General features: G+C 52.8%; 294 protein-coding genes and 3 non-coding genes across 297 annotated transcripts; 141 read left to right on the forward strand and 156 right to left on the reverse strand.

Moving 5' to 3' along the window:
• Nucleotides 1-6,936: 6,936 nt before the first annotated feature.
• Nucleotides 6,937-8,386, forward strand: INS49_000635 (uncharacterized protein; the record flags this gene model as incomplete). The annotated part of the gene is made up of 4 exons (XM_043161472.1): nt 6,937-7,263; nt 7,329-7,714; nt 7,781-7,934; nt 8,093-8,386. 4 exons carry the CDS (start codon nt 6,937-6,939, stop codon nt 8,384-8,386), a joined length of 1,161 nt encoding a protein of 386 aa, XP_043029978.1.
• A 950-nt stretch (nt 8,387-9,336) lies between these two features.
• INS49_000636 (uncharacterized protein) lies at nt 9,337-10,281 on the forward strand (the record flags this gene model as incomplete). The annotated part of the gene is made up of 1 exon (XM_043161473.1): nt 9,337-10,281. The coding sequence occupies one exon, from the start codon at nt 9,337-9,339 to the stop codon at nt 10,279-10,281; it is 945 nt and encodes a 314-aa protein (XP_043029979.1).
• A 248-nt stretch (nt 10,282-10,529) lies between these two features.
• On the reverse strand, nt 10,530-11,633 carry INS49_000637 (uncharacterized protein; the record flags this gene model as incomplete). The annotated part of the gene is made up of 3 exons (XM_043161474.1): nt 10,530-11,104; nt 11,253-11,344; nt 11,422-11,633. 3 exons carry the CDS (start codon nt 11,631-11,633, stop codon nt 10,530-10,532), a joined length of 879 nt encoding a protein of 292 aa, XP_043029980.1.
• Nucleotides 11,634-12,058: 425 nt separating this feature from the next.
• INS49_000638 (uncharacterized protein) lies at nt 12,059-12,444 on the forward strand (the record flags this gene model as incomplete). Its single annotated transcript, XM_043161475.1, has 3 exons — nt 12,059-12,106; nt 12,213-12,337; nt 12,393-12,444. The coding sequence occupies 3 exons, from the start codon at nt 12,059-12,061 to the stop codon at nt 12,442-12,444; spliced, it is 225 nt and encodes a 74-aa protein (XP_043029981.1).
• Nucleotides 12,445-12,699: 255 nt separating this feature from the next.
• On the reverse strand, nt 12,700-13,559 carry INS49_000639 (uncharacterized protein; the record flags this gene model as incomplete). Its single annotated transcript, XM_043161476.1, has 3 exons — nt 12,700-12,990; nt 13,040-13,251; nt 13,307-13,559. The coding sequence occupies 3 exons, from the start codon at nt 13,557-13,559 to the stop codon at nt 12,700-12,702; spliced, it is 756 nt and encodes a 251-aa protein (XP_043029982.1).
• Nucleotides 13,560-13,987: 428 nt separating this feature from the next.
• Nucleotides 13,988-15,815, forward strand: INS49_000640 (uncharacterized protein; the record flags this gene model as incomplete). The annotated part of the gene is made up of 5 exons (XM_043161477.1): nt 13,988-14,038; nt 14,101-14,108; nt 14,205-15,026; nt 15,084-15,286; nt 15,796-15,815. 5 exons carry the CDS (start codon nt 13,988-13,990, stop codon nt 15,813-15,815), a joined length of 1,104 nt encoding a protein of 367 aa, XP_043029983.1.
• A 414-nt stretch (nt 15,816-16,229) lies between these two features.
• On the reverse strand, nt 16,230-18,236 carry INS49_000641 (uncharacterized protein; the record flags this gene model as incomplete). Its single annotated transcript, XM_043161478.1, has 13 exons — nt 16,230-16,337; nt 16,404-16,507; nt 16,568-16,759; nt 16,818-16,937; nt 16,989-17,115; nt 17,177-17,230; nt 17,299-17,459; nt 17,530-17,557; nt 17,620-17,722; nt 17,773-17,789; nt 17,855-17,899; nt 17,962-18,063; nt 18,171-18,236. The coding sequence occupies 13 exons, from the start codon at nt 18,234-18,236 to the stop codon at nt 16,230-16,232; spliced, it is 1,227 nt and encodes a 408-aa protein (XP_043029984.1).
• A 9,607-nt stretch (nt 18,237-27,843) lies between these two features.
• INS49_000642 (uncharacterized protein) lies at nt 27,844-29,972 on the forward strand (the record flags this gene model as incomplete). The annotated part of the gene is made up of 3 exons (XM_043161479.1): nt 27,844-27,978; nt 28,232-29,002; nt 29,067-29,972. The coding sequence occupies 3 exons, from the start codon at nt 27,844-27,846 to the stop codon at nt 29,970-29,972; spliced, it is 1,812 nt and encodes a 603-aa protein (XP_043029985.1).
• A 4,138-nt stretch (nt 29,973-34,110) lies between these two features.
• On the reverse strand, nt 34,111-35,795 carry INS49_000643 (uncharacterized protein; the record flags this gene model as incomplete). Its single annotated transcript, XM_043161480.1, has 3 exons — nt 34,111-34,324; nt 34,394-35,648; nt 35,705-35,795. The coding sequence occupies 3 exons, from the start codon at nt 35,793-35,795 to the stop codon at nt 34,111-34,113; spliced, it is 1,560 nt and encodes a 519-aa protein (XP_043029986.1).
• A 491-nt stretch (nt 35,796-36,286) lies between these two features.
• Nucleotides 36,287-38,624, forward strand: INS49_000644 (uncharacterized protein; the record flags this gene model as incomplete). Its single annotated transcript, XM_043161481.1, has 4 exons — nt 36,287-36,387; nt 36,535-36,670; nt 36,738-38,400; nt 38,590-38,624. The coding sequence occupies 4 exons, from the start codon at nt 36,287-36,289 to the stop codon at nt 38,622-38,624; spliced, it is 1,935 nt and encodes a 644-aa protein (XP_043029987.1).
• Nucleotides 38,625-38,969: 345 nt separating this feature from the next.
• Nucleotides 38,970-39,994, reverse strand: INS49_000645 (uncharacterized protein; the record flags this gene model as incomplete). Its single annotated transcript, XM_043161482.1, has 2 exons — nt 38,970-39,678; nt 39,771-39,994. 2 exons carry the CDS (start codon nt 39,992-39,994, stop codon nt 38,970-38,972), a joined length of 933 nt encoding a protein of 310 aa, XP_043029988.1.
• A 1,052-nt stretch (nt 39,995-41,046) lies between these two features.
• Nucleotides 41,047-42,568, reverse strand: INS49_000646 (uncharacterized protein; the record flags this gene model as incomplete). The annotated part of the gene is made up of 2 exons (XM_043161483.1): nt 41,047-41,322; nt 41,519-42,568. 2 exons carry the CDS (start codon nt 42,566-42,568, stop codon nt 41,047-41,049), a joined length of 1,326 nt encoding a protein of 441 aa, XP_043029989.1.
• A 472-nt stretch (nt 42,569-43,040) lies between these two features.
• On the reverse strand, nt 43,041-45,156 carry INS49_000647 (uncharacterized protein; the record flags this gene model as incomplete). Its single annotated transcript, XM_043161484.1, has 2 exons — nt 43,041-44,786; nt 44,899-45,156. 2 exons carry the CDS (start codon nt 45,154-45,156, stop codon nt 43,041-43,043), a joined length of 2,004 nt encoding a protein of 667 aa, XP_043029990.1.
• Nucleotides 45,157-45,552: 396 nt separating this feature from the next.
• INS49_000648 (uncharacterized protein) lies at nt 45,553-47,655 on the forward strand (the record flags this gene model as incomplete). Its single annotated transcript, XM_043161485.1, has 1 exon — nt 45,553-47,655. One exon carries the CDS (start codon nt 45,553-45,555, stop codon nt 47,653-47,655), a length of 2,103 nt encoding a protein of 700 aa, XP_043029991.1.
• A 1,129-nt stretch (nt 47,656-48,784) lies between these two features.
• Nucleotides 48,785-49,156, forward strand: INS49_000649 (uncharacterized protein; the record flags this gene model as incomplete). Its single annotated transcript, XM_043161486.1, has 1 exon — nt 48,785-49,156. The coding sequence occupies one exon, from the start codon at nt 48,785-48,787 to the stop codon at nt 49,154-49,156; it is 372 nt and encodes a 123-aa protein (XP_043029992.1).
• A 1,138-nt stretch (nt 49,157-50,294) lies between these two features.
• INS49_000650 (uncharacterized protein) lies at nt 50,295-54,251 on the reverse strand (the record flags this gene model as incomplete). The annotated part of the gene is made up of 5 exons (XM_043161487.1): nt 50,295-51,443; nt 51,500-51,699; nt 51,751-53,389; nt 53,441-53,981; nt 54,046-54,251. 5 exons carry the CDS (start codon nt 54,249-54,251, stop codon nt 50,295-50,297), a joined length of 3,735 nt encoding a protein of 1,244 aa, XP_043029993.1.
• A 3,429-nt stretch (nt 54,252-57,680) lies between these two features.
• Nucleotides 57,681-59,264, forward strand: INS49_000651 (uncharacterized protein; the record flags this gene model as incomplete). Its single annotated transcript, XM_043161488.1, has 3 exons — nt 57,681-57,738; nt 57,837-58,037; nt 58,117-59,264. 3 exons carry the CDS (start codon nt 57,681-57,683, stop codon nt 59,262-59,264), a joined length of 1,407 nt encoding a protein of 468 aa, XP_043029994.1.
• Nucleotides 59,265-60,361: 1,097 nt separating this feature from the next.
• On the reverse strand, nt 60,362-62,698 carry INS49_000652 (uncharacterized protein; the record flags this gene model as incomplete). The annotated part of the gene is made up of 8 exons (XM_043161489.1): nt 60,362-60,971; nt 61,051-61,161; nt 61,221-61,439; nt 61,505-61,762; nt 61,964-62,041; nt 62,109-62,203; nt 62,266-62,425; nt 62,496-62,698. The coding sequence occupies 8 exons, from the start codon at nt 62,696-62,698 to the stop codon at nt 60,362-60,364; spliced, it is 1,734 nt and encodes a 577-aa protein (XP_043029995.1).
• Nucleotides 62,699-65,392: 2,694 nt separating this feature from the next.
• INS49_000653 (uncharacterized protein) lies at nt 65,393-66,691 on the reverse strand (the record flags this gene model as incomplete). Its single annotated transcript, XM_043161490.1, has 4 exons — nt 65,393-66,187; nt 66,294-66,407; nt 66,467-66,616; nt 66,671-66,691. The coding sequence occupies 4 exons, from the start codon at nt 66,689-66,691 to the stop codon at nt 65,393-65,395; spliced, it is 1,080 nt and encodes a 359-aa protein (XP_043029996.1).
• Nucleotides 66,692-67,027: 336 nt separating this feature from the next.
• INS49_000654 (uncharacterized protein) lies at nt 67,028-68,807 on the forward strand (the record flags this gene model as incomplete). Its single annotated transcript, XM_043161491.1, has 4 exons — nt 67,028-67,632; nt 67,695-67,934; nt 68,033-68,507; nt 68,658-68,807. The coding sequence occupies 4 exons, from the start codon at nt 67,028-67,030 to the stop codon at nt 68,805-68,807; spliced, it is 1,470 nt and encodes a 489-aa protein (XP_043029997.1).
• Nucleotides 68,808-69,797: 990 nt separating this feature from the next.
• INS49_000655 (uncharacterized protein) lies at nt 69,798-71,795 on the forward strand (the record flags this gene model as incomplete). The annotated part of the gene is made up of 1 exon (XM_043161492.1): nt 69,798-71,795. The coding sequence occupies one exon, from the start codon at nt 69,798-69,800 to the stop codon at nt 71,793-71,795; it is 1,998 nt and encodes a 665-aa protein (XP_043029998.1).
• A 2,096-nt stretch (nt 71,796-73,891) lies between these two features.
• INS49_000656 (uncharacterized protein) lies at nt 73,892-74,494 on the reverse strand (the record flags this gene model as incomplete). The annotated part of the gene is made up of 1 exon (XM_043161493.1): nt 73,892-74,494. One exon carries the CDS (start codon nt 74,492-74,494, stop codon nt 73,892-73,894), a length of 603 nt encoding a protein of 200 aa, XP_043029999.1.
• Nucleotides 74,495-87,990: 13,496 nt separating this feature from the next.
• Nucleotides 87,991-89,748, forward strand: INS49_000657 (uncharacterized protein; the record flags this gene model as incomplete). The annotated part of the gene is made up of 3 exons (XM_043161494.1): nt 87,991-88,050; nt 88,200-89,537; nt 89,599-89,748. 3 exons carry the CDS (start codon nt 87,991-87,993, stop codon nt 89,746-89,748), a joined length of 1,548 nt encoding a protein of 515 aa, XP_043030000.1.
• A 1,526-nt stretch (nt 89,749-91,274) lies between these two features.
• INS49_000658 (uncharacterized protein) lies at nt 91,275-91,986 on the forward strand (the record flags this gene model as incomplete). The annotated part of the gene is made up of 2 exons (XM_043161495.1): nt 91,275-91,502; nt 91,642-91,986. 2 exons carry the CDS (start codon nt 91,275-91,277, stop codon nt 91,984-91,986), a joined length of 573 nt encoding a protein of 190 aa, XP_043030001.1.
• Nucleotides 91,987-92,988: 1,002 nt separating this feature from the next.
• Nucleotides 92,989-94,410, reverse strand: INS49_000659 (uncharacterized protein; the record flags this gene model as incomplete). Its single annotated transcript, XM_043161496.1, has 1 exon — nt 92,989-94,410. One exon carries the CDS (start codon nt 94,408-94,410, stop codon nt 92,989-92,991), a length of 1,422 nt encoding a protein of 473 aa, XP_043030002.1.
• Nucleotides 94,411-95,762: 1,352 nt separating this feature from the next.
• On the reverse strand, nt 95,763-96,983 carry INS49_000660 (uncharacterized protein; the record flags this gene model as incomplete). Its single annotated transcript, XM_043161497.1, has 1 exon — nt 95,763-96,983. The coding sequence occupies one exon, from the start codon at nt 96,981-96,983 to the stop codon at nt 95,763-95,765; it is 1,221 nt and encodes a 406-aa protein (XP_043030003.1).
• A 759-nt stretch (nt 96,984-97,742) lies between these two features.
• Nucleotides 97,743-99,347, reverse strand: INS49_000661 (uncharacterized protein; the record flags this gene model as incomplete). Its single annotated transcript, XM_043161498.1, has 5 exons — nt 97,743-97,823; nt 97,886-98,215; nt 98,272-98,303; nt 98,390-98,678; nt 98,739-99,347. 5 exons carry the CDS (start codon nt 99,345-99,347, stop codon nt 97,743-97,745), a joined length of 1,341 nt encoding a protein of 446 aa, XP_043030004.1.
• Nucleotides 99,348-100,206: 859 nt separating this feature from the next.
• INS49_000662 (uncharacterized protein) lies at nt 100,207-101,422 on the reverse strand (the record flags this gene model as incomplete). The annotated part of the gene is made up of 2 exons (XM_043161499.1): nt 100,207-101,166; nt 101,240-101,422. The coding sequence occupies 2 exons, from the start codon at nt 101,420-101,422 to the stop codon at nt 100,207-100,209; spliced, it is 1,143 nt and encodes a 380-aa protein (XP_043030005.1).
• Nucleotides 101,423-102,159: 737 nt separating this feature from the next.
• On the forward strand, nt 102,160-103,191 carry INS49_000663 (uncharacterized protein; the record flags this gene model as incomplete). Its single annotated transcript, XM_043161500.1, has 1 exon — nt 102,160-103,191. The coding sequence occupies one exon, from the start codon at nt 102,160-102,162 to the stop codon at nt 103,189-103,191; it is 1,032 nt and encodes a 343-aa protein (XP_043030006.1).
• A 156-nt stretch (nt 103,192-103,347) lies between these two features.
• Nucleotides 103,348-104,137, reverse strand: INS49_000664 (uncharacterized protein; the record flags this gene model as incomplete). The annotated part of the gene is made up of 2 exons (XM_043161501.1): nt 103,348-103,915; nt 104,055-104,137. 2 exons carry the CDS (start codon nt 104,135-104,137, stop codon nt 103,348-103,350), a joined length of 651 nt encoding a protein of 216 aa, XP_043030007.1.
• A 443-nt stretch (nt 104,138-104,580) lies between these two features.
• On the reverse strand, nt 104,581-105,685 carry INS49_000665 (uncharacterized protein; the record flags this gene model as incomplete). The annotated part of the gene is made up of 4 exons (XM_043161502.1): nt 104,581-104,815; nt 104,880-105,149; nt 105,231-105,462; nt 105,547-105,685. 4 exons carry the CDS (start codon nt 105,683-105,685, stop codon nt 104,581-104,583), a joined length of 876 nt encoding a protein of 291 aa, XP_043030008.1.
• A 1,093-nt stretch (nt 105,686-106,778) lies between these two features.
• Nucleotides 106,779-110,405, forward strand: INS49_000666 (uncharacterized protein; the record flags this gene model as incomplete). Its single annotated transcript, XM_043161503.1, has 4 exons — nt 106,779-106,837; nt 107,127-107,655; nt 107,946-110,196; nt 110,326-110,405. 4 exons carry the CDS (start codon nt 106,779-106,781, stop codon nt 110,403-110,405), a joined length of 2,919 nt encoding a protein of 972 aa, XP_043030009.1.
• A 2,055-nt stretch (nt 110,406-112,460) lies between these two features.
• On the forward strand, nt 112,461-115,091 carry INS49_000667 (uncharacterized protein; the record flags this gene model as incomplete). Its single annotated transcript, XM_043161504.1, has 3 exons — nt 112,461-112,661; nt 114,131-114,341; nt 114,427-115,091. 3 exons carry the CDS (start codon nt 112,461-112,463, stop codon nt 115,089-115,091), a joined length of 1,077 nt encoding a protein of 358 aa, XP_043030010.1.
• Nucleotides 115,092-115,546: 455 nt separating this feature from the next.
• INS49_000668 (uncharacterized protein) lies at nt 115,547-116,784 on the reverse strand (the record flags this gene model as incomplete). The annotated part of the gene is made up of 3 exons (XM_043161505.1): nt 115,547-116,233; nt 116,311-116,536; nt 116,612-116,784. The coding sequence occupies 3 exons, from the start codon at nt 116,782-116,784 to the stop codon at nt 115,547-115,549; spliced, it is 1,086 nt and encodes a 361-aa protein (XP_043030011.1).
• A 658-nt stretch (nt 116,785-117,442) lies between these two features.
• INS49_000669 (uncharacterized protein) lies at nt 117,443-118,889 on the forward strand (the record flags this gene model as incomplete). Its single annotated transcript, XM_043161506.1, has 2 exons — nt 117,443-118,051; nt 118,188-118,889. The coding sequence occupies 2 exons, from the start codon at nt 117,443-117,445 to the stop codon at nt 118,887-118,889; spliced, it is 1,311 nt and encodes a 436-aa protein (XP_043030012.1).
• A 539-nt stretch (nt 118,890-119,428) lies between these two features.
• INS49_000670 (uncharacterized protein) lies at nt 119,429-119,743 on the reverse strand (the record flags this gene model as incomplete). The annotated part of the gene is made up of 1 exon (XM_043161507.1): nt 119,429-119,743. The coding sequence occupies one exon, from the start codon at nt 119,741-119,743 to the stop codon at nt 119,429-119,431; it is 315 nt and encodes a 104-aa protein (XP_043030013.1).
• Nucleotides 119,744-119,836: 93 nt separating this feature from the next.
• Nucleotides 119,837-121,095, reverse strand: INS49_000671 (uncharacterized protein; the record flags this gene model as incomplete). The annotated part of the gene is made up of 2 exons (XM_043161508.1): nt 119,837-120,717; nt 120,768-121,095. 2 exons carry the CDS (start codon nt 121,093-121,095, stop codon nt 119,837-119,839), a joined length of 1,209 nt encoding a protein of 402 aa, XP_043030014.1.
• Nucleotides 121,096-121,567: 472 nt separating this feature from the next.
• On the reverse strand, nt 121,568-125,642 carry INS49_000672 (uncharacterized protein; the record flags this gene model as incomplete). The annotated part of the gene is made up of 5 exons (XM_043161509.1): nt 121,568-121,684; nt 121,761-122,464; nt 122,513-122,607; nt 123,794-124,100; nt 125,279-125,642. The coding sequence occupies 5 exons, from the start codon at nt 125,640-125,642 to the stop codon at nt 121,568-121,570; spliced, it is 1,587 nt and encodes a 528-aa protein (XP_043030015.1).
• A 977-nt stretch (nt 125,643-126,619) lies between these two features.
• On the reverse strand, nt 126,620-127,620 carry INS49_000673 (uncharacterized protein; the record flags this gene model as incomplete). Its single annotated transcript, XM_043161510.1, has 2 exons — nt 126,620-127,154; nt 127,457-127,620. 2 exons carry the CDS (start codon nt 127,618-127,620, stop codon nt 126,620-126,622), a joined length of 699 nt encoding a protein of 232 aa, XP_043030016.1.
• A 9,659-nt stretch (nt 127,621-137,279) lies between these two features.
• INS49_000674 (uncharacterized protein) lies at nt 137,280-137,702 on the reverse strand (the record flags this gene model as incomplete). The annotated part of the gene is made up of 1 exon (XM_043161511.1): nt 137,280-137,702. One exon carries the CDS (start codon nt 137,700-137,702, stop codon nt 137,280-137,282), a length of 423 nt encoding a protein of 140 aa, XP_043030017.1.
• Nucleotides 137,703-140,824: 3,122 nt separating this feature from the next.
• On the forward strand, nt 140,825-142,773 carry INS49_000675 (uncharacterized protein; the record flags this gene model as incomplete). The annotated part of the gene is made up of 5 exons (XM_043161512.1): nt 140,825-140,837; nt 140,942-141,245; nt 141,301-141,359; nt 141,422-141,983; nt 142,041-142,773. The coding sequence occupies 5 exons, from the start codon at nt 140,825-140,827 to the stop codon at nt 142,771-142,773; spliced, it is 1,671 nt and encodes a 556-aa protein (XP_043030018.1).
• A 3,908-nt stretch (nt 142,774-146,681) lies between these two features.
• On the forward strand, nt 146,682-149,962 carry INS49_000676 (uncharacterized protein; the record flags this gene model as incomplete). The annotated part of the gene is made up of 3 exons (XM_043161513.1): nt 146,682-147,034; nt 147,108-148,926; nt 148,982-149,962. The coding sequence occupies 3 exons, from the start codon at nt 146,682-146,684 to the stop codon at nt 149,960-149,962; spliced, it is 3,153 nt and encodes a 1,050-aa protein (XP_043030019.1).
• A 1,274-nt stretch (nt 149,963-151,236) lies between these two features.
• Nucleotides 151,237-153,215, reverse strand: INS49_000677 (uncharacterized protein; the record flags this gene model as incomplete). The annotated part of the gene is made up of 2 exons (XM_043161514.1): nt 151,237-152,779; nt 152,857-153,215. The coding sequence occupies 2 exons, from the start codon at nt 153,213-153,215 to the stop codon at nt 151,237-151,239; spliced, it is 1,902 nt and encodes a 633-aa protein (XP_043030020.1).
• An 8,970-nt stretch (nt 153,216-162,185) lies between these two features.
• INS49_000678 (uncharacterized protein) lies at nt 162,186-162,610 on the forward strand (the record flags this gene model as incomplete). Its single annotated transcript, XM_043161515.1, has 2 exons — nt 162,186-162,382; nt 162,451-162,610. The coding sequence occupies 2 exons, from the start codon at nt 162,186-162,188 to the stop codon at nt 162,608-162,610; spliced, it is 357 nt and encodes a 118-aa protein (XP_043030021.1).
• Nucleotides 162,611-162,878: 268 nt separating this feature from the next.
• Nucleotides 162,879-164,142, reverse strand: INS49_000679 (uncharacterized protein; the record flags this gene model as incomplete). Its single annotated transcript, XM_043161516.1, has 3 exons — nt 162,879-162,996; nt 163,058-163,541; nt 163,614-164,142. 3 exons carry the CDS (start codon nt 164,140-164,142, stop codon nt 162,879-162,881), a joined length of 1,131 nt encoding a protein of 376 aa, XP_043030022.1.
• A 1,538-nt stretch (nt 164,143-165,680) lies between these two features.
• On the reverse strand, nt 165,681-166,350 carry INS49_000680 (uncharacterized protein; the record flags this gene model as incomplete). The annotated part of the gene is made up of 2 exons (XM_043161517.1): nt 165,681-166,010; nt 166,081-166,350. 2 exons carry the CDS (start codon nt 166,348-166,350, stop codon nt 165,681-165,683), a joined length of 600 nt encoding a protein of 199 aa, XP_043030023.1.
• A 924-nt stretch (nt 166,351-167,274) lies between these two features.
• INS49_000681 (uncharacterized protein) lies at nt 167,275-169,061 on the reverse strand (the record flags this gene model as incomplete). Its single annotated transcript, XM_043161518.1, has 6 exons — nt 167,275-167,343; nt 167,393-167,534; nt 167,587-167,790; nt 167,852-168,206; nt 168,263-168,702; nt 168,868-169,061. 6 exons carry the CDS (start codon nt 169,059-169,061, stop codon nt 167,275-167,277), a joined length of 1,404 nt encoding a protein of 467 aa, XP_043030024.1.
• A 1,464-nt stretch (nt 169,062-170,525) lies between these two features.
• On the reverse strand, nt 170,526-171,990 carry INS49_000682 (uncharacterized protein; the record flags this gene model as incomplete). Its single annotated transcript, XM_043161519.1, has 6 exons — nt 170,526-170,867; nt 170,953-171,448; nt 171,504-171,600; nt 171,654-171,665; nt 171,734-171,817; nt 171,891-171,990. The coding sequence occupies 6 exons, from the start codon at nt 171,988-171,990 to the stop codon at nt 170,526-170,528; spliced, it is 1,131 nt and encodes a 376-aa protein (XP_043030025.1).
• Nucleotides 171,991-172,657: 667 nt separating this feature from the next.
• INS49_000683 (uncharacterized protein) lies at nt 172,658-174,208 on the forward strand (the record flags this gene model as incomplete). The annotated part of the gene is made up of 1 exon (XM_043161520.1): nt 172,658-174,208. The coding sequence occupies one exon, from the start codon at nt 172,658-172,660 to the stop codon at nt 174,206-174,208; it is 1,551 nt and encodes a 516-aa protein (XP_043030026.1).
• Nucleotides 174,209-175,840: 1,632 nt separating this feature from the next.
• INS49_000684 (uncharacterized protein) lies at nt 175,841-177,460 on the forward strand (the record flags this gene model as incomplete). Its single annotated transcript, XM_043161521.1, has 2 exons — nt 175,841-176,133; nt 176,194-177,460. The coding sequence occupies 2 exons, from the start codon at nt 175,841-175,843 to the stop codon at nt 177,458-177,460; spliced, it is 1,560 nt and encodes a 519-aa protein (XP_043030027.1).
• A 204-nt stretch (nt 177,461-177,664) lies between these two features.
• INS49_000685 (uncharacterized protein) lies at nt 177,665-179,062 on the reverse strand (the record flags this gene model as incomplete). Its single annotated transcript, XM_043161522.1, has 1 exon — nt 177,665-179,062. The coding sequence occupies one exon, from the start codon at nt 179,060-179,062 to the stop codon at nt 177,665-177,667; it is 1,398 nt and encodes a 465-aa protein (XP_043030028.1).
• Nucleotides 179,063-179,731: 669 nt separating this feature from the next.
• INS49_000686 (uncharacterized protein) lies at nt 179,732-183,406 on the reverse strand (the record flags this gene model as incomplete). Its single annotated transcript, XM_043161523.1, has 1 exon — nt 179,732-183,406. One exon carries the CDS (start codon nt 183,404-183,406, stop codon nt 179,732-179,734), a length of 3,675 nt encoding a protein of 1,224 aa, XP_043030029.1.
• Nucleotides 183,407-190,631: 7,225 nt separating this feature from the next.
• INS49_000687 (uncharacterized protein) lies at nt 190,632-191,504 on the reverse strand (the record flags this gene model as incomplete). Its single annotated transcript, XM_043161524.1, has 3 exons — nt 190,632-191,028; nt 191,072-191,323; nt 191,428-191,504. 3 exons carry the CDS (start codon nt 191,502-191,504, stop codon nt 190,632-190,634), a joined length of 726 nt encoding a protein of 241 aa, XP_043030030.1.
• Nucleotides 191,505-193,078: 1,574 nt separating this feature from the next.
• INS49_000688 (uncharacterized protein) lies at nt 193,079-196,693 on the forward strand (the record flags this gene model as incomplete). The annotated part of the gene is made up of 11 exons (XM_043161525.1): nt 193,079-193,594; nt 193,650-193,810; nt 193,864-193,978; nt 194,046-194,216; nt 194,356-195,117; nt 195,202-195,563; nt 195,617-195,726; nt 195,789-195,824; nt 196,014-196,238; nt 196,342-196,522; nt 196,579-196,693. 11 exons carry the CDS (start codon nt 193,079-193,081, stop codon nt 196,691-196,693), a joined length of 2,754 nt encoding a protein of 917 aa, XP_043030031.1.
• A 708-nt stretch (nt 196,694-197,401) lies between these two features.
• INS49_000689 (uncharacterized protein) lies at nt 197,402-197,809 on the forward strand (the record flags this gene model as incomplete). Its single annotated transcript, XM_043161526.1, has 1 exon — nt 197,402-197,809. The coding sequence occupies one exon, from the start codon at nt 197,402-197,404 to the stop codon at nt 197,807-197,809; it is 408 nt and encodes a 135-aa protein (XP_043030032.1).
• Nucleotides 197,810-198,356: 547 nt separating this feature from the next.
• On the reverse strand, nt 198,357-200,003 carry INS49_000690 (uncharacterized protein; the record flags this gene model as incomplete). Its single annotated transcript, XM_043161527.1, has 8 exons — nt 198,357-198,728; nt 198,789-199,103; nt 199,168-199,313; nt 199,375-199,455; nt 199,506-199,653; nt 199,713-199,751; nt 199,810-199,859; nt 199,922-200,003. The coding sequence occupies 8 exons, from the start codon at nt 200,001-200,003 to the stop codon at nt 198,357-198,359; spliced, it is 1,233 nt and encodes a 410-aa protein (XP_043030033.1).
• Nucleotides 200,004-202,462: 2,459 nt separating this feature from the next.
• INS49_000691 (uncharacterized protein) lies at nt 202,463-203,377 on the reverse strand (the record flags this gene model as incomplete). The annotated part of the gene is made up of 1 exon (XM_043161528.1): nt 202,463-203,377. One exon carries the CDS (start codon nt 203,375-203,377, stop codon nt 202,463-202,465), a length of 915 nt encoding a protein of 304 aa, XP_043030034.1.
• An 843-nt stretch (nt 203,378-204,220) lies between these two features.
• INS49_000692 (uncharacterized protein) lies at nt 204,221-206,316 on the reverse strand (the record flags this gene model as incomplete). The annotated part of the gene is made up of 4 exons (XM_043161529.1): nt 204,221-204,428; nt 204,485-205,374; nt 205,428-205,492; nt 205,548-206,316. The coding sequence occupies 4 exons, from the start codon at nt 206,314-206,316 to the stop codon at nt 204,221-204,223; spliced, it is 1,932 nt and encodes a 643-aa protein (XP_043030035.1).
• A 1,011-nt stretch (nt 206,317-207,327) lies between these two features.
• Nucleotides 207,328-208,470, forward strand: INS49_000693 (uncharacterized protein; the record flags this gene model as incomplete). Its single annotated transcript, XM_043161530.1, has 1 exon — nt 207,328-208,470. One exon carries the CDS (start codon nt 207,328-207,330, stop codon nt 208,468-208,470), a length of 1,143 nt encoding a protein of 380 aa, XP_043030036.1.
• Nucleotides 208,471-209,708: 1,238 nt separating this feature from the next.
• Nucleotides 209,709-211,141, forward strand: INS49_000694 (uncharacterized protein; the record flags this gene model as incomplete). Its single annotated transcript, XM_043161531.1, has 2 exons — nt 209,709-210,474; nt 210,534-211,141. 2 exons carry the CDS (start codon nt 209,709-209,711, stop codon nt 211,139-211,141), a joined length of 1,374 nt encoding a protein of 457 aa, XP_043030037.1.
• Nucleotides 211,142-211,688: 547 nt separating this feature from the next.
• On the forward strand, nt 211,689-218,920 carry INS49_000695 (uncharacterized protein; the record flags this gene model as incomplete). Its single annotated transcript, XM_043161532.1, has 3 exons — nt 211,689-217,018; nt 217,069-217,329; nt 218,617-218,920. The coding sequence occupies 3 exons, from the start codon at nt 211,689-211,691 to the stop codon at nt 218,918-218,920; spliced, it is 5,895 nt and encodes a 1,964-aa protein (XP_043030038.1).
• Nucleotides 218,921-220,923: 2,003 nt separating this feature from the next.
• INS49_000696 (uncharacterized protein) lies at nt 220,924-223,611 on the forward strand (the record flags this gene model as incomplete). The annotated part of the gene is made up of 4 exons (XM_043161533.1): nt 220,924-220,939; nt 221,753-222,473; nt 222,523-223,510; nt 223,588-223,611. The coding sequence occupies 4 exons, from the start codon at nt 220,924-220,926 to the stop codon at nt 223,609-223,611; spliced, it is 1,749 nt and encodes a 582-aa protein (XP_043030039.1).
• Nucleotides 223,612-225,513: 1,902 nt separating this feature from the next.
• INS49_000697 (uncharacterized protein) lies at nt 225,514-228,326 on the reverse strand (the record flags this gene model as incomplete). Its single annotated transcript, XM_043161534.1, has 2 exons — nt 225,514-228,023; nt 228,083-228,326. The coding sequence occupies 2 exons, from the start codon at nt 228,324-228,326 to the stop codon at nt 225,514-225,516; spliced, it is 2,754 nt and encodes a 917-aa protein (XP_043030040.1).
• A 310-nt stretch (nt 228,327-228,636) lies between these two features.
• INS49_000698 (uncharacterized protein) lies at nt 228,637-229,376 on the forward strand (the record flags this gene model as incomplete). Its single annotated transcript, XM_043161535.1, has 2 exons — nt 228,637-228,741; nt 228,789-229,376. 2 exons carry the CDS (start codon nt 228,637-228,639, stop codon nt 229,374-229,376), a joined length of 693 nt encoding a protein of 230 aa, XP_043030041.1.
• Nucleotides 229,377-229,802: 426 nt separating this feature from the next.
• On the reverse strand, nt 229,803-231,892 carry INS49_000699 (uncharacterized protein; the record flags this gene model as incomplete). Its single annotated transcript, XM_043161536.1, has 2 exons — nt 229,803-231,415; nt 231,487-231,892. The coding sequence occupies 2 exons, from the start codon at nt 231,890-231,892 to the stop codon at nt 229,803-229,805; spliced, it is 2,019 nt and encodes a 672-aa protein (XP_043030042.1).
• An 845-nt stretch (nt 231,893-232,737) lies between these two features.
• On the forward strand, nt 232,738-234,800 carry INS49_000700 (uncharacterized protein; the record flags this gene model as incomplete). Its single annotated transcript, XM_043161537.1, has 2 exons — nt 232,738-233,341; nt 233,398-234,800. The coding sequence occupies 2 exons, from the start codon at nt 232,738-232,740 to the stop codon at nt 234,798-234,800; spliced, it is 2,007 nt and encodes a 668-aa protein (XP_043030043.1).
• Nucleotides 234,801-235,014: 214 nt separating this feature from the next.
• INS49_000701 (uncharacterized protein) lies at nt 235,015-235,925 on the reverse strand (the record flags this gene model as incomplete). The annotated part of the gene is made up of 4 exons (XM_043161538.1): nt 235,015-235,104; nt 235,185-235,246; nt 235,387-235,688; nt 235,807-235,925. 4 exons carry the CDS (start codon nt 235,923-235,925, stop codon nt 235,015-235,017), a joined length of 573 nt encoding a protein of 190 aa, XP_043030044.1.
• Nucleotides 235,926-238,211: 2,286 nt separating this feature from the next.
• INS49_000702 (uncharacterized protein) lies at nt 238,212-240,280 on the forward strand (the record flags this gene model as incomplete). Its single annotated transcript, XM_043161539.1, has 3 exons — nt 238,212-238,965; nt 239,019-239,558; nt 239,619-240,280. 3 exons carry the CDS (start codon nt 238,212-238,214, stop codon nt 240,278-240,280), a joined length of 1,956 nt encoding a protein of 651 aa, XP_043030045.1.
• A 653-nt stretch (nt 240,281-240,933) lies between these two features.
• On the reverse strand, nt 240,934-242,227 carry INS49_000703 (uncharacterized protein; the record flags this gene model as incomplete). The annotated part of the gene is made up of 2 exons (XM_043161540.1): nt 240,934-242,089; nt 242,157-242,227. 2 exons carry the CDS (start codon nt 242,225-242,227, stop codon nt 240,934-240,936), a joined length of 1,227 nt encoding a protein of 408 aa, XP_043030046.1.
• A 1,081-nt stretch (nt 242,228-243,308) lies between these two features.
• INS49_000704 (uncharacterized protein) lies at nt 243,309-248,397 on the reverse strand (the record flags this gene model as incomplete). The annotated part of the gene is made up of 8 exons (XM_043161541.1): nt 243,309-243,802; nt 243,903-244,041; nt 244,064-244,137; nt 244,205-244,411; nt 244,664-245,068; nt 246,016-246,792; nt 247,075-247,860; nt 247,917-248,397. 8 exons carry the CDS (start codon nt 248,395-248,397, stop codon nt 243,309-243,311), a joined length of 3,363 nt encoding a protein of 1,120 aa, XP_043030047.1.
• Nucleotides 248,398-250,710: 2,313 nt separating this feature from the next.
• On the forward strand, nt 250,711-252,873 carry INS49_000705 (uncharacterized protein; the record flags this gene model as incomplete). The annotated part of the gene is made up of 2 exons (XM_043161542.1): nt 250,711-251,505; nt 252,391-252,873. The coding sequence occupies 2 exons, from the start codon at nt 250,711-250,713 to the stop codon at nt 252,871-252,873; spliced, it is 1,278 nt and encodes a 425-aa protein (XP_043030048.1).
• A 277-nt stretch (nt 252,874-253,150) lies between these two features.
• On the reverse strand, nt 253,151-254,320 carry INS49_000706 (uncharacterized protein; the record flags this gene model as incomplete). Its single annotated transcript, XM_043161543.1, has 2 exons — nt 253,151-254,024; nt 254,085-254,320. The coding sequence occupies 2 exons, from the start codon at nt 254,318-254,320 to the stop codon at nt 253,151-253,153; spliced, it is 1,110 nt and encodes a 369-aa protein (XP_043030049.1).
• A 1,546-nt stretch (nt 254,321-255,866) lies between these two features.
• On the reverse strand, nt 255,867-256,706 carry INS49_000707 (uncharacterized protein; the record flags this gene model as incomplete). The annotated part of the gene is made up of 1 exon (XM_043161544.1): nt 255,867-256,706. One exon carries the CDS (start codon nt 256,704-256,706, stop codon nt 255,867-255,869), a length of 840 nt encoding a protein of 279 aa, XP_043030050.1.
• A 1,046-nt stretch (nt 256,707-257,752) lies between these two features.
• INS49_000708 (uncharacterized protein) lies at nt 257,753-259,092 on the forward strand (the record flags this gene model as incomplete). The annotated part of the gene is made up of 3 exons (XM_043161545.1): nt 257,753-257,950; nt 258,029-258,973; nt 259,033-259,092. 3 exons carry the CDS (start codon nt 257,753-257,755, stop codon nt 259,090-259,092), a joined length of 1,203 nt encoding a protein of 400 aa, XP_043030051.1.
• A 356-nt stretch (nt 259,093-259,448) lies between these two features.
• INS49_000709 (uncharacterized protein) lies at nt 259,449-260,719 on the reverse strand (the record flags this gene model as incomplete). Its single annotated transcript, XM_043161546.1, has 2 exons — nt 259,449-260,590; nt 260,650-260,719. The coding sequence occupies 2 exons, from the start codon at nt 260,717-260,719 to the stop codon at nt 259,449-259,451; spliced, it is 1,212 nt and encodes a 403-aa protein (XP_043030052.1).
• Nucleotides 260,720-263,960: 3,241 nt separating this feature from the next.
• INS49_000710 (uncharacterized protein) lies at nt 263,961-268,038 on the reverse strand (the record flags this gene model as incomplete). The annotated part of the gene is made up of 8 exons (XM_043161547.1): nt 263,961-264,290; nt 264,360-264,415; nt 264,478-264,601; nt 264,660-264,704; nt 266,575-266,723; nt 266,777-267,119; nt 267,183-267,832; nt 267,900-268,038. 8 exons carry the CDS (start codon nt 268,036-268,038, stop codon nt 263,961-263,963), a joined length of 1,836 nt encoding a protein of 611 aa, XP_043030053.1.
• Nucleotides 268,039-269,077: 1,039 nt separating this feature from the next.
• Nucleotides 269,078-270,613, forward strand: INS49_000711 (uncharacterized protein; the record flags this gene model as incomplete). The annotated part of the gene is made up of 3 exons (XM_043161548.1): nt 269,078-269,437; nt 269,510-269,679; nt 269,749-270,613. The coding sequence occupies 3 exons, from the start codon at nt 269,078-269,080 to the stop codon at nt 270,611-270,613; spliced, it is 1,395 nt and encodes a 464-aa protein (XP_043030054.1).
• Nucleotides 270,614-270,987: 374 nt separating this feature from the next.
• Nucleotides 270,988-272,901, reverse strand: INS49_000712 (uncharacterized protein; the record flags this gene model as incomplete). The annotated part of the gene is made up of 4 exons (XM_043161549.1): nt 270,988-270,991; nt 271,048-272,563; nt 272,648-272,698; nt 272,769-272,901. The coding sequence occupies 4 exons, from the start codon at nt 272,899-272,901 to the stop codon at nt 270,988-270,990; spliced, it is 1,704 nt and encodes a 567-aa protein (XP_043030055.1).
• Nucleotides 272,902-279,401: 6,500 nt separating this feature from the next.
• On the reverse strand, nt 279,402-280,373 carry INS49_000713 (uncharacterized protein; the record flags this gene model as incomplete). Its single annotated transcript, XM_043161550.1, has 1 exon — nt 279,402-280,373. One exon carries the CDS (start codon nt 280,371-280,373, stop codon nt 279,402-279,404), a length of 972 nt encoding a protein of 323 aa, XP_043030056.1.
• Nucleotides 280,374-282,398: 2,025 nt separating this feature from the next.
• INS49_000714 (uncharacterized protein) lies at nt 282,399-283,351 on the forward strand (the record flags this gene model as incomplete). The annotated part of the gene is made up of 2 exons (XM_043161551.1): nt 282,399-282,435; nt 282,570-283,351. The coding sequence occupies 2 exons, from the start codon at nt 282,399-282,401 to the stop codon at nt 283,349-283,351; spliced, it is 819 nt and encodes a 272-aa protein (XP_043030057.1).
• Nucleotides 283,352-283,691: 340 nt separating this feature from the next.
• Nucleotides 283,692-285,163, reverse strand: INS49_000715 (uncharacterized protein; the record flags this gene model as incomplete). The annotated part of the gene is made up of 4 exons (XM_043161552.1): nt 283,692-284,734; nt 284,814-284,904; nt 284,962-285,085; nt 285,147-285,163. 4 exons carry the CDS (start codon nt 285,161-285,163, stop codon nt 283,692-283,694), a joined length of 1,275 nt encoding a protein of 424 aa, XP_043030058.1.
• A 583-nt stretch (nt 285,164-285,746) lies between these two features.
• On the forward strand, nt 285,747-286,133 carry INS49_000716 (uncharacterized protein; the record flags this gene model as incomplete). Its single annotated transcript, XM_043161553.1, has 1 exon — nt 285,747-286,133. The coding sequence occupies one exon, from the start codon at nt 285,747-285,749 to the stop codon at nt 286,131-286,133; it is 387 nt and encodes a 128-aa protein (XP_043030059.1).
• Nucleotides 286,134-288,124: 1,991 nt separating this feature from the next.
• INS49_000717 (uncharacterized protein) lies at nt 288,125-289,272 on the forward strand (the record flags this gene model as incomplete). Its single annotated transcript, XM_043161554.1, has 3 exons — nt 288,125-288,367; nt 288,476-288,767; nt 288,851-289,272. The coding sequence occupies 3 exons, from the start codon at nt 288,125-288,127 to the stop codon at nt 289,270-289,272; spliced, it is 957 nt and encodes a 318-aa protein (XP_043030060.1).
• A 2,632-nt stretch (nt 289,273-291,904) lies between these two features.
• INS49_000718 (uncharacterized protein) lies at nt 291,905-292,428 on the forward strand (the record flags this gene model as incomplete). Its single annotated transcript, XM_043161555.1, has 2 exons — nt 291,905-292,346; nt 292,409-292,428. The coding sequence occupies 2 exons, from the start codon at nt 291,905-291,907 to the stop codon at nt 292,426-292,428; spliced, it is 462 nt and encodes a 153-aa protein (XP_043030061.1).
• A 1,761-nt stretch (nt 292,429-294,189) lies between these two features.
• INS49_000719 (uncharacterized protein) lies at nt 294,190-296,956 on the reverse strand (the record flags this gene model as incomplete). The annotated part of the gene is made up of 6 exons (XM_043161556.1): nt 294,190-294,638; nt 294,742-294,883; nt 294,952-295,293; nt 295,349-295,454; nt 295,511-296,462; nt 296,878-296,956. The coding sequence occupies 6 exons, from the start codon at nt 296,954-296,956 to the stop codon at nt 294,190-294,192; spliced, it is 2,070 nt and encodes a 689-aa protein (XP_043030062.1).
• A 2,545-nt stretch (nt 296,957-299,501) lies between these two features.
• Nucleotides 299,502-302,464, forward strand: INS49_000720 (uncharacterized protein; the record flags this gene model as incomplete). The annotated part of the gene is made up of 3 exons (XM_043161557.1): nt 299,502-300,140; nt 301,486-301,807; nt 301,872-302,464. 3 exons carry the CDS (start codon nt 299,502-299,504, stop codon nt 302,462-302,464), a joined length of 1,554 nt encoding a protein of 517 aa, XP_043030063.1.
• Nucleotides 302,465-302,537: 73 nt separating this feature from the next.
• On the forward strand, nt 302,538-302,873 carry INS49_000721 (uncharacterized protein; the record flags this gene model as incomplete). The annotated part of the gene is made up of 1 exon (XM_043161558.1): nt 302,538-302,873. The coding sequence occupies one exon, from the start codon at nt 302,538-302,540 to the stop codon at nt 302,871-302,873; it is 336 nt and encodes a 111-aa protein (XP_043030064.1).
• Nucleotides 302,874-302,930: 57 nt separating this feature from the next.
• Nucleotides 302,931-304,465, reverse strand: INS49_000722 (uncharacterized protein; the record flags this gene model as incomplete). The annotated part of the gene is made up of 3 exons (XM_043161559.1): nt 302,931-303,873; nt 303,947-304,098; nt 304,340-304,465. The coding sequence occupies 3 exons, from the start codon at nt 304,463-304,465 to the stop codon at nt 302,931-302,933; spliced, it is 1,221 nt and encodes a 406-aa protein (XP_043030065.1).
• Nucleotides 304,466-304,556: 91 nt separating this feature from the next.
• On the reverse strand, nt 304,557-305,192 carry INS49_000723 (uncharacterized protein; the record flags this gene model as incomplete). Its single annotated transcript, XM_043161560.1, has 2 exons — nt 304,557-304,597; nt 304,679-305,192. The coding sequence occupies 2 exons, from the start codon at nt 305,190-305,192 to the stop codon at nt 304,557-304,559; spliced, it is 555 nt and encodes a 184-aa protein (XP_043030066.1).
• Nucleotides 305,193-307,682: 2,490 nt separating this feature from the next.
• INS49_000724 (uncharacterized protein) lies at nt 307,683-311,371 on the forward strand (the record flags this gene model as incomplete). The annotated part of the gene is made up of 4 exons (XM_043161561.1): nt 307,683-308,181; nt 308,244-308,539; nt 309,817-310,289; nt 310,840-311,371. 4 exons carry the CDS (start codon nt 307,683-307,685, stop codon nt 311,369-311,371), a joined length of 1,800 nt encoding a protein of 599 aa, XP_043030067.1.
• A 158-nt stretch (nt 311,372-311,529) lies between these two features.
• Nucleotides 311,530-311,601, forward strand: INS49_000725. Its single transcript has one exon. It is a non-coding gene; the product is annotated as a tRNA-Glu (tRNA).
• A 4,712-nt stretch (nt 311,602-316,313) lies between these two features.
• Nucleotides 316,314-317,254, forward strand: INS49_000726 (uncharacterized protein; the record flags this gene model as incomplete). Its single annotated transcript, XM_043161562.1, has 2 exons — nt 316,314-316,506; nt 316,584-317,254. The coding sequence occupies 2 exons, from the start codon at nt 316,314-316,316 to the stop codon at nt 317,252-317,254; spliced, it is 864 nt and encodes a 287-aa protein (XP_043030068.1).
• Nucleotides 317,255-317,689: 435 nt separating this feature from the next.
• INS49_000727 (uncharacterized protein) lies at nt 317,690-322,248 on the reverse strand (the record flags this gene model as incomplete). Its single annotated transcript, XM_043161563.1, has 6 exons — nt 317,690-318,268; nt 318,367-319,118; nt 319,318-319,360; nt 319,597-319,970; nt 320,047-320,450; nt 321,632-322,248. 6 exons carry the CDS (start codon nt 322,246-322,248, stop codon nt 317,690-317,692), a joined length of 2,769 nt encoding a protein of 922 aa, XP_043030069.1.
• Nucleotides 322,249-323,095: 847 nt separating this feature from the next.
• Nucleotides 323,096-324,429, forward strand: INS49_000728 (uncharacterized protein; the record flags this gene model as incomplete). Its single annotated transcript, XM_043161564.1, has 2 exons — nt 323,096-323,371; nt 323,524-324,429. 2 exons carry the CDS (start codon nt 323,096-323,098, stop codon nt 324,427-324,429), a joined length of 1,182 nt encoding a protein of 393 aa, XP_043030070.1.
• Nucleotides 324,430-325,127: 698 nt separating this feature from the next.
• Nucleotides 325,128-326,009, reverse strand: INS49_000729 (uncharacterized protein; the record flags this gene model as incomplete). Its single annotated transcript, XM_043161565.1, has 1 exon — nt 325,128-326,009. One exon carries the CDS (start codon nt 326,007-326,009, stop codon nt 325,128-325,130), a length of 882 nt encoding a protein of 293 aa, XP_043030071.1.
• Nucleotides 326,010-326,496: 487 nt separating this feature from the next.
• On the forward strand, nt 326,497-329,215 carry INS49_000730 (uncharacterized protein; the record flags this gene model as incomplete). The annotated part of the gene is made up of 3 exons (XM_043161566.1): nt 326,497-326,823; nt 326,903-328,892; nt 328,950-329,215. The coding sequence occupies 3 exons, from the start codon at nt 326,497-326,499 to the stop codon at nt 329,213-329,215; spliced, it is 2,583 nt and encodes an 860-aa protein (XP_043030072.1).
• Nucleotides 329,216-329,900: 685 nt separating this feature from the next.
• Nucleotides 329,901-331,064, reverse strand: INS49_000731 (uncharacterized protein; the record flags this gene model as incomplete). The annotated part of the gene is made up of 1 exon (XM_043161567.1): nt 329,901-331,064. One exon carries the CDS (start codon nt 331,062-331,064, stop codon nt 329,901-329,903), a length of 1,164 nt encoding a protein of 387 aa, XP_043030073.1.
• Nucleotides 331,065-332,507: 1,443 nt separating this feature from the next.
• Nucleotides 332,508-333,089, forward strand: INS49_000732 (uncharacterized protein; the record flags this gene model as incomplete). Its single annotated transcript, XM_043161568.1, has 3 exons — nt 332,508-332,619; nt 332,687-332,810; nt 332,915-333,089. 3 exons carry the CDS (start codon nt 332,508-332,510, stop codon nt 333,087-333,089), a joined length of 411 nt encoding a protein of 136 aa, XP_043030074.1.
• Nucleotides 333,090-333,429: 340 nt separating this feature from the next.
• On the reverse strand, nt 333,430-333,900 carry INS49_000733 (uncharacterized protein; the record flags this gene model as incomplete). Its single annotated transcript, XM_043161569.1, has 1 exon — nt 333,430-333,900. One exon carries the CDS (start codon nt 333,898-333,900, stop codon nt 333,430-333,432), a length of 471 nt encoding a protein of 156 aa, XP_043030075.1.
• A 1,118-nt stretch (nt 333,901-335,018) lies between these two features.
• Nucleotides 335,019-336,019, reverse strand: INS49_000734 (uncharacterized protein; the record flags this gene model as incomplete). Its single annotated transcript, XM_043161570.1, has 4 exons — nt 335,019-335,056; nt 335,254-335,727; nt 335,790-335,818; nt 335,877-336,019. 4 exons carry the CDS (start codon nt 336,017-336,019, stop codon nt 335,019-335,021), a joined length of 684 nt encoding a protein of 227 aa, XP_043030076.1.
• Nucleotides 336,020-336,736: 717 nt separating this feature from the next.
• On the reverse strand, nt 336,737-337,796 carry INS49_000735 (uncharacterized protein; the record flags this gene model as incomplete). Its single annotated transcript, XM_043161571.1, has 3 exons — nt 336,737-337,637; nt 337,705-337,711; nt 337,787-337,796. The coding sequence occupies 3 exons, from the start codon at nt 337,794-337,796 to the stop codon at nt 336,737-336,739; spliced, it is 918 nt and encodes a 305-aa protein (XP_043030077.1).
• Nucleotides 337,797-338,677: 881 nt separating this feature from the next.
• Nucleotides 338,678-340,183, reverse strand: INS49_000736 (uncharacterized protein; the record flags this gene model as incomplete). Its single annotated transcript, XM_043161572.1, has 3 exons — nt 338,678-339,036; nt 339,116-339,367; nt 339,430-340,183. 3 exons carry the CDS (start codon nt 340,181-340,183, stop codon nt 338,678-338,680), a joined length of 1,365 nt encoding a protein of 454 aa, XP_043030078.1.
• Nucleotides 340,184-343,112: 2,929 nt separating this feature from the next.
• Nucleotides 343,113-344,129, reverse strand: INS49_000737 (uncharacterized protein; the record flags this gene model as incomplete). The annotated part of the gene is made up of 4 exons (XM_043161573.1): nt 343,113-343,294; nt 343,405-343,555; nt 343,621-343,709; nt 343,865-344,129. The coding sequence occupies 4 exons, from the start codon at nt 344,127-344,129 to the stop codon at nt 343,113-343,115; spliced, it is 687 nt and encodes a 228-aa protein (XP_043030079.1).
• A 595-nt stretch (nt 344,130-344,724) lies between these two features.
• On the reverse strand, nt 344,725-346,486 carry INS49_000738 (uncharacterized protein; the record flags this gene model as incomplete). Its single annotated transcript, XM_043161574.1, has 2 exons — nt 344,725-346,307; nt 346,396-346,486. The coding sequence occupies 2 exons, from the start codon at nt 346,484-346,486 to the stop codon at nt 344,725-344,727; spliced, it is 1,674 nt and encodes a 557-aa protein (XP_043030080.1).
• Nucleotides 346,487-347,490: 1,004 nt separating this feature from the next.
• INS49_000739 (uncharacterized protein) lies at nt 347,491-351,063 on the reverse strand (the record flags this gene model as incomplete). The annotated part of the gene is made up of 3 exons (XM_043161575.1): nt 347,491-347,790; nt 347,849-350,909; nt 350,972-351,063. 3 exons carry the CDS (start codon nt 351,061-351,063, stop codon nt 347,491-347,493), a joined length of 3,453 nt encoding a protein of 1,150 aa, XP_043030081.1.
• Nucleotides 351,064-352,737: 1,674 nt separating this feature from the next.
• Nucleotides 352,738-353,940, forward strand: INS49_000740 (uncharacterized protein; the record flags this gene model as incomplete). The annotated part of the gene is made up of 5 exons (XM_043161576.1): nt 352,738-353,096; nt 353,168-353,350; nt 353,414-353,489; nt 353,545-353,582; nt 353,649-353,940. The coding sequence occupies 5 exons, from the start codon at nt 352,738-352,740 to the stop codon at nt 353,938-353,940; spliced, it is 948 nt and encodes a 315-aa protein (XP_043030082.1).
• Nucleotides 353,941-354,186: 246 nt separating this feature from the next.
• INS49_000741 (uncharacterized protein) lies at nt 354,187-356,689 on the reverse strand (the record flags this gene model as incomplete). Its single annotated transcript, XM_043161577.1, has 2 exons — nt 354,187-355,985; nt 356,368-356,689. The coding sequence occupies 2 exons, from the start codon at nt 356,687-356,689 to the stop codon at nt 354,187-354,189; spliced, it is 2,121 nt and encodes a 706-aa protein (XP_043030083.1).
• A 3,745-nt stretch (nt 356,690-360,434) lies between these two features.
• INS49_000742 (uncharacterized protein) lies at nt 360,435-361,351 on the forward strand (the record flags this gene model as incomplete). The annotated part of the gene is made up of 2 exons (XM_043161578.1): nt 360,435-360,824; nt 360,890-361,351. The coding sequence occupies 2 exons, from the start codon at nt 360,435-360,437 to the stop codon at nt 361,349-361,351; spliced, it is 852 nt and encodes a 283-aa protein (XP_043030084.1).
• Nucleotides 361,352-367,299: 5,948 nt separating this feature from the next.
• On the reverse strand, nt 367,300-367,830 carry INS49_000743 (uncharacterized protein; the record flags this gene model as incomplete). The annotated part of the gene is made up of 1 exon (XM_043161579.1): nt 367,300-367,830. The coding sequence occupies one exon, from the start codon at nt 367,828-367,830 to the stop codon at nt 367,300-367,302; it is 531 nt and encodes a 176-aa protein (XP_043030085.1).
• A 379-nt stretch (nt 367,831-368,209) lies between these two features.
• INS49_000744 (uncharacterized protein) lies at nt 368,210-368,560 on the forward strand (the record flags this gene model as incomplete). The annotated part of the gene is made up of 1 exon (XM_043161580.1): nt 368,210-368,560. The coding sequence occupies one exon, from the start codon at nt 368,210-368,212 to the stop codon at nt 368,558-368,560; it is 351 nt and encodes a 116-aa protein (XP_043030086.1).
• Nucleotides 368,561-369,266: 706 nt separating this feature from the next.
• On the reverse strand, nt 369,267-376,093 carry INS49_000745 (uncharacterized protein; the record flags this gene model as incomplete). The annotated part of the gene is made up of 3 exons (XM_043161581.1): nt 369,267-369,323; nt 369,375-375,406; nt 375,460-376,093. The coding sequence occupies 3 exons, from the start codon at nt 376,091-376,093 to the stop codon at nt 369,267-369,269; spliced, it is 6,723 nt and encodes a 2,240-aa protein (XP_043030087.1).
• A 3,328-nt stretch (nt 376,094-379,421) lies between these two features.
• INS49_000746 (uncharacterized protein) lies at nt 379,422-383,242 on the forward strand (the record flags this gene model as incomplete). Its single annotated transcript, XM_043161582.1, has 4 exons — nt 379,422-380,998; nt 381,093-381,164; nt 381,217-381,285; nt 381,343-383,242. The coding sequence occupies 4 exons, from the start codon at nt 379,422-379,424 to the stop codon at nt 383,240-383,242; spliced, it is 3,618 nt and encodes a 1,205-aa protein (XP_043030088.1).
• Nucleotides 383,243-384,074: 832 nt separating this feature from the next.
• On the reverse strand, nt 384,075-384,401 carry INS49_000747 (uncharacterized protein; the record flags this gene model as incomplete). Its single annotated transcript, XM_043161583.1, has 2 exons — nt 384,075-384,237; nt 384,352-384,401. 2 exons carry the CDS (start codon nt 384,399-384,401, stop codon nt 384,075-384,077), a joined length of 213 nt encoding a protein of 70 aa, XP_043030089.1.
• Nucleotides 384,402-386,715: 2,314 nt separating this feature from the next.
• Nucleotides 386,716-389,277, forward strand: INS49_000748 (uncharacterized protein; the record flags this gene model as incomplete). Its single annotated transcript, XM_043161584.1, has 4 exons — nt 386,716-386,718; nt 386,785-387,547; nt 387,613-387,668; nt 387,721-389,277. The coding sequence occupies 4 exons, from the start codon at nt 386,716-386,718 to the stop codon at nt 389,275-389,277; spliced, it is 2,379 nt and encodes a 792-aa protein (XP_043030090.1).
• Nucleotides 389,278-390,228: 951 nt separating this feature from the next.
• On the reverse strand, nt 390,229-390,615 carry INS49_000749 (uncharacterized protein; the record flags this gene model as incomplete). The annotated part of the gene is made up of 1 exon (XM_043161585.1): nt 390,229-390,615. One exon carries the CDS (start codon nt 390,613-390,615, stop codon nt 390,229-390,231), a length of 387 nt encoding a protein of 128 aa, XP_043030091.1.
• A 622-nt stretch (nt 390,616-391,237) lies between these two features.
• Nucleotides 391,238-392,338, reverse strand: INS49_000750 (uncharacterized protein; the record flags this gene model as incomplete). The annotated part of the gene is made up of 1 exon (XM_043161586.1): nt 391,238-392,338. One exon carries the CDS (start codon nt 392,336-392,338, stop codon nt 391,238-391,240), a length of 1,101 nt encoding a protein of 366 aa, XP_043030092.1.
• A 1,086-nt stretch (nt 392,339-393,424) lies between these two features.
• On the forward strand, nt 393,425-398,342 carry INS49_000751 (uncharacterized protein; the record flags this gene model as incomplete). The annotated part of the gene is made up of 3 exons (XM_043161587.1): nt 393,425-393,935; nt 394,004-396,669; nt 396,717-398,342. 3 exons carry the CDS (start codon nt 393,425-393,427, stop codon nt 398,340-398,342), a joined length of 4,803 nt encoding a protein of 1,600 aa, XP_043030093.1.
• A 689-nt stretch (nt 398,343-399,031) lies between these two features.
• On the reverse strand, nt 399,032-401,620 carry INS49_000752 (uncharacterized protein; the record flags this gene model as incomplete). Its single annotated transcript, XM_043161588.1, has 4 exons — nt 399,032-399,745; nt 399,823-400,873; nt 401,025-401,490; nt 401,554-401,620. 4 exons carry the CDS (start codon nt 401,618-401,620, stop codon nt 399,032-399,034), a joined length of 2,298 nt encoding a protein of 765 aa, XP_043030094.1.
• A 1,734-nt stretch (nt 401,621-403,354) lies between these two features.
• On the forward strand, nt 403,355-404,557 carry INS49_000753 (uncharacterized protein; the record flags this gene model as incomplete). Its single annotated transcript, XM_043161589.1, has 5 exons — nt 403,355-403,382; nt 403,448-403,497; nt 403,570-403,616; nt 403,681-404,172; nt 404,236-404,557. The coding sequence occupies 5 exons, from the start codon at nt 403,355-403,357 to the stop codon at nt 404,555-404,557; spliced, it is 939 nt and encodes a 312-aa protein (XP_043030095.1).
• A 1,268-nt stretch (nt 404,558-405,825) lies between these two features.
• Nucleotides 405,826-407,695, forward strand: INS49_000754 (uncharacterized protein; the record flags this gene model as incomplete). Its single annotated transcript, XM_043161590.1, has 4 exons — nt 405,826-406,359; nt 406,421-407,060; nt 407,113-407,522; nt 407,597-407,695. The coding sequence occupies 4 exons, from the start codon at nt 405,826-405,828 to the stop codon at nt 407,693-407,695; spliced, it is 1,683 nt and encodes a 560-aa protein (XP_043030096.1).
• Nucleotides 407,696-408,419: 724 nt separating this feature from the next.
• On the forward strand, nt 408,420-411,974 carry INS49_000755 (uncharacterized protein; the record flags this gene model as incomplete). The annotated part of the gene is made up of 1 exon (XM_043161591.1): nt 408,420-411,974. One exon carries the CDS (start codon nt 408,420-408,422, stop codon nt 411,972-411,974), a length of 3,555 nt encoding a protein of 1,184 aa, XP_043030097.1.
• Nucleotides 411,975-414,292: 2,318 nt separating this feature from the next.
• On the reverse strand, nt 414,293-415,881 carry INS49_000756 (uncharacterized protein; the record flags this gene model as incomplete). The annotated part of the gene is made up of 3 exons (XM_043161592.1): nt 414,293-414,299; nt 414,437-415,223; nt 415,842-415,881. 3 exons carry the CDS (start codon nt 415,879-415,881, stop codon nt 414,293-414,295), a joined length of 834 nt encoding a protein of 277 aa, XP_043030098.1.
• Nucleotides 415,882-416,137: 256 nt separating this feature from the next.
• On the forward strand, nt 416,138-417,946 carry INS49_000757 (uncharacterized protein; the record flags this gene model as incomplete). The annotated part of the gene is made up of 7 exons (XM_043161593.1): nt 416,138-416,247; nt 416,310-416,644; nt 416,719-416,783; nt 416,855-416,945; nt 417,002-417,344; nt 417,412-417,572; nt 417,750-417,946. The coding sequence occupies 7 exons, from the start codon at nt 416,138-416,140 to the stop codon at nt 417,944-417,946; spliced, it is 1,302 nt and encodes a 433-aa protein (XP_043030099.1).
• A 310-nt stretch (nt 417,947-418,256) lies between these two features.
• Nucleotides 418,257-420,129, reverse strand: INS49_000758 (uncharacterized protein; the record flags this gene model as incomplete). The annotated part of the gene is made up of 4 exons (XM_043161594.1): nt 418,257-419,325; nt 419,390-419,557; nt 419,612-419,666; nt 419,748-420,129. 4 exons carry the CDS (start codon nt 420,127-420,129, stop codon nt 418,257-418,259), a joined length of 1,674 nt encoding a protein of 557 aa, XP_043030100.1.
• A 504-nt stretch (nt 420,130-420,633) lies between these two features.
• INS49_000759 (uncharacterized protein) lies at nt 420,634-422,370 on the reverse strand (the record flags this gene model as incomplete). The annotated part of the gene is made up of 4 exons (XM_043161595.1): nt 420,634-421,293; nt 421,415-421,585; nt 421,828-422,178; nt 422,254-422,370. The coding sequence occupies 4 exons, from the start codon at nt 422,368-422,370 to the stop codon at nt 420,634-420,636; spliced, it is 1,299 nt and encodes a 432-aa protein (XP_043030101.1).
• A 6,822-nt stretch (nt 422,371-429,192) lies between these two features.
• INS49_000760 (uncharacterized protein) lies at nt 429,193-429,771 on the reverse strand (the record flags this gene model as incomplete). Its single annotated transcript, XM_043161596.1, has 1 exon — nt 429,193-429,771. One exon carries the CDS (start codon nt 429,769-429,771, stop codon nt 429,193-429,195), a length of 579 nt encoding a protein of 192 aa, XP_043030102.1.
• A 1,052-nt stretch (nt 429,772-430,823) lies between these two features.
• On the reverse strand, nt 430,824-431,663 carry INS49_000761 (uncharacterized protein; the record flags this gene model as incomplete). The annotated part of the gene is made up of 2 exons (XM_043161597.1): nt 430,824-431,376; nt 431,440-431,663. 2 exons carry the CDS (start codon nt 431,661-431,663, stop codon nt 430,824-430,826), a joined length of 777 nt encoding a protein of 258 aa, XP_043030103.1.
• Nucleotides 431,664-433,026: 1,363 nt separating this feature from the next.
• Nucleotides 433,027-434,046, reverse strand: INS49_000762 (uncharacterized protein; the record flags this gene model as incomplete). The annotated part of the gene is made up of 1 exon (XM_043161598.1): nt 433,027-434,046. The coding sequence occupies one exon, from the start codon at nt 434,044-434,046 to the stop codon at nt 433,027-433,029; it is 1,020 nt and encodes a 339-aa protein (XP_043030104.1).
• An 896-nt stretch (nt 434,047-434,942) lies between these two features.
• Nucleotides 434,943-435,946, reverse strand: INS49_000763 (uncharacterized protein; the record flags this gene model as incomplete). The annotated part of the gene is made up of 2 exons (XM_043161599.1): nt 434,943-435,598; nt 435,658-435,946. The coding sequence occupies 2 exons, from the start codon at nt 435,944-435,946 to the stop codon at nt 434,943-434,945; spliced, it is 945 nt and encodes a 314-aa protein (XP_043030105.1).
• Nucleotides 435,947-436,873: 927 nt separating this feature from the next.
• On the forward strand, nt 436,874-438,108 carry INS49_000764 (uncharacterized protein; the record flags this gene model as incomplete). The annotated part of the gene is made up of 3 exons (XM_043161600.1): nt 436,874-436,942; nt 437,013-437,130; nt 437,270-438,108. 3 exons carry the CDS (start codon nt 436,874-436,876, stop codon nt 438,106-438,108), a joined length of 1,026 nt encoding a protein of 341 aa, XP_043030106.1.
• Nucleotides 438,109-438,832: 724 nt separating this feature from the next.
• On the reverse strand, nt 438,833-442,936 carry INS49_000765 (uncharacterized protein; the record flags this gene model as incomplete). Its single annotated transcript, XM_043161601.1, has 4 exons — nt 438,833-439,370; nt 439,427-440,343; nt 440,405-442,498; nt 442,568-442,936. The coding sequence occupies 4 exons, from the start codon at nt 442,934-442,936 to the stop codon at nt 438,833-438,835; spliced, it is 3,918 nt and encodes a 1,305-aa protein (XP_043030107.1).
• Nucleotides 442,937-443,515: 579 nt separating this feature from the next.
• On the reverse strand, nt 443,516-444,691 carry INS49_000766 (uncharacterized protein; the record flags this gene model as incomplete). The annotated part of the gene is made up of 3 exons (XM_043161602.1): nt 443,516-443,536; nt 443,674-444,621; nt 444,677-444,691. 3 exons carry the CDS (start codon nt 444,689-444,691, stop codon nt 443,516-443,518), a joined length of 984 nt encoding a protein of 327 aa, XP_043030108.1.
• Nucleotides 444,692-445,969: 1,278 nt separating this feature from the next.
• Nucleotides 445,970-447,496, reverse strand: INS49_000767 (uncharacterized protein; the record flags this gene model as incomplete). The annotated part of the gene is made up of 2 exons (XM_043161603.1): nt 445,970-446,362; nt 446,432-447,496. The coding sequence occupies 2 exons, from the start codon at nt 447,494-447,496 to the stop codon at nt 445,970-445,972; spliced, it is 1,458 nt and encodes a 485-aa protein (XP_043030109.1).
• Nucleotides 447,497-448,856: 1,360 nt separating this feature from the next.
• On the forward strand, nt 448,857-450,355 carry INS49_000768 (uncharacterized protein; the record flags this gene model as incomplete). Its single annotated transcript, XM_043161604.1, has 3 exons — nt 448,857-449,126; nt 449,187-449,289; nt 449,427-450,355. 3 exons carry the CDS (start codon nt 448,857-448,859, stop codon nt 450,353-450,355), a joined length of 1,302 nt encoding a protein of 433 aa, XP_043030110.1.
• Nucleotides 450,356-451,113: 758 nt separating this feature from the next.
• Nucleotides 451,114-451,840, forward strand: INS49_000769 (uncharacterized protein; the record flags this gene model as incomplete). The annotated part of the gene is made up of 2 exons (XM_043161605.1): nt 451,114-451,121; nt 451,240-451,840. 2 exons carry the CDS (start codon nt 451,114-451,116, stop codon nt 451,838-451,840), a joined length of 609 nt encoding a protein of 202 aa, XP_043030111.1.
• A 396-nt stretch (nt 451,841-452,236) lies between these two features.
• INS49_000770 (uncharacterized protein) lies at nt 452,237-454,666 on the forward strand (the record flags this gene model as incomplete). The annotated part of the gene is made up of 3 exons (XM_043161606.1): nt 452,237-453,807; nt 453,963-454,334; nt 454,435-454,666. The coding sequence occupies 3 exons, from the start codon at nt 452,237-452,239 to the stop codon at nt 454,664-454,666; spliced, it is 2,175 nt and encodes a 724-aa protein (XP_043030112.1).
• An 84-nt stretch (nt 454,667-454,750) lies between these two features.
• Nucleotides 454,751-456,039, reverse strand: INS49_000771 (uncharacterized protein; the record flags this gene model as incomplete). The annotated part of the gene is made up of 4 exons (XM_043161607.1): nt 454,751-455,101; nt 455,156-455,646; nt 455,719-455,923; nt 455,983-456,039. The coding sequence occupies 4 exons, from the start codon at nt 456,037-456,039 to the stop codon at nt 454,751-454,753; spliced, it is 1,104 nt and encodes a 367-aa protein (XP_043030113.1).
• A 1,469-nt stretch (nt 456,040-457,508) lies between these two features.
• INS49_000772 (uncharacterized protein) lies at nt 457,509-459,200 on the forward strand (the record flags this gene model as incomplete). The annotated part of the gene is made up of 8 exons (XM_043161608.1): nt 457,509-457,754; nt 457,827-458,011; nt 458,068-458,109; nt 458,170-458,236; nt 458,293-458,333; nt 458,390-458,479; nt 458,547-458,889; nt 458,967-459,200. The coding sequence occupies 8 exons, from the start codon at nt 457,509-457,511 to the stop codon at nt 459,198-459,200; spliced, it is 1,248 nt and encodes a 415-aa protein (XP_043030114.1).
• Nucleotides 459,201-459,528: 328 nt separating this feature from the next.
• On the reverse strand, nt 459,529-460,251 carry INS49_000773 (uncharacterized protein; the record flags this gene model as incomplete). The annotated part of the gene is made up of 2 exons (XM_043161609.1): nt 459,529-459,610; nt 459,668-460,251. The coding sequence occupies 2 exons, from the start codon at nt 460,249-460,251 to the stop codon at nt 459,529-459,531; spliced, it is 666 nt and encodes a 221-aa protein (XP_043030115.1).
• Nucleotides 460,252-461,236: 985 nt separating this feature from the next.
• On the forward strand, nt 461,237-461,746 carry INS49_000774 (uncharacterized protein; the record flags this gene model as incomplete). Its single annotated transcript, XM_043161610.1, has 2 exons — nt 461,237-461,393; nt 461,481-461,746. 2 exons carry the CDS (start codon nt 461,237-461,239, stop codon nt 461,744-461,746), a joined length of 423 nt encoding a protein of 140 aa, XP_043030116.1.
• A 2,605-nt stretch (nt 461,747-464,351) lies between these two features.
• On the forward strand, nt 464,352-466,715 carry INS49_000775 (uncharacterized protein; the record flags this gene model as incomplete). The annotated part of the gene is made up of 3 exons (XM_043161611.1): nt 464,352-464,370; nt 464,436-464,831; nt 464,911-466,715. The coding sequence occupies 3 exons, from the start codon at nt 464,352-464,354 to the stop codon at nt 466,713-466,715; spliced, it is 2,220 nt and encodes a 739-aa protein (XP_043030117.1).
• Nucleotides 466,716-469,371: 2,656 nt separating this feature from the next.
• On the forward strand, nt 469,372-471,229 carry INS49_000776 (uncharacterized protein; the record flags this gene model as incomplete). The annotated part of the gene is made up of 4 exons (XM_043161612.1): nt 469,372-470,136; nt 470,242-470,254; nt 470,323-470,873; nt 470,951-471,229. 4 exons carry the CDS (start codon nt 469,372-469,374, stop codon nt 471,227-471,229), a joined length of 1,608 nt encoding a protein of 535 aa, XP_043030118.1.
• A 2,001-nt stretch (nt 471,230-473,230) lies between these two features.
• On the forward strand, nt 473,231-475,132 carry INS49_000777 (uncharacterized protein; the record flags this gene model as incomplete). Its single annotated transcript, XM_043161613.1, has 7 exons — nt 473,231-473,371; nt 473,430-473,573; nt 473,640-473,798; nt 473,878-474,344; nt 474,406-474,523; nt 474,622-474,773; nt 474,871-475,132. The coding sequence occupies 7 exons, from the start codon at nt 473,231-473,233 to the stop codon at nt 475,130-475,132; spliced, it is 1,443 nt and encodes a 480-aa protein (XP_043030119.1).
• A 952-nt stretch (nt 475,133-476,084) lies between these two features.
• Nucleotides 476,085-480,532, forward strand: INS49_000778 (uncharacterized protein; the record flags this gene model as incomplete). Its single annotated transcript, XM_043161614.1, has 7 exons — nt 476,085-476,430; nt 476,496-477,355; nt 478,026-478,568; nt 478,642-479,076; nt 479,130-479,663; nt 479,735-479,799; nt 480,322-480,532. 7 exons carry the CDS (start codon nt 476,085-476,087, stop codon nt 480,530-480,532), a joined length of 2,994 nt encoding a protein of 997 aa, XP_043030120.1.
• A 417-nt stretch (nt 480,533-480,949) lies between these two features.
• On the forward strand, nt 480,950-482,014 carry INS49_000779 (uncharacterized protein; the record flags this gene model as incomplete). Its single annotated transcript, XM_043161615.1, has 2 exons — nt 480,950-481,236; nt 481,321-482,014. 2 exons carry the CDS (start codon nt 480,950-480,952, stop codon nt 482,012-482,014), a joined length of 981 nt encoding a protein of 326 aa, XP_043030121.1.
• A 214-nt stretch (nt 482,015-482,228) lies between these two features.
• On the reverse strand, nt 482,229-483,870 carry INS49_000780 (uncharacterized protein; the record flags this gene model as incomplete). Its single annotated transcript, XM_043161616.1, has 3 exons — nt 482,229-482,260; nt 482,380-482,872; nt 482,929-483,870. The coding sequence occupies 3 exons, from the start codon at nt 483,868-483,870 to the stop codon at nt 482,229-482,231; spliced, it is 1,467 nt and encodes a 488-aa protein (XP_043030122.1).
• Nucleotides 483,871-484,321: 451 nt separating this feature from the next.
• Nucleotides 484,322-485,890, reverse strand: INS49_000781 (uncharacterized protein; the record flags this gene model as incomplete). The annotated part of the gene is made up of 5 exons (XM_043161617.1): nt 484,322-484,827; nt 484,881-485,385; nt 485,440-485,566; nt 485,624-485,655; nt 485,711-485,890. 5 exons carry the CDS (start codon nt 485,888-485,890, stop codon nt 484,322-484,324), a joined length of 1,350 nt encoding a protein of 449 aa, XP_043030123.1.
• Nucleotides 485,891-486,448: 558 nt separating this feature from the next.
• On the reverse strand, nt 486,449-487,429 carry INS49_000782 (uncharacterized protein; the record flags this gene model as incomplete). The annotated part of the gene is made up of 3 exons (XM_043161618.1): nt 486,449-486,824; nt 486,890-487,023; nt 487,127-487,429. 3 exons carry the CDS (start codon nt 487,427-487,429, stop codon nt 486,449-486,451), a joined length of 813 nt encoding a protein of 270 aa, XP_043030124.1.
• Nucleotides 487,430-493,407: 5,978 nt separating this feature from the next.
• INS49_000783 (uncharacterized protein) lies at nt 493,408-495,570 on the forward strand (the record flags this gene model as incomplete). Its single annotated transcript, XM_043161619.1, has 9 exons — nt 493,408-493,572; nt 493,660-493,731; nt 493,823-493,875; nt 493,933-494,000; nt 494,072-494,176; nt 494,234-494,560; nt 494,678-494,692; nt 494,752-495,191; nt 495,253-495,570. 9 exons carry the CDS (start codon nt 493,408-493,410, stop codon nt 495,568-495,570), a joined length of 1,563 nt encoding a protein of 520 aa, XP_043030125.1.
• Nucleotides 495,571-495,837: 267 nt separating this feature from the next.
• On the reverse strand, nt 495,838-497,628 carry INS49_000784 (uncharacterized protein; the record flags this gene model as incomplete). Its single annotated transcript, XM_043161620.1, has 8 exons — nt 495,838-495,969; nt 496,025-496,118; nt 496,216-496,420; nt 496,489-496,508; nt 496,671-496,859; nt 496,925-496,992; nt 497,067-497,470; nt 497,526-497,628. The coding sequence occupies 8 exons, from the start codon at nt 497,626-497,628 to the stop codon at nt 495,838-495,840; spliced, it is 1,215 nt and encodes a 404-aa protein (XP_043030126.1).
• A 1,146-nt stretch (nt 497,629-498,774) lies between these two features.
• INS49_000785 (uncharacterized protein) lies at nt 498,775-501,725 on the reverse strand (the record flags this gene model as incomplete). The annotated part of the gene is made up of 4 exons (XM_043161621.1): nt 498,775-500,980; nt 501,034-501,143; nt 501,198-501,491; nt 501,567-501,725. 4 exons carry the CDS (start codon nt 501,723-501,725, stop codon nt 498,775-498,777), a joined length of 2,769 nt encoding a protein of 922 aa, XP_043030127.1.
• A 699-nt stretch (nt 501,726-502,424) lies between these two features.
• On the reverse strand, nt 502,425-504,590 carry INS49_000786 (uncharacterized protein; the record flags this gene model as incomplete). The annotated part of the gene is made up of 2 exons (XM_043161622.1): nt 502,425-502,695; nt 502,756-504,590. 2 exons carry the CDS (start codon nt 504,588-504,590, stop codon nt 502,425-502,427), a joined length of 2,106 nt encoding a protein of 701 aa, XP_043030128.1.
• Nucleotides 504,591-505,732: 1,142 nt separating this feature from the next.
• Nucleotides 505,733-506,414, reverse strand: INS49_000787 (uncharacterized protein; the record flags this gene model as incomplete). The annotated part of the gene is made up of 3 exons (XM_043161623.1): nt 505,733-505,761; nt 505,836-506,069; nt 506,234-506,414. 3 exons carry the CDS (start codon nt 506,412-506,414, stop codon nt 505,733-505,735), a joined length of 444 nt encoding a protein of 147 aa, XP_043030129.1.
• A 1,780-nt stretch (nt 506,415-508,194) lies between these two features.
• INS49_000788 (uncharacterized protein) lies at nt 508,195-508,924 on the forward strand (the record flags this gene model as incomplete). Its single annotated transcript, XM_043161624.1, has 3 exons — nt 508,195-508,288; nt 508,430-508,651; nt 508,728-508,924. The coding sequence occupies 3 exons, from the start codon at nt 508,195-508,197 to the stop codon at nt 508,922-508,924; spliced, it is 513 nt and encodes a 170-aa protein (XP_043030130.1).
• A 420-nt stretch (nt 508,925-509,344) lies between these two features.
• On the reverse strand, nt 509,345-511,753 carry INS49_000789 (uncharacterized protein; the record flags this gene model as incomplete). Its single annotated transcript, XM_043161625.1, has 1 exon — nt 509,345-511,753. One exon carries the CDS (start codon nt 511,751-511,753, stop codon nt 509,345-509,347), a length of 2,409 nt encoding a protein of 802 aa, XP_043030131.1.
• A 1,269-nt stretch (nt 511,754-513,022) lies between these two features.
• INS49_000790 (uncharacterized protein) lies at nt 513,023-514,112 on the forward strand (the record flags this gene model as incomplete). The annotated part of the gene is made up of 3 exons (XM_043161626.1): nt 513,023-513,249; nt 513,326-513,845; nt 513,921-514,112. The coding sequence occupies 3 exons, from the start codon at nt 513,023-513,025 to the stop codon at nt 514,110-514,112; spliced, it is 939 nt and encodes a 312-aa protein (XP_043030132.1).
• A 753-nt stretch (nt 514,113-514,865) lies between these two features.
• On the reverse strand, nt 514,866-516,635 carry INS49_000791 (uncharacterized protein; the record flags this gene model as incomplete). Its single annotated transcript, XM_043161627.1, has 1 exon — nt 514,866-516,635. The coding sequence occupies one exon, from the start codon at nt 516,633-516,635 to the stop codon at nt 514,866-514,868; it is 1,770 nt and encodes a 589-aa protein (XP_043030133.1).
• Nucleotides 516,636-516,697: 62 nt separating this feature from the next.
• Nucleotides 516,698-518,242, reverse strand: INS49_000792 (uncharacterized protein; the record flags this gene model as incomplete). Its single annotated transcript, XM_043161628.1, has 4 exons — nt 516,698-517,300; nt 517,546-517,656; nt 517,721-517,782; nt 517,873-518,242. The coding sequence occupies 4 exons, from the start codon at nt 518,240-518,242 to the stop codon at nt 516,698-516,700; spliced, it is 1,146 nt and encodes a 381-aa protein (XP_043030134.1).
• A 1,360-nt stretch (nt 518,243-519,602) lies between these two features.
• Nucleotides 519,603-520,900, reverse strand: INS49_000793 (uncharacterized protein; the record flags this gene model as incomplete). The annotated part of the gene is made up of 3 exons (XM_043161629.1): nt 519,603-520,448; nt 520,505-520,763; nt 520,869-520,900. The coding sequence occupies 3 exons, from the start codon at nt 520,898-520,900 to the stop codon at nt 519,603-519,605; spliced, it is 1,137 nt and encodes a 378-aa protein (XP_043030135.1).
• A 1,719-nt stretch (nt 520,901-522,619) lies between these two features.
• Nucleotides 522,620-528,286, reverse strand: INS49_000794 (uncharacterized protein; the record flags this gene model as incomplete). Its single annotated transcript, XM_043161630.1, has 2 exons — nt 522,620-526,137; nt 526,192-528,286. The coding sequence occupies 2 exons, from the start codon at nt 528,284-528,286 to the stop codon at nt 522,620-522,622; spliced, it is 5,613 nt and encodes a 1,870-aa protein (XP_043030136.1).
• A 2,921-nt stretch (nt 528,287-531,207) lies between these two features.
• INS49_000795 (uncharacterized protein) lies at nt 531,208-532,964 on the forward strand (the record flags this gene model as incomplete). The annotated part of the gene is made up of 2 exons (XM_043161631.1): nt 531,208-531,318; nt 531,390-532,964. The coding sequence occupies 2 exons, from the start codon at nt 531,208-531,210 to the stop codon at nt 532,962-532,964; spliced, it is 1,686 nt and encodes a 561-aa protein (XP_043030137.1).
• A 378-nt stretch (nt 532,965-533,342) lies between these two features.
• Nucleotides 533,343-534,595, forward strand: INS49_000796 (uncharacterized protein; the record flags this gene model as incomplete). The annotated part of the gene is made up of 2 exons (XM_043161632.1): nt 533,343-533,881; nt 533,950-534,595. 2 exons carry the CDS (start codon nt 533,343-533,345, stop codon nt 534,593-534,595), a joined length of 1,185 nt encoding a protein of 394 aa, XP_043030138.1.
• A 497-nt stretch (nt 534,596-535,092) lies between these two features.
• Nucleotides 535,093-538,278, forward strand: INS49_000797 (uncharacterized protein; the record flags this gene model as incomplete). The annotated part of the gene is made up of 5 exons (XM_043161633.1): nt 535,093-535,107; nt 535,166-536,344; nt 536,394-537,586; nt 537,640-538,000; nt 538,258-538,278. The coding sequence occupies 5 exons, from the start codon at nt 535,093-535,095 to the stop codon at nt 538,276-538,278; spliced, it is 2,769 nt and encodes a 922-aa protein (XP_043030139.1).
• A 17-nt stretch (nt 538,279-538,295) lies between these two features.
• Nucleotides 538,296-539,415, reverse strand: INS49_000798 (uncharacterized protein; the record flags this gene model as incomplete). Its single annotated transcript, XM_043161634.1, has 2 exons — nt 538,296-538,966; nt 539,052-539,415. 2 exons carry the CDS (start codon nt 539,413-539,415, stop codon nt 538,296-538,298), a joined length of 1,035 nt encoding a protein of 344 aa, XP_043030140.1.
• Nucleotides 539,416-541,901: 2,486 nt separating this feature from the next.
• Nucleotides 541,902-542,580, forward strand: INS49_000799 (uncharacterized protein; the record flags this gene model as incomplete). The annotated part of the gene is made up of 2 exons (XM_043161635.1): nt 541,902-542,070; nt 542,213-542,580. The coding sequence occupies 2 exons, from the start codon at nt 541,902-541,904 to the stop codon at nt 542,578-542,580; spliced, it is 537 nt and encodes a 178-aa protein (XP_043030141.1).
• Nucleotides 542,581-543,027: 447 nt separating this feature from the next.
• INS49_000800 (uncharacterized protein) lies at nt 543,028-544,529 on the reverse strand (the record flags this gene model as incomplete). The annotated part of the gene is made up of 3 exons (XM_043161636.1): nt 543,028-543,978; nt 544,045-544,238; nt 544,295-544,529. 3 exons carry the CDS (start codon nt 544,527-544,529, stop codon nt 543,028-543,030), a joined length of 1,380 nt encoding a protein of 459 aa, XP_043030142.1.
• A 1,385-nt stretch (nt 544,530-545,914) lies between these two features.
• INS49_000801 (uncharacterized protein) lies at nt 545,915-547,389 on the forward strand (the record flags this gene model as incomplete). Its single annotated transcript, XM_043161637.1, has 3 exons — nt 545,915-546,189; nt 546,249-546,586; nt 546,983-547,389. The coding sequence occupies 3 exons, from the start codon at nt 545,915-545,917 to the stop codon at nt 547,387-547,389; spliced, it is 1,020 nt and encodes a 339-aa protein (XP_043030143.1).
• A 750-nt stretch (nt 547,390-548,139) lies between these two features.
• INS49_000802 (uncharacterized protein) lies at nt 548,140-548,772 on the reverse strand (the record flags this gene model as incomplete). Its single annotated transcript, XM_043161638.1, has 1 exon — nt 548,140-548,772. One exon carries the CDS (start codon nt 548,770-548,772, stop codon nt 548,140-548,142), a length of 633 nt encoding a protein of 210 aa, XP_043030144.1.
• Nucleotides 548,773-549,141: 369 nt separating this feature from the next.
• Nucleotides 549,142-550,082, forward strand: INS49_000803 (uncharacterized protein; the record flags this gene model as incomplete). The annotated part of the gene is made up of 2 exons (XM_043161639.1): nt 549,142-549,276; nt 549,354-550,082. The coding sequence occupies 2 exons, from the start codon at nt 549,142-549,144 to the stop codon at nt 550,080-550,082; spliced, it is 864 nt and encodes a 287-aa protein (XP_043030145.1).
• An 800-nt stretch (nt 550,083-550,882) lies between these two features.
• INS49_000804 (uncharacterized protein) lies at nt 550,883-551,500 on the forward strand (the record flags this gene model as incomplete). The annotated part of the gene is made up of 1 exon (XM_043161640.1): nt 550,883-551,500. One exon carries the CDS (start codon nt 550,883-550,885, stop codon nt 551,498-551,500), a length of 618 nt encoding a protein of 205 aa, XP_043030146.1.
• A 768-nt stretch (nt 551,501-552,268) lies between these two features.
• INS49_000805 (uncharacterized protein) lies at nt 552,269-553,226 on the reverse strand (the record flags this gene model as incomplete). The annotated part of the gene is made up of 2 exons (XM_043161641.1): nt 552,269-553,142; nt 553,204-553,226. The coding sequence occupies 2 exons, from the start codon at nt 553,224-553,226 to the stop codon at nt 552,269-552,271; spliced, it is 897 nt and encodes a 298-aa protein (XP_043030147.1).
• A 1,410-nt stretch (nt 553,227-554,636) lies between these two features.
• On the forward strand, nt 554,637-556,168 carry INS49_000806 (uncharacterized protein; the record flags this gene model as incomplete). Its single annotated transcript, XM_043161642.1, has 4 exons — nt 554,637-554,651; nt 554,703-555,136; nt 555,190-555,700; nt 555,752-556,168. The coding sequence occupies 4 exons, from the start codon at nt 554,637-554,639 to the stop codon at nt 556,166-556,168; spliced, it is 1,377 nt and encodes a 458-aa protein (XP_043030148.1).
• A 1,384-nt stretch (nt 556,169-557,552) lies between these two features.
• Nucleotides 557,553-560,814, reverse strand: INS49_000807 (uncharacterized protein; the record flags this gene model as incomplete). The annotated part of the gene is made up of 3 exons (XM_043161643.1): nt 557,553-557,888; nt 557,956-558,045; nt 558,106-560,814. The coding sequence occupies 3 exons, from the start codon at nt 560,812-560,814 to the stop codon at nt 557,553-557,555; spliced, it is 3,135 nt and encodes a 1,044-aa protein (XP_043030149.1).
• A 1,813-nt stretch (nt 560,815-562,627) lies between these two features.
• On the reverse strand, nt 562,628-563,026 carry INS49_000808 (uncharacterized protein; the record flags this gene model as incomplete). The annotated part of the gene is made up of 1 exon (XM_043161644.1): nt 562,628-563,026. The coding sequence occupies one exon, from the start codon at nt 563,024-563,026 to the stop codon at nt 562,628-562,630; it is 399 nt and encodes a 132-aa protein (XP_043030150.1).
• A 36-nt stretch (nt 563,027-563,062) lies between these two features.
• On the reverse strand, nt 563,063-564,389 carry INS49_000809 (uncharacterized protein; the record flags this gene model as incomplete). The annotated part of the gene is made up of 2 exons (XM_043161645.1): nt 563,063-563,781; nt 564,266-564,389. The coding sequence occupies 2 exons, from the start codon at nt 564,387-564,389 to the stop codon at nt 563,063-563,065; spliced, it is 843 nt and encodes a 280-aa protein (XP_043030151.1).
• Nucleotides 564,390-565,120: 731 nt separating this feature from the next.
• INS49_000810 (uncharacterized protein) lies at nt 565,121-565,678 on the reverse strand (the record flags this gene model as incomplete). Its single annotated transcript, XM_043161646.1, has 1 exon — nt 565,121-565,678. One exon carries the CDS (start codon nt 565,676-565,678, stop codon nt 565,121-565,123), a length of 558 nt encoding a protein of 185 aa, XP_043030152.1.
• A 201-nt stretch (nt 565,679-565,879) lies between these two features.
• INS49_000811 (uncharacterized protein) lies at nt 565,880-568,715 on the forward strand (the record flags this gene model as incomplete). The annotated part of the gene is made up of 5 exons (XM_043161647.1): nt 565,880-566,063; nt 566,217-566,924; nt 567,042-567,858; nt 567,961-568,077; nt 568,334-568,715. 5 exons carry the CDS (start codon nt 565,880-565,882, stop codon nt 568,713-568,715), a joined length of 2,208 nt encoding a protein of 735 aa, XP_043030153.1.
• A 1,898-nt stretch (nt 568,716-570,613) lies between these two features.
• On the forward strand, nt 570,614-572,860 carry INS49_000812 (uncharacterized protein; the record flags this gene model as incomplete). Its single annotated transcript, XM_043161648.1, has 3 exons — nt 570,614-570,648; nt 570,814-571,926; nt 572,398-572,860. The coding sequence occupies 3 exons, from the start codon at nt 570,614-570,616 to the stop codon at nt 572,858-572,860; spliced, it is 1,611 nt and encodes a 536-aa protein (XP_043030154.1).
• Nucleotides 572,861-576,034: 3,174 nt separating this feature from the next.
• Nucleotides 576,035-577,813, forward strand: INS49_000813 (uncharacterized protein; the record flags this gene model as incomplete). Its single annotated transcript, XM_043161649.1, has 3 exons — nt 576,035-576,514; nt 576,573-577,468; nt 577,540-577,813. 3 exons carry the CDS (start codon nt 576,035-576,037, stop codon nt 577,811-577,813), a joined length of 1,650 nt encoding a protein of 549 aa, XP_043030155.1.
• Nucleotides 577,814-578,270: 457 nt separating this feature from the next.
• Nucleotides 578,271-580,738, reverse strand: INS49_000814 (uncharacterized protein; the record flags this gene model as incomplete). The annotated part of the gene is made up of 3 exons (XM_043161650.1): nt 578,271-578,979; nt 579,042-579,095; nt 580,479-580,738. The coding sequence occupies 3 exons, from the start codon at nt 580,736-580,738 to the stop codon at nt 578,271-578,273; spliced, it is 1,023 nt and encodes a 340-aa protein (XP_043030156.1).
• A 1,714-nt stretch (nt 580,739-582,452) lies between these two features.
• Nucleotides 582,453-584,205, forward strand: INS49_000815 (uncharacterized protein; the record flags this gene model as incomplete). Its single annotated transcript, XM_043161651.1, has 3 exons — nt 582,453-582,707; nt 582,769-583,272; nt 583,363-584,205. The coding sequence occupies 3 exons, from the start codon at nt 582,453-582,455 to the stop codon at nt 584,203-584,205; spliced, it is 1,602 nt and encodes a 533-aa protein (XP_043030157.1).
• A 339-nt stretch (nt 584,206-584,544) lies between these two features.
• Nucleotides 584,545-584,616, forward strand: INS49_000816. The gene has a single exon. It is a non-coding gene; the product is annotated as a tRNA-Thr (tRNA).
• Nucleotides 584,617-584,958: 342 nt separating this feature from the next.
• Nucleotides 584,959-587,587, reverse strand: INS49_000817 (uncharacterized protein; the record flags this gene model as incomplete). The annotated part of the gene is made up of 5 exons (XM_043161652.1): nt 584,959-585,001; nt 585,061-585,692; nt 585,746-585,918; nt 585,972-586,049; nt 586,099-587,587. 5 exons carry the CDS (start codon nt 587,585-587,587, stop codon nt 584,959-584,961), a joined length of 2,415 nt encoding a protein of 804 aa, XP_043030158.1.
• A 1,177-nt stretch (nt 587,588-588,764) lies between these two features.
• On the forward strand, nt 588,765-589,970 carry INS49_000818 (uncharacterized protein; the record flags this gene model as incomplete). The annotated part of the gene is made up of 2 exons (XM_043161653.1): nt 588,765-588,951; nt 589,018-589,970. The coding sequence occupies 2 exons, from the start codon at nt 588,765-588,767 to the stop codon at nt 589,968-589,970; spliced, it is 1,140 nt and encodes a 379-aa protein (XP_043030159.1).
• Nucleotides 589,971-590,672: 702 nt separating this feature from the next.
• Nucleotides 590,673-594,014, reverse strand: INS49_000819 (uncharacterized protein; the record flags this gene model as incomplete). The annotated part of the gene is made up of 4 exons (XM_043161654.1): nt 590,673-592,300; nt 592,352-592,604; nt 592,744-593,593; nt 593,677-594,014. The coding sequence occupies 4 exons, from the start codon at nt 594,012-594,014 to the stop codon at nt 590,673-590,675; spliced, it is 3,069 nt and encodes a 1,022-aa protein (XP_043030160.1).
• A 1,070-nt stretch (nt 594,015-595,084) lies between these two features.
• INS49_000820 (uncharacterized protein) lies at nt 595,085-596,038 on the forward strand (the record flags this gene model as incomplete). Its single annotated transcript, XM_043161655.1, has 1 exon — nt 595,085-596,038. The coding sequence occupies one exon, from the start codon at nt 595,085-595,087 to the stop codon at nt 596,036-596,038; it is 954 nt and encodes a 317-aa protein (XP_043030161.1).
• Nucleotides 596,039-598,115: 2,077 nt separating this feature from the next.
• On the forward strand, nt 598,116-598,914 carry INS49_000821 (uncharacterized protein; the record flags this gene model as incomplete). Its single annotated transcript, XM_043161656.1, has 3 exons — nt 598,116-598,280; nt 598,364-598,494; nt 598,566-598,914. 3 exons carry the CDS (start codon nt 598,116-598,118, stop codon nt 598,912-598,914), a joined length of 645 nt encoding a protein of 214 aa, XP_043030162.1.
• Nucleotides 598,915-600,132: 1,218 nt separating this feature from the next.
• On the forward strand, nt 600,133-601,850 carry INS49_000822 (uncharacterized protein; the record flags this gene model as incomplete). Its single annotated transcript, XM_043161657.1, has 3 exons — nt 600,133-600,238; nt 600,298-600,365; nt 600,600-601,850. 3 exons carry the CDS (start codon nt 600,133-600,135, stop codon nt 601,848-601,850), a joined length of 1,425 nt encoding a protein of 474 aa, XP_043030163.1.
• Nucleotides 601,851-602,194: 344 nt separating this feature from the next.
• INS49_000823 (uncharacterized protein) lies at nt 602,195-603,530 on the reverse strand (the record flags this gene model as incomplete). Its single annotated transcript, XM_043161658.1, has 3 exons — nt 602,195-602,998; nt 603,066-603,393; nt 603,457-603,530. The coding sequence occupies 3 exons, from the start codon at nt 603,528-603,530 to the stop codon at nt 602,195-602,197; spliced, it is 1,206 nt and encodes a 401-aa protein (XP_043030164.1).
• Nucleotides 603,531-604,982: 1,452 nt separating this feature from the next.
• INS49_000824 (uncharacterized protein) lies at nt 604,983-606,488 on the forward strand (the record flags this gene model as incomplete). Its single annotated transcript, XM_043161659.1, has 6 exons — nt 604,983-605,087; nt 605,267-605,273; nt 605,352-605,644; nt 605,705-605,852; nt 606,000-606,332; nt 606,415-606,488. The coding sequence occupies 6 exons, from the start codon at nt 604,983-604,985 to the stop codon at nt 606,486-606,488; spliced, it is 960 nt and encodes a 319-aa protein (XP_043030165.1).
• A 2,041-nt stretch (nt 606,489-608,529) lies between these two features.
• Nucleotides 608,530-609,042, forward strand: INS49_000825 (uncharacterized protein; the record flags this gene model as incomplete). The annotated part of the gene is made up of 1 exon (XM_043161660.1): nt 608,530-609,042. The coding sequence occupies one exon, from the start codon at nt 608,530-608,532 to the stop codon at nt 609,040-609,042; it is 513 nt and encodes a 170-aa protein (XP_043030166.1).
• Nucleotides 609,043-609,450: 408 nt separating this feature from the next.
• INS49_000826 (uncharacterized protein) lies at nt 609,451-610,185 on the forward strand (the record flags this gene model as incomplete). The annotated part of the gene is made up of 2 exons (XM_043161661.1): nt 609,451-609,686; nt 609,747-610,185. 2 exons carry the CDS (start codon nt 609,451-609,453, stop codon nt 610,183-610,185), a joined length of 675 nt encoding a protein of 224 aa, XP_043030167.1.
• A 2,984-nt stretch (nt 610,186-613,169) lies between these two features.
• INS49_000827 (uncharacterized protein) lies at nt 613,170-616,399 on the forward strand (the record flags this gene model as incomplete). Its single annotated transcript, XM_043161662.1, has 3 exons — nt 613,170-613,652; nt 613,766-614,382; nt 614,473-616,399. 3 exons carry the CDS (start codon nt 613,170-613,172, stop codon nt 616,397-616,399), a joined length of 3,027 nt encoding a protein of 1,008 aa, XP_043030168.1.
• Nucleotides 616,400-619,257: 2,858 nt separating this feature from the next.
• Nucleotides 619,258-620,555, forward strand: INS49_000828 (uncharacterized protein; the record flags this gene model as incomplete). Its single annotated transcript, XM_043161663.1, has 4 exons — nt 619,258-619,300; nt 619,453-619,614; nt 619,706-620,007; nt 620,085-620,555. The coding sequence occupies 4 exons, from the start codon at nt 619,258-619,260 to the stop codon at nt 620,553-620,555; spliced, it is 978 nt and encodes a 325-aa protein (XP_043030169.1).
• A 1,500-nt stretch (nt 620,556-622,055) lies between these two features.
• On the reverse strand, nt 622,056-627,732 carry INS49_000829 (uncharacterized protein; the record flags this gene model as incomplete). Its single annotated transcript, XM_043161664.1, has 4 exons — nt 622,056-623,792; nt 623,844-624,122; nt 624,196-627,582; nt 627,661-627,732. The coding sequence occupies 4 exons, from the start codon at nt 627,730-627,732 to the stop codon at nt 622,056-622,058; spliced, it is 5,475 nt and encodes a 1,824-aa protein (XP_043030170.1).
• Nucleotides 627,733-632,555: 4,823 nt separating this feature from the next.
• Nucleotides 632,556-634,329, forward strand: INS49_000830 (uncharacterized protein; the record flags this gene model as incomplete). Its single annotated transcript, XM_043161665.1, has 5 exons — nt 632,556-632,766; nt 632,840-632,913; nt 633,014-633,098; nt 633,171-633,554; nt 633,614-634,329. The coding sequence occupies 5 exons, from the start codon at nt 632,556-632,558 to the stop codon at nt 634,327-634,329; spliced, it is 1,470 nt and encodes a 489-aa protein (XP_043030171.1).
• Nucleotides 634,330-634,766: 437 nt separating this feature from the next.
• Nucleotides 634,767-636,086, reverse strand: INS49_000831 (uncharacterized protein; the record flags this gene model as incomplete). The annotated part of the gene is made up of 1 exon (XM_043161666.1): nt 634,767-636,086. The coding sequence occupies one exon, from the start codon at nt 636,084-636,086 to the stop codon at nt 634,767-634,769; it is 1,320 nt and encodes a 439-aa protein (XP_043030172.1).
• A 1,305-nt stretch (nt 636,087-637,391) lies between these two features.
• Nucleotides 637,392-639,344, reverse strand: INS49_000832 (uncharacterized protein; the record flags this gene model as incomplete). Its single annotated transcript, XM_043161667.1, has 6 exons — nt 637,392-637,936; nt 638,060-638,210; nt 638,264-638,720; nt 638,783-638,790; nt 638,843-639,204; nt 639,275-639,344. 6 exons carry the CDS (start codon nt 639,342-639,344, stop codon nt 637,392-637,394), a joined length of 1,593 nt encoding a protein of 530 aa, XP_043030173.1.
• Nucleotides 639,345-653,206: 13,862 nt separating this feature from the next.
• On the reverse strand, nt 653,207-654,238 carry INS49_000833 (uncharacterized protein; the record flags this gene model as incomplete). The annotated part of the gene is made up of 3 exons (XM_043161668.1): nt 653,207-653,977; nt 654,027-654,037; nt 654,121-654,238. 3 exons carry the CDS (start codon nt 654,236-654,238, stop codon nt 653,207-653,209), a joined length of 900 nt encoding a protein of 299 aa, XP_043030174.1.
• A 793-nt stretch (nt 654,239-655,031) lies between these two features.
• Nucleotides 655,032-655,819, reverse strand: INS49_000834 (uncharacterized protein; the record flags this gene model as incomplete). Its single annotated transcript, XM_043161669.1, has 2 exons — nt 655,032-655,610; nt 655,715-655,819. 2 exons carry the CDS (start codon nt 655,817-655,819, stop codon nt 655,032-655,034), a joined length of 684 nt encoding a protein of 227 aa, XP_043030175.1.
• A 1,264-nt stretch (nt 655,820-657,083) lies between these two features.
• Nucleotides 657,084-657,722, reverse strand: INS49_000835 (uncharacterized protein; the record flags this gene model as incomplete). The annotated part of the gene is made up of 1 exon (XM_043161670.1): nt 657,084-657,722. The coding sequence occupies one exon, from the start codon at nt 657,720-657,722 to the stop codon at nt 657,084-657,086; it is 639 nt and encodes a 212-aa protein (XP_043030176.1).
• A 32-nt stretch (nt 657,723-657,754) lies between these two features.
• On the reverse strand, nt 657,755-661,583 carry INS49_000836 (uncharacterized protein; the record flags this gene model as incomplete). Its single annotated transcript, XM_043161671.1, has 6 exons — nt 657,755-658,427; nt 658,502-658,714; nt 659,250-659,295; nt 660,014-660,245; nt 660,385-660,671; nt 660,737-661,583. The coding sequence occupies 6 exons, from the start codon at nt 661,581-661,583 to the stop codon at nt 657,755-657,757; spliced, it is 2,298 nt and encodes a 765-aa protein (XP_043030177.1).
• A 3,036-nt stretch (nt 661,584-664,619) lies between these two features.
• On the forward strand, nt 664,620-666,012 carry INS49_000837 (uncharacterized protein; the record flags this gene model as incomplete). Its single annotated transcript, XM_043161672.1, has 3 exons — nt 664,620-665,124; nt 665,184-665,740; nt 665,800-666,012. The coding sequence occupies 3 exons, from the start codon at nt 664,620-664,622 to the stop codon at nt 666,010-666,012; spliced, it is 1,275 nt and encodes a 424-aa protein (XP_043030178.1).
• Nucleotides 666,013-666,362: 350 nt separating this feature from the next.
• Nucleotides 666,363-667,486, reverse strand: INS49_000838 (uncharacterized protein; the record flags this gene model as incomplete). The annotated part of the gene is made up of 3 exons (XM_043161673.1): nt 666,363-666,502; nt 666,572-667,300; nt 667,363-667,486. 3 exons carry the CDS (start codon nt 667,484-667,486, stop codon nt 666,363-666,365), a joined length of 993 nt encoding a protein of 330 aa, XP_043030179.1.
• Nucleotides 667,487-669,286: 1,800 nt separating this feature from the next.
• On the reverse strand, nt 669,287-669,919 carry INS49_000839 (uncharacterized protein; the record flags this gene model as incomplete). The annotated part of the gene is made up of 2 exons (XM_043161674.1): nt 669,287-669,433; nt 669,497-669,919. The coding sequence occupies 2 exons, from the start codon at nt 669,917-669,919 to the stop codon at nt 669,287-669,289; spliced, it is 570 nt and encodes a 189-aa protein (XP_043030180.1).
• Nucleotides 669,920-674,963: 5,044 nt separating this feature from the next.
• Nucleotides 674,964-677,828, forward strand: INS49_000840 (uncharacterized protein; the record flags this gene model as incomplete). Its single annotated transcript, XM_043161675.1, has 4 exons — nt 674,964-675,186; nt 675,268-675,641; nt 675,805-676,311; nt 676,383-677,828. 4 exons carry the CDS (start codon nt 674,964-674,966, stop codon nt 677,826-677,828), a joined length of 2,550 nt encoding a protein of 849 aa, XP_043030181.1.
• A 593-nt stretch (nt 677,829-678,421) lies between these two features.
• On the reverse strand, nt 678,422-680,718 carry INS49_000841 (uncharacterized protein; the record flags this gene model as incomplete). The annotated part of the gene is made up of 3 exons (XM_043161676.1): nt 678,422-678,748; nt 678,804-680,442; nt 680,504-680,718. 3 exons carry the CDS (start codon nt 680,716-680,718, stop codon nt 678,422-678,424), a joined length of 2,181 nt encoding a protein of 726 aa, XP_043030182.1.
• Nucleotides 680,719-682,497: 1,779 nt separating this feature from the next.
• On the forward strand, nt 682,498-683,589 carry INS49_000842 (uncharacterized protein; the record flags this gene model as incomplete). The annotated part of the gene is made up of 1 exon (XM_043161677.1): nt 682,498-683,589. One exon carries the CDS (start codon nt 682,498-682,500, stop codon nt 683,587-683,589), a length of 1,092 nt encoding a protein of 363 aa, XP_043030183.1.
• Nucleotides 683,590-683,872: 283 nt separating this feature from the next.
• INS49_000843 (uncharacterized protein) lies at nt 683,873-684,371 on the reverse strand (the record flags this gene model as incomplete). Its single annotated transcript, XM_043161678.1, has 3 exons — nt 683,873-684,022; nt 684,167-684,234; nt 684,293-684,371. The coding sequence occupies 3 exons, from the start codon at nt 684,369-684,371 to the stop codon at nt 683,873-683,875; spliced, it is 297 nt and encodes a 98-aa protein (XP_043030184.1).
• A 1,932-nt stretch (nt 684,372-686,303) lies between these two features.
• INS49_000844 (uncharacterized protein) lies at nt 686,304-687,616 on the forward strand (the record flags this gene model as incomplete). The annotated part of the gene is made up of 3 exons (XM_043161679.1): nt 686,304-686,411; nt 686,543-687,328; nt 687,395-687,616. 3 exons carry the CDS (start codon nt 686,304-686,306, stop codon nt 687,614-687,616), a joined length of 1,116 nt encoding a protein of 371 aa, XP_043030185.1.
• A 222-nt stretch (nt 687,617-687,838) lies between these two features.
• Nucleotides 687,839-689,179, reverse strand: INS49_000845 (uncharacterized protein; the record flags this gene model as incomplete). The annotated part of the gene is made up of 3 exons (XM_043161680.1): nt 687,839-688,563; nt 688,639-688,873; nt 688,943-689,179. The coding sequence occupies 3 exons, from the start codon at nt 689,177-689,179 to the stop codon at nt 687,839-687,841; spliced, it is 1,197 nt and encodes a 398-aa protein (XP_043030186.1).
• Nucleotides 689,180-690,410: 1,231 nt separating this feature from the next.
• INS49_000846 (uncharacterized protein) lies at nt 690,411-694,913 on the reverse strand (the record flags this gene model as incomplete). Its single annotated transcript, XM_043161681.1, has 3 exons — nt 690,411-690,824; nt 691,815-694,235; nt 694,362-694,913. The coding sequence occupies 3 exons, from the start codon at nt 694,911-694,913 to the stop codon at nt 690,411-690,413; spliced, it is 3,387 nt and encodes a 1,128-aa protein (XP_043030187.1).
• Nucleotides 694,914-696,353: 1,440 nt separating this feature from the next.
• INS49_000847 (uncharacterized protein) lies at nt 696,354-697,301 on the reverse strand (the record flags this gene model as incomplete). The annotated part of the gene is made up of 1 exon (XM_043161682.1): nt 696,354-697,301. One exon carries the CDS (start codon nt 697,299-697,301, stop codon nt 696,354-696,356), a length of 948 nt encoding a protein of 315 aa, XP_043030188.1.
• Nucleotides 697,302-698,077: 776 nt separating this feature from the next.
• INS49_000848 (uncharacterized protein) lies at nt 698,078-699,379 on the reverse strand (the record flags this gene model as incomplete). Its single annotated transcript, XM_043161683.1, has 1 exon — nt 698,078-699,379. The coding sequence occupies one exon, from the start codon at nt 699,377-699,379 to the stop codon at nt 698,078-698,080; it is 1,302 nt and encodes a 433-aa protein (XP_043030189.1).
• Nucleotides 699,380-700,447: 1,068 nt separating this feature from the next.
• On the forward strand, nt 700,448-702,112 carry INS49_000849 (uncharacterized protein; the record flags this gene model as incomplete). Its single annotated transcript, XM_043161684.1, has 2 exons — nt 700,448-700,669; nt 700,769-702,112. 2 exons carry the CDS (start codon nt 700,448-700,450, stop codon nt 702,110-702,112), a joined length of 1,566 nt encoding a protein of 521 aa, XP_043030190.1.
• Nucleotides 702,113-703,213: 1,101 nt separating this feature from the next.
• On the reverse strand, nt 703,214-706,053 carry INS49_000850 (uncharacterized protein; the record flags this gene model as incomplete). Its single annotated transcript, XM_043161685.1, has 5 exons — nt 703,214-704,004; nt 704,068-705,076; nt 705,133-705,785; nt 705,841-705,936; nt 705,984-706,053. The coding sequence occupies 5 exons, from the start codon at nt 706,051-706,053 to the stop codon at nt 703,214-703,216; spliced, it is 2,619 nt and encodes an 872-aa protein (XP_043030191.1).
• Nucleotides 706,054-716,296: 10,243 nt separating this feature from the next.
• INS49_000851 (uncharacterized protein) lies at nt 716,297-716,952 on the reverse strand (the record flags this gene model as incomplete). The annotated part of the gene is made up of 2 exons (XM_043161686.1): nt 716,297-716,550; nt 716,898-716,952. The coding sequence occupies 2 exons, from the start codon at nt 716,950-716,952 to the stop codon at nt 716,297-716,299; spliced, it is 309 nt and encodes a 102-aa protein (XP_043030192.1).
• Nucleotides 716,953-717,799: 847 nt separating this feature from the next.
• INS49_000852 (uncharacterized protein) lies at nt 717,800-719,899 on the forward strand (the record flags this gene model as incomplete). Its single annotated transcript, XM_043161687.1, has 1 exon — nt 717,800-719,899. One exon carries the CDS (start codon nt 717,800-717,802, stop codon nt 719,897-719,899), a length of 2,100 nt encoding a protein of 699 aa, XP_043030193.1.
• Nucleotides 719,900-720,192: 293 nt separating this feature from the next.
• INS49_000853 (uncharacterized protein) lies at nt 720,193-720,671 on the forward strand (the record flags this gene model as incomplete). Its single annotated transcript, XM_043161688.1, has 2 exons — nt 720,193-720,398; nt 720,488-720,671. The coding sequence occupies 2 exons, from the start codon at nt 720,193-720,195 to the stop codon at nt 720,669-720,671; spliced, it is 390 nt and encodes a 129-aa protein (XP_043030194.1).
• Nucleotides 720,672-720,815: 144 nt separating this feature from the next.
• INS49_000854 (uncharacterized protein) lies at nt 720,816-721,914 on the reverse strand (the record flags this gene model as incomplete). The annotated part of the gene is made up of 3 exons (XM_043161689.1): nt 720,816-721,702; nt 721,768-721,816; nt 721,867-721,914. The coding sequence occupies 3 exons, from the start codon at nt 721,912-721,914 to the stop codon at nt 720,816-720,818; spliced, it is 984 nt and encodes a 327-aa protein (XP_043030195.1).
• A 2,749-nt stretch (nt 721,915-724,663) lies between these two features.
• Nucleotides 724,664-726,708, forward strand: INS49_000855 (uncharacterized protein; the record flags this gene model as incomplete). The annotated part of the gene is made up of 3 exons (XM_043161690.1): nt 724,664-725,163; nt 725,230-725,927; nt 725,984-726,708. The coding sequence occupies 3 exons, from the start codon at nt 724,664-724,666 to the stop codon at nt 726,706-726,708; spliced, it is 1,923 nt and encodes a 640-aa protein (XP_043030196.1).
• Nucleotides 726,709-727,677: 969 nt separating this feature from the next.
• On the forward strand, nt 727,678-728,380 carry INS49_000856 (uncharacterized protein; the record flags this gene model as incomplete). Its single annotated transcript, XM_043161691.1, has 4 exons — nt 727,678-727,835; nt 727,954-728,030; nt 728,106-728,218; nt 728,330-728,380. The coding sequence occupies 4 exons, from the start codon at nt 727,678-727,680 to the stop codon at nt 728,378-728,380; spliced, it is 399 nt and encodes a 132-aa protein (XP_043030197.1).
• Nucleotides 728,381-730,714: 2,334 nt separating this feature from the next.
• On the forward strand, nt 730,715-731,326 carry INS49_000857 (uncharacterized protein; the record flags this gene model as incomplete). Its single annotated transcript, XM_043161692.1, has 1 exon — nt 730,715-731,326. One exon carries the CDS (start codon nt 730,715-730,717, stop codon nt 731,324-731,326), a length of 612 nt encoding a protein of 203 aa, XP_043030198.1.
• Nucleotides 731,327-732,619: 1,293 nt separating this feature from the next.
• On the reverse strand, nt 732,620-737,366 carry INS49_000858 (uncharacterized protein; the record flags this gene model as incomplete). The annotated part of the gene is made up of 7 exons (XM_043161693.1): nt 732,620-734,009; nt 734,066-734,240; nt 734,488-734,872; nt 734,936-735,269; nt 735,362-736,018; nt 736,146-736,787; nt 736,849-737,366. 7 exons carry the CDS (start codon nt 737,364-737,366, stop codon nt 732,620-732,622), a joined length of 4,101 nt encoding a protein of 1,366 aa, XP_043030199.1.
• A 613-nt stretch (nt 737,367-737,979) lies between these two features.
• On the reverse strand, nt 737,980-739,075 carry INS49_000859 (uncharacterized protein; the record flags this gene model as incomplete). The annotated part of the gene is made up of 2 exons (XM_043161694.1): nt 737,980-738,631; nt 738,708-739,075. The coding sequence occupies 2 exons, from the start codon at nt 739,073-739,075 to the stop codon at nt 737,980-737,982; spliced, it is 1,020 nt and encodes a 339-aa protein (XP_043030200.1).
• Nucleotides 739,076-744,302: 5,227 nt separating this feature from the next.
• Nucleotides 744,303-745,922, forward strand: INS49_000860 (uncharacterized protein; the record flags this gene model as incomplete). The annotated part of the gene is made up of 1 exon (XM_043161695.1): nt 744,303-745,922. The coding sequence occupies one exon, from the start codon at nt 744,303-744,305 to the stop codon at nt 745,920-745,922; it is 1,620 nt and encodes a 539-aa protein (XP_043030201.1).
• Nucleotides 745,923-747,526: 1,604 nt separating this feature from the next.
• Nucleotides 747,527-748,175, reverse strand: INS49_000861 (uncharacterized protein; the record flags this gene model as incomplete). Its single annotated transcript, XM_043161696.1, has 3 exons — nt 747,527-747,612; nt 747,699-747,896; nt 748,058-748,175. 3 exons carry the CDS (start codon nt 748,173-748,175, stop codon nt 747,527-747,529), a joined length of 402 nt encoding a protein of 133 aa, XP_043030202.1.
• A 2,708-nt stretch (nt 748,176-750,883) lies between these two features.
• INS49_000862 (uncharacterized protein) lies at nt 750,884-751,841 on the forward strand (the record flags this gene model as incomplete). Its single annotated transcript, XM_043161697.1, has 2 exons — nt 750,884-751,649; nt 751,837-751,841. 2 exons carry the CDS (start codon nt 750,884-750,886, stop codon nt 751,839-751,841), a joined length of 771 nt encoding a protein of 256 aa, XP_043030203.1.
• Nucleotides 751,842-753,116: 1,275 nt separating this feature from the next.
• On the forward strand, nt 753,117-757,943 carry INS49_000863 (uncharacterized protein; the record flags this gene model as incomplete). The annotated part of the gene is made up of 9 exons (XM_043161698.1): nt 753,117-753,188; nt 753,243-753,767; nt 753,864-754,205; nt 754,273-754,324; nt 754,408-754,478; nt 754,543-754,678; nt 757,140-757,171; nt 757,305-757,558; nt 757,700-757,943. The coding sequence occupies 9 exons, from the start codon at nt 753,117-753,119 to the stop codon at nt 757,941-757,943; spliced, it is 1,728 nt and encodes a 575-aa protein (XP_043030204.1).
• Nucleotides 757,944-759,071: 1,128 nt separating this feature from the next.
• On the reverse strand, nt 759,072-760,612 carry INS49_000864 (uncharacterized protein; the record flags this gene model as incomplete). Its single annotated transcript, XM_043161699.1, has 3 exons — nt 759,072-759,106; nt 759,170-759,804; nt 760,587-760,612. 3 exons carry the CDS (start codon nt 760,610-760,612, stop codon nt 759,072-759,074), a joined length of 696 nt encoding a protein of 231 aa, XP_043030205.1.
• A 91-nt stretch (nt 760,613-760,703) lies between these two features.
• Nucleotides 760,704-763,160, forward strand: INS49_000865 (uncharacterized protein; the record flags this gene model as incomplete). Its single annotated transcript, XM_043161700.1, has 4 exons — nt 760,704-760,710; nt 761,671-762,137; nt 762,192-762,519; nt 762,562-763,160. 4 exons carry the CDS (start codon nt 760,704-760,706, stop codon nt 763,158-763,160), a joined length of 1,401 nt encoding a protein of 466 aa, XP_043030206.1.
• Nucleotides 763,161-764,497: 1,337 nt separating this feature from the next.
• On the forward strand, nt 764,498-766,069 carry INS49_000866 (uncharacterized protein; the record flags this gene model as incomplete). The annotated part of the gene is made up of 3 exons (XM_043161701.1): nt 764,498-765,513; nt 765,570-765,627; nt 765,686-766,069. 3 exons carry the CDS (start codon nt 764,498-764,500, stop codon nt 766,067-766,069), a joined length of 1,458 nt encoding a protein of 485 aa, XP_043030207.1.
• Nucleotides 766,070-773,116: 7,047 nt separating this feature from the next.
• INS49_000867 (uncharacterized protein) lies at nt 773,117-773,532 on the forward strand (the record flags this gene model as incomplete). The annotated part of the gene is made up of 2 exons (XM_043161702.1): nt 773,117-773,137; nt 773,197-773,532. 2 exons carry the CDS (start codon nt 773,117-773,119, stop codon nt 773,530-773,532), a joined length of 357 nt encoding a protein of 118 aa, XP_043030208.1.
• Nucleotides 773,533-776,882: 3,350 nt separating this feature from the next.
• Nucleotides 776,883-777,920, forward strand: INS49_000868 (uncharacterized protein; the record flags this gene model as incomplete). Its single annotated transcript, XM_043161703.1, has 1 exon — nt 776,883-777,920. One exon carries the CDS (start codon nt 776,883-776,885, stop codon nt 777,918-777,920), a length of 1,038 nt encoding a protein of 345 aa, XP_043030209.1.
• A 2,062-nt stretch (nt 777,921-779,982) lies between these two features.
• Nucleotides 779,983-780,753, forward strand: INS49_000869 (uncharacterized protein; the record flags this gene model as incomplete). Its single annotated transcript, XM_043161704.1, has 1 exon — nt 779,983-780,753. One exon carries the CDS (start codon nt 779,983-779,985, stop codon nt 780,751-780,753), a length of 771 nt encoding a protein of 256 aa, XP_043030210.1.
• Nucleotides 780,754-781,266: 513 nt separating this feature from the next.
• Nucleotides 781,267-782,732, reverse strand: INS49_000870 (uncharacterized protein; the record flags this gene model as incomplete). Its single annotated transcript, XM_043161705.1, has 3 exons — nt 781,267-781,272; nt 781,337-782,251; nt 782,283-782,732. The coding sequence occupies 3 exons, from the start codon at nt 782,730-782,732 to the stop codon at nt 781,267-781,269; spliced, it is 1,371 nt and encodes a 456-aa protein (XP_043030211.1).
• Nucleotides 782,733-784,814: 2,082 nt separating this feature from the next.
• INS49_000871 (uncharacterized protein) lies at nt 784,815-787,032 on the forward strand (the record flags this gene model as incomplete). Its single annotated transcript, XM_043161706.1, has 4 exons — nt 784,815-785,506; nt 785,625-786,125; nt 786,186-786,659; nt 786,723-787,032. 4 exons carry the CDS (start codon nt 784,815-784,817, stop codon nt 787,030-787,032), a joined length of 1,977 nt encoding a protein of 658 aa, XP_043030212.1.
• A 908-nt stretch (nt 787,033-787,940) lies between these two features.
• INS49_000872 (uncharacterized protein) lies at nt 787,941-788,698 on the reverse strand (the record flags this gene model as incomplete). Its single annotated transcript, XM_043161707.1, has 2 exons — nt 787,941-788,270; nt 788,321-788,698. 2 exons carry the CDS (start codon nt 788,696-788,698, stop codon nt 787,941-787,943), a joined length of 708 nt encoding a protein of 235 aa, XP_043030213.1.
• Nucleotides 788,699-789,397: 699 nt separating this feature from the next.
• On the reverse strand, nt 789,398-789,941 carry INS49_000873 (uncharacterized protein; the record flags this gene model as incomplete). Its single annotated transcript, XM_043161708.1, has 3 exons — nt 789,398-789,433; nt 789,487-789,713; nt 789,761-789,941. The coding sequence occupies 3 exons, from the start codon at nt 789,939-789,941 to the stop codon at nt 789,398-789,400; spliced, it is 444 nt and encodes a 147-aa protein (XP_043030214.1).
• Nucleotides 789,942-790,807: 866 nt separating this feature from the next.
• INS49_000874 (uncharacterized protein) lies at nt 790,808-791,914 on the reverse strand (the record flags this gene model as incomplete). The annotated part of the gene is made up of 3 exons (XM_043161709.1): nt 790,808-791,613; nt 791,669-791,682; nt 791,736-791,914. The coding sequence occupies 3 exons, from the start codon at nt 791,912-791,914 to the stop codon at nt 790,808-790,810; spliced, it is 999 nt and encodes a 332-aa protein (XP_043030215.1).
• Nucleotides 791,915-793,311: 1,397 nt separating this feature from the next.
• Nucleotides 793,312-793,662, reverse strand: INS49_000875 (uncharacterized protein; the record flags this gene model as incomplete). The annotated part of the gene is made up of 2 exons (XM_043161710.1): nt 793,312-793,487; nt 793,557-793,662. 2 exons carry the CDS (start codon nt 793,660-793,662, stop codon nt 793,312-793,314), a joined length of 282 nt encoding a protein of 93 aa, XP_043030216.1.
• A 1,501-nt stretch (nt 793,663-795,163) lies between these two features.
• Nucleotides 795,164-796,052, forward strand: INS49_000876 (uncharacterized protein; the record flags this gene model as incomplete). Its single annotated transcript, XM_043161711.1, has 2 exons — nt 795,164-795,429; nt 795,527-796,052. 2 exons carry the CDS (start codon nt 795,164-795,166, stop codon nt 796,050-796,052), a joined length of 792 nt encoding a protein of 263 aa, XP_043030217.1.
• Nucleotides 796,053-810,970: 14,918 nt separating this feature from the next.
• On the forward strand, nt 810,971-812,180 carry INS49_000877 (uncharacterized protein; the record flags this gene model as incomplete). The annotated part of the gene is made up of 6 exons (XM_043161712.1): nt 810,971-811,324; nt 811,395-811,451; nt 811,518-811,529; nt 811,592-811,778; nt 811,853-812,081; nt 812,141-812,180. The coding sequence occupies 6 exons, from the start codon at nt 810,971-810,973 to the stop codon at nt 812,178-812,180; spliced, it is 879 nt and encodes a 292-aa protein (XP_043030218.1).
• Nucleotides 812,181-812,578: 398 nt separating this feature from the next.
• On the reverse strand, nt 812,579-813,884 carry INS49_000878 (uncharacterized protein; the record flags this gene model as incomplete). Its single annotated transcript, XM_043161713.1, has 2 exons — nt 812,579-813,687; nt 813,770-813,884. 2 exons carry the CDS (start codon nt 813,882-813,884, stop codon nt 812,579-812,581), a joined length of 1,224 nt encoding a protein of 407 aa, XP_043030219.1.
• Nucleotides 813,885-815,119: 1,235 nt separating this feature from the next.
• Nucleotides 815,120-816,638, forward strand: INS49_000879 (uncharacterized protein; the record flags this gene model as incomplete). Its single annotated transcript, XM_043161714.1, has 2 exons — nt 815,120-815,750; nt 815,800-816,638. The coding sequence occupies 2 exons, from the start codon at nt 815,120-815,122 to the stop codon at nt 816,636-816,638; spliced, it is 1,470 nt and encodes a 489-aa protein (XP_043030220.1).
• A 407-nt stretch (nt 816,639-817,045) lies between these two features.
• Nucleotides 817,046-818,930, reverse strand: INS49_000880 (uncharacterized protein; the record flags this gene model as incomplete). The annotated part of the gene is made up of 6 exons (XM_043161715.1): nt 817,046-817,237; nt 817,307-817,500; nt 817,566-818,096; nt 818,196-818,475; nt 818,534-818,619; nt 818,693-818,930. 6 exons carry the CDS (start codon nt 818,928-818,930, stop codon nt 817,046-817,048), a joined length of 1,521 nt encoding a protein of 506 aa, XP_043030221.1.
• A 2,028-nt stretch (nt 818,931-820,958) lies between these two features.
• INS49_000881 (uncharacterized protein) lies at nt 820,959-822,288 on the forward strand (the record flags this gene model as incomplete). The annotated part of the gene is made up of 4 exons (XM_043161716.1): nt 820,959-821,009; nt 821,065-821,101; nt 821,697-821,796; nt 821,859-822,288. The coding sequence occupies 4 exons, from the start codon at nt 820,959-820,961 to the stop codon at nt 822,286-822,288; spliced, it is 618 nt and encodes a 205-aa protein (XP_043030222.1).
• A 715-nt stretch (nt 822,289-823,003) lies between these two features.
• INS49_000882 (uncharacterized protein) lies at nt 823,004-825,258 on the reverse strand (the record flags this gene model as incomplete). Its single annotated transcript, XM_043161717.1, has 2 exons — nt 823,004-824,448; nt 824,502-825,258. 2 exons carry the CDS (start codon nt 825,256-825,258, stop codon nt 823,004-823,006), a joined length of 2,202 nt encoding a protein of 733 aa, XP_043030223.1.
• A 1,062-nt stretch (nt 825,259-826,320) lies between these two features.
• INS49_000883 (uncharacterized protein) lies at nt 826,321-827,163 on the forward strand (the record flags this gene model as incomplete). Its single annotated transcript, XM_043161718.1, has 2 exons — nt 826,321-826,820; nt 826,977-827,163. The coding sequence occupies 2 exons, from the start codon at nt 826,321-826,323 to the stop codon at nt 827,161-827,163; spliced, it is 687 nt and encodes a 228-aa protein (XP_043030224.1).
• A 361-nt stretch (nt 827,164-827,524) lies between these two features.
• INS49_000884 (uncharacterized protein) lies at nt 827,525-829,069 on the reverse strand (the record flags this gene model as incomplete). The annotated part of the gene is made up of 1 exon (XM_043161719.1): nt 827,525-829,069. The coding sequence occupies one exon, from the start codon at nt 829,067-829,069 to the stop codon at nt 827,525-827,527; it is 1,545 nt and encodes a 514-aa protein (XP_043030225.1).
• A 934-nt stretch (nt 829,070-830,003) lies between these two features.
• INS49_000885 (uncharacterized protein) lies at nt 830,004-831,166 on the forward strand (the record flags this gene model as incomplete). The annotated part of the gene is made up of 4 exons (XM_043161720.1): nt 830,004-830,058; nt 830,122-830,315; nt 830,387-830,451; nt 830,521-831,166. The coding sequence occupies 4 exons, from the start codon at nt 830,004-830,006 to the stop codon at nt 831,164-831,166; spliced, it is 960 nt and encodes a 319-aa protein (XP_043030226.1).
• Nucleotides 831,167-831,592: 426 nt separating this feature from the next.
• On the reverse strand, nt 831,593-832,674 carry INS49_000886 (uncharacterized protein; the record flags this gene model as incomplete). Its single annotated transcript, XM_043161721.1, has 4 exons — nt 831,593-831,788; nt 831,823-832,304; nt 832,369-832,469; nt 832,659-832,674. The coding sequence occupies 4 exons, from the start codon at nt 832,672-832,674 to the stop codon at nt 831,593-831,595; spliced, it is 795 nt and encodes a 264-aa protein (XP_043030227.1).
• Nucleotides 832,675-835,019: 2,345 nt separating this feature from the next.
• On the forward strand, nt 835,020-836,171 carry INS49_000887 (uncharacterized protein; the record flags this gene model as incomplete). The annotated part of the gene is made up of 2 exons (XM_043161722.1): nt 835,020-835,643; nt 835,719-836,171. 2 exons carry the CDS (start codon nt 835,020-835,022, stop codon nt 836,169-836,171), a joined length of 1,077 nt encoding a protein of 358 aa, XP_043030228.1.
• A 5,002-nt stretch (nt 836,172-841,173) lies between these two features.
• On the forward strand, nt 841,174-843,373 carry INS49_000888 (uncharacterized protein; the record flags this gene model as incomplete). Its single annotated transcript, XM_043161723.1, has 2 exons — nt 841,174-842,332; nt 842,583-843,373. The coding sequence occupies 2 exons, from the start codon at nt 841,174-841,176 to the stop codon at nt 843,371-843,373; spliced, it is 1,950 nt and encodes a 649-aa protein (XP_043030229.1).
• Nucleotides 843,374-843,990: 617 nt separating this feature from the next.
• INS49_000889 (uncharacterized protein) lies at nt 843,991-846,352 on the reverse strand (the record flags this gene model as incomplete). Its single annotated transcript, XM_043161724.1, has 3 exons — nt 843,991-845,903; nt 845,972-846,081; nt 846,147-846,352. 3 exons carry the CDS (start codon nt 846,350-846,352, stop codon nt 843,991-843,993), a joined length of 2,229 nt encoding a protein of 742 aa, XP_043030230.1.
• Nucleotides 846,353-847,038: 686 nt separating this feature from the next.
• INS49_000890 (uncharacterized protein) lies at nt 847,039-849,565 on the forward strand (the record flags this gene model as incomplete). The annotated part of the gene is made up of 7 exons (XM_043161725.1): nt 847,039-847,172; nt 847,426-847,477; nt 847,533-848,163; nt 848,206-848,324; nt 848,396-848,645; nt 848,709-848,828; nt 848,901-849,565. The coding sequence occupies 7 exons, from the start codon at nt 847,039-847,041 to the stop codon at nt 849,563-849,565; spliced, it is 1,971 nt and encodes a 656-aa protein (XP_043030231.1).
• Nucleotides 849,566-849,614: 49 nt separating this feature from the next.
• INS49_000891 (uncharacterized protein) lies at nt 849,615-850,561 on the reverse strand (the record flags this gene model as incomplete). The annotated part of the gene is made up of 2 exons (XM_043161726.1): nt 849,615-849,929; nt 850,001-850,561. 2 exons carry the CDS (start codon nt 850,559-850,561, stop codon nt 849,615-849,617), a joined length of 876 nt encoding a protein of 291 aa, XP_043030232.1.
• A 1,017-nt stretch (nt 850,562-851,578) lies between these two features.
• On the forward strand, nt 851,579-853,999 carry INS49_000892 (uncharacterized protein; the record flags this gene model as incomplete). Its single annotated transcript, XM_043161727.1, has 10 exons — nt 851,579-851,648; nt 851,797-852,123; nt 852,200-852,246; nt 852,314-852,371; nt 852,530-852,645; nt 852,714-852,949; nt 853,031-853,068; nt 853,232-853,510; nt 853,587-853,733; nt 853,803-853,999. 10 exons carry the CDS (start codon nt 851,579-851,581, stop codon nt 853,997-853,999), a joined length of 1,515 nt encoding a protein of 504 aa, XP_043030233.1.
• A 437-nt stretch (nt 854,000-854,436) lies between these two features.
• INS49_000893 (uncharacterized protein) lies at nt 854,437-855,724 on the forward strand (the record flags this gene model as incomplete). The annotated part of the gene is made up of 2 exons (XM_043161728.1): nt 854,437-855,306; nt 855,386-855,724. The coding sequence occupies 2 exons, from the start codon at nt 854,437-854,439 to the stop codon at nt 855,722-855,724; spliced, it is 1,209 nt and encodes a 402-aa protein (XP_043030234.1).
• A 259-nt stretch (nt 855,725-855,983) lies between these two features.
• On the reverse strand, nt 855,984-858,513 carry INS49_000894 (uncharacterized protein; the record flags this gene model as incomplete). Its single annotated transcript, XM_043161729.1, has 6 exons — nt 855,984-856,040; nt 856,091-857,380; nt 857,458-857,489; nt 857,538-857,760; nt 857,972-858,326; nt 858,407-858,513. The coding sequence occupies 6 exons, from the start codon at nt 858,511-858,513 to the stop codon at nt 855,984-855,986; spliced, it is 2,064 nt and encodes a 687-aa protein (XP_043030235.1).
• Nucleotides 858,514-858,817: 304 nt separating this feature from the next.
• INS49_000895 (uncharacterized protein) lies at nt 858,818-859,851 on the forward strand (the record flags this gene model as incomplete). Its single annotated transcript, XM_043161730.1, has 2 exons — nt 858,818-859,410; nt 859,476-859,851. The coding sequence occupies 2 exons, from the start codon at nt 858,818-858,820 to the stop codon at nt 859,849-859,851; spliced, it is 969 nt and encodes a 322-aa protein (XP_043030236.1).
• A 964-nt stretch (nt 859,852-860,815) lies between these two features.
• Nucleotides 860,816-862,140, forward strand: INS49_000896 (uncharacterized protein; the record flags this gene model as incomplete). Its single annotated transcript, XM_043161731.1, has 3 exons — nt 860,816-860,992; nt 861,087-861,178; nt 861,351-862,140. 3 exons carry the CDS (start codon nt 860,816-860,818, stop codon nt 862,138-862,140), a joined length of 1,059 nt encoding a protein of 352 aa, XP_043030237.1.
• A 761-nt stretch (nt 862,141-862,901) lies between these two features.
• On the reverse strand, nt 862,902-863,582 carry INS49_000897 (uncharacterized protein; the record flags this gene model as incomplete). Its single annotated transcript, XM_043161732.1, has 1 exon — nt 862,902-863,582. The coding sequence occupies one exon, from the start codon at nt 863,580-863,582 to the stop codon at nt 862,902-862,904; it is 681 nt and encodes a 226-aa protein (XP_043030238.1).
• A 4,484-nt stretch (nt 863,583-868,066) lies between these two features.
• Nucleotides 868,067-875,100, forward strand: INS49_000898 (uncharacterized protein; the record flags this gene model as incomplete). The annotated part of the gene is made up of 6 exons (XM_043161733.1): nt 868,067-869,110; nt 869,191-871,561; nt 871,657-872,475; nt 872,733-873,455; nt 873,518-873,894; nt 873,958-875,100. 6 exons carry the CDS (start codon nt 868,067-868,069, stop codon nt 875,098-875,100), a joined length of 6,477 nt encoding a protein of 2,158 aa, XP_043030239.1.
• Nucleotides 875,101-875,762: 662 nt separating this feature from the next.
• INS49_000899 (uncharacterized protein) lies at nt 875,763-876,540 on the reverse strand (the record flags this gene model as incomplete). The annotated part of the gene is made up of 2 exons (XM_043161734.1): nt 875,763-875,995; nt 876,102-876,540. 2 exons carry the CDS (start codon nt 876,538-876,540, stop codon nt 875,763-875,765), a joined length of 672 nt encoding a protein of 223 aa, XP_043030240.1.
• A 909-nt stretch (nt 876,541-877,449) lies between these two features.
• Nucleotides 877,450-877,557, forward strand: INS49_000900. Its single transcript has one exon. It is a non-coding gene; the product is annotated as a tRNA-Gly (tRNA).
• Nucleotides 877,558-878,005: 448 nt separating this feature from the next.
• Nucleotides 878,006-878,856, reverse strand: INS49_000901 (uncharacterized protein; the record flags this gene model as incomplete). The annotated part of the gene is made up of 2 exons (XM_043161735.1): nt 878,006-878,617; nt 878,794-878,856. 2 exons carry the CDS (start codon nt 878,854-878,856, stop codon nt 878,006-878,008), a joined length of 675 nt encoding a protein of 224 aa, XP_043030241.1.
• Nucleotides 878,857-879,354: 498 nt separating this feature from the next.
• On the reverse strand, nt 879,355-883,916 carry INS49_000902 (uncharacterized protein; the record flags this gene model as incomplete). Its single annotated transcript, XM_043161736.1, has 7 exons — nt 879,355-879,548; nt 879,624-879,763; nt 879,821-879,927; nt 879,979-880,164; nt 880,228-880,448; nt 880,513-880,795; nt 881,979-883,916. 7 exons carry the CDS (start codon nt 883,914-883,916, stop codon nt 879,355-879,357), a joined length of 3,069 nt encoding a protein of 1,022 aa, XP_043030242.1.
• Nucleotides 883,917-884,803: 887 nt separating this feature from the next.
• Nucleotides 884,804-887,020, reverse strand: INS49_000903 (uncharacterized protein; the record flags this gene model as incomplete). Its single annotated transcript, XM_043161737.1, has 4 exons — nt 884,804-885,976; nt 886,264-886,411; nt 886,635-886,699; nt 886,781-887,020. The coding sequence occupies 4 exons, from the start codon at nt 887,018-887,020 to the stop codon at nt 884,804-884,806; spliced, it is 1,626 nt and encodes a 541-aa protein (XP_043030243.1).
• Nucleotides 887,021-889,483: 2,463 nt separating this feature from the next.
• Nucleotides 889,484-891,303, forward strand: INS49_000904 (uncharacterized protein; the record flags this gene model as incomplete). The annotated part of the gene is made up of 4 exons (XM_043161738.1): nt 889,484-889,645; nt 889,732-890,844; nt 890,949-891,013; nt 891,090-891,303. The coding sequence occupies 4 exons, from the start codon at nt 889,484-889,486 to the stop codon at nt 891,301-891,303; spliced, it is 1,554 nt and encodes a 517-aa protein (XP_043030244.1).
• Nucleotides 891,304-892,450: 1,147 nt separating this feature from the next.
• INS49_000905 (uncharacterized protein) lies at nt 892,451-894,662 on the reverse strand (the record flags this gene model as incomplete). The annotated part of the gene is made up of 2 exons (XM_043161739.1): nt 892,451-892,672; nt 892,710-894,662. The coding sequence occupies 2 exons, from the start codon at nt 894,660-894,662 to the stop codon at nt 892,451-892,453; spliced, it is 2,175 nt and encodes a 724-aa protein (XP_043030245.1).
• Nucleotides 894,663-895,583: 921 nt separating this feature from the next.
• On the forward strand, nt 895,584-898,291 carry INS49_000906 (uncharacterized protein; the record flags this gene model as incomplete). Its single annotated transcript, XM_043161740.1, has 3 exons — nt 895,584-895,806; nt 895,870-897,077; nt 897,773-898,291. The coding sequence occupies 3 exons, from the start codon at nt 895,584-895,586 to the stop codon at nt 898,289-898,291; spliced, it is 1,950 nt and encodes a 649-aa protein (XP_043030246.1).
• A 1,452-nt stretch (nt 898,292-899,743) lies between these two features.
• On the forward strand, nt 899,744-900,058 carry INS49_000907 (uncharacterized protein; the record flags this gene model as incomplete). Its single annotated transcript, XM_043161741.1, has 1 exon — nt 899,744-900,058. The coding sequence occupies one exon, from the start codon at nt 899,744-899,746 to the stop codon at nt 900,056-900,058; it is 315 nt and encodes a 104-aa protein (XP_043030247.1).
• A 1,171-nt stretch (nt 900,059-901,229) lies between these two features.
• INS49_000908 (uncharacterized protein) lies at nt 901,230-901,899 on the forward strand (the record flags this gene model as incomplete). Its single annotated transcript, XM_043161742.1, has 3 exons — nt 901,230-901,305; nt 901,375-901,761; nt 901,820-901,899. 3 exons carry the CDS (start codon nt 901,230-901,232, stop codon nt 901,897-901,899), a joined length of 543 nt encoding a protein of 180 aa, XP_043030248.1.
• Nucleotides 901,900-902,066: 167 nt separating this feature from the next.
• On the reverse strand, nt 902,067-903,152 carry INS49_000909 (uncharacterized protein; the record flags this gene model as incomplete). The annotated part of the gene is made up of 2 exons (XM_043161743.1): nt 902,067-902,826; nt 902,995-903,152. 2 exons carry the CDS (start codon nt 903,150-903,152, stop codon nt 902,067-902,069), a joined length of 918 nt encoding a protein of 305 aa, XP_043030249.1.
• A 1,120-nt stretch (nt 903,153-904,272) lies between these two features.
• Nucleotides 904,273-904,635, reverse strand: INS49_000910 (uncharacterized protein; the record flags this gene model as incomplete). Its single annotated transcript, XM_043161744.1, has 1 exon — nt 904,273-904,635. One exon carries the CDS (start codon nt 904,633-904,635, stop codon nt 904,273-904,275), a length of 363 nt encoding a protein of 120 aa, XP_043030250.1.
• Nucleotides 904,636-905,551: 916 nt separating this feature from the next.
• Nucleotides 905,552-908,149, forward strand: INS49_000911 (uncharacterized protein; the record flags this gene model as incomplete). Its single annotated transcript, XM_043161745.1, has 1 exon — nt 905,552-908,149. The coding sequence occupies one exon, from the start codon at nt 905,552-905,554 to the stop codon at nt 908,147-908,149; it is 2,598 nt and encodes an 865-aa protein (XP_043030251.1).
• Nucleotides 908,150-908,560: 411 nt separating this feature from the next.
• INS49_000912 (uncharacterized protein) lies at nt 908,561-909,444 on the reverse strand (the record flags this gene model as incomplete). The annotated part of the gene is made up of 3 exons (XM_043161746.1): nt 908,561-908,833; nt 908,907-909,101; nt 909,187-909,444. 3 exons carry the CDS (start codon nt 909,442-909,444, stop codon nt 908,561-908,563), a joined length of 726 nt encoding a protein of 241 aa, XP_043030252.1.
• A 1,557-nt stretch (nt 909,445-911,001) lies between these two features.
• INS49_000913 (uncharacterized protein) lies at nt 911,002-911,712 on the reverse strand (the record flags this gene model as incomplete). Its single annotated transcript, XM_043161747.1, has 1 exon — nt 911,002-911,712. The coding sequence occupies one exon, from the start codon at nt 911,710-911,712 to the stop codon at nt 911,002-911,004; it is 711 nt and encodes a 236-aa protein (XP_043030253.1).
• Nucleotides 911,713-912,789: 1,077 nt separating this feature from the next.
• INS49_000914 (uncharacterized protein) lies at nt 912,790-913,590 on the forward strand (the record flags this gene model as incomplete). The annotated part of the gene is made up of 1 exon (XM_043161748.1): nt 912,790-913,590. The coding sequence occupies one exon, from the start codon at nt 912,790-912,792 to the stop codon at nt 913,588-913,590; it is 801 nt and encodes a 266-aa protein (XP_043030254.1).
• Nucleotides 913,591-914,729: 1,139 nt separating this feature from the next.
• Nucleotides 914,730-916,091, forward strand: INS49_000915 (uncharacterized protein; the record flags this gene model as incomplete). Its single annotated transcript, XM_043161749.1, has 2 exons — nt 914,730-914,941; nt 915,023-916,091. The coding sequence occupies 2 exons, from the start codon at nt 914,730-914,732 to the stop codon at nt 916,089-916,091; spliced, it is 1,281 nt and encodes a 426-aa protein (XP_043030255.1).
• A 509-nt stretch (nt 916,092-916,600) lies between these two features.
• INS49_000916 (uncharacterized protein) lies at nt 916,601-917,239 on the reverse strand (the record flags this gene model as incomplete). Its single annotated transcript, XM_043161750.1, has 1 exon — nt 916,601-917,239. One exon carries the CDS (start codon nt 917,237-917,239, stop codon nt 916,601-916,603), a length of 639 nt encoding a protein of 212 aa, XP_043030256.1.
• Nucleotides 917,240-917,998: 759 nt separating this feature from the next.
• Nucleotides 917,999-918,956, reverse strand: INS49_000917 (uncharacterized protein; the record flags this gene model as incomplete). The annotated part of the gene is made up of 2 exons (XM_043161751.1): nt 917,999-918,699; nt 918,923-918,956. 2 exons carry the CDS (start codon nt 918,954-918,956, stop codon nt 917,999-918,001), a joined length of 735 nt encoding a protein of 244 aa, XP_043030257.1.
• Nucleotides 918,957-920,191: 1,235 nt separating this feature from the next.
• Nucleotides 920,192-920,849, forward strand: INS49_000918 (uncharacterized protein; the record flags this gene model as incomplete). Its single annotated transcript, XM_043161752.1, has 2 exons — nt 920,192-920,350; nt 920,409-920,849. 2 exons carry the CDS (start codon nt 920,192-920,194, stop codon nt 920,847-920,849), a joined length of 600 nt encoding a protein of 199 aa, XP_043030258.1.
• An 8,204-nt stretch (nt 920,850-929,053) lies between these two features.
• On the forward strand, nt 929,054-930,231 carry INS49_000919 (uncharacterized protein; the record flags this gene model as incomplete). Its single annotated transcript, XM_043161753.1, has 3 exons — nt 929,054-929,097; nt 929,158-930,057; nt 930,111-930,231. 3 exons carry the CDS (start codon nt 929,054-929,056, stop codon nt 930,229-930,231), a joined length of 1,065 nt encoding a protein of 354 aa, XP_043030259.1.
• A 344-nt stretch (nt 930,232-930,575) lies between these two features.
• On the reverse strand, nt 930,576-931,029 carry INS49_000920 (uncharacterized protein; the record flags this gene model as incomplete). Its single annotated transcript, XM_043161754.1, has 3 exons — nt 930,576-930,580; nt 930,633-930,765; nt 930,826-931,029. The coding sequence occupies 3 exons, from the start codon at nt 931,027-931,029 to the stop codon at nt 930,576-930,578; spliced, it is 342 nt and encodes a 113-aa protein (XP_043030260.1).
• A 1,791-nt stretch (nt 931,030-932,820) lies between these two features.
• On the forward strand, nt 932,821-933,864 carry INS49_000921 (uncharacterized protein; the record flags this gene model as incomplete). The annotated part of the gene is made up of 1 exon (XM_043161755.1): nt 932,821-933,864. The coding sequence occupies one exon, from the start codon at nt 932,821-932,823 to the stop codon at nt 933,862-933,864; it is 1,044 nt and encodes a 347-aa protein (XP_043030261.1).
• Nucleotides 933,865-933,999: 135 nt separating this feature from the next.
• Nucleotides 934,000-934,824, reverse strand: INS49_000922 (uncharacterized protein; the record flags this gene model as incomplete). Its single annotated transcript, XM_043161756.1, has 1 exon — nt 934,000-934,824. The coding sequence occupies one exon, from the start codon at nt 934,822-934,824 to the stop codon at nt 934,000-934,002; it is 825 nt and encodes a 274-aa protein (XP_043030262.1).
• Nucleotides 934,825-939,250: 4,426 nt separating this feature from the next.
• Nucleotides 939,251-941,113, reverse strand: INS49_000923 (uncharacterized protein; the record flags this gene model as incomplete). Its single annotated transcript, XM_043161757.1, has 3 exons — nt 939,251-940,508; nt 940,583-940,783; nt 940,842-941,113. 3 exons carry the CDS (start codon nt 941,111-941,113, stop codon nt 939,251-939,253), a joined length of 1,731 nt encoding a protein of 576 aa, XP_043030263.1.
• Nucleotides 941,114-943,498: 2,385 nt separating this feature from the next.
• On the forward strand, nt 943,499-944,493 carry INS49_000924 (uncharacterized protein; the record flags this gene model as incomplete). The annotated part of the gene is made up of 5 exons (XM_043161758.1): nt 943,499-943,556; nt 943,670-943,881; nt 943,929-944,037; nt 944,142-944,308; nt 944,374-944,493. 5 exons carry the CDS (start codon nt 943,499-943,501, stop codon nt 944,491-944,493), a joined length of 666 nt encoding a protein of 221 aa, XP_043030264.1.
• A 784-nt stretch (nt 944,494-945,277) lies between these two features.
• Nucleotides 945,278-946,832, forward strand: INS49_000925 (uncharacterized protein; the record flags this gene model as incomplete). The annotated part of the gene is made up of 3 exons (XM_043161759.1): nt 945,278-945,343; nt 945,589-946,009; nt 946,066-946,832. 3 exons carry the CDS (start codon nt 945,278-945,280, stop codon nt 946,830-946,832), a joined length of 1,254 nt encoding a protein of 417 aa, XP_043030265.1.
• A 536-nt stretch (nt 946,833-947,368) lies between these two features.
• On the reverse strand, nt 947,369-947,856 carry INS49_000926 (uncharacterized protein; the record flags this gene model as incomplete). The annotated part of the gene is made up of 3 exons (XM_043161760.1): nt 947,369-947,411; nt 947,548-947,656; nt 947,727-947,856. 3 exons carry the CDS (start codon nt 947,854-947,856, stop codon nt 947,369-947,371), a joined length of 282 nt encoding a protein of 93 aa, XP_043030266.1.
• A 1,239-nt stretch (nt 947,857-949,095) lies between these two features.
• Nucleotides 949,096-951,467, forward strand: INS49_000927 (uncharacterized protein; the record flags this gene model as incomplete). The annotated part of the gene is made up of 2 exons (XM_043161761.1): nt 949,096-951,131; nt 951,188-951,467. The coding sequence occupies 2 exons, from the start codon at nt 949,096-949,098 to the stop codon at nt 951,465-951,467; spliced, it is 2,316 nt and encodes a 771-aa protein (XP_043030267.1).
• Nucleotides 951,468-951,807: 340 nt separating this feature from the next.
• Nucleotides 951,808-952,867, reverse strand: INS49_000928 (uncharacterized protein; the record flags this gene model as incomplete). Its single annotated transcript, XM_043161762.1, has 2 exons — nt 951,808-952,623; nt 952,730-952,867. 2 exons carry the CDS (start codon nt 952,865-952,867, stop codon nt 951,808-951,810), a joined length of 954 nt encoding a protein of 317 aa, XP_043030268.1.
• Nucleotides 952,868-956,574: 3,707 nt separating this feature from the next.
• On the forward strand, nt 956,575-959,533 carry INS49_000929 (uncharacterized protein; the record flags this gene model as incomplete). Its single annotated transcript, XM_043161763.1, has 3 exons — nt 956,575-956,653; nt 956,740-958,401; nt 958,497-959,533. 3 exons carry the CDS (start codon nt 956,575-956,577, stop codon nt 959,531-959,533), a joined length of 2,778 nt encoding a protein of 925 aa, XP_043030269.1.
• Nucleotides 959,534-960,187: 654 nt separating this feature from the next.
• On the reverse strand, nt 960,188-962,241 carry INS49_000930 (uncharacterized protein; the record flags this gene model as incomplete). The annotated part of the gene is made up of 4 exons (XM_043161764.1): nt 960,188-961,085; nt 961,296-961,472; nt 961,515-961,581; nt 961,686-962,241. 4 exons carry the CDS (start codon nt 962,239-962,241, stop codon nt 960,188-960,190), a joined length of 1,698 nt encoding a protein of 565 aa, XP_043030270.1.
• A 494-nt stretch (nt 962,242-962,735) lies between these two features.
• INS49_000931 (uncharacterized protein) lies at nt 962,736-964,866 on the reverse strand (the record flags this gene model as incomplete). Its single annotated transcript, XM_043161765.1, has 5 exons — nt 962,736-963,325; nt 963,526-963,937; nt 964,322-964,371; nt 964,422-964,647; nt 964,720-964,866. The coding sequence occupies 5 exons, from the start codon at nt 964,864-964,866 to the stop codon at nt 962,736-962,738; spliced, it is 1,425 nt and encodes a 474-aa protein (XP_043030271.1).
• Between the last annotated feature and the right edge of the window lie 5,226 nt (nt 964,867-970,092).

Consider the following 970,092-nt stretch of genomic DNA (forward strand, 5'->3'; position numbering starts at 1 on the left):
ATAAGGTAAATTAAATCTTTTTTTTTAAATAAAAACTTTAATTAATTATAAATATATCTTTTTAAATTATAGTTATTTTAATTACAATATAATTAAATATAAGTAGGGTTTAAATACTTTAAAAGGTTAGTTTAAGTATTTTTAGGTAAGCTAAGAAATATTAATAATTCCTTTAGCTTAAAAGCTATTAATAAGTTATTTAAGGAAAGTTACTTAAGCTTATTGCATTAATATATATTATAATCTTAAAAAATATAGCTATAATAAACTTTAAGTAATTTATTCTTTTTAAAGAAAAGCGTTAAAATTATAGCTTATGCCTTATTATTATTAAGGTTACTTTAATTAAGTTTTATTAAAGGCTGTTAAATAAAATTTATAATTCTTAGCTTAATTATTTTAAAATTACTTTGCTATTTATTATAAAAAAAAGCTTTAATATTTTATTAAAATAATTTAAATTTATCTTTAAACTTAATTAAGTTAAGTTTTAACTTTATAAACCTTTTAATAAGTTTATTTATATTTTATAAATCTTAATTATATCTTTTAATAATATTAATATAATTAAATTTAAATAAAGATTATTAAGTTTATAAGTTTTTATTTTAAAGGTAATTTAAAAAATTAAAATTATTTTAACTTTTTTAAAGAAAATTTAACCTTTTTAAATTAAGTAGATTTTAATTAAAATTATTTTATATAAATAAATACTTATCTTACTTAAAATACTTAAATTCTTAATTAATAACTTTTAACAAGATATGCTTAAAATTTAATTAAAAAATATTTTTTGCTAACTTATAAATAATCCCTTTTCTTGCTAATTACTTTTTTAAATATAATAAAAGCGCTTTATAAAAGGGCTAAATTATAATAAAAGAAATATTATTTACATTATTAAGTTTTTAATTATATTTTACAATTTTTCCTTTTCATGCTTTTAAATTATTATAAGGGTTATTATAAATAATATCTTTAATAATTATAATTAAATTTGCATAATAAATTTAATTATTAAATTTATAAAAGGTAAAAAGCTTTTCCTTTTAATTTTTTTAAATAAATTATTTAATAATAATGTTTTTAATTACTATTATTAAATTTAAAGTAATATAGCATTGCTTAAGTAATTTTAAAATTTAATTATTTAAGTAAGAGAATTAATAAGCAATAATCTTAAGGCTATTTAAAACCTTAATAATATTAATTTTATTAAACTTTAAGGTATTTAAATTATAAATTATAAATAAAGCTACTTATAGCAAAACTATTACATTAGCAAAAAGTAAGACTTTTAAAATATTAATTTAAGTCCTTAATTTACTGCTAGCAATGGATTATAAAGTTTAATTAAAGCAAGGCTAGTGCTTTAATTAATGGTAAGCAGGATTAAATTTCCCTTTTTTTTAATAGGTTTCTTAAGATTTCTTTTTTAGCTTTAAATAAAAAAGAATAAATAGTTTTTAAGGTTTTAAGGTACTTTTAAAATAAAAGTAAATTTAAAAAAACTTTAAGCTTAAGAATATAATATATATATTATAATAGTTTTTATTAAGATAATAGCAAAATAAAGAAACTTAAAAGCAATAATGTTTTTAATTAAAGCAATTGCTTTTAAGGAATTTATTTTTAATATTATTATAAAATACTTAAATTAAAGTTTAAAAAATAAAAGTATTAATAAATATAATAAATAAAATAAACTTAATAAAAGGATATTTTATTAAAAAATAAGAATTATAAGGCTATAATAAAGAAAATCCTTTAAATTTATATTTAATGCTTTGCTTATTAATATTATATTAAACCCTTAGCAAATTAAATTTAAGTTTAATTAAAGCCTAAGCAAGGTTATACTTTAAGTTTAAGTCTTTTATATAATTTAATTAATATAAAAACGCATAATATAATGCTATTTATTAAACCTATAAGTAAGTAAGGTAGGCATTTTAATTCCATATTACAGCCCTTTTTACTTTAAGCTTAAGGTTGCAATAATAATAATAAATATTAATTAAGAATTTAAAGCATTTTTAATTAATATTAAGTAATATTTATAAAGTTTAAATCCACTATTTTAGTCTTAAGTTTATATTACCGCTATATTTTAAGCATAATCTTTAATAAGAAACTTAAAATAAATTTAAAGCTTAATAATGTATTAATATATAATTAAGATAGTATTTTATTTAAATATTAAAAGCATAAAAAGTATCCTAAGATTAAAAAATAATCTTAAGGTATTTATAATATTATTACAAGTTTAATTATACTTAACTCTTTTTTATAATAAATTAAAGATAAATACAAGCTTTAATTAAAGCTTTAAGCTAATATATAAAATAATTTAGCAATATTTAATATAAAAATAAGAAAAAAAATAAAATTACTAAATAATTAACTTATAGCCAACTTTTTATTTTTCTTATTACTAATTAAAGATATATAAAATTAAAATTAGCCCAAGTTAAATTACTAGTAAAAACAAGCTACTTAAATAATAAGAGATAGGTTTTGCTAAATCCTCTTAAGAATAACTTAAAAAAAAGCTTTAACGCAATAAAAAGGAAAGATAAGAATAAAAGGGAATTAAAAAAAGGGAAAAGATAAATATTTTAAAAATTCTTAAAAATAAAAAAAGCTTAATTAAAGCACTAAATATATAAGAAAAGAGAAGAATTAATTTCTTAAAAGAATGTTTAGAATGAGCGTAAAAGCTAGCTTTTTATAGCTAGCTAAAATTCAGCGCGGTATCATTTCTCACGTAATTCCCTGCACCCGCCAACACTAGCATTTTTCCTTTTTATAAATATAATATCTTTTCTTTTAAGATTATTCTTTTCCTTCTTTATAAGTATTATTATTTTAAGCTTTACGATTAATATTATAAAATCTTAGCTGCTTAAAGCTTAAATGGCTTAGGTTTAGTTAATTAAATCTTTAATTTCCTTAAAATGCTTAAAATTGCAATTATTATCCTTTTCTTAGCTTTTAACCATTATATTTATAATTAATATAATATTAATTTAAGACTTTATTTATAATGTAAATTATAATTATATAACTAAGCTATGTTTTTATTATAAATCTTAGGTTTAAAAATAACTCTTTATATAGTTAAGCTAACTTAAAAAGAGCTATTTTTAGCTTAAGAACTTCTTTATAAGCTTTAATTATTATTATTTTTAAGTTATCTTTCTTAATATAATTTTAGCTTAATGCTTATTAATAAAGTTATAGCTTATTAAGCATTAAATATAAAACCTTATATAAGTCTTTATTTAAGTTTTATGCTTTTATCTTTATAAATATTATTATTATTTAATTTATATAATAATATTAATAATTAAGGTTTATATTAAAATATATTTTAATTTTAAGGTATATTATTATAAATATATTAATTTAATTTATAAAATAAAGATAATATACCTTAGCTTAATTTTTAAGTATTTAAGAAAAAACCGCATAAAATTAACTTAATTAAATTTTAATATAATAATAAATATTAAAAAATATTTTTATTTTATTATTTAGTAAATTATATAAGTTTTTAATATACTTATAAAAGTTATTAAAAGTTTTTATAAATTATATTAACTTTGCTAAATTTAAGTATTTATTAAAAATATATTATAAGGAAAGAGTTTTATATAGGTTATACTTTTTATTTAATAAAGGTATTTTTAAGGCAGCTTAAGGTTATGTTAAGTATAAAGTATATCTTTAATATAAGCTTTATTTCCATCTTTTTACTAATAATAATAAGCCTTGCTAGCCATATTAGTTTTTAATGAATTGCATTATTAAGTTTAGGTTTTATAATTATATGCTTAAAGCTAATAATAGCAATAAAAGTTATTTTAAGGATTATTCTCTTGGCAATTATTATTATTTAAAGCCTACTTATAATGCTTATAAGGGCTATGCTTATAATTGCTATTTTTAAAGTTATATATAATATTTATTTATGCTTAATTTTAAGGCTAATAAGGCATTATAAAGCTTATTATTAATTTATTTTAATCTTTCCTTAGCTTAAGTTATAGCAATTAATTATAATGCTATAAGTTAATTATTGCGTTTTATATAAATGCTTTATATTTAAAGGAAGACTTTTAAGTATTATTAGCAAAGATTTAATAGTATTTTAAATATTACTTATATTTATATTGCATAATTTTTATAGTAAGTAATAAAAAGGTTGTTATTATAAAGGTTTTATTATATATAGCTTATTAAAGTACTTGCTAAATAGGTAATTAAGTGTTTTATTAATGCTTTTTATATAGGGGTTATAAACCATAGTTTTAAGTTAATATATTTATAGTAAGCTAGGTTAATTAAAGTTTAAGCAAGCATTTTATTAATTATATACTCTTTAATAAAAGCTAATAACTTTTTAGTATTATTAGCTATATTTATAAGTTTTTATAGTGAATATTATAAAGAGTAAGATTAATAAAATAAAGAGATATTAATGAAATAAGTAATATTTAAAAATAAGTTAATAATAATAGTTTAATAAGGAGCAAGTTATAGTTATTAGGAAGAAAAAGTTATTAATTTCTTTAAGCTTTAAAAATTAAGGCTTTTTTTTATTATTAAGTTTTTTTATATTAGCTAAAAGTATAATGCATAACTTACGCTTACTTATAATATAATATTGCATTAGCTTTAGTAATTATAATAATTATAAGCTTTATTTATTTAGTAATTATAATAATTATAAGCTTTATTTATTTAGTAAAATAAAGCTTTATTAAGTTTTATTAAGTTTTAAAAAAAATTTAAAAATAAGTTTATTTTTAATAAAGTCTTATATATAATAAATATATATTTCTTAAATAGTAATAAATATATATATAAATATTATAGGAAATGCTACTTAATTTATTTAATCTTTATAATATTTGCTTAAGGAGTTTAATAATGCAAGGAGGTTTAAAGAAGTAATTATTGTTATATAGTGTTTATTAATAAGGAGGATATAATTTTTAAATTAAGGAAATCCTTATAAGGTTGCCTTTTTTACCTTATTAATTTATAGTACTTATAATTATTAATTAGTATTAATAGGTCTTTTGTATATATAATAATTATATAAGAAGCAATTATGTATTGATATTGTTTTATTTAAGTTTTAAGAGGCTACGTGCCCTGGAGGGGATAACTAAAGTAGCCTTCCAAGTGCAAGGGTTGTACTTGCCAACAGGTTTCAAGATTTATTCATGCTCTGATCAAATAGCTTATTGCATCTTATACACATGCAGACGAATCTCGCAAATAAAATTCACTCCACTTTTTTGTCGCTCATCTAGTGAAGTATTCCAGGTATGTGAATTATTTGGATCTACCCGCATGTGTGTGAAGGAAAGAAGCTACCTAGTAGGTAGGTATGCTTTGGCTGCAAGGCGCCTGCAGAGACGGTTTGTATCAACAAACAACCATCACAAAACAGTGTCGTTTATCGCCAACTGAGGCTGATCATCACACTATACTATACTCCTTTAGATTGTGGTCGCCTCTACATGTGTTACTTACCTAGGCGTATCCCATATCCCTGTCTCTCTCTATTCCTTTACTAGCCATGTCTTATAGCCCACTGTCACGAGACGGTTTCTGAGACATAAGCAGCTGGCCTTATGAATTAATTAAACTCAAGTCTGCACCATCTTCTAGCCACAAGAAAACAACTCAGAGGGGCTGGCAGGCGAAGTAAATAAAGCCCCGTAGAGGTGGATAAAGTGTGCTTAGTAAGCCGCTAAGCATAAGTCGGCTGCATTGCACCCACCGGGCACCCACATAGCTTCTAAGTCAGCGCTGTATACATCTGCACCCTAGGTTTATGTGTGCATAAAAGCTGCACCATGGTCTTCACAGTTTCCAACACCCACGGAGCGGCACTCGTTTGAATGGGTATGTCGTGTGAGACTGCCCAAACCCAATGCTGGTTCAACGTTTGAGTCGGTCCGGATCCATTGGACGTCTGCCTCAGGACAGGAGCGTGTCCAGGTGAACTTGGATATACTTTCTCATTGCACTCGGACGCGTCATCCTCTTTCGATCATCTCATGGCCGCAACCACCGACGCGATAAGTCTCTGAGCTCGCAAGGGGTTTTAACCAGGCTACCCTGGAGACGCGAAATCCTCTGACAGGTGACAGGTTCTGGAATCCCTCCGAAGCAACGGAGCCCGTTTCGGAAGTGTAGATACGCCCGAGGACGGGGGCTGAGACTTCGGGCAGAAGATCCTAGGAGTGTGGGCTCGCCCTCACCTCGGACCACACGGAGCACGTGGCGGCGGGGACACCGCCATTCCCACAGCGCAGCCTTGCTGGTCGCCCCGCAGACCACGGACGTCGACCATCATCGCGATGAACATGGCCTTATGAAAGGGCTGGCTTGACACCCTGGATCCTGCGACACTCACATGCCAGCACCGCTTACCCGGCCAGAGGATCTGTCTGGTCCATCGAGTTGTGCCGGTACCGAGAAGATCTGCCGTGGGTTTACGGTGAGTCTGGTCGCTGCGCTGACTCGTAGAAGCGGGCTCTGGAGATTGAGAGCAGACCAACAAGGTCAATGAATAAGGTGGGAATCGTCAGCACCAAGCTCGGCAAAGAAATTTTGGGGCTTGGGGACGCCCGAAACGAGATGATCTGCTTCGTTTTACGACACAGAGCAGCTGTTTCCGGCAATGAAGCCCAGGAGGAATGTCGCGGAGGCGGCAGGAACCGAGCTCTGTCCAGACGTCTGCAGGAGGAATCTGTTGGGCGGTATTTGTACAATAACCACTGTAATCGAGGCGGGCTGAGATTCTCCGGGGCTGGGTTTGTCGGTGCTCCTGGACTCGGAACATAACGCCTCGAGCTCTTTCTTGTTTGCCAATATTGGTTGACGCTCAACAGCTGCGATCCGACACGAATCGGGATGAGGGAAATGCATGCGGCCAGGAATATATCGTCGATATCCGTGCCTCCGGCGGTCGAGGCGACCGTCTCTACCGAAGGGCATGTGTCGCTCGGGCTGTCATACTTCCTCACGGTGTTCTCTACTCTGATGGTAATTCTACGGTTTTGGTCACGGAAATTAAGCCGCTTTGGTATTGGCTTGGACGACTGGCTTGCTCTGGCTACGCTTGTCTTGTTATACTTTGTCCTGGCACTCAGCGTGGTGTTAGTCTACGAAGGTGGTGTAGGAAAACCCATGTCTCAGGCTGTGAGAGAGCAGCCAATGGCTCCCGTCACATCCTTAAAGGTGAGTCAAGACTAGATACTCTGTTTTAAGGAAGCCATAACGGCATATGGCTAACGACGACTCAGCTTTTATATGCGCTTGAGTGGGCGTACCTTTTCGCGTCTCCGATAATGAAGCTATCGGTGCTTTCGTATTACTGGAGAATATTTCCGACAAAAACCATGAAGAAGTACATCTGGATATTAACAGCTGTATGTGGGATCTGGTTCATCGGCGTCCTGATCGGCAATCTGGTCGAGTGCCAGCCGATCTCTTTCTTCTGGAACAAGTTGTCAGCACCTGGCACTGGTGTCTGCCATTTCAGAGTCGAGGTTTACTTGATTATCGTTGCAGCACCGAATATCATCATCGACACATTGACTGTGATCCTTCCAGTGTACGAAGTTTGGCACCTTCAGCTGGAGCGATGGAAAAGAATCGCAGTCTCGGGTATCTTTGTGGTTGGAGGAATGTGAGTCGTGCCCATCCGGAGATAGCATGTGTCTCTTCCCTTTCTGACAATGGCTCCCCGGACTAGGGTTGTCATCGCGAGTATCGTTCGCTTGATACTACTGGTTGCTTTTTACTTCAAGCATAGTGTCGACCTGACCAACAATTTATTGCTACCTTGGTTTGTGACGGTTGCGGAGATCGGTGTGGGCATCGTCGGCGCATGCCTGCCATGCCTTATGGTCAGTGCCTCTCCCCCCCCCCCTTCTCCTTTTCTGCTCTCGGGGTTTCGGGAAATACAAAACCAGTCTTGAGAACTTCACCCGAGAGAAACATCGACAAAAAGCACCCCCGAGTCCTCACTTTCTTGACATGATAGTAGCTAACCAAAAAAACACAGCCCCTTTACCGTCGGTTCTGGCATGATGCATCAGGAAGCAAGCGTTCTGGCTACGGGGCCCAGTCGTCTCTGAGGTCTCACGTTCATGGACGGACTACCATCATCGCCGGCCATTCTGGTGGCAAGACATCTGTCGCTGGACCAGATACTGCCGGACATCCATTCGAGAGACTGTCTACGCGGGGTAACACACCCGAAGATGATGTTCAAGTTCCCTTGCACGGTATACACATCCGACACGAAGTAACCATTCAACGCTCGACGATGACTTGGTACGATGAGGGCAAAATGTGAAGGAGCATTGCAAATTGCGCTGTTCTCGGTGGGGATTTTGGGGAAACATCAACATCCTTCCGAGATGGATTGTACCAACGAACCTGGAACACCGTGACGTCGTCCTCCGTGTCCTGAAGAACAGAGACAGAGGCTTCTGACGACGGTCTTGCTAAAGTCATGAAGGCAACCGGAAAAGACTCTGAGGCCAAGAGACGTCGTCAGGATATTTCCCGGATTGCCATACAACTACTCAAACCGAGTGCCGAGATGCCAGGTAGGCTGTGCTGAACGGGATGCAGCTTGGCCTGTAAGCCCGCTCAAGTCCTTCCTTAATGCCCCTTCTGACTTACGCTTCGGGCGACATTCCACATTCCAACCGTTCAATCGATGGTTGTCCGGTTCTGATGGTGTTATCCGAGGAAGCATCCTGCAGACAGCCTTTGCAAGTCGATCGAGGCCGGATGGAAGGGGGGCCGGTGGATGAAGAGGACCATGTTGCGCTCGATTCACGGATGCATGATTGAATGACGGCGGTGCCGAGGAGTTTGAGTTTGGGAAACATGAGTACTTGAATAAGAGTAATTTATCTACAAACGAATGCCCTCAGGGGGGGGGTCATAAAGAGGAAAACGCAGTGAAGTGACCTACAGCTCGAACTAAGCCGTCTGTCGTTCAAAGTGAAGCCAGCCCACTAGTCGCCCATCAATCAGCCCTATAGCTTACTAAACCTACCCCATAGGGGGTCCTTCCCCGCTGGATGTCCGGCTACTTCCAGGCCATTCCAGGGTGACCGATCGTCAGGGTCCTCTTCCTTGCCACGACCTCACATTTGGCCACCTGCTACCTTGACCAAAGGTGCCGTGCCGTGCCGCATTGGTCATCCACCTGACGTGGCGCGTCTGCCTTCCGCCCATTCCAATTCCTATTTAAGAGACAACCACGACGCCCTCGTCCGCCCGTCGCCCGCCATGGCAAAGCGATCGTCATCCTCCGAGGGCCAGGAAACCTCATACGTGAACATGACCGAGGTCGACCGCTCCCGATACGCCGACGCCACCCTCGTCGGCAAGCACTGCGAGGCCGAGTACTGCAACCAGCTCGACTTCCTCCCCTTCTACTGCCAGTCATGCGAGAAGACCTTCTGCCTGGACCACCGGACCGAGTCGGCCCACAAGTGCGCCAACGAGGGCGCCTGGGCGGAGCGCAAGCGCCTCGCCCAGCTGGCGCGGCCGAGCGCGGGGGACGGCAAGCAGCTGCGCGACCACGTGTCGCAGAAGCCCTGCGCGTCGCCCGACTGCAAGACGACCATCGGCACGAGCCTCGTCCCCGGCGTGCACTGCCAGGGGTGCAACCGGGACTACTGCCTCAAGCACCGGCTCAAGGAGGAGCACGACTGCGACAACCTCGTGCCCCTCGGCGCGCGGCCGGGCCTGCAGGCCGCCGACAAGGCGCGCTCGGCCCTGCAGAAGCTGAGGCTGTGGGGCGCGGCGAAGCGGGAGGCGGCCGGGCGCGCTCTTCCTAAGGCGAAGCCCACGTCCGCCTCACAGCGCATCGTCGCCGTCAACAACCTGAAGAAGACCGCCAAGGGCGACGAGAAGCTGGCGCCGGAGAAGAGGGTGTACCTGTTTGTGGAGGCCGAGGCAGCGACGACGACGGCTAAGATACCCAAGGGCCAGTTCTTCTACTCCAAGGACTGGGTGGTAGGACGGGTCCTGGACGCTGCCGCGCGGAGCCTGCAGGTCGAGAACGTCAACAACCAGTCCAGCAACGAGCAGGACAAGCTGAGGGTGTTCCACGTCGAGGGCGGACGAGTACTGGAGTTCAGCGAGAAGGTCGGGGCCGCGCTTGTCTCAGGCAATACGATTGTGCTTTTACGCGGCGTTGGACCCGCGCCGGATTTGATTGAGATGTAGAGTGATTGGCAAACGGGACGGTTTCATAGCGTCGGCGTTGGGTTCCGGTCGGACAATAGGGGACAAGTGTTTAAGCATGTTCAGAGGCGACTTTTGCCAGACAGAAGCAAATACATAATACGACTATATGAGCTCTTCTTCTACTTGATATTTTAATACATGCGCTAGAGTAGTAATGAGATGTGGCGAGGCACACCTCACGTCGTGAAGGAGCAGCGTGGTTTATTTCGAAGCCCTCTCCCAATCTTCTACAGTTCCTTTTCCTTTGGTTTTGTGGACAAGGCCTTTTCCCTGCCCATTGTAGGCGCCGCGCCCACTGCGTCCTGCCCACCCATAGTTGAAAAGCCCTTGTGGAATATCCACTCGACAGCATTCTCCACGGGCTTATCGAACAAGGTTGGGAGGAATGGAACGACAGCAAGGCCCAAGCCGATCGGACCGTACGTCCTGATGGTCTTGTTCTTGGCATCTTTGAGAGCTCTCCCGCTGTACCTGACTACGCTGTGGATTGTGAAGGCAGGAAGACCCATACTCGCCACGCTCTGGAAGATAGCTCTTTGAGCCATGACCGTCTTGTAGTTCTCGAGGGGAGGCACCGGCTTCGGCTGGGCATCCGGAGCTCCTGCTGCCTCCAGGCCTGAGATCTTCAGCTGGCTCTCTGACAACTCTACCTGCGGGTTCAGCGCACGTTGGTTGTGCAGGTATGCTTTGTAGCCTTCATACGACACGTCGCCCAAGATATAGGCCCAACTGACCCCGTATGCGCCGCGGACGAGCCAGGGATGTGCGACCGGCCGGAATGATTCTCCTATGTCAGAGGTATCTGAGAAGTTTTGAGTTAGCCATCAGCTGCGCGTCAGTTGATGAGAGACGACTTCAGAAGCATTGGTCATTGATATCGCGGATCGCATGTTGTATGAGCCATTGGACTGCATCCCGGGAGGTCGCTGATAATATGGGTCTAGACGTACAAGCTACGTAGCGATGGGCAGAAAGCAGTATTGTCCGAACTCGTGCAGCATAAGCGGCGAATCGTACGTTCGACTCGGTCGACTCTGGCGCACTTCAAGTAATGAAGTGGATGTCAGCCGTCCAAGTCCTTCAAAAACAGGGGCGATCGCAAGAGAAGGGGAGGCATACTAGCCGTCCACAAGCTCGTCATACCAGTTTTCATCCTTGTCTTGCTTGTCCACTATCTTCTGCAGCGCAGGTGGCAGCTTCTCGCGATTTGGGAGCTTGTTCGGGTCGAATGGGGCAGGCTGTGGAGCACTGCTCTTGCCTGGCTCTGCAGCTGAGGCGTCGTCCTTGGGCGGCGCCTTTGAATCTTTGTCTGAGCCCTTTTCCCACCACATTCTGAGAGATGATGGCTTGGTATTGCGACAGGAATGCTGGGTCTACTTGGGATCCGGATTGACGTTGCTTAGATTTCGCTCGTGTTGGTGGCGTTTGAAGCTGCAGCTTTCAATTCTCAGAAGACGATGGAAGGTACATGACGTCGCTTTCTCCATGCTGCAACCCCCAGAAAGCGCGGGTGGGACTCTGCGCGCTTAGATCTTGTCTCTCCCCAGGTATCCAGGCACGGGCCAGGTACCCGATCTTTCGCGGCTATTTACCCGATATTCCTGCCTGAGGCACCCGCAAATTCAGCAACCGCAGGGAAGCTTGTCCATTGAGTCGTTGCGTCGTTTCTCAACGCCGAGCACGAATAGCTTCCCCTCGACAACACCTCTCACAACCCCGACCCATCGCGAAGTCCGGCCTCAATCCCACAGTCAAGATGGTCCAATACTACAACGTTCTCGGCGCCAGAGTCGGCTCTCACTACGTCAGTGCCCGCGCCTGCCCCTCCGATTTCCTCCGGTCTCGCGACAGCAGCCAATTCATCCCCGAACCCAATTGACAACGTCGGAACTGACTGTGATGCATTACAGCTCGCCATGGGTGTCCTGGGCGCCCTCTTCGGCGGTAGCAAGCTCGCTCTCGGCGGCGGCAGCAAGGCCGCGACCCAGACTCCTCCCATCAACGCATCAAGCAACGAAGAGGCCGACTTCATCAAGTACTTGAGCCCACGAACCCGACGTCTTGACTCTCAACCACTGACCACCTTTCAGGCAATTCATTGACCAGGCAGAGGCGGACTCCAAGGCGAAAGACAAGCACTAGACTGCAGCGGACGCACGACGCGGGGATTATGAATCACCCAAGCCTGGTTCTGGGTCAACTGTACACTTATAGACGGGACAGGTACTAGGCAATTGAAAGACACTCGTGCCGAGCTGCTGTTGCGGCTTTCTGCAGGGTTTGCACCATCACGTCAATGTGCAAGCTCAGGGTTGTTGCCACGACGTGCTTTAGCAAGGCCGACGATGCGAATACATTTCTCGATTACGAACTGCGTACAGATGCATCTTTCCAGATCTACCATGGCACAGCTCTAAACTGTCCTTCCTCGAACTCCCAAAACGTGCCTGGCGGAACCACGCCCTTTTTGACTTGCAGCAGCCTCAAGAACGCTTCAGCAGAGTCCAGGGGATCTTTGGCTCCCATGAAGTTGTTGAAGCCAGTTTTGGTGTGTCCTGGGCTGACTGCCCAGAAGCAAATCCTTTCTTCCTCAACGGCATTCGATTCGTCAAGCAATTGCAGCAGCAATGTCAACATGTTCAAGCCGGCCTTCGCTATGTTGTAATCCACGGATTTCGGTGGTGGGAGCTAAATCTCGTTCAGTGTGGAACAATTGAAGGGGATGCCTGATTCTCACATTTCTGCTTGCTGTTCTCTCCAGGCTTCCTCGAGCGCTTGAATTCATGATCACTCTGGGGTAGTCGCTCTTCCGCAGCAAGGGCAGGAATGCCCTGGTGACCATTGCAGGTGATGCGACGGCATTGTTGAAGACGTTGTTGAGATTGGCCCGAGCATCTTGGAGGTCTTGAGACTTTGGATGGCTGACCCCGGCAGCGTTATTGATGAGGACTTCACGGGTCACTATCAGCCTTGGGCAAAGTCGTTGAGCACGGGGCAAACTGACCGTCTAGCTTCCCATACTTTTCAGTGATGTACTTCACCGCTGTGAGGATGCTTTCATCATTCTCGATGTCAATTTTGACAACGTCGAATACGGCCTTTGAATTCAAGCCGCGAAGCTTTTCGGCAGCCTCCTGCCCCGCTTCCAAGGAACGACAGCCGAGGATGAAGGTTGCTTCGAGGATTCTGCCCGCCGCTGCTTGTACAATGGCAAACCCGATACCACGGTTAGCTCCTGTCACGAGAATAATAGTCATATTGCCAAGTATATTGATGTAACGAAATTGAGAGCAGTGCCTGCAGGGTGTCTGTTCCCGTACCTAGGTAGTAGGACATCTGCGAATAAATGTTTGAGACATTGTAATCTGAGCTCTGAAGATGACCCCAAATCCCTTGCGAACCTTCTCGGACATAAGCATTCGCTTCTGTTGTCTCAATTCACTCATCTAAACCCCGTCTCCCATTTCGCCAACGTGTGGAAAGGAAGGGCCGTCGCTAGCGTGATTCAGGTCCGGTCTCACGGCGCCGTTCGCTCCACCAAGTTATCTCCGGGGCCGAGTCTGCTCGGCCCCTGCCAGCTGAACACGCCGGACTTGCGAACTCCAACTTGCTGTTTAGACAGTGAGCCCCTTTTAGCTTTCAGCCACTCACTCGATTCCGGACGCCTTGTCTAGGCTAATCAGCAATGACGTCCATCACTATTTCAGACATCGAGGTTGCTGCAACACCGGCCCAGGTGCGTCTCTCGTCCGAGACAAACAGTCAGACGCGGAGAGTCGTGTCTAACACCGCCAAAAGCTAGTCAAGTACAGACCATCCGGCCGGCTCGCAACACCACTGTTTGTCCGACCAAGCTGCATCAGAGTGGTCACCAAGCCTCCAATTGCTAACCATGACCGCAGGGCCACATCGGTCTCCGGGTCAACCCCCGCTTCACCCAAGGAGGGCGACCCGGTCATCTCACTCTATCAGCCGACCTCAGGGACCGCGTTCGACCCCCGCTGCCGGCACGCCCTTCTGCTCTCTACAGCCGAAACGTCCCGCAATCCCCTCTTCCACCAGGCCTGCATCTACAACTCGGAGCATGACGAGCTGTATGTCACCTCCGACCTGCTGCAGACCACCAGCACCAGCTCCCTGCCCGTCGTGCTCATCTCGCGCGTGAACCTCCGCCGCAGGAGCAGGCCCCACGGCGGCGGCCATGCCGGCACCACGGACGAGGATGACGACGACCCGGTCGGCGGCAGCGACGACGATGTCGTCGCGGTCGAGTGGCAGAAGCTGCGGCCCCCGCACAGCATGACGATGCCGGCCGGCGGCGCGCGGTACCCCGGGTACCCCGGCGGGATGGTGTTCTGCTCGCAGGGCAGCCTGGCCGAGGGGAGCACGGGCGGGCTGTACTTCATGCCGAGGGGCAAGCCGCCCGAGGCGCTAGTGACGGGCTTCTACGGGCGCGACTTCAACTCGCCGCACGACGTCGCCGTGGCCGCGCGGGACGGGGCGCTGTGGTTTACGGACCCGTGCCGCGGCTTTGAGCGGGGGTTTCGCCCGAGGCCGGTGCTGCCCTGCCGCGTGTACAGGTTCCACCCGGAGTCTGAGGACCTTAGGGTCGTGGCGGATGGGTTGGTCCGGCCTATGGGGATTGCTTTCAGCCCGGATGAGAGTACGGTGTACATCACTGATGCGGATGCCATCAGGGGCGAGGGCGACATGGAACCCCCGAGGTAAGAGCTTCCTCAAAGGCTTAGGGAGCTTGCAGATGTATATCTGACATGACACAGGGCTTCGACCATATTTGCCTTTGATGTGGTGATGAGGGCCGATTCGCCATTCCTCGCCAACAAGCGCGTCTTCGCCGTGCCAACTACAGGGATACCGGCCAGCATAAAATGTGACCCAAACGGGTTTGTATACGCTGGTTGTTCTGGCGGCATAGAGATCTGGAACTCGGGCGGTATGCTCCAGGCTGTTGTCGAAATACCCGGTGAGTCCAACGTAGTAATGACACTAATAGATGTGCATCCATGGCGAGATACTATATCACCACCACGCCTTCTTCCACTTCCGAGTCTCTCCTCGGGTGATCTCCGAATATTCCTTGTGAAACTGGACCACGGTAGGCTGACGTATTTTGGGTTTATTCAGGTGGTGTGACCAGTTTCTGCTTCGGCCGGCAGGACGAGACTCGAAGAGAGATGTTCGTCTGCGCCGAACAGAGACTGTGGAGGCTACGATTCGGCTGTCGGGGCAAGTCGATCTTGCCAGTCGAACGAGCCGGATGGTTTGAGTGGAACGAGCGAACCGCGATGGTGACGGCGATGGATCGATGAGAGTTACCGCTCTAATGAGCTTGTTCACTTCGGCGCGGTCTTCTTACTGACGGCTTCATCTTGGGAGTTATGCCGGCTACGGGCAACTGAGTGGGATTACAGCCACGCCGTCGCGGCCGGGACAGACTGCGTGTACTGATCGCCACCGATGACCATTTTTCAGCCCCCGACGAGCGGCCGTAAAGGGAGAAGGCGCGTGGTGGCACCTCCTAGGAAAAAAGAACAATGCGGGCAGTGTCCAGGAAGCTCATGCAGAACTTCTAGCTGGCGCCGCCGGCCAATATCGGCCGTCCTCTAGTGTAGACAAGAAAGTCCGCAACTACCAATCTACTGGAAAAAATACGAGGGTTACTACGACAGACATTTCAGTCATGAAGAAGATGCTACGACCATGATCGAAATAGGGCGGAGACCGTGGCTATGTTCCCGCAGGACGACGGCAATGCATCGAAATCATAGAGTAGCTGCCCCATAGACTCGGTTGCTATTCCTACTGAAGGGATATTACTCTAGCGCAGTTAATTGCAATCTTAAGCATTGCATGACAATTTCAGTTAGGAGACAAGTAGATGCTTTTATTGGATACCGGAGGCCATTCTAGTCAAAATTACCACTGGGCAATCCGAACTTGCTGCTGGCGCTGCGTGGATGGAACATACATGGCAGACCCATAAGATAGCTCATGATCTTCTGCTGGTGGCCATTCTACATTCAATCTGCCAGTCTTGGTGGTTGACGTGCCGGAAATGTTGCCTCCCATGCACTCATCACCTTGACCAGTAGAGCTTCTTGGTTCTTCCGCGCAATAGCAGCCACGCCCAGAGGTCGACCATTGAAACGCAGATATGATAGTGGCATGGCTGCGATGGGATACCCTGAATTTGGGTCAACTGAGAAATATCTTTAGGGACACACAGATGTAACTTTATACGCACCAGAACCCGTGGCGAAGCTGGTAATGAATGAATCAGCAGGGCCAATTATGACATCGAGACCGTATTCATCGAGGATATGGTCAATACCGTCAATAGTAGCAGCACGGCGCAGATGTGCTAAGTGTTCTTCGTAATCCTTTGGTGAAGTCTGTTGCTCTTGCGCTTTCAAGAACTCGTCTTGCCTCGGGTGATCTGGAGGAATGTGAGCCTTTGATGATACAGACAAACCCATCATGGAACAATGGCCTACGCGTTGGAAGCTCCTCGGTGGCGTGCTCTGTGTTGAAGTCAATGATGTCTTGCAGGGTCCGAACTTGGCTCTCCTCGAGGTCTTGTAGGTAGGCGTTGAGCTCCTTCTTCAGGTCGGCTCCTGTCGAGTGATCAGTAGGAATCGAAGAGGGTCAACCTGTAATAAAAGTACTCGCAGCCACCACATCACTGTATGTGCCGTTCAATTTGAAGCCCTCGATGCTGGGGAGCGGTACGTTCGCAGCGAAGCTCTTCGCCTTGCCTTTGACAACCTCGTGTGCGTTGGTGATGTCCTCGCACTGAGATACGACGTCAGCATCAAGTGCTGTTGGTTACGCCACCAAGCCTTGTAGCTCTCACTATTTGTTCAGAAGCCATCGGCACGGGCTTGATGGAGCTGACCGGGAACATCCACTTTGATGGGTCTAAGGTTTCCACCGATATGTCGTCCCAAGAACAGTCAGACTCGACGTGAAAGAAACCGTGGGGTCTTTTTCGGATATCGCGTCCAGGAGAATCGCCAGATCGTAAACCGATTTTGTCATGGGACCCGCCGAATCAAAGTGGCTCGACATGGGCACTATACCAGCCTGCGGCACCAGGCCAATGGAGGGCTTGATGGTGTATAAGGCAGCCCTTCCAGCTGGGACGATCAGTGAGCCATCCGTTTCTGTCCCAATCGAGACAGGGGCGTAGCCAGCTGACACAGCTACTGCTGAACCAGAAGACGATCCAGAAGGACTGTGGGATGCATTTCAGTCATCAGCACTGATCAAGGTACAATGAAGCAGCGCTTGACTCACGCTGTGCCCATCCTTAGTGTCATTTGGGTCCAAGCCCCCGCGAACATACGCGGATTGCGTTTGTCCGCCGACTGCAGACCAACCGCTCGGCATCATTGAACCACTGCTAGGTCAACATGACGAACACGAAAATCAGGTTATGCGAATACATACCGAGAGTTGGAGAATTCCTGCGTCATGTAATGTTAAATCTCAGTCGGTAACTTGTAAACACGTTCGGGGGTGACAAACTCACGCTGAGGTTTGCTTTGCCCAGAATGACGGCACCCGAAGCGAGCAGCTAAGGCAGTGAGTGAGTGTCGATGATTCAAGACGCTGGCATCTATGGAAAGGTGATCACACCATTTCAACAACTCTGCTGTTTTTCCGAGGCTTGGAACCCATGAGTGACAAGCTGCCGGCTGTGGTTCCCAGCCCGAGGGACGGATGGGTAGCCAGTGTATCCTGGAACGATTAGCTAAGGGATTTAGGAAATGACATGTTATTCCATTTTCAGAGCATACTTTGACTATGATCGGAATTCCACAAAGTGGTCCACACTGCTTACCAACCTTGCTCCCCTCGTCAAGGCTATCGGCTTTTTCGATGAGGAACTCCCTCGGAGTTACCTGGATCATGGCATGCAGATAGTCATCATGTTTCTCGATCTAGGCAAGGTAAGTAAGCCTCCACAAGGCATCAACTTGTGGTTTGGCCATGCCTGAGCAGCGCCTCAAGCGTCTTAATGTCGCTCGTAAGAATGTCGATGCTTGCAGTCTGTTCCACATTGGTTGGAGGCTCTACAGTCATGGCGTGGGAAGGTAGTCTGATGTAGGTGAAAGCGGCCAAATAAACGACGTCGCCCAGACTTCTCAACTGAGAAAGGCAAGGACGATTCGACCACTGCATGAAAAGAAATCAGTTGACACAGAGATCAAACCTCAAAGTGGTAAAATGATGAGGGTTTTCTGATGTGCCGGTCGCAGCGAAACTCTGTGGGGTCTTGTCTGAGCTTCAACGTGGGCTGATGAATAGAGAATGGCCGGCCGTGTGTGATGCTGTGTGGTCCCGATGGAGGCTTTTTCGGTAAGGGACGTTGTCGTCGCCAGGTAGGGTAAGAACCATGGACCTTGGCCAGGTGGGCCAGAGGGAAAGCGCAGCTGTCTGCATGTATGATTGGCTTGTGCGTGCCTTCTGTATCGCACAATCAAACAAGGAACAAGCAATGATACACGCACACATTTCAATTGAGTTAGTTCCACCTGCACTGTGAATCAGATATGCTGAAAGTGAGAACCGACCCTTAAGACTTGGGACTGGAAAACACAAACGGTCAGACTAATAGGCTGGTAGCAGACGCACTGATCAGCAACGCTGGTCTTGTCGGTGTCATCATGAGAGACGAAATCAGACGCCAAGCAATGCCGAGTTGTCACTACAGAGCATCGGCGATAATCCATGGAGAAGCCTGGTCAACGTGACGGGAGATGATTGTGACAAGGCGGATGAGGTCAGACGACTTCTCAAGACACCGATGATCAGAATTGTAGATGCAGAGACTCGTGCCATGGTCCTTACAAATATCAAGGCCGCTTTCACCCACAAAAATGTGAACTTGATCAAAAAGTTTGTTTGTCTTTGATTGTGGCTTCATATCTGCGGGAGTATCCAAGGGCACATATGTCCAACATTGTATGAAGACTGCTATAAGCAGCTTTCGCAGAATTCGCTTCCGCGGATACGGGGTGCTACACGATGTGCAAAATTCTGTTTGCTTTAGATAACTGATCTTTGCGTTCCTGACTTGCAAGAAGACAACAGAGATCTTAGGAGTAACACCGAGGGAGCAACTTATTCGCTTCCGCTACCTTGGAAATCGACAATGAGATTGATTTCAGTTCCGTGACCCAAATCCTTTGAGAAGTAGGGCAGACGTTGCCAATATTAGACAGAGATCTTGGGTCGTTTCCACGCTATGTGGCAGCATCAGATGCTCTGAATGTGGCTAGTTTAAACATCACTACTCATATACAAGCCAGGCAAGTCAAACCGACTGGAATGAATCCCTGAGAAGTCATCTTTACTTTGAACAGCGCATTTGAACCCCAAGACGGGGACGGTCACTACGGTACTAAAATTATTTCGACACCTGAGCCGTTGCTACCAACATGCGCACGAGTCTACGCTGCTGACGAGCTCAATGCAACTTCCTCACCTCTCTTCTTGTTCACAATCACTTTAGACTGCCAAGAAGAAGTTTTGCTCGATTGATGATATGAAGATAAGAGCTCAACCAAATTACGGACAAAAGGCCCCATGCAGGAAATACTGCTTTCATACAAACCACTGATTCAATTCGTCAGCAGAACGCGCAAGACTTTTCCGAAGATCTCGGGGCCAATGCTTGAATATGGTGATTTTGACGGGGAATTGGACGTGTTGTGTCTCGGAATGCCGAGGCAGAAGCTTAAAAGATCATTCTGATACTGACCAGCTGGCCTGAGAAAGACCCTTTATGCGAAAGAGGACTTCCCAATCCTCTGCGGAAGACTGATCAAGACCACACGGCTCATCGACGGTATCCAACCCCAACCGAGTATCATATGTATGGAAGGACCGCCGTGATATTGTTCCACGCTGGAACCCCTCCTGGGCTACATTTATCCTTCAGTGGATGAACTTGGTTGTCACACTCGTACACGCCAATCTTCCAGCGGAGCAGTTGCAGAGCAGGTCAGACTAGCGAGAGTTTCACTTGGTTCTATTTCGAATCTTCAAGTGACAATTAAGCTTAATTTGCCTCTCATGGCAAGAGACTATGCGCGAGCTGAATTCGGGCCGACCTCGCGCTACTCGACAATGTAAGAGCTCTCAGATCCCCCTACAACTGTGAACAGCTGATGGGGACAGCCCAGTATTGTCCGCTGGACGATGAGGGAGAGAAATGGGATTACCTTGTTTGTTTGAAGTTTCGATAAGATAATTCAACAGGATTGATTTGCCATGGTTAGAATTGAGACCCAATGGACACGCTCACGCCTGAGGCAAGCCAATCGCTCACAATATCGACTAGCAACACAAGAGGTGAGATCATACCGACGTCACCAGGTAAGCTCACCCAGGGCCGATGGAAATGCGACCTCATCAGATGCGTGCCCGGCTCGCAGGCGGAATGTTCGATCAGAGCAGGCAAAAGTCTCCGTGGCTGGTCGACATGGGGAGGGGAGTGCTGTCAGGTACAGATCGAGCAAGGGCTCCGCGCACTAAGCACGAAGGGTGGGGAGTTCCCATTGATCGGCGCGCAGAGCCGCAAGAAAGAAAGAAACCAGAAGCCAGGCAAAGCACAGGCAAGCAAAGCAGGCATGCTAGACCCCCCCCCGGGCAGCCGTCACTGTTTCATGATTCCGGGGGCGGGCCCTTGGGTTCGCGGGTTTCATGTTTGCGCGGGCCAGCTTGGATCCGACCGTGCCACTGCTCACGATTTGCTGCATCGGGCAATATTCCTAACCAGCAGCATAAATCACCAGGCCTGGGCCCGTGATGCGCCGCGGCCTGGGAGGGCTGGGTGCGGTGTATGTCGTGCATGAGGGAATGGGGGAGGGTTCGCAGTTGGGAATTTGTCATGGTGTCTTCCACCCCCGTTGCACGAGTCCACGTAATCGCCTATGCCTTGACGATGAGAAACGCGCTGGGGAATCCCGCGACTGGACAGGACATTGCTGCAAAGGCGGGAATGATGGTGCGCAAACCGGAAATTCTGACTTTCAGTGTGCTGTCTCATCGTGAAGGAGGGACCAGCCGGCCTGCTACATCGGGAAGACGTGACGGCGCGCCACTCATGAGAGAGGCCAAGAAAATGCGCCTGTGAGCTTAATCCGACCATGAGCAATGGGGACGGCCGTGAAAAGCATCACGCATGGCGGGCCACTGGGGCTCGATGACACCGGGAGCTGGAGCTTATCGCCGAGTGCGCCCGGGAGGATCCTGTTGGTGGCCAGAGAGCCCTGCCTGCTGCCCGCCAATTGCCCTTTCCCATGTTGCACCACTGCACCCGCCATCACAGGCCAACGGCCCTGTCGCCGTGATGCTGTGATGCCCGCCTGCCCAGCACTGACACATTGGATACGGGAATCTGTAGAGCCAAAATGGTCTCGAGATTGTCCGGATCCTGCCAGCGTCTGTGTGTTGCTTCCGCACGTGCCGGCATTGCCCAAAGTGGGGACGCCGCGGCATGGGCGACCTGATGCCCAGGGTGCGTGCGATGCGCGTCCGGATGTCTCCTCGTGGCATTGACTTCCATTGCTCAGGCATGTCAGTCGAGGGGTCCATAGGGAAATCAATGGATGGCGGGGCAGAGCACAGGCTCCCAGCCAACTATTGGAAACCGACGGGGCCGGAGGATGATTGCGAGGCACCACCAGATGGTTCGAGAACAGCAGCAATTTCTCGCCCGAGAATTTGTCAAGTGTTACTCTCGATCTTTTTGGATATGTTTTGTGACTGGTCATACCCACAGACGTGATCCCAACGTGGGGGGAAGCAAGGTACAATTAAAAAAGTACGAGCAAAAACCATTTTGGGATGTGAAAAAAAAAAAAAGCTTGGTTGACGTGGGCCTTGGCTCCGGATCGCGGGCGACATCGAGGCCAGGGACCGGGAGCTGGTCCCCGCCGACGGCACAGGGGCAGTTGCATCCCAGCTGGGTCCCTGGCAGCCCGATGGCCAGACCGGGGCTACCGGGGGCCCAGTGGGTTAATCTATTCCAGACGGCATCCAACGCCCTGTGAGATGACGAGGAAAACTTCCATGCAGCATCGTGTGCATGGCGACGGGGATCAGACCGGGCCCGCCTGCATGTTCGACGACAGGCATTGGGGTCGGGACCTGAGTCGGGCGTCCCTCTGGAAAAGGGTCACCACATACGTATAGTACTTGACGAGACAATGCTGACATGCGTTTTCGTAGACGGAGGGTCCGCACTTTAGTACCTTGATGTCATTCATCGTCCCCCACGCTGCAGGGCCGAGCACGATAATGGCATTCTCGTGTGGTTAGCTGGTGTAGCGAAGGGACAGGTTGGCCCCCAAAGCTGCATGCAGATGAATCACGCAGCAGTCGCCATCAGCTGCAAGATGCAGGATCAGAGTCGGGTGCTCTTTGATTAACCAAGCAAAAGGAAATGGGAAAAATAGAGAAGCAGGAAAAAAAAAAAAAAAAAAAAAAAAAAGGCCGTCCCGCCAGAAGCGACGACGCGCGCCCCAACCCGCCGCGTTCCGCGCATAATAATAGGACGACGGCTCCGCGAATGATCGGCCGGGCCCGCCGTTCGTTCCATCCCACCGTGTGCAGCAGACCACCATGCAGGCATACCGGATTGGACACCAGGATCTCTCTCCGCATGAGTCGTTGTGCCTCTTTTTTCGGTCGACCGTTTGGTAAGGCTGGATGGGGTGGACGGGGGCTAGAATGATACCTCTCGCCCCGTTCCCTTCTTTTCTTCGTATCCGGACTGGACACGCGAATTAACGCGGCTGTGACAGTGGTCCGAGTAGACTGCCTACATGCAGTAGCAGCTAGCTGCGGGCGTTTTTTTGTCGCTGCCCCGGACCTGCATTTTGATGTGCATATTCTAGGCTTCCTGTCGCCGTCGTGCAGCAGCAGCCATGCGGCGCTAGTCTGCAGGGGAACCGACTGGCACGTACATACAGTAGCTTGGAAGGTTCGGCATTCTAACTTGAGGGGCAGCTGGCACGCCAAGTTAGATACTGCGATACGTGTATTGCTTGTTCTTGTCGCAGAGGCTGATGTCCGTCTGAGGAGACCCAAGTGCGTACCTTAGACGTGGAAGAATAGGATTTCGTGTCGTCACATGTGCAGGGAAACCAGCAATACATGCAGGTCCGATGGCATATGCTTGCGATCCGAGGCCGAAATTGGGACACCGGAGGACCGCCTTGTTGATCTCTTGTCTCCACGAGCCTCGCCCTCGCTCGGGCAAGTGAGAAGAAGCAGGGTTCAGTACGATCCCCGATCTCTAGTTGACTTTCCTTGGTGCTTACCAACCTGTCGTCACAAGCTCGGCCAAGCCAGCAGTTCGCTTGGTTGTGGCGAGCCCACCTTCGTTTCACACTGCCAAAGGCTAATCAACTGATAAGATTCCGCAATCGCTCTGATATCGCTGGCTTCCGTGGCAGGAACAGCTCCTCATCCGCCTAGTGCCGGACCCAGGTCCTGACAAGGGACAGCCTCGTGGCAGAGCGACAATCCGGCTCGCAAGCGACCTTGTGCGTGACCGATCAGGTAGGCAGGTCCCCTTGTCTCCCGCGCTGTTCCCGCTCGCTCGTTCGAGGCTAGCTGCCACCCTGGGGACGAGGGGCATGAATGCGATGGTGCAGTCCAAGAGGTGTGGTGCGCTGGTGATTGGGTACTGGCATGGGGGCCTTTGTTTCGAAGATGGTGAGGCGTGGCTGCGTGGGCGTTGTCCGATGGAACAGCGGCCATCCGAGGCAAGAGGCCGAGACAAACTGACTGTCAGTGACTGACAGACGCCCGCGATCACGGCGAGTCACCGGCGGGTGCTGCGTGTGCGCTGTCTGATCTAATAACTCGCATGATGGTCATTGGGGGCCCTTTACCAGCCTGTTGGGATGCGACTGGTGGGTTAACCCCGAGGTTTTGGTAATGATTATATTTATTCAACTCCGAAGTTACGGACGCACTGTCGTACGATTCTTTGTTTGGATGGGAGGAGACGCACCTTGAAATATCTCTCGTCTCTTACACCCACCATCTCCAAGCTTGGGACGAGCGGTACCTGGTGCAGCCCAGACCGTGTAGGCTAATAGCAGATGATAGCTGTCATGGATTGCCTCCAATTGGTTTCCACCCAAGTACCACGGTAGCGGCACAATAGAGCAACGGAATGCACAGACCGTCCAGGTGATCAATGATCAGCGGCCCCCTGGCACATGCACAGCACTTGATGCCGTTTCGACCAGAAATCGAGGAAACCCCTGCAGACTTGGGTGGTGTGGGCCAGCCATGCCAGGCCAGACCAAGCCAATTCCACTGCAGCATCGTGCGAAACTCTTTGCCCATCACATACCTCCCAAGACTAGCATCAATCTACACAGTGGATCGATCACAGCAGAGGGCCATTGGCGGTGATGCTCTCACCAGAACCCCATTGCTTAGATGCTGAGGAGGCCACAGCACCTGGCGGGTCGATCACAGCCAGGAGGAGCTTGGACTTCCCTCGTGGGAGTTGGGACCAGCTGGTGGGGAGCGGGCCGGATTGAAGGATTCGGTTTCTGTTACCCACCCCACCCTGCCCAGGCCCAACTCTGGGTCTCCGGAATTCTTCACCAGTGCGGCATCGTAGCATGATCAGAGGGAATGCGACGGGAAATTGCAACCACCGGTCAGGTGTTGCGGGCGTCATCGCTATTATACTTTTGGGACCTTGGAGGATTGAGGACTCTCTCTCGAGAGAGGCGCCGTTGCAACGCCCTCTGGCCGGGCTGTGTATGTCTGTCTGTGTCTGTGTGGCCGCCACAACAGGCCGCCGACTGTCTCGGCCCCCTTCCTGGAAATAGAAGCAGGAGAGGGTGCTACCACCTGACACTGGCATGGTGTCTGTATTCCCAACTGCCTCCCAAGCTACCGCGCCAGAGCTCAGAGTCTCAAACACGAGACGGGAGGAGGTCGTGGCCGGACAGGCAGAAGAGATGGGGCAGCAGCAGAGCAGCGCAGCGCAGGCCGGAGGAGACCAGAGGCTTGAGACCAGCGGCCACAGACTAGAGCGGCACAGAGGGCGGCGGGCACGGCCGTGGCCGTGATGACATTCCAATACCGGCATCAAACCCACCTACATCACGACAGGCGCATGTTATTCTCCGCCGGGGCCCTGCCCAGGCTGGTGTCATTCCGCCCGGGTCGCTGGTGAGAGATGGAGAGGCTGGACATTGGAATTCTGGGTTGCGGTGGGGCCTGTGACGAGGTCGGTGCTGCGTGCTGCGCGTGCTTGCATAGGCAGCTGTCAGGTACCGAGCAGGGCGCCGCTGATGGCTGATGCCCAGGCGGGCCGGGCGATTCTCGAGTTGGGGACAAGAGAGAACCGGAGCACATCACAGGCCCGCTTGTCTTGGATGATCCCTGCCTGCCACCACTCGCAGATTTCCCATCCCATCAACTCAACCTTGACGAGGGGACCGAGAAGAGAAGAGAGAAGCAAAAGAAAAGAAAGAAAAAAAGCGCCCCTCCAGCTGGGGCCCCTGGCGAGTCCTGGGCCCTGGCTGGCCCGGCTGGTTGGTTGGCTGGGTGGTCTTCTCGGTGGCCTGGGCAGAGCAAAGCAGCAAGTTGCAAGTCGGAAAGATGCAAGCTGCTGCAACTGGGCCCTGGCCATGCGGCCCTGGCCCATCCACCACCCTTCCCTGCTCCCCTCCCCTCCCTCCACATTGTTGGCGCGGCCACGGCGACTCACTGACTCTGCTGCAGATCGGTCTGGTCCATTTCATCTGGCTGCTGCTGGGCTGTTGGCTGCTGGCCGCTGCCGCGGGCTGCCAGTGTACAGCACAAAGTCACAAAGTCACCGCGGGCGAAGGAGCCGACAGTCTCACTGGCCTGGTCTGGTATGGCCTCCCATGCACAAAACTGGGCGCCAATCTCTCCCACTCTTCCCATTTTGCAAGTCCTGCGACCTTGCAGCCCCCTTTTTGCTGCTCTGCTCAGTTCTGCCCTGCTCTGCACTGTCGTATCCATCCCCGTCCTACCCGCACGTACAGGACAGGACTCATCGTCGCCTCGCCTCGTCGCCCGGGCCCGCCAGGCTGTCTGTCTGCCGTCCCCGCGCCCATTCCTAAACTATACTTTGCATTGCGCACGCCATCTTGTCGGATCCTGTCGGCAAAACACAACCACCCAACCCAACCCAACCCAACTCGACTCAGGCGTGCACACACGCACACTCTTATTGCCAACCTACCTACCTTGATCCCAAGTAGAACCTGCAATCCATACCCTACCCTCCGAGGAGGGACGCGCGACACATTGACTTGCCTGCTTCGCCTGCTGCGCCCCCCTCTCTCTAGATTTTTCTCTCCTTCATTTTCTCGCCCTCCCCCTCTCATATTCTTTAAACTTGTCTCCGCCCGCTTCGTCACTCGCTCCCTCCTCCACCCGCCCGCCCACTCACTGCCACAACCCACTCCCAACCGCAGAACCGCCGATAGCACGGGCCAACGGCGACTCAGTGGGCTCTTCTGACTAACGCGAAGGAGCCGCCGGACAAAGAGGGAGGATCGCACGCCGCCAGCCTGAATAAAGAAGCACAAGCAAACCTACCCAAGGACCGAATCCTCACCATCCGAGGGACGCCCTTCGTGTGAGAAATCGCTTTGATCTCCGTTTCTACGCCGTCCTAGCCATCGCAACCTCGGCGCGATCTGCGACCAGAACCCACGCATATCCTCAGTTCGGTACTGGACCAGTGGCACGGGCTTTTCCCCCATGACTCTTGTTCTCCTCTGCCTGAAGTGACGACATCGTTTTCTTATTTGGGATCCCTCGAACTGCGCCCAAATTATCCGAACAACCATATCCACCACCCGACCTTGCTCCCCTCAACGCCGGGGCTGCGAGCTGCGTGTCTTGGATTGCCACCCGAACCCGACCGACCGTTGCATAAATCCCCTCCGCGACGCTTCTGCCATCGCCAGGCCTCATCTCGTCGGGCCCGTCTATTTGCAACCAGCAGGCGCCTGCACCACGGACGTTATCGTCGCACTGACTCACAGGCTCCCGACGGCAAGAGCGTGTGAGCGGACCTGGCGTAACGTCCTTTCCTGATTATCTGGGATTCATTGGCTGGAGAACCCGTCTTGCCAGAGAAGGAGAGGCAACAAGTGTGAAAGACAACAGAAGGTGGGACGGTCTTCTCTGACTGCACCCGCTCCGAGATACGTTCATCGTCCTGGTCACGGAAAGACGGACATTACGGCAACACCATGAAGGTTCGTACACCCAGCCAAGCCGTTGCACTCCCCTTTTTCGTATCATTCCTTGCGCATTTCTAGTCGCTTTGCCTGTATGTGAACAGTCGGCTGGAGGCCGCATGACATCTCGACGTCGCTCTTCACGCTTGCGCTGCAACCCTGACCATAAACTACCCTACCTTCACCCCATCGTCCTGTTTCGACGTTTTCGAATCCGAAGCGCATGGCTCGTTCATTCAGCAACACGTCACACATGTCGTCGAGCAAACAAACTGACATTTTACGCGCCATCAAGGCCCTCCGCAGATCGATCAAGGGAGAGGAGAAGGCGAAGGCTCATGTCTCAATCGGCCCCAAATCTGCTGTCGCAATAGTGCCGCCGAAAAAGGTATGTTCATTGCAGTCGAGTCCAAAACCCATTGTGTGGCCTTGAAGCGCTGTCGGCAACCTGCTCCTCCATGCATTCCACCCGTGCCTTCTGGATCCTTGGAACAATGAGTTAGAGCGGGCCTCGCGGGTGGGTCAAGGGCGGTCGAGTCTCTTCTCCAACCATGCCCCCGCTTTGAGCCCGATTCGCGGCACATTTCTCCTGGGCCTCGGTGGAGAATCAAATCAAATTGCTGACCCCGTGGACTTGACAGGTAATTCGAGCGCTCTATGACTACGAAGCCCGAACCAGCCAAGAACTCAGCTTTTCGCGCGGCGACTTTTTCCACGTTATCGGTCGAGAGAATGACCCCGACTGGTACGAGGCCTGCAATCCCGCTTTACCTGACGCTCGTGGCCTTGTTCCAGTGAGCTTCTTCAAGGCTCTGGGCCGTACAGAACGCGACAGCGCAAGCTCGGACACAAGTCGACCGTCTCCCGGTGCCACCAACAACCCCGATCACGATTCCGGGTATGCCGAAACATCTGCCTCGAGCGTAACACCCACGCAAACGGCAAGTCAACGAAGTTCCAAGATGTCTGCTGCGGGGAAGAACGGGGCTATGGTGTACGGCATAGTCATGTACGACTTCCAGGCCGAAAGAGCGGACGAGCTGGAGGCCAAGGCTGGAGAGGCGATTATCGTAATCGCGCAATCAAATCCCGAGTGGTTTGTGGCGAAACCAATAGGGCGACTAGGCGGTCCCGGTCTGATTCCAGTCTCTTTTATCGAGATTCGCGACATGGCAACAAACACCCCAGTCCCCGATCCTCAAGGTGCAATCAGGAGAGCGGGAATACCGAGGGTAGAAGAATGGAAGAAAATGGCCGCCGAGTACAAGAACAGCAGCATTACGTTGGGCAAGTTCGAGGCAGGAGGGGCCCCAGGCCAGCAGCAGGCTCTTGAGCAAGGCATGGAGCGCATGAGCCTTCAGCAGGGTACCGGTCGTATGAGCCAAGGCAATGCACAGCAGCCTCAAAGCAACGTGAGTCTAGATCTTCATTGCCTCCATCGCGGCATTGCATTGCTGACCTAGGAACTGCTATCAGCGAAACACACAGAGCCAGCAACCCACCATGGCCAATCCTCAGGTTTCAAGCCCTGGAGGACAGTTACACGCCCCTATCTCCGCACGCATCCCCCGCTACTGCTTTGCCGAAGACAAATACTGGTTTGTGATCGAGGCCGCGCTAGAGGATGGTCGACATTGGGAGCTGTCGCGATACTACGAAGACTTTTACGACTTCCAGATTGCACTTCTGACCGAATTCCCGGCCGAGGCAGGAAACACTGGCACACAAAAGCGGACATTGCCCTATATGCCAGGTCCTGTCAACTACGTCACCGATGCTATCACGGAAGGTCGGCTTCACAACTTGGATGCCTACGTGAAAAATCTCTTGAGCCAGCCACCTTACATCTCGAGGTGTAACCTGGTCAAGCAATTCTTCGCGCCTAGGGAAGGAGACTACGAGATTGATCCGACCCCGACAGGCGAGGAGGACTACCGACTGTCCGGCGGCTCCCACCATTCGTCTCAAGGCACACCACCGGACGTCGTGTCAGAACAATCATCGAGGAACAATCTTAATGGAAATGGATACGTTGCAGCACCTGGTTCAAGAGGACCCAACGGCGTCCCACGCCAGTCGTCATCTCTCTCTCAACCGTCTCAGAATTCACTCTCCCCCGGTCTGAACCAGCAAGCAGCAGCGATGAAGATCAAGTTGAGCTTCAACGGCGACCTCATCGCCATCCGGGTGCCGACGGATATCCAGTTCCGAGACCTGTACGAGAAGATCCGAGACAGGCTCAAGATCCCGGCGGGAGACCCCATCGACATTTCCTACAAGGATGAGAGCACACAGGACAAGCTCCCGATGATTAGCAACAACGACCTCGACGTTGCGTTGGAACGCAATGAGAAGCTACTGATTTACGTGGAGCAAGTATGAAGTGCTCTGTGAACGGTCCTGAAGCCTCCGATCATGCGCGCCGGATCTCGAGACTCCACAATGGGACTCCGCGATCGCCCAGCGCATCGACCAGGTGTTTTCTGACAAGTTCTCTCATGCAACCAAATCATTCGCTCATGTCTGCAAACGAAATTTCCCCAAACAATGGTCCGGGGAGAGATGCGACACGTCTTGTCATTTCTGTTGTACCAAAACCTTTGACGGGAATATTGCTTAGTAGCTGGGCTCCCAGTGCACCCACGGTCGTTAAAAGAAAACCTGTCGGCAGACCCTTTTTGCACACTTCCGGCCGAACGCTCAAGGACCACCCAGCATTTGGCTTCTTATTCACCGTTACATAAAATCTGTCACCTTACGTCGACGAAGCGCAAGCAACTCATGATGATGGAATATGTCTATATGGGAGCTTTTCCAGTTGGTGGAAAAGCAATGGCGTTCATGGCTGGCTTCTTTTTTGGTCAACCTTTTTTTTTTCCACTTCTATGAGATATCTAGGCCTCGGTCTCTTATTTTTCTTTCTTTTTTTCCTGCTCGTTTTCCTCCTTTGGTTTTCTCCTGCTCAGTCCTTATTATTACCCATTTCTTTCGATGCTCCAGAGGGGCGGCCAATCTCGGGTGAGATTGGAGGATGCAAGAAGATGAGTGCCAGCGTGAGGGGACACAAGATACCAACTAGCTGGTTGGTCCGCGAGGCTCGGGCTCCACGGTGGACAAAATTGGACCGTGACGTGTGTTTGGGGAAGGGGAGGGGATGTTGTTTGAACCGACGGACCAGTGGGAGCCGAAGCACGATTGCGAGATACAGATGACGGGGAGGTCGAGGTTGATTCCTGGTTCTGAGGAGGCCAGTTTCTGGCGCTGGAGCCGTATCCCCCTTGAGAAAGAAAGCTTTAGTCGTTGAGAAGGGAATGAACAGAGAGAGTGATGAGCGAGAGATTCTTGACCTTGTCCGTGCAAATCCGAGTGAAACACCAGGCGCGTTTGCCGAGACCAAACCCGTACGAAATCGAGATCTTGCGTAGAGCCTGCACTCAGAAATCCTCTGAATGGTTTATCCTTGTTTGTTTACATGAGAGCTTACACTAGACGGACTTTCTGGTCCGGCCGGCGGATCAGGCCGATCCTGCCCATGAGAGGATGTCTCACTCTCGTAGCATTCCAATCACTGGCGTGAGGGGGGAAAAGGCGAGATGTTCATGATATAAGCATAAAGTCATCGTTATGTTTGTCTGTGGGAGTTTACGTCATGCCTGCCGTCAGATCAACGCCCAAAAACGCCCGACAAACTCCTTTACCTGTGCATCCTCATCCCTAACGACGACCGAGGGGCTGTGGTGTCTTCGTTGTGAATAGAGAAAAGAAAAACGAAAACCAGAGAAGTGAACCGAGTGGTACAATATGTACATCATGAATGGGAAATCATCTGGGCTGGCACTCGTGCTCCAATGATCAACCAGCCCAGCCCAGCCCAGCCGTGTCTTTTGTTGTGTTCTCTTCTGAGATTTTGTCTCCCGAGCCGCGGTGACCAGAGCGCCTGATCTATGTCTCAAGTCGGTATGTGGGTGCGTGTATGGACGTTGTGTGTGTGTGCGTGTATGTATCGTGAGTAACTGACACCCCCGTCGCCTCCAAAACAGACAACGGCGAAACAAACTCTTGTTTGCCCCAAACTCAGACGACGACGTGCGTGGCCATGTGCTCCACCGCCTCCTTAATAGTCCTCAACATCCGCTGGTTGATGCAGAACGGGCAGCGCATGGGCCGGTCCGTCGTCGAGATGGGTCCGTTGGCCGGTATGGGCGTCAGGTTCAGGTCGTCGCCCACAGAGTACCGCGGCTGGGCCAGCACGGGGGTCCCGTTCGCGCCCGGTGGCGGCGCGGACCCGACGCCCCCGCCGACGGCTCCGGGCTGCGCGACCCCGTTCCTAACCGGCGTCGCCAGCGCGGCCCCCGCGGCCTGCTGCGCGTACGACTGGCTGGCCCCCATTCCCGTGAGCGGTTGGGGTGGGGGAGGTGGCGGTTGTGGTTGCGGCGGTGGTGCCTGCAGGCCCCTCTCGGCCATCTCGCGCTCCTCCCTTGCGGCGGCTGCCTCGGCCTCCGCGTCCGCCTCCTCTTGCTGCAGGGCGTGCAGCGCGTTCTGCAGGACGATCTCCGGGTCCTCGTCGCCGTACGTGTCGCCGGGCCCTGCGCTATGGGTTCCGCCGGCGCTGCCAGGGGGCGGGTGTCCCATGCCGCCACCGCCGTTGTTGTTTCCCCCGGTGTCGAGAACGTGGTTGGGCTGGCCATTGTGGTTGAGCTGGGGGTTCTCGAGCCTGCGGACGACCTCGTCCCTGACGCGGGCGCAGGTAGCCAGCGAGGGCTCGACGCCGACTATGCGCTGGACCGAGTCGCGGATGGCGGCGGGGCTGGTGTCCGGGCCGACGGACATGAAGCGCGGGATGGCGTCGACGAGGTAGGGGATGTCGTCCTGGGGCGGGGGCGCGGTGCCGTGCCTGCGCTGGCGGCGGATCAGGAGGCCGTAGCGCTTCTTGAAGCGATGGATCCAGCCCGGGCTGAACTCGGGGGGCTGCTCGTCCTTGTAGCGCGGCAGCTGCTGGAAGATGGACTTTGCCTTGTCGGCGAGCTCCTCGTTGGTGGGCTGGCGGCCGCTGCTGACCATGCTGTGGTGCCACATGAGCACCAGCTTCTCGACGTCGGGCCAGTTGCCGAAGCGCAGGCGCGACCCCGACAGCTGGGGGTCGCCATCGAGGCGGGCATATTTGGGCGACAGCGAGTGCGAGACGGTCGACTGGCTGATGGTGTTGCCGTACTGGCTGGCGAACCACTCGATGCAGGCCTTGTGGGAGGGGCGCACCGTCTGCGAGTTGGCCCAGCGCCGCAGGGCGCGCCGCTGGTCCAGCGACAGCGAGTGACGCTCCTTCTGCGACGACGGTGTGGCGGTCAGGGCATCCGAGGGCGAGGCGTCCATGGCGCTCGAGACAGACGACGTGGCCGGCGCCGTGGCCGTGGCCGTCGGAGCCGACATGGTTCGCTTCGGCGAGGGTTCCAGTTTTTTTGGGTATTCAAATATGGCCTTTGTGTTTACATACGATATTCAAATGCGTTGTCGAGGCGTTTCGAGGCGAGGCCGTCCTTGCGACATGCAATCGATGCAACGGATGCAATTTGCGATGAAGTGGAGACAAAGCAAAGTGGCTTAAAGAGGTGGTTGGCCTTGCTACAATCGGGCAGACTTGCCAGGCTGCGGGGTTGGCGGGTCAAAAGGGGCGGGCACGAGCTCAAGCCTGGGCTCAAACTTGGGATGCGGCTGCTGGGAGGGGTTACATAAGCAGACCTGGGCCAGTACGGATAACTGGAGGCAGAGCGATGTCGGTCCTGCCTCCACCACAAGTGCCTGAGGACAGATGTACAACGAGGCTCGTATCACGGACTTGTAGGGTCCAGGAGCATCAAGGGTTGGTGGGATGATTATTTTTGAGAGTTAGCAATACAAACAACCACAACGCCTGTGCAGGAACGCCCTTTGTCTGGGGCGGGACATCTTGTGCCGCCCAGAAGTCTACTTGTCCCATATACCGCCAACATCAAAATGGTATCTCGAAACGAGGCGGCCGTGACCACCCAACAAATTTCCAAATACACACACAGAACACCCTCCCTCGCATTCAACAACCATGTGCAGAATCATTCATGCCACTCCTCTCCCTTCCAATCTCTCACACCTGTCTCCAGCTCGAGCCGGGCATATCGACAGATTAGGCAGAGCTGGGGGAGGTCAGGATGCCGGCTATCGGAACTCCACTGGCATTATTGGATATCGAGGCACAATCCGCATCGTCGACAGCCGTGCTTGCCAACTCGATCGCACACGCTCTGCGCTGCGCCGTCCTCGTTGGCCACATGACTGGACTGCAGGGTGCATAATCGGCCGGGGTTCGGTCAAACGTGGGCTTGTTGGTATGCAGGCAGGTAGGTGATGCTAGTTCGGGGACGGGAAATGCGAAAATAGATGAAATGCGGCCATGGCAACAATGTGTATGCCATGTGTGCCACGCTATGCTGGCTGCGCCATGAAACACTCGGGTAACAATGAAGGGAAACGAAGAACGAAGCCAGAATCAAATCTGGCCTTTGATGTCAACCCGGCCGAAGGCTTGGGTTCTTGCAGCCTCGAAGTGACCCTTGGCTTTGCCCATTTGGAAGTAGACGACGGAGTCACGCTCTTCTAGGAGTCCCTGAGCATCGTAGTCGACAAGGAACTTGTACGTGTCGCCGTCGGCATCAAAACCGAGTTCCTCGGTGATGAAACGAAGAGGAACATCTGTCTTGTAACTGCGCCAAGAACCACGTCAGTACTATTCGCTCAGAGCTGGTGCTGCAGGATAGGGAATAGGAACTTACGCTCTGCACATGTTGCACAGTGCAGCGAGGCGCTCACGACCGACAAACATGTCCATCAGGTACGCACCCATCTTGATATGAGAGGGGTCAATGTAGAGCTGGAAGAAACGGTGGTAATTGCCTAGGGCCAGGGCCGAACGGACATCCAGCGCGTGCTTGATGGCGGGCTCCGATTTCTCTGCTGTGGTTAGATCCGCCAGGGCATCATTAAGGTCCGAGCGGTTGGCGGTGTGGATGAAATACAAAATACGGTATGCCTTGAACTCATCGGGATGGCCTTTCAGACCCAGCTTGTACAGGGCCATCAGCTGGGTCTGGCACTGATTATACTCACCAAGGTCGGCCATCTCCAATGCGATCCGGGCATGGATCTCGTAGACCTCGACAGTGAAGTCGTTCTTGATCCGCTGCACGGTAAGGTCTTGACGCAAGGACTTGAACTGGTCGCAGATGTAAGAGTACTTCCTCTCCTTCTTCCACTTCTTCTTGAGGAGGTCCAGGGTCTGCCGCAACACACTCTCTGGGCGGACAACTTCAGGCTTTGGTGGCGCGGTCAACCGCAGGTAGTTCTTCTCCAGTTTTTGGCACGTTCCGATCACTGGACCAGCGGGAGGCTCAGGCGTAGGAGACCTCTGGGGCGATGGCTGGGGGGCACCGAAGCGCTCTGCGCGTTTTTGTCGCTTTTCGTTGGCCTTTGTGTACTTACTCTTGGCCAACGGCAGGTCCATGATTTGACGCCTATCATCGGCAGCGTAGCTGATACGGTTTTCGAGTTTACGTTCCTGCGGGGATAGGGTGGCAGGGCTGCTGTCATAGTCGCCGTCCTGTTCAAATGACTTTCTCTTCCTGGCTGAGCCGGGACTGCTGCCAAAGGCGGACTTCTGTGACTCTAGCAGCTTGGTGCGCTCTTGTACGACCAAGTCCTGGGGTAAAGGCATGTGTTCCCAGTCTATTGTGTGCAACTTGCCAGAGTCGGTGGCGCCGGAGATGACTTCCCTCAACTTCTGTTCCATGTCGGACCGCGAGACCGAGGGATTCAGGTTGTCAGGGATGAATGATCGCTGGACGTATTGGCGAACCGACAGAGGCCATTCAATTTTCTTTTTGGCGGGCTCGGGTTGATTAGCTGGGGGCGGAGGGGGCACCTGTGGTGCACCGTACGGAGATGGTGGAACAGGAGCACCAGGGTAGACTGGTGGAGGGACGGAGTAGGGCTGACTGAAGTTCTGGCGAACTTGGACCTGAGTGTATGCAGCTGGCACGCATGTTAGCGGCTTGTTTCAAGGGCACTCGAGGCCGGGAAGCACTTACGGTTTGGATAGGCATAGGGTCCTGGAGGCGGAGGTGGGACTGCTCCTTGGGTGCCGGGCGCAGCGGCCCAGCCCATCATGTTTGCTGACATGTTTGGCGACGCGACAGGTTACGTGGGGTCAGGAGACAGAGTCACACATAAGTCAGAAGAGGGCTGTAAAGATCAGTAAATGGCCGTCGAAGGGATGTGGATGTCGTCGCTCGCTGATGGTGGCGATGGCGACGATGATGTGGGTGGTGTGGACGGGTGACGAAGACGGTCGTTGTCTCAAATGAGAATGGAAATTGAGGAAAGCGGTGGGAGGCGAGAGAGGGTGGGGGGCGGGCAGCAGGGGCATTTGTGAGACTTCCGCCTGCCGTGCACGGCGCTAGTGGCATGCTCTGGCTTACCTAAGTCCAGGTTAACCGTGCCTTCACTTCTCGTTTGGGCTCTAAGCCGGCTAGATGCATCGGACCTGACACCACTGATTGCTGGATACATCGCATCTTGCTGTCTGGACAAAGTCAGGACCGCCAGGCAGCCTTTCCATGCCCCTCTCTCCCTTTCACATTTGGGATTGTCTCCCAGAACAGATATGACGAATGTTTTTAAAGCAGCTAGACCTCACAACTGCCCTCCGGCCAGCCTATCTCCCAGACGAAGTCCTTCTCTTTGTCCAAGATAATGTGGGGTTGTACGAGGGGTTAGTTGATGCATCCATGTGCCGTCCGTCATTGGCTTGCGCCGCCCTTCCTTTGCTGCCCATCCGACTCCCTCTCCTCGATGATGCTGCCGTTGATCGCCGTCGCGTGGTGGAGACGTAGAGGCTAACCGTCGCACCTCGCTGCAGGAAGTACAAGCTACAGAACCACCAGAATGGGCAGGTCTATTTGACGTCGCATCGCATCTGCTATGTAGATAAGACCGACCCCAGGAAGAACTCGGTCGCCCTGGACCTCAAGGACGTCGAGCGATATGAATACTACGTAAGATCAAGCATGCATGCCCACGATGCATCCCTGGGAACCACCTTGCTGAGTATATGTGCTACAGGCGGGCTTCCTCAAATCTTCGGCCAAGATCACCTTGATCCCCAAGCCAACCAAGCGCTCCTCGATTCAGTCAAGATCCCCAGCGGCAGGGACCGGCTCCCCGAGGGACAACAACAACAACTCTCCTGTCCCGCGGTCAGACAGCCCTCTGAGGCCAGCACCCGTGGACCCTTCCCCTGCGAGCTCGGCGACATGGGTGTGCACCATCTGCAGCTTCTCGAACCCGGTGCCTTCAAATTTCGACCCGGCCACCGCCAGTGCTTTGACTCCGCTTCCGCCATGCCTGGCGTGTGGGATCAAGCCAGCCTTGACCCATGTGCTCAAAGCGGCCATAAACAATGCGACGAGCAGGCAGTCCGTGGTGTCACCCCTGCCGCTGCGTCCTCGAGGGATGTCGGCAGGTGATGGGCTGGTCGCAGGGAACGAGTCGCCAGGGGCGCGCGACAGTCCTCCCAAGAGCTCTGACCCGGATGCCTCCTTTCAGTGCCCTCGGTGTACCTTTCTGAACCATCCGTCTTTGCTATCATGCGAGATGTGCGGCGCGCCGCTAATCTCGCACGACGTCCCGACGGAACTGAGCCAGCCGGCCCAATCCCCACAGCTTCAGGATAGGACAGATTCTCCGGGTCCGGTTCTCAGCTATGGCGCACTACCCGGTATGGAGAACCCTGAGTGTATCAAGGTCTCGTTCCGGGCTGGCGGTGACAAGATCCTGTATGAACGGCTGAAGGGCGCGATCACGCAGCGCAAGTGGCTCCTGCAAGGCGCTCCTCGTGTCCCCAACCAGAACCCGCTCGCCGTGGACGGGAACTCTGGGGACGGGTCCACACGCGAGCAAGTGAGGAAGAAGACGGTGGGTATCGCAGGTCTCGAGCAGCGAGGGCTAGACATGCGGAAGAACAATGAGCTGGTCATCGGCACTGCTTTCGAGGACCTCGAGGCACTGATGGCATCTGCCAAGGAGATCGTCGCCCTGGCTGAGGGCTTCTCCAGGCAAGGCAATGTAGGCCCTGGCTCGTCCGAGGCGAACGCGCTGCTGGCCGAGTCGGCAAGCCAGCTGGGGCTGGTGACGACTAAGGATATTGTCGGCGGCGGAAGCAGCAATGAGTCGCTCTACCTGTCTGAGCTGGCACGAAACCTCGCGGAATTCCTCACTGACGATGCGAGGGGTATACTGAGAAAAGTAGGAGGCATCATCAGCCTGGTCGACCTCTGGGCCATGTTCAACAGGGCCCGGGGCGGGGTGGAGCTTGTCAGCCCCATGGACTTCGAGAAGGCGGCGCGGCTGTGGGAGAAGCTGAAGCTGCCCGTGCGGCTGCGGACCTTCAAGAGCGGCGTCATGGTGGTGCAGAGCATGGACAGGACGGACGAGATGACCATCAAGACCCTGCTCGCGTGGATGCGGGACCTGCACGACGTGCCGCCCGAGAGGGAGGTCCCGTGGGACTGGCAGGAGTTTGGCCGGGGCGTCACGGCGCGTGACGCGGCGGACAGGTTCGGGTGGAGCATCGGCGTCGCTGAGGAGGAGCTGGAGATGGCCGAGGAGCGTGGTGTGCTCTGCCGTGAGGAGGGCATTGAGGGTCTCAAGTTCTGGGAGAACTACATCGACACGGGCGAGGGCCGTCTGCGCAAGCGCACGGAGGCGCAGGAGGCCGAGGCGAAGAGTAAGCAGCTTCCGGATACAATTTTTACCCTCTCTGGAAAATCGATTTCCTATCTGTAGCCTGTACCTTCAAGGTAATGTTAGGCTGCAGGTTTCGAAACAAGCCCTGGCCATACTGTGGCCTGGTCCTCCCTACATCCAGATGAAACTTCTTCCTTAGTTCTTTGATAGCTGACTCCTTTTGCTGCAGTCTACAAGGCGTTGAGGGAGAGCGGGTTCTTGTAGTTGCACAGCGTGACATCCCCATAGATAGAATGCACGAGATCGATCGACTTTCTTTCTCTTCGAGATCGTAATCTGCCTGGCGCCTTACTGAGGCCCTGATGCAGACCATGTCTATCGTCATCTAATCTATCGTCTAGGGGGGTCTATACTCGATCATGTAGATGAGATCATCTGTCCATGGGTATCGAAAGAGAAAACAAATTACAATATGTGAAGAATTCAATGCCGGAACGCCATGCCGGAAGTCATACGCCTATAGTGCAAATATGAAGCATCACGCGCACCTGAACATACTTCAAGCAAAACCTAGACTACACACTCTCTCGAGCATGCAGAGAAGACGGCCTAGAGCTTCTCCATAAGGCTGCGGCGGACCTTGGAGTTGACCACGCCGCCGATGCCGTACGCGGGGATGATGCGGCACAGCCGGGCGACGACGCTGATGCCCCAGTTCTTGTAGACTTGGGCCCAGCGCTCGCCCGGGGTGGGCAGGCCCGACCTCTCGCAGCGGGGCCGGTTGTACAGGTCCAGCCCGAGCAGGTGCACGGGGGTGGAGAATATCTGGACGAAGGCGGGCGCCGCGAACTGCACGAGGGTCTGGCCGCTGACCTGCTTCGAGAGGGCTTCGCCCATGGCGGCGTGCACCCCCGGGCCCAGCATCATGGGCAGGTTGAAGCTCGCGAAGATGGTCAGGCAGTCGCGCAGGGTGAAGAGCAGGTACGAGGGCGGCGGGACGGCGCGGGCGACCTTGCCCACGGGTCCGAACATGCGCGCGTACACCTGGTCCTTGTAGACGCCCAGGCCGATGTTGGCGGCGGACGAGGTGGCGAACTTGGCCGTGCCCGAGGTGACGAGGGTGGCGGGCTCGTTGCGCGCGGTCGAGTAGGCCGTGTCGACCGTGTTGGCGCTCAGGTAGGTGCCGCCGTAGGCCATGAAGATGAGGGCGACGGGCTTGGAGAGGATCATGGCGTGCGGCCGGAGGACGAGCTCCCGCAGCGAGCCCTTGACCGAGTCGAGGAGCGTGGCGCGGCCCGATGCATTCTCCATGATGGACCTGGGGAGACGGAGACTTGTCAGCGGTTGTTCTGGTCGCGGTAGGAGCTCCCGGCGGCCGGGAAGACCCGGGGGACAGAGCCCGTTACGTACCGGTCGATGATGGAGATCAGGGGCGCAACGAGACCCGCGGCACAGGACGCGCTCGCGATGTCTGCTGCCCACCTGAATGCGAGATTTTTCGTGTTCCACTTGGTCTTGACCGTGGATGCCACGTCTTTCCCCTCGAGTTGGGGCTTGGTGAGCGATATTTGCTTGTGCTCAAGCCTCATCTGGCCGGCCGGGTCGCCCGGCTTGCCATTGTCTCGGTCGGCCATGGTGAGTCGGTCTTTATTTCAGAGACGGACGAGTACCTCGCCAACGTTCCCAGGTGTCTCCTGCACAGGTTCAAGCTGAGTGGCGACGTCGACGGCGACGCATTTAGAGAAACGGCAAGAGGAGAAAAGAGTGGGGTTTCCAGAGTGACGGAAGGAAAAGGAAGAAGGACGGCTTGGTTCACTTGACGAGCTCTGTTTTCTTGTCCATGCTGTGCCAGGTCCTCAGGGGGTTGGGCAGGCGAGTTATACGAGAGAAGACAGCAAGGAAGAAGGCCGAGGGTAGCCAGCTCTGCAGGGTGACTGACTAGTTTCTGCGAGGGAGTGAGCAGAGAGAATTATGGATGGCCTCATCGTCAGTCGGTCGAGCTTTGCCCGACGCCTGTGAAATTTCGAATACCCTTGGTTGGTGACACTGCGGGCGACCGAGATCGGAGATAGGCCCCTTGTGGTTGGGCAGTTCGGGGTGCTGCTTGGCCCTGAGGCCGCTGGCGGCCCACCGCGGTCTGGGGCAAGATCTTCAGGGTGCAGCAGTCAGCTTGTTTTGCTACTCGTCCATTCGTTGGTGCGCACACCTCTTCTCTCACATGAAGTCCACAACTGAAATGATAATCAACGGAGGCCGTTTCTAACCCGTGGGGGATTACTTGATGCATTGACTTCAGCCTTCCTACTTACTCAAACTTAGCCAACAGCTAAATAAGCTCTGGCTCGCTCCCCCCCAAGCCAAGCTGTGCGAAGAGACATTTCCCTGTTCCGCAACGGATGCACGTCATGACATGTCACATATGACTGTGACCATAATGTGGATGCCCATCCGGTATGAGTCAACAACTCCCTGGAGTCTCGGTTCGACAGCAAGCACGCAATCACTGTCTTCACGAGGCATCACGTAGCATGCGAGCAAAGCCTCAAGAAGGGCAAACCTCAAACTCCATTCCCCGTCCCCAGCTAGTTGTACATGGTATCAAAACAGACAAAACATAGCGTGGTCCTCTCATCAGGACGCCCCAAAGGGCCACAACGCACAACCCCCCACCCCCTTTTCCCCCAGCTTAAACACCACCCAGCAACTCCTCCGCCGCCGCCAGCGCGGCGCTCGTCATCTCGTCCACCGCCTCCCACTGGCCGGCCGCGGCAGCAGCCCAGAGGGCCCGCAGCCGATCCCGCTTCTCCCCCATGATGCCGCTGAGGGAGAAGTCCCACTGAAGGGGCAGGACGGGAGCGAGCACCTCCTCCGCCTGACCCAATGGGTCGGCAGGACCCGGGGGAGGACGGTGGGTGAGCTCTGGGAAGAGCGACGGGAGGTAGCTCAAGGGGCTACAGGCCCTCTGTTTTGTCTTCACGTTAGCAACTCTCCTTACGGACTGATAGGGGGGCAGATGATGTTGACGTCAGGACGAGGAGAAGTGAAAAGGTAAAGTATCTAGATCATGAGGCGCCGCCGTGGACATCCGCGAAAGCAGTCCCGTTTGATCCAGGCGCGAAGAGGAAATCAGTGATAGGGTATCCAGCAGCAGCACGTACCTCGTCGAACTCCCCGAAGCTGCAGCCCGGGAAGGCAGCAAGGTCGACGGCCTTGCCGAGCGCGAACATGGTGCCGATGGCGCCGACGACAGGCCGCAGCTCGGCGGCGGTGACCCTGCCGCGCATCTTCTCGGCCTTGTCGGCGAGCGCGAACTGCACCTTGGTCCAACGCGTGCGGAACGCGTCGAACTTCTCGATGTACTCGCGCTTGGCGAGCACGGCGGCCTCCAGCTCAGGGCTCAGGCCAGCGAGGTCCTCGGTTGTCTTCGCCTCGCTCTTGTGGCGCGCCTCGGCGACGCCCTCGAGCTTGGGAGGGAAGCTCCGCTTCATCGCGTTGCCAAGGAAGTTGTCGGCTCCCTGGTCTTCGCGGGTGACACCCTGGACTTGGGTGTTGCCGGTGGCAGTGGTGATGTTGTCCTTGGGGTCGCCGTTTGGTGGCGTACCCTTGAAGTCGTTGCGCTGGACGATACGCGCAGGTGGGGCTGGGGGCATCATGTTTGGATCACGGCTGGTGTCGCGACCGATGCGCAGGCGAAGGTGAACGGAGTTGAGGATTCCAAACGGGTGCTGCTCCTCGTAGTTGTCGAGAGCAGGAAGGATGGTTGGAGGAAGATGGTCAGTTCTTTGACGGCGAGCTGGCTGCGCAGGTAGGTCGGAGTTGTGAGCAATGTCAATGCGATCAGTGATCGCAGGAAGAGTGGCAGAAGCAGGGTTCTGAGGTGGCTGGCTGCTTTCAGACTGCGCAGGTCCAGCAAAGTCGTGAGGAATGACAGTGTGATCAGTGATCGCAGGAGAGGCTTCACGAGAAAGTTCGAGAGATGGCACCTCGACAGACTGCGCAAGTGCACTGAAGTCGTAGGGAGCGTCAATTTGAACAAGATGGTCTGAAAAAGAGGAGGCCAAGGGAGAGACTGCAGTAGGAAGATCGTGAGATGGCTGGTTGACAGGCTGCGCAATTGCATCGCCTGTGTGATAGTCGATGGTCTCAATCAACAAGGAGGCCGGGGGAGAGCTGGGAGGGGACGGAAGGGATGGAGAGTGAGATGCCATTTTGAAAGCGAAGACCTTTTTGGATCCAAACGAGAGATGCTTAGCTCGGCGGCGCAGGGCTATCGTGAACCGTGATTCGCAGGGACGAGGTTCACGATGCTTAGTCGGCGATGCTTAGTCGGCGGCGAGGTCTGCAGGCAGCTGGTCCCTGGCGCCCTGGGGTGGGGGAGGGCAAAGAGCTCATCTGAACCTCACTCCTATCGACCGTGACATGCTGGCAAGCAGATTGTCCCAGGACACCAGATGAATCACTGGTTTTTGGTCCTATGTATCTGCTGTCAGTCAGCATCTTACGTTGTGTCTTTGAGCTATGGGATTCCTTTTATTTGCCAGGAGAGCCTTATAAACCCTGGATGGAAGACACTGCCGCCAGCTGCAAAATGTCTATATATAGAAGACAGTGACGGAAAAATGGCTTTGTATGCTTTTCACAAGTAGAGGAGCACTTTATGACTTACCAGTGGCACGCCACTCAAGCTGCGACAGGTCCAACGGTCACACGCTCCCTCCGTTTCCTTTCCTTCTCCTGTTCCTCTTGGGCCACCTGCCTCTCCTTCTTCCGCCTGCTGGTTTGCAGATCCGCAAACCGGCCCCTGGCGCCATGCTTGATCTTGGTTATCATGTCGGCAGCCTTTCCCTTCTTGATGTCGTTCATAGTGAGCTTGTCATCCTCGGCCCTGAGCTTGTTCAGAAACTTGAGCTGCCCCTCGGTCGGTGGGCCTTCCCGCCACCGCTGCTTCCGAGATATCATCACGTGTAGAAAGAACCTCTGCGCGTAGTTGTCGGCGCCATGCACGGCATCAGTGAAGTTGGGTGCCTTCAGGATCTCGTGTGGTGGCGCATACGGCGCCTTGGAGAGGCTGGCTGGTAGAGCGCGGACGACGAAGGCCCTCCAGAAAACAGAATCCACGTCCTGGGCGTCGTCCTTCACAAGTCTCAAATAGGTACCGGAGCCGCTGGTCAGAACGAATTTGTCTGGTCCTACTTGCACCCAGGCGTACTGGCTTATGGCGTGGATATGCCTCTCCCCAGAGGTATCGGAGATCAGGTCGAACACGGAGTCGTACTCTGTGAAAGTGATCTTCTGGGGGACGCCCGGGGACATGGTGGGGGGTATTCTATCATAAGCTTGTTCTTGTCTGGTTTTCTCGGCTTCTTTCCGCTCTTTCGTGCTCTTCATGTCATCGAGTGTCGCGTTGCTGACCAGCTCGCCGGGATCCAGACCAAAGAGCGTCGGGACCGTGACGATCCCCGTTTCGAGGCTGGCAACCATGTCCATGACGTGGCAGTTCTCCTTCCCCTTGTGCAGTCTCATGCCTCTGCCTATCATCTGCACGAGGAGGTTGCGTGACCGTGTGGGCCGCGCAAGAATCACACAGTCGATGTTGGGGATATCAGTTCCCTCCGTGAAGACGCCGCAGTTCAAAAGCACAGGGAACTCGCCCCGTTTGAAGGCATCCAGGATCTCGCCTCTTGTGACCTTGTGTGTGTCACCGGTCACAAACCGAGCATCCAGTCCGTACTGCCTAAACTTTTGGGTGAGTCCGGCCACGTGAGCCAGATCGACGCAGAACACCAAGGTCGACTTCCTGTCGCCTGCTTTGGCAAGCCAGCTTCTGACAGTAACATCGTTGACTTGGTCTGTGTTGACGGCACTTGAAAGCTCGGATGTGACGAAGTCGCCACCCCCAGATTGTTTCTTCACCTTGCTGATGTCGGCCGTGGACTTGACTGTTGTGAAGACGACGCCGGACAGCCACTTCTCGTCTATCATGTCGACATAGTCCTTGTGGTACACAATCTCATCGATCGCTGTTCCCAGCCTCAGCCCGTCGAACCTCGAGAATGTTGCGGACACGCCGACCAGGTTTGGTGAGTCCGTTCTCTTGGTGGAGAGCCCGAAGTGTTCGAGAATCTTCATGTAGCCCGGGGCCACGATGTGGTGGGCCTCATCAACGAGTACAAGCTTGAAGTTTTTGGGGTTGTATTTTTCAAGCCGTTCATCCCTCTGGAGGCTCATCACACTGGCAATGGTGATATCTGATATACCACTGGCATGAGACTTGGCCATGTCGATCTCGACAGTCTTATCAGGGTATGCGTTGACGCAGTGCCTAGCAGCTTGCTCGACGAGTTCTCGTCGATGAGCCAAAATCAGAGTTTGGGTAGCTCTTTCTGCAGGAGGCTCAATGTGTTGAATGAGTTGTGTGAAGATGACCTTATATTGCAGTCAGTCAGATATACGAGATACATAGAGCAAGACTTGTAGTGAGTCCAGAAAAGGCCAGATAGAGGAGCGTAAGACAGCTATAAGACAAAGAAGCACTCACAGTCTTGCCTCCTCCAGTAGCAAGAGAAATGCCAACTCTCTTGTGTCCATTCTTGAGAGCAGATACGACGGACTGAATGCATTCCAGTTGATAATCTCGAAGCTGCAATTGCTGAGTCGCATAATCTCTCGAGTACTTGCACAATATTCTTGGACCACGGAGGACACGCCGAGGGGCGGCGCCGATCATCCTCCACGGCCCTGGTATTGTGAGGAGTGTTGTGGAAGCTCCCAAGCCCCTCAACACTGGTCGCAACATGTTGTGCTCAGCCTTGCCGGTTGACGGACGTTGGGAAAAAAGCTGTGAGGCTGAGGAGGCGGCCTGCTGAATGGGCAAGGCGGCTGCATCGATCCCCCACGCGCTTCACGGGTACCCCTGAACTTGGAGCCCAGAACGGGCCGCGCTAAAGTTTCCACCCCTGCAACTCCAAGTCCATCTTCTGTAAAAGTTTCCTGCAACACCAACAGCCCAGTGTGACTTGAGGAACCGTTGTTCTCAAAGGCACTGTGATGTTATTTGACGGAATGCTGAGAATCGGACAATCATCGAAATGTGCATTGCCCGACCATCTTTAGCGCGATTCTAGTCGCGCACTATTGATGGAATCGCAAGCACAAAATGCCGTCTGACGGACAAACGAGCAACCATGTCGAAATGGACGTCCTTCATCCCAACGGTGAACTGTCGCGCGACCACGAAGGTGGTGAGATCAGGAAGGCCAGCCCTCAAAAAAGACGGAAACGCCCCAAGAAAGAGCGTGCCAGAGCATACGACAATACCCATGTGAACGACCGTCATCACCAGCCCACTGAGGATCGTGATGCGGAGATCGGCGGGCATTATGACGGTCAGAGCCAGGAGCTGCGCAACTTTTCAAGCGGTCAGGGCAAGCGCAACCGTACGGCGCGGAACAGGGACACTGATTCGGATGGTGGCGCTGCTCTCAACAGCAGACCTGAGTCACCAGGACACCAGTCCTCAGAAAATTCCAGTGACTCTGGGAAGGGAGGCACCGCTGTCGAAAAAAACGACTCGGAAAGGCTCGGACTAAGAGACGCTTCAGACAGTGAAGGACTCATGCCTGCACAACGCCAACCGCCATCTCATCAAATCTCATCTGGCGAAAGCGAGTACTCGCCTGATGAAGCTGAGAGCAGCGACTCGCCCGTGAGCCAACTGGTGAAGGGGCCGATGTCGAGAGGAGATGGCTCCAGCCAAGAATCAAGCTCGAGAAAGCGGAAGTCACCAGCAGAGGCACAGAGTGATGCAAGTTTCCGACCACTGAAGAAAGCCAAGGGTTCCTTCAACCGCGCCTATCTGGACATCTTGAACGAGGACATTGAGCACGCAGCCGCTCAGTATGTACCGCTTGGCCGTGAGACCAAGGACGAGAGAATCAGTCTACCATCATCGCAGATCGGCATGGTGACCTGGACATCCATGGAAAAGGAGCGCTTCTTCGAGGCCCTCGGTCGCCTCGGCCGGGATGACACGCCAGGGATTGCTCGCCGGATCCGCACTAAGGGCGAGATGGAGGTCAGGCAGTACCTGAAGCTGCTCCAAGACGGGCTCGCCCAGCGGCGGCGACTGAATGAGCTCGACCCCCTGGAGCTGGCAGACTTCCCGGCAGCCGTCGAGCTGAGCCACGAATGTTGCGAGGCCTTGGATGAGGCGGCCGACAGCCTCGCCCTGAGGCAGGAGAACTTTGAGCAGACTACCGAACAGCACAAGCATGGGACCGACTGGCTGGTCACGCAGAAGTGCAAGGATGATGCCCAGGACGAGGCAGCGGACGGTGACCTAATACCATCATCCGTGTTGAACGTACCGAATTGGTTGCAAATTTCGGGGCGACTCTTCATGAACGGCACATCAGAAGAGAGAAATTGGCAGTCTGTGGACGGCGACTACCCTTCAATTCGGCATGCGACGCTAGAGGACTTCTACTCACTTGCGCTGACGCTGACGAGACGACTGGTGGCGGCAACAATCTACATGGCGAGCTCACGTATACGAGCTCAGAGTAGATACAATGCAGGCAATCAAAGCGAAGTGCGCCGGAGGGACGTCCATGCCGCCGCCCTGTCCGTGGGAATGAGGGCGGAGAAGCAGTCCGTGTTGGCCGGATCTGCCAGACGCTTGGGATTGCATGTTTACGAGCACCCACCGAGACCCAGTGAAGAGGAGGACGCGGCTACAATGATGCCATACGATGCTGTTGAACATGCCCTGGGAATGCATGGGCATCGCAATATTAGCAGCATCAGGCATAAGATACAACGAATCGAGTTGTCTTCAGACCAGGGAGCTGTCTCACGCCATGCACCGGCATACAGCGAGGCTGAGACGGACTCTATGGACTCAGACGACGGGTATCCGTCGGACACAGAGTATGAAGAGAGCGAGGATGAAGACGAAGACGTCAAGGCCGAGGCAGACGAGATCATGCTGTACTCAACAGTTGACCGGCCGCAGACGAAGAGGGACCGCGAGACACTATTTCGCAGGATCAAAGCCGAGAGGGAACAGGAGGTCTATTCCGATGCCGTGGACGCCCAGGCGACATACCAAGAGGAGAGGCGGATGTGGGAAGTGCTGGGGAGGCACCCTCCGCAGCCTCTGATCGACCCTGGGCTGCCTCCGACCGGGCGGCGGCTCAAAGTGTCGGTAGGCGCTGCGTATTCAGTGGGGAAGGACTGGAGGGCCCATACGAAGGTGGTCAGCGAGTGGGAATTTCTAACCCGACTACATGGGTGAGAAATTACCAAGTGGCTTGAGCAGAAATCAAATCTCGGACATGGCTTGGTATACGCGTATCACCATCTTGCCGACCTTGTACTACTGTTCACGTACAAGGCGTTTCGGGGCCGGCACAGAGACATGGGATGGCGGAATGATCGATACCCCATGATGGCATATCACTTGCGACAATACCAACTGGAGAATCTCTATGAAAAGGACAGTCAACACATTTGTGCTTCCGTGCACATGGACAACCCCCCTCCCCCCAGTAATGAGGGGGTCGCCCCCGTGAGATTGCGGACAGGGCAAGGGTTACGGGTCTACTTCACACAAGGTTAAGAGCGTGCATGCTAAACGAGCACCCGAGGCACTGGGAGCTGGGGAGTGGAGCACCAACTTCTTTGATGTGGCTGTGCTGCAGGATAGGCACGCCATCGTGCTGCGCTGCAAAGGCAGTAGCCGCGGCCCCGTTCGGGGGTCCAGATGCAGCGTCGGTAACATGAGGTGAGACGTTGCGAGTTTGACAAAAACCAAATTGCTGCAGCTGCAGCAACAACCTACGGCTGCCTCTCCTTCTCCGTCGCTCCCTTACTTTCTGCTGTTCCATTGCCTGGGTCTTGTCCAACTCACACTTTCACATTCATTCTTCGTCGACCAACCGCTGCCACGTCACTTGTTGCCCGCCGTCAACCCTGCAAGCCCCAAGTATCACCGGCCGAGTCGCCTTCTGGTCGCTGCGACAGCTCCTAAGTCCGCATAGCACATCCCCTAGCCCGCCAGAGAACCAAGGAGAGAGAGAGAGAGCTTGGTGCAAATCATCAGACCTTCGCGCCACCCATTCCAGCCATTCTATCTAGCCTACCGATTGACCTGGCACACTAAAACGCCGGGCCGGGAGCTAGTGCTTCGCCACACACCCCAACGCAAGACAAGCCCATCCATCACCTGCGAGCCATCTGTCACCCGCGCATCCGAAGATTTCCCCCCTTTGGAATACAACCTCCTCCTCTCAACTACCAACACGCCACCTCAACCTCACGACGACTTCACAAGCCATCTTGAGAAGCCCGCCCATCAGCAGCGCCTGCTGTTTCCATCAGATACTCTCTCCTAATTCCACCACCAAGGACACACACCAGTCAACATGTCCGGCAAGCCAGCAGACGCCCCACCGGCCTACTACGCAGGCCAGGGCCCCGAGGCCCCCAAGCCCACCTACGACGGCCAGCAGCAGTACCCGCCGCAGCAGGGCTACTACCCCCCTCAGGACGGCGGCTACTACCAGCAACAGAACATGGGATACGGCCCGCCACCACAGGGACCCTACGGCCCGCAAGGACCCTACGGCCCTCAGGGCCCATACGACCAGCAGCAGTACCCGCCCCCGGGCGCCTACTACCAGCAAGGCCCGCCGTACGGCCAGTACCAGGACCAGCGCGGCCAGAGGGGGCCCGGCATGCTCGAGGGCATCATGGCGGCGCTGTGCTGCTGCTGCTGTCTCGACATCCTCATCTAAGCCGGCCGATGCGATACGATACGACGCGGACACGATGCGCTCGTAGCCCCACAGCGAACGGAGGAATCAGATGGGTCAAACGTGGAACAGACTGGCCAGGGCCGTCGCTTGAAATACGAGGGGATATCTGGCCGTGGGGGGCGTCGACGGATGTCAGCTGACGACGACGCGCAACGGGGGGTGACGAGTGAAATCCATCCGACCTGATTCACCACCCGGTCTTTACGGGGCAGGAACACAGCGCGGGTCAGGGAACAGCAGGAGCAGTCTTTGGTCATATTGTGTGCGTCGCGTCTTTTGTTCTTGCAGCAACCGTCATTTCCCAGTCGACCAGGCCGTTCGAAGAGAAAGCCGCCCCAGCCGGAAATACACCAGAGATCGATAGAAATGTGGACGGATGGATGGACGGACGGATTGGGAGCAGCGGATTTAATGGGGGCGTTTGCATTCTCGCACGGCGTTCAAGGTACTCAGTCAATTTGGGATGCCTCGGAGGAGGCAAGGAATGGACAGGAAAGGGAAGTGGAAAGGGGGCACAGTCTGGGGGGAACAATCATCTTCTCTAATACCACCTAACCGTCCGGCACGTTCTATGATTCTACATTACTTTTTTACCCTCGCACAGAGATAGAGGAATGGAGCAACATGAACTTTGTATCAGTTGATGACTCTGTCCTCGGTGCATGTGAATGTGAAAGGCAGTTAGCCTCCAGGTTTTGGACGGTCGAGTGCTCCAAGTATCATGAGCCAGCTACCTCTGCCGAACATTGTAGGGCGATCCATCGAACATCAAACATAATGGCGCAGTTGGAACAAGTGCTCGTTAAAAAAGTATGCATAGGATGAGGTAGGGACCCTCTATCTTGTAATCGTTTCTAATGCCTGTGAAAATGCACTCTCTTCAACGCTTATATATGCAATGAATCACCCCTGTGCCGTGTTCCGATGCTGTCTGTTATGCTCCGTGACCGATAATACACCCACCCCTCTTGGGAACCAAACACCACCCTGAAGACTCCTTGAACGGGCCACTGAACAGGTATAAAAAAATCAAATGTAAAAACGCCATCGCCTGATGCAAAAATGCAAGAATGCACAAGAAGGGAATCCGTTGAGCCTTTGCCGTCAAAGACGTCAATCACAGCTGGATGAGGTCGAGCTCGGAGAAGTCGGGCGGGGCGCGCCCATAGACGGCGCGGCACTTGGAGTCGAGCGCCGTGCCCTCGTTGCTAATCCAGATGTGCTCGCTGTAGTCGTTGGTGCGGCGCACCTCGTCGTCCGACACGCCGAGATCGTCACGCGGGATCCAGACGACGGGCCGCCGCGCGCGCACCGCCGAGTGCGTGAAGGCCTTCTGAACGAGCTGGTTGCGCTCCTCGGGCGTGAGGTCCTCGATTTCGTCCGCGAACCCCCCGTACAGCGCCTCGCCGATCGCCCGCTGCGCCTCAAGCTCCTTGCCTCGCCGCTGCCGCCTGTACTCGGCCGCCGTCTTGAGGTTCTCCTCTGCCCGCCCGAGCGTGGCGTTCTTCATGGTGTTTCCACTCTGTACCGCCCAGGTGCCGGCATGCTTGAGTGTCGAGACAGGGTTGACGAGCTTCGACCGGAGACTGCCTCCTCCGGAAGACAGGTTCTTGCGATGGGTTTTCGCTGCGGACTCCTGGCGGAGCTGCCCGCTAGGTGCCCTATCGAGGTCCTGCATCTCGATGTCCTTATCATCATCGTAGGTTTTGACACTGCGGAGAGTAGTTGTCTCGTCATCATCGGTAATTATCCCCAGACGCCGATCTTGTGCTTTCTGGAAAGCTTGGTCCCTCAAGATGGCCTCGTCTTCGAAGGTGATTGGGAGGTATCGCGTCAGCGGGCCGAACTCGCGGTTCAAAAATATTTGGTAGAGCGCCGTGAATGCGAAAGCAATGACCATGATTATGGCCTGCGGGTAACAAGTCGAGGATTGAATCAAGAAGAGACCGAGCAGACAAATTTCCATGACATAGAGCCCTGTAAAAGTCTGGTTGAGCGCCCTGGGGTACAGCACTCCACCTGTGTCTGTCCTGAAGCGGGTCACAAAAAGCATGTTGTATCGATGCGCAAACCAGAGCATGCTGAAGTTGATAATGGCGAACACCGTCATGAGGGGTGCGATAACAGAGAAAATGATGGCGATGCAGGCGAAGTTGGTGTAGACTGGGAAGAATGAACCCCAGCTGACTTGGGGCAGCGAAATCTGGCGCTTGAATTTGGCCCTCACAGTGTTGTCGAAGATCTTCGAGAGAAAATACCACATGGCCTGTAACTTCATTAGCTTCCACTTTTGACCGCCGGGAGTACTGAGAGCCGACTCACCAATCCTGCGACTTGCAGGAGAGTTCCGGAGCTCACAGAGGCACCTTGGAGTACCAAATAGGAGAAGAAATAATTGGCCGAGTCTGGCAGGTTTTTAGCGAGGATGGTCGGCAGCTCCTCAACGTGTTGCGCAACGGCGATCAGCGTATTGATGGCTGAAGTCGAAATGCTAACGACGAGGAAGACTTGCACAAAGAGGACTGCGATTGTTAGCGAGGGAGTTTGCTTGCCGTGCTCCAGGAAACACTTACAGAAGAAATAATAGGTTTGCACCCACTCCGACCTCGACGACCCAGTCTTAACGCCTTGAAACTCTGCGACGAAATTGAGGACCACAGGCACAAGTGCCAAGAGAATTGCCAAAAGAACGGGAGGCAAGACACCCGCGGCCAGTTTCACGAAATCGTGTACCTTCTCGTTCACCTTGAGGAAGCTCAGCCAGTCATACTTAGAGATGAGATCATCAATGGAGGCGAGACCTGCTGAGAACGCAACAGGAAACGTCCACAGAAGGATCATGCCGAAGACGAAACCACAGGCGAGGAGAACCCGTGTCCATTGCATCCACCAGGTCATTGCCATGTTGTCCCAGATGACATCTTCCGGTGAGATTTCAACGACCCTCGGGGCCATGGTCTTGGGTATATGGTGGATGGCGCTCTGACAGGCCATGTGGGCTGCCACCTGGTTGTTGAATTGGATAAAGGCTGATGCCATGATGGGGAAGCGCTCCGAGTGTTTCTGGTCTTCCTCGATTTCCACGTTCCAGCGAGCAAGCTCCTTCCGGCACCAGTAGATCGTGTCGACTTTCTTGTTCAGCATAGGCAGTCCCGGCAGCCAACCCGGCGTCCACTCGAATATAGCAAGTCGATGATGAGGGCGGTCCTTGGGCTTGATCCATTTCTCCCACTCGGCGCCTTCTCTCTCCTGGTAGTCCTCCTCCTGCCCGTCGTTGACAAACGGGGGATACTCGATTTTTTCCTCTTCATCGCCCATGAAAGGGATGTTCTGCTTGATCTTGGTCCATAGCGATCTTTTGTCGGTGAATGGGTACTCGTTGTTCTCGGCACCTTGAGGGACAGGTGAGGCGTAACCTCCAGAAGGCGGCTTCCAGAACTGCCACCACCGCGTCTCCTCATTGTCATACAGGTCTTCGACGTTTTCTAATTTGCGGACAGTGTTGCCGAAGTGCTTGGGTTGAAGCTCTTGCTGCATGGACTCCTTGCCGTAAGGCTCAGAAGGGGTCTGGCTGCGTTCCGAGGCAAACGATTCCTTTGGTTCCTCAACCAGTATCTGCACACGTCTGTCTGTCGGTGCGTTGGGGCGGTCGTCGGCTCGTGCTTGTGAGTTTGCTGAGGGCCCGGGCTCGGTCGTGACGAAATGGAAACCGCCACTTCTCTCCAGCTCATTGTCGACACCCTGGCCAATAGCCGAAATGCCGCCTACTATGCCAGCACCAGCTCGGCCAAGCTTGTTCGCGCCGCCCTTGAGGCCTTGCCCAACTTTCAATATCCCACCATCCAGGACAGCGAAGGGGTTCAGCGTCTGTCCACCATTCCCGTGAGGCTCGATCTCGTTAGTCTCGGTGCCTTCCGCGGCAACCTGCTCCGCATTATGAGGGGTTTCTTCGTGATCGCCGTAGCTGATGCCTTGTTCAGTCTCGGCTCTACGTTTGGCCTCGTCATCCTCATCCTTCTGCCTTTGCAGTCTCTCGGCCTTGGTAGGCTTGTTCGTCCTGAGCTGCTTCCGCCTTTTCTTCTCTTCCTGGTCGCGCTTCTTCAGCTGGTTCTTCTTGCACTTGCGTATCAGGTCGCTCTCTGCGCTCTCGAGCATGAGATGGATCTCTTCTCTCTTTTTAATCTTCTCAAGCAGTGGGGAAAAGTCGCGTGTCTACACATTTATGTAAGCCAGGAGACAGCAACTGGAGCGGACAGCCCTTACCAGCCAGATGTTCCTAATTCCGCCTGGGAAAACGTCGAACAGTCCCCGCAATGCCTCTTCAGATAACCACTTCTCCGGGATGGAGGAGACGAGCACGGTGTTTGCAGAAGCCCTCAACCGATGCTCCGCGCTCGTCAGCCAGTCCTGCCGCACCTTGATGTAGACTCTCATCTCGGAAAATATGACAGCACAGACCCAGACGATGACCAAGAGTGCCAGCATGAGATGTGCCCAGCGACGGTCGGCGTTCTCGGGCCTGACATTGGCCCATGACAGGGTGCTGAGACCGACGACGGTGGTGTTACTGGTGGGGTCGTCGTCGGTGGTGTTAGTCCACAGGTTGTTGCCGTAGCCGCCTATGAAGTTGACGGGCAACAGGATGGGCAGGATGACGCAGGCGAGAGGGATGAACATGACCAAGAGGGTCTTGAGGTACCTCATGAAGAAGTAGGCGTCCAGGCCACATTTCTTGATGACCTCTCTGTCGCTAAAGTTCATTATGGTCTTGATGAGCGACCAGGGACTGACAGGCGGAGGGTCGCTGCGGGGGAGGAGGTCAGTAAACAGAGGCACAACTCTACCACAACGGCAAGGGGTCAACTTACGTCCGCTCCCTCTCGGGCACCAAGAAGGACTTTGGTTTGTAGATTCTGGCGATCTTGTTCCTGAGTAGCAGGAACAAGGAGACCTGGACAAAGGCCACAGCAACGGAGACGCCCACAGATGCGAGGAAGGTCTCGAGGCCCTGGCCGGAAACCGACTGGGCGGCCCCCTGGTTGGGGTCGGTGAGATTGGCCAAGGGGTCCGACATTTTGCGGGACGGTTACAAACTGCACCCAGTAGTCTACAAGAGCGATAGGATGTTTTTCGGGATGTAGAGATGGTGATGCTGGAGGCTTAGGATCGGGGTGACGAATCGTGGGAGTAATGGTCAGGCGAGTAGCAACATTGTCGTCGGGCGTTGGTCAAGCTGGTGGAGGAGGTGGAGCGTTGACGAGTATTTAGTGGTCAGTCACGGCGGTGTTGTCGACAGACAATGTGCAAGCACTCCCCAAGAGAACAAAAGCCCCGTGTGCGTTTGTCGTGTGTCGTGCCGTACCGTGTCCTGGCCCGGACTGTAGAGCGTGGGACGCGATTTCGAAGGAGGGCGAATTTACAGGAATAGGTCGAGAACAATGGGCTGGCGTGTGGGAGGAGGAGAGGGCCAGCTCTGCTCTAGCGCCAACTATAACAGGGAAGTTATGGACGGGAAGGAAGCAGGGAGGGGACAGGTACCAAGGGGAGAACAGGACGCGGGCGAACTAGTCATAGAGTTGGGTTGAAGATGAGTTGATAGCGATTGTCGCCTTAGGTGAAACAAAACTGGATTTTGGCGACTATCTTGGGGCTTAGCCAGAGGCTCGCCAGCAGCCCATGGACGCGGCGATTGGTGAATGCAGGCCGGCGTGGGCGCTGGCAAGGGACACGCCTGGACCTTTGTGACATCAGTGGCTGCAGGTCCATTGCCCCCTTTGAGACGGTCAGAATGCTCGCCGCGGCCGATCCAGGCCTCCCAAATTTGTGCAGCTGGCTGTGATTGGGCGGCGCGGCTAGAACGTTAATGACGGGCCCACTGCGAATCGAACGGCAGAGCCCGTCTGGTCCAACCGTTGTGCGACCAGGTGCTCCTGTGTGCTCTGTCTGTGACACGGCGACACCTGGCCCTCTGTCAAGACCAGTCGAGACCAGCCAACCGTCCGCGGCTCACATTCACAACCCTCTGCTCGCGTCTGCAGGCCGCGCCATCGTTTGGCCACAAGCGATGCTCAGGCGCAGGATCTGTGCATGTCTGCATCTCACAGACCACAAGGTGGAGATAAGGTTCTGAGATGAGATGGATCCTACATTGGGCCTGAGGATGAATAAGCTCCGTCACCACGCCCTGCACGCCCGGCCTGAGCGAAAGGGGGTTCGCAGCTTGCATAACAAAGGCAGCGCGCCGTGCCGCCCACGTGCACTGCCCATCGCTCATTCTCGATTGCGTATCGCGTCCATCCTTCTTGTCCGTATTCACGCTCGTGTTGGCAACTTCGCATACACGCGCGCTTAAGGCTTGGGGTCGGGCTTGGATTGACTGATGATTCGTTGAATGTCCAGTGAGCAGTGGATCTGGTGTGGATGGATGGTCGCATCATCATTCGCTGACGACACGCGATTTGCATTGGGTGACCTTTGGGATGAAATCATCCCGTTGTCAGAGGGCTATCTCGAGACGAGTACACGAGAGGTGTTGCTGCTTGCACACAAGGACATGGTCGTGCCAAGTCACCAGATGCTCTCGGCAGGCTGTGAGGTCGTCTCTTCTCTGTCCGCACGGCAGCACGGCAGACACGGCACCACGGCGTGTTCACCGCGTCAGATGCATCGGAGGTGGAGATGATTACCCCATTGATATACCATGCAGTAGCACCTATAGTGCGTGGCACAGGAGACTAGATTAGCAGATCGCCAGCATGGCAGTCCACACAGGATACCTTACACAGCGGGGTGTGTTGCCGAATGAAACTTGTAGTGGGGCACACACACGGCTACAATCCAGCAGACTGAGCCGTGTTGCTTGGTGGTGCTGCTGTGGACTGGCTGACAGTGGTTGCCCGTGATTTGTGCTCTCTGTGCCGCGCAAGTCCCTCCGTCGTAGCATCGAGAGATCCAATCTGGGTCATTTGCAGTGCTACCACACAGCCGGGAGCGCGACCCGGAGGTGGTGCCTGAGGGTGCAGAACCCAGAGATCGGGTGCCGGCGAGGCCGGTCAGGTGGGCCCCATGTGCCTATCTATCCTCGGCCGCTGCGGCCCTGTTGCCCTGTTTGCCGAAAGGTGTCTAGCCTCCCAGAGTGTCGGGCTGCAATGCTGTACGTGCTCTGCTATTACATGTGCTGCTATATTCCACCGAGGATGATTCAGCCGTGGGGAGGGCGAGGCCCGGCTGTCACGTCATGCAGATGCTGCGAGGTCTGACTGGTCTATCCAGGTAGGTACTAATGTACACTGATAACTGCTGCGCTGGACGAGCAGACACGGCAGATAACACGAGGCATGGATGACTGCGCTGGGCACATGACAGCGGGCCGATGCTTGCGTCCCAAGGCCACCAGAAGTGTGGCCTTCTGGTGTTTCTGGTCTGCTGCAAAAGAAAGCGCCGAGGCGGTACAACTAATTCTCCTGGCCCCAGCAGCGATGGATGACTGCCCCAATCTGGAACACATTGATCGCTAGCACACGTATATAGTCTGCACATCGGATCATGGACCGTGGGGCCAGCATGCTAGTATCAACTCTGTCGGCTCTTCTTTTTCTGCCCCCCCCCCCTCTGCCTGGATACTGTGGTAGACACCCCAGAAGGCGCGCGCCCTTCCACAGAGCCCTGGCTACGGCCCGCCCAGCGCCTGTCCATCTTGTCCACCTTGCCCACCGAGGGGCATTCTTTGGGGGGCCACTCCCCGCATCATTCCCAGGCGGTCGGCCCCGAGATGTAGCTGCCGAGATATTACGCAACGCCCTGCCAGCGCCTGCTGGGCATGACGTCCGCTTCCACCTGCACTTCCACTTCCCTCTCTGCCCACCATTCCCGGCGCACGCAGTCTGCAGTCGAGTCAATTGGGAGGCGCGAAGGGACGAAGGCGCAGGGTGCAGGGTGCGAGGCGCCCGCCTGCCAGCCCAGTATGTACAGCACCAGTGCAGATGCAGATGCCCATCCCGAGCGCCCACAGATCTGGGGGGAATAATAATATGGACGACCAGCGGGCCACGCTGGTCGGCCACGCTGGTCGGCCACGCTGGTCGGCCACGCTGGTCGGCTGCTCGTTGCTCTTATTATTAGGCCCGGCAGTCCACGTCCTCTTTGGGATCACGTCCGGTCCAGCTGCTGCTGATTTACCCGCCCCCCAACCCGAGAGGCTGCACTTTATTCTTATTCTCCCTGCCTTCCTGTGACCTGTGACCGGGTGGACAATAGGCCATATGTATATCTACTCCTCCTGTACCTGTCTACCTCCCCGCAGCCCACGCTCCTCCCAAGGGCCTGCCCCCTTCCCGCTCTATTACGCCACATAAGATCTTGGATCTCCCAGATCGCCCAGCTTTCCACTTCCATGCGCCTATCAAGTGGCTTATCTCCTTCCTCCTGGGCAAACCGACTTCCTTTCCTTCGCGTCTCCCGTCTTGTTCCCTTTTCTCTCTCGTTCACTCCCGACACTAGCAGGATGGGTTCATATAGTATGGGGGACAGATTCGACCTCAAAATAGCCGTTTTCGGCGCTGGTAGGTTGCCAATCTTCGACCTGGTGTGATGGGCGGCCCTGCACACACTCACCCTGGGCACTTCGAAAAATGTGTACTGACACTGGTGTCGACTTAAGGCATGGGCGGCCTGGGATGCGCTCTGGCCCTCGCCAAGAAAGGCTTCCAGGACATCACTGTTTATGAGAATGCTTCAAACCTGGGATTTGTCGGGGCCGGAATCCAGCTAGCCCCCAACATGAACCGCATCCTCGACCGGTTAGGCTGCTGGCAGGAGATCTACGCAGAGGCCACGAATGTCAAGGAGACAAGCATAAGGCGTGAGTGTACAGCGCATGGCTGGGATGCTCATCCTGGAGACGGTGGGGTCGTCCGCTGACGAGAGATGTGATCCCACAGAGGGCAGCACAGATCAAGAACTAGCCCACGTCGAGATGCCCGATGTCGAGGAGAAGTACGGATACCCACATTGCACGGGTCATAGGTCGTCCCTCGCCGGTGGCATGTACAACGGCTGCAAGAAGGAGCCCGCCATCCGCTTCAGGTTCTCGTCACAGATCGCCAGCATCGACTCGTTCGGCCCGCGGCCCACCTTCACGGTCCAGCCGCGCGAGGGGGACGCCTACCAGGCCGAGGCGGACATCATCCTGGCCGCCGACGGCATCAAGTCCACCACGCGGCGCGCCATCCTGTCGCATCTGGGCGAGGAGTTTGGCGAGGCCGACACGGGCCAGGCGGCCTACCGCATCATGCTAAAGCGCGAGGATATGCAGCACGACCCAGAGATGATGGAACTGCTCGAGAGCGACTGCGTGGTGAGGTGGATCGGCGAGAAGCGCCACATCATCGCCTACCCTGTCGCCAACAAGACCATCTACAACCTGTCCAGTGCCCAGCCCGACGACAACTTCGCGAAGGGCATCTCGGCCACCTACACCACCAAGGGCTCCAAGCCCGAGATGGTCAAGGTCTTTGAGACCTTCTGCCCACTCGTGCACCGCATGCTAGACCTCGTGCCCGACGGCGAGGTCTGCGAGTGGAAGCTGCGGCAGCACCGGCCGCTGTCGACGTGGAGCCTGGGGTCCGTGGCGCTGCTGGGCGACGCCTGCCACCCGACGCTGCCGCACCTGTCGCAGGGGGCCGCCATGGCCATCGAGGACGGCGCCGTGCTGGCCGAGGTACTGAGCCGCGTGCCGGACACACGGCCCCGCACAATTAGCCGCACCCTCAAGGCCTACGAGGTCCTGCGCAAGGACCGCTGCACCACCCTCGTCGACATGGCCGCCTATTCGGGCCGCCAGCTGCACCTCGGCGAGGGCGCCGCCCGCGAGGAGCGAGACCGCCAGTTCCGCGAGCACCGCGACAAGAAGGGCGCCGTCCCGGACAAGTGGGCCAGCCCGGACGTGCAGAAGATGATCTACGGCCACGACTGCGTGCGGGATGCGGCCGAGAAATTTGACGAGATATTCGCGGGTCTTGTTGATGTCAACGGGGTGAACGGGGTAAACGGCGTCAACGGTGTCAATGGCTTAAATGGCGCCCTATGATGGGCCAGGTCATGATAGTTTTTTTATCACCCCCTTTTCTGCAAACCTGTATATCTAGACTACTTGGAGGGGTTTTTCCAGCGATGCCACCACCGGCAGGGATGAATGATGAAATCCTCTCATACCACCATTCAAAACAAGGTCGCCAAACATAGGATTTCATGAGCTGGCGATTCAGCCCGCAACTGTGCGATGTGGGTGATACAAGAATCTCACTACCGACCATCCGACCTATCCGCACGCGCCTCATCTGTCTAAACGAGAGTCAACGAGTCAAAGAAAAGACAAATTGATACTTTACACCGTCGTCACGACAGCTGGGCGTAGAAAGCTTCCCGGGCTCAATTTCTGCCCCCCGAGGGCTCACAGAGCGAGCAGAGAACAGTGCCAGACTCGATCTCCCGTGTCTCCATCCTCTTGGTCCCTACTACCGTAGTGAAGGAAGCAGCAGCTGAGCTGAGCAGGCTGTGTCGTCCCAATCCGCCGGTGGGCTGATGACCAGGGTGCTGGTCTTGGGACGTCGGATCGATACCACCTCAACACGTATATAAAACCCAGCTGCGATAACTGGGCTGACGTGGAGAAGGTTGGAGGGCCGAGGATTGGTTAATCCAGCCCGGCTCTGACTTGCTTGCTCACCGACCGATCACTGCAACCCGCAAACCCCGACAGGCGTGGGTATTTGCTTTCCCGGTCAGCCGAAAGTGCCGGCGACCAGGGGGGGGCCGGGGTGGGAACTCATCATGCCGGTTGGCAACCCGGTTTTCCAGCGCGCGGCAGCGGGCGGCCCAGGCAATTGGTACTAGCCTGGCAGCCTGGGCGAGGTCAATCGATGTTTGAACGGCTGTTGTTACTTGCATGGATGCAAGCCATAGGCGACACACATGTGGCGGACGGGCGGGCCTGGAGCTTGGATGATACGGCAGTCAAAGCCATCTCGCAATCTATTATATGCAAATATGCCGCATTGACAAACAAAACAGGGTATTTTTGAGAGAAAGATTACATCACCACCGCCAGTGCACATGGTCTATCCGCGTATCTCCACCACCAAAGGAAATCAGAGAAACGTCCCGCCTTTTCTTATATCTATCTGCCTAGACGCTCTCCTCGGGGGTCCGCGCGTCCCTGTCCTTCTCTAGGACCCCCTCCCCGGAGCCGGCATGCGACGGCAAGCCGCGCGTGGCGTAGTCGTCCTCCTCGGCGAGCTCCTCGAGGGTCTTGCGCTTGGTCTCCTTGATCATCAGCGTTGAGAAGACGCCGCAGAGCATGAAGAGCGCGAAGATCTCGAGCACGTGGTTGAGCCACGGGTTGGCGTTGTCCTTGGTGGCGCCGCGGGTCCGCAGCGGCGCGATGGCGCCCTGGCCGATGATGGAGCCGATCTTGCCCGATGCCGCGGAGATGCCGTGCGACGTGGAGCGGTATCGCGTCGGGAAGCACTCGCCGGGGACGATGAAGGTCGTCGAGTTGGGCCCGAAGTTGAAGAAGAATTGGGCCAGCACGTAGATGGCGAGCAGGCCGTTTTGGCCGAGTTTCTCGTACGCGAAACCCATGATGATGAACAGGATCGTGAGGATGATGAAGCCACCAAGCTGGATGGGCTTGCGGCCGAGGGTGTCGACGGTCGCCACTGTAACCCAGTAGCCGGGAACGGCGCCAGCGAGGACGATGATCAGGTTGCCAATAGCGGTGTTGTACAGGATCTCACTGCCGGGTGTTAGTAAAGCAATTTGAGGGAGTGACAGCCCTTGAACCACTGTAGAGGTCGCAGGAAGACGGGACTTACTAAGTGGTCTTAGCATGTGAGGTCGAGTAGCCGATGGCGGTGAGGATGGTGGCATTGTTCAAAGAAAGGCCGTAGTAGGCAACATCGAGGAAGAACCAGGAGAGGGCACAGCTGTGGACAGTTAGTCGGGAGTTCTGAGTGGACTACAAGTCAGGAAGCGAAGGGCTTACCCAGCGAGGAGCATCCCATTCTTTGGGATGGAGTAGTGACGCATGAAGTCCTTGAAGCTGGCCTTCTCGACCTTCATGTTCTCATTGGCATTCTTCTGAGCAGCCAGCCGGGCGACCTCGTCGACAGATGCCTCACCCCTCTTGCCGCTGACGTACAGCTTGGCGTCCTCGTCGGCCTTCTCCACGTCCATCTTGACGTCGAAAGTATATCGAGGAGTCCTAGATACCACAACGTCTTAGCCACAAATCATAAATCAAGACAAATCAAAAGCAGCTGGACTTACTCAGGGATAGTCAACCGGAAGTAGAGAGCGATACAACCGGGGACAGCTCCAAACCCGATGAGAACTCTCCACATCTTATCCACGGCAACAGCGCAGTCTCCAGTACAGTTTGCCAGCTTGGTGGAGGTCTCGAGAGAGTCCTTGAAGCCGAGGGTAACGAACAGCATCACAAAGGCGGCCGCGAGCTGGCCAATTCCTTGCATAGCGAAGACCGCGCCCATCATTGCTCCTCGCCACTTGGTTGTCGCAAACTCGGATCTAAGCGTTTAATTTAGAGTCAGCTATCGAAGAACCAAGGAAGAAGTATCATCCGGAGCAACATAGAAGTCGGTCATCATAGGCCCATAGCCTGTTTCGAGAGCTGCAGCCTTCCAAGAGGCTTCAACGCGAAGAGTGAAATAGGCCATAGATTACAGAGGTTTCTTCTTAAAATGATGGAAATATCCGGAATTTACTTACGTGATAATGGACGACAAGGGGTAGTCACCACCGATGCCGACTCCCATGAGCACTCTCCAGAAGATGATGAGTCCGATGCTGCGCCGAAGATGTGTAAGTTAGAGATGAGAAAGTCATTGGGCCGGAGAGCATTTTAAAGACGTACACATCCATGGAGGGAGAGTTGCTGGTAAGGGCCTGAGCAACCGTCGAGAAGATGATGATGATGAGCTCCAGACCATACATTTTCTTACGACCGACCTGCGAAGCAAACCGTAAGCACGAGCCGTCACAAGCAACAGGGATGGATCCATTGGACGTACGATATCAGCGAGAGTGCCGAAGCCGAACTGGCCTATGACAGTGCCAGCACTAGTAGCCAGCTTGATCGCGGTGTCAGAGCTGACAGGCATCTTGCCCACACCGGGATAGTAGACAACACCGAGCATCAGAGTGAGGAGTGAAGCTGCGAAGATATCATAGCTAGAGAGAGAAAAAACGTGGTTGGCTTCTTCATCGGTCATCAGGTAGCAAAGGGGAGGTATTATCGTACGAGTCTGTGAAGAAGCCCACGCCTGCGACCAGGATAGCCCTCACATGGTACCATCCGAAAGGGGCCTTGTCGATCTCTGCAAGGGCAAGACGACGACGCTCGTTGGGGTCCTGGACATGGAGGAAGTCGTTGTGGAAATTGTGGTAGGCCGCATTTCCACCCGACGTCTTATCGACGGCTCGGGACTGCACGGTCTCGGCCATGGTGTGCGAAGGTTCGTGTCTTTGCCGACTGATTCGTGTGAATGAACAACACCACTTGGGATTGTGGTGTATGGTGAGAGCCGAATTGAGATGCAGATGAGACGGTTGATCTGCAAGGTGCCCTCAGGGAAAAAGACGACAGCCTTATGAGGTTGGAAGGTTAAAGACAGAGAGAGAGGGCGCGCAAGGCGTGCTGGCTGCAGCTGAGGTGGACAAGGTTCGCAATTTAATATTCAGATGCGCAGGTCCCTGGGGAAAAGGTACGTGTCTGCATGTAACGAGGAACATTCCATCCCTTGTAAAGTACGTACCCCTCCGTAGTCCTGGTAGTCTAGTCTCTCTAGGCTACCAGATATGCTGGTGAAAGAGAGACTACCCTACCCTGCCAACATGACTGGACCGGATACCCAAGGCTGATCTCGTGCGTATGGGAGCGTCCGTCAACAGGTCAGCAAATCAGAAGCAAACGGCTGACCCAGCACGATTCACATTGTCGTCCACTAGGCGTTCAATGGCGCTGGCTTTGCTATGGAGTCTGTTCGCCTGACTCACCGTCCACGACTGAAAAGCCTAACTTGAGGCACATGTAGCTTCGGCGCAATCCCTGGTCGAGGAAAAGGCTGATACAGGTCCATGCTCTGCAGTTCGGCCCAGCTTCGGTCTGAAGTGAAGGGATGCCTGTTGAGAAATGGCGCGGTTGGTTCCAGCTCTAGAAGCTTTCGGTCGGTGGTCGCAATAGGGAAGGACGGGGACGGCCCATCCTCACTGGTGCCCTGGATCGGTTGCCCGAGATTGATACGCTTTCCTCTCGGTGTCTCTGACAGGCCGTGGTACCGTTTGTGTGCGGTGATTGGCGGGTATTAGACATTGAGCAACATCCGCGATGTTCCAGCCCAATCCTTCCACAATAATACGGGAGTCTTCTTGCCACACTAGGAACCACACATGCATACCTATGTAGCATTTTTACACATTCGATCCACTGACCAGAGGTGGTTCGCATTGTGCCGTCCTGGTCGATGGAGTGAAGCTGTGGCCGTCACTCTCACCTGTCATAACTGCCCAGATGGTCAAGACGAACGACCCGTCCAGGCTGACAGAACGCCTTTCGTCAATCATCTGGTCTCACCATCGAGCGGCCAATCCGTAGGGGGCTGGGATGCTGTGCATGGGTCGCTTCCAATCATTCAGAGCATGTGTCTCTCGTGGGACAGTCCCGACAGGCAAACACTCCTATCGCGGGTAGCCACCAACGGCACGAGTGTCCTGACCCTGTGTAAGCCAGGTTCTGAAGGTCAGCCAGACTGGCGGCAAGGAGTTCAACATGCGCCAAGGACGCCGCCGTCGGTGGGCCCTTCCATCGATTTAGCCCAAGGCGGCGGGGCGTCGTCAAGCTTCGATGGAATCGGGGACGCGAGGCTCAAAGAAGAGTTGGGACCGTTGTGTGAACTGGCAGGGGTCCAGTCTGGGGGCCGCCCTCCGCACGAATTGGCATGTGTAAGTGGCCCACGTTCTGCGATCGGCGGCTGTTATTGGCCAATGCAGGGAGCTCTTCCCGCTCGATGATAGGACGGCACAAGACCCCCACTATTTGTTCCGACGACATGTCTTTCAGCTCCCTCCAGCAACGATTTGAGATTCTTCGAGTCTCGAGTCCTTCGGCTCGAAATTAGGAGGGTGGCCAGGCCGGCTGTCCTTCCTGCCAAGAGCCAACTGCCAAGACGCATCGGGCGCACACACCCTGTCACATCTGTATTAGTCGCCCACAGCCAGCTGTAAGCTGCCGGCTTGGTGGAAGAAACAAGCATCGACAAGCATCGACAAGCATCGACAAGCATCGACAAGACTTACTTCCAAGACTGCCCAAGACATTGGCAATGGATCTGCCATGGTATGAAGACACCACTAGAGCCACGTGTTCGCAGAGCCGCATGTCTATCTATATGCACGAGCATGACATAGACGCGGCAGAGACCACGAGGCAGCTGCAGGGCTCGAATCTTAAAAGACTACCTTCTTCTCCACCGCGACCGTCTCGTAACTGCAGTGGGATGGATCTTCGAGACGGGGATCAGTACTGTAACAACAGGGTTCAGAGCAAATTCTGCTCGACCAACCGCAGCGACGGACAGCGTCACGTTTCCCCTGTGGTCCCAAGCTGCCGGATCGAGCCAGTCGTCCAAGGGTACCCTCTCTCGTGCGCTGCCCCACGCACTAGTTCATGCTTTGGCGATCATGGATCTTGTACTTTGTGGCTTCATTGCTTCTATAGCGTGGTACCTCGGCCTCTTATGTCACCTGTCACGATCTGCCAGTGCGACAAAGTGTACCGGGTAATGGGAAGACCAGCTACCACGCCGTCCGACCCTCTCGTGACGGGAGAAGCAGTGGTGTCACTTCCAGAACGAGCCCCAAATTGCCGCTAATCAAGCGTCGGACCGCATTCATCACGTTGTCGGTCTGGGTCCCAGTCCATGGCACGGAGTCGCGAATGTCGGCCAGGGCTGAAGTCAACGCAAGCGCGGTCGATATTATCCGCGGCAATGGCGTTCATTCGTTTGTGATGAATTCATGGCCACGTCTCTCCCGCGCCTCAGGTCGTGCATGACAGTCGGTGTACTATTGCAGACACCGGGTCTCAAGGCTCCCACACTATCCGAAGCTTGCGTGAGCCCGTCTGGCTTAATTTGATGATTATACCTCGACGATCTTCCCGTCTTCGTCGTCTTCGTCGTCGTCCAGCTCTACGACACGTGCGCTATCATCCTCGACCTCATCATCCAGCATTAAGACCTGGACTAGTCGCTCGCAGGCCATCTTCACGCTCTCTTCCTTGGCGCGCAGATGTGTTTCTCGGACGATGGGATAGACCTTGATCTCTCTCATCAGGTCCCGCCCCTGCCGAGTCGTAGTGAAGAGCATCAAGGTCTCCACGTGTGTCTGAATGATGCTGCTATCGTGATCGCGCTCCTTGTCAGGTGGCAACAATGACAGCTCGGGTAGCATCGCCATCATGTCGTCTTCATCGTACTCTTCGCTGCCCATGATCGGCAGCAGGATATACGGGAAAATGTGAATCTCATCCTCGGAGAAGAATAGAGGATGTGACGGGACGTCGAAAGCCACGTTCTTGATGGTACTTGCCACTCCTTTGCGTCTGATGTCAGACTTGTGCTCGGTGAAGACCTTGAGTTTCGTCAAAGGGATCACAGAATCGTACTCTTGCCGCTTGACGAAATACTGCCTGACTTCTTGGTGTTTGGCGAGGTCAGCGAACAGATATGCAAGGTAGTCGTAGTCGGCATCCTTGTTGTAAGAACCATCGGCGCCCTTGACGAAGAGATCGACCAGCTGGTTCAGAACCAGATCGTCAGATGCCAGGCCCTCGGGCGCCTTCTGCTTCCGGTTGACAATATTTTTCAGCCCGTCCCACTTGGCCAGATTCGCGAGCAGCATTGCCAAAAGATTTGCACCAGGCTCCGAAGGGTTCTAGGCAGCTTCTTGCATTAGAACGTGGCGACCAGGGAGTCCCTCAGCCGGCGCATTCACAGTGTTCAGCCCGCGCGGCTTGACATAGACTGAGTAAGTGGCGTACCGTTATTCGAGAGAAAATGACATCCAGAAATTTGTCATCCGACGCCAAGTAGTTGAGGACCTCGGAATCGGCAGCAATGTTCACTAATATCGTCAGGGCATGTTGGGCGATTTGCTGGCAGCCGGTCAGTACACTGGGTGGTTCCTTAGTGACCCACAGAGCACATCACGTACTGGGCGGTCTTGGATCAGAACCTTGAGGTTCTTGACTGGGACCAGTTGGTTGATTTTGAAAATTGAGGGTTGCGCTGTTGAGTATCCAACGAGGTTCTCTACGGCGACCGCCCTAATTTGTGGGTTCGGGCTGGCGATGAAGCCGACAAGCTTGATGAAAAATCAGTGTGGTTCTCCTGCTTAGGCTCATAGGGTCACACACACCTCTTCAAGCTCTGTGGGCATGTTCAAGCAATTCAGGATGTCGACTTTTTGTTTTTGTGTACCTAGAAAAGCTTTGAATAGAACTCGCCCACTTACAACCTTGAAAGTTGGCAAGGGATACCTACATGTGATGGCGGGGCAGGTAGGGAAAACGCCCAGCTTGGTCCCAAGGTGGACTTGGTGGGGGCGGTTGATAGCCTTATCGATAGCGCGATAGTGGCAGAACTAAATCAGGAAAGGAAGTCGGTCAAGTTTTTGCTAGAAATTCCTCATCCAACCCAATTCTTCGTTATATGCCACAACTCCCCGCCTTGAACTTCGAGGAATCTTATGAGATCACAAAACACTCCGTTCGAAATGCCTAAAGCCACGACACCTGTGGCCGAGCGCCAAGGCCGTCGCCACAACCCTCTCGAGGCCGATATCCTCGGAGGCAGCGGGATTCTGAGATCCGGGAAGACGGCAAAGAAGACGAAGGAGGAGAAGAGCGAGGACCACTTCGTCAACTCGAAACAATCAGCACGGATTCTACAACTGGGTCGAGAGCTTGCCGACGAGGACGATGAGCAAGCCAAGCCTGCCGGGGAGGCGCGGAAGAGCGCCTTCGATGTCGACTCGCGATTTGCGCAAGAGGACGACAAGGACGAGAACAAGTTCGAGGATGAGGAAGCATGGGGAGAAGAGGAAGAGGAGATCGATCTCGAAGGAGCCGAGATCGCACCCGAAGACTTGGCCATGTTCAACAAGTTCCTCACGGCAGACGAGGACCCGCTGTTGAAGCACGGCTGGGATCGCAAACCCGCCGATGGCGAGGAGCAACAAGGAGGGACAAACCTGGCGGACCTGATCATGGAGAAAATCCAGGCGTTCGAATCTGGCGGAGGCGACCAACAGGATATGGGTGGCGTGGAAGACTTTGCCGAGGAAGATCTACACCCCAAAGTCATTGAGGTCTATGCGAAGTGCGTCTTCAATCTGTCATTACAGAATGCGAGAGAAAGCCATCATACTGACGATTACACAGGTGTGGCATGATCCTGAGCCGCTGGAAGAGCGGCCCCCTTCCGAAACCTATGAAGATTCTGCCGACAGTGCCTGACTGGGAGAGGATCATTGAGGTCGCTCAACCTGAGAACTGGACTCCGAATGCGATTTATGGGTTGACTCGAATCTTCGCCTCTGCGAAGCCAGCCGTCGTCCAACGATGGCTCGAGATAGTGGTGCTGCCTCGGGTGCGAGATGAAATCTACGAAACTAAGAAGCTGTCAGTGCATACTTGAGGCGTTGTTTGCCCCATTACACCGAAATCCTTCTGGATTGTTTCGGTTCCAAACTCGCCATTGCTGACGCCTGATGCCGCAGGAACGTCCATCTTTATAACTCGCTCAAGAAGAGTTTATACAAGCCATCCGCCTTCTTCAAAGGCATCCTGTTCCCCCTTGTCGGTTCGGGGACATGCACATTGCGCGAGGCTCACATTGTTTCCTCCGTCATGGCCCGCGTATCCATTCCTATCCTGCACTCCGCAGCAGGACTCAAGGGACTTTGCGACTTGGCGGCGCAGCAAGCTTCCAACGGCGAGAATGCCGCCAGCACAAACGTGTTCATCAAGGTCCTGCTCGACAAGGGACTAGCATTGCCGTACCAGGTCATCGACGCGCTGGTGTTTTTCTTCCTGCGGTTTAGGTCAGTTGATCCTGCGGCCGTGAAGGAGGCCGAGGCCATGGAGAGGCCATCAGAAGCCAAGATGATGCGGCAACTGCCTGTCTTGTGGCATCAGTGCCTGCTGAGTTTCGCTCAGAGATACCGGAATGATATAAATGAGGACCAACGAGAGGTACGTACGGTGCAGCCTTTGAAGCATTTGTACAGGATGCGGCTTCCCGACCCCCCCTTCCCCCCCCCCACACCTCTGGAAAACGGCTTTACAACCCGACTCAGCATGAGTCTTTGACTTCCCACTGAATACTGACTTGTCACTCTGCAGGCCCTACTAGATTTGCTGCTCACCCACGGCCACTCCGCGATTGGGCCCGAGATTAGGAGGGAGCTGGTTGCAGGCCGTGGCAGAGGCGTCCCAGTTGAACCACAGGGACAGGCTTTTGATGGAGACGATACGATGCAGATTGATTCGTGATCCCGATAGAGGAGCTATCTGCATTTCGAAGTCGAATGAATACCCGCATGACGTTTGGCTTTTTACCAAATGTCAGAGCATGGAAAATGAATCGTTGGGGAACGGCGTAGCGGAGTTAAGGCGGGCATTGCGTCCATGTGGCTGCTGCGATGGCGAGGAATGATGAGAGCATAACTTTTGCTCGTTTGGAAATGCTGTACCAGAAGGCCATCTGTTTTATAGGCAACTTCTGCGTCAATATGGACATCTTAACATAGTTCCGCCCTTTGGGATTTTGCGTATGTCTCTCTTTTTGCTTGCCACTCATGAGTACCAGACTCTGATCAGCACACCATAGTCTGCAATGAGCGGCTATCAATGTAGAATTTATGGAGTAATTAGTCGTTGCCTTGGGAAGCGGACGAAGGGGCCCTGAAAGCGACGGGGAAGCGCTTCGACTGGTCCGGAAATGGGAAATCAATTCTTGGCTCCTCTGTTTCTGCTTCCTGTCTAATTCACTGTCGAGATCCAGAAATGGAGTATTCTCCCTGCAAGTATCTTGTAAGTCGTCTTTGTAAATGGTCAGCGACATTGAACTTCATACATGGGCTTACACTGAATTGATGGTTCAGGGGTGCGACTGCGCCACAGTGCGTCACGGTGGCTGAAAATCAATTTATTCCCTGTCGGGTCGCGTCTTTTCAATCACGTCTCAGCGACAGCTCGATACGCGCGGGTACCTAGACCGGCTACCAACCTGCACCCTAGGAACAGGCAGCATACTGGAGTTCGCATAACCAAGGCATTGGTGTTTCTCATTCGCTGCTGTTGCCTTGGCTTTTGGGACAGCACCTGCTGACCTCATTCATCGGCCTCTGTCTCTCAACATCCAACCGCTTTTCCTCCTTCCATGGGCCCGCCCGAAGTCTTCCACACAGGCTAAGAGGCCCACAACGTTATATGTGGCCTTGCCTGTCATCTCCGTGAATTAACACATCCTCACACTTAACCATGCCGCCAAAAGCAGCACCAAGCAAGAAGCGCGGTCGCCCGCGCAAAGAAGACTCCGACGTCTCATCCAAGAAGCCCCGGCTCGCTGGCAGGCAACCTCTCACCAAATCGCAAGATGTACCGAATCCGGACGAAAATCGGCAGAATGGCAAGGAAAAGGGCAAGGACGATGTGTATGACTTCCATGACCCGGATGAAACGCCGGCCACACGAACTCCATCGAAGGCCCAGCCCAAGTTGAAGGGCATCCTCACTCCTAGCAGGAGGCATAGTGAGCGAGCCCCCAAGAGTGTGGCCTTTGACAAACCCAAAAATGGAGAGGTCTTCTTCGAGGACAAATCAGCAAAGACAGCCAAATCGGCTCGCAAGGTCCCCACGAAAGCTCCAGAGGAGCCCGATGATGAACCAGCCGAGGAACCAGTCGAAGAGTCAGATGATGAAGACGATGAGGTTTGCGCTCTCTGCAGCAAGCCGGATTCTAAAACCGGAAACCAGATACTCTTTTGCGACGGCTGTGATCTAGCTGTACATCAAAAGTGCGGTGTACCCAGAATCCCACGAGGAGATTGGCTGTGCAAAGACTGCTCCCAAGCCCCGCCCAGCACAGCAGAGAGCGGCTCGAAGGTCAAGGACCAGAGAACCCCGGAAGCAACCGTTGAGGCCGCGCCCGAGATTCCGAACTTTGAGCAGCATTTGAGTTCTTTGAAGCGCGTTCTGTTGGATCGATGCACCGGGAGGCGCCGGATGAAGCTGCAGGACCAGGATGAGGCATACGAGAAGACGTTTCAGCTTGTCCAGCAGACCGTCCTGGCTGGCGAGGGCAACTCGATGCTCGTCATCGGTGCTAGAGGATGCGGGAAAACAACGATGGTCGAATCGGTCCTGTCCGACCTTGGCCTGGAGCATCGCGATCAGTTTCACGTCGTGCGGCTCAATGGGTTCATCCACACGGACGACAAATTGGCATTGAAAGACATATGGCGGCAGCTGGGCAAGGAAATGGAAGTCGAGGACGACCTCATCGGCAAGACAAACAACTACGCGGACACGCTAGCATCGTTGCTCGCACTTCTATCTCATCCTTCCGAGATTGCAGAATCTCAAGAAGGGGTCACATCAAAATCCGTGGTCTTCATAATCGACGAATTCGACCTCTTCGCTACTCACGCCCGTCAAACACTACTTTACAACCTTTTTGATATAGCTCAGGCGAGGAAAGCACCCATTGCTGTACTAGGCCTCACCAACAGAATTGACGTGGTGGAGAGCCTCGAGAAGCGTGTCAAGAGTCGGTTCAGCCATCGCTACGTCTATCTGTCACTTCCGAAGACACTGCCTTCGTACTGGGCGGTGTGCAAACAAGGCCTCATGGTCGAGGACGAGGATGCCAAGGCAGAGGGATTACCGGTGACTCTGCAGGGTTTCACCAAATTCCAGGAATACTGGACCAAAAGCATCGAGGCACTCTATAAGGACCAGGCATTCAAGGATCACCTCGAGTACCACTACTATAGCACCAAGTCTGTGCCGGCCTTCCTCAATAGTTGCGTGCTCCCTTTGGCAGCACTCACGCCGTCCAGCCCCTCCCTGCGATTCACGCCTGGATCGGGCTCGTCTGTCGACCCGCCTGACTCCAAGCTCTACCTCCTGGAGTCTCTCTCAGACCTTGACTTGTCCCTCCTCATATCGGCGGCACGTCTCGACATTGTCGCTCACACAGACACGGTGAACTTCGCAATGGCCTACGATGAGTATACGACGTTGATAGGAAGGCAGCGGGTGCAGAGCGCCACCTCGGGCATGTTGGCGCTCGGGGGAGGAGTGCGTGTCTGGGGCCGAGGCGTCGCCGAGATATGTTGGGAACGACTTGTATCACTAGGACTGCTCCTGCCAACCGGCATCGGCGGCCGGATGTGCAAGGTTGACGTGACCCTGGAGGAGATTCCCACGGCCGTCAAGCTGAATGCGATACTCTCTAGGTGGTGCAAGGAATTGTAACATCAGACATTCATCCTTACTACCTACCTCCCAGCCCGACCTATTTCCGTGTCACCGACTTGCTCTGGTCGGATGTAAATCGTTGTGGCTTGATCGCCCCCCAAGCCACACCGTTCACTCACTCTCCCCTGGAAGATCTTGACCTGGACTCACTCAGGGACGGGACGCCGGTGGATACCTTTAGGTATCAAGCAATACAACCGTTCCGGGATCCAGGCTCCCAGCAGGTGTCCCGATATTTGCCTGATATATTTAGTTTCCTACGTCATTGCAATGATGTATACCAATTGAACATCGGGAGGAAGCGCCTCAGCTAATATCTCGATCCATATCTCGCCGACCCTGTTCGGTGGTACCCCTACACACCGCCGAACACCGTGCCAGCTCAGCAGAGCTCCGGACAAGGGAAGCTCAGTTCGGTAATTCCATGGGCGAGCACTCACACGCGCACTCTCTCTCTCTCTGTGGAAGAACTGGGTCCCGTCCTTTCCTTGCGCCCTCACGACACCGCCGCTTTGACGTCGTGGGCCACTCGCTCACTTCCTTGCGCGCATCAGTGGCCATCGTCATTTCCCTCTCCCCCCCTTCCCTGCGCTCCCCCAGCCCTATCTATCCTCACCCCTCCCCCCGTCCCCCTCCCATAGCCCTCTCCAAGGCGGCGGCGAGTCACGAGCCTTTTTTGTCTCTCCCGTCAAGCGTTCGCTACCCAGTTCACTGTCTGTATTTAGGCAGCGAGATTTGGCTGGGGGGGGGGAGCTACAGAGGGGGGACCGGGGATTTCCGTATGTGTCAATTTTTGGGCACGCACCAGACCCGCAGGCGCACCTGAGTCGCCAGCGACGACAACGACTCCCGACCAGGCCAGAGCTGCCATGTGCCCACCACCGCCCGAAGCGGGTACTGTGGGAGGGCTCGAGGCTTGGTTGTCCCCCTCGCGTGCTTGCCCGGCATGTATTGTGGGGAGCGCGCGTCTGTGGTATATCTATGTATGTGTGTATATATATGTGTATGTACGGGGATTAGAGTTGTGCGGTAAAATGCGGATCATCCCCAAGCGTGCAATAATGCGACTACGTGACGTGACGCAGAGGTCTGGTGAGAATAACGGGAGCACTACGTCCGTTTCTGGCCTGTACAGAAGGGAAAGATACTGTCCTAGGCCAGGCATGAATGACCGGACTTGAGGCGCAGGCAGACATAGCCCCATGATATTCGCAAAGTCAAGAATATATCTCTAGCTTCGGGCCAAACAGCGATAGTGAGGACACTCATAAAGTGTTGTATGATAGATGCAGTGCGATCGTTCGGCTCAGAGGACAATTCGAAACCAATATCCCATCAGACAGACGGCTGGTGGGTTGAGGAGGCAGTCGGAGGCATTGGACACAACTTTCTCACCATCTCTGGCGGGACAGGCGTTGTCCTGATCACCTCCCAGACAGGAAACCCCCCTCCACATGTGCAGCCCATGACCTTCCAACATCATCGACTCCTCAGCCGCCAACACTCCCCTGTGCGAATCCCACGTGGCGTGCCACATGGCCCCCATCCATGGTGTCTCGCACGCCATCCACCTGAATCAGGCCCCGTACCTCGCTGACAATCCGAGCCAGCTGAAGAAGATCACTCTCTCAGCGCGGTCACAGTGCACAAGGAGTCGTCCAGCCCGCCCGCCTTCCCGTTCCAGCCCCAGCCGCGGCGCCAAAACCAAGCGGGCCTCGTATCTAGCTCGGGCTTGTAAGGAACCAACGGCGTGTCAGGATCTCCACCTCGCGTGGCCATCCGCATTAAAGTCCAGGCCGTCGACGAGACCGTCAAGGGGTAGACGGACCGCTTGCGGATGGGAGAGACCCGGGCGTAACTGCGCTCCACAGGCCGTGGGCGTCCATGCCCACTTACCCAAGGGAGTTGGTGGGCGGCGACCGGGAGAAGAGGGGAAGGGGTCAGGAGATATCTACACCACCTCGCATTGGCAGACCACACAGGGTCACCGGAGCGCGTGCAGATATCCCATTCATCACCTCCCCCCAACCAACCCCCCCCCTTTTATTCGCTCTTTGAATAAAGCATCTGGCACCCCCTGACCCCCACCCCCCTCAGTCATTATCCGCCTCGCCGCAGCAAATGATCAACGAGACGGCTAGCGCCGCGGCAGCCATGAAGAAGCCCTTGTCCGCGTCGCTGGCCTGCTGGGCCCGCGCCCCGCCGCGACCGCCGGCGCTACTAACGCCCGCGTGGCTGTGGCCGCGGTGCGAGAGCGGCTTGGGCCGGTGGTCGTAGACCTCCTCCCCGTCGTCCGAATCGTCGCCACGGTGGTGTGCGCGCGGGACCGTCTGCACCTGGTAGTCCTCCCGGACCGCGAGGGCCATTCCGCCGTCGTGCGCCTTCTCGCCATCCTCGGCCGGGCCCAGCAGCTTCTGGCGGCGGTGGTGGTGGTGGCTGTGCCGGTGGGACCGCTGGTGGTGCCTGTGGGAGTGGCTGCGGTGCGAGGAGCGGGAGTGGTCGCGGTGGTGGTGTGAATGGTGATGGGACCGCGAGCTGGACCGCCTCCGCGACGAGGCCGTGCTGGCTGGGGCGTAGCTCCCGCCGCTGTCGCTGTCGCCGCCCTTCTCGGAGCAGATTGCTGAGTGGCCGTCGTCTGAGCTTGATTCGTACCGGGACTTCTTCCTCGGGTTGCGCCGGGTGCTGCGGTCGCTCATCTTAAAAATGTATCCAGCTCGGCTTCTGGTGTGGTGGAGGGTTGACTCGATTGTGGAATCACGCTCTTGTTGCCCGCGTCATCGGGCGATCTGGACGGGTAAAGCCTGGTAGGTGTCCCGATAAGGCTGTGGGAGCCTTGCGTGAGGCGGAGGCGATGGGCGTACGCATCTGGCCTTGGGTGCCGTTGGAAAGCGGAGATCCTGGTCGGCGGTGGCATAACTTGTTTCGTGTTCATCAAGCTCGCCCCCTCCAAGCTGTGCGTATGATGTAGCAAACCCTGCTTGATGCTCCTCTTGCTTCACACCGAATTGCTGATCAGGCCGCCTTGCAGCTCGAATGATTAGAGAGGCAAGTCAGAATCCCGGCAAGCTGTGGTATGTTGCTTCCCACAAGGCGGGCCCAGTCCTGGTCTCCGAAGCCTTGCAATGGAAGGCTGGAAGTGGGCGTGTAAGTGCCCAAAGCGGAATGTGGAGGAGTGCGGTATAAGGCTTGGTAGGTGCCTGAAGGTGGCCCAATGTGTCACTCACGCCCCCAGAGCTGGCAGAGCAAGGGGAAGATGGGACGACGGTCAAGGTGAGACGGCGTAGCTGAGGCTATACTCCGGAGACAGGCCCTGGCTACCTTGTCGCGCGAGGAGTGAGGAGAAGGCGTACGCAGCGCAGCATCTTGTTCCCAGCAGTCACTTGACATAGGCGCGCCCCTCCAAAGCTTGTGGCCCTCCATCGTCGGCACTTCGCATGTGGGCGGTAGACTTTCCCATCTGGGTTGACATCCTGATGATAGGCTCCGAGAGCTTTGTAAGCGTCGGGGTTGGGAATCTTGGTCTTCGAATCGGGCCCATCCCATCCAGCCAGATCGTTGTCTGCCGGAAACCATCGTGAACCTAGGCAAAGATGCTGGACTGGGGCTGCCCCACAATTGGACCAGACAGGTTCTGGCGAGACGTGCCAACCACGCAAAATGGACAGTTGCTGCATCAGCTTTTACTCAAAACTCCATCCTTGGTCGACGTCTGTGTCTCCACGCACTGTCCTGGTTGAGAGTGCTGTACTGGAGGTAAGCAGTAATATCGCCCACGGCCAGTTGCTATAGAGCTGCGGTTGTGGCCCCCCCCCCCCCTCGAGGCCGGCTCCTGGTCGCCGCAAGCCACTGCCCCCCTTTGGCCGTGGATTATGTCCCACTTATAAGAGTGTCTGCTCATACGATGATCCCACCTGGCATCATCTATTGGCAAAGACTTCGGGGCTCTAGTCTCAGCTTTTGCTGAAGCGGATATAGATGCGCTAATTGCCTGCTCGGACGGTGGCCGAAAAGGGTGCACCGTCTTGACTCTGGACCACGGAACGGTGCGGCGTGCCAATCCCAGGGTGGGAACAACCTGCTGCTCCCCCAAAAGGCCTGCCCGGGCTCGTCGACACCGGCTGTCCGTACGGTATAGTATCGGACGTACAGGCTGGTTCGGTCAGCCCCGTCCGCGGAAAGCCGTGCATGGAGCAGTTGGGGGACAGGCCGGCCGGGCGTCAGAAGTCCAGAACGGTCAAGGGAACCCCATGATATCAGTCAAACTCTGACCGTCGAGAACGCCGTGCCCGACAGCTTCGGCCTTAGACGGTAGACCCTCCTCTAGCCGGACTGCAGCAGCGCCAAGACGTCGTCGGATGAGGGCACGTCGTCTGCCTGACTCGCGGGGCTGCCGGCTGCCCATGAAAGCATGACTAAGTCCTGCCATCTGGGAGGAACGGCCCCCCCTGTCATGCGCACAGTAATGCGATCCTCGACAGAGGTCGAGGCCGTCGTTGTCCAGACCGTGCTTTGGTGCGGGCAAACATTTACCACCGCAGGGGTCTGTGCGCTGGCGTCGCGAGATCCACCCACAGCTTCAGGCCGAGTGCAACGTCAGGACGAGCGGGAGCACAGCCGAGCCCAGAGAGAATCAGCCGGGCAGTTAACCGCGGGCCCGGCGATGGAAACCACCGCTCACACTCACAAGCCGGGCAACGCTCTTGCGACGTCAGCCTCGCTCACAGCCTTCCCACCACACAGACACACCACCCAGCGAGGCATTACTACTTACGGCCGCTGGGGACAACAAGGAAGAGAGGATCTGGAGGCAACCACCCAGCCACTTCGCCAGCTGCTGCAAACACATACACGCGCGCGCGCGCGCACACACGAGCACACAAGAACGGTTATCACGCGTTCGGTAGACGGTGTGACCCGTCACACGCAGCACAGGGTGCAAGGACGACAGGCTGCCCACGTTTTTGATATTGGCCTGCGACACACACAGTTGGGAACCCCCCGGACAACCCAGGCTGCCTGCGCCAGATCACATCGCACGACCTCCACCTCCCCTCTCACCGTGCAGGCGTACGGCAGCAGTGAAAACCTTGCGCCTGCCGTGCGACCTCGCGTCCGCAGACCGGCTCGCGGATGTGAGCCGGCAAGCAACGCTGCGGCTGGTTTGGGGGGGGGGGATGTTGGTCTCCTGTGCCCTGGGCCGCAATTAATCAGAGAGGGCAGCAACGAGGCAGCTCGCTCGCTCTGTGGAGCAGCCAGGTCTCGGGCTGGCGCGTTTCGCATGTCTCTTGCATGCAGCAAGCAGCAATGCAGCAACTGGCGGGAGTTCCGAAAGCGGCAAGCCGTGGAGCTGTGGTAGGATGTATGTGTGGTTTTGCTGTCCGTTGGGACTGGGATTGGAGGCGTGTGTGCGCGCGTGTGTATGGGAGGAGCGGAAGAGGGGACGGGGGGAGGGGCGGGTGGACTGCTGCTGCTACCGTAGACCATGCGACCATGTGGGATATCACGAATGAGAGGGAGGGCCGCAAGGCTGCAGCTGAAGGAGTCGAGATATGCTTTGGCGATCGGCTGGGGGGATCCGAGACATCTGAGATGGACACCCCAGGGGTCCTCTTCTCGACATTGCCGGACCGACCAGATCATCAACGCGGCCCGCCCGCCTGGGCAAGCACTGGACTGAGTGTGACTGCGTGTGCGCGCGTTCGCCCTGTCGCATTTTTGTTGGTGGATTTTGTTGTTGGTCCCCGTCAGGTCTGATCCCCTGGAGGGGTGCTTGCGGGCCCAGTTGCACGGTATGCGACCGTCCTGCCAATCCTGCTGCGACGCGTCCGATGCAGCATATGCTGGTTTGTGCCACCTCAAACCATGTGCGGTGAAGAGGATCTGCATAAGCAATACTGGCGAGGCGTTTTTCCCGTTCTGCCCCGGCGGGTGTGTTCCTTGTATGTGCATTAGGGAGCCGCTGTCGGCAGGTAGGAAAGGCAGCGTGGCAGCCAGGCAGGCCTGCATGCATGCACGCCATGATGAAGGGAACGGAGAGACTGCGGCGTCTCACCCGCGACACCCGGGTCAGTCAGCACGACTGCTTCTTCTGCTGCCCTGTTGATGAGGAGAGGCGGGCAGGTAGGTAGGTGAGCGCCTCACCCACCACGGTCGGTGGCGAGGTGACTCTCGGCGTCCCATGTGCGGACTGAACCCCGCGATGGTAGTAGCTTGGCTGATGGTGCCTCTCTCGGACCAGGCCAAACCCTGTGGGCGATGCCGTCAAAAGAGCATTTCAGGCACCCCAGGCTAAAACAGCGAGTGTCAAAGACAGCTAGCAGGCTGATAGCTCCAGATATGCAGGTCTGATTCGCAGCGACCCCGGCCGATATGGAACAGCATTTATTATCATATGGGCTCATGCCCTTGCCGCCTGGGGCCAGTGAGCTCGTCGGACGGGAGACATGGGCAGTGGTCCGGCGTTCCGGGACTTGATCGGCCCACGACTATCGGCGCGCCGTCGATTTGACAGTGCTCCAGAGGGGCAGGGCCTAGCCATTCACCCACAGATACGAGTCCCGCACGCTGATCTGATTACTATTCCCCCAACCAGCGTCGCAGCGCGCATTTCCTTGGGGGAAGGGGGAGGCCGGACGAAGCGGGAGCTTGGCCGACTGGACTGGCTGGTCTGCCACGTGAGATGCAAGACTTCAGTCCACCGCCAAGTCACCGGCGCCCAGCCACGACGCGGAAGGGAGAGGGACCAGGCGTGCAAGGCTTGCCATTCTGCCAGGCTAGTCCACAGTAGCGGACAGAGCAGAACAAGGTGTTTGGCAGGTAGATGAAGAAAAAAAGCGAAGTGAAACAGCGGAACGTGGCTTCGAATCTACCACGTGGCAGCCCCACTTTGCCATGCTTCCTTCGCGCACGTTCCTCTCCTCTTTCTTTTCCCCCGAGTCAGTGGAGATTGGGCAATCGAGGGGGGGGGGGCAGATCTGCCACAGTCAAGCCAGACCAGCCTGCAGCCTACCGCATGTGCTGTAGCCTGTAGTGTAGCAGAGGGTGCCTGCCTGCCTGTGAATGCAAAGCGGAGTAGGGGGGAGTTTGGGGGGTTGGGGGGGGGGTTATCGCTGTCAGCACTAGCTCTGCACAGTCCCTTTTCCCACCCGGTCTCCGCAGCTGTACTGTGTACCGTGCTTCGCGAGTGCGAGAAGGAGGGGGGTCGGCCATGGTGAGTGCGGAACACGCCGTCCGCCCTTGGTCGAGATTGATGCGAAAAGGGTATTGATCCTTCGAGGAACACGTGTCGATCCCGTTTCGGCCATCGTATCTCCTGCGTGCGAGCTCCGCACTGACGCGCCCCCGAGGTGGCTGGCTGGAATCCGGCAGCGGCGTCGGTGAGGTGGCCGTCGGTCTCGGTTGTCTATTTCGAACACGCCCGTGTCCCGCCCGCCCTCTGATGAGGTGGTCCCTGGGTGAAGGTCCTGAAGGGGGCCAAAACGGACACTGGACGGACCAGGGGCTGGAGCAGGGTGTGGCGTGGTCCTCCCTCTCCGCATGATCTATGTGGGCGTCATTTCGGGATTTGTGGCCTCCTCTGCCACAGATTGGCTCCCTGCGCCGATGAATTACAGCCTTGTGGGTTTTGCTTCTTGCTGTTTGACGCTGTCGTGACGGAGGCTCAGCAGGCAGGCTGCCGGCGTCCGGGGTCCTTCAGCTGAAGCCTGAGGGCGAGTTCATCTCTCTGAGTGGAGGCTCGTCAGATTCAAGGTTCAATCTTGGCAGAGGCGGTGGGCGGGAAGCTCCAGTGCACCTATTGCACACTTGTACAGCTGTACAGTATCACAGTATGATTAGATGCCCTGCTAGGCCGTCTTAAAGCCGGCTTCAAAAAAAAAAAAAAAAAAAAAAAAAAAAAACACAGTGAAGCGGCCGGAAGCCCTGTCAGCCCTGAAATACACCTCCCTGCTCCGGTAATGAGTAGGTGGCTGTGGCGAGATCCGACCCTCATGACTGTATTTGGCGTCGACTATGTCCGTCTGCGTCTGTGTGCCTTCTAGACTTGGAGCGATATAATTGATCTGTGTCTTCATCCACCCAATCATAGCATCTTTGGCAAGTAGCTGTATACTTGTAATACGTACTTGTGCAGCGTCTGGCTTGACTGTCACAGATCTTGTCCTCCACGCGACAAGCCACACACCAACAAGGGCGGTCCCGTTCAGGATCAGGATCAGGATCAGGATCAGATCGATGTCAGTATTAGTGGATTCGCCTCACGGGTCTCTCGGGACTTAAAAACCCACGTGGGAAAAGGAGATTGGGATGCCAACATGGGCTCGGCTAGGTGCGCGCGAGAGGCGCTGAGGGCAGACATGCCTCCGGCGTGAACAGGCCCCTTCCCTGGCTTGACGCAGTGTCAAACTGGACTAGAGGGTGAAACATGATCCTGCTCATTCATGTGAGGGCTGAGAATTCAGTTGCGCTCAATTTCCCACGACGACAACCTGGACGGGCGAAGGGACAGGTGATGCCCCGGGGCTATGATTTTTGAGTTGGACACGGATACTACGGGCTGGACAGGCGTTATCCTCGTGTGTGTGTTTCCGGATTTACACAACACAAGCTGCACAGTGTCGGCCCCGCTGCGACACAGGTAATTTAATCACCCATGTGGCAGATATCGGTCGACAGACATGGCAAACACAGATAGACAGCACATCCATGATGGTCTTTTTACCCGGCAATGAAAACACAACACTCCATCCAGGCTGACAGGGCATCATATCTACACGTGCAGTCCCTTTTTTTCCTCAACAATACGGGGTCGCCGAGTGTGGGTCCCCGGGCTGCAACGCAGATTCGGGGTATCTCACCATGATAATCTGATGACAGCTTGGGTTCTCGGCCCTACGAAGCTAGACGGGCAACCATGCGCGTACGCGATATGTCGTCAGTTTCGCGGACCCTTCGTCTCCTGACCCTGTTCGTGCCCGATGTTCCTGCAAATCTTGTTGTGCGACATAGATACATACACACCGGACCCAGGCCCCAGGCACGGAGAGCATGGCATAACCGAGCCCACAGGGCTGGCACGCGAAAACTTTAACCGGTAGAGCTAATAATATCGCCACATGGGGAAGATTCGAAGGAGGCTTGTTGGTTGACGCCACCACCAGATCGGTTTTAAATCCCAGATCTAAGTGCGTAGTCTGCTGTCAGTTGTAGAGCTCTCGCCGTGTCTCCGTCGCCAAAAGCGCGACACGCCCGAGGCATGCCGAACCTCGGCCGGCGGCAACGGTAGCATCGTCAAATAGCAGAATGTCTGCTTACACATACGCGTACCTAGTCTAATAACTTGACTAGTTGTGTCAGATGTAACAATACGAACCACACGTTATATTAGCTGGCGTACCACTTTTGCGCAGCACCGTATTAGTTCCCCTAGGATCCGGCTGCACCAGTCTTTTGGGCAACTCAAGCCCGGTGCGCTCTGCAACCATCCAAGACATAAACTTTCCTAGCGAGCACTGGACATTGTCTGATGATTTCAAACCCGGTTGAAAAATGAAAAATAAAAATATTTTAAAAACACGCCCCCTATGATCCGGGGTCGCCTGCCACATCATCGCCCGGCGTCACCAGGTCACGTCCAAAGCGAGTCAGCGCGGGCCCCGAACCTGCGTCATCGCCCAGTTCGCACATCACTCCAGAAAATGCGACACAGAGGGACCCACGGCTCGCCGGCGCGAACGTCGTTCGGGTGTTCGTGTCCCGTGGGCTGGCCCCAGTTTCTTCGAAAAGAGCCCCTTCCAGACGCCTTCTAGAAGGGGCCTTGGAACATTCACTGGAGCTTCCTTCCATGTCAGAGGGGGGCATGAAGGGGGGGGGGGTTCCTAGTGTAGTGCCGGATGTTTTGCCTCACATCACACGTGAGCAGCACGGTTGGCGTTCCTTGATGCTTGGGTGGCTGGAGAGCGGGTCTTTCGTGTGTCGCGTGTGAGATTTTGACACGGTGTCGGCGCGCCCAGGCACAAAACCAAAACCCCCCCCCTTGTCCCGTGAACATATGGCCAGAGAACCCACAGAAGGCCACAGTGCGGGCGGTGGCGCGCCCTCACGCGCCCAGGCCCACGCGTTGCTGCTGCTGCTGGAGCGCGCCGTCTCGGTGAAGTCCTGCTGTTGTGGGCTTATCGGTCAAGGCGACGGGAGAAGTAGATTGACGGGTGACGAGGAGATGGGAGATCGCCAGCCTTGCCTTGCCGAATGCAAGGAACAGGCGTCTAATGCCCTAGAGATTCCAGAACGCTTTCGCCGAATCCCGTTGGCCCCAGGGCAGGCGTTCGATCGTTCGTTCGCTGGTGTCGTTCTGCCGCCCGTTTGTGCGCACAGAGACTTTTGAACGACTGGGCTTGGGCTAGGCTGGCTGGCTGGCTGGCTGGCTGGACGGCCCATGCAGGGACGATGCCAACGGGTTCACCGCCACTGCGGCTCTTGGTGAGCCTGCCGCTGATCTGCGGAGAGGTGCGCATCCACACGTGGTTTTCCGCCGGTTGCTGCTGGTCTTGTGTCACTCCAGGTTCGCATCTGCCGTTCTTTCTGATGAAAAGGAACCCAGGGACCAATGGACCCAAGGCCAAGGGGGGAGATACCCCGGGAGGAAATGTTCAGCCAGGCCTGTGTCGCTGCTTGCGGCTGGGCCTCTACACACCGTGCAGCACGCGCCTCTTGCCGCGCGATGCTGCCGAGCTCGTTACTATTGTCGTCTAGCGCTACAGCACTGTGGCCATGTGTATACGGAGCAGTTTCCCACAACCCAGCGTCTCCTCCTTGCCGGTCCAGACGTGCCCGCGTTTTGACATGTGGCCGGACATAACGGGAGCCTCTTTTATTCCCATCTCGGACGCGGTGCTGCACTTCCTGGGCACACCGCTCCAAGGATCCATTTCCGGCTAGATTGCCATGGGGCGAAAAAATATCCCAGTACAGTAAATGCTGTTACGTGCTGCGCACTCTGTAATTTTTCAACAGCCGCCGTGCACGCCTCACGAGGGAAAAAATAGAACCGCCACCATGTATGTCATTTCCCATCCCACAGGCTGGGCACGTAAAAAAAGGAAGCGCGTGCAAGCCGGCGCTGACCGATTCCTGACTAAGCCGAGGATTTGATGTGAATCAGGGAAATACCGAACATCGGCCCAGCAGATTACGGTAGCACGGGGACAAGCTGCATTATTCAGGCAGTCAGCTATGCCCGAGATCCGGCTGCGATTCCTCGATTGTCACCAGCGCGCCGGGCACCAAGTATCATCTTGGACGGGCCCAAGATGTCTGCCCGAGGCAACAGTATTTGCCGGGGGTGGCACGCGTTAGGGAGTCAGCAGCCTTGACAGCAGGCAACCAACATGACTTGAGGGCACGAGGTGGGGCAGCATCATGCGAAGGCGCCACGCCAAGCCAGGGCCATGTGTTGGAGCGTTTTGCTGAAACCGGAGGATAAAAAAAAAGGGGATGAGACGGGCGGCCACAGGACGGAGTTCGGATTGACGATGATTGGGGCGGCAGCAGCAGCCGCAACATCAACAACAGCGGGAAGAAGCAACGAGAATTAAAGATAAAGAGAAAAATAAAGGCGCAAAAAAAAGGAAAAAGAGGAGACGAAGCGTTTCTCCCACCACGCACAGTAGCACCAGCAGCAATGCACAGCTGCAGGGGCTGGGCCCTCAAGGCCAACGAGCTCGCACAAGCAAATCCGTGTCGCGGCTTGCCTCGTGGACGAGATCCCTGAGGCCATGTGCAGATCCTGCCGACCCTGTCGTGCTGCCACCTACCCACCACACCCATCCAAAAGAGAAGGGCGACCAATCAACCACCCCCCCGTCTCTGGAAGTACACACACGTACTGTGGTAGTCTTCACAGGGAGGACTTTTTCGTTACAGTAGCGCAGGCAGCTAGCTACCTAGGTGGCTTGCTTGCCTTGCCCACCCTCCCCCCTCCGCCAACACCGCATCCCGCATCATCGTGCCATTGGCGAAGGGCGCACCCGGCAAACACATGGCACACCCGGCAGGATCTCACCCCCTCCGACACGCCTTGCTGTCCTGCACCTTGGCCCACGTCTCGTTTGTACACATTGCGCCAGCCAGCCCTGGCAAACTGGCCACGACCGTGAGGTCCGTCAGAAACTATACCAGCCAGGCCAGCCCGGCGAAGCAGTATTTTTTTTTTTTTTTTTTTTTCCTTTTTTCTCTCTTCTTCTTCTTAACTCCGGTGTTGTTGCCGGCAGCTGAACAAACACGTGCTTTCAGACGCCTGTTTCAGACGCTCCCTGAGATGGGATCAAAAGACTGGTCGTCCGGGCTTTGCTCACGATGATCTGCGCCCGCTGTTATTTTTTCTCTTCGTCATTTTTTCCTTGCTTGCAAGGAACCCGCATACAGATGATGTTGGGTTGGTTACTCGCATGCAACCCGGTCGCGCGTGGCTTTCGCCTCCCCGGCCCCCAATGCTCCGTTGGCCGGAGCGAGGTTGCTGACCAAAGGGACCGCGCAGGGCGGAACTTGTGGCTGTTGTTGTTGCTACTTGGTCTGCTTCTGGGCTGTGCTGATCGGCAAGGCAAGGCAGAGGGCCTGATCATGGGCCCCATGTGGCAAAGGCAGGTGGAAGGCGTTTCGGGAGCATGCGCGCTCCAATGAACCTCGTCCCGCCCTATGATGCGATGTGCTTGCACAGACGCATCTCGACCAGTTGGCTCTTCTCTTCCCTATTTTGTTTCAGCCCGCCAACAAGAATCCCACGTGGTCTCAGAGCCGGGGGGTTGGTGGTGGGGAGATCTTGCCCGTTGGTGGTGGTGCCCGCTCCGTCAGCAGCAAGCAAGCAAGCAAGCAAGCAGCAGTAGCAGTTGCACCAGGTGTGGTTTTGCGGCTGTGGATGGGAAAGTACAGTACAGGGAAAACCGGGGGGCCAACAGCCCGGGTTGACAGGTCGTCGCCCCCTCGGCCGGCCGAGCTGAACGCAGTGACGGTCCAATGGACTGGCGGGGTTGAGACGTGTTTATTTTGGACGCCGATAAAAATAACGATTTGGAAGAGGCCGTGTTTCTGTTCTGTTTGCGGCGAGGCGTCTTTGCTGTGCTGGATGTCTCAGGTTCTCTCCTTGATCGGGACCCGAGAGGAGAAGAACCGCCCATGAATGGACGGGCCAGGGTACCACAGCTCGTGGGTTGGGGGATCATGTTACTCCGCCCTCCCGCTGCCCTCCGAAGGCGTTCGAGCCCAGAGCTGGTGATGGCTGGATGGCCTGCTTTCCTTTCTGGGCAATGTCGTGGCCGGTCGTGGCCCAATGCGTACGGACGGCATACGCGGGGGTCTTTGTCTAGGAGGAGCTTGATAGTTCATCACCCACTCACCCACTCACTCTCTCATTCATTGATCAGTCATGCAAGGGACCAACACCTTGCCGGCAATAGCGACGCTCACCATGTTGTTATGTGGAATCCGTTTCATCGCCGGTTCGTCTTGACTGAGCATATCCTGTACTGCAGGGCGGACTTCGTGATCCACAGCCTGCCTGCCTTTGCCTCCTCTGCCTGGATCTATCTGGTTGACGTCCTGCAAGTCTTAGCAAAAAGAGCTGTGCCGAGGGCCGATCTTGTGCTTCTGGGAGCCTAGCCGGGGGTTGCCTGGGGTGTAGTAGCCCTGCTGGCCCGAACGGGTTTAGATGGGTGACAGCCTGGGGGGGGGTGTTCTTTCTCGCCCCCCTCCCCTTCCCCCTCTCTCTCGTACCGAGCAAAAGAACTGCAACTGTGTCGTACCTTTTAGATGTCGCAGCTGCCCTGGTGCGAGTATAGACGGTGTGTGCAACACTGTGCAACCTGTACAGTACCAGATACCCCGCCCGAATGGCCCCATGTGCCATGCGATGCGGCACCCTGATGCAATGACGCCCCATGTCCTGGTCCTCCTTTTTTCCTGCCCTCCCTTGAGTGGGACCGGCAGCTCGCTTTTTATTTTTTTTTCTCACCCACACCATCAGCAAACCCACCCCCCCCTTCCATCACATTGCCCATCCTCCGCAGCTTCTAGCACATGGCTCCCGGGAGTCTCCCCTGTCGTGCCGATTTTTCCTCTCCATACTGTACACACAGTACGTAGATACGTAGCGTAGTGTACCCAACCCCGCGGCCCACCGTCTCTCGCGCTCTGTCTACCGTTGCTCTTGATCGCATGCTGCTGCTGCTGGCTTCTTTCTGCTTTGCCTTCATTGATGAGCATGGGCATGGCATGGTGTTGTGAGCGTGTGTGAGACCCTCTCTCTCTCTCTCTCGCTGCCTGTTCCCGCGTGGTTCGCCTCGTCACTCGTCACCCCCGTCACCCGCCCGTCAACTCGTCACTTGTCATTTTCTGCCATTGTCGCTCCAATCTACAATTGCTACTCGGTCTCGTTGCTACCTACCGTACGCACCTCGAATTCAGCCAGCGTCCAGTCCAGCCCAGTCCAATCCGCCATCCCATCCCCATCCGCCGGACGCTTTCGGTTTAATTGCCTGGCAATTGACAATCTGAGAGGGAGACATTGGGTGCGTAAACTGCCTGCTTTGCCTTCCTACCACACCACCCACCTTCGTGTGTTGCTTCTGCTCCGTCGCCCCCTGGCCCAGTCAGTCTCATCATTCCACGCCCGTTTCTTCCAGTCATCACCACCACCACCACTGCCACTCGCTTCTTCACCGTTCAGTTTTCCCCATTCCACATCTCTCTCGTCGCACTCCCCCCCCCCCGTCTGCGAGTCTGTCCCAGGGCTGTGCGTACCCTGTTGTGGTTCTGCTGTCTCGTGGTTCGATTTTTTCCCTTCTTTTATCGGCCTGGGATAGTGGCCCAAAGCCCACAGCAGCTCCCAGCACAGCCCGGCTCTCCCAGCACAGTGCAGTGCCGTGCGGTAGTATAGGTACGTGCTTTCTCACTCACTCTCGCCCTCTCCCTCTCGCCTGGCCCATTCCTTGGCCGGTTCCCACCCGCCAATGGAGCTGCAAGTGCTCTCGGTCGAGTCGACGGTTCCTCTTTTCCCACCCCTTCTCGTCGCTCAATCAACCCTCGCCGAGCACCAGTCGGACAGACCAGAGCAGAGGAGCCACCAGGAACCACAGGAACCACAACGGTGCAGAGCGCAAGAAGTGGTTGATGCTCACGGCCCAGCCTGGCACCGCCAAATGACCCCCAATCTGTGGCATCCATCATCCTCGCTGCCCTGACCCTGCCCACGGCCTTGTTCTCATCATCCTTACCACCTGAGTCCGTTCGTACTGTACTGTCCTGTCCTGTCCTGTCCTGCCCGCCGTCTCCTGCGCTCTTACCCAAGCACCAGCAGTCCCAGCTCCATCCACGCCGGGACCAAGACAAGACAAGACAAGACCCAGGCCCAACCCGCTCTTACTAACTTCCTTCCTGCCTTTGTTAGATGGCTGCCGGCGTATCATCTCCTGCCCGCCCAAGCCCAGTCTATCTTCACGATCCATTGTCCCACACAAACAATAATTCCTCAAACTTCAACTCTGCCTCACCTCAACACTCTGTTTCCACCTCCTCATCCTGCCCCAGCCTGAGCTCCCTCACCTGCCCACCTCCAGCGGCACCACCACCACACCTGTCCTTGTCCTCTCCCACCAACCAAGGCAATCCGCGTCGCCCTCCTCCTGCCGTCAGTCCTAACAGCACCACCGCCAGCACTCCAACGACGCTTGCTTCTTCTCCTCTTTCATCCTCGCCGCTCGAGCCTGCCCCAGACTCCGTCGTGCTCACGCGATCCCGACCACAGCAGTCGCCCGTCAACTCTGCCCGAGGAGACCCGAGGCTCCAGAAACCAGGCGGCTTTTTCGCATTCGCTGCCTCTGCCATTGACCGCACCCAGAGTGCCATTGCAACCATCTCTGACCAGACCGTCCGCCACCAGCGATCCCTCAGTCGGCTCTCAATCACCGGCGACTCTGCTGCACACCACCTTAGCGCCGAGCCCTCACCCGACAGGATCTCGAGATACCGCCCCGCCTCGACATTGTCGTCGGCGTCGTCCTCGAACCTGCTGAGTCCTCAGCCGGGGTCCAAGTCTCCAATCAGCCAGGCCTTTTCGGCTCAGGATCCCCCTTACTCGCGACCCTATTCTGAGACCGATCCCTCTCACCCCCCGCCAATTCTCCTGCCGAGAATTGACAACAAGATGCATCAAACATCGTCAAGGCTACTGCGCATGACGGATGACGACAGGCCGTTCACCAAGGTGAGTTATCTTCAATCTGATTCGTTTTTACCCGCCGCCAGCCGTGCCCCAAATAGCCCAGTAATCAGCAACGGCACTGCTGCTGCTGTACTGCGCGGGGCAGCGGCACGCCCCGGCCTGCGCATTCGGCGACTGACAGCAGCCTGCAGGACTTCAAGGATCTCTTTGCAACACTGATCGTCAGTCTGCTGCCGCTTTCAGCCCATCGCGTGCGCTTGACCAAGGTCGAGCACACCTTCCTGTCAGAAGATGCCATCAACAATCTGGGCTCCCTCAAGTTCTCCCAATCCAACCGCATGCCCGACCCCAAAGATCCTTCCCGAATCGTAACGACGACAACCACCACCACATTCTCCATGGCCAAAGATATGGCCCGCTCGATATGCCAGCGATTCCTGGAAGCACGTTTCATTGAGTCCGCCGACGGCAAGTACCAGCAGGTATACACCATGAAGGGCTCCGTCTGGCAATTGACACCCAAGGGCATTTCTATATTGGATCGCTTCTGTTCGAGGAACGGTATCCAGCAGAAGCAGGTGGCAGAGCTGATCGGCAACTCATTACCCCAGCTCGTCATCTTGGAAAGAGAAGGCCAGACGGATAAGCTGACTACTGACCGTGGCACCATCGAGGTGCTCTTCCGGAGGTTTGTCGGCATTGGGGGATTTAACATCAAGAGCAACGTGAACTCCGCCGACTCGGATTCCCTCAGCGATTACCGCGATGGTCTGACTGGCGTCAAGATGGCTGCCGAGCGGAAAGTAGGAGGCAAGACTTTTAAGCACACCTTTACCGGCAAGGCGGCCACCGACTGGCTGATGGACTGTTCCACCACCGTAGATCGACGGGAGACCATCGAGGTCGCCGGTTTGTTTGTCGAGTACGAGCTCATGGAGGCTATCCAACAGGATCGGGCCTACATGTCGCAGTATCCTGGCAGCCATCTGTTCCAACCCACAAAGCATGCCATCTACACGCTCACGCCAAGAGCTCACGACCTGGTCAACGGCGCATTGTCTCGGGGGAGGAGCTCGGAGGGCGAGGTGCAATCCGGCGGGATCAGGCCGGGCATTGCTCGCGACTCCAACACCCAGAGGCTGGATAAGATCTTGGGCGATCCCGCGCTTCGATTGCTCTTCCGCGAGAACCTGAGGGAGACGCACTGCGAGGAAAATCTGTCATTCTACATCGACGTGGACGAGTTCGTGCGCAGCTGCAAGCAGGCCATCCGACAAGCCCAGAAGAACCCAACGTCGACATCTATGGATGGTATCAAGGAGATCATGGCTCAGGCCTACGGCATCTACAACGCGTTCCTCGCCCCCGGCTCGCCTTGTGAGCTCAACATCGACCATCAGCTGCGCAGCAACCTTGCCACCCGCATGACTAAGGCAGTGGGCCAAGATGTTGCCATGATTGACACGCTGCACGAGGTCACGGCCCTGTTTGAGGATGCGCAGAACGCTGTGTTCAAGCTTATGGCTAGTGTAAGTCGGATATCGCACCCCAACGAGTTCCATGCGTCGCCGATGCTAACTTGTACACAAGGACTCTGTGCCCAAGTTCCTGCGGAGCCCAAAATACGAGCAGGTCTTGAAGAACTACGACTTCGATACGATAACGCACCCCGTCGGCAAAGATTCCGCAGCACCTGGTCGATTGCTCGAGCGAAGCCAAAGTCGATCGAACCGCAAGTGAGAAATGACAGAATTCGAGCACTCGTTTCTCCCCGAAGATCAGCCCGACGCTATGCAACCGCGGCCATGCGGCGCAAGCAGCAACGTCTCTTCCATGACCGCACTAGACCGCCACAGATGCGGGCTTGCCAATAGTCACAGCAGAGACTGTTTGGCTCCGAACTTCGTCAATGGCTCGCTGGGTCTGACATCACGGCATAGACCCGCCACTTGTTGGAGCGATGATTCACGGCCTACAGCTTGAAATGGCTTGGGATCAGTGTTGTGCATTTTCATTCTGCCCTCGTTCCTGGTGTGGGCCTTGGACGATGAGATGATCGACAAGATTCGTCGCACGATTGGGTAGTCTCGGTACCAGTGAAATCCCTCGATCACATTCGCCTAAGTGGTCTCCACTTTTCTTGCCCATCGCATCGCATACAAATCGGATGTACCTCCACCTCTGTGGCCCGCCGCATGTTCGAGGAAGCGTTGGGCCAGCTTTTCATTTTTCTCTGCGTGATTCGGAAGTCAAGGCGTTGGGCTCGTTTTCGGCATAGACATGGCCCAGGCAGTCCATATTGAAGAAAGGGCGGACGACGGGTGCTCGGTCTTTACGACGGATTCTTCCTTGCGGGAGCATCCAAGACTAGCGTTTTGATGGAGCGCATTTGGGTGACCGACTCGCTGTGTCATCATTGCATTTCATTTTTTTCTCTGTTGGTGGAATGGAGGGGAGGGGGAAGGATTGTGCGAGTCCCTGGCTCGGAGTGGCCAAGGACTCTAATTCTCTACGGGACAGGATCTATGATGTAAAAGGCAAGGGCCGGTACGATTCAGCACGTCGAACAGCTCGGTGTCAGGGGGATGGACCGTATAACCGAGGGGCTTGTTACATTATGATATGGCCCTGAGCTATTTCGGCACAAGAGTGTACATAACGACGGACCATTATACGATACCAGTCGATGAGATCGACCGCTTCTTAGATGACCATTAACACACTACGAAAAAAGGATCGCCGCTTTTGGCTTCGCCCACAGTTTGAACGGTGCTCTTGGACGATGGTGATGGAATGTGTGACGGGTGTGAGTGGTGTGTGTGGGCCGTCGCGTGCTGGTGGCCAGCTGGGCAGGCTGACTGGAATGTGCCGCCACGGAAGCATTTCTCGAGACCAACAACACGGTTTGTTTGTTTGTCATACCAGCAATGTGTCATTAGACAACTCCTGTCGGCGAGTTTAATTGCAGATTCTTGTGACGGGTTCGTCCATGGGCCTGGACTAGTCGTCCGCATCCATATAAGACTGCCTCGCCTCTTGAGTCTGTTGATGTGACACCTTCTTCCGCATCGCAATTGTTTGGTCTCGACCACAGTCTCACTCGTTCGACTTGACGTTCTTCACACTCGTTAAATTCTACGTTGCCACTTGTTGAGAAAAACCTCTGCGCCACCGGTCAACCTTCTTTTTCGTTCCGCAACCCCGACATCGTAGACACAACAACACACACAACACACAAAACAGAGGAAAACAGAAGGACAGACAAGATGCAGATGCGAAACCTCCTCACCCTCCTGGCGGCCTCTGTGGCTACCGCCCAGCGAACGGGCATCCCGCCGCCCGCCATGAACGGCACCATCACCACGACCATCGTGGTGAACTCGTTCGTGACCTACTGCCCCGTGCCCACCGTCATCACCTGGAAGGACGTGTGCTACACGGCCAAGACCCCCGGGCCCGTGACCATCACCAACTGCCCATGCACCATCACCACCGTAAGTAACATATTCCATGTGTGACGGAGTGTATATATATATATATATGTGTGTGTGTGTGTGTGTGTGTGTGTGTGTGTACACATCTATACACACACCACCCATCAACCTCACCCAGGCTAACAACAAACCCATCCAGACCGTCCCCAAGGTCACTGTCGGGCCTCCCCCGGTCCAGACCAAGGAGGGCATCCCGCCCCCGCCGCCCAAGAACGACTACCCGCCCCCTCCTCCTCCCCCCCCAGCTCCCCCAGTCAAGGGCGACTCCCCCGTTGCTCCTCCCCCACCTGCTCCCCCCGTCAAGGGCGACTCCCCCGTCGCCCCTCCGGCCGCGCCCGTCCCGGCGCCGCCCCAGAACGGCCAGCAGACCGGCGCGTACCAGCCCGTCGCGCCCAAGCCGACTTACGTCACTGCCGGAGCCGCGGGCCTCAAGGCCTCGGCGCTCGTGCTGGCTGGCGCGCTCGCCGGTGTGGCGGCTCTGTGAGAAAGCCAATGATGAAGTGGACGCCGAAGGGGAAAAGAGAGAGAGAGAGTTTTTCCAGGGGGCTGGCATGTTTTGGTGTTAATTCCACACAAGGCATCAATCATCTTTTTCGCTTCAGGGTTTCGGGACGTCTCATGTAAATCGTTTCTTCCCCCCACCACCTAGGGTTTTTTGGGTTCCAATTTTTACTTATTTTTATTTTTGAAGTGGGCGTGGGAATGAAGGAGTGAGAAGAAAGGTGGTTGCGAGGAGGCTTGTCTCTCTTGCCTTGCCTCTTCTATTTTCAGGTCTGCTACTCACGAAGTCGACGTTAATATGGCTTTCGGGATGGAGAAAACATGCGATCGGGGATGGGGAGTTGAGGGGAGGTGCGTGGCAATGAAACGAAGCATGAACAACGTCTTTTATTTTTCTACTGTGGTTTGCATTGTGCTTTTCCCGGCTCTATAAACAGATTTTACTCTGGCGCAGAGGACATCAGAACAATGGCACTGCATCACCTAGAAGACTTGTTTTTTGCGTTGTATAATGTGAAATTGCTCCTGGCACAACTTGCCAATTTACGCCCTGCCAGTATTGAAAGCGAGCGAAGGGGTATTCTGAAAAGGGGGGGGGGTATCCTAAAACGATCAAATATCGGGGATAGCATCTCAACGCCATGATTCCACAATCCAACACTTCGCCTGTCCAGAAAATCGCCACAGGCGGCACAAGTCAGAAATGAGGTACAGATAAAGGGCACATACCAGAGCACGACCCGTCACCGCAGTACGACCGATCACCGAGGCAACGTAATATGAGCCTGAGACAATACCCCCGAGTAAACAGTGCCAAGCAGATATGGGAGGCTGCCGGTTGCGGATCCAAATCACTACTCGCCCGCCGATTCCCCTCTGGCACGCAGCCGATATCATCAACACCCGCCACTAGCGCCGGGCCGCCCGAAGTGGAAGAAAACAATCGGACTGCCAGGCTTCCAGGCCGGCAGGCAAGAGGGATCGTTCATTCCAGCTCCGCGATAAAAGGCGAGTCCAGCCGCGCGCCCATTCCAGCGCGACCCCCAGGCCTTAGCACCGACGGGTGGTGCGCGCCGCGGCGCGCCTGCTCCTCGCCCTTCCCCTTCCTGAGCCCCTCCGACCCGGCCAGCTCGGCGAACAGCAGCGGCTTGCGCGGCGGCAGCGGCTCATCAAGCGAGGGACTGCCGCAGTCACCACCTGCGTCCGAGTACGGATTCAGGGACGGGTACTCCGGGTGGTCGTCGCCGCTGCTGCTGGTCCTGGGCTCCGAGACGGACGGCCGGCTGGTCGCTGCTGTCAGCGTGGATCCGGCGGACGAGTCCGAGCTCCGGTACGAGGCTGAGCGGCCGCCGCCGCCGTTGCTCGTCGTCATCGTCGTGCCTGGTAGGGGCTGTGTCACGTGGGCTGAGCCGACGGACAGGTTCCGCACGCGGAGGGGCTGAGGGTAGAGTGCGTTGTCGTGGTGGGCCGGTGGAGGGAGGGAGTAGTGCTCCGGGTGTTGTGGCCGCGTGGGAGGGAGCGCGTGTGCTGCTGAGGGGGGCCAGGCTGCTGGGCGGTGTTGGTCGAACTGGCTGGGAGGGTTGGCGTGTTGTGAGTGCGATCTTTGATGTGCGACGGCTGGTGCGACGGCTGGTGCGATGGGACGCTGCTCGCCCGTGTGTGGGCTGGGGTATCGCATGGACGGCGGCCGTCCGGGCTGGTATCCAGGAACAAACGGGCTCCCGAGTTGCGGAGGCGGGCTCCGTCTCGTCCCCGCCGTCGTTGCCTGGCCGCTGTAGCGTTGAGCCTGTTTCTGTGATGATTGCGACGGTGAGAACAGAACTGGCTTCTCCTCCGCTGCGCTCGAGGGCGATCGTCCGGTGTAGACGCTGTCTCTGTCTCCAGACATCACCAGTCTTGCCTTCTCGACCAGGTGGTCCACGAGCGTGGCGTGCGATTTCTTCAGGTTCTTCTTGACGAAGCCGGTCATGAGGAGGTTGCAGCGGAGATCGACATCTTCCCGGATATACAGCCCCGTCGCCGGCGCGCCGATGCCCAGCTCCACGGGCTCGGAGGGCTCACCAGGCAACGTGCCGCACAGCGTCCATTTATCCCTGATGTCGACATTGAGCGGGGCGCGACAGTGGGTCTGGATGCCGTCCGGGAGGTCATGGAACGCGCATGTGTATGAGATGTCTCCGCTCGCCAGGCCCCCGGGCAGATACGTGATGCGGTCGGTCAGGGAGTACCAGATGCAATTCATCTCATCGGCTGGGGCGTCAGCAGGCGGCTTGATGGGATGCCTCTCCTTCACCAGGGGATTCAGGTCAATCATCTCCAAGTGGTTGTGTAGGAATTCGAGGACGACATGGCGCGGGATGCCCGCAGGCAGCGGGCTGATTGTTGTGAACACCGATCTCTTAGACATGGTCGTCTTAGTTGCGCTTGGTGACAGACGGTGCCGATGTGTCCTGACGATGAGATTCAACCGAGACGGAAGCAGACAAGCGAACGATGCTGCCCGTTTTCTCTGGGTCTGGGACCCAACCTCCGCGCCGTCGACAACCAACGGGATGAGGATTAGCGGCAAAGGCCGGTCAGCCAACAGCGTCAACTGATCCTCTTGCGTTGGGGGGACAATGGGGCGTCTAGAGACTGCACATGGACAAAAGGAGTGAGAGCAGGAGGCACTAGCCACAGGTGATAAGGTAGTGACTGAGACAGTTGAGTCCGTGATCCAAGTTCGATGTCGAGACAAGTGGACGAGTGAAGAGCAGAGAGACCCTGCAGGTAGGCGTTCCAAGCCCAAAGTCAAGCTTGCAGGTCCAATATGAGACGACCAAAAGCTTGTTGCTTTTGGGACAGGACCAGAACGGTAACATTCTGGTAGCCTGCAATGGAGGCAAAGCTCATCTTGCCGATCCTGAGCTCCCCTCCGGATGTTGGAGAAGCCAGGTGCCGCGCCACCACGGCAGCACGGATGGCAGCAGTAGGAGGGGTGTGTGTGCAGGCTGTGCATCCGAAAATAGTGCTGACAGGCGTGCTAGGGCGGCCTACTGCGCGGGAGGATCTCGCTCGGCAGCAGGGCGAATTAACGAACCACCAGCATCAGACGTCAGCCGCAGCAGGCGTGCATTTGATGAGCCTTTTGCTCAGAAACGCCTCTCCCGGGAGACTGCGCTTCCGCGAAAAAAGGTGGCCCGGCCGGCCGGTTTTGTGAAATAACCCTTCACCAACACCCTACCCCCTGTGGCGCAGACTTGTTTATTTCCACATCTACTAAGCCGTGACAAAACATGGCCGGCCTGCAGGTGAGGTGAGGCGAGAATTGCTGCTCGACCAAAACAGCCAGAAACACCGGCCGTAAACCATGACCTGTGGGCTAAAACAGGGCGAGTAGATCGTGTGAATGGTATCATTTCATCTATGGAGAAACCTCCTGGCCGATACCACCATAATGCCAATTTTCGCAATCCCTTGGAACGCCGTTTCATGCCCGCTTTTTCCTGTCTCCATACTGTCACTACGGCTCACCCTCCTCGTCGTGGCCTGTCTCCTTGATGATGACCATAAGCCAGCCTCGCCTGTGGTGATGACTAGCCGCCCGATTAGAGCCCGACAATCTCAGCTTGACTGATCCCCCGAGTCAAGAATCTGACCCGAACGACGATTATTCGGCGTCCTCGTGCTGGATTTGGCCCGGTTGACACGCTGTCTGTTGTCGTAGTCTGGTGATCTCTCAACGTAATGTGCGTCCGACCTCGCTCAACGACGCCCCAATCAGATAGACGCCGGGGCCGCATCCTTCCTCCAGCCCTTGGACCTCATGTTGTTCTCAATTTGCTTCCAGATGCTCTCGACCACCTCCCTGTCGCGGAAGCGGCTGGCCTCGGCGCCGGGGAGGCCCGGGTCCCTCCACTTGTCGACGGTGAAGCACTGGACGCGGTGGCCCCAGTTCCGGACGTTATCCGGGACCTGGTCCCCGCGCCAGCCGACGTGGCAGCCCAGGACGTGCCTGAAGAGCTCGTTGGGGTTGCTCCACTTGTAGTTCTTGAACTGCCACGGCTGGCCCGTCGTGAACACGGCCACCACGCGGTTCCAGTACTCGGGCTTGAAGTTCTCGGGGCCCTCGACCAGGATGAAGCGCATCGCGCGGTTCGGGTCGATCTCGCGCATCACCCGCATGATGTTGAGCATCGTCGCCGTCGACCCGCTCTCGGGGAGCTCGTACCGGCCCGTCTCGAGGAACGCCCGCACGTTGGAGATGCGCAGCAGCGACGACGCAGACGGCGACAGCAGGATGATGGGGTCCGGCCGCTTGGCCGGCTTCTGGTTGATCGGGAGCGCCGCGCCTCCTCCCGCCGCGGCAGCAGGCGCCGGCGGCTGCCCAGGCTTCCGCGTGGTGAACAGCGCCGCGTGCTTGCGGACGCCCGAGAAGTCGATGGGCTTGACGCCCCTCAGCGCTGTGTTGCGGTCCCCCATCTTGCGCTCCCCGGCGTAGATCTGCTGCAGCCTCGGGTCCAGCGACCCCTTGCCCGCCCGCGCGGATGCCGCCGGCTGGGACGAGCTCTTAAGCGCCTCCGCCGCCGCCGGTGCCGCGTCGCCCGGCAGCTTCTTTATGTACTCGCTCTCGCCGCCGCCCTCGAGCCAGGTGATGAGGTCGACGCGCTCGACAAAGGCGAGCTTGTGCACGGTGGCGCCCAGGCCCTTGGCGGCCAGCTCCTCGTTCAGCGCCGTCGCGGCGGCATTGTAGTCCGGGATGGCGAGGTCTCGGTTGACCCAGGCGAAGTAGATGGAGCGCAGGTCTATTGTGGTCGACTCATCGGGCTGGAACCGTGTCGGCGAGTCGATGGGGAGGGCTGTGGAGTCTGCGAATCGGATTTGTGTAGCTTGTGACAGAGGCGCCTCGTCGGCCGAATCGCCAGCCACGGGGGTGACGGGCTGGCCTGATGCGATTGCCTGTCGAAACAGGAGGAGAGGGTCCTGTGCTGCTGCTGCCATGGTCGCGTTCGAGTCTTCTCGAGGACGGTCGCCCGAGGGGGTATCCGATTGGGTCGCGAGAGGGACGCAAAGCTGGAGATGGTAATGTCAGTTGCGACGACAAAAAGTAGAGCTTCAGAACAAGGCTGCCGATGGGTGCAGGCCGTAGCTACATGGCTAAGTAGCACTACGGTCTAGGCGCACGGCCGGTCCCCTGTCGCTCAGTGGCAGGGGTGTAAAGTAAGTGACAGGGGTATGATATGTTAACGATCCTCGTTGACACCAACTTCGAAATCTTGTGTCTGTAGCAATGCATCAAATCAAATATTCTGGGCCTAGACGAAATTCTCGATAAAACGCCTTGTTTATCAATTGTGTGTATCTCTGTGTTTGTTCGCTTCACTGCACAGAGATGTGGTGCTCGCTTCAGGACACACTCCAGGAGGCTCGAGTTGGTTACTGCCTCGATACCTGTTACAGACCACACAGAGGAAGGTGGCCAACGGCGCGAAACGTATGAGGACATGCCCAGAATGTGAGATAGCGAATCCTGCGGCAAGGAGATATAGAGGGGCTAGTAGATTGCTCACAGTTGGCTCAAGCGGATTTTGTCTTACGACACGATGTGACAAGATCTCGATGGTCGATACTCGGCGGATCGCAACCTCAACAAACACCTTTGAAACTACAACAGGGCTTAGCTATAGTTGCTCATAGGGAGGTTATAGGTCAGAATGAGGAATCTTGTCAGCTAGACAACTTTCGGTGATTACCGATCGTCTATCGGGGGCTCTCCATCAACTCCTCCTCGGCAATTCCATCCTCATCATCCATGGATGCCTGCTTTGATCTCCCATGAAACTGCAGAGTGAGGATTATCAGCTCAACCAAGACTTACGACGAGTGGCGCCGGTATTACTCACCACGCAGACTCCCTTTCCTTCGAGCCTGTGCATTGGGTTGGCTGGGCACATGGGGCTGGAGGGAAGGTGCTCCGGCATGTCGAATTCGAAAAAGGAGACGCCTTTCACCGGGTCTCTGCGGACCAAAGCCTGGGTTGGGTCCCACCACTCCCGCCTCTCGGTGTCGACCCCATTGCGGTATGATAACACCTTTGGTGCTGCCCGTGCGGAGCTTGCGGAAGATGATACCGAGTCGTCCGCGGGCCGAGGGTGTGTGATATCCATGAAGAGGCTCCTTTGGGGGCCACCCGCTGATTGCTTGATAGGGGCCGTGGGTAAAGATTTAGATTCCTGGCGGTCTTCAGCATGAGCTCTGTACACTTTTAAAGTAGACTTGAACAACGTACATCGGCAGGATATGATCTCATGGCGCCGCGCGCTGGTTCATCACTTGGGTCAGTTTACACCTGTCACTGGTGAGAAGAATATTCTTGCCTTGGCGTTTTCTGTAGCCATCAATATCACAAGCTGGGGTGGCTGGGGAGTTCGGTCCAATCCACTGAAGAGTGCTTGGGATCGAGTTGCTCGCATGGCTTGATCGAGACGACGGCATTGTGTCTTTGCGATTCTGAGGGGCCTTGCTGAACCATTTCTGCAGGCTTCTGAGCGGCCAACCGGCGACGTACTCTTCCTTCTCTTCCGGTGGTGTAAGAGGGTGGGGAGGATCGACTGGCTTCTGGGTGAAGTAACTAGGCGCTGTGTCCACGGCTGTATCCTTGGCTGCTCCTGGGAGTACTTCCGCAGGGTTCTCAATCTAATGCTTTCAATTTTTGACCCATTCGCGGAACACTTCTGGGGGAAGCCACTCACTCACTTTCGATCGTTGGAAAAGGTTCCAGGAAGACTTGGACCTGGGTGCCTTGTTTTTCCCTTGATGAAGTGCCGATGTAGCACTGGACTTGCCGCTCGATCTTCTGCGAGAACGGAAAGACTGCTCATCCATTGTATTGGTGCCGACAAAATCCATCTGCTGGTCAGCAGGACGCTGCAAGGCTTGTACCTGGGCAGCCTCCGAGAGCCATGGGCTCTGTGGAAGAGTCCTGGGAGGGCTGAACGACCCAGAGTTCTTGTCAGGCAGGTAGAGTTGCGGAAGAGTCCGGGGAGGGGTTGATTGAACTGTCTTTGGAGAGAGATCTCGCAGCTCTTGATCCTGAGAAGGCGCTGGGCCTCCATTTGCCCTCGATGTCCATTTGAATATCTTGCCCGCTGAGCCCGCCGAAATTGTACCCGGGTTCTTCGAACTAGTCCGGCGTGGGGCCGGCCTCTCTGCCCAGTATCCATCTGGAAACCACACCCACTCAAACCCTTCTTTTGCTGGACGTGGGGGATCATGACCGCCTGTGTTTCTGGAGTTGCGTGCAGAGTCTCGGGCACTTCCGTTCCAGAAACCCTGCGGCGATAATGAAGGGGAACCACGGCTCATTTGAGGTATTGACAAATTGGCCGAGCCTATGCTCGAGAGAGTTCAGGTGTCAGAGGATTGTCTGTTGTTCCGAATGACAGCGCCTTGGTAGATGCTGCGCTGTCCGTGCCTGTGTCTGCGTGTGGACCAGAAGGTACGTTGTCGAAAGACAGATCGCCGAGTCTAGTCGAGCTATTATTGATTCTCTAACACACAGGGCCGAGAGTTATCGTGTCCGACTGTTATTGCGTGCTGCTAACCTAAGTATGAGAAGTTCGTTGAGACTGAGGATATGGCAAGAGACTTGGCGATATCAAGGTACGGTAGGTGGTCTAGGTAGCAGCGTGGAAGGGTCGATATCAAGGATCGAGGTTGAGGTAATAATGTACTGGCAGTATGTTGTGAGTGTTGTGACACTATTTTGGTCCACACTGATTCTTCGTTTTCTTGGAGTATTGGAAAGTCAACACTGTCAAGAATTGGCAGGCACGACCAGTAGGAACGGGAAGCAACGGACTGGAAGAGCAACTTGACAGACTGGGCCAGGAACGCGGCCGCCAGGAGAACGGTAGGTAGTTGCAAAGTCAGCCGCGGCCTCTATTAGAGGCTATGTGCTCTGACAGAACAGATGGTTTTCCCTCGGAAGTGATCAGGAAGTTCCAAGGAGGTATAGAGTCGATCTTCTCTTGGGCATCATTTGCCTTCAGAAGGAATGCACTCCCGATGTGTGACAAGTCAGTCAGTCTCTTATTTGTTCTGTATCCACGAGTATAATACCCTCTCTCTATCCCTATGCTACCTCCATTCCGGTATCAAATTCATTGCTGTGCCGTCATCCAAAGTACGCCAGAGCGCCGCGTTCTCCCAGGAAAGCCCCTTTCTAAATTCCGAACACCGACTTCAGCCGCTCGTATGTAAAGAAGCTGACCGCACTCATGGGCACAATCTTCACGTATCCGATCGTGAGACCGACGAAGAGGCCCCGTATCCCCCGCTCCTTCATGATCAGCGCCGCCGTCTCGGCGATGCGCAACCGGTGGCCATCACCCACTGCCCCTGCCACCTGCATCCGCCGCCGCACGACCTCGAGCGGGTACGAACATGTCTGCGAGACCAACCCCGCCACGCCGCCCGCCAGCAGTTCCGCCCAGGATTGTAAAGGTGGCGGCTTTCCTTCTGGCGCGTTCCTGCGCTGCGGTAATGTCGTCCACTCCGCGATCAGATGGTGTCGCAGCAAGTCCCCCATTGTGTCGTGGGTGAGGAAGGACACGCCGGCGTAGGGAAGCATTCCAAGTATTGTCGGCGAGAAACCGCGGTAGAAGTTGATCATGCCTCTCTGCGGTACAACAGCCTCCACAGTCGAGGCCGCCGCTGTCGCTAATTTGACGGGAGCCGGGCCATGTGTCCCGGCGGCAGGTGTAGCGCCTGGGTGCTCGTTGTAGATTTGCCGGCATATGGAAGATAATGACGAGCGGTCGTGTTGTTTTGTCTCGAAGGCCAGTCGGACCCGTATTACCTCCAGCGGGTAGGTGAAGAAGACCGAGGTTGCTCCGGCGAGAGAGCCGCTCAGGAGCCGCCTCAGGGGAGTCTCGTGGTCTTTGGTCGGGATAACGGCTGATCGTATTTGCTCGTATGCGAGAAACTTGATCCCAGCGTACGGGAACACTCTTAACAAGGTGGCTGAGTGACCCCTGAACAGTCCTGCGGTGCCCTGCTGGCGGTATATCTCGTTCATAGCTGCGACTGTACCAACCCAGGACCCGGAGTACTTGACGAACTGCGGATTCCTCGCCTGGAAGAGGATTTTGACCCGGTCAAGCGGCGCAACGACGGTTTTTGCCTGTCGACCAACCGGTGAGCGACGATTCCACACCCGCTACTAGAAACCATGTATAGAAATCGTTTGTACTTACAGCGCATCCTGCAACACCGCCCGCCGTGCCAGAGCGCCATAGATAGTCCAGGCTCTGCTTGTCCACCTTCCTCGGTACTACCGCCTCGTCGTCTGTCGGGCACACGGCGACATTTCCCTCCCGAAGGCGACGGCCTGGCCGGTCGCTATCCTTTCGTAATTCGTGATGTGGAAGCGCCGGCATTGAGGCATCCTCCCTCAGGGCCGATGGCATTCCCCCGCCAGCGGTCAGCGCCGCGTGAGAAGTGAGTTGGTCGTGAAATTGTCAGAGCGAGGGTATGGTCATTGCGACAGATTCGGTGAACAGTTTGGGGTTCCGAGGTCAGCCAAGGAGCAGGTAAGAAGGGTCGGAGGAGAAGGGTCGGAGGAGAAGGGCCGGAGAAGAAGGGCGAATTCTTTATGCAGCGTGCCTAGGTAGGTAAGATGCGGGTGGATCGTGAAAGGCACGGGTCCAGGTCGCGGCCACGGTTCGCACGGGCAGAACGGGCAGGGGACGTCATTAACCCCAAAGTCCGGAAACGCCTGTAGCCAGGGGCCATTTTGTAAGCGGCCCACCTTCTAAAGCCGCCTGCCTGAGCCACGGTCTTATTACGGGCGGGTTAGGCTTTACTGTGGTTGCTAACCGAGAATAGCCGACTCGGAATCGACATCTGGGGTCTTGTTCAACCCAGACAGTCGGAATACCGATATCCTGGCCCAACAACTGCATGTAAGCTTAATCTGTTTACTGGGCCCTCACTACCCGTCTGGTCTGCAGCACACTCGCCAGAAATTGAGTTTTTGCTCTGGCTTTCAGATGTCAATTCACTAACCACGTCACTCTACAGTCATGGCCACATAGGAAATCCCACGTTCTTGTCAGAGGCAACTCGAGCGTGCTGGATCACATGAAGAGACCAGCAACAAGAGAAGACGGGGGCAATGTCGGAGTCAATCTTGTTCCGCAATGAAGACCGCAGCGTCATTCTCATCGACGGTCCCAAGTCTATTGAGGACGCTCAATTCCTGAACCCTGCGGAAGCATCTCAGCGTGGCAGGAGACGGAGGCTCGATTCATCAAACCCGCCTGAGCAGCCGTTCAAGACTCCGGAGCCCAAGCAATCCCTTCCCCACCCAAGCGCGGCAGCAGCTTTGGCGGAGCTTTCCGCTGCGGCAGCGGTTGAGGATGCTTTGCAAGTGCTGAACGACTTGTACTCGGGGCCGTGGTGCCTGCCCCGGATCCATGCTGTCAAGGAGACGGATGTGAAGGGAGATGAGCGAGACAAGAAGAGAAAAGCCGAGGATGTCGATGCCCCGGAGGATGTTCTCAGCGACCCAGTGATTGCTGAAGAGTCAGTCTACCTCCAAGGGACAATCTCCTCGGAAAGGTCTCGCTTCCTAAAAGAGGCCCCCATGTTCGACCTCATAGTCATGGACCCCAATTGGCCGAATCGCTCAGTGCGTCGCAAGAGAGGCAGCTACCAAACAGCCAATGATCTCGACGAGATCCGTGAGACTCTGTCACTGATACCCATTATGTCTCACCTAGCACCCGGGGGCCTTGTCGCCGTTTGGATCACCAACAAAGCAAGCGTGCTGGAGCTACTGACATCACCTAGAGGCCTCTTCGCGGAATGGGGGCTGGAACTTGTAGGCGAGTGGACGTGGCTCAAGGTCACAACGGCTGGCGAGCCGATGGTGGACGTAAACTCTACGTGGAGGAAGCCATGGGAGCGGCTCCTGATTGCGAGGAAGCGAGGGGCCGAGACGAGGCTGCCTTGTCGGAGCAGAGTAATTGTTTCCGTGCCGGATCTCCATTCGCGCAAACCCAATCTGCGACCTCTACTCGAGGATGTCTTGCCTCCTGGATACAGGGGCCTCGAGATATTTGCCAGAAACCTCACGGCAGGGTGGTGGAGCTGGGGAGACGAGGTCCTCAAGTTCCAGCAGCCAGAACACTGGGTAGAGCCGTAGCCTTTCGAATATTGCCTTCAACCGTATGCGCCACCATATGATGTGATCTTCTTTAGACAGTGATGCCCGTATCATACAACTTTATACATGCCGCTCTCTCTCTCTCACTCTCTTTGTGTGTGTGTGTGTGTGTGTGTGTTCCCCTCGTTACAACCATCAAGGTTTTGCATCCCCTTCCGCCGCATGAGCCGTTTGGGACCCCTCGACCTCCTCGGCCTCATCAATTTCAACCCACGCCGGCCCCAGCGGCTGGCCGGGCTTCCACTTGCCCTTCCCAGCCAGCAGCTTCTCAGCCTGCGTCCGCAGCTTCCTCCTGTCCGGGCTAACCCCCATCTCGTCCCTCAGCCCTGGGATGCCCTTCGCGCGGGCGAACTGCGCCTCCATGCCCTTCATGTGCTCGGCCTCGACGGCGTCGAACATGAGCTTGTCCCAGGGGGAAAAGTCCTCGGGCGCCTCGGGCCACACGAAGGGGCGCGCCAGGTCCGCGATCATCATCTTCTGGCTCCGGGGCCGGTACCACTTGCCGCCCTGGGTGTTGCCGTACTGCCGCTGCCGCGGCCGCATCTGGTTGACGAAGGACCGCACCGACCGCACCTCGACGTTGTACACGTTCCACAGGTAGTCCCGGAAGTCGAGCTTGTTGAAGGATAGTGGCACGTTGAACGTCGCCATCGTGGGCGGCTGGCCCTCTTTGGGGCGGACGAAGGCTACGACATGGTTTGGTCTGTCGGCGTTGGAGGATTTCCAAGTCAGCTGGGTGCAGGCCAATTGGGGCAGGGGTTGTGCATCGGAGGGCTGTGTGTCTTGCAGCTGTCGCGATCATGTCGCGGAAGTGGCCTGTGGTGCAGACAAGTTCTACTCACAGGTAGACTGCTTTCTCGCCGAGACGGAAGGGCGCTGCCCGCGCGAGGCCTTCCGCTGCCCCCACAGCTGCTTTCGAAGTCATTTTGGAGTGATCGAGTTGACGGTCGCAAGTTCGCTGGTCAACCGCAGGTCGCGACGGACGGATCGCACGAGCGCATGTCGAACCGAGAGGTCAACTCTCCAGACTTTTTGGCCGGCGCACGGACCCCCGGGCACTCCTGATGGAGCCGCTGTCGGCCCCGAAGTGGGAGAAGTGGGACTCGCGGCTGTAGCCGGTCACTTATACAGGATCAATCCACAATCACGCTCGAATCAGGAATAAGGGTTCTTGTCATGAACATTTTACTTTTTTGGGTTTCAGTGTTGCTTGAAGAAGACACCACAGCTGATCCTATCCTAGCTACAGGGCACCATATGCGGCAAAAAGGCCAGCTTCCTACTGTGGAGCCCACACTTTGGCTCCAGTTCGGCTATTGCCTCAACATCGCCACAAATGTTGTGGCGGCAAGCCCCTCGGGCTCGCATTCAGACATCAAGTCCATCAACCACGGTGCCCTTGGTCCAGTTCCAGCAAATCTTCCGAGCAGCCTCGTTGGCAGACTCCTCCGAGACCATCACGCTGACAAGATACAAGGCTGCATCTATGCCAGCGCTGACTCCCCCCGCCGTGATCACACGAAGACCACCGAGGCGCATGGCGGCGCGGCGGGTGATGGACTCGCGACGGGAGTTGGAGCTCTTGAAGGACATGCTTCCCTTCCTGCACGGGCTGGGTTAGCGCTCGAACTCGGAATAGATGATCCAGTGTGGATATAAACACTCACCGAGCATTGGAAGGTCGTCGGCCGTCGGGCCTGGTGCTTCGGACGTAGGGGTTCTCGTCCTCGTCACCGAGCTCGAAGCGCAGGTTGTTGACAACGTATCGCGTGTCCTCCACAACATCGGTGCGCTCACCAAGATCTCTCTGGACGGCCAGACTGCAAATGTTCTCGAACGTGACAATGTAATCGGGGTGGGTAGTGGCCGAGAGCCCAGCTAGGATTCCCTGCTGAGCGAGCAGGAGAGATCCGGTGCAGACGGAGAAGAGAGTGCGCCTGCAGATTGGAGAAGGAAGAAAAGATCAGCCGAATGTGTCCCTCGGTATGGAATAGTACTCCAGTAGAATATATGCTTACTCTCGCTCGGGGCTCTTCTTCTGGATCTCGCTGTAGGCCGTGATGAGGGCGAGAGGCTCGGCCTTGGCCTTGATGATGGGCTCTGCATTTCCGCCCAGGATGACGACGATGTCGAAATCCTCAATGCGCTCATGGGCCTCTTTGAATGAGATTTGAGAGCCAACGATGACACCGGCGGCAGAGAGCGCCTTGGGCTCGTCTGAAGCGATGGTGATGTCGAAAGCTTTGGTGGCTGAAGAAGGAGAATCAACTCAGCGGGCTGTCCAGAGGGCAGACACATGAGGACGGGGGGATCTGGGCGGGGTTGGGTGCTTACAAGGGTCGTTAATATCGTGGAGGGCAGTGGTCAGGACCTCGAGGGGGCCAGCAAAGTCCAGGAAGTCGAACTTGTCGTGCAGGGCGAAGAGCACATCAACTGGCTCGTTGTCGGCCACTGCACTCGTCTTGGAGGCCATCTTGGGCAACTTGGGCGGGGGGATGGGTGGAAGAGGCTGGTCACGTTGTCTGTGTCAGAGACGGGGGCAAGTCGATTGAGCAGCAAGAGATAATCCGCGGATGATCTCAATGTGGTCAATTGGTATGTTGACGGCGATGTCGATGATGATTGAGGTTGTGCTTTGGACGGGCAAGTCAATTCAAGAGGAGCGTAGATCCGAGAGAGGATGCAGAGGATGGATTAATTCGTGTGTGAGCTGGATGAGGTGTCCGTTTTCCCGACCGACCCCTCCTTCTGAACGTGACCAGCTCTCCCTCTTAAATGAGTGCACCTGCAGCTGGACCAAGCATTGAAGGCATGGCCTGACTGGTGGAGGGGCTCGCAGCAGGCCATCTTAGTGGTACGATGCTCCTGGGACCCCTACCTGGAGCCGTGCGCCGACATCCCTCCGTGGGGCAGCCTCAAGCTGCAAATGCGGGAGTGGGACCTGTTAGACTGTGGGGTAAGCTTCGGCCTGCAGGGATCACAGATCAATGCTTGTGCGGACTGAAAGCCTGCCTCTGTCAAGTCAGCCAGCCAGTGGCCTGGTGCGCTGGGTGGGTCTGCCCGGCCATTCCCTGGGTTGCTGCTCCCCCGACGTCGTCTGACTTCTCAGATTGAGACTATCGCACCACCCATCGGCCACTGTCAGAGGGCAGCCCACAACCCATCCTGCGCGCTTAAACACCCCTTCGCCGACATATAATCGCGGGTGGATATCTTCGGAGAGCTCGACACACCCTGGATGAGCAAAGCGTCGTGGGGAGCCTCGCGCTTAGATCCACTCCTCAACTCACTCACCCGTCCGAACACCCGACTCTGCGTCACTTGACGAGGCTCGCCCTGCCTTGCTGTCGACGGCCTGCACGAGCATGATCGTGTCACTCTGACGGCCACTGCAAACATGTCTTCCGCGTAGGCAACCCCTGCTTCATATTTTGACTTTTCACTCCATGCCACCGCTTTGCATCGCCCATTTATGTCCTGATTCTCAACCACAAGCCGACTATCTATCTCTCCATTGCAATTGCCAAGTGGATTTTGCAGGGACTCTCCTTCAACCGCGGCAGGCCATGCACATGGGCGTGGTCCCCACGCAGAACCTCTATCCTCAGATGCGTGTCCGGGAGATGTCATAAAGAGAAAACTTCCCAGGATACAATTTTCCAGCGGGGAACGCTTTTGCAGGTTGTAATCTATGGGGGCGACCAACTCTCTTGAGGCACGGGCAACACACCTGAATCTAGGATAGCCTCGCATGGGACGTGCTTGTTTGAGACGATCAACCCAGCCAGGTCGTCTCGGCCGTTCTTACACGTGCAGCAGCAAAATCAGCCTCTGCGAGGTGTTCTGACCTTTGCAACGGGTTTTCACCTTCTACAACCGCTGTTATCGCGCTCCAGCTTCTGACCTTGTCGCAGCTCCACCAAGGATCTCACCAAGGCCATCAATGCATTCCTACCTACCGCCGGCCTGCCTCTTCCGGATGAGCTAACCCAAGTCATTGACGCCTACCTCGAGAAGCACAATGAGGAAGGCGCCTCAGAGCGCCTCCAGGAGGACCTGCTGTCCATATGGGAGAAGACAGTCAAGGAGAATGTGGGCTCCTACGCTCCTTGGCTTGCCATCCTGCGCCGGCTCTTGCCTGCGCTTAGAAATCCCACATATCTCGTCCAATGGTGGGATCAAATGACGGAGCCGGTCCTCGACCACATGGCACAAGACAAAAATCTAGCCAAAGAGGCCTGGGCAAACACTTTGGCCGTGCTGACCTACGACAACGGCGTCGAGGCCGCAGAGGGTCAAGGGGCGAACCAGATTGCTATTAAGCTGATGAAGACTTGGATGCAGAGCTTCCAGTTCTCCAACAATGATGGTAACTCGTCAGGGGCTCTCAAGGCGACCCTGATACGTAGTGGCTTGCTCAGCTATGGCAAGAAAAGGCCCAAGGTTCGTTCATGTCCACTTCAATCATCTCCGAACCTACTCACGCGGCCCTTCCGGTGACCGTCATAATGCCGTGCTCAGACCAAGGCCAATCACGTCGCATTCAATCGGCACTCCACAAGCTGAAAGTGGTTGATGTGACACGAGCCACATTTGATGATTGTATATGTCGGTCGCCGGTGGGGCTGCTGGTGTTTTGGGTACGAGAATCATTAGCATTATTGGCTAACAATCTATAGGGTCTTTTGACCGCGTTAAACTCTTTCATCGTTCAAAAAGAGTTTCGTGCCCAGGCTTTGACCCTTCTCTGCGAGTTCGTTCAGAGCGAGCCGCCTCATCTGCACGTTGTCCTCGAGACGCCGCTCTTCGACAACATCCTGCGGAGTCTGCAAAGTGATACCTCGACCACGGTGGTCACGCTAGCTATCACTGCTTTGACGATGCTGCTACCAAATGTGCCAAGTTCTCTGGTGCCGTACCTCCCAAAGCTGTTCAATATTTATGCCCGTCTGTTGTTCTGGGATAGAGAGAGATCTTTGGCAGCCGACAACCCAGAAATAGAAGTCGATGACGAGAAAGTCTTGCCTACTGATTGGGAAGTTTGCACCTTCGCGCCAGATGCTGACAACATGTCAATTCCAAATCTCCTGAGTTTCTTCACAATTCTCTACGGGTTGTATCCCCTCAATTTCGTGGATTATATCAGGAAACCGCAACGGTATCTGCGTCACGCAAACATGCCAAATGCCGACGATATCGAAGTTCAGCCTTCAGAAATCCGCCAGAAGTCAGAAAGGTTCAGGCAGTACCACATACTTCATCCAAACTTCTACAACTTGACTTTGGAGTCTGAGAAGACCGATTTCAGCAGATGGATCAAGAGCGAGTCTTCCGAGGTGGTCACGGAATGCACTGCGCTGTGCTTGGCCACAGAACTTGGAGTTGGTGCCGAACTTGGACCTGCGCAAGAGCTCGGGCTGTCCGAGATGGACGACAACCCTAGGAACGGAGCAGACCAGCCGTTCCTTACCGGCCAGGCTATTCTTGCAAGGACTTCATCTCGGGATCTGGCGAGCGCCGGGAGAAATTCAGGTGCAGGATCAGTGTCGGAAGAGGCGCGAACCGTCGCGGGAGTAATACGGCGCGCTTCTCAATCAAGTCACGCTCCTTCTCTCCGCGATGCATTCCAGACTCGCACCCGCGACGGGCCAGGAGACAGTCCTACATTGCCGCCATCGCTGGGCCTCTCAGCCTCGCACACCAACTTGCAGGATATGATCACTTCAAACAAAGCTATCAAGACCGGATTGCACCAGTCACTGGCCAACGACAGCGTACCGTCTCTCGCCTTGAGTCACCAGGATTCCATGCCTGATAAGACATCAAGCAAGCTGTCTGCGCAAGCGGCCCCCGTTGCTGCTCCTCCATCGACCGATAGTGACGGTGAAATCCAGCGGCTATACAAGAAGATCCTCCTCCTGAGCAACGATCTCAGTTTCGAACGCTACATGAAACAACAGCACATGATCCACATCGGAGAGTTGAAGAGACGGCAATTGAAGGAAGCTGCAACAGAAGCGGAAACACAGAATCTCATCATGATCAATCGAAACCTGCGGAACCGCATCGATGAGGCAAAACGGTCGGAGTTGCGGGCGAAGAAGGAATCTGAGAATCGGCGCAATATAGCCAAGAAATGGGAGACTGACCTGTCCGCGAAGCTGAAGGTCCTGAGAGAGGAGCAAAAGAAATGGAGCAGTGAAGGAGCTGGCCTCAAGCGAGAGCTGGAGGCGAAGACGGAGGAGTGCGAAAAGCTGACGAGAATGGTCTGTGAGTATGAAACCACGGAACTAAACTCGAAACAAAACCTGCAGGCGATCAACGATCATGTTGAAGAAATCGTGCGGCTCAAAGCGGAAGTGAGCCGGCTCATCGAGGTGGAACAAACGTACCAGGCCAAGGAAAGGGAGACAGAAGAGCGCCTGGCTGAAGCCGCCGAATCGATTGGCCGAGCTGAAGTGCTGAGTATGAAGCTGGAAGCGCGTGATGCTGAGGTGGTAGAGGCGAGGAAGTTGTACGAATCACAGATTTCCGACCTCAACACGAAACTTCAGGATGCCTTAAAGCACGGTGCCAGACGGCCCAGACGAGAAGAGGACCCTAATAAAGCCATCGAGAGTGCACTAGCAGCAAGCCGAGCGAAAATGTCAGATCTACAGAGAAGACACAACCTCCTGGTGAACAAGTGCACCGTCCTGCAGGCGTCACTTCTCGAAAAGGCATCCAGCAGCTCGAGATCACCGGCGTTTTCCAGCACGCCAAGGATGGGTGTCCCTTCAGACTCGTCAGACGCAGAACTCTCTGCGATCGTGCAGAGTGGGGATCCACCCAGCCCTGTGCGAAGGAGATCACGTCGCGGGCGAGGATTCTCAGACCCTGAGCTCTTTGTCGAGGGAGCAAAATACAATGTGACACCGCCCCTGGACACGATAACGGGGTCATCGTTTGGCACAGTGTTGCAACGGCCTTCGACGCCGTCCGGAAGTGCGGACACGCTGCAGGGAGGGGACAGAAGCCCTGCTGATAGGTTTCACGGGAGAGGCAAGTCACCCTTCTTTCGGCGGAACGACAGGTGACGAAGTCCTAAGTACTGACTTTCTGGTTTCGATTCAGGTGGCGTCCAGAACACTGGTCGAAAGGACAAGCGCGACAAGAAGTCGTCGGGGATCAGAGGGATTCGAGGTTTCGTCTAAGTCGCGAAACTAACAGGACGAAGGGCCAGCTCAGTGTCGTTGTCTTCCCTTTATAGCGGCATCAGTGTCCGCCACCGCGAAGTCAAGAAAACTATCTTCACTTCACATGGGCAATTGCCGCCGGGCTGGCAATTGGCTTGGCTTTGACCGCGAATATAGCGATGCGGCACTTGTCAGCAGAGCTGACGAGTTCGGACGAAATCAAGAAATGCCACCCTGAGACTCATCAAGTAAAACGCAACTTCTGACACTAGTAAGAGGATCTACATGCACTCGAGTGGTGTTGGCCGTTGAAGTTTCTTGTCCAGGGCCTCTGCGCGTCATCCTTGGCGGCCAAAGAAAGGAACCACTCAATTGCCGTGAGACAACCCTGAAAGAATAAATCGAGTTGAGAAGGTGTTAAAATTGTTCCGGGGGAGCCGACGACGACGACGACGATTCCGAGGGTCCGGCGTGGTCGAGAGTGGACTGGCTGCACGTCGCGTGCTAATAAAAGTACCTAGGCCGCTTAATATTAGTAAAAGCGGTGGTTGGTGAAGGATGTTGATTCCTTGGAAGGAGATGGTTGGAGGAGCAACTCCTCCTGGTAAACCCAGGTGCAAGTGCAGGGTGCATCGCAACCGCCATCCTGCCCAACCCCAACCCCACCACCTCCCACTTCCCAGTCCCAGAGGGAAGGTACTTCTGTTTGGTAATACAATACCGCCCGCCTCCATGTAGATTTGAGTGACCGGTTGCGCTCATCTCCCCTGCCTTTCCCTCCTCCAGCCTACTGCACATCATTCCCATTCATCATTCGAACCGGAGAGCTGGGCGGCGCATGCATTCTGGTTCCTCGTCGCTCCGCTCCTTCTATTCTCGGCAGCGTCGCTTGGCGTGGCCGTAAACTGCGCACCACCAACCCGCCGTCTCTCTCTCAGCCTCTCCAGTCCACCTCGCACTTACAGCTCGAGTCTCCACGCCACGCCTCGAGTCGCCTACATCTTCAACAAGTGCCTTCAAGCACTGTATCTTCGCGATTCGCGTTCAACGCGCCAGACGACCTAGAGCCAACCCCTTTGTGCAAGCCGGACCAATCTATCAATCTGATCACAACAATTGCCCCGAGCAACTCTCTTGGTGCTGACGGTACTGTCACGACAGCCCAAACTAGCAGCGCATTAGAAGTGAAAGCCTCTAGGAACAAGAGTAGCTACCGATCACCCTCAGATAGACTAGCCCACTCCAGCAGCCGATTATCCCAGAGTTGGTTATTCCAGAGCGCGACCCCAGCGGCCCACTGCGCCAACCGTCGAGTGCGAACCCTCGCCCATGTTTTGCACCAAGAATTCTGCACGGCAATGCGAAACACCCAAGCAAGCAACCTACCCTGATCAAGTCAGCATCGTCAGATTTTGACCGTTGCGACCGCCGCGCGCACATAGCCTCGATCCTGGATCAAACTCCACTCGAGGTCATCGAGTTACATTCACGTCCGCGATGGCTCCCATGTCATTACCGGCGCGCCTCCCGGCCGCTCTTGTCGACTACCTGGCACCGCGCGAACTACAGCCTCAGCTGCGAGATTTACCGCCCCAATCAGTCCCAGAAATATCAGGGCGCTTTCACTCCCTAGACAGCTTTCCCTCCCGAACGGTCAAGACAGCCTTAGATGCGCCAAGTCGCGTACTGCTTAGTCAACGAGATACCACTACGTCCACGATCCCCGGCGCCTACCCTGGCTTAAATGACGGCCCCGACGCAGGCGAGGTTGTCGGAATCACGCTCGGTGCTGTGGGCGGCTTCCTGTTGCTTTTGTGGCTTGTATATACCTGCCTGTCCATTGGGAACCGACCAGACACCATAAGCTCGTACGGAACCGCGAGTGTCGTCACGCGTAAGTCGCGCCGGCGCCACTCAAAACACCATCACCGGTCGCCATCGCGACGTCGCGAGACAGTCGAGGTCCATACCAGCCGTACGAACCCCGTTGTCGACCCGCCGCCCGAGAGGATTGTGATGGAGGAGACGATCCGCAGAGCAAGTGGCCCCCCGCCCGGGCCTCCACAACCCCCGATGGCCGCGCCACCGCCGCCGAGGTTCGTGCCGCACGATGATACGGAGGACGAGGTTGTTGTGATTGAGGAGCACAGCCCGCCGCCGAGGAGGCACAAGTCCAAGAGCCACCGGAGACGGAGCTCGAGCGCGAGGAGGGAGAGTGGGTTTCGCGAGGTCGACCCCGATCGATTCGCCGGGGGTGATGCGCCGCTAAGAGACGTGAGGAGGTCGAGCAGGCACGGAAGGTAATTAAGGTCGACCTCGGCATGACTGGAATGGGGGAACGACGGGGATTAATAATAATCTAGGAATGGGAGCCGGCATGGGTAAGGAAGAGATGGAATGGCATTTGTTGTTCATTGTTTACGAGATTATGTGTTGGGATTGGGTTACGAAACACACAGGATTGGGCCGATGATACCACACAGGAATTGCGGTGAGCGCGGATGAGACCTGTACGAGCACGAGGGAGAGGGAGAGGCAAGGGCAAGGATGTTGCTCGCAGAACTGGGAAGCATTAAAGCGAGGATCGCGTTGCTTGTGATTCGGGGTTACGGGGAGAAGGCTCGCGGACAAGGAAAGCTCACGATGGCATTTCCTGGGGCGGCTTCTACTGACCTTGATCCTTGCCCTCTGCATACGGAGCGATTGGGTTTTTGACGTTGGCGGTGCAAGACATCGTTGCTCTACTTATATCTTTGCGCTTTGAAATACCACCTCAAGTATTTTCTCTGGTAGATAGAAATATATGTATACACGTTTTGGCGCGAAGATGTCTCAGATTATTTGGTACACGCTAGTCCGCGGAGTGATCCGAGCAGGTTGCATTTCATGCTGAAAGGCAATTGAAAGGCAAGCCGAAGCACCGAGCATGAAAAGAGGCGAATCCCAGCCATATCGAATACGAAGATCAAATCATCATCAGCATGGAGCCGGGGAGCAAAACTTGAGCCTCAAGACGCGACTCTGGGAGATGAGACGAAATGCTGCACTCCTTGCCACAACGATGGGCATGTGGCAGCCCCCAGTACCTAGTGTCATATGTGGCATGCCAGTCGAGAATGGTACGACCAGGGAAGAGAAGTCGGCGCTCGCAAAGAATGTCCTACTTGAACCACCAGCAACACCTTCAGCGCTGTAGCTAGCTCCAACCAAACCCACAGGGCAGGGAAGGAGCTTTCTCGGGCTGCTGCAGATCCCGCTGGTGGCTGAGGAGGCGCCCCCTGGCCTTTTCACATGCCTGGAGTACAAGTGTGTAGAGCCCCAGTGGGCCATGACATCACACTGGTCAAAGCAGAGCCCCCAAGTGCGTCTCGTACACAGCACATTCGCATTCGAGCTGCTGGTGCAGCGATGCGCTTTGAGGCCCTTCCCATGTGATACTGTCTGCAGAACTACCTGGTCTTCCTGTGTAATTCAGTTGGAATTGGCTCCTGTCCTGCCCCTCCCCTAACTCGACACTGACCATCGAGACGGACCTCTAACAACCGCCCCCCCCCCCCAGCGCATTGGCTACTCTCAACCGAGGACATCGTAACTGTGTAAAATAATGGAAAATCCCGGTAAGGCCTCCTTGCCCCGTGCAGCTCCAGCCGAAGTCTACTCTGATTACTTTCGTCTAACTCGGCGTCTTTGCGCGCGTGGTGCCAGAGCAGGAGATAAGGCATGTGGTCCGCTCCCTGTGCCAGGGCACGCCGGATGAGCAGCGCCGGACCATCGACCGCTTCTTCACGCCCGACGCTGAGTTCGTGCACCCCTTCTGCATCGCGCCGCGCTTCAGCGAGGGCGACCTCGTCCTCCCCGGCCTGCGCCGCCTGAGCTCCCGCGATGCACTCAGGGGGATCTTCCAGTGGTATCGGATGTTGTCGCCCAAAATAGTCATTGACATCGACACGGCTTGTAAGTTATAGTTCCCCCGTTTACGAGTAGATTGAGGCGTAGTCGGTTAATTTGTGCATGCATGTAGTACATGACAAAGAAAGAGACAAGATGTACCTGGACATGCGGCAGGTATTCTCGATCTGGTTCGCGCCGGGCTACCACGCCCGCGTGCGGCTCGTCACGGTCCTCGACCTGGTCCCCTGCGACCTGGGAGCGCACCGCAACGGCGAGCCGCAGGTGATCGCGAGGCGGGAGGACACCGACGGCGGCGAGAAGGCGCCCCAGCAGCCGGGGTCTACCGCCACGGGCGGCCGGAGCCAGCAGGTCTGGAGGATATCTCGCCAGGAGGACCTGTACCAGGTCAACGAGTTCCTCAAGTTCACAGGGCCCTACTGGTGGTGCGTGTGGCGGCCCCTCTGGTTCCTCTTCCAGCTGTTCGCGACCGCCATATCCGTATTCCTGAGCCTGTTTGTCGCGCTGTCGCCCTGGGCTTTCCAGCAGAACCCCGCGCCCGGTGGGGTGGAGTCCACGGTCCAGCAGGTGGAGACGTATCACGACGACAAGGACGACGAAGTGAAGCCCGACAAACCGGACGGGAAGACTGCCTCGCACAGCGCGCCGGCCTCCGGAGAGGACAGTAGCAGCGGCAGCGGTGGCAGCGGCGCGGCGGGCAGAACGAACGGGAACAGTCAGGCGGCCAACAGTAAGGCACATCCGTCCACCCCTCCGCGGAAGTCTTGGAAGGGAGGGAAGAAAGACGGCCGCTAGAAGACGCCCGCGCCCATCCCCGATCTGCAGCGGCTGCGCGGCTCGCGGTCCGGGCTGGAGCTCACGCCACTGCGCTGCGTGGCTTGCGTTGTCGACGACAAGGGCTGACGTGCGCCGTTCGTGACAGTTCGTCCGCTGCCCCTGCCCCTGTACGCAATGGTCTGGAACTGACGCTGGACGATGGACCACGCGGGACGGAGGGAGAGATCGATCCTTGAGCACAAAAGAAGAACAAAAGCAAATGAGAAAGGAGTAAATGCTTTCTCGTTCCTGTCTATGCCTTGCTTCTTGTACCTATTTGAGCCAAAATCAGTGCGTCCTCCCCACAGTACTGCGAATGCCGTAAGCCTAGCTTCCTTACCGGGTATCAATATAAATAAATCGTCATCAACACGTTCCATCGGGTTTCTTATATATATACTACATTCCCCAAAAAGAGATGAACCGCAAAATGCCTATCTTCTTATGAGCGAGTTCGCATCCCAGAGCAGAACCCTCTCGTCCCACCCGGCAGAAGCCACCCAGCCGCCCGCCCCAAACAGGCACCAGTCGACACCCGTCGCGAACTCGGTGTGGCGGTTCATCAGCCCGAGCTGCACGCCCGGACGCACGGGGGCGCCACCCAGATCTCCCGCGGGGCCCGGGTCGGCGGGCGGCGCCATGGTGGAGCCGTCGGTCCAGACGCGCACCGACATGTCGTAGCTGGCGCTGACGAGGACGTCGCTGGCGTGCGGGCTCCAGGCGAGCCGGCGCACCGCGTAGCCGTGGCCCTCGAGGACGGCGACGGGCCCCGCGTAGGGGGCGCGCAGGTCGAAGGTGCGGATGGCGCGGTCCACGCCCGCCGTCGCGATCACCCCCGTGGGGCTGTACTTGTTCCAGTCGTGCGTCAGCACCTCGGCGGGCTGGCCCGGCCCCAGGCCTGGCGGCGCCCCTGCGATGCGGGCCGCGGGCGTCTGGTGCACCGGCACGTCGTGCACCAGGTGGTACTTGGCCGAGGGCGGGGTGCGCAGGTCGAAGACGCGGAGGCGCGAGTCTGAGGAGACGGCGGAGATGAGGGCCGGGTTGTGCGGGGAGAAGGACACGCTGTAGGTGCAGCTGCCGATGGGGAGGGTCTTGAGGGACTGTGGGCGGGTTGGCGACCACTGAGGGGACATGGTATGTGAGCAAGGCTTTCTTGGGAGAGGTGGGGGGGGGAGGGTGTGGGAGGAAAAGGACTGACTATCTTGACGGTGCCGTCCCATGAGCTTGAGACGAAGGTGTCTTTTGTCGTCTGGTTCCAGAACACCGAGAATGTCTCCCTCTTGTGCTCGTGGTAGTTCATGACTGGGTAGGTGTCGACGCCGAGGTCGAACAGCTTGATGGAGCCATCACCGCATGCGGCGAGCAGTTGGTTCTCGTTTATCTCGGACCACGCTAGGTCGTACAGTGCGTCGTTCGTATCGAAGCTGAAGAGGGCTTGTCAGCGATCGCGGACAACAATAAGAAGCCAATGCTTGTATCGAAAGACGGATCAAACGCACGTCTTCTCCACCTGGATGCCAGCAGCCGTCAGACCAAGCGCAAAGAGACGGCCATTGCCCACGATGCCAAAGTTGGCGGCCGAGGCCACGGCCACTCGGTTGTCATAGTAAGGAGAGTACTTGACGGCGTATGGATTGAAGCCCCTCGTTCGGAACTCAAGCATAGCAGCCATGTTGAGTGAGATGGGTTGTGCCGGCCATGCGACAGGCTCGTTGGCTTCTGACAGGACAACTTCTATGGTGGGCGATTGGCTTGCCGGAGAAAGTCGAGTGATGTCAATCGCTGCTATGAGCCTCGGCTGTCCCGCGCCGCCTGCCGATCTCGGCCCGATGCGAGACTGTCTGGGGAGAGCAGGACAGGGAATGGATCATCCGTGATCCACCATTGAGGCTCGTAACACTCAAACGATTCACTTAGAATACATGGGAAGCGGCCAAATTGACTTGTATAGTTATGAGAGTGTCATATCCTACCAGATGTCACAACAATACATAGGAAACCATAGAACCAGAGGCTGGCCCAGGGTAGTTGGCCTGCTTACACACCAATATTGAACCCCTGCAAAGTGCCCAACACCCAGACCACGTGCCGTCGTGGCGACTTCGCGAGCCCATCAATTCAGGCCGTTCACGTCTCATCAAGTACACACGCCCTTCGTGTGACAAGCGAGTCACCGCCGGCATATTTTGGTGCTTGACGGCCAAACCACAGCCACGCCAGATACTTCCACACGATCGTTGTCTCAGGGTTCTCTCCTGTCTCAGCCCAGATTAAGCACGTCACCATCTACCTGCGGGTTCTAATGCCAATTCGTCGTTCCACAATGAGCCATGGAGTCGTTCATCAAGAGAAAGCGGAAGGCGACCCCTGCGGATGATCCAAAGACAGTCCCACATGGCCACATCGAAGTCGCAGACGACGAGGCCACAGAGGTGAAGCTTGCCATTCTCTCGTCTTTGTACCCCGGTGTCTCACAAGAGGCCCTCCTCGATATCTTGCTAGAGCATGATGGCTCCGTCGCCGCAGCTTCTGTGTCCCTCTCTGTGCCGAGCGCCAGCAGGTCTCTTCTATCGTCGTCATCATCATCATCATCAAACAAAACTGCAAGTTCAGCAGTGTCGCAGACATCGCTGAAAAACTTCGCCGCGCCTCAATCTGTGGATGGAACTCCAGCGCCCAAGAAGACGAAGCTACTGTCCCGGAAAGGCGCCACGCTGCATCTCTTTGATCCTGATGATATAGCAGAGCATACGCCTTGTTCTATAATCCATAATTTTCTTCCTTCTGACCTCGCAAATGGCCTTCTGATAGAAATGCTTGAAGAGTCAAAGACGTTCGAGAAAATCACCTTCAAGCTTTTCGACAATGTCGTCTCAAGCCCGCACACCTCCTCGTTCTACGTTGACAGCCATGACGAGATGCGGAAACAGAAAATCGAGGTAGACTAGCCCACTCACTATATCTCTGCAAGACGCCTGCTTACCATAATCCGCATAGTACTTATATAATGGCGCACGTCTCACCGATGTCCGCAAAATCACGCCGTACTTAGACAAGGCCAAGCCTCTAGTCCAGAAAGCCGTGAACGCAGAGATCCAGGAACGCATCAGGACCCGCTGCCCGGGCGGCCTCAAGCTCAAGCACCAATCCCCAGAGCCCTGGACCCCAAACGCGGCCTTCGTCAACTGCTACAACGGCCCCGGCGAGTCGGTAGGCTGGCACTCGGACCAGCTCACCTACCTTGGTCCCCGCGCTGTGATCGGGTCGCTCTCGCTCGGTGTGGCGCGCGAGTTCCGTGTGCGGCGAGTCGTGCCCAAGGACGAGGACAGCGGCAGCAGCACCAGCAACGCGAAGAAGGATGCAGACGGCGACGCCGGGGGCCAGATCGCCATCCATCTCCCGCACAACTCGCTGCTCGTAATGCACGCCGAGATGCAGGAGGAGTGGAAGCACAGCATCGCGCCCGCGCAGGCTATCGACCCGCACCCCCTCGCCGGCAACAGGCGGATCAACGTCACCTACCGCGACTACAAGGCAAGCCTGCACCCCAGCCACACGCCAAAGTGCAGGTGCGGTGTTCCGACTGTATTACGGGTCGTTCAGAAGAAGAAGGAGAACTGGGGCAGGTATTTCTGGATGTGCCATGCTGGGAACGTACCCGGGAAGGACGGGTGCACCTTTTTCCAGTGGGCTGAGTTCGATGATGATGGGAATCCTATTTGGCGTGGCAAGGGTGCCGCCAGCCCTCAACGTCCAAATGACCAGACGGAGAAATGAAGTACTCAGGCTTTTCCGCATATATCTAAATGTCCACTGATATCGCTCAATCTCAGCGTGCGGGACAGGCTGCCAGTTTTCCGCATTGCCTGTATCAATCCCGGATCGATTCCCAAATACGTGTGACGCAGTTATTTGGCAGCCTTATAATTGCTTATACACAAAGCATATCGTCAAGGATTCCAAGTCCTTCTCAATACGAGCCCACCAAACTACGAGGCGTAGGAAGCTAGACGAGAATTATCACCAGCTTTCCACACAACCCTTGACAGCATGAGCATGGCACCAGAACATTTTGACCGAGAATCTGGTCTGCAGAAATCCTTGGTAGCTTGTACTTCTCATTCATTCGTTTCATGGGCACCGCACTCAAATGATGACTCGCAGCACAGGCTCAGCCAAATGCAGTGTGCTGCCAGTAAAGCAGCGAGCATATCATTGCCCAACAATTGTGTACCTGCCCATGAGCCTACAAGTCCCCAACACCCAGCTTTACGCACATAATAATAATCAACCAACCGCCACTCTTAGAAGCCTAGTCAAGCCCACCAATTCCCAAAACCCCAACGACCCGAGCCTCTCCTCGTCTTCCCACCCATCTTTGGTACCCCCCGCTTCGCAGCAAGGCCCTGCTCCTCGACCATGCTCATGTTCGTCCTGTCTGCGAGGCTGATCCCCGAGCACCGCCGGATCTTGGCCCAGATCCTCGAGGCCTGCTCCATGCCGTCGTCCCCGTCGTACTGTCCGCTCCCGCGGCGCCCCCGCTCATTCTTATCGGCGGCAGGAGGCACCGCCGGCGCAGGTCGCGTCGGCATCGGCACCGCCCCGTGACGACCGCCACGCCGCGAAGGCATGCTCGGGTGCGGCGGGCCAAGGTACGTCGTTTTCCGCGGCGTGGGCCTCCTAGTGAGCTTTGTCTGCAGGAGCTCGTCCGCGGCGTCCACGCTCTAGTGGGCCGCGATGATTCCCAGGAGGCGGTGGTTCGGCGCGGGCGCGGGAGGTGGCGACCAAGGCGAGGCAGCGTTGTGCCGGCTCACAGTGGCCGTGTACGCGGTGCGGATCTTGGTCTGCGCCCTGGTGACCCCGCTGTTGGCGTCTCTGATGCCGGGCGCGAAGGCAGAGTGCTGGTAGATGAGGCTGACCGTCAGGTACTCGCATTGCGCGCTGCCCAGTTGGTCCTCGAGGTCCTCTATCAGGTCGTCCGAGTTTGAACGGATGTGGCCTCTGATTCTGGGGTAGTTGGCTAGATTGAGCTCGACGTTTACAAGTACCAGGATTGCAGACCCGGGCGAGAGACTGGTAGGCGCAGAGAAGTTCTCAATCACCTCCAACACGGCACTGTTGGCGGTAGGCTCAATATCGACCGTGATATCACAGAGGCACCCGTTGCCTTTTGTTGTCGTGATCTCGACGGCAACCCAGAAGTTGTGGTAGCCATGGTCCACGACCCGACTGTCTGGGGTGACAACTACTTCAGGAGCGACAATAGAAAGAGAGCCTGGCTCATCATCAGACGGCTGAGACGAGAATGGGTCGTCTGAGTCGCCGCAAGGCAGAGTGTGCGAAGTCCTCGACCTCTGGATGATGTCGCCCAGAAGACCAGGGAAGGGACGGTACGGTGGTGATGCACCACTGCGAGGGCTCAGAAATGAGAATTGATCCCGGAACCCAACTGCAGACTTGGCAAATCCTTTTCCCCTGAGCTTTGGTAACCCGCGAGAAGAACATGAACCAATCGATTGCAAGTCCCCGGTGTCGATATTGTAGTACTGGTTCGACGGCATTCTTTGCCCTGTTCGGACGAGCTGATGATCAGGGGCCGCATGGTCTGCCCACTCTGTCAGCAATGTATGCCAGGAGAGTATTCTAGAAACTAACCGTTTCGTAAATATGCCTCACGACCTAGCGGCACGGGGCTCTCGTCGACGCCTTCCAGGCTGTCAAAGACCTGAATGGTCCTGCTGCCCCGGACCTTGGGCACCGCCAGTTGTGGTTCGCCCCCAGCGGACTCAGGGGCGCTGCCACGACTCTCAGTTGTGGCCTGGCTACATCTTCGACAAGGTCGGTCGTCGGCATCATCACCGCAAGTGCTGTCTGAGCGCTTGACGATGCGCAGCGGCAAGACACGCTTCATTTCAGGCGATATGCCGGACTGTTTCGAATCGTGAAGCCCCAGTTGAGTCGAGTCCGGCGCGTGGGATTCCATACTGGTGCCGGAGCTTCAATGCCCAACTTGTCCTTGGTTCCGTTACGTGGCGCTTGTGCTAAAGGCTGAGCTCTATGCAGAGTGCAAGATTCGAGGTCTGGCCAGGAGTCTGTACGGGTGAAGACAGGCGCTGCTCTGCGAACCAGTCGCGCGGATGCTCCTCTGCGGCGTGATATCGACTGAACAGGGGGAGGTAGCTTGATGAAGAAATAAGCGACAAGAGCCACAAGTGCAACTGGAACAACAATGAATAGCACGGTGATACCAACGTGATCACTCATAGTCGAAAGCGATGCAGCTGTTTGGATAACAGGCGAGGTAATCCGATGCGGATGTAAAAGCGATCATTGGGTATCAATTCTAAGCATTGCTGATCATTTGTCAAGGAAAAGAAACCTCCGGAGTTTGTTGTTGTCGACTCCTCTACGTCTTGTGATGCGCGCTTTCCTCATGACCGTGACAACTCGCACGCTCAAGGATTGACGGAAGGAACAGCCAGCGGATCAGCCCTGGCTGATTCGCCTAAAGTCTTGTAAAGGTTGTCCTTTACCGTCTCGACTGCGCCCTCTTCCATGCTGAGGAATCGAATCTATCGAGGTGTCAGCGAGAGAAATAATTTAGAGGTTTTCGGGGTGAAGGTGCCTCACAGTGTCATCGCCACCAACATCCCCATACAGAACAGGCTCCGACAATGATGCCTGTATGTTCCTCTGCACCCTCTCCTCCCACACACCCTCCCAATTCCAGTCCCCCGGCTTCCTGACGGCTGGTTCGCCCTCAGGAATGGTGGTATGTCCGCGGTATGCAGCCCAAGCGTGCCAAGCACCCGGGTTTCCAGCCGCTTCAAGTGGGATCGAGTCCATCACTGCCTGGTCATCAAAGGTGCTGCGAATGTAACTTAGCACCTCGCCAGTCGAGATGTCCCTCTTGTGCACGTCCATGAAAGACTGTTTGCTGCCGGTGCTGCCGCCAGTCCCAGCATTGCCAGCATGACCGCCGCCTGCGCTCGGCGGCGTCGCAGCGATCTTGGAGTTGGGCGTGCTCGAGTTGCTGTCACCGCCGGCGGCAAGGGCTCTGGAGGACCTAGGGGTCTCCGGAGGGTATTGTCCCGGTGCCGGCCGGCCCCTGCTGCCGCGGCCGAACCAGTCCGGGAAACCGTGCCGCAGGCTGAAGCCGCCTGGTGGGAGACGCTCCTCGTCCGTTGCGCTGACGGTGCCGCCCTCCTGGATGTCGGTCGTGTACATGTAGGTCGTGAGGGGCGTGATCAAGGGATGGAACATGTCTGTCGAAAACGTCACGAGCGGCGGCAGTGCGGGATAGGTATCCGGGAAGGAGATGTAGAATCGGAGGATCGCGGTAGCATAGGGTCCTAGGTGATCGTCAGTATGGCCCTGGAACATTCGAGCTACTTGCATACCTTTGCGCACAAACATAACGCCTGACCAGAGAGAAGGGTCACCTGGCGTCAAACTGACGAACACGCCCTGGGGGCAGGACTGCTTGAGCCCAGCACTGGAGACAAGAGAGCCAGGTCAGCAATCACATGTCGAGGCTCGAGGAAGCAACGGAGCAATGGACGCACAACTCTGCGAGGAGGTTCTGCCGTCGTAAAGACGGCAACATTGCCATCTTCAGCGACGCCATTTTGGTGGTCTGTCATATCATGGCGAGCATAAACATGAGGTGCGCTGAAACGACTGTAGTGTACGGTATGTGGTCAACCAAAGCGGTTATGTAAGGCGTACCAAGCTGTTTGCTGGCAGGGTTATGTATTCTGGGGTTACGACGTCCCCACTTCCAAAACAAGGCAACCCCAACGTCGACTGGCACGAGTTGCGATTCTCAACCGCGACCTTGCTTTGATTTTGGCAACTTCATCGTGGTCATGATACACTTGAGTACTCGATTGCGGCCTCTCTGCCTGATGAAGATGTCAAAAATGAGAGAACCTGGCCCTACCCCTGGAAATGTTACCTGAAGCATCATTTTCCCGGCTCACGGCTCCGTTCCTGGACTCCCTCATGCTGTCCATTTCCATCCATGCTTTTATCTGTTGTTCTCCACTACGCAGATTCCTTCACTTTCGATTCTATCACCAATGTGCTACTAAACAATGATGAGATTCCAAGTATATGCGTGTTCGGGGAACCACAAGTGATCGCTCTCTTCCCCCCAATCCGCCCAATCTTCAGGCTTGCGCATCGACAAATATTGGAGTGGGTCGCCCTGTTCGGATACGAAGGTACCGACTCTCTTGAGCACAACTTTTCCAGAGCACTTGCTACAGGACGTCATATCTCCCTTCTCGTCCTCCAGGACCCGGGTCAGAACCAATCCCCTGAGTCTCGGCTTGTCACGGTCTAGTTCTTCTCGCAATGGCAGACAATAGTAAGCCGGGGCTTCTGGTGTCTCCTTCATATCAGGAATGAAATTTCCAAAGTGGTTTGCTTCGTTGTAAAATTCTGGTTTGCGGCGAGTTAGAATGAGAATACCCCTGACATGCAGGCAGGCGTGTCTTAATTCTCCTGTGGGATCGTTGCCTTTGGGCTCAACGTGGACGTCTGAGACGTCAACATATTCGCCGGCCAATTGACTTTCCCAATAATGATACACTTCCATGGAGGGGGTATCAAGAGAAGCCCAGCTCCATGATGGTGCTCGGTACCGATCAGGTCGGACAGCTGGCGACACGTCCCACTCATAGTTACTCTCTGGTCTGGCAGTCCAGAGAAGGCCGTTGACGAAGTTTCGCCGCCATAGACCAGCTAAGTATTCGTCGTCGATAGCTCTCGCGAAGTCTTTGACCACGCCAGATATAGCCACAAATTTGTCGTCCGGATTGGTGAGGGCACACCTAAGGTAAGACTCCAGAACGTCCGCCCATACCTGGTAAACAGTCTCGTATTGCTGCGGCCCGTCGCCGCTTCCTTGAGAATCAGCGTCATTGAGACGCATTACCGACTTCTCGAACCCTTTGACGGAGAAGATTTCTTCGGCGTAAGGCTCTTTGATCTCGGTCACGAATATGTGAGGAATTCCGAGAGGAAACCACTCGCATGCATGTTGCTCTCGGCACTCCCAGAAAAGTTGACTCTCGCAAAAGTATAGACTCCTCGGAGTCAGGATGCGTTCCTGTACAACCCAACCCCTTTTACTCATTGGGGCCTGCCTGACGTGGCTATGCCAGAAATCAGACTTGATCAACAAGCACTCGACAACCTCATTTTCTTTAGTTCTGATATTGACCGGTATTGGGCTTGCCATGCCTGGGTCCCGCTTCCGGAACAGGCCACCATGGGCGTCAGGAGATGCCATCGCGCCAAGCGTAAGGAATGCATTCCTATACACCTGGTTCATTTGCGGCGCCTCTCTTTCCCAGTCGTCCCGCGAACTTTGAATGATACAAAGCGAGTCAATCCAAATGTACCGAAATCCAAGTCGTCGAGTGGTCAATATCGCATCCTGAAAATTCAGAGGAAGGAACGAGACGAGAACGCCCTTTTCAAACTCTTTCTTGTTGCTTTCATTCATCACCAAGAAAGGTTTCCGACCCCAACAGTGGCTGAGTGCCAGGTAAGGCTCAATGGATGTATGAAGCATAGTGGACGATTCCACAACGCGAACATATCTATTGTCGTATCCATCCACTTCAATAAGTCTAGTCGGTTTCCATGTTTCATCTCGCGATTCACGACATGCTGGATGGTTGGTGGAGCAGCGGGCCACCCACTTCGAAACAGTTGCCCAACATAAAGGGTCATTTGTGGTCTCTGCCAATCTTGGGGAATTTTCTACAGGAAAGACTGTCCACGACGTTAGTATGAGCAGCTTCTGAATGTTCTTGCTGGAACCTCCAGGACTCTCAAAGCAGACTCTTGAAGGGTTTCCAAGCCACCTTCCGCTGAGTCTGGATGCGCAGAAGAGATCACCCTCATCCTACGGCAGACGCCGTCCGCAGTCTCCTTGAGTACAGTGTGACCCGGTCTGAGACCTGTGGTCTTTCTTAAAGCCGAGCTTCTCGAGTGCATCCCATGAGATACTGGCAGGACAGACAGCCACACTCGCGGCGCCATGGACAAACCTGGTCAGATCACAAGGCCCGACTGGCTGCTGCGTTCCCAACCCCAGTCACCCTTCATTCATCACTGGAACGGGCAGAGAATTAGTGAATGGACAAACATACTGGCAGGGTTGAGAGCTGTAAAAGTTCCTTCTCCTACGTCAAACCCCCCGGGCTCGTCATAATCCTCACAGTCAAAGAGGTCATCATCCCACTTGAACGTGAGTGAAGCCACAGTAAGCGTCGGATCCCCGTCCGAGTCGATCGCCCTCCTTGGTCTGAAGTGGTACTCAATGCCCATGAATTCAGGCCGGCTGGCCACCTCCTTTTGTTCCTCCGTGAGGCTCTCCCAGACGCGGCAGCAAATATAGCACTTGCTCTCAAAAACAGCCTTTCGGAAGCTGTCGTAGCCGTGGCGGAACAGCTTGGTTTCGTCACCTTCAAATGTCCTTGTCGACATCGACTTGCATTCTGTACATAAACTCATGGCAGGGCGGTCGGTGACTTGAAGGAGAAAATGTTATGAAGAATGAAAAACCACACCCACATTCTCAGAGATGAAGTTGGCGCCCATTCGGTCTCGAGATGTGCATCTCATCAGAGCAGGCTCCACCTCGGCGCTTAGGTGCAGGCCTCTCAAACAGGCCGCCAAACAGGCACCAGGAGGGTCAAGAGAGCCATTCAAATGCTCAGCATTGAAAGCTTGCACAAATCAACCATGACCATGACAATTGAAATGCCCCTTGCCGGCGTGCAATCAATCGCAGAAATTGCCATGCGGGAAGTGTGCCTGGACAACGTCGAGTCTGCATTCTGCGATCCTCCAGTCTCTCTTACAACCGGATTGTCGAATATTTACCCAAAAATAAAGAGGACGGATATTCGCAACCGCAAAGTGGGAGGGTACACCCGTACATCGCCAGCAGTAAACCAACACCCACGCTCAATTCACATACCCAACTCGCACACTTAAGTTGCACACCGGACACCTATATACCTAGTTGGCATACTTAATTTATATGCCTAGGAATAATTAGGTTACTAATTAAATTGGCAAGTTAGATGTGCAAATTGGGTGTATGAGTTGGGTATGGGGATTGGGTGTGTAGGTGTTGGGTGCGTGGGTATGTGGGTGTGCGAAAAGGCCTGGGTGATGCGCTCTGATGAGCTGCGGCTGTGGTGCGAGTGATGTACGGGTGTACCCTCCGTTTCCGCGGTTGCGAATATCCGCTCTCAAAAAAAAATTTCCTATGGAATCTGAGACTCGTGGCATATATATATGCCCGCGTCATAAGCTGTGTTTCCAACCGTATAGACCTGCTTGACTTGTGCAATAAAGTGTGAATAGACTTCTGCGGACCCATACGCATTCCCACGTGTGATAACAGCGAATGCCACTTGGGAGTCAACTTTGACTCTAGCGTACCGCTGCAGCACCGCAACTTGGACAACAATCTTGACTGTTTAAGCCTCGGCAAGCCTCTTCTCAGTCTTGCTCTTCTCCTGTGCTCGGATCTCTGCGAGCTCCTCCTGTGTCATATTGTAGGTAGCGTGGACTTGGTTCATGGGGTTCTCAGGCGACTTTTGAAACTCCTTCCAGATCTTAGGCCTGACAGACATGAGGTCGTTCCCTCCGAGTGCCAGGAAACCTTCAGCCTTGAGCTCCTTCTGCCTACGCACCCAGTATTTTTCCCACGCTGCTGGTACGCGCTTCTCGGGGTGCCGATCAATCTTGGCTTTGTTGTTGGTGTTAGTGATCTCGAGCGCGTCCAGAGCATTGTCAAGGCCAGACGCGTTCAGGGTTGCCAGCTTGCGGTCACCAGGCTCCCCAGAGTCAAGCGAGTCCAGAGCGCTGTCAAGGCCCCTCGTCTTCTTCTGAGCCGATTTGGCATTCTTGGGCGCCGATCTACCGGGCGTGTTCTTCTCCTCCTCGGCGAGCAGCGCATCTCTCTCTGCCTTCTTGCGCGCGGCCTCGGCCTTCTTGGCTGCCTCCTCCTCCCTGATCACAAAGGCGTGGCACAGTCAGCACCGAACTGCAACGTCGGGAACAGGGTGCCGTGGTGGTGGCATAGGAATCATGGGGGTGGGCTGTTCCCTCGTGATCGAGTGGAAAGTGGGGGTGAGGGTGTAGGCCGGGCCCGAAGGGATGGGTCGGATGTGACACGTCTCTCCTGTGAGACAGCGACCAACAGGCCTCTGGTCGGGCGGAATAGACCCGTAAGAGAAGACGCGGATGGGTGGGACGGGCCGAGCACCGTTCTGGGTGGTCGGATGGAAGGGCGGCATGGTTGGGCAACTCACTTTTTGGCGTTGGCCTTCTTCGAACCCTTTGACCATTCGGCGTCTTCTACTGCAGCCTTCTTGGAGTCCTCGGCCGCCTTCTTGTTGGCTGCAGCCTCGGCCTTTCTGGCTTGCCCAGCAGCCTTCTTGCTGTTCTCCCCGGCGCCGCCGCCCTTCTTGGCCATCTTTGTGTGTGTTGGTTGGTCTGGCGCGGGTCCGGTTTGCGATGGGTTGGCTCGGTGTAGACAGCCCCGTCCGGATGAGTAGGATCTGCAGCTTTTCGTCTGAAAAGGACTTGTGCACGTCTGCTGTGCCACCGGTTGGCGTCGGCAATATTGTTCAGCGTTGGTGGGTTGCAGTGCGTGGACAGATATCGGTGGATTGGAAAAGTTTGGATGAGTGAGGCTTCGACCGATGCGTGAGCAACGCCGTGTCGACGTCAGCGGGGTCATTTTCTCACGCGTCGCTCCGGTATCCGGGGGAGGAGAGCTCGGGGTACTTCGGTACCGACTCTACGGATCCATTGAAGGGGGGGGGGTGGTCTCCATGCAAGACTTGCCAACCAGTAAAGGGTTAGGACTCACAACTCGGTGAGCGCCTTCCCCAAGCATTAGGCTAGATATATTGCGGTCCTGATGGAGTTGCATATGCACTACGACGGCGCCACACCCTGGCCATTGTGCTGATTTGTACGAAGCTTGCATGGTCTCTCACCATCTCAGCCTCCATCGACTAGCGCAAGATATGTGGCCGTTCGATTAAACCCTGCTGCTGCTGCAGCACAGAGCTCAACACGGCGGTGAGGCTACTAGCTCCTGATGAGCTGTTCCATGAGAATGATAAACTTTCCAAGCGAGCCGAATCGATGACTAGGAGTTGTAGAGGGGATTCTCATTCGTCAGAACCCCATGGTCAATCCATTGTACACGTATTGCTACATCATGTCGACAACACGAGCTTCATCCCTGCCGGTTGTCAACGATGTCGAGAGGAAGTAGAGTCTCTGCCTCACACGGACTGAGACGCGAGCATTGAAAGTACATGACGCTGGAGACGGCCATGATACTTTGCTTTCGGGATTGGCCCCAAGATAGGTAGAGTACTCCGAGTACTTTTGGCGTCCGAGGAGATGGGTTGGGTGACATGGGATGCGGGAAGACAGCCCCGGCTTTGTCTGCTATGGAAATGAGACCTTAGAAACTCCACAACAGGGCTGAAGGATTCATTGATCCAAGGTCACTTGGCAGCCGCTTGCGAGATGGGGTCTCGATCTGCTTTCCGAAGGCCCACAAGTGCTGATGTGACCTGACGCGACGGACCGACTCCATCGTCACCCATAGTAGCAGGGTTGCCAATCCCGGCAACTTGACAGCCCTTGTTCTGACTCTGCATACTGGGTAGTCGGTGTGTTTTGCTATTGCGTGCAAACAATGCGAGGGTCGCATTTCCTCATGTCCATCTGAGACATTTCTGGGGAATGGAGAAGGAGGCATCACAACGTATGCAACCTTTGGCGCTCCAGAGGTGGGTGACCAGACTAGCCCAGCGAGTACGATGCTGCCCCGTGTGGTCATCTCCATGGCCTTCGTATGATGCCTCAACGCCGGTGAGAGGAAATTGCGCCTCGCGACAGTAAGACAGCCCTCTTAAACCCTGGTGAAACAAGACTGATGAGCCGACAAGGATATTCGGATTCCAGGCCTGTAGCTCTTCGGGTGAGCACTCTCGAGACTCCCTGGTACAGCTCGTTGGCACAACAATTTTGACAAGCATGGCCAACGGCGCAACAGGCTCAGGTTTGAAGCGGTACTCGGCGTTGGTATGCGCCACCTGTAAATGATGACAAACTTCTCATGCCGCCCTCATTTTCTGCGTGCTATTGTAGGTAGCAAGTAAAGCTCGGAATGCCACGAGATCGCCTCTTCAGCATCGTTCGAGATATGTGTATGTCTGTCAACCACAGGGAGGGGTGGAAGATGTCAGGCCGCGGATGGTCGTAGGCCAATCCTGTGACGTCACGGGCGGTGTGTACAATCACAGGACGCATTTCGGTCATGGGACAGGACGCACTCTCCCCTGGCGGTTCTATTCCGAAGTTAGGATCACAAAAGCTAGCTGCTGGAGTGTGATGACGGAAACTAACCTGGAGGTGGTCGCCTTCTTTTTCTTCCCCGACCCTGGTCGTTGCGCGAAGTATTCCGGGCTTTGTGATTGAATTTCGGAAGACAAGTAGTGCGATGTCCTACGTAGCACCATCAGACCATTGGCGAGGATCATTGATCCAGGTACGAAATTATAATGCTCGCTTGCAGCAGTTCTGGCCTTCTGATAGTCATCAAATGATCGACATGCGAGTGGTACGATTATCTGACTAGGCCGGCCTGTTCCAACGCTTCATCATTCGAAGGTCTCGGGCGTAGGCTGTATGTAGCCTTGCATAGCAAAACCGGTCAAGATCGTCGAACGGCCTACATGTTGCTCTTCAGAGAATGCTGCAACCTTGCCACACAGGACGTGCAAGTGATTGCGATGGATGGCCGGAGCGAGTTTTATGATCGGTGAGGCGGCACTTGTCCAACTGCTATGATTAGCAAGGAAGTATTGGGGTGGCGTGCAACTCATCGACGAAGTTCGGATCGTCCAATTCCTCGTACTCCCTCGGCCTCAAATGCAAACGCCGATGAGTTGAGAGACCGCCCACAATGAAATGGAATATCACAGGTCCCATTAAGGTTTGGTACATGGCTGGCTTGATCAGCGTGCCTCCCAGAAGATTTGAGGCCTCTACTGAACCGAAGGTCAGGATCGGACCTCACAGATACTCCCCTTATATCCTCTGTCACCTTTGTCTGACATTGCGAGGACAGGGCTCGACCCTCTGAGACCACTTTTGGCCCTCGGCTCGACGCTGTGGGATGGACCGGGGACTGTTCTGATAGACTGCCATCAGGAAGTCTTTTGTAAGGGCTCAACAGCGATTTCCGAATCTCTGACCATGACCGTAGGGGTCTCAGACATTGGGTTCGGCTTCTGATACGCAGCGTTGTAGTAGATCGCACAGCTTGGGTGTTGAGATCGGGGCTGGTGCTTGGAAGAGTTGGGCAGGGACCATGGTATCTGATCGTGGTACACGCGTGAAGAAAGTCCGGTACAACCCACAGTATATTGCCCGGTTGTGACCGGGCCTCCAGATCCTGCGCTGATGGAGGCACCGCGGACTGAGGCAATTTGCGGATGACGACCATGTACAGAGAGACATAGGGCCTCATGACCTAATTCTGGTGACCTGGACCGCCACGCCAAGACGATGACAGCAGACTGTACGAGCTCCAATGGGCTGGGGTGACGTTACCGCAAGACTTGTAGTCCTCGGCTCGTAGCGGGAGAACCCTCATAGGCAGTTGCAGCGGTACGCAGTGCGACCTATTTCCACGATGTGCAATCTTTGGGCGATTTTCTCCCTGACGCGTTCGCGAACCATGGGTTGAAAGGCCAAAAGAAATCGACAATGGCTTGTCACAATAGGTCGACGGGGCCCTCCGAATGAGCACCACGGCTCATGCGCAGTTGGACGAGGCAAGGTGCATTCCGAGATGCGGACATGAGCCTTCTTGAGGATGATCATGATGCAGACGGCTGAGATAGGGCACAGCGGCGTGTGCGATAGAAAACAACAATGGTTTGTACGCCCGTACCGCATGAAAATGACCCAACTGACACGTCGTTTTTCGGAAGGGAGCTGCGGCGATCCGAACCTGTCATTTCCAAAGCGCCGGGCGGCATGAAGAGAGAGGTATTCAGATTGCCGCGAGATGCGTGGTGTGGCACAACATTAAGGCCCGACCTTGGGGGTTGTAGGACAAGATTCGCCATGACATCTAACTATTGGTAAGATTTGCGATTCGGCTCAGCAGAAGATGCCTGAAGACGGCCCATGACTTGATGCAGGCGGTCCAACCCGATAAGGACTGCGGGTAGTGTACCCGAGATGTCACCTCGACGTTGGCCGGCTGGAAGGATGGATGTAAGACTCTGGCAGAGGATGGTGTGGTGAAGATGTGCGCCCTCGTATGACACTGTGTACACCCGTGGTCCGCCATCCTGCGAGGCCGCAACCGAGCCGAGCGGAGGATGGCAAACTCCGCGGGAGGCCTGAGAAGAAGCACGCTGCTTTGTGCCGTCCTGTTGTTGGCGACGGTTCTGGTTGCTTTTTCTTGCTGCTGATGGTGTGAACGTTGATGGTAGGCGACGAGGGGAAGACGTACGGAGGTGTGATGATTGGCGATGTGTGTCTCGCCCTGGAAACCGGTCAGGACGGTTTCTGGTTCTCTGGGGGAACGGTGGACGGTGGACCAGATGTGCATGCAGTTTGCGAGAAGGCACGAGGGGTACTTGACCAGAACATGAATGCATCGGCTGCATATGTATGCGAATGTGGACGCCGTCAGTCTGCGTGACCCTGATGCGGTGGTGTTGGCGCTGCCGCTTCTGCTGCTTCTGCTGAGGCCCAATCCCATGTTGGAAGCCAAGCCCCTCTTTTCCCGCCGCAGAAGGTCATGGCTTCCAGAACAATCACATCAGTTGATGACGATAGCAAAATGAATGCCCAGGTGCATACTGATCACACCTGCACTACCGCTGCCTGCCTGCCTACGGGGGCAGTACCTTCACAGATGGTGGGTAGGTCTACAGAGTAGATGGCTAGCTTCTCGCGAGTGCGGGCGTGTTCGCGTAGCTGGGCGTGTGAATAGTGCGAACGCGCACACACACACATGCACACACAACTGGCGCGTAGTCTAACATGCCATTGTGTTAAGTGAGTGATAATAAGAGGCTTGGGATGCCACGTTCCTGAGGTGGCATTCGGCTCTTCTCTTTGCCCACGTCGGAACCCCCAAGAGCAGTCAGTTGGTTGACCTGGCAGCCTGGGCGCCCAAGATCGCATTGGAACATGGCTAGTTGTATGGTGAAACGCAATCCTGGGCGTCGGAACGGCTCCCCGATACCGGCAGTCCTGAACGTACGGCTTACCGAAGTGTATTGTATTGCAATGCAGCGCAGCGCATTATTTTTGGTGTTCGTGTCGTGCGGAAAACCTTGTGCTGTAGCCATGATGATGCCCGTAGCACTTTACTCCGCACCCACTAACAGTATGACAAGCTCAAGCCGGCTGCCATCCCCGGCGGTGCGCAGGTACGGTTGGTAATTAACACACCTCCCACGCCGTGCTCCGTACAGTACTGCCTCCTCTCCCCTACCCTCTCAGCCCTCTCCGCTTCCCCAAGGCCCCATTCCCATGTCAGTTGCTGCAGAACATTCTTGGGCCCCACCGACTGACCAGGACCTGATGGGTCGAGAAATGGCCTTCGCTTCGAACTGTGCCTGGATCTGGATGCGACCATGGGCCGTGGACCCGGTCTTGTGGCGGGTACCTGGCAGATATGTATGATGTGATACACAGCTGAGAGCCTCGCCCGCCCCGGGCCTGAGTCCGAATCTGAGCCCTACATGGCATCTACTTACTGTATGGGCTCCTGTGGCGCTCATGCAGGTGATTTGGTGCACTGTAGATCGCGTTCATCAATCCACAGCACGGCACGGATGGAGTACCCAGGGCGGACTGCGTGTGGACCGCTGCGTACGGACCGGCGCACTAGGAAAGCAAGCAACTGGCACCTCCCATGTAGACATCGTTGCATTGGGCATGAGGTGACAGGTAACGGAGGCGACCAGCACCAGGAACCGCCGTGACGTTGAAACTTTTTGAGGCACAAATCTAATTTGGCCACACTCTAACCCCCCCTGCCAGCCTGCCCACCTCCCAGCTCCCCCGGGTTTCCTGGAGGAAGGAAAGGGGTTGGTTGATGATGATGGTTATGGTAATGGCGGTGGCGGCGGCGGTAGTGGTGGTGATAGCGAAGCTGGGGTGTGATTGCTTTGCCTATTCTGTGGTTCCTCTCCCGTGCCGTGGCTGTCATGACACCGTCACCTTGACAACATTTACAGGCCGGCCTGCACGGCAAGATGGGGGGTTTCTCCTCTCAAGCAGACATGATACGATGCGATACGGACAAGGCAAAAAGAAAGTCGTGCAGCAGATACGGTAGGTGCGACTTGAAACAGGAGACGGGACCAGGAAGGGGGATCCGAGCCCCCCTCACCGAGATGTTGACAGGCTGCTTCGTCCGATTGGGTGGGCCCACAGGCTGGCCCAACAGCCCATGAGACCCTGCTGGCCGCAAATGGCAAGAGCACTGGAGCACAGGAAAGCACGGGCGCTCCTGGACCAGAGCACGAGCACGAGCGCGAGGGAGACCCACCCCCTTTTAGGGAAGGGGGCAGTTCGCGCGCCACCTGCCCTGCTGCCCTGCCACCTGCCCGCCCAGGTTCCCAGGTACTCAGGTACTCGGAGCACCCTGGCCGCCACATTTGCCCCCCCGTCGACCTCCCCCTCCCCCCCCCTCCGCCTCCCCAGACCGCCGTACCTTGCACGATGCAACAGTGGGCAGGCGACAGGCGACTTCCGTAGGGCGGGCTGCAGCTGCAGCTGCCAGAGTAGCGTGGGCGGGGAACCTCCCAGACGTCCCGGCCATTCGGCTCTTTCCCTGACGAAAACGTGGCCAACGGCTGCTTTCTGCCGTGTGGAGATCCCGTTATCTGCATATCGTCTGCCTAACTGCCTAAATACCTATACCTGCAACCAGGTAATTCAAAGTCTGCCCCAGGGTACGGTAGCACTCGCCCGCCTATCCTGCCATCCTCTCAGCTCCCTGGCCGGGCTGGGCTGGGCTGGGCCCCCGGCCTCGCCTGGCCTCCTGCTTCTCGGCAGGAACCTTCAACGGCGAAGTTGTCGCTACTGGAAAGGCTGGAGAAAAGTCAGCCCCATCAGACTGCCTTGAACAACTGCCGCGCCTACCCTACCGCATTGTGCCGTACTGCATCGTAATATTGCAGAGTCAATAATTGATACGCGCGTGCACATGTGTGCGTTTACCCACCTGCCTATGAAGCTAGTAGGGACGTGGACTGCAGTGCAATGTATACTGCATACGTTCCATGTGCAGGCAAACACCATATAGTACTCTACGCAGTAATCAGGCAGAGAGACACGTTCGTATGCGGCGCCGTGGAGCCGGTGGCCACCGCTGCCCATTGGCCAATTGGACACCCACGCGGCCAATGATAATAATAACATCAAGGCCACCTGGGAGCTCTCCCTGTCCGGGCTCTCGGCCCTCAGCCCTCAGCTGCAAGTCATACATACGCCTACATGGTACATGATACGTTTCCCCATCTCGACTCTCAGCCTGGTTCCCCAGACTTGAAACTGGCTCTGTCAGTGGCACCTCGGGCCTCAGATCTCACAGACTCGGACCGGCCAACGTCTCGGAATAAACTTCGAAGAGGCGCCTGGCTGAGTTTCCACAGTCGCCATCGTGACCAGAAATAGCTAGGAACATGTCTCTGGCCGTCCTCCAGGGCAGCCGGACGCACTCGCTCCCACGGCCAAACTTTTGATCAGTCGTACGATGCGTGCGGTACTGTGTGCCGTACTTATGTTAAGTTACGTGTGTGGCAGAAGCAAGCTTCGACAGACTGCCGCTTGATCTGGGATCGAGCACCCAGGCACCACATGACATGATGCGGCCGGTCAGCACAACCGACCAAGTACCGTCCAGGGATTCGCAATGCTGGGTCGGCCTCTGTTCCGCCGCAGGCTGGGTATGGGCGGCGGGTTCTGGTTGTCGTCTGTCGGCGCCGAGATGCGACCCGGAACGGTACGTACATCGATTCATTCATTCATTCATTCATTCGAACATGCGGTAAAAGTACATGGCAGGGCACGCAGGACACACGCATCGCATCGCATCGCATCGATCGAGCCAGGGCGCCTGTCGTCCCGGAATACCTACCCACGAAACCAAAAGCCAGCCTTATCGCCCTGGCTGCGGTGGGCATAACGTTGGGCCCTGCAACTCAGCTCGGGGAACCACGACCAAAACTCTACACGTGTATGGGACCCTCCCCTTCCAAGGCGCACAAGGTTCACAGGGGTCCGAGGATCCAAGGTGACCAGGTGGGCTTGACGGTGACGGGCGGCAGGTACCTGCCAAGTACCTTCCATCCGACAAGCGCTGTTGCGCCCTCGGCTTCCCTTCCGGGTCCCGGCAGTCGCCTGACAAAGGCCTCGCGGAGCCAACCAGCGAGCATGGAAGGCGCTGCACGGGGAGGGCGCTTGTCTCGAGTGGCGACAGGGGTCTTCCATGGGCCAGGGACAACTTTCGAGACCTGATTGACTGATTCCGAATTGCCTTTTCAACACCGCCATTTGTGCCTCCTGTGACGCTGGCACCTGTTGGGGTCTCCTTTTCGTCCTCTCAACGCGCTCCCTCCACCTGGATGGGCAGGCTTGACATCATCCGGCCCGTGATGCTTCACCCACGCCGGCGCCCCGCGATACTGAGGCTGCCTGACCGCTCAATCCCACCTCCGGGGCGCTGTCGGCCGGCGACGATCAGAGAATGCTTTCCCCAGTGCCCACGGGATCGATGCCTGAGACGGGACACGCAGCCAACGAGCAAGCAGCAACCCTCGTCTCGGGCGAGACGTGGTCCGCAGCGCCGTCGCTGTCATGCTCACATTGGGTCTGCAGGCGCGCGGAGCCACCCTGAAATCTAACTCTGGAGGATCAAAAAAGATTGAGACACGAATCCTCATCTCCGCCCGAGCCATATGGCTTCGTGCAGGGACCAGCCCCCAAAGAATCCTTCGACGCGTTCCACAGCTTCCATTGCTTCCATTTTGTTTCCAGCCTGGGGCCGCTCCACTTCGACAAACTCCACATAAAGTGCCCTGCCAGCCTGCCCACCCTGCCCAGGATGCCTCTCGCTTCGCTGCCCTGCCCTGCCCGGCCCTGCCCTGCGTGGCCTGCGCTGCACTCGCCGCCGGGGCTTCTCCGGGCGGGTCCTCCTCACTCTGGTCCCCTGCCGTGCTGTGAGCACTGTGGCCTTTCCTGACAGCCTCCTGGGCCCAACGGCTTCTCCGATTCCCCAGAAATCAGTGCCCTCATCGAGACGGGGCGCGTAACGAGCCCACTTCGTAAATTTGGAAGACTGGATGACGCCAATAGCGCCAATGCGGGCACGATGCGGCTCATCAATATCTGACGTCGATTCTCGTCGCCCTCGGAATTACCGCCGCCTCACCTCTCTTCCTACGGGCGTGGCTGTGTCCTGTCCTGCGTGTTCTGTACGCCCTCGCGATTGGTGGGCGCGCGCCCAGACTCGGAGCACGCTGCCGAGCGATGAGGACAAGGGCAGCAAAACACCAGACCAGATTCTGACAGGGCCACAAGGCAGCTGCGACCAGCCACCGCATATGGGTGTTATCCGCCTCGGTGAGGGTTTCCGAGGCAGACAAGATTCTCCGACCCGGTTTTTATGTACCACGGGCCTGCATGGATCAACTACGGACTCGTCGGACGAAGTTGTGACCGCGTCGGCGGCTCCTGTTTCGCCTGTTGTAGGGTCTGCCAAGCTTCTATTGGTCACTCCGCGGTGGCTCAACGCTGTTGCAGCCGGCTGATGAGCCGGAATACAGATACCACTCTGTAACTCCAGATAACCTCGATGTATGATTTATTTGTGATGCCAGGCAAGACGGACCGCGAATGCTCGCCCACGGCCACCGCTTACGGCTTGCACAGGCCTGTGCAAAGTCACGAGCGGCCGGACTTCCCAGCCGAGGGCACAATCTTCCTGCTTTGAGACAATGCCGAGCCCATGAGTCCCACGACGGAGCTTGATCGAGCAAGAGTGTCAAAGAGTCGTACTAGGTTCTGAGCTTACCACCAGGGTCGCGCCCGCAGGCGCATTTTAACAGCGCCGGCGCATTTGCGGTCAGGCAAGCCAGGTGCAGACACAACTCCCATCAAATCGTCGTCATCGTACCACATCAAACTCTCCTCGGAGCGGCTGTCTACTGTACTGTTGCGTCGTGCGCCGGTGAAATCACACTGATAGCCAGTGATCTTCATAATTGAAAGTAGCAGGCCGGGAACATCACGCCACGAACTGCGCACGGCACGGGACGCGATTCGACAATCGCGCTGCCCGGCTGACGTGAGCAGAACCCAGGAAGTGCTGTAGCGAACGAAATACCTCACTTTCTCCAGGTGTACAACCTGAGGTCGCGGCTCCCTGCGCACCACGGCGAGCACGGAAGACGGCTCGGCATGAATTGCAAACGACACAGGTACTTCTGACATCGCACAGCAGGATGTAGGCTGCAACATGCAGCTCAGATACACGAGTACCTGCCGCGTTATCGTCGTGCTTGTGCAAAAGGATCAAACCCGCCCAATACCTCATTCGCTATGCAAGTCACCTTCCTTCTTGATCTCGTTGCCACCGGTTACGGAGGATCGGTGAAGGTACAATTTGTGCTGTGTATTACAATCTGCACGCGGGCTATCCCAGTCCGGACAGAGTGCACTCATCGAGACTGTTCTGGCATCGAGCTCGGTGAAGTCGGCCGGGCCCTGGCTAAAGTTCGGCATGCAAAACGAGGACAGGGCTGAGGCGGTCGTTCCGACATGTCGATGCCCCGTGTTCCGACGACCCCCATCAGTCCAATCTAAAGAAGCATACCGCACCATTGGAACGACAGACCCGATAGCCTTTGTCCGTTTCTTCAATAAGCTTCGCCCTTGATGGGCAAGATTCCGCTTGGCCACACATGCATCGCGCATTAACTATCGCATTGCCTCACCGCTCTACGCCTGAGGAGCCGACAAGGACTTGACCGAGATGCAAATGGGTACGGTTCAGGTCAGCTTCGTTCGCTCACCTTGCTCCCTCCCCTGTCCAAGCCTGAGCCCGGTCTCAGTGCAGTGGTCATCTAACAAGGTCCACTTTTGCTTCGTAAGGCCAGGACCCACCTCAGCTGTCAGACTCATCACTTTGACGGGGCGATTTTTTACAACCCGGGGCAAGGAGCACAGGTTTTATTACCGGAAGGATCGAGAGATGAGCCTCATGCCGCCCACCGGGAAGGGGACGCATACTGTGTGCCCATCTGGCCGCAGCACATACTGCACGCAGAGGAGCTGTATATGCTTCTCCTGGCCCTGGGCTCCGGCCTGCCTGCTTGTGGCCATCCGTTCATGTCCGCATGTCGCAGAATCCCAGATTGGTAGACGTATCACCATTTCTAGGTGTCATGCCAACGCCTTGTGGTACAAACCAGACTAGCGCGACGCTGTCAACCTGCAGCCCCCATCCTACGTATCCGCATCTGTACCTGCGCCCACCTATCGATCTCCTTTAAACCCATGCACGGGTCGATCGCCGGGCAGGTGTTATCCTCTTCGCAACGCCCGCCTGGTTCCGTTCCGTGGCAGGACAATACGCGCGAGGTTATCACCGCCAGTCCACGTCACCAGCCAAGTCAGTCAGCCTGACTGACTGACCTTGAACCCTTGCAAGCCTGCGGCTCCGGTTTGCTGGCGCTGGCCAAGGTGGACGGGATTGACTCCACGCCTCGCCCGGTCGTGGCCAGCCGTGGTTGCCGTGTCATGTCAGCATGCGCGCCTATCCCCAACCAGACGCTGCCGTGGACCGTTGGACAGTCTCACCGGTCTGTGATGTGGTGGGCAGAAGGGGCAGAAGCAAAGACAAGAAAAATAAAGCAGCAACTCCTTGATGGGCTGACAATGCGAACTAATGGAATCGGGGTGGATCGGAAACTTACCTGCCTTGCAGAGCATTCCAATCAGGAGAATTGCTTCCAGAGTAGCAGCGCTAGAAGCTGCCTCGTGATGAATGGGCATCTCGCAGCTCGAGGGTTGGGTAGCCACGGCCCGGCTCTTCTCCATACTGCATCAAACCGTCCCGTGATGCCTGGCGGTGAATGTCACGGCCGGTACTTTCGAGGTACCTGCTCCTGGGGCCTTGTCAACGTCACCTTGGTAGCGCTATGCAGCGAAAGGGATGATGACGGACTGGGTATCCCAGCAGCCTGCATCACGTTTTGGACAGGGGAGAGGGTTCTTGGGGATCCAGATCCTCTTGATTAGAAACGACATGGGCCCACCCATCCCAAAAGTCAATCCAAAGTCCAGTCCCACCATAGGGCAGCAAACGCAAATTTTCCCTGAGAGAACAGCACGGCGCAACGCACGCACGCACGTACGCTACTCTGCGCGCCTGCGCCCGTCTCCATTGTCCGACCTTCGCTCCCGCTCCCCCCCGCGGAGGAGGTCATGGAGCTCTGGCGAAGCCCATGTGCCACCATCCCGGCCCTGGTCTTGGTGCTGGACTGGCAGTGGCATGGCAGTCTGCCCGTCTGTCTGTCTGTCTGTCCGTCCGTCTGTATGTCCGTCCGTCCGTCTGCCCGTCTGTCTGTCGGCAGGGAACAAGCTCATGAGCTGAACAGGTACGAAACCACGGCTATGGGAATGGTCCCACACTATCCACACTGCTTTTTTCTGCCCTGGTCGCTCACAGTCCCTTCACCGTGTCCACGCCATGTCCCAGCCTTCCCTGTCAATGTCCATCATCCCGGAGCGTTCCCCCATCGCCAACCTGCTGGCTCCCTGGCTGTGCCAGGCCTCGCAAATGTAAAGCCTGTTCCCCGGGAGGATGATCGCTCGCCGCGTTGTCCGTCATGCTGAGCCCTCTCAGTCACCGCCTGTTTCATTTCCTTCTGGATATTTCCCGAGAAGATAAAGTGTTTCCTGCTACGTATCCCTGTCCTGTTCGTCGGGTCTGACGGTTCGATGTACTATGTACCGCCGCCCGGCCTCCCTCCCCTTGTGTCATACATATCTCGACCCTCTCCCTCCGCATACTTATTACGCTGTCTCTTCTTCTGTCTTGCGTTATCACTGTTCCAAGACCCTCCTTTCATAATTCTTGTGTGTCCGAGTTCGAAAACCACCATACAGCGTCCCGCTCCCGCTGTTCTGTGTTGGCATTGCATCACCCCGTGCCAGTGTTGGAGCATTTAGAATCATCCACAACCGCTTCCTATTGCATAGACCTGCGGCTCCACAGCCACCACATCTCACTTATCCCACGACCCGTGTTCGTGATTTCACCCTGTCCCGTTACACGAGACTCGCCCTGTTTCTCACGGACGAGGCGGACTAGCACCCTTTCCCGAGCTCTGAGAAACATTATATGTTCCCGTCACTCAGTAGCATCCGCATCCTACAGCTCCTCCTCGATATCTCAAGATAGACACCACCCTTGAGAACACATCCTGACGGATGACCCACAAACAATAACCCCCACAAGCGCAGTGAGAAGTGCAACAATGGCCTCAATGCGTCGAAACGTCCCAGGCCGACGGGCCGTGAAGCCCAAGCCTGCTTTCCCCTCTAGACAAATGCTCGTCCTCGGTACGTTCCATGCCTACCAAGTCCGCGCCAGTCTCCGCGCGTGGAGGCGGGAGCAGCCCTGCCTGCTCGCCGTTGACCACTCTGTACTGACGAGGGAAAAATAGCCATGTGCCGGATTTGTGAACCAATAGCCTTTATGTCGATATTTCCGTATATCTACTACATGGTACGGGATTTCGGCGTCAACGAGAAGGACATCTCCTTTTACGCTGGAATGGTGACCTCGGCTTTCACTTTTGCCGAGTTCTCGACGGGCATGCTATGGGGACGACTGAGCGACAAGATTGGCCGTAAGCCTGTGCTGCTTACCGGCTTGGCCGGCACGGCCATCAGCGTCCTGGTCTTTGGATTCGCGCCCAACATCTGGGTTGCACTCATCGCGAGGGCCCTGGGCGGTCTGTTGAACGGGTAAGTTCAGCCAGCGCGCCCTGTGCTAAAAACAAGAGACTGACTCGCTCTGAAGCAACATTGGCGTCCTGCAAACGACCGTGGCCGAGCTTGTCACTGTCAAGGAACATCAGCGTAAGTTGGCAATGAATCTTACTCTGCCATCGATGAGCGGACTCCAAACTGATATCGAGCAGCCCGTGCGTATACGATCATGCCGCTGGTCTGGTGCCTAGGATCTATCGCAGGACCGATGATTGGCGGGAACCTCGCGCGGCCTTGCATAAACATGCCAAACATCTTTCCGGCGGGGACCATCTGGGAGAAATACCCCTACCTGCTACCGAACCTCTTCAGTGCGGCAACGTGCGTCTTTGGCGTCATCATTGGAATCCTGTTTCTCGAGGAAACCCACGCCGACAAGAAGAGCCGCCACGACCCGGGACTCGCCCTTGGCAAATGCATTGCGCGCTACTTCTCGCGGGAGCGCGAGGAACTGAAGTCAGACGATGCTTCCGAAACGTCGTCGCTGCTCAGCCGCCATGAGAGCCTGCCGGATTACCGAACCACCGAGAACTCGCCCCTGCTCTCCTCGACGCCCGCGGCCGACATGGAGGCGCAACCCCTTCTCGACACGGACGTGGTCGACAACCGCCTGCGAGCGTCGACCGAGAGGACGGAGAAGGTCACCATCCCCGCCAGAGAGGCCTTCACGAGGCCGGTCATCATGAACATTGTGTCATACGGAATATTGGCATTGTAGGTGATCCCGGAGCACCTCGGGGTGTTCGTTTTCAAGCTAACAGTATTTCCTAGTCACACCATGGCGTTCGACCAGCTTTTCCCCGTATTCCTCAGCTCGCCCACGCCGAAGGAAGCGCAACCGATGTCCCTGCCGTTCAAGTTTGTGGATGGGTTCGATATGGACCAGAAGACAATCGGCATAATCCTGTCCGTCCAGGGAATCTACCAACTCTTCGCCACCGTCTTCCTCTTCCCGTTCGTCGTCAAGCGCATCGGGACTCTCCACCTCTTCCGACTCCTCGCCATGACCTACTTCTTCCTGTACTTCTTCACGCCGTACCTCGTCCTCCTGCCCGACAACCTGCGCATGGTGGGCGTCTACATCGTAGTGGTCTGGCGCTGCACGTTCTCGTCGATGGCCTACCCCAGCAACGCCATCCTGCTCACGAACTCGGCGCCGACGCTGCAGACCCTGGGGACGATCAACGGAGTGGCGGCCTCGACGGCGAGCCTGTGCCGCGCCTTCGGACCGACCATCACCGGCGCCCTGTACGCCGTGGGCCTCTCGACCGGGTACTCGGGCCTCGCGTGGTGGTGCAACGGGCTGGTGACCATCGCGGGAGCCCTGTTCAGCTTCCAGATCACGGAGCCCAAGGGCCGCATGGATGCCGAGAAGGTCGACGAGGACGAGGAGGCGGCCAACGAGGCGGCCACCGTGGCAGCCGCCAGCGAGCTGCAGCCCGAGGTCGTGCCCGGGCGACTCAGCATCGACATGGTGCGCCGCGCCAGCCAGGTCGACCTGTGAGCCAGCGCACGCGCGCCCCATGCAACCACCGACAAACACCTCACCGACCAACTTTCCCGGGGGCAGCAGGAATTGCAAGGCGAACCGAAATGTCGCCAACTGACGACTGGTCAGGAGCTGCAGAGCCCCTGCGGGACTAATGCCGACTCACGAATTCTCTACTTTTCCAACATTTTTACTTTTGCCTTCCTACGGGCGAAACGGCTTGCGTTTAATGGAGTGGTAGACTGGGTCACGGGGTCTCTTACCCCCATGCTGTTCACTGGGCTTTTCTCAGTTTTCTGCTCCTTTATCACATTTTCATTTTTCATTTTTTCCTTCCCAGAAGGATGGAGCACGGAGCAACAACAAAAGACGGTTCGCCGGGTCCGATCCCCATATGAACTTTTCCGATTCCCCATCGCCGCTTTGCTTTTTTTTTTTCCTGCTGCTTTAGCCGGAAACCCCCCCCCCCTGTCGGACAGAGGAAGAGGGATTCGGCCCTTCCTTCTCTTCTCTTCTCTGACCAGCGCGAGAACAAGACTAAGACTTTTTGGACAACGCAAAAAAAAAAGGAGGGTTTCTTTTTCGGATGGGTCAAGAGGGATTTTTTTCGGGCAAAGAGAAAATTGGGAACATTGGGAAAAAGTAGGGGATTTTGTTTTCTCGAGACGGTGTATTTTTCGGATCTTGTTTCTTTTTCTTTTTATCTTGTCCTTTTGCACTTTTCTTGTATTTTCGAGCACGGCGCCCAGGGGGGAAAACCAACAGACATCACAGCCAACAACTGGGAAAACGGCTAGGGTGCAGGGAGGGATGGATTCGGAACCAGTAATCAGGGAATTTTTCTTTTCTTTGGACGGGGATCGGTTTTGGGTTTCGGTTGGGATGGGCTTTGATCTGGGCAACATGGGACGGGGAAGGGGGGAGACTGCTACGTGAACCGTAGCAACAGCAGACAGATCTTTTTCCTTTTCGGCATTGGATATGGACAGGTTTCATTTCCTCGTTTCTTTCATGGTTTTTTCTTCACCCCCTCCATCTCCTCAGCCTCATGGCAAACGCATATTGGGTTGCTTTTTTCACCGAGTCTGCATGTCGTCTTACCGTTTCCATAGAAGTCATTGTTCATGATACCAGGGCCCCCAACAAAGGAGGATCTCCCAAGCATTATTTTTAAACTTTGCCAATGATATTGCATACCTCGAGTCTCTTGTCTACTCTCTCTTGCATACTCTGTGTCTGCCTTCTACTACGCATTGTGCATGGCGCGGCCCTTTGTTATTTTTGAGCCGGGCCGAATCAGCGTGACATTCCGCCGGCGACTTTCTTTGGAGCTGCGCCGCCCAACCCCACAGGCCCTTCGGATGCCCTTTGGGGGGGGGGGTGGATTGGGTTTTTGTCCTGGGTTGGGTTTTTGGACCTGGGGCCGGCCTGTGGTCTGGGCGAGGGGGAGACTAGGCCCAGCGCAGGGGGGAGAGGCCGACAAGCTTTTGGTTGAAACGCGATTGATTGCGGCTGTTGTTATTCCTTCGGCCGGTGGTTTGTGCCCGGGGGCTCTCGGGAGAAGCGACTTGTTGGTTGGGGGCCAGAGATTTGCCAGGCGGTCGCGAAATCGGATCCGGGGCCCCTGTGGGTGCAGATGCAGCGTAATATTTCCGGAAGGAATGTAACTCCGGCGCACGTCGTGTCGTCATGGGCTGGTCCCTGGAAAGAGTGATAATAATACATACCATAAGTAGGTGTTATGTACTGTACTGTACTGTCACAGCAATGTTCATCCCCCTCCCCTTGGCCGCATGCTTCCGTGACGAGCGCAGTGCGTCTAGACCGTGGCAGATACGGACGGGTCATGCGGGATGGACGGGATGGGCGGGGCAAGCCAGCTCTTGTTGGTGTTTTCTAAACGCGTGGAGTATTGGCATGGTGGTAATGACCAGTCCATCGTCGGGCGGTGGGCTGGTGGACTGGTCCAGACCGAACCTTGTTCGCAGGCGAGATGTACCGGACGCGTGGGTTCGGGACCGGTGAGGGCTGAGCATGGCACGTATTGCAGTTGATCGGACATATCGATGAGATGTGCCGGCATTGCCAGTTGTTGAAGTGACGTTGGAGTCTGTATGCCGTAGTATCCACATGTGACTATAATTCCATAGTCTGGACTACTAGGTATGCACTCCGTAGTCTACACCGTAGCTGCTGCGCATGTAGTCGACGCGCCCCTAGCCCCTAGCGTGCATCTAGCCAGGCGCGCAGAGCAGGGAGGGGGAGCGCCCCTGAGGGCTAAGCTGAGGAGCCGTCTCCCCAAGCAGGGCGGAAAGAGAGAGGGGAAGTCCTCACCGGCACCACGCTGCCCCCTACCGCCTCCGCGTGCGAGCGTCAATTGCAATTGACCGACCTCGAGCCCGACCTTGAGCCCCGGCCATGCTGCATAGGTAGTGTATCGACCTAGTGCACGCGAGCTGAGATGACGACGATGGCAGTGGGCTGCCCAAGGCGGACGGGGTGAAGACGAGGCAAGCTCGACGGCCAATGAGGTATAAGCCATTGCTTATCTCGAATTGCGGATTTCCTGATAGAGGAAGAGGGAAAGAGGGCTCTTTTTTGCCCCTTGATGTGGGAAAGGGCTGACATGGGGTGCTCCCCCTCTTTTGGGCCCTTGTCCCTTTGTGCATGCATATAATGTAGATTACACTACTCGAGGGGGCCGAGGCGAGATGCCAGGCGAGGCGTGGCTTTCTCTGTGGCCTCTGCCGTCTCGCATTGTGTCGCGGCTAGCCGTGTGTCGATATGGTCGTGATCTGCTGGCGTTTAGAGGCGCAAGGGGAAGGGGCCTAGGAGAGAGTTCGTGCGCGCCAGCTTGACCAGATCCCCATCTTATCTTATCGCAGATGGTTGAAGAAAAAAAAAAAAAAAAAAAAAAAAAAAAAGCTCCGACTTGCTAATTGCTTGTTGCTTGTGGTGCTGTACTGTCCTGTCCTGTAGTGTAGTCAAGGCCAAGTCCAATCGATCCACTGTGGCACCTGTTCTCCTCTATTGTACGGTAGGCCTGCGCTGGTAGTCTATCGTCCTCTATCTGCTCCTATCCTGGTCTGCCCTGTGTGCTGCACATGCTCTGCCTGGCCTTGCGCAACCGCCCGCCGCGAATCCGCTCGACGACGAACAAGCAACCCTCCCACTGTGTAACCTTGCCCGCCCAACCCTCCTCACGTCGAGCTGTTGCGGCCCATCGGATCCCTTCCAGAACTTCCAGAAGCTATCGTTCGAGTCGTTGGCTCTCAGTCGCGCCGCCTACGCCGTGCTCCTGCTCCTGCTCCGCCTACCCGCCCGGGCCTCAGTCAATTCCTGATGAGACAAGACGCCACAAGCTTATCGCCGGGTTAACATCTGGGCGCCTGAACCAACCTAAACGGTCCCTGGATTGGAGCTGCAAATGATGGCCCGTTCAGCCTTGATTGCGACCACTTGAGAATCCATCCGCCACCTACCACCGACCACCGACCACCGTCCACCAGCCACCGGAAGAGCCAGTCCAGACCGGCTCCCTTTGCCCACTCAACCAGCCGACACAGGTCGGACCGGACGACACACGACTCGACTCGAGACGAGACGAACCCAGACGAGACGAGACGACCTATTGAACAACGGCGCAGACTGTCGGTCTGTCTTCCTTCGGGCTGCACCCAGCCGACCAAAGACCGTCATTACGTAACCCATCGAAATCGACACCATCCTCGCCCAAGCCCAAGCCCGAGCCCGAATTCAGGTCGAAGCCGGGTGGTGACAGGGAATGGACGCCGGCCGAAAGAGGAGGATCAAGAACTAGCTTTGAGTAGAACCCATCTGCCTCAGCTCCGTCCACGGCCTTACCGGGGAACCTCCCGTCGCGCCGGAAGAGGATGCCGGAAAACTCCCTGCCTTCTCCGCAGATGCATCCAGCTAAGCGGTTGAGGCAGTCCTCGCCCGAGCGGCGCTCTGACAAGGACTCGCCCCCGTCTCTCAACGTCGCGACCTCCGGGCCGTCCCCCGCCACCAGCGAGCAGCACGGCGATGGGCCTCCGCTAAGCGCGGGCCTCGCCGGCGGCACCAAGCAGGATGGGGGTGCCGGCGCCAGTGCAAAGGTCGGCCAGAGCAGCAACTTCCGCAACGTCAGTGCCTGCAACCGCTGCCGCCTCCGCAAGAACAGGTGCGACCAGAAGTTGCCGAGCTGTGCCAGCTGCGAGAAGGCCAATGTTGCGTGCGTCGGGTACGACCCCATAACCAAGAAGGAAATACCTCGCAGGTGAGTGGTTCTGTAGCTTGGCCCGTCTCCCTTCTCACGCCGAGGAGCCTGAAGGTTGACCTCGTGTGTACAGCTATGTTTTCTATCTTGAGACTAGAGTAGATCAGCTCGAGGCGCTCCTGCGCGCAAACAGCATCCCCTTCCCCCCAGCCAACGACCTGGAGCATTGCTCGCGGATGGGCGTCGATTCCGTGTCCGTGAGATCTCCAACTGAGGCCGCGGCGGCAGCTCCTTCAGACACCATGGACAGCATCACCGCGGTGGGCAGTACCGGTGAAAGAAGCGACGAGGCCAGGCTGCAGAGGCTGGTGTCCAAGTCGGATATTACACACGGCAAGGAAGGTACGGCAAACCCGCGGTACCTTGGATCTACATCCGGCGTCTCTTTTGCGCGGGTCGTCTTCGCCGCCGTCCAGTCATCCGTCAATGAGAACAAGTCTACTTCCGACAAGGCCGGAGTGCGCCCTTATAAGCCCGTCGGCGGAAACTCAAATTCCGGCATTGGTACTACGATGCGAGATTCCTTCTTCGGCCTGCACACAAAACCAACTATCCACCCTGCGCCCTTCCCGGACAGGGAGGTCGGAATGGCATTGGTCAACCTCTATTTCGAGCATGCGAACCCGCAGATACCCATCCTCCACAAGGTTGAGTTCATGAGGCTGTTCGAACAGGCCTACGATTCTGAAAGTCCCCAGCGTGGGCCCAAGGAACTATACATGTTGAACATGGTTTTCGCTATCGGCGGCGGCATCATAATGGGGGCCATGGCTAAGAATGAGACGCAGAACAGCCAGGCGAAACCGGGGGAGGGCAAGATGTCCTCGAGGCAAGCACAGCCCGAGGAGTACCACGCCAGTGCTATCGTCCACCTGGAAGCCTGTCTCAACAACAGCGGAGGCGGGCTGGAGGAGCTGCAAGCGGTATTGCTCCTGGCAAACTTCGCATTGCTCAGGCCCGTTCCACCAGGCCTGTGGTACATAGTCGGCGTTGCAGTCAGGCTCGCGGTCGACCTTGGTCTACATTATGAGGACGGCAAAGACGTCGACACCGGCCTTAAGGAGGTCTCAGGGCCACAACAAGAGATGCAGCAGCGCGAGCGGGGGAGGAGAGAGTTCATCCGGGATGTTAGGAGACGTCTCTGGTGGGCTACTTACTCCTTTGACCGTCTAGTGAGTATTTGCGTCGGAAGACCGTTCGGTATCTCAGACCAAGTCATCACGACCGAGTTCCCGTCTATTTTGGAGGACGTTTATGTCACCCCCGAGGGGTTCAAAGAACCACCTCCAGATCTCGCCGCTCAACCCACATACAAACTTGTCGCCCACCACTACTTCCGCCTGCGCTTGTTGCAGTCAGAAATTCTCCAGGTACTACAGTACCAACAGGCCCAAGCTGCAAGGGCTTCAGGACAAAATGTCAAGAACCCTTACATGCACACGAGCCTCCCTTCCCCTTTCCTCTCAAAGTATGAATCCTTCAGAGCATGGAGAATAGACATCGACAAGAGGTTATACCACTGGAAGGAATCCGCGCCAACAAAGCAGCGCACGGGGGTCGGGTTCTCAACTGAATTTCTCGACCTCAACTATTGGCAAGCTGTTGTCATGCTGTACAGACAGAGTCTCAGCGTGCCTGCGATGTTCGAGGGCGAGTACAACACGTCGATGGAAGTCAACAGCCCCAACGTTCACAATGCCGAGCTTAGGGAAGATGAGGACAGAATATACCTGAAGGTTGCGGAGGCTGGGCAGAAGATCATGCGGCTATACAGGCAATTGCACATTGCCGGTGTTATCAACTACACTTACCTGGCCACACATCACATATTTATGGCGGGTATATCGTACCTGTACGCGATATGGCACTCGCCGATTGTGCGAAGCCGTCTTGTGAGTATTTGCCCCTGAAAGTTACATGGGAAGCCCTACTGACAGCATGACCAAGTCGATGGATGAAGTAGATTTCACGATTCTTGCTGCCACATCTGTCTTTACAGACCTCAGCGAAAAGTGTCCTCCGGCAGAGGCGTGCCGTGACGCCATTGACCGCACGGCAAGGGCGACGATAAGAATGGCGAACTCTACCGGTGGTTTCGGCCAGGTTCTCCCACGAAAACGGGCAGGGTCAAGAGGCAGCGTGGACCAGCGTGACTGGGCGGCCAGGAGCGACACGGCCTCCAGCAAAGGCCAAAGGCATCCTCACCACCAGGGAGGAGACGAACGCAACCTCATGGGGGCGTCGCAGTACGGCCTGCCGGGCATCACGGACGCTTATGCCAACGCGTCATCGAGCTCCCACCTGCCACCGATACAATCAGCGCTGCAGCGCATGAACTCGCTCCCGAATCTCAAGGCGGAATCGGACGGGTTCTCCATGATGCGGTCCGTTCCGGGCCAGCCGCGCAGCAGCATCACCGCACCCGAGGCCGGCAACAGCCCCGACACGTCCGCAATAGACCCGTCCCTGCTGCCGTCCCCGACCGCGGTGCGCACGCCCCCGGGCGTGGGGTCGCCCTCGTCCAACGCCGCCGGCCCCGCAGCCCGCCGCGGCAACATGTCCCAGCTGCCAGCGGCCACTACCGCCGCGCAGATGGCGGCGTTCCTCGCGCACTCGCAGGCGCCGCACCAGCAGCAGCAGCAACAACAGCAGCAGCAGCAGCAGCAGCAACAGGCAGGCGGCTTCTCGCCCGCCCGGCAGCTCAACTTCGGGGACCTGCAGGGTATGGACTTCCTCAACCAGGTCACCGGCAACAGCAACGGGAACCTGCCCGAAGGCGTCGAGGAACCCCAAAACGGGGACTTCGGGTTCGGCCTCGGCTGGGAGGGCTTGCACCACGACTTCAGCGACGGCCAGCAGTACGACCTGTTCGACGGGTTCTTCTTTGGGGGCCAGCAGGGCGGCGCTGGGTCGAACGGGGTGCTGTGATTGGTTTGGTTACGATAGGTCGGTGATGATGACAAGTGAAGCGAGGGAGAGGAGATAGAAACCGGAGCACAAGAACAAGAACAACGACGACGAAGAGGTACGGTGAGTGGCTGAAGAGAGTAATGATGATATCCTGACGCGTGTGCGGCAGAGCTGGCACATGCCTTTCTATTTTCCCGACCATGTTCATCAGACAGACAGACTACGAGGTCTCTCAGTGTGTATATGGGAAAGCCGGAAGTGGGGGACGGAGGGTGCGGAGGTTGGCCATTGTCCTTTATTTTCTACTTCCTTCCTTCCCTCTCTATCTCTCATCTCTCTCTCGCGATCCTTTTCCCTTGCGCTGCCCATTTATACCCTCCTGCCCTCCGTGGTGGACGTCTCTTGGGCTTTGACTTTTTCCCCATCTCATCTTCAACTTTTGTTCCTCGCATCGTTTTTCATTTTATCATCCATCCACCTTCACACATCATCATCACCATTATCGTCATCATCATCATCATCATCATCATCATATTTATCAGCGAAGATATCTTGGTCGGCCGTTGAAACGGATGAGGAAATGAACAAAACGACTTGGTGTTGGCTGCACACAGGGGCCGGGAAAAGGGGGCATGGGGCGTGTGGGAGAGGATGGGAGTTTATCCTCGAGCATGAGCTAGACGGGGTCGGGATTTGATGAATGCACACACACGTTGAGGTGATCAGTAGCAGGTGATTTCGACGACCGGTCAACTGTCACATACATACACACATAGCTAGCTGGTGGGGGAGGGGGTTTGTTACTGTGTGGACAACGTGAAAATCGTGATTACGAGCATTCTATGAGAGCACCTCCAAATTTCTCCCCCCTAGATCATGATACAGTGAAATCCCGGTCGCCAAGGTCAAAATAAAAGAAGAGGAGATTCTTGTTTTCTGTTTCTGCCCAGCTGAAAACCCGGGCAACGCAGGGCAGGTAGGTGACCAACCCAACGCCGGTAAGATGCAAGAAACAGTTGGTTCGTGTATGCCGAGGGCCTCCCGACATCATCAAAAGGCTGCGCCCTGAACACACGGCTGTTTAATAACACAGTCCAGCCCCAAGGTATCCCGTGATCATGACCCGAAAAGCACTCCTGTCGTGTGATCTGCTTTCCGTGGTCGTGCTTTTGTACAACGTCAGCGCCCAAGACGCCTCGACACCAGCTTGCGCAGCAGCGAGCTTCGACAACTCGCGGGTCTGTCGGTATTTCTTCCTGAATTCTTAGTCCGTTTTGCCCCTCCAGCTTCGACTAGAACGCCGCTTGCTGCCTCCGGGCGGGGCGATCTTGCACTCGGTTGTACGACATCTGCGAGAAGGGATCACCATTGTCCCTCGGGCCACGGCCACGGCCACGGCCCCCAAAGTCACGGCCGCCCCTGCCTCCGAACCCTCCACGGCCATCCCTATCATTGCGTCCTCTGTCGCTTTCGACAGTGACGCCATCCAAACGCCGCAGGGTGGGAATGGAGTTCATTACTTTTTGAGAGACCGAAGGTGGCTCGCGCTGGCCGCCCTGAGTCGTCACCCACCAGTTCACTGCGTCGACCGTCGACTGAGAAACGCGCTTGCTACTCATGATGAACTTCTCATATGCTTCCCTCATGATTCCAAACCGCACACGACGCATGGCATTCGCGACTTCGCTGAAGTTCCGCGGCTCCGCACCTCGCTCCGCGTTGCGGGTGTCGAACGAGGCGGCTTCAAGGCCATCGTGGCGCTTTATGGGGAGCCCCGGCAGTGTCCTTCTAGCATCCGAGATGTCATCTTTCCTCAGGAGAAGCCAACCTTGTCCTGACTTGTTCGCTCGTCCTGTGCGACCAAGTCTGTGGATGTACTGGTCACGGGTCGGCGGTACGCCGATCTGGATGACGTGGGTGACATTTGGGAAATCCATGCCTCTGGCGGTCACATCTGACGAGATGAGGATAGCAGAACTGGCCCTCCTGAAGTTTTCGGCGACTCTCGAACGCTGCCTCTGATCGAGGCCTGAGTGGATAGCATATGCAGGCGGCAGGGACCTGAGGGAACGGCTAAGATACTGGAATGTCTCGTCCATAAGATTGACAACAGCCGTGTTGTTGAAGAAGACCATGGCCTTGACGGGTTCAGACCCGTGCTCGCCATTCTGGGCTTTCTCGATGATCTCCAGGATTGTGGGGACCAACTGCTCGAAGCCGTCGACAGGGACTATGTGCTGCGGTACCTTCTCGTGTGTAGGAGCCTCGTCGGCCTTGATAGTCTGTACGAACTGGAAGTTGCTTGCATCGACGTAGACGCGCGCAATCTGCACGACGTCCTTGGGAATTGTGGCGGAGAACAGGAGGGTCTGGCGGGGCTTCTCTTTGCGGCTGGGCAGCAGACGCACTATCTGCTGCAGTTCCTTGTCGAAACCCACATCGAGCATCCGGTCCGCCTCGTCGAGGACCAGCGCCCCCAGGTTTGGCGCGTCAATGCCGCTGTACTCATCGCTGAGAAGGTCCAGAAGCCGGCCGGGCGTGCCGACCAGGAGATGGCAACCCTCAGACTTTGTCTTTCGCAGCATCATAGCCTTGTTCATGCCGCCAACGGCGGTCTGCACCTTGACATTTGTGTGGCGGCAAAGCTTCTGGGCTTCGGCGCTAATCTGCTCTGCGAGCTCTCTAGTCGGGGAGACGATGATGGCTCGGATGTTGGTCGCGTCCACCCTGTCGTGGTTACGGGATGCAAGCGAGGGGTCATTTTGGATGATTTTCTGGATAGTGGGGACAAGGAAACCAATGGTCTTGCCAGTACCGGTCCTGGCCTGGGCGACACTGTGCGATGCGGGTGGTCAGTCTTAGTTGCGATGTAGCGGATCGACCATGTGATTGTCGTTTCGGGCGAAACTTACATGTCTTTGCCTTGCAGGGCAGGGTTAATACTCATGGACTGGACATCTGTCATGGACTCGTAGCCCATGTCCTCGACAATGGACTTGAGGATGTTGGGGTGGACGCCGAGCGAGGAGAGACCGGCGAATCGGGTGATGAGGCCGGACTGGTTGCTGCCATCTTGTGCCTCGGCGGCGGCGGCGGCGCTGGAGTAATTTCTCGAGATGATCTGACGACTGATCGAGGTTGCGAGAACAGCCGGCTTATAGGATGTCGATGGCTTGGGGGAGGCGTTAAAGATCAGGCCCGACAGCGAGGAGGGAGGTGCGCGCAGGGCGCGACAAGTTCGGGCCTGCCGCAGCAGCTGTCTCTTCAACATTTTGGAGGTGGAAGAAAAGGTCGAGTGAGAGAGTTGATTGAACTGCACTGGCCGGCGAATGAACAGACCCTCGAAGTTCAAGAAGTAGAACTTGATTGAGGTTGGAAGGCCGTGGCGAGGGGTGAAGGTTCGGGAATCTTGACTGCACGAAAGATTTGCGCAGATGAGAAGCACGCTTGGGAAAGTTCAGGTGCGGGAGCAGGGGACTTGACGGAAAAAGTCGTTATCGATTACGAGGCGGTAATGCAGTCAAGACCCCTGTCGCCCATCCCACCCCTGTCACTTTCGACGACCCACCCCAGCAACCTCGGAACCTTCACTACCTCCAGCTGCCCACTATGACACTTCAACTTCTCTCACATTCAAAACCACATCTACATTCATCTGCTGGCTGCCGTGTCTCTTCGTGTACTCTTGAATGTACTCGCGAAGGCCCAGCCACGGTCGTTGCCCGAGCCCTTGAGCACGCGCTACCATTTGTAGACAATGTTAATCTAGCAACATGCTACCGCCGAAATGCTGGCGGCGAGGGCGAGGAGAGAAACGGTGAGCTTCATTTTGAAAGAGGGGGTTGGGAAGTATCCTGAATGGGGGAAAGAGACAAGGGATGAGGTTATGCTTTGTCTGGAGTCTGTAGTGTTCAAGTTGAGGATGACCAGGAAAAGAATCTTATGGAAAAGCAATGCTCTATGGTCTGTTTACTCGTGCTGCTGTCCCCGGATCATGTACGCCCAGCCGACAGATTTCTTTAAAGAAAGAAGATGCAACTAACTTACAAGCTTGTACACCTCATCTAAAGCTCACGTTGGCTTCCCTTTCAGTCCGAGAAGGCTGGCCTCGAGCCCAAAGGCCGCCGTTACGAGACTGTTTTGCGTGGACACTTTAAGCGCACTGATGTGGAAGGCTACAAGTGTTGTGAGGGGTTTGAAAGCATAATTGTAAAAGCGTTTATCTCCTAAGAGTAGTTTAAAAGGAGGAAATAAAAGAAATCTAGCTATTTAAGCATTCCAAAAAGTGGTTGTAAACCAGGGTTAGGGATATATATGTAATACACCCCTTAATTAAAAGGCGGTTTTTACCTTATTAATTACCCTACTTTTTTAAGTAGCTAATCTATACTTAAAAACATTAGCTATAACCTGCTAAGCCGTTAATTATTTAACCTTTCCTATAATATATATACTTTATTACTTAAACTTTAGCTACTTATAGCTTTATAACGCGGCCTATAATTAATAATTAAACCTTTTTTTTAAACTTTTTAATTAAATTTATATTTAAAAATACTTATTTTTATTAATTTTAAGCACTTTTTTAATTATATTAAAGATAGCTAAAAGCAATAAAAAATAAGCTTTTAAGCCTTAAGTTATTTTACCTCCTTATACCTTTAAAGTTTAAAAAAAGAAATATAAGCGCATTTAAATTAATAAAAAGCTTATTAATAAAAATAGCAAAAGCTTTAATGCTTTTATTAAAATATTGCTAAATAATATACTTAAAAATAAATTTCCTAATTAATTTAAAAACTAATTTTAAAGTATATATTAATTCTTAATATAACTTTAAAAAACCTTTAAGCATATATAAATAACTTAAAGCTTAAAATAAAACTCCTTTTTAAAAAAAAAGCTAAAATAAAGCATAAAAAGAAGAAAGAAAATATAAAGAAGCTTAAGAAGATTAATAAGCATTATATTCCTTATTTCCCCTGCATTAAGAGTTTTATATATAATTATAATAATAATTTTTATATAAATTATAATAATAAAGATAATTATTGCTATTATTATATTTAAAGCAATTCCTATAAGCTGCTTTTAATATTTTTTTTATTATTTACGCTTTATCTTTACCATGCTTAATTTAGCAATTTCTTAGCATTTAAAAAGTCTTGGTATACTTAAAAGGAGGCCTTAAATATATATAAGTATAAGAAGTTTAATCCTGCTTATATTAATTACATTTTTACAATTCCTTTTAATACTTAAAAGCTTTTTATCTTATAATAATAGCTTATAAAAGCTATAAAAAATAAATATAAGGATATAATAAAGCACCTTAAAGCTTAAATTATAATTACTTTAAAGCAATATAATAAGGCTAATATAAAGGCTTAAAAGCTTTAAAATTAAGTTATTAATAATATAAAAACTATAAAAAAGTATAAGAATTATATTATTATTATAATTAAGCGCTTTAATTTTAAGGGTAATATTAAAGAATAAATATAATTAAATCTTAATTTAAAATTATAATTAAGAATTTAATTAAAAATTAAAAAAGTTTTTTAAAAAAGTTAAAAGGTTATTATAATAATTAAAAGAAAGTTTTAAATTAATTAATATATTATTGCAAAGATTAAAAGATAGTTTTTAATTATAAAAGAGTTTTTATGTAAGGGTTGCATTATAATTTTTAGGAAGTATAATTTTTAAAATTTTTAATAAAAACCTAATAGCAAAAATAACTAATAAATAAATTAATTCCCTTTTATTACTTCCCTTATATCCTAAAGATTTAAGAAAGCTTTAAAATATTTAAATTAAGCGCATAATAAAACTTTAATAAGTTTATTTATAAGCATTTTTTTAATTTTTAAATATATAATATTAAAGGTACCCTTTTTAAATTCTTATTTTAATTATATTTATTAAATATTTATATGCCTAAGCCTTATTTTTAATTATTTATGCTTATTAATAATTAGGCATATAATTATTTAATTATTGCAATAAATAATCCAAGGCTTGCTTAAATTTAAGGTTATATTTTTAAATAAGTATTTTAAAGCCATTATTTCTTTAGCCATAAGCTTTAAAGCTAATAATTTAGCCTTAATAATTAAAGTGGAAATAATTACTTATTTATATGCTTTTTAATATATAAAGCCCTTAAAAAGGATTATTATATACCCCTAGGAAAATCTCCAGTCCTCCTTATTATTAGTAAATAAAGCATCTTTAGCTATTAAAAACGCTTAAGCTTCTTAATTTCCTTTAAATTATAATTTAAGGAATTAAATAGCATATAAATATTAAATTACGCGGTTTATTACCTTAAAATAACTTAAACCTAAGTTTATAAGGAATCTTAATAATATAAAGCAAGGGAATGCTATATTTAAATATATTATAATTATTATATAAAGGATGGAATTAACTTTTTCCTAAAACTTTTAAATCTTTTATTTTAAGGCTTATTTAAAAAAAGGCTTAAGCTCCTTTTTAAGCATTAAAGTAAATAGTAAAAAGTTTTCACTCCCTAATAAGTTATATTTATTTATTATCTTTTTAATATATAAGTTATAAAGGAGCGTTATAATGTACTTTTCCTGGTCTTTAAGAATTTATACGCTTAGGAATTATTAAGCCTTTTCTTAATTCTTTATTTTATATATAAACTTAATCCCGTTTTTAATTCTTATAAAGGATTTGCATTTATTCTTAGGATATATAATTAAAATATTATTTATATAAAAAAAGATTGCTACCTTATAAGTTGGGTTAATAAAAAGGCATGGCTCTTTTAATAAGGGTTTTAAGCTTAAATTTTATAATATATAGCTAAAATCCTTATATTAAAGAAATAAGGAGTCTTTAAATTTATAAAATACCCTTAAAAATACTTTACATTTCCTTAACTCCTTAAATTTATTAAGTAGTTTGCAATAAATTTAATTTAACCCTTTTTAGCTAGCGTTTAGGAACGCAATTATAATATTAAATTATTAAATCTTTAAATTAAAGTGCGCAGTAATTGCCATTATTATACGGAATAATTTTATAGCTAAAGTTGCAATATATATGCTTTTTATAATAAAATAAAGTTGCAAGTCTTTTTAAATATAAATTTATATCTTAAAAGATTTAATTATTCCATCCTTATTAAGCTTATATTTATATACTTATTTTAAGAATAGTAGCGTTAATTTTGCTTTTTAGCGCTTAATGATCCTTTAAATATTAAGCTTAATAAGGCTTTATATTTCTTAATATATTGCTTTAAGCCATTTATCTTAAAAAGGGCTTTTTTAAGTTTCTCTTTATATAGTTAGTTTTAAAGGTAGATTTTTATAATATTGCCGCTATAAGTAAGGCCTAAACTTAATCTTAAAGGCTTAAATAATAGCTGCTATTATATTATTTAAGGTTAAAAAATATAAGTTTTTAAATATTCTTTATTTTTATTTTTTAAATTAATTAAGTAAAAAAGTAATTATAAAGTTACTTTAAAAGGTTATATTAAAGTAAAACGTAATTATATTTATTAAATATAATAATTAATTAAAGGATTCTTAAGGATACTTATTTTAATTATGTATTTAAGAAAATCTTTTTATAAATTTAAACCCTTAAATTTATTCCTATATCCTCCTTATTTATATTAATTAAAAGAATTCTTAATTTCTCATAGCTTTAAGCATATATAATTTTTAAAAGAAAGGTTTAAATTTATTAGCCTTTGCTTTATTAATAAAAGTATATTTCCCTTTATAAGAGCTTTATTTTAATATATTTAAGGTTTTCTTAAGGGTTGAAAGTTCTTATTCTTAATCTTCTAAGCTTTTTAAAAAAGCAGTGCATAGTAAACTTTGCTTTTTAAATTTAAGAATCCTTACCCCTAAATTTTAACTAAAAGTATTAATTTTATCTTTTCTTAATATAAAATAAGTATTAAATTTATTATTTAAATTAATTAAGTTATCTTTTACATAAGATATTAAGGGTATAATATAAATACAATCTTAAATTTTCTTAGCATTAGCAATTTTAATATTTAATAATTTTACTTTAAGAATTAAAAGGCTGCTTTTTACTTTATTTATTACTAATTTATAAAATATATCCTTATTAAATTATATATTTCTTATAAAGATTATTTGCTTAAGCAAAGGAATTTAAATTTAAAAGATATTAAATGCTATATAATTAATTAAATACTTAATATAAGCCTTTAGTTCCCCCTTTATAAGGCATCTCTTTATATTATTTTTATATTTCTTTTTAAGCATATATGCTTTGCATTTATAAATATAAATATTACCTTAATAGGGTAATAAATAAGTTATAAAATAATAAATCTATGCTAATTTAAACTATTAAAAATAGTAAAAAAACCATGCATATAAAAAAATATTTAAGGCATGCCTTTTTTTTCTTAAAGCAGGTAATATATTATGTAATTAAGCTACAGCTTATATTACCTTTAGCTAAAAGTTAAAAGATAAATTAGCTTTTAATAAGATAGCTAAAGTATATTTAATTATTACTTTACTAGCCCTTTTTATAGCGTTATTTGCTTTTAAGGTTTAAAGGAGAATAAGTTTTAAATTAATATCCTTTTATTTTGCTTATTTAATATATTTAGTATTTATAAATTAGCTAATTATTATTGCCTTAACATTTTGTTTAATTTTGCAAATATTTAAACTATATTGCTATTTTACCTAGCTTTCATAAGCTTAAAAAATGCTAAATACTTATTCTTAAGTTTTTAATATAAAAGGGAAGATGCAAATAAATCCTAAGAACTTATTTATTATTATAAGCCCATAATTTAACTCATTTAATGCTTATAAATAGTAAAAAAGGTTTTATAAAATTTAAAAAAAGGGTTTTAAATTCTTACCTTTTAATAACTTACATTAAATTATCTTTTTAGCAAAGGCTTTAAAGCAATTCTTATAATTAATTTATTTAATCCCCTTAAATTTTACGCCTTAAGTATATTAAACTAATAATTTAAGAATATTAGCCCTTAAATATTTAAATTAAAAATGCTAAAGAATTAATAAGTTTTTTTAATCCTTATTTAAATATTAAAAGGGCTTAAAAAATTTTATTAAGTTTATTAAAAAAATTACAAGCCTATATATACTTATAATATTTATAAGTATTTATAATAAAAGATAAAAATAAGGAAATTATAATAATATATATTTAAGAAAAATTAAATTATATTATTAAATAAGTTTAAGAAGAATAACGCTTTATTTAAGTAATTTAAAGCATAGCATTAAATTAATTCCATAATATTAAACGCTTAATTTCTATAAAAGCGCTTTTAATATTATATTAATATAAAATTTATTTATAATTATTATATTTTTCAAGATTAAATTTTTAATTCTTTTTTTATTTACTTTATATAATATATTTTTAAAGCACCTTATTTTATAGCTTAAAACCTTTAAAGATAAAATCTTTATTTTAATAATATTTATCTTAATAGCTTTTTTAAAGGTATTTAAAACTAAATAATTAATAAAGTTAATAAAATAAATAGCGCTATAATTATTTAAGATTATACTTAAAGATAAAAGATATAGCATAAAATTTAAGGTTATATATATTCCTAGGAAATTAATTATAATTAATAATTATAATAAATTAATTAAAGCATAAATAAATTAATAAAGAATTAATAAAAATATAGTAAAGGTATTATTAATTAATTAATTTTTTAAAATTAAAGTTTAAAAAAGCATAAGTTTGCTTTATAAGGAAAAATAAAATAAAAAAAAGAAATTAAGATATTATTCCTTAATAGCTTTTAAAAATACGCTTAAAGAGGTTTTTAATATTTTTAATAAGCTTTGCATTTAATCTTTAAGCAAGAAGTTTTTTTAAGTAAGCTTTTAAATTAAGTTTTTATAGCGATTTTTTTATAATTATATTTTAATCTTATTATATTTAAATTTCTTTAAAGGTATTTTTAACTTTAAAATTTATTTCCTTAAAAGCGTAAAATAAAGGTAATAATAATTAATAAAAAGCTAGGTATATTTCTTTTATTAATTAATTCTTTAGCAAAGGTACTTATATATTTTATTTTATTAATATAATTAAAATAACGTATTTTCATTCCTTAATTACTCCCTTAATTAATTACTTTTCATTTTAAAAGATACTTTTAATCCTAATATAATAAATATTATAATATTTTTAAAAGTTAATGCAAGCTTATTATAATGCAAGAGTATTATTAATTTTTTAAATAGGGTTTTTAAGAAATAAATGGATTTTTTAAGTATATTTTATTTAATAAATTCTTAGCACTTAGAAATTGCTTAATTAAGAGTAATATATATTATAATTATTTATAGAAAGTTATTTAAATTAATAAATTCCTTAATCTTAAGTAACTTATAAATATAAGCTTATAAATATAAGTTTATAAAGTCTTAATATTATTATTATAATTTAATACTTAATTTCTTTGCTTTTTTTAAGTATTATTAATATTAAATTCAAAGAGTATTTATTATACTTAACTTAAAGGGTATAAGGTTATTTTTAATATTTTAAATTATTTATTAAATGGAGAACTATTTTATATTTACCATTTTAACTAAATATAAGGAGAAAATTAAGCTAAACACTATTTTTTATATTTATTCTTAAATTTTTTATTTTTTATTAAATTTAATTGCTTTATTAAAAGCTAAGGCAACTTATTATTAAAAATATTAATTATATTTCTTTTCCAATTTATTAAAGAATAAGGGAGAAAATAAAGTAAGTGCTATTTTATCTTTTAAAAGCTTATTATTACTTAAATACTCTTAATATTCATTATATAAAGCCTTTTAAATATTTTTTCTTTTCTTTTTATACTATATAAATTAAAAATCTAATTTTAAGATTATATTTAATTACTTAATAAAGGCTACGTTTAATACATTAAGGTTTATAAATTTTTAATACTTTTTAATTTAGTAATAAGATTATAATATAATAAACTAAGTAGAAAAAGAATAAATATTTAAATAAATTACTTAATTAATAAGGTTTAAAAAAGCATTTATAGCTATTATATAAATATATACTTAAAAATAAAAGGAAATAAATAATATAAAATAAATATAATTAAAACACGCTTTATATAACTTATTTACAGCTTATAAAAAGGAAAGATCATTTTATATAAACTAAGCTTATAATTATAAAAGGCTATAAGTATTATAAGGGGTTTAAAAGTATAATTATAAAAGCATTTATCTCCTAAGAGTAGTTTAAAAGGAGGAAATAAAAGAAATTTAGCTATTTAAGCATTCTAGAAAGTAGTTGCAAACCAGGGTTAGGGATGTGCGTGTAACAACTGAGGTGCCTTTAGACCTACGGAAATCGCTACCATGAGTTAAATACAGTCTAGTTGATATTTCATTTTCTGAACTGACCACTTAATAGCATGTGAAATGTCGTAGCACTATAATATGCTGCGTGTTCATGTATGAAAGGATCCATCCGCATAGAAATACCCCAGCCGAATTGATACATAGAAGCAAGAACACTCGATATTTGATGTGAAGCAGCACTGGCATGCAACTGGCCGAGGATGCCAGCTCTAGCGGTTTTCATAACGATACCAATTCCTTGTGAAACCTAATTTACAACCGATGAAAGCAACTGAGTTGTGTCTAGTAGTACTCTTCAGTCCTCTCAAGGTCCCAATGGACCACAATTGGTCCTGGGGCTCAAATTTATCTGGTGCGAGGCGCAATTCTACATGTTTTTGGCTCAAGTTGGAGGCTTTGTACTATTTTATCTTTCTGCATTGCCCAAAAACAATCACTGAACAGAAGCCTTCATGAGTGAGCTTCATCATAGGTTTCAATGCTTCTAGACTCTGCCAATATAATTATCGGCAACGGCAGCATTGTACGTTCCTTGAATCTCTAGCTCATCAGGACTTACAGGAACACAATCCTTGATCATGGAGTATCGAGAACTCATTGAATTACCATGGACCAGAGGCTTCCGTGAGCAATTCTGTATGATGGAGATCAACTCAGAAGGGGCCTTCTCAACGACTGAGTTCTGGTTGCGGAGTTACGGATGGCCAGACAGGTTGACATGAAGTCGTTGCGGAAAGAAGACTTTGCACAGTCCAGAAAAACCTAACGGACACCAAGTTGACATAATCGTTTCCACAGACAGTGGACACGAGCGAAAGAGCGCATTCAAGATGCTGCATGGCCCACTCTCCCCGGGGAAAATGTGTGACCCCTATATGAGGCACGCCATCCCCATCTCCATCTCCACGGCTATCGGCCTCGACCAAGCCCTGCCGATCGAGTTCGCGCACGCCTCGTCGGCACACGCGTTCAGGGACTGCGTCAAACGGCAGCGAGCACCACGGCTGGGCCAAGACGGAACGCGCGGGTGATCGAGAACAACGCTCCCGACTATTGGCAGGCCGTGAGCCTGCGGCTGCCTATGAGTCTCCGCAGGGCCAAGGTCAAGGAGGCAGACGCCTCGTCCCTGGACAAGTTCTTCTTCGTCTTCAGGGAGGACGACCCGGCGCGTCGGTGGTGCGAGAACTCGGTGCTGTGGAGGGCGACGTGCAACCCGTCGAGCGTTATCTGCCCGTGTACTGGGAGCACAGGGTGATTGACCAGAAGCTGAAGATCCAGTCGAGCGTACAGCCCGCGCCGGGTCTCGGCATTGGCCTGGCTAACGGCTCTTTCTGACAGAGGATGAGACACAATTTGGGGAGGGTGTGGAATTACTTCTCTCCGTGAAACGGCCTCTTCGCTTCTATGCGGAATTCTATTAAGTATGAAGCAAAATATATCAACGCAGATAGAAAAGCAAGCAGCCCACCCGCCTCTATGCAAACCGAACCCAGAACTTCCCCGCAAGAAAGAGGAGAGGGGGCTTAGTCCTCCCCATCAACCCGTCTCCTCTCCGTCCTCGCCTCGCGTATCCCATCACTGATCCCCTTGACGAGTCCGTCGGCGGTGTAAGCCACGACGTTGGTGACAAGGTGTCCGACCCTGGCCGCCGTGGTTATATATCACACCGGATAGCTTGACCCCTCCCCGCCCCACACCGTACCCTAGCTCGCCCGAGTGCTTCACAACCTGCTCCGCGACCTTGTACTCGCGCTCGAGCTGGACCGCCCGGCCCAGCAGGAGTACTACGTACGCCCACAGCATGTGCAGAGGCACCAGCAGCTGCACGACGATCGCGCGCGCGAACCTCTGCGCGAGCGCCAACCCCGCGTCGCCCACGCCGCCGACGCCACCGGCGCTGCCGCCTCCGAAATACCCATAGACTGAAGACGACGAGGGCGGGTAGGGCGGCCTCGGGGTCGCTGGCTGCTGGGACACCGGCGTCCTGTGGGCCTCCTCCAGCAGGGCCGGCGGCATGGCCCGTATCAGCTCCGTCCTCTCGTGCTTGTCGAGGTCGTCCGGCAAGCCGTGGACCAGCCAGGCGACGCCCTGGACGTACGCCTTGCGGTCGATCCTGCCGGCGGCCGGGTGGCCGTGTACCGTCGATGGCCTGCCCTCCGACAGAGCGTTGTTGACCAGCAGCTGGCCTATATTTCGCAAGTCAGCCTCCCTCATGCATAATGCTGTTGAGGTGAGTGGAAAGAAAATAGAGTTCTTACCCTGTAGGCCGCAGAACCGATTTATGCCAAAGTTCTGGTCTGGCTCCTCGTAGATCGGCGGTTCCGGCTGCCGCCTATGTGTGTGTGCCTGCGCATGCGCCGGGACGGCCACGCGCTTCTCGCCGCGGTTGCTGTGCTGCTGCATCTCGACTGCGGTGGTACTAGTGGTCCTGGACACGACGGTGGTGCGGTGCGAGGCGGCGCCGGCGGAGGGCCCCTCGAGGTGGGACGCGGTGGCACCCATTGTGTTTGACGAGATCTCATAAAAGTACGAGGCCCAGCCGCGGATGCTCACAGAGCGGCGTATGGTGTTGAGGGGCCCGAGGCTGCTCTTGACGGCGGATGGCAGGTTGTCGATGATGTCTGACAGGGAGGTGAGAGAGGTGGCCTCGGGGTCTGAGGACTCGAAGGCCATGGGAGCAAAGTTGCGGTGGTGGTGTGTGGTGATGGTGGGCGCCGCCTGCTGGGCACGGTCAAATTCGAGGTCGTCCCTGCCGGAGACAGGAACAGGTTGCGGTAGTCGATGCATGGTGTCACTGCAGCTCGAGACACTAGATAGATATAATCAAGGTTTGCGGGTGTTGTGGACCAATCCGTCGACCATCAAGGTCACTTTGAGGCGCCGCGTGGGAGTAACGTCTATGGCTCGGGAGGCGGACCCAACATGGTCACTGACCGGCAAGAACGGGCCCCTGACTTCAATTAGATGGCCGGAATAATCTCGACCAGGCCCTGGGGGTGTCTCGTATCACCAGCCAACATGTGACACGGCATCAAGGGGATCACCAGAGAAGAGAGCGGAATAGAAGGAGGAGGCAGATGAGAAGTGAGGACGGATTCGGCGGGATGAGATGAGGCAGAGAAAACCGTTGAGACGAAGGTAGTGCCTCACTAGCTGCGGCCCGGACTGGGCAATCCCCAACCTAGGCGGACCTTGTTAGCAGGCGTGCAGAGTAGCTATGTAAGTGCAGCGCAGCGCAGTGCACCTGCATGTGCGTGCGTGTGTCCGTGGGACGTCAGACAAATGGTGAATGCAGTTGCGTGAGAGGGACTGCAGAGTCTCTGGAAATTAACGCATGATTGGTGCCGGCCTGTGCCCATGTCAGGCCCTTGAGACTCTTTTTTTTTTTTTTTTTTTTTTTTTGTCTTCTCTCCCTGTCCAGTCTATTTTGTCTTTTGTTTGCGTGGTCGAACTGGTGTCAGATGTCTACAAGCCAGACCCCTGCGCGGGCAGTGGCGGGCGAGCAGCACGCAAGCTGAGTACAGGAAGCATGTGAAAATGGGGGTCCCCCGGGCATGGGATTGGGATGGAATGCAGCCTCCTAAAAAGCTATCCACCTGTTTTCGCTGTTGCTGTGACCCAGTTTTCCTTATCTCGGCTGCAGCATCATAGCGGGGCACCATCGTATTTCGGCGGGCCGCTGGGCTCGAGGCTCAAAGAGCCCCCTGACGGCCAAGGGGGCACGTGGGTCTGCCTCTTCGGACGACATGGACGGGATTTTGACTTTAATGTTGACGATATTTTCCTTTCTTCTTCTGATGAGGCCTTGGGACTAGGTCATGCACCCACCACAGACCACCTGCACTCGCGCACATTTTCTGCGTGAGATCGGCTTCCGTTTGCAGTGTCCACCACCAGCTGGCGCGATGAGGTGGGCTGGTTGCTGTTACTAGTCTAGTTCTGTTGACAAGCTGAGAGGTTCCATGTACTGTGCAGACTACTAGAGAGTTGACCCAACCACCGCCAGTCAGTTGCCCAGGTGACTCCGATAACAGCTAAGCAGATCCGAGTGTTCAGGAATGCATCTCGACGTAGCCTGTCCCCCCCCCTTCGCCCCCGTAGTGATACAGACGACAGAGACATATGACCCTGTCCCCGCCCAATGCCGCAAGGTACAACGAATGTCCAGAACAGAATCCATTCGCCCTGCAAACCTGTTTGTCGATCCTAGTAACCGTTACGCCTCGCCGCGCGATCAGTGTAGCAAAATGCGTGACGTTTTCGAGTTGGAAATACCGCACATCCCACGCACCCATGCCCCGTCCCATCACTACCGTTTTCTCCCCCTACTGGGACCCGGTCGCCGACGCGGCCTTCTCGGCCGCGATCTTGGCCTCCATCTTCCGTCTCGCAGCCAGGATCATCTCGTCCCGTCTCTTCTGCAGCAGCGACTGCCGCTCGTCCTTGCTATTGCTCCATGCCTTCTTGCCGGCTGCGTCCCCAGATGACTCATCCCCCCCCTGCTGCTGCTGCTTGACCTTGTCTTCCAGGTTGTACCTCTGGATCAAATTCGGTTGCGCCGGCTTTTCCGCTGGTTTCCGGGAGCCTGGCTGCGATGCTGACGACGACGCTCCGTTGGAGCCCGGTGGGGGCGGGGGCTGGAAGGTGATCGGTGGCTGGACAAGGGGTCAGATTTGTTCGCAATTTAAATCCCTCCGTCAGGGAAACGGAGTCCATAGCACTTACCGTCTCCATCCTCCCGGAGAGTATCTTCTCCGTCGTAGCCGCGATGCTGCCCCCGTTGCGCTGTAGGTCCCATAGGATGGTCCTCCGGTCCACCTGCGGGAACATCTGCTGTATCCTCTCGACGGCGGCCTCGCGCTGCCTCATCTGCGAGAGAGAGTCGCGCGGCTGCTGGTTCCCGGGCGGCGACGAGAAGAATAGGTACCGTACGATCAGACCCGACAGGACGAGTATCACCACCAGCGATGGCAGGTTGATCTGATCGTTGGCCATGTTTGCTTTGCAATTGCTTTGGTCCTTGGACCCCTCGACAACCCGAACGGGGAATTAACGCCGACTTCGATCGCTTGGTCACCTTTCGAGGAGACACCTGGTTCTGGTCGGGTGCACACACGTGGCCCAGGTTGCCCGTGCTCGTTCCGATACGCGGCCGCTGCGAGTCGTTGGTACTCTCTGTGGGATCTAGTTCATAGATCGAGTAGGATATCACTGGCTACCCAGTGACCTTCCGGTGGTGGTATCGACACGAGGAAGGATGCTGAGCTCGAAGCCTTCGGTTCCGTGAGACGGCAATGATGGTGGAGATGACGCTGGAGCCAGGCGCGACAGAACAGCTTTCGGGCCCGATAGCTTGGTGGAGGTGCATACCTAGGTACTTTAGCTCTGTGGGGCCGTCCCCATGTCATACCATGCTTGGCAGGGTTCGGGTTCAAGGAGAACGGAGTTCCAACTTGGATGCGAATCCGCCTGTCATCACACATCTGCACAAAGCATCAACTCAATTTCAGTCAAAGTGATCGGCAAAGGACTTGTTCATGTCCACGAGAAATACTCTCTTCGTTTCATTATTTCCTGCCAGAGAACCCTGTTGGCAAGAGCATTTTCAAGACCCAAATTCCTTAAAGCCTGTTCGTCCTAGCCTGGGGACCGACCCTCCGAAGACACATATCGTAGCCCCCTACGAGATACGCCTTTGCAAATGCAGGTTACCAGAACATGAAATCATCCGTCAGCCCTTCTGCCTGCTTTTGAGAAGATGTCCAGTTGGCCAGAAAGAATACCCTGTAGAACTGCCATCATGTGGCACTGGTCTGAAGCATAAGTAGGTACAGTGCGTGAAACAAAGTCGTTCGTTGTGCATCGCACTCAGGACCGCGAGGACATTCCGGGAACACCGTTAGGCCCACATTTTGGCCCCTAGGAATGAGGCCCTGGAGGGAGTTCGGGGAAGGTCTCGAGGTCCGCGTAATAGAGGGTGAGCTCTTGCTGCGATGGGGTCAGCACAAGATCACAGCACGTATGCGACAGAACTTACCCTCATCCTCGCCCAAGTCTCGGCGTTCCAGATCACGTAATATCCTCGCTCAGCTTCTGGGCTGACCGCTACTGGCTGCATCTCCACATCCTTTGTCAGCCACACACGAAGATCTTTGTGCCAACGCCAACCGCGCTGGTACCTGCACACACGTTAGCGAAGATGACGAGAAGGCAGACTCAAGGCAGGTTTACAGTTGCTGTGCCGCCAGGTACTGGTGCTTGTCCTGCGGGCTAGAGTAGAACATGTAAAGCAGGGTCTCCTCGGTGAAGTTTGGCATTTTCTGCTCAATGGGCTGCGTGTTCCGGACAGTATAGCACTCTGGAAGGCTGAACTTTGGCTGTGGTGGCTTTGGTGGTTCGTGGCTGGTGAGCGAGAAAGTCTGTTCGGTAATGCGACTGTCATGGTATCATGTTAGTCCACAGAGTCTCCTGGAACCAAGGAGATGGTGATACTCACGCCTCGCTGCTCAGATCAAGACCCAATTCCGCAGGATTCAGACCGTGGACTAGGGCGTGGTAGGAAGGGTATTTCGCCATCAGCGTCAATAGGCCCTTTATGCCCCATTTGTCTGCTTCTGACATGCCAGCAAGAGGCTCTTGAGCTGTGGAGGTCGAAGTTTCAGCGGGTGGCTCAACACCCTTGCCGCTTGAGGCGTCGTTGCCAATAGCACGGAGAGGGTTCCGGGATTCAGTAGATTGACTGGGTCCGTCCGAGAGGGGCGGTTGGGGGGCAGCGCCATCCTCACGGAATGCGGACTTCTGTCGCGCATCATCCTCAGTGATCGAGGACCGTCCTTCTGATGGTCGAGTACCTGCAGGGAGTTCAGTGAGATGTGGAAGGGAAGTCGGAGTTCGGAATCAACCGTACCAACTGGCGATCGGGCCTCAGAGGCACGAGTGTTTGCCGTAACCGCATTGAGAAGTCCGTTGCCAGAGCCCCTGGCCTGTGTCGACGCGACTTGCCCCTGAGAGCCCAGATTCAGCCCCGACATGAGACTTGCAACTCGATCTTGACCAATTTCACCGTTGCCGTTCCTATTCAGTGGTGGAAACTCGTCACCGCCACTGGGCTGGGGTTGTTGCGCCTGGCCGATACTAGCCTGGCTACCAAATCGAAATGAGTTCTGACTAGACGGAAGTCTAGACGAGGGAGAAAACAGGTCGTCTTGTTGGGCTTGAGGCATAGCAGAAGCCGGGGTTCTGGGGCCGTTTCCAGGCCCTCCAAGGTTCCTGGCAGCTTGTCCTGCCCAAAGACCCTGATTTGCGGCTCCCGCGAACGGTGCATTGTTGCTCAGTTGCGGAAATTCCCTGTGATGGGAATGTCAGTATTTCCTGTAGCAAACCTGATCGCGTTTGTGCTCGCGTGAGTGAGAAGAAGCAAGATGGCAGGTTATGGGTTGGTACATGTGCGCGCATGTGTGTGTTTGTGCGTTGTTTTGTTTGTGGGGATGAGTTTGAGGAGTTCAATGGTACCCTTGGTCGCCGCCTGAGCTGAGATCTCCAGAAGCTCGTTGAGACCAGACGTTGCCATCCTGCTTCGATTTGCCTTTTCCCTTGGCTTCGCTCTTCTCCTTGGCCTCGATCTTCTTGGCATCACCCGAAACAATGCGAGACCACATCGTGTCAGGCGGGCCTGATGTTGCTGGTGCTGGTGGAGGGGCTGACATCTTCAACCTTGTCACCAACTTTGGCTTGAAGGTAGATGGGAGCGTCATTATGCGAGGGGGGAAGAAAAGCAGGGACCCCGGCAAGTGAAGCGACACTAGTAAAGGAAAGAACAGCCATGGACTGAGAGCCCTACAGCTGGTACAGAAGGAAAGGCGGTGGGGCGTTGGTGGTTGCACCTACGACAGGTCGAGTGGTGTGGCAGGTGTCGAGCCGCTTAAGCTTTGGGCAAAAGTTGCACTCCCTCCCAGCTGCCTTGTGGGATTTTGGATGCCTCCTGAACTCATAGGACCAACTCCTCCGAAAGCCCAGCCAGACGCGTTATTCACTGGTATTGCTGCAGACATCAGCACCACTGTGAGGCACAACCTGAGGGCCTTTGTCCCTTACCCAGCTTTCCATTCGGTAACCTGTTTCCACCAGCCCTTCCTGCATGTTGTGATTGTTGACCTCCACCAAAGCCGCCTGGCATCCCTCTCATCGATTGAGGAACTGTACCTAACCAACACGACCTTTGTTAGCTGTCTGTTTGACCATTGACGCACGCAATGCGACACGACGCGGTTGGATGCGATGCAGTGCGCAGACAGATGTAGTCTCATCCCAGGGGTCAGAACATCTGGAGCAACATTTCCATGATCCATGGGTTCCAAAGCCAACGAGATAAAGCTGACTGGAAACGGCCATGGACCAAGGATATCGCAGCTTCTCCATTTGGGCGCAACACCAGAGGCCAGCTGTCTCCCAACGACCAGAACAGGTGAACGTAGTTCCTGACAGGGTCAAGCACATAGCAGCGGCGTCCCAATGGGACGGGATGCTCCTGACTTGGTCCAAGTTCCAGATTTTGTTGAGCACAGGGACAGAGGGTCCGGCACCGAGTGGGTGCAAAGGCAGTTCGCTATCATCGTACCTGTCCTATTCATGGTTGCCAGCTCTTTCCTAATGTCCTCCCAACGGCTTATGTGGAAATAGATGCTTGTAGGGATCGCAGTGTGTGTCTATTGTCGGGGAATGTGTGTTTCGGATATCGCGCTGGGGCTGGTGTGGGATGGGTGAGGTTCGTCGCGGAGTTGGTAGAGTGCAGTTGAGGTTGCCTCTACCAGGAGGCCCAGGACGAACTCCAGCAAAGAAGTTCCCGCCGCAGACCATGCAGAGCAAGCGCACGGACTCTTCACTCAGTGCCCGGGTATCCAGTCACCCCCCACCAGGGAAGGCACCTTCAGGCCTTTAGATTGGGGAAACAAGGGTGCTGGTGATGCGCTAGGCTCTTTGAGTGATGGCTCCGCAGATCCGCTCAGGTGGACTGCAGCCTCACCTCCACGGCATCTTCTCGACTCATTACTGCCTTTCTCATAAATTCTTCAGTTGCACAAATTTCATGACTTCCAACATTTGCGGAAGCAGGGAAATTATCACGTATCTCAATATGTTTGAATTAATCATTGGCACCCAGAAAGCTCTTTTCATTCAGGTTGGGCAATAGCTGCCAGGAGACTCGTCTGGAAATTGAAGTCTGTTACATGGCGGCCGATGAGGACTACCTTGCCTGACTCACTCGCGCCTTCATGGTCCCCAGACGGACCATCGAAGATCTCAAATAGCTCTCTGACACCTTGTATTATCTTTGTCCCACCGTTTTGTATCACCAGGCGTCCCTTGAGACGGTGTATCTCGAAAGGCTCCTTGTGCTCATCGCTGTCATTCGGCAGTACGCTTTCCCAGAGAACTGACCGCAGCCACGCATCTACCCTGCCCACCTGCTGTGTATCGAGCACCGGGAGTGGTATGGATATTGTTGATATGGTCTTCAAGGTATCAGCGAGGGTTTCAGACAAATATCGTGGTGTGCAGCAGCAAAGTCGTTGGGGAAAATGGTGAGAAATGACTGACTGAATCGAGATGACTATGTCCCTTGGAGTTGTCAAGCTCCACGACGTTTTCGTAAGCGTGGAGATCGAGCAGGAATCCCTCCAGCCGAGGGACAGCGCTCTCCTTGGTGATATGGATCTTTGCGAGCCCATTTATGGACCTGATCCTGTCCTGGACAGCTTGAAGCTCCTGCTCACTCACAAGGTCCGTCTTGTTGATCACGATGACGTCGGCATGGGAGATTTGGACATGAGCCGTCGTCATGACAGGGCCGTGATGGTCGCTCTCGTCGTGGCCGTCGACCTTGCCCGCAGGGTCATCGAGGCTCTTGAGAATGTTCTTGGCATCGACCAGGGTGACGATGCCGTCGAGGTAGATTGTGCTGGCGAGTCCTTCGTCGACCCAGAACAGGGGCGCCAAGTTCCCGGGATCTGCTAGACCAGTCGTCTCGAGCAGGATGTAGTCGAACTTTCCTTGCTTCGCCATCAAGCTCTCAATCGCATTGACCCCGGTGTCCCTGTTCGCCTTGTGAGATGGGACCACTCTCATCTATGCTGTAACTGCTGACTTACTTGACCGAGCAGCAGATGCAGCCATTTCCAACCTCTAGCCACTCCTCTACAGACTCGCCATCTTTGTTGACAGTGAGTGACTTCTCAATGTCCAACGCTAGACGACTGGTCAATATGAGTTCAACAACACGCGATTTGGTGAGCACATACAGTCTCCGAATTCTACACTTCGTGTCAGCAACTTGTTCACAAATAGGATATATCGGCACGGCGCCGTGAATCTCTCAGACCATTCATTATGACGGCAATTTTCTTGCCATGTTGAGCTGTCAAGATATAGTTCAGGAGTGTTGTCTTGCCCGCTCCCAAATATCCTACGGCCGATGAGGTCAGCCGATGCTATCCAGTCCCGCCGGCGAAAAGGTCTTGTGGCCCATCAGTGAATACCGGTGACTATTGTTATGGGAACTTTGACAGTGACCTCTTCCTCTATCAAAGCATGAGCAGTTTCAACAAGGTCGGGAGGCGCGTCATCGTCCCAGTCCATGATATCTGTTGCGTTGAAGAAAGAGGGTTAAGGGCAAATTTCCTGGACGAGAAAGTGTCGTGCAAGGAGAGGTTACTGTTGACTCGTAAGTGTGAGAGGCTCTCAAATTTGGTCGGTATTTACCGGGTTTTGCAGCGCCCTGCTCTTGACAGGTACAAATCCGCAAAGGCTTGGTCGTAAAGCAGTGACAAAATGCCCACTGTCATGTTATGTCATGGCAACCCCACTGTAGCCAGCCCGGAGCCCAAAGCTTAGCCGGCCCACGCGACATTATCGATAAAGCTTGCGTCAGGGGTAAGCGCGCTTAGCTAAGGCGAATCCAGCGTGCCAGACCTTCCGCGCTGTGAGACCCGAGAACTCGAAGCTCCAAAAAGGCCTGGGCCCACCTTCGCTTGATTGAGCCGCAGGCAGTCTGCAGCTCTGTCTTCGATCGACAACAACTTCACATTCGCATCTGTGGAGCCTCACCTCTGACAGTTGACAACTCCCGTATCTGCTGCAGACGGCCCAGGTATCCATCGATCGTGGTGCATTTGAGGTCAGGGAGAACGGCCAAAACAAATCTCGGTTTCCCATCGGCTGACGTCTCGCGATCGGTTGTCTTCAAGCCACCTTTCTCTTATTCGGTCGCGTCTTGTTGCTTCACCCAGCCGGGAGCCGTGTCAAGATGGCTACCATGTCGCCTCGTCTCCCTAGCCCTCCTCCCCCGGCCGAGATCCAGATCGGGCCCAAATCTCCAGGCTTACCCGCAGATCAAGAGTCGCAGCAGATGGAGCAGACAATCCTCAACGCCAACTCGCGAAGACGCATACATCCTGGCACCAAGAGCGCCGACATGGCCGCCGGCCCACCACTTGTGCCCTTGAACGAGCTCGATTCCGCGTTCCAGCTCCAAGAGCATCTGGCCGCCCTCCACTACTATCACACCGCCAACAACACGCGACCCATCACCCGAGAGATCGCCACTCTGCTGGCGACACCCCCACAATCGACTGACAAGACGCTGTGGCTGTACGAGCTGTGTCGATTCCTCGTCGCACAATGCAACAGCCTGATCGTCGGCTTCCTCTTTGACACTCCTCCTTGCAGCTTCAACACGTGCCCGGAGATGCGCGCTTCGGAATGGCAGTTCCTGTGCGCAGTGCATGAGCAACCCAAGTCGTGCTGCGCCATAGATTACTGTTGCCACACCCTCGACTGGGCAGCCAACGTCGTGACGAACCCCAAGGTGTTTCCCTCGCGCTTTGTAGCGTTGTCTGGTGGAGACGGCTCTGGGCACGACAAGAACACCGCGGTCAAGAACCTCGTCAACGTTTTCCGACGCCTCCACCGTATCTTTGCCCACGCGTGGTTCCAACACAGGGGCGTCTTCTGGTCTGTAGAGGGGCAGACCGGCTTATATGTCTTCTTCAAGACAGTTTGCGACATGTTTGATACATTACCAGCTGAGAACTACAAACTGCCCCCTGAGGCAGAAGGCCTGGAGAGCGCCGCGGCTGCTGCCGAGTCTACGGATAGGGGAACCAAGAAGGAGCAGTCACAGCTGCAAACACCTACAATCCAGCAGCATTCTGACGAGGACAACTTTCTACCAGCGGGAAGAACCAACACTCGACGGCACATAAGAAGTAGCCCGTCGACGGGGAGCGCTGTGACGACAGTGATGGAGGCAGATGAGGACGACAGCGCAGATGTCTCCGGCAGGCTCAGGGAAATGCGCATCTCGACACCTGAGACTGTGGTAGAAGAGTCTGAGGGGACAGAGGTACCCGTCATTGTCGAGCATGGCATGATGGAGGGGCTAAATGAGAAGGCTGCGGAGGAAGAAGAAACTCCAGCGTCCCAGGATGAACCCAAGTCTGACGCGGAGCCGAGCCTCTCTGCAGCCGACCCAAAGGCCGATGAACCTTCTGAGCCTGCGCAACAAGAAGAGGCATCGAGTAACACCGATGACGCAGAGGCCGCGGATGCTGCGGCTCAAAGTAGTGCTCAAGATGAGGAAGAGGTCCAGGCTAGCGCGCCTGAAGAATCGGAGGAGCCAAGCTCTACCGAGAGCGCGGGCGATCTCGCAACAACCAGCAGACAAGATTTTGCTACGGAGCAGGCTGCGGATCAAAATCATGAGCCATCCCCGACCAAGCCTGAGGAGGACGCTCAGCAAGAAGCGACCGACAAAGAGGCCGAAAAGGCTGATGAGTCCCAAGACAAGGATTCGTAACGGCCGTTATCTTGACCACCGAGCATTTAGAGTTGGGACCGCCCAGGTGTTAGTACGTCGAACACCTCGAGCGTGCTGGAAGGGTAATCTGTCTGATCATGAGTCAAGGCATTCGGTGGAATGGGCAGTGCCTGCACCGCAATTGCGCAGTATGTGTAATGTGAGTCCAGATGGCCATGCCCAAGATACGAGCATGCGCAATTTGAAGCCTTTGCAAGGCTTCTAGGGCGTATTATTGTTCAACGCGAAACGATCAGTTGCAGGATCTATACTGCAGTAAATTCATTAATACTACCACATTCGGTGCGACAAGACAGAACGGTGTCTAGGTGGATTCTAGTCCCATCGTTGTCTGTTGAGACATGCGAAAAGCGGTAGACTAATATAAACCTGCGGTCGCGCCAGTCACACGCCACCCGTCATTCTTCTAGAACAGCTGCAGAACAAATTTAAACTTCGAATCGTGCCCAGTCACCGCCCGCACCACAGGCCCAGCTGCGACCTAGGCACCTAGGACGACCTGTAAAGATGCACCTGGGCAGATCGGTGAAAGCCAATTGGACCGGACACCCATTTGGGATCGTTTGAATTTAGGACCGGCAGTTTGGACCCCAAACTGACATCAGCCTGTTCCAACACGACATGACTGACTGCCTCCCCCGGGGACTTCTGGTGTTCATCAGGATGCTACCCCGACGAGAAAGTCTTGGTGGTCTCCCCCCTTGGCCCAGACATCGGCGAGTAAAGATTGAGGAGCTTCATACAGCTAGACAGGGAGGCGATACAGCTGACTAGAGCTGCCGAATAGCGCGAGGGCCACGACTCGGATATGTCTGGATTGAATCGTGGTGTTGCAATACTAACGTGGCTGATATTGGTCATGGCTTAGCAAACGGTGAAGTGACTGTATCTGGTGTCGTTTCCGCGCTGCTCAAAGCCACGGCTGGCGCCAAAAAGAGAGCAAGAGGGAACCATGGCACTTAGCAGTCCCGCTTCGTCCCCTTCTGTCTGGAAGTGTAGTCTCGGCTTCTCCCGTCGCCGTTGTTCAAGCTTTAGCCCTCCATCCATCCCTTGCGCTTCCAGGGATAGCGAACCTTTTCATGGAGTGCTTACCTAGAAATTACACTTTTACTACACAACACTGGCTGCCGCCTCAGCGAATCCTCGACGAGACAGAAGAGCCGGACCGTCGACTCCGACTTACGGCATCACTAGGGGCGACTATCCACCTTGACACTACCGTACACCGAGAGCCGATTGGCGCCACTGCGGCTCGCAAGAGATGGTCAGACACGTCCTGACAGTTCAGTAATCCTATGCATATGCCATTGGATTTCTATTTCTACTTTCGGACGCCCAGAACCCAGCGGATGAGGCTCCATTGGCCCGATAAAGCAGACATTGGTCCACGAGGCCCGTCTTTCCGCGGTGTGGCCAGCTTCGAGATCTACCCGAAAATTTCGACACTGCTCGGGGTCTGCTTGCTCACTCGCCACGCAGTCTGGTGGGGACCCACAACCACGCACGTACATGTATCTATCTAGTCTAGCTGGGCGCTCACTTATGGGCTTCGCTCCTGTGACTCAGACTTACTTACTCCCTCCCACCCTCAAGACAGGGAAGAGAAAGAAAATGTCGTCCGCAGTGGCCGGCGTCCCAGGGGACGCCAGCGACGTCGAGAAGCATGGCACGGTCGAGGGGCACGGCCAGTACCAGCGCCACGGGAAGCTGGTCTCGATGCTCAAGGTCGACGATGGCGAGGTCTACGAGAGCCATCCGGAGAAGAACCCAAAGTGGTACCAGAGGATCCTCGACGTCGGCGTCGAGGAGAACGGCATCAAGCCGGTGCCGATCGAGAAGAGGACGGACCGGCGGTTCTACAACCTCTTCACCGTCATGTTCACCGCGCTGATGTGTCTTCTACCGTAATATACGCACCTTACAAATCATGAAAGCTATGAGCCTTAGCTAATTACTTTCCCCAGGCTACCCACCGGCATGTTGGCGACCCTCTCCTTCGGGATGAGCCTCCGCGACGCGGCGCTGGTGATCCTCTTCTTCTCGGTCGTCACCGTGATCCCGCCTTCGTTCCTCGGCATAGGCGGCACGCAGACGGGGCTGCGGCAGCAGGTGCAGGCGCGGTACTCGTTCGGGCTGTACCTGGCGACGGTGCCGCTGCTGCTCAACGCGGCGACGGTGATCGGGTTCTCCCTCGTGGCGGCCATCGTGGGCGGGCAGGCGCTGGCGGCCGTCAACCCGTCGGCCGTCAGCGACAACGTGGGCATCGTGGTGGTGTGCCTCTGCAGCTTCGCCGCCTCGCTCATGGGCTACCGCGCCCTGCACGTCTTCAACGCCTGGACGTGGATCCCCAACCTCGTCTCCATCGTCATCGCCGTCGGCTGCGGCGGGGCCAAGCTCCGCCTGCAGTCGGACGTCCCGCCCGCCACGGTCCAGCAGGTGCTCTCGTACGGCGGGCTCATCGCCGGCTACTTCCTCACCTTCGGCGGCACCGTCTCCGACTACTCCATCTACCACGACCCGCGCGCCATCAGGAAGCCCGTCGTCTTCGCGAGCTACTACCTGGGGATATTCACCCCGTCGGTGCCGCTGCTGATCCTGGGCGCCGCGATCGGCGGCGCGGTGCCCAACGTGCCCGAGTGGAGCGCCGCGTACGAGTCCCTGGGGATCGGCGGCGTGGTGGCCGAGATGCTGTCCCCGGCGGGCGGGTTCGGCAAGTTCGTGCTGGTGCTGCTGGCGCTCAGCGTTATTGGTAACATCGCCATCTCCATGTACTCGGTGGCGCTCAACCTGCAGATGCTGGTGCCCTTCTTTGCGCGCGTGCACCGCTTCTTCTTCATCGTCGCCACCTTCGCCGTCATGATCCCCTGCTCCATCGAGGCCGCCCGCGAGTGGGAGGAGAGCCTCGAGAACTTCCTCGCCCTCATCGGGTACTGGGCCGGCTGCTTTGACGCGGTGCTCATCGGGGAGCTCGTCGTGTTCCGGAGGATGAAATACTCCTCGTACGACCACGCCATCTGGAATGTGGGCAGGGAGCTGCCCACCGGCATTCCCGCGCTGCTCGCGAGCATCATCAGCTTCGGGCTGGTGGTCCCCGGGATGGCGGAGGCGTGGTACACGGGGCCGATTGCCGAGAAGACGGGGGACATCGGGTTCGAATCGGCGTTTGTGGTCACGGCGTTGTGCTATTTCCCTCTTCGGTGGCTTGAGATCAGGTGGAGGGGACGGTTGTGAATGGGCAGGAGCATTGTGCATGGAATGGACAACCCCCCCCCCCCACACCTCCCTTGGGGGGCTCTGAATGATGTGATGATGAATAATGACAACACCAACCAACGTAAGCATAGACAGCATTGGCGGCATAGGCTGCATCCCTACCGGGTATTCATAGACACGCAGCCAGCACACGACCAATGTATCATTTTGATTCTTCCCCAGTTACCGCATAATCCTCCCGCAGAGCACCATGTCGTCGCCCATCTGGCTCCACATGACGTCCGTGAGCCTCGGGCCCGGCACCCGCCGCATGTGCGCGTCGACGGGCCTCTCCGGCGCGACCGTGACGCCCCCGGCGCCCAGCCACACGGGGGCGATGGTGACGATGACCGAGTCCACCACGTCAAGACCCTCGTTCGCCAGCAGCAGCAGGTCGTTGATGACGGTTGCCCCTCCCTCGACCATGACGCTGTTGATGCCCTCCTCCCACAGCAGGCCGAAGATGCTGTCCCACGTTAACACCGGTCTTGACCCGTCCTCATCCTCATCCTCCTCCTCCTCCTCTCCCTCATCCCCTCCTACTTCCTTCCCCTCCCCTTCCTTCCCCCCACCCCTCCCAGCCCTTTTCGCCCCCTCAACAGCAATATACCTCCCCCCAACGCCCTCCAACACCGCCACCCTCGCCGGGTCAGGCACAACCCCCTCAGCACAGAGCACCCAAGGCCCAAGGCCCCTCCCCTCCCTCGCAAGCTGCACGACCTTGCTCCCCTCTCCCACCTCCCACCGCGCCGCCGGGTCCACCACCACGGGCCGCGGCTGGTGGCCCCCGCTCATCTCGACCTCGAGCCGGCAGTTGAGCCCCGGGTCGTCGGCGGCGGCGGTCCCCACGCCCACGAGGATCGCGTCGTGCCGGCTGCGCAGGAAGTGCGTCATGGCCTTTGTCGCGGGGCCGGACAGCGCGGTGCGGGCGCCCGGGGAGGACGCTATGGCCGAGTCCAGGGACTGCGCGTAGGTTAGGGTTATGAAGGGGCGGGGCTTCCAGTCGAGGTCTTCTTCTTCTTCTTCTTCTTCTTCTTCTTCTTCTTCTTCGTCGTCGTCGTGCTCCTCCTCACCCTCGTCGTGGTCCGAGTGGTCTCCCTCATGGTGGTGATGGGGGTGGTGGTGGCGTTGTTGTTGTTGTTGTTCCTCCTCGTCGTCGTCGTGGGCTGAGGGTGCTGGGGACTCTGGGGACGAGGCTTGCTGTTGCGCTGCCCCTGCGTGATGCTGGTGGTGGTGATGCTGATGCTGGTGTTGATGCCCGGGAGGTGGGGGTGGGGGGTGCGCAAAGTTGTGGGTGAGTGTGAGCGAGGGTGGGGGGTGGTGCTCGTCCACGGGCGGCGGCAGGTAGGGCTCTAGTTTCCGGGAGCGGAGGTAGGAGAAGGAGAGCTGGTCCGGCGGCGGCGGTTCCGACCTTGACGTTTTCCCGCCATGCTGCTGCTGCTGCTGCTGCTCCGAGGCCGAAGGCGGCTGTGGCGCCGTTGGTGGAGTTGGTGCCGGTGCTGCCGTGTCAAAGGTCGCATGCGAGGCTATGGGGTGAAGGATCGGTTGGGGTACGTCGTCTCTGCCCCGGCGAGGCATCATGGCGATCCCGGAAAGTCGGTTTGCCCTGTACGAAAGTCTCCCTGCTGCCGGGAAAAGTGTGATAAGCTTGCTTTCAGTGAGGCACGGCCGTGGTCTCCGGTCAAGAAATTGGAATTCGTGAACAATAATGTCTGGATACTACTGTGGTGGAGAAAGGACCGCAGCCGAGTGAGCGCCACCGGGTCCGCCTTGGGCCATGAGATGGCCCCCAAGTCGGGGATCGGGGTTTAACCCGCCGCGTGTGGGCGGAGCCAAGGCAGCCCGTCACCCAGAGCCCGACAGCTTTCCCAGCCCGTGCATGATGTGTCATATCAGAGATCACCGAATCTGTGGCTGAGATGGTGTCTTGTCATATTATTCAGGTTTGCCAGGCATGCTGTCATCCTCCTATCGAGCCAGTTGCCTGGGTCCGCGTGTTTCTGCCGCAGAGTATTGCGGAGTTCTCCCTCCGTCTCACACAGGCACACAGACACACACACACACACACATACTCTCTCACAGTCTTCTCCTAAACATGGCTATCTGCCTGTCCCTCTTGAAATGCAATGTTGAACAGCTCACGCTCATCCAACCTCTGGGTATCATTAAACCATCCTCAAACATCAACCCCGATCCAGCCACAACTAACATGCCGTTCGCTCTTCACTTCTGACCCTCGCCGTCTCGTATCTACTGGCCGGCCTCTATGCTGGCCTCCACGCCTTCAACCCACGAGCGCACCGCTTCTCTCAGCACGCTCTCCTTCTCCCGGCTGCGCGGGCCACCGCTAGTGGCCCGCCCCAGGTCTTCCCCCTCGCTCTTCTTCTGCGTGACATCCCTCGCGATGTTCTCCAGGGCAGACAGAACCACAGTCTTGCATTCTCCCCGCGGCACCTCGCCCTGCTGAGGGGAGCCCTTCCGCGGCTGGGTGCCCTCGAGCACTTCCGACTCGGGGGCAGCCAGGCCGGCAGTTGACGTTGCCGTGCTCGCGGCGGCCGCGGCGAGGAGATCAGCAAAGCTTTCCCTTCTCTTGCTCGTCGACCGCGAGGAGCACTGCGAGCTGTCCTTGCTGACGTCGCTGCCGTGGGCAATCACCCGTTCGACTGCCTCGATCAGGGTGTCATCTAGCGTGACGATTGGCTCCTCGACGAAGTCCTCCTGCAGGTGCTGCTCATATGGCGAGATCAGTGGTGTCATGTTGGTCGAGCTCATCGTGTTGACAGAAGAGGACAGCAGCGGTGTTGTCCTCTCGGCGCCGCTCTTGGGCTTGATGAGGCGCCGGTAGCGTATGCGCCGGATCGAGAAGTCGGTGCTGTCTGCGATGAGGGCCGAGCTGACATCCACCCACTTCTCTTCGTTGCCTTCAGCCAGCATGGCCGAGCATGGGGTTGGCTCGGCCCGGAGTGACGCTTTCACCTGCTCCAGTAGGTCGTTCTGGGGTGGGATGGCCTGCAATATGAAATCCGGGTGGTACCGCTGTAGCCATCCTGCCACATTCATCGGCACATCTCCGTCGAAAGCGACTCGACATGCTTGCTCGAACAACTCCAGGCCGTTGAGGCCCGGCGTCGACAGATAGCCGCTGCTCGACGGCGAGCTTACCGCGGTTTCGAAGGAGGCGATAAAGTCCGGGAACGGGACATCAACGTCGATGACGCCGTCCTCGGGGTTGATCGTCGTCTTGACCGGCGACTCGAAAGCCCCACTTGGATCTGGCTTCCTCTCCATTGGGATCGGTGCACGGGACCTCTGTCCGGTCTCCGCTTCAGCGTCCGGAGTCTGCGGCGATCCAGCGTCTTTTCCCCTGGGAGAGTCTCTGGTCCTGGCTTGCGACATGGGATCCAAAGCAGCGGCTTCCTCCACCATCCTCCCGAGAGAGTTCCTTCGATTCGATGCTGGCTTCCTCGGCGACACGGGTATGCTGTCCCGACTGCCTGGCGAATCTCGGTTCGGTGCCGTGCTGAGCGAAGACTCCCTCCGCCGCGTAGTCCAAAGTCCGCTGATCACGCTTCCCCAGCGCGAGCTCGTCTGGGTGTCAGAACTGCACACGCTGTCCCCTCGCTTCAGAGAGCGCTTCAGATCGTTTGCTGCCATGCTGCTGTCAGCATGACCATAGACTTGCGATTCCGTGTTCTGAGTCGCGAAATGAGGGATGATGGTGCTGTTCTCCTGCGTGACGGTCGCCGTTGTGGCGGCGCTGGCCTTCCGGCTGTCAGTGTCACTGCCGTGGAGAGGCAAGCTTGTTCTGATGGACGCGGCATCAGACGCCCTGCGTCCGTGCTGACTGTCCATGCTGAGATGGGCTAGATGAGCCGGCACGGAACCTTTCGTACTGGTTGTGTATGTGCTTGTGGTGCGCGAGTGCGAAGCATGTCTCGAGGCGCCACGGCGATTGATCTTGCGGCGCAAGGATTCCTCCTTGGTCAGCGGAATAATGAATGATGGTGGGGATTGTGAAAAGCCCCCAAAAGAAGCCGACGTCTGCGGCCGCTGTGTCCGCATCGACGACATTTGCTGGTTGGCGGGCAGAAAAGCGGAAAGCAGGAAGATGAGCCTTCGCGCGGCTACCCGATCCTGCGAGATGACGATAGTTCGAGCCGGCAGCGAAAGGTCATCGTCGCCCTTGAGCTTTTGCAGGGCCGAGAATTGCCTGCGGTATCTGGAGGGACTTAGAGCCTGCAACCAGTCCGTGTGCACCGAGAGGAACCCCGTGAGCAGGTTGAAGAAGAAGAAGCCCTGGTCTCGCCCACCAGCCCACCTCTCCACCCAGCGAGCCTCTTCGCGCCAGATTCCCCACCGGTTCTGCCCGGTGACGACTCTGGTGGCCCGTAGACCGGACACGATCCGAGCTCTCGCAGCATCCACCTCTGACTTGACCAGCCTGTCAGCTGCCAGACAGTTGGGGAGAAGAGAGATGAACTTGGTGTTTGTTTTGGGCGGCTTCTGGCTGGCGTTCGAGGGCACGCGGGAGATGTGGCTTGAGACCGAGTTTGGCACAGGGTTCGGCGACGAGATGTCTGCTTGCTTCAGCAACGAGAACAGCTCAGTGGCGACGGTAGACTGTAGAGACGTGAGGCTGCGCATAATGACATCCCAATGCCGTGTGATGGCGTCAATGCGTTCCTCCGAGTCCATATTGAAGCCCGCCTCAAACGCATCGAAGCCACCAAAGCCTGGCCCCACAGTCGCCCAGCCGGACCGCCGTGCAGAGTTGTAAGACGACGGGAATGAATCCTGTTGCTCGTTGTAGGAGCTCGGACCGCGGAAAGCCGACCGAGATGCGCTGGCCGGCGCAGTTTGAGGCACGCCTGGCGGCAGGCTGATGATGAGAGCCACCGCATACATTGGTGTCCTCTTCTGCTTCAGCTGTGCCTTCTTGGCTTTCGCCTTTGCCTCGTCACTCGACTGCGGGAACGGGAATCCTGAACTGTCCTCGGCAAAGCGCCCCTTGGGAGTGCCTGTCAGGGTATCGTCGGCAGGAATACTGACTGGGAAGAGCCGCGTGATGAGCACTCTCTTCCGATCCGAGGACCGAGGCAATGGCGAAGAAACCGATGGCTTGAACGGAGGCACTGACTCGGAAGAAAACGACTGGGACAGCTTGCTTGTCCTCGTCGCAGACCTGCCGATGGAGCCTCTGCCGTCCCCGAAACCCGAGCTCGGCACGTCGTTCCGTATGTCCGAGGGGACCACATGGACTTTGGTTGAAGTCCCCTTGTAGGCTAGAAATTCGTTGTTGCCAAAGATGCATCCGGCGAACGTGTCGATTTCCTGTTTGTACTCCCGTAAGGCCTTCTGTGCCTCCGTCTCGGCCTTGCTCTGGGTCCGGCTATGCATGGAAGCCCTTCTGTCGAACGCGCTCTGGCGCGGCTGCGGGCTCCCGGGCTGGATGACAAGAGGCTTGGAAGACTGGCCGGTGCTCGTCTTGCGCTGTGAAGATGGGAACCGGCGGGGATCCTGTGGGAGGGCCTGAGACATGCCTGCCATGGTCTGGGGCCGTTCGGTGGGTGAAGGCTCCTGGGGCATCTGGGGGCGCTGGCTGTCATAAAGCAGGGAGGCCGGAGACGAGCTCGAGGTGTCCTGCATGATGATGACGCGGACGTCACGGCCCTCGATCTCGAGGTCCCCGTCGAGGTCGTAGGGGTTGGCGACCGAGGTCGACATGGGCAGCGCAGAGGCGCTGGACATAGGGAAGACCTGGTCATTCTGGTGCTGGTACAGAGTCTGGGCGTCTGGGAACAGGAGAGAGCGGGTGTGGATGTCTTCCTGCACGGACTCGAGCGACGAGACCTGTCTGGAAGCAGGAGGCTGAGCTTGGTTGGAAGCACCCGGGGCAGCACCCAGGTTGAACAGCTTGCCCAGCATGGTGAGGTGTGTTGAGATTGGTAGTGTTGGAGTGTGCAGTTTCGGTAGACGGTATGCCTCGCTCCAGCGCCGAGAGGAAGGGCGTGTCCTATCGCGGAGCGCACTGCGGCCGAACCATCTTTTGGCGGCAATTGGTGTCAAGATGGTGGCGATACGATCTGGACATGGCCACGACCTATATCAGGCCTGGATGGTTGACAATGGAACAGCTTGGTGGGGGCAGGACGTCGACCCGGCGTGTGGTGTTGGGTGCTGTTGTCGAGGTTGCTGCCGGTGCCGGTGCTGTTGGACGGTCTGAACCCGGACGGCGACCGTGGGAGTCTCCGTGCTAGATATAGGGTTGGCGGCAACCGCACAGCTGGGCGAGGAAAGTAAGAGTAAACGGGTCACGATGTTTTGGGGGCCTGGCTGGGAGTTCGAGTTGTATGTACCATGGCGGGGTGGAGCCAAGGGTAGCGCAGATGCTGTGTGGACGAGGGGCAGCAGGGGGAACGCGGTGGGATGGCACGAGGGGCGGCTGGTCACGATGCTGGCAGCAGGGCGGAATTGCTGTGTATAGCCAGGCCTGGGCTTTTCCAATTCAAGAGTGCAGAGAGGACAGCAGCAAGGTGGGTCAGCCCACAAAACCCAGGCACATCTGTTCGCGTCGATTCGGCCGTCGGTCAAATGAGGATGTTTCGCCCACGTAATAGATGGGCGGACGTACAGGACGTACAGGACTGCACGCACAGGGAAGAGCAGGAGGCACGGGGCGAGGATCGGAGTGGGCGGGGCACTACGTGATGTATCAGGTGTGCGCCTGGGCAGAGGGATCGTCGTCGACGTTGTAATTTGTGGTAGTGCCTTGTTGTGTTGTTGTTGTTGTTGTTGTTGTTGTTGCTGTTGCTGCCGGTGCCGGTGCTGGTGCCGGTGCTGGAGCTATTGCTGTTGCTGTTGCCGTTGCCGTTGCCGAGCCGAGCCGTGTTGTTGCGGCGGAAATGAGGATGACGATGGGTGACAACTGGGTGTATGCTGCGCCTCGAGGTTTTGACGGAGCCGAGTGAGACGGGATTGATTGGCCTGCAGCTTGGGGCTTGGGGCCTGGGAAGCAAGTGGCTGTCGTGTGATGGCAGTATGAGCAGAACGTTGAACAATATGATGTCGGCGTCGTGGTCAAAGTCAAAACGTCAAAGCAGAGAGCGGCTAGCCCTGTGGAGGAATTGTTTGTCGAGCACCAAAGTTAGACCCCTAAGCCCGGACGTCGTTGTTTGCTAATGCTGGCGCTGGTACTCGCTCGTCGTGCTAATAGGGGACCGGGACCGGCGTGGGCTGGGCCGCGAGTAAGTCCACACTGGAAATGCAATAAATCCGCCGGCGCTACGGGGATTTGCGACGGCCACCGACGCGTGACATCACAAAAAAAAAAAAAGAAAGAGGAAACGCGGAGACTGAGGAGACCAGACGGGGAGCCCAGCTGTCGGAGGATGGCCGACCACGTAAAACGGCAGGGCGAAGTCCAGGGCGAACCCAAGGGAGAGATCAAAGTCGTGGTTCGTGGTGGTGGTGGTGGTGCTCGTGGTCGGAATCCCAGCCGAGGTTGAGGTTCAAGATGAGATGGAGGGCCAGATGGGAGAGGGAGGAAGAGGAGGGAGAGGTTTGGAGAGGCACAGAGACAAAGGCAGTTTAGAAAAGAGCAGCGTCGTCATAGGAATGTATCTATCGATGCTACTGGCACTCGTAGAAGCACTGCTAAATGCTGCTGCGCTGGTGTGCTGCCGGTGCCAATCAGGGTGATATCGAGAGCAACGCCCGCTCCGATCCCCCCTCGAGATGCGACGACCAGACAGCACGGCCAGGGCGGCCAGACGGCCAAGTTGCGGTGTACAAACAGCCATGACGAGCTCCTCCATGTCACTGTTACCGTCACCGTTACCTGCTACTCGTGCTGCCGCCGCCTGCAGGGAGCTTGAAAACGTGGGAGCGCAAGGATATCCCAGCGTCGCCCTCGCATCCTGGCGATATCTGCTGTGGTATTCCGCCTTCTCAGGCTTCTCTCGGCCCCATTTCGCGCTTCCAAAGTAGCAGTCCTAGCCGCGCCTTTACCTGTCACGGGGTAGACCAGCACGCCAGCACGCCACCTAACATGCTGTGCTGTAGAGAAATCCCTCACTCGTCTATCTGTTGGTCGGTCCCATACTTCTCGAGATGGATCCCGCCATGTATCGTGGATGACAAAAACCCGGCTGGAGTGAGGATGAGCTCAGAGTGAGCAAGGTGGTCCGTCTGGCTCGTGTTGTACACCATGTCATGTGTGTCTGGGTACATCGGTTTCAATCTGTACCAGAATAGTAATGATTTGAGGGAGCACTGAGGGAGCACCGCCAATAAATGACCAATCCTGTGTTGTGCAATTTGGCCTGCTGCCCACAAGTACATGTTGCTTTGCTGGGCACCACATGCTGCCATACTGCAATTAGATACCTGCTCGTCTAGGCGGTACTGGGAATAGACCAGCGGGACACGGCATTGTGTAGGGCAGCATCCAGATGCCATTGGGCTGCACCGTCTCTGCTGGGGTTGTCATGCAAGCAACCCCGCGCTCCCAGGGCCGGCCTGCCTGCCTCCTCCCTTCCCCCACCCCCACCTCACCCCCTTTCCTTCCTTCCTCGTCTCCTCCTCCCACACCTACACATTAGACTAACTAACCTAGGCTTGCCAGGCTAACCACCTGCTAGTCTGGTAGTCGACCTGACCATGGACCCCTTCCCGAGCAAGCACCGCCAGCCCAGCCAGCACCAAACCATATATGCCTGCCCGCCCTGCCACCCCGTCGTTGAGCACGAGGGAGATTCATTTCCGGAAGGCCTGTCCTTTCCGCGGTCGCAATTGATTTCCCGGGCCAACACAAGGTTTGATCCGCCCTGGGCTGGGTTCGTGACAGGCACTCTCCCCATCGAACAGCCTCAATCTGGCTCGACCTGATGAGTCTCAACCTCAACGTCAACCTCCCCCCCCCCTCATGCTCAAACAGCCCCTGTCCCACCTGTCACCACCGTCCTGGAGCTTGATCATGGTAATCCGTGCTAGTCTGCTGTGGTGACAAGTGCCTTAGGCCCGGAGCAGGTGGTGGAGGGAGGCGATCCACGGTGATGGGCTGTCAGCCGTCCCGACTTGTTTTCACCGGCCTCCCCTTCGAGGCTAGTCATCCCGGAGCGGGAGGCACCTTGCTACATCCCAGACCGAACAAGGCCCCCAGGCCAGCCTGCCAGCCCAGCCATCTCACGCAGGTGATTCCTTGCACCCACTCACAGGTCGGCCTGCCGCCGTCCAGCGCGGACGGGGGGGATGAACTCATCTCGGAACCGGATGAGCCTAGTCTCTGATTGTTCATCAAGCCATGCTCCCGGGTCCTACTGAGTGCAACGTAGCCATGCCATCTTGCTATGCATGCCATGGCCTGTCTCGTCCTCTGACGGGAACATCAGTCACATCACACACAGCACACAGCGGGGATCTGAGCCACGATCGCGCTCGATATCCCTCGGAAGAGCCCGTCATAATAAACCATAACACCCGTTTTAATTTTACCTACCAACCAACCTCCCCATGGTCTAGCTACCTAAACCAGGACCGTGCTCCAGGACCGTCCTTGCTGCCGCCATCAGGAACACAAGCGCACACACACACGTACACGCAGCCACGCATCTAGGCAGTTACAGCACACTGACCTGCCCCTGAAAAGCCCTGAAAAGCCCTGATCGCCGGCTGCACATCTCACGAGACAGAGGAAGAAGCATGCTGCGCGGGGCAGCAGGCAGACAGGCGCCGCATCATGCCAACGCTCGGGTTACACGGTCATCGTATTCCCAGCTCCAGACGGGCTGTTCTTGGCAACGCCTGGCAACCCGCGAAATGGGTGCCGGCATGACGGAGTGGCACCAGTTACCGCAGTTCCCTCCCTGGGAGGCGCGCTACAAGTGTGCCACGGGCCAAACAGTGACTCTGGATCGCCAGATAGCCAAATCTGCCCACAGTAGTCTATCTACCGACCGGAAGACGAAGCGGCAGCTCTTGATCCACGGCTTTTGCTACCGTATTAGCGAGCAGAGAGCTGCAGCGCCCGGCTCGCCCCAGGCCGGCCGACGTTCGTTGGCTTGCAGTGTGCAGCTGCATGATGTTGCTGTCCCCCCAGACCGCTACTGCACCGAATCATCGGCGCAGGCATCTGCCAGCTTGGGATCGGTTTTAATTTCGTCCCTCTTTCTTTGGTAGACTATCTGCCCTATTCTCTGGCTATGTGGGCTCGAGCGCCTGCTGTGTCTTGTCCACGGCCATGGCGAGGAATGGAATGGGGAACAGACATGTGTCTCGTTGTCTGCGGCTGTCGCGGCGCGGCGGAGACTGACGACTGACTTGACTATCTCACCGCATCCCCGACCAGCTCGCGGAACTGGCTGGCTGATGGGACCCGGCTAATCCTGTCGTAGTATCTCGGCAGTGCCGCTCAGGCACAAACACGACAGCTCCTATCATTAACATCAGTGCTGGGGACGTTGGTCGGGGACAGCCTTGAAGTTCCCCATAGATACTTTCTGCAAGCCCTGCCCGGCTGGCCCGCGGGCCCCCCTAACCCTGACCGATGGGCGACGCGACCGCCTCACTTTCAGGGCGGTCGGCCTCAGCGCCCAGGGATGCGATGGGACGGCCAGCATGGCTGCATGGGATGGGGTGGATGGATTTCCTCGGCCATGTCAGAAGAAACGTCCTCAACGGTTTAGTCGGAATGTCAAATGTCAAGTTCGATAGGTGTGGTGAGCTGAGCCGAGCCGAGCGCCCATCCTTGCCCGGCCTTGTCAGACAAATGATGGACCAAACGTCCAGCGCCTTACCCCCCCCCCTTCCCAAGCCAACAAGGTGGTAATACACAGTAATAATAAGTGATGACCAGATAGATCGTCCCAGGTGTTCGTTCGTGTTCACGCACTATCTCGCGTCGCACCGCGGGACACGGCGAACCTGTTCGTCGCTGGCTGCCGGCCGGCCGGCTAGACTTGTCATTCTCGAGAAAGGGGGGGGGGGTTGATCCCCAAGACGCCGGGAGGAGTATCAGAGTAGAACTATTAGACACACGCAGATGCACACATGTACACACACAAAACACATCAGCACGTGCAACCCGTCCCTGCACACACACGCACGCACGCACGCACGCACACATGCACACATGCACATGTGAACCCCAGAACGGCATGACGTCTCACTTATTTCGTCTCGGTGGTACAGTACCCAGGCGCGCGAGGCGTCGTCGGCGCCCTGCGGTTGCAGATCTTCTCCCCCGGGCTCTGCCCTCTGGTAGGGATATAGCGCAGGCACGCGCCGTCTGAAACAAGCTGTGGTGGAGGGACGAGATAGGACTAATAAGGTTGAAGCAGCAGCAGCCTCCGAGCCGTATGCAGACTGGATACATGAACTTGGTCCTTTGGCTGGGGCCCCGCCTTTCTTTTTTTTTCCCCCTTTGTCTTCTTTCCCGGAAAGAGGGTGAGGGGGTGGCCAGGCTGGCAGGTGGCAGGTGGCGCGCTTGACAGACGTGCCACAGAAGCCAGCGCAGCGGCAGCGCAGCTTCAGTTCAGCTCAATCTGATCTTCGCTTTACCCCCCCCCCTTTCTTCCCAGAGGGCCGCCCAGAGAGATGGGCAATGACCTCACACGGTACGCGGTGGGCGCACCGCGCTAGCCCCTGTGTGACCGAAGCTGACGCTGCATTCTGGCGTGCTTACTTTATTGCTTGCCGCTGTGCTCGATTAGGCAAGGAAATACCATTGGGAAATCAGCCAGCACCACGCCCTCCCAGCTCGTCGAGCGGCTCGGGCCTGCCCGCACCCACGGCGTCAGCTTCGTCATGCGCGGAGGCGTCCTGCCTTCTGGGGGTGTGGCTGGCACCGCACAAAAAATCTACCGGTGCCCTCCTTTTGGGAAGGTCTCAGCAGCGCCAGCTCTCACCTTGTGTGGGTATATTGGTGCGCAGGTCGACTAGTCTGGACTGTTGACTTTCGGGGCCATCCGTGAGACAAAAGTCTCCGAGGCCGTGAGGTTCAGTGGCAACGAGGGTCGCGCGGCTTAGTTACGCCCACATGGTGTTTCCATGTCTTATACATACGCCGGGCCGAGCTCTGAGTCGGCGAGGTCGAACAATTGTTTCTTGTTCTACTTTTTCTCGTCCTCCTGACCGAGTCACCCTCTTCCTCGTGCTATCTGGCACATCGACCGGAGCCCGCGACGCGCCGCTCGATTCATGGCAGGTCAACGCCTTCCAAGACATGGCTGTAAGGACATGGCTGGAAGCACTCTGGGCCAGCATGGCAGTATTTGTTGTTCTATTTTTCTGCTTTTCATTGGAAAAGAAACTAAAAACATCAAAGGCTGCGGCGTTATTCCTTTGTTTGTATATGCCAGCTGGCTGCCATATGATTTACAAATTGCGCGAGCACTTGAGCAGTGGACCTCTGGATCTCATCTTCGAACGTGCCCTGGTCATCGAGATATGTCTCCCTCGGGAGCAATACCTCTGATAATAATCAGCCTCTGAGTCTAGTCTTAGGGTAATAGGCGCTCTAGAAATAGCACGTCCGAGGTTTCACCCGCACATGACGCAAGAACGCATTTCCTTCTCTTCACAGTCATCAAATTTATCGACACGTATACTTGTCCTTCAATGTCCATGGATTCGTGACATTCACTACATCCCAATTTGTAATGGTCGCTCTATGCTAATTGCAGAGTCTGAAGCGACCGAAATTACATAGAATCAGAACACATGCCTTGCAATTGAAAAGCCGCTTACTTATCGAACGTTATCCATGCGTATGTTTTTCCCTTCAAAGAAAAGCGCATTCAACACAATACGTTGGCGTGTGGATGTTACATTTTGAGATCTGGTAGAAATGTAGCGAAAAGAACAAGTGCTAGATACCCATTCGTCACGCAAACTCAGAGTGGGTGGTACAATACACCAACGTATCACATATGATGCTCCCTGTTTTCCCCTCTGACTCTACACTACTACTTCAGGCAAGATATATACATAGAGAACATCAATCGATCTGGGTCCAACCTGCAGACTCCTCATGCCGCTGAATGCCGTCACGGGAAGGGCCTGCATCGCTCTGCCCCACCAAATAGGTATCAATTTCCTTGATGAACGAGAACCGCATGCCTGAGCAATTCGGTAGAGGCAGGCCCTCAAGGGCTTATGGCATAGCAGGAATGTACCATACGCAAAGGCCCTCCTCCGCGCCGGCTAGCCAATCGATCTCTGTCCCAGGATCATCCTCGTCGCCACTGAAATACGTGAATGGACCCGGGACCGGAGCATCCCCCGGCCCATCAGGCACACCGGGCGGCGGCACCGGCTCACCCGTCTCTGCTAGGGTCGGCTGGACCGTCGTTGGCTGGACCGCCGTTGGCTGGACTATCGGTGGTCGTAGGCGCAGGACTGGCTGATCCATCTCTCGTACCATGTCGAGAAGCGCCGGCCACGCCTCCCAGAACGCAGGGAGCAGCGGGAAGAACCGCCCACCCCTCACCCCGACCTGGTCGATCGGCACCCACTCGACCGACAGGCTCTCGAAGTCCCCCGGCGGCCTCCTGGGCTGGAAGGGCCACCACGTCGGCGATCAGGGTCACGTACTTCCAGACCCCGTGGTCGAGGAGCGTCTCCTCGCGCCGCACCACGACCAGCGGGTTGGGGCCCTCGGTGCAGTTGCGAGGCAGCGATATCTCCTCCTCTGCCTCCCGGAGCGCCGTCTGCCTGAACGACTCCCCGTAGTCCCGCACCCCGCCCGGGATGGCCCAGGACCTGTTGTCGGCGCGGTGCTGCATCACGATGTGGGTGGCTGGGTTTCCCGGGCGGGCGTTGTCGCGCCGGACGAGCAGAATTCCGCTGTTTGTGCGCAGGGATTGTCAGTGGCCTCGCAAGTCTCCGGGAAGTGTATCATTTGATGGAGAGCGGGCTGCAAACGCAGCAGGTTGATGGGGGACACTTACGCCGCACCCCCGGCTCCGAAGTGCGAGCCACCGCACACGAGACATGAGAATGTTCTCGCCCAGCTGCCTCCCACCATGGCCGACGCAGGTGAAATGCAGCCGGGTGCTTCCTTATTGGCTGTCTCGTAAAGCGATTGGAGGATAAGCTGCGATGATGATCACTATATAATCTGGAGGGAAGCCTTGTTTTCACTGAGAGGAGCGGTTCACGGGTGATAAAAGCGGATGGATCGGAGAATTCCGATGCGGTTCCATGTGTTGCGGGAGGACCAGTAGTTATAAAAGCCCAAATAGTGTTGTCTTCTATTGATCTCAGTCGGGTAGAAGCGAAATCGCGTTGCTGGGCCGCTTCCGGACTCAGCATTGTTAGTCCAGCCCGCTTTGTCCCTTGGTTCGCAAAAGGAACTCTTCTCGCAGAGAAAGAATTATCTGAGAGAGAAACATCCCAAGGAGTAGACCCAGACATATGTTTTCATCAATACTTTTAAGTAGTTCCCTTACTAATAAATTCGAGGGGAAAGACAACCATCTGCCACAAGTCCTTTCCAGGACCTAGTCTGGACTGTTCTCAGCTTGAAAGTGCCACAACGTCTTCTCTTGTTTTGAACCTGACCCTCCTTCTCAGCTAGATGAACTCAGGTCTGAAACACCTGGACCGCTCAAATGCGAAAGAGGAATTGAATTGGTAGAAGACAATTATCCCATCCCGTGCTCGAGTGTCACTCTTCATCTACCTTCGTCCGAAAAGCATCCATGTTCTTGGCAACCTTAAGTTCTCCAGATGGCCATTTCATCAAATAATTCATGAATAGCAGGTATTCTAGTAGAGCCGAGACAAGGTCTCAAAATGATCGCCAACCAAATTAATTGATACATTCACAGCTGTGGAACAATAACTATGTACTGATATCATTTCGGCTTGCCCTCCCCCCCCCTCCCTGCTGCAGTAGATTGCTAGGCCAGAAAAGTAAGCAGACGATGTCACAAAGTATACTTTGCTTGTCGTATCCTTCAAGGTCAAGAAATGGCGGAGAAGGCCTCCTCTTATTGAGGAGTCATGCTCGGACTTTTTTGGGTCACTATCAAGTGGTTTGGGGAACACAATCGATAACTCTTTTTTTCCATGTAATTAGGTCGTCTCGGGACTACTTACCAAAAGAACAATCTTTGGAAAGGTTTTGCAGCCCTGCATTTTTTTCGGAAGCAGTCCGATCGTCTTGTCAGAAGAATTGAGATTGTCGTTCCATTTGACGTCTTGAAGCCCAGGGTTACCGTTGGTAAAGGTCCATCGTGGGGTTCTTGGCTTCGTATTTGCCGAATCACCCGATGCCGCACCCAATGCAAACCCGGTCTCAGCGCTGGAACAGGAAGGCCATATGCAGTAGACAGGGGATCGCGATGCGGGTTCAGGGGTCTGTACGGGTTTAATCCTACACAACTACTCTAAGCTCATTTGACACGCGATGCCGCCATCAGATACGAGGAACAGCTCGCTTGGCATTGAAACAGTGCGACGTGAAATGTGAGTTGTAGCAGACACAGCAATATTATTATATGTCTGTCCCCTCTGCCCCCCGAGGATGATACCGCGTCTCAGAAGCATGCCACGGAGTTCAAGCTCCACGAGACTTTCCCCTCCCAGCCCGTGAAGATGCGCGCGACACGAACCCTCCTGGCCCTGCTCGGCGCGACGAGCAGCGCCTGGGCGACCGTCGACTTCCCCTCGCGCCGCGACCTCAACGAGACTTCATCATCTCCCAGCGACGCCGTGCCGAGGAGGTACATCGTGGAGCTCAAGTCCCGCGCCCAGTGCACCCGGTTCTTCGACAAGGTCGCAGGCACAGCCGGGCTCAAGGTCGTCAAGCAGTTCGACTCGGACCTGTTTCCCGGCGTGAGCGTCGAGTGCGACCATGCCTGCACCGAGGACTCGCTCAGGGCGGCGCTCGACGACGCCAGCGGCGATGCTGCTGTGGCCACGGTCTACAAGTCGACGCGCGTCAGGATCCTGGACACGGTCAAGGGCGAGTCTTTCAGTGACGATGCTGCCGCATCTAATTATTCGGTGCATGGCATCACCGGTGTCGAGAAGCTGCATAAGGATGGTATCTTGGGAACTGGGGCCACTGTTGCGATCGTCGACAGCGGTGTCCAATACACTCACCCTGCTGTAAGACCCCTTCGCTGACCTGTTCTTGGTTGTTCACTGACTTGATGTGTGATAGCTGGGCGGAGGTATCGGCCCTGGCTTCAAAGTCCTTGGTGGTTATGACCTTGTCGGAGATGGAGATTGGCCAGACTCTCCTCCCAATCCCGACAACGACCCTATGGACAATTTTGGCCACGGGACGCATGTGGCTGGCATTGTCGCTGGGAAAAGTGATCAGTGAGTTTCTACACGCCGTGGCTCCAATTCCTTTTTTGCGCTGACCATTTCAGGTTCGTTGGCGTTGCGCCCGAGGCAAACTTGTTGTCTTTCAAGGTGTTTGGCACTGACGGATACTCCAACGAAGAGACAGTTATTGAGGGATTCCTCAAAGCTTTTGAATCCGGTGTAAGTGATGGAACCCCCCAAGCGGTTGTGTGTAATACGTGAAATTCTGAATCAGGATTGAAACTAGGCGGATATTATCAGTGCTAGTGTCGGGGAAGAGAGCGGGTTCACTACGAATGCCTGGGCTGTAGTTGCCTCCAGGATGGTTGACCAGGGCGTTGTGGTAGTCGTTGCAGCTGGTAACGCTGGTGAAGATGGACCATTCTCCGCCAGCAACGGCGCGTCAGGCGAGCATGTGGTAAGTACTTGCTGAGCCGCTTTCAACCTCTTCGTCTTTGTGCCTTGCCTTGGGGCTCCGAAAATTCGGGCCCGATACCCTTGCGGAGAACTAGTCTGCAGGACATTATGCAGATCATTGCTGACCAGGCCTTGAACAGCTGACCATCGCTTCGTCTGAACCGGGCCAATTCCCAGCCCAGTCCTTCTCGGTCGACTTCAACTTGGAAGGACAGTCCAACAACACCAATGTCGCCTACGTTGCAGGAACGGGTGTCTTCCCGGATAGCGTAGTCGACCTGCCTATTTCACCACTCACACTGAATACTTCCGTTGTGGACGACGCGTGTAGCCCCCTACCAAACAACACGGGGAGCCTAGCGGACAAGATCGTTCTCGTTCGATCTGGGGGATGCTACCTGACTGACAAGCACAGGAATCTCGTGCCTTTTAACCCGCAGTATATCTTGTTCTACAATAACGATGGCCCGTTTGAGGACCCAAACACGAGGACGACCCCTGGCGTCACTGGCATGATCGAAGCACGAGCTGGTGAAGCAATCATGGAAACGATCCTGGCCGGAGGCAACGTCACAGCCTCCTTCAACGTCAACAACACGGGCCATTACGTCGGCCTCTTCAACGCCGGAAGTGGGCGCCCGGCCAGGTATTCCTCTTGGGGTGCAACCTTTGACCTCGCTCTCAAGCCTGATGTCTCCGCACCGGGCACCAAGATCCTCAGCACGTACCTGAACAGCGGCTACCAGGTCCTGAGTGGTACCAGCATGGCTACACCCTACATTGCCGGTGTTGCGGCCTTGTGGGTTGGCCAGTTCGGAGGCCGGAAAGCACACGCGGATGACCCTGCCTGGGCTCAACGTCTAGTCTCTCGCATCACAGCGACTGGCCGTGCCGTTCCTTGGGTAGGTTTCTTAGATTCTCTCGAACGCTTAGTTCCCGCTGTTTCATTGGAGTGCCATGCCAGAATAACTTACTGACCAGATCAGGCCGATTGGTCGACTTCTGCCAAAGACTACGGGTTCTGGACACCCACAGTCCAAATTGGATCAGGACTAGTCGATGCGGCAGCCGTGCTGAATTACACAACAGAGCTCAGCTTCGATGGCCGCAAGTTCGAAATGAACGATACGGCCAACTTCGTGGGAACACATACGGTTGATATCTTTAACAACGGCAAAGAGGCTGTTACATACAAGTTCAGCCTGCAGGGCGCTGGCGGCTTCGAATCCTACAATCCTGACGCGCCAGATGTGATGCGCTACGATGAGGTTGTGCTTGTAGAGTTCGACCCGACAGTCGATCTTCCAGGCGAGCTTACCGTTGAGCCAGGGCAGAAAGCGACGGCAGAGTAAGCATTTGGTGTCGAGCCCTGAACTTTAACCTCACTGACAGCCACCACAGAGTTACCTTCACCGCGCCGGCTGGACTGGATGCTACCAAGCTGCCAGTATACAGCGGCAAAGTCCTCATCAGCGGCAGCAACGGCGAGGAGTTGGGTATCCCATACTTTGGTGAGTTCCTTTCTTTTGACGGGTCTCGTACCGACAACACCAAGGCTAACGAAAATACAAAGGCGTGGCGTCGGACTTGAAGAAGACCGTGACGGGCAGTAAGCAGCTTCCGGATACAATTTTTACCCTATCTGGAAAATCGATTTCCTATCTGTAGCCTGTACCTCAGAGGTGTTTTAAGGCTGCAGGTTTTGAAACAAGCCATGGCCATACCATGACCTGGTTCTCCCCATATCCAGACGAACCTCCTTCCTCAGTTCTTTGTTAGCTGACTCCTTTTGCTGTAGTGTATAATACCTTCCTGGGCTTCCCTCATCTCCAGTCCGGCCCCAACAGCGTCGAGTTGACTATCAAGCCGAACATGACTTTCAATCTTACCCCCACAGCGCAAGACTTCCCTCGGTTTAACAACTGGCTCACATGGGGCTCAAGGGAGTTGCGCTGGGACATTTTCGACGCCGGGTACACCGAGGCAGACTGGAAATACCCACCTGTCGTCGGTGAAAACCACTGTACGTATATACCTATCTCTGATACCTTGCACCTGTGCCATATCTCTCGGGTCCGGACAGGACTACAGATTTGGTCTCCGTCATGCGTAGCTAACAATGGTAGTCATCGGTTCTGCCACGAGCTGGAACGGCACCGACAATGCGTCCTACTTCGACCCCAGCAGGCACAGCCAGGATGATATCTTCTCGTTTCCTCTGTATAACCTACCCCGTAATGCGTGGGAGAGATACTGGTGGCTTGGTAGATATGCCAATGGGTCAACGATCGTACCTGGCGAATACCAGTAAGCTGCATCTTTCAACACACTGAGCATGGCCGCTGTACTGACATCCTCTCTAGCTTCCGCGCTGCGGCTCTCAGGGCATTTGGTGATCCTGCTGTAGCGGACGACTGGGACGTCATTCAAGTCCCGAAGATCACTGTACTTCCTGGAGGTACCATTGGCCAATCTTGACATTCTTGTACATGACGCGTATCTGTGTAAATATTCAACTTCTTCGGGGTTCCATTAAACGGGATGTTCCTCCCAACACAACTTTGAACAACAATTCATTGGGGATTGCCAGGGAAAGGAGAACTACCTGGCAAGCAGGAAGTACCCCGTAACAGTATTGCAAGGAATTTTAAAGAACAACATCCCCACAATTTATGCTACCGAAAGAAAATCACCAGACACCTTCCAGCATTGCCCTCGTACCAGGCTGGTGGAGCCGTTCGGGCTAATTGCGAAGAAGATGAGCCTTTAGGATCATGTAATAAAAGTTGCCCCAGGAATGTCTTGGTATCCGAATAGATCCATCGTCTCATTTAATTGTCGTGTCTCCCATCCCTAATGGCGACATAACCCTCCACTTCCCAAGCACGGGCCGTGCTCAAACGGTAACAACAAAGCTGATACCGAACTGAATCGTTCTGAGTTTTATGTGGATATATGATACCACTGCTTTGGCCAAGAAGGTAGAAGCATGATGCTGCCGTCTCCACCGATAAGGTTGGCCACTCCACAGGACTGAGTCGCGGTCTTATATACCTAGACACGCTTAAAAAGGGTTCAGCCCGTCTCAGAAGCGATAACATCCGTCACCTGTGTATTTTCTACGACCACATTATACTACCTTAGCTTCGTTCTTCTGGGTCTACTTCCCTACTCAGTCTCATCACAATGAAGCACTTCCTTGTTGCAGCGACGCTTTGCGCCATCGCCAGCGCAGCTCTTGCTCAACCTCCTGTCGTTGCTCGCGACCCAGACCCATCGGAAACCATCGCCGCTCGAAACCAAGACCCGTCGGAGACTCTTGCCGGCCGTAACCCTGATCCAACACCAGACCTCTTCGGACGGGACCCCGATCCATCAGAGACACTCGTCGGCCGGAACCCGGATCCATCAGAGACTCTCGTGGGTCGCAGCCCCGATCCGTCAGAGACACTCGTCGGCCGGAACCCGGATCCATCAGAGACTCTCGTGGGTCGCAGCCCCGATCCGTCAGAGACACTCGTCGGCCGGAACCCGGATCCATCAGAGACTCTCGTGGGTCGCAGCCCAGATCCATCAGAGACCGGTGTCTTTTAAGGCAGGCGATATTCGACTATCCATCTGCTACTAGTTTGTGAAATGTTGACACGAACAAGGGGGAGGCTTGGAAGGCTGGCTACTGGCGGATGAACTGCGTGTAATCATCCGGCTTCGAACATCAGCGGCAATAAGTGTCATAATTCGAGGGACTTGTATACGAGGCTGGTTCTCGAGCGAAATCCCACTAGCCAATGTGAAGGACTTGTTTCCGCAAATCCAACATATTCTGATTTTCTCGGTCCTTCGAAATGAAATCTAATGTAATCGTGGACACACGCACGCAGATTGATATCCAGACTTTTCAGGCCCATGTGACAGCCTCTTCCGTTCCTGACCTTTCCGCAGCACCGTGGCCGCCCGTATCGCGCTCCCCTTTTTTTGAGCAAATTGTGCGGTTGAGGCCAAAGATGGCAACCTTGGGTTAACGCAAGAAATCACCCGACAACACAGCTACATGGCATTCGATCAGAGTGGGTAACCATCATCGGGCAGAACCCGGAGCCCGAGGGGTGAACCGCCGCCCGTCACGCAGGCCCGAGCCTGATCAGGTCTCGATCTTGGTGCAGCACATCAAGTTGTGACACAGGTTGCTGCAAATCATCTGGCAGGCCGCGGGGTCGAGCCTCCTCCTTCTAAGAGCAGCGCCGACGCCCTCGGAGACACTGCCAGAAGAAGCAGTGGCGGTCACAGCAGTGGCGGCAGCATCCTGGGGTGCCTGCGCCGCGTCTTCAGCCGTCTCCGGCTGCAGGGTGGACGAGTGGATGCCGTAGGCGTGGAGGCACTCGTTGACGGTGCGGGCCTTCTCGATGAAGTTCGACATGGACTGGTCCGAGACGACGACGTGGGCGGACGCGATGGCCTTTTGCTGGTCGAGCCGCCAGATGTGCAGCTCGTGGACTGATTCGATTCCGGGGATCTGGGTGACATGGTGTCAGTAATCTGGGGCAGTTGCCGTCTTTCCAAAGCGCGGACATACCTGTTCAAGATCATGCTTCACGTCATCGATCTCAACACCTCGAGGAGCACTCTCGAGCAGGATGGCCCCGGAGTTCTTGGTCAGCGGGATGGAGCTGATGAAGATCATGATCGCGATGAACATGCTCGCCGCCGGGTCGGCATAGAAACGGGCCTCGGAACGCGTCTGCCAGATGATGACGGCGGCGATGATGACGCCGATGTTGTTGATGGCGTCGCCGATGACGTGGATGAGGACGCCGAGCATGCCGAGGTCGCGGCCGGGCTTCTTCATCTGGGCCACGTTGTGACGGTGCTCTGCGTGGGTTCGAACGGGCTGTGGTGTTGATTAGTTCTATGAAATGTTCCACGTCGTAACGCAATACCCCTGTGACGCTTACATTCGCCCTGCTCGAGCTGCTGTTCCTGACAGGCTCAAGGTTCACCACGGCCGCCTCGCCGTGGTCATGCGCATGCTCATGGTCGTGGCTATGGGCCTCGCCATGTTCGTGGCCGTGTCCGTGAGAGTGATCGTGGCCGTGGTGTTCTGTGGAGAACGTCAGTGTGTCTTTCTCTCGGGTGTGACGTTGGGTCGCTGGAGCTCTGACCATGTGCAAATGCCGCGCTGATGATGTTCAAACCTAGGCCGATACAGCCTACGATCATGACCAGCCTCGGATCTTCGATACCTGCAGGGTGTCAGGTGAGAGTAGTGCTTTAGATGGCTAGAGCGACTCACGCTCAATTGAGACGAACCTCTCAATAGACTGCAAGAAGATGCTGATTCCTAAAGCCAGGAGAAAGACGCCATTGAAGAAGGCACCGAGCAGCCGGGCTCGTTGCCAGCCGAACGAGAGCTCAGCGGGGGAGCGCGCCCGCTCTGATATCTGGGCACACGGTGAGTTGGAGTCAGACGGCGTAAATGAGGCCCGAGACTCACAATGACAGCTGTTAAGGCGACGATGAAGCCGATCAGATCATTCATCTATGAGGAGTTAGCTTCCTGGGCATGTCTGGTGAGATGATCAGCCCAGCGATCTTACGTAGTGGAATGCATCGGCAAGAAGCGCGAGGGAGCGGGTCTTGAAGGCCACTACGGATCAAGTCAGTCCCAAGACAAGTTCAGTTGTACCTTCGCACACGGTGTTGACGAACCTGTGATCTCGGCCACGAAGAAGGCGAAGGAGATGGAGATTGTGATGATGAGCCGCGTCTTGGGGCTCAGACTGAACGCCATGTTGGTGGAAGGGTGACTTCGAAAAATGATGGACGCTGCTGGGACACGCTCCGAATGACGAGTGCAACAGGCTTCGGTCGATTTTATATTCTTCGGGTACTGTGGTACGTAAAAATATATCTCGAAAGGACGAGGACATAGGGTTTGTTCAAGAATCTGTCCTAAACTTGCCGGTTGTCGGACAGGAAACCCATGAGGAATCTGCAACCGACCTGCGGAGAATCGAAATAGGACATGAGACGTATTGCGCTAATCATCCCCAGGTCCGTTTGGACGGTGTCGTGTAGCAGCACAGGGATGGTGCGAAGGGTATAAAGGAAGCTTCTCGCATGGGCAGGGTAGCCCCCTTGAGCTAGCCCACCGTGTCATGCAAGAGAAAGGCTAGCTGGCGTAGCTAGTATCCGTCAGAAAGTGGCTCCCCTCCTCGGGACGGTAGGAGAAGCTTTGCACCGAGGGAACCGGGTAAGTTTGGCAAAGAACATGCAGATCTCCAGCGTTGCACAGACGGTTTATGACACCCGCTCGCCCTGCACCGGCGAGGTGCAGTCGCCTGCATCTCCCGATCCCGACAACCCAATGATATCTGAACAAAGTGCAAGATCTTGTGTTTCCCGGGTACAAGATGATGTTGCGCACTGGGATTCTCCCGTGTCCCTTGTCACGTCCTGCGCCAAAGCTGCCTGCTGCACAATAATACACGGGCTCGACAGCGACGGATCACAAAGCCTGGGGATGAATACCACATATTGGCCTCGAGTTTCACAACGGTAGGAGGTGACGTGACAACGCACCGATCCATCCCGAAATGGATAATTCCAATGCTGCCATCATTGTGACCAGAATAGATCTTGACGGACTGCATCGACCGGAATGAAAAAGGAATGTTGCACTCAGCTTTGTAGTGGATACAGTACCATGAAGGTCGTATTTCAGGGTTGCTTTAACATAGACCGCGTAATATATTTGGCAGCGAGTTGAATGAGAGCGTAGTATTGACAATAAGACTTGGGACAGGGGAACCTCCGTTGTCACGCTGAGGTCAAAGGGACCTGCCAAGTTGAGCAGGTGAAGCGATATATTAATCAGATAGGGGCACCTTTCACAGGTTGCAAATATAACGCCAATGATTTGATATGATAGAAGTAAAAGTGTTGGAATCTAATGGAATTCTTCAATCAACTTTGTGAGGTAAGGCTGTCACACCTCCATTTGGCAACTGGAGACGAGGATCGCGAAGGCCGACTTCGCTTCTTTCCTGGGTAATTACTAACTGAGCCTTACAAGCCTGAATTTGATGCAACAGCTGACAATTAGAACCCAGCCGTCAAAGTCTTGGGGAAGAAGTGGCTCGGGATTCGTATCCGCGTCTCAGTAACTACTGTCAATGCCGCTATCCGTCTGCTGGGGATGGTATGCAAGGTCCAAGCACCCGAACCAGCTTCAGCGCGTTTGCTTCAACGCAAACGCGCAGCGGGTGGATGAGGCGTGAAACATTCTCAGCCGGCTGCTTTGTCCATCACAGAACCATCCACCATCAAACACGCGGTGAGCTAGTGCGAACTTGGCGCATGTTCCATCGCTGGCGTAGCATAGATGAATCACTTGGATCAGGAGAGTCTTCGATTGCGAAGTGTGCATTGCAATTACGAGGTGTTGACATTCTAAGTCTTTCCATTGGATTGCCTGGATTTGTTTCTACATGAAAGATATTTCCAACCGGCCAGCCAGAGACCGCATATGTCGCTCATCAACTTGGGGTTGTGACATTCAAGCATGGTGAACTGCGGGCAGCAGCGTAAGTGGAATCAGCAGGCACAGGTCAAGGCTGTTACCTTTTCTCATGAAACAGACAGATCACTCTTGTCGGACGCGCTCCGAATATTGCAAGATATCGATGCCACTTCGCTTCCTACGGCTCGCTCCGCGCGGCAGCTGGAGCTAGTCTTTGAGTCTTTGGGGGATGCCGCTGAAGCTGCAAAGATGCGGAAGATCGTCGACGAGTGCCTGGAAAATCATGGTCTTCTGCTCGCGGCTCGTGATAGCGCATACTCAGAGGATTTCTTTACCAAGCTCGTTCTATTTAAATTCAGCTAGGACTCAGTGGAACTCTACCGGTTCAACAAGACATATCAGTGCTTTCCCCTTTGTTACTCAGACATAGGTATTCATACATTGTTCAAAATCAACTTCTGGGCGTATAACTTACCTCCAACCACACGTGCACCCAGGGCAACTTAACATAGCGCCCATAACAAGAAAAACCAAATTTTAACACAATGCTTCGAATGAGTCGTCCCTGAAACGTACAGTCTAGCACAAGACTCCTATCAATAGCCTTATTCCGGCCTCCATTCCCTAAGAGCAGACTTCTGGCCGCATAATTTCTGTCTAATTCAGACGAACCTTGCAGCAGGAAGCTTCGTTGGGCTCGGGCGTGTACAATAGCGCCCTCCTTTCCATCACGAAGGCAGCTGATTCACTACCAACCAAAGCGTCTTCGCACCCAATTCCAACGTCTCTGTCTGGCCAACCTTCAACTCACAGAAATATCTTCCCAGCCTCTGGAGCTTACCAGCCGCGTTATCATCCTTGCCCTGCCCAGCTTCCTCAAGCAGCGCTCGGGAGTCTGCGATCCCAGCGACGTGACACAATTCCTGCGTTTCCAGAATCGACGCACTCAGCCCTCTCGCATTCAGCCAGTCCTTGTTCGCAACAGCCACATATGCCGCCGCCCGTTCCCTCGGCGTCTTGGGCTTCTTCGCAACAGCCCCTATCGCCGTAATCGGCATCGCCGTGGCAGCGCCGACAGCCCCCAACACGGTGCCGAGCGTCAGCGAGATCGCGCCGCCCACGACGCCAAAGGCTGCGCCGACGACGTGCCCGCGCTTGGCCTCGTCGCGGATGTGGCTGCCCACGGACCTCGCGCTCCTCGCGACGCTCTTGCCGAACGAGGCGGGCGTCGAGCCTAGGTGCCGCGCTACGTCGCCTGCGTGGGCGAGGGCCTTGGCGGAGACGGTGGCGGTCAGGAAGGCGGAGACGGTGGTGACGAAGGCGTGCCACGTTTCTGGCGTGACGCCGCGGGCGAGCAGGGCCGGTGCGTAAGCTGTTATGAAGGCGGCTGCCGCGTCCGGACGCGACTGCGGGACGGCCACGGGCTTGCTGGATGGTGACATTTCTGCGTATGATGGGAGATCCTCGCTTGGCGGGAAGTTGAAGGGGTTCTCTGGTGTTGGCCCCGCAGGTTGCTGAGACGGGGTGGCTGATGGGCGAGACGAGGGGCCTGGCGTCGAGTCGCCGTAGGAAGGCAGCGGTTCTTCGCCTCTGTCGGCTGGGTCCTCAGTGGGACTTGGTTTGGTTGGTTTTGCGTCTGCCATGGCTAGGCTTTATTCACAAGACTTTGGGTTTGGACAACGGATATACAATTGATTCTGACCCAAGTTCGAGGTTTGAAGTTGCAGAAAGCTGATGTTTCAGACCGACGGGCATGAGGCTAATTGTGAAAGCGTCGATGATCCTCGAAGCCGACCGCGGAGCCGCTTGCTAGTTAGCTTCTGGCCTACTTCCTTATTGACGTGGTCTGAAAGGAGTCTATATGGGACTGCGAGCCCCTGGAGTTGGGAATGAGTACACTCACCAACGACGGGCAGGATTCTCGATGAGATCAGACGATGAGAAATTGGTCAGCTATTCCACTTTTTGTCTGACAGTCTGGGCGTGCAGGCGCTGCTATATGCTCGCACGCTGCTCCGCTTCTTTACTTCGCCCCTCCTAGAATATCAATTGGTCTGACGCATAGCCGTCTATTCGCATCCCTCGGAACGATCCTTGTTGTTCGCCAACGCGGCTGACCAAGTAGCCTTGCCCTGAAATGCCCGACTCGAGATCTCACCTTCCTGCCTCCTGCAGAACACTATTCGAATTTTAGCTGGTCGGAACATCTATCTGGATTTATACAAGCACCAAGTGAACACCCAGCCTCACAAAAGCATAATGATATGCTGTGTGGCCAGCCTGTGGCTAGAAATAGTGTTATGGTGATTGGGTTTTTTTCTTCGTGGGGGTGGATGAGCTGCTAGGTAGCTGGCATGTAGAACTTTAGTCTCGATTAACAACAACTGGGAACTGGTCGCGAAAGGCCGTGGAGGGCAAATTCTTCGGTAAGAGTATGTCTCATTTCTGATTCAGCAACCAATATTGAATTCACCCTGAGCAGCCGTCTAAGCCAGCTCCAGCCGCAAGGCATCATATTGCAAATAAGTGCTCTCAGGAAGAACTGCATCTTCAGGCGCTGTAGCTCGTGCAGGAAGAGAAAGCACAATAGTATTAAGACCCGCCTTCAATATGCTAGCATCAAATGTCCACTTGTTACCGGTGACATAGCACGAATCTGACGACCGAGCACCGCACGAACTGCTCTGCTTCGATCTTTTCTGCGATTAGTGACGTGATCGTGTTTGGAAAGTCATGAGGTCCGCACTTACGAGATAGTCCAAACAGGAAGAGCCTTGCCGTTGAAGACCACAGTATACGGCAGATTGCCAAAGGGCTTACTGTCGCTATCGGTGTTGCCAGCGGACGTCTTGACGCCGGCAAGCTGGATCGTGAAGGTAGCCTTTGTCTTGCCCGCAAGGGCCTCGGCGGTCGTGTCAAAAGTGACGGTCCAGTTGTTAACATTGGTGTAGTACGGATCGGGGCGGATGGTGTTGGCCTTGCCGCCAAACACGCTCCAGTGCATGTAATTGAAGTCGGTGGCGATGTTGCTCCTGCCCACGTGGAAGTTGACGCCGTCGGGGAAGTCCTTCGGGAAATCGTGAACTGCCCAGTAGAGGCGGTACTGGTTCGGCGCGTTGGTGCGCGTCGTGTCCCTCGCGCTGCCGTGCCGGAACTCGCCGCAGCTCCGGTCGGGCGTGCCGATGCGCCACAGCTCGGTGCCGGCGGACTCGGGGACCCAGGTTGCGGACGTTTTTGTTGTTCCGCCTGCTTGCACGACCACGCCGTCCTGTGTGTACTGCCCGAAGACTCCGTCTCCGTAGACTGTCAAGCGGTATGTTCCAGCCTTGACACGAGGTAGTGTTATGGCACCGTTGGATCCGATATAACCCCAGTACTGGTATGATTTCGTGTCGAAGTTGTTGTCTTGAAAGTTGAGTCCGTTGCTGGCAAGGACGGCAACGGCCTTGGAGACACCGGCTGGGAGTGTAATTTGACCTTGCCAAGTACCACGGCCAGAAGTTGGGACGTAGCCCGGGACGTATTGAGCAATGGAGTCATAAAACTGCGCATTCCAGGACGGGTCCGCGAATTTTCCTGCGTCAGCACGGAGGCTCTGAATCGATGTGCCCTTGGCAGCTTTGTTGAAATAGTAATAGGACTGTAATCTTGCGTTAACAGTTTTAAATGGTGAAACAAGAGTGTCAAACTTACCGGACCAAAGGTGCGATCGAACCCTCCTGTAAGATCGGGATTTCCGTTACCATGGTGGTTCGAGACTAGAAAGTCAGCATACTTGTGAGACTTGAGGGCCCAAGTAAAATTTTGACACACCGACATAATTGTACACAATGCCGTCGACAGTCAGATCGGACCACTTGGGCCCATTGTAGAAGGTGTCTTTGGTGTTCATGACAAGCCAAGCCCCATACACACTCCCATCTCGTGTACCCGTCCCATCAGCAAACATGCCGTGGTGGGTGTGGTTCTCCCAGTCCTCCGAGAACATGTACTTGGAGAAATAGTCCGACATTTGCTTGCGGTATACCTCGTTCACACCACTGCCCGGGACGTAGTAGGTTGTATCCTGCACCGTCTCGCGGGTGCCGGTAGGGATAACGGACCACATGTCGTTACTCGACGAGAGTTGGTTCCAGATGGTTGAGGTCGGACGGAAGAGGAACCGCATCTCTCCGAGAGCACCACCGTTGGGATAGGCAGCACGGCCAAACGAGTGGAGACCGGTCTCACCGTCTCGGAGGAAGAAGTACGTCTCCATGATGTGTTTGTCGGCGAAGTTGCTGCCCAGCTTCACGCCAGCCCAGGCCGTGCCGGCGCTGTCGGTCCCCTTGTAGAGGGTACCTGTCCCTGAGCTCCAATACCCGCCATCGCAGTGGCAGTCGAGGTAGAGCCTTCCGCCGGAGCCAAGCAGGTCCTGGCCGTCGAGGGTGATGCCACTGACTGTCCCGGCGCTTTTCGACACTACAATGGAGAGCTTGCCATTGGAGATGTTGATGGTGCTCGACGACTCTGTGGCAGTAATAGCAGCAAGGATAGCGTTAGCCCATAGGGCAAGGCCGAAGAGGGTATGGAATACACCCATGCTGGCGTCCGTCAATAGCCGAAGTCAATAGTGGTCTGATTCTATTGAAAAATGGACGCAAATCGTGTGGACATAAGCTTGAGGTTTATGCACTCGATGTCTGTTAGTTTTGAGGTGTCAGGGGCAAAGGAAGACATTATTCCGAGGCGAGGCAAGCCTCGCGAGAGAAGGGACCGAGAAGCAATTGAAGTCCCAAGTCTACAGGCTTTCGATTCCAAAAAGGAGCGGAACTCAATCTCTTGGAAATAGACAATACAAATAGCCTTGTCAAATGTCATCTTGGTGGCTGCTAGCAGTATACTCTAGAGCAGAGCAACCACTCTCTGGGCCTCATTCTGATACCTAGGTATGTTACAACTCCTAACATCGGGGCCAGATGGTGAGGTGGGGCTGGACCCACGATCAACACGGTGGCATGCGGATGAAGCCTTCCGTGGTCAATAATATGTCTGGTGCTCCATCAGATGAACCTTTGCTTCGTGGAACTCAATTGCATAGGAGTGGATTGGTTAGCTTTGGAGTTCTTTTCGCTAGACTTGAGTCACTTTTTGAATGATTTCACCAGGCTCTGGGCTCCGGGTTAATTGCTGCCGAGGTTTTGAACATACAAGTATGCTGAGGTTGGAGGATGCCGTCCCTTCAATACTTTGGGTGTGTATAGTGAGTACATGATGGCGTCGATGATTCGATATTGTGCACGCAGGGATGATCGCTGCAAATGCTGACCCAATCGATTGATATTTGCTCTGTGAGCCAAGCTCTCAGCAGCAACCACTACAACGCAAGAGGGCATGCTGCGGAGGCGCGTTTCCGTGCATTGCATCTTACGGCGGGATCGACCTTTTGTATCGCATCTGCAAAGTATCAGAGGCGGGGTTGCGTGATCGGGATTTCGGTCGAAACAGACGTGAAATCGCCTTTTGATTACTTTCAATGTACAACTTGAATATGTTGTGGAAGAACCGCAATACTTGTCAATTAACACGCGACGGCACTCCACAGCCATCCACAATGAAGAATCTCGTATCTGCCATCTTGTCGGTGTCTCCTCTCTTGGCAAGCCACGTTGGCGCCTTGGTACTCGGTCAGTCGGCTGCAGCGTCCCCACGGAGCCTGAACTTGACACAGCTCAATGTCGCTGCAAAGAGCGCCATCGGGAGTCTCACCAGAATGCCAGCCTGGACCACGGGTTGGGACTGGGACCAGGGTACTGGGCTCTACGGTATCTGGAAGCACTATGAGGCGACCAAGGATGCCCAGTCGCTCGAAGAGCTGGAGACCTGGTTCGACAGGGCCCTCCCCCGAGGCGTGCGGAAGCACGTCAACAGCATGGCCGCCATCACTGCCCTGGTCGAGACATACAATATCACCCGCAACCCGTCCTACCTGCCCGTGATTGAGGACTGGGGATATTGGGCCATGTACAACCTGACCAGGACCCCGGACGGCGGCTGGCACCTCACGACCGAGCCCCATGACGGGGAAATGTGGATTGACACCCTGATGATGGCGGCTCTGCCATTGGCCAAGATTGGTGTGTTGACCAACAAGCCCGAGTACAAGACGGAGGCCATTTTCCAGTTTCGAAACCACGTCAAGTGGATCTTCGACTCTCCGAACAATTTGTACTTCCATGCGTACACTTTCAACGACAAGAACAACTTCGGAGCTATCCACTGGGCGCGCGGAAATGCCTGGGGCCTGATCGCCGCCGTGGAATTGCCCGACTACTTGGGCCTGCCCCCGACGGATCCTGATGCCATTTACTTCCGCAGCATATTGACACGACAGCTGGCAGCTCTAGCTGACCTACAGGACCCCTCCGGCCTTTGGCGTACAGTCCTGGACAAACCCATCAGCGACGGTTCGTACCTCGAGACCTCGGCTGCAGCGGGCTTTGCCTTCTCGTACTTGAAGGCTCAGCGTCTGGGGTATATCGGGGCAGAGTATCAGCCCTTGGCATACAAGTCTCTGCAAGCTGTACTGTCGCAGATAGCACCAGATGGGCTTGTACGAAATGTCAGCGCCGGGACTGGTGTGGGAGAAGATGCCCAGCATTATTATGACATCTCGAGGATCCAAACAATGTGGGGACAGTCACTAGCTATCTCAGCACTTAGCGAGGCCCTTCAGCTCTATAGCGAAGATTGTTAATTTGGACTTTGCCAAGCTATGGGACAATTGAAACTCAGAGTGGTTCATTGATGAATTAGATTTTTACGTCTCTTCCAAGCAGTCTCCTCATTATCGTCACAGCCTTAATGCGCTGGGATAAGGCATGGGGAAAGGCTAGGTTACTACATGTGTTGCGGAAACTAATAACACTTGAATGAGCAGGCGGGAACACTGGAGGATAAGGTAGTCGCCGGGGCAATGTAGGACCAGCAAGGTGCTGGCTGTATAGTAATTTATAATTGGAGCTGTAGCAGAGTTAGTTTTGCAGTTCGGTGGCGAGTGGGTGCAGCATGGAGAACACACACACTTCCAAGGTTGTCACCGAGCTCTTGCGTAGAAGATCGGCGAGCTGGCAGCCCGGTCGAACTTTAGCAAGGGGTCATACGCAACTCATTTGCTGGCAAGTATCTTGTCTGTCAGTGGGTTATTTTGACTCTGTGGGGCCCATTCAGAAGTCCTGTCAGACGAAGTGGGGTCCACGAATATTTTACAGCGTGCTCGTCAAGAGCACTCATGAAATCTTCTTCACAGCCGTCTGCTAATCAGCTCCTTCAACTCTTACCACAAATCGACCATGATGAGAGCTTTTAAAAAGGCCCAGAGTCATCATGCCTCGCCACTTCAGTCTGGTGCGAGCCAGGACACAAATGATGGCCCCACTCGCGCATCTGCGAACTCGGTGGAGGGAGATTTCGAGACCTCGAACGTGTCACGGTCTGAAGAAGACGAGGAAATGAGCGGAGCCTCCCTTCTAGGAAACCAAACAGACCAGCACCCAGTGTCTGAACATACCACCATCCGAAAGGCCAACGTGGAAGTCTGCGCCGAGAAATCGAACCCGATTGTTGAACAACCAGGAAGGTCTCATACATGTTACAAAACGGATGGTTGGGCTTCGGAAGTGCTTTTCGCCATTTTTTTCAATGGGCTGTCTGATTGCTATCGTGGGTGTCCTCATGGCCTTTGATGGCCGGCGCAACCCGAGGCTTTCGTTCGGCATCACGCTGAACTCAATCATATCCATCCTCTCGACCGCTGCGAAGTCGAGCCTTATGTTTGGTATAGCCTCTGCCATTGGCCAGTGCAAGTGGGATTGGTTCACCGACGAAACTCGCTACCGTGCCTTGCGGGATCTTGAGCACATTGACGAAGCAAGTCGGGGGCCGCTCGGTGCATTGCGAATGTGATTCACGCCAACGAGGTCGTCTATCGCGTCTATGGGAGCCATTGTCACCTTGCTCATGCTGGCTGTGGACCCTTTTGTCCAGCAGATTCTGCGTTACCAGGAAGAGCCGAATGCTGTGGCAGCAGAATTCGCTTGGACGGAGCAAGTACTTGCCCCTACATTTTTCTCCAACAATAGCGATCCTCCTTATTACGGGGAAATCAACAGGGCGTTGTGGAATGATGATCTCTCTTATGAGAGACAGGCTCGCTGCCCGACTGGGAACTGCACGTACCCTGTGTTCCCATCGATGGGACTCTGTATGAGCACCCGCGAGGTTCCGCTGGATCAAATTGCCTTCGGTGGAAGTGCTTGCACCACGGAATACACAGACATTGCGGCAGGGCAGGTTGTCTTTGGGAATCTGACCGATGTTATGGTCACGGTTCAGAACATGCCAGGGGGCCCTGAGGCGTGTAAAGCTTCCTTCTGGGGCGACAATACGACATCTCTCCCGTGGGAAATACAATGGGGTCGAGGCGTGTCGACCCGTTGGAGTGTTCCTCTGGTTTTCATCAGCTCTATGGAGCCTGTCTTGGGCGGGGAAGAGTCAATTCTGGGCATACGCAGCCCATTGCTTGCGCTGGGTCGGATCCGATTGTCGTCACCGTCACTAACAAGCAACACGTCGATGACGTTGCAATTCGATAAAGCTGAACAGGTCGTGTTTGCATTCTGTGCGGACGATTACGAGGTCACCGTAGACCATGGAGTTCCTCAACTTCAAGAAGTAATCTCTCGTCCCCAAGCGGCTTCTCGTATTCTGACAACACTACCGTTCTCGGCGGAAATGCCACGTGTTGGACATCCGGATCAGACCAGGAGTCTTTTCCAGCAGCGGAGATCAAGCATGCCAGCGGCGGAAACTACATTGCCAGCACCTCACCGCTGTCATTCTGTACTGAAAACTGGGGCTGGGCCGTCGACATCGTGTCTCGGCTGACCAGCAGGAGCTACTTCGGCCTAGACTGGAAATCTACATGGTACATCACTGGCGACTCTGGCATTAACAACAAGGACGTGCTCCAACAAATCCAACCGCGCAGCCTGCCTGATATATCGAAGTCTATAACCGCTTCCTTAAACGCCTTGTTCAGGAAACACAGTACAGATCGTGCGACCGGTTCCTACATAAAGTACAAGACAGTGGTGCGCGTGCAATGGGCTTGGCTGGCTCTACCTGTGGCAGTTGAGATACTCGGATTTGTGTTCCTACTCTTGATTGTTTTCCGGGATCAGAGGCGCGGGAACCCGTGGAAGGACAGCATCTTGGCCGCTCTGTTCCACGGCCTGAACCCGAACGGTCTCGACGCTGGCAACCTGGACACTATCACTTCCATGAAGCGGGAAGCAATGAAGATCCAGGTCAAGCTGGATACTTCGGATGGAGGAAAAAGATTTCTTCTTACGAGTTTCGACCAATGATTTTGATGTGATACATAAGTACCTATGAGTAGCAAAATATACATAAAACAGTACCCTTTATGATGAATCTAAATAGAACCTTCCGTAGCTGACAACAGTCCAACAAAGACAAGTGACATTGATATAATTCCAGGTTTTTGCAGGGAAGAATGTGTCGAACAGCAAGTCGTTGCTCCTGTCGAGGTTAACATGGCGCTCTCCACGGCTAAACTCAATCGGTCCAGGCGGTCAAGTAGCTGGCGAATCTGCCGACGATGGGCGCCAAGCCCTGATCCTGGGAAGTCGCGAGAGCCATCCATCGTCAAGCTACCCTGGGACGTATCATTGATAACAGGAGAGGACAATGCCACCGACTCGGCGCGATTCTCAGGAACAGCGAACTCTGCGATGAAGACGCGTCGTCCAAGATGATGATTTGGCCGTGTCACCTCCCAACCACGATCCACCCATGCCCCGCAATGTTGGAGGAATGCCGTCGTCCTCGGCGCCGCGACGGCCGCACTGGTCGTCGCATCTCCGCCAGCTCTCTCGGACGAGCCTAGACAAGATGTCGACCGAGGCGCCTCGATCCCCCGATACCGTCTCGAGCAACTCGACACTGCGCGGAGACCACAGGGAAAGAGATAGAGACAGGGACCACCGGGACCGTCAGGATGGCAGTCTTGAGCGCAAGTGCACCGTCACCATCAACGAGTCCTTCGCCCGCGATGAGATCCTCGTCAACCTCGACCTGTTCGGCAGCCACATAAGACCTGGCACTCTGGTGTCTATCGACATACTGAAGCCCGAGTTCTCCAAGCAGCTGTCGACTGCGGCCAAGAGATTGGCCACTCAGGACGCAGGCAAGAACGCCGCGTGCGAACCCGGCCAGCCGACCAAGCGATACATCTTCGTGGTCAAGGATATGCCAAGAGAACTGAAGGCTAGGTACCCTCACGTCGAGCTGTACGTCGCAAAGCAGATCGCAGATGTCTTTGGCATAAAAAAGGGTTCGCAGGTCATCCTGGCTCCGGTCGACGAGAACAATCCGGCAACCGAGGCGTCTCATGTCGAGTTGACCTTCAAGGACCAGTACCTATCGCGCGCCGACATGTGGAGAATCACCGTTGGAGAGCTTGCTGGCCGCACCGTCTACAAGGGCCAGATGATGCTCTTTATGGGAACCGTCAAGGCCCAGATCTCGGCCGTATTTGTTGATGGACGGAAGGTCCACTCAGCCTTCTTCGGGAAGAACACGAAACCGATCTTCCGAAGTGAATCCGGCCGTTACGTGCTCTTCATCCAGATGGCCAAGGAGATGTGGGACTTCGACCCTGACGACTCTGGGGAGATCATGTTTAACAAGGTCGTCAACGGGTTCTTGCCCGCCCTGCTCAAGAAATGGGCGGATCTCAACGTCAAGCACCTCGTCACTATCGTATTGTTTGCACGTGTTGAATATGATACCGGTATCACGGCCGAGCTTGGCAATGCCACCTTCCAGAATGACTACTACACAGGTGTTCAGGATTGCGGTGACAAGCGGCCCTACAAGGACTTTTACCGGGTCGTAGTAAGCGAGATGGCCAGCGGCGAATGGACCAAAATACTCTACCAGCTCAAGAAGGAGTTCAACCACTTCCGGCGGGACATTAGCATACACCACCTGGACGCCCTCAGCTCGGCCCCCAGTCTCGCTGAAGAACCGGGCGCGAAGGCTCCTGCGACCCGTATCAAGGCTGAAGCGTCAAGAGCTTTGTATGGGAATGTGCTCGAAGCCATTAACCTTGCATCCTCTTTATTTGCACATGACTACATCGACAGAGACCTAAGGAGGACCGGAATCTCCGTCGTTGTGATATCTCCCGGCCCAGGTGTATTCGAGGTCGAGTACGAGACCTTGAGACGTACAACCGAGGCCCTTGTCGGCAACGGGATTGGAATCGATCTTATTTGTGTACCAAAAATACCTCTCCATTCTGTACCACTGTTTCGCTACCGCAACCCCGCCAGATCAGATGGACACACAGCCAAATCAAAGCTGAGCTTCAGTCACGGCAGCACACCAAAGCCTTCAACGCCACTGGGTAGCAGCTACCAGAGTCTGACGGGCTCTCTCTCCCCGAACAGGGCCAGCGATCTCTCCCATCGATTCGAGTCAATGGCCATGCGCCAAGGGGAGGATTGGTGTTTTGTCCTCCCCCAGTGGCTGCACGTGTCCTACTGGACTGGCAACTCTGACGACGCCTTGTCCTTTGAAGGCATTGCTCTGTCTGTGGCCGACCAATCGAAGCACTCACAAGACCAGTTTCCCATTCGATGTCGCATGTATGATTTGCAAATGAGGAGCGTGCTGGAGACGAACGAAATCGAGACACTGCCCCTGCACAGCGATCCTTTCTTTCCACAGAGCATTTTGCAAGGTAATGCTGTGCAGCAGACTCGCCTTCGTGACCTGCGAGAACTTGCTGTGATACCCGCTGAGAAGGTCCACGACCCGCTGCATGACTACGTCTATGGCTTTCAGAAATTTGCGCCTGACAGGCATGCCAAACCAGGCGAAAAGTCACTTTGGAAGCAGCTGCATGAGTTTGACGACGCGAGAGCAAGAGTTGTGGCAAAGAGGCGACAACGTCGGACGCCGAGGTTCGCCAGGGAATTGGAAGACGGAGCGAGGAAGCACCATCCTGAGGACACAAGTCTTCTTGGTACGTCCGCAGGTGAGCGGATGGGGTCAATCAGCACTCCCGCAGTGCCCACAATTGCCGGCCCGTCTAATCGCCCAGTGCGCGACGGATCGGACCATCGAACACACTCGAGGAAGAGCTCCAACGGCACGGTTGCGAGCACACAGGTGTCCTCCTTCAAGGCGCCGAAATTCCTCAGGCAGATTAGTCTTGGTCACAGAGGCTTCGGCATCGCTGCCCCAAAAGCTGCTACGGCAGAAGTCCATGTTGAAAATGCCGTCCCAACCATGGGCCCTGTCACAGTGACGTCGCCGGCGTTGTCGGCCTCAAAGATCTCGATGAAGCCGCGCCGTCCTACTACCCCACAGAGCATGTCGAGTGGTAGTTCTGGGCCTGGGCCGAAAGAGATTCCCCGAAGCGTTGCCTTCGAGTCCACCAAGGATCTTCGCGCGCAGACACCGAGCCGTCCGATGTTGATTAAAAGTGCACAACCGTCGACAGATGTAGTGCCACGAACATTTGTGAACGAGTCGCTCATTTCCACCCTCAGACCCTCGAATTTCCTTCGCGACGACAATCCTGAGCTCAAGCTTTCCAATTTACTCAGGAAGAAAGAGAGGACCGAGGATGTCGAGGATGCTGCCCAAATCAATAAGCTCCTCGCGGGAGACGTACCGGAACTGCCTGCCATGCTCTCGCCAAAGACTGCCATGTCGCCTTGGTTGACAATGATCAACCCATCAAATCCGGACACGGACAAGGTTGACATGGCCCGGCTGTACAGCCGATGGCAACACGTCTTTGTTCGTCCTTCAGAAATGAGAGTTATGAAGTGGAAGTCACTATGCTCTCCAGCAGCAGTGCCTCTGACGACGGAGTACTTCCCGACGAAGGAGCAATTTGACCGTGAATACCAGCGGCAACCATACAACATCGCTCAGGATTTCGATGATGATGAACTCGCCGAGGAACCAAGGAGCCGAGAAGAATTCTTGCGGGAACTCATTAGTCTGCGATTTTCGCAAGGATTCCAGGTTGTCATTGGGCCAGCTGTTGCGAAAGCGTTCGGTCAAAAGCACGTCAAAATCGGGGACGTGTTTTCGAGAGACCGTGAGATAGAGGACGGAACCAGCGTCTTCATGACAGTCGGGAACACAATCCATGAACTTTCTTGTGTCAATGAGACTGAAGTGGAAGTTACCATTTACGTCCGCAAGCCAACTGAGCCCACCAAACATTCTGATGGCTTAGCAGCGATGTACAGGCCGGCGATCCGTACCTTGTTGGATCAAGACTACCAAACAGCCGAGATCGACATAATCACGCCGAAAATGGAGAGGAACTGGAATTACATCGACTCTTTCATAGCTGGGCACTATGACGAGATGTCTGAGAGCCTGAGGTTCTGGCGAGCCCGATACGTGCTAATTCCCGTGACCTCTTCAAAAGATATGTCGAACCCTCAGTATGCGGACAATGAAGAAGAGGTCCGCCTTGAAGGCATCAGATACCTGGCACAACAGTGGTTGAGGCACAGGTATGTGCCGCCGGGCGAGCGTCGGTTCCAACCGCAGGGCCCACGGAATCGAAAGGACCCAAATCCGCTTGATATCGTCTACAAGACCGAAGATCCCTCTGTTGTGATTGCCGCAGAGCTGGAAACCTTGCCACTGCTTGAAAGCTTGGAACCTGGCAATAGGAAGGGGCATCTTGTTACAAACAATGAGCAGTTCAAGAAGTCGAACTTTACGATTGCAGCTTTGGCAGAAGCAATGCAGAAGCCTGTGGAAGAGGGCGGCGTCAGGCTTCAGAATCGGCGATGGCATTTCCGTCTACATTACAACTGCTTCATCGGATCCGACATGACCAACTGGCTGCTTGACAACTTTGAGGACCTCGAGAGTCGGGAGGAGGCCGAGGCTTTGGGCGACAGTCTCATGGTGGACAAGAGCAAAGAGGATGAGAAAGATGGGTCAAAGGAGCCCGGCTTGTTCGTCCACGTTGAAAAACGCCACACATTCAGGGACGGGCAATATTTCTATCAGATCAGCAATGAATATGCCAAGCCCCACCCACCAAGCTGGTTCAACAGCGCGAGGCGAAACCTTGCGTCTGTTCCGTCAACACCGATAGCTGAGAATCTCCCTCGTGACTCGCCCCGGCCGTTGGCTTTTCAGAGGCCGAGTTCAATCCACGAGGAGGATTCATCAACGTCGAGCGGGACTACTCCTACCATACCGGCTGCTGAAGGCAGCAGGAGGCGGCCAAGGGTTGCGTTGAGCAAAGTTATGAAGTACGACGTGGACCCGCGGAAAAGGTCGTATCGCCCCGAAAGGATCGACTTACATTATGACCGTTTACACAACCCGGATAATTGCTACCACATCCGGATCGAGTGGATGAATACGACAGCCAAGTTGATCGAGGATGCCGTGGAGCAGTGGACCCGCGACATGGCGAGATTCGGTCTGCGGCTGGTCGAAGTCCCCATCGCGGAAGCTTGCACCATCAGTGACATCAACCCTTTCCGCAGGCCATATATCGTGAAGCTGGCGGTGCCAACTCCGAACCAGCAACCTATTACCTATTACGACCCGACATCCTTCACACCGCAGGCAAAGATGGAAGATCACTTCTACCAGAAGGCGATCCTGAGGAAGCTCGACTTTGTGCTTGACATGGAGGCAGCGTCAAACTTCCCGAGCAACGTCGAGGTGACCTTCTCGTGGGGCAAGCCCGACTTCAGGTACACGCAGTACATCCACCGCTCGGGCACGGTCATCGCACAGATCACGGAGGAAGGCGACTTCCTGCTCGTCGCCAACAGGATGTACACCAACCGGGCGGCCATGGCGGCGCGCGAACGGGAGCTGCGCAGCGAGCAGCAGGCGGCCATCGACCGCGGGGCCGCTGGGACCGGGTCGGTGCGCGGTCCGCTGGGCGGGGCGTTCACGCCGATGGGGTTGGCGGGGGCGACGCCGACGTCGTCGCCAATGATCCGGCCGGTGGGGGCGTACAGCAGCCCCGTGATCCGGGCGACGAGCACGGCGTCCAACGTGGACCACCCGTTTGCGGTGCCGCCGGCGTCAGCGCCACGAGGCGCGCCAACGGCGAATGTGACGGCGTCGATAGGCACGGAGCCGTCCGGGCTCAAGGCCGAGATCGAGCGGTTCTGCGGCGACGCGGCCGGGCTGGAGGCGTTCACCGCGAGGTGCTGGAGCAGCAGCAACACCACAACCTGCAAGCCGCGGTGCCCGGCAGCAGCCGGCTGCGGCCGACCACCAACGCGTCGTCGGTCACGCCCGGGATGGGCCCTGTCGTTGCCGACAGCAACATCCCCACGCTAGGCCTGCCGCCCGCGGTCCTGGCCGCGCAGCAGTCTGGCGACGGGGCCAGGGGAGCAGGGGCAGGAGGAGCCGCGGGGCCAGGGAGCCCCAGCTCTGTCGCCGGGCCGAGGACGAGCAGCCCAGGGAGCAGCATCATGGGGGCTGCCAGCCAGCTGCTCAGAAGGGGCAGTGTGCAGTATGGCTGAAGAACGGCGGCTTTCGGGACAAGCCGTGTTTATGGTGTTTTGTGTGTGTGACAGGTGAAGGATAATATGATTATGTTTATGAACTGCAATATCTATATCTACCATGGTCGTCCCAGAATGGCGGCCTCCCATTATGGTTCCTTTTCCCTGAACCACCACCCACGATCGTGAATTACTGACCCCGTTGACTGTTTCCGACGCATTTCCGCCGAGCAGTGGGAGGAGGGAACCTGTGCGAGAGCGCGGTGAAACCTGTGCAGCTTCATCAGGTGTCGGTAAAGAGGGCCGTCCGGGAAAATGCGTGGGTTGATCTGATCCGCGTGTCGGTGACGGTGACAGGTGTGGCTCTGCATTAACGCTTGGCGGCCTGCGCGGAAGTCTCGCTGGGCTGGTACTGAATAATGTGGTTGTCTTATTACTATATTACTATTACTATATTCCGTGCTATACACATAAGATTTGTGTGAATCAGCAACCTGGCCGTTGAAACTGGTTCTGTGTTGTGCTGAGCCACATTCTACGACGTGTGTTGGCGGCGAGACTTCACGGTGGTGGGTTGTCTCGGCTCGGTTGGAACGAGGGCGGTCCTGTTCATTGAGAGGACGTGGTGGTGTAGGATGACACGACCTGGAGATGTGTGCTGGCAAGCGTGGGCATGTCTGGTGCGATCCGGATGGAAACAAGTGTTTCCAGCCAACCGAACGTGGCGCCCACATGCGAGAGTGGGATGAGCAGGATGAGTGGACGGATCGGTGGTGGGTGGTGGGGGATGTTTCAATGAGGTCGCAGGTGATGAGGCCTCCCGGGGAGTCTACCTGATGCCTTGTGGCGCCGTAACTTTGTGGCACGTTGGGCAGATCGGATAAGCACGCGTGCATGTATGCCATCTACAAGTGTTTTGAAACTCTACTTGAGCTCTCGGTCAGCATGTTGGAGCTGCGTGTGTGTGGGTGGCGTGCTGACGCTGCGGCCTGCGGGCCTGACAGGCGGCGGGTGGCTGAAGATGCAGACAGATGCAGGGGTGTCGCGGGGCCGCGAGGTCCTGATGATGGGCCGAGATGGGATGATGTGTGCGGCGGTCAGCAGCTTAGCAGCAGCCGTCGGGGACAGTCTTGTTTGTACTCCGATAATGCATAGTGCTGGACACCTTGTGCTGCGCGACGGTGATGACATTTTTGTGCTGTTGTGCTGTGCTACTTATTACTGGGCGACAAATCTACTGTTGCACATCGGGACCGACTGCGGGGCTCTGCTGAGAAGACCCGAGTCGTGACCAGCTCCCAGATCTGCTTGGCCAGCTTGGCAGGACAGAGGCCAAGATTTCCAAGAGCTCCCAAGAGCCCCCAAGAGCCGTCCAAGACGGCCAAGCAGGCCAAGCAGGCCAAGCAGGCCAAGCAACTGATCAAGCTTCGGGCCCAAGACCCCAAGACCTCCCAAGACAATCCGGCTCGCCCATCACATGGGGTCGAAAAGCTTGACTCTGACTGCGGCGGCGCAGCAACGACGACAGTGGATGTCGCCCTCATCAATCGCCCCATCGTCTGCGGATCTTCACTCACCGTCCTCGATGGCCATGGCTGATGGAGCGCGACAGGGCGTCAATGGTGCCAGCGTCGAAAACAAGGAAACGGGTCCGAGGTGGTCGACTGACTTAAAATCCTGGGTTAGCAGAGTCGCTTTTGTGGCTGCCGCGACGGCCAGTCATTGGTGTCCGGACTGCCCAGCAACGTCATCCTCGCGCTCTAGCGTCACGGTGTTGTTGCTGACAGGACGTCGAGAATCGGCATGTTCTCGAGTCTACAGGCGGACTAGACTATTTATTCCTTGGAATCGGTGCAGACAAAAACGGTGGACTTGCAAGGCCAGATGCAAAATTACGTGCGGCATGCACGGTAATTCTCCGTCCAGGGGTGACAGAGGGAGGAAAGCAGCAGATCAGGATCAACAGCAAGGACGGGACGGCTCTATGCTGACCTAGTGTTGCAGTGCAGGTGCAGCTCGAGATGACCTGGAGCTATTATTTCCACTCTTGTGCAGCTGTATAGGTAGACCCCAAGACCGACCTAGGCCCCCGTGGACAGAATTAGAGCCGTGCAGCCAGACGAGAGGCCATCATGGCTCGCCAACAGGCCGCGGCACAGCATCACTTAATTTGGAACACGGTACGCCGAAGGAGAGGGAATGCTGCAAATGGAAGGGGGCGGTCATCATTCCGTAGGGCCATCGCCCCTCCACGGTGCCTGGGTCTAAGGCCGGGAGGCAAGGCATACTCTGAACCCTATCTGTCGGCGATGGGCAGTGCAGTGGTGGGCGTTGATGTTGATGATACTGTGATGTGGCCAAGTTCTGATATGCGCCTTCGCTAGTCTACTCGACCGGAGGGGGGGGCTCATCCGTTTGCATTCGTCGGGCGTTACGCACACCGTCAGAATCGTCCAAGGGGCTCCGTTCTGGCCACTCGTGCCCTTTGGCGCCGCCCCAGGCGATCCCCAAAACCCACAGGTGAGTTCCCTGCAACTCTGAGTCGCCGCCAATCTTAACTCTCAGGCACTAAGTCTCGGTCGATACCTGTGACGCCACGTCAAATGTATGGGCCGGACAAGTCACTCCAGCCTCCCCTGGCGGGAGGCCCATTCTCGAACCCACCCCGGCTTTGATTGAGGTGGCAGTCGAGGTACGCAGTGCACGCCAATACGCAGGGCCAAACTTGGAGGGATACGCAGGGTCGACCGCTCAGGAACCGTCAAAAGAAACGCCAGCCAGCCTCTCGGTGATCGCCTCTGCCCTTCTGTTTCCCTTTTTCCCATCCTTTCTCTCCACATCTCTGTCTTGGCTTCCCACCTGTCATCCACCACCAGGACTGACCGATCGAGTTGACTATCTCACTACTGCCAGCCAGTCAGCCAACTCGTGGTGTTTGCGCCGTGACTCCTCCGGGCCTACAGGATACAGTCATTCTCCGTATCGATCGGGCAATACGACGCTCTTCATCAAATACCGTTGAATACCAGACGACGGCCACCCGAAACAGCCACGTCCAGCCCGAGCAGCAAGCTTCCGCGGCAACAGCCTGAACTCTAAAATAATCCTCACACGGGCGAATATTGACCACGACCAGTCGACCAAGCAGGCAATAATAACATAGACAACGTCTTCCATCACGGCCAGAGCACCCGACGGACACGATTGATACCGGTTTGACGGTCGATTTCCCCACCACTCAGCCCCCAACGCATCGCCCGCAGCGACAGCAGCAGCATCTCCAGGTCCAACAAGCCGCCAAGAGAACGCCTTGCCCTTTGACCTCGCCCTGGTGCTTGATTCTCACCGTCACCCGCATCGAGGGCCACTTGTTCCTTTACTGGTTGTGACGGGGCACCTCAAGCGAACAATCCAGGCGACCGAAGCGAAATTCCAGTTCGCTGCTCCGAGATTCAAATTACGGCATCCGAACATACGCGGCTGGATTGCTCGAAAGGGGCAACTTCCGTAGCGCACGGCACCCTCCAGTACGACGACACCTGCGGCACAACCCAACACCATCAAGGCCGCCTTCACGACAGCCCGTCGTCATCGTCGCCGTCATGAGTGACTTCAAGTGTAAGTGCAACCTTGCTTCTTTTCCCGGCATCTTGAGACATCACACCCCATAGAGCACAGCACACCACAAGCACACCACAGCAAGTCGCCGTGCCTTTCAAACAGGGAGACGGAACGGTCACAAAGTGCCAAGCGGAAAAGTGGCCCGCCAGAGTCCCCAAGTTCACGGCCTGTCCTGTGCACGGCACCACCTGCACGGTTGGGCCATCGCCTCCCTCTCCTTCTGTCCCCACCAAGCAACAACCGCAAGGAACATAACAAATCTGACCACCCACCCCTGCTTCATCTGTTCGCTCGTCCACTGGCCTTGCATTGCGTTGCGCCAAACTCTCTCACGCCGCGCTATTTTTCAAATCTCTGCACTGCACTGCACCGCGCTTGGAATCACCTCGCTTTCCGCTTCGCAATTCTGCCTTTTCGGGGTTGCATTCCTGTCCTGCCCCCTTCCTTTACCGACCAGACAGACCCCATTGGCCGCTTTTCACCTTACACCACATTGCCTTATTCGTACACATCTGTGCAAGCCCATCCATCGTCGATCGGCGTCATCTTCCTTCGTGTCCCTCTTTCGCTTACCTTTCCGAGCCGATTGATTGCCTTTTCAATAATACCATGCCCAATTGAATCAGTCCTCCGCCTGTCCCTAGAAACCACCCACCACCATCACCACCACTGTCATTTCTGCTGCCGTCCTCTGCACCTGTTGTAACACAGCGTGACACCCGCTCCTTGTACTCTTGCAGCACACCGCCGTCCACGAGGCCCACCGGCGGGGTATACGACACTGACTCGGCGCTAACATGGAACGTCCAGTCAATGCCTTCCAAATCAAACGACAGGCGCATGCAGTGAGCCGCAGTGACGCTGGTTTCAACCCTTTCGGTCACATCTGGAACAACAAGGATCGCCGCCAAACGTGGGACGGCGAGGCCCAGCGACGTATCAATCCTGAGGATGATGACGTCGAGGCAGGCTCGCCCATAGAACACTCGCAGACCGCGCCGACAGGGGCATACGGGGCCTTCGGCCACGGTGCAGATGGGAGGACAAGCAAGGATGGCGGGGCAGATCTTGCCGGCCCGGGTCGAGAACGGGAAAGGCCCGACAGCTCTGGCGATACTGTCGTCAACTCCCAGGCCCCGGGCTCTGATTTCACCGCCGTCGACACCGGAGCCCAAATGCGCAACCGGGCGAGACTCGAGAAGGAGCCCGTCGACTCACCCGACGACGAGCCCGCCGACGAGCCGAAGAAGAAGAAGGAGCACCGCATGTTCAAGAACGTCCAGCCCAAGGAGCCCTTCACCGTGGGGAACCAGATCCAGCGCACCTTGTTGAGCTCATGGATCAACGTTCTGCTGATAGCCGCGCCAGTGGGCATCGTCCTGGGTGCCCTTCCCAATATGAACCCGATCGCAATCTTCGTCGTTAACTTCATCGCCATCATCCCCCTTGCCGCCCTCCTGGGCTTTGCTACCGAGGAGATTGCTCTGCGTACTGGTGAGACCCTGGGTGGCCTCCTGAACGCTTCTTTCGGGTATGTCTTCCAGATCGCCGCTGCCACGTATGAATACTGACCTGGGCAGAAACGCTGTCGAGCTTATTGTGGCCATCATGGCGCTGGTCAAGGATGAGGTCGTCATTGTGCAGACCTCACTCATCGGCAGTATCTTGTCCAATTTGCTGCTCGTCATGGGCATGTGCTTCTTCTTCGGTGGTCTCCGCAGGCAAGAGCAGTTCTTCAACATGACAGTCGCCCAGACCGCCGCCAGTCTCCTGGCTCTCGCCATCGCGGGTATCATCATCCCTACAGTCTTCGACAAGGAAACCGACCTCCCGACCGCATCGACAGCCGCGCTTTCCCGAGGCACAGCAGTCATTCTGCTGTTTGTTTACGCGGGTTACTTGTACTTCCAGCTCAAGACCCACCATTCAGTCTTCTCTGAGGAGAGCCAGAAGGTGCCCATGCGGCCTAAGAAGAACGACCTGGGCCCTGCGGCTATCAAGAAGGGACTGATTGGTCCGGCAGGACTCGTTGGGATGCCCGGCCACAACGAGGAGAGTGGCAGCAACAACAAGAAACTCCAGCAGATGCTCAACGCGGACCCAAGTATCGACGAGGAGGAAGGTGACGAGGAGGAGCCCCAGCTCTCTTTCGGCGTCGCCATGGGCACTCTGATTGGGTCCACGGTCCTCATTGCCTTCTGTGCCGAGTTCTTGGTCGACAGCATTAACTACGTGACGACCCAGGGTGGCATCAGCGAGGAGTTCCTAGGTCTGATCCTGCTTCCCATTGTCGGAAACGCAGCCGAGCACGCCACTGCTGTCACGGTCGCTATCAAGGACAAGATGGACCTCGCCATCGGAGTTGCTGTCGGCTCGAGCATGCAGGTTGCGCTCTTCCTGATCCCGCTCCTCGTTATTATCGGATGGGGCATGGGAATCGAGGAAATGGGGTTGAGCTTCGACGTCTTCCAGGTCGCAGTGCTGTTCGTGTCGGTACTCTTGGTCAACTACCTGATCGGCGACGGCAAGAGCCACTGGCTGGAAGGCATGCTCCTGATGTGCCTTTACGTAATCATCGCAGTCTGCTCGTGGTGTAAGTCTCAGGCTATCTCTCTACGAAAGACCTCCATACTGATTTTCGTTAGACTACCCCGCACGATGCCGCGTAGACGTTCTCTCGCGAACAAGTTGCCTGTCTGACCAGCAAGTGCAAACGATCCAATAGAAAAAAAGTCAAAAAAGGTCAAAATAAAAATACCTGTACATGTGTCGATATAAAATGTATACAATAATGCACTCAGCACCCAGCTTTGCACTTTTAACGACCTCGAAAACCACAAACTTCCAGAGCTTGCGGCACGTTTCGGTAGCGGAGTCTATACCCCTAGGGCGGAGAGCGACAGTTGAGCAATCGCAATGAACTACCACATATCGGGCGTTGGAGGCAGCAATGATCCTTTCTATCTTAACGACAATACGTTCCGTTCGATTTTCCCCCGTGGTATTGGGGTCCGAGAGCCCTTTACCTATGACATTCTACTTCTCACTGTTCATTCAGCGGTTTCTTTTATATCTTGTTCTTCTAACACACTTTTTTGATTCAATTCTTCTAGAGGGGTGAGAGTTTGAGCCCGATGGCCTTGATTTTTGTGGTGTTGATCAGAGCGAGGACTTTCAGTCCAGGAAACGGAGATAGGATAAGGATCGAGGGCTTTTGTGCCCTGAGGGAGGAGAGACGGAGGGACATCGAGTGTCTGTCGATGGAAGAGAGAATAAAAGACAGATTCCTGACGAAACACTACTTCAAGATTGCCAAGTGTGACTGTGCAACCATGACCTCTGTGATAACCCTATGAAGTGATAGAGAAATGTAGCGTAGGAAGGTCTGGACCACACCTCGCGCGGATACCGAATGTGTGCCAAAACCTAGAAGTATAAGAAGGGGCTGAGAGGACTCTACCTACAGTGTCTTGCTTAGATTGTCTGCAAGAGACAAGAGGTTATTTACCAGTAGAATATTCTGACATAATCTGTCATTTCATCGTTACTAGCCCATTATATTGCCTCCGTAGATATGTCAAGGTGATCCATATTGTGACCCCAGATGCCTGACCAAGAGAATATACACTAGTTTCGATGTGGAAGACGCGGATTGTTGTGTGAACATTGTTTCGCAACTGAAAGCCGCCCTCGAGATTTTCTGGTCAAGCCATTTTCTCCAGGGAAAAAAAAAAGAGAAAGAAAGTTTGGGAGGGGGGGGGGGAGAAAGGGGCCATCTTGTTGAACGACGGGATGGGTTTTCCTTTCCCAAAACCTTTCCCAAAACCTTTCCCAACCTTCCGCCTACCTCAACAGCCTTTGGCATTTGCCGCCTTGAGCTGTCATCACGAGAGATTACCATGATTCAGAGGCCTGTGGGCTGATATCAGATGCGAGAGCCCCGAGGCCTCTCCAATCCAAACACGCCACTTAGTTGTAAACGGTAGCTGTGCCTAATATGTCACGTACGATCATACCCATTGGAATACACGGGATCCCGTCCGCTCTCCCATAGGTAAGCCAGTGACATCTAAGGATATTCTTTAGATATGTGAGGGCCGGATTAGTAGTTGAGTCGGTGACGATCAGCGAATACCCGGTGTTGCACGTTTTTTTGTTGATGCCTTTTTGGACCCGCCGGCCCACTACTTGGTTGATAACTCTAGAATTTCCTCAATATGTACTTGCCAGCGGATTACCGGCAGGAGACCGAAAACCACAGCTTTCAGGTCCCTAGGTGTAACTCCATAGTTATTGGGTGACAAGGTCAGTTGTCTTGATCTCCAACATTGCAAAACATCTTTCAGGCATATGCGAGGATGGGGTTTCGGTGTTTGTGCTACTATGTTTTTGAGTTCCGTCGGACAGCATTACTGCCTGTCGGCCTTGATTACATTGTAGTTGACCGCCTAAGTTGGCCAGGGAATCTGGACTAATACACGTTTGTCTCTTATGGAGAACACTGACATGATGAAGAACGACTTGGTCCCCGCTGATCACGCGTCTACAGTAACAGTAGCAGCCACCGTCCATTACCTCTTGCCACCCTTCGACGGCCGGGCGTTCTTGGCCTTCTTGAGCGCCTCGACCTTGCGCGACTTCTTGATGTCGTCCCTGCTCTTGATCTCGCGCCTGCTGCCCGCGCCGTCCTTGAACTTGCCGATCCTCTTCTCCCTGGCCTCGGCGACCCTCTTCTTGCGCTCGAGGTAGTCGTCGCGGTACTTGTCCGCCTCCTTCGGCGCCTTCTCCTGCTTGTGCTTGAAGTGGCGCTGCCCGCCGCCGGGCCCGTCGCCGCCGGGCCCGCTGTCGTTCGCCAGCCGCGCCAGCCCGCTCTTCTCCATCTCGCCCACGCCGGGCAGCCGGCCCAGGCGGTGCTCGCGGCGCCAGCGGTCGAAGCGGCCCGACTGGAACGACGCGGCGATCTTGACGCCCGATTCGCCGCGAATCATGCGCGTCTTGGCGCCCTTGGACCCGTCCGCGTCGTTGGCCGTCGACACGTACTTGCTCTGCTTCTTGTCCCAGCGCATCTTGGCCCGCGCCGGCTCGCCGAACGACTTGGCCCCGTCGTCGTTGGTCAGGTCCATCGTCACGTCACGCGCTGCCTGCACGAACGACGCCCCGCCGTTGTTGACGCTGTATCCCTTTTCTTCGTTTGCGTTGATCGTGCGTGGCGTGTACGACATGAAGAACTCCGAGTCCTTGTAGGACTTCTTCTTGTCGTTGTTAGGTGCGTTGTTGTTGTTGTTGTTGTCAGTGGGGTAAACCACGTCGTGGTTGAAGGCGCCATCCTCCTCATCTTCGGATTGAGAATCGTCGCCATCTTCGCTCGCCACAGACTCCTCGTCCTCATCGCTCTCTCGTGCCCGTGCTGATGGTGCGTCGGCCATGTCAACATCTTCAGTCGCTTCCTCCGCTTCGCCCTTCTTCTCCACTCGATTCTTTGGTACGATTGTGGCCCGGATTTTCCTCATGACTTCCGCTCCGGGGTTGGTTGCGGTCTTTTTGCCCATATTGATCTCAAAAATAGTCTCCTTTGGGGTCCATTTGCTGATCCTAGCCAGCATATCATTACGCGCATTTTCAACCTCATCATCAAACTCTCCAAACAACGGGTGCAGTTGGTTCCATCCATCTGATACGACAACCTCTTTTGCTCTCTTTGCGCTCTGACTTGATGCCGGGTTTTTGGTCCTCGTGTAGAGCTTCTCTGCTTTTGCGGCAACACTCCGCAGTGCTTTGACGTCCTCGTTTTGTTTCAAGAGCTTATTGAGCCACTCGACTTGCGCCTCGATCTCTGAGCGCTGCAGAGTACCGACCACCATATCGGTCTTGTACGATGGCGAGCTGCCGCCTTCTCGACCCAGTATAAGCTTCCTGCCCAGGAATAGTTGCAAGTCGATCAGATAGGGAGCATCAGAGTCTTGCATAATGCTGTAACTCCAACCCTCCTTGTCCGCTCGAGCAGTTCTTCCAACTCGATGAACAAACACCTTCGGCTGAGGAGGGAAGTCGTAGTTGATTACGTTTGCCAGCACCGGAATATCGACACCGCGCGCCGCCACATCTGTGACCACAAGTATGTTGGTCCTTCCACGGCGGAAATTGTCGACGTGGACTTTTCGCGCAGTCTGGTCCAAGGATCCATACACGTATGACACTGCGAATCCCTGCTCGCGCAGAAGGGCGGCCACATACTCGACGTGATGCTTGGTGGCCACAAATACGATCGTTGAGTGCTCCGTCGGCTTCTCCGGGTTGGACTCATCCTGCCCTCGCTTCCTCTTCTTTGAATCTCGATCCGAGTCTTGCGGAGGGCCTTCCGGCTCACCTGTCGGCACCTTGATAACGTCGTGTAGAATGTGAAGAAGGGCAGCCTCCTTCTCCGCAGCCTTCACAGAGAAAAATGCGCTTTCCAGCTTCGGCGAAATCTTGGTCTCCGCGTCCAGTCTCACCAAGCTCGGATCTTGTAGGCCAGCGCGGGCGAATTCCACGAGCGATGCAGGGAGTGTTGCGGAGAACAGCAGGGTCTGCCTCGACGGTGGCAGGGCATGTAGAATCTCTGCGAGCTGTGTCCCGAAACCCATCTCGAACAGCCGATCTGCTTCGTCGAAGACAACGTACTTTATCGAGGACAGGTTCAGCGACATCTCCACCTTCAGATGCAGGAATCGACCGGGCGTCGCGATTACGATATCCGGGTTCGTCGTCATGGAAGCGAATTGCTCTTCCAAGCTGTCACCACCCACAAGCAAGACACACTTCAAATCTGTGCCTTTCCCAAACTCTTTCACCACCTTGAGTGTCTGCAGTGCAAGTTCTCGAGAAGGCGACATGATCAGGGCTCGGGCGCCGACTTGAGCACTGTGCGCTTTCAGTCTCTCAATCATGGGTATGACGAAAGCCGCGGTCTTGCCGGATCCCGTCCTTGCCATGCCCACCACATCTCTCCGTTGAAGTATAAGAGGTATTGATTTTCGCTGAATTGGAGTCGCCTGTTTGAAACCTTTGCGAAGGATAGCCGAGAGAAGTTTTGCATTCAATCCTGCTTCTTGTCAGTAGAGCTCGACGTGCTCTAATATCTCCTGCGGAAGCTGTGCATACCCATGGACTGGAAACCGCCTCCTTTTTGGCCGGTTCCCTTGGTCTGGTGTGCGGCTTTCCGATATGAGGCTGCTTGCTTGAGGGCGATGAAGGCCTCGTCGCCGTCGTCTTGGTTCGCATCGTCAAGGAAATCGAAGTCGGTGTCTGCCGGCGCCTGGGTTTTTTGGTTTACTTCGTCGGTGTATAGCGAATCGAAGATGTCGACCTCGCCATCTGAAGGCGTTGGTGACGCGGCGCGAGGCATGCTGAAAGATTGCGCCAAAAATGTACCTGAAGGTTGTTACTTACGACGAAACTCTTCCTTCCTCTTCCCAAGCCTCAAGGATTCCGAAATTTTGGGAGAGATGGGCTTATCGATAAAGACCCTGGAAGTCCTAGTCCCCTGGTGGGGGCTTACCCACTTTAAGGTAGCTAGGTATCGCGCTTTCCTGCAGCAGACCCCTGTTGGCTGTGGCACTCGACAACCGCTTTCGAGACGAATTCAGCTTGCCTTGCGACAACCTTTCCATTTGTCCAATTCAACCCGGTAAGAAGCTCAAAAGCCAGCAGCCAAAATGGCATCCACAGATGAACAGCCTGTTGATGACAGAGATGCCTTGGACATCCTCGATGCCGAGGGCAAGGAGTGGGAGAAGGCAAGTGGCCCCGAGATCTTACCCGTCGCCCAGACAGACTGACTAACGCCCACGTCTTCCCACCCCTATAGGATGCCGAGATCGATCGCATCCTCAAAGCCTTCCGGCTCGACGCCTACGCCGTGCTGGACCTCAAGCCAGGCGTGCCGGAGTCGGACATCAAGATCACGTACCGCAAGAAGTCGCTGCTCATCCACCCGGACAAGACCAAGAACCCGCGGGCGCCGGACGCCTTCGACCGGCTGAAGAAGGCGCAGACGGAGCTGATGGACGAGAAGCACCGGGCGCAGCTGGACGAGGCGATCGCGGACGCGCGCATGCTGCTGATCCGCGAGAACAAGTGGACGGTGGACTCGCCCGAGGTGAAGGAGCCGGACGAGGCGTTCCACCGCAAGTGGGCCGAGAAGACGGTGCGGGTGCTCGTCGACAACGAGCAGCGGCGGCGGCGCCAGATGAAGGGCCAGATGCAGGAGGAGGGCCGGCAGCAGCGCCGCGAGGACGAGGAGCTGGACGAGCGCAAGCGCAAGAGGCAGCACGAGCAGGACTGGGAGGCCACCAGGGAGGTGCGCATCGACTCGTGGAGGCAGTTCCAGAAGGGCAAGACGGGCGCCGGCGGCGAGCCATCCAAGAAGAAGAAGAAGATGAAGCCTATCGGGTAAAAGGGTTTCATCAAGGTCTTGTGGCGTTATGGTGTATTGCTTACGGGACAGACTCCACGGCTTGACTTCCATCTTGAGAGGCACAGATACAGATGCGGTTCCCTTTTACAACTTTCTTCTTTTGGGAGCCTCCAGACCTGCGGGTTTCGACACAGCCAGATTTACTGGAACTCTGCCAAAGACTTGTCTATCCTTTTACTATTTACTCATGAATCACATCGTTTCAAACGAGGTTTGCACGATCCGTCCTCAGTGCCTAGAGAGGCACAGCTTGCGTCTTGCTGACCAATATGGGACAGTTCGCCTCGTCGGCTCCCGCACAAGTCTCCAGCACACGTTGAGAACGCAGGTGAGCGATCAGCAAGATCGTCCTGAATCATGCCCCCACGTGTCACATCTCCACCGTGAATGCTACCTTCTATCCTCTCAAGGTTTCGGCGGGTTTTTCTTTTTATACTGGATGAAGCGGCCCAGGTTTAGAACGGCCTCATCTGCACGGAATCTCAGCTCAGCTGTTGCGCCCCTCTTGTCAATCGTCTTTGCCACAGCCTTGGCCTTGGGAAGGATGTCCTCGAGGTGCTTCAGGAAGTTGTCGTTCCAGAACACCTCCTTGTCGCACGCGTGGGTTTCATTGCCGTAGACATCCATGACCTGGTTCAGAGCCTCCACCGCATCCGCGGCTGGCGTGTCCGGCAGCGCGTTGAGGATGGTGACCAGGAAGATGCCCACCTCGCGGTTGAGGCTGATGGGTGCAGGATCCTGGGCAAGCTGACCCAGCACGCCGACGCACTTGACTCCGAGGGCTTGGAATGGGTCGGCTTCTTCTTGGCTGGCCTGGTCTTCCGCTTTCGCGGGCAAGCCCTTAGAGGCTTTGTAGAGAGCGATGAATTTCCGGTGCTCGTCGCCTACGAGAGGCGTCGACCCTTGTAGAGTGCGGGAGACGGCCCATGCGATGCTGGTGACAAGGGAAGCTAAGGAGATATCTGCTGTGTCCGTCGCGAGTACGGGAGCGATGACGTTGGACCAGACTCGCTTGGCTGCAGGCGTCCAAGCCTTCAGAATGCCGGCATTGCCAGTCTCCGAATAGTCGAAACAAGATAATGTCCACGATATGTTGTTGAGAGCGGAGAATGCCTCACTCTGAATCGCCACGGCTTCGTCGGACGCAGGTGCCAGGTTGGCCATGCGGATGATGTGTGGTACCGCTTTCGTCATAAACTCCTTGAGCGTCGGTAAGTCATCGATCCCGCTGTCGTCCTCGGCATCGTCGTCTCCCCCCGTGACGAGGTCCAGGTCTGCTTCCATCGCGTCGTCATCCATCTCGTCGTCTTCTCCACCCTCGACTCCGTCAGCCTCCATGGGATCTGCAGCGTCTCCATTTTCATCTTCGCCTTCTTGCTTCACTTTGTCGTCGTCGTCCTCTTCCATTGCCTCGTCGTCCTCGATCCCATTCCACTCCTCCTTGTCCTTGTTGCCCTTAGCCACAGTCCCCTGCAGATCCGTTGCGATAGAGGCCAGAATTTCCAGTGCAAGTGACACAGCCTCAGGAGAGACTCCACCAATTTGGTTTGTCTTAGGGTCCTGCCTCGTCCGTTCCAGCACACGAGACAAACTCGGTATTAGTTGTGCATCTGTGGCACCATCCTGACCAGGGCTTGCGTCGTGCCACTCGAGTGATGAGAAGATGTTGTGCAGGACACCGCAGGAATACACTGACTTGATGTCGATACCCTCTTTGAACTTCGTCAGGGTCCTGAAACAACCCGATGGATCAGCGAGCACGAGCTGCGATACTTTGAGGTTGTCCTCGGACAGCGACATCAGACAGCTGAGAGCTTCGGTAGAGGTCTCATATGGCGTTGAAGTATGAGTGACAAGGAAGCATAGGAATGGTAGGATCTGTGGATTAGAGGCTATGGCGTCCAGAATCTCGTCCCGAGCTGTAGCCAGGGCGTTGATCAAGGCAATAAGGGCTGTCGTGATATTCCACACGACCTGTTGCTGAGCCTTGGGTGCCTTGGCGAAAGATGACTCTGTAACTGTTTGGACCACCTGGAAACCTGTCAGATAACAGCTTGGGCAAGAAGGGAATTTTTGTAAAGTGGGATACTTGCATTCTTGCCAGCATGCTCTATGGCAGACAGCACATCAAGACGGAACAGGTGAACGCAGAAATCGCTCTCTTCCTCTGAAGCGATCACACGCAATATCTCCCATCCAGCAGCCCTGCTGTCCAGGCTTGCATCTGTGAGGGTCTCGGTGAGGACGATGGGAACGATCTGCTCCCGCAGGAGGAGCTTGCGGCACTTTGCATCCTGGACAATGTTGGCGACAGCGCCAGCAGCTGCTGATCGAGCGCTGGGGTCAACGCTGCGGAGATCATTTATGACGGGGAGAATTCGCTTCTCTCTGAGGGCAGCAAGCTCAGGATCGGTTGGGGCCTTGACTGGCTTTATGGCGGCAGATATGGGGTCTGCGCGATGAGCATGAGCTCTGTTTCTCCGTGATTTGCCCATATTTTTCTGGCTGTTGCTTCCTCTGTGTCAGGCAAGGAGTGTGGTCACTTGAACCAGCTTATTCCAATTAAGCTGCTGGGCGAATAGCCAACATGCAGGATTGATTGATTTATTAGATGGGACTGATGGGCGTCGATAAACTTTTGTCGAGCTCCAAATTTTCTCGACATCCAGTTCTGAATCCGATTGGAGATTTTACCATCTGGCTGGGTCAGGCAAGCAAGCTCTTCTGAGGGACCCCACACCGGGACTGATCTGCAGTGAGCATGCAGGGTAGAGGTCTAAGGGCCCGTGGGGCAGGTGGTTAGTCGGCACCCACGACAGGGGTGCAGGGACAGGCTGTCTTGAGTCCGGCTAGCCTGGCCCTCGATCATCTCGGGCGGAATATGCCATTGAATTAGTCTGTCAGCTACCCATGCATTGCCTTCCCACCCCCTCTGCCCCCCTCCCAATTCATCCCATCTCCGTCCGCCCCAAATGGCAACGTGGTTACAATTCAGATCTCCATAACCTTCGAACGCCTGGAGAAATCAAGCCGTGCACTTGCGTTCTCCAAGGCTGACTTCTCCGATTCCCATTTGTGGTGGTATCTTCTCGTTGATGTGCCGTCGTGCCCCTTCTGCCTCGTCCATCCTCCGATCGAACGACTCGGCCGCGTCCACATCAGCCCGCTCTCTACCCAACCCAGACAGTGACGTGTCCCCCGAGACTGGGCAAGCAGACGCCTCACGCCAGACATGACGTGAAGTCCCAGCCTACGTCCCCAAGGCAAGACACTGTCGTACACTCCCGGGCCCGCGCACACCCAGTCGCATCCCGCCCGTGCTCCTCGAGCGGCTGGGGCAATGCCAGCCACCGCCGACCCGGAGCTTGGGGTCCACAAGAAAGACGATGACTTGTTTGTCAAGGGCGGCAAGAAGAGGACCTCGTCAATCGGGTGGAAATCCGCGCCTCGTGTAGCTCCCCGGAAGACGTTCAAACGCCTTGGCCTCCTGGTCTTGATCGCCGCTGCCGCCTACCTCTTCATCCACAACATCCCCACCGACGTGGGCCCACGACGTACCGGCCGCCCCAACTATCCGATCGCGAAAGCCCCATCTGAGGCTGCTCCGAAGCCTCAAGCCCCCAGCGCAATCGACACGGTCGACGAGGACGAAAGCGAGGCCGGGCCTCCTGACCGCGATTATGATGGACCGGTCAGGTTTATGGAGCTCGCAGAGACTCTGCACGCAATAAGTGGGACTCATGGAAGCTCGACGCTTAACAAGAATGTCTTGTTTGCCGCGTCAAGCCTGAGAAGCGCCGGCTCACTACTACCCCTGGCTTGCAAGATGGGCAGGGAGTTGAGAGCTTATGTCCATTTCGCGTTGCTGAGCAGAAACGACATAAAAATTGAGGAGCTGCGGGCTGTCAACGGTATCGGCAAGAGCTGTGAGATCATATTTCACGGTAGGAGCACTCTGTCTATCACCAGGAACTGGGCTGGGTTTTTGACATGACCGCAGATGCGCGCGCTGAATTCCCCAGCATTTCTTCTGACGAGAGATTCGCAAAGTCCGTCGAACGAGCACTGTACCACATCAACAACTACATGCACCCTCAAGCAATTATTGTCGATTCTTCTGAGGCGGAAGAACCGCTGCTACTCAAGTCATTGCAGAAACAAGCGAAAAAGATGGAAATAGGTCAAGCTATTGTGGAGCTGCCCGGGCGCGCAGTAGATCGCCTCTCTTGGATGTCGAAACTAGACGCGCAATCGCTGTCGCATTGGAACCGGTTCAGCGTAGATATTTTAGTCCATGCGCATGCAGGAGCATCGGGGAGTCTTATCAGACTGCTGAAGTCTCTGCGAGCGGCCGACTACACTGCGAGCGCCGTGCCCCATCTGACTATCGAACTTCCGGAGGAGATCGACCCGCCGACCGCTCAGTTCCTACAGACATTCCACTGGCCACCTCGCAGAGCCTCCAATCCCGCGATTGCAAACCAGCTGACTCTCAGACATCGGATAACAAGGCGCGGTGACACGGAAGAGGAGAGCTCGGTCCGGTTTCTCGAGGGGTTCTGGCCTTTGAACACAGGCCTCTCCCATGTCCTGGTTCTATCTCCCCAAGTCGAGCTATCTCCCAACTACTTCCATTATCTGAAGTTGGCCCTCTTAGAATACCGGTACTCGGGCCCTGCAATCTATCAAGCGTGGGACAAGAGAGTGTTTAGCTTAAGTCTTGACCTTCCCAGCAAGATCCTCGATGGTAGAGCACCGTTTGTGCCGCCGACGGGACAGGTTGGCAGACCTGACGGACCCGAGCTCGGTGCCGCGAGTTCCAGCCATACGACTTCATTCCTCTGGCAGGCGCCAAACAGCAACGCGGCACTCTTTCTGGGGGAGAGGTGGGCTGAGCTGCACGGATTCGTCTCGCAGCTGTTGGAAGCGCAACACGGTTTCCAAAGCACACCAGCTCTCCTGGCCGAGAAGTCAGTCAGCAAGGACTATCCATCGTGGCTGGAGCATGCCCTCCGTCTTTGTCGCGCTCGCGGGTACATGACTGTCTACCCGGGGGCAGATCTCGCAGCGAGCCTGGCGACCACTCATGGCGAGTTGTACCAGAAACCCGAGGAGTACGAGAACGATAAGTCGAGGACGAAACACGGTGACGAGGATGAAGTCATTCTTCGACACGGTACCTTACTGGATGGTCTCCCGAATGGTGAGGGGCTGCCGCGGTTCAACGAGATGACGCTCCTCTCCTGGGACGACAACCGGATATCGCTCGAGGACCTTAACGAGGAGTCGATCAAGTACGCAGCCGGGTTCAGGCGCACTGTCGGTGGTTGTAGGACAGGTCAGGCGGCGGAGCCAGACCCGTCTGCGAAGGACTTGTACTGCATGGGCGACGATGGGGTGTAGATATTTATAGCGAGGCGCTTCTGGATTCGCCGGCCTTGGAGTTCAGGGGGAATCGAGGACATAATGGATGTGTTTTATTTGGCAAGTTGTATATACCTCTCGGGATCCGCGTGTTTCACTGTACACGAGTGTGGGATGATGAGCAGGGTCGGCTTCGGGGTTCTCAAGGTTTTGCTTGACTGGATTTCGAAAGGGCTATTTGGAGAACCCAGACCTAGCTGCTGCCTAATTCCTGGCTCATCTTGTTCACGACCAGCAGCGTTACACAGGTGGCGATGATGCTTAGGGACACGATACCCATGGTCTGGCAGCAGTTTCTGGTGTCAGGGCCACGTCGATGATTTCATTTTTTGGAGGAAGGGAAGAGCTCTGGGCGAGACTCACCAGCTGTGTTTTGATACCACTCTGTACTATCGCAGCTTTCCGGCTGTACTTATTCACCGTTTCTGCCAAGCAAACATCAGCATGTCAACGCCGTCCACTCTAACCCACCGCCTCGTGATAACAGGGAATGCAACCAAGAAAAAAAAAAGGATAAAAAAAAAGGGAAGGTGATGTGTGGTCTAGGAAGAGGGGCAGAACTCACGTATATAATTCCCCAGCCCGACGAGCAGGCAGGCGACGCTCAGGCCCCAGAAAACGAGCCCGAGGGGCTTCGCCATGCGCAGTTCGGCGGGCGAGGGCCTGGTCTTGAGGTGGAAGGACAGGACGATGGCGACGGCGACGACGGCCATGTAGACGGACAGGCGCAGGTAGCTGAGGAAGGTGCGCTCGTTGGCGCAGTGGTCGCGGGCGTCCGAGGTCTGGTTCTCGAAGAGCAAGGGGCCCAGGAAGGGCCACGCGAAGAAGGAGGCTGACGAGGACGAGCCGCCGCCTGGACTGGAGTCGCTGTGTGGGGTGGTTAACTTGGTGTCGTGTGTGTATGAAACAGTATGGGTATATAGGTATGGGTCCTTGTGTGGGACAATGTGTGAATGAGTGGGCAGCTGTTGATGTGGCAACTTACTAGTAATAGCCCGAGTCAAACAGGTCGTCGACGTCGACAGGCCGCCTGAGCTCCTTGAGGGGCGCGCAGCAGCTCACTGCGCAGAAGGTGCCGTCTTCCTCGTCGCGGATATCAGCCATGTTGAGGGTCCCAAGGAACTCGTAACTGATGGGAGTGGATATTCGATGAGATGAGGGGTCCTCCAGAGAGAGCTGGGGCGTTTAAAAATGGTCGGCTGGATAATCAAGGTTCACATGAGTGGGGATGGGGCACGTCCGGACGGCAGAGCCGCATTCTGGGGAAAAGGGTTCCTCTGAGGACGGGACTTGAGCCAGGATGGGCTTGTTCTTCCAACGACCGTTATACTTGGGTCGTCATTTGTTCAACTGGCAGGTTGATTGCGCTGTGCGTCGAGGTTATCGCGTGCTAGTGACGTCCTGGTTGGTGGGCTAAGAGGAGCCTTTCGAGGGCCTTGATAGCCGTTCCCGATAGCGGATGTCGCTCGGGTCGGCACATGCAGGCCGGTCGGTATGCGTGTGATGTGTCGCATCTACCCTTCTGACTTATTATCTTAACATCCCCATGCTCTGGATCTAGACGTCTTTCAGCCTGGGTTTCTATCTTCATTGCATGGACCATATCAGAGCTGGCTGTTGACCTCGGCGAGGCTGAGGGCGAGGAGGGGATGATGTCACCCAGCCTGCCTGTAAGTTATGAAATCCACATTTTCCCTCCCTTTTAGGACAAACAGTCCGTCGTGATAGGCCAATGGCTCTTGCCCATGGATTGCGTGATTGTGTTCCTGAGAACTGGGGCCATCAAAGTGGGAAGGGACGCGGGGGACTGGCGCAGGCGCAGGTCGGAGCGGCTGAGGGGCTGGGAGGGATTTGGCCGCCTGAGACGCGCAACATCAACCTTATTGACCTCTTCCCTGAGGACTCTGATTAGACCACTTGCTTATTGAGATCATTGGAAGCTCTTCGGTCTGTACTGCACTGTAGCCTAGGACGTCGTCGACTACGCACCACGTTCATTGCAGGCTTTCTGATTCGACACACCGACACCCCTTAGATCCTGGCCAGGTTGCTTTTCCAGTGTGCATACCGGGCTCGGCCGGGGCCGGCTTCCGATCTCTGTGCCATCTCTGTGCCATCTCTGTGCGCATCTCTACCTTCACCTTCTCATGCAGCTCAGCCTTGGACTGTTCTCACCTCGTCACCACTTCACGCGCGGCAGTCCACTGAGAGCAAGCGAGAGACGAGTGTCGCCAGAGAGAGCCCTGATACCGGGACAGATCCATGCCGTCCATGGCTAGCCGTGCGAACCGTCTTGTCGTACAGATTGCTGCCGTGCAATCGCACCTCTCCTCAAATGGCCGGCACCGGCAAGATACGGCGCCTGTCTCGTTGGTCCGTGGTCTGAACAGCCCAGACAGTGCGGTGAGATGGCAGGACAAATGACCTCACTTGGGCGGCGCATCATTGACCTTGGACAAGAGCTAACCATCTAGCGCTGCCTATGCGCTAGTTCTCACGCTGCCTATCTATCCTGATTCCCGGATTCTCAGACGACTGGACGGCGCCAGACCCCGCGGGCAAGCAAGGCAAGCCACGGCTTGCTGCGATTGCCTGGGGAGCCCCACTGCGGAAGCGAGGCGACCATGGATCTTTGTTATCCATGAATCCATGGCATTCATGGATTACGGTGTGGAGAATGGATCTTGGGTCGCCCGCTCAGTGCACGCCGATGTTTCCCAAACCGGTCCGCCCAGCTCGTGGCCCTCGTGCCCTGGGTGGCTCGAGGCGGGCCCCATGTGCTAGCCCAAGCCGCGCTTGTGTTGCTCACTGCTGTTGCTCATCCGTCTTCCGCGTCGCATTTGCGCATTCGCATTGCATTGCATTTTCCCTGCGTGCATGTGGATCTTCGTACCACAAGTCCCATTCTGCAACCCGCCTCCGATATCTTGCCTTAGCTCCTACTTTGTTGCGGGCTGTGACTTATTCTTCTCCATGTGTCATACCATGATCACCACCACCACCACCACCACCGTCCACTCCACCCTTCACGACTCATTCTCGTGCTTCCTTGACATATCGTGACCTTGGCCACTCCAATGCTGTTTGTCTGTCAGCCCTACTGGCTGTGTCAGAATCTACTTTGCCCTTTTTAGTCTTTCTGTTACCTCACCCGCTTGTTGCTCGCTGTGACTCTGACTCTGGCGCTGGTTGGCACTCATCCCACCGCTTTCTTGATTTTCAAACTACCGCCCGAGTCCTTGTTAGTGGCGAACGACCCCTCGGCGGCATAGACCTGGGCACCCCCGGTTTTTAATTTCCCACCCAAAAACAGAGATCCTTTGAGTGTCCCGTCAACTACATATCACAGATAGTACGCGACGGAGTTTCGAGGCTCAGCAGGCAGGCAAAATGGCCGGCAGCAAGCCCATTCCGACCGGCAATGATAGCAACCGGTCGAACCCACCATCCCACGCTCATGCTCATGACTTTGCGTCATCCTTGGCAGCCTCATTTCAGGCCGGCTCACCTATCGCCCATGAGGCTCTGAGGCGGGATCTCGAGGAGGACTCTGAATGCGAGGATGATCTGAACTCAACCTTCGACGATGATCTTTCAGACGAGGAGGCTCATGGCCCTGCCATGTACCGCAAGCCCAGCGCGATCGCGTATGGTACCACTCGGCCTGCTCTGGGGCCTAGGGGCGCGTCGACTATGCTCACTCATGAGGAGTGGGAGCAATCCAGGAATGAGGAACTCAGTCTCCTGAGGGATAACCACATCCTCCCGCCCAAGCATCCGGTGCCGGAGAAGGAGACGCTCTTGCGTCGAATTTACAAGAAGTTGTTCTCGACCAAGGTCCCTCTCACAGCTGAGGATGAGGAGGAGGCGCCTCTGTCGCGGGTGGTGTCTGAGACAGCGCCCTTACTGGCACAGATAAGTCAGAATGGTGAGGTCCCTCCGGCGGCGGGTGGACTGCTGAATGAGCAGTGGGAGGCCGCCGTGGCCTCGGGAAAGCTCAAGACGACATGGCAGAGAGAGGCCAAGACAATCGCAATTTACTCGAGATCTTTGATCGTAACGTTTCTCCTACAATATTCCATCAACGTCGCCAGTATCTTCGCAGTCGGCCGTATCGGTACAATCGAGCTTGGTGCAATCAGTTGTAAGTTGACATTAGTCGATCCATCCCCGGAACAGCGGCTTACACATACGCAGTGGCAACAATGACTGCCAACATCACTTGCTCCGCTCCTTTCCAGGGGTTGGCCACGAGCTTGGACACGCTCTGCGCTCAAGCCTACGGCTCGGGGCACAAGCATCTCGTAGGATTGCAGATCCAGCGGATGATCTGCTTTCTGATGCTCCTCTTCCTGCCGCTCATCATCCTCTGGATGTACTCGACGGAGTTGTTGGCCATGATGATTCCGGAATACCGCTCTGCGGAGCTAGCCGGAATGTACCTGAAGATCTACCTCCTCGGAGTCCCAGCGTTCATCGTCTTCGAAGGAGGCAAGCGTTTTGTGCAAGCCCAGGGTCTCTTCCAGGCCACTACCTACGTACTGCTACTCGCCGCGCCTCTCAACGTCTTTTTCAACTGGTTCTTCGTGTGGCATCTTGGCCTGGGCTTCGTCGGAGCGCCTATCTCGGTAGTGATTACCCAGAACCTGCTTCCGACGCTCCTTTTCCTGTATGTCTACTTCGTAGACGGAAAACAATGCTGGGGAGGGTTCAGCAAGCGCGCGTTGACAAATTGGGGTGAGTCTTCTTATTCCGTACTGGCAATCCTGTGTATGACATTATGCTAACCTCAATTAGGTCCGATGATTCGCCTCTCGATTCCCGGCATGATCATGGTCGAAGCAGAATGGTTCGCCTTCGAGATCCTGACTCTCGCAACCGGCCAGTTCGGCTCCACATACCTAGCCGCTCAGTCTATCCTCATGACGATCACTTCCACGACGTTCCAGATTCCCTTCCCCATCGCCATTGCTTCATCGACTCGAGTGGCCAACCTCATCGGCGCAGGCCTGGTCGACGCCTCAAAGACATGTGCAAAGGTGGCCTTCTGGGCCGGCTGCATTGTCGGCGTTTTCAACGTCACTATCTTATCGACCCTGCGCTACCAGCTGCCCCTGCTCTTCACTCCGGACAGCGAGGTCGTGGACCTTGTTGCGAGGACCATGCCCGTCTGCGCGGTGATGCAGTTCTTCGACTGCCTTGCCGCCATCTCGCACGGCCTGCTGCGCGGCACGGGAAAGCAGGAGTTTGGAGGCTATGCCAACCTCGTGTCGTACTACGTCGTCGCCCTGCCTCTCGCCTTTGGCACCGCCTTCGGCCTGGGGTGGAAGCTCGAGGGCCTCTGGTTCGGCGTCACCGTCGGGCTCGCCCTCGTCAGCAGCGTCGAGCTCTGGTACCTCGCCCGCTCTGACTGGGAGAAGTCGGCCAAGGAGGCCGAGCACAGGAACGCGAACGCTTGATGGAAATTCAGCGAGTGCCACGATACCCAGGGTGAAACTGCATTATTGTTGCTTCCAAAGCGGGTTTTGCTCTGTTCTCTTCCTGTCGTTAATTTTGGAAAAGGCATTATTACATTCGCTTCGGAGCAGGATCGGTGTCAGTATTACAGCGGGAAAGTATTGGCATCAGAAATTTATTGGAGTGACCACGGACAAAGAATGCATATCAGACTTATAGCTAGATTATGGGACATCTTAGACAACACACGAAGTCATTAATTATTCCTCATCTCTTCTCAGTTGGCCGGAGTTGGTCTGTGACATATCGGGATGCATATGCTCTGCCGGATCGACGTAGTCAGGTTACACGTCATACGGGTTATAAAGCGCAGATATGTCAAAAGCACTCGGTTATAAGGGAGAGACTGATTGTATGATATGCTGTTTATCAAGCGAGCGACATATCTAGATGCCTTCGGCCGACGAACAATTCCCGTACGTATGCCCACAAACTCCTCTGCAATAAGGATGACATCCGTGTGTTGGGCCCTCTTCGCAGCCAATCGTCAGGCCCTAGCCAACCATCAATAATCATTCATCCATACAAAACTTAGAAAGCCAAACTGGGAATTCAAAAAGCTGAAACTCGGTGATTGAAATCGGACACGTCTCCCTTAGTCAAGCTCCATGGGGTCCTCGCCTCCCTTCGGGACGTAGTCGTGGAACGAGCCGTCCGGCTGTCGTCGAAGCTTTCGGGCCCTCTTTCTCGGAGGACCGAAGCTGCTGTCCGTATCCGCCTCCATCTCTTGAGGCGAGGGCGGGTCCGGGAACTGCTCGACGAAGGGCTTGAAGTACTCGGCAAACGATGGAGAGCGATCCTCCTCCTCCCGGCGCATCCCAGAAGAGGCGCCCCGCGCTTGACGGAACCGGTTGTTCCGGAAGCGGTTCGGGTTCTGGTGGGGGACAGACTCGTCGTCGGCCTCCTCTGCGGCTTCGTGCGGGTCGTGTTTCTCATCTCGGGGAGAACGGTGAAAGCTGTTTCCGTTGGTCATTGGCAGCGCCACGAAAGGACGCACGAAGCGGTCCGACTGCTCCCAGTTCTTGAGCTCCTCGAGGTCCAGGATCAGTTCGTCCGTCACCCGCTGGAGGTGACCGGGGATATGGCTGTAGTATTCGTACGGGTTCACCACGTCGTCCATGTTGCGGCCCTGGACGTGGCGCATGGCCCTGACACGGTCGCGGACGGCCTCCCTCACATCGTACAGGCCGTGGGAGACGATGTGCGGTCCGAGTGTCGTGCGGCTGTAGCCGTCTCCTGACTCTGTTTGGCCGACTGGGTGTTCGCAGCCCTCGTGCGGGCAGGTGTAGTGGCCGGAGGGAAGTTTGCGCGGACCCGTGGGCCAGTATGCTGGGACGTAGCCCACCGGTCGGTCGGCCCAGAAATCGTGAAACCTGGACCCGGGCGATCTCATCCCGGCCTCGAGGATGTAATCTGCACGCCCATCTTCTGTCTCGGATGTGTAGCCGCTGTGATAAGATTCCATGGTCTCACCTGCCATGATGCCGGCAGAACCAAGGCTTGGGGGACGACCCATCTTGTCCACACGCTGTGTCGTGAAATGCAACGGAACAGGGTCGCTTCGGCTGTGAGTCGTGTCGAAGCCTGTGAATGGTGATGACAACTCAGAAGAAGGACCGTCTCCAAAATTTGCGCGCATCTTGGAGAAGGGTTGGTCGTGGTGCCTGGCGCGGGTCGGAGAAGGGGACGAGGCTGCGTTTTCGAAAGTTGTCGAGTCCTGAGGTTTCGAAGTGATTTCAGTATCACTGGGACTATTCAGTTTAGTTATCGCTAGTGCCTGAAAACTGTCCAGGCGACCAAAAGTATCGGCAGACTCACTTGCTTATCTCAGCTGTGGTGGGAGTGTCTTGGTCGGGCACCGTGATGATCTCAAAGTCACCACGGGCCATGTCGGTGCTGATTCTCGCCATGGGTTAATAGCCATGATCAACTGCAGCGGTGCCTACAGGTTGTGGTATCTTACCGAGATGGATTGTCCTCTCGAGAAATTCTCGGCGGTGTAGATGATCCAAGGGATGCTTCTGCCGCTCGTCTCATACTTCTTGTTGTCCGTCTGGCTGCGGGAGTGTCTCGAGGAAGCCAACCGGCCGTAAATGGCTGCTTCAACTTTCTGGGATTGTCCGAACAGGGCCTTTGGAGTCAGAAAAGCATACACGACATCTTCTCACAGTTTTCGGACGCCTTACTGGAGAACACGACATTGCCCATGCAAGGGACTTGTCCCCTTCCTGTTCTGAATTGACGGCATCGTGACAATACTGACTTGGTGCGCTGTGATATCTGAGGGAGAGAGTCTCGGGGACGAAGAGGGTTGTGTTCATGCTTAAGATGTAGCATGTGTCTGTGCACAGACTGGTGGACCATGGTTCAATGTTATTGATGACGAAGTTTGGGACTCTTACGAGCAGTCTTCCAGGAAGGTGGTGCCTTCCACCATCGAGACTGCAGGGACTGAGTCGCTCTTGCTCTGGGGTTGGTTCGCCCTCGTCAGGCCAATCTGAAAATATGACATCAACATGGACAACTCTGTATTGCTTCAGTAACGACCTGCTGGTCTCACATGATGCCTGGTATCCGGGAATCAATGAACTCAGACCACCCTAAGTAAGGTGGCTTCTTCGACTGTATTAGAAATTACTGTATCAAGAGCGACAGAAAAAACGCTATCTATGCCCGCGACAGTTCATCTATAATGCAACACCATACTCCGACCAAATGCCGCTAAGGGACATGTAATGAGATCCTCCAGAGCATCGGAATCATCCATCGACTCGAAGCCACTTGTTCCCATTCTACAGGCAGGTTTCTGAAGTCATCAAGCATCCCTGGGCCTCTTTCTCCTTTTCAAAGTCCAAATTCGCTGAAGTCCTTGTGCCTGTCCTTCAATCTCGCTTTGTGTACTTCCAATTTGCACCATAGCTCGTCTGACACTTGGGATCCCGCGTTCCGTGGGATGGACCACTTCCCGCTTCAGGACTCGCTGTTTGGGGAGTCACGATGGCGATGCCGGTTTGTTGCTCTGTTGAAGCCAGAGGCATCTTCTGCGCGCTTCCTTCTCTCCGCGATCATCTCCTTCATTTTCTCGTAGACCCATTCACTGGCCACGTGTAAGCAGGGAGGAGACACGGGAACCGAGACGACTTTGCCAAATAGAGACGTGGCAAGGTTTTCTACGTCTCTGGCATTGCCCCAGCCCGGCACATGTGACAGTGTTTGAAAGGAGGCCTTAGTCCTTGCCGCAACCGATGGAAAACGCAAACTGCTCACACCTAACTTTCTGTCTTCCAAGAGTCGCACAAGCAACTCTTGACAACGGCTGGGAGAAAGATTCGAGAACTCGACGACTTCTGAGAAACGGCTTCCGAAGCCGGGATTAGTGGCCAGTAGATGGTTGATATCCTGGTCATATCCGGCCAGGACAACAACCATTCTATTCTTGTACTTGGGCAAAGTGACAAGGTTGACTTCGTACCTGTTAGTAACCTGCTATGGAGCCTTAAGTGTTGCATTCTGGAACACTCCACAACAAGATGGAGATCCGTAAAGGGACAAGAATGTGCTTACTAATCTCATCCACGGCCTCCTTTCCGAACCGCTTCTCTGCAAGCCGGTATGCCTCGTCGATGAAGAGAACCCTGCCCAGAGCCTTCTGGAACATTTCCTGCGTCTTGGGATCTGTTTGGCCGACATACTCGGCGATGAGCTAGCTCACTAGCAGAGCAGACTTCGACCTCTCTTGTGGCTAGAAAGCCCATGTCGAAGAATATCTGGCCCAGCTTCCGGGCAGTTGTTGTTTTCCCTGTACCTTTTTGCAAAATTGTTAACTTGTCCCTTTTTTATTTTCAAAAGCGATCCATTTGACTCACCTGGAGGGCCACGGAAGACGAAGTTGAAGGGTATCTGATCTCTAGGATCGAGTCCAATATCCTTTGATTTTTGTGCGATGCGCTGGTATGCTTGGAACTTGGCGACCAGTGCGTCAGCACCAACAAAGTCCGTAAAGTCTTCTTGGATATTGGACTGAGCCCGGTCTTGTCGATCATAATCGGGATCGAAGTCCATCTCTTTGAACTCTGTAATTAGAGACGTGCTGCTGTTGCCTTCAAGCTCATTGAGGCGGATCTGTTGGGCGGGCTTTGGCCCGGTCCAGCAAGATATCTATTTCACCCGCGTTCCCAAAGTTCTGATGGTTGCGAGAGCGACCGAGAACTTCCATGGCGACTTTCTTCGCCTCTTCAGAAGCGGTGAATCCTTGGGCCTGGAGTTTCTGATCTAGAATGCTGCGGAGCTCTTCATCCGAGAAATCTTGGAATTCGAATGCTGACGAGAGCGGGAATCTTCTTCCGAGACCAGGATTGACCCGCCGAAGCATTCTTCCATTTCGTCCTTGTAACCCAGCAGCAGTACGGCTCGATCTTCAGTGGAGGTGGCCTGAACCTCGGAAACCATGGTGTCGATCACGGCACGCGAGAAGTTGTTATGTCTGTTAGGTCGCCCGAGACCATAGGCCTCATCTATGATGAGAACCTTGCCTTGGGCAGAGTCGAGGATTTCCTTGGTCAGATTTTCTGAGTGGCCCCGCCACATCCCGATGAAGTCGTGAAAGCTTTTCACTATGACCTCCCCGTTGCTCAGTAGACCGAGCTCCGTTAGAATTCGAGCGTAGTGTTTCGCAACTGTTGTCTTGCCAGTACCAGGGTTCCCGAGGAAAACTTTGTTGAGCGAAGTCTCTACAAGAGGCTCCTCAGCCAGTTCTCGTTCATAATTCGTTTGAATACGGGCGATCAGAGCATGGACCGATTTCTTCACGGACGCAAGGTCTGTCAGATCCTGCAGGCTTCGGCCACACTGTTTTTTTTTTAAGAAAGAAATCAACTGTTTATTAGTCTGTCTGCTATTTTCTTAGCTTTCCTATTATTCCTTAGCACTAAGCTGATGCATAAATTTGCGTATGGCTTGATATATTTATTTATATTTCAGTAATAAAGAAACCTTAAAACCTGTGACGGTACGGCACTTATATACTGCTGGGTATTTCCAATTGCGATTGGAAATTACTGGTCTTTTGGCCGAGCGGTTTATTTCGCCAGCAGCAAATAGCATTCCGTCTCAAAACCCCCCCTTTCGCCCTTTATTCTTAATTACTTTTTAATGCTTTAAAGCATTTTCTAATTACTTATAATGAATAAGTAAATTTAAAGTAATATAACTTAATATAATTATACTTTTATAATGGTACGGCGCTTACATACTGCTAGGTGTATTTCCAAGGGATTGGAAATTGCTGGTCTTTTAGCCAAGCGGTTTATTTCGCCAGCAGTTTAATAAATTCATCTTAACTTCTTTATAAAGATCACTTTAATCTTTGCTATATAATTAATTACTTAATTATTAATTTAACATTATTTATATTAATAACTTTAATTTATAGCGTTATTAAAAGTAATTTTTATTAGCTTTATTTATATAATTATTATAAGGCTATTATTATTTTCTCAGCTATAAGCTATAATTATATTTAAAACCTATTATTATTATTATCATATTGTTTTTAACACTAGGTGTTTAAGCGTTTATTATTACATAAAGGGACTGGATGCATATTGCTTAAGAAGCATATATGTACAGATTAAAAACGAGACCACACTCATATCCTGCAGCTCCTTCCAGGCTGTACTGTTCTCCAATGTGGATATTGGCGGAGGTCCGAGGAGGTCGATGTGCGTCAAAAGCAGATCGTCGGCATCTTCTTGCAGCCTTCTGCTGTGGCTCAAACGATTGGCCTGGCGAAGAAGCACGCGGAGAAGCGCGTTCTGGACGTCTCGAGCGTTGGCGAAGCAGCCCCCGCCGCGGCCGCGGCCAATCCGTCTGGTGAGAATCCGCATGAAAATACCGTTGACACCTCCTTCTACGCGCATCTTGCCCTGAAACTTGGGTTGCAATTGTTGGACCAGAATCTGATGAAGCTCGCCGTCGGTGAAGTCATCTAACTTGAAAGTGAACGGAACGTGGCTCCGTAGTGACGGTGACAAGCCCATGAATGATTGCATCTGTTGGAGTGATCCCGCGAAGAGAAAGACCACCTGCCCCTGGAGCCGCTGGACCTCGTCCATGAGATAGTTGAAGGGTTTATTCGCCCCATCAGGCACCATTTTATGCGCCCCGTCGATGAAGATTACCCCTAGCATCTTTTCGCAACGCGAATCCGTGTCGCTGTCGCCGGTACTCATTTTCTTGAGTCTTCTGATGATTGCTTTACGTTCAGAAACTCCTCCGTCGGCCAGCCTTGCGCCAGTCGTTTGCTCGAATCTGAGATTGGGGACAACTCCTAGGACTGATAGAAACTGGGCATACAGCCTCGCGACAGTGGATTTGCCTGACCCCGAGCTGCCCGTGAAGACTGCGCTGAATATTTCTTGAGCTAAATTGGCGTCCTGCCGGCGAGCAGTGTCAACTAGATTCTAATCGTCATGAACTGGAATTTAGCCTCTTCCAACCCCACCAGACTCATGAGTGAATCCAGGGCAGCATTATTTTGTTGGTGCTTGGTTTTCTGTTGCTCCCATTCTTGAAAGGCGAGAAAGACAAAGACGGGCCAGGCACTTGGTTCGACGTCAAATTAGAAGCTTTTGTCTAGCGTGACGGAGTCATCATCATGAGGATTGTTATCTGTATGCGTGACTGCGTGCATTAGAAGCGTTTGCAAACTTTGGGCTGCTGGAGGTGTGGAACTCACTGATGTCTCCCGTCTCCTTCATCTCCTCCGTCGCTTGACTCTTGCAATCTGATTCAGCCTGGTGGAAAAGATTCAAACGTTCGAGTACATGACATGGGTCCGTGAAGCTCATTTGGGACCTGGCCTTGCTGATTCTCCAGCCTCGTCCCATAAGAATGGTAATGGACTTTTCCACGTCACCCGATGACCACAGTTTCTTCCCAAACGACTTGTAGGTCTGAGCCCGATTTGTGGAGGTCCAATCTGAACAGAACTTCAGAAGCTCAGAACAAAACAGGTTTGAGGGGAGGTGGTGTCTCATGACCCGGCGCAGACGTTGGGTGTTGACGATGCCTGTACGCACCTCATTCCGCTGTTCCCAATCGAGAATCTTGTCTCTGGACGCAGCCACAGTCGAGTCTCTTGTAGCTCCAATTTTTTTGAACTCTTCCTCGCTGTGTCGGTACCAGGGATAATTGGTGGACAAGAGGATCGCCACAGCTTCACCCTGCTCGCGTCTTGCCCGCACCATTTCAGAGATGCGCATCAGAACTGCTTGCTTCACCTTAGATGCAAGTGTTTGGTTCACCAAATTGCAGTCCATAATGTGGATTATCAAGGCACCGGAGTCATCTCCTTCCTTCATCTTGGGGCACTCGGCTGTTTGTTTCACTTTGACCGGATCAAGGTGTGCGGACAACACCTCCTGGTTGCGCTGCCACGCCTTTTCGCCAGCTTTGGCCTTGGAGCGGATGGCGAAGAAGTGCTCCAGAAACGTTGTAAACGATTCCCTGTTCGGCTCCCAGCCTTCGGTCGTCAGGTGCCCTCTCCAGCTCTTTCTTTATACTGCTGGTGGAATTCACAGCCGAGCTCCTCCAGTGTTTCGAGATCGAAGAAGATCATGGAGATGCCCCTCGTTGCTTTAACCGCGTTTTCAACTACCCGACTCATCCAGGCCGGCTCCAGCAAGCCAGTGCTTTCCTCTTGCATACAGAAGACTATGGTTGAGTCCTGCTTGAGCCTTGTGTTGCAGAAAGGCATGAACGATGCGCAAATGACATCACGAAGCTCTGAACAGGTCTTGTAATGCATTTCGTCCATTGGCTGTCCTGGCTCACTCTTCTTGTTTGCCCCGTTTGTTTTATCACCTGGCTGCTCAGCACCTTCAAATTCATCGTCAGCGAGCTTCGTCCCTTCGCAATCCTTGCAGTTGCAGAAGACCACTTGGTCGGGGATCGTAGCGAGGTCCCGACTGGTTTTGACATTTTGTTCCAGGAACCAATCAGGAAGCGCGTATGATTTGTGGGATGAGCTTATGGTTGAGGCTGCATCCTTGAGAGCCATTGTAGCTTCTTCGCTTCCCATGCCGCCGTTTTTGCAAAACCAATTGTCTGGTGTGCGCTGTCGATGATCGGCAAGGTAGTCGTTGAGGCTGAATGTTGACTTAGAAGGGGCAAAATCTTCGTTGTCAGATCAGGAGGCGGTGTTTGTGTTGGGTAGCCTTGGGCAGAAGCAACTTGATGGGCAAAACACGGAGGAGTGCAGTAAACGAGTGTTCGGTGCTCGTATGGCTGAAAAGAGTTGGCGTTCAAGTGTTTACTGTTCGCGGGGCCAACTAATATGCTGCAGTGTGACTCGGGCATGCATAAACAATCTGTACTGTGGCTGCCGAAAATCAGATGAAAAGAAGTGGCCCAACAGGCTGCAATTTACGCTGTAAACACTCAACAGAGTAGGCAGTAGCTGAAAGGCCCAGTGAATGCCACTTCCACTGTCCAACAGCTTTGCTTGTGCACCATCTGGCCCCGCGATGATATGTCACAGACAGGGCTAGTAGCTTTGAGGCTGCCTAAACCGTTGTGGACCCTCCCTTTGCCTGGTGCAGCTAATACGCATCCTGCAATCAATGGGCGACTTTGATGAAGTGCCGCATAACCGCGGATGGTCTGACTTAGCCTGAGTAACCTAGGTACTTGGCCGTGGAACCAGTTCTTCTTCAGATATCGTCGTTTACCCAATGGACTCAAAATTACCAAGCATTACGCTTTTCCATTTCTTCCAGAACAGTCCTTCCAATGGGATCCCCAAGAAAGACTATCTGGCACTCCCTCATCTGATATGCTCGTGACTAGCCACCCTCTCGATCCCATATATCACTACTGAGAGCTCATCCGTAGCGACGGTATCGACGTTCTCCGTCTACGCGCCGTTGCTGCAACTCATTAGCAAAGCTCCGACGTTTCGCCAACAACAACAACAACATCATCATCATCATCATCCTCCATTACGCCAACTTCGAGCGGCAATGAAACGGACTCATCGGGATGCCGGGGGCTGTCGACGGGTGCGTCGGCAGGCATTGGTGTCGGCTTGGGATTGGGCGTCGTCATCCTGGCCGCCGCCACTTTTTGGTTCTGGCGGGTGAGGCGGAAGGACATAAAGATAGTGGCGGCAGACCATCTGTCAAATGCCTACAACACTCGGGACAGTAGACCCGGCGACTCGGAGGCGAAGAGCCCCCAGGAGCTTCAAGGGCACAGTACGATACCAGAGATCGATTCGCATGCGAGGTTGCAGGAAGTCCAGTGCGGAAAAGTGGATAGAACGCAATTAGATACAGCAGACATGCTGTCAAATCCACCGGTAGAGTTAGAATAGTGAGTGATATGGATCTGTTGGGGTAAGATATCTCGGGTTAGAGTTGACAGCACTGTTGGAAAGATGGATACCTATGGACCTGGCGATCTTCGGGTATTGCAGATTATTCAATGCAGGCGAATTTTGCGAACACTCGGGAATAATGAAGACTTTCAGACTAGATTTAACACCTGTGCTTGATAAGGGCCCAAGACCATTAGTTTTTAAAAATAACATTTGAACCTGTCGCCGGTGGCAATGCTATTCAAGGACCATTGAACGTGCGAGGGCATCATCCATCTTTCACATCATGTTTCCTGCCTAGGTGATTACAGACGCACCTTGACATCATAGAACGAAAATTTTATCTTACCTACATGCATAAAACAGACTTCAGAGAAGGTTGTGATACCTATGATAGCAATTTGATTTGGTGGGATATTCTGGCTCGGACGGCTGAGCTTCGAATGAGTGTGCACTCGACATGTTATTGGCACTGGCTGCATCCGCATTTGGGGTCTCTTTGGGGTCCTGTCACATCAAAGCAAATACCCCCCCCCCCACCATTTACCACATTGTGCTGAAAGTCACTGTGGGGGAACACAGGTTCTGGAATAAACTATAAATCATCATCTGCCTGACATCTGGGTAGACACTTTGTGTTCACCCATTATATCATCCACATACCCTGAATCAATTATAATTTTCATTCAAAGTATTCTAGTCCAAGACATGGCGGAGTCAGCAAGGCTCTCAGTGACACTGTCCATGGACAAACTGAACAACTCATCTCAGCACTCATCTTTCACGTTCACAAACAACACAAATGATGGGCTGCACAGACCAGGGTCTTCTAGCCATGATACCTGGCCAATTCCTAGCCAAGTTGCATGTCAACATACCTCAAATTGCCAAGCACCCGCCTCCAGTGATTCGGGGTCGCCAGCATTGTCCCATGAAAACAGCGACATTGAAGAGTCACCAAGACGTGATCCCATCCAAAGCCCAGTCATCGGCACCATGAAGGGTCCGAGGAAGATTAGCCGTGAGAAGTTTGGCTCCGCTCAAGGATACTCTCGCGTCACAAAACTGCCACAACAGTCGAGAAACTATCAGTCTAGGAAGCTCCTCCACAAATTTCGGAATCACCCACACTTCCGATTCGAGACCGTATTTACTCGATTCGCAAGCGCCAACATGTTCAAGCTCTGGACATGGGAGATAATCAACTGCGTTCTTGCTATCGGAATGCTTGGATCAATGTACGGCATCCTCCAACGCTATGACGGCCAACGCATACCAGACTGGGGCAGCGCTATCAATCTGAGCACCTTGATTGCCTTGATGGCTACTCTGCTCCGAACGATGCTAGTCTTTGTGGTAGCGGAGATCATTGGCCAGGCAAAGTGGCAATACTTCGCTTGTAACGGACGACTTACGAAAGACCCACCTATGCGCCGGCTGATGGAGGCAAGTCGTTTTAACGATGCTAGCCAGGGCTCGCTAGGTGCTGTGAAGCTTATACCAACCATCACCCGGGATCCTGCAATATTACTGGCGGTCACGGTCATGGTTATCTCGCTAGGAACGGGCTCCTTTGCACAACAGGCCATCCAGACGCAGTCTTGTTATTTTCCGGTGGACAGCGCCCATGCATCTCTCCCAGTCTCTTATTTTATCGACCCTTACGCAGTTGGAACAAACAAAGCCGGAGACAGCAATACTATTCAGTCCCTTGACGAATCCAACCTGGCCGCCGCCCTAACATCTGCCCTCAGCCCGGACAGTGAGGAAATAGGGTCGCCCATTTCTGTGGTATGCCCTACTGGGAACTGTACTTTTCAAAATCCAATTGGCGGGGTGTATAGCACGCTAGGAGTGTGCAGTTCATGTGCTGATACTTCATCCCTGATTACATCGACTGAATGGACATTGATCCCGGACAATTGCGACCCCGGTGGCCTTTGTGATAGATTCACAACCAAACTTGAATATGCCCTGCCCAATGGAATGGCTGGTGTAGCCTTGCTCGACAACATCACCTTTCACTATACTCAAGGCGCCAGCCTGTTGGTGTCGCCTGAACTGAGACTGGATTGGGCCGGTGATCTAGTCAGCCCGGATATGAAAGCCTTGTCCCAATGGGCCTTCGCAAACATCACCGTTCTCACGCCCAACTGGATTTCAACAAGCTCCGGCTATACAGACTACGTCGCGGTTACGTGCACACTATACCTCTGTCTTCGTTCGTACACTGGCTCGGTGGCATCAGGGAAACTAACCGAGGTTCTCATCAGCACGGATCCTGCGGTGCTGGAGGTCAGCCCCCAGTTTGAGCCAAACATCACAACCGAGGCTGTTCAGGAAGCGCTTTCTGTTTTTTCCTGGGCAGAATTCAAGAGCGGAGATGCAGGGCTCCTAGCAGTCCAGTCTCCCTGCCTCGTGAATGACACAGTCTGGACTAAGGAGAATAAATCCTCCACTCTCAACCAGGATCTGCTTTTTTTCGTTCATGCTGATCCAGACCCCGATGGGGCGTTTGGTTTCAGAGTCGAATCCACCGCAGCTCCAGAAGAATGCATGTATGGTGTAACCAAGGACGCGGTAGTCGAACTTTCGAAGGCAGCAGACTCATTCAACGGAAGCTGCTTCATTACTGGGTTCATATTTGATAGCTCTACAAATACTTCACACTGGCAGAGCGATTGCGGCGAGGCATACTGGCTCGCAAGTTTCTTGGCCGATGACTTGAACGGAACGACGGCCGCAAGTATCATCGAGCGAATCGAGGCGCTCACAGATCGACTGTCAAACAAGATGAGAATGGGCCTCTTTAACAACCCCGAGGCCGTGTTTGGTCAAGTACTCCAGGCAACTGTATGCTCAAGGATCGACTACAGCTGGTTGACCTTCCCAGCGGTACTCGTGGCTGTCACCAGCGGTCTACTCGTATGGACCATGTTGCGGAGTTCGCGGTGTCGAGGCCGTGAGATGGTTTGGAAGACATCACTCCTGCCTTTTCTGTTCTACGGCGAGCGATTCGTCGTGCAGAATGGTGACGATGTGTCGGATTACTCTGCCGAAGCGTCGCGGAGAGATGGACCCAACGAGCCGCTTCTAAATCTGGGCCAGATGGAAGCGGAGGCAAAGCAACGAGTGGTGCGGTTTGATGTGTTTGACTAATTTGTGGGCGGTCTTCGGCACAAGCAGTAATTGCTCGTGGCCGTTGTTGGGCGTCACTATCCGGGGCGAGGCGGCGGCGCATGACATGGACAAATGCTCCAAAAACCAGGTTCTATGAAATAGATGGTTAATGTTTGGACCAGAAGCCATTGCAAAACATGCTTCATGTCTATGCCAAAATTGCTATTCCGACCAATGCTTCGCTATGCTGCCACTGAAGACAGAGGTCCCCGTAGACGTAGTCGTCCACCCCGTAGATGTAGTCGTCCAACCCGACCTACATGCTGTCCTCCATCTGCCTCGAACGGGCCTTCATAAAGCCATCCCGTTCAGATTTCCCGCCTCTGCTCTCGAGACCCATGCCCCGCTCCACCCATTCCACGCTTCCCATCTCAGTCAGCCGGGACAGCGCGCGGAAGAAGGCAAACGCCTCCTCATCGTTGGCAAACAGCGCGGATCCCTTGAGCTTGTCCGCCTGCTTATCCGGGTCCTCCATTATGTCCTTCATCACCTGGCTTACCTCGTGGCCGCCGCTGCCGTCATGGTCGGACCCCTTCAGGAGGGACTCGGCGATCTCGTCCTTGGAGGTGAACAGCTCCGTCAGGGGCTTTTCCGTGGTGAGGACGAGTTTCGCATGTGACTCATACACCGCATCGATGAATGTGATAAGTCGGCGAGCCAGATCTCGCTCCCTGATGGTCATCCCCGGAACGTCCGTGACGATGAAAGCGTCATAGGAACGCGTCAGCTCGATGAAGTCGGCGGCTGATTTCGGCTCTTTGATCAACTCGTCAAATGTGAACCACGCGCAGCGACCGCTGACACGGGGCACGAAGATCTCGCGGCCCCAAACGTGCTGGACTTCGGAGTGCGGCTCGGTAGCTTCGGGGTCGCCTAGGAAGCGGAACCACTTTTCCGCGTGGTCTGCAGCGTGAGCGTCAAGCGGTGTGTGATAGACTCCGGACGGAGGTCGGGGTATCTTTCGGTAGTCTGTTGGCGAGTCGAGGTTGATAACATGTAATCGGCTCTTGAGGAGGTGAATTGCGGGAACAAAGGATTCGCGCTGGATGCCGTTTTTATACAGCTCATCAGGATGCCTGTTGGAAGTCGTGACAAGAACCACACCATGTGACATGAGCGCCTCCAAAAGCCTGGATTCAAGGTGTCAGAGTGGCGGACTAGCAGTGCTGGGCTGTGAGAGGTATTCTTACCTCCGCAAAATCATGGCGTCTGCCACGTCGGTGACCTGGAACTCGTCGAAGCACAGAACATTTCCGTGCTCTGCAATATCCGCAGCAACGAAGGGCACAGCATCTATGTCGTTCCCGTGCTCCATCTTCATGCGGTGCAACCGCCTGTGTACGTCCTGCATGAAGTTGTGGTAGTGTATCCTCGTTTTTGACCGGACGGCGCTCGGCAGGGTATCGTAAAAGAGGTCCATCAACATCGTCTTGCCACTTCCTACATCGCCGAAAAGATACAACCCTCGGGGCAAATCTGCTGGTATGTCTTGCAGCGCAGCTTTTGCCTTGCCTCCTCCGAAAAAGGAAAACAGTCCTTTCGAGGGTTTCAACGACTCGAGGGTTGGGTGGACGACGGGCCGGGCTTGGTAATGCCGGAGTTCATCGTGCAGGTGCTGTAAACTCTGTATGATGCCTGTTTCGTCACATGTCAGTGCATGCGCCAAGTCGACAACTGTTTCGTGGGGAAATTGCCTCGCTGGTGCTCGTCGTTCTTCAGGCGGCCTTCGGCCACGCGGCGATCGTATTCTTGAATAGGACCGAAGTCGTCGTGGTTGACTGTAGGATGTCAGCAGGTATTACCAAAACATAGATCCCATCCTGTGATCGAAGCGCACCATTTTCCTGCGTCGCAGTGGCCACCGACGCCGGCCTCCTCTGCCCAACTGGGACGAGCGCCGGGAGAACGGTGCGTGCTGGCTGCGCTTCCGACCTTTGCGCTGATGGTAACGCGGGTCTCTCTCCAGGTCGACAGCTTGTCCGTAGCAGCCTCGTAGATATTGAGCGTTGCCTGTGGCTTCTAAAAGCGAGATATGTCCGAGGAGTCGAGGCGACAGGGCATCGTGGGGTCGTTCGGGCGGCGCATGCGCGCATTGTCGAAGAGGCGGCGAGGATGCCGCGGTGGGGGTCTATGGTGTTGACTCTAAGTCTATTCGACGCGCAAAAAGCATCGCAGGCAAACAGGAGATGGCGCCGTGCGGGTATCGAAATTCAGTAACGAGTTCAAAGGTGTGTTTGCTCAAAGGAAAGTTCGCGGTTTCGGTATTCAATTCAGAAGGAAACAGGGCTGGACCCGCGCTGACCCACCGCTCTCGGGGCCAAATGATGGATCCTAGCCCGCTGATCACGACCGACCGACAGGGGACTTTGAGCAGCCTGACGTAGGTTTGTGCAACGGCAAATCACATGCAGCGGGTTTATCTTAGCGGGATCAGTTGACAGCGACCCCTGCTGGGCTTCCGAGCGCCATTCTCGGTCTTCAACACTTCGGCAATCAATTCGGGATAAGACTGACGAAGAATGCTACGCACTTTTATAAAGTGCAGTTACCGTTGTTCAGGACCGCAGAGGAGGTCATACCGAAGAGCTTGTCCCACGAACGTATCCCACAGAAAAGCACCCTACAGAGAAAGTGTGTTACCCAGACCAGACACAGGTATGCGGGGCCCCGGCGATTTGTACCTTTCACGACCAACCCGAAAGGCTGGAGTGCCAGTGACACAGAATTTCTATTATTGATCATGCTATTTATTCCTTGCGTTGGACCTAGTGGCAATTACTCTCCCCTTCACTCTGCCAAAATCAATCTCTGACCCTCAAACCCCATTCTCAATCATGGGTTGCTTCTCAAGGCTGAGCAGCCATCCTTTACCAGTAACGCCGTTTTGACCACCATGATGCAGATGCGGTTGCCCAAAATACATGCCACTACCAAAACTGAAATCCACACAAAGGTGATGGCTCACCACCAGCTCAGTAGAGGCCAGGCACAAGCTTCCACTTGACGTCCTCCTTGTAGCGGCCCCACTGGTCCTTGTACCGGCGGCTCATGTAGTAGTCGAGCGAGACGATGCCGTTGCCGATAAAGCTATGCACGTGGAACGAGACCACCGCAGCACCGGCCACCCAGCCGCCTGCTGCGAGGGCATACCCTCCTCTCCACAGGGTGTATCCGGTATAGTTGATGTGCCGGGCCCAGCTCCAAAGGCCCTCTCTGCAGAGCCTGCCCTTGTGCTCCGGGTTGTCCTTGAACCTCTTGCGCTGCAGCTCTGAGCCGGTCTCAAGCAGGATACCAAGAATATACAAGACGGTGCCCACGGCGACCGGCAGCGACAGCTTAGCGCGAGTGCCAGGCACGGGAACCGTCAATGGCTTTGTCGAGAGCGCGGCAGAGGTGGCGGTTGTCAGAAGTAGCAGGGAGTTTGCGCTGTTGCAGAAGGAGTTGAACGCGGAGACGATGACGGCCGGTTTTGGCTGGAATTCCTCTTGCGATATGTACGTGAGCCAGAAGATCTGCTTCGCCGCAGAGCCGACAGCCATTCCGAGTAAGATGAGACGTTCGAGGGGGAGGCCGAGCTGGTCGATTATCTTGAAGCCCGTTCGTGTAACTACAGTTGCGCTGAGAGGTATCGTTGATATGCCAAGCTTGGCGAGGAATCCCGTTCCGAGTCCATGGGCGAGAATGCGATACTGGAGCAACGGATCGAGCGCGCGCAACCCGATAAAGGTTGAAGTGCCAAGAGGACTTGGTCGCTTGACGCCTCTGGCGATGAGGTCGGCCTTAGGCCGGTATGGTGGTGGTGATCCAGGCATTGTGTGCTGCTCGAGGCTTCATGTGGCCAGAGAGTACGAGTGAAGGAAAGGCGCAAGTGCAACCCAGACAAGAGAACAAAAGGAGGCTGCTATCTATGATGCGTCAAGTGAGACAACTCATCAATTTGTATGAAAACGGACGCTAGGCTTGTCGGGCTGTCTGAGCTCAGACTGAGCCTCGACAATCAGACCACATGTGAGAGCGCAGCTGAGTCGCAGAATCCCCCCTCCATTCCTTCCGCACCAACCCCCACTAGGAGACTCCCAGTCCGGCCGTTTCCTATTCCCTGTGCAAGGCCATCGAACTCCAGGAAACCAACAGGTACCCCGTGGGGCTATCCACGTACCTAGGCACCAAATGGACCACCTGATGATGGGCTTGGTTACCCGGCTTCCTTTCGTGATGGATGATCGTGGCACCACCGCCCCCGACCTGTCATTTCACTAGGCCAAGACTATGCGGCCCCGCCCGCGATCCTGAGGCCCAACGCTCGATATTTCTGGCACTCTGCTTCGGGCGGAGGGAGGGTTTTGACCCGAAGTTGTGGTTCCAGCCTTCTTCCAAGAAGGCTGAGAACAGACCGAATTGGCGACTCTTGAACGGAGTCTCCTTAGACTGGATCCGTCACAGTGGAAGCTCCGAACGTTGTTTCAGCTTGCGTCATGACGCAGGCACACTCCGTATTGGATCTCGCGTTGAGTATAAACCCATTCGCGGGAATGGATGTTGCCTGCTGAAGTATGGGTTGTGTGTAGAGAGACTTGATGTCTTCGTAACTGCACTCAGCTTGTACAGAAGCAGGGCAAGCCGTCTAATAAGTACCAAGGTACCTGGGTACGCACAATGGTGCCTCGGTATCTGGACTCGAGCCATTCGGTGCCGAGATCGGCGGATAAGGAGCTCGTTTCAGGATGTTGCGTCATTGGTTGCCTGCCGACCGACCGACTGACTGGTGACCGTCAGATAGGAGATTACCCCAAGTGACCGTTGCCTCGTGAGCAACGAACGTCTCTCTTTCATCAATACATCATTCCAAACATTCACTATGAGACTTAGCACATCCTCCCTCGTCGCGCTGCTGGCTCCGGCCGTCACTGCTCGCTTCATCGAGCGGACCGAGGGCAACAACGTACAGCTGTATCCCCAGGGCGTATACGAGGAGTCCAGCGAGAAGTTCCTGGTTGAACTGGCGCCTGGCGACACCAAGTGGATTACAGAGGAGGAGAAATGGGAGCTCCGACGAGTAAGCTCTCGCGCCTCATCCTCTCCCCAGCCGTCAACCCAGGCCTGGCTTGCATACTGATAACTACGCGATACACAGAATGGCCAACAGTTCATGGACATCACCGAGACCCAAGACCTCGGCGCATCCCGGCTCCACGCTTTCGCCAACGTAGTCTTCCCAGCCAAGGCCTCGTTCCAGGACAAGGTCAAGCCGCTGCTCAAGAACCTGTCCAAAACAGAGATGCATGAGAACCTCGAGAAGTTCTCCAGCTTCCACACCCGCTACTTCAAGTCCGACTACGGCAAGCAGTCCTCCGAGTGGCTCCTGAAACAGATCAAGGACATCATCAAGGAGTCCGGTGCCGATGATGTCTACGCCGAGGCTTTCCCACACTCGTGGCAGCAGAGTTCTATAATCGCGACGATCCCTGGGCAGACAAACTCCACGGTTGTTGTTGGCGCCCACCAGGATTCGATCAACCTCTGGTTGCCCTCGATCCTTGCTGCACCGGGCGCGGACGATGACGGAAGTGGCACCGTTACAATCCTCGAAGCTTTCCGCGTCCTCCTGAGCTCCGACGCCGTCAAGAAGGGCAAGCTGGAGAACACCATCGAGTTCCACTGGTACTCGGCCGAGGAGGGTGGCCTGCTGGGGAGCCAAGCAATCTTCTCCGAATACGAGAAGCAGGGCCGGGACGTCAAGGCCATGCTCCAGCAGGACATGACCGGATACGTTGAGAAGACCATCAAGGCTGGAAAGCCTGAGAGCGTCGGCGTCATCGTTGACTACGTCGATTTGAAGCTGACCGAGTTCATCAAGAAGATCGTCGTTGAGTACTGCGATATTCCCTACGTGGAAACAAAGTGCGGCTACGCCTGCTCGGACCACGCCTCTGCCTCCAAGGCTGGCTACCCATCCGCATTCGTCATCGAGTCTGCGTTCGAGGACAGCGACGGCCATATCCACTCTACCGACGACACCATCAAGTACCTGTCATTTGACCACATGCTTCAGCATGCCCGCATGACTCTTGCTTTTGCTGTATGTGATGCGCTCCCACCTCTCTTTTGAAGATTAGGTGCTAACTTTGGTGACTGCAGTACGAACTCGGGTTCACCAACTTTGCTAAGCTCAAGAGCGGTGTTGAGGACGAGCTGTAAAGAGGAGGTTATCACATACTTGGTATAGATCCCAGTAGGAAAGATCGAGTGATTTCCGGTCGGCAGGGCCACATAGATTCAGAGCGGGCGGGCCAGGATAAGCGCCACAGTGTATGGTGTACATTGACGGAGGAAGGCTCCCAGGCGCTCATGCCAACACTTTCCGGTCATTTCTTTACCTCTCCTAGACATTGGAAGTTTTAGGGACAGCGCTATATAATTTTCCCATGGAATGCTTTCTGCATCGAGAATCTGAACGGAATGTTCGCATCAGGGCCGCAATTGGTCTTGTTGGAGCTTTCGTGTTATCCGAGCCCTCACAGGCCTTAGAGCCCTGGCAGGAGATTTGTTTTCCATCAGTACGGCAGTTGACTCGTCAGCAGATCATAGACATCATTCGCAGAGCCACTCCCGAAAGCCTCAAATATCAAGTCACCAGAGAACTCATAACTGAAGCTGGGTGTTCCGGTATTTCCTGGACCCCATTCCGCGTTCGAGAAAGCCACGTGATGCCCATCAGTCGGGAACCTTTGGTCAAACTGGCCGTTGTCACGACCTGAGATGCCTGTGTTGAGGGCTGCATGTCTCGAGCCCTGCACTGTTGCCGCACCTGAGGTTGCGCTGAACTTCGCCAACATCTTCTCCAGTCCAAATGCGATATGGTGCAGGACATGTCGATCGGAAGTCACCGACGTCTTCAGCAACGAGACCACGCGCTCGAGTAAATTGGTAACGTAACCCGCCTCGATGTTCAGTCCCATGACGCGGCTCCACATGGTCGTGCCCTTCATCAGAAAGGCAGATGCGAACGTGATCATAGTGTGCACATAGAGCGGTGTCCCGACCAGCGCCCTCCTCATGTCCCCCTCCTCTAGCACGAACGTGAGGATACTAGCAGCCGCCGAGATGGCTAGGTTCACGAATTCCTTGCGCTGCGTCGACAGTTGGCCGCTGGACAGGCTCACGCCACGGATCGCGAGCGAGTTGAGCTGCAGCTTGGCAAAATAGGAGTATAGTATGATTCCCTTTGGCGGGAAGGACCCGATAAAAGGGTTATTCTCCTGGCGCGCGTGCCACAGCATCCGCCAGCGGTCTATCTCGCCGTTGAACGCGCGCAGGTCATCAAAATCGCCCTCCTCGTCGGCGAGCATCGCGCTTGCCGTGTTTTCCTGAGGGAATCCCTTGCTCCCTTCGATGAACCGGTCGTATATGCGCGTCAGGATCTGCATCAAGGAGACCTGCGAGAGGATCCGCCGGTCGAGGGCATCGGCGAAGGGCGACTGCAGGAACAGCTCGTGGTCTCGGATCTGTAGGGATTCGGCGATCATGGGTGGGCGGCCGTACGCTATGCTGAAGTGTTTGTCGCAGACATAGAGCATGTACCAGAGCCTGGCTCGGAGAAAGTGCTCTCGGTCGCCTTCCATTGCCCGGGAGAAGGACTGATGGATGTTGAGCTCCGTGGCTATCCGGATAGCATGGCCGGAGAGCTTCCACGATACTGTTGAGGTTAGTTAACGAATCTATATGAAAAATATCTGAAACCGTAGCTCTTCTCACCTTCTGATAGCCAGAATGCGGCAATACACAGGGCTCGCACATCATCGACGCTGTGATATCGACTAAACATTGAGCTCGATAACGTCCCCGGCCCGGATTCCGGCCGCCCCCCGATTCCGGCCGCCTTTCCCACACAAACTCACACTTTTCAAACCCATATAATAAATCCAAATTAAATCCAAAACCCCTAACCCTAGGCTTAAACGATATTATTTTAAAAGGAAATTATAATGAGAATACTTAAAAAAATCTATTATAGTTTTATTATTTTTAAAATATTTTTTAAAAGTTAAAGGCTTTAAATGTTAAGGATTCCTAATATTTTATATGGAAATATTAACGTTTACTTTTAAGCAAACATTTCTTTAATATAATTAAGTAAAATTTTATTTTTTAAAATATAAGTTAAGAAATTAATATATTATATAATATTAAAAGATATTATATTAAAAGTTATAAATTTATTAATATATTTTATAAATTTATATTTTCTTATATTTTTTTATATAAGGAAAAGATAAATTTATTAATATTTCTTTATTAAAATTTTTAATATAAGAGAAAATTATATTATTTTATAATAATAAATTTATTATATATAATAAAACTTAATTATATTTATTTTATTAAAAGATTAAGTATAAAATTAAGAAATATAAGTTATTAAAAACTCCTTATATTATATATATAAATCTTAATATTTTTAATAATTTAACTTTAAAAATTATTTTAAAATTATTAAAGTAAATTTATATTTTTAAATATATCTTTATGTAAAAGTATATTTAAAATCCTTTATTTTGAATTTAGGGTTAGGGTTTTGGGATTTAATTTGGATTTATTATAGAAGGTTGAAAAGTGGGTATCTTATAGTGCCAGTGCACCAGAAAACGGCTGGCCGGAATCAGGGGGGGGGCCGGAATCTGGGCCGGGGACGTTATGAGGGATAGGAACTCTTTATAGCATTTGTCGAAGGTTTCAGCGCTCGTTGGAATATGGAGCGCCGTGACTGTCAGAATCGTGGCTGTGAGCAGCTCCGACGATTCCCTAACCAACTTGAAGTCTGGATGGGTCTGCTCAAGGCCAACCCAGAGGTAGTGATTCAGGGATGTGTGGAAGCTGTTCCATTTCTATTTAGCAACACGACGAATCGTACTCAATTACAGACTAGGAGCATGTGTATACCTTGTGTGTAGAGACTTTCTGCTTCAAAAAGAGGTATGATACCCCTCGATATAAGGTCTTGCACTTGGCCTCGCTCAGTCGCAGGACGTACGGTCTTGGCCCTATTAGACCTTATATTCCTCAGTCGCGTTACTTCGTATAGACTACTCATTGGCTCCTCTACCGTTACTGAATTGTCATTGTGCTCGGTATTCCCGTTTGCTTCCGGTGAGTTTTCCCTCGTCATCGCCATACGCAGATTGGACTCTCTTGCCGACAAGGCCTCTCCCGCGGCTATCGTCGTGTTTGGGGAGCTCTCGTGATGTGAGGTCGGTTGGGGTTGGAGCATCTTCTGCCCTGCCAAGACGTCCAGTGATGCTTTTATTTGCCTGACATCTTCTCGAATTAAAGCCACATCGTGGGTGCAGTTACACTCTGGGCTGGCAGCTGGACGCGGCCGCCCGTTGCTTGCAGCATGAGGAACTACGAGTCGATCAAAGATGCAGTCTGTGCCTCTGCGCCTGCAATTCCTGCATTTGTGGCCTCCAAAGGGCACTTCACATTTCATCTTCTGTTTCTTGCATTCCGCACCTGAGTTGGCGTCAATACTATTGCTCGCTGGACCGTGCCAAGAACTCGGAAACAGGATGTAGTCTATTACTTACACGCCCTCGGCTTTCGCCCCGGCACACCAATCTTTCGAGGGTTGCTTTTGTCATTCTCCATGATATGGACTGCATTTTGCGACGACTTGACGGGAAATCGGGAATTTCAACCTCGACGTGACAACTGGGGAGGTCGAGTAGAAAGCCCAACCGGCAATTCGGTTTTTAAAAGCCGAAGGAGCGTTTACTTTTCCCCGCGCAGTCGTGGCCGATCCATGGTTCCTCGTTCGCGCACGCCTGGGTCGGTCGCTTAGGTGCGGGGTGCAGTGCGTGGTTCCTGGGTGAGACCCGTATGCACAAGGAGTTCTTTTTGTGGAGAACGAGCAGAGTCTGCTTGACCACCCTTACCAGTGTAAGTAAAACTGAGGTGATCGTGTAAAATAGTGAAGGCTCAGTCCAAGCAAAGCTCTCTGGGGCAGGAGCAAAATAATATCCAGTTTCCATACCCAGATTTGAGGAGCAATGACACCCTCTGGAACTAGTGCTGGATGTGCTACTTGGTAAGAATCTCCTGATGATTACGTGGGTACTAAACGTGTTAAGCAACAATCCCTTCAAAGGCCCTTCCGCAAAGCCTTTAGAAAGTTATGCTTATGGGTATCTTTAGGGCATATAAAGAGAAGATGCAAGGAAGGTCTCAATTATAATACCAATAAGTTTAAAATCAACCTCATCTAAATCGTAATAATGCTTAGCACTAATTTTTCATGCAAAGTTAACATCATGCTTGTTAGGGATCTTTATGCAGGGAAGGGGTTGGCTTAGAAAAAAGCCTTTAATGTCACGAGAGGGAATATAGAGACAAGGCAGCTATCCTTAATACATTAATTTAGATTAAGACGGCGCTACCTTTTATGTAAGGAAGAAGTCTTATGGAAATTGCAAGGCAAGGGTTTTATGCCTAAGGGGTATGGGGCCCAGAGCCCTAGTGAATGCCTGCAGTCAATGGGGTCCTTCACCCATACACCCACTTACATTTAACGCTTATTTATCTTGGAAAATAATGCTTTATTTTTAATGCTTAAAAGCATTATAAAAGCTGCTTCCTTTATATAAGGAAGAAATTTAAAAGTAAAGAAAAGAAGAAAAAAAAGGGAAAATAAACTTAATTTTACTTTATTTTATAAATTTATTCTTTAATACTTTTTATATATTATTTATAAATTATATATTTTATTAATTTAATATTTTTATATAAGACATTTATTATTAAATAAGGGGGTTAAATAAAGTATATTAAATTTAATTATAATTATTAAAAGAAAGGTTATAATTAAAAGCTATAATTAAAGTTATATATATATATATATATAGTTACAACAAACAAAAGCATGAAGTATTAACATAAAGGAAGATAAGAATCACAATGACGCGAGAAAGCGTCGTGGGCACAGCGGGGGCGCGCAGGGCGCGCAACTTGTTTAATTCTTAAAAAAAATGAGGGTTTATTTTAGTCGGGGTCCCCCCAGGCGCAGGCACCCGTTACTCGTCCTCCTCATCCTCCTCCTCGTCCGCCTCGACGGCCTTCTTCTTGGCGGCCTCGGCGGCGTCGGTCTCGCGACGTTCGCGCGCCGCGAACGAGCGGCACAGGGCGGCCAGGGACTGGTCGATGCCCTCGAGGGCGTCGACGGCGCGCCGGCCGAGCGACAGCAGCTCGTCGAAGTCGGCGGCGCCGGCGGCGAGCGGCGCGGGTGCGGCGGCGGCGACGGCCTTGCCCTTGCCCTTGGGCAGAGCCCGGATGGCGGCGGCGATGGCGGCGGCGCTCTTGGTCTCGAGGGCGGCCTCGAGGGCGGTGGCGGCGGCGAAGGGGATCTGGAGCGTCGTTAGCCAAAATCACGAGCAGCGCGCAAGCCGCGCACACGATTTGGGGAATAATCTTACCTTGTCGCACTCGCCCTTGCCGGCCTTGTGGCAGCGCCAGCAGCGGCGGCCGGTTCCTAAATTGCTGTCAGCCACTGCCAAGCGTCGGGCGCGCTGCGCGAGCGCGTCGGGTACGAACCGCTCTGGTTGGAGCAAACAAGCTCCGGGTCGGCCTCCAAGGCGCGCACGCAGCGCGCACACCACTTGTGCGCGGCGCGGGGGCCGCCCTCCACCGCCGGACCCTTGGTCTTCTTCTTGGGGCGCTATACCTTCGTCAGCGACGCTCGCGCGCCCCGCGAACGATGGGGGACTGATACTTACGGGGGGCGAACCCGGGTTGTTGGGGGTGGAGGTGGAGTCGGCCATCTGAAAACCTTTTGTCAGCCAGCGCGGCCCAGGAGGGAGGTACTCACTTTGTTGTTGTTGTTGCTGTTACTATTGCTATTGCTGTTATTGCTGCTGCTGCTTTGCGGCTTATCAGCGCCTGCTTAACGCGGGCGTAGCGCATATGTAGCTATGTAGTAATAAGATAGAGGTTATAACTTATAATGTTAATATAAGTGCAGGTATTGCGCTTTATTAGCACTGTCTTTAAGTAAGTTTTGTTAATAAGGGTATATTTATAAAAAAATTAATATATATTAAATTAAAAAAGGAAAAAAAGAAAAATTATTAAAAAAATAAGGTTTAAATATAATATAAGGGTAAAATAAATGTATTATTATTATATTATTTATATAATAAAAATTATTTAATTATTATTTAAATAATTATAATTAAATAAAAAGTATAATAATAATTTATAATATTTTTTATTATATATTATATAATATTTATAAATTATAATTTTTATATATATATTATTTATTATAATTATATTTTTTTTATTTATTATAAGTAAAATAAAATATTTTTTTATTATTTTTAATTTATAATTATTAAAGCTTTATTTTTTAATAATATTTTATATATACTTTTTTTATTTATTATATATATTTTATTTTTAAAATAAAAGCTTAAAAAAAAGGGTAATTTATTAAGGATTTTTATATAAAAAAGGGTTAACTTAAAAAAAAGATTTTAATATTTATTTATTTTAAAAAATAATGCTTTACTTTTAATATTTAAAAAACTTAAAAAAAATTACTTTTTTTATTAAAGGGAAAAACTTAAAAGTAAAAAAAAAGTTAAAAAAAAGGAATAAGTTTAATTATACTTTACTTTATAAATATATTACTTAAAAGAAAAGTAATTACTTTATTATTATTATTATTATTATTATTATTATTATTATTATTATTATTATTATTATTATTACTTTATAATTTATTAATGCTTATTTAATATAAATATAAGTATTATATTTTATTAATAAGGGTATATTTATAAAAAAAAGTTAATATATATTAAATTAAAAAAAGAAAGAAAAAGAAATTATTAAAAAAATAAAGTTTAAATATAATATAAAGGTAAAATAAATATATTATTATTATATTATTTATATAATAAAAATTATATAATTATTATTTAAATAATTATAATTAAATAAAAGGTATAATAAAAATTAATAGTTAATATTTTTTATTATATATTATATAATGCTTATAAATTATAATCTTTATATATATATTATTTATTATAATTATACTTTTTTTTATTTGTTATAAGTAAAATAAGATTTTTTTTATTATTTTTTATTTATAATTATTAAAGCTTTATTTTTTAATAATATTTTATATATACTTTTCTTACTTATTATATATGCTTTTGCTCTTAAAATAAAAGCTTAAAAGAAAAGGTAGTTTATTAAGAATCTTTATATAGGGAAGGGGTTAGCTTAGAAAAAAGCCTTTAGCGCTTATTTATCTTAGAAAATAATGCTTTGCTTTTAACGCTTAAAAGACTTACGGGAGTTGCTCTCTTTATTAAAGGGGGAAACCTAAGAGCGAAGGAAAGGCAAGAAGGAGAGGGATAAGTTTAGTTATACTCTACTTTATGAATATATTGCTTTTATGCTTTTTAGACGCTGCTTATACGCTACATATCCCTAGTCACTCTGCTTGTATTCCACCACCCTTACAGTGCTATTTCAGGTGATCCTATAGAAATGACCGTTCTGGCTTCCAAGAAACTAGGAAGAGCCCAGTTTCTACGTTTGATACCTGGTTAATCTGCCAGAGATAGTGCCTCCAGTCGGTCTACCAGCGGTAGGGTGCTCGTTATGGTGAGAGATCACTTGCTGCTTCTGGTGGCCGTCGGCGCTTTCAAGGCTGGATCCCAGTAGCTCAAGCTCGTCAACCATCTTGTTGTCTCTTTTCAGAATGAAGGACAGAGCTAGTACCGAAGCCAACGTGACGCCGCTCAAGCCCAGATTGACACTCCAAGCTGAGGCATCCAAAGTCAGTCAGTGCGACGGTTGCCAGGCTGGAGATGCTTACCAGTGGTGTACCTCGGGCCATCGCGATCCGGATACAAGTATGGAGTCCAGACCAGGGCCAGGTTGCCAATCGAATTGCTCATGGCAAGACTGATTGCTCGCTTCTTCTGAGGCCGTGCGGCGATGTTCGCCACCCAAGCGTTGGATATTTGGAAGCCCCCATAGGTCCCTGGAAGCATGAGGAACAATGCGAAGTATCGAGCGCCTGTATTCGTTGTCGCAAGCGTTATTATGATTCCGGAAATAGCAACGATCGTCGGATACACAATATATGGGGAGCGTCTGCTCGTTTTGTCGCTGTGCCAAGTGTTGAACAGGCTGAAAAGGGCCGTAAACACGTACGGCTTCGCATTTGTATGAGTCAGTATCCGAAATATATACTCAATGAGGAGTTAAATAAAACTTACAGGTGCAGTCAGCAAAAGAGTATTGATGTTGCTGTATCCAAAGTCTTTTACTAACGTGGGCAAAAAGTTGGTTAGAGAGGCTACCGCCTGAAGGCACATCTGATTGAGTACGCAAAGCCAGACACGATGGTCTTTGACCGCCATTTTCAATGCGTCAAAAGTCCGTATCTCTGACTCTTCATCGCCAGCGTCTTCGATGAGTCGGACAACACCCAAAGCTTTCTCTTCTTCAGTGAGCCATTTCGTAGTCGCTGGCCAGTCCGGGATAATGAACGTGGTGGCCATCGCACAGACGACAGTGGCAGCTCCCTCAATGATAAAAAGCCACCGCCAGCTAGGCATTTTGTTGTTCTCGAAGGCCGCCGCGATACCGGCCGCAAAGAGACCCCCGAAAGCACCGCTGATCATGGCAGCGCAGAAGAAGAGCCCCAGTCGAAATCCAAGTTCTGACCGGGTGTACCAGCCCGAGAACAAGAAAGCAACGCCGGCGAAAAAGGGTGCCTCGGCGATTCCTAGAAAGAAGCGGCATGCTGCGATTCCTGCAAAATTCTGAACAGCCCCTGAGCACCCACTGACGACCCCCCATGCTACCATGACGGTTGGGAGATAAAGACTAGGTCTAGTCAGGCCCAATATCATGTTGCTCGGGACTAGTAGAAATCAGTACGGGCATCGGAACAGTATAAACGTCCAAAGAATTTTGTGTGTTCTGCTGACCTTGCATCAGGATGTATCCGATAAACGTAAGACTTAGCACGACGTTGTATTCCATACCAGCTAGACCAATGTCTTCGGATATTCCCTGGACCTTGGCTTGTGGAAGCGCGTTGCGATCAACATAATTGAGTATGTACATAAGGCTCTGCTCAGGCGCAAATAATAATACGTTAACAGCGGCTGCGTGATATTTTTCAGACAGAGGTGCGTTACTGACGAGAATGGGGAGAAGGCGAAGGTCAATTTTTCGTTTCAGTGTCTTTTCCCTGGCAGCTCGCTCCTCTGGTGACCATGAGGCCACAATCGTGTGGTAATTAAAAGTTGTTCTAGCATCAGTTGTACCTCGAGGCGGTGCCATTATTGCGATTGTGGAACAAGAATATCAGTTTCCTGGTCAGCAAACGTGAGGTCAAAACAGAACTAGACTTTCCAGAGAGACAAAATACTGTCAAGCAGATATCTCAGGCTGTGACATCCGTGGCTGCCTCCAACTTATTATATTCGATCATCCCCGCCCAAATACACACCTAGGCACCCCATTCCCCAATGTGTCCCATGCCCAGGCAGTCATTGCTGACCCTCAAATGCTTTCTCTCCTTTCGACCGCCAATCTCTCTTATTGCCCTTCCGAACGCGCCCCATCACCTGTACCCCTCACCACGGATCTCTTTTTGCTTACTAGATCCGATCAGCTCCATTGACACCTGGAAATGTATTTCCCGATTTCCCGGTGGCAGTTTTCCGGACCAGTGCTCACGTCCATGCGTGAATGACTGCAGACTGCTTCACCCCTGCATGTGATACTGGTCTGAAATTCTAAGTGGACGACATCCCCCTCAAACGACATCTAGCAATCGGGCCACCGCAGCCAGGATTCGGCGGATCGCGGTGACGCCTCTGCATCTGCGCATGTACCTACGTTGGAGGTGATGAGCTCCCTCCGCAGAACAGAACTAATTCCCGTGGATTTGCGGGGGCGAAAACGCTGATCGCGGCCTGTAAAGAACTTGTTATAAGCCTTCTCAATCCCCTCATTGCTACTCCAACCAATTGTAGCCTGTAGTGCCCTCAGGATATAAAAGGTTTGTTGCTTGAAATTCTTATTCTCATCAAACAACCTGAAAACGTCCATCCTCAAGTGTACATCACCATCCACTGCACCGTTTCATCCACCCAAAATGACCAGCCTTTCGACTAAGCTCGCCGAGCTGGAGGCTGCTGGCAGACCTATCCAAGTCGGTCTTATCGGCGCTGGCAAATTCGGCTCTATGTTCATCGCGCAGTCTCACAGAACGGTCGGGATGAGACTAGCTGGCATTGCGGACCTGTCCTCCGACAGGGCCTTTGCGGCGCTGAAGCGGACCAATTACCCAGCTGAGAAGTACGATACCACTGTCAATGCATCCATTTCTGAGGGAGTCCGGTCGGGAAAGACGATAGTCACGACAGACTCTTCTGCTCTCATTGCCACACCGGAGATCGACGTGATCCTCGAGGTGACTGGAAACCCGGCCGCTGGTATCAAGCACGCACTTCTTGTGAGTTCCCACAGTCTCATCTTTACTCTGAACACTTTGATTGTAATTATCGGCTTACCAAGCCCTGAGTAGTGCTGCGAGCATAAGAAACACATTGTCATGATCAATGTCGAGGCCGATGTACTTGCCGGTCCTCTGCTCGCTCGCAAAGCGAAGGAGGCGGACATTATCTACAGCATGGCCTACGGCGACCAACCTGCCCTTATCGCCGAGATGGTTGACTGGGCTCGGACAGCTGGATTGTAAGTGGGAATAAAGAGTCCTCGCCCCATCACAAAGGCTTTGACTGGGCGAGACTGACTGGACACTAGCGATGTCGTCTGCGCTGGCAAGGGAACGAAGCACCTCCCCCAATATCACTACTCAAACCCGGAAACCGTCTGGGACCATTATGGCTTCACGAAGGAGCAGCTCGCTTCTGGCGATTTCAATCCTCAAATGTTCAATAGCTTCCTCGACGGCACCAAGTCCGCACTGGAGATGGCCGCCGTTGCCAACGGCTGCAACCTAACTCCTCCATCCGGCCTCAAGTTCCCACCCTGCGGGAAGCACGATCTGCCCGAGGTGCTCAAGCCCGAGAGCGACGGCGGCCAACTTCCGAGCAAGGGTACCGTGGAGGTGGTATCTTGCATGGAAAAGGACGGCCGCTGGGTGTTTGACGACCTGAGGTGGGGCGTGTACGTAGTCATCGAGGCGGCGTCGCAGTACCAACAGGATTGCTTCCGGCAGTATGGACTCAAGACAGACAGCAGCGGCAAATACGCCGCCCAGTACAAGCCATATCACCTGATCGGACTGGAGCTAGGCATCTCGGTAGCTACGATCATGTGCCGCGGCGAGCCTACCGGGCAGACGAAGACTTGGGCCGGCGACGTCGTGGCGACTGCGAAGCGCGACCTCAAAGCGGGCGAGAAGCTTGACGGCGAGGGCGGATTCACCGTCTTCGGGAAGTTGATGAAAGCCGAAGACTCAATCGCGATCTCGGGGTTGCCAATCGGGCTTGCACATGGATTCGTCCTCAAACACGACATCAGGAAGGATCAAGGACTGAGTTGGGATGATATCGAATATGACGCTCAAAGCTCTCAGGCCGTTGCTGTGAGGAGGGAGATGGAGGCCCTATTCAGGAAAGATTTCGAGAAAAGGAAGGCCGGGATTGTAAATGGGGGACAATAGAACCAAGAGAATCGGTAATTATCCAAACAACTTAGCACCAAGGATGTTTCAGAAATCTGCCAATTATACACGTTATCGTCAGTCTTGATATCCTTGAGACTCTCAGCTTGGATCAGGACGTTTATCCCCCCACTGCCTACGATCATGATCTGTTCTTTTGATATTATGCTCAAGATTTAGCATTGAATAGGTCGACAAGGGAGACCGCTGCACGAACGTATCAAACGTTGAATGAAGAAGTGAAAGCACTGTTTAGATGATACCAAGCGTTGAACTAGAGGAGAGTAATGGGTCCCTCACTGCACCTGTCGAATAGAGGCAGTCCACCCCCATTGCTAGGTAGAGAGAAAAAGATGCCTACCCGGAAATATGTATCAACTGTCTCTGGGACGGGATAAACAACCAGACCATATGCAACCCTGTCGGATGCTGACCACTCCCCAAGTCCCTGGGCACTGCCCAGCAAAACTAGTGACATGTACTTCCACTGCTCGGACGGATCATGAGTCGCGAGCCAGTCCACAGCACAATTTACCAGCGGCGTTCTACTGGCTCCAATCCACGTATCTATCAGATCGTCAGAGATCTCAACAGGGCCAGGCAGAGGACACGTCCTCGTCGTGACCAGCAAAGAGCCGCCCTCAACCTCACCCGTGAGGTAGCGCTCCGGCCCACCGCATGCAGCCCTGCCCTCAATACTCTTGCATTCACAGCGGAAGTCCTCGACATAATCTGAAGATCCATACGGAAAGACGCCGCGGTCATGACAGGCCTCACCGAAACTTGCCATGCGGTCGCGGCTGGCCCAGCTCCATGACGGTGCTCTATACACGTTCGGCCTCGAGAGCTGCTCTAGCAACGCGACCCAGCTGGCAGCGAAGTTCACGCCGACGCCCCAGTATAGCCCTCGCCAAAGGTCTTTTTGCCACAGGCCCGCAAGGTATTCATCTCCAAGAATGTCGCCAAAATATCCAGCCAGACCCGAGATTGCTGGGAAGCGGTCCCCAGGGTAGGTGAGGAGCCTGCGGGAAAAGTCCGCTGCGACGTTACACCACTCGTTGTAGGCCTCATCCGGCGTCATGCCGGCTTCCAAGTGATCCACTTGGAAAAAGTCAACGCCGTCGTCTTCCTCGTCAGCTATGTGTCCAAGTGTCTGGGATCCGCTCGGGCAGATGAAGTGGACAGCGTTGTGACTGAACACAACCAATCTCTTTGACAGTGCGTACTCCTGGTAAGTCCAGCCGCGCTGGGCCCAACTGCTGGCGGTAAAGTCCTCATAGACCGCGCTGTATCTGATGCTCTCGAGAGATCTCGCCTGGCTGGACACGATGCCCCTGAAACGAAGGCTGTACTCCCCAGTGATACTCGGGTCCAGCTTAGAGCTGAAAGGAATGCTCAGCAGAGCCGGTCGTAGCTGCAGGAACCCTTCAAGGCACGATTTGGACGAGATGGCGCACAGAGTGCAGTATGCCTCGTTGTAAATCTTGCCCATCATCTTGGACTCCCTTTCCCAATCTCCCGTGTCGCCTTGAACTATACATAGTGCGTCTATCCATAGAAATGGAATCCCGAGGGCTCTCGTTGCTTGGATGGCTTCTTTGAGAAGTCTGGTCATCTTTGGCTGTGGTATACCTTCCAGCATGACGTGTATGGTTGTATTTTCGGTCTTCAGTTGCATCTTTGCCTCATCTGGCTTTCCCCAGCAGTAGCTAAGGGCGGCGTATTTCTCAAGCCCACCTGAGGGGGCCCAGTTTCTGGTCTCAACCAGTCGAGGTGGATCGCAGTCAACACGGACCAGGCGAGACGGTAAGAATTTCGTCTCTGTCATGGGGTGACACACCCTTGAGCACGAGTCCAGCCTGTCTCTGATCCATGCTGCGGCCTTGGAACTCAAGGAGTCGCCAGGTACAGCAGCGAAGTTATCGATTCGTAGCCACCTCTGACATGGATCTGGCTCGCCGTCAACACAAAGACAAGTCGCTAACCACCGGTAGAATGAAAGAAGGATAGAGCAGCGTTATGTGGTAGGCGTACCGTCTGGAGCCGACTCGATCATGAACCTGAGCCAATGGTCTGAATCGACAACTACAAAATTTCAATCAGCGTCGGCAGATCCTTGGTACCACAATCGAGCGACCATCCAGCCCTGACTCACTATTATTCCTCTTCATGTTTAAGTTCACAATCAACATCGACAGACCGAATGGGCAGACCATGGCCCTCCAGACATATTCCATCGTCAGTGTAAGCTCGGTGTTTCCGGTGCCGTCGAATCCAGCCCGCGCCATCGCGTCCTCTGATGAAGCAATGAAGTAAACGATAGTTAATTGTTATGTGTTGAGGAGAGAAATCTCCCCGCTATTGAATGCTTAAAAGGAGCCTATTTATAGGTTAGCGCTAATGTATGGGCATATAACCCTTGCACCTTTTAATATACCTCTTATTATAAGTATTATTATTTTAATAATAATAAGAAATGTTTTGTTTTAATAGCTAAAAATATAATTTAAATATTTTGCTATAATTTATATTAAAATTATTATATAAATATTATTTAATGTTTATATATTCTGCTTATATTATTTTTAGTTAATTATTTAAATACTCTTTTAATAATATAAACCTTATACTTATCTTAGTTTTAATTTTATATAAGCCTTTTTAAGGGTAGGATAAGGTAATGCTTTTATATAAATATTAGTAAGATTGTTTTTAAATGTAATATAATAAATATTATATATTTCTTTAATTCCTTTATAAATAAAGTAATAATAAATAATAATATATTTTAATTAAGCATTAACTTTATAATTTTAAATAAGGTTTAATATTAATTAATTATTAATATATAAAATAAGTAAATATTTAATATACTTAATATTTAAATTTTTTAATGCTTAAATTATTTAATAAAGATATAATAATATTAATAAATATATTATATATTTTGTTTTATAAGTATATTTTATAATAATAAATTAATGCTTTAATAATTAAGTAATTAAGCTGCTATTAAGGAGTTATATATATTTATTAAATACTTTTAAATTATTTAAATTAATATTATAGGAAGCATTAATATATATATTAAGTATGGTAAATTAAAATAATAATGTTTATTTTGGAAATTATAAGGTATAATTTAGTATATGCTAAATATATTAAAGCATTCTTTTTATAATATTTAAATAATAAATTATAGGCTTTGCATTAAATATTAAAAGCATTATATATAAAAATGTAAAATTAAGTTTTATTTTAATAATAAGAAAATGAATGGATTTAGTAAGTAATTAATATATTATTATATTTATTATAATATTATTAGGTTCCTTTTATTATAAAAATGAATTTAAATTTATAAGAGTTTGTTTTTAATTATAATTAAATATATTAAAGTATTTTAAAATTTATTAAGTATATTCCTTTTAAAAAATATAAATCTTATTATTAATTTATATAATTTTTAATTTAAGTAAGTATTTATAAAGATTAAGATCCTTATATTTAAAATATTATATAAGTTTAATGCGAAATTTATTAATTTAAGAGGGATTTTTAATAATAAAAATATTATTAATATAAATAGTAATAATGATTTAATTTTTAATAAAAATGCAAGGGTTAAATATTGTTTTTATTAAATATTTAATTAATTCCTTTTTAAAAGTATTAAACTATTTATAGCTTAATTATTTAAGTTTATATAAAGTATTAAGAAGTTTTAAAATAACTTATTAATTATTAAATAATGTTTAATACTTTTATAATAATTATATATAAATATTATATTTTAAATGGCTATATAAGTATATTATTTTAATATTAAATTATTAAAGTTATTAGCTTATTATAGCGGTGATAATAATAATTAGTTTTAAATTATTATAGCGTATTATAGGGCTATAAGTATTATTATAATTTATGCTATGGATTTATATATATTTATAAGTAATAAGTTAAGCTTTATAATAAATAAGCTTATTAAAAGCATTAAACTTCTTTGCATATACTTAGCAAGAATTAATAATATATTAATTTATAATAGCAAATACTTTAATTTATATACTTATATTTAAGAGTGATTTAAGTTTTCTTTTAATAGCTTATTGCTAAGCATTCCTTTTACTGCTCTTTATAGCTTATATATATATATTAAGAATATTATTGGTATTTATTATATTAATAAGCAATGCTTAAATAAAGATTTAATTAAAGTAGTTAGCATTAATTAATACTGGTTAAGTAGGATTTAGTATAAAGTTTATATTAATTAATGCTAAGTTATTAAAATCTTTAAAATATTTTATAATAATGTTTGCATTTTCTTTTGCTTTTTATAAAAGCTAAATTTATTATCCTTAAGAATTATATAATTATATAAGTTTTATAAGTTTAAGTAATTTATTAATAAGTTTTGCAAGTTTAAGTAATTTATTTATAGGTTTATTTATAGGTTTTATATTATTAATAAGTTTTATTAACTAAAATGCTAATAATACCTTTATTTTAAGTAATATGTTTTTATTTAGCTAGTTAATTATTTATATAATCTTTATTGCTAAATTAAATTAAGTAATATAGCTTAATATTATAATTATAATAACTTTTTAAATTAATATAAATAAATAAAAAATAGTTTTGCTTTTAACCTTAAATCTTATAAAGTATACCTTTTTAGCTTTATTTAATAATTTTATTCTTAATTTGCAAGCTTTAATAAGAATATAAAGATATATAAGGTGAAAGTATAGTTGAAAATATTTAATATTAAGCTTTTATTTATAAAGTACCTTAAATAGCGTTATTTAGCATAATAAGGCTAAGTATAGTTTTTAATTTTATAAGTATATTATATAGGAAATTACTTTAAGTTATAAGAATAAATAGTTTTTATTATAAATTATTATATAAGCATTAATAATAATGGTATATATAAATTTTTTAAGTATGCCGTTTAACTTATAATAATAAAGGAGTGATTTCTTATAAATAATTTTATGTTTTTAAAATATTATAATAATTATTTTATTTATATATTTACTTTTATTATTTAAATTAAATGTTTTAACTTTTATATTAAATTAAGTTTTAATTATGTTTAAAAATCCCTTAATAATATTTAAGATATTATCCTTTTAAGTAATAAAGTAAACTTAATAAAATTAAGTATAGTTATTAATAAATGAAATAAAGTATTAAGAACTTTTTAGTAATTTTATTAAGAATTTACTTAATAAATTAAATTAAATTAAATATACTTAAATGGCTATGTAAATTATTATTTTAGCAATAAATATAAATATTTTTTAATAAACTTTGCAAGTTAGCATGGTTTATAATAAAAATCCATTGATTTGTTTAATATAATATCTTTATTTTTATATAGGCATTAAGTAATTAATTTTAATAAATTGCTATGGTTAAAAGCTTTATAAAATTTACTATATATTATGAATATTATAAAGTTGTTTTTTGCTATTTAGATTTTAAAATTTTTATATTAAAACTTTGCTTATAATATTTTGCGAAATTTATTATCTTTTAATAATAAGAAGATATTATTTCCTTATGCATTTAATTAAAAAAATTTTAAATTGTGGTTTAGCTAAATAAATAAGTATTTCTTAGCGCGTGATTATATAAAATGTTAATAAAGATGCTTTTAATAATTAATTTATTTAATAGTTATAGGAAGATCTTTATAAAGTTAATGTTTTTTATGGTAAGTTAATTACCGCTTATAATAATAATTATATTTAAATATAGTTATAAAGAGTTAAAGTTTTTTATGCATTTTATTATATACTTTAAAGTATTAAAATTAAAAATTTATAATATTAAAGTATTTATAGTTATTAATAGCTTTATTGCATATATTAAAATGTTAATATATAGCATTATTATATCTTTCTTATTATTATTAAAACTTTTAATAATTTCTTTATTTATAGCTTAATTTATAATAACTTATTTCTTACCTTTTTTTTATTTTTAATTAGCTTTATATTTAATAAGCTTTATATAATTAATATATAAATAATTAATAAATATAAAGTTTTATATATAGTATTAAGTGCATTCTTTATTACTTAATGTAAAGTTAATACTTATTAATGCAAACTTTATAGCCTTTTTTATACCTTTTAATACTAACTTTTTTTAAGTAAAGATAAAGTAAGCTTTAAATTATTTAATCTTTATATAAAAAATAATATTTATTATTTTAGGTTTAATTTTGGAAAATATTATAAGGTTTTGGCTGCTTAGGTTATTAATAATATTATTTATAGTATTTAATAGCGTTATTAAGAAAAAGAAGCTTTTAACCTTATTGCTTTTAAAAAGTAACTTTATTAACCTTTTAATTAATTATTTTAATATTAAGGTTTTAATATAAAGTTTTATTTAAAGGTTTTAAAAGATATTTAAATGGCTTTATAAGTTAAAGCTATTCTTATATTATAAGTTTATTAATTAATAAAAAAAGTATATAATTAAGTTGCTAATGTTATAATTAAATTAATTAGCTAGTATTTTTTAAGTATTAAAAGATTTTTTATATAATATAATAAATATTATAAGGCTTAAATATATTAAGCTTAAAAGTATAATAAAGGCTTAATTATTAAGCTTTTCTTATTTTATAAGAGCTATATTTTTATTTAATTATTTTTTAATGCTTATAATATATTTATTAAGGCTAGTAAATTAAAAGCCGCGACTTTATACTGCCCTTTAATTTAAAAAGTTTTTTCCTTTTAAGTTTAACTTTAAGAAAAATAATGAATTAAGCTTAAAGTTAAGTATGTTTAATATCTTTTAAATAGTATTTATATATTTTTAAGTATATTTTAAATAATATTTATATATTTATTTATTTATAATAATTAGCATTAATTAATATAAATAAATAAATAAAAAAGAGTAAGTAGTTAAAATATTAAATAAGGCAAGAATATTGAATTATTATAAGTTATTATTAATTATAGCAGTTATTATAGGGTATAATAATGATATATAAGTAAAAACTAGTAATATTAGAATTTTAATAATTTAAGTATAAAAATAATTATAAAAATAAGGGTATTAATATTTCTTAACATTTTAAGATATCTTAAGCAATGCTAGGCTTATAACTTAATAAAGTAATAAAGCAAATAATAGTTAATTATTATGTATTAAGGAGAGAAATCTCCTCGCTATTAAATGCTTAAAAGGAGCCTATTTGTAGGCTAGCGCTAGCGTATGGGCATACGACCCTCGCACCTTCCAACATCCTCGACATCTGCGGATAGGATCATATCCCTCAGCGTTCTGCATAGCCCGCAACCCTTACTCGCAGAGAGGGAGAGCCGGAGAAGATCCGGATAGGCGTCATTGACCTGATATTCCACCGGCAGCCTGCGGGGTCTGTCATCTTGATCCAGCATGAGAAAGGATTCAGTATCTTCGTCAGCTACAAAGCCTCCTGCGGCTTTGTCGTCAAATATGACGGCTCTACAGTCGTCGCAAAACATATCGCTCTAGCACACGGGTGATTATATATCCTAGAGATCAAGTAGAAGCTGTGCAGAATCAGATGGAGACATCTTCATTCGTTATTCGTTGTTATCAGCACACATAATTACCATCGAGAGGGTGCCTGTGGCATTGCAGCCTGGATACAGAAGCGGCTGACTAAGCCCCCACCACACACCCTCTGGGCCTTCTTCCATAACGCCCGTCGGCCCTCTGGGAATAGCTTCCTTTTTCTTAGAGAGATAGCGTTCACTTGGATTGAGTTGACGTATTTGAGACCAGCTGCTATTAATCTATTACCCTATAGTGTGATAAACCCTTGCTTTATTCAGCGCTGCTGGTGTAGTAACCCTAATGCCGCTAATTAGACTTCATTCTCCTTTAAGACTCTCCCATTCCCATCTGCGGCTCAAGGCTGCCTGTCTGCCCGATCTCTCGAGCACTTAAAGATGCTCCCACTCGTCCAACAAAAGGTCGCTGACGCCGGAAGAGCTGTGGGCCGTGCGTTTCGGGATCGCCGAACCAAGATGTCCACAGCGTCTTGTGTCCAGCTGACCCAGCGACGTGCTCCACGGCTTCCGCCTGCGTCGAGTCGTCCCGTCCCGACTGGTCGAGCACATTTATTACCGCAGTTCCCGTGAAACCCATGTCGAGCGCGGCGGCCACTGCCCAACACAATTCTTCTCCAGCCCTGTTGAACATATTAAATATCTTGCCATCCTGGGCCACCGGCCATGCAGTACCAATTCAGTACGTGAGGCGCGATCAAAACGGCTGGCAGTGCAAGGCAGGCCTTGGCAGCGACATTTCATTTCCCAAACCATCTCCTTAGGGTCCAAAATTGTCCAGTGTCTGTCCAGACTCGACTGTGCGAAGGCGATGTGCGTCGCCAGTCGGGCTCGGCTTCGTTCTCGAGGCATCAGCTCACGAGATAGTTCGAGCCGACGTATTGCCTTCATGAGATATTATCCGCTGGCGAGAGGGGCATCTCGATGGAGCGGCTGTCCAGAAGCTAGTGTGTGGCAGCCTCGTCCCATTATGTCGAGGGCGCGCATAAAAGGTCCGCTGCTGTGGAGGTTGCTGCATTTTCGTCTGCGCCTCGAGGTGTAGACTTCCTGGAGAGATGGACGGTGTCTTCCGTGCCTAGGCGGCTCAGAGTGCGTCCCATTTCGCCTCTGGGATCCGCAGTCCGCGCCACCCGCCTTTCCAAGAAACAGCAAGTTGAAGTCCGTTCCATACCATATTATATCGGGATGCGCAGTGCCCTTCAGCGTTCCGGGTACTGGTAGTCCTGATAGTGTGTCCCTGGCTCTTGGGAAGGGTACTCGTGCTCCTCGATGTCCTGTCCGTCCCAACCACGGTAGCCGTAGTCCCCGCCGTAGCCATAGCCCCTATCCCCTGGGCCATACGAATAGCTCCTGTCACCCCCTCCACCGTGATAACGCCCGTCCCAGGACGGCTGTGAACGCAGGGACATGCGGGGCATCGGGCTGCGGGCGTATATTCTGCCCGGGTCCGAGCGCATCGAGTAGGCCCTGCTCTCCCCATACGAAGAAGAGTTGGGTGGGTAGTAGCCCTGTGTCGGCGGCCTCCGGCTGGTCCGCGTCGTGATGGTACTCCTCATGCTGTTCGCGCGTGAGCCTCCATCGTACACGGACTCGGGCCTCGCCTCAGGTATGTCGAAGGGTCCGCCTCCGGGGACGTAGTACTCCGGCGCCTTGGCGGGCTGCCGCGGCGGGACGCGGTCGTAGTAGCCGGGCCCGTACCCGGAGTCGCTGCTCGCTGCTCCTCCCCATCCGGCGACTGAGTGCGCGTCCTGGTACCCGCCGTAGTCGTCCCCGTACTCGTCGTAGTACTGACCCCGCGACGCCTGTGAAACAACCGTCGACCTCTTGGTGGTGGACGACATGGTGGGAAGCCTGTCCGCCGCGGCAGCCCCGCCGCCGCCCCCGTCATCCTGGCGCTGCCACAGCTCGTCGGCGGTCGGCGGTTGGATGGCAGGCTCGACGGCGCGGAAGGTGCCGGTGCGCATCTCGGCTGCGATCTGTTTCTCCAGCTCCTTGACCTCCCCGTCACTCATCTGCTTCCAGCGCCCGCCGAAGAGCCGCCTCATGGTGCGTCGGAACCTGCGCAGGACCATCCTTTTCACCGTGTCGTCATGTCTTGTGGATGGTGTGATGATGTCGATCCCAGCAACGCCCGAAGAGCTGCGGCGGCCTTGCTGGGTTTGAGGTGGCATCACCGGGTGAGTCGGAGTGCGGGATGAGCAAAGGAGTGAGTGAGCGGGATGGATGGGTGAGTGAGTCGGCAGGCGGACGGATGAATGAGTGCGAGGTGTAGTGGTGAGTGGGCTCAGCTGGAGAGTTTGACTTTCGGACCAGCCAAGGGGGCTGTGTGGGAGCACCAATCAAGGGGGTGGGTGCTTGGTTGATGGAGGGAGAGTGGGAGGGCCGTATAATGGCACTTGTGAGACGTTGTTAAGGACCGGGTGGCCCCAGGAGTGTGGAGGCTCAGAGGGGCACGCTTGGAGAATGGCCAAGGCCCATCTGCCTGTTGTGATTTGGTCAAGATTTTGGCCGGACGGCCGGCCAGTCAGTCTTTGCACGACCTTGGGAGATGCCGCGTCACGTCGGCTGCAAAGCGTTGGATGTTGGACGTGGTTTGGTGGCGGTGGTGGTGGCAGCAGCAGTGTGGAGGTGATGTTGGGGGTGGTTTGTGCTTCGCAGCTTCAACTTATGACAAGGGTTGACTCGAACCTGGAGAGTGAGAAATATCGATCAACATCAAGATGCAAGCATCCTGCAAATTGAAGTACAGATTGAGTAGTTGCACTGGCTTGTCGTCGTCGTCGTCGTCGTTCAATTCAACAGAACATTCCTGAAGTGAGCAGAGCAACCATCAACCTCGGTGGTGTCTGGGAGTTTCAAAAATGGGAGCTAAAAGCGTTTCAGCGACCATGGCCGTAAACGTCCACACCAGGGCATCGCTGTCTTGGGCGGGCTAACGTTAGACTATGTATCTCGCATACCCTGTACTGTGTAGCCGGACACCGAACAAGGGAACATTGTTCAGGGAGATAGTCGGTATACTTACTGAACAGTATGGCCATCATGACTGGCGAACAAATCCCCACCAAGACTTACTCAGTGGTGGCTGGTCGTCAGCACATCTCTCTCTCGACAGCACACCCAGCAACTGATTGGAGTTCATCTCCCATCTCCCACCTCTCACTTCCTTCCGACCAGCCCCTTTCTCCAGTTTGCATAACCGGATTCTGCACGCTCATGCATCGTCATGTTGTGGTGCTCCCTGCCCCATGCGAGCGCGCACAAGCTCCCTCGTGTCACCGCCACACCAACCCAGCTCTCCCTTTGCGGTCTAGGCCCAGACCTTGCGCAATGCCGCTGCTGGAGATCGGACGGACCCCAATCATCGATAAGCTAACGTGTCTGCGGTTACGCGGTCTCATGCTCTCCACTCTGGGCCATTCGACCCAGGGCTGCCGATTGGGTCGGTGTCGATGTAGTCAGCATGTCCGGGAGCTTGAAGACGACGTGAGTAGAGCTAGCTGCTCGTGATGAAGAGCCCGATAGACGATAGATCCAGGCAGGGTAACATTCCGAGAAGCCACAGAGGTCCCTGAGTTCCGTACTTGGCCCTGAACGACATGGGTGTTCAGGGTTTCCAGGGTCTCTCTCGGTTCTAACCTACCCTCCCCCTCTTGACCATTACAACGACGAATCAGCCATCCATCGCTCATAGATTGTCACATGGATCAGCAGAGTTCGATGCATGCATATCAAGGGCAGCATGAAATTCCTTCACAGCATTTTGGGTTTTCACGCCATAATGATTGAAACGATGCTGGGAAACTGTGACTGACGTGGGTTTGTTTGGCAGGACCCAAACTCCCGGGTGCACTGAGCGTGGGGACCATTGTTCCCCCTGCCCTATTTGGTCGACGTCATGAGATGCTTCTGACTTTTGCCCTCATTAATCTCCTGACTGAGCTGGCAAAACCACTTTACCATAACCAAAATAAGCCAATTGCTGAGAAGTCGCACTGGATTGAAGTGTCAGAACGCATAGAGACTCGTAGAATCGGGACATCAGGAGACTCTTGTTGAGGTGGAGTCATCTCTGCGGCGTATATCACGAAGAGCCCCGTCCAAGATCCCACCTCTGTTCTGCCTCAACCTCTCCCATGCGCTTTATTACCCCGAGATCTCACCTCCTAAGTGGTTTCACACCTACAGTAAGCAGGATGGCACTTCACCAAGCAAAATCAGACAAGCTGATCTGTAAGTAATCCCGTCAACATATCTCCCAGCCCCTCTTGCAACGAATCACCAATGAGTCATCACCATCCCACTGCTGCACATCTTTGTCCCTCTTGGTAGTCAACGCCACAGAATGTTAACTGACACACACCCAGTCGCACCCGCCGGCGGCGCTCAAAACGCCCGCGCCGACCAATTCCTCCAGCACGAGTCTCAGGGCGGCCTGCACCGGCGCGACCTGGACCCAGCCAGCCCCATCACCCAGTTCCACTCATGGTTCTCAGCCGCGCAGTCCCACGCCGCCCCGGCGACAGGGCCCAGCAGCCAGCAGCAGGAAAAGCAGCAGCCGGCCATCCCTCACCCGGAGACCTGCACCCTCTCGACGGCCTCGCTCCCCTCTGGCCGCGTGTCCGCCCGCGTCGTGTACATGAAGGAGCTGGACGCCCGCGGGTTCGTCGTCTACTCCAACTTCGGCACGAGCCGTAAGGCGCGCGACCTCGAGTCCAACCCCTGGGCGAGCCTGGTGTTCTGGTGGGAGGCCCTCGAACGCCAGGTCCGCGTCGAGGGCCGAGCCGAGCGCCTGCCCCGCGAGGAGAGCCAGAAGTACTTTGACACGCGCGTGCGCGGGAGCCGCGTCGGGGCGTGGGCGAGCCGGCAGAGCGCGGTGCTGAGTTCCGAGGTGGGCGGGGCTGGTGGGGATGGCGCCGGGGAGGGCGACGACGGGCGCGCACAGCTGCAGCGGTGGGTCGACGAGGCGGAGGGGCGGTTCAGGGGCTCCGAGGACATCCCTGTGCCTGAGTTCTGGGGCGGGCTGAGGATCGTGCCCGAGCGGGTTGAGTTCTGGCAGGGCAGGGAGAACAGGCTGCACGACCGGTTTGTGTATGAGAAGGTGGAGGGGCAGGAGGACAAGTGGACGCTGGAGCGTCTGAGCCCGTGAGTGTGAGTAGATGGTACACTTGACGATGGCATCATGAGGAGACAGGGCCACAGCACTGTCGCTTTGGGTTGCTTCCATATCTTTGCTAAACGGGGCTCAAGTAGAGTTGGTTCAACGGGAATCTTATCAATAATCCTGTCACCTTTTCGTCGCACCCTTCTATGGGTCATACATTATCCAAGCAACAGACAGTCTCATACTCAGAATAAAAGTCCACGTCTATCGAACATGCAATGCATTGCTCCATGAACACATTGACCCTTGGTCGCGACAAACGCCTTACGCAAATCCACCAGTCCAGAAACACCGACAAACCATCTGGATCTTTTCTCTGAACACTCTACAAGAAGTAGTCAGCCACTGGCTTCTTGGCCGGCATGCCTCTTGAATCCTGCGGTGCTGCTTGAAACACTCGGTACCGCCTCGCCGGTCCGACGGTCGGCGGTGCTATCTGACCCTCCATCAGCGGCGCCCTGCCCGCCGCCCCGCCGTCGCTCCTGTTCACATCGCCATTGCTGCGGGAGAACGTGCCGAGCCCGGACTCGTCCTCCGACAGCTCCAGTAGAGCTGCCACATTGCCACAGCGGTAGCAGTAGTTGGGCGCCGACCAGACTGTGACGATGCTCGTGTCAAACATCTCCTTGAATCCTTCCATAACCAGCTGGTGCGCACGCGCGATCAGCGACAAGTTGTTCTTGTTGTTGAACTGCCTGACAATATCCGCGCCGAACAGAAACCCTGCGCCGCGCGGCGAAAGACCCCAGCCGTCGATGTCGTCCGGGTCGGACCAAAGCAGGTCGCACATCGCTCCTTCATGGGGGACCTCCTGTTTCCGATCAAGAAGACGGATTTTATCCACCGTGTCTATCAACGGACTGAGGCCACCGTGGACACACAGCACTGCGCCTGCGGGGTTGCCGATCGACCCGCCGCTCGACCCCGACGCACCTGATCCCGGAGGGCCTGTCTTGTCTCCAGTGGCTGCCGCCGCGCCGTTCGGGCTCTTATTCTGCTCCTCGCCCTCCAGGTTCCGGCGTGGGAACCTGCTGATGACATCCCGATCCGCGTTACAGACTTCGATCTCAGTGTTCTGCTCCAAGTACTCCTGCGCCGAGGGGCTTTCGCTGGCGGGATATAGGGTGTTCGAGGCACCAAGAACGATCGCGCCCAAGGCGAGATAGTCGAAGACATCACAGCAGTATCTCCACACATTCGCGCTCCCGTATTTTCTCAAGCATTCGTCGTAAAACCCATAGACGGTCGTGATCTGTCGGGACTCGTGGTTGCCCCTGATGAGGGTCATGCGATCGGGGTAGCGAACTTTGAGGCAGAGGAGGAGGAGGAACGATTCGAGAGAGTAGAAGCCACGGTCGACAAAATCACCTGGAGAGGTATTCGATCAGCTTACATGTCTGGGCGGTGGCCATTGCGACGGAAGGAGGGGAGGGGAAGGGGTTCATACCCATGAACAGGTAGTTGGTGTCCGGCACATCGCCACCCACTCGAAAGAGTTCCATTAGATCATGGAACTGCCCGTGTATGTCGCCGCATATCTACTGCATGTCAGCGCAATCCGGTGAGGCAAGATACCAGGTATGAGATTCCCATACTGTGACCGGCGCGCAGACTGTGACGACATTTCCCTCTTCTATTAGTAGCTCGCGTGCCTTATGACATATCTCGCGGACTTGGGCTTCTGGTATGGGACGACAGGCTCGAAGCTGTGCGATGGCTCTATGCACAGTTGTTAGTATTGTCCAAGGCGGTTTTGGATCAGCGGCCGGGGTTCGCTCACTTGTCCAGGTCGCTCATTTTAACGGCGGCTGCAGCTGCGCAGCCTCAGCAAAAGGCTGGGATGCAGCTTTGGAAAAAGGTCAATGGTACGCTCGCATAGCACATGCACGAGTCGAGAAGGAGGGCAGGATGTCGGAAATAGTCGGTTGACCAGGACGTTATCAGAAGTCGATGGTGGAGAGGGTTGTTATCGAAGATGGGATATCCGATGGAACTGTGATTGAAGCTGTCGCGATTTCGGCGGAGTTCCTACCCCAGACTTTCCTTTTAGGGCCGATCAGCAGCTCTCCTGCAGGGATTATCAGCCTCAAGCAGGCGCTAACGATGCCCGCCGCCAGTCCCGGGTGTGTGGCCCGCCAGCACTTTGCCTGCCGGAAGGAGTCCAATGAGATGGCAGTCATTTGAGCTTCTCTCACGATTTTCTGATGAGCGCATTGATCTACGCCAAAGGCTGTCGCTGCTTCACGGTCTTTCGATTTGAGCCCACATGCCATGACCACGACACTGGTGGCTCTGTGTGAGCACAATTGGTGATCTCAAAAACTTTGTGTCAAAGCTAATCGACTTGCAGAGTACCCGGCTCTCCACCACCCTCGCCATCATGCCACCACATCTCCACCCGAGGTCCCGAATGACCTCGTCCTTGTTCGCGACCACCATGCTTGCCAGCTTCTTTGTGGTAGCTCTCCCACACGTACTCCCGTGTCCTGCTCCGAGGATCACATACGCCGATGGGGAAATAGTGGAAGACGAAAACGGCAGGAGGAGGCGGAGGCGGAGGGTACAGCAGCAAAGCCAAGTCGTACAGGGAGGAGTTGTGCAATTCAACAACATAACGCAGGAAGATCTGGTCGACCATGAAGGAAACAGGAGCAAACGCGAATGCCCTGTACCGAAGCCGGGCGGAAAGGTCGGGGAGCTTCTGGGCTTCAAGCAGTCGAGCAAGTCTCCAACCACCGACAACAGCACTCAGAGCCGTTCATTATAGCGAATCGAGGCCACTCGACTGTGCCATTGGGCACACCATCATATTCTGGCCATGGACGACATTGATCGTTCCGCATACCTTGGCCATCCAATCTGTGAGGACTTTCGGGAACGTTTCCGGTACAACATCTTCACTCCTCGGACACGATGCGTTGTCGATCGCCCGACACATCGAATTGTATATACGGTTATAGGATCGGTGGGAAATCTCCCCAAATCGGTACCGCAAATATGAAACTGGGTTAAGATGCAGATGGGAAACATTGGACCCGACAAAGAGTCGGACCAGCATCCACCGGAGCAATATGAAGTGGCGATACCACGATATAGAAAATGCAATACGAAACCAGCTCAACACAGCCCTCATGTGTGATTCGGCTTGCAAGAGGTCAGGTGCCTCAAGAGAGGCCTTGTCGCGGGTTGTCGTCCGTGTCCAATTGGTTTTGCTCAGTCCACGCATGGCAAGCAGGCGGAAGCGTCGGACCACGCCGAAGGACAAGCAGAGCGAAGATGAGATCCCATCACGTTTGCTTTCAGACGAACATGGAGATTCGCACCTGCAGAAACGGAGGGTATACCGGTACATCACTCGTGCCATAGCCACAGGGAAGCAGAGCGCGTCACCCGGCCTGATTTGCACACCCACACCCAATACCCACACTCAATTTTCACACCCAACACCCATGTACCCTAGTTGTGCACCTAATACTATATGCCTAATTCATATGCATAATTTACATGCTCAATCTGCAGGTCTACTTAGCCTTAGGTGTGTGAAGTGGGCATTTGGATTGGACGTGTAAACTAGGTATAGGTGTTGGTTTAGTACTGGTGATGTACTGGTATACCCTCCGTTTTTGTCGGTGAGAGTCTCTGATTTCTTTCAGACAGGATAATGACCATACAATGCGTGTTATTCACTCGGCATTACCCAAACGCATCCTCACGATCCCCGTCATTGCCCAATCCAAGGCGTGACGCCTGCCCAGCGCGTAACGAGGAGTTTGACTCGGGTTTGGGCCAAGCTCTCCTTTGGCAGTCACTCAGGTGATCAGTGCATCACTCTGCAGCAATTTGAATTCCACATCCTCACGGTGGCAGAGTCGCATGGGCGGGCAGCGCCCGCGAGATGAGACGGGTTGTTCTTGGCCGTGGCTCCGCGTCGATCTGGGGTTGCTGAGTGTCGCAGAACGCGGATCCTTCACCGACGAACCTGCTCGAGTACTCCAGACGATGGAAAATCGAGATGTCAAGCTTCACGGTGGGGATCCCAAAAATTGTGGATGAACTCTGTCGATATCATGTGCGGTCGATCTTCTTTATTTTGGCTGTCAGACTCCAGATGAATTGGTTGCTGATTTTGGTGCAGAGCTGACTGCTGGGGCGAAACTCCGTCATGTGGAATACACTCCAGAGAATTTCAACACTGAGCTCTCACAGATATTAGTCTACCAAATCTCTTCATGGGATGAAAATGCACAGCTGTCATCTCATCCTCCTGAGCGGTGACAGACAGGGCGTAGACAACTGCTTGATTGTGTTTGGACCATAAGCGAGGACGAGGGGTCCGGGAATGCACTTGCCGCTCTGCATGTGCGGCTCTAGTATACTCCTGGCTCAACACCATGAAGGGCCGTCCAACTCGATGCTTGAAGGCTTCGGGCGGGTTTCATCGACAAAGTCGCCGTGATCCGACATGATCGCCAGAAGTCGCGCAGGGTGCCTTCTCACGGCTTGGCGAAATATGCACCATCAGCTCTGGCTTATAAGTGTTGCCTATGCGCACGTCGGTCCATGCCGTCCTCCTTCCCAGGTGAAGCCATATCTGGTTCTCTTGTAATATTCATTTTTTTTTCTTAGTCACTCATTCAAGAGGTACGTCGCTGGTGCAACTTTACTACCTGCAGATTGTGTGGACTGACCAGCATATCCAGCTGTGCTCTCAAACTCCAATCTTTACACAACACTATCACTTAATCGGACTCACCAATCATGAAGTCAATCACAGTCCTTCTCCTAGCCGGGCTCGCCGTGGCCACCCAAGAAGGCGGTGCCCAGGTGGCAGCAGGCAACGCAACCGACATCCAGCAAGGCAACTCGACCGGAGTCAACCAAGGCGCCGACGCCAACGCACAGGCAGGCAAAGACAACAACAATAACAACAACAATGATGAGAACAATGCAGCGAATGCTTCGGATGTCATTCAGGTCCAAAACGGCCAGCAATGCATCAACGTCGAAAGCCCTGAATGACCCAAAGTGCGTGTTATATATTGTTCTCCGAAGATTGTCCCATACTATACCAAACTGACACATCCTTTCCACAGCTTCGACGCTGCGCAGCTTGATTTGCAGAACATGAACCAGGGTGGCCTGAACCTCGGCAGCATCAACCTGGCCGACCCAATCTCGCTGGCCTTCGGAATCGACAGCCTGATGAACAGCTTCTGCCTCGGCGGGATCGTCGATCTGAACACCCTCCTCGCCCTCGGGGTCCAGCAGCAGCAGCAGATGTTCCTCGAGCTCGCCCAGCTGGCCCAGCTACAGCAGCTTGGCGTCCTGAACGTCTTCGGCGCGCAGAACCTGATCCAGTCCAACCTGCTCTTCGGCGGGGCGTTCAACGTTTTCAACGCCGGTGAGTCTCCCGTTGCTGCTGCATTCCCCCTTCCCCTGGCGACGCGGATGAGTTGAGCACACCAAGCTAATACTTTGGACTAGGAATTATCAAGCGTGAGCCTGGTGCAAAGCTGCCCACACTCAGGGAGCGCCGGGATGACATGATCAAGAGGCAATGCAATGTTGGGCAATCCGCCAACATCCAGAACCTGCCGCCTTGCCAGGCCGAGAACAATGATCAGCAGAACCAAGATCAGCAGAATGCGGACGAGAACGCTGACCAGAATGCTGATCAAAATGCGGACGAGAACGCGGATCAGAATGCGGATGAGAATGCTGATCAGAACGCGGACGAGAACGCTGATCAGAATGCTGATCAGAATGCGGATGAAAATGCTGACGCGCAAGCTGGTGAAGAGGCCAAGGCCGGCGAGGAAGCTCAAGCTGGCGAGGAAGCCCAAGCCGGTGAGGAGGCGAAGGCTGGCGAGCGAGCTCAAGCTGCCGAGCAGGCCCAAGCTAGCTAGAAGGCTCAATAGAATGCCGACGCAAACGCGGAGGAGTGTAGGGCGTGATATGCCGCGCTGGACTCGCGGTAGTAGGGCATTCGATATTCAGTCACGAGCATTCAATTTGATACCAGTAGTTTTGCAAAAGCGGAGCCATTGCCATATTGATGCACAAAACATTAGGCTTGACCCTAGGATAGGCTTTCCAGACGTATTGAAGGGTTTCCTTGCCTTGGATGCTTCTACGTAGTAATGAGCATTCACTGGTTTGGTGAGGAAATTTGACCATGTATTCAACTTATGACTGTACTCGATGTCTTGCAGAAACAAAATCTAAATTGTCTATACATTCCAATCATAGAAAACTTCAACCTCAAGGTGAACATATCAAAGTGTTACTGCTGTCTACAAGGGGTTTCTTGCCCAAGTCGGCCTTTGTTGCTATCAAGGGTCGATTCTCTTGCGCCTCTGGCTGAATAGAGGTCACCACTTGACTCGGAAGAAAAATGTCTGCTTAGTCCCAAGCCTTGAGCCAACGTCTGATGTCAACTCCCGTCCGATCCCTCCGCCAGACTCATCTCTGCCGATCGCCGTTTTCGCCATGGTGCGATGGGATGAGCATCAGCCACACCGCACCGGACGGGTCGGGCACAACCTCCTGAACGGCCTCGTCGTCTCAAAAAAGCTCGGATGAGAGGCGATTCCGGATGGCAACTGTCACTGCATGGCTGGGCTGAAGGGAAAAGCATGGACGGCGATGACACCATTGAATACTATGCCATATTATTCACCTAGTCACCTGCATCAAGTTTTCTGACTGCGACAGTTTGAGATGGGGATCACGGCCCAAAGCAGCATGGTGCGACTCTGGCGGGCGCGAGCGACGTGGGATTGGGACTGGGGGACTGGCCCGCCTGGCTGGGGTGCCCCCCTGCTGGGAGGGCATAGCTTAATGGGCTCTGGGCCAGTGAGAACGGCCCGGCAGCCCCTGGGGACCACTAAATAGGCAAAGGGCGTCCGTGCCCTCCCATGCGGGTTCGCCTGACGCCTGTCAGCCGGTCCTGAACTCAATCCGGATTGAATTCGGACCAGTCCAAACCCAACTTCAACCTCACCTCTTCCCCACCAGACAAGCTCATGCCCAGCGACTGCCCGCTCCCTTTCATCTGACCACCTGGGCGGTGTCTGCTTGGCCTCCCCTGACCGCCATTGGCAGGGCAATGCCAACTGTCGTCCGAGCACCTTGGCCCTGCCCTATGGGGCACTCGACTGACAGACGACAGCAGTTGGCGCCAATGACCGGATGACAGAACTCTGAATGTCATGTCCTGTTCTTTGCTAGTCTAGCAACCAAACTGATGTTGCCCGCCACCCAGTTGTTGCGGCGGGCGGAAGATGAAATGACTTGTGTGACTGCATACTTGTTCTCTAAAGGGATCATCGCCAACTGCTTCACTTCATCCCAGTCTCCTCGCCCACAGCTTGCCATTTGGGCAGAAGCGGGACATGGAAGAGTCTCTGCCACCCCATCCGAGCATGGCCACATGGCATGCCGAGCTGGACAGGCTTGGCTTAGTCAAAAGCCGGCGAGGCGGTCGGATTCTCAACACTCAAACAGAATCCCCACCCACCCATGGCGGCGATCAAGTAAACTAATTGACTGGCTTCCTTGATCCTGCCAAGCTGGAAGCTCGGTATATGTTTCTGCCAGCCATCCTGCCCAATGCAAGGCCCTGTCACCGGCGTCAAAGCTGCACACCAAGTCTTGACCAGGCGGTAGCATTCTGCGATTAAGGTTATTTCGCCACCCTGGACTCTGCGCCCATGTTTCTGCAGGATCCCTACGGTGAACAACACAGAGAGAGGGTCCCGTAAGTCCTTGGCTCGTCGAGTCCCCGGCCACGATGGCTTCCGCGTGTGTCAACTTGATAGTCCCAACCCACGATGGGGCTCTGGGAGCACACGTCGGCTGGAGCAGTCATGTCTTGGGACGATGGGCATCCGAGCTAGGGGCTCCTGCTCTACCTTGCAAAGTCGTCCCGTCGCCGTCGTCCCGTCTCTCAGCCCGCTCCATGCCACCAGGGCAGAGCATTGCAACATGTCTCTTGTTTACCACAAATCCCCCCATGATCATGCACCCTGGCCTAGCCATATAGTCTCATCCCTGCCGTTTATCTGTCTATCCATGCAGTCTGATACGCAACGGAAGACTCCTTCACTACACATCCGGATATGCTTTGTCGTTTGATCAATCTTGGCAGACGGTTCATCGCTCATCCGTCCCAAGACCCCAGGTTCATCATACTCGTCCCCATCTGTATATAATATCCTGTGTGGTCTTGTTCCAATGGCCACTATCTTGTTGTCATCATCCACCAAAGCATCATCGGTCTTCAAGCCTCTTCCATTCACTCTACAGTCGTTCCTTTTGAGGTAAGCACATCCTCCTCCAGCCTCTCCACCTCCTACTCCGGGGTAGACATTGGTCACTAACTTACTCATCAGCTGTGCTCATTGTTCTATTCCACATTCCTTCGATACCCATTTACCTGAACTTGAGGTGAGCAACCCCACTCCAGATCGCAGGGCCCAGGCATCATGACTAACAAATATCCCCAGCTGTGCTCCTAATCCACTTTTAATTTCAAAAATGAAGTTCTCTACCATCTTCGCCGGTGCCCTCGCCGCTGTCGCCTCCGCCGCTCCCACTGAGAAGCGCGGTCAGCTGGACATCTCCCAGCTCAACAACCTCGAGCGGTTCAACTCCCTGGACGTCAACTACCTGAACCGCATCAACTCCCTGGACCTGCAGCTCCTCAACACCCTGGCTGTCCAGAACAACTTCAACGCCCTCGCCTTCCAAGGTCTCTTCCAGGGTCAGGCCTTCGACGTCAACGCCCTCCTGCAGCTCCAGCAGCTCCAGACCCTCCTCCAGCTCGGCCAGCTCGGCGTCTTCAACGCCTTCGACCTCTCCAGCCTGAACCTCCAGGCCCTGCAGCTCGGCCTCATCAACAACGTCGGCGCCTTTGACCTGTCTTCGCTTGTCGATGCCTCGCTGATCCCCCAGATCACTGCCATCTCTGAGCAGACCAGTACGTACCATTCTCCATCCTACACAGCATCATGAGATCAAACATATCTAACAAGTACACAGTTGTCGTCGGCAAGGAGTAATTTCACATCATGGGTATTTACATTGGGCATAAGAGGGGGGCAGGGGAAGGAGGCACTCGGGGACCCGAGCAGATCATCTTTGTCCGTCACATGAAGGAACACTCCATTCAGGGTAAATAATAATACGATCACTGTCGAGGCTCGGTGTCCTACGAGAGAGGCTGGGGCTTGGGTTTGACTACTACTACTATTCATTACTACTACTGTCTCGTGTGCTAGTTTTAACCCTGCGGATGGTGGTTTAGACCAAACAAGTTTTGGAATTATTTTTATATATATAGGAGGCACAGAAGAGGAAATGCAGATGCTGGCTTGGCTTTGAGGCTTCTCAGTCATCTTAGCCTTTGCTGCTTACTCTCGGAAAATATACTGGACATTTTCCAACTTTGCTCTGCGTGTCCCCTACTGACCAACTCTTTCCTGCATTGATCTCCATGTGGGACTTACGATGAGCCACAGAAAAATCCTGGAAATACGTTACCGGCGATTAACACACCCGGCAGTGGGGATGGCACCAAGATCTCCGAGCCCCAGACCCGCCGCTCCTGAGGACCCACCACACCCGCGAAGGAGGCCTCGACAGTCCAGGCCTACGGGGACTAACACCCAGGCAAAGCAAAGAGCCAAGCTTTTCCCAGCCCTGCCAGGCCCTGTCTCCCAACTGACGTCTGCTGTCAACAGGGAACCAACTTACAAGAGAGAAAAGAAATACCCGATGCCAAGACCACAGGAAAGCTTGGCGTCGCATTGGCGTCTGATGGGCATATTCATCGACAGCTGCCATCCGAAACTGAAACGCGCGAAAACGCGGGGAGAGGAACAGGGCCACTCGTCGGAGCTTTTGGCTTCCGCGCCCAAGAGGGGAGGGGAGGGAACAAGGGTCGTCAGGAGGCCCGGTGCTATGGGGGAGGTCAGGTTCTTGGTCTCTGCAGCGTGGCACTTTTTGCGGAGCTACATACCTGGGGTGTTCCAAATCCAGCATAGGGAAGTTGACGACTAGGAAGTGATTGTGCCCTCAAAAGTTTATTCTTCAGAATGTCTCCCGTTCACGTGTCCAAACTGAGTAACTGGGCCCTCAGCTACATGGGGCGAACATAAGTGTGAGAGGAACACTTCACACCTGTGAGCAGAAGCACAAAGTCTGGGATAAATTCAACAGCTTCTTTGTAACATTCTGATACGCCGATCTTTACAGTCGGTATCTGGATTCGTTGCTACAGCTTTTCAGCAGCGGACCAATGCTTGCTCAAGTAAAATTTGGAAGGCATCGTCGGTCGGGCTGTCAAATTTGCGTTGATTTCGAGCCAACTTTGTCCTCAGATATGTTGGTGGGTCATATAAACTTGCCCCATTTTGTCCCAATGAGTCTGTGATCATTGTTGGTCATGCCCTTGCCAACCGTACCCCCGTCTCTATCCCTACGACTTTTCCTCCCATAAGTGATGCCCGGCCGGTGTAAGGTATTTGACAAAAATAGAAAAGTGATGGAAAACGTTTAATGGCGAGACTGTCCCTCTCACAGAATTCCTTTCCCAGAATCGCAGCGCACCCTCCCTCCCCTATGGAACCCTTTCTGCTCTCCTTGGTTCCCTGCCACCCACCATCAATACTGCTCCACAACCGCGTGGAACTCCGGTCTCACCAGCTCCGAAGACCCGAGTGATGAAGTGCTGTTGAAATAAAATCCGTCAAAACTCCGAATACCAGGAAGAGGGAAGACGCCGCCTGAGACGAGAAGCTCAACCGCCCCGGTCTAGCAACTCACCTGCTGTGGCTCACGAGGTCACTGGGCCGGCCACTGACGCCCGAAACCGACCCTACGGGGCTACTTCCGCTCGCACTGCCCGTGTCAGCCACCGCCGCGGCCCGGCCGTGTGCAGTCGAGTCGGGGACCACTCCTCCCCCTTCTCCTCCTAGTACCACCGCCCCTTCATATTGTCCTCCTTGCCCTGCTGGGGCCGCGGTACCCTCGTCGTCCCATGTGACCCTGATCGGTGCGTGGTTCTTGGAGAAGCGCTGCTCGTTGAACCAAAGCTCGAAAGTCAAGTCCGCGGCGCCGACCACTGCCCTGACTTCGTATGTGCAGTTGTACCAGCGCGCGCTGCGCGAGAACAGGGCCCGATGACTCCTCTTCTGCTTCACAAGCTCGAGGTCGCTATCCCGCACACCCGAGAGGTCTGACCTGACCGTGCAGAGCTGTTTCGCGCCGGCTATTGATTTTCGTGTCTCGTTAGTCGACTTTGTCTTCTTTTTGTTCCTTCTTTAATCTGCTGTATGCGTGGGTGGGTCAGAGCCCTGGTCGGGGTGCCTTACAGTCTTTCATGCTGACTGGGAGAAACTCCTTTTCGCTGTGAGATATCACTATGACGGAGTCCCAGTGCCGTATTGTGCTCCCCTTTGCTATTTTCTGGTTAAAGATTGATATTATTGGCACGTTTGGATCTATATCGTCGCCCTGTGGGTGTACATGTCGAGTCAGCGAGATCAACTCCCATCCGAGATTCTTCTGCTTTGGTTACATACTTTCCTGATAAGCCAGTCTATTTGGCTCATGGCGTAGACCTGACCGTCCAAGGGATCTGTTTTCAGCTCCTCCTGGAAGTGTATTACTGGGTTATACTTCATTTTGCACATCACGCCGTAGCTCGCCCTCGCCTTTCGCATGGCAAGCACGGGCTTGTCGCCGCTTTCGAGCTTTTGTAGTCGGTCAAGAATCAAGCCCTTGACCACGACTAGTTGAGGATCATGTGCCTGTACGATGTTGATGTGAACTGCATTCGGATGGGGATTGAGCGACAGATCTTGCTGCAGCCGGTCTCGTACGTATGCGGAGCTGCCGAGCCCACCCGAGAGTATCAAAAATCGCTGTTGCTGATGTCAGTAACGACATAAACGGTGCTAGCAGAGACTCTGCGCTTACAACTTGGGGATTTCCAAATGCTTTGACTCGGACAAAGTCGAGCTGCTCCCTGATCTTCTTGAGCATGCTGTTGATGTGTGGGTCGAATATCGACTGCATGTCTTCCCTGCTCGAACATTAACATCAGCTGTCACCGTGGTTGAGAATGCGCATGCCACTCACCTCGTCAACAAAAATCTACCGGATTCGATGCCGGCTCCCTCGTGATAAAAGTTATAGCCAACACCCTCCATCGGCAGCTTATACACTGCTGAGTTGTACACGCGCTCCCCGAACTTGTGCTTGGCCGTCCTGAATTTGTCGCTACGGACCAGCTTCTCGATGCAGTCCGGTGGCAGCTGGTCGACCAGTTCGGAGAATGGAAACACCCTGTCCTCGACCAGGTCAAGAAAAGCGCGGTCTATCAGGGTCGAGCCGATCCCCACGCCGTCGACCTGCGTCAGCTGCTTCAGCGTCGGGAACGGCTCCCTGGTCTCAACCACCTGCATCAGGGCGAAGTCTGTTGTTCCCCCACCCGCGTCCACCGATAGGAAGATGTCGTCCTTCTCAAAATTGATCGCCGTCGACTTAATCGTTGCCACTGCGGCGGCCTCGGACTCTGTCAGGTCCACGGTGGCCGCGTGCCTGGGGCCTTCGGCGCCGAATCCCGCGTTCTTGATGGCCTCCTTGAAAGTGTTGATTATCTCGAAGCTGCGCCATGTTGTCGGCACGCTGAAGAGGAACTCGACGGCGAGGTCCTTCCACCCTGTAAAAGGCCCGATGCCGGTCTGGTGCTCTATCGTCGACTTGACGTGGACGTAGACCTCGCTGAGGTAGTCCGTGACAAACTTCTGGGCTTGGGCGACAGACTCCGGGGCACCTTGAAGGCCCTTTATCTGTGCCTCCAGGAGATTCATTTTGTCGAGGAATATCTTGAAGAACTCCCGACGCTTCATTTCAAACTCATCATCGTCCTCGCAGATGAAGCCCCAAGAGGTCGGCCTCTCATCCCGGCCATAGACCAGGCACGTGTGGACCTTCTGCTCGTTCCTTGTTGAGCACCCTGGCCAGTTGTAGATGACTTGTATTGGGCTCTGAAGAGCATTAGTAGCCTGCGGCCGGGCCCAGGCCACGCCTTCTTGTGTGTCAGCCGGGGAAGAGTTGTCCGAGGGAGGATGGAGACCCGCCTGTAAATGTCGACCCCAAGTCCACCGCCACAATGATATCTGGCCTCGTGCTGTGCTCCATCTTTGCTCCTTATGCATACGGGGGTATCAAGGGTATCTACCGGACATGCGAAATGGCACACTTTGAGAAGATGAAATCAAGGAAGGCAGGCAGGCAGGCAAGCAGGCAAACAGAAGCAGTGTGACCAATGTGCACGTCTCGGCAGAGCAGTCCTCGGAGGACAGGACTCGGGAGGTAAAACAGCAAAGTCGGCAGTATATAAACGTCGGTGCAACACGATTCGCTGTGCTACCGCTCCGGGCGCAGGTGTTTGGGTACGTAGACGCCGGGGCACCGGGTGCGGTGAGGCGCCAATCACTCACACCCCTTGGATGTCGGAATCGAGATGAAGTTCGCCAGGGTATGGAGACGTTGGAGCAGGGCCAGCTCAGCCGCAGGCATGGCGATTCTAGCGATTCTAGCGGCGGGTGCCAGAGGAAGCCAGGGGTCAGAACTCTAATATTAAACAGCCGCGAAGGAGGTGGTCCTGGACCCTCAGCCCGATGGGGAACCGGCGCCTCGCTCGACTGCCGGCGACAAAGGGACGGACGGTCTGGCTTCAGCTGGACGGCAAGAGTCGGAGTCAAAGGCGCCCACAAGCCCTTGGAGTGACGTGTCTGTCAATGTAAGCAGCCCGCGAGGATCGTGTGTCGTCGGAGCTGAGGAGGGGGTTTGAGGTGAGACCCAATGCCAATGGAGGTAAGACGTCAAATCCTACCGTTTCCACACGCACGTTTGTGGCACAGCCGGGCTGGCTGCCGTGGGGGGGGGGAAGGAGCGCTGGGGGGGGGGGCGGGACACCCCATGCAGCTGAAAACGCGCATGCTGATCACTTGGGACTTTCGTTGAGGATATTAACCCAGGCTCGCCAGAGCTGCAACGATGCTCGAATCGCATGACATGTCAGCAGGTGGTCCCCCCTCCCCATCACTCCATCAGACATGACTGCCGTTGGCTACGGAGGGAAGTTGGTGATGGTCGAAGGATTGGCGGTATGTGATTGGACTGTGGGGCAGGCGAAGTGCGGGCCACGGGCAAGCAATCCTACCCTCGCTCTGGAGGAAAGAGCCACCCGTGGATTGGCCGGGGAAGAGGGAAAGGGGCGCTTCTGTCAGCCCTGAAAGACAACAGGACCCTTGAACCTCGAGGAATAAGTGTCACTGCAATTCTTCTGCCTGCTCGGCCCACTGGTTGCTATTCCGGGTGGCACAGCCCTTCTGTATTTATCCCATTCTTAAGATGCCAAACTGCACCCACCAATTGAGCACCCCCACATATAAAACTCGTGACGACCTTAGCATCTTGTTTAGTATCTCCTATGGGGCAAAATTACACTGCTGAAAGCGACGATCCAGCGTACAGGGAGAAACACGTGTACTAACTAACGTGCAGTCCACGTTTCCAGGACGCAAACGTGTCCATCACTGCGGTAATGATCTGCACCAAGCGGATGCCTTCCACAACGGCATGTTCACAGTGAGCGCAGAACCGCCTTGTGACTATCGAGCCCTGCCTGGTTCCCTTGCATCTGATTGCACATCGTCGCCTTCGTAGAGGGACCTGTCCAGCAGCTTTTGCGGAAGGACCACACCTTCCACTTGACCAATAGATAAATCGCATGGTCTCTCTGACAAGCACATGGAGTAAATTCTGAGATTGTCTTCGTCACGCACTCTGCGCCCATGGGCCGATCCCAAAAGTACTTTGCTACAGATCAGGTCAACGCGGTGGAGACTTATTTTCCACAACGCGCTCGGCTCTTGCTCCATATTCTCGGTCCTTCAACACTAGAGCTACGGTAGTTCTTGCGGAGGAGCAACTTCAATCATAGTTGAAGGTCATTATTAGCCAGTGTTTGCAAGTGCTCTACAGCACGAGAGAATATGCAGCATGGCATGTAGATAGTACCGTGGGTTGCGTTTCTGCCCTCGTGTCCTCCATAGCGCCCTGAACTTGAAAAGTACAGACGAATCATCTCCGTCGCCAACAAAGCAGTCCATCAGCTGGAATTCGTCCAGGCACCACTTGAGCACTCCCGGCCCTCTTCAAGTTTTGGCGTTTCCTCTTCCACCACCAAGGTTATTGTCAAAGAGCCAAATGAGACGAGTCAGAATGAGGGCCACTTTTTGCTTGGTCAGGCGCGGCCCAGACAAGCAAAGCGACCCTGTCCAAATGGTGTAAATGCCGCCGCCTTTCCAATGCCCACTTGGAGCCCATCGCCACTTTGGCGCGAAGACAAAAGCTAGGAATACGTGTCAAGCCATTCCTACCCATGCAGATCCATTGAGGTTGGTCGAAGAGAAGTACAGTTCAAGTGTCACCCATGCACTTCAAGTTCCTGCGCAGGCAGTGCGGACAAGCCAATTGCACAACATAGAAAACGTGCTGTAGTTGTGTGTCGACTGCCCTGTTTGTTCTTACCCAGTTGCTATATATTTGGCAAACGCCAGTCCTTCATCAGGAAATCCTACCCAAGTGTCAGATTGAGAGACGGGCCAAAACAGGTACTCTGACTGCGTCCTTGACTCGGTATCAGGTACAATGCTGCGACAAAGTTAGGAGCTTCTACACACTTCTCCTGCAGTCTCATATGACTTTCGCCAGACAACCATTCTGGATAAACGCAATAAAAGCCGATTACTTCAGTGCCTTAGGATACTTAACAAACATTGCTATCAGGCAAACGGGACACAATTGATGCCCGATTGCTTACCTAAACAAACGCCCAACAAGGGATCAAACAAACTTGAACAAGTTCCATGCCCTCTCCTCACTCTTTACTTTTAAGATGGAAGGAACAACCTACCCACGCTGTGTTCGCCAATCTTATATTGCGTCTCAAACTCATTGAGAACTACGACAGTCAGTCATACGTCCTGTTGACGCACCACAACTGCAGCGCCCAGGAAGCACTCGTTTGCCGCGGAATACTTCACCCTTGAGCAAGATGGCAACATCCACAAAGCCCGTCATCCTCATTCTCTCCATCGGCGAGAAATGGATGCAAGACATGTGCGACGATCCCACCAGCTTCGGCGCCGGCCTTGACCACCTCTCGAACTACGCCGACCTCAAGCGCGCCCGCACAGCCAAAGGGGCCCTCAGCTACCTCGACAAGAACGCCGCGTCCCCGCCCGACGGGATCCTCGTCACCGATCCCGGCGTATCACAGCCCGGCAACAAGGCGCTCCTGGACCGCGTGGTGGCGTACGCGCGGGCTGGCGGCACCGTCGTCATGAGCTACTGCTTCTCCAGCAACATCCGCATGGACGATCTGGAGGACTTCTTCAAGCAGGCGTGGGGCCTGCCCTGGCAGCCGGGCTCCTACCACCGGACGGACCTCACGCTCAACGAGTCTGCTTCGACCCTGAAGGGGCAGGTGGCGGCGCTGCAAAAGATGTACAGCCAGAAGGCGGTGTTCCTGAAGAGGGTGCAGCGCGAGCACGCCTGGTATCTGCCCACTGAGGACTCGCTTACACAGTCGTTGGTATTTGCCCCCGAGCCCGTCAATCAGAACGAGACTGCTGTGGCCTTTGCACCTTTTGGTCAGGGCATGGTCGGCTACACGGGAGACGTGAACATGGAGGTGGGAACCCAGAAGGTTGTGATGCGAATGTTTGGTGGGCTTTGAGAAAAGAGGGCTGGGATGATGAGATCGACATAGATGTGCATTTGATTGCAGAGTAATCAGACTGGCTCTGCCCGGGATTTCCAATAGCACCATGCTCAAGTGTGTGTTCGACGATGACCAGAGTGGTGTGACCGTACTAGTGCGCCTCACTGGCATTCAACGGCCAGCCACTGGGAGATAATTTGCTTCAATGTCGCAAACGCGCCCTGGCCTACCGAGGAGAACAATAAATTTAGTCTGCGCCGTGGCGAACCATCATCTGTTCGTTTATTGGTGCGCTTTCTCTTGAATTAACTCTAAAGTGCAGTCTGGTAAATTCCTGTACGACAAATTCCACCAACTCTGCAGAGCTAATAGTGCCTACCGAGAGGGAAAAAGCACTCTTTACAGAATTGTGAACACTAGCGAAATCAAGCAGTAGTACTTACGTCAACTATACAGGAAATCCTGATACTGTGACAGTCAAGTCTAGATACAGCTCGGCTATACCGCTATCTGCAGTAGCTCCTAAGCATTTGAAATGTGCATTCCATCAGCGCTTGAGCGTCAGCAGCGGCTTACAAGCTATATATAAAGTTTAATCTGTGTTTTAAGCATAATACTATAGGTGCTCTTATAACGGGTCTGTGGGCTGCAGTGCCGCTGCGTAGCCGAGAGCATATGCAAAGCTGCGGGACCGAAGAACACCACCACGTCCGGGTGGGAGGAATTAGTGGCCAAACCGGCCGAGAGATCATGTAAACAACAAAACCCGGTTGAGGCTCCTCAAGAAAACACGCCGTGGCCACCATTCGGACAATGCGAAGAGACGTCTGTGTTGTACATCAAGCAGATCTGCCGTATCCCGGATGGAGCTGCCCTAGAACCCGAAGTCTGTGCGTCGGGTCTTCAGGTCGTGGTCCAATCGCCTATCCAACGGGTTCTGCTTTACAAACTTTAAAAAGTAAACAACTTGGCATCCTAACCTTTGTTCTGATCTTTTTTATACCTTTTTATCATTCATCGGGTTCTTGGCCTAAGTATGAGCGCCGAACATGCTGAAAGTTGCATCGTCTAACAATGCCGACGGATGCAACTTTCATAACTATGAGTTGCGAGGCTGATGGGTAGTATTAATCTCGAAATTGGTGTTCGGTATCAACGCCGAAGAGAGTAGCTATGACATCGTCTAACTTTACGACGCCGGGGCATGGCGATAGATTTACATGATCATGAGTTGCGACGGCACCTTTTACTACTTGATGCTTCAGCCTCCGCCAAGTTTTGCTCATCCACTCTTGACTGTTGAACCACTGTGTAGGCTCAACAAGTGTTCTCGTTTCGGCTCAAGGCTCTTTTCTTGGCCGCCGTATTCTTGGCATCATCCGTCGTCTTAGGAATCCCCAGTTTACCAGATGTGACTGAGACGGAGGCCAATTTGTTCGATCCCTGCGAGGAACCCTCAACTCGCCACTTTGATTTCACCGTCACATGGGCCCAGAACGCACCGGATGGCGTCGAGCGTAACATGTTTATGGTCAATGGCCAGTTTCCAGGCCCCAAATTGGAACTCATCCAGGGAGACAACGTGGTCGTCAAGCTAAGGAATTCCTCACCCTTCAACACGACCATTCACTACCATGGTGCATACCCAGACCCAAGAACTCATCATAATGGAAGACGGTTTGGCTGACTGGCGATGACTAGGTATTGAGATGTTCCAGAACCCCTGGTCCGATGGCACACCTGGCATATCTCAAGGGGAGTCGTCACAACAATCAGGCGTCGACACGCCCTGCTTGGATTCCATCTTGGTTAATGGGAAGGGCAAAGTCAATTGTTTGTCCAGGGAGCAGCAGGCAGCCCTCATCACTCCTAATCGGCAGATGCTTCTGAGCCTTGTGCCGGGAACAGTATTGACAGACAAGTCGTGTGCTCCTCCTTCAGTGATTACGAAACTGGCTGCCCCGGGTGCGCCACCGCCAAATTACGCCGCTATCCCTCCTGAATTCTTCAACGGTTGCAGCGCGACAGAAGGCTCCATCGAAGTCATCAACGCCTCTCAAAAGTCCGCAAGTGATGAAACTTGGGTCATGTTCGATTTGATTAGTTCCTTGTCTCTTCAACAGATCCAGTTCTCGCTTGACGAACTGACCATGTACGTGATTGCTGCTGACGGTAACTACACCGAGCCTGAGGCGGTGCAGTCACTCGAAATCTACAACGGGCAACGGTACACGCTTCTTGCCAAGCTCGAGCAGCCTAAAAAGTACATGATGCGGATCTCGGGTACCACCTGACACCCAGATGATCTTTGCCAACGCGCTCCTTGATTTTCAGATCCTCGGGGAAATCCAATCGACACAACCGACTATGCCATACATCAACGAGGTTGGTCAAAACACCACGGCCAACGTCAAGGTCCTCAATCCCAACGCGATCAAGCCATACCTCCCAGATACCATTCCGAAGGCTGCGGATGTGACTTACAAGTTGACCACGGTCGTCGGCGGCCAGGTCATCTACTGGGCGTTCAACCAGACAATCCTACCTCTGGAGACGGAGGACCTCAGCCCCCTCCTGTTGAGCCCTCAGCCAGGCCGCCAGGACAACCACACCATCACGAACCCCCCGGGGGGCGTGTGGGTGGACTACGTCCAATCACGATTACAGAACCATGTTTGCGCCGCCGAAACACGAAAAGCCTGAACTGATCACCAACGGCTTGTATGACAGAGCCAACCATTTATTGAAACTACTTAGTCATTAATCAGCATACCATGGCTTATTTGTGGATGACATTTTGTCCTCCCCTGAAGCCTCAACCACACTCTCGAGGTACGATCTGAAACTTGAAAACACAGCCGAGGTGGCTGCTCCTCCGGAAGAATTCTTGACACAGCACCACTCCAGTTCCGTGAATCGCTCCATACTCCCCGCAAAGTCTTTCATGGCTCTCTGGAGGATCTTCTTCTGCATCTCGTCCCCGTTTTCCAGCATCTCGAGGTACGCCCTTTTCGCCTTCTGTACCAAGTCCGGATGCACCAGCCACAAGTCGTCTATGTCTCTGTTGCCAATATGAACAACTCGATTCAACAGCGGCATGGCTGTATCCCAAGCTTCCGAAGGTTTCCTATACGGATCTTCAATTTCCCGCGGGATCTTCAGCATTTCGAAGGGGAGCGCGATCCAATCCTCGGATAGCCACGCCACTTTGTCCGTGGCAAACAATTCGGGGTCGAGAAAGTATCCGTTGTACACTCCCTCTTGCATGTCGTCGCCACTACCAAAGCCATTGGTGATGCTCAGAAACCCTTTGTAGTCTTGTGTCAGATGAGTTTCCAGACGGCTCTCCAGCTCGGATATTTGTTCTCTTGTTGCCGGTTTCTTAAACATTGTCTCTGGGATACCGCCGCCCATTTCTTTCCAGCGCCGTAAGCCGGGGCCAGTGAGGGTGTTCTTCTCGCCAATATCGAGCAATTCCTTCAAAGTCTTCGATTCGAGTCGGTTCTCCACGTATCCACGGCTGAGGCGAGCAGAAAATGCCCTGACCAGGTTTTCGCCCTTTGACCTGAGCTCTTCGGCACCAATTCCAACGGTGTCCGCGAGCAAGCCACAAATGTAATACGGCCAGAGCTGTTCGGCTACCACAAGAGCATCGATCAGCCTGCGACTCCATCCAGCGGCAACCATCTTGACCAAATCCATGCTGGTCGCATCAAGGTCAGAGACGCTGAGACGGCGGCCCAAGTCTTCAGTAGTCTTGGGCACTTGAGCGCCACTTCGCAAAGACATTGTTCCTGGCTGGGCCTGAATTGAGAGTCAAAGAAATAGCGAGAGCTTTGACAATTGTGCCAACTGGGTATGGAGTACCGGCGTTCCCACGAATGGTGGCCAGGCACTTCTCCAGGTAGTTGGCATCGAACGTGATTTCCTGCGTATCCTTAGCATCACAATTGACAGTGAACATCTTCGAGAGCAAGACTTGGGGAAAATAAATAACTTTCTCAGAATCATCCTCGTAGCTCTCTTTCACTTCGTCTGCTGCCTGCCGTACTTTCTGACCACTGAGCCCTTGGGGGACTTTTCCAGATGCTTTCCAGGCCACCATAAGTCGCCGGTCCGCCCAACCAAATTGTCCAGTCGGTGCTCCCTCCTGCATACAGAACGCCTACCAGATCACGCGCAGACTCAACCTCCCCCAGGACAGCGAGTTCGGCTGCAGACCTGTATAGGTCGTACTCGACCGTTTCCAGGTCTCGCTCCCGCAGGACGTTGGCCGGATCAATGTCGAGAACCATGGCACGAACTGTTTGCACAATTGACTTGTCTCAAAGCGAAGATGACAACAGTGACTTGTGTCTTCAAAGTAGAGAACTTGGCCTTCGTTCTTTATACGTAATGCCTCTGGATCTGCGACTGGTGCCTGATCTCTGCAGGTAGTAAGCAGCGAGATGGTTAAGCAGGGTTAGGAATTAAATCTGGGTCGCCCCGATACCATTTCAAGTACGTACCCATAACTTGCTTCACGAAATCCTCCTCGTAGTATGCCGTATTGAACACGGCCGCCGGGGTCATCTGGTCCCTCCACGTCCAGACATGGTTGCAGAGCGCCGGCGTGATCGTCTCGCCGCCCAGCCAGACGCCCTCCACCGTTATCTTGGACCCTTTCTCACCATCAACCACATACTCCCTCTTCAGCCACTTTTCGATGACACCGATGCTACTCAAAGGTGGCGCATTCTGCGGCGGCATGCCCTCTGGCCGCGGCATCATCTGGAGCAGCGGCACGATGCGCCTCGCAAACGGCGCCGTGGCCTGGGCGACGCTGACCGCCTCGCCGTTGCCGGCGCCGTACGTGGCATCGAACTCGCGCGTGATGGCGTCGGAGCCCCTGACGCCGCCCGCGGCCGTAACGGGCTCCTCGATGAACACCAGGCCCGGCAAGATGAACATGCCTGCGCCCAGCTCAGGCCCGTCCCCCTTGCGGCCGCCAGCTACTGGTCTCGCGGTCGGTGGGAGTCCCATTGTTCCGCTCCTGGACGTCAGATGGAGTCCGTGATGGAGCCAGAACCGGTGAACTGTTCAGATCAGTTGTGGCTGTACATGTTGGGCTTGCACTGCGTTCTATTGACGGAAAGGGAGTCTGCCAGCCTTCATCATTCTCTTCAGAAACAACTGGATTGGATGGGTTACTGTTGGTCTCGGCAGGTCCGTCGGAGATCGCGTCGGAGGAAGCCACTCGGGGAGCACTGTGGTAGAAGGCGTGATACCTCTCGATGGACCGGATGTGGATCGGGATAGCCTCGACCTGACTGGGAGTGTCTACAATTCAATTAGGAGACGAAAGAGCCAAAGGTAGGTCAATTGGAGATCCTCATCACGCGGGTCATTTCTCGGAAGCAAACCGTCAAGGAAGTTAGGATAAATGAGTTCCTTCTAAGCAAGTTCTTCACGTTCAGAGGGGGAACTAAAGGAAAGGGCCGAAGGATATAGTTGTGAGCTGAATCAAATTCTGGGATCCAGATGAGCCTCGGACTTCTGGGCGCGATGCCTTTCAGTACCAATTCTTGGGATAATAACTTTGAATTACGACGCAGGCTGACTATATACTTGAGGTAGACTGCAGGATAATAGCATTGATTGGAGCGGTGGCCTAGAGGCCGCGTCAGGAGGTGACTCCAAACATTGCAACGGTGGCCAGCGCCAGCTCACACCATCTCACGCAGAGTTCTGCCTTGCCAGCCTTCCCACACACGCAGCTATACGGCCAGTATTCCCACTTCGGGCAGATCCAGACAGCTTGCGACGTATCAAGGTGAAGCCCCTGCAGCACAGCCCGGGCTCGGCCTGCTTCCTGGAGGGCTTCACTCACCAACTGCATATGACTCCTTGCTCCAATTGGTCTACTTGAGCCCCTCAAGTTGAAGATGGCCAGCGGCACAGCACAAGCGCCAGAACCGTCCAGTACTACTCTCGACTGAATTGACAGTTCAGATGGAAGGGGGCAGAAGAGGGGTGGTGACCCTTGGAGCTCGTGATATTTGAATGATACTCCCTGGTCTGTGATTGGCATTTCAGTTACTCATGATGTGTTCAGGTAATTCTGGAATTCATCAAGCTTACAAGTCAAAAACGTAGGCCTTGCTGTTCAACTCAAAGTTCTAAATTTTTGCCTTACCTTCCGATTGTTTGCCAAATATGCCCAACATCAAGGCGAATCAATCATTTGAACAGGTTGCGTCACAGAATCTTGAACCCCCCCCCCCCTTTGGTCAGGCCTCAGCTGTACCATCCTGAGGAAAACATCGCTTCATGACAACCTTGGTTCTCTCATTATTTAGGGCCTCTGTAGCTGTGGCCCAGGGGCGGTCCATCTACTTCTAGTCCCTCGGAGACTGCTACACCTGACACATCATGCGTACAAGCTCCGAGAAGGCCGAAAACGCCCGCCGCTGGACATGTGGTCCTTGATCACGGATGGACCGATCACCTTGCACGTGCGCACCAACAGCGGCGTTCATATCTACACCTAGGTAACCTTATAAACGCGACAGGTCACGAGATACGCAGATGCACGCTATCTTCCTTTCCCTTTTCGAAGCGCACTTCTGTACACAGCAAAGGCGGCCAGTGCAGTGTTGGCCGCGATCACAGCCCGGTACTTCAACTGAAAAGAGACCAGCAAGAATGACCAGTCGCAATTGTTCTTTCCTACGGTCGATTCCGCAGATCGCACCGTTGTCGGTCTGTCAAAAGGGGAGAGTGCGGGTGGGGCAAAGTCAACAGCTGAAAGCCCACCCTGGTTGTTCAGCCAGGTCTTGCATATCGCTTGCATCTTGCATATTTGCACCTGACCTGTCACTTCCCTTTCCAGTCCTTGTTTACCCTTGAGATATGTATCGATATCAAGTCAGCAACTGCCGTTACTTGGCGTTAAGATGTTCTGACCGCTCAATTCCCAGTCAGAACTCCGGCCGATTCCTTCCGTGAAGCACAACTGCTCGAAACGCCACGGACGGCATGACCTCATTATCTACTACCGCAGCGCCGAACGCTCCTGCTGCTGCCCCTGCTGGGGACGCGGCTGCTTCGATGATGGCGGCGGACGCACCTGTCGAAATTACGACGACCGACGTCGGTCTCGTGGCAGCGTCGTCAAGTGCAAGTGCCGTGGTATAAACAGGTCTGGTATCTAGTCCGCCTGCTCCATCCCCACCGAACACTTCTGTCTTTCTTAGCTTGACATCCTTCTCGGATCCGGCGCCGAGCACATTCAGCAGTTCAGCCTTACAACTTTCTTCGTGTTAAATAGTATCTGCCTCAAGTATACTCCAAAGTCCCACAACGCCCGGTACTTCCGCCACTATCATACCAGACACCCGGATCACCAACGCCTCGTTCCCTGCAGCCCCGGCCTCTATCCCAGGCAATAGGCTCAGCAACGGTGCCGTATTAGGGATCGCGGTAGGGTGTCCCATTGCAGGGCTGATCATCGGCCTGCTAGCCTCCGTCTTCATGCCCGGAAAGCGCAAGAGACCCGCCGCGGGAGAGGAGGTCGAGCCACCCGCCGGGGTCAGGAGCCCCGATTCCCGAGCCGCCATGGCCACGCCCATCGAGCCGGTCGCGGGTGTCTCAGACCTGGACCAGTTCCTGTCGGTGCCCAAGTCGGACAAGGAGTTGGAGACTGAGCTGGAGCGCCTGGGCCGTCTGATCCTGCAGCACGTCGAGGAAAACTATGTCACGGGTGTGAGGCATCCCAGAGAGCCGCTGGACCTGGTGCTATGGAATCTGGGCCTTCGCAGCGGGGAAAGCACGGTGCCCACGACCGGTCAGCTGGAGGCCATGGCCATGGATCCAAATAAGCGGGTTACAGCTCTGCAGCATATCATCGCGAGGGTTATATTCGGGAGCCTGTCGGTCAAGTGGGCTGGTAAAATATCAATGCTACCGCCCTCGGTTTCAAGCTTGGTGCAAGAGATGCCGCCATGCGAAAAGGACGTGGGCGACCCTGAAGGTATTTCCCGGGACACCTCCACTCTTGAGACGCAGACGCAGGTCAACTGACAAGTTCGCCAGCCATCTCCGTTGCCCTCACACGCTGGCGCCAGCTCACAGCTTTTCTGCTCCAGTCAAGCGTCCCCTACTACGCAGTAATAGACCTGCGGGCAAGACAGCTCGTCAAGGAGATGAATCGATTTCTATGGGTCTTCGTCGACGAGAAGAACCGCAAAGACCAGGAACATAATCTGAAGAACGTTGTAACCGAGTGCGCACTAATCGGCCATACCATCTTCTCCCAGCCGGAAGATTTCACATGGGAGTTCGGGTCAGGGGATGGCAGATACGTCGTGGTGTGCCCGGGATTGGTGAAAGTAAGCGACAGTCAGGGCGTCAGGTGTCAGCCGGAAATGACGATCCCTCCCGAGTTGGATCGCGTGTAACCCGTTGATGGGACCGGTGTGGCAGGGGGGAAATACCCAACGAAACGCAGTATTACAGTATTAGACAAGGAAATCGATAGGCATGGAGAGGGGGAGGGAAAATCATGAGAATTAGGATCGGGGTCCACATAAATTTGATCCTCGCCTTTGTAGACCGCCGTCTCGGGTCCGGGTGTGGACTGAAGCCTGCCGTGATATCCACTTGTTCTCGCGAAGGAATGAATCCTAAGGACCCGCAGGGACCGGGGCCACGGGACCGCGTGGGAAAGCAAAGAACTTGCTGCCCAACCCCACGAACGGTGCGGTGGCGGTGATGAGGAATTGGAAGCCTCGGGTTACAGCGTGGCCGCAACAAGAAACAGCGAGAAAGCAGGCAGCCGAGCCACCAGTGTCCCGTTTGAGCCCGCCAGCATATCGTTAGTCCGCCTTTTGGGGAACCACTGCGCCTACCTTTGGTAACATGCAGGAGGACCTGTCACCTGAGTGGGCCGCGCGCCGGCAAACAAGCGCAAGCGCAGCCCGATTGCTTGCTAGTGCTGTTGTCTTTTGCGCGCGTTTCTCCCTCCCTTGCATTTGCGTGCGCTGGCTGACCTGCATGGCGTGCCGGGCTGGTTTGTGCTGACTTTCTCCATGCGTAGACAATGCTGCTCGCTCTGCATGCCAAGTGGCCAATGGCCTGCGAGCCTGCCCGCGTGCATGGCCGCAATATATGGCCTGCCTGCCTCCTGCGGCCGGAGCCCCTCCATGCAAGCCCACACACCAATGGAGAAATGATTCGCCCTTGTTTTTCTTGGGATCAAAAAGGTCGGCTTGTGAGAGGGCGTGGCTTTCCTCGGGCCCGACCCAGCCACGGGCATCGAAAGACAGATGACAGAACAAAAAAAAAGTTGGCACCCGGGTCTTAAAGTCTTACCACCGGGTGTTCTGTCTCAATAAGCGGTCCCCCGCTCCGTGCTGACTGTTTTCCTCCTTGTCACGTTGGCGGCGACAAGAGAGAGCTGAAAAGATTAGGAGTTCCTCTTGCATTTGAAAGGATGGGCGAGGGAGATTGTTGGAATTCCATCGTACAGAGAGTTTACCCGAAGATGCTGTTGGGGAGGGCCAGCACATTTCCGCCCGCGAGCGACCACCAGCCGCAAACCCCCCGTGCCTCCTCCGAGCATGAGGCCAGATCCGAACCTCGGACTTCGACTTCTGACGAGGCTCAGGCCTGTTTCAATCTCGTGTTGATCCTGCGGAATGACACCCAGTATCTCATTTCACTACGAAACGACAATCTTCAGGCCTTCGAGGAGATTGACACCGCCCGGCCGGTGCTTAGCCAGATCAATGGTGCAATCACAGCCGCCACGCGCAGCATTTACGAGCTCGGCCCGTTCCTGGAGCGGCATCGGTGGCCGCCGTGCGAGCCGCCACGGACTTCAATAATACGGCTGAAGAACCTGAGGAAAAGGAGTAGCCTTTCTTCGCCGGTGTCAGGGGCAGCCGCAGCCGCAAGACCGGGCCTGTCTCCAGACGAGTTGTTCTCCTGGACGCTGGCCTTGACCGCGCAGCATACCGCCGTTCTGTCTGCCCTCGACCAGCTGGAAAAGTTCCTCGTCTACGGCTCGGCAGACATCAGCGAGGATGATAGGAGGAGGCATGATGCAACCGGGTCGTGGTGGCAGCAGCGGCACAGCGAGTTCGAGAATGTCAGCCTGATACAGTCAATCCTGCAGAGGCCGAGGAGGTGTTTGCAAGCGGTGCCCTGCGCGTCTGTGACGACACCAGCTGTCAACACAGCAGAGAACGCACAGATTGGTGTTGCTATCACATCATCATCACCATCTGGAGCTATAATGATGCCGTTTATCAACGAGCACGACGACGGCAAGTCGGAGACACTTACCTTTTCCGAGCAATCCGTCGGATCATGGCCTGGCGAGATGATGAGTGGGCTTACCGCTCGTCCAAGGACTCGAAACGAAGGAACCCCTCGAACTCACCCTCACTTGACATACAAACCTTTGGATCTGCGCATCATGGGCCCTGGGCAACCAACTTACCCGCAACCGAACCAAGCGGCAGCAGTGCAGACAGAACGGTGTCCCCGGACCACCATGCCACTCCACTTCAGAGCAGGTAAAAGAAGCCGGACACGGCGCACGAGACACTGAGCACCCGACGGCGCGTGGTATGGTCACGCGCGAACTTCCGCTTTCTCGCTTCAACAGCAGCTCCCGACGTCCCAGGATCACCACTACCCCTCTGCCTCCGCTTGTTGGTCTCCAGGCCTTGATCCCAGAGGTCTCGCAACGGGCGCGATCGGCGACTCTCGACCCGAGCAACTCTGCGCATGCTGTATCACCGCTCTCGCCGTATTCGCCCTTGCTCTCGCCACCGGGCCTCAGCCGACACTCGAGCCAGGTGAGCCTGCCCAGCCCGGTGCAGGCGTCGCCCACCGTAGACACACCCTTCACGCCTCTGAACCAGCAAGTCGCAACCATGTTCGAGCAGAAGACCCTGCCCAGCAAGACCATCCAGCCCGTCATTCACGAACTCGATAACATGATCGCGTCCCCCGCGGATTCGATGCAGCCTGTGTTCGAGCTGGATGTCTCCCCTGTGGGAAACAGCCATTACACCCAGTCACCTTCGCAGCAAGAGGACGATAAGCATTGGCCGTATCTAGCATATATGGCGCGGAAGCAGGCTGTTACCATGTCGAGGTGGTCGGTCCGGCGTTCAAAGTCGACCAAGTCCAAGACAGGGAGTGATAGTTGATCGAAAATGGGCAACCTTGTTGGGTTCAGGGCTGGTGGGTGGTGGGTCACTCCGACTTGTCAAAACTGAAGACGGCTCCACACAGCCAAGCCGCCTTGCCCTTGATTCATGTAGCCCACGAAAATCCATGAAAATATCAACAGGTCCTCACACCGTAGTCGGATATGGTGTAATGGTTAACATCGGTGACTCTCACTCACCAGCTCGGGGTTCGATTCCCCGTATCCGAGGACATTCGTTTTGCCCTCTTTTTGCCTCGCCCATTGTCGCCGTCTTGTGTTCCGTAGGACTCTGGGAAGGGCAGCCCGCCCCAGAGCAACGTCTAGCAGCGTAGCGTGTATGACCGAATCGCTGGCAACACCTTCCCTTGCCAGGCTGTCATCGGCTGCCGCGTTGCCGAAAGACCGTGTGGTCGGTAGGTTTCCATGCGCAGTCATGCAGTGCAGATATTGCCTGACGATGGGTGAATCAGGCGTCGGATTCAGGGGAGTCCAGCATGTGAACCACGGCTGATGTACTACCGGTGTTGTTTAGTCAGTCCGCGAGTGAGTCGAGATCTCCAGGGTGAACCGAGCAGAGTACCAGGTAGGCTAGAGCAGCAAACAGTGTTACCTACCAGCTCGCCCGTGCTGACTCGTGAGTTACGCTCGGAATAGAATACCGCTCAGACGCACAGCCATAGTAGGGGGCCACCACGACGGCGCGTTGGCGTCTCCGAGGGCAGGATGGTTGTGGGGTGGATAAAGAGAGTTGGTACGGAAGAACGCCAATAGAGCGATGCACGGAAAGATCCAGAACGCATCGTGAAACCCGTAGTAAGCAGACCAAGCATGCAGAGTTTGGACGTGCTTCTTCAGCTCCTGCAGCCCGAGATTGCTAGCACGCGGAGTTGGCTGTCCACGACAACGAGTCTGACCACGTTCGTGCCCGGAGCGGACCGATTAGCGAATGCTGCGGCGGCGTCGTTGGGGGCCGTTGCAACTATGCGGGACAGACTCTGCACTGGTAGTTGCGTGTGTGTGTGTGTCCTCATACCTGCATCCAGCACGCCTCACCAACACGAGCATGGCGTTAGGTAACGGAAAACACCGTACCCAACTACTCGGAGCAAACTATCGACTTGGCGCACTGAGGCTCGAGGATGGCCTGAGAGCAGGAGGGGTCCGGCGGCCGCATTGCACGGCCCGCTGCACATGGTAGTCCACATACTATCGCAAAAGCATTGATTGTTTTTTCTGCAGCGGGAGAAGTGTCGGGTGTTCACTGCGGGCCGCAATGCTGCAATGTGACACGCCGCAATGCACGGCGGTTCCTCCGGGAGGCGATTCCTGGACCCAAAAAACTCGAATTGAACTAACAAGAGGCCCTTTGTCGCCAATGTTTCTCGGAGGAGACGGCGAAAAAGGAGGTTGGCGCGGGATGGCATCTGACGTCTGCCTCAATCAGGGCTGGAAAGTTTCACGGAACATTGACGCAACTGTCGAGCTAGTGGTGAGCAGTGATGCCATGAGGCATTGGATCATGCATGATGTTTAGACTGGGCCTGCCAAAACGAGCAGGCATTGGTGTTGGAACCCATCAGCATGACATTGGGTGACGTGCCGCTGTGCTTGCCAAGGACTGTCAGCGCAAACCGCCAGAGGGTCTGACGAAAGGGAATCCCAGGGTCCTTTTGGGGGGAAACCTGCAAATGCAGATCTGCACTGGGCTGGGCTGGGCCGGGGTGTCGTGTGCGGTGTCTTCAGGGTTGCCTCCAGGCATACCGTAGATCATGGACCGGTATGATGGGTCCTTGGATGCAAGCAAGCGCGTCGGGAGTGGAAAAGTGCTGCAAGGCACAGGTGAGCCCCAGGAGCCCTGGAGATCGTGATGATGATCGCATGCCCCCAGGGTCAGGGGGCTCCACGCCAGCCAAAAATAGGACGAGGGGACGGACAAGAGAGAGACAGACGGTGCATGCCGCATAGTCAAGACCCGGAGGCCTGGACGATTCCGTCGATGAATGAGGTCCCCACATGGCCGGTGGCTCTGTTGATTCGCGGGTGTGGGACGGACGCGAGGACGGGAATTAATTCACGCGTGGACAGGCTCGGGAGCAGACCTCGGAGTTACTGTACGTGCAGTGTAGTTCAATCAAAGGACTCAGTGGCAGGGGTAAAGGGGGGGGGGGGGACAGGGCAGGGAGACGGAGCAAATTCTGATTGCCGACGACGGTGCCGAAATGCCATGCTGTTGTTGCTGTGTGTGCTGCCCGTTGTGCCCGTCCAGGAAGCAGCGATCGACAGGGGCCGACGCGATTAACTCGTATGCTGCACCACAAAAAAAGAATGTGTTCAAGGACCTTCAACCAGGCAGTCCAGGTAGTGTGCAGGTCTGGGCAGCAAGAAAGAATACGAGCAGGGAAGAATGTTTCCCTCGGCTGGACGGACACCAGGAACACACGCGCAAGTTCCGAGAGCGGTCGCGAAGATGACAAGAAGCGCATGGCTGCTCCGGTCTTGTTCCGCTGTCCTTCCAAGCTTCGCCACGAAATTGAAGTTGTATAGCTCTCCATAGTATTGTCATGTATGGCATGATTGCTCGGGAGCATCGCCAATCCCAGCGTTGCACCCAGCCAGCTGCACCCACCCCAAATCTGGTTTAACCATGCACACGCAATCGCTGGAGCGACTGGAGCGACTGCAGCGACTGGAGCGAGCTGCTCCGTCAGAGAAACGCAATCCGGGCAGGTGGATGGGTGGTGGGAACCTTCCTGCCCTCCTCTTTGTGGGTTCCAAGAGACCAAGTGCTTCCGGGCAGGGGGGTTACGGCCCCAGCGAGGCACCTACCTGCCTTCTCAGGTACCTGCCCCAGGTACATGCACGCACTACCTAGGTACCTATGTACACATAGTACAGCAGGCCAATGTGGAAGCATTTGCCCATCCCGGAAGGACCACACTTCTCCAGACTCCAGAATCTCCAGACTCGGTCGACTGCCAGACCTGTCGGGCCTTTGTCTGTCTGCAGAGAGCTGCAGGCTGCGGGCTGCAGGCTGGTGGTCAGATGGATACTTGGCCTGGTCTCCAATTCGGCTTGAAACTGCTCTGTTGGGTTTGGTTTCCAAAGAACACAGCAGACTGCTTACGCTTCTCACAACACGCCCTGGTTAGCTAACTCGAGCACGCTCTCTTTCTCTCCCTCCATTGCTTCATGCAACACAAAGAGCCGTACCTGGTGGTGAGGCCACAAGCCGAGGAGATCGGATCAGATCTGGTGGGCTCGGGTGTCTGTTCGCGCGTCCAGCCCAGCAGCCCAGGCCTACCTGTGCAATCTATTCCCAAGCCCATCCAGGGTTCCGGTAAATAGTGATGCACCGGATCCAACCGCCAGAACGAGCGCCTAGTAAATAGGTCTACATAGTAGCCTGGGACAACCGGCCCCATCCATTTCCCCGTGGACTAGTCGACGCATTGGGTACAAACAAGTCTGGCCTGTGGCACACGCCTTGGCGTCCTCCTTTGTCCAGCACCGCTCCAGCTGAGCCTAGCATCCCGTCTGGGCTGAAGATCAAGTCTCGGTGGTCGAGCCGACAGTCCAGCAGCACGCCTTCGACCTCTGCAGCCCCTGGAGCTTATGACTTGGTCGCGACGACAACAACACAAAGCAGAAAGGGCACCATGAAAGAATCAACAGGGGGGGCCCCAGAGCCAGTCCGAGACCCCGCCGGACCCTTGAGCCAGGCCGCTTTGCCTTGGCTCAGGGCGGCATGGGCGGTAGCCAGGGGAGCCCTTCTCCATCCCATGTCTGGTCTGGTCCGGTCTGATATCGCCATCTTGATGTGACATACTATGCGCTGCGGCACCGTCATGGTTGAGCAGACCTCGGATTATTTCTCCATCAATGCCACTACACCACACCAGGCCCTGCAGATTTCAGGAGCCTCCGTCATCGTGCCAGGATTGGGGATCCCGAAAGATGGTGCCAGTCCATGCCTTTTACCTTGGGCCAACCTTGGAAGACGCTTCCCAAACCCCCCTGACTGGCCGCGGCTGTCATGGCCCGTCTGGGCCATGCTACGGCAGACCTGGGGAACAGACTCGGACCACCATTGAATCGATTCATTTATTTATTAAAGTCGGCCGCGACTGCCGTCGACTCCCCAAGCATGCGCAACTCTCTTGCCTCGTTCTATCGCTCTTTGGCCCTGTGCATCCGTTCTTTGCTCGTCCTCACCCACCGTTGAGCCCACTCGCCCGCCTGCAGGCCTGCACTTGCAGACTCGCACTCTTTGTCGCGTGATACTCGCAGGGGCCTCGTGCAAATCCTTACTTGAATCGCAACCTGCACCTCGGCAAGGCACAGCCGTGGAGAAGAGCTGCAGAGACCCTCTCGCGATCTCGACCCTTTCCCCAAGCCACCCACCACCCGAGATTCACTCGCTCGTCGACATTTGCCCCTTTTGCTGGCTGCCTTTACGACCCGGCCGGAACCCTGTCTCAGCCGTGTGCGGTCCGCCGGAACCTCGACAGCCTCTTTTTGTGGCTTGAGACGCGCTGTCAAGACGTCAGCTTGTCGGAGAGCTGCAGGAACGGTGCCACAAGAGTCCCCAGGGCTGAGAGGCGGTAGATCCGTCCTTGTGCAGCACCCCCAGGGCCGGTTCAGGGCACGTACATCGTATTCCGATTGTGGATACTTGACAGCGATTCCCCACTCACCGCAGTATCCACATATTGCCTGAGAATCGAACTTGGCGGTGAATTCCTGATCCCTACCTCAGCTTCGCCTCTCTTTAATAAAAAGGGGACAAGGTCCTGGAGGGCGGGCTTCTGGCTCTGGCTCTGGCTCTGGCCCTGGCATACCCTTTACACGAAAACATCCAACAAACCTCACACGACCACGTTCGTTTCCGTAGCTTTTGGTAGACTTTACTCGAGGGGGTAATGCATACACACGCAGCAGCAATGGCACCGTACAGCGCAAAGGTTGACACGCCTCGTGATGTCGAGGACGATGACTTCGATTTCGAGTACTTCTCCCGTACTTATAAGCCGCTTTCAAACCTCCCGACCCCTCCTCCGTCATCGAGGAATTCGGCTTCCCCAAGCCCCGTCCTTGGGTTGGACAACGACGAGTTTACCGACTCGACTCTGTTAGGTACGTTTTCAGTCACTGGGGGGCGTGTGTGTTACGTCTATCGTGATCGCGCATGACTAATCAAGATCGCCCTGCAGGACCAGCAGTACATCTCGTCAACCTTCACCCACCATCAGCATCCATCGCCTCGCCGTCCATCTCCCGCGTCCAAGCCATTATAACCCGCGCCGCCCTCCCTCTCGAAACGATTGCGTTGGCCGTGTGCATTCTCGACTCGCTGGACTCCAAGTTCTCCCGCAAATGGCGCATGGAGTTGCCCTTGGGGGCAGCCTCGTCTAGCAAGCGACACACGATCTCGGCCGCCTCCAGTCTCGCCACGCACATCGACTTGGTCAAACCCGAGCTCATCATCCTCACAGCACTTGTCATCGCATTCAAGTTCACCGAGGACTGCCAGGAGCCAACCCAGTACTACGCCTCGGACTGGGGCAATGATCAGTGGACCTGCGACCAGATAAATGCCACGGAGCGTAACATCATGGAGCACCTGGGGTACCGCATCCTGCCGCTATTCGAGAAGACCATCATCGAGGACGCCCTGGACGACATGAGGAGGGCCGGCGAGATGGCATTGAGGGAGATGGAAATCAACAGGCAGAGGGTGAAGCTGGATGTTGGCCACTCGAGGTCCATCAGCGTGCCTGTGGGACCTGGACGCGGCGATGCCATTTTCGGCCTGGGCTTCCAATTGACACCACTCGACACGCCCACTGAAGAGCGGTCGGTGGAACTGGGGGCGCCACAGTAGTACAAGGCGTGGGGGCCTCCATCCTTGGCAACGCCAGGGGATATCGGGGTCAGCAGCATGTCAGCAGCAACACCGCGGCCCCAGGGCTAGATGTTGTTCTTGCACGCATGCACTACCATCATTGCACGCCAGCATCGAATTTTGCATTGTTTGCAACTAGCGAGTTTTGTTTCATCACAGCGAGGCGTTGGGATTATCGGGAATTCTTTGGGCATCAGTATATTGTGGCACTGCAGAAGAAGCAGGGAAAAGGCGTCTGCCACCAGTACCAGGACGTCCCGAGGGGCCGGCCACTGTCGACTGAGATATCGCAAAAGCGTTATAATACCCGTGCAGTAGTAGTTTCTAATATTAAACCCTTGTGCTCCGGCATACATTCAAGAACATAATTTTGTCTCCCCAAAAGAAGGATGAAAATTCACTCGGCCGTGCAGACTAAGTCATCAACTTCCAAAGTCCGTCAAGCAGCCTTATGTGCTCCTGCTGTCTCTCGTATACCTCGTCCTGCGGTCGCTTCACAGGCACGAGGCCTATATCAGACCTCTTCTGATTGATCTCCCACTTATACCGCCGCACATCCGCCTGCGCCTCCTCATCCACGTACAGCATATCCTTCTCGACCCGGCCGGGCCTCCAGCCCAGCGCCCACTCACCCATCACGTCCTCACACCACCCGAGCCACTCCTCGGCCGCCTCCAGCTCCTCCCGCAGGGCCCCGGCCTCGTCGTCCTCCCCGCTCAGGTACTCGAGCCTCTCGCGGTCGCGCGCCCGGAACTGGCCCGCGAACTCCCGCCGCCTCCTCTTGCCCCCCGGGTACGCCATGACGTACCTGGACCGCTCGGCGACGTACTCGAAGCACCGCCGCGCCGCGGACAGCTTGGCCTCCTCGGCGTCCTGGAGCGCCGCCCGCAGGTCCCCGAACTGCGCGGCCATGGCGATGGGGAACTGGCGCGTGCGCTTGAGGTGGTCCACCATCAGGCGCCGGCGGTGGGCGCACACCTCGGTGTATACCTCCTATAAAAATGTGAGGTCAGCTACCATAGCATCTACTAAGGATGGCGGGTGAGGACAGAATCGTATTTGCCCTGAACATATAGGAGGAGGCCACTTACAAGCTCGCGAAGCACCTTGTCCATCCGCCCCAGGTCACTGGGCAGGGGCTGCTCGCCAACAAGCCCCCCAAAGAGCCGCAGCGCGTCCTCGTTGTACAGGAACGCAAGCAGCGTGAGTTCCCGCCGCGGCCGGAGGTGCTCGAGGTTCTCGAGCGCCGCATCGCGGTAGGCTTCCGGGTCAAAAGGCCGCCGCGAGCGCCTCCTGGGCGGCGGCAGATCAGGCAGGCCCAGGGGCGTGAAGATGCCCCTCCGGAGGCCGGTGGTGGCGCGTATGCTGCTTGGGGACAGGGGCACCTTTCCCTCCCGCTCGGCCCACTTGAGGATGGCCCGGAGCCGGGTGTGGCCCTCGATCCTCTCCTCCCGCTTGGCCTTCGCCACCCCGGCCCAGTGGAGCAGGGCGGTGCCACTGACATCGTGGGCCGTATTTTGGCGGGCCGTGTGGCTCAGCTGGAGGTGGGCAGCGCAAGCCTCGTCATCGTGGGGTACGTCCTCGGCGTCATCCCCAGCTTCGGTGTTGTCGTCCTCGTCCCCAGCTTCCGTGACGTCCTCGTCTTCGACGAAGTCAGTGTCTGGGTCGGCCGCCAGCGCGAGGCCGTACTCGTCGTGCCTTCGGCCGAGGTAGGCGCGCACGCTCACGGCGACCTCACGATCGACTTTTACTGGTGTCCGGGCCAGGGGCCTTCCCTCGCTTTTGTCTGACCGAGAGGACGTTGACGATGCGGAAGTGTGTTCATCATCTGATGAGTTGGACGCTGTAGTACTTTCGTCTCCGTCCTCCGTCGTAGAGGGTGGCAGGGTTGGACTTAGTGAGCCTACGGATGGCAGTGAAGAAGAAGATGAGGATGACGAGGAACCTGCAGAAGATGGATCATCATCACCAGTGTTTGTACCCTCCAAAACGCCGACGAAACCGAACAGATCCACCGGGGAAATGGAGGCCTTCTTAGTGACGCGTTCCACTGGAATCGGGGGAGAAGTCCGGGGCGGCGTTGGGCTGTCGGGTGAGGGGGGAGATGATGGGCGTGAAGACGGAGACGAAGGATCACTTGGAGTCGGTGATGAAATAGCAATCCGAGGCGGTTCTGAAGGGGCAGTCGGAGGCGGAGCTAGAAATACAATCGTGGATGGTTCTGAGACCTTGTGCCTTGTGCCCAGGTGAATGGCTGGTGGAGAGCCATCGTGTACGTTGTCGGATGGCAACGGGGGTTCCACGTAAGGTCCAAACCGTACATTTTTCTTGGGCCTATCCCGTGGTTCGTTTGGGTCTTTGAGAATTCCCTTCTTCCTCTTCAGGTATTTAGATTTAGGTCGTGTCAGGGGGCCAATCTTCTTGCTAGGCCCTGGGTTATCTCTGTCACCGCTGTTGTCGTCCTCGACAGGAGGCAGGTCGATGTTGGGATTCCTCAGATTGCTGGGAAGTAGTCTCTGTACGTCCGGCCTGCTGATGAAATTTTTCAGCTGCGTCTGCTCTTCTCCGGTCAAGACTCTGATGCTGTCTTCGTCAGGCTCTCGCCAGTCGTGCCTGGTGAATCTAAAGTTGTCGAAGCCCGCGGGGTGGGGCTGCAAAACTAGGTTGGCTATATATGATCGCGCGGTCTGACCCTCTGTGTGGGTCGATTTGGTGTAAGTGGAAGTCATGTTGGAATTTCCACAAGGCGGCTTTGGCCCTCTCGTGCTCACCATATGCGTCGTTTTGGCTCATGTGGACCTTGATATCCTCCCGTATCAACTCCCTCTCAGACTCTGCGTAGAGCTCGAGAGCGTCTCGAAGACATCGTTCAAGCACCGAATATAGTCGAGTCAGGCCAATTTTCCCTCTAAGGGTAAGGTCAGGATTTCTGGCCCACGTCTTCAAGTCCCGTCCAATCAAAGTGACATTTCGGGAGTAGTCGTCTTCAAGGCGCACAGCGTTGATGAGCTTTTGATGCTGGTCAAATATGAACAGCCCGTAATAGTTTGCGAGCCCATTTACCGCTAATTTGACCAAATCAATGGTTCTTGAGAACTCCTGGTGCTTCTCCCCCAACAGCTTGACTACGGGGACGTATTTCTTCAAGTTTTCGAAAACCCTAGTGGCAACGGGCCTGTTCATTGTGTTGATTCTTGACGATCGGTGGCCGACGGTGGGGGATTGGAAGGTTTGTAGAATTGTTGACAAGCTTTTAGAAAAGGTTATTCTCGAACTAGAAATCTCGAATATTCCCATGTGTCAGCTATGCAGTGGGAAGAGGTCTATTCTTAGCAGCAACAGGCTCAAAGAAGCGGCTTGGGCCCACGAACGGTGAGTTTTCTATACCCAAGACAATGAAACCCAAGTTGCATGATCAACCAGATGCGGAAGAGTGATACGAGTGGAAGTTGGTCTTCTGGTAACTTCTCTTTGTTTACAACTAAAGCAGTGGTCTGAAGGTATTTAATACGCTTAATAATAATCAACGTCGGCCTGACCCAATCAAGCATACTTGGCGCGGTGCAGCTGGCAAGGCATTGTCCCCCCCCCCCCCCCCCCCCCCACCCAGCCTGGCCCAAAACAGAAAAGCAAAAGGAACAAAAACAATAGCGAAAATTTGTCCCCTTCAAAACAAATTCTGAGAATAAAGCTTTGTGTCTGGGTAGTTGTGTAAAAGGGTCCTGGTTCACATTGAGACAGCCAAGATACAATAGGTAGGCTGACCGTTTGTAACATCTGTTACGGCAGCCATTTTCAATTAAAGCCAGATGTACCTTTCCAACTGCAATATAGACTTTGACATAACATGCTCAAAAATGGATACTTCACAGTATTTGTACCGATTGGCTTCCAATTTCACTCACCTTCAACAATGCTCATTTGAATACGTGTTTACGAGGCCGGCTCAATTGGTGTTTCTGATACATGCTTGTGAGTACTTTGGAGATCGCTGAAACCACCCAAACGTATCCAGCGCCCCATGCTTTTTTCAATTGACCAGGAATAGTAAATGGTTCTCAACAGCAAAGTAGTCACTGGGCTAACTATTACCGAACTAAAATCTACGGGTCAACAAAGCCAATGTGCGGAGCCGAAGCTCTTCCATCACATCAATGTTGAATTACATAGATTCTCATGGCTCTGCACTGTAATTACTGCAAAAGATTGCATACGGGCTTTTCAGTAGCGAACTCACCTACATATTGAATAAATTACTTTTGTACAGAACTTACCGGGACCTCTGGAGGTCATCCATAATCCGCTTGAGAAAAGCAATGAAACCTGCCGCAATGAATTACGACATGCTTGACTCACCATCGTGTGCGCGCAAGAGTTGGATATGCAGCCAGTTCTTCAATGGCTTTGTCAATCCGCTTCTTACAAGTCAGTACCTGAAGTTTGACTTCGAGCTTCTTGCGCGCGTCCGTCTCCTCGTGGTACTCAGTCCGGAGGGCCTTGAATTTATCAAGCATCGCATCCAGCAGGTACTTGTTCACGCTTGCGTTGGTGGCAACGCTGCATTCGACGCACTGCGGCGGCACGACGCCCCCGACGGGGAGCGTATCCGGCGTGCTGAGGAGGTTTTCCCTGGTCAGTGGACGGATGAGGCGGGACGTGTGGTTGCAGAGCTGGTACCGGAGAGGCGTACGGCAGAATGGGCAGGCCGGTGACTCGTTGAGCGAAAACCAGTTTCGCAGACATTTATAGCCCGCGACGTGCCCACACGGCAAGATGGCCAAGGTGGAGTCGTCGAGGCCTCTTTTCTCGCTCCGCAGGAGAAGCTGGCTCTCCTGGCAAATCCCGCATTGCCCAAGTTTCTTTGCATCTACTGAGAGAGAGATTTTTGGGCAGGGGACGAAGTTTGGGTTCTCGACCTCGACCAGGAGAGCCTCGAGCTCGATGCGTTTGTTAGCGACGCGTTGGTTAGCCATGACGGAGAACTCGGAGTGAGTGGCTCAGAAAAGTGACCTGGTGTTAGTGGTAGAGAGCTGATGATTTGATTGATCAGTGTTGAGCTCTAGGTGCCATGTTGGCTGCACACGGTGGATTTATATGCATGTTGTCCAACACATCAGTTCAGACAATGCTGCTATAATAGCCTTTGAATCATCTTTGTCTGTCTGTCTGTCCCCTTGACCATTGTTATGCTTGAAGAGACAAACGCTGAGGGATGCATTGTGAAATAATGTTATTGTCCCTTTGTTGACTTATTCCGCGGTTCTTAGTGTCCACAGTTGAGTTGGTACAGACGTGGAAAGCGGGACGTCATGACGACAGTGGGTCTGGTCTGCAAGCCAATGTCAAACTCGTCATTGTCAGTCTGAGGCAAAATGGCGCTGGATCTGGTGTCGTCGATGGACCGGACCCATTAAACTTAAACTACGGCTGTGCGTGCCCGCAGAGCCGCTCCTCAACAGTTTGGTCTGACTCGGTATGAAACCAGCCAATGGGGAGGTAGCTATTTCTGCTTGGCGTCTGTATCGCCAGTGAGATGATTGTATGCAAGATCCCTTGCCAAGGGGGGGTTAAGGTTCCAGTTACCTCGGTTTTCAGCGGTTGAGATGCGCCTGTCCAGCCAGCCCGCACCGCGCAAAGAAGTCTGATAGCTGAGGCAAGCCCTCATTAGGGGGCCGCATGCAGGCGCATGGGTGCGGGGATCTTCGACTCACACCAGCGACTGTAAAAGCGACCGAGTGCTTTTCCCGTACGAGCTGGGTGACATGTTGCCAGATGTGACACAGTTCCACTCACTTTCCTACCCAAGGACCAGTTGACAAGATGCTGACTCCTGCCGGATCGGCCCTGCGCCTGACGCTGTCCCGAGCTCAGGCACCCGGACAAAGGGTCGCCTTTGCTTCTCTGCTCTCCCGCCGGCCGAACGGAGCGGCACGCATCCACAGTGGTGCTGCTATCCCCGGCCGCCGCATGTCGACAGTAGTCGAGGACCGCGTCATCGAGAATGCACATGTTCCCCCGCCTCCTCCTCGGCCACAGGGTCCTGCTACGGTTCCTGTCGAGGCAGAGCGCCCGGCGAGTGACATCCTCAAGCAGGCCGTCAAGGCCAGTGGTCTTCGCAATGACTGGACAAAGCAGGAGATCGCGGCTATCTACAACCACCCGCTGATGGACCTGGCTTTTCAGGCGGCAAGTCCTCGAGCCCTACCCAAACCTGAACACCATGAGCTGACCTGCCACCTCAACACCAGGGGACTGTTCATCGCCGGTTCCACGACCCGGCCGAGGTGCAGCTGTGCACCCTGATGAACATCAAGACGGGCGGGTGCAGCGAGGACTGCAGCTACTGCGCCCAGTCGACGCGCTACCAGACGGGCGTCAAGGCACAGCGCGTCGAGCCCGTCCAGGCCGTCCTCGAGGCCGCCCGCACGGCCAAGGCCAACGGCAGCACGCGCTTCTGCATGGGCGCCGCGTGGCGGGACATGCGCGGGCGCAAGAACTCGCTCAAGAACATCAAGGCCATGGTCGAGGGCGTGCGCGCCCTCGACATGGAGGTCTGCGTCACCCTCGGCATGATCGACGACCAGCAGGCCAAGGAGCTCAAGGAGGCCGGCCTGACCGCCTACAACCACAACGTCGACACCAGCCGCGAGTTCTACCCCTCGGTCATCACCACGCGCACCTACGACGAGCGGCTCAAGACGCTCTCGCACGTGCGCGACGCGGGCCTCAACGTCTGCTCGGGCGGCATCCTGGGCCTGGGCGAGAGGGCCGAGGACCACATCGGGCTCCTGCACACCGTGTCCACGCTGCCCTCGCACCCGGAGAGCTTCCCCGTCAACGCCCTCGTGCCCATCAAGGGGACGCCGCTGGGCGACAAGAACCCCATCGAGTTCATGGCCATCCTGCGCACCATCTCCACCGCCCGCATCCTGATGCCCAGCACCATCATCCGCATCGCCGCCGGCAGGAAGACCATGAGCGAGGAGAAGCAGGCCCTGTGCTTCATGGCCGGCGCCAACGCCATCTTCACCGGCGAGAAGATGCTTACTACGGAGTGTAATGGCTGGGATGAGGACGGCGAGATGTTCAAGCGGTGGGGTCTCGTGCCCATGAAGAGCTTCGAGAAGAGCGAAAAGCCGCAGCCGGAGCTCTAGTAGGGGTGCGCCATGAGTACATGAAGATAGAATGTCAAGCAACAAATCAAAATAGACGCAGATTTTATTTCTTCGCGTCCAGAACTAGAGCCTCGCTTTCTCTAATGCATCCGCTCCATTGGTATTTCCCAAAATGGCCTGAACCGGACGAGGCTGCCAGTGGTGCTTTTCCTTTACCTGCAGATCGACCCACTCACCAATCGACATGGCTAACTTTTCGACTTCCCATTCCGTGTTCCCGGCATGCAGACATACTCTCACCCTTTCGGTCCCGTGCGGTACGGTAGGTGCTACTATCGGACGTACCATCAAGCCCTGCGCTTGGCAGTGACTGGCTAAGCTGCGCGGTTGCGGCGTAAAAACAGGAATGATTGGCGATATGCTGTTGCCAAGGGGGCTCAGGGCGAGTATTGCCGGGGCTGAAGGGTCCTGGGCAAGGGCCGAGACGATGCCTGAAAGCAGGCGATGGGCGAGGCGGATGAGATGCTGGAGATGCCCGACCAATGCTTCAGTCCTGCCTGAGATCATGAAGTCGTATGAGGCTCTGATGCTGGCAAGTGACGGGAATGACATGGCAGTGGTGTATATCAAGGTCCGGGCGTAATTTATGAGATATTCCCGGGCAACCTTTGAGCATAGAACGGCCGCTGTAGGTGTCACATTCCAGCCTGTCAGTACTCTTCACAGCGAAACGAGGCTCACTTGAGATGCTGGGGCATTGAAGAAACGGTAACGTGAAAAAACACGAGTGACTCACCACCTTGGCTCCCAACAGCCTTACCGAACGTCACGACCCGAGCAAAGACCTTGTCTTCGACACCCAGCTCGCAACACAAACCCCTGCCTCGCTGGCCGAAGACACCCGTGGCATGTGCCTCATCAACAATTAGATATCCATTTTCCCGCGGGAGCACACCTTGGACGACATCCACCATCTCCCGTAATGGTGCCAAGTCCCCGTCCATGCTGTAGACAGCCTCCACAGCAACAAAGACATTGGCCTTGCCCTCACCCACCCCGTCCTCCCTTTCAGCCAGCTCACCCAGCACCTCCCGGAGCCCATTGACACTATTGTGCCTGAAGGGGAGCCGCCGTGCGGCCGGCACGCGCGAGAGCCTCATGCCATCGTGGACGCTGGCGTGGATCAGCTCATCGTAGACGATGAAGTCCCCCGGCTGCGGGGCGCACGAGAACAGCCCGACGTTGGCGTCGAATCCAGAGGTGAAGAGCAGGGCACTAGGCGAGTTGTGGTGCGCGGCGATCACGGCCTCGAGCGAGTCCGCGAAGGGGTGGTTGCCGTCCAGCAGGCGGGACCCGCGCGATCCGAGCTGAGGTAGTGGTGGAGACGTCGAGGGCTCCTCCTGTCCGGGGCGGGAGCTGTACCCCTCCTGCCTCAGGAGGTTGAGGAATACCTCGCGGATGTCGGGGTTGGTGGAGAGGGACAGGTAGTCGTTGGAGGAGAAGTCGACGGTCCCTGGTGGGACTGTGGTGAGCCGGCGGAGCAGTGACCTGGAGCGACGGCGTGAGATCAAGGAGGAGAATGTCGACTCGAGCGCTGTGGGTGATTTCTGGAGGGGCATGATCACCGACGTCCCTGGTTGAGATGCTGGCCAGAGGTATTCTGCTGGTGTCTCATCTGGCCGGGGCGTCTTTTGGTCTTGGTGACTGCGAGCTCAAATTCGCTCACTCCACGGCCACGACACTGGACTTCTCCGTAGCCCGATACCGCACCCAGCCGAGGTATCTTAAAATTGATATTCAGCAAGTAAGCTTTAGCTTCGGATGTGCATTTGGATCCTTGTGTCCTGGGCCTCAACAAAAATCAATCGAAGGGACTACTAGGTACATAGTCCAAGTACGTACCATGGTCTTGGTCAAGACACCCCCGGCAACAAGTGAACCCTGACCCTGGCCACCTGCATGGTGGGGTATTGAAGAATTCGAGGTCAGTCATCAAGGTCCTGAAGCTTCATGACTCCATCTTCTCAGTCACGTTGAGGCCTTGGATGCTGCACTCTCATTTCACCTGGTGCAGACGCGAACAACGCCAGCCTTGCTTCCGTGCCCATGGGCGTACGCACCACCCCCGTTGGCGGGCTGCTATGGCCGACACTGCGCGCCCTGCAAATCTGGGGCGCCAACACTGACGTCGGCAAGACGGTCTTGTCGACCATCCTCTGCGTCGGCGCTGCACACAGGCGCCCCAAAGAGGGCGTGCATTATCTCAAGCCCGTGTCCACTGGCGCCGACCGCGATGCCGATACCATCCATGTCCGCACCGCGTATTCGAGGATACACACCAATTCTTCGAAACCATACTGGTTCGACAGCCAACACATCGTCCGGTACGACGACCCCGTCAGCCCTCACATTGCCGCACCCAACTCCGGACGCGTAAGTCAAGACCATCTCCTCCACGGCTCCTCACCCGTACCTATGTTAGGAGTGCTGCTTACTCGCGTTGTTGGGAAAGGCCGTCATCTCTGACAAGGACTTGCTCGCTGCCATCTATTCCCGTGCCTCGACGCACGCTGCCGCCCTGCCGTCGCGCCATGCCGAGCGCAGCTGGCTGTTCTGCGAGACCGCTGGAGGTGTGCATTCTCCCGGCCCGTCTGGCACCTCCCAGGCCGACCTGTACCGGCCCTTGAGGCTGCCCGCTATCCTGATCGGCGACCCCAAACTAGGGGGCATCTCAGCAACCATCAGCTCGTTTGAGTCCCTGCGCCTGCGTGGCTATGATGTTGAGTCTGTGCTCATCCTCGAGAATGAGGAATACCGAAACCACGAGTACCTCAAATCATACTTTCAGGAGCAGCAAATTTCTTGCACTGCCATTCGCCCTCCGCCCACGCGTCATCAAGACCCCGAAAAGGACCACAAGTCATTGCACAACTATTATGACTCCATGGGCAGATCTAATCCTATCAAGAACGTCTTGCGAAGCCTAAACGACCGTCACGAGAGGCGCATCAAGAACCTCGATAGTATGGCAGAGGATGCTCAGAAGACAATATGGTACCCGTTCACCCAGCAGAAGCTGCTGACGACCGACAAGATCACCGCCATCGACTCTGCGTACGGTGACTACTTCCAGACGTTCTCCCCAAGCCCCAAGGCTCCCACGGGGTTGAAACGCAACCCGCTCGCAGAATTCAAATCGAAAACACAGTCAACGCCCTTGCTTCGCCCTTCTTTTGATGGATCCGCCTCCTGGTGGACTCAAGGTCTCGGCCATGCCAACCCGCAACTCACGCTTGCCGCCGCGTATGCCGCCGGTCGCTACGGGCACGTCATGTTTGCTGAGGCCATCCACGAACCAGCGCTGAAGCTTGCGAAGCTCCTGCTCCGCCAACTGGAAAATCCACGCCTTTCTCGTGTCTTCTACTCGGACAACGGGTCTACCGGTACCGAAGTGGCTATCAAAATGGCCCTCCGTGCAGCTCGGCTGAGGTATGGCTGGGGGTCGAGAGAGAACCTGAGCATTCTTGGTCTGAAGGGAAGTTACCACGGAGACACTATTGGTGCGATGGACTGCTCGGAGCCCGGAACGTACAACGAGAAGGTTGAGTGGTATAAGGGCAAAGGCTACTGGTTCGACTTCCCGACTGTCAAAATGACCAATGGGAAATGGCAAATCGAAGTCCCAGCTGAACTTCGCGTTGACGGGAGCCCAACAGCCGCGACAGAGTTTTTGGGACTCGATGCTATATTCGACTTGAAGGCGCGTGAGGATACTGAATTGTACCGAGACTACACCCGCTACATCTCTTGTACGCTTGAGGGCCTCCGAGACCAAGGCTACAAGTTTGGTGCGCTCATGCTTGAGCCGATCGTGCTAGGAGCCGGTGGCATGATGCTGGCCGACCCTCTCTTCCAGCAAGCTCTCGTGGATGTGGTCAGGAGCGACCCCAAGCTGTTTTCTGAGTCTGCCCCTGCCCTGGATCTCGAGGACGCAAGCAACTGGAAAGGACTCCCTGTTGTCTTCGATGAGGTCTTCACCGGTCTCTACCGCCTTGGCAGCCCCAGCTCTGCCAAGTTCCTCGGGGTCCACCCCGACATAACTGTCCACGCCAAGCTGCTGACAGGCGGCCTCCTCCCTCTTGCTGCTACTGTCGCCTCGGAGTCCATCTTCCGCTGTTTCGATAGCGACGACAAGAGCGACGCCTTGCTGCATGGGCACAGTTACACTGCTCACGCCGTTGGCTGCCAGGTCGCCGTCGAGAGCCTGGCAACCATGAAGCGCATGGAGAGCAGGGGCGCATGGCGAGAGTTCCAGGACGACTGGGCGGAGGGTGCTGAAACCCCACTGCTTGGACAGAACAACGGCCAGCATAAGCCGGCCGTGTGGAGTGTCTGGAGCCGGAACTTCGTACAGGAGCTGTCCACCAGGACGGATCAGGTGGAGGGTCTCTGGGCCCTGGGAAGCGTGCTGGCTATTCACGTCAAGGACGCCGCAGGCTCTGGTACGTCCAACTCATACTACAGAATGCTTTTCCAGATATGTCTAACATTGGCGACAGGTTACAAGTCAAACGCCTCTCGTGCTCTGCAGGCTGAGCTCATGGGAAGCGCCAAGGATATTATGGGATCCAACGTGCACTCGAGGGTCTTGGGCAACGTCCTGTACCTGATGACGTCGCAGACAACAGGTGTCGACACGGTTAGGCACCTCGAGCAGCGGCTGCTGCGTGCCGAGGCGCTTGGAGGCACCCCAGAAGAACCAGAGCCGGAGCCGGAGGCAGAGGCAGAGCCTGCTGAAACCTCAGACCGGGGTTCTGAACCTTGATGTTCTTGAACAACCATATGCATTGATCTCTTTGTACATGATTCGAACTGATCTGCTCAAAGCTGTGTATGAGATGGAGCAGGTCTTCCCTGGTCCCGCCACTTTTTATGCCTACTGAATAGCTCCGGGTCAAAGGGTCGTAAAGCTTCTCAATAAACACAATATAAGTCACCATTGTGCCCAAACAAGCACATGCGACCATATCCACAAGAAAATATCGGATCCCGTTCGCTCTCCTGTAATCAAGCTTGTGAGAGGCAGAGTAGTTGGGTTGGTGACGACCAGCGAATCCCTGCTGTTGCATGTTTTCTTTTCTCTTTTGCCATTTTGTGTATTTTTGATCATTTATCGACGTGTGGTCCACTCGTCACTCCATTCCGGCGGAAATTACTGATGAAAATGCCTGAACGGACTGTGTGGGGGATCTCTTGGTGGGGAGTTCCAGCAGGAGCCCAATGCATGCAAGACGATTGGCCGGGCTCCCTGGCGTCCACCATGGACCTGGCTTTCCCTTAGGGGAGTCTCTGCAGTACAGCGGTCTTACTTCGTGGCTCAGTCATCAGCGGGAATATCCATCCATCTCTCGGCCTACACATCTCGGACTATTTAAGCTTGGAAACAGGTCTCAAGCGCTCCGAATACTGAACGCACCCGAGTGAGCTGCAGTAGTGCTACAAATCCCACCTTATGCAATGCGATGAAGAAGTTCACGCCCATCAAGCCACCGCTCTACGTTCTCGGCGGTCTCGGCGTACCAAGCATTCATAAGGTCCTCGTTGACATAGCCCATATGGGGCGTCGTCAACACCCTTGACCGCCCGTCCCTGCCCCAATAATCAGCCCTTCTCCAGGGACTGTCGCGCGGCAGCGGCTCGACGTCAAATACATCCATCGCCGCCCCGTGGATGCTCCCCCTCTCCAGCGCGTCCACCAGCGCAGCTTGGTCAACCAGCGGCCCCCGCGACGTGTTAACCAGCAGCGCCGAGGGCTTCATCAGCCCGAGCTCCCGCGCGCCCACGATGCCGCGAGACCGCCCGCTCAGCACATAGTGAAGGCTCACTGCGTCTGCTCCCGCAAAGAGCTCGTCCTTGGACACGGCCCGGAACGTCTTGGTCCCCCCCGGCCCCTCGTCCGGAGAAAGCCCCACCTGCGCCGCCATGGCGTCCGCCCGCTCCTGCGTCAGGTTCTCGCTCCAGCACGTCACGCGCATCCCCCACGCCAGGTGTCCGATGCGCGCCACCGCGGCCCCGAGCCGGCCCAGCCCCACGACGCCGAGGGTGAGGCCCGTCAGCCCCGTCGCCAGGCCGCTCTGCCACGCGAGCTGGTCCGCATCCTCGGCCGCGGGGGACCCGGAGGCCTTGATCGCCGCGTCGTCGGCGGCGACGTTGCGCGCCAGCGCCAGAAGGAGGGTCCACGCGTGCTGCGTGGTGGGGTGCCCGCCTCCGCGGCGGATATCCGGCCGCCGATGGCCCGAGGCGTCGTCGGTGCGCCCGAGCCCCGGGGCCGCGACGACGGCGATGCCGAGATCCCGCGCGGCGGCGAGGTCGAACTCCTCGAACTGCGTGCCCGTGGCGAGGAGCAGCTTCAGGTTCGGCAGCCTGCGGAGCAGGTCGCCGGGGAAGGCGGTGCGCTCGCGCATGCTCGAGACGAGGGCGTAGGGCTTTAGGCGCTCGACCAGCCGGGCTGTCTCGGCCTCATTGTGTGGTATGATTGTGTCCTTGTATGTGCTTATCTGCAGGCGGGAGGGCGGGACGTGGGGGGAGGGCGGGACGTGGGAGAAGTGCGGGGCTGAGGTGTCGAGGTAGTCGTTGATGATGGCCAGCTTCTGGGGGCTGGACAGGTTGGCCATGGTGCGCCTGTTGCTGCGGGGTAGTGGTCGCAGGGCGGGTGGCCTAGTCAGTGACAGGGCCTTCATCTCTTCGTCATGGGATGGATATCACGTTGGTGGTGAAGCAGTTCAGAACGAGCAACAGCTTGGGGGCACCCGGAATTTGCGGTGGGTGGCACCGCTTGGGCAGTGAACAGTGTTTAAGAGCATTTATTGCCACTTCCTGCTCACGACGTTGTGAGCCTAGGCATTACCAAACTCGCAGAAGGCCTTGTTTAGATGGGCTTATTTGAATGAGAGGAAGGTCCGAGGTTGATATTAATTCCGAGCGGCGCCGGCTTTGTCAAGACCAAGGGCGTGAGAGGAGACATTGGTGGCTGGGATGGACTCCCAAATGCTGACTAATTAGCTACACTTCCTATATGAAACTCTGTCGGGCACACTGGCAGTATGCAACCCTTGTGAGCTGGATAATGCAGAGAGAGTATGTTAGGCTTTATGAGTAATTCGCCTTAAAATGAGGGCTGAGCCTATGAATGTCTATACTGGAGGTTAAATTCCCAGTCAGCTTTTCCAGAGCCGGTATAATTTCCTAGGTAGGATTAGAGCAGCGATGGACTTGCGGGCCGCAGTCCCCAAATGGCCAGAATCTTCCACCGGCAAGACCATTCTTGAAACGTACAGCACTCTATAGTCTTGCTTTGTTGATAAATGCTCTCCAGTTCTATACCTCATGTTCCTCGTGTAACAATTCTCCATTCTATTCCCAGCTTTCTCACTGGTAGCACACCTTGGTCTGGAACGGTATACCCCAAGACCAACTGCCAGAAATCCTTAAATAATAGGTTATTTGTTAATCAGACCCCAAACAAAGACCCCGCAGTAATCTACCAGAGAACTGGCCAGTCGAGGAGGATTCATCAGTCCATATGCAGGCTCTACAGCAGCCTAGTCCTGCATGTAAGACCGCTTGATGAGATGCATTTCTTGCCTCCCAGGATGAAGCGAGACCGAAGATAAGTCTCCGTCAGAACCTGTTACACAAACCTGATTAACTACTTTTAAGAGTATTGACATCACTTTTTCCCTGCCTACAGGTGTCCGACGGAGGGAAGTGGGATCTGTTACCCGTCGTATGTGTAAGTGTGGTTCAATGTTGATCCATCACAAGCATTGGAGCTTACTCAGGACAAGATTAGGCTGCATATGGGCTTCGGAAAAACAGAGGTGCCAGACTTGCAGTCCCAGAGCCGCTCTGGTATTGTTAGGTATGCGTAATCAACCCTGGTTGCTGTGTATTGATAATGCACACCTGGGTTGTCTTGTTACCTCCAGATTTCGAGGCCCAGAATATGGATATAAAGAGCTCTTCCTCTCTCGGGTAGACAATGAGCTGAGATTCACAAACTCACAGCTTCATTTCCATAAATTGATATCACAGAATCAAAAACAACCAATTCGACAATGGCGACTGATAAGACCAAGTCCAACTTTCCGTCAACCGTTGCTGAAGACGGCTGGTCAACGGAGGAAGAAGCAACGGCGACCTGTCTGCGGTGCTGTCCAACTAGCATTCGTGAGTTTGGTCTCCTCGATTTACAACACTTTCTAGTCCGCGCAACGCATGTCTAACACCGCCACAGCCAACTCAAGGCCCAGGCCTCATCAACACGGCCAGGAGAACCTCAGCAGCTGGGGCCAGGCCAAGACGGTCTCCTCGGGCAACAAGATGACCAACTTCTTCTGCTCGACCTGCGGCACCCTCATGTCAGTATCATTCATCTCCTGCTACACTTCCCCGATCTTTTTGCTTTAGAATGTTCTAGAATGTATCACTTTGGGATCCGTAGCAGGTGACTAACAGGTACTAGGTACCGCGTGTCGTCCGGATACCCAGGAACCAGCATTTTGCGTATTGGCACCGTCGACGACTTCAATCTGGCTGAGAACAAGCTGAAGCCCCGGACCGAGTGCTTCATCGAGCGGAGGGTGGGGTGGCTGTCGGGTGTCGAGGGGGCGAGGCATGCGGAGGGGTTCGACCCGTGATCGCTGGATGTCAAAATGCAAGGTGAGGGTGGAATGGGGTGTAGCATTGATGAGGCTAGCAACTATGAGAGGTCTGTCGTCGTTGTGTAGCGCGAATCGAGCTTGTTCTGTGTGATGCTCTCAGAAACAATAACATCACCTTCTGGCTCAGATTCTTGATGTGTTCCAAAATTTTCGGTTCTGCATAACCTTTACCCGGACTCCAGAGCATCTCAAAGCCAACAAGTAGGGGTTGACTTAGTCCTCGCATCAGGAGAGCATCGCTGAGTTCCACCCTGATGAAATCGTTGATTTCGTTTGCACCTGGCAATGGCTCGTGCTTGTGCTGTTTTCCTGTATGCTACCACTGATCATTCTTGTCGCGCGTCTTGAAGGACTTGACGAGGGTGGCACCGGAAACCTTTCCATCAACCCAGACAAACAACCAATGATCGCACTCCGTCTTATTTCTGATCTCGACAAGCTCAGGCCAGCTGACCTCGCCGACCTGGACCTCCTCGGGCTTGCCATATGCCTGCAGATGAGCATCGTCTCGGTCGCCGTTCAAGGTAGTGTAGGTGGTGTTGATGATTTTGGGTGGTGCAGTCATTCCGGCGATGTCCTGCAATTTCTCCGGCGTTGAGATCAGGCTGTTGGGGGAGACTACGACCTGGTAGCGAGGCCTCGGCATCCTCCAGCCATTTGCGCACGCCTCAAGGGCCTTGTTCCAGTTCTTGAAGTTTTGGTTTGTCGTTGGGCGGTCATTGTCGAGGCGCTGTAACTCCTCAACCTTGGGCTTGGCAAGGCTCTTGCGCAGATCTTCAGTAGGCATTGCAGATGTTGGGGCGACAGGCCGCTACGAGGTAGTAAAGAGATTCAGATGGATCGCTGCGGGAGTGCACGTTTGTGTGTACTCAGGTTGTTGATTATGATGGGTTGGAAGGGGGTTGGGGTTGTGTAGGTGCGGTGGTTGTGGTTCGTGTTCGATGAGCTTGAGGAAAGGCACCCTTGAACGGGAGAGTGACTCCAATACTGATTTAGTGGCCTTGTGAAAACTGGCCTCGATTCATCAGGAACAGTGAATCAAAATGGGGCTCACGTGCCAGGGAGCTCTCAAGATCCTGAAAGAGGCCACCAGTCAAGTCAGGTCTGGTCGGTCGAGGAAACGAAAAAGATCCTGGAGAAGAAGGCTGCTTTGGAAGGTCATACCAGCCCTGTGTCGTACCACAAGAAAGTGAGTTTCTGGGATAAATCCCCGTGATCTATACATATACATAGCGCATGCAGTTTGACAGAACCCCGGAAGGCACTCCAACGGGCAGTCCTCAGGATCTCCCAAATGCTGAAGAACGAAAAGGAGTAGTATGCATGTCACCGAAATAAACATACGAAGTGGGCTCTTTTATGGTACTTCATCACTGAATGGCACTGTTGAATTACACACCAGACTTGTCATGCGCTCAAATGGCTTCGCCGTATACAATCCTTCCTGGTATCCAACCCCCCCCCCCAGGCTCGTCACTCTGGGCACCAAGGTCTAGGCGAACAGCGGACACCAGGAATTCAGGCGGACAATTAATCAACGTCAAAAGCCCGCACTCACTCCTTAAGACAACGCTTCAGGAACACTTCAGTTCGTACACGTGTAGATCCAGTGACCACCACATTTATGACTGCAAGGATGGATCAATCTATGGATGCCAGCACGACTCAGAAGATATCATGCGAGTTAAGATACTTGTTTCTCAGTCCATGACATCCTTGGAGAAGAGGACGGCGGTCCCCAAATACCAATTCAATATCAAAACAGGTCTCTGTACACCAGAGTGCAGCCACGCCACGGTCTATCCTATGGAGCCGAACACATGGACAACGGGAGCAAATTTTCATCAAGCGGCGCGTTGGAATCGGAAACGATCCATTCAGTAGACCCAGGCACCAGAATTGCCATCACTGCTTCTTGTTCTGAGAGTATACGAAGTTTGCGGCTGCGAGAGTCAGCTAAACCATCCATAAGAAGCATACTTGAACTTGGCACAGAAACATGTGCCACGAACTGAAGAAAAAAAGGGAGTAAAAGAAGATGATAGACAATACATAGAAATCAGAGACACCCAAGAGATGAACATACCCACTGGGACCAAACCATTCTCGAGAGACCACCTGCGCACACCAACCCGCTCACCGTCGTACTCATACCCCCAGTGTCGGCGGTCCTCGGGCTTCTTCAGGTCGAGCGGGTCCGTCGTCCCGTTGGCGGGCGCAAAGACGAACAGCACATATCTGTGCTTCCCTGTCTTCTCAGGTGGGCCTGGCGGGTAGTAGGGCATGAGTTCATCGAGACCCGTCAAGGACAGCCTGAGCGACGAGGAGCAGGACGAGTCTGCATCGTCTGAGATTGCAAGTTCGGTCGCGATCCAGTGGCACATCTCAGACCATTTCGGGTCGTCGCGGGAGGGGGCGTCGGGATCGGTCAGCGTGACTGTGTACGTGATATTGGCGATCGAGCTGCAGGCCCCTGCTGTGGATTTGGGCCGGGTGAGGGTGATGGTTGGCTCGTCCTGTAGCTTCTTGGGCTTGATGGTGTTTCCTAGCTCGGCATGCTTTCTTGAAGGCCATTCTGCGCTGACGAGTAGAGATGGCAGGAAGTCATCGATGACTTGAGCCAAGGGAAGTCAGTAACCAAATTGTGTGCATTGTATGCCTGCTGGGAGGACCAACCGGTGGGTATGATCTCGGCCTTCTTCAACCTGGACAGATGTTAGTGTTGTTCGAAATGGAATATTATCCCTTAGAATAGTTACTTACTCATCCTTGACTGCATAAACGTCTTTCGCAGAGTGTCCCTGAGGATCAAGCAGAACATGCTGTGCATCGTCTGCTGGCAGCGCCACAGCGCTTCGGAGAAGCTGCGCAACCGCCAACGCCAGCACTGGTATGATCTGCACCATATTGAGTTTTGCCGATGGAATAGTGATTTTATGATTTCACAGAAATGGAGAGAGTTTGCAAGGAACAATGAGCTTTTGTTGTTCATAAGCTGTTCTCTACTCCGAGGTGAAGCAAGGGGAAATGATGAGTTGTTGACCCCCTCGCCGAGGTTTGTGATGTCATCTCCACGACACCTGCCGCAAGTACAGTACATGGGGTGGACACTTACTTCAGCCTCTGCAACGAACCTCAATAACCTTCGCTCCTGCCACAGACCTGCAGTGCTATTCTCCAACAAGCACGGACACACTGCTCCAAAGATTTGTGACCTTCGACGTGAAGTTTCATCACAGCACACCGACCTTCCTTGACCCTAAAACCAGCGTCTCAATCACCAGAATACTACAGCGAATACACCAGATTCCCCAAGATCCCGTGAGAAAAGGACCTCCCTTTACCCATATGCAGAAAATCCACTGAGTACAGAGAATACCCCTCGAAATTGCCATCTGCTTTTGATTGGGGACGATGCAGGGCCACGTCCACCGCAGAGCACTACAGCGACATCTTCCCGTCAACACGAGCTGCATCATGCTGTAGCCGGATCGGGGGACGGTGCTTTTTGATGAGATACGATGGTAGGCACGCAATGCCAGTCGGAGAAACCCCCCCCCCCCCCCCCTTCCCCCGAATCCACCTCACACCTTATCCTTTGGTGGCACAACCGACGCCGCCGTCTAGATCTGTTTGAGCCTGCGATACGCGCTGCTGGTCTTCTGCAAGGTGTCCTGCAGCGTGGAAATCCTCTCTAGCTGCTCCGCCTCCCGGTCCCTCAGCGTGTTGATCTCCTTGAACTGCTCCTCTACCTGCTCGTCTAGCGCGTCGCGCTCCTTCTCCACCGTCTCGAGCTCGCCTCTGGCCCTCTTGTACTCCCTGGCCGCCGCGTCCCTCTTCTCGACGAGCGAGTCCTTCTGCTCCCGGAGCTTCTTGTTCTGGTCTCGGAGCTGATGGTTCTGCAGCGTCAGGCTCTGGAACGTCCTCATGAGGTCACCGAGCGCGGCCTGGTCGAAGGTCGCCCCGTAGCTGGGAGGTGCGTCCTGTGCCACGGGGGAGACATCGAGGGCTGTCTTCTGAATTCGAGGTTGTACCCGAGGAACAGCGGCTGTTGGCTCCGGGAGTGCGTCGTAGCGTCGGCCTCGTTGACCATCGGTGGGCTGGTAGTCGACTGTCGGAGCTTTCGTATTGACATTGAGTGGTCGCAACTGGGCTTGCTGGCGCAGCGAAGTCTTGATATGATTCTTCCACTGCGCCACGACTCCCTTGACTTTTTCTCTGCTCTCCGCGTCCCGGGAGTGAAGAGGGCAAAGCATGGTTTCGGCCAAGTCCGTCAACTCTCTGTTGTGATCTCTCGCGATCACTCCAGCGTCCTCCACCGACATCGTGTCGAGCATGAAGGTGACCTTCATACTCCGTTGTTGGCTCACGACGTTCTCACAACGTCGGTTTCTTTTCGTGACGGTGGGGCAAGACCATTTACCCGTGATAGGGTTCACGAGCTGGAGGACATCGGCGGCATCCCAGCCCTCCGGCTCCGGGGTGGACGGGACGGTTGGGAAGTATGGCAGCATGATGAGAAACCTGGCCGGAGAAGACTTTAGACGAGAGATGGTGATGATTGTCGTATTCTTCCGTAGTGATGGCTCACAAATCGTCTGTGGAGAAGAGAGTAATAACTGCCCTCAGCGCAATACCCTTCGCATCTCGGGGCCCAGATAAAGTCGACGTACGGAGTGTCATTCTTGGCCTCACCAAGCGGCACATCTGTTGTAGTGCCTGTTGCTGTCTAAGGCCCAATTCGAGACTGGTGATGCACTCCATACTCTATGGTAAAATGGTATCAAGCCACACCGCTCATTATCTTGACATATCTTGAGACCGTGTCTCAATTTGAAGTTTTTTGTCTCAAGGGGTATTCAAACCGATGAGGACTTTCTTTGTTCTACGTCTCAGGAAGACATTTGATTCTGGTGGGTCGTTAGCCCAGAGTACCGGGAAGGGAATATTTAGTCTTTGCACAGGGTCCTTCACTGCGGTCTGTCCAAATGTGCATAACATACAGTCTTATGCCGATGTGAACACGGTAAGAGAGATAGCACGTGTATTCTGTCCAATCCGTCACGCTCTGAGCTGTTTGCAATGACAACGTCTACTTGGTGTTGACCAGTGTCGTCACGCGATGATCACAAAGAACATTTGTGTCAAAGCGATTCAATGCAAGGCAATTACTTCAGAAGTCGTATTGTGCTGGCCTGTCGCTCATACCGTCCACGGACGTCAAACTGATTCATGGGGTGGCAGTTGTCTCAGGGGGTAGTAGGAGACAAAGAAAGCGTCAACGGTGCAGGGGCAGTCACATGCAGAACAAGGTTACAATGTCTCACACACACAACGCAACATATCAATTAGAACTCCACGAAAACACGAGATATGCGAGAAGCAGAGTAATATGGGGCGTCAAGTCATTTCCACATTTTCCTCACTGTCCACCGCGCCTTGCTCACCATCAAGCGACATCACCACACGAGCCCAAGCCGTATCATAAGTAGTGTACACAATAAGAAACTGAAAAACAATGGAAACACATCCACCCCAAAGAATAACCCTAGCCCACAACCCGCCTAGGCGGAAACACCCAGGGCAGAGTTGAAAGCATCAGCAGCAGCCTGGCCCGTCGCGGCGTCGGCGGCGGTAGCCGCGTCGTCGCAGGCGCTGACCGTGTCGGCCGAGGCCTTGCACTTGGACTGCAGCTGCCCGCAGATGAAGCCGGAGATGACCTTGATGTTGAGCGCGCTGCCGTGGTTGAAGTCGGCCGCGTCGGCGGGCGCGAACGACTCCTCCTTGCGGCCGTCGAGACCAGCCGCGAACTCGATGGCTGGGTTGCTGCAGGAGCCGAAGTCCAGGTTGTTGGCCTGGCGGGCGCGGAGCTTCCTCAGCTTGCGGAGCTTCTTGGCGCTGGCGGCGGCGTTGCACTCGTCCTCTGTTATGATGATGAAAGTTAGTCAATGAGCTGGGACGGGTCATGTTTGATGCTGGACTGGGAGTGTGACACGACGTACCTTGAGTACCACAGTCAGAGACGCTGAAGTCACCGGAGCCAGAGTTAGCGGCGTTGGCGCAGGCGTTGTGCTGGACGGCGCAGCTGCGCTGGATAGCGGCGCCCTCGTTCACGAATGTGGCCCCGTTGACAGAGAAAGGACGCTTCGCATCGCCGGAGTCAGTGACAGCCGGGGCGGCTCCTCCGAGGTTGCCAGTGAAGGTCTGGGCGTTGTTGCCCTGGGCCTGGCGGCGGACGCGGCGCCTGGTGCAGCCTTGCAGATAGTCAGTACACTTTAGTCCTCGGCGCTGAGGCGGGTTTGAGATGATTACATACCGCTTGCAGCATCTGTAGAGTTGGACACTGCCGCATCCGCGGTGGCGTTGGAGGCGGCACCTGCGCCGGCGGCAGCACCACCACCACCAGCAACGGCGGCCTTGATCTCATCCTCTGTGACATCTGCAACAAGCAGGTTCTGGGAGATGATACATCCAACGGCGTCATTGGCGTCGTCGCAGGTGTTACCAGCGCCGGTGTTGTCACCCTTGTCACCAGGCGCGAACGTGCCGGTCTGGATGGCCAGGTTCGGGTCGGCACCGATGGAGGCCAGCTGGGTCGCGACGTCCAGGGCGATCTGCTTGTTGCCCGAGGCCTCGGCGGAGGCAGGGTCCTGGTGCTGGGTGATGGCAGCGATCTCGGGGTTCTTTGCGGTCTCGTTGCAGAGGACAGAGGCCAGGCCGACAGAGCCGGTGTTCCTCTCGAGGGCCCGGAACATGATAGCATTGGCCTGACCGTCAACATCGCCAGCTGCCTTGGCGTTGGTGAAAGCCTGGTCGGCGACGATCTGCTGCAGACAATCGAGGTTGGCGACGTTGGGGGCTCCCTTGGCAGCGGCAGCGTTGCCGAGAAGGGAGAAGACAGCGTCCTGGATCTGGTCAGGGTTGTCCAGCTGAAGGTTGGTATTGGTGACACGGAGGATGGCCTCGTGGGAGTGCTCCTGCGGAACCTCACGCTTGGTCATGCGCGAGTAGGGCAACTCGCGAGCAGCAGCGAGGCCCGCGAGGGCGACAACAGTAGCTTGGTACTTCATCTTGGCGTCGAAGGCGAACGTAAAAGAGAGTTGGTGAACATATAAAAGGCCCGGCCTGTTGTATTATGTAAAGAGCGTCAAGCTGTAATGTTCGCAGAACTAAAGAATGAGGTCTCAAGTGAGTGTGAATGTGGGATGAACGAGATGGGACAAAAGAATGACAACCTCGAGACTTCTCGAAGGATATATAGGATGGAAAAAAACAAACGAGAGACATGATCGCACCCGGGTCTCTCGTCCCATGGCATCGGACTACCATCAGACGCAGGACCCTGCCCGGCGTTGTGGCATCACGGGCCTGAATTCCACCTAGCGGCAGGTGCCTGACGCCAATGACGAGTCCACATGTGCCCCCTTGGACGAATCCTCACCATCGCCGGCAAGACTGACGCCCGGAATGAAACCATCACCAGAGGGGCCAGTATGGGGGCCCCTGCAAGATAGCTGTGGACAGGGGCAGTTCGGCTAGGAGGCACAGAGATCTACCGCCAAGTCTGAGGGAGGACGTCCAGGGCTGCATGGGCAGGGAAAGGTCCGGAGACAGAGTTGCGGGAGCAAACTCTCTCATTAGAGTTTGAGATTCGACAGGCTGCCCAGACCTTGTCATTCTCAGCCCACAGCAGTTTGAAGCGAGGACATTTTGGTGTGATGGCGGACCCGCGAAAACCTCACTGCGCCGTTTCATTTTGGGTACACCGGAACGCTCACTGAAGAAGATGTCTCCGACTTCCTGAGTCTTGGTGCCAAAGGGCTCAAACCTACGAGGTGCACAGGGCTGTAATGAGATCTGTCTGATCGTTTGGCCGACATGGGCGCCGGGCGAGATGGGGACGTGCGACTGGGCAGACGGAAGAACAGCCTAGGCTCGTCGCGTTGTACGTCACTCATGGGCGAGGTAGTCAGCCTGCCTCCATCGTGGCATTTGCTCGGCCGTTCTCAAGGGGCAAATCACTCGGCAACACAGCGGCAGGCGCACGCTGGGTTGGTGTTCGTCCGGTCCGGCTGAATTGGATGGGACAAGAGCAAGAATGCGCTCTCGTCCGAGGTCAAGACATCAGACGTCGATCGTGCACCCGACGTCTCATCTTGCCAGGGGTTGGAAGACTGAGGTCAAGCGGCTGATTAAGCGAGGGCTTGGCTTGTGCAAGGGTACCCCAGAAAGCCTCTTTGAGCCGCAATTCTCCTACGTAGACTAACCCAAGGCCAGCCTTTGCCGGCGCCTGCTCCTACGCAGTGGCTATTTCGCAACGCTCGGAGCATTCTTCTGACAAGCATTGCCTCGTAGCATTATCCCAACCCCTCAAAGCGTGTGCGATCCACTTGACTGCGTCGGATTTCGGCCCCGTCACTCATCATCGTACCTTTCAAGTTTGTCGTACCTCGGTCATGACTAAGTCTAGCGAACCCATGAACACTGCGCGTGATCGCCGGAACGTCCGTTTTGCAAATCATCAATGCTAGCGATCGCGTAGGCGACATCGGATGGAATGGGACCACCAGGGTGACGAGGCCACTGCCGCAGGAGAAAGACAAGCTCAAAATCCCAACGTGATCAAACGTGGAAAGCCCACATCAGGTAGTTTGCGCGTGATGTGTATCTGCTGCTTCGAGACCCCTAACATCCCACCCGAGGATCTTGTATGGTTCTCCAACAAGGATCGCCTCATGCGCCGCCCAGTCACCAAAACGAGTTTCTGAAAGAGCATTGCGGTGCCGCATGGCTGAGTCGTCCAAACTACCGTCGGTGCTTCCACGTGCATGCTTCATGACCTTCACAGCGCCATATGCAGTTCCTTAGTCTCCAAGAGTAAGCCAAGCTAATCCAGTCAGCGTTTCAACAGCGAATATATATAGACAATCGTCGCCTTCAGCCGCCCCGATTTGATCCAAGTTCACCTGGTGAGTCTGGCCTCGGCGCGTCCAAGGCCCTGCAAGCGCGCTGGGTCAAACGCCCGATAGCGAGGCCGCCTTGGCGAGGACACCGTGCAATAGTCCCCCACCACGCAACTGTCAAGAGGCTCAAAATCCGGTTCGAAGGAGTAGCCAAACGTCAGCCGAAGCATCAATAATTGCAAATTCGCCGGCGCAAGCCAGCGGCCAACAGCATGAACAAGGTTGCGGCAACATCTGTCACCTCAGCCCTGCCAACCTGCCAGAACAGACTTGATAATGACAAAATCATGCGCGTTATCCTGTCGTGCAACATGTCATCCCCAAGAACCCGCGATCTGTCGCCCCCCTAGGCGCCGCATGAACAGGGAGGTTGGCGCTCAAACGGCGGCCAGAGGCGCGCATTGGCAGGCAGGTTGGCTGGATATTTCGGGGCGGGTGGCTTCGGCCAGACTTGCCGAGTCGACGATCTTGCCTAGGGCACCAATGCAGACGAGTGTGCTTGGCCGCCGCCGAATCGAGGTCGATGGCGGCCGGTGTAAAGCTTGGGTCGGGATCTGCGTTAAGGAGTAGCCGCCGGCGAGAGAGGATAGTCAGCGGCCCTTTCTGAAACCGACCCTACCAGAAGGCGCCAACGGAAACTCTAATACTGGGCCGCCGCCTAGCCCAGAATTTGTTTACTTCCATCTTGCTTCTCGGAGTTCTGTCAAAGATAGGCTCCTGTCATCTGTAAATATGGTCGTTGGCACGGTCAGGGTATTTCTCAGAATATCCCGTCACACACGTGTGGCTGCCGGGCGGCGGCTAACATAGAAAAGGTCTTTTGAATTTCTCACTGCTCGGATGCTTTTGTACAATGGCATTGCAGCGAGCCAGTCTAGAAAATGCCCGCCCCGGTATCTCTCTCTCCACGTCTTCCCTCTGTCTGTTGCCGTCTATATGAGTGACGACGTCGCCCCCGCCGATTGTGGTCAGGAGTGGCGACGACCGTCACCATCCGTCTCGTCATACTCATACACCCGCTCTTTGCGAGCCCCATTTAACCGATGATCAGCTTGTCGTCTTCGGGGAAGTCGTATTCGGGAATCTCGAGGTTGAGAGGAGCAGGGCCCTTGCGTATACGTCCGGAGATATCGTAGTGGGAACCGTGGCAGGGGCAGAACCATCCGCCGAAGTCGCCAGCCTCGCCGATTGGCACACAACCCAGATGTGTGCAGACGCCTGTTACGTGTCAGTTCAAGTTGTTTCCGATGCCCGTGTGATGTCACCATTGCCAGCCTTGGGGCTGGGCTCAGCGAACGATGGTGGAATTGTTCAGGTTATATCCTTACCCAGCATGACCAGCCACTCAGGCTTCTTCACACGGTCCTCGTCCTGCTGAGGGTCCCGTAGGGACGCAACGTTGACCTTGTTTGCCTCGGCGATCTCGCCCTCGGTACGGTGTCGGATGAAGACGGGCTTGCCTCGCCACTTGATGATGACCTGTATGGCGCCCACGTATCAGACATCCAGTCTCCTGAAGTTGTGCCCGTGCCGGCTGTACTCACGTTCTTGCCCTCTGGGATTGATGCGAGGTCAACCTCGACCTTGGCCATGGCCAAGACATCGGCAGATGCGGACATGTTCTTCAGGAATTCTGCCCGTCGCGTCCGTCAGCATCAAGACACGTATCGCATCGAAAATTCAATCCAGCGCAGTGTGGCGTGTTCCGTAGTTTCCTCTGCTCCAATTGACTTTTTTGCTGCCCTCATCCAACACCCTCTGCTCCGGAACCTGCTTGTCTCGGCTCACCTTGGATCGTGGACTTGGCTCCGGCCGCGGTGATCGTGCCCAGGGCGCCGACCATGAAGTACTGGTACATGAGGTTCTTGTTGGCACCATTCTTGGCGGCGTAGTGGCTGAAGTCGGGGACCTTGGTGGTGGACTGCGAGCCGCGGAAGGGGCTCTCGTAGGTGCTGTCGGACGGGCGGACGGCGGTCGCGGACATGCATCGGACTGCGGTTCGTGGTGCTGCAGAGCGCGCGAGGGCGCGAGCCGCGGTTGTGAGGGGTGCCATGGCGACGATACGGTAAGGAAAGGAAAGGGTGTGGGGTGTGGGTTGGGATTGACGTCGACGACGATGAGCTCTTTTTGCGAAAGCTTGAAAGGCCGGGCGACAGCTAAGAAATTCGAGTGCCTGAGAAAACAGGCCTTGCCAATTGGAATCGGTCTGCTTCTGATTGGGCTGACGGCCGTGGCCAAGCCGACCCACTCTGGCATCCGGTAAGACCCGAGGCTGACACTCCCTTCCTCCCCTTTCAGTCGCCCCCGGCGAGGAGAGGGTTAGGCGAAGGCATTATACCATCACAGTTGGTTCATTCACAATGACATTGCCTGTGTTGCATTTGGCATCACGAGCCCGCGTGTCAGGGAACTGAAGTTAATGCATCGAGCCGCTGTCTATGATTCTACGCAGGACCAGGACTTCCGGCCTAACGTCCGCCTTGGGCCTGAAAGCTAGCAACCAGACGCCCTTGGGATACATCTACTCGTGGAGGGAACTCAGAAAACTATTCTTTTAAATGCATTTGCTACGTATGAACAACCGCGGCTAACCACACCTTGAAGCGATCTAACTTGGCATCTTTAAACCCGAAGAGCTGCCTGTCTTTTCAATGATGGCCGTTCACATTGCCCGCGAGGATACACTTGCGAATCTCACAGTCCTTGTCGATAGCCTGGCCCTCTGAATCCAGCGTGCCCAGCGACTCGGGCGTGACCCGAGGCGCGTATGCATTCCACCACTTCCGGACCTGCTGCACCCCGGCAGAAGCCAGGATCTCCTTCGGGGTGGGGACGGGGAGGTCCTCGTGGATGACCCGGGCGTCGCCGTCGATGCCGCCGTCGAGGGGCCTGATCGACTGCATGTTCCAGAAGAAGTTCGTGGGGTCCCACACGGTCTTGACCCTCTGCAGGCGCGGGTAGTTGTTCCCGTAGTACGCCTCCTGCCAGTCCAGGACGGTCCCGTCGATGTAGTTGAGGTAGGCGGCCTTCTGCTGGATCGCGTACGGCAGCAGCTCGGCCTTGCACTTGGCGATGAACTCCATGACCTTGTCCCTCTTGCTGACGTCCGTCCACTGCAGCTTGATCGTGGAGACGTAGTGGCCCTCTCGCCAGAAGAAGGCTGTGTCCTCGGGCGCGACCTGGGTCGTCTGGCCGCCGATATGATCCCAGAGGACGTGGCACTTTGGCGTGTCCTTGTCGTTGCTGCCCGTGATCCCAAGCAGCCCGGCAGCCTCGCTGACCAGCTGGTATATCTTGGTGGTGACCTCTCGGGTGATCGCCTTCTCAGCGAAGATAAACGATGCATGGTGGTGGTAGACCTGGCTCCGGGTGTCCCAGCCCTCGGAGTGCTCAACCCAGTCGATCCACTTCATCTCCTCGAGTGAAATCTTGGAGGGCTCCAGTGCGAGGTAATCAGCCAGAACCTCACGCGCCTTGGTCATTCCCCCGTTATAGATAACAGTCATCCCCCCTGTGAACTGCTTCCTCTTCCCGTGCGTCCAGAGGGCGTCGACAGTGAGCTCGTTTGGGCACTCCTTGGAGTTGAAAGCGTCCATCGCTTTCTGGAAGAGCTCCTGCTGCTGGGGCAACTTCCAGGTCAAGTCACCACACACCACGTTCCCATCCTCGTCGCTCAGCTTGTGGATCTTGCAGGTCATCTCGACGGTCACCCCGAAGTTCCCGCCCCCGCCTCCAGTCAGCGCCCAGAACAGGTCGCGGCGCGCCTCGTCCTCGTCGTCGCGGCTGACGGTGACCACCTCGCTGTCGGCGGTGACGACCGTCATGGACAGGAGGTTGTCGCAGCCCAGGCCGTAGCTGCGCGAGAAGGGGCTCAGGCCGCCGCCGAGCGTGAAGCCGCTGGCCCCAACGTCCGGGCACTGCCCGCCGATGATGATGTACTGATCGTTCTCCTTGAGCAGCGCCTTGTAGACGGTCTTCCAGATGGCGCCGCCTTGGATGGTGACCGTCATGGCCGCGGTGTCGATGGAGCAGTCGTTCATCAGGCTCATGTCCAGGACGATGCCGCCCTCGTTGAGACAGTAGCCCATGTAAGAGTGCCCGCCGTTCTTGACAGTCAAGCGAGTACCGCTCTGCCGGGCGATGGCGACGATTTCTTGAACCTCATGCACGCTGCGTGCTTGGACCACGGCGGCTGGCATTGTCATGCGGTAGTTCAGATTGCCGATGAACACTGGCCTCGATCGTCAGTAGAGTGTTTACGAAATATGATAACTGGGCGTTTTTCTCGCCAGCTGCGCAATCAGTGAAGTGTGGCGTACCTGCATCTGAGTATTCCCGAGTGCCGGGCTGAAGAATTCTTTGCGGGGCGAACCTTTTCTTGAGAGTCGAGACCAGGTCGTTTGATGCCATGTTGCCGAGCTGAGCAGGTCTATACTTTAGGTGCGATGTAGTGTAATTATTGCAAGGAGACCAAGTTATCCAACAGTCTACTTAAACAGGTGCTCCAACACATAGCAACGAACCAGCAGAAAACTGGGAGAGACTGCCAATAAATATATCAACATTCCTCAAGTGACAAAGAATACAGCCGCACCACAAGTATCAGCCTTGAGCCTCAAAAAGCAGGCTCTGAGACATCTGCGCCGCCGGGCTGAATATGCCCCAGGCTAAGGAGTGTGACCGGCTCAATTTGGCAGTGTTTCTCATGCCATCGATCCCCAGGGAGCGTCCCGAGCCGTGCGGGGAGGGTGAGCTGAAGGTATGTGGCTTGAATGGCCGCTGTCTAGATCACATCTTCAAAGGCAGCTTGTGTTGCGTTTCTTTGTTGCCCGAGCTTGGCCCGGGTCACCCTCTGGGATTGGGAGATAGGTCGGCGGTAGACTAGCCCACTGGCTCATCTGTCACAAACGCACAGATGGTCCGCTCGAGCTACGACGAGGATGGCCTTGCCGATAACGCTGTAGCTGGTACGAAGACCAAAGATCTCAAAGCTCAGGTAGGTCCAAAGTGGTAGAAAGGTGTCTCAAGGGCGAAGACTTCGCTCAAGGAACACTGATTTCCAAGATATCAAAGTTTTGTAAGCCGTATATGACAGTTCGAAGACTTACAATGTATATGTAGGCTTGCTGCCGTCCTTGCTGCTGGATCTCAAGTCTCCTACCTTATGTAGGCCCTTAAAAACTTTGGAAACTCTCGCGTATAAACGTGCCCGAAATCAGGTAGTCGGCTGCAAGCTTGCTCTCTCCGCTCCGTTTTGCGAGAGCAGAAGATCGTCCTTCGCTCCTTGCGGAAGATCAGCTCCCATGAATCAGGCAATCCAACAACGAGACTGACTTGATTTCTTTGTTGAATTTTCCCCTCTATCACATCTACATGAGCCTATAGAGTGCAACCGACGACTTATGTCCTGGAATCTAATGCATACGCTTCAGCTCCTCCACCACATTCCGCAAGTCCTCCACGCTCGGCCCGAGCCCGTGACAAACCTCCTGCTGCGTCTCCTCGTCCATATCCAGGAACCTCTCCAGGACCTCGCCATCGAGGAACCGGAACGGGCCCTCGCCCTCTCGCTCAGCGTTCCTAAAAGACCTGTACTTATCAAGCGGGATATCACCCGGCGTCCTTATCCTGTCCGCAAGCCTGGACTGAAATCTCATTAGGAGATCCTGCGCGTGCGATGCTACCGTTCCGAAAAGATAGATGGAACCCTCGACCTGTGATAATGTCAATGTTACGAGTATCATTGTTGTTCAGGAAAAGAACGTGACTTACCGTCCCAAGGAATGCCTGCGGCACGATCATGGCACTGGAGCTGGTCTCGACAGCTACCTTCCTGATGCAGTTCACCATCTCACCCAAGTTCATCTCACTGATGGTTTCCATGCGCCTCTGATCATCCAGCGTAGGGCCGTCTGGGTTCCTCCTGAGTACCATAAGATTCCCCTGGGCATCTGCCTCTAGCCATGACTGGTCTTCGATGTGGGAAACGGCGGTAGCCCATGCCGACTGGTAGTGGCGTGCGCGCTCCGTCAACAGCGCAGAGTTGCCATCTTTCGCCGGTACAAACTCGACCAGACTAACAGACTTCATCATATCTGCCACAGCGATGATGTTTCCATGGACAGCAAGATCCACAGGATATGTGGATGTCCGGTGCGATGCCACTCGCTCGAGCCTGCCCGAAGTAGAGGACTCTTCGAAGTATTTGCCAACTATCACCGTCTTGGTCAAGGAAACCACAATCATGTCGTCCATCACGGCCAGGCATCGACAAGCGCCCTTGAACTTGTGGCTGAGGAGCAGGTAGGGATTCCTATCGCTGTCGACTCCCAGCACTAAAAGTCGGCCCTTGTCATTGTCCGTTGGCGACGGAACATCGTCTGCCGGGAGAAAGCCTGTGCCCACGAGGAATCTCTCGGCTGGGTTTCCATATGAGTCTGGAAGTGTTGCCCGGATGACGCATTCGACTATCTCGCCGGCCGACTGATCCAGCAAGAATGGCTTGCCAACATTCCCAAACACGACCTCATCGACGAGTTTGAAGGAGCTTGTTACCACTTCTTCGCCACTCTTGAGCTCGCGCTTGATACACCCGAGACCGAAAACCTGCTCTTTCGGGGAGTATGCAATGCGGCGCACTGTTTCGCCCATTTCCAGCGTCTTGACATGTGTCCTCCTCTCGGTATCTATTTTGGAAATTCTGATAGTGGACTCGGTTGCCACAACCACTGAATCGGGGTAGGCATCCGTATCAAAGGAACAGACATATGTCGCATCCTCGGCTGTCACCGCCGAGTAGACGATTCTGCCTTCTGCTCCGTAAATGAGGCTGGGGTTCTCCGTGGTTGCGAAAATGTTTGCGACGTCGCCTGGTTGAGGGAGTAAATGGAGACGGGCTTGTCGTGTGCCCAGAATCACGCTCTTGCGCCCGCTGAGGGAGAGATCTGTCGCTACGTTATAGGTGACAACGTTCCCGTCTTCCATGGCTACGAAGAGTGTCGGGCCTCCCACTGTGCGCGGCAGAACTTGTACTAGGGCGATATCTCGAGGAATCGAGGCATTGTCCTCCGACCTACGGAGTGACTCACCCTTTTGGGGTTCCAACGTCGCCAAGTCCACGAGTGAGAAGTTGCCTGATGTGAAGAAGCCAACGACTCCAACATCAAGCATGTGAGGTGAGGCGTGAACGCACGCCACCTGGTCTTGGTCACTGTTATGACTTTGCCCGGAGACCGCGAGATCCTTCTCTACATTGAGAGAAATCAGTGATTTGCCGTCCACACATACCAACAGCCATCTTGAATTCGCCGAGGCTGCTGTGATTGTCGTGCCGTGAGTCGAGGGGTCCCAGGATGCGATTTTCATCCCACCATCCCTGTCGGAGAGCACAGCAGCTTTCGTTGTCACCTGTAGTCGTCGTCCGTTTTCAAGGTCTACCGCCACGAGTGTGTGGTCGTCCAGCGTCAAGCCTTGAAAGCTTTCCACCTCTTCAACATCTCCGGCCGATTCAAACCTGAAGACGCGCGTTTCTGTTATAAACGAAGCGACCAGTGTATCGACCTTGCCAGAGCTGCTGGATCGCAGGGAGAACAACCCTCTGACATCTTCAAGATCTCCCAAAATTCCGATGTCTTCGAGGCCAACACCACTCCGCACGCTACGCAGGCTACCATCCTTATGGACACCACTTCCCGTGACGACGCGAGCCTGACCAGAGGAGTAGGCATTGCCAAGTTGGCTGTCGCCTTCGCGATTACCCATATCCATGATGGCGAAGTCGAGTATGGGCGCATTGTTCGGAAATACCTGGGCCAGTTGCAGGAAGCGTCTCGAGTCCTGTTCGAAATCGACCCGCCACAATTGAGAGTCACCGTAGTGCGAGCCGACAAAGAGGAAGTTGTTCATGTACACAAGGCAGCTTGCCCGGGATGTTTTACCAATGACCGTCATCTGCAGCCGGTCAACCTCGACGCCCTGGGTGAGGATTGTGAGCAGATACATCCTGCCGTAGTCGTCCGCAACCAAGTAGTGTCTCTCGTCGTACTGGGCCCAAGCGACGAATATCGAGGCTTCTTTCAACGGCTCCGTGACCTCTGCTCGAGTCGTGTCGTCGATATAAGTGATGCGAGTCTCGCCGACTACAAGCACACCGCCAAGATACGCCTTGGCATTATTCGTTTCAGTGAGCCGGAAGTTATGTCTCTTCTCTTCTTCCACCTTTGGGACTGGTATTAGTATGGCGGCACCTGGATCCGCCACGTCTTTTGATATTTCTCGGTCTTTCAGAGGGTCAAAATTGGACGCTTTGGTATCCTTGTCGTCGGATGTGAAGCGGTATGTAGCAAGCTTGGCGTCGGGGGCGTCGACCTGTGACTGGTAGAGGAAGGCGATCTTGGGGTGGCCCGTCTCGGAATAGAGGAAGGTGCTCGACCTGATGAAGAGCTCAGAAAGACGTGGCTGCTCCATCCAATCGATGTGGTTCAGATTTCTTCCTCTCGACTGTAATCGCGCCACAGTCAGAACCCCCTCCCATAGGTGCAGGGCCATGAAGCGGCCCGTCGGGTCCACCACACACTTGTCCTGGCTCTGCGAGTCGCGCATGAACTTCTCGCCGGCATCTTGATTGAACTGTATTGTCTCGAGCTGCCTTGTCTCTGCGTTCCAGGCCAGGGTGAAGTGCTGGAACCTATCGGTGCCGACGAAGAGCAGGTCTGTCGTGTTGTCCTTGGGCGACAATTTCTGGAGCATGGAAATGGTGCCGTTGATGACATTGGAGTGGCGGAGGACTAGCTGGTTCTCGACGAGGCCGTATATCTCGAGTCGATTCGTCTTGCTGCGCGAGCATTAGCATTAGCATTCGCCGAGGTGGACAGACACGGCGCGCTGGGTGCTTACGCTATCACCAAGCTCTCTTCATCGTCGAAGAGCCTCGCCCGCACAGCATGGCGAATGCTGCTAGGCCGGTGGATGGGTGCAATGTATGCCATGGTCCAGCTGTGTGGTCTTGGCGGAGAACAGGTTTGGGGGGGGGGAGGGTTGGGTTAGGCGGCCATGGAAATGTTTCAATCTGGTGACGTTGGAGACTCCATGGCCGTCTGAAGAGTGCAGTCAAGGCTTATGATGCAGATCACGGAGATAAAGTGCTTAAGCTCGGGGCGCGTGGGGAGCTCCCGAGGCCCTGGCTCTCCCACTGCACCAAGCCCCACAGGCTTCCCCGCTACGCGCTCGAGCGCGTCACCACCGCCCTCTGGATTAAACTTAACAGGCCCACAGCAGCAGCGTGCGTTTCTTACCACAACCCCGTTACTACTCTGCTGTGATAGCTGTCGCCTTTCGGATCTTGTTTCAAGGCTCCACCTCCCATCTCTCGCCCAACAGTAAAAGGTCATCGTTCAGAATTGTGCAGTCTTATCTTTATGTCACCACACTCCCCGACTACTTATAAGCCAGCTGTCAGCCACCTCTTGGGCTGGTCAGCTTCGCAGATGGGGTTGACAACCATGCCTGATCAGCGGGTATTAGAATGACAGTCCCCCTACACTGGTCTGTCGCGTCAGGAAGTGTGGTGATGATTCCCATCTTGAGATTGACTGGCATCGCAAGCCGCTTGCAAGTCGTTCCCCAATCCACAACTCAGTACGCGTCAAGCGACGGCACATCATGACACTGGAGCCTTTTTCCACTTTTCTTTTCTCTTCTTTCGCAGCTTTGGAAAACATCCTCTCAAGTCTGAGAACAGGGTAGCGGTCCTTACGCTTGAGTCAGCATGTGGTACAGCTGAGGCGCGATCGTGACAATTCTTTGGTCGGTAGAACTTTATGAGTAATTCTCCGTGGCCATACATACGGGTACCCATTCTGGTCTGGTTTTGATGGACACAAACAAGGGTACACATCCTCCACTACCATGTTTCAACCCACTTTACCCATTGTCTTCCGCCTGCTCTGAACCTCGCCCCGCGCAAAAATGGCAAGTGTCTAGTCAACTGATAACAAGCAGGAGGAGATGCCTTTTTTGAGTGGCTTAGAGTTCATTTCAGATTTCAGGAGGCTAGGTAAATGACCTGGTTTCTCTTCTGATGGCGACTGCTTCGCGCTGCTTCTCGGGCCAGGAGCCGGCCTAGCGCTCGGTGCAAGTCGCAGGTGATCCCATCAAGCATCTGCACAAGCCACGAGTTGGACTGCTTTCCCTGCTCAAAACACCCTTCAATCAAGCTTCTCGGGGAGTCTGGACCAAGCAACGTGAGCTGAGGGCGGCGACCCGCCCGCGTGGGGAAGAAATGCCCGCACACCCTCGCCAAGAACTAGCGACGGGGGGAGACCTTCCGATTAGGAAACGAGTTTCTCTCCGTGGCCGCCTTTGGATCGACTCGCGAGATTCTCCGGTAGCGCGGACACACCACCGTGCTGTGAATGGCATGGCTCCTGCTGGATAAATTAAATCGACTGCAACGGCGACCGTACTGGCCCGGACCGCCGCATGATATCTGCCAACGATACAGGGCACGTCGCGCTTTGGCCTTGCCATAATGGCATTTATATACGACTGCTCCTGGCCACCTGCACGATAGATGAGGTCAGGAGCGTCTCGATATTACACAGGTTCTACAATCCATCAATTCTCAACCTCAAAAGACGAGAGATTCACCAGTGACAGGCAGGATGAAGGCGTTTTGCCTCCTCCTCGGCGCCTCTGTGGCGTCCGCCCATACCATCTTTGTCCAGCTTGCGGCCGGTGGCACGACGAACCCTGTCAGCTATGGCATAAGGACGCCGACCTATGACGGCCCTATCCAAGATGTTACCTCGAACAGTCTCGCTTGCAATGGGCCGCCCAATGACCCGAAGTCTGCCAGCAACGTTATCACCGTCCAAGCTGGATCGACTGTCAACGCTATCTGGAGGCATACCCTGGACTCGGGGGCCGACGATGTGATGGATGCGTCCCACAAGGGGCCCACGTTGGCGTATCTGAAGAAGGTTGACAACGCCTTGACCGATACTGGGATCGGTGGTGGATGGTGGGTGCTGTCAAACAAGAGATGATACCCGGCAAGTGTTTATCCGTCGAGCTGACATGTATACCCCACAGGTTCAAGATTCAGCAAGATGGTTACAATGGAGGTGACTGGGGCACATCTAAGGTCATCAACAACGGCGGCATACACGCAATTACCATCCCGTCCTGCATTGCCCCAGGACAATACTTGCTGAGGGCCGAGATGATTGCGCTCCATGCTGCGAGCTCTTCTGGTGGTGCCCAGCTTTACATGGAGTAAGTCGCCCCTGGTCGACACAGCCGCTCTGCCCTCAGAAACTGACAGCATGGCTCTCTCAGATGCGCTCAGATCAACGTTGTGGGAGGAACAGGAGCATCCACGCCGGCCACTTACAGCATCCCTGGCATTTACAAGGTTCGTAGGCATCAGAGCTCAACTGCAAGTGCCACAACACTGACGTGTGTGTTAGGCCGATGACCCTGGACTGCTGGTCAACATCTATTCCATGTAAGTGAACATACCTGATCATCCATCTCATCATCATAATCTCAGGTAGTACTGACACCCGTCTAGGACCTCTTCATCCACCTACACGATCCCAGGCCCCAACCCCTTCACGTGCGGTGCCTCGGGCGGCGGGAGCCCCCAGACATCCACCACATCCAAGCCCGTCACCTCCTCCACGACGCTCGCCACGTCGACAAAGACCTCGTCCGCCGCGTCGACGACCACCAGCGCTGCGTCCGGTGGCGCCTGTGCTGCCAAGTATGCGCAGTGTGGCGGGACAGGGTGGACCGGCGCTACGTGCTGCGCGTCGGGAAGCACCTGCTCTGTTTCGAGCCAGTACTACTCGCAGTGTCTATGATCTTGGGTTGCGGATTACTGGTGGCAAGGGGCCAAGTACCTATTTCGATCTTTTTGAAGGGTGCCCACGGGTAACTTGTTCAAGTGTAGTCTGTGTCGGTGGTGCGGACGGTTGTCTCCACGGGCGCATGTTTATACAATTCCGAGCCTTTGACTATTTTACTTAGAAGCCACATAAAGAACTACTCCAAATTTACATGTCCTGTTCCATCAGCATATTACATCGCCGGGATATAAAGACCACCCCCTAAAACCCACCCGTGCCCTGAAGCCGCTTCACAGCCCCCACCACCCCCCTCGCCCATGCAAACCTCCCCGGGTCGACACCGATAGCCCCCTCGGCCTGCTTTCCCTCCGCATCGGTCCAGATACCAGCCTCCTTGTCGAGCGCACCATAAAGGTGCGTGTTCTGGTTCCTGCGCAGCCCATCGATCCACGCGCGGCACACCGCCTTGCTGTCGAGCATCACATTAATCTCCTGGCTGTGGAACCAGCTTTGCGTGTCCTGGTTGCCGTTCCCCATTATACCGATGTGCTCGTCCGCGATCATCAGCTTGATGTGGCAGCTGCGCTTCTTGCGCTCCTGCACGATGGGGCGGGTCTGGTCCTTGGCCACGTACCAGAAGTAGTGCAGCCGCTGCTTGCCCGCCGGCGATAAGGACGTGTACAGCTGGTGCGCGACCATGTCGTTGTGCCCGCCCTGCATGGGCAGCAGCTCGCCAGCGTCGTTGTACCCGAGGCAGATGTAGCAGTACACGTCGACCCCTCGCTCGCACGCCTCGGCGATGGCGGGCACGAGTGGCGCGGCATTGAGCGTCGGCGACTGGATGAGGACGTTCTTCTTTGCGTTTCGTAGCGCCGACATCCAGGCTGCGTTCTGCGGCATCACGACGGACTTGTGGTTGGGCGGGCCGTAGGGCGCGCGGTTGACCATCGCCATGGGGAAGGGCTCGTGGGAGGGATGCGGGACGTACGGTGTCATCTCGTCCTCGGGGGCGCATTCTGGGGCGTCGGGTGGGAAGCCGACGTTGATTGTGTTGTTGAGGTGGCGGTTCACTGCTTGCATTGTCGTTTCACCGTCCTTGGCTGATACTGCTGCTTGGACTCGCAGGACCTCACCGGCAATGTCCAGGTCCCAGTGTGAGTTGTCAGTCGTGGATTCCGGTAGGTTTTCAGCAGTGGTAGGCGGCACTGGTACTCGATGATTTGCTTGTTGGCCGTCTTTGAGCAAGGCCGCTGTTTTTGGATCCGTCCCATTGTGATTACTCTGGCCCAGAACTTTTCCATCACCATTTGATTGACTCTCTGGTATCGATATACCTTGAGTCTCTGGAATGACGCTAGAAGTTGTACTCGGACCAGTTGCAACGTCTGCACGGTTTGGGTCGCTGCTATCGGCCGCGGTCTTCTGCCCGTCTACCACGCCTGGCTGTGGCACAGTCCGATCGTAGGCATATGCATCCCGTGGCTGCATCTTCCCGGGATCAACCACGGCATGATGCCCACGAATCGATCCATTCGCCCCAAAGACCCCGGTATGCGATTCGGTAAAGGACGATATACCGCCCTGCGCTGCCGGGGAATTGTAGCTCGGCAGTGGAGGCTCAAGGCGTTTGTGCCAAGACAGCAGCGCCATGTCGTACATCGAATCCACAATCGGGCCCTCGAGATGGATCATCATCTCCAAGTTGTCGTTGCTCTGGATGTTGTTGCTTTGGATGACTGCCATCTTCCTGTCGACGACCATGTACTTGGCATGGAAAGTCCCCAGAAGAGGATGATGGTAGTTCATAACCTGCAGGTCGATGTTCGGGATTTCTTCCGGCGCCGGAATGCCCACCTTTGGCCCGGTGTATTCCTTCACTGGGACAACGTAGTGTGGCTCGACCAGCTGCTTTGGGCTTCCTCTGTCGTAGATTAACTTCATAACAATCTTGGTACCCCTCTCGCCGGCACGACGGGAGAGTTCCTTTATTGCATCCGTTATAAATCTGGAGGCGTCACTGTTCTGCCAGAAGTTTGTGGCAAGGAATACCTCCCTCTCGGCTCGGACAATGCAATTAGACATGTGGCGCACAATATCCGGAACACTGATGCGGTGTCAGATCACAGGAAAAGTACCGGTGGCGTCTTGGCTACTCACGTGGAAATAATTGACAATGGCACTACACCACAGCTTCCCATGAGCGACGGGCTGACCATGGCATTACCAGGATCATCATGCAGTGTGCTTATGGCATCGTGGTAGATCTATCCATGTTAGTCTCGGGAGATGTCCTGTCGAACGTGTGAGACTCACTCTCAAGAATAACTCGCTTGGTTGAGTTGGACCCCAGTGCCCTGCTTCCGCGGCTTTGTGAAGTGCTTCCTCAGAAGCCAAATGCTTCCCAGCATCATTGATTGAAGGAGGATCTCCGAGCTTCCCGACATGGTGGCCGTAGAGTTTCTTCCACGCCCTCGCCTGGGGTCAAGGAAGGATCCTGTGCCAGCAAAGTTGAGACACTCTCCGGAGAGGTGAGCAGCTTGAGCAATTCATCGCTGATTGGGCTTGTGAACTGCTTGTCTTGCACATGGCGCTCTGCCTTGTCGACAGAATTTCGCATATCCCTCTCGTCCTTTGCAGGCAGTTCTGCTAGGCGCGGGGTGGTGAGTGCTCTGTAAGGGAACTCAACAAAGGTCTGGTATGCAGCGTCGCCAACAGATCCGATGTTCTGGAGTGTGGTATTTTGTGTGGTGTTTTGGTCCGACATGATGAAGACCGGAGACGCCGAATATCCTACGAGTTAGCTGTGGGGAGCAGTGATATAAGCCAAGCAAGCAGTTGATGAAGAATGTCAACCCTCCACTCCGCCACGACTGGACCTCGAGGCCCACCTCGACCAAGACGACGGGGCCGGACCTGCAGGGGCCTGGGAGGCCAAGCTTTTGCCAAGATTTGCGGCTCGGCAAGATCGGGGACGATCGCAACGTCAGTGGCACATGGCCTGGGCTTCTCTGGGTCTGGGGTAATGCGCCGGCCAGGTAAATGTCTCACATCAAGAAGGTTCGGAACAAGCAGACGAGTTGGAGAATTCAACACTCCCAGAGCTGGCAATGTTAGCACCCTCGGGCAGACCTCATCAGAGCTGCATCATCGCGGGCCTGGGCGCTGACGTCACGCCCTGGGGTTGACTTGTTTTCTGAGGCTGTGCCTGGTTCTCCACGCAAGCCCTCTCTCTCTTGTGCCGCACTGCCGGGACTTCACTGGGCAACACGCCGCTTGATCGGAAGCTGGGCAAACCTTCGGACGGGGCCAGGCGCGCCTAGTGTTGAGAAAAACCAGGATTTGCGCCACTCCTCGCAGCAGCTAGTGCTGTCACCATGCAAGGATGTGTGTGTCACTTCTGCGCGAGGGGTGCGGTGCTCGGCCACGGTTTTCGGGCTCGGTGCCCCCGTTGCCTCTTCGCCTGTTCAATGCTTGATCGGTTTGTTCCGCCCAGGCCAGCTGCAACTCTCGAGTGTCACAGAATATCAGCATTTACTAAATCAGAAGTCTTCTAGAATGGCACAGCTTACAGTAACAGGAGTGCTGATAATACTTGTATAATAGTTGAAGATAAAAATGTCAGTATGATAACATAAAGAAAAGCAATAGTGTCCAAGCGCACTCGGCAAATCTACAGTTGCAAAAGGGATATCTGCATCCATGTGTACGTGGTCCTCAGGCTGCCGTTCGTGGTCATGTTTTCAGTCAAGGGAATCGAAGTGCTCCAGTGTGGCGTTGATTTCAACCCTCACAACTGAATGCGTTAGGTCTTCGCGGCAGCAAACAATACCCGCAGGTATTCAGCTTCGGGACAGGTGGGGCACAGCATGACTACTGCATGGTAAACGTTCGAGCCACGAAGATGCCACTTTTGGAACATGTTCCAGGCAGTGTTTGTCTGATACTGACCTTTTCATGGGCTGGATGTGAGGACTGTGACTGGTTATATTGTTTACATCATACATCGAGAAGGTAGCACTTAACTTTGATACGGGTCGACTCGGAAGGCTCGTCTTGGAACAAAGACGGAGCAACATCAAGGGACTAGTTCAAACATTCCGCTTCCTCGCGTGTCTCAGTGAATCAACTTCAAGGCAGCCATAGAAAGACACGACTTTACCACTAACTTGACTGACTCTGTAGAGCCACTTGCGCCTCTTGATGCCAATTCTCTTGCTAAGGGCTCTGTATCAACAGCTCTCGGGCTACTCAACGTTTTTCTTCTTGGCTCCCAGGTCTCATACAAGACCACAGGCAATGAATGGTTTGATATCCCTACTGTTGGGTCAAGAAGCGCGCTCGAAAAGCGAGATGGGGACTCTTTCGCAGTGCCCCAACGCTCCTTGAGCAGAGATACTCGAAGGCATAACGTTCGTAGTCTTGAACTATGCCAAGGTATAAAACTGACGGCTATATACGCTACAAAGACGAGACCTCCAAGCCTTCAGCACAGGAAATCCTTGTCGCTTCGAACCGATACATCTCCGAGCTACGAAATGTGCCAAATGAGCAGATCAGCTCGATCCAAGCAAATATTGATGTATGTACATATGTAGCCAGTCCAAGAAGTATAGGGTCTGTGGCTGACTCAGCTAACGCTGTCAACACTGCGGAATCTCGAGGGAAAATACTCTTTGTTGAGCGTCGGGCAAATCTATGTCTGTCGAAGAGGTCCGCGAATATCCACCCACACAAGTAAGTCTTCCCAAACCCATACGCTCGTGTGGAGCTTCGTCCGCGGGATGCCGAGGAGACCACTCTGGGAATTGAGTTAGTATACTAGCATGGGAATCTTAGAAAGAGAACAGATATTCGCACAGAAAGAAACGGATGGTATACAAGTACATTACACGTCTAGTACACCCAACGCACCCACACCCAACGCACCCACACCCAACACCTCCACAACCAACACACCGACACCCAATTCATATACCCAAACCTGTAGGTGTGTAAATTAGGTGTGGGTTTGGGAATTGGGTGTGGGTGTTATGCTCTGGTTAGCTGCAGGAATATTATTTAAGAGGAATCTGTGTACCATCCTTTTTCTTTTGTGCAATCATCCGTTCTCATTAGAAATAGCATTTAGTACCTTCGCTATTCCGGAAGAATGAGGCTACCTAAGCATTCCGCAGGCTTCAAACACAGAGGTCAACATTCTTATTGACCAAGTTGAAGCCAGGCTGTGTTGTAACAGCCGCAACCCACTTTGTGTAGCGCCCTCTTCAGCCTTAGAGTGCACGTATACTTTCCACAACAAGCGAGACGCGGCCTGGTTTCCCGGCCGAAAAAAAGGAACAGCCTTCCATTTCTCATCCTCCCCCGATGCCCTCTTCCACAGCAGAGCGTTTGTGGACATCCTCCTTTTCCCCCTGCTACTCGCGCCTCCTTTGCTGGCAGATCTACCGTGGCGTCTTGTGACCTGCATTCGACTGGTCCATGAGAGCATCGGCTTTAGTCCCGGACATACCGTGCAGCAGGACACTCATCTTTCTCGTCCTGCGCCCCCACCCCGTTCTCCAGCGTGACCGGCCTCTCCTGGGGCGAGGCGAAGCCCACATCCACCATCGAATTCACCCATTTGTCTTCAAGTTTTCGCGGAAATCGCAAGTGGCGCTTGTTTAGTCAAGTGCATGACTTCTTTTCTGTGTCATGTGCCCAAGTGAGCAGATACGGCAATGTGGACAGTATTGCGGACTTTATTACCACGCTGAATCTTGACACCGCAACTGCGCTTCACCTCACCGCGATCCCCGCCGACTTGGTGGATAACAGCCTCGGCATGTCGGTGTTGTGTTGGAATGCGGAAACGGCGATTTGTAGTTATTTCCTAGACGTTCACCCTTCTTAAGTATGTACGAGACCAAGGACGATGGAACTTGACCATGCCGGTGTGTCAGACTCAACGCTCTCTTGACGAGAGGGGAACCCCACGGCAGAGGATGCGCCTGGATGACAGAGGATTGCGAGGGTCATTTAGGTGAGCAAGGTATATGTGCTGAACCTTGTCTCCGCCGCAGCACAAAATGGAGAATGGCGGTGCGCGCAGCTGGCCGGTCAACGGGCTGGCCTTGCCTTTTGTCAGTATTCTTTACCCAGTAGGGCCCCACGGCCGCACCATTGATGAAACTCGGTTCGCTAGAGCTCGCCAGCATTTGTATGAAATGTCCAAAGGATGCATGGGTCGGGGCTTAGTTTGGCGGAATCGTGGCGGGTCATTGGATTAGCAGTCAGTCCATGACGAGACGAAGGATCGGCGGTAAGCACACTTCCTGGTCTGCACAGCAGCGGTGGTCCCCTGTTATAATTTTAGGCTGCGAGCTGAAGATGTTGACCAATCCGTTTAAGCAGGGATCTCGGCTTTTTTCCCTCCTTTTTTCTGAAGGCTCCTCGCCGTCTCCAGTTTCCTTGAGGCCTGGCAAGTTCAATTGGGAATCTTGCAAAAGCCAGTGGCGGGCGCAACTGCGAGAATGTCGCGACCCTGCCAGTTCACGACCACGGCGCTGTTGTTGGTACTCTGCAGCACAAGGGGCGCTCTAGCTGACGATCCACTTCGGTTCCTCTACCCGGACAAGGAAGGGCTGGAATTTCACTACCTCGACCGAGTCGATGTCTCGTACGAGAGCAATTTCTCCGCGCCTTTCCTGTTCACTTGGTGCGGCCAAGGCAATGCTCAACAAGCACAGCAAGACCGCCCGGATCCAGGCAATGCGACAACGCAGATCACACTGCAATTCACCAGCGACGGAAATTTAGATTGCTGGTTTAACCTCCGCATTCACGACCTGGGCGACTCGTCTCCACTGGGGACGAATTCGCCGGGGTTCACTTATGTCTACACTACCAGACAAGGAGGGCCGGTAAGCATATGAACCCGGATGACTGCTTCACCACGGATGACGGCTGACTTGAAAATGTCTTAAAGGCGACATTAGGCCTCCCAACAGCCACACAGACGTCTGTCTCGACGCCGACCGCTTCGAGCGTCATCACAGCAACGGTCACCAGTTCTTCAACACCTCCTCCAAGTGGCCTCTCGACCGGAGCAAAAGCGGGCATCGGAGTCGGCGTTGCCGTTGGGGCCATAGCCATCGCGGCCGCGGCCGGGGCCTTCATCTTCCGGCGGAGAAGGAGAGCAAAGAGTGGGCTGAGAAGAACGGACGCCAGGGATGTTAGCGACGGGACATCGCCAGGCCTGTACCCGGAATTGCATGGCGATCAACAGGCGGCGGAGCTGGGAGGGATGGGGGCTTCCAAGGGAAAATATGCCCCTGTCGCGCCGGGAAGCCCTCAGGAGATGCCCGCTGACCATCACAGCCCAGAGATTGAGCGGCATGAGCTCCCGGCCGGTCTCGACGGGAGGGATGAGGGGAATTTTCGGCAGTGACCGAACAGGGTGAGAGCATGGCGTGGCATGGATCGAGATGATGTTTATGAGACGAGGAGATGTGATGATAGATCAGTCATACGCATATTTTGGATATTTTGGGATGATACCACGGCGTTTGGTCGCAGCATGTATCTAATGAGACGGCATACTGGAGAGAAAATGGAACAACCAACGATTGATTATAAGCCGGGAGCTGAAGTCGTGAAACCCCAGAGAACTCGGTAACCGAGGCCAGGTTCTTATACCAGAAGTCTTTTTGGTCCTGTATTATATCCCTGGGGAAGCGGTTCTTGCTAGCCTTGTCTGTGCGGCTGTCACAAGGCTATCATTGTTTTCTCAGCCACAAGCTATAATTGTGTTCGAAACCTATTGTTATCGACATTGTATTGTTTTTTTTAACGCTGGGCGTTTAAGCGTTCATCACTATATAAAGGGACTGGATGCATATTACTTAAGAAGCATATGTGTACAGATTAAAAACTATTGGAAGGTGCGAGGGTTGTATGCCCATATGTTAGCGCTAGCCTATAAATAGGCTTCTTTTAAGCGTTTAATAGCAGGGAGATTTCTCTCCTTAATAATAATAATTAATTATTATTTACTTAATTGCTTTATTAAATTATAAGCTTAGCATTGCTTAAAACATTTTAAAATATTGGAAAATATTAATACCCTTATTTTTATAATTATTTTTATACTTAAATTATTAAGATTTTAATATCGCTAGCTTTTGCTTATATATTATTATTATACCTTATAATAACTATTATAGCTAATAATAACTTATAATAATTCAGCATTTTTACCTTATTTAATATTTTAATTACTTACTTTTTTTTATTTATTTATTTATATTAATTAATGCTAATTATTATAAATAAATAAAAATATATAAATATTATTTAAAATATACTTAAAAATATATAAATATTATTTAAAAAATATTAAATATACTTAACTTTAAGCTTAACTTATTATTTTTCTTAAAGTTAAACTTAAAAGGGGAAAACTTTTTAAATTAATGGGCGATATAAAATTATAACTTTTAATTTATTAGCCTTAATAAATATATTATAGGCATTAAGGAATAATTAAATAAAAATATAGCCCTTATAAAATGAAAAAAGCTTAATAATTAAGCCTTTATTATGCTTTTAAGCTTAATATATTTAAGCCTTATAATATTTATTATATTATATAAAAAATCTTTTAATGCTTAAAAAATATTAATTAATTAATTTAATTATAATATTAATAACTTAACTATTTACTTCTTTTATTAATTAATAAACTTATAATATAAAAATAGCTTTAACTTATAAGGCTATTTAAATATTTTTTAAAACCTTTAAATAAAACTTTATATTAAAACCTTAATATTAAGATAATTAATTAAGAAATTAATAAAATTACTTTTTAAAAATAATAAAGTTAAAGGCTTCTTTTTCTTAATAATGTTATTAAATATTATAAATAATATTATTAATAACTTAAATAATTAAAACTTTATAATGTTTTTTAAAATTAAACTTAAGATAATAAATATTATTTTTATATAAAGGTTAAATAATTTAAAGCTTATTTTATCTTTATTTAAAAAAGGTTAGCATTAAAGAATATAAAAAAGGTTATAAAGTTTATATTAATAAGTATTAACTTTATATTAAGTAATAAAAAATATACTTAATATTATATATAAAACTTTATATTTATTAATTATTTATATATTAATTATATAAAGCTTATTAAATATAAAGCTAATTAAGAATAAAAAAAGGGTAAGAAATAAATTGCTATAAATTAAGCTATAAATAAAAAAATTATTAAAATTTTTAATAATAATAAGGAAGATATAATAACATTATATATTAATATTTTAATATATATAATAAAGTTATTAATAATTATAAGTACTTTAATATTATAAATTTTTAATTTTAATGCTTTAAAGCATATAATAAAATATATAAAAAACTTTAATTTTTTATAATTATATTTAAGTATAATTATTATTATAAGCAATAATTAATTTATTATAAAAGATATTAACTTTATAAAGATTTTTTTATAATTATTAAATAAATTAATTATTAAAAGTATTTTTATTAATATTTTATATAATTATATATTAAAAAATATTTATTTATTTAATTAAATTATAATTTAAAAAAGGTTTTAATTAAATATATAAGGAAATAATATTTTTTTATTATTAAAAGATAATAAATCTTATAAAATATTATAAGTAAAGTTTTAATATAAAAATTTTAAAATTTAAATAATAAAAAGTAACTTTATAATATTTATAATATATAATAATTTTATAAAGCTTTTAATTATAATAATTTATTAAAATTAATTACTTAATATTTATATAAAAATAAAGATATTATATTAAATAAATTAATAAATTTTTATTATAAATTATATTAATTTATAAAGTTTATTAAAAAATGCTTATAATTATTATTAAAATAATAATTTATATAGCTATTTAAATATATTTAATTTAATTTATTAAGTAAATTTTTAATAATATTATTAAAAAGTTTTTAATATTTTATTTTATTTATTAATAATTATATTTAATTTTATTAAATTTACTTTATTATTTAAAAGAATAATATTTTAAATATTATTAAGAAATTTTTAAATATAATTAAAACTTAATTTAATATAAAAGTTAAAATATTTAATTTAAATAATAAAAGTAAATATATAAATAAAATAATTATTATAATATTTTAAAAATATAAAATTATTTATAAGAAATTTTTTTTTTATTATTATAAATTAAATAATATACTTAAAAAATTTATATATATTATTATTATTCATATTTATATAATAATTTATAATAAAAATTACTTATTTTTATAATTTAAAATAATTTCTTATATAATATATTTATAAAATTAAAAATTATATTTAACTTTATTATATTAAATAATATTATTTAAAGTATTTTATAAATAAAAGCTTAATATTAAATATTTTTAATTATATTTTTACTTTATATATTTTTATATACTTATTAAAACTTATAAATTAAAAATAAAATTATTAAATAAAGTTAAAAAGATATATTTTATAAAATTTAAGATTAAAGGTAAGATTATTTTTTATTTATTTATATTACTTTAAAAAGTTATTATAATTATAATATTAAGCTATATTATTTAATTTAATTTAATAATAAAGATTATATAAATAATTAATTAATTAAATAAAAATATATTATTTAAGATAAAAATATTATTAATATTTTAATTAATAAAATTTATTAATAATATAAAATTTATAAATAAATTTATAAATAAATTATTTAAACTTATAAAACTTATTAATAAATTACTTAAATTTATAAAATTTATAAATAAATTATTTAAATTTATAAAACTTATATAATTATATAATTTTTAAGAATAATAAGTTTAGCTTTTATAAAAAGTAAAAGAAAATATAAATATTATTATAAAATATTTTAAAAATTTTAATAACTTAATATTAATTAATATAAACCTTATATTAAATTTTATTTAATTAATATTAATTAATATTAATTACTTTAATTAAATTTTTATTTAAATATTACTTATTAATATAATAAATATTAATAATATTTTTAATATATATATATAAGTTATAAAAAGTAATAAAAGGGATGCTTAATAATAAGTTATTAAAAGGAAATTTAAATTACTTTTAAATATAAACATATAAATTAAAGTATTTATTATTATAAATTAATATATTATTAATTTTTATTAAATATATATAAAAAAGTTTAATGCCTTTAATAAGCTTATTTATTATAAGGCTTAATTTATTATTTATAAATATATATAAATTTATAATATAAATTATAATAATATTTATAGCTTTATAATATATTATAATAATTTAAGATTAATTATTATTATTATTATTATAATAAGCTAATAGCTTTAATAATTTAATATTAAAATAATATACTTATATAATTATTTAAAATATAATATTTATATATAATTATTATAAAGATATTAAATATTATTTAATAATTAATAAGTTATTTTAAAATTTCTTAATGCCTTATATAAATTTAAATAATTAAGCTATAAATAATTTAATACTTTTAAAAAGGAATTAATTAAATATTTAATAAAAATAATATTTAATTCTTATATTTTTATTAAAAATTAAATTATTATTATTATTTATATTAATAATATTTTTATTATTAAGAGTTTCTTTTAAATTAATAAATTTTATATTAAGCTTATATAATATTTTAAATATAAGAATTTTAATTTTTATAAATATTTATTTAAATTAAAAATTATATAAATTAATAATAAAATTTGTATTTCTTAAAAGAAATATGCTTAATAAATTTTAAAATGCTTTAATATATTTAATTATAATTAAAAATAAACTTTTATAAATTTAAATTTATTTTTATAATAAAATAAACTTAATAATATTATAATAAATATAATAATATATTAATTATTTATTAAATTTATTAATTTTTTTATTATTAAAATAAAACTTAATTTTATATTTTCATATATAATGCTTTTAATATTTAATATAAAGCTTATAATTTATTATTTAAATATTATAAAGAAAGTGTTTTAATATATTTAATATATATTAAATTATATCTTATAATTTTTAAAATAAATATTATTATTTTAATTTATTATATTTAATATATATATTAATACTTTTTATAATATTAATTTAAATAATTTAAAAGTATTTAATAAATATATATAACTTTTTAATAGCGGCTTAATTACTTAATTATTAAAGCATTAATTTATTATTATAAAATTTACTTATAAGGTAAAATATATAATATATTTATTAATATTATTATATCTTTATTAAATAATTTAAGTATTAAAAGATTTAAATATTAATTATATTAAATATTTATTTATTTTATATATTAATAATTAGCTAATATTAAACCTTATTTAAAATTATATAATATTTATTATATTATATTTAAAGATAATTTTATTAATATTTATATAAAAGCGTTATTTTGCCTTATTTTTAAAGAGGCTTATATAAAATTAAGATTAAGATAAGTATAAAGTTTATATTATTAAAAAGATATTTAAATAATTAATTAAAAATAATATAAGTAAAATATATAAATATTAAATAATATTTATATAATGGTTTTAATATAAATTATAGCGGAATATTTAAATTATATTTTTAGCTATTAAAACGGAATATTTCTTATTATTATTAAGATAATGATATTTGCAATAAGGGGTATATTAAAAGGTATAAGGGTTGTATACCCATATGCTAGCGCTAGCCTATAAATAGGCTCCTTCTGAGCGTTTAATAGCGGGGAGATTTCTCTCCTTAACAACAACAATCAACTATCGTTTGCTTAATTGCTTCATCAAAAACGAGACCACTTATATTCCTGGCTGCCAAAGATCTGCCGTCACTTACATAATAAGACACAATGTTCACTTAAATATAATCTTCGTCGTAGGACTCGGTATGTAGCTTGGCATTGGCCACATGGATGCTCAATGCAGTAGGTAGTAAGTAGAAGGGCTGGCAAATACTACTATTCACTATCCAACATGATGGGACTGTCGTTTGTCAGTATCCTATCGAGACTCTCTTTATCCTCAAGCAACATACATGCATAATGGTTGGTCCTCGTCGCTTCTGATAACTAGATATCGCCCAGAACCCATCTTAAACCCGATCCCATGCTCTTTCGTTGAGACAGGGCCAGACCCTGGATTCAATGCCTCGGGCTCAGACCAGAGGTTTTCAGGTATTGTCAGTAAACGAAAAATGAATCTGTGGCTTCCGATTTCAGGGGTTTTACATTTCCAGGCTCGAATTCGCTCGGAGGATGGATTTCACCGCCTAGCGAAATAGCTATCAGCATCCGTCACATATACTCGAGTATTCCCTCATCGCCAAATCTTCGGCATTTGGCTATCGTAGATGTGGATCGGCTCACCAAGAACGTATGGGACACGTTTGTCCACTGTAGTATGCGAGTCTTGTGCTGTCTCGTGTGAGGTCAACATGTTTTCCTGCTCATTTTCCCGTGAGCGTAGTCGCGGGATGTTGCTTCCGATGGCTTCTGGCGGATTCAGAGGAACCGTGAGCTCTTCCGGATCTTCCCACAGGTCCGAAGAGCTAGTGGACATAGACAATCCGCCCTGTACATTCTGCATGTTCCACCGCGAGATCTCGACAGCCAGGGATCGTGGCTCGACTTTCAGGGTCGGAAGCTTCCCGAAGGCTGCAACGATTCCGGTGAAGGTATCAATCGAGGGAACCATGTATGCTATCGTGTCAGGTGCGGATCCCAGCGTGATGTGGCCGTACAGACATCCTGTATTGGCATCGAGAACAGCCGACCCCGAGTCGCCTGGCTTGATAGAGGACGAGAGGCGCACTGCCATTAGGTTTTGGAAGCCGTAGAATCCGTGCATTTTGACTCTTGTGTTCCCCGGCAGGACGAACCCAGTTAAAGGACTGTAAGGCATGGCCACAACCACTTCGGTGCCCGGCTTTGGCGATGCAGCAATGTCTGTAACCTCAAGATTACTGTAATTTCCGACCTCTCCGATGACGTTACTTGCTTTCTCCGCTTCCCCGGCTGGAAGCTTCACCAGAAAGTAGTCAACTTAACTGGGCTTCAGAAGGGTCTGATCCACACCTGTTGTGTCTTGTGCGCTCCAGATATCGTGTCGATAACGTCTCTCCAGTGAAACTTCCTTGTCAGAATCTATGATGTGAGACATGAATCCGGTTTCCAGTGGTGTGTTGCGAATTTCTTGGAGATTTCCTTGCATTCCTGTCTCTATTCCAATGTGGCCATCATCATCCTCTTCTGTTGTCTCTTCCTCCTCATCTGTATCTGTGTCAGACTGGCCATCATATTCACAGTCGCCATCCGAGTCGAAATGCACCTCCGGCGAGCGCCAGATCGAAAAGTTCAGGTTCTGGCGGGATAGGCTGGGGGTGTTGAAGCAGGCCTTCGACGAGACGACCCCAGGCTCGATGTCGCAGTGGTGGCACGATCGTCGCAACGGGCCGCGGTGGTTTACCTTCTGGGTCGCCGGTGTTGCGCTGATATTTGCCCTACCAGCACTGTTCCCGACAATGGTGCAGGCAGTCGAAGGTGCTCTTCAGGTGTACCTGGCCTACCACCCTAAATGACCATGGTGCGGATTTATTCCATTTCTGTTCTCCCACAGAGGCTTTAGAGAAACATAAATTACCTCGCATTCCGGGTATGAGATCTGGAGGAAACGAGCCAGCCCTCGAGTTTCTGAGAAGATTGTGCCGGTATAAGCGGCCTTCCAGAGGGCCGTGCGAAGGCACAAGCTGAAATTCTCACGCCTGCCAGTCAGTCTGTGTGTCTGCCTCAGAGGCACACAAGGAGGACAGTGTCTCAAATCAATCCAATGACCAACCGAGAGGGCAAGTATTGAAGAAGTATAATGGAGGGTATCATTTAAAACACAAGACACGCTATATACATAAAACGAGCTACCTATTCCAAATAAACACCCAAACGCAAAACACACGCCCAAACACCTAACATACACACAACGTACAGAACGTACATACATACATAAATAACGTATACGCCCAGCGCATTCCCAAATCATTCACTCATAAAACCTAACCGAGTCGAGCGCGAGCTCATTTACGTCTACTTGATGCGTTTGTATACGTGGTCTGCGCGTGACCTTTTACGGGTCTACTTTCTAGTAAGAAGAAAGAAAAGAAGGAAAATTGAAACCATTGCAAACCCTCGAGTACTTTTCTTCTTCTTCCTCTGGTACCAAATCTACCCATCCGATATTTTCGTTCGTACGCTCATACGCAAGCAAGTCTAGATACACAACAGCAAAGATTCTCAGTTGGACATGACAAGAGCCAAGAGAGCCATGCGGGTGTAGAGACCATACTTCATCTGTGTGACCGTCAGCAAAGAATCATTTCACAGTGCGGGGGTTTGACTTACCTGTCTGAAGTACGCCGCCCTAGGGTCAAAGTCCACTTCCTCCGCGATCTCCTCGTTCCTGGGGAGCGGGTGCATGACGATCATGCTGCCCTTGGCGTGCTGCAGCGTCGCGTTGTCGATGCGGTACGCACCGCGCACCTTCTCGTACTCCTCCTTGCTGGGGAAGCGCTCCTGCTGCACGCGCGTGCAGTACAGGACGTCGCTGCGGGCCAGTATCTCGGGCGTCAGCGTCTCCGACACGGTGAGGAGCTGGCCGGACTTGACGAGCTGCTCGTGCACCTGCGGCGGCAGCGACAGGCTCTTGGGCGCGACGAGCTGCACCTTGACTTGGTAGTGCTGGAGCAGGTAGACGAGCGAGTGCACGGGGCGGCCGTAGAGCAGGTCACCGACGAAGGTGATGGTCAGGCCCTGCACGGTGCCCAGCTCCTCGCGGATGGTGAAGAGGTCCAGGAAGGCCTGGGTGGGGTGTTCCTTGGACCCGTTACCACCGTTGATAACTGGTACCGGCGAGTACTTCCTCGCGACCTTGACTGAGCTCTCTTCGGGGTGGCGCAGGACAACGGCGTCTCCGTAGCAGGCAAGAGTCCGCAGTGTGTCCTGCAGGGTCTCACCCTTCTTGACCGAAGAGGTCGATGTGGAAATGGCGATAGTCCGTCCACCAAGGCGCTGCATTGCGGCGTCGAACGAGGCTGATGTACGAGTCGAGGGCTCGTAGAACATCGTGCAGAGCAGGCGGCCCTTGAGCAGGTTCAAGACACCCTCACGCTGAACCCCAGTCCGCATCTCCTGCGCGACGGTGAACAAGAGATGGAGGTCGGCTCGAGTGTACTGGGTGACCGACAGGACGTGAGACATCTTGAATGAGTGCGGCTGGGTCAGCAGCGATTGCAGAGGACTCTCATGCGAGGGCTGGAGAGGCAGTGATGGGCCGAAATCCTCAAAGACGGAGTTCTTGAAAGACTGGCCCAGCGCACTGTCCAAGCCGCGAGGCTTCACAATCGGCCGCGCCGAACCGATCATTGAGGAGCGTCGATCTGTCCCCCGTGGAGTTTCGGCGGCTTGCGAAAGCGGCTTCATCAGCGGTGACATGGGTGGCGGCAGGGCACCGTGTCTCGACATGTCCTTTCCGATGGCGGGTCCATCAAGAATTTGTCCATCAAGGCACACAAGTCTGTCCTGGAAAGTGATGCGTTGAACGGCTCCCCTCATGACACGTCCAGCAAATGGAGACCAGCCAGCAGCGGCGGGGACGGTAGAAGGACGCTCGATCTCGACCTCCACGAAAGTGCCGGTCTGGTCGTGCAGCTCGAAGATCTCAACAGGGTTGTCATGCAGGCGCTTCTTGATATCGTCAATGGTGAGCTTGCCCTCGCTGACGGAGGTGAGCAGGAGGGGAAGAGCATCTGCGATTCCAACTGTGGCATCAACCTTGGCACCAGCAGCGGCAGCCAGCTGATAAGGCAGACTGCCGATGGAGAAGATATCGATGTCGCTCAAATGCTCCCACAGGGCGCGTTGGTCCTCAACGGTTGGCAGGAACTCGCATTCAGGGTAGTCCTTCTGTGTCAAGTAAAGCGAGTAAATGGAAACGTCGCATGTTATCTTGAGCCCCTTCTGCTTGCTGAGACCGATGAGCTTAATGTCATCCTTGGTCGTGACGGATGTGACATGGATCTTTCTGTTGTGAAGACTGGCCAAGAGGAGAATCGATGCCAGGTCGGTGAGCTTGGCATCTGTCAAGATTGGCTTGTGGGAAGGCCAGGCATCGAAGTGAGCGGTGACGGCGGCAACCTTGCTGATATTGTCGGACAGGTGGTTGAAGGGGATGAACAGGGCCCCTACGTCTCCGGCGACGTGGCTGATCTGGTTGGCGTTCGAGGAGGTGGCAGCAACTGACACGTTGAAGTCACAGTAGATACCAGACTTGCCGTTCTGCTGAGCGGCAGCCAAAGAGCGCGCATCTGTGATTGCGCCCTCCCGACCAACGGCCATGGTCCGAATCATGGTGAAACCTGCAGCGAGGGAGGCCTTGGTCACAACCTCCAAGTCGCGACTCTTCTCCGAGACAATCCCAGGCACGAAAGCTGCAATGTTGACGAGGCCAGGCAAGAGAACAGTGCGGTGGCTGGTCTGGTAGTCCACGATGCTCACGTCAAGAGCCATGTGCTTGGCAATGGCCTCGACGAGGATCTTGGCGTTCTTCACATTCGTAACCAAGGGGATCTGGTAATCGACGGCCATTCTTCGCGTCCTATAACCCTTGCTCATGTAGTTGGCGGGACGACGGTACTTGTTGTTGGAGGGCAGGTTGATGTACAGGTCGATCATATTGTTTGCCAAGTGCTGCGTAAGAGAGAACTCGGATTTCTGGTCGTCCTCTTGCAGGGCCTCCAGGAACTGGACGGGGATGTCGTGATTCTGCAGGAAGTCGGCCGTACCTGCTGTGGCGAAGAGCTTGTATCCGAGCTCCTGCAGCTTCTTGATGGACGGAAGCATCTCCATCTTGTCCTTGTAAGATCCCAGCGAGAGCAGGATGTTGTTCTTGGGAATCTTGAAACCAGTGGACATCAAACCCTTCAAGTATGCCTCGTACTTGTCAACGCCGAAGCAAGCAACCTCACCGGTGGAAGCCATCTCGACACCCAGTACAGGGTCAGCCCCCGACAGACGCGAGAAGCTGAACTGCGGGACCTTGACACCCACAGCACCAGCAGGCCTCTCAACCACTGGGTATGGCTCGAAAGGCACCTCCATGATAGCCTTGGTAGCCATCTCGATCAGGTCGACACCCATGACCTTTGAGACGAAGGGGAATGAACGAGAAGCTCGAACGTTGCATTCAATGACCTTGATATCGTTGTCCTTTGCGATGAACTGAATGTTCATCGGTCCAGTAACGTTCAGCGCGACGGCGATCTTGCGAGTTGCCTCCTCGATACGCTCGATGGTGGTCTTCTGGAGATCTTGAGGAGGAAGGATAAGAGTGGCATCGCCCGAGTGCACACCGGCATTCTCGACGTGCTCAGAGATGAAGTGGCCAACAAGCTCACCGTCATGGGCGACAGCGTCCATCTCAATCTCCTTGGCATTCTCGATATACTTTGTAATAACGACTGGGTGTTCGGGTGACACATCAGTAGCCTGCTTGAGGTAGTTCTCAAGATCTGCCTCGGAGTAGACTGTGTTCATAGCGGCGCCGGAAAGCACGTAGGAAGGCCTAACCAGGACAGGGTAGGAAACAGTGTTGCAAAATTCCTTGGCCTTGTCGAAGCTAGTCAACTCCTTCCAAGTCGGCTGGTCGACGCCGATGCGGTCAAGCATACGAGAGAACTTGTATCGATTCTCTGCGGAGTCGATCATCTCAGGGGACGTTCCCAGCATCTTGGCTCCAGCTCGGTGAAGCTGCAGAGCGATGTTGTTGGGAGTTTGACCACCCATAGCGCCGAGGATGCCCTTTGCGGCCTCCAGCTGGTAGATGTCAAGCACCGTCTCGATATTGATATTCTCGAAGTAGAGCTTGTCGGCTTCATCATAATCTGTGCTCACCGTTTCCGGGTTGTAATTCACCATGATGGTCTTGAAGCCGGCATCGCGGAGTGTGCGAATAGCCCGGACGGAGCACCAGTCGAACTCGACCGAGGAGCCGATTCTGTAGACACCCGAGCCTAGGACCATGACACCATGCTCGTCAAAGTTGACATCGTGTTGCGTGGCATTGTAGGTGAGGTACAGGTAGTTCGTCATAGCTGGGAACTCGGCGGCTACCGTGTCGATCTGCTTCACGAAGGGCATGATGCCGGCTTCGTCTCTCAAGCGACGCACTGCCAACTCGTTTGAGTTCCAGAACTTGGCCAGCTGACGATCTGAGAACCCGAGCCTCTTGGCCTGTAGCAGGATGTTGGGGTTTTGAGCGATGTCGCCGGTGTTATACTGTGCCATGTCTTTGCCGAAGTTGCTCAAGCCCTTAAGCTTGTGAAGGAACCACTTGTCAATCTTGGTCAGCTCCCAGATCTTGTCGACAGTGTAGCCGGCGTGCATGGCGTTGGCGATGGCGAAAAGACGCTGGTCCGATGGTGTCTGCAGCTCATCGTCGATCGACATGAGAGCATTCGAGGTGTCGTTAAAGCCCAGGTTCTGGAAGTCGATCGCGCGGATCGCTTTCTGGATGGCCTCTTCGAAGCTTCTGCCAATGCTCATGACTTCACCAACACTCTTCATGGAAGAGCCCAATTGCGTCGACACCCGAGTGAACTTCTTGAGATCCCAACGAGGCATTTTCACAACGACGTAATCGAGAGAGGGCTCAAAGCACGCGCAAGTTGACCGCGTAACCGTGTTTGTGATGTCCTTCAAGGGAATGTTCAAACCCAGCTTGGCTGCGATAAAAGCCAAGGGGTAGCCAGTTGCCTTGGAGGCGAGTGCTGAGGATCGTGAAAGTCTCGCGTTGACTTCAATGATGCAGTACTCCTTAGAGAAAGGGTTGAGCGCATACTGGATGTTGCACTCTCCGACCACGCCGAGGTGACGGATGACGTTGACCGCAGTGGTGCGAAGCATATTGTAGTCCTCGTCAGACAACGTCTGAGAGGGAGCCACGACGATCGAATCACCAGTGTGAATGCCCAAGGGGTCGAAGTTCTCCATGTTACAGACGGTGATACAGTTGTCCTGAGCGTCTCGGACGACTTCGTACTCGATTTCCTTCCAGCCCTTCATACTGCGCTCGATGAGTACTTGGGGACTGGCAGCCAGAGCCTTGTTGCAGAGATCGAGAAGCTCGGCCTCATCGTTTGCGAAGCCACTGCCCAGTCCGCCAAGAGCATAGGCGGCTCTCACGATAACGGGAAAGCCGATATCCTTGACTGCGTTCATGGCATCTTCGACGCTGCTCGCCGAAGCGGACTTGGCACACTTCTCGCCAATCGATTCCATGCTGCGAGCAAAGAGCTCACGATCCTCGGTGGTGATGATGGTATCGATAGGTGTACCGAGCACTTGGACTCCAAGTTCCTCAAACTCATCCTTCAGCTGGATACCAACTTGCAGAGCGGTCTGGCCACCAAATGTGACGTAAATTGCATCGGGCCGCTCATATTGGATGACCTTACGGACAAACTCGGCGTTCACCGGCAGGAAGTAGACCTTGTCCGCCAAACCCTTGGACGTCTGGATAGTGGCAATGTTGGGGTTGATGAGTACGGTGTAGATACCCTCCTCCTTCAAGGCTTTGATAGCCTGACTACCAGAGTAGTCGAATTCACCGGCCTGACCGATGCTGAGACCACCACTACCAAGCACAAGGACCTTCTTCGGCTTGACGCGAGGGTGCGCTGACTCGTTCTCGGCCGCTGTGCCACCGGGGAAGCTGACAGGCTTTGAAAGGAGGCTGCTGTCCGAAGCGCAGTTGGTGATGGTCTTGATGAAGACATCAAACAGGAACTCGGTGTCACGTGGACCGGGCGTGCTCTCGGGGTGGAATTGAACACTGAAGTAGGGTTTGTTGACATGTGCTATACCCTCGTTGGTCCCATCGTTCGCATTCACGAAAAGCTCCTGCCAGTCTGAGGGAAGTGTCTTGCTGTCAACGGCGAAACCGTGATTCTGAGACGTGATGTGGCACTTTCCAGTAATCAAACTTGTGCAAGGGATGTTGTGGCCTCTGTTACCGAACTTCAGCTTGGTCGTGCCGGCTCCGGCAGCTCTGGCGAGCAGCTGGTGGCCCAAGCAGATACCGAATACTGGGGTGCGGTTCTTGGCCATGGCCGTTGCGATGTTCTTTACGGTGACATCCAGGACAGAAGGGTCGCCCGGACCGTTGGAGATAAACAGACCATCGTACTCGTCACCCGCCTGTGCCACGATATCGTGGTCCCAGGGGCAAACGAGGACCTCGACACCTCGCTTGAGGAAGCATCGAAGCTGGTTGAACTTCATGCCAACGTCGAGGCAGAGAACACGGATGGTCCTGCCCGACGGGTGCTTCAAGGCAATGTCTGCAGGGGGCGTGTACAGTTTTGGCGCCTTGATGGACACTAAAGAGTAGTGAGCAGAAAGTCGACACAAGGCCCATTTCGCTTTCACTCACCCTCTGCTACGAGGTTTTTCTCATTGGGGTTGACCCAATCGACGGCGTCAAAATACGGCTTCCAGTCTTTCATGGCCTGCGGGACACCGTTCGTTTGGCCAATGGTGCCATTGGGAAGGCCATTAGCTGCTTGTGGATTTTGCAGAAGCATGCGGCCAAGCATGCTGCCCTTCTCACGGATGTGCTTGGTCAATGCCCGGGTGTCGACCCCGTGCATTGCCGGTATGCCCTGCTCCTTCAACCAGGTTCCGAGCGAAGAAGTTGCCAGGAAATGCGAGTAGTCCTCGCCTGAGTAGGAGGCGGTGACGAGACCGGCGATGTGGATCTGGGACGACTCGAAATGGGCGGGCAGGTCCCGCAGCAGCTCGTCCATTGTCTCCCGCGACGGAACGCCGTAGTTGCCGACCAGGGGGAATGTGATGACGAGTATTTGCCCCCGGTATGAGGGGTCTGTGACGGACTCAGGGTAGCCAACCATGCCGGTCTGGAAGACCAGCTCGCCGGCGATGCTCTTGGGAGCACCGAAGCTGTAGCCCTGGTAGGCGGAGCCATCCTCGAGCTCCAAGCAGAAGAGGTCCTCGTTTTCGGGCCCGCTGAGGCGAGCCGAAGCCGGCGGGAAAGCCTTGGAAGCCATGGTCAAGAGGAGGAAGGGGTATCGAGATGTGTCTCCCTAGACGCACGGGCAGATGGAGAAGCTGAACGAGTCGGTGCCAAAGATGGCAGCAAGCTCGGCGAGGCTTGCTCGAGTATGGATGGTAGTTCCTTAGACAAGACGGCTCAATTAGCTCAAGACAGGACCATGATATGGTAGTAAAGCCAACGACAGCCTCGTCTCACCAGCAAGGGGCTATTGAGTATAGAAGAATAGCGTCAGGAGCCTCGACTGGTGGGATGAGGAGAGAAAAAAAAAAGGAAGACAAGACAAGGTACAGAGACAGCAATGGTGGGATGTCAGAAGGCTGTGACCAGACCCCAATTCTCCCCACCAAAGCTTTGGTCCAAACCACTAAAATTTTCTGCCCTTAGAGGCTTATCGATAGGTAGTTCGACCGAAAATTGTGGACTGTGGTTGGACGACGCGTGGGTGGGTCGGCCGGAATGAATCGCGTATCCCTGCTTGTCAAGACTCGAGATCCTGGGGCACCTAGCCCGGATCGGGATTTTGGCCAAATAGCCGTGTCGAGTGAATATTTATTATTGTGTTATTCCTAACCAAAACCAACGTGGCGCTCCAAGATCATGTGAGTCACGAGAGATGGGAAGTTCCGTTCAGCGCACACAGACCATTGACCTGATATCTTGCATTCACCGGCCTTGTGATGGGAAAGAAGATGCCCCTGGCCCTTGTCTTTGCAATAGCGTGTGCTGGTATCGGAGTACCCATGTGACATGAATCCAAGATGGCGGATCTTGACAGGTCGGAAGGGTGTGATTGCTCGATACGTGTATATACAATACCATGAGTGTCAACTGTCGTTAGAGGATCGAATTGCCCAGGCCTTGCTATTCGACATGTTGACGGGTGCCGAGTCTCGATGTGTGGAGGATTCCAAGCATACCGGACACCCAAGAGATGATGACATAGGTACACTTCCGGCTCACGCTCCGACCCGTCCGGCCCAGAGCTTCGGATCCGGAGCTGATGGTGCCCATGCAAGGCAGTGTTACACCTGCCATCTGTTGCTTGAGTCTCCAGCATGAGATCGAGAACCGCACGTCGGGACCTGTCCTCTCTCTGCCTCCAACTGACAACTTATACCAAGTCCCTGCTGGGCGATTGGGCTTGGATGATTGGCCCAGCAAGCATTCTCACATGTGCATGACATGACCGCCTGGACCCCCACGGTTTGGGATTAGCACAAACAAACACACACACACCCCCCTCTGCACACACCACATCAGAAAATTTGTTCACCGCCTATGCAGACTACAGTCAGACTAGTTCGCCTCAGCAATCAATCCTCTGATTCTTACTGATTTCGCTTGACTTTGCTGTGGCAAGCCAGAATTTGTGTGGCAATTGTTAGTCAGAACACTGGTATCCCACTAGACTTTAGATGGCCCACTGGAGGTCATCTTGTGGGAGGTTATCCTCCTATCCTCTTGGCGAGTGTCCCAAAGCAGAGTGTCCCATAGGAGTGTGTCCCGTTACGAGGTTATTCCATAAGATGTTTTCGCATAGGGCGTTGTTCTGCACGGGCTTTCCCCATAGGAGGTTTCCCATGGGAGGTTATGCCACAGAGGTCATTGTGGCTCACCTGCCAGTGACTTGGGCAACGTTTGTAATTGCCTGGCAATGAAGCACGTTGTCAGACCTTGGAAATTGGAGTGCGCTCGCCCGGTCCATCCAACAATTGCCGTGGTGTCGAGATGTGGGAGAAAACATGCAGGTGTCATCAGTCTTGCCATGCCAGGGCGGGCCTCACCTCGTCTTGACCGACGACGTTTCGTAACTCTACTCCCAGCTAATGGACGAGACCAATCTACAAGCGATAGCGGCGCATGTGATGCAACATGATGCGGGCGGCCTGTCGGTGTGGAGCTAAGGGGTTGCAATGTCGCAAGCCGCTGCAGGAAGGGGGTGCGGAGCAACGAGCCCGGCAGAGCGATTAGCCCATGGATGATCCTGTGGGATGTGCGAACATGGCGCGATGTGATGGGGAGAGTGAACAATAAGGTTACCTCGATTGATCTGGCAAAGATGCACTGTTGAAGCACAAAGGCTCGTTCGAGACCCGCCTGGAACACAGCGCTCTGAGAAACCTACACAGGGCTCGGTCGTTGCCCAGAGGTATGAAGTTGGGACGGACAGCAATTTCCAGGACTTCTCTCGGGCGCGCAGGCAGGCCGGGCAGGTCGACTGAGAACCTGACCTATCAGCTGCAGTGTCCATCCTCAGATTAGCGAAGGACCACTCAGGCCGTTTGCAAGGTTGCAGTTGCAGCGGCTGACCGTCCACCATTTGACGCCGTCGACTCGGCTCACCGCCGCCCCAGCCAGTGGCACGGCCGTCATTAATGGTGTGGTCAACATGATGCTGTTCCAGGGCGCCTGTCCAATGAGGGGGCGGTCGAGAAACAGCTACTCATCCCATCTCGCAGCGTATCGGCCCACTCGAGGTCATGCGGATCTGGGGAATGCGGCAAATATGTGGATAGATAAGGGACAGTCGAGGGCTGCATGGGACTTGCAGACGGCAGAAACGGTGCGGTGGGCTGCATCATTGCACATCGTCCAAGCCCAGGCAAGGCACATCGGCAGGGAGCCGTCTCATTCCATTAGACATGCCACTGTTCGATTGACCAATACTATCCACATCGCGCAAGCCAAAAAAGAGATTTCACCCGGTCTGGGCGTGTTGGTGTCGTTGAAACCTTGGAACTGGGCTGCACATCAGCACCAAGTGGGACTCGACACTCTGCTGAGCCGCATCGGATCCCACTCTTGCGCCTGCCTGCACGGCCTTTTGCTCCTGAATCAGCTGGTCTGGGAAAGTGCTACCCAGGTATGCAATCATCCTGGCAACCTTCCCTGGCATCATTACGACAGCTACTTGCTGGGGCTGGGGCTCCCCGTCCAGCTTTTGAACCTCCCAGTCCTGGGCATCGCGCTGCTGCTGCGCGCGCATTCCTTCCTGTCAACAATATCACCTCCTCCTCTTGCTGCTGCTGTTGCTGGTGCTGCAACTGCCGCGAACTCATAATTCTCCCATTGCTTCACTGATAAGCTCGATGCTGTTCTAGCAATCGCGCCCCCAAGACATACATAGCTTGTATGACCGACCTGCACCCGGCTTGAAGCTGTGAATCCTACGCGTTTCTCTGCGCCCCCAAACCCCAAAAATTCTAGCCGGCTACGGAACATTCCCATAACCAGTACCACGAGGCAGCCGACGACCCCATACCCGTGACTGAGGCATACGATATTTTCATGGAGGACTGATGGATAGAGCGGGCCACAACATGCCCGCCAGGAGGAGGATGCTGCCATTCACGAACCTGTTCCAGTCACTCAGGAGCAGTCGCCGTGGTGGGGACGATGAGACCGAGGACGAGCGCCGACCCTACTCCCGGACGAGACACGCCACCGCCGATTTCACAGAAGCCGACGATGATGACGAAGACGAAGAAGACGACGACGACGCAAACGATAATGACGACTCCCCAAATGATGAGGATCGCGGTGGGAGACGCCCATCCGGCACGGTGCTACCTCTCTTCTCCGAGTCTCACCTCGATTCCCTGCCGGTCTACAATGTCACCCACACAATCCGGATGATAGTCCAGTCTAGGACCGAGACAGCCCTGACTTGGGACCAGCTGAGGTCACCCCAGGTCTCACAGTTCCTGGTCAAGCCCATGCAGCAGCAGATCCGGACCCAACATTTTTCGAGGGCTACCATCTACGCGCTCATGGCCAATTGCCTGCAGTTTGCCAAGGAGGGCCAACTCAACCCAGGGAACGCGGGGACCAGTAGCACCAGGGCGAAGGTCTGCGAGCTTCTCGCCATAAAGCTCCTCAAAGACTACACCACCAGGGAGCTTATCGATGCTCTGTCTTATGATTTCTACCCTTTGCAGGGGATGCCCGGAGCGCCAGGTGTACAGACGCCCCTTACCCCTCGAGATGGAAAGCCAAAGCAGGCTGCAGCGAGGACCTCAACCCTCGAGGTTGCCATACGTGCTTCTGCCAAGCACTTTCTGGCGCATCCGCTTGTCGTGCAACAACTTGAAGCGATATGGAACGGCGCGATCAGTTTCTACTCCTCAGCAGACAATCTGCACCGACAGAATCTGAGGGAGTCAATCGCTTCCTACCGAGGGCGCAGTCCACAGCGGCGAGAAAATGAGAGGACACCACTTCTCCGATTTCAAAAGGGACTGGAGCCTCCGAAACCCGCCGGCACGGATCTACTGCCAGCCAGGCGGACGGTGTCTCTATATGACCCGCGCAACGCGTCTTTGCTCAAACTTTCCAGACTTCGTGTGCCGCGCTACAGGCAGTTCTTCTCCACCTGCTCTCTGGCCATCTTGATCTGTCTCTTCTTGGCAGTTCTTGTTCAGAGGTCCGACCGCATCACCAGCCTAGAGTTGGTGTTCTGGTTCTGGAGTGCTGGCTTCATGATGGACGAGCTTGTCGGCTTCACCGAGCAAGGCTTCTCATTGTACATCATGAGCTTCTGGAACATTTTCGACTTGGGCATTCTCGTGCTGTTGATTATATACTACTGCATGCGCATTTACACGGTGTTTCTGGTCGACTCACATCACGGCGTAGATGCCTACGATGTGCTAGCTGCGAATGCGGTCCTACTGCTGCCACGGATATTTTCGGTCCTCGATCACTACCCCTACTTCTCTCAAATTCTTCTGGCAATGAGAATCATGAGCGTTGATCTGGCGGCAATCTTCGTGTTAATCTTCATTTCGTGCAGTGGCTTCTTCGTTTTCTTCCTCACAAACACCAAAGCAGACGCTGCTGAGGTGGCATACAAGATATTCCAAATCCTCATGGGCTTCACTCCGGCGGCTTGGGACGTGTGAGTCTACCTTCCTCCTGAGATACACACCTAGGGCTCTGCTTAAAGCACGCCGTGAATCATTCGAGCCTCAATGCTGACAGTGAACATTTAGCTGGCCCTCGTACAGTTGGCTTGACAGAACGCTGATGGTACTATTCCTGATTATTTGTCATTTTGTGGTGGTGTAAGTCTTGCCTAGACCCTGACTGCCTGGTACTCGCTGACCAGATTGATAGTACCATCCTCATTACTGTATTGACCAACTCGTTCATGTCGATTGCTTCGAACGCGAAAGAGGAGCATCAGTAAGCTGCCACAAGACAAGGAGAAGTGTGGACGTAGAGCTAACGAAGGTACACTAGGTTTCTCTTCGCCATCAATACAATTGCCATGGTGAAGGATCAGTCCCTCTTCTCCTATGTTGCTCCTGGCAACATCTTTGCGTGGATGTTGATGCCGTTCCGGTACTTCATGCCTCTGCGTCACTTCGTGTGGCTGAACCGAACCATCATCAAGATCACACACTTCCCACTCTTGTTCTGCATATTCTTGTACGAGAAATACATTCTCTCCCCTTCGATGTTCGAACCGACCGATTTCGTCGAGCACCCGGAAAGGAGTCGGGCCCGGGCACTGTCCATGAACCCCGTGGGCAGGTCGTCACTGTTCAGCCCCACCATCCGCATCCGAGAGGGTTCGGTTGCCGGGTTTCAACAGGATCGTGCTTTGGAGGAAGTTTTCCGAAGAACGCCTGACTTTGCCTCCCTGCGCACCCAGAGGATGCACGAGCGCAAGAGGACTCAAAACGCCGTCAGGAATTGGATGGACAGGAATGAGACCATACCTGAATCGCCAAACAACTTGTCGACTATTGACGGTCGTGCACAACAGGATTGGCAACGAAAGCTCAACGGAAGCAAAGAAAGAACGCCGGTGAGACTCCGGCATCTTTCCGAAGTCAGGTCGATTATGAGCGACCCGGCAGAACTCATGTCGACGGTGGACGGAGCCCTGGATGGCATGGATCGGAGGGATCACGTGGAGCGCAGAATATTGAAGGATCAAGATGCGGATGATGAGCTTGTCACCAATGACGAAGATGAAGATGAGGCGCCAACTGTTCCCAGTCGACGAAGCATCACGAGATCCCGGGTCGAGGACGATGATGACTATTTCACAACCCCCCTCGCCACTCGATTCAACAACCGCATCATCTCAACTTCGCTTGGCTCTTCGAACCGGTCACCTGCACACCAGCTAGCACCGCCTCCCCCGAAACGGTCAGGCATGCATAACCGCACTTTGTCCTCGAATACGATTCTCTTCAACCCACCCAAAAGTGGCCGCCTGCCGCCCAAAGACGATGATTCGTCTTCAAGCCCACATACGAAGTCTCGTTCCCGGCCTCTAAGCGGTCGTCCAACGCCAGCCGAGAGCCCCAGGCACAAGTCGCCGCGGCGCCCTGCCAATCTTGGCTCTACCCGTCCCAGGCCAATCATGCCGCCTCGCGACAATATGCACACAGCTCCCCTCATCAGCCGCTTCACTGGCATGACCGCTGATCCGCAACCACGCCGACCAGGGAAGACCCGTCGCATGTCTTCCTCTGATCTCCTCGAAATCCAGTCAGATCTCGCCGGCGTTGGCGCAGACGACGCATTCGGAGGCGTCCCGTCCAGCTTTGTCACGCAGATGGCCATGGCAACCGGTATGATCACGCCTGGCGGTCCCCGCGTCACCGACAAAGCGCAGCGGGAACGTGACAACGATCGAGACCGGATGAGTCGGTTGGTATTGGCGAGGATGAAAACGCTGGAAGAAGGTTTCTCAGATATGGTTAAAGAGATGAGAGGACTGCAGCGATCGAGCGCCATGCCGTCCACCGCGCGCAACTCAGCGAGTGAAGGCGGCTCAATCGTCTGGGATGGTGAGGGCGACGGCGTTAGGACACACACGATATTCGAGACTGCGGGCAGGAATGGCGCCGCCACTGGTGGCGCTCGAACTAGCGGGAGAGGCTCCAAAGCCAACTCGGTCGGCAAGGCCAGCGGATCGCGGCCTGGAAGCCGACGGGGAGGGAACAAGTCCAACCGCAACAGTGTGATACTGAGGTCACCCGTTGAGTCGACTTTTGGCGGTGACTACAAGGGGAAGGGCAAAGAGGTTGAGACGAGGCGGGACAATGAGGACTCTGAGTCCGACGGCGATGCCGAGGCCGACGTGCGGCGGCCGAGCATCACCCGGAAAGGGAGCTCCTATTGAGAGGTAATGCCGGAGACAATGTTTATCAAGAGACGCTGGCCCATTTTGGAGCAACTGTACAGGAGGGCTTGCATACGAATCGGCGTTCTACAGTGTGTTTCCGTTTGCTCTTATTCACGCAACGCGCATGCTAATGGCTATTTTGGTTTCGAGACATCGTCCGTGTGCATAGAACCGGTGCTGTTCGGTATGGCCAGGGGAGATAGTGACATGGCGTTTTTTTCTTCCTTATTTCTTCATTTTGCATTTTTTAGTACTGGCATGTTTGAACCGGGCCTCTTTCTTTTCTGGTCTGAGTTGAGCTCATCGTGTATGATTTGACCTGTTTGGCATTTGAGAGGGTAGCATTCAGCAGCGCAGAGAAACGAGGAAATGTGATGCATTCTGCTTGTCTTGCTACCACATGACGTGCACAACAATATGCATCACGAGTCTCGTGACATGCTAAGTGCTGTTGATATACTTTAATTATTCTGTAATTTTACAGCAAACCCGTTTCCCTCCTTGGACCAGTTCAAACGCCCATCCCGGTCAATGATCGTGAGTAAATGTATGTGACACGCCAATGCTGTCTTGGAGTTGCTTGAACAATGTCTCTTCGGCTCGTTATACAACGCCAACCCCCCCCCCCCTTGTGGCTTATGCTGCTACACCTTGCATAGGCGCCGCTGCCGTTGTGGAAGGTATCTAGGTATAATATCCTTGCGCCGTACCCTGCGGATGGATTTCTTTATCCCGATTTATGCTCTCCGCTCGCTCTCTTCTTAAATGCGCTCACATGATTCTTTTCTTATTTTCTGTTTGTCTTTAAAATCCTCAGTGCCCTGGTCCTCTAGACGCCACCGCCGGACCTGTCGACAGAGACGTAGTAGTTGGGGTCGTTCGTCGACCTCTGCGCCCTCTCGTTCTTGGCCAGGTTGTCGGACTGGTACTTGATGCCCAGGGCCACGCCGGCAGCTGTCAGGGCGAAGAGTGCGAGGCGGGGGTGGCGCGACCTTGGGGAGCGGGTCTTGTTAGTTCTTCGTGCTTTTTCTCTTCCTTTGGGTGTGGGTTTTGTGGATTCTGGGGACCTGTGTAGTGGTGAGAGGGCCGCTACGGGTTGTACTCACGGAAATGCCCGGGGAGCGCCGCGGTGCAGGTTGTTCCTGGCGTGATCCATGGTATTCGTATTGGGTTGGAGCGAGAGGGGCAAGGGATGCGAAGAGTGGTAGTTGCGGTGATGGTCGAGCGTGTTGAACGTCCGGCCTTGTACCTGCTGGCTATAGTTGGTAACTAGGTAGCAAGCTGATACGAGAATATGTTCAGAGGCAAATGTCAAAGGTGTGGTATGCAAGAGACAAGATCTAAGCGGTCTGTCCCGATGCCTGCGAGGGGCGGCACGGTCTGGGGTCTAAATAATCACAACGGGTACGATTTTGTTGGGGAAGTGGGGACTGGGAAGGCAGCTTGACGTTAGACACGCGACATATTTCCATTCTGGGGACCCATCGTTGTCGTAATGACTCTGCTGATTCCTTGGATGGCACTGATATGCGGGGAGAAACTGGAGAGAAATGGAGCTGCCCGGACTATCGAAGGCTGTCCCTGCGATGGATCCCTGTCGTAAACATCGTTCGAGGTTTGTGGCGTATGGCCTGTCTACCTGGCTGCTCCTGATGCCTTGTAAGAGCATATCCCCCTTCTTTCCGTTATGCCTTCATTACCCTATTAACTCCCATGACTGGGTCGTCTCTCGTTGATGGTGAAGACTGAGAGCACTACTACTAACGTGCTGACAGCAACTAGCCTGAGAATGGTGGCGAGACTGATGTCAATATCCCCAGAAGGACTGTTGATCTGTGAGTAACGCATGTCCATGCCTCTGGCCGGGAAGAACTGTGGGGAACTAAGTTTGGAGCACCTGGAGCTTAGCTGCCTCTGCATAAACTCGGGCAGGCTGTCAGGGTGAGACATCGGTAGGCCTCCTGCTGCGATCCCCTGGAGGACATAGCTAGGATAGATTGCAGTAGTTGCATTCCCTCTTCTTGAGCATCTGTCCTATTATTGAGTAGCTGTGGAGGTTGTACACCCAGGAATCTCAACCACTTGCCACCCCAGGGGTCCTATACAAGTACAACTTTAAGGAGGGTGTCACTGTGCTTCGGTATGTGCCTAGGGCGTCATGGAGGGTGGGCTCGCAGTGGGGCTCGCATCCGATAGGACCCGATAAGTTGCCGAGTCTAACCCCGTTTTCCCGGTCATGTCCCCTTTCCCAGCCGAGCGGTTGCCGTCTAAGTAAATCATTCAATTCATACACGTACCCTTACTCAAGCTTCATATTACCTGCCTTTTTTTTTTTTTTTTTTTTTCCTTTAGCATATCCATGCTAGTAATCATTCACAAAATGAAGAGCTTACTGTTTTGTCATAAAATCTGAATGGATTCTCTAATTGAAACCCATCATGTTCAATATGAGAGCCAAGGTCTGGGGGTACAGCACTGGGGCATATGGTTTGGCCAGAGGAGGATGCCTGCCTCTGATGCTCCCGTTGATTGGGACGTCTCGACCTCATGTGATGCCCCTCCGTCCATCTGCTTGGTAGCACCAATCTGCGCTGCTGCGGCACGGCTCACCACCCTGGTTTGCCTCTGGTCCTGCCTCTGCAAAAGCACCTACACTGCACCATCCACCGTTCCCGTGCGGCTCTAGCGTGGGGCAGTGTGAGCTGCTGCCTTGGGTGCCACAGTCAGCCTCACCGACCACCTCGCGTCACTGCCTTTGTTCTGTGTCTGGAGGCCTTTCAAAGTTGACTGTGCTTGATGGACAATTAGTTCTGAACGTTGATACAGTCTCGAACATTCATTAATCTCATCCACACTCTTCTTGTTAGCTGGGCTTGAAGCCTCTAAAACACCTGGCGCAATCTCCTGGAGGTACCCAGTTGTTGTTTGCGAAACTGTACGAATGACCAGATGCCTTGAAAAAGGCAAGAAGTATTAACCTGAACACGTAAGGTTCTGTCACTGCCAGTAAGCCTCATACAAGCCAGCACAAAGCACCAACCATGGAATGGGAGCAGTGGAAGCAGGTGAGAATTGCTCCCAGGCTGCTGTTTAACCTGACCGTGTCCCTCAACCCCTCCCCTGGGAGTGTCAGGCTCCGTCGCTAGGCGACGTCCATTGTCTTTGTGAACGCGCAAGCCCAACGCTGGTTGCTGCATCAGGATGGTCTGGGCCTCAAGTATGTGTCGAAACAGGAAACTGATGCCTGCGGCCTTGGAGAAAGCTCTCCCAGCATTTTTGTTCCGCTCAATTGATACAGCCCTGGCACCGTACAGCTTTCCCTCCAGCTGCACACAGACTGGACCGCATTTTGCTCACTCCCTAGTCACCCACCCGATACTGTGCCCATCGCAGTTAACTAACTCTTGTAGTCACCGTTGACTGAATTAATTCTGCAAGCTCGACCCAATAAGTGCGTGGCAGAAACCAATATGGTCTGTAAACGCCTTGCCCTCGATTCGCTCTGTTGGTGCTCAAGGTTGCTGATGCCATGACAACAGGACCAGTCTTCAAGACTCTCTAGGTCGGTGAATCCGCAGCAGCTGGACGAAGCGCTCCAGAACTCACACCTCAGCTTCGTGAACGACGAGCTCGAGCGCAACCTCGTTGCCAAGCAGGCCCACAACAGTGACCTGTACAAAACGCAGCAGTCGTTGCAGGGCAACGAGGCCGGCGACGTGCTCGTGCTGGTGTCCTTCCCCGCCTTCATATCTAAGCAGAGCTGTCAGAAGTCCACTTTCAACACAGCCCGTGTCATCTTGACGCGTGATCAGGTGCTCAACACAGGGTCTTCCAAGCTAGAGGACCGCCTGAACAGCGAATCACACCAGCGCCGGGCCAAGAGAGAGGCTGGAACTCTACCCAATGGTGTCACTCACGTTCTGGACCTGTCACCTTCGGGCGAGGAGGATGACTACACTATTGCCTTGCAACTTCTCTCACTGACTCCGGGCATCAAGCTCTGGTATCGGGCCTCAGCTTTTGGTGCTTCTCTTGAGGCTGTTGCAGGACATGATGATGCTTGCCATTGCAACGAGGGATACGACACTGCATATCCAATCCCATCACCACCTCTCGAGATACAGTGTCAGCAGCATCTTGATGGATTGAACTTTTCCGCGTTTCTGCTCGACACCGAGACCTGGTCCCTCGAGGATCACCGCGGTATCGACGATTTCTGTCAGGTCCGCCAGGGTGCGAACGTCTTGAGGCTGTTTCGGTCGCTTGCGAATGGTGACCTCCAGATCGACTCTGCGCCTCGAAGTAAGTGTGCCCATCGATGGACGCGGCCCTCTCCCTGGTGGACAGATGCTAATGCACATCAACAGTGTGGACGCTGGTGGGACTCTTCAGCATGTTTGAAATGACAAACTACGACCTCATCGTAAGTACAACAACACTCTGCGCTTATGAAGTAATGCCTAACGATGATGCAGCGCGATCATGTTGTGACATGGTTCAACGCCGGAAACAACTACATTTTCGTTGAGATCCTACCAGAAGAGACACTGCGTATCGCCAGCATCATCAGGGCACCTGTCCTCGCTTTTGCCGCTTTCCGAATCCTGGTCAACGAGCACGCGCTTGTTATTGCCGGCGACCACGTTCGTGGTGAACAGGCTCGGAAGAATACCACCATATTCGGTCGGCGCAGCTCAGGCTGTATCTCCGGTACTGAGCAGACAGACATGGTCATGCAGATGGTGGAGCATGCCGGCGTTGCCATGGCGGAGAGGTACAGGCAAGCGATTGATGACATCTGCGGCCCCGATGCTTTGGCTATCCTGGATGTTCCCGAGTGGAACCAGCTCACTCTGCTTGACCAGGTGATTCCCAGTGATTTGTCACTGCCCCATCGCAGGACTTACAACGCGCTCTTGGACAGCATTCGGGCTGTCATTCTCAGGGTGGTCACAAAATGTGTCGACAAGGCTTCCACCAAGCCACCAAACATGGTCACGCGAGAGAAGTTCTTCAGTCATGCGGCAAAGTCGAGGTGGGATATGAGCGAGATGGGGCTGTCCTACCTGGTTTCCAAGAGAGACTTGGCAACTTCCCACTCCTTTTCTGCTGTCTACACCGGCCTGAACAAGTATCAACGCGCATTGTGCCCTTTCGTGTGGCTTGAAATGCGCGATCTGTTCATCACAGACCTCTTCGGCACGCAGGAAGCCTACGACGCCGCGTCGGCCTTCTCCATAGCGTTTGAGGATGCCAAGAAGAGAAATCTGATTCTCCGCGGCCGCCCTTACCCAGATGTCTTTGACGAGTATGACCAGGGTTTCTACAAACGCCTTTTCGAGCACGCCGTCAGTAACCTGTCAGCATACGCTGCGTCCTTTGCCCAGCGGCCCGACAACGAGTTCGGCTACAGCATCACGCAGCACATGGTCCTGAGCCTCAGCGAGAAAGAGATGGACTACCTCAGGTTCGAGGACGAGACCGTGTACGAGTCCGAAATCCCGGAGGCCGAGCTCGGCCCCACCGGCCCTGGCCCGAGTTACCACACCGGCATCACCGTGCCCAGCGTGTCCGACTCCGTCGTCGGGGGGATGGATGATATGGCCATCCAGTCCGACGACGGCACGAGCACCGTCGTGGGGTCGGTCGTCGTTCAGGACGGCATCTCGACCGTCTTCGACCGCAACCGCGTCTTGACGCCCTCCGAATCGCTCGCCTCGGAGCGCTTCACGGACGACGCCATGAGTGCCGACGTTGCCGAGGCCGAATTCGCCCTCCCTGCCGCGCATCAGTCGCGAGGCCAGGCCCTGGCGGACTACGTCGAGAGCTCTCAGGATGGCGCCGACGACGGCTTGGCGGGTTGTGGTGGTCTCCAAGACGACGATGACGACGACGACGACAGCGAGGATTTTGTGGAGTCTGACTTGTCGGTTGAGGACGGCGGCGACGATGATGAGGATGAGGACCACATGGAGATCATCTCGCGTGCTGAAGTTGCTGAGGCGGCGGGCCAGCGGCCACGGGATGGCTGAGCTGTCGGCTAGATCGCATTCTATGTACAAGACGGACGAATAAGGAGCTCGCAGGAGTTACCACAGGAGGGCACGAGCGTCGGCAGAATGAACGAAGCATGCTTTCCGGGGTACACGAACAGTACTATCACGATACTGTCTGCGGCGCTTTTACGAGGGACCGATGTCACGACGGCGGCTCCCAACCTCGGAGTGGCTAGCTGGGTCCAAGGGCAATAAGCCCCCTACACACGACTTACGCTTTTTCGTTCGGGAAAGATGGCACGATCTGATGATTTGGTGGGACGCCAAAGTGTGCACGCATGATACCAAAAGGCCGGAAGGGGGCCATGAAACCGCTGGGAAATATTGTGATGGTAGATCAGGGACGGAGAGGCTTTCTCGTTATGTGATGTTGTCTCTAGGAGAACATAAGAGAACGAATGATATTGATGTCTTGATGAGAACAAGTCTGGTGACCGTATTTTTGTCGAGCAAGAACAAGTTGACGGCTCGAGGCCTAAGAGGGGGGGTCCTAGAGGAGGTACCCCTTTTGCGAATCTCTACCGCTCATACCACAGTGTATAGAACTATGTTATCGTAGTTGCATCCTATGAGAACATACTGTCAAGTCTTAAGTGTTTAAGACTCCAGCATGTCATACCGAACTCAGAATCACTGGGACAAATTGGGCGCACACAATATTCCACAAACGCATAGTACTCCGCACCTGATATCGTCAAGAATGTGCCTGGATTGACTGAAGCTATGGACTGGGACACGGCAACAGTTGTATCCCTCCCTAGTGTCCTCAAGCAATCCTCCTTCCCGGCACCTGTCGTGGATGCTGCATGAACCGTTTCCAACCACCAAACCCCTTTTTATGTTTGGTTCTGCATAACCACATTTTCAAGTGCTTGACAACCTCGGAGAGGGCCGAATGCAGATGGGTCCACATTATCCCATCCGCACCTACACAGAGCGTCTCCGTCCGGCATCCTGGCCCAGGGGCATACCGGACTGGGCCTGGGCCTGGCCACCCTTGTCAGCGGGAGCGTCAGTGGCAGAGGCACAGGCTGAGGAGTCCGTCTCGGTCTGCAGAGCGCCGCTCATCATGTACTCAGACTGGACGTCCTTGCGGTCGCACTTGACGGTCTCGTGCTGGACGGAGCCACAGGTGGAGCAGCCACCAATGACGACATCATCGAGGCCGTCGCTGGCGCTGTAGTAGAGCATGTCCTGGATCTTTGTGCCCATGGTGGGCTTGGGCGGCTTCGAGTTGCTGGTGGCGCTGGTGGTGGAGGTGCCAGCAGCGGGACCGCCGAGGGAGCTGGGGTTGTTCTCCTTGTTGTCAGGCATGATGGGTGTCTGGAAATTTCAAGGTTTGTGATGATGAGTTGGATGTGGGTTTTCTTGTTGTCGTTTGGCCTCCTGCAGAATGGCTTGTCTGTGAGGGAGTGATAACGGGGAGCTTTGTCAACAACGCGACGCGTCGTGGTCTGTTCACTGAGAGACGCATTAGCGATAATAAATAAAACATGGCTTTGAATGATGTCTGTCTTTTGTACTTACCAGTGAGTCAACAGTGATGCACTGTAGCGCGTGTCTCTGTAGGTGCTTGACTGAGGATGCTTCACTGGCACAGACGAGCTGGTATGCTTTAGTACTTTCTGAAAGATAGATCTGGCGTCATGGGGACTTGTTTTATATCGCAAGTGAAATGGGCCCTAATCAGATACGTCCCAGTCGATACCAGTCGATAACGATAGAGAGCTTCCGTCCGATGAAGACTGGACCAGTCCAGCTGAAATTGTGGTTGGTGTATCTCACGCTTGTCTGAGAGATTGGCGCTCCCAGGCAGATTGTAAGCCCCAATGGACTCTTCATGAATGGCTTCTCAGGCTGCACCGTTCCTTCGTTGAATGGTTGTGGATGCATTGAGAGCGATTCGTCCCATGTGTTCTTTGGCATGACAGAACGTCTACCCCCTATTCAACGTGTTGCCACTGCCTTTTGGATTTGCCTCCACATATTCGTCCCATGCCCGTGCCTTCATGGTTTCCGCATCCGCTTTCTCATAGTTGTCTTCGTCTGGCTCCGGCTGCCTCCCACTGGCCTCACCGCCTCCCTCAATGATTCCTCCTCGCCGCTTTTCCTCTTCCAGGTACTCGTCGATACTCATCGTCGGCAAGTTATGTCCCGGCCTGAACACCTGTTTGGCCAGATCCTGCCTCGTCCCCACGATCGTGAATGGTTGCACGGGCTTGCCTTCCTTGCTCAACAGTGGCCCGTTGAAACTCTGTAACCTCTTGAATGGCCTGTCAAGTCTGTCGGAATAGCCCTCATGCCTGAGGTCCTCACGCCGCCGCCGCTCGTCATCCTCGACTGTAGTGGCCTGGGGAAGTAAAGGTGTGGGTGCTTGGGCCAAGATATCGGCCTCGCGGTTCAGAGACTCCAGGGCCTGGAATGCTAGGTGGATGCAGAGGCCGAGGTTTGCAAGATGTACCTGTCGCACAATCTCCTCGTCTCCACCCAGGCCGTCCTCTTCATCTGGGTCGCCGTAGGAAGGGTTCCTCCTCAGGTATGCAAGCTTCTGCTTGAGGGCCTGCTCGGCTTTGAAGTTTGCGATCTTGGAGTTGCGGCGGGCTGCTGGGTCGGACGAGGGCGTTGTGGAGAATGAGGACGGGTCTTCGCTGTAGGCTTCTAGCATTTTGGAGTACTGTGGCTCCAGAAGGCTGTAGCTGTCGATGATGTAGAGGAAGCGCTCATAGCAGTGGCGAGACTTTTCGAGGACTGTCTTGCGGCCCACTGGCGAAGTGGTGTGGACCTTTTGTATGAGCTCGGCGAGGTGGTAGTGCACCAGCAGATAGGGAAGATCGGATGTTGACAGGTCCTCCAGGGTCTCGTTGGGACTGAACATGCGCAACTGGCTGATGAGCTCCAAGCACTCGGTGTACTCGTCTATTGCGTTGGAGAGGACATCGCGGTAGCTGGGGTCTGTCACCTCGAAGGCGCCCTCGAGAGCCAGTCGCCGTTCTTCGGCCTGGGCAAAGACAGACTTGAGAGATTTCGGGTCTTCCATCTTGGCGGCACGCTGCAGCCTGGCTAGGAGGGTAGAGATTGTATAAGCTCCGGGGTCGGACTTACAGATGGGGGTGTTGGACAAGTGCAAGGAGACTTCGAGACAGTGCCTAGCTTGGGGGATGTTGTGTCTGAGCTGGGTACTTATATGCAGATGCCTGTGGCTCCCTTGGGGTTGGGCTTTTGGGGGGCAAGTCTCGCAGAAGCTTCCCTGAACATCCTTATCTTATCATCTCACGGTGAGGGAGCCAGGGCACTCAAGGTAGAGGGGCGGTGGTCAGCTGGGCCCAGGGAGCCCAGGCCCTGCGGGGTAGCTGCGAGATCTTGGACGGGGAAGGTGGGTTGCCCTGAGAGGTGGAGCTCTGGACCCTGAAAGCCGAGACCACCCCCTGCACGTCAGAAAGCTTGGGTGACCATCCGAGTATTACAATAGCTTGTAGCTCGAGCCTGTCTCAAAGCCACGGATCGTGCCTTCCAGACCGGGAAATCCAACGTTGATTCCCCTCCCAGGGCTGAGGAAGGCAAGTGGCAGGCGCGTGACCGCGAGAAAGAGCGGTCCATGAGAGTCTCGAATCGGGCCCCTGCATACTGAGAGGTAGGAATTTGGAACCTTGGGGGCAGTCATCAATTGCCTCTGGTTTGACCCTGCATCAACCTGCAGCTGAATTGTTGTGTTTGCTGGCCAACCCAGCCATCCCATCTCTGGCCTTCCAAGCGAAAAAAGTTGAGATGAGGAACATTTTTCTGATTCTACCACGAACAACCAATTCCAAGTCTCTTTTCTGATTGTTCTGTCCACTCTGCTACAGTCTCTGACCTTTTCTCTCCCTCGCTTTCTCTCTTTCCTTAACTCCACATACACCCTCTCCCTCTTTTCTACCACCACTTCTACCACTCATACTTGCCAACCCGTTTAACCCATCCACATCATCCAATCTGTGTTGCTCTCAGACCGATTTTCAGATCTCGTTCACTGACCTGATCTCGCAACGACCGCACTTCAAATCATTCACAGCCGCACTACTTCATTTCAACGAAGAGCGCCTTGATTTTGCGTTTGCGGACCGTCATTGGCGGGAAGCCCAAGATGGCCTCAGATAAATCTACTCACATCGCTCACTTGCCGCGCAGAAACTTGACTGCGCTGCAGAATGGAGGCCCTACTGCCAGCAAAGCTGACTCTGATGAAACAATTGCCCCGATGCCTGGCAAGCAGGCTCCTGTCATCCTCAGCATCGAAATTTCTGCCACGGACCAACCCATGGTTGATGCTGGCATAGAAGATGACAGTGACGATGAAAGGGCCAACCGAAGTGATGACGAGGACGCCAGCCGCCTGGTACAGAACGAGCCCCGCAAGCCTCATAAGATCAGTCAGAAGAAGAAGATCGAACAAGCAAGTTTCGGCGTTTGGCTGGAAGAGAACAGGAGCAGGCTGTCGAAGAAGCCAGAGAACCGTGTCACTGAAAACGATCAATCCATCGGATATCTGGTCAAGACCTGGGAGGGCCAAAAGATCATCAACAATCCTCGTGACTACCAGATGGAGCTGTTTGAGCGAGCCAAAGAGAAAAACACAATTGCTGTCCTAGACACCGGTAAGGCCTCAACGGTCCGGGCATCGCAGTCGTCTGAACACGAAGCATGGCTGACAACCTTGACAAAGGATCTGGGAAGACTCTCATAGCGGTGCTCCTCCTCCAGCACATCATCGAAAAGGAGCTCGGGGACCGAGAGCGAGGCCTTCCCCGGCGGCTGTCGTTCTTCCTCGTTGACAAGGTTGCTCTCGTCTACCAGCAGCATGCAGTCCTCGACTGCAATCTTGGCCATTCGGTGGCTGCCTTCTCTGGAGATTCAGTCCGATCCTTGTGGAACAAGTCGTTCTGGGATCAGCAATTTGCAAAACACGAAGTCATTGTGTGCACGGCCGAGATATTAAACAAATGCCTGCAGTCTGCCTACATCCGGATCGACCAGATCAACCTGCTCATTTTCGACGAGGCTCACCACACCAAGAAGAATCACCCCTACGCCCGTATAATCAAAGATTATTATGCTAAGCAAGAGGGGAATGGTGCTCGGCTACCCCGTATCTTCGGCATGACCGCCTCGCCTGTCGATGCCCAGATCGACGTCCGACTAGCAGCTGTGGAGCTCGAAGGTCTCTTGCACAGCCAGATTGCGACGACTGCAGACCCAAAGGCCCTACAAACAACTGTTTCAAAGCCCAAGAAAGAAGTTCTGGCCACATATTCTCATTTGATCCAGCCTCCTGAAACAGGACTCACCGCAAAACTGAGGGTTGCGGTTGGAAGCAACAAATACCTCTCGAAGGCCTTCGCCTTCTCGAAGTTCGCCTCTAGAGAGCTTGGAGCTTGGTTCGTGGACAGAAACTGGCAGCTCATTTTCCAGGAAGATGAGCTCTTCAAGCTTGAGGCCAAGACAGAGAAAGGTTTCGCCAACAACATGGCTTCGGTTGACGCAGTGGACAAGCAGAAGAAAGGCATCCATTCTGCTCGACAGCTGATCCAAAACCACCAATTCATGGAACCGGAGGAATTTCTGCTTTCATCGAAAGTGCACCTTCTTCTAAGGCTTTTGACGGAGCACTTCAACAATGACAAAGACAGGGTCCGATGTATCGTCTTCGTCGAACAGCGTTGGACTGCCAAGCTTTTGGCAGACCTACTTCAGCAAGAAGGCGTAATCAGAATCCCTGGGCTTAAAGTTGGAGTTCTCATGGGCGCGAACCAAGACGACAACTGTTCGTCGACATCCTTCCGCCAACAACTTATGACAATTATCAAGTTCAAGGACGGCGAGCTGAACTGCATTTTTGCGACTTCAGTCGCCGAGGAGGGCCTCGACATTCCGGACTGCAACCTGATTATTCGCTTTGATCTCTACAAGACCATGATACAGTACATACAATCACGAGGTCGAGCTAGACAGGCCCAATCTACTTATATCCACATGATTGAGGAGGGCAACGGTGATCATCGTCGTAGGATCTACCAGAACACCGCCAACGAGAACCTTTTGCGGGAGTTCTGCAGCTCGCTTCCTGAGGACAGGCAACTCAAAGGGAGCGACTTTGACATGGACTATCATCTCCGAAAAGAACGAACTCAACGAAGGTATACAGTCGAATCCAGCGGAGCAACGATCACGTACAAGAACAGCTTGTCCATCCTTGGAGACTATCTCAATTCGCTTCGAAACCAAGACGACTTCACCGAGGACATGGGACTGGTCGCTGATTACCACATCATGCCCACCCAAGGAGGTTTCATCTGTGAGTTGGTGATGCCTATCGCCTCTCCAGTGTCCGGCGCAACAGGAAAGGCCCACTTGACGAAGCAGGCCGCCAAGTGTTCTGCGGCATTTGAGGTTTGCCTGAAGCTACACTACAGGAAATTTCTCGACGAGAACTTGCGTTCGACCCTTGTTGAGAGACGCAATAAGATGGCCAATGCCCGCCTAGCGGTGTCATCGAAGAAGAAGGCAAAGTACGACATGCGCCTGAAACCAAAATTATGGGATGAGCTCGGTCCAGTCCAGGAGCTATATGCGACTGTTCTAATCCTCTCGAAGCCTACTGCCCTGGAACGACCATCCCGGCCTCTTCTGGTCCTGACGAGGACCAAGCTCCCTCAAATGAAGCCATTTCCCCTCTACTTTGGGCCGCCTGGATCGAAGGGAATGTCTTCAAATGCTGCCTGTCAGGTTTTGAATGCTCATATCGCACCATCAGAGGAAGACCTTCAGCTCCTCACCAGATTTACTCTGAAGATCTTCCTGGACCTTTTCAACAAGAAGTACGTGGCAAGCACAGAGGACATGCCGTACCTTTTTGCGCCAACAATTGGAGATCACAGGTTCTCCTTCTCGGAACTCTCTGATCTACGCCAGGCGATCGACTGGTGCGTTTTGCGCCAAGTCTCAGGCACTGATGCCATACCCTACACGGGCCAAGAGCCAGATGACTTCTACGTGGACAAATTCATTGTCGATCCCCACGACGGTTCACGCAGATTCTGGCTACGTGGTGTTCGAAAGGATCTCACATCCCGAAGCCCAGTTCCCAGTGATGTTGATCATGTTCCAGGGTATCGACAGTGGAAGCGTGGCGAAGTTGCGCACGATATTCTGAATTGGACTGTGACTTCCTGGAAGGCCACCCGCGAGGCTCGAGAAATGACGTGGAAGGAGGACCAGCCAGTCGTCGTGGGCAAATTTGCGTCTTTGCGCCGGGACTTTCTCTCCGAAATGGAGGATGACCGCAAGAACCCGTTCTGCTACTTCGTTCTCGAACCGCTGAGGATTTCGCCAGTGAGTACCCAATCCTTCCATCAGACACGGCTTCTAACATCCAATAGATTCCTGTGCATGTGGTCACCATGGCTTATCTCATCCCGTCCATTATTCATCGGATTGAGCAGAATCTTATTGCGTTAGACGCGTGCAAAATGCTTGACCTTACCATCCAGCCGGACCTGGCCCTCGAGGCACTCACTAAAGACAGTGAGAACCAGTCTGAAGATGATGGGAGAGAATCACTGGAGAAGTTTGAGCCAATCAACTTCCAACCAGGAATGGGCAACAATTATGAACGACTGGAATTCTTAGGTGATTCCTTCTTGAAGCTGGCGACCACCATATCTGTCTTCACGCTCATACCCAACAAAGACGAATTCGACTATCATGTTGAGCGGATGGTCATGATCTGCAACCAGAACCTCTTTGGAAATGCACGCAGTGACTGGCTGAAGTTGGAAGAATACATTCGGTCCAAGGCCTTTTCGCGCGCAACATGGTATCCCAACTTGAGCCTGGAATTCGGAAAGAAGCACCAGAGGACCTTGAAGAACATGGACTCCCACCAGCTTGCCGACAAATCTATTGCCGATGTCTGTGAGGCCCTCATTGGCGCCGCATACATGAGCACTCGAAAGGAGAACGACTATACCATGGCAATTCAAGCAGTGACTCGACTCACCGGCCACAAACATCATCCAATGATGAAGTGGGAAGATTATTACGCCGCATACCACAAACCGACGTGGCAAATCACCGCCGCCAGTGCTGCCGAGCTGGATATGGCCAAGAAAATCGAAGCAGTCACGCATTACAAGTTCAATTACCCCCGTTTGCTCCGGTCTGCGTTTGTGCATCCTTCGCGCCCCTACTCCTTTACTAAAGTACCAAACTACCAGCGTTTGGAGTTCCTAGGCGATGCCCTGCTCGACATGGTTTGCGTTGATTTTCTCTTCCACATCGCGCCCGACAAGGGTCCACAGTGGTTGACAGAACACAAGATGGCCATGGTCTCGAACCAGTTTCTCGGTTGTCTTGCAGTCGAGCTGGGCTTCCACAAGTATCTGCTTCATAACGGCGTACTTGGCCAATCAATCATGGAGTATGTCGCGGCCATAAACGATGCACGCCGCACGGCCGAGGATGCAGCCGAGGCAGCGGGCAGACCTCGCTCGCACTTTTCACGCGACTACTGGATCGAGGCTCGACAGCCCCCAAAATGCATTCCGGATGTTTTAGAGGCATATGTCGGCGCAATGTTCGTCGACTCTGAGTATGACTACACTACGGTCCAGCGGTTTTTCAGAAACTATTTTCAGCCATACTTCGCAGACATGCGGATCTACGACACCTTCGCCAACAAGCATCCTGTGACCTTTTGCACACAGTTCATTTACGAAAAGTATGGCTGCCATGCTTACGGGTTGCGTTCGGAGGAGATTCAGGTCACTGATGACGAGGGTGTTTGGACCGGCTCGACCAAAGTTGCGGCCGGTATTCTTATTCATGGCAAAGTTGTGGACGGCGCGGTCCGAGAGAGCGGGGGATATGCAAAGGTGGCCGCCGCAAGGCTGGCATTGCAAAAGCTGACGAAGATGACCAAGGAGCAGTTCTTGCAGGAGTACAGGTGTGACTGCAAGCCTGGCGAGGCGATCACGAATATTGCTGAGAGTGCAACGGCGATTTGACGCGCAAACCTCCGGAGAGATCGGCAACGACCACCCACGTTGGAGAGATTCTGAAGATTCAAGGGCGTTGATTTTTTTTTTTTTTTTTTTTTTTTTTGAAACGATTCCGAAAGAAAGGGGGGAAAGGAAAGCATCCCACCTAGACGTTGGCAACAGAGACCCATGACACAGGGGCTCATACTTTCCGAGGAGTGGCTCGGCCCGCCCATGGCGGACTGGTGACCATAAACTCCAAATTCCGGGCAAAAGGCTCGATTTGGGCATGGAAAATACAGCGGCTTTGGAAGACAGAAATGTATCAACTATATTGTAACTCTAGCAGTCCCTACACGATGTAAAGTGAGCCGAATCATCACATAGTTACATTAATCAATGACATTCCACTTTCATTGCCATCCCACCGACAGCACAGACTAGACAGGGGCCACAGTAGGTCAAGTAAGCATGCGTGGCAAATGCTTGGTAATTTCATGCGCGCTGGTCAATATCGTACAGTAATAAGTCGGCTATGGTACATACTATCCAGAAGTGTGTGACAGGGACATAAGGAAGAAAGAGATGTGAGCCAAGTAGAGGTCTGCTTGCAATGAATGCCAATGTAAAGGTAAATAAGAAATTAATAGACCGACGGGTATCTCGTAGTTGTGGCTTCATCCTCCTCTGATTTGTATATACACACATGTATACATCTAGTTCTTCGTATCACCGAGTATATCACCAGCCCCTTGCGACCCACACTCGCTCGGCGTGTACGACGAGCCGGAGCAGCCGGGCCTGTACCCGTCCGTCACCATGCTGGACGCGAACTCGGACTCGTCGCTCTCGCTCTGCCTGTCGGCCTCCTGGTAGGCTGGCAGCTCCTCGCCTGGCACCTCGCCGACGCCGCCTCCATGGCGGTGGCCCAGGCCCATGTCAAGATCTTGCGCTAGGTCAGGGAACATGGCGGCCATGGCGGCCATGGTGGCTGGGTCGGGGCTCAGTTGGCCTGTGGGCATTGGCAATGGCATTGGGATGCTGCTGGTGGGCATGAGGTGGGTGGGTATGTAGGGGTGCATGTGCTGCTGCTGCATATGTTGTTGCGGTACTGGGACGGGTGCTGGCACCGGCGCAGGGGCCGGAGAGAAGGACGGCTGGCGCGAGTGTGCCACCATGCGTGCCTCCTCGACGGCTACCATCTCGCCGACTACGTCGGCCGCCGTCCTGAACTGGGAGATATCCCTGGCGACGACGTCGCTGTCATCCTCAGAGTCAGAGTCAGAGTCGCCACAGTTGCGGAGCATGGCCTCCTTCTCCTCATCCTCGGAAAGCTCGGAGTAGTTGGGCCCGAAGCAGAGCCTCTTGTACCATGGGGCGCTGGAGTTCCGGCGGACGCGGGGCGACTTGATGGATTTGCGGACGTAGCGCTGATACAGGACGCTGCCAAAGACGACGACCAGGATTAGTGAAGCGATCGCTGAGGCGATGTGAATGAAAATCGGACCGTGAGGTGGTGGGCCATGGGGGTGATGTCCAGGAGGCGGAGGAGGTCCAGGTGGAGGGGGACCAGGGGGCGGAGGCCCAGGAGGGGGAGGGTGGTGACCGTGGAACTCATCGTGATCATGTGGACCGTCATGCGGTGGGGGCCTGTGGTCGTGATCCCGTCGGAGCTCAGCCTCCCAGGGCAGGTCGGAGTGATGATGCTCGTCGGGGCGTCCGGGCCTGGACTCTTCAGGCTTCTCAGAGTGCGCCACAGGCAGATGCCCGTCTTTGCTGCCAGTTTCTTGCTCCTCGGCCTTGGTCTCAGGTCCTTTGAAATCGTCGGAAGGCTTGTGATCGTCATGGTCCAGGTTGTCGGGCTTGCCTTTGGGTTCGTCGAGTCGTTCAGGCTCATTGGAATGCTGGTGACCTTCGTGGTGACCGTGCTTTTCCTCGCGATCTTCATCAGGAGGGCCGTGGTGATCCTCATGTCCCATGCGAGGTGGTCCTCCCTCGTGTCCGTGGCCGTGGCCGTGATGCGAATGACCGTCCGGAGACGGGTGCTCCGAGTCTGGCCGTTCCCAAGGCATTGGCGGTGGGGGTCCATGTGGATGGACGAATCCGAACAGGCTCTCCCAAAACCCAGGACCGCCGTGGTGAGGTGGAGGAGGGCCGAAGCCGGGACCAGGAGGCGGCGGGAAATCGCCATGTGGTGGCGGTGGCGGTGGCGGCGGAGCAGGCCAAAACCCGTGAGGAGGCGGCGGAGGAGGAGGCGGGTGATCACCGTGATGTGGTGGTGGAGGTGGGTGCTCACCATGGTGCGGCGGCGGCGGCGGCGGCGGCAGCCCACACTTGCAGAAGGGTGGAGGGTGAGGGAAGTGAGGCTTCTTTCCGTGAGGAGGAGGCGGGTAAGGATGTGTGCCATTCTCGGTGTGGTTCCCATGGCCGGGCTTTCCAAAGCAGTGATGAGGGCCGCCACAGTGCTCGTCACCTGGACGGTGAGGATGAGGACCCGGCCCGTGAGGCCCATGAGGCCCTGGTCCCCCTCCGCCTCCATAGATTGACGACGCCGCACCCTTGACGGTGTGGGCAATTGCTTCGATGACGCACTTCAGGCTGTCACATTCGTGAATCCGCGCTGGCCCGTGGTGCCTTTCCCATCCAAAGACCCCGGCTAGACGGTGCTCCTTCGTATGGAGTAGGTGCGCCAGCTCGGCCATTTGCCACCTCAAGTAGTCCAACTCTGCCAATTCAGCGTCGAGATCGAGCTCCTTGTCGTCGCAGTCAGGCTCGGGTTGGCCCTGCCGGTTTGAGTGGACACGGGTCATCGAAGCACTTCCTTCGACATCTGATATCCAGACGGGTGCGACTTGCTGGAAACGTATGGTAAAGCCAGCATCATCGACAGTCTGGCCATTGACATGGTCGACATTAAGACTTAGCAACTGCTCCTGGGGCTTGTCGTTCCAGGTCACACAGGTGAAGTTCCAAGAGGCGTCAACCACGCGATCCCCGTCCAAGGTTAAGGGGCCCTTGCCATCCTCTGATAGTTTCTGCCCGTTGATAGTGACGTTCCCATATCCACATGCATCCTGAGACTCGTTGATGTCGAATCGGAAAACCAAATCCCGACTCGGGGCCGAGTCGACGGCTTCGGGAAGAGGAACAGATATGAAGGCTCGAGGAATTGAGTCTAGACTTGTGTCAGTCATGATCGCGCCATGAAATTGTATGTTTGATATGCCTATCGACTGACCCTCGGCAGAAATAGCTCCTGCCAGAGCCGGTGTCAGTAAGACACCGGCCGTGTGGAGACCACGCATGGCGCTCTTAGAACGAGACAACAACAAAACGTATTACACGCAGCACAAGACCAATCAATGAGATGAAAAGTGCTACTAGTTGCCCTTGGCAAAGGAACAAAATAAGCGAGTGAATAAACAAGTGAAATCATTAAAGAGAGGGCAGAGGCTTGCGAGGCCCAGGGTCACTCGATATAATACAAAAGAAGGCGAGGAGACAGGCCCCAAGTGGGTCAAGAGTCAAGACGCTTCGGGTGGTGGGGGGAGGCGGATGGCCCACTCAGGCCGGTGTCTTTTTGAGGCTCAGCCCAGTGCCGTGGTGCTGGCGTGCAAGGCGGGCTTTCCGTGACTGGGATCTTCGGCATCAACACATAAAGTCTACAATAAGAACAAACCAGGCAGGATATTTCCGCGTCGAATTGTAGGCTCGGAGTAGGTAAACAATGCAATGAAAGAGAGGTCCCAAGAGACTTTTAGCATTCTTGAAGACTTGAGCAAAAAAGAGGGACAGGATCAACGCAGCGACGACGCTCAAACGTGATGGCTCTGGCGCTGCGCAAGCATCTCATGGCCGTCCAGGGGTTGCAGCCAATCAGCCGGGACCAGCTTACGAGGCCTTGCGCCGCCCCGGAGATGGGATCGATCAAGAGCCCCACGAGCCTTACGACTGCCAGCAACCAGACGAAACCAGAGACCATTGCGTCTGAAATGAGATGGTGACCCTGGCCGGGCCCATCGTGGCGCTGCGTGACAAGCTTTCGGACCCCGTCGTGTTGACGTGCAGATCCAAGCCAGGGCGTGGACGGTGGGTACGCTGGCACGCTGGCACGCATGACGACTTTCGCGGTAGACACTGGTCTTGCGTGCGTTGCGTGCATGGGTGCTTGGGCGCTGGGACCTAAGTGCGAAGATGTCCGGTCCGTGGCCGAGCAGCGTGCTGTTACTTGAAGTAGTAGTGAAGAGGAGGATTTGAGCTGCACCACGCAGTCTTACGGTCATGCAGTCCAGATGCGACCTCGCTGAGGGCACAGGCAAGTCTTGTCAGTTTTTTGGGTGTACTTTAGGAAGCCAATCCGGGTATTCAAGATACATAGGCCTTGGTCAAAGCAGAGTGAGCGGATAGCTGGAGCAAATATGCGTCGAGGTGGTTGGTGTGGTTTGGTGTGGGCGGGTGATGTTTATCGAGGCTGTCACGACGAGCCAGTCGTCACTATCCGTTCCTCACGGATGAATGGGAGCAGGCAATGGTCGGGCAGGAGGGACCGTCAGAAAGCTACAGCCACAGGCCGTCCCTCACCAGCCCCAAGAGCGCCACACGGTCGAAACTTTTTTTTGAGAGGGGCACCAGACTTGCAGCAGTATGTAAGCGGACAAGCGGGGCCGGGCAGGCAGGCCAAGGATGCCAGTCAGGCAGGACCTTCGTTGCTGCTTTGGCCCCTCCAAAAGCTGGCTTTGGCTGGCTCCGACCAAAAATCAACCCGGCCTTAAAGTGACTCAAAGAACCGTCGCCGCCTTCACGCCTCGATACAGCGACCGCAACTTGCACCCTCGCACTTCCGAATCCTCGACTCCACTGCAACGCATTGTTGTCGCCGATCCGAGCACTGCACATTCGACTGTCCAAATCTCCACTCCGCAGCCTGCCTCCCGACGAAAACGCGGCTTTAAGACTGCCCTCTCAGCAGCATCCTTCCCGCCTTCCCAACCAAACCCAACCCGACCCGACCCAGCATCTCGTGAGAAACAGCCGACAAGATGTCGCTGACGAATTGTCGATTTTACGGTGAGCTGGAGACGACCTGAACCAACAAATCTGGGTCAAGTCGGGTCTAACGCAGCATCATACAGAGGAGAAGTATCCCGAAGTGGATAGCTTCGTGATGGTCAACGTGAAGCAGGTGCGTCACCCAAGGAGCACCGGCCACACCACCCACCACTTCGCAGAGCAAAACTGACCATGGAACCGATAGATCGCGGATATGGGAGCATACGTAAAGCTCCTGGAATACGACAACATGTTTGTGACCGCCCTTTCGCCGCGTCCACATCCACAGAGACCCGTGACCACTGACAGGCACCAGCGATGGCATGATCCTGCTCTCCGAACTTTCCCGAAGACGTATTCGATCGATCCAGAAGCTCATCCGCGTCGGAAGGAACGAGGTTGTCGTCGTTCTCAGGGTAGACAAGGAGAAGGGGTACATTGATCTGTCCAAGCGTCGAGTTTCTCCCGAGGACATCGTCAAGTGCGATGAGCGGTACAACAAGAGCAAGGTTGTCCACTCGATAATGCGCCACGTCGCCGAGAAGGTCCAGACCCCCATCGAGCAGCTCTACGAGACCATCACATGGCCCCTCAACAGGAAATACGGTCACGCCATCGACGCCTTCAAGCTCAGCATCACCAACCCCGACGTCTGGCAGGACATCCAGTTCCCCAACGAGGCCATCGCCGAGGAGCTCAAGAGCTACATCTCAAAGAGGCTGACCCCCCAGCCTACGAAGCTCCGGGCCGATATCGAGGTGACGTGCTTCGGCTACGAGGGCATTGACGCCATCAAGACCGCCCTGAGGTAAGGCGCCCGGGTACCCTGCGTACACCTGCCCCCCTACTGACACGAGGTCCTCTTTTACAGGCGCGCCGAGGCTGGCAACACCGAAGAGAACCAGATCAAGGTCAGGCTGGTGTCCCCTCCCTTGTACGTCCTCACCAGCCAGTGCCTGGACAAGACAGTGGGCATCGCGAGGCTGGAACAGGCCATCATCGACGTCCGCACGAGCATCGAGGGCGCCGGTGGTAAGCTCACCGTCAAGATGGAGCCCAAGGCGGTCACGGAGAGCGACGACGCCGAGCTTCAGGCCCTCATGGAGAAGCGCGAGCGGGAGAACGCCGAAGTCAGCGGCGACGAGAGCATGAGCGAGTCCGACGAAGGCGTCCCCGCCCCGCGCGAGGTCTAGACGTCTGCTTTGCATTTTCGGCGCTGGGACCTAGAGAAGGTTAACAAAAGTTGTGTGTGGGCTGGCACTTCCTGGCCAAAAGTGAGGGGGGGGGCGTCCCCCGTAAGCGGGAGAGAGTTGGACTGCTTGGTTTGATGAGGACGACCGTGTGGCTTGCTGGTCCATGTGATCGCAGGCATCTTGGTGAGCCGGCAAGGCCCAATAAAACACGGGAGCGTTGTGGTTTGTCGCCAGACCTCCCTGGTGGTTCAGATAATGGCAGAAAATCAGTACCAAGAAGCGAATAACAGAAGAACATAAACGACAAGTGCCATTCTAGCTTATGATGAGTATGCCGGGCGTACAGTAGGCCGGCCAGGTACTTTAGACATGATGTCTCGCCAGACAGCTTGCCTACACGGTACGATGGACGGGCGACTTCACTGTGGAGCGCAAACCACGATTTAGTCTCCTGTACACTGCGTAGCAGGCTGGAGGTGTTGGTCGTTTGATCCAGCAGGGCCATCTCGACGTTTGAATTGGCTCGGATCCCTGCTCTTGCCCCACCTGTGCCGTGCCCGCTCACAGTGCCTACAGGTAGGCCGGTCCAGTCAGCCAGTCCTCCACCTCACCGGCTGCTTCTGCAACCCAGACCCAGGGCCAGCAAGACCAAAACCAAGCCAGACAGATAGACTGTCACAGACCACAGACCACAGACGGTACACCGCAGAAGACAATTCCAGACTAACAAGGCAGCGTTTTCCCACACGAGGCTTGCTTCCTCTCGTGCCCTTTCTCATTCGGTGGCGCCAGTGCCCGTGCCTTCATCTGCCTGGTCTGCTTGCCGGTTGTCTTCTCTGTCCTCTGCCTTCTGCCCTCTGCCTTCTGCCCCGGCTCTGCACTGGCCGGCTGCGCTACTAACACGGCGACTAAAAGCCAAGATAGACGTTGTTGGACCCCGCCGCGGCTCTATCATCTGAACAATAGGCACGCCCCTCCTCTTGCCTGAGAACCGACTCGTCCGAATTTCAAGCCCTCCACTCTGCCGTTCAACCCTTTTGGCGACTATTGTGAAGCAGCCAAATTCTGCACAATAATCATTTCGCTATTGTGCAACACCCATTCTACTTGAAGAACACCCCTTTTCCCGCGCATTTGACCACGCCTTGTCTATTCAACACAAAGGACCGTAGCACAGCAGCTTTGCTTTGATTGTCCGGAACTGTTCTTGCCCACAAGCGCATAGCAACACGCCCCTACAAAACCCTTGCGGGGACAAAGACGACGACATGGCCGACGACCCACCCTCCTCCGGCAATGTCAACCCCGATGACCAGCGTTGCCAGCCCGAAGCCAAAGTGGAAGACGCCGACACGAGAGCTGCCAGGGAAGAACTCAGGCACAGTCACATTTCCGACAGCGGTAACGGCGACCCGCAGGCTGCCGGGTCGGGTCATTCCAGCACAGACAAGCAGAACGAGCAAGGTCAAGACGACGAGATGAAGCTGCGATCCGGGAGGGAATACAACATTCCTGTGCCGGCCTCCGCGCGCAGAAATGAGACACCTGATCTTGCGCCGCCCGAAAGCCTGTCCCGAGACGATAATGGCGAGAGGAAGGTCTCGTCACCCAAAAAGAAGCGCGCGCATGACGAGGTGGAAGCACACAGGGACTCTGAAGGACACGCAAGCAACGGTACCGATTCTGACGGATGGGTTATGGTCGACGAGGGGGGCACGAACAAGGGCCGGTCCGAGCCCCAGAAGAAGCGAGCACGCGACGAGACGAGCCCCCCTGCGGACATACATCAGGCCGCCGCAACAGTGAGTCCACGGGCGGCAGTGGACTTCATAGCAAGGATGCGTGTTAACTTGTTGCCTCCAGACTACTTCAGATGCCTCCAAGCCCGAATTCCCAGGCAAGGATAGCCAACCACCACAGACCTCCCCCTCCAAGTTCGCCGATTCGGGCTTCGCTAAGCTGGCCTCGTCGTCTGCCTCGCCCTTCGCCACGGTCGGAGCGACCAAGAGTGTGTTCGGCGGTGGAGCCACGGCCTCTCCATCACCCTTCGCAAGCTTCGGCGCACCACCAGCCACGGCAGCCTCGACGTCGACGCCGCTCAACCCACCAAAGCTCAGCTTCGGAAGCAAGGACGCCTCGGCACCATCGCCATTCGCTGCTATAAACGGCGCCAAACCGGTTTCAGGCGGCTTCGGAAGTGGCTTTGGTGGTGGCAGCCCGTTCTCGAGTGCGCTCGGTGGGGCAGGGCCAAGGACCGGCAACTTCGCCTCGCCTGGGCAACCGCCTATCATCAAGAGTGATAAGCCTGCGAAGCCGTTTGGTGCCCCGGAAAGTGATGCTGAAGATGACAGCGATGACGACGGCGAGGACGGCGACGAGGAGGAGGGTGGTGTGAGTGGTGGAGCCGATGCGGACAAGGAGAAGGAGAAGGACGAGACTGCCAGCACTCACGAGTCAACGCCTACCGTCGGAGAGGATGAGAAGAAGGGCAAGTTCAAGCGAGGTGAGTCTGTTCCGTACTTTTGCGCTTGTACGTATTCTGACCAGTTGTCCAGTTGCCGTCGACGATGGGGAGGCTGGCGAAACCACCATTGTTCAAGTACGGGCACGCATGTATTACCTTGACAAGAGTCCCAACGCGGACAACACAGGGCAAGTCGGCTGGCGTGAGCGCGGTGTTGGAAATCTCAGGATCAACGTGCCAGAAGACTCGGTGACAACTGATCCCGAGACGGGCGCCGTGGACGCGAAATCTTTCGACCCCTCGGTCCTAAAAGAAAGCACCCCCGAGAATCCGAAGCTTGTTCGGCTAGTCATGCGGCAAGACTCGACGCTGAGGGTCATCCTGAACACGGTGATGGTAGCAGGCATGGACTTTCAACTCAAGGAGGGCTTCAAGACGTGGAGCGTGCTGTTCACGGCCATCGAAGGCGACGACGGCCAATATGTGCCGATAACTATGAAGGTACGTTTCCTGACGCACTTCACCTTTCCTTCGTAGACTCAGACGAGCCGCATTTACTAATCAAGTCCCCACAGATGAGCGCACAGAACGCGGGAGCCTTCTGTGATAAGGTGGAGTTGATCAAGAAAAAATTGAAAGAGCAAGCCGTCAAGGACGAGAAAGCCAAGGCATAAATCGGCCTTGATCTGTATGTGTCGAAGCGAATTCCGCCTCGAGCAGCGCAAAGTTTCACATGTTCCTTGTCGAGGAATTGCATTGACCCTCGGAGACACATGGTCGGCCCAAAATACACACGAGAAAAAAGACGCTGGTTTGGTTTTGAGTACAAAGGCGGTGTTGCTTGGGGGCCCAAGCATTGAATACCCGAGATCCCCCCTACTTTCCTATGTCCTTTACGATCAAGGGGGTTTCTTGACGTTGGTGGCATCGGGACTTAACTGCGTGTGCACCCTGGTATGCGAGCAGCGCGTTGAGCCTTCAATGTATATACCACAAAATCATTTGGTCTGCAGTGATCGGGAGGGCGCTCAGTGGCACACAGCACCAGGAGATAGAGACGGGGCATAACAAGACCAACTAGATGGCCATCAGACAGGGGCAAATGACCAATAAAATACGTCAAGCATTCGCGTGTGCCATCACCACCATCAAGTGATTTATTGCGGCACCTGTAGAGAAAGATGAGACAAACAGGAACATGTTGCGTACAAGTCAGACCTTCCGTTCCGTCTTTGTCCTGGGCTCACGTGGGTGCGCGCCAGCCCCGCGTCTAGAGACTACCCGGCTCGCCACCCCTTGGCAGCACTTCACGTCTCCTTTATGCGTCCTCGGGGCTTGAAATTCAGGACAGCCCCTCTGCGTGCGGCTGCCTACTCCTTTCAATCATAATGTGGCACCATGCCATCCACTCAAGGACCTCCGCTACACGCCCGGAAAGGCAGGCCAGGCAGAAGCAACAAGAGGAAGCGACCAGTCGAGATCCCAGAAGCGACTGATCCGTCAGTCATCCCACCTATCGTGCCTGCTGAGGAGGATGCTGCTACTGCAGCATCAGACATTCCCGTCGTGAAGGTAGAGGAAGAAGACGAGCCCTCGCCCTCAGCACCTCCCAAGCCTCTTCGTGGGCCAAAAGCAGGCAAGAAGCCAAAACTACAAAAGTCAACGTCCACAGCCGAGCAAGTCAAGTGCGTCATCGATTGGCCGCCCTACTTCAAGTCTCTGGAAACCACCCACCGCGCCCTCAACCTGGTGTTCACATTCTGCTGCACGCGCAAGCACCTGGTAACGACCTTTGGCACGATCCAGTCGGCCGTCGAGAGTCATACCAAGCGCACGCTGCAGATCGCTGATGTCGCCGCCATCTCGGCCCTGCGGCCGGACGGCATCAACTTTGGCTATGTCGACGAGGTGATGCTGCAGATCGATGTCAAAGGCTCAGAGAGGAATGATACCTTCCTGACTGGCAAGGGCGGCCGGGGATACAAGAATCAGGGGTTCGCCGCCGATGCCAGCGTGGGTGGGATCACCGGCACGGAGGAACTGGGCGCCAGAGGCCACCCTGACGATGACAATGGCATCGTGGGCGGCAAGGAGGTGCTGTACTTCGAGTTCATCGACGGGGACCTCAAGAGGCAGGTCCAGTGCCGCAAGACGGGCGAGCCGACCAAGCCGACGAGGAAGCTGCGCGAGGAGGACCTCAAGATGCCCGTGTACAGCCAGAAGCAGATGACGGCGCTGATCGAGAAGCGCAACGCCAAGTTCACCAGCTCCGTGAACGAGTTCATCAATAGGTGCGTCGTGCAGAGCCTGGACCCGGAGGTGGCACTGAGGAGCGAGGCGGAGGGTTTTGTGCCCGTCTCGAGCGAGGCCACGCGGGAGAGCACGCCACGGCCGGACCTGAGCAGTACCCTGCCGGAGACGATACCCAAGGAGAGGAAGAGCATACCCGAGATCGTGCAGGAGCTGAAGAACAGCCTCTGGTATACGGGCCAGGTCGTACCTGATGGTCACAGGGTATTTGAAGCGCAGGAGCCGGTGTTTGGCGACCTCAATTTCCTGCTCAGCCAGGACCTCGTGAACGCGCTCTACAACGCGAAGGGAATCACTCAGTTTTTTGCGCACCAGGCCGAGGCCATCAATAACCTACACGACGGCCACCACGTCGTCATATCCACGTCGACGAGCTCTGGCAAGTCGCTCATTTACCAGCTGCCAGTCTTACACGCCTTGGAGCAGGACCCAAACACCAGGGCAATGTACATTTTCCCCACCAAAGCCCTGGCACAGGACCAGAAGCGCAGCCTGAAGGACATGCTTTCGTACCTGCCCGGCCTAGAGAACACGCTGGTCGACACCTTCGACGGCGACACGCCCTGGAAGGAGCGCAACACGATCCGGGACGAGGCGCGCATCATCTTCACCAACCCGGACATGCTGCACATCTCCATCCTGCCGCAGGAGGAGCGCTGGCGGGCGTTCCTCCAGAACCTCAAGTACGTCGTCGTCGACGAGCTGCACTACTACAACGGCCTGATGGGCAGCCACGTCGCCTTCGTCATGCGGCGGCTGCGCCGGATCTGCGCCGCCGTGGGCAACAGGAGGGTCAAGTTCGTGAGCTGCTCCGCCACCGTGGCGAACCCGCGGGAGCACTTTGGCACCATATTCGGCATCGATGACGTCCACCTGGTGGACTTCGACGGCAGTCCTTCGGGTAGGAAGGAGTTCCTGTGCTGGAACACGCCTTTCAAGGACCCCGGAGATCCGACGAGCGGGAGGGGCAGCGCCAAGTTTGAATGTGCGAGGCTGTTCTGTCAGCTTATACTCCGGGGTGTGAGGGTCATCGCTTTCTGCAGAGTACGAGAGCAGTGTGAGAAGCTCGTGGGGGCGGTCAAGTATGAGCTAGAGAGGTTAGGCCGCAGTGATTGTATCAACCGCGTGATGGGCTACCGGGGAGGGTATACGGCCCAGGACCGGCGCCGGATAGAGACCGAAATGTTTGAGGGGAAGCTCATTGGGATCATTGCCACCACGGCCCTGGAACTAGGGGTTGATATTGGGAGCCTCGATGCCGTCTTGACCTGGGGCTTCCCGTACACCATTTCGAACCTCCGACAGCAGAGTGGCCGAGCCGGGAGGAGGAATAAGGACTCACTGTCCATCCTTGTAGGTGATTGCTTCCCGACGGACCAGCACTTTATGCAGAATCCAGACGAGCTGTTTACCAGGCCCAACGCCGAGCTGCAGGTGGACTTGGATAACATGATGGTTCGGGAAGGACATATCCAGTGTGCGGCTTATGAGATGCCGATACGACCGAAAGAAGACGCGAAATACTTCGGTGAGGATATTGAGAAACTCTGCCGAGAACGCCTCGTCAAGGACGATTCAGGCTTCTACCATTCGCATGAGCGGTTCCGGCCGCAGCCTTCGAAGTTTGTTTCCATCCGAGACACGGAGGAGGACCATTTCGCCATCATCGACATCACTCACGGACGGAATGTGGTTCTCGAAGAGCTCGAGGCATCCCGTGCAACCTTCACAGTCTACGATGGCGCCATCTTCCTACACCAGGGAGTCACGTACCTGGTCCGGGAGGTCAACCCGGAAAAGCAACTGGCCCGCGTCGAGAAGGTCAAGGTGGACTGGACCACGACGCAGCGCGACTACACCGACGTCGACCCGATCGAGACGGAGGCCATCCGCAGGATCAAGGGGTCGCAGTCGCGGGCCTTCTTCGGCACCATCAAGATCAAGCAGGTCGTCTTCGGCTACTTCAAGGTGGACCGGCAGAACCGCGTCCTGGACGCGGTGCACGTCGACAACCCGCCCGTGGTGCGCTTCAGCAAGGGCATGTGGATCGACCTGCCCCGGGGGGCGCTCGAGATCCTCGAGTCGCGGCGGCTGCACGTCGCGGGCGCCATCCACGCCGCCGAGCACGCCATGATGAGCCTCGTGCCCAACTTCGTCGTGAGCATGCCCGGGGACGTGAGGACCGAGTGCAAGAACAGCCTCAAGGAGTTTGCCGCGCAGAATTCCAGCCGCAAGAGGCCCGCGCGCCTGACATTCTACGATGCGAAGGGCGGAGCCGGCGGCAGCGGGATCAACACCAAGGCGTTCGAGTTCGTCGACGTGCTCCTGCGGCAGGCCCTCGACCGCGTCGAGGAGTGTCGCTGCTCGTCCGGCTGCCCTGAGTGCGTCGCCAGCGAGTTCTGCAAGCATGCCAACGAGGTCATGAGCAAGGCCGGCGCCGAGGTCGTGCTCCGCTGCCTGCTTGACCTCGAGATTGATATTGATGCGCTGCCTATGGGACCCGAGGAGGGGTGGAATGGCCCCGTCGAGCTGGTTGAGACGGTTGTACTTGCTACGCCGGTGCGTCCAAGGGATCGTGGGGCTTTGAGGCTTGTTGATGTTAAGGAGGAGGAGGTTGATGAGCCTGTTGTCTTGCCGGAGTGATCATCTTTCGCCCTGTGGCGGAACGTGTGTATGTCTGCTGTCCCACAGTTGCTGTGTGAGGGCAGTTTGAGCACAGTGAGCTCCTATAGCGCCCGAGGGTCCAGTGGGTACCTGATAGCAAACATAAAGACCAGACGAGACTTGCTTTTAGATATGAGAGAGGTTACACTTTCCAAAATACCAAGACTTTTCAAAAAGAATCATCCCGCCGTTGGTCTTCCTACTAGAATGCCAGACTAGTGATGTTCCATCCAGATCCTTTGGTTTCGGCGAGATCCAGAGGGCGAGTGGCAAGCCGCTCCCGGTGGTAATTATACATGAGGAGGTTTATCAAACTTCCAACAGATATTAAAATTTGACTTGCCAGACACGCAGGGCGTTTTGGGGAGGATGCTGCTTTTCACCGGAACAATGTGGCTCGAAATGGCACGTACACGCAGACACAAACAAGCTGTGAGGGGTTCATGTTGCTCCAAGAGGATTTCAATGCATCATCTCGATTGGATCTACATGCCTAGGTATCCAGCACCTCCCATGATTCTCGATACCATCCAGCCCAGAGGCCAGCTGCTAGGCACACATCAGGGAGGGGCCCCACTGCACAGATCTCAGTCATATTCGACCCACCACCACTTTGTAGCCTGGGTACCGCAGCAAATCATCTTGCCCTTGATGTCACAGAAATAATACTTGCCGCGGTTGTGGCATGGATCTCCCTGGCAGGTCGCTTGGTATGCCATTGATGTGGGTGGCTGAGAGGTGTGTGAAGATTGGTCGAGCTGCTGGTGTGTGAGTAGATCTTTCCAGAGGCGGATTCTTCAATTTAAGCTCACATTGAGTTAGTAAATTTCGACTTGGTGTTCTGAGCGTGGTTGAGTCAACCGTCTCAGCTGTGGGTGTGATTCGGATGTGATGGTTGACTGTAGAAAGGCCCGCGAGAATGGTCTTCTGCTTGGTTGTAGCTTTTGTGTTTTAAATGTTGAATCTGGTTGATTTGAAACTGTTGTTCTTGTGTTGATGGTTGCCATGAGAATGTCGAAGGAGAGAAAGAGGGCAGTTTAATAGGGTTCCTTTTATAGAACTATGGAATACCTCGTGATTCATTCATCTTGCGCAGTGGCATGTTCCGGTTGTGTAACACAATTACTGGAACTCTGATGTGACAAAATACGTCCAGCGGTTCACTCATGTTGGTCTGAGTCTGGGTGGGAGATATAGTCACAAATCAAGATGTTGTGAATCAAAGTCAAAGTCAGTGGTAATTGGGCAACTCCAGGCTCAATGCAGTGTGTCACTGTGTCCACAAAGTCATCGTTGAAAGCGCTGGTGGCCATGTCATTCAGAAGAAGCAAGATTCAAAAAGTTTAGCTGATTCATTCCTCACTGTAGAATCATCAGCTGAGGCTGCCTTGCGTGGCATGCTCGAGTCTGTGAGTCTCCAGCTCAAAACATTCATAAGCAGCAGAAGATGTTACGTGACTGAACAGTTCTGTCTGACCCAATACATACGAAAGTCACAGGACTCCGTGTCTCGCAACTTCTCGTGATAGGATTGGGGACAAGTTACGATTCTTTTGGCTCAGGGCTCCGTTCGATGTTCATTATCTGGCCAGTATGCTCGGCAGCTAATACTGTGCAGCCAAAGACAACAAACACGCACAGCCGATACGCTCTAAGCCCTTCGGTACACACGAGTTTGTGTTTATCCATGCATCAGTTCGAAAATGCCCTCAATCGTCGCTAAGATCGATAACTTGGCTCAAGCTGTGGCCGGCGCATGAACTTCGATTGGGATGTTGATCTGCAGATGCAGCCATGTTGGACGACAATGTCGGATTCTCCCAAAAGTGGTCGGCTTTCCTTACAGTATCATGCAGGCTTGCATGTCCAGCCGCAGTATTGGAGTCAAAAGCGCTATTCTGCGTGTGGTTGGTGTTCTGAAGTGCGATGTCGGCCAGATCATTGCTCGTTGCCTCGTGAGTGGTTGAGTCTTCTTGGCGCACTTCGTACGTCTCTGTTGACCGAGCTAAGAGATATCAGGAAACTCGTCATCTGCTAAGTTTCCAGACTGTTCTGTTTGTGGCGATAGCAGTGGAGCCTCGCTGCCTTGAAGGTATGGCGAGGTAGAGAAAGTTCTCTCAGATAGAGCTGTCTCCAAGTGACGCCCAATGCTTCTCTCCAAACCACCGGATTGTCGACCTGCCCGTTTCTCTTTCGAATTCCCATGATCAGGGTCTTTGAGTGGGGTCCTTGTGACGACAGTGTTGTTCGCATCTTTTCTGGGTCTACCACGCTTTCTCTTCCCGACTGCCGCTTGCTTATATCCTTGTCCTGTGGGCTGAGCAGGCACTTTCGCTGAAATTCTTGGTGTCGGACTCTTCTGAAGATCCCCAAAGCCAGGAAAATCCAGCCTTGTAATGCTGTCTGGGATATCGCATTCGATTCGATCCACGTGTTCGTACGATCTGATGCGGGAGGCTGCCTTTGTGATCTTCATGGGCCAGCTCTCCAGAAGATGTCTCGGCATGATGGCGGGAAGTAGGAACGAGACCTTTGACATTGGAATGTTTCCCGAGTCCTTGGATGAGACTTTCCTCACGAACTCCAGTGCCAGCTCGTCAAGTCTGTCGCGGAGGAGCAATCTCCTCGCGAGAAGCATGCAGACCACCCAGCTGATATTCTCTTGTACGCTGAAATTGTAGGGGGAAGTAATGACGTTCCGAATAGCCACGTTGTTCACTCGTGAGTTCCAAGACAGGCCAGATCGAAGCTCCTGCTCACTAGAGACCTTTGGTTTGATGTAGTTCCGAAGCAAATCCGTGCTGGGAAAACCAATAGGGGGAAGGACGTGGGTCCCTTGGTGCTCGAGGAATTGCTTGAACTTTTGCCGCCAGGCGGTCATATCTCCTTTTTCGAATGCTCTCGCTAGTTTCAAACCGTGAACCTGTCGGATTGCTTCCAGTGCAAGTTTCGGTCCACATTGCACAAGTCCTTTGGGGTCGTAGTCACCACCAACGATGATGGCATAGAGCACCAGGTTTCTCCAGTCCATACCCTTAGCCTTCTCGGCGATCTTGTCCATTTGGTGTAATCGGGCATGCGTGTTACTCTTTGAGCCATCCGCCTCGATGTGGAATCGGAGCATGGCGGTGCCTTTAAACAGGAACGTGTCGCTGTCCTCGGACCACACAGCGTCCACCAGCCCCAACCGCCGCATCTCGGCGCATTCGGCCTCGGCCTCCCCAGGGGCTTGCCACCAGGGAATTCCAAGTGCATCAGAAGTCTATTTCAAATGGTGCAGACTCTCTGTGATGAAGGAATACCCTTTGGTAGTGATCTTGTTCTTTTTCGGTGGTCTTCTTGGCCCATCAACGACGAGCACGACTTGAATGCCATGGATAGCGAGGCGCATCATTCGGTAAAGGACGGCTTTCTCGATTGGTTGGGAGGCTCTTTGGGATACCTGTCTGATTTTCTGTACTGAAATATCATCGAGATTGTGGAACATCCAGTATGGTAGGTCCACTGCGATTCAGTATGGTCTTCCGGTGTCTTGAATATGCTTTGACGCAAGGTCGAAGAGATTGACGACCTCTCCTCCACCAAACCTTGGCCAGAATCTGTATGACAGGGAGTTAGAAGCGCAACCCAGGAGATCGTTTGCGAAGAAATAGACTGACTCTTTGATTCCCATTTTGATGTAATGTCACTCGATGCTGGCTGGTGTATAAAGGAAGTAGGTACGAGGTAACTAAGCTGTTAAAAGGACTGACCCATTCTGTGTTTATAGTTAATATATGGTATAGCTATATGTTCATATCGCTGTATGTGCTCGTTGAATGAGAAGCAATGCCTCAATCGGCATACCTTTGAGGCAAATGATAGAGTTTCTTTTGACCAGGCTCATAAGATGGTTGATGGAATGCTAATATGCATGAATGTGGCACTGTTGTTGGCCAGCCCCAGTCTTATATTCGTTGTTCTCCAATGAGCCAAAACCAACAGGCCAAGGCTTTGCATGTCTGCGAAAATGTTGTTAGCCAAGGAAGCTCTTCCGCTACCATATTAGTTCTCTGAGATACCCCTCAATCATCATCTCCTGCTAGGAGGTCCACGGTGTACAAAACAAACTCCAGAAACGCTTGCATCAGTAATCAGCCACCATGTCTTCTGCTGCTATACAAGCTCGCGAGCTGCTAGAAAATGCCTTCCCCGGCCGTATCACAACTCCAGACTCGAAGAAGAGCTTCGAAACTGAGCGAGAGAGACCATGGTCAGTCTCAATCCCCAGACTCTCAGCCCAGCATCGTTTACCATGCTCTAACTCGCCCCAAGGTCCCAGTCCTGCTGGCTCCCAGCCGCCGCTTACGTCGTTCTGAGCACCACCCGGGAGGTCGTCTCGGCCCTTGCCGTCGTAAGGAAGACGGGATGCAAATTTGCCATCCGCACGAGCGGGCACAACCCCAACGTTGGTTTCAGCAGCGTTGACGGGAGCGGTGTCGTCCTCGACCTGCGGGGACTCAAGGGCAGGACCCTGGGCGATAACAACGTCCTGCACGCTGGGGGCGGGTGTGTCTGGGGTGATATTTACCCCTTCCTGGAAGAGCACGGGCGATCCCCCATCGGAGGTCGCGAAACACAAGTTGGCCTCGGAGGATTCCTGACCGGTGGTAAGCTCGTACCCTATCATCATTGACCACAGTGTGTAGCTATTTCAGCGACATGGCTAATCCTATCATCACAGGCGGCTATCCGGCTTTCTCCAGCTTTTATGGTATCGGCCCAGATAGTGTGAAGGGCTGCGAGGTAGTAAGTATCATCAAGACGAAAGTTCATTGTAACACGTCGGTTTTGCAGATCCCTTGCTGATAGCAATATAGGTTGTTCTGGCGGATGGGTCCATCTTCGAGGCCAACGCTCACAACCACGCGGAGCTCTGGCGTGCTCTCAAGGGCGGCACTTCGAACTTTGGTAGGTGGAAAGGAAGCTTTAATTCTAAACGTGAGTCTGGCTAAAACATTTCGCAGCAATCGTCACGCGCTTCGACATTGAAGTACACCCTCTGATCAAGGCCAAGTTCATAATCAAGCTCTATGATCCATCTGATTTTGCCAACATCAACGCAGCGACTATTTCCGTGCAGGAGGCCATTGAGAAAGACCCCAAGCTCAACCTGTTCACCAATTGCAACAAGCAATTCGTGGCGGTCATCATGATTTATGCGGACTCCCCTGCGGGCTTTCCGAAGGCTTTTCAGCCCTTCGACAAGCTGAGTAGCCACCTGAACACAGTGGTCCCGCCCACGGACGGGACAGTCTTCACGGTCGTCAAGACCTTGTCTACGATGGGCCACGTTGCCCAGTCGTTGAGGTGAGTCTCTTTGCATTCATTGATAAACCCGAGGACGAGTGCCGTTCGTTGACAGATATGTTCACAGCCGAAAAATCGGCTGTGTCACCACTAAGATCTCGGTGGACCTCTATGACGAGGTGAACAAGTGCTGGCAGGAGGCAATCAAGAAGGTTCCGGAAGGAGGGACACTTCATTATACTGTCCAGCCTGTGGCCACGGCCGCTGTCCAAGCCGGCAAGGACCGAGGTGGCAACTCGATGGGGCTTAAGAAGGTGCCTCAATGCTGTATGCTTCCCCATTCCTCCCCTCCTGGTGTCGAGCATCAAACTGATGGAAGTTTCAGGGTGGGTCTTCACCGCAGAGTGGCCCCAAGATCTCCCAGGCGGCTCGGCCATCGAGCAGGCGCACGAGGAGCTGGTGCAGGGGCGGAGAAGATAGCCAAAGACAAGGACTTGCACTTGGACTTCATCTGTCCGAGCTTCGCGGGTGCCAAGCAGAATGTCCTCCGCGGCTTCGGGCAGAAGAACCTCCAAGACCTGAAGGAGGTCGCTGCAAAGTACGATCCGGAGGGTGTTTTTCAAAAACAACAGAGTGGTGGCTTCCTGCTCCGTGATGCTTGAGCCAGGGAAGTACACGGGATATTGCGTTCGCCACGTCGGCGTCGGATGCGCAAGGCTGAGTCGACGGGCATCGGACACGACCATGTAGGCGCAAAGTGAAGCGAACACCTGAGAATATTATTCCGCGAACTGGAAGCACAGCAGGTGGCCGATGCCTGGGAACAAATGCAATGAGAAGTAACTGTCAGAGAAGTTGTCTCGTATTATGTAGAGCCCGGATGGCAAGCCACAAAACTTGACCAGACGCGCTCATACTTTTTTGTCGTCAACACCAGTAAGGGAAAACTATTTACAGTGAATGGGGAGATATTCAAGCGATCTCGTAAACCTCAAACCCAACCAAATCCGGCGCCCACGTTTGAGCAGTTCCAGACGCGGTGAATATCACCTGGTTCGAGCCGCCAGCCTGGAACCCGTCAACGTAGACATACAAGCGCCCGGAGTCGTACCAGTCACCACCCGAGAGGGGGAAGGCGAAGCGCGTGCCGCTCGTGGCGGCCTTGTTGACCGCAATCGTCATGTTGCGGGTGTTGTCCCCGAGCTCCCACGCCGACGCCAGGGCGGCGTCGTAGTTGATAAAATCCACGCCCAGCAGCTTCCTCCCGGCGGACTTGGCGCTGACGTTGGCGAAGGTCACGGCGGCTGCGGCTTGACCTTGGCCGATGTTGCCGACCTTGCTGCCCGCGGGGAGGCATTGTCCCGAGGGGCAGGCCACAACAGCAGCGGCACCAGAGCGCGTTGAGCCTGTTGCAGCTGTGTAGTAGCCAGATGAAGCCTGGATGCCGGAGGTGGCGTTGGCGATGTTGGAGAGGACGATAAGGCGGAGCTCGTGCCCAGCAAGCGTGGTCGTGTACGAGCCGCTGAGGGTTCCGAGGTCTTTGGCCGCCCAGACATCCCGCCCCGTCGCGGAGGCGATCCCCAGGTCGGCGGGCAGGCTGACGGTGACGCTCTGGCTGGCGTTGTTCCAGTTGGCAAGGCCCAACACCTTGCGCGACCCCGAGAGCTCGCCCGCCCAGACGTCGTACTGCTCGTTGGTGTACCGGCGGACGAGCTGGGCCTGCTTGCCGAGGGAGTCCTGGTTGATAGCCAGGACCTCTGCGTTCTTGAGCAGGTCCAACGATGCTGCGGGTGCCAATTTGGTATCCATGGGGGCTCCGACGACGAGGGGCGACTTGTTGATCGCCCACATGCCGAAGTGAAATTTCTCCTCCTGGAGTGAGAGAGCCTTCAGGCCAACGATGAGCATATCCATGTCCGCGTACTTTCCAACTCCTGTGTGCTTGTAGTATGGCACAACCTGGTTCGTGATACGCCAGACGCTTCGCCATGCGTTGTAGATGTCATTGCTGATTCTCCACGAGTTTCCAAGCTCAGAAGCCCTTTCAGATTCAATGTTAGCAACTCTGGTCTCTGGGCTGTCTCGACATGTGCCGGCGTCCTCACCAAGTTCCGATGTCAGTTCCCACGCCCCACTGGCAGATTTGGTACACCATGGCACGAGACGTGGCTTCAAGAGCATCCTTCATGACACGAAATTTCGTTGGACTCTGCGTGACAGGATTGTCATAGTCTGCTGCCTCTGTTGTCGAGTTGGCGAAGCAGTTGTCATACCTATTTTGGAATTAGTGCTACTTCCCAATTCTTTGAGATAGCCAAGGGACTCACTTGAGAGAATCCGCACCCCAAGCAGCGAAAGACTTGGCATCCGTCGTCTCGTGGCCTAAGATGAGAAACCGACAGGCGTTAGATCAGTGTCAAATAAGTCAATACCCAACAATAACACACATCATATTGCACTCACCCAAGGAAGCGGGCTGGTCGGTCGATCCGCATTGAAAGATACCGCCGCCGGAATACACGCCAAACTTCAGACCAAGGCCATGGATGTATTCACCCAGCGCCGGGCCGCCACCTGGGAACAGGGTCGGGTTCCACACCAACTGGCCCGAGGAGTCCCGGTAGTTGGCATTCCAACCGCAGTCTACCGTCACGTAATTGTAGCCTGCTTTGTCGAATCCCAGGTTGACCAGGCCTTGAGCGTTGGTCTTGATGATGGTCTCGTTCGGGTAGCAATTGTAGTAGTTATACGAATTCCATCCCAACACCGGCGTGGAAGTACGCACGGTCGTAGAGGAGACAAGGGTGCTTGTCAGGAACAAGCCCAGGAGGATAGTTGACGGCATATTGACAGTTCAGATCGACAACTGGCACTGGGATCCGGGCGGTTGAGGTCGGGCGGATGCTGTCGTTCATCCCATCGCGCACACGATCATATATATATATGTGCGTGTTCTTATTCTGCAGGAAGCCGAATTGACATCACACGGCCCCATGTTGCTAGGCATGGTGCCATAGGAGGCTGTTCGTGTAGACTATTCCCGTCCCACGTCGTATTCTGCAGGTCACTTCCCCACAAAAAGTGTCCCCGGATTCGGGAGAAAAGGCCTTGATCCCCGCATGTTAGTGCAGGGGCATAAGCGCACCGATCACAGTCAATTGCGACGGCGAGTCGACAACCGCTAATAGTAACACCAGGGGCGGGCTGCCAGGACGCGTGCTTTGGGACAATTTGCCCGTCGTGACTCGTACATTGTTGCGACATCGTTGTGAACGTTCGTGTGGCCCACAACCACCCCCTCCCCCCTCCCCCAAATCGCCTAGGCTAAAGACACGAGGTTGTCGCTCCATCAGACAGCGAACTTCTGTGACGAGACTAGGCCGCAAGATCGCTTGGGAAACTCCAGCAAGCGCTCCAAATACGGGGTGTCGTGGTGATGGCGCTGGAGGAAGATGCAGATGGCCTGGCACTCGAGAACGGCCCTCTTGCAGGTCCACCATTGCTGATATGGGATCGTCTTGGCATACCAGTAGGAAATCAAAAGCAGTGCGCCAGGGTCCTTTTTGACCCATAGCTCCCTGAACTCCGGTGCCATCAGGTAGAGGAAGGTTGTGAACTTCAAGAGGTTGCTCTGGTTGTACTGGATGGGTATGAGCTGCGAGATGATATTCGCGGCGCGATAATAGGGGCTCGATTGCCAGACCAGCGGGTCTGTAAGCTCGAGAAAGTCCAGCAGCGGGCCTGGGAGGTTGTGGAAGCCCCCGTCCTTGAGCTGGTAGGGCGTGAAATTCGCATCTCCGCCCTCGATGTTGCACTTGACGAGCAGATTTCTGAAGCAACTCTCTGGCCTGGACGGGTCGCAAAAGTCCCATATATCATTCTTGCCCTGGCTGAGAGTCAACCAGTCCGGCTCTCCGGGGTCCAGGTCTTTCAATGGCCAGGCCGCTTCGGGTGACTTGGCTTCGATCTTACTCCATTCTATCGCCCCGATCAATGTTGATGTTATCCACTGAGGAGATGCAAGTCAGTACTTTCCAAGACTCAAAGTCTTAGCAGCAAATTGAGCACCTTCATGCCCGACCTATAACCAAATTGAACAAGTACAGACTATGGGACGACTTATGACTTACTATGGCGTCGCGCTCTGACGGGGTGACATCTCCGTTTAGCCTGTAATTGAAGAGAGCAGCTCCTTTGTAGTTGTGAAATAGCTCAGCCGCACCAGCCTTTTCTGGTACTGGCTTGAGGAGACGATCGTGAGAATATGTGAAGGCCAGCACGGCATGCATGAGAAACGGGTGCTGACTTTTGTCAGCTTCCGGAACAGGTAAGGAAAGGTTGAGGTTGGGATAGAGAATGAGAGACTGTGATGACAGAAGTCGGGACCGAACTTCAGAACATCATGTATATCCCAGATTCGTGGCTGGGGAAGGAAACGGTGTATAGAGATGGCCCCGAATTCTCAAGAAATCAGTATTCCGGCCCGTACTGGCCAGGTACACGATGAGGACGAAGCGAAACATGTGGCCATCATTTGACTTACAAGACAGGCAAGCCTTGGAGTCTCAGCTTGAAGGATCCATTTGGTAACATCCGTCCCAAGTGTCAGGATAGTCCTCTTGCTGAATCTATCGAGAACCTCTAGGTCCTGGGCATTGAGTTTATATGTTTGGTCACCTAGTAGTTTGCCAGTCGGAGAGTGGCGCAAATTGTGATTGATCAAGTCAAGCATAGTCTGGTTCATCGAGATGGGGGCCTTTGACGGTGCCTCGATGCAAGAGGTGCCCTCAAAGGAGAGAACCAGCTCTCCCACGCCTGTGCTTCCCGTGGCACCGTAGTTGCAGGAGACTCCGAAAGCCACGCATTTCTTGCACTTTGGTTTGGACTCGTCACACTGTAAACGAGCCGAGGTTAGCGCGATAGTGGTCCAGGAAGACCGATGGAAACCTGCCCTGCAATCCACACGCACCTTGACGCGCCTAATCTTGCAATTGCCGCATCCTGCTCTAGACTTGGTGTGGGCCTTGCGTTTCCGCTGATTCGTCTTAGACAAGTCTGGCGTTGCCAAAGTCGCTGCAGCAACCATGTTGGTGCGGGAATATGTGATGGAGCACACGGGTCGATATGCAATCGCCTGTCTACAGAGTGCAGGAGGTGGGTCGCCCAGATCTTGGGAGCCCAGACTTGTTCTTCTCCTGCTAGTAGCAGACACTCAGATCGAATGGACTCAGGAGTGGCGCCGCGGTCGCAGAGTATATGATGACCATCTGATGCTCAAAGGATAAATTTGATGAGATGTGAGGTCAAGTTCAGCACGCTCGTCATGAATACCATCGAAGGAGCTGAACTTAGGCCCAGCCCTTGAGCTCCGATTGGTCCATACAGCCCGTCTTACTCTTTGGGTACATTGTGCTAACCTCGTTTCGTATTCACCATCGCTCCTTCCTCACACGGGGATTCTGAGACCCATCAGCCCATTCCCAATTCAGTTGTTGTCTTGTTGATAGGGGAATTGCATTCTTTTCAACCGTAATCAGCCGTCATCTCCTACCTATAATACACGGTAACATATGGAAAGACCCCTGCATGTTCATCGCCATGATTATTGACTTGGCGGTAAAACAGCCAAAAGTCCTCAATACCATGTAGAAAGCCCCCATCTGCTGCAGCGGGCCTGAAATCACCAACAAGAAACCCGAACATGCGGCTCGCAGCTAAGTTATCTCGAACAAATCACCGCGCAAAAAGAACTATGCACTTATGCTTTGTAATGAAGCAATTAAGCAAATGATAGTTGATTGTTGGGTGTTGAGGAGAGAAATCTCCTCGTTATTAAATGCTTAGAAGGAGCCTATTTATAGGCTAGCGCTAGCATATGGGTATATAACCCTTATACCTTTTAATACACCCCTTATCATAAATATTATCATCCTAATGATAATAAGAAATGTTTTATTTTAATAGCTAAAAATATAGTTTAAATATTTCATTATAATTTATATTAAAACTATTATATAAATATTATTTAATGTTTATATATTCCGCTTACATTATTTTTAATTAATTATTTAAACGCCCTTCTTAATAGTATAAACTTTATACTTATTTTAATTTTAATTTCCTATAAGCCTTTTTAAGAATAAAGCAAGATAATGTTTTTATATAAATATTAATAAAATTGTTTTTAAATATAATGTAATAAACATTATATGTTTTTTTAATTTCTTTATGAATAAAGTGATAGTAAATAGTAATATGTTTTAATTAGGCGTTGATTTTATGATTTTAAATAAGGTTTAATGCTAGTTAATTATTAATATATAAAATAAGTAAATATTTAATATGCTTAATGCTTAAATTTTTTAGTGCTTAAATTGTTTAATAAAGATGTAATAATGTTAATAAATATGCTATATATTTTGCCTTATAAGTAAATTTTATAATAATAGATTGGCGTTTTAATGATTAAGCAATTAAGCTGTTATTAAGGAGTTATATATATTTGCTAAATGCTTTTAAATTGTTTGGATTGGTATTATAGAAAGTATTAATATATATATTAAGTATGGTGAATTGAAATAATAATGTTTGTTTTGAAAATTGCAAGGTATAATTTAATATATATTAAATGTATTAAAGCACTCCCTTTGTAATGTTTAAATGATGGATTGTGAGTTTTGTATTAAATGTTAAGAGCATTGCATATAAAAATATGAGATTAAGTTTTGTTTTAGTAATGAGAAAATTAATGGATTTAATAAGTAATTAATATATTATTGCATTTATTATAATGTTATTAGGTTTTTCTTATTATGGAAATAAATTTAAATTTATAAGAGTTTATCTTTAATTATAATTAAATATATTAAAGCGTTTTAAAATCTATTAAGCATATCCCTTTTAAGAGATATGAATTTTATTATTGATTTATATGATTTTTAATTTAAGTAAGTATTTATAAAGATTAAGATCCTTATATTTAAAATATTATATAAGCTTAATATAAAATTTGTTAACTTAAGAAGGACTTTTAATAATAAGAATATTGTTAATATAAATAATGATAATGATTTAGTTTTTAATGAAAACGTAAGGGTTAAATATTATTTTTATTAAATATTTAATTAATTTCTTTTTAAAAGTATTGAATTATTTATAGCTGGATTATTTAAGTTTATATAAGGCATTAAGAAGTTTTAAAATAACTTATTAATTATTAAATAATATTTAATATTTTTATAATAATTATATATAAATATTGTATTTTAAATAGCTATATAAGTATATTATTTTAATGTTAAATTACTAAAGTTATTAGCTTATTATAGCGGTAATAATAATGATTAGTTTTAAATTATTATAGCGCGCTATAGGGTTATAAGTATTATTATAATTTATATTGTGGATTTATATATATTTATAAGCAATAAGTTGAGCCTTATAGTGGATAAGCTTATTAAAAGCATTAAATTTCTTTGTATATACTTAGTAAGGATTAATAATATATTAGTTTATAGTAATAAGTACTTTAATTTATATACTTATATTTAAGAGTAATTTAAATTTTCTTTTAATAGCTTGTTATTAGGTATTTCTTTTATTACTTTTTATAACTTATATATATATATTAAGGATATTATTAATATTTGCTATATTAATAAGCAATACTTAAGTAAAGATTTAATTAAGGTAATTGGCATTAATTAATGCTAATTAAGCAAGATTTGGTATAAAGTTTATATTAATTAATATTAAGTTATTAAAATTTTTAAAATATTTTGTAATAATATTTATATTTTCTTTTGCTTTTTGCAAAGGCTAAATCCATTATTCTTAAAAATTATATAATTATATAGATTTTATAAGTTTAAGTAGTTTATTAATAGGTTTTATAAGTTTAAGCGGTTTATTTATAGGTTTATTTATAAGTTTTGCATTATTAATAGGTTTTATTAGCTAAAATATTAATAATACCTTTATCTTAAGTAATATGTTTTTATTTAGCTAGCTAATTATTTATATAATCTTTATTATTAAATTAAATTAAGTAATATAGCTTAATATTGCAATTATAATAACTTTTTAAAGTAATATAAATAAATAAAAGATGGTTTTACCTTTAACCTTAAATCTTATAAAGTATATCTTTTTAGCTTTATTTAATAATTTTATTCTTAGCTTGCAAGCCTTAATAAGGATATAAAGATATATAAGGCGAAAGTATAATTGAAAATATTTAATATTAAGCTTTTATTTATAAAGCGTTTTAAATAGCGTTATTTAGTATAATAAGGCTAAGTATGGTTTTTAATTCTATAAGTATGCTATATAGGAAATTGCTTTAAGCTATAAGAATAAGTAGTTTTTATTATGAATTATTATATAAGCGTTGATAATAATGGTATATATAAATTTTTTAGGTATGCTGTTTAATTTATAGTAATAAGGGGGTGATTTTTTATAAATGATTTCGTATTTTTAAAATATTGCAATAATTATTTTATTTATATATTTATCCTTATTATTTAAATTAAATGTTTTAACTTTTGCATTAAATTAAGTTTTAATTATATTTAAGAATCCTTTAATAATATTTAAGATGTTATTTTTTTAAGTAATAAAGTAAATTTAATAAAATTAAATATAGTTATTAATAAATAAAATGAAGTATTAAAAACCTTTTAATGATTTTATTAAGAATTTGCTTAATAAATTAAATTAAATATACTTAAATGGCTGCATAAATTATTGTTTTAGCAATAAATATAAGCGTTTCTTAATAAACTTTATAAGTTAATATAGTTTATAGTGAAAATCCGTTAGTTTATTTAACATAATGTTTTTATCTTTATATAAGCATTAAGTAATTAGTTTTAATAAATTGCTATAGCTAAAAGTTTTATGGAATTCGCTATATATTATAAATATTATAAAGTTGTTTTTTGCTGTTTGGATTTTAAAATTTCTATATTAAAACTTTGCTTATAATATCTTATAAGATTTATTGTTTTTTAGTAATAAAAAGATGTTATTTCTTTATATATTTAATTAAAACCTTTTTTAAATTATGGTTTAGCTAAATAAATAAGTATTCCTTAATATATAATTATATAAAATATTAATAAAGATGCTCTTAATAATTAATTCATTTAATAATTATAGGAAGATTTCCATAAAGCCAATGCCTTTTATAATAAGTTAATTATTACTTACAATAATAATTATATCTAAATATAATTATAAGGAGCTAAAGTCTTTTATACATTTTATTATATGCTTTAAAATATTAAAATTAAAAATCTATAATATTAAAGTACTTATAATTATTGGCAGCTTTGCCGTATATATTAAAATATTAATATATAGTATTATTATGTCTTCCTTATTATTATTAGAAATTTTAATAACTTTTTTATTTATAACTTAATTTATAGCAGCTTATTTTTTGCTTTTTTTCTATTCTTAATTAGTTTTATATTTAGTAAGCTTTGCATAATTAATATATAAATAGCTAATAAATGTAAAGTTTTATGCATGGCATTAAATGCATTCTTTATTACTTAATATAAAGTTAATATTTATTAATATAAACTTTATAGCCTTTTTTATACCTTTTAATATTAACCTTTTTTAAGTAAAGATAAAATAAACTTTAAATTATTTAACCTTTGTATAAAAAATAATGTTTATTATCTTAGGTTTAATTTTAAAAAATATTATAAGGTTTTAGCTACTTAAGTTATTAATAATATTATTTATAATATTTAATAGCGTTATTAAGAAGAAAGAGCCTTTAATTTTATTACTTTTAAAAAGTAACTTTATTAACCTTTTAATTAATTATTTTAATATTAAAGTTTTAATATAAAGTTTTATTTAAAGGTTTTAAAAAATATTTAAATGGCTTTATAAGTTAAAGCTATGTTTATATTATAAGTTTATTAATTAATAAAAGAGGTAAATAATTAAGTTATTAATATTATAATTAAATTAATTAATTAATGTTTTTTAAGCGTTAAAAGATTTTCTATATAATATAATAAATATTATAAGGCTTAAATATATTAAGCTTAAGAGCATAATAAAGGCTTAATTATTAAGCTTTTCTTATTTTATAAGGGCTGCACTTTTATTTAGTTATTCCTTAATACTTATAATATATTTATTAAGGCTGGTAAATTAAAAGCCGTGACTTTATGCTATTCTTTAATTTAGAAAGTTCTTTCCTTTTAAGTTTAACTTTAGGAGAAATAATAAGTTAAGCTTAAAGTTAAGTATATTTAATATTTTTTAAATAATATTTATATGTTTTTAGGCGTATTTTAAATAATATTTATATGTTTTTATTTATTTATAGTAATTAGCATTAATTAATATAGGTAAATAAATAAAAAGGAATAAATAGTTAAAATATTAAATAGGGTAAAAGTATTAAATTATTGTAAGTTATTATTGGCCGTAGTAATTATTATAGGATATAATAATAGTATATAGGTAAAGGCTAGCAATATTAAAATTTTAATAATTTAAGTATAAAAATAATTATAAAAATAAGGGTATTAATATTTCTTAACGTTTTAAGATATCTTAAGCAATGCTAGGCTTATAACTTAATAAAGCAATTAAGCAAATAATAGTTAATTATTAGGTATTAAGGAGAGAAATCTCCTCGTTATTAAACGCTTAAAAGGAGCCTATTTATAGGCTAGCGCTAGCGTATGGGCATACGACCCTCGCACCTTCCAACACTTTGAACATCTGCGTAGCCATATTTTTAATTATTCGCCAGGCACCATGATGAGCCCCCTTCACCACAGGCAACGCACTAGACTCCCCCTCTTTGCCGTCCAGGCTGTCCCTGGAACAGCAATTTGGTCGCCATCCCCGACCATCGTGGGGTTCCGTGAGCCATGTTCCATTTTCAATCAGTAATTTGCTGCCGATATAGGCGTGAGCATGAATTCCACGTGGAGCAGGCCAGCTCATCATAATTGCGTTCATCGCTGGGCTGTCCCCGTCAACCCAGAGGCCTATCCCTGTCCCTGTAATGGTCCTTCGTCATCGTCTCGAGGTCGAAGAGAGTGGAAGCATCCGTGGCAGGAACTGTTGAGTACTTCAGCGGCCAGGGTCACGGTATTTCACATCTAAATCCAAGCTCTCTGTTCGAGGGGACCGAAAGCCAAAGTTGTCTTGCATGACCATCGTGCGATAAATGGGCGACCACGATAGCTATGAGACAGCGGGGTTGTCTTGACTCGTCACCTTCCGAGCATGGCCTTCCATGACGATGGGAATCAGCGAGTGCGTTTGCGATGTGGGCTACAGTCCGACTGAATAACGAATCTTCTAGCACAGTGACTGGCCGAAACAGTCGAAGTGCGTGTATTAGACAACGCACCTATCAAATACCGCCGGCCTTGATCGTTGGGCTTGATGAGCCAAGATCGTCACAACTGGATGACGTGAACAATGTGGTCATGATGATCTAAATGGAAACTGTTGATTCGGAGCCTGTGCGTTCTAGGACATGACGTGATTAGTGGTGTCTTTTATTTACATCCGCCCTCTCGAGGATGTAGACACAAGCGCTTCCGGCGCTGAGTCGTGTGAGCATTTTCGCACATCAGCCGCAGGTTGGAACCAGCCAAAGGTCATGGTTGAGATTGGTAGAAAGCATTCGTTGTAAATATCTACATGTTTGTGCTATATCTTGATGCATATCTTATTGCGCCTCTTCAACGTGGGTATAACCAATCCCGTCTTCCTGAGGCCAACTTGTCCATGTAGTCCCTGCCCACTCCGCTGTAGCCAAATTGAGAACCGTAAAAGCCATGCAAGCGTAACCCAGAACTCCGAGAAGCCAATGCAAATTTGTGCGACTCAAGAAAATTCCGGCGACAACCACAATCTACCACCCGTGATGTCCGTGGTGGTGACCATGGTGTCCGGAGTGGTGTGACGGTGGCCCATGGTGCTGCTTTCCTCCAAGCAGCCCACCAAGGCCACCCATGGAGCCACCGTGGTTCGAGCTAGCAGGCAGAAGCCCCGCGAAAGAGCCGCCGTGTCCATGATGTCCGTGGTGTTGGGGAGGCGGCGCATGGTGATGCCCGTGACCGTGGTGGTGGCCGTGGCTGGGCTGTTTCTTGCCCTTGATCTTGTGCTCAATCGCATTGGCCACCGCGGCACCCGCGGCGCCTCCCAGGAGCGTCTTCAGCTTGCTCCCGTGGCTCATTTTGTGCCCGATGGCGCCACCAGCACCACCGCCGATTACCGTGGCCATCAGGCCCTTCTCGCCGTCCTGCGCTTGCCCTGGCTGGCGGTCATCGTATGATTGTGAAGGCCCCGATGCGTAGTGCTGCTGGGTGGGAGCAGCATAGCCCGAGTAGGGTGTGCCGTGAGATGATGCGTATTGCTGCTGTTGAGGTGCGGCGTAGTGGGAGTGTTGGTGTTGGTTGGAGTGACCACCGTAATATTCTGCTGCAGACATGGCGATATGTGATTGGATGTATGTAGTTTGATGATGTGTTTCGCTTGGTAGTGAAAATGCTTGGTCTGATGCAGTTCGAGTATGGGGACTGAGAATTAACCTACGTCTCACCTGGGGAAGGCCGTGTCTTTTTGTAGTTCTTGAAAATGTTCGTTCGCCTTCTAGGTTGGCTCCGAAACGGAGCTTCAGCTGCAGTGACCGAGGCTTATGGAGGCGAAGTACAAGGAGGCTCGTTGCTGCGCATTACGAATCAACGCGGCTTGTTGTGGTTCCTGGGCGTCGAGCCAGCTGGTCGCCCTTCGCTGCCCAAGGGTGGCTGTGGCCAAAAAGGTTATCTCGCTCGCACGCTCCCGGAGGATTGGGTCAGGCAACGTCACTACTGCGCCCCCTGCACGTGGGGTCTCCGCATGATGGTCTATCCCTGTTCCCACTCTCAGACCCATTCGGACGGTCCGAGCTTGTGTCTCCCAGCTGTCGCCAGCTGGCGGTAACGTTCGAGATGTGGCAATCTCAACAGCTCCCGACATTGTGACTGAACAAATGATGTGCAAGAAACATGATTGCTATCTTGTTTCATTCTAGCCATACTACTTTCCTGTCTCACTTCTCATGCCTTCCCGTTGCGACAGATTCTTCTCAACTGTGACACCAAGCATTTATGCAGCTGTCAGCAAATAAGTAATTGATTTGTGTAACAGTGAACATTTGACATGCCACTGCAGGAGCTTCAATGAATTTGACTCGCTTACAAGCCTCAATGTAAGTAGCAGACATCTGCGCATGCTCGAGAGAGCCGTTTTCACCAAATGTGAGTAAAGCACTGAGCAAAAGTTGCATACAAGGAGTTTCGGTCGTTGTTTTGATTCATGAGAATGTATAGATCGACCTATATGAATAAAGTCTATGGTTCTAAGGTCACATTATTTCCCACCGATACCCTCTATATTAGACGCCCCAATCCCGACCTGAGACGATAGTCCTTTTCCCCACCAAAACCCACACAAGCAACAGACATGTTAAGGAAATTAAGTTTAGTCCAGAGTAAGATACTCTTAAGCGAAGAAGCCGGCGTCGAATCCAGCCTCGATGTTCTCCTCGAAGTGGGCATCGATGAAAGGAACGGTGACACCCTCGCCAAAGTCGGCGGTGGAGATGGCGCGCTGGGCAGCGTCGGTGAAGGCGTTCCACTGGACGATGGGCTGCTGGCCGCCGGCCTTATCGGTGGAGGAGACGACGTGGAGCTTGGGGTCCTCGCTGAGGCGGTCGTACTGGACGTACAGGTGGGTGTTGTCCTGGAAGACGGGGGCGTCATCGCTGCCGGGCTTGAGCTTGGTGTAGGTGCCGTTGGCGGCGGCGCTGTAAGCGACGCCGACCGGGGGGTTGTGGGCGAAGTCATCGTCGTCGTTGTTGAAGTAGATGATGACGTTCTGGAAGTCGTGGCGGTGGCCCTCTGAGGGGAGCAGGTCCTTGTTCTGGTTCTTGGGGAAGTACCAGGAGTACATGATGCTCCAGTGGCCGTTCTTCAACCAGCCGGAGCGGGCGTAGACCTGGCCGGTGCCGTAGTCGCAGTCGCCCTCCTTGGATCCGGTGGGCTTGAGGCCGGAGCTGGATTTTTAGTAGTTAGCAATGCTGTTGCTTCCTGGGTTGAGTTCCGGAGGAGCTACTTACCCAAGCTTGCCGTCCTCAGTGACGACGGGGAAAGGGACACAGCCGGAGGCGACCTTGAGGTAAGGCTGGTAGTCGACGACTACCTGGCCAGCCCAGCCGTCGGCCAGGGTGGTGTTCCAGGAGGCGACCTCGGAAGCATCGACCCAGGCGATATCGCGGCCCTGGAGAGGAGCAGCGGTGACAGCGCCAGCAATGGCGAGCATGGACATGAGAGTGGACTGCATTTTGAATGAGTGTGGTTGATGATTAATATATCAAGAATGAGTGTTGTAGTTTTGAAAACGAGAGAAACCGTTAAGGAAAGACTGAAGGATGCAAAGGAGAGCGAGTTGTTGAGTGATGGTGGTGATGAGATGGAAGTTCAAATCCAGATGGGAGGGAAACATGATGGTTATTTATGTTGAATTCGAAGTCTTCGCGTTCACGTATCTTGGTGGTTCAGAGTCTACATCACCAGCCTTACTCGTTGTTTTCCCCTGCCAGTGCTTCTGACCACATCCTCGCCATGCATATCCACAGAGTCGAAAATAGCAGTGCAATCTCATCGACCGTGGACACCGTTTGATGTCGAAGAGGCTCAAAAACTTAAGGAGTTCTTGGTGAACTGTCCAGATGCGGACTGTTCGTCCCAACTGTCACCGTTTTCCAGGATCCACACCGACAAGATCGATCACCGATCATCCCTGTGCTGCTGAGTGTTTTCTCGAAATCCTCTCCTTCCCCCTCAGAGCTACCGATTCTATTTCGAAAAATTGTGTGGGGGTCTCTCCGTCTGTGATCCTCAATAGTGAAAGGGGCATCCACAGGGCTGACGTGCTCAGGTGCTGCGCTCGGAGCCGACTCCTTCTACCATCGACTCAGCAGGCGTCGATGGCAATTTCGCTTCAGAGTCTTAAAGTAAAGAATAGGGTCCGGCGATGCGGCTTCCCCAGAAAAAACTTCCCCAGAAAAACTCAACTCGAAGGCTCGCTTCCGTGGATCAATGGAGCTCTTCCGTGCCGCTTATGCGAGTCAGCGAGCCCTATGAGGTCGTCCCAAAATATCTTCAAACTTGCACTGCCAAGCCCCAGCACCCCAGGGGTCCGGTGCCGAGATTTGCCGCCCAATCCCGACAGCTATCTGTCGAGAAATCATAAGAACTTTGGGGGCCATTGTTGCTTGTATGGACATTCGAGATCAAGGAATACGGTATGCCTTGCCCAAGTGACCCAGTGTGCCTTGGGCATCCACTGCTGGTAGACAAGTGCACATATAACTTGCGCGGAGCAATCCTTTGTACGGTAATGATTTTCTACGGAGAATTATTCACACCTGATTCCCTTGACTCAATTTGCGCAGTCCTCGTCAGCAACAGTGAAGACACATTCTCCCTTGGCATTCTGTGGTCGCATAGTGGATGCCATGATTCGCCGGAACGTGGGTCTTGCGAAGAGTCAGACAGAACATGAGAGTTCTGCCAAAATAACTAGTGTGTTGTCAATGATGGTAGACAGACTAGGTAGGTGATGTGTTCGGATGTGTCCGGATGATCCTCCCGCTCCCGATGGTGGGTAAGGACTCTTCCGCGAGGAAGATCATTTCCTATGCTCATGCCTTGCCAACTGGGAACGGTAAGTGGCGGTGCACCCGGTCGGTGATTTGGAGCAGGTCAGGCTCGTTCTGCTCATCCACAATGCCGTGCCGGACGAGGAAGCCCAGCCATACAATCGCTGCATCGTCCGCCATTTCTCCGGCCATGACCGCATCCTTCATCTCATGCGCGTCCATTCGGAGAAACTCGCTGACCTCTCCGTCATGCGGTCTAGGCAGAATGTCATGTGGCAGCTCCAGCTCAAAAGTGTACAGGACTCGCGGCCTCATGTGATCTCCCTCGGCTGCGGAACAGTGGTTGAAATAACTCAGGGTGTCCGTTGCCACGATGTTCTCAGACACAAATGCCCGGCTCAGAGCTGCCTCCTCCTCAGCCTCAGCCAGTATGGTCTGCAGTGGAGTGTCTCCGTTGGCTATGCCACCAGCAACAGTATTGTCGAGCTTTCCAGCATCATATTTCTTGTTGAATGCTCGGCGTGGGACCCAGAGCTTCATCTGGCGGCCCTTCTCAGATGTCTCCCATGTATGGCATGTCATGTGGGCCCCCCTAGTCAGAAGCCCAAAGAGCTGGGCGGCGTTGCGGTCGATCTCGATTCGAGTATGCGGGCCTGGGATCTGGCAGAAGTCGCCTTTGTGGTGCAACTGGCGGAATCCCGGGACATCTCCGTCGTCAAGCAGCTCCATGATCAAAGCGTGTAGGGACTTGCTTCCATCAGAGTCAGCACCTTGGGGCTGAGCCGTGCCGTGCTTGGCGTCAAGAAAGATGGATTGGCTTCCCCGGTGGATAGTGAACCGGGGATGACGGTTCCAGTGGATCATTTGAACCAGCCAATCTGCAATGTAGCCCACAGGGATCTGCGAGTCCTCAGTGCCCTCTTGTATGGAAAAGGTCCAGTAAGAACTGAAGAATTCAGTGACCGTTTCCAGGTTTTCTTGGTTGGCGTGCGGGACATTGTCGAGTTTGTTGACAATGTTAAGCCAGGATGACTGACTTCCAACAGGCTTGTTCAAAGCCATTGCAGTGTTGGTAGAAGTTGAGGTTGGCTCTAGGTCTGTAGTTGATGGTGTGCTTGAGGAATGCTAGCGAAGCAGCAAAAGCTGTTAGCACTGGGCATCGATTTCCATAAACGGCTTGAGGAAGGAGGGATATGGCTGACCTCATTTGAGAGTCAAGAATCTCGTGATGCTGTTTTGACGTTGTGTCTCAACAACGCCGTTGACCTCAGAATTGTGGTCAGGACCAACAAGTTCTAGGTTAGAGGTGGTAAGTATCTTCTACATTTCTCAGCTTTGAACAGAAGTTTGAAGTTTCGAACAAGTTATTCACTCTAGGATACTGCTATGAATTCATGCTCCTGAACGCTAAACCGTTTCAGTGACGCTGGTCTGACAATTCCGTTCGATTCCTATATCTTGTGGTGCGAGTGTCTGGATTACAGTGAATGAGAATGATTCATCAAGGCCATTATGCAGTCAGTGAGTAATAAACCATCTATGGACTGTATTTTGCATCTGTAAGTGAAATCTGATAGAGCACAGGAAGTTGCATGTCTATGTCATTACCAAAAACATATCATCTCCCGGGAACCTTGCTTGTTAAGCTGGCTCAACACTATATTGCAACTCATCCTTTCAACCCAATCATGCAAGGCATCTGGTATGGGCACAGAGCTTTATGCCAATACACATAATCAGCAAATATTCCTGGAGAATTCTGTCACCAGGGATTGGAACCAATACCATACATCTAATGCCTGTCAACTTCACCCTAGTGACAATTTTGACGGGTTGAAAGTGACAAAGACATGATAGCACTGTGGGAATGATCCCCCAAATCTCAATGTGTTCAGTCTGTGCTCATAGTGCAGAAGACAAGCTTTACAACGTCATATCTAGAGCCCACGGATACGCAATTATGCCGTGTTCTCCTTCGCAAAAGAAATCAGTCTCGTTCCCACAGCCGCATACTCTGGCTCATCCAGACCCAGCCCAAAGGTGTACGAGACATGGTTATGGCCCTTGAGCACCTCAAGAACAGGCAACTTGGAGAACCTCTTCCTGTAGTCACTCAGGAACTCGAATGTGCCGTCGAGGATCTCATCCGCCTCAGCCTCGCCGACCATCATCAGCAGCTCACAGGGGAGCTTCTTCCGTGGCGGGGTCGTGCCCGTGCCGAAGAACTCCTGGCGGAAGATGGCAGCCGGCGCCCAGCGATGGTTGACCTCGAACAGGTCATCGGTCTGGAACCATTCCTTCAGCAGGTTCGCCCTGCTGGGGTCGATGGTGCTGCACGTGAAGGGGGCAGAGAGGAGGACGGCGCCGCGAAGCAGAGGCTTGGGGTTGGGATCAAGCTTGCCGAGGAAGAGTGCCGTAGCAAGGTGCAGGCCGCCGGCGCTCTGGCCGAGAGCGACGACCTTGTCCGGGTCTCCGCCGTGCTGGGAGATGTTTGCCTGGATCCATTGGAGGGCAGCGGTGACGTCCTCGGCTCCGTGGGGATGGTGCCCGCCCTGCAAGGCTAGGCGATATGTGACGAGACATGTGATAAAGCCGTTGCTAGTAAAGTAGTTGCCTGAAAACAAGTCAAATTTGGACGAGCGGGAGTGATTGTGGGATGAGATAACCACGCACCAATGTTGGCATACATATTGTTGTCCCCAGCCACAAGACCACCTCCGTGGATGAAGACGATGACAGGCCTGCCGGAACCTCCGGACTTGTCTGCCTCTACTGGGGTATAGACATCGAGACGATTCCTTGCATCCGGCCCATATTTGATGGCGGTCTCGGCCTTGATCTGGCCCTCATACTTGCTCTGGAACTTGGCCTGAATTGGTCCATAGAGCTTTGCCAGCGCAGGAGGCACTTCGTTGTTCCAGGTGTTGCCGTACTTGGCCAGGGCTTCTCTTATGGGCTCCATTTTGATGGTTGACTGAGGAAAATCCGAGCACACAATGAGGGGTTGAAGTTACAGTGAATACAAAGGGTCCTGGAAGATTGTTAGACTACATGTGCATATAGGGTATAAGCACTGGTCAATGTAACCAGCCCGTCATAAAAGCCCGGCGGCCGAATATATAAAACTCTGCCTGGCTGGTCCGGAATTTCCGGTACTAATAAGTGCTTGTGTCCCAGGAGAGATGGATGATCCGGTCATACTTGACGTGAAGAAAGCTTGAACCTAGCCACTCCAACTTCTTTATGATTTTGAAGCCCTCTACTTTTGAGGGTTTGAGGTTCTTCTCCTAGAAGATGCCCAGGTCACAGCCAGAGACCCTCTGGGTGAGGAGAAAGGGATGCACGAGCATCGCCACCGGGCGGGAAAGCTAGTTAGGCTTTTGGGTGTGCATCTGCCCAGACAAGCCAATGCTGTCCGAAGCTGCACCAATTGAAGAACCACATCCAGTCACACCTCCTCGTCTTGGACCAAGGTCACAAGTGCCTGGTGCAGTCGACCAGGCTTGGTGTGGACTCCATCGTCAATGTGGACTACCGGACTGCCGGACTGCGATGCCCAGTTTCTCGAGAGGAATCCCGAGGTGCTCCGATGGCCCGTCACGCTAAGCCTTGAGGGGATACTCGGCTAGCTCGCTAGCGCCGAACGGCCAGATGGGCTCCACATCAGCAAGACCGACCGGAGTGAGCTTTTCGGACGCACCTTGCAACCTCAGATTGGAAACTTTTCTTAACGGCATTGTCGTCACCATCAACCCTCTAGCCTCTCGTCTCTTGTCGGTAAGGCTGCCTCCCATCCCCTTTGAGCTCCTCCAGCACCTGAGCTAACATTCAACTCACCACCAAGTCCTCCAGCCTTTCTGTTCCCGATCCCAATACAAAGACAGCCAAGATGTTTGCCGCTCCCCGAATGGCCTCTTCTATGTTCCAGCGCCGCGCCTTCTCGGCGTCGGCTCGTCAGGTATGTCGTCTATTGTGCCTATGCGACTTATTCAGGAGTTGGAATTGACATGCGACGTCTGCCATTGTAGCTGTCCAAGGTGACCGTCCTCGGTGCTGCTGGTGGCATTGGCCAGCCTCTGTCCCTGCTGCTCAAGCTCAACCCTAGAGTGACTGAGCTTGCCCTGTACGATATCCGCATGGCTCCTGGTAAGCATCGTCTGCCCTTCCATGATCGCGTGCTTTCTGTCCGAACCCAATGGTCGGCGCAGTGCAGACGCGTAGCTTGACGCAGCCGAAGCCTGGCAAGCTGCAGCACAGCAAAGCTAACAACCTTCCCCCCTCGCAGGCGTTGCTGCCGACATCTCCCACATCAACACCAAGTCCACCGTCACCGGCTACGACCCTACCTCCTCTGGCCTGTCCGATGCCCTCAAGGGCGCTGAGGTCGTCCTCATCCCCGCCGGTGTCCCCCGCAAGCCCGGCATGACCCGTGACGACCTGTTCAACACCAACGCCTCCATCGTCCGCGACCTGGCCAAGGCCGCCGCCGAGGCCTCCCCCGACGCCAACATCCTCGTCATCTCCAACCCCGTCAACTCTACCGTCCCCATCGTCGCAGAGGTCTTCAAGGCCCGTGGTGTGTACAACCCCAAGCGCCTGTTCGGTGTCACCACCCTCGATGTCGTCCGCGCCTCCCGCTTCGTCTCCCAGCTCAAGGGCACCGACCCCGCCGATGAGAACATCACCGTTGTCGGTGGTCACTCTGGTGTGACCATCGTGCCCCTGTTCTCCCAGTCCGCCCACCCCGACCTGTCCTCCAACGAGGAGATCGTCAAGCGCGTCCAGTTCGGTGGCGACGAGGTCGTCAAGGCCAAGGACGGTGCCGGCTCCGCCACCCTGTCCATGGCCATGGCCGGTGCCCGTATGGCCGAGTCCCTGCTGCGCGCCTCCCAGGGCGAGAAGGGCGTCGTCGAGCCCACCTTCGTCGACTCCCCTCTGTACAAGGACCAGGGCATCGACTTCTTCTCCTCCAAGGTCGAGCTCGGCCCCAACGGTGTTGAGAAGATCCTGCCCCTCGGCAAGCTTGACGGCAACGAGGAGAAGATGCTCGAGGCCTGCCTGGCTGACCTCAAGAAGAACATTGAGAAGGGTGTTGCCTTCGTTGCCAAGAACCCTGGAAACTAAGGGCCTCATGGGCACCTCTCGACTCCTTGGATGAGACTGGGTATCTCTCCTGGGACGAGCTTAATGGGTTCCAGAAGTCTTGAAGGGTGCCAACTACCCTGCTGATGGGCATGCAGGGTTTCGGGTAAATCTCACCTTGTCGTCCTGTTTCAGGATGCAAGTGGACTTTTGCCTGTCTGTATTGGTTGTGTGGTGGGGTGGTAGCTGATTCTGGATGCTTATTTCCTGCGCTTCCTTGACCGGAATATCCCCAGTATTATGGTTGCAGATTTGGATTCAATGGTTCGACAAGAGGCAAGATAAAACGGGAGTGAGAAAGAGAGCTGCTACTTCCTGCGTAGTCTAGTCTTTTATTCTCTTTCGACCTTCATCGGAGATGCAAATAGACAGCTGTTTGTACAATAGCACAATGTTTTCGAGGACTTGAGTCCGACTGTGAAAGCCGTATGAAGCCACAGAGGTGATTGTTTAGGTATGGACTAAGCCCTGGCACGTTCTCCCACGGTCCACTGCACCATGACATGGCTCAGCATTACCAGAAAGTCAAGAGGCTCCCAGAAGTGTGTGCTTGGCTTTGAGGTTGTGGAGTAACTTAGGATTGTGAGTTGGTACAGACACTTGCACCACACCTGGTCTATCAAATGTGTAATTCTATTCAAACCCCCTCCAGTCTATATGCTCCCCTAGCCTCGAACTATGCGACCTGTGTCAACTCGTGTGCCACCTAGGCCTGCTGACGGCCATCTCTCCAGGCCTCTAGCCTCTGCCTCTGCGCCTCGACCTTTCGCTCAAACTCAGCCACCTTCTCAAGCCTCTTTCTCTCTTCCTCAGCCTCCTTGCGCTTCTGCTGCTCTTCCTGGCGCACACGCTCCCGCTCTAGCTGGTCTGGTCTCCGGAGAGCAATGTCACGCGGCCTGTAGTCCGAGAAGAGCTTCTTCAGGGCAACCTCAATGATCCAGCACGCTGCGTAATCGACGATCATGACGGCCGTCATGGTCATCTTGAATTCGTCTGAGAAGGGCACCAGCTTCATCTGCTCGTTGAGCTCGGGAATGAACTCAGTCGAGCAAGAGAAGGCAATGGCCGTTACGCCCACAATACCGTAGAACATGCCCTTGTTCTCAGACAGAGCTTCACGGAAGGGCCGACCCTGGTAGTTGACAGCAAAAGTACTGATTTGCTGAATGAGCTGCAGGAGGTACACCGCACTGTTGAGGAGCGAGGGAGTGAACTCCGCCTCGAGATCAACGATTTCGTCACGGCTATCATAAGGCGTCAGTGAGCTACAGTCAGGAGAAAGGCAACAATGGAAACTTACGGCTCAAGCTTGTCGCAAAATTTGGCAATGTAGATCAGAGTGACAATGTGCACCGCAAACTGGCCGAGGATAGAACCGATGATATAAAAGTTGAAAATGTTTGGTTGCGGACGTTCCTTGGAAAGGCCTTCGACGGACTTGGCCCGCGAGATGGACAAGAAGCAGACGCTCATAAGCATACCGCTGATGGTATACTGACCATCACCAAACTTGATACCTTCCAAGTACAGGACACTCAAGCTGTAAGCACTGATAAGACAGTTGAGGGCGAGAATCTTGTACATTTGGATGGTGGCGACGAGCGTGCATCGACCCTGGCGGATAATGTTCGGGATGGCAACAACATTTCGCAATTTCGAGGTGAATGGCGCAGCGACAGAGGCGTCTCCAAGCTTGAGAGCAGGAGGCTCACCGTCATCAATATCATTATCCATCATCGTTTGCTGGATTTGTTCGGCGAAGCTGGCTGCCTTCTTGGCTGCTTGCGCTTGTTTGGCCGCACGGGGATCAGAGTCGATCAGCTGTTGAGCACCCGGAGACGTCACTGTTTCGATGGGCTGCTGGTGCCCCTGAGACCGAGCGAATTCAGCCGGCGAAACCCCCTTCTTTTGTGCTTCGCGCTCGATGGCCTTTTGGTAGTGGGGATTGGACGGTCCAGGAGGGTACAGGTGAGCGATCAGAGGAGGTACTGGAGGAGCGGGTTGGTTGAAGCGCTTCATCAAGTCGATCTGCTTCTGATACATCTCCTTCATCTTAGTGTTCCGAGAATGTTCGGCGATACGGGTAAGGTCTTCCTGGGTTCCGTTCAAGAGGGCGATTCCGATGTGAGCCTGCTTCAGAGCACCGACGTCGTTGGTTCCGTCGCCGGCCATCAGCGTGAAATAGCCCATGTCCTTGTAGCCCAGGAGAAGTTCCTTCTGCTTGGGGGGAAACTCGGGCATATACCCAAGTGTAACGCAGGATTTGATGCCAGCCAACTTGGTCCTTGAACTTCGCCAGGGCGTAGCCAGTAACACAGAGGTCATACTTGTTCAAGATCTCAGAGTCGATAGGCTTTGACGCATCCACCTCGATATTGATGCGTCCATCGACGCTATGCCAAACAAGCTTGTCTCCATTGTCGTTCTGTTCGGGAGCATCAAGGATGAGCACGTCGCGGTCAACAATCTCGACCTCACGAGCCACATGAGCAGCAGTGAGAGGGTTGTCACCAGTGATCATGACGACTCTGTGGCTACTCTCGTTGAGCATCTGAACAGCTTGCTTGGCGTCGTCCTTCAATGGAGTATGGAGAACCAGGAATCCAGCGAAGGTCAACCCAGCCTCAACGCTCTCACGCTTGAGCTCGTTGATCCTCTTAGCGCCTAGTTCATCGTCTGTCGATAGTTGCTTGTACGCCAATGCCAAGACACGAGATCCCCTGCGAGTGAAGTACTTGAAAGTCTCTTCGTAGTCCGCGGGAACGGACACGAGCATCTTCATGATAGTTTCTGGCGCGCCTTTTACACCGACAAAGGTGCCTCGCATTTGGGCACCGGTCTTTGGGTCCCTGCCTGTGACGGTAGCAACTGAGCTCTGACGCTTGAGAGCGGACGAGAATTGGAAGCGGCGCTTGATTTGGACCGTCCCCACAGTACCTCCAGCAGCTGCTGTCGCAGGCTTGTGCGTCAATGTGTCGTTCTTGCCAAGAGTCCAGCCAAGCGCAGATAAGGTGGCCTTCTCCATGGGATCGCCAACAATGTCCCCCTCATCCAGCTTGACTAGTGCGTGAGCGGTAGCAAGCACGAGTGTGGAAGCCAAACCAGAATCCTTGACGGGAGTCATGTTGCTGTGTGCGCCATCGGATTCTTGTGGCGTGTTGGTACCAGAAGCCCCAAGGCCAAGCCCTGCAATGCCCTCCACGACAAGATCCTCTCCGGTCAGGGTTCCTGTCTTGTCGAAACAGGCCACATCGATGCGACCAGCATAGGGAATACGGAATGGCTCCGTGCAGAAAATGGCGTATTTGGCGAGAGCCGCCAAGCTCGTATTGACAGCCAAACTAAGCTCCATAGGCAGTTCGGGAGGTACCACGCTCGTTATGATGAGAACACAGTCGAGCAAGAGCTTGGATCGCTTGCGATCTTTCTGGACACCCTCGGTCCACACATACCAAGACGCGGCAATGGCGAAGATGAGCAGGAACAGGATGAAGAGTAGAGCCTCGACGTTGTTGGCGGACACGCGCTCTGTGGAATAGATCATAGTGCGGACCAAGCTGCCCTGCGACGTTTCGAATCCAGTCTTGATAACAATAGCCATCGCACCCTTGTCTGGGGGAGGAGGAACCCCGGAGGCAACGGGAGGCTTCGGGTCGTCAGGGTTGCCATGGGTGATTTGGAGAATCTTGGTGCCTCCCCAGAGGAAGGCATTCTTGTCGAGACCTTCGGGCTCCAACCTCGCGTCGGCTGGGCGCAGCTGAATGGATTCCTTCAATAAAGGTGTGCTTTCTCCTGACAACATGGCCTCGTTGACGATGGCTGTTCCTTCTACCAGTAGCATGTCGCAGGCAACGCCGCTGTCTTCCTTGGTTCGGCCAGCAGACACAAGGTCTCCCGGTAGGAGCTTGTCGCTCTGGACCTCAGTCCACTTGCCCAGTCGGTAAACCCAAATGTCGTACGGTTTGATGCTCATGCCACGGAATTCGTTCAAGGTCCTCTGACGCTGCCAGACAACGGTGCTTTCGAAGACAACCAGCATAAAGAGGGTGAACAGCGAATAATACCAATAATCATCCAGCATCCACAGGCCGACGCAGAACACCTGGAAGACAAAGAACGGCGCGACTGCATGTTCCTTGAAGAGCTCGGTAAATGTAGGGACCGGGATATCGAAGGTATTGGTACCATAGTACTGCTCCAGTTTCTTGATCTCCGCAGCGTTCGTAAAGCCCTTGGATTTTTGAAAGGCGTCGAGGGTAGGCTTTGGCTCGTTGTCGACAGCGTAGCTCAAGGTCGCGAATGTCTTCTTATCGGGGTCATACAGGAAACGACGTTTCTGGAAGAGAAAGGACAGGGTATTCTTGCCATCAATCTAGAAGCCGGTCAGCCATAAGTTCCGTGGGGCCCGAAGCTAAAGGGACGGCCGGCGCCGGAGACTCACCTTCTCTCGGATGAGGTCGCTAATATCGGCCACGCCAGCATTTGCGACAGGAATGACCTTGATCTGTTGCGCCTCCTCGATAGACGAGACCTTCCTCGCGGTGATTATGGCTTTGGCGCTGACACTCCAGTGGGTACTCAGCCAGAAGAGACTCTGGAAGGTGATGATTGTGCCGACCCAGACGAATGTCCATTCTTGACCACCGATGTGCTGGTCATATAGCTCAGGGCTCAGGTAGAAGGCTAGGAACACGGGCCAGGCGATGGTGAATGGCCACACGTAGGCATGGAGAAACAACGGCCGCGGCGTCAGCAACTCAGCAGATTTAATCTGCGGGTTGTCGACGAGAGTTGGTGGCGGCGGCGCCATGGTGGGGCGTCGACGGCAACACCTGCGCAGCGGTGGTTGCGATGAAAGGAACCGGGTCGAGGTCAATGGTCTGGGTATGCGCCTACCGCATGGGAGGAGACGAAGTTGGTCGTTTCAACCGGACTGCGCGTGTCTCGTGCAAAGTGGGAAAAGGAACGGAGTTGGGAGAGGGTGGGAGCGGGCAGTAGATGTTTCTAGGCAGGAAGCAGATGACGAAGGAAATTTGGAGTCGCCATCTGTACTTTTTGGGCCTGTCTGGCCGGAAGGAGCAGCGGCAGCACGAGCTGATACGGGCAGGGATCAGTGTCCCCAATTCTTCTGTCGGCGGGCGCTAGTCTCTCTTAGCAGATGAGCTGCCTCGGGACGACCCAACACGGGCCCATTGTCACAGCAGCTGCACTGTAACCAGGCGTGCAGCTCCAGACGGTAGGTATCTACACCAACGGACTGTGAATTTCACTTCATGTTAGCATCCGCCTCGACCTTTTTTTGACTCTACTACTCGATCGCTAACAAGTCGGATCCCATCTAGAAGAACAATCCGTCAACTCCTAAGCATCGAGAAAGTCCCACACAAGCTCATTTATACGGCGGCCAATCCTGCAGTATTCGGGTTAGCTCGTCCTCAGGCGCGGCACACACAATGCGTTTGATATGATCAATGGAACATAGTGCAGGTGGCCCGGGATGCTTTTGGCGTTCCAACAAAATGTGGGAGGGTATCGTGGAGTACTCACCCAGACACATCGTTCCTCCATTCGCTTGGTAACGGCGACCTCTTGTCCAATTTGGATCTCTGCCCGCTCGGCCTGGAGGAAGCCATACCGGCCGAAAATTGGCGAATACTTGTTGCCCTTATCCACCCTGCGGTCTTTCATCAGCTTCTTGAGAACATTACCGCTCTCGCCTGTTCCAGGCCTCCCCGTCGCGTAGTCGACATTGATCGACACGCAGCGCCCGCAGTTCCCAGTAAGATCGAACCGCACGCCGTTCTCGACCTCGATCTCGCCCCAGTAATCCTCATCAAAGGCCCCCTCGCCTTCAACGACTATGTTTGGCCGGAATTTGCGGATGTCCATGTCTTCTCCAGGTGGCAGCCTGCTGCTCACGTCGTTCACAGACGCCTCGGTCGCGATCAGATACGATGCGACGCATGTGAACGTGAGCCAGTGAGGGTCTTCGTTCGAACCAATGTAGCTCTTCATAGAGGATAGCCACCCCTGGTTCCGCTTGTTCTGGGCATGAGGCGACATCGTCCCTAGTACCTGCCGTTTGCCGTCGCCGACATACACGAGTATCGTCTCGAAGCCGAGGCATGAGCTGAACCAAGAGTTATGGGCCTCAGGCATGCGGTAGCCCATGGTCTTGCTCTTGTACAAGTCAACCTCCACGGTCTCAAGCCCAGCGGTCTCCGGCTCCAACGGGATCTCGAGTGGTGTTTTCTGCGCCTGCGTCGGCGGGGAAGCCGGCTCCTCCGGGATCTTGTATTTCACGATCTTTCCATCTAGGATCTCTGGGACGAAAAGAGCACATGCCGGATATCTGACGACTTCAACTGGCTCATGATGACCGTCATCGTGTACCCTTAGCAGCATAAACCGCCGATCATGCTGTACGCCTTGCCTGTCGAGCTTCGCCTTTTGCAATGCAATGCCTTGCAGCGATTTGATTGGGTAAACGTAGAGCTGCCAGGGTCAATAAATGTCCTTCCTCTATTTCTTTTCGTTCTGAAATGCTCACCTGTGTGATTTTCATGGTGTCTAATCAGTTTACTATCGGTGCGAGACAGAAAAGGAGAGGCGGTCTTGCTACTCCTCACGATCGGCATCGTACCTGGGTAGCTCGTCATGTTGGGCTTACATAAGAATTAGACGCCAGGCCGGCCGAACTTATCTCCTCCCTTTCCCAACGGAATCAAGCCTAAGACACCGTTCTCTGAAGTCTTGAGTCATTGCTGCAAAGTCCGAATTTATCTTCGGCACATCAAGCACATCGGCATGGCTTTCGCAGCACAGCTTGATCCGATGCTAAACCGATCCAGTCTTCCAGAGAAAAGGTACAAGATCTTGGCATAGGGATTGTGTTGTGGTCGATTATCATCATAGACGTTGATTATATGGATTTCTACGCTTCATCTCCCCGACTAAAGATCGAGAGATTTCGTCTGTGTTCAATCGGCTAAGGGCGTGGTTCCTTTGGCACCTATGTAGCCGAGAACTACGTGATCATCTCTGTGACCGGACTATATAAGTGTCTATGTCTTCATACTCTCAGAGCATAATCGCGGTTTTGGCCATAGCACCATTCGAGGATATTTTGCTATCATACAGCAGAGCTTCCACAAGCTCACAGCTCACCGTCATTGTTGTACTTGTTGTGGTGTCCAATATCGCCAGGACACAGCACTTGAGACTTATTGCGCCATCTGGTTAAACCGTTTGACCGTTTTAGTCGCTAGAAATGTAAAGGACTGGCAAGTTGTGCCACTGGACTTGCTTCTATCGTCGACACATTTCTGTGAATAAATCCAAGCTCTGAGATGTTACCGCCGACGCCAATGATGCTGTGTCACCCTTTTAGGCAATTTACTACGCCCGCTGGTGCCTTCTCTAATGACATTAAACCTTGAAGTTACAGTGTTGTAGGCATTTACCACAGTGCTGTCACGGAAGGCACTACCAGGTAGAGTGAGACGCGATCAGTGCCACCGTTCACATCAGTTGCCAACATACTTTGCAAGCATGACACTGCTTGCAACCAGAGGAAGTAGTCTTTTACTCCACCCCCCCCCCCATTTCTCTTTCTCTTCTCCTATCTACTTCAATTTGACTCTACAACAATAGAAAATGTATCCAGCTCGTTTCCCCGCTAGCACACCTGCCAGTGATGCCAGCATATCGGCAATCCATGTTGAATGGATCCCAGTGTTAGTATAGTTGATATAATATGACGTAAATTATCGACGATCCAGCCTTTTCTCAAGGCCGTGGCCTATAGCCTGACGACGTGCCTTTACCCCCGATGAAAAGTTTCTCAATGACGGTCTTCGCTTGGCGCAGCTTGGGGCGGCGAGGTGCGTGGTAGGTCAGGGGAACTACCGTTCTCTGCCTCCTGCTTTTGCAAGCCCCAGCGAGGGTCCTTTGGGATAATATCTTCTGATCTGTAAAGCAAGAGGCCAACAGAGAGAGGCCCCAGGATGGTGTTCAGGACGATGGCCCAGATGGAGACGAGAAAGGCCTCCTGGGACAGAAACGAGGTGTCATTCAGCCCGAGTTGGATGATAAGCAATCCAATCTCGCCTCTAGCGACCATGGCCATCCCCAAAAGCGCTACAGGAGCCCAGTCGCTTGAGAGTCGCCCCTGTCCTACACCTGAAGACCGGCGGGACACGAGATCCCAGAACGGAATGGAGAGGCCTACAACAGCCTGGAGTTGTTGTTAGCGTCAGTCGAGGGAATTGAGGAGAAAAGAGAGGTACGATGCATTGTTTCTTACCTTTCCAATCGCCATTAGCAGTGAGAGCACGATGCCTCGCCATACGACAGTACCTGTCCACAATCTCTTGAACGGTATAGCGAAGCCAATGCTGGCAAAGAATAGTGGCTCCAGGACGAGGGATTGTGGACCTGATATGAAAGTCTCGAACGTCTCATGGAATGCAGGCGCTACCAATGTCACGCCATCCTCACTCCCGACAGCTTGAGTGGGCCCGTCTGGGAGGGTACTCAAGAACGTGCCTGCTAGGAAGGCTCCGAACAAGAGAGAAGCCCCAGCGTAGGCACAGACGACGAGATGGGCTGACAGAACGATTGTCATAAGGCAGATCGTGGCTCGATGTCCCAGGGCGGCTACGTGACGCTCTCCAAAGCGCCGGTACAGCGGACCAGCTGCAAAATTAGCCAGCAAGGGCGAGACAGCTCCGATTGCGAAGCTCGCAAGGATTGGTCTTCCCACAATCCAGCCAATGTTCCCGCCCCCACCTGCGCCGATGCCTCCGAGGTTTGATATGACGCTGACCATGATCAAGCCAACGACATCGTCGAAGAGCGCGGCGGAGATCAGGACGGTGCCTACTTTGGTGTGCGTGAGGTCGACGTTAGGTGAGCTGCTAATGACCACAAACGTCGTGCCAATAGAAGTTGTCGAGAGAGCGGCACCGATAATGAACGTTTCCAAGGCTCCATAACCAAAACCTAGGTAGAGAAGCAGATAGCAAAGAGCGATGGGCGCAGTTATTCCAATAGCGGCAGCGATGGTGCTGCGCAGGAAATTGGCCTTTAGGAGGTCGAGCCTGATGGTGAGACCCCCTTCAAAGATTATGAGAATGAGCCCGATATAGCCCAAAGCCATAAATGTCTCCTGCCACGCAGTATCAAGGACATTGCCAACGGGTGCGCCGTAGAGAATGCCCATCAGGATCTGGCCGATGAGACAGGCACGGATGGCCTTGTTGAAGACCCATCCTACAGACGACAGAAAGAAGAAAAATGAAACCAAAACCAAAATACTGATGATATCTGGTTCACGGTACTGAAGGAAACCAGCTGTGGTTGCGGCCATGCTTAACTGGCCTGGACTGGACTGGAGGGGGTCCTAGACGCTGCTGCAGGAGCGGGAGCAGCAGTATTCTCAGGAGTTCTGGAGGCAGAGCAGCCCCGGAGAAGTCTCTGGACCGGACCAGAGGTGAGGCTCCGGGTGTGCGTGGGTGATTGTGAAGGCCGCGAGGTCTACGCTATGATGAGCTGGCGCTATGCAGTCCGACGGCTTGTCAAGGAGCTGCGCGACGTCTTTGTCTGTCACGCCGAAGGCTGCGTGAAGTAGTGTTGGCGGTGTAAGACTCCATCGAGGTACAGTGCAGACAACGATAGTTGGTAGACGGTAGACGGTATCTGATTCTTTGAGCAGAGCTGGGATATGGAAGGGATCTGTGGTGGGTGGACAAAACTGCGTGTTTGTGGCTTTGCTGCGATGTGGAATTGAGTTGACGATGTTGGCAATTCTGGTGGGGACGACGTGGATGAGTTATTTCCCGCCCCTTGGCCGTGCTCTGGTGGCGTGCCATGCGCGATGTCTATGGACGGAGGCCCCTGTTCTACAGTGGCGTGGCCCTTAGAGCTTGGCTGGGCAAATGAGCCTGCTGACTCTACCGCCACACCTGCGGTTTTGTCAACTTCGGACCACCGAATGCCCAAGACAACCACGGGAAATCACCCAGAAAAGACTGGAGACTGACTCTGTGATGCTCGTTGGGACCGAAGAAACAGCATTGTCACTCCTGGCCAGCTTGAAAATTGGCTGGCAAGGGCTGGACATCTGCTGTCGGCAAGTAGCCTTTCGCCGGAGTCAAATGCAATGGCCGAGTTTTGCAACAGCTGCAGCCACATGCTCGCTGCTTTCTTGATTTCGCTTTCTGGTGTGGTCCGAACAGCAAATCTTCATTCAGTTCAAGATTTCCCTGGCAGTGATTCAAAAGAAAGCAAGTGCTTCAGGTTGTGCGAGACAGAATGCCCATCGACCGAGCGAAACACCAAGATTACGATGCTTCATCGACATGTGTCCAGTCCACCGGGAACAGCATGCGTAATCGTGGCGGCGGCGGCCAACGTGTGACCAACGGCCGTGGACTGCATTTCTTGAACCCGTGTGGCCCGCACTTCATCGTATCCTGTATCACGGACGGAACGCACCTGAAATGTATATGATCGACCGACGCCATGCTCCGAGGAAGACAAGCCTCATGCAGGCTTGCTGACACCGGCGCCCCGTTCTTATTAGTCTGGCCTGCGTCGGGAATCAGGTTCTCTTGTTCACCCGCCAGCCGTTATATTTACCAAGAAGATTCCCACGGGACACTTACAGTTCACATATGCTGACGTCAAGGAAGAGGCAACGAAACATAAAGCTCGAATAAATCCGAACGATGGCGAACCATGCAGCGAAACTCAATGTTCGAACAATCGACGATCTAGAGGACTTGGCAAATGTGATATTGGCCAGTGCGAAGACCGTCAAGTCTTTCCTCTCAGACAACAAAATCCCGGCACCTTCATTCTCCGTCGATGCTCCTGCGAGCTTCCCGGAATGCCCTCAAAGCGTACGAGATGCACGGAGTCAACTCCTTGACGCCTCCAAGAAGATACACCAGCTGGCTCTAGGGCCTATTGATCATCTGTTCGATTACAGTTGCTCGGTCAGCCCAGCCTCCAGCTTGATCTGACGCACAAACACCACTTACTGATGTCCTTCCCAGTACAACATCCCCAATGCTTTTCGCTGGATCTCTCACTATGATGTGCCGTCGTTCGTGCCTATTGATGGTGACATCAGCTACTCCGACCTGGCAGCAAAGTCGGGTACCAACCAAGACATCACTCAACGAATGCTGCGCTATCTGATGACGAGCAACATCTTTCATGAGCCCAGACCAGGTATTCGAATCTCTCCATAACTCCCATACTATGCTGGACTGTTCTGACCACACACGCGGTAGGGTTTGTTGCGCACACCGCCGGATCCAAGCTCCTGACGGTCCCTGGGCCCAGGGATCTGGTCTACTTCGCCACCCTGGAGTCCACCCCATGGGCAGCATCATACGTCGAGACATTTGACAAGTGGGGCTACTCAGAGGAGCCCAATGAGACCGCCTTCAACTATACCTCGGGGAGTTCCCTTCCTGTATATAAGGCATGGGACAAGGATCCCGTGAGGGGACCTCGGTTTGGACGAGGCATGGACGGATTCCAGTCGTCCAGCGCCTATCACACCGATCATATGATCAAGGGATGGGACTGGCAGCTTCTGTCCCCGGGCAGCACCGTGGTTGACATCGGGGGCAGCAGGGGAACTGTATCCTATGCTCTCGCGAGGGCTTTCCCGAACCCCAACTTTGTCGTTCAGGACCTTCCTGAAATTGTCTCCAAAGCACAGGAACAGGTTGGCGTTGAGAGCGAAGTCGCCTCGAGGGTGTCATTCCTGCCTCACGATTTCTTCACGGCCCAGCCCGTCAAAAATGCTGAAGTTTATTTCCTGCGCATGATACTTCACAACTACTCCGACAAATATGCGGTCAGCATCCTTCACCATCTCATGCCCGCGATGAAGAAGGGCCCCAGGGGCTCCAAGCTGTTGATCGCGGACCAGATCATGCAGCCGATGCTAGGTTCAAGCTCTTGGGACAGCGGCAGTAATGGCAGTAACGGCATATCGGCGCGAGATGAAGGCGCGATGCGATTCTTGGATCTGCAGATGCTCATAATGCTGAACGCCAAGGAAAGAGAAATGGTGGACTGGGAGGCTCTTTTCAGAAGAGCAAGCGAGGGACGGCAAGAGGGGGTACTGCAGGTGACGGGGCATAGAAAGCCAGAGGGAGGCGTCCATTCCATCATCGTGGTAGAGCTGCTTCCTCGTGGGGATGAGTAGAGCCACTTAGCCCCGTTTCTTTTGTAACAGGCCTGAGACTATAAGGATAGAGGGAAGTGAGTCCCGTGAACTTCTCGGTGGAGAGAGTGAGGTAGTGTGCCGACACATCAGCAGGGCCATGGAGCAGTGGCCATGTGCATACGGAGAAGCTGCTGTCGCCTTCCTCCCTTGAGCTTTGGTAGTCTAATAGATGGAGCAATTCGTTGAGAACAAGGACCAACATGCACACAGCACGGCTTGACAAAAGAGAGACATGTAAACCTGGCTGTCAACTGACGAGTCTCTGCCCTTCTCTCTTGCGTCGTGCCTCGAAGTCAAATCCGGGAGCGCCGGCCATGGCTTAGCTTTGGTCACCGGACGTTTGCAGGGTAAGGGTTCGTCACTTGGAGCGGAGGCGTGAATCTCGAGCATCTCGCGCCTCGTTCACTGCGGGCAGCTTTCGTCCGTCCATCTTCGTGACCAAGTGATCGACCGGAGCGCCGGATGCAGAGCGACGACTCGATCGTCGGTAATAACATGAGCGAAGACGGGATTGAAACCGCGCCGATAGCGTGTGAGCCATGTAGGCACAAGAAATGCAAGGTCGGTGTTGTCTTTCCCCGGCTCACGTAGCAGCCATCTGAATTCACCGCATGCCCAGAGGTTACTGATGATCGGAATCCATCCCGGCAGTGTGATCGCAAGCTGTAAGGACCGCGGACTGTCTGCACAGCGAATGCTCAGGCGCTGACCTGCCTTGGAAGACCCACATGCACACAATGCGCCGGTGCAATCGCAGATTGCAATTATCCCTCGAAGAATAGGAGGTTGGATTCCCCGGATTTCCATGTCCCGCTCCCCCTGCAGTGTCAAACACGGGGGCAAGTACTGACGAGCCACGACAGAGGCATACCAGCTGGCTATGTCAATGCTCTGGAAAAGCGGCTCGCTGAGACAGAAAAGGCCCTGTTCTTCGCGCTCGCTGAAGCTCGCGCTGGGACACACGGCGACGCCATATCACGGCCTTCTCTGAGGTCATCCGTGCTTTCCAGGTCCACTCCGACGACGCAGCAAGAGAAGGCAGAATTGATGGCCCTTTGGAGCAAGAGCCCACTGGAAGATCGCGCGCAGGTAGAGGCATGGTTCGAGGTGAACAAAGAGGAAGGCGCGCTCCCAGTCAGCGTGGATCTCGGCCAGACTCGCACCGTGAGAGAACTTGAGGCAGTGGCGCCCGTCACGCCTCCGACGGAGGGTCCAGCCAACGCTGGCAGCCTTGCAGCCCGGACATACCACGATGGCCAGCTGGGCGGTTCTGTCTCTACGCCAGCAGATGATGGACAGAGCCGTGACTCGGGCTCGCCTCGACTGAGCATGCGTGCCCAACGAGCGCCCCGTCTTTCGAGGCACTCTCCGCTTAGTCGAGGGAGCACGACTCCTGGGGCAGGTCTGCCGCAGACCAGTAAGGCAAATAGATTCGCCAACGATAATAAAAGGCTTTATTTTTAATCGCGATGCATGTGACCGCCTCGTCCGGGCATATCGCTTCCCGTGACGACAGTAAGGAAGAGCAGTAGACAGGGGCAGTCGAGTCATCCGAAGTCTCCGGTGGGTGTCTTGAAGTCAAGACGGTGGCTGGAGTTTATCGACCTACAGCACCCAGACAGGTAGCTACACCCCACTGTAGACACCTAGCGGCTGTAGGTAGGCACAGGGACCTCTGGCGCTGATGAACCCCGCTGATTCATGCTCTGGGCCCTAACGTTCCAAGTGTCCGGGGGAGAATTTCAGGCACTTCGCACCTCTCCAAAACTCTCCACCCTCAGGGTATCAGAACAATCTCGTCACCTACCGCACTCCCTTTCTGGACGGGTTTCCCGTCGCAATGGGCAGCCCCCTGACACAATGAGCGTGCCCGCAAGCCCGGACAATTACGAGGGCGATTGGTCCCAGGCAGAGCCACGCTCTCCCGCCGAGCGTACCAGCAAACGACGGCGCACCGCTTCCTTCCGCCATCCTGAGAACCAGGAGACGGGCTTGATGAGGGATGGCGGCAACCCGGGGCTGCCTCGGTTTGTGGGTAGCAGCAGCGGCATACATTTCGTCCGAGCCGTATACGGTATTCTCTCCCGCAGCACTGGCCAGCAGCTCAGCGTCTCGCAGCTGGTTCCGGGCGAAGACGACCAGCTCGACGACGGCCGCGAGTCTGTCGGCGCGAACCCGGCCACTCCAGGGACGGGCGCCCGTGCCCCCTTCTGGCAGTCGGACGAGGTACTGCCGAGTGGGAACCCAATGGCCTCGAATGTTACCTTCGAGGCCTTGATCACCTGGACGAAGAGTTATTTCGAGATCTGGCATCCGGTTTTCCCGTTCCTGCACGGCCCCGAGGTGGTGGAGATCCTGGAGCAGGTCGCCAACAACGGCCTCGAGAACATCTCGCCTCAAGATTCAGCTATAGTGAGAGCAATAGTCTCTATCTCCTTGGCAGATTCCCGTCAACTAGGCACTGCCAATGCTCCAGGCCCAGGACCAGTTCCTCTGGACCTGGTTTTCTTCAGCCTTGATCACGTAGCCTCATCTCTTCACTTCATCCTAGGGACGCCAGCGTCACTCAAGAACATGCAGGCCGCTCTCTGCGTCGAGCTCTTCCTGGTCAGCATGCTCAAATTCAACATGGCCTCCAGGGTAGGTGGTGTAGTCGTCAGAATGGCGTACCATCTCGGCCTGCATAGATGTCCGCGGCGTTACCAGAATTTCAACCCACACGAGGTATCAATGAGGAAACGCATATGGTGGTCCTTTTATTGCTTGGAAAGACTGGTGTGCCAGGCTCTGGGCCTTCCCCTCGATGTTCAAGACTCCGATGTCGACGTTTGCTTCCCGCATGATGTCGAGTACCACCAAGCGGCTGGGGCTGGGAGCGAAGACGAGTCGTACAAAGATGAGTCCAAAGGCATGTCATTCCAGGCATTCCAGCACCCTAATGTTCCACGGCTTACATTGCGTTGGGTATTAGATCAATTGCAGCTCCTCACACTTCTGTCTAAGCATGCACAGATCCGGGGCATGATTCTTGAGCTTCGTCACAAGAGCCTGCATGTTAGACAAGATACACTGGACCGATCACTGCACGTCCAGTCAAAGCTTACAAGATGGACAAACGACGTACACGACGCTCTCACCGGCGATCACACGGATGATGAGGATCAACCGGGGCATGCGGTAGTGGGACAGCCTGGTGATGAACGCACACCCCCCTTGTACCACTCTTTACTCCTGGTCCTGCAGCATGAGTCTACCATTGCGCTCAACAGGCCACTCTTGGCCAAGACGCCTCGAACTTCGGCATCCCAGGCAGCCCTCGAGGCTTGCATTGGTGCTTCGAGGGCGATTCTTGAAACGATCGGTAATCAGCAGCTCAGCCATACCGGCCACACATCCTCAGCAGCGGTCATGGTCTGGCCTCTTCTGACGTGGTCGGTTTGGATGAGTTGTTTCATTCTCAGTTATGCAGCACTCGAAGGCGTTACCAGTATTTCGTCCGCGTTAAGGTTTGTTGAATTGGAATCCTAAGGGCTTGGGCGCATCCATTTGGAAAGACATCTCCCGCTGATCAGCTACATTGGTATAGGTATGCCAGGCGGACGCTTCGCATCCTTGGCCAGCTCTCCAAACGGGGTACATCATGGCCCGATTCTTGTGCTCAAGCAGTGGAGCATTTGATTGCCGCTTTGGAGAAGAGAAAGTCCAAGCCAGAAGCTGTGTCCGGCTCCGGCGAGGAGCCTTCTGCTATCAACTCATCTCCTTCAGTGGGACGCTCTACACGATCTCATGACAGAACTACCAGTACCGCTGCTGGGAATGCCATCCGAGAGGGCCAACAAAGTAATGAGAGTCAAAGTACGCCAAGCAGCCAGACACAAGCAAAGAGACAGCGGGTCGGCAACGTATATCATCCAAACAGGCTTGGTCATGGCCCGAGACTTGTAGAAGCCACACGACCGTAAGTCATTAACTTGGGTGGCATCATGACCAACACATATCCTGCTTATCATCTTCCCAACAATACAATTGCCCAGTGGTTGGCTAATTGTGTTGATCAGCTCTCCCTTGATCCCCCAGCCACCAGATGCCACAGAATCATACGGTGTGGTACCGGGGCCCAACGCATGGAATCCGGGAGTGACCACGACTCCGTACTTTATGCCGGAAGAAACAAACACGTTCATGGATCTGGGCGAGCAGGACTGGTGGGACCCTCTCGGCGCACTGGACTTCTCAAACTTCGCCCAAGCTGGTAGTGCGGACTCCACAACAGGATTCGGGTTTTACTGACAATCTAAGTCTGATCTACAAAATCACCTATTCCATGCATGTAGAGCTCCCCGCCGATACACCTCGCCAAAATTCGGCAGTGCCTTACTTCTGACCATATGAGCTCCTGATCTCATCGCACACCGCAGCTGTCACATCCGCCGTCTTCGCCTTGCCACCGAGATCAGCTGTGGCGACTCCCTTCTCACAGACGCGCTCCACGGCATCCAACAACTTGGTGCTTGCATCCTTTTCCCCGAGCCATGCCAACATTTCAGCGCTCGTCCAGAATGTGGCGACAGGGTTGGAGATTCCCTTGCCGGTAATATCGAATGCGGAGCCGTGGATGGGCTCGAACATGCTAGGGTTTTGGCGTGTGGGGTCCAGATTTGATGTTGGTGCAATCCCTATGGATCCTGCCAGGGCGGCTGCCAGATCGGAAAGGATGTCTGCGTGCTGCAGAAAAGTTAGATCCGGGCATGGCCACTCGCTGGCTGGAGCTTCACTTACCAAGTTCGTAGCCACAATGGTATCAAGCGACTCTGGCTTGAGAACCATCCTGCAAGTCATGGCGTCCACCAACATCTTGTCGACAGTCACGTCAGGGAAATCCTTGGCGACTGCTGCTGCCACCTCGTCCCAGAGCACCATCCCGTTCCGCTGGGCGTTGCTCTTCGTCACGACCGTGAGAAGCTTCCGCGGCCTGCTCTGCGCCGTCTCGAACGCGAACCTCATGATACGCTCCACGCCATGGCGTGTGAACATGGCCACCTCGGTGGCCGTCTCCCAGGGGTGGCCGCGGTGGCTGCGCCCACCCTGGCCGGCATATTCGCCTTCTGAGTTCTCGCGGACAATGACCCAATCGAGATCACCAGTGTTGCAGTTCCTCAGGGGCGACTGGGTCCCTCGGAAGACCTTGGTTGGCCTCACGTTGGCGTACTGCTGGAAAGGTTGGCAGATCGCCAAGCGGAGGCCCCAGAGCGAAATGTGGTCCGGAACGTCTCCAGGCTTGTTAGCAAGAATTCACATGTCGCCGCCAGACAAAGGGCCAGCTCCTGTTACGTGGCACTGACCTGGGGCGCCGACAGCGCCAAACAGGATAGCGTCGTGCTTCTTAAGCTCATCCAGTCCGCCCTCGGGAATATACTTCCCGGTCTTCTTATATGTGTCCGAGCTCCAGTCGAAATGAGTGAAGCCGATGTCGAACGACCCCAGCGTTTCTGACAGTGTCTTCAGGACTGTAATGGCGGCATCGACGACCTCAGGGCCGATCCCGTCCTTAGGTCTCATCAATAAGTTGTCCCGCACAATCGAGACGAGCCTGCCCAGGTACTTACCGCTGGGATGGAGGCTATGCTATAGCTCTTTGACGCTGGGGCGGCTGAAGGAGACATGTTCCCGATTTACGCAAGACTTTGAAGTATCTTGCTGTATACGTGAAGGACATCGAGAGATCTTCTCTGCGCCATCTCCTCCATGCATGTATATATCGCCGGTCCTTAGGCCGTGTGTGGGGTGGTCGGAGGACGACGGGCCTCTTCCGGCCGCGGCCGGGCAAAGGAAACACCGTGAGGGGTCACCCTCCCATCTGCGGAATTGCATACCTCCGCCCTACATTATTCCCAAGCACAACGATAATCGCACAAATAATGGAGTCTGCGACACTCTGTGCGCTCATGAGCCAGATATTTCCAACTACCCAACACAAAACGAGGCAACTATGCGAGATCTTTCGCGTTGTATCGCGGGCCAAAGGGTCAGATCGTGGGTGATCCAAGGCCGTGTACAACCTCGCAAGCCTTCAGAACAAGTTCGATTTTGTTCTATCATTACCGCCCAGCCGAGAAGACAAATCGTTAACTGGACTCTGGTATGTCTCGCATCGTTGGAGGACTAAACACGTCACTGGGAGGGGTACTGCACAATATGCCAGCCTTTCCTGTGCCTGCATCTCAACACTGACCGCACCACAACGATTACCGCGCGTGCATACGCATGCAGCACTAATCTTCCGCCCGAACCCCTCCTACTCGCCAGGGCAGCCAGGCATATGCTCTGCCCGGGCCATCTTATGTGCATGTGTGCTCGGGTGTCGCTGCAGCCGGCGCTCCTTTTACATGCCTCTGCGGTAGGACGAGTTCTAGAAGCACTGACTCCCACTCGTTGCCCGCTCAGAGTCGGCGGTCGCACAGCATGACAGCTAGACCGGCATGCAGGTGCGGGTCGACCGGCAACATCAACAGCCCGGCTGTCGCCATCCCACGCGTGCGTTCTTCAAGACCCCACCCTGGTCCTGGTCCTGGTCCTGGCCCTTCCCTGACCTCTGCCCCGGCTTTGGCCAAACGTTGGGGCCGACGGCTCTTCGTATTTAGCCAGTCGAGCACCATTGCTCCCCTGCCACCTCCAACTGGAACAAAAGGTGCTAAGCAGGCATCTGGCATGGCCGAGAGCACCGGCTGTGCGCTACTGGCGCCAAGAGCTTGAGAGGACGGGAGACGGGTGGTGAGCTGTCTATCGAGTGCCCTCGGGCGTTGAGACCAGTGCGGCCACGGCGCTGTAAATCCGCCTGTCACTGCATGACGCCCCGGAAGCCTATTGCCTCATCCTGGTCCAAAGCCACGAGATGTGCCCATGGCGGCCCCGTCCCTAGCACCTACAGTGGGGTCAACCGCGGTGGAATCCTCTGCTCGGGGCGACGCCCCGACCGCCATTCGCGGCGGGTGATGGCCAGTCTTTTAAATGTAGTCTGCATAAGTACTTTACCTAGTCGTGGCCCTGGGAATTCCCACTTCTGGGCCAGCTTCCACCGCCGACATTGCTCGTTCTCAAGAGTCGCGCATCACCGGATTGCAAATCACCAACAATGGCGAGCAGCGAGCCTCCTGGCGATGCAGCCGCTGCAACCCCTCCAGCCCCTGCTGCCCCTGCTGCCCCTGCCGCCCAGGAGCAGTCGCCCGCTTCCTCTCCGCCCGCGCAACCCCCTGCGCAACCCTCCGCGGCAGGCGAAGGAGCGGGCGAGGCAGCGGGCGGCGCGGGTGAGGCAGCGGGCGGCGCAGGCGAGGAGACGGGCTTACTGCCTCCCACCCATTGGACGGAGCTGGCGGGACAGGTGGGTGTGATCAGCTCAGTCGCGTGGCGCTTTGGGCGGGCAGAGAGATTGTGGCGCTGAGATCAGGAACAGCAAGGTCTCGACGACGACAACGATTCCGCATTCGGAGACACGGCCAGCTCGACAGACTCGATAACCTCGAGCATCCTCGAGTACAGAACCATCCACGGCCGAACATACCACAGCGACCATGTGGGCGACAACGCGCAGTACTGGTGCGAGCAATCCGTCCCCCTGACTCCTCCCCCCAAACCAGCGTAAACCGGGGAAACATCCGACAAGTCTTGGCAACTGACCACATCTCAACCTCAAGGGGCTCCAACGATGAGATGCAAAATGAAGCGATGGACATCAAGTGAGCAACTTTGCACAAGGATTTCAGGAGCATTCCTTGGCTGAACATCGTGCCAAACAGCCATCATTTCCTGAGTCTTTGCGCCGACAACAAGCTCTACTTTGCTCCACTCGGAGACAACGTCCAGGTACGGCCCGGGTCGCCGCCCCGGGACCACGAATAGCCGCGCTGATCCTCAAGCAGAAGGTTCTCGATGTCGGCACCGGAACAGGACTGTGGGCAATGTATGCAGTGCTCTCCCCCCTTTAACATGGTTGGTCCACGGCTCACAGGCGCATAGAGACTTCGCCGACGACCACCCGGAGGCAAATGTCATCGGCACCGATATCTCGCCGATCCAACCCAAATGGGTGCCTCCCAACCTGAAGTTGTGAGTTCTCCTAGCGGCCATTCCGGACTGGCTGCGAGCATGCACCCTGACCAATCACCCCCCGCAGCGAGATCGAGGACTGCACCTCGGAATGGACCTTCCACGCCAACGAGTTCGACTACGTCCACATCCGCTACCTCGTCGGCAGCATCGTCGACTGGCCCGCGCTATTCAAGGAGGCGTACAACGCGCTGAAGCCGGGGGCCTGGCTGGAGAGCTTCGAGGGCTCGCCGCACATGATCAGCGACGACGGCTCGGTCGGCGAGAAGTCGGCCATCTCGCAGTGGGGCAAGTTCTTCGAGGAAGGCGGCAGGACCCTGGGGCGGACGTTCATGGTTGTCGACACGGGGATCCAGAGGAAGGCCATGGAAGAGGCCGGCTTTGTCGACATTCAGGAATGGGAATTCAAGGTTAGCACGTCTTTTCCTCCTAGGGCAGTGATTCAGGAGTTGGTATCGGACACGAAGACTCGCTAACACCACCCCAGGCTCCCGTTGGCGGCTGGCCCCGGGACAAGAAACTGAAGGAGATAGGGCACTGGGCGCAGACCGCTCTCGAGTCCGACATCGAGGGCTACGTGCTCTTCATCGCCAACGTCATCGTCGGCTGGAGCAGGGAGGAGATCCTGGTGTACATTGCCCAGCTGAGGAGAGAGATCCGTTCGAGCAAGAACCACGCTTATTTCAAGCTGAAGGCGGTCTGGGGCCGCAAACCAGTATAGGCGCTTTCCTTTTCAGCACATGGCTTCGGGGCCTCTTTTTTTCCTCCTGCTTGCAACCACCGTATACCCGGTGATGGCTCTGGGTGAAGTAACTCCAGGTAGTGGGTTGAGCACATACGAGAGATGAGATTATGACCATGATATTGAAGTACGCGAGAACAAAAAAATAGTATTCACCACGCTTGATCTGCATAGGTTGCTGTGATTACGATCCTAGTGTCTTCTTGCGTTCCTGGACCACACTTGCGGTGTCTCTCCTCAGGGACTTCAAAACTCCAGCCAAAAACCTCCTAGAATTGTTATCACGAGCTCAGTATCACGGATTCCCTTAGATGACCTCAGAATCCGCAGCCAATATCGACTTAATTCCCAGCTCAAAGTCTCCTGCTTGCGACTCTTGGCCAAAGAAACTGCAGCCACACTATCAGTAATTACACCGAACCAAGCTGTAATACATCGACACTTACCTGCGGATCATTATGTTGAACCTCTTGATGTCCGTCAAGTTGAGAGGTGCCGTGTCATTCTGCACCCTGCCACGATACGTCGGAACCAAGTCCTCAAATCTGACAACCACCTGACCATAGTCATCCGCAGCAGTGGCATTCCGGGCAGGCAGCCGGAAGTCGTGCTCCCAGCTGACGGTCGCCTGCTCCACCCCGTCGACGGCCGGGAGCACCGTGTCCTTGACGTTGAGCGTGTACGTCTTGCCATCTGTATACGGCACCTCGAGGACGAGCCGGTCGTACGCGGTGAGGTCCACACCGGGCCACCCGTCGACGGTCCTCTGCGACGCGAACCCGCTGCCGTTGAGGGCCTCGTAGTCGAGAGTGCCGACGAAGCTGGCGATGGGCTCGCCGCCGGAGGGGTTCCCGGGTGCGCCGGGCGGGATCACCTCCAGGCTGGACCGGCTCAGCCCGCCGCGGACCGTGTCGTCCGAGGCTATCCACTCGCTGGCGTTCCAGGGGTGGAAGAGCGGAAGGGTTGCGCCGTGTGCTCCGGCTGCGTGCAGGAGGAGCGCCGTGAGGGAAAAGTGGGAGTAGTAGTACATGTTGGGCGCGGGCAGAATGATGATTGATTATGGCTGTAAAGCTGGAAAAGATGCTACAGCTTGGGGATCAATTTCGCCCTGATCATGGTTATATTGATTCGGATAGGGCCCTCCTGAAGTCCTTTGCCCCAAAATTAGACCATTTTCTAATTTGACTCCGCTGCCGACAAGCTTTCTCATGATTCAAGAGGCTTGCGCATTCGGGGTTCTTATCCTCCCGCGGGCCGTACCCACTTTTACGTCCTTACTAGATGATCAGAAGTCCAAAGGTTCTTCTGAATTGACGTACTAGATAATCTCACTTCACTGTCTGTTCCGATTCGAGGTTTCACGCACTATGTATCTGTGTTCGAAGAAAGTAGTCTAATTAGCCACGAAGTGCCGGATCTTCATTGCCAAGAATTGAATCGTACTTTTCTTCTGTGATAGACCAGTCAACACCCATGGAGGACTGCCCGTGTCTGGCTTTCACATGGTTGTATATATTGCCTCTTGGCACTAACGTGAGACAGCTAAACACACCTGTTAGCTTGCCTTTGTGGAGCGCATGGGCCCGCGCCAAATCGCACCCACAACTTAACTGCCACGTCCCGGATGGCTGCTGACTATGAATTAATGCCGGTGTGTCTGTGCCAAGTGGCTTATGTTGATTTATGGTGCTGAGATTGTAGGCCTGATGAGGTATCGTGGCGGGGCGCTAGGACGGCTGGCCGCTCAAGATGACCTCAGCCTTCAAAAAGTAAAGGTATTCTGCAGTATCAGCTGGGGCTGAGATTCTAGGGCCATAGAGCGGCAGGCTATAAAGCTCGAGAGTATTACTGCACAAAGAAGGCTCGAGTCCCTTTCACATAACTTCTACATCCACGTTCTCTCCGTGATTCAACGTTCCAATCTTTGAACCCCGAACCGTCCACTGTTAATCTCGAATCCAAGAATGAAAATGATCCGCTCGTGCCTTTCACTGCTAGCTCTGGCTGCCGTAGCCATGGCTGGCCCCCGGCAACCCAGTCCGCCAGCTCTGACCTACCTCTTCTCGCTCAACATCACAAGTGGTCCGACGATCAACATTGGTTCAACCCCCCTGGGGGATAGGGTGTTCGAGCCCATCATCGGCGGGTCCTTCTCTGGGCCGAAGCTTTCTGGTAAGTTCGATACGAGGAATAGAGAAACTGAACTGCTTGAGGGCTTCTGACACAAAGACACCTCTGTATTAACACTGATTTACACAGGTACCGTTGCCGCTGGCGGCGGTGATGCGGCCCTCGTCGATGGCAATGGATCCTTCAACCCGGATGTCGTTTACGTTCTTCAGACCCACGACGGAGGCAATATCTTGGTACGAGAGAAGGGTCACGCCCCGAATCTGCTCCTTGTGTTCGAAACCGGCAGTGACGACTACGACTGGCTTAACTCAGTCGTCGCATATGGGCAAGGCGTGCAGGTACCAGGCGGCGGTGTGTCGCTTAATGTTTGGCAGGTTAGTGTTCCCCTGTAGTGTGCACATGTGCATCGGCATGGTACCTAGAGAGGGTCGCCGAAGTGATCAATAGACTGATATACCCCAGCTGGGCACTTCGCATTGAAAAGGCTTTGCATGCTGAGTAGTTCACGGTTAGCAATGGATTATTACTCCATGAGTCCACTCTGGCAGGTCTTCCGCAAATTTGAGTCGCCTAGATGATAATCTTAATTAGTTGCAAGGAACAACTGGAGCGATAGTCAATGTCAGTAGAAGGAACATGGGAAGGACAGCAGAGTCTATCGAAGCCTCGCAGAATACACACATTCACAAAGACATTTCAGCGACCATGAAAGCATTTCTTGCCTCGCATCGTATCCGTATCAACGCAGTACGCACGGCTCGCTGGACTGCTTTCGTCCCGGGCCCCCAAGCTTGCTGCACAGTTGCAACGTCCGCAAGCCGTTGTCCAATATCACCTAAATTGCAACAGAATAGTCTGCCGTGAGACAATCAAGCACTTGGCGTCATGACGGATGGGTGAGATCAGGACCCGGACCGGATACACACAACGACCTCGGTGTGTGGATATGTTACGGGCCGCGAATACGCCCGGAGCTGCATAGATAAAGACATCTGATGGAGTCCTGTGCGTGTTTGACAAGCACGGCGAAGACCGAGGAAACAATTTGTACAGCATTGGCGGAACGTATGTGGGATGGTTCGAAGGTTGTAATACGATGCACTTCGCGGGTCTTTCACCTATCTAGGTAGGTCAATGATGTGTGCACGCCAATAATGTGTAGTATTTCTGAGAGTGATGTCGAAAAGTTAGATTATTGTGCTTGAACGTGAAAGAGTGGGTGCCCCATTAGCCAGCGTAGTCTCCCATAGAAACCACTTCAGCGATGTTGTCAAGCAAAGATACTCCTTTTCGAGCTAAAACGAATGTGGCTGGCCAGCGTGATCAATCTTCCGCGTGGTGCGGAATTCCCTCAACACAGACAATGTTTCAAGCGCGATATAAACACGCTGAAACAGAAACACGGACACCCAGGAGCGTGCAGGACGGAGGTAACGAGGCGGGGCAAATTGGACACTGCACGCTGTCCAGGCCAAAAATAGAAGCCAACAGGAGTCTTGAAATTCTTTGACTCGTGGAGGAAGCTCTGGTCAGTGTCCTCTGAGCCAATTTTGCTGTTCCAGTATGCCTGAATCACCTTTGCCAACGGGTGGCCGCCGCTGACAGCGCGCCGACGTGGGCGAGCTTAAGCCGCCGGGGTATTCGCTAGGTACTAAACTCGAGACTATCTGGCTAAACCCCCTCCTCAGCTGCCGATAGAAACGAAAGACCCGAACAGACGGTCGATCATGGAGCCGAGACTGCCTTATCTGTTTGGTTCCCAGGTTGTATTTGCAATTACGGTCGGCGGTGCTGCCACCTCCATTCAGCCCCATTCAGCCATCCATTGACACGGGACGCCAAATGTGGTGAGCGATGTCAGGTGTGGCAGCCCTTAGGCGCGAACGCTATTGACCGGTGGTAGCTCGTTCTAGCCTTTCTGCCCCGCGAAACCGTTCTCCACGGAGCCAACATTAATGTCGTGCTTCTCGGGTCGGCCGTGTCCCGGGGCCATCGAAGCGGGTGGCGTGGGGTTGAGAACTCATCATGGTGATAAAGGGCCCAGGAGTTCCCGGATCCGGAGGGGGCGTGCCTGTGCCTGCGACAATTCTAGGGTTTTGGGAGGGGGACAGCTGTCGAGATGGGACGGTGCTGTGGACCGGGTTGGTCGGGCGGGACGACGGAGCATGCACAGACGTGTCTGCTGGCCCCTTATCTTCTAAGTATGGCCATGCCCTTTGGCGGTATCGCTTCTGGTTTCTGCCTGGTCTTGGCGACGGTTGGGCTGGGCGGTGTTTCGACGCAAGTCATTTGGAGGCTCCGGTCTCCTGGCTCGCTCCCGCTCTCATGCTTCTCCAAAATGCCAAGGTCAGATCCGCAAAGAGGCTCAATCGAGCCCGTGTGGACGGAGTCAACGAGCCCACGGTTCGGCATGTCGCTACCGAAAGAGGAGAGAGGATCAAGGATGGTTGCATGTATACTTCAAGAACTCTGAACTCATGCATACAGAGTTTGCTTCGTGTCAAACCGAACGCCACATTTCTAGCGTGCACGGGTGTGGCACTCGCATGTTGTTCGTGTGCCGCAGATCTTCAGGACAAGGAAGCTTATCGTTCTTGGGGCGGCGGCTCGACTGTTTCAGCCCGGTAGCATCATGGACATCCTTCTTGGCATCACAAGCTCGGAGGACGGGGGCCATATAGTCATGAGAGTCCTGGATGGGGACCAATGCCCAGGAGAGGGTGCACCTCTCGCGACCTCACTGGCATCGTCAAAGGTCACCGCCGTGCCCTTCGTCTGTATATACCCGTAGCTGGCCGGGTGCTGCTACGTTTTTGCATTCTTTTGTATACTGTATAGAGACCACTTACACACGCGGTCATGGGCTTCACCACGAGAGCGGCCGGCCTGCTCGGGCTTTTCTCTTTTTCGTTGGCAGCGCCGGCTCCACAGGCTGGCGCTCCTCCTCCAGCCGGCAACAATGCCTGCCAGGCTGTCTCGCAGGCTCAGGCCCAACAGATGGCCGCCAATCCTCAAGGTGTGTCATGAGTATTGAGCGAGTAGTAGAGAATGAAGGCCAGTCCGGCTAACTCACCACCACAGCGGTCGCCAGGGTACCGGCTGCAACAGCCTTCGCATGCCTCCAGTCCGTGCCAAACAAACCAGCAGAAGCAGCGAAGCTTATCGCCAGCACCAAGGCCTACGCTCAGTGGCAGAGTACACTCGCATGGTTGAAAGACCCGCCACCATCTTACATGCTCCCGCCAACGGACATCCAAGGCGGGCTCGACGCGATAGGTGCCAACGCCACGGCAGGAAGGTTCGCAAGCGAGTTTGAGTTCCAGTCCGCGATGGTCCAGCTGGTGGCATCAGCACACGACGGTCACTTCGCCATTCGCCCAGACATGTTCAAAGCATTCAGTTTCAGGAATGACCTGGCCACAGACATTGTCTCTGTGTCTGTTGATGGCAAGCAGGTGCCAAAGCTCTACAACCTAGGTCAGTGTTGCCTCCGAGTGACTTACCGGAGTCTTCTGTGACGATCACTGCCAGTCCAACTTTGCTAACCTCCCACAAGGCGTCCTGAACGGGACGGCATCCATAGGAGGCATGAACCAGACAGCCGTGAACAGCACGAACGGCATGCCCCCGGCGATAACGAAGATCAACGGCCAGGACGCCGCACAGGTGATTGAGGAGCAGGGCTTGAAGTTCATCAACTTCCAGGATCCCGACTCGCAGTGGAACTCGCAGTTCCAGCAATACGCTGTACCCACGGCTCGCACCGCACTGGCCTCTTCGATTTTCTTCTTGGGCGACTCGTTGACCCTCGAGTATGACAATGGGCAGAAGGTGACACAGGAGAGCTACGCCCTCATCCGCCCAACGGCAGACTTCACGGGCGTGAACACGGGCGAGGACTTCTACCAGAAGTTCTGCAACCCTGCCAACGCGCCACCTCCAACAGCAGGTGCTGGAGGCGGACAGCCCACCACGCCGCCCCCGACCGGGCCTCCGGGTACGCGGCAGCCGGAAACGCCCAATATCCCCGGGTTTCCCATGCCCGCGATCCGCGACAGTGGGGCCAACATCACAGCTGGATATTTCCTGCAAGGCGCGGGATACGAGGACGTGGCCGTGCTGTCGGTGCTGGGTTTCTCGCCCGAGGGCGACTTTGACATCCTCGAGTATGTGGTCAACTTCCAGCAGATGACAGAGAAATTCCTCGCCATGTCCAAGCAGGCGGGCAAGCAGAAACTCGTCATCGACGTGACGGGAAACGGCGGCGGTCTCGTGGCGGCCGGTTTTGAGCTGTACGCGCAGCTGTTCCCGGGCACGCCGCAGTTCCAGGCCAACAACATGCGCCTGACGGAGAGCATGGAGCAGATGGCCAAGATCTCTTCGTCAGTGCAGAACGAGATCCTCGCGCTGGACCTGAACACCCTGACCCCGCAGAACGCGACGCAGAGGCAGCTCGCGCTCGCGGCGCTGTCGCAGAGCAGCGTTGTCAGCAACCTCATCCCCGGCGGTGTCTTCTCTGCCGGTGGTCAGACGAACTTGACGTCGACGGACCAGATCATCGCCCCGGTGACCATCAAGGGCGACCGGTTCACGTCGTACATCAGCACGCCCCTGAACGAAACTGCGCCGGACTTCAACCTCACTGGCACCGGCAACCGGGCTAACCCGGCCCCGGCGGTGTTTGACCCGAACAACGTGGTGATCCTGACGGATGGCACGTGTGGCTCGACTTGCACGCTGTTCTCATACCTCATGATCATGCAGCAGAACGTCAAGACGGTCGTGGTTGGCGGGCGGCCGACGACGGGGCCGATGCAGTCGATCGCAGGCGTGGAGGGCGCGCAGGTGTTCCCGCTGAACGAGCTCCAGCAGGCGGCGTCGGCGACGCTGTTCCTGGCGCCGCCGGAGCAGCAGCAGCAGCTGAGCCAGTCGGAGCTCGGGCTGATCGCCGAGGGCTACCTGCTGGACCGGTCGGCGACGCCGAGCAACGCGGGCGCGGTCAACGGCAAGAACGCCTTCTCGCACACGGACGCGCAGACGCCGCTGCAGTTCCTGATGCAGCCGGCGCAGTGCCGCTTCTTCTACACCAAGGAGATGATCTACGGGCCCGAGGCGGTGTGGAAGCGCGCCGTGGACGCGACCTTCAAGGACCCTCAGGGCCTCTGCGTCGAGGGCAGCGTCACGCCGACCATGGGCGTGCAGGCCGTCTCGAGCGACTTCTTCCCGAACCAGGCGGTCGGCGGCTCGAGGGCGGAGGGCGCCAACAACCCCGGGAAGAGCTCCGGAGTCCGCTCCGCGGCGGAGAGGAGTGGCGTGGCGATCTTGGTGGCGGCGCTGGCCAGCGTGGCGTTCTTGATCTGAGGGTTTTTTTTTTTGATTGATTGATTGATTGATTGTGTACCCAGCCTAATAAGAGATAAACAAGCTCATTTAAAGCCTTGTCGGAACACGATAAGTTAGATATATGTATTATCTGGTCCCAGGACCGCTTGCACAGCGTATTGGAATGGGAGGCGCTGGCCTTGTTCGGCGTGGTGTCCCTGTTGTGTGTGGTCAGATATTGGAAATACCAAGCCAAGTCGTCATTTTCTTCATCCTCCATGACCAAGCCGAGTTCGCTGGTGTCGGACCCTGCCAGCTTGCGTAGCAGACTGCAAACGGAATTATCTAGTCTATAGAATAGATAACGGTGGGGCATGAAGATGACTCGCTTAGTTTAAGATTACCGAAACGGGAGCAATGCCAGGCCCGGGTGGCGTCCTGTCGTGTCCGGTCGAGGTCCTGTCCCATGGGGATGGAGGGACAGCAGGGACCTCGGCGGTGCTGAAGTGGTTTCGATTAGAAGACGTTTCCACTTTTTGTGCCTCGAGGGTCGAGGAGCTGCGGCCTAAATCCAGTTCAAGTGGACGTCAGGTCTTGGGCTGCAGTATCCATTGGATAAGCAGCTGGGGTAAAGTTGAAGGAGGATAACGGCTGAGGGTTGCACGTGAGTAATAAGACAAAGTCAAATGAAGATTGAAGTTAGCGTTGATGTTCTGAATACCAAGAACATGAGCAAGCCATTGCCGCGATGCCGAGAGATAAGAAAAGCTTAACTATCGGGGTTTTTTTTTGAGGGAGGGGTGGTTAGGGGGGGTGATAGCTTGGCAAAAATACATTAAAACTCGGCGGGAAACTTTATTCTTTTTAAAAAGTTTAAGCAAGGTATAATATATAAGAATTTTTGTATATATATATATATATATAAAATAAAAAACATAATATTATAAATATAAAAAAAAGAGAAAAAAAGAAAAATGTTATGGGCTCGGCCCCAAAGGGGCTGCAGGCTGGCTAGCGCCTTCTCCCATAAGCTGCAAAGCAGCAACCTTTTAACCATTAAGCCAAAAGGTACGTAATAATCCAAGCTCCCTTGGATTATCTAGCCACACTATATAAGGCTTGGGCTTTTAGCCCAAGCCCATTACAAAAAAAAAAAAAAGAGAATAAAAGAAGAAAAGAATAACAGAAGAAGAAGAAAAAAAAAAAAAGAAAACAAAAAAAGAAGAAGAGAATAAAAAAGAAAAAGAGAAAAAAAAAAGAAAATAAAAAAAAAAAAAAAAAAAGAAAATAAAAAAAGAGAAAAAAAAAAAGAAAATAAAAAAAGAAAATAAAAGAAGAAAAAGAGAATTTAAAAAGGAAAAAAGAATAAAAAAAAGAAGAAGAAGAGAATAAAAAAAAAAAGAAGAAGGGAATAAAAAAAGGGGAAGGGAAAAGAAGAGGAAGGAAGGGAAAAGAAGAGGAAGGAAGGGAAAGGAAGAAAGGGAAAGGAAGAAAGGAAAAAAAGGGAAAAAAAGTTATTTATTTATTTATTTATTTATTTATTTATTTATTTATTTATTTATTTATTTATTTATTTATTTATTTATTTATTTATTTATTTATTTATTTATTTATTTATTTATTTATTTATTTATTTATTTATTTATTTATTTATTTATTTATTTATTTATTTATTTATTTATTTATTTATTTATTTATTTATTTATTTATTTATTTATTTATTTATTTATTTATTTATTTATTTATTTATTTATTTATTTATTTATTTGTTTATTTGTTTATTTATTTGTTTATTTATTTGTTTATTTATTTGTTTATTTATTTGTTTATTTTTTTGTTTATTTATTTGTTTATTTATTTTTTGTTTATTTATTTATTTATATATATATTTAAAATATATCATATAATTAAAGTACTTATATTTAAGCCTTGTTCCCTGTTATGTTCTTATACTAACCCGAAATGGCGTTTTTTGGTAGCATTTCCTGCCGAGCTTTAGCGTATTCTTGTATTCTTGCCGAGCTGCACACCGGTGGTCAGGGCGGCAGGGTGGTAACGGCTGGGCAGGGCACGGCTTGTCGTTGGGCGGGCTGGCTGGGCTGGCAGGCTGATTTGATGAATCCATGAATGACCGATTGAATGCTCGCAGGACTGCCTGACTGATTACACTTGATAAGCATCGCAATCCATGTCGCCAGATCCAGCATTGGCTGTGGAGACCTGTCGGATCCCGACGGCAATTCCCAGATTGGCAAGTACACACGAGAAGTGGTCCCGCCTCCCCAACCCCAACCTTGGCTTGGGGCTCTTGGGGCTCTTTCGGGCGCAGAATGCAGACATGGAGGCCCGTCCTGTCGGTCACGAGGGCCGATCGCTACATCATCTCCTACTTGTGCCTGCACAGTACATGACAGTACACGACAGTAAAGGCCTAGTGTCTTGTTACAGACGAGGCAGATGGAAAAAGAAGTTGGTCCTCAGTAGACCATAGCCTACCACTTTTATACCTCTCCTGGCGGCTGCTCTTCGCCTTCCCTCGGCCTCCTTCATTCTGTCTTGGCGCGTCAGTCTTTTCTTTCCCTCCTCGCCCAACTCTCTCACTCGGCCCCCAGCCGTTGCAACCTGACTGGCATCGACTCCTCCGCCCCTTCCGAACCGACGCGAAGAGAGAAAAAGAAAAGGCCCCTCGAACAAGATGACAGAAGGTGGCATCATGGCCCAGCCTCAGGCTGACTCTGACGCCGCCGCCACTCTCGAGAAGTTGGGAGTGAAGCAGGAGCTGCAGAGGAATTTCTCCCGTGTTTCTATGCTTGGTCTCGCGTTCGCCATCCTGAACAGTTGGACTGCTCTGGCCGCCTCACTTTCCCTGGCCCTCCCCTCTGGAGGACCCTCGGCCATCCTTTGGGGTCTCATCGTCTCTGGGCTCTGCAATCTCTGTCTTGCCGCCTCGCTCGCCGAGTTCCTCTCAGCCTGGCCCACGGCCGGCGGTCAATACCACTGGGTTGCCATCATCTCCTGGAAGCGTTCTAGCAGGGCCATCTCATATTCGACAGGCTGGATCAACACCGCCGCCTGGGTGTGTTTGACAGCCACCGGTGGTCTCTTGGGAAGCGAGCTCATCCTCGGCATCATCTCGCTGCTGAATCCCACCTTCGAGCCCAAGCCCTGGCACCAGTTCCTCCTCTACATTGCCTACACTCTCACTGCCTTCTTCCTCAATGCTTTTGCCAACCGTCTCCTACCATACTTCAACAAAGCTGCCTTCCTCTGGTCGCTATCTGGTTTCACCATCATCTGCATCACTGTGCTCTCTTGCGCCTCTCCCAACTATCAAAGCGGGTCGTTCGTGTTTGGCGGCTTTATCAACGATGTCTCCTGGCCGGATGGGTTGGCCTGGATGCTTGGTCTCCTGCAAGGGAGCTTCAGTCTCACGGGTTTTGACGCAACTGTACATATGATTGTCAGTACCATTCTTCTCCTGCTACATATTCCCCGATCTTTGTGCTTTAGAATGTTCCAGAATGTATCACTTCGGGATCCGTAGCAGGTGACTAACAGGTACTAGGAGGAAATCCCACGTAAGTGATCCTTGGACGCATAGCATCGGCTCCTGACGCGGCAAATACTAATCCGCCATGTCGAACAGGTCCCCAGATCGAAGGCCCAAAGATCATGCTTTACGCAATCTGCATTGGCATGTTCACCGGTTTCATCTTCTTGGCCTGCCTCCTGTTCGTCCTCAAGGACGTCAACGCCGTCATTGAGTCTGCCGCAGGACCTCTCTTACAAATCCTCTACGACGCTACCAACAATAAGGCCGGTGCGGTCTGTTTGTTGATGTTTCCTGTCGTCTGCATGCTGTTCACAACGACCTCCATCATGACCACGAGCTCTAGAATGAGCTATGCCTTCGCCCGCGACCGCGGCCTGCCCGCTAGCCGCGTCTTTTCCAAGGTCCACAAGGGCCTTGACGTGCCCCTCAATGCCTTGATCTGGACCACCGTCTGGGTCATCATCTTTGGCTGCGTCTTCCTGGGCAGCGACTCTGCTTTCAATGCTATTACTGCCGCCAGTGTTGTCGCTCTTGGTGTCACATATGCCATTCCTCCAGCCATCAACGTTATGAGAGGTCGCAAGATGTTGCCGGAGACACGGGCATTCAGGATGCCAGAGTGGCTGGGCTGGTTCACTAACCTCGTGAGTATTTCATCTTCTTGCTCCCGGGCTCGAATGCCCCCAAATACTTGATCAGCAACTGATAGCTTTGAATTTAGGTTGGCATCGGTTGGACGCTCTTGACGACCGTTCTCTTTGTCTTCCCTCCTGAGCAACCTGTGACGGGAACAAACATGAACTACGCGGTTGTTGCTTTTGGTGTTGTTCTCATCATCGCCATTGTCCAGTGGCTGATTGACGGCCGAAAGAACTATGAAGGACCCATTATCGATGCCGAAGTCATGGGCCTGGGCAAGGAGATTGTCGAGGGCGTCGCAGGTGCGGAAAGCAAGCCATCAGGGAACGAGACGATCGAGTCGAAGGCAGTAGATCAGTAAGGGTCGCCGTGTGGGCGGCTGTAGTGGTTAGATATAACTGTGTTTGAATTAAGAGAACGGATATTCGCACCGGTAAAAACGGATGGTTCACCAGTACATCACTCGGGCCACAGCTGTAGCTATCATACTCACACGCCTAATCCGCACGCCTAATATACATTAGGTATATAGGTGCTAGGTATATAAATTAGGTGTGTACGAAATAGGTGTATGGGCATTGGGTATATGGGTATTGCCCAGGTGGGTGTATGGGTATTGGGTGTATGGGTATTGGGTGTATGGGTATTGGGTGTATGGGTATTGGGTGTATGGGTATTGGGTGTATGGGTATTTGGCTTATGGGTGTTAAGCATGTGAATGGGGCGTGGGTGTTGGTTTATTTAGTGCCGGCGATGAACCGGTATACCATCCATTTCTACCGGTGCGAATATCCGATGTCTGAAAGCGCAATTCAAACAGTCGATTGAAAACTCCTCTGAGCGTGGCGTATCTCGTGAGAGCTATGAGTCGCTTCTTCCTAACCACCTGCCTACCTCATAATGACTCACAACGGTATAATCTGTCATAGGATGACCTCCAACGGGACCTCTTCAAGTAGTATCATCTCGTACAGGATACACTTACTGAGTGCTGTGGGATGCCCTCCAGTGTGATAACCTACCTGTGGGTACTAAAGAACAATTACCACCATGGTAACCTGTATGGGATGCCATACTGTGGGATAACACCCAGTGGTACAAATTATATTATAACTCGCCAATCGTTCAGTGCCTAGTCGGCAACTTGTTTTGATGCCGAACATATGCAGACCCAATCCATAACCATGTAAGTCGAACCCTGTTTTTCGTATCAGCGCAGGAAAAACTTGCAGACACTGACGGCATTTGACCACCAATGGAGACAAAAGTCTGGGCAACACAGGATCAGAGAAACTTAATAGGGGTCACTGCAGGTAGCAAGGCCGGCAGCAAATCAATTGATTCGCAACTAGAAGAGCTTTATCAATGGAGTGCACTCCAAACAAGCCGTCCGGGTGCGCGTGAGTGTTCTCTGCACACAGCCACGTCGCATATTGATTACCGCTCAACACTCAGCACCCGGGTTGTTATCACGTCTGCTAACAACACCGAAAGTCGATAAATAGACAAACAGGGCTCAAGCCGCCGGCGTCGCGGTCGGCGTCGCGCATCAGTCTAGCCTCGCACCTCGTTGGCTCGAAGAGACCTTGCAGAGTGTCGTCAAGGCAAAAAGTCGCGGCGGTGTGCACCTCGAGGGAAAAGAGAGTTGGCAATACACTCGGACTATTCACGCGCCGAAGGGATGCAGTCCTTACTTGTAACCGACGGCGCACGGGCACGCTCGAATCTGCCTCCCCTCATTGCCAAGCAAACGCGTCTTTGCGGCCCCTATTCCGAACTAGAAGGTCCAGTGGCACCGGCCAAGTAAATGCAACAACGCTATCTCTTGGCTGCGCTTGCATCAACAACTCCTCGTGAGTCGTGATGGCGGACGGGTGGCTGCCTCTCTAATTACTTTGACCCGATTGGCGGCCGTGTCTTGGGTGAGGAGATGATCTTCACGTATAAGCCTTGGATCACCGGCGGTTCTGCGTACGGCAGTATGTAGCCAAGGAATAGCCAAGCAAGCCAATGCGACCCTCAGCACTTTGTGCGCCGTTACTTGGGGGATCATTTGCCAAGTATCGTTCACACCTACCTATTTCGTACATGCAAATATAGAGGAGTTGATCATAGACTCTGCGTGCCTGTATGGCGTGCTGATAACTTCACCACCGTGACTAATGCCATGCCTTCACCTTGTCCGCAGGAGCTATAAAACGTAGAACGTGCCTGCGTGCGGAGATTCTCGTCTTGCGTCGGTGCTGTTGTTGTAGTTGTGCCGCATAGCGACGATCTGAGCCCACCTTTGATCACCGCCACTCGCCCGAGGAAGTCCTGACAAGAAGCCCCTTCTGACTGTCCGCTACAACCCGCCTTCACCATGAAGACCACAGCTATTGGAGCCCTGGCCACGCTGGCCGGCTCGCCCTTCGCGGCGGCTATCAGCCAGGTTGACAACCCTGCCAAGCAGGAGAAGTATACCAGTGGCGCTGTCATGGACGGCATCATGGCTAAGAAATACGTGAGCAGCACGTCGCCTCACTATAAAGGTGCGAAATACTAACAGCACACTTTCTTAGGCCACTTGGGACTCTCAGAAGGTCGCCGGCGCTTTCGACTCGAGTCTGTACCCGTCGTACGCTGGTGCCGCACCTGTTCCTTGCGTCAACGGAGTCGCTGAGGTCATCCCTGGTGACGCCAATAACACGTTCAAGTGCAGCAACGTGAGTAAACTCTGACCATTCCATGTTATAATTTGCCAAGCATCAAAGCGGCTAACAAAGTCTTAGATCGACTTCTATGATTTCAAGAGCCACGCCGACTTGGGTTCCTCCACTGGCGAGGGTGCTTCAACCTGGGGCTGGACCAGCGAGGAGGGCCGCGAGTTTGTTGCCATCGCGCAAGCTGATGGAGCTGCTTTCGCCGAGGTCTCCACGGAGGGCAAGCTCGTGAGTATAAGTCCACTGATTTATAACAGTTTATGAAGCCGAATTGCGGCGCAGGAGGAAAATTCTAATATAAATACAGGTCTACCTCGGTCGCCTTCCCCAATACTCCGCAGCCGCGCCCAGCATCTGGCGTGAGATCCGGGGCTACAAGAGCCACATCGTGATCGGCAGCGAGGCGCAGCAGCACGGCGTCCAGTTCTTCGACCTGGCCAAGCTCGCCGACATCGACCCGGCCAGCCCCAAGACCTTTGGCGACGCCGACCTGACGGGCCACTTCAACGACCTGCCCATCGGCCGCTCGCATAACGTCGTCGTCAACGAGGAGCTCGAGTACGCCGTCGCCGTCGGCGCGGCGCCGCGGAACTCGTCCTGCGCCGCGGGCCTGATCTTCATCGACCTCAAGGACATCACCAACCCGACCTCGCCCGGCTGCGCGTCCGGCGATGGCTACGTCCACGATGCCCAGTGCCTGGTCTACCGTGGTCCTGACGAGAAGTACGCGGGTCGCGATATCTGCTATGGTTACAACGAGGACACCCTGACGATGTAAGTTGATCTTTTTTGTGTCTTTTCAAGACTTGGCGGCAGTGATTGACATGTTACACAGCTTCGATGTGACTGACAAGACCACGACGAACATCATCTCGCGTGTCGGCTACGACGGTGCCTCGTACACGCATCAGGGCTGGGTCACTGACAAGAACTGGCAAACGACTCTTGTCTTGGTAAGTAAATCCGCCTCTAGTGCTCTAGGCCATTTTCTTGAGAGCTCTTCTACGAACCATGACTGTGGGCTCTGTGACATGAAGCTGACATACATTAGGATGACGAGTACGACGAGTACGACTCAGCTGGTGCTGGTGCTGACGGTTTCCCCGTCACCTACTTCTGGGACATCACCAGCCTTGAGGCCCCAGTCCTTTCTGGGTACTACAAGAACGAGTACGCACTTGGCATCGACCACAACCAGTTCATGTCAGTATTCCCCTGTCCTAATACCCATTCTACTGTTGTTCGGAACCTCCCAGGACGTGTGACTCTGGCTCCGGTGCAATTTACTAACACCCATCAGAATCGACGGAGTCGCATACCAGAGCAACTACGGCGCCGGCCTGCACGTGCTGGACGTCTCCTCGCTGGCGACCGACAAGACCGGAGCCGGCGTCACCGAGCTCGGCTACTTCGACATCTACCCCGAGAACGACGCGCTGCCCGGCGGCGGCAGCATCGAGTTTGTTGGCACGTGGGGACACTACCCCTACTTCCCATCTGGCTTCATTGTCGTCAACACTATTGAGAGGGGAGCTTTCGTCGTGAAGAGGACCAACGCTTAGGCTGGGTTTTAGCACGCCAGTGTGTACAATCAGGGATTTAGGCCGAATAGGCAACTCTGCATGAGACATTTGGACAGACGTTAGATTCTTCTAGTACAAATTACATTATACCATTTCTCACCTAGGCCATAGGCTTGTCTTCGCATACTATTGTTATCTGGCTTCATCCGCCCTTGCTGACTTGCCGTTTCACAAAGGTGTAGCATACCCGAACAAGGATCGTCTCTAAATATTTTCTTATGACACGCACTTAACTATCCGATGTCGTCTGATACCGTGAGAATATAAAGTCTAGGCTCTTAATCACTATATTCTACATTCAGTCTTGACAACCCCTGCGAAGCACATAATAGAGTACAGTGGGAAGCTTGGAAAGTGGCGCCTGCGGGAGACCAAGAACAGCTAGGTTCAAATGTTGCCCACCACCATACAAATATAGAAAGCTTATGAGATCGTGCTAGTCACTATCAAAGCAAAACTATTTCCCGGAATTACAAATCATTGGGATCCAAGTCAAGAGGTCGTCGTTGATTGTCCCGTGTGCTATGGGTCACTGTGAGTGGACACTACCCCAGGCATTGCCTTGCCGCATCCTCACTTTTTCCTGTGGGCTCAACGCCATATTATGGCACAAATACCATTTTTGTCATAGAAATTCTGTTATGACATGGTAATTGCAATTTTCAGTACTCATGGGCTCCCCCGGATAGAATCTTGAAGTTTCAGTGGGGCATGCCAAGCCTCGCGATGTAATAAATTGGATTTGACAATGACTTCATATGCACCCACAATTGTGACGTCCTTGGGTTACAACAGCGAGCAACCGGATTCGCGCCTGCTTAGATCAATTCGGAAACCAACTGACATATAACTCTGGCTGTTCTATATGGCCCACGCAAAGAAGAGCATCTTGTCTCATGAGTTACCTGACGGCTTCCGACGAGAAACCAAAATGAGCGACCAACACTCGGATAGCACATCCGACCACCGCCAAAACGGTCGCAATGCCGAAGATGAGAAGAAAGATGTCCGCGAGCCCCGGGGCGACATACTCGGTCGACTGGAGCATTTCACATGGGCCAACTACACTTTTACCATGAGCACGGGTGGAATTTCACTGCTCATCTCCGAGAGCACACAACCGAACACATTCTACGGACAGCAGACCATCGGAAAAGTCGTTTACATATTCGACCTCGTCATGTTCACACTAATCACCGCCGCTCTTATCACTCGCTTCATCAAGTACAAAGGCACATTTCTGGCGTCCCTTGCGCACCCAACTGAAGGCCTCTTCTGTGAGTTTGACGGTAGCCATATGGACAAGCTGGTTGCACAATTACTAACCACGAGTCTCTCACAGCGGCCTGCTTCTTTCTGTCCCTCGCATCCATCATCGGTTCTATTGCAAGATACGGCATCCCGAATTGCGGAAATTGGTTGGTGGTGGTCTACAGGATCCTCTTCTGGATCTACTTTGCTGCCACAGCCATCTACGCCGTGGGAATGTACATGGTCCTTTTCACCTCGCCCAAGCTCAAAATCGACGACATGACGCCGGCCTGGGACCTTCCTATCTTCCCCTCCATGCTCTCGGGCACGATTGCGACCATCGGAGCCGGCAGCTCCGGCGGACAGCCGGTGCACCAGGCCATGCCAATGATTGTAGCTGGGCTGACGGCGCAGGGGCTCGGGATGCTGGTATCGATCATGTTGTATGCATGCTACATCCGCCGCATGGTGCAGTTCGGGCTGCCCAGTCCGCACTCGCGACCCGCCATGTTCATCGCCGTCGGTCCGCCAGGCTTTACGGCCTTGGCGCTCATCGGCCTGGCGAAGGCGTGGCCGACCCACTACAACTACTTTGGCGACGACGATGTGACGAGCCAGATCCTGCAGGTGGTGGCGACAATGACAGCAGTCTTTATCTGGTCGTCGGCCTTCTGGTTCTTCTGCATTGCGGTGGCATCTTGCCTGATGTGCTGGAGGGCAATGTCCTTCTCGATGAGCTGGTATGCCTTTGTTTTTCCCAATGTTGGGTTCACGATAGCCACCATCAACATCGGCCAGGCATTTGAGAGTACGGCCGTGGAGTGGGTGGGAACGGCGATGACGCTGATGCTGATCGCCATGTATCTGTTCGTCTCCGTCTGCTACGTGAGGGCTTTGATCCGAAGAGACGTGGTTGCCGAGGGAAAGGATGAAGATGTCTACATCAACGAGGTGAGGCACAAGTACGGGAAGGTGAAATGGACTGAGAATGATGCAGAGAAGCAGGCGTAGAGCTTGCTTCAAGAATTCACATACCCAGATAGAAAAGACTTCAAACCTAAGTCCAATGTAGTCTTACCTTGTTTACCAATTAATCTCAAGTTACTTGGAAAGTCCAAATGTATTTGACCTTGGACAACTTTGCCTTGGCCGTTGGCATTACGCCCCGCACTTTTTTACCACCCTCGAATGCATCCCAGTGCAACAAACCCACTGACCTCCCTATGACCACACAATTAACAGTAAAAAGCATCGTTTCTCTGACCAAGTAGTGGAAACAGTATTTCTGCAAGTGGATGGATGGTCAGGTCAGCTGTATTCAGCGACTTGGGTTTGGGGGGAGGGTACAGCCCACCGAGGGTTGTAACCCTGATGCCAGAGCTCGTATGCTCCACTACAAACCCTGAAGAAGCAGGGCCCAAGAGGCTAAGCTTGGAGCTTTCTCACTGAGCTTCTCACCTACATCAGGTGCAAACCCCAACTCCCAGTCCTAGCTCATGACACCCATGGCAACATGTGTGGGATCCACGCTGTGATATCTGCATCACAGCCAGGGGACATCGCAGCCGATCTACGGCGATGTCTTTGCAACCGCGGACCAGACCACATCACCACACACGAGACGCGACTGGCCGATGGCGTCGCCGACGGCGCACCGGCGACCCGTCTCGCCTTCACCTCCTCGGTCCTTGCCCTTCGCGGTGACCACATCGCCCAGCAGCCGTTCGTCGACCCCGGGACTGGGTCCGTCTTCTGCTGGAACGGAGAGGCGTGGAAGATCCGGCACCACGACGTCTCTGGCAACGACGGCGAGGCGATAGCTGCCCTCCTAATCGAGGCTGTGAGTCGTGGCCTGGAAGAACGCGAGACTGCCATCTTGGCGGTACTCCGGTCTATCGACGGTCCGTTCGCGTTCGTGTTCTTCGATAAGCCCTCGGGAAAGGTCTATTATGGTCGCGACCGCCTTGGACGACGATCACTGGTGATCCGCGAGGGCGGCCAATGCGTTGTCCTGTCCAGCATCACAGATGCTGCCGATCCGCAGTGGAGGGAGGTCGGGGCCGACGGTATCTACGTTCTGGATGTGGCGAATATCCATTTGCAAGATCAAAATCATGCGACGAGGAGGCTGGAGTGGCTGGGGGATAACGGCGCAGCGGACTTTGTGAGTGTACTGCTGCAGCTTGTTCATTTGCTACATCTTGATGCCAGCAAGTATCTGGGACTTACTCATACAGGTCTCCAACATTGGCCGGTTCAATTCAACTGTCCCATCCGAGGACATCTGCTTAGTTCCCGACTCGCCCGTGGTGAAGACACTTCGGCAGCAGTTGACGGAATCCCTCAGACTGCGCGTTCTGGATGTACCTTCGCCACCAGGAGCCGATGAGAAGCAGGAAACACCGAGGGTGGCTGTACTGTTCTCCGGTGGGCTGGACTGCACTGTGATGGCAAGGATCTGCCACGATCTCGTTCCCCTTGACCAAGGTATTGACTTGATCAATGTCGCGTTCGAGAATCCTCGAGTTGCGGCCAACGCTCAAAAGTTGAGGGGCCAAGAGGACTCAGGGCCATTTGATATTTACGAGGCCTGCCCGGACAGGATGACAGGAAGGAAGTCCTTCGCTGAGCTTCAAGAAGTCTGTCCTGAGCGGGCCTGGAAATTTCTTGCAGTACGTTTTCCCAATGCTACGCATCTCTGGTGCCAGTACTCAACTCACAGCAGGTGAATGTTCCCTACTCCGAGTACTCAACCCACAAGGGCGAGGTAATATCTCTCATATATCCTCACAACACCGAGATGGACCTTTCCATAGCCAGCGCTCTGTATTTTTCTGCACGGGGCCAGGGCACTGCTTTCGCCGATGCTACCACAGCTGCCTCAGCAGCTTACACTACAGCAGCACGTGTGCTTCTCTCAGGGCTTGGGGCCGATGAGCTCTTTGGAGGCTACCAACGCCACGCAACAGCCTTCCAAAGACAAGGCTACCCGGGCTTGGTCGACGAGCTTAAGCTTGACGTTAGCAGACTGGGCAAGCGGAACCTGGGCAGAGATGATCGAGTGATGTCGCACTGGGGAAAAGAGGTCCGCTTCCCGTACCTGGACGAAGAGCTGGTTCGGTGGGCTATCAGGACTCCAGTGTGGGAGAAATGCGACTTCAGCAATCCTGATGGGCTTGTTGAAGCGGGCAAGCGGGTCTTGCGGCTCCTCGCTTTGGAGCTCGGCATGGGCAATGTGGCCACTGAGAAGAAGCGGGCTGTGAGTGGTCCGGTCATTCCCTCTTGTTTCAACCCGTCATCCTACCCGTCATCCTAACTCAGTCCCGACAGATACAATTCGGCTCCCGAACAGCCAAGATGGAGAGTGGTAAGGTCAAAGGTACCACGCTTTTATCGTGAGGGACAGATGATCTGGGGCTAGCTCAGCCTCATCCTGGCAGTGATGACATTACAGATACTTCTGAGTTATGGAGCCTTTACCGATATCATGACGATTGTGTTGTTTCGTGCAGAAACCCGTTGTCTGCGATATCTGGCCCTGCGAAACCATGAAGTCGTAAAAGGCAAGTCTGAGCCAGGCTTGGAAAGCCGAGATTGAATTTAGGAAAAACCATAGAAATGACATGTATGGTCCAACACAAAGAGATACCAAGGAATTCAATGTCTGCATCCCAATGCGGGAGCCCCCCCCGCTGGCCAATCTTGCTGCTATGCCCAGTCTGGATCCAAAGCTGGAAATTCGAAAATACCTGGCCCCCTGACCCCAGCGGGACGTCACAGCTGCAGGAACCCAATTCCGGTCTGCTGTGGGGGTGGAGATGCCCCACCAAACGACCCTGAACCAGGATCCAGAAGGCCCAGACCGTCCATTGGCGGGCGGTGCTTGGGCGCCACCCTCCAGCTGCCAGACCTTACAGCCCTGCTCGGGAGCTGCAGGTTCGAAACGGCTCGGCTCTTGACCTTGCCAACCTACGACGTTTCCTGCAAGACCATTACTATGTAGCTCCTGATGGGACCGAAGAGCCCCAGAACTGCCGCTTGAAGGCTAGGGACTTCGGCTCTTCTCTCACGCGCCACCACGAGGGCACGAAACCTGGGAGGGTCCTCGCCTGCCCTGCCAAGACGTGACATGGGCGGCTTGACGGTGATCTGACCCGATCTGGCGATTCCCTCGCCGGAAAGACGAGCCCCCCTCCCCACCAGAACCAGTCCCTCGTTCAAAGACACGAGAGGAACCATGACTCGAATGTTTTTTTCTCCCTGAGCAGTTGGGCCGTACAAGGCCACCTGAACCGGTCTCCCTCCGGTCATCTCTGAGAAGTGAGTTGGTCTCACGCGACATAGACAAGGGGCACGAGCCCAGCTTTGTTTTCCTGTGACGGCTCTCGACTCACGCTCGCTCAAAGGGCCCTTTGGGTATTCGGGAAAACACAAGCCGCATGTCTCAAGTCTGGGGCAACTCCACGCTGGGCGAGGATCAGGAGCGGCGCAAACCGACACGCCAAGTTTCGAGGGGCGCCAACCAAGAAGCTTAGAAACGGCAGCATGGCACCATTCACGTCGACCGCGCCCGTCACGCGACCACCTCCCACGGCGCATAGCCGGAGATCAGTGTTTATCGAGGCCCCAATGGAGGAATATACGCCTGCGCATTCGACGTACGAGAGGTCGATCCGCGGGACAGGCGGCTGGAGCTGGTCTGAGATCTACGAGCGCCGCTGGGCGAAAGTTGCGTTGCGGGTCGTGAATGGCGTGGCGCATGCCGCGGCGTGCTCGTTGCTTCTCTCGATCATGGCAGAGTTTCTGTACAGGCACAGAGGTCGGGAGCAAAGGTTTGTTGAAGTTCTCACGGGCTTGGTGCTGCTTAGCATTGGACTTGGACTGGGCTCACTAACAGATTGACCTTGTTGATACAGGCCGCCAGCTATTGCGCTTACTGTCCTCGTCGCTACCGATATATCTCTCGACATCTACTCCGTCGGCAGGGCTATGAGAAAATGGCAAGCCTTGGCCTTGCTCCTGCGCTTACTAGCCGGGCTGGGCTACATTGCCATGTTTCTGGTCTATGTCGGCTTCAGAGAAGTGTTCCCACACGGTTACTCTTACTGGGGGATGGGGTCGGGGTTCTCTGGTCCCATTGTTCATCTTTTCTTATGGGTGATTGGAATTTGGGACCTGCTACACACGAGCATACACCGACATACTCTGGGCAGAGATCTACGGACCGGAATGTTGTTCTCTCGGCACGGAGGACCAGCCGGCAGTGGCATTCCCCAGGTTTCGGACCCCATGTCAGCGCCGCGTACGCGAGGAAGCCATCCGCAAACACCTTCCCAGGTTGAGCGCGGTTTTGATACAGAGGCGATTGTCGCTCTAGATGAGATTCACTCGGGCGAAAAGAACAGCACACAAGCAGATGCGATGAGTAGAAGTGGGGCGTCTTCGACATCAGGGGAGTCATCGTCCCAGGCGGCGTCAGCGGGCAATCTAGATAGCAAGACTGTGAGCGCCGAAACGAGCCAGAGAACAAGCACTGCGTTTTCGGAGGACACATTGGAGGACGAAGGCGGTGCTCATACCGACGTGGCACGAGAAGAGTTCAAGCCATGATCTCAAGATGTAACTGGCTAGCAATTATGATCAGTTGCATATATTCCTAATGCTAACACCATCACTTCTGAGTCAGGGCATATTTGAATGTCTTGTTGAACCGTTTCCAGTTTTGGTCCGCTTGGCTACCTCAGCATGCACATGCTTCGAGTTTGACTTCGGCCGTAGGTCAAGGCACTCGTTTGGTTTTCAAGGTGATCTTCGTGATAGGTCTCTAAACCTTGACCCCGTTCTCCTCGATTTTCTCTGTTTGCGTATTCGTCAGCAAAATCGGCAAAGCGGCTGCCTCAGGAAGTACTCGAAATAGCCAGTCGGCTAGAGGCTGTACGATTTTTGAGGGAAGTTTGGACAGGAACGCGACGTACTTCCTTTCTCATTGAAGATAATCACGCTGAATGCAGCATGGTCATTATCGTCCGTCAACCCACGGTCGTCATCCGCTTCCGGCGGAAGCCGGCTGTACATGCCCTTCCCCGGCCTGGGCCACAACCTGGTGAAGGAAGACTCCTCTTCGTCATAGACCTGATTTCCAGCCGCGAGGGCGCTGGCCTGCGCTGCGGTCTTGCTTTGCAGGGAGCCGGTGCCCGACCGGGCTTTGGCGAGGGTTGACTTCTTCGCGTTGGCCGGGATCTTGCGGATGAAGTTCAGTGGGCCTGTGGGGTTCGCCTCGGCGCGGTGGAAGAGACCGCCTGCTGAGGCACCGGCAAATAGGGACCGCGGTGTGCTGCCGGCTGATGACTTGCTGGGTGACGAGGTGGACTCGATCGGGAAGATGGGCAGGTCGGGATGCAGCTCGGTGGCGTGGATTATGAGGTTGACTAAGCCGTCTGGAGAGAGCGCTGAAAGATAGGCTCGTTTCTATTGCGAATGTAAGTGTTACAAGTCCAAGTGGCGTCCGGGAGCAATAAACTCACTTGCGAGGCTGGTCTGTCAGCCCAACTGCCAAATCTAGGCTGCTCGACCTTCTTCTTCGGTTGCAGCCGTTCCCTCTTCGCCTGGCAGATCACACAATACCATTTCAAGCTCTGGTCCTTGATGATCTCGTCTTCGACCCAAGGATCATGGCACCGCTGGTGCCACGGGTCATTGCACCCATCACAAAACACCATCTGGTTGGTAGCGGGACTGTGCATCCGGGTGCACTTCTTGCAAAGAGCCTGCTCCGTCGTCCGCTTCCCTAAGCGTGCGTTCTTCTTCGCATTGTCCTCGGCGGCGGGGTCGTACGTATCCGGCTTCAGAATTCGCCTCCCTGACTGTGTGATCTGGGGTGTTGCTGCTTGCTTTGGTTTTGCCTTCTTGATGCCTTCGCCATAGTCCGAATCCTCTGCCGGCAAGGAAACATCACTAGTGTCGCCGTCGCCATAGGCCCGTTTGCGCTTCTGGCCACCTGCCACTGGTGGTCTTCCATTCAAGCCGCTCGTCAACGCCGGCTTCACAGGTAAGCGCATTGTGCTGGCTGTTATGCTACTCGAAGAAGACGGCGGCGCCGGCAACGACATGGTGTTGCCACTCGTCATGCTCGCAACAATGCGCTCTCTGACGCTCTCGTAGACCGGCCGTGGGAAATTGGGTCTCGGCGCGTCAGGCGCGGTGGCCGATGCGAGGGCGGAATTCAGCCCGCCAGATTCGCCGCGCATCCGTTTCAATATCATCTGTGTCGCAGGCGAAAACTGGGGAGTGTACGGAGACGAGAACTTCCTGGAGCCATCGCTGACATATGGGGAGGACGAGCGCGAGGCAGGCGCAGGAGATGGGTTTGCCGCTGCTGGGGGCGGTGCTGCAGGTGCTGTGCCTTTGCCATCGCCATCATTGCCCGCTGGCGCTGAAGCGCCTGTCGTTGAATTTGTGTCAGCCATGATTTCTCTCCCGAGGGAGTTGGCCCTGTAAGTGCTTTGCTGCGCCTAGGGTGAGATGCTGCAGGTGAGGTTAGCTGAGGCGTGGCTCGATGTCGAGAAGCACGTGCACATCACGTGGCAAGTGACAAGCGACCCCTCCAAACCTTTCCTTCCTCTACTCTTCACTTTTGCGTTCAGCACCTCCTGATCGAAGCTGCGACACTTGATTTTTTCAGGAACGAATGAATCTTCAGCCCAAACGATAAATGATGCGTCTGTCACTTTTCCATTGTAAGATCAGGAAACAACTCCATCAGTTAGTCTATGCAGGTGGCGATGATGGGAGATCATTCGTGAGACCCTTCATTTACTGAAAATTAACAGACAGAACTTTATAATATTTATCGAGGTGTCAGGGGCATCTATCAACGACCAATACCTGTATTTTTCACACATGGGGGGGGGGGTAGTCTCAATTGACCACGCCCTTCTCTCTCAAGCTCCTTATTTGAGCCTCATCCAAGCCAACGTGGTCCCGCAACACCTCATCAGTATGCTGTCCTAGGGTCGGTGGTGGACTTCGAAGCCCAGGCTTGCTCTCGGAAAACTTCATCGGGGTGTTGACCAGCTTCATAGGACCGCAGTCCTCATGATCAACCTCTATGACCATGTTGCGTGCCAGGGTGTGCTCATGGTTCAACGTCCCTTGGACGTCATTCACCGCGGCGTAGGGCATTCCCTTTCCTTCAAAGACATCCAGCCACTCTTTCGTGGTCTTTTGCGTCGAAACCTTTTCGATCTCTGACTCGAGCTCGTCCCTATTCGCGACTCTCTGCGAGTTGACCTTGAATTTCGGGTCGTCTTTCCACTCCGGCTTGCCCAGGCCGTCGCACAGGATACCAAACAATCGGTCATTGCCGCCACCAAAGAGAACGTCGCCGTCTTTCGTCTTGAAGGCTTTATACGGGACAATTGATGCTGCACACGTTAGCCAAAACGAGGACAAACAACGCGGAATCCGGTGGACTCACGATGTGCCGTGCCCCATCTCCCTGTATCCTTCTCGCCACTGATGAGGCAACTGCTGGCAATATTGGCCAGGGTGGCAGTCTGGCAGTCACTCAAGGAGACATCCAGATGCTGCCCTTTGCCCGACTTCTGACGGCCAAGAAGAGCAGCCATGATGGAGTTGCTCGTGTACAGACCCGTGGTCAGATCTGTGACAGCGACACCGACCTTGACTGGGGGACCATCACGGGCGCCGGTGATGTGCATCAAGCCGAATTCTGCCTCCACCATCACATCATAACCTGCTCTTTGCGAGTACGGGCCGCTCTGGCCGTATCCGGTGATGGAGGCATAGATCAGGGCCGGGTTAATTTTGTGGATGGTATCGAAGTCCAGGCCGTATTTCTTCAACGCTCCGGGGATGTAATTCTCGACAAGGATGTCGCACTTGGCCGCCAGCTTGTGGAGAATGTCTACACCGGCAGGATCCTGAAAGGACAAGCCCAATGACTTCTTATTCCGATTTACCTTTGCAGGGTCAGTTTCTGGGCTGTTGACAGATCCAGGGAGTCAATTGCTCACACCTAGAAAGTAAGCCGACTCCCCGGGCCCCTGGTGCTCCGAGCCCTCTCTGTACTTTGCATACGGAGGACCCCAGGCCCTTGTGTCATCACCGCGGACTGGATGCTCGATCTTGATGACCTCAGCACTGGATAAACTCAGCATCCACGGGCCGGAAGTGGTTGCACGACGAAGAGGGACTTACCCGAGGTCACCGAGGATCTGTGTACAGTAAGGCTACACCATTGAATCAGTAAAACAACTGGCGCTTGACACGCAGAGGCCAACTTACACCTGCCAACACACGGGTCATGTCAAGCACCCGGTAACCTTGGAGAGGCAGCAAGCCGGCAGCCGTTGAGGAGTGCCGAGCGAGACCAGCCTGGGACCTGCCGACACTCGATATTTGAGACAGACATGGCCGCACACCTTTGCAGGACCTCAGCACCGTCGACAAACTGCTGGAAGCCATTCTTGGTGTCCACATTGGGAAACCAACAATGCAGGACTTACAGGAGAAGCGAACCCTCTCCATCCATGGACCGCTGGCCGAGATCGCAGACACGGTGGTTGGGAGCCGAGGTCCACTGAGTGCCCCGGAAGACTAGCGTCATTCAGTGGGGTCGCTGCGGCATCCACAGCAGCTTCGGCCACTCGGTGGAGGGACGGCCCGGAGCCGTCTGACTGTACACTCTAGATGCCTACCCAGCAATACTTGGGTCAAGCTGGCCTAACATGCGCTTCTTCGCGTCTTCTTCTGTCGATTACAACAAAACCAATTCGCCAACTCGCAGCCTCTGGGGAACACAACACAATGTAGAGCGGGGCAGGATCTTCATGTATTCCAAAAGTTGCCATGTCCGGCCATGGCCAGACCCAACTGACGAGAAGATAAATACAACAGCAGCATTCAAACCCCTCATCTCCGGCTACCCCGACATCTCAGTCTCCTCGGCCGGAACCCCGGCTTCGACACCCGAATCCATCCCAACAGCACATCTCATGTATGCGCTTATAGACCCTGTCTGGTCTAACCGATGTACTCGACTGTGACAGAGGAGCCGGAGACAGAGGAGCTGGTCAGGACCTTTCCGTTCTGCTTGATGTCGATGAGAGTCGCTCCGGAGGGAGTCACGGTGCCGGAAGATCCGCTGGCAGAGGCTCCGGTGAAGGTCACGGTGCCGAAGTCGGCAAATGGCACGAGAGAACCGCCAGAGGAGAAGTCCTCCACGATCCACTCGGCGTTGAGCTCCTGCAGAGCACGGGTCTGGCCGGTGAAAGTGTGGGTGACCGAGGTACCCTTCGACACGTTCTTCACGACAGCGGTTCCAGCTGTGGTGGAAGTAGCTGTGACAGTCACGGTGATAGTATCACCGGCCGAGATGCTGATACCGCTGAAGGTATAGCTGCAACGCGGGTTAGCCTTATCATGGATCTCAGAATTGTTCCCGGGGATGGTGTAGCAACTTACGCATAGTCGGGGTACCACTCATACCAAGCATCGAAGCTGATCGTGGAGCCCTGGACATAAAAGTCGACGCCGGTTTGGAGAATCGAATTCGTGGCAGTGTCACCGTCGATGCCAACCCACGCTGAGGCAGCATACTGTATCGCTCCGAGTCAGCATGTTTTACTCCGGAAAGCCCCTCAGCACGCCGTGATTTTCAATGATAGCAATCAATTCGCGGAAAGGCTTTCGGAAACTGACCTCAGTGCTGGAGCTACCTCCAGAAGGCTTGGAAGGGGTCGGCACAACAAAGGTGCCCGTAACCGACTTGTAGCCAGTGCCAATGAGAACAGCGCCCGCCCAGTTAGAGGAGTACTCGGCATGGGCAGTCTCGTTGGTGAAAGCCTCGACCTGAAGACCGTCGACTTCCGTAGCAGGGAGAAGCGGGTTGGTCTGACGGGACGCCGCGCGGGCAGCGTGGCGCTCACGACGCTTCTCTGTCCAACGGGCAGCGAGGGCAACCTCAGCGCCAAGGGCGACGGTAGCAAGAGCAGAGAACTTCATTTTGAAGGCGGTGACTGGTTCCGACTGGTGCAAAGAGGAAGACGAGGAGACAACTGTTAGTCCTGGATCTGGTGGGTGCTCAAAGGCCGCTGGTGAAGAGGAGCATCTGATATCTACGACGAGGGCATTACAGCATCTTTGTACCTGAGCTCTTCGTGATCGAGGACTTGCGTGATCGACGAGCAGCTGCACTCATGCATCTCTCTACGTACTTGTCACGAGGCGTGGCGCCGGTGACCCGGGCTGCAACGCGACATTACGAGGCCAGAGAGATATCGAATGAGGCTGTCTTGCCCCATATGGTGCCACAGCAGCGCGTTAAATGTTTACTACCACCTTCCCGATTCATGAAAGAAAGTCAACCGAACAATGTCTAGTGCAGAGCCTCTCTCTCTCTGGCTGGTCAGCGTGGTGTTGACAGGACGTCTGGGCAGGGATATCAAAGCACTGGCGCCATCCCACCAAGCTTGATATCAAGCTTAAAGGTGTGGACCAGAAAGATCGAAGATCAACATCCACACAGTCCCGCGGTCCAATGAGCCGCCGTACGAGATATGAGATACGGGAACCCCATCAGCATCGCAACATATGCTGTGTCCCCGGTGGTCATGTCCACCAATCAATGTGATAATTCTGGACTCGGCCGGCAGATCTAGCCAAGGCTAGGATCCATAGGCCGGGCGGGGTCCGGGAGATGGGAGCATTCGGGGTGGTGGTGGCGCCCGGGGGAGGCAGAATCTTGCTGGACCTCACCACGTCTTGATTTCCGGGAACCTCCAGATACAACGCAGCAGGCCATTTGCAGGGGATTCGAGAGGGGCTACTCCTCCTAGTGCTATCAACGCGCCCCGTGAATGGCCAGCAGGACGCTTTCGTCAGGACAGTCGACTGGTGCGCTATCAAGTGCGTGATGTCGCCAATGCATACACAGGTTGTTTTATTCTCGTAAGACGTTGACGTGAAGCCATATCTCGTCAGCATTGAGAGGCCCAGCAGCACCACGCTCAATCTTGAAAACACTGCTATCAGACCATCGACATCACACAATGGGACGCAAGCCACGGCAATACTCCCTCCATGGGAAGTTCGGAATAGCGTCAGACGCAGGCCGCGCGGTTCTGCAGCCCAGACACTACCATCTGCCGATCGGCCTTGACAACCGTTCATCAGAGTGCTTGTGTGGGAGCTAACAGCCTGGGGCAACTCGCCAAGATCCCTTGTCAAAAGCTTGTGTCGCTGGGCGCCAAGGTGCCAGGGGTCGTGACCGACAGCTGCAGACACCCCGAGTTAGCAATGCTGTTCAAGGCTCGCGTGCGTCGCACCTCATCTGACCCAGCCATACGTCCCCTGGACACCTTCCTCTTTTGCCCTGGGCCGCACAACGTTGCCTCGCGCTAGAAATGGGGCAACGATGACCCGTGCCAAACTAACCATATATTTTGTTGTGCTTCTATCTGTATGAGATCATCTTCGTGTCGGACGACGCCAATGGCGTTGATATTCCTTGATATTTCAACTTTCAACGTCGTCGGGGCTCGGGGCTGAGGGCTGAGCTTATTAACGTCACAACAACAATCAGGGAACGAACGCGCCACAGGAAACGAACGCTCGCGTGCTCGAGTCCTTACTCGAGCAGCCCTATTAATATGGGTCCCTGCATGCATAGTATCTTGTGCATGAAACCGTTGACTATGCCGGGCCATCAACCTTGTATACCTAATAGTTCGGCTTGGAGCCGCTCATTATTCAAGGCGTGATAGCCTGGACGATCGCGGGCCGGACGAGTTCTGGGCCCTCGACGATCTCCCGCTTTCCAGAACGTTGGACCCACTGTCCTTGGTTTGAGAACTGGGAACCGTTGAAGGTTGTCATATTTCCAAGCTTTTGGGTGCGAGGAAAGTGATGAAAAGCAACCTGTTGTGTTCGCAGCAAATACTCAAACAAGGTGTTAGACCAAGTCCACTAAGCACAGCCAAGCGTGAAGTAGACGGCATTGTCTTCAGTACTGATTGATGGACTCCACTCATGGAATCGACCAGTGTTTATCTCGATTCAACCCGACTCCTTTCTCCATGCGCGATTCGATACGAAGGAAAGGCGTACATCATTCTTGCGAGGCCATGCATGTTTTCCGTGCTTTTCTCCGCCACAGTGAACGTGACGTGCAAGATGGCAATTGCGCCACATCCGGCCCTCAGTGCGCCAAAAAGAAAAAAAAAAAAAAAAAAAAAAAAAAAAAAAAAAAAAAAAAAAAAAAAAAAAAAAAAACAGTCGAGTCGTATTTTCAGAAGCATATTGCGTGCCCAGACGGCTTGGTAGTAGACAAAGAAAGATAAAGCCGTCGGCAGACCTTGAGGCAGTCACCCATGCCAGCGTCGTAAGCGACGAGTACAAGCAGTCGAGGTGCTCGTAAAATATTCCATGAATCAACAAGGCGGGAGAAACAATTTTCCCTACCTGCGTCACATTTTGCATAAGATCCGTCATTTCCTTTTTCTCTGTCCAGTTTCATACCAGGAGAGCTCAGTCGTTCTCCTCGGGCCCCGTCGGTGTATCCGCTCGAGCTTTGAGGCGGCGCTGGGGTGGCCCAGTATATCTTGATTTTGTTTATTGTCCTTCTCCCCTTCTGTACAGTATGAGAGGAAATACAAGTTTCGTGAACATCTTGTCAGCATCTTCGAACCTGTAGAACCAATTCTCTCGACATCAAAACTCATGTGTGGCTGTCAAGGACAAAATTTAGGAGCGAGCCCAGGTGCGGCTCACCAGAAGGGTTACTGACAGAATTCATGGATCAGGTTGGGGACAATGGACGGGTTAGATTATTTGGGCCAGAAAAGTATTTTCACGTTTATTTCGGATCTGGTATGGACCCGGACCTTCATACAAATTCGATACTGTTATTCTCGCCCTGGCGATTTTCCTAATCTTCACCTAGCCCGTTGCTCTTCTCAATCTCTTCATCTCTTTCCGTGATACGAAGGCAATGTCTTCAATTATAGGTACACATATAATTAAATGCCTACCGGCCGTTATGTCCTTGGCTTGATCTGTCAGAGACTTCATGGAATGACGACGAAACATTGGGGCGGCGGCCGATGCTGCTTGAAGAGCCACGCTCATCCCGTCTCTCATGCCTTACATGGGACACCTTTACGTAGTCTGGCACAACATCCAGATCATGAGGGGTGGCTAATCAATACTGCTTGGGGGTAGCCTGTCAAGACTGGCGGAGCTTCAATTGCTCACTTGTATTATTTGTCGCAACCAGGTCAAGCCAGTTATCCCTCCCCTATTTGTCCTTTCCTCATTTTTCATTTCGACTCCTTGTTGCCCTGAGTGTGATTTGTGACACCAATTTATTTCATCCTGATTTTTATTAGTCGTCCTTCATTTTGAAGACTCAAGTGGGAAATTCTTACGCGACACATGAACATCGAACTGGTCGAGTGGGAGACACAATCAGAACCCAGAGCTCACGGGTAATTCCTAATGCTAGTCTATGTGTCAAGGCGACTTCGTCTCCATCAGACTAGTCGTCATTGAACCTGCCAATTCAGCTCACTATATAAAGCCCCAGCCTTTAAAATCATAGACCTATTCATCACTGTTCTCTGTTTTAGGAAATTGAAGATCATTCTTCTTGAAATGTTGGACGGCCTGGGCTGCCCAAATATTTGCCTTCCGTCCATAGTAATTCTCACAATGGGCTCGGGACTCGCTCTCTCTCCCAACATCCAATATTCGTTCTATTCGTTCCCCTGCCCATTTAGCACGCTGTTATAATGCTAAAAATTTTAATTCTAGTTACAAACTTACACAACAATTTATCTCTTGTTGCTTGAAACTTGATTACACTGGAGACGAACTGGCGCAGGCACTGCATGCCGCTTGGATAAGCACGGCCAGGTAGGCCCGGTAGTCAGTCCGGCTTGAGTATGAGCCGAGAATCAAGTGCCATTCAAGTCGAATTATAAGCTGGTGGGCACCAGTAGTGCGTGCGCGCGTCATAACTTACCTGGCAAAGCCGTCGAAGTCCAACTGGCTTGATCAGCTCGCCACCGGCTTGGCGTTCCTCGAGGAGAATGAGTGCACACTTTTGGTGCAACACTTGTGCCGGGTGCCGACTTCTTTATGGACCATCTCGATCCCGAACTCGATGCTTATGTTGTTCTCAGGTTGGAAGGGTGCAGGTGTTCTCCCGCCGCCGCCGCCACGGCGATATGGTGCTACACAGCCTGGAGAACATTCTCAGTGTGCCAATGAGGCTGCTCTCAGTCACAGTCTAGACTCTGCCTGGATATTTACGCGTAACACGCTGAGACTACCCAGGTAGCCACGACGTCAGTTATTGCCAAGGATCACCTGTTGGTTCTTGACGGAAAGGCCGGCAGAACCAACGCATCTACGTTGTTCATATATCTCTGACCGGCGTAATGTGGACCGTGCTTGCAGGGTAAAACGAAACTCTGCAGATTATACCGCAAACGATGCTATTCTTGGGGAGGCGAAAGTGACCGGGAAAGTTAAGATCGCGGGCAGGCGCTGTTGACGGAATGTTGACCTCACACGTATGATCTCAGTCTGTGTACGCACAACGTCAAACGTATTTCTTGGGGCTACAGATATGAAATCTTTTGTAAGTCGAGACATGCAAGGGGCCTTTGTTTCTGTGCGGCCATGGCACACCCGACTTTTGGGATCTCTGGTGCAAGGTGGACGATTGTCAACTAGTTTCACTGCAAATTATCTAGCTATGTAGGCATAATCACGGTGGTTTCGATTTTCTCGCTGCTGTCATAAGACGCATCGAGATGGGATGGCATGTTACTTTGCAATCGTACTGTCACTGCCACTAGGTTAAGTTTGGGGCGGTCGCGTCTATATATGTCCCCCCGCTAGGACCCCGGATATGCGTTACCCGTTCACGCCCACTTCGGCCGCCAACATCGGACGGTCTGTCGGGGAATTAACAAGGTGGCAAAGCATATATGGCTTGGAACTTCGGACGATCCAAGTCAAGACAAGCTTTCTGGATTGAGTGAACCTCATGATGGCCACGCGGCCCCACCCTCAATACCGCCTCATTACGCACTTGGCCGTTATTCTCTGAAGCGGTCTTAGCAGCAAACGCCCCGGCTGCGCGGCACGAACAGTATCCTCACCGGATGTGACAATGTTCCTGGTGCCCTTTGCACTGGTTTCTCGAACCCTCTACTTTACTTCGTTCACTGCCTAAACGAAATAAGCGTGGGCTTCCCAGATGATTCCACCAGTACCAGCCTCCCGCTCACCACTGCCTGGACATTATTCCGAGCGGAACATTACGCACTTGAGGGTCTGGGAATTATCCACGTGCTAGAGCTCCGGTGGTTCGGGCCCCTAGAATTGGGTTGACTTCGCGCGAGGCGGTTAGACTCAGGGGCAGGTTCCTCCTCGTCGCTGGCTGCCAAGCATCCTGCAATTGTGATGAGATCAACGGCCTACCGCTTGGCAAATGATAAGTGGGAAGATAGCACAGGAAGGTGGTGACGAACTGGGTCGAACGGGACGGCCAAGAACGATGTGCAGGATCGCGCCACGTATTATCGATCACTGGAAAGGGTCGTGTTAGCCGACGGCACTGAGGACTCAGCAAGGACTCGCATGGCCGTCGGCAAGGCGCGCCTGAACCCCGAGTGCACAATGAACAAACACAAGATGAAGTAATATTCGATGCCTTCTTGGCTTTCCATAAGATGGTCGCCAGAAGACACAACAAATTTAGAGTCGATGTAGAATCATTCCAGGGCCGGTTTGCCCTGAGCTCCGTTCTTCGTTTCTTCAGGTTTGAACTTGACCAAGCGATTGTCTTTTTTTCCCCAAAAAAATGGCGTCTAATCACCAAGTTGACGACTCTGGCAGGGCCCAGTCATGGTATCAGGAGTAACATGCCGCGGATGTCGACATTCGCGTACCACACACACAAGCTGCGCTTGATGCTTAAATTGGATGCGCCCGGGTCGAAGGACGAGGAGCATGGCAGTCCTACCGAGGCTCATGGAGACTCAAAAGACGACCATGGCTCTACAATGCACCCAGTGAGAGACTCGGGAGTAGATGATATGTCCATCTACCTTGAGTCGCAGCCTGAGATCGTCAAGGTATGTCATACTCGACCCGGGTTGTCCCTTGATTCTCTGGATATATCTGGAAAAAGTCCAGGTGTTAACGAACTTTGATCATTTTAGAGAGAAAGTGCAACATTACTGGAACTGTTTTTCGACCTCTGGTTCGTGGCCACGCTCAATATTTTCCCATCGGTACGTTTGCTTCATCTTGTTCAATCCAGAAGATGCAAGCTCAGTACATGATGAGCGACCCGAATAGCGCGTATGCTGACTGAGGTTCTAGACCCACGAAATAATTGAGTTGAAAGATTTGGCGTCATACATTGAATTTGAATTGTAAGTGCAGAGAAGGGATCTTGCCAACAGACGACCATGAGCTGACAGTGCTCCCAGTCTTCTTTGGACTACTTGGTTTCTAGTGGTCATTTATGATGTGAGGTTTCTCGCAGATAGTTGGACAGGTAAGCAGCAGCGAGCGTTCTTCAGACGTCAGCCTGGTACATTTCTGCTAACGGGACTTTCACGAACGTAGAACGTATTGTCTTGGCCTTGCACCTTGCGGTCATGATATCTTTTACCGAGGTGGCCCCTTTTTTCAACGCTTTGCACAAGATGACGGGCGTTTCCATGACGTTGGGTGAGTTCGCGCTTGGTCGAGGCTGAGCCGTCTTCCGCCGAGCTAACGAGGTGTCAGCCGCGACACTGATGCTATCTCGACTTGTTCTGTTCGCACAGAATGCCATCATCCTCTGGCATTTGAGACATTACAGGAAGGCCCGGGTGCCGATGCTCATAACAGTGTCGATTCCTCTCGCTGCGGCCATCTGCTATGCCGGCATTCTAGGCGCTACCAGCTCTTCGAACCAACCGGCGACTCACGATGTGCTGTTTGTCATTTCCATGTTGGAGATAGTAGGGAACTTGGCCGTCTCTATGGTTCGAAAGTACAAAGTTGTCAGCTTTGAGGGGTCCCATTTGGCGGAGAGGCTCAATCTTCTCACGCTCATCATCCTCGGTGAAGGTACGTCTCGTCACTAGGCGAAAAAGCTTCACATAAAAACAATTTCTCAAAGCTAACCTTGGTTTGGAGCAATCATTAAACTTGCCAAGAACGTCTCCACGATAGAAGCAACTTTAGGATGGCACGAATGGAGTAAGTTTCCACAGCCCTTGTTGCCCCAAGCATCTTAACTAATGCGTGAACAACTCCAGCCATATCCATGTGGACTGTATTCGTGTCAGGATTTGTGGCCATCTACCTGATCTTCCAGATCTATTTCGACTGGATGCATCCCAACCACATGGCCTCCCGCCGACAGCTTCTTTGGGCGATGCTTCGCGCGCCGTTCCACTTTTCTCTACTCATCGTAATGGTCGCAGTGAACAAGGTCATGTCGAGGCTGAATGATATCTCGCACCTCCCAGATGAGCTATGGGGGCAAATATTAAGGAACGGTGGCACGCCTGTCAGCAGGGTCGGATTTTCCCGTGGCAATTCAACAATTACGGACCATTGGCTCATTGACAGGGAGGATCTCTTGTGTTCTGTCATGAACTCAGTGTTGAGCAATTTTGGGATGAGCGGCATCAAACGCGATCGCTTGTCCGCCATGTCAGTTGCCAGCTATATCGGCAAGAAGTTCAACCTTGTGGTAAGCGGTCTCGGATGTACGATCCAAGTCTCCCCGAAAAGAATACACTGACAAAAGTTAGTTCATCTACGCCTTCCTATCAGCCGGCGTAATGCTGATCCTACTTACCATTCTCCACGGCGTTTCGAAGAGGCAGGGCTGGGCTGTGTTCAACATATTGCGCTCAGTCGTAATAGGACTCATGGGCGTCGGGCTGTGTCTTGTCACGCTGCTCGCGACGGGCAAGACAAACAAGTTGGCTGAGACCCCCTGGCCTCTTCCCCTTATGTACATCATATTCACCGTTGTCGTGGTCGTCATGTACGTCCCCCATCCCAAGCCTCTTACATTTGAGCGGCTAAAACGCAGCGCCAATGGGCTTCATCACAGGCACGCCTAACATTACTCTGCACTACTGCGACATGTATCCCAAAATTTCTGCGCCACTTCGCACCGCTCAGGCAGCGGCAGCCTTTAGAACATACGAAGTACGAGAGAAACACGTGCAACAAGGGTATGGAAGAAACTCTGGCTACACAAGATCTGTATTTTACCAGTCTGACCAAAGGAGCCATTCTGTGTGTTAGAGCTATAAACATAAGACTCAAATATCCTGAAGAATTCGTTTTCCAGCAAAAGCCTGTAGCATGCTCTGGAAATTACGCATCTACATCACTTCACCCAAGACTGCTTCATAATTACTTGAGAACACTGCTTCCTTCTCCTGATCGGACAAAAACTCCGCCTCCTGGATGGCACCGATTCCTGAATCGTAAGTTCCAGGTGCGTACGGATAGTCCTATCAGTAATGGCATTAGCAACCTACAATCGCCGCAAAGTAAACTCTGACTTACCGATCCAAAGACTAGCTGTGACGTCGGAACTCCATATCCTAAGAGCCCTTTTACTTGGGCAAAGTAAGTCGGGCCCGCGCTGTCGTACCAGACTCTAGGGGAGAAGATCAGTGGAAGAAAAGATGCAGTTCTTGTGGTCTCCTTCGGCAGCTAAGCAAGCTCCTATGTTCCAGAAAAAGAAGCTCATGTACCTTGATCCATAGACGGCCTTAGCGGGCACCTCAATGGCCGGCTGGAGCTTTAGAGCTCGGTCCTCAATGGGAGGGAACGCCCCTCCGCAGTGAGAGAACAGCCACCGGATGTTTGTAAAGTTCACAAAGCTTTGAGTCAGCGTCAAGTCCAACATGGTCCGGGCGGTTTCAAAATAATATTCGACCAGACCCGTAGGATAAAGAGCTGCTCTTGTATCAGAATCACTGGTCCTCGTATCTGACGAATTTCAATGTTGTGATACGATTACTTACTTGGATTGGCCTCGACTAAGCTATTCAGGACATAGAATTAGTGATTGGATCGTTGAAAAGTACTTGTGCTTTTGAATATAATTGATAAATGCAACGTTGCTTGTTTGTAGTCAAGCATAGAGTCGGGCAGGACACGGCTATCTGGCGCGGCTGCATAGTTAGTTCTCACGAAGGCGACTCACCTCCCGTTGATCCTTAGAAACGGTGACGTCGGATGCACGAATATAGGTGGTGACCTGTCTGAGGTCGAGTTGAGAGAAGCGAAAAACGGGCGGAGATCGGGATGGCCTAGATAAAGCCCCTCATGGTTCGTCAGGAGGCCAACCCCCCTGGCGTGAAGTTCTTGCAGGGCGTAGTTGACTTCAGTCATACTACATGGTGACTTCAGAGACAGTATTCTCACTGTGCTGGGAAACGAGGTCCGGGGACTGCTTACGATGCGCTGACGTATGGCAACGGCGCGACAGCAAAGAAGGAGAACCGCTTTGGGAACGCCTGCACAAGCTGATGGAAGTCGTCATCGTTAGCAGCCCTCGATAGACACTTGTAGGGCTATTAATTGGGACCCATGCACTCACCTCGGCCAGCCACTCATTCAATAGCCTTGCAAGTCCAATAGACAAAGTCTGGTTTCCCAGAAATACATTGCTAACCGGTGTTGAAATGGAAAGGACTGCATGAGAAATGCTATGGTTGGCCATGAATCGTAAATGTGTAGCCACATCCCAAGCAGGAGTTGGCCTGCCCCCGGTGTCCGGAACAAGAGCATAGTAGAAGTCCGGAACTGCGTGCACTGTTTCGTCGTCAGTCAGGAAAACGATTCCGATGGTTACGGATGAGCAAAAGGAGACGAAGTACTGGCCATGAGTATCGACTCTTGTCGCATTGGTAAAATCTAGTTCGGTGGTATTTGCCCGACTGATAACTTCAATGGACTGGAAGGCTGCTTCGGCGAAAGGAAGGGACGGCAAGTCAATCCCATCTAAAGGCAGGTCAACCACCTGCGTGAGAGGAGCTTCTATTCCCAGATATCGCACCTCGATGAGCTCTGGCGACAATGGCAGCTATCTTGGGCGAGTGGGCGCGGCACCCTATCATTGATGCCAGGAGGAGGAGGCGGAGCATTAAGATCATCTTCATTGCTGTGGAATAGGTACCAGAAAATATTGCAAACAGAGTTTGGCTCGAGACATGAATCTTATATGACCGGGCTATACTCTGGTGGACGAACCCGAGAGTCGGAATGCCTGACGACATTTAACAGGTCACTTCACCATCGTATCCGTGAACATGCAACCCACGGGACGCTCAGTGCGACTGTTGCATTTTCGGCGTTGTTCCCACCCAACCACTCACTGCTGGCTTGCAGAGTTAGTCTGCATCCCCGACCAATTTTGCATGCATACTCCAATAAGGTAACTCGTGGCGCTGGAAAACGCAGTCCTGATTGTTCGCTCTTGTTGACACACCTCGCAGATGTTGACCTCAACGTACAAGTGCCACGGTCCGCAGACAGAAGACGTACTTGACAGTCTACGATTCGGGGTAAGTCAGTGTGCAAGCTTACGCTTACAACAAAGTGTTTTCGCTCACTGTGAGAACAGAGCAGGTAGAGAATGAGGACATGAGACATGCAGCACAATTATGTCGCCTCAAAAGTAGAGAAAGCGTGGACTGAACGTATCGAATTCCATTCGCGTCCTCAAACGGTCAGCAGCAGACCCAAGAGTATCCATCAAGTAACAATGACAACAACGGGAAATACATATGTCAAACAATCAACGCCTTTGCCATGCAACGCTTCGAATCCACACAACCAGTCTGAGAAAGAACAAGAGCGAGCTGCCTAGCCAGTTGACGCGCGAATAGCAGCGGCGAGCACCTTCATTGCGTATTACCACTCGCAAAAGAGCTCAAGCCGCATGGACGCAGTCCGGACCCGACGATCACCTTAACCTTCGTTGCCCAGCGGCAAGCCTGGAAGAGACCAGCCATTTCCGTACCAGATCCAACCATAGAAGTCTCTAAGTCATCTTCCGTGGTTGCTGGCCGAGGGTAGGGACAGCAAAGCCCAAGCCAGAGACCAAGTCCTGCCATCAGGCCGAGCCATCTTTGCCCTCTCGTATTATTTGTCAGACTCATTATAATGACAAGACAATTTCCCCTCAGCTCCGAGAACACCATTCTTGTGCAACTCCACACCTCAACGTGGTGATGTGATAAGCTCAACATGGTAGTCCAATACAATATACAAACAGGTATTTCTGATAAGCCTAGTGTCGTCTCTTATTCAGCGACAACCAGGCCTTCAAGGGCCCTCATAGCCCTGGTCCCTTCTTTTTCGAACGCCATCACCATGCTTTCACTCTCAAACTTGAGTTTCTGCTCAGCTTGGCCGGCGTTATAGTAAATCCACTCCTCGACAGTCATGTTACGCTCTTGCTCCGTGAGCTCGCCGCCCTTAGCAAAGAAACGGTCAGCTGCGCCATTCGTGTCCTCTTGGTCGTTGTGGAATCCCCCAAAGACGGCATCCAGATCAACTGCCGTCCAGGGCTCTACACTTTGCAGACTGCCAATAACGTTTTGTTTTGATGGCGAGAGCTGTTTAGAAGGCGACATCTGACGCGTGGGCGTGGCTGTGGCGGGAAGAGACACAAGAGGCATGCGCTTGCCTTTACTGCTGGCAGTGTTGGGCTTCGAGGAGGGAGGACGGTTCTCTGCGTCTGACGCTTGGGGGGAAGGAGATGGCGAGATGGTGGCTTGTTTAGCGGAATGTGCGGGAGAGGCATGATGGCGTGGCGTTTTGGGAGGCACGGCAAGGGCGTTGGAGGCGGAAGTCGAGGCAGAGGGCTCGTCATTGCGAATCGCAAAAGGCGAATCCTTTGGAGCCGGGACAGGTTTGCGAGCAACCCGAGGGGATCCAACTGCGGCAGAAAAGCTTTCTTGAATCGTCGCCGACTCAACGTGGACCTCGGTCGTAACATTTTGTTGCTTTGGACCGGTTACTGCCTGGATAGGAGCCGGCATCTCTGGCACGGCATCTGCAGGTTTAGGATTCTTGGGAGGTCGGCCGCGCTTTCCAGTGCTTGTCCGCTTCTTCGTGCCCTCGGTCGGGAGCGGGGCGGGAGCTGCCTCGACCTCAATGGGTTCCGCAGCGGGCATCGTGACAGCATCCGGGCCAGCAGGAACCGGAGTTGACTCGTCCTTTACGGTCTCTGGCAGTATCGCCTTCTTTGCTGGGCGGCCACGCTTCGCTGTACTCTTGGTGCTCGTCGTGCTCGTCACACTGCCGAGCGAAGTCCTGCCGAGCGAAGGCCTGCCTAGCGACGTCCTGCCCAAAGACTTCCTGACCACGGTGCCGTTGCTCCCGAAGCTGACATCCGCCTCTGCAATTTCGTCTGGCTCTTCTGCTTCTGCATCCATACGCGACTGTGACTGCCTTGCGGGCACCGGCAGCACAGGCTCCTCAGTTTTCTCAACGGTTGTTTGTTTCGATGCTTTCCGAGTGCCCGCCTTGCGGCCCTTCTTTGGGACTACCATTTCTTCCGTCTCGTCCTTCTGATCAACGTCCATGTCGTCTTCCATGGTTTTCAAATCCGCGTCAATCTGTGCATCGGTGGGCTGGGCTGGAGTGGGATCGAACATGGCAAAATCAGTCTTTGCAGTGTGAGTAAGAAGCTCATCCGCTTTAGAATCTTGCCTAGCTTCCACCTTTACACGAGAAGCCGCCGCCGCCTTTGTATCTGGATCTGCCAGAATATCCTCGTCATCCGACAATGGACGCTCAAGGTCAGCCTCCAGCTGTCTATCGATCTCGTCGTCATTCGGGACAGTGGCTGGCGCGGCAGAGTCCACTGAAGCAGTCGATGGCTCTCTGGCGGGTCGAGTTCCAGATGCCTTCCGCGTGCCGGACGCCTTTCTCGTCTTCTTAGCTCCTGGCTTCTTGGAGGGCTCTGGCGCGTCAAGCATGTCTGTGTCGACCGAGGACGCCTCGGTCGCGTTGCTACCGCGGGCCTTGCGAGTCTTGGCTGCACGTTTCTTGGGAGCAGGTGCCTCAGCATTGGTCAGCTCCGCGTCTTCCACCTCCTCGCTCGATCTCTTGCGGCCTCTTGCGGGCTTCGGATGTGATGGCGGGATCGGAGCAGCCTCTTCCTCTGGTCCATCTTCTGGCACTTCAACAGCCTCGTCCTTCTTCGCACGGGTCTTTCTTGCCCTCGTTGTGGTTGCCGCCTTCTTGCCCTTCGTGGTCTTCTTAGACTCCTTAGATGCCGTCGTCATGGTGGACGTAGTCGTGAGAACGCTGTCGTCGACGTCTGCAGTGACATCGGCGAGTGATGTCAAGTCTGAGGCGGCTGTAGCAACAGACTGTAACGAAAGCCGAGACGCCTTGGAGCTCCTGGCAGCTTTTGACCGTCCTGTCTTCTTAGGGGCCGGCTTCGAGCTGATCAATGCGAAAAAGGGACATTTCGGGGCCCGACTATAATGCTCATCCCTAAGGCGGGTCAGTACCTCAGATGCGTCCAAAGAGGTGGCTCATATTCATACCAAGGTTTATCGGTCTTCTCCCATCCGTCAAGCCTCAAGTGGCAATACGTGCAAGTAGCATTGTCGTCTGATTCCAGTGTTGGTGTGTATTTCCAGCCAGCCTCAACAAGCTGTTCAACGCGTCAGCATATTCTCTTCGGTGCAGTGTGTCTGCCTCTTCTTACCTGCTTCGTCTTGCAGCTCCAGCCCTTTCTGTTCTCATGAGGCCACCGTCCAGCAAAGGTGGCCTTCCGGGCCTCGGACATCAGCGCGTCCCTGGGGTCCTCACGCGTGTAATTGCCCAGCTCGGCCTCCACTGCGGCGGTGATGGCCCAGCCACATTCGGGTGAGTGCTTCAGGTGCTCCTCGAGGGGTCGGTCGTCCTCTTCCCAGCCGTCGAGGGCCTTGTTGCACAGGAAACAGACGACGTTGTCGGGGTTGCTGGGGAGAGGCTGGAAGAAGAAGCCAGCCTTGGCCATCTGCAAACAATAGAAACGAGTTAGGACGCGTTTTAAGGTGAGTAATGGGAGGCACAGGGGGTGGAGGATACGCACATCGGCAGGCTTGATAGACTTGTGTGGCCATGACAGCGTCTTGGGGGCGCGGGATGTGGCTGCGGTCGATGCCCTCCGCTTCGTGACACGTTGCGGGCCATGGAAAGACGCAAGGCGGTTCTCGTAAATGAAGTACTCATCAATGTCGTCGGTAGACATCGTGAGGCGGTTGCAGCCTGGTCGGCTTTCACGAAGCTCGAGGTTGTCGTGTTATGGGTTCGTCGGCGCGTATCATGCGTGCAGCTAGGACAGCCAAGGTAGCAGCCCTGAAGGCGCAAGAATGTGGTATGGAGTCGCGGTATAAAGGGGATTGGACGTGTAAAGATTTTGCAAATGTAAGAGGGCGCGGCGAAGACAAGCCTCAATCGTGGTTGCAAGACACGGGACGGGTTGATGGCAAGAAGTCGCGTCGCAGAGCATGGAGCTCTAAAGGTAAGGGCGAGGCAAAGCAAACAACCCTGGGCGTAAATGCCCACGCGCCATTGGCCTGCAGCTCCCAAAGTAAACAAACGAGGAGCCCCACCATGGCCCAGTAGTCGATCTGCTCAACTGCTGGAGCCCCACATCAAGTCCCAATACATACATGTGTACGTAGTCTTTTTTGTATTCTGTAAAACGGGCTTGGTTTGGCGATGATGTTATCATCGTTGCGCGACTCTCGGATTACCCACGCACAGCGGAGTCACAATATCGAATTATTGCTCACCCAAATGTCAATGCAGCTGGGAAAGGCTGCGGCGTTTCACTGTTTATATTGTGGCTATATCGGAGGTACGACCGTTCGTCCAAGCCGAATCTGTGCACTGCTCCATGGACAGCTAGAGGTTGTCACAGACGACTGGTGATGGCCTGCCCGAGTCAGCTGGCAAGGCCAAGGTCCTTGTAGAAGGCATCGTTCTCAGGCTTTCGGCCAAGGAACTGTTCCAAAGTGACCATCTCTTCCTGACTTCCGCCCCTCTCGAGAACAGTGTGCCTGTATCTTCGGCCCTCCTTTCCATTCAAGGGCTCTGCCTTGAATGCGGTGTAGAACATGTCGGTAGAGTAGACCTGAGAGGACAAGTAACCGTAGTAGCCAGCATCGTAGCCGCCAATAAGATGACCGAAAGTCGCTGGTCCGTTGCCCCAGTTGCTATGTAAAAAGTCAGCATCTCCATATCAAGAATATCTTCTCGCGCTGGAAACAACTCACCTTCCCTGGCCTAGAGACTCCGGGCCTTGCAGGCCAGCAATCTCAGCCCGAAGATCATTGTAGACCGCACTAGCATCCAGCTTCTCTACCTCCTCATGACTCTTGGGCGTGTGGACAGTCATATCAAAGATGCCAAAATGCAACTGGCGCAAGTTGAAGAGCGCACCGTTCACGTGCTTCGTCGAAACAAGCTTTTCGACGAGTTCATCTGGGATCTGGTCTCCCGTCTCATAGTGGCTCGACAGCCCCTTTATCTGGCTAGGGGTCCAGCACCAGTTCTCAAGCATTTGCGAAGGAGCCTCGACGAAATCTCGCACTGTCGAGGTTCCGTGGAACCTTGAAGTCTTTGTACGGCCAGCCAAGTCGTGGATGCCATGTCCCAACTCGTGGAAGAGCGTCACCACCTCGTCGTGCTTGAGCAGACTAGGTTTCTTGGGCGTCGGCTTGCTGAAGTTACAAACCAATGCAGTTGCGGGGTAACGCCGTTTACCGTCGGCCTGCAAGAAACCAGGAGACAGGTTAAAGTTGGCCGCATGAGAGTATTTTCCAGTTCGAGGGTGAAGGTCAAGGTACAGGTACCCAACGAATCCGCCGCCTTCACCTTCATCATCCCACACTGAGAACACGATCACATCCTCGTGCCAGGAGATATCCTCTGCCTTCCCGGTCGGGCTGATCGCCGCCTTGTCCTCGGGAGAAAGTTCGACAAAGACAAAACCAAACAGCTTTTCAAATATGTTCAACATGCCAGCCACCGTCTTGGACAAGGGAAAGTACTCGGAGATCTTGTTCTCGTCGATAGAGTACTCCTGTTCGATCATCAGACGATCGTAAAAGCGGTGGTCCCACAAGTAGTAGCTGCCGTCGAACTTTTCTCCGCGGGACTCGACATCAGCCTTCTTGATCGCCTTAAGATGCTCCGTCTCCTTCTTGCCACCAGGTGCAAGCTTGACACGGAGGTCTCCCAGGAAGTCATTGACGGTCTTGGTGGTCTTGGCCATCTTATCCTCGATCCTGAAGGAGGCATGATCTGGGAACCCGAGCATGCGCGCAGCCTCGTCACGAAGAAGGATGGCCTCCTTGAACAGGGGCATGTTCTTGTTGCACTTGTTCTCGTTCGCGATGAAGAGCTTTCGGCGGGTCTCGGAATTCTTGGCAAACTTCAAAGTTGGGAACAGATCGGGGTATTTGAAGGAGACACGGAGCTTGCCCTCGTTCTCTCCCGTTCCCTTCTCCCAGCTCTCGGTGAGGTCAGTCGGAACTCCGTCAAGTTCTTCCGGTGTGAAGTAGATTGCGCCATTCTCCTCGTTCAAAGCTTTCGTGAACTCGATCTGGATCTGGCTGAGCCTCTTCTTGATTTCCTTGAAGCGCTCCCTCTGTGGCCCAGCAGGAAGCCCCAGTCCGTTTGATATGTAGTTCTTCCTCTCCTTCTCTAGAAATTTCTTGTCCTCTGTATCTAGACCAAGACTGTCCCTCTTCTGGTAGACAGCGTCCACAATCTTGAAGACATCCTCCCTGGTGGCCATCTCGATGGCGAACTCGTCCATGATGCTCTCAGCCTCCGTAGAGGCATCACGCAGCTCAGAGTTGCTTGAAACATATTGATAGAACCCTAGGATGCGAGCTGTCAAAGCAGAGTCGTTCTCGTCATAGATCTGGGGCCGCAAGACGTCCTGGAAAGTGGTCTTGGAGGAGTCGTCGGCCGGGATCTTGGCCACGAGGTCGTCCAAGAGGCTGCGCGTCTTGTCGCACAACGCCTTGGTGTCTGAGACGATATTCTCCTTGGTGCCGATGAAGGTGGGCGGGGCCTGCGGGGGCTTCTTGTACTTGTCCATAGCGTAGGGAGGGTGAGCAACCAAGGGCCTATATGTCGAAAACGAAGAGGTCGTAATGAAGGGAATCTGGGCTAGACGGCTAGCTTTCAAGTGGGAAAAGGTTCCGAGCAGCGAGATGCGCGGAACAGCTCGTGAGACAGCCAGAGTGATGGAGACAGCGAGGACGAGGAGGGAGAAGGCAAAGAGGACTGCAGGCTTCTGCGGCTTACCCCTCGGCTTCAGGGTTCGTTTTGGAAAATGGGACGCCACGTTGGAGGTCGGAGGATGTTCCTGCGCAGGCAAGGGAGAGAGTGGCACGAGGCTTGTGCCGCCGCAGCTCGATGGATGGGGAAGCTGCGACTGCGGGACACTGCGGGGTGCTTATAGCTGATCAGGGGGTCCCTGCAGACTACCTAGGTATGTGCGGGCCTTGCAGGGTGCTTTGTTCCCTCGGAGCCTGAATACGCTCGGTGCGGTGAGGGCGGTGTTGACAGCTGCGATGCAGTCGTGCTTGTTATTATTTTGGTCCTTGGAGCTTCTGAGGTAACAGCTCGTTGCGCAAAAGGGAGACGGCAGCAGGCAGGAACACAGACTGGTAAGCAGACAGGCAACTCTGACCAACTCCCCTAGAGGGAGGGAACGGAGGAACGAACTCGTCTTGAGTAAGCTAAGTGAGGCTGCATAGTCAGTCTACACCCTGCCTTGGCGTCCCCATTCCACTTGTCACTGATGGAATTCAACAACATTTAAACTCCAACTTGCCTGTCCGTGATCTGCAAGAATCTGTACCATCATAGCGGAGATAGTTGGGTGCTACGCCTGAGACCCATTCACTGCGCATAGAATCTAATTCGACAGGAGGTCGAGTCGGGTGTGTTGACGAGCAATACAGGCTCCACATCTTCATGTCTGATTGATTGTACCTATCCTCGTGGCAGTTCTGGCCAACAGCCGATCCAGGACACCCAGCGTTTGATTGTTTTGCTCAAGGCATATCTCGTCACTCGTCAGCAACAAAAGCAGTAAACGCCGGCCAATCCCTGACAAAATCCATGCAATATATCCTCCTATGCCATGTCCTCTTCTTCCACCATACAGCGCAGTCACCTCTGTCGCGCACGTTTCCGCGGCGTCTCGCCTTGGTATCGTTCGTTGTCTCCCGTCTAGTTCGCAAGGATCGTCCGGACGAGATCTGCGCAAATCACGTGTCAGCCATCTTGTCGTGCCTGGTACATATATATGCGGGGGAGGCAGAGTTGAACGTACCTGTGTAGTTGACCTGCCCTGAGCTGGTGTCGACGGCCTTGAGCAGCTCGTCCACCTCCTCGTCCGTCATTTTCTCGCCCAGGTTGGTCAGGATGTACTTGAGCTGACCGACGCCGATAAATCCCGTCATGTCCTTGTCGAACACCTGGAAGCCGCGGCAGTACTCGTCAGGCTCGCCCGGGTCGCGGAACCCGCCGGGGCGGTTCAGCACACGCTGGAAAGTCTCGAAGTCGACTGTGCATCATCAGGCACAAATTAGCCTCATGGTCCCTTCCTCGAATAAACTCATGTGGTGCGTTGTTCAGGCACGCGGGCGGATCGCGTGAAGTCGCATGTTTGCGTTGCGCGCGAAAGCCTCCATGTAAACAAAGGTGGCTGGGGGAGGAGCCAAGACTCACAGTCACCGCCGACGCTCTTCTCCAGGTCCCTGATCTCGGTCATGGTAGGGTTTTGGCCACAGGCGCGCAGGAGATCGCCGAGGTTGTCGAGGGTGACACGGCCGTTGCCGCGCTTGTCGAACAGCGAGAAAGCCTCCTTGTAGTTGGTTGAAGCCTGAGCATCGTACTGATTAGAAGACATGCTTGCGGGGTTTGCGATTCCGATAAAGGGAGGAAACAGCAGCTGGGGATGATAGGAATTGGCGACGGATGCAGACGATCAAGGCAGGTTGTGCAGTGATGCCGTAGTAGCGTGTTGACAAAGAAGGCGGTGCCAAGGGCGATGCAGGTATCTGCGGTGGCTGGACTGGGAAATTTGGAGATGGGATCACCCGCGGCCGGGCTGCGGCTTGGCTTGGCTGGAAGACAAACACAGGCAGCACGGCAACGGGTTGGAGCAAAGCGCCTTCCTCGGGCTGGCCAGGTGCCTGGCTGCCCGCCGTCGCACAGCTCCAACCTTGGTTTGGGCTGGGCGCCGGCAACCAGCAACCAGCAACACGAGCGACTGGCGCTAAACTGGAACCTGCGAGGGCAAAATGCATCCGTGCTGCAGGTCACCCATTTGTTTACCTTCTGCCAGCTTCCAGCCCTCACCATCCAATAGCCGCACTTGCTGCTCGTCCGGGAATGCCATGTCTGTTGACGGTCACGCAACTCACCATTGTGGGTCGTAGGGGTCGGCGAAAATTGCGGAGATGGCGGGAGAGGGACGGTAACGAGGTTGGCGATGGTGCTTTCTGGAGTTGAGGTTTAGGATCCAGCTGTGCTTTATAAATAAAATGGAAGAGCGGTCGCCGTCCTGCGTTGTCTCCCTGGACATGGACCTGTTTATGGGCCCCTTCGTGGTCTGTGCTGTTCATGCGAGCGAGCAGAGCGACGCGAGCCGCCAGAGCCCAGAGCCAGCCCGACTGCAGCCTTCGGAGGAGCCAGCAAGGAGCAAGGAGCAGAGCGAGATGTGTGGGGCTGAAACTGACGGGGCAACGGACGGGGGGTTTGTCAAGGGGCAACGAAACGACACACATCGTCATCGCCCACTGCCGACCTTCTGCCTTGGCACGTCCACAGCCTGTGGAATACTATCTACATAGTCAATGGTGTCGCATCTAGTCCAACAGGCTAATAAGAGTTTGTTTGGTGTTTGTTCCGCCATGTTATGATCCACGGCCGTATAATATTGTTACTACCCATCCATGTAGGAAGATGGGTCAGCATGTTCCTGCGTACATACATTTACCCACAAGGTGGAAAAAGGCGCCATACTAATCCTATCTCCCAAGGAGCATGATGCTCAACATTCGCTATCCCCTCTACAGGCCGTCTAATGTGTCAAAAGGCGTGATGCGACACTCACATGTCTTCAGGTCGTAAAGGGCCAGCGTCCCGGGATGCGCCGTCCCATGCCCAGCTGTCCGTTTACGCACAACTTCTGCGAGTTCGTCTCAATCCGTCCCAACCTCCGGGACTCGACCCATCTGGGCATTTGGACCCACAGATCCAGGTGCAGACTGTAGCTTTCTAAGACACCTACCCAGATAGGCAGCACCCAAGACGGCGGGACGCACAAAGAATCACGCCCATTGAAACGTTGTGACGCGAAGGTGCATTGCTCTGGCGATAGAAGCCGATAACGTGAGAGGGACCCTGGAATACGTTAGCACCCGCCCGGGTCTTGAACGTGGGGAAAGAGAGGCTTTCTTGCCAGCTGCAGAGTCATTATTTGGAATACAACGACGCCTTCACAATTACAAATCAGGGCAATACATGTATTGATGTTTACTTATTTCCCAGGCACTGCCCGCTGCCTTCAGCTGCCTCGCTCTCTAACCTGCACCTGCTTCACGACATCCTCCCCGTCCAAGCTCTCCAAAACCGCTCACTTATTCACATATCCCACATCTCGGGCTTCTCATCTCACTACCACAATGAGCACCGAAGCATCCCTCAAGACGTTCTTCTCATCTAAGAACTTCGCCGTCGTCGGCGCAAGCTCAAATACGGCCAAATTTGGCCACAAGAGTAAGATAGCTGGATGAAGCGAGGCCCCATCTCTGTCAGAGTGCAAGACAAACGCAGGCCGGCTCAAGCTTGTGACCTCAGCCCGCCCGGATGCCTCATAAAATACGTGACCAAGTGACATCAACTAACAACATACTCAAGTCTTCGCCTGGTACCTCCACCACGACATCCAGGCTATCCCAATCAACCCGGCCGCCCCCTCCATCGCCGTGCCGTCCCTCCCGGACGCCGCCGGCAAGCCCGCCGAGGTCCCAACCGTCAAGTCCCTCTCAGAGCTGCCCGACCCTAAGGAGACCTCCGTGTCCATCATCACCCCTCCCCCGGTCACCCTGAAGGTGCTCGAAGAGGCCAAGAAGCTAGGAAGTAAGTCATGCTTCCATTCCATGTTGCGTACCTGCGTTCCCGAGACAACGACTGACACAGACACCGCCATGCTCAGTCCCAGCCGTGTTCCTGCAGCCCGGCACCTTTGACGATGAGGTCATAAAGTTCGCGCGGGACGGCGAGGGCGAGGATGCCGGCTCCGGGGCGTTCAAGGCCGTCGTGGCCGGCTTCGGCGGCGGCACCGTCGGCAGCGAGGGGTGGTGCGTGCTTGTCGACGGCGAGAGGGGCCTGAAGAAGGCAGGAAAGCTGTAGGCCGGAAGACATGTGCGGCATCGGGTTACCACATTGTGTAGTCTTACAGCCAGCTGGAAAAGACCAGGGGCAAAGAATGGATCGCATGGGTTCCAAATATCCCAGTATGTTTTTGGTTCTATGGGATAGACCTTTTCAGACGTCCTCTTACAAGACGGCCTCATTCGGGACAGGATGGCTTCTACAGGATAAACCTGTGTGGGAAAAGATTTTAAGTTCAGAACAACCTCCCTCCTATGGGATAGCCTCCTGTGGGATAGCCTCCTGTGGGACAACCTCCTGTGGGACAACCTCGTATGGGATAGGATAGCCTCATATGGGATAACCTCTTGTGGGAGGAAGGAACTTGTTTAGAGCAGCTGTGTAGTCCCATGGTACTGGGTTAATACGATTGCAACTAGGGTATCAAGTATGTTATAACTACTCCAACAGTCCTGCGGCGAGAGCCTCCAGGTCCTCGAGGGTGTCGGGTTCCTCAGCCATCTCGATGACCCTCTTCTTGTCCTTCTTGGCTTTCTTTTCCTTCTTCTTTGAGGTCTTCTCGTCCTCGACGTCCGAGTCGTTCTGGAACCACTTCTTCTGCTTCTTCGCCGGTCTCTGCTCCTCAGCCTCGCTCTCACTGTGACCTGCGTCATCCCCAGTTGGTAACGACCGCAGCAGTGCCAGTGGGTCCTCGCCATCCTCAAAGCCCTCGAGCTGAGCAACAGGCGCAGCTGGCCCGGAACCTTCGCCACGTTCCATCCTCTCGAGCTCCTTCCTCCTTTCCCTCTTCTCCTTTCTCCTCGCCTTGGCCAGCTCCTTATCCTCGACGTCTGCTTCCTGCACCTTCTCCGTCTCCTGGTCGACGAACTGCCGCCTGAGCTCGTCCACGGGACCTTGCTTCTTGAATTCATCCTCGTCGACGAGCTCGTAAATGGGGTGGGCGTTGCCCTCGTCATCGAAGACAAGCTTCTGACCGTGGCCCTTGAACTTGAGAAGCTTCTTCTTGGACTTGAGCAGCTTCTCGCGCCGTTTCGAATCGATGACAAGCTGCTGGTCTCCTCCAAAGTCAATGACCTTGACCTGGCTCTTGTCGCCATTTTGCGCTGCTTTGTCGAGATCGTCGTCGTTCAGGACTCGCTTAGCAACCATGAAGTTGTCTTCATCTTCATCATCCTCGCCTTCCTCGCCTACCATCTTGCGGTAATGGCTAGACAGAACGTCCTGGTTTGTTCGTTCAAACATCTTCTGCACCTTGGTCTTCACTTCGTCCTTGTTCTTGCGCTTTCCACCTTCGGCCTCCGAAGAATCCTCTGAGTCGCTCATAATCATCCTCGGCGCATTCTTCAGCTTCTTCATGTCCTCTCCCGGTCGGAATCTGATATTTGGCGTTCCCGGCAGTCCTAGACTCGCAGCATACGCGTCCAAATCCAGCTTTTCCAAGTCAAAAACCTCCTTATCCTTCTGTACGTGGACAGACCGCACATAAGTAACGAAGGCCTTCTGCGCCAGATACTTGATATTGGGCTGCTTGAAGCACATGCTTTGCACCTGGTTCCTGATGCTCTTCTTCATGCTTTCCTTGATGTTGATCTTCTCTATCGGGATCTTCTTCTGTTTGAGTCTCTTCAACATGCCCTCCTCTTCGCTGGGGTCTAGGAATAGAACGGCACGACCCTTGCTTTGGTATCTTGCTGTCCGGCCGACTCGGTGGATGTAAGTGTCCGCATCTTCGGGACAGTCAACTTGGATGACCCAGTCGACCGCAGGAAAGTCAACACCTCGTGCCACGACGTCCGTCGCAAACAAGCAAGAATGCCTCGCCGATGTGAACTGCTTTGTGATCCGTAATCTTGCTTCCTGCTTCTGTCGACCGTGCAGGTGAAGCAAAGGTATACCCGGTTGCAGCTGTCGAAGCGTCTCGTATACGTATCGGACCTGCTTTCCGGACGACAAGAAGACCACGATCTTGGTCTTCAAGCTTGCCTTTATGAATCCGTATAGCGTGTCCAGCTTCTCCGAGAGCGGGGTCACGATGTAGTGCTGCTGGAGGGCACTCGGTGTTGCTGTATCGGCGGCCTCGTGAACTGATACATATTCCGGTTCCTTCAGACTGAGTCGGGCGAGATCCGATATTTTCTTGCTCTGGGTGGCACTGAACAGCAGTGTCTGCCTCTCCTTGGGCAGGTGCTCGATCAGCGCATCGACGGCGTGCTGGAAACCCATGTCCATGATGCGGTCGGCCTCGTCCAGAACCAGGATTTGCAAGTCGTCGACGTTGAACCCAAACCTCTGGTCCAGGTGTTGGAGCATGCGACCGGGCGTACAGACGAGGATGTTCATACGATCTATGCGGTCGGCCTCCTCCTTAAGGTTGTTGCCGCCAATGACCAGGCCGGCAGAGAAGTCATGGTAGCGGCCAATCTTGCGCAGCACATCGAAGATTTGCACAGCCAGCTCTCGCGTCGGCGACATGATCAGGGCGCCGAGGCCATCGCGGGGGGTCCAGCGGGCGTGGTAGAGCTTTTCGAGGACAGGTATGAGGAAGGCGAGCGTCTTGCCGCTTCCGGTCTTGGCGGCTGCGAGAAGATCGTGGCCTTTCAAGGCCAGAGGCACGGCTCGGGCCTGGACATCGGTGAGGATTTCGAAGTGCGAGGCTTTGATGCCAGAGGCTGTGGCTTCACAGAGGGGTAGGTCGGCGAAATTTGCGACGGGTGACTTGGGGTCCAGTTCGTCGATGGCCTTCTTCAATCGTTCGTGGTCCTCTGCCTCTCGTTTCCTCTTCAGAGTCTTGTCCTCCGAGCGTTTTGAGTGCCCCTTAGACCCAGACTTCCCAGACTTCGGTGCCATCTTTGTCGTGGCCTGTAGGAAAGGAAAGTCTCGTTCGTTGCAGTTATCGCATTCCAGAAAATTTCCAGGTCGGCAAAGTGTTTGGACAGGGATGTGACGGCATGTGGGGCAACCTAGTGGGAAGGCAGGTACTAGTTCGGAAACTGCCTGCCGCTAGCGATAGGTCGCCTCTACCGTAGTAGGACAGTCCTTTGGAGCAGCCTACAGTAGGTGTGGGATAATCTGCCATGGGATACCCTACCTGGGTACCATTGGGGGGACTTCCAGTGGGTTAACTTCCAGTGGTTTGCCTTCCAGCGGGATAATTACCTGTGGCATAAATTACCATGGGATAACCTGCTATGGGATAACCTACCATGGGATAATTTACCATGGGATAACCTGCTATGGGATGACCTACCATAGGACAACCTGCCATAAGCTAACCTGGTGTAGGATAACCCGCTATAGGATATATTTAGTGAGAAACAAGTGTATATCTTTGCGATAACCTGCCCTCCTGAACCTCTTGTGCAGGTGCACATAAGAGCTTATAAGATACAATTCCTTGTGCTGATGCGGTTGGCTGAGTAGAACAACTCCAAGCTACCTAGGCATGGAATTGAGATCTGAGGCGGCTGTGATTGCTGTGCCTACGCAGGAGGTAGGTAGTACAGATGAGACCGTCACATGAAAAATTCATGGTGGGCGGACTTTCATTTACCGCGCACCAGTCAGCTGACCAGGGTGAGCTGTGTCGGCAAGGCTCAATATGACCGTTCCAAATTCTGGTATTCTTGTACTTGCCGATGCCAATAAAAGGATATAGGATTAAACCTGCTCAAGAAGTAGGAACGTCTCCCCGTCTTGAGATAAAAGCTTGGAGCTAGAGAATAAAATCCGATGTAAAACAGCCCATGTCTTAGTCCGCGGCCGCAATGACCTCCCAACACGCAGTGGACACTGCAGCCGAACCGAAGGTCATGGAAGGATAGAAGATGGAAATATGGACCCCTGATCCTGACATCTCTTGTCCCTATCAACGCCGATCTCCCCGCCGTGGCCGAGGCCGCAGCGGTGGAGAAGGTCCCCAGCTTACACTGCTCGGGCTGCACAACGGGCCAGACAGACAACTTTCTGACCGTCACTCTCCTGCGTGGTCATGCACTCCTTGCCGTGCGCATTCCCGACACCGATCTTGCCACTCCAGCGACTTCTACACGGTGTCCATGGCTGCACATTTCCGGTCATAGCACGATATAATCCTCACTCACACACCCAGCTGCTGTGATGCCACACCACCATCTCGTCAATGGCGTCTCGCCCGCTGCGAATGGCGGGGTCAAAGAGCCGCCAGCCGCAGCCGCGTCCCTCTCGTTGCGCCAGGTCTGCCTCGAGCTGCAGGCCAAGGTCGACGCCTTCCTGGCCCAGGAGGTTGAGAGCGGCCTGCTCAAGGGCGTGCAGTCCCATGCCCGCGAGGCGATATCCGTCATCGACGAGGCCCTCGAGAGATATAGGTGAGTGAGCCCACGCGCACCCGTCCTGCCCACCCACGACCGTGGACCGGCCAGCTCACCACTCCCACCACAACAGCATCGAGGAGCTCTCCCTCTCCTACAACGGCGGCAAGGACTGCCTCGTGCTCCTCGTCCTGATCCTCGCCTGCCTCCCGCGGCACTTCGAGCCGCCAGACTTCGAGCCCTTCGCACCACACCCCCTACCCAACGCCACCACCAACGGCCTGACCTCCCAGATCCCGACCAACACCCCGGCGGCGCCGACCCCCGTGCGCAGCCCCTCGCCGCGGCCCTTCCCCTCCTCCCTGCAGTCCGTCTACATCGTGGCGCCCGACCCGTTCGCCGAGGTCGACGCCTTCGTCGAGCGCTCCGCCGCGGCCTACCACCTCGACCTGTGCCGCTACGCCCTGCCCATGCGCGCCGCCCTCGACGCCTACCTGCGCGACCGCCCCCGCCTCAGGGCCGTCTTCGTCGGCACCCGCAGGACGGACCCCCACGGCGCCTCCCTGACGCACTTCGACCCCACCGACGGCGACTGGCCCGCCTTTGTGCGTGTGCACCCGGTCATCGACTGGCACTACGCCGAGATCTGGGCGGTGAGTAATTGGCGTGCACAGGGAGAGACGAGTGGGTTTATACTGTTCCTGAGCTCTTGGCTGACATGAATACAGTTCCTCCGCCACCTGGACATCCCCTACATATCTCTCTACGACCAAGGATACACATCGCTAGGCGGCACAAAAGACACACATCCCAACCCCCTCCTCAAGAAACAGTCCGAAGGCGAGGGAGAGAGCGAAGGATTCAGACCAGCTTACGAGCTTGTGGACGACGACGAGGAGAGATTGGGCCGCGACCGGTAGCAGCGGCCGTGTTGTTGGCGCAAGTAGGGCCGGGGTTGGGGAGGGGGAAAGGGGGAGCAAGGACGTTGGTTTTGGATGTCATAACTTCACTCAGCGGGTTTTCCTTATGTGCATAGAGGCCATACACTATTCTTCGCCATATCAGCGGGGCGCCTCCCCGCGCTCCCCAATATGAGATGTATACCTGGGGGCAAGAGCTCTGACAGGACTGAGCCGCGTCCCACTACTACTCTCCTTCGTGAATAACGACATGCCAGTATCTGTCATCGCTTTGGGAGTCACTTCATGTTTGTTTTTGTGTGTACGTTCTCTGGCCAGAGACCGTGACGAGCCTGGCCAGACACTCCCGCTTACACTGCAAAGAGAAGCAGTCCTGCTCATCAAATGCCAATCGTGTGATTATTCTGTCTACTGGGTCGAGGGGATAGATAGCCTTCGTAATCGTTGTCGTCGTCTTCCGCGTCTAGTTGTCAAACTGCCATTCACCAGGGTTGCAAAGGATGAACTTCTTCAAGGTAGATCAGTGTACAGTAACCCAATATACAACAAGAAGGGTATCTCCGATAAACGCCCTGGTCAATCACCATGTTCCCGAGAGGCACACGACCAACGCCCTTCCCTTTCCTTCCCCAGCCGGCCGCGCTGGGGTTCTGCCTGTGTTCATGAAAGGACCATTTGTCCATTATTTAGAGTTCCTGAGATATTTCACCTCCTCCGCTGCGGTACACCCCCTTGTCACAAAAGAAATGCCTGTTACAGGTCTTCATGCTCTGGGTCACCCGCCTCTGGCTTGCTTTCACCCCCGGCTGGCTTGCTGCCAAAAAGCCGCAGCCGGTAGAAGCAAGTGTGATCGCTTGCTCCGTAATTGCTGCTCGCGCGTACCAGCACCTGTTGTGTCTGTACTCCAAAGTCCATCAGTTCATTGGGTAGTTTGAAGACCTGCGTGCCGCCCTTTCCTGTCTCCGAGTCGAACTCAAATTGTCCAACCTTGACGAAACCCTTCTCCATGAGTCTCACTCCTGGAACCGTCGGGGGCTCGGTCCATCTCTTCTTGCTCCACTCGATCAGGGAGCGCTGCGTACTGTCGCCTGGGCCCTTGATCCAGAACTCGAGGTCCTTGGGCATGGAGTCCGGATCGAATGTGGAATCGCGGTCGATATGTTCGACAACAAGGTATTGCGGAATGACGACCTCGGCAGTGAAGATGGACAGGTCCACGGTGTGCGTGTCCTCCTTATGTCCACCGCACCAGCACTCTCCGTCCTCTTCCCACTTTTCCAACGCGATGGATGGAGCAAAAGGAATGCCGGTGTACTTCCCACCCCGACGGAACACCGGGTGTTCCTTTTCGTTCTTCGTAGAAAGCAGGCTGAAGAGACTGGTCGTTGAAGCGTCTCGTTTCTTGGCATCCGTCTCGATTCTCCAGTCGTATGAAGCCGAAGTCAATTTCGGATCGATAAGGGCTCCTCGAATGGTGCTGAAGTAATTCTTCTGCGCGAGGAGCTCAGTACTAAGGTGGGACTTGATAGAGCCCTTGGCCAAGGCCTCCAGCTGGGCTTCTGCAACAGCTCGGCGGACCATCTCAGCCACAAGGCTCTCGACTTCGGTGCGACTCAGCCCTGGGGGAAGGTGGGCAGAATTCTTGGCTTCCATGGCAATGCCCAAAGCCTGTCCGAGCTTTTCATTCAGAACCGTCAGCTCGCCCTTGACGTTAGCACTATGATCGCGGAAATACTCTTCGATCTTGGATATGAACTCTTCCTTGGTGACGACCCGTGCCTCAAGATCCAAATGTTCGAGTCGCGCAGCGACTGCCTTGTCGACCTGGCCATAGAGATCTGTGTAAGAGGCACTCGGCTCACCATTCTCTTCTCCTTGTGCCTTCCGCACCGCATCCGCGTTCTTGACAAGCCAATCCTGGAACGATTTGGAAACGGAGACGTCCACGTAGCTCATGACTTCATTGCTCAGTGCCAGTGGGTCATTTTCAGAGCGGCCAGGAACCAATAGGTCTTCGGCATGTAATCGGTGCTTGATGGCATCCCAGTGCGTGTCTGAGATGGTATAAGAGCCGTCTTCCTGTTTGTGTATGCTCAGAAGATACCACATCAAGCCCCCTTTCTTCATCTCATCATTCAGGGCGTGCCAGAAATCATCCTGAACCTTCCACTCAGAGGTGGCGATGCCTGCGTCCACTTTGATGAGCTCTGGAAGAATCTTGCGCAGCTGTCCAACGGCTTCTGTGACATTGTCCACCTGGGTCTCAGCGCGGTGTTGATTCAAGGTCAGCCAGTGTAAGGTGTTGCGGTAGTCTGCGTAATCGAGGTTGCCGGTCAAAACAGCGAAGGGGTGCAGTACAATCCATGGCACAAACTGCAGGATGTTCTGTCTCCAGCCTACTAGAGAATTTCCATGGTACTGGTAGTTTTTGCCAACTTTGATGCCCTCCCATCCAGTCGCAGGAATGTAAAGCTCGAGGAGGATCAAGAGAAGCCAGCTGATGATGACCAACAGCCCCCACATTTGTAGTGCTTTGCGAAGCCAACGTGGCCATCGACCAATGCGAGAGCGCGAGTACAGCCAATTCAAGCTTTGAGAGAAGAGATCGTCGCCCTCAACCAGAACGTCTGGTGGACCATCGGCGTCGTTGTCCACTGGCCCTCGCGTCCCTCGTGGTCCCCGCGGCCCTTGCGGCCCCTGTAGTCCTTGTGGTCCCTGAGGTCCCTGTGGTCCTTGTGGCCCAGGCTGCCCGGGTTGTCCTTGTGGTCCCGGCTGTCCCGGCTGTCCTTGCAGTCCGGGTAGTCCGGGCTGACCTGGTTGACCTTGTGGTCCGGGCTGTCCGGGCTGCCCTTGTGTCCCCGACGGTCCCTGGGGCCCTCGAGGTCCCTGAGGTCCTTGTGGTCCTCGCTTACTCCCTTCCTGAATGCCTTCGTTAGAGCCTTGCTGGCTATCATTAATAGGAGGGCCTGGCACTGTACCCTGGTGCTCTCCATTGCCTGGCCCTCCAGTTGAAGAGACCCCAGTTGAGGACCGTCCAGTTGATGGCCCTTCACTACCGGGCGCTCCAGTCGAATAGCCTCCAGTGCCTGGCCCAGTTGAAGGCCCCACAGTTGAAGGCCCACCAGTTGAAGGCCCTCCATTCGATGGCTTTCCAGTATCGGCCCCTGGGGTACTGGGCCCTTCTGTGCCTGTTATTCCAGCATCGTGTCGTGTAGGAGTGCCGGTATTGTCAGGAGGCCGGTTGCCTGCATTTCCCCTGAATCCTCCATCCCGAGTGAAGCGATCTGCCCAGCTGATGGGCCGATAGCTCGGTGGAGGCCGTGGTGTCGAATACGGATCCTCGCGGCTTCTCGAGCCGCCGGGCGTACCATGCTGCAAAGGATCCTCATCATCATCATCATCGATGGATCCAATGGATTCAATGGAATCAGACCCAGAATGCGATGCCTCGGTACCCCGTCGGCGTGAGCCTCTTGGTGGTCTCGGCGGTCTCGGTGTCCCAACGTTTGCAGTATGGTAGAGCTCGCTCTCCTCGATAAAGCTCCTGTGAGACGGGGTATCAGAGTACAGCGGCACTGACATGAATCGAGCCGATCTCGGATTGTTACCGCCAGATTGGCGTGGTGGTTGAACGGTGGAGGCCCGTCCACCAGGTGGGGTTCCTGTGCAACTAGGTTAGAAAAAAAGATATGCAGATCGTAGACAAAGCACGTCTTATGGGTGATGGTTGTGAGAGGGGAGTAGATATCAAGAAACCTACGCTGGTTGTTGTTCGCAGGCCCCAACGGTTGCTGGTCGGGGGGAGGAGGCACCACAGGAGGGGCCGGAGGGGGAGCCGCTGGGCCTCCGTTGTTAGAGGGTCGCGCACCCTGGTCGTCGGCCCTAGAAGCCCGTTGGTTTGCTCTGTTCTGTCCGTCTGCTGCGTTGGAGTCTCGCACGGATCTGACCGCACTGCCGATGCCGTCAAGCGAGGATGACGTGGAGCTGCGAGCAGCGGCGTACATCGATGGAGACCCATAGGATGTACTGAACCTGGAGGGCCCTCCAGTCCTCTGGGCTCTCGGCGACGGGTCAGGCGCTGGGGACGGAGCACCTCCCGCGTGGCCGCCACGACCTCGCCTGGGCGGCATGGTGGCTGTTGAGTGGACCGACACGTGAGGGTAGTTGTTGCTGACCAAGAATGAGTTTACCCTGTCTCTAGTCAGACTTCGCGTTTGCAAAAGTGAGATGAAATGAGAAGCGGTGGCAGTAACGATGAGAGGTTGAGCACAATCCAATTGTTGCCTTGGGGCAATGCTGGCTCCAGGCTGCCCAGGAAAAGGAAATAGAAAGAGGGCCCTCAGGTTGGATCGCACGAGTTTGCTCACCTCCAAAAGTTGAGACCAAGCGACGAGTAGGTTCGCTGTCGAGGCTAATCGGCAGTCTAAGTCGAAGAAGTAGGTCACCGACGGGAGGAACTATGCGCGACAGAGGCTGGACCTGCAATAAGAAGATGCAGAAGTGGTGAGATCAGATTCGGGCACACACGGCGATGACGGTCGAGTGCGAAGACATCGAGCAGCAGGGCGTGCGTTGTTGCGTTGTCAAGGCTGTGGGTGCTGGCGGTCGAAGCTGAAATCAAGGTCGAGGTCAGGGGTCGGGGGCATTAGTGGTGATGATGACCTCGAGAGAAGCGGGCGATATGGACGAGAAAAGCAGCTGTCGCGCGCGGTCGGAATGTAGCATGGCGCAAAGGGGCCTTTGTTGCGGGCTGAAAACGGGAGGTAGGTGCAGGCTTGCGACTGGCAGAGCTGGCTTTGTGCTGAAGAATCTGGTTGTCCTTTTCATTAAATCCCGGACGGAACCGGCGATGCAGAAGCACATGAGTGAAGTATGTACGCAGTCACCTTTCACTGTACGGCGCCTCGGGAGACGCGTCTGGCCTAGGACATGTCGTCGCCCGAGTAGACTAATCTGTAAAGAGAGCGCGATCAGGTCGGCGCCGTGGTTAGTCAGCAGCATCGTGGGGCAGCTCTTCTCGCTTGGGAAGCTCAGGTACAGGTGCTGCGCAGCCCAATTAACTCGCAGTAATTGGTCGGTTAAGCCGTTTACTACCTTATTATGCAGCTTACTCCATGTCACTTGCTAAGCGCCTGCGGTGCATCTCAATACTGTGTGCTAGATTGGAGAGAGCAAAGACTCTTCCTCACAACCTCCCGTGTCTGGATGGGAAGCTCTCACTGGTCCGGACGATGCTAGATGCAAAGCCTCCTTTGAGACTCGAGACAAATCTGCCAGTATGAGTCGAAATGTTCCATTATTCGTCTAAGTCGTTGAAGTAAAGTCTATGGGATGCTCCAGCCTTGATTTGCGGCATTGTATCCACGTACAAGGTCACCCCCACTTCCCCGGCCGACATGACCGCCGCATCCCCAAAACGGCTCTCATTATTCTTTTGCACGTCCTGTCCCTTTGAACGCAAACGGCTCCCTCCCAGGGTTCTTGCTGGCTTCATTTCTTCAGCGCCTCAAGCAGCTCCGCCGGGGGGCTCTGGCGGTAACCCTGGGGGTTGTTGCTGACCCAACGCCACAGATCCGAGCATGCGTCCTCCATCCTCAGCTCCGTCTTCCAGTTCAGCTCCTTGTTGGCCAGGCTGGGGTTCGCTGTCAGGTCCAACACGTCGCCTTGTCTCCTCTCCACGACCTCGTACTTGAGGTCCTTCCCCACAACTTCGCGGAACGCGTTGATTATCTCAAACACGGTGCTGCCACGTCCTGAGCCGAGGTTCCATGCCTTCACACCCGGGTGGTGCTCCCGTAGGTAGTTCAGCGCCACCAGGTGGCCCTTGGCCAGGTCGCACACGTGGATGTAGTCGCGGATGGCCGTGCCGTCACGCGAGGAGTAGTCGTCGCCAAACACCAGCAGCTTCTCGCGCTGGCCGGTAGCAACCTGGCCAAGCAGAGGGAGCAGGTTGTACGGCACACCCTGAGGGTCCTCGCCCATAATGCCCGAGGGGTGGGCGCCACATGGGTTGAAGTAGCGCAGGTTGGCGCCGTTCCACTGCTCGTAGGGCTTGCCCGCCTTCTTGAGGTTGTTGCGCTGGGCGTTGACGTGGTCCTCGATGACGGTCTCAATCATAGACTTGGTGCGGCCGTAAGAGTTGGTGGGGCCGGTAGGACAGTTCTCTGGGATTGGGATCATGTTGGGGAAGCGAGTGGCGTCGCCGTAGACGGTAGCGGAGGAGGAGAAGACGATGTTGGTGACATTGTGGTCGGTCATGGAGCGCAGCAGGGAGATGCTGCCGCCGACATTGACGCGGTAGTACTCGAGAGGGATCTCGGCAGACTCGCCAACGGCCTGCACTCATATGTTAGCCCTCTCTTGGCCCATCCCATTCGTAGCAGCTGCGCGACCATGCGCGACCGGGTTAGACTTGCCTTGAGGGCCGCGAAGTGGATAACACTATCGATCTCGGGGTTCTCTTCGAAGACCTTGTCGAGGGCGGGCTTGTCCGTGATGTCTACCTTGTAGAACTTTGGTCGCTTGCCGCTGATGAGCTCAATGCGGTCGAGGGCCACCTCGGACGAGTTGTAGAGGTTATCGACAATCACCACCTCGTAGCCATTCTCAAGAAGGGCAAGAGAGGTGAATGAGCCGATGTAGCCAGTGCCACTGCAATCCACAGTCAATAATTGAGTTCCATCTACTGTCTGGCATGTCTCACAGTGGAGGCTGGCTGGCGACAGCCCAGAGCACGGGAGGAAGAAGGTGGCTCACCCGGTAATGAGAACAGTTCCTACAGGCGCCATGATGAATAGAGGCTTGGTGTGGCGTGGTTCCCAACGAGCTTGGAGAGACGGGACGGGACGAGAAGTGGTGGGATAGGGCAAGGACAAGCTGTGGTGAGAAGATATCGCGAAGGAAGGTGCAGCGGAAAGCAGAGAGTGTGCGAGAGGGAAAGAGAGAGTCAACAATTGACGTCCTCGGCAGTAGGTAGGTAATAAGGAACGGTGAAGGATTACAATGCGACGTCGAGGCAGTCAGTCAGTCAGTCAATCAATCAATCAGTCCGATGCAAGGCGGCGCATGGGTAGGTAACCCGAGGGACGGTTAGCTTGTCTAGCTGCGGCGGCGAGGGAGGATTGGCGGGGCTGAAATTGATGGCAATCAAAACACCCCTCGCCCCTCACCCGATTCATTACGAGCAGCACCGCAGGAGACGCCGTTCGTCCCTGGTCCTACCAACCTTCCTGGCCTGCCTGGGCGACACAAAGTTGGCAGCCGTGGCCAGGATTCCCAAGCACGCAGGCACCGCGGACGCGCCCTGCCCCTCCACACCAGGCCCACCGCCCTCCATTTCGTGCCCCAAGCTTCCAGATCTCCCTCCCCACTGACGCAAGCTCCCAGGGCCTCAGGGCGCAGGGGTGGCCGAGCTGCCGAGCAGGCCTGCCCGTTTCACATAGACAGGGCCGTGTCCACAGCTCCCACAGTCCCAGACCTCCAACGGCGGCGATCAGGCAGTTTCACATGCTTCTGTCAGAAATCTGTCCTGTCCTCTGTCGCGCCCTGCACGCCAGGCCTGTCTTCCAACATGTCGATCGCCGCACAAGATTGCGCCCTGAAGATCGTCACTTTGTGTTTTTGTGCAGCAAAAGCTGATCGACGACTGACGGAACAGACGGGTGCAGGACAATGGGCTTGTTGGTCGAGGGATTAATTAGTCCCATGATACAGCGCAATCAGACACATGACCCGGGCTTATCCTGTGCCACGAGACAGCTTTGCCAGATACATCGACTCTTCGAGAGTACATAAGAAGGGGCAGTCGCAGACTAGTCTTCGAAAGGCATCTTACAATTCCACTACAAGATATAAAAGCCGCAGCAGGAGATCATCCTGCGGGAGGCGATCTACACAGGGTCGTGAAGTGGAAGCCATGCCACAGAACTTACTCTCGCAAGAAAGAGCCCTGGAGTGTAATATTGTATCTATTGTACTGACCAGGTTACACCCGACTATTCTGGAATCAGCGCCTCGGTCCTCCCGTGAACAATCAAGGTTGAAAACAAGCTCAGCCGGGCCGAAAGCATCCAGCAATGACGACGGAAAACACCACTGGGGCGGACCACTTCTGCTCCTTTCACTCCTGTCACCTCCCTACAAGACAAGTTGTTACAAATCTCGCTACACATTCCAGCATAGTGCGGCCTCTTCAGGCACAGGCTAAGGCTGAACCAGGCACAACGCCCGGGCCAACCTCGGTGTGGATCACCACTAGTACCATGATTTCGGGAAGACGATGGCATCATATCATGAGATTCGTCAACCGACCCAGACTATGGAAAAGAGACGGGGCAAAAACATCGCTTCCTGTATCCTCAGATTCTAACACTGTACACAAATCTACAGAGACCGAAAGAAATTCGTCAGAGATATTCGAGCCGTGGTCCTGAACACCTCCGCCCATTTGCTCCAATAATTATGCCTCAGCAGCCGAAAATGCGTCGCCCCCCGGGACCCACACCTCTTCAGTCCAGCTCCCCCGAGATGTAGCCAATCTGCCTCCTCTGCGGCATGCCCACGGTGCCCAGCTGGTTCGCGAGCTGGTTCTGGCTGTCGACGAGCTTCTTCTGCTGCGCGATGCGGTTCTTGATCCTCGAGTCGTGCTCCCGGTCCATGCGGTCGATGGCCGCCCGCTCGTCCACCCGGTTGGCCGTCATCTGCCGCGCGTGCTCCTCCCTGGTGTCGGCCGCCTGCTTCTCGTACTCGAGCAGCTGCAGCTGCCTGCGGCCCTCGGCCTCGAACTCCGTGTCCGCCACCAGCCGCTGCCGCTCGACCGCCGCCTGCGTGATGGACGACTGGTGCTCCATCGCCGCAGCCCTCTCCGCCCGCTGCCGCCGCACCGCCTCGTTGAATAGCTCCTCCTCCAGCAGCGCCTTCTCGCGGATCCCCTCGATCTCCGTGCTGCGCTGCTGCCGCGACCGCGTGTCCTCCAGCTGCGCCCGCTGGGCGAAGATCTGGTTCTGGATGTCGGCGACCTCCTTGGTGCGCGAGAGGGTCCGCGAGTGGTCTTCGGCCTCGAGCTGAATCCGCTCGAGCCTTGCCTTCCGTTCGCGTTCGATGCGGACTATGTCATCCGGCAAACCAATAGCGCCCTCAGGTTGCGGTCCCTCGTTGGCGTAGTAAATGTCCTGGCCCCTGTTGGCTTTGAGGAGACTGAGTAGCTGCTCGGAGGTGTCGGTCTGTGGTAGCACCCGTTTGACGTATTGCGTAGGCGAGTAGGTGCGTGTGTTGTCTGTGTAGTGGTTGAACTGCCGATTGATATGTTTCCACATGCCGACTTTCAGCAGGGCCCTCGTGGTAGTGACGGGCTCAGGTGATTCCATGGCTAGGAACAGGACTGATTTGCCATCTGACAAGAGACTGAGATCGGTGTCCTGCTTGAGCAGGTACGCCATGGCTTTCTCCATGGCTTTCTCCTGGGCTGCGGTCAGGGGCCCGCCGTCCGCTGCATGGAGGCACAGTTCACCCAAAGCAGTCCGGCCACCGTGTATTGGACTCGGGAAGTCGATCTCATGGCCGTGGTCCACCAGAACCTGCATGGCCGCAACATTGAGCTCCCTTGCGGCGTTGTGAAGGGAGCCATCGTTCTGCGATGGTTCGGCAGCAAGGATGTTCTGCATCATCATTGTTCCCAGGTCTCCGCCGATTTCTGTAGCCAGTGTTAGTGGCGTGTTGCCTGTGACATCAGCCACGTCGACCTCGGCACCAGCAAAGACGAGTTTCTTAACGATATCATGTCGCCGTTCTTTGATAGCCAGCATCAAGGGAGTCGTCTTCGATACTCGCGCTTCGAAGTTGACACGCGCCCCCCTGTCGATGAGCATGTTGACGATGCTGCTGCTGACCTTCTTCTGAGGCTGGAGGAGACACCACAGCAACAGATTCACAGGCTCATCTTCCTCGACTTCTTCCAAAATCCGCGCACTGGTCATCTGGTCATGGTAATACCCAGCATCAAGTAGAGTCTCGACAATTGTGGTGGAGCGCGGATACCGTGAGATGGCCTTGAACACCACAGATTCGGCCTCCGGGTGGTTGAACATCGCATCCAGCCGCTTTTCGCCATCAGAGTAATCCGTAAATAATGAAATGAGCTCCAACGCTTGGTCCTCGGGCGCCTCGTGGTCGAACACATAAGGAAAAGCCATGGACACTGAATCCGAGTTTGGTTTTTGCTGCAACACCTGCCGCATCAGGTGAACATTCGCACTCTTCGCGGCCTTGATCAGTGCAGCGCCCTGGTCCTGATTGACATCCGCATTGTATTCGATGAGAAGGTCCACAAACGCCCGCGCGATTTCATCCTTTTCTGTGCCCATGTAGTCGATTGCGACTATGAGAGCACTCGCAGGGCCATCACCTTGGGCCCCCTTCTTCAGCAGGCGTTGCGCCACTTGGAAGCCGGGTTCCATGACCCATTTGTCCGCGTCAGCTGCCGAGAAGGTCTGTAGGAAAGCCCAGCTTATGTCGTCCTGTGAGATTTCGCGTTCCAAGAATAGATCTAGTACCGCGAAATTCAGCTTCTGAGCGGCATCGACTAGAGCCTTGCAGCCGTTCGCGAGCGGCGATGCTCCGTTCTGCAGAAGCAGCTTGACCAGATCAATATTTGGCTCCTCCTCGTTCACGGCTTTGTCGAGTGAAATGTGAACCTCCTCGCAGGCCGGTAGACCCGCGGCAAAGAGCCATTTCATGACCTGATATCTCGGTTCGCCACTTAATTTTGAGCTTGCTTTGAGGGCGCGGATCATCGTCTGACTTGAGGGCTTGACTTGCTTTCCACCAACCGGTACGATTCCAAGCATTAATTGTAGAATAGGCAGAAATGCACATCTCGTAGCGTTGTAGACCGCCTCGCCGCCATTGTAGTCGGTTTGCGCACCATAGCGAAGAAGAAGGCGAACCAGCTCCAGGGCATCATCGCCGAAGCGGGCTGCGGAGACCAGCTGTGCATCGAGAATTTCACCGCTGACGCCCTTGTCCAGGAGCATTTGTAACACGGCCGCACGATGGTTGAGATCACCCACTTCCGTGGCGGCTTGGAAACCACGCTCGAGAGTTTCCTTCCTGATAGCGGTCTTGCTTGACAGAAGCATCTTCAAAACATCTGGCGAGCCAGCACGACACGCCTCAACCACAGCTTGACCCTCCTGATGGTCCACACTACCACCGTAGTCCAGGAGCATTTTCCCGAGGGTAAGATCTCCGGTGCCAGCGGCAGCAAGGAGAGCATCGGAAACGGCGGGGCCTGTCGCGCCCGCCCTCAGGAGAAGCTCGCAGATCGATCTTCGAACTTCCTTATTCTCGATTCTGGCGGCCTCGCTGAAGGCGTGGTTCAGTCTGTCTGCCGGGTGTTTTTTTGCCCTGGTTATGATCATCTCCACCATGAGGACGTTTGCCTTTCGTACTGCTACCATCAGTGCCTCTCCGTCGCTGGTGTCCGCTCTGGCAAGAAGTGTATTGATCAAGGCGGTATCGTCGGGGTGTGTTCCGATCGCGTGCACCAACGCCCTGTTGACCTCGTCCGCCGGTGCGCCCGCATGCAGAAGCTTTTGAATGAAGGTTAGTCGTTCGGTAGGGTCAGCGATTTTGAAGGCCCAAGGCACCGCTGCTGCCAGTGTCTTCGTGCTTGGCCTGGCCGCAAAGAGAACATCGGTGATTTTCGAATCTGCGCCAGCCACGGCAAAACAGAGTGCTGTGCCTTTATTTGTGTTGACATCGACTCCCAAGGCAAGAAGAGCCCTCAAAACGACCAACGTGCGTTTCTGAGGGGGACATCGAAGAATAGATTGCACTTCATTGGCGAGGAGGCTGTTTAAAGATTCCTTCTGCTTCGTCCGCTTCACGATCGATTCCAATTTGGTAGCTTTATCTTGGCTTGAGGGTACGTTGGCCATCGCTTGTATAGCAAGATCAAGAGTCTCGGGTGTGGCCCTGCCCGTCTGTAGAACAAGCTCAAGCACCTGAGGGTTCTCATCTCGAACAGCTACACAACTAGTCAGCGAGAAAGCGAGAGAAAATTAAGGTCGCATAATCCTACCCATCACCACTGGATCGCCTGTGTCCATATTGACATCGGCGTTCCCGTGTTGCAGAACCACAGCCAGCAGACGAGTGTCCGCAGGCTGCTCGTGTAGTACCTTCGTCAAAGTCTCGCCCACCGTCTTCGTCGATTCATTCGCGCCGGCCCGAAGAAGTGCGCTTACCATTCGCGCCCTTTTGCCCTTGTCCACTACATCCATGGCTTTCTTCAGTGCTGCTACCGCGTTCTTCGTTGTGGGTCGTTTCCGGAGCAACGCCTCCAGCAGATCGGCATCGAGGTGTTCAATGGCCGATATTAACGGTGCGCCATCGTTGACATTCGCGTCGACGTCATGTTGAAGCAAGATTTTGATAAGACGCTCATCTCTCCTAGGTGGCGCCTCGTCGATGGCTTGCTGTAAGGCGGCATGTACGCAAGGCCCGTGGACGCCGGCATTGAGAAACGACTCCGTCATGTGATATCGTTCCATTTGATTGAGGTTATTGATACTTGGGAACACCGCGACAAGAGTCTCGATAATGGGCTTCGCTGCGAGAATGTACTCAACCATAGTAAGATTACCAGAGGAGACAGCCTCTGCGAGTGCCAAGCCGCCCTTGTAATTCACATCTGCCATGGCATGCCGCTCGAATACCATACTTCGCGGGCCTGTCTTGAGGTCGTGGCTCGCTTTCGGCTGCAATCTTCCCGAACCAGGAAAGTGTGGCGTTAGAAGAAGCTTAACACATTCGTTGTCTCCGCCTTCCACCGCCTTTATCAGGGCTTCGTCAAGGGGAGGGCCTTTTGCGCCTTTCCGAAGCAGCGTGCTGTACAGAATGCGTCGGTCTTCGGGGTGAATGCGCTTGCCGATGCTCCCGATAAGCTCGCCGGCGAGAACGGGGCTCAGTACTGCTCTCTCGTTCAACAGCAGCTGCACCAGGCTGATGTTGCCACTTTCGATCGCGTTCTTAACGACCACAGCGTTCTCATACTCGATCGAGGCACCATTGCTGATAAGGAGGTCGATCATGTCGTAGAATTCGGTTTTGCAGGCCTTAACTAACGCTGCCGAGACCACGGCGCCCTCGGCGCCAGCCAGAAGTAATATGTCGGTCAGGGTGATCTTCTCTGGTGGATTCATTGCCGGATGTGTGGAGACCAAGCGGAAAGCATCGTTGAGGCAATCCTTATTCGGAGGCTTAGTGCCAATGAGGATTGCCAAAGCAATGTCGACCCGGCACTGTGAGATGGCCTCCTTGAGAGCTGCGCCATCATCGAAACTGCCATCTGCGACGGATCGACTCAATTGGGCAACAGTACCCACGCACCCTTTCCTTGCTGCGTCGATCATGGCCCCCGAGATCCAGTCGGGAGGAGGCCTGCCATCAGACTGTAGGATCAACCCAACCAGCTCGGCCTGTCCACCATTAATGCACATTTGCCGAAACTGGAACTGTCCTTCCGGAGTCTGTGACGCGCTAGCGCCGTACCTCAGAAGAGCCTCAACGATACGAATGTTTCCGTTACGCATAGCCAGAGGCAATGCTGCGTCTAGAGTTGCTGATTCGGCGTGGGGAACAAGGACGTTGACCATATCTTCTTGCCCGTTCTCGACGGCCTTCTGCAGGATCCGGCTCTGGTCCTGCCCCAGGTCGTCCAGGCTCCTCCTCCTGAGATTGAAAGGCGTCTTGGATTTTGTGTTTGCGCGGTTGAGGTCACCGCCAGCCATGCGTAGCTTGTGGATCAGTGCTTCCGCCACCCCCGGCGCACCGGCATTTGCGACATGAGCATCCAATGCATCGAAAATTTCCTTGGAGGCGAACTTGGACGAGAAGCTGTCTTTTCGGGTTAACGTGAACGACCTCTTCTTCACACCTGCCACGCCACCATTGCCATCGCCGTTGGCCTGGGAGTTGACCTGTCTCCTCCGCCTTAGCAGGTCATCTGCTCGGTGCTCATCCTCGGGGTTCTTGAAGTTTGGCGTGAGTGGCGAAGGGGTAGCTGATGGTTTATACAGGGGTGTCGGCTCTGGACTGTCGTCGATGTCGTACTCCTGAGCCAGTCGTCGCAAGCGCCATAGCCTTTCGTCGGCACTGATTGGAGAAAGAGCCATGGCGGATACTTGTAGGGATCGGAGAGAGAGAGAGAGAGAGAGAGAGGCTTTGAAGATACACCCTTAATGGGGTTGAAACTGCTCAAGACGACATGGGATGTGAAGAGGCACTTCGGCCTAGACCAGAAAATCTTACTGCTTCCTGTGGCAGTCTTGCAGAGGTTCGAGAGGTTCCAGAGATGGGTCGAAGAATGCGCTCCTGGATGCCGCTGCTATAACCTGTTCGACCCTGGCCGCACAGCCGACGAAGGACTGCCTTGTGCTGCGGCGTCTCCAGCAGGTGCGCCCAATCCTTTTCCGAGCTTGGCGTCTTTGGCGGTGTCTGCTTGTTTGCAGTGGACGAAGACCAGCACAGCCAGTCAATGTGTGACTTGATGATTGGCAATGCTCACGGCTGGAGAGCCTCACTGTAACATCCGCAGCGGTAAGGGGCCTCCACACAGCGCGCCAACCTGCAGGTCACCTGGCGCCGCACTGGTTCAACCGGTTGGCCCGACGGGACAGATGCACGACAGCCGCTGTTTCGAACTGCGAGCACTCCAAGAGCAATGCTCTCTGATTGCGATTGCCAATCGATGAGGTGAGAGTCTTTCGCAAGATGAAGTCGTCGGGAAAGCTGCCACTGGCGGGCCGCGAATCGTGGGTACCGTGAGTGGCGAAGCTGTGTCTGCAGGAAGGTTTAAGTAGCGGGGTTCAAGGCTCCCTCGAACTGCAGCCAGCCGGAATGTTTCAGATCACAACCATGGATAGAAGCGGCCAGTTCAAGCACCGCGACCAGCGATGGAATCACCGGAAACAAAACCGAGAAGGATTCTGACGATGTCGAGACTCGATGTTTCGATGAGAGAATTTCTGCTCTGACGTCGGCACAAGTCCCAAGAGCGTGCATCCCTACCGCCCTGGCCACCCCTTCTCCTGTTTCTTGATCGCTTCGAGACTCCAAGGGTGCCTATAGCCGAACCCCAAGCTTGAGCCGCAGCACGAGGCTTCCTTGCCATCTTGGCGTTTGACGTTGCCAGGCTGGGCAATTCGTAACCCCTGGCGATCGACAAATCCCACGTCCGCATTTCACAATGACCCGCCCAAAGCGGCTGAGCGCCATGGCCTTTTAAGCTCACCCCAGAAACAAACGGCGCCGTCCTCTGGCACCTTCTTGCCGAACTCACACCGTACCGACGGGATCTCCACCCATCAGGACCTGGCAGCTGGCTCCAAATCATCCCAGCTCCCTTCGCTCGGACATTCTACAGACCATGTTCGCTGAACTTGGGACCGACCGAGTGATGTCTTAATCATCCGGTTTCCGAACGGTCACTCCCGGCATTGAGTGCCATCACTGATGACAAGCTGGCAATGCTTGTAATATATTGTTACCGGGCAGGCATCATTTTTGCGAAACACCTGGGGCCGTGGCCATCATCTGCCTGAAAGTACATTTCAGTTCAACCAGTCAAACTCATTAACATGTGGCTTGGGAGCACCCCAAGCTCCATGCCAGCATCTAGATATTCGGATTGGAACGAGGAAGTCCCACTCACCCGAAGAAATTCGCTCTGTTTTTGATTGCATGAGATTCTAGATTAGACCTACTTTGTAGATCATCATGTGAAATATTGTTCCGTGGGAGGTTTATACTTCTAAAGGAATCCCTGCACTCCATCGCATCGCACTATCTCGCAAGGGCAAAGTCTTGACATGGACTCTAGTACCTTGATTCCATCCTGCGCGCTTTTTTCTTCTTCATTCCTTTCCTCCTCAGAATGAGATGGTTGTATGCATGTCTTTCTCGGAAGAATCATGCACGATACAGTTTAGAGAACGAGACACGATATCACTTTGCAAGTTTTTATGTCCGTATCTCCAATTCTGGAACGGAAACAGTCTTCTTGATACCACTGACATTTTGTTACTCTTTTTAAGACCTCAGTCCTTCCACTTTGATATATCTTTGTGGTGAAATGACTTGGGGACATCCATTGTGCTTCTTATCTTCACTGTACACTTCTAGTGGCCACACGACCGTATGCTTTGATGCAAAAGACGATGCCATTTCCCAGGACTGGCTCTGTGGCAAAGTGATTAATGTTCCAGGTGGTGCCCCGGATCTAAGGAGGGTAGCTACGGTGAATCACTTTGATCTGTTTCCGGGCGCAAGGAACTCAGTTATTACCCTAAACAAACACTGACGACTTTACGTATCATATTAGATATCAATCTAGTCTCATTAGTTGACTGAGTTGATGGCAACTTCGAGAACTGTCCCATGTGGCATTACGCAAGCTGTATTAGTAGTACTCCGGCGCCCCGAACGTTGTGCGGCTGGTGACTTTGAAATGGGTGGTATCCCAACCTAACACTTCACCACCAATGGTTTGGTATGACTGCAAGGCTACCATACCTAACTGAGTAAATGCCAGGCTTCAGAACTGCAGCGGTAGTAGCTAAGTTTTGTTTTCCTTCACTGTTGTTCGCCTAGCAAAGGAAACTGTTAATTCCGCGAGGCCGTGGCCAATGAAACGCATTTCTTTTCAAGACCAGATGTCGATACCTGTTGCTCAATTGTAGACGAAGAATGGTGCCAGGATTGGACGAGATGGACAAAATCGCCCCAGAAGAGACATGATTCACTGGCGGTGTGGTTGACATCAATGCAACTTTCGAGGGACCCAGGAGTATTGGTGGTTGCTTTGCTTCCTTCTCTTGCGATCCTGCAGGAAGGAAAAGCGGGGTCCATATTCAGCTGCTAACTCTACTCCATCTACCGTTTAGTCTATACGCCTGACTTGTGGTTGGCTGTGAGTGGTAAGCACAATATTGGCGGTTGGTTCCTCATTCAGAAACCGCTCCTGCCTTCCAATTCTAACAACCTACATCAACCCGAGGTTACTGTGAGAAGAGAGAACGCCAAATTTGTCACGGCGATGGGAATCTGGACGACTATAGCCGCGGCCGTGGCCGCGGCACTGGCTTACTTCACGGCTCGACTTCTCGCCTCGCGAAGGCAACTACGGATGCTGCAAAGGGCGGGTCTGGTGAGTTCTTCTCAATGCGAACCGGCTCGAAGCATATGCAGGACTTTGTTAACTGGCTGCTTTGCACTCAGCCCATGCCAGACGCTCATCCCGTCTTCGGCCATCTGCTCCTTCTGAAAAGAGTTGCGGCGGCGCTCCCAGCTGACACCATTATGCACAATGTCGTGTGGAAAATTGCACGGGAGCTTTTCCCCGGTGGTGTTTACTACCTGCATCTATGGCCCTTCAGCCAGACGCTTCTCATCGTGGCTGATGCCCATATGGCGACCCAGGTCGAAGGTCTCGGCCTGGGCAAGGGCGATAATCTCGTGAAGCCCATTGAGACAATCACTGGCGGACCCAGCCTAATGACCATGGACGGAGCGACTTGGAAGCGATGGCGTCGTCTGTTTAGCACCGGCTTCAGCGCAGGGTACCTCGTCAGCCTCGCTCCGACCATTGCCGACGAGGTGGCCACCTTTCGTGATCTCTTGATCAGGAAGTGTCATGAAGCGCCTGGTGGACGAAGTGAGGTGTTCCAAATGGAAGAGATGACAGTGCGGATGACGTTCGATGTGATCGGACGTGTCGTGCTGGACACTCGTCTGGACTACCAGCAACGCAACAACCCGCTAGCAGTGGCCTTGCGGTCGTCGATCGAATGGACCTCGTGGCGTGGCCAGCTGAATCCTGTGACCAAGTATCTGACCATCCGTCCGATCGTGCACTGGTTCAACAGCCGGGCCATGAATCAATACATTGGCCATGAGATCGACAAGCGCTTCGCGGAGCGCCTCAGAGGGGGGACCAAAGAGAAATCCGATGACCAGGATTTGAAAGACACCAATAGGCAGTCCAAGTCCATCGTCTCCCTCCTGATAGATGACCTCCTTCTTGAGGCGGGCAGCGAGGACGGAAACCATGTCAAGGAGGCTGTCAAGTCAGCCATGACTTCGCAACTGCGCGCCTTCCTGTTCGCAGGTCACGACACGTCCAGCAGTGCGCTGACCTACTCGTACTACTTACTCTCAAAGCACCCCGCGAGCCTCGACCGCCTCATAGCCGAACATGATGCTGTGTTCGGGGCTGAGCCTGCTGGCACCCAGGCCCAGATCCACGCAGACCCATACAAGCTCAACCAGCTCCCCTACACCACAGCCCTCATCAAAGAGACCATTCGCCTCTTCCCACCCTCCGGATCAATGCGAGTCGGTCGCCCGGGGGCCTTCCTCGTGGACGAGACTGGACGCCGCTTCCCGACGGAAAATTGCAGCGTCTGGACGTTGAGCCTAGCAATCCACCACGACGCGCGCTACTGGGCCGAGCCCGAGTCCTTCCTCCCGGAGCGGTGGCTCGTGGGGCCCGATGACCCGCTCTACCCCGGGGGCACGTCGGGCGGCGCTGCGTGGCGGCCATTCGAACACGGTCCGAGAAGCTGCATAGGGCAGTCGCTGGCGCTGCTGGAGCTGAAGATCGCGCTGGTCCTCACGGCGCGCGAGATCAACGTGATGCCGGCGTACGAGGAGTGGGATGCTCTGCACCCGAAGAAAGGCTCGGGGGGCAAGCTTGTAAACACTGTGGATGGGAATCGCGTTTATCAAGCGGAGAAAGGGGCGGCGCATCCCGCAGATGGCTTTCCTGTGAGGGTGGAATTGAGGAGGCGTTGACAGGATGGCTATACACTTCAATCTAGGTATCGAATATCTACTTGTCGTGACACGAGCAGTTCGGCTGCTTGTATCTACTGTTTTGATCTGAGTGACCACTGCATAGGTACCTAGGTAGCTTACTTAGAATCCCACCCCACCCCTGACTGTCAAGCTGTCAGGGTCCATGTACCTAAGTACCGACGCTAGCTCGCCCACTGCTCCTGCAAGGGCGTCGATCGGGGTACCGACCAATCGACCTGACAAATCCGCTGCGTTCCATCTCATCTCCAGTCGTGCTCTGCTCGACCCAAGTCGACGTTCTCTTCGCACCTCTGCCTCGAAAACAGTCTGCTTCTGCCGCTGACATCGAGCTGAGGTGCTGTCTATACCGCCACCATGAAGCCCTCCAACTTCCTCCAGCTACCGGCGCTGCTGGCCGCCGCCCTCCTCAGCTCTGCCCTCGTTTCCGCAGAGCATACCAGCAACTGGGCCGTCCTCGTTTGCACATCGCGCTTCTGGTTCAACTACCGCCACCTAGCCAACGTCCTCTCCATATACCGCACCGTCAAGCGCCTGGGAATACCAGATTCCCAGATCATCCTCATGTTGCCCGACGACATGGCCTGCAACCCGCGCAACGCATTCCCTGGCACCGTCTACTCCAACGCCGACCGAGCAGTCGACCTGTACGGCGACAACATCGAGGTCGACTATAGAGGATACGAGGTGACCGTTGAGAACTTCATCCGCTTATTAACGGATCGCGTCGGCGAGGAGACACCCAGGAGCAAGCGTCTCTTGACGGATGATCGGAGCAACATCCTGGTGTACATGACGGGCCATGGTGGGAACGAGTTCCTTAAGTTCCAGGATGCGGAAGAGATTGGTGCTTTCGATTTGGCCGACGCCTTCGAGCAGATGTGGGAGAAGAAGAGGTACGAACCTGTGATGCCGCAGCCACCACAACGACTCAACAGAAGACTAACATACGCTCGTGTCGCAGGTACCACGAGATTCTTTTCATGATCGATACCTGCCAAGCAAACACGATGTACACAAAACTCTACTCCCCGAATATCATCGCCACCGGCTCCTCGGAGCTGGACCAGTCTTCGTACTCCCACCATGCCGACAATGACGTCGGCGTGGCCGTCATCGACAGATACACATACTACAACCTTGAATTCCTCGAGGGCGAGGTAGGCGACCTCAGCAGTAAGAAGACACTGGGCGACCTATTCGATAGCTACACATATGAGAAGATTCACTCACACGCCGGCGTGCGGTACGACTTGTTCCCAGGTGGGGAAGCGGCAGCCAGGACGAGACTGGTGACGGACTTCTTTGGGAACGTCCAGAACGTGGAAGTAGACGGGACGAAGAATAATACTCTCGAGGAAGACCTGTTGGCACTGAGTAAGCACATAGCGGAACTGAGGAAGCGAGTGGGTGAGGATGAGGGCGAGGCGTCACAGAAAAATGTGTCACATGAAGACAAGAGACGCGAGATGACAAACAACAGGGTGAAGTCCGCTAAGCCGTTGACGGATGAGAATTGGTGGGCTAAGAAGCTTCTTGGGGCTGTTGTCGTGGGAGGTTGTGTCTCATTATGGGGCCTGGGTTCATTTTTGGAAAAGGTGGCCAAATAGCGTGTTAGATGATGTGTTAATGAGCGATTGAATTCCATTTCTTAATATCTTCGTCAAGCTTGGGTCTCACACAATTTGGTGATTTGACGTCCGTCGCGCTGGGGATGGCCAAGGCATAGTGAGACGTGTTGCACTCTCAAGCCCAGATGGAAGAAAACAAGATTTAGTGAAAACAGATTTCAAGAAGTGAAAGATTGGTAGAGAAATATGTTCAATTGGGGCAAACAATACGCCAAACGAATAGAATGAAATTGGGGGTAGATGCGGAATGGTTGATTGTTGGAGCTCACTCAGTGAGACTCGAAATCGTGTCGACTGGGGAGCGTAACCGCACAAAAACTTCACCCTTTCAATCCACCGGACACCAATTGATTGTACCATGCCCAACCACAACACCAACTGTAGACAACTTTTATTCATTGATTTTGGGGTAACTTGACACGTTGGAGCGAAACCGAGTGCCCCAGTGCGCAGATGAGTTCTGCTCATTGCCCAAAATGAAGGACTCAAAGGTAGGTCTCGCTCCCAATACCTTTGACAATGCTCGCCGATTCTCACGCCGATTTGCAGATACTTCCGCTCCGCAGCCTCCATCTTAATTCAAAACCGCTCAATCACAGAGCAATCGCATGGTCTTGCGACGCAGAGCTAGCAGTCGCAGCCGATGACTCCCTGATCGTGTTTCTGCCAGAGTTTCCCCTCCTGGACCCAAATGACGAAGACGGAGACGAAGACGAAGACGAGTCAATGGCCGATGATGACGCGCCCGACATGCAGGTGCAGGACGGCTTCCTCTCGTCGCGCCTCCCCAAGCAGTACGGTGAAGGGGAGGATGACGACGAGGACCGGCTGGAGGAGGATTCGGAGGACGACGACATCGAAGCGGCCCAGGCCAGCCAGACCAACGGCGCCGAAAAGCCCGGCGGCGGCAGCGGCGGGGACGACACGCACCAGGCGGCGACGCGCGCCAACATCGACCCGCTCGACACGTCCGACCCCAGGCGGCAGTTCTTCGACGGCATGCGGCACTTCCCCGTGTCGTGGCCGTACCTGAGCTCCGAGCTCAACGCGCACGTCTGGGAGGCCGCGGGCCGGCAGATGCCGCTGCTGCACACCAACGTGCGCGACCACCTCGATCGCGACGTCACGCACATCCTGGAGGCCATGCCCAAGGACGCCGAGCAGGAGGCCGAGTACATGGAGAGCGGCGCCATCATCCCCTTCCACGAGATCAACCACCACCCGGGCGCCGGCGTCGGCCTGATCGGCTCCGCCGGCACCAGCATGAACCACGTAGTCGCCGTCGAGTGGTCGCCTAGTGGGCTGGGCCGCAACCGGCGGCCCGTCCTGGGCGTGCTTACCGGGTGCGGCAGCCTGGCTATCTACGGTGAGGGCTGTGCGCTGCCCTTTGGCAGCACGGTGCGCCCCTTGAGGAGCATGGCTAGCAAAGGCAAGGGGGCGGCCAGGGACTTGGCTAGCTGGGTAGTGCTGTGGGCCGTGGGTGAGAACTTTGTCGTGCCTGGACAGGAGGAGTATGGGTACGGAGAGTTCATCAAGGCATTTTCCTGGAGCCAGGAGATTGGGCCTGGAAAAGCCTTGCTTGGTTACATGAACGACCTGGGGGAGGTGGTTGTCCTGTCTGTGGGGACTGAGTACAGAAAGACCAAGGATGATGGTCTGGATGAGGCGGTATGGAATGTACAGGAGGTCTTTAGGTTTGAGGTTGAGGCGCCCCATGGGCAGCAGGATGTGAGTCTAGAACACTTGTGTCCGAGGTTTGGGCTAACATTGGACGCAGATCAACGATCCAGACTACGTCCCTGGAGGATCCAGCTATTGCATACGATGGAGCCCATGGGCCCGAGCGAATGATACATGGACCTGTGTAATATCCTATATGGAGAGAAATTACGTCGGGTTTCGAAGAGTCACCCTCAACATCCCCAGCTGGAAGCCCAGCGAGGTACCGAAAGTCACCGTTGACCCCAACGATTGGGACGGCCGCTGCATTCACCTAGGTCCGGATGCCTTCTTGGAATTCGAGGACATGGCGTGGTGTGTTTCCAACACGAAGCTTTGCCGTGGCTTCATCGCCACACCGCTCGTCGCTCAGCCCTTCGAAGTCGACCTCGCGCATAGCAACCCCAACAGGCCGAAGCCCGAACACTCCACCGATCAGTGCAATACCTCCCTTCCGAACCACGATGTGGTTACCAACCCTATCACAGGCCTAGTTGTCCACCCCGCCGCCCTCCAGGCCGTCAGCCCTTCATTAGTACCCTCTTACACTGCCGTCCGACTCTCTGCAACAGCCACAAACTCTCGCTGGTGGGAATCGAACATGATCAAGCCTGGAGACCAGGACGGAGAGCCACAATGGGTAGCTGAGATCCAGGAGAAGATCAGCTCGATGCTGCCCCAAGGCCTGGCGGGGCGCGTGGGCATCTTCGGCGACGACGGGGAAGACGGTGAGGACGGAATCGAGCCCGACGACGGGGCAGCAGCCGCGGACGCAGGGCTTGACAATGACGACGACGACGGCGCAGGGTCGGAAGAGTCTTCGGATGACGGAACTGCTCCCGGAGACGGCTACGCAGGGCCGGACGTCCACCCGCACCGCATGCGCATCTGGGGACTCGCCATCTCGCCGGGCGGCGGCTCGACGGCGGTGCTCGCCACGTCCCAGCTGACACAGAAGCCCGAGCGCGGCGGCTGGCATAGCCACCGAAGTCGCGTCATGTTCGGGTACACCGAGCGCGGGACGGCGCGGTCGCGGCAACATCAACAACTACAGCAACAGCAGGAACAGAGGCCCTTGCGGCAGGAAGACCTCCTAGACCCCAGCCTCGGCGGGACAGGAGGCGCGGAGGACAGCGCGGCCAACGTGGACAACCTCACCACCGAGGCCAGGCTGTGGGAGTGGATGTACGGCGGCGGGCCGGGCGTGCCGGGCATCACGCACTACGCGCACCCCCTCAGCGGCGGAGGACGGTACGATCAGCCCGGGCAGCGCGGCGCAGGAGGCCAGGGACGCGCTGGCGCAGGCGCGACGAGACCGCGTCATGGATATCTTCCGGCCGTTCGCGGAGAGTCAGACATGCAGCATCTGCGACGACGGGAGGACCAGGTTCGGGCCCGTCCCCGTGGGCGGCCGGGGACCAGCGGCAGGACGGCGGCGACGGGGCGGTCGGCGGCCAGCTGGACTGCGTGTGCGAGAACGGGCACCGGGTCGCTGTGTGCGGCGCCTCCGGGCTCGCGGTCGGGGAGCCGGGGATATCGCGCTGCTGCGGGGTGTGCCGGTCGCGGTGCCTCAACCTCGAGTTCCTGGTCGAGAAGGTGCTGCTGCCGGCGGGCAAGGCGGACGAGGCTGAGGTTGTGAGGCGGCACATCACGGGCGATGTCTGCGTGCGTTGCGGAGGTAAATATCTTGACTAGGAGAGACACCTGTTCCAGCTGTGGTCATAGTGTTCAGTAAATTGACCATCATTGAGCTGCTGGGATTCAATGCAGATAAAAGGTTTTGTGTATTCTAGATGTTTGTCTACGTAAACAAGGACAGGAAACTCAGGCATGGGCCTGGCGACTCTAGATGCTCATAAAACACAAAATTTTAGCAAACGCTCCGAGGAGACCCGAGGCGGCCCATCCATATCCCTTTCCAGGCCAACGACCTCATCCACTAAAAGACGCCTTGCTAAATTTACCCAAACGCCTTGTTCATAGCCTGATGTGCCAGCTCCACCCCGAGGAAGGTGGCGGCGTTGGCCGGCACAGCTCTCGCCAGCGCCGGGCCGAAGCCGGGGAAGAAGGACCTGACGCCGCCCTTGGCGTACAGCTCGCGGATGATGCCGCCGACGGTGACGTTGCCCTCGGAGGTCTGCAGGCGCGACTTGACGGTGTCGATGGGGAAGACGGGGATCCACATGGCGACGCCCGCGGCGGCGCCGGCGCAGGTGACGGCGGTGAGGCTGAGCTGGCCGCTGGGCTTGCCCGTGGCCGGGTCGACGGGGGTCAGGCGCCTCTTGATGTACTCGTAGGCGGCGAAGTAGGCGGCGCTCCCGGGGCCGTCGCGCGCGAGGGTGGCGGCGCTGCCGCGGAAGACGGAGCGCACGCCGCCCTCGCGGTACAGCTGGCGCACGACGTCCAGCCCGCCGTTGTAGCGCGGCTTCTCGCCGGGGGCGAGGCGCTGGTCCTGGACCTGCAGGATGACCTTGACGCGCTCGAAGGGGGCGGTGATGGCGGTCATGGGGATGGCGGAGAAGAAGCCGGCGGCGGAGATCTGGGCGATGGAGAAGGTGCCGTCGGCGGAGGTGCCGGATGTGTTGCGGACGATGGTCTTGCCCAGGTCGTAGCCCCAGAAGGACACGGCGACTGCGCACGGAGTCTCGGTCAGTACTGGCGGGAGAAGGGGCAGGAGAAGGGAGTGTCCGGGCAGGAGGGGCAGATAGAGACGTACACATGGGGGTGACGCCGACGAGTGGGGCGCTGACGCCGGCGTAGAGGCCTCTCCTCAGGCCATCCCTTGCGATACTCTTGCGCACGACGTCAACGGCGCTGGAGTAGACGCCCTTCTCGGCGGTCTGCAGGCGGACCTTGACAAGGTCGAAGGGGTGGCCGACGACGACGGCGCAGAGGCCACCGAAGCCACCGGCGGCGAAGGAGCGCAGCTGGGCAAGCCCTGCGGAAGCGGCTGCCTTTGCTTCGGCCTTTGCCTCATCCTTGGACTCCGGGATGTGTGGTACCTTGTGTCCGAGCTGGGCCGGGACTGCGTTCTGGAGGGTCTGGTTGATTGAGGCGGCGGGGTTGTCGTTGGAGGCCATGGTTAGGTAGTGACGGTCAGCTCTGCAGCCAGCAGCAGCAAACGGTAGGCGTTGTTCTAGTCAGTCGAGGAAGAGGATGCGTGCTTGACGGGATGGGGTTGTTGGCCGCTGTAGGCCAAGCTCGGTCGAGTGTCAGGACCGCTTTGTCCTTGTCGCTGTCCGGGCTTCCCTCTGTTGCAGTCAAGCCCCGTCCGTCCGTCCGCCCGTTGCCCGAAATGCGCCTAGTCGTCGAGCTTGTGAACCTGCGCTGCTTTGTGGTAAAAGGAAATCGAGGGGCTCTGTAGTGGGATGATGTCTTGGGCGCCGTCCAGGTCAATTGTACTGATACACTTGGCTTTTGTTGCTGCGTGTTCCTCTTCACTTTTTTTTTTTTTTTTTTTTTTTTGCCGTTCGGAGTCTGAGGGCCGGGTTGGGAACTCCCGCGGTATAAAGGGCGGACCTTGGGTTTGCGACGTCACGGCCGAGCCTCGGCTAACTTTTGGTGGTGTGCAGTCAAACGGCTTAGCCTAATGCTGGACCGACCGAAAGTACCCCCACGCCACACACCCTTCAGCGCTCGACTTTGTATGGCCCGAAAATGGTGTTGGTCTCCTGCGTCCTGTTGTAGATGGCGATGACTCGGACTGGTCGGATCGCACAAGATTCGACCCCTCGCCTTCGAAGCCCGTCTTCCGTTTGTCGTGTTCCCCAACTCTCGAGAGTTGACGGTTGTCGGAATTCAGGGTCAGATCTAAGCCTCGGCAACTCGAGCGCATCTCCCCATTGTCGGCAGGACGTCTCCATAAATCTCTCTGCCAGCTGAAGATGGGGTCGGGAAATGGGTCCAGATCCATCGTCCAGGACCAGGAGTGTCAGGCGGGATCCCCCAGATTTTTGCACCTGTACCCACTCATCCCGCGCTGAGTCGAACGCCAGCTGGCTCCTCCGGACTTTGGATTGGGCACTTGCTGTACGATCACCAGTGACACTCGTCACAGGGCGAGATGACTTCATCCGCAGCTGCGGGCCAGAGGAAGGATGGGCCGACCCCTGGTCCGGTAACATGGGGGGAAAAAAGAGAGGCTGCTAGCCCAGCCATGTGCCCTGGTTTGTGATTTCTGATTTCTGATAGCTACTGGTAATGTCGACCGTTGCGGACAGGCGGAGGCCAAGCAGCCTAGACGTGGGCAAACTTGGCGACCAATAGCCAACGGGGCGACGGCTGTGATCTGCCATGACAGCATACGGAGGCCAGACAGAACTGGAGGGGGAGACGAGGTGGTCCTAAATGACAGCGCATCCAGAATGGGCTGGAGTGCTGCTCCCATATATAACTTGTAGGGGGGAGGGGCAGTCTACATCACATGGATGGCTGCATGCATCAGGTGAGAGCGTAGCCGCGGGCAAACGTTTCTGCTGCACAATTAACAGGGCCCAGCTACCCCGATTTGACAAGAATCACCCGGATCCTGCCGCCTCCTGGCCATGCCCAGTCCATGGCCGTCAATTACGGGCAATTGTATGATCGATGCTCCTCCAAGACCCGTCTTGATGCCCGGCACTCCGGTCTCGTAACCCACTGGATCCGCTCCGACTCCGAGTCTTTGGCGGGGCACGCGTCCGTTGGTCCATGCGTTCCGGTCCGATGGCGCCTCGGTAGGAGACAGAAAGACATGATCATCAGGTTGGGGTTACAGGTGAAAACTTTGCTCTTTGTACTCCGTCATGTTCGTGACACGGAAATGCAGAAATGAGACACACAAGTCGGAACAATCGAGCAGGTTGCACAGACCCTTCAATGCCAGAAACAACATGCCCAAGTCTGTTCACGATCAAGAGTGTCTGGAATAGGCGAGGCTGTTAGGAACTGCCTCGAGGTATATGAAAGTCCAAAGTGGAATTGGGGCTGACAGTAATGGAACGAGCAGGTCACTGCTAATAAGGGCAGGCTCACGCTCTCCATTGATATATCTAGACCGATTTCTGGCCAGGATGCAACTCGGTCTTCCAGGTTAAGAGCCGCCTTGAATGATAGCTCATGTCGCGCCTCCTGGCTTCAACCCTGTCTCTCTGTTTCTTTTCGCTCGCTCTCCCCCCCAGCAAAGGTGGACTCAATCACTGAACATGAGCATACCGGTGTAATTAATCGTTATAAAAAGTAGTCAGTGACTTCAATTCTAGTCAGTCGTCGCTGCTTCGGCGGTCCCTGTCATCTCTGTCATCGGTCATCGAGGTTCTCGGACCCCTTGCGGCACCGGGCATGGTCATGCAAGATCCACAGCCGCCACTTCCACCCGGGGAATCGCCTCCACACTGCACTGTGGTCGTCCCCAAACTGCTTCAGCAACGACAACACCAACGTGCGTCCTACGACCTACGGTGAACCACAACCTATCTTTACCCTCCAGAGCAAGCCCCAGAAGACCTACAGCACTGCGCTCTGTGACCAGCAGGCACATCTCCAGATCGCTCTGCCCTTGTCCCCTCCACACTCAGACACACGCGACATGTCCACGTCCTCGACCCCAGGTTCCGCCGCTCTTCTGCGGCGGCAACTTAAACAGATGCAGACGGACAAGGACATCCCAGGGATATCATGTGGCTTGGTACACGATAACAACATCTACGAGTGGGAGGTCATGCTCATGATAAACGATGAGACAAAATACTACGGAGGTACTGCCAGCCCCCGTCCCCTTTTACCCCCTTTGCCCCCTATCACTCCGTCGATCCCGCACCCTCTCCCCTACCGCCCATTCTTCAACAAGACAGAGACACGGAACTCAGCCCGCTGACATACCCACCTCCCTCGTCCCAGGAGCAAATTTCCGCGCCCGCCTAAAGTTCCCGCCCGAGTACCCCCTCATGCCGCCCGCCCTCACCTTCCAGGACCCCATCCCCTTCCACCCAAACGTCTACCCGGACACGGGCCTGCTGTGCATCAGCATCCTGCACCCGCCCGAGGAGGACAAGTACGGCTACGAGGCCGCGTCGGAGCGCTGGAGCCCCGTGCAGACCCCCGAGACCATCCTGCTCAGCGTCATCAGCCTGTTCGCGAGCCCCAACGACGAGTCGCCCGCCAACCCCGAGGCCGCCAAGCTGCTGCGTGAGGAGAGGGCCGGCGCGAACAAGGACTTCCGGAAGAGGGTGCGGAAGTGCGTCCGGGAGAGCCTCGGGGAGGACTGAAGATCGTTTTCAGGATTTCTTGTCTTTTGTCTTTCTTCTTCCCCTTTCTCCGGGTGGTCTAGTATCGGGGGGGGATCGGTCAGTTGGAGAAGTTAAGGAGTACGTCAGTGTGGCACTATATACCCTACAGCAGTCATTGTGAGCGGTGCGTTGCATACCAGGCCGGTGGCGGCGGTGTCATCCCTTTCAAGGGGCAAACAGGCTGGCAATAATGGAGGCCAAACTGAGAACAGTACAGTGGGCGGCAGGATCTCAGCGGCCCAGAAATCGGGCGTTGGGACCGTATCTGTAGACTTTTGGTGGTCTGTCACTTGGCCTCTGTATCAAATTGAATTTCAAGCGAGTATAGCGAACTATATCATATGGGCCATTATCATCCTTTTGTGCCGACCGTGACCATGCACCGGATCACGCATCACTGTGGCGTGCACACATAAGCGGGGCGCCTCATTCCGCAGCAAAGCCCAAAAGAGGCTTGACGACCTCATCCCACTCCTCGTCCCACCGGCAGCTGCCCTCCCTGACGGCACCCTCCCTCAGCCTGGCGAGCTCCTTCTCGCCCCCCGCGCCCAGGAGCCGGCCCATGGCATCTCCCAGCTCGGCCGACGTCTCGAAGCCACAGCCGTTCTCGCCCTCCCTGACCAGCTCGCCGAAGCTCTCGTAGCCCGAGTACGCCAGCACGGGGAGGCCGGCGCCGAACATGTCAACCACCTTCATGGGCAGGTCGACGCCCGAGCTGCTCATGTGCAGGCAGATGCCCAGGTCCGCGGCGGCGAGGAGGCGCGCGTAGTTCTCGAACGAGAGGAAGGCCGTGCGCACCGTGATGCCCGGCAGCTTGCCCGCGGCGGCGAGCCTGGCGATCTCGGCCTCGTACGCCGCCTTCTGGGGGCCCCGGCCCGTGATGATGACGAGCAGGGGCGGCTGCGGACCGGAAGACGCGCCGTACCGCACCAGGGCGTCGAGGAGCAGGCCGAAGTCCTCGTCGGGCGTCCAGGACGTGCTGCTCACGACCAGTCTCTGCCGGCCGCCCGTGATGGCCGCGGCGAAGTCGCGCGCCTCGTCGACGGCCGAGAGGTGCGACTCCCGCTGGCTCACGGAGGAAACGGGCTGGAAGATGGCGGCGGGCCGGTCGTGCATCGTCACGATCGGGGTGCGGATCCCCCACGGCGCCCTCCGCAGCTGCCGCTGCATGGCGTGGGTGACGGTCAGGTTGGCCGAGGGCGCGAGGCGGCCGAAGAAGCACTCGTAGAGCTTTGAGATGCGGACGAACGGGTGGGAGGGCCCGCGGGTGCCCTCGAGGATGGTCCAGCCGTAGTTGTGCCAGTCTATGACGAGGCGTGTGTTGCGGAGAGTGCATGTCAGCCACGCCACGGCCAAGGTTGGGATCGAGGGCGGGTTCTGGACATTGTGTCAGATTCTGTGGCAAAATTCTTGCAGGTCTCCCTCCGGACGCAGCGTGCATACCTGGACAAGCAGCCATTGTGCCGGCTGCGTCTTGTACAACAGGACGTGAATCAGATTTAGAACTTGCCACAGCACCTTGAGCGGGCCTGTGATGATAAAGGGGGCGGACTTGGATCTGAGGACAGCTGGTGGAGCGCCCAATGCGCAGACGGTGACGTTGGGCAGCTTTGTGAGAGCCGGCAACAGGGCTGACTCTGTGAGATGGGTTAGCATGAGGCTATTCGTAGTGTGAGAGCTCCCTCAAACATACCGTGATAACCTATCAGCTCGACAGTCCCTCCATGCTTGGCAATGCTGAGCGCGTGGTATTGCATGCGAGGGCTGCGGCCGATGTCCCCCAGCACCAGGACCTGGGCTGCTACATGTCGCTTTGCGGCTGGGCCTGGGGCTGGGCGATACCGTGATGGGAAGAGCAGGAACGAGGCGACGAGGAGAGTGAGAACTACGGCCCCGGCCAATGATAGGAGAATCACCTGCATGTCCATTTCGGCTTGCGCTGCGAAAGAAGGAAATGGGCCTCACTATAATCGGTGCGCCATCTAAAGTGGTTGATGCAGAGCACAGGGCATGAGGTCTAGATCAGTGATACGTGTAAAGACGGAAGTGAGTCTGAATTAGACAACCATCCAAACTTTTCCAGTACACGGACGGACTCACAAGATTCATCCATACATTAATTACACGGTCCCTTGCTCCTGCTGAACCCTGAGCTGTCATTATGGTATGGAAACAACTCCAAACAGCCTAGGTTTGCTATAGACCGCGGGTGTATCCCAACTCTATTTCAATGCATCTCGTCTGTTCTTTTGCCTTTCTATCGCGGGTATGGAGGACGCGGTGGAGTTGGCATTCCCATGCCGGGCCAGGGTAGCTGGTCCCAAGCTGCTGGGGCTTGATCAATCGAGTTAGCCTGTTGTTGCCGTATGCAGCGTGCTGCTAACACTGATAATCCCTCCCCTTTTCGAGATTAGTCCGGGTTCTTCCTGCATGCAGTCGCGGCAAGAGGAACGAGATCGGCTGGCGCCAGAAAGGGAACAAAGGCTTGCTGAAAGACTGGCTGGGCTTGGCTTGGCTGCTTGGCCGCTGGCTGGCGCGCTAAGCTCAGGGGAACCTTGGGCAGTGATGACGGCGCTGTGCCACCCTGCCACCCACCCCCACGATTTGCCCTCTCCTTTCGAGGAAGGTCGTCCCCAGATTTCCGCGCTCTCCTCTCCGATAACAACAAATGCGACCTCCTCCCTCCCTCCCGACTCTAGCTTCGAGCTGACTCAATTGCAAAAGACGCGCCTCCTCGCAACAACATCTCGCTCCACCATCTCTGGCTTCCCTTGGACGGCTCTGGGGAAACGGGCAGCTCCGCCTCGGGTACTTTCGACACGGGCCCAACACGACGCGAGATCCAATACCAGGGGTCACAAAGCACAAGCGGGCCGAGGACATCGTGGGTCATCCCATCGTGCGGGGCCGCCGTTATCTTGCGAGCTGGGAGCGGCAGACACGGGATATATCGCCATCTGCCTCATGCTGTAGCCGCCTCTCGTTCTCAGCACATTGTGTGCGGTTCAGGGGCAGCACGACTTAGACGCCAAGCCTTAGACTGTTCTCGCCTCGCCTCAGGTCCAGGACTATGGCTTCCACCTATGTGCTGCCGGGCACCACCATGCCAACCTCCCACCGGCACCATGGCCACAAGCATGGTCACTCGCGTTCACGCTCGCCCTCCTTCGGCTCCTTGAACAGGTCCTTCAAGATGGACTCGAGCTTTGGTATCCCATCTCCAAGCCATGACGGCGACCACGACCACGGCCATAACCACTCGCACTCGCATACCCATTCCGAGCCGCACACGCACAATCATCATGCGAATTCCATGCAGCCGCGGCAGAATGTCCCTCCACCGCTGGTACCGAGCAACGGGTGGAAGACGACCTCTACGTCTACGGGAAAGCACCTCATAACCCCAATAACCGCGGGGTTTTCTGCGCAGTACGAGGCGCCAGAAGCCCAGGGCACCGAGCCACCCCACGACCACTCTGCCGAGCGCTCGAAATTCACCAACATGCTACTGCCATACACCTCGAAGTGGCCCATATTACACGCGATTATGACGGAGAAGGATTCAAGGAGGATCTTCTACTTCATGAGGTACGGTCTTGAAAGAACATGGCATTGGGGTGCAGTATACTAATAATCTCTCTTCGCAGCCTGAATTTCTTCTTCATGACAATCCAAGCCTTCTATGGGTATATCACAGACTCTCTCGGCTTGCTGAGCGACAGTATCCATATGTTCTTCGACTGTGTTGCGCTTGGTGTTGGTCTGTTCGCTTCTGTAGCGAGTAAATGGCCGCCGAGTGCCCGCTTCCCCTACGGCTTCGGCAAGATCGAGACGCTCAGTGGCTTTGCCAATGGCGTGTTTTTGGTGCTTATCAGCGTTGAGATCATGATAGAGGCCGTGGAACGGATCGTCGAGGGCCGGGAAACCAAAAGGCTAGCTGAGCTGTTCATTGTGAGCAGCCTCGGCCTGGCGGTGAACCTCGTCGGTATGGCAGCGTTTGGCCACCACCATCACGGCCATGGGCACGACCATGGATGCGGCGGTCATTCCCATGGTCACGCAGCCTCGGACTCGCATTCACATTCCCACGAACACACAGATTCACATTCGCACTCACACAAAATCTCAGAGAAGAGCAATCATTCGCATGATCACGACCATGATCACAGTGATCACGAGCACCAAGAGTCCCACGGTCACGAGCATCATCATCACCACCACCACCACCATTCTCATTCGCACGACAACGAAAACATGATGGGCATATACTTGCATGTTTTGGCGGACACCCTCGGCAGCGCAGCAGTGATCGCGTCGACGGTTATGACCCATTTCGTCCCCTGGTCCGGTTGGGATCCACTAGCATCGTTCCTGATCGCAGCACTCATTATGGGGTCTGCCATACCACTGGTCAAGTCGTCCGCACGGCGACTTCTCCTGACCATTCCATACGACATCGAGTACACTCTCCGGGAGACCATGTCGGGGATTCCGGAGCTACGCGGAGTTGCAAGCTACTCGGTACCCAAGTTCTGGATCGACGACAGGTTCTCAGGCGAAGATGCGCAAGCTGGCAAGATGATGGGCGTCATGCACGTTGTCGCCGTCCGCGGCGCTGATATGGGGGATGTCCGGGACCGTGTGCGGAAGTACCTTGCGGCAAGGAACATCGATGTCACGTTGCAGGTCGAGCGCGATGGCGACGGCAGCTGTTGGTGCGGCGTCGGGAAGACCCCGCTGAGCCCGCTGACACCCCTAGGAGGTTCGCAGAGCCTGAAGGCGCGCTAGGCGATGCATCCTTTCAGAGACATGGCGATCTTTTGCTGAGATGGGCGTCAACTTTGCAGGTCAGCATAGTATTCGGTTTCATGAGGAGGCATTGTAGTTACTGTTGGCACGCATATTGAGCCTACGGTGGCGGAGACACATGATGTGATATTTTGTACATTATTTTACACGATTCCCATTAGAGGGTGTTGCAATAGATGAGATACCCTATGATTTGATCCTGTCCTTTTGTTGTGGTCTACTGAATCGTCTTGGGCGCCTCCCGACTATCTCGCGACGTGAATGCTCTGCAGAGTGGCTCTGATGTCGTATATGGTACTGTTCATATCGCGACTTCCGCAGCCCTGGGGTACGCGCCAAGCACATGCGGCGATTTCATGCTGTCCGCTCTTCAAGGCAGTCCTGAATGAGTCTCCAAAAGCGGCGGCCGCTTGATATGATGGCGCTCTGGTTCGTGTGTCGCCTTCGGCTTCCTGGTTAGGTGCTCTTCGCCGCGCCAGACCCTCACAATATGGGTGACCATGGTCCGTACTGCATTGAACGCCTTTGGGTTAAGCAGTGTTCTGCGACGGGTCACCACTGGCGTACTCGGCTGTGGTGCGAACCTCCTTTCTTGGGACGTAGTGAAGCCCCGAATCCGGGCACGGACATAGTGCTGATATGGCACGCGTTCTCACTTCTTCGACGTCCCGAAGCCCGCGATCCCCATCGCGGCCATCATGTCCTCCTCGTCGTGCTCGCCCTCAATCCTCACGTCCTCGCCGTATTCCATCTTGACGCTCTTCTCCTTTTCCTTCTCGGCCCGCTCTTCTCCTCCGCCTCCTTCCTCTTTTTGCGGCGCTCCTCCCTCTCGCGCGCCTCGTCCTCTTCGTGTATCTTGATCCTCTCCTGCAGGCCCGTCGCCTTCTCCCGCTCGAGCTCGAGCCTCCTCTCCCAGACCTCCTCGATGCGCCGGTGGACGTCCTCGGCCGACGCGGCCCGCACCTCGCCCGTCTGGCCCATCGCCCGGATGTGCTGCATCGAGTTGATGTGCTCCACCCACTGCTTGTTGTCCTTGAAGGTCAGGTCGCACGCCTCGCAGTAGAACCCGGCGCCGCGCCCGCGCTTGCCCACGCCCGACCCGGCCGCCACGAGCTGCGTCTTGCCCACGTGGCTGCTCAGGTCCAGCACCGCGCTCCGCGCCTGCGTCAGCGTCTCCTCGCCCGTCATCGGCTTGTAGTACTTCTTGCCCGCCAGCTTCGCCTCGTACCGCGCCTTGGACTCCTCGCGCTCCGCCGCCTCCCGCGCCTTGGCCTTGGCCGCGTACTCGTCCACATCGTACTTCTTGCGGAAGGACGTGTCGTCCGCCGCTTGGCCGTAGGCGCCGCCGCTTGATTTCGACATCGTGAGGAGGCGGTCGCTGCAGTTCGAGGTTGAGGAATAAGATCGAGCGACAGGGTGGCCGTTGGATGCTGGGTTGTCAGGAAAGTTGTGCTGGGTTGGATGGTTATGTCTATGTAGAGGCTCGGCCGAGCGGGCAGGCATCAGATAAGATACGGGAAGCTCCTCGGCCGATGTTAGTGCGAGCCTCGGAATACCTGAGCCAGAGGAACGTAATGGAGCAACGGGAGGTATAGTGGGCTGTTCCAGTAACACCGACAATCAAATCTGGGGAAATTTTAAGATTTCGGGATCAATGCAGCCAATTCAAAGTTAATTCGACATCCTCTTCCAAGCACAGCGTCTGCAACAGTACGGTCATAACTCGTTAAAATGCTGTACCTCGTAGGCCTTGGGCTGTCCGATGAGACAGATATCACTGTCAAAGGCCTGGAGGTGGTGAAGAAGGCATCACGAGTCTATCTGGAGGCCTACACCAGCATTCTGCTCGTGGACCAACCTGCCCTGGTGAGTCAAGGCCGAGTCTCCTTCTCCTGGTCCTGACGTCCACATTACATGAAGAGCTAACACTGACACATCAGTAGGAAGCCTACTATGGCCGCACAGTGATACTGGCCGACCGCGAAATGGTCGAGTCCAACAGCGAAGAGATCCTGCGAGACGCCCAGACCGAGGATGTGGCCTTCCTCGTCGTCGGCGACCCCTTCGGCGCGACCACGCACACCGACCTCGTCCTGCGCGCGCGCGAGCTGCAGATCCCCGTGCGGACCGTCCCGAACGCCTCCATCATGAGCGGAATCGGCGCCGCGGGCCTGCAGCTCTACAACTTCGGGCAGACTGTGAGCATGGTGTTCTTCACGGACAACTGGCGGCCGAGCTCGTTCTACGACCGAATCAAGGAGAACAGGCAGATCGGCCTGCACACGCTCGTGCTGCTGGACATCAAGGTCAAGGAGCAGAGCATGGAGAACCTGATGAGGGGCAGGAAGATCTTCGAGCCGCCGCGGTACATGACCGTGGGCCAATGTGCCTCGCAAATGCTCGAGGTTGAGGAGGACAGGCAGGAGGGCGTGTATGGGCCCGACAGCCTTGCCATCGGCGCGGCAAGGGTTGGCGGCAAGGAGGAGAAGTTCGTCGCGGGCACGCTTAAGGAGTTGTGTGATCAGGACGAGGTGCTTGGCGCTCCCCTGCACAGCCTGGTGCTCCTGGGACGGAGGACGCACGAGCTGGAGCACGACTATGTCCGCGAATTCGCCGTCAACAAGGAGACTTGGGACAGCATTTGGAAGGCCGAGTACGGCAAGCAGCAATGATCACCATTCATGCTCACCAACATTGCTCGCAGCCGGGCGCATCCACCTATCCACGGCCATTCTTCCGAGCTTAAGGCTTAGCTCAAGCTAGCTCAAGCGGAAGATGCCATATGTCAGAAACGTGCTGCCTCAGGTGGTGGGTGTATGGTCCTGGCGGAGGGCGACGATCCCAACCCCTCAAGTGGGGCTTGTCAGTCGGCATTGAAGCTGGCTGACGTCCACCTCGCCCGATTTCAAACCATATTCCACCAAGGTACGCAATCGGAGAATTGCAGGAAGAGGATGGGTAGTAGCTGCCTGTGTTAAATGTCGGGTGCGAAGGTGTGACGGCAAGCTAGCGCATGTCATCGAGCGGCTCGACGCACAGATGACATCATTAAGAAGGAGGGAAAGAGCGATGTTCCCTTCGATGATGATATATCGCCGTCGTTTGTTGCAAGGCGAGAGAGGGGGTTTGGGGAAGGTACAATCCTGAAGAAGACATACTTAAATAGATTCACAAGTGCTTCCCTAGCCACTCAGACAGCTCTCATCCCTTACCTTCCTCTCAACAATACAACAACAACACCAAGTTCTCTTGACCTTGAACATCACAGATCACCATCCCAAACCACCTCGAATACTCACTAAAGTATGTTGCCCCTCCGTTCACGATATACGGCCGTTGCCTTGTTCCAGAGCATACATGCGTATGCTAGACGGCAGGCCCTCCAAAACTGTGGGCCATTCCTCGATACTTACCACTATTGTCCACTGCCAAAACTCAAGTCAACCGGATGCTGACTTCGTCGTCTAGGAAGATGTCTTTCTCCAACACAGACACCGGCGACAAGCCCGCCGACCCCTACAAGGCAGCCAATGCCGACACCAGTGTCTCGGTCGAGCAGAAGATAACCGACTTGAGCAACTTCATCGACGCCAGCAAGTTCGGCATGATGACTACACGGGATGCCAGTTCCGGCAAGCTTGTGTCACGATGCATGGCCGTGGCGGCCAAGGAGTCTGGCGGAATTGACCTCCTCTTCCACACGAACACTGAGTCCCACAAGACGGACGAGCTTCAGGACGACTCCCATGTGAATATTTCCTTCCTGAACGCTTCTGGAGAGTGGGCCTCCATTTCAGGAACGGCAACCGTGCAGACCGATCGGGAGCTGGTCAAGAAGCACTACAGTCCTATTCTGAAGACGTGGCTGGGAGATCTCGGAGATGGCAAGCATGACGGAAGCGAGAACGACCCTCGCATCGGTGTAATTCGCGTGAAGACAGTCACCGCAACGTACGCTGTTGTCGCGAAGAACTTCATCAGCCGGGCGGCCGACATTGCGCAGGGTGCTGTGACGGGCAAGCCTGCTGCTGTCAACAATTTGAGGGAGGTCACAGAGGCTGAGATCACGCAGTGGAGAAGCGTGCATTAGGACCAGGAACGTTGTCGTCGATAGCCGACGTTGCATAGCATGCCATTAGATTTTGCAGGCCGATTGAGGCAAACAGCACGACGCATAGTAACAAGTCCTAATTGACCAATCCACAACCTATTCAAGAGCGCGAACCCATCACGAATATATAGCTCGCAAAACCCCCAGACATATACAAATGTCATAGACCAGCATGTTCTTCCGGCAGTGCGATAATCGACTGTAGGATAACCCTACGGGACAAGGTATCATAATTGTAAGATGTTCGACTCCGACCCTTCTAGAGCTCTCGAGAACCTGGCAGGTCTTCGCAACTTTTGCGAGGTGCATGCAGAGCGTTACAATCTGCGAATCAGAAGTCGTGTGTCGGAAACAGAAAGCATGCACATGCATGTATGCTGCCGTGAATAGAAAGATTTTATCAAGAGCTACCCTGGAACGGCGCAAGTTTAAAGGGACTTGAAAGATGGGATGGCGTTGCCAATGGGACCAAAAGTACAAGGGTGTTCAAGCATCAGGCATGCTGCACATCCCCTCACGGGTTGTATTGATGGAAGGGATGTGTTTCTCGAAACTCGACCACACCGAAGTTACACACACTTCGCTCTGCCTAAAAGGGGCAGCATTGCTACCGTCACATTCTTGACACGTACAGATGGATGTTCGCGATATTATCACTTCATTTTCGTTTCACCCATACCATACACGCAACCCAGAACGTTTCCTACTGTCAAGGCACTCACCACAATGGTTCGATCCGCAGCAACATCAACCGCGAGTTGTAATCGACGCGACAGACTGGCTCCTCCGCAGCGACACTCTGCTCACCGCCCTCCTCAGTGACATCGTAGACGTGACCTTGCGCAGCCTGGATGACCGCTCCTCCTGGGCCGCCCCAGGTTCGGCGCTGTAATACGGCGTGGCCGCATCCTTTCCCGGTTCCCCATCCATATACTCACGCAGAGTCTCGGGCAGCGGCGCCGCGCCCGGCCGCAGCAAGCTCCTTTCAAACCCGCAATCGCTCAGCTTCTGGTCCCTCAGCAGCGCCTTGAGCTTCTTGTGGTAGACCCGGTGTGCCTGGTAGCAGACCAGCGCGTATGGGCTCCTCACTGTCTTCTGGTCGGACATTCGCACCGGAAGCGACATGTATTGCAGTTGCACCGGCCAGAGGAAGTGATTGAACATCTGCAGCTGCCAGATGGCGTCCCTCGGCAAGACGATGAACGACACCTCGCGCTCGGCGGCGGGGCCCTTGCCGGCCAGCCGCCCCTGGCCCGTCAGGTACTCGTCGACTAGTTGCCGTCTCGGCTCGTAGGCGCGCGTCTTGCGCGGGATGAGGCGTGCCGTGTGCACCTCGAAGGGCCGGGCCGGCTTGAGGAGGGCCTCGAAGAGCTCCACCGAGTTCAGTGGTGCCTCGACTAGGAACAGGACTTCATCCGGTCCGATGCGGACGCTGTCCTCCGGGATGCGCGAGGGCGGCACTGCCTCGAAGATATTGGTGTATCGATCGTATATGAGCAGGCCACAGTCATCGGCGCGCTTGGGAGCCGGACCAGAAGAGGGCTTGGCCGTAGCTGCGGCAGACGGTTGCAGGACGGGAAATGTAGCCATCAGGTTGAGCTTGGGGCCCGCAAAGGGGACGCTTGAGGAAGTTGAAGACCACGACGGGAAGACCACGATGGACTTGCGTTTCGAAAACTCACATTTTGCCGGGGATCACTGCCATACAAATACCTTTTCGCGTGTCATCTACCTGGAGACACCTGAGTAGATCAGGTTGCAAGTTTCCACATAGACTTTGGGAACTTGAAACAATGCGGGTAAAGACGTCGAGCCATGTCAGGACTGTGACGCCTCGCTTTTGTGGTGTGATGGGGTGTGCTGTGCATCTTGTGCAGATCTCCAAAGCAGGTGGCGTCTGTTTTAGGTTGAACGTGTCGTTTTCTGGGGAAAGTTTAGACGGAGGTGGTATTGCTGCGTAGCGGGTGGTTGACGGCAGGATCCCTGCTCACGGTGGGAGCTTGATGTGCTCCTTCTCAGGTTTGCCCCAGGGCCCCCCGCTCCTCTTGCCATCCCGCAAGTGGCCCCCCCGTCGTACTGGCGCAACAGCATTCAGGGTACGGGTCTCGGGCCCGTCAGGTACCTGCCGATCCTGGGATCTCCGGCCGCCCAGAAAGCCGGGACCATTGTGAGCAATTCCAACGAGGTTCCCGCTGGCCGATCCCGATGAGACCGAATTCCTTGTCCGAATACTGTCAATACACAGAGGACAAAGCAGCGCGAATCCAGCTGACGGGGCAGACTCTCAAAAGTTAAAGCACGTGCCCTGTCGTGTTGCCTTAAGTTTGCATCATACCTACCTTACACTGCAGGCAACCGGGCTTCTAGAGCTCCAGGCGGAAGCAGATGGAGAGCTTCCAAAGGGGGCCTGCCCGCATGAAGAGGTAGGAGCTCTCTGGAGCTGGAGTCTTCGGGGACACCTACCCCTCCGCAAATGCCCTTCCTCCACTCTCGCCCGTCCGCACAACGCAGGAGCCACTTCCACCCGCACACGCACCCGCAGTTGCACCTGCACCTGCTGCTCCTTGCACCACTTGACAACTTAGTCATTCGCGCACACGCACTTTGACCTCCGTCCGCCTGCGGCGCCTCCTCGTCCCGACCTCACCTCTTCTCATCTCATCAACCTCACCATTTCCATTCATCGACGCCTGGTCCTGCACCCCCTCGGCGTTCTGTTCCGGAGCCTTAGTCGCTGTCGCCTCTCGGGCCCGTCGGGGCGGTGATACACATCCGTCTCTGACACCTGGGCATCCGCATCTCGCCGACCCGACTTGGCCATCACTTCGCAGCTCTTGTCATCTCGTGGGACCATCCCCTCTTTCTCAACCAATCCTCACGCTCAGGCCATCTCAGTCAGGGGCCATCTCATTCAGGGAGGCCAGGACGACTGGCACCTCATCACTCACCTTATCCCACTCACTCTCCAAAGCGTCTGCCAACTCATATCAGAACCCACGTCTTACGTCATCTGCGACAACGATCTCGGCGCCTGTCCTCAGTGTATGTAGGAATTGGTCTGTACACACCTGTACCAAACAACGAACCAGAATTCGTGCAAATTGTAGCCTTGGACATGGCCGGAACAATTGTGAGTCTCCAAGGCATGCTGCTAGACGGCCCTCGGTCTAATGAAAATCAGGTTCCGTGGGATGGTCGAGACCAGGAGGAGCAAAGCGAGATCCTTTTCAACGCCCCCTTGCGCACCAAGAATCGGCAGCTTGAAGATGAGAACATGCACCTGAAGCGACTTCTCAGAGAGCATGGGATCCCTTGGTCCGACTCCGTTGCCGGGCATCACGTATTTCGATCCAGCACCTCAAACTCTACCTCGGGGCGCCGACGAAGTTCCCGCCTGTCGGCTGTCGGCCAACACCGCTTTCCTCACCTCCCCGTAGAGGTCATTCTCAGGATTCTTCATTATGCGCTGGTTGCAGATGGTCCTATTATCGACCCCCTGTCCAAGTTGAATACCGAGACTCTTACCTCCGCCGAAGCCAAATGTGGACCACAGATCGCCATAGGTTTTCTGGCTACCTGCAAGGCATACCACGTGGATGGCAAAAGAATCCTGTGGTATGTTGCTTGATCCCATGGTGCAACCTTGATTTTTCTAACGTTTCCATCAGGTCAAAGAACAGATTCGCTTTCACAAGCCCGGCAGCACTACGCAAGTTCAGCGAGCTTGACTTCAATTTACGCAAAGGCATCGAGTCCATCAACTTGCGAATCGTGGCTCGTTACTATGACGATGAAAAGCGCCGTCATAGGCTGAGCCAAGATTACCACCCAGAGCTCACCAAGTCCCAGAATCTGAAAGTCATCCCACGGGTCAGAGATGACAGCAGCATGGCGCGGAAAGGTTTCCACTCCTATGCTTGGACTCAGACGGTGGACTTCCTTGATGCCTTACGCCCTCCATTCGATCCACATCACGCCCAAGGCAATCGACCGCGGCTCTTACCCGGCCTCTTATCCATGCGCATGGATTTTGTCAACTTCCCGGATTACTTCCTGCCGTTTCCAGAAGTGGATCTCCATGAGATCGCTGCCCACGACTTCGGCTGTACCTTGAACGAGCTGATGGTCACGGGTCTGCCTTGCTGCGAGGTCGGCGTCAAGGCCGGTGCTGATCTGCAGGTGGGTGCATTGTCCTCCGCTCGTGAGTGTTTACTAACAGGTCTTTATCAGGGCATGGTGAAAGATGATGGACTGTTTCTGTGTCATGCTCCTTCGTACGTACAACAGAAGAAGTACCTGAAGCCACTCTGCGGCTACGAAGGCCTCGCAAGGGTTGTCCGGGCCTGGCGAAAACTGGCCAGGGAGCGCCAGGAAGCTGCGGGCCAAGTTTCGCTCGTCAACGTCCCTTCAGTACCCGAGGAACAGGGGCATCCCAAGTCGGTTTGGAAGAAGAGGAAGACCCTCTGGAAGCGCGTTCCCATCGCGCGGGACGCAGAGGAAAGGGACTGGGTCGAATTTGACCGGAATACCGGAGAACCTGTCGACGAGGTGTTGGACGACTATGACAGCGACGACAGCGATGCTATATGTCCAAACTGTGGAGTGGTGCACGGCCACTATGACTACTGGGGTTCTGACTCTGACTGAGGAAGTGCTTGACGGACTGACCGGACGCCGACTTGGGTCAGGTTTCTGGCCAGGCTCAGCAGTACGAGGCGATGTGTTGAAAATTATGGCTGAGAAAGGCGAGTCAGTATTGATTGATGGTAATTGCCTGTGGAGTTGCTTTTGGAGTTTATTGCCATACCACATGATACCAAAGCAACCGTGGAACTGCCTGTCCACCTCGATAGCTTGTTTTGGGGCCTACACCTTAATTGCACTATCTGTTTACACATCCCTGTCATGCACGCTGCCAATGTTTTTCGTGGTGCAAGGTACTGATGAACTCACAGTCTGGCTGCTACCATCCGCACCTGCCCTGTGGGCAGCTCCATGCAGCTTCCAGGGATTCCGGAGGTCTAACAGGTGCTGACGAGCAACGACACAGCCAAAAACACACCCGACCAAGATGCCATCATGAAGACGTGGTCAAGTTGTTCTACCAGAGCAACTCGGTGCAAATTATTGCATGATGTTCCGCAATAGGTGATTATCCTTTGTGAGGTTGTGCAAAAGGAATCTTCCCATGGGAGGATGATCTGTAGGAAGATTACATATAGCAAGATATCCCATAAGGAAAAATCCCGTAAGAGGGTGGCCTGTAGGAGGAAAGCCTGTAGGAGATATCCCATAGGAAGATCCTCCCGCAGTAAGATGCCTCATGGGAGGACATGTATCCTCCAGGACAAGATGTGGTCTGCACTAGGCATGGTCAGGCTGTGTCCAACACCTTGGGAGCCTGTGAGCTAGGGTTACACGACTTGCATTACACTTTAGGAGAGAATTACGGGCAAGCGAGCAGTTGCCAGGCCCGAGACAGCACAGTGACGCCGCCGCAGCACCACTCAGCTTATGTCAAAGTCACTCGATATGTAATTGCACCGCTGAGTGCCAAAATTGTTTTTATGAATTCAACGCGTGTCTGCTTTTCCTCTTCAATGGGAGGTTTCCATGGTGTCTCTTCCGGACCATTCCGTCTCCCCAAGCCTTTCTCATGATGGAAGATTTGTTCTATCCCGTGCTCGACTGACTTCGGCAATATAGCCCCTTTTCCCAATAGCCCAAACGGTAACCCAGTTCCTGAGAATTCTCTCGCTGATGGAAGCTGTCGTGAAAGCTACAGGCTTTCCATACCATCCAGCCTCATGTCCTCAGGGCCTCCCCAGACTCGACAATGCCAGGAGGCCCAATTCGCATTCCAATTTCGTAAATCATAAAAGAGAAAAGTAACGCATTGGTTAAAGCGAAGAGCCAGAATCATGGCTCGTCCAAGGCTGCTCGCATGGTGGACAGGCCATAATAAGCCGCACCTACTAAGTCTCATAGCGGTCGAGCATATGGCAGCAATCTGCGCCGCGGTATGTTCGAGCTAGTCCTCGTCATCCTCATCAATCTCATCGCCTGGTCGGTCTTCTTCGGCGGAATAATACTCGTCGTCGTCTTCAATCTCGTCTTGGTCTTTGAAGAGAGCCTCGTCGTCCTCGTCGCCCCGTCTTAAGAACCGAACACCCAGGACTCTCCTGAGGGCACAGAGCCCAAAGGATTTGTCTTCCTGGAAGTGCTGAAGCGCATTCGCGACTTGGCTGATCTTGGTCTCTTGCATTTTGTACATCCGAGTGTCAACCGTGTTTTCTGCTAGGAGTCGCACGGTATGCACCTCCTTGCGCTGGCCTATACGTGCGACTCTGCAGATGGCTTGCATCTCCTGGTGTACGTTAATCACCTGTTTCGGAGCCTAAAGCGATGTCTAAAAAGAGAGTCATTTTACTTACGACGCTTCTATTCCACCATGGGTCTGTGATGATAGCTCTGTTCGCTGAAGTCAAGTTAATCGCCTCCCCTCCGCACTGCATGGACATCATCTAAGACTCATGTTAGAGAGAATATCAAGCCGCCGGTTAAAGGGATATACTTGCCATCACTTTGATACCGGGATTCGTCCGGAAGTGCTCCTTCGCCGCTTCACGCTGGTCATAGTCCATCTCGCCCATGAAATATAGGAACTCGATGCCGTGGTCTTGTAAGACACGCCCCAGAAGCCGTTGGGTGTCGATGAATTGGGAGAACACTATGATCTTGTCCTGTGGAGCAACACTCTGCCAAGTTTGGATCTGTTCAAGGGTCGCACGCATCTTGGAACTGAGCGGTATCTCTGCGCTCGGATTCGCATCCAGGTCTCGGAACAAACTGGTGTCAAAGTCTTCCTTCGGTGAGAAATTCAAGAAATCCTCTCCTCTCATTCGCGGCCGCTCAGTGTCTGGCGCCCCTGACCCCGTTGAGAGCTCTCCAGGAAGCTCGCATGGTTTTGGGGCTCCAATGGGCTTTTTGCAACGAGGACAACGAATTTCTCTGTTTCTCTGCGTGTCAAGAAAAATCCGATCATCCACACACTGCTTGCACCAAATGCAAAGGCACTGCGACCTGTGGGGCTCCTCCTGGGTCGAACTAGAGCATCCTGGACAGTCGTTTCTGATCAGATCGGCCTTCTTTCGTCGTAATTTATTGGCCTTCCTAGAAGCTGTTTGAGGAATTCTAGGCTCCGACATCCAGGACTCAAATTTGTCGATGAACGGGGTCTTGTCACAACCGTGGCTGTGGGCTTTATCCCGCATCTCCTTTACTTGATTCGCCGTCCAGATCCCACCCTTGACAATTTGTTCCAGCAGTAGGGGACTGGCGACCAGCTGTCGGAGTCTCAGGGCAACCTCATATAGAGACCTGTAGCCCAATCCTTCACCCATTTCCTCGTCAGCGGCCATTCCCGATTCATCTTGGGGTTTCTTGCGGGGTCGACTGGGCTTTTTCTGCGGCTTCTTGCCCGACTTCTTGACGATGTATGCCTCCATGTGAGCCTCAACGAATTTGTATATGATGTCCTCTTCTGGGGACAGTGGCACGGGGTCGGCGTGAAAGTAAGTCTCCGGCAGCTCAACAAGGGCACCGCCTAAAAATTTGTGCCCCGGAGTCCGCATGATCATCAATTGCTCCAAGAGTCGATCAAGCTTCTCATACTTGTTTTGGACTCCTTTCGGGAACAGCCTCCCATTCTTGCCTCCGAGGTACTTGTCCCTGAAAGTCGGGAAATCCGTCACCAGGGGATGGTCGATGAACTTGAGGTATGCGTATAGTTCGGCTATGCCATTCGGCGTAGGTGTTCCAGAAGCGCACCATCTGTGTGTGGCATGTAGCTTGCAGCAAAGCCTGAAAGCTTCCGAATGATGAGACTTGACTCGATGACATTCATCTAGAATAACCCGATAGAACTTTGCCTTGAATAGCAATGACACGCGGGGTTTGCCCTTTTGTTTCTTTTTCCTCAGACCAGCCATACGATCTGCTGCGAGCAGCTGGTCGTAAGTGACAATCAAGATATCGTTGCCCAAGGTCTCTTCCACTTCCATCTCGGACTCTTTTTCATAGAGGCCAACCTTGAGGCCTTGACAATGACGTTGGACCTCCTTCTCCCACTGCATAACAGCGGATTTGGGTACCACAATCAGAGTCGTGGTGCGTCCTTTTTCAGAGCGATTGCCCTTCCGGAAGACTGGCGAGTTCGTGACAATGCAACCCAGAATCTCCACGGTCTTTCCCAGGCCCATATAATCGAAGAGAAAGCCAGATTTGAGAGCGAATTTGGACTCCCCGTCGTTTTCGAGATCCTTCTCGTTCATGAGCATAATCCCAATCGCGGGTACCTGGTGGTGATAAAGCGGTTCACTCATGCCAGCGAGTCGCCATTTGAAATCCGCGACCGTCTTGGGGCCATCACCAGGTGAGACCCATGGCTGAATAAAGGCTCCGAGCATAGTCAATATACCGACAAAGGCACGAATATCGTGGTCTATGATTTCCTTCTTCACACCAGGATTCTGTAACGCTGCGTTCTGGATCGCTTGTAGATGATCTCTGAGATGAACAGGGGCTTCGCCGATTTGAGGCAGTGCCTTTGTATAATCCTTGTCGTGCACGGTAGATACTTCTCCTTTGATTAGGTTGAATGCTCCCCTCATGACTGTGTCCTTGATCTGACGGGTCTCTTTCGTGATCTTGAGCCGCTTGTTTGGCCCTTCATTGTTGCCTGGCTTCCGTTTCTGGCGCCGAGACGACCTCCGCTGTGCATCGGTGACTTGCATTGCTGGCAATTTTCCCAGCCCAAGGCTTTTCGAGGAATCGAGCGCGCCAGCAAGAATCCTCTGTCTGATGCTGCGCTCTTCCTCGAGCAGCTTGATGTTGTGTCGTATCTGCTTACGCTGGCGGCTGTAGAGCTCTGTCAGGAGACCTTCAGCCTCTTTCTTTGGGAGCCGATCTTCTTCCTCTTTAAAATACTTCAGATGAGCACTGAGTTCTGCGTCGTCCATCCCAGAAACATTGGGCAACTCATTGTTGGGGGTCGCAGTGCTTGGTGTGGCATTAGCAGGGACGTCTGCTGTTCCAGAGGTAGGCTCTTGCTTGATGTACACATCGGGGGACTTCTTGGTCTCCACGCTGTGAGACTGCTGAGTTGAATTGTCAGATCTGGGAGCCGGGACCGCGGCGCGGTCTTCCTCCTGAGGGACATCAGCCATGGTCTCTTCAGATGGGTGAGTAGCGCCTTTGCTATAATTGAGCTTGATCTTCCTTGGTGGTGCCATATTGATTGAGCCCAAGATATTAGGTCGTCATGCCAGGCAGAAAGATGCTAAGGATAGCACGGGAATGATTGGATTTCCAATAAAAGTAAGGTCGCGGTCGGCAGTGTGGAAGAACCACGAAGCCAGCTGGCAGGAGGGCTTGTCTTGAAATGATGCGGCGATTGGATAATCCAGGCTGACAGATCCAGGATGAAGCGATGTAAAGTTCAAGTTAGGTTGAGTGCTTGGTCTGAAGAAGGGAAAGTCACAAAGACATTGTCATGCTAAGGACTCGCCAGTCAGAATCGAAAGAAGAGAGGCAGGAGGCAAAGAAGGCGGAAGACGAAGAGAGGCAGGGAATGAAGAGGTAGGAGACGAGCAGAAGCAAGAGATGAAGGGAGGTAAGAGATCAGATATGCAGGAAGCTATTATCTTGTAAGTCATGGCAATGCTTACCTGTTGGCGATGAGAAGGTGAAAGATAAAGAGATTGCGCGCGGCGCCGCTGCTGCTGAGACGTGTGACAACTGGATTGTGACCGAGATGCGAAGGTACTGAGTGAGAATCATGCCCGGTACGGACAAGAAATTAGGGGAGGTAAGAGCGTAGTCTCAATATGCTTTGGTACCCGTGCGTCTTCGTCAGGAGGACCTCACAAAGGGTCTTGAGATAAGGGTCGGAGTTGTTTGAGTAGGTGGTTGACGGCTGAATGGTTGCTAACGGGAGCCCGCTGGCGTAAACTTCTATGGTGTGGTCAAGTTGAGAGGGATGCTGACCAAGTTGAAGAGGACAAAGGTTGAAGGACAGTGACGTTGTTGAGGAAAGCTTGCGAAGGCCTCTATCGATGTTAGGACTGGGTTGAGATACAACGCCGTTTGAACGTGTCGTATGTGTTTGCTTGAAAGGAAAAGATTCACAGATGAGATGACCTCCTTCAGCAAAAGACGGGGTTCAAGGGAAGTGTGTTGAGCGGCAAGTGCAACTGATGTCAACATTGAATGATGCCAACCTTTCTGTATGAAATCAAATGTAGGGCTAGGCAAATGCAAGAAGGCAAGACTCACTGAGGAGGTTGGGAATGTGCTAAAATCAGAAGGAAGCTGTTGGGGATGGAGAGATAGGTCTTCACGACCAAGCTCAACTTCTAAAGATGCTGCGCTTTGGTGGTGTCCCTGGTATGAAGTAGCAGAAATGAAAGCTGAGTGTGATGGTCGTCGCAAATTGTATGGCCAAGAGAGAAAAGGTCAGGCGCAATAGACGTTAAAGCCGAAGGGAGTCCAAGTGCGTCGTCTGAGGAAAGAGAAGATATTCCCTCTTTCTATTTGGCTAGGTAGGTATTTCTGCGAATCCGTCGAGCGGCGATGCTTTCTAGCAACAAGCCTTGCCCTTCAAACAGTCAGACGGTAATTTGAACACTTCGTCAACGTACCTCAAAGTTTGCTAAGCAGAAAGAGGTTTGAAGTATGCCACGAGGTAAAATGCGTTAATAACGATTTAAACAAACATGTGGCCTCACATGCATGGCTCCTTTTTTTCCCTTTTTTTTTTGGGTGGAGGGGGGGGAGATGTAGTTCCTCTTTTAGATTAAACTTATAAGTCTGGTGGCCCCCATTTGGCCCGCCTGGGGATTCGGACCGTCCCACCAAAACACCCACCCCTTTGAGGCCCTACACCCCAACCACTAAAACACCATTATGAGATATATCCTTTAAGTTACATGATATAACAATAAATCCAAAATTTATACATATATAAACATGATAATCTTATATACATTATTCAAATAGGCCTGTGAAGAGAAAATAAATAAGAAGAATGATTAAAACACGAGAAGCTTAATTCAATGTGGAGTTGATCGTCCCATTCGTCCTTGTGCCGTTCAAGTTCTCCGACAAACTCCCGTCCTTCTCTAAGCCAGTACGAATCGTCTTGTTCTGGGCCTTCAACATCCGAATAGCCTGCAAGCGCGACAGCGCGGCTACCCTGCTGTTGGCAGCTGAGCTGGTGAACCAGTGATCCCATGTGCAGTAGGCCCAGCGTGTCCTGTAGGCATCCATGTCATCACAAGCATAGAAGGTCTTGTCTGTGTCCTTGTAGCACTCAGCATAGTCATATTCGGAGCAGATGACGTTGCCCAGCCACTCGCCGTCGTCGAGGCCGAGCCATTCGTTGCGCGAGTCCACCTGGAAGACGAACTTGCAGTCCGACGCCCCAAAGAAGTTATGCACTTCCATGCTCGAGGGATACTCTGGGTAAGTATGGTCAGCCCTTTACAGGTCGGGGTTGTAACATTTCGAGTTGTCCTCCAGGTACGACTCGACGGAGTGCGATTGGTCGTCCTCGTGGCCGACCCAGACGTGCTCCTGGCTCCCGCTATCCAGTGTCACTGCCATGTGGAACATGTCCCACCGTGCAGAGAGGGGTGGGACACGAGCAGGGTTGGAGGGCGTACTTGGGGGCTTCGATGTTGATGTCGGCACTGACGGCGTCGACGGTTGCGTCGGTGTGCTGACGGGGTGGAGCTTGGGATCAGAGTAGTCTGGCGGGTTGCCTGTGGGATTCTGCTTGCAGTAGTATCCCGAACACAGACTCCCACAGTTGCTGCTGCCCGTCGGCGAGGGCGTCCCGGGTTTCCACATTATTGGGCTAGGTCTCAGTCCACAATCACCACCTGACGAGTCACTGCCTCCGCTGTTCCCGGGGGAAGGGAGCATGCATGCCTGCCTTTTCCGCTGGTCATCAAGGACGCTGCAATCCCTCAGTTCTTCTGGGCAAAGGAATTCTCCTTTGGCATCGGTTATCCGGCCATTTTTGAGGCATGATTCGCCTTGTATCTGGCCGTTCCATATGAAGTTGTAGGGCTGCTTTTCTTTGACGTAGTTGATGTAGAGTTTTCTCTGGAGGTATTTATTGACCAGCACCTCCGTGACATCGACTGCATTCTTGAAGGAGGCTCTTGGAACTTTGCAACACTGCCTACGAAGGGGAACTGTGATTTAGATTTTCTAGTGTTCATCAGCTAACAATAATTGTTCGGGCTGTGACTGTGCATCATTTCCTAGACTTTTAGGCTAGAGCTGAGGCGTAGATCCAAAAGAAAGCATTTGTATAATGCAGTTGTAGAAGACTAATCTTGGGAGAACTCGTTAGGTGCAAAAAAAGTAGTACGGCGCAGGAAATCGAATTTTGAAACTATTCAGAGGCGCGCACGCATGTAAGTGACGCGTCTTCTGTGGCATTCCGAAGCTCGCTTTGGACCTTGCCAGTACATGATCACATTTGGTCCGTACAATGATTTATGTATCCGCAATTAAGTCCTTTTAGTACGATAAAACTCTTAAGAGACTCAACACGTCAGCTTTTGCACGGGAGCAAACCTCCCAACATGCATTCGCTGCATGGCGACCAGTACGCACCAAAGATCAATACCTCGACTACCCAACACGCTACCATGAAACCCCAAGCAGCCCTACCCCAGTCAACAAGCGGGAGATCTAGTTCCTCACTCGCGGGCACAGCAGTGTCACTCGTCCGGGTCGAGCCTGGCGGGCTTGCGTGAGTTTCCCCGGGCGGCACCGCTTTTTCCTCACGATCCATGGCGAGATGTGCTAGCCGGTGTGGAAATGGTCTGTAGGACAGAGAAATACAAGAGAACGGGAAGGAAGACAGATACAGGAGAAATTGATATGGTGGCCAGAAGATTGTGTCACATACGGGTAGTCCGCAAGGATATGGCCAGGGAGGGTAGGCAGGAAAGGGAGCTGTAGACTAACATTGCCAAGTCGGGGTTGGGAGAATAAACCCGGGGCTCCAACCATCCGGAAAAGGACTCACTGCATGGATTCTATTTCGGATGATGTGAGAAGTGAAAGAATTCCAGGTCGCTCTTTGTCGTCATAAAAACGTGCGGCAACTAATGTGGGGGACTTTTTCACCAACACCAGGAGCCACTGCTACTGGAATGTTGGTTGGTCAATATTATCCGAGTGACTTCTTCTACAGCAAGCAATACAGGCCCAATCAACTGCTTAAAGAGGCTAGTGACAGCTCTTATTAGCCTAGTAAGCAATTTGAAAGTGAGAGTCATTAGCCTTAATCGCCCACTTGAACACATACACTCTTTTAGGTACAGGCTTAGTTTGGAAGTCCTTGTTTTCTATCAAGGGTGTGGCTAGTGATCAATTAAGGTTAGCGGCCCGGCCCGGCCCGGCCCGGCCCGCCTCTAGTACAACAATGTTTACCCAGCCAATATCTTGTGCTCCCTCCACTGGGCGCTCTCCTTCCTTTTCGTGCAACGTGGCCTAATTCTCTGAGGCTATGACTAGCCTTTAGATGACGGGCGATGATGGGCGGCGCGCGTCCTTGAGAACGAAGCGAAAGAAGTCACACGGGCGCGCAAAGGTGGCATCAGAGATCTGGTAGTGAAAGACGATGCGGCCGAGTATGGGCTGGCCGATCTTGAGCCCGAACTGGGCCGCACGGGGGTAGAAGTCCTCCGGGGGGTTGCCAGACGCCGGCAGGTCGGAACACAGCATTTTGGTCTCCGTGGGAAGCGTGGGGCGGCCACCAAGGCTCTCCCACAGCGCCGAAGCGGCGTGGGCCTTTTGCTGCGCGGCCTGGAGCCGGCCCCCAAGGAAGACGTGGTCCGGGGCGGCGCGGGCGCGCGCGGCGATGACACCTGGCGACCGCGTGCTGCCGCCAACCAGCTTCCGCGACCACTTGGCGCGCGCGATGAACGACGCCGTGCCCGTCACCATGCTGCCGATGGGCGCGGCCAGCCCCTTGGTGAAGCACAGCTGGACGCTGTCGAAGCAGGCCCCTATCTCGCGCAGCGTGCACGCGCCCGACGCCGCAGCCTCCCATAATCGTGCGCCGTCCAGGTGCATGTGGATAGGCGAGTCTTGGGCGCGCTCCCATGCGGATATGGCCTCGATATCTGCCAGGGCCGGGATAGTGCCATTGAGAGTGTTCTCGAGGCCGCCCTGTCAACGTCGCCGTGGGAAAGCTGGGCAGGTGAGGTAGAGAAGGCTCTGGTGCAAGCTGGCGTAATGCTGCGCCTGGTAAATCATATCTGAGACGCCGAAAGCATGAATGGTCTTCTGTGCCTGTGGCCTTCCGACACGGACGTGGACCATGGCCATTCAGATGTCGCAGATCAGGTAAGGCACCTCGCCCGCGAGGCGCTTACACAGCTGCAGATGGCAGCCAAGATGGAGTTCGCGCCGCCACTTGTCTGGGTTTGCCGAGAGGTAGTTGGCACAGGCAATAATGGTACGGGAGCGAGTGACGAGACCGACAAAATGGATGCCAGAGGAATGAAAAGGTTGGGCGCCAGCCCTTTGTGGGGCTTGATGCGCACCGCCCGAAGCGAGCATCCCAATCTGCGATTACGCCTGGTTGACGTTCCGGAAGAAACAGACACAGAAACCTTTCCTTCCCTCTTCGCGTCCGCCCTGGCGCTGAGCGCTGAGCCCGAGTGCGCCATGCGCCACCAGAACGTGCTTGTGCCCCGGATGAAGCCTGTGAAGACGGCTCCGGAGGCGATGAAAACGCGTGGCCAGCCGGAGGAGCGGCTGCTGAGGTCCGGGTCCGAGGGAGCTGTACTAATAACGGGAGGGCTTGGAGGTCTCGGACGGTACGTCGCTCTGTGGATGGCCCGAGTCCACAAGGCTCGCCACGTTGTCCTCACCTCACGCCGCGGCGCAGCGACACCTGGAGCTGACGAGGTGGTGGCTGAGCTGGCTGCACTCGGCGCCAAATGTACAGTGGTCTCGTGTGATGTTGCAGACAGGGACAGCCTGCAGCAAGCGATGGCCATGTTCCGCAAAGGCGAGCGGACTGTCCTGCGCGGCATAGGACACACCGCAGGCGTGCAGGACAACAGTGTGCTCTCGGCCCTGACGCTACAGCGGTGCAGCACCGTGTTTGCGCCCAAGGTGGACAGCACCCGTAATCTGCACCAGGTGACCCAGACCATGGGCCTGGATCTGGACTTTTTCGTTCTCTTCTCCTCCATCTCCGGCGTGCTAGGCCTGCCTGGCCTCGGTAAATATGCTGCGGCCAACACGTTCCTGGATGCGCTTGCGCATTTCCGTTGTGCCGAACACCTGCCAGCGACTTCAATCGCGTCTGGTACGTGGGAGGGCAGCGGCGTGGCCTCCCGAACCGTCCAGAGCACCATGTCCCAGATTTCCTAACTGGGCCTTGACATGCTGGCACCCCAGGATGGCCTGGCCCTCTTGGCAAAAGCCATACATGACGACGCTGCTTTCACCGTGGCCGCCGCGCTGGATCCAAAACGGCATCAGAGCTACTACGCCGACCATGGGGGCATCCCATTGTTCATGACCTCGCTGGTGGACTGGGGTGACACGCAGGCTGCCCGCAACCGCGATGTACGCACAGCCCTGGATCAAGGATCCCCGGAGAAGCACCAGGAAATTGTGCTCAGTACGGTCCGCGGGGCCGTGGCCAAATCCTTGGGCTACCCCCATCCGGAAGAGCTGGACACGGAACAACCGTTGCATAACTTGGGTGTCGACTCGCTCGCTGCGGTCATGGTACGCAACCAGCTTTCGAACTTGACAGGCCTGAAGCTCAATGCCAGATTGGTGCTTCAACATCCCAATCTCCAGGCGCTCAGTCAATTTCTCCTTTCCGAGTTGTTGTCGAATAAACCAGGTCATGCACATAACAACAACAATAACGCAGCATCACCCTCCATAGCGTCGCAATCTGGGCCACGGCTGAACATGGAGGCCATCAAGCTCGGTTGTCTGGATCCTGATTTCACATTCAGCAATGTGCATGACATTGCTATCATGTCGCTCAGATCTGTCTTCGTCACGGGTGCCACGGGATTTGTCGGGGCATTTATCTTGCATGAGCTGCTGGAGCTAGGCATAGAGGCATCTTGTTTGGTATGCGCAAGCAGCGCCGACAAAGCTGGGTGGCGCTTGGTAGACACGCTCGCCGCCTACGGCCTCTGGAAGCCCGTGTACGCTTCACTTCTCCATCCCGTCGTCGGCGATATCACACTGTCCATGTTCGGCATGTCTCCGACCGAGTTCGACCATTTGGCGAACACTTCCGATGCTATTTGTCATGCCGGAAGACTTGTTGATTAGACACGCCCGTTAGCCGAGTATATCGACCCCAAACTTGTCAGCGCCCACGAAGTCCTCCGCCTCGCGTCGTCCGGTCGCGCGAAGACGATCCACCATATTTCCACCATGTCCACTATCCCCAAGTATAAGGGGTACGAGGTCAAGGGGGAGGACCAAGAGTACGGCTATGCGACATCGAAATATCTAGCGGAGCAGCTTGTTGTGGCGGCACGGTGGCGCGGTGCCCGGGCCTCCATTTATCGCTTGCCCTTCGTGACAGCCTCGCTCGCCGGCGGTTACTTCTGGCGCGACCAGGGAGATTTCTTACACAACCTTATTGCGGGCTGTCTGGAAATGGGGAGTTTCCGTACTCCCCGTCGACTACCTCAGCCGGGCCATCGGGGCCATCACGCTGCGCCAGACCGACTAGACCAGGCGGGACTACGACTTCGTCAACACGCGCCCACCGGCCTTCGGCGACTTCTTCCGGCTCCTGGGGCCCGCCGCTGGGACAGGCCAGGGCATGTTTTACCCTTTGGCCGTTGGCGTGAGCGCGCCGCCGCCTATGGGACTGCCCACCGCAGCAGCCCGCTCGCCCGCATTATACGAGGTGACCGACGACGCCGGCGCCGCGGCGCTGGTGACGAGCCCTCGCGTGGGTGAGCGCGCCTTCCGGGAGCCCGATTACCCCGTGCCCCCAGTCGACGAGGACTTCGCGCGGAAGTATGTGCGCCGCATCAAGGCCGCGCGCCAGGTTGAGGCCTTGGGCTGCCCTGTGCCTCTCCCTAACACGGTGACCCAGACGGTCATCGCCTAGATCCTTTGGCGACAGGCAGGACAGAGGAAAGGTTCCCGGCGGGGGAGGCACGCCTTATGTACTGATGACGGCCTCGGTACACACGAGCGCTTGAGTGCACAACGAGGGATTCTGCCTGTGACGAAGCGCTTTAGTGAACGGGTCTAGCCAACACGAGGTCAAGCCAAAGCTATTTGGCGGGAGTACTGGCCGTGAGCCGGTGAAGCCCCTGGCTGGATAGACTATAGTAATTAAACCGAGTAGATATATGGAAGAACCCACTGTGCCACATGGGCTTAAAGGGGTGACCCCCTTTCTAGAAGAAGTGACAGTGGTGATAGGCTGAGCAGAACAAAATAAGAGGCCGTTACCTAGACTTACCCAGCTTGACCCCCAACCAAGTGCACACGCCACCTGGGCCTTCTGCAGCGCCTATGGATCCTCTGAATGACTTCCTTTTCGCTTAGAAACATAGCGCCGACCTAACTTCAATTGGCGTATTGAGGCCACTCCACTGAACCCTCTCGTGACAAAGATGAAGCTACACCCGTTTGTTTACAGGCAATTTAGGGCTGGTGGTTGCGTCAAGCTAGGGATCTCAAGTGGAGTTGGTTGCAGGACCCGCTTGAGAAAAATGGATCGGCATGTGATGTGTGGGAGAAGCGCGGTGCAGCTTGCAGTGCAGAAGCGGGAGCTGCATGATGATGCAGGCTTAGGATTGGTGGCAATTCGCGGCTGCCAGGCGGGCCAGGCAGGCGCAGGCTGATGGAGGAAGGACCCCGCGACCGTGAGTCGCACCGCACCCGCTAGACCCCAGAGGGATGCGACGAGGCATCGTGAAGACGAAGAATGACGTGTTGGCAGGCGGCCAACGAGTCCATTTGCGTCGACCATGAGCCCACCTAGTCGCACAAGACCACGCTGGCGGCTGAAAGTGGCTGTCATTGAATCTGCTTTTGGTCCAGTCCAGTCTGGCATGCGTAGACCGTGTCCTGGTGACCGTTTTGTCCCATTGTTAATTATTAATCTTAATCTTCCCAAATGCTCAACCCAAATATTCTATCTGCCTTCAAACTTTTCAGATCCATATTAGATCCAGAAAAGCAGATCCATGCTCACTCACCACGGACTTCCCCGTTGGCGACATCTTTGTCTCAAAACCCACCCCTTCCCGTCCTTGTGCGGTGTGTTCGGGGCCTTGGCCTTGCCCGTCCGAAAATAGTGACACAGCGCACACACGTTCGCTCGCTCCATTCAGGGCCACGGTCTGAGGTCTGAGGTCAGAGGTCAGAGGTCGCACTCACAGAGGCCGGCTGGCTTGCGTCGCGTCGCGTCGCAGGTCGCTGCGTGTGCATAATACGACAGTCGGCGTAATCGTGCAGCTCAAACAGCCCCCAAGGCGCAATCCGGAACCACGGGTTACTCGTGACCTCCCTGCATTGTTATAAAAAAAACTGCCGGGATCACTCAGGTTCGCCGTTTGCGACACACCTGGCAAACAAACACGTCCCACTGCCCACCCTTCTAGACCTCTCTTCCCGACGTCAAACCCCCCTCCAAGTCGAACCAAGAGTCAGTCGGATCGGGGCGTCACCGCGACTCAACTGATCGGCTCTCGGAGTTAATCTCGTTTTGCGACCCACAGCGTCGAGACCGCTGGAGCCGGCAACACGTGGGCCACCCTGCCCGTCCACCACCGCACCGTACCCGCACCGTACCGTCCATACCGTACGTACGTCCTGCCGCCAACCGTTCAGTTCATTAGTGCCTAACGGGGACAGCCCGCCTTTTGCCCACCCATCAGCGATCGTCGACAACTTGCGAATTCACTAGTTCTTTCTCTCAAGCCTCAGGCCCCGAGCCCAACGCCCTTCCTCTTTTCGATCTGCTAGACCCCATTCCAAAAACCCTCGACAGCTATGGGCCGCGCTCCGGCCTACATCTTCGTCGTAAGGTAGGCTACATTCCTGTCCAAAAACCCCTGCCTCCCCAATGCGGCATCACCGCCGCGGACGACAACCACCAACCCCCGCCCCCCACACACGCAGGGGGGAGAGGCCAGGACGACGTCGACTTCGACATCCAAGTTCTTGCTTGCTAACATCGCTCTTTGCCACAGACACGGAAACAGACTCGACGCCGCCAATAAGCAGTGGCACCTCCAATCACCCACTCCGTACGACCCTCCCCTAACGTACAGCGGATGGAACCAGGCAAGGGCGGTCGGACAGAGGATCGGCGAGATCTTGCGCGATGGCGACAAGGAGAGGGACAAGGAGCAGCAAGCCGACTCACTTGCCACTGACGGAACCCCGAGAAAGCGTCGAAAGTACAAGGTCGCCATACACAGCTCGCCTTTCCTGCGCTGCGTCCAGACCTCGATAGGCATCAGCGCTGGCCTGGCTTCCATACCCGAGCCTCCGACTCCCACCGTCGCTCGGGCATCCTCCACGCACTCCGTCACAAACCCTCGTCTCCGACCAACCGTACAACCTGACGTTTCTGTACCGCCCCCGACTCCCCCCACAAGTTCGCGTCCCAGTTCGAGAGCAAAGTCGGCTATACAAAAAACTGTCCTCAGGCTCGATGCTTTCCTCGGAGAATGGCTCACCCCGGGCTACTTCGAGCTCATCACTCCGCCGCCCGGTTCGGGTCTGATGCTTGCCAGTGCCAAGGCGGAACTGCTGCGGAAGGAGGATTACTCTAGTTATCCCGGCCTGTATGCGCACCACGCCCAACACAACTCCTCGTCGGGAGCTGGGGCTGGTCAGATGTGGGGCCAGTCCCCAGTTGTCGCAGCGCCTGAAAATGGCCTTGAAAATGTGGGCAGCCTCGCTGAGGCGATGAGACGGGCCGGCAGAAGCGACAGTGTGACGAGTAACGGAGAGTCGCATCTGATCACTGGCGGTGCCTATGTTGCTCCTATGCCCACGTATGCGCTTTCGCACAATGCGGAGATCCCCAGGGGCTATGTCCCACATGCCAGAGACAACTGCTGCGATATTGACTACCAGTGGGACTCGATGCGGGGGCCTTTGGACTGGGGTGACGGAGGATCGTACGGCGAGGAGTGGACCGCGATGCACCATAGATTCCGCAAGGGTTTGCAGAACCTGGTCGACTGGTACGCCACGCACGAGCGTCCAGCGGACATGGTGACAAAGGAGAGGCGGGATAGCGTTACGGCGAGCGACGACGCGATCGACGACGAGGAGGAAGATGTCGAGACGGAGTCCGTGGTTATTCTCGTTTCTCACGGTGCTGGGTGTAATGCCCTGATCGGAGCCATCACACACCAACCTGTCTTGACAGATGTCAGCTTGGCATCATTGACATCAGCGGTTCGAAAGCCTGGAAAGGATGAGATAAGCCAGGGAACAGGATCTGACCGCGTGAGGTGTGCCAACGGCGCTCACTCCGACGCGTCTTCTGGTCTGGTCGCTATTCATCAGTGTTACGACCTCAAGCTTTTCGCAAGTACCGAACACTTGACCTCGACAAGATCGGGACGGTCAGGGTCTGTAACGGCGCAGAACCGTGGCCGGCTCTCCAACGCATTCCCGTCTTCTCCTCTGAGTGGGAACGATGGTTCAGGAAGCCGAAGTTCCTCTGCAGCTGCCAGTCTAGGCAGCATGAGACGAGACTCAGGGGCTTCATCGCGGCTGGCAAGTCGGCTCGGGCTGAACACGAACGGTCTGAACAGTGGGGGTATCACGGTTGGGAGCGGCGTGACTTCTTTTCTGAAGCAGACGCCAACGTCGGCCGCGGGTGGACTCTGGTCTCCACTTCGGAATACCCTGGATACGCCGGACGAGGGTGACGATGATGACTTCCTCCCGAACTTCACAAGCTTCGATATCGTGTCGCCAAGCACAAAAGCTGAGGACCCTGGCAAGTCAGCGGCTGAACCACCAAGCACCCCGAAAACAAATGGAAACGGAACGGGCAGGACGAGGGCAGACAGCCGTGTATCACCGCGAGCAATACCGGTGACTGAGTCTTCACAACACGAGGAGGAAGAGCGTCACGCGGTTCCTGCATTGCCACAGCTAGGGTCAGGGACGGGTGGACTATGGGGAAGCCCCAAGCCCATCGGCACGACAGAGATACCGCGTGATCTGACGTCCCCGAAACGAAGATGGACAGTGACGGAGAGATGGACGTGACCTCTCACCTTGAACAAAAGCATTCCCAACTCCTCCACGTTGGTTTAATATCGAGACGACCGCATATGAAATAGGTGGCTTAGCATGTTATGGGAGTCATTCGAAAGGAATACCACGAAAAGTTCTGTGCGTCAAAGCGTGTTCCGCACGCTGGTTCGGCAGTGCAGGATCGCCAAAAAGTAGATGATATTTAATGAAAGGTTGTTCAAGAAACTCGTTTCGACACTTGCGAGAAATGCACGTACGTCTGTCCTTCACATGGTGGTACTCCCGTATATATGTGTGAATGCCGAGGGGTGCCTGCCGACATCCCGAAGTATCCCGAGTCGTCAGCCCTATGGTACCAACTCCCTGGAGAGGGGCCTTGACATCGAGAATCCCAAGCTTCGTTTGGCCTCTTACCCCATGAGTTTGCCTTCTCCACCATCTGGAACTCTATCTTGAGCTTAAATCTGACGCCGACCTCCCTCCCCCGAGGTTCGACCTCAGCTGTGGGCAGTTCCTGGACAAGACCAGTTCAAAGGGACGCTGAACCAGTCCGAGGCGATACTTCCGGGCGAAAGGCTGCCCGCCTTTGTCACATGTTGTCTTCGGTCAGTGTGATCAAGGCGCCCAAATGTCTCAGCCATAAACCTTTCCGTTGATGTATGCATAGGATATCTGTGTTTAGAAATCCAACATCCCACCAAGTTTAAGGCCAAGAGTCATGTCCACAGCCTCACGGTGCAAGGCCACCCTGCGAAGAATGGCTGAGTCGAGAATCTTAGCTGGTCAAACCGAAATACCTAGAAGCAAGAAGTCGAAAAGTGGATCGCGAATTTGATACCATGAGTTTTTTATCCCCCAGCTGTGACTTCACTCCCGAAGAATGTTTCGCGAGCGGTTTGTCTGTTCGGCTTGTTCACTGTTGTCGGCGAGTACACGTCCGAAAGAGATTTTGGCCAATCATTTAACATGGATTTTCTGTCACTTCCCACTTTTCGCCTCGCACCCGCCCACCCCACCACCGGGGAAACAAGGGAAGAAAAGCTTACGAGGTGTCTGGTCACATCATATAACTGACGAAAAACATGTTTTGGACGCAGCGTCGCCGTCGCAGCGCTATTCTCACGCAATTGCCGTAATTATAGAAAAGGCTCTAACGCTTAGTCTCTGGTATCAGTGCCTGTTGCTGAGGAGGGATCGTTTTCTTGTAAATAAGTCAACTCAGGTCGACCAAAAATGTGTCTGCACGGCGCCAGGACCCAGGGTTGTCGGACATGCAGAACGGAGGCTCTGCGACTAAGGATTAGTGTTCCCAGGCCTTCTCATCACCGCACCATCATCTCAGCAACGGTGACGACTGTCCGGACGTTCTGCCACATGTCTTGAAGCAAAGACTTCTGGCACCGGAGACAATTGAGGCTCCAAATGATGCGCAGTCCTACCAGCTTGGAAGTGGGGCGGTGGATTTACAGCTGCACGAGAGATTTGTCGAATCTTCAGGGGCAGTCCACCACCTCGGCCGAATGGAGACACTATTGGACTTCGTCAGAGCCATGATAAGGTGTGCTTGTTAACCTAGTCCCGTGCTACTTGGTCTGGCTGACTGGCTATGCCCGTGCTTGCACATCTATGTGCTGCCCAGGCTGAGCTTGGGATTTCGCCTTATGTTAGAGATATAGAGCTTGCGGTGCTCTTTACGGTTCTGTATTTTAAGATCCGGTCTGGATCTCATCCAATCCACAGGACGGTAACTTTAAAACAGTCTGGAGCAGCTTTCGAACAATGCCCCTCGAAGTTGAACTTGTCTGCGTCGGCAGCATGTTTGGGGGCCAAGGAGTCTCGGCAGATATGAATCCTCCGCCGCCATTGAGCAACCCCGAAAAGGACAGTAACATGTGAGATGACGTCTGCCCTGCTTGTTCTCAATGTGGGAAAGCAAGTACTCAAAAAGATTCAGTCTTCCACCACGTGACCGGCCGATGACGGCCGGTTAAAGCCCGGAAAGCCTTCCGTTGTTCGATAGCCAGCTGGATTCAAGGTTTGAAGAGCCTCGCAATTTACATGCAAATTATTCTAGGGGTCCGGACCCGGGCGGAGAAAGGCGGGTTGGACCGGGTGCATCAGATGGGGAGGAAGAGGGCGGGCGAACCACCCCTATGTACTCTTCAGGATTAGAGCCTGCTGGTTGACTCGATGAGATCGAGTAAGAGATGCGGAGTTGTGGGGGAAGCGTGATAAGCCGCTATCTGGCTCTGACGGCTTATCTATGTCATCCAGCCCTGTCCCCTGCAACCTTTTCGGGTTCCTGGTACTTTGGTTCAAAGTGCAGGGACTGCCGAGCAAGCTTGTATCGGTACTTGGAATATGTCATGTCTCCGAGGGGATGTCCTATCTTCCACCCAAGCGACGACTTACTTTCCAAGGTTCACGTGTGCGCTTTAGCTTTTTTTTTTTTTTTTTTTTTTTTTTTTTTTGCCATGGCAGCCAATGGACATTATCGGATTGACCGATTGCACAGGCCAAGAGGCGCATATCTGATATCTCATTCTCCACGGCCGCTTGCGGAAGTCGAGCCTAGCCGTCGGAGGGTGGATCAACCAGATCAGCGTGGTCCCTCAATCCTGCAACGGCTCCCTGGGCTGTGGCAGTCTGGGCCCGAATAATAATGGCTTACATGTCGTTGTATGTCCTGCGATTTCCGCGCAGCCTGCAAGGCAATCTCTGCAGCTGCCGGGGGTCAGCAGGTGGCTTTTCCACCCTAGAGTGGCAGAGTGGTCTTGGGCGTGGGGATCTTATCAGTCTCAGGCGATGAGATCCCATAGTCGCACGACCACTCGCTTTTAGCCCCAGAAAATATGACCTGGACAAACTCGCGCTCCTAGTGTTGTGCTCCCGTCCTAGGAGTATATAATATATCGGCTAATCCCCCTTCTCATTTTTCTCGCGTACTCTTCGCGCCATATCTTCGAATTTCTCTTGACGCCTGTTCCATACTGCCGCATTTATAGGTCCCTGGGCACACACACCACACGGCAGCCAGTCGTCTTGACCCAAGACTCTCCTCGGGACTGCGCCGGCTTGCCCCCGCTTACTCCCCATCAACCTGGGTCCATCACATCTCCAAACCGGCTGTTTCTGAGACCATCATCACCGCTGTACGACAACCGCAGCCCCACCAGAAGAACAGCCATGGACCACGGCAGGGGCGCTCGCCTCAGGCGATGGGGCGACAAGCTCGCCGTCGACAACGAGCCGGGCCTGACCACCGCCCAGCTCATGCTCACCAACCTCGACCTCAAGCCCGTCGAGCCCGAGCGCCGGCAGTGGGGTGCCTGGAACTTCGTGGGCTTCTGGATCGCAGACTCTTTCAACATAAACACCTGGATGATCTCCAGCTCCATGGTTGTCGCCGGTCTGTCGTGGTGGCAGTCATGGCTCTGCGTCTGGATCGGTTACACCATCGCTGCGTGCTTTGTCTGTCTCACCGGTAGAATTGGCGCGGTATATCACATCGGATTCCCCGTTGTCAACCGTGCCTCGTTTGGCATCTGGGGTTCCCTCTGGCCCGTTTTCAACAGGGCTGCCATGGCCTGTATCTGGTACGGCGTTCAGTCTTGTATCGGCGGGAGGTGTGTGTATTTGATGATTCGAGCGATTTGGAAGAGCTGGGTAAGTCACTCTCTCCCTTCAGGTCCACGTCGACCTGGGTGCTGACGCTGTACCGAAGGACCGGAACACTATCCCCAACACATTTCCCGAGGACTCGGGCACTACCACGGCGGACTGGGTCAGCTTCTTCATCTTTTGGCTGGTTTCTCTCCCGGCCATCTGGTTCCCAGTGCACAAGATTCGTCACCTTTTCACGGTAAAGGCTTACTTCGTTCCCTGCGCTGGCATCGCTTTTCTGATCTGGGCGATCGTCCGCGCCGGTGGCATCGGCCCCATCGTCCACCAGCCTGCCACAATCTCTGGGTCAACCCTGGCATGGGAGTTTGTCACAGGCGTCATGAGCTCGATCGCCAACTTCGCGACACTGATCGTGAACGACCCCGATTTCTCGAGGTTCGCAACCAAGCCCAGGGACGCGCTCTGGCCGCAGTTGATCACTATTCCCATGGGCTTCGCCGTGACCAGCTTCATCGGCATCTTCGTCTCGTCGAGCTCGGCCGTCATCTACAACACCGATCCGGTCTGGGACCCCCTGGAGCTGCTGGAGCATTTCATCGACGACGGCGGTTCGGGGCAGCGGTTCGGCGTGTTCGTCATCGCCACGGCCTTTGCGCTGGCTCAGCTGGGCACCAACATTGCAGCGAACTCGGTCAGCGCGGGAACCGACCTGACGGCTCTGTTCCCTCGGTTTTTGAATATCCGCCGGGGTGGTTACATTTGCGCCGCCGTTGGTCTGGCGATGTGCCCATACACGCTTCTCACGGACTCGAACAAGTTTACCACGTACTTGTCTGCCTACTCAGTGTTCTTGTCATCAATCGCTGGCGTTATGTGCGCGGACTACTACGTTGTCAGGAAGGGCTATCTTGAGATTAAGGAACTCTACGACGCCCGAAAGACCGGCCCGTACTATTTCACGTACGGCGTCCATTGGAGGGCTTATGTGGCGTACATGTAAGTCTCCAGAACACATGCACTCGTCCGAGTCTATACTTTTGTGGATCATGCCAACGACTCATGCTTAGTGCTGGAATCCTGATCAACGTTGTGGGCTTCGCAGGCGCAATCGGCCGTGACGTCCCCGACGGCGCGAGATACCTTTACAACGTCAACTTCTTCGGCGGCTTCATTGTCTCCGGAATCGTGTACTGGACGCTGAGCAAGGTGTTCCCGATCCCTGCATGTAGCGACCACTGGATGGAAGTTGGCGATGCAATCGATGATGTACAACTTGCATATGATGGCAGCGATATTGAGGAGAGGAATGATAAACTTGACGGGGACACGAAGATGGTTTGATTTATGGGAAAACAAGCGTACTGGCACTTTAGCCCATTCCTGAAAAGAATAAATTTGTTCACCTTGATTCCTGATTTTGTTAATTCAACAATGCTACAAATACGTGAATTTTGAACATGTGCGGACACGGTCATGATTGAGTAAACTTCAAATGTTCAATTTAACAATCCATAAACGCAATCATCACAAACCAAGCTCCGAATCTACTCATATTGCACCACAGGCCCACCGAAGCAGTTTCCACAACTGTTGTTAACCCATGGCCCGGTGCACTCCCAACAGAACTCACACCCACAAGGACCTAAATCGACTGTCAGTTCAATCATTTCCCAAAGAGATTAAAAGGACTTCTATGGACTCACACGTCATATGCATACTATAATTTCATGGCCAAGTTAGCAAAACCATCCCACGTGAAAGAAGAAAGGTCGGGACAGCCAGAGGGAAATCCAAAAACTCACCATCCTTCGTTCTTCTCGATTCTCTTCGCGCACCGAGGGCAACCCTTAGTCGAGATCCCAATCAACCACTCACTTTGCTCATCTTCTGCCTTCCTCCTCATAATCTCAGCAGCCCTGGCCAGCCTATCCGCCTCCGCTCTGGCGCGCTCCTCTTCGTACCGCCTCTCTTCCAGCCTCGCGCGTTCCTCGCGCTCCTCGCGCTCCTTGCGCTCCTTGCGCTCCCGCTCATCCCTCTCCGCATTCTCCGCGTCCTCCCTCGTCCTGCGCTCCCGCTCACCCCTCGCCGCATCCTCCGCCTCCTTACTCCTCCTGCTATCTTCAGCGGCGGCGGCAGCGGCTGCGCGTCGCTGCTCCAGGATCCTGTCCATCCTTGCGCGCGCGCGGGCCACGGCCTCGAGCTCCCTGCGCTCCACCGCGGCGCGCTCCTGCTGCCGCTGGTGCTCGCTCCGGAAGCGAAGCGGGTCGGCGAGGTACCGGTCGTATTCGTCGCAGGACATGTTGTCGTGCTGGGAGGGCGGCGACTGCTGCTGGGGTTGCGTGGGGACCCCGTGCCGGAAGCAATACTGCGTGTTGCAGGCTGCGCATGTCACGAACGGGTGGGACTCGCCTCCTTCGTGGACCTGGCCCGAGTTGCAGTCTGGGTTGGGGCAGCGGGTGAAGTTCGGCATGTCTCTTACTGTTTGGTCGATCATGTGAGAAAGATGTCTGGCAGATGAGTATTACCGATCAATGTTAAACTACGTTGACGGGCTGGGGTGTTTGCTTACGTCTTCAAGGTATCGCCATCAGCGTACTCCTCGATCTCCTGTGGTGTGAGCGATCTGTTGCAAATTGGGCACGTAAGAGACCCTTCTTTCGATTCCTTCGATTCCGTCTGTGACTTTATGTGCTGCTGTATGCAGACTAGACACACGTCTGATAGGCATCTGCAATCACTTGCCGCCGTGGTTTGCGGGTACAAGTTCGTATGCTTCTCTTCGCAGCATATCTGGCATTCTTTGGTTGTCTCTTCTTCTTCTTCTGGGTCACCATATACGTCCGCTCCACGTGTGAATGGCGTAGCTGGCCTCGATTGCTGCAAACTTAAGTTGCTAAGCCGGGCTATTTCTTCCTCTTGAAGTGCCAAAGCCCTAAAGAGAAATTCCTGTCAGCCAAATTCGTGGATTCAAGTTTCATGATCGTACAATTCAGCATCAGTGAGGAAATCAGCTATCGCTGGGCTTATTTCGGGACTCTGCCATTCGGGCTCCATGTTTTTGGTTTTTATGCTTCGTACCTGACAGAGACTTCGAAAGGCACGGTCTGGGTTGAAGGACTTCCGGGTGGATTTTGAGAAGACCTAGTCCTGGCAGACAGTGCTGGTGTATCCGAATTAACGTGAAGACACAGATTCCGAGAAGCGTGAGTATTACCTAGAGGGAAGATTCCGGAAGGAGAAATTGCACGTCTTGGGGCAATGTATGGAGGAAAATGTGTACGAGTTCTTGAGCGCGATGAGGCCCGAGATGGCGAATGATAGATAACACCTCGGTACGGTCCTTGTCCAGCGTTGTATGTCATATCTCCAGCTGACGGTTTTTTGTGAAGGAGCAGCGGGCAGACTGAGATAATTTGGACTCTTCGTGATCTGAAAAGTGGAAACGACAATGAAATGAGGGTGCCGATGTTTGTGTGCCTTTTATAACGTGCTTGCCGCAATTCAGTGACTCAATACATCGAGAGGCCGTTTGTCACTGCAAAAGCGGATGCTCGGTGACCACCTTGACCCCACGAGTCATCAATAATGTACTGATCTGGGGTACATAATGGATTGGCGAGCTTCGAGGCTAACAACATGAAAAGGGTGCTAACCATAGAGGGTTGCAAATTTCTAGCGTTGTCCCTTCCACCCTATCAGGATTATTTGAACAACCGACTTTGTTGTTGGGCACTTGGGACCGAAGTGATTCGCCCTAAAATATCTCCACGACGGAGCTACATCAACAAATGGACCACCTCGCTGGTACATAAGCTTAGGATTATCAGATACATACGAACTTTTTCTACGAAGGTTTCCCAGCCATTTCATAAACTGCTGGCTCTTCGTTTCAGCCATACAATGATGTCAGTATTGCAAGACACACCCTTCCGTCTACGCAGCCAGAGACCTGACTCCTCACAAAACAAAAGAGAGCATCTTAACTCTACCAAAGTAGTACTCTTACTGAACAACAAATCTGGGAGCGCCCATGTATTGCTGGTAGACCGTTGAACCAGCGTCGAGCACCGGGAAATCGGCCTTATCCCAGACCTTTGCAGCAGCCAGGCCCTGCTGAGCATCAACCAGGATGAGGGTGTAGTTGTCCCCAGATTCTATGGCACTGAAGGACCAGGAGATGGACAGGTCCACGCAGGGGGTGAACGGAACATCAGGAAGAGTGTAGGCGGTATCGACTGAAGTATTGCAGTTCATTTGATCAGGCATTTGGTTGGTGGCGACGTTGAAACTGAAGCTGAGGCGCGAGTTTTGTTAGCGGGAGGCCTAAAGACTTCCATCCTCGTGGCCATCGTCCCTATTGATGCGAAGCCTTGCTCTTTTGGCAACAGGTTTTCATGTCCATAAAGTCTTTTTGTGACTCTATGTACTCGAAAAAGGACGATAAGGAGAACAGAATAGCTCGTACGTGCAAAGAGTGCCATGAGGAATGCAGCCAGCGGTGAATTCGGACACGTTGAATTCTTGGGCTATGGCTCGCTGTTCGATAGGGGTTGCGGACACAACCGCTAGAAAAGCCACAAGAGAAAGGAGTAAGAAATTCATCTTCAAAGATTGACCGAGGTCTGTCACATTAACAGATGATGGGGAGACTTGTCGAGAATCGTTCAGGCGTACAGGAACTTGCAATGGTGTCTCCCATCACTTGGGAAGGACGTATTTATACAATTTGGCAGCCGTCACCAAGATCACACATGAAAGCAGCAACACATAGTGTGACGACGCTTTCGTATTGCTCTGCGTCGCTGCGCCGAGCGTGCCCTTCGTATTCCAAACAGAGCCTCGCCCCTCGCGTTCAAGCAGCCTGCACCACCAACATCATGTTGCATATCGGACTTAGAGACAGCGTTGTTGCCAAATCTTGCTACTCCGGTTTGTCTACAATCACACCATGGAACCGGGTGTGACCTCTACCTTCTGATGCACCCGGAAGCGGATGTAACGTCTCCCTTTCTTTTACACGGTACAGCATGTACTCGGAGCTTGCTTCATTCCACTGACAGGTGCCGTGCGCACAATAGCCCTCGGCTTCAACAGAAATCATCTTGAGTATCGTATATTATACGCATAACTGTATCTCCAACTTCTGTGAAGATGAGTATACAGGGCATGTCCTATGCCGAAATGAAGGAAATAGATAATGTAATCCATTGTGCCTATGGCTACGCTAATAATATTGATGATCCGCCTCTCCTCCCCTTCCTCCCAAAAGAACACGGCAGACAGTTGTCTGGGAGCGCAATTCGCTGATTCACTCGAAAGAAATTTTAAATTTTCACCGTCATACGGTCATTGCCCTTGTATCAAATTCGACTATCTGGGCCTGGGTAATTCCGTAGGCTGACTACCAAAGACAGTGTAGAAAGAAAGATGGCCCAAAGTTATGGCTCCATGGGATCTATAGGGAACCAGAGTGTCAAGGCTGCTGGCTAGATAGTGTACAAGACACAGAGGAATATAAGAAATTGTTGGAAAGAACCCATGGCATCTGGAGATTCAGGTCGATATTAACGATGTGTACGTCTGATGCTCACCTAAACGAATGAGGGAAATAGGCTTCAAAACGCGACGAACGAAAATGCGGCCGTGCTTCGTGCGCAAGCTGAATTGGGCTGGGCCCCTGCATTAGAAGTGGCACCTTGATTATGTGTAATCAATTGATGAGAACCGGACAGCCTCGGTCAGTTTAGCACCCTAATTTCCCATTCATGGAAGACTCGGCCGTTCACAGGTGGATTCGAAGTAATCCGCAGTCCGGATGCCGGCCCTGACGTGCCGGACACCAGCAGCTAGCAGGGGATTGATAGCACCACAACTCCTCACCTCGGCCTCAGGTGAAATCACCAAACTCTTCATTCGGCAGTGATAACATCTGCGGGCTCATCCCTGATTTTTCAGGAGTACACAAGCACCAAGTATCACAATGAAGTGTTGCACCGTCAAGCGGCTTGGCTGTGCTGCGTTACAAGTTTGCGCAGCGGTTGCCTATTCGTCCCTGGATCCCAACTGTGTGGCTCGTGCAGACGACAAGGTCTTCATTGGACATAACAGCACGCAACAGAATTCGGCGTGTGAGTGGCTCGGCATACCATACGCTCAGGCTCCAGTTGGCGACCTGAGATTCGCACCGCCTGTTAAGCCGCTCTCGTCGACCGGTTCCTTCGACGCCAACAATTACGTGAGTCACTGTAGTAAGACAATTCGAATACATCATAGATCTGACACGTTCCTCAACTCAGGGCTATGATTGTCCCCAAGCCCAGTCCCGGTATTTTGCGTATCCGAATGCGACTGGTCAATACGCCCGGGTCTATGCCAACTTTGTCAATCAGCTAAATAACACTCAAAGCGAGGACTGTCTGACATTGAACGTGTGGTCAAAGCCAACCAATAACTCAAGAAATGTCGTGGTTCCCGGTGCCGAGCTGAAGCCTGTGCTCGTGTGGATCTACGGAGGGCGTTTCTCAGCCGGGACCAGCAATACGCCATTCTACCATGGCGAGTTCATGGCAGATGCCCAAGACGTTGTGGTGGTGACATTCAACTTTCGCATGAACATCTTCGGCTTTCCTGGCGCGCCTGAGCTTGACGTCAAGAACCTCGCCCTCTTGGACCAGCGCTTGGCCGTGTCGTGGGTTCGCGACAATATTGCCGCATTTGGCGGAGATGCTTCTCGCATCACGATCGCCGGACAGTCATCGGGCGCTTGGGCAGTGAGTAACTGGGCTTATGCCTTCCAGGATGTAAGTTGTCGTCGCTGTACCATCTCTAGCCCCACAGAGTCGTATACACCATATTCGAGTCTGCTTGAGACTGACTAGAATCCATACTAGGACCCAGTAGTTGCCGGGCTTATTTCCCACTCTGGCAGCGTCTTCTCCTTTGACAGCAACAGCGCCGAGCTAGCTGCCTCGAACTGGTACAACGTTTCGAGGACACTCGGATGTGGGGCTTCAGAGTCGACGCTCGAGTGCATGCGCTCACCCAATATCACGATCGACTCCATCCTCGCCGCAGCCGCCCGTGTCCCCACGACCGGCGCAGGCTCTCGCGCGCTGCCAGCCTTCCAGATCACCGAAGACAACCGCACCGTGTTTCCGAAGTCCGAGTATGTGTCAAGGCTTGCCTCTGGGAGATTGGCACGGATCCCAAGCCTGCAGTTGCAAACCGACCATGAGTCCGGCTTCTACAGGATCTCAGCATTGGCTAGGGGTACCGTGCTCCCGGAGAGCAACTGGACACTCTTTGAGCAGGAGACGTTCACCTGCCCGCTCGCAGCGGACGCGGGCGGGCGGGCGGAGCTGAACATCTCGAGCTATCGCGCGCGGTACATGGCCGACTGGGATAATCTGCGGCTTTTCTACCAGCCTGAAGCACCTTACGACAGTGGAGCCTACCACGGGTCAGACGTCAACATGGTTGTCGGCAATACAGAGGGCGTCAGCGGTATTGCACCGTCGACCGAGGAGCCAAGACTTACTAGGACGATGCAAAAGGCGTGGGCTGCTTTTGCCGCTGACCCGGCGGATGGCCTGACGTCTGTGATGGGTTGGCCCAAGTATCAGGCCAGCTCAGAGACGCTGATCCTGCTGGGCGATAACACGACTTCAACTGTGAAGTTCGTGGACCCAACGACGTACGATTTCGCATGTCAGGATCTGGATCTCGTTTTCTAGGACCACGCCATACCAGTATATAACCATGATAAAATAACCACAAGAGATATAATCTATGGTGCATCTCCTGCATGAACAAAATACATACGTCGTTGAATCGAAGCAAGCCACGGACAGTGAGTTTACCTGTCAACTTGAGACTTCATTGTAACTACTTTTTGCGCATTGTGTTCGCACTGCTGTCTCATACTGAGAAGTTCGATCCAACGATAGCCACAGAATATCCCAAAACCGTTATCCATGATGCGATCGACATCTTGAACAATCACTCTATGGCCTATTCAGGTGTTCTTTGAGTTTACCATGGGTATGACGTCTCCTAAAAGACCTGTTTTCACTGCCTTCTTGGCCAAGCGGTAAGGCGTCGCACTCGTAATGCGAAGATCGACGGTTCGATTCCGTCAGGAGGCACTGTTTTTGCTTTTGCTCAGGCCGTAGACTATCTGAGTAGCATCTACTAGGCCCTGGAGAAATGACAGAATGGCGTAAAGGTTGTCATACTCTCACAATTCATGGGCAAGGAGTAATCTGAGCAAAGGACAGATATGTCCCAAGACGCGGTTATTGTTGGTGAATGTATGATTATGACGGGGCGAGAACTGTGCTCGCCGCCCTCGCTGGACCTCAGAAGAACCATGATGGTCTGGCCTGTCTGTCTTCAAATGTCGCTAATGCTGATGCTGGTATCATCTCCCCCCTGTCGATCTCTTCGAGCCGATTCCAATCTCTCAACCCCACTTTAATCCAAGACGCTCATGCAGACAATGCAAGACAAGCATCCACCGCCAGGCCGACACTATGTCATTGATACTGTCAGTAATTCGTGATAGTAAGGTGGCATGGGGGTTGACATACCGTCCTTCCTTCTGGTAGACCACATCACTGATGATGTCCCTATCCAGGTCAGGAAACATGCCAGCCAGCGTTTCTACGACATTGGCGTGCTCTGCCCTGTGCAATCTGTGGGCCTCCGCTGCCTCGGCGCTGGCCTGCCTCGCCGCAGCCTCCTCCGCGGTGTAGCGGCTCTGATGACTCGGAACTCTGGGGCCTGTGTTTGGCCTCGAATCTGGCAGAGGGGTGTGTGCGGGACTGCGTCCCGACGCGCTTGAGGAACCAGCCATCGGCTCATCATTGTCGGAAAACATCCTGCCAATTGTGGACAGAGGCCTCTGGATTGTTCGAAGGAGACCGGTAATAGCGGCTTTCTCATCGTACTCCCCGCTGTCGTCATTGGAAGTTGATTGGCGCGGTGTATACGAGGAGCGGGTCACGGCGTCGTTGTCCATCGATGGTCTGGTCGAGGAGGACTCGCCCATGCCGGCAAGGGACTGCGGAGGTTTCTCTGCGGTGGCCGAAGTAGGTGGTGATTCTAGCCGATGCTTCTCGGCGATGGCAGAGACCGCAGCCTCGACATTCTTCTCAAATTCTTCATCTGAAATCGTAAGCGTCGTGCGATCCATGTTCTCAATGAACTGGACAGCACCCATCTGAAGATGATGTTAGCAGCCATGATGTGACTTTAGCAGAGGTCGCCTCATACCAGCGATGAGAGGTAATAGCCAGCTTCCCCTCCCAACTTCTCTTGGTTTCGGAATCTGAGGATATATTGGACGTTTGACACGACGTGTTCTGGGTTTGCTTGAAGCGTGACATATATGAGGAGCGGCATGAATGAGTCCGCGGACGAGTCGGATTTGGAGTGCTTGAGGAGGCCTGTTCCTGATGAGCACGTCTCATGTTCGCCGGGCATCAAATACTTGACGTACCAAAGATGACCTTGCAGCAATTAAGAATGCATATGATTTTATCCCTCGGAGCTCGGTAGGATTTTATCTTTAGTAGTTCTGTCAAAGGTCAGCCATAGCCCAGAGGGATGAGCGAACATCCTCGTACCTTGCTGTGCGAGCTTGAGGAACCGTTTCCCACTTTCGCCGACTGGTGGTATATCTAGATGTTCTTCACGCACCCAACCGTAGATCTTGATCTTCTGGGCAACAACTTCGTCGCGCTCGACATCCTCTTGATGCTGGCCCCGACGCCCAGGCCCCAGCGGTCGCTCCGCCCCCTTCCGCCGTGGTTTGGCCCCTGGTATCGGCTGAGGTGGAGGTATGGCTGGCGAGAAAGTCTGAGCGTACAGTCGATTCATGACAAGCTTTTCCATGCCTTCCCGGGCGTTGTCAAATTCAGCATCGGACACGTCCCTCCAGACTTCACACAAAGCCATCTTGTTTGCAATGAATGCCAGGAAGTCGCTGATGATTTTGACCTGTTCATGTACCATCCACTGCCGCTTCCCGAATTCATTCAGGAATGATCGCAGGTATTTGGCAACCGGGTCCGCCTTCTTGTTCCGGAGCTGTTCAAGGAACCTGTGGAAGTCAAAAGGAAGGGCCGACTCGGGTTCGGGCTCCGGTGGGGGCGGTCGGTGCAAAGACACTGTTGGAGACATGGGCGCACCGATGCTCTCCCGTTCGTCCTTGAGCTGACCGGTCCTGCCAGAATGAATGGACGGGTCCTTCGGGGGGACAGGCGGGCCTTGATCATCCGGATCCTTCCCCTTCGACGCCATGCTGGCTGGTGAGGTGGAGTTGAGTCGCAGTCCTTGCATGTCCTGCAACTGTTGGGCAATGTTCGGGCTCAGCGGCTCCAGACTAGAGTGCCGAGGAGGGTGTTGAACAGGCCCGGTCGAGAAGGGGGATGCAATCTCCAGCCGTGGACTCATAACCTCCTGTTCGCCTGGACCGCCCTCTCGAAACTGGGCCATGATAGTCTGGATCTCGGATGCATCGTTCTCTCGGTCATCTTCGCTTGTCCGCCGTTTCTCGTCGTCGGATCGCCCTCCTCGTGAGGAGTCGAGAGACAAACGAGGCCGGTCGGCAGCATTGGAAGGCGTCCTCGAAGGAGGCTGGGATTCGGTTGGGGTAGATGGCGTGGGGTCGACGTATGGCTTTGTCTCGACGTTTAGGTATGAAGTGGCGATTGTGGTTGTCGGGGTTGTCGCTGGCTTCAGAGTTGCGACCGAGGAATTCAACCCCTCGATGCCATCATCCGTCTTTGGTGGCACCTCTGGTCGCAAGTCCTCTGGCTTCTTATCCTCGGATTGCCCATCTTTTTGCGCATCCGCACCCGCTGGCACTGAGGGAGCAGTTTGGGCAAGCTGTGGACGCTCGCCGAGGGAGATCAAGTCCTCGGATGGATTGGGGGCGGATGCAGCAGAGTTGGGCTGGGCCATGTTGTCATTATGTGATGATGAAGCCGGGGGATTTGGCTCCATCGAGCTCTTCACCTCGCCAGAGGCAGCATACGACTCATGATTCTGGGGAGGTGGGTTGCTGGAGCTGCTGCTGGAGCTGGGGGCGTCTGAGTTGAAGGGAGGAGACATGCACGAGGCTTTGTTGAGCAGTGGTGTCTCGAAGGGGGTCGGCGGGGGTGAAGGGATTCAGGTAATGTCGGGTCTGATCGGTTGTCTTTCCCTCGCTGTTGCCAACAGCTTGGGCCTTGGTTCTGGAGTGCCTGACAAGCTTCTGCAACAGGGAATCGAGGGCCCCGCAGAAAGTCGTGGTGATCCTGTGTCAGCTGTGCACGTTTCGCATCGAGGCTGTTGTCATCCATGTCATTGCCAGCCGCTGAGCACCCAACGAGTAGGCGAGCAGGCAGGCGAGCCGATAAGCTCGGGCAGGCCAGATGATCCGAGCCGTTCTACCCCACCTGCCGCTGCCGCCCGCTCAGGTATGCCTGCTCCCTGTCCATCTGGTCCAGTACACTACTGTACGTAGGGAAGTGTCAAGGGAAGGCATATTGCAGACTACTGGGTGTCCATGACTTGAAGCTGCTAGCTAGTATTCGACCTGCATTGGATAGGACGCATGGTCAGGTCCGATGCCCTGCAGGCCAGATCTGCCATGTGCCTTCCAAGGCTGTCCCATATAGAAATATTATACGTGCGCAATCATACCCCTCTAAGACCGTATCAATACCAAGGTAGACAGTTTCCCCGTCTACGTACTCATAAATAACCAGTACCACATGATTGATATCCCCCATATATAAGCGCACATGGTTGGATAGTTGTATGGACTGAACCACAAAGCAGCACACATATCAGGCAAACTTGCCCCTGCAGTGGGTGCCCAACATGCACGTGTACCCGTTACAGTCCCTTGCCTGCTGCTTGCGCCTTGCTGCAAGCCGCCCGGACACTACCTGGGTACTGTTAATCAGGATATGAGAGCACCAGGATAAGAGAGGTTTGATAAGCCCCCTGGGGGAAGCTACAGTACCTAGCCTTCCCCGCATATCTTGGCCTTCGATGCTCCCCTTGACCTCAGCCCTACGGTTAGGCAGACCCCTCTGACGCCACCACTACAACCAGCTGGGGCAGCTCTCAAGTCCAAATAAGTCTCGATCCGTCTCAACGGCGCAGGCCTGAACTTTACAACCAACCTTCTTAGCCACAACGTCCCTCCAAGCTCCCTCCATTTCTTCAGCACCAGACAACAGACAACACACCACAGTAACACAGTGAACAACTCCAGACCGGAACACATCCAACCATCGACATGGCAAGCAACCCGCTCAGCCCGCAGAACGTCCTGCAGGGCATGGCAGATGCCCTGCCCTCGCACCAGAAGGACGACTCCACATCAGACATGAGCAGTTCCGCAGAGGCCATTGCTCTCTTCACACATTCCTGCATGATCAAGCTCGGCTTCCGGCTGCTTGGCTTCAACGAGGACCAGAAGAACGGTACCCACCGCCTCCATCCTTGCACCTGTCCCAACGTGCTTGAACTGACTTGCCCCTCAGAAACAGAGTGTCGGGCACTGGCGCCCCGTCTTCCACCAAGATGGAATGCCTCCGTCTCGTCATACTCCTTCCTCTACGCACATACTCAGTCTTCCATGCAATTCGTCATCAAAGTAGACCGCATGGGAGGCAAGGCTGAGATCCGCGGGCTCGCGGTGGGCGACGAGCGCATCGCGCGACTCGAGATCACCCCAAGGGACTATGTTTCCGGCTCAGCGCTTCCGCTGCGCATTACCATCGGCGCCGACGGCAACGAGGACCGCAGTGACCTCCCATCAAAACTGCAGAACGTCTTCATTTCCCCCGAGCGGATGGCCGACCTGGCGGCCCTCCTCAAGATCAACATCATCCAGAAGCTTATCCCTGGCCTGCAAAAGGAGGGCTACGAGGACACGAACCCCGACGACAGGGCAGCGCGTCAAGACGCGGACCGGCAGGGCCGGGAAGGCCCCAGCAACCCACGCCCACCTCCGCCCCAGCTGCCGGAGCCCGCGCGCCCATACCCCTACGATGACCCCCTCGCGGCACCACCGCGCAGGCCGGTGCCAGCGGGTGAATTCGCCCCGCCCGACTTCGAGGACGAGTTCGAGATCAACAGGCCACCGCGGGGGCCACTGCGGATGCCCGGCGACGGCCGCTCGCCGTTCAACATCGGGCACGACGACCTTCACCCTCCGGGACTGGGACCGCACGACCCCCTGAGAGGGTCATTTGTGCCCGGCGGAGGCCTGCCGAGGCCAGGTGGCATGGGCGGCGGCATGCACCCTACGTTCGACGATCCGCTGTTCCAAGGGCCAGGCGGAGGTGGACAGGCAGGCTACGACCCACAGGCGCCGCCCGGCGCGAGGTGGGACCCTCTGGGACCCGGCGGCCCAGGACCAAGGTTCGGTGGCGGTCGGCCCGGTGGTGGAGGAGGTTTCGGGGGTGGCAATAACCCCTTTGGCGGAGATATTATTTGAGCGGCCTCGAAGCGGGGAGGGGCTGTTCGCATTCAAGTAGATATTCCGAAACTGCCACCAGCAAGATTGGACCAGTGCAGCTCTTCAAATGAACATTATACTGATGCCTTCCCATGTATAAGTCCGTCTACACTAGATTGTCACGACTAGAGGTCTTTGAAAATGGGCCCGCTGATATGTATCCCTGCCTTTTCTTCACCTTTCTGTACCTGTTGCTTCGACTTTACCATTTGTGTCTGTATTCTCCGACGCCTTCTCGATTTGCTGCTAGGGCTCTCTTCACAGTGACAGATCACCAAGTAAACGAGTGTGATGAGTGTGGTGATCAACCAAATCGGTTCTATCTACTTTGTTTTTTCTCGGTCCCTTCCAAGATTTTAGGACCATATTTATTTACCGAGGTGTATAAGGGGGTTTGGGGCAGTGCTCGCAACCTTTCGAAAATTTGTGTGCATGAAGTTGAAGAGAGGAGGTATCAAAGCAGAACAGCACCGCGTGGAACACTCATAATCTTCCCGCCCTCAAGCATCCTGTTTTCCAACATTCCTCATTGAACTGGCGCGTTGATATACTCTCGAACCGGCGTTTGGAACAACAACCACCAAGGATTGGGGAGAGGGGGTAAATAAAAACAACTTCGACACAACCTTCGAGCTTCTATAACGTGTCCATCACATCCTTCCATCTTCGAGAATCAACTCCTCATTGAGCTGTTGCCAGCTCGTTCAGCTTACTCTTCTCATCCTCCGTGAGCATGCCATACCAGTTTTGGAAGTCAGCAATGTTTTCCCTCGCAGCGCGCACAAAGAACTCCGACAGGTACTGCTGTGTCTCATCATCCCGCATCCTGCTGTTAGCGCCCTCGGCCAGGTTCATGAGAGTCTGCGCATTGGCTCCGAGGCCGACGGTGTCGAACTCGTCCTCCCAGCCCTCGTCACCGTCATCCTCGTCTGCATCAGCAAACTCAGCCGCCGCAGCAGCAGCGGCGTTGGCCGCGCCCTGGACACCGGACGCGGAGATGAGTTCCTCGATCAGAACTTTCAGTATCTTGAGCGTTGCGGGAATCAGGGTGTACTGGTCCGGGTTCTGCTTAGCCCGGGACCGCGTCATTATCCTGCCGTCGCTAGGCTGCATGATAAGATCGCCCTTGACCATGGTCTGAGCCAGGCGTGCGTCGTACAGCGAGTATAGCTTCGATAGGGCGATGACATTCTGCCGAATTTCGTCATAGCCCGCGAAGTTGACCGAGTTCTCCAGCCACTTGCTGAGCACCACCTGTAGGCCGTTGTGGCCACCAATATCAATGTTGCTGAGGAATTGTACAACGTCACCCGCCTGCATTAGTGACAAACGTGCGAAAACGATAATGAGAGACTGGATGAAAGGAGCAGCCTCAGCAGTTGCCAGTCGGTTCGCCACGGCCTGCAACAACTTTTCAAGGTAGGGACCGAGACGCTCTGGGCCTGCCTTCTCCACAAGTTCTGCGGCAAGGCCTCCAACCTCGGAGGCCGCATTATCCTCGATTCCAGGGCCCAACAGCCGGTCAATTATGATGAGACATGTCTCTAGTCCGGATTGACCATTCTCGTCGTGCCAACCGAGAACCTGATGGTGATCGTGCATCAACATGTACTTGATCGCTTCTGCGCCTGGCCGCAGGACCTCGCCCTCGGGCGACTGCTGCAGCATGTTCTTCACCTTGGGCAGAGTCGCAGCTACAAAGCCTGCTGGCAGGGGCTCGGAGCCGTTCTGTACGAGTGGTACCAGCAGCTCACATGCCAGAGTGAGAAGTGGGTCGTCCGAGGTCATATCCGCAACGTTGAAGGCCCCGGTGATGGTCGGCAGGACTTTGGCGCACAGAGCGGCGTAAGATGCCGAGTCTGACAGACTCTGCACGAGCTCCTCGAATGCCTCGCACACCAAAACCGTAACTTGAAAGTTCGATGCACCGTGCTTGGCAATCAAGAACAGCAAATCGATCGACTTGATGTCCGACGCAATCGTGACCCTCGGGTCGATGCCAATGACTGCTCTGAGTGCTTCGGCGAGTGTGACCAGCAGGTCATCGGCATCCATGAGATCAGTCATATCCTTTCCGTCAAGGAAGCCGTTGATGGCCACCAGCATTGGCACTTGTCGGTCCGCAGGCACGTTGCTAGAGCTGACGAACCCCTCAACAGCCTTGACACAAGCCACTTGGACAAGCTCCGAGCTGTCTCGGCTGACAGACTCAATCGTCTTGTCCACGATACCAGCAACCGGAGGGAATATCTGGGCCAGGGTACTGGCCACCAGAAACCCTCGAGCGCGAAGGAGGGGCTGATCTTGGCCTGTGAGAGATCAGTGGGATGTCACCGTATGAAAGGTGGCAGATAACTTACCGATGGAATAGTCAATCAATTCCATGTGGGCCTGGGCAACTTCAGGAGGAACGGCTTCTGAGCGATCTTGCAGATCACTGATGAGCATGTTGAACAGATACAGGCAAGCTTCCTGCGAGCGCCAATCATGCTCGCCAGAGAACTGGCTCTTAGTGTAGGCAAAGAGGCCTTCCAGCGCCCGTTGGTGAAGCCATTCTCCCACCTTTATTAGAAGGTCTCCACAAGCAGTGCGGGCTGTGTAGTTAGCAGTTACCTGCTCAAGGTTAGCATGGGCTTCAATTGGGATCATGTTCTCGTAAGAGATACGGGCAAGGATGTCGGGGACCCTCAGGTATGCCGATCCCATTCTCAACCCCATCAATGGAGACATAGAAGGATGCGGAAAAACGTACCGAAGTCTCCTCGGCGAGATAAAGGGAAACATCAATGTCCCACAATTCCTCTTCCTCATGAGTGATCCGACTGTAAGCTACCAGCAACTTCATAAGGTCCAGTATCCAGGGGATTTCGTGAGCTGGCCCCGCGCCGAGCTGGGCCTCGAGTTCTTTCTGCACTGGTGTGGCCCTCATGCACTGATTGAGGAAGTCCAATTCTTCCAGGATCAGGAAGTCGAGGGTGTAGGGCAGTCCATCGGAATCCTCCAGCCTCCCCTGGCTCCCATTGTCTATATAGTTCGACTTGTAAGATTCCTGAAGGAGCGAGAGCTCGTGCCAGGCAGCCTGGAAGAATGCAGTGCTCTGGGGCAGCAGAAGCGTAGGGAAGACACTCTTGACCTTCATCAGCGTCTTAACCACCTGCAGCTTGAATGCGATAATGCCATTTCTGTATTCCCGCTGTGTGGGCTCTTCGGAACTCTCAGGCAGTTGGACCTGGAGCACCTGGGAGAAGAAAGGCAGCCAGTTCTTGAGAGATTCCTCGGCAAAGCCCTTAACCTCCTTGGGGTGGTCATCCTTCACCATGTCCATGAGATCGAAACAGCCGCGGAAGACGTGTACCGCGAGAGCGCGAAGGGTAGGCTTCCGGCCGTCGTTGACGGCGACATTAAAGACGTTGTCGATGATGGGTCGGGCCATGGAGAAGAATTGGTCCTCGGTCAGGCTCTCCTCGACGATGTCGCTCAGGACCTTCAGGGCGCCGTAGAGGCGGATGTCGTTGCCATTGGCGATAACATTGAGGAGGGACGGGAGCAGGGAGGGCCATTTCTCGGGGAAATCATTGTTCGCAATCTTCCCAACGGCATAGCTGCGCGATGTTACTGACATGGTCCCGCGATCAGAGCTGGGACTCGCGTGGGGAGCCTTGGGAAGGGGGAGGGCACGGCATACCTGACCGAAGCCTTGACCTTGCGATCAGGCTCCTCACTCAGAGCCAGTTCCAACAGCTTGTGACGCAGCTCCTCCTTTGTGGAGTCGGGGATGGGCACCAGGGGTCCCTCGCCATCGTCGCCCTCTTCGCTCCAGTTGTGCTCTATGAAGCGGCGCAGGTATGCGAGGGCGGCCTGGCGGATTTCTGTGGCGACGGAGTTGTGGGCGGCGATGTTGGCGAGGACGACTGGGAAGGCCGGGTTGGTCTGGGCATGTTTGAGGTCGAGTTCTGCGCGTTTTCGAGGCTCTTCGGCGGGAAGCTGGGTGTTTGCGAGCAGCTGGGCCAGCTGGTCCTCCATGTTGGCTGCTTGCCTTGTTCCGCCTGTCGCTCAGACTCGCTCGTGGATTGCGGGGTCCAGGGGCCTGGGTGATTGACTGATTGATTGCTTGATTATATTGGCGAGCTTGGACTGGGGCGGTGAGAGGGCCAGACAAGAGGGCCGGGTGAATTGGAACGGCGTGGTGAACTAACCCAGGATACTCGAGCGGTGCAGTTTGCTAGACGAGTCTGCCTGGGCTGCTGGTGTGGGAGGTTTTGGGGATTGGGGGCTTAAAGGAGGGACGGGGCGGGCTCTGGGCGCCTGGGTGAGCTTTTGGGTGTATGGTGGGGTTTCAAGCAAGCAAGTATTTATTTGGGTTTGGGCGTTGCATTGATCGACCAGACGCGTTCTGGGCCAAGGGCCCAGCTCTACTACCTCTACTGCAAGCAAGCAATTCACTCCGAGTCCTCTTGCGCCGGATCCTCCCCTGGCTGAGTGGCTTTTCGAGGTGGGATGGAAGAAACCTTGACCGGGCCAGCCAACCAGTAGTTGCAGCCAGAGCTGCAGCCTCTCCCTCCCTCGACCATCTCACCATGCCTTCGAAGCTCGAGGACGTGACGCGGTAGAGTCGCGTAAATAGGGAGGGGAGACACTACCAGCTCAAGCTAGCCCAAAGGGGCTGCATCTATCCCCTGTCCTGACATAGGCAAATGCCATTCCCATCTCAACTACACGCAATTCGCAGCGATCACATATAAGGCTCCCTCGCATTCTCGACTCTGGCCAGGCAGGCAACGAACAGCTGGGCAGTTGATCCAGGGTTCTCTCTTATTTTTCCAAGTAACCATCTCGAAGATCATGATCGAGTCAATACCTGCATCAGCCCCGGAATACATGGAAGTCGAGTCAAGAGGACAGGGTCTCACGCTTCTCTAGGCCGCAACTAATGCGGTCCTGGATAGGAAGCATCCTGGAGTGACACGCCTAGGCATAGCTGCCTTGCAGGTCACCTTGCCAGCTCACAGAATTTTTACCCTGGGTTTATTTCTTCAAAGGTTGACACGGTCCAAAAGCAGTAACCATCAACGGTCTGCTTCGGAAGCTCAACCATGTCGATGCCACCTCCTCCAGTCCCCGGGCCCCTGCCGCACGCCCTTGCCGGGGAGGAAGACCCGCTGCCGCCTCAGACAATCGAGGTGCCTATCACCGAGGCCCGCACTCTGTTCAACTCGTTTTCAAGCTTTCTCACCGTCTCCATTCATACCATCCTCTACTACCGCAGCATATACCCCAAGCAAACTTTTCTCTCTGCCAAGGCGTTCAACCTCCCGGTGCACCAGTCTCGCCATCCCAAAGTATGCTCCTGGATCAACGATGCCGTAGATGCAGTCATGGCCCAGGCTGCCAAGGGGAGCGTCGAGCGAGTGGCTGTGGTTATCCATGCCCCACTACAACCAGCGCCTTCCAAGGACTCACCGGATCAGCAGCTGGCCCCAGGGAGTGTCCTCGAGCGATGGATGTTTGATGTCTCCCGATTTCCAGCTTGGCCAGGCGGGATAGAGGCAATGAGAAATTTCCGCGGGGAGGAGAGGGGAGTCGACCATTTACAGGACGACGAGGAGGACGCCGAAGAAGAGGTTGGGAGTGGCGACGACAACCCGGAAGATGCGGCCCCAGACACGGCTGCCGCCGATGGTGACCAGGCTGGAGTGGTCAATTGGACTGATGTCGACGAGCAATTGCGTGGTGCAGTGCGTCGCCTTGCCTACGCTGGAGAGACCATGGAAGCCTTGACGCCAGGCTGTACCTTCACCGTTGCCGTTGAGCTACGAGACGAAGCACGAGCTCCGATCGGCCACCCTCAACCGTGGATTCCGTCCCAACCAGATCTTCAGCTGGGCTCTCGGACGCGGCCCCGGAAAGCTGCCGTTGCCGTTGGTACGAAAACTATTCCTGTCCGTACAGTCGAGGCCGGGCCGCTGTTCTTCGAATGTTGGGTCGAAGAAGGCGGGACCAAGGGTACACTCCAAGGCTCGCAAGGACAGTCATCAGGATCATCGTGAACAACGCCCCATCACGCATGATCCGGTCAGCTTCAAAACGGCAAGCCATACTGGGTTTTCTATTGTGTCTAAAATATGGTCTTGGACGTAGTAAGCAGCCCTTAAAGTATCATTGCACCTCCAAACATCACTGCGGCTCCTGCTAAAACCGCGTTTTGCGTCATCCTAGGTACACCAGCAGTGGCCACACTGCTGCTCGGCTGAGAAGTAGAAGTCGCAGTGGCTGTTGCGACCAACTTCTCAATCCCTGCTGTGATAGTAACTGGCATTGTCTGGGCGCTAATATCGGCCATTGTCCCAGTGCCCGTCTCCGTGGCCATTGAGTAATCCGTGGCTGTATTGTCGATAGTGAGGTCAATTGATGCCACCGACGAAGTGCAGCTGGCGGTATTGGACACAATGGAGCAAGATATATCGGCGGTTCTGCCGGTACATCATGTCAGCTATCTCGATACTGGTCATCGCTCGTCTGCATAGTCTTGGAACGTGGGACTACTTACACAACATTAGCTTGTGTCATATGAACTTCCAAGACTTCAGGCCCCTCTATAATCTCCAGCCCCTTCCCAAGACCGCACTGCAAAGAGACTGCGTCTGTCGGGCAGGTAAGAAAGAACGTCGTCGCTGTGGCGTCTACACCCACGACTGAGCCCAGTATGGTCTGGGGCTCAAGCATGGGCAAGATGATATTAACTACTGAAGAGCTTTCTGAGCTGCTTGCAGAAGTGGATTGTGCAAATACAGAGCCAGCAGATGCAGCCAGCAAGGGCAGGAGAGTTCGTTGTGCCATGGTTATTCCGGGATGTTGCAAATTATGCAAGGCTGCTGGCGCTTCAATTCTTGTCGAGTTCACAACACGGATAAATCGAGAGACTGAAGAGGACTACCAGTATCTTTTTAGTGACAGATGAGCGGCGTTGGGCTGGTTCTTTATTCAATGGCCTGAACGGAGCGCTCGCCAATGGTTACCCCTTAAATCCTTAAATCATATCGGTTAGCTTGCCGACGAAGCCTGACGGTTGATGGATCTGGGCCCATCTCTAAGCCCCTGGTGAAGATGTCTTGGACGTGTCCACCTTGTGAGGCGAGGCATCTGCGATGGGCGCAGACGATGGTCCCTGGCACTTGTGCACCTGCTTCGCAGGAAGTCGCACAACAAACAGCATGTCCCTGACAGCCTTGGAACTCTCCCTACACAGCTAGTGAATCGGGAAAGAAAAGCAATTGGGACATACAGTAAACAATGGTCAACGCGTTTACTGTTGCAGTGTGGCTCTGGCTTGACCAGCTCGTGAGTTGAACAATTGCATCTGACTCGAGGTCAGGATGTCATTGACGCTGTGCTGAAATTGCACCGAGCTGCTCCACACCAATGAGTGCAACGGACAACCTCAAACCAACAACTTCCTGCCTTGTCAGTGCCTGTCAGGCGGCTGATCGACTCCGGCCCACAGCGGGCGAGCAGGGTCACGTAAATCCCAGATCTCCAGCGGCTCCATTGTCGAACTCAAACGAGACTGCTTGTTCAACGGGCGGGCGAGGGCTCAGGCTGGCCAACGGCGAGCTTGTGCTCGGTGAGCGGCAAAGTGGGAGGGGGGCAGCATCCGGGTCGCTGCGCCGAGACGACAGGCCCAATCTCCGAGGGGCGACTGACCAGCACGCTATCCCATTGCTTGATGGATCTTGTCCAGGCTTGGCACCTCGTCCGCAGCGACTCCTTTGGCGGACCAATTCCCTACCATTACTGTCGGATTTTATGGGGTCCCCCAAGGCCTCAGAGGAGCGCCAGAGGAGCGATGGGCTCTTGGCAAGGTCAGACAGCCAAGAGCCAAGACTTCCAAGTACCGCGGTGTTGCCAACCATCCCAAGACCGAGGGGATGGGACGGAAAGAGCTTGATTCTTCTTTCTTTCTGCACGTCTTCTTCAATCCCCGGGGTCCTCTCTTGTCAACTCAAACCCGTGCTGCGCGGCTGCTTCGAGCTGGTTCGGTCCGGAGGGTCACGACCTCTCGTCCACCGTCACCAATGGTCCGATAGCCCCTAGCCCCATTCCTGAGACTGCCCTGTCTTCCCAATCATGAGGAGCCTGTGGCCACCTCTGCCCCTCTTGCTGATCGCTTTGGCGCCGGGCTTATCGCCGGCCGCCGCCCAAGACTCGAGCTCTCAGTCCACCGTGTCCGTTTATGTCCCCGGATACGAAACTCAGAACTGGGAAGACCTGGCCGGCAGCGTTGTCACCAGTGTATGTCAACATACAATTTGATAACTGAAGATTGACTCCGGCCATCAAATTAGCTCCCACAAGTTGTGCTGATACCACCGCAGGACAGCACCGCGACGACATATACCGTGTTCTGTGCTGATACGAATGACTGCCAAATATCGGGGCCGCTGCCATTCACCTTTGCCGAGGGACCGAGCACGTTCCGCTACTCTGGATCGATAGAAAGCCGGCTGTTAGTCGTCTCGGGGCTTATGGACCCTTTGCCCTTTGTCATCCACCAGTGCAATGACTGACTCGTTCCAGTACGGCCGTGATATCATGTCAGCTAGCATCCACGACCGCCGCGACGTGTACCGAGTATTCCTCTTTCGGCTCGGATTTCAAGGAGAACAACATCACAGGCCCAACTGAAACGACCCGTACGGTGACCTATTCCGGATCTGACGTGCAATGGGGTACGTTGGTCTTGACAACGCCCGCGCCCGCACCTGCATCGCCGACCGTTGATAGTCCGGATGGGGGGATAGACCCCTCGGATACGGCGTGGTACTTTCCTTCACCGACGAGCACATCCTGGGCCAAGGGGAGGTCAGATTTAAGATCCGCGCTGGTGCTGGGAGTCTCGGTGCTGGCGGCTGCATTGATGTTGTGAACGTCTACCTGGCCGAGCGACTCTTCAGATCATGCATCCATGAAAGAGATGGTGAGGTGGATAAGGTAGCATATTGCCCTGGCGTTCGGGTTTTGCATCATTGACGGCGATGGCCTTCACCTCGCAGTCGTGCAAGGCAATGGGAGGGGTCACGCGAAGTTATACCCGTGTTTATGGAACACCTGCGTCTTGCTGGAATGAAATTCTATTCCCCGTCCCATTCCTGACATCGCCTCCAATGGATTGTACTGGCGCTTTGGTCTTCGCGTCAAGAGCATCCATCCATGTCGCAAGGGTTAGAGCCGCGTGCTCGTTACTTCATCTCGAGTCTCAATTGTTGGGAGACGCGAGTGTCTCCACGTATAAACATGGCGTATGTGAACTGCTTCCTGGCAGACACCTTTGGAATGGGCGGTAACCGACCACTATTTTAGAAGTCGAGCCGCAGCCAGTTGGCCCAAATTAACCGGCGGCCGTTTCAAGCCAACGGCGTAGCTAGCAGGGTCCAGCCAATGGGGGCTGATGGACGCGCTTTTTTGGGACTCAGCAGCAACTGTCCTATGCGCTGGGTTCCCAAATCTGGGGGATCGCCTCTGGGAACCCTGCACAGACAAGCAACCGCGCACTGCCGATCTGGCATATGCGATCAGGGGCAAAGACATGCATGCCGAAGAAGAAACAAAACACAGCCAGGAACAGGGGCCACCAAGTACCAAATGCCTCTGGTATTCCATCCGAGCTCGACCCGTTCGTCTGGTGCGCCAATTGGGCAGCAGGCATCTTTTAAGCAGTCTGTCTCTGCGCTTAGAACATCGTCCCTGTTTGGGAAAGGGGCTGGTGCATACAAGATCAAGGTCGAGTCCAGGTTTGTTTTCTACCAGCTCAGGACGGAGATGGCCTCGTCGGTTTGAATGTTTCCTGTCATTGTTTGATTCACTTCCACTGCAGATACCTTGTCCACGGCGACAGGCTGCGGGTCTCACCGTTCAACACGTGGGTTGATTGTGTTCTTTACAACAATTGTGCGAGTCCAGCAATTGTCCTTCCTTCAAGTTTCCAATCAAGGCAGACGTTCGTTTCTGCACAAGACTCGATCATCCTTACCTCGTCGTTCTGTCCTGTCCGATCTCCCCATCCCATGACTTTCGGTACTGCAATCGCAACCAGTCGAGTCGTTTGCTCGCGACTTTCTCAAGCGATCACCTCAGTGCGACCGTCATGACGCACCTCTCCGCCACCATCGCCACCCTGTTGGCCGTCTTCACCAAAAATGTCCTCACCATTACCCTCACGCCTCCTACGAACCTGAACCTAGGCGAGGCCAGTAAGTCTCGCAAATCACCTTGCGCTATTCCATGGCTCAGAGCTGACAGCGTCTCACAGCATCCATCAAAGGCGTGGCCAAGACGATCGCAGAAGGCGCCCTGTCGTACTACCCCGGCAATGCGACGGTAAGGAATCTTTCCCGTTAGCGGCAGCTTGAATTAGCAGACGACCCAACTGTTTGCTTTGAAGATCAATGTGGTTCAGCGATTTCCCAGGCCACGATGCAGGTCGTCAGGCCCTTGCGTTGGAGGTGCAACATGCTGAGATGTCGCATCTATGTCCGCTCTGGTTCTCGAGCAGCCTACCCGCAGACACAAACTACAAGGCTTGTCTTTGAAATAACTGACCATTTTCCCTAGCAATTCATCGATCTGCCGACCCCGTATTACTGGTGGGAGTGTGGTGCATTCATGGGTGCTCTACTGGACTATTCTCATTACACGACCGACAGTAGCTACAACGATCTCCTCTCTACCGCTCTCTCCACCAACATTGGTCCAACAAACGACCTGATGATACCTAAATACCAAGGGCAAGAAGGCAACGATGACCAAGCATTTTGGACATTCAATATGCTTACTGCTGCCGAGCGCAACTTTCCACAAGTCGACGACCCAAGTGTTCCTTCTTGGCTGCAGGTTGCGGAGAATTCCTGGAACAGTCTTTCAGGCCGCTGGAACACGTCTGCATGCGGCGGTGGCTTGCTGTGGCAGATATTCGCCGAGAACCCCAACGGCCTCAACTACCGGAACTCGGTCAGCAACGGAGGCCTGTTTCAGATCAGCGCGCGTCTGTACCGGGCGACGGGCAACCAGACGTATCTCGACTGGGCAAATAAGGTCTGGGAGTGGTCGGTAGCAATCCAGATGATCGATAAGAACTATGTCGTTTACGACGGCGCGAACTCCGACACAAACTGCACCGACATGAACCCCGTGTCATTCAGCTACTCTGCTGGGATATACTTGTACGGCGCTGCCGTCCTGGCAAACACCACTGAAGGAGATGCCGCCTCAACGTGGACCCAGCGAGCCGAGGGTCTGTTCAAGGCGAGCAGGAGCTTCTTCAGCCCGTACGAGAACTCGACAAACATCATGTACGAACATGCCTGCGAGCAGGTCGAGCGCTGCAACACGGACATGAAGTCTTTCAAGGGCTACCTGTCGCGGTTCATGTATGCTTCTACCCTGATGGTGCCATCCATCCAAGCCGACGTGAAGGAGCTCCTCAACGCCACCGCCACGGCGGCGGCAAACGCGTGCTCGGGGGGCGACGACTCGGCGACGTGCGGGCAGAAGTGGTACGTAGGTGGCTTCGACGGGAACGTCGGGCTTGGGCAGCAAATGTGTGCGCTGGAGACCGTCCAGGGCCATCTGGCCCGGCAGGCTGCCGCGCCGCTGCGCAAGGGGGAGATCAAAGATGTGAGGCAGTCGGACGTGACGACAAGCCCGACCGCCTCGGATGATGGGTCTGTGTCTATTTCCGCTGCCATCACGCCGACGGATACTAGGAGATCGAAGTCGGCTGGTGTCGCGGTGGTCCCTGGCAGGCATGGGTTCTGGGAAACGTTGTGTCTGATGTTGTGTACGGTGGTCTTCGCAACGGTTTAGGGTACTGCTGCGTGGCTCTGGACGAGTGACGGCCAACCTCGGGGAATCATAACCTGAGATTTTTTTGGTGTTCTTCTTTTTGCTCAGGCGTATGTATGAGTACTCGAAGACTCAGGGTCGGTCGAGGATATTGGGTGCGTGGCAGGCGTTTACAGAGGATGACATTCCACTAATGCATACATGAGGAAATAATGAAAACTCAGTTCAAACATGGCCTCAGTCAGATTCGGTGTGAAATACTCATCATACGAATGGAAAGCTGTTGCGACCTGGATTTGGGTGAAGCCTCTATTTTGTTGTGTCTATCCGCTTTCCGAGCAAACAAGTATAGCTGAGTGACTCGTCTATGCAACAACGCCGCTTGCCTCCTTCTCTCTCCTCTCCTCGTCGCTGGGTGTCTCCGTCCCCCTCACCTCAGCCAGAGTCTTCCTGATGGACTCCAAGAACCGCGTGACCTCGACCTCGGTGCCAACCGTGATCCTCAGGCACCCGAGGCAGCCGTGCTCCTTGCCCCTGAACCTCACCACGACCCCCTTGGTCTCGGCCAGGCCCTCGTAGACCGCGAGTGCCGTCTTGTTGTCCGGCTCGCCGTTGGCGTTCACCATCTCGTACAGCAGGAAGTTGCTCTCGGTGCCGCCGCGCAGCCTCCCGACGCCGGGGATCTTGGGCAGCTCGGCGATGAGCCTGTCCCTCTGCGCGACGAGCCTCGACCTGTTCTCGCGCATGGCGGCCAGCCCCTCGGCGGACAGCGCGTACGACGCCAGGGCGCTGGTGGGCGAGGAGACGTTGTAGGGCGCCTTGAGGCTGTTGAGCATGCGCGCGACGGGCGGCGCGCAGAAGGCGGCGCCCAGCCTGATGCCGGCCATGCCGAAGGCCTTGGACAGCGTCTGCATGACGACCAGGTTGGGCCACTCGTTCACCCACTCGGCAAGCGAGGCCTCGCCCTTCTCGCTGCCCGCGAAGTCGACGTAGGCCTCGTCCAGCACCACGATGCCGTTCCAGGTGGGGTGCTCCAGCACGCGCCGGACGTCCTCCTTGGCCAGCAGCGAGCCGGTCGGATTTCCGGGGGAGCACAGGTAGATCAGCTTGACGTGATTTGCTTCGGCGTCGTCAAGCGCGGCCAGGATGGCAGGCACGTCCAGCTGGAACTCCGGGGCCGGGAGGAGGGGCACACGGAACAGGCCCACGTCGTTGACGTCGGCGGAGACGGCGTACATGCCGTAGGTGGGCGGGCAGACCAGGGTCGCGGCCGGGCACGCAGAAGCAGCGCAGCAGGGCGTCGATGGCCTCGTCGGAGCCGACGCCGACGAAGAGGTTGTCCGGGGTGAGGCGCTGGGCCGTGTGGGCGCCGGTGCCGCGCAGCTCGCACAGCTGCTGCTTGAGGGCGTGCTGGTGCGGGTCCGGGTAGCGGTGCAGGCCTAGGAGGTCCAGCCTGGCCGCGTTGCCGTCCTGCAGGGCCGCCGAGGCCTGCTGCGAGATGGGCGGGCCGTAGGCGTTCTCGTTGGCGTCGAGCAGGATGTTGTGCCCGTCATCCTTGTAGTCGCTGTGGGTGGCTGTGGTAAGCCTCAATTGGGCCATCCACATTTTGGAAAGGGGGCCTACTCACTCTCTTGCGCAGCGGTAGGGCTGCAGTCTGAGGATGTTTGGCCGGGCGCACGTCTCGAGGTTGAAGGGAGACATGTTGACGTCAACGAGTTTTCAACCTCTGGTGAGGCTGGTGAGTGACAGCCTGAACAATTAAATCAACGACAGCCTCAGTGAGATTGAACCGGCATTTATGAACATTCAAGTGAGTCAACAATGCACTGAGTCACAGGCAGGGGTGTGTGTGAAGGCCGGGTCTTGAAGCTTTTGCAATGCCCGCTGTGCCGGCCCGGCCGCTGTCCGTGTTCCTGGGTCCGCCTGCGGCTCCGAGCCCGGAGATGACCGCAACAGTTTCCACACGCGGGCCGGCTCGTCGAAACCAGACCCACGGATCTATCTGCCTCCACTGCCTACTGTACTTGATAAGGTAGGGTGTGCATGGTGACAACTGCGGGCCGTTTTAGTTTGAGATGCGGATGCTGACTTCAGGAGAGCAAGTGCATGATCAACTGCTGAAAGCAGACAGGCCACCGGGCCTCGTACACGATGGCTGCGGACGAGGTAGGTATGCCCTAATCACAGACAGTCTACTGGTGATTGTTTTAACCTTGGTCACGTCACCAAAGCCGCGTTCTGCCGTTGTGGAACTTCATAACTACATATATTCGTCTACCTAGTATGTGCACACTGGGTTTGGTTTTGGATTGTTCAGGCCTGGCAGGGAGAGAAGCTCCCCTGCTCGACTGCTAACGAAATCCTTATCGAGAATCTATGACCTGGACGTCCTTTTCATGGCACTATCTAGTCTTAGAGATCACATTTGTTTACAGCTTGAAGCTGGACATCGTGACAAATGCTAAGGACATGAGGTAGTGCATTGTCTCAACCAAGCCAATAACCTTCTGTCCAAGCCACAACCAAAAGAATCCCGCAGCAAACATGGATGACGATGCGCACGTGCGGTAGACGGCTTCGGTTCTTGAAAACATTCAAGGATTCCCCAATTTACCCCCAACCAACAAGCAAGCCCCCAGCCTGGCTTCGTTCAGGAACCTAGGAGTCTATTCTTCCGCCGGCAGTGAGGAGTGACAGTCTAGCCTTTACGCTAATCAGGTGCCACCCGCGCGCTTCTCCGCCGTCCCAATCTCTGCAGTTTCCGGCTGGGGATGAGGTCCTCACGGCCACCTACAAACAGCCCTGCGAGTACCCGCATGCCCGCGCACACAGTAGCTGGACATGGCGTCACTTCCGCGAAGCTGCTTACCCCATCTCTGTTGCTCCACTTGCCCTAGGCTCTTCATCCCACCTCTCCGGATGAACGGGACGCGCCCATGGAGTCCCCTCGTAATGGAGATGAGCCTGCATGCGTTCCTGGGGTGCCTGTTAAATACCCGTTCACCGTCACATCGTTAAATCTAAGCTTGAGGTCATGGCTCTTCGCGAATACTTAAAAGCAGGCGTTGCTGCCGCTCCTGCCCCTACCTAGGTAGGTTCCTTACCGTCTCTGGGCAAAAGCTTGAACAGTATTCCTCCAAAAGGCGAGCCAAGATGTATTCCCTTCTTTTCGCCCTAGGTATGCTCGCAGTGACGGCGAGGGCCTCTTATGACTCGAAGCCCTTCGACAACTTCGTCACCTTTGGGGACAGCTACACGGTGAGCAGCTTCCCCAGAGACCACGTTCATGTTCCCAAGGACAGATGACTCCGATACGCCGTCTATACCGCTAGTTCTCAGCATCTGTCCGACTTCATCACACCTAGCCCAGGTTGTGGGGGGCAGGTGTCCTGTTTCATACTGGCTTGGGCTCTGATCGCTGATCCCAGATGCTATAGGACAATGGTAGGTTCTCTTATTACTACAGTCATGGTGGACAGCCGCCCCCGGCTGGAACGCTTCCCCCGTCGTCCAATGTAACAGAATCTGGGGGCCTTGCCTGGGGCCAGTTCGTCGAGCAGTCCACCGGGGCAGCGTATTTCGATTATGCTGTGTCTGGCGCGACCTGCTCGAACGAAATCGTGGCTCGTTACCTCGCGGGACTCAACCGGACGTTCCCAGCGGTGCTTGAGGACCAGCTACCCAGCTTCGTCGCGGACGTCCAGTTTGAGACGCTCTACGCGAACCGGTCAGCGGATAATACCGTGTACGCGCTCTGGATTGGCACCAACGATTTGGGCTATGGGGCATTCCTGACGGACTCTCAAGCCCCTGGAGTAAGCGGATCCTGTTCACAAGGAGAGTTGAGTGCGTGATCACAGACTGACCTCTTCCAGACGAACATTACATCTTATATCGACTGCGTATGGTCTGTATTCGATACCATCTACGCTACCGGTGGGCGGCGGTTCGTCCTCCTGAACACCGCTCCTCTCCAGCTCGCTCCGCTGTATGCTTCGCAGAGCGGCGGCGGCGTTGGTGACAGTAAGTGAAGCTGGGCAGCAGCTTCATACCCGTCTTGTCCCCTCTGTCCGATGCAGCAGGAAAGACTCCAGAGCAGAGATTTGTGCCACGCGTCCTGCAAGAGCTGCTGGGCCCTTTCTTGGCATTCTGATCGCTAACGAGAGATAGATCAATTTTGGCCGAATAAGACGGCCTACAATGAGACGGACTATCAGTACAAGATACTGGAGTACACCCAGTTGGTGGACCGGCTGTTTGACTATGGCGTGCCATTCGAGGTGCTGGTCAAAGGGAGGTGGCCGGACGCGACTTTCGATATCTTCGACGTGAATTCGCTGATAACAGACATCCACGATAATCCGTCGGCGTACCTTGACGCGCCAGCGAATGTGACTGGGTGGTACCACAACTGCAACACCGAAGGTGCGGACTGTGTCGATGCAGTCGAACCGCTGGACACGTTCTTGTGGTACGACACGCTACATCCGTCGGAAAGGACAGGTGAGTTGACTGCCTCATGCTTTACTGCTTTCCTTCCCTCCTGGTTCAGTCAACCCCTGCTGACAATTGCTTCTCTGGACAGACGAGGTTATTGCGAGGGAATTTCTGGGGGTGGTTGCAGGGAACTCGTCCTACGGAACCCGCTATGGTTCATAATGGGGAACAGCAGTATTGCACACACAGCCATAGCCACCCAAAATATACAGACCCGTGGCTGAGTGTTCGCTGCCATGGATCGTGCTTGAAACGTTGAGGCACTCTGGTGTCGCCTTCCCAACTCCCGTGGACCGTTGCGAGGAATTGCCCATCAACCCGATGAAAAAAACGTGCCGCAGTCCAAACTGCTGCACGCTAGAACACTTCGACAGAGTCTAGAGCTTTGCTCACAATAGGTTTCTGAACCCAAGAAATCGGACCTCACCCATGCAGTACTTTGGTCAAGATCTGCAGGGCCAATATGTGGATGGTCGATTAATGGCAGTCAGACCGAGCAGGTGTGCAAGTACCGTACCTGCCCAGGTATCCAGGTCCTTAGGTACTATGGTAGATATCTCGGTACGTACCATTCATGTCCGGCGGGCAATAGTGCAAGCCCTTGCGATGATGATCCCCGATCGCTCTAGCCCGCATAGGAATAGCGCATGCCGACCCGCTCCCCGACAGGAGCTGCCCGAGCTGCCCACGGTGCAGCCAACTGACACAGGCTGACTTGTTTTTCCCTCGGATCCTGCGCCGGCCGCGTAAGGGGAAAGGGCGAGGGAAAAAGTCTGATGACTCCCGCCCGCCAGAAAAGCGAATCGACCGACCGACCGACCGACGACTCATCCCCAGCGCAGCACACAACCGATCGCACAGCACCCGCCCAGCGCCAGCATCACACCGCATTTGCTCCGGCTCTTATTCCCATCTTGCATCATCTCGATCCTCGACGCATGACGGCCCGCCTGCTCCAGACCGCGCAGGCCCCGACTCCAGGACTCCAGCCTCCCAGCACCTCCCCTTCCATTCCCCTCGTCCCCACGAGCCCACCCCCCTGCCCAGCTGCTGCGGCACCCCTAGATTAGGTTCATTGCCTTTCAGTGTGGCATTGATCCACTGGGGCCCCCAACTTGAGACCTTCTTTACGTCGCGTCGTCGACTCTGCCCTACTATCATCTAGGTTGTCTTGCCTTTTGGCTAGGCCGTGTACTTTTTTTTTTTGAGACCCTATTGAGCCCCCCCGGGTACCTACCCACAAGCCTGCCTGCCAGCCCATCAGCCCACTGGCTCATCGGCCCATCTCTCTGCTCACACACACACACGGGCACACTTGGTACGGCAGCCCGAGCCACGTCTCAGTCTGATCCTCGCCTCGGCTCCAGCTGGCTGCGTTGCTGGCGTGCGTGCCATTGCAGTCTACACAGTCTAGTCACTGTCACCAGTCAAGAAGCCAGAGAGCACCGGTGTCACCGCACCTTCTGGGTGCCAAGTACCATCCAATCCCCTTTGGCCGCCTATCACCCAAGACCCGGACCCAGAGCCAGACCCAGACCCGGGGCAAGGCCAGCAAGCGAGAAAGGGAACCCCCCGAGACTCTTGTTCCAGGAGGCTGGCTGCTTGTCTGCTTGTCACTTGTTTGAGATCCCGCCTCCACACACCCCCCCGCCGTCTTGAATTGGCGTTCAGAGCGAGCGAGCCACTCGGCACTCACTCACTCACGCCTTCACAATCGTCCTTCGGACTTGGGACAGGTACCTGGCCGTTCAACTCGCGCTTCTGGCTGGCTTGTCGCCGTTTCCCGCCGTTGCTCCAAGCCCGGCCCACCTTGCCTTGTGAAAGGAACATTGGCTCGTCACTCGAACGCGTCTGTGGCTCAGGATTGGCTTGGTCTGCAACAGGACAAGGCCCTGCTCGCCGCTGTGCACCTCGGTACATTGTCCGTCGCGCCTGTCAGATCGATCGTCTGTCCCACGCGGGCCGGCACCGCTGTCAATCAAATCTGCTGTCAAAGACTGATTGATTGATTGATTGATTGACTGACACTGACTGATGGTCGTACCCCTACCCACACACCAAGGTACCCCCCCCCCACACAATATCGACTGCCCGCAGGGACACGTTACGTACGTACCTGAGGTGAACCGCACTTCCTAATCGGGCTGATCGCCTCTGTTTGCTCGTCCCCGGGCGGCTACCGTCTCCCTTTGGGCTTTGAGCCATGTACTCGGCTCCTTATGGCTACGGCAACGCTGCAGGACAAGCTTTCACTGGTGCCCCACCAGGTCAGAGCCCTCAGATGCAGCCCGGTCCTGGTCAGAACCAGCCTCAGCAGCAGATGATGTATAACCAGCAATTCTCCATGGGGCCGTCTGTCCCTGGTGGATATGCTGGTGCTCAGAACCCAGGCGCCATGATGCCGGGTGGTGGTGGTGGACCTGCAGGAATGATGCAGAATACCGCCATGCCACAGATGCCCGCTAACGGCCAGAGTGAGTTTATCCGTTCTCTCGTCTCTACCACCCGCGTCACACGCTCTGACCGGCCCAAACTCCTACTTTGCCTGCGGTCCCCTATTCCTCCTTTGTCCTACGTCCAGTCCCGTTCCTCCTCCGTGAGCAGCGTGTTCCCAGCCGCCGCTGCTGCCACCGCCGGCATGGCCAACCGTTTCCCCCGTCCTCGCCCCGACGAGGACCTTGCCATCCTGTCTCATACGCACGCGAAGGGCAAATAGTCGTCGCTCCAAGTTATGACTGACAAAGGTGCAGTGAACTTTCACACGCCTTACACAAGCTCGCCATATGGAGCTGGCGTCCCGTCGACTTCAGGTCCCCAAGGCCAGTTCAATCCCAACTATATGATGTCTGGGCCCATGGGCGGCTATCCCATGAACAGTCAACAGCAATTGATACAACGCATGCAACAACAGCAGTCCCAGCAGGCCCCGGGGGGCATGGGCACTCCAACACCGCCACGCCAATTCCCTGGTTCACAAGGGACGCCGAATCCGACTGTACCTGCAGCACAACAAGGCCAGTTTGGTACACCTTCAAACTCCCAAGCTGTGGCTCAAAACCAGACACCGACGCAGGCACCGCCGTCAGCGAACAGCGTAACGACCCCCCAGACCCCGACCTTTCCCATGTCAGGGCAAGGTGCGGTTAATGGGAATTCAACTCCATTAAGCCCCAACTCGCAGGCTAAGGGGCAAGAAAGGATCTCACTATTGCTGGAGATCAACCAGGAACTCTTGTTTGAGGCAATCAATTTAAGGCATAATATTGAAGAGGTTAAACGGGAAGCAACGAGCTCTACGGGGCCCGAGCAACAGAAGGAGAAGAAAGAGGAGGAGGAAGCGTTCGCACATGACTGGGCTCAGTATGTGGTCCTACGGAGCCCTGTCACTACTGGATATCAAGCAGCTAACCGTCATAACAGGGTATGTAGGAGGTTGCAAGCTAACCTTGCCTACTTGGCCTCACTCGCGGATCGGAAGCAATCATCGCAACCCGCACCAGCTTACCTGACGCCGCCCACCCTGACGATGAGGCTCAAACTCAGGCCGATGCCGGCAACACCGGATGCCGAAAAGGTCGACGGTTCAGGAGATCGTGAGGATAGGGAGAGACTTATGAGGGAACAGTACCAGAAGCTGCAGACCCTGTTCCCCGGCATTGACCCAAACAACGTGCCCGTATCCAGACCGCAGCCAAAGCCTGGGGCTGCGAATCCCGCGATGGCTATGCAAAATGCACAGCGGATGGGAAGCCTTGGGTCAATACCAATACCTCAATCGCCCGCTTCGTCTGCGCACCACGGGACACCACAGATGTCGAATGCTGCAACGCCGACCAGCCAGGCTACGAACTCCGCTTAGGTGTTAGGGTGAAGAAGGGAGCAGGCAAAATTCGTTCGAGCAAAGTAGGATACCCGTGTGAGGCGTACTGGGCGTCCCGGCGTCGATTGATGTTGGAGGGGGGGAGGGGTGTGCTCTCTGGGCTGGGCGAATTTACGGTGCTGGTTCCAAATGGATGACTACATTAGGACTCGGGTGTTCTGACCTTGTGGCGTGGGCATATATCGATCTGATGGAATCATATACCATGAAGGAGAAGGATCCAACAAATGGAAAATGGGAGATTGGGCTGTAGATACGATCTATGATCCGGCTAGAAATAATGGAAACAAACAATACCATCAGGACTTGATTGAGTTGCAAGCAACATGCAGCTCGTCGATAGTGTCGACGCTCTGAGACGATGTCCTTCACGACCGCCTCAGGGCCTCCAACCGACCAGCCCCCGCGCACTGGAACTCGAGTCTTCACCAAGGAGGTTGGGTTCGAGCACGGACTGGGATGAGCTGGGCTGGTCTGTGGTGGAGAGTTGGGTTCGAAACACGTCTCCGAAGTGAGAAATGAAGCTCGGGAGGTGGTAGGGCTCGGCTGGCCACCGGTTGGCCGGCTGGTTGTTTGGACGATTGCTTGGACGTAGATGACCGATTCATCTCGGCCGGGGCTGGCTGGCTGGCTGTGAGACCGCGCCCCCTGAATATGGCCTTGCGCGCCCTCAGCTGTTTCGACATGTACGCAGGGCACAATCCAGCTGGTGAGCTGGTGAGCTGGTGATGATGGTGATCTGGGGCCCAGGTGCTTGTAGGTGAGTGCATACTACATACATACTGTGTGTCAAGTTGCCAGTACAGGCAGGCCGTGGGCTGCCCAGAAATGATCATCGTCGGGGATTGTGCTGTGCAGCGATGCAGGGACAGGGATTCCCCTCCGCACTTGGGACAAACACGGCGGGCGGGACTTGACTTGCCCACCCACTGACTCCCTCGCAGAGCTATTCTTGGGAAGGTTGCAATGCGCATCTCGTCGAGATCTGCCAGCGAGCGAGATAAGTTTTGGGGCGGGTGCGATGGGACGATCTCGGGGTGCTTCGACCGCACTGTTTTCGTTCCCGCTAGAAAGGGCCAGCAGATTGGGAATGACAGGCCCTTCGGAGATACCTACAGCGACGCACCGTCATGGTCCATCTCTCTTGTTTGGGCCCCACTGGCGCATCGCCTGGACCCGCCGGCGACTTGTGGTCTTGTTGGTCATGGGCTGGACGTGCCCGTCGCCTGGTTTAAGCGGAGCCAGCCGATTCCGCGGGCGGACTGGGCGGGCTGAACAGGCTGGCTGGCTCGGTTCTCTACCTACTGTGTGCCGTGGAACGCATGGGTAACAGAAGATCGTCGATTCCGATGGGGTGGAAGATTTTGAGCAGGTACCTTGGGACCACGGTCCCGTATGCTGCGAGACAAATCTCTCGTAGAATGGTTTATTGGACAACCCCATGCAGGTCAGGTGGTGTGAAGGCTTACCAAGGGGAGTTATTCCCCGTGGATAACCTCCGGAGGGACACAGAGACACCACACGGTATTCAAATGTAGTGTACGTGCAAATGAAAGGTGATGTGGCAGGGGGTGTGACATCACCGCAGCGCCATCCTGGGTGGCCTGGTGGGCAGCGAGACGAACCCAGGGCCAAAGAAACCGCGGCTGCAAGACTCTGGCCTGGGCCTGAAGCAGGCACTCGGGGTGTCCAACGCCAATGGCGGCCCGTTTCAGGGGTGGAAGCTGCGGGAGAGGGGAGGCTGACAGGAGCCGCCGCCTGCGTCTGTGTGTGTGTTCGTGAGCGTGTGGCCACTGGCGAGGGAGCTAAGCTGTTGTGTTCCTGGCAGCCCTGTCATGCATTAGTTTGCAGATCGGCCTGCCCAGTACAGTTGCCACGATTGGCGTTGGTTTCTATTCTAGAGTTGCATGCGTGTGTCTGGCTGCAGCAAGGCTTGGGGAAAAGGGGCCACACGCATTGACTTCTGACGCTTGCATTTGGCACTTGCTTACACACCGCTCGCCTAAGACCGTACCGCACGACCACCGCGGCCACCACCACAGCACAGTAACCGGTCGACTTTTGTGTTGTTTCCACCTAGTCCACCAAATCTGTCGTCGTTCGTTTGAATTGAGGCTCTCTCGTATCCACTCCCTCTACGATTGTTGCCCGAGGATTATTCTTTCCTTTCACTGTACCTGTATTCTTCTTTTTTTTCGCTGTGTTCCCCGAGGCTTCTCTCACTTGTTGATATCGTACCTGCCCCTGCTTCTTTCTCTCGCACTAGGCGGGTCGTGACTCTCGCCGTGTTTCAACTCCCTTTCTGTTGCCCGGCACCGACAACAAAGGACGACTGCTGCTGGTGCGGCTGCTGCACTACTCCTTTGCACCTCGGACTGGAGTGGCCACGCGAGAGGTTTCTCAAAGAGAAAGCCCCGAGTACTGTAGACTACATACTGAGCACACCACCGAGTGGCGCGCCTTCTGCCACGCTCCCTTGACGTCGATCCATTCTTGCACGACTCTTCTCCTCCTGCGCCCTTGCCAGAGCGGAGCTTTTGTGGGCGAGCCCCTGGCATCACCCCTCGACTCGCTTGCCTCCAGACCCTGCACGACACAGGAAAAACGAAGGCACCCGTGGAGCCCACACCGACCTTATTACAGCCCGACGACGGGAGGACGCGCCTTTCTGGAGATATTATCCATTGATCATCCCTGCGGCCAACTGCCAGCACACAACAACACACACGCAGACACGCTCACCTGCTCCCCTCAGATGCATTGACAGCTGCATCGATCCCTTCCAAAGCTCCAGACACGAATCGATCGAACCCTGCCGCCCAGCTGGCTGCCTGACTGACTGACTGCCCGCCCGCTCGGCCTGCCTGTTTTCCCGCCGGCATCCTGCGTGCCTCCCTTCGTTGCTGCGGCCCTGGGGGCACGTCACTCAGGCTACACCCGCATTCCAGTCACATCCCGGCCCAATGGACCTCGACAACCATGGGTCGTCGAGCCCGAACTCGACACCTCGACAGAGAAGCAGCTCTCAACCCTCAGAGGGTCCTGTGAAGCGGAACGACGAGCACGATTCCCTCGTCACCGTCCGCCTGTCCGAACCGCCGAAGCAGCTGACCCTCAACACCAACGTGGACACCAATGGCACGATTCAGAACCGGAGAAGCCTCTTTTCACCCAACCTGAGCGCCAGTCCAATCAGCCCCAGCCCCCTTAGTGCGTCTTCTGAGACAAAACTGGACGATGAGATTATGAGCCCGGTCACGACCACGTATGGTTCAAAAGCAAATTTACAAGAAGAGCTGGACGCACTCCAGGACAACGAGGACGACAGCAAGACGATAAGCGGTGTCGAAGCCGCCGAGGAGTCCGACGACGACGACGAGGAAGTGAACTGGGACCAACTGCAGAAGACAGAGGACGCCGTGGTCAAGGACAACGATTCTGAAGACGTACGTTTCATCCCGGTCTCGGGCCTACCCAACGGCCTCCCCATGGGCCTCCCCAAGAGCCTCCCTCTGTTTCTGGCCCCGTCTGCCTGCTGACCAAAAGCTCTTAACTACAGTCCACCGCCATGCTGCTCGCCCGTCTGGAGCAGGCAAATGACGAACTTGCTACGAACCCGAAAAGTATCAAGGCCAAGAGCCCGCTCGAGAGGGTTCAGCAATCTGCCCGCAAGCCGCGACCGCCTTCTATGGCACAATTACGAGAGATGGTCCAGGGGCCCGTTGCGGCCCCTCTGCGGTACTCGATGTTGCCGCCGCCGCCGATGACAGACCTCGAATTCTACGCGGCGCTGGTCAAGGACTACCAACAGACGGCGGCCCGCCTGCCGACGCTCCTGTCCAACAAGATCCGCAAGGGCATCCCGCCGCCGCTCAGGGGAGTCGTCTGGCAGAGCATGTCCGGGGCGAGGGACTCGACGCTCGAGGACGCATTCGAGAGGTTCACCGGCGAGTCGAGCCCGTACGAAGGCCTGATCGGCAAGGACCTCGGGCGCAGCTTTCCCGGGGTGGACATGTTCCGCGACCCTGACGGCGACGGGCAGCGGATGCTGGGGCGGGTGCTCAAGTGCTACAGCCTGTACGACCAGAAGATCGGGTACTGTCAGGGGCTCGCCCTATTGGTCGGGCCCCTCCTGATGCACATGACGGACAAGCAGGCGTTCTGTGTGCTGGTCAAGTGAGTGCCTATCGCCATCTTCCGATTTTTTTGTTTTGGTTCTGTTTGGCTTGGCGAGATGAGATGATTTGGACACTGACGCCGATTCAGGTTGATGGAGAATTATGATCTGCGGTCGTCCTTCACGCCGGACCTGCATGGGCTGCACGTCAAGATTTACCAGTTCCGGGAGCTGCTCAAGCTGGATCTGCCTGCGCTATCAGGCCACCTGGATGATTTGCAGGTCGATCCCGCCTACGTTTCACAATGGTTCCTGTCCTTCTTCGCGGTGACATGCCCTCTGCCGATGCTGTTTCGCATCTACGATGTCATTTTTGCCGAGGGCGCAATCGAGACGATCATGCGGGTGGCCCTGTCGCTAATGCGCAAGAATCAGGGGCGCATCCTTGCCTGTACCGAAATGGAGGATGTGCTGCAGCTCCTCCTCTCCCGTGGCCTGTGGGATTGCTACCACTACAACGCTGACGAGTTTGTGCATGACTTTGTCAGTCTATCCAGCGTTGTGACCAGAGAACGACTCGCGGCGCTAGAACAGGGGTACAGGGAGAGCCAGTTGACCACCCCACCCACCAGCACTGGCGCCAATGCAGCACGGGCGTCGGCCGTGTCTACCGCTGCATCCCGCTTCCTGGGCCGCCTTTGGGCCAACTCGACCACCTCTCTCAAAGCATCGCCCAACACTGCATCCGCCAACCTCAGCCCCGGAGCAGCATCCCGTCCAATGAGCATGCTGCGCCGAACCGCATCCACAGAGCCTGGCTTCCACATTGAACTCGATGGAAGCCAGCTCATCAACATCCACCTCGTCCGCCTCGAGTGTACTTACCGACGCCACCACAATCTCCCCAGGGACTCGACCGCCGACGACAGCGCCACCCCCGGTAAACTGGCCTCCCAGAACAACAACTCCGACAGCAAGAACCTCCACACCCAGATCGAAGACCTTCTTGTCGCCCTGAGCGATCTCCAGCGACAGCATGCACAGCTCGCCGACCAATTGCAAAAGGAGAGGGAAGAGAGGGAAGAGGACCGCGCGGCCGTCCGCACGCTGCTCACCGGGCTCAGGAAGAAGGGGAGCAATGAGACCCTGACGACTGCACACAGCGGCGACAGCGAAGAGACCATCACACCAGGGCAGAGCATAGAGAAGCTCACGGCCGAGGGGCTCTCAGAGCTCCTGGACAGCCTCGAGGACAGGTTCGGCAGCGATTCCAGCAAGAGACGGTCATCTATAACACAGACTAAGACGCAGATGCGTGATGATGTCTCAAGAGCCAAGGAACACTTGCGCATCGAAATGACCAGGACCCAGGATGCAAACAGGCGGGCCCTAGACCTCGAGGAAGAGATCAAAACCATCAAGGAGCAGCTTCGGGAAAGCCATGCCCACGTGCGGAACTTGCACAACGACAAGCAGCGTCTGGAGAAGCAGGTGCATAGCATGCGCGTGCGCGCTTCCGACTCGACCAACGACAGTGGAGGCGGCTGGTTGTCTAGGAGCCCCAGCACCAAGTCCACTGCCCCTGGCCTGCGGGAGTTCAAGCTCAACCGCAGCAAGTCGACTCCTTCGCAGATCACGGTCAACAAGCGCACCTCGTCGCTCCTGATGATTGACTCGAAGGAGCCCATGCCGCCGCCACCAACGTCCGCACCCAAGTCGGCGTCACCGACGGCGACACAGAAGCCGCCCCCAGGCGACGAGAACGAAGCATTGCTACTTGAGCTGGTTGAAGCAAAGACGGCGCAGGCCGTCGCGAGACAGGAAGCCGATGAGGCCAAGCAGAAGCTTGAGCAGCTCCGTAAGATGGTGGGACTCCCATCAGGGGACCAGCCGGCGGCAGCCCAACCCGCAGCTGCGTCCGTCATGGGCATGTTCAGGAGCTTCTCGTCGCCGGCTGCCGAGGCGACGCCTGCAGCCGATAAGGCTGCTGCACCGGTGGCTCCCGCACCCACTCCGGCAGCGGCGCCGGCACCTGCCTCGAGCGGTGGTGGGTTCTGGGGATGGGGAAGGAAATAAGCAGGCGTACCGGCATGACACACTGCCGAGCTATGCTATACTTTGTCTTTTTGAATCATCACTGGCTTGGATACCCTGGCGTGTCTTCGCTTTTGCTAGCGAGAGGGCTTTGCATATGCTTGAGAAGGGGAGGTGCATGTATATTCACGGGAGAGCATCAGCATCGCTGCGGTGGCTTGAGACGTGTCTTTTTCTATTTTACTTGAGCCGGGTAGAGGCGGGTTTGCAGCATTCATTCAAATACCCTGCCCATCCAACACAGACTGGATGGGGCAAGCTTGATGGGAGAGGAGGAGGGCATTGAGGGGCATTTTTTAGCAGGAGCTTCGATTCTTGGTTGAAAAGAATTGCACAAAGGCGGAAGGCATTTACAACAGGGACTAGATTGGGTCCGAGGCATTTTGTTGCTGCTCATCCTCCCGACGTGGTGAGAGCAACTCCGGAGTTTTTATTATACACACACACTTTATCATTGGGCTTACTGTAGAAATGGATAGAGGACAAATACATAACCTTTTTCCCTCTGTTTCAACCCATTAATGAGCTCTTTTCCTCCCATGGTATTTCCATATAGCGACTGAGCCTCTGTCCCACATGGTCTTTCCTCTACGTCTTCTCGCATTGGCGCTCCTTGGTCAGCGATATCACCAATACCCCAGCTTGAGATCAGAGTCAATGCAGATACGCGACCTACGTGACTTTTGACGGTTCATGCGGAGGCCCCATCGAGACATTCGCGCCTCCTAGGAGTGTTGAGTGGTGTCTACGCAACGGAAAAGGTATCCCACACGGTGTCGGGCCCGAGCCGAGGAGTGAGGCTATAGAGATACCGCGATGTTCAAAGAAGTCGAAACCTCCAAGCCTTCCTATCACAAGTCCTTGGTGATTCAACGGTTCATTATGACTTGATCAGAGTGCGCATCTCAAGGTGACTTGTTTCGTTTCCAGCGTGCCATGTCCCGGGTCCTCGGTAAGATCCTCCTCCTGATCGACATTTGTCACGATGAAACCTGGCCTTACCCGTTCGCCGGGAGGCCGGCCGAGTGACCCCAGGGCGTTCGCGATGTCAAAATGCAGAGGGCCTGGAACGGACTACTTGCGCTGGACGGACTAGAAATATGCTGAATGGGAAATTCGTATTCTCTTCACGGCCATGGCATATTTTTTGTGTGGACGGAGTTTTGTCTCCAGTGTTGCTTTTCGTTAGTCAAAGGCAATTCAAATGAAAAATGTCCTATTGGAGAAGGCATGTGCCTGGATTATCCTTCCTTTTCCCGAGGTCTGAGAGGAGCAGCATGATTGCCGCAGGGCGCCCGACGGGGCAGTCCTAAGCTCCGTGACCGCGAGACGATTCTGCAGAGGACAGAATGGCAGTGGCGCAGAAGAACAACAGGAACTGCAGTCAGTAATCTTTGTGCACAACAGTATGACTGACAAATGAGCTCATTGTGGTTGGGCAGAAAAACTGATGCTAGTCTAGACCGTACGTACCACTGCTGCGAAAGCAGTCAAAAAGAGCACACATTATTTTCCCTGTTTTGTTTATGTCTCAGTCGGGCTGGATCTGGGGCGTTCGTTGGGCGGCCGGGGAGCGAGGAGGGGAGGCACTAAGCCAGTCTAGTCCCGAAAATCACATGCAATGCGAGGCAGCATGACGACAGAACAGCTTGGTGGGTGTCACGCAAGATGATGACAGCTGGGGCGGGCTATTTTCTTTTCTCTCCAGCCTCCTTCGCCTCTGCGGTCCTGTGGCGTCTGCATCAAATCGACGTCCGACCCGACCCTTCATGATCTACAGTGCTATACAGTTGAGCCTGGGTTTGGAGGATACATTATTTTCTGCAGATGGGTTGGATCTGCTCTGCAGGTATGCCCACGGCTCCAGCACCCAGCTCCCTGGGCCTTGGTCCGGCCGCGTTGCTGGCATGTTGTCCTCGTGTGTAGACGGTGCGGGTGTCGTCAACGGCGTCCGAAGGTCAAAAAAGTAGTGGGGATAGCTAGAGGGTAGTGCGCTACGACACAATGGTGTGGCGCCTAGGCAGAGAGAAGCTGGTGGAAGCTGGCTGCTGTTGATAAGGGACCCCCCCTTTTTGTTGCCCACCCTCAAAGTTTCAAGCTGCTGTCCTGCATGTGTCTAAGTAATTAGAAGCGGAGTCTGTGTCATGGGCTCAATAAATCCCTACGCAGAGTATAGCAATCAGGTGAACGCGTTCTCAAAAATGTCCGTGACAGAGGACATGGAGAGAACAGATGACTGCGAACTGAGCTTATTAGCTTAGCTTCCATCACTTACCTCTCTCTGGTGTTGCAGGTGTGGAATGGGTTGTCGTCATGTCATATGTCTACCTTCTAGCAGGTGCACTCACAGTAGCACTTGAAGTGCACTGGGCAAGGCGGGCAAGCCACATGTGCCCCACTCGCCGTGGCCCCCAGGGTGCACAGATTACCTAGGTACCGTTGCCCGCCTGCGAGGTAGGTACTGGGTCCAGGCCCAGAAGGCCTGACTGCTGCTGGTGCTGGTGCTGGTGCTGGTGCTGGTGCTGCTTGCTTTACCTTGGCTAGACCTGACCTGACCTTGACCTGGTCAACCTGCCAACCCGACAACAAAACCTCCTCTGCAAAAACAGCGACGACATCCTCGCACTTGCTCCTTCCACAGCAGCATCCCTCCATCTCCTACCTCCATCTCCTACCTCCATCAACCTGCATCAACACCACCCACATTGCCTGGCATAGAGCTCCATTTTGCCCACAGCCCGTTGTGTGATCTAGCTCAGCTATCCACCTAAGAGCACGTGCTCCCATCCACCAACAACGAGAACAAACCCCTTCCGTTACCTATCATCACCACGTACGCCATGGCCGACACACTTAACTCGGTCTCCAACTCGGTCACCAATGGTATGTCCAGCCCTCCTTGACTTGCTGCCGTAGCTTGGCATCTCTTCTGTCCCGGGACTCGGCTCTCCTGCCACTATCTATCCACAAACCCACGGTGCTGCCTTGCTTATCTATCAGTTGCTCTTGGATGGCTAATACCTCACGTACCATAGGCCCCGTTGCAGACAAGGTTAGAGAACAGCACCAGAAGACTTCCGATGAACTCTCCAACCTCTACGCCTCCCGCCAGACGCCCAACAACCCCACCGCAACAGGCCAGCCTCTGACCCACTACCATTCCTTCTTCTCCGAGCTCCTCTCGTGGAACAACCCTCGTACGTACCACAGCCCACCCGAGCTTCCTGCGCACGCCGGATGCGCGCGGAACACCAAAGACAAGATTCAGGCACTGACAAATACCTACAGGCGCCTCTGCGATCGCCTATGCCTCCATCATCGCCTTCATCATCTCGGTTAGGTACCTGGATGTGATCCGATGGGGCTTCAAGCTCACCTGGATGATCCTGGGCATCACCATCGCCGCCGAGGCCGCTGGGAAGGCTGTTATGAACACTGGCATTGCCAGTCAGCTCCGGCCCCGTCGTTACTACACCGTTCCTCGCGAGACCCTCGACGTCCTCATCGGCGATGTTCATGAGCTGGTTAACTTCCTCGTCATCGAGGCTCAGCGTATCGTCTTCGCCGAGAACATCTGGGCTTCCCTGGCTGTATGTATATCCCGGAACTAGCTGGATACCTCCACAAAAGCTGTATTTTGGCTTGAGCTAACATTTGTGTCTCCTAGGTCTGCGTGAGCGCATTTCTCTCGTACTGGCTCGTTAAGGTCGTCCCGTACTGGGGTCTCGCGCTCATCGGCACCACCGTCGTCTTCACCGCTCCTCTGATCTACACCTCCAACCAGGAGCTCATCGACCACCACCTTAAGAACGCCCAGCAGATCGTTAACACCCAGACCGAGCAGCTTCGCAAGGTCGCCGGCACCCACACCGCCCGTGCCACCGAGGTCACCAAGCAGTATGTCGGCGACTACACCTCCAAGGCCCAGGAGATGCTCCGAGGCAAATCCGCCTCGCCGCAAACTGCCTCCTCGGCCCCGTCCGCCCCATCCGCCCCGGCTGCCCCCGCTGTTAGGGACAGCGACTTCCCCGTGGCCCCCAAGGAGGACATCAAGGTCGAGGAGCCTGCTGTCCCCGCCCAGAGCGTGCCCGAGCCGACTATCAAGCACGAGGAGCAGGAGCCCCTGATTTCTACCTAAGCCAGTCTCCTGCGTTCAGGTGGACTCCTCGGTTCTTTCAGTCACACTGAAGGCCGTCAAATGGCTGCGGGCGGGCTGAAACACGCCACCACGGAACTGTATGTGGTGGAACTTGCCCGAGGCTGGCTCGCTGGAAGAGAGCAACCGAAGTGGAACAGAATGTTGGTGTGAGAAACGAGGTCAGTAGACGAATGACCGGAGGGGTTGGTGACATGGAGGAAGGCCGGGAGATATTGATAAGGGAGGATGGCAGTCATGTCCTTCGGGGATCAGATCACGGCGTGCAGAGCGATTGCGTTGTTCTTTTGACTCTTTTGTCATGTGAAACAGAGATTGACGGTTCATGGTTGACGATGGACGACCGGTAGTCGTTTTTCTTTTTCTCGTAACGGCCAATGGACGGGGTAGTCGTGAGGTTTATCTTAATCCACATTGGTGTCTGTTTTTGTGTTACAGTCTTCCCTGGCGTTCCTTTGATTTCATTTGGTTCGCCTTGCTTTGCTTTGCTTTCAACTGCATCAGTCTGCCATGTTTCCTCTTCGTACAGTACGGTGTAAATCTCACTGCGGCATTGTTGCAATACGCTTCTCCTGTAGCACTTTCGGGTATGGATACGTTCTACTCAAATACTTGCTGTGTGGATGAGCTCGGCAACATACCTGGTATTCCTCGCTCCTCGGAATGACCTCGTCCTAGTGTCCGCTTGCCTTGGTGCCGAGTAACTCCTGTGTCTTGCGAGATTGTGACGGCCGCCACCCACTTGAGATCCATCCAGGAATTTTACGTAGCTCTTCCTCGCAACCGCCGTTCTATCTCAAGTCACAGTACAACTCTGGCCGTGTGTCAGCCGACGACAAACACTTTCCCTACTCCTCATTCTCTTCTGGGTGGGATCCAGCTTGTTTGGCATTGGGGGGCATGGCTTACACTCACCACTGACCCTAGGGTAATAGGAAGGTATAGGTGATCGGTTATTCTATGGGCTCAGCTTGGCAGAATCGAGGATAGCAGGAGTGCATACCGCTAGTTCATAGAGATGTAGTCAGTACATCAACTTTGCCGTTTCTGTGGTAGATTTAGTGTCGCATGCTCACACTACGTCATGCACGCATTCTTTTTGTTAAGTCCTCGCATTTCCAAGTCTCTATCGAAGATGTATAATACAAGCAGTCATGAGGATCGTGACAAGGGAAAGGCGACAGAAACGTTGCGTGGTGTGTCCTCATGGCAGAGGGGAAAAAAGAGAAGATGCACGGAGGTCATCATAGGAGATATTATCTAGACCCCGGAGAACAAGGAAACGCGCGGCAAAATCAGAATCAGATACCAGCACTCAAAAGCACGATGATGGTAACCAAGGACGTTTCTTCGTCAGAAAACCGCCCCTCCAAAAAGTCCAGCCCCTACCCCATAACTCGCCCACAACATGCTCAAAAGGAAGGAAGGTATGGGTGGCCTATGCTCGCACTCCTGCCATACGACGCCGCCTGCGAAAGACGCTCAGTCTGAGCCGTCCATGTCATAAACATCGCTCCCACCTCCGCCGCCGTCAGATACAAGCTCGTCCTCATCGTCGTCTGAGATGATGGCGTACGTCTTCTTGGCCTTGGCAGCCGCCGCTCGGCCCGGACGAGCACGTGGCGGTGGTGGCGGGGAGTCATCTTTCATGGCAACGTCCCCGTCGCCATCTTCCTCGTCGTCAACGAAGTCGAAGGACTTCTTCTTGGACTTGCTTGCAGCAGTGGAGGTCTTGTTCTTCGCTGCGTAGGCCTTGGCAGCTGGAGACAGCTGCACAGGTTTCGCAGGCTTTTCTTCCTTGCCCTTGCTCTTGGTTCCAGCCGGACGCCCACGGCCCTTCTTCGCCGGGGCGGAGACGACATTCAGAGGAGCCTTGGCAGGCTTCGCCTTCGCTGAGGAGGCTTTGGCTGTGGTCGTGCTAGGGAGGACCTCGTTCTCCGACATGTCATCGATGTCAGATGACCTCGTCGGCTTGTGAGGCGACGACCTGGCGAGAAGCTCGTAGTTGGTGTCATCGGGCTCGTCAAAGTCGAAGTTGCGCGACTGTTTCGTCTTCAGCTTGGGGATAGCGGCATTTCCATGTTCGGATCGTGACATGGCAAACAGACTAAGTCTGCCATTGTTCGATGCCGCAGCGGGCTCTCCGATCCCGCGAACCATGGCTCCAACATCTCCGAGCAAATCATCGCCGTTGTCACCCTCGGACTCGTCGTCGTCATCATCAAAGACCCAGGCCTTTTTCTTTGATGCGGCAGCGCGCTTGGAGCGGCCGTTCGCGGGCGCGGCAACCTCCTCAACCTCGGGCTCTTCGTCCTCGACGACAGATTCGACAGGAGAAGGTTTCGACACGGCAGCACGCTTAGAGCGGCTCTTTGCGGGTGCAGTGACCTCTTCGATCTCGGGCTCTTCCGCTTCAGGCTCCTCGGCCTCGGGCTCTTCCGCTTCAGGCTCCTCGGCCTCGGGCTCCTCCACCTCCGGCTCTTCTGCGTCAGGCATTTCATCATCGACGTCAGATTCGACTGGAGATGGCTTCTTCACCGGGGCGGACTTTCCCGTGTTCAGCGTAGCGAAGTCGTCATCGGAGAAGTCCGAGTCTGACCCATCATTGGCATATGACTTGGCCTTGGCTGCTGCGGCGCGCTTGGAGCGGTTGATGGCCGGCGCAGAGATTTCCTCGATCTCTGAATCTTCATCCTTGACGTCTTCATCAGGAGAGGGCACCTTCTTCGCAGGTGCAGCCTTCGGCTTGCTCTTGCTCAATGCGGCAAAGTCATCATCAGAGAAGTCAGACGATGCTCCGTCGTTGCCGTAGGTCTTGGGTTTCGGCTTTGCCCCGCTGAACTTTTGAGCAAAGGCAGCGCCCTGCTTCTTTGGCTCGACGGGCCTCTTGACGACGGTCATTTCCTTCTTCATCGACTTCGCTGCCTTGGCGGTCTTGCCAGGGTCATAATCGTCATCACCACGGTTAGCCTTCTTGCCGCCACGGCCGCCTCCAGCCCCAATCTTCTTGGAGCGGCGACGACCCATGTTCCGAATGTTCTTCGCGATCTCGGCATCCAAGACCTGCTGGTGCTCCCACTCCTCGAGGAACTCGTCAAGATCCCTGGACCAGAGATCCTTCTCATCGAGCATCTCCAGGTCGTCGTGCTCCTTCTTCTTGGCAGCGATTTGCTTCTTCAGCCGCTCAAGGCGCTCAGCGGTCAAGGAGTAGATGGGCATCTATATAACGTCAGTGCACTGGTCTCCGGTAGAGAATGGGGTTTCACGCACCGAAAGAAGATAGTCGTAATCTCCTGCGCCGGGTTCATTAGACGTGAGGTCCTCGTTGTCCTCGTCGTCATCCTGGTCCATCTCCTCGTCCGTGTTTCGAGCTTTCTTCACGCTCTCACCCCGGGGGAAGGCCTCATACTTGCGGTCACGAAGCTCCTCCACCAGGACGGCCTTCTTCTTTCTGGAGACGACCAACTTGCCCTCAATGATCTCCTCGACGAATCGGGCCATGTTCTTCAACTTGCGATAGTCCGCGTGATAGACCTTGAGCCAGTATGCCTAGAAAGCGTCACGTCAGCTTTTCGTTGTGTGCGATGCAAAGGGGGAAAGGGGATGTTGAGGTGCGACGAACCCTTCGCTTGGAGTACATTTCAAGACGGTACAGGTAGAACTCCTCCAGGATGTCCTCAACCTTCTCATACTTCCGGATCTGTCCGCGAACATCAAAAGCAACGAGATTGGTGGTGCCCAGGCTCTTGTTCAGCTTGAATCGTTCGAGGATGCCCTCCTTCCGAGTCTTCTCTATCTGGGTCTCGTCCATCTCGATCTCGAAATGCACATTTGCGTGGTCGTTGTACTCCTTGTAATCCTTGATCCAGGATGCAGCCTTTTCGCCCTTGATGATCTGCTCGAGCTTGGCTTTGAAGTCGTCCGTCCACATGCGGATGGGGAGCTCAGTGATGGTGACAACAGTCTTGGCCCGGCTGTCGTCGAAACCCGCAATGCCGTTGAACCTGTACCTCCTCGTGCCTGGTTCTTCTTCCTCGACTACTCCCTTCCAGCCGCGGAACCAAGGAGTCATTGGCTCGAAGGGAAGCTCTTCTGATGAATCTTCACTGCGGCCCATACGTCTCTTGAGGTTCCTCACAATGTCTTTCGGGCTGTAATTTGGGATAGAAGTGCTCCAACCCGTCCCGATACCGTCAGCACCGTTGCAGAGAACCATGGGAATGATTGGCGCGTAAACCTTCGGTTCAATCTGCTTGCCATCATCGTACTGTAGCTCGAGGTTCGGCTCGTCCAGTGGAGAAAATACACGCCTGGCGAAAGGGGACAGGCGCGTGAAGATGTAACGAGCGCTGGCCGAATCGCTACCACCGGCAAGACGAGAACCGAAGTTACCGCTGGGCTCCAGAATGTTTATGTTGTTCGATCCAACAAAGTTCTGGGCTAGACCAATGATTGTCTGCTGCAAGGAGATTTCACCATGGTGGTAGGCAGTCTGTTCGGAGACGTATCCAGCCAACTCAACAACCTTCTTGTCTTTCGTCAAGTTGCGCTTGAAGCAGGCGTATATGACCTTGCGCTGGCCTGGCTTTAAACCGTCCACAACGGACGGAATGGACCGCAGGTTATCAGCCATGCTGAACAGGATGAGCTCCCTGTTGACGAAGTCGGTGTATGTGATGGATTTGGTAGAATGATCCAAGAAGGTTCCCGGGACAAAGTTCCCGAGCCACTGCTTTCTCGCATCAGCCTTCTTCTTGGAGAAAGCGAGCTCAAAAAGCTCAGCCTCCTCTGTCTTCATGGTCTGGAACTCCTTCAAGTGATCATCCAAGTTGGTAAAGTAGACCTGGGCGTCCTCGTTGGAGCTGGTTCCCAGACCCTTGAAGTACTTGTAGTGCCATCTCTTGATCTCTTGATGGTGTCGTTCTTTCCATCCCTCGTATTCGGGCATGGTGAAGAAGGACTTCAGATGGAGAGGCTTCTTTGGGTTGGGGCCCTGCCAAACCTTTACCACCGGGGTGATGAACTCCCGGAAGAAGTCCGGGATCTTGAGCAGTGAGGGGAATTGGACCTGAAGGAAGTTGATGAGCAAGCCCTTGATGTGACTACCGTCGTGATCCTGATCGGCCATGATCATTAGGTGGCCATAACGAAGGCTCTTGGTATCAGTGTACGCCGTCTTGTGCTTGAGTCCAAGGAATTGTTTGATGTTGTTGATCTCTGCGTTCTTCATGATCTGGTCTATCGAAGCATCACGCACGTTCAGCATCTTTCCCCTCAGAGGGAAGACACCGATGCGATCAGGATCGAGAATAGCGCGGCCCGCCACAGCCAGAGCTCGGGCGGAGTCACCCTCAGTCAGGATTAGAGTGCACTCGTGGCCATTCCTGGTGCCCGCCATGTTCGCATCAACGAGTTTCTCGTTGCTGATGCGGGACCGCTTGTTTCCGTCCGACTTGGACATCATCTTGTCAGCCTTCTTCTCGGCAAAATGAAGGATATTCTCGATCGCCTCCGTTGCCCTGATCTTCTTGATGAAGCCATCAGTCAGTTGGCATTTGCTGCCGAAGGCACTTCCCTTGGTGGTCATTTGCTCTTTGGTTTGAGATGTAAAGGCAGGGTTGTCAATCAAACAGTTAACGAAGATGAAGATGTGGTTCCGGACATGGTTTGCCTTCAGCGAGTGGCCCTTCATCTTCTTGGTCAGGTCTTTCAGGAGGGCATTGCAGATCTGATCAGCAATGTAATTGACGTGTGTGCCACCAGCAGTCGTTGCAATCGAGTTGACGAAAGAGACCTGCTGAAAGGAACCATCTGAGACGGTGAAGCCAATCTGCCACCTTTGGTGAGCCTTGGTGTCTTCGAAAATGACTGTGGCAGGGGCGGGTCCATTCCCGTCTGCGTCGACGTCTTGGCGCTCTGTTGCGATGGCCTTGGCATACATCTCGCAGTACTTCTTCCATCCGAGCTTGAGTTGTTCTCCGTTGAGATGGACCTTGACTCCTTCAACAGTACCGGCCAAATCATAGACTCGCCGGTACAAGAGGGACTCGGTGTGATCGTCAATGCCATCCGGCATGCCAAACCTCTTGAAGTCGGGCTTGAAAGTGACCCTGACGAAGTCCTTGGTCTTGTTGGAGGTGATTTTTGCCTTATCCATCTTGCTCATGTTGTCCCTCCAGGTCGTCTTGTATCGCTTGCCGTTCGACGAGTCCTGACACTCGAGGGAGAACTCTGTGCTGAAGACGTTGCAAAGCTTGGCACCGAATCCATTGCGACCACCGACGGTCTTCTTCTCGGTATCGTCGAAGTTGGAACCCGCAAGTAGATGACCAAAGACCATCTCGGGGATGTAGACACCCTCCTTCTCGTGCATCTCCACTGGGATGCCCTTGCCGTCGTTCTCAACGGAGATCTCACCATTCTCGCGGTCAATGTTGACCTTGATGTAGCTCATGCCCTTGTCGCGCTGCTTGTTGTCGGCGGCGTTGACGAGGATCTCGTCGAAAATCTTGTAGAAACCAGGCACGAAGGAGATCTTCTTGTACTCCATCAAGCACTTCTCCTTGTTGTAGGTCCACATCGAACTCTCGGTGCGCTCGACGGATCCGATATACGTGTCAGGCCGCTTGATGATGTGCTCGAGTTGGGTGAGCTTCTGGTAGGTCTCGGTGGCAGTCTTGGTGGTTCGGGACCCCGAGGGTCCATCGAGTTGCACGAAGCTATCATTCTCGATTTCACCCAGAGGTTTGCCGCTGGACTTCTTTGAGCCAGCGGCTGTCTTTTGCTTCTTGGGAGGCGTGTTGGACATGTCGCCACCAAAGTCACCGTCGTCATCATCGTCGCTCTCTGGCTTCGCGCGTTTCTTAGGTGGCGCCTTTGACTTGAGCGTTGTCTGGACCATCTTCTTTGGCACAGCCTTGGCAGGCTTTGCTGCTGTCGCCTTCTTCACGGCAGCCTTGGGCTTGGGCTTCTGCGACTCGTAAGCAGGTGAGTTGGAGAAAGCCTGTGTCTGCGACACCGATGCAGGCAGACTTGGAGTGGAGGGTCAGGATGGCATGGAGACGTCAGGAGGGGGATTGCCACTTACAGGCTCGGGCGAGAACGCGTCGGAGTCATCTTGTTGGAAGTCATCAAAGTTCGACTCTGCGTCGGAGTCCATTGTGAGGGTGTGTGTGAGGGCCTCGAAGCCCAGGCGCGTAGTCGCAAAGGCTTGCGCAAGTTGGTGAGAGGGCTGTCGCGCAGAACTGCACGGGCGAGGAAGAAAGAGTTGCGCGAGTGCATGAACGGGCGAAGATTACTTGTGGGGTATATCAAGCCGCAGGGGTGGAGGCTTGTCCCGCAGTCCGGTGGGAAGGATTGTGCGATGAGAATGTGTTGTGGTAGTCGAAGAAGCAACGCCAGCAGCCCTGTGGTGATGTGCTTTGTTGTCGCCGTTGTTGATGATGGACGTTGTCGTTGCTGGTTAGCGCTCGTCAATCGCTTGCATTTGCGGCCGTCCTAGTGGTTGCCCGGGCCCAGAGATCGATGTTTGTTTTGGCCGGGTCCGAGACTGCGCTAAAAACGCGGTCGTATCGTCTTACCGCCGAAACGATTGGACGATAGCGCATCCAGCTCCCAGCACGCAGGCGCGTCCTGCAGGGGGGGCTCGAGGGCATGGAAGTACCCAGGTAACCAGGTACCCAGCCAAGGTACTTGGACAGGCCGGTGAGCCGCAAACGCCACTAACAGGTGGCAGGCACCGTACCAGCTCTAGCAACCTGACGTCGTTTACGTGCCATACAGCCAACCTTTTGTTCGAATCCCCAGCAGACGACATGTGATGGTCTACGAGTACAGTGCAGCAAGCCTGAGGCTTACTCACTTCCTCGCTCGCTGGTGGCGTGCATCTCAGTCGACCACAAACCTCGCACGTGCAATGTAATTTTGTACGTATTTGTAGCCCACTCGCTGTTCGTGCTTTCCAGATCCAACCCAGTTAGCACGTTACTCGACTCGTCTCCAGTGACCATTTCTGATCTGCAATGCAAGAGTGGTAATTCTCCAGTGGTACAGCTGGAGTTGTGTGTTTGGCCTCCTTTGGCCGGCCCCTCCTTCTCAACTCGCGCAAGGACACCTGCTGTGCCGCCCAGACAACTCTCAATTGCGCGACCCTGCCCTCTCAGTCACAGTGCCGCTGTTCTTTTCGAGTGGTCGCTGTGGCTGCCTCCTTCGACCCTGGCGATGATGGTTCGGCTCGGTGAGGGATTGGGGAGGCAGTCTGTCCCTGAACCATGACGATATGGCCCTTGGGCTTGCCTAGGTAACCGGCATATGGAGCCAGCCCTCACAGCCGGGGACGGCCATCCTCGAGAAAGGGGGCTGGTCAAATGGCAAATGTGACCTCACATCGGGCGCTGTGCCGACGGCTACTCTGCCACCTGATCTATCACCTCATCGCAACCAGCCTCAAATCGATAGGCAGTCACTCTGTCATGTTGACCTGGTCCGCTGCGGACCTGTCTTTGCCGAAGAATCGACATTTTGGATCGGATCGAGTGAACCCCGAACGCCCACCATGGCCAGCCCAGCTGGGTCGTTGTCTGGTCTACCAGAGCCATGCCTAAGTGTCACTTTTTCTGCTTGTCACATCTCCCCCTCGACCATCGTCTCTCCGGGTGGAGAGCATGTTCCACCGGTGCATGGGCAGCGGATGATTTTCTGCTGCATATCATAGCTGCTGTACGACACCCAGCCGAGCATGAGAGGACAGGAAATTTCCCGATCGAAGTGTACAGCCGTTTGGATATCCACACCCGTCACACAGCACTCATCCGCGCTGCCAGAGCTCCCTTGTCCCCTGCCTGTCAAGTTGCTGCCGTGTCACTGCTGCGAGGAGCACAATCATCTGAAACCAGCCGGGTGTGTCTACACTTGACTTCCTTATCCTCGGCGCTGCACTTCTAGAAGTAACATGGCAGAGCTGGGAGAATTTAAGCTTATGTCCACGACGAACTCGGGGGCCCATGCCCAGGCGGACATGCGACCTGAAGAGGCAGTCGGTTTTGGCCATTGTGGATGACACCTCCCAAGTCGGATGGGACATGGCAGTCCTGTCACTGGAGGACGGCTGGAGTGGTCGGCAGATGTCCTTGTCGAGGCTGGCGTGCGACAATGGTGCATGGACGTGCTGAAATTGGCTGGCTCAAATTGGTACAGCCCAGCTCAGCACGTTCTTTATCTCTACTTCAATAGTCTCTCGCACCGGTATGGCGGGCTCACATCTCGCATACGGCAGACCGCGGCGCCGTGCGGATCCCAAGCTCCTACACGGTCCGCGAGACGACCTCGCCCTCGCGGAGGCTACTCAGTCGAGCACGCCCTGTCTTTCCCTCCGAGGAACATGTCACATTGACGGCTCAGTCTGTGCTTCGAAAGGCACCAGATCCAGAGGCCTGTCATTTCGCTGCTCCCGTTTGGTAGCAAGCACTGGTCATGCCGTCTTTTACGTTTCAGGCAACCTGCTCCATTCAAATACGGGAAGCTGCAGAAATTATGACGGCTGGAACGGTGCGCCGCCATGATTGTCCACCAGGGGCACTTTGACTCGAGGCACCGTCGTCCAATGCAGAGACTCAATGCGTACATGGTACCAGAGCTTTGCCGTCAAGACTGCATCTAGATCGTCCTATTTGGTCAGAGCAGCCAGGGTCTCCGTCAATCGAGCCCCCAGCTGGCTACACATTGGTCACATAGGCGCGCTGCTCCCTAGCTGTACCCCACCAGTTGCTCACAAAGGTTGATGCTACTGTGGGCAAGTCCGTGGTGAACAGACTGACCGAAATAGTGCCCGACTACATGAGAGAAGTCGCCTTACCTCAATCAACCGCTTGCCGGGGTGGCGGTCGAAGCCCTGGCGATGTTGGCCCGTCTACGGACACCACAAGGACGTACTCCGGGACAGCATCAGGGCTGGCTGCTCATGGATGACCAGGGGGGAAATACAGGCATCAATCAATGGCTTCCTGGTGGCCCCGCACGGGCACGCGCTCTGTGTTGCTTTCAGATCATTTCGGCGTGCTTGTACAAGTCAAGCTCGTGGGAGAAACATTGCTCGACACGTTGGCGTAGCCCGTGACCTGCAATCCCCCTTATGGCCAGCCGTCCACCACGGGCGATCCCAACCCCTCAAAGCTTCTGGAAAGGCGGTGGAATCTCTTCCACGAGCGACGACCAGCAACTTACTCCACTCCCGACGCTTGTTGCTGGTGGTCATCGCGGATACGCACAGAACCTCCTCACAGCAGAACGGAAATGAATGGAACAGTCGTCAGGTCTTCTGGCGGTCAGAGCGGAAGGCTGAAAGCTGGGTGGAGCCAGAATATGCAGAGATGTTTTCACCATCTGCAGAGAAGCACGCGCAGAAGGCTGGCAAGCAGCCTCGTTCCCTACCCGGGGGCATGGACAGGGTGCTGGCAACGATGCGGCGTTGATGGCCCCCTACCCCATCCCTCTCCTCCATGTTGAGGGCAGAGCGGCCACGTGTGTCGAGTCAAGCAGGAGTTGTGTCTAGGATATCTGGGTCTAGGGGAAGACTTTTCTTTGTTGCACCCTTCTCAGGAAGCCGCTTAGCCCGGTGACTAGACGGCACCTCCTGCAGCCATCCGTCAGGCTGCTCTGTCAAAGCTTCTTCTGTACATTTCCAAACAAGCCAATGGGATGTTTGGTTGTATATGCTACAGTATTTGCTGTCAAACTGATTTGTTTTTCCTTAGCCACATATCCGCTGCGTCATGCAGTCGCCTGTGTTCACCCTTTCGGGTCAGCGCTCCAGCCTGGTGAAATCTACTGAAACTCTACCTCACCTCGATCCCGGTGCAGCATCAACACTATCCTCCCTGTTCCTGGTCCTGTCAGCGGAGCTGGAGGTACTGGCTAGCTGACCAAAGTAACCATCGGCCCTGATTGTCGCTGGGTTGGACTCGTTGCCGATGAGCAGAGACGCGGACGAGGAGCCCCGGTGCCATCATCGCTGAGGAAACAGAATCGATAGATCGGGAAAAGCAGCTCTAAGGCTGTCACGGAGTCGTTTGACCTTTCCGACCGGCCTGGCCTCCTGATGCCGAAGCGATGCCTCAGCAAAGGTAACGTGGACAACAGCCGGGCCCGACAAGGTCTCGCTCAGTATTCAGCCCAAGCGCAAGCCCAGCAGCACCCAACACCAACACCATTCACGCTCGCCTGATCAGCTGGCCTGCCCTCTGTCGCTCACTCCGATCAGTACTCACTTTGTGGCTTACAACTCGACCCCCAAGAAGAGCGGTGGACGCCGCCAAACGATCATCTCTCCGCTCAGAGGCTCGATTCCAAGACATCCCGGACAAAGGAGCAGCACCGAGAACACCTCCGACTGCGTCGCCTACGGGCAGAAGCCACCGGACTTGCAGGTGGTTGCATGGCCAGTCTCAAGTAAGGAAGAAAGAAAACATCTCGGTTCCTTGTCCACGCGCCCGCGCCCACGCCCACGCCCGCACACTCCATCCCCCTCTCTTGGTCCTTGGAACCGGCTTGGGTGGGCTGGCGACGATCGTGTGGTTGTTTCGCCTGTTTGCCCATTGAAAAGGGGCTTGGTTTCCCTTTCCTTGCTCGAACTGGCCTCACCTTGATTCCCCAATCCGACTGAGCTGCAAGCGCTGTCTTGCAGTCTGAGTCCATATCACCACTACCCGTCCCCCTTGGGCCTGGGGGTCTATCCCTCTAGCATCAGATCCCATCCTCCACTCTTACACCTGCATCTTCTGCTGCACCTTCGAGACATTCCGACCAGGCCTCACCGCTATGTTGTCCCTGGCCTCCCTTCTTAACCCGGCGCCCCCTGGGCCTCCCCCGCCAACTCCTCGGTATCGACCAAGTCCAGGCCTGTCGTCGCCTGCTACATCCTACTCCGACGACTGCTCAAGTCTGATGTTCGAACGACACCTGGCCTCTTCTACAAAACCGACCAAGATGGCCAAGGAGTCTGGAGGTTTCGTCAAGTCCAAGGCCAAGGGCATCGTCAACTTCCCGCCCTTCGAGAACCTGGACGAGGGCTCACTTCGGGAGATCAAGAGATACCAAGTGTACCCCTACGGAAAGATCCAAGAGTACTGTCGACATATCCCCTACAACAGCGGCAAGAAAGACTTCTACGAGAAGACGGGCCGCGAGAGCTTTGAAGGTAAGATATCCCCAATCACCAATCACAAGCACCCTTGCCCCTCCAGGACTCGAGGCTTACGGTCGCCATGCAGTGTTCCAGTACATCTTCAAAGTGCCTGGTGATGATTCCGAATACACCGTTATGTGGGACTACAATGTTGGCTTGGTCCGCATGACCCCCTTTTTCAAATGTTGCAAATACTCAAAGGTGGTTTTTCCCATCCCTCCCTGTGTCTTCCCACGCACACAAGGCTGACCAAAAGCAGACGATGCCGGCCAAGATGCTGAACATGAACCCTGGCCTCCGCGACATCACTCACAGCATTACCGGAGGTTCTATCATGGCCCAGGGTAAGCATTCTGTATCTGATCTATGATATGGCATTCTACACCCACAATACTTATTGACTGGTCCCCTCGCAGGCTACTGGATGCCCCACGCGTGTGCAAAAGCCGTCTGCGCGACGTTCTGCGCGCCTATTGCCGGCGCACTGATCCCAATATTCGGCCCTGACTTCCCTTCCCAATGCATATCCCCCGACGCCCCAGAGCACGGCCGGATGGCCATCGATCCCGCGATCGTGGCAGAATCTGGGCGTGAGGCCGACATGTATCGCCGCGTGTTTGCCAACGCGAACGCTGTCAATGTCAACGGCCACCTGCCACTCCACCCTCAGCAGATGCACCACTACAGTCACGGTCCGGCGCTCCCAAGCCCAACTAGCATCCCCAGCCCGCGTCTTGCACGCCGCGGTCTGCACCGGCACGGATCGCCATACGACTACGAGAGAGACCGGGTTGACTTTGGTGGGCGGGTGTGCTTCAAGAGAGGCCTAGACAGTCCGCATGCTACTGAGTCGACCCAGAGATCCAAATCGTACCGGAGACGCCCTCCTTGCCTCACGCACCTCACCACCGCAGCATTCCGTACTCGCCAATGTCACCGCCGCGGTCCAGCGGCTGGACGGTCGCAAACCACCCGGGACATTCCCACTCGTCGTCCTCGACGTCGCCCAACAGCCACCACCACAACTTCGGCGAGGACTTCCTGTACCCGGGCGGCCCAAACCCTTTACTTAGCGCCATACCCCGTTTCAGTAACGCCAGCAGGCTCGATCACTACCAGACCTCGCAGAGGTTCCCTCCCGTCCCCCGCACCTCGGCGGCATGGACCACATCGAAGCGGCCGGCCCCCGAGCCGGAGGCCGGCCCCGAGTTCGACTATGACGACCAGAGCGAGAACAGCCCGACAAACACGGTCACCACAGCGACGTCTCGGGCCTCGGGAGGCCGGGAGCGGGATCACAACCGGGGTCGAGAGGAGGAGCTTGTCCCATCCTCGGTGCCCCACGCCGCCGCGACCACCGGCGCCGAGAAGAACGCAGCGCTGCTGCTGATGAACCTGAGCGTGAGAGACCACCGGGAGGTCCGGTGCCGCGACGAGAGGGAGGGCGGTGGCAGCAAGGCCCCGGAGGGCGACCGCGTCCCGCGGGGCTGTGGGCAAGAGTCCATGTCCATGTCCCCTGTGTCGGCGACGCCGGATGGACATAGAAGCAAGAGACGAAGGGCAACCTCCATGTAAGACTAACTCGGTGTTTTCTTTCTTTGCTGTTTTTCTCTCTCTGTCTTTCCTCACCATCTCTCTTTTCCCAAGCATTTCAATCGGTCACTCAGGGAATGGCGTTTTGAACTGGGGTGGGTTTCCTTATTGTGTTTGTCTCCACCGGACCATGGGTCACGGACGATAGGAGTTGATACCTTTTTCTAGGGATTTCCAAGAACTTAGGCCTGGCACGCCAATTTGGAAAATGTTAGCAGATGTGCGCGTGCTTGCTCTCAGGGGGTCCACACCACCACGCCCGTAGCATCTGTTAGGCAGTCGGCACCAATAGACACATAACGCAGGGCACATTCGTTCTTAATTCTGTCTGCTAGAAGCTCGGAAGTAGCAGGCCGATTTGTGACCTAATCGCCGCTCTTACAATTGCCCTTGACGACGAATGAATATGTCTGCCACAACTAACCCTTTGCCGCCCCGCCCTCCTTTGCCTTTGCCTCCTTAAACTGCTTCACCCAGGCGTCCGCCTTCCCCCTGGGGACCACATAGATCTTGACCACCCCGTCGACGACCTCGACGCTGTCCAGGCTCAGCACCTTGAGCAGGGGCACCTTCTTGCCAACCTTGACCAGGCCGCCCGCCGCCGTCTCCATGAAGCACTCGACCGTGTTGGCGCCGTACTCGCCCTCGCGGTCCCACGGCAGCGGGAACACGTAGCCAAAGTGCTGCACGAGCGCCTCCCTCTCGTTGAAGGCCTTGATGAAGTCGCTCTCGTAGTGCACCGGGTACAGCACGGCGGGGAAGCTGAGCGTGCTGTTGAGGTCCTCCGGGTCCGGGACGAGCTCCAGCCTCGCGTCGCCCATGTCGGGCGGCGTCTTGCCCGCGCGGACGGTGATGTTGCGCTCCTTGAGCGCGCCCGCCAGGAACGCCGCCCGCCGCTGCAGCGTGCGCTTCTCGTCGGCGGCGGCCTGCGCCTTCCTGTCCAGCTCCTCGGCGCGCGCGATGATGTCCCTCGCGACGGCGCGCAGGCTGGCGTTGTCGCCGTCGACGCTCAGCCCGCCGGCGCACGCGTCGTCGGCCTCCTGCACCCGCCCCACCGCCAGCAGCGCCCGCGCGCTGCGGTACCACGCCTTGACGTTGCGCGGGTTCAGCCGCAGCGCCGCGCCGCAGTCGAGCCAGCACGACCGGTAGTTCTGCAGCTCCAGCTGCACCGCCGCGCGGTTGACGAGCAGCGCCTCGAGCACGGCGCGCTGGGCGGCCGCCTCGGCCTCGTCGTCCCCCTTCGGGTCGCCCTCGCGCGGGGCCTCCCCCTTCTCGCGGCGCTTCTCCTCCTTGGTCACGACCGCCACGCCCCGCCCGTAGAACTCGACGGCGTCGCGCCACCGCCGCTGCTTGAAGCACTCGTTGCCGCGCTCCTTGAAGTCGGTGGCGTTCTCCAGCGGCGTGCCCTCGTAGGCCAGCGCCTCCAGCGCCGCCACGTCGTCGTTCTCCTCCAGCTCGGTCATGAATAGCGGCGACTTGTTCAGGTCCTCCATGATCTCCTCGGCCGTCTTGCCGGCCTGGCGCGCGAGCTGGGGCGGGAGCTCGGGCGCGGCGACTTTTGGCGGTGATGGGCCTGCTGGGGCTGCTGGCCCTGCCGCAGGCGTTGGCGAGGTTACATCTATAGGTTCTGTGCCTGTGGGGTTTGTCGTTGGCTGTGCTTGTTGTGGTGCTGCATTTTGGTCGTCTGAGATTTTCAGCAAAGACTCGGTCTTGTCCGTGATCTCTGTGAGTTGCACCATTTTGGAAGGGTGTCAGCTGGACGAACAATTCGTCCCGCGATTGGCTTGGAAAAGGCAGACAGATTGCACTTGTATATGGTTTCCTTTTCTTTTTTTAGGACTTGATAGGTGGGGGAAGTTATGCACAGCAGTTGAAATGGATCGTCGATCTCTCATGTGAAGTTTCCCCAAACGGCAGCGCAAGTTGAAATTCTTGAGGCGGGGCGGCCAGATATTTCCGAAGGTTTGGACCAGCCCAATGATCAGAGACTACAAGGCGGACGCATGCGCGTGATCTTTTTCAACTGAATCTCATGGCATCTCCCGTTAAAATGCAAATGAGGCTTCATACACAGAAAGACTGCTGATCTCATACCGTGGGTGCTGATTTTTGCCGTCCGTCCTCACTCAGAGACTGCTTTAATCCCTTCCCCTCGGGCAAGACTCATAACCCGGGTTAGGCAGGGTGCATGGCCGGGATGGCCAGGACGGCCCGACTGTTCTACTGTATCACATCGGCACCTCGGGACCCGATTTCACTTTTGACATACCGTGTGATGGTCAAATCCCAAGGCGCAGGCCTCGTAACCAAGATTTTTGCGATTTGTCTGTTCTGAAAAGATACAGGTCGACGTTCCTAACTGCTCTTGGCACGTTGTTGCCTGTTCCACCCACAACCATCCGTCCCCGCGAAATGGGGGACCTCGTCACTTGATGTGATCTGACCGACGCAAAGTCTCTTTCTCTGGCCATATCCGGGTTGTTTTGGATGGACAATGAGAACTCGTCACATATGCGTCTCCCGAAAGCCTATCCTCACTCCAGCCTCGCCTATTGCATCGATGTCTGAACTCGCCGATGGACAGGAGGCCGGGTATGGGCCGGACACCAAGCATACAGAAAATAATAGTCAGTCTCACAAATGCAGTGCACATGTTGATTCTGACGCCGTGTCTTTATGGTGCTGAATTAATTTGATACAAGGTCTGTCTATGCTAGGTATTGTGGTATCCTTCTTTTCCCAATCCATGCAAGACACCAAGCGCCAACGCCAGGACCCCAGGACCATCCACGCTACAAGCAAAACCCAAGCCTGAACTCCTGGACACCAAACACAGGTAACATGCGCCGCCCATGTTGACCGTCCTAAGGAAACGCCATTTCTGTGACTGGCCCCGTCTTTACATCAACGTCAGGTTCACAGAACCCGCGTGTCCTCCATCACAGCATCTACACTTTTTAGTGTTCCTCCTTGGCTCATTGCCGACATCTCTCAAGCAGAGACGCTCTTCCCCGGTTCCGGTTCCAGAGATATCTGCCGATCCATTAATAGTCGTCGTCAGAGATGTCCACGACAGACACAGTCGCCTGCTTCGACTGGGTGCGAACCAGGGCCTCCACTTCACAATAAACGTGGTCTTCGGCCTTGGTCCTCTTTACGGCGAAGCACTGGACAGTCCCAACAAGAGCCGCTGCCGCACTACCCCACCAAGCCAGAGCAGTGCAGTCCATTCTGCTTCCGACTGTGTAGAGGTACCCGGCCACGGGCGGTGCAACCATCCGGCACGCCGCACCAGCACTGGCTGCGAAGCCGTTCACTTTTCCAAGGACGGATCTGGGTGCCGCTTCCTTGATTTGGATGAGCAGAAGCGGGTAGACCAGGATGGAAAAGATGTTCCGAACGGTCAAGTTGAAGTAAATGGCGGGATACAGTAGGGACTCGGGGACCCAGACGAGGAAGGGCATCAAGAAGTAGGCGATAGGGTGCAGCATCGTGACAATGATGAACAGCCTGAAAACCCCGATCTTGTCGGCGGCGATAGGGAACACGACGGCCTGGATGAAAAGAGCAATAGCACCGTTAACAGCCACTAGAAATCCAAGTTAGTCTGCGGTCCCCGAGAGACGAGAAATGAAGTCTGAGATTTTCTGCGCGCCCAAGACTTGCTGCCCGAGACGGTCCAGAAAGTGTGCCAGAGATGGTGGATACTTACTGATCATTCCGACCGTGGGTATCGACAAGCCGAGTCCGCCAGGGAAATAAAGCAAGCTCGATGGGACGACGGAGCTGATGGAGTCGACCACAGCTCTGTCATCCTCAAAGAAGATCGGAAGCAAGTGATCAAAGCACATCGCATGGTACGTCTTCAGAAAAGTCAGCACCTGGCTCCAAACAGGACGTTGTAGTCGCAACTCACATATATGGACAGGCTAATAACCACTGCCATGATGCGCTTGTCGCAGAAGATGTTGAATGACGTCTCCTTCTCCAACTCTTGCTCTGGCTCCGTAGCCTCTGGACTCTGGGTCAGGAAAGTGCCGTAGGTTTCCGACCTAAGGTCCACCGCAGGACGTTTGACGGCATCCGAGGTCTCTCTAAGAGGCGTCTCCTCAGAGACGTACGTGTCTGCCGGGAGCATTATCCGCGACTGCATGCCAGGATGCGTCTCCTCGAGCAGGACGTAACCCAGGATTATGCTGACAAAAAGAAGAGCGGCGCAGATGAGGTTCGGCAAGAGGTAAGGGAAGTGGTCGAAGAGGCCTCCCTCAGGAAACGCGTTCGGCCACGATTGGTGAGGGTCCGAGAATGTGCCACCGACGCACGGTCCTACTATGGTCCCTATGCTCCATACGAAAGGCATGATGGAATAAGCCCTCGCTTCGGTAAGTTAGCATTCGGGAACATCTTCGTCCAAGGCGAGTCGCCGCTGAGGTACTCACGTTCCTGGAGGGAATCAGTCATGTATCACAAATTCTCTGCGCAGGGGAGGACTCACATGTTCAGGCTTCGTCACAAGCTCTCCAACCATGGTCTGGATGACCCCGATGTTTCCATTCAAGGCTCCGCCAAAAACACGCCCGGCGAGGGCCACCCAGATGTTGTCGGCAAAGCCAAGGACGATCATCGAGATCATCGTACCAAGGCATCCCAACAGAAGAACGGGCTTTCGTCCAATGCGATCACTCAAACCCCCCCAGTACATCCCCATCAAGGCCTCCGCCAGAGCGAAGGACGAGATAAGCAGGCCAGAATAGGTGGATGCATCTTCTTCGTTGCCGACCTTGAAGCGCTTGACGAGCTGCCATGCATATGGGAATATGGAGGTGAGGGCGATGGGCTCGGCGAGACGAACAATAGCTAGTAGCCTTCAGTCAGTCTTGCACATGAGGGAACTTGTGCCCAGGCGGCGGTGAGACTGTTTACATACCAAGCAGGAAGAGCTGTAGAGTGGGAAAGTCGTCCGGATTACGGGTTGATCTCTGGGTTGTTAGGGTCATTGCTTCTGAAAGTTGGTCTCAGTCTTACGACTCGCAACACAACACTTAAAGCAGATGAACAAAAGTACAAGTGCAAAAGTGAAGCGTCGCTAGTAGGGCAGCAAAAGTATCGCTGATTGTCCCTATCTCTCGACCCTGAAAGATCGCGGAGAGCAAAAAACAAGGTGGTGCGAGTGAGTGGACGAGTGCCCGCAACGAGTGGGACAGGATGCCGCTTTGGTTGATCGATATGTATATATGTTTGTACTTTTTACTTTCGACAGCTGTGAAACAGACAGTGCGCAGCAGATGACAAGTCGTGAGGAGCAAGAGAAGAGCAGGACGGCGGGCAGTCCGTGAAGGAAAGAAGGTGTTGGCGAAGCAGCAGCAGCGAGCGGTGGGAGGAGGTAGATATTTGTGTCCTTGGTGTGTGAGCCAGGGTCGGCGTGTTATATCCGTGCACTGATAAGGAAGAAATTGTAAACACACAGCACAAGGCAGGGCGGAAGCGAGTGCAACGGGGCGAAGTTACGGTCAAGATGATTTTCGTCTGTCATGGGCTGGTCTGGTCTGGTCTAGGAGCAGGTTGGCCTTCGCTTCCAGTCCTAGTCAAGTGCGCGGCCGAGAACGGATGACACTGGTGGTGCTTGCCCATCCTGTCATGCCCTGCCCACGCCATAACACAGTGAAACTTGGTTAGTCTACAGTATAGCCTAGAGAGAGGGACACACCAACGTGTACGCCCGTCGAAAAGAAGCGATATGCATGCTGGGGAAGGTGCTCGGGTTGTTGGAAGGATGCAAGTGCCCCGACTTCCGGCGCCAGCATAGCGGATCGACCATGAGTGGGTCCTGCTTCGGGATACGCAGTGCTGTGGAGCAACACTGCAATTGCCAGAACCAGGGAATGTTCTCGCTCGCTCGCTCTGCATCCTGCAGGGGTGCCATGAGATGCCACGAGACGCCAAAAAACTGACGTCCTCTTGATCAACTTCATGTGATAACACTGTCGTTTCTGCTTTCATATTTTACATTCCTCTAGCGTATCCACACGTGCAGCGCCGGAAGAAGGCGATACCAAGCGAAGCGAAGCAAAGCGAAGGAAAATCTGTATGTTCTAAACTGGGGACAAGCAAGACTGAAATTGCGCCTCGTGTCCTCGGACGACTCCTCACAGCAACACCCAAGGCCACTCGGCGACTCATCGGACTTGCCTGCGAGGGGAGTATTGCGGCTCGTGATGCAGGTCTGCAAGCGTCTGGAGCGGTCGAAACCTGCGAAGCGACAGGGCGACAGTGCAAGGGTGCGGTGTATGCACGTTACATCACACCGGGGTGGCACAGACTTCGGGAAGTAGCGAGCATCCTGGGCCTTGCCTGGGCCACCAAAGGCCCTTGCCCCATCCGGCCCCACGTCAACACCAAGACATGGAGGGAGCTCCCATGTCTCACGTCAAGGGCCGCGTTCGTCCCCCAGCGCCTCGTGCATGGCGCAAACCACGACACAACGGCACTTCCCATCATATCGGGAGGGCACGCGAGCCATCCCATAAACAATAGAGAAGAGATGTGAAACACGCGACGATCGCCCACACAACGCATGCAATCAACATCCTTCGTTTTTCCACAACAATCGATGTTGTCGACTGTTGTACGGTGTGTATGCACCACAAGTCCTCCTCGGCTGTCGGTGCGGCTACGGCTAAACCGTACGAAGGCGCTACGCACCCGTTCTCTGGAGTGGCTGGTGACCCTACTCCTGAGTCGCATCTCTCTCTCCGTGTGCCCGTGTATGAGTTGTCCCCCCGAAACATGCTCATCTGGGTTTGAAGATTGTCTACTCGCTCCAAGTGCATTGATGTCCTGACCCAGGTATGACGTCGAAGGGTGCCGATGAATGACTCTCCTTGGGCAAACCTCACCCAGTGTGCTCTGCTCGCAGTCGGCCGATCGCCTGCAAACAACAGGCGCAGTTGGACGGTGAGTGCCCGAGCATGGCGGGTGACAACATGATCAATACTGTCCAGAACTGTGCAGTCTGCATTGCAACACCCGGCGAGTGGCCCACCGCAAAAATTTGCAGATCGAGGCGCGCTAGGCCGATCAACAATCGACGCAGCATCAGGAGCCCCCAGGTCTCCGGGGCTGCATGGCTCCATTGGGGGATTTGTGGTCCACATGTCCGGTCGGCTGAAGTTTGAGTCCAAGTCCTGCCATGGCACTGCTGCGAGGCCAGTCAACGCAAAACCACATACACTAGGGCTTCGCGGCTCCGGAGTGCAGAGGCTCTCACTTCTTCCTGACCGCCCTGCGCCCCGTTATCCGTCGTCTGTCACTGGCCACGGCCCCCTCCCCCTCAGACCGGTGGTTATGGTACGCTTGGGAAACCGGCAAATTTTCGACGCCTCCCGCGGTGGCTAATGTGCCTTGGTGCATCCCACCTCGGCAGGCCGCAGCTGCACGCACAACCCCAAACCCGAACTTCCTTACTCGACTTGCATGTGGCTTGCTCAACGGCGCCGTGCTTGTTTAAATTGTTTGTCTGTTGAGGTCGCACAAGACCACACATCCTTGGGCAATGATCGCCGCCCGTTGAGCCCGAGATAACCACTCCAGATGTGGAAAGGATGGCATGACGGTGTGTCCCTGTCGCGTCTTCAGTCGAACAAGATCGGATGTCTATGCGACTGTTATCGAGTGCATCGAGTGCATCGCGCCTCGGCTGTCATGCATGCAGGGCGAGTGCACACCTCCGCGGTGTGCCCAGGACACCGCCAGCAGCGGCCTATCAACGACGCCTGATATGCCCACTTTCCATGGGATGTGACCATACCGTGTGTACGGTCCGGTCACCCACTTTGAATCGAAATTGGCCGGAGGACGGACATAATTTCCCACATGCCGTCTCCTCCTCCATCGCCAATGCGGGCAGGGTTTGGTGCTGCCGTTGTCGCTCTGACAGGGCTCTGAGCTCTTCTGATTGCGCTAGCTTCTCCTGGGTTCTGATGGGTAAACTCTTGCTAGTGCAAGTTTCTCGGGGGAAATACTCCCGCCTCTTTCATTCGGAAGTGGGCCTGAGACGAGCGTCCCCATCACCAGAATGCTTCACACTCCAGACCATTCATCCCATGGTCGTCTCTTTTGACTTTGGGCGGACCAGGGAACGTCCATGAAGGGTCCAGATAAATAGCTTCTGCATCTGGAACGTTGAAATGGAGGCTGAAAGATCCCTGCAGCTCAAGTACCACCCGACCCGTCCTTCCCCAGACTAGTATGGGGCCGCGCCGTGGGGGTCCTCTGGGATTGTCGAATTACAACTCCGCAAGACCTCACCAGAACCCCACGAGCCTGCTTTCGTGCCTGAGCACGCAATGTCGACCAAACAGATAGCTTCTTTTGTTCAAAGATCCGGCACGGGTAGACCCGCGTCCCCCTTTTTCTAGAAGATGTTATATAAATACCCCAGCAGATGTATATTCCGACGATGGGGCTGACTGACGTCGGACTTGATGCGAAAGTAGCATCTCATAGTATGAATTGTTCTACACGCGGCTTCCATGGATCCCACTATCTTTTCTAGAGAGGGGACTACTCTAACCAGACTCATTCTACCAGATTCATCTGCAATGCTCCGTAGAAGTATACGCAAGACATACTAGATCCCTCCGCAGGCACATCTGCTGTCGCCTAACGCTATGAAATAGTATTCTGATTAAATTATGCACCAAAAACTGGGTCGTTTGCGCTGTGCAGTACATTTGGGAACGTGTCCACCGCCGCATCGAAAGTGTGAATTGAAAGCAGCATTGAACATTTTTGACAACACTGCTTTCTGCACGCAAATGACCAGCAGATCGACCGGTTGACCGGCAGGTACGACGGAAATCCCCCAGCTCCAGAGCACAGGAATTGTTGCCCGGTGAACATGTGCCAGTTCACGACTGGCCAATCAAGGGAATCCGAAGTCCACGATGACAAGCCGAATAGATGGAGGCTTTAGAACCACGTCGTGTCTGTTGATGTTGAAGACGACATAGTTGATGAATGTGGCTTGAGCGATGCATAATTAACGGGGAAAGGCTTCAGGACAGTGAAGGGCCGGATACGGTTGACAGTTGAGAGATTTAGCATATCCTGATTTACTGACCACTAGGCTGCAAACCCAATCACTGTATGAGAAGAACATGGAAGTGTTAGGAATAGGTAATTAGACATTTGAGTCTGGCTTCTCGGGATGGCGTGGCTTATTGACTACTGAGGCCTGGGAAAGAGCAAGATCGCTTATGTGGTCGCCGTACGCACCCTAACTGCTTACAAGAAAATGACAGAGGAAAGTATTTTTCCTTGGTTTCTACTGCCCAAAGGGCCATCTATTCAATACCCTAACATCGCAGCATCAGAGCAAATTCCTAAGTCATGTATCAAAGCCACAGTCACGACAGAGACTGTTGGTAGGTCTCTCGTACATACAATAATCATATGGGAAGCAATCATGTATTAATATTGTTCTGTTTAAGTTTTAAAAGGCTACATGCCTTAAAGGGGATAATTAAAGTAGCCTTTTAAGTAATAAGGATTATACTTACCAATACTTATAGTTTTTCTCTTTTTTTAATAAGTATATATAATCCTTATTATAATTAGCCTTAAAATTATAATTCATTATATATTAAATATATATAACCTTTATTATAAAAAAGCATTGCTAAAAAAGCTTAAAATTATAACTTATAAGTTTTAAAATAAGTTTTAGCAATCCTTATTATTATATTACTTTTTAAACTTATAATCTTTATTATTATATTATTTCTTAAATATTATACTTATTATCCTTAATACTTAGCTTTTAAAGTTGCTTTTTTATAAAGATTATTAACTTTTATGTAAAGGCCTTAGTTTTAAATTTCTTCTTTATAAAGGAAGTTAATGCTTATAAAGTTAATGCTAAACCCTTTAGCTTATATTTATTTTTATTATATACCTTTATAATGCAAATATTATTATCTTTATTCTTACTTTTATTATTAAAATATACTTAATATTGCTTTAAATTATTTTTTTAGCTACTTTTTATCCTTTTAAAATTAAGCATTATAAGTAATTTAATTATTTATTAGTTTTTTTTTTTACTTTTTATTATTCTTTTTAATCTTTTTAATGGTTATTTTTTGCTTAAGTTGCTTAAATAATGGCATATATTTCTTAATAAATCCCTTTATATATAAGCCTTATATGCATTTATTAATGGTTTAATATAAAAAGTTTTAAAGCTAGGTTAGCATAGCAATTTAATCTTTTAATAGTTAAATTTTTTTAATTTAATATATATAAAAGATATTTAGGATTAAAATTTTTATTAAGTTATTTATTATAAAGATTATAATGATTTAGCATTTAAAATAATGGTTATCTTAATGATTTTCATTATTAAGGATATTATATAGTTTTGTATTAAGAGTTTTAATGCTTTTAATATAAATGCATAGCTTTTTAACTATATTATTAAAAAATATTTACTTATCTTAATATTAAAAGTTATTAATAATTTAAATAATAGCTATTATAATAACGTTATTTAAGAAAAATATTTTAATTTAAGCTATAATTATAACCTTTAGCTTATTAATTTTAATAATTTTGCAAGAGTTAATCTTAGTAAGTAGCTTGTTTTTTTTAATGCTTAATATAAGAGTGAAGTTAAAGGCGGTTTTTATAATTTTTATTAAGATTTTATTAGCTTGGTTTTAATTATTTTTATTATTAGTAATAATTAAATTGCTATTAGTATTAAGTAAATAAGAGTTATTATTATTAACATTCTTATTAATATTTATTAAATAAGCAAGTAGATAAGAGTTATTATTATTAATATCCTTATTAATATTTATTAAATAAGCGTTATTAATAATAACTTTGTTATAAGAATTAATAAGATTAATAAGCTTATTTTTATTTTTATTAATTAAGGTAATTTTAGCTCTTTTTATAGCTTTAGTAATAATTTTAATCTTTATCTTATTACTTAATGGGAATATAATTATAATGTTTATTTTATTAATTAAGGTTATAATTATAATGTTTATTTTATTAATTAAGGTTATAATTACGAAGCTTATTTTATTAATTAGGGTTGTAATTGCAATGTTTGCAGGGAAATCTTGATTTTAATTAAGGGTTGCGATAAGGTTACCTTTAATACTAGTTATATTAATGGCAATTATAATAATGATTATATTAAATATATCTTTAGCGCGGAAAGTAAATGTAATATTCGCTAAATAATCCTGTTTATTATTATTATTCTTATAAGGCATATTAATAAAAGTATTAAATAACTTTTATAAGTTATTATTAATATTTTTCATTATAATAAAAAGAAAAAATTTTTTATAAGAATTTAGTAATTAAAATAAATATTTATAATATAAAACTTTATAATTATTATATAATAATTATTAATTTATTTTTTAATTATAAGAAAAGTTAATAAGTTATAAATAAATTTAATAAAAGTTAATTTTAATATTATTACTAATAAATAATAGTAAAAGGTAATAATAATAATAAGGTTAACTTTAAAATAATAATTATTAATAATATTAATAATTATAAAGTTATCTTTATATATAATAAGGTATTAAAAAGGTTTTAATTAAAGTATAAAAGGTTAAAGTTTATATTAAGGGTTTAAATTTAAAAAGTATAAGGTTTTGTAATTAGCGGCAATAAAGTTAAAAGGAAAAGGTATTAATGATAAGTTGCTCCTTTTTTAATAGGAAGGGGTTACTTTAAGTTTCTTAATTAACTTATTTATTTATATATAAAGCTTATTATTATTAATAAGCTTTTATAATATAGTATTTAAAGTTAGTTTTATTATTATATTAATAAGGTTATCTTTTTTATTTATTTACCTTATTTTAATAATTTTTCTTATCTTATATAATTTTTATAATAATATAATATTAATTATAAGGTGCTTTTTCTTTATTATTTTTAGCTTTATAAGGCATTTATATAAGCTATATAAGTTTATATAAATAATTAAAGGTATATTTAGTAATAAAAGTTATTTTATGGTTATTTTAATTATTATAGCTAAGGAAATTTTAATATTTACTTTATTTATTATGCTATAAATTTTACTTACTAGCATGCTTTAAGTAATATATTTATACTTTATTAATAATTAATAGAAAATATTATTTATTATTATAAATTCCTTAGTTTTTTTATAAGTTTTATTTATAAGAATAATAATATATTTAAATTAAGATATTAAGTTTTAATTATTTATAAATAATCTATTTATAAATATAAAAAGTTTTATTATTTTAAGATTTAAGGGTATATACTTAATTCCTTATATAACGTTGTTTATTTGCTATAATAGTTATATATTTAGGCTTTTATAATTTTCTATCTTTGGGTTTTATATTTATGCAGTTATTAAAAGATTATATAAAGCTTTTAGTTAATAAATTAAAGTTATATATGCTTTATAGGCTTTTTATTTAAAGTATTTTTAAGGAGCGTTTTTAATTATTATATTAATAAGGGTAAGTTTATTGGCTTATTTCTTTTATTAAGTAGTAATTAAGTTAATGGTATTTATAGTTATGCAAGCTTTATTATAATTTATTAGGTTTTTAGGCGTTAGCTTTTATTTTAATTTTCTTTATAGTTTTATAGCTTTTATTTTAATTTTTTTTTTATTTTAAAATTTTAATATAGATAAAATTAATATATTGTTTATTTATATATTTATTATCTTAAAGGGTTATGTGGGCTTTATAATTATTAAATAAGGATTATATATAAAGCAATTTATCTTAAGCTTTTATTAATAATATTTTTAATATATATTAAATTAGTAAATATTGAATTTTGCTATGTTATATAAGGGTTAAATAATATAAATAATTATGCTTAAAAAGTATTTATTCTTTAATTCCTTTAATAGCTTTATAAGGATCGTTTTATATAATTTTAACTTTACTTAAGGGTAGGCTTTAGTAATATCTTAAAGTATAAAAATTATGCCTTTTTCTTAAATTAATAAGGGGGTAAATATAAGGATTATTTATTAGCTTATTCTTTAAATAATTAAGCTTTATATTAAAATTAATTTTTTTTATTATTATTATAACCTTAAATAATAAATTAAGATTTTTTATAAGGTTTTATGGTTTTGCTTTTTACTTTTTATATTATGTAGAATTTAAAGAGATAATGTTTATTATATTGCTTTGCTAATTATTTTTTAGTTTAAAAGATATCTTTAGTAATAAGGTTATTAATTTCTATTTTATTAAACTTTTTAAATAATAAGCTTAATATTATAATAACTTTATCTTGTTTTAGTTTAATTGCTAGGTTATAGTTTTTATTTTCTTTCTTTAAGATATATAATATAATAATGTAGTCTTTTGTTTTTAGTAATGGTGGTTATATAATAGATTGTATTTAAGGTTTTATGGTTGGGTTTTTTGCTTATAAGGGTTGCATTTTCTTATTGTTATTTTAGTAATATAATTAAATAATCATTAATTTAAACATTGCGGCTCCATTTAACATATTTAAGGTTATATTATGGCTATTTATAATAATAACCTTGTATAAACTTTTTTATTTTTATTTTTTATATGTAAATTTTGCATTATAGCGAATATTTCATATTGAAAATAGGTTTAATCTTGATATTTAATGCGTTTTGCACTTATTATTTGGTTATGGTTTTTCATAGCATCTTTATGGCCTTTAAAATAGCTTTTATTTGCTTTTACGTTAATAGTAATGATAGTAATTTATATAATACTTATAGGTAGGCGTTAAAGATTAAGAGCGTAAGGATTAATTTATTTAATTTAATAATATTATTAATAGCTTTTATAGCTATTTATAAAATAGCATTATTATTTATATTATTATATAGTTTAATATATAGGATTTTATATATTTATTTAAGGGCTTAATGGTATTTCTTAACTTTTTTAATAAATTAATATACCTTTATAGGGATTTATTTGCATTTAATTTTTATTATTTATGCCTTTAAATGGAATTTTAAGGATGCAAAGTTTATTTCTGCGTTATATTTAATAATATTTAATAATTTTTAATATATATTGATTTAAAGCATTTATAGTGTTTATTATATGGTCTTTATAAATATAAATTTTAAGAATTTCGCTTTTTAAAAAGTAATGGCTTAGTTTATAATATAAAGGATTGGATATTTGCTTAAATATATTATGTTAATTAAGATTTTATAATTAAATTTATAATTATTGCATAATGTAAATTTAAAATGCTTATGTATGGGTTTGTTTATTTAATAATGATAATATATCTTCTTAATTTTTGCTATTGCTTGTTTATTAATATTTAAATTGCTAGCTTTTTTAAGTATTTAATATAATTAATTTATTAATGGGTATTTAAAGTAATAATGGAATTTTCTTATTTTTATCTTTAAAAGGAAATATATAGCATTAATAGTTTAATTTAGAAAAAACCATAAGTAACCTTATTTTCTAAGTATTAGTATAATAATTATATTATTAAAGGAAACTATTTTATTTATAATATTATTATAATATATTTAAAGCTAATTTATATTTATTAGGTAAAGTAGGAATGGGGTTTATGTTTAAATAATATAAAAGTTAATATAATTAATTAAGGTAGAAATTTTTATTATGTTAAGTAAATTAATAATTATTTTATTATTAAATTTAACTTTAGCTTTTTTTGCGGCGATTATATTAATTTAATATTTTGGGTTTTTTTATTGTAATATAAGAAATTGCTTATGTTTAGCTATGGATATTAATAATGCTTTAATGTTTAATAGGATTTTTTAAAAATAAGTTTGGTTATATTTATTTTTTAAGATAAATTAGCTGGCTGTAATGATTATTTCCATTTAAAAGACATTATTTTTAATAATTTGGTATATAAATGCTTTATTAGCTAGGAAATTAATATTTATATAATAAACCTTCTTATTAAGTCTTATTTTTATAATATAAGTATTGCCATTATAATTATTATTTTAATTTTATTTATTTTTATATTTATAAAATTTATCTTTATTATTTATTTTATATTTCTTAAACTCGCTTAGAAAAGTATTAAAGTTATTATTATAATCTTTATATTTATATTATATTAAATAAGTTTTTTTTGCTAAATATTGCTTATTAGTTAAATATTTAGTTAATTAGCATTCTTTTTTTTTATAAATATAATATTTTTTCTTTTAAGGTTATTTTCCTTTTTTTTATAAGCATTATTATTATAAGCTTTATAATTAATGTTATAGGATTTTAGCTGCTTAAAGCTTGGATAATTTAAGTTTAATTGGTTAAACCTTTAATTTCCTTAAAATGCCTAAGATTGTAATTATTATTCTTTTTTTAGCTTTTAGTTATTATATTTATAATTAATGTAATATTAATTTAAGACTTTATTTATAATGTAAATTATAATTACATAGCTAAGCTATGTTTTTATTATGGATTTTAGGTTTAAAAATAACTCTTTGCATAGTTAAGCTGGCTTAAAAAGAATTATTTTTAGCTTAGGAACTTCTTTATAAGTTTTAATTATTATTATTTTTAAGTTATTTTCTTTAGCATAATTTCAACTTAATGCTTATTAGCAAAGTTATAGCTTATTAAATATTAAATATAAAATCTTATATAGGTTTTTATTTAAATTTTATATTCTTATTTTTATAAATATTATTATTATTTAGTTTATATAATAATATTAATAATTAAGGTTTATATTAAAATGTATCTTAATTTTAAGGTATGCTATTATAAATATATTAGTTTAATTTATAAAATAAAAGTAATAAGCCTTGGCTTAATTTTTAAGCATTTAAGGAAAAACTATATAAAATTAACTTAATTAAATTTTAATATAATAATAAATATTAAAAAATATCTTTATTTTATTATTTAGTAAATTATATAAATCCTTAATATATTTATAAGAATTATTAAAGATTTTTATAAATTATGTTAACTTTGTTAAATTTAAATATTTATTAAGAATATATTATAAGGGAAGAGTTTTATATAAGTTATACTTTTTATTTAATAAAGGTATTCTTAAAGTAGCTTAAAATTATGCTAAGTATAATATATATCTTTAGTATAAGCTTTATTTTTATCTTTTTATTAATAATAATGGGCCTTGTTAGCTATATTAGTTTTTAATGGATTGCATTATTAAGTTTGGGTTTTATAATTGCATGCTTAAAGCTAGCGGCGGCGATAAATGTTGCCTTAAGGATTATCCTTTTAGCGATTATTATTATTTAAAGCTTGCTTATAATACTTATGGGTTATGCTTATAATTGCTATTTTTAAAGTTATATATAATATTTATTTATGCTTAATTTTAAGGTTAATAAGGCATTATAAAGCTTATTATTAATTTATTTTAATTTTTCCTTAGCTTAAGTTATAATAATTAATTATAATGCTATAAGTTAATTATTGCGTTTTATGTAAATGCCTTATATTTAAAGGAAGACTTTTAAGTATTATTAATAAGGATTTGGCAATACTTTAAATATTGCTTATATTTATATTGCATAGTTTTTATAATAGGTAATAAAAAGGTTGTTATTATAAAGATTTTATTATATATAACTTGTTAAAGTACTTGCTAAGTAGGTAATTAGGTATTTTATTAATGCTTTTTATGCAAAGGTTATAAACTATAATTTTAGGTTAATATATTTATAATAGGCTAGGTTAATTAAAATTTAAGCAAGTATTTTATTAATTATATACTTTTTAATAAGAGTTGGTAGCTTTTTAGCATTATTAGCTATGCTTATAAGTTTTTATAGCAAATGTTATAAGGAGTAAGCTGTTAATAAAATAGGTAATGTTTAAGAGCAAGTTGATAATGGTAGTTTAATGGTAAGTAAGTTATAGTTATTAAAAGGAAAAAGTTATTGGTTTCTTTAGGTTTTAAAAGTTAGGGCTTTTTCTTATCGTTAGGTCCTTTTATATTAGCTAAAAGCATAATGCATAATTTGCGTTTGCTTATAATATAGCGTTGCATTAGCTTTAGTAGTTGCGATAATTGCAAGCTTTGTTTATTTAGTAGTTGCAATAATTGTAAGCTTTATCCGTTTAGTAATTACAATAGTTATAAGCTTTATTTGTTAATAAAACGAAGCTTTATTAGGTTTTGCTAAATCTTAAAAAGGATTTGAAAATGGGTTTGTTTTTAGTAAAGTTTTGTATGTAATAAATGCGTATTTCTTAAATAATAATAAATATGTATATAGATATTATAAGGAATGTTATTTAGTTTATTTAATTTTTATAATATTTGCTTAAGGAGTTTAATAATATAAGGAGGCCTAAAGAAGTAATTATTATTATATAATGCTTATTAATAAAGAGGATATGATTTTTGGGTTAGAAAAATCCTTGTAAGGTTGCCTCTTTTACCTTATTAATTTATAATACTTATAATTATTAATTAGTGTTAATAGGTTTTTTGTATGTATAATAATTATATGGGAAGCAATCATATATTGATATTATTTTATTTAAGTTTTAAGAGGCTATGTGCCTCGAAGGGGATAACTAAAGTAGCCTTTTAAATGACGAGGGTCGTACTTGCCAACAGAGACATCGCTGAATCACTTCCCCTCAGTCCAATATAGTCTTCTATATGCAAAAATGTTTTGCCCAAAATCACACCAAGATTTGCCCAGATGATGTAGTTTATCCGTCCAGCCGTCACCTATATAACTGGATATACAATGCTTTCAGAGTCAGCCACACACCTGGCAGAACTATAGCCGTTTCATTGAAGACAGCGCATTAGAATTTGAAAAGAATGAGCTATGTGAAATTGTTTTCCAAGGATAGACTGCCTTGCAGTCGAAACCCGGCATCACAGAGATACGCGGGCCTGGAAGCAACTCGCTATGTCCTCAGCATACGGCTTGTTGTCCTCAACAACCGGCCCAATCCGCACCCACTGAACACTTGCTATTAGATCAGTAATAGGATGTGCTACGTGGTTTCACGCTTGTGCGCCTCGCCGGTTGCCTGAACGCGAGAAAAGTTGTGCTGTTTACGTGAATTTCGGTTCCGAAACAATGCTGCATTTCCACAAGACGCTCAGTTTTAAGATAAATATAGACAATTACGGAAAGTAATTAGACAAAGTTTGTTCTGTCTATTGTATCTGGCTGGCAAGACGCTTAGTCTTGAGGCAAATGTGGACAATTACAGCAAGTAATTGTAAAAATTTTGTTCTGGTTTTCTTTTTTTTTTTTCTGGTTTTTTTTTTTTTTAAAAAAAATTCTTTTTACATCTAGCTGGGGAATCTCCCGCGCTTTTTTCGCCGCATCAAACTGCCGACTTCAGGAATCCTACTATTTGTTGCCATTTGATTCAGAGACTTCGGTACTTAAAAAATCAAACCACATGCGAGTCGCTGGCCCCTCAAGCCCATACACTTATGTGTCTTTCTCTCCTCAAGTGCCCGACGATCACGACTAGGCTGAAGGGCGGCTCTGCTACAACCAAGTTCTGGAGGATTACAGGACCGGCACTTGGCCACTCTTGAATGCCTGATGTAGAAGAAACTTGGATCTAAAAGGTGCTAAAACCAAGCCCGCCCTGGAGCCTGGAAACTGCCCAGGTGAGTTTGCTTGCCACTGCCTGCCTCCAGAAAATTGACGAATTACTTCCCAGTATTTGAGTCCCACCGGATAGAGCATTACGAGTGCACGATTGCATGTCAAATGAAGGCTCAAACGCATGTCTATATGATTGGTCTATAGTCTTGTAGTCAAGCACACAGCCCAAAGACACACCTTCTATGCAGGTAATGTCTAATGCTTGTACTCCATCTTCCCATCGCCAATCACCTTCCACACCTCCTCCACGATCTCCTTCTGGCCGCTAGGCGCACCCCTCACGGCGAGATAGACCCTCGAGTCCAGCGGCGGGTCCCAGTCCCCGGGGTTGCCACTCGCAACGATGCCGCCCGCCTCGGCGAGGATGCACCAGCCCGCGCAGACGTCCCAGGCGTAGCACCCGCCCTCCCAGTACAGATCCAGGGCCCCCTCGGCAACGGCACAGAGGTTGAGCGCCGCGGAGCCCAGGTTGCGCAGCGAGTGGACCATGGCACCGCCCGTCTCCTTGCTGGCAGCGAGCTTGCGGAACGTCTCGACCTTGACGTCGAAGTTGGGCCCGTCGCGGCTGGACCCCCACTCGGCCGCCACGAGCGCCGTCGAGAGGTCGCCCAGCGGGGGGGCCTTCTTCCCGTCGCCCCTGCCCGACGCCGGGAGCCGCACCCGCTCGCAGCCCTCGCCGCCGTCCTTGAGGATGCCCCTTGCGGCCAGCGAGGCGTTGCGCTGCGCGTAGGCGCCCTTGCCCGCGATGCCTGTGTACAGGAGGTCCTGGAAGGGGTTGTAGACGACTCCGACGCTGGGTTTGCGGCTCACCGCGAAGCCGAGGGAGATGCACGCATTGGGAAACCCGTGGATGAAGTTCGTTGTGCCGTCGATTGGGTCGACGATGAAGGTTGGCTCGTCGGTGATCTTGGTCTCGCCCGCGACGTATGTCTCCTCGCCGACGAAGAGGAACGTCGGGTACAAGGTCTTGAGGCGTGGTGACGTGTTTCTCGACGGCCTGGTCGGTCTCGGTCACGATGTCGACAGCTATGGGCGAGAGGAGGGAAATTAGTTGAGACTCTTTTATTGAGCAGTCGTGAAAGCGGGGAGGGGTGGGATTGTGGTCTTACAATTCAGCTTCGTGCCGGTCGAGATGCTGTTCGGGTTGGCCGCCATTATCATAGCTCCCGCCTCGTAGGCGATGGCCACGAGATCATCGTGGATCTTTTGCAGGTTGATGTCCGCCATCTTGATTAGTGATTTAATCCTGTCAAGGCGGCCTTGTCTTGTGGTTGCAGCGTGGACCTGGTAGTAACGCCATCTCGTGAATGTGGACAGGGAGGAAGTTGTGGAGGGGCATGGAGGCGCGTTATATGGAGGGGCTCGGCTGCTATAACGTCAGTGGGCCCACTGAGGGGGGTTGAGAAGTCCCCACGCATAGCATAAGCATCGTGGGGGAGGACCCTTGGCTTTATCAGATGCCAAGCATTCACTGCGATCCGTCCTGGCGGATTTCAGGGTTGGCATAGGCATGGATGATGGTGTTGCATGGGCACTTGGCTCATTTGACCCTGGATATGCGCAGCTGGATGGACGGTTATATGCGAGGATTTGGATAGGCATCCTGTGTCTAGGAATAACAACGGCCTTGCAATCAGAAAGAATGGTCTTGGAACCTTGAGTGTCAAACAGCCAACGAGCATGCCAACTTTTGCGTAGACAAATCAATCAGTCGTGAACATGTATAGAAAACCCATGTCTCCGAACCCCCCTAGTCCACTTCCCGCTCCGCGTATCCTAACCATGATCGTGTACTCGTTACAGGTCCATGAAGAGTCCCCCTCCCCACACACCAGCGTTGCAGGGCCGATCGATGCCTCTTCAGGCCTTTGGCGAGCCCGCCTCAGCGTCCTGTAATCGATGTTGTATATCCTTGCCTCCTTGCTTCGGTCAAGTCTCGCTTTCAAGCCTGACATAGTTACTGCGCCATCTTTGCTACCGCCCTTCCGGGCCCGCGATCAGCCCTCGGTGACGAACACATTCAAACGTTCTCCCGGAAAATACTCCTCCTCTCACTGGCGTTATCATCACGACGCTCGCCCTCCATCGGCCTTGGGGAAACTCCTCTCAAGCTGATGTTGGACGGTTCAGCGGCGTCATCGTCAAATGGGTTCCGTCCGTCCCTGCTGAGCGTCCTGCCCCTGTCTCCGTCAAACCCCCGCGGCGTGGCAGCCAGGTTCATCGAGTAGCTCTCGGGCTCGCTGGCACCCCGGTAGGCGGTGTTCTCGTCATGGTGTGACGGCCGGCCGGGGCCTGGCTGGTGCAGCCCCAGCTCCTGCTCCTCGTAGTAGCCTCCCGGCCCGTAGTGGTCCGCCTCGTTGCCGACGCGCGAGTCCCAGGCCTCGTCCGGATCGAGCGGGCCGAAGCCACGGCGTGTTGGTGCTGAGCCGGCGCCCTCGTATGCGCCGGCGGCGCTGCGGTTGTTGCGGTTCTTGAATTTGCGGATCTGGTCGTTGAACCACCCAGAGACGCCTCCTGGTGCCGGAGCCGGGGGCCCGTAGGGGGACGGGTCGGATTTGTGGACGAAAGGTAGGAAGGAGGTCAGGGATGGAGGAGGAAGCTGTGTAGATGTCGTGGTCAGCGTTGCGCCATTGCATAACACGTGGAGGGCGACAATGGCAGGAAGGGTGAGTAAGTGATGCTGCTACGAATGCGACGACGTACCCCAAGCTTCTTAGCCTGCAGCCTGCTGTAGAAGACCCATCCGACACCGCCGACGACAGCGAGCACGACTATCGTGATAATGATCGCCCCAGCCGTCCCGACCATATTGGTTGTCTTGACGTCGTGGCGTCCTCAGGTCTCGTCGCAAGGCGGACTTGGCGCTTATGGTGGTCAAAAGAAGTGCAGCACGAACAGCTGAAGCAGTCGTCGAGCCGCGAGATGGGGAGCGAGGCGGGGGATTGCGCCTATTCAGGTAGATGCGATCGACTGGTTGATGTCGGCCTCGGGATGCACAGCTGACATTTGATGCGAGTTGTGCTTTTGTTCTGTCGCGTGAGATTCCTCCTTCGGTAAGGTAGGTAAGATCCGGGGAAATGTTTGGCAGACGGATCGTTGCTGCTGAAAAAGAGTCGGGTTGGACAGGTGCTCACGCAAGGGGAAATCCCTGGGCGAAGCTGAGAAGGTGTGACGCTGGTCGTGCCGCAGAAGCTCCGTCACCGAGCAGCTCGCTTGGGGAGCGACCACTCCCGTCGCTCAATCACTCCATTCGCTCGCTCGGCCGCCTGCTTTTGGGTGCCATTAGGCTGGGTCTGGGGTCCGGAGCACCTGAGAGGCTGTGACCTCAACGGCGCCTTACCGCGGTACCAAGGTTTCCTGAGGCCCACCTGGGTGGGCTGAGCACCGGCAACCCACTGGCCCAAGCTTCCGCTAAGAAACCCAAGCACTTGATTTATGGTGCCAGCCCTCACTGCCTCTCCAGCTGCACAAGAATGGCTGTGAGCACCGCATGGCCCTGACGATGTGTGGATGTTGTCCAGACCGACTATCCACTTACTACCATGACGGCATGCTTCCCCCAGCTTATTTCTGATGGCAGTAACTCTACTCTTCCTTTGAGGAATATTAGTTACGAAAGGTGAGGGAAGCGCTTTAGGAAAACGCTGACCCACACATGTCGCAACTATCCTGAATTTAACCTCCCAAACAAAGTATAGCTAGTTTAATTAGTAAGGATCATCGATAGAGTCCCCAGGAGACGACCAGTATCGAAGACATTGGCCCTTCATTGGGAAAATCGTCCCCACGTGGCCTCGCCCGAGTTGCTGGTTCCCAGCAGGTTATCTACTTGAGCAACTTGGGGATGGATCACCAACATTTCTCACACGAGTCAAGCCAAGATTCAAGTCACACGAGTCCGACTCCACAGGGAAGAGACTGTGAAGAGATCATTTCAGGTTGAGCAAGAGCGTGATTGAAGTCTCTTTAATATAACAAGACCGCGTCTCATTTCTCATCAAAATGCCTCAATATATGCAGTATTTGTACAATAGAAACGTGCACGCTGCGCCATACTATGCAAGTGCCTTGGCTACGCAAAGCAGGAGGCCCAGTCCCCACCACTCCTCGCGAAGCTCAGGCTGTCGACGAACTTGCCCAGCGTGCACCGCCCGAGCTCGTCGGCGCCACAGCCCTGCAGGGGCGTGACCCGGTCGTTGACCAGGACCCGGACGAGCTCCTCGGCGCCGGCGTCCTGGCACGTCATCTTCTCGACGTACATGCGCGCCGCGAAGGGGACCGTCCACGACGCCGCGTAGCCCCCGGCCTGGCCCGCGGCCTGGCGCGTCGTGTTGGACAGCTGCGCCGTGGCGTTGTACAGGCCCAGCGCCGAGTATATCGCCGTCATGTCGTTGTCGTGGCTGAAGTCGGCGTAGAGCGTCCTGTTGAGCGGGAACGTCGCGGCGCTGCCGTCCAGCGTGCCGTTGGTGGACGTGCTGTCGACCACGGGCTGGCCCGTCAGCCGCGCGATGAGCTCGTTGGTGAAGCCCACGCCCTGCGTCGGCCCCAGCGGGTTGCCGTTCGAGTAGCCGTACCACTTGTCCAGCGTCTGCAGGTAGTCGTAGCTCTTCCACTCGTCCGCCGTGAAGAGCCCGCAGAAGTCGGACAGCTTGCCGTTGACGTCCGCGACCGTATTGAACGGGCACAGGTCCATCATGGATATCGTGTCCATGGCCGAGAGGTTCGCGCCGGGCAGGTTCGCGTTCAGCCGGGCCGTGATGTGCGCGTGAACACGTCCATCCAAATGCTCTTCGCGTTGTCCTTGATCTCGGAAACCGGGCCATCCTCAAATGCCGTGCACAGCTCGTGGTTGAGGGTGTTGTTCATCCCGTCCTCCTCGGAAATCGTCACGATATCGTAAGGGAAGCTGTCGGACCCGTCGGCCTTCGCATCCGCCAGCCGGGCCTGGTGGAACCCCTGGGTCCAGTTCTGCGCGGACTCGACGACCCTGTCCTGGTCCGAGGACCGGAAAAATGGGATCTCGTCCCGCGTCAGGGCCCCGTATCGCTCGTAGAACTTGGTCCCCGAGTTGATCAGCTCCTGCTGGCCAAAAGTCGTGAGCTGGTCCGCGCCCAGGGTGTAGACATAGTCCTTGATGAACTCATAGCCAGCGCCGTAGCTGGACACGGAGCTCTGGATGCGCTGGATCGTCGAGTTGTACACGGCCGTCTTGCTGGACGTGGGGTCACGCGCTCCGTGCCGGCTGAGGATCTGGACGAAAGTGAGGGTGCACTGCTCTGGGACGGCGTTGTCTATCTCCGAGGGCACGGCGAAGTAGGGGCTGTACTGGCCCCAGAACTGAGAGATCTCAGGTGAGCACTGGAAGCCGTTGGCGACGGTATCGCAGCTGGACTCGTTGACGGCCCTCACCACGCGCCTGGAGTATGCTGTTAGCACGCATGAACAGGTCCCAAGGAGCGATGGAGACATGATGGGCCGGTGGGTACTCACGCAGTGGCGGTGGCCAGGTGGTAGAACACAAGGAGTGCCAGGGCGGCCATTGTGCACTTCAAGACTGTCCGATGGCGGTTTGACCAGAAGCCGAGGGCCTGCTGGGCCTCCCTCGCTGGGTTGCGGTTCGCGAGGGGGCTGTACTTATATCTGCCACGCGCCATATTGGCCGTGTCCTTCAGGCTGTCCCAGAGACCCATGGCTATCGGTCCCCTATTCCCGCGCCGCACGTGCTCTCGGTCATCCCTGGTCCAGGGGCGAAGTGACGATGCCGGGTCCTCTCTGCTAGTGGGTGGGGGGTGGAGATGCAGCTACGGCATTCCACCGTGTTGCTACCTTCCCAATCAGAGGGAGAAGGGTGGTCGATTGTGTGAGTCGCAGAGGGCACTGGACAGAAATGGTCGGAGCTGTCTGGGGATCCCTCGGTGACGGAAGTGGTAGGGTCGGATTCGCGGGTTGATGCGACTCGGCCAATGCTCGTGCCCACGTGCGCCGTGACCTTGCGGTTGAGCATTTGTGAGAAATTAATTGCGCGGGGGTCCACTGTATGGTCGCTACCTAGCTAGGTCTCTCGCAACACGTCAGTCCGGTCAGTCCAGGTCACCTCGAAGATGGACATTCCAGGTCGGCGGGCCGATAAGCATTTCCCGCCCAGGAAACGGGTTGTTTCATCAGCTGAGAAGCCTCCCCATCTACGTAATATTCTGGTACCGCGCATGAACACCGTGCTATCCAATGAAGATCGCACTTGAGCAAACCATGGAATTTGACTGCTAAGCCTCCGCTGTGCTCGCCTATAATTAGGCGTTACGTTAAGGTTCGCTTCCGGCAGATCTCCCGCTTTGGCGGTTCAGCCGATCCTACGAGGGAACCCTGAATACGATACTGTCACGGAAACAAGCAGGCATGGAAGACAGTCAAGGTAGATGGCGGTCCTAATGGACAATGTCAATTCGTACTTGGTATCCATGGTATCTAGAAGGTAGCTTCAACAGCAAGCTGCAACCAGCAGCGGTGACAACAAGCAACAGTAACAGCGCTGGCCAGCCATGAAGACAAACGACGTAAATCAAGGGGCTTCGATCGAGAAGCTTCCCCTTCGCGAGTGGCTGCGATTTGCAGACCTCAAGGACCAACCATGATGCTCTCACATCCGCGCCTTTAACCGGCCCATTGCCTTCCTGGGTCTTGAATTCCAAACCTGCCGGGCCCACCCATAATCATATTAGACCCTGTACCAATTTTGCGACGTCGCATTCTCAACATTCGCCCTGTCTTCTTTTATTTTTTTTTTCGTTTCTTCGTTGAATTTCTGTTTCACTGTGTTACGGAGCCTTCAGAACGCAACACCGACTGACGTAGGTCGTGGGCCTGGTAGCGCCACTCCGTCGACGGGCCTATCGCGACTACCAAAAGTCCCAGTTCGCGTCAGGCTCAAGCTCGCCGAGTGCCCACTCATGTTTCCAGAAGTGGACGAGCTGTCCTTCCTCCTTGCGTGCTCAGGGGGCGTACTCCCAGGACTCCAGTTGGATGTGGCTGTGCCAGTCCCAGGGCCGACGAAGGGGTCTTCGTCGGTCGAGTACACCGAGTGCGTCTGGCTTCGTGTGATGTCGGACATGGAGCCAAAGCTGCTCCTCCGTCCGGAGAAGACGGCGGATGGCGGCAGGGTCTGGTAGAAGCCTTCGCGATCAGTAAGTGCGCGTGGTGCGTTGGTCACGCTGTCGAGTGAGACGTCCCGCCTGTGCTGAGGGGACGGGACTTGTTCGCGGTCTTCCACGCCAGCGGGGAACAGCCAGCTCGACACGCGAGAACGATTTCTTCTTCCGCAGTGGAGGCCTGAGGATCAGAGGTAGAGGTGGTGCGAGGGGCACACCTATGTCGACGCTGTTGTCAATGATCTTGGGGCTGCGCCATGGAGGATGGGAGTTGAATGCGGACGCGGCCACAGGCCTGGGCGGCGCCGAGGGCGGAGCATGCTGAGCTCTTGATTCGTCGATACTTTGAGTGCGATACTGTTCTTGTGGTGGTGGGGGAGGAGGGAAAGCACTGATTTCAAATGTAGAGCGCGTCGAGGGTGCGGTTCGAGGGCGGTCGATGCTGAGGCGTTCCGCAAATGACGGCCCGGAAGGTGGCATCAGCGGGACGGGAGGCATGGGCTCTTCTTCATCTTCTGCAGCAACGTAAGTGTCTGATCAAATACTAATGCGACAATCGGTGGCATTTTGGGCTACTCACCAGGCAGGCCATATACAGAGCCCGGCCGGCTTAGGCAGAAGCTCTGTCGCTCCTTGACCGACTCGATCTCCTCCTCCAGCCTCTCTTTCTCGATCATTGCGCCTGCGATACGCTCCACGATGGCTTCCACACTCGGCGAGGTATAGGCTCGGGGTCGCGTGCGAGCACGTGGTGGTATCCTCGGAGGACTGTCTCCGGTGCTGCTGGTAGTCCCAGTTGTGAATGACGCCACATCGTTCAGAGGACGTCTTGGTATGTGGAAAGACTGTGACGAGTAGCTCCTTGAGTGGGCGAGTGTGCTAGCATCTTCGTCAAAGGTCTCCCTGGTGAGAGCCCGCGGAGGTGGTGAGGGAGTGGCTGCAGCACGTGTGAAATATGGCATCAAGGGTGATATTTGGTCGTTTGATTGGTAGATGCTCAGCTCGAGGGGCCGGAACGCTGGAGCGGATCGAGGCAAGTCTGCCGCCGAGGTCATGAAGCTCACAGCTCCCGTCCCGGTGTGCTGGAAGTTGAAGGGGTCCGATATCAGGGGTCGAGGCGCTTTCCTCTTGCCAGAGCGAAAATTCCGGTCGATCCAGCCCATATCTGCTTGCTTCGCTGCGGCCCTCTTGCTCTCCTTCCGCACTTTTCCCATGGATGACGCCCGCCGTCTTTGCGCGCGGGGCGGCGGCATTGGTGCGGGTTGGTCATAGAAGACCTGGTAGTATTTCTCTTCTGGTGGGTCTTGTCGGTTCAGCACTTGATGCCTCGGGAGAGTATCGTCCATGGGATGGATGTGGTACACACCAGAGCCAGACTCACTTCGAGGGTCCTTGCCGTCGAAGCATGGGAGGAGCAAAGCCTTCATGGTATCCAGCCAACCATGTGAGGCTTGCACGCCACTGGAACCCATGTTTATGGTGATTATACAGAAAACCCCCTCATGCCGGCCACTTGTGGTAGGAAGGTAGCAGGCTGAGTGAAGAACGACCAGCGAACTGAGGGCATTCGAAACAGAGCAAAAGACAGGAGGGAGAGAAATGAACTAGTTATTACGGGTATGAGGGAAACAAAGAACGAACGTTCCGCATGGCCAGATCTGACGAGATCGGGCGGCGACTCCAACATAAGGGAAAACGGAGAAACCTGGGAACTCAGGTGGCATACCTTATTCTTTAGTATTGCCGGCCTACCTGCGTGACCCGGACGGGCCTCATCACCTTCCTCCAGAGACCCACGGGCAGCGCAGCGCAGCGCAGCGCAGCGCCCATTGTGCACGCCCATTGTGCACACCCTCCGACTACACAAGGTAGGTCCAGCTCTGGGCTGAGGCACGCCGGGCCACGCTGACTGTGTGGACGAGAGCAGGAGTCGTGGATGGAGAGGTCTCAGTTTGGGCCATTTGATAGGCCGTGCTGGATTGGCCGAGGACCAGTCGGCGGCTACCGGCCAGGGTCAGGATGGCTGGCGCTACACCCCTGCTTCTACCGGGGCCCAGTTGTGTTAGAAGAACAATCAAGTAGAGCGAGTCGATGTCTTAGAATGCCTTGGTTTAGTGACCACCCTCAACCGCAGCTCCTAGGGATCCCCGAACGTTAGGGCTGGTACTCAGAGCACACGAGCAGACTGAGCCTGCAAGGCCCACCAGCATCTGTACCACGAGGCCTGACCCTATCGATTGTCCTGCAGAGCTGGGAAGGCTCTCCAATAGGTAGCCATCCTGTCGGACCTGGCAGACTGTCGCAGAGGAAAGGTCCAAGGCGTCGATGGCCAGGTCGCGGGCTAACGTTTGGGATCCTGGGAGCTATGCACCGGGGGTGCTAGCTTCCTCCAGCGTCGCCACAAAACTCCGAAAAGATTGGCTCGTGGGACCCCAAGATTGGGTGAGAACAATGGGGCACCTGGGGCATTGGATTCGTGGCATTCTAGGGACACACCCCATGACAAAAAGGGAAGGCCACAGGAAGGCTTGTTGACCAAAAGCAGACCGTGAGGAAGACGAAGGGCAGACGCGAGGGGGCATGCAGCTTCATTTCCCCCGGCAGGGCCTCAGTTTCCTCGACCATGCGGCGTGTAGCTCATTGGTAGCTGTTGCTATTCTTTGCTGAAACCGTGTCGCAGGCCCAGTTGGCCAGCCTTGAAGCCAGGCACACCGTCTCATCTGGTGCAGATGAAGGGCGGCCCAACACGGCGGCCGCGCCGCTTCACGAGCGAGCAGGCGAGCGAACGGGTACTGGGATTCGGTGGGTGGGTGGTGGTGTCGTCCTGCCAATCCCATCCGTTGCCACCGCGAAATGGCAGCTCGTGTGGGAGCATGCTGCTTACTGCACTCCACACAAGAAGCAACGGCCCGCGTCGGCAACGTGCGCCGGTTACAGAGAAAAGAGCAACATCAAAACAAGCATAGATTGCGCGGTTGGATTGGGCGGCTTGCACGGCCTGGAATTGGCTGGGCTGCTACCTGTTTCGCGGGTGACCATCCCACAACATCGCGCCGTGACATGTTCGACAACAAACGGTCGGATAATATTCAACAAATACATGACCCAAGGCACGGTGGCACAAATGAGCAGGCGTCTAGCCCATTTCGCAGATGAGCAACACGATGTGCCAGCCCAGCGCCTTGCGTCGAGGCCGGGCAATGCGGGCCTTTGATTCGCCGAGCGGTCACTTGTCATGGAGGCAAAGCAATTTCAACCGTGCCTCTCTCTTCTAAGAATAGGCGACTTGGTGCCACCGGGTTGCCTACGAAGTACCTAGGGAGGCCGCAAGAGTGGCCGGGCAAACACCCACAAAGAAGGTGTGAGCTTGTCATGCGCCGCGTCTCTGAAGGTCTCGAAAAGTGGCGAGGAGCGTCATCTCTGTCACAAGATTTGACCCGAATTCTGGTACGAACTGGGCCGTGGTGTCGTGCGGACAAAGGAAAACGCCTCCTTGCCAGTCTGTCTTGGGCACAGCCTGCGGGAGGCGCCCGACGCCAACGGCTGAGATTACCAACATGACATCGAAGCGCTTTCAGTAGGATGACCTGGTGGGATGTCCTGATTTGGGTAGACTCCTGTGGGATGACTTTCTATGACCTGTGGTGTGGTCTCCCGCGGAGAGTGAGGTCACCTCTCGGTCCTCCTTGGGACTTGCTGCAGCCGTGCCCGCGTCTGTGACCACATGGATCGCAATGCTGATTTAGCTGAGCGCGGAGACGGAAGAAGGGACCGTCTTCGTCTCGGGCAGTATCCCAGCAGTGCGAAGTTCCCAATGCCGCAGTAAACGGGGTGGCGGAGCCAGAGATAGAATCAAGTCAGCGAAGCATGAAGCAAAGCAGGAGGCGATGTTTTTTTTTCACTGTTATGCAGTACGCTACCGCGTGCGGACTGACTCGGATGCAGGCTTGGACATCGCATGCAGGTAAAATGCGCTCAGAGACAGGTGTGAGTGAGCTGGTGCGAGAACGACGTGTTGTAATAAATGCGTATTTCAAAGCACACTTCGAAGGCGCTTTCGTGAGAAATGACCGACGGACCGATCGACGGACCTGCTGCTGACCTACATCGTTGATGAGACGAGAGCATCTTCGGAGCATTTGCTGACTAAGGGGAGACAAGGAAGATACATCGGTACCCGACTAGAGATGCATCCTGACGGGCCGGCCCCGGCAAGTTGAAGTGAACAGCTTGCTGTTCGAAAAAAGCGCCAAGACACGGACATCCATCAGGACAGCTTGTTGTTCGGCTTGCATCTCCAGTCTGCGAAGATCACGGTGTAGTGCCTGGACTCGCTCTCACACTCGCAACCATTCACTTAGTTTTGACTGCCAAAGGACACCACCGTCCCCCTTCCATTCTCTCATCGCCTTGAGCATTTCCTGCTTTACCGTCAATCACACACAGCAATCGAACCACACACGATGCAGAACCCCAACGCGCCACCACCAGGTGGCATGCCTCCTCCTGGAGCTATTCCGGTGCCACCCATGCCACCAGGAGTGCCTCCTCTACAACCTGGCGTGCCGCCCACCCCGGAGCAGATGGCTGTCATCAGGCAATTCCAGCAGCAGATGAACCAGAGAGTCGCCCAGGAAGCCGAGAAAGCCGGCCTGTCCGTTCCCGAGTTCGTCCAGCGCATGCAGCAGCAGCAACAGGCAATGCGAGCCCAGATGCTCGCAAGACAGCAGCAGCAGCAGCAAGCAGGTGGACCGCAGCAGCAGGGCCAGCAGCAAGGTCAGGGACAGCCTCAGGGACAGCCCCAGGGCCCGCCTCAACAGATGCAAGGTCGTCCCGCCGGCCAACCGCAGCCCATCACCCCGGGGCCTCCCAACCCTGTCGCCATCGCCATGGCCAACTTCCTGCGCAGCCAGGACCTCAAGCTCCGTACTTGTATTTTGAATGGCGAGCGCAAGGACATGTTCAGAGGTTTGTACCCCATGTTTCTGGCACCGCTTCGGTTCACTTGGTTCTGACAACCGGAACAGTGAAGAGAGCCCTTCGAGCGTTGCAGTCCCCAGCATATGAGAAGGCACGCAAGAAGAACCCTGCGCTACCCGAGATCACCGACCGACCATCTCTCGAGAATGCCTTCAAGCTCCTGCCCATGTCCATGCTGGCCCTCCGAGTCGAGAAATCCGATCCCCACGCCGGTCACGCCCACCCTCCCAAGCGAACAAAGCGTGTCAAGGGTCTTTGGACAGTGCGCATTGTGCCACAACAGGACGCTGGCGACGACATGTACTACGTTTGGATGTACGAGGGAAGTCAGATCAAGCGCAAGGTCTATGCCGCCCTTGCCCTCATCGCCATTTTCATCATTGTCCTCTACCCGCTGTGGCCACTCAAGATGCGCCAAGGCGTTTACTATCTGAGCTGGGGTTTCTTGTGTCTGCTGGGACTGTTCTTCCTCATGGCCATATTCCGTGTCATCCTCTTCTGCATCACCTACTTTGTCGTCTCTCCTGGACTATGGCTGTTTCCGAACCTATGGGAGGACGTCTCGTTCGTCGATTCATTCAAACCCGTCTGGGCTTGGCACGAGGTAAGTCAACTCGAGCGCACTGATGCAGTGATGTTCCCGCTGACCAACTTGCGACACAGACCGCGAAGAAGAAGAAGAGGACCAAGTCATCTGTTAGTGGAGGTAGTGTGAACCCGCAGGCATCGTCATCTTTTGCTGCTGCCACCGGCCAGCCGATGCCGGCCAGTGCGACAACGACCGCCACTGAGACCCAGATCGAAACGGGAGGCGGCCAGCCACAGCAGAGATCTTACGTGGCTCCACGGGTGGAAGAACTCGGAGATGACGAGTAGGAGCTTGTCTGATTATTCCTTTCCTTCCCGCGAACAACTTGGGCGAGTCGCTGTGGGAGGACCCATCACAAGTATAACATTCCGTGCTGTGAGCACTCAGAATTGCTTGTGCAGGTCCGATAACTTGCATTTTCTACATACAACGACTCGCCCGCGCACACTGCGGGCTTGTCTTGCGCAAGCCACTAAGTCGACTGTCACTGCCCTTTCGGCGGGACTTTTCATGTGCTCGCAGATTGCTACTATTATGTATATTACCGTGGAGAATGCAAAAGGCGAGGACGCCGTTGATACCCATCTGGCAGCATAACGAGATGTCTAGAGGGCCATGGCCTTCAGCTGGTCCCCCCTCATGCCTCTGAGCCAGCCGCACGCTCGTAGTAATGGATAGCCCCGGCCGTTGAGGCACAGTTGCCCAGACTTCCACCGGTCGCGTTTGCAGCCACGGGGACGGCGTCGTAGTCTTGCGGCCTGCCATTAACATGGTGATCTAAAAACAAATCAAAATCAGCGCGGTGCTCCCAGTCTGGGCAGTTCTCTGGTCTTTCTCAATACTCACAGTACCAAATCTCACTCAACTGTGTATACCCATTGTCCAAGCTGCCGGCTCCGGCCTCGGTGGCGTTAAACCGCTTGCCCGAGCAACCAATGTATGGCACCTCGCCAAAGGCCCCCGCGAGCGCCGACTGGATATCGGCCAGGTCATACGTGGTGGTGTTGCTGGGCGTGATGCCCGCGGCCTCGAGCCAGTCCCACGTGGGCAGGCCGCGGAAGTATTCAACGGCGGTGGCGAAGAAGTCGACGACCTCCTCGTGCTGGACGTACTGCGGGCCGTAGCACTCGACGTCAAAGGTCGAGTAGCAGGTCGCGTGCTTGGAGAACTCGTGGCCCCAGAAGTCGCCGTTCGGCTGGCCCTGCGCGACCCAGTACTTGTTCATGTAGGCCAGCAGGTCGTGCCGGCCGAAGGGCTCCACGAAGGTGCCGATGTCCGGCCCCGTGTAGGGGACGACCGGCGTGCCGCTCGGGGTCCCTGTCGTCGTGTTGGGCGAGGGCTTCGGGTCGTACTGCCGGGACAGGTCGCAGTACTGTGTGTATGACCCGTTGCAGAAGTCTGGCCATAGGCCGTGCAGGGTCCACGAGTCGGCTGGGAGGACTTGTCCCTGGGACTCAAAGCCGGTGTAGACGTCCCAGAACTGCGTGGCGAGGACAAGACCGCCGAAGGTCTCTGTACAGCATGAATCGGTGAGGCTGGCCTGGGCACCAACCGAGCATGACAGGATGGGGTCGTCTGGTGAGTAGATCAGCCACATGAAGTTCTCTCCCCCATCAATTCCCCCTCGAGAATCTTACATAGTTGGCAAGTGTGGTTGGCAGTGCTCTCGTTGTAGAGACCGCGGCTGAAGACTGGGGCGGAAGCCGAAGCCTGCCGCACGACAGTAGCGAGCGCAACTGAGGACAACACAAAGCGATGCATGCTGTCAGGTCACAAAATCATCAAGCCGGAAAACCGTGTACAGGCAGGCCCACGGTCAGAAATAGCGGGGCAGACCATTTTCTTTTAAATATTAGACATCTTTCAGCTATCTCAACGTAGCATCCGGGAGCGCCTATCGCCCCCGTTCAAAATGGGTCTCGGAAGAAGCCAGCATTCTAGAGGCGAGCGAGGCTTGCTTTGCTCCGGACCGGGGCACCCAAAGAGGAAGTTGGCGATGGGCGAAAGGGCGAGAAGATCACCACGTGCCCGGGGTGGCAACGCGAGCCGGATGCGCCTGCACCAACTGGCCCACCTGCTCGCGCTCTCACCTCTGACAGGTCAATTGGCAATCAGCAGAGATCCCAGGGCGGCGGGATGGATCCCTTCTAGCGCGCATTCCAGGGCCGTACCTTGGCAGCAGTTCAGGCCTAGGCCGAATCCTCTATCTCCGGAGCTGGGATGAACTGGCGGGCACATGGGCAGCCGGCATCCGCTGCCCTGGACTACTTTCATCCCGGGCAGCCGGAGAGAGAGAGAGAGAGAGGATGCTCGAGCATTTTGATGCGTCCACTCAATCGTATAGCATTGTCAATGCGTCTCTGCATACATGCTGTCAAAACGGTTGCACAGAGGCCCTGCTATGATGTGAAGCGATACTGCACAGGGGGCTTTGTTTCGCCTGGCTGTTACTGGGATCGATTTGTAGATGCACCCCTCCCCGACCGTCCGATGGGATTCAAGATGGCTGAAGACACACCAGCGGACTTACATGACGGCCAACGAAGCCAATCGAGTTTTCTGAACAAAATGAATGTTAAGTTCGTCACAAACGGGGTTAAAAAGAATATAAAGCGAACCAGCTTTCTCATTATCGGACAAGCCTATCCGGCGCACCTTGTACCACCTGAGGAGAGCCTGAGGCGTCCTGGGTAGATTTTATGAACTGACCAACATCAATGGCCCCAAAAGGTTATTTATTACATGGCGGCAAAGGAAATAAGAAGAGTAGCTGGGGAATCCCAGCAGACATGCTCAACCATACGACTTGGACTGCGTGAGTTCTCTGAAGCTCATAGTAGAAGTATCACGTGTTGGGCCAATTGACTCGCCTGAGAATGGCGGAAGCACTGTGCGTTTGACAAACAGTCGATAAGAGTTTTGAGGTAACACGTATTATACTAGATGAGTAAATTCCAATTGTCAGTTATGGGTCCGTATGTGCCACATTGTGGAACATCAAGGCAATATAGGGGTACGTCGTCGGCAGAAACTATATAGCCAAAGAGGACCATCATACGATATGCGCGAGGTCGTGCGAAAAGAAAGCTTGGTTGACAAATGTCGCACTTCTCGGGGCACCAGGACCGCTGCTTGGCGTGTGAGGTTTCGTCTTTAAATCTGCACATTATGAAATACTTGAAATGTACCCGGGATGGCGGGGCCACTTCAAGACTATATCCAGACAACACACTGCTGGGTGTGATACAGGTGACACATCCCGCTGACTGCCCTTTTCCACGTCCGTATGTGCACATGGATAAGACCTGAGCCACCTCCATAACAGAGCTGTCATAGAGCATCCCTGTAGGTTGGCTTCAGCTCAAGTTGACTCTCATCGCGGCTCACAAGTCCGACCCCTTTGTTGCATCCCATCAAACTTTCCCAAGTGAGGAATTTCTTCCGTTCCGTGGCCATGTTCTCAAATTCACCGATGCCACCTTCATACAGCTGGTAGGGTAGAAAAGGGGGCATAGACTTGACTGCTTCGAGATCCTGCACCATGATCTCTCAAGTCTGGCCCTATGTATTGAGTGTCTTGTAGAGAAAGACGCCATCTTTGAGCTCACTAGAGGCATTGAGGCTGTAGTTGGGCACCGTTCCGATCTCTTCATATCCCAACTTCTTGAAGACTTTCTCGGCAACACTTCCGCTTTCCGCGTCGGCCATCTCGAGTTCAAAGTCAGTGATAGTAACAACGCGGGGTGGTCAGGGAAGGCGCAGGATCCTCACCAGAAGCGTCTTGCCCTTCAGGGTTGCTTGCCCATGCACGGCGTTCATCAACGTCACGGACCCGGCCTTCCCCCGGTACTTAGCGGCGACGAGGAGACTCTCGACGCGGGCACGAAACGGACTCGTTTCTGAGTGTGGAGTTGCGAGCATGGCGACCCCAACCAGATCTTCTCCCTTCACCTTGGCCCCGGGCTCCGCCTCATTTAGCAAGAGGATGATGACTCTCTCCCCTGACTTGGTCTCAGCGATCCGATCTTTCCACCAGTTGAGGAGCTTGTCGTTGGTTAACGGGGGGAGGAAGCTCCCGATCATGAGGTCACGAGTAATGCATTGGGCGTGTAGGCCGGCCAGATACGGCGTCAGATGGGAGTGTGCGGCGGGGTCGAAGACCGTGGCCTGTGCAGTGCCAGGCATGTTGGACATCTGTTTTGAGAAGATGACAGTCGAGGCATGCGGCCTCTTGAAGCCCTGCCTCTTGTGTCGGTACCTGCCCGAGAGGTCTCGAGTGCCAAGAAGACAGCGACAGAGGTCCGGTGTTGCGGCGATTGGGTGCTGAGTGGCGTTGTCTCGTCTTGCCGGGGCGCAAGGCCTCTTTCTAAATTGTCTGGCGTCTGTGAGGCCACTGGATGGACGTGAGCACTTGAGGAGATGACCCGAGTAGTATGGTGCAAAGGAGCCTCGTGCGCTCAGAGAAATTCCCCAGTGATTGTTGCTACAGGAAGACACAGTGATCTGGGAATCCCGAAGCAGGAGACGAAGGACCAAGCCGAGGGCTAAATAGTCAAGCGGATGGCACAGGGAGAGGGGCACGCAAGCCAGCAAACGAAGAAAATAAGGGGTGGAGGATGCACACCTCGGCTCAGGATCGTATGAAGATGTTCAATGCTGTTCAACAATTGCTGTTCACCTTCTGAGGGCGCATTGAGGGGAGCACGAGTCGGCAGGTACCATGAGCTACAGTGTTCAGGTATGTACGGCTACAGCCCTGCTGCAGCGCAGTACACGATATCGACGTCTCCGTCTAGTGCGTTCTGCCCGTGCCCGCACCGTACCTGGCAGGATGGACAGGGGCATAGCTGCCTCGACGAGCTGATCAGACTACCACAGTGCAGGGACCTCGGCACGAGACAATCGCTACTAACGGCAGCCACGGCGCAGATTGCTCAGGCACGGGCAGGGGTAGCTGTCGGCGCCTGCACAGTACACCGTCAAGGTAACAAGGCTGAGAGCGCCCAGCTCCTGCGCAATTGGCTCAGAAGTGGCCGCAGTAGCGGTAACCCGCACCACAGATCCCTGGCATGAGCAACCGCAGCTACAGGTCAGAGCATGACAGCTTCTAGAACCTTGCAACAACCTACCAGGTTACGTAGGCGAACCACCTCAATCAATACCTGCCGGCATAGGTACCTACGAGGAAATAAGGAAGGCAGGTAGGAGGCAGGTACCCACCTACCTACCTGAGAATCTACTCAGGTATCAGTACCTACCCAAGAGTACCTGGGCAAGCACTCAGCTACTGAAGAAGGAAGGCATCGGAATACACACTTCACACCCTCTCAAGTGCGTCAACAATGCCCCTCGTTACACAAGTTTCAACAACCATCATGCTCCCTAACACGTTCCATGGACCTGAAAACAAAACGCAACTCTTCCGACCCAGACGCCCCGTCAACTTCAGCTCCAGTGCCTCATACCCAGGTAGACGGCGATGTCCCTCCCACGCATGGCTCCGTCCCCGTCATCGCCTATGCGGTGCAACTTGGATCCGTGGCCAGCACGTTGCATCCGTCGACATTTTCGCTTCCTGCCGCCACTTGGGGTCCTCACCTGTGAGAAAATGTCATCTTTCTGGATGGTGTGCAGACACCAAGAGAATCTTGATTGTTTATGCAACGGCCCTACACCACTTCCGCCGTCGTGAAACCTGGATCCAACATCACCCAGTGTCTTGATTTTATGACACCAGCGGCCAGCCCAAAATATCTTTTTGACCGGGGGGGGGGGAGGCCTTGGGGACTCTGAAAATCACCAGCCTGACCGAGCCTCGTAGCGTTAGGCAAAGCCCGGTGGTTTCTCACACCGGCATCTTGTCCGAGTGACCCGAGCTTCCACTTCTGCCTGTCTTTGGCCCGGTTTCCCCTTGATTGCTTCCTGTGGTCGCCGACTTAAAGGGCAGTACATGTGGCGCAAGCCGCTTCTTTCCAAGGTAGCTCGATCGTAACAACACGATCCCCGAAGGGCCACTGATGCTTGGACGTCGGAAGAGATGAAACTCACGACAAGAGGCCAGCCACGAACCATGGACCACGGCTAATCATTTTCAACAGAATATCAAAATCCACCTGGCACCACACAGCTGAGAGCGGTTACAAGAGGTTACCATGACTTGGCCGTATGCTTTCTTCCGAATGACAGATCGATTCTTTGCGTTGTACTTGGCTATTCGGTATGTTTTCATTCCGAGAGTCCTGTGAACAAGTCCATCCGGCAGCAGCACAATGACGGAATCTGCTGTCAGCGTCGCTTAAACTGGTGGCACGATTTCAGCCACCGGAGAGCTGCAGCTGAAGATGGACTCTACCTACCTTTCCGGAGCACTTAGCTAGCGTCGGACGAGGCTCCAATCACGACGCACACGACGCGGATATCTCGCTTGCCAGCCGCAGTGGGATCTTCTCCGCTCGAAGACGCCAGCATGGGTGCTTCGCCTGTGCTTTCCACTCGGAATGTTTGTGTGATGATCACCAGCGTGGCCATACCTTGCTTGATTTCTCGGCAGAAGACTGAACAAGTACCCCTCGATATCGACGATCGACTTATAAAGTTGTGAGATTGGTGCGAACATGAAATTCAAGTAAGTACAAGCGTTGCTCCAGTGCTGGAAACCTCGAGAAACGGAACCAACCAGGAGGTGAGATACATTAGCAACATTGCACAAGACTTTGCCGCTCGTTTGCTCACACAAGTGATAGCCTTGGAATAATCTGTCTCTTCGACACTGATCTTAGAGCTCCACAAGCCGTCCCTGCTGTCTATACGGCGTGTAGCTCACATGTCACCAAAGGAGCAACGTAGAGGGATGGGCTGGGTCTCCCCACAATTGTAAGAGGCCATTTGGCGTCAAGCACTATTACGCGCAGTTCGGCAGCGACAGCAACAGTTCTTCTTGTGAGAAGAGACAGACTATTATAGCAGCGACAGCAACAGTTCTTCTTGTGAGAAGAGACAGACTATTATACGACGCCGATTTCCTCCACGACGAGGACTCAAGACATCCGTCTTTGGTCATGAAATTATCCAGAAAGACCCAAGTGACGAATAGTGTCGCCGGTGCCAGCTGAGTTACTTGTATCCAAGATGATACGAGACTATGATCAACTCACAGCTTGCCACGAACAGTTCTCGGCAGATGACACACTCTTGGACCTGTCGAAACTTCTCCGCCGCTCAATTGACAGCATCAAGCACTGTGTAGCAAATGATCAGGACCATCAGACCCCTGCATTTTAAGGCACTTGATCTTACAGCACCTACCTTGAAAGGACTTCGTGTACCAGTGGGTCGACTGCCCAGGAGATTACGGACTTTCCTAGTTTGCACAGTGCAGTCGGGAGGATGCGTCACTTCAACATTGATTTCTTTGCTGCCACCCTGATTTCATCACCAAGAGCGCCGGCATCAGACAACCGTCAACTGGTCGACACAAACCGTGAACGGCTACCTGAAAGTATCTGAGATAAAAAAAAAAACAGCATTTTCAGCACCTGGATGCAACCGGGGGAATCGTCTCTGTTGCAAGTGTGGCACCTGCTGAATATTGATTGATCAACGGAGTTGATTACTGACCGATAACCGTCTGGTCATTGTGCCTCATGGAGAGTATCCAAGCAACGCATAGCCTACAGCAATCGCGAAGGTGTAGCTGCTACCTATCGTTCAAGGGAACAAATGACACCCCCACGAGTGGTGAAGTCGAACAATACTTGAACCCGGTTGGAGAGAAAGCGATGATCAACCAAGATGTCATCGCCAAAATCGCAGCTGGCGTTCTTGGATCTGGGGGGATACAATGCATTTGTGGCAACCCGGCTCTCTATTGTTCCACGGCCGATGCCACGCATATGCCAGTATGTTCCGATGTCTCGGATATTGTACCTGTGCTACTGGATCACATGTCTCACTGGGCGAGTCGGAAACTATGGACGGGACTTCCAGGTCGCGTAGCCTACCTGGCAAACCACGTGTGACTGTAAGAAACAGTCACGTTTTGGAATCATCCTCAGCCAGAGGGCTTGGCAGGAACGCGACTTTTAAATGATACCAACGGCTTTGGTCAAGTGTTTAGGGTTAGTTCTCACCAAATTTCTTGGATCTGGCAGGAAGCGCTGTGTGACATTTTCGAACGAATGACTGTTCCAGCCTGGATGTTCTGACTACATCGAGGTGAGGTCGTCTGAGGCTCACAGCTTGCTTGGCTCATACTTGGCTGCTTACAGGTTCGGGCAACTCCGCAGTAGTTGTTGGTACATACTTATTAAGCGACGCTATGACTGCAGCCCTACTGTGTACCGGCATAACGGCTTGTTTCAGGTGCCCGTCGTGCCGGCGTCGAAGCTTCGCCATAGTCCAGCTAGCCTCAGTTGCGATTAAGAACGGTTGCAGAGAGCATGAAGCAGTCACGCTGTAGAGCTGGGCTACGCGGACCATGCCACTGCGTCTAACGCGTCAGGTCCCGGCGGTCTGGCGAGAGGACCCAGCCACTCAAAGCCAGACAAAACAGCTGTGCAAATTCGCAACCGACCAAACCCTGCAGGGCAGTGATTGTCCCGGCGCAGCGGCGATGTCTCATCCAATCGTCATTGTCACTCTCTGGACTGAGCCACGTAGGCCAGCAGAGCTTCCACAATCACGAGAGTTATTTCTCAAGTAAGAAGCTGTAGCTGATCCGACCTGAATACACCGCTCTGATGAGTGGCTCCTCCTGAGTGGCAGTGAAGAGTTCCAAGATATGCAGGCCAAGACCCTGTTTTTGCAGGGAAGCTCTGTTTCGACCCCTCAGCTCCTCCGCCGCTGTCGCGGATCACTGTCGGCGTTTTGAGACGGGCCGTAAAGAGAGGCATCCAGCCAATTCCTCAGAAACCGAAGAAAGTATCATCTTCAAACCCTACCTATTTTCGTCGACAGAGGGCTGTACCACACTTATAGCATTCGTCGGGGACCCAGCGCTTGGTTTCTCGGCCGACAGGGAACGCATCGAAAGTTTTCAGGGTCTGCAGCCCGTCAAGCATCGTGGAGACCGCATCGTGGCTTTGCGTGGAGCTACCCCTGACTCTGACCTCACAGAAGAGAGGCAGCCCCCACATTGTCTTATCGACCGACGTGTTTATAAACACGTCGTGCATCTCATTCCGTCTTATTCTGCTCCCGCACGTCCGGTAAAGTCTCTTGACAATTCGTGGCAGCAAAAATGTCGAGCATCTTCAAGAAACTCGAGCAGGGCCTCTCCGGCGTCTTCGGCTCCGACGAGGAGAAGCACTCGCACACGCACGATGGAGCTGAGTGCCACGCTGACCTCCACTCCGAGCATGCGGCGAACCGCTACTCATCTTTTGCGCCCCAGACCTCTGGCCACGTAAAGTGGCACGTTGATGGCTGCGCTTACTTCTGGGCGCTTTCTGAGGCCATCGAAGGTGAGATTCCATCCTATGCCCGGAGCTGAGAAGTGAGAGAGGAGTATGGCCTAGGGCATACTGACGGCGGAAAACTTGCAGAGGCGAAGGAGTCCATCTTCATCCTGGACTGGTGGCTGTCCCCAGAGTTGTTCCTGCGCCGGCCCCCGGCGAAGAACAACAAGTACCGCCTGGACAACATGCTCAAGGCCGCAGCAGAGCGAGGAGTCCAGGTTAGGGTCATCGTGTACAAGGAGGTCGCCCAGGCCCTGTCGTGCAACTCTGAGCACACCAAGCACGCCCTGGAGGAACTCCACGAGAACATCAAGGTTTTCAGACATCCGGATCACATGCCCAGCAAGCAGGACATTAACGCTGAGATCAACACTGCCTTCCACAACCTGACCCTCGGCGCTTTCAGCCTGTCCAAGATGTCCGGGGACAGCCTGAAGACCCTCTACGGTACCCACGATGATGTCGTGCTGTTCTGGGGCCCACCACGAGAAGCTCTGCTTGATTGACCACAACATTGCCTTCATGGGTGGCCTCGACGCCTGCTACGGTCGTTGGGATACCAACTCTCACCCCATCGCCGACGACCACCCCGGTAATGTTGACGGGATCATCTTCCCGGGCCAGGACTACAACAACGCACGAATCTATGACTTCGAGGGCGTCGACAAGTGGGAGCAGAACAAGCTTGACCGCACCAAGTTCTCGAGGATGGGCTGGTCGGATATCAGCATCTCGCTGGTCGGGCCCATCGTGAAGAGCTTGGACCTCCACTTCACCGACCGGTGGAACTACATCTGGGGCCAAAAATACAACACCGATGACAACACGAAGTACCAGAGACTCGAGGACAGTGAAGTCTCCCACGCCCCGCCCAGCCGGAGCCTTCTTGAGGAAGGGCAGTACGAGGCTGGCCAGGTGTTTGGTGGCATCCAGCGCCATTTCACCAGGGGTCTGAGCCGTGCTCGGGGCGAGGAGCCGCAGGAGCAACGCAGCGAGGGCAACGAGGCTCACATCCAGCTGATCCGAAGCTGCTGCCCGTGGTCTTCCGGGCATCCTACCGAGCACTCCATTGCGAACGCCTACATCGACGCCATCACGAAGGCAGAGCATTTCGTCTACATGGAGAACCAGGTAAGTCCCCCCCTCACCCACCCCCAATACTCTTCGTGCCACCAGAGGGCAGGACCTAACACTAGGTTTAGTTCTTCATCACTGCCACCGACGACGAGCAGAAGCCTGTGTACAACAAGATCGGTGCGGCCATCGTGGCCCGTATTCTGCGCGCACACCAGGCCGGCGAGAAGTTCTCCGTCATCGTCGCCATGCCGGCCGTTCCCGCCTTCGCCGGTGACCTCAAGTCCGACGGCGCCCTGGGCACCCGCGGCATCATGGAGTTCCAGTATAACTCCATCAGCCGCGGCGGCCACTCCATCATTGAGAAGCTGACGCAGGCTGGCATTGTGCATCCCGACCAGTACATCTCCTTCTACAACCTGCGCAACTACGACCGTCTCAACACCTCCGCCACCATGCAGCGCGCGCAGAACGAGTCAGGCGTGCGGTACGAAGACGCCCGCCGCGAGTTCGACGACCACGTCGAGGCAGGGTACGACGGCTACTCCCGCGACGAGCACGTCGAGGGCCGGCTGGGAAGCCAGTACCGCCGCTACCAGGAGGCTGCGCAGCGCCAGGACGACAACACGTGGGACACGATCTCGGCGGCGTACATGGACCAGGGCCCAGACCTGAACTCGATCCCGTGGGAGGGCGACCCGGAGGCCGAGATCGACGCGTTCGTGTCGGAGGAGCTGTACATCCACTCCAAGGTGCTGATCGCCGACGACCGGCTCGTCATCTGCGGGTCGGCCAACCTGAACGACCGGTCGCAGCTGGGCACGCACGACTCGGAGATCGCGGTGGTGATCGAGGACCCGACCCCCGTGCGCTCGCGCATGAACGGCGAGGAGTTCACGGCGTCCAAGTTCGCCGCCAGCCTGCGGCGCCAGCTGTTCCGCAAGCACCTGGGCCTTCTGCCCGACCAGCGCTGGGACCGGCCCGACGCCAACTTCCACCCCGTCACCCGCGGGCCCAACGACTACGACTGGGGCTCCGAGGCCGACCGGCTCGTCGAGGACCCCATCAGCGACGACTTCCAGCAGCTGTGGCTCAAGACGGCCCGCACCAACACCGAGGTCTTCAGCCGCGTCTTCCACAACGTGCCCAACGACGTCGTGCGCACGTGGGACGACTACGACTCCTTCTTCAGCAAGTACTTCATCATCCCCGGCTCGGACGAGGAGAAGGAGATCAGGGAGAAGGAGGAGAAGGAAGAGAAGAAGCGCCTCAAGCGCGAGGCGGCTGAGCGTGGCGAGGCCACCGAGGAGGACAACGACGAGGAAAAGGAGGATGAGGACAAGGAAAGAGAGGAGAAGAAGGACGACGAGGACGACAAGGAGAAGCCGGCCAAGGTCCCATACGGCCACGTCGTCAAGAGCGAGTTCCCCGGCGGCGTCCAGGAGGTCAAGGAGCAGCTCCAGCGCATCAGGGGCACCCTGGTGGAGATGCCGCTCAACTTCCTGGTCGATGTCAGCGACATCGCCAAGTCCGGGCTGTCACTGAACGGCTTCACCGAGGAGATCTACACGTAAGACAGGCAGACAGACTCCTGCGAGGTTTAGGACGGGTTTGGATCTTGTACACCTGAAAGCAGCGTTGAATTTCTAGCCTTGCTCGTCGCGATACTCGTGGTCAATCTGGATTTCCACTCGAAATGTTGTGACAACTCTGCGCAATGTGTGCTACTGTCTCTTGCATTGGAAATCCCATTAACTCCATTAAGTCGCAAATGCTTGACACAACAGCATCCGAAGGGGTCTGTCTTGGCCTCCGCCTGAACGTAATTCATCGAACCAAGGAAAAAGGAAGTGATATTAGTATGCAACATTTGGCCCTTGTCCTGTCAACCTGATACTCCCTCTCGAGCCTACCCGCGCTGTCCCTTTAAGCTCCGGACTTATAGTTCGGCTCTGAGACCGCTTCCCAGGCCTCTTCCTACAGTCTCTAGAGTCCCAAAAGCCGGTTTGATACGCCATGTATAATGACATGTGCAGGAATGACGTTTGATATACATACAGATTTTGTGTGTGGTCGCCATGGGCCTCACTGCCCGTCCTGGGTCCTTCATGGAGGTTCCTGTGCTACAGCGGGTCCTCCATTGTCGCACGAGCCCTTTCCCTTCAACTCAGTCCGTCTTACCGTTGATGTTGGAGCCGAGAAGAGGTGCTTTGAAGTCCTCGCTCAGGAAAGGACGACCGTTTCTCCTCCTGTGGCGACCACGGAACCATGATGCGGAGCCAAGGATCAGACCAAAGATACAACCGAGAGTGAGGTACGGGTGCTCGGAGAATGTGACCCGCATGTCGAAAAAGATCTTCTCGAAGCTCGAGATGGTCAGCTTCGGCTTGAGCTTTGGGGGCTGCGCGGTGACCTTGTTGATAGTCTCCAAGATTGAGGTGCGCGACGGGACAATGTAGTTGCCCGTGCTGGTTTGGTCCCAATAACGACGATTCTGAGAATGAGTTAGTATATGTGCAGCAAAGATAACACAGAAAAATTGAGCTTACGTCTTCGTCATTGATGATGACCCTCTCACCATCCTTCACATCAATACCATATGTGGTACGGATCCACCTCTGCCAAAATACTCCGTCGACCCACGCAAATGCAACCTCCTTCCGATCTGCTCGGTTCATGTTGACCTGTTGGCTCTTGGCAGCTCGGAGCGCTCTCTGGTCTCCACGGTCCTCGGCTTCCTCGATCCGCAACTGCTTTGCATCACGCAGCTCCTGACGTTCTAACTGGAAAAGTTGGATTTGCTTGTCCATCCACTCAGTAGCCGCGCTCTTCATTTCTCTGATAGCGCCAGAGAATGATTCTTGGTCTTCCCTATTGAGGATGCCCAGGACCACTATCTTGCCATCCATAATTTCACGAGCGTTTGATGCGGTAAGCTCCGGGATAATAGGTAGCCAGACTGATTTCATCCACTCAAGAACCTGACGAGTATTTCGCATCTCATTTGGCGTCAGAGGGTTGTAGTATGTTGGTCTTCCTTCCCGAGAAATGATGAGCCGCGGCCAAGTCGTGATCTTGTACCTTTCGTACAGCTTGGGATCCTGGGTCTTGACCAGCTTGGCTTTGCCAATGAGGCTGAGAGGCAATCGCTCGAGAGCCGCAAAATCCTCACTTGTGGTCGCGTGGTCGTAGAAGTAGATGAAGATGACCTCTTCCTTCTCCTCCATAACCGCGAGAGAATCGGCGTCAACATCGCGGACACCGTTGGAGAGGTCGATAGCCTTCTCAGCATAGGTAACAAAGTCACCAACGCCTCGGAGACCCTCATACTCTACTCGCTCACCGCCTCTGAAGAAGAGGATGGTCGGATAGCCACGGAGACGAGCATCCTTGCAAAGTCGCTTTTCTGCTTCGCAGTTGACCTCGCCAATGTTCAGCTTGCCCTTCATTTCTTTAGCAAGCTGCTGCCAGTTAGGCGCCATGGCTTGGCAGTGGTGACACCAGGGAGCATAGAACTTGATGAACCACGGTTCATGGGTCATCGTTACCATCGTCTGGAAGCTTTCCGCCGTCAGGGGGACGGAAGCGCCGTTCGGGTTTGGGGTCTTTGTGGGCTTTGCCGGTTTCTCAGGCTCAACTTTCGCGGGAGCTGGTGCCTTGGGGTCCGCAGCCTTGGGCTTCTCGGCCTTAAGAGACCCCAGTTCTTCGACAGCAGGGGCGGCAGCTGCAGGAGCCACAGGAGCCGCCGCTCCAGAACCAGCCTTAGCAGGCTCCCTGAGCTCTATCTGCGGCTGGGCATCGGGCTTGGGAACCGAAGCTAGTTTCGAATCATCGGCCGCCTTTGGACGAGCCGTGGCGAGGGGTTCGGGAAGCAACAGTGCCTTCGGTCTGGATCCGGGTCTCTCGCGCTCGAGCACGGGTTCGATGGCGTCGGTCAGGAATTTCAAGCTCTTAACACCTCTGTAACTCTCGTTCTTCACACCGTCTATGAACAGCATCGACGTCGGGTAGGACTGGACCCCGTTTCCGGCGCATAGATCGTAGAATGCGACACAATTTATCATTGCAAAGCGCCAGTCATAGTATTCTTCGAACGATTTGCCGGGGCCCGGTGCCGGATCGGTGTAGTAGAACTCGTACAGCGTGCGATAGATTGGCGCAAAATCCTGGCAATGTGGGCAGTATGGACTGTGGCATGTCAGCAATACTTCCGGGCCGGTTTGACCACGACCGAGAGCCAGGAACGCACCTGTAGTGTTTGACCAGCATGTATTTTGACTTCTTGATCTCTGCCTCGAAGTTGTCCGGGGTGAGTTCGAGCATCGGAGGGACCTTGATACCATCAAACGTGGTCGTTTCCAGGGACTTGTCCTCTGGTATTTCATCGTCTTCGAAGTCGTCCTGGGCAGCTACCCGGGCAGTAGCCCCGAGGAGCAGGCCCCAGGCTAGGGAGGAGAACCTCATGGCTTATGTTGCCCAAGAGATACGACGTAGTCGAGGGTTGGACCCGGTCGGGTGGATGGTCGGGCGATGGCTGGTCGATAGCAACACGGGGCTGTCGACTATACGGGTGCCGGAGCACACCTGCGTCTGTCGCGAATCTTTTCCGGCAGCCGTGTCACCTAGACATCGGGCGTCACACAACTGATTGGGTCCAGGCGAAACGCGTATCTCGAGTCTTCCAGGGCAAAGTCGATGAGGGTGGAAGGGTCAGGCACGGGCGACGGTGGCGATCAACGCGGAAGGGATCTGTCCGCCTGCTACCAAGAAAGGGGCTTGCAGTATAGATAGCGTCAGGAACCTGCGCAATCGCTTGGACGGGAGAACGAGAGAAGGCAGGGCGACAGGCGACGCAAGGAAAAAAGTGATACGGCGAGGACGAGGACGGTTTGCAACGCAAAAATGCAACGCAAGACAGTGAGCGGGTGAAGCGAGGCTAAAAGTGGTCTATCGAACAAGGAGGTGCAAGCGCAAAGTGCAGGTGCAACTGGCAACTGTGGAAATGCGCCATGTCACACGAGTGCCAGATTGCCCCAAGCCAAGCGCCGTCTCGACTCTTGCTGCGTGCGTGCTCAAATGCCTGGTCTGGCCACCAGAGGGACGGCAAGTGGAATGTGATTGGACAGTACACTCTATTCTCGGCCGGCCCAGCCTGGCTCAGGTCCCAGAGGGCCCTGGGGGATCTGCGGGTCGTGCCCCGGTTTTAGTGGCTTCCACCCACCCCTTCTGTATCTACCAAGCAATAGCAATATTCTACAGTAGTTCCGCCCAGATGGCAAGAACGACCTGGATCTGGTCTGGCCAAGCAGGTGCCCAGGTAACTTCCGTGTGAAGCCCACGTCGACCTCCTGCTGCCGATCTCAGGGTCCACAAGGAAAGCTCACATCGCATTTGGTGGTCGCAGACGCCCTGCTCACTCACGAGGTTTTATTCCATGCCTCGATAGCAGAAAGTCGTGTCACTCACGATCTTCAAGCTGCGTCCCTTCCTCGGTGGCAGCTCCCAGTCCTGATACGAGCTGGCCGGACACGAGATCAAGGACACTGCTGCGACCCACCGCCGGTAAAACAGCTGACCATTCCATGAAGCTGTAGACTGAAAGCATGGAGCCTCTGCCCAAGAGACGCCGTCTGGGTGTCGAACCCGGCGAGCAAGATTGTACGGGCACTCCAGGACAATCGACTCCTCGCTCGCTCAGCCATCCCGTCAGTCCTCCAAGGAAGCGAAGAAGCCGTCAAACAGCCGCCCAGTCTGAAGGCAACGAGGAAAAGGCCCAAATCACGCCTGCAAGTGCTGCACACACTGACGCCCCTCCACCAAGTCATGAAGCCAAGCAGACTTTCAAGTCACCCTTTCAGCTCACTTGGATTCAGGATCTCCCTGATGCTGCCAACACCGACGCTGTCACCCTGCGAGACATCCTCGGTGACCCCTTGATCGCAGAATGCTGGGAATTCAACTATCTGCATGATGTTGACTTTCTCATGTCTCATTTCGACGAGGACACAAGGCACTTGGTTCAAGTTCATGTAGTCCACGGCTTCTGGAAGAAAGAGGACACAAGCCGTCTGATGCTTCAGGTCAGCCCGCTCGTTTTGCATCCCACTTGACGGTCTTGGCGACATGCATCCACGCCGGAACTACCTTTGCTGACGGAAGCAAAAGGAGCAAGCTGAGAGGCACAAAAATGTGACGCTCCATTGCGCATTTATGCCTGAGATGTTCGGCACGCATCATTCCAAAATGCTAATTCTTGTCCGTCACGATGATACAGCCCAGGTCATCATCCATACGGCAAACATGATAGCGAGGGACTGGACCAATATGACCCAGGCGGTTTGGCGAAGCCCACTGCTCCCACTACACGAGGAACCCCTGGCTTACAGCATGGGAGGCAGTTCGACCGCATTTGGCAGCGGCGGCAAGTTCAAGGTTGACCTCCTGAACTACCTTAGAGCATATGACCACCAGGGGAGGACTGTTTGCAGGACATTGGTTGAAAAGCTGGAGAAATATGACTTTTCTTCGATCAAGGCCGCCCTGGTTGCATCTGTCCCCGGCCGCCACCTTATCCATGACGAATCGGAGACGAGATGGGGCTGGGCAGGCTTGAAGCAGGCGCTGAAAAATGTGCCTGTGCAAGAAGGTGAGTCTGAAATTGTGGTTCAGATCTCAAGTATTGCCACCCTAGGGCCAACAGACGCCTGGCTCCGCCGAAGCCTGTTCGACTCGCTCAAGGTCTCAAGGAATGCCACCCAGAAGCAGCCCAGCTACAAGATCGTGTTTCCTACGCCTGATGAAATCCGGCGCAGTCTGGACGGCTACCAGAGCGGAGCCTCGATACACACGAAGATCCAGTCCGCCCAGCAAGCCAAGCAGCTTCTTTACTTGAAACCCATGTTCTGTCACTGGGCGAATGATGCGCCACGAGGACGGGAACTCGAAGGGGGCCTCTCACATAAAGAGGCAGGTCGCAAGCGAGCAGCGCCCCATATCAAGACTTACATTCGCTATGGTGAGAAATCGATCGATTGGGCGCTCACCACGTCGGCGAACCTGTCCAAGCAAGCCTGGGGAGAAGCCGCCAACTCGTCTGGCGAGATGCGGATAGCGTCATGGGAAATTGGCGTCCTGGTCTGGCCGGCGCTCTTTTCTGAAAAGGCGAAGATGGTCGGCACGTTTCAAACAGATACCCTGGAGGAGAGCACAGAGACATCAACTGTAGCTCTTCGCATCCCGTACGACCAACCATTACAGGCCTATGGTGCAGATGAGAAGCCATGGGTCGCTACAGCAAGCTATCATGAGCCTGACTGGAAAGGTCGGGTGTGGTAGGGGTAGTGGTGACTTCTTGGATCGCCTCACACCCTCACTCACAGAGCGTGAGAGAGACGTAGATTTACTGCAAAATTACTTCTCTACTGGCAAATGAACTCGCGACGGGTTCTCACTTTCGAGCAGCTCTTGGCCGTATTTGTGTGTACACCTAGTCAGGTCGTCTTTCCGCCCGTCTATCTGGCAGTGTGCGCTTGCGTGTGTATGTATATATCCGTGTGTACCGACCTCCTCCACCTCGGGTGTGACCTAACGTCATTTCTCTTCAGCCGGGAGCCCTCGCTTAGTTGCCAACGGCCTCTGGCTCCTTGTTCTCGTCGTATCCGTACTGGGCCTTGAGCTTCTCGACGAGCGCGACGTACTGCTCCTTGGCCTGCTCCTGGGTGACGTCCTCGTCGACCTTCTTCTGCCAGGCGTTCTTCTTCGCCTTGCCCTGTGCGCCGGGTAAAAACAGACATTGTTAGCTGGGTGTTGATGATGTTCACTGGTGGAATGACAGCTTCTCGTCCGCGGCTCTTGCGACTAGGAGGAGCATGGGGACAGGGGCCATGGGAGGACCGAGGGACCGAGAGCGTACCTTCAGGTCGAACATGCCGGGCGCAGGGGCCTTGGAGATGTCCTCGCCGTTTGCGATCTTGAAGAGGGCTGCGCTGTTGTCAGTAGGATGGTCGGGGCAGAAACATCCACGCTTTCAGGTTCGCACCGTAGAGGTCCAGCAGCTCCTCGTTGGAGGGCTTGGAGGTGAGCTTCTTGGAGTCGGCGATGGCCTTTTCGAAAGACATGATGGGTGGTTTGGTTGTGGGGTGTGGGGGGGAAATGGAGTAGACTTTAGCAGTTTTCAGAGGAGTAGAGGATGGTGTTCTTGCTATGCGCTGTGCTTGTTCGAGATGTTGAGGGAAGGGGGGAAGGTTGACGTCCAAGTTGTTGAGAGCTCTACTATGTGACAGGATCCCTGGGGGCCGTTTGGCGGGGCATTGATCACCTGGGCTGCTCCGGCCTGCTGGGCAGGTTTGTGGAGGGAGGGGTTCTGCGTCGTGGTTTGCACGTCATTGGGCCTGACTTGCGGAGGCAGGCCCCACCGTTCGATGCGCTCCAGAAGTCGGCCCTGGGGCCTCGGTAGCCTCCTTCTCTCATTCTCTCCTGTCGTGATGGCCTCACATGATATTTACGACATCTTATCCTTATATCGAAATGACACTTAGATCGACTGGTACCAGACAAGATATGGAAATGGGGACCCTCACTTTCAAGCTCTCTCGATCACCCACTTGTCCGGTAGGCCCATGGCTGCTGCCGCCTTTCTTCGAACCTCTGCTTTCCTTCCATCGAATGACGAAGTCTAAACCCGAACCCCCCCCTTTATATCTACCACGATACTACCTAGACATCCACTATGTGATTACGGCTCGCCCAGAGGCGAGTTAGGACTAAATTTTACCCTCTGACCACTTGGTTGCTCGTACAACTAGATGTGATGTGTCCAGCTACGCATTCTCCTGTTTATAAGATCTCCATTATTAGGAGCAAGTGTGTTACGAGACAGTAAGCGCAAAGGCCAGTGATCAACTCGTTAATATTCGAGGGGAAATAGTAGTGTTGACGGGCCTGTCTCTGGTCTGGGTGATTAAAGAACTGTTAAAGGACAGTGAGCTTTGAGCTTCGGGGATGAGGTATCGGTGGTGACCGTGGTGTAGTCTGGCCGTTCACACAGAAGTGAATGAGTGAGTGATATACCTGTACAACTCAAAACGTCTCCAATGTTAGTTTCAAGTGTTCTCAGGATGCGACCCCTTCCCGGGACGAGTTCCTATATTGAAGGTAAGAGGGAAGAAGTCGCGAACGTAGACCCACCCGATCACATAGCATGGCGCAGGAATGTCTGGCCTATCTAGGTACTCAATAGTGTGATCCTCAGTCGAGCTATTTGATGACCTCAGCCCCTAGATGTGTCCTCGTAAGTTTCCAGTCTACGCAGTGCACGTACGTGCGTCCGGTTTGATAGTCGGTGATAAAGATGGGGGGTGTCCCCGGTTGCGTTTCGGGACCGAGCCGGCGGCCTGACTGGGATCAGCATCCGTCCTGTGGACCTGCATCCGCCAATATCTCAGACTAATTGGTCCCCTGTGGCTGCAGGTGTGACAATAAAGTTCAGCAGCAGCTATGATCTGACGGGATATCGCGAACACCTCTCTGACACTGCTTTTGTGGCCCTCTTCCCATGACCCCGGCTCCCCTAACTATGTGTCGGGCAAGGCAGGTCTGGGAGGAGCTGGGGACCATTGGCTAGCATTTGGCCGGGCGTCCTGTTCGTTGCTAGCCCACTGTCTGAGCAACCTCGCCAGCCCGAGGTCGAGGTCGAGCTCTCCCCCTTTGCTCACTGATTCATCAACCATCACCAGCCGCTGGATGTCGCTGGACACTCCTGGCCCCATTTGTCATCCTACAATCAAGCATTCGTCCCATCTCTGCACGGACTCGCAAGAAGGGTGGCAGGCTGCAAGGTACACCACCGGAATGTTTCCACATGAGCTTCCCCAACACATCTCCGGCATTTGAGTCTCACATCCGGACCCTTCTTCTCTCCTGTATTTTTTCTCCGTTCGGCGATTTACATCTCTGATTGACTCCTGTCACTTGCCCGAAAACCTTCTTGGGCTTCTATTCAGACCGATTCCAGCCAAATTCGAGTGAAAGGCTGCGCCCAACTGCCCAACATGGCCAAGACAGTCGTGATCCTGGGAGGATCGTATGCCGGCCTCCATATTGCACACTACCTGCTCAAGCAGAAGATTCCTGACCTCAAGGTCATCCTCGTGTCAAAGGTATGACAGCCGCGACACCTTTCTGTGTGCAAAGCATGAGACATAGTGCGGAAGCGCAACTTTCGAGCACCTCCCCGTGCGGACCTCCCTCGGGGCTCGCTTGACTAACAGAACAAAACCCTTGTCAACAGAGCTCGCACTTCTACTGGAACATGGCGTCAGTCCGCGCCATCGTCCCGGGCCAGATTGCGGACGAGCAGCTCTTCCAGCCGCTCTCGGCCGCGCTCGAGCGGTACCCCAAGGAGACCTACGAGGTCATCGTCGGCGCGGCCGGCAAGGTCGACACGGGCTCCAAGACCGTCCTGGTGTCGCTGCCGGGCTCGTCGCGCTCCCTGAGCTACGACCACCTGGTGGTCGCCACCGGGTCGCGGTCCACCACGTCCAGCGTGCCCTGGAAGATCCTCGACAGCTACGACGAGACGGTGTCGAACCTGGACGCGACCAGGGAGCGCGTCAAGGAGGCGAAGCACATCGTCGTGGCGGGCGCCGGCGCGACGGGCATCGAGGTCGCGGGCGAGCTGGGGTGCGAGTACGGCAAGGACAAGGAGGTCCACCTCCTGTCGGGCGGGCCCTCGCTCCTCGACGGCGACTCGGTCGGCCCGGCCGCCCTGGCCGAGCTCAAGAAGCTGCACGTCCACGTGCGCTTCGACGCCCGCGTCACCGGCAGCAAGGAGCTGCCCGACGGCAAGACCGAGGTCTCCCTGCAGAGCGGCGAGACCATCACCACGGACCTGTACCTGCCCACGATAGGCATGCGCGCCAACAGCGAGATGATGGACCAGCAGTACCTGACGGACAAGGGCTACGTGAGCGTCGACGAGTACTACCGGGTCAAGGGCCTGGAGAAGGAGGGCGTCTGGGCCCTCGGGGACGTCGTCAGCGTGCCGAGGGGTGGCTTCCTGTTCACGCAGAAGCAGGTGAGTTCTCTCCGCGAGATGCTGGCTGGAATTGTTGGATGGGTGACTGACGACAACGTTTCACAGGCCGCCGGCGTAGGGAAGAACGTCGAGCTTGCCCTCCAGGGCAAGGAGCCCCAGGTCGTAAAGCTGATGCCCGTGGATATTATGGCATGCGCCGTGGGCAGGAATCGGGGCGCAGGCAGGATGGGACCCGTCAAGATGCTGTCTGTCATGGTGTGGTTGGCTAAGGGAAAGACCTTGGGTATACAGCGGTTCCCTGGGTATATCAGCGGCAGCGTGGCTTAGGGTTGTGTTTGTTTTCCTTTGTACATCTTCGGAGATCATTATTCTTGTTTATGGTGCGATGGAGGCCCATTATAAGCTGAAGTTGGAGGACGCAGTGTGCTCCTCATCTACGATAATAATTGCCTTGTGGCTAGAACAGATCCAAAGAGGTATCAACTGCAGTCTCTACCATGGTCTCTTGCTGCTTGTAGGCAGGTATGAAAAGGCGCTGTCCACTTTGGATCATCTGTTCGCCTTCTCGTCCTCGATCTCCCGCCGGATCTGCTCCAGCACCTGTTCCCTCGACCTCAGGTGCGTCTCCAGGCCCTCAACCTGCTCCTTCACCGTCTGCAGGTCGTCCTGGATGCCTTTCAGGCTGTTGCCACCGGCCCCTTTGCTTGCTCCTTCCTCCAAATCCCTCAACTGCTTCCGTTTGTACTCCAGGAGCTGCTCCAGCTCCCTCTTGACCAGCGCGGGCTTGCTCTCCCTCTTCCCGCTGGACCTTATCTCGGCCGAAGACTCGACCTTCTCGATCTTGGCCTCCAGGTCGGCCAGCTGCTTCTTCAGCCTGACCTCCTCCCAGTCGTCGGTCTTCTCGGTGGAGAAGTCGGTGCCGGAGCTCTTAAACCCGCTACGCCCCAGCCGCGTCAGGTACTGGTCGCCAAACTTGGCCTTGCGGCCCGTGGCGGTCTCGTTGTCGGCCTTGACGGCCCACCGGCTCTGCGCGGCGGTGCGCTGGTTGTCGATCTGATAGTCAATCTGGTTGCGCTCGAAGGACGCGCGGAGGGAGGCGGGCACCGTGCGCGGGATCCGGTAGCCCTCGTGGCGGTAGTTGAGCATGTGCAGGAAGGCTACGCATGCATCCTTGTTGACGGAGGAGGCGGCGGAGGGGTTGATTAGGTTCCATGCGGAGCGAATATCGGTGTCGGGGACGTCGAGGCTGTCGTAGAGGTCTTGTAAGGCGCCGACTGTGTGGAAGCAATCACGTATTAGCCCCTTTGTCACGGTCCTCCTAGCAGTAAAATATGTTCATGGCAGCTCACAGGATATCTCCCCACGCATGTCCCGGTTCTCCTGATATATCTGCTCGTACTTGCCCCTATCTGCAGGGCTAATGTACCAATCGAAGCCATCCTTCAGGCCCAGCTCGTCCGGATCGTCGTCGACTTGTTCAAACTGGGCTGCCTTGCCTGTGAGTGCACGGTTTGCTTGGACAAGGTGTGCTTTCGACTCCGGGACCATCCAATCTGGTAGTGTGGCGGGGACGTCCATGTATTCCTAGGAGCAACTGTCAGCAAACGCCGGTCTGCCCCAACAACCGCCTCCCCATCTGGGCCCAGAACGCACGCCGTTGAGGATGTCGAAGATCAGCCGCATGCCGACGCAGAACTCCTCAAAGTCCAGGTTGCCATCGTTATCGACATCTGCAAGGTCCCACACCCGTTCGAGTTGGGCGTCGTTGAGGCCGCTGTTCTTGAGTACGGGCGCTGCTTGCTCTCCTGTGAGGAATTGGCCGCCGCCAGTCCGTGCTGAGAAGATGTTCCAGTATGTCTCGATTTCCTGAGCTTCTATCCGGGGTGCCATGATCGGGGGCCCAGTCGCCGAAGCGTGTGGATGGTGCGGCGTTTGTTGGTTCTGGAGTCCGCTCGGTAGAGTTGGGGCCTCTCTCTTTGGGTTGCGCCAAGTACAAGTACGGAAGTGGTGTTTAGCACGAAAGCTGGAGGAGAAAGCAGGGGTATTTGATTCGATAATGGATTGGTACTGATGGCCTTTCTACAAAGTGAGCCTGGTTAGTCGCAGGGTAAGGCTTCGGTTCAGGGGAGAATGATGCTATTACATTGGGCAGAGTGGACAACTGGGGCAAGCTTGGGAGTGTAATAAGTGGATGCAGTCTCTCATTGCCATCAAGTGGGTCTGTGCACGTTGGCAGGGGGCTGAAGTGCCAACAAGGTCGGGAGCTTCTGAGCTGGAACTCTCTTCCGAGCTACATGACTGCCCCCAGCCCCATCATCATCGACACCACCAATATTATACCAACAACTTCATCATATCATCAAGCTACCCTCTGTACTAGAGATGTGTCATATGTCACAATCCATTGCTATTCTGCCTGCAAGCTCTCTCTCAAAAAAAAAATGCATAATCCTCAATGATGGACCTTTTGTATCCTGTCTCACTGTTGCTGCATTAAGCATTGCTTTTGTGTCCCCGATCCACAATGGCTTCTCTAAGACTTCTTTTGTCTCATCCGAGCCACTACTGAAAAATCTCCTCAGACCTTAATCCAGTCACCTCCCAAATCTCAGCGCATATTTTGGTGCTCTCTACCCAGGATGGCTGATCCGTTTTCGTCACCCATATCCTGCCCCCGTGTTCAGTCCACTGGACTCTATCTTCCTGAAGAATTGACCTGGAAGAGACTCTGATGAGATATCCGTTCTCCCGGAGCAGTATATCAATGGTATATGTACCTTGTAAGGCTGATGATGTCGAGATAAGGCCTCACTTCAAAGACCATCAGTCGAACTGGGAATCAAAGAGTTCTTTTCATCGAATTTTGACAAACATGGCCTTTTCTTTTGGGTCATGAAGGGACGGATTGTTGAGCTTGCTTGAGCTCCTTCAACATTTACCGCCTGAAGCTCTTGCAAAGTACCTGATCAATCTTCGTACGCAGGCATCGTCAATCTTCAAGAACTACCGATTCCCCTCGCCTCGCGTGGAGCGAGGATCTTCACCCGCCGTAAGGGTGTGAAAGCTTCGGGCGGAAAGTCAACTACTCGGTATGAATTTCAAACTGATCAGAATCCTTTGTCTAAAGCTTCTCATCGGTGCTAGCAGATGACCTGTTGATCTTGCGCGCCGCTGCCATCGCGGTCTGCTGGAGCTCCGGGTCGATCTGCTCGTGGATCCTTGTGAACCGGCTGAACGAGACGTCGAATGACCCGTCGCCGCCAAAAACTGGCTTGACCGAGAAGTTGGCCGTTTCTGGCTGGTTCTCTTGAGTCTCGGTGGTCCAGTGGCTACGCGCCAACTCCTTCCAGCTCCTTGCCTCTCTTGGGGGAGCCAGGGGGCTGGCGGGGGCTCTCGGTTTCTTTCTAGCAGGTTGTTGGGCAGGATCCAATGGCGCGTCTGCCTGTCGCTTTGTGGGCCGAGAGGGAGCTGTGTTGTCTTGTTGCCTCATAGGGGAGGCGCTGACACCTCGCGATTCCGGCCACAGCTCCTCGGGCTGAGGGTCATGAAACACGCCAGACGGCCTGGAAGGGTGCATCATTTGTTGAGGGACGGGATAATCAAGACCTTGCTGCATCCTCGAAATAGGACGAGGTGTGGCAGGCCGCTGCTGTTGGAATATCGCGTAAGGCGACATAAGTCCGGGGGACATGGCGAACCCTGGATCCACCTGCATCATGGGGGAAGGAACGCTGGTGCCTGAACTATGGGCTCCATTGTTGTATGATGAGACCGAACGCCGTCGCTGAGACGCAGCTGGCGAGTCCAATGGCACCATTTCCGCCGACAAATTTGGCGAGAAGCCCGACATTCTTTGATGAACGGAACTGCCTTGTCGGAGCCTACCTGGCACACTTCCATCACGCTGGGCGGGAGACCCCTGAGCCGGGGTGAAAGGGATATGCAAGAAGTCCATAGACGCAGTTGTGCCTGAACTGCTTGATTGAGATGTTGGCGAAATCTCTGTGGCCCCAGGGGAGCCGTTCAAGCCAGGCCGAGCAATCTGCGGGACCAACGACATCCTATCTGTGGTCACTGGAAGCATTTCCTGCAAAGCCATTGGTGTCTTCAGGGTCGAGGCAGTCTTGGGCGACCCAGCACCGGAGGGGTGATCATTTCCTGCCGGTATCGTTCCAGGACGGGGCGGTAGGGGATGACCCCGAGCCACTGGCATCGGACGTGCTCCGGAAGGTGACGCACGGAAGGAAGTGTCAGGTAATCCAGCAACGGACCTGGGGACTTCTGTCATTGGCATCCCAGGCACAAACCTGCCCGCGGGCGTGTGTGGCCGTGAAACAACTGGGGCGAACGGTATGTTGAGGTAGCGGGTGTCTTCAGCACTAGATGAAAGATTGGGAGAAAACGAAGACGTATCGAGCATATTGAGCTTCGTGGTCTGATCGCGCTTTCCGACAGGGACGGGCCGAGTGCTCGTCATTCCGGGCTGGCCTCCTGCATGTCTCACTACCTCAGCACCATCATTCACCAATTTGCCTCCTTCGGCCCCTAAGAGACTGTTTCCACCGGCATTCTTGGACGGGCTGGACAACTTGTTCTTAACGGCGGCGGGAGCCTTGGCCGAAGTCTTTTGCGCAGACTTGGCTGCAACAACGTTACCAGCAGAAGCATTCCCACCAGACCGGGGAGTCGGTGTACTGGGGGCGCCAACAACCGGCTTATTGGGCTTGGGCGTAGATGTGTCAACCTTCTTCCGGTACGGTCCTCGCCTCTTGGTTGGAGTTGGAGTTGCAGGTACTCCCGCCTTCGCCCGGCTGGGGGTTTGCTTCTTGCCAACGGAGGTATTACCCTTCTTCGGCCGCTTCTTCTTCGGTTCGAGGCCATAGTCGCCGTCTGTTGGATCTTCCTTCTCGGGCGGAAAGTTGTCAAGATCAGAATCATCTTCGTCTGTCGAGGCGACTCCAGTCATGGCTGACTGCTTCCGCTTGACCCCGGATGTTGCGGCATGCGAGGCTGCCAGAGCAGAAATCGCAGTATTGGGAGTCGAAGCAGTGGCTCGAGCCGTGCTAGGCTTTTCAGCCTGGGCCGCCATGGCATCCGCTTTGGCTTTATCTTTGAGCACTCGCTCCGCCCTATCTGGCTCTTCATCCAGGGCTGCCTTTGTGACGTCCTTACACTTTCTGTTCCTGGAGATGCAGCTGCTGCAGGGCCGACCACCGTTACACCGGGCTCTGACCTTGAAGCAGCTATAGCACTTCGGGAACGTTGCGATTTCTATGCCGTTCTCGCTGAATTGACCAGACTCGGCTGCGCCTTGCGCATCTGACTTCGCGCCGTTGTTAATTGCTTCGCCTGAGGCGGGCACGACGGTGACACTCGCGTCGTGTGTGTCCTTATCGGCCGTGATCAGAGAGTCAGGCTTCGATGATGTCTCGATGGACCGAGATGTCGTGGGGTTAGGCGTGGCGCTCGAGGAATCCCTGTTCCGAGCCTGTGATGCCTGGTCGCTGCGTGCAACGTGACTGCTGTTGTGCCCCAGTGAAGAAAAGGCGGGGACGGCTTTGCTCGCTGGGTGCACGATGCCTTCATGAGGTTGAAGGAAGGGCGGGAGCTGAAGGGAAGGCGATGGATACTGTTGTGGAACGCTTTTGCGCGTAACGTGATTTCCTTCGTCGACGTCGTGGTGCGATTCAAGGAAGCGGCGTGCGATGCCGTTGTCAAATCCAGGCATCTCAGGGCAAAGTCGCATGGCTGAGCTCGTGCTGAACAGCTGTGCGCCTTCGTCACCGAAACCTCCAAACGTACCTCGGAGCATATTCTCATCTGTCCCATGGGATCGGTTGTTGTTTCGCCAGTCAACGTTGCTGCCGGCGTGGCCGTCTGCCTCCTCACGCATGAGACTCCCCGCTTCGTTCTCGTCGTATTTGTCGTGTACGAGGAAATTGGCAAGCGCAGCAGCTGGGGCAGGCTCAACATACCTCAGGCCACCATGCGCAGGTTCGGGAATGAAATCGAAGAACCCCCCGCTCTTGATGGGGCGACCGTTGACACGTTCAGCCAAAGCCTGGAATTGCTGCAATGGCGAGGAGACCGGCTCCTTGTCTTGCGCGGGACCCTGAGGAAGAGCTTCCATGAGCGCCTCGCGCTGTACAGAACCATTCCCGAGCTGTGGAACTGGCCCTTGCCATATGAACTCGTTGCCACTGTAGAGCGCCTTCTTGGTGTCTTCGGTCGAGAATATGAATTCGTTGTTCTCGTCGAAAATACCCGGGATCTCACGGAACGCAGTTCCAGTGCCAAACCATTGGCCAAAGCGGTCGGCGTACTCCTGGAGGCCGGCAAATGTCAGGAAGCTGCGGCCACTCGCGATGTCTTCCCTCGAGAACCTGTCGGTAAGGAGTTCCAATTCAGGTGGGCACGCTACGGGAGCCGACTGCTCATCGTTCGCCTGAGCGCCGGTATGATCTGCTACTTTCTCTGCTACTTTCTCGGCACCAAGCTGGCCAGTTTCTTTCCCAGCTACGACCTGAGCGTTTGTTTCCTGAAAGAGCTCGAGCTCGGGCTCGTTTTGAAAGTCGTAAGCTCCTCCGAGAATTGGTGGGCCGACTGCAGCATCAGTGATCGTTCGTGTAGCTCCAACACCGAAATCTTGCCATTCGAGCTCATGCTCGTGCATGACTTGATCAACTCCAGCTTCCGGCACTGGCTGCTCGATTTCGTGTTGCGCGCCGTCGAGCTGGAAAAGTTCACCAACAGGGCGGACAGGTTCGTCCTGGTAGGTGCCGTTCTCCCAAAGCGTCTTCTCGCGTACGTACATGTTGACGAACTTGATCACGTCGTCTAGGGTGAGACCCAGCAGATTCGCGGCCGCAGTGATTCCATCCTCGTGGTCGTTGGCCAGATCATAGATTATGGCCCACTGGACATTGCGACTGAGAGCGGACCAGTCCTGGGCCGACGAACGCGTTGTCAGTTTCTCGCCTTCAAGCACATGCACAAACGGTTTGGGGAGCAGTGAAATTAGGCTGAGAAGGGTGGCGGGCTGAGAAAGACAGGAATCGCTTGGACTTCTTACCTGGTATACTGAGCACAGATGAGGATGAATCACAAGGGACTCATCGTCATCGTCTGTTTGAGGCTCCTCGTCGTCCTCAAGGTCCGCCATATTTGCCTCAAACACCTCGTCAAATTCGTCTCGTTGCTCGATGGAGTCAACGACGGGCTGTGACTGGTCAGGGCGGACGATGGTGGACTGGCGACGTAGGTGAGCGACGGTAGGGCCAGGCGACTCTGCGACTTGACCTGGGGCGCGCGTCGGTATGACGGGCTCCCCGAACGCGTCTCGTGGCTCGCCCTGCTCCTGCCACATCTTGTACTGGGCCTCGCCGGGGGAGGGCTCGTCGAGCTCGAGCGAGCGCCATTGCACGAACTTTGCGCGGTCCATGTTGAAGATGGGGTCTTGGTGGACGAAGACTGGGCGGCCGGGGTCGATGGGCTCGAAATCGTCGCGGTAGCGCACTGGGCGTTTGAGGCGCGAGGTTTTGCGCAGGCTCATGGTGTTTGTACTGCGGTCAAGGGGGGCATCCTCGTCGTAGGACGAGTCTGAGTCGAAGTAGTCGAAAGCCATTCTAAGTAGCTGCGATGCTGTGTCTGTGACGGGGACGGGGGTGGTCGACGGGGGTGCAGATAGGATGGATCAGGCTGTTGGTTTGGTACCTGGATACCTGATAAGGCAAGCAAATCCAATCAAAAGGGTTGAGGTCGTGGTTAAAAGATGCCAGAGCACGATGCGAAATGCTATGTCCAGTGGTAGAGCTGGAACCTGACCGACGAACGCGTGAGGTGAGTCGATGTTAGGGTGACCATAAATCAGTGATTCCAAATCAAGCTCAGCTGTAACAGTCCTGAATAAAGACGATCATGGTTCTTTTCTCTGAAGCACCAAAAGCCCTCTATCTGCTCAGGGAAGGAACAAGCACTGTAAGCAAGCTGTGCAAAGTCTCATGTGTTGAGTCTGCGAGATTGTCACAGCAACCATGTGATGGTGACGCCTTATGTATGAGCTTGGGGCTGGAGTAAGAGCAATTACTTCACAGCTGCTACGAGCTCCAGGGGCAAAGGCTCCGACCTTCAGATTAATGAATATCAGATGCCAAACTTGGTGAGATGAGAATCTGCTTGGAGCCCTTCGAATGAGTTAGTAAAGTATGGCCTTCTGCTTTTGCCTCTCCAATATGCAAACTCCGGGTATTCACTTGACCAAATTTCCCAAGGAATGTCTGATAAATTTAGATTGCTGAGGCAAAAGTGAGCCCCTGTGGAGTGCTTTGGAACAGTCTCTTGAGATATGTCCCTACAAAGTGGCTCACTCCAAGCCACTTCAGGAGTAATGCCTTCTCTGGCATTTTCTTCTGATTTTCTTTCCACACCCCTTTCCTCTGAAGCCACCCACTGAAGACTCTACACTCACTTGTTCTTATATCAATGCCCAGAAGACCATGTTGAAGTATCTGCTTGTGAAGTCATGACACATGTAGTGCCATGAGAAACAGAGCGAGCCTAGGAAGACATGGACCAGTGTGACTACTCAGTGTAGCAATCACCAAGTGGGTGAAGAGTAGATGGCTAGAGGCTTTGTTGGATTATTGGTTCCTATGAGGCGGCTTGCTTGATACGCAGCCCTTTGATAAGAGCTCTAGCTATACTCCATTGCCGTGTTTGATGCATCTCAATCTCATATTGTAGTCCAACACCTCCTGGCTTCCTCTTCCATGCCTCAGCAAGGTCTCTCGCCTCAGAACGCCCACCCATCATGCTGTGAGAATGGGGTATCAGTACGGTTTCCAGCCAACGCCTAACAAACCAAAAACGCCGCCAATCATGGTCAAATGAAAACAGCGCGGGCGGCCCCTAATAATGCCTTGCCCTCCATACACAGTTCCGTGGCATCCAAGAGACCTTGACCTATAGGTGCCATTTCCGCACGCTAAAGAACACCTGCCGCTCCTGGACCATTGGGAGCTTCAGTGTGGATCTGTCAAATTGCCCCGTGCCTACCACGCCGCGCCTAGTTCTGTCGGTACGGCATGAACTCAGACCTGTTTTCGTAGCGGTCACAGTCCATCACGACATCTTCAACAAATTCGTCCTCATCGATGGTGTCATAGATGCTTCTCTTTTTGGGCGCTGGTAGCTGAGACTCCGCGGAGACCATCCTCCGCGCCTTGAGGATGTCCCCGAACGTCCGCAGAAGGTGCTTCATGTCCTCGTCAAAGGTGGCGCAGAAGCGCTGGGCAGAGATGAACTGCACAGTGCTGACCATATCAGTCCCGTAGATAGCCATCAGGTAGGCCGCCACCACCACTGCGGACCGCTCGTTGCCGGTCTCGCAGAAGACGAGCACCTTGCCCCGCCTGAAGGTGGACGTGTCGATGGCCACATTACCGGCGTCATTAACAGCCTGCAACTGGCTCCTGTACACGCGAAGGAGGTGGTCGTTGATCTTGGCAATGGTGGGTGGGAAGTCGTGGATGAGCTGGGTCTTGCTGGCCATGCTGACGTTCTCGATTTCCAGGTTGAGCTCTGCAGCGGCTTTCTCCATGGCGATGAGGCGTAGGTGCGACATGGACGCGTCTCGCACGGCAAGCAGCATGGTGATGCCTTGCTGCCTGAGGAATTCATGGTCTCGGACCACAGCGAGGGGGCCGAGGTAGAGGAAGTCCAGGATGGGTTGAGCCTTGCGCCGGTCTTCGTACTTCCACGTGTTTTTGTAATTGTCTGAAGCCTGTTGGACTTTCCCGCCGGTGATGATCTTCAGATCGTCAGAGGTGAGATCACGTGGGTCAACAGAGGCGTAGGATGGGGTCAGAGTGAGAGGCCTGTTGTTGTTCTCGGCCAGCGGAGTGGGGATGTGGATGTATGGCGGGCTGGGAGGCCGGTTGGTGAAGGACGCTGTGCGGACGACGCCGTCAGACAGCGAGTGTGGCTGCGAGTCTTGAACCCGTGAAGGCTGCATGATGGCAGACCTCCCGATTGGGAGAAGGAGGTGAGTTAAGGACCCCTGCTGAAGGGGGATTGGTGGGAGGTGAGAGACGAGAGGCGGCGTTGTTGTGATGAAGTGAGAAGTGACGAGTTGTTGCAATGGCCTTCAATAGCAGACGTGCATGTAGGCCAGTTCTCGTCTGGCGGTTGACGGATCTAGAAATTTGCTTATTCCGTTATGGCTGTGGCCGGGGCCGGGTTGTGGAGATGATCAAGAACAATGTGTCTGTGTCTTTGTCTCGAGAGAAAGCGAGGGATGAAGTAGGGTTGACTACCGCACTCGAGATTGAGAGCGATCTGAGTCGTCGCTGCCCGCCAGGCACCTGCGCCTGCCGAGTTACATCTAGTCCACTGCCTAACAGTAGGCAGGTGTTTAATGTGGGGCGGGAGATCAGCCACTGGAAGGCCCGGTCCTCTGGCACCTGCCAGGGGCCCCATGTGCAAATCTTAGGGCAGCTTAGGGGAATCCCATCACAGCCAATTCATTTGTACATACTCTCATTAGCAAGTAGCATCGTATCATCGGCATGGCTGCCCCTGTTGCTTCCGCGCTCCCTTCCTGCAATGCATTGCATCGTGGCAAAAAGACAACGGCCTGGAAGTAATTGAAGTGCCAACTCGATGGTAGATATTCATTTTTTTGGCAGGCAAGGCGCCGCAGGATCTGGCAGATCTGATTTGCTGTATCATACATGAGAACTGTGCCTGGTGCACCTCAGTCATCAGTAGTACAAACCAAGTCGTCTAAAACTAGGCGGAATCCGAGGCTGACTTTGCTCGTCTGTCACTACCTGTGCTAGACTCGGTTGGTGTCAACCCACTGACGCTGCTTTCTCGAGCCAGCGGTGACAAAAATTCCGGGGTGACAGATCGAGATTCCACCCCTGGCCTCTTCCCAGACTTGGATCCTTGAGAAGATAGGGCCTTGTTCCTTTTCTGCGAGGCATCCGATGACCTCCTACTGGTGCTTCCTTCCTTGACCTCCAGCGTCGGTGTGGGGCTCCGGCTAGAGTGGCCAGAGATGCTGCCCCGGCGGACGCTTCCGCTCCGCGACCGCTTCCCTTCCCGTTCGACCACCGAGAGCCTGCGATGGTGTGCCTTTTCAGGGTGCGCGTGGTGTGGCTTCTCCATGATCTGTGCCGGCTTCGCCCATGGTGCCCACCACAGCCAGCCAAACTGCTCTCTGCGCAGACAGCGGTCTCTGTCCTGGATCTTGGCGCGGAACAGAGACCTCCTCTCGTTCTCTCGGTCCCAGTATTCGGTCCTGTACAGCTCCCAGTTTTCGCGGAACGTGGGCGAGAAGGGTTTCGCCAGCAACAGGAGCTTCACGTAGTCTCCTCCGGGGGCGAGGTCCTCCTCACGCCCGGCCTTCTCCTCGTCGCTGGTGACGGATGGGAGGATCGGGTGACCCTTGCCCGCGAGGTCCAGCTCCTTGTCCACCTCTCGAAGTATCGCCGGGTCGACGAATTGATATGAGGACCCCGCGGTGTGAGAGAACAAACCGTAGGTAAGGAACCAGCCCAGCGTGGACAGTGCCTCAGCGTACCAGGACCTCTTGACGAGCACGAGCTTGAGGTTGAAAGCCCTGATGCCGCGATTGGTGATGGCAAACCACCTCCTGGGCCACCTGACCCCACGCTCCCATATGCCCGTAGCCCAGACGAGGGCGGCAGTAATAACGCCTCCCATGAAGCACAGTTTCTCGATCATCTCGACGCCCCAGTAGACAGAGCCGCCCAGCCCCCTGCCGTCCTCCCTCGGAGCGAAGAACAGGGCATATCCGAAGCCCACGACCCAGACGCTGAGGATGGAAAGGAAGAAGGTGTGGTGTCGCCTGCGGGCGCGAAGCTCGAGGTACTGTGCGCGCAGCGAGGCCTCGAGGATGAGGAGATTGAGGTAGATCATGGACGGGGAGGAGGGCGCGTGGCTTAGGGGGTCGCCGGGCTTCCCGCTGGAGGGGGTGACGCCGGAGGTGCTGGCGACCTTCTCGGCAGCCTTCTCGGCGGGCGGGGCGGCGGTGCCCTTGACGATCGAGTCGAGGTCGTCAGGCATGGCTGCGACTATCGAGTGTGGCTGCGGTGGGACGAGGCGGCGCAAGCGAGGTGTCGCAAGTGAAGGGGGGACGGGGCGAGGCGAGGCGGTGCGAGGCGGTCAGGCTGGGAGCGTGCGGCCTGGACATTCGCATGTGCGCTCATGTGCCTGTGTTGTGCTGTGCACGAAGACCGCGTAGCCAGGCTCTTGCTGAGCTGGAGTGTCTATGTGGTGGCTCTCTTCAGTGGAGCTGTAGATGGTGGTTGGTCGATCACATGTAGGTGTAGGTCTATAGTGGCACGGCACTCACGCGCAGCACAACTGCAGCAACTGGAGAGGTGGGATGGCATCGCATGGCCATGGCCCCAGCCCAACAACGGATAGAACCGAGCTTTCGGCCTGTCAGGTGGGCCTTGGCTCGGGCAGGCAGGGGCTGCCGCTTCCTGCCCCAAGCTCCTCTCTCAAAGCCTAGGCCCAAGGTGGTCTTGTCTTAGTACCCCACGGTATGCCGCCAGGGGTCGACTGCGTCATCGGCTACTGGCAGACTGGACGCAAATACGACCTGGAGTTAGCGGGAACGAGAGCCCGGACAGATGTTTCGAGTGGGTCGGAGTACGGGCGGATTCTGAAGGCCGACCCAGCAATTCCACGCCGCAAAGGATGCACGTCGTGACGGTCATTGGTTGGGGGCCTGTGGTCTGTGTTCGGACTCGCAAAGTAGCCAGGGCCCTATTGCCATTCCCGCAGGCATTCAGTGCTGCTTGAGGCCCGTGTTGCTCCTTAACTCCGTGCCAGCTGCAGGTCCATGATGCTGCAACGGGTCGGAAGGCACAGCTGGCTGACGACGTTCAAACACTCGCAATGCCTCGAGGCTGTTATTAATAAGAAGAGGTTGCGCCCCTTCCCTGCGTGACCGAGGGGGGAAACATGTTGGCCTCTAGAATATTCGTCCCTATACCCATACCCAGATTTATCACTGTATCCCTAGTAAGACCTATTGCGACGAGACGCCCACTCGCATCCCACCTTGCCCGCTGCAGTAACAGAACCACCGCCTCTCCCCCCTGCCGCAGTGTTAGTCTCGCCACCATGTCTACCGCCGCCGCACTTCCTCAACAACCTCAACATTTCCCACAACCCGAGGTCGCCCCCACTTCCACCTCTCCTCATCCCTCTGATTCCGAAACATCGTTGTCCTCCAGGGACTCCTCTAGGTCAGGCTCAAGGTCTAGGAAGCAGGAACAACAGCGTGGTCAGCAGCGAATGTCGACGTATTTCCCCTTGGGTTACAAAGAGGCCGCCTACCAGTGGGTAAGTCGTGCCTGTCTCATCTGCCCCTCGACGCGCCTTAGCTCTAGAGCCACCACACCACCGTAGAAGCGAATGCTGATTGTTACATTCTCAAACCAGTGGGCAAACCTCTCACCTGCCGCATCCGAGCGCAATGTCCTAAAATATGTCCCCTACCTCCGGGAGGCCATCTCCGACTCCGCCAACCCCCAAGGTGCCATCTCCAAACCCGATCCCTACGGCCCTCGGGTATGGCGCTCCACCATGGTCGCCCTGTCCGGGAAGAACAGGGCCTTGAACGAGTACTCGGTCGAACGCCTCGATGACTCGCCAGATGAGACCCTCGTCATGCTCCACGGCTACGGCGCAGGCCTGGGCTTCTTCTACAACAACTTCGAGCCACTCACGAGGGTCAACGGATGGCGCCTGTACGCCCTAGACATGCTAGGCATGGGAAACTCTTCGCGGCCACCGTTCCGAATTAAGGCCAAGGACCCAGCGGAGAAGATCCAGGAGGCCGAGGGCTTCTTTGTCGACGCGCTCGAGGAGTGGCGCAAGATCCGCAAGATCGAGAAATTCACGCTCTTGGGCCACTCCATGGGGGGCTATCTGGCGACGGCCTATGCGCTCAAATATCCCGGTCATCTGAACAAACTGATTCTCGCTTCGCCCGTCGGGGTTCCCGAAGATCCCAACGCGACAAATGCCGAGCTGCCCGAACCGAAGGACTCGACACTGGCGCAAGAGTTCACCCAGAGCCAAGAAAGCATTGTTCAGCAGGACAGCAACACTAAGACTACAGATGTGCGCGTCGGCAACAACAAAACGAAGCAGGCCCCCAAGGCTCCACGGAGACAACTCCCTGGCTGGCTTATATGGCTGTGGGATACCAACGCCGTCTCGCCGTTCAGCATTGTCCGCATGGGCGGACCCCTCGGCCCGCGCTTCGTGTCCGGTTGGACATCGCGTCGTTTCAACCACCTGCCACCCGAGGAGGCTACCGCTCTCCACGAGTATTCGTACAATTTGTTCCGGCAGAAGGGCAGTGGTGAATTTGCTCTGACCTATCTCCTCGCGCCTGGTGCATACGCGCGAGACCCACTCATCAACCGCATCGATGAGGTTGGTCGGCAGGTCCTGAAACCCGCCTCCGAGGGCCAGCCAGCAAAGCGCGAAACTGGCTTTCCCATCGTCTTGATGTACGGAGACGGGGACTGGATGGACGTCGGAGGCGGCTTCGCTGCGGAGGAGAAGATAAAGGCACGGATTGAGAAGGCGCTGATGGAAGGCACAGAGGAGGAGAGGAAAAACGAGAATGGAAGCGCAAGAGTGGTCGTCGTGCGGAAGGCTGGCCATCACTTGTACTTGGACAACCCGGATGAGTTCAACAAGTACATCGTGAAGGAGCTGGAAGAGACGAGGGACTACAACAGAAGGAGAAGATCCCAAGGTCTGTCTGTGTAGTAGACACAATTCGGCCATGGCCGGATTTTCAAGGCGACGACGTATATATGAAGGGAGGGTTGGGGGTGGAAGAGTCCTCCGCAAGTTTGCATTGGCTAGGCGTTAGGACTTGAGAGATTTAGAGAAGACACCCAGGGGGTTAGGAGTGTCTGCTTCTGGTGGTCGAGGCCGGCGAGCCAGGGTCGACCAAAGACCTAGACACGCTGAGAAGGCAGCGTGCGCTGTGCGAGGACAGTCCGCAGCATAGAAAGATGGAACACTTCCCTAGATTGTTACACCACGAGATGTAAAGCTAGTTTAATTCAGATACCGCTATTAAGAACTCTCTGCACAGATCACTCGAGTAGGCTGGATGCCCTGCCAAGATGCCACCGACTCTGTCCACATATCTGACCTACCTCGCGCACACTTATTGGCGTGCTCCTAGGTTGATTCTCCTTGTTGCCTCTTGCACAAGCGACAGGGACACAGTTCGCGGGAACGAGGTAGTGAGACACGGTGGTGCTGATCACGTTCGTAGCGCTGGGTCTCACGTGGGAACTAGTGATGGATCACTCAAGACGTGTCGTGCTGTGGTACACGGGGCTCTTGGCGGCGTGAGAGGTCACAGCGAGAACGTGATGTATGGGAGTGCGGGTAGGTGTGGTATGTGTGACACCACACAGTATCAGAGAGTCGGATCATCTCACTGCCTCCGAGAAGCCAGAAGTGACTTCAGGCATTATAGTCGCAAGAGGGCCCATAGTAGAGTGACAGTGAAGGAATAGAAGGGGAATGGATGATTACGGTCTAATGATGGTATTATTAAAAGATCATCCGGAGGTAGCTTTTTGTGCTCAATGATGGTGTCCTCCGAGCACGTCTCAACAACACAGGGTAAGCCTGGGGAAAAGAAAGCCCCATCGAACACTGTGTCCCTCCCTGTGCGGCCTCGATACTCCTTTTTTAATCACTAGTGCAACGGCACTGGACGTGGAGGCCCACGAGCTTACTATTTACAGCAAAAAGAGAACCTAGAAAACAAATTTGACCCACAGGAACTCCATGCATCTATTCATCATCAATCATCCCCCTCACACAGTAGTCGCTGTGTAAGTCTCCTCAGTGCGACCCTCCCATGTCCTCCATCGACTCCCGGAAGATGGATTTCCTACTGGGCGCCGGACTATTACTCGACCGAGGAACCTGGGGCCCGGGCGGGGGGTTCAGCGGGCTCACGGGCCCGCTGCCGCTCCTCGCGCTGACGTAGTCCTCCGCGTCGACCTCGCCGGCCGTCGGCGGGCTGATCACCGCCGGCGGCGTGCCCGGCGCCGGGTTGCTGCGGAGCGGGTTGAGCGAGCCCTCCTCCATGATCGGCGGGCTCGCGACGCGGGACGTCTGCTGCGGCCCCAGGCGCGGCGAGCCGACGAGCGTGCCGTCCATCGTGCTGACCGTCGCCGGGTCGCTGATGTTCCTCAGGTGGGATCGGTCCCGCTCGCTAAACGCCGATACCCCCGATTCGCCCCGCGGAGACTCCTGATCCCCCGACGCGGCGGCGTTGTTGCCGCTTGAGGTGGGGGCTGGGAGGGGCTTCCCGGCGGTGGGGGTGTGGTCACTGTCATAGGGGGAGGTGGCTGGCAGTGCAGGTGAGTCCGGGCGCACCTGCTGCTCGGGGTTGAAGGGCTGTGCTGGGGGAGGGTTCCTCGAGGAGGGCCCTGCAAGCATGGCACCTCCTGCGGCGGAGTTGCTGCTTACCATGCTTGCGTGGTCTGTCGCGGCTATGGACGAGTATTGGAACGACGGGTTGCCCAGCGGGCTGCTCCCACCGCCGGCTGAGCCGAAGTGCGTGTGTTTGCTGATGATGTCCACGGGCGTCAGGGCCGTGTCTGACAGTTCCGCACGGGGCGAGGTGTCTGCAAGCAATTAGTACCAAATATCCCGGCGCGGGCTCAGACTCGACGGGAGGAGTGGCGTACCCATTAGCTCGGCGACTTGAGTGTCGCCCATCTCATGGCGCATGAGCTGCTGTTGCAGCTGCTGCTGGTGCGGATGAGGGGCGTACAACGCAGCGCGCTCTGGGTCTGGGCTCTGAGGCATGTCATCGCTGGTAGTGACCGTGGGTGCCTTTGTGTCTGTTGGTTGGCCGCGGATCCAGGACATGATGCGGTGGCCATTCTCGTCGGTCATCTCGCTCATGCCACCGTTCTTCTTCAGGTACTTGCGGCGCCGCCAGAACAAGAAGCCCAGGCCGACAGATGTGAGTAAAATCAGACCTAGGATGACACCAAGAAGCGGGGGCAGAAAGCCTGGGACGCCACCGCCACCAGACTCGGCGCTGGAAGTCGGCAGACCTGACCCGCTCGTGGCAGCTGGGGCGTACGGATAGTAAGTCGTGAGCTTCGAGGTAGGATATGACGATGCGAAGACGCTTGCCAGCGCCGAAGTAGCCCAGCCCGTGGGTCCAGGTGTGATCTCGGTCGCGCCGCCTTTCTCGTCGCCGCCGATCATTGCATAGATCATTTCCGGGACGTGGTAGTCAGACCAGAGGCTTGGGTCGTACCTGTCTATCCACTTGGACGAGCTCAGGTTAAACAACTGGATGATGCCACCATTGACGCAAGTTGTGGTCGTGCCGGCCTGCGCTGGATAGCCTCCAATCACCATCATCTGATCCGGGTACGGCATGAAGCATTTGTGGCCTGCGCGCCCGTACCCAGCCCGTCCGGAAGCGACCTTCATCCACATGAAGGAAGGCAGTGACAGGATCCAGACGTCGTCCTTGAAGTCCGACGCATCGGTATGATGAAGCCCGTCATAGCCACCGTAGTAGTAAATGTTGAAACTTGAGTAATCTTGAGCTGGTTGCATGACAACACAGCCTCTGGCAAGCTGCGAAGGCCCGCCAACCGTGGGCTGTGTGTACCAATTTCCGCTTGCGATGTCGTATATGTCGATATTGGACATGAACGAAGGGCTTACATTCTCCTGCGCCAGTATCAGTATGGCATCAACCAATGCCCAGTGGGGTGGATTGTCCTTACACTACCAGTCTGGTTTTCCGAGAAGTGTGCAGAACTGACAAATTCAGGGTAGATTACACCGCCAATGGCAACCAGAATCCCTTGTGCACCGACTGGGACCCAAACGAGTTCTGGATTCGCGCGCCCCGGGATGCTGTCGGGCAAGGTCTGGTTGCTCCATTGCTCCTCATTTTGCGTAGCCATGTCGAGTGTGATCAAGGTGTTGGAGACGTTGATGGCTGTCAGCGAGTCGTTGTAGCTAGGATAATATACGGGACCCCATTCGGGGGCACGAAGCCCGGAGAAGTAGAATGCCTTGTTCTCTGAGGGGGCGTTGGCAGCACCCCCAAAGGCGAGATATCTGGTTAGATCGTCAGGCAGATCAGTGCTGATGTAACCTGGTGTGACTTTCTTGTCGACGCCATAGCTATCTTGCTGATATTCCATGACCTCGTTCGCGTCCGGGTCGGGATATTTGTCAGTTTGCCTCAGCAGGCCGCCATACATGAAGAACTGGTGATCATTCGCGAGCAGTGCTCCGTCGAAATAGTTTGGGGCGAGATTGCTCGCAGCACCTACGACCTTGGGATTCTGGCCGAAGACATCGCTGATGTTTTGGCTCATGTTGAAGGGCCTACTGAAGTTCAAAGTATAGACGATACCCAGCGGGTTGTCTGTTGATCCCGTTAGGAGAACGCATACACAACAAATGACCAGACGTCGACCTACCATCTTGGGTTGCCGAACCGTAGGAGCCATCAGCCATGCCTGGAATCCAGGCCAGGTACCCGCCATCGATGTAGACCGTATCCTTGAGGACAGCAGCTGCAATTGTTAGTTTATGGCTCCTCTCGAGTGATGGCTGTGCAAACCTCTTGGTTGTTGCCACATGCACATGGTCGCATTGACCTGATCGCTCTGCCATCCAGACTGTTGGGCCATCGCTACGGACACAAGGCCCGCAGCTATTGGAAGTGACCGCATCATTAGACCCGATGTGCTGAACGCCAAAAGAGAACGTAGACCAGCCGGTCTTCAGACTTCTACACGGATCTCTGAGCGGCAAGAACAGGAAAACGTAATGTCTGCTTGAAAAATGCTTCTAGGTACACATCATCGCAGGACGAATGCTGTGCTGGGAGGATCACAAGTTGACCATGTCCTCAAAGCTGAACAAAGACGAATCCGTTGCCTCGTGGGCTGCTGGAATGCGGAACTGGAAGCCGCCAAGTGCTGTTGTTGACGTTAGATACACAAAGCAAGACGAGGCACGCAGCCACAGACGGACTGCACGGAACCGACGAGAAACCGCATCTGGAAGAGACCCGGATCCAGTCTTTGTCTCGAGAAGGGATCAAGATCTTGGAACCAGAAAGGTGGAATGATGCAAGCGAAAAGGCGGGACCCGGCTTACCCAAACTACTCGGACCAGGACAGGATGCAAGCCCGAGGGAGGACGTAGAGTCTCTAGACAGAGTCAAACTCACAAATGTAAAAGAGGAGTATGGTATATCGACCAGGATATGGATTCCGAACCGTATTCGAGTTTCTGAGTTGCCTCACAGGGCTCACGGCTGGCAGGGCGGGCTGCTTCACTGATACACACGCCGCCCGAACAGCAACTCGATAGACCTATGGACCAAGCCTGGGGCCCCTCTTTTGGCGCACCAGGCTCACTCATCTTCCCACAATGGACCGTAAGCGGAAGGGTGCCATGGTCCGGACTGAGCCTCCACACTCGCCCAAGGTGGCGAAGGCGGATCAGTTAGCCTTGGGGGACGGAGGGGGGGTTCTGCATCCTGCATGCGCGAGAAAGACATGTCTCGCTGATTGGGTGTCTTGTGGAGCAGACGAACAGCGAGGTTGCACGCTCTTTGTGGGTTGGATGGCCGAAGTCCTTCGCGGTTGGTGCTGCGCCGCACAGGGGCATTGGGAGCACAGCATTAGTGCGAATATGTCGAGGAAGACGGAAGGGCTCTGCGGCTGAAGACTGGTGCAGGGACATTCCCTTCTCCGCCCGGCCAGCCCGTGCACGATCCCTGCCAGTGAGGCCGGTGAAGGGTGCCGCGGTCTGTCAACCCCTCTCGTCGCCTTCCTGCTCAGGTCATATCAGGTGGCCTGTCTTTGACGCTCCAAGAGCTCTACTCTCAGGAATATCGCCTAACTTTTACTGATGCCCATCTTGACTCTGAATCGAACGATTTGCTCGCATGCACGATGTTTTGCCCGGCAAGACAAGCGTCAGGTAGGGCGCAGGACATTCCGTTCTGAGCTCAGAGCTCAACACAGCATGTCGTTAAGCTCGTGGACAATCGAGCAAGGCTCCGAGTGAAGCAATAATATGCCGCGGGATGTTTATTGGGCGTAATTGAATACCTCGCTTGCGTCCGTCGCCGACAGCCAAGACATGTCGGGTGACAGAGGAGGCACCACTAGAGGCAGCCCGAATTCTGCTTGCGCTTTGCCTGGTCTCGAGCTGGCGATGGCTCATGGAGCAACATTTCGAATGAACTGCTATGTAATTGTAAGCGCGGAGAAGGTTGCTTCTAGATCTTGAGAAGCGGGCGGAGTATGGTCTGACAAGCTACCATCCCTCGTGGAGGCGTGCCCGTAGGATCGACTGGATGGGCGCTATCCAAAAGTAAGCCACCTGCTCTGGGAAGCTAGTACCCAACAAGCTGGCAGCCCGGCAGGCTGAACCTGTCGAGCGTGTAAGCTGACTCATGTGTAGAAGAGAAACACACAATCCTCCGACTCAGTCCCAACAAGACAGGATGGAATATGGATTTGAGGCTGCGCACCAGAACAGTGAATCATCATATGTCAGCCGCAAATATCGATGTTATGGCCCTGTGCCCTGACAAAGATATGGAAGAGACAGTCATCATCAGGGTAATTCGTCTTTCTGTGGATACTGTGCAGGGTGTGTCCGCAGACGAAGGATACCCGAAAAACTTGGCAGGGACGGACGGTCGCCGCGCAAAAAGTGTCAATAGACTACCTAGGTACGGTGTCCTACGAACCTAGTAGTCCACTACTGCCCAGGCTTCCGGGCTGTGAGCTAGAAAACGAAATACACAATCGCCACTTGAATTGGTCATGGCTGGGGAGAATGGGTGGTGTGACCAGCGGAGATGATCGAGAGAGGTGAGTCTGCTGTTACGTTGCGAAGAGGCATTGAGTCGACTGGCCCGCGTTGGGCGAAGGGCAGAAAACAATCGGGACAAAAATACCACGGTACTTGTAACGCTGCACAGACTTTTGCATTAGCGCGGAATCCCACAAGCTCCACCTGCCAGAAAAGCGGACTGGCGGGGTTGCTGGGTCGGAGGTGTCTGTTGTCATTGCAAATCTTTGTTTGGACCGGAGACATTGATTCGAATGCATGTACAAACTCACATGTACGGTCATGTTCCACAACTGAGTTGTTACGTGCTATAATACGAACTGGCAAGTCTGGCACGATGCAAAGAAGCAAGGCCGCTGCAGGGCCGCGTACAGTGCCTAATGGCCGGCTTGTCCAATGTCCAAGCAAAGCACGATGTGCTGTACTCTGCACTCCAGTTCCTACCTAGCGCAGGTAGTGTAGCGCGCTCGCGCCGGGACCAGGTCGTTGGCTCCCGCCGTTGAGGGTGTGGATCTTACCGACCTTCCGTCCGAACACCTCGAGGCTTGAGGCTTGGGCGGGCTGGCGGGCGGGTGTGGGACTGGCAGGGTGGGGAGTGGGTACCTAGGTATAGTGAGTTGGGAAGGTGGGGAGTGGGGGAGCTTGCACTAAGCTCTCTTATCGATTGGATCTAACCGATCCTAGCTCCAACGGTCCACTTTCACCTACCAACTGCATATAACTGCATCCAATATTGGACACCCGATGTCCTGACTTTTTTCTTCCCACCCCACACCCTCCCCCTCCCCTCTTGTCCTTCGTCGCATTTTACGACACCACCCGCATCCATCTGCCCGCTCATTCGGTGCCTACCGAGGTACCGACTCTGTGCCAATTGCCCAGGCTGCCGGGAGGGGAAGCACCTGCAGACACGATGGAGGGACGGGCCCTGCAAGGGAACACGACCACCGCGGGCACGCTCAAGTGCTACTACCGTACACCCTCACGCTCATCAAGCCTACATAACATCCCGTGTCAGCCCATCTTTTTGACGTTCGCGTTGGGTAATCTATGCAATGCTCGCCTGCAGAGGCACCCGCACACCTTGGGGATGTATCTTGCCACCTCCCGGATCGCCTCCTCACGTGTCCGGTGCCAAAGGTCCGGACCAGCTCCCACGCTGCGCGACCTGGCAAGGCGGCCAATCCGCTTCTCGCAAGCAGAGGAGCCGGCTTACCGTCGTGCAACCCCAGCTCCTCCATACTTGGACGGTGAGCACTAGGCGAGACTATTGTTGATCGGCCCAGCCATCCCATGTCGTGCCGTGCCACACGGCCTTGGAGCCCACCACCCAACTCGGCTCCTCGCGAGGCTTCTCGGTATCACAGATGCACAGGGAAGCCTCTCAATTCGACGAGAGCCTGCGCTATGTCTTTCTTGTGAGACTGCAATAAATGGCAGCCCGGTTCGATCGGTGATGGATCATCATTGCAGCTTCCCCAGGTTTTCCACGTCGGCTCGGCCGCAGGAAGGGTGGCACCCGGCGCGTAGAAGTATCGTGCTTCTTTCTCAACTGTCTTCGCGCAAATTGACCTCGATCCACAAACAACAGAGCCAGAATCGTGGGATCACGGATTCTCAGCTCTGCCATGATGCCGGGCTTGGTCCACCTGCCAACGCACACCCAGCAAGGCAACGTACCAACGACCGAGACTTGTCCCTAACCAGAGTTTCAGTTGGCCGGATTGTCTTCGCGCACTCGTTCCGAGGTCTCGTTGGATGGCTGAGTCTGACGGTGTCAACCAACCTCTCGATCCATGGGCGAGTCATCCCAGCGTGGGCAGTGGCTATGATGGTCCTCCATGGATCTGGTGAGAGCTACACTCAGCTTTTCGGCCCATCTATCCACACCTTCCGCCACGGAAAGCCTCTGGGCGGTCCCGTCCTGGAAGCCTGGTCGAGATGCTTCCCCACCTGCTGACCTTGCCATGGTCCCTGATCCCTGGTCTTCGGTCCCTGGCCCCTGGCCCTTGTCCCTGAGCTGTCGACAGGGGTAGCTTTCTCTCCGCCGATCTCGTCGCCTCTTCCCACCTCATCTGGACCATCCATTGCAGCCTTGCTGTAACATCCTTCAAGTGGTACCCGGAAGGGCTCGAGGAGGAGCAACATTCGGGCAATTCTCTCACCATCTGGATAGACTCGCGGGCTCTGACACAAGTGTGTCAATGTCGGCCAGGTAACCTGAAATTCCTTCTAGCGCCTTGCATCCAGTCAAAGCTTGCGAGCATGAACCACTCAGTGGTCCAACGTGCTGCTTGATGCTGTATAGTCTCCCTCACGGCGGACAACGCAAGGCTCGTTCCTTCGGTGGGACGCTTTCGCAACTCCATAAATTCGTACGAGTCACGCTCGGGATTCCTGGAGTTAGGCACACCATCAGCTTATGTTATCGTGCTTATTTCTGCCCACCGAGAGCAAGGCCGCACACAATTTTCGACCACGCCGGTCGTCAGCTCCAACGGTCTCGAACCTTGGGTCCTGGTGACACAGGGTATAGAATCCCGTCATCGTCTACGAAGAGGTAGCGTACCATCTGCGAGGTACCTCCGGAATTCTGGGCTCGTCTTCGTTGTTCATTCTGCTCGAACCAGGCCTAGTGGCACTCCACCCTGCAGAGCCCGATTTGTGCAGCTCGGCCTTACATGCATTCTGCTTGCAGGTTGCCAGGCAGTTGGACTGTAGCTTCCTTAGATCCCGGCACCCGTCGATTCTCTTTTCTGTCCCTGGTTCCCAGCGCGAGTGCGTGCCGGAGATTGTTCGTGTTCACCTTGTCGTAGTCGGGACTACTCACGCCTCGCGTGTGGCCTTGAGACTGTGCCATCAGAGCAACTTCGACGCTCTCTAACGAGGAAGCTCTGCTCGGCAGCGTCTTGACACAAGACCATACGTCGTGGTCAGTGGCGTCAAAGCCGGGCTAAGATCAAGGCAATCTCGGTTGACCTGCGACTTTGCCGTTGGCCCTCCCACCGGGGTGGTACTCGAAGCTGGATTGTCCGGTCAAGCCCTCTTTTCCCTCCAATACCCTGGCCGATCCACATAGATCGGCAGGTACCTCCCCCTCCACCCGACCACACCGTTGCTCATATCCCTCACAGCTCGTCGTGCTTGACAGCAGAATCGTTCTTCTACAACTCTTTCGTTTTTTTTCTTTTTGCGCCGATCTACCAGACCTTCGTTTGCGCCTTGGACGGATACGGCAGCACTCGCGCTCGCGATCTTGAAAGATGGTATCTTTCTACGGGCCATTGGCCATTGCGGCGCTTGGATCGGGGGCTTCTGCTGCAGCTGCTACATATCCAAACGGAACCACGTCGAGTGTTTGCGCCGATTGGTGTTGGAAGACAGTCACGGAAACTCTGACTTACGCGGAGCCCACCACGGTGTACGAGACTTTGACCAAAACCGTCGGCTCGCCCGGTTATGGTGATTCCAGCGCGAATACTGTGACCTCTTGGAGGACGGCCACTGTCACAGCACCTGGGGAGTCGAGCAACCAAACTCTTACCTCATGGCAAACCTCTACTGTCGTTAGTACGGAGGAGGACAAGACAACCGAGAAGACGACAGAAACGGCCTACCAGAACTCAACTGTCACGTAAGTAACTCTAGTGACGCCCAATTTTCGGCGAAGCAGGATTTAGCCTGTCATATCTTGAGACATGGCTCAATCCTCGTTCACGCCGGGAGTGGCTTTCGCAAATCAAGTTTGCTGATGATGAGACTAGGGCAACCGAATTGACCACAACCACGGTTGTGTCGGTAAGTGCCCCATTCTCCTGCCCCCCGTCTGATATGATAGACACTCACTGTATGAAACCAGTCATACGTGGTTACTACGACCAACTACGTCTGCTCTGTTGCTTCTCCTGTGGCTTATAACGCCCTCGCCGTTGATGACGCGACAAGCACTGTCTACAGCACAGAATACCAAACAGTCACAAGTTGCGCTCCGACAGTCACTGGATGCCCAGGCAGCTCGGCCGGCGGCAGTTACCCGACAGGCGAGCCTTCACCGAGCACTCCTGCACCGAGCAGCGAGCCACCGAGTGTCACGACCATTGGCTGTGTAGGCAATCCCGTGACGAGCTGGAAGACCGTCACAACGGTATGTACTGATAAGTTACCTATTTTGACCTCTTTTGTTCGATCCTCAGAACCGTGGACGGCGAGACGGAAGTCGCATAATTCTTTCCCATCTGACGTTCTCATGCGAGGACCGAATGTGCTCCGGAGTCACATCTGCTCCGGAGTCTCTTCGCCTCTGCTATGTGCTCAACATTCTGACTGTTTCGTCAACCCATGCGTCCTTCATTGAGTCCAGACCATGGAATGAGCATTCAAGCTCTGAATCAAGGGTGGCTTTTGACCTGATATGTTCTGACTCTGGAATAGGTTGTCCCTACGACTGTTGGCACGACGGTAGCGACCACCGTGGACCACACAACCACAAAGCTGTCTCAAACTACAGAAAGCGTCACGTATGTCTCAACACTGATTTCATCCTCCACAATGAGAAATGTGCCATCTTGATTGAAGGTGGCCGTCGTCGTCAACGAGCGTTGCTAACACTTTCGACAGGACGACTAAACTAACCACGACTACGCTCGTTTCGGTGAGACTCCCGCAGAACTGGCCCATACCCCTTTACAATTTGATACTGACAAGCATTACAGTCTTATCCCTACACTATCACTGTCTCAGCCTGCTCTTATGCCGCTGCCCCTTCATACTATGACCTGGCTGAAGTGAGCACCGTCTATACGACATCATACACAACGATCACTTCATGCGCACCTACTGTTCCAAGCTGCCCCGGTCGCACAAGCAGCACCCCTGGTCCAACTAGCACCCCAATTGGATGTACCAGATCAGTAGAAACGCGGTGGACCACGGTGACGAAGACCACGGTATGTGCAAGCTTTTCTGTCAAATGGGGTTTCTGCTGTGGTGGCGCCGCGTTGCGATTCCTGTTCAACGGCACATCGGTCTCACGGTCAAGGACGCATGCTTTGAGCTCCAGGGCTGTGATTACATCAAAAAGAAGGCCCTGGAACTTTTGGTTGGGGGTGACAATCGAGCACAACGTCTTCCTTCTACCTATACGCTAACCGGCTCTTTACCAGGCTGTTCCGACAACAGTCACCCGTGAGCGTACAACCACTCGGGAGCATACCACCACGAGAGAGCACACGGTAACACGCACCTCTGCGACAACCTGTACCGAGACAACTACCACCACGAGGCTCTCCACTTATACGGTACGTTGGCCCCGCAGGTCCCCGCCCCACACCTAGCCCAAGACCAGACACCAGGAGGCTCTTGCCCCAAATATCCATCCACCTTCAGATGTGCTCGAAAACTCTCATGCAACCTTTTCCAACTTCCTGAGGGGATATATTGCTGACTTGATTTGAAGACCACGAAAGTCAAGCCAACGACTATCACCGTCGACCACACCCGCACTACTACAAGCCTGGTGACAGACACGGTGACTAGTGTGTCTACTCTGACCGATTTTTCAACGTACACAACCATCAGCTCCGTTCCGTACACGGTTCGTAACTCTACTTCCATTGTTCACCTAATCGAGGCCTGGTTATCTCTATTTGAGGCGTTCTGTCCCCCCCCCCCCCAACGGCGTTACCATGGTTTTGAAGGTTACGACCAGACCATCGGCCTCGTTCTCAGCTTTCAAGAATAGCTCGTGAAATAGGCTGACCAAGCATTCTGTTCAGACCGTCGAGACTGATTTCATCACCACCACACAAACTTCGGTTGTGTATACGCCAACGACCACGACGCAGACCGAGGTTTTCGTCTCAACCGTGCCAACGACTGTGACATCCACCATAGTCAGTGATCACACAACTATAACCACGGTGATTTCTGTCAGCCTGACTACTGAGCTTGTGACTTCGGTCTCGACATTCGTGACCTCGGTGCCTTACACAATTACGGATACAGAGACGACATATGTACCCACAACTACCACAGACTACGTGTCTACGACTGCCACTGACTATGTGCCTACGACCATTACTGATTACAGCTCGACGACTTCCTATATTACAACGACATACTCCGAGAGCTATCCCGTGACTGTGACCATTGATCGAACGATCATCAGCACGTTCTGGACAACTGACGTGCGGACGACAACCTCGACACTCGTCACATCTGTGCCCTTCACATTGACAGCAACGACTTCGGTGCCAACAACAGTTTACTCCACCGTTGTTAGCACATTTGTGAGTAGCTGCTTCATTCCAGGATAGAGTTCTCCGGACTACTCTCCGCATCAGACGATCTCGTCTATCTCGGTCTAGAAACCGGCTCTTGCTTCATGTGATGACTGACCGCGAATTCTTTTCACAGGTGACGACTTACACAACAGCTACGCCGACCACTGTTACTTCTACTTCAATCGAGTCATCCAGCTATCCCGTAACAGTCACGGACAGTACCACCGTCTTTACTACCGATTACATTACTCGGGAGACAACCTTCACGACTTCAGTCGCTTATCCCGTTACGTGAGATCCCCCTCCCCCCGCCATTCCTCCCCCAAAGGGTTAGCATAAAAGGCATCCTCCAGCATTGCTGTGCTAGTCCAGTCACACCCCGAACTCAGTGGATATTTTGAGCTATGCTCTAGTGGAGTAAACTGCCAATTAGAGATGTGTGGTTTTGACATTTGCTGACATGTAACTCAAATAGGGAGACATTGAGTTTCACTCAGACAGTCACGACTAGTCTGCCAGGATCCACTGTTACCAGCACGCTCTCAGGAGTTCCTACAACCCTGACGGAGAGCTATATCACGACGACAAGTATCTCGGGCAGTCTGACAACATTGACGCTCACGTCTACGACCGTTTCAACCGCTCCAGGTACAATTGTCACTATTAGCCTTCCAGGCTCTGTGACAACCTTGCCTGGTAGCATCACAACATTGCCGGGAAGCACAGAGTTGCAGACCATCACACTCCCGCCAAGTACTATCACAAGACCAGCTGAAACGATAACACAGGTTGTTACCTCCGTGGTACCACCGGTGACAACTACTTATACAGAGGCTGGCACGACCTACACCGAAACACTTCCGCAGTCAACAGTGCTACAAACACAAACCGTCACAGCTCCAGCTGAAACTGTGACATCACCGCCAGAAATTGTCACATTGACTTCAACTATTGTCCAAAGCTTGAGCGCTTGCACGCCGCCTGCTGCTGCGACGAACGCGCCACCTCTCGACCCAAGGTCAAATTTGACCTGGAGCTGCTCGCCTGGCTATACTTGCAACCCGGTGAAGCCGGCAGGTTGTAACATATGGTCTGATGTCCCTGCAGACAATTACCAGTGCCCACAGGAGTCCTGCCAGCCAGCGAAACCCTACTTCAACGTTACCTGGCAAGAAGGCAACACCAGCTACTACCCAATCTCGGAGGGTTATTTCAACCTGGACCCCCAAGCCTTTGGCCTGAGCTATGACATCTTCGCGAAAAACATCACAGTTGAGAAAATAGATGGCTACGAGGTGACTTTCACAACAGGAAATTGGGCCTCGCAGACGTCACTCTCGGAGCTCACCATAAGCACAACCGCTACACTTCTACCGAAGAGATCGAACGTTGCGAAGCCTAGGCACATTTTCACCAGCAAAAAGCACATCAAGGGAATCGCTCTTCACAAGCGGGCCACGGTGACTGGAACTATCCCGGCCGCTTGCTTCGATGTGTGCAACAACGCCAATCTGGAGGCCCAATCCAGAGGCAAGGTCCCATCGCTTTGTGCTGATGGGTCCGCCTTCAAAAATTCTTACAATGGCTGCAACAATTGTGTCAACCTCAACCAGGATCAGACGAAGCTCAGCGGCCGCCAGTATCTGGATAACAGTTTTGCGCAATATCTCAACTACTGCAAAGCCACTGACGCGACAAATCCCAGCAGCTCGTCTGCTGCTGCTGATGTTACGTCGACGTCACCGGTTGGAACCTCATCTCAAGTCGAAGCTTCTAGTCAATCCACCAGCATCATCTCACCGTCGGGTAGCTCCTCTCGCTCGAGTTCGTCCTCGGCTCCAGAGTCCACCTCTCCCTCAAGCTCGCCCTCAGCTTCAGAGTCTGCCTCTACATCATCAGCTACCTCAGGTTCAGCGTCTGTGACTTCGGCCTCAGCAACCCAGACGTCAGGTACCTCGTCGGCCTCGGGCTCTTCCGAAACCTCCGCCAGCTCCGGGCAATCGCCAAGCACTGGTCCCTCGGCAACCGGGTCTGCTTCAGTCAGCTCAGCTCCGTCAGCTTCAAGCTCCGAAGCAACGACAGCAGTCACAGGCACGAGCCAAACTGGTGGCACGGGTACGACGGCATCTATTACAAGCGCCACGGGTCCCGTTACGGCTGCCGCTGTCAGGCTTCGACTTGGAGGCCTAACAAGTCTAGGTGGACTTGTCTTCCCACTCTTGACCTGCATCTTGTTGCTTTAAGCATGACCGGAATGGATTTGCCGGCATGACTTGCAATTCTTTCCCTTTTCTACGACCTCCGATCATTCCTTACGGAATTAATGTTTAACACGTATTATTTTTGAAGACAAGCGTGCATGAATTGACGACACTCACTTAACGACGCACTACGACACTCCTTTGCAACGACATAATAACGAATTGACGGCATTCGACGACACTCATTACTACGGCGGTTGGTATTTTGGAAAAGGATTCGCGGCATATGCACATAATGATACCCGTCCACAACACTCCCTTAGTGTGGAAAACCTTCACAGCAGTGCCACTTTGGTTATGGAGTAGGCCTACGTGAATTTGAGGATATGCGCCGACAGACTGGACCACCGGCCTGAACTGGAGCATGGATATAGACGCCTGGAACCAGGATTCAAGTGAGCTTTCGAGCATGAGCATTTGGAGGGTGCGAGGGGAAGGCAGGGTCTGTGAAACCTCATGAGGTTCACATAATGCAGTCGTCGAGAAGTTCTGTTCGAAATAGTCCATGTTATACTGCAGCTCGCGGTATTAAACTGAAAATTTAATAACGTTACTTTTTACAAGCTATTGGAATGCTCCGAGAAGATGCATGTCTCGAGATTTGGGTTCTTCAGCTTTACATGTGCATCAAACTAAGCAGATCAGGCACTGGAAGCTATGGTTGGTGCCATTTACTAAAGCAGAAAAGTGACTGCAGTCCAAATTGGTCTTGAGGTGAGCTCGGTGGTGAATACCAATGTTGAATAACGGGCTTCGCACCTGCGATGAGACTAGACATACTGTAGAGGTTAACCCTGTCATAGGCTATAGAGACCAAGCTTATCGAAGCCAAGCCCAGGTCGGACCCCTGACCGCCTCGGACGAGGCCCGTGCACCTCGGACTGACCGCCTTCTCTTTTAAGACCACTTCAAGAAACTTGAGCGGCAGAATTTCAAAAGTTTCCGTCTAAAAAGCTGCTGCATAGCGACGTCTTCAATTGCTCCGACACCTGCCCAACACACTCAGAAGTATCCCCACAATGTCCTCCAGACTGTCCAAGAAGCGCGATGGCGCTTCCTCCGCCAAAATCAAGGACTCTCGTTTCGCCAATTTCGAAACCGACCCTCGTTATGCCCTTCCCTCCAAGAAGAAATCCAAGACGACCATCGATAAACGGTTCTCGCGCATGCTGAAGGATGACGAATTTACCGCTGTCTCTAGAGTCGACAAGTACGGGCGGAAAATAAAGTCCGATTCCAAGAAGAAGGCACTGCAGAGGCTGTACCAGGACGAGGACGAGGACGAGGATGAAGACGTCGAGGTCGAAGACGATGACGTCGTCCAGCGGGAGTTGGAAAAGGCTGAGACAAAGTATGATCCTGCAAGAGGGGGCGGCTTCTCTTCTTCAGAGTCTGACACAGACTCTGACTCGGAATCTGCCGACGAGGAGGGCGAGGACGCACAGGAACAGGTCGACAATGCACCCGACATGCAGAAGTACCGGACACAGCAAACAGAGGTAGAGACCGGAGATGTCACAAATCGGATCGCTATTGTCAACATCGACTGGGACAACATCAAGTCGGTCGACCTGATGGCCTTGTTCAAGAGCTTTGTGCCTATCGGGGGGCGCATTGAGAAGGTTTCCGTATATCGCTCGGAATTCGGCAAGGAGAGAATGCAGCGTGAGGAGCTCGAAGGTCCACCGAAGGAGATTTTCAAGAAATCCCAGGCCACCGACCAAGACTCGGACGAATCGGAGGACGAGGCTTCGGAGGACGATGGCGACGATGCAGAGGACAGCGATGAAGAGGCAAAGCAGGATCTCTTGAAAGAGGGCAACGACGAGGATTTCGACAGTGACGCGTTACGGACATATCAACTCGACAGGCTACGGTACTACTATGCCGTCATGGTATGCTCGGACAAAAACACAGCACAGAAGATCTACGAAGCGACGGATGGCTCCGAATATCTCTCATCCTCAAATTTCTTGGACCTGAGATTCGTACCTGATGACGTCACGTTCGACGAAGAACCTCGAGATGAATGCGAAAGTATTCCTCAGAACTACAAGCCAGTCGAGTTCGTGACCGACGCTCTCCAACACTCAAAAGTCAAGCTCACCTGGGACGTGGATCCTGAGGAAGTCAAGCGCAAGGAATCTATCAAGAACGCTTTCAGCGGAAGTAAGGCAGACATCGCAGAGAACGACCTGCGAGTTTACCTGGCCAGCGACAGCGAGGACGAAGACGACGAGCAGGAGGATGTCACAGGAAAGGCCACAGCCGCACCAAAGCTCAGCAAGAAGGAGCTTGCCCGCAAGAAGATGCGGGAGGCTCTTGGGCTGAGCGATGAGCCCGCAGACAAAAATTCTGATGCAGGCCCTGTGGGAGACATGGAAATCACCTTTACCCCGGCACTGACGGAAAGCTCTGGCGTTAAGAAGAATCCAGAGGATGAGACCACTGCCGAAAAGTATATTCGCAAGGAGCGTGAGAGGAAGGCCAGGAAGAAAGAGCAAGCCGCTGCCAAGGGAGAGGACGCCGGCAAGGATGCTACAAACGAACCAGAGGAGGACCTCGGATTCGACGACCCCTTCTTCACCATTGAGGAGCCTAAACCGGCCTCGAGAGCCCAGCTGCACAAGGAAGAACGCCGCAAGAAGCGGGAGGCCAGGGAGGCCGAGGAGAAGAAAGGTGCTGTTGATAGGGCGAAGCTGGAACTGCTCATGGCAGACAACCACGACGAAGAGACAGGCCACCTGACTCATTTCAACATGGATGAGATTCTGAAGGCCGAAAAGAACAAGAATAAGAAGAAGGCCAAGAAGGGCAAGAAGGATAAAGAGGACGCAGGAGGGCTGCAGGAGAACTTCAAGATCAACGCGGGCGATGATCGCTTCAAGGCCTTGTTTGAGGAACACGAGTTCGCTATCGACCCATCCGATCCTAAGTTCAAGGCCGCGTCTGGAATGAAGCAGCTGGTGGAGGAAGGCAGGAAGAAACGGAAACACGAAGGCGGCCGTGAAGGTGCAGAGGAAACAAGGGAAAAGAAACCAAAAAAAGCCAAAGCTGGTGGCCAGGACCTGGACAGTTTGGTCACATCCCTGAAGAAGAAGGCCGGCAGTAAAAAGTAGGTGCAGTGGAGACAATAGATACCCAAACAAACACAGAAGAGCTGCCCTTACCCTTCTGCTTCTATTAAAGACTTCTGCTTGGCCAACAACTGGTACCTAGGAGGCTTTTTCTCGAGGTACACAGCGCGAGGCCGCTGCAAGAGGCCCACCAGTGAATGCCTAGCAAAGCCTCGTCGATCACCCATTCTTTTATTTCTCACACTCTCCCCCCACCAGTCTTTTACCAGTCTCCATTTCTCTTTCTGTGAAATCACCCATTTCCAGCACGCCGTCAACCACAAAAGTACTACATCATGAACGCCCTCTGGACCGTCGCAGAGGCAAGCGTCACGGCCGCAAAAGAGGCCGCCGGCTGGGTCTCTGCCAACCCCGGAACCACTGCGTGCCTAGCCGTCGGCGCTGTGGTCGGCGCCCCCCTCGTGGTCGCCCCGATGGCAGCAGCAGCTCCTGTCTTGGGCGCTGCTGGTTTTGGTTCTGGTGGTATTGTCGGAGGTGAGCAGTTTCGTGAACCCTAAACACCGAGCTCCTGTTCACCCTTGGTTCTCTTTTACGCGGCACTTCGCTCACCACATTTTGATTGCCGTCTAGGTTCCGCCGCCGCCGGAAGCATGGGTCAGGCGTCGCCGCAGGGAGTGCCTTTGCTACCTTGCAGAGCGCGGCCATGGGCGGGCATGGTGTCACTGCCGTCGCGGGTGCGGTGCAAGGTGCCGGTGCTGCCGTGGCTGGCGTCTCAGGTGGCGTGGCCACTTGGCTGCGGACAAAGAAGTCGTGAGTGAGGGAGCTTACACTTGCAGGTCGGAAGACGACTCAGTTGATGGGATCTCGATAGGTTGTTGAGCCCCAATGACACAGACATTATGGCCTAGAAGGGAATAGCCTGATGCAATGTCTATTTTCTACGATGCTGTCTAAATATTTACAGTGTAATCCTGACTGTCTTCGCCACGCTCGGCACCCCAGTACTACTGACCGCGAACAGGTAGTAATATCCTGGGATCAAGATCTCACTGTCGGCAGGGAGGGCCGCCGTGTACGAATTGCCGCTGACCGCCACGCTCGTCAACGGTACACGCCCCTGGTCGCTATTCACGCTGTGTGTGACACTCCCGATGCGGACCAACACCAGCTTCGAGTTGGCCATGTTGACCGACACGGTGAGCTTCGCACCCACCTTCACCGTGGTAGCGCTGAGAGTCGAGATCACAGGCCGCGTGGCGGCGGTGCCGTCGGCCTTGAACAGGTAGGGAGGGCTGAAGATCTGGCCGTCGGCGTGGTCGACGCTCTTGTCGCAGTTCGCCGAGCTGGCGCCCGGCTGGCCGACGTAGCAGAGCCCGCCGCCGCCGCCGAAGATCTGGCCGTCGGGCAGGAGCAGGCTGACCGAGTGGTAGTTCCGGGGCACGGCCTCGGCGGCGAGCGTCTTCCACGTCTTGGTGGCCGGGTTGAACATCTCCGCCTGCAGGATGCCGTCCGTGTCCGTGAACACGAGCGAGCGCCGCTGCCCGCCCGTGACCAGGACCTGGCCGTCCGGGAGGACGACGGCGTTGGCGAAGCCTCGCGGGTACGCCATGTCTGCGACGCGCTCGACCGCCACCGGCTGGTTGGGGTTGTTGATGGTCGTGATGTGCGCGCGGTCCGTAGCGTCGGAGTCCGTGTAGTCGGGAGCACCGCCGGCGCTGAAGATCTTGCCAGGCTCGTACATGGCCCAGACTCCGCACATCGCGTCGTCTGTGTCTCGTGTACCAGCCGCGGCTTGAGAGCCCGTGCCAGTTGTGCCGTACCAGTTCTGGTTCTTACTCGGGCCGGCTTGAAACACACTGTATGATTTGTTAGTCCCTTGGCAAGATGAATAAGGCAAGTGGTCAACTCACGATCCGTTCTTCCATCCAACAGGCCAGGGACAGATCCGGATCTCTCGACCTTGATAGCTTAGGGCGAAATTTCCATCAGCGATACGAGCCTGCCCACACCACCGTGAGAAATTCTTGTCTAGCCATGTTTGTGAAAGTGTAGTACATTGTTGTTTGCTTTGATGAAGTAAAACTCGTATCTTGCGAGATACGTCCCCGGATCATGATGCTTTCGGCTCGTGCATAGCAGGCGTACATAACTAACTACGTCAAATCTACACGTATAATTTATTTCATCGTATTATTTCTCAGAGCGCTTGTTCCTTCGTCTGGTATTGTGTTGAAAAGCTTCCGTTAATTCAGTCTCTGTGAAGATATCGATAGCGCCGACACAGCTTCTTCTACCAGTAGAAGCAACAGTCACAGTTCTTAGTGGTCAAGGTGATGTGGCGGTACGGCTCTTATATGCTGCTCAATAGCCAATCTGGTAGATTCGTTATGAGAACGGATATTTGCACAGAAGAAAGTGGATGGTACACAGATACCTCTTGAATAACATTCCCGCAGCTAATCAGAGCGTAACACCCACGCCCAATTCCCGAACGCACTATGCTTAATGTATACACTTAATTTGCACATTATATGAGTATATAAGTGTATGAATTAGGCGTGTAATGGGGGTGTAAATCTGACATGTGAATTGTAGTGGGTGTATGAAATGAGCCCGGGTATGTGAATTGGGTGTCAGTGTGTTGGGTATAAGTGCACTAGGTGTGTAATATATGTGGATACCATCCGTTTCTTTCTGTGCGAATATCTGTTCTCTTGGTTATCATGATCTTTTGGCCGTCAAATTTGATTTGCAGCAGTAGTCAATCCGTGTCAGGTGAGGCCTGCACACCATATTGGGCAATTCTTGCTTGCATTACCTTGTCAGTCGCGTATTGTTGGACATCAAGTCGCAAATAGAGGGGTAGCTATGGGACCCCTCTGGGACAGCTATAGCTATGCTTTGTCAGTAACCCCACAGTACCAATATTTTATAGCGCGTGCAGCCAATTTCCTTGTACTGGGTGGGCCAACGCTGGAAGCTGGGTGGGCGTACTGTGGAAGCTGGGTGGGCGTACCTTGCCTCCAATGCTTGATGCATCGTCTTCTCTTTATTCTTGGTTCAATTCCGATTGCGAGAGTTGACCTCTCAATAAATCAACTGGAATTAAGTGTGGTCGGACTAACCTCGAGTGATTCACTGGCGTTTCGATTCTGATCAATATGAATCAAGTTGGCTTTGAATTGGAACGACTCTGAGATTGTCAAATGTCAGTGATTGCTAAGAACGAGCGGATGCAACAGGGCCTTGGGATCAGGCTTTGAACTTCACGCAACTGTCTCGATGCAGGAACTATCGAAATGAGCACTCTTGAATGATTATAAAGAAGCCCATCCGGTTCAAGGCGTTGTGGTTGAGAATAGAACAATAATACATGGTTTCGTCTCGGGACGAGAAGAGCATATTAACTGCACCGTGCTTACCGTTCCCAGGATCTATTCTGATCAATGTCTGTGCTTATAAACATGTCAGGTGAGGTTACCTTAGCAGCGGCATGAGGATATGTTGATCCGCACTCATAGGAGACGCTGCTGTCATTGTTGTTGATGTTGTTGAAGCAGGATGAGCAGGACGGTGGACTCTGTTCAGTTACGTAAGTGTAGCAAAAGACAACATTCTAGACGGGCCGATCCGATGGCAGGCCCTGTGCATGGCCGGGCCCGGTCATGTTTTTTTGCAGAGGATCCACCGAAAGGGTGACATTGGAGACATTGGAGGAACTGGCAGGATGAATTGGCAGCGTTGCTTGTTTGCTTGGGATGACCTGTAATACTGCGTAGCCACCTGGGCAGGCAGTGCCAAGGCCTGATGAGCATATGAACTAGGATGGTAGCGTGTGACGCCACCTGGATCTGCAGTAGGCATTAGGCATGTGGGTGTGAGAGGCGACCATGCAGCCGTGGTCTACAGCAAAATGATCGCCTGCTACAATACACTAGTTGTAGACTAGTCTGTGCTGCAGTCTGTTGCTTGTCTCGAATGCCCAGTTGCCCAGTCGGGATGTTTTCCTGTGACAGCCTGGAGCTGTGGTGCCAGAAAAGAATGGGGAGCTGTTGGACATGGACCCTTGAAGAACAAGAACGGGTCTGAGTGAGTGATCTTCTGAAGAGACTGTTAACAGCAAGTATGTGCGTGCGTGCGTGCGTGCGTGCATCACAGTACATGTAGGCTGGCGGGTCAGCCGGTTGGTCAAACGTCGTCATTTGCGTGACGTCGGAAGGGCGGGCGGGTGCTGACTTGGTTCTGAGCTTCAGCCGTCCAGTGCTGTTTGGCACCCCTGCCAAGCATCGTCATTTGGTGCGCTCCGGTGGACCCAGCAGTGGAAATGAGATGCGCAATCTGCTGGCTGCCCCAGGGATTGGCCATCCATCAGGGAGCTTGCCGTCAAAGGCTTTCTCTTTCCCGCGACGCCCACTGCTAGTGCATGGAGCCATGACATCACCCTCCCGCCTGCCCCGGGTCCGGACTGTTCTTGCGTTTCGCGCCTCGAGATAACCGCAGACAGACTGACTGACAGGTTGCTAGTTAGTTCATGTCGCCATCCCCCGTTTGTTTTGGCACTTTGCCTCCCGGGACCCCGATAAAACTCAAAATACCACCCAACCGTCCGCCGCGCGACCGACCCGCAACATCCGATGCTCTTGTGAAGGGACTTATTCCCCATCTTATCTGCCGGATCTGTTCCTGGGGAAGCAAAATTCATGCAATCAACATCGGTGCAGACTCGAGAACCGACAGACGCGTTGAGCCGTCTATCTCTTCCCAGTCACTGGCCCCGGCACGACTGTGCTCCAACTCCACGTTACCATGAGCTCTGAACCACCTCAGGGCCCCGGCGCGCAGGACGAAAACCCATACTTCGACCCTCGCATCACACATCCCACCTCGGATCTGGCCCCCTCCAGGAGCGCTCCTCAGTCCCACCACCAGCCACAGCCCCAGCCCCATCATGCTGCAGGGCTTTCTACCGAACCCAGCACGCCGGCGCGTGAACGCCCTCCCCCTCTCAGAAGACCGCCAACTTCCTCCAACCGTCGCGGTGCGGTAGTCCGCCAGCAGTCCTCTATCGGTCTCAGGAGACTGCGCGCCCCGACGCTGCCTACCGGCACCGCTCCTGCTGCGACGGACTGGCAGCAGAATCGTGGAGAGCCACAAGCAGATGATGGTCACAACGACAACTCCCAGGGGGGCACCGGTGGCCGGAGACGCTCCAGCTCCGACCCGCAGCGCCCAACGTGGCTCACCGATCCGTCCCGAAATGGCCAGGGCCACAGTGGCGTGCGACACTTGCCCTCCGTCCCTGAACTGTCGGAGAGTGGACCAAGCGCCGGGCGCGCCAGTCGAATGGGTTCAATGTTTTTCCGGCCATGGAGGAATCACCAGCAGCAGAATGAACCCCCTCAGACAGAACAAGAAGCCGAGTACGACACCAGGATTGTCGATCTGCTGGATGTCCTCGACCCCGAGGTGTCCACATTGACTTCCATCACCAACGTCCAGAACTCGCTGTTTATCCCCTCGCTGGGGCGATGGGTCAACAGACGGCCAACCTACGATGTCTCTGGGATGCGTGGCCCCGCCGGCGGGAAATCACGAGAGGACCTCTCGGAACAGCAGACGGCTGCTGTCCAAGCAGACCAAGCGGACCAACGCTCCGAGTCGGGTCGCGCTTACAGTATCTCCTCCAACCTCGACGACACCCACTATGCTGTCCTCCCACATGGAGAGTCCTTGGAGGGATGGAGCCAGGATGAAGTTGAGATGCTGAACGATCATGTCAGACACATGCTGCATTCACGGCGGTCCAAGTTCAAACGTGGCCTCAAGGGCTTTGGTAGATACGTCAGTCGGCCTCTCGGCTTTTTCGTCACGCTCTACGCCACACTCATCACCCTATTTGGGCTTGCATGGGTGCTCTTCCTCATCGGATGGATTTCAATTGGATCCAAACAGCTCTACGTGATCAACATTATTGACTACATCCTTGTCGCCCTCTTTGCGATCATGGGCGATGGACTCGCCCCGTTCCGTGCGGTCGATACCTATCACATGATTTACATCGCACATTACCGTAAGTATTCGCTGCACTAAACCCTCACCAATTTCAGCTCGACTGACATCATACAGACCGTATGAGCTTGAAACTACGAAAGAAGCTGCTGCTTCCGAAGCTCCGCGACCCCAATGACTTGCCTACCGAGCCGGTGATCCCGGACGTCGAAGCAGCGGCCGCAAACAATGATCTACCGGATATGGAGCCTGGCGACGATTTCGCAGTTCTCTCGCCAAAACAACAGGAGACGCTAGTTCACCACCAGACCAAGTACGCCAAGTCGCACACATTCTATAAACCACACGAGACAGAAACCCACTTCGCATTCCCACTCGACCTCATGATCACCATTACGGCACTCCTCGACCTCCACAGCTGCCTGCAGATCTCACTAGGAGCCTGCACCTGGGGCATCGATTACAGGAAGCGCCCGTTCGCGCTGACGACAGTCATCCTGTGCTGCTCCATCACGGTCAACGCGACAGCGGGCCTGCTCATCTGGATAGGCGACCGGCGGACGCGGAAGAAGGACGTCATCGAGCGGATGACAAGACAGGAGATGACCGAGGAGGCCATGCACGAGGTGCAGAAGAAGAAGAAGAAAGAGATAGAGAAGGCCGCAAGGTCGTCGAGTGAGGAGAAGGTCAACGGCGACGGCGGGTGGAGGGAAAGCCTTACCCTCCCGAGGCTGAGCCTTGACAAGTTCGGGAACTCGCAAAAGAAGGGCGAGAGCTCCGCGGCCCGGGAGAAGGACCAGACTCCCGAGGTCGAGGGGGCAGGATCTAATACGCATGCTTAGAAGCCTTAGAATAAGGAGCATTACAAGCGGTGATTTTCCACAGTGAGACATTTTTATCATATTCTTAATAACTAGCATACTGGAGCTTTAGATACCCGAATTAGCAGTCGTTTTCAAGATCAGGCAACAGTACTCAGAACTGAGGACTAAAATGACGGGCCTCCCAATTCAGAAACAAGTGGGAGTGTACTACCAGAGGATGTAACTAGATGGTTGTACAATTAACATCCCGGACATGATGTTGATTCCACAACTTCACAAGTGGCTACCTATGTAGTAAATCAGTATTTGTGCTTGGTTGTATGGGCATGTTCTCTCAATTTCAAAAGGAATTCGCCGAACGTGGAATGCCAACTGACCCGGTTGATGCCAATCACCAATATCTTGGAGTGCCGGGTGCCATGATGAAGCACGTTGCTATTTGTGAGCGGCAGTGTAGAGTTCACAAGAAACACATGAAGCCAACATGGCTCGGGGTACAGGCACCAAGGCACTAACTAGCAGACCATGCGCGTGCGAGCATGAAGTCGGCTCAACACGCTCCCGAGCTAGCGCAGCGCCGGGCGTCCCGGACATTAGCGGCAGACCGAACCGGACCGCAGCGCGGGGATCTGCCATTGGGCGTCCTAACAAATAACGGCACAACCACGGACCGTCAAAGTGGTGGAGGAGCACGGAGGCAGGCAGCCATCCAGGCAGCCAGGCAGCCGGGGGGGAGTCTTGGCATCAGCCGGCAGATCGAAGCTGAGGCTGGGTGAGGGTTTGATTCTCGACGCTTTGTCCGGAAGCATCGTTGGTGTGAGACATTGAGCCGGTGGGAAGAGGAGCGCCGCCGCTCCTTAGGTCTTACACCTGAAGATAAATAGATGCTTACTCTCCTCCCATCCAGGGGCTCAACGCATTCTGGAGAATATCAATCTTCACAGACCCGTCTCTAACACCCATCAGTAATCAATATCCAAACCCAAAATGATCGACCACACGCAGTTGTCCGTCGCGGCAGCGGACCACAAGGCCGTCGTCGCGTTCTACGAGGCGGCGCTCAAGCCCCTGGGTTACAAGAAGCTCATGGCCTTTGGCCCCAACGAGGAAGCCGTCGGTTTTGGCGACGGTGAACTGGCGCATTCGTAAGTTGTATTGAAATGTCCACAAGAAATATTTCTTGACGCTCAGCACTAGCTTCTACGAATTTTTTTTTTTTTTTTTTTTTTTTTTTGGACCGAGTTCGCTGACCAGGCTGGACAGCCCAAACAAGACCGACTGGTGGGTCATGGCCTCGCCAACGACACCCGGCAAATCCCACCACGCGTTCCGCTGCAAAGGTCAGTAGTTGCTGCCCATGGGGATGTTGTGCGGAGAATGGGGGATTTTGCTGAGGGTACGACATGGACAAACAGATCGGGCATCTGTCGACGCGTGGTATGATGCAGCCATAGCAGCCGGGGCCAAAGACAACGGCAAGCCTGGCCTTCGGCCCCACTATCACGCTCATTATGGGGCTTTCGTGCTTGTAAGTGGTTTTGACTTCTCATCCAGCAGCCTTTATGATCCTGGATTGCTGTCTTAAATGTTTTGATGCACATTCTGGCTATGCCTTTCGCTGACCTGGGATTTGTCGCAGGACCCCGCTGGCAATAATATCGAGGCTGTCTGCCACGATGTCGTCGAGTAACGGGTGACTTGTCTGCCTCTTTTTTCACAATCATGATGGTTTCTCGTTGCGCGGTGTTGTGGATTCGGCGACTAGGTTTCTGATTGAGTGATGGCAAGAAGCTGTGACTTCTCGTCTTCTGGGACTTTGGATATGAAAACTTTGCCATTCAATGAGAAAAGTGCATTTTCAAAAATGACATATAAGCTGGCGCCATTCGACATTTTATTATTTATGCACCCTTAAATGAAACGCAAATGAAAAGTGTGAAGAAAACCCAAGTTGAGCAGACCTAGCTCGAGAAGTCTCCTTTCATTTAAGTGTTGCTACTACAATCCTGACCAGAGGCTGGTTTAATGTTGTACTAATAATTGTCATAATATATATTTTTAAGTTGTCAATGACAGTAATTTGACCAAACCTTGGATTGACTGACCCTCGTCTTCTGGAAGCTGTTCTGAACACTAGGCTAGGCAAGTACGGCGGGGCCAAGAATTGTGAAAGATTTCCAAGGCCAGCTGCCGTACGAATTCAAGGACAGCATTCATAGTACCAAGCACGTGTGACGAGATTAATCCAGGCACATTTGTGGAAGCGCCCGACCAGAAACTAAGCCTACCTGTTGGTCGGTCTTCGCCTCGTAGGGCGCGCCTATTTTGAGAAGACGTTGGAACGGGAGTGGGTTCCATCGAAACGTCCCCACATATCCAGGGGTAGACAGGGCTTGTTCGCGGCTCGTGTGGAGTCAGTTGTGCCTGAGCAGTTTGGATAGCAGTGTAAGTGGAAATGGTCCACTTTGAAATCCTAAGAATTTTTGCCGAAAAGGTGCCCCCTCCCCCCCCCCCCCCCGAAAACTCAAGCAAAATTGCGCCTAGGATCCGCAGCCGCCTAGAACAGAGGATTGCTCTCGGCAATCCTCTACCGACTGGTCGTCTGCAGACCAAAAGTTAATCTTAAGTGACCCCAATAGCGGCAAAGAGGCGATGCGCCGCGGGGGCGAGCATGCAGGTTGGTAGGCAGCAGGAGATATGCTGGATGCTACATGGTCTGCAGTGCTGTGCAAGTGGCCCGGCCCTTCATTCAGTCAGCAGCATAGACGGACGGCCTCTATGGAGGCTTGGGTCTGAACTGCCCGGTCCGAAGGCCTCGCCCCGTCTGACGTAGATCATAGACGGCAGCCAAAGCCAGAAACTCGCGGGAGGCCTTATTTTGTTTCAGGCAGAGGTCTGCCGGCCAGCAAATGCAGAGCTGCGGTCGGCTGCGAGACGGGCGGCCGAGGTTGGGGGACAATTATCGAGGCCGCGGCAATTGCGAGCGACGTCAATGGGCGAGGGTCATGTCCGAGGCAGACTTTGTTGATGCAGGCTGTGGCTATCGAGGTAACATTGGACAAGCGATAAGACATAAAATATTAACTGCTTCGCCTCGTGGCTCCTTCGACAGCGACCGGTCAGTCTGCAACTGGTTGGCTGCTGGCTGAGCTAGGTAGGCACTATTGTGTCTCGAATGCTCCGCGGGGAAACCGCGAGGGTGGGTGGAAAGACAGAGAGTTGTTGTGTGGCCTGCTCCTTCGTCAGCTGAGCGAGTAACAGCAACGCACTCTGGAACACGGCGAGACTGTTAGGGCTGCAGCTCTGATAGCCCCCACACGGCATCCCTTCGACACCGAAACCATCGCAGTGTAATCTCGCCTGCTCCTCTGCTTCTTCCTCCTCGTCCACCGTCGCGTGCACACGCCTTTGCAGGGTTGGCACCTCTTGACACCTGCAGGATGCGGTCTGCAGCGAACAGGATCGGGCGACGCTGTCTGGGGCGGGCCCGGAGACCTGATTGGCCTGGGGGCTGCAGAACTACCCAGAGGGGCGAGGGCGGGCCACCAGTCCCTAGCCCGGCAGCCAAGGCACTACCGTAGTAGCGACCCGAAAGCAGGCCAATTTTAGCACCTTCTGTACTTCTCTTCTTCGGCGTATACGAGGACTGCCTTATGCACATGCAGGGCCGCCCGCGCCGCTCCTTCGTGATGGCAATGGGCCGACCCAACACGGTGGTCTGGGATGGGGTGAGGTGAGTTGAGGTGAGGCACACACACACTCTCTCTCTACACGCACATACAGGCTGCATGCGACCACCGTTATACATAAGCATGCCTTGCTCCCCTCCCTTCCCCGCGTGCCGTGCAGTGCAACCTCGAGGCTTGATCTGGTCATTGACGGCTGCACCCCAACTTCCGTCCGTCACTCAGTCAGTCATCATATCTCACCTCGAGATCTCGTGTGTGCACACACACAAAAGCACACATACGGACACACACAGCAGACTCCCGACGACCCTGCAAGCTGAGCTGAGACCGCAACAATGCCTTCAGTCCTTCTCACCCTCACACCACGGGACTCGCAACCAGATTCAAATACAGACTCAAGCGCAAGCACATCCGCCACAGACTCGACCCGGACATGGGTAATACTAGCAGCCGTAGCTGCCCTCTTAACGCTTGGAGCCTGCACCGCATTGGTTGTCATTTCATACTCAAAACGACGCCTCCTCAAGCAGCAACTCGATGAGTCCCGCCGTCGAGACTCCGGCTTCGCCTGGGAAAAGCCCACCAAAAAGCGGAAGATGACCGCGGAGGACCTAGAAATGGAGGCCGAGTCCACACGGACAGCAATGATAAGGAAGTCACTGGCGAGCAGGTCGGGCCGGACAGCGTCGTTCGCCACCATGAGCACAGCCGACAGGCCGGAGAGCAGCATCGCGGGCGACTTGCCGAGGTACGACTGGAAGGACTTCGAGGCAGGCATCTCACGGCATAGCTCGGTGGCGAGTCTCCGGAGGTCTACGTCTTCACCCCTCCCCGAACTGCCTGCGGCAGCCGTCTCGCGCTCCTCGTCGCCGACCAGGAACCCACTGCTCGCCGGTCGCGCGGAGCTGCCCCCACCGCTGGAGCAGCACCCGTGCCTGAGGTCGTGAGCAGCCCGAACGCAAAGCGGCGGCCGGGAATGATTTTAAAGCAGTAACAACAGCGTGCCTCGCGACTTTTCTTTTTCTTACAAAGCCCGGTCGGCATGGAGCGTTACAGGCCAACGAGAAACCTTGGCTGCTCGGGAGACTTAATTTGGGTCGCACCTGCGGACAATCATGTGTTTAGAGCGTTTTCGGTGTCCATAATTAAACCTGCTGCATATCGCCAAGCCCACGTCGAGGGTGTTCGAGCAATATAAGACAAACATTCAAGAGGCGTACGCGTGCATCGCCACCCATGCTTTGTGTGGATCTTACAGTCGAGACCAGGGCACTTATACAGTAGCATGGGGCTTGTTCGTCCGATGGCAGACCGTGCTAGCGCATGAATGGCTCAAGCTGTTGGTGTTGGCAACCTCGGATTAGACTCCCCCATCCCATGCGTTCCCAGACTTCATCTTGCGTCTGCTGCGTATTACATCGTAAGCGGGGCAAGCCTGGACCGGTTGGGTCGTCGTGGATGCCATCCTTCGCATAGATAGCTGAGAGGCTAAGCCTGCTTCGCGACACACCTCTTTGATCTGTTGGACCTCGCAGCCAATGTCCGGGGATGTAATTATCACGGATGGCCCAGCTTCCCACAACAGGTAGAACGGGTGTTTCACACCCATAATTGCCGCGTGACAGTTCGCGCATGTACTTCGCCATTAGATGTGCCTATAGATTCCCACAAGTGGATTCATGTGACTTACACCAAGTAACATTCCAAGCTCACCTCCTACTCGGGAATTTACTGGAGACTAGACTGGTTGCTAATTTGATATAAGCAGGAACTTGTGCCTTTTTCGCATTTAGAGTTGCTAGCCTGCGTGGTGTAAGTGTCAGTCCTTAATAGGACAGTTCAGCATGATTGGGCTGACAAGGCTCGATTGTGCTCGCTTTTGGATTCAGCAGCGAAAGCCCAGTAAATACTGTAGGAAATTCCATCGAGAAATTGTACACTGTCAAAAGTGTCAAAGGAAGAGAATGAACCAAAATTACATAAAACGAAAACAAAACAAAAACAAAGAGAACTTCGATCATGTGTAATCTCAGACGCGTAGGAATTCCAACTCAGCTCAAGAAACCAATCTCTTTCCAAATATGCACGTATTTCCGAACCAATTCCTCACTAACTGGCTTCACAGCTCTCAGCGACTTGAAGTGCTCCAGACTGTTTTTGGGGTCCAGGACAAGCCCTCCGTAGGACATGCGTATATAGTTATCGTCGAGAAACTCCAAGAGAGTGGAGGCTGGATTGTTTCACTGGGGAGCGGCCGCCACACGCTTGACCCACTCGTCAAAGGGAACGATGTCTTTAATGCCCACAGCATCAGCCAGGATCGCGTTCACCTCCTTCCACGGCTGGCCCCAGGGGTTCTCGAGATGATAGAAGCGGTGGGGCTCATGGTCCGAGAGCACCAGGTCGGCGAGGGTGTCGGCCATGTCGTTGACGGGGGTCCAGTACAGCTCGCCGCCGGGCACGTCGGGCAGGGCGCCCAGCGTCTGCGACGACTTGACGACGAAGCCGAAGTGCTCCATGGGGTTCCAGTAGCCGCTCGTCTTGGAGCCCGCGATCTGGCCCAGGCGGACGGCCATGGCGCGGAACCGGTCGGGCCGCCTGTGCAGCGTCTCGTCGAGCATGCGCTCGCTGCCCCACTTGGCATCGCCGTAGCCGTTGGGGAGGATGCAGTCGATGCCGAACCGCTCCTCGGGCACGAGGACCTGCTTCGCCATGGCGTCGCTGTCCCGCTTGCCGCAGAGGCCGACGACGCCGATGGACGAGACCATCTGGAAGCTGAACTTGAAGGACGCTGGGCGCTGGGAGGAGACGTTGCAGGCCAGGTCGATGAGGCTCCTCATGACTTGGAACTGTGGCTCGAAACCTTCCAGGGCGCGCTTGCCGCTCATGGGCCAGGCGCTGTGGATGACATGGGTAGCCGTGCTCACGAGCCGTTCATAATCATCTGGTCCGAGCCCCAGCATGGGCTTCGAGGTGTCGGTCTGGAATACGACGAGCTTGTGCTTCAGGGCCTCGGGGGAGCGGATCCCTTTGTCCCGCATAGCCTTGATCTGACGCTTAAAGGGCTCCTCTCGGTGCTGGCGGTTCACACAAATAACCGTCTTTACGTCGGGCATCTGTACGATTTGCCAGGCCAAGTGCGATCCTAAGCTTCCCGAAGCGCCCGTGATGATAACGACCTTCTCATCTTCCTTCGGCGCGGACGCTGCTGCAGGAGGAGCTACCGGTCCCGAGTATCCGTCCGTGTACTTGGCGACGAGCCTGTCAACGGCTTCCTCCCGGGCTGCCAGGGCGGAGACTTCCGCCGGCGTGTATATGTGCTGCTGCAGAGACACGCTATTTGCGTTTGGTTTCTCTTCTTTCTTGAGAGTCGCGACTGGTCGACTCATTTCTTCGGGAGGATCGTCTCCCACAAGCGCTGTCCTCAGCTCGCCCTCGGTGGGACACTCGATAAGCAGGGACTCGTGCTGGATGTCCAGCTCCAGCTCATCCCTGAACCGGCTAACAATGACGAGCGAGAGCAGAGAGTCAACGCCGGCGTCGGCGAAGTTTGTGCTGTCTGTCAAGTCGGCCTCGGCGATACCGCTCTCTTCGGCCACAATTGTCAAGGCCTTGGCGAATACACCAGATCTGGCCTCGTTAGTGACCACATGAATCTCCTTGGGCGGTTGAATTGGAGGTGGGACATGAGTACGATTGGCAGCAGGTCCCTTGGGTGCAGCCTTTGTCTGAGGAAGAGGTAGGTGTTGGAGCCGGGGTTGGAGGATGAAGCTGTTTGGGTAGTTGCTTCTGAGCCTTGGACGCGGTACCACTTTCGATGGACAAGATGACTTTCAAAATTTTCCGAGCAACTTGTTGGATCTGGGATCATAGGTTAGTGAGATCAGAGCACTTGGACTTCGTGGAAGAAAGAAAAGAATTCCAAGACGAACCGCAACATACCCAATATGGGCAACAACTTTGTCTTTGCTGTTTAGGACCACAACACCACCGTGCCACAGACTGTCCCCAGAGTCTTTCACCTGCGTATAATTCGTGCACTCCTAATCAAGGCTGAGGGGCTCAAACAGCTGGAGCGAGCTCCACCCGTGATTCATGAACACATCACCTTCCAGATCGGGGTCCGCGAATTCATTGCAGTTCATGATGAAACCGCACGACTGGGTCAGGGCATCAATCACGCCTGGGTGGGTGTGGAAGTTGCCGTCCCTCTTCACCGTGGAGAAGCTTAGACGGCTGACCGCCTCCAGGGTGTTGCTGTCGAGGAGCACCTCGCCGGCCGCCCGGTAATCCGGGTGGAAGCGTGCCAGCGGCCGGATGGCACGATAGCACATGGCGCCGGTGTAGAGGGAGACGGCCCCGGAAATGACACCGTCTCGGAGATGCTGGAACTTTTTCTTCAGTTCAGGGACGTTCTTCTGGGCCCTCTGTTGCAGAGACCCATCCTTGAAGACGATTCTGCACCAGGCATGTTCCTGCAAATTCTGCTTCTTCTGTTGTCACAGTGAGGTAGTTTGTGTCGCCAGCCGAGACAGACATACAAGGCAGAAACCTACATCCAAGGACATGAATTTGATAACAGCCGATTCAGATGACCACTCCACGTCGGCATGGGCCTGCATGAGCTGTTCTTTTGCATCGGGCTGCAGTATCAGCATTTTGAGTATCGTCATGTCTGTCACATCTACGGTGTCCTTTGCCTGACCAGGGCGGTATCGCCGGGCCAAGTATGTGCCTAGACTCAGCGCAATACCCGCGTATACCGAGGGCGTGCACAGAGGAACTCCGTCTACTTCGTGTCCCTGCACAAGCGGGCGCAGGTCAGGCCGGGTGATGTCGGACTCGACAACCAGACGAAGTCCACCAGCGTTCTCTGTCTCTTCGACTAGCCTGTGGATCGTCGTGGTCTCAATTGTTGGGATACAGCCGTCGTGGATCACAAGGGGAGGGTCGCCCTTGCGCAGGACCAGTCGTTGACGTACTCGATCCAGTAGTCCTTCAAGTCCCAGCTATAAGTTGGCAAGGTCAAGACGTTGTGCGATGCCTCGAAGTCATCATGGTGCGCCATCCAGCGGAGGTCGGCACCCGCGGTGTACATTTGTTTGATTGTGTTGTCGAGGACTGACCAAGCCGATCTGCCATGCTGCGACGATGCAAGCGTGGGTACGTGTGAGCCGAGGACAGCGCGTACCATGCCGCCTATGGCTGGGTGGGGACCAATCTCGAGCGTCATGGTGGTGTCGTTGACGATCTTTCCGCTGCGTGCTGCCATGAGCGCCTCCATCATGTTGACGGCCTGGCGAGAGTGGCGGACTAAGTATTCGGGGCCGAAAGTCCCATCACCTTCAACAATACTGCCATCCAACGGGCACAGCACAGGCAGGGTGGGCTTGCAGAAGGTGACGCTCCGGGCGACTTCCATCAGATCCGGAAGCATGGGGTCTAGTTGACTCGAGTGGAAGGCGTACGGGACGTGCAGGGGAGTCGTCTTTGCTCCGGTGAAGGTGAGAATGGTCGCCACCTCAGAGATAGCCTCCTTGGTCCCGGCGAGAACGGTCTCAACGGGCGAGTTTATGCAAGCAAACTCGATGGTGTGCCTAGCATCTCCCAGAGCGGCCGTAATCTCCTCGACCGAGCCCCTAACGACAAGCATAGCATGTGTACCTGGCGTGCACTTTTTCTGAAGGAGCTCGGCTCGTTTGCCCACGAGGTAGATGGTATCGGCATCCGAAAGCACGCCGGCGTATGTAGTTGAGGGCAGCGTACTCGCCGAGACTGTGGCCCACAATGGCAGCAGGGGTAATGTTCCACGATGCCCACAGCTTTCCTAATGCGATCTGAAGGCAGGTGTTTGCCAGCTGCACAGTGACAGGTGTGAATGTGTTGATATCTTGCTCCGTATCAGCTTCGATAACCGGTAGAATCGAAGGGAAGCCTAAGCTTTGGCAGATTTGATCCAGCTGATGCACCTCCTTGCGGAAGAAGCCAATATTGGTCAGAAGCTCCTTGCACATGCCGGGAAACTGTGCACCCTGACCAGTGAAAGTGAAGAGGAACTTCGGGCCACGCTTAGGCCTCGTCGCAGCTGCGTTATTCTGAAGGGCCGTCTCAATCTGCGTACAAAGCTCTTCGACACGCGAGCCAGATAGCATGACGCGGTGCTGATGATGCATTCGACGGGCCGTGGTTGTGTACGATAACTGCCCCAAATCGACATGCGGATTCTGCTTCAGACATCTGAGCAAGTTCCTGAGGTTGCCTTGAACAGAGTTGCCACTCTTGGCCGACACAGAAACGAGATGAACGCCTCTTGGGTCGACTTTAGTGCACTCAGGTCTTACCGGCGCGTCTTCCAGCAGAATTCCCGTGTTGCCGCCCGCGGCGCCAAAGTTGTTGACGATGGCTCTTCTGGGCTTGGAAGGGTCGGTGTTGGCAAGTACGACCCTCAATTTCTGACGGTGCGACTTACACAAAAGCTTCGCATCCTTCTATTGAGCTTCTTGGAACCTTTGATGCGGTGTCATCGCCAAAATGATGAAAGCACAGGTTATAGAGCCGACATTCCGGCGTATCCTCGTCGATATATCTTCCAACGGTGGTCGCGTCAACTGGCTTGTCGATAAAGCTAATGTGTTTGCTTTGTTGTGTGATCCTGGCCCAGGCCTTCCAGTCAGGGTATAGATCCGCCAGCACGAACTTGGCGGGTGCTCTGTCAAGTATACTCAACCTGTGGTTGAGGACTCTTTCCAGGATGGGAGTTGGCCCACCAGCACCTGCACAGCAATCGATGAATGTATAGTCCCCGGGGCCCAGTAGCAGCTTCGATACCAATACGTCGCAGGCCTGGGCTGCGGTCGACGATTTTCGGCGAGGCCCAACCGTGTTCCACATGTGGTGGAGTGATTTGTGTGAATACTCGCGCAGCCATGCTGGGCACCAACTCAAGTCTTCAATCTCAAATAGCTGCAGACGAGGTAATAGGACCATTATGGCAAGGATTGTTGGTATTTCTTTGTGGCTTAAGGAATTTCTGCCACAGTTCCAGTGTTGAATCAGTTGAGCGTCAACTTTACCTAGACTTGGAGGCATTGGGTCTTGCAGATCTATGTCCATTTGAGCAGTGTTTGGATTCATGGCGATGACTCGCAGCTTGCAACAGCATAGCTTTCTGAATGGCGAGTGTCGACTCCCGACTGTAGAACAATTGTCCGGCAGCCGAGTTCCGCGGGCGCCGGGGAACGCACTGAGCTGTTTCGGGAAATGCTTGGCCAGAAAAAGGTGCCTCTAAGTTAGACCCTTTCGGGCAGACAAAGTAATCGGAACTCTGTTGTTGAGAATGTCTCGGGAAAAAGACACGGATTGAAAGGTCTTGAGAAGTTCCAGAGCACATAATCAAAACAGCAAGTACGCGGACCTTGGATCTCAGCCGGAATCGCTTCGGGGATCAATCAAGGTGCGCGAACTAATCATGGGCACACGTAGCTGATTTCTGACCAACAATGAGTCTAGTACAATATTAGAGCGCTCAAATGCTACCAGTCTACAGGTCTTACGAGGAAAATTGCAATTACGACATGATATGATTGAACTTGAATTGACTTTACAATGTGACGATAAGCTTAGTCCTACTCACCCCCGATTTCAACTTCTCAAGCCCATCCCCAATGCTCTCGAGGCCTTTCCCGACTACCTCTATCTTCAGCGGGGGTTTGAAATCTCCGTCCCGCCCCAGCTTCGCCAGGACCGACATAGCTGACATGCCTCCCGCAACGCCGAAAGTCTGACGCCCAGAAGATTTCACGGCCTCCACTCCCGCCGGGATGCTAAGCTGAGTGTCTGTGACAACAGCACTATACAGCTTTGGACCATCAGCGCGCAAGGTATCAAACAGACACGGCTGGTTCTCGGTACCGGCTCCCAAAACTGCATCCAAGATAGCATCAACTCCCAGGCCATCAGCAGAAGCCGCCTTAATCGCACCGACAATGTCAGGAGTAGCACGATCTACACAGGTCGTTGCTCCGAGAGAAATGAGCGGCGCGTGATGACTTGGCGATGCTGTCACCACGATCTCCAAAGACGGCGCAGCGATTCGAAGAAGCTGGATGGCGGAGGCGCCGACACCAGAACCACCACCGATAACGAGGACACTGCGGAGACTTTCTTGTGAAGTGCGCGCGTTCTCTTGGAGAAAAGGCAGTGTAACCTTCAAGCCGAGGGTGACCGCTGCCGCGGCGGTCAAGTAGCAGATTCTGGCAGAAAGAAACAGTAATGCGTGGTTAGCCTGGAGAAGACACGTCGCTGTCCTCGTGTAAAATGGTTACTTACGGGACGGAAGCCGCTTCCTCAAAAGTCCAAGAGGGCGGCTTGTGCGCCACAAAGTGCTCAGGCACAGTTGAAATCTCCTGGAATCCCCCTGCCCGGTTGTCGTGGCCAGCTAGGCTGAAGACTTCGTCTCCTGGCTTGAAAGCACTGACGCCCTCACCGACGCTCTCGACGACGCCGGCGACATCCGAGCCAAAAACGGCCGGCCAGCTGTCGGTCATTATCCCATATTCAAGCTTCTTCCAGTCCACCGGGTTCAAAGCCACTGCTTTGTTGCGAATGCTGACTTCGCCTGCTTTTGGCGTCGGGGGCGATACGTCAATTACGGTTAACTCGCCCCCCTTGCGTGTTGCGATACATCTCTTTGTCATCTTTTTTCCGGCTCTTGATAGTGGAAGAGACTGGCTCCTGGGGACTCTGATGCAGTGCACCAAGACGTTTGCGATGTTTCCTGACAATCTCAGGCAAATTACAAATCCGTCCTGTATTATAAATTCATCCTGCATACTTGCATAAAGTTTGGAAAGTTTGTAATCGTCCCATGGGGAAAAGCATGTGTGGCGCGGGTTCCCCTCCACTTTCCGGTTGCTCGAACTTTAACGTGACAAAAGCCGCCAGTCCCGGCCTCCGCTTGCCGACGTCCTGAGTGCCCCTCGGCGAAAGCCGTCCGAATACCATGGTAAGCCCTGTCGTAGTCCGTCTGTACAATGCAGGCGGATGTCACGGACGCAAATAACCATAGGCCTGCGTCTACAAGGCAATGTGTTGGTGACGTGGGTACGTACGTAATTGATGATGCCACAAAGTGAAAGAGGCTCGTGATATCACACACAACTGGCTCTTGCATGCCACAGAAACTCCAATTTCCAAAACTCTCATATCTTTTACGTTATGGACGCAAAACATGAGGCTTATGCTGCAACACTCGATGTGAACCACTTCAAACCCGAAGATGTTCCGTGGCGTAGATTGGGACAATGTGAGTAACGTGACACCCATGTGCTCAGCGCTAATTGTTCTCCGAGTTTTGGGATTTGCCACTTACATGTTCACCCAAACATCAGATTTCTGGAGGCCGATTGAGGATGGGACCAACACGCAGTACCGTCTGGCGGTGATTGAAAGCTTAATTCCACCCAGGAGCGACGGTCCAATCGTCCATTTCCACGAGATGCACGATGTCACGGCACAAGAAAGCCTATTGCGCTAGACACCCAAAAGAGGGACGTTGTAATGCCGAGAGCATTACCATGGCTATCACCTATATAGCGTGCTGTAACACACGACGAAGGCTTCTTTGTCACGGTCAGTAAGATTGTCCCAGGTCATGGCTCCCACCAGTCAGGTGTGGCCCCAACGGCGATTGCAATATTATACTGACAATGAACTTTGCGATCAAGAAGGGAAAAGTGCGCTTCCACGTTCCGGGCAGACCGACTGTAGACGTTTGTGCCGGTGAGGCTTTGACTGTGCCTGTACGCCTGCCGCACAAATTCAGTAACCCATTCGACGAGGAGGCGGTTTTCATCAACACAGCCACTCCAGGGTTCTTTATCCGCTACTTTGAGCTGTTGGAGAACATGATCGGGGGGGGGGGGGTAAAGTTTTGACGCCTGAGATAAATGCAGAGGCCCTGAAACGCCTTGCCACGATTCCAGTGCCAGTGGAGAATGTACAGCGTCTTGAGTCGCAGGGCTGGCCAAGTGTCAATGGTAATAGCAAGTGGGCATAGATAGAAATATAGAATTTAGACGAAATTTATCATCACAGCTTCAAAAGTTTTCCTGCTTCGTCTTTGGGCATGTGTCTTGGATGCTGAATCTTCTAGGTGTTCATTTTCGTCCCACTCAAACTGTTGCTGTTTCATTCATACACTAACATGACGTATAACACGGATCGGAGTTTAAGGGCATGCTTATTGGGAAAGGTGCAATGGGGACCACGTCATATGCAACTAGAAATTCCATTCCCTATATGTGAAGGTCTTTCTCAAATCCCATCCATAGACAACTCCCTTTTGGCCGGCGTTAGTCTACAGAGAAGACGTGGCTTTTGCCAAAAGCCCCAGATCCTTTGCCTGTCCAACCACGACAGCCCCTCTTCTGTCTCTACGAGCTCTAGATCGAACCGCCACAGAACGCGGGCCAGTAGTAAGCTCATCTCAGCTCTTGCCAGATTCTTGCCCAGGCAGCTTCGTGGGCCGAATGAAAAAGGCTGAAAGGCTGCGAAGTTGTCACCAGGGCTTGTGTCTTTCCCGCTCGCGCGAAGCCACCGCTCGGGCCGGAAGCTCATCGCATCTTCGAAGTTGAAAGATGATCTGTAACAAGACAGGTGGTTGACACCGACCGTAGTTCCAGCAGTAACATAGCGCCCGTCGATAGTCGCACCACCTTCAGGAACCCTTCTTGGCATAGTGATAGACACCGGTGGGTAGATCCTCATGGCCTCTTGAAGAACAGCCTCAATGAACGGTACTTTAGCGAGTACCCTGCTGCTAGTTATGTCGGCCTCGCTGATAAACTCTCTTCGAACCTCCTTTACGGCCCGCTGGTATTCACGCGGGTGTCTCAACAGTAGGAATGTTGCCCCAGCCAAGGCCGTTGCAGTTCCTTCGGATCCAGCAATGGTGATCGAAGAAGAATTTGCGAACATCTCAGGTTCCGAAATTCCTCTTTTCGAGCTTTCGGAGTCATCTGCTGACGCGTTTTCATCCTTGAGGTACTGGAGTACGTAATGCTATTACTTTTGTCAGCGAAGGTTTACTTGCCTCGGACACGATGAGTAGACGAGTGGGGTGATTATCTGGTGACTCATGCAGGCATCGCGAGCATTCGAGGAGACCATCTGTTATGCACAGCTACTCCATCGAATTCCGATGTTTAATTCAGATAGTGGTGGTGATTGCAGGAAGTATGGGAGGATCCTAAGTTGCCCAAAAGTCTTTGCGGTCTGCAGTAGGACCCCGCGATATGCGAGCTCGGACAACCTCTACAGCTCGCCTCATATTTTGTTCCCGAGCTCCAAGTTTTCTTCCATGCGGTCGTGTCGATACTATACTCCGTATGACTTTGAGAAAGCGTGAAAATGACAGTAGCCCATAGTATTTCAGCATTTGATTGACGGTAAGCTCCTGAGCGCCGAATGGAATGGCAGCAACGAAAGGCGCTGCTTTTCCATTAGCTACACACCCGAAATCCTGGCCAAAGGCAAGATCTCCTATGAGATCGAATGCTGTTTCAACGTTTGGTCAGCATTGCAGCTCGCAGATGACATTCACCCCTGAATTGTGGTGTAGCTCAAGCCAAAGGTGCCACCAAGTAGTTCACCTACTGGCAAAAGTGTACCAATCTTTCATATCGACTGGGCCGAGACGAGAATGAGAGTGTAATTCTTCGCAGAGTCTTGAAGCGTAGAGATTCAAGATTGGTTCTTGCTCTCGGGGTGCCTTCTCGGAAAACGCGTGCGACATCAGGCGTCGTTGGCGCGTGTGAGTCTCCCGATCAGCAGTTAGAAGGTCAATAATCGGGCCCGAGGTGTAAGCAAGAAAAGCAAAATGGTAGAAAACAGACCAATCGGTTGGATTGTGTTTCTATGCACTCACCCTGTGCCCCAGTGGGTTTGCTCAGTGAGAAGACGGGATCTTTTGCTATTTCAACACTCCTTTGGCCATAAATGGTTCTCCAAGCGGTGTCTGACGTATAAGAAACCTCGTCCGGAGCCACGCGTACCACCGGACCATAGACCTGGTGCAATTCGGCAAGACGATGATTCAGTAGACCCCTCCACTGATACCAACACCAGGTTAGATGACTAACAGCCCATAATTTGGGGCCGGGGTGAGAGTGTAGAGAGTGCAGGAACACTTTGCGCCAGGTACGCACCACGACCTAGCCGTTTACTTGTCAGAGATAAATTTCAGGTGAACTCCCAGATTCTGGACATGAATCTACGCGAATTTTGTTTTCCACTGACATTAACGGTTAAATATCCTAGCATTCTTTCCAAACGAAAGCACATGGCTCATTGTATGCGGGAAGTGGACGGCTTTACTCTCCCTAGTTCGCGCCGCGCGCGTGAACTATACAGCGAAAGAGAGATATACTGCAAGGGGCGCTTGCTTCTATGCTGGTCATCCTAACGCCCATGCCCGCGGACCTGGTCAAGGTATACATACCATTGGCAAGCATGCAGAAGGTTTAATAGCGGTTGTAAGAAAAGGCAAACTCGCAAGCTGCATGCTCATAGATAAGTCTTAAGTTTGACCGCTTCCTCTCGTGCATCTGCGACCCACCTCAGCCAAAAGTTTTCCAGGCCGGACGCCGTAACAGTACTGCACAATTAATTCCCGTCAATACAAGTCTATCATGTCCGACTCATCTGCCAAGAAAGAGGTAAGCGGGTGTGTCCTTATCCTCCAGAGACAGAAGGCAAGTCTGACCTTGCAAAGAACTGGAGCCTTCAGTCCCACGACGGGCCATGATCCAACTGCAGAGTTCGAAAGATCAAGTGCGGCCGGGAGAAGCCGGAGTGCAACATATGCCGGCAGGCTCAAGTAGAATGTGTTTATACGCCTCCACCCAAGCGAGTCAATCACGTCAAAGTCTTGTGAGTAAGATCAAGGGGAAGCTTCCTTCTCCAGGCCAACACTGATTCCTTGCCTTTGCACTAGATGCGAAAGCTTCGACGAAGTTAACGACCGCCTAAACATGGTGCAAGCCCAACTCTCGGCCCTGACTTCCATGTTGGAGGCGTCCAAAGCGACAGGACTCGTAACTTTCCAGCGAAAGATGCATACGTGGGTGCCAGGCCCGAGCACAACAGACGCGCTTCGTGCCCGACTTTGCTCGACCACGATTCTGGTGGCCGGATCGTCCCAGGAGGTTTTGTCATCCGTGAGGAAGGCACTTTGAACGAGCGATACTACGGACCTTGGACACTCGACCACGAGTGTAGAAACTTCAGCCGCGATGTCTCCTCTTCCAACATCTCAGCTGTGCCAAATTTGTTACAAAAGCTCCAACGTGCGCTTGAGACTACACCAGCCGACCTCCCAGCTCCACAATCACAACACGGCCAGAACAGCGAACGCCTGCTGCCCAAGGTGTTCCTTTCTGTCATGGTGGAACATTTTGTGAACCAGGTGGACTTCTGTACAGACATATTCCTCAGAAAGTCACTCGACGCTGCAGTGGATAAAGTTTACTCAGACTCAAGAGACCCCCTTCACGAGGCTTGGGCTGTGTGTCTTGATCTCATTTTCCTCTTCGTTCTCGGTGCTGAGCAGCCACTGCGAGCTGCAGATCATACACAGCCCCTCTTCGACGCTGTTCACTCTGCAATCGGCAAACAGCAATTGTTCATGGCGCCAGATTGATTGCAGTTCAGACCCTAGCATTGCTTGTGAGTGCCCTCTCAGCCATCCTCGTCCCCTGCCCCTCCCCGCCCTCCAACCGGCGGATTTCCTGTCACTATCGACAGCAACGGGTTGTAACCTGTTATCACCAGTACTGACAAGGCATGCCGAAAACACAGAGCCTTATCGCACCTTCGTATTATCCGGAGAGTATCAGTGATGTGCTTTTTGCTCAAGCCTACCACATGGCTACGATGATGGGTCTTCACTGTCACGATGCCATCGCGCCAGCTCAAATGGACCTGGACCTCTCATTGGATGAGATTGCCGAGCGAAGGAAGCTCTTCCGATCTCTTCACATACGTGAAAGGTGCTACGCCACCGCTCGCGGGAACTCTTCGTCGACTTCCACGCTATCTGCCGATACAAAGTCGGGGTCTTCCTTGCGTGCGATGAGCCAAGATTCGTCAAGTGCGACTCTGACGGCTGGACGCGGCGGGTCACCATCCGTTTCAACAGGCTATGACGAAACCAATGAGCCTTTGTTTAGCATAGCAATGATTCAGGACGAGCTTCATGCCGCCATATTTCCAGGCAACCCGCCAGAAACAAGAATGCTAAAGCAGAAGATGGCGTTAACGGGCATCCGACAAAAGTTAATCACCTTCGCCAAGACGCACCGACTTCCATCTCTTACACGACCAGAAACGTTTCAAGACTTGAGCATTCACTTGGCATATCTTGGAACCCGGATCCGAGCATACGAGCTCGACTTAACGGATGGTGATGAGCACAATGTCTTGGACGACGCCCGTCTTTCTTGCTTGTTAGTCATGTCAGCCTGCTCCGATGAAAAGGGACTAGAAGCAGCAGCCGCAAACAAGCTGGACAGACTGCTTCACCGTATGGCCTTCCGTAACTGGCGAATAGATGATACACCTTTTCCGCGGCGGTCACCACGGGAGTCGAGTGAACCAGCCGGAGAACTGCCAACCGAGGGAGAAGGAAGCCTCAATAATTCGAAGGCACCAAATAAGCGATTCTGGCCGTTTGGGACTGATTCGTTAGCCTCTCCTAATACGCAGGTCTTGCGTGGGCAGCGAATCTTAGAACTCATACCGACTTCAGCCATCTTCATACTCGCGCGAAACATCCTCGGAATTCAGACCAATGTCGCCTCATCTCAGCAAGTTTCTGCACCTTCAGACTCAGACCCCATATCACAGTCACACCGGGATGAATTGTTGGGAAATGGGAACGAAGACTTAGCCATACTCCACGAATTTTCTCGCACCCTGGAGTCTTCACTGGGGGTATCAAGTGAGGCCCAGAACAATTACAGCTCCAAGTTGCTCCGGGTGGTCCAGACACTTGTGAACTTCATTCGCGAGAGCAGTGGCCTCCCAGTTCGGCAGCCTTCCTCGCCCTCGGAGATGAGGCAAGATATGTTTGAATTCAGCGCGCACGCCGACATGCCCCAGGACGGCGGGCTCAGTTCCTCCGCGTCTGCAGGTGCTGCGGAAGCATTCATGAGCTTGGGCACCACATGGGAGAGCCCCCAAGCCTCAAATACTTTTTCTTTTCCGTTTTCACCCTCATTTGATCTGTCCAGCATGAATATCAGCACCGTGACAGACTCTCTATTTGACTTTGATTTCTCACAGCATTTCGACAGCGTGGGCGGCTTCATGAGCCCCGCAGAGCATCTTCCTGAACCAGATTCGTTGAGAAGTGTGACTGAGCAAGAGAAAAGAAAGAAGAGATTGCGACTAGATTGTAGCCAGGAGCTGGACGGCCCGGGAGACATCATGATGTCAAGCTGGCCGCCACGGAACAGAGCGACAATGGCTAGGGGCAGCGTGTAACATTCAACATGAGTAAGAAGGCCCCAGGACGTGATTAAAAAAAACCAGATTTCGACATTGGATGGTTATATGGTTCGGATCATCGACGTGACTCAGCACGATACTGCACGTCATCCATCTCGATACGGTTTGAAGACTTGCAACTTTGGCTTGCTGGAACACCCTTGGAAAAATCATCCTCAGCGCGCGCATCGCTTTCTTAGAAGCTGTATAGATTGACTCATGCATAGGCCCTTTAAGGTACAGGACAGGGTCTCAAGGACGACCGATTGCAGTGTATATGACACTGCGCTCTTTATCGAGTAATTGAATTTCTATCGACGCCCGCAATTCCATGAAATTCCTTTCGTGAAGTTTCGCGAAAGCTTCAAGAATCCTGGTGGCGGAAATCATCATATGTTTGTGAGGGTCCGCAAACTCAATGGTCTATCCGGGCGATCACCCGTCGTTCTCCAATGCTTATACCATGCGATGTGCTAACTGCTAACTGCAGTCAGACATAAATCGTCTTGGGGAATCAGGTAAATCCTCTCGTGGTCACATTGACTGAAAATAAAAAAATCAGAATACTACGTAGTTGCTTCGAACAGGGGACAGACTCGATCAGGCGCTGACGGCGTCCGAACCAACGGAGTGGTTGGAAGTGGAACCCGGAATCCGAGCGATATCTGAGCGGACGGCAAGTTCCATGACTGTGTATGTATCTACAGGATTGAACTATATGATAGAAACGCATGAGTAGTCACAATCCTCTCTATTTTGTGACGTTTGGATAAAGTACTTGGGTTTACATTTTGTCGAAATGCATTCGCCGTCGACGCTCAGGTAATTTGGGAAGTGAGGCCGAATTCACTTAGGGCCAATTGAGAAAGCTGGAAAATTACTGGCGATAAGAAAGAAAACTTGCGAGACACAAGGCCTAGGCCATTAGATGTCAGCTCAGCTGCCACTAACTTTTCAGCGGATGGATCCGTGAGTATGAGAGGCGTTTCAGTTCTGCCCGAGTTATTTTTTCTCTCTGCAGTAATTTCAATAGATACTGTGTAAGGATAGAAAGTCCAGTGACTGAGACCTTAAGTGACTGCAAATGTAAACCAACGCAATGATGATGTTGGCACATCGGCCGCACTGCTTTCTTGATGTGGAAACACCGCTCAGTCACTCATAAGGCCTTTCAAACACTCAAAAAATTCCTTGAAATAGTCTAATTGGCGTTTCTTAGCTACTTAGACCCAATTTCTCAAGTCAAAAAAACATCCTGAGTTCTCGAACAGCTTATCTCACGGAAAACGGCTTCGATTCGAATTATGCCCAAACTTGTGGGACTATAAAATCAGAATGAGCATTGAGCTGGTAAGCTTTCTGATTGAGATTTCGTTGGCAGTTGCATATCTAGCTGCGAGCGGAGACTTCGCCCTGTTTACTTGCGTTCTCAATCTCGCCTGGCCTCCACCCGATCTTGAACATCGGGCTGTCCTTGATTGCTTTGGAATTGCTTGCCTTGCGAGCCTGCTCAAGCGACAAATTCACTTCTCGTACCCCTCGAGGTTTCATTTCACTCTCGTACGCATCAATGGCATCCTCCAATGTCTTTTCCCGAGTACTCAGAGCTTCAATGATGGCGTCGACCTGATGGCGTCGGCCAGATTTGCGGCGTCTTTCATAGCGTTATTGAGGCCCTGGCCACGTTCTGCGACAAGTCAGTCTTTCTTCCACAAAAGCCGAGGAAATCCACGTCCCGGACTCCGCCTATGACCGAGAGGTACGTCAACTTACGAGGTACCATTGAGTGAGCGGCATCCCCTGCGAGAGTCACACATCCGCCGCGGCTGTCCCATGGCATGTCAGGAGACCATTGCTGACCTGGATAAATGGGAATGCTGCCATCGTCTTCTATTTTGAGTCCTGCTGTACGAAATGGTTCGCAGAACGACGAAACAAATGATTTGTAGTACTTGACGTGCGTCTTCATATCTTGCAGATCTTTAGCATGCGGCGGGCCCCACCAGCCTATGTAGTTCTGAAACTTCCATGAGGTCGGGTCGTCGGAATCCTTGATATCAAGCGTTGCAGTTGAGCAATGTTAGGCAGAATGTCCCATGATGGATAAATTTGGTTTCTAATCGAGTACCAACCTGCAAGAATTGCATTTCCAGGACGTTCCGGGTGGGCCGCTATCTTGAAAACAGGGTGGAGGGTCTGGAGTAGACGAGCCTCATCGGCGGTGTAGTTGCTAAGCGGAAAGTTGATCATGGTGAGGTCGACTGGCTGGAGCTCAGCATCCTCAGCCCCCACGAGAAATTGACGGACTATGGAATGAGATCCGTCACATCCAGCAACGAGGTCACCAGTCTCCGGGGTGCCATCACGAAAATCTGCAGTGACTCACCCTTGTGAATCCATGCTTAAATGCGAAAGAGTCTTTTCAAACTGTGCACAATCGGTACCATGTTAGAAATCAATTCTATCTGTTTCAGAGCTGGGCGGGCACTTTACCTTGATGTCCAAATTCTGCTCATATGTCAGAAAACGTCACAGCTTCATGCGAGAAACACGATTGACGCCTTGCATAGGAATCTCAGCTATCAGCTCGCCGGTGAAGGCATCTACGTATGGTACGCCGCGCATAGACGCTTCGTTTTCGGTGAGGTCTGGGTCACAACGTATCTCTCTCAGTCGAGGTACGAGATGTGCTGGTAGCAACTTCGCGAGGTACTCTTGGCCCCAGTGCAGTAGCATTCCCCAGTCACGAGGCCGTTTATAGAAATTATACTGGTTTTCCCGCTCGAAGATTGTGTATTCTATACCAGCCTGCGCCACCAACAGGTATAAGCTTAAGCTAGTTGAGAGACAATCGGCAGGCTATGCTTGATAATAAATGAACACACCTGTTTCAGACCGGTAGCTATAGCGAGCCCACAGTTGCCTGGTATAGGATGTCAGTGTGAAGTAGTTCGTGGTAACCGAATGCTCCCTTTTTTCACTTACCACCACCAATTATTAGGACTTTGAAATTAGCCATTGCCAAAGCTAATGATAAGTAGAGAATACCGGTGTTCTCTCTTGGGATTGCTTTGTGGGTTGAACTTGTACGACCACCACGGATACCATCAGAGTAGTCAAATTCAGTACACCACTGAGAGGTGTTACCTGTAAAACTTGCCTTCACTTCCTGTTCTGTTCCTGTATTTGATCAGGGTCAATACTCATTACGTTTCTCAGAAGTGTTCCCTCGAGCTTTAGCATACAGTGCTCTTAGCTAGGGTCACCCCTAGGTGAAGTTACGTTGCCCAAACGGGATATGTGGGGCAACATCCATGTAAGGTGAGTGGTCAGCCCAACCCGTCGCCAACCCGTCGCGCGTCGGCAGCCGAATTGAGCCAGGTTTTCTCCGTCAGCCAAACGGGCGTCGGAGCCCGCAATGGGGAGATGGCCGGGTCGCTCGGAACCGCGAGCCTTCAGTCACATTACGGACTAGGCTACAATTTTGGGAGAATAATAGACGACCAAAGATGCCAAGGAATTTGAGGCGGCCGAACTTGCACGCTCAGCGGCCTACAACGAAATACCTTTCAGTGAAAGTCGTGATGTCCCCATTTGCATCACTATTAAAGCCAGAGCCTGAGAATATGAACACTGCGTCACTTCCCATGCACCACTAACAGCCTCTATTCTCTATTTTCAGAATTGAAACAATCCAAGAAGAGAGAAAATGGCCAGAACGCATCGACTACTCAGCGTGACAATCTGCGCCACGCGCAAGCCCGGCATGGGCCAGGACGAGTACCACCGATACATAAGCGAGACCCATGCGCCTCTCCTCAAAAGACTCCTGGTTGAAAAGAATCGTAGACTATACTATGGTACGTGTCTTGGAAATTTCGTTGGCCCTCAACTTGAGATTTCAAATCAATGGCAAGGACTGAGCCCTTGTGATAGCAACACAACACATCCGCCCTGATGAAAGATTTGTCCAAACTCTACCCCAATCTTACGGTAGTCAACCATTCACCTTACGACGCATTGGTGACTATTGTTTTTCGAGATCCTCAAGACTATATCGACGTCAAGAATGACCCACATTTTGTGAATGTCGTTAACCCGGATCATAAAAACTTCTCGCGTCCGGAAGGCACCCATATGGCGTATGGCTGGGTTTGAAAAGCACGTGGCAGAAGGGAAAACTAATTTAAGAATTTCAAGAATCTCAAGGAAATCTCAAGGAAGTCTGAATATGAATTGAAATATTTAGAAATGCAGAGCACAAATGACTGCTTTGACAATGTGCACTTCAGCTTCTGTTCACCCTAGGCCACACATCTTCAGACATACGCATGGTCTAATATCACAGGTAATGATGAAGACCAGTAGGTACCTCGAGCTCTATTTTAAACAGACATCTTGTCTTACCGGCCAACACTCAACATTGAAGCTTCCATGTGAATATATTCAAATGGGCATTTGCGGGCCCGGTTTCCAACAGCAGGCATGCATGCATAGACTGGCTCAACGTAATTGCTGAGCTAGCATAAAGCCTGCTGGTCCGCCACCAACAAACACGTAGTCGACTTCGGTCATAGTCTGGAGATAAGAGGTAGACACGCATATGCAGCGTCAGAGCGAATGACAGATGCACACACCGACAGCTTGCATGATTCATCTATCTACGGCTGCGCTCGGAAGAGTACTTTTCTGGTCCAACAAACCTAAAGCAAGTCCGACTGAGGCAACCACCAGGGATAGGGGGCTTCTTCCCGCTCGGCGGTCGGACAGCGCAGAGGTGGTGTAAATCTGAACTGCGAGGCATTCACACGGGATCATTCACTGAATCCGTTGGACAGCTTTGTATTTTCCTGAATTCCAGAAAACTCTTAGCCAATAATGTGGTTAAGTCTTTTGCCCAACCACGGCCAAAGCTAAGTGGCGGAGACTCGGAATACCGCCGCTGCCATTTCTCCACCATGTTGGTACTCCGCACCGTTGGGGCGTCAGCGAGTACGCAGTATTTCAGGAAGACTCGCACAGTTTGGCTGCAGAAAAGTCTCAAGGTAGCAGGACAACAACACTTTTCACATGTACGAAGGCAGAATGAATCAGAGGCGGCGAACAGAGTTGCGCGATACCGGCCGGAGGATATTCAATTTCCTGCTTACAAAGGCCATTGTGCCAAGGTCTCGGTCATCAACGGTGCAACGGCGCAAATGTTGTCCAGCATGCTCGTCCACCCGGCCCCGAGCTCAGCCGTCCACAAGTACAAGCGCCTGGCCAGCTACAGCTTCTTGGTTGAATCGTACCACCGGTCGCAGAAGGTCTTATTCGATCTTGCTTTCGTGAAAGACCTGCTCACCCGGATGCCTCCTTCCCTCAAGGCCATGCTTGCTGGAGGCACCGATGTTGCGGATCCGGTCATGAAAATAGAGCGTCTCTGTGACGTCCCCGACACACTCCAGGCACATGGACAAGACCTTTCTGGAATCAACAGCATCATTTGGCCGCACGCTCACATCGACCACGTCGGAGATCCATCCGTCTTCCCGTGCAGCACGGATCTGGTAGTCGGTCCGGGGTTCAAATCTGCCTACATGCCCGGCTACCCCGTCAATCCTAATGCAACAGTCTTGGACAGCGCCTTCCAGGGCCGTTTTGTGAAAGAAATTGATTTTGGCAAACACGGCTCAGACATTGCGAATATTGGCGGGTTTCGCGCCGTGGACTTTTGGAGAGATGGTTCGTTTTGGGTCCTTGAGTGCCCCGGTCATACTGGGCATCGCCTTGGGGCTCTGTGCCGTACGACACCAGACTCTTGGGTCTTGATGGGCGCTGACTGTTGTCGTAAGTAGTGCACTGTCTGGAGTTCTCCAAATGAGGCCAATTCCCATGATTTTTATCAGACAGCTGACCGCAATGAAGACAGCGTAGCACAGCTAAGATCCAGCCAGTTCAGAGCCTTGTCACAAAGTCTTCCCGCCAACATGCTGAGCCCTTCAGGCTCTTTTCAATCAAGTCCGTGCCCCTGTGCACAATTGCTGCGTCTGCTGCACACTAGTGGTCATAGCGACAAGGCAATTTATGAGTTAGCACCGTTGCTGCAGGAAGATGCAGGTAAAGCTCAGGAGACACTCGAGAAGCTGAAGGCATTCGACGGTCGAGACGACATCATGGTGATTCTCGCACACGATGCATCTTTGTTGGATGTCCTGGATTTCTTTCCTCGTAGTATCAATGACTGGATGGCAAAGGGATGGGATGAGCAGGCGAGGTGGTTATTTTTACAAGACACCGCTCGATCGTAACGGTGCGAGAATTACATACATAAGTTGGAAATTCTGGCATGTGCGAGATCAAATAGGTTATGCGGTGGGTGCAAGGTGCTTCGGCGCCCACCGTGAAAATGCTCAATAAGCTCATCTGCCATTTATCACTGTGCTTCTCTCATTTTTTTCAATTATTAAAATTCAGGTCATGAATTTCTTCACTGTTGTGAAAGCCTACTTTTATGGCTTCGAGTTGACTGCCGAAGGAGAATTTCCACAGAGCCCTCGCTTATGCCTACTGACATCAACAGCGACGATTGATCGGTATCTGCGATTCTTCATTCCAGTCTCTTTTCAGTTCAGTGGAGTGTAGTCAGATATAAGTCACGGTGTCGCACGCAGTTAATTGGTTACAGACCGTCCGGCAACATTGACCTTGGACCTCAAGCACCGTAGGGCCCCTGACACTTAGTTCGTGGGCATGGCCGCCGGGTTCCGACCTCCGACCTCCGCGTCCACGTTCGCTGCTGCACGCCGAAACGCGTTTCTGACAGCCTCCTCTCACAGGAGAATCTAATTAGGAACTATCGCTAGAGAATTTGTCTTAAACCTCCACTGTAGCTTCCTCGGCTTCGTTTCGGGGTGCTGGCCAATGTATATATCGCACACGGAGACGAACCCAACAAGGTGTTTACACCACGTAATTGTCTGTAATTCTTCTTCTGGAAAGCTCGTTGGTATCACAGAGGACAGGCCTGGATCATAAGTAAATATGGCGTCTATTTAAGAGCTTGGTGAGAGAATCGCCCGGAACTCGGCTGTGGTCAACAAGTGGCTGGCCAGCCAGAAATGCAAAAGTCCGTCTTTCCACCAGGACGCAGATCAGGAATTCCCATCTACGGCGAAGTCCCCAGAGATAGACACAGCTCGACTCGCTATCATGGATGACACAAGCGCTCTACATGATTTGATCATCGGTCCTGGCGAGGTCTTGCGCCGTCTCTATTGGGGTGTGAGTAATGTGTACACCCACTTGCCAGTACTACATGCTGACAAAAGTACACAGTCCAATGATAATTCGGTACTTCAATGCATCTATCATATTGGAATCCTTGACACAATCCCGCTCGGTGGCAGCGCATCCTACGAAGATATCTCTGCCAAAGTAGGTCTGGCGGAGGCGCAGGTCAAAGCTATAGTCCGCCAGGCAGCCGTCAATCGTGTACTGCGCGAGGTTGACGGCAGCAAAGGGACCCTGGTAGAGCATACAGCCTCTTCCGCACTGCTTCTCCGCAATCATGTCATGAGAGACTGGTATTGGCACTGCGTCGAAGAGATGTTCCCCGCCGGTGCCAAACTCGCTGAGGCACTCGAGAAATATCAGGGCAGCAAGGCACCCGAGGACAGCGCCTTCAACCTGGCCTTCAATACGAGAGACCTGATCTACAAGTTTCTTGAGCAGCATCCTGAGCGTCAGGCCCGGTTCTTTGGTGCGATGGAGGGAGTGGGCAAGGACCCAGGTCATGATCTCAGGCACATTGTGACTGGCTACCCCTGGGAGAAGCTAAGCAATGGCGCCACTGTTGTTGATGTAAGTCATAAGTGTTCAATTCCATTTATTTAGCAGCTGAACATTCATTTTGGGTAAATCTGCGCTTCACGCTGCTGACAGAAGATTTTGGTATAGGTTGGTGGCTCCTCAGGCTTCCTTAGCATCGCCTTAGCTGGAAGTCACCCGAATCTCACCAAGTTAGTGGTTCAAGACTATAAATACACAGTTGAGGAGGGTGCCGCTCGACTCCCATCCGAGCTTTCTGCACGGGTGCAGTTCGTGCCGCATGACTTCTTCCAACCGCAACCAACTACCGGGGCGGATGTTTATGTCCTGCGTCACATCTGTCATAACTGGTCGGTTGAGAACTGCGCGCCGATCCTGCGCCAGATTGTGCGGGATTTTCCACTGACCCTCGTCTGCCTCTTCTGCGAGGGTCTCGCTTTCATGGGCGCTAATGCTTACCTTGCTAGCGATGTTCGTTTAAACACTAGAACAGATATGTCTGCTTTGTACTCGTAGCCGAGAACCGACATCCTTCCAGATCTCCACCCTATTTGCAGCGGACCCAGTGATGACTGGGATCAATTACGGTGGTGAGTGTTCGCCACAATCATTCACGTCTCTTAATGTACGCATTCCGAAAACTTGACTGACCGGGGTTACTTACAAACATAAGTTGCGTGGCTCTCTGCCGCCGCCTCCTCAGTCGTGGCTGGCGCAATATGCACCGCGACGAAGAAAGTCCGGGTGAGTCACGCCCAAAGATCTCAGACCCCGATTCGGATGGAATTGGCTGACCACAATATGACAGAGCATTACGCTCACTGGATTCATTATGTTCACAATCTTCTTCGCGCTCATGGCTTCCGCCGGTGCTCAGTCTAGAGAAGAGGTCTGGGCTCATCCGGTATTCCTCGGATTGGGGCTTGGTCTTGTCACTAGTACACGTGAGTTCGTTGAAGAGACTGCACATCCCAGACAAGAGGGTCCTTCTGGTTATGTTCGCTGATTTTCATGTGGTTGTCACAACCGCACAACTCTCCACACCACCGGAGCTCATCGCCAGCGCAACCGGCATCATCATTGGCATCCGAGCTCTGGGAGGAAGTGTTGGTATTCCAATCTGTAAGTGAATCTACTGGGTTAAAACTTCCGTATTTACCAGCTAATTGGTCTTTTCTTTTGCTGTCCTAGACACAGCTGTGTACAACAACCAATACTCGCGTGGTTTTGGCACTGTGGCAACAGCAGCCACTCAGGCCGGCCTTTCTGCGGATACTGCTCAGCAATTCGCTCAGATTTTGATGCAGACGTCCGGGAATATCAGTGCTGTTGCATCCTTGCCAGGAATCATGCCAGAGATTATCAATGCTGGTTCCGTGGCGAGACTGGATTCCATCGCCCTAGCTTATCGGTACATTTGGAGTACTGGTATACCTTTCATGCTTATGGCCACCACAGGTGTGTATAATGATTTCGTGGAGACTCCAAGCCTAGCTATTCATACTGACTCTCAACAAGCATCCTATTTCATTATCGATCACAAAGAGGAATTCAACCACCGTGTTGACACCCCTCTTCCGAGTTAATCATGCATGCGAAGACCGAATGCAGCCACCCTGGAGAGGAAACATATACAACACTATTCCTGCCACTCGAGTTCAATTACGACTTAAAAGTTGACTGTTTTATGTGGCACCGAATGTGTGCGAGAAACATATGTTTTGTACGCCTCTATCATACTCAATGTTCTGCTCGACAGCGACTGATACTCTCGTCCTTCCTATCTTCCAGAACCAGGCGTGACGGGCTCAGGCATGAGATTAAGAGGCTTCCATGAACATTTCAATTTGTTATCAACAGTCCAATTGCACATGTTTTCCAGGTAGAGTGGCAGGAGTGGCGGCATGGCCAAATATAGACTTGAAAAAGAGCTATGATTCATGATTCATGGCGCTTCCAAGTCCTATTACTCAGATATTCAAATTCCAGAGGCAAACAGGCGGAAATATAGGATTTGAGATTTATCAGCATGGTGAAGTGAAAGGAGAAGGCTCTGCAGAACACAAATTTTGGCAGATCCCTCCAAGTAGTGCCGCCTACATTTGCAAGTCGAGGCTGGCACGCCCCAAGTAGCAGAGACTGACTCAACCTCGACATGCATTTCTAGCGTCTTTGATTCCGAGGTATGATCGAGCCTTGAGTCTTCTTTCATAAACAAGTTGGCACCGGATAGTTGCCATAGGCTGCGGAGCCCTAATGGCTTGGAACAAGAGGCTGCACATCTGGGTGTGAAACTCTTTGTACCAATAGGCACACAGCCAATTTTCAAATGCTAGATATCGATTATGTGGTTTCTCGCTTTCCTCTACCTCTACTAGTAGACCATCGTCACTCTCAGCTTTTTGAGGGTGGTCACCCTTTTGAGCCAGCAGCGCAGTTGACCCTACTATAAATCGGCTTGCTGCATCTTACAAACTAGTCATATATGTGTAAATACTTCTACTCCGGTACAACTTCTCCCGCTTTAGGTGTCCCTGAACATGGTAAGCACCATTTCACACATACGCGGCGCCTCTCAAGGCGCCAGTCTCTTGTACCCAGGTATCGGCTTTGATACATACCTCACGTTACAAGTGAGCGGTTCAGACGAAAGAGGTTTTCTGCCCAGTGTTGGGCTGCGAAAATGCATTCGAATTGCGAATAAACACGAAAACGTATTCGCATAAAGGCATCTTCGGGCAGTGGTTCAAGAACAAGCTCGGCGCTCCTCGGCACCCGGGTGCCGGGATTCGAGCCTTGCCGGCGCTACGCCTGCGAATTCCCCGCGACAAGACTCACGTTGCAAGTGGCTGTGGTAATTCGGCCAGTGCGGTTACAGCTCTGTCGAATTTCTTGTTGACTTAGCATCAGGCAATGGCCCAGCACTCTTGAGACTCTCATTTTCTGACTGCGTACAGTACTACTTTCCCAAAAGGCTAAGCCCCGCAGTATTACGGATGCCGCTGCGAGGAATCCGGGTATCGGCAGCCGTGTTCAATGTTTTTTTTAAAGGTAGTAGTAACCTAATGGTATAAGGTAAAGTTGCTTATTAGCTACAACTCCAAAATGTGTTGAAAATGTGTGCTACAAAGCTGTCCATGACAAACCATCCCCAACCATCATCTCTATACACTTGTCTTTAGTTGCAGAAGCATCACTCCAAACTCACCTCCACCTATCATTCTATAGAGCCAGCAAAAATGAACGGGAACCATGACTTAGAACAGCTCACTGAGCAGTTCCAAAGTCTTTGCAGCCAGGTTCCTGCTGCATTCAAAAACAATTCACAGGATCAACGCTCTCTGGAGAAGCACCGTTTGGCGGCCGTTAGAGCTGCCCAAAATACACTGAAGCTTCTGCAAACAGACGACGAACTGGCCACGCAGCAAACATGGGTTGTAAGTGGCATGAGCTTTAATAGTTGATTTCTTATCCGTGCCAGTAGGGTGAAATAGCATTCGCCTGGTTGGAAAGGGCTGGGCGTATGTTCAGGTATACTTGATGGCTAATGTTCACAGTACAACCCTACAGCCTCTTGAGATTGTGGGCACAGCAATCGCCTGCGATATAGGGCTCTTTACCATTTTGTCAGAAGCGAATGAGCCCTTGAATACTGGACAAGTCTTCAAGAAAGGAGCAAAGGGTGACCCGCTTCTTGTTGAGCGGACACTCCGATTCCTGGCTGCTCACGGTTTTGTTGACCAGCAGGACACTGGCGCATACATCGCAAATGCCAGAACTAGGGACTATGCCACAGAGGAGAGGGTCGCAAACGTTTGGACAATGTAAGTGCACCATTCGAAAGTAATTCTAGGACGGATTCCTGGTTACCTGTCTCTACCTCCTGTTATGTGCTGAGACGTGGTGCTAACAGGGAAAAGGCTTTTTTGCATGCGATCCTATTCAGCTTTGCCTTTCTTTCTCAGAGACATTGGCCTCGGGGACTCGACGGATCCCGACAACTGCGCCTGGCAGTACGGCTGGCATACCAAGGAGACATTCTGGCAATGGCTGGAGTCTCACCCGGAAATGTCCCGCCATTTCAATGTTTACATGACCATGACCGCGGCACGTAGTCGCTTTGATGATGACAACCTGTGCGAGTTTTACCCATTCGAGAAGCTTTTCAAAGATTCTCGCCCTGAAGAAATACTCTTCGTTGACGTGTAAATTTGCTGTCCCCTGACACTGATTGGTCTGTGGGGCACAGCTGTGCTTTTGGTGCCGCGTGGCGATTCTCCCTCAGCAGTTCTCTCCAAGCTAATTCAAGCATCTCGTGGTATCCAGCGGCGGAGGCTTCGGGCAGCAATGTATCAGCCTGCGCAAGTCATTTCCAAGAAGTTCCGGGCGAGTTATTTTACAAGACCGTCCAAGTATTGTAGCAAATAGGCGCATACCTGATGTGGAAGTCATGGAAGTTGACATGATCAAGGGGCAGCCCGTGAAAGGTACGTTAATTTCGAAAACACTCGACCAAATCCCATCATCCTCTACCCCATCTCCTAGAAACGTTGCGCTCACAACCAACCTCGAGGGAGATAGGAGCCAAAGGGTATTACTTCCGTGGAGTACTGCACGATCACAATGATGTCGTTTGTCGCAAGTTTCTTGCCCACATTAAAGACGCAATGGGACCAACATCAAGATTGTTGATTCATGAGAAGCTGGTTGCGGACGTAAATCCGAGCACGGTGGCTACAAAGTCGGATCTGCTCATGATGTCTGTCTATGCGGCCATGGAGCGCTCTGCCGGTCAAATGAAGCATTTGCTGGAATCTGTAGGATTGAAAGTTGTCGGAAAGCATTCCGGGGTTGGGTCGAGTGAATGGCATATCATGGAGGCTGTACTGGGATAGATGATAATTAAGAATAGATTTTTTTTTCGAGCTCTCGCACTTACACAGACTTTGTTGTTATCAATAAACGTCTTGATGGTGAGATCAAAATGCACGCCCTATACGCATGTGTGGACTGGTGCTGAATCGTCGGACCTTTATCTCCCGACATAAAGTAATGTCAGAAGGCATTATATATACTTAGGTACATTTTTATGCAGAGTCAATACGCAGCCCCATTATATGATTGATTTTTATTCGCCCTATCGCAGCGTATCTGTAGACTGGACTATACTTGTGTATCGTGCGCAGATTTACTAAGGATAAGACGTACATTGAAGTAAAGAAATCAAAAACAACAACTAAGCTGAGGAGCTGCGCATGCCCGGTAGCTACGTGAATCGGAGGAGCTACACTGGAAATTTCCATGAGATTCATGATCTCCTTCAAGATACCGGAAATTCTAAGGATAACCACCAGTAATAGTGAGAATTGGCCCTGTTGGAGATGTATTAAATATTTGAAGCCATTTCGTGTCGGTTCGGGAAGTAGACTGCTTACCATTTACCCATCCGCCGTCTTCTGACATCAGGAAGGCTACAACCCTTGCAATATCTTCAGGCACACCACAACGACCAAGAGGCGTCCTGTTCGCGGCCATATTCTCAAAAGTTTCGAATGGCCAATCCGCAGTAGCACCGGGAATGTAACGCCAGGCATTCTCGTAGAACATATCTGATATTATACCCCCAGGTGCAATCCCGTTCACAGTTATGCGGCGAGAACCAAAATCCGTCGCAAAAGCCTTGACCATACCAACCACAGCTAACTTTGATGAGTTGTATAGGGCGTGATCTTTGATCCCCAGCGCACCTGCTGCCAGGGAGCTCATGAGGACCACACGGCCACCATCTTGGAGGTGCTTCCAGGCAGTCTTGGCCACGAAGAACTGGGCTTTTGTGTTAAGTGAGAAGAAATAGTCGTATTGCGCCTCGCTGATCTCTTCGGTCTTGTCGAAGGACTCGGCCCCGCTGTTGCTGAAGACGAAATCGATCCTTCCAAAGTGGTCTGCTGCCTCCTGAAACAGCCTCTCAATCTCAGAGACCTTGGTTACATCGGCCTGGATGGATATGGCAGCGTCTTTGGAGCCTGTAACGTCCACAATGGCATTGACTGCGTCATCTGCAGCTTGTTTGCTCTTCGCGTAGTTAATTACGATTTTGCAACCACGTCTGGCAAGCTCAAGAGCGCAACCACGGCCAATTCCTCGACTTGCGCCTGTAATCAAGGCCACTTTTCCATGCAAATATGCTGTCGGGATTATGACTGGCTGAGAAGACATGGTTGAGAACACATTAAGTTGAAGCAGGTCCAGTTGAATTGAAATTATAGATCAGAACGTATTGTACCAGTCTTCCAGGTATTGTTGGCTTTGGGCTTTCCTTGAACAGTGAAATATAAGAGTTGACTTGAATTTTACATCACTTCATGGAGAAAGTTGACTACGTTCAAAGTACGCCTAGGTCGTTCGCCCGGAGGCTTACTCCCCGAAGCCGTCTCCAGGCCGGGACTCGGCTGCCGAGTTCAACAAGCTCCACTACGCTCCTCCACGGCTCGGAATTCTTCCTTGTGAGTTCGCCATTATCCTGCTCGAAGAAATGAATTGGTGTATTGATTTTGAAACTTTCTTCTCATTCAAATCCAGAAGTTATGGTGGTCTGAAAATGTCGTTGGCTCGACCAGTCCTCTTCTATCGGATACCAATTTTCCCAGGGGTGTAAGCAAGCACAGCGTTGGAGCAGGTCAAATATGCCTTTAACAGCAATAGGCTAGCTATGTATTTTAACGAAGTGGATTTCCAAAAGCAGAGCCTCTATGGCAGAGTAAAGGGCTTTGCTCCCCATGATTTGCCTTCGCCTCGCTTTTGCAGACGGCGAAGTAGTACCAAGTGATTTATATGTAGCATCAAGAGGCTGACCTGGGCGGATTTGGTGACCTCACCATCAAAAACGAAAACTGAAACGGGATCAGACAGGACGAATTCTTCCAAATCCATGTCCTGAGCCCGAGGGGGCCACAGCGGACACAGCAGCCGATGGCTGGTGTGTCCATGCCTGAGTGCTATACAGTTTCACGTACGACTTTGCAATCATCCAGCCGGGCTTCTGATCAGTGACTCATTTCCTATAAATAAGAGCTTGTGTGAATTTGTAATTATTCACAAGGCAAGTTACTAACTACCTCAGTACCTGAATGATGTACTGTAGTCGGGTTGAGGTCTCCCAAGGTAATGTTGGTAATCACGGCGCTAGGAAGGTACGTACCTGGGAGGCTAAGCTGAGTGGCCTGACTCAGCCTCTTGCCTCTTAGGCAGTCAGGCAGTGCAGAGCCAGTGACTGGCCCAGTCAGCCAGTCAGCTGCCGGCCCCATGGTCCCCACTGAAACCATCAGTCAACTTTCTGTCACAGACGACTGCCTGACCAAGCCCAAACATCATCTTCTCTCCTTACCCATCGTCAATCGTTCTCGCCCACGAACCCGTCACTCTCACTATCGTCTGCCACTCCAGTGCTGTCGATCTTGCAGAGACGGTTGTCCGCAGTTTCTGACCTGCTTTTTTTTCTCGACGGGGACAAGGCGCATCGACCCAGATCGCATTGTTGCTCGTGGAGGACACCTTCACTGGTTGCAGATAAAGCGGTCGGCGACAAAGCAACAAGGACGCGAGCCTGCCTTTTGTCCAGTGAACCCGTTTCCTTTTCGATCTGAACACGACACACGAGCGCTTCACGGTTCCCGTAACGATTTCTGGGGCGTCATTTGCGGTGGTTTTCAAGTCGACTTCCCGCGCGAGCTTCGAGTAGCGACCGATTCATTTTCATTCGGTACTTTGGGGTGTTTCACATCGACGAAGTCATTGCACGAGATAGGGTGAACAAATTGGCGGAGATCAGCTAGCACCAAGCGACAGGGCCGTCTTTACGGACGTCCCAGCAAGACCGTCAAGACGCATTCACCACTTTTCCGTTCAGTTGCGACCAACCTTCTCTCAAGAAGCACAGAAGACACCACTAATACCCACGTCACTCGGGCAATCAAATCGCACAAAGCAGATCTCAGGAAGGAGAGGAAAGCGAAGAGGAAGATACGCCTAGACGCAGAGCACAACATCCACGTCGCTCGGAAGAGAGAACCCAAGACTTTGCGCCCGCAACAAACGATCAGCCAGTCCTTCTCAAACTCGAAGCCGATCAAACACGTCGCGGCCAAAAAGACCCCTAGCATAATTGGAACTGATCGCGAGGTGTTCGCTGAGGTGGTTAACGACTCCTCGTCAGTCACCCTCAGCTCCAACGCTATGGCGTCGACAACCTCGCCCGCGACGATTGTCGGGGGCCCCAACGATGACTACAAGGAGAACGACCAAGTCTCTCACATCATGATGTGCCCCGACTGCAAAGAGTTCCCGCCAAACCTTACTGAGGAGTTCAGCAGCGGCGACATGGTTTGCGCAACCTGTGGACTTGTTGTAAGTGGGTCCCTAGGCTTCATATCACACTGATACTGACCGAAATTCCCATAGGTTGGAGACAAAATCGTTGACACGCGATCTGAGTGGCGCACGTTTGCCAATGACGACACGAACAACGATGACCCGTCCCGTGTCGGTGATGTGGGCAACCCTCTCTTCGAGGACACTGTCGCGACCTTGCAGACTACGATTGGCAGCGAGGGCAGCAACTCGTTCCACTTGATGAAGACGCAGCAGAAGACGGTTGAGAAGGGAGCGAAGAACCTCAAGGAAGGGTTCTCGCAAATCAAGACTCTGACTGATGCTCTTCAAGTCGGAAACAACGTTTCGCGACACAGCGATGCACATCTTCAAGCGTATGTACATGATTCCTTCGCTTGTATGAACTCCTGTAAGGCAATTTGCTCACCCCAAATGAAAGTGGCCGACGAGAAGAAATTCTTGAAGGGCAAGCCCCAGGAAGCTGTCATTGCCGGATGCATCTTCGTTGCGTGCCGTCAAGGCGGTGTCGCCAGAACCTTCCGAGAGATTTTCAACCTTACCCGCGTGTCCAAGAAGGAGATCGGTCGGGTGTTCAAGCTACTCGAGAAGTTCCTGGTGGATATCCAAAACGAAGGCGACAAGGTTGGCCACAGCGCTGTGTCTACCGTCAGCGGTTTCGAGCAGCGAGGTTCGACTAATGCTGAGGATCTTGTACGCCGATACGTGTCCCAGTTGGGTGTGCGCAACCAGTCCGAGGTCGAATCTGTCGGCATGCTTATCGCAAAGAAGACCGGCCAGGTTAGTACCCTGGCTGGACGGTCTCCCTTGTCGGTCGCGGCGGCCTGCATCTTCATGGCCACCCACTACTTGGGTGAGGCGAAGACATCCAAAGACATCGCCGTGGTGGCCGGTGTGAGTGACGGTACGATCAAGACCGCCTACAAGTACCTCTACGCCGAGAAGGAGTCCTTGCTTGACGCGGAGGCTTTCCAGAAGAGCCGGGGCCGTGGTAAGATCGAGAGGCTGCCTTCTGCATAGGTTGATAAGGCAGCCCGACCCCCTCGTGGCAACGCCCTTTCGCCTCTACCCGTCGTCGAAGGTCGTGTCTCGCCTGTGGACTCGAACGTTGGTTCTTAGGAAGCCGGTGGCCCGTCGAAGCTATCGCCCACTCCTCAGCACCCTGGGCAAGCCCATTACATTGCGAGCGTCCAGTCGTCCAGGAACCCCTGAGGCTAATGCTTTACCCCAAGCATGGGACATGCGTGTCTCCATGATACGTCTTTCTTTCACAGCGCTGAGCCCGCTATTAATGGCTCTTTTTGGACGGTTGTCTACCCAGCCTGTTTGGTCATTGGTTGGTATTGCGAGGATGATCAAGATTGAGCCAAGACAGAGGTCAACCACACATCAGGCATAGGGTACATGCAGATGAATTACTCATTTAGCGACACCTGTACTCCTGCTTGTGATTAACCTGTGCTGGTGCAGTCTGGCCGTATGAAGAGGCCGCGATGAACTCATGCGGTCTAGTGCTAACGTGACCCTTAGAAAGCTTAGAAATGATTTCAATGCCCCCAGCCAAGGTCAGGTCAAGTATCCCTTTCATGTAGAAGCCGACTCTATCTGCTACCCCACAACCAAATACAAACCGTGGATATCACAAGTTCTCTCCATTCTTAGCCCTGAGTGACTGCTACGTTATGTGCTTGTTGATCGCGGAATATTTGGATACAGATCCCACACAACGACGCTGAGTTGATAGGAAGAAGACGTTTGACCATGTAAAGCTTCAGCATTGTCTAGTTGGGCGCAACAGTCGAAAATGACAATCTCATGGTGATTTGCACCGAACAGTGTGGCCCGGGGCCTTTGCCTCACAGATAGTGCATCTGATAAGGCAGAGTGGGTCCGCCCGTTCCGAATGATTGGATCGGATAGGACAGCCAAGGCCCAAAATTCCTAGGCACGTCTGTCGCGTCCAGCCTCGACTTCCGCTTCCTGCTACTACCAATCCAAAGACATGACATTGAGCCCTCAATGCCAGTGTCTTGTCTAGTAGACTCTCATCTGTCGCAGTTGAAACCCCTATCACACCAGCTCAGTACTGGGCCAGTTTATCAGGATGTCGGGTCGAAGGTCAGGCAGAGCTGCTGCTAAGCGCGCAGCCGCAGCACTGGGTAAGTCTTTAATGGGAGCATCCCAACCAACCCTAGCTACGGGCTCCTCTTTTCCACCCGCCAGGGCACAGTCCCGGTCGGGCTTTTCATCTGCCACCCTTCACCTCCTCTGCAAGCCGTCACAGGTTACTTCTGGCGACGGCTGCTCCTCGCTGCTAACCGGGACACCGCATCGGCTGCAATTCACCCACAAGAGACATGTCTAACCCCGTCGCAGAGAACACCCCCAAGACATGGAAGGAAATCGAGGACGACGACGAGCACATGCCTGATGCCGAACCAGAAGATGACAAGAAGACGGAGGGAGATGGAGATGGCACCGATGGCGAGGCTTCCGCCGTTGCTGAGAATGCCGAGGAGGAAGTCGAGGACGTGCCCGAGGACAAATCACCTAGCCCTCCGCCCCAACCCGTCATACGCCGTAAAAGGCTCGGTCGCCCACCCAAGGTCAAACCTCCTGGTTGGGACGAGGGTATCGAAGTGCCTCGAGATGAAGCGACCCCACGGCGTCGTGGGCGCGGGGGCTGGCGCGGCCGGGGCGGACGCAAGGGCCAGCCTGCCCCAGTCACGCAGCAGGCCATCGAAAAGGACGGCCCAGTGTACGATATCATCGAAGACGAGCTCGCTCTCCCGGAGGATCCCGAGGGCGAGACCAAGGTTGACAAGATGGGCTATCTACAAGGGGGCCGCGAGTACCGTTGCCGAACCTTCACCATCCAGGGCCGTGGCGACCGCCTGTACATGTTGTCGACGGAGCCGGCTCGCTGCGTGGGATTCCGAGACTCCTACCTCTTCTTCACCAAGCACCGCCGCCTGTACAAGAGCATTGTGACCGATGATGAGAAGCGCGACATGATCGAGCGCGAGCTGATACCCCACTCTTACAAAGGTCGATCCATAGGTGTGGTCACGGCCCGATCGGTGTACCGCGAATTTGGCGCCTTGATCTTGGTTGGTGGTCGCTGGATCCTCGACGATTACGACATTCAGCGCTCAAGAGACGAGGGCCACGCTGAAGGGGCGCTTGCGGACCCCAACGACAAGTATAACCCCAACGAACCGTACAACAAGAACCAGTATGTCGCATGGTTTGGTGCCAGTCAAGTCTACCATACCAGCGCGCCTATTGCAACGACTCAGGTGGCAGAGATGAAGAAGCGCCGCGTTGCTGTCAACGACGTCAACTGGATGTTTGAGCATGTTCGAGAAGCTGCGTTAGTAGGATGACCCTTTTTGCTTGACGTACGTGGGTGCTAATGCTCGTCTATAGGAACTTCAACGCTCAAATCAACGCAATCCGCCGGCGCAACAACAAGGGCGTGTACGATGTCCACCAACACCATTCAATATCCCGCCATCATGCAACCTACACAAGCGCGCATCGAGCCGGTCGCGGCTTCGGACCCCGACGATGTCAACGCCGAGTCCCAAATCTTCCCACCCCTGAGCCCCAGCATCCCACGCAACTTCATGGTCACTGATACATACTTCGAGACCCCTCCTTCGGGTATCGCCGCCGTCACCTACGACAGCGTGCCAAAGGGCTCGGCCAACGGCGACAACGGCTCCGACTTCCTGGCACCGTTCCGCGGCCTGGGCGCTGTCAGCGACGAGATCAAGGACTGCTTGCCACCCGAGTGTCGTGAGGCTTTTGAGACGGCCGCCGCGCAGGAAAAAAATTGGCATGCTAAGTGGGGCGTAGAGGCAAACGCGAAATCCAGGCGGAACCCTATCATTGACAAGGCGATCGTGCCGTATAGCGCGCGGTAAATCGAGCCAAACCACACGTCTTGGTCCAATGTGCTTTCAGTGGCAATCTGTCTCAGGTGGCTATTTCACCACGTATTAGGAAGTTGATTGAGTGTCCTGGGTCATTCCTGATGAAGTAGGGGGAAAACAGGCAAGAAAAAGAGAGAAGCCTTGATCAAGCGATCAGATGTTGCAAGGAAGCCTTGAAGACTACCACAGCTTTGGGCTCTCAGGGAGACCGGTCTGTGGCTCGCGCCTGAGATGTGGAAATTTTAGGCATCAACAGAGCAGAGAGAGAGGCCGGGCCTTGCGGCCAAACCACATGTATATCAGATACCCCCTTCCCGTTGTTGTCGGAAGAGGCGCATGCAACAGGCACCATTGGGATGAGGAGTTTAGGAATTATGATACCGACGACGACGTCTTTAATGAAATCAGGATGGAACAACAGTTAATCAAGCTATTTTTCATTGACAAGGCTTTGCTGTTACCTTGTAGTACTGCGTCGACATCAAGTAGCCAGTCTTGAATGAAGGCAAAGCAAAAAAGCGTGCCGTGGGCTTCGACGATGAAACGTCGAGCCATACGCTCACCTGAACGGCTAAAGAATCTGCGCCGAACTGCTCATGAGCTTGCAACCACTCTACTTCCACCTTTCAGGTGATGCAGACCCCTTCCTGTTTGATACATGTTCTGTCCCTTGGTTTTCGGGGGCATCAAGAGCCCTCCATTCTGGGATATTCATCGAGTAGATAGATGTGGTACAATTTTACAATCATCGCAACTGAAGCCTTCAGTATTTGCAACATTCCTGTACCTAAACATGGATTCCAAGGATATTCTGTTGATGGCTTCTCGTGTAGCCCGGAAGCGCCGCCGCGTGTTATATTCACACTCACTTTTGGTCTGGTCGCCGGTAGTTCTTCAAGGCACCACAATTGGCAAAGCTGCTGGAACCGCGAGCTGATAGCCGGCGCTCTATATTCGTCACCACTAATGCTTGGTGTCCGTGACATGAGTTCACACGTGTGCAAAGCCGACCGACTATCAATCAGCGCAGGCCTGCTCTCTAGGAGTCTACCGAACATGGGGGTTCCATTGGAGAGAAAGACTCTTGTCAATGCCGGGACGAGGTTCTTCGCAAACGTGAGGTCGACAGCGTAGGCAAACACCAGCGAGCCCCATCGTCGGTCTCCGTCCGCGCCGTTCCCGACTAACAAGGGCGAAGGGCTCCCAGCCCCAGCCCCTTCAACCGCCGTTCGGTCGCTTGCCTTGTTTCGACCGAATGTTCCACCTGGTTCGCTCTCGAGGTGGATATCTGCATCGCCTAGTGTTACTGAAGAGGTCGATCACACCCCCGGTACCCACCTTTGGCCGCGGCCCAATGGGCTGGGCGGCTGCGGCAGACTCGAGCTGGCGATGTCTCCGGTGGGATGAGAATAAGCTGTGTCGTCAGGCCCCCGGAGTTGGTCATCCCAGGGCTGGAACTCCCAGCTGCCCGAAATCACCGTGCACTGAGCCTCATCGTCTCTGTAAACCCGTACCCGCAGTATCCCACCAGGTGCCTGCTGTGTCTGATGACGCCCAAGTGGCGATGGCCCACAGTCCATGCACCCAGTTGACCTTGCGTGGCTGGGGCGTCTGAGGCGTGCCACCAGCCCACAAACAGGCCGCTGGCTTGGCCATGGTCATTCCTCTGCTGTGTTGATGCGCAGATGACATTATTACTCTCTGCGCCTCCCTGGATCGAGCCCACGAGCCCTCTAGTGGCTGTGGAATGCAGTGTATTTTGTGAAGACCACGCGAAGGGACGAGAAACTCAGAATTATTCCCCGAGGTGAAAAACCAAGGGTCCACTGACGTCACCCACACCCGACAGCAGCTGCCCGAGTCCGCGGACTTTGGCAGCTTTTGTGAGCCTGCTAGGTACTGTAGGTGTCCAGCACCGCAGAAGTTCAGATTGGTGCACTGGCCAGATCCAACAGCAGGGACACCCGATGTACATGGCATGCAGCCCTCGAGAACCTCATGTCGTGCCTGTCCGGAGAGGAATGTACCGTGATCGGGACTTTTCTTCCTTTATTCCTTCCTTTCCCTGCCCTTCCTCGTCGGATCAGCAAGATCAGCATCAAAGCCGCCCGCGCCGCGGCGTCATCATCCCGCCGCCCGACTGGCCCGACTGGGCAAGGGCAGGCCGAGGCGGGCTGTCAGGTTTGGGTCTGCGACGAATCGATGGCGGGCTACCTTGACACAGGGCGCTGATCATAGGAGGGAGAGGGAGCATTCACTCCCTCCCTAGTCCTTACAATGGTACCGTAGACAAGAGGAAAACCGCGCAGGCTACGGCTCAACCGGATGCTACCTGCTTGGCTTGAATGTGTAGGTAGCACTGCGTAGAGAGTAGGTGGACAGGCGGCAGACATGACCGGTTCGCGTACACAGTCGGCTTCTCGAGGAGGCATTGCCCCGTGACTGATTGCGGTGCAGGTCGGCCGTTGGGTCTCATCTCGGATTGCGGGATAGGAGAACATGGAATAAGTCAATGAAAGTCTGGACACCTCCGTCTCCTTCCTGATGGAGTGAGCAGGTGCGCCAGCAAACCACCACCTCCGTCACAGCCCCTGGTCTTACGCCACGCTTCAGGTGATGTGAGCGTCCTCGCGTTCCGTCCTGCCACACCCGGAAGGCAAGCTCCAGCCAGCCAGCGAGCCCATGTGGCCCTGAGAGATCTGCCTTTCCTCCGAGACGGTGGGAGTCACTCAGGAAAAGGGGGATGACGACGATATTATTTCTGGCCGTCCAACGGCGAGAGCAGGAAAGAGACGCGCTACTGCAGCTACTTTAAACTCTCGAGTCCCACCTGGGCAAGAGGAGGATGAGGGGGGTGCTGGCGCGGCGGGCGGCGGGCTTGGGATCCCCTCTCAACGGTCAGACATCCGCGTTTAGCCAGCCCATCGGCCTGTCTCTCGTCACATGGTTTTGCTGCAGTACTTCCGTCGCTGACATCGGCTCCTGCAGACCTGTGCAACAGCAGCTTACCAGGAGCACGTCGTGAGACATCCGCCTAGGGCCTTCTGGATGGAATCATGCCAGTAGGCAACTCCCGTGTAAGCGTTACTGTGTGTTGAATGTGGCCAAGATTTGCCCAGTTCGTCGGGGAGGCTATGTGACCGGTAGAATTTTGGCCACCAAGCTACATAGAGTGCGCCAATGCCAATGCGAATAATCTCGCATCTGACCAAGGTCAGTGAATCAGTCATGACTCTTCAGGTTCGGGCCAGTTGACTGGCTCGGCTGGCGCCCTGGCTGCCGTGGTACTGTAGTCTCTGCCTGGCCAACCTGACGCAGACTGGAGAGGGGAACCTCGCTCCAAGACTGACGTGGTGGTGGTGCAAGAAAAGCCGGGCCCGCCGCCGCCGCCGCCGTCACGATGGGGCAGGCTTCCTTCGTCATGATGTGGGTGCCGAATGTCAAACCTCGCCCTTTGCCTCTCTAGGCTGCACGAAGGGTTGCCTGTCCAGGCCCCGTGTTCTGCACGATCGTCTCCTCTCGGCAATGGGAGGGGCAGGGTAGAAAGAAGAAAAACTCTAACGTCTTGGATCTGCATTGTACCGAGCCCGCGGGTCCACCGAAAGAGTCTAGAATTGATCCGGACGGGGTAGGACGGGATCAGTCTTGTGGCCTTCCCGGCCTTGCTGAGGTCTTGAGACGCAGCAACTCCTCATCGGCGCTGTGACCGGACAGGTTGTCATCCAACCGCACCTGCCACGCCTCGCAGAGGCGAGAGGGGCCGCACATTAGAAAACCCCACACAGAATCCGTGGGGTGTCCAGTTCGCCATTCGCTGTCACGCACCGGCTGGAAAGCAGTCATGCCTGGATCTGCGGGGCGACGGGGTCAACTGGGGGCGACCTGCTTATTCACCACGGCGCCGAATGGCTGCAGACATGCAGGTTGTTGTCTTCATGCATGCAGCAAAAAATTCAAATGTTCGGGTCTCTTGACAGATGCGCGGCAGGGTTTGAGCCGGTCGAGGGTCGACATGCCCGTTTCAATCAGCCGACAACGCAGCCTGCCTGCCTCCAAAAACCTCGCCCAAACCAGAAAGAAGAGCCTACTGCGTATACGACTTCCCCGGCGAAGGGGAGGGGAGGGGGGGCGAATCGGGGTCATCTCGTGTGATGTCAAGCACCATGTCAGCGAGCGATCTAAAGATGGCAGCACGGATGTATCGTGTGATTGGACACTTGGGTTGCAATTTCGAATCTGGGCGGACACATTCGGGACGGGAACATCGTGGCTTCCAAAGATCTTGCCCAAAATCCGCCGTAGTGGGAGAGCGCTTTGGTAGTGGGTATCGATCAAAACCACCGCTCCGGGTTCGGTACCAGCGTCCGGAGTTGCAGTCTTGCATTCTGACCACACGCATGGAGGCACAGATGATCCAGATCGCGACTCGCTTTCCGGCGCGGTCAATCCGCACAGCTGCGACCCTCTCTGTGTGTGGCTGGTTTGTGGATGGACAGCGCAAGGTCCAGGCTCGGACGAGTTGGAGGGCACACTAGGCAAAGGCACGGAAAGTTTGCTTCTCGGCGATGAGGGCGCGCTCCTCCGATTTTTTGGCATCGCCCGGCAGGCTGGTACCGTGCAGACGACGGGCGAACAAGCCAGGAGACCCTCGGTAGCGCTCAATCTACGTGAGGTTTGAAGGCGCCTCGTGGGCTTCATGCCCGGGTTGCGGTGAGGCAGACGAGGAGAAAGGCGGTGGAAGGGGAGGGCAATCTGGCGTACGGGGGCCAGGCCCCGCACTGACAGCCGCATCGTCGGATCCCTAGGGGGATGGAGTCAAGGTTACAAGGCCGGCATCACTAAAAATTCTCACGAGGGCTGCTCCAGTCTTTTCCCTGCACCGCCATGCTCGTGTCTGCTCTGCCGTTTGAATCTTGGGCTGCTTGGTAGGCTGGTAGGTTAGGCAGTGCGGGGGCACAAGGTAGAGCCGGGGCCGGTCCGCGCTCTCGTCTCTCACCAGTCATACGGCTCAAGCTCGGCGATAGTGCTGAAAAGACCCGTTTTCTTGCTGAGCGGAAAATCTCTGACTGTGGGTGGAGAGACCAAGCGGCGCCTCAACGACCGGCTCAAAAAGAGCAGACACGGTCCTTGGAGGGTTTTTCGTAGTGACGATCGGCAGGTTGAGACGGGCCGTTTTTCTGGTGCGGGCAGCTCGTGATTCGATCTAGCTTCCGCTTGGCCTGTCATCTTGACAGGAAAACCACACCGAAGGAAGCCACCATGATACGTCAGGTAGCAGGAGTGCGTAATGGGCTGGGATGTCGTAAAGGAACGTTAATGAAAGCCCAGGCCGAGCTGCCGAGTCTGAGACTGCGGTATTGGGACTGGCGCCTGTACCTGGCGGCCAGGTTCGACGTGCCTTTGTCCGCAAGTTATTTTCAGGCACAGACAGCCTTCCGCCCGGAGCCCTGGCTCCATCAGGTCCGCATCTGGTCCGCATCTGGTCCAACGCGGAAGAGGCCAGTACACAGTAACCGGCCCTCGAGAGTGCCTCGTCATTAGTGAACGAGTCTCGCGCTCGACGAGGGCTGCCAGAAATGGAATGGACGACATCCGAACATGGATGCCGGCGTCAAACCGCTGATGAGGAGAGCAGACTTGATTTACGACTCGGTTCAAAAATTCCGATAGGCTGGTACACCGGATTTCGTCTGATGGTTCATTTGTTTCTTGACGATTTCTTCCTCTCAGCTGCTCTTCGGAGTTCCCAAATGCGACGCTGACTCGTGTCGGAGGTTCACCGTTCGCTTGAACTTGTGCGGCCCATGCGCAGGGGTACACCCCCGAGCGAGTCCGCCCACAGGGCGATCGAGAAAGGCAGGTAAATTGTCCATGGCAACCACAGAAGACGGGCGCATGATGAACACAAGGTGATCAATCGACGACAACCGTACACCATACCACCACCGCCTTCCAATAGCTGCTGAGACCCAGCCCGGACTTACGTGGACTCCGGCAAGTGTGGCCTGGTGGCCCGCAGGGCCATGGCGTGTGTGCGGAGACAGCCCTGGGCCCTGTCCGGGTTTCGTCAGTAGTTCCTGTCAGGGCGCGGACTGTCACAGCCTTGCCAGCCTCCCCTGACACCGGGGCAGGGAGGGCCGGGCATGTTTCTGGGTGACAGGCGGTGCCATCCGTTGCGGGCTGCTTCAGACGTCCTGCGGCCCCAGCGGCAAAGGCGAGTGACCGTGTCGACCTGAGACGTCTGCGATTGCCGTGTTGCGGTGGCTGGCGGTGTGTACGTGCTTGTGTGCCTGTATCCAGGCCGAGATGGTAGCAGCCAGGATGGTGGTGCTGAGCGAAGAGGCACGGGATCAGGCATTGATGCAGTTGCTGTGTTGCTACGCGTGAATGGCTATGCTGGGTTCCTGGCTTCCCGTGTGAGATCTAAGGGAAGCCGTTCTGCCGCCTCGGTGTTCCAGAACTCCCAGGGTTGCCATGGAAGCAATTTGATTGCTGGCGCTGCCCCTGATGAAATTGCGAGTAAATTGTCCTGCCCGTCCAGCCGCCGTTGATGAGACCCTGAATTTTTACGAGCGTCCCGTAGTAAGAGTGGGCCAAAATAAACTCATCCACCCACTCTCCTTGCCATTTTTTTTTTATCAGTTTCCGGGTGGATGGTCAGTCTGTCCTGCGGGACTATGGCACGAGAGACTTTCTCATGCGTCAGCCGATGCAAATGGGTGGCAGGCCATGCTGGACGTGATGGATGAGAGTACTGTCAGGGAGCCTGGAGCTGCCTGGAGGTCGATGATTCAATAGTTGCACCGACTTCATGCAGCTCGAGCAGTAGATGGATCCGTGATCGAAGGCCACCAACGTCAACCTGGGAGACGCTTGTCGTCGCCGCTTGGGAGCAGCCGACCGTTCCGCAAGCAACAAGGCACATTCAGCCAGCAGTAGCCAGTATTGTCAGCTGCTCCCCTCGAAGGCTTAGGTGAAGTTGGTGGATGACTCTTCTTCACCACCTGCAGTCAATGTTCATTTTGCCCAGACTGCATGATGCATTCACAGAACGGTTTGGTTTGTCTGGAGCCAATCAACCAGGGGCTGGGTCTGGAGCGGACTGATCAGGAAGCCAGAGGGTCGATGCTCCAGACGGGAGCGCGATTATTGGCTCGACAGGCGGTGAGGTTGACGTCGCATTCCCTGCTGGAGAGAATCGAGCGACAACGACGGTGCCCGTGAGGCGGACTGCAATTGGGTGCCGGGTGGGGTTCATGAGCAGGGCCCATCCGGCTGCCACGGCTGGGATCTCGACCCCTGCGTGGCTTTGCAGGTGGTGGTTGTGGTGGTGGTGGAGGAAGGAGGAGAAGGAGGAGGAAGAACCTCGGGCTGGGACCAGGGCCCATGACCAGGATCAGGACGACCAGGGCCAGGACCAGGGCGGTGGGCGCTTCATCACGACCTCAGGGTGACCTGTGCTCGGCAGCCCGAGTGGCCGTTTGCTGACAAAAGCCAGCCTCTGGCCAGAGCTCCAGATGCGGGTGTCCACATGCACCATTGCACAGGGCCAGATGAGCACGGCCTGTGTTGTGCAGAGCATACACACACACTTTCTGCCTCGCGCCGTCCTTTTTTTTCGGGTCTAAACTACGTGTGCTAGGTACTAAGCAGACTGCACAGCGCCCGCGTCGCGGTGGCTCAAGCTACCACGGTACGCATTCGAGATGGCAAGGAAAAGAGAAAAAGCCACCTCGGGAAGCACGTTGGTCTTTTCTCGGAGCAATGATGGCTGGCTTTGATGACCTGGTGACTTGGACCAAGGTTCCCAAGCCAGGCCTGGCCTGTGGCCTACCAGGCTGGGCAATCTGGCACCGCATCAAAGAGGGCTGAGGGAAAACAAGGGGCCCTCGGGGCAGTGGGATCATCAAATCCAGGAACGGAGCTGGGACTGGGACTGGGACTGGGACTGGGAGGCAGGGAGGAGGCAACAAGAGTCGCTGGTCGGCTCGCGTGGCACTCCACATCCTGTGGCCGTCGGTTTCCCTGCCATTCCCACTTCCATTCCACGCCCAATCCCCACTGGCCGGGGAATGCCTTGGCCTTTTCCCAGATTAGCAAATTTGGCTAGCAAAGTCCTGAGCTCTGCTGGGCTCTTGTTGGAGGCGGAGGAGAAGGCCCTGCAGCGCAGCAAATCCCGGGTGGTTCCAAAACTTGGCCGTTTTCCGTGATTGTCAGTCAACATTACAATACATGGCATAGCTGTGGTGTCGGTCATGAGTGAAGGACTGACTGAGAGGGAACGGGAGGCAGTACGGTAAAGGATTGTATAGTGGTATAGAGTACGTTGTGCTCTCCCTCACATACACTGACACAAAAAAAAAACACAAAATGGACATGAACGTTCGCTGCACTTTACACGCGCAGCCAAGGTGACTTCAACTGCTGCTGTAACAACAACTTGGTATTTTTTTCCCTCACGCGCAGTGGCCCATAAATCTGCACAGGGTTTCCTCAGTCTAGCTGGTGTACGTATCTTGTGCCCAGCTGCCAGGTGCCCTGATTCACATTTTGTCGTGTCGTGTTGTATCGTGTCGTGTCCTGGCCTGCTGTCGGGGCTGGGTTGCCCAGGCAGGCCTGGTAGGCTGGGGTGGGCGGGCTGGCTGGCTGGTGTCTGATGTGTGAGTGTCTGACCTGTACGTACCCAATACCCAAGTACCCAGCCTGGGTGTGCCGCCGGTTCAGGTTCAGGTCCAGTCAGTCCTCCAGGTCCAGGTGCTGGCGCGGGCACGGGTGTGGTGGCCCTTGCCCCCCTTCATTCAGACACTCGTCATCAACCACCCGCACCATTTTCCTGCTCTGATCTGGCCCGTCGCTTCGCCTCCCCAACCGTCAAACCCTCAATCTCTTTTTCCCTTGTTCCATCCCACCGCATCCTCCACTCTCATCCGCCCAGATCATTACTCTCCCCTCCCCCATCCCCGTCCACCAACCTCTCCTCCCGCCTTCGACTTTGACTTGTCCCTCCCAGCGGAATCCTCTCACGTCCATCTTCGACCAACCTCGACCACGGCCAAATTGACTTTTGTGTCGTCCAAGTCAGGGATTCCGGTGCTCGCAAGCAACCCATCACCGCCATCGTCACCGTCTTCTTTTTTTGTTCTGCGGCTTGTTCAGTCTTTCAGCAGCCAGATCGGGTGAACGAAGCCACGGCAGTCGGTCGGAAACAGCCAAAGGCCAACTGCCCCCCCCCCCCCAGTCGAGTCGAGTGCAGCTCAGCCCAGCCCAGCGCTTGGTAGGCGAGTCGTCGGCTTCCCGTTGCCCAGTGCACACTTCAATCAGCACACCCGCTGCTTACCGCACCTCCCTCGCGCTCGCCCCTCGCCCTTGTTGGTACGCATTTCCTACACCCGACCACCACCCGATCGGTCGCCTCCAAGCAGCAGACACCTGGGACAGCAAGCAACCACGCCCCGATCTGCAAGTCGACGAGGTCGTTGCCGAACTCTCAGTCCCTCCTCATCAGTCTACTGTGTAGCAAGTAGGTCAGTCATCTCGTGATTCTTCCTCAAGCCCTCGTGCATTCACTCGCAGTCATTTCTGTTTGCATCCGCCGCGTCTCACCCATTCATCACACACACCACACACATCACCCGTCACACGCCTTCATCTCCATTCCTGCGTTTGACACGCCAGACGACTGGGGGTTGAGAGGAGGCGTGGCTGCGGCTGCTGCTGCTGTTGCTGCAGCAGGCGCAGGTGCTACTGGTGCTGGGGCAATTTCAATCCTCGGCACAATTTGGCGACGCGGGTCCACACCACCCGTTTGTTTTGGTCCCTTCCACCCTCGCTCCAGCGCTCCTGTTGGCCGCACCCACTCCCAAGCAAAACCCACCCTCGCCTGGCCACCCCGGCTCGTCTCAACACTGCCCGCTACAAATCTCCCACTCGAGACTCGGCACACCTGCACATCCGGTTCAGCCTTCTCTCATCTGGGCTCTGCTCGCGATCCTCGACTCGTTTCCTGACACCTGCACCCGTCGCGACACAGATCATTGCAAAACTCAGGCAGCAAGCCCTCAAGAGTTTTTCGACGGTCTTCTGTTGCCCCTCGAGTCGTGTCTCAAACTCAACCCTTCCCCCCCCCATCCCTTCAAACTCGCCTATCCTCTCTTCCTTTCACCCTTCGCACCGCTCGCCACACACTCGCGGCCTGCCTTCCTCCGGCCACACAACCCCGTCAAACCTTGCGCTTGACGCATACCGTCACCCAAGATTTTGTGTGTCAGACCTAAGGCACGGACTGATCACTCTTGTTTCCGCGTTTGACCTCGGGTGGACAGACCGACTGACTCGAGAATCATTTTTCAGCCGTGCATAGAGTTTCTTTGCCCTTCGCCTTTCACGTCCTTGACTTTCGCGCGACGGCTTCCTACCCTCTGGTTGAAGCCTTCACCGACCTCGATCCTCACACCGGATCACCTCCTCATTCAGGCTCCGATTCAATTCGACAGTCTCACCCCGATCTGCGACAGATCCTACATATCTACACTCGCAGGGTATCGATTCGATCAGTCTAGTTGCGGTTTCGACCTTTTCACCTACGGAAAGGATACATCAACCTCTTATGGCGCGAGCATCTCAGTAAATCCTTACCCACCTCCGTATCGGCCTCACGACTCTTCAGCCTTGGAACTTTTCGCCGGCCTGCAGTGACCACTACGCATTGCTACCCTCGACTATCCACGTGCTCGAAGCAGATCGCTCTCTTAATCCACCAAGGCACCCTCCTTCCGTACAGTATCCGCATTCTCAAACCGTCAACATGCCTGGCGGAGGTGTCTGTGCTGTCCTCGACTACGAGGTCGACATGATGGCTGAATACGTTGCTGAGATGGCCATCGAGCTGGTCCTCCCGCAGTCGCCAGTCTCGCCATCCTTCCGGAAGTTTGTCTCGCAAATCCTGTCGTCCACTCGTCTGCCCAGGGCCACTATCCTCCTTGGCATGAACTACCTCTCCAAGCGGGTCAATGGTCTGAAGGCTATCGGTACCTTCCATCCCATCGAGGGACAGGTCTGGCGGATGTTGACCATCGCCTTGCTCCTCGGCAGCAAGTTTCTCGACGACAACACGTTCCAGAACCGATCCTGGTCCGAGGTCTCCGGTATTTCGGTCGCCGAGCTGAACAAGCTGGAGGCAGAGTGGCTCGTGGGCATCGGCTGGAACCTCTACGTCAACTTGGAGAGAAGCGAGGACTACAACGCCTGGTTGGACAACTGGGGCCAGTGGATGGGTCGCAAGAAGATGGCCCAGACTCTGGCGAGCCGCGAGAGGCTCGCAGCTCTTGTGCCCCCCATCGACACCGACTTTGCTCGTCCTCGCAACCAGGCTTACACCCTGTGGCACCAGCAACAGGTTGCCGAGTATGAGCGCCTTTCTAGCATGAAGCGCGCGGAGCAACCTCAGCAGCAGGCAGGATACCGCCCACAGGAGATTGGTTGGAACCAGTACTCTGCCGGTCCATGGTCGAGCGCTCCACTCACTCCGCCCGATTCTGGTTACGGTACTCCCGAGTACCCGGCCTCTGCAACGTCCGGCAACGGTCAGTTCTATGGCGACTGGTTCAACCGCGCGTTTGCCAACGACGCTCAGGCTCAACGATACTCGCGACAGAATTCGGCCCACAACATCTACCACCACGGTCGACACTCCCAGTATCCTGGCTTTTACAACTACGGGCAGAACATCTGGGACAACAACGTGGCAGAGTGTCCTTGTGCTAACTGCACGGGTCCTGTGGGCATGAAGAGCCAACACTACTTCATGCCGACTGCCGCTTACGGCCAGGCTGTCCTGGGTTGATCGCGCCTCGCAACGTCCTCGCGGGCCCTCCAAAGCTTGACAGCTTCGAATGTCGGCACCGATCTTCACGCCGGCATGGACACATGGACGGAGTTAAACTTTCTCTTTTTTTTTCTCGCATTGCGGACGGTCACGGATTTGAGACAAAAACGATACATTTGCATTCAGATACCCCTTCGAGTCTCAGTACACGTTTTCGGGGTCTTCCACAAGTTGCCCTTTTGCAACGGCTCCGCCCGCCGATGTCTCCATACATTCTTGAGCTTCATGTTCAAGGTCGGCTACGAGCACGCTGGATCACTCCCATCGCCACAGCGGGCATTTTGTGTCCCTGATCTTGGCGAAATGCTGCGGACTTCTTTAATGATTTGATTTGATCTGCTTTTCTTCTTTTTGTTACGGTATATGGCATGGTTGGCCATCTCACCCTCTGGCGTTTTCGGATTCGATACCAGGCGGTCTCGGCGGTGTTCTCGCACATAGATCGCGATCTCACTATCCGATCGAAGACTGGGCGGCACTCTTGCGCTGTGCTAGGGTTAAGGGAGATTGACAAGGAGAAAACGGGCAAGGGGCGCTCTAGCGTGTTCTGCAACGTGTTGGGCTCATTGCCGCATCGCAGACATGGGATATTGACGAGTGGACAACATTTCATCGGCAACGAACGCACGGCGGTCCCGTATCTACCTTGATAATACTCGTCGGCGGCAGTCAATCAACGACTCGGATTCTCCCCCACGTTACGGGGCTCAGTCCTGGGGGTTTAACAATTTCGATACTCCCGACCGGTCCCTGGTCCACTCGCTCGGGCGTTTCTATAGCAGCATTGCCGGAACGGAAAGGAAATGTTGCCCATGTTGAAAAGTATTGGCTGGTCTGTTTTGTTTTCTCATCTGCATTCAATGTGCTTCTACGGGCAGTCTCCGGCCCTTGGCAAGGGTGCCTCGTGGGAGAGCCTGTCCAGTTTTCTTTCTTTGTCCTTTTCCCGAGCCTGAAGAGATTCCGGTTTGGCTGTATTGCTGTCGACATGACTTTTCAGACTTCACATTCGTCCTTTCTTTGGTTGGAGGCATTCGATCAAGCTGGGTTGGAAGCAATGATCTCGCTGCCCTTGTTCTTGAGTGTGGTTTGGACAATTGTGTCCACTGCCCGAAAGCATTCCCTTCCCTTTGATGCTTCTACTTGCACCTACCTTTCTTGTTTCAATACTGCATGGCACGTTTGTTTAGAGGATATCCTTTGATTGGCATCCATAGAGGGCTTTCACGGCTGGCGGTTTTCCCTACACACTTTCTTATAATGCTTGTTGATTTCTTTTTATACCTACAGAGGTGGACCACATTTTACAACGTTCATGCTCACGATGCGACGAAAGAGGGGCTCTCGGAATGGTTCTCAAGAAGGAACGAAAAACAAAAGGGCCTTTGCACAAAAAGAATGATATTTCACTGCAAACCTTGGGCCAGCACGGCCGAGGCTGGAGGAGGAGAAGGAATAAAAAGTCTTTCATGTGTCTGATAACCCCGCCTGTTATCGTTCGCAACTGGAGCGAGAAACTAAGTCGACCGTTCTGCACGGCTCCGAGAAGCGGTCTCTCCAGAACTTCGAACGCGCACTGGCGGTGTTCACATGGAGTCCCAGGAAAACAATGCCTGGCGCTCAAACACTACATACCAACATCAAAATAAAAAACAAGAAAATAAACAACCCCTCAAACACTTTCCAGCCATATCTTAATTTGTCTCATTTCTGAAGAACAGTAAAAGTGAACTGAACTCGGCTTTGAACCCAGGTCTTGCATGTGCTGCGGGACCGTCTCCCTCCAGTCTGCTTATGTGGTTTAGGTGGGGCCTACCTGATACCCAATTACAGCTTTGCTCCTGCCCCACTGGCACGCTTTCATCCCGAGTACCCATTTCAACCGCCCAACTCACTTTGAGGTGCCCAGCTGGGATCTGCTATAGAACAAGTTCCCCGTCTGAGCAAGAACCTACACAAACTCCCTCCCTGTGCCCTGCGACGAAAACACTCTTCTCCGGGCACTTTCAAGCCCCGCCAGAAAATGTCTTCCCGGTTCGTGTCAGGCGGCACAACCGACACCAAGACGGGCGAGATCGTGCCCGCGGACCCGGCGACGTCGACACCGGCAGCGCCGACCACCACCGGCGGCGGCAAGAGGTCGGAGGAGTGGGCCGCGGTGCAGGCGCAGGTGGAGGAGGACCGGAGGCGGCGGCAGCAGCAGAGGGAGGAGGCGGCGTCGCGGGGCGGCGAGGAGAAGTCGCTGTACGAGGTGCTGCAGGCCAACAAGGCGGCCAAGCAGGCCCAGTTCGAGGAGGCGAACAAGCTCAAGAACCAGTTCCGGGCGCTTGATGACGACGAGGTCGAGTTCCTGGACGGCGTGAGGGAGCGCAGGCGGGCTGAGGAGGAGAGGCTGCGAAGGGAGACGGAGGAGGGCCTCAAGGGGTTCCGCGAGCTGCAGTCGAAGGTCTCCGCCGCCGGGGAGGGCGAGGGCCCCGAGGGTGAGGGCGCTGCTGAGGGCGGCGGGTGGAGCGTCGGAAGGAAGAGGAAGAGGCGGAAGGATGAGCCTGAGGGGGTCCTGAAGGGGTTGAAGAGGCGGAGTAGCGCCGCCGCCGCCGAGGTGGCTGAGGATGGGAAGGCGGACGAGAAAGGCAAAAACGGAGCTGCTGGCCAGGTGACCAGCCAGGAAGGTCCTGCAGCCACTGACAAGGATGCAAAAGATACCCAGGAGCCCGAAGCGAAACCTGCCGCGCCAGCGACGGCGAAACCGAAGGCTGCTCTTGTCGACTATGGCTCGGATGACGATAGCGATTGAGTGGGATGGCATGAGGGCGCACACCACAGACGAGACGAATCTTGCCAACCTGGCTAGTTTGTTCTGGCTCGAGCCTCTCACACACAATTCATACTCGACCCACGAGATAGATACCCGTCATGTCGCCCAAGCGCAAGGGTTGCTTTCATACAGTTGATGGCTGACTTGGGCTGACTTGGGCATGAGCTGAAGGCGCACAGCCTTGCGAGGACATCATGGCGACCAGTACCAAATGAATGGGAACCTCGGTCGCCTGACACGATAGCACGTCTCGCTGAGCTGAAGATTAGCAGGTGAAATGAACGGCAGATATGCCTTCGATTCATTGATACATGAGTAGTGAGGCTCCAGGTCTTTCTATCCTGTAAAATAGCTACCCGGAGATGGCTTGCACAAGACCATCTACTGTATGGTCATTATGCACACAAATATGCCGCACCCAATATAATACAAATCCTAGCAACTCCTCTATATATTCACCTTCCAAACTCCAAAAAATGCGATTGAGTGTTGTCAAATCTCCCAGGCTTCCGATACCCACATCAAATAAGCTCGCGCCCCGTGGTGAAGACACGGGGTTTACTCGTCGTCGAAACTCGTGGGGACCTTCCGCTCCTCCTTTTGGAAATTGCTGACGGTCCATCTCCACAGGGCCCTCAAGTTGCTCTTGGTCCCACCCCTCGACCTCTTCTTCAGGGACGACGATGCCCCTGGCCCGCTCCTCATCCTCAGGCAGCAGCTCGAACCTCCTCATCCGCATGCCGATCCGCTGGTCGATGACCATGGGCCTGGGCCAGATCTTCTCCTTGGCAGCGACAGCCGGCTTGGACCCATCAACAAGCTCGCTCCCTGACGCGAGCGGGCTGGCATCGTCACCTTTCTTCGTGGCGGTCTTCTTCTCCTCCTTGTCCTCCTTCCACACGGACTTGACCCAGTCCTTCTCCTCGTGCGCCAGGGCCCTCTGCTGCTCCCAGTGAGCATCTGGGCTGTCATCCGTGCCGGGCTCCTCGCGGTACTCGCGGTACGCGGCCAGGCACACGGCGGCGACCTCGCGCCCGACCTCATCCGCCAGCTTCCGCCTCGTCAGGAAGCGCACGAAGCGCGTCGGCGTGTTGAGGAAGCCGAGGATGTGCGGGAAGGTCAGGGGCACCGAGGGCGCCAGCTCGGAGGGAACCAGCATGGGGAGGTGGGCCGTCGCGTAGTCCTCGGGCGAGTTGTACGGTTTTATCTGCGGCGGCCGCTTGGTCTTGTTGCTGTCCGCCTCGGCGTCGGCCGGCTCGGACTCGGGCTCCGGGTCGGGCTGCGCGTGCGGCGGCGCCTCCAAGGGGCCCAGCCAGCCCTCGTGCAGGCCGCGCGTGTACTCCTTCCAGGCGTGGCGGCCGATCACGATGTCGCCGCGCACGCCGTCGTAGAGCGGGACGCCGTGTGCCTGGCGCCAGGCGTCGATGCGGTCCTCCTCGGTCGGCAGCTCCCCCGTGGCGGCTTCTGCGGCCACGTCCTTCTCCCTGGGTCTTCCGCCTCCGGCGCACCCTCTCGGCCACGGCGGCGCGGATGTCGCCCTGCTGCCGGCCCTGCACGAAGTCCCAGTCCAGCCCGCTGGCGGCCAGGACGGGCTTGATGTACTCGCTGTAGTGGTCCTGGGCGACGCGCAGGCCGTCGCCGGGGGGCGCCTCGAGGTATATGGTGACCTTGCGCGGCATCTGGCTCGGGTTGGCGAGGGGCCGCTTGGCAAGGTGCTCGACGGCGTGGGCCCAGCGGGCGGTGGCGCGCTTCTTCTCGCGGCGGTCGTAGATTATGGTGGCTGCCAGCGCGGAGGAGAGGGTCCAGAAGATCATCCAGTTGCGGGAGGGCAGCTTTCGTGGCAGGGCGGGCAGGCCCATCATTCGGAGGGCCGGGTTTTGCACGGGTGGCTTCGGTGGTGGTGGTGCTGCCGCTGCGGCGGGCGCAGCTGGGGCGGCTGGAGGGTTTGGCTCAGCCATCTTTGCTGATAGCCGCAGACACGCAACCTGATCAGACCGAGACTGGATCAATTACGTCTGGAAAAGAGCAAGGTTGGTGGGTATGTTGTTGCTGGACAACAACCGTCATCTGGTCGTCTGAAGTAAGGTCGCTGGGGCATTCCAAAAAAAAATCGCAGGTGCCGATAAGAGCAGTCTTATCGGAGCTTATCGGGCGGGTTCATGCCTCTCAGCTAGGGAAGCTTCCCAACATGTTGGAAACTCATCCCGGAAGTCTGGCCTGTCCGTTGTAGCTAATGATTGCTAGTAGGCAACGGTGGAAGACGACACAAAATAGCCATGGATGAGTCTGGCCGGCCATGCAGTTCAATTGTACCAAACCATCCATGTATGCAGGCGTCGCAGCTGTCAGTGTACGACCTGGGATGGGACCTCTCCCGTGAGACAAGCCCCTGTGGACCAGCCTCTGAACGCATGTAGGGAGGATATCTTCTGCAACGTAAGCTCATCAGTTCCACGAGGCAATGTGCCTTTCTGGTTTCCAAGGTCGCTAGTTGTAGACGCTAGCTGCGTGACGACACTCCAGATCGCCTGGAGCTGTAGTAACAGGACCAGTCACAACTGGGAGCATAAGGTAAGAATTGTCAGATCGGTGCTATAGATTTAGCCTGTATATCAAGTGATCGATCCAGCTTCTATCCGGATCCAGACACTCGGGACATCTAAGGTTCTCCGGGAAATGTGTGTGAATCCTCAGTTGTGCTACAGAGCCTTCCCGGTAAAGAGTCCAATCTCTGAGGATGTGTACAGCAGACTTGGTTGCCACGGGCGGAATCCTGCCCGGATCAACAGACGTCGACCGCATGGACCCCGCTACGTAACAGGTGCAGTTCTAGCGCGCCGAAGCACCAAGATGTTGGGCACGCAATCGGAACATGACAACACTGAAAAGGCTTTTTCAGCCTCGAGAGCACCCGGCCAAGCTACCAACCGACCTGCTTACGCTGAACCCCTTTTCAGGGGTGCATGCCCGCGAACCTTGGTTGCTTGGGAGGAGGAGGCGGGAGGGGTGAGAGAGGGGGAAAGGATGGGATTGAGAAACCTTGGAATCGAGCACCTCCTCGAAACACGCACATTCGCTCAGTTTTATTATTATTCCAGTGTTGCTGTCAGGTGGATGCACTGCCAGATCTATTACATTCCGAAGTGTCTCTCTTCTTTTCTCTCAGTGTAGACCTCACCCTCTCTCTCTCTCTCTTTGCGCGGAAGTCTGCATGTGATTCGAATAGAGTGTTTCTCCATCTGCCATCCTGCCTTGGCCTTGTCATGTTTTGAGTTGTGTGGAAGGCCCCCCCCCCCCCAAGGTAAATCGAGGTACAAGCAAGCTAATTGACTTTTTTTCTCTCCAGGACACCGAGCACACGCTATACACAACACAGCAAAGCGCACTACATCGCACTATCCACCATCAGAAACATAGCCATTCCCACTTGTCTATCCGTCTGATCGACTGACTCGGAGGCTGAGCATCTGTTCAACCTTAATCGTGCTTCGTCTTTGACAGAAGAGGAGCCAGGATTGTGTGTGTGGGTGTGCAAGTAGGAGAGACAGTCTCGAGGCAGAGGAAGAGAGTCAGGCAGTTGCCACTGGAGACTCCATCTTGAGCTTGACCAGGGCCCAAGGGCAGACAGACAGCTCAGCTCCGGCCCTCCAGTTGAAGGCCCCCATCGTCGAGTCGCCGTCCAGCCGCACCTCTGTACACAGTACTAGAATTGGGCATCGTCGCCGGCCTGCCAGCCTACCAGCCTGCCTCACCGCTGCAACCTGCGACCGAAGCGCAGGTCCGCGCTCCACACCTCAATCAACGCAAACCCACGTCCCTGACGGGCATTTGCTAGCGCTTGCGGGCAGCCGATCCACCCAGGAGGCCACTCCCCCCTTTCCCCTCCATCCTCAAAGTGGAAAGACCCTCCCTTTTCCGACCACACTGACTCCCTTGGCCACGCGCGACCAATACCAGCCAAGAGTCCCGAGGTCCCAGCGGCCGGATCAATTTCACGGTAATACAATACGTTGCAGCAGTCCTGACTACAATAGTCCACAATGGACAACCAGGGGAACCGGCTGTACCTCAACATTGCCAACAGCGGCGCCAACAACTCGAGCAACGCCAGCCGTCTAGGTCCTGGGCCCGACCGAGCTGCATACCCAACCACTCCCTCCACATTCCCACAGCCCGTGTATCCCCCCACGGCAAACCAGCAGGCCGCATCCAGTGCTTCTGGTATGCAGCAGCAGCAACAGCAGCAGCCCTACGGTTACGCTCCCCAGGGCTACTTCAATCCCAACCAGCAGCAGCACTACCAGGCCGCCTACTCAGGTCAACCAATGCCTACCCATCACCAGGACTTTGCCCAGGCCTATGGCCAAGGACGCTCCAACACTCCAGGTGCCAGCAACGACCCAAACACCGGTCTTGCCCACCAGTTCTCCCACCAGAACCTCGGCGGCGCGGCTCGCTCAGGCGGCTATGGCTCGAGGGGTCCTTCTCCAGCCGGCGCTCAGCGGCCTCGAACTGCTGGTGGTTCCGGCCAGCAGCAGAACTACAGCTACCTGAACGCCCCCATGCCCTCCCAGCCCGGCTCCAAGGGCGGCAATGGCGAATTCGAGGTTGCTCCTGAGCGCAATCCCGACAAGTTTGGCTCCAATGCGAACAACAACCAGAAGAAGTGCTCCCAGCTTGCCGCAGACTTCTTCAAGGACAGCGTCAAGCGGGCCAGGGAGCGCAACCAGAGGTAGGTTCATAAGTTCCCGCCGCAGCAGTCTTCCTCACCTTCCCTTGCCTCTCCGGTTCCCATGCCCATCCCGTACCAGCCGGGTGCTCAGCTGACCTCGATTCCCTTGTGCTTGCAGGCAAAGCGAGATGGAACAGAAGCTGTCTGAGCCGAATCAGTCGCCAGCCCGCAGGGAACAGATATGGGCCACCGGTGGCCGCCGCGAGGGTTCCTACCTACGTTTCCTCCGAACCAAGGACAAGCCCGAGAACTACAACACAATTAAGATCATTGGCAAGGGAGCTTTCGGTGAGGTCAAGCTGGTGCAAAAGAAAGCAGATGGCAAGGTCTACGCTATGAAGTCCCTGATTAAGACGGAAATGTTCAAGAAGGATCAATTGGCGCACGTCCGAGCCGAGAGAGATATCCTTGCCGAGAGCGACAGCCCTTGGGTGGTAAAGCTGTTCACGACCTTCCAGGACGCTCACTTCCTCTACATGTTGATGGAGTTCTTGCCCGGTGGCGATTTGATGACCATGTTGATCAAGTACGAGATCTTTTCGGAGGATATTACGCGCTTCTACATTGCCGAGATCGTCCTCGCCATCGATGCCGTTCACAAGCTGGGCTTTATTCACAGGTAGGTTTACAAGTGGTCCTTCAGGGATATCAGGATTCCGGGCGCTGATATCCACCGCAGAGATATTAAACCAGATAACATCCTGCTCGACCGCGGTGGACACGTCAAATTGACCGACTTTGGCTTGTCGACCGGTTTCCACAAGCTCCATGACAACAACTACTACCAACAGCTCCTGCAGGGCAAGTCGAATCGACCTCGTGACCGTAACTCCATCGCCATCGACCAGATCAATCTGACCGTGTCCAACCGCGCGCAAATCAACGACTGGCGACGGAGTCGAAGATTAATGGCCTACTCCACAGTGGGAACGCCTGATTATATCGCCCCCGAAATCTTCACGGGCCATGGCTACAGCTTCGACTGCGATTGGTGGAGTTTGGGAACTATCATGTTCGAATGTTTGGTGGGCTGGCCACCTTTCTGCGCCGAGGACAGCCATGACACGTACCGTAAGATTGTCAACTGGAGACAAAGCTTGTACTTCCCCGATGATATCACACTCGGCGCGGAGGCGGAGAACTTGATACGAAGGTATGACTTGAAGGATTCTCGGCCGCTGGAGTGCATGGAGAGAAATACTGACCGTTTCAATAGCCTGATCTGTAACACCGAGAACCGTTTGGGTCGCGGCGGTGCTCACGAGATCAAGGGCCACGCCTTCTTCCGTGGCGTCGAATTCGACTCGCTCAGACGCATCCGGGCTCCGTTCGAGCCACGCCTCACGAGCAACATCGATACGACATACTTCCCCACGGACGAGATCGATCAAACCGACAACGCGACTCTGCTTAAGGCGCAGCAAGTCCAGGCCGCCAAGGCCGTGGGTGTTGTGGAGGAGAGTCCCGAGATGAGCTTGCCTTTCATTGGATATACCTTCAAGAGATTCGACAACAACTTCCGATAAATCACGAGCGATAAGACACTGCATACAGTAGGGCGCCTGCCTGCTTGGCATGCTGGAGCCATTCGCAACGCGGCAGATGTTGCGAAGCTACTGTCATCATCTGCGACTTGATGTGCTTTTGACTGCATGCATCCCTTTCCCTGATAGGAAACGAGCGGGCCAGGGCCGATCGCCCAAGTGCAAAGTTCACGGGCCCGAAATTGACCTTTCTTTCGATGCGAGCCATGCCGGGCAATTCTTGGCTCACGGATTATCAATCGGGCAGGCTCCGGACCAGCCTCCCACAGGCCTGGGCAAGAGCTGAGGACTTGAGGATGAGAGCATCGTCAGCATGATAATGTAAAGAGAAAAAGGACAAATACGCAAAGGCCAGGCGTTGTTGGTTCAGTCATTTTTGAGGCTGTACGTCAGGCTACGCTAGACAACATATCACAAGGATAGACGGGCGGATCGTCTGATGCCTGAATAAAAATCTGCATAAGAAGGGTATCTTGATTTCTCCTATCTTTTAAACATGGTTGGAGAGTGTTGTTCGTGACCAGCCCTTGGTCTTGCTGCATGCCTTCCACTTCCGCCACCACGGGCTACTCCTCTCATGTATGGCAGTCTCTGCGTAATGCCTTGCCGAGGGGGTGCTTTGTAAAATACAATGGAGCCCTGATTCGTGTCAGCGAGATGTATCTCTGATATGGCATCAAATTCCCCTTACGCTTTCTGCCCCCTGTACGTGACCTTTTTGGCACTCCCACTGCCGTTACCTGCCCCATCCGCCGGGCCAACACCTCAATCGCCCTCCTCAGCACATGTGTATGTGACAGGATCCAATGTAGATAGCTTGGTCGTCTGCATCATGCCTATCGATCTCCGTGATCTGCCACCAGTGTCCCCTTTAAGATCTCCTCGTCCCCTTACCGGCGGCCCCCGAGGCCCGGCGCGGCATTAAACCTCTCCTCTCGCTCCGTCATGAACATGATCTGGACCCAGTACTCGCGCGAGTCCGGGTCCCAGAAGTCGAACTGCTTGTCGTCGCGCTTGTCGAGCTCGCGGGCGGGGATCTTGAAGCCGCAGGTCTCGTAGGGCTCGGCGGCGACGAGGAGGTACTGGAAGTTCTTGTCGGGCTCCTCGACGCGCTGCGAGAAGGCGCTCATGATCTGCCACTTGGGCGTGGCGCCCTGCCCGATCTCCGGGTACTGCAGCTGGAAGAGCAGGCCCTGCTGCCGCGTGACCGGGTCGCGCACCTTGGTGATCTTGTACCCCGGCCGCCCGATCTTGACGACGTGCGCCGCACGCCCCCCGCACCGCCCGCGCCCGACCCGAGCCCCAGCGCGCCGAACCCGGCGCCCACGACGCCCACCGGCAGGCCCGTCTGCGGGTCGACCTGGGCCTTGCCCTCCTTCTGCTCCTTGGCCGCGCGCCGCGCGAGGTTGGTCTGGTGCTTCTTGCCCTGCGTGTGCGCGAGGTAGCTGCCGTCGTTCTGGTGCACCGTCAGGCAGAGGCGGCACTCGAAGCTGCCGACGTGGTTCTTGAAGAAGTACGGGTCCTTGTCGAGGTCGATGGTCTCGAGGGCCAGCTTCCGCAGCCGCTCGCGACGGTCCGCATTGGTGGCGCTGTGCGAGGCGACGCCGCCGCCGCCGAACTTGGAGCCCGCGCGATTTTGGTAGTCCATCTTCTTTGCGGTCGATGTGCTGGTTCGGAATGGTGGAGTTGGTCGGGTTTGTGAACGGGCTTTGAATCGGTCTGGGCATGCGGTCCAGGCTCACAAGGTATGAAGTCCAGATTGCGCTGTAGCCTTATCGATAGGCTTATCTTATCAGCCCGTCTTAACAGCTGCTTTCTAGCTGCGGCCCAACTGTGAGGCAACCCTGAACGAAGGTCAACATATTTCTACAGCCAAATGTTGCCTTCGTGCAACGAAAACGTAGAGACCACCTCGGTCGTGGTCCAGGGAGCACTTTTCTTCGACAAGTCTCGAATGTGTTCCTGTTAAGCTTTCACTCGCCCTCCACTACAAATTGGTGTAAGCACTTTTGAGAAATTGGCTTGTGACAACCTCATCGATTTGTCTACTCTCCAACCCAAGTCAAGCTCGAATGTCCTAACCATTACTTAAGCATTTCAAGCGTTTTCATTGGTGTTGATGTTAAGGTAAAGATACTGGAATCGTTATTGCAACGCATTGAATTTATCACAAGTTCCATTAGACGAGTGGTATGTGGCCGACGTGAAACTCATATTCCGAGCGGAGAGATTCCCAGACAAAACCACTGGCTGACAAAGTGCATGAAGCCCCTTCGTACAATTCAAGTCTAAGTATAGGCTGCGAAGGTGCAACCGTATTCCTGTTCATATTTGGTACTTCCGAATTCTAAAGTACACCTGCTTTTGCAAGTGCTGAGACGTCCTAAGCAGACACTTTCAGTAAGTGAAGCATCGAATTCATACTTCAAGGCTTACCATGAAGACTTCGTAGTATTCCATCTGCCACTTATTGTCATGTGATTGCTTCAGGATGGCTCTCACAGCAAAATTTCCGATTGATTCCCGGAGATTAAGGTGGCCAATCACTACGTGACCATGAAGCATCACCTCTGTGGAGCCGGACTTGAGAGAGAAGATCTTGTGGGGGATGTGCTTGCAATACTTCACATAGGTAGGTTCATATTCTCGCCACTTTCTGATCCCTACTTAGGTAATTAGCTTGTGCCGCTGTCACGTAGATGTGCCCTACCGTCCGCTCCTCGGGTCGGCTCCGCGCCGCCTATGATGAAAACAGCGTCGTGAGTGAACGAATTAACATAGCCTTCAATGTCAGACAGATCGTCCGATATAGCATAGAAGCTCTCGAAAAATTGCACAATACCAGGGTCCACCGCTGGTGACACTTTCTGTACAGCGTATTCTGAAGCCATTTGGGCTGTGTATATGTATAACGAGTTTTTGCGGACCTGATTGTCATTCTGCACTTGCCATTAGTCAAGATATTGCTTCTACTTATGTAGACGCCGATTGCATATCTTGTTGAAAATTTAGCTGAACTGCAACTTCGGGTATCGGAGGGTTGCTACTGCCCAGCGCATTGAATAAAGTTGTGAAAAGCCTCCGAATTCATCCGCGGCAATAAATTCAGTTAATGTTAGATACAAAAAGTCTCCGACGCGAAAATTGAGTTCTCTTTAACGAAGAGAAATTTTCCACGTCGCATGCGTGAATACATGCAAAGTACATTGAGCAGAGGGAGCATGCCCAGGGCCAGCTGTTAGTGATTGGAATCATGGATACCATGTTTAAAGCAATAAGATGCTATGACCTATTGGTCGCGATATGAGTTATTGTCTCTAATTGCTTCTCTTTAAATAAGCAGTTCCCCTCAAATTGAGCTGGTAAGCTCGGGCCCAAAATTCGAACTTCAGAGCAAGATGGTGTTCAAAAGATATCCTGTAATGGGTGGAGTGGAGTCGGAGTGCCTGTACGCTCCTCTTTAATGTTGAATCAGAGGACCAGCCACTCAGTCACGAGAAACAGCCTAGACAACTATAATAAGCCCATCTTCGTCGAAGGCACGAGGTCCCTGACCATAGGTAACCGCCAGCTGGACATCAATGAAGGGCCCGAGATCGCTATTCGCCCGAACAGTATTAACAGGAATCGCGGCGCGCAAGTGACAGCACGTCCGCCTTAAAAAGCGAAGTGCCGCTATAGCGACGGGTAAAACCTAGTAACTGATACTACGAAAAATGACTGTTGTGTCCACTCGTTCATGCAAGTTCTATGCATTTCAGACACCCTTTGAGGCCCAACGCCTTCGTACGGGCCTCCCTCCCTTCAGTGTTGTCCTCGCAAAACCATCTGCCGCCGCAGCAAACAACGGAAGTCCGCATTCATCAGCTCCATACGATCCGACGATGTCCTGAGCTCGGTCCGTGAACAGGTACCCGAGGAAGTCAAGGGTGTCTTGTGACGGCGTCGGCGAGCACAGTGCGTAGCAGCTGTTCATTAATACGTCACTCTCCGCAGATGGCTCGAAGAATACAGTCGTGTTAGAGATGGTGCCTGTCGATACTTGGCGCAGGAGGGTCGACCGGTCGGTGAGGAGGTAAGCCCCGGCAGCATCTGCCTTCATCAAGGCTTCTGATGGTGAGAGCAGGCTGGTCTGATACCATTGGTCGTCAGAGCTCCTGCTTTCCGATCCCTCCCACGGACTCAAGTTGCAGGCCGACCAGAGACCTCGCTCTTTCCACATCGTTGCTGATGTGTCAGCTCGACTATGGAAAAGCGATTTAGATTCCGCGATCTTTGTCAGGCCATTTGACAAAGACGTCGCGTTTCCAACACCAGCCGGGTCGTTAAGAGGTCCTGCGAGGCAAAAGTGATCGTGGAACACGCAGCCTTTAGTCAATGACCAGCCTTCAGATGCAGCGAGGTCTTCCTGGTCCCGCTCGTACGTCAGGGCGATATCAACATATCCATGGAGGAGGGCTAGTTGGGTGTTCCTAGAATGGTTGCAGACCCAGAAAATGGATCGCTTCTCGCAAAGAGTGCCGAGATAGTCATTTGCCAAAGCTCCTATGACTCCCGTCGCGCCTTGGCTATGTCAGGTTTTTGCCCACATCACCTCGACTTGGTCTGCGGAACATACCTGCGCCCCCGTTTCTTCGCCCGTCAGTCAGTATGAGTGGGTAAAATTGAGCCACAGAGGCGCTTACCCTATTCGAAGCAGAACTGGGCCTGTCCCGTACACTTCTGTTGCGTCTTTGACCAACCCTCCGTGAGAGATCATGGCAGTTTGCCGTGAGGTCGATACCGGCCGGATTGAGCTGTCAATGCCATTCAAGGTCTCTTTTGCTGCTTTCAGCCCGTGTCCTGTGCTCGCACTTCCCTCCATCTTCTTCATGCAGTTGGCTGGCGACGTTTTTGGGAACAACTCAGGTCGAGGCTGCTTTGACTCTTGGGCGACAAGCACTGATACGTTTCTTTCCCGGGTCATGAGGGGTCGCGCGGAGGGAGTGGGGCTTCCCGGCCACAGCAGTTCCTTACTTAGCTCAAGTCTTGTCGCATGTGGTATGACTCTGTCAAGACCTCTCTGATAAATGCACAGCCACGGGCAAGGGTGGTATCACCTGGGAAGAGGGAAACTTCAAACGACTGTAATACAGCCGAATCTTTTTTTGTAAAAAGAGCTATTGAAGACATCGTCCCGGCACGACGTTTTTCTCCTAGTACTCCATGGCTCGGATGCTCTTCCTTTGCTTTGCTCGTGTTCGGGACTATTGCAGTGTATGATGGCACTTTTTTTCTGTCTCGTGGAACTCTGTAGTCTACGAACCTTCTAGACTTAGAGGACATCATACTGTAGCCTGCTACCCATCACGCTGTGAGAGAGTGCCAGAGATGAAAGATGATGATCGACAACTACATCTCGTAGTTTCGAATTGCAAATATGCTCCGGGCCATCATGTCCACGGGAAAAGTCACCGCGTACTCCCATGCTGAATATCCTCTGATGGCTGATAGCTGCCGCATCGTCAACACAGGTCCAACTTTGCAGATTGTCGAGTCTGAATCTGCTCGAACATAAGAGCTGGGAAAGTGATATCTCTCCTCCAGAGTCTTTGTTGGAGCTTCCAAGTATCCAGAGTCCTGACGACGCTTAATGTATGTACAAACAACATCCTGGAGTTGTACTTGATTGGAAGCCGGAACGTGATGTCTTTGATGGACATTTATCACATTCTCCCCTCTGAAACTCGCTGCTCTTCGAGGAAACAGATTGCGAAGTCCGTCAAGTGTCGAGCGGGGAGCCACAAGAATAGACGATCCAATGTGCCATGTATGTGACTCCAGTATTGCACTTGCCAACCACGTGGCTGGACCAGGAGGACGAGGCTAGCAACGCTACAAGACTACAGAAGGGAGTTCTACAGACCAAGATCGAGCCCAACGACGCCCTGACTGGCATTTTTCGAGAAGCAGCAGCAGCAATGGCACGATTGCACTCGGGCAGGGGCAGGGTCTTCACGCGGACCTGGATGTCGACGACACATCACATCACAATGTTCTAACACCATCGCCTTACCACCCTGGACCATTCCGTGTGGAAAGGACGACTGGTTTTGTCAAAATTGTGATAATTATATTTTGGGTGGGCGTATGGTCAGAATCCGGCTGCAAAGGGCCAGCACGAAGGTCGCCTATTTTATAGTGTGTACCCTCTCTTCACTGTAACCCCTATTCACTGCCATGGTCCACGTCCCCACTCTCAAACTCCTACATCTTCCAAGGCTAGGCCTTCGTGATGTCGTATCCGCTGCGTCCCGCGGCAGTCTTGTCGACTACATCGGATCGCTTAGTGATGTCGTATCCACTGCGGCCAGCGGCCTCGTCAACCTCGTCGAATCGCTTGGTGATGTCGTATCCACTCCGACCATCAGTCTGTGCATCGGAGGATCCGATCGCACCTACAAGTCAGATTAGTATCATCTTGCATTAGAGAATACGCATACTCGGTACGATTGGAGTAAACATACCATCAAGAGCCCTCGCCATGATGGAGTTGGCATCCACCTGGATAGGAGCAGCCAGGACGGCAGCGACGAGCAGCGTCAAGGCAAGGAAAACGAACTTGGTGCTCATCGTGAGGCTTATGGGTAAATCCAAAGACGGTTTGAGATGGATGATTGTCTTGATTGTTGGGACTTGTTGTGGCAGATGGTTTAGAGGTTGGGTAGAGAGGGAGAAGGGAAGAGACCAAATGGCCTGCAATCTGCGGTATAAAAACTCGTCGGAGTGGTCTGTGACTGGAAGGTCGAGTGAACGCCATTGTTCACCCTGTCACAAGACAGATAGGAAGGAAGAGGCCGAACGTCCTGAAATCCACGCAATCAGTGACTGTAGGTTCGATGAATTGCCACTACCTACGTATTCCCGTATCAGATATTCTGATGCCATGTACGGGTCCGAGAGCGGTCTCTAGCTTTCATGATAATCCGTGCGGAGCCACTTGGTTCAAGACATTCCTACGTAATAAGCTCTTCCAACCATTCTTCTGTACGAAGTCTCCTTCATTTCTTAGGAGCACTTCTCACATAAAGGTCAGCAACTTGCCCCTCAAGAACATAATGGACTCTGTTGAACACTGATCACAGGAACTTCTCAAAGAGATGACTAACCCCGGTGAGATATGGCCCTTACCCCCACATGGTCTCAGCCAGTACCGGCCTCTCTAAGCAACCTGAAGGCGGAACAGGCCGCCAAGAACCACGCCTCATGAAGGGACATCTTCGCCGGCCCCAGACCGGGAGCCGTATGCATACGCTGAGGGGAAGCAGCACGCGTCTGTTGCGAGCGATCCCAGCCTTCGGGACCGAGCTCTTCAAACAGAGTAGCACAACCTTGAGCTACTGGACGAGATGAGTACCAATGAGATTGCTTAGCAAGGGTGTTGATTATATTACGTCTAGTCCCAGCTCCACCGAGGTAGCACAACGTCAAAACCCTGGGGTCGATAACCTCGAACATCATGTTACAAAACCAAGCCCGGGAACAACTGCTGCTCATCATTAAGCTTTGTAGGAAGCGGGCTGAAATGATATTTTAGATGATGCCCCCTCTGCCAGTCTGGAAGCGCGCGGGGCGGAGGCCGGTGATGCGCAGGGCTATGCGTTTCCTACCTGTGGCGTGGGCAGTTGTGAGCCACACCCGCAAATTCTGCAAGATGTGAGAGGCTGAATGTGAGAAAAATTTTGGTGGAATGCAATTCAGGTTGCGAGTGGCTTGCGCCTTCGGGAACGTGCTGGATGTCTGATAAAATTAAGGGGCAGCCTGCTTCGTCGAGCCTGGTGCCTTGAACGTCCTGGTATAAAGCACATTTCCATGCACGCCGCAGCCGAGATGGCGTTGTGGAACGTTCCAGGTCGGAATCCATCTCTTACCGTGAAGAGTGCGGTCTCTTTTAAAGCTTCTGCTGCCCCTTTAGTTCCTCCATCTCCAGCCGCACCAAGCCATCGTCACGCGTTCGCTCGACCACATTGTCCACAGCATGTCGTCAACAGCCCCCGAAATGCAGGCATACAGACCGCCCGAGTCTAGATCAGGGACTGCAACTTCTTGGGTTCCGCTCATCACCCCCTACAGTATGTTTGCAGATGGCTGCACCTCAGCCTTCTGGAAATGGACGGATGGCCTCCCCATCGTTGGCTGGGACCCGGGTTACGGTATAAGCATTGATACCAACCTGCGCTGCATGCCCGAGGCCGCCACCGCGTGGTGGGACCAGGACTGGCTGGGGCCCAACAGCGAGACGGTTACGAGTCTCGGCCCTCTTACCTGCCCGGAACCCTTTAAACAGGTCACCACCTCATTCGCGGACGCCTCTTCGACCAGTGTCGCTTGTTGTCCACCGTATGTCAATTTCACGATCACTCACCAGCCCATTCCCCTTTCGCAATTGGAAATTGTCTTAATTCTGCGCCCTGATGGCTGACGTACCACTTTCCAGCGGTTACAATTTTGCATCCTGGGCTGACCAGGGAACGGCGATGCAGTGCTATAGCGTCGTCGGCTCCGGTACCGCCATCACGTACCACACCAGGAACAATTACAAGCAGTGGGTGGCCACTACTCTGACGACCAATACTACCAAAACCGTGTACGGCGTCCATATCAACGGCTGGGTCTTCGCCGAGGAGACAGGCAGTCCCGAGTCTACGGCCATGGCATCCAGCACTTCTTTAGCAACAGATGATGGGGCGCTCAGCACCGGTGACAAGATCGGCATCGGAATCGGCGTCGGGATGGGCGTCGCCGGGCTCGCGGCCCTGGCCGTGGGGCTCTTTATGATGCGGCGGGCGAAGAGGTTTCATCACCCACGGCACCAACAAGAACGGCAGCTACAGCAACAACAAACGACGCAGAAAGATGGTCCAGGATGGCGTTCCGCTTCCGCGCCCCCAGGGGCTCACCGTGACAGCGCGGCGGTGGGGGATAGATACGTGGCACCGCCGAGCGAGCTCTACAGTACATAGCTATGGACTTATATGCCTTCCTTAATTTTCTACTGAGCCGAAGCAATTATATTATTCAAGGGAGATTAGAAAAAGGCGTTGGTACAGAAGTGCTCAAATGTTACCACCGGGAAGTGCCACCAGGTTCAGCGACACCACCCGGCAGCAATGCCGTCACTGTTGGGGGATGACTAAGCACTCCCCTCTCTTCTAATACACCATACCTTCCGTAGCCCGCCTAGTATTAGCTTCTCTTAATACATATACACATACTCTGCGAGATACTTTAATTAAATTGGCTATTAGCAACCCTATTTAGTTCCCTGATCTGGTTTTAAAAGCCCTTGTATATCTCATTACATAATAGCTATAATTTAATTTAACTTCTTATTACTTTTATGCTAAGATTTAATTATTAATTTAATACCAACTGCTTGCAATTATTTAAATAATTATATTTTCTTAATATATAATTAATTTAATAACCTTATTAACCTTAGCTTAATTAGCTAAAGGCCCTAAATATTATTAATAATGCTTTAAATAATTATTAATAAGCTTTATGCTTACTAAGCCATAATATTTATTAACTTAGCAGCTTTAATAAACTTTTAGCTATTAAAACCCCTTAATTAAATAACTCTTAATTTTAATTTAAAACCTTCTTATAAATAACTTTATAGGCAAGGCAAGAAATAAGCTTCCTTAAAATGTAAAAAGATATTTTATTACTGCTAAACCGCCTTAATTAAAATTAAATTAATCTTTTAAATCTATTAATGCATTAAAACCAGCTTAAAAAGCTTTTTCCATTCCTATATAATTAATATTAACCCTTGCTTTTACTTAAAAGGAACTTTAAGTATAACTTATAATAATTAAGGTATTAAACCATAATTTCCTTTTTAATAAAATATAATTTAAAAAGGTATAAAGTATTAATTAAGCCTTATTAAGCTTTATTAACTTTCTTAACTTAATTTAATAACTATCTTTTAATTCTTTATCTTAAGATTTTTTAAGAATTTCTTAGTTTTAAGAGCTGGCTATTCTTTATAGCTAATTTCTTAATTAAAATAAGTTTAACATTAGCTTATTTTCTTTAATTAAAGTTAGCTAAAATAAAGGATATAAAATTCTTTTATTAAAATAAGTTAATAAGATAATTAAGGTAGGATTATTTTAAGATTATGCTTATTTATTAAAACTTAAGGATTACTTTAAAAAGTTTTATCTTAAACTTGCTAAGCACTTTATATATATTTAGCCCTTAACTCCTTTTATATAAATATCCTTATATATTTAAAGTAATTATCTTTTTAATGCAGCCATTATTTATATTATTAAGCAAAGTATAACTTTAAGAATATACTTAAAACTTTATCTTATTATATTAAATTAACTTTTTATTTAAGTTTAATATATTATAAAGGACTTTAGCAAAGTAAAACGTTAAAATTAAATAATAGCAGCTTGCTATTTTATTATAAAACTTATAAGTATTACTTCCTTCTTAAAAGCCTTTATTATATTAATTAACTATTTTATTTTTAATTCTTAATAAGCCTTTCTTAAGCTAAAAAATTATAAAAATAAATAAAATATAAATAGCTAGCTTATTTACTTCCTTTATTATAAGCATTGCTATAGCTTTCCTTATTTATTAATTAAAGATTGCAGCTTTCTTAATTAATGCTTTATTTATAATATTCCCCTTAAATTAAATATAAAGGATAAGATTAATAATTATTATTAATACCCTTATTAAGAATGCTTTCCTTAATAAAAAGCTTTTCGCCCTTAAAATTACTTTCATTATAGCTAAAATCATTATACTTAGTAAGGTAATTTAAATTAAATATCTGCATTAACTTATAAAAATAGTTTATGCTTAAAGCTAGAAATATTTAAGTTTTATAGCTTTAAAATAAATGTATATATTACTTATATTTAATACTTTGCAAAAACTTATAATAAAGCTATAATCTTTATTAACCTTTTTATTAAAATTATCTTAAATTTAAATTTAAATAATATTTATTAATTTATATTATTAATTAAATATAAGAGGAAAGATTTTATTAATAAGTTAAGTTTATAAAAAGCTAAGCTTTATTAGCGTTTTTATAAAGATTATAGTAACTTTATAGCTAAAGTAAATAAAATAAAATATTTTTTTAATAAAAAAAAATGCTTTATTTTTATATAAATATATTAATAATAAGATTTACTTTTATAATAAAGCTAAAAAGTTAAATAAGGATGCTTAAGTTTATTAAATTTATATTAAATTAAATCTTAAGTTATATATAATAATTACTTTATAAACTTAGTATAATAAGCTTAAAGATTTTAAATAACTTATTAGCTAAAATAAGTATAATATTTATTAAAAGTAGCAAAAAAATAAGGAAGCGGAGAAAGCTTAAAGTTATAAAATTTATAAGCTGTAAAAGCAGCTTATTGCTTTTTAAAAGAATGGTAATTATTATAGAAAACTTAAATAATTTAATTATTTCTTATAATATAATAATTAAAAATAAGTTCCTTATTTTTATTATAATGCTTATAAATAAATTTATAATTATAACTTTAGCTATTTATATAATTTAATATATTTATATAGCTTTAGCTATAAATATAAAGTAATACATAACGTTTTGCTTTTAATTAAGAAAATAGCTAATAATTTTGTAATTAATAAAAATAAAGGGTATGGAAATTATTTTAATTAAATTGCTTATAATAAGTTAAATAGGCTAAACCGCTTTACTTATAAACGTTTTTCTTTATGAAATTATTAAAATAATATTTTGCAACTTCCTTTATAAGCATATATTATAAATATTAATAAAAAACTTAAAATACTTTCTTAAAAGGTTTTTAATAATATTTAATAATTTTATAATTTAATATAGGATTTGCTTAATATAAGTAATAATTTTAAATTAAACCTTAATTTAAAATTAAAATAGGAAAAATAATTTAGTAAATACCCTTAAGGATATATTTGCTATATAAAAAGTTCTTAATTTCTTTTATTTTTACCTTTATTAAAGCTAATATTATTATTAACTCTTTAAAATAATTTCTTTATAGTTTATTTTTATAAAAAAATAATAAAAAACTTAAGCTTATATTAATATTTATTTTTAGATTTAAATTAAAAATTCCCTTAAAATAAAATAACCTTATTATTTTAATAATATATAAAGATGCTATAAAAAGCATTATTAATATTATTTTTTTGCATTTAATGAAATAAAATATATTTTATCCTTTTTATTCTTTATTTAAGTTAAATCATTTCTACATTATACTTATTATACTTAAAGAAAAGCTTATTAATAGTATTCTTAATATTACTTTAAATGCTTTCCTTATATTTTAAGAAGTATTCTTATTATATTATTTTAAATTAAAGTATAAATTGCTATAAACTCTTTTTTCTTTAATTAAAGTTAAAGTTAGCCTTATTATTACTTATAAGGTTAAGTTACTTATTAATATCCTTAATTAAGATAAGTAATCTTAGCTTATTAAGAAAAATACTTATATTATTAATAACTTATCTTATAGCTTGCTTCTTAATCTTTCTTTCTTAAAAAAGCATTAATTATATATATATTAAAGCTCTTTAAATAATAATAAGTTAATTATTATTTTAAATATAAGCTAAAAGATTTATATTATTTATATTAAATACCTTCTTGCTTAACATAAAATAATTACTATTAAGATAATTTATAAATGCCTTATTTTACTTAGTAAAGATTTTAATATTTAAATCCATTCTTAAGAATTCTTAATTTAAGCTTTTAAGTATCTTATTAAACCTAAAGTTATTTTAAATTATCATAGCTTAACCTATAGCTCCCTTATTAACGGCATTATAAATAACGTTATTACCATTTTACCCTTTTTTAATTTTAAAAATTAACTCATAATAATTTATAAGGGGCAGCTTTTTAAATACTTAAAGGTTATATTTATTGCTTTTAACTTAAAAACCTTTTTAATATAAAAGGATTCTACCTTAACTACCATTCCCCTATTAAAAATACTTAATAACATACCCCTTAATAAAAAGAAGGGATAATTTCTAAATAACTACCCCTTTAATATATTAATTCTAAATTTATAATTTAATATTAATAATGCAAATATAAATCCTAATTAAGGCTTTAATAAAATATATAAAATTAAATAAACCATCCTTTAATATATTTAATTATTTTAATTAAAGCTAAAATAATTTAATAATAATATAAAAATAAAAGTTTTCTTAAAATTAAATGCTAATTTTAATAACTTAATTTAAAAGCTATATAATATATTATAAAAAAACTATAAAGCCTTTAATAAAATTATTAATAAATTAATTAAAATAAGCATAATAAAATTAATTTAGCTAAAAAAAAATTATATAGTTATAACGCTAGCTTTTATTATTTAATATAATAACAAACCTTAAATAATTATTAACCTTTATTAAGTTAATATTAAGCTTATTTTTTATGGCTATTTACTACCTTAATAAAATAATATATTTAATTTTCTTAAAAGCTATAATGTATTTATTATTATAAATATTCTTAAAGGCTTCTTTTAGCAACTTATTACTCTTAAGGATCGCTAAAAAATAATCTTTATTACCCCTTATTAAGGCTTTAAGCATATAGCTATAATTATTATGGGTTTTATAATTTCCCCCCTCTTTTTTTAATATTATATAAAAAGCCTCTTTAATATATACTTTTAGGAATTTATATTAATTTATATTAATAATATTATAATCTTTTCTTGCTTTATTAATAAATATATTTAATATCTTAAGCTTATTTTTATAATATTAAAAAATAATAATTATATAATGTTTTTATTAAAGTATTATTTTACTTAAGCTAAATTAAAGGCTTTTAAGTATTATATATTTAAGCTTAAACTTTTTATAACTATAAATAAGATAAAGGTTATTTGCAACCTTAAGATATTATTTAATTTTATAAAACTAAAATAAGGTATTAGCCTTATAAATTATTATTATAATTTTATTTTAAATTATGCCATTATTATTAATTTACTAAATAAACTTAAGATCTTAGGATTTAAGGATAGTTTATAAGTAAATTTATAAAGAAATACTTATATTTAATATTACTTATTTCCTTTTTAAGTAATGCATTTTGCCTTAAATGTAAAGCTTAAGAAATTATAAGTTTAAAAGAAGAAATAAGAATATTATTAATAGTTTTAATTTTATTTTATTAAGACTTAAAAATAACTTAAGATAGCTCTTATTAATTATATTAATTTAGCCTTTTTAAACTTTATTAAGCTATTTATTTTTTATATAAATATTAATAATAAGGGTATTAAAGCTAGTTTATATTAAATTTAAGCAAATAGCAAAAGTTAATTTATTTTATTCCTCTTTTATACCTTAAATTTTATAAAAAAGAATTACTTTATATTAAAGTTAAAAATGCTTAAACTTATTTAGGCCTTAGAAAAGTATTTATATTATTTTAACTATAATATTATTTAAGTTATTATAAATTATAAATCCATTAAGCACTTTTTTAAAATAGCTATATATTTTCCGCAAAATGCTTACTATATTATTAAATAATAACTATTCCTTGCATAATATGCTTATAAGATTATAATTATTTATTATTTTAATAAAACCTATATTAACATTAATGCCTTATTATAATTATTTAAAAATAAGGAGCTTATCGCTAAACTTAAAAGAATAATAATTAAACTCTTAATATGCTTTTATATTATTATTTAAAGCTAAGCTTATTATATTGCAAAACTAATTTAATTCAAGCCATAAGCTTTTAATATTTCTTAAATTATAATAACATTATTAACTCCTTTAATATATAAAGCAAATATTTTATTAAAACCCATTGCAAAAATACCTATGCATAATATACCCCTAGCTAAAGTAATTATAGCTTAAAATATTAATAAAGTTATAGCGCAGCTTTATATATTTAAATCCTTTTAAAAAGATATTATTTAAGCCCTTTAATAAAATAAAACATTCCGCTTTATTTATAATTACCTTATATTTTAACTTAATTAAATAAAGGATAATTTAAAAGGCTTAAACTTAACTCTTTATAATTTTACTATATACCCTTAAAATTATTTTCTTTATTATCTTAAAAAAGATATTATATAATTAATTATACTTATATTATATATTAAGCAATTGCTTTGCTTAGCTTATAATAACTAAGCATATATAAAAGTTAATTAAACCCTAGCTTACTTTTAAGATATAGCCTTTTTTTTATAAATAAGTTATTAAATATAAAAACATATTATTAATTATATAACTTATAGCGCTTATAAATTAGCTAAATATTTACTCTTTAGCAATTTATAACTTATTAAAACTTTTAAAATCCAGCTATCCACGCTTTACCTTAATTTTATTATTAACTTATTATTATTTATAAAAAGCCATAATTATATCCTCCTTATAATATATAAAATATTTAAATTTATTTATAATTTAATTAATAAAATTAGCTATATAATTAAAAATTAAGCTAAGCTTTATATTAAACATATTTATTTAAATTAAGATCTCTTAAATATATTTATATTTAATATAAATAATAAGTTTATAAATGCATTATAAAAAGAACTTTATAAAGCAGCTTGCATTAATATTTATATAATAATAATAAATTATATTATAGCAAATAAATAAGCAAAACGATTTATTTAAATTATTATTGCTAATCTAATTAAAATTTTTAGCGCATTATAAAACCCTTCTTCTTAAAAATATTATTTATTATATATCTTATTTATTATAAATATATTTTAATTAGCTTTAATAAAGTAAATTTTATTTCTTATGCTTTATAAATGCTTTTTAAAAGGCTTTTTACTTATTATATATTTAGCATTTTATAAGTTTAAACTAGCTTAATAAGTAGCGCATAAAAAAGCCTTTAAATATATATAAATTATATAAATTAAGATAAAAGCTTATTATAATAATAAACATTAGCATTTACTTACCTTAAAGAAAGGAAACTTTATATATATTAAATTAATAAAACTTAACTATTATAAGTACTATCTTAACTATTAAATAAAGCTTTCCTTTCTTTGCATTAAACCATATTTAATTATTAAAAAAATTAATTCATTAAGGTATAAACTTAAGCTTTCCTCTTAACTTAAATAGTTTAAAAAGATTTTCATTAAATATTTTTAACTTATAGCGCTAAGCTATGCATTATAGGCATCTTTATTTCTAAGTTTTTTAATATAAAATAATTATAAAAAATTCATTATTAAATTTATTATTAATTATATTATATTAAAAAAGCTAAGTAATTACTTTAAGTAATAATATTATAAAGTTAAGTAAATAAACTATAAAGAAATAACTTAAAAGCTTTATAATACTTTTATTCTTAACATTCCCTATCTTATTAGCAAATATTAAAGGCATTATAAATTTAAAAAGCTAGCAACTCTTATATTTATCTTTTAAAATCCCTTATAAATAATATACTTATGCTATATTATTAAATAGTTAATTAATTATATTAAATTTTTATTAAAAGCAGGTATTAGTAAAACTTATTTTAACTTTAATGCATAATTATTATTAAAAGCAAATTGCTATTTATTATTATAATAATAGCTTTAATTTATTTATAAGTAGCTATCTTAAAAGTTAAAAATTTTTTAAAGCTTATTTTTAATTACTATTTTATTAATATTAACCTTTACTTTTAACCTTTACTTATAATAATCTTTACTTTTTACCTTTATTTAACTTAAACCTCTTTATATATATTATTTTTAATTATATAATAATTCTCTCTCTTTAAATTCATTTTATATATTATTAAAATAGCATATAATAAAATAATTATTATTATATCCCTATATGCATTAATAAACATACTTAAGCACCTTTAAAAAGGCACTTTTATTTCACTTAATACCTTTATTTCCTTTTTTATAAAGATTATTATTCCCCTTATTTATATAATTATTATCCTATATATTAATGATTTTATAAATAGCCTTTTAAGTAAATTGCATTTATTATTATAATTATAAAGTAAGGTAAGTAATTATAATAATACCGTTAATTTGCATTAAGTTTAAAGCGAATTTAATTTTAACATTTAGTAATTTAAATAAAATAAATTAAGAATAAGTAATAACTTCCTTAAATAGTAATTAAATAATATTAATAATAAAAATTCCATTATATTTAAGTATATTACTGCCTTAAAAATAATAAATATTTACCTAAGTATAATAATATAATTAATATACTTATAAATTTTAATCCTTTTATAATAAAGGCATTAATTAAGGTTAATAATAACGCTAATTTCGTTATTATCCTAAATAATATTATTAACTTAATAATTAATTATAATTTAAAATAATTAATTTATAAATTATAAAAGGCCTTTACTTAAAATATTTCTATAGCATAAAATATAGCCTTCTTTTGCTTTAACAGCACTTTATTGCAAGCTAATTTTCCAGCCATACCTTTCCTTAATATTATATAATAAAACTCCCTACTAAATTCCTTAAATAGTATTTTATTTAATATAATGCTAAATAAAGAGCTCCTTTATAATAAGTAGTTTTCATTATTCTTAATATTTAAAGGAAATAATCTTAAATTATATTAACTTACTTATATTTAAAACTTAAGGCTTAGCCTTACTTAATTTAAGAAAAAGAAAGAAATAAATAAAGAGTTAATTAAGAAAGTTAAGTATATTTCCCCCTTTTTTATTTATATTACTTTTATTTTAAAAAAGCCAATAATGCTATATATTTAAGAAATTATAATAGCTATTAATAATATTTCTGCATTTAGGTTTGCTATAGCTATTTAAATTTCTAGCTATTTATATTAGCATTTTTAACTTAAAATAAATATTAATATTTATTATGGCATAATTAATATAAAGATTACTTTTATCTTTATTCCCCTTAATAGCTTAATTACCGCACTTTAAATAACTATAATATTATAAGATTAATTAAAAAGCTTATTAATAACGCAGGGCTTTATTAAGCCGCCGTAAAAAAGCACCTTTTTACTTAATATAATGATAATTAATAATAATATTAATATTAATTTTTAAAGGTATATAATGAATAATCTTTATAATTTATATATACTTAGTTTTATATAGCTTTATAATTTTATTAAGATAACCTTTTTTATTAAATCTTTATAGCTTATTTTTTTAATTACTAAGGAATGAAAAGATTTTAATAATTAATCTTTCCGTCTTAGTTAGAAATATATAAACTTTCTTTTTAATTTAGCGGAATCCTTAAAGATTACTACTTATAATTAGCTTATTACTATTTATAATTATATTGCTAATCTCCTTAATAATGCTTATAAGCTGTTAGCTTATATATTTTTTCGCAATATAAATAAAATATTAATAAGCTTAGGAAATAATGCGGTATATAAATATGCTTATAAAAAATAAGCAGCCTTAAAGCTTAATAAGATTAATTATAAGGTATTTATAATATTAATTAATAATTAAATATATATTATTAAGTAAGATAAAAAGGAAGTTAAAGTCCCTTACTTTTACTATTTCTTTATACTTAAGATATTTAATAAGAAGCAATTTATGCAATTAATGCTATTTATAAATACCTTATATAAGATTTAAATATAAATTTTATATATTAAGGTTTCTACCCTTATAAATAATAAGTTTAAGAAAGACATTATTAATATAATTATAAAGGCAATGTATAATTAGCTTTAATCTTACTATATTCCTTATAATAAAAATAAAATAAATATTAAATAGTAATAAGTTAATATATATATTATAATTATTAAGTTATTTATAATAGCAAAGAAGTTTAATAATAAAAAGGAGCTTATTTATAGCTTTGCTTATATATTTTTATAAAGGCTTTAAAAGCATTATATAAATAAAAAGAATAATATTAAAGGTAAGACTTTAAAGGAGCATTACGTTAAAATTATAAAGGAAGTTAATAAATATTATAACTACCTTATATTGTTAGTAAATATAATAGCTAATATTTTGCAATTTATATTAATTTATATATTATATAATAATTTATTAAATAAGCTATTTAATTTTTAATTTATAATATATTAGCTTAAATAAATAGGTTAGCTTAAGAAGAAATTAGCAATAGCTTTAGCCCTATTTCTTAACTTTAAGCAACCTTAACTTTTTAAATATAATAAATTAAATGAACTTATAAAAATCTTTAATTTTAATAAAGAAAAGATAAAAAAGTTTATAATTAACCTTTATTTTATTAAAGTTAATAACGATATTATAATTAAATTAAAGATTTAAGGCCTTTTTAAAATAAAGGAATTTTAAAATATCCCTTTAATTTAATAATTTATTATATTTAATGGTAATTTCATTATTATAAATATTATATAAATTTTCTTTATCTTAAGTTAAACAATGTATTAATTTTATTATAACTTAATCCTTTTATTTTATAAATTAAACAATATTTAAGATAAGTATAAAAAATTTTTCTACTTAAAAATACTTTAAAATATAAATAATAAGATTATTGCCATTATTATATTAAAGTTTTAATGTTATAAAGTTATTATTATTTAATGCGTTTTGCAAGCATTGCATATATTTTTTAAGAACTAAAGATACGTCTTAATTATGCTTATTAAGGCGCCTTTTGCAGCTTTAATCATTAAAGGCATTCCTAATAATAGCAAAACTATATTAACTTATATTATTCTTCTTGCTTATATATATTTATTTATTTAAAACGCATTATATATAATTTATTAATTAAAGGCGGTAAAAATCCTTAATAAGGATAACTTAAATCTTAGCTTCTTAAATAATAAGCATTAATTTAATAAGGATAATACATAGTATAATATTAAGCTAATTATTATAATATTTTTAAATAATAATAATAACGCTTATTTAGTTAAAGGCAAGTAATGCAAGGATAATATTAATAAATATAGTTAAGAAGTTTAAAACTACTATAAAATTCCTAACCTTACATTTAGCTTAAGTCTTGCTTAATAGCAATATATTTGCTAATTTATTAAAGCAAACATTATAAAGTAAAAAATATATTATAAATCTTTATTTACTATTATTTAAAATACTTATTATTATAACTTTAACCATAGCTATTCTTTTTTAATAATAAATAATTATACTAAGCTAATTTATAAAAAGTATTAAAACTTATAATATTTATTAATATTATTAGCAATAAGGTTTAAGAATAAAACTACCTATAATATAATCTTAGCTATAAAGATTAAAGAAAAGATAGTTATTATAAATAATATTTATAAAAAAATGGCTTTATAAACTAAATAGCTTAAATTTAAAAACCTTAATTATAATTCTTAAGTTATAATTATTGCTAATTAAAATATAAATAATAATAATATTATAGCCTTAATATATAAAATACTTAATATTAACTTGCAATTTAATAAACTTATTATTTATGTTATTAATTTATAATTAAAAAGCAAGGCATTAAAGAAAAGCTTTTACCTTAAGCATAATAAGAGTATATATTAAGCCTTAAGAATTTTTAATATCTTATGCTTAAGTATATAGCTTAAAAAGCTATATAATTTTATAAATTATATTAAGGAGTTTATTTATAATAAGTATAATAGCATTTAAAAATTAAAAAATATTATACTTTAAAAATTATAAAATAAATATAAGCTTAGCTTAATATACTTATTATATTAACTTAGCAATTTAGCTAATATTTTAACTTTAAATAAAATAAAAATCTTAAATAAGAATATTAATAAGTTTATAAAAGAAATTCTTAATAAAGCTAAGGTTATTATTTATATATTTATTATTACCTAATTCTTAATATATAAGAAACTTATAAACCCTATAATTATCCTTATTAATAAAGCATTGCAAGAATTTAAATTGCATATTTACTAAGCGTAAACTGCATTTAACTACCACCTTTTTATGCTTATTAATAATTATTGCTAAAATAAATTATTTATTAATAAATAATATAATAAGAATAATAAACATAAAAATATTTACTTTAATTAGCTTTTAATACTCTTTTCTCATTAAGTTATAGCCATAAGATTTAATTATATTACCTTTTTTATAAAAAACTATTAATAACATAAGGAACTTTAAGATTTTGCATTTAATGTTTTTTATAATGGAAATATATAAACCATTTTTAACTCTTATGCACCTTTTAACTTAATTTATGCTTAATATATATTTATTTAGCAGCTTATTTATAATATATATACTTTTAAAATAAATTTTAATTTCACTAATAATAAAATAATTAAGTTGCTTTTTAATAATTATATCTTTTTAATATGCCAATTTATAATAATTAAGAAAGGCATTAGCTTTATTAATTTAATATAAGCTTAACTATTAATAAAAATAGTAACTTATATTTACTAGTCTTATATTCTAGATATTAATATATTAATAAGGCTTTAAATTTACATTATTATACCCTATAATGCTTAAATTAATAAAATTAAGACTTACCTTTAAGCCTTATTTAATAAGGAAATTTATTATAACCTTATTAAAGTTTATATTTAAATAGCTGCAATTAATAATAAATAAAATGTTATAATTCTTTGCTTTATTTAAGATAGTAATATAAAATTCCTTTTTAAGATTAACCGCATTAACATTATATAAATATGCTTTAAATACCTATTAATTAACATTTTAAATAAAAACTTTTTTATTAAGCTTAAAGAATAAAATGTAAAGATTATAGCTTAATATGCAATAACTTAAGTACTTTATAATATATATTATAAGGATCTTTATAATTAAGGTAATATTTACCATTAATACTATATTCCCTATTATATTATTAAAAAGGTTGCTTAAAAGAATTATAATAAGCTTACTTATTTCTTTTATAAATTTAAGAGTTATTATACTCGCAATTATTAAGAAAAGGGTTTGCTTAATTTAATTATAAACTTTAATATTATTAACCTTTTGCAGTAAAATATTAAGTAAAACTATAGCAATAAGAAAATTATTAACTAATAGGAAAATAATAAATATAACCCTAATATAAATCCTTTTATATAGCTTAAAAAGAATTCCTAAATAAATTAGCAAAATAATAATAATAACGCTAATTATAATAAAATTAAGAAATTAATAAAGGAACTTTACTTAAACTTAAAAGCTTAACTAAATAAATTATTTTAAGATAATGCCTTAAAAATGCTTAATATATAGCCTTTTACTATATTAATAAAAGATATAAAGCTTAATAAATTTAAATAATTTAATAATAAGGATAAAAAAAAAGATAAGAATTAAATTAAAAACTTAAATAACTTTAAAAAATTCTTAATAAATAAGAAAATTATTAAACTTAAAAAGATTTATTAAGACTTAAGGAAGAAAAAAAGGGTATATAAATTAATATTTACGCTATAAATAATAATAAAGTTGCTAATTAAGACCCCTAAGTCGCGGCTATTAACGCTTTTGCTTTAACTATGGCCGTTATAAATATACTTATTATAAATTTAAATTTAATTTCTATTAATTAAGCTAATAAGTTTAATTAAGCCGCTAAATTTAGCTAAGCTGCTAAATTTAAATAAATTAATAAACTTAATAAGTTTATTAAATAAGCTATTAAACTTAATAAGTTTATTAAATAGGCTGCTAAACTTAATAAGTTTATTAATTAAGCTATTAAACCTAATAAGTTTATTAATTAAGCTAGCAATTAAGCTATTAAATTTAATAAGTTTATTAATTAAGCCGGTAAATTTAATAAGTAAGATAATAAAAATAAATAATAAATTAATTAAGATTAAAAACTTTTAAAGAAAAAGTAATTATAAGATTATTTAATAATATTAAAATACATAAAGATATATACATTTTTTAAGGGCTAGGCATGTTAAGGAATAACTAAGCACTCCCCTTTCTTTTAATATACCATACCTTTCATAGCCTGCCTAGCATTAGCTTCTCTTAACACATATATATATACTCTGCAAGATACTTTAATTAAATTAACTATTAGCAACCCCATTTAGTTCCCTGATCTGGTTCTAGAAGCCCTCGTGTGTCTCGTTACAGTCACCAACGCCAACACTACAACCTTCTATGGGTCGATCTAGAAGGCACGGAAATTGGAGGCGGTATTTCCACAGAGTGCAATGCTATTTTCACAGCAACAAGCTAACAGTGGCAGGTTCCCAGTGAGTGAACGGTGTGACCACAAGCCTTGGATAACAAGCGTGGCAGAATCAACTGCAAGGAAGCCTCGGGTTCTTGTCCGTGCAAAAGCCTACTTTGATGGTCCGGGAAAAGTGCCTGGTCAGTCATATGTTCTCTGCTCAGCTAATAAGTCCTGAACACAAAGAGCTGCGTGAACACTGTAAACTTATTTATCTTGACTACCTCCGGGGCTCGGTGTGTCAAGATAGTTAGATCTCTTCCCTGTCCCTGCCCCTGCCCCTTAGCTTGAGGGCCTCACCTGCCAAATCGGGAGCAATGCTAGCGACAACGTGTGTGCGTGATTGGCCCGGCACTCAAGCTCAAATGCTTGATTCTCTCCCGCGTCCGCTCATTGATCTCTCTCAGATTTGTCCTGTCACTTCCGGTTCGTTAGTTTTGGCAAGCGGGAGATTTGCATCGGCGAAGCCAACCCAGGGACGGAAGGACGTTAGAGTAAATGCTGCTGCGGTGTCATGCGCCAGATTTTGGGGGGGAGATGGGCCGTGTACATGTATCAAGGTAGCCCAAATGTTTCTCTTGTCTCAGCGCAGGGCAAAGATATCCCAAACTGGAAGTGAAGTTTCTCGTTAGGTTCAGAATTCTCCGCAGCCCAAGATGATTGCGAACACAGCTCACTGCTTGGCCTTGTTCCTCGGCACAGTCGGCTTCCTACCGGCTGGCGCGCAAGCATGGGGTGCCTTCGGCCACGAAACTGTCGCCTATGTCGCCACTAACTTTGTGTCGGATTCAACCAAGACATACTTCCAGTCACTCCTGGGCGACACGTCTGCGGATTATCTCGCGACAGTCTCCACGTGGGCGGACTCCTACCGGACCACGACAGCGGGCAAGTTCTCCGCGCCATTCCACTATATTGATGCGCAGGACAACCCGCCCAGCTCCTGCGGCGTGGACTATAACCGCGACTGTGGGAGTGGAGGGTGTGTTGTCAGTGCTATCAACAACTACGTGAGTACATGATGAATCCATGGAGAGGCGGAATCTGCGAAGAAGTACAGACTGAATGGGTCCACGGTAGACCAGTATCCTACTCAACACGGGTTTGAGTAAGGCTGAGAGACAGGTGGCAGCTAAGGTATGTAAACCCTATCCCATCTACCGCAGTTTGGCCGGGACTGGAACTTACTGACACTGGTACCAGATGATCATCCATGTGAGCTACTGGACCCCGCATAGGAGATCCTGGGTCAGTGAGATACTGACCTCGTCTACAAGTTCATCGGTGACATCGGCCAGCCACTTCACTGCGAGAACCTCGACGTCGGGGGTAACGACATCGATGTCACCTACGACGGAGACAGCACGAACCTTCACGCCATCTGGGACACCCAGATCCCTGAGGCCGTCGCCGGCAGCTCATCCCTGAGCGGTGCCAAGACCTGGGCGAGCACGCTCACGACAGGTAAGTCTATGCTTGAGCTGGTATTGCCGGCGGGAGGACTTCCAAGCTGACCGTACGACTCAACCACGTTACAGCTATCCAGACGGGCACGTACAAGTCCAGCGCAGCCGGCTGGGTGAGCGGCCTCAGCATCAAGGACGCGGTCACCACCTCCCTGAAGTGGGCCACCGAGAGCAACGCTGCGGTGTGCAGCACGGTGTTGGCCAAGGGGATCTCGTACGTTGAGAGCAACGACCTGGGCGGTGCCTACACGACGACGGCTAGCCCCGTGATCAAGTTGCAAATTGCGAAGCAGGGTTACAGGTGCGTGTCCAGATGTGCCACCACAACCAGATCAGCCAAAGGCTAACAATTTATTGCAGGCTTGCGAAATGGCTGGACGCAATTGTGGCGGCTGTGTGAGGCTCTGCTATGAGAATTTCGAATAGACTCAGCGGCGGGTTGCAGAATATGTCTTATTGTCTCCCAGGGTGTAACTGATGAAAGCCAGGACTACAGCCATGCAGATGACTACATTATGACTGTAAGGTGTGGTCGCACCACATTGCAACTGCTCACATCCCGCTGGACTGATCTCAAGAGTGTTATCGAGTGAATGGGCGTCCAAGTAATAGCATGCAGTGACAGTTATTGTCCACCTCAGGCGGTGCCGTCCTGTTGACCGAGGCGAAAAATTACAGTGCACGTAGCAATTGTTACACCTCAAGTACGGAGTCATAGTCTGGTCAACGTCTAGAACACATATATTTCCGAGAAACATATCAGCCCGCATCCCGACGCCAAGGGGTATCATCCAACGATCACAGCTTCGCTGCCTCCGCCATGGCAGACCTCAACATCGGCGCCAACTGCTTCCGGCTATTTCCGGTCTGGTGTTGATTCCAGCAGTACCGCACCTCGCGCTGACCATCTCCGCCGCTCAAGTCGATGTGGTGGAAAGGCTCCAGCCCAAGGTTCTCCTTCTGCGCCTCGACGAACCTCTCCACGGCCCTGACAGCCTTCTCGTTGAGGCCCCACACCAGCAGGTTCCTCTTGAACACGCCGTCGTCCTTGGCCGAGGATGTCATTATAGCCGCAATGTCAAGTTTCTTGTCCTGGGCAAACGCGCGGAACTCGCGTAGGAGTGACTCTTTGTCACCTATGTTCTCGAGCATGTATTTGATCCCTTGAGGGATGCTGGACGTCCCCAGGACCAGGCCGGCCTCGGTCCAGGACTTGAAGTCTTTGCGGAAATTGTCTCGGTAGGAGAACTGAGAGATCTCCTCCTTGAGCTTACTAAGCTTCTTGTGATACTTCTTCCTGTCGAAGTCCTCCTTGCCTCCGATCTTAGCCTCAAGCATTTCTGCGATCTTGACGTCCGTGGGAGTTGTCTTGGCCTTCGACTTGAGGTTGTTTGTGTCGATCAATATGGGGGCGAGTGCAACGCGAGCAAGCTGGGAGTCCAGATCTCCGTCGCCGTCCTCGTGGCCGCTGGTGGTGGAGAGCGCCTCCCAGGCGCCGTGACAGTATTCCATCACGAGGCTCATGCAGCTACCAGTCTTCCGCAGCACACGCGGCTCGTTGCCCGTGTCCTGGGAGACCACACCCTCATCCTCGTGGTGATCCACGCACCCGACCACGCGCGAGGCGAAGCGCTCTGCAAGCGTGCCAGTCAGGGCGTTGTGGTCCACCAGCAGCCAGCGGGTATCCTGTGGCTCTAGCCCGTGGGCCTTGGCCACCTCCTCGAGATCCGAGAGCGTGAGAAGGTCCTCGGCCCCGACGCCGGCATAGCCGAGGGCCTTGCTGAGTTCGGGCCGCAGCGGGAGGTCCTCGCGGGGGATGTTGGCCAGAGGGATGTGCAGTGTGTACTTGGGGTGGGTGTGGCTGCGGAGGTAGGCGAAGACGACGGCCGAGCAGAGGGAGTCGAGGTCTGGGAGGAAGAGTGCGCCGGGTCAGCATTTGCTCAACGGACGGGCAGGGACATGCACATGTTCAGGAGGCCAGGGCCGTACCGGCAGATTCATTGCCGACGACAAAGGTCAACGGTGCCTGTCGTTGGGCCGCAGGTGCTGTCAAGCTCTTGCGAGCGAGAGCCAGGAAGGCTCGCAGATTCCGAGGGGGAGGCATGGGGGTCGACGCTGGAAGTGGTTGATGGTGGTGGGGTGAAGCTACACCGGGCCATGGAGGGGTTCTGATGTCGGGTGTCGACTTGAGAAACAACACTACGTCACCTCACAACGACTCATGGTCACTCGTGGAGCGCAGGCAATTCTTTTCGATAAAGCAGTCCAATGCCCGAGTTACTCCAACAGTGACCATGTTAAATCCGGTTTCCCTGCTTGCAAATGCGCCAACGCATTCAATAATTCGTTTGCCCATCCCAAACAACCACACTTTCGGGAACACTCTTGAGGGTTGAACCCTGGAACCAGAAAAGCATCCTTGACTGCACCATGGTACCGTCGTATCTCTTTGAGCTAATAAGCTTTCCCAAGCAGGCACCAAAAAGAGTTGGCAATCCTACCGTGACCGGACGTCCACGATGCGTTAGTTCTGCCGCAATCCGGAACTGGCGGCAGCGAAAGCCTCGCTATCACTACGCCCTACGACGGCATCTCATCAGACTTCAACATCAAGACCTGGCACGCGTAAGCGCCAGATGAGCGACAGGACGCAGTGGGGCAAGCTATCCCAGGCTTATCTTTGACCAGGTTTTCTGCCGCTCTCCTCGTGCGTTCCCTTGGTGCCTTGCCGAACAAAGAGGGTGGCCTGAGAATCCGCAGACGACTGGACTGCCGTCAAAGATGGGGGGGGGGGCATATCGTTTCTCGGGGATGGGTCTGCATCGAGTATCTCCGGGGAGGGGGTATCATGTAATTTCTGCACCAAGTGACAGCAATAAGCTCCTTCAAGAGACACCTCGTCCCCTCCTCCCCGGAGATGCACATGCAAAGCCGGCTGGCCAGTCTACCAACTAGCACACTGGTGTAGTATGCAGGCCCACATTATCGATGCAGACGATGCAACCGAGCAATGTTTACTGCATGACTACCCACCACAACCATGTATCAACGGCCATGGACCAGTCGTTCGTCTGATCCGGCCGGCCAAACATGTGGTCGTCCAGGCCTGGCCAGTGGATTTTGTTCTCATTGATTGGCGAGGCCATCCTCCATCTGTGCAAGAGCATTCCAGCACTCCCGCTGATCGGAGTTGCTTGTTTTCTTTACTTTAAGACCCGACCTCTGCCCCTCATGCACTTCCTTCATGTGACATCAGCCAGCTGCCTTGCCAGAACTCCCTGGGCCATAGTTTGACACTTGCTCTTGTTGACCAGCATTTCCTGGGGGCGTCAAGAAACAATGGCGATCAAGCACCTCGTTGCCCTTCTCTCCCTACTACCGGCGGAGGCCCTGACTGAGACCGTTCTGGGGGCCTACATCTTCCACCGCCATGGCGACAGGACGACAAAGTCATGGCCGCCTACGTCTCTGACGGCTCTGGGCGCAGATCAGGTCTATGTCTCAGGTCATTGGTACCGTAATCGCTATGTCGCGAGCAACAGCACCCACACGATCTTGAACATTGCCTCAGATATCGCCGTCCTGTCACAGATGTCCATAACTGCGCCAGTGGACAACGTCCTTCAGGCATCGGCTGAGGTCTTCACCCAGGCCATTTACCCCCCAGCCGGCAGTGCTGCCACCCAGACTTTGGCCAACGGACAGGAGGTCCAGGCTCCTCTGAACGGATATCAGTATATCCCCGTCAACATCGTCAGCTCTGCTGCTAGCAGCTCGGGCGCTGAGGATAAGCCATGGCTGCAGGGCAGTTCTGGGTGCGCCAAGGCCGTCGTTAGCAGCAACGAGTACTTCTCGAGCTCCGAGTACCTCGATCTCCTGGACCAGACCCGTGATTTCTACCAGGATCTGCTCCCCGTGTACAACACAACTTTTGAGTCATCGGAGGCGACCTTCAAGAACGCCTATGCTAGTATGTGTACCTTTTCAGAGCTGACTAGACCGTTTTCTGACAACCACAGTCTTTGACTATGTCCACGTCTCGCAAATTCACAACACGAGCATCTCCAGTGATGATCTGCTCACAAACGACACCGTGGTCCAGCTTCAGACCTTGGCGAACATCCACGAGCTGGGCCTTGCTTTTAACGAATCCGAGCCTGTGCGAGCCATCGCCGGTGCAGTCCTCGCCGCTCAGATCCTGGGTGCCCTCAACGACACAATGGAGTCCTCTCTGAAGAAATCCTCGGCCGAGCGCTTCAATGTGCAGTTCGGCGCTTACGCAACTTTCATGTCCTTCTTCGGACTGTCGAATCTCACCACCACAAGCGAGGACTTCAAAGGAATCGTCGACTACGCCAGCTCAATGACTTTCGAGCTGGTCACCAATGCCACTGTCAATGGGACCGATGCCCCAACCACGGTGAACCCGGACGACGTCTCCGTGCGCTTCCTCTTCGCGAACGGCTCTGCTTCGGACTCGGCGCCGGCTCAGGAATACCCGCTATTTGGGCAGAGCGAGACAACGATCCCTTGGAGTGACTTTGTGACGAACATGCAGAGGTTCGCCATCGGGGACACGCAGTCATGGTGCACAGCCTGTGGCAACAGCACTGGTGTCTGCGCTTCGGCGTCTTCTTCCGGGTCGGGCTCAGACTCGGGATCTGGAGCGTCTTCTTCCAGCTCAAAGTCTCGTCTCAGTGCAGGTGCCGCGGCCGCCGTGGGAGTTTGCTCGTTGCTCGGTCTCGTCTTGCTCCTGATACTGGGGGCAGCACTTGCAGGCTTCAGAGTGGTGAAGAAGGGCAAGCGATCTGTGGCAGAGCCGGCTCCGTCGACGGTGGAGGCTGGCAAGAAAGCTTAGGTGGTGCCTGTCCATGACGAGTGCAGGCTATGCTAGACGGAGTCGTCACACTTGTGGATTGTGGACCCTCATACGAAGGCAGAATGTCATCTATGGACTCAGAGGGATAGCTCACCTCTGCTTATAGTCAGGAAGATTACCGGTCACGATATCCCTCTGGCATCATTGTGTACATGAATAGCTCAGCACAATCATTGCAGTATAATCTTTGAACATAATTTGATACCAAATCCCACTAGCCTTCCCACCATTCAGTCTTCCATAGTGTCAATATTTTCACAAAGGAGGAAGTGGCGTCGACAGAAAGCTATACTACTGTGCCACCGCACATACAAGCAATGTTGACAAAGTTGGGACTAGTCCATGTAGTATGAACTTACATATACAGATAAATGCCAAACCTCAACTCAAGAGTCTACGCGTTTCTCTATATACACAGGCCAATCGTGTGGCACAGAGGTAAACCACGCGCCCCACGTCCACTCTTGCTTCGGATCGACCTGCCTTACATTGTAATCCCTCACGACAGTCGCAGCGATCTTGGACAGCTGAAGTCGAGCCGCATGTTGGCCTGGGCACGAGGCATATCCAGCGCCCCACTGCGTCAAGAATCAGTTCAATAACCAATTCGCATGAAGGTCCGCGGAGAAGGGATCTTGCAGACTTACCGGGATGAAGCACTTTTCCTTCTCGGCAGCGTCCGGCCGCAGCCACCGGTCCGGGTTGAACTCGCGCGCGTCCGAGCCCCACATCTCCTTGGAACTGTGGATCACCGAAGGGTTGACGGTCAGGGTCACGCCCTGGGGGAAATAGGTGCCGCCGATTGTGACGCCTCCCTTTGGGGCGACACGGGGTAGGCCGGCTAAGATCACTCAGTCGCAAAATTTCGACGTATTACCGGTTGGCCAGATGGGTCCCTTCACATACCTGATATGGGCGCATGGACCCGCATGCCCTCCTTGATGCACGCCTGGAGGAACGGCAGCCTCGCGGCATCGGCGAACGAGACCACCTGCCCCCCACACCTGCCCCCCCTCCGCGCCTCGCGGATCTCGTCCTGGGCGCGCCGCCACCCGCCGGGCGCGCGCAGCAGGTGGTACACGAAGCTCTGCAGCCCTGCGGAGACGGTGTCTGAACCGGCGCCGACGTTTGCGGTGGCGAAGGACTCGAGGCAGCGCTGGTTGAACAGGCGGCTCCTGTCCTTCTTGGCCTTCTCCAGGCCCCTGAACCAGTGGCCCACGAGGTCGGGCCGGGCGTCGGGGTTCTTCTGGCGCTCCTTGAGGGCGGTCATGGTCGTGTCGAAGAGGTGGCCCATGGGCAGGACGCCCAGCCAGGTGACGAAGGGGTTTGCGAATACGACGTGGAGCCATTGGAGGTAGCCGACGAATGCGATGTAGATCTCCAGCCCGGTGTTCATGGCGATGGAGTTGTTGAGGTCCTTTCCGTGGTCGATGAACCCTGTCGGGGTACCTTGTCAGTCTGATCTTCGGACTGTGTCTGGATGCTTGATGCCTTTCGGTTCATTCAGGGTATTTGACATGTTAGACTCCGACTTACCGAAGGGCTTGGAAAAAACAATGTCACCGGTAATGTCGAAGGAGACATAAGTGAAGAACTTGTCCAGGTCCATTGGTTTCTTCTCCTGAGCAAATCTGTCCATCCAGCCGATAAGTTTCGATATGTTCGTGTCCATCGCTGGCTCGGATTTGCTGACGTTGTGCTGCAGGTAGCCGGTCGAGAGATACTTGGAGCATTCGTTCTTGTCCTTCGGGTCCAACATGCTGAAAGGCGTCGAGAAGCGATAGTCCGGGAAGCACACGATCTTGTACCAGTCGCCCTATACCGAGCTTCAGCGCCTGCGTCCCGTTTTCACATACATGGCTCACGGCGCTTACCTTGGGGAGAGTGGTCAGGAGCAAGGCCTTGACAGCATCCGGGTGGTTGACGCTGACTTCGTTGGGTGCCATGCGCACGAAGTGCCCTGCCCCATGGTGAGTCCAAGACGTCGAGGAGATGAGGAAGTGACCCCTCTGCGGGGTCTCAGGGGATCATACCATGTTTATCATGCTGCTCGATGAGCTTGAGGTTCTGCTTCCCACTGGCGATCTGCCTGAGATGCCAAAGCCGCGTGATGGAAGCCAGAAACGGGCCAGGGATGGAGCTGATTGGGGAGAAGAAGCGGCGTCGGATCACAGTCAGGACGATGACGGTCGCTATCAACACCGCAGCTTGGATCGGCAGCCCAGCATTGCGCAGTTCGCGATACCACAGGGAGTCCGTGATCGAATCCATCCTGCGGGATGATGTTGCTTGTCAGTGGCTTGCTGCGGCCCAGGGACCAATACGACGCAGTCGATGTTGTTGCGATGAGAAAGCAAACAAAAAAGTTCAAAATGAAAATGTATATACCGATTACGAAATTCGGGTGTGGTTGACATTGGTGTAACCGAAGTCCCACTGGCAAATAGTGGTACGAAACATGGTAGACTTCTTGCCTGCATACCTAGTCCCCATAGATTTACAGTGGCCTGTCCTCTTCGGCCTTAGGTCGTCGCAAAGAGGGGAGATTTCCACCACTCACCTGTGAGGTGTCAAGCATTATGCATCCTAACATTGGATTCAGCGAACTGGGCTCAGGAACTGGATGCCAACTGCAGGAAACCCATGTAGCAGGAAATCTAGACAGGCAAAGATTAGCATTGTGGGCCAAGAGGAACAACGGTCTTTGTGCGAGTATATGAAGTATCACAATATTTGTTCGACTGCCCCACTTATTCTACCAGGAACCTTCCCATCACATGAAGAAGTCCGCACCGTTTAAGGTATGCATCACGTAGCAGCAGATTTCGATTGGGTCTAGAGCCATGGACAACAGAAGACATGGCCCTGAAAGCCAATGTGGGATAAAAGGGGTGTCCTCTCCCATCGGCCCTGCAATATTCGTTAGGGAAGGGTGCCAGTCGATCACGCCCCTGTATCCAAACTAGTTGCGCATTTGCCCAGAACAAGACGACTGAGGCTTGCTGTCGTCGGAGACGGAGACCGTCCCCGTCTCCGAACTCAGACATATTACCGCTCGGTCCCGAACTCTCCTCGTCAGAGGGCGCTGCTCTTCGTGACCTGTTTCTACGCACCCCTAGAGGATTAGTCAGTGGGTATGGGCTCCAACGATACGCACTTGTTGGGACAATGTGACAATATGCTAATGCCACTGTTGGTTCATACTTGCACAGAAAGTGGCTGTAGAGTGGGTTGGTGGGGTATACTCAAGTGCTGTTGGTTGTCTACCGAGAATACGTAATCTTGGCTTGAAACTTGCCTTCGGCCAACAGACGGTTGCGTTCATGTGGAGGTAATTGGAAGAAGGCTTTGAAGTATTGGTTGCGTCCTGTGAGAGCTGTGAGAACCTCGGTTTCCTGCAATGATTTTCCCTCACCCCACAATTTTTGGAACCTTTTGTTTTGGTTACACTGGCGAACTGCGTGCTCATTTATAAAGCCACTGCCTAGGTCTGTAGGTCGCCATTGAGTTATTGTACCACATAGTAATGCAAGGTCGAGTGTCTCCATTCCACTCGCAGATAACGTTGCCAATGTATTGGGTCCCGCTCACGGGCACTGCAATTGTTGGTATCACGAGGTTCAAGGTGCAGAGAATATAAGAACGATGGATATTCGAGGGGAGGCGCGATGTGACGCAAACTTTTCATGCACAGCAGCGGGCCATGTGATTCAAAAGCCTTCAGATGCCCTGAACTGTTAGGATCTTCGAATATGTTGGCTTTGTGATCATCCACCGGTGAGCGAAAGTTCCCGGTCGAGTCTGCAACAAGTCCATGAGCAATCCTTCGGGGCATTGTCCGGGGGTCACCTCGAGAATTTGGCACGGGGAGCCCCAAAGTACATGTCACATTATGGCTTCAAACCCCATCTCACAACCAGGGGCTGTGGTTGTGGCTGGCCTGGAACCTTGGAATAACTCGAATGCACGTAGAATAGCATTGCTTTCTTTCGTTCCTTTTCTAAAGCGCCTGTGATAAATTTCAATGGGTTTCCCATCGTTCATATTTCGCGACATTCTTTGAAGTTGCTCTGCCAGATAACCATTGAGCTTGGCGGCCTCCTACCACCCCTTCAGCAGCTCACTACGTTTTCACATCTTATCGCTTCCATCTTGAGCCTGAACTGTGTTCTCTCACTATTAGATCACAGAATGATATTCCCGGTGGAGCGTTCCAATCAGAAGGCTCTGATAGCATGCGCAGTCATCTTCAGTCTCCTACCTATGACAGCTGTTGGGCTACGGTTACTAGCCCGACGCATGTCCAACAGGAAGATTGACTTGAGCGACTATCTCATGATTGCTGCTTGCGTGAGTCTGTGACTCTCACTTCGGTACCGACTCCTACTGACTTTGTTTTTGGCAGATCAACGTCGTTGGGTACCAGGCCCTGAACATTTCTTGTAAGCCTGCTGCGCCTGCCTCAGTCTTTCCAAACCAGACGCACTGCATTGAGGTGTAAATACACGGTAGTGTGTTGAATACATGCTAATCCATCGAAACGCTAGGTGTTCTCGCCGCAGGAGGCGGTTTCCACGTGGCAGAGCTGCATGACCGATTCCATTCTGATTCTGGGCCAACATTGTTTTTGAAGGTAAAGTTAAATAGAGTCATTACCCGACTCATTATTCTGACAGGAGAGTTTGAACGCAGATGATACTGGCTCAACAAATAGTCTGGGCCACAAGTCTGACGTTCACCAAAACATCGATCCTCACTTTGTACTCGAAAATATTCACCGTCAGCTATTTCATTATAGCCGCCAAAGTTACCGCATTTATAATTTTCTTGTGGTTCGTATTCTTTCTACCATCCCCTAAATGGCCTAAAACCTCAGCTCGATTAACCTTTGGGTCTCGTGCAGGATGTTGGTGGTTATACTTGGATCATTTCTCATCTGTCAACCTTTGGAATTCAACTGGGACCAGACTATCGACGGCCACTGCGGCAGCTCCATCACTCTATGGATGTGCCACGGGGTTCTCAACATTGTGACAGATCTGATTGTCCTACTACTCCCCATGCCATACATCTACAGCTTGGAACTGGCGCTGTATAAGAAATTGGTGCTGATGGCCACATTCGGCCTGGGACTCTTGTGAGCACTTTACAACCGAGATTTCACCTTTCGTGCTTGGAACTAACCACCCTTTCCTACAGCGTTGCAATCATAAGCGCGATCCGTCTCTACTCGATCCTCCACGTCGACATGTCCGACGTCACATACTCGATTCTGATGCCCATTGTGTGGAGCGCCCTGGAACCGTGCCTAGCCATCACGCTCGCGTGCATCCCCCTCCTCCGCCCGCTACTGGGCGGGAGGTACACGCCGACGGGGACAGCAAAGCTGGGGCCGCCGACTATGAAGTCGCGAACAGTGACTCAGAAGCGCAGCCGGCGCTTCAAAGTGTTGGAGGACGAGGTCTGCATCACGCGGCAGGCCGACGACGGACCGCAGCTGAGGCCCGAGTCGATACGCTATGATGCTATGAGTCGCCACAGCCATGTCGACGCGAACACGGATACAGATGTTGAATTGAGCGCTATTTCTTTTAGAAAGGACTGGCGGGTGGAGGAAAGGCAACTTTGAGCTTGGAGTTGTGATAGACCGACACAGCACATCGTTGTGGGCCAATCCTTAGGTACAAAGTTCAGAGGAAAGAATTCAGGGACCATGAGTTGTTTGGGTCACTGGGCCAGAAAATACGGGCATGTGCAAAAGAGTTGTTACAACAACAAGATAGCATGGCCTGGAGGGCATCTGAGCATTTTCGTATCTGTGACATTGCATCGTTGCCATTTATCCGTATATAAAGAGATAACCTTTTGTGTACACGCTCATCCGCGGACAGTACGTAATTCGTCAGGGTATCAATCAATGCCATGACCTGACTGCTGGTGCAAACAATCCCTTTAACTCCAAGTGAAGAAATACCATCTCTTCAACTCCAACGCCATGGCTGCTGTCCTGTATACATGCACACGTATTTCGCGTCTCAGACACTTTGAGTAGAGAAGTTGCTAAAGTCACCATCATTCCGTACCTGTTTCAAAATTTTCACCGAATCGCGCGGTTTGTCGCTTGAGAGACCCCATGAAAGCGTGGTGGCGAGGTCTGAAGCGAGACTCGAGCGAGCAAGCCCGCCCCAAACATGCTATCGTTTTCACTAGAATGTCTTCGAATGATGGGTAGGGTCATTGTCACACAGGACGAGCCCAGGGCGTGGCTGTCCATCACAGATAGACCCGGTAAGCCACCAACTGCCCACACATCGCGTCCAGAGACTATGTCTCTAGCTCGCCTTTCAAGTAATCAGATCACCCGCAACACCCACGAGTAAAGCTTGGAGCGCGACGCTGACGGCCCAGAAGCCGACCTTCTTGAGCCTCTTCACGCGTGAGTGCTGGTTTTCGACGTCGCGGGCAAATGCGGTGTACACTTCTGCGGACATGTCGTCCATCAGACCACAGTCGAATATCGTCCAGGACCCGTCGAAGTCCTGGTGCCGCTTTACGATGCGACAGTTGATCGGGATGTATGTGTGCTTGGCGTTGATATAGGCCACAATGGGGCGCACCAAGTTTTGGTTGACATACGAGATGTCCGGGGTGGCATGGAACATTGGTACTGAGGCCCGGACGTCATTGAGGTGGATGCGGAGATCCATGACCAAATAACGAGGAACTTCCTCTTGAGCCGGATCCAATGACTCGTCTGTATCTGACGCATTGGTCCACGTTTCTTCCCCGTGGCATTCGGTGTTTTCTGAGAGATGACCCCTTGTTGGGTTCGATGGTTCGTTGTTGATGTTGTAAGAGCTGACATTCGATCCGCTGTCCTTGTCCAGGATTCTCAGATACCGATTGCTGGTGACCGCATCTTCCATTTTGTCATAGAAATCACTCATGACCTTGCCAATGCTCTCATCGGGATCTGCCGGGAACATCACATCCGCCACAATGTCCACGTTTCCTTCATAGATCCACCCGAACGTGCCTTGGACACCGCGGTTCAGATGGTCAATTTTGAGCCCGTCGATGCGGAGCCGGGTGAACTTCTTCCAAGCACTCGGTTCGCCAAGGTTGTCTGCAGCGTACTTCTCTTCGCCAGCGGCGGTGCCGTGGATCTGTTTCGGATGAATCGTGAATAATGACCCGTCGAAAGAACCTGACATATGGGATGCCGAGAGAAAGTCATAGAAGAGCCATTGCTTGCGCAGCTGAGGCAGCTCACAGCTATATATGCTCACGGAAAATGGGCGGAAGCCACCTGGTTGATGAACCGTGACCAGTAAATCTTCGAGTTTGAAGCGCTCAATTTCGAAATCTCCCGGTTGATAGACGTGGCGATAGGACAGAGGGTCTTTCTGTTCCCCTGACCAGAAAACAGACGTGCGGTCGACAACGCCGCGGACTCCCTTCACCTCGACGTCTCGAAGAGGACCCGTGCTGTTCCACCACTTGGCGAAAGAAAGCGTGACGTTCACTTCACTAACGGTAAGATCGAACTGGGTATAGTTTCCATCGTCATGAATAGCCTGGGAGTCGGGATGAGCAGCCGCCGCCGCCGCCGCATCTGTAGGAGAGCCTTTCGAGACGGACGACTTGACCTGGCCAGGGCGGCGAGACACAAAAACATTCCGGAAGGTGATGACACCATCTCCCCACTTTGGTACGATAGCTGATTCGAAGACGACGGTCACTCCGGCTGCTTGAGTTAGGTAGTCACCAACCCATCGAGCGAGAGTTTCTGTTGACGACTGTCAGCGGCTGTAGCGAAGAGAGTCTGAGAGTAATACTGACCTTGTGCGAAGACGGTGTTGACTAAGAGAATAAGGAGCGAGCAGAACGTAGTGGTTCCAACAAGAATCCAGACAAAGTGGCCGAAGAGTATCCAAGACAAGAAGGCGCCCCACTCGTCGGCATTGAAAGGTCTCGCACTTCGTATAGAGAACCACTTGAAGCGTACTTTGAGCCTCTGCCAGAACCCATTCGCCGCGGACAGAAGTTCTTCCTTGGTAGGCCGATGGGGCATCTTGGGCAGGTGCGGGAGATGCAGGTATTTTGAGACTGAGTCTGTGAGGCTGTCATGCCCTTCTCCAGCACTCTTCCCCGCGGCCTCATGGTCCTTGCCCTGCGGTGTCGCATGTTGTGGGCCCTGCTGTGTACTGGCTGCCTTTCCTTCCTCTCCCGCCTTTGAGCTCTTGTTCCGCCTTCCTTGAATCTGTCCAGCAGCGCCAGATGTGTGGATGCCTCTTGCCCATGCCTGTCTTGCCATTCGGACGACCGCGGCGTGGCTGGAAGTGGTTCCTGTAACGACTGATTCGGAGGCCGTGGCACAGCTGGCGAGCACATTCTGCGTTGATGGCGGGGCATCGAGAGCGAGCAGCAGTAGCCCGCCGGAACAGTTGCGTCGAACATTGTGCTGGGATATCGATCGGATCTGTGGATTGAAAGGGGGGAAATTGAAGGCGAACGGTCTCTGGGCCGTTCTTGGAGTAAAGCCTCGGGCGATGCTTTCCCAGACGACGCGACCGAATTTTGTCGAGCTGCTAGACATTCTTCTGGCAGTGCAAGCCGTTCATGGTGAAGCGAGTGTATTATCCCACCAAGTGGTATTGGATCAAGGTTGCTGGCTGACCGCGGTGGGTGGTGTTTTGTATGGTCGTCCGTCTGTCGAGATGGCGGCGGTTGCGCAGCACTGACGTCGGATGGTGGTTGGGAGTGTGCCGCTAGTGACCGCGACTACTCAAGTGCCTACCTAGGTAGTGCCTTGTTCTTCCGTAGAAGTGCTGAATTACAACCAGACTAGTTGCTTGCGCCGTTTGTCTCCTGTTCTGGCGGTTGGTCGAACTTTTTGGTTTTTGGCCGGCACCCTATGCGCCGGTCTATTGTGGGTTATCACCGGATTTTTCGACCAAGAAGAAGTGCTTGCGTCGCAACTGCGCCTGCTTGTACAAACAGGCCGCGCTCTTCAAATATGGATGGAAACACTTCGCATGCCGGAGGCCCATGAGTCACCAAATGAGAGATTATGCTGCCGCGACAGCTTGAGGGGACGTCTCCGTGTGATTGGTATACCTCTGTTGTTCTGCCGGAGAACCTTTAGGTCGGGAGGCAGCTCGCATGAAGAGAACTTCGGAGCGATGACGCGCTAGACACCAAGGATCCCCGGCTACAACGGGAGCAGGGGTCACAGTCATCTAGCCCGCACCACAAGTACTTTGGTACCTATTCTACAGTAGCATGTAGACTGTCTAGCCAGAATTTGGGATGCCGATAAGAGCTGATCGTCGATCTGCGAGCCCCACCGTCTTTGGACCACAACTTTTGCATCCCACCGCCCTGCCAGAAACTTTTCAAGGGTGCTTGCACGCTGCAATCCACCGACCGATCAACCTCCAGTCTCAGACTTGCGAAACCCTCCATTCACAATTCCTGGCCCTCGACAAACCTCCGGTAGACAAATATTCAAGGACAGTAGTAATTGTTGAATCATCGGTGATATCAGACCGCACGCTCCACAACCCACAATCCGGAACCCAAATCGCTGTCTGACCCCCGCCTTATCAACGAAGCGGACCTCCTCCTCCTACCGATAGCCTGCGCACCCATTGCCACCATGCCTGCGCCAACAGCCCTCAAGGCTGCCCCCGAGGAGCCCGCAGCCAACATCCCCCTCCCAGACGAATCCCAAGACGACGACGTCCTCCTCGACGCCGCACCAGCACCAGCAGACGCAGAGGGGGAGGCGCCCCAGCAACCCGAGACGGAAATGCAGCTCGACGACGCCGTGGACGAGGAGGGCCGGCCGCGCTTCGCCCCGTCGTCGGCGAGGGCCGAGGCGGTGCGCGTCGAGCACCGCAAGGTCCCCATCCCGCCGCACCGCATGACGCCGCTCAAGGCCTCGTGGCCCAAGATCTACCCGCCGCTGGTCGAGCACCTCAAGCTGCAGTGCCGCATGAACATGAAGAGCAAGGCCGTCGAGCTGCGCACCTCCAAGGCCACCACCGACAACGGCGCCATCCAGAAGGGCGCCGACTTCGTGCGCGCCTTCGCGCTGGGCTTCGACGTCGACGACGCCATCGCCCTGCTCCGGATGGACGACCTCTACATCGAGACGTGAGATAAAAGTAGGCCGGCGGACCCACCCTGCTGCAGTCATGAGGAAGAAGATACTGACATGTTTTGTTCCCGTTCCTAGGACGTCAAGACCCTCCAGGGCGACCACCTCGCCCGTGCTATCGGCCGTATCGCAGGCAAGGACGGCAAGACCAGATACGCCATCGAGAACGCCTCTCGGACGCGGGTTGTGCTCGCCGACTCAAAGATCCACATCCTCGGGGCCTTCAAGAACACGAGGATCGCGCGTGAGTCCATCGTCAGCCTGATCCTTGGTAAGCCTCCAGGAAAGGTCTACAACGGCCTGAGGACGGTGTCCGCCCGCATGAAGGAGAGGTTCTGAGCGCTTGTGGAGAGTTGGGATTTCACGATTATACCTGGCATGAAGGCGAACCGGCGTTTTTTTTTAAGGGGGTCAAGATCTGGCCGAAAAGTTTACATTTGCTAGAGGGATTTCGGATACCTGGAGATAGCATGTCTCGTCCAAAGAGGCTGAAAACGTCACTACCAAGACATATTATGTAACTCAATGCCGACGACGATCATTTGCTTCCGTGCCCAAAGCCTGGTTATGCGGCGTCAGAGGAACGCCTGCTAGAATGGGGTATCTGGTCCAAATCAAAGATCCCGCCATGCCGCCTTGAAACCCTTAAAAAGTCATGCGTCTCGTTGCTGCTGCCATGTCCTTGTGCGGCAGCTGTGGATCATCTCAAATACATTTCAACCGTGCAGTGGTCCTCAATGTCGGCCTCTTGGACTGTCACACCTCCCTCCAACCACTCTCCCTCGTACCTCAGCTTGATCTCCCTGTCGTTTGGGATCTTCCTCATCTGTCGGATGGCAAGAATCATGAGACGGATCTCCATGTCCACGTAGGCGGTGAATTTGAAGGGCTCTTGGTCTTTTTCCTTGATGGTTACCCGGACTCTCGCGTTGTCGACCTGCTCCTCCACGGGCTCCTCGTCGGAGACGTCCTCGACCAGATCGCCCCGTTTCATCATCCTCTGCTTTTCCTCTTCAGCGAGCCACCCGTCAAAGTCCTCCTGGGTCCAGGCCTCCAGCAGGACGCCTCCCCGCATGAAACCAGGCGTCGAGGACGAGCTCGAGTCCTCAGCCACCGACGGATTCCACCCCAGGCTGACGCCCGTGGACACGTCATAGATCTTGCGGCGCTTCCAGGTGAGGAAGATGTTCGCCTCGTCCTCCTCCGAGACCGAATGGCCCATCTTCCTTAGCCACAACAGAAATGACCTCCGAATGACCCCCAGATTCTGGCTCATACCTCGCTTCGCGCCAAAGGGTGGCACATCCGGGAACCTTGCCATGCGTGACTGGACGAATATCTTGACCTCGATCAAAGGCTCCCGTCTTTTACGCGGTGCGCCTTCTGGGGTCGAGGGCTGGATCTCAGATCTGGACGATGCCGCCGCTGCCGCTTCAGCCTTGGCGGCAGCCTCGCGCTCACGAGCTCGCTGAATGAAATGCGCAAATGGGTCGTCATCATCTGCAGGATCGGTAGGGGTTTCAAACACGTCGTCGTCACTATCATCGATCGTGATTGGACCAGGACTGGGTGTCTTCTCTTCCCGAGGCATTGAAATAGTCCTACTTGTCCTGGTGCTGGCCGTCCTGGTGACTGCAGGTGATCCCGCAGGAAGCTCCTCAACAACAACGCCATTGTCGTCGTCTTCGTCGTCGTCCAGGGCGATTACCTCGTTCGCGCAGGGCTGGTTGGAACTCGACCGTGTAGGCGTGAGGAGGATGTCACTCTGCAACGGTTGCATCCTCTCCTTCCTTTTGCTCTTGACCGGCGATGGAGTTGACTGCTTGATCGGTGATTTCCGTGGGGGTGGCGAACGAGACTTTGTAACGCGACGCGGGGGAGTTGGTGGCCCGTACAGGTCTTCTTCGGCGTCCCTGGGGTCATATGTGTGCGCAGGCGATGAGAGCTTGCGGCGCTTGGATGACGGAGGGGATGGAGATTGGGTGCTTTCTTGGGAGAGCCGATTTCTCTCTTCGCTTTTCTCTTCTGGTGTAGTCTGTCGGTGCTCCTGCTCCTGCACCACGACAGGGAAGAAATCCCGGGACCGCCTGAACAAGTCGAGCCCATCATCATCCTCGCCAGCTTCCTTGTCGAAGTGTTCGCCGTTCGATTCGACGCTTGGCGATGGCTTGGGAGCTGATTTGAGGAATGCGAAGGCCTTCTTTTTCTTGAATGCCTTGACAGGCGTGCCCATTGTGTGGGCCATAGTGGGGTGTCAGCTCTTGAGTTGTTTGTGCAGGCTGATGATGATATTGTGAAAGGCGGATGCGCTTTGACCTGGTCAGGTTGGCGCTCCAGACGGGTGTCCAGACTGAAGCCCTGGCCTGACTACTGGGGTCGTGAACTCGAATGCGACAGGAAATGCGACCAGAGAATGCGCAAGCGCAGCCAGAAAGCTCTGGAGGGCTGGCCACTACCGTGCAGTCGAACTTGAAGTAGAGCAGCTTGAAGGCGGTGTTATGAGGGGTGAGCCGTTCGAGAAGGGCTAGAAATGATTGATTCGGCTGCAAAGTGGCGTTTTGCTTGTCGCGATGGGCGCGACGCCAGACGGAGCGCGTGTCGAGGGGCCGTGTTTAATGAGAATCGAAAAGAACAAGACGATTTCAATGCAGCTGCCGGGGCAACGAGTGGGGAGAGTTCAACAGTGCGAAAGCTTAGCCCAGACCACAGACGTGTTAGCACAGATCCCGGCCAATCCAGCATGGGGGTCGCAGTGAGCACAATCGTGCCTGAGGGGTCAGGCAATCACAATCCCTTGCTTGTGTAGCAGTGTCCCGGACCCCACGATTTCTGATCAAGCAGGAGCCGAGGCCCATGTCCTCCGAGGCCCGCTCACTTTCTCCACTTTAACCTTGTGGAAGGGATCCAGGCCGGGGATCGTTGTAGCTCTCTCTGGGCGGTCCGTCCCAGACCCGCGGTGTTTAAACGTCAATAGGAACAATGCATAGCTTTACCTGGCTCGCCATCTACGAATCCTGCGCGTACTTCTTCGTCGGCAGTCTCGTCTTCCTCCTCGCAGTGTCGTGTGACCAAGAGATTCAAAAGACGAGAGCCCCATTCTACACGGCCTTCCTTGACCCCTTGAATACCTGGATCTCCAGCTGGCGTTGACCTGGTTTTGCCTCGGTATATCAGACACCATGGCTGTCGACCGCTCCGAGTTCTTGAGCAGCATTTACAAAGAGGGGATATTCAGTAAGCATACTCACTTGAGATCACATCGGATGCCCCGGAATCTGACACGGCTGCTTTTCCCAGACAACAGGGTCGTCTTCGTGACTGGAGGCGCAGGTACCATCTGCAAGGTACAGACGAAGGCGCTCGTCTATCTGGGCGCAAACGCTTGTATTCTTGGGCGTAATGTTGAGAAAACAGAGGCCGGCGCCAAAGAGATAGCAGCTGTCCGCAATGGCGCCAAGGTCATCGGTATTGGTGGTGTTGACGTGAGGAATGTATGTCACCATCATCGTCACCGTCACCGCGACTGCCACCGGCCCGAATATATACTGACCCAGGCTCACAGTTCGACAGCCTCAAGGCCGCAGCCGACCGTTGTGTCAAGGAGCTTGGTGCTATTGACTTTGTCATGTCTGTCCCCCACAAGTGATTCATATCGGAATGGTAGACCTCCGCGTACTGACTGTCCTCAACATCAAGCGCGGGCGCAGCAGGCAACTTTGTGGCTCCCATATCAGGCCTGTCCCCCAACGGCTTCAGGTCCGTCATCGAGATCGACACCATCGGCACGTTCAACACCGTCAAGGCCACGGCGCCCTACCTGGTCGAATCAGCCGAGCGGAACCCAAACCCACCACCCGCCGGCCAGGTCGGGACGGGAGGACGGATCCTAGCCGTGTCTGCTACCTTCCACTACACCGGCCTCCCTCTCCAGTCCCACGTCAGCGCCGCAAAGGCCGGCGTAGACAGTATCATGGCGAGCGTCTCCCTCGAGTACGGGCCCATGGGCGTATGCGCCAACGTCATCTCGCCTGGCGGCATCGACGGCACTGAGGGCCTGGAGCGGCTCGCCAGCAGCACGGCCGCCCACACTGCGGCAGCCACCGCTGCCATCCCGAGTGGGAGGTGGGGCACCGTCCGCGATATTGCGGATGCGACGGTGTGGCTGTTCAGTGATGCTGCTAATTATGTCAACGGTCACGTTCTTGTCGTCGACGGCGCAGCGTGGAGGAGCCCCGGCGCAATGGCTGTGGGCCTTGACGAAGGTATGCAGTATCCCGGCTTCCTGAAGACCGGGCACTCTAAGAACATCAAGACCGGGAAGAAGCCAGACAGTAAATTGTGATTTTGCGTTCTAGAATAGATGGCGGCGGTTGAGGTCGGTTACTTCCAACGAGGTTCTTTGGAGGAGCTACAATCTTGTACTAAGTATTCTGTTGTCCAAGTAGCGCCTGCAATCTATGCTGCTCTCATGCCATGCCAGTCTGTAAGAATCTCTCCCTTTGGCGTCTGCCTGAACCTGCTCCGTGCCACCCACAACACCTCGAATCCCGCACCTCGACGCTACTGTCGTCCCTTGCCAGCCGGGGGTGCGGATGTCCACTGCCTGACCTTGGCCAATGTTCCTGGGTGGGGGCTGCTACTGCTCGGGAGCAGCACGGCCTGACGGGCGGGGTCGGTTACCTGACGCCCATCTAGGTAGGTACCTAGTCACACAGTAGCCCTGTTGCCTGTGCTAGGCCGGCGACAAAATCTGTTTAGCTTCGATGCCTCACATGAAGTCATCGTCACCGAACTCGTTGTCGTCGTAGGCATTGGTGTCGGTAGTGGTAGGCCGAGACATAGCCAGGGTGGTCTTCGTCTTGGCCGCCTTGCTCTTCTTGCCGCCCTTCTCCTGTGCCTTCTCCTCCTTGAGCTTCTCGTTGCTGAGGGTCGTCAAGGCGCTGGCGACCTTCTTGATCTGGTCACTGGGCAATTTCCTTGGACAGCTGCTTGGCGAACTCGACGAGGAACAGCGTGTAGTGGGCCTTCTTGGAGTTGCCGGAGATGATGGGACCCATCACCTCGCGGAGCTGTTCGAACTGCGCCTTCGTCTTGGGGTCGAAGAGAGCCACCGTGGACAAGTCGATCAGGTGGTTCGGATCCTTGGGGTCAGGCACAGTGGAGCCCTTGATGACTGCCTTGCGAGAGGACGGGACACCACCGACATCGCCCCCGAAGAGATCCTCGGCGTGCTTGAGATCGGCCTCCTTCTGGGCTTGAGCAAGACGGGCCCTCTTGGTGGCTTCATCCTCGTCGGACTCGTAGTCTGAATCCTCCTCGTTTTGCTTTTGACGCTCTGCAATCTTCTCCTGCAGGCGCTGTGTCTTGGACTTCTTGTTGGCTTTCGCTTCGGCCTCAGCCTTGGCCTTGGCCTCCTCAGCCTTCTTTGCCTTCTCGCGCTCAACCTCCGAGTCCTCGGCGGCGTCCCAGGAGTCTAGAACCTGTGGATGGGCTGGTTAGCTGGGCGCTCGACAAAGTATTTGAGGTGGGCGGCGAGATGCCTACATCGTCATCGTCTTCCTCATCGTCGAACTTGCGTCGGCCGGCGGCGCCAGCCTGAGTTGTCTCTTCGGGGGAGCTGGAGGCATCGGAGCCCTCTTCGTCATCTGCCAACAGAAGACGTTGTCAGTTTGATCCAGAGCCAAGCGGTCGGCGCAGATGTAGTCCTCCCTAGGCCTGTTTACTCTCAACTTCCAAAGGGCGGGTCTCATGGAGCGCTGTCGGAGTGACAGGAAGGCACCAAGCTGACTGGCAACCGGGGGATTGTGCCCAACTCGGGGATGAGTCTTACTTACCCCACTTTCCAGCCATGTTGAAGATGGTTCGGATGGTCGTAGGTGGATAGGGGCGATTTGAATGCTATCGGAGTAGTGGACCGTGGTGTTTCGAGAGATCGCGGGGCCTCTGCTCTTGGGAGTCGACAGGGACAATGTCAACTGGCAGCTCGGTTGCGTTGGTATTGTGGCTCCGTTTGGGCACAAGCCAGAAAAAAAGAGTGACCGATTTAGGCGCGGGAAGCAAGGATTTGGAGGGGTAGATTTTTGGCGGGGATGTCTGTTTACATAAGCACACTGGGCAGGTCTGGTTGTCTCCTCTGGCCCCCTGGAAGAGAAGCGGGTCATTTCTAGCCTGAACTTCAATCCAGATCTTATACTTTGCTACAACCACTTGGCCTTCACGGACCGTGGCACAATTTTATGATGCATTGAAATCATCTATTAGACCAAGAGTCATGGGAGAAGTAAGCGTCAACACTTGATCTCGAACTCATCTCCTCAGCAGCAGATGATACTCATTTCAAATAGGCTAGAGTCTCCTTGGACTTGTTTGATATTTGGCGCCACACATATCGCCTCCGTCCAGAAAGCGTTTATATTTCGAGTAGTGAGCTACATTTTATTTCCTCGTTGTCTTTGCAATCCCAGCCTCTCAGACAGTGCCGTGTGCTCTGAAACCTTTCCATCGACTGGTATTTCCCTGTGTTTGGCACTCGACCTACCGCTGCAGCCGGACACTGCGCATGCTAAATACTGATTGCTGTATCTGCGTCCCACCCAGATAGGAGAATATATGAACAGGCACGTAGCACACAGTGATTGGTGACCATTTATGTATTATAAAAAATGGATTTTCATGGCAAGGGGAAGAGATGGGACAGGGCAGTGAGTTGCTCCATACTCCTTCTCACCTCTACAGAGCTCGACCGACTTAGTGCGGTGTCGCTGGTGGATATTAGACATACAGAGGTGGTGAAATCGCTTCATCTGAATAGCATGGATGAGTGAGCCTTTAGAAGTAGTCCCGTCTGGTTCTGTCAATACCTAACCAGATGTGATTCACATCCCGAAGTGGAACTTCTCAACTGGTTGGGCGGAGCAAAAGCGCAAACTTCCGTGCCACGACACGAGCGCCATGACGGAGGAGCCAACGCCACCCGTGACAGCCAACGCCATTCCGTAAATAATAGAGTTTCTTTGGATTTCAGTTGGTCAAAAATCCATCCATCCGTCCATTACCGTAATGTATCTCGATTCAACCCCTGGCTGAGGCTGTCCCGGTGCACAGCTGGCAAGAGTTCATTTTCCCCCTTGTCTTTCTGACTTCCCTTTGATGCTACATGAGTTGTCAATATCATGAAGCTGACACTCGTGAATTGTGAGCGAGACTTGTTTTTCAAATTCAGTTGAAAGGAGACCCTCTAATATTACTTGTATTTTCAAAGGGAACCCCATCGTCGGGAACGACCGCAGCTTGACATGGCCCGCGGAGTCAAGGATCTATTGCGACTGTGGAAGTTACGGTTCTCCTGGTTGACTGCAAAGATGGGTCTGCTATTGTTGTCATCCGGTAAGGAATCCCCGTGGATGGTCCTCACTTCGGGATTACTGAAATATTCAAACACCTGGGCGGGGCGGAGGCGTCGGGGAGCGATGTCGAAGGTGGGTCTGCAGCAGACAAGTCCGTGTAATTCGATTGGTCAGAGCCCGACGACAAGGCAGCGGAAGACACAGCCGTTCGCAGTCCCGGCGTCTCCCGAGCTCGGCCCCCTAGGCCAGAGAATTTCCAGGCTCCTTTCCCGCCCGAGCTGACAAGAGCCACGGCCAGCTGACCACGAAAACCCATCCAATTGTCAAAGGCTCATCTCAGACTTCTCTCATGCTCCACCGAATCGGGATTTGCTGCTGGTCTTCGGTGGAGGTGAGCGTGCCTCGGGCTCCAGCGCATTGGGGCGACCCTTGAACGCCGACTAACTTGCTCACGGCAAGGCTAGGGAATGTGACACTCCTGGGGCTGGGCGGGCTGCTTACTCACGGGCCGCCGGTGGCTCGTCCCCTTTGTGATGGATGAAGCCGGCCTGAATACGTGGTCATGGCGTCCTTGTTTCTTTTCTTGATTTATGCTGCTATTCCTTCAGCGTCATCTTTCTTTCCGGTCTTTCCCTCTAGCAGTAATGAGCGGGCTCATCCTGCCGGCAGCGGCCTCAGACATTCACTTGCACCTGCCTCCCCTTCCGTATAAAGCCCGGCTTAGACCAAGGCGAGGTTTGCCTCAGGACCTATCATTTCCCGTAGTCCAAACCAAAGAAGACTGAATAAGTCATCATCATATCTCTATTGAAGACAATCTCTACTCTCACCTACAAACCACCAACCTCGATGTTTGCCCCACGGGTCAACACCAAAATCTGCTCTCCAAAACAGGCGAGCCAGCTCAGCCGAGCTGTAGCTCCTCTGCTACAGACCTACATATCCTCCGGTTCTTCCTCCTCAGTAGTCGGCCTGCGGCTGGCTGCAACCTCTGCCTCGCCCTCCAGCCAGCACCGGCGTTTCTCATCAACCCCGGCAAACCACCTGCGCGACTTCTTCCCCGCCAAAGAAACCGAGAATATTCGTACGACGCCCCCGGCCTGGCCTCACCATGGCTCTACAGAGGCCGCGATGCTGGCAGTCGAGCCCGGCCATCGCCCGCCCGTCACGCTGGGGGACCGCTTCGCCTGGCGTCTGATGAGGCTCTGCAGATGGGGGATGGACACGGTGAACGGGCTCAGCAAGGACCAGAAGACGGACAAGAAGAGCCCCACCACGGCGGTGGTGGCCGACAAGCCGCTCACCGAGGCACAGTGGCTGGTCCGCTTTATCTTCCTCGAGTCCATCGCTGGTGTACCTGGTATGATAGCCGGTATGCTACGACACCTCCACTCGATCCGGCGCCTGAAGCGCGACAATGGCTGGATCGAGACGCTTCTCGAAGAGTCTTACAACGAGAGAATGCACCTCCTGGTATGTCTCCTCTGTGCCTGCACCTTCCATCCTTGTTTCCTGCAAATGTCAGGATGCTGACCAACTGCCTCGTAGACATTTATGAAGATGTGTGAACCAGGCTGGTTCATGAAGTTCCTCATCCTGGGCGCGCAAGGCGTCTACTTCAACGCAATGTTCCTCAGCTACCTGATCTCTCCCAAGATCTGCCACAGATTCGTCGGATACCTCGAGGAGGAGGCCGTCCACACCTACACGCGATGCATTCACGAGCTCGAGGCTGGGTATCTTCCGAAGTGGACAGACCCGAACTTCAAGGTGCCGGACATTGCCGTGACATACTGGAACATGCCGGAGGGTAAGCGGACGATGAGGGACCTGATCCTGTACATCCGCGCCGACGAGGCCACCCACCGCGGAGTCAACCACACGCTTGGCAACCTGAACCAGACGGAGGACCCGAACCCCTTTGTCAGCACATACAGGGACGGCCACAAGCTTCTGCCAATGACGAAGGCTGAGGGATGGGAGAGGGAAGAGGTTTTGTAAAGAGCAACGGCACTCACGTTCAGGGACGGCAAAAACGCGAACGGGTTTGGGCGTTATTCTCTCTTTTTATTTATTTTTTTAGTCTTCTTAGACTTGCATACTGGCCAGGGCCTGCGGCGTCCTGGGAACTTCTCTACTCTAAAGATACCCTGAAAATAGACCTATAGAGCTCTGTCAAGGAGACAAGCAATGGACTCACTTCCTCAAAAAGGAAAAAAAAAAAAACCGGCTGTGGGATTCCGTGCCAGTCAGCGCAGGGCTCTTGTTCCTCAGCGGAGCCACGAGACATGCATTTTCCTTTACCGGCCTGGTCGATCTCACGCAGCCACAAGGCTGACAGGTCCGGCTGACTGATCTACAGGCAGACACCACGCCTACTGACGTGGTACGTCTCGGCCACCGCACGTGTACGACCATTTGGACCGGGCATCAGGGGCATGGCGCCTGGGAGCAGGTGACGATTGGCAAGCAAAAGACTGGTGGATAATGAACGGCCCCGGGGTGAGAGCCCCTCGGTCTTGGGAGCCTTAGTATGCCTGATTACACCCAATTCAGGCACTTTGCTTGTATATCGCGATTCTAGGCTAGGAAAGGTCTCACCTCCCAGCTGGTGCGCGTGCTTCATTTTGTCAGTCAAGTTAGCATCGATATCGGATCCTTTATTTGTACATTGTGGTGAGCATTGCGGAAGACGTCCGCGTATTAGTCTTGGCCCCTGGTCACGCACAGGGACAACGGGTGCAAAGACGACAGAAGTAAGCCGTAGACTGCAGGGTCAGTCCAGCCAACTGGCATTGGGTAGGTGAACCACCAGAAATTCCGAATCAGGCGCGTGGGGGTAGTAGGGAACTAGGTACAAAGCTGTTCGCAGCTTTTAGAATCCGCCAATGTTTTTTTTTTGTCCTGGTGGGCTAGGCAGGTGGACACCTTGTGGGACGGCAAGCGCTGGAGGAGCCCGCCGGCGGAAATCCTTCGAAGCCGTTTTCTGCTTTCTAGAAAGGCATGAATCAGCCCTACAGATCTCACCTGCAGCATTTGAATGCCGAGGGGCGGGGTGGGGGCCTCGTCGATGGCGAGAACGTGTGGATGTTTGTCTTGCTCGGTGTGCTGTTACGCTGCAACTGTACTGATTCGCTCCATTGCCAATAAGTGTCCGATGCCAGCGGACTGACAAGTCGGGAGTTAGGATGCTTGGAACCAGCAGGCTCGCCCAAGATGCTTCGAGTGAGACAATGACTTACTTCCTTGTTGGCACCCCTGGCGCTTTTGGTCTGCCCCTTAATCACCAAAACCTCGGACGAAGCAATAAGCTCAGGAAGACCCATCCTGTAAGCAGAACTGGTGAGTGGCAGGTTCGGATGAATGTAGACCGGGGGTATGAGATCATTCAGGAGGTGTGGTCGATCTCTTTCAGTTCGCCCAGTGTTACTGTGTATGCTCCCCGAGGAGAGCTCTTCCCGAATACCGTTGGAAGTCAGGCTTTCTGGCCGAAGAGGTCTAGATGTGGAGGGCTTCCAAAATAGAAGCGAAGTCCACCCTGCTACCCTGCCATCCAGCTGGACAAGGGAAGGGCACACCTGTCGATCGCCCGTCCAAGAATCATCAGGGGTGGGGGCAAGGTTGAAACAGGCCCGCGGGTGAGTAGTCTCTTCGCGTGTAGGCAGACTGGCAGACAGACGGTGGGGAGGGCAGCAGACTCCTGCGTAACATGTTGTCCATGTTGATTGGTCAGAGTCCGGCGATGGGCCGGCAAATGAAGCTGACAGGTCAAATGGATTGTGTCCCGGTATCGACGGTTGTTGTTCCCCGAGCCTTGATGCTCTGCAGCTGCTGCGGTGCTTCCGTTACCGGTGAGCAGGAGACTGGCCTTTAACTGATTGTTTCAAAGGCAGCGGTTCCCCTTTCCCATGGTAACTGAGCACGTCAGGGCAGCCCTGTCGAGGACGGAGACTTTTCAGGTAGATTAGGTACAGCCTCAATCGTCATATGGGCTGATGGCTGATGCCACGAGATTAGGTTCATCTGCGTGGGAGCCCGAGCGCCGGGGACAGTGGCAGCGAACAGAGACATGGCATTGCTACTGCCGGTGGGCAGTGCAGTGGCAGCAAACGCAACTGGGCGCGAGAGTTGAGGCCAGAGCGAACATTAGCGGCGCCCAGGGGAATCTGGGGCTAGCAGCCAGTCCAGCCTGCAAGTCTAAGACATTGGCGATCAAGACGACATGTTAGACACGGCATGACGCCTCGGTTTAGATAGGGCTGGGCTTGCGGCAATGAATGGTATCGAAATCTAGCCGTCAAGCTTGTGTTGCTCCGCCTCGTTCATAGCCTGCGCCGCGCCCGTGTTGCCCACATGGTACGCGTCTTGGTCTTCGAAGGCTGTATTGGTGTAGCACGACAATTCAACGTCCCAATGGGCTCGCTCGGAGTGCACGTCTGTGCAGCCTGACTGGATGTTGGCTCCCACGTTGCGACTGTGGTGCCAGACTGGTCGTTGTGACCGAGTCATGAGAGCTGGTGCGCCCGTTCCTCAGGCAGCTTTCCCATGACGCCCGACAGATCGGTACCAAAATGCTGGAAATTTGTCCTGCCGTATAGTAGGACGTAGTCGCCTTGGTGGTGCTGCCTGGATAGTGGTGCTGGTAACTGGGCCCTGACTGTGCAAAAGTCACAGACGGTGGGGCTGTCTCATCAGTAGCGGGAGCTTTCTTATCCGGACGACATCCTGTCGCCTTTTGGCTAGGCATTATATCCAGCCCACGGCCTGGGCTCGAGTCGATCCGAGACTCGACATGATACCACCTGTTGTCACGATAGAACCCTGGAAATGTCCTGAATCGCCTTGTCAGGGCAGCCATTCGGTCTAGCGTAACGCCAGGAGTGACAGCGTGGAGGACAGAGATGAGGCCAGTCAGCAGCGTTGCTGGCATCCCTGCATGGTGACCCGTTTCTTTACGGGTGGAATAGGAATACGAAAGCGAGATGTACTGTAAACAATGAATGAATAGTGCTGTGATGTGCTATGCCGTGCTGTCATATGGGACGGGATGCTTCCCCACTGCCTCTGGCCCTGCGAGCGTGTGTGCACCGCTGTGCGCTGCAGTATGGATCCAGTCAGTCAGTCAGTCAGTCAGTTAGTTGCTGCAGCTGTCAGTGACCTCGACTCCGGTTTCCGGTCTGCTTGAGGGTCCTGATGCTGCTTCATCGTGGCTTCCGGGACACTGTATCTTGCCAGGGGAATGCTAACAATTAAAGGTGAAGTGTGTTGTGTAGACAGTTAGGGATCACAGTGCACAAGACAACGGCCAAGCGCCCGCCCCGACGAGAATCCCATTCTACAGCAATCTCCAGGGCGCTCTTGGGGGTGGAGACGGAGGAGGATGGAGGGGTCTTGGGTTGCACAGTACCCTACCTACCCAGGAACCAGGAGCACAGTAGCCTCGAGCAGCCCGTCCGTCAACGGTCCTAGGCCTGCACCACTCCCCCCGGCTCGGGGTTTCCTCCACTCGGTGGTCTCAGTTCAGCTGTCACTGTCGCTGTCACTGTCATCCTGCCACCAGCTCGCGACTCTTCATACACTCTCCCAGCATCCAGTGCTGCCCTGTACACGATAGCCAGGCCTTTACGAGATAACGTGCTCTTGCGACACGTCATATTCATACACTTGCGACTCCAGACACGATACGACGGCCGTCAGTCTCGTCCGTCCGATCCAGCACGGCCAAAGTCGGAGTCCGCCCGCCCGCCCGATCTAAGCGCCCATCCTCCAACCGACAACCGTTTGTCGCATCGTCGCATCGTCGCATCGTCGCGCGCATTCAGTCCACTCTTCACTTCCCGCCGGATCGTGACAGCCTTGACTCCTGACGTCGTGGGTTTTGACACCAGTACTCGTGCCGACAGTCGAAAGCAGGCTCCTCCCCGAGTCCCGCGCGATACACATTGAGGGGCAGAAGCGAGTCGACGCTCGAGACAAGGTCGCGCCAGGCTGTGGACCAGCTCCCAGCTCCCAGCTCCCAACCGCTTCGAGTGCGTCGCGTCATCGTATACGTGCTGTCAAGGGGGAAACATTGTTTTCGGAATCAAGATTGGAGATCAAAAAGAGGTCAGTCCCGATCCGATAGCCCTGAGCCCGGGGCAATCTACCCTAGGTTCTTGCACAGCCTTCCCGCTGTCGCTGGATTACGCGAGTGGGGGGACACCACCGTGAGACACCAGCCTCACGGCCACCCACGGGACACCACCCGGCGCATTCCACTTTTGATGTCAAGTCGAACAGGCTGGCAAGACGTGCTCGAGATTCTGACTTGCAGACCAAGACCATAGATCGCAGGGTAATAAGCTACAGGAACCCGTCGCGACCAGTCACGCGGCACAGCGGCATCACTATCCAAGCAGGACGGCGCACACCCGGGATCGAGTGGTTTTTGTCTTCGCAAAAGTACTCTCCTACGAGTTTTGAAAACGGTTTGGGAGACCAAGTTCTCTGACAGGACGAAGAGCCTCGCATAGAGAGAGGGCAATTGCTGTGTACCGCTCGGGCTGCGCATGCCGTCAGGCACTAGGACACATCACCAGGGCACGACATCCAGGCACCAACCCCAGTCTTACAAGGTTCGGCGGACAGCAGCAGCAGCATTTCCCGCTTTGTTTGTGTGTGTGTGTGTGTGTGGTGGCCCTCAGGTTGCTGAAAGCCAATACCTGTCTCATCATCCTGAGGTGGTAGGGCCTGATAGGACCGTTTCCTGGGTGGGTTGTCAGCTCTTGCGTCCAGCACAGCCCCAATACTGGTGCTCCGCCACCGAGTCTCGCAGGCTGACCCGGAAACTGCCTTGCCAGATACCTGCTGTTCTAAAGACGGAAACAACAGGCAAACCACACCTAACCTAACCTACTATCCACTCCTTTACCCCAAGCTTTCCAGTGCCACAGGGCCCTGGGGTTCAAGTTCCCCTGGTGGACCGGGAGCCGTGTCCCGGAGTACATATCACACCCACATCACCATGGACCAACAGCAGGGAAGGGGTCGTTCCCCCTCTGCTGCCGCACATCAGCAACAGCCTCATATAAACCAAAGCCACTCGCCTTCACCCGCCCGACCATACCCTGCAGAAGCCTCAAACATCGGCCTGGGTATTGATTTGGAATCTCAAGCACAGCCCTTTGCCGCCGGCACCTCGGACTACTCCACCTATAACGGCAACAACTTCCTTGACCCTCAGCAGGGCCAGTCCTTCTCGGGGGACCCGTCGTTTCAGAGCTTCACAGCACAGCTGGAGGGAACCAACGACCTCTCGTCCTTCGCGCAACAACAGCAGCAGGTGCCCCAGCACACCGTGGCCAACAACTTCCAGGACGACTTCACCATCTTCCCGTCCACCACGGGAGAGCAGCAGTACGGCACCTCGCTATTCGCCGGCGACCCGGGACTCAACCCGGCCCTTGGCGGTCCGGACAACAGCATGGCATCGGCGCAACCTCACCACAGCCCCACCCCACCTCATCTTCTGAACCAGGAGCCAACGTCAGCCCCGTCAGCGCACCACTCCCCCAACTTCAACCAGCACCAGTTTGCGCAGCGCCCGAGAGGCCACTCGCGCAACGCGTCCCTCGGCGTCGAGGCTGCCCTGCTTCCCGGCCAGGACTGGAGCAACGTGCCTCAGTTCCAGTCGCACAGGAGGAGCCCCTCGGAATACTCCGACGTGTCGTCAGTCGGCCACTCGCCGAACCTGATCGCCAACGACAGCTTCGACCATATGGACCCGAGCCATTCTCCCATGCAACGCCCTCAGGACCCAGCTGTACTCCAGGAACTTCACGGCATCGGCAGCTTCACCATCTCTGACAGAGGCCGCAGCCCGTCTCACAGCCCTGCCATCTCTCCCCGGATACTCCCCCAGCAGCAGATGGCCGACGTCACTCAACACGGCTTCACCCTCGGAAGCAATGGCTTCGTCGGTGCTCCGCCCCAACAGTACGGTCTGCAGGCCCCCGAGGCTTTCCCTCAGCTCCAGCAGACTAGTGCGCCTGGCGAAGCAGCGCAGAGCATGCCGCAACTAGCGGCCCCTACTATCAACATCGACTACGCCCCACCACCAGTGCGGAGCAACTTTGATGGCAGATCGTCGATGGATACTGATGCTCTGACACCTCCTGAACGAGGTAAGTTTTTGGCGCAGGTCGTGATTCGAACCCAAGGCTTACTCTGAAATAGGTCGCCAGCGTGCCAGGCCCAGAGCCGTGACCGATCCCTACAACAGCGGTGCTTACCGGCAGTCACCAGGGGGCTCAATGTCTCCCCATCTAAGCCCTGGACTTTCTCCCAATAGGGACGATTCGTCTCGGTCTTTGTCGCCTCTTGACCGCCAGCAGTCTGCCTCGCCCAGTAGGCGACGTCAATCAACGTCTGCAGTGCCCAACAATGTGATCGCGCTTCGCCTCGTGGAGGGCGAGGGCAGCCAGGACACTTCCGGAGGCCCCAAACGTGTGCAGAAACACCCTGCGACTTTCCAATGCTCTCTCTGCCCCAAGCGCTTCACCCGTGCGTACAACCTGCGCTCTCACCTGCGCACCCACACCGACGAGCGGCCCTTCGTGTGCACTGTCTGCGGCAAGGCTTTTGCGCGACAGCATGACCGGAAGCGCCACGAGGGCCTTCATTCAGGAGAGAAGAAATTCGTCTGCAAGGGTGATCTCAAGGCTGGCGGACAGTGGGGCTGTGGAAGGCGCTTTGCACGTGCCGACGCGCTTGGACGGCATTTCCGGTCTGAAGCCGGCCGTATCTGCATCAAGCCACTCCTCGATGAGGAGATGATCGAGCGGCAACGCCAATGGGGCGAGCAGCGACTAGCGGCACAGCAGGCCGCCGCTGCACAACATCAGCAGATGGCAATGGGCGGTCTAATGGCACCGCCGGCCCTCGAGAACCCAAGCTACCCATCTGCAGGCGGATACATGCTTCCTCAGGCGCTGTTGGCGCAATACCCAGCGTTGGCCAACATGGACTGGGGCGCAGCGAACATGCAGGGCGACGTGAGCGACATGGGAGACGACCTCAGCGGTCGGTCGAGCTTCGATGCGTCTGACCTTGAAAATGAGAATGATGACGGCTATGTTTCCGGGCCAGGGACCGGTTTTGGCCCTGGCGGCATGACTGAGGGTTTCGGCGAGATTGGCTATGCCAGTGACTATGGCGGCCGCTAAGCCTTGTCATCTTGTGGCTTCTGGATATACTTCTTCCCCGGCGTTATGCAGCTTTCTTTGGGTTCTCGTTCGATTCACCCCGGCCATGGTCATTGATCGGGCTCGATCTTTGGGGGAAGACCTTCGACAGTGGCGTTTCATGATTCCCATATTGGAAAACATCTGGAGACGGGCTTTCACGGGCTGGAAATATCCCTGACACATTTCTGGAGAACGCGATGTTGCGGGTTCGGTTGGATAGAGCACTTTTTAGGATTCATTTTAGATACCAGTATCAATTCCTTTCTCAAAACAACACCTGGACTCTCTTCTCTTGCACGCGCAAACAAAATTAAATGTTCTTTAACCTCAGCATGGGGAACACGCTCATCCGATCTCAAAAGCGTAGAATGATCCGACTAGTCCAAATTAGCTCTCAATCAAGCAATTCCTCTGTCAGAATTCTAGCGGTCGACTTGACAGGCTTCGAAACAGCGGCACAGTCCTTTCAGTCACCCACCCAGTGGCAGAGTGGGTTGAAGCAGCAAAAGCTAGACTCATTACACATACAGGTCGTCTACATTTCCATCTTCCGACATCATCGATTTGTGTACACAACAGCGGGGCCAGGAGCTAGCCTAGTGGTCCGCAGCCCCAAGGTTCAGATCCCTGAACTCCCCCCTCAACTCCTCCGGCCCGCGCTCCTTCCACTCCCCGGCGAAGGCGGCGACGCGCGACGCGATCAGCTCCGGGTCGTAGCCAAAGTACTTGTACGCGGCGGCCCCGGGCAGCGAGTGGCCGAAGGAGCTCATGGAGTAGCCGGCGTCGGCGTAGCGCTCCCAGCCGTTGGCGGCGTAGGCCTCGACGACGACGCGGGGCGGGGCCTTGCTGCCGCGGTACCGCAGCACATCCGCCCTGTACTCGCGCGGCTGGGCGTCGAAGAGGCGCTGGCAGGGGAAGCTGACGACGCGGGCGCGCAGGCCGTGGCGGTCGCGGAGGGCGTCGCGGGCGCGCACGGCAAAGGCCATCTCGGCGCCGACGCCGATGAGGGTCACGTCGGCTTCCTCGTCCTCGATGAAGGGGTAGGCGCCGCGGAGGACGCCGTCGCGCGACGAGTGCTGGGGGTACTGCTCGAGGTTCTGGCGGGAGAGGGAGATGATGGAGGGGGTGTCGCGGGCCGAGAGGGCGGCCACGAAGGCGCCCGCGACCTCCTCGCTGTCGCAGGGGCGGATGTACAGCAGGTTGGGCATGGCGCGGTACAGGGCGGCCAGCTCGACGGGCTGGTGGGTGGGGCCGTCCTCGCCCGTGCCGATGCTGTCGTGCGTGCCGATGTGGATCGCCTGCAGGCGCTGGAGGGCGCCCATGCGGATGCCCGGCGCCGCGTAGATGTAGAAGATGAAGAAGGACGATGTCACGGGCAGGATGGTGCCCTTGCTGTAGGCGGCGAGGCCGTTGGAGATGGCCGCCATGGCGTGCTCGCGGACGCCCCAGTGGATGTAGCGGCCCGAGTAGTCGCCGGTGATGCCGCACGTGGGCCGGAGGTCAGGGTGCTGGAAGTCTGTCTTGCCCTTCCAGATCATGTTGACCGAAGGGCTCAGGTCGGCCGTCCCGACCGTGAAGCTGCTCAACTTGGCAGCCAGGGGGTTGCAGACGAGCCCTGCGGATTTCCTCGAGGCTGTGGGTGCTGTTGGGAATTCCTCCTTCTTGGGAATGAGCTTTGTCCAGTCCTCCGGGAACTCGCCGCGCACGCGATGCCCGAACTCTTTGGCCAGGTCTGGGTATGAGCCCCCGTACGAAGAGACCAGCTCGTCCCACTCCTTCTCAAAGCCACGGCCCCGGGTCCTGATCTCGGCGAAATAGTCGTACACCTCCTGTGAGATCTGGAAGTGCTTCTCGGGGTCGAAGCCCGCGTTCCTCTTGATGCTGGCGACGTCCTCCGCGCCGAAGGCGGCACCGTGCGCCTTCGCGTCGCCGGCCACCTTGCTGCCGATTCCGATGACGGTGCGGATGTTGATGAAGACGGGCTTGTCGGTGCTGGCGCGCGCCTCGACCAGGGCGGAGACGATGCCCTCGACGTCGTGGTTGCCATCCAGGACATCAATGACCCTCCAGCCGCACGCCGTCATCTTGGCGTTGACGTCCTCGGTGTTGGTCAGGTCCACGGAGCCGTCGCAGGTGATCTGGTTGTTGTCGTAGACGACGACGAGGTTGTTCAGCCTGAAGTGGCCGGCCAGCGAGATGGCCTCGAGCCCGACGCCCTCCTGCAGGCATGCGTCGCCGATCATGCACCATGTCGTGTTCTCTACCACCGGGAAGCCGGGCTTGTTGTATGTGGCAGCCAGCTGCTTGGTGGCCATGGCCATGCCCACGGCATTCGCGATGCCCTGGCCAAGGGGTCCCGTCGTCACCTCGATGCCCTCGTGTTCGATCTCGGGGTGTCCTGGGCAGATGGAGTCGGTCCGGTCTGAGTGATAGGACTTGAGCTGGTCAAGCGTCATGTTCTTGTAACCGACAAGGTGCATGAACGTATACTGCCATAAGCAACAGTGGCCTAGACGTGTTATTTTTCAGCATCTCTACCCTGGACGAAAGACAGGGTCGGGAGATGAAAGAAGTCACCATTTGAAAGAACGAATCTATCTCGGTTGAAAAAGTTTGGATTCTCTGGCGAGTAACGCATCACATATTTCCACAATGCGACACCAATGGCTGCCATTCCCATGGCACTCCTGCGGAAACCGCCGCTCATCAGCCATCACCCACTCATGAGAATTGGGACACACAAGATACATACCCAGGGTGGCCGCCCTTGAATTGCTCACAAAGGTCGGCAATAAGACATCTGAAGGTGCGGAGGACAAAATCCGTCTTAGCAACATCTTTGAGCTCGAGTGTCGAAATGCCGGCACCGTCTCCATTTGTCTTGTCACCGTCCGCTGAGAGTTTCAGCGGCAGATGGGAGACTGTGTCTGCGGGGACATCTACTACTGAAGGAGCCATTTTGGAAATTTTGGAGTGGGAGAGTTATGTGTCTTGTCCATGGCAAGGACCGCATCACTTGGCCGGCCATGATGAGGACCCGTCGTTCATATATCGTGGTCTATGCTCCCCACGATGTCTACTGTTCGAGGGTGGCCAAATGACGTTGGAGAAGAGCCACGACGGTGCCTTCGTCGCACGTCTCGGTTTGCCTTCTTTGCATTTCAGGAAGTCCCAAGCGCTGCTATGGAGCGCCACGGCTTTCCCTCCCTCGCCCAGCGGTTTCGAGTGGAGGAGAGTCATGACCCCAGGCACCCCACCAAACCATGGTTTGCCCAATGCGACCCAATCCATGAGAAGGCTAGAGGCAATTCTGTCATGCGGCACCAAACTTCGACCCATACCCAACCCGACGGATCAGGCAAGCCGGCCTGCTATTATCCGAGTGTCTTGCTCTCTTCCAAGGTTTATATCCCGACCAGCATACAGCCGTCGACCAGGTGGTTCACCAGGCTGCCAGGTGGCGGGGACGTCGGCGATTCATCGCGACAGTGCGGAGGTCACTGTAACGCACCTTACTCGGCTCTCCGTCACGGGTCCGGCACTGTCATTGCACACGATGGGAGGGGGGCTCTTGAAGCCACCGCCGACTCGACAGTCTCCACAGACTGCTTTGAGGCGGAACAGGACCAGTCCCGCAGGTGACAATGACCGACGACAGCGCCTCGGCCTCACCCCCGAGGGGCGAGGGGGAGGGCCCGCGATCCTCGTCCGGCACAGACTCGTCGCACCCCGCGAGCCAAGCACGTGCGAACGCGAACCGGGTGCTGGAACTGCAGGCGTAAGCGCAAGAAATGTGAGTTGGCACACCGCAGCCATGTTATATCGCCACACAGTCTCCCAGCACGGCGTGAATGGACCAGCCATATATCCACAAGCCATGACGTCTCCTTCTCCCTCTCTAACAAGATGCAATGGTGAGCAGGCGACGAGCAGAGACCATCCTGTAAGGAGTGCTCGCTGAGGGGAGTGCCGTGCGAATGGGGCGTGCGGCTTGTGTTCCGCCCTGAGCATGTCGAGTCCATTCCCGCCAGCCACCCGTCGATGCTTGAGACGGCGAAAAGCCAAAGCTGCGGAGATGTTGAGGTAAGGCTTCGACAAAAAAAGGCCCCACGGCACTATGTTGTTCTAATTATGCTAGATCATTGATGTGACCAGCGAGGTCATCCGAGACTATTGGAATGAGCCCAACATGTCCGCCAACGGCGGCCGCCCTGCCGCAGGCCAACCTCGCAGGACGTCAGATCAGCAGGACCTGAGGGATCAACAACGGCGTGGATCCCCGAAATCTTCGAAAGACAGCACAGTTTCCACGCTGTCTGGCCAGAGGGACGACGTGGCTTCGCTGACCGCCGCAGGCAGCTCGGGACATGCCACTGATGCTGCCTCAGCACCTGTGACGCCGGCCCCAGGCCATCTTCCAAACCTTGAGGGCTCAGCAAATATCCCGTCGCCGCATTCGTACGACATGATTCATTCTGCAGCCGCCCAATTGCTTGACTTGGGGTGCTCAGCCCCCGGGGCGCCTCCTAATGTCGATGCATCGCAGAATGCGCTGCTGCACCCGGCAACCCATAGCAGCAACCCTAGTATCGCCAGCCCGGGCTCCGAGGGCATGTCACACGATGGCATCTTCTTGCCTGGCTCGGCGTACCTGGAATTCCACTCTGCTTTGAGAAGTCATACTTTCTATGCGGCTCGCTCGGCTTTGCCCAGTCGATGCGGGACGCCAGAGTGCCCAGAGACAGCGCACGCAGCGACAAGAGCTGAAGGTCAGTCCGTCCAGGAATGTTTACTGCCGAATACTCACACAGACACGGTATCGGCGCTAGACGATGTGGCTTTATCCCGGCCAACTCCGAGGCTCAGCGAGTTGTCACAACAGGAGGAATTTGAATTATGGAAGAACTGGGTGGACGAAATCGGTCCATGGGTTAGTGTGCCTCTCATATCGACCATCAACTTCAGCAGACAAATAGTTCGCTTGACTCACATCTCATTCAGCTTGACAAATTTGACAACCAGCGACGGTTCGTTCGCGTCTTGCCACCACTGGCACGAGAACATCCCCACTTGCGATTCTCGATGCTTGCACTCTCAGCTCGGCAGCTGGAGCGAAAGTTTCCAGACCGGCCTGCCACAAGCCTAGGACTCTACCAGGAAGCTATCCACCAGCTTGTTCCGCAGCTTCAGACAAGGACGACGACTGTGGTGGCATCATGTGTTGTTCTCTGTGTTCTTGAGATGATGAGCTGTAAGTCTCAGACGATGCTGGCCCGAGTTGGCCTTCCGGTTCTCATAATTGACTTGGATCCAGGCTCTCCAAAAATGTGGCGTCGACATCTTGATGGCTCCGCCAGCCTGATCCTGTCACTGGGCATCAATGGATTCTCTGGAGGATTGGAGCAGGCTCTCTTCTGGTGCTTCGCACGCATGGGTGAGTCCTCGATGACCTACCTTTCAAATCTCTGACGATTCGGGCTTCTCACCAATGTGTTTCGATTTGCAGATCTATGCGGCGCACTCATCTCAGACGAGCGGACTATTATTCCGATCGAGAGTTGGTTGCCGAAGCCAGCTGCGAACGAAAATGTTCACCTCGCCTACAGTGCTGCTGGATTTGATATGTACGCCAATTACATCGTACACCTCTGTGCCGAGGCCATGGACCTATTTGCCGACAGCACAAAAGGCCGCGAGGATTTCAACCGTCGCTGGAGCAGTCTCTTCTCACGTCTCAACGACTGGTACCACTTGCGTCCGCCGGAGATGAGACCTGTTCTCGACCTACCACAGTTAGAAACTGAGCCTGAACGACCATTCCCAATCCTTCTATTCTCAAACCCGTCCGCCATATCTGGGAACCAAATGTACCATACCGCCGCTCTCCTCATGCTGCAGAGAATCCCCCGAAGCACGAGGTTGCCGCCCGGGACTCGGTCCATGCTCTGGCACGCTCGTAGGATCTGCGCCATCTCGATATCGAACACCGACCACGCCTGCTGGACCAACTGCATCCAGCCTCTCTGGATCGCAGGGCGCATCATGTCCAACCCGTCCGAGCACCGCGCGATACTCAAGACGTACGAGCTCATCGAGAAGGAGACCGGCTGGGGTGCAAAGTGGCGGGCCGATGACCTCAGGACATTCTGGGGAGACCTCGACGGAGGCTGAAACTGTTCACGAATTTGTTTGGCATTTTTCCTAACACAGCCCTGCCTACCTATGCAGAGGCACAGTGGCCCCCATCCACCCTGAGGTCCGCGCCCGTCATGAACGAGCTGCCTTGCGACAGGAGGAACACGGCCGGGGCCTTGAAGTCCTCAGGCGCCCCGAGCCTCCCGAGGAGCGCACCGGCCATCCAGACCTTCTCCAAGTCGGGGTTCGTGGCCAGGAGCGCGTCTGTCATGGCCGTTCTTATGTACCCTGGGGACAGGGTGTTCACCCTGATGCCGTATTGGCCCCACTCCTGCGCTACGGACCGGCACAGTTGCTGCACTGCGGCTTTGCTGCTGTTGTAGGCGGAGCATGTCAATCCCTGGAAGGAAAGGTGTCAGCTTTTGTCGAAATACACTCAGGCCGAATGAAGTGATGGAGGGGCAGACTTACGCGGTTGGCAATGTCACCAGACATGGAGGCGATCATCACAATGCTGCCCTTCACACCGTTCTTGATCAAGATCCTCGCAGTGTGCTTCGCCGTCAGGAAGGTACCAGTGACGTTGACGCTGAACATGCGCTCGAAGTCGGACTTGGGGTACTCGATGGCCGGGGTCTTCTGCTGGATGCCGGCACACGCGATCGTGCCGTAGAACGGGGCGCCCGCCTCCCGCCCCTCCCTCTCTATCTCGTCGAGGATGCTCGAGAGGTTCTCCTCGTCCGTGATGTCGACGCGGCGGTACGAGAGCTTGAGCCCGGATGTCTTGGCCGTCTTCTCGATCGCGGCCCACTCCTCCGCGGCGGGGGTCTCGAGGATGTCCAGGCAGGCGACGTTGCCGCCGGCCTCGAGGACGGCTGCTGCGAGTGTGATGCCCACGCCGCGGCCGCCGCCCGTGATCGCGATGGTCTTGCCGCTGAGCGAGAACAGGGCTGTGTGTGAGACGTTTGCTGGTGTCACCCTGGACTCTGGGACGTCCGCCGGGAGCTTCAAGTCGGCAATTTGTTCACCCATTGTTTACGAATATGTGGGGGAGGACGAGAGTTGTGGGTGTTGAGAGGCGGTTGAGAGGGAATGTGATCTGAAAATCTAAAGCGAGCAAGCTGCAAAAGCGACGGAATGACGACAATCTATGTTTGACCGGAAGAGAATGGAAGAGGAGATCTTTACTACGGGAGAAAATTGCAGGAGGAGAGCGATTTTCTAGAAGCAATCGTCATATCAGTATCGGCGACCATGGCTTTCGCCGCAGACCACATGTTGGAGCATTCGGTATCCGTCCGTTCCTAGAATCGTAGGTCTAAGCATTTTGCTCCATCTGGAGACGTTGTCAAGATGCCCGGCGGCGGGACCTAGAAACGGGTCACTATCGCTTCACGCTGCCTGTTTGGCCATTCAAAAATGCCTCGACGTACACCAGTTTCACTTGAGCCTGATGTTTTTCGCGTCTAATGAGAGCAACTAATGCAAACACGTGGAAAAAGAATCTGCCCGCCTCGAACTTGGACGAGAAAGCCCCCGCTCGGTCACGGCCCTGCCCCAACGGCGAACTAGGAAAGTCGAAGCGCGGCCTGCATGACTCTGCCCCAGGGGGGTCATGGGCCCTCCTCTTCCCCGGAAAACTTGTTACGGGGACCCCAGGAAAACCGGCAGGGGGGACCTGCGGCAGTGGATCAAACACCCCTACCCCCCTGGCGTCGAAGTTTGCTCTGAGGGAGAAATGGCCCGATGAGGATGGATACCAACGTCGTCATCAAACATAGGACGCGGCTTCTTCCTAAGGCCATTTCAGGAATCTAATTAGAATTTGAAGCCAAGTGTTGGGGAAAGATGGTTGTGTAGGTGATGTTATTCCCCACGATCCCCGGGTTATTTACGCACAGCTGGGGTATCCAAGAGTTGGCGCGTTCGCTTCAGTTGCAATGACACGGGCCTGACCGGCGGGTTTAAGCAAAAATATATAACAACGACTGTATCCTTGACTCCAACGCTGTTATCGTCCTCCTCTCTCGTGCATCAAACCCCATCAAAATGACAATCCTCACAGGCCGCCCGTTGCATTGGGCAATTACAGCTGCAGCTGGCTCCGGCTTCCTATTGTGTACGTGAAGATATCTTCAACCTATCGACCCTTCGCCGCCATTAGGCTGGTATCGTCAGATGTACAATCAGAGAGCCGGACAGCCTTGCCTCTAGGGGTCCCCGAATACTTCCCGGACGAGCAGCTGCTAACTTCATACAATGGGTAGTCGGATATGACCAGGGCGTCATGTCAGGGCTGTTGACAGGCTCAGCCTTCACAGCCCAGTTCCCCGAGATCGACACCAACGAGGGCTCCAACGGCAGCGCATCCCTTCAGGGCACCGTCGTCGCCATTTACGAGATCGGGTGCTTCTTCGGTTCCATCCTCGCCCTCGTCTTCGGAGAGAAGCTCGGCCGCCGGATGACGATATTGATTGGGTGTCTTATACTATGTGTTGGCGGGGCGCTTCAAGCCTCTGCATACTCGATCCCGCACATGATCGTTGGACGTATTGTGGCGGGTCTCGGGAATGGAATGAACACTAGTACCATCCGTGAGTTCATTCTGCGTCTGGGCATCTCCTGATGTTTCTTTAATTGATCCCTTTGATGGGCTGACACTCCCGGAAGCTGTGTGGCATTCCGAATTGATGCAGGCGGATAAGCGTGGTAAAGGGGTAAGCTTGACAGTCAACCACCGCGCCTTGCTCTTTACATGAACACTCCACTGACGACGTGTTATAGCTTAGCATTGAGCTCGCCATCAACATTTTCGGTGTTATGACGGCTTACTGGGTGGACTGTAAGTGCACATCGCGCCATGATTTCTATTTACCATATGCTACCTCCAAGCCGGATCGTCCACCAGGGTCATCTCAGTAGCAACCTCATTTAACAACCCCTCTACCTTGCTCATATTCAATGTTGTTTTGAAAATCGCTAACAAGGGTCTCCTCACAGATGGAATGTCCTACGTCAACAACCACGCACAGTTTAGATTCCCATTGGCTTTGCAATGTCTTTTCGCTGTTCTCACAATTGCCCTGATGCTAGTCTTGCCAGAGTCACCACGATGGGTAAGTTAATAATCTATCTTTCAATGCTATGGGGCTTTCAAAAGTTAACCAATCCTCGGGGGACACAGCTCATTGCGCAAGACCGACACGACGACGCACGCCAGATCCTTGTAGCCCTGCTCCCCAACAAGAGACCCGATGAGGATTTTGTCAACAGGGAGATGGCAGAGATCCAACACGCAATCGACGAGGAGAGAGAGGCAGCCCATGGCAGCTCGTACAAAGCACTGCTTAAGAATGGGCCCCAAAAGTTCTTCTATCGAACAATGCTGGGTATTGGAGGCCAGTTTATGCAACAACTCTCGTATGCGATTCCTATCATATTTTTCTCTCCTCCTTTCCGCCACTGGGCCTTGTACAATTGCTAATCACCATTGCTATTCAGAGGGATTAATCTGATTACCTACTATGCACCTGTCATCTGTAAGCAACCACGCGTCTTCTCCTTGCATTTTCTCCCACCTTGCCTCCCATTTTTGAACATATCATCGAGAGCTTGCACGATGCTCGGTAGCTTTATAAAACTGGGCCATCACTTCAGAGGCATATCTTTTCCGATCGCTCATCAGCTAACATCTATAAACAGTCCAGCAGTCCGTCGGGCTCACCCACAACATGTCCATGTTGCTGGCTGGATTCAACGGCGTCGCCTATTTCCTGAGCTCACTCATCCCGATCTGGGTCATCGACAGGCTGGGCAGGCGGAAGCTTATGCTCTTCGCCGCTGCCGGACAAGGCTGCTGCATGGCAATCCTAGCCGGGACCGTGTCTGATGGCTCTGCTTCAGCTGGAATTGTCGCGTCTATCATGCTGTTCGCGTTCAACTTCTTTTTCGCGATCGGATTGCTGGCTATTCCCTGGTTGCGTAAGTCTTCACTCCGCTCTTTGAAATCTGTGTGTATCACCTTGGTCATTGTTCCTGAGATCTGACCTCGATATAGTTCCTGCCGAATATGCCCCGCTCGCGATTCGTCAGAGAGCGGCTGCACTTGCGTCAGCATCTAACTGGATCTTCACGTTCCTGGTGGTCGAGATCACACCAGTTAGTATCGGCAACATTGGTTATCGCACATATATCTATTTCTGCAGTATGTATATCCACGCCTGGACAGGCAAGATCTACTTTTTCGATGCAATCAAAACTGACCTCTTCATAGTCTTCAACTTCTGCTTCTTGCCCTTGATCTACTTCTTCTACCCAGAGACGCAGAACCTAACATTGGAGCAAATTGACAAGTTGTTCACCGGGGACAAGGTCATGCTCCATTGGACACCATCTATGGGTCAGATCGGTGACGTGGGCGAGATCAAGGACGGTGTTGTGGAACAGCACCTCGAGAAACAAGTTGCCTAGGTTTACCGTCCAACCGGGTTTGAGGAGAGCTCAAATTACTTTCGTTCTTGTTTGCGATTCATCTCGCAATTTCACGTCGATTTTGATTTTTCGTGTGCAGATACCAACAGCTATTAGTTGAGTCGTAATACCCAGACTGCGAAGTGCGGAGTATCAAACCTGTCGTGCTTTTTCTTTCTTGTCGCTCGAAAGCTGGTTGAGCTTACTCCGATTGCATCTGAAATGAACTCTGTGTTGCTGTCTGAGGTCGCTGAATGTATAAGCCAGCTCAGCAATAAACGGAACCTGCTGAGGTAAGCCCTGTTAGACTGACCACGAGATAAGATAAGCTTCCATAAGCTTCCTCCCTGTTCTATAACTCATTACACAGTATCAATAAAGCTGGTTTCGAGAATCTGGCATGAAGACACGGTCACTTCCTCTGTCAAGGCAACATCATGGCGGGCACCGCTGGTAAACCATTCCGTTTTCTCGACCTCCCGATCGAAGTCCGGAACGCGATTTACCATGTTGTTCTCTGCGAGCCTCCGCCTGCGAAGCTGCGCCGTGTCGAGCAGGCCGACCTTCTCTGGCTACCTGAAGGCATGGCAACGATCACACATCCGAGCGAGATGCAAATCCTCCAGGCCAGCCGCCAAGTCCACGCGGAAGCTAGAGATGTCATGCTCCGCGGCAATCAGTTCATTCGAATCCGCGCTCGAGGCGTGGGCCAAGTGATCAAGGGTTTCTTGCTCGCCAGGCAAATTCCCATTGTTCGCACTACTGCACTCTCAAGGGACAGATTCCAGGGCTACGTCATGACACACTCTATCGAATTGACGTCCGATCGGCCTGAGGATTTCCCTGGGCCTAAGCAAGACACCGACGTTGACCTGGTCATCCTGCATCGTGACCTCGATCTATTCTGCGAAGCCCTTGCCACCAGGGGTACTTTAATGGTCAGGGGGTTCGGCAGTCTGACCAAACATAACCTGACTATTCACAATCCCTTTGACTCTACTCTGAGCCCGGGTTTCATGGGCGAGAAGAACCAGGAGCGGCTCCTTCAGCCCTATCGCCACCATTTGCGCGGGTTCTCCCACTTCTCGGTTGATGGCAACCTCTCCGCCTCTTTGGCAGAGTCTGTGAAAAAGGCCGTTGCCGAAGAGAATCTTCCCGAGCCCGAAGAGGTCGTAGCCGAGTTCAAACGAAGCAAAGATCTAGGCAACCGCTTCTTCAGGCAGAAAGAGTTCCACAAGGCTGCGGAAGCATACACTACAGGCTACATCAAGGTCGCGCTCATCAGGAACGGCAATATCTGGCCACAAGTCGCTGCCAAAGGGGGCCAGAGCTTCCTGCATGCGATTGCCGAGACGTATTACCCAAATATGCCTCAACTGCGCGCAGAACATCCTAGTCTTCCTCCGGGAGACGTCAGAGTCCGACCAGACCAAGATCCAGTACTACTGCGGCAAGGCCGACTACCATGTCAAGTCGGCCATGGCAGCCGGGGACAACTTCACGACGGACTGGCGCCCGAGCTTGCAGCAGATGGCGAAGCTGTCGTTCCGGGCCGCGTCGATAGAGCGCGTGCTGGGCAACATGGACGCCGCTAAATCACTGATAGATATTGCGCGCCAGCAGGCGCCTAGCGACCCCGTGATCAGGGCGCGAGGCGGAGGAAATCGAGGGCCTGATGCGCTCGCAGGCGGGGCTCGGGCGACTGTTGCTCTGAGTTGGCTGTGATCGATGATGGAATCATATGCTTGTCACAACGATCATGAGCCTGGTTGGGGACCTGATTTAACCCACTTCTGGGATGGAGTAGGCTGCATCGGCGTAGAGAATAGGTACGGCAACGAGGGAGGCTGGGTGTCGCCGAGGAGTTATGACGACTTCTGGAGAATCTTGATTTACGTTGAGGTCCAAAAGGAAACACGGAACGCATACTAGAACTCCAATACAGCAACATGTCCTAACCACACACCTTGCCTTCACAGACTTTCTAGTATGTAGGCCCTTGTTGTTGACTCGCCTCCTCGATAAAAGCATCCCATGTGGCCTGTGATTGTTAATAAAGAGTACTTTTAGTCTGAGAAATGGTATACTAACCCAGTCAAACTCCATAGTGGACAAGTCGTCCTCTGACGGAATGTGCCAAGTGGATGGGTTGAACTGCAAGCTTAGCCTCGAAGACTCAACCGGTGCTTCGGGCGATATCGTCTGAGAAGACCCGGTCTCACTGCCAGGATGAAAGCTCGCAAGCATACCCTCCAGAAACCGATGAACTCTTCGAGCGTCATCACAGACTCCCACCGCCTCTGCCCACCGGGAACATGACCGCTCCAGCGCCTGCAAAAGGGAGCCGCTGTCCGGAGACGCCTCTGCATCGGGGGTCTGTCGTCTCAGCTCCAGCTCTAGGAACAGAATCATCGCTCCAAGGGTCAGCATCTGGCGGGTCTGCGATATCCTGTAGAATGACGGCTGTAGGCCGAGCTGGAAATCCAGCAGCGCCAGCGCAGACGTGATGCATCTGTCTCTAGAGACCTCGAAACGACGCTCGGCTCTCCCCTTGGCCAGGAATTTTCGATGCAGCATGCACATTCCTTTGTGGTACATGCATAGCAGACTCAGATTGGAGAAATATGACGATGGGAAGGGGCTTCTGTGATCGTTGATCATGGAAGCCACTTGCATATGCGGAGGAATACTCTGAAACGCATCATGCACGGCGCGGTCTACCTCGAGCACGGTCTCATACGAGACTGGACCTGGAGCACTGTTGACATCGGCAACGCGCCCTAACGCACAGAATAGACGCCCCTTGGCAATGAGGTACGTCGCTGGCGTAGGCTCGGTGAGTGGTCGAGACGCAGGCGGAATGGTAGTTTCCTCGGATAACTCCCAGTCATGCAGGTTGCGGGGCTCTTTGGTGTCCGAGTGTATTGCTGATCCCATCCGAGGGAAGCCGCCCAAGAAAGAAGCCATGTTATCCATACTGATTATAGACAGCCATGTGCGTCGTCGATATTCCGCTTGCAGCGCAGAGATGCCCGGGGAGTTGGAAGGGTCAAGTTGATAGCCCATATTGATGGCTGTGCGGACAACGACACCGGTCATTATCCAAAGCCCTCGGCGATTGTCGTCCTTTCGATTCAGCTCGGCGGTGGCATTAAAGCGCAAGGTCTCCACGGTGTACGGCAGGCACTTGGAAATGTCACCGCTCAGCAGACACTGTGCTGTGCGCATCCGGTACATCTGGAAGAGCGACTCCGAGATACCTTCATACTGTGGTGGCTCTCCGTGTTGGTAATACGCCAGCATGGTGATACCTAGAATGGAGAATAGGAGGCCCAGCCATATCAAATTAGTATGCGATGGATTCTTCCAGTGTTCATTGTACTAGTACAGCAGTTGTCTCAATTAGTTACGTTGGTGAAGAAGAGCAGAGAGAGAATACATCCAGCTGTAGAACATACCTCGCGCATGAAAGTTGGTTCATGAAGTATAGCTGTGATTTGTGAGCGGCGCACATCCCGGCACATGATGAGTGACTTACGGGGGACACTTATAGGGAAGCTATTCCGGTCAAAGAATTTGCGCACAAGCTGATCGACCTCAGCCTTGGGTGGCAGAGCGGATAGAACCTCCATATGCTCAATTGGCTTGACCTGGTTGAAGAGCAGGCTCGACCCGTCGACCGTGTATGAGGGCGCGGGAGGCAACCGATATTCGCTATCACCGCCTTGCCCTTGGCTCCATGTTCGCTTCAGCTGGTTGATCTGACTGACCGAATTTAGCCGCGTATTCCTATGTTTTGTGACGTGCGGTTCGTGATGGCCAGGGCCTTGCAGGTGGCCTTACAGACCGAGAAAAGAGGAAAATGAAAAGGAAAGGTAAGCACGAAAAGAAAAGGGCAGCAGTCATGATAGGTTTGGTCAAGTGCTCAGACTAGGAGACTCGAGAATGCCAGACTAGGAAGAACTATAATACCTCTTGGAGCACAACTTGCCAGTCGTCTCCGTTCAGATACATAGAACGAACACCATCTACCAGCATTTTGCTGGCACCAGCAGTTCCCTGGACATCAGATGCTGGTCCGGCTTCAGCTTTGGGGATTCCAGTTGTCTCGGCAATGTTACCCCTGGGCGACGACGTGTTCTGGCGCTGGGCGATCAGTTTCTTGACCAGGCCCTCCAGGTGATCGATTCGTTGACGCATCTCATCCCCGTTATTGCCGCGGGAGGCAATTGGGGCCGCACTGTGCTTAGATCCGCGGAATTTACAGGATGCCTGCTCATTCCGTGCTGTGCAATTCTGGCAGGGCTTCTCGCGATTACACTTAAGTCTGAAGGTCTATCAGCAATCGGCTCCCGTGAGCAGGTCGCTCGTAACATTGGGCCGGTGATTATACTTAGGTCTACTTACTTTCTGGCGCGACAGGGGTCACACGACAGCGGGACGCGGGACCGCCGGTGACGCCTGCGAGATTGGTCCGCAGACTGGGCGGACAGCGCATCCCCTTGGGAATCCATATTGGTCTCGGCGATGAGGGGCGGGGTTGCGGCTGGTAAGGCTCGAGTGCAATCCAAGGAGGAAAGAAGTCGCAGCAGGAAGTTCTGGACGTGGGTTAGGTGTATTTATCTTAAGTCCGCGGAGCTGACGGCCTGTCCCGCCGCCGCGAGTGCCCGTATAAGTCCATGGACTTACACACCGTGTATCGCCGATAGCCCCTTTCAGCGATTACAGCCAGACTGAGAGATACATAAAAATGGAGCAGAAGGGCCAGTTGTGGGTGGAACTCGGACAGAAAGAACCACGACCGTTTTCACCATCACAATGCCTTCATTCGGCGATTTCATCCACACCCAATTCATCCTTGACATCCCAAAGCCCTCGGCCTCCTTCGCCCACAAGACCGTCATCGTCACCGGCGCCAATGGAGGCCTGGGCAAGGAGATCGCCAAACACATCATCCGTCTCGGCGCCAGCAAGGTCATATTTGGCTGCCGCAGCTTGGCCCGGGGCAACGAGGCCAAATCAGAGGTCGAGGCCCTTCTACACTGCTCTCCTGATGTAATTGAGGTGTGGGAGCTCGATCTCGAGTCACCCTCGTCGATCAAGAAGTTCGTTGATCAGACCAATGCCCTGCCTCGATTAGACAGCTTTATCAGCAATGCTGGCATCGGCTCCGCCGGATTTAAGGTCGTCTATGACACCGAGCGCACCCTCGCTGTCAACGACATCGGCACTTTCTTGCTCGCGATACAACTAATACCGAAGCTCAAGAAGACGGCCAAAGAATACACGACCACGCCGAATATGGCCATTGTAACATCAGCCCTGTACGACGTGGCCAAGTATCCCGAGAAACATGGGCGAGACATCTTCACCTGGTTCAAAGATGAGTCGCACGTAAATAAGATGAATCAGTAAGTTTCTCGCCTCTCATATTTCTTAGCTCTGAGACCGCTCTGACCGAAATCGCGCCGTCAAGATACAACCTCTCAAAGCTACTGCAATTGTACATCATCAGAAAGCTGTGCGGCGCCGTCGATCCGGCCACAATTGTCATCAACTCTGTTGACCCGTGTTTTTGTAAAACGGGGCTCTCTGGAAATATCAGAGGTGTGGCCAGGGTTCTCTTCAAAATCTTCGAATTCCTTGCAGCTCGCACCGCTGAGGAGGGCTCCCGCTTGGTGGTCCAGGCTGCGTCGGCGGGGAAACAGACTCATGGAAAGTACCTGCGGGCTGGCGCTGTGCAAGCGTGTGCTCCTATTGCCTTGGACGATGAAAGAGCCGCGTATGTGTGGGATCTGCTCTGCGGGAAGCTGGAGAAGCTGCAGCCGGGCATCTTGCAGAATATTCAGTGAATTAGACATGGGTTTGAGCTCACATGTATTATTTGTTGGCGTATAGAATTGATAGCATAAATCTGCCCTCAGGTCTCTATGGAATCCACTGCTCTCTGCGACCCGAACGACTAAGTCTGTGTGCATGGCAACGTTTACGCTTGAATGTACACGCGCGGACATCCAGTTAGCACTCGTCAAGACGACTGATCTTTGATAGCAGAAGTCACCCTCAACTAGCTCTCAGGTAAATCTTGAAGTAGTCCGAAGTCTCCAGTTATCATTAGTAGGTTTCCATTCGGGTCGATGCAGCAAGAAACGAATGGTGCTTGCGTTTCCTTTACTCAAGCAACACAAACAAGACCATCAGGCAAATGATGAGTATTGAAAAAGAATTCCCTAGACGATGCAGGAATTTCTTCGCGAAGTGATATTAATGATCCCGGCATAATAGATTATCAGGTAAGGTGGGATGCATTGACATGTGTTGCAAGGAAGGCTTGAAGTATTACAATAAAACCATCATCAGTCCTCCACTCAATCCTACTTGTATACTTCCACCATAGGTTGCTACAAAATTCAACACAACATCTCATAATTATTGAAGGCAGACTCGAATCCAAACTTAAATGCTACCCTGACCCTTCCAAAGCCAGAGGCCCCGAACAGTGATTCTGCAGAGTAATCTATAGTCTTTTTTGGAGGGTTGCAGGTAGGAAGGGTGAGCAGGTGCTGATGTCGGAAGCGGATATTCTTACGGATAAACGGGCTGGATTTGTAATCGAACCACGCAGTATATGGACAACAAAAGGTTTGTAATCGGCGTGACGTTGAAACATTGAAGGTCCTTGGGATGATAGATTGCGTCACATCCAACGAGCGGAGATACCCCCAAGCTAGTCCGAGATACTTTAATCGATGCTCCCGTCACCTCATCGTCAAGCCTAGGTTCTGCATCTACTGTTAAACCCTTTCTACAGGCACAATGGCAACCACCAGCAGGGCCATCATCTGTACCGGAAAGGGGCAAGCTGCCGTCAAGGAAGTGCCCGTCCCCAGCATTCGCGAGGGACACATTCTGGTCAAGGTCAAGGCGGTTGGTTTGAACCCAACGGATTGGAAGTCAATTCACAGTGGAGACGCGGAAGGCAAGAAGATTGGCGTATGTATAGCTTAGCCGTGCCGCGACAATCCTTTCATTCCGTTCACGACACCACGGGGTTTCTGTGTGCACACAAGAGGCTGACACGCGGCAGTGCGATTACGCAGGCGTGGTTGAAGAAGTCGGCCCCGGTGTGACGAAGCCGTTGAAGAAGGGGGACCGAGTCTGCGGATTCGCCCACGGAGCGTGAGTTGATTACCTCCTGCCATGACCCAGAGGGCCAATTGTCAGGTGTCTACTTGGTGGTCGTCACTTCGTTGAGGACTAGAAACGCACCGTATGACCTGATGTGACAAATCGCGAGGCAATTGGCACGGGCTCATCAGAGAAAGAAGGGCTCTAACATTTGCCGCGATAGTAACGATGCTGAGCGCGGTGCCTTTGGAGACTACATCCTCGCAGATTCTGACATACAGTTGCAAATCCCGGACAACGTCAGCTTCGAAGAAGCTGCCACTCTCGGGGTCGGCATCACAACTGTCGGCCAGGGGCTGTACCAGTTCCTGAAGCTGCCCCTCCCATCAAGCCCACTCTCCTCGCCCAAGCCCATCCTGATCAACGGAGGAAGCACCGCAACCGGGATCCTGGGCATCCAGTTCGCCAAACTCTCCGGGCTCACCGTCCTCACCACCGCCTCGCCCCACAACTTCGACTACCTGAAGTCCCTGGGCGCAGACGCCGTGTTTGACTACCACACCCCGGCCGAGGAGCTGGCCAAGGAGATCAAGGCCCAGGCCAGCAACCACCTCACGCTCGCGTGGGACTGCTCGCCCACCCCCGAGTCCACCCGGGTCTCGGCACTCGCCATGAGCGACTCCCAGCCAGGCGTCTACGGTGCCCTCCTGCCCGTCAAGGACGAGGCGCTCAAGTCCGCGAACCCCAACGTCTCCGGCGGGTCTACGATGGGCTACACGGTCTTTGGCGAGGCGTTCAGCCGCCACGGCCGGGATTACCCCGCCAAGGCCGAGGATAGGAAGTTCGGCACGGCGTTTTGGGAGCTCAGCGGTGACCTGCTGTCGCAGGGCAAGTTCAAGGTTGCCCGGACGTCGGTCAACCAGGGCGGGGAGGGCCTGGGGGGAGTGCTGAAGGGGTTGGATGACCTGAAGGAGGGGAAGGTGAGTGGCACAAAGTTGGTCTACACGCTTTAGGCTTGATTTCTACGGGCACTTGGGAAATCCTCTGGCAGGATGATGCTATATAATAGAAACCAGCAGTCAGAATGGAGCATGCTGTTGCTGCTGATGTTCAGTAAGAGGCTTTCAGTGCATATAAATCTCCAGAAAACAACTGTGACTGTATGCTTCCGCCGCAGCTCAGTATGCCTGCTATTTTCTTATAGCTAAAATATCGACGATCCTCAAAAGGCTTGATCTTTCAGCGTCCACGTGGATCCATGTTGAGTTCCACTAGTTCATGGATATCTCATAACTTTTGGCCGTTTACTTCAAGGCTAATTATGGAATCCCGAACAGGATACTTAACATCTAAAGATATATCGAGGGCTAGTCGGGAGCCTACGGTGTGAATACATGTTATCAGCGCATGGTACGGATTCGGTCTAAATGTTTCAGAGTCAAGAAGGACAGCACGACATGGCTCAATGGTCCCGAAGGACTAGGTTCTGGCCGCACAAGCTCTCCTGGTGCGACCTGAAGTATACATGAACATGTTGCTCCAGAGCTCGGGGCACACAGACACAGAAAACTGTTGGAAATGAGACTCAGCTCTCATATAATACATAGTCACAATTCAAGACGTTCATTTACATACGAGTGACACCCAGCTCCTACAAGTGCGGGTATCGGCCAATACACAAAAGATCCCATCCATGTCGCTCCTTGCCAACGCCTAAACACCCAAGAGAAGACCGAAAAGGACCTCCCTACTCAATCCTACACCATCCTTCAACCTAAGCCACCACTCCCGGAGTGGGCACCACAACAGGCACCCGCTGGGCATGTGTCTGCACCTGCGCAAGATGCTCCTTGCTCGTCTTCGTCTTCAGCTCATCAATGACCTTCTGGCAGAGGTCCTTGTGGGCAGCCTCGAAGCTCTTCACGACGAAGGGCTTCACGATCGGATTGCACTCCACCCTGGCGTACTCGACCAGCTCCCACTCCCCGGCGCCGGGGGAGCTCAGCCCTGCGCCGTCGACAATGTCATGGAGGTCGTCCCTCGCGACGCCGTCCGAGTCCGCGCGGCCGGCCCTCTCGAACTCGGCGCCGAGGTCGCGCCGCTGCACCTCGTAGGTCGACCACACGCGCACGCCCCCCTGCGCGTCCGCGCGGCACCGCACGCCGGCCGGGATGGACTGGAATATGGCCGGGATCTTGATGTCCTTGGACAAGCCGAGCAGGGGCACGATGACAATGCGCTCGAAGACCTCGTAGCACTCTATCCTGGCGCCGTCTTCCGTGAAGAACGGGTCTGTGGTGACGTCGATCTCGTCCACTGGCCGCCGGTTGTATCGCAGCAGGTACGGGTGTGGCGTTATGAGCGGCTCGTAGGCCTGGAGGTGCTGCACGACGAGATCCGGGGACAGGTAAGCCGGAAGCGGGAAATGCAGTTCTATCGTGTGAGATGCCGGCATCTTGATAGTAGCACGGCGTCGGTCGTGTGAGGCAACAGGTTGATGAAATATGCGGCTGGTGAGACTGGAGTGGTTTTGCAATGAGATCGGTCCCCGGATGACTGTCCAATTCCTTCTTGAAGCGTTGAATGATCCGAGCCCCGTAGCTGCTATACCGCTAGTGAGGGCTGGATATGTGTGGGAAGTATGCAGGCAAAGACCTTCTTGGTGTAGATGAAAGCTTGTTCTTGAGGACGGCTTCGATGAGTGGCCGGGCTGGCTTGGCTTTGATGTGACGCGACGCCTCCGACCGCAGATGGCTTTGGTGAAACAGATCCTCCTGTGAGTTCCTCGCAAGACTGAGGATGGTCCGAATAAGAAATACTGTACAGAGTTGAATGGGCTAGGGCGATGCGATAATGATGAGGTAGGCTTGAGCTCGAGACTCAGCATCCAGTTGGCGGCTGTGTTTGCTGCGGCTGAATATCCCTACGGAATTGTCGGGCGGCGCAGTTGGCGAGTTTGCTCGTGGGTCCGTCCCTCCGGCTCCTCTGAATGTCACCTGGACAGTGAGCTGTCAGAAGCGAGCACTTCTAAGAGAATTCCGGCTACTTGCATCGGCCGCTTCCATCGGCCGCTTTGACACTGAGAAAATGGTTATGGTGACAGCGCTAGTAACGTCAGCTTTGGGTCCTGAAACAGGCCTGGAAGGCTTTATTTGGGGGTGTCCGCCATTGCTGCGCCGTGCATTGGGCGAACCAGCTATCGGTTGAGATGCTCTAGCTGCTCTAGTGCCCCCGTTCTTTCAATCCGGCGACGAAGGACTGCTACGAGTGAAGATGCGTGTATCTGCTCATGCCGGCGTACAGACAGATCAAGCGGCCAAATCTGGGAACGCCCGGAGCCGAGGCCGGCTACCGGGGCCTCGGAAGTCTGGAAACCTTGACCTTGCTTGACCTCGTCCGTGTTGTCGGGTTCCCTCTCACGGAGGATCAACGTCGGTGATAACGAAGCAGCCGGAAACACTTGACGAACGGCCAACCACCGCCACCCTCAAATACGCATACAGCATGCTTAGCCGAGCGATTGACGACCAATTGCTGCAGGTCCCGTCGGACGTCAGTTTCCACATTATTGCTTGGATGTATGTAAAGCCCGCTCAACGATCTGCGAGATCAACTGGGTATCGATTATCGAAAGACTCATGGCAGGTGGATCCTCTGTGACGTGGAAGGGCCTCCGGGCCCCGAGCACGCAGTCCAGTACAAAAGAGAGCGCGGTGAAGCTGACGATGCCAGTCGGCAACGACGGACGCGCCTGGCTTCAAACATGCCTAGCATGCACAAGTCCTGCGTTGATACCTCACGGGACAGCCATCTGGCCATCTTGGAACCCAAATATGGTCTCGTTGCATGAGTAGCCCTCACCGCCGATGGCAGCCGTGACACGACACGACGCGGACAGCGTGTCTCGTCTATGAACCCAGCTGCTGCTGCTGCTTCTGCATCAAAGCGACAGATGTCGCGCAGTAGACCCAAAAGCAGACCAGAAGAAATTTCTTTCCTAGTCTTCCCTCTTGTTCTGCCAGCGCGACAAGCGGCGTGGAAGGAGATGGCGGTGAAGGTGAAGCGATGCCATTTCCAGCAGTTGGGCTGCAGCTCCAGCGCGACTGATTCAATGCAAGTCAATGCTAGCTCCCGGGCGGCCACTGCAGGAGAAGGTGGCAATGGTTTGCAGGTGTGTGTCGATGTCGCATTGTCCCCATGCAAGATTAGCTCCCTGAGTCCCGGAAGGGTCCTCGGGCGGCTGGCCTGGGTTCTCTGCCAAATACCACCTTTCGAGTCCAACAGCAGCCGAGACGAGTTTCGGAAGGGAACAGGCCGGTAACCGTAATAAATAATCAGACAAACGGATATATGCCAAGACAGCTCCTCCTTGTACTTGTGCATACTGAGTACGGGGGATTCATCTTCATCACTCAATAGATCAAGTCGTTGGTCCCGCGTGATGGCACTCACCCACTGGACCGTCCCGCCATGCGATCACAATACTAGGCTAGGGTAGGTGTCCCATTAGAATCCCTGTCGAACCCACTTCGCGCATCCACTTTGGAGGGGTAGACACGGCGCGGTGACTCCCGTCCAGCAGTGGATGGTTGGATGGAAGAGTGGATAGATGGCCACAGCGGACATGCGAGAAGAGACGGGACGCGCAGGATGTTTTGGCTGTTCTGGGTGGCCTGCCAGCCCTATCTGCTTGTTTGCCTCCCTGATCGGTGAAACTGCTATGCTGGCGGGCCATGGTGATGACGGTGTTCCCACTTCCCCAAGATCATCCGCGGGCCGGTGGGAGCACAGACAGCGGGACTACTGTCCTGTAGTCGGCCGGGTCTGTTGCGCACGGGGTGCGTTTCGTTTCGCGAACAGCGGCAGGGCCAAAGGAAAAGCGTTGATAACGGACTAGATGTTTCACAGGTTTTTCTGACCGTGCAGATGTGTGACGAGGGTGGCCGTCTTCACGCCAATGCCAGACCGCACCCGGCCTGACCAGAGTTCCCGCACGCTGCCGGCTTCCAGGTCGATTGTGCAGTGCAGTACGGGAGGAAGGGAAGGTCCCGCCTGACGAGATTGCGATAACAATGAGATGAGGGTAAACAGTCGTACTGTCTCAATACTCAACTCTGGGCACGTCTTAGTGCGCCATGCCTGCCTGTACGCCCGCATGCATGCTGGCTGCTGGTTGGCTGCATCGGGTGACCTGGGGGCAAGAGGAAGAAATGATGGATATTGTGGATGTGGTGGGAAAAGAAAAAGATGGTGTGGTCGGTGTACGTACAGTACTTGCACAGCAGGATAGGCAAGGCACGGCACACAACAGACACACAGTACCGTGGTGGGCTGCCCGAAGCTCCGGCGCTGGATGGGTCCGCCGTGCAGAGGGCGGACTAGGGTTCCCAAGATTGTCTGGGCAGGTGCGACACCTCGAGGCCAATGAAGCTTCCCCCCAGCCATCCAAATCAAAAAAAAAAAACCACCCTGCCCTGCCCGCGCCCTGCAGTCTCCTGGGAGGGTGTCTCTATTTCACCCGTCATGCGCTGCTCTTGGGGAGACCGACTATGTACAATATGACATGATGGCTGCTCCTGTTGTCACTTCTGCCATTTGATTTCTCGTCGCCTCTCCCCACTTGTCGCGAAAATAAGAGTAGGGAAGCTCAAGAGGAGAGAGAAGGGCACATCACAGTGACGGGAATTTCATCGTGCTACTCTTCGATCCTGTGCGATCTCACCTTGTCGGTCTGTCCGTCACACGCTCTGAAGGTTGAGACACCCCTACCTGCCACACATTGCCGTCCATCCCTACGGCCAGGGATTAGGGTCTGGCGCATTTTCTCGTCCTCTGTTGTACCCATGAACTCGTCACTCTCGAACTTTTTGCCGTTCTTCAACTTTCCACGACTCCTGGCTCCTTATTAGCGAAACGGCTTTCAGCGCCGTCCTACTCCGACACCCCTCGACGGCGAAGCTGAACTGCAAGCTACGAAGGCATGCAAAAATAACAGTGACTGGGGTTACACAGCTTGTCCCACCGCCAATCCCGAGCAAGAGACGCCCTCCTCCCTTGCGATCGCAACGACTCATTGGCCCCCTTTACTTACATCCTCTCTCGGCCTCCTTGCATGAACCGACCCATCGGGAGCCAAAGAAAGACCTCGCACAACCATAGCTATTAAAATCACCGTCTTCATGCGCTTCATATAGGGACGGGTTCTGGAAGCGCCACCACAACAGCAAGCAGCGCACGAAACGTCTCCTTCTTCCGAACTCGTCGAACCCGGCGCTGCGATTCAAGCTCTTTACAATTGGTCCGCCACTGCGCAGCAAGCCTCATGAGTTTTACAACCCGAGCACATCGCGCGCCCAGTTCCTCAGACATCCAGAATGGCCGCGGCCGAGGTCCTAGCTTTCGCCGCAAGCGATGGCTGGCAGGCGGCCCAGCACTTCTGTAGGGCCACTCGCCACGATGGGACAATTCGACGTGAAAGGGGGTTCCAGGTTGATATACGACTACAATCGCGACTGAGCCTCATCTCTGAGGCGTGGATCCAATTGCGGAGCGCACCCGTGAGTTTCCGTTATATGTCAGGTCTTTGCTTGGACACCGCGCACCGTCCGTTTCTGTATTGTTGTGGGCACGGCCTAGCCCGTTTATTGATTGAGCGTTCCGACCATCTGGTTCGCGTTGCGGTCCTGTGTGCATAGTGCTGGTGCCGCAGTTGGAGAACGCTTCTCTCCTAAGCCGGTCCCAATTTCAGCACTTCCCCGTTAAACTAGCTTTGCAGCTGCCACAAGTTAACCCATGCGACTGGTTCTTGCCGAAGCTTATACTGACTGATGTCTTCCGCAGCAGTCCGCCAGTTTGAGAGACTGCCCGACAAAACCACTCATCATCCCCGACTTCTGCTCGCCGAGATGGTCGCGTGTCCGACGACAACCAGCTCCATCAATGGACGATTCGAAACCACCGGCCGATCTTCACGACCTCACCCTCACAGATTCATCCGCGCGACATCGCTGCCTGAGGCCCGAGGACCGTGACGTGCCCTCGCCGAGCTCCCCAGCAGGCAGACGACAGCGGCGTGGTGATCGCGATGTCGAGCTACTAGCTGACCCGAACATGGATCTGATCGATTTTGACTCGGATGAGGGATTCTTTCAAGCCGCAGGAAAGAAAAAGAAGAAACAGACAACCTCCTTCAACTGGCTCGAAGACGAGAACGACAAGAAAGACGGCGACGGTACCGAGGAGGGCGGTGACGGCAACAAAGACCCAAATGGCGGCGATGCGGGCGCGGGTGGCAGCGCCGGCGGAGACGGTGGAGGCGACGATGGCGGCAAGAAAGAGGATGACAAGGCCGCCGCAGAAGCCGACGCCGATGACATCTGGGGCGATTTTGCCACCGTCGGCAGCAAGAAGAAGAAGAACAAGGACAAGACCAGCGATGCGTTTGGCCTGCCAGAGGTACCACCGGTGTCTACGGACTTTCACGAGATCAAATTGGATGATTCGGGGGGTGCAACCAGCCTAGGTTTCAGTCTGAGCCCAAAGACCGACAAGCCGAAAACGGGCATCAGCGCGTGGACGTCGGGCTGGGGTGGCGGCAGCTGGGGCTGGGGAGGTCTCGGCGGCTCACAAACGGAATCCAGCAAGCCTGCTCAAGAAGAGAAAACGGAGTACCCGGTTGACGACAGCCCGTGGGGCATCAACCGCCCGAAGCCAAAGAAGAAGGAAACGTCTACTTTCTCTTTTGGGGCTCTTGACGAGGACGACGGATCCAAGGACACGAACAGCTTCGACTTCTTAGGGGGTAGCAAGCCTGAGACGAAAGACGTGGGCGTGTTCACTTGGGGCGCGCCCAAACCCAAGACGGGCGATGATGATTTCTGGGGCAGCCTGGGCAACAAGAAGGACGAACCGCCAAAGGAGCCCGAGAAACCAGTTGAGGAGGCCGCTGATGATATCTGGGGGTTCTCCTCGACGAAAAAGGATGTAAGTCTTACCCGGGTTTATCTCCATTATGGTATAGTCTACTCTTTGTTGAATATTGTTTTAACACATGTATTCTGCAGAAAAAGAAAAAGGGCAAGGTAGCTGTTATAGACGAATCACCAGCAGCAGATGCTTTCCAAGAGGAAACACCGCCAGAGGCGCCCTATGCTCCTCAAATCAGCGAGAATCCCCCAGAAGCTGCCTTGACGCCGGACGAGGAGGCCGAGCTTCTGAAGCTACAGACCAAGAAGGATATCGGCAGCAAATTGACCAAAAAGCAGACGGACAGGTTTAAACTCCTGACCGACAAGGTCGAAGAAGCGGCCAAGGCGGCGGAGGCAGCAGGGTCCAAGTCCGCCGAGCCCGTGACTGGCGACACCCTTGATTTGCTCGATGATGCAGGACCGCAAGCAGACGCTGACCCAGCAGACGGCTCCGGGCCCTTTGATGCCGCCCAGGCCGAAGCGGACGAAAAGGCGCGGGTCATCCAGGAGGAAGAGGAAGAAATGGCCCAGCTCCGGGGGAAGAAGAAGCTGAAAAAGGCCGACAAAGACCGCCTACGAATTCTGGAAGACCGCGCCGATGAACGCCTCCGAGAAGCCGAAGACAAAGCAGCCGCCGGCGGCAGCAACGGGCAAGAGGACGCCGCCCCTGAATCCGTCGACGCTCCATCCGGAGACACGGCCCCAGAAGATCCTGTGCCCGAAGTCGACGCCGCACAGGCCGAGGCGGACGAGAAGGCCCGAATCGCTCAAGAGGAAGAGGAAGAGATGGCCGAGCTCCGGGCCAAAAAGAAGCTGAAAAGAGCGGATAAAGACAGGCTCCAGGAACTCGAGGACCGGGCCGAAAGTCGAGCTCGCGAGGCAGAGGAATTGGCCGCCGCCGCGCAGGCAGAAGCCGATGCCGCTCAAGCTGCAGCTGCACAAGCTGAAGCAGATGAAAAGGCCAGGATCGTCCAGGAAGAGGAGGAAGAGCTGGCCCAACTTCGTACAAAAAAGAAGTTGAAAAGCGCTGACAAGGAGCGACTCCGAATCCTCGAAGAAAATGCAGACTTGCGCGCCCGTGAAACTCAAGCCGCTCAGCCGGAAGAACCCGCCCCAGAGAGCGGCGCAGACAGCAACGAATCCAAGAGCGACGAAACGGCCCCAACGTCCGTTGACGACGCCGGCGCACAGGCCGAGAAGGACGAGGCAGCCCGGCTCATCGAGGAGGAAGAGATGGAGATCGAACTGTTATTGTCCAAATCGAAGCTCAAAAAGGCCGATAAAACCAGGCTCAAGGAACTCCAAGACAACAAGGAAAGACGCGAGCAAGATGCCGCAGCCAAGGCAGACGCTGACGCCGTCCCGGACACCATCGAGCCTGCAGTCGACGAAGGCCTACCGCCAGCCGACGATACGCCAGCTAGTGGCGATGGCGTGGAGCCAAACCCGAGCGAGGAGGACGAGCTGGCCAAAAAGCTGATCGAAGAAGAGGAGCTCGAACTCGAGTTGTTGCTGTCCAAATCCAAGCTCAAAAAGACGGAAAAGGCACGCCTGAAGGTCCTTCAGGACAACAAAGACCAGCGAGAATACGAAGCCGCTGCTAAAGCCGCGTCTGAACCGAGCCCCGACAGCGCCGAGCCACCGGCTGATGGCGCCATTGACAGTGGCCCGGTCTTGGACGAGGCCCCTGTGGACGAGACCGCGGCGCAAGACGCATTGATCGCCGCGGAGGAGAGCGAGTTTACAGATCTCTTGTCAAAGGCCAAACTCAAGAAGACAGAAAAGGCGCGGCTCAAAGAGCTCCAGGACCGCAAGGATCAACGCGACGAGGAGGCCAGGATGGCTGCAGAGAAAGCCGAACAAGAAGCCCGAGAGCTCGAGGAGCAGAAGCGCCGCGAGGAAATCGAGGCCGAGGAGGCCGAGATCGCCTCGCTCAAGTCCAAAAAGAAGCTCAAGAAGTCTGAGAAGGACCGGCTCTCCGAGTTGGAATTCCGAGCTCAAGACCGCGCATCGGCCGAAGCTGACAAGTTGGCCACGGAGCTACTCAAAGAAGACGCCGAAAACGAGGTCAAGAAGGACGAAACGAAGGTCTCCAAAGGCTTCTCCTGGGCCGATGACGATCCAGCCGACGACAACGGCGCAGGCGACGACTGGATGAACTGGGGCCTGAGCAGCTCGAAGAAGTCCAAAAAGAAGGACAAGTCGAGCCCTCTGATTGAGTTCGACGGCACCAGTGATCCTATAGCTATTCCGGACGCGCCGCCAGCCATCCCCGAGGCGGACGCCTTCGACTTCGGCTGGGGCAAGCCGAAGAAGAAAGACGTGCAGACGCCTGCTGATGACCTCTGGAGCTTCGGTGGCGGGTCCAAGAAGAAGTCGAAAAATAGCGCCGCTGAGGTGGTTGACGACCCGATCAAGCCCGATTTGATGGGTGACACCAAGGACAAGATGGGGGAGACGACTTTTGGTCAACATTTGGCGTTGACAAAAAGGACAAGAGTTCGCGTATGGAGCCCCCACCACCAGTGCCTACACCACCAAGTATGGATCTGACAGAAACAGAAGTCGACGCGCACGATGCCGGGGATGCATGGGACGACCCGAGCGGCTCTACGGAGCTCAGTAGGAGCAAGTCCAAGTCGTCCGACAAGGACTCCAAAAAGTCCTCGAAAGAGCCCAAGCTCAGCAAGAAGGAGCTCGAGAAGCTGGAGAAGGAGAAGAAAAAGGCCGAGAAAGAGCAGAAGGAGCGCGAGAAGCGCGAGGCCGAGGAAGCGGCCGAGAAAGAGAGGATCGCAGAAGAGGAGCGACTGGCGGCCGAAGCCAAGGCTGAAGAAGAGAGGCTGGCACGCGAGGCTGAGGATCTGGCCAGGCAAGAAGAGGAGGCGAAGCAGGCAGCTATCGATGCTATCGCGCTGGAGGAGGCCGACCTGGCCGTCTTGCAGGCCAAAAAGGACTCCGGCAAGAAACTCACCAAGAAGGACAAGGAAAAGTATGACAAGCTCTCTGCCAGCTGCCAGGCCCGCGCGGACGAGAAGGCCGCGCAGGAGGCCGCCGAGCAGGCCGCACGTGACGAGGAGGAAAGGCTGGCACGCGAGGCTGAGGAGCTCGCCCGCCAGCAGGAGATCGAGAAGGAGGAGGCCGAGCTCCAGGAGCTGCAGAAGAAGAAAGACTCCGGGAGGAAGCTGCTCAAGAAGGACAAGGAGAAGTACGACATGCTGCGCGCCAACAAGAAAGCCCGAGACAAGGCTGCCGAAGCGGCCAGTGCCCCCAAGGCCGACGACGACCTCGACAAGGATCTCGCCAAGCTGGACGCGAACCAGCTGGACGAGCTGGACCAGCTCCTGTCCTCCCCCCACAAAGTCCACGGCAAGGGCGGCGGAGGTGGACCCGTTTGATTTCTGGGGTGCATCCAAGAAGTCGCCTAAGCCCAAAAAGGGCAAGAGTCCTGGGGCTGAGCCCGTAAGTCCATGTCCATTGCAACCCCCCCTGCCCCCCCTACCACCCTCCCCCAGCACTCCCAATTTCCACAACACCAACGCCCGTTGTTGGCGTCGTGGTGTTCATCTCAGTTTCTCATGTTCAAATCTGTCGGTCCCCAGCCGAGATTGCACATGCTGAGTCATACAAGCTTCTCGAAGCTACTACGAGCCGTAGCGCCGCGGTTGAGAACTCGACGTCCAAGGATGTCGTAGCTGGTGCCTGGTCCGCCTGGCAGGACACGTACCCATCGTCGCGATCCAAGCACGAGACAAAACTTGGGGGCGAGGTCGACCAACATGTGCTTGACATCGCGCCCAGCGTGCCAGCCTCTACTCCATCACCAACACTCATGAAGGGTCGAAAGTCCGTGGGTGGCAAGGTTGCTGACAGATTAAAGGCATTTGAGGCTACCATTCCGCCACCTCCTCCTGCGCCAGTTGTTGACGCTATCCCGCCGCCTCCTCCACCGCCACCGGTGGAGCCAGCGGCTGAGGACGTCAAAAAGAAGAAGAAATCCAAGAGCAGGGCTGCTGATATTCCTGGCAGCTTCCCCGTCGAGGACGATGAGCAGCTCCCAGACGATATAGTCGAGGTCATCGAAATGTCGCCCAAGAGCAAGAAGAGCAAGAAGTCAAAGTCCAAGACCGAGGATGCCGCCTCCATCCCGCCTCCGCCTCCGCCTCCTCCCGCCGTGCCAGACGCACCTCTCTCCCCACCTCCCGAGGTCGTGGTCGAGCCCAAGAGGGAGGGCAAGAAGGAGCGGGCCAAGATCAACCGCGACGGCGGCTCGAGCTGGGGAATGTGGTCCGCGTCGACACCAAGCGGCAAGGAGAAGAAGTCTTCCAAGTCCAAGGCCCCCGAGGAGCCCAAGCGTGAAAAGAGTCGCGCTCGCCAGAGAAGGAGGAGAAGCTGTCGGCCCCTGGCTCGTCATCCGATAAGGCAGAGCGCAGCGAGCGCGTCAAGGACATGGCCAAGGAGACCCCGGTGCGGCCCAAGCTCATGAGTGTGTTCAATAGCACACCCCCGATTTCTCGGACCATGTCAACGCGCGAAAAACGACACAAGGAGGGCAAGTCGTCACGCCGCAGCTCATTCGATGTGCCGAGTGGTATCGTTTCTCCGCCGCCCGAGGATGAGGTGCCTACCATGAGCTCCAAGGCGGCCAAGATCCTGGGCGTGGGCATCGGCGACTCGCTGGGAAGGTCCAGCAGCAAGCGCAAGAAGAGCTCCAGGGCAGCTGAAGAAGATGACATCGTCATGGTTGGTGCCAACGATGCCGCGGAGTCGAGCCCCGAGAAGTCCTCGCGCCGGAGGCATAAGGTAAGCCGCAAGCTACCAGCATACACGTGTTGCGCTCAGCATACTGACAAGACATTGATGCAGCAATACCCGCGTGATGACGACGACATTGTCATGGTCGACGCGGCAGACGCAACTCCGCCTCCAGGCCTTCGACGGTCGAATACCAGCGGATCTACCAAGAAGGGCTTTGGGGGTTTATTCGGTGGAATATTGTCGACCCCGAAGACTGACACGAGACCTGAGCCTCGCCGACGGAACACGCACCACAGCACAGACGTCGAGGATGCAGCTGCAGCAACTGATGTCGACGCTGAGGCGCGGAAAGCTGCTCGTCGCCTACGGAGGGCCGAGAGGGAAGCCGCAGACAAGGAGGGAGAGGACTCTCGCCGTGCCAAGGACGAGGCCCGCCGCGAGAAGCGTCGAAAGCAGGAAGAGGAAGAACGTGAGGCGCGGCGCGCTGAGCGACGCGCAGCCAGAGCACGTCAAGAGGAGGAGCGTAAAGCTGCTGAAGAAAAGGAGGCTGCCCGGGAAGAGCGCAAGAGGCAGAAGCGGCTCGAGCGTCAACAGGAGCGGGAAGGCGCTACGGCAAACGGCGAGACCGCTGTTGAAGACGACGAAGCCAGGCGCGCTGCACGGCGCGAAAGGCGCAAAGCCCATGCTGTCGAGAGCGACCGTGAGCATGAGCGACGGCATGCCGATGACGACGAAGAGCGCCGTCGACGCCGAGCTGAGCGGCGCGCTGCTCGTGACCCGGCAGAGGGCAAATCATCGTCCCGGAGGCATTCCGAACGCTCAGATGATGACTTCGGCCGTCCGTCCAAGATTTCGCGTCGACACACCGATGGCTTGGACAAGCTGTCCCGGAAGGCTGAACCGAATCCAACCCCGTGGCCGTACTCAGGGACGTCCAGCTGGGTCAAGGACCACAGTGACGCGGGTCCACCGCCCGAAGACGCGGAGATGCCCAACGAAGCCATGGACGACATGGACGATGCCGCCCGCCACGAACGAAGGCGGCGGAGGAAGTATGGCGATGGGGTGGTCGACATAGAAGTCGGCGACGAGGACGGTGAGCGCAGGCGCAGGAAGAGAAGGGAAGAGAGAGCAGGGGGCAGTGATGGCAGCGGAGAGAGGAAGAGGCATAGCTATGTTGGGGACGCGTATGCCACCACGACGCCCAGGAGCAGCGCCAGCAGCTGGTGGAAAAAGCTGAAGGGCAACTGAAGTGACGAAGTTATGATGGGATTGGAATTAGAACATGATTCGATGGGTATGAAAGGGACGACAAGGATATGACGGATATGACAATATTCGATGGAACGAAACCGAGATTGGGTGCGCCGGCGTGACTTGGGCTTGACATGAAGCGGGCACACTGAACCGATCAAGCGAGCGAGCACATTGGAATCTGGTAGCATTTTGCCCTTCGAATACCCCCACCTTTTTGAAGCATTTGGGTAGTTTGTCTGGAACAAGATCTGTGCCTTCTGATAATTCTGCTGGGTCCCAAGTTCCTCGCACAGCTTGTGAAGAAATTGTCTCCCTTTTCATGTCAGCGCCCAGCCACGGTCTGCTAGGTCGACACAGCTAAAGTCGACAGACCTGTGACTGTAAGTTTGGAGCCAAGCACAACCTTGCCACGATGCGTGTTCAGAAGAAGTTCTGCAAGCAGACATGCAGGCCACCAACCTGTTTGGTCTCCTCTGGTAGACTCAATGTGGGAATTTGTCCCACCAAGGTACATGGCAAGCTCACGAAAAGTCGGGTATGCCACATATTAGCATCTGAATTATCCTGTGCTCTGGTGGCAACCAGTGGACAATGGTGTCAGACTCATAAGGCATGGCATAAGCCCGAAAGGTCTGGCTCCTCTCAGACGTCGTTCTTCAACGGGAGCTTGGGTGATGGTACTCAGGGTAGCAGGCTGAGTAGCCAAGCAGCCACTTGCCAATTAACACCCCGCCAACGTAGTTCAGCAGCAAACCTAAAGCCCTGGAGATGCCGTCGGGCCCGGGAAGAGCCATCACCACGCCGCCACGGTGCATGAACAACAGGGCCTGTAAGAGGCTCCGCTTCACGCCGGCCCTGCGGCAGTCATCTCGGTACCCCCAGACGTTACCTGTCCGATGACACCACAATCGCCAGTCAGCCAGGGAGTTGCCCAGTATCCCCCCAAACGGAGAAGGAGCAAAAGAAGGAAAAGCAGAAGCCAGCACGTCACTCACGGAAATAAGCCTCATCCGCGTCCCGGGACGCAGGGTCCAGCACGAACTCCACGACCAGGTCCTCCTCCTCACTCGCATTACAAAAGGTGTGGGCCGCCCGCCGAGGGATCACAACGACCTCCCCGGCCCCGGCGAGCCGCTCCGTCCCGCCGCGCCCGCGGCCCAGGGTGAACTTTGCCGTCCCGCTCACGACGTGGAAGGTCTCGTCCTGCCAGGGGTGGCGGTGCGGCGGCGGCGCGAGCGACGAGCTGGCGCCCCTGTGAGGTAGGCCCAGGCGCGCGGCCTCCTGGGCCGAGGCTGCGGGCGGCAGGCGGTTGGCCACGAGGTAGCGGTCGGCCGGCGGCTTGAACTCTGCCGCGGAGCGGCCGCCGTCGAGGGTTATCCTGTCCAGGTGCGAGATGGTGGTCCTGGGGACGCGGCGTGCTAGGAAGGAGAGCATGGTGCGTGGTGGTTGGGTGGTTGGTTGTGTGTGTGACATCACGGCTGGAGAGCCTCAACACCGGGTTTGTTTGATGATGATCGGGGGCACGCAAGTCCGGTGTCGTCATTTGCCGGGAGAAATAGTTTTAGCAAAGACATGTAGGAATGAGTGCTAGGATGACCTCCGCCACGAAGTAAGGACTCCAAGCCAGGAGAAGGGAGGTAGGTGTTGGGTGTGGAGCTGCTCCAACTCCACCTCCCACTTGGACAGCTTGGTCAGCTTCCAACGTAGTCAGCCACATTCTCGATGGTGATGGCCGTTCGGCATATGAAGATGAGAGCATTATTATTTTACAAAAAGGAGTATGTTTCGTATGAATGTGTTTCTAATTGAGCGTTCAGTATGACGGAGGCGAGTTGTTGATTGCATTTACAAATGTTTGAGACTCACGGGCACGCAACAGTCACCAACAGGCTTGAGTATGGATTGCCAAGGCAGTCACTGCGAAGAGCTGATTGAGTAGAGAAACCAGACTACAGTTCTAGGTGTCATGGGAGACGGTCAGATCCGCTAGACTGACTGACTGACCGACTCACTTGTGACTTGTGACGAGGAAGAGCCCGTGATATAACTGTGCTGCAGAGACACGCCGAAGGCGAAAAGGGTTGTGCTTGTTCCGCACATTCTCGAGACTCGTTCGTGCCATTTCGAAAACGCGAGATATGACAGTACCTTGATTGGGTTGGAGGGGAGCCTGGGCCCAAGATGTTGCTCCAGGCATCACTCCCGTTTCTCTGTTGTCATCTCCAGGCACAGTTTCGCCTACAGCAAGCAGCCTACCGAGGGCAGGCAGCTAGGACAACTTACCGCCAACCGACCTCAGACTGGACCATATCAGACCCTAGAAACCCCTGCAATCCCACATTGGTGACGTTAGAGTAGTGGTTCAACTCATCTCCCTCCCACTTGAGATAATTCCATCTCGAGCTCCAAAGGGGTCAGGAGAAGACCCGGGTTCAAACCCCGGACGTCGCATCCTTTTTTTGCATCAGGTCCGTCCCAACTCGCCAACATCATGGGCATCCAGGGAGTGAGGCAGTATTGAACCTGTCTGTCAGCACCGGCCACCGTTTGTTCAACCATAACGAACCGTCACGCGCACCACCCATGATGGGAGGTCAAACAAGAGCAAAAGAACAACGGTCAGCGCAGGGAAATTGGTCCAAAGTGATATCATTGATGTCGTAAGCATGTCTGTTAGAGGCTGGGTGGAGAGGAGTGAAAATGTAAGGGGGGAACCACCATCAACCCTGGCCTGGTACATCCCTCCCAATCAAGCTCCCCACGACCATCAGCAGAAGCTGTTCTTTTAGTGTGCCTGCCATTTCCAAAGTGAGCCCCCCTTCCTCCTTGAATGATACAAAGCTCGGGTCAGCATCTCCAGATCCCACAGCTCATCAACTGGCGTCATCAGAGCGTCCCGTCAGATCTCGATGACATTGACAACGGTCTCGCTCACGTAACCCACTGCGCCATCGCCCCAGATGCCGACGACGGCCATGAGGAAGCCCAGGCCCGCCGTCGCAGCGGAGACGACCTGCTTCTTGAGGAACGCCTCTACCTCGCCGCGGACCTCCTCACCGTTGACATCGGCCGCCGCTGCGCCGTCGTCCTCGATGCTCCTGTCACTGGCCGAGTCGAGCGTAGCCTCGCTGTGTGCGTCGGATCCGATCACATCGTAGCTAGCCTCCATGCGGCGGGTGGCCGACCGGTCCTTGCGGGCGGCAGATGACTGCCTTTGCGACGAGGACACGGGCGCGTGGGGGTGGGCGAACAGGTACGGGGCGACAAAGTCGGACACGCTGAGGCGGGAGATGACAACGAGGGCAGAGGTGTACAGCAGGTAGGGGTGGCGGGCGGATCGGGGGGACAGGGCGAAGGCGAGGAAGAATGCGGTGCTCGAGATGCCGGCGAGGGTGCGCAGGTGCGTCCTCGCGGTCGTGGTGAGCGACCGGAAGGCCTTGGCGGCGGTGCTGGCGGAGGGCAGGGTGAGGAGTGTTGGGACGGTGAGGGTTGACAGAGTGTAGGACAGGCCCTGGATGGAAGCATAGTCAGCGGAGGCTGGCCCATGGGTGATGGGGTTGAGGACAGCGCAATGAAGTGGTGAAGTCATCAGCACAGCAACAACTCAGTAGCCCAAATGCGGGGATGTCGAACTGCCTGGCCGCCCCGCCCGACGAGGACGGCGAATTGACAAGAGGATGGACTCACGGTCAACAACCCCAGAGACACGGTGCCGACAAACTTGAGAGTAGAGACTCCCCGCGAAGCCATGGTGATGGGACGATATGCCTTGGTGTTTAGAGCATCTGGTTGTGAGATGGTTGGAAGAAAAGTTACAGGCCGTCCACTGCGGTCACAACCGAGGCGGCTACCTAGGTAGATGGTGGTCTCCCCCAGTCTCGAGGGGTCAAATCACCTCCGGCTATGACATGATTGGTTGTCTATGATAAGCGCGGAACTGTCGAGAAGCAGACGTCATTCCGCCCGCCGCTGGCCCGCTGTTGAGCTCCCAGGATGGCCCGTGCTGCGGTGACACTGACCGTGCACAGCAGGGATCTGAGGTGGTCTTACAAGACCTCCAGGAGCTAGATCCAGACAACAGATCAGGAGGTAATTATGAGTGCCAAGTACTATATTATATACTCATGGCAAATGCATATCCTCCTGTAAGTTATACTTCTTTAACTCCTTCCTCCGTCTCTCGTGTACTCCCCAGTATCCCAAATTAAGAGGCACGATCTGGCTCGTCGAATTTACCTCGAGTCTTGTTCACTTGTTATCGATCTTCTTCTCTTCCACACTGCCCTTCTCATCGGGGCTGACAAGCTCAACAACCCCTCCTTCTCCAGAATCATCTGAGGAATTCAGTTTGTTCTTACTCTCGCGCCATACAAGCAGGCGAATAATAATTACGGCGATGATGGCCGCAAATACAAAGCCAAACGTTGCTGGGAATCCATAACCTAAGCATCCGGGTCAGCGCTCCCTTCCGTCAAGTACTTCATTCACCTGAGATTATAGGTTTTGTAGGGACTTACGAAAGCTAGGGGCCATGGTCTGTGGGAAGATCACAATAGGGAGCCACGCATCGAAAGCATATTGCATGCCGTTCATGCTGCTGATGACAAGAGCGCGCTCTTCATTGTCTCCAGCACACACTTCGTTTGCCCATGTATAACTATCCTTGCTGTCAGTACATCCAAAAAGAATAAATCATTTCTCTCGATTCACTCACAATACTGCCGTCATCAGGTGCACACTACTAGTTAGAAATGCAAACTCCTTCAACGGGACACTGGGAGGCCACACTGCGAGGATTCCATTCGGTATCAAACCGAGTAGCTAACCACAATATTAGCAGCATAAATCACAGGCTAGGCTTTGCCTACTCACCAGCGGACCTAGAATCAAGGCGAATCTGCTGCCCGTGTAGTCAGACAGAAACCCCCACAGGATGATGCATGCCGCGCTAATCAGCTTGGATCCGGTCGGGATGACATTGCGATCCACGACGGAGAAATGTTCCGACTTGAGCCAGATGCCAAAGTATCCTCCAGCCTGGCAGGACTCGCCGTACAGCTGTACCAGCTGATTAGTCTTATCCATGTCCACGCAGGCTCAAACAGTGCTGGTGGCACTTACCACATAGCCAGGAACAAAAGCATGCCATCTCCATTTAGACATGGCGCGCTTGAAAGTCTGGAGATCTACGCCCTTGGGAGGTGCTTTCCCGGCTTTCTGGACTCGTGAAATCGCCAGTTCGCATTCTGCGGGTGTCAGGAATTTCGCTTTGGTCGTGTACGGTGTATCAGGGAGAACAAAGTAAGTTGCAATTCCAACAGGTGCGGTCATGCACTGCATGCCTTTGAGTCAGCGGGCATCATCACCATCAGTGTTTGCAATGAACACACGGCAAAGACAACTTACTCCGCAGATGATGTACAGCCATCTCCAGCCAGCCAGGCCTGCCATGGCGCCCATTCAAACTCTCGTAGACCGCAGCTTGCAAGTACCCACCAAAGGCAGATCCCAGAGGAGCTGTCACGTGGAATAGTGCAACTCGTTTGGCCAGTTCAGTCTTCGTGTACCAGCTCCCCAGTACGTACAGGAGGACTGGGAAGAAGGAGCTCTCAAAGAGCCCGACCAAGAACCTGAATGCGTATAGCTCGCCGACGTTGTGCATTCCCGCTTGCGCAAATGTCCACACGCCCTGTATGAACACCACAGAAGTTAGCAATCCTGCGCGTCCTTTTATTCATCCAAGATAAGCCTCGGCATACGCCGTGTGGTGAAGGGCCTCCAAGTCGCACCCGCAAGCCGCCAGAATGGCATCAGATGTCGGCGGCAGAAGATCATCGCGGGGGTGAGCTCCAGAACGAGACAAGCCGGCCCACGAACCTGCATGCGCCAGTCCCTCTTATCAGCCTCCTTACTCTCTCCGCTCAGTGAAGCGGAACGGACGATGCAACATCGCTGCTGGCACATGGGCCAACTGAATGAAGTCCATGCCAGAACGCCGTTGGGGGCTGTCAGCGTCGGGGTTGCCCAAGACGCAAATGGTTGAGATGATGGCGAGCTCGCCCTAGTGCAGTACAGGCACGGTATGTCGCCGCAGCTGATGGGCGCATGTCTTCCTTCCCAGCACAGTATATCGTGAACGCATGGGAATAAGCTACTGTTAATTTCACGTCAAATTCGGACCTTTTGTAGAATGCAGGTTCGGGCCAAGGCCGTCTTGGCTTGGAGCTATGGGGCGGACGACATCCACATAACTAGTCTGGTCAATCTGCGGCACATCCACATGCCCATAAGCCACGAACAACGCTTCACGACGGTATTCGGGGTATGAAATTCTGTCACCGACATCTGCATTGTCGGGCATTTCTGAGCTTTGTGCTGTGTGATATCTTTGTGTTGTGATTGGGAATTGTCCTGCCTGCTGTGTGGTTTGGCCAGACAAAGCGCCCTGTCCTAACAATCCTGAATCGATTGCTCGATCTAAAATCTGTTTACATCAGACCTGTGTCCCAAACGATGGTAAACCTTGTTTCTGTCTTTGAGCCGATTCAAGCGGTTCCTCCTCGCGCAAAGCCCACCTGAGACATTCCACTCCCGCTCTCAATATTCTAATAGAAGACCAGTCTTCCGATCGAGAATTTGCATCGTATCGGTGTACATATCCGATTCCCACAGAGACGAAATGTCGCCGCGTCTTAAAAAGCAAGGCCAGGCCGGTTCGCATGTAAAGAAAATGGTCCTGGTACCTGTTAATCACCTGCTACAGATCCTGAAGTGATGCATTCTGGAACCTTCCAAAACATGACAGACGGGCAACCGTGAAAGGACAAGGATGGGGCTTACTGGTCAGCCTCTCCATGAGCAACTGCCCTCACCAAGTCGTCATAACTTGTATCGGGGACTGCTAGAACGCTGCTCGGTCCCCCCAAATAATGTTGTTGGCGATCAGCAGTGCGGAAAAGGCTGAGATCAAGCTCGGATGGGCCGACAGTCCGCGGGAGGAAGAATATTTGCACAAATCGGAGGGCCCACCTCGAGAACTGAAGCAGGTGACGGAGCCTGTCTCTCCACTGGTCGTAATCGTTGAAATTTCGCGGATCAGCTTCGTGTCCCTTTTTGACGGTGTTCGTCGTGAAATGAGGAGCCTCAACAGCCAAGCGAAGCTCCCTCCGAACGAGCTCGTTCCCCCAAAAGTCCTCGCAATCCAGGGCCCAAGTAGCAGCATTTGCGGCGAGGCAGTCAATCCATACAAAGTGGAAGGTGACTTCTTTCCAGGCCGGCCTAACCAAATATTGAGAGTGTTTCAGCGACTGATGGAAGTCGTCGCTGACACTCTCCATGCATTCTATGAGGCCCGGCCAGCGAGGGAATCTTATAGTGTGCGACCCATTGTGGCTATTTGTCAGATGGCTGACTTGCTGGGCGGTGGGATGAGAGGTAACACTGCAGCTGTCATCTGTTTCCATCACAATGTAGATACTTTCGTCTGGTTGGTTTAACTCGTGAAACACTAACCCACCACGGATCTTGGAGAGCCCTAGCTGTTGCCCGCTCGTCAGGAGATTTTCACGGATGGACTTGATGAGTGCAGCGATGGCCATACTCTCGAGCGCGAGACTACACTGCGAACCAACAATCAAGTTGTTTGTTTCGAAGCACCAGGCCCCGTGCTTGTCGCAGGCATCACTTGGGACGCCCAAGGTAGCCCACCGGATGGTAAGTCGCTCCACCGGCGGCAACACAAGTAACTCGTCGATCTCTGGATGCTTCGGTGTCCGCAGAATATAATTGCCCGTTCCAGCATATCGGGTATCCCTTGGGGCCACCCCGCCAATGTTTAGACTCAGGCGCCGAATCTTCATGTGGGATTTGATGAACATCGCCGTCTCGTGCCACATCTGAACAGCCGGCTCGCGAAAAACCGGTATGGATCCCTCATGCATGACATGAAGCTCAATATGCCTGATCTCCTTGAGCGCGTCCGGGGAGCGATCTTGGAGGAAACAATACGCGGCATGGGCTGCACTGATGTCCCGCGCCGCGTTGTAGTCGTGGAGCTGGTTGCACGTGCAGAAGGTGAAGCAGTTTTCAGAGTAGAAGATGGGTTCTGCCTCATTTCGGGCGCGTTTGCAGGCGAGGAAGATGTTGAGATCAGGCCTCGGGTGGTACGAATCCCGAAATTTGGTTGGCTGTCGTAGCGCTGAGATACGCATGGCGTACTCGATCCAGTCATCATGGCACCGACGGGGGCTGAAGTAAGTGCCCACGTCTGCCTCCTCGCCGTTGTTGTTGTCACCCCGGACGCCGTAGTACTCAACATGGTCCTCGTTGAACCCTGATACTCTCCTCGTGGCCCTCTTCTTCCTTTTGGCACCGCGCTGGGCCAAGAGAAGCCGACAATTTGTGAAGGAGATGTAGACTTTGGTTGTGACTAGTAATTCGCAGTAAATCATGCGGCGAATCTCTGCGGGCAAGCGAAATAGCCAGGGGCCACTTTGGTCAAAGGAAAGGCTCCTGTCCGAGGGAGCCTCAGAGGGATCCTCGGTGGGATCCTCGGTGGGATCCTCAGTGGGAGGCAGTGAGGGAGGCAGTGAGGGAGGCAGTGAGGGAGGCAGTGAGGGAGGCAGTGAGGGAGGCAGTGAGGGTGGTCCGGTGATGGAGTTGCCAGAAGCAAAGCTGCTAGGGCTGCTTGGAGGCGTGCCGGTAGTCGTTGTGTAGCCATGGAAGCCAGTGTTCCGGGTTTGTATAATACGACACGACTTGGCTGCTTCCAATATCAAGTCGTGTTTGTCGTTGTTTTGATTTTCTTCCATGGTAACTTGGAAATCCGAAGACTTCCTACAACAAAGTGAATAATTTGGGCGTCAATGTCTCCTGAGGCAAAGAGTGGTGCAGGAAAAGCGCCGATGTTGCTCGTGAGCTCACTCGTGTGAGCTCCAGCTGGGACGGGTCAATTGAATTTAGGCAAGCACGATCTGAGGCAGATATAATAACGCGGAAGTCACGCCTCCATGACTGACTTTTGAGTAGCAACGTCGTGGTTAGGCAGCTGTGGCCGAGACCCGGCCAAAACAACCATGCGCGCATTACTTCTCTGCCGGCACAAATCGAGTCTATGAGCTGCAAAAACATTAGGCGGGAGTCGTTGCACAACTCGGATTTCCATGAATGGTCCAATTTGACCTCCCCATGTTCAAGCGGGTTGAGTCGTTTTGAACCGTATCAAAAGGGAGGAATCATAGCACGCCCGTTGTAAACGGATGGTGAGCACTGGTTGCGGTTTGCTCCTTCTAAGCTGGACGTGTAACGCTTGCCAACTCTGTAAATCGGTGGTATTGTTGGGTACAGAATAACATGGTAAGAGACAATGGTACCCAAGGTAGTAGTGACGAGATTGATCAACATGGATCAGTCAACGTCTGTACGTCCGTATCCCCGGCCGGAATCACAAGGCCAACAATGTGAACAGACTAGTCAGGGTATCATTATTGTTTGCACAAGGTGAATTAATCAAAGCTATCCTCAATTGGCCCAAAAGCATTGCTCAGCCTTCAATCATGACCCAAGTATATCGGGAAATTGCCTTGAGCATGCCCAGGTGGTTAGATGTGGACTATGTCTACCTTGGACGCTGTCCCCCAGACTTTCCACTGTAGCTTATGTAGAGGTCGGTCAAGGGTCTCGTTGATCACACAATGGCTCAAACTATCTGGTTCGCTTTGTTCTCCCTGTTCCTCTCTGCCTCCCCAATGCGCTTCACCTCAGCAGCATCCGCAAGGTCTTCGTCACTCAATCCCATACCCATCCTCTCTCGGCGGTGAATAGCCTGCTCGATCGTCTCCTCGCCCGCAATCTCCCGTACGTCTGCGTCATGCTCGACCTCAAACTTGCGGCGCAGGTGCTCGGGTCCGAGGAACGTCAGGAGGATCACGTAGGCGTACACGCAGCCCATGAAAATGCAGATGACCTTGCCGTAACCGTAGCGCTTCACATCGTCCTTTGGTGGGAGGGGAAACCGCTCGCCAATGGTGGCTTCGATGGTTGAGCTCGCAGAGCTGACGAGGTTTCCAAGCTGGTACGAGGTTCCCACCACGAAGGTCCTGAATGCTCCCGGAGAGAGCTCCATTAGGTGAATCGGGATGACGCCCCAAGCACCCTGCACGCAGAACTGCTCAAAGAACGCCGCGGCAATCACGCGATTGTTCTCGATGAAGCTGTACGGATACAGAAGCGCTCCGCCAACAACACTGATGACAATGATGCTGAGTCGGCGGCCAAACGACTGCGACAAGAAGCCAACAACGGTACCGCCGGTCATTGCTCCAAGGTTGGCCACCACTTGTGTAACCGTCACCTCATTCTCGTCAAACTCAAACTGGTTCTTGAGCATAGTTGGGTACAGGTCCTGACTACCGTGGCTCATGAAGTTGAACCCAGCCATGAGGAGCACGAGGTACGTGAGGAGCAACCAGTGTCTCCGGAGAGCGACTTTGCCCTCCTGTATGAAGGTCTTCGAGACGCTGCTCCCGCTGGCCTGCGCAGTGCGACGCACAGACTCTCGCTGCTGGTGCACGTTCGTCTCGGGCAGCATTAGGCGGAAGAGGATGATTAGGACCGGCGGGCATGCTCCGAACCAGTACAAGGGTCTCCAGGAGTGCGGGGTGGTGTTGACCAGACCCCGTGCGAAGGCGGTGGCGAGGAGATAGCCGAACGCGTAGCCTTGCTGCAAGATACCGGACATCAAGCCACGAGTCTCCTCGGGGAGGTCTTCCAGTGCGGTAGCTGCAGCATTTCCGTACAGACCGCCCATCGCTATACCAAACAAGGCCCTACAAGCGAGGAACTGGTTGTAGGTGTTGCAGAAGCCGGTGCCCTAAGCCTCGATGTTAGCACGACCATTATCCCCGCTGTCGTCGTTCTCGTTGATGGACTATGGGCCCCAGGATCGTGCAGCCGACTGTTGTGGTTTTGAAGGATACTGGGAGAATGGTGGACCACTCGGCTGGCTCATCCGGGAATGTGGGCAAGCCAAGGCTGGGGGCGTATCTTGGCGTTGGAAGATTAAGCTTCGCCAAGTTTATCGATCCACACCCCAAGAAATGTACTGGAGCTTCCCCAGAAAGCTTGTTTCGAGGAAGGAAAATACGAGAAGGAACTCACCAGTTCAAGAATGATAAACAAGACGTTGTTCACGATGAAAGGCCACTTGCGACCATAACGATCTGCCGCGATACCAAAGAGAATTGAACCAACAGATCGAAACATCAGCACCAGGGTGATGCCCCAGGTTATCTCGGTATTGGTCTTACTGCTCGAGGTTAGCCCTTCAGAACCTCAACAGCCTTGCGGGAAGGTTTGAAATGAGTCAGCTCGGGAATGGATCACATGTATGATGCACCGAAGCTGGTGTCTCCTGAATAGTGCTTTTTCACAAACGGGAGAAATGAAGCCCGGACGTGATGAGAGACGTGCAGGGACAGAGTGCTGATGATGGAGGTAGTAAGTGATGCGAGTCTCGGAAAGGAACTTACTCAAATGTCTCGGCGAGGTCACTGACAGTAAGCGAGACCGTGAAGAAATCGAAAGCATCCCAGGTCTGTACGAGGCTAGTCAGCGTTTGTGTCTAATTGCGGGCAAACGCGAATCAGAGAGTGAATCAGCCCAGGTCCTCTCGTACCCAAGCGGAGAAGGCGACCAGGAAGAATGCCCAGTGGTGGCCGTTGAGCATCCTGAGGAGAGAAAACGGGTTGGGCAGTTTCGACATTGGCGGCTTCAGGCTGCTGAAGCGGGATGCAATATATTGGCCAGCCGACATGCCGTGGTGAGGAGGCTCGTCGCCAAAGTGGTGGTCCTCGATCGGGCCTGGCCGAGTATCAGCAGGTCCATGATCGGTGGTAGGCTTCTCGTTGTCCGACATGTCGGGCAGAATAGACTGATGACGGGCTGTATTTCTTGACCAAGGGGCATTCGTATCGGTCTCCCAACAGGCCAGTAAGTGAGGAGAGAGGGCTCGGGATGGTCATTTTCAGGAAGGCAACTGGACACCAGAGCCTGATATATAAACCCGACACACTGGGATTCACTTCCATCTACGGCTGACTGAGATTAGATGGCGTGCGGGGTTGCGCACCAGAGACTGGGGCGACAGCCGAACTGGTCTAATGATGCAGTCCCGCTTAGAAGGATTAATCGTGTGCCGCATCGGCGACGACTTAGTTGGTTTCGGCTAAGCAAAGCGAATGACGTTGAGGCGTAGGAGCGGAAAGCTCACAGGGATTTCGAGTCATCGTTCTTTGTGCTACTGTGGGTGGTACGGAGCTGATCGATTACACTGGAGAATCAAGACGGTCGTTTGCGTGGAAGTTTCGGCCCTATATGTCCCCGTCTGAGGTTCGACAGACGTATAGAGTTTCTCTGACCGATTCCATCCTGACTTGCGGTTCAGACGCCAGTCATTCTGCCCAAAGCGAGTACTCGAGCTTGGGTGGGAGGTCTCGCCGGCCGTCTTTGTCTGGACTTCCATCCTGAAGTCCAACGTTGGCAAGCTGTCCTGATAAATTCAATCACGGCGGCTGCTTGCTTCGAGCACGGGCGGTGACGCCTTCGTATTCCACTCCACACCGAAGTTTCAAGGTCTGCTTGTCCCCGCCGTGAGGCTGGCATGCAGTGTAAACGAAGGGGAAAGGCAAGATTCGATTTGTTAGGGCGATGGCGGTCCTGTCAAGGGGGGCATGGTGTTGAATGCCGGCTTGGCCAATCCTTCGGTCCCCCCACACGCGACACCCCAGACACTCCCCGCAAACGCCTCTCACGCGGGCCAAGCCTCAACGGGGCGGATGATAGAAACCGGCGGGCCTCAATGGCTGGACCTCGATATGGGTGCCACTCCATTGTTGGCGGTCGTCGCAAGGAAACTCCGTCTGTCTGGACGAGTGAGTGACTCCTCCACCCCACCAAAGGCATTTCGTTGTTAACGGAGAGATGACCTAGCCTTCGTGTGATGTAGGCTGTCTCCTCTGTCGACAGCGGCTGGGAAGGGCACAGGGGAAGAGGACGTCATCCCAATTGGTTCGACACGCAGACCGTTAACCTGTCTGGTCCGACGTCTGTTGGGCTCGAGAGTTGAAGAAGACTCACGGTTGCTCTGAGATGAAATCGCCATGGGTCAGATTGGAATGGGACCTGCCATGCCAGCAGACTGCCATCACAAGCATCCCCGGTCTTGTTTCTCGAAGCCCAGGCGTGCCAGGGCCGCCAGGATGGCATCTTTGATGTTGCACTGAAGCGACTGCGGCATGCCGGCGCACCCGACACCTGCACAATCCCTGGCATCTCAACGCCGGCCTACTTCAAGTAGCTTGCTGTTCGGAGATAATGAACCTTCAGGGGTGGCTGCACATGTACGGACATACACATTCCCGCAGCGCAGCAGATCCGCGGTTTTGAGAGCGCTAGCTTGTTGTAAGCATTGACAATGCGCCAAATTCCGCACCAAGTCCCAGCATTTCGTGGTACGGAGCAATTGCTGAAGGGAAAAGCACTGCGCAGTGTAACGGTCATCACTTTGTCATGGGAGTGACATCGTCTTGGTGGGGCCCCCCGGAAGCTTTGTTCCAGCTGTCTAGGCGCGACGTCGCACCCACCCAAGCCAGCACACAGCAGAGGAGTCGACTACGCCTGGGCAGAGGGGAATTGGGTGCAGAGCAGGGAGAGAATGAGAGGCAGAGGGTAATTCGAAAGTATGTCTGCTCATGTTGCATGTGTTTTGGGTTGGCGCTGCAGGTGCTGAACTAAGACCCGTGCAGTAGGCACTGCCTGTAGGAGCAGCGGCTTACTCACTGCCGCGACGCTCCAAGGTGCTGTGGCACCGTCGAGATAAGCTCCCAGTTGTGCCTTCCGCCGCAACAGATGCTGTGCCTGCTTTTCTTGCCCGGTCTTGGGCCGTTCCCGTTTCAACAGGGCCCAGGCCCAGCAGTACAAGCAGTGATAGGCTGCTGCAACTCTCACTCTGACGACACGACTTCAGGAATGTGCAGGTACGGAGCAGGGGACCCTTGTCCCTATCTTGCTGCACGCGAGGAACCGCTCAGCCCAATCCATGGATCCACGATCCAGCCATCCAACCACCCACGATCTGTCTGTGCTGTAATGAGCGACGGCATGGGTACAGTGACAGGTGCACGTACACGCATGAGTTGCATCGTAGTGCGCCATGTTTGTACCGTAACCATGACCACCGTAACGGTGACAAGGTCTGTAACTTGTATAAGAGGAACAAGGGCCTAGACCGGTGGCCATACTAACCGTCTCCCCAGCATGCTGCCCTTCCTTCTACTGCCACGCCTACTGTGACAGACTTCCGTACTCACTCACAACAAACATGGCACCGGCTGAGCCAAACGCTCTCCCCTTTCAGACCAAGGGGCAGGAGCCCCACTTTCCTGAAGAGGTTGATGGTTGGAAAGGCTACATCGAGTGGGAGAAATATCCTGAAAAGAAGAAGGAGGCCGAGGCCATCCTCGAGAAATATGATTTCCCCGATGTGAGAAGCAGCCATCCAGCTGATATCGCTTCCCAGCTAAAACTATCGAAACTGACATCGAAATGCCCTAGCCCCCTGAATTTCAGCTGGACTATGTGCCGCCTAAGAACCCCCTGTTGACAGGCGAGAGGTTCAAGCAATACCACTACGCACTGGGGCCTACGGTCGCGTCCATCCCTGACATCAGCTGGAAATATGTCCTCGAGGAGAAGTCCAAGGACATGATCCACGTGCTCCAGTTCCCCTACAACGGAGAGCCGCCCCGGGACCGCCTTGTTCAGAACCCCATCACCTCAAACGCGGACTTCTTCGTCCGCAACCACGGGGGCGTGCCCGAGGTAGACGCCGAGAAGTACTACCTCGACATCGGCGGCTTCGTCAAGGAGCCCAAGCGCATCACCCTGGCCGACCTGCAAAATGAGGACCTCTTCCCCCGCAAGACAATGACTGTATCCCTGCAGTGTTCAGGCACTCGTCGTATCGAGCAAATTCACGAGTACCCCGGCGATGGCGATGAGCTGATCAACGCTCCCTGGGGCGAGGGTGCCATCGGGACCGCCACCTGGACCGGTGTCTCGCTCAAGAAGGTGCTCAAGTACTGCGGCGGGCTGACCCCAGAGGCCAAGGCCGGCCACCTCGAGTTCTTCGGCGCAGACACCTACTTCAAGAAGGGAAAAGTCATGAACTACCGGGTTAGCGTTCCCTGGCGCAAGGTCAAGGTCAACGAGGTTCTCCTTGCCTGGAAAATGAATGGGCAGCCGCTGCCGCGAATTCACGGCTACCCGCTGCGGGCCGTCGTGTGCGGCTACATCGGCGCCCGGAGCTGCAAGTGGCTGTACCGCATCGACGCCATCTCCGAGCCGTCGCTCGCGCCCGTCCAGAGGAAGGAGTACCTATACTACACCACCCAGGTGGGCAAGCAGAACTCGATGTACTCAAACGGCTTCAGCATCCAGGACATGCCTGTAAGCAGCGCCATTATGTCGCCCGTGGACAAGGCCCAGATCGTGCACGACGGCAAGATCAAACTCAGGGGCTGGGCCTACAGCGGGGGCGGCCGCTGGCCTGTCCGCGTCGAGGTCAGCGGGGACGGCGGCAGTATCTGGTATGAAGTGCCCTACGACAAGATGAGCAAAAAGTACTTCCATGCTTGGAGGATCTGGGAGATAGAGATGCCGGTGGATGCTGAGGGATGGCTGGTGAGTCCCAATCTTGTCCTTTCACAGATCACCGTCTCTCATGTTTTGGAATATAACAGAATGCATCACTTCAGGATGCGTAGCAGGTGATTAACAGGTAGCAGGAATTCTGCGTCAGGACGTGGGACAACGCCCTGAATACACAACCTACATTTGTTAGGTCAGCATGGTGAGTACTTCCAGCATATGGCATGGGTCCTATCTCATCACTCACCAGGTCATAATTTTGCTGACTACTCTCCTAGGAATTGGGACCTCCATGTGACATCGTCGTGCCACCGCATCAAGGTCTACAGCATGAACCGGTCGCGGCCCGCGACTGCGGCGAGGCTCAAGATGCTAGCGGAGAAGGGCCTGTCCATCACCCCTATCACGAAGCCGCTGGAATTCGATCTCGAGTCTGAGGAGGATTGGCGCGCCAACATGATCGCGCGGGATGGCAGAGACCCGGAGGAGTAGTGTACGGGTGTCTTCTACCGCTTCGAGGCTGTTGTGCTTCTGGTTGACTGGGGTCTTTTGCGTGACCAGGAGTAAATCTTGCTGCTCGCCATGGCCACATTGTCCACTATCCCAGTTTGTTTGGAAGACTGTGAATTCGCCGAAGGCATTATCCGTCGATTCACCCTATTGAAGGTTAGGCACAATCATTCTGTCGAGATCATTGGATCCGCTTCGTCTGCGCCTGGTCGCCTCACGTTGTTCGGCCATACTTACAGGTCCGAGACTCGCTGAAGTGTCATTCATGAGCTCCCTATACTCAGGGTACACGGCGTAAATGATTGACCAGCAAGTCGTGTTGTAGAATCATCTTGAAAAGGTATATTAAGGGCACCATATCTCTCCTGACCCAATGCCCATGTTGCTGTCCTTGTCTATTAGCGTGTGAATACTGCTGCTCTCGTCCAAGTGTTGCATCAAATACGCGATCATACTGCCGTGTGAGCACCGAGCCATGGTTCATCCTCGGCCCAAAGCTGTCTGGAATGGTGCACCTTTCAGCACCGATAGAGACAAGAATGAAGGTCAGTTTCCTCGACCTTCACATGACATGAATTTGTCAATAGACGCTCATCCTGTAGGCGAATTATAGAGACTTCGTCTTTTACACAGATGACAAGTGCCTCTCTCAGTCGCAGCGACTCGATCCGTGGCGACTTTACCCCTTGGAATCACATACCTTCTGATGTTCAGGGACTTCTCACAGCTGTCAGCCGTGCCCAAATTTTTCAGGATTGATTTGCAGATTAATCTTGCTTTGAATTCCCACCCACTCACACCCTCTTTGAAGAGCAAAAGAAAACTATGCGGTGAATGTGGATCCACACAGACCGCAACTTTTGCTTCTATGCCACTTGGATGTCGACTTTTGCCACAGAGACAGACAGAGTATAATGGCAACGCGTAGGAGGTTACAGCATCCTTGAAGAGGGCCAACAAAGCAAGCCGGACACCGCAGTCTAGCTGAGAGTTTTCAAATAGGGCGAGTCTGGCTATCTCTTGTATTATACGAGGTAACGTAGTGTAGTTATGTATGCTACTCGAACTGATTTGTTTCTCCTGCACCTTAAGCCTGCGGGCAATTGGACCCAAACCCTCCCTGGGCCAACTACCGCTTCTCTGCCTCGCGAAGCATATCGTCTTCTGTCATCACGTTCTCTGTAGGTGTGGACTTCTTCTTGTTGATACCGGACACCTTGTTGCCCATCCAATCCATCGCTTTGGTTGCCTTACTCTTCTGTTCAACCTCTTTCTCCATCTCGTCGGCTTCCTCTTCAGCGGACTTGCCCTCTACTGCCTTCCTCTCGCGCTCTTCCTTGTCTTCTTTCTCCTGACGTTTCAATTTCTTCAATTTGGTTCTCAACGACCTCGCCATCGATGTCCTCAAGATCTAGCTTCTGCAGGATCGAACCGACCAGGAAGCGGTACTGCGTATGCCCGTCCACAAGGTCGGAGACGTCGACGTTCTCGATTCCCTGGACCTCGGGAATCGCTTGCAGGCCGGCAATACCATACTGAAAGCTATTTGCGCGGTACAGAAAGGCTAGCAAGTAGTCCTTCGTGGAAAAGACGTTGATGACGCGACCTGTGACGACAGAGCGAATCTTCCGCCATGCAATGGGGTCAGACGGTGCGGCTGCGCCAATGAGGCAGACTGACTCCACCAAGCCGAAGGCTTTGCGATCCGCCAGTTCAGCGAGACAGGTGTAGATGACCCTTGCGCCTAGCGAGTACCCTATCAGCGTGACTGGTCGCTCGCCTTGGACCTTGTTGATGAGTGCATCGGCAAGGACCTTGCCTGCCTTCTCACTCCGAGACACCGCGACGCTGAAGGGGTTGTCGATGACACGGGAGGCTTTGGCGAGGGCATATGGTAAAGTGAGAGCTGAAGCAAGAGTAGCAAATATGGTGCGGCTAAGGATCTCCTTCTTGGCGAAGCCCCATGCGTAGCTCTTGATATATGTGTTCAGAGCGCAGCCCAGTCGGAGCAATGCGTCTAGCTCCCATCTGAGAGCGAACGCTTCGGTGCTGCGCCCACTGATGGCCTGCCATGGGAGAACAACCTCATTCTCCTCCACAAGCCAGCCGGCAATGCCCACAGCGACACGGAGATGTCTTGCGTTCTTTTCGTCCTGCTTGCCTCGCTGGAACAGTGATGGCTTGTTGATTGGCAGAAAGGCGAAGTCCTCGACTTCTTTAGCATATTCATAAATAGTCTTTCCAGTCATCCTGCCACCATAGGCACCGAACAAAATACCAACAAGGGGTGCTGAGCCAGCGAGTGCCCCGAGATATCCAGCGGTGGCTGTGGCGCCGAGTCCTAGACCGCCCATGACCGTGCCTACTCCAGCAGCCAGCAGAGGAGCAGCAAGCCCACCTGTCACTCCAATAAGGACAGCCCCCGCAACTGCACCGAGGCCGACCTTCCACTTCCTTGCGGTTGAGCCTTCCTCTGCCTTCTTCTTGGTCTCCTCGTCTGCGTTCATCTGCTGTTTTGCGGCCTCAAGGAGACCCTTGGCCACTGATATCTCATCCTGAGATAGTAGCTCTGCGGACAGCCCCAGTGAGCTTGCCAGCCGAAGCATGAGCACTCTGGATTCCGCCGGGTAGGACTCCAGTCCGAGCAGGATAAGTAGGATCGAGTGCATGATGAGAATGCGCCGGGCATCACTGAGTGAAACCAGTGGAGTCTCAAGTGGTGGGAAAATGTTCTGCAGGGTCTCTCCGGCCGCGTCTGGCTTCTGTTGGCTCGAGGGGCGGGACTCGTGGCCCTGTTGAGCTGGCTCATCCCCATCTTCGCGCTGGTTGACGGCCTCGCCAATACGCTGCATGACTTTGTCACGCCAGTCGTCGAAATGTGTCAGCGCGGCCTGCTTGAAGGCCTCAGTCTCCGGCCTGGCAAGCTCCTTGGCCCGTCTCTCGAAGGCCTTCCTCGCCTTCTCGGCCGCATCGTTACGCTTCTCTTCGTCTGTCTTGGCCTTGCCTGTCTGGCCTGCAGGATCAGTCTCGGATGGCTCCTCCGCAGCCTCGTCCGGTCCACTCTGCTCCGTGGCTCCGGGCTTGATTTCCAGTGCAGCATCGTCGCCAACCTCCAGTGAGCGCCCAATTTTGAGCGGTGTGGCAGTCTCGGACTTGTTGGGGTCGAAGGCGTCGACAAGCTGAACTCGCATCACCTCGATCAGGTCCGCAATAAGGAGCAGGAGGTTCGCCCTGTCCTCTCGCGTGGGGAGGATGGTGGTGAGCGACTCCCCCTGGTCGTCGCCGGATTTGGGGCTCGACCCCTGCCCCTTTTCGGCGAGGTTCTTGAGCTTGGAAAACATCTTCACTTCCAAGGTTCTGTTTCGAGGGCGCGATGATGCAGGGTCGCATCAGTAGGTGCAACTCGAAGTTGTACCGTTCTCGTACACTCCCTCGAACAGAACACGCGTCACCTTTCGCCAGTGAGACATGTCGATGTGCACACGTTGCTGGTGGCTTGGTGTGATGTCATGGCAGGAGCGCTTTGCTAGCGAAAGTACACGAGGAGCCGGCTCCCTCTGACTCCCCAGGGTTGGACCCTAGAGCGTCACACATCATCTCACTACGAGGATTCAATTGACGAACTCATTGGAGGAAGCAACGACCCTCTATCCTCTGACCATTGTGTGCAGCGGCTAGATGTTAGTTCAGTTTTTTTTTTTTTTTTTTTGATTGCCCAATTGACCAATGCTTTTCTGTTCCCCGCCATCGTGATACTTGGAAGTTCCTGGCAGTTAGTTCGGTTCAGATCAGGAACGTGGTGGCTAGAGGACCGACCGCATGTAACGGCACTCTCCAACAGTCGATTGGCCTGCGAAGGTGCGTCATACAACGTCATGAAATCTTGGATGCAATTGCCATCGCTCGACGCAGCCTGGTGGTAATGTGAATTGCATACTCATAAGTGCAGCTCATGAGATCATGGTTCCCTGGCCGGACCGTGGCAGGACCCTGTTTTACATGATCGACCTGGGGTAATGCCGCTTGTGATGTCAGTGCCGTGATGTTTGGTGGCACAGAGCTTCGGATGTACTGCAGCAGGATTCAGTGGCGGATGGGCTTGCTGGAGGACGGTGGGAGCACTTATAAAGGAGTATCACACCGTCTGGCTCTGGGCAGAACATAATAATTCTCATTTGCTATATCCCATAAGCAAAACGCAATTTCCATCTGGCAAAACAACTTCTTTCTAAGTCCACAGCCGGAAGTCAAATATACTCATCATGGGTCTAGGATCAAAGATCAAGGAGGCACTTCACGGTGACCACCACGACAAGACCAGCTCTGACGCAAGGCCGCCAGGGGCCTTCCCTCAGGATGACATTCCTCAGAAGCACGCCGACGGCAAGGACTACATTGCACCACACGGCAGTCTCATCGACAAGAACAGGAACACTACAGGCCACGCCGGCACAACCACCGGAACCACGGGGACAACTGGCTCAGGTAGGTCACGGCAATCCTAAGCATGGCTCCTGAAGAAAACAAGTGCTAACATGGTTGAATCAGGGCTAGGTTCCACTCCCGTTGGTGGCGCAGACTCATTGTCTGCTGGCGCTCAGCGCAACAAGCTGCACAAGGAAGGAGAAGGTTACCTGCCCTCAGAGACGGGCCAGACCACATCAACATCAACACACGGCACTCGAGGTCACCAGCCTGTTGATTCCGGTGTTGGTCTCGCTCAGACTTCGGGCAGGGACCACACCAAAGAAGGCGCCTACTGGGGCGACCTCTCCCCAGGCGGACATGCAAGCAAGGACACTCACGGTCCGAACAATGACTTGCCTGAGCACGGCCACCACGGCCATGACTACACGCCCGTTGGCACTGGGCAGAATGTCTCCTCACTGCCCGACCGGACCACCCACGGCCACGGATCTGGGAGCGCTGCCCATCACAACCCTCTGCATGGCGACCAAGCAGTTGGAGGAGGTGTATATAACACCGTCGCCGGCGCCGGCAGCCCGGACTACGACCGCTCACACGGCGGCGCCAAGCCTCACACAACAGCAGGTACCGTCCACGACCCTCTCACCTCCGGCACAAGGGGCACGAATGTCCATGACTACAAGACAAGCCTTGGCGGAGCCGGCGCGCCGACTTCCCGCGATGACCGCACCACTGGGCCGGGTTTGACACATGCCGGCGATGTGGGAGCAGGATACGGCGCTGGCGCGTCTGAGCGTGGACTGGGTCAAGGCGGTCTGTCCCAGGGCGGTCTGGGTGGCGCTTCCCACGGTGGCCTCACTGGAGGTGGCCTTGGTGGGAGCGGACTGGGCGGAAATGGACTCTCGGGATCGGGAGTTGGCAGGTCCACAGGATATGGCGACAGCGGGCTCACACATCATGACCAGTCCACCGGCCATGGCAACAGCCACGCTGGAGCGGGCCTGGCTGGAGCAGGTGTTGCCGTTGCCGCAGGATACGGCGCGAGCGAGCTCTCTCATCGCGGCCAAGGCAGCACCGGCCACGGCGGTGCTTACGACTCAACATCGGGCCAGCACGCTCCTGGTGTCCCTCGTACCAGCATGCTCGACGTTGAGCCGGCTGGAGGTGTCACCGGCTCGCACCCCGGCCACACCACCCAGTCTTCTGGTATCCCACACAGCAACCCTCTCGGCTCTCAGCGGGGCGTCACCGGCTCCCCTCCTCACCATGGCAGCCACGGCGTAGGAGCAGGCTCACCCACCAACGTGGGCTCAGGGATCGGAACGCACGTAGGTCAGTCTTCACCGTCGAGCAGCGGCCCCGGGAGCTCTCACTACGGTCCAGGCCATCCTGGGGCAAAGGTTATGCATCAATGCCAGCATTGCGGCCAGGATAACGACATCAGCCATTATTTCAAGCAGGATGTCGTCTACCGTCTGGGACAGTAAATCTTGCAGCGTGAAGGGGTTTTATAGCGCTTGTAATATTAGTAATTTAATGCGATACCAACAGTTGATATGGATGAAAGAGTCAGAACCTGCTCATAGTGAAAGTTTTCGTTGTTGATGAGCTGGAAAACTTATCCTTGGATCGGGGGTTCACTACCTGTACAACTTGGAGACGTGGGTGGCTCGAGGCCTGCAGCTGTGGCGACGTCAGGTAGCCCAGCCCCTGCAGCTGCGCTCCGACACTTCTGACGCCAGAGGCTCGAATTTCCTGATAGCCAACAGCAATGACATCTCTTGACGACTGGTTTTGACTTACAATTCTGAACGAAATTTTGACCTACGCCCCAAGGCTCAATGAACAGCGTACGATAGTTCGCCAGCATCTGATTCTCACCTCGGGCGGCACAGCAATCCTCGGCTCAAAGGCTTTCGCGCACGACTGAAGATTTTGCCATCCGCTCAGGCTGTGTCAGCCAACATCCCCATCCGGCCCAAGGAAGATGTCGTCTGTGGAACACAACCAAGACGTCTCACAGAGCAATAAAGAGACAAATGCCCAGGCGGTTCCCAGCAAGCCAGCATTGCCGCCCAACGTCTCGATATTCTCCCCAAAGGACCCCAGCGGATCCAAGGCCGTGCTGAACGGCCACATCTTCTCGCGCCTGACGACGAGCTCGCAGACCGAACCGTCACGGCTCGCCGCAGCCCTCAAGGCCAGCTCCGGGGTCAGCGAGGCCTTCTGTCTCAGCCACGGCGGCGCCGTCCTGGTCTTCGACGCGGAGCAGCCCGGCGTGGATCTCAAGGACAGCCACCACGAGCACGTCAGGGCCGTCTGCTTGGCGCTCAAAGATGCTGATATCAGCCTCAGCATCTCCGGCTGCGTGTTTGACGCGGCAGAGGTGGTGAAAGCCGGCTTCCAGCTTGATGGGCTGAGCCGTGGCGCGGTGATGGTTGTCGACTTGATGCACGAGGAGGACGACGACTCGGGCTCAGGCGATGATGAGGATGCTGAGGCGATCCTGATGGGTGGTGATTCTGGGGAAGTGGTGTCCTAGTCCACAGATCCTGCTCATATGGAGCCAGCAACGGGGAATCAGTTAGGAATCTCGGCCACGCTCGTGTGTTGACTGAACCACCTCAACCATGACCATCACTGCAAGTGAGCCTCGAATGCGACCAAATCCTGGGCATTAAATCTTGGCGACTGGATGGTGTGATCGAATTGAAGCAATCATGGGCAAAGAGGCTCTGGGGCCTGGACCAAAACGGTGTTCACGGTCACGACAAGCTACCCATCAAGCCCCTGTACACCTTCGTCGAGAGATTTGCTCTCATTCACACAACACGTTTTGGCACAGCCACGGCGAACCATAACTTCCTCGTGGAAATCGCAAAAGTCTGCCCTCCAGGTACACAATATGCTCACAGCGAAGGCCATGATGAATCTCAACACACGGGCCAGCTCGCAGCTCGCATCTCTGAGTTCTGGTCTCGTGGGTGGTGTTTTCGACACAGAAAGCACAGTCAGTCAGCCCATCCTATACTAGTACTCCTTTGCCAGAGTGTTTGGACTGGCAGCATCAGGATTGAGACCATCTGCATAACAAGATGCTGTGCGGCTGTGTGATCATGGGCCAGCTGTCTGTTAATGGGTCCAAGCCGTACACCATAATTCCTGAAGAGGATGTGAGAATTTTGGAAAGGACTCTCAGGGGTTTTAAATCGTTCTACATCATGCAGGCAAAATCGATGAATCTACAGAAGTGACATATCGGAAACCCTGCCCTGATCTTATTCCGGAGGATTTCTGGCATCCAAGTATGCAGGTGACCAATGCAGTGAAGCTTATCTGCATGTGGACTAGGAACTACTCCGTCTCGACCACCAACCCTTTATCACAACTCTGGTGCCCAGACATCAAATTGCGTCTAAACACTGGTGGTTGCGGCGTCTACCTAGCCAATTCGGCGCCGACGATCGGTGTTAAGCATCGGCAGTATGCCATGGCTGCATTTATCAGCTTGTGGAGAATTGGTCCTGAAGCCCATCGTCGCCCAGGATTACTAATGTCGTGGTTGTATGCTTCAATCCTGGTACCCTGGATCGTGTTGTCCTCTCGACGACCATGGAACCACAGAAATTCCCGTGTCAAGTGGGTTCCGAAGCAGCTATCTTTCCATGCCGAGGGCCAGGCAGACTTAGCCTGTCGGATTGCAGCTATCTTCGCAGCGCACCTGCCGAGGTTGATACTGCGAGCCACTGGAAGAGAAGCGGGAGAGGTGGAGCCCGAACACACGCCCGCTCATGCCGAGCAGTGGAATCATGACACCAGGTGGGGTACCAGAGGAACGTGTCGAACCTTAAAAACGCAGTATAAATATCACGCACCGGTCCTCCCAGGTCGTTCACCTTCTACGCCCGCCCGAGGATATATGACAAAACACACACACGCACAAGCTTTTGCAATATACCCCCAATAACGACAAGAACAACAGCCACAAGACAAAATGCCTTCCGCCCTCGTCACCGTGGCCTACCCCTCCCAGCCGGACGCCAAGTTCGACCTCGACTACTACAACACCAAGCACATCGGCCTGGTCACCGAGAAGTGGTCCAAGTTCGGCCTTCAGCAATACTGGGTCGCGGACCTGCGGCCATCTAACGGTCCTTATGCCATCCAGTGCACCATGCTCTGGGAGTCGCTCGAGGCCTTCCAGAAGGCGGCCGCCGCGGAGGACTCGGCCGCGGTCTTTGCAGACGTCCCCAACTTCACCAATTTGAAAGCAATCCTCCTGTCCGGAGAGGTCGTGAAGTCCAACTAGGAAGTTGTGCGAGGATGGGCTGGGCTTGCCTCGGAGGTCTTGACTTAATGGCTGTTTGAAGAGGATGTGGTGCCATGAGCTCAGTGGTACTCTCAGTGGTGCTTTCCAAGCAATCTCATAGGAGCTGAAGCCCAAGGGGTGTGTGCCTTGGGGTTTTGGAGAGGAATTGTACTTGAATGGAAGAATCCGGGCACAGAGACATGTCAGATGAAGTCTTGGGTCAATTACACGTGACACGGTCTGAGCAATCAAAATGACGGCAGCTGTGCAAGAGAACGACCGTTCAGTGGTCCATTCAAGTGCTCTTCATAAGCTGACCTAGCCATTCTGTGTCCGAAATCACGGAAATCAAAGTTATGAAGCTTCTACGTATATCGCTAAAATAAATTCATCAACCTACAACCTACCCATCATATTTCCGATGATCTCTTTATCATGAAGTTGATTTCGAATATATAAGAAAGGAGCTAAATTTCACGTAGAATCAGCCTAAAGGATAGGGGAGAGACTGTACGTAAAGTTGATGTGTCTCTAATCTAGCATTTTACATAGAGTGATAGTTTGCAACCCACACTTGAAGACCTAGATGCGAAATGTTGGTGACGTTCCGAGGATGACACGATAGAAAGTTTGCTTTTTTAACATTTGGCTGTGCAGTGTAACAGTCCAGGATGACAAGAATGATGGGCAACCTTAACTTGGTGAAATATTAATCCTGGTCTCAGGAAGGCAGACAAAGACGATACCGTCTCTGAATCACCAGCAGTCGTTGTGAATTCCTATCCTGAGGATCTCAATAGATATTCTGTGATTCTCTCACTCAAGTCAAAACTGATGTGAGGAAACACGCAACATGCAAAATTCTGTGTACACATACGCAGCGAGAAGTCACAAGTCCATAGAACAGTCAATCAGCACGCTGCGGAAACTGCGGAAAGGGAATGCCAACACGAGGTGACAATATTATCAAATGGTCAGGGGCTTAAAGTTTAGCGACCCCCTCCTGGCCCCCCACCACTGTTATCACCAGGGTCTCAAACCCTCATTCCGTTTCTTAAATCTGCTGCGTCCCAACAGACAGGTCAGGTCCGCTCATCCCGGATCACTCCTGTGTTGAGGACAGCAAAACAATTTTTCGACTACTCACTCATACGAGCCTCACGAAGCCACCATGGCGGCCTCACCCAAGAACAAGCGCGACAAGGCCTGGCTGGGCTGGTTCATCATGCAGCTCATCGTCATATTCCGTACGCCTCACAGCCTCCTCACCTCTCACACATAATAGCCTTGCACCCATTGCTAACCCGCAGGCCCAGTCATCGATGCCGTGCAATTCTACCCGCCCGAGCTGTACAAGGCCCCAGGCAGCCCTCTGTACTTCCTGCAGCAGATGAAGGACTTCTATATTTCGACCTACAACGACCCACTCGTCCAGTCCGCGACCGCGCCGAACTGGATGCACCTGGTCTCGGTCGTCGAGATCGGCTTCCAGCTGCCTGTGGCCCTGTACGCCGTCTGGCGGCTGAGCGGCAGCAGGGGAACCTCGGGCCCGTTCGAGCTTCTGCTGCTAGCGTATGCCTTTGAGACGGCCTTTAGCACCCTGCTGTGCATCAACGACGTGTTCTATTGGGACCCGGCGGTTTACTCGTGGGAGCAGAAGAAGGTCTTTTTGTTCCAGTTGTATGGCTCGTGGCTCGTTATCCGTAAGTCTCATTTGTAACCGATATGAATTGCTAGAAACTCGGCTGACTTATTGGGTAGCCACGGTAATGTTTGTGGACATGTACTGGAGGCTGTACAGCCGGCTCTCGGCGACGGACGCTGTGAAGAAGACGCAGTAGAGCCCGGCAGATGCTGATCATGATGGATTCTGCGAGATTTTTGCTTGATATACCCGCCCTTGTAACGCTCTGGCATTGACCGTGGCGTCGACGTGTCGACACGGTCCCAACAGAGACCCTAGTATTTACAATAGAACGCTGAACATACTGGCCATGCGCCAAAAACTCTAATCGATAGCCCTTTTCGCCATTGGGATTCCCCAGCCATTGCCAACGCCATTCAATCCATAACCCAGTGGGGTGGCGCCTCCCAGCGCTCTTCCTTTGAGCCTCTTAGGCAATACCATTCCAAAGAAATACACCGCTGTGACACAAATGCCCGCTAGAAACGACACCAGACTGTAAAACACGGTACTTGCGTAGATGTGCCCTCCCATGCCCTGCCACTCGACCCTGCCCTCCGTCTTGGGCAGCGCGGGCGTGGGGAACCACCGCACGCTGAAGCTCAACGGTAGTGGGTCCCCAATAATCAGTTTCTTGGTTGCCGTGCCGGCCATGTGGCTCAGCGGGCTGGTGCTGTAGGCGATCCCGGAGTCTAGGACGCCGCTGTCGTGGGGGTGTATGTGGTGTTTTGGGGTGCTGTGCAGCAGCACATTCATGTGTGTCGAGATGTGCATGTGGCTGAACTGCAGGGTCCCCGCGAGGGCGAAGACCAGCGGGATATACTCCTGGGCCACAGGCTTCTCATCGACTATCTCGACGTGAGGCGGAGGGCGGGATGGGAGCCGGCAGGAGAGGGGCGCGTCGGAGTGGACGTAGAACTCGAGGAGGTGGAAGAAGGGGTCGCTGATCATGGGGATGGTACAGTTCACTTCGGCCTCGATGCCGTAGTGGAACTCGAGCGGCTTGTTGGTCTCTTCGCAGACTGGGAAGGGGATCCACTGGAGCTCATGGTTCTCCGGATCTTCGATGTGCTCGCCTGTTTCTCTGCGCAGCGATGGTGTCAGTCTCGTATCTGTCCTCCAAGCCATCGCAAAGCGACCTGATGCTGAAGCCAGGGCCGGGCGCGCTGCAGCTCCCAGACCCGGGAATGGATGCGCAGGACGTCCTGGCGCATTCCCATTCGCGTGATGAAGCTAGGCAATGGGTACTCACGAGCTCCGGTTCATGCACTCGACAGAGATGGCTGCGCCATAGTGGTAGGAAGGCAGCGACAGCTGGGCGGCGTCCGACGCACTCACACGCTGGACGACGGCGAGGAGCACCACCAGCAGCAAGGCGACGGGTTGCTGGGGCCAAATGGCGGGAGCCATCTTGATCGCGATGATGCCGGTTTCCTAAAATTTCCACCTAGAGGACATAATCGCCACGTGGGGACCAGCGAACGTCGTCGTCGGGGCAGTAAATCTGGGGAAGTGGACAAATATTCGAAGCCCCCTGATTGCGGAAGTTTAGAAGGGCCCCAGCCTGCCCCAGCCTGCCCCAGCCTGCACCGTTTTAACCCCGGAACGCGCCAGCTAAGCTCTGGCATGTGCGCAAGTAGCTTCAGTGGTTGGCGCCCGCTGTCGGCCAAAGCTTGGCACCCCGGGCCTGCAGCCCGTGCTGTGCGGCGCTCCTACCATACAAAGATTGTAACGGTGAACTTCACATGCACGTCACAGCCACATGCTCAAGATTGACATCGCTCCTTCTATTATGACCTGGCCGTGGTGACTACAGAGACGTGCCAGAAGCTATCTTTGTCGCTCCATACTGCACAAGATACTTGATCAAGACATTCTTGACATGCCCACTCAAATGCCTCACCCACCCGCTTGGATAGAGACAGTGATCTCTCATCATTGTCGTCCAGTCGCGATGCGGTCTCCTTCTGTCGGTGACCAATGCATCGAGGGCATATGCGCATCCCATGCGGGTCACATGGACACACGCAGACTTGCACCTTTCGCAACATCGGTGGCCAACTACTGGCAGATTCAGCTTGTGACAGCAAGCCTCTGTCTAAAGAGACCTCTTCGAGTGCGAGGAAGCCGATGAAGTAGAAGAGAAAGTCCTCCACAACCAGGGTTTCCTCATCGATATATTTGATTTTGGGCCAGTGAAACTTCAAAGTCTCCAGCACTGGAGCTTGTCGCAGTATCCACCTCGATATGTAGCCGGAGACGGTGGCTCGGTCCTCGATGGTCTCGCAGGTCGGCGATGGATATATTGACACCGACTTGAGGCATGCCAGAGATCTCTGGGAAGGGTCCCAGCTTACCCGTTGCTTGGGATCATATGGCACCTCGTTACAGTCAACCCCAATACTGAGGCTTTCGAGTGATGGGCAGTTTCTTGCCAGAGTCAGTATGGCATCACGGGTCCACGGACCTATCCACCTGGTGACGAAAACCGTTAGCTGGGAATACCGGTCAAGAAAGAAAGTGGAGGCTCTTACTCGTAGCTTTTCAGATTGGGCATGTGCTGTTGCAGCCTCTCCATACCAGCCAAGTATGACGAGTCGTCCTTGCCAGGTGGGATGCCGGCGTCGACCCTTCTGATGCCTCGCAGTGACCGCGCCTGAGCCAGGTCTATCGCGTGCGTCTTGATGAAGTCCTCAAGACTGTTGGTGTTCTGGAAAAAGCCATCGCTGCGATGGTCCCAGACAATGTCCGCCCAAAGATGTTTCCTGAATATTCGATAACACGCGCGGCTGGTAAGGCATAGCGCCCAGAACATAGTGTGGTCGTCTGTAAAGCAGGCTAAGTGCTCGAACAGTTCTTCGACGCGAGCAAATCTCCTTGCTGGACTGTCCATGGGGCGGTTTCGTGCTGTCGGGAGCGCCTCACAACCGAACAAATTGCAAACAATTCCGAGGAAACCAACAGGCACACATTGTCGGTCGTGCGCCTCTGAGGCACATTTTATTGATGCGCAGCAGCACCTCTATCTTTTATGGCTCTGCATTTTGACGAGCCTGATCCAGGTTGGAGATCCAGCGGCTCTTGCACGCTTTACAAAGGTACCGTTGTTGGGTCCCACACGAGAGGATTCATCTAATGCGCGGCGGGCCCGGCATAAATTAAGGGACTTTTGTCGTCGGGCCCTGGCGCCGAACCTCGCAAGGCTAACGGCGCACCCACATGCTCGGGTCTAGCTAGCTATACTTGTGGCCAGCATCTGTAGGTCCTTACTCATCTTTGATGCGGTTGGTCCAGGCCCTTCACGAGACTTCGGTCGAGCAAGCCTGCCAGTGCAAGGTTGGTATCCGGTGGAGAGGCGCCCACGAGGTCAGTGTAATGGATAACTGGGTATATGTTGAAGAGGAAGGCCACTCCTTGCCCCGGTCCAAAGCACAGCAAATGAGAACTGTGAGGCAGGGGCGGTGTTCCATCGCAGGTTCGCATTTGTGTTTCCGCATGACCCTCTTCTCATGTACTGTCCTTTGTCAAGCTCTGTCCAATGCTCTGCTTCCCGAGGTCCGTTCGACTTGCAGATCTTCATCCTCATCAAGTGCTGGACAGTCCGACAGGCACTAAGACAAGACCCCTAACCCATGGCACGGGCCTGACGGGAGGGCGGTGGGACCCTGCAGCTGCAGTCGAGGACAGGGGTGTCGCGTGAACTTTGGAGTCGAATTAACGATCGCGACGCACCACACACTCGTCTGCATCTTATCTCATGAACACACGACCGCTCCGCTGCCGCCACCAGGCCAGGCGTCGATGGAGAGATGGACGACTTCTCCGACGATGACTTCGACGAGCTCAACGTCACGACTCTCCAGGAGCTGGAGAACAATGCCATCCAGTTCACGCAGGCCCAGCAGCTCGGCCCCACCCAGGCCGTGAACGATGACGACTATGGGCTCGAGGACGATGATCTGGATGACACCGTTGTCATAGATGAGGCCGCCCAGCTTCCCGTCCGCCACTCGGTCGAGAGGCAGTCCCCCGCCCAAGCTCCCTCCCTTGTGCAGGACAATGGCTTGCAGCCCGCCCGCTCGATACAACAGCCACGATGGCAGCAGCCTGCGACTGGCCCGGGGCTTTCTCAGTATCAGCCTGCGCGACAGTCCGCTTCCTCGTCCAGTCGAATGGTCCCTCCTCGCCCAACAATACCACATCACATGGGACCTCCTCCTCCACCAACCGCGAGCCGCTTTGCTCCTCGACCGTCCGACCCCCAGTATAATCGCCCCCATCCGCCACCTCCCCGTCCCACCTACCAGCAAAGCCAGGCCTCGCAGCAACAGCCCGCTGTCATACAGCAGAACCGGGACGGGCAATTTTCGGCACTCCAGGCTCGTGTCAGAGCCCTTGAAAACGACTTGAATTCGGCCCGTGGGGAGGCGTCTATTGTGCGCTCCAAATACGAAAGGTCTGTCGCAGCCCACGAGGCCGAAGTGTCCAAGCTCAAGAAACAGAATGCCGAAGCCTTGGCTAAACAGGAACGTCTTGTCGAGGCTGCCGTGCACGCGGAGAAGGCTGCTGCCACGGAGTTGCAGTTCACGCGGCAGGACTTGAGGGAAGAGCTACAGAAATCCAAGAAGGGCCGCAAGGAACCCGCTGAAGCAACATTCTCGACGCCCAGAAAGAACAAAACGAACAGCTTCAAGAACATTGCAGATGGCTTCGACGATGTGGAAATACTACCCAGTCCCTCCAAGGCCCAGGGAGGGTTGAAGGGTAAAGGAAAGGGCGCTGCACTTGCGCCCGGCGAAAGGACCCCGAGCAGGGCTAAGAGGAAACGGGCTGCTATCGACAGTCCAGTGACCGCTCTGGAGGTCGAAGATGATGCTGTCGTGGCCGATGCTGCTCCTCCTACTCAGTATGAAGCGCCAGGCTCGAGCCTCCGCCCGAGTGCTCTTCCGTACGACTTGCTGCGACTCGTCCTAGACCATGGCGCTATTCATGGCCAGCCTTTGACGTTCGATCTACTTGCTCGATACAGCTTCCCGTCGGACCCTGAACAATCATTTGCCGGCATCATATTTCACAGGCTTCCTTCGCTCGGCGATCCACATGATCCCGTGCGCTTGCTGATCGACTTCTGCGACATGATCATAGACTTGTGGGATCAATGCCTTCGAGAGAAATACTACGAGCCTATATATGACCTGGTGGCACTGATCACGTTCATTCTGCAACTAAACACCATTTCAGTTGCACCTTATATTACGTCGACCTTGGTTCCAGTTGCACAGACCACGGTGTTCCTACTCGCCGTTCCACGATTTGAAAGCCAGGATGGTGATTTGGCGTCCCGCGCGGATGAGACAATACAGCACCTCGTCCTGAACATCGACACCGAAGGCACACTGCAGCTGATGTATCTCGCCGCTCTGGGCTGCGCCGATTCTTACCTTCTCGACCCTCAACATCCTCTGGATCTTGGTCCAGCGCGGGACTCGCCACAGAGGCTCTACTGGAAGCTCATGCAAATTGACTTTGTGCTGGTGATGCTCTCCCCCAAACAACCTCGCGACGATTTTCTCGGTATGCTCAGCCTGCTTTGCACTTCTTGTCTGGCCGAGTCTATAGGGCCGATCACCAGCGAGCCGGACCGTGATCCAGCCTTCGTGGCCCAGGCACTCATAGAACGTGTTTCCAAAATTATGCACGAGCCTCGGAGCTGGGCCGCTCCGGGCGAGTCGTCAGGCTCCTTTGGGCATCGGCAGTGCGTTGTCAGGCTGGCAGCTCTGAGGACCCTCATGGCTTTTGCACAGTCTACTGTAGGGGCCAGGCAGCTGGCGCTCAGTGATGTAGCCATACCAAGGCTAGTCAACGTCCTATGTGGAGCGATAGATGCGCTGTATGACATGGACGTTCCAGTGGAATTGCTTCACCCCGCCTTTGACGACGACGAAGGCGAAAAAGCGGATCAGAAGATGCAAGAAGAAAAGCCACCAGCTGACTCCGAGGCCATGGAAGGGGTGGATGACGGCACCGCCAACCGACCGATTAACCTAGACGAAGACGACGCTGAGTTGCTACCGCCGTCAACGCCAACTTTGCCATCACAAGCGCGCCTCGATCCGAGCCCAACCCCTCTCTTGTACACCATTGCGTCGTCGGTGATACTACTCCTCCACACGCTCGTCACCGACCCGGCGACGTCGGCATATACAGATATGCGTGCCAAGCTCTCGACGTCTCACGGCGCGCCGCAGAAGTACCTGCTTACACTGTCGCGGCTCAATTATGCCGAAGAGGATCTGGTGCTGGAGGCCGGGATCGACCAGGGCACGCTCGACCGGGCGAACGAGCTGCTGGATCTGGCTATCACGCCAGACGAGGCGGAGGGGGTGAGACAAGTCTTCGGTGCTTAATCTCGAGAGCCCGCGGCGGGTGTGAAAATGTCACTACCGGATTGCTGCACCAAGATGTGATGTGAATGAGATATGAAACGACGAGATGACAGCGACGTTTTCGAATGGAAGGCTGGTTCGGTTTAAAATGACAAACATTAATGTATAAGTACTATCCAAGACATGTGCAATCTGAAGAAAAAAAAAAAGATCCCACAGGGCGGCCGGTCACGAGGTCCGAGCAGATTGTGATTTGAGCCCGCGCTACCGAGACCAAAGAAGGATAACATTTGTGTGTGTGTGTGTGTGTGTGTGTGTGTGTGTGAGTGAGTGAGTGAATAATGACCGTATTTACAACAAGGTCGCGCCCGTGAAGAGCCCAAACACCACCCAGTACGCTATCCCCGACAGTACCAGGCTGTTTTGTTTCCACTACGCGACGAACTTGGCAGACCTCGAGACGAGGTTAGGGCGTTCATTCTGAAGGCCAACCTTGGTGGTGACGAACTTGCCGGCTTTGGCACCCCCGGAGCCCTTCGCCCCAGCAGAACCTTTCGTGCCAGATGATGATGACGACGAGGTGGAGGTCGCGTTCTGCTTCGGGGCTGCCGTCTCTCCTCCTCCCGCTCCCCCGGCGGCCGGGGCAGGTTGCGCCTGGGGTGCTGCGGCCGCCGGGGCAGCCATGCCACCACATGCAGCCATGGCCTAGAAAAGAAGGTGCGTCAGTACTCCTGCTCTTGAGGGGTCACGGTGCGCGCTCGGGTCAGGTCCCACTAACAGCGGCCATATTCTTCATGTTCTGCATGATGCCGCCCATGAAGTCCATCTGCAGCGTCTGCACGATCTGCATGTTGCCGGCAACGTTGTCGCCGCCCTGGGCCGTGAGGTTGTTCGCCAGTCCCAACTCCGTGAGCTGTGCGTTGGCGACGGTGGCGATGCCGGGGGTGGCCTGGTTCTCCTGCGGGGTGATGAGCTGGGTTCATCTCGCGGATGGCGATGCCGTTGTTGATGAACTTGAGCAGGTCCGTCCTCGCGGCCCCGTACGCCGCCGTGTCCACCGGGTTGGCCGCCAGGATCGTCGCGAGCGAGTTGGCAGTGGTGAGCTCCTGCTGCTGGTCGGCGATGTTGAGCGCGATGCCCTGCGCGAGGATCGTGCCCTGCGCACAGAGGGCGTTCATCGTGCCGCCGGCGGCGTTCGGGGCGGCACCGCCTCCTGCTGCCGGTGCACCTGACGCCTCCGCTGCAGCCGCGGCGGCTGGGTCGGCCATCACCGGTGTAGCAGGCGCCGGGGCATTCCTCGCCACTGGCGGCTCCATCACTTCACCCCCTGGGCTGGTGAGGGATAATCTGGGCAGCGCCCAGTCCCGAATATAGGAAGACATTAAGAATAGTTGACGTTGAGGCGTGCATCTTGAGTATAAGGAATGGGCTGGCCACTTAAACAGGTTTGTACAGCACAGGACCGGCCTGGTATTAATCGAGTGAGTGACACGAACGATATTTAAGGAGCTTTGTCCAGACGAGCCTTGCTCGTGAATAAATGGCGCGGGAGCGACAGCAAGAAGATGTAACTACAGACGGTCCCGGAAACTTATTGAGAGAGAGAAGACGGACGACGGGGAGCATATGTACTGGTTGCACCCCGAATTCCGATGAGATCCGCGCTTGCGCCTGCGCGTCTGATCTCGTCTGCCCATTTGGGTTGCGGCCGAGATCATTCCGGGCGACAGCGCGGACAGGCGAACAGTCAGGACGGATGGCAGGTAGCAGAGTCCACACCGGCCTGCTTCGCGATAGGTTCGACTGACGAAACCAAACAAGAAGCTTATGATCCTCCGCGCGCCCCCTTGCCCGATCGTCTCAAGGATAGACAGCCCAACGTGGCCGCGCTTAGGCCCCCCTAGCGCAGCGGTTCGTCAGTTGCCAGTGCCGCTCCCGGTGAGTTCGTGGGTCGTTATGAAGGGAGCGAGTCATCCGAAACTCTATATGACAAGAACACCAGTGTGTGTCATGCGAAAGCTGGCTCGTGGTCTGAAGTTCGCATTCGACGGCATAAGGGGTGAAGTCGTCTAATAGTTGTGTCTGTGCTCAAGGGCTATCTGGGGCTGAAAGTGTTTTGAACTTTGTATGCCGGCCCCACCTATGAGGACAAGCTCACTTGGCACTGCCTTATGAGCCTCGACTAAGCCGCTGTAGGACATACGTTTCATCCTCTGCCTGGCTATACTGAGGAGCTTCGTAGCCCAGGAAATTGGCAGCCCCAGCGCCGACCGGGAAGCAAGCTTCCTCTGCGCAATTGACCGACCCGACCCGCGGGAAAGCGGCTAGGCCTGACGTGGGCAATTGCTCGAGGAACGAGCCTCCCAAGTACCGAACGGAGCCGGCAGTAGCACGTCTTCTGACGTAGGCATGGTAGCAAGCAGGTCCCAAACCACGTGACTAGCGACCTTCAGCCTCCCAAAGCTTGATCGGGTAGATCCAAGCGACTCTGTTTGCTACCGTTCGTAGATCGGCAGATCTTTTGTGGGTATGCCAGCCCAGACATCCTGGACTATCGTGCCTTGCTGATAGTTCGTCGAGTGGTGTCATTAACTGTGTCAAGGGACGTTTTGATAAGGTGCAGTGACCTACTTAGAGGTCTCGGCCAGGGGCTTCCACGACAATTGGAGGACACCATCACGACGAAGGTTGGCCTCAAGTATGTGTGAGTTTTGCTCGAGCTTTACTCGCTTCAGACTTCTGACGAGTCGCATGTCCCGCGAGCAAGCGGCGAGCTTAGGCACTATACCTCTGATTGCGGCGGATAACCCCACCGGCAAGGCGTCTGTCTCTGAGTGCGTGTGAGCGGAGACTATTGGGCCGTTTGCCCAGGCTCATAGCGCAGGCGGAAGTCCCTGCTTCGGGTTTGTTGTTGCATCAGGGGTGGTAGTGTCTTGGTTCGCCTCGTACTGCTTCCAGCGGTATTCACGCTCGACACCTATCCGCTTCTGGGCAGAGTCGCAGAGCGCCAGGTTGCCGCACTGACACTCGGCGCCAGGCCTCAACCAGCGGTAGGTAACACTCCAACGGTCCCCGCGTACTCGCACAGTCCCGTCGTCGAGAAGATCAGTCTTGCGCTTCTTTATGGAATGGGTCCAGTGTAGGCGGGAGTCTCCTGACATTTTCATCAGGCTGCGAGGAGTCAAGTCGACATCGACACGACGATCCCCATTCCTAAACTGCATGAAGACCGGTGCACCTATGGAAAGTGCATACAGCTGGTCATAGGTCGAGTGTGTGTCGACGTGGGGTGGGATGCCGGCTCCCGGAGGGTAATGCTGCAGGCAGACTTGCTCTGGTGGTCGGCCCTCGTGTGTGGGGATGAGTGGCTGAAGCCAATCTGGAAACTCCTTGAAGGGGATGTTCGGGTCAACACCGAACGTTTTGTAGTCAAAGGTATAGCCATAATGGATGGAGATGCGGCCGGTGCGGTCAGGCCACTCGAGCTGGTGACGGAAGAAGTTGATAAGATTCTGCTCGTGCTCCGAGGTAATGAAGTCCTGCTCCCAGAAGATGCCGTGTGGCTCAATGGGTAGCCCCTCCATCTTGGTGAGCACTCCGTCTGGGCTTGGAATTGTATCTCTTCTCTCTTGGAAACCTTGGCGACAAGGCAACCTTAGAAGTGAGGAGGGAGAGCAAGGTAAGTCCTCGTCATGACCGCAGCCGTTCAAAAATTGGCAGGTCGCCCCATACCCGAACCCTTCCCTCCCTCATCAATGTACCCTCTCCCCCCCCCCGCCTGTCTGTTTGCCGAACCCACCTGCTCTCGGCCATTCACTCAAGCTGCCAGAAGCACTTTCCCATAGGTTCAGGTAAGCTTCTTTGAATCACAGCTCGAATTGGCTTGCACAGCTAACACTTCAACTTTCCTCCAAGAGCCCATCCACCATCCAAATAAAAGTCGTTAGTCTATCATCAGCCTCTATCTGCCATCCAACATTGTCTCTCGACATTGAAACTGGCTGTCAGAACCAATCGCAAGTATTGGCCAGTAGATCCATCTTGACATTTACTGTCATCTCAGATCTCTTAGCTTCATGGGGCCCGAAACCTGAGTTGCTTTTCAATTTTCAAAGGCACAGACGATCCGATATTCATCAAAAAGCACCTATCCCCACCATGCTTTCGAACAGCAACAACGCTACGCCAACATGGGTACCAGTAGCGGCAGGCCTTTCCCCATTTTGCAACTACCACGCGAATTGCGTGACGAGGTCTGGCGCTACGCAGTCGTTCGGCCGGAAATCTTCGTCCCCTTTGGCCGCTTAGGAGACCTTCACAGAGAGCGCTCTGTCCGAAGCGCCCACTCCGTACTTGCATGTCTTGGGAGAACAAAGATTCGTATCGCGGAGAATTGTACCAATCTGGCACTTACTTTCGTCCCCGTAAATTTGAAGACTTCTGGAATAAGGATGACAATGAGGGACATGGCGACTCCCAGTATGAGGTGGACTACGACAAGCTTGCTCTCGGGCACCCGGCTCTGAATGTACGGGACCTTGAAAACAAGCACCCAGATCTGAGCATCTTCCTCACTTGCCGTCAAATTTCAACGGAGGCCATGGAAATGTACTATTCGGAGAGCAATTTCGTCTTTCAATTTCGGTGCATCTGACTGCAGCATGACATCCGCAAACGCAGCGTGGTCGTTCCTGAGGGACAGGCCCAAGGCTATGCTGCCCCGAATCAGGCAATTCGAATTGCACCTCTACGGCTGGGACGAGTGCGATGGGTTCCAGGTTCTAGACCATCAAGTTTGGGAAAACCTCATGGGCATCATCAAGTCGCACATGAAGCTGCAGCACCTGGGCCTTCACTTCCGTGGGCGTTTGGCCGACCTTCGTGACAGCGACGCCACTGGCACTGCTGAGTCCTTGATGATTTCCGACGGAGATGTTCCAAGCCAAGATCCACGCATTACTGAATTGACTCAATTGCCCATGCTCAGTCGACACACAATTCACTTCTCTGGTTCTCGTGAACCGAAGTATTCAGTGGATCGACACAAACATCGCCGAGCCTGTTTCACCGCCCGCAGTCATGATGTCTGTCACAATGCGGATTCGGTTCTCAAACTTGCGGCACTGGTCAGGGTTCTTCGCAGCAACCTCCTCTACAACGGGCAAACGCTGGGTTCCAAAAACATAAGCGCGCAGCTGATGGAAGATTCAGAGTCGGTTACGAACGTCACCGAGAGGCAGGACTGGGACACTCGCCACGACTCGAAGTGCAATTACTTCCTGAGCATGCAGACCGACGACGACGGTGCGGGCAATTGTCTCCTACCCTGGCAGCATCGCAAGCCTGCTAGCGACGAGAACACAAGGGATCAACCGCAGGACGGTTTCATCGACATATTCGAGCCATTAGGTGACTCCACGTCCCTAGACAATGTCAAAACCAGGGGCAGACGCCATGATTGATCCAATGGGTTCTGTTGTTCAACTCCCTGCTGGAACATCAATTTGGTAAAAAGTGGACAGGGTTTGCCAAAGATCCTTGTGGCCTGAACGGGTGGCAACCTTGTGGCACATTTTGAGATTTGAGGACGCAGAATCGAACCGGGGCATGTCGACATCATACTCGTTGGGTTGGCGGGATTCGTGTTGGAAATCAGTCGATAGAGGACATTACTTGTGATAATGTGTTCGAGAGTTATCAGCAGAGACCTGCGTTGTCACTGATGCCTGCTCATGCTGGCAACAGAAAGAGGATGGGATTGCGGCAAGAAGACAGTTCGACTACTGTTGCAAAGGCAAATTACATCCTCAGGCTTCACAGCAGTGAAGTACAACTGTCCAGAGCAATCACCCTACGCCGCGTTTGCTTCTGCACATATCCGCTTTATGGTAGAAGAGAGAACTTGAAAAGAGACATCCAAGATTAACTACACGCGACTGGAAAATCTGACACCTCGAAACTCAGGGACTCGTGGATTCTGTGCGGCAAGTGGAGTGTTCGGCGAGGATTACCCACTGCAGGTTGCAACTGCCTAATAGAAATTGAGAAAACGCCCGACGAGTGTGTGCTCTGATGATCAATCATTCAAGAGAGGGCACATATAACGAGTAAGGTGGGACTTGTCATACACCCAGACACCCTGGACACCTTGATGATATTGTACCTTAGGATTGTGCCGTGTCTTGGCTTATTTTGATTGGGCCGACAGCTCGTGGCTGGGTGCTGAGCAATGTAATGTCTTTGTGTGCTTCTGTACAATATCTAAGGGGTTGTATTATCCGTGTAACAGCAAATATTGTTCTAGAAGGGTGCCTGGAACGCGGAACGTGTCGCAGTACGGCCGTGAGAAGCGGAAGCGAGACGCCCGTCGCCTATGGCTCGTATAAGATGCCGCTTGCCACACGTTCTTCTCCCACCGTACCACTTCATTACCTGAATCCGATAAGAGAATTATGAGGATATTTAAAGACAGACATCTCGGCAAGTCTTCTTCTGCCTCCTAAATCCTTACTGGTGCTTCACATCACCGTCTTAAGAGCATTGCCTCGCCAGTCGACTCAGCCCCACCCCCGATTCTATTACAAGACATCACGGATTCAAAATGAAGATCACTATGCTCCTGTCCGCGGCTGTGCTCATTGCGGCACCGGCTTTGGCCAGAGTAGCGGTGAGACCCAGCAGCAGCCAGTTATTCCGCAAGGAACAAGGAGGCGGTGTCGTCAACGTTCCCTTGACGGACCACACCAGAAGCGATGGGAAGACCGACCTGCAGTGGTTTGCGAAAGTCTCGGTGGGCACGCCTCCTCAGGAATTGTAAGTCTCCCAGGGCAGACCACTTCCGGTTGATGAAACTCACTCAGGCACTTGGGGAGTTGGCTGACGTGCAATGACCAGCAATGTGTTGATTGATACCGGCGCTAGGACGCTCCTCCTCCCCGCGAGCAACTGCACCACCTGCGGCCAGCAGACGCTGTTCGATTTTTCCAAGTCCTCGACGTTCTCCTGGACATCAACGCCATTTAATGAAGTCTCGTTCGGAACGGACGGAAACACCATTCCTGTCTCGGCCCCCGTGTTTGCCAGCTGTACTAATGTGAGCGACGCTGTCGGCATCCAGGACTTGACGGCAAGCAAATACCAGTTCCTCCTGTGCGACCAGCAAGACGCTGCTTTCAGTTCCCAGGGCGAGATCGACGGGGTCCTGGGCTTTCCCGTCGAGGCCAGTGAAGAGAAGGGGCTCGAGTGGGCGCTGTACGAGGCCGGACTACTTGCCAACCCCCTCTTCGGAATATACACTCCATCCGGACAGCTCACCGGTGGCCAGCTGACCCTTGGAGGTCTCGATGACAGCAAGTACGACGGGACCCTGACATATGTCGACCTGGATCATGAACTGTCGCTCTTCAAGCAAAATTGGGTGATGGACATACAGACCGTCTACATCAACGGCGAGCAGCTCCAGACCACTACCGACACGAGCACCACCAAGACCGGGTACCCACAAGCACTCAGTATCCTGGACACAGGCACTGCGCATGTGCAGGCTCCCACATACGAGGTCGCGAGAGACATCTATGCCACCATCTCGCCCAAGATCTACCAGATAGATCCTGTCGGCGCCTGGGGAGCTCCATGTTCCGACATGGAGGCCATCACTTCTGATGTCACCTTCCTCTTCGGCTATGATGGAGCAAGCCAGGCCAACGTCACTATCCCGTCCAAGTCCCTCAACCTTGGTCCGTATCCTGGGAGAGATGGCCTTTGCCAGGCTGCAATCACCAACTGGAGATATGGGCAGGTAAACGACGACGGAAGGGGTGTCTGGGTTATCGGATCGCCGCTCCTGAAGCAGTACTACACTGCTTGGAATGGCCGGGACTTGCAGGTGGGATTCGCCCCCCTCAAAGCGCCACCTGTCAGTGAAGTGCCACACAACTGCAACAGGAGAAGGAACACTGGTTGAAGCGAGTCTGGCTGTGAGAAGAATGCGGCGGTAGAATAGGAAAGAAGCTTCGATAAAAACACTCATCCCTGAACCCCAAAACCTTTCAAGAGCTACCGGTATCCTTGTATGTCTCCGACGCCTGTGCTAGTCTACCCATGTGGTCTCAATGACTGAAGAGAAGAATCCTCTTCAAGTGAATATCTTTCTCCCATTAGCGGCCAGACACAACATTCAGGACCCCGCCGTCCACTGCGATGATTTCCCCGTTGACATAGCCGTTCCTTGCGAGAAAGCAGCGTCATTCCCATCTCCTCGTCCCTTCCGCCCCTCTCTGCTGGAACGTGTCCCTTCTCCTGGACCTTCTCCGCAGGTAGCTCGCTCTTTTGCCTGTTGTCTGAGCTCTTGGCCGTCATCTCTGAGGGGAAGTAACCTGTTGTAATCAATGTCAATACAAGTCCGTGACCGATGTTTCTCGAGTCTACTAACCTGGGGCAATCGAGTTGACCCTGATTCCAGTCTGCTGGAACTCAGCAGACATTAGTTTCGATAAATGAACCGTGGCTCCCCTTGGCGGCATTGTACGAGAAGTGCCCCTGTGCGTGCCTCATCAGACCAGACATGCTCGAGATGGTGATCACACTGGGCTGGAACCGCTCCAGGGGCCCCTTCGGCTGGAGGCTCGCCTGTAGGAGGGGCAGGAACGCCACAGTCGTGAAGTAGACGCTCGTCACATCGGTCTCGAAGGTGCTCTGCCACGCCTCGACGCTCTCGTTGTCCCAAAGCTTCTTCTTGAGGTCGGAGGCGTCCGCCTCCTCGGGCTCGGCCTTGGGTCCCGCCACGCCGGCATTACAGACCAGCAAGTTGATGTACTTCTCGCCGTGGGTGGTCTGCAGCTCCTCAACGATCCTCTCAAGGTCTTCCTTCTTGCGCACGTCGCATGGTCCCACCGGGATGATCTTGCCTCCGGTCGAGAAGCTTGGGTTGTGCTCCTTGGCAGCGTTCTCGATCGCCTCGGTCCGCCTGCCTGTGATGTACACCTTTGCGCCATTCGCCGCGAGAGCTTGTGTTGCCATGAGGCCAATGCCCGTGCCCCCTCCCGTCACAACGCACACCCATCCTTGAACTGAGAACAGTTTCGAGATATCAAAGTGGTGAGTCTCTGCCATGTTTGCTGTTTGTTGATGGCGGTCTTGTCAAAAAGTTTGGCTGGGGCCAGAGACTGAGGATTTGAATGATTTCAAAAAAGAGTAAACTCCGAGATGCTTCGGAATCTTTCTTTTGGTACTTTCTGCTGATAATGTGAGGAATCGGGTTGGACGCACAGAGGTGGTGGCTCAAGTTAGAAAGCCGAACAACGCCACCGATGTGGTGAGATGGCTGATGACGTAGTGATGTTCGAATGCCCCAGATCGCCAGAGGGAAGTCGCATTCCACATTTACGTCAGACCAAAGAAGATGTTTTGATTTGATTTGGAGACAGATCTGCCTTCTTTCAATGGCTTTCTTGACGGCATCCTCCGCGCTGATTGTTACAACGGAAACGAACCGAACCGAACCGAACGTATGATTGGGGTCCTGCCCAGCCACTGACTGTTTCCTGAGTGCGACGAGCTGCATGTCTAGAATCGCTTCTGTACAACCTCTGACTACCCCTATGTTTTCCAGACCACTCAAGGAACGGAAAGGTGTGGTCGATTGTGGTCGATCTGAACGAACCGATTGACTTGTTCTTCACCATCAGCAGACCAAACAACGCCTGCTCAATCAGGACTACCCAGTTGTTAAGGCAGTTCGCACTGAATGAAATATAGGTCTGGCACACAGTATTCGTCCAAGAAAGTCTCCAAGTTTTATAAAGACTGAAAAGCTCATTGTTACTGAATGTGTCGCTGTTTTGGGCCCCGTTCGCTGTCATCGGGCTTGCTTTACTTCCTGACCACCCTGTCAAGCTCTCTGGCCTTTCTCTCAAGAACCCACCATAGCCCGTACATGATATCTTGTAACAGAAATCTACTCTCCTCCGTATCCTCGGTGGCAACTCTCTGCAGCATTCTCAGCCTGGAGAGGACGGCACTGCCAGCAGGGTCTCGCACCATGAACCTCTCCAGTTCTGACACTGGTCGCGTGGGATGACCGAGCCGGGCATTTTGCTCAATAACCTCCTTGATATGCGCTTCCAAGCTACTGGTGTCTCCAACAGTGGTCGCCTCTTGGGCCTTCTTCAAAGTCCTCGTGGTATCCGTTCCAGGTTGATTCAATTCAATTGCATACCGATCGAGCAGCTTCCAAACCTTGGGGTCATGGCTGATATCAATCATGTGAAGCGCCCAGACTGCGTCGTAAAGGCTTTTGAGTCGCACGAGCCTGCGTTGAATCTCAAGTTGGCCCTCATTGGATGGCTTCTTCCACTCCTCGGCTATGAGGCGACTGACTCCAATCTTCTCTTGGTCAATACGTTGTACGAGCTGAGCCCCGTATGCGGCAGGCTTTGGATTGGTATTGTAGTCGATGCTTGTAGCTGCTTCCGTTTGATTGTCCTCTGTGTGAGCACCTTTGGTGGGGTCGAGAGGAAGCAGGATAGGATTGTCATCAGGGAGCGTTCTGTGGTCGAAGGCGGGCGGTCCCACTACGATAATAGAGGTCAGTGGACTGTCAGCACGTGGTAGGTATTGCCGGAAAGCTTGTCTCGGACAGGACCCGAGTGATTCTCCCCCCACGCCACGGCCTGTGCGACAGGCCGACCCCTGAGCCAAGACACAGAAACGACGCACGGCAAAGGTCAAACCGAGAGTTGCGTTAAGAGACATCTTTTTGTTGAAATGCGAAAACAAATTCGTGAAAAGACTTACCCATGCACCCCATTCCAAACATTGCGGCACCCATCGCGACAGGGACGATCTTTGAGACGACGAAGGAGCGTATTGGTTGCCGTGTATGACTGATCGTCCTCACAAAGGCTGAGCTGGTAAGTCGTCTGAATGAATTCATCATGAATGCTTGTTACTGGTATGTCGTATTTGGGTTGGTTTCGGTCCAAGGCTGGTGTCAAGTGAGACGATGAACCTTGAAATGAGCGAAGTTATGCGATATTCAATGTTGTGTTTTGTTGTGATGGGAGGTAAGAGAAGTCAGTTCCTACCAGACGGATGTCGATTGCCATGTAGCTCAACATCTAGGACGCGCCTGCCTTTTGAGCAGCTCATTGCCTATGTTGTATTACCCAATGGACTCAACACGGTCCCTGTCGCAGGACGCGAGGTACTCATTTCCGTTTCCCTTGTCTCTTCGGAGCTCCCTGTGCTCCTGACCTGAAACAAATTCGTCAAAGAAATGCAGGTTCATTCTCAGTGAGCGAGCCATATTATGGAATGAGCAACACCAAACAATCATTCTGGAAGACATCTTAAACAAGCGTCTATGTAGTCGTTGATTTTGGCAGCTGGAAATCGATGTGAAAGACGTCTCGTCACCGGCAGGTAACACCATAATTACCCATGATAGCTTCAGCCCACTCAATCTTTGGTCGTTTTTTCTCTTCGTATAATTCTGTGTTCCTTGCCTTGTAAGGTTTCTTCCCAAACTCGCTGGCTTAGGCTTTCCCAAAGACCGAAGTAAGCAAAGGGCCATACATTGCATGCTAACGTGATGTAATTTGACCACAGGCCTGTATTGTTGCTGAATTGCAAGTACAGTATTTATTTACTCAAACGTGTTGGTCAATTACCCGCAGCCGGTTGCAACGTCTTGTCATGTCACATGCTGGAGAGACGGGAAGTTCTGTGCAGCATTGCCCCGTCATCACGTCACTTTGAGTGTATTTGTAGTAGATCAGTACCTGTTATCCGAAGACGTAAACGATGGTCTACATGGAGTGGCCCAGTCGTACTTGCATTAGATAGGTGGAGCACGAGCCCACTTTCTTCATGTTGGTTGCTTCAATACGACGCCCGGGCCACGCAGATTCGAGAACTCACATATATGGAGCGGGGAAAGTTTGAAGAGAAGAACTTGGTGGGAAAAATGAAAACACGTTCGTCCGAGGACTAAGTTTCACGATAGTCTGGTCAAGACGCAGTCAACACTGCTCGATCGCCTCGTCCGCTCTTGACCCCCCCATTATGGCGCCCTCTAACGAGCTTCCTGCCCTGGAGTGGTCCGACATGCCCAGGCGGCTCTTGAACATTCTCGCACTCCTGCTGCTTGTCCGGTTTGGTCTCTTCTTGTACAGCGGTTGGCGCGTGCGGATGAGATTTCGAAACCTCCAAGATGAAGGCATTGTAAGCGCAAGCACTCATCATAACAGCATCACCGGACGGTAAGACTAACCCATGGCAGGCGATCACTCCAGAGCACTCGCTCGTCTTTGGCCACCTCATGCTTCTCAAACGCATCCGCGACCTCTACCCCAAGGATTCTACGAGCACATATGCGACTCGACACATTGTCATGAACTGGCGTGACTACTTCCCCAAGTCAACCACTTGCCCGTCCGTGATCTACCTGGATTTCTGGCCGTTCAGCAGCGAGCCGATCGCCATCATCAATGACCCGACAATGTGCCAGACTGTTACGGCAGACCGTTTCCCAATCCGCCATGAACAAGGCAAATACCTCGCAAGGACCATGTCTGGCCCTCGAAACCTTTTCGCGTTCGACGGAGATGAGCACAAGAAATGGCGCGCTAGACTCAACCCGGGATTCAGCGCCCGAAATCTTCAGTCCCACATCGCCGGTGGCAAGATCGTGGATGTTGGCAAGTACGACCCTCGCACTTAGAAGGCTACTTTAGTTATCCCCTCAGGGGCACGTAGCCTCTCAAAACTTAGACAGAATAACACTAATACATAATTGCTTCCCCATATGATTATTATATATATAAGAGACTTATTAATACTAATTAGTAATCATAGGCATTATAAATTAATAAGGTAAAAGAGGCAACCCTACGAGGATTTTCCTAACCTAAAAATTACATTCTCCTTATTAATAAGCGTTATATAGCAATAACTGCTTCTTTAGGCCTCCTTGCATTATTAAACTCCCTAAGCAAACATTGCAAAGATTAAATAAATTAAGTAGCATTTCCTGCAATATTTATATGCATATTTATTGCTATTTAAAAGATATGCATTCATTATATATAAAACTTTACTAAAAATAAACTTATTATAAACCCATTTTTAACTCTTCTTTAGGACTTAATAAAAAACTTAATAAAAACTCCGTTTTATTAATAAATAAATTTTGCAATTATTATAATTATTAGGATTAATGCAATGCTATATTATAAATAAGCGTAAATCATACTTTTAGCTAATGCAAAAGGACTTAATAATAGGAGAAAGCCCTAGCTTTTAAGGCTTAAAAGAATTAATAACTTCTTCCTTTTAATAACTATAACTTGCTTACCATTAAACTATTATTATTAACTTACTCCTAAACATTATTTATTTTATTAATATTTCTTTATTTTATTAATTTCACTCCTTATAATATTTATTATAAAAACTTATAAGCATAGCTAATAATGCTGAGAAGCTATTGGCTCTTATTAAAGGGTATATAATTAATAAAATGCTTGCTTAAACTTTAATTAATTTAGCTTATTATAGGCATATTAACTTAAAATTATGGTTTATAGCCCTTATATAAGGAGCATTAATAAAACACTTAATTACCTATTTAGCAAGTACTTTAATAAGGTATATGCAATAAAATCTTTATAATAATAACCTTTTCATTACTTATTGCAAGGATTATATAATATGGATATAGGTAATGTTTAAAGTACTGCTGAATTCTTGCTGATAATGCTTGAAAGTCTTCCTTTAAATGCAAGGCATTTACATAAGATGCAATAACCAACCTATGGCATTATAGTTAATTACTATGGCTTAAGTTAAGGAAAGATTAAAATGAATTAATAATAAGCTTTATAATGCCTTATTAGCCCCGGAATTAAGTATAAATGAATATTATACATAACTTTAAAAATAGCAATTATAAGCATGATCCTTATAAAAACCATAAGCAGGCTTTAATTAATAATAATCGCTAGGAGGATAGTCCTTAGGATAACTTTTATCGCTGCCATTAGCTTTAAACGCGTAATTATAAAACTTAAACTTAGTAATGCAATTTATTAAAAATTAATATAGCTAGCAGGGCTTATTATTATCAGCAAAGAGATAAAAATAAAGCTTATATTAAAAATATATATTATACCTAGTATAACCTTAAATTACCTTAAGAATGCCTTTATTAAATGAAAAGTATAACCTATATAAAACTCTTTCCTTATAATATATTCTTAATAAATGCTTAAATTTAATAAAGTTAGCATAATTTATAAAAACCTTTAATAACTTTTATAAGTATATTAGGGATTTATATAACTTATTAAATAATAAAATAAAGATATTTTTTAATATTTACTATTATATTAACATTTAGTTAAGTTAATTCCATGTAATGTTTCCTTAAATGCTTAAAAACTAAGCTAAGTCTTATTATCTTTACTTTATAAATTAAATTAATATATTTATAATAACATACCTTAAAATTAAGATGTATTTTAATATAAACCTTAATTATTAATATTATTATATAAATTAAATAATAATAATATTTGCAAAGATAAGAGCATAAAACTTAAATAAAGACTTATATAAGGTTTTATGTTTAATGCTTAATAAGCTGCAATTTTATTAATAAGCATTAAGCTAAAACTATGCTAAGAAGGAAAACTTAAAAATAATAATAATTAAAGCTTGCAAAGAAGTTTTTAAGCTGGAAATGGCTCTTTTTAAGTTAGCTTAGCTATGCAAAAAATTATTTTTAAACCTAAAATCCATAGTAAAAACATAGCTTAGCCGCGTAACTATGATTTACGTTATAAATGAAGTTTTAAATTAATATTATATTAATTATAAGTATAATGGCTGGAAGCTAAGGAAAGGATAATGATTGCAATTTTAGGCGTTTTAAGGAAATTAAAGGTTTAATTAATTAAACCCAAGCCATTTAAGCTTTGGGCAGCTAAGATTTTATAGCATTAATCGTGAAGCTTAAAGTAATAATGCTTATAAAGAAGGAAAATAACCTTAAAAGAAAAGATATTATATTTATAAAAAGGAAGGATATTAATTAATTAAATATTTAGTTAATAAGCAATAATTAGCAAGAAAAAGCTACTTAATATAATATAAATATAAAGATTATAATAACGACTTTAATACTTTTTTAAGTAAGTTTAAAGGATGTAAAATGGATAATAAAGATAAATTTTATAAATGTAAAAATAAATAAGATTAAGATAATAATTGTAATAGCAATACTTATATTATAAAGGTAAAACTTAATAAGGAGGTTTATTATGTAAATATTAATTTCCTAGCTAATAAAGCGTTTATGCATTAAATTACTAAAAATAATGTTTTTTAAATGAAGATAATTATTGCAGCCAGCCAATTTATCTTAAAAAATAAATATAATTAAACTTATTTTTAAGGAATTCTGCTAAATATGAAAGCATTATCGGTATTTATGGCTAAATATAAGCAATTCCTTATATTGCAATAAAAAGATTTAAAGTATTAAATTAATATAATTGTTATAGGAAAAGCTAAAGTTAAATTTAGTAATAAGATAATTATTAATTCGCTTAATATAATAAAGGTTTCCATTTTAGTTAGTTGTGTTAACTTTTATATTGTTTAAATATAAACCCTATTCTTGCTTTGTTTAATAAATATGGATAGGCTTTAAGTATATTATAATAATATTATAGATAAAATGGTTTCCTTTAATAATGCAATTATTATATTAATACTTAAAAAATGGGGTTACCTATGGTTTTTCCTAAACCAAACTATTAATGCTATATATTTCCTTTTAAAGATAAAAATGAGGAAACTCTACTATTGCTTTGAATATTTATTAATAAATTAATTATGCTGGATACTTGAAAAGGTTAGCAATTTAAATGTTAATAAATAAGTAATGGCAGAGATTAAAAAGATATGCCATTATTATTAAATAAATGGATTTATACTTAGGCGTTTTAAGTTTATGTTATGCAATAATTATAAGTTTAATTATGAAATCTTGGTTAACGTAATATACTTAAGTAAATGCTTAGTCCTTTATGTTATAAATTGGGCTATTGTTTTCTAGGAAGCGAAATTCTTAAAATCTATATCTATAAAGACTATATAGCAAACACTGTAAATGCTTTAAATTAATATATATTAAGAACCATTAAATATCATTAAATACAACGTAGGAATGAACTTTACATCCTTAGAATTCTATTTAAAGGCATAAATAATGGGAATTAAATGCAAATAGGTTCCTATAAAGGCACATTAATCCATTAAGAAAATTAAGAAATATCATTAAGCCCTTAAATAAGTATATAAAATTTTATATACTAAATTATATAATAATATAAATAATAATATTATCTTATAAATAATTATAAAAGCTGTTAATAATATTATTAAATTAAATAAATTAATCCCTACGTTCTTAGTTTTTAGTGCCTACCTATAAGTATTATATAAGTTATTATTATTACCTTTAATATAAAAGCAAGCGGAGGCTATTTTAAAGGCTATAAAAATGCTATAAAAAACCATAGCTAAATAGCAAGTGTAAGATGCATTAAACATTAAGGTTGGACTTATCTTTAATACAAAATACCCGCTTTAATGCAAAGTTTATATATAAAGAGAAAGAAAAGGATGGAAGGGTTTATATAAGGTTATTGCTATAAATAGCTATAATATAACCTTAAACATGCTAAATAAAGCTATAACGTTTAAATTAATAGTTATTTAATTATATTATTAAAATAATAATAAGGAAATGCAACCCTTATAAGCAAAAAATCTAGCTATAAAACCTTAAACGCAACTTATTATATAATCATCATTACTAAAGATAAAAAACTATATTATTATATTATATATCTTAAAGAAAGAAAATAAAAACTATAACTTAGCGATTAAACTAAGATAAGATAAAGTTATTATAATACTAGGTTTATTATTTAAAAAGTTTAATAAAATGAAAATTAACAACCTTATTGCTAAAGGTATTTTTTAAATTAAGAAATGATTAGCAAAGCAATATAATAAATATTATTTCTTTAAGTCCTATATAATATAAAAGGTAAAAGGTAAAACCATAAAACCATATAAAAAATCTTAATTTATTATTTAAAGTTATAATAATAATAAAAAGGAATTAATTTTAATGCAAAGCTTAATTATTTAAAAAATAAGCTAATAAATAATCCTTATACTTACTCTCTTATTAATTTAAGAAAAAGGCATAGTTTTTATACTTTAAAATATTACTTAGGCCTACCTTTAAGCAAAGTTAAAACTATGTAAGATAATTTTTATAAAGCTATTAAAGGAATTAAAGAATAAATACCCTTTAAGCATAATTATTTATATTATTTAATCCCTATATAGTATAATAAAATCCAGTATTTATTAATTTAATATATATTAAAAATATTATTAATAAAAGCTTAAAATAAATTACTTTATATATAATTCTTACTTATTAATTATAAAGCCTATATAACCCTTTAAAATAATAGGCATATAAATAAATAATATATTAATTTTATCCATGCTAAAATTTTAAAATAAAAAGGAAATTAAGATAAAAGTTATAAAATTGCAAGGAAAACTAAAATAAGAGTTAATATTTAAAGACTTAATAAATTATAACGAGGCTTACATAATAATGGATATTACCGGCTTAATTACTACTTAATAAAAAGAATAGGCTGATAAACTTGCCCTTATTAATATAATAATTAAAGACACTCTTTAGAAATACCTTAAATAAAGAGCCTGCGAAGTATATATAGCTTTAATTTGCTAATTAAAAGCTTTATATAATCTTTTAATGGCTGTATAAGTATAAAACCTAAAGGCAGGAAATTATAAAAGCCTAAATGTATAATTATTATAATAAATAAATAATGTTATGTAAAGAATTAAGTATATACCTTTGGATTTTAAAATAGCAAAACTTTTTATATTTATAAACGGATTATTTATAAATAACTAAAACTTAATATTGCAGCTTAAATATATTATTATCTTTATAAATAAAACTTATAAGGAAACCAAGGGATTTATAATAATAAGCAATATTTTTTATTAATTATTAATAAAGTATAAACATATTACTTAAAGCGTGCTAATAAGCGAAATTTATAATATGATAAATAAAGTAAATATTAAAATCTCCTTAGCTATAATAATTAAGATAATTATAAAATAATTATTATTATTAAACATACCTTTAATTATTTATATAAACTTATATAACTTATATAAGTACCTTATAAAGCTAGGAATAATAAAGGAAAAGCGCCTTATAATTAATATTATATTATTATAAAAATTATATAAAATGAAAGAAATTATTAAAATAAGGTAAATAAATAAAAAAGATAACCTTGCTAATATAATAATAAAACCAACTTTAAATATTGCATTATAAAAGCTTATTAATAATAATAAGCTTTATATATAGGTAAATAAGTTAATTAAGAAACTTAAAGTAGCCCCTTTTTGCTAAGGAAGGAGCAACTTACTGCTAATACCTTTTCCTTTTAATCTTGCTACTGCTAATTATAAAACTTTATACCTCCTAAACTTAAACCCTTAATATAAACTTTAACCTTTTATACTTTAATTCAAACCTTTTTAATACCTTATTATATATAAGGATAACCTTATAATTATTAATATTATTAATAATTATTATTTTAAAGTTAACCTTATTATTATTATTACCTTTCGCTATTATTTATTAATAATAATATTAAAATTAACTTTCATTAAATTTATTTATAATTTATTAACTTCTTTCGTAATTATAAAATAAACTAATAATTATTATATAATTATTGCAAAGTTTTATATTAAAAATATATATTTTAGCTATTAAATTCTTATAAAATCTTTTTCTTTTTATTATAATAAAAAACATTAATAATAACTTATAAAAATTATTTAATACTTTTATTAATATGCTTTATAATAATAATAATAGCAAGCAAAATTATTTAATAAACATTATATTTATTACCCGCATTAAAGACATACTTAATATAATTATTACTATAGCTGCTATTAATATAGCTAATACTAAAGGTAGCTTTATTGCAACTATTAAATAAAATCAAGATTCCCCTATAAACATTGCAATTATAACCTTAATTAATAAAATAAATATTATAATTATAACTTTAATTAATAAAATAAATATTATAATTATAATCTTAATAAATAATAAGATAAAGATTGTAATTATTATTAAGGTTATAAAAAGGCTTAAAATTGCCTTAAGCAATAAGGATAAAAATAAGCTTATTAATTTTATTAATTCTTATAGCAAGGTTATTATTAATAATGCTTATTTAATAAATATTAATAAGGATATTAATAATAATAACTCTTATTTACTTAATATTAATAGCAATTTAATTATTATTAATAATAAAGATAACTAAAACTAAGCTAATAAGATCTTAATAAAGATTGCAAAGATTGCCTTTAACTTTACTCTTATGCTAGGCATTAAAAAAAGCAAGCTGCTTATTAAAATAAACTCTTAAGAAATTATTAAAATTAATAAGCTAAAGGCTATAGCTATAGCCTAAGCCAAAATACTTTTCTTAAATAATGCTATAATAATAGCTATTATTTAAATTATTAATAACTTTTAATATTAAAATAAGCAAATATTTTTTAATAATATAATTAAAAAGCTATGCATTTATATTAAAAGCATTAAAATTCTTAATACAAAACTATATAGCATTCTTAATAATAAGAATTATTAAGGTAATCACTATCTTAAATGCCAAATTATTATAATTTCCGCAATAAACAACCTAATAAGAGTTTTAATTTTAAGTATTTTCTATATATATTAAATTGGAAAGATTTAGCTATTAAAGGATTGAATTGCTATGCTAACTTAGCTTTAAAACTTTTTATATTAAACTATTAATAAGCATATATAAGGCTTATATATAAAAAGATTTATTAAAAAATATATATTATTGCTTAAATAACTTAAGTAAAAGATAATTATTAAGGAAATTAAAAAGAATAATAAAAAGCAAGAAAAAAGCTAATAAATAATTAAGCTGCTTATAATGCTTAATTTTAGGAAAATAAAAAGTAGTTAAAGGAAATTAATTTAAAGTAATATTAAATGCATTTTAATAATAAAAGTAAGGATGGAAATAATAATATTTATATTATAAAGGTATATAATAAAAATGGATATAAGCTAAAGAGTTTAATATTAACTTTATAAGCATTAACTTTTCTTGCAAAGAAAAGATTTAAAACTAAGGTTATTATATAAAAATTAATAATTTTTATAAAAAAGCAACCTTAAAAGCTAAGTATTAAGGATGATGGGTATAATGTTTAAAGGGTAATGTAATGATGATGATTATAAGTTTAAAGTATAATGCATTAATAATAATTATAAGTTTAAAGGGTAATGTAATAGCAAAGATTGCTAGGATTTATTTTGAAACTTATGAGTTATGATTTTAAGCCTTTTTAGCAATGCTTTTTTATAATGAAGGTTATATATACTTAATATGCAATAAATTATAATTTTGGGCTAATTATAATAAGGATCGTTAATTATGATAAGGATTATATATACTTATTAGAAGAAGAGAAAACTGCAAGTGTTGGCAAGTACAACCCTCGCACTTAAAAGGCTACTTTAGTTATCCCCTTAGGGGCACGTAGCCTCTCAGAACTTAGATAGAACAATACCAATACACGATTGCTTCCCATACGATTATCGTACGTACGAGAGACCTACCAACAGTGGATGAAGTGTTGATCTTTGCAGAACGAATGAAGAAAAACGCCGGCGCGGATGGACAGTTAGGCGATGTGTTTCAACTATTTCCTATGGCAGTTGATCTGACATTTGACATCATCTGCAGGATTGTTCTGTGAGTTTGCTGTTTTCAATCGAAGAAAGAGCCTGAACTGGAGCTGATGGATGGCTTTAGAGATTTCAGCCCGGGCGAACAACTCAACGGGCCTACCGAGATGCAGAAGGCTTTTCGCGTAATCAGCCAGCATCTCGTGTTTAAGAGCTGGGCAAGTCTTCACAAACGCCTCAACCCTTTCTGGCAGCTTGACTTGTGGAAGTGTCACCGGACATTGAGACGCGTGATGCTGCCTCATATTCAGAAGCATGTAAGAGGGCATTCCCTCGTGAAGAACTCAGCATCGCAGAAGACTGTCCTTGATCTGGCCCTCAAGGAGGTTGAGCTGGAAAGCCCAGGGGCTGAGCCCAGTGGCCAGTTCATCGAGGACGTGGTAGGACTAACCAAGCAATTTATCTTTGCTGGCCACGATACTACTGCTGTCAATATGTCATTTGCATATCACTTCCTTAACAAAAGCCCCGATGCACTCACCCGGCTGAGAGACGAGCACAACCGTATCTTTGGGCCTTATCCAAGGAAAGCCTCCGAAATACTGCGGCAGTCACCACACCTCCTGAGCTCCCTACCCTTCACCACGGCGGTGGTGAAGGAAAGCCTGCGCCTGTGTCCCGTCGCCGCGAGCATCCGAAAAGGACACTCAGGATATAGTCTTCGAGGCAATGACGGCGTGGAGTACCCGATGGGTGGCTTTATAGTCGCCACTGGTGTGGACTGCCTGCAGTACAGCCCGGAAATGTTTGCGAGGCCGACACAGTTCCTGCCTGAGCGATGGACAGCTCCCCCGGGTGACCTTCTGCATATTCGAGACGAAGCCAAGTATGCATGGCGGCCCTTTGAGTGGGGACCAATGTCTTGCATAGGCACGGAGCTCGCGATGGTAGAGCTGAAGATGGCTCTCGTTCTCACCATTAGGGAGATAGAGGTGGTGACCGCGTTGGAAGATTGGGATCGACTGCAGTAAGTTATCTTTTCCGCCCACTGACTTTCCAGAGCTAATCTTCCATACTCAGGGGTACGAATAGCGACATGAGACCGACTCTGTTCGGTGACAAGATTTTCCAAGGTGCTGTAGGCCTCGGGCCACCGACAGAGGGGCTCCCAGTGCGCACCAGGCTCTTGCGACAACAGTGATACGATAGGGTTCTCGTGTAGAGGGTAAAGATACCACCAAACGAGCTCTCATAAATTCTGTCATACCCATGTAATGTTTGGCACACGGCATTGAGAAATGAGTCACTGTCTTTTATTGCAAAAATTCCAAGCACATCTAGCCTGTGTGCCAACTTGCACTTGAGCAAGCCTAGAGTACAAGACGGAAGCCTTCAAGCCCGTTCTGAGTGCGCGGCGACATCTCATGCCTTTCAACTTGCTACCCCAAAAGCCCCCGATGGCGGACATGTTCGCTCAATCTTGCTAGCATTTCAATTGACCTTTGATATTACCCACACAGTCATCTAGCACCAGGAGTACATGCATTAGTCTATATGTATCGATTTTAATACGTGATTTCGGAGCCACGTTGGCCTTCTTACCGAGGTCCTTAGCTATCCTCTCAGATATGCCTGTGTTTGTGTCACAGGTGCACTCCAGCCACGCAGCCTCATGTACACCGCTTTGGGTGAAAGTGCAGTCCCAGCAGGTATCGAGGTAATTACCATGCGAACACTGCCAGTGGTAGCAGTCAGCATCGCCTCAAATGTCAAACACGAATCACTAAGCACTCACAACAAGCTGGCCCTGGACGTTTCCAATGCAATCATTCAGATCCAGGTGGGAGACGGTCGCATCCCGACTGCAGACAGCGCTGATGTTTCTGTGCTCCTCGCCGTGGGAATAGACGCTCTCGCAGGTCTGGGTGAAGTTCCGGTACGAGCCCAGGTTCGCCACCGCAATGCCGAAGAGTACCGTCAATGAGGATAGAATCAACATTTTACACAAGAGTCCGTATCGGGATTCGCAGGCAGGTTGTTCGTTTCGCCGGAAAGACCAATGGGGTCAAGGAAAGATGCAGAATATGGAGACGCAGCCCGACGAAGGCAATATGAGATGGTTTATATGCTTTCGAGAATAATTAACTTGTCACTGCACTCTGTGACACGCTTGGTCAGATGTGTTTGCTGTACGCAAGCACGCTACACAAGAGTGACACATGGCCCATTTTCTACTACGTGCTTGACGTTCCACTGGCCCTGATCATATGAACCATGCCTTCCTTGGGCCGAATTGAAGACAACTGGGCGACAAGCTACCAAAAGAATTGCATAGAAGAAGTGGCTTGTAATTAGCTATACAGGCTTTTTGCCTCCTATCCGGTGAGACAGCCAGTTACGGACTCGTGGCTCAGTTGATACTTAAGGAAACATTTCCACACTAATTTCTAAAACACGAAATTGAATTTGAAGACAAGTTTGATGAAGTAAATGGCCTTCGGAGCCCGGGGAGATCGTAACGTGTATTTCCTACGGACGACGCCCTGATTTCTACCCGCGTATTTCTGGCTATGCCCGTCATACATGAGTTGTGAAGTGGGTTTCATCAGCGCCATCTCACATTTGCTAGCGCGACTCAGCACTGGGAACAAAAGGCTCCCGTGACAGTCTTTGTGAGCTGCATGAGGACTGATTGCAGCCTATAAATCAGTCCAAAGTTCTTGTGACATACTCATCCTCGGGCGTTCCAACAAATGTTTAACGCAAGGGTGGTGGGGACGTTCCTCGCTGAAGCATCCGTGTCTGGTCGTACAGCTTGACCTTACGATCGGGTCAACACATTACTATAGATGTAGAAATACATTTGAAATTTTTCCGCAATTCCTGTGGGAGCCTGGACGAATATCAGACTTCCGGATCCTTTTGGATCGATGCTGACAATTCTGGACATTCGGTTGAGTGTAGCCCTGAGGAAGCACCTGCCACTGCTGACAAGCCTGCAATTTCTATAAGTTTCATCCGCCTAGTGATTACGATATATGCATGCTGAGGGAAGAATGATCCACCGCTGAGTCCATCGACAGGAAAGACCAGCTGTTCCAGCTGCTGACCTCGAATCGTGAAGATGCACGGGCAAAAGAAGTCGCACGTTAGTTCAGCACGCACTTAGCATCGCTCCACTTGTCTCTGCAGTTCGCTTGCTAATCAACAATTTAGCCAGAAACGTAGCACGTCATCAGAGATACATGTCGCAGCTTGCGCCTTCCGTTCGTGACTTGGAGCGAAGCAGCGAGTCTCTAACTCGTACGTGCAACTAACACGGCTTGTGATGAGTACTGGTGGGACCGCTTTAGCGTCTGTGGACAAGGTCTGTTTGTGCGCTGAGATATGGACCCATGGTGTGAATCGCGCCCTTGGAGCCGCAGCTCGCACCTAGCTACCTTGGTAGGCAGTGAGCCTATATCTATTTGTAGTTGTGAATTTCAAAATGTGAGACGTTATTTTCAGGCGATTGGAAATGCCTGCAGCTTGGTCAGGTCGATGACAAAGCAACCAGTAGCTGTAACAACGTCTACCCGTGGGCCGTGGCCTTGACAAATTCTCGCCCGTGTCCCCACAGACGTAGTTACCTGTTGGTGATATCATCATCTGAGCCCCTGGCCTACAAGACAAAACAGCTCTGAAAGCCCTACCTCACACGCAAACAGGGCCACCGTTCTGACCCAACCTTGTCTATCTGAAGGAAACTCGAATTACCTCTGTATTACTCGCAGTCAGGACACAATCGAAAATGGCGAAAATGCAGGCTCTCGTCACCCAAGAGGACCACAAGGTCGCCGTTCAGGAGATCGACATCCCGAAGGCGGCAGAGGGGGAGATCCTCGTCAAGATCTCCGCCTGTGCTCAGAACCCCACAGATTGGAAGGCGGCCAGCGGTGCCCCTCCAGGCCGTACTGTGGGCTGCGACTTTGCCGGCGCCGTCGCTGACGCCAACGGATCATCGTGGCGGGAGGGCCAGCGCGTCGCCGGCTTCGTCCACGGCACATCCACCAACGGCATCCCGCCAAACCCGATCCGCGGCGTCTTTGCCGAGTACTGCGTCGTCGAGAAGAGTCTCGTCTTCGCGATCCCGGACGACGTCACGGACCAGCAGGCGGCCGTCATCCCGCTGGCCTTCGCAACGGCCGTGCAGGCCATGACCCAGCGTCTGCAGCTGCCCGAGCCCTCGAAGCCCGCCAAGACCGCCTTCCCCTTTCTTGTGAACGGTGGCACCACCTCGGTGGGCAAGTACGGCATCCAGCTCGGCAAGCTTGCTGGCCTCTTCGTGGTGGCCACGGGCTCCAAGAGGAACCACGAGCTGCTGAAGTCCCTCGGCGCGGACGCCGTGGTCGACTACAGCGACGCAGACTGGCCTGAGCAAGTGCGCAAAGTGACCCACGACGGGCTGGAGCACGCGTTCGACTGCATTTCTGAGAAAGGCACGCAGGAGGCCATTGCGAAGGCGATGTCTCCCACCAAGGGCGGCCACATCGTCGGCCTGCTCCCGCACAAGCTGGAGCACCCGAAGGTCAGGTATGAGAGCACCATCGTCTACACAGTCTTCGAGCGGCCTCTGAAGTATGGAGCCTTCGACAATTGCGGAGACGGGCCGACGCCGGGAGACAAGGCTGTTTGGGAGAAGTACCTTAGCCTGCTGCCCGATCTGCTCAGCAGCGGCAAGATCAAGCCCAATCGGATTCGCGAGATGGGTGGCTTGAACGATATCGTCACCGGATTCAAGGAGCAGCAGGAGGGAAGGGTCAGCGCTGAGAAGCTTGTGTACAAGATCGCATAGCCCGGTACATAGTACTGAACGGTACATGGGGGCGGAAAGAAGACACCAAATGGTTGTGTGGTATTGAAGCACCGGAAACGAGCAAAATCCAGATTTATTCCTATCAACCACTCATGCTTGCGTATCATCCATGGTCTAGACCCTTTCTGCCTTTACAAACGAAACTCCAGATTGTGGAAGCATCACTCCAACCTGCATCACCACCCAGAGGATGAGGAACAACCCAGCCCAGTGGAATAGGCCTCTGCATATAATGAATCGCTTGACCATTTTCATGGTCTTCTGGTCATTGATCCTCGGGTATGCTGTCGGTGGCGTCTTCTTTCCCAGTAACTGACAGATGGGCTCCCAACCATCTTCCGCCTGGAATTCCAACACCTTCCTGCCCCTCTTGCTCGCCTCATTTCTCACCCACTCGTTGTGTTTGTCATATATTGGCCGATCCCGGAACGTCATCCCCCATCTCTCCATGTACAGGTCATCGGTAGCCTTCATCATCCTCATCATAGCCCGGTCCGACTTGACGAGGAAGGTCGCGACCCAGAAGAGCCAAGAGTCGAAGAAGCGCAGCCCTTCCGAGAAGCTGGTGTGCCACGACGAAGCGCCGCCGGAGCGCACGTTGAGTATGACAGGCGCGTCAGGGTACATATCCATGAGGTCGTCAGCGAAGATTATGGACGGGAAGTCAGCCGTGGCTGCGAAGCCTGCGAAGAGCTGGCGGAGGATCTTGCGCCGCTTGGGTGTGTCCTTTTCCAGGACGGCGGCTGTGACGAGGCGCTGCCGCTCGGCGCTGGGTTGCACATGCGCCATGTGCATACACGGAACAAAGCCCAGGGTCTCAAGGGCAGCTTGAAGCGAGGACGTCGCGCACCGTGGGAGCCCGAGCGCCAGTACTTGGGGGTAGGTAGAGGAGCGGTCGAGCTCCTGAGCGGAGACTGTCTCGTGAACGAAACGAACCATGATGGCGAGTTGTGGCTAGGAGTGCAAAGTATCGGAGGCAGCAATCTTCCCAATATTACATGAAGCTCGAAAATTTTGTAGTGACTACTGTGATGCAATTGTCTATGACAGACACACTCATACGATGCAGCTATACTTGGCTTTTACTTGAGAAAAACAGAAGCAAGTCGTTGGTGTTATAACCTCACGATCCTCCATTCTCTTCTTTCAGTCCGGACTTTCCCCCCCGGTGATCCATTAGTTTAACTCTGACTGATCGTCGAAGTCTTCGGGGAGGAGTGGTAGAAACTGCTTCTTCTGCTGCACGGCCCTCGGCTACCAAGACTTACAGTAAGATCGGAGTATGTCTTAGGGCGCCCAGAATATGAAGTCCGAAGGATGTTGGAGGCAAGTCGATAGCTGATTTTAGCAGTAACTACTCAGACTCGCCATCAGCTTATTGGCCGTGAACCAAGATAGAAAAGCGTCGCTCAGGCCCGGGTAACAGCCATCTCAGGGAGGCACATGGAGCCAAAAGATCCGTTCGTGTAGACTGGTGGGTAGGTCCTGTCTTACTGTCGCTAGAGATGGCGCCGCAGGAACGATAATATTACGAGGATCGGACGAACCGGTCTCGCAAGTGTGTACCTGGTTTACAGCTCACCGTCTGCGGAATCTTATCCAGGAGCCGCAATTGGATACAGAGTCCCATCCACGGGGAGGAAGCCTATAGGAGCACCGCCATCCGTCGCGGACGACAACAGTGCGGGGACATCCGACGAAAGTCACATAATGTGTGTCATGAAATACGGCCAAGCCCATCCATGGCTTCCGAAGCATCTCCCGCCGGTGTGAACAGCTCACAAGACCACGTGCCGTCAAGTCTTTTCTAGGGGCTTGGGATGATGTCGAGAGACACCGAGACCCGCTCCTGAAGCCATATAAGAACCGGTTACGGTAGTGAGCCGACTGCCGAGCCGGTCGTGATCGTCCAAACAAGGCTGACGGGACCCAATCAGGGGCTACTTCTTCGGCGTGCCGAGATGCGGCTGTGATGCACGGAGCCTGCGGTGTAACGCTGTCTGTCAACTTTGTGGTCTAACATCGGCCCGTAGGATGAGAGTATGCGAGGTGATCTCTGCTTGGGCATGACTGTGCGGCATCCAAAAGTAAACAAGAAAACCATGCTGCATTTCGATTTTGAGTGGGAGACGCGAGTGTCGAGTTGTTGTGCCTATGCAAACAAATGAGGATGCCTTCACCAATGTGCTTCTTCAGGAGTTCCGGAATTTGTCTAAATCAGCTGTGGGCGTGCACACCGCTGTGCTGCATAGAGAGGTCAAGAGTTTGCAGTGTTATTCGAGCCACGGACCGGGTCGAGTAGGGCCTTGGCCTGCATGGTGCAAGTGAACCACTCGGCAGAATGAGAGCGCACAGATTGGGGTTCCCCGGCCTGGTCAAGGCATCTATCTATGGCTTGGTGGTCAGGGACAGGTTCGTTTCCCCGACAAACCTTCTCTTCCACTCGGATACCTCTGCTCTTCGAACCGGTTGCGCGGCTAGAGGAACGTGGCACCTCCGGCGAACCCAGGAATACCAGTCCGGGGTCACTCTAGTAGCTGAAATATGACCCGTGAGGAACGCCATTGACAAAAATTGGACCTATCATAAGTATGTCTTCCTTAAATCTGACCACGTACCCAATATCTTTTCCTCCGGCATTTGACTTTTGAGTTTGGCTTCCGGCGGGAATGCAGGTGATTTCGGCTCTTCCTCTTCATCCTTTTGATTCACTACTAGTAGAGGCAGGGCAGGGCTCATGTGTGCCGAGGTATGCATAATCTCATTGCCCTGGGAAGCGACACTAGACTCCTGCGGGCGCGCTTGAGGTCGTGATTCGCGCACTGAAGTGGCTGATGGAGCTGAGCCGAGTTCGATGTCAGACTCTTGCACCCTGGGATCAGAGGTACTTGACCCGTCGCACAAAGGCTTGATTCCTGCATGTGGATTCCGACTTTTCCGTTGATAATTCGCCGTGTATGCGACGGCTAGCCCAACCAGCGTTACCAGGACGATGCTCAACCAGGTTCCTAAATCTCCACTCAAGTTGAACGCATCGTCTTTTCCACGCGGGTCAGGATCTCCACCGTCATCCTTTCCCATGATTGAGCGGGTGACGGTTACTGCACCCGGTTGTAATAGAGCTGAGTACAAATTTGTAGTGGCGGCTATCAGAGTATTTGTGCTTTGTTTTGCCGGGACAGCCTTTGGCCGTTGAGGGACTAGTTGTGCTACTGGGATTGATGCTCCGTACCCCTCGAATGGAACCAAATCCGAGTTGTTCAGGGCATCATAGTCGCTTTTTCCTTGCGCAAGAGCTATCTTTTCGTTATGTATGTCGAACACCACACATGCGTTGCGCAAGAAATCCTGCCCAAGGGTGTAGCTCATAGAGTTTGTTGAGTTCAATACTGAGAATACACAGAGAGCCTTGCCATCAGTGTTGTTGAGATGCAGGTCGTGAGTCTTCTGAGCTATGATCATCGTCCAAAGATGCATTTTGATCTGAGGTCCATTCGCGCTATCAAATCCATAGGTGAACGTAGTGTTGGTCCCGGTCAACGCGCAAGGAACAGCAGGGCAGCCGCGTCGTCCCAAGTACTCAGCTCCAGCTTCTTTCCATATGGCTTCCGCGATATGCTGGGGAAACGTTGAAAAGTCTATACCTAAGTTTAGGGCGACAGGATAGGGCTTGTCATCGTAACTCATCAGTGTCTTATCACCAGTCTGGCTGGACGCTCTAACATGAGACAGTAATATTATAGGCCTTTGGGATGACAGGTCCGAGTAGACCAGATCAAGAATCTTGAGGCTGCCGGAATGTTTGTTCTTGTCGAGGGCTCCGAAGACAAGACTTCCACTGTCTGCCTGCTGTTAACTTTACAATTCTCGAGAAGAAATGAGCCTGACTGACCGGTGTGGCCTCTCCACCCAGACAGCCATAGACTGAATGCCTCAGTCGCGATGAGACCTTGATTCACAAGAGCAGTGAGAAAACCGGCGTTCGAAGGCTCTCCAGCTGCGGCGTGCCCCAAGCTTAGAAAGCCCGAATCAGTGTTGTCCCCCGAAGCTAGTGTCATTGACACATTGGCGACAGCGAGACCCCCAAGCTCGACTCTATCGCGAAACATGTAATTAGCACCGTTAGAGCCGGTAATGCTGTTAGGGTGCCATGGAGTTCGTCCATCTGTCTGATGGAAAGTCGATGATAGACTTGAATCGACCACCGAGAGGTCAGCATCCCGTGAGCATCTTGCAGACGCCCCGGCATAAAGAAGCACAACGGACTCACAGGCGCTCCGTGTGGAGTTGCATAATGCATCCCACGATGCATTGTGTGATGGAGCTAATATAGTCGTCCCTGAGTTGTTCCGCAGTTGGAGGTTGACTACTTGCTCAGGGGTCCCCACCTTTGCTTCCACATAATACGAGCCTTGAGACCTCCGGACAGTCAAAGGTGCTATGTGAGCAGGGTGAGGGTGACTTAGAATTGGCCTTGTCTCCTGACCGTTCCATTGAAACGATGGGTAAGCCACTGACAGCCGAGGAAAGACCAAAAGGGCCAACCCGAGCAGAGTTGGCATGGTCAAGGTCCTGGCTGAAGAAGCATTGACGGCTGAATTGACTTGAGTGAGAGGCAGGTATTGCGCGTCAATGGTGGAGACTTTAGAACGCTGTCATATTAACAGGGGATTATCGGTCCATCCGGTCTAGTGGTCATTGCCAGGACCGGTTGTACTTCAGAGTCTGGCCAATTGAACTGAAGATTCCGGTGAGTTTTATTTTTTACTCGTCTGGTTGAGCTGTGTATCCGTGGACAGCGTCTTTGACTTCATATCGACGCGGTGAAGATGTAAAAATCTCTGTTATAAAAGCCTCGAACGCCCCAGCCGTCCGAAATATGAGGTGAGATTACATAGAGAAGAGCGAACACCACAGTGCTGACTTCGGGGGATGTCGAGAAGCGGCGCAGCAAACAGGGAACACAGTGGGATGCGGACGGAGATAGGCCCAACTTGAAGTTAGGAGCTGTACTACCTGCCAGATCTGGACAGGATCCTGTGGGATTTGCCACTATGCGGGTGATGGCCAGTCGGACGAGATAAAGCATGCACCCATTGGAATAATCTAGAGCTTCTGTGGCAGGCATGACACGCCCTGAAGCACACTGGCTTGGACTGGTCCAGAAATACCGCCGTCACCACTGAGGCATAGCTCGTTGGCCAGTCACTTCCCGTCGTAGAACCCAGGTAGGTATTCATTGTTGCTGACTACATTAATAATTTGTAGAGGTCCTACAACAGAGTCTTGGCAGTGGTCACAAAACGCTTGCATTAAAAATTTGCAGTAAATGTCAGACAACGCTATATATCCTTATATGCTATCGTTATGCGCGGCACATCCTGCCATTAGCCGCAACATTCCAGGCATCGCTGCCGACCGTCTTGAGCGCGTAGAACACGCCCTCGGGGTCCCATCTGCGCTTTATTTGGAGGAGGCGGCCATAGTTACTGCCAAAGAACTTCTCCTTCCAGTCGGGAATGTTGAAGTCGACCTCGTTGACGTAGTTGCCGCTGCCTGGGGTGGCCGCCTCGATAGGCGGGATGATCTCATCAGTCATGCGCTTCTGGTCCGCAAGCATCTTGTCCCAGTCCGCGGGATCGTTGCTCCAAGCCGTAGAGTACTGCACGTGGATCGCAGCGTTGCGGAAGTGCGGGTTCACGGCGTTAGAGACGCCAGCAGGAGCGCTGGCGTTGAGGGCCACTCCCGCTGCCAGAACGCTAGCGTTGTCGGCGCCATAACGGATGGCAGAGATGTATTTAGCACGGGAGGCTGTGTCTGTGAGGATGTTGCGTGGTACAAGGCGGGAACCGAAGTTGTAAGACTCGACCTCGACGTGACCGTAAGGGAGAGGGCCCATCCACTGGTTGTAGTGGTCGCGGTAGCTGCTGAAGTTGGTAGCAGACAGGGAGTATGGGATAGACAGGTTGGCAAGAACGTCAAGGAATGGGTTGAGGATAGCCTGTGCCTGCTGGGCGGTCTTGTTGTAGGCCGTAAGAGGGTTGATAGCAAAGACGGAGCTCCCGTACAGGAAGACTACCATTGCGCCTTGGTCGGTCATGCCTGGGAGGAGTCCGTGGAAGGCGTCCAGCATTTGCCACCACTTTTCCTGGGTAGTGTAAGAGGCTGCGGTCTGCAAGCCAACGCCTCCAATGATGGGTGCCTCGGGGTGAGCTCGAACGGTGACCGATGTGACAACGCCGAATGTCCCAGGGCCGCCACCACTAAGAGCCCAGAAGAGGTCGGCATTCTGAGTACGAGAGGCAGTAACGATCGACCCGTTGGCGGTGACGACCTCGAACTCGAGCGTCTGATCAGCAGCCAGGCCGAAGTTAGTCGTCAGGGCGGAGTGGCCGCCACCCTGGATGTATCCGCCAGCAGGGCCGACAGTAGGACACTCGCCGCCAACAACGACAAGGCCGGCAGTCTTCCCAGCTTCCGTGACTTCGTATCCGAGCACGCCGGCGCCCATTTTGATGGCGGGTCCTTTCCACAGGTCGTCCGACCACTCAGTCACGGTGATCTCCTTGAGCTTGTGGGTCCAGGCAGCCAGTGCTCCCGCACCGGTGGATCGGCCAAGATGACTAGTTTCACGCCGGTCAGCTACGGGATACCGCAGTGAAAGAGACAGAGAAGGGGGGAGGGGGATCCAGCTTACTCATGACCAGTGTTGCGGACAAGAAAGCGAATATTGTTGTTGCGCGCAAACTTGACGGTCTCCGCAACGTCCTGAGCAGAGGTGACCTCGACGGCGTAGTTGACATAGTTGCCCAGCCGACACGGCGTAGTCCGGTCGGTGAAGGGATCGCAAGACTGGTTTGCGAAGTAGGCCTGCATCACCGAGGACGACGAAGGAAAGCTGGACCGGGATTAGATGTTGGCTCTTGAAATCGTGTGGGTGTAGCCCAAGAACTCACTGTGTCTGCGGAAGGACCCAGGAGTCGCGCAAAGCCGTGCAGGCGGCCTCGTCGTATGTTGGGTCATGACACACGGAGCCGATGGGAACGGTAGCAATGAGCTTGCCGCCAACGGTGCTATTGAGACTGTCCCATGAGGATGTCGCAGGCCAACAGGCATCGCCGGGGAGACAACGACAAGTGGCGGCAGGAGCACGGTCTGAGATGAGCCCAGCAGCAGCGAAGGGCGTGACAGCCATGGCCGCCGCTGTGGCGAAGGTTGCGGACTTCATCTTGTCGGTTTAAAAGAATGTGAGAGCCTTATGGTGGGGGCGAGGGAAAGAGGGATGGGCCGGGCTGCAGAGACAACGGCTCTTGACAACTCAAAGACATGAGAGGCCATGGTGGATGTCTTTATATCGTCGGTCAGCAGCTATGATACGAGACCCCCAGTGGCGACGGCGAGGATTCGGATGTCCAGACTGGGCCGTCAGCCGCGGATGGGGAGCAAAAGCGTCGTTAATCTCCCTACTAGTGACATCGTCTCCTGTATGGTTTAGGAGTGTCGCGGTCTTATACCTCCGCATTTGGGTTGTGGTCCGGATAGTGTGCCAGAGCGGGCCCATGTAACCGAAGATGATCTCCCGCTGTCCCTCGCCAACCAGGGGCCAGGGGTGCAAAAGTTGGCATCCACCGGCGCTGCTTAATTCTCCGCCCTGGGCGGAGATTGCCACGAGCGCCCGGGTGCTTGAACCGTTGCGGAAGCACATGGCATGACAGTTGATGGGTGACAGCAGAAGGCATACAGGAAAGGGAAATGAGTTCCACAGGCAGGGTCGAGGGACCGAGGCTGTTGGTCGAGAAAGCCTTTCCTGTCATGGCACACGCCCCATAGGGAGGGCCCTGAAGGATCGTAGACCTGACAGCGGCCCGGGAATCTGTGTCGACTGTATCCGGGCCGACCTCATTGTCTCCGGCCTTGGGCGTACGCCGAAGCAACCAAATAGTTCGAAATAGCAGACGATAGTCCAGTCGCCGTACCAGTCCGTATTGCGTATTCACATCCCGAGCAGGACGAGGTGAGTCCACAACGTCAACCTCGGCGTGGGAAGTTTCTCGTCCCCCCTTCCTCTTCGCCGTCCTAGTCTAATGGAACCCCCTCTTCAACTTGCACAGCCCCCGATATGAAGCCCCCCCCGGCAGTCCTGTGTTTATGGGTATAATCCTGGGGCTGCGCTGAAAACCATCATCCCTTAGTAATCCTGGTGGTCCCCCCAAGTTGCAAGATTCCAAGTTGCTTCCAGGAGGATAAGCTCCAGGAGGATAGAAGAGTCTTGCTCACTTTCGGCAGTGTCATGTGCGACAGGAATAGGCGGCTGCAGGCACGGCATGGTGCACGCCACCCAAGCAGAGAGGGTGCCAAAGATCTGGGATAATGTGAGTGCCGAGAATCCGGGTTGCGAGTGGAGTGCACGGTTTCACAGCTGGTTGTTGCAAGGTTTGGGCTAACGGCCGCTCTGGATGCACTGCGACGCAGCCACGGGGTTCATCTTGGCTGCTTGGGGGAGGGAAGCTTGAGGAGAGGAGGAGGTGCCATCTGATCCCACGTCGACGGGCGTCAAGGAGAATATAGTGGTCTAGGAGCGACAGTGCCACGTTTGCCATGTCGTCTGTGGTATATTAATATCACAGCGTGCTCGAGGGGGCCGAGGCGGCTCCCGTTCCCCAACCCTATGAACGAACAGCCAGGGGTGACCCCAAACCTGCTGCCTACCACTTTAGAGTGGACAAGCGCAGCATGATTGATAGCGGCCGCCAGGCACACGGCACGGATTCGAAACGGGGTCCGCGTTGGCGGTTACGGAGACGGTCGCACATCCAATGCGCTGGCTGCGGGCCACACGACCTGTGACCTGCCCGACAAAGGCGACAGACGACCATCAACTCCGCACCTAGAATTCTCTCAAATCATCACCATCTCCATAACCATCATCGAATCTGTGCAGCCTATCGTCGCCATCAGGGAATTTGAGGCAGGATCCTCTCTCGATCTCAACGCTCACGTCGACGCCGTCTCACACTCGGGAAATCGAGCGACCGCCTGTTGCGCCTGCGACTGCGACAGAAACGGGATCGGTGGCTCTGCTAGGCGGAAACCCAGCACACAGTAGACCGTCCAGGCAGTAGGGACGTCATTTGTCGCGGCTTACTGTGGTCCTCCCAGAACGCACTTGTTCCAAGCTGCCAAAGCCCAACCCGCCCCCGAGAGATCCACCGGCAAACACAACGCCGTCGTCATAATCAATTTCTTGGACCGCTTTCGATTTTTAATTCTCCTGTCTTAGCCGGCCACCTCGTCCTCCTTTCAAAATGACTTGGGAACTCACACGCCGACGCTTCACCCGCGCCATCAACAGCAAATACCTCTTTGACCGTGTCGTATGTCTTACCTGGCCTCGTCTCTCCTTCCCAGTGCACTGTCCTTTCTGACTCGCTGTCGTCATCTTGACCACAACCGCCTTGCGCTCACCCTGCTGTTATCCTACCGTCTTGCTTCAGCTTCCCATCTCTTCATCACTACAAATCTCCGAAGTACCTTTGAAACCAGACTTTCAAAACTGACAGTATTTCGCAACCGTCTGCAGCCTCTCCTACATGCCATCATCTTTCTCATCGAGATGACACTCGTCGCCCGCCTCGTCGCCAGGTACAATGCCTTCTACGCTGAACGACCTGGTATGTGCCAGCCATTCCAATCATCGCCTCGAGCCCCGTTCATCACCCGAAACCTCTTCGTCTCCCTGACACGATGCCGGGTTGAAGGCGACCTTCGTACTGACAATACCCAGTCCTCACCATGATGGTGACCAACGCCGTCTTGGGAGGCATTGCCGACACCGTCGCACAGTCAATCACTGCTGTCCGCCAGCGCGCCCTTAGGAAGGCTCCCGCATCTCCGGCTGCAAGAGATACAGCCTACGAACTCGACGTCAAAGACCCGTTTACCGAGCGGGAGCTGATCCCCGATTCCAAGGGCCTGCCGCCGCCGTTCGACTTGAGCGTCTGACGAGGTTCATGGCGTACGGTTTCGCCATGGCACCCCTGCAGTTCAAATGGTTTAGCTTCCTGTCAAGGACCTTCCCTATCACCAAGACTAGCGCTTTTGGGCCTGCTATGAAGAGGGTTGCCTTTGACCAGATCATCTTCGCTCCGTTTGGTACGTTTCCTCGACAACAACACCGGCTCCGGGTAGAGGGTGCTTCTGGAAATCCCAAGATGGGCTTGATCCTGTCTGTGCGCACGTTACTAACAACGCGATAGGTGTTGCCTGCTTCTTCAGCGTCATGACTGTTGCCGAGGGCGGTGGCCGACGTGCTGTCATGTCGAAGCTCCGCGACATGTACGTGCCAACCCTCAAGGCCAACTACGCCGTTTGGCCTGCGGTGCAAGTCATCAACTTCCGCTTGATGCCTGTTCAGTTCCAGCTCGTGAGTACCATTCTGCCCAGAAGCAACTTTTCACCCACCGATGCAGGTTGCTGAGACGTGTCTAGCCTTTTGTGTCTACTGTTGGTATCGCCTGGACTGCATACCTCTCCCTCACCAACGCTGCTGAGGAGGCAACCCAGCCAAACCCAGCCGCTCTCAGCCCTTCCAACATCCGCTTGGAGTAAGATAGGAACGGTTCCATATCATAAAAGACGAATTTTCCCTTGTGTGTCATTGCTTTCAACGGTGTATCGTACAATAGAGTCTGGCCGGTAGGTCTCTCGGCATTGTGTACGGCGTTGGTCTGTCTGTGGTTTCAAACTCGAGTTGAGTCTTGTGCTTCGGTCCCCAGGATCAATTCAACGGCGTTGGCGGGACTGTTTGTTGTACTCGAAAGACAAAGTATTACATATTCCAGAATGTCCAAGATTACCCTCGTGACGTAGGAAACGTGCATGGACAGAGGTGTAGTCAACATCTCCAGGGCCCGTTGTAGGCCCGGTGTGAGGGAATGTTCAAGACTGGTCCAGACCAGGTTGTCAGGGGCTCGCTCAGAGGCCGAGAACCTGGCTTTGGGTGTCGACTGTTTATCCACTCTGGAGATCCTGTCTTAGATGAATTGCATGTTCTAAACACGAGATGCGAAGGCTAAAAATCTGCCAAGTCAAACGGTATCGGACCTCCTGAGTCTGACAAGTCAACGGCGAGAAATATCGCGCATGGAATGATCAGGAGAGCTCACGTCACCGGAAGCTCAGATACTGCCCCTCCAAAGCACCCCTCACCCCACCCAACAGCCCTTCAAAACCCAACCTTTCCCGCCCTCCCCTCTCACCAAGAGATCACCTGTAGTCAAGCATACACAAATACCTACGGACCTTTCTTCTACTGACACTCGCCTTCTATTCACCTTCGACATCAGAGGATTTCTGCCGTGTTCAATTGATACCCCCATACGCAAACGCAAACATGTCTCTGTCCAGCAAGCTGTCCATCACTGATGTCGACCTGAAGGGCAAGCGGGTCCTGATCCGGGTAAGTTGTTGCTTTTCTCTGGAAACATGGCACATGGTTCTCTGCGCCTCCTACCATCATCCTTCTGATGTGACTTGCTTGAACCTGGCTCTCGATCAATCACCTGCCCCATTAGCTATCCCGAGACATTGGGAGCTTGCTCCAGAGCTCCAGAATGCCCGGGCTAGCTTGGACCATCTGGGCCACTCTTAGACTCACATATTTCCGGTCGGAATCGTATGCTGATATCGTTACTCATAATCTAGGTCGACTTTAACGTCCCTCTCGACGCCGACAAGAAGGTTACCAACAACCAGCGTATCGCCGGTGCGATCCCCACCATCAAGTATGCTGTCGACAACGGCGCCAAGGCCGTGGTGCTCATGTCCCACCTTGGCCGGCCCAACGGAAGCCCCAACCCCAAGTACAGCCTGAAGCCAGTCGTTCCCGAGCTCGAGAAGCTGCTGGGCAAGTCTGTGACCTTCGCCCCCGACTCCGTCGGCCCCGAGGTCGAGGCCATCGTGAACAAGACCGAGGGTGGCGGCGTTGTGCTGCTTGAGAACCTGCGGTTCCACCTTGAGGAGGAGGGATCTGCCAAGGACAAGGACGGCAACAAGGTCAAGGCGGACAAGGAGAAGGTTGCTGAGTTCCGCAAGGGCCTCACAGCGCTGGGAGATGTCTACATCAGTCAGTTAAAGATTCCACCCACATGTGTCAAGTACGAGTACTAACAATAGCTTCAGACGACGCTTTCGGTACCGCCCACCGTGCACACTCCTCCATGGTCGGTGTCGACCTGCCCCAGAAGGCTGCCGGTTTCCTGATGAAGAAGGAGCTGGACTACTTCGCAAAGGCCCTCGAGTCCCCCCAGAGGCCCTTCCTGGCCATCCTGGGTGGCGCCAAGGTGTCTGACAAGATCCAGCTGATCGACAACCTGCTGGACAAGGTCAACACGCTCGTGATTGCGGGCGGCATGGCCTTCACCTTCAAGAAGACCCTGGACAACATGTCCATCGGCAACTCGCTGTTCGACGAGGCCGGCGCCAAGACCGTGCCCCAGCTGGTCGAGAAGGCCAAGAAGAACAACGTCAAGGTCGTCCTGCCCGTGGACTTCATCACGGCCGACAAGTTCGACAAGGATGCCAACACTGGCACGGCCACGGACAAGGAGGGCATCCCAGAGGGCTGGATGGGCCTGGACTGCGGTGCTGAGTCCGTCAAGCTGTACAAGGCTGCCATCGCCGAGGCCAAGACCATCCTCTGGAACGGCCCCGCCGGTGTGTTCGAGTTCGAGAAGTTCGCCAGCGGCACCAAGGCCACCCTGGACGCCGCTGTGGAGGGTGCCCAGTCCGGCAAGATCGTCATCATCGGCGGTGGTGACACGGCGACCGTGGCGGCCAAGTACGGCGTCGAGGACAAGCTCAGCCACGTCTCAACAGGCGGTGGTGCCAGCTTGGAGCTGCTCGAGGGCAAGGAGCTGCCCGGTGTGACCGCCCTGTCGAGCAAATGAGGGTTCTCTCAGGCTCCTCGGATCCACAACGGCAAAATGGTAGGCCGGATGATGGACAAGGCTAGTCTTTAGTGTCACGACTCCAAGGGTAAAACCCATTATAGAATGTAAAATGCGTCCCACGTTGTTCATGCCTAACGCCGAGCCTGTTGTAATATGAGAGCGTGAAAGAACTAGCCCTATAGCAGTCACGTTCGTCTACTCGCCGTCGAATGTAGTCTATCGTGTCATTTCTGCCCTCACTGCCAGCACTGTCGGAAACGTCTCATATGCCTCAGTACTGTTTTGCGCGAACGCGGCTCGTTCAGATTCTAAGACTCTCCATCCTGCGCCCCCTCATGCCGTCCGCCCACTTTGACGTAGTCCTCATCAGAAGCGCCATCAACGCCGTCCGCCGAGGCGCTTGCGTGATCCGGGCTGAGCATCTCCTAGGACTGGCTCATCCCAGCCTCGCTGTCACTGTGTCCCGTGCCGTCGCCGCCGTGCTGTCCCGCAGGAGGGTTCTGTGCGCCAGGCTCACTCGCTGCGCCCGTCTCCTATCTCCGGCGCTTTGACTCCTCGACTTTCTTGAGCTCCTCCCTGTGACGTGAGCAGAGCGGTCAGCTAGGTACCCTATGCAAGCAAAGCTAGGCGACGAATGCCTGGAGAGGGGATGAATGTGTATGTATAGGTGTATTGAATATATGTGTCGGTTGGTTGCAGTGGCGTGACATACTTGAGCTGCTGGGAGAAGTCGTCGCTCGTATCGTCGTCGTCCCAGGACTCCTCCCACAGGTGCTTGGTCTCGCTGCTGTTGGCCGCCTCGGTCTCCTCTACGGGCCAGTCTGCTTGGGGGGTCAGCCATGCGATTATCTCAGGGAGTGGATGACGCAAAGTGAATGGGCTGGCGCGTACCCTCGACGGGGAAGTCCTCGAACTCATCATCCTCCTCGAGCGCGGCGGCCGACTTCTGCTGGGTCTCCTCGGGCTTGGCCTCGTTGGAGGGCGTCGGCTTGTCGTCCTTCTTGGGTTGTGATGATGCCATTGCTGTTGATGCTGAATGTGTGAGGTCGCTGATGACCGCGAGCTTTGTCCAAGCGGATATTAGGCGTGTGTGCAAGGTGGTGTGTGGAGGGCGGAGTAGTGCTGGTGTCGAGATGTTGAAGTTGGGTGGATGGTTGGAGGGGAGCTGCGATCAGAAGCGAAGCTCAATCATTGACTGACTTACTGTCGGCAGGCTCCCAAGCTGCTGATGCCATCGAAATGTGGCGCGGCGCTGTGGCTGGGAACGGTACCTGGGTACCTGTTCCGCTACGCTAAAGTACTGTGGGCAGGTACCTACGGTGGAATGTAACCTTGGGAGATACCGCTGTTAGAGTCAGGACTTCGGACCGTTTCCAAAGCCACTGACAGACAACAAAGCTGCTGGTGTCAGCAACCGTCCCTACGAGGCTGACGGCGGCCGGAGTTACCGGCGGCCCCAGGAGGGAATTCTGCCTCTCGCCCTGGACAATAACCGAAGCTAACACACGCTTTCTGGGAAGGGTCAAGGACTGACATGGATAAAGGGTCCGAGACCGAGGACGGGTTACGCATACATAATGGCTCGTCTCTTCTCTCATGCTGACGAACTCGATGTTTCTACTCCTTCACTCTCCGGCCGGGTTCCTGTTTCGCCCTTGCACCAGGCGAGTCAGCCCAGAAACAACGACGACAAGGCAGTCGAAGCGGCTGAAGTCAAGCCCCCATTCAACTGCGGTGACCAGTCATCAAGATAAACAGCCGCACAGCACCCGCACGCGACCCTCAAGGGCATACGGCTAGCCGGCGCGGTCCAATCCTACTCACCCTGGCCGTCTACGGGGACCGGGTACGTCATTTTGAGCTGTGACGAGGCGAGACTCGTCCTTTTCGCGAGTTCGACAGCGTCGGTGACTTACCTGACTGCTCTGAGATTCCTTCGCAATCTAGATCTCGGGATTCTTTGTTATACAGAGCGGCTGAGCACATTTACCCGAATTCCATATCTCGCTCAGGAGCAGCCCTGAAGCGATTACGAAAGTTTATCCTGAGGCTAGCGCTCCCGGAGTTCTGTTCCGAACCTCTGGCTGTTACATCGGGGATCTAAAACAGCTCGTTGACACTCGCGCAATTGCAACCGTGCTTTCGAGGCTCGCTGTGCAACGCTTCGAGCATTTGTGTCCCAGTCCACCACAATTTCGCCGCTGCAGGCCCGGAGAAGGATCCAGACTCATCCAAAGTCGCTTATTACATAGCTGGCGTCATGAGGTCTTGGTTCAAAGGCTCCGTCGCGGCCAATTCCTCGAAATTGAGTGTCTCGTCCAGCAAGAATGCCAGCTCCACCCAAGTCGCAGATCCCCGGGATGTCGAGGCGTCGGATCTACAAGATGCCATGGAAGCAGCTGCTCGCATCGTCAACGACGATATCGACGGCGCGGAAGCACAGCTAAAGGCGCGAAAGGATTCATCCAGTTTCCACCAGCTCGGGCTCGGCATCGCAGTCTTCATGAGGTCGATTTTGGGCTTCGAAAAGGAGATCATGCTGGAAGCGAGCAACCGACTAGCCGAGTGCGAAGCACGGGCATGGGCCGACATGAAGAAGGCGCAGAAGCAAGCCGATGGTGGTGGTTGGTTCAGGGGCGCCGGCACTGCGAACGGCCAAGGGTCTGCGAAGAACAGCCAGATCTACCCACCAGGAAGCGAGTACCAGCTGGTAAACGCAGAGGCACAGCTCATGGGCGCGATAATATCCGTCATGCATGAAAGTCTTACAGAGGGCATCAAAGGCTTCTATAAGCTGCGCAAGGCCTTCGTTGCGCTCGATGCTATCATGGAAGCTGAATCGAGGGTCTTGGCTGAGCGGAAGGCCAACGGCGTGGCTCGAGGACCATCCATTGCCACGGATGATTCGAAACAGGACGCAGTCGTTGAGGATCAGAAGAACCTTGAGTCTGACAGCGACCTCGAGTTTGTGGATGCCCCGGAAGATGTTGAGAAGTCGCAGGCACCTGCGGCATATGCTGGCCACCTGAGAAGAGTGAACAGCAAATCCGCTCCAAGCTCCGTACTCGAGAAGGACATGAGCGATCTGAATTTGGAGACAGCCACGGCGTCTTTGCCTGCATCAAGGAAAAGTTCGCCGGATTCTCAGGAACGGAACGGCTCACCCCAGCGCCGCCCAGTCCGGCAAACCCTCCTCGACCAGGCGGGCCCAGACTCGTCAACTTTTACAAACCCAGTCGATGTCTTCGTGCATAGCGGTGCGAATATGTGTTTCGGAATCTTACTTCTTATTATCTCTATGGTCCCGCCAGCCTTTTCAAAGCTGCTATATATCATAGGGTTCAAGGGTGACCGCGAACGTGGGGTACAGATGCTGTGGCAGAGTACCAAGTTCGATAACGTCAACGGTGGAGTGGCCGGCCTGATGCTTTTAGGATATTACAACGGCATCCTGGCATTCGCGGACATCCTCCCTTCAGAGAAGGACGTCGAGGAGCTCGCGGACGAGGGCGAGATCATAGGGTATCCCAAGGAGCAGTGCTCTGCCCTTTTGCAAAGCATGCGCTCGCAATACCCCCAAAGTGGCATGTGGAAAGTTGAAGAGGCTAGGAACCTGGCCAATGCCCAGCGCGTCCCGGAGGCAGTGGCGATGCTCAAGTCGAACGGCGACTCAAAGATGCGCCAGGTCACGGCGCTCAGCAACTTCGAGCTGTCTACTAACGCCCTGTTCATGATGGATTGGGTCACCATGCGCGACAGTTTTCTAAGGTGCATTGAACTCAACGACTGGAGCCACAGCCTTTACTATTTTTTCATCGCGTCGGCGGAGCTCGAGCTGTATCGAGACTCGTTGCAGGCAGGCGAGGCTACAGAGGCTAAGAAGCACAAGAAGGCGGCTGAGGAGTACTTCCGGAAGTGCCCCGCGGTAGCAGGACGGAAGAAGTTCCTTGCTCGACAGATGCCGTTCGAGGTTTTTGCGCTCCGCAAAGTCCAGAAGTGGGAGGACCGCGCCAAGGAATACGGCATCGATCTCGCTGACGCAGTGGGCGTCTCCCCCGCTGAAGAGATGACGTATCTCTGGTCTGGGTCCAAGCGCTTCTCGGGCGACATGTTTGACAAGGCCCTGGCTTACCTGAGCTGGGACAGGTGCACGGCGAGCAAGGAGCACGTGGAGAAGATGAAGGCTATCCCCGACGAGGCGGCCATCAAGGCGGTCGCTGAGGCTGTCATCCTGAGCAATATGGGCCGGTACGAGGACGCCAGGGGGAAGGTGAAGCCTTACCTGGATCAGGACAGGTGAGATGCAATGCCGTATAACGATTTACAAAATCCTGTACTGACTATTCTTCAAGGACGCTGTTCAAAGGTACCACGCGAGACGACTACACCCTCCCGTGCGCACACTACGAGATGGCGGCGTTGGCATGGAAGGAGGCGTGTGACCCGAAGTGCTGGCCAGCAGCAGCCGACGAGGCTGACGAGTACAGGCGGGAGAAGGTCGCAGAGAGCCAGGAGTATTTAGACCACGTTAAGACCTGGGAAAGCTTTGTGCTCGATGCGAGGATCGGAATGAGGGTCCAGACTGGTGCGGACAGCATTGCGTGGTTGAAGAGGAAGAAGAACTGGGCTTGATTGGGTATGGCTTTTGCATGGGGTATGACGGGTTAGAGCCATTTTGGGTGTTATCATAGACGACGCATTTGTTTGGCATTTATGGACATGGAGCATGGGCGATTTTTTTTTTAGGAGAGGCAAAGCTGATGAGGAAATGTGGCGTTGTATTGTTACTTGTGAGGGGGTATCTCGAAGTATAGAAGAAGCAATCTGCCAACAGGCGTTGAAGCACATATAGAGAAGCACCTGGGCAATGCGAACGAAGACCTGCCGAACCTAAGCGAGTGAACGCCTTCCTGTGTCTCCTTAGCTCGTTCCATTATATTATGCCCTTCGGGTCGTCGGGCGGTCTCCTTACTCAATCACTCCCGCCACCTTTCTTGCCCTTCTTTCCCCCTTTCCTAATGCCATCGATCCCGTTCTGAACGAATGCGGCGGCATCACCCGCCTTCTTCTCGCCCCTCTCCCGGACCTGATGCTTCTCAGCCTCATCACGCACATCATCCTCGATATCGCGCCCACCCAGGCCCGTCCCGCAACCCCAGTCCAACACGCCCCAGGCACCATAGTTCCCGCTCGAGGGCCCGCGGTGGCCAGCGCCGTAGTGCGTCGCGTTGCGCTTCGTGATGCCGCCCATTATGATCCCAGGGACGACTGTGTAGCCTGACATGGTAAGGGTCTCCTCCAGAGTTACTAGCCCAACGAAGAGGAAGTACACCAGCATGTGCGGTCGCACGGCGAGCGCGGGCAGGTACACGGGGGCGAAGTGGTGGAGCAGGAAGGGCGCGGGGTGGTCGGCCGCGAGGGCGAGGCTGTAGGGCGCCGCGGAGCGCGAGTGGGCGAAGCGCGAGTGCTGCCTCGCGACCCAGCCGCGGGAGGACTTCAGTGGCGCCCTGCGGGTCCAGGCGTGCGTTTGCGAGTGCAGGACTGTCTTGTGGATGTAGTAGGTCAGGGCCTCGCGGGAGACGTACAGCCAGCCCAGCTGCTTGAAGATGGCCCACGGGAGCGGGAGCGTCGTGGTTGCCTTGAAGGGGACTCGGCCAAACAGGAAGATGAAGCCGAGGCTGGCGCCCGCCTCGAGGGCCGTCTCCAGGACCAGGTTGAGCAGCGCGAGAAGGAGAGCCGTGCCTAGGGCGCGGGCATTGCGAGGTGGGAGAGCTGATGCGCCGCCGTACTTGGTGCTCTCTGCCAAGGAAGGCAGCAGTGTCGAACAGGAGGAACACAAGGGAGGGCAGGAGGAAGAAGACTAGGCGGATGGCCAGTGATCCGAACAGCTCGACGTAGAGGGGGTTGTGCGACAGGACGAGGGTGGACCATGTCATGTAGAAGAAGAGGAGGTTGAGCGAGGTGGACCATGAGGTCAGGCTGCCCCCGAGGAAGACGGATAGGATGGGAAGGGAGAGGAGGATGTCCATCATCTTTGCGGGCTTGAGGACCTTGACCGTGAAGTGGGCTTGGTTGTCACCAGTCTATCTTGTGATTTTCTGCGATAATGAACGTTGAAGTGGATGTACTGCGGCTGTGATGTCGAGAAAGAGGCACTACTGTGCCACAACTACAGCCAGATGGGCGAGGCACCGGCCTAGTATACTCGCACAGCAACATCTAGCTCGAGCTCGAAATCAAGCATCCGTTCTGGCCTGCGCCTCAACCTGAGGGATGACGTGTGGCTGTCTGGTTTGGCGCACGCTACAGACCTCGACGCCTAGTTTCACCCGGCTAATAAGGAGCTCACCCATCCTCGCGCCACTCAATGCGACAGCAGGCAAGGCTGTTGTCTGTCGACTGCCGGATGCTACTGTGAGATGACGTAGCACCTGAGCAGGGGCCACCGATTCCCTGGCTTCTCCCCCACTTGGCGAGATTGAGTGCGCGGCCGGTGCCGCGTCGGCGCAACATCTCGGAGATTGGGCAAGCGGCACGATTGTCGAGGAGTCCACATGAATAATGATCCGTGGATAGCCAGCCAGGTCAGGGGTCGAGGTCGAGGTCGAGGTCGAGGTCAAGGTCAAGGTCAAGGTCAAGGTGTCTGGGTCATGCGCCTTATGGTCAAGTCGTTGTCGACAGGGTTGAATAGTGTTTGACCCTTCATCAAACACTGAGGCGCGTCGAGGTCATTGCAGATATCGTCTGCTAGGTGCTTAATGGATCTATCTAGGAATGCAGTAGTCCCCACGGACATCAACTGTATTTATGTACAGCTCGCAGACATCCCAAAGCTTAACCACATGCACATGAGGTCGCACGAGGAGGAACCAAAAAAACTTATACAGGCACGGCAGTTTATCCTATGACACCCTGCAGTTTACACTCCTGTACTCATACTATGTACATATGTAGTGTCTCTCATAGAGTGCTTGACATTGCGGTCCCTGCGAAATGCCTTGCTGGCTGTGGAGCTGCTCATCCGGGCGCCGAGTCATACATAGCCGTACAGACCAGAAACAAGCACGCGGTCTCGACTTGGGATCTGCCGCTGCGCCGACTGCGACCTCAGCGTGTGAACCGCCCATGATCAATCCCTCCCTCGTGCAAGAGGGCCGTTTCAAAGGATAGTTCGACATCGCGGGCTATTTCATTTGGGGGGGTAGCACCAGCTTCACATTTATTGCCCATGATGCTCCTATCCGACATGGGCGGCCGCTATCAGGTGGCAGGCAAGGATGCCCGCTGTGTCTGTTGGGTTGGGAGCTCCTCTCCCACAGGCATGATGCTGATTTCGGGCCTGCCGAGCGCGCAAGAGCCCTCATGGGCATGTACCTACCGTCTCCCTCCCTGATGAGGCTGCGCGACCAGGAACATTATATCCCATCCCCCATCGCACTTTGTCATTACTGTATCACTTGGGCAGCAAGACAAATTGCCCGTCTGCCCCCGTTCCAACACTGCAGGTGTCGTAAACTGCCGTCTTCAAACTCCCAGCTCGGGGCTTTTTGGGCAGACATGCTGCAGTCCGTCCCCACGTGGCACAGGGGCGAGACACCGGGAGTACCTACGTGCAGTACAACGTCCTGGTCCTAGCCTGGGTGAGGATCCGGATCCACCTGTACCTGCCCGGCGCGCCTTGCGAAATTCATCATTATCGAGGGTGATTATTGATTATTGATTTACGACTTTCAACACAGACCTTCGCCCTCAGCTTGGCGACAATACTTTTGTTCTTCCTCCCTCTCATTGCCTTTCTCCTTGTCCCTGACTCTGTCTCCCCTGTCCTGTGTCTCTTTTCCCTGAGCCACGACTCCCCTGACAACATCGCAGCGCATCGCATCGCAGCGCATCGCAGCGCATCGCATCGCATCCCGTCTTCAAGCCCACACCAGAACCTCACAGAGAACCCCTACGTCACACAGAATTGCGGCTGCGGCTGGCTCCTCGGCCCAAGACATTCTGCGACACCCTTCTGAATCGCCAATCCGCGCCTTTTCCTTTCGAAACACCCGCCAAAGTGTGAGCCCAACGCTTCAAACTACTAATCAACGCCAGCCTGCACTGCACTAGAACCGCCCTAGAACGAGTCGAAGCCGTCGGTGCTGCGACTCTCTGCCTTCTCTTCAACGCACTACGGCGGCTGGAAGACAACGGCGCCAAGCGCCCCGTTTCTGCAGCCAGTCAAGGCAACTGCAGCGAACGCCAGAGATTCCGGAGGCTCGGGTTTGAGATAGGGCACAACTTTCTAAGCCACCGAAGACCTGGTGCAACAACAGCCTTCGCGGTCTGTACACCGAGACTGCGACCGAGATCAACGGCGCATCCTCCCGAACAGCGTGCGACCTGGAGAGCCAAGACATAAATATTCTGCGCTGAACTCGGCATTCATCCGCCCTCCTCATTTGCTCGAATCCGACGTTGCAATTTATTAAGGCACACGCGCACACCTGTTTTTTCGATAGTCCGTCCTTTGGCGCCACGCGGAAGCCCTTCCAGGTTCCGGGCCACAAGCCTATGTGGTAAGTTGCCCACTCTTTATACCCATCACCTCGATTCGGCTCGGTAGCCCAGGGCAGGCCCAGGAGTAAAAAGGGAAAAAGGCCTGCAAGGCATATTCATGCCGGTAGACAGGCTACATCGTGTTCAGGGGAATCTGTGCGCCAGTGATGATGAGACCCCTACTGGACCAAGATGAGGATTGGCCAATTGCTGCAACCCTCCCCACGCCGGTCCTGGTGCATCAATCGTGTTCCGTGCCGCACCGTACCGTACGAAGGCTTGCACAGGACGGACATCCATGCAGGGTCTCACAAAGAGGACCAAAAAGGAAGAGGCACCTACAAGCCGTGGAGGGGTCAGCCTGTCAAAGATGGATAGAATCACTGACCTAGAGCTGAAAGGGCTGACAGGTTTCCGAGACCAGGTACGGACTTTGGTGTGCGCCCGGTTCTTGCACCCATATCCATCGCCTTATATACCCAGGGTTGGAATATCTAGGTTTCGCGCCTGAGACCCTATTCGACGCTTGCCGAAGTTGCCCGCGATATTATTAAAGAACTGCGCGCATCCCCAAGCAGAATACCTTTGGTTGCGCCCGGAAACTCGGTCCCTTTGCATATCTACCTGCAGACGTCGACATCCGCCCAACGAGAACGAGCCCGAGCCCCTGCAGACACAGCACCCTTTTGGCAGCTTGATGTACTGTTCCTGGCCCGTCATTTTCTGCCAGGCCTATAGGATACCAATGCTGTCGTCCGATCTGCCGAGGTCCTGACTCCCATGCCAGCCACTTGAAACCCACCTGCTCGCTCTTTTAGGTTCGATCGCATTTCAGAAGCACGCCGTCGTTGGCGAAAGGGCAGTTGACGGCATATGGTCTTAACGGGCAGCGCATCTTACACGGGCCCCTGCGTCGCCGATCCACCTGGGGCACCCACCCACCCACACCTTTGGATTGGGGAGTGCATCTGTCTTGTCAGCCCAGGAACGCAGGAACTGCATGCACCCAACGCACCACCCTCTGCAGGTAATATTGCTTGGGCCTGCCTCATCGAGCCTTAGCCCACAGGACGCAGGCACATTTCGTGCCGCAACGGGAAAGGATTCTTGACGGTCCAGCACAGTTCGATTCTTTTCCGGTCTGTACGGTGGTCTCAATTTCGCAGCTCGACCTCGCGTCGGCCGCCCTGCAACAAAGATGGACCACACTGCTGTCCCCGCAGCGCCTCCGTCAATTTCTAGGCACGGCCGTCACTCACGCCGCCAGGCGCCTGAAGGTCCGTCCGCAATGCCTTAGCTGTCTCGCATCTGCATTCCAGCCGTTGTGCATCTTGTCACTGACACAAATCTTATTCCCACTCAGACACCAATCACGCTAATCAATCGGCTATCCGAGCACACGGACGAGACGATTCTGTCGCGCCCGCCTCCCCCGAAGTCATCTCCTCCCTAATAACCAGTCTCTCCGTGATATCGAGGCCAGCCAACGCCCACTTCGACCTGCCACTCGACCTCCTCCAAACCTCCTCCTCACCCTCCAGTCCCAAGTCGCCGAACGACCACCGGAACGGTTCCTTTGGTGTCACCTACGGCGCACTCAACCAACCCACACTAGCAGAGCTGCGAGAAGAAGACGCCGGTTACGACGACCTTGCGGCCCTCCCCCCGACCATCAGGACCGCGAAGCCTCCAAGCGGCTTCTCTCCCCTGACAGCGCCAAAGTCGCCCGAGAGACGCGAGAGCGGTGGACTGCGGAGCTTTCTCAGCGGGAGGTCGTCCTCGCGCCCGTCGTCGAGAGGCTCATGCGCATCCAAGGATGCTGATGTGCGCAGCATCGGCAATCTTTCCGTCGAGCGCGGGTTGTCTCCTGTGTCGTCTCCAGAAGTAAAGAGACAGCGGTCATACGATAGCTGGGGCAAGAAGTCTACAGTCCGATCCCAGAAAGGGTTGATGTACATGAGCTCCAAAGAGCGGCTGAGAGACAACGAGGACAGGAAAAGGGTAACCTCAGGAACCGGGGCAAGTTCCAGTGGTGCGCTGGACGCGAGCGCCATGGCACGAACGACGAGCCCACGAGTGGACCAATTCCTAGCGGGAACCTCCATCACAGAAGAGCCAGCGTGGAACATCGACGATCCACTTTCGAAGCCGAGCCTTGGTGCAGACGGGTCGGCTCGATCAATACCCCTCAGAGACTCGAGTTTGTCGAAGACGGGCTCCAACGCGAAGCGGTCCTCAGCACGAAACAGCCGTTCATCGAAACGCGACAGCGATCATGGTGCGATTCCTGAGGAGGACTACTTCGGCAGATCTGACAAGGGGAAGGGGAAGAGTGCAGACATACCGCAACAGAGGAACAGCTTTCGGAAAACCCGCGAGACTTCCAGAGAACCAAGGCCAAGGAGGAGGGATCCGGGGCCGGAGGGCTTTCTGGACCCTTCGCGGGCGGCCAAGGCCAAGGGGAGCCATCATACCGATCACCATATTACAGACACCGAAGTTGAACACGATGACGGGGCTCCGTCTCCTAATATTGCTCAAGGGAAAAGGCGAGACCGAGAAGTCAGCAACGATCGGGCCAGTCGGCGGCGATCCGGTCGAAGCACTCCGGAACTCCGCGTAAAGCGGAGCAGCTCAAGATTGAAGCGGCTGTCCGGGCCGTTGTCCCCACGACCGGATGACAAGCCTAGAGACTCCACGACGGAGTCAAGGGCTGTATCCTACGAGCGTCCACCTTCGGCGGATAGTATCGACGACTCAGTTGAATCGTACTTGCGCTCACCTCGTCTGAGCCAGAAGATCCGCCACCCACAGACGGGCCGGGTGATCAGCTTCAGCGAGGTGGGAGATTCTGAGGGGAGCGCGGTGTTCTGCTGTGTTGGCATGGGCTTGACGAGGTACATCACGGCGTTCTATGATGAACTTGCCGTGACTCTGAAGCTGCGTTTGATCACCCCTGACAGACCTGGTGTAGGGGACAGCGAGGCGTGTGCGGACGGCAACGCTACGCCTCTGGGCTGGCCTGGTAAGTCACGATTTCAACCCTTCGGCGATCGCGTTCTCGCCTTCACACTTCGTCACATGAAGATGTCTGTTCAAAAGCGCTGACCACCGGAACAGACGATGTATACGCAATCTGCCAGGCTCTGCGAATTACCAAATTCTCCATCCTGGCGCACTCTGCTGGTGCGATTTATGCGCTGGCAACAGCCCTTCGAATGCCCCAACACATCCGTGGCCGGATCCACCTGCTGGCACCATGGATTCCTCCATCCCAGATGTCTGTCTTCGGCGCTTCCGCACAAACGCCTTTGCCGCCGACCAACGCGATACCTACGTCTCAGAGGATATTGCGCGCACTGCCAACACCGATTCTCAAGGCAGCCAATTCCAGTTTCATGACTGCCACAAGCAGCAGTATAACAAGCAGCCTTCCAAGGCAAAAGCGAGCGAAACGAAAGCCCAGTGGTAAAGATAATAAGGACACATCGGCCTCGAGAGCTAGCGACCGACCCATGCTCGATAAGGAGAACCATAACGGCGGGAAGTTGTCAGGTGACCACCCTATGCTGACCAGGGAGATGTTCGCCTGCGAGGAAATGGACCAGATCCGCCCTGAAGGAGCCAGCCCCACGGGGAATCTGTCACCCATCCGAGCTGCAGTGGCGAACGACACGTACGGTGGTATCGGCGGAGGCAGCAGTGGCAAAGGCAATCGCAACAGCAAACAGGACGCCGTCATTGCCGCTGCCGAATCAGCCATGGCAGATAAAGTAAGGCAGGAAACATACGACACACGCCTCACCCAGGCCATCTGGGAGCTCGCGACCACGGGCGCCAACCCCGCCGTGGACCTGCTGGTGTGCCTGGAGCGCCGACATACCATCGGCTTCAGGTATGTCGACATCACCAGGCCGGTGGTGATCCATCACGGCAGTCGGGACACGCGTGTGCCTGTCGAGAACGTGAAGTGGCTAGGCAAGACGATGAAGCGGTGCGAGGTGCGAGTCCTCGAGGGCGAGGGGCACGGGCTGATGGCCTCTGCGGGATGTATGGGTGGGGTTCTCATGGAGATCAGCAAAGAGTGGGAAGACTGGATGAGAGTCACCGGGGCGACGGCACGCAGAGAAGAGAAGAAAAAGGCCGTGGTGAGATAAGGTTATGAACACGCTCCCGGGTTGTCACGACCAACTTGATTTTCCATCCTCATGATGCAAGCCGCCGGCGAGCGGCGTTGATTTGGGTCTGGATTGGTGGGGTTTCCTTTGTCCGTTAAATGATACCGATCTCAGCCTGCAGAGACACCCCCTTTTACCCTGGTTTTCAACTGTATGTGGTGTATATATATCATCATGTTCACGGGCGTTTGTTTCTGTCAATATCAAGCGTATCGGGGCGCATGTAGGTGATGGGAAAATACTTGGAGATAGTATTCTACTAATTTATGAGCCAGCAGTCCGAGTGTTTGGCACCACTCAACCTTCATTCTTTCGAGATGGTACCAGTATCAGATTCTCGCTTCTTCCTCTACGATATAACTCACAAGGGCGTGCAGTCATCTTCTCGCCTTCTCTCGCAGAGCCTGTTCGGTGCGGATGACCGTGCCATGCCAGCCGTACATGGTTACAGACCAGAGGCTGCGAGACATGGATGATGAAATACAAATTTATTGCTGTCTGTTCGCTTTCGATTGCCATAACACCGGATCAACTGGTCATCTTACAAACCGCTTGGTGAAATCCTCCGACAGAGCATCTCCACCTTCGATCACATTATGCAACATCGGTTCCTAGTCACATCTCGGCTGCTTCTCAGTGAGAATTCTCAAGCAAGGTACCCGCATCCGGCGTTGGGGCTTCCTCCTCCTTCGCTTCAATGCCCGACAGCAACGGGGTGGCATCATGCCGCCCGATGAACTGCCCGGTGACGTCGAGCCTGTACGTCTTGCCCGGGATGAGCGGGTCGCTGTAGGCCAACTTGCAAGAGAACTGAAAGCGGGTGGAGTCTGGGAAGGCCCTGGACCAGTAGAAGCCGACGCTCTCGTGGTGCTTTGCAAAGGTGATTCGGTCCCAGGCGTGGTGCGCCCACTTGTTCCACATCCTCCACGCGTCGACGAGGCCCTCCTTCCCGTACATGGGCTGGATGAGCTGTTTCTCGGCTTCCGGGTCGAGATTGAACTCGGGGCTTACCCGCAGCATCGCCGCCCTGACGGGGTCGTCCCAGGTCTCGAGGAACGGATGAAAGAGCGTCTCTTCGGTCGCCAGTCGGGTGATTTTGTGCGCTGTGTTGTATGCTGACGGCCCCCTGTGTCTCAGGCCAGGTTCCCAAGCCAGCAACAGCTTGTGCCAGTTCGAGGGAAAGACCTCTACAGACTCAGTCGAGCCCAGGCAGTTGACGCATCCGGCGCAGGTCGAGAACCAGGACTCACGCCCCATGCCGACTGAGGTGCAGGGCCACAACGCGGTGCCGGGCACGACTGGCTCGCGCCCTTGCGATAAGGACCTGTAAGCTGAGCAAGTGCCCTCACATTCCGGGCAGAGGTATGAGCAATGGTATCCGACGTAGTGGTGAAATATGAAATGGACCTTGGGCAACCTCGGGGGCTCCCAGTTCCTCCATCCAGGCTTCGCGGAGATCCCGTCGAGAATTGTAACGAGTGCCTCGTCCGCATCAGGGATGTGGCCCATGAAGCAGACGATTCGAAGGTTCCTGAACCGGCCGATGAACTTGAGATAGCCGGGTTGCCGAGGACCGTGATCCTAGCGCTTTTCCACAATGTCTTTCCACATCATACGGTTCGTCCTCAAGGTATTGTGATGCCACAGTGGACTGTGGTACGCATCATTGCACGCCCAGCTGGTTTGATCACCGTAACACGTAGGGAGCCAGTTCGCCTGCCGAGGAAGCAGGTGGTGATACCTCGGGCCGAAGGCGAGGCACTTGAAGAGGAAGAACTCGGTCGCGCCCATCATCAGCCAGTACGTGCACTCGTGGGAGAAGAAGGCGTCAATATCTCGGCAGAAACTCCTGTCGACCAGCCGGGCGTTCAGGAGCGAGGCGATCGCGGGCTCGTTGCGGCCCCACGCGTCCTGGGGCCTGCCAGGCGGAGCTTCGTCCGGCGTCGTGGTCATGTTCTACTGGGCCAGCGCGCGGTTCTGGAGGTACTTTGTCTTCTCGAAGTAGGCCCGCTGGTATTGTTTCTGGCCTACTATTTCTTAGTCATCTGCTAGGGTCCCCGAGGTGACACATTCTGGAACTTTCTAAGGAGTAAATGCTGGGGGATTGTAGAAGGAGAAGAGGAATACTGACAGGATTTGGGGAATGAGGTGCCGTTCCAGATGGATTTAGTGGGCACCAGCTCCCGGAGGACCATCTGCCGCAGTTCGAAGGGGAGCTTGGAGTATGGGAAGGCGTCATTTCTGGTAGGTTCTTCGGGGGCATCAAGGCTGACTCCAATGTCGTCGGTATGGGCGATAGCGGGCTCAGAGTCGACGCCTGGGCCTGCGCCACGAGGGTCGAGATTGAGGCCGGCAAAAACAGGCTCGGCCGGTACGTATTGCTGCTGTGAGGAATCCCTCCGTGACTGTAACAAGAAGTCAAGACTGTACCTGACTGAGCCGATGTGTGGTGGATCCAAATTAGCAGACTGGCTCTGATACGCGGCAAGGCTATTGTTATTGGCTATGGGATGCTTTGTCGGCGACCCGAGGCTGTTCCTGGGAGGTGATAGCACCACCGGGCTCGGGGGTCCGCTCTCAAGTTCGTAGACATCTTGTGTCATGCCATTAGCAGTGTGTTGAAAGCCGAGGTCTGTGTCCAATGGTGAGAACCGATTCGCTGCGAAGCGTTTGTTAATTGGGCCCATCGTGGTTTGGAGCTGTTGAAGATGACTTGGTCTATTGCAAGAAATGTATTGGCCGGCCTGCGTCAAGTGAAGACCAGCTCATCGGAAGGAAAGCTGATATATTGCGCATCTTTGATGATGCAAAATGAGTACGGAAAGAATGAGGCTCCTGCAGAGTTGTGGAGTTGGGATACATCATTACCGACACGATACTCTGCAGATCATGGGGCATGTCAGCTCAGGAAGGCGTTCGTCATGGGCGTCCCTTCTCTTCCAACTCGGCAAACCCACACGTCCGCTTTAAGTCCTGCGAACTGCCCGGAAGGAACGAGAGGTTTTAAGCCTTAGCCCTCCATGGCGACCTGAGGTCAGTATCAATGGGTCAAGCTTACAGCCACTGGGCGTCGAAACAGAGAACTCGGGTATCCTATCATGGTTTACAAATTAAATTCCTGTTTCCCCAACTCCTTCCGTTCACTGTTACTCCCAAACTCCTTGGCCACGTCCATCCGAATTTAATCCATCAACAAGGGCCTGTAGAAAACCAGTTCGTCGAGAGTCTCTTTCACGTACTGTGCTCGCTTCTCCGTCTCGGTCCACATGCTCTGAGGGCGCAGAAGCTTGTCGGTCTCCATATCGAGCGGCTTGAAGACGGGTTGAAGCTTCTTGAAACGGGGCCTGCGCTCACGAACAATCTCTCTTGAGCAGCTGAGACCAGCTATCGGAGCACGCACCGGGCCGGTGGCGCCCATCTTTATGCGTACGTAACGCAGTTTGGGGCAATTCTTGGCGGCCTTGCCTAAAGCTTTCAGCAAGTTCTCGCCAACCGTGCGGCTATCATCCCATTCGGGGATACGGTAGACGTAGACATTCAAGCTTAAGCACTCGAGTGCAGACATCCTGGACAGACCTGCACCAGAAAAGCCAACAAGGTGCTTGTAATGGATGGTGATGTCAAGGAAACGAGTGGTCGGCAGGGGCAGAGCGATACTGCGTTGGTAGTGGACTTCCAAGGGAAGTATCGAATGGAAGGAAAACCCCGTCGGCTTCAAGGTAGACGCAGGCTCTTTCAAATTGCAGTGACCAAAGAGCCGTCGTGTCATGTCTGTTTACTTTGTCAGTGCCATTATACTTCTCTCAAGTTTCGCAACACTCTGAGTAGTATAATAGTGGAAAGCACTATTGAGGCTTGACTAGAGGCCACTTGATAGTACTCCCAAATCATATTTTAAAGCTGGACTTAAGGTCGTCCGAAGCGTTCCATAATCCACAATACAAGGCGGCATTGGGAACGGTAAAACATACCTTTGAAGTCAAAGTATTTCTTGAAGAGAGTACCGTCAACGTGGAAATGGACCTGGCGCAAGAAGTCGCGGGTCTTGCGCAGCGCAAAGAAACCGTGAACCACGGGCTCAAAACGAGTGGAAGCATATAGGCTGAATCGATTCATGTTCGGGAAGAATGATGAATCGAATGTTTCCCATGCTGTTTGCCTCCTGGCAATGATGCTCATATCTCGCACACATCCGGGATCGGTGAGCAGGGAAAGATAGCTCGCCTGGGCTGAACCATCTCCTCCGTTTGCGGGCAGTTTCAGGTTGACTCCCTGGCCGAAGACCACGACTTCTAGCTTCAGGGGGACACCTCCCAGCTGCTTGTATTGCTTGCAGATCTCCTCAAGCGTCCATTGATGCTCCGCTCCATTCAGGTAAGAAAGCTTGAGGTAACGGAGTTCAGGAGATTGAAGGAGAATCCGGCAAAACAAACCCACCCTCCAGGACGCCGTGGGAATGCGGATCAGGCAAAGGGACTTGAGGCTTTGCTCCAGAAAGACAGATGCAGAGAGCTCCCGGCAAGGAATCGGGCCTAATTTCAAGGCCAAGGACTGCAACTTAATCCTGGATTGCTGACAATTGCTGTTGAAGCCGTTGTTGATAATCAGGACGGCTTTGTCAGATCCGATTGGGGTACTATCAAGACTTTCACAGTGTCAGCATTCGTGCGGTCTTTCAAGATCGGAGCTTGTGGGCGACGCCGAGAACGACTGCTAATTTGGAATCTCCAGGTGGAAATATCAGGGCCTATTCAAACAGAGACTTACATGATAGTGTGCAAAGTTGGGGAATTGCGCACAATATTTGTCGCTGTTCTCTGTACATGAGAGGCAATCCACTCAGGCAAAATTGGTCCCTCAGAAGGACCGTCGCCAGCCTCGTAGCCCTTAATCTTGCTGGCATCGAATCGACTTGCGTTGTCAAAAGAGAGAATCTTTGTGTGCCGGAATCGTTGGTTTCCGGCAGCCCAAGCGAGGTTTTTGGGTTTCAAGAAGTTCGCATTCAGGCGAATGTGGCGGTACAGGCGCGGCGAGAACATGGAGTTGAAGTCAGAGTTGACAAGGCAGAGCCCAGGAAGGTCTCCGTCGGGCAACTGCACGCACGAGACGACAAGTTAGAGGCTGTTCAAAGTTGTCTGTCTGCTCAAGCTGTTGGTCTGACTCACATGGTCGCCCATCCTGATGACGAGCTCCTTGATATTGGCGAACTTGTGCGCGGCGACCTTGCCTGGCAAGTCTATTCCACCAGTGATAGGATTCTTCATGGCGACGGTATCTCCCGAATCGCCGTTGATGGCTGCGTCGTGCCCCATGTTGACGGTGATTTGCGTTGGCTGGTTAGGAGTCGGGTTTGTGTTGACGGAAGAGAGTGTGGTTGGGAAATCAGTAGTTCTCAAACGGCATATGCGTAAAGTTTCCTGTGGAAGAAGCACTGCGCACCGATGGGCGCTTGAAGCTATCGTGGGACCCTCGTCAATGACATCGCCGGTGGGGCCTTGTGTCCTGAAAGGGCCCCCAAAGGCCAACTGCGCCGAGCATGAGAGAACCCCGACAACCCCGGGCCTCGTTCCATTCTGTGAGATAAAATCAGATTCACTATCCAGATGAATGGTCCTGGACGCGTCGGATGGACACCAGGACTTTGCTTCTGGCTATTGTACCATCTGCCTGGTGACGAGCATCTCACAAATACTTGGAGGTGTTGCCAATGGCTCTCTGCAGAATACAACGCTGTGGACAAAGGTACTTATTGTACTGTAAAATTATGGTTTGCTGGTGACAGACAAAACAAAGAGAAAGCGTTAAATAGATCACACTGTCTAGTGTATGTATCACCCACGGTATGGGAATGACCCCTATATTGATGCCATTACGAAGCAAACTTATGCGCTTGAGACTTGCTGACTGACACAATATTTAGGCATTAGGTATGTTACAACAAATACCATGTACATGTGTGATCTAGTATAAATTAAACCATGACAATGTATTGAAGAGGCACACCCTTGGCCCCTGCTTGATAAATTGATGAATACTTCCTCAGCCTGCCCCTCGCTTAGGTGTCTCTATAGTTGGTGTGAGTGTTTTATCTTAAATGAGCTACTGTAGGTTTTGAGTTACTTAGTCACAATGGCCTCACCCTAAAATGACCTTGGTGTGCTGTCAAGAGCAGCAGCACAAGGACTGGACAATGGCTTGACCTCTAGATGTACATGCTCAAGCTGGGCTGAGAACGCAAATAGGCATCGGTAATCCTAAATTACAATTCTGTGTCTTCCTAGAGATCTAGGGCATACATTTAATTCCAATGTAATGAAGCAATTAAGCAAACAATAGTTGATTGTTGGGTGTTGAGGAGAGAAATCTCCCCGCTATTAAACGCTTAGAAGGAGCCTATTTATAGGCTAACGCTAACATATAAGCATATAACCCTCACACCTTTTAATACACCCCCCATCGCAAATATTATTATCCTAACAATAATAAAAGATATTCCATTTCAATAGCTAAAAATATAATTTAAATATTCCGCTATAATTTATATTAAGATTATTATATAAATATTATCCAATATCTATATATTCCACTTACATCATTTTTAGTTAACTATTTAAACGCCCCCCCTAGTAATATAAATCTTATACTTATCTTAATCTTAATTTCTTATAAGCCTCTTTAAAAATAAAGCAAGGTAACGCTTTTATATAAATATTAGCAAAATTATCTTTAAATGCAATATAATAAACATTATATATTTCTTTAATTTCTTTATAAATAAAGTAATAATAAATAGCGATATATTTTAATTAAGCGTTAACTTTATAATTTTAAATAAAGTTTAATGCTAGCTAATTATTAATATATAAAATAAGCAAACATTTAATATACTTAATGCTTAAATCTTTTAATACTTAAATTATTTAATAAAAATATAATAATGCTAATAAATATACTATATATTCTGCCTTATAAGTGGATTTTATAATAATAAATTAACACTTTAATAACTAAGCAATTAAGCCACCATTAAGGAGTTGCATATATTTATTAAATGCTTTTAAATTATTTAAATTAATATTATAGGAAGCGTTAATATATATATTAAATATAGTAAATTAAAATAATAATATTTATTTTAAAAATTATAAGGCATAATTTAATGTATGCTAAATATATTAAAGCACCCCCTTTATAATATTTAAATAATAAATTGCAAGCTTTATATTAAATATTAAAAGCATTATATATAAAAACGCAAAATTAAGTCTTATTTTAATAATAAGAAAATTAATAAATTTAATAAGTAATTAATATATTATTATATTTATTATAATATTATTAAGTTCCTCTTATTATAAAAATAAATTTAAATTTATAAAAGTTTATTTTTAATTGCAATTAAATATATTAAAGCATTTTAAAATCCATTAAGCATATTCCTTTTAGGAAATGCAAATCTTATTATTAATTTATATAATTTCTAATTCAAGTAAGTATTTATAAAAACTAAAATCCTTATACTTAAAACATTATATAAGCTTAATGCAAAATTCATTAACTTAAAAGGGACTTTTAATAATAAGAATATTATTAATATAAATAGCAATAATAATTTAATTTTTAATAAAAACGCAAGGGTTAAATATCATTTCCATTAAATATTTAATTAATTCTTCTTTAAAAGTATTAAATTATTTGCAGCCTAATTATTTAAGTTTATATAAGGCATTAAAAATTTTTAAAATAACTTACTAATTATTAAATAATATTTAATATCCTTATAGCAATTATATATAAATATTATATTTTAAATAACTATGTAAATATGCTATTTTAATATTAAATTACTAAAGCTACTAGCCCATTATAACAATAATAATAATAATTAATCTTAAACTATTATAACATATTATAAAGCTATAAGTATTATTATAATTCACGCTATGGATTTATATATATTTACAAGTAATAAGTTAAGCCTTATAGCAAACAAGCTTATTAAAAGCATTAAACTTCTTTATATATACTTAGCAAGGATTAATAACATATTAATTTATAATAATAAATACTTTAATCTATATACTTATATTTAAAAGTAATTTAAGTTCTTTTTTAATAACCTATTACCAAGCATCCCTTTTACTACTCTTTATAACTTATATATATATATTAAGAATATTATTAATATTTACTATATTAATAACCAATGCTTAAGTAAAGATTTAATTAAGGTAGTTAGCACTAATTAATATTAATTAAATAAGATTTAACATAAAGTTTGCATTAATTAATGCTAAGTTATTAAAATCTTTAAAACATTTTATAATAACATTTACATTTTCTTTTACTTTTTATAAAGGCTAAATTTATTATCCTTAAAAATTATATAATTATATAAATTTCGTGAATTTAAGTAATTTATTAATAAGTTTTATAAGTTTAAGCAGTTTATTTATAGGTTTATTTATAAATCTCGCATTATTAATAAGTTTTATTAATTAAAACGCTAATAATACCTTTATCTTAAGTAGCATATTTTTATTTAATTAGCTAATTATTTATATAATCTTTATTACTAAATTAAATTAAGTAATATAGCTTAATATTATAATTATAATAACTTTTTAAAGTAATATAAATAAATAAAAAATAGTTTTGCTTTTAGCCTTAAATCTTATAAAGTATGCCTTTTTAGCTTTATTTAATAATTTCATTCCTAGCTTATAAGCCTTAATAAAAACATAAAGGTATATAAAGTGAAAATATAGTTAGAAATGTTTAATATTAAGCTTTTATTTATAAAGCACCTTAAATAGCATTATTTAATATAATAAGGCTAAGTATAATTTTTAATTTTATAAGTATATTATATAAGAAATCGCTTTAAGTTATAAAAATAAATAATCTTTATTATAAATCATTATATAAGCATTAATAATAATAATATATATAAATTTTTTAAGCATGTTATTTAACTTATAATAATAAAGAGGTAATTTCTTATAAATAATTCTGTATTTTTAAAACATTATAATAATTATCTTATTTATATATTTACCCTTATTATTTAAACTAAATATCTTAACTTTTATATTAAATTAAATTTTAACCATATTTAAAAATCCCTTAATAATGTTTAAAATATCATTCTTTTAAATAATAAAGTAAATTTAATAAAATTAAATATAATTATTAATAAATAAAATAAAGTATTAAAAACCTTTTAATAATTTTATTAAGAATTTACTTAATAAATTAAATTAAATATACTTAAATAATTATATAAATTATTATTTTAATAATAAATATAAGCATTTTTTAATAAACTTTATAAATTAGTATAGTTTATAATAAAAATCCATTAATTTATTTAATATAATATCTTTATCTTTATATAAGCATTAAGCAATTAATTTTAATAAATTGCTATAGCTAAAAGCTTTATAAAATTCACTATATATTATAAATATTATAAAGTTATTTTTTATTATTTAAATTTTAAAATTTCTATATTAAAACTTTACTTATAATATCCTATAAGATTTATTATCTTTTAATAATAAAAAGATATTATTTTTTTATGCATTTAATTAAAACCTCTTTTAAATTATAATTTAGTTAAATAAATAAATATTCCTTAATATATAATTATATAAAATATTAATAAAAATGCTTTTAATAATTAATTTATTTAATAATTATAGAAAGATCTTTATAAAGCTAATACCTTTTATGATAAGTTAATTACTACTTATAATAATAATTATATTTAAATATAATTATAAGGAGCTAAAGTTTTCTATGCATTTTATTATATGCTTTAAAGCATTAAAATTAAAAATCCATAATATTAAAGTACTTGCAGTTATTAATAGCTTTACCATATATATTAAAACATTAATATGCAATGCTATTATATCTTCTTTATTATTATTAAAAATTTTAATGATTTCTTTATTTATAACTTAATTTATAGCAACTTATTTCTTACCCTTTTTTTATTTTTAATTAGCTTTATATTTAATAAGCTTTATATAATTAATATATAAATAATTAATAAATATAAAGTTTTATGCATAGCATTAAGTGCATTCTTTATTACTTAATATAAAGTTAACACTTATTAATGCAAACTTTATAGCCTTTTTTATACCTTTTAATATTAACCTTTTTTAAATAAAAGTAAAATAGGCTTTAAATTATTTAACCTTTATATAAGAAATAATATTTATTATCTTAAGTTTAATTTTAAAAAATATTATAAGGTTTTGGCTGCTTAGGTTATTAATAATATTATTTATAATATTTAATAGCGTTATTAGGAAAAAGGAGCCTTTAACCTTATTATTTTTAAAAAGTAACTTTATTAACTTCTTAATTAATTATCTTAATATTAAAGTTTTAATATAAAGTTTTATTTAAAGGTTTTAAAAGGCATTTAAATAGCCTTATAAGTTAAAGCTATTCTTATATTATAAGTTTATTAATTAATAAAAGAGGTAAATAATTAAGTTATTAATATTATAATTAAATTAATT

This window comes from Diaporthe citri (assembly GCF_014595645.1).
Source record: "Diaporthe citri strain NFHF-8-4 chromosome Unknown scaffold_1, whole genome shotgun sequence".
NCBI lineage: Eukaryota > Fungi > Ascomycota > Sordariomycetes > Diaporthales > Diaporthaceae > Diaporthe > Diaporthe citri.